Here is a 1,012,500-nt window from a genome sequence, read left to right as displayed (position 1 = left end):
AATAGTCGTAGCTCCGCGGTTTATACTTATCGATCGTAAATCTCCTTAATTTCATACCGTATATGAGAATTGACGTTTAACGTTCGGTTCGGCCACACCTCCCGCCGCGCGGCTCCCTTTTCGCTATACGGCTGCTGCAGGCAGACTCTGTGTTTTCTCGTTCCACTCGACGCTTTCGCTCCCTCTCTCGCTCCTCTCTGCACTCCGTGCCACGGCGCAGCGAGCATTATGCAAATTACATATTTTTTCATACCGCGTGTTCTCTGTTTTATATAACACGACTCTCTTCATAAGTTGAATTAACAAAAGATACCCCGCGGCGGGAGTAAATAATTGCGGTCGCTAACGACCTGCAGATTTTGCTTTTGTTCTCCATTCCGATGCGGTTATATACGTTGATTCGGCGCTCGAAATAATATCATCGAAACACACACACACGACAGGACAATTAATTTAATTTCAAAGAATCGCAATTCTACACTCGAACTTATCGTGAAAGTATACCAAGGAGATGTTTCATCAGTCCTCGAAGAAACAGTACACATAGTCAACGCGAGCAACGATTTCCGTTGCTTTCTTCCTTTTTGTCTCGTCCCGTCTAATTCGCTGCAGTACACGTTGAGTCAGTTAGAGACACTGGGAGTAAATGCCTCGTACGCTGTTAAGCGTTGCCATTATCCCCTCGGTTAATGAGCTTCTTGTCCCCGGGATGAAACTATCAACTGCACATACGGTCACTGCTGGCCAGCCGAACACGGACGTTAGGTAGGTACAGGTGGTTCGCGCCTGACATGTGCAGTAAGCAACCCAAACAATCAAATGAAAATAAAAGCTGGAGGCCGCACCGAGCAAACTACGCTCTCGGAAAATAAAAGTCGGGCCAAGTAGAGAAAATCCGGATGCGGTCAGACGCGACTCCGCATTCATTCTTGCTCGGTTTCGCCTCTGCGTTTCGCGAAATCAATCCGCTTTCGACTACAGAAAGTTTACGCAACGATCATAATCGACACGGTGGTGCGTCTACCTGTCGAAGACCGTCGTCGATCTGACCCGGTTTGTCATTTACGTCATAAACAGGAATATCTGTTGATATTTTGAAACCCGTTTCCCCATAGGCATATATACGCCATGATGTTCGCTCCCTCAGAGGTGTTCTTTACCGATAATTTCAGTTCGCTACGGCAAAATTCAATATTTCCTCGCATAGACCAGCTCTCGTTCTCCATAAATTTGCCATCCATCTATCTCACGGTCGCCTCTTGCTCTATCGATTTTCTTCGATTTTCGCTCAAGCGCGTGCTCCAACGCAGTGCTGCACAGGCCATGTATTAATATTTAGGGGTACCAACAAAGTGCATCATCTCTTTTTCAGCGAGCCCGCGAGAGGGGCGGGGGGAGGAGAGAGAATTCCGTGCGCTTAGTGACTAAAGCTCTCTTTCGCGCAATAAGCGCTGAAACCGCGCGCGAAGCACAGAGTGGCGGCGAGGGGGATAGGTAAAAACGCACCTCAACGGTTCTCTTTCTTCTTTCTCTCGCTTCTCTGCCGGCCGTTGATCTCTTTTTATTTTCTGCGCGTCATCCCCCCCCCCTCGCGCTCTTTGCCTTTTTTCGTTTGTACTCTTTTTTTCTGCGTGTTCGCCGCTGAAAAGTACATCCCCTTTGGTGGGACTTACGTATTTCGCACGTTCATTGCCGCAGCCCAGCACCGCTCAGGCTGTAAAATTGTTCTAAAGAGATCATACTCTACTACGACGGGAGAAACTTGTGAAATTCATCATTTATCCGCTTTGCCATTAGAACTGGTAAATGTTCGAGGAAAAAGTTGAACATGCTAGGAATTAATTTTTATCTTTTTCTTTTTGCTCTGATGCAACTTGTGTGTACACGCGCAATCACATCCAGCGAGCAGCAAACGCAGCCGCTGAGTTCCCATCAGAGTGCGTTAAAATTCAACGAAAAATGTCCTGGCGCTATAAGGCTCGACGCGACAAGTGAAAAATGCCCCGCGACTATGAGCGATAAGCATAAAAACGGCAAAACGCGGCATGCTTCTTTCATTGCGCCACACTGACAGACGCGTACACGGAAGCACTAAAAATTCATAGTCATATTTGTCTCCCTCGGGCGCGAGCATGCGTAATTAAGCGTTATTGCGGGGCATAAATACACGAAGCGTCGTAAAAAATGCAGCGGGCAATAATTATTTAATTAGGCAATTTCTTTGTCATCCCTGGGCATTCGGGCTAATATCTCTCTCTCTCTCTCTCTTTCTCTCTCTCTCTCTCTCTCTCTCTCTCTCTCTCTCTCTCTCTCTCACTCACTCACTCTTTGGTTGTATATTTGCCAGGGAGAATCGCGGAGACGAGAAAAATTCGGCCGTCCCTGTATGCATATTCAGAGAAGCAGGCTCTCTCTTGATTTATTCGATAATAGTGCAAAGTACGCCATTACGTTACCACATTATCGCCGGTGGTAGAAGGCCATACGCACGGCTGGCGTCGTGTAATTTTTTATCATTCAGCTACAGTCCTCTCGCGCGCGCGAGGGTAAAAGCGGCTTTGTTTTCACGGTTAATCATTGTTATGCAGATATGCGAGATGGATAGAGAGGGAGAGAGAGAGAGAGAGAGAGAGAGAGAGAGAGAGAGAGAGGAGGTGGTTCGTCGCGCGGCATTGTTGTTAGGAGCATAGAGCGAGAGGTGCGGCGCTCTACCGGTGCACTTGACAGTGCTCTAACTTACCTCATCCCCCGTTTTCATTTTCCCTCATCCGAGCTACGTCTATGCAGCTATATATGCGCGTGAACCATAGAGCAGAGCCAGCGCAGGCTAACGGCGGGAAGTTTCAGAGGGGCGCGTTATTGTCATGATAATTTTCATTGGATTATTATTATTATTTTCGACGATTCCCACTGCCTTCAGAAAACGCGATCGTCGCGCAAAGAGCTGCAGGTCGGAAACGCTCGTATAGGAATGGGAGCGACAAGCCAAGACGAGATTCGCACAAAAGATGAGTGGAGCTGGTGCTGCGCACGATATACACAGTATATAGAGTAGTCGAGTGGAGTACGATGAGGAGGAGAAGAGGACGACGATGACGACGACGACGACGAGAGAAGGAGAGAATTACACGTGCTCGTAATTCTCATCCGCTTTCTTCGAGCGAGGCTCGTTCCCTCGACGTTTTCAACAACCCTTTTCACAGTTGCTCCCTCGCCCCGCGCGCTCGCCCCTTTCTCTCTGCGTCCCTCTCGCCCGCGCCCAGGTTAAACGCCTCAAATTACACCCCAGATACAGAGCATTACCTAGCGCCACGACGTGCGAGTATATTAAAACCTATTTAGAGCACGCCGAGAAAGAGAGAGAGAGAGAGAGAGAGAGAGAGAGAGAGAGAGAGAGAGCGCGCCAAAACGAGGAGGGAACGCGAGGCGGAACTACGCCAATTCGCTTAAATTACACCCCTCCATTTCATCTGAGATACGCGCTCCACCGCTGCCACCGCCGCGTCTACCACTTTCGTCGAGTCCATCTCTCTTCTCGTCTCGCTTTGCTGCAAGAAGGGAGAGAGAGAGAGGGAGGGAGAGAAAACCGTGCCCCAAGTCCTGACTCTCGACTCGGGATGTAGCTGCTGGCACGTGCTACACCGGCAGTATGTAATACCGCGGGCTGGAAAAAAGTGTACAGCAATTTCTCCAACCCCTTTCTCTCTTACTTCCCTCTGAACGTACGTATATGCTATCGAAGCTTCAAATTTTACAGCAGTAGTAAATGAACTGCCGAATTACGGATACGTAATATTATATGAGGAATGGTGTAAATCAAACGAATCAGAGAGCAGATTTAGTTTACGACGAGCGTTCACTGCTGTAAACACGTATTTTCAATCCTTAAGTATAATTTCCTACTCTATATGGTGGTCCCAAACAGAGGCCTGGAGCCTCAATCAGTGTTACCGCGAGTGCAATATATTAACTCTCAACCGTGGATTCCCATCAATCCAGACAAACAACATCAAAAGACATCCCAAAAAATCAATGTAGAAATGTACTGAAATTTCGCGACTTTAAATAAATAAATAAATAAAAAAGAGAGCACGAGTTAGCGAAAAGACGCTGGCATATACCGAAAGCCAAAGATTTTCCACGAGATATCGTGTACTGCGCTCACGACGATACTAGCCTGTAGGTATGCATGAATAGCCAAATCGCAATTAGCATTCCGCACTTCCGCAGTAGGCCGACCGGCGACTGCAGCACATAAATAAGAAAAATTGTCTCGGCTGGTTCGGAAGGTAATTACCTTGAGTGCTCTACCCATCACCCGATTTATCGCCTTCGTTTTTTTCTTCTCGCCCTGCAGCTTGCTCTCCTCCTTTTTCCCCGAGACGATTTTCCTCCGCGTGGATCATCCCGAGCGGTCGTAAAACAGTGAGAGGGAGGGGGGGGGAGAAGAAAAGGCGAGCGTTTCCTCTCCTCTCTCTCTTCTCTTTCTCTCCTTAGACTTATTGGTCGGTCGGCGCAGTTAGCAGGCGTGAGTGCATGAGCGAGGCGAGAGAGGGAGAGAGAGAAAGGCTTGCTGCAGCCCTAGTCGTAAGAAACGGGGGGATTATTTTTTCGCGCCCACCAAGAATCAGGGATAATGAGCAAGCACGGATTACTTTTCAACGTTTTTCAAGAGGCAGGCATACAGCTGCAGTCGAACGAACAAACCGATACTTCGACCTTAATTAACAGAAAAAGCTCTCGGCTGATGCTGCGGCGGTTTGTGTTGAATGCATGTCGATCGATGCAAAGCATGTTATGTGTTAAAGTTTTGAGTGAACGCGCGCATCGAACTTATATTTACAGAAAGCTTGATGCTTTGCTGATGCAAGCTCTCGATCATCAACGGTGTCACAACACGGAATATAACACGACGTTTATCGAACATGTCGTTTTAAATCTAGTAAGCTCACCTTAATACGCAGAATGTTTTTTAAACGTTTGACAAACGTTCGAATGTTCGACTCATTTACAATTTTTTCCATAAAGTAAAACGTTCGATAACGACGTTTGAATTACGTTTTTAAACGTTACGAAACGTTCATAAAACTTTGAAAATGTCGGGATAAATAATTAAAAATAAAAAATGATTGCTTGCCATAGTTTGCAGTACCATCAAGTTGCGAGTTTTGCTGCAGGATTTCAAGTTATTTATTAATCGTGTCGACCTACATTTATCACGTCTAGCCGTGCATATAACGTGGTTCGCTCATAAAAATGCCTGTCGATTCATGTATAGGTGCGTTTATCAATCGCTTATTAGCGCATGCATCAGCACAATGTCAGTAAAAAAAGGCCCTAACGATCGCCCTGACGTGACATCCTGACATCGAGGCATGCTATTCGACGCTGTCGCCGAGTGGAAACGCTTTTAAAGCCGCCGTATGAGCTTCGCCTCCCATTTCCACGAACGATTTCTGCTTATTCATACACTGAAAGTCTGGGTAACGTAAAAACCCATATCCATTCAATTAGCAGTATCGGAAAATTAACTGCCTCCGTATAGAGTGGCTTTCAAGCCATTCCCAGATCCAATCAAGCATCGGTATTTTTACCGAGAATCGTGTAGTGGCAAAGTTTATTGAGCTCAGTGCTTGACTTGGGTCTACTAATTATTCACTAAAAAAAGCTTAATCAATCACTAAACGAGCGAACATGTAGACGATGCGAGCTCTCGTTCCCCTGTTCCCCTGTATCTACATCTGCCCGGCAGCGGAGCGAAGCGGTCGTGGCATTATTGCGTTTGAGACTCTCTATCTTCGTCACATCCGCAACTACTCTCCACAAAGCAACAATGCGGATGCAGTAGGTAAGTACTAACGCGTGGTCTAGCCGGCATTTGCTGCTGGTCATCGTGTCAAGCAATGGTTACACGCACCAGAGATTCGATATGTTCTGCATCTTTGCGTGCAGCTTTGACAGAATATAAGAGAGAGAAGGAGGGAGAGAGCCGGCAATAGACTGCGGCAAGTTCGGTCCGACAATCTGACTGCAAGCTCTCTCCCTCTTTTTAATACTCTGATTCAGGTCGCGGCCGACCGGTTAACAGATAGAGGCTGATTGACGCTCTAGTTGAATGCCGGACGAGCCCCTAGAATCCATTATTTACCAGTGGTATCCGTGCAACGTTATAATCGCCGCTGGCCATTTTCACCGGTTGCACAATGCGAATGAATCAGCTTATCTGTCATTAGCTCTCTGGGCTGCCTATATGGCGTCGGCCAGTCTGCACCACTACTCCCAACCCTCTAGCAACGGTGCAATTACTTTGTCGCGCGCAACATGAGTTCCCGAGACAACGGAAAGGGCTTCTCTATGCAACAGCAGCAGCTGCGTATTATGCTGAGCCCGTTCGACGCTGTTTGTCGTTAGATATATATATATATAGCCGGGAGCTTGCAAAGCATTGTTCGTTACCCGTAAAGCTGCTCAACGATGCACGCTAAATATGCTGAAAAAAAATACTGCGCTCTCGCGAAGTTGGATCTTCGTAATCGAATCTCATGAATCATCGTGGGGCGCAGCTGCGGTGCAAGATCTAAGCCGCAATTCCCGATCGCGCAGAACGGTGGAGCGAGTATCTCTCGATCCGGGAGCTTGCGGAGCTCGAGTCCACTTGGCTGCACCACCGCCGCGCGAAAGCAAAGAAAGCAGACGGACAGAGGAGAGACATAAAGAGAAGAAGAGAAAAGAAGCGGCGGCGAAAAGCTCGGCCACGAAAGAATCACGTTCACGCCGGAGTCGTTCCATCGCGATGTATCATCTTAATCCCTCAGATTCCTTTTTACCTCTTACTTTTTCATCCTCCCTGGGCGAGCGCGCGGGGGGAATGCGAGGCAGCAGAAGGCAGCTTCCTCCCCCCTCCCCCTCCTCCTCCTCCTCGTCCTATGCACTACTGCCGGCAAAGAGAGATCGCGAGCGCCGCACCGCCACACCTACTCAGTCGCGCGCGCGCGTGGACTTTGTGTGAAAGACGAGGCCAAGGGGTGGACCTTCCTCTCTTATCCAGTTGAATTACGGGAAGGCACGTCCGCCCTCTAGCAGTGTCCTTCGCGTGCGCGCGAGAAAAAGAGAGAGAGAGAGAGAGAGAGAGAGAAAGAGAGAGCGCGGCGGCAGGCTGGACGACGTCCAGTGCTTGCCTAAGGAAGATCCACCGTCCGAATGACCGTGCGCCGCATTAAAACGCGCGCGCGCACGTGAGGCGAGATTTTATTCTCCGAAGCTCACACAGCGACAGAGCTTATACGTGTGTGTACGGGAAGAAGGAGACACGGAGACGTACTGGAATTGAAAAACTGGAGCACATGCGCGCGACCGCATGTATTTCATTATTTACGGCTGCGGAAAGACGGAGCGGTTGTTCGACGCGTATAATATATCTGTACTGCGCTGTATACCCGTCAGATCGAGATGGGAAAAATTCAGCCGAGCCTTGATGCCGCCCAAGGGAGGCTGGCTGATACGCTATCGAGCGTAGTCATTGGACGCCGAGAGATCTGTAATTATAAGAACTCACTGTATACACACCAGAGAAAGCCGCTGGGGAAAATTTGACGTGGACTTTGAAAATTTCTAACTCATCGCGGTTTCGATAGAGCGCCTTTAATTAGATTTCAGGGAGGGCTCAGGAGAAAACTTTGAAATTCGATGACTCGCGCGCGCTGTCGAGGAAAGTTCGAATTTTCAGTCTCGACATTGTAGCTCTTTTTGGAATGTGAGAATGCGCGTTTTCCGAAACTCGAGCTCTCGCGCGGTACACGAGGCAGGAAAATGTGTGTAATTAAACAGCGTATTTATCGCAGTATGATTTGAGCAATGACGCACTGCGATCCTGAGATAGCGGTCTACTCGCCCAGATGAACCTTGCGCGAGCTTACAAAATCATGCTTCTTATCGCATATCTCGCCCATCAAAAAAAGTAAAAAAACATATCGTACGCTCTGCCATAATATGCACGGCAAATTATTACAACTCGCGTCGCGCAGTGCGTGAGATAAGGCACGGGCAGGTACTTCAAGTTGTAAAACTAAAAAAGGCAGCGCGGAGCTGTCTCGCGTCGAGAAAAAAAAAAGCCCAAGATACGGCGGGTGAAGTATGAAGCGTCCGTGATTGTCGACACACAAGGGGTATATTACACCCCTGGCGCTCATCCGCCGCATCTTCTCGCCATCGCGACGAGAGAGAGAAAGAGAGTCGACGCAGAGCCATATCCGCGAAAATCGCGCGGCGGCCCCCTTTTTACAAGGGAGCGCTTCGCGGCATGCCAAGTGCGCGGCGCGAGGGTCAACCGAACAACCGAGGACTATAAAAAGCACGAGAGGTACTGTAGACTTGCGCTTACGTCACCGTAAACCAGCCCGGCCCTGGATTTGGACGAGCAAACACATTCGCGGCTTTACATCGTAAAGCAGCGGCGGCAGCAGCAGCAGTAGCGCGAGGCTAAAGTGGCTGACGCGACGTTTTCGCAATAACTCCCGGGTCACACTACTACTCGCCTCCATCCGAGCCGTACTGTACTCCGCACTACGTGCGCGGCTATGTGCCACGCCGCTACCTTTCCCCCAAATTACAAGGCATTCGGGCTTTTCGAGCTTTCTCTCGCGAGCTCTCTTTTATGCGCTTTATTTTCCTTTGTTGCTGAGCTCTCTCCGCGCGCGCGCGATCCCGACTCAAGAGCGAGGGGAAAGAAAGTCGGGCCGGTGTAGCTCGATTTCTCTCTCGCTCTCTCTTTTATTTATTTTATTTTTCTTCTCTCTTCATCCTCAAAGAGGATCTCATGCTGCGCTGATTGCGAGTGTTAGAAGCAGATTTTCGTCGCGCGAATTAAAGACGTCGAAGATGAAGAAAATCGTTATGTAATATCTGAGCTGAATAAGCGCTAAACTGAAATCCAATTAAAGACGCTCACATATAGCTATTGGACGATTCAAGGCAGTCAGCCGGTTTAATCACGTTATCTCGTTAAATAATGTCAGAATAATCGTCGCGCGTTGCTCGCGAAGCGTATACATATATGCAGCGGCGGCAGCTCGTTAACGAACTATCACGCTCGATTGGCTCGGGCTCGTTCGTCTTTCGGGGAAAAGAGGATTACCGGGGCGGCAGAGGCCAGAGCACTAAACGGCCGACGTGCGATCTCGCAACGACTTGGCTGCTGTCGTGTACCGCCGGTGCGCGCGTGCGCACTCTTCGAACTGAAAGGCACCTGCGAACGAAGTTTTACGTCAAAAATGTGAAATTCCCGATTGTGCGCAGCACTTTTGGAAATGGATTTTTCCGGTTCGCCGGTTCGAAGAAGCTCTGTGTAAAAAAGGAATCGACAAGCGGAGAATGATGGGTAATTTCCGCGCTACATACCGCTGAAACAATACCAATGCTGGTCTGCGAATTTCCTCGTCGAATATTTGATGAAACTTGGAACCGGCAATTACCGTCGCGTATACGTCCGCTCGTAAATTAAAAAAGCCTCGAGTCGAATTTTCGCCTCGGGCTCAGCTTGCGTGCGGGCGCGAGTTTCTCCCCCGGATCCAGCTATTTTCATCGTTATTTTAGCCAATCAGCTCGTTAATACCATAATGGATAAACCGACGAAAAGAACGCGAAAGAGAAGGGGAAAATAGGTCGCAGGCTATTTCAGTTCGACGTGATTCCGGGGATTGCGATGATTAAATATTTCAAAGCTACAAGTTGGTGTGGGCAAGCGCGATGTTTGAAAACTTTTAATCTGATTTCTCGCGCCGCATCCACCTGTCGGTTCGTACTTGCTTGATAACTTTTAAAATTGCTTTTCAATACATTATGAATTGTTTCGCGGAGATTGCGACGCGCAGGATTACGATTTTCATAATCAGCCTGCGATATCGTAGGGAGAGTGAGTTCACTTCTATAAGGCGAGTTAAGAGTCATTATCCGTAACTCACATCCCGAAAGCTTCAAGATTGCTTTGATTTTGTTGAGGATCGGGGCACAGGGCTCTCTCACTAATGAGCGCACGGGACGCGAAGATGAAAAGTTTCGAGGCGAAGCAGTGCAAAGCTCGTCCGAATGGGGGCGCGGCTAGGCCGCAAACCCGTTGATAAAGTAATTCTCGTAATCCGACTGTCGGCGTACTCATTAGCCCCTTCGGTACATAGTTGGCCATTTACATGTTGTAGTGGCGCCCCCCCCCCCCCAATACGCGGGGGCACTAAACCGGGAGCGAGAGAAACGCAGAACAAACAGTAGTCAGCGGGATGGCGGAGAGAGAGAGAGAGAGAGAGAGAGAGAGAGAGAAAGCGCGCCCGCCACCGGCATCGAGCGCAAAATTACCAGCTAATCCATGGCAAATGTACGCTCGTAAAGAGATCTGCAATAATCTCGTTCAAGCGCTCTATACTGTGAGACTCGCGACCGCAACTTTTGCTGGCCGATCGTCGCCGCGAAACAAAGCCCTCCGCGACGTACGCTAAGCCGATTGATGCTTTTTAAATTTAATCAACCAACTTTGCCTCTCTCTCTCTCTCTCTCTCTCTCTCTTCTGTGAGATTCATCTTCGGGGTTAGAAGGGATGAACATATTAGTCCCTGCCGGAGGCGTCTAGAATGGCTACGCACCGATTCCAGAAGGCTCTACTTTGAGGCCATTTTATTATACAAGGTTATTCGAATCGGTGAACCTGGGTACTTGGCCTCATCTTTCGTTAAATACAAGCCGAGACCCTCCGGCAGAGGAGTTCCTCCGGAACTAAGCATACCTACTGTGATCACCGAGACCGGGGCTAGAGCCTTCCAGGTCCAGGGTGCTCGGTTCTGGAACTCTCTCCCTTCTGCCCTGCGAAATCTACCATCCCTCGCCTCCTTCAAGGGGGCACTGCGGCGACATCTGCTGGCCATCGAATCGTGATGACTCTGAACCCTCTGGCGCTGCGTTTTTAATCTAGTCTGACTCGGCCTATAGGCCGTAATAATTTTTCAGTATTATGTACTCTAATACTTAAGGTGCAATACAGATAGGTCTATGACCAAACCTCAGGTGTACAGCGTAAAGTTAGTAAGGTTTATTGTGATAATTTATACTGTGATATTTAACATGACTAAATGTGATTTTTTGTGATGGTATTTTTACCAAAGTATTATTTTTAATCTGCGTAGGACAAACAATTTTACCTTCTAAAATGCTGTAATTATATTTTTATATTCTCTCTTTGTTAGTTTGTGTGAGACACAATCTTATGTGATCTCAAAGAATTGTATTGTTTTTTGCGTTGAGCAAATAAAGATCTATCTATCTATCTATCTCTCGCGCGCGCGCGATTCAGCGTATCGGTAAATTAATAATACGTGAAATGTTCTCTCTCGCTCTCCTTCTCTTTCGTCAACGGCGCTCGTTTCGACAAGCCGTGTAGGAACTTTAAACAGCCCTCAGCTGCAGCAGTCGCGTTCCCTTTTTTCAATTACCTGCGCAGAGAGCGCGCCGCTGCACGCAATATAGAACTCGGTGCGGCCAGGGCAGCGACTGGTGGTACACATACACACACACACACAAACCAATATACAAGCTTCGACGAGAGGGTTCGCACACACAAGGTAAGAAATCTCCCAACGAATCAAGCACTGCACGGCAATCGTAAGCCGGCCGGCCCACGTAAATATCGATCAACCAAATGAGGCTGCCTCCGACACAGCTGTATACATACACAGAGCTCTCTTTTTTTTACCTCCGGCTTTCTCTTTCCTCTCGGCTGCACTCTCCCCCCATCCCTCCCGCGGCGCTAACAATCAGTTTGTTCATTTGTAGACATTAACCGGCAGCTGGCAACGGTTTGGCCACTCGAAGTAGGAGGGGATTAGGCAAACTTATGCCCTCGCTCAGCCGTACACGCGCTGCCGGTAATTCCACGAATTTTTCTCCACGCTGAGCGCGCACTTCCCAGCCCCCCCTCCCCACCCTTCACCCTCTTTCCTCGTAGCACACGACTATAAATGGTCTCTAGCTCGCCTTCTGAGCTCCTTTCCTTTTTTTTTCTTCCCGGAGAAAGCGAGCGGCTTGCGCACATATACGCGCTCTTGTTTGCATACGCACTCGTCGAGAGCCAAGCGGAGACAGGAGAGAGGAAAAGTGCGCGCGAACACTCGACGAGAAGAAGACACGGCCTGTACCCATTGTGCAAGCTCTACTTTGCTGCTCGTCTGTGTGTTTTATCATCCCCGGCTTTGTGCGACTCTTAAATATTTTACAATAAACGTGCGTTTTGCTCTGCTCCTTTTCATGCACAGTGCAACAGGACGAAGATTTATTTCCGGGATCGCTCTTTTTCTTCGATCTTTCTTCGTGGTACAGATGTATATAAGGCATATTAACCTAAATTAGTGACGATGCTCTCATCAACGGCGTCAAAAATAAAAATAAAAACCATACAAAAAAAAAAGGGTTGTATGAGAACGCTGACGCGCCGTGCGGTGCATTTTCGATCGAATTCGCACCCGATGAATTAATCCTCCGGATCACAGCGAGCGTCGCTCGTTAGTTACGGATCCAACGCAATACTCGCGTTCGCGCATCGTGGATTTCCCGCGCTTCAAATTGATTCGCGGAGATACTTATACCGGTATTGTGCGTTCCGTGTGAAGAGCGCGAAGCGGAAACGTGTACGTTTTTACAGGGCGAGGCATAATCCAAAGCAATTCTTTTCGTGCAGCCCCGTGACAAGGGTAGCTATTGTCGCTGGCGGTACAACGCGTTACGTGTATGCATATACACCGTGCTGAAAAAAGCCCGCAAAAATTCCGAACGATATCGTAATTGCTCTCGTCGTCACCTCGGCTAACTCTGCGGCTTTGTGATTCTTATTCAACGTCATAGGGCTGCTTCGAAGGCTTCGCGTGATTTTTCCACGGCACAAACTACTGCTTTTCATCCATTTTCCGTACCCAACGCAGACTTATTAACGATCCATCGGCTATGCACGGGCGAAACTCGGACTTTTAACTCGTTCACAGGTGGAAGGGGAGACTCGAGCGAACATGCGGGGAAACGGCTGGCGGCTCTGACTCCCTCTCTCTAGTGCCGCTCGATACAGCTGCAGAGGTGCATTCGATGAAAAGTGAATTGGAACTAGGAATGACGAGTGGCATTTTCAAGTCTACCGTAGCCTCTCTCCCTATAGGTCGCTTTGGCGTTCTGTATAGCTCTCGATCGTAGGCCAGATCGAAATAACTGTAGTGCTCGAGTCTCGGCGGCAAGCGAATTCATTCAGCAACACGTGCGTATTCGTCCGAACATCCGACGAATGTAGTATGTGGAGCCGTCGGTGTTGCAGTAACGAGTTGCTCTGTCGGTTTGTGTATGTGTGCGCTTCGAGCGATATGCCACTGTATACAGGCTCGCTTGTTCGCGTTCGCGATCTCGTGTGTTGGTCGATGCACCGGTGTTATACATACCGCGACTTTGCTGTGCAACCGAACTAGCTGGACGCGTTCGCTCGACGTGGATGCGTTACACAAAGTCGCGCAGCCTGCCGATGCTGCTGCACAGCGACGCCTGATCCTCGACACTGCGACGATGTTTATGCGCCGTAAACCCGACTCCTGCCGCGGCCTGTATACTGCGCTTTTAAGTGCGGACGCGAATGTTCAGTGGAAAGACTCATTTCGATTAATTCAATGGAAAGGATGGAGGATTCACACAGTTGTTTGAAGTTAGCGTAGCTTTAAAAATTTGTGTTGATTTTTCCATTGCGCATTGTAACGTAAATATTTTTAATTATCCGGATGCGCGAGCACTGCTGAACAAAATATACTTTCATTTTGCAGTGTAATATGCGAGCGCCAGTGTAACAGGACCGGCAGTGGCGCGCTGCAGCTATTCGTTGGTGCAGCTTCATGGGGCCAGTGGGAGAAAAAGAGAGAGAGAGCGAGAGAGAGAGAGAGAGAGAGAGAGAGAGAGAGAGAGAGAGACGACAAAGCATAGTACTAGGTTGCTTCTAGGTATACCTCTCAAAGGGAGAGAGGAGGGAAACGACCGCGAGAGAGAGAGAGAGAGAGAGAGAGAGAGAGAGAGAGAGAGAAGCATAGAGAGGGAGAGTCACGCGGTGTTTAGTTCACAGGGTAGTTAAGGACTGACGTAACTACTACGGCTAATGAGGCATAAACAACCAGGCTGCGAGAGAGAGAGAGAGTAGCCCCCCAGTAGCCGGGTCAGCTCTGGCAGGCGCTCATGTACATTGTACGGTGTTGGTAGTTTAGTTATTGCTTGCCGCAGCGGCGAGACTAATAATGCCCGCCGGGCCCTTTCATGTATATATACACGTCCGAAGACGTCAGACCGCTGCCCATTTTCGAATTTATCGTCGAATACTCTCTCGGCGTCACTCTTTTGTCCGTCTCGAGGAGCTTTCCGTTAGTTCGCTCTAGGACGCCGAGTGCGGGGTTATGAGAATATCGGATATTGGTTAGGCTATTCATAGCTTATGAGTTCCGTTTAAAAGTGAACGCGCACTATGGGGCTTTATTTTTCTTTATATCCAATTTTCATCTCACCCAGCGCTAGAGTAAGTTTCCCGTAAAAAAGCGGAAATTTCTTCAATATACGCTAGAGAGGATAACGCACTCTTATGAACTTGTCGGTGAAAATGAGGCGCGGAATTGTTAGGAAGTTCAAAGATCAAAATTATCGAGAGAATATAACTGGATCTCAGCGTAGCACTGCCATACACGCGAGATGGAATTTTCAGTCGGATAGGAAAAAGCGAGCAGATTAATTTGGTAAAACAGTCGCGTAAAACGTAGATTCTCATGAGAAATTCATGTCAACGCACGAGATGTACGTCCCATGATTTAATAATGCATTTTTAAAAAATATTTGCGCGCTCCGTAAATTTTTTAGCGGAGCTTTAAGCTGTACCCATCAGGAGTGTATGCACGCAATGTCGGAGGCGTTAAGCCAGAGCGTTAACGCGCGAGCGTCTGACGGTGCTTTGCAAAATTTAATCTAGCTCCTTCTGGGATTTCATTTTCCTCAGCTTCGTTCTTGACGAAGATCGAGCGAGTCTCGTCTCCCTCGTTGAGGAAAAAATTTGCGTTGCGAGGCAAGAGAATATAATACCGACTCGCTCGAAAGATGCTCGCTTTCGTGCGATAGAGCTGCAGAAGAGCGACATTCTCGTATAAGAAGACGCTGTGATCGTTACCGGAAACGTTTAAAAGCAGTATAGTCGTCGTGCAACAGTTATAGTCGTATTGCACGGCGTTGATTGTAAATAGAGTAGCCCAAAATTCGATGCTATCGCTATACCCCCCTCTTACACGAGTCGTTAGTTTTCGTGAATCAATTGCGCGATGCGACGATATAGCATAGACGATTATAATCGCGCGCTGTCGTGAAATCTCTTCAGCAGTCGAGCGGGAATAAATAATTCCACTCGTCGAGCATCAATAAAGCAAGAGAAAGAGACAGTTCCACCCGATCATTAGCGTGTTTTTCTACGAAAGACTGAGACCATTAAATACTTTTTCCCACGCGGACGCTCAATTATTAATCCGGACAACATTCCCATCGATCGCGGCCACTTGCAGGATGTGTGTACACACACTGGCTGTCCCGTGGGGTGAATCGCCTGTAGCGACCGTTTTCTAGGGAAACCAAGAGCGAGAACACACATGCACACACAGAGGCACGAACTCGCAGGAATTCTATATAAATGTACAAATGACGGTGTGTACACCAAGCATTATACTACTCCCTCATAAACCAGAAACGTCGTCAATAATTCAGCCTGCGGCTGCTCGCTCGCCCCTCTGCATTTACGCCGCGCGCGCAAGAGAAAGAGAGAGAGCGCATCCAGCTCGAGGGTGCAGGTATACGGCCTCGCGCCGCTGAAAAGGACACGAGAGCTTAAGTGATATGTTAACACTCGTGGAGCGTCGACCGATGCTTAGTTTATCGCGTGTGCTAAGAGGAACCTTCGCCTCTGTGTACTACGCTCTATGGAAATTACCATCTGCGCGATGTACATGCATATTGTCCGCGGCGTTCTTCTTTCCCTCTCTCTACTGTCTCGCTTTGCGGCTCTTTATTCGCTTGAAAAGGCCAGTGCTTATTTCCCTTATACATACGTTTGCTGCATTTTTACCGCGCGCTTGTTGTACGTGTGAGGGTCGAAGGAAGAGAAGCGAGGACGAACGCTGCACCGATATAGCTGCAATTACGCGCTTGTCTTTCATCACCACCGCCATGAAGGATGCTTTTTTCTTTATTGATTTCGTACGCGGAAAAGAATGGCCGTTTATTATTCAACCGGGGGCAATTATACGTGTATATAATTATTATATCGAATGCGCGTTTTTTCATATAACGCGTGTGCAGGGCGTTCGATATTGACTGAATTTTGAACATTCTACTTTTCACCTGCAAACGCAGAAATTTTATTTTTCTTTAACAACTACACGAAAATACACCAAGCAGCGCTTTTATATACGCACGTATGCGCGTACGATTTATACCAAGAATTTAAACCATCCATCGCGAAACTCGAACTTTCGCATTTGTCAAAGGCACACACATACACACACCAATCTGAAATGCACTTGCGTTTCAACCAGGCTCTCTGCGGCAATAAGTTCTCGCTCACGTGCACGCGCGCGCTTTTCGCTCCAATGATTCGATTACATTCATCGCGAGAAACTTGTACCGTGTATGTATTTCAAATCTCGGAAATCATGCAGTACATTTAGCTCAGCGAGCGCGCGCGCGGGCCCCGCTCTAGGGGCTCGTACTATATATATATATATATATATATATATATATATATATATATATATATATATATATATATATATATATATATATATTATATATATAGCTGAGCTGCGGGGCGAATTTATTCTGTCCGACGCCAGACGGGGCGAAAAATTTGCGTTGCGCCTTTCCCTTTGCATAACTAAATTCAATCGAAAAGCGTTTTCGCCTCGCGCGTTCGTCCGCCGGAGTGAGCTAGCGAGTACTTGGCTTTATCCGAGTGAGTCTATACCGAATGCAGTTCTATTCGACGAGAGAGCGTCGCCGCACTGCTGTGTATAGACGCGTATATACTTCGGTTGAAAGAGAGAGAAAAAAACTCAGCTCTAGAGAGAAAGGAAAAGGACGAGGATGTACAACAAGGGTTTTTCTATATAGTATAGAAGTATGCACGACGAACGTTTGGAGCTAAGGCAGCCTCGTTTGAATACTTTTATTATTTTTCACAGATGAATGAACATTTTGGACGTTTTGGCCAATTCAGCGTCATGCCTTTATCGATTCTCTGAAAATACAAACTGCTTTGGCCATAAATACAATGACATAAACGATCCTGACAATGATTCAAATCGTATTATATCTCGATCGTTCAACATACAACTATGATTAAATTTTACGCGTGCTGAATTATAATGTGATTTCGGCTTGCACATTCGTCTCGACAGCTCTCGCGTAGGGGTCGATAAACTATTTCAAAGTGACATGAAATAGCTAGCAGCCTGATGACATCCAGCAAAGTCCTTGGAAAGCCCGACTCAGAAGCTTTATTCAGTGTACACAACTTTGTGGACTCGTGCACTCGTATAATCGTTCATGAAAGACGTTCGGACCCTTCCCTCTTCCCCCCTTTCGCGTCCTTGAGTGCTTTTACCCTCCATGGGCGAGTATAATAATGTCACCTCCGGCTGCTACGCATAAAAGCGCAAACTGTGTGTACAAATACGTCGCGATATTTGCGAGAACTTGAGAGCCAATCGTCGGTACCGACTGTAGCTGATCTTGATCACTATCAGCTGTGCGCACGAAGACAGAAGACACAGAGACACTGAATTAGAAAAGACAAACTTTATTGACAGACCAAACGCCCGAACTATACGATCGCTCGCCAACATCTGCCCAATTTTTCATCGCCTGCTCGCTCAATTGTCAAAAAACATAATTGTTGTTTCATCGCTAGGCAACCTACTTCTTTTCGAACGTTTCTCTTAAGCATAAGTTTTCCTATGGCCAATCGTCCGTGAAAGCCTCTGCGCATTTCACCCCGTACCCTCCTTCATTTACCGATTTACTTATTTGCATGATATCATGTCAAAATCGTCGAAGGAGGAAAGCTGCCCCGGACGATCCTTTACGAACGCCGTGCACGCGGCCTACGAGACAGTATCGACTATCACCGGTCGTCGGAAAACTTGTTTCGTTTCTTATTTCCAATTTTATAAATAAAAGAATTATTAATATTTGAGCGATTACAAATTATTAAATTGAAACGGTAACATTCTCCCCCCGTGCAAAACTCAGGGGTTTTGCACTACTGTAAATCGAACTAACTTTCTACTTGGTCTTAGCAATGTACCGCTCGAAGTCCGTACTTCAGCCACGCGTACTTGGCCGTCTGATCCAGGAAATACCCGCGTAATTACACCTTTCTTCCACTGATTCCGAGGTAAATTATTATCCAGAACTAATACCAAATCTCCAACAATTAAAGGCGATTCACTTACTTGTCATTTTTTCCTCGGTGTCAGTGTCGGAAGATATTCCTGCATCCATCTTTTCCAAAATCTATCCACCATATACTGCGCTATTTCCCACTGTTTTCGCGAGCACTCTACCTGCTTATCGCATCTACCTAGTCTAACTTCGCCTGAGGATGCTCCAATCAAAAAATGATTAGGTGTTAGTGCTTCGTGATCTCGCGGATCGACTGATACGTGGGTTAATGGTCTCGAATTAATACAATGCTCAATTTCAATTAAAATTGTTTGCAAAAGCTCTTCGCAATATGCTTGGTCCCTAAAAATAACATTTAAAGAGGTTTTGACTGATCGGATTAATCGTTCCCAAGCGCCTCCCATATGTGATGCCGTCGGTGGATTAAACTTCCAAACTACCCGTTTTTTTGCCGCGAACTCACTGAGCTTTTTACGATCGAGGCCCTTGAGGGCCTTCTTTATCTCATTGTTCGCTCCAATAAAGTTAGTACCATTATCACTGTATATAACAAATGGTACTCCCCTTCTGTCAACGAAACGCTTCAAAGCTAGAATTGCCGAATTCGTGCTGAGCGAGTGTGCGAGTTCGATATGAACAGCTCGAGTTGACATGCACGTAAATAACACGCCCCAGCGTTTCTCGCGCCTTCTGTATCCAATCTTTACGTTTAAAGGCCCGAAATAATCGATCCCACAATGCGAAAAAGCGCGTAGTCGATAGCCTAAGCGTGCTAAAGGAAGAGCTGCCATTTTTGGAGTAGGTGGATTACTGCGAAACCATTTACAAATGGCACAATTACTTACTATGCTCCGCAACAAATGCCTTAATACAACTATCCAATATTTTTGTCGTAACTCATTTATTACAGTTTCATGACTGCCGTGAAAGCAGACTTCATGATAGTATTTTACTAACAAACGCGCGATTTTATCGCTCCCGTCTAAAATTATCGGTCGTGTGGAAATTTCGCATTCTTCTAAATTAGTAAGACGACTGTCAGAACGTAAGACACCGTCTTTATCTAAAAATGCGTTTAAACCTGCAATTTTACTTTTCGTTGAAACAGGCAGTGAGTTTTTTAACGCATTAATTTCAGCAGGTAAAGAAATTGATTGACTCCACTCTAAACAGATTTTTTCCGCTTTCTCACGAATTTCAACCAAATCAATATTCTTCCTTCTCATTTTATTCATGGCTTCGTAAAATCTGATAATTGGGTAAATAAGTCGCAACCACGAAGAGAAACGTGATAAATATTGTGGAAAATTAAAAAGTTTATATACTTGTTTCGTGATTGTGAAAGCGCAAAAAATCGTTTTCTCGCGATATGCTAAATCGCCCTTGTTGATGTCAGTTGTTTGTTCGACAGGCCAGCTTTCTTCGGATTTTTTTAAGAAGGCAGGTCCGAGGAACCATCTACTATCCTTGTTTAAAGCGTCTGGTACGATCCTAGTTCCATCGTCTGCGGGATTCTCGGACGATGGAATCCACCGCCACTCAGAGGTCGAGGAGCTATCGCTGATTTCAGCTAATTGATTCGCGACAAATATTTTGAATTCACGTGGCTCTTTATTAATCCAGTGTAATACGGTTTTGGAATCTGACCAAAATACTTTTCACGAGATCTGGTAGTTGTGTTCTTTTGCTATAATATTGGCTACTCTGACTGCAAGTACTGCCGCTTGTAGCTCCAATCGCGGAATAGTGACCGTAGTTTTTTTCATCGGTGCGACTCGGCTTTTGGCCATGATTAAAGCAACGTGATACGATCCGTCGTTCAAACAAATTCGCCAATAAGCAACAGCAGCGTACGCTTTAGAACTGGCATCGCAAAACGTATGTAACTCGGCTGAATTGACTTGGTTGTTCTTAAGTTGATAGCACCGCGGAATACGACACGATTTGATTCGTTCCAAATTGCTTAGCCACTGTTTCCATTGCGAAAATTCCGTGTCGTGTAGCTGTTCGTCCCATCCTATTTTTGAATTCCAGACGCCTTGCATTATTAATTTAGACTCAACTGTAAAAGGTGTCAAGAAACCAAGCGGGTCAAAAATTGACATGATGATTTTTAAGAATTCTCGCTTAGTTGGTTTATTGATCCCTGTTCGTAAATTTTGGCTGATTTTATCACTATTTATGTTAAAAATTAATTCGTCCGACGAATTAAGCCACCTTAAACCTAAGATTTTTTCTATGTTGTTTTTTGTCTCGAAATTTATCGGTTGTTTGTCATTACTACAAGTGCTTGGATTTCTCAATATAGATGCATCATTGCTCGCCCAACCGTGCATTTCCCAGTTTGCGTGTTTATTTATCTCGATTACTTGTTGAACTCGCGAAGAGGCTTCCTCTATTGTTTCGCAGCTCTCTAAAAAATCATCCATATAGCTGTTTTCGATAATACTCTTTGCAGCTGCAGGATACTTTGATGAAAACAGAGAAGCATTCTTGTTTTTAATAAATAGTGCCGTGCATGGAGATGATTTTGCGCCAAACAATACGGAAACCATTTTGTATTCGACGGGTTCAACAGTCCTATCGCTGCCTCGCTATAAAAATCTTTGCGCATCGTGATCGGCTTCTTGTAGACCAATTTTCAGAAACATATCCCGTAAATCTGCTTTAATCGCGTAGTGAAATTGCCTGAATCGCATTAATACGCCTAAAAGCGACTTCAAAAGGTCAGGACCGGCAAGTAGAAGTTTATTGAAGCTCACGGACGACTCTTCTGCCGCGGCATCGAATACCAACCTCACTTTTCCCGATTTATTAACATTCGTCACGCCAAAGTGAGGTAAGTACCAAGTTCGTTTCCCTGTCGGTTTATTCTCGCATTTTTTTGCATAACCATTTTCAATAAGCCTATTCATTTCAAAGTAGTACAATTTCGCGTATTGTTTGTCACGGTCGAGCCTGCGTTCCAATAATTTAAGTCGCCGAAGTGCTGTTGAACGTCCGTCAGTTACTGAACGGTCGTCGGATTTCCAAAGAAGCCCAACTTCCCAGTGATTATTTTTGTACCGACTAGTCTTTTCGAGAATTTCAAGCGCTCGTCTGTCTTCCTCGTTTACTCGCGTTTTATTTATTATCCCTAAAGAATCGAGGTCAAAATATGCTCTTACTATTTCATCAAGCTCGCTTTCATTATTCCGGGAAGGAAAATTGTTCTCGTAACTCGACTTACTTTTATTCAATGCGTTAATATGAACAGAATCTTTTTCATTATAAAGATTACCATGAATGGACCAGCCCAACAAGCATCTCGATACGTAAAGTGCATTTTTTTGAATCTCTCGGAACTCATGAGAAATTATTAAGCTACAGTGATCTTGACCAATCAATAAATCGGGAGCTAGATTATAAGTGCTTAAATGAATTCCTGTTCGTAGTGCACAAAGCTCAACTAATTTAGAATTTACACGTTGCTCGGGAAGCGCTAGGTTATTAACAACCAACACGTTTGACAACAAAAAATTTGTGAACGAACTCGAAATTTCGATGTTAACTTTTTCGCTTGAAAACATAGTCGCGTTTTCACTTCCGACGCCCTTTATCGCTATATCTATTTTATTACTTTGCGCTCCAACTTCTTTTACTGCTCGTGCGTTGATTAGCGTCGCAGTTGATCCTTCATCTAGGAGAGCGTATATAAACTTAGATCTGGAAATTCCATTAACTTTGACTGGAATTATTTTCAAAAATGTCTGCGACGCTAGTCAGCTTGTACTATCCGTTGATTGCGTGGAAACTGACACATCTGCGTGTTTATCAGTGGCTTGAGAAGGAGATTCCCGACTTGTTGGCCTTAGTTTATCGGTTTCATTGGAATAATGTAAAAGTTCATGATGGCGCCGACCACATCGTTTACATGGCGGTTCAGTACATTTAAAACGGGAATGTCCTTCTCCTAAACAATTGTAACAAAGTCGGCCCGATTTAGCTACTTTTCAACGCTGATAAGTCGGGGCTTTCACAAAATCATGACACGCAATAGTACACTGAGAGAAATTTATAGTAAATTTTACTATACTGGATAGGAAATTTTAATAAAAAATTTGGTAATCCACTCACAGACTGACAGTCTAGTAATTTTTACTAAACTGTATAGTAAATTTTATAAAACTATAAATTTTACTATACTGAGTAGTAATTTTTACCCTGACTAAATTAAATATAAAAATGCACATAGTGGAAAAATTATTTTCAATTATTATATGGCTCTAAATTTTTATGGTTATGGAGGGTTACTCTTCTAACGCACTTCATTCAGAGAACATTATCGATTCACTCGCCGCAGTTGATTTTTAGAGACATTAAACTAACTTAGATACATTTCCTACAACTAAAAGCTTAATTATTATACATATTCGCAATTCGCAGTACATATGCTTATACGCTCGCAATTGTTACAACAGGGTAGCTAAACGGACTTATATACTAACTGGGCTAACTTCTTACCGCTTGCGGGTTTTATTTCCCGTGCACCCCCTAGCGGCAGCACACAAAACAGTTTGACTTTATTTGAAACAGCACCGGCTTCAAACTGCTGCTCTGAAGTCGAGTCTTGCCATGATGCTTATTTTCAGGTGCTTCTTCTCGCGGCCGCCATGTTTGCTAAACGCGCATGCGCATAACGCGTCAATACGCGATCAGTTCCGATTTTCAGATGAAAAGTACTATACGTTCTAATAAAAATTACTATACTGTCAGGTAAAAATTCATACATTGGCGATTTTCACTATAGTTTCTGTTAATTTTTCCTATTGAGTATGGTAAATTTTATATGGAAGTTTAGTAAAAATTGATATAAATCTAGTAAAAAGGTCAGTTTTGTCAGTCTGTGACGAGATTACCAAACTTTCCAGTAAATTATCATGAACATATAGTAAAATTTACGCACTATTTCTCTCAGTGTAGTGTGGTTTTTACGGCCGCAATGCGCGCAGCGATGACCGTTTTGGTTTGTCGGCGGTACAGACGTGCTTTGAGTCGCGGCATAAACCGATCTTTCTTGATGACTCTTATGGGAACTTCGAGAATCTCGAGAATCTCTCGACGAATTATCGGATTTCCTGCGAGAAGTATCGCTTGATTGATCAGTAACTACACCCGCTTTCAGCATCATTGTTGCTTCTTTATCTAGAAACTCGGAAATTTTTTCCAATTTAGATTTTTCTTCATTCTCAAAATCAGCGAAACGGATGTAGTTACTGATTGTCGAATGAGGTAGCTTTTTCAAAACTTCGTCCTCGAGTTCAGTGCTACCCAAATAGCCACGATCTAAAACTTTAATTGCTTTTAATGCGCCTCGGAGATCTGAAGCAAAATGTATTAAATCGCTCTTGTTCGAACCGACTTTTGGTAAATTTTTAATTTCTTTAATTACTTTCATCAAAATCACTTTTTTATTTCCGAAACGCATCTCAAGCGCTCTCATTATTTCATCGGCGCCGCTACCGGATATATAGAGCATCTTTACTGCTTTTCGAGCATCCTCGCGCAACGCATCATACAATCGAGCAGCGTTTTCCTTATCATTATATTCTCCAAGCTCTGTAGTCATCTTGTACACTTGTTTGAAACGCGGCCATTCTGTCGGATCGCCGAAAAATGTCGGTAAATTTTTCGCTGAAGACATACTATGAGCTAGTTTCGAATTTTCATTTGAATTGCAAGAGCTTGACTCGCGAATAGTGCTCAATGTCAGTTTGATCGCTTCGGCAATTTCATTTGCGGAACTGCTGCTCGATTGTTTATTATGCGACATGCCATAACCTCGCGGTAACCTCGAATCGCGTTCAGTGCTATGAAACCGATTTTCAAATTCACCGCAGACCTCGTCGTAATGACGGTTCTCACTCTCACTCTCAGACTCAGATTCGGCATACACATTCATGTTACGAATAAACGCAGGTTCTTCTAGAATTTCTTCATCACTGGGTTGCTCTGCCTGAAGATCATCGTTGTGATTGTCGGCCGGGGGTGAAGGGAAGTAGTGCAATGATCGTTCCCGTTCTGCTGTCGTTGTAGAACGCGGTGCGCGGAATCGCGTCTCCGCGGCAGTCACCGCTGATGAAAGTGGAAGCTCCTGGTCCTGCGCTACCGTTGCCGCTCGAAACGGCTCGCTTTCTCGAGTTGCTGCGGGTAATCGAGGCGGTGCGCGACCTCGCCCCACCACCAGATGTGGACGCGCCGGTTCGCGCCCTTGCGATGCCGATTTGAGGGATGACGGTGCACGTCCACGTGCTCGCGTCACCGCTGCTGTAGATGGTGACTCTGCTGCTGCTGCAACTGGCTGGGCGCTTCGTGACACCAAAGCTGGGGTTGATGCGCGCTTACGCGCCGCCGCCGCTGCTGTTGAACCTGATTGGGAGCCCCGTGCCGCCGAAGCTGAGGATGATACGCGCTTACGCGCGGCCGCTGTTGCTGATGCTGACTGGCGCTCTCCCGACGCCGAAACGGGAGGTAAAGCGCGCTTACGCGCTACTGCTGATACTGGAGCTGGCTGGAGTTCTCGTGACATCGAAGTTGGAGGTGGTGCGCGCTTACGCGCTGCTGCTGCTGTTGTCGCTGAAACTGACTGGCGTTGACGTGACGCCGATGTAGGAGGTATCGCGCGTTTACGTGCTACCGCTGTTGATGCTCCGCTTTGGCGCGTCGAAGATGATGCAGTTGGCAATGCCAGCTCCTGCTCTCGTGCCGCTTGTTGTGGACCTCTGACTCGCTTGGAAACTGTAGTTGGTTGCTGGACTTGAGCGCAACCTCGCGAGCTTGCAGTTATGGATCCCGGAGTTCGCTGGCTCGTTTGCTCCGACGGACGTAGTGACTGAACGACGCGACCGCGCTTCTTGGTCTCAGTAAGCGGTAAACGATTTTGAGTACATGACGTAACCTCTACTCCTGAAAAACTTTCGGCTCGCGTACGACGACGCGCAGGCGAGGGTGGCGGTAAATGAACTTCCGCATTTACGTGAAAATGATTTGATGGCGTGCCTTCGAAATTCTCCCGAATTTGAGCGGTCGTACCTTTTTGCGTTGAAGCTCGACGGAAAACGACTGCGACGCGTCTAGACGATGTTTTTTGATGTGCGACCGCTGCAGTTTCCGATACCGCGACTTCATGCTCTCCTTCCGTATCTCCTTAATTCTCGCTAGACTCCGCATCTGAAGGGGGCAGAACCTCAATTCTATCCGGGTCGTCCTCAGGATAGTCTGGACAAGGAATCTCTGTAGCTTTTTTCTTAGAAGGTGGTGCACCTTTCTGGCTAGATGCCGTTCTTTTTCCCATTTTTCTTTCTTCTGCGCGTAAAAATTGGGACCTCAGGTCCCTGTTCGGGCGCCAAAATGTAGCTGATCTTGATCACTATCAGCTGTGCGCACGAAGAAAGAAGACACAGAGACACTGAATTAGAAAAGACAAACTTTATTGACAGACCAAACGTCCGAACTATTCGATCGCTCGCCAACATCTGCCCAATTTTCCATCGCCTGCTCGCTTAATTGTCAAAAAACATAATTGTTGTTTCATCGCTAGGCAACCTACTTCTTTTCGAACGTTTCTCTTAAGCACAAGTTTTCCTATGGCCAATCGTCCGTGAAAGCCTCTGCGCATTTCACCCCGTACCCTCCTTCATTTACCGATTTACTTATTTGCATGATATCATGTCAAAATCGTCGAAGGAGGAAAGCTGCCCCGGACGATCCTTTACGAACGCCGTGCACGCGGCCTACGAGACAGTATCGACTATCACCGGTCGTCGGAAAACTTGTTTCGTTTCTTATTTCCAATTTTATAAATAAAAGAATTATTAACATTTGAGCGATTACAAATTATTAAATTGAAACGGTAACACCGACTGTGTGTCTATATTTATGTATGAGCATATTATACGCCAAGCTTAGTAGTGGAAGTGTATATATGTATGTGCATATATAGATTTAGATTTAGATTTAGAGAGAGAGAGAGAGAGAGAGAGAGGGGGGGGGGGGGGGGAGAGAAGGCAGTGGCGGCGGGCGCTTACATCAGAATCAGAGCAGAAACGGACTCCCGAGCTGGGAAAGTTTATCCCGCGCGCGCGCGAGAGAGGCGCTGAATTCATCTGCCTCCAGCGAGCGAAAGCTCACTCAATTCGACGACGTTAGCCGTTCGAAACTCCCCTGTTAATTGAGTTCCAGATCGGTGAAAAGAGGGACTGGAGTGGCAGACACAGAGCCGGGAAAATGTGGACGGGATTAGATATTTATGAATAAACACGCGCGCGCGGGAACACTAGCTTTTAATGAGATAATCCATTTCTACGAGGATATCATGTCGTGGCTGCATACGAACTCACCATACAAAGTTAATGATTCAACGGACCAATGTACGTATGTCGCATACTCACCTGAAACAGAAAGAAAATATCGTTTATTTTTAGCGGTTAAACGCGACGATAATAGCGCAAATTTTCTACAATATATTCCATGCGATTCAACTCGACGCGAGCTTCTCCCCCGCAAAGACAAACATAGCGTCGCTGACAACAACGAGGGGCATACTTATCGCAACTTCGGAGAGCTATACACGTGTGCTCATGCTAAGAAGAAAGCTTCCTTTGCGCGCAAGAGAAATTCCTCCATACGTCTTTGCTGGCTACACTCATGTGTACATTATGTGTATTTTTGCTCGAGTAGAGGTACTGCAGCTAAGTACATGATTGTGCATAAGCTAGGCATCTGCAGAGGGGAGGAAGATCTCAGAGTTGTGAATTTTACTTTTGAAAAGGTTAGCGAATTCAGGTATCTGGGTACGACCATAAATGATAGAAACGAGATTAATGTCGAAATAAATAAGAGACTCCATTCGGGTAATGCTTGCTTCTACGCCGTGAGTAATTTACTTAAGTCGAGGCTGTTGTCTAAAAACGTTAAAATAAGAATATACAGGACGATAATACTGCCGGTGGTTCTGTACGGGTGCGAAACGTGGGCTCTCACTAAGCAGGCGGACAACCGTTTTAGGGTATTTGAAAATAAAGTCTTGCGAAAAATATACGGGCCGAAGAAAGATGAGGAAACCGGGGAATGGAGGAGACTACACAATGATGAGTTACACAATCTGTACGCGTCACCAAATATTAACAGAATAATAAAATCGCGCAGATTGGGATGGGCAGGGCATGTAGCGAGAATGGGAGACGACCGTACGGCAGCGCGTGTCATGAAGGGCAGGCCGATGGTAACGCGACCTCTAGGTAGACCTAGACGTAGATGGGAGGACAACGTAAAAGCGGATCTAGTAGAAATAGGACGGGTGGGTGTCGATCGGAGAGGTGCATCTTGGGTGGGGTTGACACAAGGACACAAGATAGGGCAGCGTGGAAGGCTTGCGTAGATGAGGCGATGAACTTTCGAGTTCCAAATGCCATGTAAAAAAAAAAAAAGTGGTACTGCAGCTGCTGAGTGTGAATTCGAGCTAATTGGCTGAATTGTCGAGTCGAGCCATATCAGTCAATTATCGAGCGCGCGCTCTTTATCATTGAATTAAAGCGAAGCATCAGCCGAAACAATTTACAACGTATAGGTATATATCCAAAAGAGCTCGATCCTTCGGTTCGTCAGAGCTGAGCCACGAGCCACGTGGTATAATGCATAAGCCGTGTAGTGGCGGGCAATCCCGAAAGCGATAAAAATCACGCTGTGTGCGTCGGTCGGTCGTCGTCGTCGCTCGCGCGAAATCCAGTGGAAAAAGGTAAAATCCGAGAACGACGCTGCACACACGGCTGCCCCCGGAGCGTATATATCTTAGCCTCCCACGCGCAGTAAAGTCAGGGAAAGGCGAGCGAGCGGGTATAGAAAGCCCCGGCCAAAGAAGAATCCGGAGCTGCAGTTCTCCCCGCGTATAGTATACGGAAAAGGAGAAACGAGGGAGAGAGAGAGAGAGAGAGAGAGAGAGAGAGAGAGAGAGAGAGAGAGAGAGAGAGAGACATAGCTGCGCGAGAGAGAATCCCTCGTCTCGGCCAAACGGCCCCTTGTCAGCCAGCCTACTTCGACGAGGACGAGGACGACTACGACAACGACGTTAGTTTCGCTTTATTACGTCGGCCAGTTGGGCTGACCACCGGCGGCGATAGTCACGTTTCTTCTTTATTTCTCTACAGCATCGACGAGCCTCTCCGCCGCGGCTTTCTTTTTTATTATTTCTCCAGGAGCGGATTATATCGGTTCAAAGTGATTTGTCGAGGTTTTAAGGCCGTTTTAATGCCCCGGGCTCTCTCTCTCTCTCTCTCTCTTTCTCTGGGGGCTATATGTGTGTGAGTGGCTGACGAGAATCGAAAGGATTACGGCTCATCGTTGCATTAGTCGGATTAAAGATGCTTTTGTTGTTAACGTGTCGAACTACAGTGAATAATTGCTGATAAACTTGTGATTATCGTTGCGCAGATAAATCGAAAAGCCGTGCGTAAGTAGCATCAATATAAGGAATAAATACATCATTTTTCACGTTGCGCGCTCAAATTCGTTATTATTTTCTATCATTTTTAATCGGCAATCATTGTTAAGTATTGCTTTTGTGTTGCATTAATCATCGCTCTCGAAAGTAATAAGGCGTCATCAACGTTCGCAAACATGCGAACAATAAAATAGCAATCATTCGTACAAGTCGCGTGATGATTCAAAGCGGCGTATTATATTTTTTAAAGTAATTTCGAAGAGTTCTCCATGAAAATGGAGCTGACGAGCGAGCGAGCGCGGCCTTTGCGCACACACAACTCGCGCATAAGTGACATAGCGGCCGGTAGCGAAAGGTAACGGGGCTGCTGAAAACTCGCGATGACAGTGTATACTGTCGAGTGGAAAGAGGGTCGCCGTGCGGCCGGTGGTCAGCCGAGAATGGCATAGAAAATTGGCACGCATCCTGCGCGTCGTGTCCGGACGTTCGCCTGCGCCCTTTACTTCTCTCACTTCCTCTCTCTTTACCCCCTCCCCTTTTGCTCCTCGTTTCCTCGCTAGCAAGAAAACTCTTCTTGAAGCCTTTTCGGCCGGTTTTGTAAGAGTTCGCCGCGGGCTCGTTACTCTCGATGTGTGCACCGAGCGCAGGGCTGCAGGCTTTGGCATGAATGCTTTCCTGCGCGCTTATTTCGCGCTACTTTGGCTTTTTGGGCGGAATTTCGAAGGCAAGAGCTTATACGTATAAGGGTACCCCCACAAGTATACAGCCGGCTGCGGGCGTCGAGCTTTTCAGAAGCTTGAAACGTTTTGTTGAAATCTACTACAATAAAGTGCACTGGGCAGGTGCATGCATAAGTGAGAATTATAATTGAAATGAGGTTCGCGTAGATAAGGAGAACACATTTTTCAATGTGGATATCAAAAATTAAAATAATGAATTTCGTAGATTTTCAAAAATTTAATGCGTTAATTTACGGCGGTGAGGAAAATCGTGCAAATATTCGATTCAATATTAACGAGGCATCTGCCGAATTTTCAGGAAAATGAAAAAATATATTTGTTAACTGGCTTCGAAAATAACATTTTATACAGCCGTTATGCAACAGCATCTCATTCCTTCTAATTATCGGCCTTATGCATTTCTAACTAAACTTTCCTAGAAGCAGTGAGGATCCCTAAATATCCACACTCATTCATAGTGTATACAAACGAAAGAAAGCTTCCTAAGGCATTTCGAAATAAGCCTATTGAAGCACACAACACAATTAATCCTCCCGCCAGCTCCGCTGTATGATAAATCGAGAAAACAGCTGCTGATATTAAAGACCTCAGGCATAATCAGACGTAGAGTCATCAAACTCTGCCGGTACATAAATTCCATTATTCCATTCCGAGACATTAACGCTCGCCGGGCTTCAGCACGCAGCATTCAATCCGGCAGTGCGCTCTGACCGCCGCAGCTACAATTAATCACACCCTCACCCTCGATTACGTCTCACCACTCCCGGCTATATATATATTTCTTATATTACTTAATCCCTCATCCTCGCACTGTAATTTTCTCCCTCTCGCAGCAACGATTGCCGCAGCGACGGCGACTGCAGTGCATTTATGTGTGCGTGTGCGCATAGCTTCGCTTAAATTCATTTCACGCGTTATAATTTTTAATTAAAGCGAGTTTTCCGTGGCGCATAATGCGGGGTCGTTAGACGATGGGAAACGAGGCAAGAGGAGAAGTAGAAGCGCCAGGTATACGTATACATAGCAGCACGGAACGGCGTATTTGCAGAAATCCCCCTCCCGTCGTGCGCGTTTGCGCGCAGCATCGGGGATCGCGCACTGCAGAGAACGAGCATCAAGTGAGAATCTCAAGCCCCCCCCCCCCCCTGCATGTGTGCGTGCATTATTTTTACACCGGCGGTTTTTTTTTCTTTTTTGGTCGGGTGTTTTGTTAATAACAACGAGCCAGTTCGGGCGATTATTCTAATATACGGCCGATAGTCCCAGCCCTATCTACTGGCCTTTGTCAAATCGCTCGTTCGAGTGCGAATTCATCGCTGTACAGGCGCATCAATGGGGAATGGATGAGCGCGCTTGAGTGGGCTCGCGTCGGCTTCGGAGTTATTCGAACACAGCTTCGTATACGCGTGATCGTGGCTTATTTTTCGACTAAACACGCGAATTAGCAGCATCAAGCGCGCTGTTACTCGGTGAGTTATATTTGTGTGTCAAAAAAGTGGTGTACGTATACACGCACGGCGCTGACACATTTTCAATATTTATAGGGATCGAAAATATTTCTCGAAGCTTAAACACGCCGGCCAATTTACAAGTCGAAACAGGTATGCCGGACGAGAGCGAGAGAGAGAGAGAGAGAGAGAGAGAGAGAGAGAGAGAGAGAGAGAGAGAGAGAGAGAGGAAGCCTCCGAGCCGTTGGTGCCTCGGTGCAGGGTATTTCGACATAGAATAGCTCATACATAAATATGCAGCGGCGCGCGTCCAGCACACCGGGGCAGCAACAGCAGCAGCAGCCAGCTAACCTATACACACCGTCAGCGTCCACAAATAAATCATTCATTCGAATGCGCACGCTTAAAATACCCAAGCGCCTCCTAACAAGCCGACACGCACGTGTGTGCGCGGCCGATTGCTCCGCGTGTATATATTTATATATATATATATATATATATATATATATATATATATATATACACACGCGATTCACAGCTCCACCAGTAGCCCTTCAGGCCGGGTATACACGCCTATACGCGAGACTCTGTATATATGCGATATGCGCTTAATAGTTCATGTGTGTGTGTGTGTGTGTACAGGCGAGAGCACGAGAAGGAAGGAAAATATACGGACAAGTATATTCTCGGTCGCACTCGTGCTCGGAATGTAAGTTGTGCTGCTCCGCGTGTCCTCGCTCGCGCCAGTGAGAAAGTCACGCGCGTATTAAATGTACTCGAGTATGCGAGTGCACATCGAGAGAGAGAGAGAGAGAGAGAGAGAGAGAGAGAGAGAGAGAGAGAGAGAGAGAGAGAGAGAGGCAAGTCTGGCAGAAAACTCGCTGGGCTGCGTCGTATATAACTATATACCTACACAGTATTTCACACAGAGCTGCAGAGTGGGAAGAACAAACGAGTGTGGTTTTATTGTGTGTCTTGACGCCCTCTAATAAACAGCGACACCGAGACAGAGAGAGAGAGAGAAGAGAAGAGAGAGAGAGAGAGAGAGAGAGAGAGAGAGAGAGAGAGAGAGAGAGAGAGAGAGAGAGAGAGAGAGAGAGAGAGAGAGAGAGAGAGAGAGAGAGAGAGAGAGAGAGAGAGAGAGAGAGAGAGAGAGAGAGAGAGAGAGAGAGAGAGAGAGAGAGAGAGAGAGAGAGAGAGAGAGAGAGAGAGAGGAGAGAGAGAGAGAGAGAGAGAGAGAGAGAGAGAGAGAGAGAGAGAGAGAGAGAGAGAGAGAGAGAAGCTGAGTCTCGGGTTTCATATTTTCTCTCCGCTTCGCTTTATCGCAATTTCCCTCTCAAGAGAGAGATTCGAATGAATTCGTGCCCCGGCATCAATTATTTCTGGCGAGAGTCGCGCAGACGTTATGCTACTGTTTCGAAGGACAGGACTCGCTTGATAACAGTCGCCACCCTGATCTCGCGGGACGTCGCACGCGATGTGATGGACTCAGCTTGCATCGGTTTGCGGATCGACGAGGGGCTTTTATTTTATTAGACTCGGAGAGCGGACTCGTTGCGAGACGACGAGCGTCGGTATTTGGGTTAATTAATGATGAGAAAGGTTCGCGCAAGTGATTTATTGTTTCACGGATACGGTTCCCTTCGCTTTTGTCCTTTTCTGAATTTTGGGGCGAATTATTCACGACTTGCTCTCTCGATGCAGCTCGGCTGCACTGCCGTGCGCGTTATGCGATGCGCTGAAAAGAGAAAAGGGAAGATTGAAAAGTCTATATACAAGTTCGTTATTATTAATCTTCGGAGCCGCTTGCACGTGCATAGTAGCGAGCCTTTCTCTCGCGGATATGTGCAGGGAAAAAAGCTTTCGAAACGAATGTTGCGAATGCTTCCACCTGCCAAATAACGGTTTTACGGATTATAGAGAGACTGGTGTAAAAAACATAGAAAAGAAATAAAAAATATTCCCAAGTGGCCTGCAGTAAACTGTGTGTGTGCTTTTTGCTGGCAGTATCGAATATGTGGGCGCATCAGGTATAGCAGTGTCTCGTGACAAACAAAGCTTTGTTTCAAAGGTATTACGCGCGTAACCCTTTAATGCGCGGACGTTTTGATTTCCGATTGGAAAAAAGAGGAGTCGAATAGCGGCCAGTTTACAGTTTGCTTCGGCTGTGCATTATCCGGAAAGAAGAGGAAAAAGTCAAACGGAAAGCTTGGTAATCTGAGTGATCGCAGCGTTCAATACGGAATCGTTCGCAAGGGTTGAGTGGCCGATAGTCAAGCGGCTTTCCGGAAAATCCCTACGTGCAGCGCGAAGCTCCGAGATAGCTGCGAGCAAGATCACTCAGATTGCGAAGTCCGTTTCGTATCGCGGATATTCCACCCTTTTGCGCCGTTATAACGCGACTCGTCTTTTTTTCGACAGAGAAATATGCGTCGGAGTTTGCATAACTGCTGTGTTACGAAAGGAATTTGTTGCTTGGTTCAAGATTGCAACGAGATAGTCTTCTAAACGATCTAATTTCAGGAAATCCCTTTATAAAACGCCTCGCGATGAGAAATTCCCGTATTAACGTCATCCGCACAGAGGGGGAAAAGTCAGCGTGAGCTCGTATAAAAATTCACTTGTCGCATAAACTGACACTCGCAGCGCTACAGGCCGAGAGGCGTGTTTCAAGCGTCGCGCGCGCATACACTATATATACGGCAGCGCAGTAAAAGAAAATACACGAGAAACAGCTTATATCGCGGCCGGCGTGAACAAAGACAATGGGGAAAAATAGGAAACTTGCAAGCTCGGATACACGCAGTTGGCTGTATGCTCGCAGCTGCTGCATTTTGTGCCACAGCGCGTCAAGCCAACTGAGTCGGTGTAAGGCCGACTTGTGCGCTATATACAGCAACAAAAACGAGGCAGCCGCGCGTTTACCAGCGAAATAGAGAGAAAATTGACTGGGCGAAGCTGACAACTGCAAAAATGCTGCCCAGCTCTGCAGCCAGTTTCAAAAGTGACGAGCGCAAGAGTGCTGGAAAATTTCACATTCAACATCCATCCAGCAGCAGCGACAGCAGTAGCGCGAGAACCGAGCTGTCCGCCGCGAGGGGTAGCCGAAGGATACGAACAGCAGCAGCAGTGGCAGGCGCGGAAAAGGGGTGGAAAAGAGAGGGGGTAAAAAAGGCAACACGAGCGACACTTGAACATGAAAAGGCCGACAGGAAAGGGAAGATAAAAAAATCGCTCGGAAGCACACAAAGCAGCGGCGGCGGCGCGCGGGAGAGAAGGAAACGTCAAACCGATAAAAATATACGTCATCAGAGCGTGGAAGTCGTAAATTCTCGCGCGTCCGAGATCCATCCACGTGTGTGGAGCTTCGAATCCCGCGCGCGATATTGCTCGGCCGACACATCCGGGCTGCTGCATGGAGCGGCCCTCACGCTCTCGAGACTCGCTCTTTGCGCTGCAGCGCGTACTCTCATGCGCGGCGCGCAGGCGGACGTGCGGTTGTGGAGGGAAAGAATACGGGCGCCGCAGCTGCTATATCTATATAGATGTATAGGAAGGAGAGGGAACGCGCGCTCTATACATCCCGAGGATTATGGCGAGAAAGTAAATTGGTTCCGCAGCGAGGCTAGAACGAAGACGTGTTTTTGATCGTCCGCTTTTACAGGCTGCACCGGAGCCCAGCGGTGAATTGAGAGAAACGTACGCGAGAGGGGGGGGGGGGGAGGGGCAGCGCAACGCCGGGGAGCTGAAACGGTCGTCGAGATATAGGGGCTGCAGGGATCAGAATTGGCTTTGGAAACGAGCTCACGCTGGATGCCGCTGATTTTACGGCCCGGCGCCGAAGCCGACACTTGCCGCGTAGTTTCAGCCGACGCGTACCTATATACGTACTCTCGCGATCGCTTTGTCTTGCTTCTGATTCTCCGAGTCTCTTTCTCTCTCTCTCTCTTTGCCTCTGGATTCGAGATGACGCGAGCTTTTTACAGTCGGAGCCGATACCCCCGTATAAACGTAACTGCGACCGTGACTCAGAGCGTACCGGCAGCTGATTGTCTCGGCGTGGAAATCCGGATCGGGCAAGCGCGACCGTTAAGATTATAACTCGGTGAGCAACTATACTAGTTGGATTTTTAAACGGGAGTGCGGACAATGGTACGATATCTGCACGACCAATCCGAGTATACTATATATATAACCGTACGGTTAATGTTGCTTAACTTTGGCGATCGTTCGACTGTGTACAAACTAGATTATAACTAGCACATAACAGCTACGAGGGTAAAGCAAGTCCAACGTTCCGTGTTTCGGACTCTTGTCATTTGCAGCCGACGTTTCACTTGTCAGCCCTTTATTAGCATCCTCCTCCGCGGTAAACCAAAACGCTTCATTGAACGACAAGGCTGTGCGATGTAAGAATCTTATAATTCCTTCCACTCTGCAGAGCATATTCCAGCGAATGAGCTGTTTCGTCGGTTGCCCACTATGCGTTCCAGATATTGTGTAGAAGCTACCTGAGTTGTACTTGTCAAGTAGCATTGCAATTTTCGCCTGGCGTTTCAATTACACTGAAACATTGCAATATATAACAAACGATTCGCAAACATGCACCTATCACCTTTTTAGCTCAACGTCGTCGAAAAAAACTGAAAAATCCGCGCGCGTTTCATCGCCTAAATTTTAAATGAAGCGATAAATTTAACGAGCGACATACAGCGCTTCGCGCACCTGCATATCCGATTCTCGGCGGGTCTTTCTTTACCGGTTCATTTGATCTAGGCTCGCGAGAGCGCTCTTTTTTGATTTACGAGCTCGTCGCCCTTCGCACGGGCATTACTCACGCGCGTGTGTGTCGCGCGCGCGCGCGAGCCACTGCCGGGAACGAGAGAGATGGAAAAGTGGCGGCCGAGCGTCGTTGGCCAGCTGGAAGCCCGAGACACACGAAGACAGGATGACAAGAAACGGGGAAATACAAATTTCAGATCATAACTCAACGAGTATTAAAACTCGAGGGATAGACGCTGGATCGCAGGTTGGATCTCTCGACAGCGAATGTCGCGCGAGCTTTGCGCCACCGCTATACGCCGTCTTTCAGAGGCGCACGCGAGAGTGTCGAGGTGTACGGAGGCCGGGGGCTGGATTTTATCAAACGCGTCACGTAGAAAAAAGGCAATTTCCGCGAGAGCGCATTGAAGATTGAAATTTTGGGCTTGGCAATGTTCGCCCAGCGAGGATATTTATGTCGTCTTGTTTTCCCGTCGAAAAATACGTTCGCGTAGATTCATATGTGATAAGCGTATGCTTCGACGCGAGAAATCCTCGTGCAAACAAGCCCGAAGCTGATGGTTGAAACTGTGTTTGTACCTGATATTTTTTATTCCCCGCTGTTTTTATTTTGTTCAAAGCTTCGCGCGCATCGCTGCTCTGCAGTAGTAGTATACAGGTACGGTCGGACAGCTCATCATTTATTAATTTTTAATGCTAAACTGTACTGACAACTCGCATCGACTCTTTATTGACGCGATAAGCACAAGTCTTATACTCGAGGCTAAAGAGATCACTAGAAAACCCCTGTATAAATGGACACTGCAAATTGCATCCTTCAAATTCTAAAGCTCGAGCACCGGAAGCTTATGAACATACAAGTAGAGTATGCGAGTAGTTTTGACGCTTGGAAACAAAACTCTCCTCGAAAGTTGCTCGATTTGGCCGGAATACCCGCTCAATAATCTAATAAGCTGCCAGCGAGTCTGCGATAGCGTCTTCCGTCGACTGATGCCGCCTGATAGACGCACCAAATTAGGTATCGACCCGGTGCTCAGCGTTATCCCTTCCTTCTCTCTCTCTCTCTCTCTCTCTCTCTCTCTCTTCCACGAGCAACAGTTTCCGGGCAGTTCAACCGCAAACATGAAGCTAAATCCCGTAAAGAAATCTCGCTCCCTCGCACACACACACCCACACTGTTGTATCCGCTCTGGGACTGGTTTTCTCCTCCTTTCTGCAACAGCGGTGCGCATATATATATATATATATATATATATATATATATAATATATATATATATATATATATATATATATACACACACACGCACACACACACACAAGCGAATTGAATTCGGGTAATCCACGAGAAATCCTCGTTTCACGGAGAGATGCAGCTCCAAGTTGGCCGGAATTCCTAGCGACAGTAATAATAAGAGTGTCGAGGCTGGGTTTCCTCCGGCGAAAAGTAAAGAGGAGAGAGAGAGGGAGAGAGATGGAAGATGGAGGAGCGGCTATACCGCGGGTTAGCGCGCGGTTCTCTTCGTCTCTGTCTCGATGGTTTAAGAGAGGTATATAGGTAGAGAGCGAGACAGTAAGCGAGTTAGAGTCTCACCGGGCGTATAACGTACGACTGCAAGTGGGAACGTTCAATATCAGACGCGCTGCTGCAGTGTGGTGCGCGCATAACTCAGATTCAAATCCAATTATGGCATTGGAGATCTCGAGAATCCCGGGGGCTCTGGCTTTGAAATAAAGCGCATCTTCCGATCCTCGCCCGGTTCCTATATACCTTTCTCTCTCTCTCTCTCTCTCTCTCTCTCTCTCTCTCTCTCTCTCTCTCTCTCTCTCTCTCTCTCTCTCTCTCTCTCTCTCTCTCTCTCTACGGTCTCCCTCTGCCTCTTTACCAGTGGAACGAGCTTCCCGCTGACTTTAATAGTTCATTACGACAGCGAGGAGGTCCAAGTGCAGTAGTGCAGTCTCCATGTACGCGCTCGCGCAGTATATATCCACGACGCGCGGACTTGTAATGGAACAAATGTGCTGATGGTACGTATAGTAGTGCAGGCCTTTGTACTCTCTTGCGATTTTCCGCCCGTAATAATGGAATGAACCGGGCCATTCACGGCGAAGCTGATACGTACTTCCGGTCAAAGATTCGACGATACAAACTCAATGAGATTTCAATGACAAATTTATCACTTGCATAATTCCTCTTCAAACACGGAAAACGGTTGCATTTTAAGGCTCCGCAACGTCGTTAGATTGTGCAAACTGCGCTTACGAAAGGTGCGCGTGCTTCTGATGTCAAAGAGGCTCGATCGATTTACTTTAAAACCCCCGCGCACTTTGAAAAAACGTTCAACCACTCGACAGATAGAATCGAGCGATCCCTGAAAAAAAAGCTTTCTCGAGCAACTTCCACGTAGCTTTTTTTTCTCTCTCTCGCTCTCTCCATATAAAGCGGTATGAAAGATAATGTTTGCGGTCGGAAAAACGGGGAAAATGCGCGTTGCTCGCGCCAAAAAAACAGCGCGGGTGAAAAATTCAGGTGAGCGGCGGCCACGCAAATCGCATACATTTTATAGTGGGACGCGGGCGGCGCGGCACTATCGAACGCCAGCTCTCGGTTGACGGACGCGCGCGGCATTCATACGGGAACTTTTCAGGGTATCTCCAACTCCCATCGCTCTATTTATCAGTGACCCTTGTGACTTTTTCACTAAAAGCACCGACGATACCGCCACGCTCGAGCGCACTCTAGCGCTTTTTTTCAGCTCGCTGAATGACGCTTCGTAATTGAAAAACAACTCTGGCGAAAGTTTTAATAAACGTCGGTTTCAATAAAATGCGAATGCGGCACACGGTGCTATCGGCAACTTGGCTCCGTTACGAATGAGCGTCATCGACTGAGCTTTTTTTATCCACCCGTGCGTAATTAGCGTACGCTTTTTTCCCTATACATCTTGTGCCTGAACGCGCTATTCACCGTTCTCGATTCATCTCTCGATCGGAGAAACCCGCAATTAATGAATAGCAACGACCAATGATAAAGGCCCTCTCAGACATATGCTGCAGCATCCTGATGGTCCTTCTTCTTCTTTCGGTGCGCGTTAAATCTTCGAAGTGACAGCAGCTCCTTCATGCACACACTCTCTTTCGTTCCACGTCGTTGACTCATATATTTTCCAGGAGATCGCGATTCGACTCCCGGCTCGTAATGCGCGCCACTTTCAGGATACATAACGCGATCTCACGTGTGAAAATCCTATACGACGATATACCCAAAAAGGAGGGAGAGGGAGAGAAAGAACGACGGCGAACGCCGCAAGACAGGACCTTGAATTATTTAACGGGGTGGTGCCTTGCACTCGAGGCGGACATAGCGGAGACACAGAGAGAAAGCCCGCCAACACAGTGCGCGCGCGCGTTCGTTCGTTCGCTGAAGAGAGACAAAGTGTGCTCTCGTAATGGCTTTACGTATAGTTTTGCTGCGGTAGAAACGTGCGCGCTTCGGGCCTCCGCTGTAACCATTTGTTCGAGTGTATGTGTGTGTGTGTGTGTGTATTATACTTCCGTCGTCTATGCCGCGGTCTCGCGCAGCCGTTTGTCTAGCGCGGTAAGAGCGACGGCAGCGAGACAGACGGATTCGATAGCGGGCGGAAATCTTTGTAGCGCGTTCCTAGGGCCATGAAGGGAACCGAAAGGAGAAGGGACTTTTCAAAAGAAAGGCTTCTACGGCTGGCTCCTAGCTGTTTTCCAGAGGTGTGTGTGTGTGTGTGTGTGTGAGTATGTGCGCGCGCGCGTGCGCGTGTATGTGTTCCTTTCATCATTTTAAGTGGACTCTCGAGGAAATCGCCTTTCCGCTTCGCCTTCGTCGTCGACCGCAGCAGCGGCTTCCTCCCGCGTAACTTCAACTTTCCCGCGGCTCCATACTCTCCTCGTCGGCGTTTTAGCAGGCGCGCAAGGTCTTCGCCCGGCTTTCCAATCTCTCTCGCGCTCGCTCTCTTCGCAGGTTAGCAGCTCTTGTTTATTAGGACTAAAATTATTTATTTATTAAATCATTTATTAGGACCTTCGCCGTAGCCGCCGAGCAGCGCGCGCTACTGTCTTCCCGGCAAAAGTCGACGCCGGGAGAACGGGCTCAATCAGCCTCTCATCTCATCGAACAAACGAAAACAGCAGCTGCATTATATCGTCAAACGGCGCGTCGAACATTCGTAATCCCGCAGTTTCAATTTTTCATCCGAGCCGTTCGCCGATCGGGAATCCATTCCGTGAAACTGGAAATTTCGTCCCGCAGGAAGTATAGACCCACGCGCGCGGGCGAGCTAAAGTCCGCGTCTCTACGGCTGAATTAGTCCCCGAAGTGATCTATTATGAGAGCGCCGGCCGATTCTCGAGTGGCAGCTATATCTACTGCCCTACTGTCGCGGCGGCGCGACTATATTATACAGATCCGGGCGCCGAGGCGCCGCCGTCTTTTTCACCGTCGTCGGCTAATTTCAATAAAATTTTAATCGCGCCGCAATAATCGAGCGCTGAGGGATATCTACAGCCATAACCAGTGATCCTTTTCCCGCAATTAGATAACGCCTCCCTCGTCTCGTGCAGGGGAAGCCGGAAAAGTTCAGACGCAAGAAGAGAGATGAATAGAGCGACGGATAATAAGAAAAAAAATGCGACGTTTTCGCGAGCTCGACTAAATTGGGCAGGGGCGCACGGTATGTATGCGAAGCAAGAGGGGCGAGCAATCATGATGTAGATGAGGACCACAGCGGCGCTTTTAATAAAATTAGTTCGCAAGTTCGAGCCGGCGCACACAAGCGTTCATACATATATAAGCGCGAGGGTGTCGTCGACGCGAGGAGGCGAGCGCGCATCAGGCATACGAGGGAGGGTTGATCTCAAAAGCAGGGTAAAGCAGCTGCTGGACTTTATTTTTCACCGGGGATGAATTTTTCGCACGAGGGAATATGAAGCTTCGCTGCCAAACTGCACGCTCGGAGAGCGGCGTGCTTAAAATTCGGAGCTTTTTGCCTAGGTTTATTAATTTTGATGTTTGATGGTATTTTTGAGAGAAAAAAAGAACGATGATTCGCGTTTCGCACAACCGTCGCCGCCTATTCGGCGCTTGAATACGTAATGTATCACAAGGGTATTAAACTACTTTTGTATTCGAAAGATGTACTATTTTCCATTTTAATTTCAATGCAAGCATCATGCTCGCTGTTTTCTCTTGCTAACGGTATTTCCGTTAGCGAAAGAAAAAATTACACGCGAAATTTGCATGTTTACTTGTAACAAGCGATGTATTTGCATAAGCGCGAGCGATTTCAGCCTTCTCTCTCTCTCCCCCTTCCATAATCATGGAAAATCAAGCGCTGGCTCAATCAAGCCTGCGCATTGTGATGTTAAATTAAAAACATTCTTTCCCTCAAACCGGCGCTAACGTAAAAGCAGCATAAATACCTCGCCGGCGACAATAATCGCTCTCTCCACCTTCGTCAGTTTTTTCTATTCTCCAAACGTTATTTTTACATCATCGAAACAAAGTTGAGAACTAGCTGCTTAGCGTTAATTCTTAAATCGAAGAGGGCACTCTTCAATGTAAGAAGATGTGCTAGTTTTACTTTTTGCTAGAAATTAAACGAGAGTGCATTTCGACTTATGCAAATTATCAGTATAACAGTACTTCGCATTCACATTAAGCGGATTATTTTGCCAAAGGAGAAATATGAGGAGATAGCAGCGCCGAAAGCGCCCGAGTAAACCACTCTCTTTCAAAAAATTTCAAAAATTTTCAAAAATTTGATTATTTTTGAGTGTTTATGAGTAGCGGGAGGGAATCATTCCCTCCAGCACGCTCGAAATGAGCAGCTTGCCATTCACTTTAGAGGCATGTGTTACAAACGGAGAGGAGACAGAGTCGAAAGCGAAAAAGTAAACGACGCGACTCGAACTCGCGGACCCGAGAGCCAGAGGCCTGTGCTCTAACCACTGAGCTAACGTCTACGATGCATTCGGACGCTATGCATCGTAGTACGGCTCGGCGGACTCTTATCGCTGACTCGTCTTCGCTGCTCGCGTTACAGACGTGTGCGTCTGTGACACATGGAAACGGGTACTTTTCATGCACGTGTTAAGAAAAATATTTTTCGTCGTCTCCGTCTCGGGAGCTTTCGGCGCCCTCGACTCCAACTCGTGCTCAAATCTCACCCTCGTTAGAAATCGCCTTCCCCCCCCCCCCCTAGTTGCACAATATACTATTTCAGCGACAGCGAGTGAACGAGGTGTTTTTCCCTCCCAGCCATCGGCAATTCGAATCAACTATCCCCTCATATTCGGCTTCGGAATTGCCGATAACAAAGCCAAAATCGATCCAAATCGAGCATTCTTTCCGCGAGCATCGTCGGCTGTAAATATTATTATCCGAGAGCTGCTGCCGACACGCGGGTAAATATTGTGCGGCCCGCGGTCACACGGCTCGGAAATTCGCTTTGAAGGCTTCGTCCCAGGTCACACAGAGCGCGTGCACGCGGCAGAGAAGCAGAGAGGCGAACTGCGAACTGGCTAATGTGACATTAGGATCGGATTTTAATCGCGTATATATCTCGCGACAGCAGCGCGGTGGCGCTGAAATATAAATCGAAAGGAAAAATACGTGTGCGCGCCGCCGGAGAGTCGACACGGGGATGTTTGAGAGAGAAAACGTGTCTCGAGTACGAGAAAAGGCTCCGATATCGCGCGTCTCTCGCAGGAGTCGAGTTTGAAAACTACGCCCGCAGCTTGCCTGCAGAATGAGGACTTGAATAATTTTGGTAAAAAAAAAGATGTACAACTATAAATGATGGCGAACGAGGTCGGATTTTTTGGATGCTGTCGTTTTTCTTCATTCTCCTCGGCGAATCCACTTTGCTCGATAAGTTTCAATTTTCGCAGCTGCTTTTGCAAAGGGAATTCAGACTTCCACGCACGTGTACGTGTTCGCACATATTACAAGTCTGGTTGAGTAAAAAATAACTGCACCTCGCGCGAAACAGCTCGCGAATATAATCAGAATGTAACGCCAACCCGAGAGCGCAATTTACAGCACAGAACTTTATTCAAATCCGGTAGAAATATATGTTGAAAGAGAAAAAATGCGGGCAGGCTTTTTCGAAAATAAACAGAAAATCTCGCTCTTTTCAACGGCTTTTTGTTTCGCGACGTTTCGCTTTCCATTCGTCTCAGCGCGCGCATAGACACCCTTCCGTTTCCAGTCGGTGAGCTCGCAAATGATCGTCTTTCGCCTTGGAAATCCGGAACGCGCGCGTCGATACACGCTCGGAGCGCACCAGGTAAGGTACAAAAGCGCGCACGCATGCAACTGCCGGCGCGCAAAGGAGAGCAAGAGGGACGAACGCTGTACCGGGGGCCTCCAGGAAGATTAATGAGATCGGAGCGCGGAGCCCAAAGAAAGAAGAGAGGAGCTTCGCAGCGACCGCGACTCGAGCTTTTCTATCTCATGTATTCTCGTTATTATTGTTATTTTCTTTTTATCCGCGTCGTTGCTCGTGTTTGTTCGATAATTGCGCGCGATATGAAGGACTTTATAACCGAGAGTAGGCGACAAGATTCGCGAAATCCGATGTTCTAAATACATCTCGCACTCGAGTCGGAAAAATGAAAGAAGCCAGGCCGTTTAGCAGAAGAGGGTCTCTCGCGAATGAGCTACACTCGAGAAGAAAGAAGTGAGTGGGCGCGACGGATTCGCAGTATAATCGGCGGCTGTGTTCTGTACGGAGGAGAGCCAGAGAGAGAGAGAGAGAGAGAGAGAGAGAGAGAGAGAGAGAGAGAGACAGAGAGAGAGAGAGAAAGAAAGCTCTACGCAAAAAGCTGCGCGCGGAAGCCAAGCCGGATGAGAACGAGAGCCGGGAGGAAGTAGTGTAGCGGACAAGGGGTCGAAAAGAGGGTCGCACCGTCGAGTGTCCACTCTACTTGGCGAAACAACGAGTAAAATGAGAGAGAGAAACGGCGAGTGAGAGCTTGACAAAATGCACGCGTTAAAACGTCGCAGAGAAATTAACGAGGGGGTGCCGGCGGCGGGTTGCTCGAGATAATTGTCAGCAGGGCAGGTCGAAAACATCGTTATACTCGAGCCAATCTTCAGAATTTAAGAGTAGAGTGGATGAAGAAAATGGGAATAAAGAGGAGAGAAAGAGAGAGGGGTGCGGAAATGCAACAAAGCGAAAAAACGGCGCTGCGCGCGCGCGAGAAAGAAAGAGAGAACTACAGAGGCTTGCTGACCAGAGTACGGACGAGTAAAGACTGGCAAAGGGTCGTTATACGTATGTCGGAATCGCGACGCGTGAACCCCACTACCCGAGCAATGGTTGAACGGATCCATCATATTCGCCAGTTCGACGCTGGACACCATACCGCTTGTCCGACTAGATTATTCGCCGCGAGACATCAACGCTTCCCAATGCATTGCGCCATATAATTATATACAGTATACGTCAGTTCCGCATATTCGTCCCGAGAAACTAAATCGCTCCGAGATTTCCCGATGGATCGGCTGAGTAAATATCCTCGCAGATAGAGGCTCTTATTATCTCCACGACCTCGAAATCACACAGTTAGTTGCACGCGCAGCCGACCCACAATGAGATCCCATATTAAAACGACGGTTTATACGGCCTACTTGCGCGTTATAACTTTATCCGCGGATTTGTCCCTCCGTCCCGTCGCTCTCATTTCCGCGCTTATGGAGCTCCTTCTTCGTTTCCGCTTTGCGCCTCTTTTTTCGCGAGCGAAGAGAGTGAAATAAAGCGCACGCATTGTGCTCTGTGCGCCCGCGCATGGATAATCGTCGCGCGCGGAAAGAAGCCGCCAAGCACTTTTACACAAAGACACGGTAGCGGCGGCGCATTTCCCGGAACAGCTTTAATTAGTTTATCGCGCGCGAACAACGCGTTTCTATTTCTTTTGCGCCGAGGAATGCGCTTCAGTCATTTGATTTCGTTTTCGCTACGACCACATTGAGTCCAGCGTCACCGCCTCTCTTTTTATGCGAGCGCGCGTACATATCAATGGCTCAGCGGAGGAGACGAGGGCAGATGCAGTAGTAGCGGCTCTGCTCGTCGCAGAGAATTAATCTGTGATTAAACTTCGTTTCAGGAGTCATTAAGCTCGAACTAAAAGGCACTTTAATCTGCCGGAGGCTTGACATGGACGTCGACTATCGATTTTCCTCTAAGCCGCGGAGTCGCTGCTGTTGCTTGACTCGACGCGCGGCCATTCGATAACCAGCTCGTCCGACCGAACGCGGGCTTTACTACTGCAGAGCTAGCCCAACGGATGCGCACATAGTGCATGCCTGCGCGGCACTTCGTGACTCGCATGTGCTTAAAATACCCGGCGGCCAAGTCGAGCGGAGGAGGAGGAGAGTGATTTTGTTAGGCGTTATTTATGCCACGATGCTGCTGCTGGTGTTGCTCGAGACTAGCGTCGACTATTTTGCCGCGCAATCGTCGAGCTCGCACGCAATTTCTTAGTTGGGCTGAATAGTTTAAGGCTATCGTCGTTTTGTCGGAGTGTGTTGCACCGCTCGACTTCGCAATCGTTAACATTCGCGTATAACTCGGTTATTCGCAACCTATTATATCGGCAGAGTTATAGACTCTACTGGCATTTCGCGTTATCTATAACAATCGGTTATATTGGGAAAATTGTCAGTGTCGAAAATCGAATTAACTTATTGGACAACTTGTTAAGTGTATGACTAGGCGCAAATGCGCTACGAGTTTTGTTGCAAAACGAGACGCGCCGGGATTTCCATTAGCCGTATAACTATTACGAGCTTTTACTTATTGGAAATGCATGAGACGCGTGGCTCGCGCACATGATACTAAAATGGAAAACGCGGCTTCGCATGTGACGATAACAATAGCCCGGCCAAGAGCGCGCCACGCCGCCGACTATGCAACAATTTAGTTGAGATAAAATATCTCGTTAGCTGGAGTGCGTGTAATAACGGCGCAATCAATTCGGGCCAGCGGGATTCGTTAGAATTTAATGATAGCATATTAAGGCTCGGTTAGCCATTATACCCAACGGGTTTAATCCTCTAGCTTCTACTGGTGAAATTTTATCCCCGGCACAATTATGCAAAATCGATCATAGTTAGTTTATCGATGCGCCAGCGCTACAGCTGCAGTGTAAAATAACGAAAACATTTTACGGAAGTCTTACAGCGATTAATTGAAAGCCGAGGCTCTGAGCACACAACATTCTGAATATGCAAAACAAGGTCGAATCGAACGCGCATGAATTTTGATGAAATGGCATTACTCGCGTCGGTCCGAGCTTCGCTGCCGCGCAGCGCCAAACAATCGCTTTATCATTATAATTTCAAAAATCCATAAGACCGCCGTTCCTCTCGTAATTAATATTCGGGATTGAGCGCGATCAAGAAGCAAAAATAAAACAAACAAAAAAAAAACGACGCTACAACTCTTTGATCTGCATAAACGTTGAGAGAGGTTTCGCGGTCGATACATCGCGACGTGCGTTTCTGCCGTGCCGGTCAGTTAATAGGACAAAACGCTCGGAGCCTCCTCCGCTGTATGTACGAGCAAAACGGCAATTTAGGCGTCACATCGCCGCTGCACGAGAGAAGAAAACACGTAATAATGCAGTCTAACTGGATATTATTTTTCCTCCTCACGAGCACTTCATCACGCAAGGAAATTACCGGAGGGAGAGAGAGAGAGAGAGAGAGAGAGAGAGAGAGAGAGAGAGAGAGAGAGAGCGAGCGCTTCAATAAGTAATAAATAACGTCTCGAACAAAGTAGCGAGGCGAATGCCGGCGTATAACGCGCCGGTACATCAACCCCTGTGTTCTTCCGCTGCGCTCGTTCTCTCTCTTTATCTCTCTCTCTCTCTCTCTCTCTCTCTCTCTCTCTCTCTCTCTCTCTCTCTCTCTCCCTCTCCCTCTCGTCCTGTACTCTATCTCTCCCTCTCCCCTCCTCTCTTCTTTCTCGTGCCGTTTTTACCGGCCTGTAAATCTATCGGCATTGTTCAGTACAAGATAAACGAGGCTTTCCGCCAGCTTTGACAAGCCTAAGCTCTTTACGATTCGCCCAGATGTTTATGGGCCTGTTATGTTTGAGATTTAATCGCTCGTACGAGCCTATACCCTGTTTTCGCGGATGGGATTTTGAGCTTTTTGCCGCAATAAAAGCCTCGAGAATCATTACGTTATGACTTGGAAATTTCACTGCGTTCTGGAGTCGTTACCAAATCCGTTATACATCATAGATTTTCGTTCAGATTAACAGAGCAAAACGCCAATCCAGTAATTGAAGCTCGAAGCTTTCGGTGAAGGATTCCCAGTGCGTGTGTTTTAGCGCCGAATTTTCTATTGATTCCAATATAGCTCCAATATTCATCCGGTAACGAAGCGGCAACTATGTTTAAGCAGAGCCATGGAAACATCCGGTTTTGCGCATCCCGACCTATATTTCTGTGCGGTGTGCGATGTTCGCCTCGCGATCAGTAACCGAGCATCCACCTTGTAAATGCGCCATGTACATGCGTGCTTCAGTTCAATTGACCGAGATATAATCCCGAGCGCCGGTGTGTGCTTCGATGTGTTTCGCTATATAGTTTCATTGAAATCCCTCAGCCGGCCCGTCGTCGTTCCGCTCTGGAATTCCAAATAGTCATTCGCGCGCGTACATTTGTTTCAGCAAATAACAACGCGCTCTCGCGATCTACGCAAATAGAACACCTACTCCGAAGTGCAAAAAAAAAAGAAAAAATACACGTTCGACGTTGTGTTTCGCGGAGACAATAGGACCACGCTCGGACATTGTGTTTACACATGGCGCGGCTGTATGCGAAACAACAAGTGTGGGGAGGAAAAAATCTTCCTCCCGCAGCCGATTTCCAAAGGCTAAACACGCGGAAGCTGTAATAATACGTAAGCTGCGTGTGTCTCGCAAGTATTGAACTATCGGATGCCTTGGCGCGCTTCCAAAAGGATATTGTGTGTGTGTGTAATTCTTTGTCGACTAAGTTCTCGGTTACAGACCTATTATCCCTTTTTTTAAGACGGATTATTGGTAATGATTATTTTGCTCAAAAAATGGCTAAATGTCAGTTTTGGCGATGATCCCTGACGAGGAACTCGATTTAGAGGGCGCTGCCGAAGTCCGATCCCCAAAACGAGAAATTTCAAACTTTCTTGTCTAAGTGCTCGGCTCACACGATTATTATCCATTTTTTCGGGTGGCTTATTTTTCCCAGAATAATTACGTACAAGTATAGCGTATTTCGTGTAAATCAAAAGTGGGGAACCTTATCTAGAGGGCGCTCAAAGACTTAAAAATCACGGATTTCGAACTTTGTTGACTAAGTGCTCGGCTTACACACCTATTATCCCTTTTTTTAAGACGGATTATTGTTAATGGTGGTATAACAAATAATTACAGCAAGTTTGGTTCTGATCGAAAGTGAGGAACCTTATCTAGAGGGCGCTCGAAGAGGTGAAAATCGCGGATTTCCAACTTTGTCGACTAAGTTCTCGGCTTACACACGATTTTTAAGTCTTTGAGCGCCCTCTAGATAAGGTTCCCCACTTTTGATTTACACGGAATACGCTATACTTGTACGTAATTATTCTGGGAACAATAAGCCACCCGAAAAAAATGGATAATAATCGTGTGAGCCGAGCACTTAGACAAGAAAGTTTGAAATTTCTCGTTTTGGAGATCGGACTTCGGCAGCGCCCTCTAAATCGAGTTCCTCGTCAGGGATCATCGCCAAAACTGACATTTAGCCATTTTTTAAGCAAAATAATCATTACCCATTATTAAAAAGTGACCAACTAAAAAAAAATTTTTCGTTTATAGAAATGTTGCGAACTTCAACTACATTGGCACTCGCACTCAAAGAGTATACGTAATCGTGTTAAGAGTTCCCTTCGTCGGATATACTGCAAAGTGCGCGTCATGACAAAGGGTCTCTGTAAACTAACGACGGCATTCAATAACCGGCGATTAAGCGTCATTCCGCTGCATCGACGTGAACGTCGCGCAAATGTCCGCAGGAGAGCGACTCGGTGCAATTACACTTTTCCCCATTATATATGCGAGCGCACACACTGCCTCGTATTGATACGCGCACGCGTGAATCAGTCAGTTGTTCGAGCGGCAAATCGTCATTTTGGCGTATACCATTTCAATAGTCATTGAGATGAGCAGCTCGATATACCAGCGACAGTAAAATAGCTTTGATCAGTCAGTCATTTCTGTAATTGGTTCTCTGTACATAAACGAGCTACTTAAACCTTTGCGCGCGAACAAAGGACTGCAAAATTGATCTCGCGAATTGAGTTATAGTGCGCAATGATTGACTTATATATACATAAGTTACAAGTGGTATCGATCCTCCGATGGTTGTTTATCCGGTCGATTGTAAATCTCGGCCGAATATATAGACTTGTGCAACTAGGTCGCAGCTTCGGCTCCGGAGACAAAGTTTTCACTACTTCGTACGCGCACGTGTGTCATCGTACGCTGCACTAATACACCCGCGCATTTCCTTTCTCCTATAAGCGACAAGCTGCCGATATTGCGACTCCTGAGCCCTTTCGCTCCGCCGGAGTGCTGCACACACCCACACACACAGACACGTATACGCGAATTTAGACACCTCCTCCCGCGAGCATCTCAGTAATTCCCAACAGATGGTTGCTGGCAGAAGGTTGCCGGCAGAGATTCTATATAAGCATAGAGCCTCTCTATCGACCTAATAGACACCGCGACGGAGCTCGCGCTGCAGATTCGCCGTGCATCGCGCTTTGTTTCGAGTTCTCGAGTATTGTGCGCCGTTGTCACAGAGGCAGCTCAGTGCGCTTTATGATTTACATTCAAGCATTCAGATGAGCTATTTGCCGACACGAGAGCTCGCGCGATGAGTAGCGCTGTATTATATCCCTCTTCGCGATTTTCTCTTATTTATTCTCGGATATACGAATGTAACATGCTTATCGTTTCAGACGACTAATCAATTCAGAGCTTTCACGGCACATATCGTCACATCCGTACGGTTTTAAAAAGTATGACACTTGAAATGTAATAACAATGTCACAGCATATCTTAGTTTTTTTGTCGGGATGATTTATAGTGAATTAAACTCTGGATAAAAATCTTCAATCGCTATATTTCATACAGGAAAGTGACATGCTTGAAAATATGCTATACATATTCATCAGATAAAAGTAAAGGTAGGTGATTATACTAAAAATCGGAAAAAGTTGAGTGATTCGATGTTACCGTTCTGATTCATCTCGACGAGTTTATCGTATGCTTCGTCGGTTGTAGAAAATTCGCAGGAATAGCACAGAAACATTCACAGAAATTCAATATTTGAAGAATAGATATAACGTACACGAGCATATACGTAAATAATTCATCAACTTTGTCGAGGGAATAATCCTACGAATTCGAAATAAAGTTCGTATTGCACGCAGGATTAATCGTCGGAAATTTGAAGCTTATTCTCGGTCCAAAAGTCTTTCGACAAGTATAATTCGTTTGTGATGACGGCAGCGTACAGGTTGAGAGTAAAAAATTACACGTATATACGAGGCGAAAGGGAGAGCCAGCGACGATTTCTGAGAGACTGCTTTAGCGTGCGGCGGATTATAAATGAGCGCGCCGGCACAGAGTGTACGAGCAAGCGAGCAAATGAGCGCCGAGCTAGTTTCTGAATGCTTGCGCGATTACTACCGCGCGGGCGCCGAGAAGTAAAAAGAGAGGTTTGCAGTGCACAGTCGACTCGTCCGATGACGACGAGGACGCCGGCGAGAGCGAAATAACCACGGAATTATTAATTTAATTAACGCTTTCGTTAAATTCTTCATTATATAAAGGACAATCGCGGCGAGACAAAAAGCCTCGCTACACTGCAAGATCGCGGCGACTGCACTCAACGGAATAAACGCGTTTATTAAGTCTGCGGAAAAAGCTCGGGATAGAGCTCGACATACCAGTCAGAGATCATCGGGATTAAACGTAAATTTTACATTACTCCCTTTCATACGGTAGGCAATCATGCAAATGGCAACATTCAGCTGTATCATCAAAGCCGTTCGACTAATTATACCTGCCCAGCGGAATGAATGGGTCGTCGCTATATACGGCTATTGTTTTTTTTTTTTCTTTTTCTTTCGGCAAATGCCCTGCTCTATTTAAAGCCTACTTTTTCCGATCAAACAGAAACTCGGAAAAAGCTCGCGGCGTATTGGATTCTATATGGATATAACTTTCGCAATAGCTCGTCGTATTGTATCCTGCGCGCGCCGGATAAAAAGAGAATATGGCATAATAAACTGCCTCGAGCGGAAATCACTTTATCGATAGGTATATATACCTTTTTTTTTTAAGTGGCATTTGGAACTCGAAAGTTCATCGCCTCATCTACGCAAGCCTTCCAAGCTGCCCTATCTTGTGTTAACCCCACCCAAGATGCACCTCTCCGATCGACACCCACCCGTCCAATTTCTACTAGATCCGCTTTTACGTTGTCCTCCCATCTACGTCTAGGTCTACCTAGAGGTCGCGCTACCATCGGCCTGCCCTTCATGACACGCGCTGCCGTACGGTCATCTCCCATTCTCGCTACGTGCCCTGCCCATCCCAATCTGCGCGATTTTATTATTCTGTTAATATTTGGTGACGCGTACAGATTGTGTAACTCATCATTGTGTAGTCTCCTCCATTCCTCAGTTTCCTCATCTTTCTTCGGCCCGTATATTTTTCGCAAGACTTTATTTTCAAATACCCTAAAACGGTTGTCCGCCTGCTTAGTGAGAGCCCACATTTCGCACCCGTACAGAACCACCGGCAGTATTATTGTCCTGTATATTCTTATTTTAACGTTTTTAGACAACAGCCTCGACTTAAGTAAATTACTCACGGCGTAGAAGCAAGCATTACCCGAATGGAGTCTCTTATTTATTTCGACATTAATCTCGTTTCTATCATTTATGGTCGTACCCAGATACCTGAATTCGCTAACCTTTTCAAAAGTAAAATTCCCAACTCTGAGATCTTCCTCCCCTCTGCAGATGCCTAGCTTATGCACAATCCTGTACTTTGTTTTTGATTCACTCACTTCTAACCCTGTATACTCCACCGCTTTTATGAGGATTCCCGCGTTTCTTGCTACCGTTTCCCTACAATCCCCCAGTATATCCAAATCATCTGCGTAGCCTAATATCTGCGGTGTTCCATTAAGCGTTGCGCCCAGCTGGCTAACCTGCATTTTTCTAACGGCATACTCTAACGTTAAGTTGAACAGCACCGTAGAGAGCCCATTCCCTCGTTTTAAACCATCGCGTATCATGAAGGGTTCTGATACATTACCGCCTACTCGGACCTTTCCCGTGCTTCCGTTCAGACATATTTGAATTAATCTCACGAGTTTTTTCGGTACACCTAGAATTTGATACATTTTGCTTCACTTAATAGAGTCATACGCTTTTTTAAAATCTATAAATAGTTGGTGTATGGTTTCGCAAAATTCCCACTTTTTCTCTAACAACTGTCTTATGGTAAACATTTGATCGCTCGTCGACCTGTCCGTACTGATAATCTCCTACTATATCTTCCGCGAATGGAGTGAGTCTAGCTTGTATTACGTTTGACAGAACTTTGTAGCACGTTGCTAAAAGTGAGATACCCCTATAGATATTGCAGTCTGCGACGCTGTGCCTCCCAACACAGGTGCGCAACACCTAGAGCCTCGCATGCACTAGGATTTTTCTAAACGTAGGATTTGACCGCGATCATCACGTTTGGGAGAACGCTAGGGAGAGGGGAAAATGATCACACACAATGGTTAAGTTTTATTGCACATGTATTTCGCCCAGCCCTTCCCTACAACACGGTGGCTGTAGTGCCTCCCGCGCACAGTTTAGCAACGCAGGGCTTACGCTGGGACGCTCAACCACGAACCACGCTCGTGCAGCAGACGGCGGGCCACAGGCCCAGGCCCAGTCCGCTGACGGCTGTCTGTCTCTCTCTCTCTCTCTCTCTCTCTCTCTCTCTCTCTCTCTCTCTCCCTCACTCTCTCGCTCTCCCTCTGTCTCTCTCTCTCTTTCTCTCTCTCTCTCTCTCTCTCTCTCTCTCTCTCTCTCTCTCTCTTTCGCGTCTGCACGTTAGCCCCCAAGCCGTAGCCTGTAGCGTCACGTGGTACGCGCTCGACACGGCTCTCGCCGGTCGCCGCGCGGCCAGTGTGATCTCTCTCTCTCTCTCTCTCTCCCTCTCTCGCGCGCGCGCGCGCGGGCTATGCCTCCCGCTTGTGGCAAGCCCGACCTGCTGCAGCCGCGCAGCTATAGGGTTTTCTCTCGCGCTGTCTCTATCTCACGCACACGCATCTCCTCGCACTGCTCTCTCTCTCTCTCTCTCTCTCTCTCTCTCTCTCTCTCTCTCTCTCTCGCGTGCGCTGGCCAGACGCCTCGCGCAGAAGACGTCTTGGTGTGCGCCCGCAATGCACACCAACACCCTGGTCTCTCGAGTTCTCTCTCTCTCTAGTGTGCCCGCACCACACTCGCCTCACTCTCGGATCTCTCTCTCTCTCTCTCTCTATCTCTCTCTTTCTCTCTCTCTCTATCTCTCTCTTTCTCTCTCTCTCTCTCTCTCTCTCTCTCTCTCTCTCTCTAATACTTTCTTACTCGCTCTCTCCCTGGTGGACGTCCGTCGGTGCTCCCGCCGGCGCCTCCCTGACTCTCGTGGACCTGGTGACGGCTAGCTTCCTCGGCTCTCCCACGCCAAGGCTGCTGGTTGCTCTGGTCCTCCGGACGATGATGGCGGACTGGCTAGCTTCCTTCCTCTCGTGCGGATGGTTGCTGGCTTGTCCGGGCGTCGGCACTTGCTCGTGCCAACGCGCTGCACCTATGACTCTCTCACACTCTCGCACAACCTCGGGAGACTCTCCCAATTCTCCTCGTAACAGAGGAAGCCACGTATCTCTCTCGCACGTCGTTGTACTCCGTCGACAGTCGTGAGAGAACTCTCCGATTTCCCGCTCGTTCTCGCGCTCACTCTCCACTCGCGCTCGTCGGGCCCGCGCATCTTCCTCGCGCCTGATTGGCTGGCAGTCCGCGCGGATAGCGAGTCGCACATCGGCGCCCACTGATTGGCTCGAGACATGCGGAGGACCAATCAGCGCGCGCGCCGTCGAGGCTCACTCTCACGCCAACGATGCTCACTCTCGCGCTAACGTGGACGGTTAGGCGGCCCGTTCCTCGAACTCGAGGTCAGGCTGGCACCGACAACAACAATCCAACTCGCTTGTTTCTTCCGCGCACTCAGAGCTTGGCCGCATCGAACGAGATTCCTCGTATCGACGCGGCTGCGACGTTTGCAACGTCGCAAGTCGGTCTTATCCCCCTTTTTAAAAATCGGTATAATGATAAATTCTTTCCAATTTTCGGGTATTGTTTCATTTTTCCAGATGACACATACTAGTTTATAGATTTTGAAAGTGAGCTCGACGCTCCCATATTTGAGTAACTCAGCTGGTATAGAGTCATGTCCCGCGGCTTTGTTGTTTTTTAGTTTTTTAATCGCGGCCTCTACTTCTTGGTAGCTCGGTTCCTCCACGTGGAGTTCAGCAGTGTGAATTTCGTCCCCTAAATCTTCGCTATTTTCGTGCACGTTTAATAATTTATCGAAATAATTTTTCCACAGCGACAGTAATTCGTTGTCATTTGTTACGAGGTCCCCGTTTTCGTCCTTCACCAATTGCGCTCTACTCCTAAAACTCTTTCTGATGGCGTTAATCCCTCTGTAAATTTCGCGGGGGTTATTTTCCTTACTGTTAGTTTCTATTCTCCTAATAAGATTCTTTTGATACTCCCGCTTCTTATTTCTGTAGATCGCGCTCGTCTGTTTCCTTGCGTTAGAATACTCTTCTACGGTCCTATCGCTTCTATTTTGTAAGCTATCTAATTTAGCCTTTTTGCGCCTTTCAAACCAGAGTTCGCACTCTTCGTCAAACCATGGTTTGCTCTTTGGCTTTTTCTTTTTACCCAGTACTTTGTTCGCGGCCTCTTTTACCGTTTTTTCGATGTCCCCCCCCCCCCCCAAACTATTCGGTTCGTCATTCCCCTACGGCGATGTGTTTGCTTCTTCAAGTGCCTGAAACCTGTTATTAATTTCTATCTGGTACCTAATTCGCTCTGTTCTATCTCGTAGCTTCTCAATATCGAAGCTTTCTACCTTGTTTGCTCGCTTACTATTTTGATTCGCTACTAGTCTAGCTCTTAATTTGGCTACTACTAGAAAGTGGTCCGAGTCGCTATCTGCCCCTCTGTAAGCCCTTACGTCGAGAACGTTAGTTTGACGTCTTTTTTCAATGAGAAAATGATCAATTTGGTTCTGTGTGGCCCCGTCCGGCGATGTCCGCGTTGCCTTGTGTATGTCCTTGTGCTTAAAACACGTAGTTTTGATTATAAGATCTTTTGCCGCCGCGAAATTTATGACCCTAATACCGTTATCATTGCTGGCTTCGTGCAGGCTTTCCTTCCCTATAGTAGGCCTAAACATTTCCTCCCTACCTATTTTAGCATTGAAATCGCCTAACACTATTCTTGTGTCGTAAGACGCGAACTGGTCGATTACCTGCTCTAAAGTTTCGTAATAGAGATCCTTAGCTTCTTCTTCTTTGTCCTCCGTAGGACAGTGTACATTAATAAATACATATCTATACCATTCACCTTCGATAATGATGTACGAAAGCCTATCATTGACGGATTTGAAACTTTTAACCGAATGTATGATGCTTTTGCTTACGAGAAATCCGGTGCCTAGAGATCCCCCACTCCCGGCCCCATACAGGTACGTGAAGTTACCCGATGCTAGTACTCCGCCATCTGGCCACCGCGATTCATGTATTGCTACCAAATCTAGATTGTACCTATCAGCTTCCTTTACGAGTTCTTTAAACGCGGCTGCTCTGTATAGACTGCGAATATTCCAAGTTCCGACCCTTAATTCCCTTTTGGTTCGGATTTGATTTTTTTGAGACATGATAGTATGTTAAACCCGCGCGCTTCGGATCCTGTTCCGATCGCAGGTGAGTCCACCGTTCTAGAGGTGATAACCCATGACCTCTCTAGAACTAAGTATGAGTGCTTTCCGACTTTGACGAGGACAGTGTCAACTCGTCGTCAGACACACTACGGTTTCATTCTCGCATCCTAACGCCCCCCTGCAAGGCAGTGCGCCTTCGCTGGCATCGTTACCGCGTAAGACCAGGTGACGAATCATTCTACACATCCCCTTTCGGGGCAGTTGTCATCGCTCCCGCATCCTCCTCGGCAGCAGGATTTTTGCCCATTTTTGTAATGTGTGATGAAAGAGATAGATTGAGAGATAAGGGATAATGTGAAGTGTTTTTTTGTTGTGGTGCTTGCGTAGTATTTCTAGATGACTGCGTTCGACAGTGTGGGCTCATCACACCCACGCCTGTACCTATCGGCTGTCCGCGGCTGCTTATTCAATTTATTCGCAGCTAACCTCTTTCTCAGGGGCTGTTCCTCTATCCGCAACCTAAGGACGCGCTGTGTAGTGGTGATAGGCACCCACCCGTCCGATCTGGACGACAACGCCCAAGACCCGCTTAGGGTAGCAGCATGGTTACAGGGTATATATACCTATTCTCTTTAATTAATATTGGTCGGTTCTTTATTAGCCCATAATTTTCGCCTTATAAGGCAGATCGCGACAGCCGTGTAGATACGGCGCTGGCCCGTTAAAGAAATGTATCGACGACCCAACCCGTCTCGACGACGTAGGTATATATATCGGAACGAGTGCGGCCGCGGCGCCTTTTGTCTCAATACTCTTTCTCGCGGCCCGATCGCATGTCGCGCCGATGTTACGCGCTCGAGAAATCGAACTCCATACGAAGCACACACTCTGATTAGATCTATATCGGCCGCGAAAATCCGAACGAAAGTATCCCGAGAGCTCATATACGCAGGCGGCTTTACACAAAACGAATAGAAATCCTATGTACGCATCGGTGCAATGTAAGCCTCGCTGTAATTAACGGAAATGTGAAGCGCACTCGTTACACCACGCCGGTAATTGAGGTTTGAAGCTTTGCATTCCTGCTGGCTCTAGGCTGCGCTGTACACGGCTAGAATGTGAAATTGCTGGCGCAGCGTCGGCGGGTCTCGCATTACTGCATAAACAGCGCTGATTGTGAATTTGTATGGACGCCGCAACGAATTACGATTGTTAATAAGCGCGTGTTGAGTAATTCTGGCCCGCCGCCGTGCCGCCGTGTGGATTATTGTCGCGCGCGAATGTGCATATATATACGTAACTCGATGTTATGCTGCAGAGCTGGCGCTTCGAAAAGTATAGCGATCGATCCGAATGATCGCCGACGATGGAATTTACGAGCATTTGATATTGTGTAGGTATATATACACGAGGCCCGAATCGCTTTTGATTAGTATAGGTATTACACGCGACGACGCGATAATGACATGATATGCGACGATGATTCCGCACATTGGTATACCGGTGTAGGATAAACGAAGAACCGACAATCGCCACAAATTTTATTACACGCACCGAATGATACTGCTCGTGTACGCGTTTATTAATTTTGAGGCGAAAAAAAAATATATATATATATATATGAAATATTATCGCGCACGAATATGATGCAAGGCTTATCTGAAATTCAAAGTAAAACAATATACAGCGTAGGTCGTTCGGATTTATCGGAAACATTTTGGGTATTGTATTTGAATAAATGTGAGCGTAAATGCGGCGACCTGTATACGCCCCGCGTTTGTTGAAAAAGCAACACTCGACGCTGCTGTATATATGATAACGCGTTGATATATCTGGCGAGCAGAAACGCCTGTGACTTAGTGCATTTTCACTACGCGATACACAAAAGACCCGCGCTCGACGAAGAAAATGTCGAAATACTTGAGAGGTGGTCGAAGTGGGCAATCAATCCGATACGTTCGTCCGAGAAAAATTCGACCGCGTTGCGCGGACAATCGAAATAAAGGGGACGGCTAGCTGCAATCTTTTTAAACTTTTCCGCTCTGTTTCTTCGATTTATTTTTTCCTAGAGTGCTTCTAATACATAAATACGTGTTTCCGACCGTCGGCGACCGAATCGATCGTTTTCAGAACGCGACAGCGAAACTGTAGAGAGAGGGGAGGAGGGTGGCGACAATTTTGGAATATTGCGTGCCAGCGTTCATTAGTTTTATTCGAGGGCAAAGCTCTGTCGTACGTCGTAGCCATCGGCGCGATTAATTAGTGCGCGCTCTGGATATTTCAAACGCTGGCGGTGTTGCAACTTCTCGGTATGACCTCGTTGCCGGCCTTCGCTGCAACATCGCGTTCGCAATACTACTTCTCTGCACACAGTTCTACGCGCAGAAGGCAAACTGGGAGAAAGAGTGAGTGTGAGCGAGATAGACGAAAGTCCGCAAAGTCATAATGCGAGCGCAAACTCTTGCGGCGCAGAGAGAGAGAGAGAGAGAGAGAGCGAGAGAGAGAGAGAGAGAGAGAGGGGGGGATGCGCCTAAAACGCGCGAATGAAAGCCGAGAGAAAGAAGTGCTGCCTTTGAAAAAGTTCCAAAGCCATTTGTAGAAAAAAAGTTACATGATAGTTATGTTAAAATTAATCAAAAATTGATAAAAAAATCAGTAATATGCTTATATAACTTTTTCTATGAAATTTAAACCAAATCCCCTCATTCATACCATAACTAATGTACTTTTAAACAATATCCTAGAGTTTGAGCTCATTTGGGCCATTCGTTCCTTTGGAATCTTACGGTAAGTGAATTATGGACTCCCTACTATACGTAGGTATTATAGAGGTATATAGAAGGTCTAAAACCATCAAAATAAAGGTAATTATGTCTAAGAATAGTAATAAAAATTTGGTTCATTTATATAAGTATTTATAAATTTTTAATGAAAAATTTTGATTTTAATTTCAAAGGTGGTGTGCCCCCTTAAAACCCATCATATTACTACAGAAGCAGATGCGAATTCTGATAATGATGATGAGAACATTCAAAGAGTTTCAGAATCTTATTTTTCAAGAAGTATGCGAGCAAGCGGAAAATGTGTTCGTTGATGATCAGCCTGTAGATGAAGGAGAAAACAAGTCTATTGATATTGTTGCTTCGGCCAGTAAAATGATGGCTAAATTACAGCTTAACTGTAGCTTTAGCCGTGCAAATATTGATCGAATTATTGATGTTTCTGATAGTTTTGTGTCAGATATAATAACATTTGTTGAACAAGAAGTAACTAACATTTTTAATAAAACAGATTGAAACGGTCCGCGAAGGGTTAGAGCGCGAACGCGAGGAATTCTCGTGATCCGAGGTTAGTAAATCAGGAGACAAGCACATACGAAGAACGATGACGAACTCTGATCCACCCGGTAATGTCTGTTGAGTGGAGAAAAGCTTTCCCTATGCTCTGAAGTGGAAGACCCACCAGAGGAGAGCTGCTCGCGTGTTGAAGGAGGTGAGTAGGGTCTATCCACTACGCATGCCCCGCACGCTTAGGTAAACCACGCAGCTATTAGACTGATGTGTGAGGTACTACCATCTCACCATGAATCTACGACCAGATGAGCCACCTAAGAACAGGGTACTACCATCCTGCACCGATGACACAACTGATGGGGGGATGGGAGAGGACGTTCTAATAAAGGGTTAAAATTATTTATATTTTGCAAAGAGTTATTCATTTATTCTTTTAATAAATATTTGTGAGCGATGCTGAATCTCAGCCTACAGGAGATGGAGTGGACTGCACACATACTCTTCGAGAGCCTGGGGCTCATGGACTACTAGGTATGGAGGAGACCGGAGCAAGCAGCGAGTACTACCATTCGCACGTTACTCAGTTGAGAGCCAGATCATTAATGCTCGCTGCTGGCTCCGGGGCTCCTTATATACCCGAGTTGCTCCCTCTCTCCTGTGTTACATGCGCGTATGCCATCTACCCGCGCATAGGTAGACTATTTACATTTGGCCACTAGCGCCACTCGGTTGGTAACTTGCCTACGCCAGGCAAGTTATCTGTTGCTGTCCTTTTATCCCCGGGCTGGGCCTGCCGTCACAAGATACATCTCTTGAAACTGCGGAAGTCAAAGAACTATTTGATTCTTTAAGTATTAAAGAACCTTTTAAAGCTATTAAAAGAATGAATAAACAAATTGAAAATTTGAAAAAAAAATTTTAAATACATTGACCCTATTGAAGTACCATTGGGGAAAAGACATGAGAATCGTTTTATATATCTTGATGAGTTGATTAAAGATTTTAATAAACTTTTCCGTCAACACTTTGGTGCTGAAGTTGATGCTATCAATAAATTACACCATTTGACACATTATCCGCAATGTATTCAGAAATCAGGGCCATTGCGCCAATTATCTTGATTGTTATATGAAGCAAAACATAGTTTTTATAAAAGACAAGGATCCGTATGTTGCAATTATCAAAACATTGCAAAAACTCTTATAAAAATGAGCCAAATATGCCAAACAGCAACTTGAGGAATGGGTGATCAAGTGTGCCAAAAATTCAAATGCTTCTCACAAAGATGTGTAAATGTAGAGGATACCTTAAGTAAAGATCACTTAATTTTAAAAGGACTGAATAACGATACTCAACTTTTGAAAACTAAAAAGATAGAAGTTTATAATATGCAGTACAGAGAAAATTCTATAGTTTTTGGATAGGTTAAAGAAATCATTGTTCACAATAATGATGTTTTGTTATTATGTGCCAAGTGTCCAGCTTTGTGGCTTGAAGAATCGTTAAATGCATACTGCTTTGCTGAAGGTTCTGAATTAATATTGATGAACACGGATGATCTTCCTGACACAAAGCCCTTTAGTTTATGGAAAGATTATTTATATATAAGTTTACGTCACTTACTTATCTAAACTTAGTTATTTAGTTTATTTTGTCCAATTCTGTCTTTCACAGTTGTTCTTCGTCATTTTTTATTTTAAATTCCTAAACAAATTAAACTTATCAGTATTTAAACTTTTTAATAATAATGAAGTTAAATTTCAAAAACCAAACTATATTTCTAAAGCAAACTCCTATGCACAGTTCACTTTCCTGTGGAAATGTCGTCTGATACAAATCAAGCAGAAAACACAACAAAACTTACAGGTTAGAATTGCTTATTTGCTGATGATAAGTGTGATTCTGTAACAGTTTGGTGTTATGAGACAATTTGATGAAAATTATTAATCTGTTGATAACATATGCACTTTTATATTAAACAATTATTTTATGTTAGCCTTGTATTTAATGCATTATATGTTTTAGATGAATTGGTCGACAGCAAAACACTTCTCAGATTGACAGGCACTGATTTGAGGTTAATGAGTATTAAAACCGGACCATACAAGATTTTGGAAATAATTGAAGATTCTTCCGCTATGGTGGTGAGTTCTATATTCAATTGTATGCATTTGACAAACAATAAATTATATTTTTATTACAGGAGTGTATTGTTCAAGAAGATGGGTCTATTATTGCAGGTGAATCAAACAATTGTACCTATGAAGCAGTGTCTCAAGAGATCATGCAAAAACCGAGCTGTTCAACGGATTCTCCTCAAGCATCAGTTTCAAAGTTGATAAAGGTATTTTTTTTTAACCTCATTTATGAATATGTACACCTAAAGGGCTTGGATGATAATAACTTTGAATATATAGAAAGAAAGTGAGTCCACGTCGACAAAACTTTATGATGTTCGATCATGGATCAAGGAGTTGGACAAAGAGAATAAGTCAAAGAAAAGTTTAGTAAAAATCTTAGATTCAGGTATTGTGAAAGATGTGGATCGCCAAGCTCTTGTCAGAAATGTTATGTCTCACCTAAAACTAGAATGTGGAGATGCGTAAGATTTTTATTATAGTTATATGTCTAATATTGTTTATTAATAAATTAAAATATTGATCATTTGTTTCAATTATCTATCTAAAGAGATGAAAACTAAAGCAGCAAAGTCGATAATCACTTCTTTCCCAAAGCTAAAATCTACTACTGGTTGTGGTTATGTGAGTATTCGTATTCATGATTATTTCATGTATAGCAGGAATCCTTATATCCTAAGTAATAATTGTTCTTTTTTGTAGGAACATTTTTACAATGAAAAGTTGTCTTCTGGTTTTCTTGAGTGGAGGTTAAAAACCACGAGAAAGACAAGTTTTGAGAAGAAAAGAACAAGAGGTAAGAAGAGACCTTTGACAGATAGTTCAAATGTACAAGTTGAATTGCGTTTAGAAGATTATGAATCAAAAGTACGTAAACAACAGGTATTAACTAATGTCAATATTATGATTGCATTAATTATTAAAATGCCTGATGACACGAACAAGTTTTCAATACTACAGTTAATTGGTAAAAAATTTCTTTTATTAAGTTTTGATATAACTTTTGACATTTTTTCCCTCATACTTATAAATAAGTTTTTTTTATATTTTGATTTATAGATAGTTAGAGAATTTCAATATCAGATCACTGACAAAGACACTTTCTTGGGAAGGTTCCCATCGTACTATGCTCCACGGATTCTGAAGTACTGCAAAGTTACAAAGCCACGGCTTTTAGATCAAGTACGATTCAAAAAAAATCAAAGGACAAAAAAAGTAAAACTTGAAGCAGACTTTGCAACTAAGACCATGCCTAATGGAAATCTTTTGCGAATTGTAAAGGTAATGTTTTTTGGTTATATCAAAGTAATTTTTAAACAAAGATATACTATTTTTATTGATATTTTAACAGGCTAATGATGACATAATGCAAGCAGTGACCAACACAAAAAACAAAGATCCTGTTCAGCCTTTCCTTATTTTTGTTACGGACACCTGTGAAAGAATGAGAGAATTTTTTATCAAAGCAGATAATTACAAAATAGCAGTAGGATCCCACATAATAATTGCATTTGATATTCTTGTGAAGATGCACTACGTGTTTGATCTCCAGTTTTCACCTGACCTTGAAATCTTTTATAACTTTATAGTGTCTAAAGTTATGGGTTTAGACACCACAGCAAGATCTTGTTGCGATGCTTTTGACACTACTCTACTTCATTTAGAAGAACAGACCCTCGAGTAAGTTTATTTTCTCAATAAAATCTAAATGTAAAAAATTTATGCGTGGGAAGATTTAACTAATTATTACATATATTTTATAGTGATGATGTCAATCAAAGTGCATCCGAACAGGATGAAGATGAAAACTTGTAATTTAACTCAAAGATTATAATGTGAAAAGTCGACCAATCAGGTTCCAAAGATTATAATTATTCTTTAATTATTAAGTAAAAGAAAAAGACTGTTTTCACATCATATGTGCTTATTAATCATTTAAGTTATTCACATAATTTATCTATGAGCAACTGTAATTTATTTTCTGAATAAAATAAAATAAAATTATTTTTGAGGTTATGTAGCTTTGTGATATACCCTTTCACTAAATAATTTGAGTCATTTTGTCACTCTTCAGCTTTGAGTGATAATAATCACTACTTTAAAAAGTGACTTATCACTCTATTCCGACTGGCTCTGTTTTTTGTTTACGAAAGAGTGATATATGACTCTATTAGAATGATTTTTCACTCTTGTAGATTTAGAGAGATTAAAGCAGCCCGAGGCAGCGACAATTTGAAACAAAGGCTGATGCGTCGACGGAGACTTTTGTCGCTGTTTCGAGGAAAATGATAAGAATCACGCGACCGAACCCGCACATCCGGAATGAAACAACGTTGAAAAAAAAGTTAATTATTGGTGATACGCACGTGCCCTTTTGAAAATTTTCCTTCGAACTTACAGCATGATTAATTAACACCCGGCCGGGACTATAGCGGCATAAAAATAATGCCTTCTCAAACAGCTCTGTTGTAATAAATTAACAAAATAAACGTTCTGCATAAGCTTCGCGTATTATGCGAGAGACCAACATACTCTTTTATCAATTATGCAAAAAATTAGTCCGCGTTTGAGTTTGTCCTTTAAAAGCCAGTTTTTTAAAGTATACTTAATACGTACAATTTAACGAGTTAACATCAAGAGCTTACGCCACATCGAATACGAGCACGTATAGCCGTGATTAAAATATCAGCTCACTTGCCTATTATATTTGAAAGTAATAATGTTCTCTCGAGAGAAAGAAAATGCTTTTCTGGAGGACGCGTCGCGCGCGCGCGCGCGTGTGTGTGTACACATACAATCGCTAAACACACACTCACGGAGCAAGGTCTCGCACTCGTTGCTTTTATAGCTTTTAGCCCCTCGTCGTTTGTTTCATTTCCCATCGTTTCAATCCCTCGTCTCACTCGTGTTTCCCTCGGTAGCCAGACGCTTTCCCTTCATTGGAGTTATTGCCTCTGCCACTGTTCTCAAGGCTCGAGTGTCTCGGGACTCCCAAACACATACAATTTGACAAGTTTGACACGCGAAAATGTAACTAGATCGCGCGATACAGCGATAAGGAAAGTTTTCTCGGGCCGAAGCTTCACGACGAGGCCCTGGTGCCGATTTTCCTTTCTCTCGTCTACGTGTTCCGCGTTGCGTGGTCTAACAAATTGGGGCTATACCTACAATATACGTATAACGCTCTGTATCAAGAGAGATTTTTTAGATGCCTTGATGTACGAAAAGGATATAGAGTTTTAATAATTGAAGTCACTTATTTTAATGTATACATTTTGTAACGTCCTGTACGAATTATTTCCGACGATTTTTATTTTTCATTTACAATTCCGCCAATTCGCTTATTCAATTTGAATAAACATTTTCGCGGAATCTCTTACGGTAAAAGGTTGCACTGAAATATATAAAATTGCTTTATAAAATTTGCCTTCTTAATCAAACGAAATAACGTCTATTTAATGGAAAATTGCAACATAATTTTATCATCTGTTTCCGTGATATTAAAGTTTTCCTATTTCAAAAGTGACTGATGGAAAATTAATTGAGTGCACGTGTCATTTCCGCTCGGTCAATAGTTCCTGACCAGCGCATATTAATAGCATTAAATCGACTCTAAATTCTACATAGATAGGTGTAATTTTGTAAGAGCCATAAAATAGTCTAACCAATGCGGAATAAAGTCGAAATTCTCTTGTCCTGAAACTTTGGCAGAACAAGCTCCCGTTGTCCCAAGCGCAGCGCTGCGTCTATAAAGCCGCATAATGTACCATGGCAAAGGGGCGGGCTCTCGATCAAATTGCTGCAGTGCAGTTCTTGAGTCGCGGCGAACCCTTTGGTACGAGAATTTTCGCAGGGGAGTAGGAAAGGGACAAGCGTGTGCAGTTTCATGCGCAAGAGTCAAACAATGTTGTCGACCTGATTTAGACTGCACTGCTGCTGAAAGTTCGAGTTCCGTACACTGATGCATATTTACGCGAGTCGCTGCGTTAAAAAGAGCCACCGTATATACACAGGAGGGGACGCGACGTTATCATCGATTAAACGCCAAGTGTCATTATTGGTCGATAAGCGCATTTCACACGGGCTCGTTAAAATATGCGCGCAAACACTCACCGACTCGAATGTCGTGTTTGTCCTAAATCTGTTATTTTATTAATTCTTTTTCGTCACCGTTCATCACGCGTCCGAGCAATATCGATATTGATTTCATATAAACCACTGCGAAGGTGTTGAAGCGAGTCATCGCATCTGCCGATACAGAACAAGAGCGTAACGTCCCTAGTAGAAAATTGTTGAAACAGTCAATCAATTAAGAGATCGCCAGTTTGGAAAACGAATTGATCGCCACAAATTCAAATAAAACTCGGCAGCAACTCGTGAACGCGAAATCCGTTTACGCGCATGCGGACGCGTGTAGCAGCCGCTCCTGCCTATGTGTGTACTGTGTATAGCGTCTGCAGTGTAGCCAAGTGTGCGTAGCGTCTGTTGCGAGTCTGTTGCTCCGTTTTACATTTTGTACACATTAAGATTTGTGTAATTATGAGTGATCGCAAAAGAAGATATAAAGACAAAATTGAGCAAAGTGAAATGGATTCAAAGCTACAAAGTTATAATCAACTTTTGGAAGATCGAGAGAAAAACTTATACGTGGAAGAAGATTCTCCAATTGAAAACGTGGCTTCATATCATATTTATTATTCAGACCACAACAATAGTTCTAGTGAAAGTGAATTTGCCAGTGATTTAGATAGTAAGACTAAATATAGTTATTTGAAAATCAAGAACCAGAAATTAAAGAATTGCAAGAATGGATAGTGTCTAATAGTATACCGCACAAGTATTCAGATTCTCTTTTAAAGATATTGAGGAAAAGGCTTTTACCTAATCTTCCTTGCTCTACAAAGACTTTGTTAAAATGTGATGATTTAGAAAAATATGATATTAAGCCGATGACAGTGGTAGACAATTCAGTGGGTGAATTTGTGTATTTAGGCATTGAAAAAGAATTAAAAGATCAAGTTAAAGCAGATTTTCATGATAGTGATGTCTTAAAGCTAATAATTAATATTGATGGTATGTCGCCATTTAAATCAAGTCCAGCATGTATGTGGCCAATTCTTTGTAAAGTTTATACAAAGTTGGATATATTTTCACGTTCACTGCAGCTGTTTATAGTGGACACGGAAAACCCAAAAGTGCATCTGATTATTTGACTGTATTTGTTAAAGAATTGAATAAATTATTCATAAGTGGATTAGTTATTGAAAATTAGTGTTTCAAAATACAAATAAAGTTATTCACGTGTGACTGCCCAGCAAGATCATTTTTGTAATGTGTACTGAGTCATATGGCATATAAAGGTTGCGAAAGATGCTTAGTAATAGGCAAAAAAGTTGAAGGAACAACAGTCTTTCTTCAAAGTGATGCAACACAGCGAACCAATCAGTCATTTAGAAACTATGAAGATCCTGAATACCATACGGATGTTTCTCTATTATGTGCCATTGAACCACCAGTTGATATGTTGTCACAATTTGTACTGGATCCAATGCATCTGCTATATTTGGGATGCACTAAAAGAATAATGGAATATTTATTAAAACCATCCAGTCACCAAAGTGCGGTTAAGTGCAACTCTTAAAAGTGAATTAGCTCGTCGAACAGATTCAATCAAAAGAGATATTCCAGAAGAATTCCCACGCAAGATGAGGTCAACGAATCATTATGCCAAGTATAAAGCTGTGGAGTTCAAATTTTTTGCTCTCTATGTGGCTCCAGTTGTTTTAAAGAAAATAGTTTCAGAAGATTTATATAACCACTTCATGCTATTCACAGTGGCATGTAGGTCAGATGTATTATCAGATGAAAATAAACTTTTGAATGTGAGTCAAGCAAGAGATTATTTTAAACAGTTTGTGCAGAATGCGTCAAAGCTGTATGGAGAGACATTTTTATCGATGAACATTCATAACTTGATACACCTAAGTGATGATGTGGAAACCTCTGGATGCACGCTAAGTGAATTAAGTGCTTTTAGTTCTGAATCCTACTTGGGTGGTATAAGCAGTGCTTTACGGTCACCAAAGCACCTAGTGTCACAATACTGTAATCGTCTACAAGAAAGAGAAAAATTCTTAGATAATACAATAGCAATTCCTGAAGAATTATGTGTGATTGTACAAAGAAGAGATCAGATTTTAAAGTTAAAGTACAAAGGAATGATTTTATCCGCCAAGCATCCTAATAATGTAGTGCTTTTAAAAGATAATACTATTGCAGAAATCATTCAGTTCCACAAAATTAAGAACAATATATAGAACATTAAACAGAAAATAGTCAAGATAAATTTGAATTTTTCTGAATCCAAGGAAAATAAAATATATTTAGTCCCTCTTTTACATTGAATTACAAGTTCATGAACTGATGAAATCACAGTACAAAAATAAAGATAAGCCATAAATTTATTATTGTATTTACTTTCTCTTGGGTTCAATAATTTAAATTTCACATTGTAAAGTTCAGGCGTCTGCTACAGTTCTGTCATCATATCACAGTACCTAACCTTACCCTTAACCTATACGTGTAATGTACGCGACGCGGATCGGCGGATGATCTTTCAAATAAGAAAGCTTTATAGCAGTGAATCGTGCAAACTTTTGTTAAACTTTCAATAAAGTAAACGAAAAGGGGGCTACCTTATTAGTTATTGGCTTTAATTGGTTTTTTTCTGGTACCTCAAATTATTAAGTAAGAATAGCAATAACTGAACCCTATTTATGTGTAAGAAAATTAATTTTTGAACTGCAACTGTTCTAATTTTTCATTTACTTTTATTTTTGCAGGATGAGTGACATTGAGGCAGACGAGGAAGTGTATGATTACAGCCTAATAAGATTTGTTCATAAAGGAAGGAAGCGTAAGATTGAGGAAGTGGACATCGTGCCTACTAAATGGTTATCATTTAATAACAAGAAGAGTAAGTTTACGTCCAAGTTCATGAAGCCTCCTTATGATGGAGAGGATGGAGAACTCCTTCAATCATTTATAAGCACTTTAGCCGATGCCCCTGAAGATTGGCCAGTTTTCACAGTAGAATTGAAAGGACGGGCTAAAAGTTACATAGAAGCTCTCAAAAAGTTGGAAGATTACAAACAGAAGATGATATATTCACCCTTGAATCTGATCAAAGTATCTCAGATATACAAAAAAAAAAAAATGGAAATAGCTATTCATCAAAAGTACTGATAGATAAAGAAAAAAAGTTGAAGTCTACATTGATCAATGATTCTAAGTCAAAGGAAGATTATACGGAAAAAGTTCAAGTGAAAGTTACAACAAAAGCACAATCTGTTACGAGCACCTCGAATCAATCTGATAGTTTTATGGTGAACATGACAAATCATAGTTATGGAGACATAGCCTCAAATGAAGACAGTGATTATTCTGCACCTGAAGAGATCTCTCGTCGCTCGAAAAAAATAAAAGGGAAAGCTGTAGAAAATGATGTTCAAACTGGAAACTTTGAGGCACAATCTGCTGGGACATCTCACGGACATTCGATGGAATCTGCTACTACACCTAGAGTGCAGCACTCTTCGGAACCTGATGAAACTCTTACACCGTATACCTACACTCAATCCAATAGGACACATAGAGGACAGCAGTCTACGGAACCTGTTGAGGCACGTACAGCGCTGACTTGCATTCCAGCTAATCAGATTCCTACAGCAAAGCAATCTATGGAATCAGCTCATACGCAACCAGATATAAAATCTGAATCTACTAAGAAGATTACAGCAAAGGACGTACATGAGCAAGTAAACATAATGCTGAAGGTAGTTAATACTTGGAATTTTTAACTTTTACATAATTTTATAAAAATTGTTACTTAAATATTTAATGATGATTGTTAAAATTTGTTACAGTTATTTCTATCTAGAATGCTCCAATCATTAATTTGTCAAATGTGGCCACGAACTCTTCATTCGAGGTTACTGTTCTAATGGAGCTGTAAGAAATAAACTCGAATCTCAAAAAGTTGCAAATATCTACTCAACAGCTATGTAACTACATGATGGATAAGGAAGTTGTTAAAAGTACCAAGTCTACCGTAAACTGTTTTGCCAAGTACAACATCACACACTGCCTATTGCAACCATGGAAGAGTTCATTAAATTTGATGGAGATTTGAAGACGAATAAATGTTTGAAAGGAGGTTTCGTAAGAAAAAGTTTTATTTTAAATAATTTGAAATATATATTAATAATTAATAGTATTAATAAAGTATACTTTTTCTTTTAGTTTGTAGAATTGAGCAATTGTATGGACAAAGATTTGGTATTAATCAAAAGCTTTGTTACAATGCTCAAAATGTTTATAAGTAAAGATGTAATGTTACAATGTACTGCTGTAAGAAGTTCCTCAGAGAAAACAAAGACAACAAATTTAATATTCAAGAAAACAGAATTCTTTGATTGCATGGTTCTAATTGCCACATCCAAAAGGAGTGAAAAATCATTGGCGCCACTAAAAAAGATACACTATCGGCTCTGCCAAGAACTGGCAAAAATAAAAAATGTGTTCTTAGTTTGAAAGATATTTTATATCATTATAATATATTATTATGTATTAAAGAACAATATGTTACTCGTCCTTGATATGTACACAACATTACAATTATTTTAAGAAATGTTCAAAAATTGATATTTTTTCAATAAATTATTTATATTAAAACAAATCTTTCTAATTTTTTGTTTCAAAAGATACTGATTATTTTTATTTTAAGAACGGGCCATATGAATGAAATGAACGCTCATAACCTCAAAATTAATGCATAATTATATTCTAATTTACCATGTATGTGCCCTGTTACAGAGGGTTACACGATCAATTATTTATAAACTATAAATGGCATGGCATCTTTTTGATTACAATTATTTATTGCTGCGCTAATTAACTTAATTCGCTAGACGGGTTATTCTCGAGTTTTGAAGTAGTTAACGTCGCCAGGTGACGAGGTTTCTAGAGAAAATGGTGAGCATAAATTGGCGTATTTTTTTATAAATACGAGAAAAACTGGACAACAACAACTCGTCAAGATTTCTACCAGGGGTGCTCATCATAAAGGCCAGTTCAAACATTAATCAAGCTTCCGCTTCTGCTTCCGAGGAAAAGTGAAGTGGCAATTTGCTTCAATCCGAGAGCGCTGGAGTGCGCCGCAATTATTTCAACGAGCAAAAGGCAAATAGCCCTCGGTCAGTGTAGCGCGTAGCGGCGCTGGCTGTTTTAACAGGTAAATACAGCTAATGGCTCGGGACGTCGCCGGACTACGGGTACATGTCGCGCGTCGGCAGTGGTGCTGTTGGCGGCGGAGCAACGCGCGCGCACGCGTAGCCATATAAGTGGCCCTAGTTGGTAGCTTACATGGCATATTGCTGCGCAGCCGCGGAGGCGGCACGCGGCGGCTGTTTCCACCGCGAGTTCGCGGCGTTTAAATGCAAATTTGAGACATGTGCTCGGCGAAACTTCCTAATTCAATTCGGTTTTGCGTACACGCCTGGTACTTAATGGGTCTTCACTGTCGGCGACGCTTACTCTCTTATGTCTATATATACGTATAGAGCAGCGCTCTCGCGTCGTCTCGCTGCAGCGCATCAGCTCCTCAACTTTCATTATTATACTCTGACGGCTGCCGTCACGTAGGCGTCATTACCGAATCCGCCACTTCTTCTTTCAACGTCGCCCACGCGTCGCCTTTCCATTTCGCTTCCGCCCTGGTAGATAATTACGGCCACCGATGAGAGAGTGGCAGATCGCAATATATAGAGGCGTTTGCTTGAACGATCTTACCGCGCTATATCGGTTCGTGAAAGGCTGAAAGAGAATCGTTAAAACTAGTATGAAAGTGTTGAGAAGTTAGGCCACCGGTTAGCATGCACGTTCGCAATACACGCGAATAAATGACAATAGAACGGCAGGCTTTAGCGGCGGCGGAGGCTGTGCCCGTTGAATTAACATTTTAATAAGAAAACTTTTAATTAATCTTTTCTCGGACAGCTGAACAAATCCGGCTTACGCGTAGGGCGCAAAAAACAACAACGTCCTCGACACGTGCAGCAGGCAGACAAAGATCACGAGCGGTCCTCTCTCACTCATAATTCTATCTGAAATCGACACTCATCCCTGCGCGGCTCTCCTTTGTATCGTGAAATGAACAGATAACAGGCTCGCTAGTGGCGTTTGATATATAACCGCACGCGATGAACGAACGGCGGGCGCGCGTGGAGGACACTGGGAGAGGGATAGAAGAAACTACACGCTTGTTTGTCGCGCTTGCGGAGCACGGATAGATCATAGCAAATGACATTTTGCTACTCCTCCGTTATTCGTTCCTCCGCCGGGGGATGCGCGCTGTTTTCAACCCCTTTTCCCCCGTCTTCTCGTCGTGCTTTCTTTCTTATTCGGCGAGAGAGAGAGAGAGAGAGAGAGAGAGAGAGAGAGAGAGAGAGAGAGCCGAACGGCATCCGTAATACTTTTATATTGGAATTCGTACGGATCCTATAAATCTATCAATTTTCTTTCAATGAGGAATACAAGCGCGCTGGAGCGAAAAAGTTTTGTCTGCAGCGCCTGGATCCGCTTTGAAGCTCGCGAGTAATCTCCGGGACCTCGGTGCATACTCGCCGTATACTCCGCGCGTCGGTGAAAGGCCGAAAGGAATTATATTTTTCCGATATGCCCATCTGACTTTTAGTTATTATGCATTAGTTACGCATTGTACGCTCTCGGCGAGTTTTTTTCTCTCTCAAGACAGAAAAACATACGCTCTCGCGCTTTTACCATAACATCTGACGTCGTTCGCCCCGGAGACGCGTAAAAACAGGAAGCGAGTTCCGGCTGGGCGCTGCAGTGCTGCAGCCTCGTTTGCTATCGACTAATCTCACCGAGCAGCGGCCTTTGTCTGGCTCTCTTTCTTCCAAGACAACGGCGACAGGTCAAAGCGAAGTAGATAGAAAAAAAGGACAAGATCAAGGGTACTCGTCGGCATTGCATCTTTCGCGAAAGAAAAAGCTGGACGGCGAGAGAAGGGAGCAGGGCCGACCAGGCGCGAACGAGATAGGTGAGCAGCGGCGGACTCTTTTCTTATCCGAGAGCCGAGCGCAATTATTCCATCGCTGTATGTATAGCAGTGCAGCGCGTGGAGCCGGATATCAGCGGGATGGGTCTCCTTTCTTGCAGACAATTACACAGCAGCAACAGTAGCCCGATGCTGTCTGTAGCCCCGTGGCTACTCTTTCGAGGAGTATATTGTACCCGGGGTAATAAGCTGCTTCGTATACACACGGCTCGCTGTTAATTAAACAAGTTTTTCCCAAAAACAAACTAGCCGATACTTGCACGGACGATAATTCTACTGGTATTTCAGGTCTAGCGATTATAGGTAAATTTGTCTTATTTGAATATGTCAGCGGCGAGGCGATAAGGACCCATTGTAATTAGTCGCTTTTCGAGGAAGCAAGGGGGGTATACGGCGCGCAGCCGTAAAGGACAAGTGTCGGAGTTGCCCTTATCAGTGAACGAGCATACCATGCTGCACGCGGACGATCCCGGACCGGTGGTCAGGATATCCTGCAATAAAACTGAACGAGCTGAAACTGAGAGTGGAGAGAGAGAGGAAGCTCGCCATCGCAACGGGGAAGGAGAGAGAGAGAGAGAGAGAGAGAGAGAGAGAGAGTCGAAGCCGCCGCTGCGACGAATGTAATTAGACGCCACTTTTTAGCGTGTACAATTTTGCTTATTTAACCGAGTTCATGCAAATATTACGATGAAAGTAATCAAGACGAAAGTTGCTTGGCGCATCCTCGAGATTGGATTACGCCGAATTTCGCGTCCTGGTTATAAACTTGTCGTCTGCATATTATATGCGTATCCGAAATCAATCAATTTCCTAAAGCTGTAATAAAAATGCGCCAAGCGGATCAGTCGCTTCTATTCTGCTATATACAAGGGAAAAAGCTTCCTCTCGCCGTATCCCAAAAAACGCACACCGCGCGAGCGGTGAAAGAGTGTATTACGTGCTCATGGCGACGAAATCATTATTGTTCCGACGCCTCACACCGGCGCTGTCGCGCAATGTCGAAAGTGGATAACAAGAAGAGTACGAGGCTTAAATTTTAATTGAATTTAATAAGCTCACGCAGCCGCGTGCTACGCGAAAGCGCATTAAGCTCCCTTCCTTTCTCCCTCTATACATAACACCTCTCTCTCCCTCCCTCTCTCTCTCTCTCTCTCTCTCTCTCTCTCTCTGGGCGCGCGAGAGAGCAGTTTATTTCAATTTCGCCTCAGTAAATCCGAAGCTCTCTCTCGTACTGTAACCGTATCGGAGATAATAATACGGCTGCAGCCATGGCGAATCTCGCCTAGGCCAAAATCCGTTCAAGTCGGCGTCCTCGCGCGAACGCGCGCATGCCAGAGAAAGGTATAGAAGCCGTGTGTATTATATAATACACTGCAAGTAGAGCAGGTGACACGAGGGAACCGTTCGTTATTAGTGTCGCGGCAGTAAGTTTTCCTTATTGCTGCGTGCGGAAAAGGTACCTCGCGTCTTTGCGTTTGCGTGCGTTCTTTCACTTGAGTTTTTTCTCTTTTAGAGTCACTGTTCTCTTTCTTTTATTTGTATAGTTTCTCTTTCCTTATTTTCAATAAAGCTTACACTTGCTGAGGCTTTTCCCTCTAAACCGTGAGGGTTTTTACGCCAAAGCAAGTGCTTTTTGTGTACCGCGAAATCGTGTGTGTTAATTAAAAAGAACCCTTCATTCACTCAACCCTTTCCTTTTGTTGGAACTCACTCTGAGTTCTTTCACTCGTTCCAAGATTAATTTACATGGGGCCCCGGGTGAGGAGTGAGTGATTGGTTTTTTCGTGCGTTTTTCTTTGTTCTATCGGGCATAATCGTGCGATAAACGTAGTGTATAAAATCTGTACACAAACGCGTTCACACTGTAACGACTTTTTCCAGTAGCATATTATATTTCTGTTGAAGTTCCAAGTATTGTTTTTCTCAGCCTCAGTGTGAACGTTTTGTATAGCGCCGCGCGCTCTTGTTTACATACTCGGCCGGTCGAGCGCTCTCGGAAGCGAGGCCTTGCGCCGCGCGCGTGTGTTGACGTTTGCGGATTAGGGAGCGGCGACTTCTTAGACACACTGCGGTTGTGTCCGCGGATTAGCGGCGTGCGTGCACGACACTTATTTTCTTTAAGTTTGCGTTACGTATAGGGAGACTTTGCGAGCATCATGGCTCCTATTGCGCTGAAGAAGCTGACTGCGTTACAGACGGCTCGAGAAGCCGAAATTGAGAGCATTCGTACACGCCTGCTTGCTAAGCAGCGTGACTCGCTTAATAAAAGCATGGTCCAGGCGCGACTTGATGCTGTTAAGCAGATTTGGGTGGAGACTAGGAAGACGCATTCTGAAATTGTCGTTAGGGACGATGCAGAGACAGATGCGTATATTGCAGATCAATGGTTCGATCGCATTCAGGGTGTTTACGAATCGGCTCTTGACGAGATCCTAACACTGCTTGCTTTATTCGACAAGCCTGATGCTGATGATAGCGCTAGTATGGGGGAGTCGGACTCAGATCCTGAGGTTGTCAAGCTTCCGAAAATTAGTTTACCTACGTTCTCAGGTAAAGACGAGGACTGGGCTAGTTTTAGCGATCTTTTCACTTCTCTCGTGCATAGTCGTTCTGGCATTTCTGACGTCACGAAACTGCAGTATCTCAAGTTATGCTTGACTGGTGTGGCTGCAGAGCTGATTAAGGACGTGATGACAACCAATGCGAATTATGCGAGCACTTGGCAGACGCTTAAGGATCGTTATAGTAATCCTAGGTTGATGATCAATAAACTCTTGACTTCGTTTTTAGAAATTCCGCAGATGAAGAAGGAATCGGCTGCTGAAATGCGTGCGTTCGCTGATGAGGCCAAGCGGATCGTTCGAGCTTTGACAAATTTGAAACTTCCAGTTGATCATTGGGATATTTGGTTTGTTTTCTTGTTGTCCGATCGCCTGGATCCGGAGTCTCGGAAGCTGTGGGAGGCTGAGCTGAGTGAGAAGGACCAGGAGTACGTGCCGGAGGCGGACGAGCCGGAGCGTGATATCAACAGCGCTCTTCCTAAGTTTTCAGATTTGCTTAAGTTCCTTGAAAGAAGAGCTCAAGCTCTTATGATGTACCCTTCGGAGCGCAAGGCGGAGAAGAGACCAGCTTCTACGCCAACATCAGGACCTCAGCCTCGGAAGGTTTTCCACGCTAGATCCTCTCGTTTGTCTGGAAATTCTAATTGCGCCCTTTGTAACGGCACGCATCCTCTCTCGAAATGCTTCAAGCTGAAAGACAAGAATCCACACGAGCGGTTGGCAACGGTCAAGCAGTTGCAGCGTTGCTTTAATTGCCTCGGATCTCACAGAGCCAACGCTTGTAATTCTTCGGGACGTTGTTCTACTTGTCAGGGTAAACATCACACCCTCTTGCATCTTAAATTCCAGGGAAACTCGCAAGCTGGGCACCAGAACACCGATAATTCTCAGGCGGGCGGCTCTGGCTCGAAATCTGTCGTGAGTTTGCATGCAGCGGGCGTCACGTTTCCGAAGCGGAGAATCGTTCTGGCTACAGCAAAGGTGCAGATTATAGGTCCAAGAGGAGACTGCACTTTTGTACGAGCACTCTTGGATCAAGGGTCGGAGGCTTCGTTCGTTTCGGAGTCGATTGTCCAGCTGTTAGGGCTCCGAAAGGAGCATACTTGCGTACCATTGACAGGGCTTGGCGCTAGTGCAGCGGGCACTGCGCGCTCGAGAACTCAGCTCGTTCTAAAATCAAGGGTCGACACAAGCTTCCAGATTACGACAGAGGCGCTCATTCTTCCTCGTCTAATGTCACAGCTCCCAGTCGACAGCATTGAAGATCTCGATCTCATGCAGTTTGCAGGGCTCACTCTCGCAGATCCGGAGTTTTTCCTATCGAATAAGGTCGATGTGATTCTCGGTGCTGACGTCTAAGGGCAGTTGCTCCGATCGGGATTGAGACGCTTTCCTTCATCGCAGCTTGTCGCTCAGGATATGGCCTTTGGTTGGATAATGTCCGGAGTTTTACCGGCGAAGGATTCATGGCGGGCGGAGTCGCATACTTCCACACCGTTGCAGGTATTGCATTGCGCTTCAATGCAGGAGCTGGACCAAATGCTGCAGAGGTTCTGGGCTTTCGACGAGCTTCCTTCGTCGTTTTTTAAGTTGAAACCGGAGGACGAAGCCTGCGAGAAACTATTCAAGGAGACTCACACCAGGGATTCGCAGGGGCGGTACGAGGTTCGTCTCCCGTTGAAATCTCAATTACCTTCGGTTGCAGGTGAGACAAGGCAATTGGCTCTTGGATCACTCCAGTCGTTGCATCGTCGCTTTGCTCGAGATCCCAAGGTCGCTCATGCGTATCGAGAATTTCTGAAGGAGTACGAGGACCTAGGGCACATGGTTCGAGTTCCAGAGTCGGAGATTCGGCGTGAAGGTGCGTGGTACTTGCCGCATCACCCAGTAGTGCTGTATTTATTGTTGAAAATGAAGATTAGGGTAGTTTTTGACGCCTCTCGACGCACTCGGGATGGTTGGTTTCTTAACCATTTCTTGTTTACAGGTGCTCCTCTTCAAAGTGACCTCGCGTTGATTTTGCTTAATTGGCGTCGATATTTATTTGTGTTTATAGCTGATATAGTTAAGATGTTTAGGCAGATCAAAGTGCAGCGCGAGGATCAAGACTTTCAGAGGATCGTTTGGGCTCCTACGGCTGATTCACCTCCTGTCGATTATCGCTTAACGACAGTCACTTATGGGACGGCTTGTGCTCCGTTTTTAGCTATTCGCACGCTGCAACGATTAGTAGAAGACGAGGGCGCTCGATTTCCTCTCGGTGCTGAATGCCTCAAATCCGAGACATATGTGGATGATACTTTCGCTGGATCGGACGAGCTTTCGACTGCGGTGCAGAAAAGGGTCGAGCTTACTAAGCTCTTAGGCTCGGCAGGTATTTATCTTGACAAATGGGCTGCTAACCATCCAGAGCTGCTTCCTCCACAGACAGGACAGGGCCCGGCAAAGGAGATCGATATGGATGAATCAGTCAAAACACTCGGCGTTCACTGGAATCCTGCTCAGGACAAGTTTGGTTTCTCCGTTTTAGATATCACCGAGCTGTCGAAGGCTTCGACTAAGCGCTCCATTCTCTCCAATATAGCTCGTTTGTTTGATCCACTCGGGTGGCTTTCGCCAGTTACAGTAACTGCGAAAGTCTTGATGCAAGACTTGTGGATCCAGAAGTGCGACTGGGACACGCCTTTGCCAGAGGATTTTCGTGAGCGATGGTATGCTTATTGCAAATCGTTGTCTGAGCTGCCGTCCTTGTCAATCGATAGGTGGTTAGGCGTCACTTCCACTCGTTCGTACCAGCTACACGGTTTCTCGGACGCTTCTTCTCGAGCTTATGCTGCTGCTGTATATCTGCGAGTCGACAAGGGAGACGGCACATTCAGTGTGTCTCTTCTAGCTGCCAAGACGAAGGTTTCTCCGGTAAAGACGGTCAGTATTCCTAACTTAGAGCTCTGCGGGGCTGCGCTTCTCGTTAAGCTCCTTTGCCACGTTAGGAAACTCGATTTTCTCAGTGCGACTCCGGTTTTTGCTTGGTCTGACAGTCAGATTGTACTCACATGGCTTCGAAAGCATCCTTGTCATTGGAAGACCTTCGTTGCAAATAGGGTGTCGTACATTCAAACCGAGTTGCCGTCTGCAACATGGGCGCACGTACCTACTAAGGAGAATCCAGCGGATTTGGCAACTCGAGGTTCTGGAGCAGCGGAGCTAGCAGGGACTACTCTGTGGTGGCAGGGACCTAGCTGGCTTTCACAAGCTCCGAACGAGTGGCCACAGCCAGCAGAGACTCGGCGAGCGCTCCATACGAAGAAGGTGCCGTCGGAACCGGAGCTGTTGACCAGATTTTCTTCGTTGTCCCGCTTAATTCGGGTCGTTGCGTTTGCTAGACGTCCTATTCTTAATCATCGTAGGCAAAAAGAGGCTCAAGAACCGCTTCCTAAATTTCTCACGCTGTCAGAGTTGGCAGAAGCTCGCAGCATTGTTATTCGTTTATCGCAGGCGAGCAGTTTTGCAGTCGAGATCGAAGCGTTGAAGGCTGGAGGGAGATTGCTGAAAGGCAATCGGCTCAGTAAATTAAATCCTTTTATTGGCAAGGACAATATTTTGAGAGTAGGAGGTCGACTGTCTCACTCCAGCCTGTCCTTCGATCGCAAGCATCCACCGATTTTGTTGCAGGATTCAGCTCTCAGTCGCTTGTTCGTGTATTCTGCTCATCGACTTTGCTTGCATGGTGGACCTACTTTGACTTCTAGCGTTCTGATGCAGCAAGTCTGGATTGTGGGCAGGAAGCAGTTAGTCAAGTCCATGATTCACAAGTGTGTGACGTGTCAGCGGGTCAAACCTCAATCAGCACAGCAGTTAATGGGAGATCTCCCCGCCGATCGAGTGCATGCTAGTAGGCCGTTTTCGATTTCAGGTTTAGACTACGCTGGTCCCATTCAGGTTCGCACAACTAAGGGTCGTGGACACAAGGCGTATAAGGGGTACATCGTTGTCTTTGTTTGCTTTTCCACCCGAGCGATTCATTTGGAGCTGGTGAGCGATCTGACGACAGCCACTTTTATCAGTGCATATCGTCGATTCGTTGGTAGGCGAGGGGTGTGCCAGAAGCTCTACAGCGATAACGCCACCAACTTCCATGGAGCAGACAACGAGCTGAAGGCGATGTTCCAGCGGGCGTCGGATTTTTATCAAAAGGTTGCCTCGGTTCTAGCAAATGACGGAACGGAGTGGGTGTTCATTCCTCCTAGCGCTCCACATTACGGAGGTTTGTGGGAAGCTGGTGTGAAGTCCGTAAAGCACCACTTGAAGCGGGTCGTAGGGGAGCACACTCTCACGTTCGAGGAGCTTTCGACAGTTCTCGTTGAGATAGAAGCGTGCCTTAACTCTCGTCCATTAGGGGCTTTGACTTCGGACATCGATGACCTCCATGCGTTGACACCCTTTCACTTTTTGACAGGAAGTGCCTCAGCGTTGATTCCTGATGATGATTCGCCAGACGTGCCTCGAGTCGTTTTCAGTTGCTCCAGCGGATACGTAACCAGTTCTGGAATCGTTGGTCGTCGGAATACCTCCTCCATTTGCAGCAGCGAGAAAAGTGGCGGAATCCAACAGAGAATTTTTGTGTAGGTAAGCTCGTTCTTATCAAGGATGATCGTTATCCTCCATCCAAATGGCCGTTAGGACGAATCGTTGAGGTCCATCCAAGTCCAGATGATCTCGTCCGTGTGGTTACAGTGAAGACTGCTACCACTTCTCTTCGTCGTCACGTTGCTCGTCTTTGTCCGTTGCACATCGAGGAAGGGGCTAAGAAGACTTGAGTAGGTTCCAGGTGGTTGGTTCGTCTGTTAGACGAAGGCGGGCGGGATGTTCAGTTCGTTTTATTCGTTCAAGTAGTGTAGGTGTAAATTTAGGCTTTTTGAATTTCGCGCCGCTGCTCGCTCTCCGTTGTGACGTTGAGAGCGCGCGCGCATGCGTCGAGTTGCGCGCCGCCGGCCCCGCTTGCGAGCGCGCGAAGGGCCCGCGCGCGCGGATTCCTGTTCGGACTGCCTAGCGCTTCGCACGTTTGGCTTCCTTACGCTTTTCGATTTTTTTTGTCTTCTGACGGTGAGCCAGTGACTTGTTCTTCTCAGAGCTATCACTGTTCACCTCGTTCTGCGCCGTGTTGGTAGTGTTTAGCGGAAAATTCGCGATCGCGTCGTTCGCGTGTGTGTATTTGTGCGAGTGTGTGAGTGTGCTTCGAGGCGATAGTCTTAAGGTTTGTTGGCGAAGGTGTCCACGTGTTGTACGTGACTCCTTCGGGGCGAGCGAACAGCGGCAACACCCCTTGTTGCCCTCGTGCCAAGCGTCTGGCTCCCCGAGACGTCGGGGCGCGCTTGGTGCACGGTTGCGGACCATCCTTTCGCTCCCCAGGCCCGGCTTCCAGACCTCCAGGCCAGGACGGAAGCAGCGGCGGACTACGACGAGGCCTGCTCAACGCCCTCTTCAGCGGCGGCTTTTGCGTTCGTCTTTGCGGTAAGAGAGCTCTCTCTGCGTGCGGAAAAGGTACCTCGCGTCTTTGCGTTTGCGTGCGTTCTTTCACTTGAGTTTTTTCTCTTTTAGAGTCACTGTTCTCTTTCTTTTATTTGTATAGTTTCCCTTTCCTTATTTTCAATAAAGCTTACACTTGCTGAGGCTTTTCCCTCTAAACCGTGAGGGTTTTTACGCCAAAGCAAGTGCTTTTTGTGTACCGCGAAATCGTGTGTGTTAATTAAAAAGAACCCTTCACTCACTCAACCCTTTCCTTTTGTTGGAACTCACTCTGAGTTCTTTCACTCGTTCCAAGATTAATTTACAGCCGCGTAAACGATGCACTCTGCGCCGCCGCCGCCGCAGCACTGGCTCGCCGCTCTCCTCTTTGCTTCTCTCCGAAACCCCCGGAAATAAGGGATTTAGCAGCTTTTGAGGCTCCTTTTTATTTTCTCCACGAGGGCAGTTTTAGAGAGAGAGAGAGAGAGAGAGAGAGAGAGAGAGAGAACCGTTACTTTTTGTTTCCCTCGCATGCCGCGCGGGGAATCTTGAAAAATGCGCCGCGTACCGAATCCCCGATGGTAAAGGACTGTACGCCGGTATGGTATCGGCTTTCGGGTGACAAATTAACGCAGCTTGTAACAAAGAGCCCAAAGTTTTTCCTGTAGGATTCGCCGATAAAGCTGCGCACGTCGACAACGATCTGCTGTGCGGCATCGCAACGCAGGTGGATTCGAAACTTCGAATTGGCGGCTCTATTAAATCGCGTGAAAAGTGACTCTATTTACATTACTCGTGTACGGCAACGAATAAGGAGCATCGGAGAGCTTTTTCACAGGAACGTCAACAACGATGCGCTTTTATAAATAAACCCGCGAGCATAAACAACTGCCACTGCGACGGCGAGCGTTCCCTCAGAGCAACGTATATTGAATGCGGACACAAACGAAGAGTAACGCAGACTTTTTCGCCTCCCGTTCCGCCTACACATCTCTCTTTCTTTCTCCTCAAATTACTCTATCCGTATCGTTCCGCGTTGTGCGTATAGCCGTGTAACTCTTCTCTTTTGGCTCGAGCGGGAGCGAGGAAACGGCTGCTGCAGCAACGTTTCTCTCTCTCTCTCTCTCTCTCTCTCTCTCTCTCTCTCTCTCTCTCTCTCTCTCTATCTCGTATATTTGTGCGCCGGCGATCGTCCAGCAGCCGATGTAGTAACGCGCGTATCGCTGGCTCTAACAACGCGCTTTTAACCCCGCCGGGTCTTCCAGAGCTGTAATACACGAGCCGATTTTCAAAGCTAACTACATCACTGGAGGCCCTCGCGCACCGAGCGGCTATTCAAATGGAGACAAACGGCCATGCGATCGGATGAACGATTCCGCACCCGCTGAAAAGCTCTCGGGAAAAATATGCAGTTCTGATTTTTAATCCTACGAATTTAGCCTTTTTTCACAGTTCAACACCCGCGTTTGAGTGTATTTCGCAAAAAATGAAATTTTTTTTGCTCGCGGTTTAGCCGAAGGCAAGGAGATCGAGACAACCACGCGGATTTGATGGCGCAGCGTATGCTCAAGCCGTGTACATGCTTCAGTGACGTTAACTGGCAGACTGCTACGCTCAACCGCAGATGTCAGCCGCGATAATTAATCCACGCTTCATAGAGCAACTGACCTCATGTTACGTCTCATGCTAAAATTTACCACAGGCCAATTTTACACCCGTCCATCAAGCGTTCAAGCTCGCAGGGAACGACGTTTCGATTTGGAGAAATCTGGGAATTAATTTATACCCTTGCACCCGCGGCCAATTGCCATTTCTCTGAATAATTTCGGTTTGATCACGCACACTTGCAAATGATAAGCTACATTGTGATTTAGACGAAACGAACTAAATGCGGCTGATTAAAGCAGTTGCGCGTGAGAATGTACACACGGATGATTGATACGAATACACGCACGCTTTTGATTTCAATCATATTGTTAACAATTCCAAGTACTCGACACCACTCAGCGACTGCGCTTTGAGCGTCTTTAATAATAAAGAAAATAGTAATACTAGACGATTCCTTTCACTAAGCATTAAAAGTGGTTTTGAAAAAAAAAGAATCGTTTTGTGACACGATCTCTTGAGAGTCAAACCAATGCAATTCGAGTACCGCAAGCTACTTCGAAAACTTACAACCTGCGGACCACTATCACGAGCATTATCGCTGCCAGCTCGTACGACGAACTGACACCACCGCACCTACGCCGTATAACCAAGAGAGCGCGCGGTGCATCTCCCGGGCTGGAGATGTGGCTTTGGCGCCGGAACGCCCCACACGGCCGCCGAAAGCTCCAGCGGTTCGCACGCGGCGCTAACCGTCGCGGTTTGCGTCACATACTTTTATCGAGCCTCGTCATAAATCGCGGTTAATTTCGCGGCGCTCTCCTTCGTCGGGATCTTCACGCGCTCCGGCGTGCGGTGTCTGTGTGTGCGTGTGCAGGGAATTGTGTGAGCGTACGTAACTCGAGAATATGCCCGGGACGTACGATGACATACGTGTCGGGGCTGCAGCGACGGTAAATCTCACGAGACGACTTCAATAAGGTACATAACTTCCGAGGATCTTGTGGCAGAGGCGGTGGCGGAACTGAATTCGTCGAACATTCAGCGCAAGCTCTATGCTGTGTCTCTGCGGGCTCTCTAGGTGGAAGCGCGATGGTTATTAGAAGCGCGATATTGGTCGGGGGATTTAGATGAGATATCCGAGTGATTTAGTCGATATAGATTATTCGAAAGCTACGTCTGACCAAACCCGGGGATTTCTACTACTCGACTCGGCCGCAGCCAACTGTATCCCGACGGTGCTATCGCGGTGCGACTCGTAAATTACTTAGTTGCACTCGCAGCGCGCCGGCGGAAAGCAGCTTTATCCAGATATACGTTGGAAAATCCCCCATCGGAGCGGGCGAAAAACAAACAGGCATGCAGGAACGACGCGAATGAAATCACGGACACCACATGCGCGTGCAGCGCGTCTTTGTTGCGCCGCTCTGAATGGGGAGGATCGCGACCCGGATAATCCACTCGTGCCGACAGTCTGCATGACCGTGCAGATATCATACCCGCGTGTGTAGATCTGTAGCCTCGTTAAAAAAAAAAAGCTGCGCGCAACAACAGTCGGACGCGGTACAACTGCCTCGCGTCGCTGAGTCCGAATCAAAGTAGCGCAAACGAGGCCTGTAAAATCCAGTCGGAATACAGATCGCTCGCTACAAGCGAGTTTCTCCCTCTCTCTCGCGCGCGACTATCCGGTGTACCGACAATTATTTACGAGACTCGATAGTCCTCGAGCAGAGCGCGGCAACGGCAGCCAGCCGACAGCGCGGCGGCGCGCCAGCACAGGCTGCTTACTCTGTATGTGTGCGAGCCGTCGGTCGTCATGGAGTCGCTTGTTCGAGAGCATCGGAGTAGAATCGCGCTGCCCGAATATTTATGGATTCGCTCCGCGCTTGCCGGGCATCAGCCGTGAAACAACGGCTGTGCCCAGTAAATACTTGCGCACTGTGATCGGCCCCCGCGTCCCGGCACAAAGGCCGACGCTCCTCGCTCTCAGTACTTATGCGAACGGCACGGCTAGAGAGAGAAAGAGAGAGAGAGAGAGAGAGAGAGAGAGAGAGAGAGAGAGGGGGTGAGAGGGAGGGTGAGCGGGGAGGGCGGCAAACATGTCGCGCGCTCTCCGCAATACATCTCGCGCACCGACAACAGCGGACGCGTTGATATCCCGTAACGCTCTCTCGTTCTATCCGTCGCGCATAAGTTTGTTCAGAGCTGCTGCTGCTGCTGCCGCTGTTCGACATTCGGATCCCATCGAGCTCGTTTAGTTTTCAGCGGCGATGTTAGCCCCAATGTCCGACGTTGTCAATTGATTTTGCCGTCGATTATTTCGGTCCTGATTAACAGCATGACGATGAAGCAAGAGCTCCACATACGCGAACGTAAAATATTAAGATACAAGAGTTTTTTTTTAATAATATTACCAATATATATCCGAAAAAAACGCCAGATTTTCTTCCAGCGAGCACATACAAATGACATTACCCGAAAACTTGTTGCTCGATCGATCCACATATCCAGCCGCGAGGAAGAAATCGCAGCATATCAGCCGTGCGTAGTCGGCGTCAAATTGGTTTTGCGCTCGAGTGCACAACAAACCGGAGGTCCGATGCATCTTGGCGGCTGCATGAGCGATCGGAGTTTCTCGATGCTACTTCCTAATCTATGCACCCCGGGAGACCGATAGCACCGCAACGGAGGCATTAGAGCAGTTATGCGCTTACCTACACACAATAGAGCGAGACGCGCGCTCGAGCGAGCTAGGGGGGGAGGGGGCAATATATACTTCGGAATCCATAGTCGCTCCGCGAGGACATCGATCGCGTGCTCGACTGGTATAGCCCCCTCTCTCTCACTCTCTCTCTCTCTCTCTCTCTCTCTCTCTCTCTCTCTCTCTCTCTCTCTCTCTCTGTTGTGCCCGATGCTGTGTCCCGCGGAGCGCGGGGATGAGGCCTCTTGATTATGATCGAGAACGATTGTGCGCACACGCGCGTCCCCGCAATGCGAACGATGATGATGATGGTTCCGATGCTCTCGGGAGGAGAGAGGAGTGCGCGCGGAGCTAGCTCGAGAGACATGCAAATAAAGAGGAGCTCGCGTAAGAGGGAAATTGCCAGGATTGTTTATGGCCTTGACGACTGTGTACACTACACTCGAGAAAACCGGGGAGATCAGGGGCGGAATCACAGTTCCGAGGATCATCGTTTATGTTCGGTTCAACGAGTGAACGTAGAAAAATTCTCCTGTCTCGTTGACGACTCGTTCTCTCTCATTAGTCTCGCAATGCTGCGAACGAAATTTTCCAAGAATGCACGGCATAATTTATTTAGAGCAGCGTATAAAGTAGGCAATTCGAGCGAGTAAGAGAGAGAGATCGATATACGCGCTGCACAGGCAAGCAAGGGGTGAGAGCGAGCGAGACTAAACGTGCGCGCGGGCGATGTTGTTACCGCTTATTTACTGTGGAATGCAAAGAGACGGTATCTCTTGTGCAGCAGCGTGAAATACAAGGGCCGTTACGTGAGGGAGAGACTGAGAGAGAGAGAGAGAGAGAGAGAGAGAGAGAGAGGAGATATCGGACGGGGGCTATAGCCTGCAGCCTGTGTGCCTCCCGCATGGCTTATATGCACGCTCGAGCTGCACGCACACCTATACATGTATATATACACTTCATACACTTGGCCGAGGTGGTGTAGATGCGCGAGCTGCGCGCCACGACAGAGCCGGCGGCCCGCCGCCTCCGCGCCGATGTATGCGGGGAAGAGAGTTCGTGTTATGAAATCGTTCGTCGCTTGATAATTCGATTTGGGAGAATTATCGGCTCTGCCAGTGAGCCACTCAAGTAGGCCTTATCGAGAGGCGTGCTGCTATTGCTGCCGCCGCTCTGTGTGTGTGTGTGTGTGTTATACTATATCTATACGTGAGCTGGGAGGGTTGTTCTCCGGCGCTAGGCTGTCGTGCGCTTTTCTTCATGACGCATAGGCTGTGCTGCTGGGATGCCTTTGTGCTTTTTGCTTTCTCCTGCGCAGGAAGCTTTGTATCAGTAAAATTTTCAGCTTCATGAGCTCGTACTTTCAGAAAATGTGTGTGTGTGTGCGCAGGTTTATAAGATCTTTTTCGGATTAAAATGGATATAATGGAGTTGTGACTGTAGATAGGAAGTGTAAGAGCCAGTTACAAACGAAATATTGACAAATACATTGATAAACGGGTAGAAAAATAACTTTCCGAAATTGACATAGTTCATGTAAATGATAAGCGTATTTCTCTCAGATTGAACCGCATTAATATATTTCGATGAAATCCGCATAAAGTCCTATAATATTAAATTCGCAGAGGGAACAATAAAATGACAAATGACGAACCGATATAGTGACAAATGAATTATGCATTTAATTCCTTTGAAGATCTGCAATACCCGTAAAATGGGCCGCGTTAATCTGCGCTTATTTATGAATAAGTCACCTTTTTCAACATTATAATATTCAGTAAAATCATCGTCCTCGCAAAAAATCCACAAAATCCTTTTCAAAACATCTGTCGCTCAAAGAATAGCAAGCAAAGCTCTTTGCGATCGTAGAATATTCCAAAGATTCGTCCGAATAAAAAGACAAAAGCTGTTCCAAGGGAAAGGTATTTTCCCAATCGCTCAACGCACAGACTCTTCTCGGTCTCCGCGATGCGGTATAGTGGCTGCGGCAGCGGTGGTATACACACACGTGTAATCCAGCCCCGACACGCTACGTATATGCGATCCGCGAGCCGTACAAGAGAAAGAAACGAAGAAAGCGACGAGAAAGGGAGAATCAAAATCTGGCATCTTATTGTCCGCGCAACTCGGGGTATTGGATTCCCGTTATTTGCTCGATCTCTATTGGCTCGAGGGTAATCCACAGTGACGGCGTACACGTCCTAGAATCAATGGGAGAATAAAGTCCGCTGGTATGCGTATACGCGTATTGCGACGGGGGTACAGGGTGTATAAGGAGCTGGATAGCACGGGGAAGCCGCGAGTGCGTGCAGTGTGGCTCTCGATCGCGAGGAATTCGAAGAAGAGGAAGAACGAACGGACCTACGACAATTCTTCGGACTAGCGATCATCCGACCGCTACCCTGACAATCCTTCGTCGACTTAGATGGGATTTCGGCTTCTCGAAGGTCGCGCACCGAAGCTATCTCCATGCGGCTTCGATGGTACACGTGTGTATGAAAGTTTTCCGGCAAGACCGAGGAGGGAGCGCATAAATAATGCATGCTCTCGTTAGCGAGAAGTGTCCACTCGTTTTGGCCAAGTGGGCCAGACTCTGACGCACGATGTACGAAAGCTCTGCAAAAGCTCCTGAAAGATTCAGAACAACGTCACGAGTATCAAAATTGGCCGATTCACTGGAACATACTGCATTCTATTTATCGCTTTGACAAAGCATAGCGATAAGGCGTTATAATGGAAAAGCTATGTATAGACGTAAAATACAACAAAACCAAGACAGGGCACAGCAGCAAGCGTTGTCACCGCGAGCAATATTCACACGCGTGTACAAGCGCATATCAAGCGTTCGCAAGCCAGCTGCATGAGCAGCGTATGCGGAGGGGGAATTCCGACGCAAATGTTTGATAACACGAAGAGATAGCGCGCTCAGAGGATGACGAGCGCAGCAGCGCGGAGAGAAAGGCAGAACAAAGCTCGCAAGCGCGCGCTCGCGCTGATGATCCGCGTCCGTCACTGGCATAGCGCGCATATCAGCGCCCGAGAGCTTCTCTGACCTATAGGTATGTTATAATTAGTGCGTATGCCGCGCGCTTGCGCTTCGAATGCTGTAACTTCGCGTATGCATGTGCGCACCTGGGCTCTCTCTCTATCGAGTGCTCGGATGTGGATTTCGAATATTTTGCCAATTTACGCGGCAGACTGGCAGAGGATGCGTAGACTACATCAAGCTTCCGACTGATGATCGATTGTTCAAGCCGCTAGTTTGATCGCCGTTTCCTTCTTTTTTTTCGTGAAATACGTCGAACCGCCAGTAGTTACGTCTAGGTTTGGTCGGGTGGCGAAAAATTTTCACTTTTCGAAGAAATCTTTCAGCTTTCGGAAGATATAAATTAACATCGTCAGAAGTCGAGTGAGACGCGACGTTTTGGGGGCCGAGTTCGCGTAGTTAACGAGTTTCGCGAAGGTCTTTCGGCCTGTTCAGCAAATTGAGCAGCGAGCCCCGGCTCCGTACGTCGGTTATCAATTATCCGGCAATAAAGCTGCCTAGATGATTTTAGGAAACATCGACTAGGTGCGGGACACCATTGAAATTTATTGACACACCATAATTACATGTCACTAGGGCTCACGCGATCATAATCCCCCCTATAGCTCACGGGGACCAGAATCTTATTAAAGCTACACCTCGCAGCTGTAGCGCTTATTTGTGCCTTATTATAAACAACCTCGATAAGCTTGATGCTGACAGTATATTATATGCGACATGAACGAAATCTGCGAGCGTACGCGAAATTAATCAGCGATCGCGATTATTCTACGATGTTAATGAAAAATTAAACTGCGAAATATCTGCAAACGCATGTCAAACGTAATTTTCGCAAAATTTCATAAATCGCGCTCAATTTCGAAGAGGATCAAATGCGTTCGATTGGGCGGATGCGTTGGAAAATCCGGTCACAAAACCGTGTGCTGCTTGGCAAAATTGAAAAAAAATTGAATATCGGTTATGCGTGTACTTAATCTATACATCCGAAATCCGATGGAACGTTAAACGCAATCGCGTCGTTCAGTATTTCGCAATTACGCTACGTACAGTCGGTGATCCACTGTGATGAAGTATGCCATTAAACGATTCGAGCTTTGAAGTACATGCCTGCAAGACATACCATGCAGCACTTCATCGGAAAATATTGGCCGTTCCCGCTTTATCAATTCCGAATAATCCGCTGAATTCGGCGAGATTTTCCTTTCGCAAAAAATATTTGGCTAAATCGACTTAACCATTGAGATCCGAATACCAATCGTGCACACGCATACAAGTTGGGAAAATAACGTAAATATATCTATCGGATTTTATTCGCTGTCTATTTCGAGAAAAATATTTGCAGAAGTTCCGCGTGCTTATAATGAGCAGAACGCGCGCTGCACTCAACATCAACCGAGAATGCAGCTTCGAAGCGTTACTCGCGAGTGTAAAATAAAGTTGCAAAGTGCACTATAACGGGCCGCGAATCACAAGTTCGAGCAGTATATTTCGCAAAAAGCTAAGTAAACAGGCGGCTAAAGTTATCGAAACACGTAGCCAAAATAGGCAGATGGAATTTACTGTGCCTCGAAGATCCGCCCAAATAAAATGAAGTCAGTGCGTGGGTGGAAAAGCTGAAGTTGCCGGTGCAAGCTCGAAAGTTTCGAGCAGTATAGGTGAGTTTGCAGAGCGACACGAGCATTGATGCGCAGCCTCATCAGACTTCATTCTGCTGCGAGTTTCGGTACTCGGTATTAAAAGCAAAACAGGTACTCACGTGTAAAACGGCGGCCCCGTGCTGTCCTTGAACCAGAACACCATGTCAAGGGTGTCGTGACCAGGCGCTGTGACGTTGCAGGGAAGCTCGATGGATTTTCCCTCCACCACGCTGATGCTGTACAGAGGGACTGAAACACAAAGCACGCAAAGGGTTAGGCTATCAGTGCAGGTAGCTTCGATTCATCGCTGTATATTTCATGAATTAGTCGTTTGCCTGCGGCTCATAGAATAACTCACGCTAGAGAGACCGTTACAGCGTCCCCAAGCAGCGCGCGACATAAACAGATAAGGCATAGTCCAGGGGGCAAAGCTCCATAACGTTCCGTTTTGTTCCGCAATAACAGTAAAATTTATAATGCGAACTGCAAATTACGTCGTAAAGTCGAACGGGACGTAAAATTAAGCATGCCCGCGCGGTGCACGCATGTATCTGTATAGAATATACACACGTACGGGGCACCTCCACATAAAACGAGAGACACTAATTGTTCGGCTATGCGGGCGAAATTCCACGTGTTCACTCAAAAGTCACTTAAAAAAAAACCCGCAGCGAATCCTATCCTCATCCATTCCCTCTCACACACGCGTATAATACGTGCAGGCGCTGTACAAAAGGCCGCCGCAAGGGAGAGGCAAAGCTCGGGTTCGCGCTTGCGCGAGAGCTAGGTGCAAAGTTTTCCAGGCCGGCGCTAACGAATTTCATTATAATTCATTTCGCTCCCTGCGCGGCAGAGACCTCGGTGGCGACAATAAATTCGACACCTTGCCCTCACTCTGTGCAGCAGCTCGTCTCTATATGTGCCTCCGTATACCTGCTTTCTCTCTCTCTCTCTCTCTCTCTCTTTCTCTCTCTCTCTCTCTCTCTCTCTCTCTCTCTCTCTCTCTCTCTCGCTCTCCCTCGTGCTTTTACGACGTCGACGCGGGACGGGCAGTTTAATTTTCATCAAGCCCGAGAGCGCCGCGATTAAAGCAACGAATGTACCCGAACGAACTGAATTAACTCGGCGCTCGCACGGAGCGGGTAGTTCTGCGCTATTACTCGCCGTATATAGTCGGATACTACGAACGTGTGAGAAGAGAGGGGGGACGAGAATGGAAACGGAACAGTGTAGAGCGGAGAGACGGAGAAAGTGAGAGAGAGAGAGAGAGAGAGAGAGAGAGTGAGAGAGAGAGAGAGAGAGAGAGAGAAAACGGACTGCGCTCTCGCTGTGAGAGAGATGGTAAGAGATGTGACGCGGAGAATCCGTGAATAAGCGATTTACTGCGCCCTCGGAACACGCGCACCGATACCGCTCTCGTCTGTGTGTGTGTAATGTGTATACACACTCAGCTGCAGGTACGTTTTGCTTGCTTGCTTGCGCGCGAATTAAGCAGCCGAATTCCAGCGAGAAGCGTGTGCATTATCGCGTCCATTTGTGGATTATATATAACACACGTACGACAGTGAAAGAGAAAAGGCTGGATAACTACTACGATTGTATACTCGTCGTGCGCGTCTCTTGTTTGGGGGGGGGGGGGGGGGGGTACTGATGGCCAGCCAAGTGGACAGGCGGATATACAGCGTCGTTAACCGCAGTGGTGCGGTTGGGTCGGAGGGTGCCGCGTTCGCTTGACGAACTGTTTGCTCGGTCACGCAGCCGGCCCTCATCTCCTCGCTGATTGCCTCACCGTCTTCATTATTCCGCGTCATTAGGCGAAATATGACGCGCGACGACGGCTGCCAACGTCGGCTGATTAAACAAGATCGCGCGCTCAGCCCACTATATCCTGTTTGCCACAAGCGCGCACGTTGATTCGTTCGTCCGGTTCTCATGTCACACGTCATCGCGGTCTCTAATATACCTATATAATTCTGCGCTCATTCCGGGAAATTACTGATCTGTGAGTTGGCCGACTCACAGGTATACTTTTAGTACACCACTCTAGTCGAGGAAATGAAGCAATGGACAGTCGATTTTTTGCGCAGTAAGACGGATTTTAATGCGGTTTTTTGCGTTCGATTCGTGAGAGCGCCTACAAACTTTGTGAACTAAATTGATTAATGAATTTTTTGAAAATGCATTATTGCATTAATAATATGCATTTTGGAAGTGCACTTCCAAGAGACACTAAATAAAAAATTTGCAACTCGGTAAATATTGATGGAAATGAGTCCAGTTTTGCTACTCGGGGGTTTTTGGGGTCGCTGAACCCGAATATCGCCACGGCAACCGTCTCCGAGGTACCTGATGCCCAGGTGCGACGTTGCAAACGTCGCAGCCGCGTCGATACGAGGAATCTCGTTCGATGCGGCCAAGCTCTGAGTGCGCGGAAGAAACAAGCGAGTTGGATTGTTGTTGTCGGTGCCATCCTGACCTCGAGTTTGAGGAACGGGCCGGCTAACCGTCCACGTTAGCGCGAGAGTGAGCATCGTTGGCGTGAGAGTGAGCCTCGTCGGCGCGCGCGCTGATTGGTCCTCCGCATGTCGCGAGCCAATCAGCGGGCGCCGATGTGCGACTCGCTATCCGCGCGGACTGCCAGCCAATCAGGCGCGAGGAAGATGCGCGGGCCCGACGAGCGCGAGTGGAGAGTGAGCGCGAGAACGAGCGGGAAATCGGGGACTTCTCTCACGACTGTCGACGGAGTACGTCGACGTGCGAGAGAGATACGTGGCCTCCTCTGTTACGAGGAGAATTGGGAGAGTCTCCCGAGGTTGTGCGAGAGTGTGAGAGAGTCACAGGTGCAGCGCGTTGGCACGAGCAAGTGCCGACGCCCGGACGAGCCAGCAACCATCCGCACGAGAGGAAGGAAGCTAGCCAGTCCGCCATCATCGTCCGGAGGACCAGAGCAACCAGCAGCCTTGGCGTGGGAGAGCCGAGGAAGCTAGCCGTCACCAGGTCCACGAGAGTCACGGAGGCGCCGGCGGGAGCACCGACGGACGTCCACCAGGGAGAGAGCGAGTAAGAAAGTATTAGAGAGAGAGAGAGAGAGAGAGAGAGAGAGAGAGAGAGAGATCCGAGAGTGAGGCGAGTGTGGTGCGGGCACACTAGAGAGAGAGAACTCGAGAGACCAGGGTGTTGGTGTGCAGTGCGGGCGCACACCAAGACGTCTTCTGCGCGAGGCGTCTGGCCAGCGCACGCGAGAGAGAGGGAGAGAGAGAGAGAGAGAGAGAGAGAGAGAGAGAGAGAGAGAGAGAGAGCAGTGCGAGGAGACGCGTGTGCGTGAGATAGAGACAGCGCGAGAGAGATCACACTGGCCGCGCGGCGACCAGCGAGAGCCGAGTCAGCCGTCAGCGGACTGGACCTGGGCCTGTGGCCAGCCGTCTGCTGCACGAGCGTGGCTCGTGTTTGAGCGTCCCAGCGTAAGCCCTGCGTGGCTAAACTGTGCGCGGGAGGCACTACAGCCACCGTGTTGTAGGGAAGGGCTGGGCGAAATACATGTGCAATAAAACGTAACTATTGTGTGTGATCATTTTCCCCTCTCCCTAGCGTTCTCCCAGACGTGATGATCGGGGTCAAATCCTACGTTTAGAAAAATCCTAGTGCATGCGGGGCTCTAGGTGTTGCGCACCTGTGTTGGGAGTCACAGCGTCGCACAGGGTGGACATTATCAACGTCTTCTCCTAGAGTTTTGTGGAAAATTGTGACCGAATTTGTCGAAACTCGTTACTCGGGGATTTTTGGGGTCGCTGAACACGAATATAGCGACGGCAACAGTCTCCGCGGTACCTGGTGCCCAGGGTGGACATTATCAACGTCTTCTCCTAGAGTTTTGGCGAAAATTGTGACCGAATTAAGAACAACATACTTTAATTGAGGTAAAAATGATAATATTCAAGATAATTCCAGAAAAAGACGTTGTTACGTCCACCCTGGGCACCAGGTACCTCGGAGACGGTTGCCGTGGCGATATTCGTGTTCAGAGACTCCAAAAACCACCGAGTAACGAGCTTCGACTGATGCGATCACAATTTTTGCCAAAACTGTAGGAGAAGATGTTGATAATGTCCACCCTGGGCCCCAGGTACCTCGGAGACGGTTGCCGTGGCGGTTTTCGTGTCCAGCAACCCCGAAAACCCCCGAGTAACGAGTTTTGACTCATTCGGTCGCAATTTTCACCAAAACTCTAGGAGAAGACGTTGATAATCTCCACCCTGGGCACCAGGAACCCCGGAGACTGTTGCCGTCGCTATATTCGTGTTCAGCGACCTCGAAAACCCCTGAGTAACGAGTTTTGACTCATTCGGTCACAATTTTCCACAAAACTCTAGGAGAAGACGTTGATAATGTCCACCCTGGGCATCAGGTACTTCGGAGACGGTTGCCGTGGCGATATTCGGATTCAGCGACTCCAAAAAACCCCGAGTAGCAAAACTGGACTCATTTAAATCAATATTTACCGAGTTGCAAATTTTTTATTTAGTGTCTCTTGGAAGTGCACTTCCAAAATGCATATTGTTAATGCAATAATGCATTTTCAAAAAATTCATTAATCAATTTAGTTGACAAAGTTTGTAGGTGCTCTCACGAATCGAATGCAAAAAACCACATTAAAATCCGTCTTACTGCGCAAAAAATCGACAGTTGGGCCGTTTTTAGTGATTTATTTCCTCGACTACTCCATCTCTAAATCTCTCTTTTTCTATATGTGCATGAAATTTGAGGGCACACCTCCCAGACCAACTTTTTTGGGTTCCTTAGGTCACACAGAACCCTAAAAACCTTGGGTTCCCAGGATTAAAAAATACTTATTTTTTTGCCGGACAGTTTAAATTCTCTTATGGGAATTTAACATGGGAAAAATAAACGAAAATTAGCCACGGTTCAACTTCTCCCACTCAGTGTCTGAAGACGCAATCCAAAAATGTGTATTACTAGGATCGAAGTATTAGAAGAGAGCTTTAATTTGAGGGCCAAGCGGTTAAAATTGACCGCTGGGATCAAAAGTTATAAGGATTTTAAAAATGGGAAAAATCACTGATTTTCGTAAAAAATAGAAAAATTTGTGATTTTCTGCCATTTTCAAGCCTAGACAACTTTTGACCTAGGCAACCATTTTTAACCCACCAGCCCTCAAATTAAAGCTCTCTTCTAATACTTCGATCCTAGTAATACACATTTTTGGATTGCGCCTTCAGACACTGAGTGGGTAAAGTTGGACCGTGGCTAATTTTCGTTTATTTTTCCCATGTTAAATTCCCATAAGAGAATTTAAACTGCCTGGCAAAAAAATAAGTATTTTTTAATCTTGGGAACCCAAGGTTTTTCGGGTTCTGGGTGACCTAAGGAACCCAAAAAAGTTGGTCTGGAAGGTGTGCCCTCAAATTTCAACTTCGTTCACTCAGACCCCCAAAAGTGTCCGGTTTTTTCTGGTTTTGCACATATATACTGCATCTACAACAATAACGGATCGAGGAAGAGCTTGCGAAAATTACGAAAATAATTCGATTTCGCGCGTCCAATTTTCGCGAAAATGAATCGCTCAATAATCGATTTTGTCGACCTCCGATCGGCGAATCGAGTTGTTATAATACTGAGGATCGCCTCTCTCTCTCTCTCTCTCTCTCTCTCTCTCTCTCTCTCTCTCTCTCTCTCTCTCTCTCTATACTATTCGACAAGCTAGGAATCTTTCAATTTGAGCTCTCTGCACAGCTCTCGGGGCTCGCTCCTCGTTTCTGAGATCTAATAAGGGATTAGGAGACACAAGAGATCGGAAAGGTCGTCAACCCGCGGCAAGATCCCATCGTACGTCCCGAGTCTTTGGCCTTGTTAGGCCAGTCTCGAAACAGCAGCAGCAGCGGCGACTATACGTATACACGTGTACGCAAGATGCCTTATATATATATATATATATATATATATATATATATATATACACACACACACACACACACACACCGCGCACACTCTTTAATTGAAGACTCGAGCTGAGAGCTGGAAGACTGCTCAGCGCGCTGCTCTCCGATGAGTCCAAAGTCGAGCGGCGGCGGAGGAGGCACTTACGAGCAACAAGGACGCTTCTGTCTTGTCTGTGATAAGGAGTTGCGGAGAGAAGCGTCAGTGCTCTCTCCCTCATGCGGTCGATTTCCTCGCTGGCCCGCGCGCGCGTAAAGTGGCGAAATTCTCCCGCAAGAAAGAGACGTCGGGGGACGAGGGGAAAAAGAGTGCGCGCGCGGGCGGTTATATACGCTCAATATTATGCAGATTGGGGGACATTAGCATGAAAAATCTTGAGCGAGACGCAGCGCTCGGATATGGGAGTAATTAGACGCTTTACGACGCCGTTCGAGTGTATGAGCGGGCGTAGCGCGTGCTCAGCTGGTGGCGCGATGAAAGTTCATATTGCCAATAAAGTCCGAGCATTATCGTAAATTTGTATTTCAATCTCGGCATGCTCAGCTCGCTCGCGGAAACAGAATAGTTGCGGCCGAGGTGCGCGCGACTTCATTCTCAAGAAAGTGCAGCTTGCTTTTAATTTCCCAGATGCTGCCGAGACGCTGATGTATAAGAAGTGCGTATCTACTGCATGAGTACGCGCTGCGCACTGTGCTAAACGACGATTTTCCATCGCGTCCTTTATTACGGCGCGCATAAGCTCACTGCAATCAAAACGGCGGCTACAGTGGTGCGCGAGAGAGTGGATGCGATCGAAAGTATAAAAACTATTAAGGAAAGTTATTGCCCGCGCTCGCGCAACACAAGACGCGCATAATTCTTTTGATGAATAATTTCTCTGCTTGAGCTGGAGCAGAGTATAACGACGGATGTATAAATTTAATGATATCCATAGTTAGATGCCACTTTTTAGTACTGTATAACTGTATACAGACGTGTTACGGGAATTTCGTAACTGCCGTGCATGCGGCTCGACGTGCGCGTGTACATTATTGAAAGCGAGATTAGCGTAATTATTTCGTCGCCTGCATCGTATTACTAAAGTAAAAGTCCTCGGCCCAACACACGTGCGGTTGAGTATGGCCAAATAGACGAGAGAGAGAGAGAGAGAGAGAGAGAGAGAGAGAGAGAGAGAGAGAGAGAGAGAGAGAGAGAGAGGCGAATAAGCGACCGAGCCATCGGCTTGAAGCACATCTCATTAAGCAGCAATTTTAATTTACGCGACCACAGAGAGATAGAGAGAGAGAGAGAGAGCGCCGCAGCGACTCTCGCAACTGGACACAGAGCGACGCACGGCGGAAGTTCTCTCGCGAAAAAAAGTGAACAGTAGAGCATATTTTACATCATAAGCAAAAACTGCGAAATATGAGCGCGTGTGCCCCAACAGGTTTTAGGCTGTATATAACTAAATGCGGGTGTCCCGCAGGACACAAATGCGGCGCTCTGTCTTTTTTCATCATTGCAGCCCCTTTCTCTTTCTCTCCGCGCAATCTTTTTTTTGTTTCGACGAATTCAGATTGACGTATGTATTGAATTTGCGTGAAGCCTATTTCGAAAACCGAATCCCGCCAATGGAAGAAATTCCATCGTCGAGCGAAGCATTAAATTCTTCAATAGTTGCGGCAGTCATTTTTATTATATATTATATAATGGCATTTTTCGTATTTACGGCGAATATCACTCGTTGATCCAGCTCAGACCCGAGTTCTCTGATGTGACCTATCAGCGCAGCAGAGGACTACGTGTACACCCACACATACACGTATACACACAGGTACCGACATCGCATCTCTTCCCTCAGCTCAGCGCCTCGTGGCAACCGCACGACGCACGCTTGTAATTTAATGTTGCGCGCTGCTGCTGCTGTAACCTCCGCTTCGTCGCCGGTTCAGTGTAGCGTAACGTCGCGTTCTCTGTCTTCCTCGCGCGCGTCTATGTGGCCGCGTTATACAGGTGCACGCACACAAGGAGAGGAGTAGCTCTCGGGGAAAAACCGGCGCCCGGCATTGTGCCGCGGGCCGTGCGACACTGAATTACGGTTGGCGGAAGGGAGGCAGTGGCCACTTCCGGTTGTAATATAGTTTGCGCACAATGCCGGCACAATGACTGCCGCCGCGCGGGAGACGCGAGGCAGAGTACAGGAGCTGCAGAGACGCTGTCGCCCTTTGGCCGAGGATCAAAGTGCCCGTCTAAACGGTCTACGAGCGGCTCTTGTCGAGCCTCTGGCAACGCGCGGATGACGAATGAGGTCGCGCGAGCGCACACCCACACGCGCGCGCGCGACCCCCTTCTCTCCCCACGGGCCTGTAACGTGCAACGCGTTTCCGGCCTGTCGACTATAGGGCTGCGCTGCTGCTGCTGCTACTGTACCGCTGCGACGAGACGCGAGACTCTTGGCACTGCTCTACCTGTGTGATGCCGCTCTCCTCTGGGATGGCTTATTGAATTGTGAGCGCTAATTCGCGCGGACTGTATACGCGAGCTTTTGTAATTGCTTTTCCGACCCGATTAACAGATTTATGTGCCCAGTCGGGATAGTTAATTTGCGCAGGAAACAGGACCATTGATTTCGGAGAGAGGATGGGATTTTGCTCTTTGTTTAGCGGCCGTTGTTTCTACAGCTTTTGTGTCGGCCTTTCGTCGTGGACGCGCACGATTCGATTGTCTTCCCGCTCTCGAGCGTTTTATGGATAACAACGCCGTATACTCGGGCTTCGTCCGCATACTTGGAATCGACTTCGGTACATCGCGTTCACCTGCGGACCGAACTATTATCACCCGAGAGTCCTCCCATCTATTTCGGCTTTCCTTCAGGCCGACATAAAGTAAAACAAATCGCGCGGTGAGGGGCATCGAAAGTTGCCGACGGAAACTAGCTCCCCGGTAGATTTAATGCATTTTTTAAGCAGGCGGAAATAAGTGGCAGCGCGCGTGCCAGACGACAGCGTGAAATTGAATTAATCGCGAATTAAAGGCGGAGGAAAGGAAGCTGCGCGCTGCACCAGCGGTAAGCGAGAGAGAGAGAGAGAGAGAGAGAGAGAGAGAGAGAGAGAGAGAGAGAGAGGGGAGGGGGCCGGGGGAAGAAGAACTTTGCATCGCCGGGTCGCAGTATATAAACTTTAAATAACGTTTGTAAACTCTGACTGGAGTAATTCATCGAAGAAGAAAAGCGAATTCGCGATGCAGCGCTATAGGTACTAGCTCGCACCCCTCCGAGCTGACATCGTAACGAGGAAAGGGCAATCGTCGTGAACTCACAAATGGAGTTTCTCTCCCCGGCAATTAGCGATTTTCGATGCAACTTGCCAGCTCTTCTTCCAGTTTGCCAGTATTGCTCGGCGCGGTATAAATTACGGGGGCGCGCGACTATATAGCGCATTTCGTCGACGCCATTCGACTCGATCGAGGCGAAGTAACGAATTCGTTCCGACTTCAACGGGCTGTTTTTTCAACGAGCAAATACAGCGCCGCGGCGTCAAGTGTAAAATATACTAACGAGCAGCCGCGGCGCGGGAGCTTTTATTATTTTTCCAGAGCTTGTTCGAATGGAACATCAACGTGTGCGTCGGATTACCGTTAACGTCCGCACTTTCGGCTATGAGTAATTATAGCATGCAAAGCAGGGAAGATCGAAACGACGAGAGAGAGAGAGAGAGAGAGAGAGAGAGAGAGAGAGAGAGAGAGAGAGAGAGAGAGAGAGAGGGAAAAAGTGTAAACGCATATAGTATAGTGTCGACATGCTCGTACAGAGTTTAAGCGTCCATCGCTCGCGGAGAGTTGTCGAAACGACAGTTGCGTACACTATCTGTGTATACGTGTTGCAGGCGAAAGTATATCGTTAAAGCTCCGAGTGCAGCAATCCCCCGAACTCCATCCCTCCGTGTCTCGCGTTCCCTCTCTCCTACTGCGGCAGCGAAGAGACTGTCAATTTTGCGCCATTATACGGGGCCAAACAAGAAATAGGTGGAATACGGGACGAGACAGAGGTTCGACGGCGACACGCCGGTATTTGTCAGGAATGAATTGACCGTACCGTGGGTCGAATAGCGCGTAACACGCAACTACTGAATGCCCGGCAATTTGCAGCCGTACCGGGACTCGCGCACTATCGCCATCTATCTAGCCACTATATACCCACTGCACTGTCTTTGTTCCACGACGTCTCTTATGTCGCGCGCGCGCCATTTATTAAATTATTTCTTTTTTCTCTCTTCTATACACACTCGATATATTATTTGCCTTTTTTCTCATTTCGCGCATGTCGACAACGTATTCGAATACGACCAGGCGAAACGCAAGTCTTCTCGAGTTCGCGTTGATTTGACTCTTTTCAAAACTGATAACAATGCCGCGACGCGTAAATTGCCAATAATAATGCGTGCCTCTCTTTATGCGTGATTCGATTGCGACTTGCCACGTGTGCGCTGTAAGCACTAATTAAACGCCCGTATAATCGAACTATCGGTGTATTTTCCAATAATTAATTCCATTACGCTTCCACAGCGTCACAATTTATTTTAGACTGATTCATCAGTGCATACGCGCTTGTTAGTCGAGCCATGCGAGTGACGTTCTGTCACGCGTCTCGCTGCATAACGGAACGAAGCGCTTACGTTATTAGCGCCCCCCCCCCTTTCTGAGCGGTAAACAAATTGCTCTGTTTACTTTGAGCTTTTTTTCGTTCGTAAATTTATTTTTCAAGCATTTTTCCCGGCACCCGGCGGCCTTATCAACGAGCCATCCTTCTTAGTCGAGATATCAGCGCGCGAAAGCTATATATACGAGGACAAAATATGTAACGCGTGTATGCGCAGTACGGTAAAGTTCAACCGACCCTGCGATGCCGTGCTGCAAACGCTTCAGTCACGAGACCAGCCGAGCATGTGCACACTCTAAAAGATGAAATCTCATCAAGTGTACAGCGAAGAAGCATTTCCCCGAGAATTTTCTTCCTGCGTGCTTGTATAACAGTGTATATATAGCCGATAAAACGATTCAGGCACGCGTACAACAGGAGCGTAGATGGTCCTTAAGAGAGAAGAATCGATTTTTACTGCCGCGCGCAGCATAGTTAATAGCGCGCAAAACGATGCTTCTGCAAATCCATCGGCTTGCTTAACGCTCGGGCAAACCGCCCGTTATTTAACGCATACACGCACGCGCGACTTTCATTTTCCTTTCCCTTTTTCTTCCTCTATGCACGCGCGCAGCAGCAGCAGAGACACGGGAAAAGGAAGTCCGCGAGAGCGTTTCGCAACGCGAACCAGTCGCGGCGAAACATAGATAGGGTCACAATCCGAATACGAGCACGAGTAATAGGATATATGGACACCGGGCGCGTGCAAATTTCATTGAACAGCTGAGCTATTTTCGAATTAGGAGAGAACGTGCAGTAAACAGTTTCTCGCCGTACGTGTGTATACAGACTCGTCGCTTCTTGTGTAGCCACTTTTATTACGGCGAGGAATTTGTCTTTTTAACGACGCCGCGCTCGAAGTATAACGATTTTCCGAGCGAACCCGAGGGGAGAGAGGGGTCCAAAGCCGGTACAGCGTCGGCGTTCGACGAAAGCCTCTTACTGTATAAGAGAGTAGCATTTAACAGGAGTTACTTTAACAAATTAAAAGTGCGCCAGCGAGAAGGAAGGGAGCGCCAACAATATAGTGCTGGAATACCTAATTAGATGAAATGAATTACTCGGCGTCCGCGCACGCCCGATCCTGTATACGTGTTTTATAGGCGTGTATATATATATACATACACACTGTATAAACGAGTGCCGAAGCTACTCAAGTTCATTTCTACAGTCTATCCGCGGCTAAAGGTGAGATATGAAATCGAACTATCGGGGAAAGATCACATGCGTGCGCGTGTACACCTCGATTTTATATAATACGACTATTGGTGCAAGCAATTGATATCGTGGATTTCATTCGTTGGATGTAAAAAAATTCGAATGAACCAATTAACAAGCGCGCTTTTATTACGGAAGAGAACCTCGTACGCTGTAATTCGATCGATATTCGACTGATGGTATATATTAAAGTCAGCCCCTCTTTTATCTCGTTCGAAAATCTACGGATACAGTCGCATTCAAATTTCGGCCGTCCGAAAAAGAGAGCCTTGAATAGAGTCGACTTGGGCAAATATAGCAGGCGCTCGGACGGGCGTGACCTTTTTCACGTCAACGGCGGCACGTTTTTGTCCCGCTAATCTGGTTAAATCTCGCGCACGCCTGCGCTAGCGATGACCCCCGCCGCCTCACGAGATGGCGCCGGCGCGGGCAAAACTTTATCAAACGCACAAAAGGCTCGCGAAAATATAATTTCACGGGTAAACACGCTCGCACTCATTTGAAAGTTAAATACGAGCGGCCCCTTCGTATATACAGCTGATGCTAAGCGAGAGAGAGAGGGAGAGAGAGAGAGAGAGAGAGAGAGAGAGAGAGAGAGAGAGAGAGAGAGAGAGAGAGGGAGGAGGGGAGCTCCGCCTCGCGACAATAAATAATATTTAAGAGGAGTAAATCGCCACTGAAATATCGCTTCGCGAGGCCCTTATCAATTATCCTGCGATAGACATAAGTCTCGCGCGCGCGGCAGGCTGCAGCGTCGAGCGAGCTACGGTATTCTCAATATGTGTACACTCATACGGCAAACACAGCAGAAAAACACACACGCGAAGGGGAGGGCTAGAACTTAGAAGCTCGATGCTAAAGAGGAAGGCGTGTGTGTGTGCATTGCACGAACATAACGACGAGTCTGCATCGCTTCTATAGTAGCTAAGACCCGAAGAGAAATAACACACGTGTATACATATACATGTAGACACGGCTCCGCACAGACACGAGAGAGAAAGAGACACGCCTCGAGACACGCTAAGATATAGGCAAGCGCAGATATTGCATTACGAGATGCAATCAAGGTTTCGCGGCGTGTGTGGGGTTGTCGGCTGGCAGGCACGCGCGGTCTGAAATATCAGTCGCCGCGGCTCTCTGCGCCATTCCCGATTGTGTGCGTGTGCTGTATGGGTATACGGTATACCAAGCTCTCGATAACGAGGATTATCATGCCCGCCGTTTCGAATGTATATAGTGGGCTCTTTGTGTGGCGCGGCGCCGCGCTGCGGTGTTTAGCCAAGCGGCCGTGTCGTTTTTCATCGCACGCGCTGCACCTGATGAATAAAGCGCTCACGCTTCCGATACGGATCGAACGGACTTGCCAGACGCTTCCTGCCGGAGAATCTATCGCCGGAAGCTGTAGGCGAATTTCAAGGCTTTATCGTTTGTTCGTCCGAGAGATTTATGCTCGCGCGTGTGCCTACAGCCGAGTATACGCACGTCGACGACGATTCGAGAAATCCGTACGTGTATATTACGTAGAAAAATATAAAAGGATAAGAGAATTTAACGCTGATTAATCTAATAAATCGCTTCTTTCACCCTTCAGACTATACAAATGTGTTGCGCCATATAGACCTACTGCCGCCCGTTAAACCTTAATACCGTTTTCTTCGTCGCGCGCATACGTTCGCTCGATCCGGAACTTTATACACGCACCGAGCGCGGGATACAACTGTAACATACCGAACAATTAAAACCGTGGCTAACTCGCGACTAGGCGGGACGCGCGAATTTCAAATGCACATTATAAAAACGCCGAAACTCGAAAACTCGGGAAGCCCTAGAAAACCGTAGAATGCGGGATTATCACTCATCGCTCGAAGGGCTATAGAATATAAACCGGGCGAGCCATAGAGGGCCATAAAACGCCATAAAAACCAAGACCCGAGACGAGGGCCAAGGAGGGCCTGGGAATGCCCAGACGACATCTGACAGGATTAGGACGAGGCCTTTTTTCCCCCGGGGTTTTATCTGACCTTGCCGCTTCCCACCACCACGGCCGTCAGCATCCCTCTCCAGTACCCGGATCTACCAGGAGGAGGGAACGGAGGCTACGTGCGGCAGATAAGAGCACCCCAGAGACAGATTGGTTCGAGCCGCGCTCCAGAGCACTTCGCAGTTTTTCTGTACCTTTTGAGACTAAATAAACCCAAACTTAGAAGTTGTTCTAAGTTGTGCCCACAGTTGAAATCCAAGCTACGCTATTTTCTCCTAACTAAAACCTGCTAAGAGCGGCTCCTGTCCCAACATCTCCCGGGAGCAACGCCGATTCAAGAGGTGCGCGTTCCACGCTACCACCTTTCACCAACCGAACACACAGGGCTATTACACGGCTAATGCCGCGATTGTGTACCGCTGATGCTGCCTGGCTCTCCGCGCGCTTTTTGTGTACGAGCGCTGCAGCAGGCAGAGGGGGGGGGGAGAGCGGTATAATTAAATTTTTCTCTCGGCTTTTGCCGCGCGCGCATAATTTTTCGCGCGCGAGTCTTTTTTACTCCCCCGCACTCGCTCTTTTCTCGCCAACTGCGTTAATTATTTTTCTTTGAATATATACGCACTATGCGCGGTAGGTTATACTTTTTTCCCGCTGCTCCAGCGACGATCCTGAACGCGTTCGCTGGATTATTAGTCCTATAGCGAATTTAGCTGGGATGTAGCTGCAAAGCGGGCTTTGTCGCGCCTTTTTGAATGTACGCAAAGATGGGCAATTAGAGGCACAAAGCGAGTGCGCGCGGCCAAGTAGGTATATTACAGCGAGTTTTTAATTCAAAGTAGAGCAGAAGCGCGCCGAAGCGTAAGTTCAGGAAGTCGTTGCGGCGACTAAATTGCGATTTGCCATGGCTGCTTTTTGCCATTATATTCTCTCTACGCCGCACTCTACCGTGTGAATATTTTCGGCACTTTGCTCCGACTCCTCGTTGCGGGCTGCACAAGAGGGAAAGTTCCAGAGCTGATGCAGCGATGGAAAAGGCACTTAACGTAACAAGATGGAAACGTCATAAAGTATCGCGCGCGCAAGCTGCAGCGGTAGTTTTCGTCGCGCCGTCTCGCTCGTGCACGCCCATCTCCGGGCCGACGAATTCTTTGCGCTGATGCGAGCTCGTGGCACTATAGAAAGGGATTTCTGCAGCGCTTTGAAGTCATCCCGTAGTAGCTTCGTTCCATCTCGGTTGAAAAATGAAAATGTTCGAGGCGAGCCGAACACGTTAAAAACTAGTTATGCGTAAGCTGGAGCGTCGATCGCTCGGGTAGTAGGGGTATAAAGAACGCGCCTACAGCACAGAGCAGCTCGAACGAGAAAACTACGTCGTCGCGGCCTTCTTACGTTAGGATGAGAGAGGAGACGTCTAATCGCTTATTCATGGCAGTCTGAAATTGAATTTCGAAATTTCAAATGATCCCGCGCAGCGCAGCTTATACTCTCCGTACATAGCGCTCGCCGCTTGTGTAGAGCGATCAATGAAAAGCTCGTTTGACGCAAAGAAAGGTGTGTCATTAGCCAGATCCCGCGGCGCAGGCTTTTTTTGTATAGACGGTTATATATACGTGTGCGTGCGGCCAAGTGGCTGGCGTGTCAGGGGGGGGGGAGGAAATCCTTCTCGAATGCAGCCGCAGAGCGAGCGACGAGTGACGGCTTGAATGGCCCTGCGTTTCAATCGATAGCTTTCTCGCGCTTGGCTGTCGTTACGTAAGGGGGCGACGACTACGGGGAAGCGTGGGAAGGGCACGGGGACCCGAGAAAACCGTTCGGAGTCTTCCATCGGTTAAGCTGAGAATGATTGCCTCTAATTTCTCTCCCGCTTCCGCAAGTACCAGCCCTATAAGACCGGCAAGAAATTTCCTAATGCTTTCAGCGAGCTTCCGTTCTCTCTCACCCTCCGTTTCGCCCTAACCTCTCTTTTGATTACGCCACCGCTGCTGCGTTTATGCGTGCTGCGGCTTTTACCCCGCTGCCTTTCAATCCTGCATGTATTCTCCCGCCCTCTCTCTTTATCGCGGACTCATTGTGCCACGCGGAGTCGCGCCACTTGCTCTGCTTTTTCACGAGTAGATGCTCCAGCGACTGTTTGCGCGATTTCCGAGTAAACATCTCGAGTAAAGGTTCGAAGCTCGGAGTTGAGAGAGTAGCGTCGATAAGACGAGTAGGGCGCACAAGTTGGAAAACGTAAATTCGCGCACCAGTATTATATACACACACACACAGTAGGCCAAAATCGGGTCGATTGTTTTCATTATTCGTGCCCAGGGGCTACTTACTCTGTAGGTACAGGTCTCGTTATACGGTATAACTTATTGATTTCGCCTTTGTTGCAAATCGCAGGACGTATACCCGTTGGCCATGTGGACAATTGTGTAATTAATTTCGATTCGATCTACTCCAATGCCCAACCAAAACGCACGAAATAACGATTTCAAGTTCACGCGAGTAAGATGGCGATAATGAAGTGAAATCGCCGTGGCCCAGCGGAGCAACAATAACGAGCGTAATATAATGTGTAATATATATGATAACCGCGCGACAGTAATTAGCGCGTCGCGCAAAAATCCGATCCGGCGAATAACGAGAATCGGCTCGTAAGCTCTACAACACTGCGTTATCCCCGTTTACAAGGTTGCGGGGTTTATAGGCACTACAGCCGTGTCTCTCGCTCCTCCTCGATATCCCGGCTATAGATTCCGCATAATGCGGCGTAGCGTGCCGGGCGCGCGGAAATGACAAATTCTCACTCTTAATTCGGCGGTGGCCTGCAACTTTTGGCCAAGTTTTCGCGGCGCGCACAAGTGCGCCGGGAGAGAGAGAGAGAGAGAGAGAGAGAGAGAGAGAGAGCGAGAGAGAGAGAGAGAGAGAGAGAGAGAGAGCAGAGGAAGAAACCGCGCGGCGCGGCGAGGTAAAAGTAGTATCCGCTAAAGTTTTCATTAAAGAATATGTCCTCGTAACTTACTATTCTCGTGCGGCGGCGGCGCCGGCGCTTGCATGGAAACCGCCTATCCGCGGGAAAGCGGTCCTATATAGAGTATACGTATATAGCGCCTCTATCTCTTCTCCCTCACAGCTCGGCTGGGTTAGGTAGGTACTACTTACGAAAGCCCTGCCTCTCTCGCTCTGCGCTCTGCGCTCGCTCGCACGCGACAAACTTCGAACAAGTCTTGCAATCTGGAATCGAATGGAGTTTCGGGGACTTGGTCGAGTGAAAAATCGCCGGGAAAACTTTGCCGATGCTTGCGGATCCATTAGACGGCTCAACAAGTTCCACGTGCCGCGCAGTCAGTGGCTCCATCTTTGGCCCCCTTTCCTTCCTTCCTTCCTTCCGCTGCAGCGCACCGCCCCCGCCGCTCTTTCTTTTTCTGCAGCGCGCGGCGCGCGGCTATATGCGCCTTTCTCTCTCTCTCCTTCTCATTCCCGCTCATCCTCTTTTGGTCGCGCGCGAATTTTTGAATATATATACCATTGCGAGAGAGAGAGAGAGAGAGAGAGAGAGAGAGAGAGAGAGAGAGAGAGAGAGAAAGAGCGACCGAACCCCCGGCCTCGACTGGATTTCCCTTTCAGAAAAGAAACGGCTTTTTTACGGTCCGTGTAATTGCGCACTTTTACACGTCGTGCCGGTGTGCCGCAACTTGGTTAAAACTCCCTCTCTCTCTCTCTCTCTCTCTCTCTCTCTCTCTCTCTCTCTTTCTCTCTTTTCCTCCACCGGGCTCTCCAACCGGTGCGCGAATGCGTGCAAAGGAGTTTTATGATTGCGCGGCGAATGAGCGGCGTCGACTCGTTTGTTTTGGCTTTTGCGAGCACCACTCCAGCGCGCCGGTGTGTCGGCAGCGCTTTTTACTTCATACGATTACGAGGTTATGATGTGTTGGGTACACGCATTGTTTTATGCACCGGCGAGCGCTGTTGGTTAAATTACTTCCCCTCCCAGATCTCTTTTAGCGATTTTCCAAAAGCTTGACGGTGCAGAGCTGCTGCAGGCTGTGCGGCTGTACTATGTACCTACGAGCAGCGGGACCGAGCTTTTTCTTAACCTTTTCTTCTCGTCCTCCTAAAGTCTCGGAGGCCGCCACCACCGCCCCACACGACGACGACGAGGACCTTGCGCTTCCTCCACTTCAAGCCGCACGCTCTTCTTATTTTCAAAGTCTCGAGTGCAGCAGCAGCAGCCACCTTTGTACAAGAGAGGACAGGCCCTCTTCTTCGCGCGCTATTTCGCTTTTTATATATGATGAAATGATAGGGAGTGAGGAAGAGGGAGAGAGCAAGTCGCGAGAGAACCCCCCCCCCTCTCTCGTCCCCTACAGACCCCCCCCCCCGCGAGCTCTCTTTCCTCGCCCCGCCACTCCCGGTTTTTTTCATTTCCTTCAAAGTCCCCCTTCACATTCGCGCCGTCTTCCGGCTGTGGGCTCTGCTTTTTTGCCCTTCGAATCGTCTTTAGTCCACTGATGTTCCCCGCCTCATCGTAGGGAATATTCTATCGAGGCCTCTTCCGGGACCTTTGGGAGAAGATCATTAATGAGGAAAGAGAATCCATATTCAGATTGTAAACTTTCGGTTTGAGGGAGGGCTCGACTATTTCAAATAACCTCCAAGAAGACGACGAGAAAAGAAATTATGCCTGAAATATCGGATGGTGAAAAGCCTGCAAAATTCGCTGAACCGCACCTAACTCTCGCTTTCCGCCGCACTTTTTCGAAAACTATAGAGTGCTGAGAAAGTGATTCATTTTTAATTAAATATTGCGGAAATATACGATCGTTCATTAATTACACGTTATGAAGGCTCGTGACATGCCGTCGTCAAACTGATTTTCGATGATCAAATCAAGGACTGCATTTCTGAAATGGGCAGCGTACGAGAATTTCCAAGCAGGAAGCGAAAACTCGTAAATATGCAGGATATATAGAAGAAATACGCAAGCGAGCTAACTGCAGCTAGATCGAGTGGCCCAGCCGCGTATAAGGGCGGCCAGGATACACATCAGCGACAGCAACACACGGCAGGCTGTCGAAACTCGGTAGAAATTCGACGGTTTCGCGTCAAGGACTGCGGTCAAAGGCCTTATTGATCCTGTACCTACACTAACCAAGCATGAGCGAGTGCGCCAAGAAGTTCGGGCCGCCGCGGACTTGGCCGGTAGCTGCTGCACTCGCTCTCATCCGGCCGCCTCGACGAAACTTTCTAGCCTCTTCTAGTCCTAGCCCGAGGCTCTCTTCTACTGCTACCTACCTATCTACCTACCTGTTCTTTTCCTTTTTCCCTTACGCGAGGCAGCCGCCGCGCCAACGAAGCGGCGAACAATTTCGATCGCGAATATTCCGCATCGGAAAAGCTTTAGACGATTTTTCACAAACTTTTCCTCGTTCAGCCAGTCGTTCTTTTTATAAATACATACGCCGCTGCACACCTGCCCCCTGATACATATGCGCGCAACCTACCTATGTACGCAGTGTGCAAGCTCCGAAGAAGCGGTAGGAAACAAGCTTGCAAGGCGTCGATATAACTAGCCTATATCCTTCCGTCCGCGGTAGCGCGAGCACAATTTTACGCGAGCTCCGCTTTCTATCTCGTCCGCGTATGCACTTTATACGCGAGCAGCATCGTCGTTCTTAGATTTCATCGCGACGGCGGACGCGTTCTCCGTCCCACCTCATCTCGCTAAGGATGTTTTTTTTCCTGCCGCCGCTATACGTACCGCCACCGAAATTCTCGAGACGAAAGAATATCTCGAAGCCCTGCACGCGAGAGGGAAATTTACAATTGTAGAGATAGTTTTACCTTTAGAAGTTTCAAAATAATTCCCTAACCGCGCGCATGACGTAACAATTGCCTTGCACTTCTATCGCGAGCTTTCCTTTAACCTCTCGCTCACGGCGGCGTACCTTTGTGTGTGCTGTTATTTTGAAAATTTGAAATTTTTCCTTGAGTAGCTCAGCCTGTGACCTGGAAATTCTACTCGAGTGTATGATTTCTATTTTTCTCAAGGCTTGGAAGTTTAAAATACGATTCGATGTTGTTGATGGTATAAAGAACTATTCGATATATTGATGAAAATATTTTGTAGAGATCTTGCTATGAGCATCGGAAAAATCCGAAAAGATCAACTGAAATGGCTTCTCACTTTCGGAAAATTTTGCGGTGCGAATGAAAACGTACATCAGAGCTCTTGCGATCTCGCACCGGATAAGCGCTGGACATATTTTGCATCGATAACGAGGAGCTGCTGGAAGTCGGAGTAAAAACGCGTGAATCGCGCGCGGTTCATTCAACGCTGAAGCGTCGTCCATCTTCTGTTTTTTTTTCATCGATACAGGAGTGTTTCGGCGCCCGAGTGCGAAAAAAGTGAAAGGAGAAGCAAAGTGCGCGGAGTAACTGGGCTCCGTAGCAGTAGCGATCCTTTTTTTGCGCGATACCGCACGTCATATCGAGCGAAGCTACGCCCTGTTTATCAGATGAATGTGTACTATTTAATCCGGTTTGCATCATTTTTCTCTCTTTTTGCATCTCCATTTTTCTGCGCTACTTTCCAATCCACTTTCTATGAGTTTAACCTGCAAACGTCGTATAACTATATGCTCAGAGTACGACAGCGACGTTTCGTACACCTCAATAACGGGAACTTGAAGCAAAGATAATTATTCGTTGCGTCGATTCATTATTTACACTCATGTTGAAAATTAGAACGTTTGTAAAAGTAAAGCTTCTCGCGGAAAAATTCGAAGGCTCGAAACCTGATTCGTTAAGTAACTCTGCGAACAGTGAGTAGTTCGCAAACGTGTTTGAGTAGATACAAACCGGATGTGGTGGGACACGGGCCGACTGCTTGATTTTCTTAAAATTTATTTACATAAATGCGTTTAGTTGTGCAATCGCACTCTTATTGTGCAGACTCGCGCGAATATCGTTCGCAACCTTTCTTTTACCTCGGAATCGAGCTTGCTCTGATCTCAAAAATTTCGACGGCGTTACTTCAACGCAGCTTTCCAATGATTACTAAACAAATCTTCCAATTCCGGCACTGCATAATCTTGTTGTACTACTCATAATCGGCCAATGACACGCGACAACCGACTGCTTGACGAATGGACGCGGAAATACGTTACGTACCACTCCACATCTAGTGAAACGCACTCTCTAATCAATTTCGAAAAACGCGCTATCATCTTGCGCGAATGCGTATACTAGTGCAAGGCTTCGCGCCGAGCAAAATGTCGCCATCGCTTTGTCTCAATTTCGTCGCCTTACAATCCCCGGATCCAAATTTCTTTTCCATCTTATTCAGCTCTTCCTATCGGCACGTTTGGCCTCCCGCATATGTGTCCACCCAGGTAAGCTGCAGAGAGGGAGAGAAAGCGCAGGCGTGCGCTTATGGGGGGAGGGGGGACGGAGAGAGAGAGAGAGAGAGAGAGAGAGTGCAGCGTAGCAAACATATTATCCGGGGCTGATTCACGTCTCATGCCCCGGGGTATACAAGGAAGTACACTTAGAGCTTGGCTTCGCTGCTGCCCTTCGAACGTCTTATAAATCTTCGGGACCGAGAGATATAGAGAAGGAAGGGAGAGACAGAGAGAGAGAGAGAGAGAGAGAGAGAGAGAGAGAGAGAGAGAGAGAGAGAGAGAGAATGGGAGACAGGAAAGGAAAATTCGCCTGAGACTTTATCCCGTTTGCATGCATGAAACCGCAATGCTTCGGCCTACTTTTATACCGGCAACGAGATTTTTCGCTGATGGTCCCTACTGTCACTTTTGAGTAATTATACCAACAAGATTTATTCAGAAGTGATTGTGGTTTGAGACAAAAGACTTTTATCGATACGTAATCAAGATAATGAGAAGATTATGTTTTATTATTCCTGATGTAGAACAATAATTATTGATTATAATTAATTATGTACAGTTGGAATAGAAGCGAACATAGATCAAACCAATCTTATTAATCTTTAATAATTAGCCTGCAGTTTGCGAATACTACTTCATTTAGTATAACTACCCGCGAACACGACGTTGAAACGTACAGTCGTATTTCAAAAAGACTTTGAACGCATCGCGCTGCAGCTTTGTGAAACGAGCAACCTTTGTATTTGTAATCTAAAAGCTCGTATACTATTGAGGAATCGAGCCAATTTTAATCTTAATTACACGCCGCGTCCGAAGCTGAAAGGAACGATTCATTCGTATATTCGTTTGATCGCCGCGCGCATAAAAACTGTAAAATCGAAGCAGCAGAAGTAGCAGTCCACGTCGTAGGTAATCACGACCGACTTTATCAGTAAACATTAACAAAATCGCTCTTAAAAAATTTTCAAAGTCACTCGCTGTCGCGTTTTGTGCTTATCCTTCCAGCGACTAGTCGTAACGACCCAGAGATTTTTACGGCCCAACAAATGCTTGTAACAAACATGATTTACACGTTATCCGCGCGGCTTAGGCAAGAGCATAAATCTAAATTAAATATAAACCACGTTTAAATATTTCGAGCCGCTCGTAATGAGCTACTGCATCACACAAATCTTCATATAACCTAAACAACGCCAGAGCTCTCATTTTTTCCCCTCTAAAAGCTAGCAAAAAACATTTACTCCGAGGCAAATTAGGCTTTTACGACTTTCTCTCTCTCTCTCTATCTCTCTCTCTCTCTCTCTCTCTCTCTCTCTCTCTCTCTCTCTCTCTCTCGTTTCCAGCAAAGGGACACACAGAAGATAGCCAGCGGGAGAATAACCACGATTCGGACTTGATTTTTTTGTGCCGGCTTCGTCCGTCCTCCTGGTATATCTATAATGCATTCGTGAGAAACAACCTTATAATTGCATTACGACCCCTCAAGGCCTCGCGCGACCGATAAACGTGTTTATTTTTCCATGCCAGCTGCGGTCACTTCTTTGTTTTTTTCCCCTACCTCTGCCACCTTCACTTGCTGCTGCCGCACGATTCGCGCGAGTGTGCGAGCTAGGCGAGCAGCCGTAAAGATCAAATATATAAGACGCGCGAGCTCAACGACGTACGTAATGACCAGCGAGAAGCCAGATAATAGGCCCATTTTGCGCCGGGGCTGCACGTTGCGTCAAGACGAAAAAAATCTAAAGCAAAAAGCATGGGAGGAAACGGCAGCGGAAAAAAAGAGAAGGCGTGCACACACACTCGTTGCATGCAGTGCTCGGCAGCCAGGTCTACTATACATATAGGTATACTGAGGAAAAGAGGCGAAGATATAGGCACGGGAGGAGCAAGCTCGACGGCTTTCGAGGCCTTTTTATATGCCGTCGGACTCACGCGACCCTTAATGCAGCAGCAACGTCGGCGGCGGCGCTGGTGGTAAAACGAAGAAAAATACGAGCTGAGCGTGCTCCATCGCAGCGTTGGTACGGTTCTCGCCCCTTAACCGCGTGCTGCTTGCACCCCTGCACACACACGCGCGTAAGGACCGGGATTTCTTCCGCAGGCCATTTTATCCCCCCGAAACGAGAACGGATTTGACACTGTTAGTGGGCAATTTGAAATTGCTCATTGCTCTGGTATGATCCTCTTCTACGCAAATGATTCGCGCGCTAGCCCGGAAGAGGAAAAAGAACGAGTGACACGACGCCGCGCCGCTGGAAGGTCGTCGTCGTCGTCGTCGGAAAAAAACGAAAAAATACATGGCTGAGGTTTTGCGTTATACTTATTTTATGCTTTACGCGACGGTGAGAACGACGCCGTGGATTTTCTTTTATGCTACTCTCTTTTCGAGAGGGGAGAGAAGCGACGGAGAGCTATAGGAATCGCGTTTCAGGATATAGCATATTTCCAGGTTATATTCTCTTTAATGAAGAGACACCATGACTCGTGTTTGCGAATGATTCGTCCGTATGGGTGGATCAACTTTTCTTGTTAACGTAGTGCGGTGTCCACTAGAAATTCAGATTCAGGTCGGGATATCAGTATTAATCTAGTTAATTTTTTTTTACGACGTAACGTTGAGCAATGGTTAAAAGTGGTTGATAACTCTGAAAGATTAAAGGAGTATATTCGACTGCGGTTCTAAAAACACACACGGGAATCGATGTAAGCGCTCGCGCCAAAAATATTTCAGAAACGAAGTTTCTTTAATTAGAGTAAAATCTTGATGCAAAAGTAGAATTATATAGTGCTCGATTTAGACTGAAAACCCGCAGCGAGAAATTATAGATCAGCGGTATAGACTAGGAATTTAGAGAGATAGGAATAACGGAGTCGAGTCGATATATAGAAAGTATGCACCGCATCAGGTGTTACGATTGGACGCGCAAATGAAGTCGTCAGATCTCGCATAGCCACAAGTGCGCTCATAAATAACATCCGCGCCAGCCGCGAAAATGCAAACGAAAGTCCGCTGAAAGGAGATCCAAAGCGTCGTCGCTCGCAGTCCTTGTATATATAAAGTCGTTTTCTCGTTAGAAATTCACGCTTATAATCCTAATGACAGAGCACACGCGCGCCGACGTCTGCAGCGCCTGGCTTCATGAATAAACTCGAGCCGGTTTGTCATTGTTGTAAAACTTTCTCCAGGAGCACGCGCGAATGCAATTATATACACTGATCATATCCGCTCTCGGTACGCTCGCACTATGCGCTGCAGACACTGATCACAGCATCACTCGAGCCTTGTGACTTGATCAAACGCGCGCTTAGGACACGTTAAAATGCCAAAAGCGGCGCGAGGCTGCGGCCAAAAGCCCTGTATACATCAGAGACTTCTCTATCTCTCTCTCACTTTGAACGCGTGCGAATAGAGGCGCGAACTGTAGAGAGCACGTGCGCGCGAGTCAACGAACGAGACTCGCACTCGAGTTTCACGCGCTCGTCATTCAGAGGCGAAGGATGAAGCTTATAGTTATTTACGTTTCATCTTCGTCGTCAAGGGCTGACCCTAATTTTTTTCTTTTTAATTAGTTCCGCGCGCGAGCCGCGAATGTTTTGAGAGTGCAGCGCGCGCGTTTTATTTATATCGCGGCCCTGGCGCACGGCGTCGTTAACCTTAATAACTTCTGCCGCGTCTTCATTGAGAATTGATTCGCCGGAAAAGAAAGAGAACAAAAAACATGTTGCCAATCTCAGCGCGAATGGCCCAAATTTATGGCGCATCTGACGGTTTATGGATTATCAAGGAATCGATAAAGTTGACGATTCTGCGTAAAGTTATCTGCAGTAGCCCATTATTTCTGAATTTACCGCGTGCGTTTATTTTTACACAGTGTGTAATTTGCAGTAAATTATTCAGGGCGAGTTCATTAGCCGATTTCCCATTGTTTTTGCTATAGCCTCGGGCGTTACTTAAGCAACGCGACTCTTAAAGCTTTCAATCTGATTACGTACAGAGCGTCGTAGAAACAAATAAGATGCTCTTAACAAGATACGGCTATGTTAGTTTACAAAAATCTCGGTTTAAGAACAAATTAATAGCCGTTACGGCGGCTCGTATAGTTCCGGGAAGGCGACGCGTGAAACGAAGCTTATAGCAGGCCATTACGATACGTCTCCCTCGGAGGACTTCCTATTCGTTCCTCCTTTTACGGGAGTTACCGCAGCGCTAAAAGTTTGGCTGTGAAAAACACACGCAACTGATGGAAAAAGATCCGCTGAAAGTGCATGGAAGTCGTATAACGTCGGAGGCTGTCCAATTATCAATTATACGTTTGTATTTTTTATTACCTTTCGCTAATTACTATGAGAGGCTTTCTCCGCGGCTGCGGAAAATGTGTGTGGATTATCCTCGGCAGATTCCAGCGCAGAGATAGCGCGCGATTCGGATGGCGCGAGCGCGCGACGAGTTGCAGTATAGCGGAAAAAGTGCCGGAAACGCGCAAGTGTCAGTGCGGCGCGCGCTCTGCGAAATATGATTTTGTTCAACCGTGTGACCCCGAAATTTACGGACGGAATGCCGCGTCATGTGGCAAAAAGCCGCGGCGGCGAAATATGCGCGCGGGGTATTTACGAGATATTAATCCTTTGTCGCAGGAAAAGCAAAAGAATGCGGCCCGCGAGCTTTTCACGTACACTGAGAGAACTATATATTAAAATTTACTACATATGTAGGAAAAATTACTATATTAGATAGTAACGGCAGGTCATGCTAGCTCCATGACGATTTTTACTATATTTATAGTAAAAATCGTTAGACTTATATTAAAATTTATTACGTGTTTACTAGAAATTACTACATTATATAGTAAAAATTATTTTAAGAATTTCTACGTGTGCCAGAATTTGAGGTTATACAGTTGATTTATGCAGTAATCAGAGACCAAAATCTATAATTTTTTGTTTATCTGGTACTATTAAGTGATAAAATATCATTCGCTGCTATTATTTATTAATTTTGGTCAATTTATTATTAATAATAACTCATGAGTAAATGTGATTAATATATCAGATTTAAAATTTAGTACATAACAGTACTGTTTGGATAAGTGGTCAGCGCGCTCGACTCCCATTCCAGAGGTCCAGGTTCAATTCCCGTCGCCGCAGAAAAATTTCTTTCTTTCGTTTATTTCTTTCACTTAACAAGATTAAATATCTATAATAATAATAATAATAATAATCGAATAAGCGCGTAAAAATGACCATAAAAAAAAAATTAAATTTTTTTAAATTTCATTTCTGTATAGAAATTACTATCTTAAAGTAAAGATTAATACAAAGCATGTTTAACCGTCCGTTACTATATAATATAGTAATTTTTCCTGCATATGTAGTACATTTTAATATCTAGTTTTCTCAGTGTATAAACAGTGAGCTTTGTTGACGAAAAATTGGCGGCCTTTGCCGCAGCATTGTTCGGACAGATGAAAAGTTAGCGATGTATGCTGCGCGCGCTTATATTGAAAACTTGTGCGTTCTATGGTTCGTTAAAATTGCATGTGACACATACGGCGCAGCGAGCGATGGATTTGAATCGAGAATAATGGTTGGAAATTCGTTTAAAAAGTCGCGTTTAACTTCTGTACCTCGCGGCGTGAGGGAGGGGAAATTAAAAGTAATTGTCTCTGTCGTCTGATAATGCGCCGCATTGTGTGATGAGAGCACGCGAAGCCAACTGTGCATTATATTTCAATTTTGTAAATTTTACGGGCTCTTTTATCTCGATGTATAATTAGTATCGCCTAGTCCAATTGCGAGTTCTTCGTGTTCTTTATCCTCGCAATCATCTGAACTCCGTGGAGCATTAAAACGATAGCAGATTTATATAATCGCCGGGTGTACCGGTATACAATATGTCAGTGAACTTCAAGCCCATTACGTTTCAAATAATTTCAATTATAAGCGTATACCGCATCGCGCGCGTGATCAAGATTATCTTTATGCATGATAACTTTACAACTTTTTCAAGCTTGTAATTATTTTTAGGCTATTCATAGACGTGCGCTTCAGCGAATTTCTTACGAAACGCTAGATTAATAAATCTGTTTAAAGAGAAATTTAAGGCTATAACGTCAACTTACGTCACGTTAAGCTGGTGTAATTTATAAATAAACGGAGACTAACGATTTCTTATCACCATACACGGCTAATCGCAACTTCCAATTCCGGTTGTGCGTAATTTTGATGGATTCAATGAACCAATAAGTATACATCAGAACTATGTTATCGGGCGTTGATTTTGCGCGAATTAGTTTTCAGCACTTTCATCGCACCTTTATTTAATCAGTCACACCGTCCGTGTCAAATCTGCTTCCTAAGCAGAGGATATTATATCAGCGTAGTTTATAATAACCATCAACGGAGTATATAATAATGTTCCGTGTAAAATCAAGTATACTTCTATTGATTCAAGCACAGAATATACTCTCGTATGTCGCTTGCAGAACGTTCCTCATCTAGATTGTCGAACGCGACCAGTTTCATAAGTCATCGTCGTCAATTATTCTGACACAAACCGCATTTAATTCGATTAATAGCATCGCGGTGCATTTAGCAGCAGAGGCCTTTCCGAATGAATGATACATTGTCACGGACGAGCTTTGGGCTCTCCGGCGGCACCTGCGATGGCCTGCATTTCCGGCGATGCGCCAGACGCATCGTCAGCGGAAGAACACCGCGGCCCGAAAGTTTCCGCGCGCAGAAGTGCAACGCTGCACTTTGGCACGTGGAACCGCTCGCCGTCGACGAGTCGCGTCGACGAGTTAGCGGGCAGACCACCGGCGACTCTCCAAGCGAGCGGAGCTCCGATATTTTGGGGTAATAAAATACAGTGACACCGAACTTCCCTGCCTCTTCTCTCTCCTCGTGTACACCCATTCTTCCGTCACATTTTGGCATCCCCACAAGGGATGCCAGAATGTTACAAACGGAGAGGAGACAGAGTCGAAAGCGAAAAAGTAGACGACGGGACTCGAACTCGCGGACCCGAGAGCCAGAGGCCTGTGCTCTAACCACTGAGCTAACGTCTACGGTACATTCGGACGCTATGCATCGTAGTACGGCTCGGCGGACTCTTATCGCTGACTCGTCTACGCTGCTCGCGTTGCAGACGTGTGCGTCTGTGACAACATATACAGCAGTAGAGCGGTATATTTGTAACGAACTTATACCTTCCACGAATTTCGCTCTCAATTTTAATTCTGCAGCAGCAGCGCAGTGCAGGAGAGCATCAGCGCTCAGCCAAAGTCCACACATAGACCATGCAAAATCACTTCGCTCAATCTCGACCCTTACAGCGTAATCATTGGCGCTTGCACGTACGCTCGCGCGTATATATATATATATATATATATATATATATATATATATATATAACCAAATACTCGCGGCGCTCACTCGTCCAGAAAAAAAAGAACAGCCAGCGAGTGAAATAATCAGCGGTATATGCGCGCAGCGATGCCGCGCCTGTTATCATTAGGCTTGGCCAGCTTGCTCGCTTTCGTATTATCTCTTCTGTGTTTGGCCCGCGCTCGCGCGCATACGTTTTACCAGGACTCGCGTCCGTTAGGCGGCGAAATTGATTTCATGCTCGTCTGGCTTCGCGAGAGAGAGAGAGAGAGAGAGAGAGAGAGAGAGAGAGAAATATAGAGAGCATCGCGCGGCAGCAGCAGCAGTCGCAGCAGTAGCCTGCTCGGCTCTTTCTCCTCTCGTCTGCCATAACGTAATAATAACTGCAGCGCGCGTAATGCAATCGGCAGTATAGTAATCTCGGTAATGGTTTCCGGCGCCGCTCGCGCATTACACGCCCTATGGTCGCATGCTACGTTGATATGCGTTTGCTTTTGCGCCCTTTCCTAAATGCACACTAGCAGAGCTCTCTCTCTCTCTCTCTCTCTCTCTCTCTCTCGTTATTCTATATCTGCGCCCCCGCATCAGGCCACATTATACTCGTTCGCACGGGCTTTTCGTTTGCGAGATGTATCGAGCCGCCCGCGCTCGAGAGCCTACTGCTCCTCCTCCGCCGCATACAGGCCGGCGTTATGTACGTACGTGCGAGCGCTTGTGTTTGCACGTATGCGTACACGATTAAGTTACATACTGTGAGAGCGGGTTTCCGGTATAATTACAGACGAACGCGCGCGCCAGCTCTCGATCCGACGCGGGACAAATACGCGCAGATGAACCGCAGCCGCGAGAAAGCCGAGTGTAGCGCCTACACGTGCTTGCGCACGTACACTTTCGTGTGTGCATGTTTTGCCTGATGGCTGCGGCGCGCGTGGCCACATCGAGGGATTACCGAGGGCTGATTTAATTTTTGAACGCGGCGAGCTGCTGATTAAAAACGGCTCGCGCGTGTGTGTTCTATATTCGTGCTGGGGGTATGCGCGTATGCGAAACTTCTCGTTATATCCCTCGTATTATGGGAAATCGGATCAATCGCGGATTCGCTTTTCGCTAATCAAAGATCCGAGGATTGGACAATTATTTGCTGAACGGAGTGAAGGGCGAAACGGATCGCGGCGTATGCATAAACGAGCGTAATCTAAATGGAGCAAAGCTGCATATACATACGTATAGGTGTATATGCGAAGTCATATCGTGACTTTTCAAAATAAAAAAACCGAACATATAGTCATTACCTCGCCGTACTTTCTATCCGAAGCTGTACACGCATACACTTACAATCATAGACAGGCGCGCGCGCATGCACATATATAAGAGCTGATTGAGCAACGTTTTCAAACACACCTCGTAATTGAAAGTTTATAGTATTTATACACATCAGCTGTCACGATCGTTCAATTACATCGTTTTGTCGTGCGAGATGCGCGTTTATCGAGTTATCATATTCGAAATGCTCGTTTATCAGGCGTAACTGTTGCAGCGCGTTAGTTATATGACGGCCAAAAGTGAGCTGCGTGTTTTGGTTTTTCTCATGTTTATATACCGCGGTTACATACATGCATTTCTTCGTTCGAGTTTCACTTGCAGTATACTGCAATTGTATACTTGTATTGTATATTCGCGAAAAAATTTCTCATATGTGAATTATATGCGCTAGCTATCATGCGGCCGATCGCATTTTATACTATACACTGTCATTACACGAGTTTTTCTAATAGCAGTTAAGTATACGCGGGCGCATGTCAAGGAAAGTGGACATATACTTTCGGCGTATTCTATATCGCAGTCTATTTTCGAGAAAACGTCAGGAGGAAGTAAAGCGAAAGGTGTATTTTACCCAGGACGCGATGAGAGAGAGAGAGAGAGAGAGAGAGAGAGAGAGAGAGAGAGAGAGAGAGAGAGAGAACTAGTATCTAGTCGGATTCGAAACGGTCGTAAACGCGCATTTGTGCCGCGCGCTTGATGATGCCGATTACAGACCGACGGAATTATATTGCGCTCGGAAAATCCTTGCAATTACACGTCGTATTGTCATCAGCGCTGACCGTTCTATGCATACCTTGCTTCCTTTTAACGCGATAGCTCCTGCAATATCATCGTTGTATGCCCATGTGCTGCACCCGATGCCGAGAGTGCACAGCTGTGCCCCCGGCCCGTTAAAACAATAACACGCAAGTCGAGAACTTTTCAAAGCCAGCAATCACAGCGTACAGAGAGCACAAGAGCAACGCTAAATAACGGTATCGGCTTCGCCGAAAGCTCAAAGTCGCCGCGCAGTGGTGTATATCGGGTATAGCCGCTGCAGAGAGTATACGTACGGCGGGCGCACGGGGGAGAGAGAGAGAGAGAGATGCAGAGAGGCCAAAGTCAGGTGGGAGATGAATTATAAAGCGGCCGGGGCTCGGTGAGAGGTTTCGTAGTGCATGCACCGTTCCCGGCCGCGGCTCGGTCTCTCCTATTTCCTCTCACTCTCGCTGTCGCAGTGCACGCGGCCGCGCCGAGGCGGCATCAGCGCGATCCCGATCGGCGCTTCTCTTGCGCTCCGTGCAGACGTTTTCTAGCGGTGCAAAGACTGTGCGAAGATTTGTTCGGCAAGTGCTGTTTGTGACATGGGGTTCTGCTCGCTCGTTCTGCCGCTCAAAGTTCGCGCTGACACGGCCAGCAGCGTTCCTTGACCTCGTTCGCGCGTGACACACTCCCACCACGGTATCAACAAGCGTCTCCAGCTCCCCCAAGCTCCTGCACACTCGGCATAAATAATCGACCAAGGGATCGACAGTGAGCCGAGTGAGAAGAGCCAAGTGTAGCGACGTAAAGAAGGGGAAAAAGTGCTGAACATCCCGGTTGCGTCGTCCTCTCCGTTGCCCAAGACGTCGACGACGCGCGAGCTCTCGTCGAGCGCATAAGCCAGCGCGCGAGTATACGTACAGCTCGCTCTTCGGCCCCGTGGACTCGAGCCGCTGGAGCGCGGCGAGAGGAGTTTGAGCGCAGTTACAAGGAGAGATGTCGTACAGCCTGTCCCTCGAGCCGGCGTGCAACGAGCCGTACCTTGGCCCGAGCCTCGCGCAGGCCTGTCCCGGCTCGCAGTTCCTCGTCTTCATGACCATCCTCGACACGTTCGTGAGGGCCAAGCGCGAGGTTTCACGACTCTGCGAACGCGTGATACCCGCGGACCCTGCGGACTACTACTACGACTTCATTGTCGTCGGCGGTGAGTATACATATATATATATATATATACGTACTACGCGCTATATGGATCTCTGCACCAGGGGGATGCGGTTTAATGCGTCGCGGCTATAATTACAGCTGCCGCGGGAGTGCAGTTACGCCTTTACGGCGCGCACGTGTGCGTCGTCGCCGCGAAAAGCCCCTGCGCCGACTTCGCGGGAAATCGAAAGTTCGCCGCCGAGAGAAATGTTTTACAGACAAATCGGAACTTTGACCGGAGCTAATGTGCGCGCGCGCGCGGTTTGTTTCCCCTACATGGGGTATGCCGCACCTGCGGGATTGTTTGCCTTCGCGCGTATGCATTTCGTCGAGTTTATATATACTTCACTCGTGTACTGGGCTCGTGAATGCGCGGGAAAGCAGATACATGTGCGTGACCGTGCAGGGAACAATGGCGTTTGGTATTGATACAGATAAAAGTACCCGTGTAACGGGTCAAATTAACAAAAGCATAGATAAGTTAGATAGCGATTTCGCCCGCTTTTTTGGCTAATTGGTCGCCTGGTAAAAAGGGTTAGCTAATTGACGATGAAAGCAGCCTATCTGAACTGATTTCCTCGCCAGTTAGCTGGCATTTCTACCATCGGGGTCCTTCGTCGCGAGACAGTTCCAAGAAAATGTCATGACACCTATGACTCTATACTGATCTCAAAGATAGGAATCAATTCAAGTCGAGTGTACATTGAAAGTTAACTATTGATCAAGTGCATGTTAAAGTATATGCAGATATAAAATCAAGTTCAGAATATTGTAAATTACACAACGGTCAACTCGGATTTGAATTATTACTTATGCCGCATTTCATACTTCGAATTAACATTATTCGCTGCGCCATGTTTTATCATTAACAGCTAAAAATAGCAAAAAGTATACGGAAACGCAGTCTAGTATTCCGTTTAAGGACTGTTATAAAAACAAAATGAAGTAAAAGTTGTTTCAGAAGTTGAATTCGCAACTGCGAGCGCTTATATTTAAATGTTTATGCTTTAAATGTTACGTAAGAAACATTATTCAACGTCATCTCTCGCGTGTATGACCATCGACACTTATAGCAGCATTGAAAATCAATTTACCCGAAAGCATGCGAGCAACGTGCAGCTAGAAAAGGCACTGACCGCTTACATATACACGCACGCGAGACAAGGAAAATATAAAAAATCCATTAAGGACAGAACAGTGAATCGATAAAAAGCTAACGGCTGCGAGCTTCTAAGGTGTACGTCTCTATACGTATACAGCGGCACGCCAAAATCTCGACAATCAAAGAGAGAAAGAGTCTCGCGCAGCGAGTTCAACCAAATTACTCTATTATATCCTATAGAGCGTTTATTATACTGCTGTTTTGTTTCACATGCAAATTTTCGTGACGATGCGCGAAAGCCCGCGCAGTGGAGCCCTTATAATCGACGTCTCTGACTGAGAAGCGAGGAGAATTTATCGAATTTTCCGGCAATTATTTCGCAGACGCGATTATCGAAACGCTCGGGGCAAACGCGCACAAGCGCCCCGGTCAAAGGTTATATATACACGAGCTAGGGTTTGCACGGTTCTATAATATGTTGTACAGCTCTCGCTCGCTCTGTGTGTGTGTGTGTGTGTGTGTGTGTGTGTGTGTGTGCTCGCGCGTATCTGTATTCCTCTCGATGTCTGCTCGCTGAACCGGCAGAATTCGGGCCGACGAGCGAGCGGAGAGCCTCGTCAAATTGATTAGAAGAAGCCCTGGAACAACCGCGCGCGAACGTTAAAAACTAATTGAAACGCCGCTTTGCAGCGTATATATATTCTGGCTTTCCTGATGCATCATCAACGAGCGATCTTTAACTCGGCCCTTTGACGCTGGCGCGGGGTACACAGTTTGCCGGCAATTCGAAGCTCGGCTTGAGGCTATAGATTAAATAGTAACCTCGGCGAGCTAGAATACGATGAAAAAACTGACGGGGACGGCATTGCTTATTTAAAATGAAAAAAGTAGTATAATAATTCTCACGCCAGTGGGAAACTTTAATATGCAGCGGATCCAATATATGGGTTTGATTAACGGCAATAGAGCCGATTCTCCAGCGTTCATTGTGTTTTCTCGCTGAATCATTACCTAGAACAAAAAGAAAGAAGAGAAATTAATTAAAAAGTTGAGCGAGAACATATTTGCATCGGTCGGGGATCATCACTAATTTCGGCTATATTTATATTCGTAGAATTTAAACACCGAGGTAACGAATTCAATTATAAACGCGTAAGCCCGTTCGACGCTTTCGTTACATATTATTCATCCCATCCGATATCGAATCTATTTCACGCGAAGTAAAATAGGCGGAGAATATCAATTCGCCATTCAATTGTACTCCTCGAACGAATATGATATTTTCCAAATACGAAAAAAGTACGATGAGCGAGAAGACACGCCTTTCAGAGGGAGCATACAAATATTTATACGGCGAATCGAATCGAGACACACTGGATTTAGCGCACTGAATAAGGAAAGCCCGGCTAGTGCGTTGAAAGGTTTTTTTTCTTCGAAAATTGACTTTTCAGCGACCGGAAATTACATCGGGAGAGCGAGCGATGCGCTTGCCTGCCTGCCTGCGCGAGGCCTCTCTCGGCTTCGAACCGCACCAGCGACGCAGTCAATCGCCAGGGTCAAACAAAATTATTGCGGAGTTATTGCGGTTGGTTAGTCACTGGTTAGATTTTCTCTCTAGGCCGGCTTCGCTTTTTCGACAGGGCTAATATTTTGCAGGCGCGGCTAAATGTCAGTTTGCTTTATTATTGGCTTTGTCATCACTGACATTTTGAGATTGAAAATTTAAATCTATGATACGATGCTCTTACTTTATCAACGGAGAGATTGCTTCTTCTGTTCAAAAGTGAGGTTTTTCGCTATTTTATGAGGTAAAAGAGCTCTTTAAATAAGCTGTTTGATTTAACTCGAGTTGAAATATTATTTCGTTTTGCGGTCGTTGCAATTACAACGTTATGCAAGAGTCTTATATATGATCCGGTAGTCTACTTTGTGCCGGCGTTTACGTGTATCGCGAATTTGTAAACGTACCATTCAAAATCTTACACTGCACTGCATGCATTTCAAATGACCCGAGAAATATAAAATGCGCATAAAAAATAGCCAGAAATTAGCTTCTGATAAAACATATTTTCTCGTATTTTTAGAATAACAGCCACTAACTATCACTTTTACCTTACTAGGAATGAAGGCGCGCTTCGCGCGCTCCTTATTCTATCTATGTCTAATAACCCTGGTAGAAAAAACAACATAAGTTTTGGGTACACTAATTTCTGCTAATATTTTTACCATATTACCTACCATATGTTACCATATTCTGTAATACTTTTAATATAAATATATTAACAACGCCCAAAGTCGTTGTCGTTAAGGTCTGAGAAGTGAATTTGAAGAAAAGTTCAGTAAAAGAGTCAGTGAGTATAAGCCTATTATTACAACCCTATTCATTTGCATTGTAAAAAAGCTAGGCAATTGAAATTTTACACAGATACTTGATATGCTACCTATAAAAACATGTAATCCAGATGATTTTAATTTAACTGTTTTCATTCATATTTTCACACCAACGGCAATGTGAATTTTTTAATTTGGCGGGTCACATTTTGCTTATAGGCAATTACGCAGTAAATACTATCTTTAGCACATTGTATTTTTGGTTTTCAGTGTATTTTTACATGAAGAAAGTGATAAATATTTTGCCTTTCTTGTCAAGACATTAATAAGAATTTTAACTCTTAACAGTCGTGAGAGATTTTGAGATCGATGCCTATTTCTCTATTTTTGCATTTGCTCTCATTCGAAAACTAACGGGTCTAGAGAGCTCATATTTTACATATAGATTTATTTTGTGTCAATGAAACAATATACAAAGTTCAATTAACCTTAACTGAAATACTTTTTATTTCGATTCCGACACTGATGTGAATAACTTATACGACTAAATAATTATCATGGGTGTTGAAGTCGAAATCAAAAGTATTTCAGTTAAGGTCAATTCAACTTTAAATATTTTCACAACCAAAACAGAAATATATATACAAAAAATGAGCTCTCTAGAAATTAGTTTTCAATTGAGAGCAAATGCAATGCAATGGAAAAACCTCAAAATCTCTCACAACTATTAAAAGTAAATATTCTCATTAATGCCTTGACAAAAAAGCCAAAATATTTATCATTTTCTCCAGGTAAAAATACACTGGAAACCGGAAATACAATGTGCTAGAGATAGTAGTTACTGCGTGACTGTCTATAAGCAAAATGTGAGCCGCTAAATTAAAAAATTCACATTGCCGTTGGTGTGAAAATATGAATGAAAACAGTTCAATTATCTAGATTACATATTTTAAAATTTAAAGGGCATTGTAGTGATAAACTCAAATTCACTGACTCGGATACTGAACTTTTCTTTAAATTCACTTCTTAAACCTCACCGTGGGCGACTTTGGGCACGGAGACACAATATATCTTTATACTTTTTATTCTTTTAATTGCACTTCTCACTTATATTTACAAAAAACTAAATAACATATACACACACACACACACATTATTACCTACTTCAAATAGGGTTAGGGTGACACTTTTCAATGCACATGTTTCAATACTACACTTTTGGTAATGATTAATTTATCAAGATTTCTTGTTGGTAATATTGCATATATTTTTTTCTGAATCCGCTATTCAGATTTCATACTATTTAACCTCATTTCATTTTATTTTAAACACCTGAAAAATTTCTACCAGGGTTATGACTGTTATGAGGGTTATGAATTTAAAGCGTGCGGGTTCTCATCTGTTACCTAGGCAACCGACCATAGCAACCAATCAGAATCACGTATTAAAGGCTTCACAACCAAGTCCATCATTTTTTTAAGAGAGGACTTTAGGCAATCTCGTCTGTATTTACAAGTTTGAAAATGCCTCGTAATATGGTATAACTCCGATTTTACTCTATAACTGAGCGAAAAATGTTTCATATAAACATGAAGTATTCGCATTTTCGATTTCCACTATAGTTAATAGCGATTTCTGCAAAATTGCAATGGCTTTTCCGAGAATCTATCGTTTTATGTATGCAATTTATATTTGAAGAATCTAGGCTTTTAAAGTTTGCTTTATCTATCAGTATTACAATATCTAGTGAAAACGTCCGAACGATTTCTTTACCTTTATTCGAACAAATACATAAAACAAATCTCTTATGGGTGTAATTGTTATACAAATATGTACATACCAGCTCGTTAACATCTGCCAAAAATGCATCGATTTCTCGTAACGTTTATTCATCGTGCAAGTATAGATAATAACGAATGTAGATTTCGACGTACAATGATGAAACTAAATCGCATTTAAGTCAAACAAACAAACGCCCATAGCTATACAGGCGCAGCTTATTGAGTCATTTCAAATAATTGAACGCGCATCAAAATAACATAACAACACAAAGCCGCTTTTTAGCTTTCACCTTTTTACGCGCTTCATAAAATTACGCCACCGAGCGCGCGCATAAAACCATAAGCTACGCGCGGCGCATTATCGGCCGGCGATAAACTACATAAGGCGAGCTAGAAGCCGAAAATGAAGACCGCGTCAGCGATATCTCTTTGTTCCTCGCAATCGGTGTATTCAATCGCCGTGAAACAACGGCCTGCGCAATTTAAAAGCCGAAGCGAGCCACTAAACGAGCGCGTATTACATTTACGCGCGCCGAGCAAACTACACTCCGCGGCAAAAAGAGCGCGCACAGTAGCTGCGCAGCGCGGCGGGGCCGTATCATCAATCATCGAATAATCGCCGGCGAAGAAGAAGTTTAGAATGCCATTAACCGCACGGGAGAGCTGCGCTCGCGCTTCGACTCAGCTCCAGCTCTCTTTTTTCCGCTGCACGTGCCCGCGCCTGCAGTAGATAGGTATATATAACACACCGGCTGATTCAACGGTGTAGGCCGTTCCGTTTCCCCTACTGTCCCGCGCTCGCTCGCTGTGTGCGTATAAATCTCGAGGCGCGCGCACTTTTACCGAAGCAATTGCGCACGACTTTGCATAGGCACTCTCGATTTTTTGCCCGGCCGCGCAAACTAGTTCAAAGCCGCGCAGTCGTGAAGTCGGCTCTCCCTCCCGGCAGCTCCGATCCATCGAGGAACGAGCGCCGGAAGAATCCGCGGATGTATATATAGAGCAGTTTGGCGCGAAGACCGTTATACACTGCTGCAGCGCTGTGCCATCAGGATCGGCCGAGAGGGGAAAACAAAGCGAGAGAGTCGAATGAGCTGCAGTGTTGGCGCTCTCAAGTATGCAGTCTCATTCGAGTGCGTTGCCGGGAGCATTTTCCCCTGGGCGAGTATACGGCACGAGAGCCCGTATGGTTGTAACATTCACTTTTAGCTCTGCTCTCTGTAGTCCCGCGCCTCTGTTTGTGTGCGTATCTGTATACGTGCTATACTCTATATAACGCCGCAGAAAAATGAGACGGGAGAGCTGCGACGGCCGATCGAAGCGCGCGAGAAGCCGTGAAACTCTCACTTGCGATGTGCCGGAGATCGACTCGATGCTCCTTTTTTTCGCCTTTCCCGCCGACGGGCAACCAAATGCGTGTCGCTAATTGCTTCGAAAGGCGAAAACTAAACAGGATGGGAAAATTCGAAAAAAAACCTCGTCGCTGTGATTTTTAGCTCCACGGATCGGGAATTCGAAAATTTTCAGAGGAGATTTTTCGGACTCGTGAAAGGTTCGAGTGAACGTAATTTCATATGCTCCACGTGCTATATGCACACGCGGTTTATGCTGGCGATTGCGTAAAGTGCTGTGCGTGCGCAATTTTTTTTCCGCAGATTTCGAGCTCGCTCGCAAAAATGAGCAGCTCGTTCTATTTTCTACTCTCGCAACTTCTGGTGACGGGATAAATTATTCATAGAGGAAATAAGTCCTTATTACGGCGTGCGCGTCTGGCCAGAGCCCGCCCTGTTTCTACTGGGCGAAGCGTGTACTTATAGGCGCACACTTTATAACTTTTACCTCCAATTTTTTAACAGCTCTCGTACGAACTTTTTACGAGTGAAGAGAGTTGCGCCATGACTACTTCAACGATGGTGCGCGTTTTTTTTCACGCTTCGTCTAGCGAATGAAGAAATTTTCTATTTTCGGAATGCCTCGCATTGATAAATCATTATATATGATAGCGTCTCGTTATAGTGAGCTCGATTTTTGCGTTGCAGTCGCCGAACATATTACGGCCTTTAACTCCAAACGATAAACGATATAATTGAATAAAATATCAAATCATTCAAACCTGCAATCATGTGGTCAGTTAAGCGTGTGAGGTTATTATTTAACTCATTAATTTCCCAACCAGTGTGCTGAACACATTTCTACCAAACATGGTGAACATGATTTAATCAACAATAAACGCTCAGCAAACGAATTCGCGATTGAACATTCGTATAAAGTACACATAAATGTTTCTGCATTCGATTTTTGTTTTATTTTTCCAAATCAAATATTGCTCATACGCGAGCTTCTCGATTAATCGAATTCGTAATGATGCATTCGGATCGGGGCTGATCGGCGAAGCGACTAATTGATTTGGCTCATTATCTAAGCGTAAAAAAACTACGGAATGCCTCCGCGCGGCGTTAGTATGGCTAACGTCTCCTTGTTCCCCCATTGTCTGTTCTTTTTTCAAAGTCATTCCTTAATCGCGCGGCTCGAATTCTCCCCCAGAGTTGCGCGAAAAGTAATTTGAATTAATATCACCTTACGACTGCCTACTGCCGGTGATAAATAATCGCGCGCGTTTAAAACTTTTGCCGCGGGAACTTCCGCTGTATTGTGATGCCCGCCTCTAATTGCCATGAATTGCCATGACGTCTCTGCTGTATCATTGGCTTTGTTTGTGCGTGTGTTGTCTGCAAGAGGTTTGCGTGAAAAATGAGCGTTTTATTACTTTCCCGAACGTTTCTCCCCAATGCTTGCGTATCACGCAAAATAGCCCATTACATTTATGTATTCGCGTACTTTTAACAGAATACATTACGCGAACTATATATATATATATATATATATATATATATATATATATATATATATATATATATATATATATATATATATATATATATATATACATGCGTCTTCTACTACGAGGATCATGGCATTGACCGCGGGCATATTTTCATCGGAAACTTTCGCTCGATCGCAATCGATGCCATGCGGCATAAACCAGCCGACGAGAAAACGATCTTTACATCCGAACTCGATCGCACGATACGAAGAGTAAAGTATCCGGCACTATAACTGTGGTCTCTTAGACTACCGGTTCGCCTGCATCAGCCACAGTAGGTATACACAGTGGCCCAACAAGTAATTAACGAGATCCTCTCGCGACTCGACTTCTTTCCTTATTTTCCTGCAGCTCTGCTCCGGCCTAACATAAACAAAGAGTCGCGGAAAGGAAGAGAGAAGCTACGAGCGAACTGAGAAATTCGCCGTTTCCTCGCGCACTAGCCTATATAAGTACATACTCTCTGATTTCACCGGACGCCAGTGCTGCTGCAGCAGCCTGTGCGTGCTCATCGCGATTTGCCGTATACCTGCGCGCTCGCGTATATACCGCCGCTAGCGCACCGAAGGCAGATGACGTCACTGATAGCCGAGGCTAAATTTACAAACGACTCGTCGGCCCGATTCGTTATGCTCCGCTAATGCGGAAACGCTTATTTTCTTTCGTCGGCTCGCGGATTGCCGCTCGTTATGCTGCGAATTGTTTTGTTGGTGTTGTTGTTATTTTTGAGGTTATATTGCTACTTAGCGTTACGACAATGGCCTGAAGTCGCTGTCGGTAATTGAGCAATATAAAAGAGAGCGCGCGAACTCCTAACGCCAAAAATCGAATTTTTCGAGTCGTTCTGGTATCATTATGCAAAAATTGTGTGCTTTGGTGCGGATATGTACGCGTGTGCAACCGAATAATTTTTTACGGGAGGATAATTTATTTGCATGAATTGAGATTGACTTTTTCGCAAGAGGATAGGTGAACGTTGCACGAATAACTTTGTGAAAGCTACGCGTAGCATTAGTAGTTTCCAGTGGACTTAGGAAAAAAAAGATTGATAAAGCAGCCGGTTTGCACTGATACTAAAGCTACATTCGGTATCCAAGTAATAGTGCTGTACATTTTTAGTAATAAATATAAGTTATAACCAACAATGTTAACGAATATGGCAGCATAAACGTATAGTTATAATCGAATGTAAAACATCTTACGCTTCCATTAAAAGTCAGAACTGAAATGACTGTATGCATTAATGAACGCGCACGGAATGGGAACAATTCTCAGCACTGCTCATTAGATTCCAACGAAATCGGTCAAAAATACGTAAGGCGCTCGATACGCGCACTAGCACACAAACGCAAAAACGTCGCGCTCATGGCCATTAACCTTCAGCAGGCTACGCGAGAGCTAGGCTCGTAGCCACAGCTAATGACCATAACTAGCAAAACTACAGTGATGGGGCGCGAGGCAAAGCTGAAAACAGCTTGCGGTCAACTAAACAGTCGCAACTTCGTGAAAGGTGCAACTAATGAGCGAACCGATACTTGCGATTGCCGGCCACGGAGGCAACACATGGCTCGCTTATTGATGGATCGCCCGCGGAATACTAATTAAGCGCCAACGTTATTATATTCGGTAATTTGCTTTAATTGCGCACTCGCGGGCTACCGGCGCTCGCTGCGTTTTGTCGAATATTATAAATGGCTTTGTGTGTATTTTTGCACGGTCGCATTATTTGATTAAGTTTCGCCCCATGCCGGAATTTTGTTTGTGATTGTCGGCTGGATAATAATACGGCTCGGTATACAGCAGTGATGCGTTATAATAACGCCCGGATATGATTTCGTTACTTGATTTCAAAAATCGAAATACGTTCATGTCTGGTTCGAAAATATGATAAACCTAACAGTACAGCCGCGATTATTTGGCGAGAGCGACCGCGTATATTCATGCGAAACAAATTTGATTACAGGCGGTACGGCGGGCGCAGTGGTGGCGTCACGTCTGAGCGAGGTGCCGGAGTGGAAGGTGTTGCTGGTGGAAGCCGGGCCGGACGAGCCTCCGGGTGCCGACGTGCCGAGCATGGTGGCCATGTTCCTGGGCACGGAAATTGACTGGCAGTACCGAACGATCAATGAGAGCAACGCCTGTCTGTCGCAGGGCGGCTCCTGCAGCTGGCCCCGAGGCAAGAACCTCGGAGGCAGCAGTTCGCACAACGGCATGATGTACATCAGGGGCAACGCCAAGGATTATGACGACTGGGCGGCCCTCGGCAACTATGGCTGGACCTGGAAGGAAGTGAGTCCATTCTCTTCGCGCTAATAGAATTAAGCTTCTTTCGGGTGGGAATGGGGGGGGGGGCGATCTTACACGTGGCTTCGCGTTGCAGCGTCGACGGGCGGAGGCGGTGTATGCGTAAAACACTTTGTCGGATGAGAGAGGCGAGAAATGACGCGGTCGAGACGACAGTTTCGGGGGATACTTTTTAATTAATTTACGCGGTCAGCGCGGGGCTACTGGCTTGTTTTTATGGCTTCAAATTTATTTTGTGGGACAAGCTCGAGATTTCTTAGCGCGAGTGGCCTTCTCACTTTGCGTAGGTGTATATATGTATATTATGCCAGCGAGAATGAATGCTTTGGTCTATTTCGTGGCAAAGTTATATATCTTAGCGCGGAAGCAACTTTGAGAAAACAGGATATCGTATATATTTTATGGATACGACGTCGCACATTTTATGAATATGATGTCTATTTTACGAGCGCGCATAAATCCTCCTTATATACTGCGTACAAAGCTGATTCGCACTTTTGAAAGAATATAGCATAAATTATATTTTCCGCATATTCAGCCTGGAGGGATCACTCGAATTTATTTGTCGTTATATTCGATCCAAATTTTATTGGGTACCTGAAGACACTATATTATATTCCCAAATTGATACATAAAACCGATATACCTAGATTAAAATTTTGGATGAAAGATTTTCGTCAATATTGGAGTCAATTACAAAATTCCATTTATCACACTGGCTAATATATATTATTCCGAGTCCCAAGCTGAATAAAAGTAAACTTAAAGTGCAGACGTGTAACCATCGGAATCGTTGATACAGAATCATTTTACTTTTTTTAATAGTCTGTTCGTGGAAACGGCGCGAAAGGAGCGACCAGGTGATGGTTATAAAATTCATCGATACTCGATAGTGGTTTTTGACGTTATACACATGTCAACATACTGTTTTATTATAATTTAAATAGTTGTTTCACTCTGATAAAGATTTTAGTCTTTGGAGAGGCAGACAATTTATGAATTTTTAACGCTTTCAACCAATGTAGCGACAGTTTATTTTCACAAAGACCCACAGAGATGAGTTTCAAATTTGTTATCAAAAATTTTTGTAATTCATAAAATAAGATAACTTTCAAACGTATTATACTTTAAAATGATTTAAAGGCAAAGCACAAGTGAATTATTTTAAGAAATAAAATTTGTCTCGGAAAGAAATGTCAAGGTGCTCGAGTTTTACCATACGCACGAACATACCGCCTTCGTGACACTGATTATCTTTACGTGGCATTCAAAATAGCTCATGGAAAAGCTAACTGCTCAAAGTAATATAAAGAACAACCCCACAAGCATTGGACTCTCGGGGGTGAAATTTCTTCCAGACATCTTTAAAAAAATTCTTATACACACGTCTACTAATTTTTCATACTCCGCAAAAACCTTTTTAGTAGATAAAATTAGTCAATATCTACTTGTCCTATTATTTACCTTCGTTTAAGCACCTGAATATAACAAAATTAACACAATTTAATTTCTTCTTACATTTTCTTCACAGGTTCTACCGTACTTTCTTTGTTCGGAGAACAACACGGAGATACCGCGCGTCGGCAATAAGTACCACTCGGAGGGAGGTCTGTTGAACGTCGGGCGCTTTCCCTGGCAGCCACCCTTGACTGCTGACATTCTTTACGCTGCGGCCGAAGTTGGTTACCCGATCAGCGAGGACCTGAACGGTGACCGCATAGTCGGCTTTACCGTCGCCCAGACGAACAATCGAGACGGTGTGCGAGTCAGCAGCGCCGCAGCCTTTCTGCAACCGGTACGGAATCGCAGAAATCTTCATGTGTTGCTCAACGCTACGGCCACTAGGATCATTACAGAGAATCAAAGGGTCGTTGGATTGCAGTACTATAAGAACGGAGAGTTTCGAGTGGCCAGAGTTACGAGGTATTTTTTGGCATGTTTTTTTTTTGTTGAAAACATGCCTTTTTTACTTTCTGTTTTTGCTATTAGTCAAGTTGTTTATTAAATATGAGAGTTGTTGGCTAAAAATTAATGTTAAAACACCATTAAAAATATTTTGAGCTCATATGGATGGATTAAATTTTTATTTTGCAAAAGCGTGGTGTTATTTATTTAAAATTTTATAAAATCGTGAATGACCTTGCAGAAGATGTTGTGCTTATTTTTCATCTTCCGTGCAGACAGGAGATTAACAAATTTAAAAGGATGTGGCACTCTCAATTCAAGACATTGATGTATTGCCGGCAAAATTAAAATTAGCGTTCGATGGCTTAATAACGATATGGCGATGTCAGTCGAAGCATTGCTAATTTCTATCATTTTCTCTAATCTATATCGCACAACGTTTGTAACTTCATACGATACTATGTGAGTGTGTGCGTGTTTATATTTAAATAAGATATTTCATGATACTGGCAGTTAAGCAGTTCAATCACTCAGGGACAGGAAACTAAAACCAGATATCATATGGACCACCATTGATAACTGATTTAGATTTCAGAAAAAAAGCAGGAATAAGCGATTTTATTAAGTACATGATCATTTCATGAATAATTCAAGTGATATCGTAAAAACTTATCAGATTTCTCTAAACTTTGCAATAAACTAAAAATGCATTGTTATTTTTACATTTTTCCTAAGTCTTCATAGTATGAGGTTTGTTAATTTAAACTAGTAGAAATTAATGTACATGTTTTTTTTAATTAGAGAAATCATCGTATCAGGAGGAGCGGTAGGCTCGCCTCAGCTCCTGCTGCTATCAGGCATCGGTCCAAAGGAGCATTTGCGTGCCGTGAATGTAGGCGTGGTCAAAGACCTACCGGGTGTTGGCGAGAACCTTCAGAATCACGTGTCTTACACAGTCTCTTTTACAATCAATGAACCGAATGAGTACGATTTAAATTGGGCTGCAGCAACGGAGTACATATCCTTCCAGAAAGGGCCAATGGCTTCAACAGGTCTATCACAGATCACAGGCAAGCTACCGTCAAGCTACACGACGCCTAATCATCCAGATATTCAGCTGTTCTTCGGCGGATATCAGGCGGCCTGTGCGACAACAGGCCAAGTCGGAGCCTTGCTCGACAATGGCCGACGGAGTATCAGTGTTTCACCAACCAATCTGCATCCGAGGAGTCGAGGTGAGCATATATCTTTTTGCGACTGAGATTTATCGTTATCAGCTATGCAATTCCAATTATTTTACCAGAAATACTGTCTATCTGAACTTATATCATTCATCAAAAATATAGTCGTAGAAAACAGTTTGCTAATTCAGTATCACTCAAATTTAGGTTTCGTTACAATTGCTTCAGAAACTGCTACTCTTGTTCTATTCAAAAATTTGCAGTTGAAAACGTATCATCGCTAGAGAAAGTGCTTATAGCAACAAACTAAGTTTGCTTAGTTGTAGATAACAAAGATCTAGCTATGCTAAAGGTATCAGTTAAAAAAACTAACATTTACACAACAGTCTAAAATCCAGTACAATACGTATTTTCATTCTGGTTTTGATGAAAATTCATATTTAATGCAGTTATTTATTAGTTTTATATAATTAATTAGTTTCAATTTTTATGAATAAAATTTAGATTACATATGTATAAGCTATAATATCCATCAAATCATTATACGAAGATTCTACATATTATTACACTGTGAAACGACAAGTTTTAATTAGAAATCATTTAATACTTTTCTGAATCTGTTTTTTTGCAGGCACATTACGATTAGCTAGCAACAATCCTTTTATATATCCGATCATACAGCAAAATTACCTAACCAATCCAGTTGACGTAGCGATTTTGGTACAAGGAATACGTATAGCACTTTCATTAGCCAATACGTCAATACTGAGAAAATACAACATTACTCTATCAAATCCACCAATTCGCGCTTGTTCGAGATATCCGTTTGGTAGCAACGAATACTGGGCGTGTGCAGTAATGCAAGACACAGGCCCGGAAAATCATCAAGCAGGTTCCTGTAAAATGGGACCCTCAACTGACCCTTGGGCAGTAGTAGATCCTGAACTTAGAGTTTATGGAGTAAAAGGATTGCGAGTTGCTGATACATCAATAATGCCAAAGGTAAATATTGATACGAGGAGTTAATATCATTGTTTAAATGTTGTGGCTTTCGACCAAAATAGTTCTTAACTTTTGCGCAGTAAATACAATATTCAAATAGAATCCAGGATTACCATTTCGCATGCATAAATAATTAAGTAACGGCGGTAAAAGAACAGCTACGTAAGCTCTCATAAAAATTTCGTGATGAAATACACGTAGCTTTATAACTCACGTTCATATTGACATGTTATCATATGCAAACAATGTATTGTGCGCCGCGTGGAGTTAAACACAGAAATAAATTCGATAATTTCCACGTATGAATGGATGAAATTTTTACTGAAATTTAAGATAATACCTTATCAATACTGATTGAAAGAAGATCGCAAGGAAAGAAAGCAATGTTTGCATTTTGGAAGTTTCTTTGACGCATTTAGAAGTTTAGTTTAACATACTTTAAAGCGACCAATGCATTCAAATTCCAAATATATGACGCATCAATGAACATTATCGTAGTGATTGAAAAAGTAGAACGTAATTAAATTTGGCTAATAAATATCTTGTTACATAATAAAATCACATGTTCTGAATGGCCCAATACAGTATTACTATTTTCTAGTGATTTGCTTTTGCTATAAATTAATTATTGCGAATAAATGCTGATGTATGATGAATTTAAGTTTTATCAATAATTATAGGTCACATCTGGAAATACAGCAGCGCCAGCCATGATGATTGGGGAAAGAGCCGCTGATTTTATCAAAAAAGACTGGGGCGCCAGGCCTACCCAATGGTATGGGAAATATCCCAGTTATTGGAAAACGGGTCAATGATTAAATTCATCATAACACAATATTCAACTAACAATTGTATATAGTTATTAATATGTTGAGTAAGTCATCTATAGAATTTCAAATTTTTGCCAGTTCCTACTCGTCAAAGGACAACTCAGTGGACCTGCTCAAATGGGGAATCAAATATCTCAACTTGAACCAGGACATTTGGTGATTTTCACCCTGGATAAATATAAAGCAGCAGTCCAGCCCAGATGATAAAGTGAACAATTAGTCCACATTATCACCAAAACACTAGTTGAATGAGAAATATTTTTTCAGCAAACTACGAAGTAAAATTACATACTTTTTATAATTGCAAATGAAATGTAAATTTTTGCATGAATCAAATAAAATTTTTATACTTATAAGTCACGTAAAATACTATAAATATAAACAAAAATTATAGATCGAATTTTTTGTGCATTAATACACAGTTAAAAATATTGCACGAATTCTTTTATAAGTATTCTAGAACAAAATACTACTATAATCTGAGTATTTTTAATTGTGTATATTAAAAGTAAAAATTTATTTATTCAAAATCGTGGAATTTAGCTCTGATTCTTGTGATTTGTTATTGCATCCTCGTTGAATGTTGAATATTTCACTATGTTAATTAGAAAACCAAAGTGATGTCAGCTGATAATCTTAAATGTAACTATAAGAATTGTAAATAAAACAATCGTTTAAGAGTAAGAATATTCATTTATTACTTCCTTCTCCTCTGCTTCTATAATCAGTAAAGTATAAAGTAGTAGGAATTATCCTGGAAATGATAAGTGTACATCTATTCACATGTATAGTAATCCTCGAAAAGAATTCAAGTTATATAGCAATTTCGTATGCGGAACATTACACGACTCAATTAATGCAGTCGTCTTGGAAGGAGGGGAACAGCTCCGCTGATAATTCGTATAAAAGACGCTTGAGCATAAAAAACTTGGAAGTTCACGAAACGGTCAAGCTGAACTGCAGTTCCTGCGGCTACGAGTGATTCCCCGACATGGTACGTTTATAAAAAACCTTATTTTAACACGCGTTGGCCAAAAATTCTGCCCGGAAATAGAGTCAATTTTCTACTAGGAAACCGTAAAAATTTAATAAAATGCATATTTTGCAGGTGGACTTTGGGGGACTCGGATCATCGTCATGCAGAGATCCGTTTTTAAATGGTCCTATTCTTAACAATGCTTGCAGGAACACGTTTTCACAATGTACATTATTTTTAACCGTACTAAATACAGTGATTCAGAATCATTCGAAAATTAATATATCATCTGAGCGTGTACAATCTGTTAAAAGGCCATCTTTTGCTTATGATTTCGTAGTAATCGGAGGTAAGTGCAATCAATATACTCATAATTTACAAGCACATACTTCAATAATTTAATAATGTTCACAATTATTTTAGATATAAACGTTACGTAATCTATATTGATATTTTTTGTATAGGTGGAAATGCTGGTGCAGCTGTAGCAGGAAGATTAAGCGAAATTTCGGAATGGAGTGTACTAGTTTTAGAAGCCGGTCCAGATGAGCCAGATGCTTCACTTATACCTAGTAACTACGGAATATATGCTGGTAAATATATTGCAAAATAGTGAATAACCGTTTATTTATAAAACATCTTATATATGTATATACTTTAATCCTATTAGTTACTTTTGTTAATTGTTACAGAAACTGATTATGATTGGAAGTTTAGAACGTCTAATGAAGGACACGCGTGTCTTAGGACAAATGGTATATGCTCATGGCCCCGAGGAAAAAATCTGGGAGGTACAACTGTTCATCATGGAATGGCATACCATAGAGGCAATCCAAAGGACTACGAAAAATGGGTTGCCATGGGAAACAAAGGATGGTCTTGGGAAGAGGTAACGTACATGAATACGTTAATATAATAATATTTTATGTTAACGAAATACAACTATAGCTATAATTATAACTCGATACTACTAGGTCAAGCCTTATTTTTTAAAAGCTGAAGACAATCGAGAAATCAATAGAGTAGGCTCAGTACATCATGCAACGGGTGGACCTCTCCCAGTGGAAAGGTTAGTACACGGATGTATCGAAAAATGAATTCAAATTTTTAGTGCATCGTGGTAATAACTCTAAACATTGTATAGATTTCCATGGCAACCTAAGTTCGCATGGGATATTTTAAAAGCTGCCGAAGAAACCGGTTATGGTGTTACTGAAGACATGGTTGGAGATAAAATTACTGGATTCACCATAGCACAAACAATAAGTAATAAAGGTGTTAGAGTGAGCAGTTCTGGTTCATACCTAAGGCCGAATAAAGGAAGACGAAACTTGCACGTAGCTTTAAATGCGCTAGCCACAAAAATAGTTTTTAGAAGAAAAAAAGCTATTGCAGTGCAATACTTAATGGTAAGACTAATAACATAAATTATAATTTTAATCATTGATTTTGTATAATCTTATTAGTATGCTAAGTACACTAGTAAAAACTAAATTACCATGCATTATTCAATAGCGAACTTCATAACTACTTAATTTACTTTCAACAGAATGGCAGACTACAAACTGTATCAATTAAACGCGAAGTTATAGTCTCAGGAGGAGCAGTGAATTCGCCGCAATTTTTGCTTCTATCGGGCATCGGACCAAAACAGCACCTTAAAGAGATGAAAATTCCCGTTGTTCAAGATTTACCCGGTGTTGGTGAAAACTTACATAATCACGTATCTTACGGTCTAAATTTTACAGTCAATGATGTTGAAGTTGAAGAAAATAAACTTTACCCCACAAATCTATATCTACACAATCAAACGGGACCACTATCTTCCACTGGAATGGCGCAGGTTACAGCGATTCTTGCTTCCGAATACACGACCCCGGATGATCCTGACATGCAAATGTTTTTTTCTGGCTATCTGGCAACTTGTAAATCTCGCGATACGCCGAGGATGAGGGAAATAACAATTATACCTGTCAATTTACATGCTAAAAGCAGAGGTATGTACGTTTGTATTTTGATCATCGATATACAATAACACGGTAATTCTTTTTGTCTCGTATAAATCTTTTATGAAATCATATTTTCAAAAGTATAACACTATGCTTGATATTAAAAGTAAAAAATATTCATAAAAGTATTTGATAAGTTGCAAAGCAGTAGACATGAGGGTATAATTTTTTTTTAACTCAAAGGGAATTAATGTTTCAGGAAGATTAACTCTTGCTAGCAATAATCCTCTGGATCATCCAATCATCCACAGTAATGATCTTGCGGATCCACGTGATGTAAAAGTTTTAATCTCTGGAATCCACGTCGTCCTCTCTGTAGCCGACTCCCCGACCATGCGGAAACTCGGCTTAACTCTAACAAGTAGACCTCTCCCAGAGTGCTCTGATTTCAAGTTTAAGAGCGATGAATATTGGGCTTGTGCCATTCATCAGGAAACTCGTACGGAAAACCACCAAGCAGGCTCCTGTAAGATGGGCCCAATTTCCGACTCAATGGCGGTGGTCGATACGCGCTTCCGCGTTCACGGTGTCAAAGGGGTGCGAGTAGTCGACGCTTCTGCAATGCCGCAGGTATGTTCTTAGTCGATAAACTATTTCAGGATTTTTTTTCTTTGCGAAATGGCAGTTGCGATAATCTTAAAGAACATTAGTTCTCATTTAATGTTGATTTATTAACAATGTAATACAAAGTATCATTATAATGTTCTGACATTCGGTTTGTATTTACTAGATGGTTTCTGGTAATCCTTCGGCTACAATAACCATGATGGCAGAACGAGCAGCTGATTTTATCAAAGAAGACAACACTTTATGTAAAAAAAATTAGTTTGTTCATTTTTAAAGTAGATATAGCGACGCGTCCGAATGTAACAATCGAGAACCTCAATTCAACTACTTTATGCCAATATAAAGTAGCGAAACGCAATTGCGATCAAATATATGCAATGAATTTCAACAATTATTTCATTCATCATCTTATCATCGACATCGATTTAATTTATTTTCTACTTCTCTACTAAATTATTTTAGAAGTATTAGTTATTAATGATAAGTATTAAATGTTCAATAGATTTATTGAAATTTATTGGCAGATTTGATTCGAACGTTTTTATACTTGTTTGTATGTATTCTGTGTTTTATAAAATAGTAATAAACTGGTTAATTACAGTGATAATGGCATTTAAAGAGCTTATTAAAAATGTCCGAATTATTTTATGATCGTAAATACATGGAACAAGAATTTAACAACAACACAACATCAAAAAGATCGGATATCCTCACCTAACCTGCACTTTTCATTTCATTAAGCCAATTCATTACACGATTTCGAACGGGCAATTCATTAAACGCTGACGCCTTAATTGTACGTGATTCTTTTTTCATGCCTCCTACGTCAGCGAGGGCCGAAAGTTCGTGACTCCAGGCGCACATGTAAAATAGGTCATTAGATAAAAGCGATTTGTGCGCATAAGACGTTTGATGATAACACGGGGGTGTAGGCGCGCGATGGAGTAATGCGAGTTGTTACACCGTCACGTGTAAGACACTTTACTCGGCAAAGTTGCTAAATGTGATAACAAATCCAGGGCGATAACTCTCTGTCGAGACTGAAACGGAGAGTCGGCCGCGCCGATTAGGCTAGTCGCATCTTAAGCTAAGGCAGGCTTAGGGTGTGTGCATGTGTGTGTGTGTGTATGCAGTGCAGCGCCACGAACTTTCGACTTGTTCGCGCTTTTCGCTATAAGAAATGCTTTCTAACTAGCGCTTTCAACCATATATTCATGATTTACCGGACGACCGTCGTGTCTTGTGAAAAATTTAAACGTTGTCCTCTTTTATATACTTGTACGTATATTTTCCAGGATAATGTAATTCAAGCGTGCTCTCTATTTATCCCGCCATAGCGTTACTTTCGCGCGAGTGAGACGATATTGGCTGCGGTTTCGTTAATATTTATAAGAAAATGAAATTCTCGCGCGTGAATAAAATAAACCTATGCGACTACTTTCACAGCTCTCGTTGAATCCATATAGACTGGTAATGCCGGCGATGGTCGTTTCATGATCCCCGGGTGCTTATTTTTCCAAGTGTAAAATCCACATCGTTACGAAAGTTTTTTTTCTGAAGTAGGCATTCTTTGGTGTTTTTCTGCTTCCTCCTTTTCGAGCTCGAACAGGCAGTCAAAAAGTGGGAACAGACGAAAAAGAAAAAGTTCCTCATCGACTTGAGCCAAGCGCGCGAGACTGAAAGTTCGGAAGCTCCCGGAAAACGTATAGCATAGAGCCGTGTGGCGTCGGGTAACTTTCGGAATCCCCGGATTTTATCGCGATGCAGAGGGAAACATAAAATTTTTTTGGCCCATGCCGACTCCACGTATTAGCGTTTAATGCATTGCCGTCAGGGAGAGAGTTAGAGGGGGAGGGGGGATAATGTTTATCTTTTCCAGTTGACCGCAAAAAAGAAAGCAGGTTTAGCGCGCGCGCAAGCGACCTAATGAAGATTATCTCGCGACACGCGAGAGTAAAAATTGAGATTATCTATAATTATCTCGGTAAAATTATATCGTGCAAACATGTCTTTATACGTAATGAGCATTTTCAAGGCTCGTATAGCGCCACACTTGCAACATTAACAACGTTGGGATTAAATAATAACTTCGTTTGAAATCACTGGCCTCGTGCTCTAAAGATGGACTTAGCGATCCCATTCAAAGAATAACGTTCGCGCTACAGGCAGGGAAATTCGATAACGACAACTGCTGACACTGAAAACAAATGGACTAATCGCGCGAGGACCGGCGGATATGGTTTACGAATGAGCTGCAGCATAAAAGCAATTATTCTAATGAAGCATCGGAGTGAAATACAACCGAGCTCCTCCCCTTGTGAGCTTTTTCCACAAAAAGTATCCCCTCCGTAGTATAGGATGGCTCTCTGTATCTTCGAGGCTGCACACACACATACATCGGGCGCTCGCGAGGATCGATTAAATCTCCGGAGGGGCGAAAATTAGTGAAATATCTTCGCTGCACACGCGAGAAAGAAGCTCAGCGCGCGGGTATCGAGTTCACATAAGCCAGTAGTGCTTGTATAAAATGCTGCTGCTTCTCCTCGAGACTTTACAAGGGGGAAAATCGAAACGCGCGGCAGAACGAGACGAGGAGTAACGATCGGACACGGCCGGATGCTCGCGCGGGGAAAAAGAGGAATAAAGAGGAAGTGAGAGGGAGAGAGAGAGAGAGAGAGAGAGAGAGAGAGAGAAAGAGAGAGAAAGTGAGCTCACGAGCTACGGGCACGGAATCCTCCTACATACGATGAAACACAGAGAGGGAGAGAGTATAGTATAATGATTGCTCGCGAGTACCGGCTGCTCCGGCGCATTATACGGACTGCGCGAGCGAGTTACCGGTATATATACTTGTACAGAGAGAAAGAAAGTGGAGAGACGGGGGTTTGATCCTATTTCACCCACGAGTGCGCTTCCGACCGGGCGACGATAATTTTCCTCTTTTCCTTTGCTTTTTCTCTACCCGGCGTCTCTCGCGTTTTTTCTACACGCGCGATCTCGCAGAGTTTGATCATTGCCCGAGTTCACGTTTGCTTATGTCCTTTCGCGCGGCGAGTGGCTTTAAACTATCACTTATGATAATTCCAGTGTGGAGAATTAGCCTCTCTTGGCCTCGCGTCATTCCACCTTCGAGTGACTCTTCTGCTTTCGCTGATCTTAACTGATCTCTTGTATACTCGAACAGCGTATCGCGCATGCCTGTGGTTATTAATTAACCTGGAAGTTCTTAACCAGGAAAACTGCGCTCACCAATTTTCGCGGTTAAAATCTTGGGGAAAATCCTTGCTCATCTTTATCGTGTTAATAAAGCTTCGCATTTACGTCAAGTGTATACGCTCGCGCGAAATAACCGCGGAAGGGTGTTCCGGGGAGCTTTCAAAAGTGCGTAAAATAGTTTTCGTTATGAAAATCGTGTAAAAGCAAAACATCATATCCTCGCGCATTCGCAGCTGCAGCCGAGAAAACTTCCGCACAACGTCGCGATAATTGCATTCGACACTCTAATACTGCTGATTCCCAGGAGCCACGCAATCTGGCGGCGGCTTATATCTCTCGCCTGCATCGTGCCGAGATACATGATTGATTCAGCGGGCCAGCGTGAAAGCGAGCGTCCTATCTAAATTCCATATAATTCGAGGGGAGAGCGAGCATCTTCGCCGCCCATGCGTCCCGCCGCGACGAGTTGGAGCGCGGGTATTCAATTAACTCTCGGCTCGTCATGGTAATTACATTAAGATACGATCTGAGAATGTATAAATTGATAATAACGGCGAGATAACGGCTCGAGACTCACCGAGTGCTCCCTCGAGAGCTGTGAATATATGTATACGTGTGCACACCTTAGAGCCGTGTACTACACATGCGCGAGAGTCCACCGCAGAAGAAGCTGTAGTACGCGTACCTATTTTCAAATAACTGCGCCGAGAATAAGTCCGCCGAAAGGATGACTGCATTTTCGTCTCTCCAATAATTACAAAATACTGCAGTATACACAAAACGGGTCGCTGGGTCATTGCGCGCTGCAAAGTTATCTGCTCGAGCTCATTGCGGCCACTATTTATGGAGAGAAGTAATTAGCGGGGACTGGAGTTCACTGTGCGCGCATCGATTGACATAGACGTCTACTATACGGATATATTAAAGCGATCGCTTATTTCCTGCTTTATCGTACCGCCGCTGCTGCATGCCCCTTTTTATATGCGTCCGCATCAGCTTCGCCATTATTGTTACGGCAGTACTGTTATATACGATGATGAGAATAGAGTGCAAACGGGCTTCGCGCTTGGTTGATTAACTCGATTAACGAATAAACAATCGCTCGGCGAAATTATATTTACGCACACTACGTATACGTGTGTGATTAGAACATCATCGACGTAATACAATGGGAAATAATTTGGGCAGCGATAATTATCATCAAAATGTCTCTCGCGCTGTCACGACCTACGTGTGTTAAATCAGTCTCGTGATATTCCGTGTACGTCTCGCGCGTCGAGAATCACCCTCCCCCTCGTAACGCTCTCTGTAATTATGGGTATTTCAATTCATTTGTTTTTACAGCTGTATATCATTAATTTTCAACGATCGTGCTTAACAAAAGCGACCATTAAAAACGATCCATCTCCACCCCATATGCTTTTGTAACGAAGCACAAGCTCGACGCCGTGCTGTTCCGTCATTATCGAGCGCGCATATACGTTTATTCAGCGCTTACTTTCTGCAATGCGTACCAGACCGCGACGGGATGAGAGCTCGGATGAGGGCATTTTTTTCCTTTTTAACAATAAAGAATGATAAAAGAGAAAGCAAAAAGACTGCGAGCTGTTATCGGCGTATAGGCTTCTTTTTCCAGCCTTATTGCTCCGGGAAACAATAAGGCCGGCAAGCTATACGTATGTACGGGACTCATCCTTTCGGTCAGCGAGTTCCTTCACCAGCGACCCCTCTATTTTGCACAGAATGCGCGTTTTACCAGGTAAAAAAAACGCGCGGAAAATTAAATAGTCGCCTCAAACCTTTTTGTTTGTATCAAAATCGCCCGGAGGTACCGTCGCGTACAGAGACATTATTTTTCCCCGCGGAAAGTATAGAAATATCCACTTGACAGAGGGGGGGAGATAAGAAAACGCAGAGAGCCGAGTCCTCGACGAGCTTCTATAAATTTGGACTCGGTCGCAGCAGCGCGACGCGTAAACAAAGAATGGACGCACAATCCAATTATTGGATAACAGTGCGACAAACGCGCGCGCGGCAAAGAGGCTATCGTATTTCGGCACGTCAGTTATTTACACAACTTGGCCGTCGCGTTGCGGCCGACAACTCACGCACGCGCAAACATGCACACTCACACACAGACATTTCGCGTGATTTCGTTCTCCAGAGGCAGCTCTCTCGTCGCAACAATGCGCGCTTGTGCTTTATCTTAATTATGTTAATACATCGAGTGTGCTGTACTCCCCTCCTCTATATGGTTCGAAGAAGAGCGTGCCACGATTGCCAGCGTTAATTATCGCGAGAAAGCGCGTCATGGGTGATATTTATTTCACGTTCCTGCGACGACGGAAAAGCTAACGCAGATACTGAACTCTCAGGTGGAAGCGAGGAGAGAAGCGAGCACGAGTTTATCAGAGTTTGAACTTGTCGAGTTCGATAGCTTGAAAGCGGTGCGCTTGAGTCAAACGTGGCAAGGTTATTAATGATGTATCCGACGAATGGCTTGGTTTACGACGAGAGGCGCTGAATAACATATGGGGGATTCGGATAACTTTTATGATTGGCTAGCGAATCCGAGCTCGAGTAACTTGTTCGGCACGATTTTCCTCGAGGTGGGCGTCTAATATTAAACTTTCGGGAACGACAAACGACTCCAGACGCTTTATTGTCCACGTGCGGCGAAACGTGGGGATGTTAAATATTGATAGAACGATCACGAAGGACATTTCCGAATCGTGTATTTACCGTCTCTCGATTAAAAAGTAGTCAACGACGCGCGCGATAATTACGGATAAGTCTTGGCTCTACGAAGCACACGCAGTCTTTCTCAGAACGATGAGGTCGTAAAATCGGTTTGCCGCGAAAAACAAACTCGCATGTCCCGGTAATCCCCTTAGAGCAATAGCCTCTGGCCCTGCGGCCCACTCGCCCTCGATTGCCAGCGGGCGCTTGCGCTCGATATACGTGGCCGGATAGAATATTTAACAGATTTTTGTTTGTCCGTGCACGCGCGCACATTGTATATATTACTCATATACATGCATCAAGCGCTCCCTCTCTACCGGAAAAGCAATTTCGCGCGTTATATGAAACTTGTGATTCCGTGACAGATATTTAGACCGGAGAGAATTCCATTACGCTCAAACGCGCGCTGCCTATATGACGCAATGTGTGGATAGAGCGCGCGCAGAGAGGGAAATAGCCGATGAACGAGCGCGGCGCGCTAGGATCGAAAAAAAAATGTAGCGCGCATAATCGAATCATCTCGTGCGAACGGATTCGTACTGTATGCGAAAGAGCGAGGCGGAGCCGATCGGCTGCGTCCACGAGCGCTTGATTTTATAAGAGCTAATAAATCGCGCGCTACTTTATGACTCTCGCGCACTCGGCATCTCCACGCAGTATGGATATGCAAATATGTATGTCTCTTCATTCTTCATAAGGGATTATAGAGCTATATATGTATAAAAAAAATCCGTATCCACACTTTTTTGTTCGCGTGTAACGGGGGCACGCGAGCATTATGTATGCGCGCTTTCTCTCTCGCGCTCGACTAAGGGGTATACGGGTAAATATATTTCGAGGCAGCCGGAAATTGGCGTCACTTTATACGCCCCCGTGTGAGCGCGCGTACAGCTCCGCGTCGTCATTGTGCTACTGCTACTGCTGCTGCTGCTGCTGTTGCCGTTGAAGGGACCGCGCAAAATTCGGGACTATACTCGCGCGCGTATAGCCGAGATTTTATCGCGATTCAAAATGTACACACGCAGAAATATAATTACGAATTTATGCACTGACTCGACTACTACGTCGACGCGCAGCACACCGAACTCTTGACAATTATACGCACCGCGCCGCCGCGCACCTGTGTTTGTGTGTATACACGAAGAGACGCAGATAGTGGTGTGCGGGGGGACAACGCATCAGCTATTCGACGCTTGGGAATATGATCGTCGGGGGGATTTTCGGAAAAAGGCCGCGTCCTTGTGTTTTTGCGTCATTTGCCCCGTGATTTGGGGGAGACGCGTGGAGGTAGTCGTATCGTTTATGAATTATGGGCTAAATTAAAACGCCGAATTTTCTCGGGAGAGTGTTATTCTGCGTGCGTGCATATATAGGTAGAAAGAGGAGAGAGTCAGGAAAAAAGTTTTCCATCGTCGAGCCCTGTATATACATACTCGATTCCCAAGTGTAATCAATAATTACGCGCGAGTTCTCTCTCTCTCTCTCTCTCTCTTTCTCTCTCTCTCTCTCTCTCTCTCTCTCTCTCTCTCTCTCTCTCTCTCTCTCTCTGTCTCTGTCTCTCTCTCTCTCTCTCTCTCTTCTCGACTGTGACTCGAATCCCAAAACACGGCCGAGATTTTTCAATGCGCGGCTACCGTGAAATCTGGGTCATCGAAAATACGGTAACGAGTGTACAACCAAACTTTGCCGCAGTAGGATTGAAATATCGAAGACTGCGTATAAAAATACATAAGAAATGCAGTGCACTCGTCGTGTGCAGCGTTTGATGAATAGTATAGCTCGAAAAATGTGCACATGTAAATCAGCCGGCAAACGTGTGCATCCGCGAAAAATCAGGATCGAAGAGCGAAACTGATGGATTGATAAAAAGGTATGGCAGATGAACATTTGAAATATTGATGCACTCGCGGACAGTGTCATCGGTGACGGCTCGCGAGAGCTATCGCGCGCGAAGCCGCGGTCGCCTTTGCGTCTACTGTTACACACGAACGCGAGACTAATGAAGGAGAGACCGGTCCTCGCCGCCACGGCTTGTCGTTTATTACTTGTAATTGTATTAATTAAAGCGTGGCCGGCGCTGCTGAAAAGAAACGTGTATACTCGGTGCACGCCTCTCCGGCGCGCGCGCGCGCTTTGGTTACTCGGTGTGTTACGCATACACGTACGATAATTGCGAGTCCGGGGCAAGCGGCAACACAGTTTTCCTTCTTGTGTGTGTGCGTGTGACGTATAGGTAACAGCAACCTGACCCAGTGCGCAGTATCGGCCAACGCCGCCACCGCGAGAAACCCAGCCGCACTTATATATTCATGAGTTAAGGACCGCCGTGTCATTCTCATGAGCTCATTGTCTTGGGCGGCGTTCTCGCGTGCTGAGAGCGAGTGCTATGCACGATTAGTTCGGTCGCCGCACGACGGGTTCAAATACGGTGTCGTCGTATTTATGTGAGTGTGCTTCTGTCGGATGTAAAGCTTGAGGCACACTGCATCGCGATTCACGAGGATGCGGAGTTTTTTTTCCGTGCAGGGGCAATGCATAGTTTCGTATAGTTGTATTAGTTTCCTACTCAGCTGTATTATACGATGATCCAACCGAGATTTTGATCGACCGGAGTGAAATTCGTGGAAGACTGTTTTAGACAGGATGTACGGAGTTCTGTGAGGCTATATTATACTGTATAAAGTTGTACACTTCAGCTGCCGCGAATACACCGGAAACGTCCTCAATAGCTTATTACGGACGATGCATTTCAAATATCCGCATATCAAATATTGCACTTCTCAAACTTTTATCATCAGATCTCTATTGTCTCGAACGCGAATGCAATATCACCTATTAACGATCGAAGCCCTTTTTTATACATGACGTACACCGTATTTTTAACGACTCGATCGAACGAGCGCAGAATAAAAATTTTGTCGTCATGCAGCCTACGCTGCGAGTCCTTCCCCAGCCATGCATAAATGCGCAGCGTAAGGTGATCGAAGTGTCCCGGAGAAATGTAAATCAATTCGAGACGTCATCTCCTCTATCGACTTTTGCGTCGTCATTCATCTCGATCTCGATGGCGTCGAAAAGGGCTGAAATCTCGCGAAGCAGACCGGGCGTCGAGTAGGAAAATCTTGACGAACGGTGCGAGAGAGAGAGAGAGAGAGAGAGAGAGAGAGAGAGAGAGAGAGAGAGAGAGAGAGAGCAGGAAAAGGAAGAGCTTATTTCTCGAAAGAGACGAGCTTTCTCACGGCTCAGCAATGGGCTCGCTCGTGCAATAATAACGAGCCCGCAGTCTTTACATCTCATAAATTTCAAGCGGCAACTCTATATGCATGGTAATATGTACCGCGATAGAGACCGATGCAGAAAAAAAGCTCGAGAGAGAGCAAATAAAACTAGCGATAGAGGCGCTGCAGCTTTCTTGAGATTTTTCTCCACGAAATTTCACATTCATGCTCGGAATGTGCGCCTTCCTTTTGGTGGAGACTTTGTTCCTTCGCGGCAAGGTATTTTTCGGTTATTCTATGGGATTTTGGAATACGTAGAATCTTTTGTAATCCGATTAAGACTTTGCTGATTGAAGATTTCATAGCTTGCTGCAGATTGTTTTATAGCCGTCATCGAAAAGCCGCTTCAGAAAGGTTCTATTAATCGAGTTTTTATATCGGATACAGAACGAAGGCTATAGACAAAATTTCATGAATTTTCCATCCGCGAAGATTGACTGACTTGGGGGAGCTGAATGAGGCGAAAGCGCGAGTAAAGTCAAATAAAGCCAGCAATCAAAAAGTCAAACTTATTCAACGTCGATACATTTACCGTGAAATTAAGTTCCGTTCCAAAAACGTGAACCATCATGTGTATCTGCGCTCAGCTACCCCATCAAGAGTCCAAACTCAGACCTTCTCTTTTTCCTAACTGAATTTCCAAGCAACGTCCTCGTTCCTCCATCAGACGAGCGTGACGTAGTAGCGGCAAAGAAGCTTCGCCCCTAAGACCTGCCTCTGAGCAATCTCGGTATAGCTATATACCCCCTTCTCTCTCTAAGTCCTATATTAAGGGAGCAACGAGGAGGAACCGATGAAAAATTTGCCTAACCCTGTCGCCGGCGGTGTCGGCCTCTTTCCTCCGCGAGCCTTCTCTCTCTCTCTCTCTCTCTCTCTCTCTCTCTCTCTCTCTCTCTCTCTCTCTCTCTCTCTCTCTCTCTCTCTCTCGGCGTCTCATCTCTCATCTTCGAGGGCGGGCATCGCAGCCGGGGTAATTGAATTCGACCGAGGGGTTGCTGCTGCTGCCGCGTCGCACCAACTCTCCAAGTTAACAGCAGCAGCACCACCAACCCCCTACAGATCAATCGTATTTCCTCTCTCGTTTCGAGGCTTCAATCGTCCTCGTGCTGCTTTCTCTCCCCTCTTTGTCTCCATGGCAGTGTGGCTGTCACCGCAGACTCTATGCAATTTCAACGGAACTGGGATAGATCAGTTGAGGAAACCCTGATATTCTATGTACAAACACACGCACACAGGCGCTGCTGCCGCAGTTCGCCTGATGTTAGGGTCCTTCTGTAGTGGAGATCGCTGCCGGTACGACACCGCCACAGCGCAGCCTCTCCAGAGCTTCTCTCCCGCGGGCGAAGAGACGAGAATTAATAGCGGTGGAGTCTATTTGTTTGCCGATGGAGTATTCCGCGCGCGTATTGTGTGCGATTGATTGGCTTCGATGATTCGCGCAGGTGTCGTGACGGCTTTTCAAACTCCACGAAAGCGCTTTGTTGAGTTTCGCGAGTTGTGACGGGGGTTATGCACCTCCAACTCACAGCTCTCGTCGTGGCTTTGAATATACCTATCGCTCGACGTACGCTTTCTATTGTACAAGAGCCACCGTTATACTGAGACGTTGTATTAATATTGATTTCAATTGCCTATGCAAAATGCCATATTTTCTCTCTACTGTCGCTCGGTATCGCTTCAGCATGTCGAAAAAAAAAGTTATCACACCTGAATTGCATTTTACTACGAACACACGGTGCGCATAAATTAGCACGAAATACTTACTCTGAAAGAAACGATTCGAAGAAAAATAGGAGTCACGCTCCTCGCATTTCTTGACTTTAGAAGAATAAGCTCAAACATAAAGCCAACCAGAAATTTCAATTACACGTACACCGACCCTCTCGGAACAACTGCAGCCGCACAAAAGAGCGCCGACTTGCATGAGTTTTCACAACCATTACGTAACAAGCCCGCGAGACAAAAAAAACGGAAGACCAAGCACACGAAGACAACGTGCTGGAGAAAATCGTTAGCCCACGTGCGCGCACAAACGCGTCTGCCACGCGATCACATTAACTGTTTCTCTCGGCACACGAGTTTCCGCGGTGCTGGCAGCGACTTATTTATCATACGCAATACGCGAAACCGGAAACTTCCAAACTTCGGCTAACCGCGAGATTAATGCTGGCCCGCCGCACCGTCGGAAACTCGACGGACAAAAAAGACTCGCGCAGCAGTTCTCTAGATGGTCGTTATACAGCTATTCCGCGACGGAGAGTCTTAATGTATAAAACTTTTTCCAGAGGCGCGACTTTATGAGAATCATGCGCACCAACGGCGTGAAAACCGGCCTTGTTTTGCGTCTAGAACATCACGCTGCGAAGAATCCACGATCCTGATCAGGTATGATTTAATTTTCACGCGACAAAAAGCTCGAGCATCTCATTAAGGCGCAAAAGCAGCGAAGGAGCGCGATATTTTTTTAACGAATCTGCAAGCAGCTCTCAAATAAAATCCCGTGCAGAGCTGCAAAAGCGCGGGCTCCTCCGGTGCTGCGAGTAATTACTTAAATCCCGAGTGTAGCTGCAGCGCGTTGCCTTGGATTTCATAAAAAGAGAAGCACAGCGTATTCGGCTCTAGCACCTGCAGCAGCAGCAGCAACAGCAGAGCGCGCGTTATACTATATACACTTTGGCGTTGGCGCGCCCTCGAAATTGCGACTAGTCGGCGTTTTAACGCGAGAGCTGTGCCGAGCCTTGTGCCCTGATACGAAGCGCGGAATCCCAACGAGAAAGATGCAACTTATGCTGAACTCTATATCCTCCTTTCTCGCACTGCTCTCTTTTCAAGAAGAGGATGTATTATATTATATAATCGCGAGGCCCAGTGACGTCTCCTTCGCGCGCAGCAGCTCGCAGGGGGTGAGAAATCCGCGCCGTATTAGGCCCTGATACAATCGTCCCTCCGACGTCTAGGGGCGCGCTCCCTCTCTCGCGCTCTCAGGAGGCTATAGGGGGAGGAGGAGAGCCCCGCGCGCGGCATTCATCTGGGCAGATAACATCGCTTGTTAAGCCCAGTCCGGAGTATAGGCTACCTGCCGGCCTGGCCAACATCCTACTGACACGAGATAGCAACCTCGATCCCCCTGGCTCATCCACTACCGCTTCCTCGTTCGCCTCCCTCCTCCTCCTCGCCCTTCACTCGCGCGCGAGCGCGTAGTTCCGTCTCTATCTCGACCTCCCTCCCGCGACGGCTCTTATATTTTTCCCTCGCGTTCTTTCGGGCCTACTAATACTCGCTCCGCAGTCCCGATTCATGCGGTTATGCGGCGTCGCTCGGCTGATGGTTTGCCATTAAAATTTGCCACAAGAGCGCTAGAGACAGAGAGTAGGTTAGCTATCCGCATCAAACGCCGGTGGCGGCTCGATCGCCCCCGCAGATACGGAAATCTGACGAGGAGAGAGCTGTATGTACACGGGCCGTTTTATTACGCGCGAGCTTTATTTTCGGCGGTTCTTCGGGCTCTGTACACACCCGCGAAAGCAGAGCCGCTCTTTCTTGCGCCGGGTAAGCCCTTTGCTATAGTGTACATATAATAATAAGAGTAGTAGTAGCGGGCGCGCGCGGATCGATGAGGTCGACCCACTTGGCCTCCTGCGGCTATTCTCGCATGCATGCGCGCTTTTTTCGGTTATACTCACCGTGTGGGCGAGAACTCCGGGGCGGCCCCGTAAATCATTGATATTTACCTGAAACACAGAAAGGAGGCTATATTAATACAACGAGGAGATCTGCGAGTTTATACGCAAATAATATACTGCAGGGATGAGGAACGTCGGTGGGCGCGAGCGGTGCTAGGTATTTATATCGGTTTTTAAGCGAACCGCGTTTATATACACATACAGAGACAGTTGTACTTTGTACGACCTCTACGTAGAAACGGGCACGGGGGAGAATCGAGGCGGGGCGCGGATCGTCAGAAATAATAGTAGCTTTCTTATCGCGCCGGCGTATGTATTTTACACTTTACCGCGCGCCGATGGGTATTGCGCACATAATTAGCACGCTGATTCCTTGATTTAAGATGTTAACCTATAACCGACACGATATTGCTATACTGCGCTATGACAATTAGCGCCTTATAATTCGCTCGGTTTATGGTGCTATCGATTATTCGAGAGGAAATATTTAATGCCAACAAAGTTGCGAATTCGCGAGAGCGTGGCGTGTGGCTGGCTGCGCGGATGTAACTCGATTAGCCCGGGACGTCGAAAGGTAAATTTACTCTGGTATTCTGTTTGAGGATCCGTGATTTCAAATTTTCATGCTAATTGTCCGGGGGGGGGGGGGAATCATTTTTGGATGCCGAGATATTCTTGTCAAGACTTGATTTTTTCGTTCAAATAACGATACTTTTGACTTGAATTAATTGGTTTTTTTTTGCACCATGCGCACGCGCGCAATAATGAAAATCTCTCCCTTCAGGTTTCATTTAAATTGTATGCATAGACGAACGCCAGGATAGAAATTGTTTCATATGAACAAAAAAATTTTCACCGCATACAGAAATAACCTCATATGCCAATTATCGAATGATAACGAACGGCTTTACACGATTTATTAAAATCTATGAGCTTTGCCTACACTGAGAGAAAAGAATCCTTGTCGCAAAGGATTCGCAACTTAACCACAGCTTATTTTTCATGTATTTGTTGCAAACGAAAATTTCTTCATAGTAAGAGAAGAATTCTTAACTATTAAGGATTTAGAAATTTTTGAGCGATTGTGGCGCACTGTCGGTAAAAACTTATCGTCCGAGTGCAGCAACAGCGCGACTCGTCGGCACGCGACTATGCGAGGCGTCGAAACGTGTCGGCTGCAATCGGAGACCCGTACATGCGTTTATACTATTTCACGCGTGATATGCTTTTTTACGTACCTGGAAGAAAGCATATTGATGCACAACATTTAAAATATCGTAGGGCTTGTTCGATGAAGTCGAAGATTCTGTATAAATACTTTTGTGATAGTTTCATGCACACAGAAAAGCGGGGTTATGTGTAAGGTTATATTCGTATGATACCTATCGTGCTATCATTCGAATATATTTTGCAAAAGCAAAGAATCTTTCAACATCGAATAGTCTCAGAGCGATACTAAATGATAATAAGAAGTGAAAACAAGTAATTATAAAGTGCTAGTGATTTTACGTCGATGGAAAGAAAGTTACGAAAATTCAAAAATCTGAAAACCTAACTGTTAAGACGCTTGGATTTCTCCATATTTTAATCCAATTTTCTTAACAGTTAAGAATTCTTCTTTGTGTCAAGGATTCTTTTCTCTCAGTGTACCCTGAAGAACAGTTGAAAAGCCTCACAGGCACTCTGATATACAGCGATAAAGAACGAGCTCGCGATTACCGCGTCCCGTTCAGTACGACCTCAAGAATACATACACTATAGATATGGCCAATAGGTCTCGACGCCTTATGAACGTACAGCGTCGCCGCGAGAGGGCGCAGCCAGCCACTTCTTGAGGAAGTCTGGGGACACGGCCGATAATTGCACTAGTTATTGTCGATTTCGCTAGCTTTGCGCGATACATGCGCGAGGGGGGAGAGAGAGAAAGCAGCTCTCCCTTGTATTGGCTTCTTGCTCGTTTTGCCGTGGCTGCTGCATCTAGTACTATCTAGTAGATATGTATACAGCCGCACGGTTGTTGGTTCGGGCGCAGCGAGGGGGCTCACCTCAGGCGACCATCTAGAAGCGCGCGCGCACTATAAGTGCAAATTGGCCGCCTTAGCAATTACCAAGGCGCGTTGGCAAGAGAGAGAGAGAGAGAGAGAGAGAGAGAGAGAGAGAGAGGAGGGGTGAGGGAATTGCGAGGTAAGACGTATAGAGAGCAAAGGCTTTGCAGCAAGAAAGCTGGGGTGGTTGCAGCGAAGAAAAAAAATTGGGTGCTCCGCCGACGGTTTTTCGCTTTACTTGCGTGTCAATGAATTTCAAGGCTGCATTTATTCATTCGACGCCCAAGTTTTCGAAGGTTTCTTCTTCTTCAATTTTCAGTACATTATAGTCATTTTCAAGTAAATGGCCGAATCGTAGACGCATGAAAAAGCAATTCTCTGGTACTGAACTGGTCAATTAATGCCTCATTTTTCTTTCACTTTCCCCTAATTGCGCTGCCTCTTGTTCATCATGTTATAATGACGTTTTCCACGAAATTTGAAAATTAAAAACGATTCTACTTTGTGCGTTGCACGGCCAACATACCGGGGCAATTAGTTTCAAAACAAAGGTGAAATCGCACGGAGAGGGGATGGGATGTTGAAAAGATTAAAGAATTTGTGTAAAGCGGACGTGTTGACGAGCGTAAGCTGCCCGCATCTGCGCCGACTATTGACTTTCTAGCTCGTAAAATGCATCTGCCTTAAGTACACCGCCGCGTAAGTAGAAACAGCCGGATTGAGTCAGGCCCGCTTCTCTCTCTCCCTCTGTCCCTTTCCATCTTTTCTAGCGGTGAAAGAAGCACGGGGAGAAAAAAGAAGCTAAGACCACGCGTGCGAATCGACGCGCAAGCATATCGCGTAACAGTATAGCGAAGAACTCTCTCGCAGTAGAGATTTATGAAAGTGCACGTTTGCCGTGTGTGTTATTCTGCATAGTAGTGATATGGTCGTTATGCGCGCGGAGAAGCAGCTCTCGGTTATTAAGAATAATGACTGGCGACCGGACGAGTGGATAGCGAGCAGCCCGCGCCCGCGCGCTGCGGTGCATCATACTTATTCATGAGTCTAAGTGATTTGGCCGATATCTCTCGCCCGCGCGCGCGCCTACCGCCACTTCTCATCCCTCTCGGCTCTTGACCTATCGCCCTCTGAACAAACAGAGCGGACACGTGATCTCTGCACTGTCGCGGCTCTCTCTCTCTCTCTCTCACACACACACACACACACACACACACCAGGCCTGGGCGTATAGTGCATTTATATGCATGCGAATACGAGATGGGGAGAAGAACAAGCTCGGTCGAGTCAAAGTTGCGCCTGGTTGCTCGAGAAACTTGAATCGTCGGACTCGAAGTATGAGTACTAGAGAGAGTCAAGTAGCTCGTTTTACTTTTTTATCAAACAAAAGCATCGAATATAGCTGAACTCGAATCTTCTAATTAATTTGAATACGGCGACTATGCAAACAATAATCACGTTCGTGAATTAAAAAAAAGGGTAACAGCCGCCCGGAGTCACACATTTTAAATATGTCTCTCGCATACTGATAGAGCGCGTGTATATGTGCGCAAGCTCGGGATGAAAAAAGGAATGCGAGTATGTGCAGACGCGCGGAAATAACTCGAAATTTGCGATCTTACGCGATATCGTGGCCGATCTCGCGCGCTATCGGGCATTAAAGAAGCCGGCTGAAGGGAAAGAAGGAGAAGGGGGGGAGGCATTACAGCCAGAGATAAGCTCGATATACAGGCGATTTGCCGACGCCGCGGCGCTGCTACTGCGATGCACATAACGTATATTAAGCTAGCAGATCAAGGTCACGACTCGCACTTCTAAACTATTGGATATTTTGTTGCTAATTTGTTGCTAATTTGTTACGCTATTCCGGATATTGTTGCTAATTACGTATCAAAGATACGCGCGATCTGCTAGATTAAGTCTTAAGCTAGCAGACCATCATGCTGTATCTTCGGTTCTAAATAAGATATCGACCTCTATCATACGGCATATTTTGTTGCTAATTTGTTGCTGAAAGATGGCATTATGTAAAATATCCCCTTATCAACCCTTAACCCCCATATCCATCCCCCTTCTACCGCTGAAATAGGATGAAGTCGAAATGGGATCTTCGGCGTATATAAAGAACGGGATATATTGTTGCTAATTTGTTGCTAGCCCGCAGCATTGTTTAAAATATCCTACTGTCACCCCCGAGCCCGAAACCACCCTCCTGCGAGCCCTAAAATAGAATATTAACAAAATACGCTCGAAGACGCAAATAAACGGTGAAGTATTTTGTTGCTAATTTGTTGCTAGCCGGTAGCATTGTTTAAAATATCCTACTGTCACCCCCGACTATATTTTTAGTTTAGAAGTGCGAGTCGTGACCTTGATCTACTAGCTTAATATACGTTGCACATACACCAGGCGCCGGAGTACGTAATAAGTTGAATAAATAGGGTGTCGGCTTTATCGCTCTACTTTTCATTCAAAGGTTAAAGGAGAATTTCTAATTAGCTGTCGTTGGTTGCTTTTTCGAATCGCCCACGTTACAGCGAAGCGTGTAAGATGTGTATAATATCAGTGAGTCTATTTTTCGTTTCGGAAACTTGGGCACGCAAGTGCACAGCTTTAGTGCCGCAACAACGAGAGAACGAGCAACTTCAGGACAATTCTCGAAGCCCCGCGCGCACAGCCGGCGATTAGCGACGCAGAGCCGGCCCCGCACTGAAAATTCAATTTACTCTTCTCAGCTGTCGCGCCGAACTTATTTCATTTCCCGGACTATAACCGCCCACCACTCTGCCACTGGTTGCACCCCTCGCGCGCTCTTCTCGCGGAAAACCGGCATCAGGGACAAAAGAGAAAGAAAGGACGTGCGAGGGGCGCAAAACACCGCGCGCGGAGATTAATATCAGCGTAATTCGTTGCTCAATATTTATATCGCGACTAATTAATCGTTAGCTTTTAATGGCGCCGTCGTATTTCATCCTGCAGCTCGGCCACACAGTCCCGAGCCAGCAGCGGTGGCCCCGCGATGTATACATATATACATACGTATACGCATGTATACGAGAGCCCGGCCATGTTATGACCGTAATTTACGGCCGGGCGGAATAAGGTGTCGGATTTTTGCGAATCGCGCGCATCCTTCATCGACGCCGGGCCTCCGCTCCGCGTTTATATGCGCGCATATACTTGGAGCATAAAATTACAGCAGTGTATATTGTCGAGTTTCTGTCTAGTTTTAAGTTTTTCTAAATGTTATAAAAAATTATAAGCGTCTGTCTGTAGAAAATCCCGAGCGAAAATTTATCGGCACGCACAAGGGATTATAGTTTATTGTAGGGCTTTTATAGCTTTTTATGAACGATGGTCACAGCCGACAGATACGCTCGGAAAGAAGAGCCAAGCTTAGAGCAGGTATAGAGTAGCACTAGCTCGCAGGTTTATGGTCCACGCCAAGTTCGTCCACGCAGCAGCGTCCATAGCGGGGAGAACCCAAGATCCATCTGTCCCTTCGCAAGCAGGTATACGAAGTGAGCATCAGCTTCTGCTGCGACCAGAGTTGTTCTGCTCGACACGAGAAGTAGCGCTCTTGTACATTGTGATCGATGTGTCATTAGTGTAATTTTCCTCTTCTAATATTTTACCTTGAATAAAGTTCTAGTTTTCTTATATTTTAAATTCATCCTGTCAGCACCTTATTTTTGCACCCAGTCAACCGTGAAAAAAAACATATATAATACGCCGCCTGACGCGGTTTAATGCCATTCGACGGCAGGCCGGCGGGGATTATTTATTCTGGCCCGCGCTGCAGGACCTAAGGCTTATTTGTTGCGTATATATATGCAATGTTAGAGATGAGTATAGAGGCCGCTTTAATTCAATATAATACCACGGTTGGGCTTTTGCAATTATACGCTTCTGTAAATTTATATTATGAAACAGCTGCAATATATAATGTAATATAGTATAAGATCGATATTAATTCCAGCGCGGTCGATTCGGCTTATCAGGCATTTTTAATTCCGTGAGTATTAATATCAGCAGAACTCAACAGCGCAATATGTACAGGGAAAAAAAGCTAGCTTACCGGCTGGCGCTATGTATATATCTATATACAGGACGAAAAGAATCAGAAAAGGAAAAACAAGCCGCAGGGGTAAATTAGCCGTGAATATTCGGCGATTTGGCGCTTTCGGGCACGGGAAATCGGGTCGAGACAGTATCGGCCAGCCAGCAGCACTCGCCGCGCACTAACAGCAGCGAGAGCCAACCTCTCTATTTTTCCACTCGTTTTGCCGAGCGCAGTCACGCCAGCCGAGCGGCACTACTAATTGCATGTCCGAACGAGGTATATCACCGGCCACCACCCCCTTATTCACCGATCCGACGCTGGATCTCGACAGCGACCGCCCGCCCCCTCGCTCTTTCTCTTCATCGCGCCGTTCTTCTCTCTCTCTCTCTCTCTCTCTCTCTCTCTCTCTCTCTCTCTCTCTCTCTCTCTTCCTCGAGCGTATATCTACTGATTAGCCAGGCTAGTCTGCGGGCAACCCGTCTTCTCGACCGACGCTCCCTTGCGCGCCAAGGAGGAGGAGGCGCGCGAGGTAAAAATTACAGTGCGCATCGCGCAATGATTATTCTCCCCTTTTGAAAATCCATATAGGTTCCCAACCACCCCCTCCGCCATACATAAGAGGCGCTTGCATTCCGAAAACACACAGGCTGGCGCTTCCTCTCTCGCACGCGCGCACTGCGGGGCACACAGTGTAAATACGCGTCACTTTGCTTCCGCCAGCAGCAGCGGAGCTTATAGCGAGTAGCAGCGCGCTCTGCAGACACGAGAGAATAGAGCGCCGGGCCAAAATTTGTATACAATCGGGGCTCGTGCGTCGCTCCCTCATCTGCACATGCGGAAACGTGCACTAGCGCGCAACCGAGCGAAGCGTTTCACGCATATACATACGCACGCATACACCGCGTACCGACGAAAAAAAAAGAGAAGAGCGCGAGCAGAGAGTGAAAAAAACGAGCGGCGCCGAGTGTATCTCTTTTGTTCTTTCAATCATAGCTCTCGCGAGTACGGATTTGATGCGGTCTAACCTTTCGCTCTCTTTTTTTTCGTTTTTGCAGCCGCTGCCGAGCAGCGATATTTCTCGCGCCTCTACCGCGGCGGCGGGAATCGCAGGCGATTGATTTCTGGAGCATCGATATGTGCCCTCGCGTCTCTTTTGTGTCTGACCAGCTGAAAATATATCGCCCAGCTGCGACACGCTATCTGTGTGCCACGTGTATATGCATATACAGAGTGGAAAGAGAGCCGGGAACGAGCGCGGTATGTAGATAAAACTAGGTATAGGGGAATTTATGTTCGAAAGCGTGGAGAGAAAGCGACGATTCACTCTCTATATATAGTCGTGCGGCTCGCGACAGGGGGTCACAGAGACTGGATAAGCGCTCTCTGTATGTATATGTGCACGGCTCTTTTGCTTGCTGCTCTGTTGGGTTAATTTCTTCGCTGGCTGCACGGCATTTATCTTCTCCTCTCCCTTTCCTCGTAATTCGAGTCTGCACATATAGGTATACAGCGCAGGAATCATGCAAGAGCCGTGCGTATTCCGATGGCTCTCTAACCTTAGGGCCACTGCACAGCTGTTTTTACGATGAACCACGCGCGTCTCTATACAATAAACGGATCCTCGCCAAGCAACTCTTATCATCTGCATCACCAAAGCACCCGGTAAACTGCATAAACACGAAGAAGGCTAAAGAACTCTTATATTATATGCAACGAACAAGCACTATGCGCGAGCCAAACGTGCGCCAAACAATAAACAAGAATTGTTTCCTATGAAAACGGTGAGAGAGCAAGAGGAAGAGAGAGAGAGAGAGAGAGAGAGAGAGAGAGAGAGAGAGAGAGAGAGAGAGAGAGATAGACAGAGAGATAGACAGAGATTAGATTAGATTAAATAAGTTTTATTTCTGTACATTGTGTTGTACAATTCAAAATAACAGTATAAAGTAAAACAAGTTATAATTTGTGTGTGTGTGTGTGTGTGTGAGAGATGATATATATATATAGAGTGAATGTGAAATGATATATATATATATATATATATATATATATATATATATAGTGGAGGAGTGTAAGTGTTTGTAGCTAATTGTTTGAAGTGTGACATGGATTTAGTGTTGCGAAGGCGTGATGGTAGCGAGTTCCAGAGGTATGAGGCGCTTATATGGAATGAACCTTTCAGCGTCTCCGTCTTGAAAGTCGGGATGTCCAGAGGCGTCACCTCCCCCCTCACAGGCCTGTGCGCGACGTGAAAGTCAAAAAAGGCCAAGATGTAGGAAGGCACAGCTGTGTTAAACAGTTTTCGTAGAAAACAAGCTGCAAAGTACTTTCTACGTCCGGCAGTTGTAAGCCATTGCAGTTCACGCCTGTAGGGGGTGATGTGCTCGTCCCTCCTTACACCATAGATGTATCGAATTCCCGTGTTTACGAGTCTCTGGAGTTTTGTGTCAAGTTCTTGGGTCAGGTCCTAGTATACCAATGAGCAGTAGTCGATGATTGGAAATAGGAGTGCTTGCACGAGATGTTTACGCAACCTGAGATTGGTATTTTTCCTGAAAAAGTAAAGCCTATACATTAATGAGTGAGCACGTTTGCATAGTTGTGTAACATGCTCTTTCCACGTTAGTTTGGAGTCAAGCACCAACCCCAGATTGCGCACGGATGATTCATAGTCGACCTGGGCTCCCCCTATGTTGATGTAGGTGTTAGCAACAGTTGGTAAAGCATTAATGTAGTAGGAGAGCCCAGGACGATTGCCTTAGTTTTCAGGACATTAAGTTTAAGGTGATTTTGTGCAGCCCAGCCCATTATCCTTTCGGCATTAGCTCTCATCTTGTCAGAACGAGAATCGAGCTCCTCAAGGTGGCATTGGCTATATATTTGCAAGTCATCCGCATAGATTAGATGGGACACATCTGAATCCAGGCAAAAACCAATGTCATTGATGTACAACGCAAACAGCAGGGGACATAGAACCGATCCCTGCGGGACATCGGTGTTCAGGGGCCGGAAGGTGGAGAGCTCGTCGTTGTCACCAATAACGGCCTGCTTTCTTCCCGTAAGGTAAGATGCAAGCCAGCGGATGACCTGCTTGGAGAAGCCGAAAGAGGATAGCTTTCTCAGGAGCCTGACGTGACACACCGTATCAAACGCCTTGCTGAAATCAAATAGAAACAGAAGCGTAACTTTCTTTTTGTTTATGCCAAGTCTGACATCATCAGTCAGCTTAATTAAGCCAGACTGTGTGCTGTGACCGGTGCGGAAGCCTGTTTGTAGAGAGAGAGAGAGAGAGAGAGAGAGAGAGAGAGAGAGAGAGAGAGAGAGAGAGAGAGAGAGAGAGAGAGAGAGAGAGAGAGAGAGAGCTAACGCAAGAGCCTAACTATATACTGATATTTTATCAAACATGCGGCCTGATGAGGGGGCGCAAACACTGACACAAGTATATTATGAGAAAACTCGTTAGATAAGCGAATTCCTCGCAATCAGGCATATAATTGAGTCAACCTTTACTCTGCATGGGCGCAGAGGGAGAGAGAGAGGGAGAGAGCGCGCGCGCTCGTGAATATGAAATTCATTTAGGCCATCGGTCATTCTAGTATACGGCGCATCACGAATGCGGTTAATCATACGCTTAAATTATGCCGATTAGCGATTGCGTTCCTGCAATTCGGCGCTCGGATTTATGTTTATCCTTGCACCCGGCCACATTGAGAGAGAGAGAGAGAGAGTGAGAGAGAGAGCGAGTATATCGCCTGCGCGGCGCTGGTGGGTGGGTTCTCTCTCTCCCCGTGTACACACGCGCGCACAATTTATTCATAAATCCAGACCTCCGGCAGAGCGTTTGCTCGAGCTGTATATGGGGAGGGGGGATTATAGCGCTGGCACTTGTACCCTGGATGCGATGATAATCCCGGACGGATTTATAGTTGCGCGTGAGGGCTCGTCTGTAATGCCGTGCGCCGGCTGATCCGTCAGCGCGCGACGTCGAGGTCAGACGGGATGACAACTGGGCTCTGCACTGAATGCGTGTATTATTTGAATACACGCGTGTGGCGCCTCTGTTTTAAACGGCATGCCAAATGAATTCCGGCCCGCCAAGACTCGAGCCGCCTGCGAGATATCGCGAATAAGTTACGATCCGACGAGGATAACAGGTCGCTTCTTGTCAATCACGTCGAGCAGAACTGGAGATTCGAGGAATTAATATGCCAATCCGCAGCTAAATCTGCGAACCTCGCGAGAGAAGCGTCTCGTCTTGCATATCCAAGCTTATAAAAAAAACTCAGTGCCATACTTTCACGTATCTCGAGCTCGCGATTTATTGAACTATATCCCCGAGCTCCTCATTCACGCTGCAACAAAGGAGGCCGTAATAAGATAGTTATCGGATGTAAAAACTTGGCCGTCGCGCTGAGCGCAGATAAGAAACATCAGACGTAAAAAGAGCGAGACAAGGACGTTTCACCGGACGGGCTTGCGCGCAACGACAGTAACCGGCAGCAGGCGCACACGCGAGTATACAGCGGCTGTACCAGAGCCGAGGCGAGGTTTGAACAGGATCCCACTCACCACCGAGTTTCCGTAAGATAATTGTGCTTTACTTCTTCCGCTGCCTTGGTTAATCTTTTTCCTTCGCCAGTCTTCGGTCATGCCCATATAAACGGAGCAGTAACTCGAGAATGCGTGAAAGTTACTTTTCCGGCTCGAGAAAGAGATAGAGAGAAGAGCGCGAGGTTTACAGCTCTGCTTGCAAACGTATATACGCCATATCGACTTATAGGCAGAGAGTGGACGAGGTTTCGTTTCCCGGTGATATACTTTCTCGGCGCAGTCGTTAGCGGAAAAACACACCTGCGTGATCTACGGACTCTTCCACTATTATCTCTCTCTCTCTCTCTCTCTCTCTCTCTCTCTCTCTCTCTCTCTCTCTCTCTCTCTCTCTCTCTCTCTCTCTCTCTCTCGCTCGCTCTCGGCATGTGCGCTGTGCTGCCTTGTTATGGCTGCGCGTCGGTTGTAAAAAATGTATACCCCCGGCGCGAACCAAGCCGCGCTAAATGTATGCACTTTGTGTTCCTAAGGATTTTATGGAAAATTTAAAAATTTACGCGAATTTTACGCTCCGCGGCGGAGCGAAGTGCACGCTGGAAAACGAGTCCCGCCCCGGTTTTACGGAGCTTAGTAATGACTCGCCGGTCGTTTAGTATAAAATTAATCAAACGCGCTAACAGTTCGTCAAGCGGCTTGGAAAAAATTCATAATTTTGCAACACACAGCACTGTACATACGAAAAAATTCTGTACGCGCGCACACGCACGGAGTTTAATTTTTTCTTAAACGCCGCTCGGCGAGAGCTCGACTTCATCCAGCCAAAAAGTGGCGAAAGAATTTCTCGGCGCGCATTAAGAATGCAGACAAGCAAGCGTCTTCTTAGACGAGCATGTATGCATAGTAGTATACATTGCATCGCCGCCTTGCCTGATTATAAGAATCTGGAATTTGTCAGCGGCTTGCGAACTTTGCCTACAAAAGACAAAAGAAAACGCAGCCTTCGATCTCATCGAGACTCTGCGACAAGTGATATTAACTTCTCTCGCGCATCGATCGATTTTATATGGGGGACTAGCAAACTTAGAAAAAAAAAGAAAAAGAACCTGAGAGCTCAGCACAGGGAGGCTGCCCCCGAGGCGCGACGATATTCGGTATACCTACACGAGCATAAAGCTCCGCGCGTAATAGTACGGAGAGGCGGGGCGCGAAGAGTTGGCTGCAGTGTAGCGCGGTAGCGGCGGAAAAAAGCGATATTCTCGGAGGAGCAGCGAGCGCCGTACGGGTATTTATCGAAATTTATGCGGTGTCGCCGTACCTATACGCGTATACGAAAGCTCGAACACTCGACGTTTAGGAGGGGGACGTACGGCTAGGGTTGAGATTTATGGACGAGCCGCGGCGAGCTTGGCTGCAAGCGATGTCGATGATTTTTATTGCCGCCCAAGCTCTCGGGGGCAGCCCGTCGGCTAACTGCTTGTTTATGAATATATTTATGGTCGTCGCGCGCGACGGAACTAATGTCGATTCACGTTTCATTAAGTGCCTCATACTGTCTGCCTTTGCAGAGTAATTTGCGCGCGGAGATGTTTTTTTTCGCTTTCTCGCTGGATTTTCCGTAGTATGAGAAACTTCTAGACTCTAATATTTAACATATTTTGTAACAAATATGACTCATTGACTGTTACGGAATATACACTTATTTTATAATCAAAGCCAAAATTAATGAATGGAAAATTCTTTTCGAGTTCAGCCCAAGAAACTCCTGAAGTTTCAATTATTTTTAAAAATGTCTGTAACAGCGAAAATTCGCGGATAAAAGCTTGCTTCAAAGCTTCCAAAGAGACTCTTACATGCATCACGGGAAATCATGGTTCCCGTTCCCTCAAGCCAATAGGTTTAAAGCCATCGCTGTTTTTAAATGGAAAAAAACTATAAGCTGAGCGTGTGTCTTTAAATTCAAGGTAAGACCAATACAAGGCAAAGAATGTTCTCAAGTCTCTAGCAACAGCTCTAAAAAAGATTTTGAGCTTTTATCGATGTCAGAGATCGCTGTCTTTTCTATTTTCTTCTTCGCGCGAAGCAGTTGCATTCATACACGCGGGATCGCTCGTCGTCGAGCGGCAAAATATTATCTTTTACAGTTGACAATGCATCCGCCATACTAAAATGTAATATAAACATAAACGAGAGGACAAGGCAAAGGACAGAACGACAAGGAGCAAATAAAGCCTGCAAAAATATCGTTCCCATCGGCTGAGACGTTTCGCGGTTACGGTTCTCTCCCTGGAGAACATGTTTCCCAGCTCGTCTCGTCGTGTGCCTGGCCGACGGGCGAGCTATATATCGCTGTTTGCCGAGCAAACGGCATTTTCGTTTTATTGGCAGTATAACCTCAAAGCATTTGTATTCCCGGCTCTCTCTCTCTCTCTCTCTCTCTCTCTCTCTCTCACTGTATATATAACGCCAACAGATAGCGCTCTATTTGAGTTGTATACACATCTACGAAGGCGATGTGCTTGCGCCGACGTTACAATTCTCCTCTACAATGCTTCTTAACTCTCTCTCTCTCTCTCTCTCTCTCTCTCTCTCTCTCTCTCTCTCTCTCTCTCTCTCTCTCTCTTTTGCTCAGTAACTCGCTTTTTGCATCATCTCGGAAATCGCTTGCGGCTAGCGCAAACATTTAAGAAAATGGCAAATTTATTAGCTTTCGCGATATCGTATCGTCGCTGATGCTTCCGACTATACCAACGCGAATTCAACGTGCCGAAGTGGTTTGAGATACGATTAAAGATTCCTATGTGATTCTGTTTCGATTCGGCGAGACTTTCAATTACATATTATTTGCATTTTTAATACGCGCGAACGAGAGGTGTGATCAATATTTTTAAGGCGTTCATTACTATCTTTGCGAATTTTCATGGACTTTTACTTTAGTTATTGTGTTATTACGGACGAAAAGGAGACGAGTCGAAATAAGGCAAAAAAGAGATCCGAGAGAAATGAGAGGCCTGAGCTCTGCATTCGGATTCGATGCATCATAGTACGGCTCGGCGGACTCTTGTATCGCTGACTTGTCTTGCCGCTCGCGTTCCAGAAGCTTATTGGAGAGAAAGTTATCGACAATCGCATAGGAGTTAAAATGTAGGAACTTCCCAAATCAAACACGACTCTAAAAAAACTCGGAATTCCTCTACTGCAACACTGTCACGTCTAAAAAAGTAATTACCGCACTGGCACACACGAAAGAGCCTAGGCGAGGAAAGGAAATTTATGTCCAGCATAAAAAGTAACGATGTTAATATCAAACAGCTTCATCTACTTATTGGACACATATGCGTGGCTGAGCTTTCGTCTGCTCGAGGGCGGGAGAGATCCTTTATTATCACGTATAACGCGTGAATCGCGCTATTTCTCCGCGCGTTTGCGCAAAATAAACTGCGCCAGCGCACCTTTCTCTATTTCCCCAGTTTTTCCCTATTCCCCCCTCTCTCTCCCTCTCTCTACGTTTTTTCCGGAGAGAATTGACTTTGCCCACAACGTCCCAGTAGACTGTGGGAATTTAGACTTGTTACAGCAGCAGCATCATTGAATACGACGCCAGCGAGTAAATACTGTAGCAATTTAAACCAAGAAAAAAATGGCCGCGACGCGGTGGTTCATTTATGGAATGACAAATTCAAGACGCTTTTGTGCGAATCGGCTTTCAGATTCATCATAATTCTAATTAGACGAGGAACAGATGTGACGAAGCAACGGGCTTCTTAATTAATTAAGCGAATTCGTCGCCGAACTTAACAGACGGAGAAAAAGGAGCCTCAGAGTTGCGGTTAGACATGCCATTTCCTCGATTATCTAATTAACCTATTGCGCGTTAGCTGCAAGTTTTTGGACAAGGAAAGTCGGAATCAATTAGCTTTTATCACTATAGTAAGCCGCTCTTTCTCCTGTCATTAAACTGAGCAGACAAATGCACGCCTGCCTATCTTCTGTCCGAGAAGGCATCTTTTAGCGAACGCTCGAGTTTGCAATGGTTATAATCTACAAATCAGCATCGGCTAATGAATCACGATTGTCGTTTGCAGACCTCTTATTCCGTGTAACTCGCTAGTTCCATCTACCATTTCGAATACGCAGAACTTGTTTACGCGGATCTGGTTTCGCTGAAAATCATACCTGGAAATCTAGTATACACCATATAAATATCTGAGCTGTGGTTCGGCAACTCGATAACTCGGGTGATGTCTGCGTACAGCGCCCTCAACTGCATTACGTAAAAGAAGTGATAATTGTAACGAAGAAATAGAAGAATCAAGCGTGTGTACACCTATACAGAACCGGCAATTCATTTGGGCAGAGAGACAATCATTAAACAATTAATCGACGAAATGCTTTTTAGATCGCGAACGTCCGCTGGCAAAGCCCTTCTGTCGTTTATCTATTCCAAAAGCAATCAATCCCGAAGTGATAAATGGCAATTTGAACGTAGCCAGCCAGCCGTGAGCTCGCGAGAGCGAGCCCGCCTCGCTGCCTCGATATTTTTTCCGCGCGCAAACACGGAACCGTGCGCTGGCCTATCAAATCCAGCGAGCAAACAATGCTTCTCTCTCGCGCTCGCTCGCGAGAGAGCCTCATAATTTACACCCCGGATTCCGCACGCGCGCATCGCCGGGGAGAGTGTATCGCCGCGCCAGGGATTTGTTCACGCGGAGACGCAGAAAAAATGGGACGTACGCCCTTTCTTCTGTCTTCGGAGTCGCATTTTCGTAACTCGACAGCGAGGGTCTTTTTCTACACAAGTGAGTATTTTCGAGCTACGAGGAACAACGAACGACGCGGCAACGCGCGAAGTGATTTCCCGGAGGCATTCGCTCGTTGGAAAAATAACGAATGGCGGCGTCGAGGACTCAATGGATGACAGATTTGCGCTGCGTGTATGGATGATGGCAAAAAGTGACGAGTCCGCATGTGCTGCGAGCGTTGATATACCCGCTGATTTCAGAGCGCGAGCTGCACACGGAACCGACTCTGGCAGTGATTACAAATCGATGCACTCGTTATCCGGTGGGACGATGCCTATCAGCCCATTACAAACATCTCGGGTGTCGCCGCGCGCTGCGTCCACACGGACAGGCACGCAATCACAATCCCGCTTGTACACGTGCATTCCTGCGCCACTGGAAGCTGTCACTTCTCTGAATTTTTCACGCGCTTATCTCATTAATTCAACTCGCGGATATCGCCTGATCACGAAACTATTCGAATAATTTTGGCCGAAAGAGGAAAATTCCATGCGAGTGACGAATGTCACGGCACGGTGCTCTCATGGTTTTCGGCGTTATGACGAATGGGAGAGTAGTATACTTGCAGGATTTTTTAACCTTTCAATGCACAGAATTACGATTCCGCGGAATTTCACTGGCACGCGTCAAAGCAAGCTTTACATCCAGGTCATGGATCGTAAGCACTTTCGAAGCGCGACAAATGTAGCTTTTAGAAACACACGTCGCAGTGTAAGAATCGACGAAAATAAAGCTTTACTATAGCTCGTCGCGAGCTTTAAGTTAAAAAAGTTGACAGTCTCGAATGTATTTAAATTGCCCTTCTTTTCGCGAAACGAGAAACTGATCCGATTTATCGATCTGTCCATCCATCGAATTCCTATTGTACGTACAGAATGAGTCAGACCTGATTTGCATTATTGACTTGCGCCGATCTAAACTTTCGACGCTAATTTTTAATTATAGCCTCTGAATAGATGGAGGCCATTAATAAATTTATGTATTTTTATCAGCTCCCGATTACCGATCGAAAATTTTGTTACGGATTTGAAAAATACACTACCTCTATTACCAAAAGAGGTATCAACTGCAGCTTTTTTAGCCCAATAAACTAAGTAAGTCGAACAAAAGTTGCCGACTTTATGCGACTAAAGTTTAATCTCCAACCGAGATGGACTCGGTCATTTGAAAAAAGTCGGACCATACATTCGCGATTAATGAAATCAGACTGAAGAGGGAGCTTAGCAACGCAGTCTGATTTCGAATACAGTTGAAAACTTTTCCAAAGCCAACGGCAGTAAGCATCCAGCGACAGCAGCAGTATCAGCGGCAACTCTGAGAAACTCCCGTCGCAGCGGCGACACAAACAAGCCAATTTTAGACTTGCATTCCCCGGGTTGCTGCTGCTGCCGATGCAACTCCTTCACATAAAGAATAATCAAGCCCCGTGCCCCAGGGCGTAACACGGATAGCAGCGCGACCACGCGGCGCGACATCCAGTATAGTACAGTCGATTTCGAAGGTGGAAAAGCAAGCCGTTTCCGGCACTATACCGACTATCCGCTGCGCAAATGAATGCATAACGTGTACATAGCCGAACCGCGCGCGGGGCGAAAGTGGCACACGCAAAGTTCGGCTCTGTCGTGCTCTCAGCAGGAAGAAGCACTGCTGCAGCAGTGCGCCGAGAGAGCTGGCGGCGGCAATAGAGCTTGTATCTTCCGAGCGGCGGGTCATGGATTTATTTGGCCCGACAAGAAACAACGTTCGGCGTTCCGGAGGCTATACGGGCTGCTATATAGGGGTAGCACGCGTTGCCACAGGCCCCTGCAGACTCGCGCGCGACGCTGGCGACACGTTTACACGTGCATGCGCGGGGCTGGCCGCTCGCGAGGGACGGGGCTATGCATATTAATAAGGGTACAACGACCGAGTATCGAAATGTCTAAGAGCGAGTAGCACGGCGGGGCCGACCGCCATTACCGCAAACTTAAACGGTTAAGCGTATTCCGGGGTCGGGGCTTTTCCCAAGTTTGCGCCAGCCTGCCCGACTGGCCCGGCTCCTTCCGCCATTCCGGGAGATGAGGAGAGAAAAGACAGCCCTGACGTATACGTCTTTAAGCCGCATTAATGTTTCAATTGCCCGAGTCTCGAGCTGTATAATTCAGCGCGGCGGCCGACTCGCGATAACGTGAGAAGTGGCCCGCCCGCGTGCGACCTTCTTAAGCTCCTTACCTCTCGCCCTCTCCCTCGCGCGCGTGCCGTCGCTCTATATGCATGTCTGCATTCAACTTTAGGCTCAGAGAGCGTTTCCCGATTATTCTTTCGTCTCCTTGACATCCTTAGAATTATGCTCGTTTTCTGACTTCCGAAAGACCAGCTGGACGAGCTCTGTCACTGTAATATGCAATAACACTTTTCGCGCAGAGAAGCAAACGGAACGACGGTCCGTCGGTTACACACGTCGTGCATCCTCTCCCATTCGGTGAGCTTCGTGCACGCATTCGCGTGTGTAGGGTACGGGCGATTTTCATACACAGCGAGCTGCACGTGTCACATCCAGGCCGCACAACAGCCATCATTATTCGACGGCGCGTGTACAGGAGGCAAGAGCGAGTCGGTCGGAATAAAGTGAGCTGGCGACGCACGCGGGGGTAAATATTCCGACAAACTATAATCTAACCTCATCGTCAGCTGACACGAACTGCTGCAGCCGGAAATCCGTCGTATAATCCGTCTCTCTCCTTGCATCCCCTCCCTCGTCCATCAGTCTCGGAATATCAGAGAGCTGCATAAATTAGTGGCGAAAAGTTAATTGGAGCGGACAGTTCGCCCAGCGTTTACAGTTGTACAAGTTGCTGTGTATGCGCGCGCGCGAGTCGCGTCCACTAGTCGAAACCAAAACTCGACACGATTTCATGTGCACACAGCAACAGCAGCGACGCGTTAACTCTGGCTCTATATACACGCACCTAAGAACAAGAGTGTGACGCACTAGAGGCGGGGGGCGATTATTTTCCGGAATTATCGGATCGCACGCCGCCGAATACGCTGATTCGCAAGACATATTTGTGATCATCGTCAGATTTCGAATGGGCGAAATTTACCCGGACTGATTTGTCGCTGCGGCGAAGCTGCTGGCACACCAAGTTCTGACCCGATAGCACGAGCGAGCTTATTTTGCAGGAAATCCTGAATTGGAGCGAGAGTTTGCCTCGAGAGCTAGCGGGATGAGAGTCTGCACTTTTTTGCCATAAGTATAATTGAAACGTCGCGGGACCACTACTCCATCATCGAACATATTTTCTTCGCAATATATGTAGTGTTATTTTTTAAATGCTCGCTCGCTTTTTGAGAACCTATTCTCAGATATCCACAACTCCAGTGAATCCGTTCCCCCTTGCCTGCTCTTCTGTATCGGGCCGGAGCAAAGTACAGATCTAATAACGATATACAGCTTCCTTCCGCAATTCATAATAAAGGAATCAATCGAACGTGTCGCGAGGCCCTCCGCGTCAAATAAGTAACCACCACGTCGTTTTCTCCCAATCAGATTATTTGCTCTCGTCGCGCCGAGGAGCTTTGTCGCGTTATTTATTCAACTCGGTAGGCAATCCCTATTTCATAGCCATATAATTCTAACTTTTGTAACTTCATCAAGGCCGCGCGCACAGGATGCCGGCAATCCTCTCAAAAGCAGATGCGGCGTGGCGGTTGCTGCTGCGATGGAGCAAAATTTTTCGCTGATTTATTTAAAGGCCAGCGGAAACGACGCGCGGCAGCTAGAGCAAAGGGAAGAAAGCGCCCGAATCGTCCGTATTTTATTCAAACAGTCCGCGTGAATCTACCTCACTCTTTCGCTCTACCTGCGAGTAGCCCGGACGCAAAGAAATATAAAGAAGAAAAAAAAACAGAAAGAAAAACAATTAGAGTAGCGCGCGCTTCGTGCCAAGAAAGAAACGAGGCGAACTGTACGGCAACGCGGCGCACACCTTGCCGCTCGAAAGAAAGAAACAGAGTGAGAGAGTGAGAGAGAGAGAGAGAGAGAGAGAGAGGGAGAGAGAGAGAGAGAGAGAGAGAGATAGTCACCTATCCACTGCTACAACGTATAAGCCACTGGAGCGTGGGCTGCAGAGCAGCAGCTAGTCCAGCGCGTCCGGGTAAGTAGTTTACTTTTTCATTCGAGCCCAAGCTGCTTCTTTTCCCTCCTCCTCCTCCACGTGCTTTAATAAAGGCCGTTGGAAAACAAATGAGGATTAAAAAAATATAGATACATGCGCAAGCTCCGCGCGTGCGAGGGTGAAAAAAGAAGAAGAATGAGCAGTCCGTATAGCAGCGAGATAAGGGAAAGAGAGAGAAGAGAGGCGAGGGTCACTTACGCATCCCGTGCGCTTAGCTTTTTAATTAATGAACACAGCCGGCGAATGCGCGCGGCCTGCGCCGGATTACCCAACTGCCTCATTCCGCCACTGCTGCCGCCTTATACCAACAATTATAATCGTGATTACCCAGCGTGGGCTGCTGCTGCTGCTGCTGTTGATGGCGCGCGCTACTTTGCCTTACTGCTATTATTATTAGTAGTATTATAGTTTGTGGCTAGAGCTGCGCGCGTCCGGAGAAATTTTGACCTATCGCCGCACACACCCGTCTTTCTAGTATATAATATTACCGCCGCGGGCATTTTCCGAGAGTCAAGCGGAATATTCAAGCGGATAGCATATAACAGCAAGGTTACCGATTCACAATTTTATTTATAACTGAATGTCTAGTCATCAGATTATCGAATATTCAAACCAAGTATTTTACTTGTTTTAAAAATAATAAATTATAGAGGACGTTAATGTTATCGCAGCTGGCATGAGGATAATTGTAATTAATTTATACGATCAAATTCGTATGTCGAAATTAAGTTTTCAAGCAATCGAATTAAGGGATGGCGGAGATGGAAAGACCAACATAGCCTTGCCCTCGAAACGAGAGCAAAGAGTATTGTTACGGATAGAATACAGATATGTATCGTGAGGTCGCGACGGGGGGAGCGGATAGAGAGAGAGACGTGGCGACGACAGTCAGATGCACTCTGACCCTTGGTGCGAGTAGTTGGTCGCGATACAGGCTGCTACTCATTTGTGTTTACGTTATAAATAAAGATTCAACCTATAATATTGTTTTCTTCTAATTGTGAGATTCTTGGACCAAGTTTTATCCTTAACAAGTATATTACGTTATTTTGCGTACGCAGAATGGCATTACACTGTGAAATCCTTATTCGAATTTAAAGAGATGCAAATAAATACGACTAACAGACTATTAGGCCATTCTCTCCTTCCCTCTCTATCTCTCTCTCTCGTACACGCGGGAAATGCAAGAGATTCCAAGGGCGGAAAATGCGAGAGTGGAAAACAAGAAAATTGTGGAAACGAGGAGAGAGAGAGAGAGAGAGAGAGAGAGAGAGAGAGAGAGAGAGAACCGGAAGCGGGGAGAATCGAGATGGCGAGAGAGAGAGAGAGAGAGAGAGAGAGAGAGAGAGAGAGAGCAATATATAAAACAAGAACCGCTCGAGGTAGCGTCGTCGTCGTCGTCGCCGAGGAAATAGAATAATGGGTGACGACCTATGATCGTGAGGAAATTCCAAGGACTTCCTATTAGCTGCAATACAGCACTCTTATCAAGGGAAGTGAGAGAGCAAGAGAGTGAAAGAAAGAGCTTTCCTGTTCCCTGCTAATTTCACGCTCGAAACACTCGAGCAGACGAGCCGCCGACGCTATCGTTGCTCTCATCTCCTTCGGCGCGCAGCAACTCTCTTATTTTCTTTCCGATTCGGCCGGCGTTTTATTTTCTTTCTAACTTCGTGAGGATCCATTTTCTTCTGCTCCCAAGAAGAAGCAGATGCTACCACTCTAAACTGATTTGTGATTCGCTTCGGATTTGTAAGCCTGTTTCATTGTGTTTATCTCGGCGAGATTCGTTTCGCACGTTAATTTTGCAAAGACTCGAGAATAATGAATAAGAGTAGGTAGGGATAATATGAATTCTCGTTTTTGTCGCAATCGCTAATACTACACTGCATAGCTAAAAATACAAGCGAATATGAAACATTCAAGTGGAATCATTCCTTCATCATGAGATGTTCCGTTATGTACCGGATAAAGTAGACTCCGGGCTCGAAATAAGCCTCGAGGTAAATTTATTGGGCTATAATCCTTTGTTATTTTAGTCGAGGTGCAGTTATAAACGAAAAGTATTCTTATATATTAAAGCGCGTAAAAACATGCTCCGGGATAATTCAAGATTTAAATTGCACAGCTATATATACAGTTATGCCTTCATTGCGAAGAATTTAAATCAACTTTGAGTTACTTGCTAATCAACTTTGCTTGAGCCAATTCTAAATGCAAATGCCTTCTCTCGCTTTCATTGTATGGCGCAAACCTTTTAATTAAAGTCACTAATGTTATATCTCAACCAAGAGAGAAATTTTAATTTGAAAGCGTTATATAGTCTTGGCTCATTTATTATACAATCACTAGCTAAATTTTTTTTCGAATAATAAAAAGTTCAAAATAGTAACAGCACATTCGGACCCAATATTCCATTCTCAACCAATATTAACTCGCTTTATTAATGGCTTCCCAAGGTCCGGTCGTTCTATTTTTCGAGAAAGATATAATATAATGCAGATATATTTTTCTCTGCAACATCAGTCGATCGATAGCTAACGAGGTATCCTGCTCTCGCGGATTCTCACATAACGCGACAACAGGAGAGCCCTTTACAGAGTCGACCTCTTGCAAACGAGTGCATTACATACTACATGTATTCGAGTGCGCTTTCGCGACGCCCGGCAAAAGAAGCGTATCGAGGTCCACTCGACAATGATAAAGAGGCTACCGTGTGAGAGCGCATAATAATACACGCACACGTGCGGGTACAAATAAACGGCACAAATGAATGTAATGTGTGTGTCCGTATATAGAGATAAAAGTGAGGCCGCATCGTCGGGTTGCCATTATACTCGCGTATATAGACCTAGGCTACATGTACGACTCGGCGCGCATCGATAGAGAAAAAGAGGAAAGAGCACTGGAGCTGGGTGCGGTGCAAAAGTGTCGAGTGCACCGACCAAGAGGAGAGATACGTAAGTGCAGTACAAGGACCGGGAGATCGCGGAAAGAAGGAAAGGAGCCAGGCTGCGCGCAGCGGGTACTGGAGGCGAATGAGATACGCTTTACGACTGACCGTATTCGCGTTTATCTGCAGGTACGACGACGGCCGGGGAGAGAAGACTGCGACAAAGAAAGCTTCGCAGCTACTGTGCTTCCTCTCTCTCCCTCCCTCTCTGTCTCTCTGTTTCTCCTCCGCGCGTTCTTCCTTCACCATATTCCAGCTCCTCTACTGCTATATACGTATATAAGCCATTCACTGATTCCGCGTTTTGCTTCCATCTGCGCCGGGGGCCGTATCGCGCGTCGACGCCTTTTCTATATCTCCCTTTCTCCGTCCGACCCTTTTCTTCCCTCGCAGTAGTTGGCGATTTTTTTCCCTCTTCCGTGTAGCAATGCGCGCATAAGCTACGTCCCGAGGGAACGCGAGGGTGTAATGAATGCGAGGAGTGGAATCGTGAAAGGAGGGATATAGTCGCAAACGGTTCGCATAATGAACGGCGGCTGCTTCCGCATAGCTAAATAGCAGTATAAAAATTTTATCATCAGCTCCCATCAAAGTTTTACACTCGCGGTCGCCAGCGAAATGGTCTAGATTAATTTTTTTTTCACTACGAGACAGGCGCTTTACGGTCAGCTTCAAAAACGAGCCTCCCAGTCGCGCAATCGCCGAGGGACATAAATTAGCGATCTGCAGCGCTACGAGAGCTTTTTTTTCATACTTCGTGGGATCAGGTGGAAGGTACTTTTTTTACGGGTTACAGAGAAGCGTATACTCGAAAATTTACGTTGATTTCGGTATGAGAATTCTCGTAGGATTCTCGCTGTGAAAAAAAATTCGATTACGCTAATGAGCTTGGAGAAGAAGCTCACAGAAAAAAAATAAAACGAGTTTAATTTAAAGAATACTGTAACGATCGCTTCCTTTTTTTTAAATCCGAGAAAATGGAATGAAAAAACTGCGTTACAACAAGTCGATCTTATATGCGTAAACTAGATTGAATGTATTGTGTGCGTAGTTTTATTTGTTGAGAAATACGTGCATGAGCACGGCTTTATATTTTAAGCATTTTGCTATTAAGGGAAAAACCCCACACCCAGGTAATGCAATAAACCTTTCGCCCGCTGTTTCGAGACGCGCCGCCCCCGGTCCGCGGATTAGGATGTGTCCAGATGTGCAATACAATGCTTCCGGACCTTTTTTGTTATATGCAGGCGAAATATGCATCTAAGCTGCAGTCCTCTGCATGTGCAGCCCTCTGCGGACTGTAGCCCTCAGTTCAGCCCTAGCACTCGACGAGGAAAGACCTCTGTCTCTCGAGTCTGCTCTGCGCCAACATTTTTCCTACAACTTGTATTCCTTTTGATATAATAAATACTGATATTTTTACTCTAAAATCGATTGAGTTTATTTTGCTTGATAAATTCAATAGGTTATGGGCCCAGGACGATTCCTACTGCGCATCAGTATTTATTGACAAGCCACGCTGGCTTAGCAAATAGAAAGTATTAAAAGTGTTAGTGTACTTGTGTCTCCGTTTAATTGCAAGCATCTTTTTGCAGTCACGATGTCTGGCAAAGAGAGCTTAGAAGTTACAAAGCCCGAAGGCTCGAACAACTACACGCAGTGGAAGTTCGAAGTGCAGATCGCGCTAGAAGGCAAGGATCTATTCGGCTATGTAGACGAAACGGAGAAGAAGCCAGGAGCGGATAAAACCGCTACACTCAAAGTTTACAATAAATTGGTATCGCATGCGAAAACGATAATATTGTGCTCTATAAATCAGAAGCTACGATGCAACCTGATTAACTGTACGTCTGCGAAGGAAATGTGGGACAAGTTGAGCGAATTGTACGGCGATACAAGTGCTGACGCAAAGCAAGCTACTTGGAAGAAATTTTATGCATTCCACATTACCGAGGATGAGACAATGAGAGTGCAGTTAGAGCGATTCAAGAGCATTGTGAAAAAGTTAGATGAAATCGATAAGAAGCCTTCCGAGGAGGCTATCGTATCGAAATTGCTCAGCAGTCTGCCAGAAAAGTTTGAACTTTTCACGGTAGCTTGGGAATGCACGCCCAAGGATGATCAGACGCAAAAGACGCTCATAGCCAGATTAATCAAGGAAGATAATCGGCTTGCCGAAAAAGAAGCGACAACGCTTGCGCTTCGCGTGAAAAACGCATCGCTGAATGAAGCAAAAAGTGATGTGAAAAAGAAGACGCGCTCCAAGAAAGACATTGAAGAGTTAAAGAAAAGAACTCGCTGCGGAGTGTGCAAAGAAAAAGGCCATTGGGCACGCCAGTGTCCACAGAAAAATTCAGAGAGAAGTGATAATAGTGCAAAAGCAGTGAAAAGAACGACCGCGCTCGTTTGTGATATCACTTTTTCGTACCAGTGCATAAGTACAGAAAGTGGCAGAGACTACTTCATTGCGGACACGGGTGCCGGAAGACACATGACTTTTCGGAAAGAATTTTTGTCTGAAATCAGGCCAAATCCAGTAGGCAGTGCAGTGAAAGTTGCCGATAATCGCTGCATCGACGCGCCCGGAGTAGGTACAATTATAATCCAAGAAAGGCTTAATGGAGTTTTATATGAGCGCGAATTAAGAGATGTGCTCTACGTGCCCGATCTTGGCTGTAATCTGTTTTCTGTTGGATCAGTAAATAGAAAAGGCTTGAAATTTTCCTCTGATAATAAGGGTTGTGAGATTCGTGATAAGCAAGGGAATCTCATCGCACGGGGAATCTCTCAAGGCAATATATTCCGCATGCTGTTCAAGGTAAAAATGTCCACTGAGTGCAATGCTGTACGAGCAGATGGACAAGGCACGCTAAATTTGTGGCATGCACGGATGGGCCACGTGAACGTTCGAACTGTTAAGTAAACGTGCGAACGACTTGGCATCGACGGAATTTCCCAGGAAAATTTCGAGTTTTGTGAGGGGTGTGTGCTGAGCAAGCAGACCCGAAGACCGCATCCGAGCAGGGCATCTGAGAGCAATTACGGCCCAGGAGAAAATATACACAGTGATGTCTGTGGGCCCGTAAATGTGCAGTCCCCAAGCGGGACACGTTTTTTTGTCGTGTTCAAAGATGAGAATACGAGCTTCAGAAAGGTTTATTTCCTGCGCCATAAATCGGAAGTGTTCGACCGCTTTAAGACATTCGAGGCGTTCGTGTCAACGCAGCTAGGGACGAAAATAAAAGTACTCCACACGGATAACGGCACCGAGTATATCTGCGAGAAAATGCAGAATTTCCTGAAAGAAAAAGGTATCATAAACGAATTTTCGGCCCCCTATATACACGAACAAAACGGACGCGCCGAGCGCGAGATCCGTACACTCGTCGAGAGCGCACGTTCGATGCTGCATGCAAAAAGGGTGCAGATTAAGCTATGGCCAGAAGCAATAAACGCGGCTTGTTACCTGCTGAACAGAGTAATCTCTAAGCCCGGAGAGATGCGCACTCCATTCGAAAAATGGTTTAAGCGGCCACCCGCGATAAAACACTTTAGAGTTTTTGGATCGGTCGCCTACCTGAACGTACCTAAAGAAAAGCGCCATAAGTTCGATCGGGAAAGCAAGCCGGTCATCTTTGTCGGTTATGACGGGGATTCGTCTAATTACCGCCTTTGGGACGAAGCGTCGCAGAAGATTAACATAAGCAGCGACGTTACTTTCAACGAGAGCGATGCACCGAGGACCGAGGACGACGCCGAGCCAGGTACCTTCAAGATTATGTTTGGTTTTGAGGACGAAGAAGAAGAGCTAGCTGAACCGCGCGTTGATAATAACGCAGATCAAATGATTGATCCAGACATGCCAGCTGATTAAATCGCCCCCGACATTGAGCCTGCAGCCGCCGAAGAAGATGCTCAAGAAGGACGACAGCTGCGCGACAGACGTCGAATCCAAGCGCCAGAACGATATGGCGTGCTTATCGCTTATCTCGCCGATGTAAAAGAGATGACTTTTGACGAAGCTACATCGAGCGAAAATGCTAGGAAGTGGAAGTGTGCCATGGACGAGGAAATGCAATGCCTTCGAGAGAACAACACATGGACACTGAGCACTTTGCCAAAAGGTAAGCAAGCTATAGGTTGCAAATGGGTTTACACCGTAAAAAGTGGCGCAATGGGTAATGCAACGAGATATAAAGCAAGACTTGTAGCAAAAGGTTTCAGGCAACGCGAAGGAATTGATTACTTTGACACTTTTGCGCCAGTTGCTCGCTATGAATCGATTAGGATTCTTCTCGCAATAGCTGCAAAACGCGACTACGAGATAATGAAGTTCGATATCAAGACTGCATTCTTGAACGGCGAACTTCAAGAAGAAATCTACATCGAGTAGCCACCAGGTTACAAGGACAAGAACCAGCCGAATACAGTACTCAAGCTACAGCGAAGCCTCTACGGACTGAAGCAAGCACCGAAGTGCTGGAACGAGAAATTCACGAGATTTCTCAAGGAATTTAATCTCGTGAATATCACAAGTGATAAGTGCGTGTTCGTAGGACAAGTGCAAGGTTTCGATGTGTATCTCGCGGTATATGTGGATGATAGTTTGCTTATGAGTGAGAGCGAGAGTGCGATTATGAGTGTGCTTGAACATCTGCAGAGTAACTTAAAAATAACTTTTGATCGGGCAGATGAATTTCTCGGTTTTGAAATTAAACGCGCTCGACTGATTGATATCGCGCTCGACGCCTCGTAAAGATTAATCAGTCAGGTTACATTGAAAAAGTTCTAAAAAGATTCAACATGCATGAAGCGAACTCTTCCAGGGTACCTGCTGAACCAGGTATGTTTTTGCTAAAACATACATGACCGATCGACCCTAAAATACCTTATAGAGAGGCAATAGGATCGTTATTGTCCGCGGCGCGAGTATGTCGTCCGGACATTGAATATGCAGTTAATTACGTGAGCCAGTTTCTTAGCTGCTACGGTGAATCGCACTGGCTAGCAGTTAAGAAAATTATGCGTTATTTGACTAAAACGCGCGACTACGGATTAGTTTTCGGAGACAGTGGGAGCTCGCTAGAAATTTCGGGCTTCACTGACGCTGATTTTGCCGGATGCGTAGAGACTTGCAAATCGCGAAGCGGTAAAATCGATCGCAAGCGACATAGACGCAGCCGAAGCTGAGGGTTGCCGCATCAACGGTATAGCGCCAGTGCCAGGGAAAGTGCTCTCCAAGTAAACAAGCCCTTCGGGACCATTATTGTGCCGGCAGTGGGTCGGCAACGTATAATGGCGCGCGTAGACCTGAGTCGGATGAAACCCGAGCGAAGAAGGAGCATAATCTTTTGTGCTTTTCCTCTCACGTGTGTGGCCGTCGTTTGATCGCGAGAGGCCTACTACTGTTGTATCCAAGATTATACGCGCGTGTATTATTCAGCAGCCTAGCAACGCGTCACGATGACGGGGACAAGGATGGAGTAAGATAGATGGATATTGCATTTCTGTTGCAAATAATACAGCAGTCGGAAATGCACAAAGTCGCCACAGCTATTTGTATTACACATTTCCATATGTATATATGCAGAAAGAACGCAGGGTACTCGAACAACAATGGCAGCTTCGCTCTCTCATTATTTCGTTCCTTGCGAAGATGTATCAAGATGGAAATTCGGAGTTGCCATTTACATTCCGTCAAGTTTACCTTTGTTTTCGAGGCGCGCAACGAATCCCAATATTGCGTTAATATAGGAGCTGTAGTGCCTAGTGGTTATACAGAGGGAGAGTTGGGTGGATATAGATAGATAGAGCGAGGTATTAACTCCTTGAAGGTTCGCTGCACTGCGCCAGTTCGCGATATGCGCAATTTCCGAGGTAATAAGATTACTGTATATTTCTATAGAAGCAATATACTCCTTTCAGTAGAACACACCCGGCTTTGGTCGGACTTTCATACAGCTTGACTCGCGCATTTATCAGGAAATATTGCTCTCACTAGTGACAAGCCACGTGCCTTAAACAATGTTAAAAGGGCCTATTTCAAATACTACAAAGCCTCTATATGTTATATACTTTTTTTTTTAAGTGGCATTTGGAACTCGAAAGTTCTTCGCCTCATCTACGCAAGCCTTCCACGCTGCCCTATCTTGTGTCAACCCGACCCAAGATGCACCTCTCCGATCGACACCCGTCCTATTTCTACTAGATCCGCTTTTACGTTGTCCTCCCATCTACGTCTAGGTCTACCTAGAGGTCGCGCTACCATCGGCCTGCCCTTCATGACACGCGCTGCCGTACGGTCGTCTCCCATTCTCGCTACGTGCCCTGCCCATCCCAATCTGCGCGATTTTATTATTCTGTTAATATTTGGTGACGCGTACAGATTGTGTAACTCATCATAGTGTAGTCTCCTCCATTCCCCGGTTTCCTCATCTTTCTTCGGCCCGTATATTTTTCGCAAGACTTTATTTTCAAATACCCTAAAACGGTTTTCCGCTTGCTTAGTGACAGCCCACGTTTCGCACCCATACAGAACCACCGGCAGTATTATTGTCCTGTATAATATTATTTTAACGTTTTTAGTCAACAGCCTCGACTTAAGTAAATTACTCACGGCGTAGAAGCAAGCATTACCCGAATGGAGTCTCTTATTTATTTTGACATTAATCTCGTTTCTATCATTTATGGTCGTACCCAGATACCTAAATTCGCTAACCTTTTCAAAAGTAAAATTCCCAACTCTGAGATCTTCCTCCCCTCTGCAGATGCCTAGCTTATGCACAATCATGTACTTTGTTTTTGATTCACTCACTTCTAACCCTGTATACTCTACCGCTTTTATGAGGATTTCCGCGTTTCTTGCTACCGCTTCCCTACAATCCCCCAGTATATCCAAATCATCTGCGTAGCCTAGTATCTGCGTTGTTCCATTAAGCGTTGCGCCCAGCTGGCTAACCTGCATTTTTCTAACGGCATACTCTAACGTTAAGTTGAACAGCACCGTAGAGAGCCCATCCCCTTGTTTTAAACCATCGCGTATCGTGAAGGGTTCTGATACATTACCGCCTACTCGGACCTTTCCCGTCCTTCCGTTCAGACATATTTGAATTAATCTCACGAGTTTTTTCGGTACACCTAGAAGTACTAGAATTTGATACATTTTGCTTCGCTTAATAGAGTCGTACGCTTTTTTAAAATCTATAAACAGTTGGTGTATGGTTTCGCAAAATTCCCACTTTTTCTCTAACAACTGTCTTATGGTAAACATTTGATCGCTCGTCGATCTGTTGCGCCGAAATCCGCACTGATAATCTCCTACTATATCTTCCGCGAATGGAGTGAATCTAGCTTGTATTACGTTTGACAGAACTTTATAGCACGTTGCTAAAAGTGAGATACCCTTATAGTTATTGCAGTCTGTCTTATCCCCCTTTTTAAAAATCGGTATAATGATAGATTCCTTCCAATTTTCGGGTATTGTTTCATTTTTCCAGATGGCACATACTAGTTTATAGATTTTGAAAGTGAGCTCGACGCCCCCATATTTGAGTAACTCAGCTGGTATAGAGTCATTTCCCGCGGCTTTGTTGTTTTTTAGTTTTTTAATCGCGGCCTCTACTTCTTGGTAGCTCGGTTCCTCCACGTGGGGTTCAGCAGTGTGAATTTCGTCCCCTAATTCTTCGCTATCTTCGTGCACGTTTAATAATTTATCGAAATAATTTTTCCACAGCGACAGTAATTCGTTGTCATTTGTTACGAGGTCCCCGCTTTCGTCCTTCATCAATTGCGCTCTACTCCTAAAACCCTTTCTGATGGCGTTAATCCCTCTGTACATTTCGCGGAGGTTATTTTCCTTACTGTTAGTTTCTATTCTCCTAGTAAGATTCTTTTGATACTCACGCTTCTTATTTCTCTAGATCGCGCTCGTCTGTTTCCTTACTTTAGAATACTCTTCTACGGTCCTATCGCTTGTATTTTGTAAGCTATCTAATTTAGCCTTTTGGCGCCTTTCAAACCAGAGTTCGCACTCTTCGTCAAACCATGGTTTGCTCTTTGGCTTTTTCTTTTTACCCAGTACTTTGTTCGCGGCCTCTTTTACCGTTTTTTCGATGTCCCCCCATAAGCTATTCGGTTCGTCATTCCCCTCCGGCGATGAGTTTGCTTCTTCAAGTGCCTGAAACCTGTTATTAATTTCTATCTGGTATCTAATTCGCTCTGTTCTATCTCGTAGTATCTCAATATCGAAGCTTTCTACCTTGTTTGCTCGCTTACTATTTTGATTCGCTACTACTCTAGCTCTTAATTTGGCTACTACTAGAAAGTGGTCCGAGTCGCTATCTGCCCCTCTGTAAGCCCTTACGTCGAGAACGTTAGTTTGACGTCTTTTTTCAATGAGAAAATGATCAATTTGGTTCTGTGTGGCCCCGTCCGGCGATGTCCACGTTGCCTTGTGTATGTCCTTCGTGCTTAAAACACGTAGTTTGGATTATAAGATCTTTTGCCGCCGCGAAATTTATGACCCTAATACCGTTATCATTGCTGACTTCGTGCAGGCTTTCTTTCCCTATAGTATGCCTAAACATTTCCTCCCTACCTATTTTAGCATTGAAATCGCCTAATACTATTCTTGTGTCGTAAGACGCGAACTGGTCGATTACCTGCTCTAAAGTTTCGTAATAGAGATCCTTAGCTTCTTCTTCTTTATCCTGCGTAGGACAGTGTACATTAATAAATGCATATCTATACCATTCACCTTCGATAATGATGTACGAGAGCCTATCATTGACGGATTTGAAACTTTTAACCGAATGTATGATTCTTTTGCTTACGAGAAATCCGGTGCCTAGAGATCCCCCACTCCCGGCCCCATACAGGTACGTGAAGTTACCCGATGCTAGTACTCCGCCATCTGGCCACCGCGATTCCTGTATTGCTACCAAATCTAAATTGTACCTATCAGCTTCCTTTACGAGTTCTTTAAACGCGCCTGCTCTGTATAGACTGCAAACATTCCAAGTTCCGACCCTTAATTCCCTTTTGGTTCGGATTTGATTTTTTTTTGAGCCATGATAGTATGTTAAACCCGTGCGCTTCGGATCCTGTTCCGATCGCAGGTGAGTCCACCGTTCTAGAGGTGATAACCCCCATACCTCTCTAGAACTAAGTATGAGAGCTTTCCAACTTTGACGAGGACAGTGTCAACTCGTCGTCAGACACACTACGGTTTCATTCTCGCATCCTAACGCCCCCCTACAAGGCAGCGCGCCTTCGCTGGAATCGTTACCGCGTAATACCAGGTGACGAATCATTCTACACATCCCCTTTCGGGGCAGTTGTCATCGCTCCCGCATCCTCCTCGGCAGCAGGATTTTTGCCCATTTTTGTAATGTGTGATGAAAGAGATAGATTGAGAGATAAGAGATAATGTGAAGTGTTTTTGTTGTTGTGGTGCTTGCGTAGTGTTTCTAGATGAATGCGTTCGACAGTGTGGGCTCATCATACCCAAGTCTGTTCCTATCGGCTGTCCGCGGCTACTTATTCAATTTATTCGCAGCTAACCTCTTTCTCAGGGGCTGTTCCTCTATCCGCAACCTAAGGACGCGCTGTGTAGTGGTGATAGGCACCCACCCGTCCGATCTGAACGACAACGCCCAAGACCCGCTTAGGGTAGCGGCATTGTAACAGCTGTATGTTATATACACTAAGAAAAATTTGACAGTAAAAATTACTATCCCGGATAATAATTTAGTAACAGACTCGGAAACTAGTAATTTTTACTATCTTTTATAGTAAAATTCACTATAAGAGATATTAATTTTTACTATCTCAGATAGTAAAAATTGTTACAGCTTTCAAAAAAATTAATTTTTTAATTTTTACTACCTAAGATTGTAAAATATACTATTAAATGTGGGAACAATTATAATATTCTCAGTCGATAAGGTTTGAATTTAATTTTTTTTTCTGCGTAATCAGTATTTAGTTGACATTTTACGTTTATTATATTATAATGAGTTTCTGTGTCTATTGATTTAACTTTATTATTTATTAATCGTCGTTAATTTTTATTAACTTTAGTTCGTACGTCAATTAATACATCAGCTAGATCTGAAATTTTGTACGTAACAGATCCGTTTAAGTAAATGGTCAGCGCACTCGACTCTCATACCGGAGCTCCAGGTTCGATTGCCGTCGCCGCAAAAAATAATTTAATCTCATTCTTTCTTCCAAACATCATATTAATAATCAATAAAAATAATAAAGTAATAACAGCGCGAAGTACCTAAGAGGTGTAACATATAGAACTAAGCGTGTTCGAATATTAGTTTAATATGCAAAGAGAGAGCGAGAAGGTTCGAGAAGCTTGTCACCTTAAGTTCAAATTCGACGGTTTTCGCTAGCCCGCACGGCACCAATGAGGTTGCCACGACAACGCGCGCTCGCTCGCCCCTACTCTGTCTCTCTCCGCCTGTTTCGCGAGCGGTCTTCTGCCGCTTTCGCTGATTTGTGTTATTCAGTTATCGTATTGCCGAAGCGCTGTGAGGACTCGCCTCACAGTGACGACCGTTAAACAATATCGTTTGTTAACGCGTCAGTACTTTTAACACTGTAGCCGTCATTTATTTTCCGTAGTTTTAAACACTTGTAAATACACTCTATCTTTCAATAAATATCAAAGCCTTTTCTTACGGCATATTAATTCGAGTTAACGGTTGAGAGTATTTTTGTTTATTGCCAACTAGTCCTTCGAGATCCACAAGTCTCAAACATCAGATCGAGAGACTATAAATATTGGTAGCAGAGCGTGCAGTATCGTGGCATTAAGTGTTTTGTGTACGGAAAAGTTTTTTGTTTTTTGCATAGTGAAGGCGTGTTAAAGTACTTCGGCAGCCGTTCGACTATTCGAAGTTGCAACGGTCGGAAAGCGTCCAGAATCTTCCTAGAGCTCGCTCTCGCAGTTGGCCGCAAGGGGCCTAGCTGCCTGTTGTTGTTGTAACAATTTAGACGTTTAGACGGTTAGAAGTATTTATTTATTTAGAGGTTACACGTATTAGAAGTTTAGAGGATTAGAGGTTTAGAGGCTAGAGGTCAACGGTCAAGATAAATACACTCTATCTTTCAATAAATATCAAAGCCTTTTCTTACGGCATATTAATTCGAGTTAACGGTTGAGAGTATTTTTGTTTATTGCCAACTAGTCCTTCGAGATCCACAAGTCTCAAACATCAGTTCGAGAGACTATAAATAAAGCGAAATTGAAATCAAATTTTTAAAAATTCGATTTCATCAAAAATTACTATCTTTGGATAGTAAAATTTAATATCTTAAAAAGTCTTACCAATTTATTATGAAAAGCAGTAAAAATTAATATCCCAAATAGTAATTTCTACTATCAAATTTTTCTCAGTGTACGGTATACATCGATTTCACATATAAGATTAAAAATAAACAGCAACCGTATAAGAACGATATAGCGGTCTCACGTATAGCGTATACAGCTCCGTCGCAGATATTTCACTTTTCGTGCGTTAAATTCGAGGTTATTTATAAGGCCATTATAAGTCGAATGGAGCATTCGCGCGCGCGTAGCCACATTATTAAAAGAAAGCGATAAAAATATACGGCACACAGTGTGTGCGCGATGTATCGCCTATACGGCACCGGCAGCGTCGCAAAACACGATATCGGTGCTGTTCGCTGCGCGCGCGAAACGTTGTAATTAAACTTATATTTATCGTTTGCATTTACGTATAAGCCGCGCTCGCGTGTCCTGGACAAATCGGCTACGAATTGAACTTTCCACAAGCGCGTGCGGGAATGGCTGCTGAGAGAGAAGAGTGTTCCTCTGAGCGACAGGCTCGGGGATTGAAGCTCTCACGCGGCGCGTAAGTTATACCCCTAAAATCAATGGCCGTCGCTGCAGCAGCGCGGTATATGTATAGATAGGGTATATACATTTCGATGCTCTAATTTGCTTAATCCCATTACAGTGTAATTGATATTTCAGCCATTGGCGTGACACGAATCCACAAATAATTCGAACCAATTTGGATGGATAATGCATATGTATACGCATGACAGGCTCTCTCTCTCTCTCTCTCTCTCTCTCTCTCTCTCTCTCTCTCTCTCTCTCTCTTTCTCTCTCGTACATCGACGCAAGTGTTGACCGACGTTAGATGGCACACTTTGTTGCTCAAAAGTGGGTCTTTCGAATTGTCGCGATGGAAAACTGGTTGCATACAAACCTGCATTTAGAAAGGATGAGTGCGGATCTGGATTTTCAAGGATTTTTATTGTTGAAATTTCGCGGAAAAATATAGGGTTAAATACAGCGTTAATGAAACTTCGCTGCTCCGCACGAAGCAGCAGACTTCGGCAAAAGTGATCTGTTAGAATGCTTCTAATTTAATATACAGGAGATGTAAGGATTCAGTTAATAATGTCCCGCAATTACACGAGAGTTCCTATACGGAATTTCAAATGAGCCTTCCTTCAATCCACCGTGAAATTTATTCAATTTCGAAAATCCAGCGTTCCCGTGCTGTGCTTATACACGGAGCAACTACTGCACTTTGTAAAGTTACAAGTAAGTTATGAGGACTCGCCTACAGATGCTAAGATAGAATATTGCGAAAGAAAATATTGGAATAAAGTAAAGTAAGGTAAAGAAAGGTAAAGACAGGCTGGAAAACTCTGCCAATAGAAACATCCTCGCAACTCTAAACTTATACACCTTCTTCGTATATCTATATATACACACACACACCTTACTTTTAAAAATAGCGTAACACATTTTATACTTATATCCAAACTTACAAAGTGCTAATAAAAGAGTCGTAAATGTAAAACTTGCAGATAAAAAGTGCACTGCAGCATAACGATCTCACATAATTTCGATCGAGCTTCACTTCAGCCAAGTTCGTTTTATCGTGAAATATTTCACTTAATCCGATTTGATGAATTTGATTTTCCAATATGTTTATTACATGAATAAATTTTCCACTTTTTTCAGGTTGCAAGTAATTTAATGCTGCCGACGAAACAATTCGAAACTTTATAACGAAATTCAAAATAATGTTACAGCAGCGAGTGATTAATGGAGCTAAAGTGTCAAGTTTGGTATACACAGTTTTGTGTAAACTTCATTATGAAGTTTAGCAGTAAAGTGTATTCACTGTGCCAACGTTGTCACATTTTATTGTGGAGGGGAATGAAACGTATTTCCAGTGAATCATTTAGCTTGCTGAAATAAAAGCGTTCGTTTCTGGCAGCCTCCATAACTCACCCAGCCGCAACCGCGTTTGCATCGGGCGCTAAATTATAAATTGAATCGCATCACAACCCGCGGCATCTCTCCGAATTTGTTTTTTTTCTCTCATCGAAAACATTTACATTCTATACGGGGTGATTACCGCGACGCACTTATTGCGACGAGAGCTAGCAGCAGCAGTGTCGGGCAATAACACAGTTGAACGAGAATATTTGACGTGGATCGATCTGTCGCGACAACAAGCAGTGCCCCGCGCTGCTGCAGGGAGTCAGGAGAGCTCGTTATTTTTTGCAGGCGAAAGCCAAGGGAATGTTTTCTAGAATCACAGTGGTTGATTTTCAAGTCCTTGTGTCGTCGAGGCTTCAGTCGGTTTCCCCGCGGTTTGTCACAGAAGCTACAGGCTGACAAGCCACAAGCGAATCGGTTTACCGCCTCTTTTCATTTGCAAACATTCATGTACAGCGACAAGCGCGGCCGAGATAGGTGCGGGCAATCGGTAAACAAATCGAACGGACAACCCTTTCCGCGCAGAGAGGCTCATATGTAAATGGTCGAAGCCCGAGTCGCGCTGAGTTAAATTGAAAAGAGTCGACGTTGAATAGAAGCCGAATATCGGTTAAATTAAAAACGATGTACCGATAGATAATAAAAGGGTTTTTTTTCTAATTCGGAATGGAAAATCAAAAATTTTCCTCGAATCTCATCGCAGTTCAAGAAATATTACGACACGCACACGCACAAATTATTAAACTAAAAATTGAACTATACAATAACGTTTCTCTAGGAGAAAGGAAAACAGCTGATAAAAATTGAATTCATGCACCAAGCCGCACTCTAATGACCTAATAGATACTGAGAATATCGTCCGAGTACCGCCTCTTCTTTCATCTATAGAGACCGTTGTTTCTAATTCGAATAGCCATAAACGCGTCGTGAAAAATATATACGCTCCTTTCGACACAGCACAATACATTACATGCTGGGCACTTCCTTCACTTATTGAAATTATAGCGTGTTTGGGTTCCATTACGAGTGGCTCGATGTCACACACACGCACACACACACGGCTCACTATTACACAATGAACGAACGTCACGGCATTAAAATGTCAAAAGCCATAAATCTTTCTTCGCCGGCGTGTTGTGGAAAAAAAGGCGCCTCTAACGCGCGCCGATAATCCAAAATGAAAGCACAAAACAAAGACTTTCTCGTGCGGCATATCTCTTTAGTAGAACGACGCGTAATCTCGCTCGCAGCAGCAAGAGGATAACCTGTTTATCCGACGGACTCAATATCTGCAGTAGAAGCGCAGTGTAGGAGGCTTATATGCATCAGGCCGGCTAGTGCGTCCAGAATAGCGGGTCTTCTATATCGCGGCTGATACCGCATCAACCCTCACGCAGACACGCGAGCCCCACGCGCTCGTCGTCGTAATCGCTCGCGCGAGTCACTGCAGCGTTTCGGCTGACGGGATGAGGAAAGGGAGTAGGGCCAGCGAAGCTGCATCGCATTTCCACTAGTCGTCGCATAGTCGCGTCCCGTCGGCGTGGCATCAAACGCCGTCGCGGCGTTTCCCCTTTGCTTTCAGGCCAGCAGAGAACTACTATGTGTATGTACTAGCGCCAGGCACAGCAGCACCATCACACTAGTCCTGCTCCGCCGCTCGACAAAGCTGTCTCCCTCTCCCTTCTGGCTGAGCCTATTCTCCGGCTTTCTATCTCGCTAGCAGCGCGAACAATAGACAGAGAGAGGGAGAGAGAGAGAGTTCCCTGGCCAATGTGGCACTATTATCCGGCTCGCGCGCCTATGACAGGCCCATGAATTATGCAGCGTAATGTAGACGGATGTGCCTCCCACCCTCTGGTGCCGCGAAGTGAGCGCTTTGCTCATCTCTTCCCATACACGCGCGCGCGGGCACATAGACACAGCTATATAGTCGTCGTTATCGTCGTCGTGTGGCAGGGACAGCCGTATGTCGTTCTGCCATCGACGTCGGAGAACTCAAAGACACGCGATAACTGCATGATGTGTGCGTCGGATTGCTACTCACGATGCACCCGATGTGACTAAGGCGCGGCTGTTTAATTTCTCCATTCTACCCCCCCCCCCCTCTCCCCCTCTTTACAACAACTGGGTCGTCGGCAATTTCGAGCGCTGCAGCCGTGCCGCCGTCGCGCAGCGAGGGCAAAGCACCCGCTTTATAGAGAAGGTAATTAGTCGGCTTGTTAAATAATGCGTTTGGCAAAGCTCGCCCGTCGTTGCTGCCGCCACAACCACCGCAAAAGCTTATAAAAGAACGATTTTCGACGCTCTCTGCCATTTCAAAAGTCTTTTACCCCCTTTCGGGCTGGATGCGCACATACATTTTTCGCCCCGCCGAAAATTACGCTCTTTCAAGATAAATACACGCTAGTACTCCTTTAATCAAGCCGAGCCATGAATTATGCTAATTGCGCGCGCACTCTCTGCTCTCTCTCTCTCTCTCTCTCTCTTTCTCTCTCTCTCTCTCTCTCTCTCTCTCTCTCTCTCTCTCTCTCATTAAAAGCATAAACTTACTCTCCTAAAAGTGTGTGTGCGTGCGTACGGGCGTATTTTATGGATTACCCGGTTGGTGAAATGCATAATTAGAAAAATGAGCACACAGCCTCTCTTCGTATTATTAATATCAGATCGAAAGCGCACTCTGTGCGAATACCGTGGGATGAGCAATCTCTCGCCTCCTTGCCATCAAAATGCCATCGCCGAAAAAGGGCAATTCGAAAAGCGCACAATAATTTTTCCAAGTGCAGTTCAAAGAACGTCTCCTAAAAAGAGACAATCCGGCTATAGACGTGCGCGATTACACATCGTCCCGTCTTTGAAGGGATAGCTCAAACCCAGAAGCGGCGGGAGCGTGCGTGGAATCGTAAAATCGCTAGAGACCACACTGCAGTTGAACAACCTTGAAAGAAGGGCGTCACTAGTTGACCTTCTTCCGAAAGTAGTCTATAGGCCGCGGGACTAGTCCCAGTGCCTATAGACCTGCAGTTTCGCTGCTATATACACAAGCAGCAGCAGCAGCGAGAGGAATCCCAGATGGAATGGCGTAAGGTACTTTTTTCCTTCTTCCTCTTTCCCACTTGTCCGCAGCATCAGGGGACGACGCTCGCTGGGTCGCGGTGACCCGTGGCACGCAAGCTTATACGTGGCTCGGGAAAGCGAAAAAAAGGCAGAGCAAGACTCTCTCAGCTCTACATCTGCGCCTTGCTTGTATTTTGTTTCTAGATGTATACCTGCACTTCGCTTCTCTCTTCTCCAGGCCAAGCCTTCTTTGGTATTCCTCTTTGCTAAAGCCGCTTTTTATCCCTTCGTTTTCACGAAAAAGCATAATAATGTCCGAGACAGCAACTGCAAAAACCGGCTCTCTGCGTATTATTACGCGCAAAGTGGTTTCTGCTGTGCACTCTGTTTTTCTGCCGAGTTTTTTCGAAATTTTTCTAACTCGGCCTTTTCACTGTTTTGACCGATGAAACAGTACTCATCGTCTTATTGCTTTTGTCTGTTTTTCTCTATAAGCGGCACGCGTCCAGCTTTCGAGGTCACGAAATTTGTCGGTTTTCGTATCCCAGCCATCTCCCACGGGCACAAAAACTTGCGCTTCGGTGCTGTTATTATGTGGTGTTATTCATTGGGGCGACTAAAAGGCTCCAGTCGTGCTGTAATTAATTGGGTGCTGCAGAACAATCAACGCGCACCTTTGACTCTGATGGGCATCGGTATAGGCGCGCACTCTCTCGGTCCGGTTGTGATGCTGCGCACTAAGCGATCGTTAATTAAGGCGTGAATCGAAGCCAAGGAATTGCTCGGTTCTGATTCGCATGACTGCGCCGAACCTCTATCTCGGCGCAACGCCGTATGCCCGAGTGTACGCAACAGGAACAGTCCCACGGCAACTACAATCAACGCCCTTTTGACGCCGCAGTCGGAACCCGCAAAATAGACTTTGAGAAACTTAGCCCCCTTATGCAGTCGAGCTGTGCAAAGTGGACGTGTCGTTCTGCTCCCGTCCATATGAACATCAGAGGAGACAGAAAGAGAAGGGGTTTACGAGTGAAGGAGAGGGGGGGGGGGGCGCCGACGATTAAAACTTTTTAAGTGGCCACTTGCTAGCGAGGAGTAACAACGAACGAAAACGTATCTTTCTCTACTTATCTCGGCCGACGGCACTTTCAAAGCTGGGGAACGTCACTCGAACAAAGAGTGAGCAGCGACGGCGCCTGGGCCAATTAGCTTTTTCAACGGAGTGCGCGCGAGCTCATAAGTACTCTGGCATCGATTAGTATGAGCAGGAAAGAAGGGGTGCTTTGATTTTGGGCACGACTGTTCTGTCGAGTTGATTTATCATCGTGTGCCTTAATTGTGAAAAAGCTTTAGCAATTCTGGCTATTTGTGATTAAATTAATGCACCGTTCGAAATTTCTGTAAAAATTTTTAAGCAGAACTTACTAGAAAAACAATTTCTTACGATACACTTGAATCTCATTTCACCTCAACATGTTAATGATGTTGCATTATGTAAATTAATTACTTTTGTATACGAAAATAATTAATCTCCTGTAACGGACGGAGAGGAGACGAGTCGGAAAGCGAAAAAGAGTAGACTCGGGCTTGAACCGCGGACCCCGAGATTAACAAGCGGGAGCTCTAACCACTGAGCTAACGTCTACGATACAAGCGCATGCTATGCATCGTAGTACGGCTCTGCGGACTCTTATCGCTGACTCGTCTCGCAGCTCGCGTTGCAGACGTGTGCGTCTGTGACACCACCCCCCTTTGAGACGAGTCGCCTCGGCTCGTGAACTACCTTACCGATCGGCGGTGCTGCTTCTTACGCCTCTAATGTGTATAGACACTGGGCTGCAGACACTGCACTTAGCCACACAGATCAGAAGCCTGTTAACGCTTGATCAACGAATGGATCAGAGGCGGGCGCTGAGACACTGACTGAGGGCCTGATCGGAGGAGTTATGAGGGTAAGGTAGGTGTCTGTGAGTTCGAACACTCAGTAGATCTGTTTAGCCTGGTTCTGAACCGGCGATCTTCCCCACAAGGAATGCCAAGTGTAACGGACGGAGAGGAGACGAGTCGGAAAGCGAAAAAGAGTAGACGCGGGCTTGAACCGCGGACCCCGAGATTAACAAGCGGGAGTTCTAACTGAGCTAACGTCTACGATACAAACGCATGCTATGCATCGTAGTACGGCTCTGCGGACTCTTATCGCTGACTCGTCTCGCAGCTCGCGTTGCAGACGTGTGCGTCTGTGACACTCCAGTATCGGTTAATTAATTTTCATTAAAGTAACGTTTGCTTGCGCCACTTGAACCTGGTAATTAATGTCTTTTTTAATGATATGCAAATTTTCATGGCGACTATACTTATATTTTAAATGATATATCGTTATTATAATAACGATGATTTAGTTGAATTAATTAAAGTCGTTTACAGGTAGTTCTATTGCAATGAATGCTTTGCTAAAGTTTTAACGCATAAGAAAGTATAATATAAATAAAAAGTGTGGAGCGTTTCTGAAGTCGGTAGTAGAAAAACACTCCAATTTAAAATTTCATCTGGATTACTTCTCAAAATTTACCGACATTGGTCAAACAGGCAAATGACGTCGCATAAATTGAGCCACCCCCTGCTATATAGTTGGAGAACCATTTCCCAACCTCAACGTTTTTCTTACAGCGCAACAAACGCAAGAACTCATCAATTATCACACATCGTATTCATACGCAAAATCCACTCGTCGCGATCGTCTAATCAATTCGAAAATGTCTATTTATCGTAGAAAGCGGTAGGGAGTGGTGTAGGTTAATCAACCAGAGTTTATAAAATTCTTAAACTTGAAGTCGAGCCACGGAGGAATGAAAAACGGCAAAGCCCGGCCACGCGAAAGCAAGACAAAAGGAGAACGCGACCCGTGGCAACAGCTGTTACGTTTTTAGTGATTACGTGCTAAAGTTTTCAAAGGAATCCACCAGTCACGAAACAAATTTAACTTTTGTCCGCAGTAGGCGAGGCCAGAGCGGAAGGAAGAGAAAGTACGAGGTGAGAGAGAGAAAGAGAGAGAGAGAGAGAGAGAGAGAGAGAGAGAGAGAGAGAAGATCGAGAACGACGCAGAAAAAAAGAGATGAAAAAAATAGAGCCTGTAGAAGAGTAGCGCATAAAAAAATCGACGAGCAGCATTCCTCGCTTATTTCCTGTTTTATCTGAATCTCTTCTAACGCCTGCGCGCGTCAAAAGAGAGGGAGAGAGAAAGCGGTTATTTCTCACCAATGCTGTGGATAGAGCATCAGAACAGTCTCTCCTATATATACATTCTCCTCGTGATGGGTCGCCGCCGTTCTCCCCCGGGATTATAACGCGTGCCGTTTACCATCCATCGTAATTCACCCGTCATGAATAAATAAATGGTATTTAAGGCGCTCCCTCTCGCCCTTAAGTGATGTCATAAATAACGTCCGAAAAGTGTGTACATACACACACTCAATTTTAGAGCGAGCGAGCGAGCGCGCGCCTTAGAAAACATTTTTTCTCTTTTTTCCATTAATCAAATTTATCTCTTGTTTTTAATCTTTTATTTTTCTTATCTCGCCTGAACGGCTGGGCCGAAGAACGATTTGCTTTTGAAAAATCATCGATTTGCATGAGTAATTTTAGACGCGGGGACGCCAACCTTGTTTATGATCGTATTTACTTATAAGTCGGTGTGGGCTCTTAATATGTGTTATGTTTTGGGAAGCTATTATCTGTCTTGTGTATATATTATATAGCATGTGTATATAGCATCATTATAAATAAACTTTGTAAACGCGTATTAACTGTGTGTAAAGCATGATTATATACTACGTTTTATCGATTATTGCCACTTTGCATAACAAGTTTAAAATAATTCGACGATAATCCATCAATCGGCTAACTTATGCTACAACGACAGCTATACGATAAATACGTTTGGATTTTGTCATATCATCGGTCATTTGAGTTATTTACGGCAAAAAGTTTACAGGCCGTTTGAAACGAGTGTATACACCTTTACGACAACGGTAAATAGTTGAATTTGAATTCGATATCAGGTTCGGAATCGTCGCGAAGCATTCTTGACGTCACAGAAGAAGGGTAAGCGCGAAATTTGGGAATTCACCCAGAAGCCGAGCTATGAGAGAAATAGTTATGTAAGAACGTCGCAATCACACCCTTAAGGATTTGGCTGTCGCTTCGAATCGGAGTGGATGGCTCGAACGGAGGAGTCCGGGATTCCTCTAGCAGCGAATAAGAGAGAGAGAGAGAGAGAGAGAGAGAGAGAGAGAGAGAGAGAGAGAGAGAGATAAAGGGGAACGAGCATAACGCTTACAAGGATCAAGTTGTCTTCCGGTTGTGGAATTTTCAAGATCAGTTCCCTCGTAGAAAATTCACCATATTTTATGGCCCGTGAATAACTTTTGCCCATAATTTTCTGCCCATATTTCTAGACACACAATATGCCCACGTTATGTTGAACGATGAACATTGAGTTGTTCCTAACCTCAAAGTCAGAAACGCAATAATCAACTACTTTTGTCTTAATAGATAACGAGTTTTTTTTTAAAGTTTACATACGGAAATAGAGTTTAAAGTTGTTATAAACATATATATATATATATATATATATATATATATATATATATATACATATATATACATATAAACATAATGATATAGTCTACTTCGAATACTTAAAGCTATATGCTACACGTATATACAGCTGAGGCGTGCGCAGACGCTCTTTTCATCTCTCTATCTCTTTCACTCTCCCGAGTCCCGCTTCTATACGTGTGTGTGTATATATATATATACAGAACACTATGTAGCAGAAACCGTTACTAAAGCTTGGGCGTTGGTTAGGTTACCTCATTTCGGAGCACGATCAAAGTGCGTTTTAATTGTGAAAACTTTTTAAAAAAGTATAGTTTTATTTATATAAAATGGAGCCCAATAGAAAGAAACGCTATAGGAAAAGAATAAAGTTAAATAATTTAGAAAAACGGGCTAGAGTGTGTAGTGATTTGAATAGTGCAGAAAATAATTTAACAGATTCACCTTCTGATTATCTCAGTAATTGCAGTGAATCTGATTTGCTAAAATTGCCTATATTAAACTTAAATTCAATCAGTGATAACAGTGATAATAACAAGAAAGTGTGTGATGCTACTGATTCCTTTACCTCTAATGATACAAGTAGTGATGAAGAGAGATTGTACAAGCTTGAAGATGTAGTAGAAATACAACGAATACAAGAATGGGTTGTGTCCAATAATGTGCCTCACAATTATGTGGATAAACTGCTCGAGATCTTAAAGCACAGGCTCCTACCAACCATTCCCAAGAATACAAGAACTCTTTTAAAGTGCCAAGTTGATCTAACTAGTATAGAACCAATGATAGCATCTAATGAGTCAGTAGGAGAATTTAAGTATATTGGTCTAAAAAATCAGTTAGAGAAAACAGTCGATGTCAGCTTACATGAGACGCGTACTCTGGAACTCATAATAAACATCGATGGCATGTCACCTTTTAAATCAAGTTCAGTCACTATATGGCCAATACTTGTAAAAGTGTTTACGTCTCCTGATATGTATGAGCCATTTACTGTGGCTGTCTACTCTGGAAATGGAAAGCCTAAGAGTTCCATAGAATATTTGAAGAAATTCATTCAAAAGGTCAATCAGTTACTTAGTAATGGATTAATTATCAAAGACAATCTATTCAAAATCAAAATAAAATATTTTGTGTGTGATTCTCCAGCTAGATCCTTTCTTAAATGTATAAAAGGACATTCAGCTTATGATGGATGTGAAAGATGTGAAGTGAGAGGTGAAAAAGTGAAGGGGGTTACAGTGTTCTTACAATTAGACGCAGTAAAAAGATCGAATGAGAAGTTCAGGATGTTTGATGATCCGAAGTGCCACGTATCTGCTACACCATTATGTGCTATAAAATCTTTAGATCTAGTATCACAATTTATACTAGATCCCATGCACCTTTTATACCTTGGTTGCACTAAAAGGATCCTTGAGTATCTTTTGTCCTCGTCAACTCATAAGATTAGATTGAGTTCTACTCAAAAATTAGAATTGGTACGCAGGACTGCTCTGATAAAGAGTGACATCCCAGATGAATTTCCACGTAAAATGAGATCAACTGAGCACTGGAGTAAATACAAGGCCGTGGAATTTAAATTTTTTACACACTATGCTGCTGCTGTTGTTTTTAAAAAATTACTACCTGATAATGTGTATAACAACTTGATGCTACTTACTACAGCATGCAGGTTATTATCAGACAAACGTGATATTCAAGTTCAACAAGCCAGAGAATATTTTACACAGTTTGTGAAGGACGCAACAACTTTGTATGGACCAACATTTATCTCTTTGAATGTGCATAACCTCATTCATTTAGCTGATGATGTGGAAAATTTTGGATACTCGTTGACTGAATTAAGTGCTTTCCCTTTTGAATCGTATCTGGGAAGTATAAGTGCAGTGATAAGATCTTCAAGTCATATAGTTGCTCAATATTGTAAACGGCTTCAAGAAAAAGAAACTTTTGTAAAGAAGAATATGGTTATTCCACTGGAACTGGAGATAGTTACAACAAAGAAAAAAATAATACATAAAATAAAGTATAAAGGATGGATATTATCAATCAAACATCCGAATAATACCATACTATTAAAAGGTGGTGTTTTTGCTAATATTCATTCAATTCATTGTAGTGATGATAACAAAAATTATATGCAAGTGAAAAAATACGTGAGAACAGAATCTGTTTTTATGCATCCGTGTGATTCAAAAGCATTAAATATTTGTGAAGTGTCAAAGCTATCAGAGAATCTGATCAATATACCTTTAGAAAATATTAAACAACAACTAGTAAGACTAACAATGAACTTTTCAAAAGAAGAGCCGGAGAGGATATTTGTACTACCTTTACAACATTAGACAAATGCATATGTGCACGCAATCCTGGAAACTAGAAAGTTGAACCCATTACATTATGAGGTATGTAACTTCTATTTATAAAGTTAAAATAATCTTGCAAAAATGACATTTATCAATTCATAGTTCCCAGCAGACGGTTGCATGTGACTGCATATACTTGTTGCATGTGACACCTAACCTAAACCCAACCTTACCTTACATCTATCATAAAGCTTCATCAGTTTGAATTGCAAACAAATACAGTTATCTTCTGCCCTTGATTACTGTTACTAATTGCTAAAAAAGTTTGAAAACACATTTGTGCAGTTCAACTACAGGTTACTGGGTTAAATAGTTCATTGAATTAAAAAAAATAAGATTAGAAAATTTCCAATATAAAGTACAGTAGCTAACCTCCAAAGTTAAATTTAAATTTTGAATAAATTCATCAATTCTTTGTTTTGCTTATTTTTAGGATGAGTGAGAGTGACAGTGAAGAAGAATATAGTCAGTATAGTCTGAAAAAGTATGCACTGATACGCTTTATACATAGAGGAAGGAAAAGACGTGTTGAAAGTATTGACATAGTGCCAAGTAAATGGTTAGACTTTGACAAACGCAAGGCCAGATGTGTAACCAAATTTTTGGAAGAGCCTTACAGCGAAGAGGACCTTGAACTTTTACACAAATTGGTAATTGCAGACGTAGAAGCTCCAGAGGACTGGCCAACTTTCTCTGTCAAGATAGTTGGAAGAGCAGGTAAGTCCAAAATTGAAGTATTTTAGTACTTATTGTATTAACTCATTGTTTTTCTTACTTAGGCACGTACAAGGAGGCTTTGATGAAGATCAAGAAATTAGAAACGGAGGATCATGTTTTAACGCTGGAATCTGAAGACAGTGCTTCAGAAGCACAAAGACAGCTTACTTTAGCTGTAAAGCGTCAAAAGCTGCAAATGGAAGCTGAAAAGTTGAACGAAGAATTAGTATCCTTAGATGAACCTAATGAACCATTACACGTACCGGACAAGTCTGGTTTGGATGTCGAAGTTGAATGCCAAAATGAAAAACTCTCTAGTCCTACTATGACTACAAAAAAATCTTCAGTATCAGGTAATAATAATCAGTAATATTTATCAATGATGCTGGAGTTTAACAATTTTAACAATTTTCGATTCTCTATATCATTTTTTCAGATCATGCACCATCGGAAGAGATTGTATCACCAAGCATCAATGAAAGGACCAAAGTTACAAAAGTATCGGCTTCTTCGAGTAAATGCAAAGGTCTGAAGGCAAATCAGCTTGACAAGCCCATCCCCGGCACATCCAGATCTATTACTCCACCAAGTAATGGTTAATAATAATTCATGTATATATGTATAGAAGTGTGTGTATGCCTATGCGTATGTAAGAATACTCAATTTCTTTCTATTTTTCATTACAGCTCTTACAGACAGTGTGCCCGTAAGCTTTGATCTCAACCAAATTTTGGATGCTCCAATTTTCTATGGCAACGTTGAATGCAAGACACGTAAGTAATATTCTATACATGTATTAAATGACCTTTAAAAGTAATTATTTATTATGTACATGAACATTAATATTAATTTCAGCTTTCGAGGCGGCTGTTATTATGAGGCTAGACCAGTTAGCTTCAGACATGATCGATGTCAAGCAAGAAGTGGCTTCCTTAAAGGGCAATCAAGCTGCTGTAACTAACTTTTTGGCTGATAAAAAGCTAGTTGTCAAGAATACAGCAGACTTCGAGGGAAAGTATCAGATCCCTATACCTTTACTTCGATATGAAAATTTCCAAGCTTTTGAAGAAAAGTTGAAGACAGATGATCTGTTTAAAAAAGATGTGGTACGTATCCATTTTTCAATAATACATACATAACATGATTGTTAATGACAATACTCTACTATATACGTTTTTTTAGTATTTAGAGCTCAAGTCTAATGTTGACAAAGTAGATTTCAGTGTAAGTAAATCTATTGTGAAGATGATGAAGAAATTTTTCACAAAGGATTTAGCAATGAAATTTACTGCTATTAGATTATCAGTGAAAAATAAGGAAAAAATAAAGTTCAGACCAACTGAGCTCTGTGCAATGATGGAAGGTAAGATATTTTGTTGATTTTGAATTGATCGCTTGAATGTTATGTTATCTATATAACATTTTTATATGTTTTACAGCTGTAATTGCGAAAATAAGGAAGGAAAAAGCATTACCAATTGACACTGATGCATTTAATTCATCGTTGACTGATGTATTGACTAACATTTCCAGATGGAAGTAAAAACGTATAATATAATAGTAATGTGAAAAATTTTAAATTGGACTTCAATAAAATTATTTATTTATTTATTTATTAAAACTGACCTCGTCTTGTTTTTATTGTTACCCTTTTTCCAAAATCAAATTCCTATATGTATGTACAACACCATTCCTAACCTTAAAAATCCTAATACAGTTCCAACATAATTTCCAGCATATTATGGCCACTTACCGTCGCCTGTTAACGGGGACATATGGCCACGGTATGCTATATAATCTGCCTACCGAACATAAAATTGGACATACAGTGGCCATATTAGCCTCAATTTCCTACGAGGGTTGCTTGTTCACTCAAAGCTAAAACGAATCTCTTCGCTACTGTAATTATTAGTATTCTCGTTATTACAACTCGTATTCGGCATCAAATGAAACAAGTAGCCTACGCGCAGAGAGAAAGAGAGAGAGGGGGGGGGGAAGGGAGAAAGAGAGAGGGAGAGTAAAACGTACTTCCAATTAAATTATTTTCTCTTCGGTACTCATGCACATACGTTCTTGGTCGCGATAATTTTAATGGGATAAAAAGGAAATGGCAAAAAAATGAACCAAGCCTCCTACGATCACTTTCACAAAGACGCATCCAATTAAAAAGTTGACGGGTCTGTCTTTTTTAAACGCATGTTCAGGATTGCTCCTTGCTGAAAACAATTAAATCCAGTAATAACGAGTAGCGGTATAAGCCGTGAAAACGGAAATTAAATATTTGTTTTTTGAGAAAAAAAATCTCAACAAAAGTTGGCGAGAGCCAGGAACGCAGAGCTAGATATTGCCAATATAAAATTCTTTTTGGAATTAGCCTCTCTCCCCCCTCTCTCTTTCTCTCTCACCGTACGTGTACCTTTCCGCCGACGTTTCGAATTTTAAACTCAAAACCCTTTGCCCACGTTACGTTCGCTACTCGCGACTTCAAAGGAATTCACAATTCTCCCGCAAACTTCTCCGCTATGAAAATCTAATTTATTAACCCCAGTCGGAATCGGCGTTATCATTTCTTATCACGCTTATAGAGGAAAAAAAATTGAACGTGATAAGCCAAGGATAAAAATGATGAAGAAAAAAGGCGGCTCTGAGACGCAAAGTCTACAAGGAATAATTAGAAAATCTGCTACACTGTGTCGTCGAATTAAGGGCTGCTTAAGCACCTCAAACAGCATTTGCATTGCAAAAGCCGCGAGAGAGCGACGCTGTCCCGGAAAATAATAGAGGCGAGCCCCGGCCGCATAAATCAAGCTAAATCGACTCGTTGAATCAAGCCGAAACTTCTATCACAATTCATTAACCCTTACAAATGATCGTCTCCGGCGTCTCCCTCGTCGTCGTCGTCGCGCTCCAAAGAGTATTAGCGCGTCGGAGCGGTCCTCTCAAAAGTAATTGCCGCCGCTGCGCGCATCGAGCTCTTTTTTTCACTTCTCCGCACAGCTCGTTTCGCGCGTGCTCGCGATATTAAAAAAAAGAAGAGGGTGATTGAGTCCCCGCTAAAAGTGCCATTTCTCACGGGCCCTGTGTGTGTGCATGCGCAGGGAGGAAGCGAGGAAAAGCTGCCGACACCATCTGTTGTCTTCTTTCAACTAGTAAAATGCTCGTCGTAATTCCCGTCGTTGCGTCGTTCTTCGTCGCTTTAACCTTCTTTGCTACTGCCGCTGAATAAAGAATCGATGAAATCTCTTTCTCTCCGTACCTATGCCTGTCACTTTTTCACCGCGAAATATACTTCTCATCTCGTATTTCTCTGCGCAGGTCACAAGGGTGGTTGGTTTTTGCAGGCGTTAATCTTGCTATCTGCAACGACACGGAAATTCTATACTATAACGCATCGAGTAGTCGCTTAGACATGTGTATTCGGAGAGTGGATTTCCGACGTGCACTGCGAGAGAGAACGCTTTGATATTTCTTTGATCTGTATTCGCGAGGGGTGAAACGCGACTTTTTTGGAAGTAAAGGTCCGGTCGTTGCTGTTTTTTTTCCAAATCAGTTGATTTGAGATCTGCCTTGCAGCACGGAGCCTGCAATGTTTGCTTTACCGAGTCGTCATGAAAAACCAACAGCAGCGGAGTTTTATCGGTTATTGTATACCGTTGTTTTTCGTTGATACCGCATAGTTATCGAAATATTTTTCGATACAACGGCATGCGTATAGATGGATCTGATAACAAGGCATCGCGGGGGAGATATCTCGAGATATCAGGCGAAAAATGCGAACGACAACGAGAAAGAGATAAAAGGGCCTGCATTGTGATAAGTCTTTAAATTCGCCGTGTATACTGCTGCTTCTACCCGGGGATTTCGAATTCTATTTTCTATTTTGCCCGCGTCGTCGACGCCGCTCAGCGTCTCTCAGTGACGAGACTCGATCCGTAATGAAGGAATAAGAAAGAGAAAAGAAGAGACGAAGCAAGTGTGTCGCTGCATTAATAACGCGCAGTTTAACATGGACGTTTTTGCGCACGACTGAGCTCAACGCTTGAGAGAGGCGGGGTGTGAAAAAATCCCCTTTCTAAGTGTGGTGTATACATTCTTTCCCTCTTGTTCTGTGAAAAGCTCGTGCTATCCTTTGTTTCAGACGTTTGCCGAGTGCACACAGTGTTTTGATTGTCGGAATTTAGCTATTCTTTTTTGTTATGAAAAGCTTTGGTTCTTTTCTATTTGTATGAAACGCGTTGAAAGTGCTATTCTTCATGTAACAAAATATTGAACATCGAGGGCTTGAATTACGGATAAATTAGATCAGACAAAGCAGCCTATTAGGAGCACATCGAAAACGATGGACGAATGTTATCTGTAATTAACAACAACATAGATTCCACATGTTGGCTCGCAATGCAATGGCTGATCCTGTGCCTATATCAAACACAAGTGAACTTTACACGCAATTACGCGATTTTTCATAATGTAATATAATACCTACGTGTAATAATTTCTCTCCAAATTATTCAAATCCATATGCTATTGCTATAAAATTGATTGAAAACGACCGTGGCGATATAGCCTTTTTTCAAAAATTTATATTACCGCCAAAAGAGAGAATACAGTTCCTTCCAAACTGGATGCGAAAGAAAAACAATACAAAGAAGTTCGGAGTATCATCTCTCTTCTCAGAGTTACCGTGTCCGTAAAATGTATTATCTTTCTTCAACTTAAGCAAGAAAAAAAGCACAGCCGCGCCAGTGGTATAAGTATAGCTAAGACAGTGCAAAGAAACGCGGAAATAAAGAAAGAATAAGAAGGCGACTGGTAAAAGAGAAACAAGAGCGCCGTCGCAGAAGGAGTAGGCAGCAGCGAGCAGGCGACACGAAAAGAAGACAAGTTTCGGAACACACACGTAGCCAGAATAAAGTAGTCCGCGAAAGCAAAACTACCCGAGGATATATATCCGTGGAGACCTGCCAGAGAATATATATACAGATACGTATACATACAGATAGATAGGGAGAGAGAAAGAAAGAGCTGTCGCCGCACTGGCAAAGGAGAATCAAATTTCGTCCCTCGGCAGAGCGAGAAATTGAGCGTAACCGACTTAAGATCGAGCTCGTTGCCTCGCAGGCCCGCAACGATACGCTCTCTTATATATACCCCCTCATTAAAGACACCCCCGCTCGTTCCAGCGGTGACGGCGGAGTCATTGCGGTAATAGCACCCCCCGTCCACCTACTCTGCCTGGAATCCACTTGATACATACAGCCTCAAGGGCAACTTCGTGTCGGGTACTTTGTTAGCTCGGAATGCGTGGAATCGTACGTACGTATGTATAGACTATGACGGAGGGGTGAGAAAGAGAAAAGGGCGTCAGCGACTATCATCGCCCGGCGACGAGTGCGCCCTTTCATTCCGAAAATCTCCCGCGGGAGCGCGGTTATGAGAGAGTGAAGAGAAGGACAGAGAAAGAGTTCGCAAGTGTATGCGAGTACATGACCGAGCTCTTTCTGATATGCCGCCGCAATGAACGCCCCCCTGTGCCACTGCACTGATAAACAGACAGCCCACTTCCGTCTGGCTTGCACGACCTCTCTTTATTCTTTCTCTCGTATTTTCCAGTAGACTTAACTCTGACTCGATGCATGACGTTGGTTCGCGGTATTTATGATTATTCTGAAATTTCAGAAAAATCGCGAGATGAAACTGTTTTGTACTCGAACGAATTAATTTTTTCATCGACGAGATTTATTATAAAAATAAATAAACGCGCGTATATACAAATTCACCTTTAATCCAACGATAAAATGCCGTAAAAGTATACATGCGCGCAATATGCAGCTTGTTACCGTTTCAATGTTAATAAATATTGTATTCACTTAATTGTTTATTATGTCTATTCGTTTATTTAAAAAGATCAAGTGTTCCGAACGAATGGTGATAGTTGATACCATTTCGTAGGCTGCGTGCACGACGTTCGTAAAGAATCGTCCGCCGCTTTCGTCCTTCGGTAAGGCGACACGATTATCGTGCAAAAAATTCTTTGAAAATTAAAGGAGGGCACGGGGTGAAAAAGCGTAGAGGCTTTTCACGGACGTGAGCCATTGGAACACTGGAAGTTCGAGGTCGGATAAAGATTGAAAATCGGGTTGCTTAGCAATACAAGAAAAAATGTTTGGATTAAAACAATTGAGTGAGCGCGTGAAAATGTAATGAGCAGATATTTGCGAACTCTCGAAGAGTGCAGATGTGTCGTCAGATAATTTTGTGCAATAAAAACACTTAAAACCTTCTTGATTTGTGTTTTCATCTGTGCGCGTTTCTAAACACCAGCTACACAGCTATCAAAACAAGCTCTCTGTTCTGGCACGCCCGGCGAATAACTTAATTCCCAGATTTATTTTCGTTAATAACAATATCACGCTATCCGCAGCCTTGTTGGATGTTTAATTAATTCAGCCGGAAATTTTCATTCTTTTGCGCTCGGTAATCTGATCAGAGCTTGTAAATCAGAATAGCTGGTGGAAAAATAAATTATACCTTATCGTTCGCCCGAATTAAAGCACTCGTCGAATCGTGAAAACAAAAGCTTTGAAAGGCGCGTAAAGTTTCGTACGCTTTTTCTACCGCCATCAATATCATCGTTGTTCTTCGCCATCCCCGAACTGGCGAGTATACGCGCGACTTGCAGCGAATTTACGATCTCTAGCGCTGCAGCGCGGCAGCAATGATTTTTACAATTCGTACAGTTTTGCATATACACCCGCGTCGCAAGCTCGCCAGCCTATAGCACCGCGGGAGAGTGGTTGTACAGTTGTCGCTAGTACGAGAGAGAAAACCGAGGCCGCATAGTCGATGCTGTATGACCACGGAAGTAGAAGAATGCAGGGTGTGCAGAGAGAGAGAGAGAGAGAGAGAGAGAGAGAGAGAGAGAGAGAAGAAAAAAACGAACGCCGACTAGGGCATCGCAGGCGTCGTCGGCTGCCGCGCGGGTGCCTGCGTGCGCCTATATATACACACACGCACACACACACCGGTGGCATAAAGAGGCGCGGCTGGAAAAAAGGCCGGTGAGCGGGACCTCGTGAATTTTTATGGGATCACCGAGCCGAGTCGTGAACACGTCGCGTTTGCACTTTTTCAAAAAGCGCGGCGTGCGCGCACCGTATAGCTTGACTCTCTCTCTCTCTCTCTCTCTCTCTCTCTCTCTCTCTCTCTCTCTCTCTCTCTCTCTCTCTCTCTCTCTCTTTCTACCTGGCCATCCCTCACTTTTTTCCACCCTTGTATACTTGTTCCTTTTTTTTGCTTGTACCATGTGCCACTCTCCTCGATTTCGCCCTTACACGCGCCGCGCCTCTCTCTCTCTCTCTCTGCGAAGGGCTGCGTAGGTTTGCGTACGCAAAGAGGATGAACTCTGTGAATATTTTCTACGTTTGTCCGCGCGCGCCACCACACTGGCTGCGTCGCGCGGTAATGGATGAGTCTGCGTGGCGAAATCAATCGAGCCGCCGCCGACCTGGAGTCGATCCCCAAAGATGTTGGGTTACTCTCCTCATAGGACTCTGCTGCGCGCGAGCTAGCGGGGGATGATTTATCGCGCGAACCGCTCTCTCGGAGGGACGAAAGAGCGATACACGCAGGGGAATATGAGGGATCGTGATAATTCAAAGTGGTTCTTTATGATCATTCGGCAGCTCGCCGCGTCGCCGAGTTTTGAATAAAGTTCGCACGAGCAGATGTTTTACGATCCGAAAGTTTAAGCTGATAAATTGGTGAAACGATCATCCTCCGATCCTCGCTCGCGCGTGGACGGTCGAGCTGACGTATCCATTGCATTGATCGGGTTATAAGTATAGTTTTATTAATTCAGAAATTAAACGGTTTAGAAATTCGATCTTTCGTTTCTTTCGTATAATTATCGAGATACGTCTTCGAAGAATAAAGATTTTTTCGTCGAAAAAAAAAACAAACAAATATTTAGTAGTTTTATTTGACCAAAACTCGCGCGGTTATTCGGATACGCTGTTGTAATTACTTAGTTAAATTGAATCAATAAACCGTATTTGAAATTTAATATTCGCAGAATTCTGACGTTGTCCACCTTATTGAATAAAGTATGACACCTATAATACGTAAACATGGGACGCATGCCAGTTATTCCCCCGCTTCCCTTCCGACCCCCGGCGCGCACACACACTCAGCGTCCCCTCATTATTAATTATCCCTCTCATAAAGTCGTTATCGTACACTCATGATGCGTTTACAACAAAGGGCTCGCGCGGCGCAGTCAATCGAGCCAATCGATGATAACTTAATACGCATAAGCAATGGCGAGAAAAAGGAATAAACACGTACCTGATGCATCGGCAACCTTGCCCGTAACAGCGGCGACGTGACCCACAGCCTCGAACAGTCCCAGCACGAGCACTAAACACCACATCTTCGCAGCGGCCATGATCGGCTCTCTCGGCAAACGTCTTCAATCCAAAAACTCGCGACTATTTCCGGCACTTGTCAATGGCACAGAATATCGGACGCTCGTCCGCGCGGCTCGCGATAATCCACGTCATAATCAAGCCGGCCAAGCATTCGCTCGACGTAGCACTGGGACTGCGCTCATGGCGAGCTTTGTCGTTGTTGTCCTGCGCCCGATGCTGCAGCGCGAACAGACACATATGCACACATACACACAAGAGTATGGCAACAGCGCGTAGAGGGATTGCAAGTTGATCGAGAACTCCAGTGGAGAAACATATCGCGCCGGTTACGATGCACGCACAGCGCAGCAACGCGTCTTGCATACACAATCGTCAGGAACGGCCGCTCAACCGTTGAGCTGCTCTGCGCACTTCACAATCTGCCATGCCAACGGCTGCACCGGCGACACTCTCATCAGCGAGGAACACAACTTCCGCTTTACGCTCGACGTCTCGTTCCGTCAACGAGCATCGCCTTTCGACCGATGCACCATGTGTGTCTCGCGCGGCCTGACGCAAGCTCGCGCTGTGCTGGTGTTTATCATCTATTCCTTTTTGTCACACGAAAACTTAACCTGCTTTGCGAAAGCCGCGAACGCGACCGAGCTCGATCGATCGATGCTGCCGGTGATCGAGAGCCTCTCGCAGATTGTGTAACGTCAGGATTACTTACGCGGATGGGAGGACAGCTTCAGAACCGCACGTGGTCCTTCGCCGAGGTCGGACGGGAAACTGGCGCGGGAAGACGAGCGCCGGCGCCGCCGCGCGCGCGCAACCACCGCCGCCGCTTTGGAGGAGCCACCCTACAGCGCCGCGCCGTCCAGGCTCTCTTGCTCTCTCTCTCTCTCTCTCTCTCTCTCTCTCTCTCTCTCTCTCTCTCTCTCTCTCTCTCTCTCTCTCTCCCTCTCGATCGCTACGTGTACATACTTAGGCAAAACGCTCAGTATACTTATGCCGCCGCGAGTGCCGTGATTGATACCCATCGCTTTATTCGGCTGCGTCGGTCGTCCCGGGAAATTGTGCATGACAATGTGTACATACGTTGCAGTGGACTGTTGTGTGTTTGTGTAAATATAGGTGTATACTCGAGACGAGACCGACTAACCGAGTAATCGTCGCGCGGGGTTCCAAGAAAAACGCATACTGCCCGTGCGGACTGAGCTGCCTTCGCGGGATAGGTCAACCATATAACTGTCGCAAGGAGTTCTAAGAAAAACGCACTGCCGGTGCGGTGCCTGCCTTGGCGGAAATCGCTGCTCATGCAGGGGCTCGCTGTGAATATACAAAAAGTGTTGCTGTTTATACCTATATATTGAGACGAAGCTATTTTTTTTGTAATGGCGGAGCGTGTGTGTTAGTGGCGTGGTCAGGTGTTTTCCTGTCAATAAGTAGTAAATGCTTCTTAAGGCAGATATCCGAATAATACATGCGTTGGATATTTCGTATTTACTAAATTTGTCAAACTTCGATAATATACGTAAGTTTTCATGAGTGATTGTAGAAGTGATTTTTACCCCTTATTGTAGACGTTAATATTATTTGTGCATGTGAGTGCGTGTGTGTGGCGGGGACAGGTATTATCTTGATGATTATAAATGCTCTTTACGACAGACATCCGATATTATTAATATATACGTAACATTGTCAAAGTTTGGTAATATACGTAAGTTTTCATGAACGATTGAAAATAAGTTTTTGATCCTCTGACTGTAGAAGTTGATATTATCTTTTTTCACGACTAAAATAACGGATTTTCCGATGTACAAAAACAAATATTTGGTCGTTTTATTTTACAACACTCGCGAGGTTATGCGGCTACTGTAATAATTGCTTAATTAAATTGAAACTCTAAGGGTTGTGGAGTTACTTGAGTTAAAAGTTTTGACCTGATCCATAACTTTAAAACTTACTTAAAGCTTACACGCGAAAAAATCGTTAGAAAGTTTGTTATTTTCAATAGAATTGTTAGATAATAAATTCAACCTTTTTTAAATTGCTATTTTTTCAAACGCGATTTGAACTGTTTATCTGCATGAAACGCAGTAGAAATTACATTTTCGTCAAAAACGGCAAGCGCTGCCATCTATGAATGATATCTATTCTAAAAATTCGGATAGTCTGTTATCGACAGTTCTGTCGATAACGCAGTGTTTTACGCTTATCATAGAACCGAAACGAAACTTTTCCAGACAATCTAAATAATAGCGACCAAGGTTAAAAACACATTATATTTTGTAAATGGTTTGAATAAAAATATAGTTGTGTTATTTAGAGATCTATACGTATGTACCCTATCAGGAAAAACGCTAAGTAGTTTCTATGATTCACGACGGTGTCGCCACTAGGCGGATTCGGTTTAAATCAAGTTATACAGTCTTATGGAGACGACATTCGTAAATGCGTGCTCGACCGTGAATATTTTCTACTGCTATTACGTGAATAAAAAATTCTAAAATAATTGAAGCAGAATGCAATTACAGGAAATTGAATTCAAGATTGCGATGCAATTAGAGAGAAGCTTAAGCAATCAAGCGTATCGTAATCTGTGGAATAATTTTGTCAGCACACCGCCGGCTTATGATACTGATGCGTAATCATAGAAAAGATTGCTGGTAACCAAGTTTATTAGTTTGAAATATTTTGAAATAGATTAGGAAACATTTAAAAGAAGAATCGTTAAATTTTTTCCTAATGGAACAGAACGTGACATTTTAATGTTTTGATGATAATAGAATAGCAACAGGTTTATACGTTGCATTATGAAAACAAGGAAAGGGTAGATTTATGAAAAATCAAAAAACCATTTATTAAATTCGAAATCGTGATTGAACACGAATAAAATATCGTTCTCACACAAATACACACAACATAATACGTTTTCAGTCGTTAGCTATAAAAAAAAAATACATATTGTTCCGATATTCTGTGCATATCGCGACAAACTCAGTTGAACAGAATTCATTAGATTATTCTTGACGGAACCTCGAAGCACGCGATAGGTTTCTCATTTTCCTTCAGGGCCCAGTAAACGGTCAGCGCGACCTGAAAATAAAAAGAATCAGATGTTTAGTGATGCACATTTTTGATCTCGTGTATATTGTATACTAGAAATTAAGAGATATAAGGCGTTACGTAAGTTTAGCATACAAAATATACCAATGAAAAAAAAACTCGGAGTGTAAACAGCGTCATCCGTTCTCTTTTTCTCGCAAACTTTGCAAAAAGCTGTTGTCGTTAAAAGTAAAAACACCAGCCTTTGCCGTGAACCAAAAAATCAGCCTCTTGACGCTTCCTTACGTAACGCATAAAAAAACTGAAACGATATACTGACCGTCGGATAGACCGGAAGCACGGGGAACTCGTTCCTGTAGATGTACTCGGTGCCCTGCTTCAACGGGCAGGTGGCGGGCGTATTGTCAGCCACGTTAAAGATTTTGCCGCAGGCGTCCGTGCCGTCGACGCCGATGAACGGCAGCGGGATGCCGAGGATCGTCGCGTGCACCGACGTCTTCAGGCTCTGGACGTCTTGGCTGGGTGTGAATTTCTGCTCGATGGCGACCTTGGTGCGCCTCTTCAACTTGCACGGCGGCGCATCGCAGTTTGTGATCTGGACTTGCGTCGTGTCCGGCAGAGCTTTGCCTTGAGAAGAAGGAGAAGAGTAAAAAGAAACGGTTAGTGAGATAACGACCGCGAGAGAGTGACTCGTTAACGCCGACAGCGTCTGCGCGTATTATGCATATATGGATACTAACACACACACACACACATGCGTCGCGCCGCCGAGGTGAGATGGGAGTGCGCTTAATTGCTGCTTTGCATAACTAAACTATACTATATAATATCAACTGTGTGTATATGTACACATCACACCGAGGCTCATCGCGTGCGCAAAGCTGAGGAAGATTTACTCGCTTTGGTGCTTTTTGCCTCTTTATTATTCTTCCCTGACGACGAGGAATGTAATAAAAAGGAAGATCAGAGAATGAACGACGCACGCGCGGTGTGTAATAATACCTACATATGTATAACTTCGACGCGGTCGAATCGGCGATCGGTTTTTTTGCGAAGTGTGCGTAAAAAAATGATGCGGTGTACAGTATACGGGGGAATTCCCAAGTGGAAAATGTTTTCGACTCGATCTCGAGTCTCCGGTAAAGGATTTATCGGGCGATGCAAATGTTCGTTTCCTCGAGAAACTCGATAAACGAGCGAATAATACTATCTCGTCTGGATTTTTTTTAAATTCCACTAACACGAAGTTTTTGTCTTCTATAAATATTTGCCTATTCTATATTACGTACGAGCAAACGATTCGATTTCATAGCGTACACCAGAACATTCAAATTAATTTAAAATACTGAAATTGTATCCCTCTATAAACGTAATGAATTGAAAATATACAAAGCGACGCTCCATCGGAATCACACGCGCGGCATGTAAACGTAGCCAATCGTTTTTTGCTCTCGCGACAAATAAACAATGCAACATTATCACTATACAAACTCCAAACGCTTGTTAATTCTATTGCAGAGCCGGACTACAATAATGCACGTCACTCGTGTGATCGCGCGTTCCCGCAGGTCTCGTGCGAAATTGAATTTCCGCAGATTAACGCGACGGCAACACGCCGTTACAGCGGCGCAACTCCCGTTATTTGTCATTGCGATGGTTCACGGATTTTTGAGCCGATTAAAAGTGACACGTCGGAATCAAAAACTCCGCGATCTATAGCTGCACGTTATTCAAACCCTTCATGAATAATCGCAAAGAAAGTTGGATCAGCCGTAATGCACCTGTATAATATGTACATAACGAGACTTGTGAAACTCTCTCTTATATATACCGTACAGTTGGCGAAACGCGGCGCCCATCATATTTTTCTCCGAGTGTATACGAGACGTTAGCGCCGGCGTTTATAATTAACTGCAACAACTCACCACTGCCGCATTCGTTGACACGAGTGGCGACGGTCAGGGCGATGAGGCCAGCTACGGCGATGAGAAACAGCGCCGTCTTGGCCATGTTTATCGCTCGATGACTTCTGGGTGAAAGTATATATCTGCTGACTAGGTGCTCGTGTGCAGGTAGTAGCGGTCTCGAGTTCGACTCACGACTGACTGGCGATCGGCCGAGCGCTACGCGCCGCTGTATATAATACGAAAACCGAGCGGGACTCGCTAGCCACCAGGTGGGGATCGTGCGCTCGATGCGTGTGCTAGGTAGACTTCTCTCTCTCTCTCTCTCTCTCTCTCTCTCTCTCTCTCTCTCTCTCTCTCTCTCTTTCTTTCTTTCCGTCTTCCTCGGCTGTATCCAAGATAACGCTAGTGGCTCTCTTTCTTCTCCCGAGAACAATGGCTTCTATTGTACGAAGGTCGCGTCTTTCGAGGGGTCGAGATTATGCGACGATTGTATGGGGACACTTATAATAGCGTCGTCCTGCTGACATGCGAACCGGCTTCCGCGTCACGAGGAAATTTGGAAGATGCCGTATAAACTATAATGTGTATAATACGAGCTATGAGCGCGAGCGTGGTCTCGCATCCTGATCGATGCGCGTGCGGCGGAACAACTTCGTCTTGTGTGGCTTCTTTGACGCGAACAGGCGTTCGCATTAATTGGGAGGATATTGTTTTCTTATTGTCGACCCTTGATGTGGAAGCTCAAGACACCGAGCAGCATCAGAAGAATTCTTATAGGCACGATTTGGCCGGTTCGCATTGTCGTCAGAGTCAGCTGAGTATGGCTTGAAGCGATTATTGATTGGGGGTATTATGAGAAGCTGTATAACGCCTTTTTTATCGCGCACAGCCATAAAAAACTTGTGAATTGCAAGTACCTAATTAATCTAAAAAGTGTTCGTCTTACCAAGAACTTGTGTCCAGTGCCATGACGACGTTTGTAAAGACCGCTTGAATAATTTGAACAAAATTCTCGTATAAAAACACTGGTACTATTCGATGCGCACGTGAGTCAGCAGCAATTCGAAGATAATTTGTAATTTAAATTGTATAAAATGACTAACTCGACACAGAGAAGCGTCCCTACTGTGTTTATAGATGTATCACGTGAAAGCCAGTGTTTACAAATTTCAGCACGTGTTGCCCATTAAAGGTGCTTAGCTTTTGATTACCTTACAACTTGCGAATTTCTCATAAAAGATTATGCAAATTTACGTGAGAAAAAATCTCCTCTGTAACGTACTTTTTTAGCACATAAGAAAACTTGATTATTATACCCGAATATTTTCATCGTATTACCAATTTTAATTTCGGTTCGAAATATTGATTGTCATTTATTAACTACAGATTCTAGACAAGTTGTTTCAAGGAAATATCAGATACTCACGATCCCTCTACAAAACATTCACACTAATGAATGCGCATTAATAATTTTTTTTTATGCTTCTCCAATCGTACATATGTCTTTGACTATTTTTAGACTACATAAGCTTTATAAGAATTTACATGAATACAATTGTTTATATTTACGTCTAATTATTTTCGGAAAATAAGTTTCAACTGAAATACCTCGAAGAAAAGTAGCTTCTCTGCATATAAATACAGACCACCGTGAACGCGCACGGCGCATCACCAAATTTCAAAGTCTAAATGTAGTCGGGTTAAATTAATTCTAAGCAACTAACTTTGCTCTTATGTAGTAAATTATTTTTTATTTAAACAAAAACGTGCACAAAATTATGGTCTTTAAAAAAAAAACAAATTATATTACTTAAGTATGGATGCAGCAGTTGTACTATTGTAAAGTAAGAAAAAGTTCATGTATAGCTCTAATCCTGCTATCTTTCAAAATCATCTCCGATGAATATCACATTAATTACAATATATTCACATCCTACGTTCCTCGAATCCGTTGTCGCGTCGTCATGATAAATTCATTAAAATAAAGTACGTCAAACTCAAAGGCGAAGAAAAATGACCGATGCAGCGCACGCGATAATCATTCCTGCAAACACACGGCGCAGCGTTCGAGAGCTGCTCTTGGTTAGTCTATATGCAGCTAGTAAAGTCTACACGCGAAAACAAACCGAAGTCAAGGCTGAAGTGCGCGTATCGTAATTTTCGAGTCCTTTTCGCGAACGCGTTTTCATCCTCGACACGGCAATCAAGGCTTATCCACATGGCATACACATGAGCGCGTTACACGTCACTGATTACGACCAATGTCTTGAGTCCTGTACACATGGTTTTCTTGCTAAAAGTGCGAAAAGTCTCGCCTCGGATCATGATTTCGGGTAAATTAGATTAACGCCTGTTTTGAATTTAGGGAGTAGCGGCGGGAGATTAAAGAAGAGAATATAAAAACACAGTGACTATAACATCAAAAGCGGAACTGCGTCTGAAAAATGAGCCCGCTACGTTTACGGAATAATAACACAAGTAACGCACCTGCACGAGCGGAATCCACAATTATTTCCACTTACGAGACGCGCGACTTAAGTGCCGCCGCACATATAGCGAAGCATTAATTCCTACCTGCTTTTTTTCATTCACTTTTTTATACAACTAATCTCGGTATAATTTTGTTTCGAGAGTTTTTTAACACGTCTGAATCATTGACCCAAGACAGGCTCTGTCAGCTGAAGTTCCGCAAACCTGGTCTATTTTAGTGCAAACATACATTGTAACAAATTTACATTGTCATAAATATTATACACTTAAATGGAAGATTTTTTGAAAGAATTAAACAAATTCCTGCTGAATAAAGCTTGTATTCTAATAAGTTTAAAAATAGCGGCTAAAAACTTGATTGGATGTTTCTCCGTTTTCGGTATAAGAGTAAAAGTAGTAAATAAAGATTTTTTCCAGAACCCGGTAGTTGATGAAATCGAGCATATATTCTCATAAGTAGCTAACAAAATATGGTTGACTATTCAGTAGATGGTAATGACGTTTCATGCCATAGCACGAGAGAAACGCGAAAAAAAACCATTCAATAGCGGTCATCGAACTTAATTTCTAACCAAATTGGAATAGGCCTATTTTTTACGGGATGATATAATTTTGGCTATATTTGCATAATCATACAAAATATTAGGTTTCAGAAAACTTCAAAAAATCTGATAAATAATTTAAAAATTATACCGGCTTTCTTGAACCTTTTGAACTTACGTCATGCAATAACTCAGAAGATTATAAATCTTTTCCACATCGACAATTACACATAAATCATGGACCAAACAAGTGCAACAAATGCCTATTAAACTTTTTTTACGCATCTAAAACAGGTGAAATTTATGTCGCAGGGAATAAATGGATTCAAATCCACTGGGCGGTAGTAAAACGAAAACGCATCAATATGATATGTTGTTAAAATGCGCAGTGCACTATACACTTTTTTTATATTTTACGCATTCAGTACTTGGTTAAAGCATCATTTTTTCAAGCTATGTTTCTGAGAAAAATATGTTATCTTGTACTTTATAAATAAAAATATGTCCATTGTTCCACGAGCAACGGTTCGAATTCTAACAATACCTCAAGTTTTTATGACTGCTGCAAAATTCATTCAACCACGAGAAAGAACTATGCCTAAAAACTATTCTAAGGAAGCACAATAAATGAACCACGAAGACAAACAGTGATATTATTTAACTGTTTCTTAGATCGTTCAAACTGTAAATTTTAAACTGCGTTCAATTAAAAAACCCTTTTTCTTCTAACATTAATTTTCCATTCAGATGAGTCAATCTTTTGAATGCGTGTAATTTTATACTTTAGAACATCAATATAGTGAAATCATCATTAAATTTTACAGTAGCTGTATTTGTAAGTATAACGTTAAAGGAATGTGATGCCAATTATCACCCGTTTGATATTGTACCTACCTGTCTTACGTTTCAGTCGACACTTTATCCTCGATTGTACTCATTAGAACATAATAATGTACATTCCTTATCTCATGCTGCAGGGGGTGTCATCTTTTTCTTCATCAAAATACTATTGCGCATAAATATTTGAAACGCCTTTGTTAATTTCATTCAAGATTATCATGCAATATAATTGTTTGAAAGTAAATTTATTGTTATAAAGTTTCAACAATGTGAGATAGAGAATCTAACCTTCAAAATCTCTTTATTAATTTAATATTTGAAGTAAGCTATGTTGGTGTAAAGAAATTTTGAGATAAAAGTGCATTCGAGTAATAAGAATAAAATCTCTAACTAATATAGCGTGTTAACTGTGACATGATACGCTTACACTAGTCAAGTACTATAGGTAGGTAAGTCAGAATTCTGTAGTGACGAGAGGTGCTCAAAGTAGTTTTTAGGCTTGCCGACCATCGGTTGTGTAAACGAATGACAACATTATATTTACCATAGATGCCGATGTAACTCGAATCGGTCAAAGATTCTCGAGACGTATGCGTATATCTAAATTCGCCCAAGAACCCATTTCTCAAAATATAAACTTGTCGATACACGATCAATGTTCCAATTCAACGCGGATGTAAAATACAACAACGTTTCGATAACAAAACCGGGGTCAATAGGATGAACGGATTTACAAGAGGTTAAAAATGTTTGCCCTAATCGCGTTACACCGTTCGTGAGTACATACAATCGCATTTCGTTGCGCGCTGCACATGCGTAAAGCGGAAAGTAAACTATGCAAATTGCGCTCGGCATCTACTGCGAAATGTGTACATCGGATTAAATCCCCCTCGCAGCTCCCCTTCGTCCTGCATCATCCGGCCAGCTACATTACGCGTTTCTGCATCAGACAAAAAAGAGAAAAAAAATGCTCGCGCGAAAAAATTGATCGCCGAGCTAAACAAGTAATTCCGAGCTTCAAACTCAATTTCCCGCTCGGTCCCGCAAAAACGCGTTTGCGAGCAAAATATGAAAGCCCCGTTAGCGCAAGCATATAGGAGGGGTGGAGAGACGTGCACGTGCCGCGCGAGAAAATATTCAAAACAGCCGTCCGTAAAGTTTCGGGGCAACGCATTAGCCCCTGTCTCGTCGTCCGATGTGCGCACACGCGGTGCTGTCCAGTTCAGCAGAGCGGCGGTTCTCGGACACTCTGTTAACCAGCGAAATTCCATCAACGGCCTCGCATATGTTTGTCGCGATACAAGCGAGTGCGGCGGTTATCATAACCGAATGCACGCGCGCGGCAAGCCCGCTTAATAAAGACTGGAATGAATGGTTAATATTACATCCGCGATTATGATTGTACATTACACGCGGGAGCCCGCGGTGCACACAGAAGGAGGCCAACTATACATATAGCGGCGTGTAGCGACGCACCGGAGCTCGCGTATAATTACATTACACTTTGGGAAGGCGCATGGCATTATCGTTATCGTCATGGGACGACATTGTCGGCCACGCACGCGGATAGGAGTGCTGTTGCTGCAGCTGCTCTATCAGCCGTGTGTTTTGTGCGTTGCATTGTGTGCGCTACTGTTGCTACCGTACGCCGGTGGATGTACTAATTCGAAAAGTAGAAAAGCCAACTCTGCACGCGGTAAACGTGTCCCAACGCGAATTACAGCGAGGCTGCGTGTATGTCTATATGTGTGCGTTGTCCTCTGCATGTAAATATGCAAGAGGGATAAAGCGACAATGATGGTGGCAATAGAGTAAAAAGAATTCACTGAAGAAGAGAGGGAGAGAGCTTTAATCTGATTTGAACGCCCAGTTGAATGGCGGAATTTTTTCCGACCAAGCTTTGCTAAATCTCACAAGGGAGTTAAATGTAGCGCGCGTAAAGCTCGCGCAAACTCAGTTCGAAGAAGTAGAAAAGAGAGTATGGAAAACGAAAGTTGACGAGCTCTCAATTACGGAAAATCGCACGAATAAGCATCAGCGGCCGCAGTAGCTGCAGTATTATATACATGTATACACCATAGCCGCAGAGGTCTAGCGTATATATAGTCAAGAGAGGGCGACGGTCCAGCAGGTCGGGAATATCGCGCGCGCGAGGGGGTATAAGCCGCTACGGGCCGCCAGGGCTACTCGCGCGTTCAGGCGTTCCACGAGTTGCTTTGCATAGTAATAGTATTTATCAAGACTACTCGAATGTATCGCGTATACATACATATAGTTCGACGTCAATCGATACATACAGCCAACCTCATCTCTCATCAACGTCGATTCGCCCCACTATGTTCGTGTGTATGTTACCGCTGGCTTCGGAGGCTATGCAGTATATATAGCTTGCGTATAGTTGCCCGCCGAGATTTCTCGCAAGTTCAGCGGTTCGCTCTCTACTTTTCCTTAATCGAAATTTTAATGGAAAGACCACAAAGTCGCTAGCGCACTTTTTGAGTCTCCCTCCTCCAACTTCTCCCTATCTTTCTCTCTCTCTCTCTCTCTCTCTCTCTCTCTCTCTCTCTCTCTCTCTCGGCGCTTTGCGGCAATTATTTTTTGCCAGAGCTAGTACCCCGCGCAGCTCGGATGATGTTTGATATGAAAACCCGCCCGAGGAGCTGAGCGCGCGCAGTGCCGCGAGTGTGTATACGTGCATACTTGTACAGTCTGCACACGCCAACACACACTCCTGTGTGCTTACAGGGAATAGAGACGAGAGTTATTACTCTCCTAGGCCGCGCGCGCGTGCACACGCCTTGCCTCGTGTAATTTTCAATTACTCGCGGGCGCTCGGCTTTTTTCTGAGGCATAGAGAGAGAGAGAGAGAGAGAGAGAGAGAGAGAGAGAGAGAAAGAGAAAGAGAGAACATTCGCACCCGACAGTCGGTTAATTAAACCCGGCATACGCGCGAGCCTGGCGAATTTTCGAGAACTCGTCGTTGCAGCCGCTCGGTTCCTAAATGAGGGACAAAGAAGTGGGAGAGCCGGAAAAAAGGGAGGCCAAGCAGAGGGTAAAAACTCGAGCAAGATCCACGACTGTATTTGTACCTCGCGTATAATATACGTATAGCTATGTGCTGCAGAGACGCTCATGAGAAATGGCGTGTAAAGAGCGAGCTGGAAATGGGATTACTTTTATACGGATGCTGCTGCCTCTGCTGCTACTGGGACACACTCTCTCTCTCTCTCTCTCTCTCTCTCTCTCTCTCTCTCTTTCTCTCTCCTCAGAGCGGATTGATTTATCGCGGCTAAATGCATTTGCTCTCGAGCGAGCCCGGTGCAGTGCTCTTCGCGATTCGCGTTGACCGCAAATGAGATATCGCGCCGCGCAAGCTATAGCGATTCGTGTTTACGGGAAATGGATATCGTATACAGGTTGCCGTTGTAAGTACTTTGCGCTTGAGATCTGGAGCATCGTGTGCTGGAACCAAGGTATGCGTAGACAATGCGCCTTACCAAGCTCCAGTTGCTCTACTGCTATGCGGTTGTACGAGTGTTCGACTTCTATATGTGACACCACTAATGGACGTTTTTATTTTATTATCTGTTTAAGATAAAAGCAGATTTTGATATCCCTTGGGTTTGATCGCCCTAAAGCGATATCTGGTCATTGTTTTAACTAAACTGATTTTCGTGATCTCGATTGAAATCAATGCATATATAATCGTAATACGAACACACACACACACAACTTCATACAAAAATCATTCAATATCGCGAAGCTAAAGGGGATAAATGATAAACATTGTAGCGAATAGAGTACAAGTATGCGAAGGAGCAAAACTGAGGGGAATCAAGGGTGAGAGTAGATAAATATCGAGCAAAGTATGTAGGAGGCGATCGCCGTCGAAGCGTAGTGATAGCCGTCGCTGCGAGAGAAAATCCATCGCGACCGAAATCACACTGAATTTTCATCTCGCCGCGGCGTGAATGGTGAAAATTAACGTCCCTAGAAGAGCCGTCTTCGCGACGAGCTCAGAAAGAAGCAGCTCGTGGAATAAGAGCGAGAGGTAGTTTCTCGGGAGGGCAAACGCCGGCGAAGGGGACGACCGACCGACGGGAAGAAGAAGAAGGAGGAGGAGGAGGAGGAGGATGAGATCGGAGGTTGAATGTCGAGCAAAGCTCGAACGGTTGCCGCCCAACTGCCGACGTCGACGTAAGAGAGGATGAGGGAGGCGCAAATTCTCCGTGAAATCTTCGACAAACGGAAGTAAGGTAACTCATTTCCGTTTCATCTAGGAGGGGTGTCTTTCTTCGGTGACCCTAGCGTCGCCGAACGAGAAAGGGAGACGCAGCAGAGGACGACGCCGACGTGGAGATAAGATAGGAAGAGCCGCCGTGACGATGGGCGGAAAAGCGGATTAATTAACGTGACGTAATTATGTTCACATTGTGCCATCCTCGCGCGATATCAAGAAGAAATAAAATCCTTTTCTCTCGCTCGATTACGAGCGAAAAATAAAAAATAATAAAAGGAAAGAGGAAAAACCTCGTGACGAGTCGGGGAAAAAGGTGCAGCGAAAAGGAATAGCCGGTCGCGAGCTACTAGCGAACGGTTATGAAGTTTTACAGTCTCCCTCCTCCCATCTCTCTTTGCCCGGTCGGGCGTCCCCCAGAGATGCTTTTATTCAGCCTCGAAAAATTTTATTTTACATCTTGAGTGTTTGTAAAAAAAAGGATGAGTTAGAATTCAGTGCGATTTCATGCAGTGCTCATGCCATATAGCCTACGAGACTGGTGTCGTAATATATGAAAATGTTTTAAAAGTAATTCGAGCATATTGTATGGGTTTAAAAAGGTGAAAGGAATTGGAATAGCTATTCACTACCGATTTTTATTCGCAAATCATGCAGACACAAGGGATATAATCCAGCTTTTCCATTAACCCGTAGGGTCAAGAGTGGATATAGAGCGACCAGAAAACGCCACTGATACAAATTTCTGCGCGACGGGCTTTTAATCAGCCAGCAATTTCGCGGAATAAGGATCAACTTCGTAAGCGCAGATTTTACGGCGCGGTATGCTGAAAGGCGCGCCTCGCTCTTGCGTGTAATATCTCTGTGACAGCGAACCGTGAACGCCCGCGTAGCCACAGCGTCGGGGTGCATGTTTCAGCCTCGTTACGGAAAATAATTAGTGACACGCGTGTGCAGCTGATGTCGATTTTTACTTGTGTAATGCGTAGACGTGCGCGGGTACCTGGAAAAGTACCTTTTTGCGGGTATTTCACGCTTCGAGGTAACATTTCATACCAACGTAACGTCGAAATGGCGCCGCAATGCAATATTTTTCGGAAATCTGCATTTCATCAGAATAAATATGAGCAACGGTGTGTATAACACGTAAACTGGGGCTGGCACACTCGAGCGTCGTATACACGAGACGACACTCGAGATGTGCAAGCTCTTTAACAGTATACACTTATACCGGTCCTGCTTTACCGCCTCTACATACCTCGACATGACTCGAGTGGCAAGTGCCCTCACATTTAGCGATAAATATATACATAAGATAATGATCGAGTTCATAATCGGCAAGTTCAGCCTGCGGCAAAGTCGTAAGAAGTCGAAGCATCAGCTTTCGCTAAGGGGCTTTGGTCGCCCGTTAAGTTCAAACGTAAACGGCGCCCAGCTCAATTTCAGCCGCGTCAGAGATGAGTAGCGGAGCCGCTCTCGAATAAGAAACGCTTTTAATATAACCGCGGTGCCGAGATGACGAGATCGCCGCGAAACAATTTGCGGAGCTATACGCTGCATGCGCGGTGCGTATACGTATTATAAACCTACCTATATAGTCATGTGCGCGAGCGGCGACGACAGCGGCGCCTTTCCATCCGGAGGCTGTATACTGCAGGGTAGATAAGGCAGATGGGCTGCGGCGTGTGCGCATACATACAGGAAAGCAGAGGGAGCTCGGCTGCCGCTTCTGCTGCTAGACTTAAAACGTTTACGAGGGAGGACGCAGCAGCAGCAGCATCGAGCCGAAGCCGGACGACCGGTTATACGGCCAGCTCGAATTAAGCAGCGCGGGCATCGAGCTTTCATCGATTAATTCGTCACGCCTCCTCGAAGCGTCGGGACCTTATCCGCGGGCAGAACGTAAGCCGGCCGCGCGTTTAAAGCTTTATGAGCCAACGTTCGCATATACACATACACACACGTTTGACCTGCGTCGCCGTACAGGAGCTTTTCTATGAGATTCGAGTCCGGTGGTTGTTACGGACGGCGGGTGGTCCTCCGTTACATGGTACATATAGCGATCGCGGAAATTTCGATTTAAGCTCTTTGTAACTTTTCCATTGGCCGTTAGCATTTCGCGCGTATAACAATCGCGCGCACGAGAGCACCACGTGCCCGAGAATCCCGAGACCATACACGCAACCTCCAGGATTGACTCGAGCAATCGAGCGAAGCAAACTTGCTTCCCGTCCCCATCTCATCTATATATATATATATACAGGGTGACCCAATTTAAACGGGCACCGCTCATAACTCGTCAGGGACAGCCACAATCGAAAAAATGGTAGAGACCAAAGTTGTAGGATATCGAAGGGGCAACCCGATGGTGACCTTGGATTTGACTTTGAACGCGTTTTTCAAGGTCATTTGAAGGTCAACTTTGGATTTTTAAATAGGAACCCCATTCTTTTATTGCGGGAATGGAAAGAGCGGTAAATTTTACGTTCAGAATGGTATGTTCGGTTGCGGCACTGAAGGTCATCTCAATGTCCTGCAGCCAGAATGAAACCCCGCCTACGTAATTCCTCTAGCAACGCCAAATTAAAAAAAAGTGGTAGAGACCAAAGTTGTTGTATAGGGGGGGGGGGGGGGAGAATTGTGACCTCGAATTTGAGCCAGTCCTACAAGGTCATTTCAAGGTCAAATTATTTTTTTTCAAACAGCACCCACTTTTTCGACTCCGGATCCTGAAAGCGTGTTAAATGTTGCACTTTAAACGAAGTAGTAAATTTAAAATAGAAGAAAAGATTTATTCATTTAGCGTACCATTGCCTGCGTTTTGTCATCATTATAAAACTTGATGTCCAGGACCCACGACGAGGACGTAGCAGGGTGAATTTTCAGGTCCCATTTTGATCCGGCCGATGAAGGCAAGACGTGAAGATACCGGCCGATTAAGGCAAGAATCATAGCCCGGCCGATGAAGGCAAGACGTGAAGACACCGGCCGATTAAGGCAAGAATCATAGCCCGGCCGATGAAGGCAAGACGTGAAGACACCGGCAGATGAAGGCAAGACCATGAAAAAATCACTTTATAAATAGAGTTTAAGCTTTACCTAATTAAGTGTTCAAAAATCCCTCCATGATGTCTCATACATTGTTGAATTCTTCGCTCAAAGCTTCCAACAGTCGACAGAAGCACATGCCTTGGTATGCCTCTGCAAGTATTAATGATTCTTTGCATCATATTTTCTCTAGTAGTAGGGGCGTCCGCATACACGCTGTTTTTCAAAAAGCCCCATAAATAAAAATCTGGGCTCGTGAGATCTGGGGATCGTGGAGGCCACTCAACATGATCTTCACCACGTCCAATACCTATCCATCTATTACGGTATGTTTGATTTAAAAAATCTTGAACATCTAAACTTCTATGCGCAGGTGCACCATCATGTTGAAGCCACATACGCATTCTGGTTTGTATATTAACATCTTCTAACAGATTTGGTAATTCATTTGTCAGAAAATGGAGGTATCTATCTCTGTTAACATTACCGTCAAAAAAGTAAGGCCCAATTAGATAGCCATTAACAATACCACACCATACTACAAGACTCCATTGATGTTGGTGATCGACTGCACGGGTCCAATGAGGATTTTCAATGGACCAATAGTGGGAATTGTGTCGGTTTAGTTGACCTGTATTATGGAAAGTGGCTTCATCGGAAAACATGACGTACCTGAAAAAATGTGGATCGTTTTGCAATCTTTCCTGTGCCCATTGGCAAAATCGTAACCTTCTTTCAAAATCACGTTCTGTTAGCTCTTGGGTCAAAGTAATATGATATGGATGGTAACGATGGAGTCTTGTTATTCTTCTCACTGTTTCTCTCGGGATGCCAGATCGTACTTCTAGTTGTCGAATTGAAATATGAGGATCTAAATAAATCATAGCAAGCACCATCAATACTCGTGGATCATTTCGCTCGATAGTCATTACTCTATGACGTTGTCGTGATCTTTGAGGTCCTCGCCTCTCTCGCTGTTCAATTCTCTGGATCGTACTTCGAGATGGATGATGATTTCTGTTTGGGAAACGCCTTCGATATAATTGTGCTGCTGCATTATAATTTCTTCGACACTCTCCCAAAATCAATAAAATATCAACAATTTCGCTTCGACTATAGTCCGGCATATTTACTTAGATTATAAATATTACAAAAATAAAAAAAATGACTCAAATCACATATTTTCAATTATTAAATTAGTATTTGAAGTCGATAAATATCTAAATAAATTTAAAAATTCTACTGCATTACTAGAACTTAGACTGTTTTCTGCAAAAAATAATAAATAAAAAACTACTTAAACAATTATTTAATTGCAAATAGTAATTATTAATTTTTTATTATAAAATAATTTATTGATTAGGAAGCTTTTATGAAATAGATAATAAATAAATATTTTGTAATTCCAAAAGTGTTAAAAGTAAATTTTAATAGATAACTTATAAAATAGTTAAAATTGTATTTTAGTAAAAGATTTATTTTAACTTATTAAATTTTATGAAGTGAAATCAAACTTATACATACATTTAAAATATGGGTAATTAATCGGAATATTTAGCTCTTAAACAATATTTTCTAGAATAATCGCTATGACTTGAAATTATATCAAACATTTTTTAATTTTAAGTAAATTGATTCTTCAAGAAATACCTTCATTACGTATTGCAGAACTTTTTTTATACAAGACATTAATACAAAAATTTTAATAGAAAATGTATATTCGTATTATTTTTAATATTAAATGAAATGATGTAAAAAGTACAATCTTCATTTGTTAACAATAATAAATATTCTGTTACGTTAGATAAAAATTTTTTTACATTAACATAACTTTAGATGCAATATTTTATATTAATATGTATGTTATTAATTAATTATTATCGTGTTAAATACAATATTTTACAGCTTACATATTGTACAAGTTTAAATAATGAACATACATTTTTTAGTGTTGTTGGTTGTTTATTATTACTTATCTAATAGAAAAGTGCAAAAAATTTAAGTACCTACCAATTTCTGCTGCAAAAATATTTCTAATAGAATTAAAATATTTATACAGTGGAATTATCACTGTATTATATTAACTGTTATATTAACACATAATTATATTAACTGTTGCCAGTAATTGTATGTATAATCTGTGTGACGACATGGTATGATTACAAACTTTATAATTCTGCTTATACATATGTATTTTCAACATGCGTGTTTACATGTATGTGTGTATAGCATATGTATACAAACATACGTATGTATGTATATCTATGTATACTTAAAACAATAATAATTTATGAATAAATTAAATGGAAAAACAACAACGTTATTTAAAAAAACATAATGCAATTTATTTCTGATTCAAATAATAAATGTGTGTAAAATAAATATAAAAACTTTTTTACTTTATACTTCGATGTTTTACTTTTTCTTTTTCTGTATCGATGGCTTTTTATTGTAAAATTCTATTCATATTTTGGCATTACGGTTTATCAATTTATGATTTTTTAAAAATAAAACATTTAATATTTTTTTTTACGTTTTTATCAAACTTTGACGTTTTTCTACAATACTTCGATGTTTTACTTAATCTTTTTCTGTATCGATGATTGGCTTTTTAATAAAAATTTTCGTTAATATTTTTGGCGGAAGGCCGAGTGTGAGACTCTTTCGACAATTTTCGGAGGCTATTTTAATTTTGCAAATCGAAAGTTCGGGCGGCAGGTACGGCGCGGGGCCGGGGCGCCTGCTTGAAAATCATTCGTGAGTTAAGCGTCGTAGGGGAAGGTTCGACGGAGTCGCGGTGGCAAGACTGAGCGCGGGACTTATTTTAAAAGGCTTATTTCGGGAGCCATTTTTATTTTTCGCACATCAGGAGTTCGGGTAGGTAGGTGGCGACCACCTAGAGGAGTCATTCGCAAGTTAACCGTCGGAAGGGATCATTCGGGGAATAGCGAGACTTATGTTTGGACGCTAGCGAGGGCTCATTTGCGTCTTGGCCGCTGGACAGAGAACATCTAAGAAGGGATTTCATCTCGGATACAAAGTAAAAGTAAAGTTTGAAAAAAAAAATAATTTGACCTTGAAATGACCTTGTAGGACTGGCTCAAATTCGAGGTCACAATTCTCCCCCCCCCCCCCCTATACAACAACTTTGGTCTCTACCACTTTTTTTTAATTTGGCGTTGCTAGAGGAATTACGTAGGCGGGGTTTCATTCTGGCTGCAGGACATTGAGATGACCTTCAGTGCCGCAACCGAACATACCATTCTGAACGTAAAATTTACCGCTCTTTCCATTCCCGCAATAAAAGAATGGGGTTCCTATTTAAAAATCCAAAGTTGACCTTCAAATGACCTTGAAAAACGCGTTCAAAGTCAAATCCAAAGTCACCATCGGGTTGCCCCTTCGATATCCTACAACTTTGGTCTCTACCATTTTTTCGATTGTGGCTGTCCCTGACGAGTTATGAGCGGTGCCCGTTTAAATTGGGTCACCCTGTATATATATATATATATATATATATATATATATATATATATATATATATATATATATATATATTATTTATTTATTATTACCAGAAGAAATTTACAAGGTATGTATTTCATACCTGGAAACCTGCAGAGGTAAATAAAATTACCTGTTCGCAGTCTGGTTACAAAGGAAAAAGAAAAATATAAACAAAACTTAAAACTAAGATATATACATTTGGCATTAGCTTCTAATAACAAATTTGTGTATTGCATACAGAAACAATTTTTTTCTTTTATTATTTTTCTAACAGTTGTATCGTATCCAGTCTTTTATGATTTTCTTTTGAGGGTATTTATTTATATTTAATACTTTTAGTCGATTAGGAAGCTCATTATATACATTAATTGCTTTCATATAGCTGTTTTTATTGCTGATTCTCTTATTTGTTTTTGGTATAATAATACTTCTATTCCTAGTAACACTATCTGATGCTAAGAATTTTTCTTTGAGATCATAGTAGTGTAGTTTAGGGGCTTCGAAAGCAAACAGTTGTCCTATATTTAATGGATTGTCTTATAACAAAAAGTTATTTTTATTGATGATTTTTAAAATTTTGTTTTGTAATTTTTGAACTTGGTCTCGGCTATTCCTATATGCACTGCCCCAAGCCATGATATATACAGGGTGAGTCATTTTAATCTTTAATCTCAATTATCTCGTTGGCAAAGCATGCCAGCGAAAAAAGTTTCGGGTAAAAGTTTTAGGATTTTTCCCTGGCCATCTGATGATGACCTTGACAGTGTCATTGAGCATGACCTTCAAGGTCATTTGAAGGTCAAGTCGATTTTTTCAAATAGAAACCCCTACTTTTGGCACCAGAAATGGAAGAGCGGGAAATATTACGTTCGAACATGTGATTTTGGAAACAAATCATCTTTTGTGCGGAAATTACTTTTGACATCAGCCGAACCCAGGATGCACCATCGAGGAGGTTGGCAAAAGGATTTAGCATCCCATTTTTTGTTTTATTTTTTTTTGTATTTTTTTTTTTGTTTTTTTCCCTTTTTGTTATTTTTTTGGTATTTTTATGGAATGTTAACTGGAGTTAACCATTGATTAATTGTTCGAAATTACCGCCGTTTTGTTGGATGCAAAGATCAAGTCGAGCTCTGAATTGTCTTGTGGTTCTAAGTAGAACATCTCGAGGGATTGCTGCACAAGCTGTACGAATGCGTTCGATCATATTATCTCGCGTTGTCGGCCGTTGAGCATAAACAACATTCTTAAGATATCCCGATAAGTAAAAATCGGGAGGGGTTAAATCAGGTGAACGAGGGGGCCAGGCAACTGGGCCACCTCGCCCAATCCACCTGCCATTGTAGCGGGTGTTTAAATAATCACAAACATACCGTGCATAATGTGGTGGTGCTCCATCTAATTGGATCCACATTCTTAGCCTTGTGGCTAGGTCTACATTTTCTAGTAATTCAGGTAAAATGTCTCGAAGTAATCTCAAAAAGTTTACCCCATTCACGTTCTCTTCAAAGAAATAAGGACCAATCAAATAGCCATTGATGATTCCACACCAGACCATAACACTCCAGCGGTGTGGATTGTCTATGGGCCTGAACCAATGAGGATTTTCATCTGACCAATAATGGCAATTATGTCTATTCACTTCTCCAGTATTTCTGAATGTTGATTCATCTGAAAAAAGAACGTGCCTGAAAAAGTCTTGATCTTGTTGAATCATTCGTATTGCCCATCGACAAAAACGTACTCGCAAAATCATATCATTTGGAGTTATCTGTTGTGTTAATGTTATGTGATAAGGATGATATCTTCTCGCTCTCAATATTCGGGATGCTGTTGATTGAGGTATACCTATTTCTCTTTCTATTTGTCGAATACTAATGTGAGGATCAAGATGAATAATCGCTAGAATGGTAATAACACGAGGATCGTTTTCGTCGTATTCATGATGACGGCGTTGACGAACAAAAGCTCCATTTCGAGCTCTCTGAGTTAAGGTTTGAATAGTAACATTACTTGGGTGTCTCCTATTGGGATAGCGTTCAGCATAAAGTCTGGTAGCTGCTGCATAATTATTTCGACTTTCTCCCAAAATCATGATCATATCAACGATTTCGTTGGGACCATAATCAGCCATGATCAAAATCAAAATAATTTGTTACAGACCAGTAAACAGGGAAACAGATTTTTTTCAATAATAATTATCGATTTACAAGAAGTAAAAAACACGATTAAGCTTTTCTGCACTAATTTGCTATCTACATAACTGTTAAGAGTAGTTCACTCTCAAAAATTGACACTAATACAAAATAATGGAATGACTTAACTACATCAAGAATTTTGAAAATTGACACTAATACAAAATAATGGAATGACTTTGAAAATTTTTGAAAACTGAAAAAATTACGAAAATTTTAGAAAATATTGAAAATTTTTTCATTTTTGAACGCATGTCACTCTCTTTTCATTTATGGGGCAAAAGTAGGGGTTTCCATTTCAAAACATCAACTTGACCTTGAAATGCCCTTGAAGATCCTGTTTAACGACAGGGTCAAGATGACCATTCGTCAGCCGGGGAGAAAACTGAAAACTTTTGTGGGTAACATTTTCTCCTTGAATGCATTCGAGTTCAGCTAACCAGTTGTACTGTTATCGGCATGACCAATGACCTTGACCATTGAATTCAAGGTCAAGGCAAGGTCATATTCAAACGTAAAATTTCCCGCTCTTCCATTTCTGGTGCCAAAAGTAGGGGTTTCTATTTGAAAAAATCGACTTGACCTTCAAATGACCTTGAAGGTCACGCTCAATGACATTGTCAAGGTCATCATCAGATAGTCAGGGAAAAATCCTAAAACTTTTATCCGAAACTTTTTTCGCTGGCATGCTTTGCCAACGAGATAATTGAGATTAAAGATTAAAATGACTCACCCTGTATATATATATATATATATATATATATATATATATATATATATATATATATATATATATATACGCACACATGGAGAGGGGGTCTACAGTTCGTTGTGAGCGATTCGGAAAATGGAAGCTGCTGGAAACGCTCGCGAGACCGACTGCAGCGGCAAATTCCAGCTAGTGCTGCGCTAGTTAGATTTTTGAGACAGATGAAAAAGAGCTCTCCGCGAGATTGGGAAAAAAGTGAATTCCCCGTCGAACTAGAGAGGGAGAACGCGATCGATGGACGCCACCGCGTAAATGGACGTTTCGCTGCGCGCGAGATATGTATATATATATATATATATATATATATATATATATATATATATATATATATATATCTTTCGCTGCCCGTGCCAATTATAAATTGCTGCGATACGGTGACATTGCAATGTAATTGGAAAAGAGCATGCATGATTTTCTTGTTAAGTGTGATCGATTACCTTCGGGGTGGTTGCGCCGCATGTTTCTACTGTGCATGTGTGTATGTGCGTGTGGTTTTTTACTTTTTCATTGCGAACGTTATCAAATTTTTACTTGGGTAGTGATCTCAGAGCTTAATATAAAGCGTTGGTTTTTTCCTTCGTTTATTAGCACATGAAAAAGCTTTCTCTTCTCATTAGCTATATGCGTTATGAAAATATTTTCAGCATCTACGGACAAAGTTTTATTTTAGAGTACCAACATTAAAGTAGAAGAAAAGAGCTCCAATTTCAAAGCTTCTTACGTGAAGGTAACTATATGATTGAAAAATTAACGAGAGAAAAAATTACTTGATTTCGAAATTTTTACAATTTTTCAACGTACACATAACGTGCTTGACTAATTATCCATTATTACGCAAAATATTTTTTCTAATTAAAACTTAATTTTCTGCTTCAATTCTTTCCTCTTGAAAATATTTTCTTTGTCCGTTATACATTCCGAGAATTTTACGAATGTTCGTACGATTGCAAATATTCGCTATACGTGCACCAATGCCGACAAATTTGAAACATTTAACAGCGTTGAAACTGGGGCTATTTACACTTTTGAGTATGAAATGAGTATAATGAGTATACGGCCGAGGTGTTCGAAGAAAGAGCGATTTAATGCGAACATTATTTTGTGTATGCAACATTCAGCTGTTTTGCTTTCCGTCGAAATAGCCCGTAACCACCGCCCAATATACTTAAATCTCTGACCACAAATCAGTGGCGCGCGGCGGCAACCGATGTACCGAGATACGGGCTCCGCTACTTCTCTCGTTTGAATACTTTAGACACTTTCCCGCAGCCGGGACAAGATAGTGAAGGGCCAGTACAAAATCCGATTCGAACGCACACATTTGAAAAATAACATGCAAATGCTCTTGATGTACAAAATGCAGCACATCGACTTTTTTGAAAGTTAATTTTAAACAAAGCTCTCCGAGTGAAACATGCGAAAATTGTGAAATCTCTCGGGAATTTTCTGCCGCGATAAATGTATGGTGCAATTGGTATAGCCAGAGCAGACGTTATTCCATTCGAAAATTATCCCGAGCTCATTACGTTGATCGGGCATGCAAAAGGGTGATATTCCAGCTCGCGAATAAAAGAAGTCCAATAAAGTAATCCTCTTAGCCGCGACTCCGCAGTTTCTATTAATTTGCGCATCAAATGAGCATTAATAAAGGCTGTACCCCTCGCTGAATTCCGCGAATTCTCCGCGCAAATGAGTTAATCCCAGCGTTAAGCGTCGCGTCGCCGAGTCCGACGTCCGCCTAACAATCTGCGCTATGCAGTTTCTCGATATTATATGTAGGTTTATGCATATATACATGCATACACAGGAATGTCAGCCGACTAATCCAGCGTCGGGCCGGCGCTCTATGATAAAAATTCATGAACTCCCGCAGTTATAAAATTGTCCGCGACTGCTGCCGACAAGCCCGTCGAGCTGCAGCCCCGCCCGCGAGTACATAATACACATTATATGCCACACAGACTGCGCACATTTCGTGAGCATCGCCGCAGGTGTAAGTGCATCGTGCACATTCATATGGATATACATACATACGTACACGTGTATATAGTACGATGTGCGCGCAGAGAGAAAGCGCGAGTAGGAGCTTGCAAGCTTCGTCGGTGGCGCGGCATAATGCGAGCGATCGTCGGACGTGAAACCGACCGAAACTGCCATTAATAACTTTGAAACGGCGCGGGTCAACTTTGAGCGAAATTAATGCGGCCTTACGCGCTCGTGAAAGATACACAGTCGTTCGCATTACGCTATATATATATATATATATATATATATATATATATATATATATATATATATATATATATATATATATATATATATATATATATTTATATTTATACACCCACACACACACTCACATATATATTCGCATAGAGGGAATCGCCGCATCGATCCTCGTCGGTTTATTTATGTTCGCGCGAGTGCGCGCATGCAGAATGAGACGCATCGCAGCTGCGCAAGGACGAAAGGCTTGATGGAAGCTCGTCGCCAAGTGCCGTTCGAGAACTTTTCCATTTAGAAACAACGAGGAGTCGCGGAATCGAACTGCGGAGCGCGTACGTATAAACGTCACCTAGCCTGTTATACCTATGTGTACGCAACGTGTATACACGCTGCGCGGGCGTGTATATAACACGCGCGTATACGAGTGGAAGCGAGCAGGATCGGATCGCGTAGAAATTCGTTGGAAGGACAAATCTGCTCGTAAAGTTCGGGACGGATACTTTTTAGTGCCGAGATTTTTAGCCGATTACAATTTCTTTTTTTTTTCTCGTTTGTTCGTTGTTTTTGCACAGTTGACGATCTAGCCGTATACCTATACGCTGCACGCGCAAACGCGTGTCACTGCTGCATGCTCGCGCACGGGTTTTTTTTTCGCGTTAGCCTACGCCTATACGTGCGCGGTGCGAAGTTTACGAATTTAATTTTGCGTGCGGAGATATGTCGGCGCCCGTTCGGTGCTGCTGTTGAATTTTTTCCTCTCTCTCTCTCTCTCTCTCTCTCTCTCTCTCTCTCTCTCTCTCTCTCTCTCTCTCTCTCTCTCTCCTTTCGGGGGGATGAGGCGGCCGGGTCGGCGCCAGGAGTAAAATAGCGGATTGACGAAAGAGTAATTAAGTTTTGCCGTTCATTTGCGAAATCGGTTTCGACGCTCGAGGCGTCGTCGTGTTTCGTTCGGACTCTCGCTGCGCAGTCGATCAACTTTTGACGTATTACGTCAAAAGCCCGACTGATTGCTGCTTTACAATCAGGATTTGCGATGATAATTGATTTGATCATGATAATTGATAATGAAAATTAATTTTGAGCAAGAAGTAATAAGCGGCACTGTGAGCAAGTTAATTGATATGCATAGCAATTAACAGTGTATTGCTTTCATGTTAAACCACAGTCGAAACGTTGAATGAGGCCGGGTTAAACAAACGTCGGGTTATCAAACGACTCGGTGCAGAGTTGCGCATATGATAATCAAAGATATGAATGCCCCTGACGTTCTTTCGCACAATCCGTCTCGCAATTCCCAAGACGATATCCTTCGGGTCCTCGGCGTAAGTAAGAGCCCGGACGTGGTCAGCGCAGCCGATACTCGTCTCGCGTCGCTCGCACATACAAATCCAGCCGAGAGACTGAAAGTAGCCCCTCCGACTCCGCGACGACCACCAAAGAGCCCGAGTGAACTTGGGACGAGGAAAAGGAAAGGACAAACACGGCGCTACGCGTATACAAGAGAGGCGGCAAAAACAAATGATTAAAACGTGAAAGCAAGCCGATCTTGGAACTCGCTCACAATCAGTGTTTAATCTGTCGAGGGAAAGCGGCCGGCAGAGAGAAGAAGGAAAAAGCGAGCGGAAGGTGCAGCGCTGGAGAGGACGAAGTATAGAAAAAGAAGAAGAAGAAGGAGAAGAAGAAGTAATCCGTCCGGCAGTCTCTTTTCTCAGCTAGCGCGGCTCACTTTCTCTTTCCCTTTCTCTCTTTCTCGCGGGATAATCAGTCTTATAATCAGCTAAGATCCAAAGCGTCTATCTCCTAATCTGATTTACGATGTTCCGCGCGTCACTCGGAATTAGAAAAGTTAGCTTTTGCCGCGGCGCAGTGCATTTCGAAGATTAAACGCGTACGCCCTCCGCGTATAATCGACCCTCTCCTATAGCTATTCCCTTTCGTCTATTTCTTCTTGCGCAGAGCTCTCACGGGCCGTGTTTTGTTCGATGACGCGCATTATCCACCGACTTGTACAGGCTCTCTATGTATGTGTATACGCTTGCGCACACGAGAAGAGGAGCTGGTGCGCGTGCACGCGTCATCGAATTAATTTTCCGATAATTAAGACGTCGCGTGTTACGATAGTAGGGGGAGAGGGTGTGTATGCGCGTGGCGCTCGATTTTCACAGCTGCTCTCCTCGCCGACGCTCGATAATACGGTTTTGAGTTTACGCGCAACACGCACACATCGAGTCGCTCGAGACGCCCGATGCAGCTTTTCGATCGTGCGTCTGTGCTCGAAAACTTGGACTAGTAGGATGGCTTATTGGTTTTCTATCGGACTTCAATCGCTCGAGTTTTTGTTAATTTTTCAACGGATGTACACAAAGTGCGCTGCTCCTACTCACGCGCGCAAGTATAGCCATCACTCGACTCCTTTTTCTCTTTCTCTCTCTTTGTCTACTCGATGTGTCAGCGATATTTATTTCCAGTCTCGAGACTGCAGAGTTGAAATATCGCTATTCCGCTTATTTCCGGCCATCGACGAGCCGGCCTTTCTCGTGAAATCGAAGCATTATTAAAGGCACACGGCTTTTATACGGGACAAGCAAACAGCGACAACGCATCGATCCGACAGGCGACGAGAGTCCCGACCATATCCCCGAAAACACTCGAGAGATTTTTTTTTCCTCTATATACTCGAGAGGAAATCAGTCCGCGCTTTTCATGCGATGGATTACACATTGAAATGCAAAGTCGCGAGGTATTTTCAGCTCGACAGCGTTGGATTTTTCACTAACAACGGCTCTGCGGACTTTGTCCATTTCGTTGTGAGCTTTGCCGAGGTGCGGGGCGAAATTTTACCTCTTTTCCAAACCCTATACTCGCTCGCACTCGCTCCATCTCGTACATGTATGTATAGCCACGAACGCACAAACACACGGGTGTACGCGGTGAATCGACTCGCTGACTACGAGCATGCCGAGTACGCCACATCGGCTCGGGTTATTCAGCAGTTTTCCTTAAGCCCGAGATGAATGCTGTCCGATTTTACTTACAGCCTCGGGGACTTCGGCTCCCGAGCAGCGCGCTATCTTTCTCGCTCGGATCGAAAAAGAAGGAGGACACGAGTGTGGGAAAAGGACGCTACCTCTCGTATAACTAGATGCTCCTTAGCTGGCTCTCGCGGAATTACATCGAATTCCAAACTGCGCCGCAGAGAAGAGACGGGACGGAATGCGCCATTTAACTGTCGGAAACGCGTTCCTTTGAAACCCCCCGGTTTATCTCATCAGGAGTCAAAGTATATTGTTTGTCCCTCTGGGGAGCGACGATAAGCGCGATGAAATTTAATGGCCGATTGCTCCTTCGTCGAAAATGCGAGTGCGCTGAATGGTATAGGACATCCCGAAACTTCTCCCTGCAAAATCCGCTCTGAAATCGTACGATTTCATTCAGTCAACAACCCGCTGGCTTCTGCAGCGCACACCCGACCGCGGCGAGAGGACGACTGAATATAAGAGGAAAAGGAAGGGCTTGCTAAGCAGACTCGTTCCTGCCGCGCGAAGTCGACTACGCGTCTGCTCATCTCGGATGGAATCTAATTTACTGCCAATAAATCTCGATCGTTTACTCGGGCGCCGCGGGGAAAAGTTCGACGCGCTGTATACGGCTAGAAAATAGATTTGGCAACTCGGTCGGACGTACAGCCGGCGTGAAGTGACGATTGACGTCATTATCGATGGAATATTCGCGGATAAGGCTGCTTGTTTCTGTTATAATGCCGCTACCCTAAGCGGGTCTTGGGCGTTGTCTTCCAGATCGGACGGGTGGGTGCCTATCACCACTACACAGCGCGTCCTTAGGTTGCGGATAGAGGAACAGCCCCTGAGAAAGAGGTTAGCTGCGAATAAATTGAATAAGCAGCCGCGGACAGCCGATAGGAACAGGCGTGGGTGTGATGAGCCCACACTGTCGAACGCATTCATCTAGAAACACTACGCAAGCACCACAACAACAAAAACACTTCACATTATCTCTTATCTCTCAATCTATCTCTTTCATCACACATTACAAAAATGGGCAAAAATCCTGCTGCCGAGGAGGATGCGGGAGCGATGACAACTGCCCCGAAAGGGGATGTGTAGAATGATTCGTCACCTGATCTTACGCGGTAACGATGCCAGCGAAGGCGCGCTGCCTTGCAGGGGGGCGTTAGGATGCGAGAATGAAACCGTAGTGTGTCTGACGACGAATTGACACTGTCCTCGTCAAAGTCGGAAAGCTCTCATACCTAGTTCTAGAGAGGTATGGGGGTTATCACCTCTAGAACGGTGGACTCACCTGCGATCGGAACAGGATCCGAAGCGCGCGGGTTTAACATAACATCATGGCTCAAAAAAATCAAATCCGAACCAAAAGGGACTTAAGGGTCGGAACTTGGAATGTTCGCAGTCTATACAGAGCAGGTGCGTTTAAAGAACTCGTAAAGGAAGCTGATAGGTACAATCTAGATTTGGTAGCAATACAGGAATCGCGGTGGCCAGATGGCCGAGTACTATCATCGGGTAACTTCACGTACCTGTATGGGGGCCGGGAGTGGAGGATCTCTAGGCACCGGATTTCTCGTAAGCAAAAGCATCGTACATTCGGTTAAAAGTTTCAAATCCGTCAATGATAGGCTCTCGTACATCATTATCGAAGGTGAATGGTATAGATATGTATTTATTAATGTACACTGTCCTACGGAGGACAAAGAAGAAGAAGCTAAGGATCTCTATTACGAAACTTTAGAGCAGGTAATCGACCAGTTCGCGTCTTACGACACAAGAATAGTATTAGGCGATTTCAATGCTAAAATAGGTAGGGAGGAAATGTTTAGGCCTACTATAGGTAAGGAAAGCCTGCACGAAGCCAGCAATGATAACGGTATTAGGGTCATAAATTTCGCGGCGACAAAAGATCTTATAATCAAAACTACGTGTTTTAAGCACAAGAACATACACAAGGCAACGTGGACATCGCCGGACGGGGCCACACAGAACCAAATTGATCATTTCCTCATTGAAAAAAGACGTCATACTAATGTTCTTGACGTAAGGGCTTACAGAGGGGCAGATAGCGACTCGGACCACTTCCTAGTAGTAGCCAAATTAAGAGCTAGACTAGTAGCGAATCAAAATAGTAAGCGAGCAAACAAGGTAGAAAGCTTCGATATTGAGAAACTACGAGATAGAACAGAGCGAATTAGGTACCAGATAGAAATTAATAACAGGTTTCAGGCACTTGAAGTAGCAAACACATCGCCGGAGGGGAATGACGAACCGAATAGATTATGGGGGGACATCGAAAAAACGGTAAAAGAGGCCGCGAACAAAGTACTGGGTAAAAAGAAAAAGCCAAAGAGCAAACCATGGTTTAACGAAGAGTGCGAACTCTAGTTTGAAAGGCGCAAAAAGGCTAAATTATATAGCTTACAAAATAGAAGCGATAGGACCGTAGAAGAGTATTCTAACGTAAGGAAACAGACGAGCGCGATCTACAGAAATAAAAAGCGGGAGTATCAAAAGAATCTTATTAGGAGAATAGAAACTAACAGTAAGGAAAATAACCCCCGCGAAATGTACAGAGGGATTAACGCCATCAGAAAGGGTTTTAGGAGTAGAGCGCAATTGATGAAGGACGAAAACGGGGACCTCGTAACAAATGACAACGAATTACTGTCGCTGTGGAAAAATTATTTCGATAAATTATTAAACGTGCACGAAAATAGCGAAGAATTAGGGGACGAAATTCACACTGCTGAACCCCACGTGGAGGAACCGAGCTACCAAGAAGTAGAGGCCGCGATTAAAAAACTAAAAAACAACAAAGCCGCGGGAAATGACTCTATACCAGCTGAGTTACTCAAATATGGGGGCGTCGAGCTCACTTTCAAAATCTATAAACTAGTATGTGCCATGTGGAAAAATGAAACAATACCCGAAAATTGGAAGGAATCTATCATTATACCGATTTTTAAAAAGGGAGATAAGACAGACTGCAATAACTATAGGGGTATTTCACTTTTAGCAACGTGCTACAAAGTTCTGTCAAACGTAATACAAGCTAGACTCAATCCATTCGCGGAAGATATAGTAGGAGATTATCAGTGCGGATTTCGGCGCAACAGATCGACGAGCGATCAAATGTTTACCATAAGACAGTTGTTAGAGAAAAAGTGGGAATTTTGCGAAACCATACACCAACTATTTACAGATTTTAAAAAAGCGTACGACTCTATTAAGCGAAGCAAAATGTATCAAATTCTAGTACTTCTCGGTGTACCGAAAAAACTCGTGAGATTAATTCAAATATGTCTGAACGGAAGCACGGGAAAGGTCCGAGTAGGTGGTAATGTATCAGAACCCTTCATGATACGCGATGGTTTAAAACAAGGGGATGGGCTCTCTACGGTGCTGTTCAACTTAACGTTAGAGTATGCCGTTAGAAAAATGCAGGTTAGCCAGCTGGGCGCAACGCTTAATGGAACAACGCAGATACTAGGCTACGCAGATGATTTGGATATACTGGGGGATTGTAGGGAAACGGTAGCAAGAAACGCGGAAATCCTCAAAAAGCGGTGGAGTATACAGGGTTAGAAGTGAGTGAATCAAAAACAAAGTACATGATTGTGGATAAGCTAGACATCTGCAGAGGGGAGGAAGATCGCAGAGTTGGGAATTTTACTTTTGAAAAGGTTAGCGAATTCAGGTATCTGGGTACGACCATAAATGATAGAAACGAGATTAATGTCGAAATAAATAAGAGACTCCATTCGGGTAATGCTTGCTTCTACGCCGTGAGTAATTTACTTAAGTCGAGGCTGTTGTCTAAAAACGATAAAATAAGAATATACAGGACAATAATACTGCCGGTGGTTCTGTACGGGTGCGAAACGTGGGCTCTCACTAAGCAGGCGGACAACCGTTTTAGGGTATTTGGAAATAAAGTCTTGCGAAAAATATACGGGCCGAAGAAAGATGAGGAAACCGGGGAATGGAGGAGACTATACAATGATGAGTTACACTATCTGTACGCGTCACCAAATATTAACAGAATAATAAAATCGCGCAGATTGGGATGGGCAGGGCACGTAGCGAGAATGGGAGACGACCGTACGGCAGCGCGTGTCATGAAGGGCAGGCCGATGGTAACGCGACCTCTAGGTAGACCTAGACGTAGATGGGAGGACAACGTAAAAGCGGATCTAGTAGAAATAGGACGGGTGGGCGTCGATCGGAGAGGTGCATCTTGGATGGGGTTGACACAAGATAGGGCAGCGTGGAAGGCTTGCGTAGATGAGGCGATGAACTTTCGAGTTCCAAATGCCATGTAAAAAAAAAAAGGCTGCTTGTTTTCACGAGCTTGAGCAACGGGTTTTCGAATCTCGAGTTTTCCCTGTCTTTTAACGTCGTCTGATGTTTGAACCTTTATTAGCGTCTATATTGCTGTAGAACAATTGGAAATTGAAGCCGTACCGCTAAGAGCGTCAGTGCTCTCAAAGAAGAAGATTAAAGTCAGCCCCCCGGGTTGGCAATGCCAGCAGGGGTTCATTACGCGCGGCACTTCATTAAATCTCCAACTAATGGTTCTCATATTAGAATAACAATCGTAAAAGGCTACGTGTCATTTTTTTGCTACACGTGTAGAAAATTCAGCAGATTATGGCGATATTTATATAAAAATTTTTTTTAAATAAGGTAATATTATAAGTTTGTTTTAAAGTATTTCTAGTATCTCTAGATATACGTCATTTTAACATTCGTTGACGATAAAATTATTGCCATGATATACTTAATTTCTACGAGGGACGGACTCGGGCTTTCTCGCAAGAAAGATCAACGCGGCATTGGCACATGCAGAGATGAGCTATCAGGGTAAAGAGCCCTCGAAAGCCACTAATCGAATGCACTTGACACCGAGACTATAATATGAAGAGGTTGCCTCGGCTCCTTACGTTCACAATAAGCGTATATAGTAGACGTAGGCGCTCTCCCTCTTGAGAGATCGATGCTTACAAAGAGCAAGACAGACCGTCGTAAGAGAGGTTAAAGACAAAGAGCAAGAGAAATTGCAGAAGACTTCTCAAGTGGCTTCGTCTCAAAGACCAACGAGCTTCCGAGCGGGCATCGTATTTACGTAATTGACGCGCCGTTGCTAAGAAACGAATCTGCTTTTCTCTTTCATATGATGTACTTCGCGCGATTTATATTATCTTCACCTATACAGCACGCGCGGCAAAGGCTACGACCGAGTAAACGCGCACGTTATTTATTCGGGGATCGGAAGAAAGCTCGTAAGCAGCACAATATCAGTTTAATATTCGCAGCGGCGCGAGGATGACACGATGGCGTCACGGCCTCGAATTCCCGGGCGCGCGGAATATGTACAATAAACGCGCGCGCGCGCTCTATAGCTGCTGTTGCTGTAATAAAGACGCGCTTCGCGGCAACTCCTCCGAGACTCTCGAAGCGAGTTCCATGAATCCTACTGATGGCGTCGCGAGAGCTATGCGCACACGCCTTCTTCATTTCGGAAGATGAAGAGGAGTCTCCGTATAATGCGTAGTTTTATTCGACTTTCTTTTTTTCGCGCGCTTGATGCACATGCGTGGCGTCTGCCGGAGGTGGAGGGCTTTGAAATATGCGAGCTATTTGGGCCGTCTGCGAAGGAAAAATTCTCACTCGCGCGCGACCCCATTTCTCACTTCATCAGTCATTCCTCGCGTAATTTTTTCTCGGTGTCTCAGGCGCCCGTGAACTTTTGAATTTCGATAATCCAACACCGTGCGCGCATGTCTGTATGACATCTCTCTCTCTCTCTCTCTCTCTCTCTCTCTCTCTCTCTCTCTGCAAAAAGACGCCGCTGTTAACTTACCATAATCGAGAATAAGAGGCTTCGAAATAACCCGTTGCTTTTCGCCGGCTAAACTTGGACGGGAAAAGCGCGGAAAAATACGTTTACACATCTCTAGAGAGAGAGAAAGAGAGAGAGAGAGAGAGAGAGAGAGAGAGAGAGAGAGCCAAGCGACACGGAATTCCACTTGCCCCTTCGTTTTCCCCGCCGGCAATTAGTCCCCTCTTAAAGAACTCCGCGCGAGACGTCATCATCGTCATTGCGCAGTGTCCCATCCATCCGGGCTTTCCTTGCCATTCATCTTCATAACCGACTGCTGCTGCTGCTGCGGGACGGGAAAAGCCCTTTCCAAAACACGCGCGCTCGCTCGAATCCATTTCACGCGGTTTTTATGCTCCGAGCGCTCGGCGGCGGCACCTTTTGTGCTGTCGTCCGCCGAGAAAACGATGGAGTTATAAATGCTCACCGCCTCCGGGGCGGACGTAACACGTTCTATCTATAGAACCCGCTCGCGCGGCGGCGGAGAAAACCTCTCGAAAAGAGCGGATACCGGGCTGCATTTTCCATCGGGAATAATTAATGCCGAGAGAGAAAAAGAGAGGGGAGTTTGCACGCACGCGTCGATTTCTGTGCTCGCTCGCGCTGCTGGCGTACGTTGTTTTTTTCGCAGCTCGGGACCGTGCGGTAAACCAAACGCCGCGCTAATGCGATGAAAGGGGGGTATAGACTTTGTTGATGTGTGTGTATGTAGCGGCTGCGCCTCGTAATTTCTTCGAGGCTTTTTTGCCTTTCGTTTTCAAGGAAAGAACTGTCGTGCGTAGGCGGCCTTGTGATCCCCCATTTGGCTCTCTCTCGCGTTTGATGTGCTGCTAGTTTATTATTTCGGCTATTCGCCGCTAACGAGCGCGTTGAAACCATCTGGAGAAAAAGCTGATTTGCTTCATCGGTTCGTTATCAAGGTGGGAAAAGGGAAAGCGTTTACACTCGGTATATTATATATAGCGCGAACAAAGAAGAGAAAATTGCGGCCAATATTATTCAACGATCTTCGCCATTTACCTCGACCCCTTTTTTTCTTCGGCCGCGTCTGCGTCAGTTTTTCTACATTACGCAGCTCAGTCTCGTTATATATACATATAGCTATATACACAGAAGACATCACGGTTGCCGAGCGATTGGCTCCGAGACGAAGAGCGGTTATATCCGAGGAGACAATTTTTTCGAGGCCACCGAGCCGCTCTCTCTTGCTCTTGATTGACGGCTCCGACTCGCTGGAAAAATCGCTCCCGCTCGAAAGACCGACGCGGTTTCCCGCTCTTCTGTCGCCGTGAGATTGCGTAAGATGCGGTGTTTTCCTTCGAGAGTGCGCTCGTGCTATATATTCCTCTTCTTCTCGCTCCCCTTTAAAAAAAAAAGAAGAAAGAATAATACGGGAGAGCGCTCGCGCGCAGCCTTTAATCCGCGTAAGAGCGGTATTAGGTTAAGCCAGAAATCGTGCTGAAAATAATTGATCGACGCAAAGCGGAAAGGAAGAGTATTTGTTTGTTGCGCGCTTTACGAGCTGGAAACACGATTCTTTTTTAAATCACCCGAAATTAACGACGATCGTATTGTAAACAAAAATATCGTGTTCGGCGACTCTCTGTATATTGAGTGTCAGCCGACAGTAATCATACTCGCGTAATCCGAGGGTTCGAGTGGCTCTGCAGAAAAGCGCAAATTATTTGGAAAACATCGCTCGCGATACCTATACGCGCGCATGTATATTACGTACGTCGGGCGAAGCCCTTCGCTGTTTACGCATTCATACGCGAGTCACGTCCTGTGGCCAGGATGATTTATTCGCGCGCTCGAGTCCGCAAAGCCGCTTTGAAAATCGCCTGCTTGTCGGGGAAAAAAGCGTAGTCGCGTTATTATTAAAAAATACCTTTGCGATCAGAGGCGCTATTCTTGGCCCCAGCGTCGGCCAGCTCGTGAAACGCGCCAGACTAACGGATGTGGGACGCTGAAATAAGAAACACGAGAGGGAGATAGAGAGGAGAAGGAGAAAGCCAGAGCAGAGCTTTCGGTGGAATTGATCGCCCGATCGGAGATCCAATATTTTTTCACAAAGCTCGCGCGGATACGCGCTTCGACAGCTCCCAGTGTATACATTCATATTTTTAACCCGGCGCTGCCTCTCGCTTTGGAAATCCGAGAAAGAGAGAGAGAACTGCGTCGAGTGATCCCACGGGTATAATAATCTAGGGGAATCAGTTCGAAATGATCGCGAGCGCGCGGAGGAGAAGTTTCACTCGTTTGCTGCCACGTCGGCCATAGTTGAAGCCTCGGAGGAGAGTCTAAAATAAACGCCCTTCGCGAGCGCACGCAGTTTTTGCGAGCTTATATGTACCTACTCGGGCTCCTTTTTTCCCCGACGTGAGCTGTTGCTGCTGCTGCTGCCGCTGTTGTGTACAGAGCTTGCAAGGGCTCTGGGGATAATTTTGAGCGGTATAGCGGGGAGTAGCGTGAAATGAGTTGCACTGGGGTAATGGATTCAGAGAAAGGGATCTCGCTCTCGAGTTTCGTTGTTCGCGCGATAGGCTACACTTGTGTATATTTGATAAGGGAAAATTACCTGTTGTACATTATTTAGTAAGTAGTTTATGTTTTAGTATAATATGTTCGCTCAATCATAACGGCCGATTTTAATTTAACGGTATTCACGCGCGTATACAACTGTAATGCATACATGGCGTAAAGTAAAAACTGCAAATGTTTTCATTTTACCTAACATTCGAACGTTGCGCTTTTCCAATCTCGCTTCGATCTGGCTTTTTGATCCATCAACTATTTCCCATCAAACTTTTTTTCGTCCAATAAAACGACGGAAAAGTATAAAACTCGAAAAAAAACACGCCGGAGAGAGAAAAATTTAAAGCAGAGATATCCATGCCGTATACAGAGAATCGCAAAATTCCAATCCGCCCATGACTTGGCCGTGATAAATGTCGACGTCGTGTAGAGCGCGCGATGCATCTTGCCGCGAGAAAGGATTCCGGAAGATCTAGCCGCTTAACCTTGAAATCGGAGCTTCCCCTTGTTTTTGTCCGACTATTCCGTTTCGTCGCTTTTCATTTCGTCGTTCGCGCGACTGTCGTCGCGAAACCGAGACGATCGGCCAACCCGATAGCGGAGCAAGCTGCCTGATTGAGAATCTTTATAGGTATACCTCCAAGAGCGCGAAGAGAGGACTATTTTTAAAAACAACGAAGCACAGTACGATATACGGTTGCATTATGATACGTGCGACGCTGTGCCTCCCAACACAGGTTCGCAACACCTAGAGCCTCGCATGCACTAGGATTTTTCTAAACGTAGGATTTGACCGCGATCATCACGTTTGGGAGAACGCTAGGGAGAGGGGAAAATGATCACACACAATGGTTAAGTTTTATTGCACATGTATTTCGCCCAGCCCTTCCCTACAACACGGTGGCTGTAGTGCCTCCCGCGCGCAGTTTAGCCACGCAGGGCTTACGCTGGGACGCTCAAACACGAGCCACGCTCGTGCAGCAGACGGTGGGCCACAGGCCCAGGTCCAGTCCGCTGACGGCTGACTCTCTCTCTCTCTCTCTCTCTCTCTCTCTCGCGTCTGCACGTTAGCCCCCAAGCCGTAGCCTGTAGCGTCACGTGGTACGCGCTCGCGGCCTCGCTCGCACACGTACGCGCTCGACTCGGCTCTCGCCGGTCGCCGCACGGCCAGTGTGATCTCTCTCTCTCCCTCGCGCGAGCGCGCGCGCGCGGGCTATGCCTCCCGCTTGTGGCAAGCCCGACCTGCTGCAGCCGCGCAGCTATAGGGTTTTCTCTCGCGCTGTCTCTATCTCACACACACGCGTCTCCTCGCACTGCTCTCTCTCTCTCGCGTGCGCTGGCCAGACGCCTCGCGCAGAAGACGTCTTGGTGTGCGCCCGCACTGCACACCAACACCCTGGTCTCTCGAGTTCTCTCTCTCTCTCTCTCTAGTGTGCCCGCACCACACTCGCCTCACTCTCGGATCTCTCTCTCTCTCTCTCTCTCTCTCTATCTCTTTCTCTCTCTCTCTCTCTCTAATACTTTCTTACTCGCTCTCTCCCTGGTGGACGTCCGTCGGTGCTCCCGCCGGCGCCTCTCTGACTCTCGTGGACCTGGTGACGGCTAGCTTCCTCGGCTCTCCCACGCCAAGGCTGCTGGTTGCTCTGGTCCTCCGGTCAATGATGGCGGACTGGCTAGCTTCCTTCCTCTCGTGCGGATGGTTGCTGGCTCGTCCGGGTGTCGGCACTTGCTCGTGCCAACGCGCTGCACCTGTGACTCTCTCACACTCTCGCACACTCGCACAACCTCGGGAGACTCTCCCAATTCTCCTCGTAACAGAGGAGGCCACGTATCTCTCTCGCACGTCGACGTACTCCGTCGACAGTCGTGAGAGAACTCCCCGATTTCCCGCTCGTTCTCGCGCTCACTCTCCACTCGCGCTCGTCGGGCCCGCGCATCTTCCTCGCGCCTGATTGGCTGGCAGTCCGCGCGGATAGCGAGTCGCACATCGGCGCCCACTGATTGGCTCGCGACATGCGGAGGACCAATCAGCGCGCGCGCCGTCGAGGCTCACTCTCGCACCAACGATGCTCACTCTCGCGCTAACGTGGACGGTTAGCCGGCCCGTTCCTCGAACTCGAGGTCAGGCTGGCACCGACAACAACAATCCAACTCGCTTGTTTCTTCCGCGCACTCAGAGCTTGGCCGCATCGAACGAGATTCCTCGTATCGACGCGGCTGCGACGTTTGCAACGTCGCATACGCTGAGCAATTTTCGACAGCGAACTTCATCGTAGCGAATCGCATACTAACCGCATACAGCAGCGAGGCACCGAGCAAATACGCGGATCATCGCGCATCGGTAATCAGAGCTATTCCTGCAGCTGTCATCTTGAGAGGAGCTGCCACAGCCGAGCAATCCGCTATTCGAGGGGTCGCTTCCTCTGCAGCGGAGCATCAGTGCCGACCACGTTTCCGAGTAGCGGAACGTACACATCGCAGGCGTCCTTCTCTCTCTCTCTCTCTCTCTCTCTCTCTCTCTCTCTCTCTCTCTCTCTCTCTCACTAATCTAAAAGGGACGGGCGCTGTCGCGGCGAGCACGACGAATATATACAGCTATACAGCCGCGCATCTGCGTATACATAAGCGCGACGGGTCAAGGGGAGCCGCGACCGAACGGCAAAGAGAGCGTGTGCGAAGGCGACGAAAACGGAGCAAAGAGCCACGGATAAGCAAAGACGCGTATACGTGGGTAGTGCAGTGCTCACAGAAGAGGAAGAAGAGAATGAGAGACCAGATGGAAATGGCTGCTATATATACAGATTCATGATCATCCTTTTTGACCAAGACAGGTGCACACGCCTCTATTTTCGCCTTTCTTTCTCCCTTTATACATCCCGCGCAAGCTTCCTCTCGGCGGCCCGGAGAAAATTCCGCGTCTCCCTCTCTCGCTCTATGCTCCTCCCACTCCTTCTTGCTCTACTCCCTCACCCCGCTGCCTCGCTTTAATGTTTGGCATATTAGATCTTCTTCCTTTTGTCCGTGCTTTACTTTCAGAAAGCAACACGATTTCGCTCGCTATATTCCTTTTTTTATACCTTTATTCGTTGCCTCGGTTTCTCGCTCTGCCGTACCCGCTGTCTCTCTCTATCTCTCTCTCTCTCTCTCTCTCTCTCTCCGAGTCGCGCGAGTCGAATGCACGAGGAGGAATCTGCGTTTCAAATGCGCAGCTTAGTTCGGCTGCGCGCCGAGTGTACAAATATATGCTGCTCTATTTTCATCTCTTTCTCTCCCGGAGGACATGGAGAGAGGGAAAGAAGAAACACAAGTTGGCCGCCGCGCGCGCAGTGTGACGCAAAAAATCCCATCGATAAGTCGCTCCTTCTTTCGCTCCGCGAGATATGGATATAGATCCAGATGATGAGTTACTGTTCGGAGCGCAACGAGATACACTGCAGCACGATATAAGTGTATATAGCATATACTTGCGGCACGATCCGTAAAGAAGTTGTTCGAAAGGAGCGCGGTTCTTATCGCGTATTCTTCGTATTATATACGATGAAGCGCAACTGCAGTTTGGAGCGCGACTCGGAATAAATCGCTCTTCTCTGTAGCCTTTATGAGCCGGAAACATGTACATATTAATGCAAATAGACTCGCAGTATAAATTATTCTCCTGTGTTATAAACGCGACGATGTAGGATGGAGGATATTACGTATCGGGAATGATACCTGTATAGTGTTTCATCAGGGTTTCAAATGGAAACCGTTCAAAGGCGCTTTGAAATACTTTGCCAACTCGCGAACGAGCTATAGCGTTTTAGGTTGTATATATTGGCGCGTTTATAGCTTGTAGTTTATAACATATATTGAAATCCGCATATAAAAGACTCGAGTGTACTACATGTACTATTGCGAGAATAATATGTTCAATACATTCCCGACGGAATTCGTCGAATATATACGTATACGTTGCAATAAGCGAATAACCAACATATATATAAATTCTCGACGATGTGCCTCGGTATATCGTCTATTGTTCCAGCTTGACTAAATTCATATCGTCGCTCTTCACACGAAAACTAGCGTAATATCCCATGACTCGTCTTCCAGCAACACAATGCGCGCCAATGTCAAAAGTTCCCGATTTACTCCCTATTTCTCCATTTACGATAGCACCTGCGCATTATACCCTCGCACGAGATCGCATTTTGTCGCACTGCCTCCCGGCGTTTTTTTCCCTCGAAAATAATTCGCCAGGCGTGCGTGCGCGCGCGCGGCTGCATTTGGCGTGCGCGTGGAAATCGCGTTCTTTACTGCCCCCGGGGCGGCCTATCTCCTCCTCCTTCCATTTACTCGCGCGCTGCAACGGCTTCTCGCGATAGCGAGGAAAAACCGGTGCGCCGTATATGTATATACGTATACACACGCGAAAAGGGCTGCGCGCATGCATGGAAGAAAGGTCCCGCGGAGAGTCATTCCACCGATTTATTTATTTCGCCGGGAAAAACAAGGCACTGCCGCAGCATCCGAAACGCAATGGGATTCCCCGGTAAAACGTCTAACGACGTCGCTTCCGTTAAAAGGAATCGCTGCAGCTTCCATTGTTTTCTTATCTACCCTCCTCCCCCACATCCTCTCCGCTTGCAAGCGCGCCAGCGGGCCAACTCTGCAGCACTTCGAGGCGTTCGAGCGTGGTATCTGCGCGCGCGATTTGCGACAGTCGGAATTTCGTTATACGCGCGTTTAAAGGCAGGACATTCGCCCGCGGCGATTTATCGCTGTCATGATAAATCCGCAGTTCGAGGGATATTATTTTTATGGGCGCAGTGCGCGCGCGCGTGATTTAGCATCGAGAGACGAGATCTCATTAGACTGGTAAAAATGTAAATATTGAAAACGAGTGAGTTTCGGAGTGGCGAGTATAAAAGCTGTGAAAAATAGCGGCCACTTTTTAGCTCGAAGTAAGTGGACATCGGAAACAATGCATATTTTTTTCGACGTGAATATTGCTGCTTCTTTTATGGATTCGATAGATTCATCACGCACACTTGAAAAACCCGGTTTGTATTCACAGAATTTTCCGATCCTTGGAAATACGTTAATTGATATTCGCTGTAAACTAATAAGTGTACAATTGTAATTGATTTTACCCATCTCTATAGTGCTGCATTTTAATTAGATTCGTAACTGAATACTGCTTGCGAATGAAGCGCAATAACGAGAAGCATTTTTCCGCACTGAAATCCACAGCATACTGGTAACTACTTCTTTAACCCCCTTTTAAATAGCGCGAGAAATTCTCCGAGCTATTGCAGGTACGAGGAAAATAGTCATAGCTTTGGTATACATTTATGTTTACTTTCGTATCAGTTTCCTCTTGTACCGATTCTACTTGTAGTTTTCAGTTGTATAGCATGAAAAACTTTCAACTTTATTTGCGTCGAGTATTTTACGCTAATGATCAGAGCGCTTTCATGCCAAATAACCAAACTTTCAGGGAATTATGTAAGGAAGCTTATACTTTCAAACTTTTATGTAGAAAATGTATTGCGAAGGTTCGTGTGCAATCAGTGCGCTGAGCACCAGCTCGCGAGATATGCATGCATTTGCGCAAGTTTTTGTTTAAATATGGAAGAAACAATCTTCGCACTGGAGATTTTCGATGATTTACGCTCTACGTTCATGCATATTTCGATGTATATAGCTACAGGGATACGGCTGCGCTTGTAGAACAAACCTTTGAATATTCACCGTGTTTCGAGATAGTCATTGCAAATCAAGTTACAAACGTTATTATTACGAAACATTGCGAAGAACTACAACAACGAATAGCAGGATACGCAATCGTGATAAACGATCCGAAGCTCTTCTCGTTCGTTTATTCAAAATCTGAAGCCATAAAGTGGTTTCATAATGACGAGCTAATTTTGATTTATGAGAACCTCAAATTTCAATGCGCGTTTGTTCATTCTCGCTTGTTAATTCCACAATTCAGCTTACTATCGAAACGCTAATACAAATACATCAGCGACAACGATGCTCTATTTACGTAATAAATCCAGAGCATTGCAGAATGATTACGCATGCATCAGATTATATCAACATACCTGTATTACAATTTCCTCTATACATTTATCGAAAAATCCAAATTTAATTTCTGTCTGCACGTTCGTGAAAAAATGAACCAACTGGATATCTCCGATATCAGAGAAATCTATATGTTCGACGTGAAAATTGACAACCCGAAGCGGGGCTTGGCATTCACACCGCTGCAAGTGCGAATAAAAAATCCTCTTGAGAAATCTCTCGCACGAAAACCAGAGCGCGTCACACTCATTTATTCCGCGGTTATGACAAACGCATAAAAAGCACGCCAGCTGACGTATCTACATACACAAAACCCGCACAGCGCGTACCACCAGGCTCTGCATCAGAAGTATCAAAATTTGGTTCGGACCCCGAAACATCAAACTTCTGGCTCTCCAGTGCGGCTGCAGAAAAGGCTCGCCTACGCGTACGATCGTCCACTGCTGTAAACTGGTTACACGCACGCATGTGTATATCCGTTGTGTACGTACCTGCGGCGTTCGTTACGTTAGCCGCGCGCGCATACGGCAGCGCGAAGCTTTTAGAGCTGAAGCTCCGCGGCATCAGAGCCAGCCGTAGTCGAAAGGGTCATTTTTTAACTGTCGGGTCCCGCGCGACCTGTAATAAATCGAGGCGTTTGATTGAAAATTCGCGTCGCCGAGTGGGCGCGGACCGGAAAACGAAATGCGCCAAAGTGAACGGATTTGTGCTAGTGCATGTAGGTATATCTACATATACGTACTGAAAAAAAGAGGGAGCAACGAATAAAAGGCACTCCCATTGTCCCGGACGCAATGTGGAGCGATGTTTTGCGGGGTGTGTAATATGGAATGATACAAATCTTCGAAAAGTGAAGTTCCGCTCTCCCTGGATCTACTTTTTTGAGTGAAAAAAGTGCGTTGAAATGAAATAATCACTCGGTAAAAGGATCGAGAAGATTTCATACATTTTAAGCTTCGTATTGACAGTAAACACTGTCCGTTATTTTATAATTATTGAAATTATAACTGAAATTTTCCCTGATGCTAATTCTTGTTATATTATTCAACTCTATATATATTCGTCTACCAAAAAAAGTGAACATTTCTATACTATAGGCTATACCAGGAGCAGCTGGCGAGAGCGATCGATCGTGCTGAAAATGAAGATTTGTCGCTGACTGCGGACGGGTGAGCGACGTTATATAGCTGAAAAGCTCATATCCATATTATGTAGCCACTCGGAAATGCGCGAAGTTTTTAAAAGAGATTTTTGCAGTTTTATCGTTTGCACTGTATTTCTGACGATTCGAGCGATCGCCCACTCGTCGTCGCGATGCTTTAGTTTCTCCATTAAAATAAATTCTATACGTCAGACAGTTTCATTTTATTTATCGAGATCGACGTGGAAAAAAGGTGATGTCAGTGTTCCGGGTTAAAAACGGGCTTTTATGAGGGCCAAGATGTTTCGGATTAAAAAGGGGGCCTTTATGAGGGCCAAGCGCTACACGGCGATCGAGGCGTGTGAGGCTAAGCGTGGCTGTCCGACGGGGCGAGGCGCGATAATGGCCGGCCGTATGGAAGGTCCGGGCCGGGAAAAACCCAGAGGCCCGCAATTAAAAAGGGACCGGTCATAAAGCGCGTCCCGAAAGAAAAGCTGCTCGGAAAGCATGGTGCGTAAACGACGCAGACAGCGCTGGGTTTTTTGGTCGGGACCGCTCGGACGATAGCTAATAAAATCGCTCGATGCGAACGTGCGGCAACGCACGACGACGGTATTAACAGATCGAAGCGTCTTTCCAGAAACTTGCTTCCCCGAAAATGGCGATGAGCATAGCAGCTCAAAAGTGCGATATGCAATGTGCGGGTTTGCGTGTTAGATTTGCGTGCTACACGAGGTATGTTATACGTGTAGTGCGCCAACGAATAGGACCTACGCAAATTCTGTAAGCGTAGGATGTGTGGGCTATGCGTGCGTGCATGGATGTATGCATAAATAAGTCGGCCCGCAGAATTGAATGCTGTCGGCAACTCCACGAGGCTTGTTGACCTCACGAGGGAGCTAAGCTCCCGGTGCCCAATGCAGGTCCGCCTAATGCTCGGGAGTCCGACGAGGCTTTAGACCTCACGAGGGAGCAAAGGCTCCCGGTGCCAAATGTAGGTCACCTGATGGCGTCGCGATAGGGCGCGAGTTCGAAGATGGCTTGCCGTTGCTCCGGTGGTGTCCGGAGATCGTAGGGAGGGCGGCGTTGACTAGAGAGCGAGAGGGGGGTCAAGCAACGAGATTCTTAGCACGAAGCTACGACCACCCCCGCGCAGTCCTCCAAGCAGGACAAGGAGGGAGAAACGACCCTGTAGAGGGGGAAGAGCAGGGCCCAGCCAGGGTGGCCAGATTGGGCGATTTTTCGCCCAAATGTGCGATTTATTAGCTGGTGGGGCGAAAACTTTCTCAGATTGGCGATTTGCGAAATGTTGGACGATTTTCTTATGAATGGTGAGATTTTTAGGCGATATTTTAGTTCGTCCTACTTCTATACTAGATTTTGACTGTAACGTGACAACTGAACGACTCTATGCTCTATACTACTTATGCCCAATGCCGGCAAGTTGTCGCCGATAACAACGCCACAACGGCGATGCCGCGAAACACTGGCCAATGCACACTGGGCAGTCCGCAGTCCGCCGCAGTCGTCAGGCGTCAACTTAACAAAACAAGCCATGACCTACCCTTTACCGTATAGGTCGTAACTCGTGAGACTTGAGTCGTGAGTCAAGAGCCGGCAAGCTAATACACATCTCTTTGTCCTCTACAGCTTTACAATACATAGCCCGATAGCCGACAGTTGAACAGACAATTGAAGATGCAAAACGCGAGCGGATCTTTGTCTATTTGTGTTCATCGCGATCTCGATGTCTAACAATCGTAACAGTTACAATACTACAAATAAGCTCATAGTGGATTTATTACCCTGTTTAGAAGTCCAGAAATCTGCATTAGTACGTTTAAAGAATAATTTAGTGGAAACTTTTGGAAGTAGCAGCAAGAATACTTAGATTGCGAGAATTACGTGATTTTGAAAGAATAGTTCAAGCGAACAGGAGATCTGTAGATCAGATCCTGCTTTGGTGTAAAAGCAGAGAAGCAGAGAATATTCAATCGAAAACATTAAACGACGTTCAAATAAAGTTAACTGAAAACTTTTTATTAATCAAGAGCCTTTTGCGCAATATCTTTGATTATATTTTAGAATTTGATGTTTCCGACGACAGCTTAGCGGATACGGTTTTAATAGGAAGCAGTGATAGCGATACTGACAACTGACGAGGAAAATTTCTATTTCAAATAAGTAATAAAGTATGATTGTATGATTGTTCTTCTACCTGTGTTTCGTCTTTCTGCCTTTAAATTTAGCTATTGTATTTGTTTACATGTAATTTTTGGAAGTTGCGTTGCGCGCCGCATTTAACCAATCTCGCTGTTTACAGTTATCGCGATCGCTATACAGTTATAAATTTTAATTAATGCTACTTTTTTGCATTATATAGGACCGCCCGAATTCGAGAGTGAGGTTTATCACAAAATGTCATCTATATCTAAGGAAACTGCACGCATGAAAAAACGAAATTACAATTATAACCCAGATTGGGAGAAAGAGTCATGGGCTAAGGGTAAGAATTATTGTCTATTGTAAATCTTTTTGCTATCATCTTCAATATTTTCTAAGTTTAAAATATTGGATTATTGTATAACACATTATATATATTTTAGGTTGGCTGACTAAGAGTAAAGACTTTGCAAAGCAAGCACATTGCAATGTATGTAATAAGAACTACCGAGCACACCAAAAAGACTTACAAAAACACGCTACAATGGTCATTCATGTGCAAAACATGGAATCCACACATGTGAAACAAAGAAGAATCTCTCATATGTGTACTAGTAATTCATCAAAGGATGATAACAAAATACGTGATCTCAAATTATCTGTATTTTTAGCATGCCACAGTAGTATACGATCTTCGGATCATTTATGTGAAGTATTAAAGAGCATAAGCATGCCTGATCTCAGATTGCATCGTACAAAATGTACAAATCTAATTAAGTACGTGATTGCTCCGAATATGCTGAAAGAGTTGGTGACTGATGTCGGAAACATGCCATACTCTATAATTGTAGATGAATCCACGAGTTTTAAAAATAAGTATTTATGTCTATGTATAAAGTACTTCAGTACTACTCAAAGTAGAGTTATTACAGATTATTTAGGACTAATTGAAGTTCAAAAAGCAGATGCTAATACACTGTGCTCATTAGTCACACAATTTTTAAATGACATACATTTGCCCATTACTAATTTAATAGGATTAGGTACAAATGGAGGATCAAACCTATGCGGAAAAAAACATTCATTATACACTCTTCTTAAGAAAGATGCTCCTAAGTTACAATTAGTAAAATGCGTGTGCCGTGCCCTTAATTTGGCAGCATCAAGTGCAGCGGACGAATTTCCTGCATCTGTAGAATTTTTGCTAAGAGAAATTTATAATTGGTTTTCCAATAGTCCTAAAAGTAAAGCAGAGTATACAGCTCTGTGGGAGTTATTAATATAATATCTGAGAACAGCGATGATTTGCCGAAGACTTTTCATGAATTTATTAAACTCGCAGATACGCGATGGCTTGCTCGTTATAACGTAGTCAGAGTAATATTAGAACATTATTTTGAACTAAAAAGCTTTTTTGCTACGATTGTAAAAACGGAAAAGTGCTATACTGCAGTTAAATACTATGCTTAATGATATTTCCAATTACATATATTTAAGAATTGTTAAGCCAATATTATTTGAACTAAACGATGTAAATATGGCGTTTCAGAGCGAAAATGTTAACATGAGCTGTATTTATGATGACTTAGCGAATCTTATAACATTTTTAGCAAAAAAAATATTAAAATCTAGTTTTATTTCAAATTTGGACCAAATCGTTGAAGCTCTAGAAAAGGATGAAGCTTATATGCATGTAAATGAAGCCGACTTTGGAATTGAATATAAATTATCATTATTAGAAAATAAAGATTTAGTAAATGACGAGATGAAAAATGATATCGAGTGTAGGGCATTTAGCTACATTAAAAAACTATGTTTACAATTGACTAAAAGGTTACCTGAAAACCTTAACCATTTTCAAAGAATAAAAATGATTTCGCCTAGTGTATGTTTAAGTCCGACGCGAGCAAAAAACGAAAACTTACCATTTTTAGATGTATTCGCAAATAAAAAAGAATTAGGTTTACTGGAGAACGAGTACAACAAACTACAAGTGATAAATTGGTCAGAAATCCTTGAGCAGACGCAAGTTGCTGATGCATATCAATTTTGGCCAAAAGTTTACGAGTTTAAAAACGCAGGTGGGAAACATATTTTCCGCGAAATAGCATTGTATGCTCTAACTATTTTAAGTTTACCGTCAACGAATGCAATTGTTGAAAGGGTATTTAGTGTAATGAATAGCGTAAGAACTAAATTTCGTAATAAAATGATGATAACATTGTTAAATGCTATACTTCGAATTAATATGCATTTTCATGCGAATAAAACTTGTTACGAAAAATTTGTTCCTTCTGCTGAAATTTTAAGGGATTTTAATTCCCAAACAATGTACTCTGATCAGCAAAAGAATGAGTCAGAAGATACAAATGATATTGAAGTACAAAGATTACTTAATGATATAGATATAGATTTTCCGTGTGTTTCTATATCTGATTCTTTGTATTAGTGATACTGACAGAGATTAAAATACAAATTATAAAATATTTGTAATATTCACTAATAAAGACATTTATAATGAAAAATTGTTTTTTTTTCTTTTATTATATTATTTAAAATTCACTAAGTACATTTAAGCGAGCTCTGCGCGTGTTATTCTTTTTATGTATTTTTAAATTTTGCGCCATTTTATAGAAGTTAGAAAAGCTATACCAGAGGCGATTTGTTCGGCTATTTTGCTACCAATAGGCGGCGACTTGTTGCGCTTTCACAGCCAATAGGTGGCGACACAGGGTTTATGAAATCTGACCACCCTGGGCCCAGCTCGGCGGAAAATTCTAACGGACGGACACTTCATTCGCAGCTCTCGTCACGAGTAGTAGAGAGATAACCTAGGTTAAGGCGACACTGCGAAGACAACTTTGTAAACTTGTATCGAGACTTATTATATACCGAAATAAATTTTATATATATATATATATATATATATATATATATATATATATATATATATATATATATATATATATATATATATATATATATATATATATATATATATACGGACTCCAAGTTCAAGCCGAATTACACACACACATCATCCTTCCGCTCCTAACCCGAACAGACAGCTTGCACACAAAGATAAATAACATCATCGTTCGATGATTCGGAGACATGCGAAAGCTTACGAACAAAACGTCAAAGCTCTTTTTTCGTCCCCCATAGTCATACGTGAAAATAATCAGCACGATCTAGCGAAGCAAAAAATCAAAAGAGAACAGCGTGGCGCGTATGCAGTCTCTATTGGAGAAAACGAAGAGTAACCGAACACGCTGAGCTGTGGCTGTTAGTCTGGAGCCGCGGGAGTATGATACACAATTCTGAAGCGCGAGAGAGACCATATATGTATATACCAGCGAAAAGCGAACGCGAAAGCTGTGTATGTGTGGAAGAGAAAAACGCTGATAACCGACAGCGAAGAAAGCGGGGCGATGTTTTCATGTTTCATTCATCTGGCGCGACGATGAACAAAAAGCTTCTTTCTCGCTGCTTCTGCTTTTTTTTCCTACAGTAGAGCGCAAAATTAAAGCCACCACGCGACTCGTGGTGAATAACGCGTCGTATACACCTTGAGACCCGACATGGTACAGTTCTGATGAGTGGGGGGAATTAAAGAGTCTTATGGTGCACTTTAAATATTATGTATTCGCTGAACGGGAGTGTCTCTCCCCCTCTCTCTCTCTCTCTCTCTCTCTCTCTCTCTCTCTCTCTCTCTCTCTCGCGCGCGCGCGCAGCTTTATTTATGAATTCTTTTCTGAATAATGTACGAGTGCGAGTTTTTAGGAAGATGAAACAATATGCGGCATTATGCGAATCACGTTCTGTTCTTACGTATGCATGATATCAAGTCGCGCGCGCGCGCGAGCGGTGTATATACAAGCTCTTCCAGGCATTATGTATCTCTTACTCACACTGCGCGCGAAATTTCGTAGCGAAAATTGAGTACAGTCTTCTTCTTTCGATCGACAATTTTTATTCAGCGGCGAAGATCCAAAGCGACGCATTATGCGATTTATCGACAATCGGCGACTGATGATTTGAGGGCAGAAAACTTATGCCTGCCCGTCAATTTATCACTCTCCGGAGCATGTTCAGAGGCAACTCCCGCGGGAAAATTCGAAAAAATTGCATCCGCAAGCTCGCAATTCTCGCGCTGAAAAATTGCGCGCATCATTAGCGAATTCCCTTATATCCGCACGCTTTTCGCGCGCGCCGTGCAAGGTATACGCTCCGAGAGAGGTGCACATTTTTCAGCTTTCTCAAAAAATCAGAGAGGAAAGCCTTTCGAATATCGTATCGCTCATTTTATCCCACTGCCCGCGTGCTTTCCTCTATTTTCAGTGCTAACCTCTCTCTCTTTCTCGCGCGTGATGTACACAGTCATTTCCGACATCATTTCAGAAGCCATTTGCTCTCGCGAGCAAACTACACGGCTTGGCTGCGCTGCAACGGAGAAGCGTGTGAATGCGTGTATAATAATGTTCGAGAGAGGCTGCTGCCGCTGCCACCGCTACTACTGTGAGCTCGTACATACACATCAGACTCGTCGGCGAGCTTTTAAAACTCGAGAAATGTTTAGAATGCAGTTTCGGACGGAACCAATAGTATATAGCTGCGTAGCGATGCTGTAGTGGAAAGGGAGCGAGATCTGACCGCAAGCCCGGGTGTTTGCACTTTGTTTTTGGCAGATGCGGGCGCGCACTCGTTGTCATTTCGCACGTGCTCCGAAAATAAATTCGCCCGATTGATTCACGCCGCCGGAAAAAGCCTTGTCACTCTCGGGATTCGTGTGCATATTAGAGGCGCGAACCAGCCGAGTGTGTAATGCGCGCATGCATTATAGAAGCGCCACTGGCTTTTTCTACGTCCAGCTCTTATATGAGCGCACTCTAGCGCGTCTGCAGGCATGTTTCAAGTGATACATGAAGCGTGAGCCTGTTAAGAGATGCCCCTGACAAATACCCGGGATGAAATGTTATTGGAGCCCTTTCCCAGCAGTGCGTATATATACGGCGCGACGGCTGTGCGCACAATTCCCTCAATTTATAAGGCGCAAAGCGGATATATTGCCGTACGCGTCTCAGGCCGGTTATGGAAACGACTACGCGAGCGCGCATTTATATTTGGCTGCAGCTTTTCAATCTCTTGCTTATAATACAAATAGCCAAGGCTTCGACATTTTATATTAAGATGTGTGCGTACATCGTTAACGCACGTCGACCAATACACGAAAGAGCCTATCACACGAAGGTAATTACGAAAGTAGCGACGAACAGGGCCTGTATAAAATCACCGACAGCAGGGGGCCGAGCGGCAGCAATTCCATTAGTTTTCGATTATCATGTATAATTCAATCTCTCTGGAAATCAGCTTCCCCCACGTGTGGGCGCATTAGTCATAGATCCCCGTGTCGCATGCGTGTACGCGATGATTCGAAAGAAAACCTACAATGGAAAGCGCGGGTCGATAATGAGCGCGCATATAACAACTCGATCATCACGAGCGTCGTTCGCAGAATGTATACTAAATAAGACAATACCCGGCCCGGGAGAGCGAGCACTCAAGACAACACGTCGTAAGGGAATAATTGCCGCATCCGTGAATAGCGCAATTCGCTTCCCCTAAAATGTACCTATATCTATATGTACGCTCACGCGCTAGGTATTTAACGATGAGTCAGCGAAGAAATTGAGGAAAGTGTCGGCTGTATAGAGAGAGAGAGAGAGAGAGAGAGAGAGAGAGAGAGAGAGAGAGAGTATAACGATACGGTGCCTCCTCTAGAGGAAAACAATTCGCAATTCATTACGTTCTATAAAGCATTTGATGGGTTCTTATCGCGGCCACAACGACGACGCGCCGGCCAATCTTTTATGTGCGCGCGCACAACCGCGCGTGGAACCGATGCAATCCCCACGTAGTCTCTGCGTCATTTCTCCGGAGGACCGATATAATATAGGTAAGCTTGTACACCGCAGTAAAGTACATAGCTACTATAGCGCTCCCGTGACGCAAGATAAAAAACGTTTCCGTCTCTCTCTCTCTCTCTCTCTCTCTCTCTCTCCAGCTATCCGGCGAAAGTTCGGCCTATCAGGGTTGATCTCGCGTCCAGCGGGGGGTTGATCGTCCCGCCGATGATGAGTCACACAGCACTACCGAGAAGCAGCTCGGCGTGACAAGCGGTATTATTTTTATGCCGCTCTCGCGCGGCTCCTATGATTCACGGCCGCGCGCTGTATGTACACGGCGCCGGGCGCATTAGATCGACGAGGCTCCTTCCTTCCGTACGTTATACGCCGCGTATAGAATAGGCGCCGCGAGGAGGAATGAATCACCGGGAATCCCGCAGCGATTAACCACTCTAATTAATGGGCCGAGTAGTGCAACGCTCGCGGAGAGACGCAATTATAAACAAGAGCCTGTGTGTACGCGCGAGGCATGAGACTGTACACTCGAGATTGCCTCCCGAGCGCACGCCCCCACGCTCGTGCAGCGCTTTCGTGAGATATGCGTCTACGGCGATATCGAGACGTTCTAATCTAATGTCAGCGTTCAGCAGCTCGGCAACGGCGACGGCACACACAGCTCGCCGGTTTATTGCGTTAAGGTCGGCTGCGGCTCCGGAGAGTGCACCGGGCTTGGATTCGGCTCTATCTCTCGCTCTCGATATCGGAAGCCGAGACCTCGCTGCCATGTCGCGTATGCAAACAATCGAAAGATTGTCCCCGCCGCTGCCGGTGTATAACTAAAATATACGCGCTGCGAAATTGAATGCAATTCGGAAAAGAAGCTCTCTCGCAGAGAGAAAACCTCTCTCTCTCTCTCTCTCTCTCTCTCTCTCTCTCTCTTGGTGAGTACACATCGTCTAGTTTCTCTCGATTGTTTCTGTCACTCTGATTCTGCCGCTTTCGGCCTTCGGGCCTTTTCGTTACAGTTGTGGCAAGCGTTTTTTTTGCCACTTTCGATGGAGGTAATATTCATCGTCTGCTGTAACCTGTGGAGTGTATTATTTGTGTTTATTTGGCGACACATTTTATAACCTCAAAATCGCCTGGATCATCAAGGCGAGGCTGATTTTCGCCATCATCGATACCAGCGAAATCTTGTGAGAGTAACCCATACCATCCCGCACTTATCTCTCATGATAACAGCATGAAGACTCCCAAGAGACGTAGAGAGAACGACGACGACGACGTTGACAGCGACGGGCGTATGAGCGACGACGTGGGTGCGGCCTCTAGCATGGATACGACTGCATCCCCCTCTCTGCTTTTGACGCCAACCGATGTCCTGAAGCTAAACAAGGAGATCATGAAGTACCATGACGAGATTCTCCGGCAGATTGGCACCGAAAAAACCGACCGAAAAGATAAGTTACGTGAAGCACTTAATGGTATCTGCGATGCTTATCTTTCTATTTCTAATGCGTACTCATTTAAGCTTGGTATGGAGAATGCGGTAGACCAATGTAAATCGACTTTGGAACGTATTTGTAAAAGCGTAGAAGAATCCTGTGCCGTTTTGTCTAAGGCTGGGGTCGAGAATCTTCCAATGCCTCCTCAGCGCCCATATGCCAGTGTAGCTAATCAGCATTCGCGTAGGGGCTCCATCTTTCCGGATAAGGTCTCTCTTGACAACTGCAGGCCGTTTCCAATCACTACGGCGAAACGTGTACTGGTAGGTCCATGCGATGAAGTTACAAATCATTTTCCGTCTGCGCGTGACACTAAGGAGACCTTTTTCAAGTCGATTAACCCGCTTGACCTAAAGCTTAAAACCAATCGCATCCACTATGCTGCGAATAATACTATATAGTTATAGAAGCAGATAATATCAACGTTGAAACACTTCGTAACTGTCCTTCCCTGGCCAAGGCGGGTCTTGAGGTTAAGGAGGACGAGAAACTGAATCTTCGTGTAATTATTCACGACATCCCGGTCGACTATACTGAAGAGGAGATTTTGCGAAGCATTATCGAGCTGAATCTTCCGGAGTTAGGGCCTAACGACATCAAACTGGTCTCCTTGTACCCGGCGCGAGAGAAAAATCTTGCATTGTCGAGGTTAGTCCGCAATGTAGAAAAGCGATGCAAAATTCGTCCAGGATTTACATCAAGTGGGTGTCTTGCCGGTTTGAAAGAAACCGGGTGCTTCTGTGATTGGTGATTTCAGACCGATAAGCTTGTTGTGCTCTCCCTCGAAGCTACTTGAGTCGGTTGCGTTAAAGCAAATTTCAGTGTTTGTGCTGGATAATAATATTCTTGCTGCTCAGCAGTCAGGCTTCAGGAAGGGGCACAGCACTAACACTGCAGTAGTACGTATCGCCGATGAACTCAGAGAGGCAGTTAATGATGAATGTGTCACGTTAATAGTTGGAATTGATTTCTCACGTGCTTTTGATTTGGTCAACATTCACATATGCTGAGAACGTATTTGTAAAAGCGTAGAAGAATCCTGTGCCGTTTTGTCTAAGGCTGGGGTCGAGAAGCTTAGTGCTTACGGGTTTTCTGACACGTCTTGCTCGTGGGTCTCCTCCTATCTCTCCGACCGCTCGCAAATCGTTGTTTTCCCCAATGGCGATGTTTCTGTTCCATTGCGTAGAAATTCAGGTGTACCGCAGGGCAGCCTGCCTGAGCCGTTATTCTTCTCGCTGTTCATCAACGACCTTCCGAACACGCTTACTTATTGCGACTATCAATTGTATGCAGATGATTTCGTAATTTTCCTTAAAGGCAAGATCACGGATTTAGAGGAGATTATCTACAAAGTCAACATCGATCTGGATAGGATTTCGCGCTGGGAAGTCAATAATGGTCTGATTATTAACGCGAGTAAGACGCAGGCAATGTGGATAGGCTCCCGGACTTTCATGGGCCGTATTAACAGCAGCATCCTTCCTCCAATCCTACTAGACGGAATTGCCGTATGTCCTGAGGAATCGCTAAAGGTGTTGGGGGTGATGTTTGACTGCACTATATCTTGGAGGGCTCACTGCACATGGACCGCTAGGAAAACATTCGCTGCGCTTTCCCGACTCCGAAGGTGCCAGGGTTATCTAACGTATGATGTTAGACTTCTTCTCATTAAGAGTCTTATTTTTCCCTACCTCGATTACTGCGCTGGTTTATTCTTAGGTCTATCTAACGAGTTGTCGCTCAAATTAGACAGGTGCAAAAATGCGGCGATACGGTTTGTTACGCGCAGAAAGATTTTTGAGCATATTACGCCGGACTACGTTGATCTAGAAATTTTACCGTTTAAGACTAGATGCGGCTTTATTGCGCTTTGTTTACTTGCGAAGGTGCTTTCCACTAAGACACCTGATTACTTGGGCGCCTCTCTCAATTTTGTTTCGACGGTTCGACCAGGCGGAAGCAGACGTTCCCCGTTAGACCTCCATATTGGTCATTTTTCTACCGAATATATGCGTAATTCTTTCTGAATCGGGGCTTGCTACCTCTGGAATCGTCTGCCGACCGTAATCCGTGCTTCAAAACACAATTGTACAAGTATCTGCTAGATCCGCGAACATAGTGCAATATAATTTAGAATAAGCCTTTCATGTTTGTTTAATTCGTCCATTATTTTTAATCGATACACTGCGTATATAAATTGTAAATTGCGTCTTTTTACTGGTCCGATTCGCTTGCGTTGATTTTATGTTGTTATTTATTTATTTATTTTTTCTCGTGTTTTGTTAATTTATTTTAAATGATTTTATTATTGTTATTTTGTTGCTTTTTATACACGTGCTAGGGCTTATTTATTGCCCTCTTCATGGAAATATGTATATACCACGCTATGCTATGTATCTTGCTATTGGCTAATAGGGACCTTGTGTCCTTAGTCATTTAATAAATATATACTCTACTCTACTCTCGCGCGCGAGTGATGGCAAACTTCGGCCGAAATTTTCAATGCCCGCGCCGTGACTCCGTAATGTAACACACCTGTTGGTCAGGAGTCTACCAAGGGGCGCATCTGGGTGTGGGGAATATTAATTAGCGGGTTAAGAATGATCCTCTGGGTTATGAATATTTCAACGGGCGTCAGTGTGTTCGGAGCCGTCCCCGAAGTCGGGCCAAAGGGTCTCCCCGACTGTAACCCAATTCCTACGGACGAGCCGCGCGCGGAGCTCCGAGAGAGACGTTCTTCCGCGAGACTCGGCCGTTGTATATAGCGTGTGCGCTCGTATTATATCGAGGAGGTGGCGGCACGTCGCGGTTCTAATCCTTTGCTAAGTCTTTGCTAATATATAGTTGCGCGCATTTCCGAAGGAGAGGAAAAACGCACCTCTCGACTCACCGATGCCTAGTGCGAAACTCGGTTCTCGCATCCGCGAGTATATATGTAAAAGATGCGACAGGGAAAAGCGGTAGAAAAAGAGAACGCGGAGAGAAAGCGGGAGAGAAGACGAAAAACTCTTTTAAGAGTTGCTCGCGCTTTCGTGGCGTCAAAGTCGTAGCAAATCGAAAAACGTCGAAATTCTCCGGTATACGCGCTGAAAGTTTTCCCGTCGAGCTCGAGAGACGACGTCGTCGAGTTTTCCCCCCTACGTGTTCTCCCTCGCACGATATGCACACGCACACGATGCAGAGAAGAGAAAAAGTGCTCGGGACAGGCGTACAGTAATGCACGAAGTGATTTCGTTGATTCGGGACGGCGCGCGGATAAGCTATCGGGCCACGCGCCTATAGCTGTATATCTATATTTGTCCATATTTCATGCATACGAGCGCGTAATACGCCAGAGAGGAGCGTTTCCACCCTACGCGACGCTGCTTTTCCACCCTTCATGAATTTACACGCGGGCCGCCAGTTGCAGCTCGATCGTCGAGTATAAGCTGTATGGTCGCGTCGCGACATAGTGGTATAGATATAAATGGGGGGGGGGGGGGGGGGGTTGTAATGCGAGCCGCGTTGGCTGCGCGACGAATTCGTCAGGCTTTTTCGACAATTTTTCAGACTAGCGCTCGAATGCCGTCGTGGGAGCCGTGCGCACGAAAAACTCCTTTATATAGTATGTTCAACTTCAAGCTTCATTATGCGCGAACGATCTTTCCGCGCTTTTAAACCAGTCTCTCGCGGGATATTTCGAGCGCACCGGGATCGCACCTGGAAATTCGAAATACTCGCGTTGATTGCGGCGTATTGAATCAAAGGGATAATCAAAACATAAAATGCTTGCCATCCGGGGCGTGCCTCGCGACTAAATACCAAAATCCCGTCCGTCGCGTTCCACGAACAATCGGCGAAATTGCTTCAGAGCCGGGCGCCGCATAGTCGTCATTTCAATCCGACCGCTCGCATAACGCACTGATTCCCCGCATCTATCCACTCGGTTCTAAAAAATTCTGATTCACCCGTAGGCGCCATCGGCATTGGACAGTACAGCGGAACGTTCGTCCACTCGAAGAATCAAAACATCAGCCGGTTCGAGTAGATACAGCTCACTCGGTCGTGCGGTATACGTGCACGTATAGTCCCCCCGAGAACACGCATTAGTCGGCGGGTGAGTCGAGAAATAGAAGTCGTGGAGGGGATACGGCCGGCTGCATCGGGGGGACGAAAAAGAGACACACGGAGAATGACGAAGCCTGAGAGTGTAAGGCGCTTGGTGGGAGAAGGGTCACGACGATAGTAGGCCCGTGGCGCACATGTATTTCCAACCTCTTTCCCGCGTGTAGGCGTCGCTCGCACGCACAAAGAGAGAGAAAGAGAGGGAAAGAGAGCACGCGTTCGACTCACGACTCGTGCGTGCGTCTATATCGCGCGGCGGGCCGATGAAAACCGAGCCTGCGTCCGTGTCTTTGGTTTTCGTTAGTTTCGCGTTAGCCGGCCGGGACGGCGCATCGCATCTTTCTCCTCTCCCGCGAGGAAAAGATAAAACTGACGTTTTTATTTCCGCGCGCGGTGCGGCCACGCGACAGTGATACATCGCGCCTCGAGACTCGCCGCGGGCAAACTTTGTCGCTGATCCCGCGAGGCGCGGATTTGCGCGAAAATCTGCGGGGCAAAGTTGCGAGAACTCGCGCCCGCCGGCAAATAAGACGGCTGGCATTCATCCGAGTGTCTGCAGTGTGTACGTTCGTTGCTCCTATAATACCGATGTGAAAAGTGCGCACCGGCTTCAGTGGATGCGTTTACGCAAGTGGCCTATCGTTGATTACACATTGTGCTACGGTATAAATGTGCGAATTTTCGTGAGCTCTGTATCGTGTCGAACATCGTTTAAAAGACGCTCGGCGGAGGTTTTCACGGAGAGAAGCAGCGGGACAAAGGCCTGCCTTGACTTCTTGGGAGGTCCGCGCCGGGCAAAAAAAAGAAGCTCCGCGGCGGCTCGTTTGGCAATCAAAAGAGGGACGCAATAACGAGAGCACGCACACGTGTGCGCGGCGATCGACTTCGCAAAAGTGTCGGCTCTCAAAAGCAACTGCTACACCGCGGATACACCAGTCCAGAGGCGTCGCATTAGCTCTGCGCAGTTTAGCAAAAGAGTGGGCTATACACAGCCGGTGAGTCGCCGATCAAAAGAGCGTCGCGAGTGCCGGACGTGAAAAGCCGCGACGCTTGAATGACACACACGCGCACACATACACACTTTGCGTCGTTTATTTTCCAGTGGCTTTTTTCACCCAGCTGGGCCCCGATGAAGAGCAGCGGCTTGTTTGCGCATCGGCCTCGAGGGTAAAAGCTGCGAAAGCGGCAAAAAACTCAGCGGATCCGCTGATGCCGGAGGCGAAGCGAGATCGTGAGTGAAATCTCAGCGCCTTTGATCCGCAGCGGCTCTGTCCTCGTCATCGCGCGCGCACACTACTCAATGTCGCAATTCCACGGTGCAGGCCTGCGCTGCGGGACGATTTGGCGGTCGAGTCGCGTACGACGACACAGGGCCACGTGTCAGCAGTGACACCTCTCTAAGGATACGCGCAGCAGCTTGCACGCAGTCACACGTATATAACCATCAGGGACGAGATGCCGGGCTTCCAGAAGAAAATGCAACGCACGTCGCGCTTGCTGTTTCTCTCGAGTCTGCTGACGCTGCTGACGGCTGCGGCCGGAAGGACCGGAGGTGTAGCCGACAGCCAGAACAAAGGTGAGCCATTACTACTTACGTGTAGTGCGATCGTTTCTTCTCCGCGCGACGCGCCGGTTCGTTTTTCTTATACTCTCTTCTCGCGCGCGGCAGACAGAGAGAAAGAGAGAGAGAGAGAGAGAGAGAGAGAGAGAGAGAGAGAAAGAGAGTGTGGGAACCGATAATGGAGCCGAATGAGGTATGCGGCGCGGGTGTTGATGCCGATGACACTTTGGCGAATCGACGCGCGGCGCCGTCTTCTTATCTACTCTCCGGAGTCTGCAGAATTGAGTTATTTGCGCCGAGGAGGCATCTTTCTTAGGATCGTTCTTTTGTACTTTGGAAATAGCACGCGCATGCGTTATCCCAATCATTTCCAGCGAGCTCTATGATAATCCTCCAGCTTTTTTCTTATACAAGCACTTCCTGACGCGCCGCACCGAAATAAAACGGACTTGAGAAATCTCCGAGCCGACTCGCCGTGTGTGTATTTTTCTACGGATTCCCCACAAGCGCACTTGATCATCCGCGACCCCTCGGTATTTTGACTTCACCCTCGTTCCTCGCCTTCTAATGGTCTACTGACACCAAACGCTGCAGCTTTAGCTATACAGCTATATAATACGGAGACGCGCGCGTATACACATGCGGGTGCTAAGGAAAGAAAGCGTTCCGCTTCGCCGACTACGAGCACGAGAAGCGTAAACTGTAAATTATCGAGCTCCATTAAAATATTTTGACGGCTTTTTTTATACGGGCAACGCGATTTGTAGGTTTATTATTTCTTTCTCCCCGACGACGGATTTATTGCGTCTTTTTTTCACGACTAAGCGGATACACGCGTATGTATATGCGCAGTATGCATGCGAGCAATTATAAAATCTAATTGAAATAATTATTGCGTAATATTGAGTGTATACATGCGTGAATACTGGAGTACACCGTATGTAAACAAAATAAAAGGAATGAACGTAAGTTTTGCAAAAGAATTTCTGAATAACAAAATATTTCTTCGTAAATCAAACAAGATTTGCATAACTCCATCATGATTTCGTTATGAAATTCTCGAGAAAATTGTAGATTATCAATTTATTACATAATATGCAAAATCAATGAGAGAAATAACAGAGATACTCGTTATCAGAGCGACGCGATTCGTTCGGGTGTATCGAGTTATATTTCGATGAAAATCGAGAGAGTCGCAGTGATTCTTATTGGCAACAGTTTTTGTCCCCGCTCGTTTGCAGGATTAGTGAGGCCTCGCCTATCCATATTCGCGAACACGGTAGGATATTAGCTCTCAGCCCGAAAGCCAGAGCGCGCGAAAGGAAAAAGATCGAAAAGCGAGTTTGGCCGTGTACTCTACCGATCGGCATCGCGCCGTCATTCATCGCGCGAAACACCGGCAGCTTGCTCTTCCTTTGTCAAATCAAACAGACGCTCATCGATTACGAGTCCCGGTAATCAATCGAAGTGCTACTTTCAATTTTGTCGGGGATATGCTACACTGCATATAGGCCGCAGTGACGTCACGCGGACAGTGCCGAGAGTCGAGCGGCGCGACGCAACGGAATCGGCAAAACGACGAGTCGTCGTCGCTCCGATCTATCTATAGGTATACGCACACTGCAGCACAGGGGTGAGAATAGCATCACGCAGAGAGAACGCGAGACGGAGATACAGAGCGCACAACCGATGCAAGCATGCGTCGGAATAATGTTTTTCTCTCTTTCCCGGCCGCGAGAGAGCGCGATGGAGGAGAAAAACGTTCGTTAGAGTTTGATAAACCGTCAGTGTTTTTTACGACCGACGCTCCCTCTGCGCGATTCGTCCATTTGCGCGCGCTCCAGGCAGCGAAATAAAGAGCCGCCTTCCTGATACAAGACAAAGAATTTCCGCATGTGCCATTCCGGATTTATGTATGGAGAGCGGAAGCGCGTCAGAGAGAAAAGTTGAGTGCACGAGCGCGCGCGCGAGCTCGGAACGCTAAACCCATATACAGGAGAGTCACGGGAGTGGCTAAGCGACGGACAGCGAGTAAATTCATCTGCTTGCTTTGATCTGTCCTGCCGCCGGCTGATGACTGATATACATACACACTCTTTGTGCGGGCTGCGTTTGAAAATTCAGAATCGATCATGCAATTGGGGATTTGAAAGTTGGAGTTCTTTTATTGCAGCGGCATGCGCGTTCGTACCGGACCGCAAAGCGAGATGAAGCGCATTCGCATTTTCATGAGTGAATTTTTTCAGTGCGCAAAGCGCGCTCTTAAAGACACTCTTTGAATTTCCCATCGAAACGTTTAGTATTGTTAAAATTTCAAAACTAATTTTTATGAAAGGTAAAACCCGATCGATGATTATGGATTCACGTCTATAATTACGAGTCCGGTTTCTTGAATGACCCGCTCGGCCATCCGCTTATTCGTATATTTACCTATTGCCCAAAGTTGTAAGCTGGAAATAGGAGAAGCGAAATGGGTCCCGCTTCACGAGCCCGAGATATTTTCGGACACACACGCCTAGTGAATTCTCGACAAAAGCGAGGAACGCCAAATATTTCATAGGTCATGAAAACAGAGTAGCAGGAATGTTAAGAGCCCCGTGTGTGGAAGTTTTTGTCATCTTATTGGATGGTATATCTATTTTTGATATATATCGTACGTAAACACAAAAATCATAACAACGCGCATAATGGCGAGAAAGAAAGGGGATACGAAAGTAGTGATTCACAAATATCAAAGGCAGCGAAAATAAACTCCGAGCTCGAGAGGGCAATAGGAATTTCACGGTAAACGTGCGCGCGGCTCATTTTTACCGACTTTTGCCAAGTATTAATAGACGCGCTGCTCTCGTTCAAGGTTCTATTTTAATTCGCTATATAGTTGGAGCTTTTTTTCCTTATTGCTTTGGAAATAGAGTAAACTTGTCGAGCGAATTTTCTCGCTAAGTGTTGTATTTTTAGCTTTTGTTGCTGCTCGTTATAATGAAACGTCAAAATTACCTGTATCTTTTTTGTAGGTCTTATTTACTAATAAATAAACTTGAGACACAAGTGACTAATTAATAATAAGAAATATAGGATTTACTCAGCTAATCAATATATACTTCACACTCAATGCAACTACTCGGTTACTCAGTCGGGACCAGACTCGGGCCAGTGCCAGCTTGATCAGTTGCTTATAATATTTCATTAAAATTAATTCATTCATTTCATGTACAACTTCGGGGATTGAAATCCAGCTCAATAATACACAAACCGTGTGTAGCGCACACAATAGTCTTTAGTTTCATGACGGACCGTCATGCTTTGATGGCAAAAATCAATTGTAATGTAATCATGCAAATTACAAAGCCATCGACAACTAACTAATGCTAAGACTAGTCAATGAATTACCGGAAAGCTGCACCGTTACGGGATAAACACACACGTACATTTAATTACACCCGCAACAATGACATATATAGACATCGCATATTCCCGCTCGGAACAGCCATTTTCAATTCTCTCTATATGTCACCCACCCCATGATCGTACAACAGAAAATTGTATAATCCAAGTCGCATAGTACGGGGAGTAACAACTTTAAAAAAAAAATTCTCTCGACGATTCCGCGTTGAAAAATCCCTACACGTGTAGACTTCGCTCGTAAAAATTCTTGTTTATACTTCTGCGCACGGCCGCTATCTCGAAACAGCCTCAACGACAAACCGCGCATATAGCTCTCGCTGAAATATCGCTGTGTATCTCCTCTTCCGCTTCGTAACATCGATGCCGCTTTTGCACATGTATACATTATACACATATAAATGCACGGGACTGCAGCAGCAAAGGCCCACTGCAGCGCGTTCGTAGGTATGCGTTTTAAGTTCCAGCCGGCACTATACCTCCCCTGAAGAGAGAAACGGCATCTCTCAGTCTCGCGCGCGCGAGCTCGAAATATCCACTTTAATGCGCTCTCGCGCGCTCTGTTTTGAAAATGCGCGCCGAATCGAGGGAGGAAGAGAAGAAGAGGGACTCAACGCGAGCTTTGATCAAAGTTAAGAGCGAAGAAGAGCGAAAGAAAGACGGCTATTGAAGTTGCTTGTTCTCGAGTTGGGTAAACTCGCCTATATATATATATACACACACTAGGGGGGTACCCCCCTGCTCGCTCCGCTCGCCAACCCCCAAATTTTGGTTTTTAGTATATTGTATTGATAAATAATAAATTGAGTATAAAAAATGTAAATATTTATTTATATAAAAGTATTATATAATTAAAGAAGGACAGTTCATCTGTAGACAGTCAATTTAGATAGTAGATTTTTTTTTGGAATTTAATCTTGAAATCATATTTTAACTCTCGTTTTTATTGTCTGATATATTCTGAAATTAATGTAAATAAATCAATTTGGTATTCAAATAGAAATTCATTTTTTAATTAATAACCAAAATATTTTATAATAGATGATTTAAAAATGTTACCTTTATGATAAAAAGTTCAGAACCAATAATCAGATCTTCTAGTTCCATTTTTTCACTCAATAATTTTATATGATCGAAAGATTTAGCTTTTAGAAGATAACTATTATCTAAAAAATAATATAATAATATTCGTATTATATATATATATATATATATATATATATATGGATGTGTCGAAATCTTACTTTCACCCATATTAATGTTTAAATGGATTAAAAGATAGGTATAACATATATATATAGTTAAAGAAGAAAAAAATGTTTGATCTTCGATTTGACATAGATATATATATATAACGATTCAATTATTTGTAATACCTTTCTCTTGTAAATCACCAATCAATTCATTTTGGCTTCCTCTTTCAATAATCATGTAACTATCATCTTTCGCTATTTGCACATCTAATTTAAAATGACCGTCAGTTATAGCACCAAAAAGTTCATTTGCTATCATATCATATAATTACGTAAAATAATTGGCGAATTTTTTAAATAATAATTTAAGAAAAACAAAAAAAAACGCGCCTGAAACACATTGTATATCCATATTATAATGTGCTTCTGACAGTACCTCTTGGGTGGTGTGGAAATCTGTCGTTATTATCTTCTCAATTTAAACTTTAACCCATCGTTATACCATTTTTCCAATAAAGGAAATTTTGTCGATCTTCTTTATTTTTATTATAACACATCATTATACCATTATTAAAAAAATGGAACTTTTGAAATCTTTTTGACTAAGTTTTATAATAATCATTTTAATATTAATAAAATTGATTTAAGAGGGGCCAACGGAGGGGATGCGCAGGGGCTTGCGGAGGGGGTGTGGAGGGGCTAGTGGAGGGGCCAGCGAAGGGGGGCGGGGAGTGATTTTTGACATAAATTATATATATATATATATATATATATATATATATATATATATATATATATATATATATATATATATATATATATATATATATATATATATATATATATATATATATATATATATATACGCGCACACACACACACATATATATATATATATATATATATCCGGGAGTTGAGAGACTGGCTGCATCTCACACCCATGCGAGATGAAAGAGTGAGAGACACAGGGAGAGCCTTTCTTTACCTTTGTAGCTCTGACTTTCTTATCGAATTTTTCAATGATCCCCCCCGTCGCTTGTTGAAAATAACTTCGGTATTCGGCAGTTGCAGTACATGGCTTGCATCTTCCCGACGAATAGCAATTCGCTTCGAACTATACATACTTTTGATTTCAACGACAAAGCTCGTGCTTTTCCTCTATCGAGGACAGTAAAATACACGAATTCTTTGTATAATAAAAGCTCGGTGTTTCGCGGAACTCTGTTTACACTCCCTGCAGCATTATTATACGCGATCCACGCCAGGTACGCGAATCGCATTAAACGTTTTATGTTCAGGAACAAAATGCGCGCGATACACATTCTCCTGTTATGCGCGCGTGTATAACATGTATTCATACAATAGCGTGTACACATGAGCGATGCCATACGGTAAAAAAAAAAGATAACATTCGCTGTATTGTATAACGCCTTCGATCTGCTGGCTTTGTAACGCGTATAAATATTAATAACCGCGTCGATGTACATTATTTATTAATAACCTACGCCGGTTAATTTAATCATGCTCAAAAGCTTCAAATGCATTATTCTTCACCGCTCGCGCGCGGCCGTTTCATGAATTTATTATAAGACAAATATTTTTCAGGCTTTTCAAAAAGAACGCCGATAAAAAGATCGTATACTCTGCGGACGCGGGGCAAAGTTGATCGAGCCAAAAACAATTCATATACATATCAGCTGATCGCGTTGAATATACGCGATCCCGCTCGAGAGTAGCTTTTAATAAATTTACGCGAGACACACACACGCGTCGCTTTTTCAACGCGAAAACGAGATGATACACGCGCGTAAATCGTAGCCTCGTTAGCCCAGTGTATAACTGCTGCAAACACATTTATCGCTACAACAATAAGAAACTCAATGAATAAACAAACTTCTCAGAGGGTCTCGCGTATACGAAATACATAGTCAACAGAGACAGAGAGAAGAACCGAACACACGAAGAGAGCCCTCTGCGTTCAAGACAAAACAGCCGAGCAAATAAATGCAAGTGGAAACTGCCAGACATACGCTCTCGGAGCCGCGTGCTCCAGACTACGTAATCTCATGATTAATTATTTCGCGCGCACAACGGAAAGGTACCCAACCCGAACTCACCGATTTTGATGATTTTCATATATGTTGTAGAACATAAAAAAATAAGAGATACGTATTTTTTTTTATCGGCTAATTTTCACTTTTAAGGGGTAAAAACCTCCCCTAAAGTTAACCCCCAAAAAGCGTTTTTTTTAAATATCTCGGCTTAAAATTAATATTTTTCAATGAAACAAATTGGAGGTTATTTCTTACAAAAAGAGCAAGTATTTCATGGTGATTTGAAGAGTAAGGGTAGCATCCCCTATTTTTTAGGGGTTGAAAACATATATTTTTTGGCATAATTTTATAATAAAAATGTTTAAACCGACTAAAAAAAATTGGAAAAAATGTTTAAACATCCTTAATAACAAAATTTAGTTGACGTCTTTCGGTGTTTTCATAAATATTACCCCTAAGGGGGTAAACCACCCCTAACACAAAATAACTGTAAATATGTAATTCAATACATAATATTTCATAGAAAGTTTGTATATAGAGGTTTTCGAGGTCGCTGATTACAAATCTGTTATCAGATTTTGAAAATTCAAAATGGCGGATCCAATATGGTGGACGGAAATATCGAAAAAAAATTTTAACTTTCAAAAAAACTTGTTTACAAATGTGTGATCTTTGTATCCTGTACATGTGAACTAAAGAGCCTTAAACCCTAAACCCCTAAAGAACAAATAGGCTAAATGGTTGTGCTTTTTAACCAAACCACCTCAAATTCCTAAATTTGTAAACAAGAAAATTCTGTGTGTGAAGCAGTTTTATAATTTCCGTAGAAATTGTTATCAGAATGTTATTGAAATTCCTTTATTGTAAATTCAACTAAGGCACGACTGCTACATTTCTACCAGAATAAAACGAGTGAATGTAAATTGAATCAAATCATTAATTTATGCATTGGAGAAGAATTCTCGTTCCACTTTGTGATGTTCGGAAAACTCTATTTTTGGTTTTATTCAACTTTTATTCACTTTGAAATTGAATAATGTAAATCTATATAAAATCACTAAAGAAAATTTTCTACAACTGTATGATACCACTGACAAACAAAAAGACGTACTATTCGTACTTTCCGGCATCGAACTAGAATACCCACAAAACTCACTCACTGCCTAAAAAATAACACAGGCAGCTGAGGTAAACCGATGAAAACAATCTAAAAAAAGAACATACTGATTCGCACATATTGTCAACAACTTTTATGAGTGAAAGACATTTATCTGTGGAATTATCATTGAATGTACGATAACATTCATTAAACTAATGAATGCATATAAAATTCCCTTTCAATAACAACGTGTTCTTTAATTGCAAATGAAGTTCGAGTATTAATATACTTTTATGTATTTTTACCAATAACAAAAATTATCATAGTAATATAATAATAATAATAATAATAAGAATAAGCATAATTGCAATAGCAATAATAACAGTAATACTGATAATAGCAATGATAATGAAAAATAATAATAATAATTAGAATAATATTTATTATTAAATTTAGATTTTTTGATAAATTCATTAAATCGTATCAAATAGTATTATTATGGAATTCCAGACTGTAAATATTTTACTATAGATACAATAATCATTACTTCGAGAATTCATCTAAAAAACGTTTGGCTTACGAAATAATTGTAACAATGAAAAACTCCCAAGTTTGACAACATTAAATTTTATTACAAAACGCAAAAGAGTTTGATAAACTAATTTTATTAACCTATGTTTTTTCATTTGCAAAAAAGTGTGGACTTTTTGAATTTATAAAATTATATAATTATGCAATTTATGAAATACTTTATAATTTATGAAATTACTTTTGAAATTATGCTAATTTATAAAAGCAGAAAAATAAATAATCTTTGATTGAAACATAAAACGAGACGTTATTTGTTACATACAAAATGATATAATAAAATATCGGTAATATGTCTATACTCGTGTCTACGGTAAAGCATAGGCCTTCGGCTTGTCTGGAGGTTAGGGGTTTGGAGTCGTTTGGTTAAAATGCACAACCATTTAGCCTATTTGTTCTTTAGGGGTTTAGGGTTTAAGGCTCTTTAGTTCACATGTACAGGCTACAAAGATCACACATTTGTAAACAAGTTTTTTTGAAAGTTAAAATTTTTTTTCGATATTTCCGTCCACCATATTGGATCCGCCATTTTGAATTTTCAAAATCTGATAACAGATTTGTAATCAGCGACCTCGAAAACCTCTATATACAAACCTTCTACAAAATATTATGGATTGAAGTATACTTATAGTTATTTTGTGTTAGGGGTGGTTTACCCCCCTAAGGGGAAGTATCTATGAAAAAACCGAAAAAATTAATTTGTTTATTATAGATGTTTACAAATTTTTTCCAAATTTTTTAGTCGTTTAAAACTTTTTTATTATATAAAATTTTTTTTCGATATTTCCGTCCGCCATATTGGATCCGCCATTTTGAATTTTCAAAATCTGATAACAGATTTGTAATCAGCGACCTCGAAAACCTCTATATACAAACGTTCTACAAAATATTATGGATTGAAGTATACTTATAGTTATTTTGTGTTAGGGGTGGTTTACCCCCCTAAGGGGAAGTATCTATGAAAAAACCGAAAAAATTAATTTGTTTATTATAGATGTTTACAAATTTTTTCCAAATTTTTTAGTCGTTTAAAACTTTTTTATTATATAAAATTTTTTTTCGATATTTCCGTCCGCCATATTGGATCCGCCATTTTGAATTTTCAAAATCTGATAACAGATTTGTAATCAGCGACCTCGAAAACCTCTATATACAAACGTTCTACAAAATATTATGGATTGAAGTATACTTATAGTTATTTTGTGTTAGGGGTGGTTTACCCCCCTAAGGGGAAGTATCTATGAAAAAACCGAAAAACTTAATTTGTTTATTATAGATGTTTACAAATTTTTTCCAAATTTTTTAGTCGTTTAAAACTTTTTTATTATATAAAATTTTTTTTCGATATTTCCGTCCGCCATATTGGATCCGCCATTTTGAATTTTCAAAATCTGATAACAGATTTGTAATCAGCGACCTCGAAAACCTCTATATACAAACGTTCTACAAAATATTATGGATTGAAGTATACTTATAGTTATTTTGTGTTAGGGGTGGTTTACCCCCCTAAGGGGAAGTATCTATGAAAAAACCGAAAAACTTAATTTGTTTATTATAGATGTTTACAAATTTTTTCCAAATTTTTTAGTCGTTTAAAACTTTTTTATTATATAAAATTTTTTTTCGATATTTCCGTCCGCCATATTGGATCCGCCATTTTGAATTTTCAAAATCTGATAACAGATTTGTAATCAGCGACCTCGAAAACCTCTATATACAAACTTTCTACGAAATATTATGTATTGAATTACATATTTACAGTTATTTTGTGTTAGGGGTGGTTTACCCCCTTATGGGTAATATTTATGAAAACACCGAAAGACGTCAACTAAATTTTGTTATTAAGGATGTTTAAACATTTTTTCCAATTTTTTTTAGTCGGTTTAAACATTTTTATTATAAAATTATGCCAAAAAATATATGTTTTCAACCCCTAAAAAATAGGGGATGCTACCCTTACTCTTCAAATCACCATGAAATACTTGCTCTTTTTGTAAGAAATAACCTCCAATTTGTTTCATTGAAAAATATTAATTTTAAGCCGAGATATTTAAAAAAAACGCTTTTTGGGGGTTAACTTTAGGGGAGGTTTTTACCCCTTAAAAGTGAAAATTAGCCGATAAAAAAAAATACGTGTCTCTTATTTTATTTATGTTCTACAACATATATGAAAATCATCAAAATCGGTGAGTTCAGGTTGGGTACCTTTCCTTGTAAGTATACCATAATATAGCGTCTACCACACACACAGGGTGTATTTTTTTACGGTGTCAGCGTGCTGCAGTGGAAGCCCTTTATCACCCGCCGCGCTATCTCTCGATCCCCACCGCGATGTTGCGCATAGCCTGCAGACAACGCAAAGCTATACATGTATGTATATACATGCATATGGGCGCACATTATAACAGCAGCTATACGGCTGCAGAAAGGCTTTCCCGCGGACGCGTGAAGCGAAGCCGAGATGTGAGCGAAGGGAATCCGTTATTCGCGCGCGTGAATGACCATTTTCTATGGTAATTTTATCGATGATTTTTCCGGGCTACTGCGACTTCGTGATCCGCTTTATTGCGCCCCGGTTTCCGAGGGATCTATTATGCCGTGCATATAGCCCCGCCTTCTTATCCCCAGGGACACTTCATACGTTTTTCTATCTCTATCACCGGTGCAACGTCGACATCTTGACCGGCTTCGATGCTGCGCCTGCGGTTTCATGCACAGATGCAAGGGGCTCAAAGGTCCCCTTTGACTGGCTTTGCTTGCTTTGCGTTCAAAGCTTTTAATTGGGCCATTTTTAACGGCCATTTATCTTCTGATTTATCGATGTGCGACACATTGAGCAGTAAAACTGGTCAGCGGACTAGTGGCTGGTCAGTTCAAAACATGAAAAATGCTAAGATTCTGAATTATTTACATGTTTTCATTTGATTGAGACAAAAACGTGTAAAGTTAAATTTTAAACGATACAAAAGGGGTCCATTTTTCACTTTTTCTACCCACTCTCATTCGATTATTTATGAAAAAGCATAACCCTATGGTAGGAAATAATAATGAGTCGAACACACTTCACAGAAGTGGTTTAAAATTCGCCGAAAGATTCATAGACCCGGGCTATGTACTCGCGATACCCTCGTGAATATTTCACTTGCGCGCGAGGCTCGCGTATATATATATATATATATATATATATATATATATATATATATATATATATATATATATATATATATATATATATATATATATATATATATATATATATATATATATATATATATATATATATATATATATATATATATATATATAGACACACACACACACATATATATCTATATATATATCTTCCGATATTATATAGATGCATGTGTAAATTTATGTCAATAACCCCTCCGCAGCCCCTCCGTAGCCCCTCCGCCCCCCCTCCGCTGACCCCTCCACTATCCCCTCCACACCCCCTCCGCAAGCCCCTGCGCATCCCCTCCGTTGGCCCCTCTTAAATCAATTTTATTAATATTAAAATGATTATTATAAAACTTAGTCAAAAAGATTTCAAAAGTTCCATTTTTTTAATAATGGTATAATGATGTGTTATAATAAAAATAAAGAAGATCGACAAAATTTCCTTTATTGGAAAAATGGTATAACGATGGGTTAAAGTTTAAATTGAGAAGATAATAACGACAGATTTCCACACCACCCAAGAGGTACTGTCAGAAGCACATTATAATGTGGATATATAATGCGTTTCAGGCGCGTTGATTTTTTTTTTGTTTTTCTTAAATTATTATTTAAAAAATTCGCCAATTATTTTACGTAATTATATGACATGATATAATTATATAAAATAAAGGCTACTATGAACAATAGTTTCATTTAGTAAATAAAATTATACTATTGATTTGGATATATATCAAGTTAGAAATTATCTATTATTAACAGTTTGAAAGGTAACATTTTTAAATCATCTATTATAAAATATTTTGGTTATTAAGTAAAAAAATTAATTTCTATTTGAATACCAAATTGATTTATTTACATTAATTTCAGAATATATCAGACAATAAAAACGAGAGTTAAAATATGATTTCAAGATTAAATTCCAAAAAAAATCTACTATCTAAATTGATATATATACGTACAACGCCGGCGTAGCCCCGAGTTTCCTTGAGATTGCGCAACCGTAAGACACCTGCTTAATTATACTCGTGGTTTGCATGCGATGCCATGACGTTTGCTTCAAGAGCGGAAGGTTCGCGCCGCGGTCGATGAAAGGTTTTGCATTATACCTATCAAGCATTACCGGACTCTGCGAGTACAAATCAATTCGTTATAGGACTACAGTTATAGTGCGATGCAGGTCTTTCGAATTTGATTCATCATCCGATTTTTCATACAAGTTGCGTACACTTACGTGACGCGAGCAACTACATCGAGCAGGAGATGCATTATGCAACTGATGGGATGCACGAATGCGCGCAGCAAGCGGCGCGCGACCTAATCTAACAAACAAGTTTCAGCCAGCTAATTTATTACGGTCCAAGCCGTTATACGAAGCCTCTGCACGGCCAGTATAGCGTAGCCCCCCACTCTACGTGTATACATCGCAGGGATTTTCCAATGGCGCAGAAAAGCGAGAGGAAGGGCAAATTACGAAAAAAGAGCGGAAGAAAAAGAAGTTGTGTGCAGGCGTAGTTCTCTGCTCAGCTTCCTCTGCCTCGTTTAATCTGCTTCGATCTTGTTAGTTTTAGCGGCGACGGCAATTTGAACAAACAAATTGCTCGTCGCGACTCTGCTACTTTCCTGCAGTGTATAATGTCCCATAAGAGCTGAGAGAAAGAGAGAGAGAGAGAGAGAGAGAGAGAGAGAGAGAGAGAGAGGCCAATTTCCAAAGAGATATACATAGGGTAATTGCACTCCTATGGAAATTTGTATAATTCGTAATTGAACCGGCCGACGGAGCGCGGAGGGGAGGTCACAGGTATACGTATAACGCGCCAGCTTCTGTTCGGCCATATAGCTCAAGCGAGCGCTTCATAATGAACCGCGCGCGTTTAATTAATATCAAAGCCCAGGTATATATCCGGCTAATCAGAATTAACTGATGAACACGGCGCGTTTAACCGTGATCCTCGTTATTATTATACCCTTGTGGATAGCGAGCTTTTTTCCTCTCGCACGCCTTGACTCGGCATCGTCGAGCGGGAATTCGACAGGGACGTACAACGGAAAGTGAGACACAGTAATCATGTCACAGATCTGTGCACATATACGCAGGTGGTGTATACACACGCTGCGCATATGCATAAACGCGCACGAGTCTGCTCAGCGTCGATCGCGATATTGTCCAAGACAATGGATATATACTCGACCACAAATTCACTTTGTTGGCTTAGTTTACGCGCGTATAATCGCTCAGAAGCTCCCGCTGGCAGCCGGTTATCGTGATTAGCGCGCGCGCATGAACTACGGGTGACATTCGTTTCACAATCGACGGAGGATTGGGCTAGTACAGCGCGGGGTATACGCGTGCGGGGGCTGCATACGTGGGCGCAACCTGACCATCATCGAGTTGGCTCCGAAACCATTCAGAATTCTCTGATCTCCGTTGTAGCTCGGCTTCCGCATGGCCATTGTTCGGTCCGGCCGGAGAGAGAGGGCCGAGAGATGTATGCGCTCCGCTGCACGCGCGAAAGAGGCCCGAGCTCTGTGCATGTATATGGAGTATGCTTCTCTTTGCAACCACCCCCCCCCCTTCTTGCGGGTTAATGCTGATTGCGGAATTGAAATGGAGATCTCTCCCTCTGCACTACTGCAGTGCGCGCGCGCTCTACGCACTCCAGCCCTTTGTCCGATCCCTTATTCGTGTATAGCTTCGTGCGAGTTCCTCACGATTAGAACATATTTCGGCTCTGCGCTTTTTTCCCCAATTTTCGCCACACACGCGCCTATCACGGACGACTCGCTGCGTCTCAGCTCGCTCCCGTCTTTCCAAGACGCCGTCTGCATACGAAGAAAGCCCACCCGCTCTCTCAAAGTTTCGGCTGCAGCTGCGCGCGTTGCAGCGGTCTTCCATCCGTTCTCGTCGACTGCACACGTTTTAGCTTCGTCCTTACAGCCCTCGGAGCGTGTATTCCGCAGTCTTGCGAGACGGCTGAGAAACTCGGCTGCGAAATTTCCCCCGGCTCGTACATCGAGTGTTATTACATCAGTGAGGCTGACGGATGCTTGGGCGTTGTGCTGAGAAACTGTACGTTGTAAGATACAAGTGTCGTAAGCGGCACTTTCTGGCACGGCGTGTTGAGCACGGTGCCGGAAAGGACTTATCTGTCACGTACAGGCGTGACTTTAAGGCGGATTTGAGCCACGCCGTGCTGTAAAAGTATTGAATTTATCAAGCAAAATAAACTCAATCGATTTTAGAGTAAAAATATCAGTATTTATTATATCAAAAGGAATACAAGTTGTAAGAAAAATGTTGGCGCAGAGCAGACTCGAGAGACAGAGGTCTTTCCTCGTCGAGTGCTAGGGCTGAACTGAGGGCTACAGTCTCAGAGGGCTGCATACGCAGAGGACTGCAGCTTAGATGCATATTTCGCCTGCATATAAAAAAAGGTCCGGAAGCATTTTATTGCACATCTGGACACATCCTAATCCGCGGACCGGGGACGGCGCGTCTCGAAACGGTCAGCGGGAGAAAGGTTTATTGCATTACCTGGGTGTGGGGTTTTTCCCTTAATAGCAAAATGCTTAAAATATAAAGCCGTGCTCGTGCACGTATTTCTCAACACTCCCACTTATTTTGAGCATTCGATTACATTTAAACTTTCACGCAAATTAAAAAATAGTTGCTTTGTCAGCGGTTTAGTGAAGATATCAGCGAGCTGTTCCTTCGACTTTACATATTTGACATCTATTTCGCCGCGATTAAGAACATCACGAATCATATGAAACTTAACATCTATGTGCTTTGATCGCTTGTGATCATTACATTCGGAGTTGCTTGCAATTTTAATAGCAGCTTGATTATCGACATACATAGGTATTTTCTTACATATTACGTTCAACTCATTCATCATTCTGCGCAACCAAATAGCTTCTTTCACACCATTCGCTAGCGCAACATACTCCGATTCGGCGGTCGAAACCGTGACAAGTTTTTGCAATTGACTGCACCACGATATTGGCGCACCATTCAAAACGAAGACATAACCGCTTCGCGATTTGCGAGTCTCTACGCATCCGGCAAAATCAGCGTCAGTGAAGCCCGAAATTTCTAGCGAGCTCCCACTGTCTCCGAAAACTAATCCGTAGTCGCGCGTTTTAGTTAAATAACGCATAATTTTCTTAACTGCTTGCCAGTGCGATTCACCGTAGCAGCTAAGAAACTGGCTCGCGTAATTAACTGCATATTCAATGTACGGACGACATACCCGCGCCGCGAACAATAACGATCCTATTGCCTCTCTATAAGGTATTTTAGGGTCGATCGGTCCTGTATGTTTTAGCAAAAACATACCTGGTTCAGCAGGTACACTGGAAGAGTTCGCTTCATGCATATTGAATCTTTTTAGAACTTTTTCAATGTAACCTGACTGATTAATCTTTATGAGGCGTCGAGCGCGATCGCGTTTAATTTCAAAACCGAGAAATTCATCTGCCCGACCAAAAGTTATTTTTAAGTTACTCTGCAGATGTTCAAGCACACTCATAATCGCACTCTCGCTCTCACTCATAAGCAAACCATCATCCACATATACCGCGAGATACACATCCAAACCTTGCACTTGTCCTACGAACACGCACTTATCACTTGTGATATTCACGAGATTAAATTCCTTGAGAAATCTCGTGAATTTCTCGTTCCAGCACTTCGGTGCTTGCTTCAGTCCGTAGAGGCTTCGATGTAGTTTGAGTACTGCATTCGGCTGGTTCTTGTCCTTGTAACCTGGTGGCTGCTCGATGTAGATTTCTTCTTGAAGTTCGCCGTTCAAGAATGCAGTCTTGACGTCGAACTTCATTATCTCGTAGTCGCATTTTGCAGCTATTGCGAGAAGTATCCTAATCGATTCATAGCGAGCAACTGGCGCAAAAGTGTCGAAGTAATCAATTCCTTCGCGTTGCCTGAAACCTTTTGCTACGAGTCTTGCTTTATATCTCGTTGCATTACCAGTTGCGTCACTTTTTACGGTGTAAACCCATTTGCAACCTATAGCTTGCTTACCTTTGGGCAAAGTGCTCAGTGTCCATGTGTTGTTCTCTCGAAGGGATTGCATTTCCTCGTCCATGGCACACTCCCACTTGCTAGCATTTTCGCTTGATGTAGCTTCGTCAAAAGTCATCTCTTTTACATCGGCGAGGTAAGCGATAGGCACGCCATATCGGTCTGGTGCTTGGATTCGACGTCTGTCGCGCAGCTGTCGTCCTTCTTGAGCATCTTCTTCGGCGGCTGCAGGCTCAATGTCAGGGGCGATTTGATCAGCTGGCATGTCTGGATCAATCATTTGATCTGCGTTATTATCAATGCGCGGTTCAGCTGGCTCTTCTTCTTCATCCTCAAAACCAAACACAATCTTGAAGGTACCTGGCTCGGCGTCGTCCTCGGTCCTCGGTGCATCGCTCTCGTTGAAAGTAACGTCGCTGCTTATGTTAATCTTCTGAGACGCTTCGTCCCAAAGGCGGTAATTAGACGAATCCCCGTCATAACCGACAAAGATGACCGGCTTGCTTTTCCGATCGAACTTATGGCGCTTTTCTTTAGGTACGTTCAGGTATGCGACCGATCCAAAAACTCTGAAGTGTTTTATCGCGGGCGGCCGCTTAAACCATTTTTCGAATGGAGTGCGCATCTCTCCGGGCTTAGAGATTACTCTGTTCAGCAGGTAACAAGCCGCGTTTATTGCTTCTGGCCATAGCTTAATCTGCACCTTTTTTGCATGCAGCATCGAACGTGCGCTCTCGACGAGTGTACGGATCTCGCGCTCGGCGCGTCCGTTTTGTTCGTGTATATAGGGGGCCGAAAATTCGCTTATGATACCTTTTTCTTTGAGGAAATTCTGCATTTTCTCGCAGGTATACTCGGTGCCGTTATCCGTGTGGAGTACTTTTATTTTCGTCCCTAGCTGCGTTGACACGAACGCCTCGAATGTCTTAAAGCGGTCGAACACTTCCGATTTATGGCGCAGGAAATAAACCTTTCTGAAGCTCGTATTCTCATCTTTGAACACGATAAAAAAACGTGTGCCGCTTGGGGACTGCACATTTACGGGCCCACAGACATCGCTGTGTATCTTTTCTCCTGGGCCGTAATTACTCTCAGATGCGCTGCTCGGATGCGGTCTTCGGGTCTGCTTGCCTAGCACACACCCCTCACAAAACTCGAAATTTTCCTTGGAAATTCCGTCGATGCCAAGCCGTTCGCACGTTTGCTTAACAGTTCGAACGTTCACGTGGCCCATCCGTGCATGCCACAAATTTAGCGTGCCTTGTCCATCTGCTCGTACAGCATTGCACTCAGTGGACATTTTTACCTTGAACAGCATGCGGAATATATTGCCTTGAGAGATTCCCCGTGCGATGAGATTCCCTTGCTTATCACGAATCTCACAACCCTTATTATCAGAGGTAAATTTCAAGCCTTTTCTATTTACTGATCCGACAGAAAACAGATTACAGCCAAGATCGGGCACGTAGAGCACATCTCTTAATTCACGCTCATATAAAACTCCATTAAGCCTTTCTTGGATTATAATTGTACCTACTCCGGGCGCGTCGATGCAGCGATTATCGGCAACTTTCACTGCACTGCCTACTGGATTTGGCCTGATTTCAGAGAAAAATTCTTTCCGAAAAGTCATGTGTCTTCCGGCACCCGTGTCCGCAATGAAGTAGTCTCTGCCACTTTCTGTACTTATGCACTGGTACGAGGAAGTGATATCACAAACGAGCGCGGTCGTTCCTTTCACTGCTTTTGCACTATTATCGCTTCTCTCTGAATTTTTCTGTGAACACTCGCGTGCCCAATGGCCTTTTTCTTTGCACACTCCGCAGCGAGTTCTTTTCTTTAACTCTTCAATGTCTTTCTTGGAGCGCGTCTTCTTTTTCACATCACTTTTTGCTTCATTCAGCGATGCGTTTTTCACACGAAGCGCAAGCGTTGTCGCTTCTTTTTCGGCAAGCCGATTATCTTCCTTGATTAATCTGGCTATGAGCGTCTTTTGCGTCTGATCATTCTTGGGCGTGCATTCCCAAGCTACCGTGAAAAGTTCAAACTTTTCTGGCAGACTGCTGAGCAATTTCGATACGATAGCCTCCTCGGAAGGCTTCTTATCGATTTCATTTAACTTTTTCACAGTGCTCTCGAATCGCTCTAACTGCACTCTCACTGTCTCGTCCTCGGTAATGTGGAATGCATAAAATTTCTTCCAAGCAGCTTGCTTGGCGTCAGCACTTGTATCGCCGTACAATTCGCTCAACTTGTCCCACATTTCCTTCGCAGACGTACAGTTAATCAGGTTGCATCGTAGCTTCTGATTTATGGAGCACAATATTATCGTTTTCGCGCGCGATACCGATTTATTGTAAACTTTGAGTTCGGCGGTTTTATCCGCTCCTGGCTTCTTCTCCGTTTCGTCTACATAGCCGAATAGATCCTTACCTTCTAGCGCGATCTGCACTTCGAACTTCCACTGCGTGTAGTTGTTCGAACCTTCAAGCTTTGTAACTTCTAAGCTCTCTTTGTCAGACATCGTGACTGAAAAAGGATGCTTGCAATTAAACGGAGACACAAGTACACTAACACTTTTAATACTTTCTATTTGCTAAGCCAGCGTGGCTTGTCAATAAATACTGATGCGCAGTAGGAATCGTCCTGGGCCCATAACCTATTGAATTTATCAAGCAAAATAAACTCAATCGATTTTAGAGTAAAAATATCAGTATTTATTATATCAAAAGGAATACAAGTTGTAAGAAAAATGTTGGCGCAGAGCAGACTCGAGAGACAGAGGTCTTTCCTCGTCGAGTGCTAGGGCTGAACTGAGGGCTACAGTCTGCAGAGGGCTGCACACGCAGAGGACTGCAGCTTAGATGCATATTTCGCCTGCATATAAAAAAAGGTCCGGAAGCATTTTATTGCACATCTGGACACATCCTAATCCGCGGACCGGGGACGGCGCGTCTCGAAACGGTCAGCGGGAGAAAGGTTTATTGCATTACCTGGGTGTGGGGTTTTTCCCTTAAAAGCAAAATGCTTAAAATATAAAGCCGTGCTCGTGCACGTATTTTTCAACAAAAAGTAAATTAATTTCGCGGCTTGCGAGAGACAGTAAGAGACAATAAGAGAGAGAGAGAGAGAGAGAGAGAGAGAGAGAGAGAGAGAGAGAGAGAGAGAGAGAGAGAGAGAGAGAGAGAGAGCTCAGATCAGTGCTGTATGCACGCAGGGATTAATCTGATAACGCATCAGAAAGTCTCAAAGTCCCGTAGACTCTGATGGTCTCTGAGAGAGAGCGAGTTTCTCTTAATAGGGCGTCTGCAGGCGCAAAGCATAGTGGAACACGAGCGGAAGCTCTTGCGTCTAGTTGCATTTTGGTGTATGACTACGGAAGATACACGAAATTAACGCGCCTCTGCCGCACGCACAGCCGGCGGAACGAGACACACGGCTAAGAGCTAATATGCTTCTGAGGAGATACCGCGAATACGTGTTTGAATTATGTTCGCTTTTGCTATACCCGACGCGACTGATATGCGCCGCTGCGCTGATTACGCGCCAAGATAGTAGGTGTCAGGCCTCGTCGCTTTGCTTGCGTTCGACATTGCTTGCTGCATCCTCAAAGTCCTTCGACGATAACGTACACTCGTTCAGCGCAAGAAAACGCTCTCGTTGGATGAAAAATAATGTATAACGAGCCCGGAGTGCGCGGGCACGGCGGATTGAACGCGACGAAACAAACCCTCACCATGCCTGACGGATTATCCTCTGCCTTTGACGCGACAGTCCCGTTCATCCTCCTCCGCGGTCCCTCTTTCTTATTCATCATCGGAGAGAAGTTTAATCTCCGCGCTACACGCGGACTACGCAGCAGCCGCGCAAAACAATGGATTAAAAAGCTCTCCCCCTTTCTTTCGCAACGAGTACTTAACAATTGCTCGCGGAGCGCAATATTTCACGGCGGCGGGCGATGCGGCCGAGGCCATATTTTTTCCTTGCGACTTATCGAGTAGTACGCGCGCGCGAACCCGGTTATTCATGACGCGCTGCGCCCGCCGGACTCATGCATATTCAAACAATTTTTGAGCGGATCTGCCGGCCCGTGGCGCGGGGGATGCTCGGCTAAATTGCCGACCGAATTGGAATTGTAACTGTCGGATGAAATTTGGAAAAAAAGAAGAGAGAGGGATATAGAGTCGAGGGAGGCGAATCGATGCGTCGCTGCGACGAATTAAAACTCATATGGATCGCGCACTGCGGCATTCCATATAACTGATATGCTGTATTGTTGGTTTCCGCCGTTGTGCGCGCAATTCATTCGATTATCTTTACTCAATTGCAATGTTATAGAGTAAAGTGTTATAGTCCATTTATGCACGGGACAGTAAAATCTTAATTTAACATTGCAAACTTGAATAAGCCTTTTAAGCTCGTGTACCTGCGCGTTGCTCCCGCAGAGAGAAAATCGCAGCGGCATAATCCCCAGTTCGAATCGCCGAAACATTCCCACTATTATTTCCCTTTGCAGCGAGAGCAGAACAAGCCATCGCGCTCGAGAGGGTTACAAATTACAGAAGGCTTGCGAATCACAAACAGTAGGTATGACGGGACAGGCTGCAGCGCTATCCGCGACGGACAACGAATCCGAGCGTTCGAATGGAGGATCATTACGCGGGCCAAAGTATAGATCGAACAATGCACACACGCGCGACCGCGCGAGATCTTTCCGCTTTTGTCGCTCGTTCGAGCTTAAAACCAATGGGTGTCGATTGGATTTTGCCGTGAATAATGTCAATCAGCGGCGCTTCAGTATAACGCGTACGCGTATAGCATACGAGACTTGGCTGGGCGCATCAGCGTTAAAGGCGCCGAAAGCGGCGCGACAAAATCGCGGGTAACAGCGTGCGCGCGTTTACACTACGGACTATATACTGCGAATATAAATCACCGCTTAACCGCGGCTCGGCTGTTACCGCGACGATTCAGCCGATTTGTCACGCTTTATACTGCTGTAATTGTCCGATTTCTTATTGAGCGGATTCTCGCGCCTCGCATAATTGAACTGAGTTTTGTATGAAAGCTCGAACTAGCGATCACAGCCAGGAAACTGTTTCAAACAATCGCGCCAGCAGGATAATTGCGGCATACACAGAACCGAGCAATACGACGTCTAGTTCGATATACAGACAAAATATAACAAGCAAATGCCTCGCCAACGATGTAGCCCGGAACATCAAAGAGCATAAAATTGAAAATCAACCCGGTGGCCGTATTCATTTCAAATTTCAGAACAAAAGTGCACTGTCAACCTAAAGAATATTCGAACTGCCGTGCAGTTATATACAGCGCGGGGGGATTGACGCACGCGGTCGAAAGCTCACTCTGCACAAAGCTCATCGCTCGCATCACGCACCGCTGGAAAGCAATCAGAGAGCTGCGGCGCGTTTTATATGTATACGCGCGTTTCGCTCGCCCCTCTTTATACCCGCGTAACAATTGCGGATCCGCGGATGTATGTGTAAAAAGTGTCAGCGCATCCGTCGTGATTAAAGCGAGCAGCTCGTATATAAACGCACGCGATGAATTGATTAGCGTGTATGCGCTTGCATACGATTACGCTGGTGATGTATAATCGCACGAGACACGACGCGCCAAACCGCGTACGAACGTGCGCGTCTCGTGAAATATTTTTTGGTGCACTAATTACAGCGGGATGGCAGCTCGGCACGGTCTGCCTGAAAAGTAGTCGCTGCTTGATGTGCGCGTATATTCCGTCAACTATTCGCTTTCGTTTTAATTATCTCCTCAGCTGCGTGCGTTTCTCTCCCTTGGTAGATTCGCGTGGAAAAATATAAAACGACGTCCATCTTTCAGCCGGATTTAATTTTCCTCGCGGCCGTCGCGGTGTATGTACGTGCGTGTGCCTCTTTGAATTCAAAGATACACTTCTGCCGCTGGCAAAGGGATTTCTCTTTTTCACTCGGAAGTTACTGAATCGCTTTTTCTTTTTTATTTTTTCGATCGAGAGAAATTATGCAGATGTATGGGACGTTAGTTTTTGGCTGCTTTGACGAGCGTGTTCATAAATTATAATCATGGCAATGAACGTAACATACACACGTACGCTTATCATCCGCGATAATAATAATAACAAAATCGCGCCCTCTGGTATACTCCACTGTATAGCGAGCGTTCGCACGCTATATATTTCAAATATAACTGCGTGTACAATATATATTATAATCAAAAGCCGAAATTTAACAGCACTTTATAGAGCAGCTGATATTCAAACGCGGAATCTACAACCTACAACATAATTTCGATCAGTGTATCGCAAATGTATTTAACACGAGAAAACGGACGCTTGCAAGCTCCTCCACACTGTAGCTCTATGCACATGCATTCTGCGCTTTTGCCGCTCTCTTGGACTGTGAAAATAATGGAGCCTCTGGCCACACGTCGCATGTGCATGCGTTCGCAGAAGCGGATAATTCCTCCTCTATCGCCCTCTCCTCTTTGCGGTGTAAGCCGCAAGCTCGACGTCCGCTGTATAGAGGCTATCGAAAATCCCGCCCCTAAGAGTATTACAATCCGCGATAATTCAATCACGCAGAGAGAGACAGAGAGAGAGAGAGAGAGAGAGACTCGGTAACTAACTCTACCCCTGTGCGAGAGCTAAAACTGTTCTAATGGACGCCGCAGCGAAAATTAAGCTCGGCGCACGCGGCATTATACATATCAGCGCTGTTACAGGGCCGCGCAAGGTCGCATTCTGTGCACTAACGAATGCACGCCCGCGGAATAATGGTCGAGGCATCGCTGCGAATGTATTTCTCGGAAAATGATCGAGCACACGCGCACATACGCGAGGCTGCATTAATCTGCCGTACGACATAGTGCAGCGCGAGGATCTCGGGAATATGAGCATATTTGGCTGCAGTAGGAAAGTCCTTGAAAATTTTATTATAATCATGCGCGGCTAATGTGCACTGAGCTGGTATTACATTTTTCGAATTCCCTCGACAGGCTACGCGCATTTTTCTAGTTGGAGACGCGACTTAACTTTCGCACATTCATTATACAAAATTATATCAGTAACATCTCATTGTACTTCGGCCCGTTGTGTATTATATTCCGTTTTATAATGAACAGAGCAAAGTTGTGAACTAGAGACAGGCGTATAACAAAATTACAAATTCGAGCAGCTGGTATTTGAAGTCCGCAGGCAATTAGAGCAGCTAGCGCATTGATCAGGGCAAAAATTAAAAGCTCACGCACATACAACGCCGTCGCTTTATAATTACATTCATCCCGTTTCTCTTTATATACACGCCCCGCGGCGACTTTACCGCGCGCACAACGCGTATAAGGTACGCAAGACGCTTCGCCGAGTTTGAGCAGGCGAACATCGGGTTGAAAGCTCTGCCGTGGAGAGATAGAGACAGTGAGAGAGAGAGAGAGAGAGAGAGAGAGAGAGAGAGAGAGAGAGAGAGAAAGCGAAGAAAGGAAAAAGTAGAGAGAAAGTCGTGGCAGCCGTGCCATTGTTGGCTCCATATGGTGAAGTAAAAAGCAGCAGCAGCTACTCGAGATATGAAGCCCCTCTCGCGCGCGCATATACTGCACTCGGAGAGCAGAGACGAACCGAACGCGCACGCATATAAGCGCGCGCGAGAGAGAAAGAGAGCTTGCAGTATGTGAGTTACGAGCCTCGGAGAAAACTCAGGATCCTATTAAAGTCATAAATTTCGAATTCAATAGAGCCGAAGAGCTTAAAGCAGCCATTGCGCGATGCTCGCGCGCAGCTTCTTATTCTCCGCGAAACATGTACATATAACGAATTTAACTTTGACAATATCTCACGAATACATTCGGTATACATGCCGCTGATATGCGTGGATTTCGCACGAGGGAAAAACAAGCAGCTGACCGGAACCGGCAGATTTATTTATTTCGGATACTCAGACGCCTGCACGGGAGAGTCGCCGCAAGTTCTCGGAATTGTTCGTGAAAAGTTTGCCGAGCCCAAGTATGTGTGTGTTCCGATCGTTATTGAGCAGAGCGAACAAAGCAGCGTCGCAGCCATGGGTTTATATTCCACGCCGAGTTGTGTACCCAGGCCGAAAGCGCGTCTGTTCAATTTCCAAAAGCGATGGAAACACTGACAACGGCGGCGCACGGGAATACCTTGCGAGCCGAGCGCGCGCGTTTAATATTCTCGCTATATATACAATAAAGTAAAAGAGGCGAGCAGTGCTATAAGTTACTTCGAATGCTCTGCGGTCAAAAGCACGTTAGCCACGTGTCCTTCGTCGGTTAATAATTCATCGATTCGATTAAAGCCTCATTCGTCGCTTGCGCGCGAGAGAAATTTCAAAAGAAGATTCCAAGCTGCGTCTGACATGTGTGCGAGTGCATAAGGGCTTTTTGAAATCATCCGGGGAAATCGAGCGAAGCGGAAGCTACCCTCTAAGCGCCGCAGCGAGACGTCGACGACATATCCGCGAGACGAGGAAATATCGTTGCATGCAAAGCCCCAGCGAGATCTTAGCTTCTATTAAAATGAAATTTCGCCGCGGAGCTATACTCGCGCAGCTGACACATTTCTCGCTCGCTCAGGCAGTGCTTACATACAGTATATATACGTATACCATAGGTACGGACGTGTAGCCAGATTCACCGCTCTCGGCAATAAGCAACAAAGATCGAGCCCTGCGAAGAGCGGGAGTACATCCGCGGGAACTACCCGCGCTGCTATATACTATATATGCGCGATAAAACTCTTCGGAGGCGGAGGAAAAAATCGAGAGAGGAGCCGAGACTAACTTCTCTTCGCTCTTCACACGCCACGACGACTTTCAGCGATGTGAGTAAAGGTAGAGAGCGCGAGAGCTTGGCTCGACGTTTACGTATCGCGAGAGCAAAATTGTGCGCAGTGGCTTGGGAACTGGGATGGATAGGAATATATATAGCTGCGCTACCACACTCGCTGGCTTCTTCTCTCAACTTCTGCAGTCCGTCATATTATAATCGGCGACGATCCATTTTCAGCGTGAACGTTTTGCGCTTGTTAAAGACTAAACGCTCGCGCGTTTGCACCGAGTTATGGATTTCCTCGAATGCGGCGATAAGAGAAAAGCTTCTCGTATATCCGATGACATTAAGCGCTCAACAATGGCTAAAGAGGTCAGAACGAGAGGAAAAAACTGCAGCAGGGAAAATGAATTTGCAAGTTTCTCTCTCTCTCTCTCTCTCTCTCTCTCTCTCTCTCTCTCTCTCTCTTTCACGTCTGTTCCAGTAATCGCGCGCGCGGCGATATCCAGGTGCTTGCGCGTTATATAGGCGCCGCCGCCGTATTGGCTTCTGCTCCGTCGGCTATGCTGTCCGATGAATCTAGGCTCGCTTTGCTCTCTACTTTTCTCTTTCGCGTTCTACTTATTTATCTCGCGCGCGCAGATGAGCTTCGGAGAGAGCCCGAGAGACAAAACACTCACCCGCATACACACCGACACGTACGAGCTTTCGCTCTTCGATTTTTTTTTTGTTCCGCTCTTTCGAACAGTCGAGCCCGAGAGAAGTCGTATAGTCGTTGTCGCGTTATGCTCCTTTCGCATCCGGCTAACGGACGGAAAAGTCGCAATCCCACTCGTCGAGAGCGGGAAAGAGAGAGAGAGAGAGAGAGAGGGACAGAGAGAGAGAGAGAGAGAGAGAGAGAGAGAGAGAGAGAGAGAGACGGAGAGAAAGAGAGAGAAAAGGAGAACAAGCGAAATGAAAAGGCCACACACCAGCTATACTGCAAGCGGACAAAAAAATGGAATAGGACGAAAAGGCATACGATAACCTGCAGCATTTAATATCGCTAAACTGAAAATTCTAGCTAAATATATATTTGCGCTCTCATTTCTCCATAATACTGATGACAGAGCGACTCTGTTTATTCGTGCTTGTGTTTATCGTTCCGGTATCCGGTACTTGGGCACTAGCCCCTCGCACTAGAAATCAGTTGGAATTTCAAGATGTTGACACTTGGACGTATAACTCCGCAAATATTATAGCGTCAATTTTCAACGATCAGAAAGCGAGAGCTGCATTGTACAAAAAGAACGAAGTGCGCATGCAAAGTACATCGAGTGCGTAAACAGCCGGACTGCGAGTTCAGTAAATCAAGTAAACACAATTGCCGTCGCCAGGGAGTGTATTGCGTAAGTAATCTAGTGCGAGTAAACGCGAGCTTGAGATAACATTTGCGTCGCTTCGTCTAACTGATTCGCGCTCCGGCAATCTAATGAACTCATCTACGTAGTATAATCGTTCGATCTGGACTAAACCACTTTTATTCGATTCCCTGTGAAAAGATACAACTGTCTAGGCCCGGTGAGTCACCTGAAAATTGTACAAAGGGGCCCAACCAGCTTGATTACGCGATCGTCGTGATCAAGGCACCCAGTTCCATATAACATATTACTATAGCGGTTACAAACGTTTTCATCGGCCTAATGGAAAGAACGTCATCCCTTTCTTACGCTCGGCTGCATCGAAATTAAATTTACGAGGCTCAAAAACGCGAAAGATTTAAGCGAATAATTTAAAAGCCAGACGCATACCGTCATTGTCTGAACGGAAATTTTTCGCCCTTCATTCTCAGTGTAAAAACTGACCAGCGGGTGAAATTGCTGGAACGCATAAATGGATTAAGTTATCAAGCTCCAAAGTACCGCGGGAAAAAAAGTTTGCACGAGTGAAATATTATCAGTAAATATTCCGTCAATCTGTATTTTCCTGAAGATAAAATAAAAACTAACATACCATGTGTGTGTGATTAAAGGAAAAGGGTAATTTATATCTCCAAGAAGCAGCGTTTAAACTTCTCGCAGGAGGAATGTTAGTTTTTGCCCTGAAAAGTTTCTCAATTCTAGAAGAAAGGCAGGAAAAAAGTTGGAGCTTTTGACCGTACAAGTAGAAAAAGTTACGGCAGCACATCAAATAGCCGACACTCAAATAGTTTCGCGAAATTCCCAAAGAGAATGATTAAGTATATTTAATTAAACTAAGGGCATTGATGCGCGCTGGCATAATCTGTGAGATTTCTCTATTCGTTAAATGAAAAACGCGAAATACGCGAGCTTGTATTTCACCCAACTAATAAATGAACATACTTCCCTTCGTATATGATTATCGAACAAAAATATTTGTCATTGCTCAGAAACACGTTTTCCACGAATATAATCAATGAAATAACGCCATATTCTTCCGTTCGCGCGGCGTTTCGCTGTTATGCATGTATACGTCATATAAAGGAGAAAAAAGCTGCATCTCTAGAAAAAAAGTACAACGCATGCAAACTTCAACAGCGCTGCATCAGCAGCAGCAGCGGCAGGTCTTGTGTACCAGAAAACGCGTACTCGGCCAAACGCGCGCAGCAAAATATTGTCCTCCCAGCGCATAGCGCTGCTCACACAGCGTCAAAGTACGCTCCGACCGAGCAGGTGACGGGCTTACATCATGCATACAAAACCGTGTCGCAATGACTCGTCTGTATATACGGCTAAACGACGTCTTGGCCGCATGTGGGCAGCACTAGATTAGACCAACTTTCCTGTGTGTGCGCAGTTGCTCGGCCGCTTTTCTTCCTCGAATTCTTCGCCCGTGGCGGGCGGGCAATTCTTTCACAGAGAGGCCTGCAATGCAAACGCTTCTCACGACTCGCTCCCTTTAGAATTTAGCAGTCCCAGCAGCGCATTTTATACATAAAAGCTCGAGCGCAATTTGTTGGATACATCGATAATATGCATCAACATACACACAGTACACTAGCGCATATATATATATATATATATATATATATATATATAGTACTGTATAGACTAGTGGGCGGTACTGTCAGGTATACGCCGGGTCCCTTTTCTGACCTGACTTTTATTGCACCGAGGCAAGAAGATTCTGACCGACGCAGACGCTCATTAGTTCCAGAACGGCAGTAGCCAAGACAAGACCAGTACTCAGTATATTCACAATTTATACATTTCACATTTACTGTAACCTTGAGTCGAGCACTGATCACGCAGTGTATTTTATAATTGAATAAAGTTTACCTCAAAATAAAATATATATTCCTGATTTAAACAATACAATTCGGTCGGCGCGTAAAGCAGCAGAAATTGCTTTTACCAAATTGGCCGCGAGGAAAAGCGATGGCTCTCCTTCTTTTTTTTATTTGATTTCCCTCGCTTAAACCTCGGGCGAGGCGCGTGCGATTAAAGAACGTGGCGCCGCCGCCGCCGTTGCCGCTGCAGGGCTTCTCGCGCGCGGGGAAACTTCCCTTCGTCGCGAGCGCCGGCAGGAATGAGAACCGCAGGCCCCGCGCGAGCTTTTTGACAAATGGCAGAGCGCAGAGCTGGAATGCGGAGCTTCTTTGCTCCGCTCGTTCCTTTATTTTCCGGCTTCGCTCGGTCACTATACTGCGCCACATCTCGCCTCTCTCGTCGAGACTCTTTCTTTCTCCGGTATCCGACGGAAAGTAGCTGGCGAATCGTGAATTTCGAAAGGTAGTCGCTTTGACTTTTTGAAGTCAATACGTGTTCTTGATGAGCGCTCGCGCACGCTTGCGACTGCTTTAGCTGCTTCAATTCAAGCCCCCGGCGTCAATTATATGAAGCTCCTACGTCGATGCTCATACGCAGAAAAACGAAGTCTTTGATTTTATCTCTTAATAAGTTTCGCCAATGAGGCGCTGGAAAATCGGTTAGCGTCTGGATCCATTTGCAAAATGAAATCAAGACTGGTCCGATCTATTTTGCGAAAACCGAGCTTCACGGAAAATCGCACCACGACCGCAATATGTAACTTTATAGGTATACCGAGTATAGTTCTTTTTAACTTCGTCGGTCGGCGCGCGGTCAGCGAGATTGTTCAAGCGAGCTGCAAATTTTCTCTCCGCCTTCTTTTTTTTTAAGCTGCAGCAAGCGAGCTGTTCTCTTATACATCCTGGCCGCAAGCCGCCATCTCGGCCTTACAATCAGCACTTAAATTGGTTTTTGAAAGGACGACAAAGTGCGACGAGAGGTTCTCGTTTGAAAAAGATCGATCGCGTGCTCGATGAAGCGGGGCAAAGGAGAGAGTCTCGCTCTCGCGCGACCTAACGAGTACTTCTACATCGCCCAGAGCCGAAAGTTTAATTCCTATCGTTGGGAAAGTTGCCGCGAAATAGAGCCTCTCTCGCTCTCTGAGCCTGCCTGACACTCGTGAAACTTACCCCGAACTCATCGTCACGAGCATTCGAACGGCATCGATTCCATCCTCTCATTCTACCTCTCTCCCTCTCTAGCGCCATAGATATACGCGCATACCGGAGCGGTTATGTGTTGTACGTCTAGCTCGCTTTCCACTCTCCCATCCCGAACCATTATTATGGGGATCGTTACTTTTACGCGGCCGCGACCATCGCGCAGTTCGTCCGTTGTTATCGAGAATCGTTATTCGACCGATCGACAGAGAAAGAGAGAAAGCGAAGCCGCGCCGAGCATCCGTTTACCAAGTGCTGCCCAACTTCGGAATTGCGTACAGTGGATATCCGATTTTCCTCCCCACAGACGACGGCGAGAAAAATTGAACAAACGAATTCGTTAGAGCATGCTCAATTGTCCAGCCGCAGGCCGAGGGAATGAACTGCTGAGCGGCTTTACTATTGTGCATGTTTGATTCCGGCGGGTGCGGTACGTTGAGTTCGATTTTGTGTAACAATGAATTAGGTTTTTTGTCTTCAATATTTTAGTTTCGGATTTTGCTTTGTTTTCAAAGGCAATTACTTGCGCAGCAACTCGTATTTAATTGATGAATTAAAGGAAAACAGAGTTCGTTTTTCCTCGCGTATTTGAACTGTGTCATCAATAAACGATTTCGCGCGTGTGGCAATAATTACGCGTAAACACCAATTAATTATAACGAGATTATACCACGGAACGTTACAGTTGTCACATCGTTACGATGTATATTTTTCCTGACGAGTATATATTCCTCCCATGTGTACGGGCTGAACAAATAGACCCAGCAAGTTAATTTCTGTTTACGAATGTACATATGCACCGTGAACTGAAATCACGTTGATGCGAAATTCCCCCTTCGTCCCTTTGTACATCCGTAAAACGGCGTTCGATGAAAATTAATCTCCGCGACAAGCTCTCCGCATATTCGTACGTAAACACGGCGAACAATTTGTAATCCTATGAGCAGAGAGATGAGGGGGAGGGGACCATTAAGATTTCGCAACAGATGCATCAAGTGCATTGGCACGCGAACTATTTGCCAGCCGAGAGCTTCGCCGTGGAGAGAAGTATAGAAAAAAGCTCGTCTCAAGACCGGAGAGGCAGTTCATCTCGAGGCCACATCCTCCGCTGGGCGAAAAATCGCGGAAAAGCTGAGCATATCTATACATGTATACTGCAGCGAAGTCTCTCGCTGCCGTAGCCCACGCGCAGAGAGCAAGAAGCAACCGACTGGAGAATTTATCGTCTTCCTGACCCAAGTGAATTACGCTTCCCGGAGAGCGAGAGAGAGAGAGAGAGAGAGAGAGAGAGAGAGAAAGGCTATGCCGATTCGGCCAGATATATATATATATATATATATATATATATATATATATATCGAAGCCCTGACTTTCGCCGTAAGGACATATGGCGCTGTGCACGTGGTAATGTTACACACACACACACACACACACACACACATACACATGGCGGACGGTGCGGGCTGGCTCTAACGGAAATCCCGCGTGTAATCCAGAACGCAAGCAGGATCTCGCGCCATTAAGACTGAATTGAAAACAAGTTGACCGGGGATTTACGTATATACTCGAGGCTCCTGTCGCTGCAGCAGTAGCGTATAACTATAGCCAGCCGCGCGCGAGAAATATGCGCGTGGCAGAGCCCAAGGGGGGATTCCACGCGTAATCCGCCTGATTTTGCGGTTGAGTTATACGCGTCGATTGTCTGATTTGCGAAACGCCGCTATGTACAGGGGGTTGATCGCCAAGGTCACCGCCATCAGGGTCTTTTTACAACGCTGGAATCGCCGGATTCGATCAATCTTCGCAATTACACGCAGCTACGTATTTGGGTAAACTGCGCCGGAAAGTGGGACGTTCGACTTCGCGAAGTCTACGCAGCAGTTTCTACTCCCTGCAAAAACAACGTACAGCAGTGTATAAACGAACGGCAAGAACTCAAAGCATCGCATCGCGACGTGTCCCTCATTAACGTACCGCAGCTTTCCCTTTGACCGCTAGCACCAGCGGCGCAAAGTTCCTATACTCGGATATAGTTCGATTTCGCGAGTCAATCGTATCAATTGTCAAACATCGTCCCTGCCCCCCCCCCCCCTCTCGGCTCGTTTTTCCGGCTCTCGATGGGCCGACCGTCCGCGACGACGCAGTAAATGTAACGAGATCGAGGAGGTCATCGAGCAATTGGATTCGCCGCACGTATACGCGAGTTGGCCTCTCGTGAAGTATACACGCCGCATCTCTGTAAACTCGGCAAAGTATTAACAGCTGCCGGTATACAGAGGAGCGTGATGGCTTTTTTCAACGCTGCAAGCCATCTCAGCCCTTGAGAGCAAGTTCATCCTGCTGTAGCTTTTCTCGGCCCACTTATAGTGCTCACGATTTATACGTTCAAATTAGAATCTCCGCTCGACTGGTGTATACAACATACACACGCAGAAAGGGACTTAATGCGCGGAAAACGAAATTAAAAAACGCCTCGAGCTTTGACGCAAATGTTCTCTCTCTCTCTCTCTCTCTCTCTCTATCTCTATCTCTATCTCTATCTTTCAGTCTCGCGTTGGTAAACAGATGTCGGCGACACGGTTATGACTGTGTACGCGCGCACGCACAGTCACGTATACGCAGCTCAGAAGCGAGAAATCTCGGCTCGCGACAATGTCGGGCTAACAAACTCCCTCGCGAGAGTGTCTCCTCGACAACGTCGACGCCCTCTCTCTCTCTCTCTCTCTCTCTCTCTCTCTCTCTCTCTCTCTCCTTACGCGAACTTGGCTGCGCATCGGGCGCGGATCTCGCGTGCGTCGAGCTTTTCCGGCCCCTCTCGGCAGTTAGTGGCGGTAGCGGCCCTTTTTGCGCGCGTCTCTCTATCTCTCTGCCACTTTTATCTCCCTCGCAGCAGCAGCTTGCAGGGGCAAAGTGGAGCAGTAATTACTTGTAAACATTTCTCTCCCAACTGTGTCATACTTTCGTAACGACTTCCATTATTTCGCTGAGATTTGCTTTATCGTTGCAATGCGCGCACGCGAGAGAGACAGACGAGAGATCTAGCTACGTCTGCATGGACGTTTAACGAGGGTCAACGCGCCGCTGCTTCTGTTTGGCTCTGCGACGCGTCGCCGATGATTGATAGAGTGCGTGATGCATTTCAACGGTATATCGCCTTTGCACGCGGGAACCGTGATATTTGCGCCGCTAAATGTTCAGCCAAAGCGCCTCGCGATCGTCGTTGATTAATTAAAATGAGTTTGAAATTCTTCGCCTAACGAAGTCATTATGCTCCAGAAAAACCCGGATCAGCTTTTAATTCAAGCTTCCCGCTCCCCCATGTCTTACATTTCGCATGGCTGCTGCGGCTCGTTAAAACGATGTTACACGACGCCGCCAGGGCGAAAATAACGTTGCGTATTCCAGCCGCGAAAATGGCCTGGTGGCTTTCGTTCGTTTACCAAAAAAGATACTCTCTCGCCAAGGTAAATCCGTGGGGATGATTGCGCGATGCGTATACCCTCGTTGCCAAAGCAGCAATCAACTTTTAAATTAACGATCCAGCTCGTTCTTGTTTATCGCGCGTCCTCGCTCTCGACTCTTCTCTATTTTCTTCGTGGTGTGCTAGCGTTCGTCGGCCTCTTCGTTTCTTTCTGCGTACAGCGAGCCAACGAAAGAGAGCTAGAGGGGGAGGCTTGATACCGAAATAGAAATTTCGGACGCCCAAACGTGCCGAGCGAAAAAGCGGAAAAGAGAAATAAAGCAGAAGTGAAAGCTGCTCGGAAGTTTGTCACATGGCTACGGGCCGAGATCTGTCCACTCTGAGAATGACTACTTGCGCTCGATACTTTTATCTCGGAATATAAGATTTACCCGAAAGAGGGAGAGAGTTTTATGCGGCGCTACTAACATTATGTTAGCGAACGAGAGCTTAGCTGATTATCTCTTTTTAGAATTTCGCATTCGAATGAATTACTTTTTTATGCGCACATCTAGCAAATTGTCGCAGGAATAATCATATTGATTTTCTCGAATAAATTAAATCCTTTGGAGCATCTTCGTTTTTGCAACAGAAAATGGGTATATGATTTGACAAAAATAAAGAAGCGCACGTCGTCTGATCAATTACGACTCGTACTACTGTTTTTGAAGAAAGGTATCAAAAACGCATGTCGCCGCTAACAAACTTTTTTTTTCCAACAGCTGCCAAGCAGATATGGGCGATTCCAGGTGAAGACATCGAGCTGCCCTGTGACCTGACGCCCAGTAAGAGAAACGACACGGTGAACATGGTGTTGTGGTTCAAGGACGATGGTGGAATACCTCTATACAAGTAAGCGAAAGCTCATCGAATTTCATTCGGTTCCAAGCGCACCATCTCGTCAAGTGTCGCTCGCCTTGCTTCGCGCTTCCAGCAAATAATTCTCCGCTCGCTCGTGGAGCCCGAATTTCGAAACATTTTTCACTGTCCCCGAGAATTATCTCCCTCTCTCCGGCACTTCGACTGCTGCATGCCCAACCGGAGGACACGAGCAGCTATCGAGCAAGACATTCTTTTCCGGACTCGGAAACGCGAAATTCTGCCCCCGTATACGGTCGAAAAGGAAAAACAAAAAATAAGATTCCCGGCTCAAAGTGGGTCGCGCGGAAATCATTGCAGCTCGAAATTACCGCAGTTCTCATCTCGCAGACAGGTACATGCATCGCGAGAACGCGCGTCGCTCGTATGGGCGAATATACGGTATGATATGTATAGGTATATAAAGGCCCGCGAGTAGAAGCATCGCGTGCTCGCGCGCTTCAGCGACGGAAGTTGGTGATGCCTGTTAGCGTCGAGAGACGCCATTGTTCCGAAGTTGTTTCTCGAAATTTCCTCAACGCGCGCCCCGAGGATACGGACGCTCGTTAGCCCGACCGACAGAATACGAATGCGAGTGTATCGAGCGGAGACTTGCCCCTCCGCGCGCGCGCGAGCCGGGCAGTCTGTTAATTATCGCGCTTCCGCGTTTCTCTCTCTCTCTCTCTCTCTCTCTCTCTCTCTCTCTCTCTCTCTCTCTCTCTCTCTGTCTCTCTCTGCACGTTCGCCCATACCTGCACAAGGAATCAGGTCTGCTGCTATAGCACGTGTGTGATAATTATTATAATTATCTTCTCGTGACGATGAACTCGGTGCGAGCGGATCGTATAATTTATGACGAGCCTGGTGGATGGAAATGCATATGTAATGCTATCTATGTACTCCGTTGAAAGAGCGCGAAACTACTGCTCGCTAGGTGCAAGATATACCTAATCTGCAAGGAGAGTTTCGGAGTTAAGAGTGAGCAATTCAATTTCTTGGATCGCGGGAACGGATGTATTCGAAGTGATTCTGCTTCGAACGAGTCGATCTGAAAGAGTGGATTCTTTCCCGAGAGAGTGAGCGAAAAAGCCGAAAAATCGCTGCGTACACGTGAGAAAAGTTTTATAATCCTCCGAGGGGGATATTCGGGACTAATTGATTGCGATTGAGCCGTGTCGATTATAGAAACGCTCGGGGCGCGCAAAGTTCGCCCAGCTATTTCCCGTGTATACATTCATTTTTATTAGCTCGCAATGAACGAATTCAGGCGCGCAAAAGAGACGGCAAAAAGCTCGACGAAAATAGGCGCTTGAACATCCGGTATATAGTCGTGCGCGAATCGGAGGCTGCGGAGTTACTTTACTCGGTATTATCTACACGAGTACGAAAAATATACGCACTGCGTGAGTCTATAATACCGCGACGGCCTATCGCCGATATTTTTCGCGTTTTTTTCCTCTCCATCCATCCGGTGGCCTTGGTCGTCGAGCTTTTATTTTGTCCGTGCTTTTACACTTTCGCTCTACGAAATAAAAAGCGGTGGCGCCCCTGTGTATAAATGTATAACTTATACGTGCACTGCTTTCCAAGCTCTCGCGCGCTTTTTATACAATCACTCGTGATCGCGCGCGTGCTCGCTCGTCAAACGACGCTTAAGTGCCTTTTGTGAGCAGCGCTTGCGTGGTATATTGAAAATACGCTGCTGCTGATTTTTCTTTCTTCGCGAGCGAAATTCCGAACAACGCTAATGACCGTTAGCAGCGCCTAGTTATAGGCGGTAAAAGTGCTTCCTTTTATTTGTTGGCGAGACTCTTTCATCTTTTGGATATGCGACGACACGGATACCTCTATACCACAGCGTCATCGACGCTGGCGGTAAATATATGAACGCATGAACATGTATACTGCAGAAGAGGGCGCTGACAAACAAAAAGCTCGCCGCGTAATTAATGAACGGCTTTTAATAACCGCTTTGCGCGAAAGAGCGGCCGTAGTCGAGCGTCTTCTTCTCCATGAATGAAAGCTTATACGGTCGGAGCCCATTAACGGAGAGCTTTGGCAGCGAAACTCTAGAGTATATAGTATAGTGGAGCAGCATCGCAGGCGAGATTGAAAATAATACTGGGGAGGCACTCAAGCTTGATGGAAAATGCGACGCGCGAATATAATAAACCGAAAAGCTCGCGGAACAATCGGATCTTTGTTATTTCTCTCTCTCTCTCTCTCTCTCTCTCTCTCTCTCTCTCTCTCTCTCTCTCTCTCTCTCTCTCTCTCTCTCTCTCTCTCTCTCTCTCTCTCTCTGCTGGTAGAATGCTGATAGATTAATCCAGTACCGCGTTTGGGGAATCAATTACGGGCGAGGCAAGTTTGTCGGCAAATAACACATTACAGTATCTGCGGAGAGGGCTCGATCACCTGTCTTTCGTCTGCCTCGCGCAAACCGTCTCGAAACGTCACCGACAGAGTTAGAGAGAGAGAGAGAGAGAGAGAGAGAGAGAGAGAGAGAGAGAGAGAGAGAAAGAGAGAGAGAGAGAGAGAGAGAGAGAGAGAGAGCAATTACGAATCAATAGAACTGTCATCAGCCGAATTGCTAGTTGAATTACAATGCGGCTAATTCCGGAGAACTCCGGCAACTCTCTGTCTGCGCGCTGGAGAAAGTCTTTGTTACATTGACTGAGAGTATTATACGTGCACAGGCATCTCGTCCCGCGTTGGCTAACTGTATATATAGAAGTGGCAAACTTGCGCTCGTGGGAAACGAACCGGTGCTTCATACTCTCGCCACTACATTCCATCTCGTTTATCCAAATCGAGCCGATTCCTCTAAAAATCCAGTCAGCAGTAACAGAGCAGCTGCTCGATCGATCAACGGAGCTGATGCCGATTAGAGCGCGAGACTCGAATCAACTGCGCGGTAGTATAGGCAAACGCGCGCCTAATCGCACCGATGTAAGACGTAATCCCCTCGCAGCTCTTCTCCTCCGTCCGCGATGTAGATCCAGCAGAGGCGATTGCTCTCAATCGTCCCGCAGGGAACAAAGCGAACGACAGCGGCGGCTATTACATTTCCGCGGAAACGTCGACGCGATACACGCTTCTGCTGCTGCTGCTGTTACAACTCCTTGTATATACCAACGTCCAAACAATCAGCCGAGGTTCTCCCGCATCTGCGGAATCTCTCTCGGGAATAGCGTAGCTACAGCAGGCTCTCGCAGGACTGAAGAGCCTCGATTGGTGGACTCGCTCTCAGAATCTTATCACGCTTGCTTGGAACCTAATTCCAACTTGCCACTCGGCCATTTTTACGTTATGTCCCGCGCTCTCGCCGCGAGCGGGCCGCTGCTACTGCCGGCTCTGTATATCCGTAATCCCGAACTATTGCAGCTGTCCTGCAGCAGCTCGCAATGCTTTCACGAGCTCTTTTAAGTCTTCTACTATAATGTATACAACTTCTTTCATCGCTGAGATAATTTCGCTTCGTTATGCCGAGTGCTATACTTATACTGCGTCGATGAACGTATGCTGGTATTCGCTTCTAGTATACGAATCCAACGTTTTGCTACGGCAGATCGAGAGACCAAGTATTTTTATAATAAGATCATGATGAGCAATGCAGCGATATCGCGTGCGAAGGTGCACTGAGAGAAAAGAATCCTTGTTACGGATAGGATCTTATAAATGTATAAAAGTTGCCTGTTTTACCGAGTCGATCGCGAAGAGAGCGAGATGAAAGTAATGCTTTCTTCGCCCTTCCTCGGCCGTCATCGATGACTTTTTCGGCGGCGATTAATACGCGTAGCGACAGTTACCGGCGGCGACTCGCGAGAGAAGGAGGTCAAGCGTCGACCTTTTCTGATTAGTCTTATTAATAAAGTATGGTTTAGAACATTAATAGTTTTCAATGATTATTGTTGAATCCTATCTTCGTCTTGTCCCTAACAAAATGGTGCCGAAACCCGGGAATTACTTTCGCCCGGACTTTTGTTATGCGGGATAAGCGAACATTTGTTTAAATAAAGAGATACGCGGCACAAGTGATGGCATACATGTACAAGAAGCAAGAACAACATCAATCCATGGATGCAGCTTGTCGAGAGAAAAGAGGAATTTCGAGTCGGAAGCTAACCTGGCTACACGTGGATGCTGAGAACAAAGGCGGAACGAGGACTCGATGACACGACGAACTTTGGCGGACAACCGATGGATGCTTGGCCTGGGATTCCATACGAGATCAAAAGCTTTGAATTTGTTAAGCGGATTCATCAAGTTGCAAAAGTGACAAATCTAAAGATAAGTACTTGTGTAATTATTGACTTATATAGAGAGAGCGTAGAATTTCTTTGTTACTAAACGAGACATTTCGAGTAAAAGTTGTAGTACAGTTGCGCGCGATTGAAATTAAGATTAATTGCAAATTTGGTCGTAGATAAATTGATTTGTACATTTGTGTCTAGTTTTGTGTCAAGCATTTTTGGGAATAAAGTCGGAATTCACGATTCGCCTTCACGTAGAAAATACTACGAAAAACGATTTTGTATTTTAGTTTGTGTTTTTTGCTTAGTTTTTGATATGATAAAATTATAGCTTTTTGTAAAACTGAATCGAAATCTAGTAAAGCCAGTCGGTATTTTGAGATAGTGGTAAATCTTATCAGAAATTTGTTATAATTTGTGACTGAGGGATGTTTGATATACACGAACAAAAAGCTATTGTAAGTAATTTGTTAATCCTTCCTATCCGCTAAAGTAATTGAGTAGTATTCGAAGATAAAGCAAATAAACAATTGTTTCAAGACGTAATTTTGGATCGCGTTGCAGTTTAGTAAATTAATATGGTTTATCGAGTTGACAAAAGTTAGTTTGTTCGTTAAGGTACCTATTACATTTTATTTACTAGTCAATGCGGAAAAGTTGGATTGGAATACATTTGGTTTTCTTAGAGTTGCGTAAAATTAAAAGTAATTGTCGCGTGACGTCATAGTGATTCAAGCTATACATGCCGAACTCTCGATTGTGCTCGAAATCTTCGTAGTCAAGGTATCGGGTTACGAACGGGCAACGCTTGCCGGGCTCATTTAGCGCGCGCGATTATCAATTATTCTTCGAATGGCAAAGACAAAGAACGACTTTGGTATTTTAACGTCTTAATTCGAATTTAATTAATTTGTCGTCGTGCTCGTTTTGATAGCGCTAAGGAGTTAAAAGTTTGCAAATATACTGCCTGTAAAATTTGTTCTAGGGAGGATTTCAAGCAGCTATTTCCTAAAATCGCAAATGCCCAAATCAACTTTGGTGTCGGAGGTAACATTGGGGTTACTGGGTACATCGACCATGGCACCATCATCCAAGGAGGAGTGCACTACCTTGCACAGCTGGCAGCAACCATCGTCGCAACCCCGAGTGAGCAAGAGAGTGGAAAGGAGAAGCGTCAGCGAGAGCAACGATGTCACAACGGCGGACCAGGTGGAAGGCGCCTTCGAAGTCGCGTGAATTTATTGCTTCTTTTTGCGGATTTTAAAATATTAGATAAGGTAAAGGTTCCGTGAAGAGTTTGGCATTTCGTTTTTATTGTATTCAGGAAATTAAGTCGATTCATGGAACATAGTTTGACAAATGTATAATACAAGGCATAGCAAGCATTTCTCCGTGATTATGCCATGAAAATTCAAGATCATGCTAGTGTAGGAAAATTGATCTGTGGCGGCTAGACTAAGTGGCAGGATTGTGAGAGACGTGTGTTCACGCTATGGTTTTGGGAAATATAATTGGACGTAAAGAAATTTGATTAGTTTGAGAAAATTTAGCTTAACTGATGGAGTTTAGCCAGCTTAGTGAATCGGTAACTTAATTGATTTGGATTAGTGATTAGCTCTTTTTGATTCAAGGTGGAACATTGAAATTAAAGTAATCAGATGGAATTAAATAGAATTTGAAATAATTGATGACAATTAAATGACCAAGTGAAATTATTGAATCGGAAATTAAACAAATGTATTTTGAATGCCAAAATCTTTATAAATAATATGAGGATATTTTTAGTTACACGCAGTTGTGCCCTCGTGCTCGTATTTAGGTTAGGTAGAATGAGAAATTGTTGAATTTTGAATCAGTATGAAGAATTTAGGTGTGCTTAACAAGTTTTAAATTGTAGGATGAAAATACATGTTAACTGACTATTAATCAGTAGGCTTTTGAGGCGCTGCGATTTGGTTGATAAAAAAGAAAACTAAATGCGCGGGATTTCACGCAGTAGGCTTTTGAGGCGCTGCGACTTGCTTGATCGGAATACGATTTCATTCATTTAGGGCGTTAGAATTAATGTTAAGTAGAGAAATTAATCGGAAGGAAATAGCATGATATTTTTGTTTATAAATTCATTTGATTTATCAGGAATTATGATTGTGCGTAACTCTAATCACTTCAACTCGGATAACTTTCTATTGCGCGCTTAAGGTCTCAATAAATTGACGGAGGCTTTGGGTTAGGCGATTTTTGTTTAGTAAATTCCGGTAAAATCGAAAATCTGTGATCTGTAGGCGCGGATTCTATGATCAACAACCCGTCAAGCAGGAGCACACAGGGAGAGCTACAGGGGAGTAGCTAGAGTGTGGGTTATTGGGAATACCAAATCGGCGTACAATGACGCTCTTGATGTGCGAAGAAGCTTGCGAGTGCTGAAGGTCATTCAAATGTTGAGGCTAAAGTTTAAGCAGGGAGAACGCCGTGGTGGTGCCCGATTTGGTAATGCGTTGTAGTCCAGAAGTTTTAATTAATTTTCGCAGTGATTCGTTAATGATTGATTGAAATACAAGGATAGTGTTAGATACTTAAATACGAGTACAGAGAGCATGGCTGTATAAATAAAGCGGAAAGTGTCCGATGCCGTTTCCCCTCACCGAGTTTTGCACGGTTTCCTCGGAGGCATAGGGCAAATGCCAGGGATTATGTGTTTTGAGTCCGTGCTTAATGCTCAAAATTACAGGCAGCATTTTTTAAGTTATTAATTATAATATTTCGGATATCAATAAAATCCACGTAAGGGAGGGTCGAGGCTGTGACGAGGGGGAGCGGGTAGAGAGAGAACGAGAGAGTGCTCGCTCGCGGTTGGAAATCGGTAGAAATAGGTGCGCGCGCGTCGGCTGTGCTCCCATAGCGCGGAACCATTTTGGAGGTTCTGTCGCTTCTGGCCCCCAGCTAGGGGTGACTTGGCACCCTGAGGCTGTTTGGACTCCAAAGGGAGCTTGCTCCATTGCTTTGAGGGTCCCACGTTGCACGGGGAAGCCGAAAGGCGGGCCGTGGCACGTTCTTGGCTGAGGAGCGAGGCGACGTAGCGGCGACCTTTTATGTGGCTCTGAATTATGGCGAGTGAGACTCTAGGTTCGAGCGATAAGTTCCCTCTCTCTCCGCGATTCGTCGGCGATCATCGGCAACGGATTAGGCGATAACTATAACCATAATCTGCGGGCAGCGACGGGCGGTGATGGATACAGAGCGAAAGGGATCAATGATTATATGATTGCAGATTTATTTATCGTCTACGCAATGTATGTCCATTGAAAGACTTAAAGGTGATTGGAATATTCTTGTTTAGCTGCGATCCAAACTCAAAGTAGCGTGCGAGGTGTGTTCGAAGAAGGAACGTGTAGGTGTATAATTTAATCATTTAGAAAGCTTCTGTAACTGCAAAGATTGTAAATATGAAATACAGCTAATAGTATTACGAATGCGAGCGATTTGTTAGTAGCTAAGATCCAGTGTAAATATCGTCGATCAATTGTTGTAATATAACACATGTCAAGATATATTAGATTTGTAATTCAACGGAAAAGTATAGTTTTGCGAAAGATGAATATAAGTCGATAGAAAAGATAAAGGTACAAAACAAATGTTTTGTACGAGGGGGAGTGTTATTACGGATAGGAACTTATAAATGTATAAAAGTTGCCTGTTTTACCGAGTCGATCGCGAAGAGAGCGAGATGAAAGGAATTATGTAATATAAGCAATGTGCTCGGCTTTCTTCGCCCTTCCTCGGCCGTCATCGATGACATTTTCGGCGGTGATTAATACGCGTAGCGACAGTTACCGGCGGCGACTCGCGAGAGAAGGAGGTCAAGCGTCGACCTTTTCTGATTAGTCTTATTAATAAAGTATGGTTTAGAACATTAATAGTTTTCAATAATTATTGTTGAATCCTATCTTTAGGTAGGTGTATAATTTGTTGAATCCTATCTTCGTCTTGTCCCTAATAATCCTTGATACAAAGAAGAATTCTTAACTGTTAAGAAAATTAGATTAAAATATGGAGAAATCCAAGCGTCTTAACAGTTAGGTTTTCAGATTTTTTAATTTCTGTAACTTTCTTTCCATCGACATAAAATCACTAGCACTTTATAATTACTTGCTTTCACTTCTTATTATCATTTAGTATCGCTCTGAAACTATTCGATGTTGAAAGATTCTTTGTTTTTGCAAAATATATTCGAATGATAGCACGATAGGTATCATACGAATATAATCTTACACATAACCCCGCTTTTTTGTGTGCATGAAACTATCACAAAATATGCTTTCTTCCAGGTACGTAAAAAAAGCATATCACGCGTGAAATATATAAGTGAAATATAAGTATAAACGCAGGTACGGGTCTCCGATTGCAGCCGACACGTCTCGACGCCTCGCGTAGTCGCGTGCCGACAAGTCGCGCTGTTGCTGCACTCGGTGAATAAGTTTTTACCGACGGTGCGCCACAATCGCTCAAAAATTCCCAAATACTTAATAGTTAAGAATTCTTCTCTTACTATGAAGAAATTTTCGTTTGCAACAAATACATGAAAAATAAGTTGCCGTTAAGTCGCGAATCCTTTGTGACAAGGATTCTTTTCTCGCAGTGTGGGAATTCAGCGTGCGTCAATAAAATCGCGCTTTCCGACGAAAGATAGCGAATCAACTTCAATAGCATTAATTGGAATTCTTTCTGATACTAGGAGCTCTGGAAATTTCTATAGGACCACTCGGAGGTATCGGTATTTTGTCGGCACAATCGGTATAAATTTGATTTGGTTTATGTCATCGCAGTTTTACAAGAATACAACCTCCGTTGAAACTTCATATGTACACCCGCATACATATAGGTATATGAGTTTGTCCGCTAACAGGGATATCGCAATAATAACGCAATACTCTTCGCTAAACTATTTTTTAATACAACCTTCGTACGCCATGAGAAACGAAGCTCAAAAATATTTCTGCTTCTCCGATTTTGTTTAACACGGAGACCGATCCTGAGCTTTCAAAGTGTCGCGCGCGTTATAAAAGCGTTAATATTTTAAGATGCTTTGACGTTTGAAAATAACTGGAGTACGCGCATGTATGTTGAAGATCTTTGTCCGCGCTCGAGCTGCGCACTTTGAACAGTTTCGTGGCGTGTGCGAGAGCCTGGCTCGTTAAGTTTTATTCATAGAAATTTTTGCAAAACTCTTTTATGCTCCTTTTCCCTTTGCCCCCTTACATCCTCTTGTCCGAACCGACATGCACGCAGTTTCTTAAAACGAAAAGAAACGCGACGTTTTTTCACAGAAGAGGTAATTCAAATTATGGTACACTGCTCTCGATAAACTCGAAGCAAAGCGATGCGAAGCGAATGTATACATATAGCGAGTAAGAAAAAGTCAGGGGAAGTTTAATTAAAAACTCTGTTCGTTTGTCTCTGTCTCTTTTTCGCAGTTTGGACGCACGGAACGTCGGAGGAGACCTGTACAAAGCCGTTCATTGGACCATGAGCGGAAGCCTCGGAAATCGAACGTATTTCCAGGTAGACGAGGGGAACCTGGCCTCGGCCAGACTGAAAGTCAAAGCTGTCGCTTACGAGGACCAGGGAGTATTCCGATGCCGGGTCGACTTCGACAAGTCGCCTACCCACAACTTCCTCGTCAACCTCACGCTAATAGGTAAATTTCCACCTGTCGATTTATCCGCTTCTCCTCGCAGCTGCACGACGACTGCTAAAAACACTTCTCTGCGACGAACTATGTCGGCGGCAACTCTCTTGCGCGCGTGTCCTAGGCTATATACGTATATATACGGGTCTTTTGCGCTCCGAGGTTTTCCGACGACGAAATCGAATTCCGAACTATAAATTGAGAGAACTCCTCCTCGCGTTTGATAATCTAATTCGTCAACTTTTGCGACCGACCGAGAATAGTGGAAAGATTGATCAGTTTTTTTCGAAATTAACAACGTTGAGCTTTCGGGTGTACGGACGACAAATCGTTGCGCTTTCGTCGGATAAATTGCTCAGAGACTTCGTATATCTCTCAGCTGTAGTTTCATTCGTGCGATACCAAAAATTTCCCAAAGCAAAGCAGGGAGAGAGAGCGCGTACCCTCATTCATCCTAGTATAGAGCTGGATGAAAAGTGGCTCGTCGTCGCTTGAGTTTACCTTGCGGGGCTGGCGACGATAATTGGAGGATAATTGCCTAAGCAAGAGCAAAAGAGAGCCCGCACACTAGGCTGTGTGTACGGTAACGCCGGGACGAGAGGAGGAATGTGTGGCACAAAGGATGGAGCGAAGGGTGACAGAGCAAGGGCAAGTTCTCGCTCTCTGTCCTCGTATAAAGCGTCGACATTTACAGGTTCGCCGCGAAATGGGCGTCGTATAACTCGGGCGTTAGGGGGTCTCCCAACTATATTTCCGCTTTATGCTTGTAATGACCTGCGGGGATGCACGCGGTTCTTTCTGCTCTTCCCCCGCACTTTTAACGACCGGTCATAGTCCCGAGCTCTGCGCTGCGGTCTTACGCGTAAAAGAAAATTTTCAAATTTACGACGCCGCCGCTGCCGCCACCGCGTTGTTGCCTCTCTCCGTCCCCCTTTCATCTTGCTTTGAGATTCAAGCGAGCGCCCTCTCTCTTTTTAAGCCTCTCTGTTGACATAAACTCGCGCTCGCCGTGTGTACGCGCAGCCGGAGGAAAGATATCTCATTAGAATAAAAATAAAGAGCGGGTAACGAACGACTGCAGCGAGGGCGGAGGCAGAACGAATGCGCCCTGCGCAGGTGCGCGACGGATGAACGATGTGCAGCCGCGAAACTTGACTCGCTCCCTCCCTTCCTCCCTCGCTCGTTCCGACAGTTGATTCCTTTGTGCGCGCGAGCTCTCCGGGTGTGTGTAAGTCGTATCTCTGTTGCGCGGAATAAAGAGCCTCGATATCTTTTCCAGAGCAGCCGACTAAGCCCGTAATTTACGATGCACAAGGCAGGGAAGTGACAGGAGTGGGTGGACCGTTTCTCGAAGGTTATGACCTTCTCTTGACTTGTCAAGTATCCGGTGGTAAGTATACAGACTTTTTTATACGCTTCTTTCGCCTCTCTCTCTCTCTCTCTCTCTCTCACTCACTTTTTTGTCGCGCATCTTCCTTTTCGCACGGCCGTTTCGACATTTTTTCAAGCGCACAGCAGTCGCGCGCTCCGTATATCGGATCGTGGGGGCTGTATTCAAAGGGACGATAAAGGCCCGCGATGAAAACTTACTATGCAGCCCGAGAGAGGGAAAGAGGCCGAGCTCATTAATCTCGCGTTTAATTAATCACGGCGGCTGGCTCTACCCTTTTTCATGCTACGTAATCGATTCGATCGCGAGAAGCCGCGCGGACTTTGCGTCGATGAAAGACTACATATAGCTCGTCGCGCCGTATTATCCAGCTGACGATAACTCTTGGAGCTGTTATTCCTATATACGTAATTCAGTACATTCGAAATCACTCGATCGGCTAAGCGCAAAGACAAATAAGAAAATACCGAGGCGGCAGCCGCGAACGTAGCTCCGATCAAAGGACCATCTTAATTCTCGAGCTGCGAGCCTGAAAACAGGCGAGAGAGACCCGCGAAAGGTCCTTTGAAGCCGCGGCAAACGAGCGGCCAATCAACGGGCCGAAGCCGCTCGAATAGCCGTCGTACCTAACTATCGCGTTTCGGCGGTATTCGCGGACTCCGTGCGCAGTCAGCCGTGAGAGCGAGTCTTTCTGTGGCTCCGGAAAAAGACTCTTGTCGCCATGTAAATTGGCTCGGCGCCCCTCTAATTTCCCGTTCATTTAGCGCGACAAGACAAAGCTCTCCCGGGCGGGACTCGTCGCTCTCAAATAGCCGAAGGTGCTGATACTCGAGAAGCCGCAACTGTGAATTCGGTGAAAAAGAATTGATGAAAAAATTATTACTCTGCCAACTATACAGCCGCATCGCACGCAATATATACACACCTTGAAATATCGGTGCTGCAGCCCGCGCGATCAAAGAGCGCAGCACGAGGGGGATAATCCTGGACACGGGGCTTTAAACTAGTAGGTGCGCGTTTTATGTGGTCGACAAGCCGCACGCGCGGACTCGGACAGGTAGAGCTGAGTACACAGACGACGCTCGCGGCAAAGTCCGCGCGCGGTTCACAAAGACGGATTAGCATAGGAATTACTTCCGATTGGACGACGGGGGAGCGCAGAGCCCTCAAAGTAATGCCGTCAGCTCGTTCATTTTATCGGCCGCTTGCGAATAAGCTCCCTCTGTATATCTGTACGTCTCTCGTTTTCCCGATCACCGTGTATGCGTCAAACGCGAGGATCAGATGAGGCGGATGAAAAGCAACTCCATGTGTACTATGTGCAAAAATGAGAAAATCCCCCGAGAAAATACCGGCAGTGATTTTTCGATTAAACAAATCTTGCGCTTTTATATCTGCTTCATCTCTCTAATACAGCTTTTTACCGAAACTTCCCTCGTCCGCAGGAAAGCCACGTCCGAGGGTGAGCTGGTGGCAAGGCGACGTACTGCTGGACGACGTTATGGAGACGCCGCTGGTGAGCGGCTCGGCGAGCAAGTTTACGGAGAATCGTTTATTCATCGGCCGAGTCACGAGATCTTTATGGGGCGCGAAGCTCGAGTGCCGAGCTGAATCCAGCGCGCAGGAGAAATCAAAGATGGTCGTGAGGAAGGTGCCGCTGGACATTTATCGTAAGTTGCGGAAACGCTTTGCCCGCTTTTCACGAAACGCTACACTGCTTATCCATAAACCGCCGCGCGCGCTTGCTGCATTATTTATACCACGCGGGCCGCGCGCTCGCTTCACGCGTATGCGCGTAGCTCGTCGCTCTTTCGAATGTGCTTTCTCGCGTTCGTTTTTGCGGATATTTCGCTAGAAAAAGCGCGCGTGTCGTAAAATCGATTTTAAAAGCCAATCGATGTTGAGCGTGTGCGAGGGCATTATTTTAAATCCGTCAGTTTTTATTGCGCTCCAAAAATGACGAATTTTCTAAATGTGTTGTATCGTTTATTGCTGTATCATGCATCAATGTTAAAAAAATGTATGGAACGAGCCGTTGTTCAATATCATATCGTACTTTAAGCCTGCGCGGATGCAAACGGAAAATGCATGTTAATTTTGACCCTCTGATTTCTTTTGATTTTTATTTTAGCATTATTAGAAATTAACTTGTTTGATAGCGAGTATATTTTTAACTCTACTGCTTTTTTCTTCAACCCTTTTTTAAAGCTATTTCGTACGATATAATTTTGAAAATATGACACTGTGTGCCCCAAAAACTGACGGATTCAAAAACAATCTCTTTCTGCGCAAAAAGCATCAAAGCGTATAGTATATTTCCTTTTCGTCAGAGTAACGCGAAAACACACAACACAGAGGGCATCCACGCGATAGGGAGTCTCTTCCACTCGTGAATTTTCAATCTCTGCGAGTTCGCGCGGTTCAGCGGCCATAAAAGTCGCCACGCATGTAAATCTCGTATCGCTCTGTCAGGCATCTGCGCGCGAAAGAAAGGGGACAAGAAAAAGAATCTAAATATAGAGAATAAGCGAAAAAGCCCGGCACACACAGTGACCCGTATATGTATACGCGCGCGCAGGCGCGCCTGTGTACGCAGAGCGGAAGCCGAATGAATTCTGTCGTGGAGCAGCGCACTTTTAAAAATGCAACTCCCTTTGACTCGAGGGCAACGGTTTTTTTCCTAGAAACGCGCTCATCGTGTATGCCTGCGCGTGTTTGAAGAGGAGTATCAGAAAAAAGTAACTCGCGCGACATGTCCCGGCGTATGCTTGTATGGCGGACACGTGACGCCGCCTTTGGTCTGTTATTTTCGACCGTATACATACGCGCATCGCAATAATGATTTGCATCGCGTGTTCAATGCTAATTCCGACGAATGCAAAGAAAGCACCGAGCGAGCAATTTCGGGCACATGAGCGATAAAATGGATTTTTTTCTCCCCGAGGCAAAGTTTGATCGCAGGGTTTTTCTTCTCCTGTGTTGCAGTGAAGCCGGCCGTGGTGAACATTGTCCTGGCCGAAGATGAGATTTACGCTGGCCGAGCGGTGAGCGCCCGCTGCGAGACTTGGGGAAGTTCCCCGGCGGCGCGCATCGTCTGGCGACTGGCCGGCCTCGTTATCCGCGAGTCCAGCCTAACGACCGAGCAGCGCAGCAACTTCACCGCCAGCAAGCTGGCCCTTGTCCTCGACAAGGACGACGACGGCAAGGAGCTGACCTGTCGCGCGGAAAATCCACGCTTCCCCGGGGGAGTTCTTGAGAGAACCAAAGTCCTCAGGGTCCTTTGTGAGTATTTACATATACCTGATGCGCGACCATCAACGGCTATCTTCTATGTAACGCTCGATTCGCCTTTATCCATTCGCGAGGGCCGAATACACCCAAAAAATGTCCTCTTGGATCAAGAGGAAATAATCTTAATTTAGGACCCAAAATTAAAATCATTATGAAGTAAAGGGATTCCGTTTGATTCAAATGAAGGACATTATTTTGGGTGTAGTTTATAGAGGAAACTCGAAGAAAACTGCGATTCCTTTTCAGTCCTGCGACTAAACGGCCGGTCGGATAGCAATCAAAGTCAAAGAGCGTGCTCTTTCTCCTCTCGAGTCATTACGGAATAACTCAAGTCCTCGAAAAGTCACGGCGGCGCAAACTTGCATCGATGGAGAGAAGAGCATCGCGTCGGGCCGTGTTTATACAAAGCCATTGAAACTCTGCTCGCCAGGACGAAACTTTCGTCGCCCGCATACATATATATATATATATATATCATCCATGAGCGCGTGCGCGTGCGTGCGAGGGAGATGGTCAAAGGGAGATGGGGGCCCGGAAGTGCAGCGGAGCAAGTTAGAGAGAGAGAGAGAGAGAGAGAGAGAGAGAGAGAGAGAGAGAGTGAGAGAAAGAGAGAGCGAGAGAGAGAGAGAGAGAGAGAGAGAGAGAGAAAGACACTCGAACTCACAGAAGGTGGATAGAATACAACAAGCGAAGAAGGAAACGTGAGGGGACAGACGGACCGACCTATACGAAGATTCCAAACTGATCGAACTTATACAGGGGGTGGGGCTTCGCTGTTTGCATTCCGATAGCCAGCCACTTCCTTCCTTCCTTCCTTCCCAGGCGATATCCTGCGCGCAGAGCCGGTTATCCCAGACGCTCGACGGAAGACTCTCGCCCCCTCTGATGCGCATATACCGCGCACCCCTGCACGAGTCAACATGCCCTTTTTCATCGGCCTTCTCTCGCTACCTTGATAATGCAATAGATTCGCGCATCCGCTGGACGGGTTTGCGGCCTTGTTTACCGGATATAAGGGACAGGCGACGAGGTCGCTGACTCGCGGATGCAAAGCAAACGTCCCGCTGTAGTTTATCTCCAAGGGAAAACGGAGCCACGGGAATTCCGTTCGGAATGCTCGCTGCGGTGCCGGAAGCCGAGCAACGAATATACAGATAAATAAAAAAGTTTTCTCGAGGAGGAGCAAGCAGAACGACTCAGCCGCGGACGATAGGAGTAATGTTAATAATAACAACCAGGCGTCATCGAGCTTTTTTCCTGTTTGGCAGACGGGCCGAGCGCCTCGGTCGAGCTGGCGATCGGTTTCAACATGGAAACCCTCAGGGAGGGCGACGACGTCAAGTTCGTCTGCAATTACCGGAGTAATCCAGAGCCAAGCAGCATCGAGTGGTTCCATAACGTAAGTGCATATTTATTTTTTTCTCCATCTCGTTCTATACACTCGTTTTTCCCCGCATAAATCCCCGTCTCTGTCTGACGTAGTTCTGCATTCCTTATAACCAGGCGCGTCGATGAATTAAATATCTCCGGCCTTGGAACACAAAGGCCTCAACGTCGTAAAAAATATAACGGATATTCCGCGCATCCATTTTCAATGCGTTATACTACTCTCAAAAGTCTACAAAGGACAAGGAGAGAGCCCGGCTGAGTATATATACCCGGAGGATGATAAATGTATTGTTCTTATACTGGCCTCGATAAACACAACCCCGCGCGCGAAACTCGAAGCTTCAGGCGCGTGTGTATGGGTACGCCGCGTACACCATTGATCACGCGAGTAGTGAGTCTTGCCTGATTGAATATAATAACCGCTTCTTTCTCCGCACGCTGCGCTTCGATGCATTTTCATTTGCGCATAACTCGGCCATCGCGCACACCCCGAGCGCTTTCGCATTATCCTATTCCAGTAGTATACGCAAAGTCTCTATTCGTTCTCGTTTAGTCCGCCAGGACGCTCTTCCTTTTTCTTCTTGCTTCATTTCGCTTAGATTATTTCAAAGGAAATAGAGCTATTAAAGAGCTGCAGTATAGAGTCTGGATTATTATTAGATTATGTAATGGATTTAAGCGAAAAGTCGCGCTACCATGGAATATATACTAAGGAGTTTTCAGTATAATTTAAGAAACGAGCTCTAACGTCAAACGCGAGCTACTTTGCTGATTCATACAAAACTTTTAAATAACAATTTAAAAAAAAAATTAAAAAAAAAATAGCTTCACGCGCGCTGAATTGTAGTGGAATTTTCAAAAGGGCCTTTCCTCGGTTTTTGCATCAATCGCGAGCAACGAATATGATCCGCGCATACTGCGCTCAGGAAAGCCGCAACATTTCATTTAACACGTGTACACAGCGAGAGGCCTTTGAGAAAAATGCGCTAAGGCGTAATCATCGGTATATGAAAACAATTCCGAGGAAACAAAAAGAAAGCCGGCTCGCGGCTTGAAACTGTAAACAAGTTGGAATAAGAGAAAAATCTGAGAAAATATCGCGGAAAATGCAAGTGAGCTGGAGCATGGAGCGACGATGCTCCCGACAAAGGCTCGATATTGGCGAGACGGCTAGAACGTTGATATGAATCAGAGCGAAACGATAGTGAAAAGTAGAGAAAAAAGTCGCAGTTTTATTACGGAGCTGTAAGAACGAGAGGGAAAGACTACTTAGGCAAATATGAAAAGGAAAAACGCTGCGAAAGAAAGCATGGCGGGAGAGACGCGGAGAGTTGAAAAATGAAGGAGGAAAAAATTCAAGAAGATATGTAGACTGGACCGTGAGGGCAGAGAGACTGGGTAGGAAAAAAGATGGGGCGCGGGAGGATGATTATTCGTGCCGGAGATACGCCTTGTACGCGCGAGATTGTACCCGGGGACAAGATGGGAAATGAACTCGCTGCGAGGAATACGTCTCTCGAGAAAGGGATGTGTGCTCGACGACTGCAGCTTGGAATTTTCAAAGCTCGCGACGCATCGGAAATTTAATCTCGCTGTAGTTTCATCGGACGCGACCCGACTATGCTGCTGATTCGAGATGAGCGAGCCATGTGCGGAAAAATGAACTCGAAGAGTTATTAATGGTAATGAAAGAGCTGCGGGACATTGGGGCTTCGAGTTGAGTCGTTAAGATTTTTCGAGAGCAAAGAAGGACGCACGTAAAACGTCGAAAGTTTTTCTGCGCCTGTAATACATATTTATTATTTCAGACTGCACAGCCGGGCTCTTCTCAAGAGGTACTCGATACCGCGACGGCAATCGATCTTTCTTCTACAGTATACAACGGCTGCAGCGCGCAAACTTTTCCGAGGTATCTTTCGTATTTTTCAGCAAACCGGTTTCCTTCATTAGCGAGGAAACTCGTGCATTCGCTAATGAGCAACCCGATCTGGTTTATCGATTTCTTTATAACTACTTCTTTGCCTCAATTTCAGCTTCATTTTTCTCGCCCCCCCCCCCCCCTATCTAGCAAACTTTGCCGGGGCAGTCTGTCTCTTCCAACTAAAACGGGAAAAATGTTATCACGAATAATTTGGCGAATTAAGCCTCGGGAGCGCTGGCATCTTTTAATGAGTAAGAAGAGTATCTCGACCATTTTTAGTCTCTCGTGTCTGCGAGAACCAGAGGCGAATCGAAAAGTTGAGCCTTTGCTCATTTAGATCGACATTTAAGAAGATTTATGACTCCGTTCATATCGCTATTGGATAATATAATCGAAGAATTTAAAAAATGTTTGGAATATTTACGATGAAATACCTACTCCGTTTTATTTTGATTCAGCATTTCGTTGAAATAGTAGATTACGCAACTAGTTCGAGGGGAACACGATTTACGCACGCATGTTAGTTCGCTGAACTACCACGAGTGCGTAAGTCGTGTTTCCCTCGCACGAGTTGCGTATACTATTTTTCATAACAAGTGTTGCGGAGCTCGACATTATACTAAATTAGTATATTATACAAATTAAATTTATTTCATAATGCGAAATAGGCCACGCTCCTGTGAAAGCTTATTCATACAAAAAGTTCGTTAAATCACACATTGTCGCTATATACGAGTGTAATTATACTAAACTAAAATATTTTTGCAAATTTAAAAATGAATTATTTTTAATAGAAAATTATTACATCTTTTATTAAAAAATATTAAACTAAAACACAAATATAGTGTATCGTACATTGTAGTTAATTATGATGATTATGTACATTAATTGTAACATTAGAATTATTAAAATGAAAAGAAATATTTTTGTCGATGCTTTCAATAGTAAATGATTGTTTGCTTTTTTCATCACTGTTTTGTCTACGTTTTTTCAACGATGAACCACATGTAGCTTGCTGCGTTACGGTTAATCGATAAAATTCATCCTCAGCGTGTGGTTCATTATCATCATCTCGATCTTCTGAATCAAATCTGGTTCTTTTTAACGAAACTGTTACAGATTTTTTGGGTTAATCAACTGTAATTTCTGCTCCAGAAGTAGATGCTACTTGATTGTCACACTGCGGCATGGGATTTTGGGTGGAATGTCATTTCCATAATCGGATATATCGTCTGTATCACAAGAACTGTTATCACTCATGTTTACTTTTCGGTTAGGTACCAATAGGTTATAAACAAGACGTCTTGCACTAATGATACACAATTTCGCAATCATACATATGTAAAACAAATGATAGCGACAGGATAGGTATCCCCACGCACGCTTATGAAAAATATATATAACACCAGCATAAGGTACATCATCGTTAGAAAGCGCGGAGTCAAACATCCATCTAAATTGCTCTCGAAGAAAGTAGATTCTCGAATTACACAGACTTTTTTCACCCATTCACATTTCCGGGCGTCCCGAGCGCTGCACATTCCGCGAAATAAGTTTTATCCGATTACTGCCGGCTGCGCGTTTCGAGAATATTTCCTCGTGAATTACGCGGACGGTGGGGAAAAAATGCCCTCGACAAATATTTTAGGAATATTATCATACTTTCATGCTAATAGAACAAGATAGCAAGGTGGAAAAAAAACGCGGACAATGATCATCTCTCTTCCCGACAACTGCGCAAAGGGAACATAGAGCCGGAAAGAGAATTACGTCCAAAGTGCATTTACACCTCCGGGTGCGGCAGTGCTACCACGACGAATAAAAAAAACATCAAGCGTACTAGGCAACTCGGCACGGCGACTCGAGTTGGCTTGCACCGCGAGGTACAGGGCAATAACGAATAAATGGCTCGGTCTGTGTATAGTCTAACGTTCCTTTTCTTCGAATTTGTTGAGCAATCGCCGCTCTTTCTCTCTCATTCTCTCGAGTTCTTCATTCTACTCGACTCGAAGACATTAATAATTAGAACGACTCTTTGTAAGCTCCGCGATCGTCCAGGCTGAAAGCAGGCTCGTGCGAGAGCAAAGAGTGTAGTCAAAGGAACGAAGCTACATCGAGACCTTATCGAGAGAAAGAGAGAGAGAGGATTCTCCTTTCAATTGACACTCTCGCCTAGTCGTTCGCCCATAACGCTTTGATGAGTTGTGCAAGTTTCCGCGCGCGGCTTTCCCTTTGTAATGAGCAAATTCGCAGCATTATCGGGAACGCGTATAAAATTAAAATCCCTGCAGATTCCCGAGGCAATAACTCGCGGAGATGAAGCGAATGGTTGCAGCGATGTTTGCTATACCGCGACGGGATGCTCCTCCGCTATTTTGGCGCGTCTATATGCTTATAAGGTGTATTGTACCGATGATGATTAATTTTGCAGAACAAGCGACTGGAGCACGACGTCGAAGCCGGAGTTCTCCTGGCTTCCAGCACTTTGACTCTGCGGGTACTGACACTGGCTCACAGCGGGGCTTACTCCTGCCTAGTGAGAAACTCCATGGGCGAAATTCGAAGCGAAGCCCTGGCCATCCACATGAAGTGTAAGTTCGTGCAATTGTTTTTTGCCACAGAAATTCACGAGACGCGAATAATAAACGGCTGCATACACCTCTTTTGCACAGATGCTCCCAGGTGCAGGCCAGGTCACGAACGGCAGGACGTGGTGGCGGCGCGCGACGAGCTGCTGAGGCTGCGATGCGAAGTCGAGGCCGATCCGCGCGACAGCATGCGCTACTCGTGGACGAGGAACAGCAGTCTGGGCGACGTCTTCGCGGTGTCCCATCCACGACCGTTGAGCAGCCAGCTGGAGTACCGACCGAGCGCCGACGAGGATTTCGGCACGTTGGCCTGCTGGGCCAGCAACAGCGTCGGCCGGCAGAAAAGCCCTTGCATATTCAACGTTCTCCCAGCTAGTAAGTTCGATCTCCGATGTCGCCCCCGGTCTTTACCCCCTCCCCCCCCCCCTGACTTTGCAGCTCTCCTCATCTGCAATCTTGATCCTTATGAGCTTTCGGCCAAGTTCAGCCGCAGCCGCAACCGCGTTGCAAAATTCATGGGCCGAGCTGCTGCTTCGAAATTGTTCCGGCGTAACGTCGAAAAGCGCTGCAGGATATAATAGATATTTTGGCGGTTTCCTCTGGTTTTCGGTTATATGTCGACTTTAACGCGCGGCGTATAATGGTTTCGCAGTGCACGACAATGTACCCAGTTCAACTAGCTGAAACAAGTGCCTCAGGAATAAAGCAGTTACTGACACATTCGTGCATCTATACTCGTATATAAAGGCTATATGGTTGTAACATAATGCGTTCCTCATACCCTCGAACTTGCGCAGTCGCGTTTCTAGGAATTCATTTTGGAGTATAAGTTCGGATGTAACCTGTGAGGAATACGAAATTAGGCGACGTTTGCAAGGCGGTGTGTATGTTAATATTAATAATAATATATGCTGGTTGGTATGTATGTATATGTACGCGCTCGAAGAATAACGTTGCAAGGGTCGATCGCGGGACATTTTATAAGCGAAGCGAGGCAGAGAAGAAAAAGCAGAGGCTAGGAAATAAGGCAACTCGTTCGCGGCGGTAGACAGTCTATTAAATTACGCGGAGAAGAACGAAAAACAGACAGCCGAAGGTAGGAGGGTATGTCTCTTCGTGCCCTGCGATACAGCGGGAAAGCTGGTATAGCAGCAAGCAGTGCCGCACACCAGCGTATACAAGTGCATACAATACACCTGCACATGCTCGCGTCCGTTATTGCGCCGACATTAAGGCCTCGGCAAGTATATACTTTTCCAGGCTGGAGAGTCGTTGGCAGTAAACTTTACAAGTAAATCCACTCGTTTTGCAAATAATATGTCCGTCTACGATTGTACGCCATTAAGCTGGCTACAGTTTGATGCAGCGCTTCTTTGCGATAAGATATACTCGCTCTCGCTGTATCTCTATCTCTGCGCGCGCTTTCGCATTTTTAGCTGTATGTACGCCGGTGTGGTTGGAAATCCGAGAGGAGGCGTAGGTTGCGCGACGTGACCGAGATTTGCGATGTCGCGCCAGCATTAAGTTTCGCGATGTACACCGCGTGATGCTCCAGTCTAAACTCCAGTGTCGAGTCTCATTACGGCCTACGCTTATGACATATATATATATATATATATATATATATATATATATATATATATATATAAAAGCCTGCCTTTGGGAAACATCAAAGTATATTTGACGCCGATATCACTTCGACTGTTTATGTGCGACTTCTACAATCTATATAATACGCGAGTAATGAAGCCCCAACGTTGACTCTATACACTTGTAATGAGCATCGAAAAAACTTTTTCATTAAATGGCAGATAATATTACTAATATTATCAACAAAATAATAAAACTTTATGTTAAAATCCATCGTTGATTACGTACATTTTCGTGGAATATTATCACCGAAATTGATTACTCTGTAGTTATTTTCGTATTTTAAAATTTGTTACGTTGAATGTAGTTAATTTTCATTTCTTTGCTTTAAAGCATGGGAAACAAAACAAATTGATTATTTTTATATCAAACGCTCGGCCATTTCCCACAAATATTATATGGGAACGTAAATACTTAAATAAAATCGCTTAAATTACTTTCATGAAACTGCTGCACGTGTATTACATGAATTATTTAAATATACGAGAAAGCAGAAGCATGCAGAGGGAAAAATAATTATATAACCTTTGATGCGACTGAACTCAAAGTCTTCATTTACGACGAAATTTGAATTCTGCGAAATAATGGCGATTAAGCAACAACGAATATATAATTGAAAAAAAAGGAAAAAAGAGAGCAGCGTTGAATGGCTCAATGCAACATTCCCTGCGAGGAATCACACAGTCGGCGGTCGGGCGGTCGCGGGCAGAATTAGCATCAGGGGAGAAAATTGCTGGGAGAGCGACAATGGCGAAATTTTTGTGCTGAATCGCGACTTGAGCGAGAGGAAGGAAGCGATTTTAATCCGAATTAACAAGTTAAAAATTTCCTCCCCTCTTCCCAGATCCGTCGGTGACCGCACGGCAATTCTCCAAACTCAAAATTTCTTTCAATCAGCGCACAGCCTTGTATACATCCGCAGTCTTGATTTAATTCCCTCTTTACACACACTTTTCTATGTGCATCTAATAACCGAGTGAAATCGTATATTTTGTCATAACAGTTATTTGTTTTCTAAAGATATTGTTCACTTTTGCTCCGCAATTTTTACTGTAAATTAATTCATAATTGAGTTTTACCGGTGATTTACGAGAGAAGGCAATATTCCAGCCAAAAACGAAACCAATCAATTTGATCGTTCCATCGAGTATCTCTTTTTTCCCTCTTGCACAGAACCGCCACAGAAGCCAGTGGACTGCAGCCTGCGCAACGAGAGCAGCGCCATGGAGGTGAACTGCATTCCGGGAGCGAACGGCGGACTACCTCAGCACTTCGTGATCGAGGTCCACAGCAGCTCGGAGAGCTCGGGCCTGATGCAGCAGATCCCTCAGAGCGACCAGGGCGCAGCCGGGCAGGCATCGGCAGCGATGGCAACCTCAACGAGTCCGGCCGTCTACCAGGATCGCAACGAGGAGCCGAGCTTCCAGCTCTATGGCCTCATGCCGGGCTACGACTACACGATCGCGGTCTTCGCCGAAAACAGCCAGGGTCGAAGCCTGCCCGTGCTCATCGAGAACATCCGAGTGGCGGAGTTCAGTCAGATTAGGAGGCCGACCGACAGCCACTTCCTTGGAGACCTGGCGAGCGTCCTACCGCAGCCGGCCAACGTCGAGACGGCCTTCATTGTCATCGGACTGATAAGTGAGTGAATGCGCGCGACTATATGCGGCTGGGCGGTAAATCGGGTAGGAGGAGTAGCAGTAGTATTCTGCTGCAACTGCTTGCGCGCACAGATGGCTATTACGGCATACGAGGTGGGACGGCTCGAGATATGATCCTTATTCCAAGACGATGACGACGAAGCTAGACGTGGTTGTGGACGGGGCGCTGAACTATGAGGAGGTATTTGGGGCGCAGTAAAAAGTTAGGACGCGATCAAGCGGGAGCCCTATGTATAAGGTTGTAGGACTTCGGATGCTTTTTGCGATCCATCGTAAAGAATTTTATTTTTGCTCTTTGAAAGAAAAAGCTGCTGCCACCCGCGGGTATTTCTCTCTCTCTCTCTCGATTTTAACGAGCGCTTTATGACTGATGAATGCGATTCTCGTTAAAGAGGCAGATCGAATGTTTCCGTAACTGAAATACTTGCGCGGAATGTTTAATGTCTATGTTCAGGGATTCGCAGCTCAGCTTTGTTCTCTAGTGCAGAATGAGATTTGTTTAAGATATATTCACTGAAAAGTTCGTACTCGAACGAGAAAGGATTTGGCTAGCCTCTTCTACAGCAAAAATTTCCACGAACGGTCATCCTGACGAATAACAAGGTTTACTCATTGGATTTTGATCAAATCCTTTTTCGTTCGCGCCCAAATTACTTTGACTCGCAGCAGGAATTTTACAGAATGATTTATTACCAACGAGAGTAATTTTACCGATAAATTTAATTAATGCTTTTACGCGCGAAATTGAAATGTCCTGCTGCTATTCGTACACTCATATTCCGAAATAAAGAATTGAAAATATACACACTCGCCTTCATTTGGTGTAATTTTGCTGAACGTGAATTTTGAGAAAAATGCAAGTAACGTGCTCAACGTAAATTTTATCTAATTTAAACGGGCAATCTTCTACCGGAAAAGACTAGCGTAGAAATTTTTCGAAATTTGCCCGATGCGCCAACAGGAGTTATGATTGTGTATTTTCAGTCTAACAGCCTCCAGACCTGAAGGACTCACTGCAAAATCGAAATTGCTAGTAGAATAAGGCATTTTTAGCTGTTTGATTTTTCTCAGCGAATTTAAAGTAAAATCAATTCTAGCCTTTCCCCGCGTAGCAGAAAATCTAGGCTAGGTGCAGGCTTGTTTGCCCTGGAAAGCTAACTCGGCGATGGTGCCATTCCGCGAAACAATCGAGAGGACTTGCACGGCTTTTGTTTTTTATAGATTATTCTTGTTGAATAAGTATATAAATGAGTATACTGAAGGATTTGAAAAAGTCACTCAGTCAGGCGAAAACTCCAATTGATTTCATACACTTCGATCACTGCATTGATTCTGTCGATTCTCGCAGTTCTTTATCGACAAATTCATCTTTTCAACTTAAACAAGAGTTCTCTTGTTAACTCAGCAAACGCGGACGATACAACGTGGTGCAAGTGCCTATAGGCTCTTCTCTCTCTCTCTCTCTCTCTCTCTCTCTCTCTCTCTCTCTCTCTCTCTCTCTCTCCAGTTTGCAAGCTCCCGTAAAATTATCAGAGTATTCAGCTGAGCAAGTCGGCTATATCCGGCGAGTTTCTCGTGCGATAACCCTCGTTATTATTAGTTTACATTTCTGCAGTTTCACGAAATTCACATCTCACGGAGCGTGTACAGAAGAAGAGAAAGAAATACAAGGATTGCTCGAGACGAAGATATACCGCGCAAACGTCTCAGGATAACGGAAGAATGCTCTTCGCCTATCGGAGTAAAGGGACTAAAAATGTACACGCACACGCACAGCCGAATTGAAGTGTATGAAGCCCTAGAATAAAGAGCCAGAGGGAGAGAGAGAGAGAAAGGAGTGAAAGCCGAAGAGCTGGAGAGTCAAATAATCCCCGTCTCTTTCTTGATTCTCGATTCTTCTGCGGCATCATCTCGCGAAGACCTTCGCGTCAGGTGGAGCTGGGAGAGGAATCCGGCATAGTCGCGTATATCCGCCCGCTCTTCCTCCCCCTCTCTCCTCTTTTCGCCTCTCTCACTCCACCAGCGAATATTCGCGCTTCGACAAAATTCTATCCCGTCTGAATAACGGTTGACTCGCGTCGAATGAATTTTCTGGCTCAGGCAACAGCTCGCTCTGCTCGGATAGAAGGTATATATCTATCTGCATAGAGAGAGGGGAGAGAGAGAGAGAGAGAGAAGGGAGAGTCAGCCCCGAGAGTGAGAAGTAAGGAAGGAAGACTTACGTTTTCGCAAACGACAAAACTCAACTTCTCCCGCTCCGCTCGAGTCGATCGAGCCGCGCCTGACAAATTCGCCTTTTTTTCTCCTTGGTTAGCCTTCCGCTGTTGTATTTTCCTTCGCCTCTCAAAGCTTTTTATGCGCTGTATATGGGATTGTCTTATGCCAGCGCTCCCTCATGCATATTCCCCCTCTCGAGCTTGTTTACCTCGTAGTACTGGAAAGACACGGTCAGATGCCGAGAATCGCGTGACTTTGTCGTCGAATAACCGATTGCGAGCCTAATCAATTGCTTGATGAACCTCATTTCTTACAGATAAACTGCGTTGAAATGAGAAAGCTCTAACGGCGGGCCATAAAACGCGTCGAGCTTCCTTAAATCAGATGGCTGCTGTGAGTCATCATGAGCGAACTTAAGGATTAATCTCTCTCGATTCTCGCGTTTCTTCACTTTCGTATCTTTTTATTGGCGATGCAATCAAGTCCGTTCTCGTCTATTCTCCTCCGCAAAAAATAAAGCTCTTCTTTTTCTTCTTTTTCATTTTCTGCTTCGCGAACTGAGTACACAGTTTACGATGTTATTTATTTTTTTATGAAATTCAATATTAAAACTTCTCATCTTCAGATGAAAAAAGTGCGGCTCCGTTTAGCGATAATTTTAATAAACGGCCGTTCATTAATTTTTTCTTTTTCATGAAGAGTAGAGTTCATGCAAAAAAGATTAGTTCTCTCCGCTTCTCAGCGGACTGAGGGATTGAGTGAGAAAGGGGGAGAAAGAAAAACACCCACCTTCTGCCAAGGAGTTTACTCAGTCCAATTAGGTAATGTTCGAGCTAACCTTAAAATTACCCGAGTACTTGAACCTCCACGCTCGACTACGCGATTTCAGCTGTAACGGTATAGTCTTTCTCTATTTTTCGATCACATTTATTACTCCACAATTTCTGCCGGCTCCAGGGTCTTATATATATATATATATATATATATATATATATATATATATATCTTTTTTCCTCCCTCTCTCCCTCGGAGCAGCTTCTCTCGCTCTAACAATCTCGCGGCGCGCTCCGTCTCTGACCCTCGTGCGCGTGCGCACGAGCAACAACTTCTTGCCCGGAATCTCCCAATTTTCTTGCGCCTTTTGCAGAATGCCTCGTCAAAATAAAGGAGGAAAAAAAGCCAACGTCGTCGTTTAGAGCAGTACGCCTCTGTAGCTTCCGGTCGCTTCGTTATATCGCTCCGGTTACACGACGGCTTTTTTCTCGCGCACCGCACGTCGTTGATCGCGTAACGAGGTCAACTCGGTAGCGCAAAAGTCTAACGCCAAAGATGCTCGACTAACGCGCCGAAGAGCCGAGTCGCGATGGAAAAAAATCACGCAAATTTGCATAACAGCTATATGCACTCCGCGATCAAAGCTCGACTTCATATTATAGAATGCACGTTTTTTACCCCCTCTTATTGTCACGTATGCAGAGTGTGTATCGCTGCGCAGCGCGAGCACGATCGTACCGTAAACAAACAGTTCGATGCTCGGCTTATTCTGGGAATTCCGCTCGGCAGGTCGGGAATAAGGCCAATCGAAAAAATAGCTTGCTCTTTTTTTCTCTCTCTCTCTCTCCCTCTTGATAAATACATAGAGCAATATTCTCTCGGAATAACAAGAGGCAATAAATATGTAAATAATATGCCGCTTGCGCCTGTACACATAGACAGATTCACAAATATTATACGAGAGATAAATATAGAAATAACGCGAACGAGGCGAACACGAGACTCTTTTTCGTCGGCGAAATTCAGCTGCCGCTGCAGCAAAATTGCCAGCCGCGCGTGCGCAAGCTCGATGATTAAATAATCAGTCCTCGATTGTCACGGCGCTTACCGCGCACTCTGCAATTTTCATGCAGCAACGGAGCCTCGCAATTTTCAGGCGAAAAAGAGCATCAGCGCCCCGCGAGATCAAAAAGCAATTCGTATACGCTGCACGCGAGCGCGCGACGAACAATGCGCGAAAGGACAAGCCACGATCAATCTCATTTGTCATTTAAATGGAAAACAATGCTCCACGTGTGTAGATCGTAATTGGAATGTCTCCGTATCAATTCGTCACACGATACGCCGATGATAATTGGATATCGAGAAATGCAAGATTCATGTATCGCCGATCCCGCCGGCTTACCTTCTCTGTGTACCAGCAAGCTATGCATACAGGGACTAGCGTTAAAATTAATTAATTGCGCCGTCTCTCTCTCTCTCTCTCTCTCTCTCTCTCTCTCTCTCTCTCTCTCTCTCTCTCTCTCTCTCTTTCTCTCTCTTTCTCGTGCCAAGTTTGTATAACTGGGAGGAATAAAAAGCGTCGGACGAGCTTTCGAGAGTGCCTCATGCACGGCGTCGTGGAAAGAGCTTTTCATCGGTACAAAAATCGAGTCGCGCGATTAGCGTTACGCTGGGGGTGAAATTGTTTCTTTTATCTTTGTTAAATCACTCATCAGCTCTCACTGTTCCATGTGTACGTCGACTACAACAGTCGCAGTGGCGCTGATTCTGGTGGGAATCGGCGTTGCGATAGGGCTGGTGATTTGCCGCAGACGAGGAGCGAGTCAACCGGCGCAAGAGAGCCTCGACGACTTCACCACACCGACGTACATCTCCGCTCAGAGGATCGAGCCGAGGATCAGATACGGCTCCGAGAGGCGGAGATCGCAGCGAACCAGTCTCTACATGGAGGAGAGTCGAAACGGTAGGTCGTCGCTATATTAAGCTCTTTCCTCTCCTTGTCTACGTGTAGTAATTCTGAAAAATTTCCGACCTCTAAACTGTTGACGACGCGTAAATCCATCGAACACATCCCTGCATTCATATTCATGCATTATGCACTTCTAGTTTACGCGCTTTATTCGAGATCCGCGCAGAGCAGAAAGCTCTCGGCGGCAAGGAAATGTGCAATTTCGTTCATCGTTCCGCGCAAAATCCTCGCTATCAAAAATTTAAAATCTCGCGGTCTTCGTTCTCTCTCTCTCTCTCTCTCTCTCTCTCTCTCTCTCTCTCTCTCTCTCTTTCTTTGTTTTATTTTTTTTACGCAGACGCAAGCAGACTTAAACGCGTATTCACACACGAGCATCGATGGAGAAACTCTTCAAGCTACGAATTTACCCCTATAAGTGGGGAAAAATTAAGACCACAAAGTTTCTCTGGCAATTTCGGAGCTTGCGCCTCTCCTGTGTGAAGTGCGCCTAGAGGCGAACCACGCGATAACGCCGTAAAACACCGCGGTGGTTTTGAGCTTTCTTCCCCGAGCGCCTGATACACACAGCTACACCAGAGCTTGCTGCCGGGGGATATATGCGCTCCTACGCGTCGAACCGTGTATAGCTGCTATCTGCTACGTGTAGTTACAGCGGCGCAGCTGCAGAGAGACAAGCCGAGTGAGAGTGACTCTTGAGAGCTACTGCAGCAGTGGAGCAGTTATCGTTAATTAGGAAGGAGGAGCTAGGGGGGTGGAGAACGCTTCTATATAGGGCTCCAATTTATGAATATACGCGCGGAGGGATCGAGGGTAAAACAGCGTGAAGCGCTTCGCGCGAAGCTCAAGCTTTGTTGGTTTAAACATCGGGGTGATTTTTTTACGCTCGCTTTATGCTCCACGAGTACGTTTATGCCAATAACACTCTGAATATTTTTGTTTTTATTGCCGATGGCGGAGCCCAACGGACATCGATTTTCTGATTGCGAAATTCAATGTAGCATATACAACGTTTGCACCGTACAAGTTACAACGTTGGTTTAGATACGTTTTTTCATTCAAAGTAGACCAAGGCTTCAAAGTAAAGTCGCGTATTTAATTTAGCTGCGATTTAAATTTGTTTCGTATTAATTGTGTTTCGCTGTTACAATGCCGCTACCCTAAGCGGGTCTTGGGCGTTGTCGTCCAGATCGGACGGGTGGGTGCCTATCACCACTACACAGCGCGTCCTTAGGTTGCGGATAGAGGAACAGCCCCTGAGAAAGAGGTTAGCTGCGAATAAATTGAATAAGCAGCCGCGGACAGCCGATAGGAACAGGCGTGGGTGTGATGAGCCCACACTGTCGAACGCATTCATCTAGAAACACTACGCAAGCACCACAACAACAAAAACACTTCACATTATCTCTTATCTCTCAATCTATCTCTTTCATCACACATTACAAAAATGGGCAAAAATCCTGCTGCCGAGGAGGATGCGGGAGCGATGACAACTGCCCCGAAAGGGGATGTGTAGAATGATTCGTCACCTGGTCTTACGCGGTAACGATGCCAGCGAAGGCGCGCTGCCTTGCAGGGGGGCGTTAGGATGCGAGAATGAAACCGTAGTGTGTCTGACGACGAATTGACACTGTCCTCGTCAAAGTCGGAAAGCTCTCATACTTAGTTCTAGACAGGTATGGGGGTTATCACCTCTAGAACGGTGGACTCACCTGCGATCGGAACAGGATCCGAAGCGCGCGGGTTTTAACATAACATCATGGCTCAAAAAAATCAAATCCGAACCAAAAGGGACTTAAGGGTTGGAACTTGGAATGTTCGCAGTCTATACAGAGCAGGTGCGTTTAAAGAACTCGTAAAGGATGCTGATAGGTACAATCTAGATTTGGTAGCAATACAGGAATCGCGGTGGCCAGATGGCGGAGTACTAGCATCGGGTAACTTCACGTACCTGTATGGGGCCGGGAGTGGGGGATCTCTAGGCACCGGATTTCTCGTAAGCAAAAGCATCATACATTCGGTTAAAAGTTTCAAATCCGTCAATGATAGGCTCTCGTACATCATTATCGAAGGTGAATGGTATAGATATGTATTCATTAATGTACACTGTCCTACGGAGGACAAAGAAGAAGAAGCTAAGGATCTCTATTACGAAACTTTAGAGCAGGTAATCGACCAGTTCGCGTCTTACGACACAAGAATAGTATTAGGCGATTTCAATGCTAAAATAGGTAGGGAGGAAATGTTTAGGCCTACTATAGGTAAGGAAAGCTTGCACGAAGCCAGCAATGATAACGGTATTAGGGTCATAAACTTCGCGGCGGCAAAAGATCTTATAATCAAAACTACGTGTTTTAAGCACAAGAACATACACAAGGCACCGTGGACATCGCCGGACGGGGCCACACAGAACCAAATTGGTCATTTCCTCATTGAAAAAAGGCGTCATACTAATGTTCTTGACGTAAGGGCTTACAGAGGGGCAGATAGCAACTCGGACCACTTCCTAGTAGTAGCCAAATTAAGAGCTAGACTAGTAGCGAATCAAAATAGTAAACGAGCAAACAAGGTAGAAAGCTTCGATATTGAGAAACTACGAGTTAGAACAAAGCGAATTAGGTACCAGATAGAAATTAATAACAGGTTTCAGGCACTTGAAGAAGCAAACACATCGCCGGAGGGGAATGACGAACCGAATAGCTTATGGGGGGACATCGAAAAAACGGTAAAAGAGGCCGCGAACAAAGTACTGGGTAAAAAGAAAAAGCCAAAGAGCAAACCATGGTTTGACGAATCAAAAGAATCTTACTAGGAGAATAGAAACTAACAGTAAGGAAAATAACCCCCGCGAAATGTACAGAGGGATTAACGCCATCAGAAAGGGCTTTAGGAGTAGAGCGCAATTGATGAAGGACGAAAACGGGGACCTCGTAACAAATGACAACGAATTACTGTCGCTGTGGAAAAATTATTTCGATAAATTATTAAACGTGCACGAAAATAGCGAAGAATTAGGGGACGAAATTCACACTGCTGAACCCCACGTGGAGGAACCGAGCTACCAAGAAGTAGAGGCCGCGATTAAAAAACTAAAAAACAATAAAGCCGCGGGAAATGACTCTATACCAGCTGAGTTACTCAAATATGGGGGCGTCGAGCTCACTTTCAAAATCTATAAACTAGTATGTGCCATCTGGAAAAATGAAACAATACCCGAAAATTGGAAGGAATCTATCATTATACCGATTTTTAAAAAGGGGGATAAGACAGACTGCAATAACTATAGGGGTATTTCACTTTTAGCAACGTGCTACAAAGTTCTGTCAAACGTAATACAAGCTAGACTCACTCCATTCGCGGAAGATATAGTAGGAGATTATCAGTGCGGATTTCGGCGCAACAGATCGACGAGCGATCAAATGTTTCCCATAAGACAGTTGTTAGAGAAAAAGTGGGAATTTTGCGAAACCATACACCAACTATTTATAGATTTTAAAAAAGCGTACGACTCTATTAAGCGAAGCAAAATGTATCAAATTCTAGTACTTCTCGGTGTACCGAAAAAACTCGTGAGATTAATTCAAATATGTCTGAACGGAAGGACGGGAAAGGTCCGAGTAGGCGGTAATGTATCAGAACCCTTCACGATACGCGATGGTTTAAAACAAGGGGATGGGCTCTCTACGGTGCTGTTCAACTTAACGTTAGAGTATGCCGTTAGAAAAATGCAGGTTAGCCAGCTGGGCGCAACGCTTAATGGAACAACGCAGATACTAGGCAACGCAGATGATTTGGATATACTGGGGGATTGTAGGGAAACGGTAGCAAGAAACGCGGAAATCCTCATAAAAGCGGTGGAGTATATAAGGTTAGAAGTGAGTGAATCAAAAACAAAGTACATGATTGTGCATAAGCTAGGCATCTGCAGAGAGGAGGAAGATCTCAGAGTTGGGAATTTTACTTTTGAAAAGGTTAGCGAATTCAGGTATCTGGGTACGACCATAAATGATAGAAACGAGATTAATGTCAAAATAAATAAGAGACTCCATTCGGGTAATGCTTGCTTCTACGCCGTGAGTAATTTACTTAAGTCGAGGCTGTTGTCTAAAAACGTTAAAATAATATTATACAGGACAATAATACTGCCGGTGGTTCTGTATGGGTGCGAAACGTGGGCTCTCACTAAGCAAGCGGAAAACCGTTTTAGGGTATTTGAAAATAAAGTCTTGCGAAAAATATACTGGCCGAAGAAAGATGAGGAAATCGGGGAATGGAGGAGACTACACAATGATGAGTTACACAATCTGTACGCTTCACCAAATATTAACAGAATAATAAAATCGCGCAGATTGGGATGGGCAGGGCACGTAGCGAGAATGGGAGACGACCGTACGGCAGCGCGTGTCATGAAGGGCAGGCCGATGGTAGCGCGACCTCTAGGTAGACCTAGACGTAGATGGGAGGACAACGTAAAAGCGGATCTAGTAGAAATAGGACGGGTGGGTGTCGATCGGAGAGGTGCATCTTGGGTGGGGTTGATACAAGATAGGGCAGCGTGGAAGGCTTGCGTAGATGAGGCGATGAACTTTCAAGTTCCAAATGCCATGTAAAAAAAAAAATTAATTGTGTTTCGATATTTTCCGTGCTGCAGCTTTTCGCAATACATTAAATCCGCGAAAAATTTGTATGCTCGCACGCAAGTGGTACAAGTTCTTGTTTAACGCCATCGACCAAAAGATTGTCAGCGATCAGGACAGGCGATACCGCGATTTTACGAGCCTATAAAGAAATCCCCTTGATCGATTTTGAAGAAGACCAGAATATATGACGATGCTATCGTAAAGTCTATTGAATTGCTGATTTGCTTTTACAACGGTGTAATACCGAGAAAGGGAGAGGGAGAGAGAAAAAAGTGGAAAAGATGGTGGACACCGGCGCACTATGGGCGATTTCAGGAAAAGTATTGTCAAAATCAAATTGCGCCTGTCAGGAAAGTGCTAGGGACCTAATTTTTTTTTAATTGAAGGTTATACTTTTCAGATATAGGGAAAAATATCAGAATGTTGTTTTCTGATGATGTCGAGCCGGGGCACCTATGAAAAGTACGAAATTTTAAGAAAACGATATTTTAGCTACTTGTTAATGCATTAATATGCCATAAAAATGCATTTTAAAATAATTGGGAACTTTTGAGACAATCATAAACTATTTTTTTAATTAATGAATGATTTTGTTTACCTACATAACCTAAAAATTCATCTATTTCGACCTATTGTACTAAGAAACGTGAATCCGGGACTTAAAATTATCATAAATCACGGACCTCTAATTTGATTAGCTTCGAATATTATATTCTAATAATACGGCACTATATAAACAAGAAAACATGTTATTTTAAAGTATTCTAACCTACAGGAATTTTAAATCTGAGAAGTTTCATTCTGTAGTATGAAAGATTTCAAATGTTAACACACATACAATTGTTGATAATATAAAATATTATTATTCTCACCATATATAACGTACATAAATTGTTATATATATAATTATGTAACCTAGACTATTAAATTACATGTTAACGCTATAGTATTTACACGTTATATAGTAACAATTAGCAACGAAATAATAACTCTGTGATATAAGTATTCCATTTCCAATTAATATGATAACCTTCTATTATTTCATAATAATTACATTATAGATTCTTCATCAGAATTATCATAAGTCATATTACTTTCATCATCACTTGTGTTCTGGTTTTCTTCTTCCCACTCTTCTTCGTTCATAATATGCCTATAAAATAGATTGAGGATGAAATCATAATTCTGAGCTCATGACAAAATTAAATTCGTAAATAAACTTACGTTTCTTTTATATAGTTCAATGCCTGTGCATTTTGAAAGAAGATGTGCTTCTTATCTAATTTTATTCGATTGCCTATGAACATTAAAGATAGTTTTGGGTCACTCATATGCACTGCTTTGTTAAATACATCCGTAATTCGTACTAATCTACTTGTCTGTCTGGAGTGTTCTGTCATATTTCTGCGATAAAACATTGCCAAGACTCATTATCATCTTCGGCATAGTATGCTAAAGGCATAGGAAATTGCCTGGCAATTTGACATCCATGCATTAAAATTTTATGAAGCGTTGGATTCATTCAACATCATGGATATGTATTGTAGTACAGTTGATATGTATTTATACAGAACCTTTCTAACTCGTCTAATTTAAGCTCCTTTTTGCATTTAAATAAAGTTAATATAGTTACAATATTTTGAACCAAATCTTCATTAATTTCCAATGACCTTGCAAATCTTTTCGGATCCTCAAAACATCTACGAGCTCAGAAGTATAACCTTCATTTTAAAAAAAAAGTAAGTCCCTAGCACTTTCCTGAGAGGCGCAATTGGATTTTGACAATACTTTTCCTGAAATCGCCCATAGTGCGGCGTATGGAAAATAAAAGAGTCGAATTGATTGAATCCGATCGGATAGCGGGAGTATAATTCTTCACGGCGGGATTTACAAGTTCAGTCGGTTTCATCGCGTGGATATCGTATGTATTAGCCGGTATGTAGCGCTGATCTATCGGCCCGGCTGATGAACTTCGATTTCAGATTAGAGGGGTTAATAACGAAGACGCCGCAAGTACTATAATGCCGTGATTTAGGGTCGTTCAAGTTTGCCGCTTACGCCCGAGAGTACTGGGAGATAAAACTTTGTGAAATCTATGGCTTGCGCGGGACGTGTGCAGCAACCTTCTTTTTCGGACATTAGCACGGAACTCGGAAATTCGAAAATGATGGATATATCATCTTAGTAGATATACGTGATAGGCGCCGCATCAATCATCGTTGTCCTCGATCAACAAGTGCGTCCGAGCTTCCGAACGGTAAACAAAGCGCGACGCCGCACAGTGGGAGAAAATGGACAAAATTCGAGCCACGCGTCATTTTTAATCGTAGAGCCATGATTTTTTTTAAACTCTTTAAAAAAGCATCAAGTTTAAGCTACAGGTGCGGAAATTATTGTATCACCTTCCCCTAAACCCATGCGACCCCTAGAAGCCAGCCCTACCAAACCACAAGCAGTCTAACTCATCTATCCCAGGGAACAGTGAGTTAAATCGCTTTATTTTTTCTTAAAATAATTAAGCCACACACCATAAGCCAGCTAATAACCTAAACCTACCCCTAACCTGCTTAACCCCTAGAAACTACCCCTACCAAACCACAAGCAATAAAACATGGTTTAAAAAAAATCTTTATTCATGTCGATTTTTCACATTGTAATCATTTAAGATTTAATGTTTAGAGCGAAGAAATCGTGTCGTCGAGACTTAAACTTCAGTGTCACAGTTTAAATTTTGAAAAAAAAGGTATAAGCACATAAAATGGCGGCTAACACGGGAAAATCGTGAAAAATTTCCATAATTTTTTACTTGAGAATGATAGACTTTAGAAAAAAATTTACTGAAGAAAAAGTTCTTAGATTAAATAAAAAAATACGTTGAATATCTATCAGAATTTTTTGAAGATTTCTCGAATTTATTATATTATAGTATAATTTAATATAATTAAATCTATTGATCATACGAGTGTTTGATGGTTGGGGTAGGCATTTAGTTTATTAGCTGGCTTATGGTGTGTCGCTTAATTATTTTAAGAAAAAATAAAGCGATTTAACTCGCTGTTCCCTGGGATAGATGAGTTGTTGGTTTGGTAGGGCTGGCTTCTAGGGGTCGCATGGGTTTAGGGGAAGGTGATACAATAATTTCCGCACCTGTAGCTTAAACTTGATGCTTTTTTAAAGAGTTTAAAAAAAAATCATGGCTCTACGATTAAAAATGACGCGTGGCTCGAATTTTGTCCATTTTCTCCCACTGTGCGCCGTCTCGTGTAAATAATTTAAGCACATTCGATAGACGCGCAGATATAAACCGGGCAGCGAGTGCGTTTGAAATTCGCCTAGATGTCAGCGTCAAGGATCACTTAGCGACTATGGAGCGTTTAAGCTGTAGAGCTAAGCTCTTCGGTCTATATGTACGTGTATACAGCTAATTTCGGAACTTGGAATCTCAGCAACATCGTCTCGTCTCAGCGTTGCGATCAGTCCCTCTCTCTTTACCCGGTTTCGATCTGGGAACAGAGCAGTTTGTGTCCGCAACTTTCAGAAAATCAAGCGATCTCCCAATAAGCTATATACGCGCGATAGTCATCCATCGCGCTCGATAGGTCATTACCCTGGACCACAAGCGGAAATTTAATACAGGTATGCGAAAAGCTGTTCAATCCGCAAAACCCGATCGGCGATTGATTATGTCAAGGCGATGGTGCGCAGTTCCCCGGAGCTTTCATCAGTTTTCCCGGTCAACGACGACGGAGCTGCGTAACTATATCGAATGCCCGAGATGGTTGCGATTTCGATTAGCACTTGATTAATTTCCAGACACGTATTACGTGACGTCGGCACGAATAGCCTGCGCGCACCCTTTGCCTGCACTTGTCCCTTCTCCAGACTCGGGGAACTGTTGCAAAACAAGCCGGCGAACGAGGCCCCGCAGGACTGGCCGACACACGCGCTTATACCGAGAGTGGTAACTTTCGCGGTGCTCCAAGTTTGCGGCGATAACGCTCGATGGGGAAAGCAGCCAGGAGAACAGAGCTAGCTCGCGTATACAGTCTCTCTCTCACACTCCCCTCCCTCCCTGTCGCGACCGAGAAACTAGCTCGTCGGAATCTAATTCCTCTTGTTGCGAAAACTATTTCGAACTGGTGACCGATTCTTGAGATAAGTGGCGGAATGAGAAGTGTCCGTGTGTGCCTATGTGTGTATGGAAAGCCGCACGACCTCTATACCTGTGCCCGTCGCTCGTTGACCCGTCCGAGCGCAAGTAAGACACTACGTGCTGTAGATATAGTGTTCTCTTGGCTGCCGTCGCGTGTCCGCCTGTCTTGTTCCCTCTCGGTAGCTCCGGGCAATTTCAAGTTTCCGATGATGACATCCGCGTCCCAGCTGCGTTTGACTATCGCGCCTTGTTTCTCATTTTTATATCGGACATTTTCCTCGCGGTCTTTTTCGCGAAAAAATTCGACAGCTTCAAGGCGCACTTGCGGCTAATATATGGTCACATAGGGAAAGGTTTCGTTGATATACTCATTTTAGGTTCGTCCGATTTCCGCAGGTCAAAAATGCTTCTTCCGCGATAATCGACGAGTTAATAACAGCGCGTTTCCCGTCAGAAGGGTTGCCGACTGGCGCAAATTTGGACGAACCTGCTATGTGGCCAATGTACACAGTCACAGTCGGGAAAGCGATTCTGTTCGGGCTGATCGTACATCCGGAAGGAAGCGATTGGAAATGGAGAATTTGACGCGAGGTACCGCGCGATAGAGGGTAGGCAGCGCGGCGGAACCATCGTTCCGCGGCTAGATCATTTGCATGCCCGCTCGACCGGGAATGAATTCCAGCACTCTTTTTGACGGACTATGCTGAAAATGCGAGTGCGGTTTTTGCAGTCCTGCGAACCTGCGATCGAAAGCTATCGAAAGCGTTGGATGGCGATTTTCTTCTGGATATTATTATACAGTGACTCGTGATTTTTGTTTCAGAGCCGGATTTGCTGCAGCAGGTCGACCTCGATATTCAGCACTGAATCGGACTTGACGAGGATTACAACTTTTTTACAAAGAATGAAGGCTTCATTGTACAGTTCAACGTCTGTGCGATGCTGTACAGCATCTGAACTGTTCTATAATCGAAGCCAGTACCTAACTATGTATATAAGCACAATTGTTGACCGGAGCTGCGTATTTTGTACTTTTAATCGTTGATCTGTTTGTAAAAATGATCGAGTGTTTTATAAATAACCGGGAAAAGTTTATCAGGCACTCGCCAACGTCAATCGTTTAAAACTATTGCCGTTGCATTTGTTCTCCATTCATCATGTGTATTATTTCACAAACTTTAGAAATAAGTCATCGTATGCCTTTATAGATTTAAGCTGCAATTGTAAAATAACATATGAAATATACGAAAGGGCCGGGATCACAAATATTATATAGATGAATCGAGAATAAGCGAAAAATATTTTATAGCAGAAGTTATATAACTTTCTATCAATACGGTTCGTAGCGTTAGATTTATTACGCTCGGTATAATCGATCACTTCTATTTTATACATGACTGGAGACGATCGCCGCCGAAAATCTATTCGCGTTAGTGTCAGGAAAGAGGCCAAATGTAGAGTTATCTTCATTGAACTTTCTACGGAATCCGACATGCATTTTGTTCGATAATAGTAAGTCAGCAATATGTCGAATTGAATATCGTTTACTCTAAGTTATTATTCCAAAGAACTTTGAAAACTCTTTTTGCATTTTATTTTTTGTGTAGCGTGTGAGTTGTGTAACTGTTTTACAGTTAAAAAAGGAAAAAGGCCGTAAAAAGGTACTAAATTGCATACTAACTCAGAGATTACTGTAAATACAAAAAATTTTATTGCGTTTTTCTCCAAGCGAAAAAATATCGAAATAACAGAAATTCGTTATTCTATTCAACGCTTATTCAATAATTGAAAAAATATGCAAAAATGGAAACTGCGAACGTTCCGTAACGATATCTGCGTGGATTCCATTACCAAGTCATAAATGTAAATATTTCGATTCCGTTCTCACGCGCAGCGTTTTTGTTTGGAGTTTATAATCCACCGCACCGATAATATCATTTACTCGCTGCGTCCGAGACCTGCAAAAATGTAAATTACCGTCGCCAGAGGCCTTTATATGCATGCGTAAGCACCGGGCTGCGCAACCATTTGTTGCATAATTATGTAAAAAAAAACGGACGAACGAACGCACATAAATGTGAGCTCGAGCTCGCTGAGAGCTTTTTTATTGTACAATAACGACTCTCGTAATAAAACAAGTACCTTCAATGAGCAGAGCTGTTTCACTGAATCTTCCGCCAAGCCAGCATTAATAAGCGTGATGCGATTCGTAGAGTTACACTCCAATATACTTTTCCCTGAACAGCCGTCGAGACCAAAGCTAATTTCTAGCAAATATTTAATATTTAATTAGCCGAGTATAAATACGGGTGTTGCAGATTTCCGCGCAATTGAGGAAAAAATAACCTATACACTGGAGTACCCGGAAGATCTTATGAGTGTCGTGGATATAGACAAGGCTTGTGTGCCAGTATAAGTCAGGATTCCTAATGGGGCGCCGTAAAGCTCGCGCGCGAAATTGAACGGACGAACGAATTAATTAATTTGCGCGTCCTCCTGCGCATGCATAGCTTCGTGGAAAGGAAAGGAGTGTGTACAAATTATGCGCAAGAGGCTTGTCGCCACATCGTATAAGAGCTGACGGCGGTATGCCGTATATAAGACTATATATGGACACGCGCAAAAGCTACGAAGAGAGATAGGTAGTCGCGCGGGATTTAATTTTCGCCGCGAGATTCGAATTATTTACGAGCGCGCAGGGGCCCATCGAGAGTTCACGCTGGCGTACATGAAATATGGGAAAAATCAATAGTCAGATACTCAAGAGTATGTGTGTGCGTGGGCGATCCTCGTTCAGTGTTTCTCCAAGCGCTTTCGTGTTTTTCCTCTCCCTCACTTGGCCGCGCGCGATATCTAGCCGTCGCCGAAAAAGCTCCTCGAGACTCCTCCAAAGCCTGCATCATGCCGGCGGCAAGTCGAGGGAAAGAGTGGAAGAGGAAGAGAGAGAGAGAGAGAGAGAGAGAGAGAGAGAGAGAGAGACAGGTGCAGCATGCGAGGAGCCAATAAATCTGATTCACGGGCCAAGGCAGAAATTGATTCGTTTGCGGCTGCGCCGATATTCTCGCGTGCGCGCCAGGGAGAGAAAGCCAGATGAAAATAGAAGAGGAAACGTACGTGAGAACAGCGCTGAATCTATACGTTTGTGTATTCACTGTACGTAGCTATACGTGTGCGCGCGCTCATACATGCCCGCATTTTGTGCAGAAGCGTGAGCGCGAGGTGCGGCTCTCTCATTGTATACAGCTCGACCAGGAAAATGTTTGTGCTACTCACACGCATGCCCGAGTTTGCGCTGCTGCTGTTTCTCCGTTTGTGTATTATGCACATGCGGTAATTTGTGGAACATACCCTCCTCCTCTATTACACGTGTATGTGTCTGTACATCTGTATATACGCGTGTAAGCGGAGCATGTGTGCAGTGCAATTGGAGTGAGACAGTCGCGCGGCGTCTGTGTATTAATGATATTTGCGGGCTAGCTGTTTCGGCAGCCCTGACAATTCGCGTGTCTATATAAGTGATACAAGCGTACGTGTCGGCAGACCCGCGTCCTTGGGGATTCGGACGTAACGAGCTCGTGATACCTGACACCCGCGAATTGTTGAATCTACGCAGTTAGCTGTATCAGGATAGGCAGGATCAAAGAGATACGGCGTACGAGAAGTGAACAATTTGGTCGGACCGAGCGCGGCTCGAACGCTTTATTGTCTCCCCGACGCGGAAAACGAATCCGATGAGTGCTAATGCTGGTCGAGCTGTTCGAGGCACGGTCGCCTGGGTCTGCGTGTGCGCGGACGCGCGCGTGTGTGTCGAGTGTGCTGGCAAAAGTGTGGCGCGGCTACCACATATACATGCATGTCAAATTTTAATGATATTGACGGAGTAGTTCCAGCAATATTACGGTATACATACGCACACACACATCCATACGGACATTTTTAAAAACACCTGATTTGAACTTCTAACACACCAAAAAGTATTTTCTAGAAGTTTTCACGAAACTCAAAATTTTATTATTACAAAGCTTCCTCTAGGAGGAAGCAAAAACACATCGCGTCGATTTGCGCGCCCGTGCGCGCGTAAACATGGCCACGAACACTCGCCGCAAGCAAATATGTTCGTGCGCGGCCGTATGAATTTTGAAAGTATTATTTAGTATCTTGAGCAAATATTTGCGTAGTCGGATGTATGGCAAATATTTATCGAACGAGAGCTTGGCCAGATTAAGTCGCCGGGACATTACATTCGCAGGTTTATATAATGTAGGTGTGTATTGGTTTGTAGTCATAGATTTCTTGACATTAATGTCGAGGACGCAAAGGGGAGCAATTTGTATATCGTTGTTGCAAATCGCGCCAGAGATTGCTTTTAAAATCTCTTTTACCGGGATTCGCAAAAAAATCTGATGCATCTAATAATTAACAGTAATTTCGTTGCTCCGCATTATAACGTCCATGTCAGCTGCTTATACTGGTACACGGTCCATTAAATAAAATCCCTTTTTAGGCACGACCGCGACACGGAAGTGCCTTATAGTTTCGTGTGCGAAAAATGTGTGAGATGCGATATTTCACGCAATTTTCGACCGATCGGGCTGAAATTTTAGGTCTCCTTTTGCAAAAGCTAAAAATAGTTTTATTGTACAACAAGGGGCGAAAATGGGAGTGGTAGTCGAGGGCGCCGTAGGCGCCCGAGACGGACACGAGTGTTCAAACACCATCCGAGTCCGGAAAAGCACATTCGCCCCTCGTTGTTCACCGTGCTTTTTATAACAAGTGTATAAGGAAGACCATTTGGGTCGCCTATGAAGTGGATCAAGAAGTTTTTTGAGTCGTCCACTACGGTGGGCGTGTATAGATTCATATATATGTGTATATATATATATATATATATATATATATATATATGCATATATATATTTTATTTAATTATTTTATTTATTTAAATATATTTTTAGTAAAGCTTTTAAAATTTAGTAAATCAAAATTTTAATAAACTGCATTGAAAAATTTTGAGAATTTTGAAAATTTGAAAATTTTGATATTTTGGAAATTGTTTCAACAGTTTTTAATGATTTAAAGCTTTAGTAAGGAGATGAACAAAAAAATGAATCGAGTGGACCGAAAATGGTCGTTTTCGCCTCTAGATTAAAGAAATTCAACTTAAAAAAAAAACATCTAAACTGGAAATGATGCACTTTGGCAAATACAATTATTAAAAATTTTTTTTAATATTACAAAAGCAAAATGCTGTTTAATATTTTATCTTAAATAATGTATTTTTTAACATCCTACCTTTATTGTTTAACCATTTTTTACGCTTTTGAAACGTTAAACTTTTACTTGACCCTGCTTCGACCGTGAATGAATTGACAACATTGATATTTAACGTTCCATTTCCCACTCCCATTAAGAACTCAGATATTTAAAATTATCATGTTTACTTCAAAATTTACTTATGACCACTAAAAATTTGTTAACGAATGTTAAACAAGCATCCTAGTGAGAGGCAAGGGGATTTGCAGAAACAAGCACCCCAGTGAGAGGCAAGGGGACTCACGATAAACAAGCACCCCAAAGGGAACATAATCCTAATACGTCCACGTCGTTGTTCCTGGGTAGCGCTGAAATTAGGGAATTATTTTGTTTTCAAGGTAAATATTTTCATGGTCATTGTCACATTGGGTTTGAATATTCATCATAAAAGTACATTAACTACGATTATTCTATCAGAAAATGCGATTAAATAGCAATTACAGTATTTCTTAACATTTGACCTTGAAATGACCTTGTGAAGGTCATGAAAAAATTTTGAAATACCGTTTCGGACGTAAAATTTCCTGTTCTTTCCGAATCTGCTATCAAAAATAGGGGTTTCTATTTAAAAAAAAAATTTGACCTTCAAATGACCTTGAAATTTGAGTTCAAGGTCAAAACTAATTGCACAAAAAGATGTCCCCCTTGATCCTGGACAACTTTCATCTGAACAATTTTTCTGTTCATGGCTTAATTTAGGAGTTATTAGACTGTTTTGATTAAAATGGCCCACCCTGTATATATAAAATGCGGCCACCTTCAAAAATCCCTACAAACGATTTTTGGGCTGTAACTTTAAATCCAAGCATTCTACAAAAAAAAGTTAAATGGAAAAGTTGTAGATCTTTGAAAAATACAACTTTTTTCTATTGACATCAAATCATGAAAATACTTATAACTCGAGTTAACAGCCCAAAATCGATTTTTTACAGCTAAAAAACCAATTATTTGCCATAAAACATTACGGATTTACGTTTTGCATGAAAATGTTAAATGTAAAAGTTGTAAACATTTTTAAAATACAAATTTTTACCGTGGCAAGCATTTTTTTAACACTTCTGACATACACAACCCTAAAAACGATTTTTTGATACATAAATTCAATAATAACTTCGGTGCAACATGCCCCATCCAACCAAATTATTTTCAGCAATTTTCCTATATTATTAAAAGCTGAAAGTTATATTTTGGCTTTTATCTCATACATATATACAAAATTAAACCACTTTTTAAATTAAATTATAAAAAATGCATAATTTAGGAAATACGTAATCGCCGAATACAATCCATGTAACTTGGCATCATATAACGACGTACGCTATATTAAAAATCTTTTAAGCTGAATCAGTACAATTCACTTTCAAAATTCAAGTGTATATACTGAACTAGAAAAACCTAAACTCAATAAAGAAAATTGCTGAGATTGAAGAAAAGCTCTAAGTAGCTTACTACATCGCTCTAATCTATGCTAAATACCTAAACAATCAATTTTCTAATATTCTAATTGAAATCCTACAAACCAAATATCATCCTTTTGTTTACTTCCTCTTGAAAACTGCGATACAAAAGTGTTGTATTATTTATCTGAAATTACAATAAAATAAAATTAAAATAAGATATATTTTAAGAATATCTACAAACAAAAATAAATAAGTGATACAAATACAAATAAGTTACTAATTTTCCAGTAGTTTTGATGATAGTGTTGATGACCGCCAGAAGAATGCCAATCAAAACTTTGACAACAATATTGAAAAAAAAAACAGGATAATACTGTATAAGCACCGACAGGCATTACAAACGTCAGCGGTCGTACCTTATGCGCAAAACGCAAAGCGCGAAGCGCGAGCGTTATGCGGCAAACTAACGCGGCCGTAAGGCCGCGCGTGTCGCGCTAGTTTTTTCTAACGAACTGGCATCTGCTACATTCAATCATGCGCTTAACGAGACGAGCGATGGGAAAATCCCACCGGGGGACGTGCGCAAGAGTCCAAGCTATCCGAGAGGGAGAGAAGTATGAATATTCGAAATTGAAACGCGGAATTGATAAGTTTGAAATAAATTGTCGTTGGACGCGCGTGAGCCTGTGCGCTGATTGACCGGCTACGCTGCGCGTGCATGAAAATTATCCATCCCAGTGCTCGGGCAAGAGCGATTTAAAAAGCTTTTACATAAATCAACATTGCCGGCCTCATAAGCACAGGGTTATCGCTTTAGTCGACGCGCGCACGCATTTAGATTATAAAGTTATAATAATTTCTTGAACCAGGGCTTCGAACGAAAGAAACGCACATACCTGATTGATCCGCATAACTAGCCCGTCACGACGAAAATAGTCCGCACGAATGCATCGTTCAATAAGCCGAATATGACCGAAGCTTGAGTATTTCTACTGCTGGGGCATTTATCATTGGCGCATGGAAATAACATTGGCGATATGCGAGTTTCATCGATTGCAGCAGCAGCAGCAAGCGGCGAATAACGGAGAATCTGCTTCTCGATCCCGATAACGGCGAAATCGAACGAAACGCCGCGCACACACTCGGCCATTTCAATTTTGACAAAATGAGCGTCGGGAAATCTTGAATTTCCATATTGGCCAGACGCGCGCACATGCGGAATATAGCGTCGTGCATTTAGCAGTGCGCCGCGTGTATACGTATATAACGCGCGCACGAGCCTTTCTATTAGCGACCGAGCGCCGACCGCAGAGCGCGCCGAGTTCTAACGGCCGATCAACCGATACGGTAATTACACGCGCGACGCGCACGTGCATTGCAGCCGCCTAACGAGCTACTTTCTACATGGCCACACTCAGCTGCGCATCCTCGATACGAATTAGCCTTTAGCTTCTCGTGACCTCTCGACTGCGCTGAATATACTCTCTATATATAGGGGAGAGACAATGACTCGATAAGGGATCAAGATAGCGCGAGCGCGGAGCCGGGAAGAAAGGCTTTTTATTTCCTGTCGGCGCAGCTGCAGCCACTCCGCGCGATCTTGCGCCACGCCAGACTAATCGCCGCTGGTTTTATAGCTATATATATCTATACATATACGCGTGCGTCTACGTCGAGAGCCGGGCGTTAATCGGGCTTTTATACAATTATACGATATAATTAATAGCCCTCGCCGCGCACTAGAGAGAGAGAGAGAGAGAGCGAGAGAGAGAGAGAGAGAGAGAGAGAGAGAGAGAGAGAGAGAGAGAGAGAGTGAGAGAGAGAGCTCGGGGACGGAGCTGATGCGCTGCACTCCGCTGCGACGCCGTGGAAAAAGTCGGACACGCGACGCTTTTATATGAAAGCGAGATCATCAATCATTCACGGAAAGATTCGTTACGTGCCGTTGCCGGCGACGCGAGTATTTATGAGAAGGCGGCGAGCGCGTTAAGTGCACGAGAGCACCAGACGCGACTCTCTGGATATTGAGTTTTCGAGAAACCAGCAACTCCTCCCGCCCACTCATGGCAATTATAATTTGAAAATCGAACGAACAAAGTCTCGCCCTTTAACAATTCATCGTCGGCGCACAAGAAAATGAGCTAGAGGAAGAGAAAGAGGGCAAACGAGGAAAGCAGAAGTAACGAGATTGGCTTGCACCAAGGCGAAGCATATTATCCACGTAGAGATCTCGCGCGGAGAAGCGCAGCTGCAGCGCATAGCAGCGAAAACAGAGGGAGAGAGGGTGGCCGCGCGCATGCACGAGCCGTACCGAAAGCTCCCGAGACTCGGCGAGGATACACAGAGCGCGCGGCCGGCTCCTCAGTGCGATCGCGTATTTTGACGCGCGCGGTCTCTAACTCTGGGCCATCAGGGTCTCGCGTGTAGCCTGTCGCCCGCACGGGACTCGTCCACTGCCTATACTTCCTTTTCTTCGTGAGACGCGGTTGTTGCGCCGAGTTATACACGGCTGCCAAAAGTGACGCGTGGATATTATACACACTGTACACAGGAGTCTCTGGGATTCGCAGGGTACTTGCACTTTGTATGTCATTATTTATTCGTATTTTTTTTTTGTGTTTGCTTGTTTTGCTACGATGAGTTATACGCGCGGGAGAGCCGGATACACGAACGGAACGGTCGGAAACGCATTAGCAGCGAGTTACAAATCAGCCGGACCAAATATTTTACACGACTGACAGATTTAGTGCAGTGAACCGTGAACCATAAATCGCGATTTTCGCGCTGGAATTTCACGAGCGGAGGCTTTTGGAGTTTGGGTTGAGAGAAAAAATTCGCTTTCGGCGAATAACGACCACGCCGCACGCGTGTGCATTATGGCTGAAGAATCAAAGGAGAAAACCGCCGCGTGTATAGTCGTAAAGTTTTCACGGAGACGGTTCTTCGACACTAACTTCTGTTTTCGGCCATTCAACTGGAAATGAATTAAGCTCTCGCAGCGTCGGGCGTAAGCTATATTTCTCAACCGAATATGAGGCAATGCGAACTTCCCCCCCCCCCCTTGGTAGAAAATTAACGAGTGAAAACCGTTAAAAAGTTAAGTTTAGTTGACCATTATTATCAAATTTGAATGTAAAAAAATAAAGCAAAATATTGCTAATATTTTAGTGATGCGTGTCTATTATACCAACACAGTATTATTTTTAAGTTAAAAATTGTTTTTTCCTTTTTTTCTTGCATTAAAACGTTTGCATGTTTTATTACAAATATTTGGATTTTTCACGATTGCAAGATATTTTTCTATAATTTCTGGATTGTAACAGTCATTTGACAAATTTCAAGCAAATGTTCTGTTTTATCTTGAGTTAATGTGTATATCTATGCATTTATAATGTTTAAACTCTTATTTATTTAAATTGTTAACCACAACTTAGCTAAGTGGCCCAAAACTTAGCTTATTAACCGTTAACGTTTCTACCAGGGCCGATAACCCAATAACAGCTTTAGAAATTGAAAAATACGAGGACGCTCGCGGTCCATTCGGCTGCGTGCAAGCCGCATCAACTTACGCGGGACCGCCTTTGAAATGAGCTTTTAGCTGGTAATATGGAGTGAAAAATGAGCAAACTCGAAATCAAAGTCTCACATGCGCGCGTTGAAAATAAAGCGAACTTTTAATATGGCTTTGCCGATTCTTGAGTCGAGGAAAAAAGTTGTTCTGCGTTTGATTTCCGCAAAAGTTTGCTTTCAGATGGCATTAAAGCAAAATTACGAATATAAGTTTTAATTAGGCAATAAATTAAGCGAATAACGCACAACAGGTATTTCTCGTTGCTCCGCGCCGCGCGCACAATTTTTCAGCAGAGTAAGCTTACATGCACATGTAACGCATTCCCTTCCAGGTACGTAGTTCAAAGTATGAACCGCTAACGAAAGTTAATGGGTGTAAAAGTGACCTGGATTGCTAGCAGAGATCGTGTTGCCTCTACGAATAGACGATATTATAAAAAGTAAATTCTCGGGAATCGTAGTAGTTTCCGGTAATTAGTTAACGCTTCATCGTCCGCGAAACAATTGATGGAATTTTCACTAGTTCAGTTATAAACAGTTGCGAAATTTAGCGCGTGAACTTTTTCCCAACGCGCACAGTATGAGTCGACTCCCCGGCAACGAAAAAAAAGAAAGAATTTCTCATTTTTCATACGAAGACTCAATTTCCTGACCTTATTCGGCGGTGGAAAAATGCAAAGCAAACAGCTGGGCGTATTGAAAATTTAATTGGCAGACATCAATCTAAGTTGGCAATATATTCATGCCGTCGTCGCCAGGCTGGCGCCAGCAGTTTCCCGCCCGAGGCTTAAGCGTCCCGGCGCGGCCTGCCGCGAAAGCGCAAAGCTTAAAGGCAAATGAAAAGCGACTTTTAATTAGAGAGACGCGCCCGTGCGCTCGAGATAATAAATAAGCGCGCGCGCGAGCGAGAAAACTAATAAGGGATCCAGCGCACGAGCTTCTTCCCGTTCCCCGCTTTCGATGCGGAAGCAAAGGGGTACGGATGAAGAGGGGGTGAGAGAGATCGAAGTAAGTCGCCGGACTATGGGTATGGGTGTAACTGCATCCGCGCGCCCGCGCGTCCAGCAGCCCCGATGACATCAATTTTCAAGCCATCCCTCGTGGCTTCTCCATCGGAGTATCCAGCTTCCTCTCTCTTCTGTGTGTCCTCTGCCTCCGTATTCGGAATCGATAGGTAACCGCGCCGACCCCCTCTCCCCCTCCGCTCTACCGAGCCTTATCCTCTTACGTTCGTTCTACGGCGCTGAAGCGGAATTCATGATCACGCGTGTAGGTCGACGACGAGGCAGAACGTAAGAGCAGCCGAGCGGACAAAAGAGAGACGCGCTCGCGCGAGTTACGGCTCGGAGAACGAATGAGATGGACCGCGACGCGACCTCTATGTTATTCTCCGGTTATACGATTGCAAGCTCTACAGGCGCGCGGCTTTCCTTCTCGAGAGCGAAATTATTGTTCGCGATCCGCCGAGGCTTTTTTAAACGCCTTTTCTTATCCTTGGACAGGTTGGCTGGCCGACGTTTATTATGGGAATAATTCTATCTTTTCTATTGCCCGCGAACACTCAGAAGAAGTTTCATCATTCTCGTGTGGGATTTTGCATTCGACTGCATTGCTCTGCCTCTCCGTGAAAACTTGTTTTTTTCTTGCCGCAGCTCTGAACTCCCAAGAGCCATTTTCTATCCGAGCACGCGTGCAGCGGAAACTCGTCAGCCACTCGACACGTTTCTCACGTCAGTGCCGTGAAATTACTTATTTTGTTTTCGTAAGTACTTGGAAATGAACGACAACAAACTCGACAAATTGATTAATAGCTGCTCGCAGTCCCTCCTTGTTTTTCGCCGTTTGGAATCGAATATGTGCTCGGATGAGGACGTAACGTACTCGTATAATAGAGCACGACTGAAAAGTTGACAAAGTGCGCGGCGCCGTGACCTCGCGTGGCGAAACGCGAAAGTTGTTCTGGCCTCCTCTCCGTTCCATTTTTCCCTGCCACTGTCGTAGAGGTGTACATATACATATAAGCCACTACTAACTCCATGTTCCTGTCCTGATTTTCGCTGCTGGCGCAGCTCTCCTTCTCGCGTCGCGACGACTGACATCTTAATTGCGAGAAACTGAGAGCCCCGGACGATTCATAGCGGGGTGTTCCGCGGCTTTTCGACGCACAGCTGGTTATTGGATTATATAGCGGCGGATAGGCGAGGGGAGTGGACTCGGCGAAATAGATTACGGCTGACCGTAGCGCGATCTTTTCACTGAACCGTCCCGATTGCTGGAGCAGCGAGCTCGTTGTTCTTTCATAGAAGTGGGGAAAAAAGAATCGTCCTCGAAAATCACGTTTCAGTCGATAAATCGCTGCCCGCGCAGCGAATATCCTTCAGCCGTCAGCGACTGCGTGGCAGCGTACGTCGGTCCGAGTGCCGCCAATCGAATCCGCACGCCGTCAGTCGCTCCGCGTCGAGTTCCTTTTCCATTTCCCCCGAGCAGCCCGCAAAGCGAGGAAAAAGAGTATATACGCAGTGCGTGGGCAAGACCCAGTCTTTCCGCATTCGTAATAAACTCAATTGAGCATCGGTTCTGCGGTAACGTGATTCGCGCTTTGGCCCTGTACCGGAGCGCATTTTACCTTATAAGCAGCGCCTCGGGAAGCTGCGGAGCAGATTCCACGAGAACCCAATTATCCCTTGCCATAGCCCCCTCTGCGATCGCGTTAGCTCTCTTGACTCGCTCAAGCTCCTCGGTAAGATATCGGCTCCGTCACGGGCCCGTTGAAAGTTACCGCTGGCTGGTTGGAAAGCACATTTTAACGGGGTGTGTGTGTACACTGCGGCTAGAAGTTTTGCGAGTGAAGCAGTATCGAGAGCGGCGTTTCACTCGCGGCGAAGAGAGAGGTCTCTTTTCTATGATATACTATATTTACACGTTCTTATTCTTTTCCCGCTCGGCCCTTATTTTCGAGAGCGTATAACGGCCCGAGAGAAAAGGGGGAAAAGCCGTCCATTGCGAAATTCGAGCTTTTGAAAGATTGAAAAGCTCGAACTGCGCGCGCCGCTTCATCTCTCGCGAATAAAACGCTTTGTGCTTTATTTTATCTTGATCCTGTATGATCCTGTGCTTACTTGGTATTAGGGTCGATTGGGTAAAGTCCGTTGCCGTTTTATTTTTTGTTATTTGCTCATTGTCGTTTTTGTTCGATCCTCTTTAAAAATCACGACGATGAGTTCATAGTGAAGTATTTCTGCATACAGAACAAGTCGTTAACACAACAGCGCAAAGTAGAAACGTACACAGAAAGCAGTTATGAAACTACTGTCGGATAGTTGTGACGTAGTGTCTGTTACGGAGAAACGTCGCCGAGAAGCCAAATGAAGACGTGAGCAGTGTCCCAAGTGTACGAAAACTCAAACGCAAGAGCATGATAACCAAGAGAGTGCAGTGAGCACTAAAGGGCCAACATGATATCGACGAGCATCACTCTGATTTGTGTCGGACTGTTGACTCTCGCCGACGGTCAACGCGGAAAATCCAACAACAGCAACAGCAGCGGCAACAATAACTTCGACTCGGAGCCCATGCAAAAGACTGAAACGGATATTCCTAGTACGTATATTAATACATCAATTATTGTGCTCGACTCACCGTTCATGTACATACAAAACTCAAACGTATAGCATGCTCGTTGTTTTGTCCCGTTCGGATTTCACTCTAACGTCTACATATGAGATCCCCCGCAGCGATTACTCGCGGACACTGCATCGTTCATTGGAAACTATAATAGATCCAATTTCAACTGTCTTACATCTCTGCTCGGGATCGGAGACTGGAAGTAACTTTGTCTGACTATCACGCCTGTATAAAATGTCGACATACATATAACATACCGTCGTTTAAGCGCTATGAAATACAGTACAGATTGATTCGGCGAAAACGAGCATCATCGTCCGTCGTAATTTAAAGTGTACGCATACGCAAATTATAATTTTGAGCAGTCGTACTCGAGAACGCGGTTATTGCAGGCCACGCGGTCTTGTCGAATTATTCTTATCTGCGGCGTGCGCAGCGAAAATTTTAATGAAATGCACGTTACCCTGGTGGATTGCGTATAACGAGTTTCAACGAATTAAAACAATATCCCTCGGTTTGAGTATGAATAATATATAATAAATATCGGGAGATGTATAAGGCACGGCGCGACACGCGCTGAAACGCGAGCAGTGTCGAGATAGGTATAGAAGCGCTAGCGGATACAAAGTATCGAGTATCGGCCGCAGGCGCATGTTTCATTTCGCTAATGACATTGTCCCCGCGTGCGCGCGCGTATACACTTTTAAATCAGCTCGGATTCCCGCCGCGTAATACCTATATACATGTACGCACGTCTCTCTCTCTCTCTCTCTCTCTCTCTCTCTCTCTCTCTCTCTTTACGCGCGTATGTGCCTGGCTCAGGCTGTTCGCAAGATCGATTTTTCCAAAAAATTCGCGGTATCGCAATTGTACGCGTCGAGAACTCCGCAGGCGTCGAATGCGATTCTGTCATAAGCTATATATATATATATATATATATATATATATATATATATATATATATATATATATATATATATATATATATATATACTGAGTCTTTGACGCTCGGCGGCGCTTTCGAACGGAATAAAGTAGCACTGGAGCTGTAGCCAAACAGCCAACTTCAGAGACAAATGTCATTTCTTCAGTCCCGGTGACGCGCGGACAATGGAATCAAAAAGTGGGTTCTCCGAGGGGCTTTATCAGCGATGGCGCGCCAGCACCTCGACGATAAGTGGATTCCGATAGTGGAAATTTTTGCTAGTAGAGAGAGAGAGAGAGGGGGATATAACGTGGAGTGCACACATATGCGTACGTACGAAAGTGGAAAAGGGTACGAGCAGCGAGAGAGAGAAAGGGATCGCGGCGGCGGTGGGACGTATAGGGAAAGAAAGAACAAGGGCGCATTGTGCTTTCGGTAGTTTTCTCTCACGCGCTCCCGGGACACAAAGCGACTTTCACACTGGCTTTTTTGCTGCGCGCGACTGCCGCCGCTGTATCCTTGAGTATCCGAGCGTCTCCAAAACAAATCAGAGCTGCGAGAAAGAGAACTACAAACGCACACCCGCTCACATAATGGCCGGGCGACGCGAACTTCGGGAGCTTGCTTTGGCATTTGGCATTGTGTGCGCGGGCAGCGGTCAGGCCGAAAGTAAAAGAGGATTCGGCGCGACCGGTTGGCCGAAAATCGCTTTAGCCTAGGCGCCCGCGCACGAGCGGGTTAACTATCCCTCTCTCTTTCTCTCTCCGGCTCTCTCTCTCTCTCTCTCTCTCTCTCTCTCTCTTTCTCTCTCTCTCGGGTTAAAGATAACCTCGTTGTTAAAGAGAAATCCGGATGAGGCGCGGCGCGGAAGTCGGCGGTAATACCAGTAACGAAAGGTCTTCTCGGCTACAGCCTGATCCCAAAACTCGCCCGTCGACGGCTACTCTCGAGCTTGCGAGCTTGCATCGAGCTGGGCTTCTCCTTCGCTCGCCGACGCAATGCCGCGGGATTAACGATAACTCGGTTAACCGTGCAGGGCTGGAATCAACATCGGCTTGCCGCTTGTCTTTCCCAATTTCGTTGTGGTCGCTCGTTGTGGTCGTTGTTTCGCCAGGACTTACCTCTCGGCAACTACAGCGTATTTGCCTTTCGAGCTACGCGCTCTCGAGGAAATTGGCTGAGAGCTGCGCGCGCTCAAGACTCGTTTTTGCGCGCGATGGCATAGAGTGCATTAAATCTCTCAACCTTCTGGGCGTTATAGCTGATGGTGGAGCTAATCAATCGTTTTCGGGATTACGAATCACTTAAGTTTGAAGGCATGCGCGCTTCTGCGCCCTTATTATTTTTATACTTTCGGAAACTCGCGTGCGCGGCGCAGGAGGAAAAGATTCGGAGGCGATTTTCCGCGGGTATGAAAAAGCTTTAATCCCGGAAAGTTCAACTGCAGCCAAGGCTAAGTTTGGTATAATAATACTTATATATCTAAAGTACCTAAGTCTTAAGTAGGCGAACTACGATAGCCCGGCTTAGTCGCACATAGAAATGGGATAATCGCCGTTTTTAATAAGAGGGACTTGCTGAACAATGCGTGCCCAGTTTATACCGGCAAATAAAACCGAAACGGCCATTGAAAACTGCTGCGTCCGCCATACCATATGATAATCCTTTTTTCTCGCTAAGGGAACCAAATGACTCATGTTTAGTCTCTCAATCTCGTAGGGGAGGGGGGCTGCTATTTAGACGATTCATTGTTTCATTAGATTATTAGAAATCTAAAAAATTAATACCATTTCGAAAAAATATCTTAACAACCATGCAATATTTCAAAAATCCGCACGAATTTCAGTACAGCGTTCAATTTATTTTCGAATATGTATACGATTGTAATGTAATGTAATAAACAAAGTTTTCGATTATATGATGTATCTAACAAGTTCATAATATTATTTATTCGTAACTATTTTTTCTTTTGTTGATGCGATGTCGATGTTTAAAATCATCTGCAAAAGGGGTTTATGCGTACATATATATTTCTATAAAGTTTTTGTACTTTTTCGTTTGATAGATAAAATTATTTCTAATTAATTGCATAAACATAATCAATTATAATTCTCTCTCTCTTTCTTTCGCATAGCTATAATTGTTAAACTGATCTCCAAGAGCCAACGAACAGCTGTTCGGCTTTTTGTTTAAATGACATAATAAAATTAATACTTTTTCTGTTCAAATTACACAAATCCAAGACATAGTTACCGTTTGGTAATAAATCTATCTTTGGGCAAAATTTATGACTTTAGGAACGGGATGGAATTCCCATCTAATATAATTTGAATTAAAATTCTATAAAAAATAATTATTTTATAAATTTTTTTTTACTTTTACGAAATAATAATGGTTTGTTGGAAGTAGGTTGAAATCGTAGTATTTATTTAAGAGACTTTATTTTAACACAGCCGAGTTCGTACTACAGAGTTATTACAGAAACTAGTAACAAAAGAGCAAAATATAATTGTGACACTTTTTAGAGAATTAATAATAATACACTGACTAAACTTTATGTGAATAAAATAGAGAAAGCTTGTTGTGCCGCTGATGTGTTGGCTGGTCTGCGGTTCTTGAAGAAGTGAGGCCCTGTGCCTCTGCGTCTCTGCTGGGGGGCGTCGCGTCGGTGGTGGGTCGGGTGCAATAAAACCCAGGTAGAGACACTCGGACGTCTGCTCCGCTCTTGTACAGCTATGAGCTGTGTGTGTGTGCGCATCGTTGTATATGCGAGTATTTTCTCAACATAGTTTTTAATAATATTTATATAATAAATCTCGTTAAGATAAAAAAATGCATGTTAAAATTATGAATTTATATTCCGAAATAAGCAATATTGAAAATCATGGGTTAAATACTAAGAACTAAACAAATGCAAGCTACGCATGGCCATATCGTCGCTCCCTACGAAAAACATCAGATCCCAAATTCCCCGCGAAAACTGCGAGATTTCATTTCCAGCCACGAAAACCATAAGATTTCACGTATTTGCCACGAAGAGCATTAAATTTCAATAGTTGACGCGAAGAATATGAGATTTCACATTTTCGCCACGAAAACTAACGGATTTCACGTTTTTGCCACGAAGATTAACAAATTTCAGATTCTGATAAAATCTACGAACATCAAAGTGCATACAATAAAATCTAAAAAGGGTTCAAATGAATAATAAAATAGTGATCGAAAAATCGCCATGAAAAACCACACATGTGTAACTGAAAATCTTGTTTTTAACAAATTGGTAAAACAGAAAAAACGAGCCTAGGTATAGATTAAAATCCATTCAATAGAAGCTGAGATCGAAGCGATGCAGTTTTCAGTTATATAGAGTATACAGGGTGAAAAACAAAATTTTGAAGCTTAACATCTTTGAAAATAACTGGTCTCATAAACAACCCAAACATAGGGATCGAATTGCCATACAATGCTAACTTAATCCAAAATTTCAAATGGATTATTACCTTTTTACTCCAGTTATCGCGTCCCATAGAAAAAAGACTTTTTTCAGTTTTTGATGTTTTTCTGCGGATCTGCTCCATAAAATGACTTCAAATTAAAGTGATATATAGTTATAATTGCCTTCAATAATCATATAATTTTTTAGAAAGATTCGATATTTACTTTTCGAGTTATAACGGTTTCAAAAAATTGCACTTTATGGTGTATAATAAATGAACGACGAACGATAATATGAATTCTCCGCGGTAAAAAGATAGGTAATTTTATTTTCTTTCATGTGCATATTAAGCAATTTACTTTTATAAACTTTTTCAATAACTATATTGGAAAAAACTGGATTCTCAAAACTAAAAAATCGCTATAAAAAAAATGCGCCTACAAAATGTAAAACGGACTGTTTTCCCATCATGTTATAGTAAAAACGAAGAAAATGAGAGTTGGTGGATTAAAATCCACTGAGTAGAAGCTGAGATACAGATGTCTACGAACGAACACACACACACACACACACACACACAGACATACATCCGTACGGACATTTTCTAAAAACACTATTTTTCGACTAAAAATGCATCAAAACACACTTCCTACATGTTTTTACACAAACTCAAAAATTTACTATTGTAACGAGGAACAACGTCCCTCGCCACGCCGGTAATCGAGGCAGGATAGAGAGTGACGAAATAGGGCGGCGTTGGCTCAAGCGGTAGCACGCGCGCCTAAAGATCTCGGGAGCGCGGGATCGATTCTCGATCCCGGCGTCTCCTTTTGTGATTTTCTCCTCTCACGTCAAGTCTCACCCCGTTACATGGCGCCCAACTGAATTACCCACAGGCGTGGATAAGGAAGATTTCCACGGTTCTCCAGGAGTTCCACGGAGGAGGAGGAGACGTGGAAGAAACCCCCACCTACTAAACTGACTCTTCCAAGCGGGAAGAGGGATCGAGCAGATCAGATTTTCTTCAAATAGAGAGATTTCTCGTACGGTTTCTCTCTATTTTTTTATTGTTTTCGACGCGTGATTGGGAGAGCCCGAAAAATAGTTGCGAGCGCACGGCGCAGTTTTATATTTAATATACCTTTACCGAAAAAAAATAATCGCGACGGTAGCATGCCATGCACACGCGGGAAAATCTAGCGAAACTCCACGAAAACTTTGACATCATTGTTGACGACGAACGAAGTGCGAGCGCGCGAGAACGAGATTCAACAAAGTTATTCCGACGAGATGAGCGTGTATATATATATATATATATATATATATATATATATATATACACATCTAACGTATATAGTAGCGGGTAATTAAATCAAAATCACGCATGACTAAATGTTTCGCAAAGCAGTTAGTGCAATATTTCTCAACTAAATAGCAAACTGTAACTCGGAACATTATCGTCACCGCAACTTAGAGCTAGATTGGTGTCTGCGCGCAAGACTATACACTCGCTAGCTCTCGCTCTAGACGTTACGTATATACATACATAAATGCACACACACACGCGCGGGAAGGAAGCCGAGCGGATAGGAATATAGCTAACCTCGAGCTCTGTAGCGGCTCCCGTTGTCTCGTAAAATTACAATCGATCCCATTACATTTGCCCATTCGAGATCCGCCCGAAAACTTTGTGCTCCGATTGCGCCCGTGTGCCCGTGTTTTGTGTGTGTATTTATACTCCTGCCGCCCTAACCAGGCTCTTGGACCGTAGCGCGATACATCTCCATCAGGGACTTGCTCGTGCAAAGTTCGTCCTCTCTGCGCGCTCGACTTGACATTATTTGACGATATTTTCTGCAGCTCGAAACCGCAATGAATATTCAAACGATTTGGTAATCGAATAAGCTGCTGAGAATTCAAAGGTTGTTGATTCGTTGGAAAACAAAGCGCCATACAATAGTTCTCGCACATGCATTTGTTAAAAATATATATATATATATATATATATATATATATATATATATATATATATATATATATATATATATATATATATATATATATATATACGAACGCAGAGATTAAAAACTGAACATTTGCAGAATAACGGGCAACTGGCATAGATCAACTTTCCAATCCGACACGTGAAATTTAAAAAATTACTTTGAAAAATATATCTAATGAGCGCATGCAATAAAATGCCCGACAAATCGATCAATTCATCAGTGGTATAATACATTTTTTCGCCAAAAACCCCATGATTTAATCTCCGAACACGTCGAATGAAAAATTCGTATCAGCTTTAACGAGCAACTACATACAATGAACTTCAAATATGCAGCCGGTCAATATGGGCGACGACGCACACTCCTATGTGTGGGTGTGTGAGTGTCTGTGTAAAGAGGATCGGCCACTCGACTCTGATGTCACCGCAGTCGAGAAAGCCATGGCTGTGCAATTTTTTCAAATATCCCTCCCACTTCAACGCTGCGACAATAAAGCCCGCAGGCGCGCAGAGTATCGTCGAAAACAACAAATGAGTGTTTAAGCGCTCGGCGATCGTTAGCTCGTTGACGAATTTCGCACGCAAACAAAAAGCTCCGCTGTATACGTGGACCGTGTGTGCGGTATAATGATGCAGCTGCAGCTGGGCCTCGCTTGCTTTTTGGAGGCATCGGTCGCTAGTTCGGCATGATTAAAAGGCCTCTCGAGAACGTTAATATGTAATTACCGGCTGGGTATTCAGAACGCTGCTGTGTACTGTGTATAGAGTGTGTGCAGCGCTTGAATTGCGCGGGAATTTTTCGCGCGACGTGTGACGCTCGTCGAACGTTTCTATTACGCTGCACCTACGCTCCCATCGGAATTAATCTTTGTCAACGTCATCGAATATTTTTGTCGAGGTTTTACTTGTATAATCGAAGTGCTATATTGTTGTTTCATACCGAATATCGAATTCAAGGATTCCATCAGACAGGATCATGTCTATACATTCATGATGCCGATGTCGCATTCCATATATCTCATACCTATCTCCATATTTCTCTCTAAAAATGAAATTATATGGAGCGAAAAGAATAAGCCGAGAGCTCAAACAGCGCATAACATGTACCGAGAGGAGTCGTATGCCTGGCTACGGCATCGACACTTCATCTTATCGTTTTCTCTCTGAAGAACAGGCCGATGCTGTCAACGAAGCAGCGTCGGGCGGAGATCGAAACGCGCGTCCAATAAGCCATCCATCTCTATATCAGCCCATTGACTTGCATATCGCCGCCGGCCAGACTTATACACGTATACGCACGCGCACACCTGCGTACTCTCTTTGCCGCACATTCGAAGTTAAATAACACACGCACACGCCGCGTCTAATATCGATAATCAATTACTTATTCGTCGGTCGAGGCACTCGTCGCGTGGGAAAACACGCTTGGAACGCAGTTTCAAAAGTCTCGATAAGGTGCGGGATGCGAAAAAAGGTCGGTTCAAATGCGCATCAGTTTATACATTTTGTGCATTACATACCGTGGCAAAAAAAAACTTTTTTGAGTCTACATCACTCGTACGAAATTCTCGAAAAAATCAATGGTTACAGTTTTCAAGGGTTAAAAAATAATTTTTAACGAGTTCTTTTCGAAGCGAGCGATGCTTGGCAGAAATCGAAGAATAGAATCATTAGCGAAGTACTTGTATGGAAGACCTATATAAATCTCAGCGCGTAAGTCAAGTGAATAATATGTTTTTATCGAGCTATGGAAACCGCAACAGCCACACACCACAGCACTGCGACGAGCATGCGGTTAATTGGCTGACTACGCAGATTATACGAAAGCCGTAAATACGCTGGTATCGGTATATAGTACACCGGTTAAGCGCATAAATGCGAGAGAGCACATCAGAGGAGATTACACAAGTCGCGGATCGATACAAATTAAGCATTAGAGCCGTAAGCTCAAGAAAATCACTCGATATCATCGAGATCGAAGATCTATCCTTAATTAAACAGCTAGCTCTCGATCGGACCTTCTCCCTTGACACTCAATATAACGTACGAAGACCACTTTCCACTAGGATCTGCGCGCTCGCTTTATTTACGCGCGTATAGATATATATATACAGCTATCGCTGAAGCTGCATCTCGAGGCAAGGCTATGGCATTCCAGGCGCTCAATCGTCCCGACGTCCGTTGGGTGATTATGATTCTCATTAGTGGCTATACCGCGCCCATTTCCAGAGACTGCGCCTAAGCGCGCATCGTTATACTCAATTAGCGCGATAACCAATTGCCGGGGTCGCGTGCGCGCGGGTGCTTTGAGCTTCCGGTTTCCGGCTGGGAGCTTTCGCTGAATTCTGCTGCCTGATGCAGCCGCCCGTCTGCTGTATGTCCTATGTCCGTCCGCCTGTCCTCTGCGGCTACCGCATATATATACACTGAGAGAACTATATATTAAAATTTACTACATATGTAGGAAAAATTACTATATTAGATAGTAACGGCAGGTCATACTCGCTCCATGACGATTTTTACTATATTCATAGTAAAAATTGCTAGACTTATATTAAAATTTGTTACGTATTTACTAGAAATTACTACATTATATAGTAAAAATTATTTTAAGAATTTCTACGTGTGCCAGAATTTGAGGTTATAAAGTTGATTTATGCAGTAATCAGAGACCAAAATCTTTAATTTTTTGTTTATCTGGTATTATTAAGTGATAAAATATCATTCGCTGCTATTATTTATTAATTTTGGTCAATTTATTATTAATATTAACTCATGAGTAAATGTGATTAATATATCAGATTTAAAATTTTGTACATAACAGTACTGTTTGGGTAAGTGGTCAGCGTGCTCGACTCCCATTCCAGAGGTCCAGGTTCGATTTCCGTCGCTGCAGAAAAATTTCTTTCTTTCGTTTATTTCTTTCACTTAACAACATTAAATATCAATAATAATAATAATAATCATATTCGAAAACGCGCGTAAAATTGCCCAGCAAAAAAAAATTAAATTTTAAAAAATTTCATTTCAGTATAGAAATTACTATCTGAGATAGTAGAATTTAATACAAAGCAAGTATAACCGTCCGTTACTATATAATATAGTAATTTTTCCTGCATATATAGTAAATTTTAATATCTAGTTTTCTCAGTGTATGCGCCCTGGCAAGCTACTCTCCGAGCGGTCGTCCGCTCATCCACGGAACGCAAGTTCACTCGGCTGACGCAGCCGCTGCCGCATTAGCTGCATATCTCCCTCTGCTTTGTGTGCACGCCTCTACCTATCTGTGTGTGTGTGAATGCTACTGTAGGCTCAGATATCGCCCCACTTCAGCAGCTGATTTGCACGAACCTATAGCTTCGAGATCTGTCTCTTTCAAGAGCTAGGATAGCGAGGGCGGATGAAATTTCACAATTTCCAAGATGCGCGTATAAAGTTCCTTGATGATGTATTTCTGCCAGTGATTTTCTAGTTCAATTTTCAGTATAGTGTATTACGTATGAATAACCGAGTATCTTGAATTTTCAAATGAATTCATTTTCATCGGGCGAAACGAGTTCTCAAGCTCATAGCAGTTAAGCTGTACATACATATTGAACTTGGCCGATGATTCGAAGAGCATTATAGTCTGGCGATCTCTTCGGGCAACATTATTCTACGAGAAATTTGCATTGATGGTATACCGTTAGAGCGTACATCGGTGCTGTAGCGCGATATAAGAACCGGTCCTTTTAAACGCGAGAAGAAATGAGACGTTGTTTCAAAACTTTATACTATGCCATATATATATATATATATATATATATATATATATATATATATATATATATATATATATATATATATATATATATATATATATATATATATATATATATATATATATATATATATATATATATATATTATAATTTATTAATTTCAGCCTTTCGGCCCAGAAATGGACTTGGTTTTCATAAAACACTTAAATAAATTCACCATACTTCATAACCCATTCTGTTTACATACTGTTTACATATTTTTTTGTATCTTTTACACTCTACTAGGTTTATAAAAAAATATATTGACTTTACAATTTACATTATCACATAGTTTGCATTGTTCATTTTTATTTATTCTATTTTTCCTACAAATTTTACATGTTCATATGGTTTGTACATACATACATATAATAAGTGTTCCCACGTACATAGTTCTTTATTACATAATATACACATTCTTTCATATTCTGATAGCCAATACTTATTTGCCCTTTCTGCGTTACCGCACTTAATTTTCGCAATGTTTTTAATATCTACATTTTTTTTCCTACCCTTAAATACAATGGTGTTCCCTCTCCACATAGTTCTTTATATTTCCTATTATATTTTGCTTCCCTAATTTTACCCCGTCTAATTTGATCCTCTATATCAATAGCACGCTTTCTTATTTCTTTTACTACATTTTTTTCAAACCTCTCATTATTTCCACCTCAACTTGACTAAGCCCTATGCTATTCAAAAATTGTTCTTTCTGGTTATAGCAGTATAAATTCCTACCTTCTGACCTTTTTTCTTCCCAGCATTGTTTAGTTAGCCTATCATCATCCTGTTTGCGTACCCTTTCTTCATATTTAAAGGCCCTAATACCCCATTCAATTTTTAGTTTATGGTTCCCTGTCTCTTTATATACTATATATCTCGGTGTACAGAAATCTAGACCCAGCACCCACCTAAAATAATCACTTTTTATCTTTTCTAGCTCTTTGAATTCTTCGAAACCCCATATCTCTACCCCGTAATCCATTGCACTTCTTACCAGATATTCAAATAACATAATTTCCTTCTTCTATAATCATTTCTACATTTTCTTTCCCCCAACCCCCATGTTTTTTTCGCTGCCAAAATCCCATTCTTCTTCAGATTATTTATGTGATCCTTGTAGTTTCCTTTGGAGTTGAAAGTGAAGCCTAGATATTTAAAATTCTTCTATATTTTTTCCTTCCCATATCCATTCTTCCTTTTTCTCTTTTTTTCCTTTATTAAATATCAAAATTTTTGTTTTTTCCACACTTAGTACTATGCTCCTATCCTTCAGAAATTTCCTTAAAGTATCCATCATGTCTTTTATTGCTTCCCTATTGTTCCCTACCAATGCAATATCATCCGCGTATGCCAACGATCATATCCTATTTTTTCCTATACTAATTCCTCCTACCTTTCTGTTTTGAAACTCTTTTTCCAGACCTGCAATATATAAACAAAACAGTATAGGACTGAGCACGCATCCTTGTCAAAGATCCTTTGTAGTCTAAAATTCTTCTGTCATTCCTTTGCTTGTTCTTATTCTGCTTTTCGTCTCTTCATATATGCCTTTTAACCTTTCTATCAGATATTTACTTATTCCCATCTTCAAAAAAATTTCCCACAATTTCTCTCTTCTTACAGTGACAAATGCTGCTTTGAGGTCTACAAAAAGTGTATAGATCTTTTTCTTCCTTATTTTTGCCATTTTCGCAATGTGGTCTAGAACATAAATATTATCAATCGTCGATCTATTTTTCCTAAAACCTGCTTGTCCTTCTGGGAGTAGATTCTTTTTTCCTACCTCTTCTTCTAAGCGGTTTCTCATCACTTCGGTGTATACCTTGTAAGCTGTAGATAGTAACGATATTCCTCTATAATTCTTAGGGTCCTCTATATTTCCTTTCTTATACAGCGGTACTATTACTCCAGTTTTCCATTTTTCCGGTATCTTTTCACCATCCCATATCTTTCCTATGATAGCTACTAATTTACTTGTTAAACCTTCCCCACCGTGTATCCAAACTTCATTCGAGATGTCATCAAATCCTGCCGCCTTTTTCTTCTTCAACTTTTTCCATGCTGCAGCTATTTCTGTTGCACAAATCTTCTCCTCTTTTACTTCTACAGCTGGTGCTTCTCTTTTCTCCCCTAACTTCCTTTTCTTTGAACCTTCCAACAGTGTCCTGAAGTGCGTTTCCCATTCTACGTCCGTAATAGAGTTTTCTACCACTTCTCTTTTTTTCCTTCCCTTGTTAAGGTAATTTCACACTTGGTTTTCGTTTTTTATTGCTCTCAATTCTGCTTTTTCTTCTTCCATTTTAGCTTTTTTCTTGTTTTCACAGATTTCTTTCCATTCTCTTCTTGCTATTGTGTATTCTTCTTTCTGTATTTTACCTTTTTTCCATAGACTCATTCTTGTTATATATATATATATATATATATATATATATATATATATATACTTCAAAAATAAAAATGCGCAGCGTCGATGGATATAAAGCTGCAAGAATCTCACGATATTATATTCCACTTGAAATTTACGTGTTGCCAGTTTCTGCTTTGAAACAAAAATCAGAAACATGACGTTCACGCACTCGAGAGATTTACCCGTCACTGACGTATATCAGAGGAGCTGAGGCGTATAATATATAGACGTTTCGCAGATGCTGCAGCAAACGGATATGAGCATAGGGAAACGCGTCTGTCTGTCTCTCTCTCTCTCTCTCTCTCTCTCTCTCTCTCTCTCTCTCTCTCTCTCTCTCTCTCTCTCTCTCTCTCTCTCTCTCTCTCTCTCTCTCTCTCTCTCTCTCTCTCTCTCTCTCTCTCTCTCTCTCTCTCTCTCTCTCTGGCGCTGGTGGTAAGCTAAGCACGCACTCTATTTCGCTCTGTGCAATAATACTAGTTATTAATATTCTCTTCACTCTTTCGAGTAACCTTTTACAGCGGAAGAGTCTTCCCAACGGCTCCTAAGCGTCAGGCAAAAAAACTGCAATCTTTTTGCAATTTTAAGAGCCGGGAAGGATTTCCGCAAAAAGTTGTGGTACATAACCTCAATCATCCAGAGACGTGCTTTACTATCGTTGTGCTCCGCCAATCTCCGACTCAGTCATCCGCATCGTACCTGCAAAGCACAAGCTCAGTATTTTTAATCAGTACAGTGTTGTGAGTGGAGTGAAATCGTGCAGTGCGGTGTTTATAGACTACGAGAGCAGCTATAGCTATAGCTATATCTCTATCTCTCATCACAGCGTTGCCAGTCGTTGTCGTTGCTAAGCCGGAACTTTATTTTTCTGACACCAGAGGGCAGCACTCTCCGAGCCAGCGAACTGCAGTATAGTACAGCAGCTCCACCGCCAGGTGGCCCCGACACGGCGTACGCAAACACGCACCCAAAAGAGCGTCCTGAAGGCTCTTATACAGAGACTACTCTGGCCACTGCACACCACGGCGCTCTTCAACTTATTTCCTGCACCACTTGTCGACTGACAAGGAAAGGTACCCAACCCGAACTCACCGATTTTGATGATTTTCATATATGTTGTAGAACATAAAAAATAAGAGACACGTATTTTTTTTTATCGGCTAATTTTCACTTTTAAGGGGTAAAAACCTCCCCTAAAGTTAACCCCCAAAAAGCGTTTTTTTTAAATATCTCGGCTTAAAATTAATATTTTTCAATGAAACAAATTGGAGGTTATTTCTTACAAAAAGAGCAAGTATTTCATGGTGATTTGAAGAGTAAGGGTAGCATCCCCATATGTTTTAGGGGTTGAAAACATATATTTTTTGGCATAATTTTATAATAAAAATGTTTAAACCGACTAAAAAAAATTGGAAAAAATGTTTAAACATCCTTAATAACAAAATTTAGTTGACGTCTTTTGGTGTTTTCATAAATATTATCCCTAAGGGGGTAAACCACCCCTAACACAAAATAACTGTAAATATGTAATTCAATACATAATATTTCGTAGAAAGTTTGTATATAGAGGTTTTCGAGGTCGCTGATTACAAATCTGTTATCAGATTTTGAAAATTCAAAATGGCGGATCCAATATGGCGGACGGAAATATCGAAAAAAAATTTTATATAATAAAAAAGTTTTAAATGACTAAAAAATTTGGAAAAAATTTGTAAACATCTATAATAAACAAATTAAGTTTTTCGGTTTTTTCATAGATACTTCCCCTTAGGGGGGTAAACCACCCCTAACACAAAATAACTATAAGTATACTTCAATCCATAATATTTTGTAGAAGGTTTGTATATAGGGGTTTTCGAGATCGCTCTTTACAAATCTGATATCAGATTTTAAAAATACAAAATGGCGAAACCAATGTGGTGGACGAAAATGTCGAAAAAAAATTTTAACTTTCAAAAAAACTTGTTTACAAATGTGTGATCTTTGTAGCCTGTACATGTGAACTAAAGAGCCTTAAACCCTAAACCCCTAAAGAACAAATAGGCTAAATGGTTGTGCTTTTTAACCAAACCACCTCAAATTCCTAAATTTGTAAACAAGAAAATTCTGTGTGTGAAGCAGTTTTATAATTTCCGTAGAAATTGTTATCAGAATGTTATTGAAATTCCTTTATTGTAAATTCAACTTATAATGTATTTTTGTTTATAATATTAGAGTATAATAATAATCTACAATCTTTTATCTTTTGCCATAGTGCATTTTTTGTATTGAGCATAAAATATATTATTTTACGATGTAATAATGGTAGTTCTCATAAAAGTGTTTAAAGCACAATGCTTTTTTGCACCAACCACATCGTACAATTGCAATGTTTGTGCACCCTTCTATTTCACAATGTGTTGCACAAGACTTTCCAAAACTGAAATCTATAGGATTATCAAATTTATCTGGTTTTTCATTGACGTAACCGCTTTTATACCAGGAATATTTAAACAAATCTATATATCTCGGTGAAGACAGTTGGTTGTGAACCAATGATTGAAGTTTAATTATATTATTTCTCACATGTAAATTCATATCATGATCCATTAACATTACATTTTATATTTACCGCTTGTTTTCATTTTAGATTGAAAAATGAAAATTAATCCGTTAAACGTTCTAAACTTATTATTAGCATACTTTCAAGCGTTAAACATACCAGATAGTGTCACGAATTATCACGAAACAGAGTTGGCCGAAAAAATAAAAGAAATTTTAATAGATGCAACACATGATTTCAACGATGTAGAAATGATTACTGATGACTCTTTGGATTTTCAAGAAGAGTATAAAGACCATAATGCGGAAATAATTGAAGATGAAGTGCAACATCATTTTCCTGATCCGGATATAGCACCAACAAATCAATGTACAGCAGATAATGAAGAACTAGATTTTGAATACAAAAAAAGAGCTGTAGAATTTTGGAGAAGTAGCAAAACGAAGCAAAATTTAAGTCTCAAAACAGTGCAAAACAGATTCAAAAAAGTATCATCTATTAGTCAGCTACGTCGTTGGGCTCATTCAATTAATAAAGGTGGCACGTATAGAGAAAAAGTAGCACAAATTTGTCAGTATACCCTGGATAATTTTCAAGCAGCTCTCGACAGTGGTTCAATTATCCATGATGAAGATATAATTCGATGGACCTTACAAGCTAAAAAAGAAATTGGTTTTGATGATATTAGATTCAAAGCTTCTAAACATTGGTTACTCAAATTTAAGCAAGCACACCGAATAGTTTCTAGGAAAATAAATAAGTTCATAACAAGAAAAACACTAGAAAGTAGTGCAGAACTTACGGCTAAAGCTGAAGCATTTATCGATGACGTTAAATCGTGTATACCAAGGATTGGACTCGAAAATTTGTATAATACAGATCAGAGCGGATTTCAGCTAGAAATGCATTCTGGAAGAACATTAGCAGTAGAAGGAGAAAAGCAAGTGCAATGTCTGGTACAGTCAATTTCAGCAACAACGCATAGTTATACTATACAGCCACTAATATCAGCTACTGGACAACTGTTGTCACCGTTATTTCTTGTTTTAAAGGAACCAAGTGGCAAGTTTGGCCCTATTGTAGAACAAAACATATTTAGACCAGAAAACGTGTACGTGAAAGCATCCAAATCTGGAAAATTAACAACAAGTAAGGGAACTAATAACAATTTTTACATTGTAATATCGTTGATCAGTTAATTAGTAAGTCGTTTAATTGCAGATCACTTCAAAATCTGGTTGGAAAAAATATTTTATCCCTATGTAGGCCATCACTCAATACTATTACTTGATTCTTGGAGTGGTCATTGTGACAAAGTTATAGAAGAAACAATGCCACAAAATAAAATTATTAACATAAAAAAAATTCCAACTGGAACCACAGGAAAAATACAACCACTTGATGTCTATGGATTCCGTATTTGGAAAAACTTTGTCCGAACATTTTCTGATAATGTAATGTTAATGGATCATGATATGAATTTACATGTGAGAAATAATATAATTAAACTTCAATCATTGGTTCACAACCAACTGTCTTCACCGAGATATATAGATTTGTTTAAATATTCCTGGTATAAAAGCGGTTACGTCAATGAAAAACCAGATAAATTTGATAATCCTATAGATTTCAGTTTTGGAAAGTCTTGTGCAACACATTGTGAAATAGAAGGGTGCACAAACATTGCAATTGTACGATGTGGTTGGTGCAAAAAAGCATTGTGCTTTAAACACTTTTATGAGAACTACCATTATTACATCGTAAAATAATATATTTTATGCTCAATACAAAAAATGCACTATGGCAAAAGATAAAAGATTGTAGATTATTATTATACTCTAATATTATAAACAAAAATACATTATAAGTTGAATTTACAATAAAGGAATTTCAATAACATTCTGATAACAATTTCTACGGAAATTATAAAACTGCTTCACACACAGAATTTTCTTGTTTACAAATTTAGGAATTTGAGGTGGTTTGGTTAAAAAGCACAACCATTTAGCCTATTTGTTCTTTAGGGGTTTAGGGTTTAAGGCTCTTTAGTTCACATGTACAGGCTACAAAGATCACACATTTGTAAACAAGTTTTTTTGAAAGTTAAAATTTTTTTTCGACATTTTCGTCCACCACATTGGTTTCGCCATTTTGTATTTTTAAAATCTGATATCAGATTTGTAAAGAGCGATCTCGAAAACCCCTATATACAAACCTTCTACAAAATATTATGGATTGAAGTATACTTATAGTTATTTTGTGTTAGGGGTGGTTTACCCCCCTAAGGGGAAGTATCTATGAAAAAACCGAAAAACTTAATTTGTTTATTATAGATGTTTACAAATTTTTTCCAAATTTTTTAGTCGTTTAAAACTTTTTTATTATATAAAATTTTTTTTCGATATTTCCGTCCGCCATATTGGATCCGCCATTTTGAATTTTCAAAATCTGATAACAGATTTGTAATCAGCGACCTCGAAAACCTCTATATACAAACTTTCTACGAAATATTATGTATTGAATTACATATTTACAGTTATTTTGTGTTAGGGGTGGTTTACCCCCTTAGGGATAATATTTATGAAAACACCGAAAGACGTCAACTAAATTTTGTTATTAAGGATGTTTAAACATTTTTTCCAATTTTTTTTAGTCGGTTTAAACATTTTTATTATAAAATTATGCCAAAAAATATATGTTTTCAACCCCTAAAAAATAGGGGATGCTACCCTTACTCTTCAAATCACCATGAAATACTTGCTCTTTTTGTAAGAAATAACCTCCAATTTGTTTCATTGAAAAATATTAATTTTAAGCCGAGATATTTAAAAAAAAACGCTTTTTGGGGGTTAACTTTAGGGGAGGTTTTTACCCCTTAAAAGTGAAAATTAGCCGATAAAAAAAAATACGTGTCTCTTATTTTTTTATGTTCTACAACATATATGAAAATCATCAAAATCGGTGAGTTCGGGTTGGGTACCTTTCCTTGTGAGCCGAATTACCCCCCGTGGATAAAGTCGATTGTGTCATTTGATTTAAACACTATGTTGAAACCTGAGGGAGATGACGAACAACTGTTGGGTGCATACATCGTGCAAGACTTGCACTGATGTCATTGCTTTGCGTAATCCGCGCAAATGCGACAAATGTGGCTAGTACTACCATCCTAAGTGTACGCCTATTCAGGCAATTAAGGAAGGTGGCAAGACTATACAAGTCTGCATGAACTGCTTGGTAGCTGCTAATAAAACTCCACGCAGCACCTCTACCTCTTCTCCATCTTCACGAAGCAGCAGCCCTCTGCCCCAACAACAAACACGCTACAGGAAACCGGTTTCTGCACCACCATCGTGCTCTTCTAGTCCTTCACGTAAAGAAGATCCCGTGCTCAACAAAATACTGGACAAGCTAAATAAACTTGACAACATAGAGAAGCAGCAGAATGCAATGAATAACCAGCTTTCTGAGAGCAAGAGTTTTCTGGAGAAGAGAATGACAGCCATTGAGAAGTCCCTGGAGCCGCTGAAGGAGATACCGGCGCTGATTAACCGTGTAACGGTGGTGGAAGGGGATGTGGCTGCTTTGAGGGCTGAGCAGGAGGAGATTAAAGCTAAGCTTGAACAACTGCTGGCGAGTGGTACTGGCTCTTCTTCTTCGTCACCATCGAATGCTCCGGCGCTGTTTACCGAGACCATCCAGCAGCTCCGTGAAGCCAACACGAGAATCCAGGCGCAATTGGATGGCGTTGTGTCGTTCCAGGCAAAGCTCTCTGCAGAATTGGTCATAACCGGCCTGACCTTTTCGGAAACGACATCCTTAAGGCACCTTTCCTATGCAGCTCTTCGGGCCTTGGACGCTGAGCTAACGGAGAGAGACATTATCTCTGTGTGACCCCTGGGAAGGGTGAGAGTAGCCCGCAATGACACTGCGGGCGCTTCTGATGCAAGCCCTGGAGCAGTCAGGTTGCCGCTCTCAATCTCACTATCCAGGACGCTCATGTACTCGCTCATCTCTGCTAAAATCAAGATTCGGAAGCGGTTGCCGTCTGATGTCCTTCGGCTCCGCAAAACTGTAAGGGAGACTGCAAGAGAGCACGGCTGCACCACGTTTGTGAGGGATGGTCGAATATACATCAAGCTAAAGAAGGAGGATCGTGCTGTGAAGATTGCGTCGGATGAAGATCTGAAGAATTTTTTAGGCTCGATCACAGCCAACTGAAGTACACACCCCTCATTCCACGTAGATCACCATCATCTGAATCGTCCACCACATCTTCAATCACTCCTAAGGTAACTCTGTCTGAGGGTGTAAGAGAACTCTCTTACGGGTTACATTGAGATGGTCAGGCTCTTCTTGTCCACTCGTCCCCTCTTTCACGTGATAGCTGTGACGGAAACCTGGCTTGACGAGAAGGTAACTTCTATCCCTTCACTGGAAAACTATACGCTCTACAGACGTGACAGAAATAGGAACGGGGGAGGTGTGGCCCTCTATATACATCACTCACTGACTGCAAACGTATTATCATCCTCTGATAGAGCTTGGTCGGGCAAGCCAGGCAAACCGGAGTACCTTTTCTGTGAGGTCTCCGCGAAGGGAGTTTCACCCATCTTTGTGGGAGTCGTGTATCGTCCACCACATGCCCCTTTTATTCAGGATAATAACTTCATTGAACAGCTGACTACTTTTATGCACAACTATTCCACAGAGGTCATTATGGGTGATTTCAACGCTGACCAACTCTCCTCATCCGAAGATGCCAAGTTTATCAAGGCCTATATTGAGGAAAACTCCTTATTGTCGGTCCCTTATGGTGCCACGCACCATAAACAGGACTCCGATACCTGGCTTGACCTCTGCTTAATTGATGAGCAGGATCGCCTGCTATCACACTACAAGACTGATACTCCTTTCATCAACGGACATGACCTAATCACTGCCACTCTCGACGTACAGATCCCACGCTACGTACCTAAAGCATACTCTTACAGAAACTACAAGGGAATCTGTGCCGAGAAGCTAAGAGACTTCCTTGGCACATGTGACTGGTCCTCTCTCGCTACGTCATCACTCGACGAATGCATCACCCTTCTTAACGCTAACTTAACGAACGCCATAAATCATCTCGCCCCATCACGCACTGTTACTCCAAGACGTAAACGTCACCCGTGGTTTACCACGGCCCTTCGTGACCTCTTGACTGAACGGGGCAGACTTTACAGAAGGTTTCACAGAACTCGTCTACCTTGCGATATTATTATAGAGTAGCAAGGGACGACGCTCACAGACAGGTTGAGGAGGCCAGGCTGAATTATTATTATTCACGCCTGTCAACCCTAACTGATGTCGCTGAGATCTGGAGAGAGCTTGAGAACCTTGGAATCACCACCTCTAAAGCACCATCACCTTGTCGCTTCTCTACAGATGCCCTCAACAAACACTTTAGTTCCATCTCAAATGATCCACTGGCTCCTGGAGTTAAGGTTTTTCTGCGTACCCTCGAGAGTCTAGACTTCCCTGAGCATTTCAACTTCAAGGTTATTACAGAATCGGACGTTTTGGCTGCTGTGTCGCACTTCCACACCCAGGCCAGAGGCAACAATGGCATCCCACAGGTTGTAATTTCAAAGGCACTATCCGTACTCGCTCCTTTACTATGTCGCATTTTCAACCTGTCCTTAAGCGAGTCACATTTCCCCTCTGCCTGGAAGATGTCGCTGGTGCGAGCACTGAACAAGGCCAGTTCACCAACAGCCCTGACTGACTACCGTCCAATTTCTCTCCTCTGTTTTTTATCAAAGGCGCTGGAGTGGCTGGTGCACAGGCAAGTCTCGGAATATCTTGAATCAAGACTACTCATTGACAACCTACAAACAGGCTTCCACAACGGTCACAGCACACAGTCTGGCTTAATTAAGCTGACTGATGATGTCAGGCTTGGCATAAACAAAAAGAAAGTCACGCTTCTGTTTCTATTTGATTTCAGCAAGGCGTTTGATACGGTGTGTCACGTCCGGCTCCTGAGAAAGCTATCCTCTTTCAGCTTCTCCAAGCAGGTCATCCGCTGGCTTGCATCTTACCTTACGGGAAGAAAGCAGGCCGTTATTGGTGTCAACGACGAGCTCTCCACCTTCCGGCCCCTGAACACCGGTGTCCCGCAGGGATCGGTTCTAGCTCCCCTGCTGTTCGCTGCCGATGACTTACAAATATACAGCCAATGCCATCTTGAGGAGCTCGATTCTCGTTCTGACAAGATGAGAGCTAATGCCGAAAGGATACTGGGCTGGGCTGCACAAAATCACCTTAAACTTAATGTCCTGAAAACTAAGGAAATGTCCTGGGCCCCCCCTACTACATTAATGCTTTACCAACTGTTAATAACACCTACATCAACATAGGGGGAGCCCTGGTCGACTATGAATCATCCGTGCGCAATCTGGGGTTGGTGCTTGATGCCAAACTAACGTGGAAAGAGCACGTTACACAACTATGCAAACGTGCTCACTCATTAATGTATAGGCTTTACTTTTTCAGGAAAAGTACCAATCTCAGGTTGCGTAAACATCTCGTGCAAGCACTCCTATTTCCAATCATCGACTACTGCTCATTGGTATACTGTGACCTGACCCAAGAACTTGACAGAAAACTCCAGAGACTCGTAAACACGGGAATTCAATACATCTATGGTGTAAGGAGGGACGAGCACATCACCCCCTACAGGCGTGAACTGCAATGGCTTAAAACTGCCGGACGTAGAAAGTACTTTGCAGCCTGTTTTCTACGAAAACTGTTTAACACAACTGTGCCTTTCTACATCTTGGCCTTTTTTGACTTTCACGTCGCGCACAGGCCTGTGAGGGGGGAGGTGACGCCTCTGGACATCCCGACTTTTAAGACGGAGACGCTGAAAGGTTCATTCCATATAAGCGCCTCATACCTCTGGAACTCGCTACTATCACGCCTTCGCAACACTACATCCATGTCACACTTCAAACAATTAGCTAAACAATATTTTTATGCACTTGAAAACTCATAATCATCTCAAAAACACTTACACTCCTCCACTCTATATATATCATTTCACATTCACTCTCTCTCTCTCTCTCTCTCTATATATATATATATATATATATATCATCTCTCACACACACACACAAATTATAACTGGTTTTACTTTATACTGTTATTTTTGAATTGTACAACACAATGTACAGAAATAAAACTTATTTAATCTAATCTCTCTCTCTCTCTCTCTCTCTCTCTCTCTCTCTCTCTCTCTCTCTCTCTCTCTCTCTCTCTCTCTCGTGGACGTGGTATCCCGACGCACTCAGTCCTCGTCCGCCAAAGTCTCACTCAGCCGTGGCAAAGCTTTTCCAATTAACACCTCGGAGCACGTCATGATTGGACCGATCGACAGTGCTAACCCTGCCTTTCCTTCTTCTAGAGAAACCAAGGCCGCTCTCCGCAACGCAATTAATCCGGCTAACCTTAAAATTAATATGCAACGCGTATCCAAAGTTCCTCATAGTACAGTGTGCGTCGAAGGTAGCTCCCTCACCGCCCTGCGTATGTCGGCGGACCTAGCTAGAGCGGGCTTAGAGGTTAAGGAAGAGACCAAAATGAATCCTCGTCTTATTGTGCACGATATTCCAGTTGAACTGACGGCCGACCAAATCGTATCATGCATCATTGACCAAAATATACCGGACGCGACTAGAGAGGATGTGAAACCTGTCTACATCTATCCAGCCCGCGATAAGAAGTCTCGCTCATGCGTCGTCGAGACCAAGCCAATGTTTCGATTCGCTCAACCGCAAAAGGGTCAACATCGACTGGTCTGCCTGTCGTATCTCAGATCATGTCGTCGTAAAACAGTGCTTTAAATGCCAACGGTTCTGTCATATAGCGAAGGAAAGCAACAAGGATGCATGTTGTGGGTTTTGCGCCGGTGCTCACGAGAGCAAGACTTGCAAAAAAAAAGTCGTCCTTACGTTGCAATAACTGTGCATCCGCCGGGTATACAAGCACAGCTCACGCTGCTACTAATCAGGCTAAGTGTCCCCTACTGCGCAGTCAGATTGAGCAAAAAATGCTATTAATCGACTATGGCGAACTCTGAGCGGTTCTTGAATATTGCGCACTCGAATGCTCAATCAATTGAGCCCCACTTACACGACCTCTGTGCTGTTGCGCGGGATAATGGGCTGCATGTCTTAGGCATAAGCGAGTCGCATTTAAAACCAACATCCCCGGCCATTGTAGATATTCCAGATTTCAACCTCTTTCGAGTAGACAGGGAGGGAAAGGGTTGTGGTGGTGTTGCAATCTACGTACACCGGTCCATCACCGTGAGAGTACTCTGTCGTTCAGCACAACCGCTGGTTTACTCTAAGCGGCCTGAGTTCCTCTTTCTTGAGCTCACCTTAGAGCACTGCAAAATCTTCTGTGGTGTTGTCTACAGCCCACCCAAGGCTGGATTCTGGTCTGATGTTGAGGAGGCCATTCTAAATTGCATGAATGCGTATGATTTGTACATACTGATGGGCGATTTCAACATTGATTGGCGTTCAAATTCTTCTTCCTGTGTCACCCTTGCAGATTCTCTAACGAGCTGCTTTCTTGAGGCAATCTCCTTCGCACCTACACACCACACAGACAATACGCATACCACCATAGACTACATCTGTTTGTCGGGTGGAGCAAGGGTTAAATCATCGAGGCAGCAGCACCTCCCAAGTATCTCGAAGCACGATGTACTTTTCGCGACTTTGTCTCTTATTGTACCGCTTCACGATCCTCCCAGCATCAGACGTCGCTCCTACAAGAGGCTCAACCTCGACAAGCTTCTCGGCGACCTTGTACTGCTGGACTGGAGCCCCTTTTATCGCACTGTTGACATTGACTACAAAGTTAAATTTCTCACTAAAAGCTTGATTGAATCCTTGGACAAGCATGCGCCTTATCGTGAGTTCAAGCCTCGGAAAAATCCGTCGCCTTGGATTACTCCCGACATCCTTAGGCTTATCTCTTCTCGCGACAAAGCGTGGAGAAACTTTAGGCACCGCGGCAAACCTCGAACTCACTACAACCGACTGCGCAACTCTGTACAGTCGGCCATAAGAAATGCTAAGTTCAATTTTTACAGAAACAAATTGCAAAATTGCGCGGACCCAAGGGAAATGTGGCGCATTATCGAGGAACTCGGCATCACGAAGCCTAGCGAAACACCGTCGATGCCTGTCGACCCCGACACATTCAATAGGCACTTCATAGGCTCTGTGAGCGCGGCCCCATTACACCTTCCGAGCCCGCCCGAGAGACCGCCGGTCGATTCTCAGTTTTTCTTTAAATATGTCGAGGTTGAACATGTGCTTGATGCGTTCTCCGCAGCACACTCTAATGCCAAAGGTGTCGATGACATCTCCCTAAAGGACTTAACAAACTCTTTGCCCGCCATTATGCATGCGCTGTTGGACATATTCGACACTTCTCTCCAGTCTGGTATCTTCCCGACTATTTTAGCTTTAATCTTAGTTTTAAGTCTTGTTTTATTTTTATTTTTATTTATTGATTTTTATTTATCGTTTGTACAGTTTTTTTTCTTACTTAATTGTTTATTTGTTGTTTATGTATATTTACTATTTTTACTGTATGTGCGTCTCCGACGCATGGGCAGCGAGTCCCGTTTACATTGTGTTTTATAATTTGTGTGAAACTGTAATTGCCTTTGGCTATCATGGACCTTGTGTCCTTAGCCGTTCAATAAACTCTCTCTCTCTCTCTCTCTCCCTCCCTCTCCCCCCCTCCCTCTCTCTCTCTCTCTCTCTCTCTCTCTCTCTCTCTCTCTCTGCTTTGAACCGTACTTTTCATTAAAAATTTCCGCCGCCTGGCGAGAGGGCGCATCTCGCAGTAATATTAATTTAATTTTAATAACAAACCCTCTTATGCCTCGTGAGAGGGAAGCATCATTTTTCCGGCTTACATCTCGTTAAAATATACCTATAGCGGGGCGCCTCTCTTGCACACGCCAGACGCCGTATATAGTAGTGTATTCCACGCGCTCTTTGAGGAATTTGACAGCTCAAAAAATTATCGATAGGATCCAAGCGTATGTGCAGCGAAGCTCACGTCACAAGAAATTATTCCGTTTCGTTCACGGCCTGCTCGCTATGTGAGTAATTTAGCGACAGGAAGATTTATTTTTGGGTAAAATATGCGTGCTCTCGCGGGAGTGTCAAGGGCTTTGAAAAGCCGACGCCGCACACCGACATCGCATTTCTCCTGCGTGAACTAGCAATGAATATATGTTGACTGTCAACTCGTGAACTGAAAACGCAAGTAAATCAATTATGCGAGGCGTATATATATTTCAATATGAGTTGGCTAAAAAAATGTGCTTTATTGCTCTATCTCTCCGGCGCGCTAACCACCAGTCATTGCCTCATAGCTGCGTCGTTCTTCCCGTGTGTATTTATGTTTACAGACATTTTTCGTTATGTGTACGAGGTAGTTTTTGGAAAGTCGTACGTGAACAAACTCGGGGTAAAAATGCGACTGCTAAATAAAACACTAGCCAAAACACGTAAATATAATACAGTGTGCGAGGAACCGGCACATGTTTCGCAACAACAAACCACTGTGCACTTTTCGTGGGTATCTGCGTTATACGACAAAATTCAAAACGAGTCGAGCAACTCGAGAGGGTGACGTCAGTGGCATTATATGAGCAAAAGAATGAAACAATGCCGGTGGTGTGGTATATCCCGCGTGCTGTGGCGGCACTCGGTATAGGATAATCTCTGTACATACGCATTAGAGCGGGAGAAGGATTCGATGATCGCTCATAGAGTATCGCATATAGGAAACAGAGCGAAGAGGTATCGATGAAAGCATCGTTAGCGGCTTTTACTATAGCGGCATTACTAATGCGTCGGAACGTGTTTACACGGCGACATACGCCGTGTCGGCCGGCGCAGCGCTTATTCGAGCACGCTTTCAGCTTATCCATCCGCAGCTTTAGCGCCACTCGAATCATCGAATTCCGGAGAGTTAAGATCGAATTTGTGACTGTCAAAGGGACTAACCGTATAGGTGCCATGCGATTAATGCGATATTATTCAATTTACAAAGCTCAAGCTTCCCATTAAACGTACCGAAACTGTCGTTCGCGTCATCGCGCGTGAGCTTTCAACGCAAATCTCCCGCACATAACATTGTATATTCCTCTCTCGCGGAATCTCGACTATATATACCTGCGCGCATACACGAACAAATCGTCCTACTCTACTCGCGCGTAACTGTTCTCGCAAACTGCGTATACATACGTATAGCCGCGCATACAAAATTCATCGCGCCTCGCGGTCGTAAAGCAGAGCAATTTTTCGTATAACTCGCCGGAAAATGCCGGGCAATCTTATTTGTCAAAAATAAAACCGATACATTGGGCGCTCGGCGCGCGCCTTCACGAAAGCCCGTTAAACTTGCTAAAGGGGGTCGAGGGGCCATTAAGAAAATATTTGCCAGCCATTCGCTCTAAAAGCACCCGCTCGCGCTGCGTATACATGTACAGATACACGCCGGTGAGCGGCTCTCCGCCGCATCCATCCTGTATACGCGCGAGATATCGCCTCCGACGTATAACGTTATAAACCGTTTGAGGATGCGAGCGCGAAAACTCTTAGGCGTAAATGCGCCGGCGTTACTCGCGGGCTGCCTCTCCCTCAGCTCCTCTGCACATATACGAGCTACACGCGAGGGCGGCGCATTATATGTATGTCGCGTTGACGGCCTGCGGGGGCTGTATTATACGAGGCGCGCGTGTACAGTAAAGCGTTTTTACTCGTGTGTGTGCGCGAACACACATGAGAATTACGCGCCTGAAAGAGAGAAGCGTCGCTGCTGCTTTTATACACGTAACCGGCTGCTGCAGCCGTGCTTTGTTAACCAAAAGTTACGCTTGAGCGGACTTTACCGCTCGGAATCGCGTTCGAGCTCGGACTATTTAACTGACGAGCGCCGCGCGCGCCATAATTGAACATTTAAAATGAAAATACGAAGCGCGATAAAATTCGCCTGGGAAAATCCGGTGTATGTGACCGCTTCGCGCGCTTTAATACTTTTTTTTGCGAATTAACTCGATGGGGCGAGCGCGCTTTTATTCCTGCCTGTAATGATTGCGCGCGACGCGGAATGAATGCATATACGCGATGGAATGGATTCAGCGCTCGTTTCGACGATGTTAAGGCTTCGAGATCTGTCGTGCTGGCGGTATTTTTGTTCGGCAAGTTGTCGGCTCGATGGAATTACTCGCGCTGCCGAAAAGTCGCTGAGCCGTGTAGAGCATGCATATTCAGAAAAACTTTGTCGACTTGTACGACTGGCTTGACGCTTTGACGAGTTCTCTCGCACTTTTATACGCATATACTCTCGCTTGTCGTCGTCATTTAGGTTAATTGGAGTACTTGAATGTGTAAAGTTGCGTTAAGAGAGAGAGAGAGAGAGAGAGAGAGAGAGAGAGAGAGAGAGAGAGAGAGAGAGAGAGAGTTACGCGGAAAAAAGCCACGGGCAACGATTTAAAGCTAAGTCGTAGTGTCGGAAATATAATAAGACAGAGATGCATTTTTCTTCTTACAGTAAGTATTATCCCGGTCCAAGGAGTGGTGGGACAAACTGCGTACCTTCCCTGTGACACACACTCTCGAGATAACAGCGACGTTGTTACGATGGTGCTGTGGTTCAAGGAGTCCACTGCCGAGCCTGTATACAGGTAATTTCATTTTTTATTCTGACGTTTCCCGCATACCATATGCGCGCGAGCTTGCATATCGCAAGCTTTGAAAAACTACTCCAATATATCAAAAGAAATAACACACGTACTACACGAGATGCACCGCGTTATTGTGAGTACGCGGACCGAAAAGTATGACTGTAACAACTAGTTCTGAATCGCCCTGTTACACCTGTGCGAGTATTCACTGAAGCGACGAACGCATTTAGAAATACTCCGCTGGGATGTATCATCGGGAAAACTAGCTAAACTGTCATCTCATTTTAGCCTCTCGGGGGAGCGGAAACTCGCGGCGCACAATATTTACAAACGGTAACAGATGACGCGCCACCAGAGATTCTACTTCGGAAGCGCGAATTTTCCAGAAGATTTCTATAATCCACTTTACATATCGCGCAAAGCAAAATCAACGCTGGCAGGAGTTTTGAGGCCGATAGCTCGTGTACATATACATACACGTATAACGAAATGAAAATATTTTGACGATATTGCAATCGAGTGTTCCTGTATACCCGTCGACGAATGCTTGCGTCGAGAGCGGTTGCCACGCATGTGCGAGAATAAAGCCATATACACGGCCCATTGAAATTCGATCATTTCGAGTGTACTTTTTGCGTAAAATGAATACTCGTCGTGATTAAAGCGTGAAATCTAAATGTAATTACCGGTGTTCCGGCGGTAGAAATGTGACATTTAATTCTTGTAAAGCTTATGCTGAACACACGCGTGTGTCGTCCATCAAAGAGTTTCCTCGGCAAATCGTGTTCCCCTCTCATTTGTCCTAATCATCTTCAATCAAACAAAAAACAAAACAAAAATAGATCGTTTCGCCTAGACAGGCGTAAATCCGATGACTGATCGAGATCACAGCTGCCGGACTATTGGCGCGAGTTCCGCTGCCGCGGCAACGCATCATCCATCCTTCTGCTGCGATGTAAAATCACGCCGCGACAGTGTGTACACCTATACACACAGGTCGTACCCGGTGTATACGCACACTAGGTTGGCGCATACATATAACATCGTCCACTTTGCTTTGCAGCCAGATACTCCGTCATAAAGCCCCGCGGCTTGCCTAATCAATAGCAGCAGCGTTCTACATTTAATAAGCCAGCGAGACCCGCAATATTGAGGCAGCGCCGCGAGCTCTCACGCAATTTACATTATCTATTAGGCGGACCTTCACCGCGAAATGGGCTTTTGGCTTTTTTACTCGAGTAAGGCCTGTGGCTCGCTGGAGTTTCGGTCGCATTAGCCGGCGGGCTGCTTTTTAAAAATTACGCTTATTCTGACTTTTATAAAATATCAATGCTTTTTTCTCTCAATCCCACAGTTAAAATCTTGCTTCAATTGACACTTTTAGTCATTAGTTATTTAGATAGCAATTAAGACCTCGGTAAATCCTGTTCTTCTGGAAAAAATTTTACCGTAATATTACAATCCTTAGTGCAGCTGATTTAGTATGCATTTTTTAAAATCGCATAAGGATACCAAACAATCGCATAAGGTACCATATAAGCCGTGTTTATTTTCTTTTTAAAGTACTACAACATGTAATATCTTAGCTTTTGAATTTCTAATATTACTTAAGTACAGGGCATCAGCCAGAAGAAAATTAGCTAACAAGTGAACAAAATAAGCGAGTGATTTGCTTTTCAAATTAAAAATAGATAATAATAATAGTGTTTTTATTACAACAGTTTTCAGCTCACCCGAATTCGTTATATTATCTCGAGTACAATTTCCCTGTTCCACAGACCTTGTTGCAATACACGATGCATCGTTAAACTCCACATGCAGCTCTATAGCAAAAAGAGAAAAGAAAGTCTTGGAAGTATGTAACTCGGGAAGAGTGCACCCGCAGTATAGAGAGTAATTCTGAGGCGAAAAAAAAAACAAGTTCCGCAAGCATTTATTTCGTCGTGTCCTCTTACTCAAAATTCCGTGTACTCTCTCACCTTAAAGGCATAAAGGCTACATCTCGAGTCGCATAACTGAGACTTACTACTTATATACATACAGCTGCCAAACTTATCCAGCTCTAGCCCGACGAGGGACAAACCTTAGTACAAGTATGCGCTGCAGTGCAGTGGAATTTGCGAAAGAAGAATCGCGCGGGTCAGGGTTCAAAGCCAAAGCGCGCCGACAGCTACAGTGGCATCCGGGATGAAGTCTCGCTGCGGAAATGCTGATGCTATCGAGCCAGAAACGCTGAGTCTGGCTTCAGCAGCCAGAGCTTGCAATATACTGAGCGGTCGGCTCTTCTCCTCCTGCGCTGTACCGGCCATCTCTGGCTTCTCATCTTACTCATCGATACGTTGTGTGCGTGTGTATGTAGCCAGTCGCCCATTGTCTCAGGGCTTGTGCTTTCATCGACTGCAGACGCTAGCTGGCAGGGTTGCATCCGTCATACATCGGGACGAGCCACACGTCCGGCAAACATCGATGCCGATCGAAATCACCCCCTCCCCTCGCGTTTATGTTCGCGTAAACAGTGCCGAAGCAGCTCCAACGTTAGACGGCGCAATTGGCCCAGACCGTGAGAGCTTGTATCCACGCACACGACCTCCTTCACTCCGCATTCACACGACGAGCTTGCAGCAACTAAGGTGGGGAGAGCGAGAGAGGACGCTACACTATGCAGAACGTACGTGTACGCAGCAGTGCGAATTATCGCGCTATTGTTCGCGGGCAGCGTAACGACGCAACGCTGGCGGTTCACGAGGCGAATTCGCATGCCGCGCATGCAAGCTCCCCTGAGCTTGCACGTTTACCTGTACACGTACACGGCAAAAAACGAGCTGGAACACTGGCCTTTCCGCGCGGTTTGGAGCCGGTACACACTCCCGACTTCTATACGACAGATCTCGCTGCTTAGATAGTGGAAGAGAGACGACGGTATTCCGTGTCGCGGAGGGATGAGCGTGTGCTTTATTGCGGCTTCAAGCTGAGAAGCTCGTCTCGTCGTCCTCGCAAGGAAGAAACCCGACGTTGATAGCTCCCGGCGCGTGATAAACATCTCGCTCCGCGGTTTTCGGCTGTGCAGTGTCGTCTCGCCACGCTCGACTTGATCTACTTAGGGGACGTTTATATTGCTCTTGGATCGCTGTACGCTACGAAGGTCTCTCAATTCGTACAAGTGTTTTTATAACGAGAAATTGCGAAAAAGAAATTTTGAGCCTCGTTTTATTCACGCCATCTCCATCTCCCTCTATATATCTCTCTGTGTTGCAGGAAAAGTTTTATTAAAGAGAGTCGATGGTTGCTCGACCCGAGTGCGTTGATTTGATTTCACGAGGGCTTTTTATTACGAATTCAACTCGAACGTGGGTTACTCGATCTTCCCTTCCCCTCCCTTTTTGTTAGAAAACTAATTCAGAGAAAATGGTAATAAAACGCGTAAAATTGGAGAATCCGCTTAACGATAAGGGATACGATACGGCTCATAAAGTGCCTAAACTCATTATAGGCTTTGACGCGGAACGAGCGTTTTGCATGCATAAGCGTAAACTCGGTTATTATCGCGAAAAGCCAGCGCGGGCTCATTTTTCAGATTCACATAATTTTCACTTACAGCGGCTCATCTAACTCGCCGTCCTGCATGATATTCGTGTCTGTATATTTTCAATTTATTTTTTCAACTCGCATCAGGCGCGGGGCTCGTTTGCATCTGAAGAAAAATCGATGCTCGCTCTCACTAATACGCGCTGTTAGAAAAGCGGCGCGTATATGAAAATTTAAACAGCTTCGCCGATAAATGAGATCAGTGTCGGATAATGGGACGGAAGGTCATTATTATCGCCGGACTCCAAACTTCGTTTAGCCGCGGCTTTTGATAATTAATTGTAAAAGGCCATTTTTGGCCATTATTATTCGCTGCATCATTGGGACAAAGCTGGCTTATCTCGTTGAAGCAGATTAATATGGCAGCTAAACGAAATGAGTGAACAGCGGCAGATCGCGTATATGGTATAGCCGCCGCTTCTTTATGCCAGTAATTTCATGATTCATCAAAGCAATATAACCTACTAACTCGTTCTATTTATCGAGATAAATAACTCGCAACGCAATTACCATAATCGAATAATTACGTTCCACATAGAGCTAGTCCGACTATTTTCGGCTTGTTCCATTGAAAGCTCTACACGCGCGGCCGCGTTTCTATTTCTCGTTCGATTGAACCTGCTCGAGCAGCACTTTTCTTCCAGCGCTGCGCGGTCGAAAGAAAATTTTTTAAAAGGGCTCAAGTATAGGCTACTGCAGATCCAGTAGATTCCACGAGGAACTATAAGTATACCGCTAGTAGATAGGCTATAGGCATACCAAAACATAGGCATACTAAAACACCCCCTCTCCTCTCAGAGTGTTTTGGTACCCGATGGAAGAGGAGGGATCCCCTCTCTCTCTCCAAGATACTAAAACACCCTCTCTCCTCTCAGAGTGTTTTAGTACCTGATGAGAGAGTGGGAGAGTATCCCCAGTCTACCCCCGTATGTATTTTTTTGAAAGCCTATAGCGTTCTTTCAATCCCTTCCCTTGCATGAGCGATTCAAAGTTTTCTCACCGCCTACAAATGCTATTGGCTGCTTGTGGGACCACCCCTAATTTTAAGTCCCAATTAGCTTTCCCAGAAAAGCTAGGCAGTTTTCCTTCCAGAGATCCGCTTTTAGCGATTGACAAGTGGCGTAGAGACAATGGTCACAAGAATGCACTCAGACCGATAGGCCTGCAGAGAGCCCGAAGATGAACATGAGCTGATAGGACTAGAGAACGACAAACAATACTTATAGTGATTGACGAGTAACCTAGAGGCATGCACCAAGACCGATGGGTCTCGTTTCGCTAGCAGTGGACGAAAATGTGTGAGTGTCGCAGATACCTGCAGAGATGAACGTTGTAAAGGCTTTTAGCGTTTGACGAGTGACCGAAGAGGGCCGCAGGAATCTACGAACTATACCCGCTGGCAAGACCTTTCTTTTTGTTTCGCTACCCACGGTGAAAATCAATTATTTTTTGGAAAAGGTCTGCAAAAGTGCCCATAGATTATCTCACGAAGGCAAGTGAAATTTTTATTTGACGGGGAGGAGCATGGTCAAGGGAGGTGTTTTTGAAATTAAGGGAGGAACATTTTTCTCCAATTAGAGGACTTTTCAGGAAAGTGGTGGGGAAAAGAAGCTCAGTAAATCAGAGGATTTTCGGCAAAATAATGAAAAGTGTGCTCCTGTTTTCGAGTATAAATAACCCCTCAAGATACACCGGAGTCAGTCACAGGTTTTCTTGCAAGCTATCAAGAAAATATCTTTGAAGAAAAGTTCATCAATGCAGCCTTCTCGGAGCCGACGAAGTCTACAGGATGCTCAGGAGCGTATACGTTGGCTGATCGCCAACGCACCGACTCTCCTGACGATGCTAGACTACGTGTCCTAGGCCATGGACATAGTAGAAACATGTAAGTTAATTTTCTTATTACTCCACTTTAAAGTCACGAATTTTTTAAGTTTTTAATTAATTTATTTGAGTTTTTTTAATGTTGCAGTGCCGCAACCACCGAATGCTGCTTTGCAACAATTGGCGCCGCGACGATCGCCGGCAGCTGACCCGCCTCGACGATCCCCGGTGGCTGACCCGACGCGTCGATCGCCGGCGGCTGTCCCGCCTCGTCGATCTCCGGCGGCTGACCTGCCTCATCGATCTCCGGCGGCTGTCCCACCGCAGCGATCCCCGGCTGCTGACCCGCCGCGGCGATCGCCGGCAGCTGACCGCCGCAGCGATCCCCAGCTGCTAACTCGTCTGGACGATCCCCAATGGCTGAGCAGCCTCGGCAATCCTCGGCGACCCGAAGAAGACGGTCTCGCTCGAGCTCGAGCTCCAGCTCGAGTTCGAGTTCAAGCTCGAGCTCTAGTTCGAGCTCCAGTTCAAGCGGAACATCATCCAGTTGCGCATCGTGCAAATCCGTTAAAAGTATACGCGATCTCAAGCGGATTCCTAAAATTACATCCTCGAATATGAAGAAAATGTCACGTCGTGCGATTTTTCCAATTTTTTCAAAATCTTAAAATTTTATATTTTTTTTTTAAATGCATAAATGCGTACGTGACGCATTTTCAAAATAGATCCGAAAATGCGGGCCTGAAGAGAGAAAGCGAGGGACAGATATCCCTATCGTAAATCTCTTGAGCTGCGCGCATCGACGCGAGGCATCAGCGGATGCATTAGAATAGCGATAGTAAAGTTTTTCTGCGCATTAGTCGGCAGGAGAAAATATTCGGGGCGTCGGACCGAGCGCAATTTTATGACGAGCAGCTGCGTTTGCTCAAGCTATCGGCAGCGTCTAGAGCGACCGTAATTAAGACAGCCTACGAGGCTCGGACAATTTTTTTTTTTATTGCAGGGACAGTTTCGGAAAGTACGCACGCTTGCAGCTGTGTACTGATCTCGGAATTTTCCGCTTTTTGTCAAAGTATGAAAACTTATTTTGTTAAAATTCGAAATATTTATTTAGAATTCTTTTACATCAGGCTATTGTATAAACTATGCATTTTTTTTTTTTTTTTTGAATTGCATACGTTCGCTTTTAGCAATAGATTTGGTGGGATAGTTCTATATAAGTATATATATATATATATAAATGCATAGTTTGTTTGCAGCTTGTAGTATAATTATAATTTTTCAAACAACAAACTGATAACGCGATCTATTTATTTATTATTTGGCACTAAACTGTATATTTTTCGATTTATACAGTTCGCTTCTTGTGCATAATTTATGAATGGATCAAATGTCTATTTGTTTATTTCTGTCTTATATTTTATTGTAATAATCGGTCGGTGTGAAGCTACGATTGTTACAGTAAGGTATATTATTTGGCAGAGTTATAATAGTCGGTCGGTGTGAAGCTACGATTGTTATAACGATGCATTGTAAATTTATTAAATACTAAGAATAATAAAGTAGTTAAATTAAATATTGAGGCTGCGGACAGATAAAATGTACAATTTTCATTAGTAAATTCAATAATAAACTCATAATAATTTTTCTTAAGAATAATGCGCATAAAGGCTTTACTTTTAAGTTTAAGTATAATTATTTGGTATCGGTTTGTAGAGAATTTTACAAGCACTAACATTTTAACATTGATTATTTCACACAAAATTTCATTTAACCTTCATTTACAATAAACAGAATGCTTGGAAAATTCGACACAAATTGGCGTGCGCGTTAGCAACGGTATTCGCGTGAACCACGGTTGTAGAGGAGAGGGCGTAGGCGGACCGAAGGGCCTGACCTACGATACATAGGAGGAGGAGAGATGCGGAAAATCGGCGTAAGTGAGGGAAAGCTGAAATATAACGGCTTCTCTCACTCGCTAATTTTCGGCATCTAGGCGGAACGAGACCCCAACAACATCGAGGAGGGAGGATTCTAGGCCCTTCGTGCTGCTGAACTTCAGTTTCAAGATCACTCCGGTCCCGGCTCTCAGTCAGCACGGTTAGTTTCGCGTTTGTACGCGAAAAGATAGAATCACGCGCTCGTACGCGGTAGACAGAAATCGCGCTTGTACGCGATAGAATAGTTTTTTTTACGCGCTTAGTACGCGTAGTGTTAGTTTTTGCGCTAAGTCGCATATTTTCCATTTTTATCTTATTAATATATAACCTAAAATCAAATAGAATTTGTAGTGTTTTTATTTTGTGACAAAACCTTCCTTCAACGAGGTCCAGGTGAACAGCAGAAAGAAAAAGTAAGTAAAATATTTATTAACTGTCCTAACTCTAAAATCGTTCCTAAAACTATCGCTTGGGTAAATGAACCGATAACACCGGGTCATTTATCCCTCTCTCACTCATCTAGAACTTAAATCCGAGTAAGTCCGGGTTATTTTCTAGAAGATTTCTTTTCATTTCTATTCTTTTTTAAACAAGCATTCAAAGCACCCAGCTATTGCACGAAAGTGCAGGCTAAAGGTGTAATTTATATTAAATAAGCGCTGTAGCATCGTTGGATGTTACAAAAACACAAATGGTAAAAATGTTAAATTTATTCTAAAAATGATATAACTTTATTTTAAATAAAATAATAATACCAATTTGATTTCTTATTTTTACAGAACAAGAAGGCAACGAGCAGAAGAAGAAGAAGGCAGGAGAGAGAGAGAGAGACGTCACCAAAACCAGGAACATCTACAATGACTTCAAGTAAAAATGCTTTAACAGTAAATTAGTTTTATTTTGTATTATTTTTTATACAATAAATTTATTTTTTTGTTCGTTTAATTTTTTCAGAGGTTACGGCAACAACAGCAACAGCGACCACAGCAACAACAACGCAATTTACCGATGATTATAGATGATGAGATAATAATAGATCATGTAAACCTAAATAAAATTTACAAAAATTATAAAAAAAAATAAATTTAAAGAACTGTGAACACCTCACCATTAATTAAAACTTTGAATTCCGGAAAATTCCCGCCAGCGCTGACCGTTGGTTAACTGAAGCTGATGCGCATGCGCGTCAGCTCCGGTTAACCTACGACGGACACTGGCGGGAGTTTTCCCAAATTCAAAGTTTTATTTAACGATAGGTGTACGAAATTTTTAGAAAACTTGAAAAAATTGTAAAATATTTAAGAAAATTTAGGTATGATTTTTAAATTGAATTACTCTGCTCTTTGTCTTCGGTTTAGTCTAAGTAAATAAATAAACTAATCTAATAAATTGACTACGTGTGAATAAGAGGTGATGACAAATTTCAATCCCTTTTCAAATTAATAATAAAAGTTTTCATATTTTTTATAATAAAAAATAACAACTGTGTACAAAATTTTAATTTTTCTAAACAAAATCATTTTATTCAATAATTTTTTTCATAGTACATTTCAATAATTATCAACTTCGTCTTGACTAAATTTTTCAGACAAATAATTTAATAACCATGCTGTTATTGAAAGAGCATTATGGACGGCACATGATGGTTTTCTTCTAATAGAAAGATGATGGTGCAAGCAAAAGTAATTTTTATTACTTTTTATGTTCTCGAGCGGAGGGCATCCAAGATCTTCGACATTACATATTAGACTGAAAAAAAATAATGAGGATAAATTGAAGTATTAAAAGCATGAAAAAAAGAACTGAAGGAATGTATAAATACTTACGTATTCGGCAAATAATTTTTCAACCACAGTGCTTTCTGTTCTCCCTTAACGAATATATTTTTAACATCTCGTGTAAAGATTTGTAAGACATGTTAAAGTCGATGGTATGGAATGTCACCAGAATTCCATTCAATTCCATGGTGACTTTTTTTTAGCCAATGTATCATACATTTTTCTTCCTCGGTAAGTTCTTCCCACGGCATTGGAGACTTCAAGAGGTAAGCAGTTGGTAAAGCTGTTTTTCATATGTTGAGAAAACTAATTTCCTTGAAAATGAAAGTATCCGCAGCAATTCTTTGAAATCCTTGTATGGCAACAATATAAACATTTTCTTCCAGATATTTCAGTATGGTATTTTGAAACATCTTTTTGTATTCACACATTGCAGTCATCTTGCAGCTTCGTAGAGTTAGTTCTATAAGACGAATTTATTGTAAATGAACAGATGAATTTTGTCATCCTGCTTATATAAGAAGAAACTCCACCTTGGTTGTCACACAATTGGTTGTCAAAAAGAAGCATAGACCTCATTGGTCTAAAAATAGAAAATTCATCCCCTCCCAAGAAAATATCCTTTCTCCTCGTCATGACTTACTCCTCAGCTTTTCAATGTCGAAGATGACCACTTCTCATTGGAGCAAAGATAGAAAATCCATCCCTTCCCAAGAAAATATCCCTTCTCCTTGTCAAACTTCCTATTCATTGGTAGTTTCTAAAATTTTCCTCCTTTTCTTTCGTGGTCTCGTCTATATATAGCAAGAAATTTTACTGTGAGGAGCAGACTTCATCTACAACAGTACACGAAACTAGTTCTTTATACAATTCTGTTTTGTGAGTGTTAAGTGAAAAAGTAAATATGGCTTCATTTCAACTTTTTGAACGCCTTGTTGAAGTAGTGCGTGATACTTTGCGAAATATACATGAAATGAGCAATAATGATATTCATTATTGGCTGGACATGTCCACAATAAAGGAATTGAACGAAAAAATCGACAAAGCTAATCTTGCAAGAGGACAAAGGAAGAAATATCAAACTTGTATGACACATCTTTCATGTGTGCAAGTTCAACTCCAACAACATCTTCAGCAAGGAGGTGGTCTACAATCGGAAGAAACTGAAGCTAGAGTTGAGTGGCGAGATGTAGAATCAGCATTTCAAAATCGAATTAGAACAGGTGTAGTTGTAAACATAAAGCATGTAGACATTCTACGTTTTTTTAACGATGCGCAAAAGCTCTTCAAGGTTAAAGTAGAAGATTGCTTGAAGGAATATAACGCTGTAAAAATAAATTCTGACTTTATCGCAGAATTTTCTATGCAAAAAAATGGTGAGGAAACGACAGACATTTTATTTTACAAGTGAAAGTGTTACAGCATTCATGTCAACGAATTTGGAAGAATGGTTCAAGGATCATATCAAAGAACCTATTCTCACCCAGCTTGAAGAATTCCAGGAGAAGGATTCTGGCTGGACCCTGACGAGTATTATCAGTTTGTGTATCAATATGAAAAAATATTCTCCAATCAAGGGGAATTCCTTCATTCCACTTCCAAAGTTTATAGAAAAGAAAAAGGCATGTGTTAATGTTCGTAATAATGATAATCATTGTTTCAAGTATGCTATACTTTCAGCATTGCATCCTAGTGAAACTAATCCCAATAGAGTTAATCAATATCGTTTGTATGAGAACGAGCTGAACTTTGGTGATATAGAATTTCCAGTGAAACTCAAAGATGTTCCGAAATTCGAAAAATTAAATGATATTTTAATAAATGTATACATATTAAAAAAGTACAATGCAAAGTTCGAAGTATCGCCATGCCATATTACAAAAGAAAAGAAAGAAAAACGTGTTAATCTACTCCTCATTCAAGATTTTTACATAGATGAAAATGAAGAAAATAATCATGATGATGGCGGAAGCTTGCCTAAATACCACTACGTTTGGATTAAATTTCTGTCTCGACTTTTAAGCACTCAATTAAGTAAATCTCATGTAAAATCATACCACTGCGAAAGGTGTTTACAAATATTTTACTGTGAAGAAAGGTTGGAAATGCACGAAAATGATTGCAAAAATTTAAATAAATGTCGAATTAATTTGCCCGACTTTAAGAATAACATTCTTAAATTTGAAGATTACAAAAGTGAAAAAGTTCCTTTTGTTATTTATGCAGATTTTGAATGTTTGTTAAAGCCTACTGAAAATGAAAATGCTTTGCAACTTCATGAATCATATAGCATAGGCTATTATATAAAGTGCGGCTTCGATGACAGTTTATCTGTTTATAAATCATACAGACAAGAAAATGAAGATGAAGAGACACCGGCAAAATGGTTTGTTCGAGAACTGAAAGGAATTAGTGAAAAGATTGATCTACTCTACAAAAATCCAAAACCAATGAGATTTACAGATCTAGAAGAATTATCTTTTCGGACGTCATCTGTTTGCCATATATGCCGAAAGCCTATCAAAAGTGAAGAACTCGCAGTACGAGACCATTGTCATCTAACAGGTCGATACGTTAGTTTTTAATGTATACAAATATTTAACTTAAATGCTATACAACATGTAAGACTTTTTTTCTATTTAGTTTTAGAGGTGCAGCTCACAATTCATGCAATTTAAATTACAAGGATTCGAGGTTTGTGCCGGTTATCTTTCATAACCTCAATTATGACACACACTTCATTTTGAAAGAGATTGCTACTTCTACAATAATGAATGAACGAGTATCTCTGATACCTCACAACAAAGAAAAATATATTTCATTTACGAAGTATATAGATGACTATGACATCAGTTTTAGATTTATAGATTCATGGCGTTTTTTACCATCATCGTTGGAAAAGCTTGCATCATATTTGGAAACCGTGCCGATAGCAGTAAATGAGTTTAAAAATGATGGATTTACAGATGAACAAATCAATCTTCTTAGACGAAAAGGTATATTTCCATATGATTTCGTAGATGGATTGGACAAGTTGATGACTACAAAACTGCCAGAGAAGAATGAGTTTTACAATAAACTAACAGATTCTCATATTATTGACGAAGACTATCACCATGCTGTTACAGTATGGAAAATGTTTACTATAAAAACTTTGGGTGAATATTCAGATTTGTACTTGAAAACAGATGTTTTATTATTAGCTGACGTCTTCGAAAGTTTTCGAGAGACATCTCTGAAAGCGTATAGTTTACGTCCTGCACACTTTTACACGACTCCAGGTCTCACATTTTCAGCAGCTCTAAAAATGACAAAAGTGGAATTGGAGCTTCTTACAGATATAGATATGCTGATGTTTATTGAAGCAGGCATTCGAGAAGGAATAAGTCAATGTTGCAATCGGTATGCTAAGGCGAACAATCCGTACATGGGACCATCATACGATAAGAATCAGAAAACGAAGACACTCTTATATTTTAAGATTAATAATCTTTATGGATGGGCTATGGTGCAGTATTTACCAGTGGGAAAATTCAAATGGATCGAATATGAAACGAATTCAAATTTTTTCAATGCACCACCAGACTGATACAGGCTACTTTGCTGAAGTAGATTTAGAGTATCCTGAAGAAATACATGATGATCATCAAGATTTGCCTTTTTGTGCAGAGCATCGTACACCCCCTGGCTCAAAGCAAAAGAAACTGTTGACTACTTTTAACGATAAGAAAAGGTATGTCATTCATTATCTTGCGTTAAAACAGGTATTAGATAATGGACTGCGACTAAAAAAAGTGCATAGGATTCTGAGTTTTGAGCAGAAGCCTTGGCTCAAACCATATGTTGAATTTAATACAGAGAAGAGAAAGCAGGCCAAGAATGAGTTTGAAAAGCTTTTCTACAAGTTATTAATTAATGCAGTATATGGTAAGTGCATCGAGCGAGAACGATCTCGCGTTGATGTGCGATTAGTGAATAAATTTACAGGTCGATATGGAGCAGAAGCACGTATAGCTCATCCAAATTTTCATAGTTGTGCTATCTTTGATGAAAATATGGTTGCTATACAGCTAAAGAGAACAAGTATTATAATTAAAAAACCAATATACGTTGGTCTCAGCATTCTCGATTTATCTAAAACATTGTTATACGATTTTCATTATTCATATATGAAGCGTCGACTTGGGGACAAATGAAAACTCCTTTACACCGACACAGATAGTCTAATATATGAAGTCGTTGACGTGGATATGTATAAAATAATGAAAGAAGACTTGCACAAATTTGATACTTCTGATTACAAAGAGAACAATCAATTTGGAATCCCGCGTGTTAATAAAAAAGTGCCTGGATTAATGAAAGATGAATGCTGTGGCAAGATTATGACGGAATTTATTGGTTTACGAAGCAAAATGTATAGTATTTTGATAGATGGATCTGAGACTGTGAAAAAAGCCAAAGGCATAAAATCGAGTGTTGTGAAGAAAACAATCACGTTCGAAGATTATCGAAAATGTCATGAAGAACAAATTATTGTTAAACGTGAGCAGTGCAACATTTGCTCTAAATTGCATGTAGTGCATACTGAAAAACAGAATAAAATAGCACTAAGTCCGCATGATGATAAAAGATACTTATTACCTCATAGCACAGACACTTTGCCTTGGGGTAATAATTACCGAATTATTGAGGAACAGATGGCGCTGGCTGTAATTCAAATGGAGGGGGATGAAAAAATGGCTGATACAAGAGAAGAAAGAGTGGGGGAGATGGAAGTGGAGAAGGGGTATGAAGCGACCAATACTGAAGAAGAAAGCGAGAAAGCAATGGAGAGGGGGAACGAAGTGACCAATGAAAACAGTGCAGCACGAGTGGGGATGACACTTTATGGCGATACAGGTGAACAAATCATTATCGAATACGATGTTTGTGAGGAGCTAATGCACGAATGGAATCCATCGATGGAGGGGGCATCTTCCGATAGAAGGGATATTCTACAAGAGGCGATGGAAGGGGCAGACATCATCGTGGGGAATGGGCTATATCAACCGACGCAGCACGGTGAAGAGCACATTCGAGCAGTCGAGCTTGAAAATTACCTGCCTTTGGAGAAGAAACCAAGACTCACTTAACATTTCCAAGTAAGTTCATAGCTGATTCTCACTATTTTTCTTCTCAAAGAAAGTATTTTCTCTAACACAAATTCTTATATTTATACTTTTCAGAATGATCTATCTGCACTTAACAAAATTGCTGAGCGGGAGTTCTTGCCCAAGAAGAAAGCCATGGACTTAGAAAAAGATCATGCATACATGGTGACTGCGCTCAAGGAAGTAAAGACGAGATTCGGCACGAAGATCGTGGCCGAGATCGATGACAGCTTTCAAATATTTCTGCCAGAAAAGATCTCATCAGCAATGTTGAAAGATCAAGAACTTTTCAATAATCTCTGTAATACAGCAAATAAACTTAGTTTATTTATAACATATCAGGGTGGAACTTCTTTTAAGTTCAGCACATGCTAAAATAATGAAATACAAAGACTGATAATTGTTAAATACTATTTATTTATTTGTTCAAACTTGTGTGCAATTTACATGAATAAATCATTATTAAATATAATAACAATTGCTTTCTTATTTATTTGAACCTTGAATAATTCATACAATCTCATTTTTATCTATCCAACTATTATGCTTGTCACTAAATCCTAACCATTTAACATATACGCGTTTACCACTTTTCTTTAAAACTTTTTCTACTAAATAAATTTCCGGATACATAGTTTTATGAATTTCCGTTTCATAAAAGCCGCCAGAGACGGGTTTATCATAATAATCTTTGAGATGGTAAGTTACTGGATCTGTTTTTACAACTCGCGTTATTGTGAAAATTTCCGTTGACCAGTTTGGCGTGTAACCTTTTTCAAAAACATTTTTTATCCTACTTATTCGTACTTTATCTCCTACTTTAAATTTCGGTTTTTTCACTGGCGACTTTTCATTTGGAAAACGTCTCTTGACTTCTCGCTCATTTGCCAGTGTAACATTTTCAGGCTCGATTCCTGTTGTCCGATGTTTTCCCGAATTGTATGCTTTGAATAAATTAGGTAGAATATCCAACCATTTATAGCTTCCTTGTTTGCTGAATTCTGTCCACATTGCATTTTTTAACGTTCTATTGAATCGTTCGCATATACTTGCATGAAGATTACTATGTGAAGAGTATAAGTATATATTGTGCTTCTTCATAAGTTTTTGAAAAATTGAATTGTAAAATTCTTTTCAGAAATTCTTTTTGGTCAGTTTATAGATTCTTCGGTACTCGTCCTTCTTTTAGTATTAACTTCATAGCTGTAGTAACATCATTACCACTCTTTGACTTGACTGGCACGGCCCATGCATACTTTGAAAATATATCTATGACAGTGAGTAAGTAATGAAAACCTTTGTTTTCTTTAGAATATGGTATCATTTCTACAAAATCAGCTTGCCAAGTCTCGTCTATTCCACGTATGTCATATTTTCTTCTCTTGTATCGCCGACGTGCTGGCTTGTGCAGCTCTTCAGCTACTCTATGACGTTCCATCTTCCTTTACAGTAGATGAAAATCCATCTGGAAATTCGTCTATACGAACTTTTAATTGTTTATTCACTTCTTCAATGATATAATCAACACCAGAGTAATTGCGAAGAGTTGTACTATAAAGATAACGCAATTTTGCATTCACTTCCAATTGATGTTTTTCAACTTGCTTTGTATTCTTCTATAACTTCACCAATTCCAGCAAGTTTAGCAACTACATAATTTATTTCAGTTTGTTGAATAACTTTCAGTGAATGCAATGTGATTGCATCGTTTGGATGATTTGGCGGTCCTAGGTTGCAAAGTCGCTTGTTTTCTAAATCAAAATCACCATCCGGTGTAAAATTGAAACCAATGCCTGGAGGACCACGACTCACTTGCGAGCCCTCAAGTTTTCCTCCAAACACATCGAGACTCATTGTAGTACTGATGCAAAGAAGAAAGTTGTTATCAATATATATGCCCAGCTTCACGTAATTCCTCAATAATCGACTGGATTTCATTGTCGTGATTATTATTTCCAGCTGATCGTTCGGCAATCAATAGTCGAAGTCTCTCAGTAAGCTCGTTTGGATCATCCCAGTAGACGAGATCAATGGAAGAATTTTTCTTAGCTATTTTATATTTAAGTATGAGTCCTCCGCTGCTACTGTTCTTTTTACGTGGTGCTGCGGAACATTGGTGCTAAAATATTCTTATATTTATTACTTCTCGACATTCGTATAGATTCATCTTTGCTGAATTTTTTCCGATGAGCATTTGTTGCTTCCAGAATCTTGCGATAATTTGCTCGATCTGATGAGCTCAGAAGAAGATCATCCGGATATTTTTTAAATGGCAATTCCATCAGTCCACTCGTTTTAGGATAACTTTCATTTCTGACTTTGACATATTTATCATCAAATTCAATTTCTGAATCACCAATCATATACACTTCATCAACCTTTCGCACTCCGTATATATTATCAATCGTTCTACGGCTTTTATCTAGCAATGATAAAAAGTCTTCAGCTGATTCATTTTTTCCACTCGCGGATCTAAATGTAGAATTGGTTATTGTGTCATAAACATCATCATCATCATAATCATAAACAGTATAATCCAATAAACTTGATTTATTGTTCTTATTTTGATCGTTGAGCAAACTCGATCGATCGATTCTCATTCGTTTTTTCATTTTTTTGCTGTTGTATTGATCCAAAATGTGATTGGATGGTTGCTGTAGTGGGCTTTCACTTTTCATCTCAACAAGTTTCTCAAGTGGTGTGATGACTGGTTTTAGAGTATCGCCGATGACTTTTTCAAAATCTTCTTTCTCCTGTTTTAATAAAGTGTATTTTTTTTTAATAGCCTCACGAGCTCGCAAGAGCTCACTAAGAACATTCTTCTCTTTCGTGAAGTCTGACATGCTGACGTGGCGATGTCTACAACTAAACTGTAAGTTTGAGACTCATAATTCCTTTTTTATTGCAAAACAGTCAAATCCTTTTCTGTATCTACCCTCATTCATCGGCCTATCTTTGTCAATAACGATGAATCCACATCTATCATTCTTCCAACATTCAGAACAAAGATTCCGAAATTTGTTGAAAGTTAAATCGGTATTCACATGATCTTCATAGATATGTTTAAGAATTACATCATCTTGTCGATAAATTACTAACAAATTGACATTATCTCTAATGAGATGTTTTCCTATATGAGCATAAGATTGACATAGATAGAAGCTATCTACACTCTTATGTCTCCCCATACAGAAGAATGCTCTGACGTTATCCTGCTTCTCACATGCCACATCATCAAAAATCATTATTGAATTTGGAAGGGCTTCATCTGGAGATACTACAGATTCATGCTCACTGAGCGGAAGATATGATACTCCTTCAATCGGATCCAAGACATTTTTGAGAAATTGATACTTTGGCTGATTCAAAGATTTAGAGTATACATACAAATTCTCAAACCTAAGACCATTGGGGTGTGTAATTAAAGCCAATAAACTATTTGTTTTTCCACAGTTTGATGGACCACAGAATACTGCTCGTATACTATCTGGTAGTAATTCCCCATGACGCTTATTTCTCTTCTATTTTCCAAAATCAAAATTCGTGACAGGGAGTTTGACGTTCTGCTCGGTAAAATCCATGTTCACTCAACAGAGTCAAATATAACATTGAGCTCTTGAAATATAAACGCTCGTTTTATACCATGAACGTCAGTTGTGAATCAACACTCGAAGAGAGATGATCATACACAAATCTCAGAAACAGCCGAAAGGTTATGGATTGCTTGATAAAGTTATCAATAACTTACCTGTTGAAATGCATCTTCCTGGATATCAATAATGCGGTCCCGGAACTAAATTGAAAAAGCGAATGAAAAGAGGAGATCCTGGTATTAATCCGCTTGATCAGGCTTGTAAAAAACACGACATAGCTTACTCCGATAAAAACGGAGATCGTAAAGCTGCTGACAAGATGCTTGCTGAGGAAGCTATGTAACGTGTCAGAGCTAAGGATGCTAGTCTTGGCGAAAAAGCTTTTGCTTTTGCTGTTAGCAATGCTATGAAATTAAAAGGAAAAACTGGAATGGGACTGAAATTTAATAAGTTAGTGACTGCGGCTAAAAAATCAATGTCAACAAGTAAAAGTTCTCGCAAGGTTATTCAATCAGCCTTGAAGGGTGCACATCAAGCTGTTAAAAGTGTAGGTGGAAAGAAAAAAGTTATCATTCCACGTGTTCTGCCGCTTCCATCAAAAATTGGTGGAGTTCTTCCTTTTCTCATTCCATTGTTCGCAGGACTAAGTGCAACCGGTGCTCTAGCAGGAGGCGCTGCTGGAATAGCTAAAGCAGTTAATGATGCTAAAGCTGCGCAGAAAAATCATGAAAAAAGTAAGAGGCATAATAAGACCATGGAAGCTATTGCTTTAGGCAAAGGTCTTCATCTTAAGCCCTATAAAACTGGAATGGGATTATTTATGAAACCTCATATCGGTCGTGGTCATCAAGTCAGTAGAAAAAAAAACTTCGATTTAACTTTGCCAAATCGTGCACTGACTACGATCTAAAAAAATATGCTCATATGATGAAAATCTCAGATTTCAGAGGTGTTTTCATGAGAAATAATCTACCACCCGATGGTCCATGGCATAATGAAACAGCAGTGGTAAACTTGGACGACTTTCAAAATAGAGGCACTCACTGGGTTTGCTATCGCAAACGTGGTCCTAAAGTGATTTATTTTGATAGTTTTGGTGATCTTAAACCTCCTAAAGATCTCATGTTGTATTTTAACGTGAAAGAAGTGAAATACAACTATAAAAGATATCAAAATTTTGACTCATTTATATGTGGCCATCTTTGTCTCTTTTTCTTAGCTGGGAGACTATAAAAGAGGTGCTCACTGACGAATAGAATCATTATCTTCCGATCAGTCATGGAAGATAGCTTCACTCTGAGTCTCTCAGGAAACTCATCTGTCTTAGAAGCGCAATATTTTCCTTCGATTGAACTACCGAAGCATTGCAGTTTTAAATGCAGTTGAATAGTCAACATTGGGAATAGAGTTAAATGATAAAAGTTCAACTAAACCCAAGACAAAATTTTTATCATTTAACTCTATTCCCAATGTTGACTATTCAAATAAAAAACTGCATTTAAACGGAGATATTAGTATTAATATTCCTACTGGCAGTTATAAGATTGATGCTATTAATCAATTTTTACAAGCAAATTTGAAATCCAAAGGAATCGAATTCTCGTTGAAAGCTAACAACAATATTCTTAGAAGTGAAATTCTCTGCAGTCATCCGATAGATCTTACACCTCACGATTCCATAGGCCGTCTCCTTGGCTTTGCTCCTCGCACTCTCGAAGAAAACATTCAACACAGCTCTGATTTACCAGTGAAAATATTGAGAATCAATGCACTCAGAGTTGAGTTCAATATTACTGGAGGTGCTTATATCAATAATAAGAAAGTTCATACAATCCATGAGTTCTTTCCCAGAGTGCCTCCGGGATATAAAATCATAGAAGTTCCGTCACACGTCATATATCTACCGGTCAGTGTCAAGTGCATAGATTATCTACAAATTCAAATTGTTGATCAGGATGGAAATTTAGTGAATTTTCGAGGAGAGGAAATAACTATTAGACTTCACATCAAATCTGTATAATGGGTATCGTTTACAATTCTGGATCATATATAAATCAGTCATCATGGCAACCAGTCATCAGTCGACCGAAGAAACTCAAACCGTTAACACGCAAGAGTATTCAGTTTCTGAAAAGTCTAGGACTAAAAGTTCGTGGAAAAAATTCACGTGTCCTATTCGATGAGTCTATGCTCATTACGAAGTACCAACCATACTCATCATTAAGCTTTGACAACAGTGATGAAATTCGTATTTCTATCCAACATCAAGATCTATGTCTCTTACCATCGCGCAGCTCTATCCATATATGTGGAAAGTTGCAAGTAAAAGGTGGATCAGCAGCACTTGCTAAAACTAAATTTGCCAACAATGGCATTTGTCATCTGTTTGATGAAATTCGTTATGAGATTAATGCTGTGGAGATAGATAAAAGTAAAAATGTTGGTCTAAGCAGTGTTATGAAAGGATTGATTTCATTTAATTTGAATCAGAATGATATGCTGGAGAATGCAGGCTGGCTTGGTATTCAAGACAATATCAAATCGGTCGTAGATGACAAGGGAAATTTTGACGTTGCGATTCCACTGAGTATGATCTTGGGTTTTGCAGAAGACTATAAAAAGATTATAGTTAATATGAAGTATGAGCTCATTCTCACAAGATCGAGAAGCGACTTGAACGTAATAATCCAGGAAGGTACTGTAGCATCTGGTGTAACTACTTATGAAGATTACGAATTAAAAGTATCAAAGATAGAGTGGTTGATATGTTGTTGCATCTGATAAACAAAAAATCCAGCTATTGAATTTCATTGGTAAAGATAATCCTCCATGTGTTTCCGTTCTTGGGAATTATTTGAATATCCTCTTCTCCCAAGCACTACTAAACACGTCTGGACGGTGAAAACATCAAATCAATTGGAAAAACCTCGTTTTGTGATTCTTGGACTGCAAACAAAGAGAAAATCATTGAGAACTGCAAACGCCAGTCGATTTGACCATTGTGAGTTGAGTAATGTGAAACTTTTCTTGAATTCACAATATTATCCATACAACAATATGAACCTCGACATAGCTAAAAATCAGTTTGCCATTCTCTATGATATGTACGCCAATTTTCAAAAATCCTACTATGGAAGAGATCCGCAACCGCTGCTGACAAAGTCTTCGTTTCTCAACTTTGCACCACTCGTGGTTATTGACTGTTCACGACAAAACGAATCTCTCAAGAGCGCTCCTGTCGATGTACGTCTAGAGTTTGAGGCTAAAAAATATTTTCCTGCTAACACTTCAGCCTACTGTCTGATCTTACACGATCGCATCGTTCAGTACAATCCTATTAGTCGAGATGTCAAGAAGCTCGTCTAAGCTGCACCGGAAAATGGAGTATGCAGTAGACATGACTGGTTTCAAGCAAACCGAAGAAGATTATATTCTAAAGGAATTAGCAATCATACCTCTCAAGGAAAATAGTGCAGATCCTATTGTTCTAACATTCAAAAATCCCTTCTCATGGAAAAAACTCTCAGACAAAATGCAAAGGGAAAACCAATGGCTCAAACATAATTATCATGGCATCAGGTGGAAAACGGATGGACATGACTACTCTCAAATCGAAAACTTGCTTCGTGACGCTTTACATGATGCATCAAAAATTGTTATCATGGGTGCATTAAAACAGAAATGGCTTCAACGATTCAAATTTCCTGTTCACAATATTGAACAGTATGGCTATCCGTCAAAACCATCTTTTAAGTGCGTCACAGTATGCACAAATCATAATCCAAGCTATAAGACGATCTGTGCATTGCACAACGTCAAACTCATGAAATTGTTCTATCAGCAAAAACTGTAAAGTAAAATAAAAAAAATTTTTAAAAAATTAAAAAAAAGTAGAGAACGTTATAGGCATTCCAAAACATAATAGAGAGAGAGAGAGAGAGAGAGAGAGAGAGAGAGAGAGAGAGAGAGAGAGGAAAAATTATTCCCACTCTCTCATCGGGTACTAAAACACTCTGAGAGGAGAGAGGATGTTTTAGTATCTTGGAGAGAGAGAGGGGTTCCGTCCTCTTCCATCGGGTACCAAAACACTCTGAGAGGAGAGGGGGTGTTTTAGTATATGCCTATGTTTTGGTATGCCTATAGCCTATCTACTACCGCTTCTCCCTTCTTCGTCCTGTCGAAAAACACGCGCGCACCAGAGCTCGCCACGTGGCCTTGGCGCGTAGCCTGCTTACATTACGAAATTCGAAAGCTCGAGTGGGTACAATCCAGATATACAGCATAAGAAGCGGGAGTGTTTGGCGCAGTCGAAACGAGGGAAAGAGGAAGAGGTAGAGGACGTGTTGCGGCATTACAAAGGAGGAAGCACGCGTGGGTACACGTTCGTTTGGCGGCGATGCCATAGCGCTGCGGCCTGCACCGCGCTACAGTGGCACACGTTTAAAGCTACATACAGCTATATAGAGATCGAATCAGCCAAGGGGCGAGAATCGCCGAGTCGACAAACCAGGCGTCTCTGCTATTACGTTCCATTGTGCAGTGGCGGTACCTCTGAGCCCCACTCTGCAGGTTTCACTCTTCTCTCCTGTTTCGTGCGCGAGCTCGCACGCAGTGCAGCATGTACAGATATACGGCTAGAACTCGCTCGGAAAGCTGAGCTGACGAAACAGCATGTGGACGAGGATAATGATGGCGTGGCTGGCGCTTCGCTTTTTTTTCTCTAGCGAGAAAAGACCGAGTCGTAGAGGTAAAATCGGAAATATGAGCTAGAGAGGCCTCACGGACTGCGCGTCTTTCGCGAACGCGGCATTTAATCCAGCTTCGAGGGTTTCCGCTCGGAATTGGATTTTCCGTTCGGTCTGTACTGACGAGATTGCGAGGGAGCTGAGACCGCTGCTCGCGCGCGAGTTACAGAGAGCTTAATAAGCTCAGGGATTCTGCTGTTTTTGTTGCAAGCGTACGTATGGAGTGAGAGCGCGGAGTTTAGTGCCGCGTCGGCTGAGCAAATATTTCGGCTCGTTTGCGCCTTTTGTCCGCTGATGCAGTCTCGCGCGGAATGACGTTTTAATCGCCATTGGGTTCATATAGCGTGGAAATTAGACGAACCGAGTTCGACTAATACCTTTTTCTTTATGCAATGATAACAAGTATACGTTATATGCGGCTTCGCTGCTTTATTATACCTCTGTGGGAGGATAGACGATGTCTTTTAATTGTGTCTTAAATCTCCGTGTAGCACTGCCAGTTTGTTGCCAACGAACTTCTATGAGTCTTTTTATAGATACTTAATTTCTCTCTCTAGCTTTCTCCCTACCGCGATTTATAACCTCGGTAAAGTCTCCGCGAGCTGAAAAGTTTTTTAAGAGCGAATAACTTCTCGTGTAAACTATTGCTACTGCATGCGTGCTTTCGGAAACGTCTTCAATGTTAAAGTGTATTACATCAAGTATAACCTAATTATGCTTGTGTCTTCTGTATTAATTTTTAATTTTATTTGAAAGCGAGGATGTGCGCATGTGATGCGAAGGTGTTGATTGGCTGTTACATCGATACAACTGTATGTAACTCTCAGCTCTAGTATCGCCCCGTACCCGTTGATTTATGATCGCTTCACCGATATCCGCTTTTCAATATTTTGCAATGAAAAGTTGCTTCTTCACGATATACACGAATACCGCTCGACCGAGCAGATTTTCAGACGATATAAGCAAACAGCGCGGAATCGTAAGCCTAACTGCTCTTATCTAAATACGCTCTTGGCTCTTGGCCGTTAAATCCCAACAAAGCTCATTAAAATACATTCCATCCACATACGCACACAACTCATCTGCAGTTTTCTCTTTCTGCCTCATTGAAATTATAGCCGCGAACTGAGCCGAAGTCTGCATAACGAATCAGGTAAGCTATACAGCAATATCGGCGCTGATGCAATAATTTTCGAGCGGTGTTTATCAGCCGGCGGCAAACAAATTTGCCAATGCGCGCGCGTGCTTTTTACCTCGTCCACGCGAATGACTTCCTCCTCCCTCACAGTTGCGGATGCTGCTGCGCCACACGGTTTATCGATCGGAATTTGAATCGACACTATATACGCGCGCTTATATACGTATATAGGTTCATATACTAGACATACATAAGTATGCAGCGTAAACATAGCCAGCTTTGCGTCGCTTCGCTCTCGCACATGCTGAAAGAGATCTAATTTGTAACTACGAACAGGCCTTCGGGACAATTAATAAGCGCGCTAATGAAAAGCAAAGATGCTCGACGAATATACGCGAGTCTGCGCGCCGAAAGAGTTTTATCAAGAGCTGCCGTCGTTGCTTTTTACAGACAGTAGGATCTTATGCATTAGAGATTCAGAGCCAGTAACCGATACGAGTTGTGGACACGCGTGTGTATACGGAGTATATATCCAGCTGGAATTATTGCCGCTCGTTATGACGCTTGTCCCCGTTCATTTCATATAATTTGCACAGTGAGGTTCTTCTTTCCTCATCCGACCGATGCTATATATATATATATATATATATATATATATATATATATATATATATATATATATATATATATATATAACTGTATGTTTACTTGACCGCGTCCTGACAAACACGGGCATTTATACCTTAGATACTGTTCTTTCGCTCGAGAACACCTTTAATGTCAGAGGGCACAACTGATGACATCGGTGAATCGTCGTTGCTTTGCATTGTTCAAACGCTAATTGCGCGACGCAGTAATGAGAACGCGATCGTTGCTCTCTCCGGGCTTCAGGGCCGCGTCACGAATCCAACGAGATAGACATATATCTCAGTTCATATTACTAATTAAAACTACTGGTTTAGTTGCCGTGAAAACATCACGTGGTGTTACAGATTATTATTGCGTAACATTGGATTGCGAAACGAGAAACATCGAAATCGACGCTATTGTTCATATGCGGTTATCGATGGAAACATAAATAGACGTACGCACGTCTATTGATTGAGCGAGTTTGTACAGCGCTTGGCAATTAACGCAGTTACAATAGGTAAAATTATCCTCGATCAAAATAAACTCGCAATGATAATCCATAGAATACGTAAAATAGCACATTCTTGTCGTTTCATCGCGATGATTGCCACACAATCTAAATCGTCCCGAACGAGGGACGGAGCAGCCAAGGGGACACACAGCACGCGCGAAACGTATACATCAACACTCCGCCGCAAGATCAAACACACTTACCAAACGCAAATTCAGCCGCTAAAGTGTCAGCGCTTGAATTTTCCATGCGCGCAGCTTTTCCGAAAATTCAGCCCGACAGTACTGCAGGCTCTGAATTAATACCAAGCGCGCGCTCGCGCTCACGCAAACGTTGGCATGTGCGGCGACGATATAAGCTTTCTCTCTCTATACATAGCACGAGTCCCCGGGGCGCTGTCTCCCCAGCGCGAATTGCCTATAATAAAGATACTCGCTATACCGGTGTCCCGACCAATTGCGATCGTCTCCTTCCCCTTCAGCCACAGAGTCATACGCGCGATGCGCAACGACTACCGCATCATGTTAAGCGAGCACATAAACACCGCACGAACAAGACCGCTGAATTTCCGAGTACAGACGCTCATCTCGCTTGGCCGGGAAATTGTTTCCTCGGCGGCACTCTGTCCACGATATATATGCCCATATAGGTGATTCCGGCGCAGTCCTGTGCCGCAGTGCATCGGGAAGCACTCTGCGCAAAGAGCATCGAGCTTTCGAAGGCGGGCAGCGAGAGATGCGGAAAAGAAAGCGAATTTCATTTCTCCCACTGTCTTCAGCATTGATCGACCAGCGCTGCACTTTCTTATCCCGTAACTTCGCGCTTCCTCTCGCTCTCCATTAGCCGTACTCGAAAGTTCAGCAGGCAGGCGCAGCCAAATTGACAGCAACAGCAGCAGAGCAGCAAGCGTGCACGCGGGAAAGTTCGCGACGCAACAACTGAGATTCTCGACTCCCCCGCAGTGCTCGCTCTCTATGCAGGCCGGGATACATACAAGACGGTTACTATTGTTTTATTCATAAGGAGAAAACAGCGTAAGGTAAGCTGACAATCGGTATTCGGAATACGTGCCGTGCTCAGAGGCGAAACGAGACAGGGGCAGGAGGGGGGAGGAGAAACTTCTTTTTATCTGCGCTTGCGCGCGTTTTATTTACATTTATACAGCCGGCGGACTTCCTTTCCATTTTACTTTCTAGGTTGGCGCGCGCGCGGCCTCGCGCATTTATGCATGGTAAATACCGCAAGCTCGCATTGATAAGACATCGAGCGGGATTAGCGAATCGCTCTTTCACTACTGGGAATAGCACGTATTATACACCCGGGAAAATCTTTTGTCTCGGGTTTTGCCGCGATGCAGCAAGCTAGTAGCGGATCACGGTTTTGTTACGTCCTTTATGAATACTGTTCGCGATAAATTGCGCTTCGTTCGATGTTGCGCGAAACGTGGAATTTTGTTTTCGATGTAATGCTTTTTAACGGCAATCCCATTCGCGAGCGGGCGGGCATGAAAAAGCGAGGGAATCACGATGTGAAGGCAATGCAGTTTGAGCGTGACAATGATAACGCCGCCATATTTAATACGAAAACGGGGCTGAGTTTTGTAATTAAAAGAACTAGGTAATTTGGAAGCAGCCCGCCGCGTGCGCAGCGTGGCGATACTTTATTTAAGCCGAATTAACTAAGGCGATTTAACGCTTTCCGTGCGCGCCCAATTTATTTGAGTCATTTTTCATACTCCCTTTACATATATATGTTATATATACGTATACTGGAAATGAACGTGTGCGGGAGGCACGTAAATACGCGGCTCTCAGAAAAAGTCAAAGCACTGTGAGTGCAGGAATAATGAATATATGTATAATATTATATAATATTCAAAAAAAAAACTGTGCTGCCAGTAGACCGCAACCGCGTTTGAACCGGTTTTCCCATTACGCGCATAAATACACGCGCGGTAAAATCAAAGATTGAAAAAATCAATAAATTCTTGCAGCAGCCGGAGCGTTTTAGCGTCGAGGGGTTACAAAAGTTATCTCTCTGCGTATTTTGTTCATTTACTCTTTCATTGCACTGGGGTAATGGAATTTTCGCCGACCATTATGGAATTCAAGTGATAGACGAGCGAGACGCAATCCGAGCTTTGCATACTTTGGCGATCGGATCGAGTTCAAACTCGATATTCGACGCTGACAGACCAAACCCGCGGTCGATCCCTAGAAAACATCGCGCGCGATTTTCAAATGACTACACAACCGCGAAGCAGAGTGTAGTGTATGTTTCACGCAAACGAAGGAGTGATTTGATTCTCCGGCGGAAACACACGAGAATTATGAACTCTTTGCAGATACTCGGGGAGAAAAGCCCGTTTGAACACAACCGGCGAAGCGTTTTCCCTTAACCCAGACGCATTGCAGAAGCACACGACGAATCTCAGCGGAGAAAAAGACGCGTGCACATGCAAGGTATAAAAGGAAAAGAGAGAAAGACGCAAGACAAAAATTACTGACCTCGACGCGGTGAGAGACACCCGCAGCAGCAGTAGCAAGAGCCATTGAAATCCATTTTGCCGTCGGTCTCGCGGTTGGAAATGAAAGTTAGCGGTGGTAAATTGTATTTTTCCCCGTCGCCCAGAAAACGAGAATAGAAAGAGTAAAAAAGAGAAAGGAAAAGATATTCGAACCGCACGACAGCGACCACAATCGTAATTCTTTAATTTTATGCGAAAAGTTAAGCTCTTCCTTTAGTAGTTTGCCGTGCGCGCGCGCCGTTAGCTATGCCGGGGCGCGGCTCGCCTTACTTTGCGTGTGTCTATACGTGGAGTCGAAACTTTATATATATATTGAATGGGACAGCGGCAAACTATATAGCGCACTTTCGCGTTAATCGACTTGATGACCTATCGGTTGAGAGTACGGATAGCTGCTGTTTTTGCCACTTTGGATTTACCCGAGGAGATCAATGCCTGGCGACCCCTTTAACGTTCAATTGGAACATTACTTTGTCTGATAATGTGTGACTTAACGGCTTTGAATACAAGACTTCTCAGCCGAATATTATAACGATGATCGAGCGATACGTTTATCGGTACTTCTGCGAACGATTAAATGGCAGATCTTCCATAGTGTACGATAAAACGGAAAAATTTTACGAGAACGACGGGATTTTCCTGGCGCATTAATCTAGCATAAAAAATGAAAGAAAATTACTGGGAAGATCTCTAGGGCTGAAGCACGAGAGAAAATTTTCCGCGAAAGCTCTTACAGATCATAAAGATGAAGAAAAAACACATTCGCAACCTATTTTATTTGCAAAAGCATGAAAAATTGAAAAGCCTCCGACGTTTTCCACGAACGACGACAATAATTTTCAAAAACGCCCGCGGCATATTGCGACTGAATGAAAGAAATCTCTGCCTCGTCGTCGTCTATCGCGCATCCCAAATCGAACTCCATTAAGTCAATGGTCAGAAAAAGAGAAGTTCAGCGTGGGTGTCGAGTTCTCTCCCCCTCTGTCCCTCTCGGAAGGGGAAAAAATCCGCCAGAGAAACGATTAAAAGGAATCGCACGCAATCAAGGTAGATGGAGGCTCTATATACGTATACTATCCCTCTCGCGTCGCGGTCGGGTACTTTTTAGCGAACGTAAGCGCGATGGAATTGTCAAATTAGGGCACGTGCGTGAGCGCAGCCGTAGTTAACGGAATTAGTACCCTCTTCCCCCCATCCCCTACTTTATTCCAGCCGCGCGAGGACGACCCCCATTCGTCTCTTTCTCACCTCGTCTTTGTCATCTCCTCATTCTTTCATTTTACCCCCTATTCCACTTTTAGCGCCGCCGCATATGTAGCTCTACACCCCCCCTTGCGCCCCCATTTAAGCCATTGTCTCTCTCTCTCTCTCTCTCTCTCTCTCTCTCTCGCTCTCTCTCTCTCTCTCTCTCTCTCTCTCTCTCTCTCTCTCTCTCTCTCTCTCTCTCTCTCTCTCTCTCTCCGCAGCAGCGCCAACCCGCAAAGTGGTTTTTTGCGAGCCCGTAAAGCACTCGGTCGCCCGCCGCGCACACGTACGATATTACACGCCGCCAAAGAGAGGCAGGGCAATCTCTTGACGGACATTGTCGAAGCGTTTAGGGCGGCGCAGCTTTAAATTGACTTGCGGTCTGCTATACGCGGGGGAACGTCGCCGAAGGCTTATAAAAGTAGCTTTGCCAAACCAGCGAGTAATTGCGCGAAAAATTTCATTATGTCGGAATTGCGGTCGTATGTTGGACGCGTATGTGCGCGTGCGTGAACGTATGCGTTCGCATGATCGCGAGTGTTGGGAGCGAAAGAGCTTTCTGTACGCGATTAGCGCGACGTTAATGGATTTTCCACAAACGTCTCGGCGGGATTTTCTTTTCTCGTCGCGGCGAGCTTTCTTCTGCGCTGAGTTACATTTTGAATTTGAAGTTCCATCGGGCTTGGCACGTGGCCCAGTGGCCTCTCCGGATTTTCGATTAAGGAATTCGTGTTTTGAACGGATTTCCGAGGACGACTGGAGAACGGCGCGGTGCCGCCTTTCCTCTCAGATATGGCTTTTTGTTTCGATCGTTATGTATACGTTTTCCGCATCGCGCGCGTTACATTCTATTGTATATACGGACGGTAAAAATTTATGCGTTGACGGGCGCATCATGAAAAGTTACGAGAACGTATTAACGAAATCGAAACTACAACCGGGCATCGAAGTATTCGTGACTACATGATATATTAAATCAAAACGTGTGAATAAACGAGCGTACTTTTGCCATCCATTTCTCCCAATAACTTTTTTGGTTTCGCAAACCGTGTATATTTAATTAACTCTTTTGAGGTGTTTTTACATGTTTCATCGATAGAACTGATTGCTCGCTGTGAGCTTGTTTTTAAGGGGCTTCGCTCTTTCTAACCAGAGGTTTCGAAAAAAAAAACAAGCAAGCCGCGGCTAATTAAATCGATTCTGCGTATACCGTACATACGAAAGGGTCAATTTCGATTCTACTCCCGCGTACCGAGTATGCGCTGCAATTTCACTCAAATCAGCGAACGCTACGTTTCTCCTGTTGCCCTGCACATTGCATTACGCATAAGTATAGGCTAGTAGTTTTTTTCCACTGCTCAAAGCCGATCAACCGTACTCGTTCAAAATGAAAGCTCGGCAACGGGTCGACGGCGACGGCGACGTTTAAGCAATTCCAGTCAGCGAGACTCGCGCGATACAAGTAAAACGTTTTACCCGCCGACGAGTCTTTTAATTAAATTGGAGACTCCAACGTGCTCTTTCGCGCAGCGATAAACAGTATTAAATTTAATGGTCGAGCCGCGGACTTTTGAAAAATCTATAGAGAGGCGAGATGCGCGCTCGGCTAATGTAGGGCGGGGACAAAGAATTTTCTGGGAACAGCCGCGGGAATTACAGTCACGCTATGCAAGGGTTGGCGGGACTTGAGGCTTTGAGCGGGTGGATACTAACAGGTTCGATATATTTTTCGCACGCGAGCCGATAACGGTTAGGCACAATTACCGCCCCCGGCTTCGATTGAACTTTACGAGCACGAGCCGATCGCCTCTCCCTCCAACTCGTGGCTAACAAGCTGCTGCATCCTCCAACGTGTGCAAGCTCAACTTTTTATCCGCCTCTGAAAACGGGGCTAGTCTACATTTCGTCGAACGTGAAGGTAGAGCTTGCGAGGCAAAATTAAGTGGCGGGAGCTGGAGAAAAAGCGAAAATTAAAATACCCTTGTGACAGTAGCTCGCCTTGCCAGTCGTCAGACTGATTCTGGAAAACTTCTACGACGCGGTTAAAGATCTCGAATATAGTCCGGCGACTTTGCTGCCACTGCTGCGAATTTTCCTGGTAAAAACTTTTCACCCCACATATAGCTTCCCTCCCCAACGGAAAAGTCAGCGCAAACAAGCGCGGGCGCAGGAGAGGGCACTCCCAATCATTTGCATTGCGTAGAACACATCGCAGATATACAAGCTCGCGCGTAAATATTTAATACAGCTCCTCGTTTCTCGATATTGTAATGTATACGCAACATTCGGATGGCTGATTGACCGAAGCACATTTTTTCCTGTTCAAGTTACGACGCGCGGATCCAGCACCGCGGCAAGGCGAAACTTTGGAGCGCCGAGAACGTGTGGGGCAACCGGGCGACTTTTCGCGCCGGGGATAAGGCGCATCTAGTCATCCAGAATGTCCAAGAGGGCGACGCCGGTGTATACAGATGCCGAGTCGATTTCCGCGACTCCCAGACAAAGAATGTCAAAGTCAACTTTACCATTATAGGTGAGTCTGCGAGAGTCAGTAATTTATATATCAAGTGTCTATGCCGTATTATTTAACCAGTTGCTTCGAAGTTGCGTTTAGAATAATTAAAGCCGCCTACTTCTCCGTACCCTCATTTTCCTCTCGACTTTTCGGAAGTGATTCAGGTCAGTTGCAAAATTCTTGACAAACGCAAGCACTTCTAATTAGACCGCTGCACAGTAGAAAACAATGGAAGTTTCATTTTCTCCGGTTTCGAAACAAAGCCGTATCCTTCAGCGAATATACGAGTGCGCTCTGCAATAAGAGGACTAGCGGAGAATTTGAAACAGTAAAAATGGGAACGTATCGGCCCACAGTTACTTTCACAGCTCGCTGAAAAAAGGAACTAATTTATATCTACGTATATTTTCCGAAAAGATAATGCTGCAGTCACGACCACGCGCGCGCGCCAACGAAAGTTCAAATATCCGGGAGTAATTTTTGGTTTTTATATTTGATGAATGGGCGAAACTTTTAATGAGGTCGTCCGTTAAAACAAACTTTCACCTCGCTAACGGCTCGAACGTATTCGAGTCGGAATGAATTTTGACTCAGTGCAGTCTTCTCGTGTATGCGTCCATTATGTGGTTTTCGAAAAGCAGTTATACGTTTTGCAATAAAACCAAACGTTCACGTTGAAAAATTTCTCGACGAAGATACCATGTATCACGGCTGTACGAGCTTTCGTGAACATCTCCATAAAACAGCAAACAACAATGTTTCACCTGGAATATTAAATGATGATATTCTTCCTTTATGGCTACAGCTATCGGTAACAGATGATACCCCCCGACAGCGGCACCTCCGCGGTCGCATCTGTTTTTTAAATATGCGGAATATATAATTTCCAGCGCGTACACGAAGCAAGGCTTTATGCGCGTCCATTGCTTAGCGGTAGCCTCATAAATATTAATAAACGCAATTTCCAATTTTAACGAGAGCGAGAGAAAGATAGGGAGCTCTAGACTGGCGCGGAATGGAGCTGGCATATCGCACCAAATTAAACTCCCGATTAAAGCCATAATTTTTTACTCAGCCGTGCTGGAATTCTCGCAGTCGCAGCGAAGCAATCGCGAAGAAACGTTCGATGTTGAAAACGTCGGACTGGCGAGCGTGTGAAATTTCCCGATCACCACGGCGTCGCTATTTTTCGCGCGCACGATCTCGAACTCGACCCGGCTGAGCATTATGCATTGATCGCGCAAGCCATAACTATCAGCGACATCAAAAGCCGCGTAAAGAGCCCCCATCCCTCTGACTAAAGTTCGCAAATTCGCGGAGCAGCCCGGCGCGCAACGCTCTATCGGCCGCAATGAAAACAATGAGTACGAGAGGGGGTTGGCCCTCGCTGCCGCCGACTCGAGGACGATTATTCTTTTGAAACGATCTCCGCGAAACTGAATGGCCCTTGAGTCGCCAAGACAAATCTCGCAGTTAAGCCCTTTTGCGCTGGCGCCGCCCGATCGATAGTTCGATTTAAAAGTAATTTATTGTTCAACGGACAAAAGGATCCCTCTCTCCCTCTCTCCTATCTACGCTGAAAATCGATTGGGCCCCGCGGCGCGACGCGTCTCCGGGGAAACGTATAAGAGTCTCCATCTGCTTCTCTCCCGCATTCGCAGAGCAGCAGCAGCAGTAGTAACAGCCGCTGCAGCAAAGTCCTTTCGGCGCATTGGCATCGCTAACGCAGTTTGTCTTCCAACCGTCCATTAAACTGAATTAGGAGCGACTTGCTTCTTCCGGAAGTTACAGTCGGAGCTGCTCCGCGACATTATGCTCCGTTAACGTGGCCTTTTACCGCGGCTTCTTCTCTGCCCGCAGGCGCGAATTCCCGGCAATTTAAATACGGAAGCGCGGCGCGCTCGGCTCTTTGCAAAAACAGTATATAATACCTCGTGGCTGCAATCGCGCCCAAGGAATCGAACGAAGCCTAGGGGGATATAGAAAATCGCGCGCGGTCGCACGCAGAAAGCGCTAGATTTCACTGATGTCAGTAGATCGTAAGTCGGGAACTCGTAGCAGTAGAATTTCACAAGTGAATTTAATTTATTGAGATTGGGGGCGGACAGTACAGTAGGTGATCGATAATAATTTTGATCGCGTCAAACAGCCAGCCCAAAGTGTCGCTAAAACTCGCGCCATTCGTGAAACTATATTACGTCTTAGGGTTTCTCGCGAAAGATAAAATATATACGACCACTTCATCCTGAAAAATTGCTCTCTCCTTTTACGCCTCCGAGAAAATTGTTGAAAGCTGGTGTAAAAAAAATAACCGCCGTGCATCCCGCGCGTAAAATGTTATCCGAAGATTTCGTAAAATTTCGAATCATGACGCACGAATCTTCGAGATATCCGACGAAGGAGTAATCTATACTCGCAGACAAAACACAAGCGGACACCTCGGAAGACCGAAGGCTTGTCCGCGGCGCAACTTTCTGAGCCACAAATCCGGGGCGCGAACAGCCGCGAACCGAGGAATAAAACCGCCGGGCGAGTAGAGAGATAGCCAGTAAAAGTGCGGCCGAAGAAAAAAGGAAGCGCATAAAAGTGAACTGTATAGGGGAGAGTAACAGAGTATAGTGGGGAGGAGGGAGCTGGGAGAGCAGGATATCGGCCGTAAGTCTATATCTCTGTGCAAGCTCGCTCGCGGGTGGTTCAGGGTCAACGATCATCGCTGGCGACGAGCCAAGCATTTTACTCTCGCGTCTTATTTGCCGAGCGCGGGATAAATCTCGCGGGCTCGTCGATCTCTATATATATATATATATATATATATATATATATATATATATATATATATATATATCTTCCTATATTATATAGATGCATGTGTAAATTTATGTAATAACCCCTCCGCTCCCCTCCGCCCCCCTCCGCTGGCCCCTCTTAAATCAATTTTATTAATATTAAAATGATTATTATAAAACTTAGTCAAAAAGATTTCAAAAGTTCCATTTTTTAATAATGGTATAATGATGTGTTATAATCAAATTAAGAAGATCGACAAAATTTCCTTTATTGGAAAAATGGTATAACGATGGGTTAAAGTTTAAATTGAGAAGATAATAACGACAGATTTCCACACCACCCAAGAGGTACTGTCAGAAGCACATTATAATATGGATATACAATGTGTTTCAGGCGCGTTGATTTTCTTTTGTTTTTCTTAAATTATTATTTAAGAAATTCGCCAATTATTTTACGTAATTATATGACATGATATAATTATATAAAATAAAGGCTACTATGAACAATCCCTTTATAAACCATTTAAACCTTAATATTGGTGAAAGTAAGATTTCGTCACCATATATGTATATATATAAGCGCTTTGCCATTGCTGCTGATTGAAATCTCGGGAGTAACCGACACGTTGATCCTCAGCTACTTCTCGTCGATGTATAGAGTGAGAGAGAAGTACATATTCCCGAGACTGCCACGAGCAAGCGCGCTGCCCGTTCCTTTGACTTTGTTTGAGTGGCAAGTTAATGACGCGCGAGCGACGTATTTAAAGGGCGTGCGCAACAGCGCACCCTCAGAGGGAGAGCAGAAGCTGTAGCTAGCGGCAAAGGAGAAGGACGAGAGCGAGAGAGGCTCTGGGGCGCTCGCGATAGGGACCAATGATGATTGGCTCGTGGCCCAGTGCTTTCAGGTGGAAAGCGTTTGAAGGCACAGCTAGCTAGCTCCGGCCTGCCTTATTAAGGGTAACCGAGCGTGCGGACCTGCCGACCCCTCTTCCTCGCGCGCGTGCTCCTCAGACGCGAGTTCGCCGTGATTCGGTGATTAATGAGTCGCGGCTTCGCGTCCAAGGAAGCACCGCTATAACCCAGCCGGGAGGGAGATGCAGCCCCAACGAGGTCTACGACCCGCGCAGCTGGGCCGCGCTGATGCTGGGCTTCCGAGACGAGAGAAGATGCCACGACGGTGCTGCTACGAGACGAGAGTGAAAAAATGACACCTTCCGCTTCGGAAGCGTGAGAAAGATAGAGAGCGAAACCTGTCGATACCTTGTCGCGCTTGTTTTCCTTTGCGATGAAAAATATCGGGTTTAGGATATGCTGGCTAACGCCGCTGCTGCTGCTCTCTCTTTTTTGCACCTCTGCGAATATGGACGAGGATGAACGATCGTTTTATCAATCCATCGTTAGAGGCCGTTTTTGCTGCCGCGCAGCCGGCTTTTTCCACGGCTAAAGCGCGCGGAACGAATACCGGCCGGGATGCGGAGCAAACGAGCGCGCGCGCGAGAGAGAGAAAGAGAGGGTTATGAAGAATTCATAAATCGCAATTCCGCGTTAGGGATGGAAAAAGGAGCTGCCCTGAACACGGATGGCAGAAAATGAGAATTTGCGCGCCGGTTTATTGTTTTATTTCCGGCAGAGCATCGAGTGAGAATCTATACAGAAACGAAAGTCCAACATTGGTATTTCAGTTTCTGTTTCAGCGTTAACGCTGATGTATAACTTGCATTTTCGAGCGCAGGATTTTTTCGACTCCCTTTCGAATTCCTGGAGCTCGCTCGACTGTTTCCGACGCCGATGCATGCGCGCATCAGGCTCCGAAAAGAGAAGGCGCGCATACGCGAATCCTTTCATGGAAATTAAAACTTCAAAGAGAATGGAGTCGAGAGCATTCAGAAATATTGCTCGAATTCTCGAGGGATGCTCCGGAGTAGACACACACGTTGGATATCTCCGGTAAGTGGGCTTTCGGACGTCTCTTGCGTATGAATCAACGTTATATATATATATATATACCTATATATATATATGCTTCAATAAGAAGTATTTCCCCTTTGACCTTAACTGCCGCAGCGATTTCTGCGCGCGAATCGTTCGAAATATACGACGCGACGCTTCGCGTGCGAGTGAGGGTGAAAAATTGAATTGGAAAAAATAATATTCCGGAAATTCTCCGGACTCGACCCGGCACCGACATCATATTATCTATATATACGTATATACACACACAGGTCGCGGAGCACGCGCGAGTCTAAGATTAAAGTGCGATGGGACTTGCGGCAATTCTCTCGAGGGGTTTGCGACGTACCTCAACAAGGAAATCGACGAGCTTGGAGGTCTAAGAAGACCGGGAAAGTTTTTACGCTCCGGCACTCCAAGGATGAAATGGATTTACCGCTTACATGCGCATATAGCCCGGCCCGTCTCGGTGCGGCTAAAAAGTTAGCGCGCGGAATCTTGAGAATTTGGCTCGGAAAAATGACTGATTGCCGGCACACCCGAGAAAACTTGTCGGGGAGCTTTACCTACATAGACACACGTAGGTACTTACGAACAGAGCCATGTATTTTTCCCGAAAGTATTATCTGATTAGATTTCTCTTTTTAGAGAAAAACCGAAGTAAATTTATGTAACTTTTTATACAGATCGCGCGCATTTTGGGGCAAATTCAATTTATACAAAATATCTCCGGACTCCGGAATTTCGTAAAAGCGCAGAAAGCTCTGCCTCGCTTCCCCGCGCTCTGATTAACAATCGTTGAGCTCGATCTGGAAATTGAGTAAATTAGCCGCGAGTAGTTTTCAAACTGTTGGAGTTTTTGTTAAAACTTAGTTTTAGTATTTTGAAATACTATTCAGTTCTTGTTTTATTGTAGCTGGGAAAACCCAAGAACAGACGCCGTGCCGAGTCTGTCGCCGAACTCGGCAGCGCATCTGCCCGATTTATAATGATAAGCTTCTCGGAGACGCGGTCTGTTTTTGCCTACAAAAAATACGTGCGACAAACACGGCAATTAGGGATTAAGAAGGAGCGCGCACTTCGCTGAGTGCGCGATCTTTATGATACCCAGGTGAACGGCGGGGGCCTTTAAAAAGGGTCCGTCCACTCATGCATCGACCGTGTCGTCGCGTACCTGGATATTGGCAACGTCCCTCCTGCGATCAGCGGGAGGACCGCGTCACCGAGGTATTGTAATACCCTCAGCGGAGGATAGCAGTTAGTTCTGTCCGAATCGAGCAAGCGAGCAGTTGTCCAGTCGAACGCTTCTCTGACATCTGACTATGCTGTTATACTTGTACTAATTTCTTGTTCCTTTTTGTATTAATAAATATATTCACCGTCAGAAGTTATACCCTGCTTGATTATTATTTCAACACAAACATTAAACGAAAATCTTTTCTTCGCTCATCCACCGCATACCGCAGACTGCAGAGGGGAAAGAACTTATTAAGCGGATTCAATCAGAAAGTCCAGCGCATTTATCGCTAAAGCATTCGCAGCACGCAGCCACAATATCTCAATGACGACCCTCTCGACCTCGAAATCCGAATTCACTCCGACCGCAGTCGATTTCCTATTCGCGAATACTTCTGAGAAACAAACACGATACCCAAACTTGCCTTCTCAAAGTCCTCGATAAACTCTATCCGCGCAATTCTGCGACTCGGGCGCGGTGCAAATTCCTTAAAAGCTTATGACAATGACGAATAAGCCACGATAGGAACGTCGCGAGTTTCTCGTTCTCGAGGAAAAAGCTTCCTCTTTCTCTCTCTTGCTTATCATACACGATTGGAGCTTTGCTCCTCTGTGTATAGCGTTAGAGCTGAGAATGGATGGGCCTCAAAAAGTTTAATTTTTCACGCGTTCACCCCGGCTCATTTTTCTTCGGCGCAGCCTCGCACGTAAGCACGACGCATAATGGACGTTTCCCCGCGCCCGCAACCGAGCGGGTATCTATATATGTACGCAGAGAAAGAGAGCATAAGCTGACTCTGCCGATCCCTCTCTTTCATCTCATTCTGCGCGAGCTTCTCATGTGTCTCCGGACCTGACTCCGAGCTGTGCGGCGCCGCTGGAAATCCCACCTCACGGATAATACACACACACACATATATATATATATATATCTCTATATATATATATAGAGAGAGAGAGAGAGAGAGAGAGAGAGAGAGAGAAAGAGAAAGAGTGAGAGACTGGACGGTAGTAGCGGGTTATACAGGTCGAGGACGAGGAATCGCGATGAAAATTCGATCGGTTTTCTCCGCGCACTGCTTCTTTTTCTTTAATATCCACATTTACTGGCGCCATCGGGTCGATGAGAGAGGTAAATATTATTCCCGACACGTGCTCCGAGCTTATTATTGCTGCCACGATTTCTTGCTCAATCACTTTTATTACGTGATTATTACAGACGGTTGAGAAAGAAGAGAATCCGCCCGTAAACGTTTGGCCTCGTGTGTGTGAGCTTTCATTTCCACTCACGTATATATACATCCTTTTTCCGAAGGCGTTGCATGATTTTACGAAAGTAGCTCGCCTCTCGTATCTCTATACCTATATACTATAGTGCGAAGGAACAAAAAGGTCTTGAGGGAAATTATAATGCAGCTTTTGCACTCATGTTCCTTTCACAACTTATAATCAAACTTGAGATCCCGCGTTCTAAGGGGGATTGAAGCTTTGATTAAGTAGGACTCGACGCGCGGAATGAACTTCTATATATATATATATATATATACGCAGCTGCGCGTGATTTCATTCCGAGGAGCGAAGTAACTCTGTAACGAATACGCATATGTATATACATGATGAAATGGTTTATATACTATATATATATTTTTTTTTATTCTTTTATTATCTTTCGCAAATATACTCGAGATTGTTCTTGTAAATTATTTTTAATGGCGCCGTGCTTGAGAGATTCTCTTTTCTAATTTAAATAACCCGGCGTTGAACTTTGACTGGCGCGCCACGCAATATCTTTTAAGAGTCATAAATTCAAAGAAAAAGTCTTTCGATTTGAGCGAATGGATTCCATTCAGAAGTTATTTCTCACCGAGTAAGTTTAGTTTTACTCCTGAAAGGAGCGAATGTCGACCAGCGCAATAAGACCTTTCCGGAGAATTATTCTCAAAAGGAGGAGAATCTTTAATTTAAGGTGAGGTTAAAAAAGTACCTGTCTCTCGCGACGGCAAAAAGGAAGCGAAACTTTCAAAGCTTGTACGACATGAGAGAGGAAAAAAAGGATAAAAAACATAGGCCTTTCAAAAGGCAATCTTGCATAATTTATTGGCTGGCATTAGAATCCCAGAGGGGCGATGCCTCAGCGGAACTTTATTAAAAATGTTTCGGACAGAGTTTTCTGTTTTCAAACGGATTACGTTCTGCGCGGACGAGAATATCATCGGGGAAATTGCCTTTCAAAGCTCGTACGTCGATTATGTGAACGCGAACTGTCGATCACTTTGCGTATAATATTATTAAACGTATATGCGCCGTCGTGAAAGTAAAAGCCGAATGTAATTAAAATTCCGACATGTTATCAATAACCCTGGTAGAAACGTTAACGGTTAATAAGCTAAGTTTTTGGCCACTTAGCTAAGTTGTGGTTAACAATTTAAATAAATAAGAGTTTAAACATTATAAATGCATAGATATACACATTAACTCAAGATAAAACAGAACTTTTGCTTGAAATTTGTCAAATGACTGTTACAATCCAGAAATTATAGAAAAATATCTTGCAATCGTGAAAAATCCAAATATTTGTAATAAAACATGCAAACGTTTTAATGCAAGAAAAAAAGGAAAAAACAACTTTTAACTTAAAAATAATACTGTGTTGGTATAATAGACACGCATCACTAAAATATTAGCAATATTTTGCTTTATTTTTTTACATTCAAATTTGATAATAATGGTCAACTGAACTTAACTTTTTAACGGTTTTCACTCGTTAATTTGCTACCAGGGAACATTATTTGCATTAATTAGTACATTACACGCTTGATGAAAACTGGACGCATAAACTTTGATTATGATATGCTGATATGCTCGAATGCCTGACTTATGATTGACCCTATACTACTGACGATGAAAGCCCGCTTCGCTCACCAATGGCGCGAGCTATTTCGATATCTCGATTCCAACTCGCAGTCAAAACAAAAAAATTCTCGGATCCGATTGTGCGCGCGCGAACCGTATAAGAGCAAGTCGTTAAGCACACAGGGTCATCGGCGCCTCGGAATCCGAAGCACGTCTTCGTGTCAGAGTGGAGTATATAGCGAAGAGCAGTCAGGCGAAATCGATACTTTAGTGGATAATCCGTCATTATCGACTTTTCTCCTATATATAAAAGTCGGCGAGGGCTACGCGCTGGAAGTAAGTATAATCCAATTCCGTATGTCGATGTACCGAAAGCGCGCCGAGAAAACTTGTTCTATCGAGGTACGGTGGGAGGAGAAACTCGATTTCTCGAGTTCCTTAGGTGAAAACGCGGCGGGAAAGGAATCATTTCGTGCGGAAAATCATGGTACGGGTCTCATTATTTGTTCACGCATTGTGTCTCTCAGCGTCGTTGAACTTTCCCGCGATTCAGTAGTGCATTATATAGATATTATATATAACATACCTATATCGACGTTGGGTTGACGAGAAGAAATTAGACGAAGGGTTATTCATCGCGTTTACGCAGTATCAGAGTCTTTTTTGCGTTTGCGTATAGAAACAAATTTCCACCTCGTGCTTTTTCAAACTAAAATATTCATGAAAGCAGAGACTACGTCATTTTATGCGAAAAGCGTGTATTAAAAGTGTATTGGAAAATGCATGCGAAATATGCCGTCTCATGAAAAGTAAAGGTATTACGTAACATAATAAAATAGAGTATCTATACAATAATGCACCAATTTAAAAAATTTATCAAACAACAACATTCTAAGAGATTTTTCCTTTCGTCGTTTCGAGTAAAATCCTGAAGTCAGTTGGATTCACGTGACAAAGTAATAATCTTCAGTTGTTTTTTCCTCGAAAATCAATTCGCCATCAAGCGTAAGGTCTGAAATTTCTCGACGAGCTGTATTTCATGGCTCTCATAAATAAAGTGTAAAAGTTTCACTTGATTTCCGAGCACTCGAAGCCCGTGTACACGTGCGCTGTATGGCTCAAAGTCTCGTATACGCGTCACAAAAAGCTCGGACGTCTGCAGCGCGTGGCAATTACACCAAAGGAATTTCCAAACAGCTTGGAGGCAAACGCGAATTAAGGCTATCGCGGAACCGGCGAAAAACTCATCCAAAACTGCAGGAAAGTTTTGCTGCTGCTGCTGCTACTACTACTTCCGCGGCAAAGTGCATAAAGAAAACAAGGGTTGCGCGAGAAAGACAAGGCGAGTCGGGAGCTAGCAAAAATGTCCCCTGGTTAGTTATATATACATATATATCAGGTCGTGCATGCGCAAGTAGAGAGAGAGCCGAATTATATGGGCTTATCGCGAACGCGCACTTAAAGCACGTGCTGACATTTATTTTATTCTATGAATGGCTCCGCACGTAACTTCATAAACTAAGGAAATTATGTAATTAAAGGAGATTAATCCTTGATAGTAAAAGTAATAGTTTGCGCAGTAAAGCCTGCTGCGGAGGGAGAGAGAGAGAGAGAGAGAGAGAGAGAGAGAGAGAGAGAGAGAGAGACAGAGAGAGAGAGACAGAGAGAGAGAGCGTCCACTTTATAATTCGTTTCTCGAGTTCCCGTCGTGCCGTCTAGCTGCGGTCGGAGCTTTTTTATCTTTCTCTCCCTCACTCACACACGTTTTTCTTTTGCTCGCGAAATGCATCATATTTTATTAAGTGCATGCACGCGCTAAAGTTGAGCGTTTTGTCATTCGGGCGCGGAACTTACAACCAGGGCCATTAGTTGGTTATTAATGACTGCGAGCTACTCACTGGGGTGCGAAACCTCATCACGGTCAGCTATACCTTCATTTTCGCACTCATTTATGCGCATATGGTCGATTATGATCGGCTATATATCATGGAAATGTAAATATTATCGTCACGTCTTTTGATTTGATGATCTTCAATTTCGTGTTTCTCTGTCCTGAGCTACTACCACTATATCGTCGTTCGAATCTTCCAGTCTATAATGATCATCAGAGCACGAACGCACGTTACGCACGTAAATGAATTGCATCGCGATGTGAACGAAGTCACGCTCTCGTAACTCTCATCGCTCATACACTCATCCGTCTCAGCGCCTCAGCATTATCGGCTAATTAGCTTGATGATTTCGCGAGCAGAGACAGTGAAAACAAAACGTCACATCAGATTGGCATTCGGTCATTTAGCAGCGAAAATAATCATCCTCAATTATCCCTCCGCGCTGCACGCAATTAGTAATTCAAGTCGAAGACAAAGAAAACTTCACTCGAGCACCATCAGCGCCGCATGAAGCTACGCAATGAAGAGCCCCCCTTCCATCATATAGCCAAGCACGCGCGGCATCTCGAGTGCGCAATTTGTTCGCTCAGCGACGCAATTAAATAGCGCTTGTTCATCTTTACGGCCAGCTGTAGCCGCGTATGCCATACACACCCGCAGGCGCACTACAGCCTGAAGTCGTATAACGGAGTCAATAGGAGCCACCAGCCGCCGAGCGCAATCGCGGCTGCTGTTTGACAAATGCTTAAGACGCACGCGCTCGCACTGGAAAATAAACCGAGCATTGCAAGTGCATAAATTCAATCGGTCGTCTCTGTGACCCGACTCAGCTATACCCCGCTCTCTGATCTATATTATATGATGCGAATGACCGAGCTCCGAGTGGCCGTCGTGTGTTTTCACACCATGGATATGCTATATAGCTCGTGTAACGTGGGCCATGGAAAGCGAAAAAGTAATAAATAAACGAATGAAACTGGCATCGACGAGGTATACATCCTGCAGTAGGAGAGAGAGAGAGAGAGAGAGAGAGAGAGAGAGAGAGAGAGAGAGAAAACAAGAGGGAAAAAAGCAGTTCGTTAAGTGGACTTGATGCGTGTCGGTGTGGTAAGGCATTACTCCTGGCTAACGGGCCGTGCTGCTGACCTATTAGCAATATATTTACCCCCGCTGGCTTCGAAAGCTCTATACCGCTACCTTACGACTGCAGCACACACAGCGGCCGCGAGTTCTGTACCATCGGTTCCACTGGACAACTCGAGCGACTAATAGCTGTCGGTCAGCTTTAATAACTACCTACCCTACCGAGCTTATTTCTTCTTATATACTTCGACGTTTCGTGAGTTTTTTTTCTTCACCTCTCCGGCGTCGTCATTTCATGTGCTCCTGCGCAGGTGTAATCGAGCAAAACTATCCCTGGTAGAAAATTAACGGTTGGGATTTGCTAAGACCTTTAGACTTAGCTAACTGATTTAACGGTTGCTAAGCTAAAATTTAACAAAAAATGTGGCTTAGGAACCGCTAAGTTTTCAAGATGTCTGCCGGAGGTTAATTTGAGGTTAAGAGGTTAGGATAATCAACAGCTAAATTAATCAGTTACATTTTATTAATATTCCAATTGTTTATATTTGATACAGTCCTACTCCACTATCTGAACAAGATCTGTATGATACGCATGCACTGCACTTCATTTCACTTGGCCGTACCAAGTCATCAACTGTTATTTCATAATGTCATGCTGTCTGATTAAATAAAATAAATAGAAATTGTTTGTATTAGCATGATAAAAGTGCAAAATGCCCTGTTCAACAAAACTAAACTAAAAATGAACCCATTTAAACACTCATTGTGGCTACGAGTACATTAGATAAGAATTTCACATTTTTCTTGTCATCGGTGATTTTGGACCAAAATCTCAAATCAGTCAATTAAAGTGATAACACAATAAAGATTATTTAAACTTATTCATCAGCTCTTGGCAGTTCCAAAAAGAATACATATTAATACCTTTCCATTTGCAGTTGAAAAGTTATTGGAAAATTCTTATCATCCAAAATTGAAAAGCACGTCCCAAAGCTTAAAATACTTTTGAATCTTCTGAATAGCTTCTAAACTGCAAATTGAAAGGTATTGATATGTATTCTTTTTAGAAATGCCAAGAGCTCGATAAATAAGTTTAAATAATCTTTATTGTGTTATCACTTTAATTGACTGATTTGAGATTTTGGTCCAAAATCACCAATGACAAGAAAAATATGAAATCCTTATCTAAAATGACTGTATCAAATGTAAAAAATTGGAATATTAATAAAATCAAACTTATTCATTAAGCTGGTAATTATCCTAACCTCTTAACCTATCTAAATATAACTTGAATATATTTTCTACAAATTGTTACATGTCCTTTGCATTTCTTAACCTTTTTTCAATTTTAATCAATTATATAGGTAAATTTATATTTATTAATAAAAGTTCTAACCTCACAATTGTATACACATGACTAGTAAACTGAATTTAAGAAAATGAACTGTAAGGAGATGTGTATAAGCTTCTATTACAGTAAGCGGTTATTTAGTGGTTTTCTAAACGGTTCATTAGCGTTATTGGTTAAATAAGCCATTGCTAAGCCATTGAACTGTTGACATTTTTACCAGGGATCCCGTCGGAGATTTATAGCGGAAGGTATAGAAGCTTCTTTTTTCGCTGAAAATTGCGATCGAGACTTGATAGACCAAATTCAATAGAAGATTACTTTGCTTCGCGGAACCAGCCTGTGATTACTATATATAAGTTTCAAAACGTCTACGAATAACCCGAGAAGGCGCGGATTTATCAAACTGAGGCGCAACCATACGAATAATAAAAAATCATAAAAAAACCAACCATACCAAATAAATAAGGTCAAATCCTACAATCCGATCGTGTAAATTTTCAAGTTTCATGCACAAAGTGACTTTTATACACGTATAATATACCTCTCATTGTCCGGACGCTCCTTTCATCCGCGCGAGCGCCAACTATTAACTATTTGCTCGAGAAACTCGCGCGCGCGCGCGACAAAGGTCCGTTCGCGACACGTTCAAATTAAGTGTACTATATGATTGGCCTCGGGTATAAAATTATTAATTGTTTTATAAAGATCTTGAAACTTGTTTACAGCGCGGCAAGGGCGTGCGTTTCTCTTTCTCTCACCGTCGCGTGCGCTGCAGCAGGGACTCTTGACGAACGTAAAGTTTATACAGCGCAACGGAGTGTATATTTACTCCAGGTCAGAGGATGACTACGTATATAAACGGCAAAAATAATGCCGGCAAAGCGCGTTCCTTTTGTTCCTGTTTTTTCGAGCGTTTAGCGCTCGTGCTTCAACTTCCGAATTAATGTGGATTACAACACACAGCTTTGTCGAGGCTGGAGTTTCGACGAAAGAGCTTTCATCTAGCTCCTGTAGAAAGTTCTTACGTGCTGTCACCCTTAATGAGTATGCACCAGCGACGTTTCGCCTCTCTGTGCAAGGAAGAATATCGCAAGAATTAAATATTAACCTAGCTCTCGTACGTGTTTGCGTTAGAGAACAAATCCATCGTTTCTAATTCCGACACATCAGGCTTTCTCCGCTGCGTAAGCGGCGAGAGTGTAATACACAGCCATCAGCCATGTATCACGCCGACAAGTGTATACAGGTTTATTGGCGCTAGAGCCGTGCGAGCGTTCCCCGAAACTTTATTAATTTCCTAGTATTTTAGCGCTCCCTCGGCTGCAGCGAGGCACGTATAAATCCCGACTCGCATCAGCGCACTCGCGGGATTCAAGGCTGAAATTCGCCGCAGCGCTATAACTGCAACATTTTACCGCGGCGTATATACATGTATATATAGGCATGTATGCTATATGTACATACTGCGCGGGCGCGCACGCGAGTCTTCACGTTAATGCCGCGGCATTTACGGTCCTTATCGCATTTATTCACAGGGTATCGCGCGCGAAATATCTGGCTGACTGAGCCCCACATCAGCCTGCAGCGTGCGGCGAAATAATGGACGCTCTCTCTCTCTCTCGCTCTCTCTCTCTCTCTCTCATTCTTCTTGGGCTCGCCTGTAACAGGTGTGCCCAAGAAGAATAAGTCTGCGCCCTCATCTCTTGCCGGCTCCAGAACCCAGTCGCCTGCGAGAACACAGGCGATGTCCATCGAGGGGTCCCTCAAGGACATCTTCGCGGCACTGGACGACATCAGGAGGGTCCAAAATGAGGCCCTTCAGGCACAAAACACCGTGTCTGAAAGGGTCTCACGAATCGAGAAGAGACTTGGCCCCCTAGAAAAACGCCTCAAACCCCTTAACGACTTGCCTGCGCTCAAGACTCGGCTAAGCAATGTCGAGTCCTCCATCTCTGAGCTGCATGCACAATACCAAGAGCTGTCGTCAAGGAGCTCCGCAGAGCAGCAGAACAACAGCATTGTTCCGGCCTCGGAGGAGATCAACAACCTCCGCAGCGAGCTGGCTGAGATCAAGAGGAGGCAGGAGCGCTCTGCGGGCAATGTGGTGGTGATCACCGGCCTGGCCTATACCCAGGAGGCGGCACTGCAACTCCTGGCTTTCTCCGTCCTGGCTGCACTGGATCCCACGGTCCTGAAGCGGGACGTGGCAGCCGTCAGGATCATGGGGAGACTTGACGCAACCAACATCAATGCGCAAGGTGACAGCAGACTCCCACCTCTAGCTGTCACTCTCTCTTCCAGTACGCTGTCCCGCTCCATCATAGTGGCCAAAGCCAGGAAACGCAAGAATTGGATGATGCACTACTGGAGGAAGCGAGAGCTCTCTGCCCAGACCACCAGGGACTCATCAACATCAATAAGCTGCTTCCTCCAGACATCCATAAGCTGCGAGTCTAGGCCAGGCTGGAGGCAAAGAAGAGAAGGGGATGCCGCTCTTTCGTGAAGGACGGCAGGATCTTCATCCGTTCTGGCGAGGACAACGAACGGGCCATCATCATCACTACAGATGCTGATCTTGAAGCTTTTTTAGCCCGCACGCCGCCAACAGCCAACACGGACACCACACACTAAAACACATACACATCATCCCACCAAAACCACCATCTAAAACATCAAACTCATCCACATCTACTTCTAAAGCGTCTCTGTCTGGGGGCCTAAGGGTCTGTCATTTCAATGCGAATTCCCTTACGGGTCACATTGAGATGATCAGGTTCTTCTTGTTCACTCGTTCCCCCTTCCACGTAATAGCTGTAACTGAGACCTGGCTAAGCGACAAGATATCGTCCATCCCTTCACTGAACGACTACACTCTGTACAGACGGGACAGAAACAGGAACGGTAGAGGTGTGGCCCTCTACATTCATCACTCATTGACAGCTAGTATTATTTCGTCATCTGACGGTGAATGGTCGGGCAAACCAGGTAAGCCGGAGTATCTTCTCTGTGAAATCACAGCTAAGGGAATATCGCCCATCTTCGTGGGGGTTGTGTATCGCCCTCCTCATTCTCCCTTTATCCAGGGATCTAATTTCATTGAACAACTAACAACACATATGCACAATTACTCCACGAAGGTCATTATGGGAGACTGTAATGCAGACCAGCTTTCCTCGTCTGAAGGCGCCAACTTCATCAAGACTTTCATCGACGAAAACTCCCTTACTTCTGTGCCATATGGTGCAACCCATCACAGACAGGACTCTGACACCTGGCTCGACCTATGCTTAATCGATGAGCAGAATCGCCTGCTCTCATATTGGAAGACAGACACTCCTTTCATTAACGGACATGACCTTATCACAGCCACACTCGACGTACAGATTCCACGCCACGTACCTGCTACATACACCTACAGAAACTACAAAGGAATTTGTGCTGAGAAGCTAAGGGACTTCCTTAGCGCATGTGACTGGTCATCTTTCACCACGCCATCACTTGACGAATGCATTACCATCCTTAACGACAACATCACGAAAGCCATAAATCATCTCGCCCCATTAAAGACTGTGACACCTGGACGTAAGCGTCACCCGTGGTCCACCGCGGCTCTTCGTGACCTTTTAACTGAAAGGAATAGACTCTACAGGCGCTTTCGCAGAAGTCGACTACCTTGGGATCTATACTTTTATAGAATCGCAAGGGACGATTCTCATAGACAGGTCGAGGAGGCTAGGCTGAATTACTATTATTCACGCTTGTCTACTCTGACCGACGTTGCAGAGATATGGAGAGAGCTTGAAAATCTTGGTATTACTACCTCAAAATCTTCTCCACCTGTTCGGTTCTCTCCAGATGCTCTCAACAAACACTTTAGTTCCATCTCAAATGATCCTCAAACTCCATCTGTTGAGGAGTATCTGCGAACCCTTAAGAGTCTAGACCTCCCTGAACATTTCATCTTCAGGGCTATCACAGAGTCGGACGTGTTGGCTGCAGTATCACACTTCAATACCCAGGCCAGGGGAAGCGATGGCATCCTACAGGTCGTAATCTTCAAAGCATTGCCAATACTCGCTCCTTTACTTTGTCAAATTTTCAACCTGTCTTTGAGCGAGGCACGCTTTCCTTCCGCCTGGAAGTTATCGCTCGTAAGAGCATTAAACAAGATCAACTCTCCAACAGCTGTAACAGACTACCGTTCGATCTCTCTACTTTGTTTCCTATCCAAGGCGCTGGAGTGACTGGTGCACAAGACTTTATCTTGACAACTTCCAAACTGGTTTTCGCACTGGCCACAGCACGCAGTCCGGCTTAATTAAGCTGACTGATGATGTCAGGCTTGGGATAGACAGGAAGAAGGTCACTCTTCTACTTCTATTTGATTTTAGCAAGGCGTTTGATACGGTGTGTCACGTCAGGCTACTCGGAAAGCTATCCTCCTTCGGCTTCTCCAAGCAGGTTATCCGTTGGCTTGCATCTTACCTCTCGGAAAGAGAACAGGCCGTCATTGGTGACAACAATGAGATCTTTACCTTTCTACCACTAAACACCGGTGTCCCACAGGGGTCAGTTTTAGGCCCCTTGTTGTTCTCGTTGTACATCAATGATATTGGTTTTTGCCTAGATTCGTCCCATCTAATCTACGTGGATGACCTGCAGATCTACAGCCAATGCTACCTCGAGGAGCTTGACTCCTGTTCTGTCAGAATAAACGCTAACGCCGAAAGGATAATGGGCTGGGCTACGCTGAATAGACTTAAACTAAATGTAACTAAAACAAAGGCTATCGTCCTGGGTTCCCCCTACTATATAAACGCCCTACCTTCTACTGCTAACACCTATATAAATATAGGGGGAGCCCAGGTCAACTTTGAATCATCGGTGCGCAACCTGGGGCTGGTGCTTGACTCCAAACTTACGTGGAAAGAGCACGTTACACAAATTTGTAAACGTGCTCACTCTTTAATGTACCGTCTCTATTTTGTTCGGAAAAGCACTAGCCTTAGATTGCGCCAACATTTAGTGCAAGCACTCCTGTTTCATCTCATTGACTATTGCTCACTTGCTTACTGCGACCTGTCTCAGGGACTTGACTTAAAACTGCAGAGGCTTGTCAATACGGGGATCCGTTATATCTACGGTGTGAGGAGGGACGAGCACATCTCCCCTTACAGGCGTGAGCTGCAATGGCTTAACACCGCCGGACGTAGGAAATACTTCATGGCCTGTTTTCTAAGAAAAATGTTCAACACCTCAATACCTACTTATCTATTAACCTATTTTGATTTCCACGTCGCGCTCAGGCCTGTGAGGGGTGAGGTGACTCCACTGGACATCTCGTTCTTCAAGACGGAGACGCTAAAGAATTCATTTTTCATCAGCGCCTCCTACCTCTGGAATAGCCTTCCATCTCATCTTCGCAACACACTATCCATATCACACTTTAAACAAGCAGCTAAAAATTACTTCTTCAATCTGGAAAATACATAAACATCACACAAACATACACACATTCTCATTCATCTCATTTCACTTCATTCCATTTCACACTCTTCACACGCACTGGCACCCTTACACAACATTTTTATTCTTTTTATAATACACTATAATTGTATATGTACAACACAATGTACAACAATAAAAAACAATTAAATCTCTCTCTCTCTCTCTCTCTCTCTCTCTCTCTCTCTCCTTTTAAAACAGGAATCCTATCCCTAGAGCTATACAACCTCGCGCGCGTTATTTTCCACAGCAAATGCTTCTCTCTTCGTCGAGTGTCGTTGTTCGAGAGTTTGAAATTGTGCTTTCAAGCTTCAGTCGTACGGGTATGCACGTCGCGCCGAGCTCGAAACTGCATTTATCTAATACAGCTGTAGAGCGAAATCTATTATCATTCGATTACGAGAATTTCTCAAAGATAAAGCATGTATGCGATTCTTGTGTCATTGATGAAACAATATAAAAGCTCTGATCATCATCGTCCATCGTACTATGTATCTAATAGACCAGAGCTTACGCACAAAAGAATAAAACGAACTTTTTATTCGTTCCCCCAACGACGAATAACGATATATTTTAATCAACCCATATAGCTAGATAGTTTTATGAAAAGCGAGCTCGCAAAAAGGGACGAAAGTCGTTAAAAGCTAGCGGCAACATATACGTTTTATAAAACACATAACATCCGCATAAGTCCGCTGCATGTATGCAGATAAAACACGTGCGCGAGATTTCGAGCTTTTCTGCCGGCGGGAGTTTTGCCCGCGCACTATGAATAAAAAATCCGAAGTTTTGGCGAAACTTAAAAATGTAGCTGCGCAAACTATACCGCTGTGCGTAATTCGAGATAAACGAGGAAAAGCTGTAGAGCGATTTGATTTTTCGAGCAACATATATGTGGCCTGAACGTTTCGTTATAAACATTCGAAAAATGAAAAAAAGCATCAATGGATCTCATAGAACGTAAAAGAATTAAATCGAAGTCAATAATTCTCGGCATTCCGAGCGAGAGATACGGTGCCGGGTCTCCTTCGACTACTGGCTAGGTATACTGCTGCCATACCGCAGCCTCGGGAATATTGAAATTCCGCAGGGTAGTCTCTCGCGGAAGAGGCGCGAAAAATGGGTATAAGCGTCGTGCGGCGCGCACGCGTGTGCATACGTAGGTGTATACAGACAGCTGCAAAATGACGACGGCTGCGCGTAAAAAAAAGCCAACAACCGACGCTCGCTTCGAGACGTCCAGCTCGGTAAACTTTACACGCAGATATATGCCTGAACACGTGGTACACGTAGGTATTCGCGCGGAGTGTTGGATGCGCAGGCAAGAGGAAGGCGGACGCCATCCCCGTTCTCATTTCGGTGTAAACAGAAGGAAAACCCGGCGAGTCACGTAGTCGGTGGTCGCACACGGCAATATGGTTGTGTACGACGCTGCTGGAATAGGTGTCACGGCGCACCAACGCCGCTCTTTCTTCCTCTCTCCCTCTCTCCCTCTTTCTCTCCGTATAGCACAGCTATATAGCTGCTCTCCAGCTCGAAGGCTTTCGCCCTCTACGTGTGCGGCTAATACATATTTACGCCGCGGCTACCTTGGCCATTGCCTCGCGTTTCGTATTTCTCTCTTCCTCTCGCTTCCTTTCTCTTTGATTTTCCTTGCCGTGCACCGCAGCTTTCTTTCTCGTTTTCGCTTCTCTCCTTTCTCCCTGTCTCTCTCTCTCTCTCTCTCTCTCTCTCTCTCTCTCTCTCTCTCTCTCTCTCTCTCTCTCTCTCTCTCTCTTTCTATTCGTATATTGATTACGAATGACACAAACAACAATGTTTCCCTGAGGGAAGAATTTTCTGCCTCGACGCCGGCCGTCTCTACTAGTAAAGCTAATGATGGGAAGCGCATCCATGCTTACTCTCTTTAGTAACCAGTTCGAGCTCATTGAGAGATCAGTTGATGATCTCAAAACTCTGCTTGTGAGGAGGCTTGATGCCATCAGCCAGAGATCAGATCCTGCCCCAGCAGCACTGGAGATGATTGACAGGCTGGTGGAGAGGGTTTCATCACTCGTGGAGACAATTGAAAAGCAGGTGTCTAAGCTGGAAGACCTGCAAAATGATCGCCTTCTGCTCTCTCAAGAAAATAAAGCCCTTCGGGAGAGTCTTGATGACGCTATGCGAGTGATGCATAGAGTAGAGACTCGCATAAATGCTGATGATGGCGGTTCTTGTACTAGTCGTAACCTTAGTCGTAGTCTTAGTCTTAGCCTTAGTAATAGTAGTAACAAAAATGATAATGATGGAGACAGTAGCAGCGCGGATATATGTATCGCGGAGGCGTCTCGAGTCTTCGTCTCCCTCAGGGATTGTGAATCTGTTGACGCGAGTGGTGGCGCGGGCTCCTCCACATCGGCTGATACAGATGGCTTTAGGGTCAGTAAAGGTCGACGTCATACCCGGGCTCGTAAACATCGAGGGGAGGGTCGGGAACACTCTGCTGGTGTGCGCTCCTCTCCGACGGACGGGATGAGCAGTGGAAAGTCGACTGCAGAGATAATCATCTCTAGTATTTTTGACTGTCCGGAACAAGAACGTGGGGACGTGGCCCACGCAGTCCTCGCTACTGTTCTGCCGTCCGTCGCTAGGGATGACGTTGTGTCTACGAGGTTACTCCGTCCAAATACGCGAGTGGCAACGGTCGGCGGGCGCCCATCGCCATGAGTTGTCCGTCTATCGAGCCACTTGATCGTAAAAAATATTATGCGAGCAAAACATAAGATAACCGGCTGAAACACGCGCCATATCAACGTCTCGCATTTATCCCACGAAACGAGTAATAGCCTGGTTCAAAGTAAAATCTTCATAAATGAGTTGTTAAGTAAAGAATCGTTTTTGCAGTTTAAAAGTCTTAAAAGTGTAGCTAGCGGTCTTGGTTTCAAGTACGTCTGGCATAGAGGCGGTCGTGTCTTGGCAAAAATGCGGGACGGGGAGATGTCACATCATTTTCAAACGGCAGCTGACTTGCAAGCTATCGCTGCATCATATTCTTGTATGACGGGTAACGACAATATTGTAAATAATGCGACAGCGGTACATAACGGTAACGCGATCACTGAGACTGCGTCATGCTCAGGATCGCTAGATAAAGACAGTACGAAAAACTGACTAGGCGGAGTGAAGGTGAGAGGAGCAGAGTGTGATGGGTTAAGGGCGGGTTTTGTCAACGCTACCTCGCTGAACAGGCACATGGAGATGTTTCGTCAATTCCTGGCGACTGCTCGTCCCTTCTACCATCTCTTTGGAATGGCTGATTCGTGTTTCGGGCCAAACGTCGTCGATGTATTTGCTCAGGTAAAGGGCTACTCTGTCCTTCGGCAGGACAGGAATACCCAGGGAGGAAGTGTGGCACTATACATCCACAATAGTTACAAGGCGACCATACTGTGCTCATCTCCAACAACGACGGATGGTAGAAAGCCCAGGATTCCAGAGTACCTTATGTGTAGAATTCAAAAGGGCCGTATGCCCCCCATTTTTGTCGCCGTTATATACAGACCACCAGGTATTTCTTTCACGACCAACTCTGACTTGGTGGATAAATTCAAAATATATGCGGATGACTATAATCATCGTATAGTCATGGGGGACCTGAACGCAGATATGTTGTCGACGTCTCAGGATGCGAATTTTGTCAGGGATTTGGCCTGTGAGTTGAATCTCAAATTAGTTGAACATGGCGCGACGCACCACGTCGGGGAGTCTCATACGTGGATTGACGTAATCTATGCTGACGACATAACATCATTGATTTTACGTTTCGGACTCCAAAGTCGGAATCTCCTACTCTAACTCCATTCTTTTATAGAGATTTTAAATCCATCAGGTGCGAGGAGCTTCTTTCCCTTCTCGAAACCTGCGATTGGTCGACCATCATTTGCCCGGGCATGACCACAGACAGTAAATTAGAAGCGCTTAGTGGTAACATCATGACTGTCATTGAAAAAACTTGCCCCGTTAAAAAAATTTAAACTCAAAAATAAAAAATCTTCACCGTGGGTCAACGCAGAACTTCAAGACCTTTATGATAAGCGTGATGCGGTCGAACGAAGATTCAAAAGGACCCGTGACTTGAGGTTCTGGTCGGAATTCCAGTCTCTTGCGGCTCAAGCAGAACAGCGCACAATCGAGGCGCGAGAGGCTTTTATTCAGGCCAGAATTTCGGAGGCCCTGAACAACAACAAAAACATCTGGATTGAGCTTCGTAATCTTGGACTATTGTCCACGACTAAGGAGGAACTGCACGGTTTCTCCCCAGGCGAGCTCAATGCCCACTTTGCCGGGGTCTCCGTATCAGAATCAGAGAGCGAGGTGAACTTGGATGAGATTGTGCGACAGCCAGTGAAGCTGGTTTCACTTTCCGTGAAATCACTTTTTCGGACATGGTCCTGGCCGTTGCGCATTACTCATCACAGGCAAAAGGGGAGGATGGCATTCCTCAGGATGTCATTGCTAAATCCCTTCCGGTCCTGGGCCACCACCTTGCATCTATTTTTAACTCCTCTCTGTCTAGTTGCGTCTTCCCTGGAGCCTGGAAAAAGGCTTGTCTAGTGCCCCTCAAGAAAACGACAATTCCATCAGCCGCTTCAGACTTTCGTCCGATCGCTCTGTTATGTTTTCTTGCCAAGGTTCTAGAGAAGATTGTTTACGACCAGATATCCGAGTACTTAGAGTCGGAGAAGCTTTTTGATACACGTCAGACGGGTTTTCGGCGTTATCACAGCACGCAAACAGCACTACTGAGTCTGTCAGAGGACATTAGGGCGGGTATTAATAGCAAAAAACAATTGCTTACTATCCTCCTGATGTTTGATTTCAGTAAGGCGTTCGACACGATCTCACCCTCTAAACTTCTTCGAAAGCTAATAGGAATGGGTTTCTCTAGGTCTGTAGTTCTGTGAATCAAGTCATACATTACAGGGCGTACCCATCAAGTGGTTACGAAAACAGTTGGCAATTCTGATTAGCTCACTACCAATCTTGGCATTCCACAGGGCTCGGTCCTGGGTCCTCTTCTCTTTAGTCTTTACATCAACGATCTCAGAGACATTTTGGCTTCTTTTAAGGGCCCTAAGGGCGAATTATCGGATAGTGTCGAACATTTGCTATATGCTAATGACCTTCAAACCTATACGCAGGTGGCGAGGGACGACTTGAGCGGGGGTGTGGACCGTCTGTCGGCTGTCGCGCGTGCAGTGGCGGTATGGGCGTCCGAGAACGCGCTTCGCCTCAATGTCGGGAAGACTAAAGCTATTATTTTTGGGTCGGACAGTAATATTAACAAGGTGCAAAGTCTAAAGCGGCCTGGCATTGAGATCAAGGATGGCGTCTTCGTACCCTTTGCCGACACTGTAACTAACCTTGGTGTTGTAATGGATTCGAAGATGACATGGAAACCGCAGGTGGATACGATTAGCCGAAAGGTTAATAGAGTCCTTTATGGACTTAGATCCTTTAGATCCTGCACCACCGAGGAACTGCGTAAGCAGCTGGCGGGCGCTCTTGCCACCCCGCACTTGGATTACTGCTCTCTTGTCTAACTTGACGTATCAGGTCAACAAAGCACACGACTTCAACGATTGCAGAACTCATGTGTGAGATACATATGTGGTGCTAGAAGGGACGAGCACATCTCCCCCTATAGGAGGAAGATAGGCTGGGTTCCAGTGAAGGCAAGAAGGGAGTTATTTGCGGCGGTGATGCTTTATAAAGCAATTGTAATGGGACAGCCGCCGTATCTTGCTGCCCTTTTTGATAGGAACCAGTCTAGAACCTCACCTAGGGATCCGCAAGAACTAGTGGTGCCTAGCGCGCGTACCGATGCGGGGCTATATTCCTTTAAAGCCCAGGGCGCGCGCCTCTGGAATTCTCTCCCGCGCGACGTGGGAGATCTCCCGTCGCTTAAATCTTTTAAAGCTGTGATGCGGAGACGCATATACGTACGCGAGATTGAGTGTACTGTCGATCAGAACACTGATTCTGCGACTGTTTCGTGACTCCGTTAGATATTGTACCGTCCAAATATTTATTCTATTTATTTATTTATATTATTAATGTATTTTAACATCTATGACCAAAGGTTTTTATTTAAGTGACGTGATAGAGTAGTAAATAAGAAAAAAAATGTACATAATGCGTAATACGAATCTGTGATAAATTAATGACAATATGTGATACATATGTATTTTTGACTTGTGCAAAATAAAGGCTAATCTATCTATCTATCTATTTCTTGCTTATATAGCGAGCGAGCGTTCTTTCTTCTTTTATACTCTCCCTCTCCCTCCGCCTTTCTCTCTCGGCCGACTACTATTTATTTCGCTCTCCTTCTCTATTTATCTTTTCCACTCTCCAACTGTTCAACTTCCCTCCGCCCACTATTTCTCACTCTTTTGTTTGCTCCGCCGGTTCTCTCCTTCTTAATTTAAGGAAGAAGATCTACACATTACCTCGTTCTGACGCAGAGTGCAAATGGCCCTTTAGAAGCACTAATTTAGCCAGCCGCTGCTTCGCGCTAGATTCATTTTATAATATACCGTGAGCGCAGTATATTTGAACGGCTCTCTCGATTATTATAGCCTCTCGCTTTCAATTATCGAGTGAGTATGCTTCGATACCTATATCAAAACAACGATACCTCGCGTGGCGCGTCCCCCCTCGACGCCCGGCTTGTAATGATGTAGAAAGCTCTGCGAATTAACTGCCTCGCCGCATAATTAACGTCGCATTAATTAATAATCCGCGCTCGTCTACATCAGGCAGATAACAGAGTTGCCGCTGCAGACGAAAAAGCAGTAGCAGCTCGCAGCAGTATATAGCATATTATATATACTGTGCAGCCATTACACAACATTGCGCAGATGATTTTTAATTTGTTTTCCACTCGACCCAATTCGCCTCTTTGTTCGGGCAAAGAGCTACAGCTGCACTATATATATAGGAGGTCGCGAAGCGGCCCGAAACCGGAAAGAACGCGAAATAAAGCAAAAGAGGGAAGGCGTCGAAACGCCGCCACATGGCAAAAAGACCGAGCGCAGAATGGAAAAGGAGGAAGAAAATGGAGCGTCGACGGTGATAATGCCAGATGCTGAGAGAGGAAGAGCAAAAGCGATGAAAAGAGCCCAGTGCGATGACTGATTACTGATTAGGGCGGCTATGATCTTTGAATTTTCAATGATACTCGCTATATTGCATAAATTGTTTAGGAAACTTTCCGCTGTGTGGATGTATGTAGCTGCTCGGCATGAATTTTCGAGCAAATTGAATAAAATTCATCGCACATAGCCGAGCGATATCATCCGAGTGACGGCGTCGCGTTGAATTTCACGCCGTATCTCGCGACCATCGTCTACCGCAAATTCCGTTACGGCTAAGTTGATTGTGGAAAAACACGCCCGATATTGTTAACCCAGACAAAGACGTACCGAAACGAAGACAATCGTTCATAACCGCTGCTCTCTCGCTCTCTATATGAATATACGTGCGGCATATACACGCGACCAGCCGAATATACAGGCGCATCACGCGCGTATACGAAAAATGATATTCTTCTCCCGTCGCGCACTCGAGAGCTGTGAGCGCGACGAAACAAAAAAAAATAAAAAAAACCCGAGCGAACCCGCTGAGAGAGGCCCGTGAATTTCGCCGTTTGCACTGCGGAGAAAAAAAGAGAAACAAGCGAGAGCGTCATGCGTCGCTCCTTTTGTATGATTTTCCAGCTCCCCGAAACAACAAACCTCTCGTATACGATTTTCTAGCTCTCTCCCTATGCGCTTTTTCCGTTTATCATTTTCCTTGTGCGCGTGCATTTAGACGTTCGTCCACACGCATATGTTATATGCGTGTACAAACAAACTGGCAGTGAGGAGAAGCCGCTCGCTCGCTCGCTCACACGACAGAAATCTTCTTGCGGCCTCTGCGCACACGCTGTTGAGTAAAAAAACATTAAGCTCCGTATATTCAGCAAAAAAAAAAAGGAATATCGCGATGCGCTCTTCTTTCCAGGCCGCAATCATTCTCCGAGCGCATCTCTATTTCTCTCTCGTTTTCCCTTCGTGCGTTTGTACGAGTACTGTCTCCGTGTCGCAACAATAGCTGCGGGCAATTTTCCCTGGATCCGCCTGTACTTGGGCCGCACGCACTGCAGAACTATAGCTGGTGCGCGACATGACGGATACGCATCGGACGTACTTAGTGCATATAGCCGTGATACGAGTGGAGCAAAGAAAGCCTCTGACGCATATCTCGCTTCCGTGCTTCTCTCCTCCTCTTTCTCTTGGTTTTGCTCGGCACAGCTACCTGTATGTAGAGCTAGAACATATATAGGGATATGCGTTAAAACGAGAAGTATCACTGACGTTAAGAGCCTTTGTTATTTCTCGGTGACGTTTTAACGGTCGGCAATTGACGCGCAATCTGCAATTTTATTGTGTTTTTGTTGGCGAGCGTGATTTATGCGTTTAATGATGAAGGATCGATGTTTGCGGAGGAATTAAACGCTTTATTGGTATTACGGTTGAAAGGTTTGGCTCGTGACCGACCATACCCTGAACTGTACTACTAGGAAGGCATTGGCCGATCAGCGACGTACTCCACTGATTTATTATTAATCAATCTTCGCGTTAAGTTTTTTAATACTTTGCACTAATATTGTATTGGGAAAATGAGCAACTTTGGCATAAATGATCTGCCAATGATTATTCGATTTCACATAGTACTTAAGCTAATTAGAGTCCCAAAACAAACTGGAAAAAAATATAACTCGTTATTTTTTTTTTTTTTTTTTTTTTACATGGCATTTGGAACTCGAAAGTTCATCGCCTCATCTATGCAAGCCTTCCACGCTGCCCTATCTTGTGTCAACCCCACCCAAGATGCACCTCTCCGATCGACACCCACCCGTCCTATTTCTACTAGATCCGCTTTTACCTTGTCCTGCCATCTACGTCTAGGTCTACCTAGAGGTCGCGTTACCATCGGCCTGCCCTTCATGACACGCGCTGCCGTTCGGTCGTCTTCCATTCTCGCTACCTGCCCTGCCCATCCCAATCTGCGCGATTTTATTATTCTGTTAATATTTGGTGACGCGTACAGATTGTGTAACTCATCATTGTGTAGTCTCCTCCATTCCCCGGTTTCCTCATCTTTCTTCGGCCCGTATATTTTTCGCAAGACTTTATTTTCAAATACCCTAAAACGGTTGTCCGCCTGCTTAGTGAGAGCCCACGTTTCGCACCCGTACAGAACCACCGGCAGTATATTCTTATTTTAACGTTTTTAGACAACAGCCTCGACTCAAGTAAATTACTCACGGCGTAGAAGCAAGCATTACCCGAATGGAGTCTCTTATTTATTTCGACATTAATCTCGTTTCTATCATTTATGGTCGTACCCAGATACCTGAATTCGCTAACCTTTTCAAAAGTAAAATTCCCAACTCTGAGATCTTCCTCCCCTCTGCAGATGCCTAGCTTATCCACAATCATGTACTTTGTTTTTGATTCACTCACTTCTAACCCTATATACTCCACCGCTTTTATGAGGATTTCCGCGTTTCTTGCTACCGTTTCCCTACAATCCCCCAGTATATCCAAATCATCTGCGTAGCCTAGTATCTGCGTTGTTCCATTAAGCGTTGCGCCCAGCTGGCTAACCTGCATTTTTCTAACGGCATACTCTTACGTTAAGTTGAACAGCACCGTAGAGAGCCCATCCCCTTGTTTTAAACCATCGCGTATCATGAAGGGTTCTGATACATTACCGCCTACTCGGACCTTACCCGTGCTTCCGTTCAGACATATTTGAATTAATCTCACGAGTTTTTTCGGTACACCGAGAAGTACTAGAATTTGATACATTTTGCTTCGCTTAATAGAGTCGTACGCTTTTTTAAAATCTATAAATAGTTGGTGTATGGTTTCGCAAAATTCCCACTTTTTCTCTAACAACTGTCTTATGGTAAACATTTGATCGCTCGTCGATCTGTTGCGCCGAAATCCGCACTGATAATCTCCTACTATATCTTCCGCGAATGGAGTGAGTCTAGCTTGTATTACGTTTGACAGAACTTTGTAGCACGTTGCTAAAAGTGAAATACCCCTATAGTTATTGCACTCTGTCTTATCCCCTTTTTTAAAAATCGGTATAATGATAGATTCCTTCCAATTTTCGGGTATTGTTTCATTTTTCCAGATGGCACATACTAGTTTATAGATTTTGAAAGTGAGCTCGACGCCCCCATATTTGAGTAACTCAGCTGGTATAGAGTCATTTCCCGCGGCTTTGTTGTTTTTTAGTTTTTTAATCGCGGCCTCTACTTCTTGGTAGCTCGGTTCCTCCACGTGGGGTTCAGCAGTGTGAATTTCGTCCCCTAATTCTTCGCTATTTTCGTGCACGTTTAATAATTTATCGAAATAATTTTTCCACAGCGACAGTAATTCGTTGTCATTTGTTACGAGGTCCCCGTTTGCGTCCTTCATCAATTGCGCTCTACTCCTAAAACCCTTTCTGATGGCGTTAATCCCTCTGCACATTTCGCGGGGGTTATTTTCCTTACTGTTAGTTTCTATTCTCCTAATAAGATTCTTTTGATACTCACGCTTCTTATTTCTCTAGATCGCGCTCGTCTGTTTCCTTACTTTAGAATACTCTTCTACGGTCCTATCGCTTCTATTTTGTAAGCTATCTAATTTAGCCTTTTGGCGCCTTTCAAACCAGAGTTCGCACTCTTCGTCAAACCATGGTTTGCTCTTTGGCTTTTTCTTTTTACCCAGTACTTTGTTCGCGGCCTCTTTTACCGTTTTTTCGATGTCCCCCCATAAGCTATTCGGTTCGTCATTCCCCTCCGGCGATGTGTTTGCTTCTTCAAGTGCCTGAAACCTGTTATTAATTTCTATCTGGTACCTAATTCGCTCTGTTCTATCTCGTAGTTTCTCAATATCGAAGCTTTCTACCTTGTTTGCTCGTTTACTATTTTGATTCGCTACTAGTCTAGCTCTTAATTTGGCTACTACTAGGAAGTGGTCCGAGTCGCTATCTGCCCCTCTGTAAGCCCTTACGTCAAGAACATTAGTATGACGTCTTTTTTCAATGAGGAAATGATCAATTTGGTTCTGTGTGGCCCCGTCCGGCGATGTCCACGGTGCCTTGTGTATGTTCTTGTGCTTAAAACACGTAGTTTTGATTATAAGATCTTTTGCCGCCGCGAAGTTTATGACCCTAATACCGTTATCATTGCTGGCTTCGTGCAGGCTTTCCTTACCTATAGTAGGCCTAAACATTTCCTCCCTACCTATTTTAGCATTGAAATCGCCTAATACTATTCTTGTGTCGTAAGGCGCGAACTGGTCGATTACCTGCTCTAAAGTTTCGTAATAGAGATCCTTAGCTTCTTCTTCTTTGTCCTCCGTAGGACAGTGTACATTAATGAATACATATCTATACCATTCACCTTCGATAATGATGTACGAGAGCCTATCATTGACGGATTTGAAACTTTTAACCGAATGTATGATGCTTTTGCTTACGAGAAATCCGGTGCCTAGAGATCCCCCACTCCCGGCCCCATACAGGTACGTGAAGTTACCCGATGCTAGTACTCCGCCATCTGGCCACCGCGATTCCTGTATTGCTACCAAATCTAGATTGTACCTATCAGCATCCTTTACGAGTTCTTTAAACGCACCTGCTCTGTATAGACTGCGAACATTCCAAGTTCCAACCCTTAAGTCCCTTTTGGTTCGGATTTGATTTTTTTGAGCCATGATGTTATGTTAAAACCCGCGCGCTTCGGATCCTGTTCCGATCGCAGGTGAGTCCACCGTTCTAGAGGTGATAACCCCCATACCTGTCTAGAACTAAGTATGAGAGCTTTCCGACTTTGACGAGGACAGTGTCAATTCGTCGTCAGACACACTACGGTTTCATTCTCGCATCCTAACGCCCCCCTGCAAGGCAGTGCGCCTTCGCTGGCATCGTTACCGCGTAAGACCAGGTGACGAATCATTCTACACATCCCCTTTCGGGGCAGTTGTCATCGCTCCCGCATCCTCCTCGGCAGCAGGATTTTTGCCCATTTTTGTAATGTGTGATGAAAGAGATAGATTGAGAGATAAGAGATAATGTGAAGTGTTTTTGTTGTTGTGGTGCTTGCGTAGTGTTTCTAGATGAATGCGTTCGACAGTGTGGGCTCATCACACCCACGCCTGTTCCTATCGGCTGTCCGCGGCTGCTTATTCAATTTATTCGCAGCTAACCTCTTTCTCAGGGGCTGTTCCTCTATCCGCAACCTAAGGACGCGCTGTGTAGTGGTGATAGGCACCCACCCGTCCGATCTGGACGACAACGCCCAAGACCCGCTTAGGGTAGCGGCATTGTAACAGTGGTTTAAATTAGATAGGAATGTTAATTATATCCTAAAATAATATCTCATCAATTTTGTTGAGTAATAACGAGAGTTATCTGTTACAATGCCGCTACCCTAAGCGGGTCTTGGGCGTTGTCGAAACACTACGCAAGCACCACAACAACAAAAACACTTCACATTATCTCTTATCTCTCAATCTATCTCTTTCATCACACATTACAAAAATGGGCCAAAATCCTGCTGCCGAGGAGGATGCGGGAGCGATGACAACTGCCCCGAAAGGGGATGTGTAGAATGATTCGTCACCTGGTCTTACGCGGTAACGATGCCAGCGAAGGCGCGCTGCCTTGCAGGGGGGCGTTAGGATGCGAGAATGAAACCGTAGTGTGTCTGACGACGAATTGACACTGTCCTCGTCAAAGTCGGAAAGCTCTCATACTTAGTTCTAGACAGGTATGGGGGTTATCACCTCTAGAACGGTGGACTCACCTGCGATCGGAACAGGATCCGAAGCGCGCGGGTTTTAACATAACATCATGGCTCAAAAAAATCAAATCCGAACCAAAAGGGACTTAAGGGTTGGAACTTGGAATGTTCGCAGTCTATACAGAGCAGGTGCGTTTAAAGAACTCGTAAAGGAAGCTGATAGGTACAATCTAGATTTGGTAGCAATACAGGAATCGCGGTGGCCAGATGGCGGAGTACTAGCATCGGGTAACTTCACGTACCTGTATGGGGCCGGGAGTGGGGGATCTCTAGGCACCGGATTTCTCGTAAGCAAAAGCATCATACATTCGGTTAAAAGTTTCAAATCCGTCAATGATAGGCTCTCGTACATCATTATCGAAGGTGAATGGTATAGATATGTATTTATTAATGTACACTGTCCTACGGAGGACAAAGAAGAAGAAGCTAAGGATCTCTATTACGAAACTTTAGAGCAGGTAATCGTCCAGTTCGCGTCTTACGACACAAGAATAGTATTAGGCGATTTCAATGCTAAAATAGGTAGGGAGGAAATGTTTAGGCCTACTATAGGTAAGGAAAGCCTGCACGAAGCCAGCAATGATAACGGTATTAGGGTCATAAATTTCGCGGCGGCAAAAGATCTTATAATCAAAACTACGTGTTTTAAGCACAAGAACATACACAAGGCAACGTGGACATCGCCGGACGGGGCCACACAGAACCAAATTGATCATTTCCTCATTGAAAAAAGACGTCATACTAATGTTCTTGACGTAAGGGCTTACAGAGGGGCAAATAGCGACTCGGACCACTTCCTAGTAGTAGCCAAATTAAGAGCTAGACTAGTAGCGAATCAAAATAGTAAGCGAGCAAACAAGGTAGAAAGCTTCGATATTGAGAAACTACGAGATAGAACAGAGCGAATTAGGTACCAGATAGAAATTAATAACAGGTTTCAGGCACTTGAAGCAAACACATCGCCGGAGGGGAATGACGAACCGAATAGCTTATGGGGGGACATCGAAAAAACGATAAAAGAGGCCGCGAACAAAGTACTGGGTAAAAAGAAAAAGCCAAAGAGCAAACCATGGTTTGACGAAGAGTGCGAACTCTGGTTTGAAAGGCGCAAAAAGGCTAAATTAGATAGCTTACAAAATAGAAGCGATAGGACCGTAGAAGAGTATTCTAACGTAAGGAAACAGACGAGCGCGATCTAGAGAAATAAGAAGCGGGAGTATCAAAAGAATCTTATTAGGAGAATAGAAACTAACAGTAAGGAAAATAACCCCCGCGAAATGTACAGAGGGATTAACGCCATCAGAAAGGGTTTTAGGAGTAGAGCGCAATTGATGAAGGACGAAAACGGGGACCTCGTAACAAATGACAACGAATTACTGTCGCTGTGGAAAAATTATTTCGATAAATTATTAAACGTGCACGAAAATAGCGAAGAATTAGGGGACGAAATTCACACTGCTGAACCCCACGTGGAGGAACCGAGCTACCAAGAAGTAGAGGCCGCGATTAAAAAACTAAAAAACAACAAAGCCGCGGGAAATGACTCTATACCAGCTGAGTTACTCAAATATGGGGGCGTCGAGCTCACTTTCAAAATCTATAAACTAGTATGTGCCATCTGGAAAAATGAAACAATACCCGAAAATTGGAAGGAATCTATCATTATACCGATTTTTAAAAAAGGGGATAAGACAGAGTGCAATAACTATAGGGGTATTTCACTTTTAGCAACGTGCTACAAAGTTCTGTCAAACGTAATACAAGCTAGACTCACTCCATTCGCGGAAGATATAGTAGGAGATTATCAGTGCGGATTTCGGCGCAACAGATCGACGAGCGATCAAATGTTTACCATAAGACAGTTGTTAGAGAAAAAGTGGGAATTTTGCGAAACCATACACCAACTATTTATAGATTTTAAAAAAGCGTACGACTCTATTAAGCGAAGCAAAATGTATCAAATTCTAGTACTTCTCGGTGTACCGAAAAAACTCGTGAGATTAATTCAAATATGTCTGAACGGAAGCACGGGTAAGGTCCGAGTAGGCGGTAATGTATCAGAACCCTTCATGATACGCGATGGTTTAAAACAAGGGGATGGGCTCTCTACGGTGCTGTTCAACTTAACGTAAGAGTATGCCGTTAGAAAAATGCAGGTTAGCCAGCTGGGCGCAACGCTTAATGGAACAACGCAGATACTAGGCTACGCAGATGATTTGGATATACTGGGGGATTGTAGGGAAACGGTAGCAAGAAACGCGGAAATCCTCATAAAAGCGGTGGAGTATATAGGGTTAGAAGTGAGTGAATCAAAAACAAAGTACATGATTGTGGATAAGCTAGGCATCTGCAGAGGGGAGGAAGATCTCAGAGTTGGGAATTTTACTTTTGAAAAGGTTAGCGAATTCAGGTATCTGGGTACGACCATAAATGATAGAAACGAGATTAATGTCGAAATAAATAAGAGACTCCATTCGGGTAATGCTTGCTTCTACGCCGTGAGTAATTTACTTGAGTCGAGGCTGTTGTCTAAAAACGTTAAAATAAGAATATACAGGACAATAATACTGCCGGTGGTTCTGTACGGGTGCGAAACGTGGGCCCTCACTAAGCAGGCGGACAACCGTTTTAGGGTATTTGAAAATAAAGTCTTGCGAAAAATATACGGGCCGCAGAAAGATGAGGAAACCGGGGAATGGAGGAGACTACACAATGATGAGCTACACAATCTGTACGCGTCACCAAATATTAACAGAATAATAAAATCGCGCAGATTGGGATGGGCAGGGCACGTAGCGAGAATGGGAGACGACCGTACGGCAGCGCGTGTCATGAAGGGCAGGCCGATGGTAACGCGACCTCTAGGTAGACCTAGACGTAGATGGGAGGACAACGTAAAAGCGGATCTAGTAGAAATAGGACGGGTGGGTGTCGATCGGAGAGGTGCATCTTGGGTGGGGTTGACACAAGATAGGGCAGTGTGGAAGGCTGCGTAGATGAGGCGATGAACTTTCGAGTACCAAATGCCATGTATAAAAAAAAAAAAAAAAAAAAATCTAATTTAAACCATCAAAGAGATACGAATATTAAAAAATATTTATAGCTACGTGTGTCACAAGTGACCATAATATTTCAGTTTTCTCATATTTTTGACGGATAAATACTCTGATTAAAATTTCGTAATATCTAGCAATTTTACGATTTCATAAAGTATTATTAAAATTATTCACGTATAGAATATATCTAAGATTTAATAATGCGTGTTAGCGCTCATAAAAAGCGCCTTTGAGCGCGGGATGATCCAGTTTTCTTTTGTCAAAAAAGATTCATTGTCGAATAATTAAAACGCGTCACTTACACTATCTTGCGCGAAAAAAGTCGTGCGCGTTCACGCTGAGCAGTCAATTAATTTTTCCAACCCGATAACTGGCAACCTAATTGTCCAAAGACGTTGAGCGACATTTATGGTCTAAAACCCCTTACTTCGGAAGCGTTATTGTCCGCCGTCGCACTGCAGCGTGGAGAAAAAGAAAGAGGAAACGGCGAAATAACCGAAAGCAGTAGGCGACGCTTATATATAACTGGCAGCACATTCCTGAAATTCTCAAGCTTGGATTTTTACAATTTCCCTCTTCCTCGCGCGCAGTAAGTAGTCGTTGTCGTTGCACGCTTCTCTAAAGCTCCTCTTCTTTTCTATCTTTTGTTCCAGTTCCGCCGTTAAAGCCGATAATCTACGACACCAAGAGGCGGGACATGAGCAAGCACTTGGAGGCTTATCCGGAAGGCGCCGATCTCGGTCTCATCTGCGAAGTACACGGAGGTGAGTGCGCAGAGCCGAAGGAGCGAGAAACGAAGAGCTGCGACGACGCTGTACGTGCGGCGGAGGAAGTCCGCAGCGGAAATACAGGGAAGATCCTTAGGTCGCAATTTTACGAGATGCCTCGTACGCCGCTTCTTTCATTCCTCTGTACTTTCTCGCACGCGCGGCGACTCCTCCTACTCCTCCCCCTCCTTCTCGCCTCGTCGAAACTCGGGTAAGGCCGTCGGTACTTTTCCGCGCGCGCCTCTTCCTCTTCCTGTGCGCCTCGGCTCTCGAGTGCACGCCGCGGTGAAAAAAGTTGCACACACGCGTAGCGTCAAACTGGCGTGAGTCCAGGCACTACGCGCGCGCGCGCACAGCTCCTTACGCGCGCGTGAAAAAGTTAGCTGCGCGCCGAAAGGTTTTAAATGGAATTGGCACCGTGCCAGCGAATCCCTGCGGTTAAAGGAAATAGGATTTTTCATTCAAAACCGAGGGAGTATACAGTGTACGTACGCGCGAGTCTCCTATGAGGCAGAGAAGTCGGGATTACGCGCGACACTGTATATCCTTAAGATTTCGGTACGATTCCGACGATGCATGCGTGTATACGTATACGGAAAAAATAAGTTTAATATGTGCTCTCACGCTGCCACCGGAGAGAGAGAGAGAGAGAGAGAGAGAGAGAGAGAGAGAGAGAGAGCCGCGAAGATATAGCAGTCGTTGTTTATATTTCATTCCGCTCATGGAATCTCTCGAGTCGACTATCTCCGCGGCGCACTACCCTCTTTCTTTAAATATATATATATACATATACACTTGCATGCTTTGCGCACCGAGATGAGGGTCTAGCCGCGCGCCGCCTACTCTTAACTTTCCCTTCGCGCGCGTGCGAGCGCTCTGTAGCAAAGTCTCTAAATTTTTTAAGAGGCGGGGGAGGAGGAGGCGGAATTTGCCCGGGATCGTGAAACGCCGCTTGAGAGAACACTGGCGTATATACTTTGACTACTACAGTGGGTCTTTTAATCTTAAGGAGAGCGATAAAAGCCGCGCCAAACAAATTGGAACTGCGCGAGCGCTCGAGAGAAAGAGCGCGTGTGCGAGGATGCAGCATTAGGCTAGTGCAGGCTCGTTCGGCGGCGGGTTTAGTGCTATACGCGTAGCAAAGTTGCAATTGATATTCCTGGGATTTTTTTCTCGAAGAGCTGATAAGTGATATTGGCATTGATTATCGCAGATCGTCGCGAGACAATAAGAGTTCTATCCATATACGCCTATTTAAATAAATTTTCAGCGTTAAAGGCTTCGCGTGAAAATTTCATTTCGGGTCAGCTGTTTCAGAACAGCCCAGTTCGTAAGTAATTTAGAAAACGCGAGAGTTAAAAAGTTGATTGTCTAGGTCTGGTGTATTATTAAGAAGGAACTCGCCCGTGTCTGACCAAACTCGGCGTGTTCCACTTAAAGTGCGCGTGTTTATTCGCCGCGTTGGTTCATCAAGTTTTGCGCGTATCAAAGTTATTTCCCGGAGGGCTGGCAGTTTAAAAAACAGTTTATTATTTTTTTAAATGACCCTATATGTAGGTTGTATAATCTTCATCTCGTATATTGAATCCATGGCAATAAAATAGCCGTATGGCAGTATTTGATGTTTCTCTAGGTATTCGATTCACCGACGAAAAACATGTTTATTTTTTAATGAAAAAAATACATTCTAACTGCCTTATACGCGTAAAACAAACATACGGTTTGTTTACGTTTGCTTTTCGGGAAAAAGAGAGAATCGGTCGTATGAAAAACAATAGTTTTCTGCGTATTTTCGAAGCGCTTTTGTGCGAGATATAAATGGAAAAACCAAGATTTTTCCACGGAGTTTTGAAAAGCTTTTATAAATGCAAATTTGGAATTGAGCTGCACGAAGCGAATGTCGTGTTTTAACAATTCACCTCACAGAGCTCCGCGTTTGTGGATAGGTTTATCACGTGAGAAATCGGCGTCGACAAGGAACTCGCGAAACCTTTTGTAAAATCTAAGCGGTCCATTTGCTCGGCCTCGTTGCCCGGAGCCGCTCAATTAGTCATCGGGTTGAGTTACCGGCCGTAAAACCTCTCCCCTGACAAAATGCCACTCGACAAGAATCCCGTCCAGCGTTATCTCCCCCTCGGTCGCTTTTTTTGTTTATTCACACCTCTCGGCACGCGCCGGCGAGCTCATAAAAAATCCATTCGGCAAAAGTAATGACCTACTCTCACCCCTGGTCGAGCGCACTACACGCTCGCACAGTCACAGTGGCGGTGGTAGCACGAGGCCAGCCAGACAGAGAGGGAATAAGCCGCAGCAAGAACCGAGAGGGACGTGCGTGTCGAGTGTCTCTTCTCTCGAGTTCGGCTCATTCTCTGGCCCCCGCAGGAAACGTAATCCCGGTGCAAACGAGCAGCAGCAGCAGCGGCGGCAGTGAGATCCCCGCGCAGAGAGGGAGAGACAGCAGCGCATGCACGCGCACCTCTACATCCACGACTGAATTAATTTAAATGGCTTTGCATTCCTGCAGACGACAGTTGACATACAAAGAGAAGGAGACGCCCTCTGGCGCTTCTCTACCAGTTGCATTGTGCGCGCGCTCTACCCTCTCCGATATGATAGGAGCGCGCGTATTATACGCGGAGCTACCGCTTGATCAAGAGATACAGCATGTGCGCATACAGCCGGCCTTTATGTACATGTATAGATCCGAAGACGCGCGGGAGACACCAAGCGAGTACATTATGTCGGGACCGAACGTTGTAACAAAACTATACGCGTATACGAACAGACGGATGAACTTTGAGACGGAAACTCGCGTGTGTCATAACGTATACATAATTCCGTGTCGCGCGAGGGACGCAGAAGAGGATGGGAAAGTATAAGCGCGTGCGGTTAATTGCACTCGTCGCGCCGTGACTCGTGCAGTGCAGCCCGCCATAGTCCCGCAATTGCCCGAGAAACTTTCCCAGCGATACATACAGCGATGCACGCTACAGTAGTCGCGAGAGTTTATATTTCGAGCGCGCGCAACGGAAAGAGAGAGAGAGAGAGAGAGAGAGAGAGAGAGAGAGAGAGAGGGGGATTACACTCACTGCTACTGCTGCTTTCGCTCTAAATTATTTAAACTATTTGCGGCAATCAGAGACGCGCGAGCATTATTTAGGCGTTAAGGCGTAATCCATTATCGCTATATACTCGGATTCCGCGCACGCGCGCGGCTCCGGCGCTACACGAGCCAGGAATTTGCAATGCTGATTTCCTGTATTATATACGCACGCCGAGAGATAAAAAAGAAGGAGTGAAGGAGGAAATAAACACGCGGGGAGTATGATAAATAAAGTGAAATAGAACTAAAAAGAGTAGACCGTCGAGGTGCGAAATGATCTATAACGAAAACACGGGAGAATGATCGTCTCGCACCTGTCACAGGTCGACCGAAGCCGAGGGTCTCCTGGTACCTGGGCTCGCAGCTGATCAACTCGACGTTCGAGCAGAAGCTCGTGAAGAGCCCGGGAACGAGCATGGATTCGCCGCACGAGCAGAGCTCGACGATGATCACCAGCAGGGTAACGATAAGGAACCTCAAGCGGAGTCACCATCACGCCAAGCTCTCCTGCAGGGCCAGCAACACGCAGCTGAGCGCACCTCAGACGACGACCGTCGTCATCGAGCTCAACCGTAAGTAATCTCTCACATTTTTTTCGTATAGAATATTCATCTCGATATAATGCTAATAGATTTTATTGCGGGGATATGGAGTCGAAACATTTTTCACCGAACTGCCTGTACGCGATAAACCCGTGCGTAGAAAGGGGCATCTGCTTGGCGAATCAGTAGCCCCTTTCGACGCAAATACCCGGACAGCAGTCTAGTATAGTGGCGGGCTATCGATCGAGAAACGCGCGTCGGTGTGGCGGCGGCAATCGGACAGGAAAACGGCCGCAATAATATTAAATTAAGTTTTATGATACGACCGAACGGGCGCCGTTTGCGTCGCGCGCGACATTTATTGTTCTGATTTGTGACGCCGTCGCTGTTACTCGCCGAGGTATATTCCTCATATTCTTGCGCGGAATCTGCAGCCTCTTTCTCCTGCTTGCGCGTCCGAGGATCCTCGCAAGATATCTCCAGCATCGCGGGGGCGGCTGACCTTTTGGATCGGACAAGAGCGAGGAACTGAGAATTATTTCTGGCCCGCGCACGCGGCCTTGTTTATAATGTGCAAGCCTGGCAACACGTGCGGATGTCGGCTGTATAGCTGCGTTCGAAGCTTCCGAAATTAAAGAGGTCTCGGTTTTATTCTTATCGCTCCTCTCTCCGTGTAAAATAGTGAAATTTCTCTGATTGATAGTGCATATGCGCTAATTTATACAGTGAAAAGTATGCAACTGCCAAATAGTGATTATTCACTGAATGAATTAGTGAAATGGTCACTGCTTAAATCAGTGAAAATGGCGAATTTTAAATCGATTAGAAATGTACATTGAGGAACAAAAATAGTATATTGTGCAACTAGGGGGGGGGGGGAAGGGCGATTTTAACGAGGATGAGATTTGAGCACGAGTTGGAGTTGAGGGCGCCGAAACCGCCCGAGACGGAGACGAGTGCTCAAATTTCACCCGAGGTAGAAATTGCCCTCCCCCTTGTTGCACACTGTACTTTTTTTGATAAGTGCCTGTAAAGACCCGTTTTCATGCATATAGAGTGAATGGTAAGTTGCGCATTTTGAGTCGTAAACCACTCTCTTTAAAAAAATATCAATATTTTTCAAAAATTTTCAAAAATTTGATTATTTTTGAGTGTTTTTGAGTGTTTGTGGGAAAAGTGGGAATAGCCATTCTCTCCCGCTGCAGCGGGAGGGAATGATTCCCTCCCGCACGCTCGAAATGAGCAGCTTGCCATTCACTTTAGAGGCATGGAAACGGGTCTTTTTCATGCACGTGTTAAGAAAAATTAATTTCTTTCTTTGTTTATTTATTTTAGACTTATCTACTCTCTTAAAAAATGATGGCCTTTGTTGTGAAGCATTTAAAACGTGATTCTGATTGGTTGCTGGTTGGTTGCCTAGGCAACGTGATCAGAACCGCGCTTTAAATTCATAACCCTCAAAACAGTCATAACTCATAACCCTGATAGAAAAGTTTGAGGTGTTTAAAATAAAATGTGGAAACCTTGTTAACAGATAAAATATATGTAATATAACTAGCACGAAATTTTAGTAAAAATTAATCATTACCAGGATTGTGTAGTATTACAACATGTGTATTGAAAAGTGGCACCCTAACCCTATTTGAAGTAGTAATAAAGTGTGTGAATATTATTTAGTTTTTTTTTTTAATGTCAGTGAGAAGTTCAATTAAAAGAATAAAGAATTTGATGATATACTGTGTCTTTGTGCCCAAAGTCGCCCTCGGTGAGGTTTGAGAGGTGAATTTAAAGAAAAGTTCAGTATCCGAGTCAGTAAGTTTAAGTCTATCATTATACAATGTTCTTTGAATTCTAAAAAGGCTACTAGACAACTAAAATATGACACTGCCACTTCCTATGTTACCTAGAAATATGTAACTTAGATGATTCTGATTTAACTGTTTTCATTCATATTTTCACATCGAGGTTCATATGAATTTTTTAATTTAGCGTATCAAATTTTGCTTGTAGACAGTTACACAGAAACTACCATCTCTAGCACATTGTATTTCTGGTTTCCAGTGTATTTTTACATGAAGAAAGTGATAAGTATTTTAGATTTTTTGTCAAGGCATTAATTAGAATTTTGACTTTTAACAGTTGTGAGAGATTTTGAGACCGATACCTGTTTCTCCATTTTTGCATTTTTTCTCATTCAAAAACTAACAGGTCAGAGAGCTCATACTTTGCATATAGATTTCTTTTGTGATTGTGAAAAGATATTTAAAGTTGAATCGACCTTAACTGAAAAACTTCTGATTTCGACTCCGACACTGATGTGAATGCAAACTCATGCTATACGACTAAATAATTATCATGGGTGTTGTAGTCGAACACAAATTAAAAAATTCATATGAACCTCGATGTGAAAACATGAATGAAAACAGTTAAATCAGAATCATCTAGGTTACATGTTTTGTAGGTAGCATAATAAGTATCTGTATAAAATTTCAGTTGTATAGCTTTTTTATAATGCAAATAAATGGCATTTTAATGATAGACAAACCCACTGACTCTTATACTGAACTTTTCTTCAAACTCACTATTCAAACCAATGATGACGACATTGACGGCATTATTAATATATTTATTAAAAAATAGTTTTGATGGATTTAGTAACATGTTACATGCTTATAAAATATTAGCAGATGTTAGTGTGCCGCCCAACACTTATGGTAGATTTTCTACCAGTGTTATTAGACAGAGATAGAATTAAGAGCGCGCGAAGCGCGCCTTCATTCCTAGTTATTATTTAGTATGATAATTATATTATTTAGAAACAAAGAAATGAAATTAAATTTTTTGTCGGCGGCGGGAATCGATCCGGGTCATCAGCGTGGTAGTCGTGCATGCTATCCGTTTACCTAAACTGAACTATTACGCTCAAAATTTCATATCTGATATATTAAGTACTTCAACATGTACAAACTAAAATTAATAATAAATAACGGCAATCCATAAATAATAGCATAGTATATCTCGAGCTTTGGTTTTTATGCGCAGCACATAGAAGGAAAGAGGAGGTGATAATTTTTCATCTAAAAACTAAACCTCAAATCCACCTACCCTATAAGCACCGAGAGCTCTTCAATTAGAGGTTATATTTTCGAACGATTGCTTCACGAATAAATAAATGCCTCAAGTATGCAGCTATCTAGTATGCTACATAGTTTTTCGTGTCTAGGTGTTCGGGGTCGGCGATGACGGACTTTAGGAAGTGCGCTCCGTAACAATTGTAAAAGGCTCACTTGTAGACGTCATTCTCTAGCTTTATGGAGTTGTAGGAAGGACGCATCGTTTCGAAAATAAAAAACCGATTCCTAACCTCAAAATTAAAAAAAAATTTAATTGACTACTCGAATGGAAATTCGATGTTCGAGCCCCATGTATGGGGCGAAAATTTCGTCCGTTTTTCACGAAAAGCCTCCCTTTTCGAGATATCGACGAAAAATGCATTTTTATATGCGGGCCCTGAATCCCGACATCGGCGACCCTCTGGACATCATCTATTTGTGATTCGTAATCTTACTTTCTCTTGGCCAGGGATCAGTTTCGAGAGAACTCCCCTAATAAATATTATATTTTTGCCCTCGCTTTCCCCCAATGTTCAAACAAGAACAGAGTAAGAGTTTCAGTTTTAGGATCGCTCCTCTCATTTGTTCACTGTTGAATAAGTGAATCAGATTGACTTATTCAAAAGTGAAATTTTCACTTGACAAAATAGTATTTATGTTAGCGTTTCACTGATTAGAATAGTCATGTTTTCACTGTTCTAAAAGTTAAACCGAATTTTGGTGTCAAAACAATGATTTTTTCACTATGTAAACAGTGAAAAATGCGTTCACTGCATAAATAGTGAACATTGAAAACAGTCAAATTACATTTATGAAGGAAGTGGGAAAAGGAATGAGTAGTCGGGTTCTTAAATAAAAAAATGCAACAATTTCGCGGTTAACCTAAATATAAACAGTAACTTGCTTAGGCATAAAAACCCTCACGGAACAGAGGGAAAAGCCTGAGCAAGCTAGTGAAATAGAAATTATTTATTGATCAAGTAAATTAATGAATTTATGTAAGCATAAAATACAAAAGTCAAAACTTATTATCTAATTTAACTTACGCAGTGGATAATCGATCCTTATATTTACAGAGCGCTCGCTTACCTAATATTTCGGGGATCAGCCCCTACAATAACGCCGCAAATCGCAAATATCGGTGCGCTGTACGTGACGGACCACCCTCTCTTCTGGGTAGATTGTCGATCGAGAAGATGGAGATATCCCGGGGTGGCAACGCCCAGCACGTCACAGGGCCCCGACGTCTCGGGAATGGGTCCAGCCTTCGCTCCGTGAACGACTTGAGACGACTCGTCGAGTCGTCGCGACCGGGACCTATAGCGAAGATTCGCTATGCGATAACAGCACGCTTGTGTCTCGCCCACACGGAATTACAGGCACTTTATTTACACGAATTATAGAAATAAGGGAGGAATCACACGCGAGTGATTCACTAACAAATATAATTCAAATTACAGCGATTACTACAGGCACAATACAAAAGCTACACGAGAATAGAGGTAGGCTTCGGATCACACTGCTCTCGATCGATGCCGAAACGAATCTGACGCTCTCGCGCGCACTAATCGATCTCAGACCGCAGAAGGGCTTACGCATGCGCTCTTTCTTTTCTTGGCGTGCCATAATTAACTCGTCATCAAGAGGCGCGGGAATCAAACCGTGCTAGGTGATACATATTTTATGCGGAGACGTATAATACGCGAACAAACATTTTCACTGTTTTACATGGAGAGAGTCGGTTATGCACGGCAATACGCAATAGGAACGATCGCTGTTTTTCTTTATCATAGCAAAATTTGAATAAGCAACTTGCAAAAATAACATGTCTCTGTCAACGCCGCCGTGTTTTCGACACAGCGATTCTCGCGCGCAAACAAGCCCATAGAAATCTTCGGTTTCTTCGAGGCGCCGACGACTGCGTAAACACAAACATCTCCGTGCTTTTGTGCATTTTGTGCCACCTTTGCTTACTTTCTCCGCTCCTCTCTGTATAACATAACACTGCTCCGTAAAAGAGCAGCTTTTGAAAATGTTCAAAGGTCATACAGAGCCCATTATACTGAATGAAGCTTTAATCGAGAGACGCACACGGCGAGGAGGGTAAATTTTAAACGAATGTTAACATTTCTCAGGAGTTCAGATTCGTTCCGTATATATACGAGAGTTTAGCCTGGCAAGTTTAAATTAAATCATGTCGCGCCAAGTCGTAAGACGACGGCAGTGCAGCCCGCGCGTACACACATTCTCGCACGCTCGGGAAGAGAGCGAAGCTAATGCGTCCGCGAAGAGGAAGAAACTCGCTCTCTCGAAACTCGTACTTCTCTCGAGCGCGTGCAATTTTTAAGCGACGAAAGTTTTTGAAAAAAAAAGAAGAAGAAGAAGAAATACAGAAGAGAGCTGCTAGCTGGATGAAAGCGAGCTAGCTTCGGAGGAGGGGAAGACGCGAGTTGTTAAAATTAATCCGGGGTGTAGGGGGTATTTACATCGATTCACTTTGTGTGCCGAGAGCCAATACTGTTGTCCGTTAAGTGCATTACCCGAAAGTTTTGCAAAGCAATTTGCTGATGAGCAATATTTGATTATCGAAGCGCTGCGCTACTGCATCTCGCAAGAGGAATTATCGAGCGCTCAAGGTGCGCAATTTTTTGAACGGAGTTGCAGTTGTCCGGACTTTTTTCCGATGTGCACTTCGTTAGCGCGATGTTTTTCTCGCATCTTCCAGGAACACGGGCCTGCTAGTCGACTTATTTTTCCAAGCATTCTCATAATGTATTCGCCGTTCGATGAAAAGTTCACAGGTATAATTAGCTCGAGTAATTGAAATCGGCATGGAAGTATGCAATCGACACTTCATAACGAGGCAATTCATAATGGAAAAGCTTTTGTACGTACCCGATGTTTTAATCGTGTAATTGTATTGTTTTCGCTTTTTTCCACAGTGAAACCATTGAAAGTAGAAATTATAGGAAAGGAAAAATATGTATCCGCCAGTAAGAAGAACAGAGTAGAATGCCGAAGTAGCGGATCCAAGCCGCCTGCTATGCTGCAGTGGTACAAGGGATCGAAACAGCTCGTTAATTCATCTAGGGATGTAAGTGCATCGCATAACTTATAATTTTAGTCGGGTTATACCAAAGTTAGTCTCGCGTATTGTTATTTTTAAACTGCAGCTACTTTGTAAACACGACTTCGCTTAAACTTTCCGACGAGTCTCGTCCAATTATTGTTGCTCTTATAATTAAACCAACCATAGGAAGCAATTAAACTCGAGCACGTTCTTGTACGTATCTCGAGTTACGACCTAAGTAGCAGTCTCGTTTTCTTCATTTTTTTTTCTTTTTTTGATGATTCAAGAAACTCACAGCGAGAGTAAAAAACGATTGCGCAAGCTTAAAGGTGCAAAACTTTAAAAAATCTTTATTATTCCTAGGCGGGGAAAAGTTCCGATCATACTTTCAACACGAGTGTGCACCTCGTTTGCAAATATTTAACGATTGGCTTGTAGTAGAAAGACCAAACGCTCGCAACTTAGGTTGGTAACTCGCGATTCGTGCGAAACTATATCATGGAAATTATAGACATACCAGTGTCTGCTACCATTGAATTGATTAGCTCGTATGCATACATACTCATACATCAGCTATGATATTCGACGCGCTTTAGTAATTTGCATAACATTAGTTTATTGTATATCGATCATTTCGATGCCGCGCGATCGCGTATCCATTTCGCATGGAAATAATTCCTTCCCCGTTCATACATGGGAAATCCAGATCAGTGAATCATTGCGACAGCGCATATAAAGTGGTAGCTTAACGAACTCGGACGTAATATATGTGTGATATAACACCGGGGATAAATATTAAAATTTCGTGCAACACAAAGGCGGACATGAATATAGCTCGACAAGGGCGGAAATGAAAACTTGCTCGCACGCGCACTAGAGTCCCATCCCCTTTTTCGGAAAGAAACAAGTATATATACAGCCGCGTAAAACGGCTGATCGAAAGTCAAATTGAGGGAAAGAAAAAGAAAGTAAGTTTCCTTATTAGTTTCAGAAAGATGGAGAGAGCATAAGTATTCTAGAATGGGTGCCGGATACCGAAGACGAGGGCAAGTACCTAACCTGTCGAGCGGAGAACCGACATTTGCCGGATGCTACCATCGAGGATAAATGGAAGTTGAATGTTCTCTGTGAGTATATAAACTCCGAGTGAGAAAACTTGCCAAACTTTTTAACGGCCGGAGAAAGTCCAAAAAAGAAAATCCTCCTCTATCCATAACGGAATCTAGTTCGATGAACAGAGAGGGAAACAAGACGACCATACGGGTCGATCTATTTGAAAAAAAAAAGAAATTGAATCGAAGAAATAGATTATACGATTCGCTGCAAGCGATAATTGAGCCAATTGCGTATCGTAATTTCCGTGGAAGCTGATGAGCCCCGATCGATGAGCACGGGCAAAGTATAGCTCAAAGGGCGCGGATTTGATAGTTTAAACACTGCTTAATTCGCAGTTGCCAGTACAATTAACCCGCGGCTAAATCGCAACTTGCGTTTACTTGTCGAGCACATTGGAACGTAAACCGTATAATAAGCCTTCGAGGGCTCATAACTAAATTCGATGATGATGCGGATGTTGCAATGCAAACCTGATGCCGAAATTCTAGCGCGTACATAAATAGGTCTTCATTGAAATGGGAGAGTAAGTCGTAATAAACACAAAGTTATGATCGCGTGCACCCTCTTATTACATTGCCCGTTTTTATCTATACCAGTTGAAATTCAAATAAACTTTCAGAGCACTAATCCTGTCTGTACACTCGAATTTAATACTCATCGAGAGCTCTATGACTAGCCAAGCTTATAATGCCCGGTTTTGGCTATAGATATACAATCCTTCATCAAACATGAATCATGCGGGTATTACAGTCGGGAATCGAATTGAATCTCCAAATACTCCACACAACCAGACAGCGCGTTGAGATTCCTATAGATATACATTCGGTGGAAGAAAAAAAAACCCAAGCTATATAGAGAACGAGAGATTTTCCGAAAGTAAAACTTCGAGTGGCCGGTAATTCGTGAATATAGTTAGAGAGCGTTCAAGCGGTATGATTGATTTTCACTTATAGAGTTTTAAATAATCTCTGCAAAGCACTATAATGAACGGCGGGGTATAGTTATCGCGATCCCGTTCACTGCGCTGCACGCAAACTGGCTGGATAATAGAGATGAATTCAATTTACCGAGAAAACTAATCATATCCACCACATTTTCCCTCCATTTATCCTGGACAAACACAAATTTTCGCATTATTGATATATATCATATGTGTACATAACTTCGAAAGTTTAAATCAAACCAATGCGAAAATTATTTGAGCGTTAAACGTTCGTGCTTTCAAAAGCTTTGACAAGCTTTCTCTATTTTGCTGTATACAAACGCAATATCAAATAATATGCCGTGTGAAGTTGAACATAAGCTAGCTTTCAAACTTAATTAATTTGCGATTCCGCTGCGCTTTTAGCCAACGTGGCTGCATTATACGGAAAATGAAGTTTTAAAGACAAAAGTTTTTTACGTGTAGTACTCCCCACATTTGTAAACAACTTTCGCACACTCCGCACGTTTGCATAACACCATGTCCTATTCCGGACGCTTTTTGCTACCGAATTCTGTCTGCTTTGAGAAACAAAGTTCGTTTAACTAATTAAAAAGGCTGAAGTTAAGTTCAAAGTAACACGTGAACCGAAAACATCCGCGTAACTTTTACACGCGAGACGTCGCAGCGCCGCAATGTGTGAAAACAGCTCTAAACGCGTTCAGAGAAAAAAAATCTCGAAAAATATAAATCTTTTTTCGACATCCGAATAACGCGCTCAAATCAAACAATCCGTCACACACATACAGACAAAAAGTCATAAGCCAATTACGCGTCTGATTCGATTCCGAGTTTACTACTTGCTCCAGACCGTGAGTGTGTTCGAGGCGCAAGAAAACTGACCCGCGCAAGCTGTAGTTCATCCCCGCACATATCCCCGAAATTTTCTCTCTGTCTTTCCCATATTAAACATCCTCGCTCGTCGCGGAGGAAAATTAAGCTCGCTCGGCTAGAAAAGCCAGAGAGAGAGAGAGAGAGAGAGAGAGGGAGAGAGAGAGAGAGAGAGAGAGAGACGAGCGAGGAAGAGGTCGGTCACGTAGGATGTTTTTCGCCGGGCAGCACGCGTCAGGCCGTGTTCCGTGGAACAAGCCGCCACTACGGGCCGGGCATAAGTAAACTCACCGGCGGGATGCTCTCTCTCTCTCTCTCTCTCTCTCTCTCTCTCTCTCTCTCTCTCTCTCTCTCTCTCTCTCTCTCTCTCTCAGCCCACTCCACGATACATACACGTATATTACGCGGTATCGTAGGTAAAAGGTGTGCATGCATAATGGAAATCAAGCCCGGCTGCGCGAAGCGGCTACATAGTGCTATGCAAGCCCGCACACTGCGGCTTCGTGGCCGTAGTATAGCGTTATAAATAAGGCATGGACACTACGAGAGAGCACGTACACACACCCTGGGCGCGCGTCCCTTTGCGCGCCAGTGAGAAATGTCCGCATAAAAAAATCGCAAACTTCTCACCGGGCTAATGCGCGCAGTGCTATATAGATATATACACACTTTTCGTTTAATATACAGACCGAAATCTCTTCTTCCTTTTGCCACGTCTCGAGAGCCGGGGAAACAATTAACGAAGTCTTCTCCGCGAAAAGTTGTACAGTCGATGAAATTTATTTAGCCGCATAAATATTTAAGCGATTCCGGTCGTTTCGAACTTTATGAAATGCAAATTCGCGCTGGGCAGGAAGAGCGAGATGAAAACTGCATACAAAGAGGACGACAAGAGACGACTGCATAGCGCCCTCGGCGTGAGTCCCTGATGGTATACACGCGAGCTTTTTTCAAAGTCAGAACGCGGTACACCTCTTCAAAACAATAGGATCTCCGAGAGAATGCAGCCGTCGCGTGTATACGCGCGATATTATAGATGTACTCTCGCGGCAGTGTGTGTGCGTGGCTTCTGCGGGCCGGGAGATAGCGAGCGGAGGAGTTAAGAAACCTCTTTCCTTAAGAGAAAGAAGTTTCGTAAACCCTATTTCGAAAGCTCGAGAGAGATCCAATAGGAAAAGTGTTGAAGAACGTACAGCTTCGAGTTGGAATAGCCGATTCTCCGTGATCTACTTTGAAGAACTCATAACTTCTCCCTCTCTTTTTCAACATTGTTTTTTGCCGCCCGTGCGTCGGCATTAGGAATCGAGAGATGAAATTATTGAGCTCGCCGTGTTGCTCGCTGCATCGTCAGAACTTTTGAAATTCGCGTCGAACAATCGTCTTTTTTTTCTCCGATGCTTCTCGTCGGATCGCGCGATTTTTGAAGGCACCCCCTCTCGTGCGCGCGACATCTCGTTCGACTGTCTCGACAACATCGGAACTAAGATAATTGGATACTTATGACTGTGCTATATACGAGATGGGTTATTCAAAATGCGCGGGATTGAAATTACGTTCCAATATAAAGCTCGTCTTTCTTAATCTCGACAAAACACTGTGCCTGAAATTTTCTGGCGATGTATATAGGTGGCCATTATTCTCGAGACGAAGCTCGCTTCCAAATGCAAAGTCTCTTAATTCCGAGGAACTTAGTAGTACTTCCGAGAGCATCTTTCGGTATTACTTATGTATGGCGCGCGGAGAATAGAAAAGTGAACGCCTTTGTAACGCGCATACCCGGCCCTTCGCGTATTCCGACAAAGAGCTAGTGTATAAAACTTTATACATTTTTATACAGAGACAGATTTGTATGCGCATTCAACTGAAATTTCTTATTAAAACGCGTGCTTGTCATTTCTTTATATAATACAGAGAAATAAGAGGTGTGTCGTTTATATAAACTTTACATGAATGCTGTATGTGTGTGTTGCAGTCGCGCCCATAGTGCTGCTAAAGATAGGCTCGTCCTTCGACCTGGAGAATATCAAAGAGGGCGACGATGTTTACTTTGAATGCAACGTCAGATCCAATCCAACGAACTTCAAGCTTACATGGTATCACGGGGTAAATATGCTTTCAATTTAAGTTGTGTATAATATTTGTACGGAGTTTTCCGGGCAATCATTTAAAAGCGAAAAAAGTACGTATACATACTGCATTCGCGAATCCGCGCGTTCGAGTCTGGAAAAGTGAGATATACGCGATATATGCACATATACACTGACGTGCCGAACGAAAGGGGAGAAAATTTATACCGCTGCCGCGCTTGTTCCGGAGAGAAAACTCAGCGGCCAACAGAGTATCGAGTGCACGTGCACGTGTGTATGTGTGCGCGCGCGAGTGTAGATAGCGTCAGAAATGAAGAGCCTGTAGGGCCAGAGTACATGGTCCTGGGCTACATGTCTATATACACCAGGACGTGCAGAGCTGGGCCAGCGTAAGACTAAATTAAAAGAGCCTCCGGCGATACGTGCGATCTTTACTTCTAATAATATGGCATATAGATGCACGTGTATTTCAAGCATGTCGGACGAATTCAACCTTGGGATACGCAAGCACGTTGAGAACTCGGCGAATTTCTCAGTGGCCATTGAGTAAATGATTTCGATTTTTCGACACTCGCTCTCCTCGTGCCGCCGGCGACACAGTAGTACAGCAAAGAAACGTACCGAGAATGGAAGAGTCGCTTTGCATCGTCTTATTCCCGTAATTTGTCACTACCATAGTGCGAGTGGCTCGCCGGCGGTGAGAGCTTTCGTTGAAACCATGAGCCCGCTCACCAAACGTCCCGACAGACAGTGTACATTAAGGTGAATAATTCCTTTACACGCGTAAAGATTCGTGGGAAGAATAGCTCATAGGAGCGCCGATGCGAAAACACGAAGTAGCGCAAAAAGCTTTTTACTGCGCACCGCCGCGGCCAGTGCCGCCGAGAAATGGGGTTGGGTAGTTAAACCGCTCAAGGAGGATCATGCCGCCTGTTTATACCCCGGGCGCCTGCAGCAGCAGATATCTTTCTCTCCCTCTCGAGCAAGCTGGAATAAGAGAAGGGAACGGGTCGCGCGGGAGTGTCTCGCGAAAGAGAGCCAGGGAAAGAGCTTGCAGCGCAGGCTATAAGGCCTTGAGGCGGCTATATAAATATAAATGGCGAGGATATTCATTTTTGTACCGTCCCTAATACGCGGCATGTTGGAGATGGTTATCTTTAGCTGCGCGAATCCTTTCTCCCTCTCGAAAGCTTTCTTTTTCTTTGCGGGTCGCGAAGGCTAAATTGCGCGCGGCCGGATTGGAGATATACCAAAGCAGCCGCCAGACTGCGCGAGAGACGCCGAGGAGAAAGAGACACGAGTAGTGAGTTTAATGACCTCCTTTGATAACTCCCGCTATGCCTGATTATATAATCCAGCGCAGCGTTGGAAGCGGCGATTCGTAATTTTAATGGCACGACTGGAGCCCAATATATATAGTATTATACGCATGCGGAGAATAGCTCTATACGCGCAAGCGCTCGCGGGGTTAATGGGGAAAGGAGGGACATTGACGTTGGATAACTAACGCGCGAGAGCGTAAAAAAGCACTCGGGTTCGTAGGAAAAAAAGGGATCCACGTGGGGGGAAGCAATTCCCCGAAATATATTGAATGAACTCGATATAGCGATGTGCGTGCAGTTCATCGCCGCATAGAGAAGCGTTCTCTTGGAATTATTGTGAATTTACGATCGCCCGTTGTCGTTTCCCGTTTATTCAAAATTTTAGCTCTCTCTCTCTTTCTCTCGCACGCGCGCGCCGTTCTCCGATAAATTATCGCGCAAGCTAGCTCGCGCGTATACGAAAATCACTGAATTGGACAGCGCAGCGCCGCCCTATAAAAATTCGCCATACAAAAAGACTACTCGCCGGCTAACTCCTTGAAGGCATGAAAATTTGATGCTGACCGAGCTGCGCGGACTATGTGCATCACGGTCGCGTGAACAGCAATTCCAAAAAGCTTGTTTGCAAAGTATTCTCGCGGAACGGATATTGGATTTTCGAGTAAACATATATATATATATATATATATATATATATATATATATTTATATATATATATATATATAAATAACCGCGCATTGAAGAGGGAATGTAAAGCGCACGCCCCGGTATATATACACACATGTGAAAGGGCAATGTATAAAATATGCACTTCGGGAATGGTGTTGAGAGACGTGTAGCTCGATAGTAGATACTACATAACAATAGATTATTATTTTGGTACATAACTGAGTGATGACTCGGGCTCTGAAATTTTGAAACTCAAAACACGGCGAATAGCGCGCCTGTTATATGGAAGAAGGTATTCCGCCAGATAAATCCGCCGACGAGAGAGCTAACGATATTGCTATGAAACTCTTTTTCAGAACAAGGAAGTTCGCCACAACGCGAGTGCAGGTGTACTGCTATCCGATCAATCTCTAGTCCTCCAGGGAATAACTCGGGAAGCCTCTGGAAACTACAGCTGTCTCGCGGCCACCACGGAGGGCCGTAATAGATCCAACATTATTTACCTTCACGTTATGTGTAAGTTTCTTTTAACCTTGTTTTCCCCCGTGATTTTGGAAAAAAATCCGCATTGTTGACGTCTCCGTTAATAAGCTTCTAGTTTTACTGTTTCCTGCGCTTAAGAGAACGAATTTAGCTGTATTCAAAACCGAATTTCAACCGAGCGAGTTGGCGAGAGTCATTTATTGCAAACAATCGCAAAGTTTCGAGTATCAATACTCCGTTATATAATGCGCGTCCTCGTGGAAAGGCGAACAATCAGATTGAAGTCGCGCGGCGCCAGCATAATATTATGTTATAACGAACTTCTCATATTATTCCACACTCTGCGAATCATAGTCGAAAATACGAATTTCTGGCGAAATTCGCGAGGCCGGTCACGGTACATGAATGATTTATGCATTCCGCCGTGTCCGCAGACGCGCCGATCTGCAAGCAGCTGAGTCCGATAAGTCTGAACGAGGCTGACGCGTACGTGCTGGCGAACGTGACGGAGGAGCTGCAGCCACAGAACGTCTCGAGGCACGAGATCATCAATCTGATGTGCGAAGTCGAGGCGAGCCCGAGCTCGGTTACCTTTCACTGGACCTTCAACAACAGCCACGAGTTGAAGGACGTGCCGGAGTCGCGCTACACGAGCGACCAGACCGTTAGCCGGCTCAGTCAGCGGCTCAAGTCCGACGAGGATTACGGCACCTTTGGCTGCTGGGCCAGCAACGTCGTCGGTCACTCCAAGCAGCCTTGCCTCTACCACCTTCCCACCCCAGGTATAAAATCTCTCGGTCTATAAATATATAAGTCCGACGTCGCTCGTTCATCAGTCGTATACGCAGGAATCAAGCTGCGTATAATTCCCATCGGCTTTCAATTTATAATTAAAATTTCGCGCTCTCAGCTCTCGCGCACGCATTATATAACTCTTTCCGCGCGGCGCGGCAGAAGCGACGACGACGAGGGCACTCCGCACTTAGCCAAAGTGGTCGCGGACGCGGTTGAGCATTTACTCTGAAAATACAGCGCGCGCGCGGAGAAAAGCGTCCGGCGAAGTTTATTTGCGCGAAAAACCTGAAGCATATACGATATATTATGCGGAATAATGAAATGCGCGGATAAATATTGCCGCTATAATCCAAATGAATTTTCAGCTTTCTAAACAGCGGCAGCTATATGTGCTGTATGCGCACATAAGCGGCTTCTCTCGTCAAATATGCGCGTTGATCCGACATTATTTAATTCCTCTGCGTCAGGAGGGGCGCGGCCGTCGGCATTCCGCATATAACACAGATCGCTCGAGCGCGCGCGAATACTGTATGCACGCATTATTATAATTATTAATTAATTATCCCCGGGTCTTGTGCGGTCGCGCGCGCGTATATAATTTTTAATGAGTTCTAAAATTACTTCTGAAATTAATAAACGCGATATAACAGTGCAGGCGTAACCCGATAGAACTCTACTTATTCGCGAGTTCGAATCGAGCCACGCCACATCTCTCCTAATTATGTTTCATCGGACGATTTGTCGGATTTGCCCAAGTCAAACGTCATCTTATAACGGCGGCAAATTTGCCTACTGCATCGGGGCGTGCGCTTTACATCCCCTCTTCAATGCGCGGTTATATATATATATATATATATATATATATATCGCATACTTACGGCCCTGCAACGTCGCGGAAAAATGTACGACGATCCGAAGGGCGCGCTCTCGAACCAAAATAAAGCGACACCTGCGAGGGCGCGGAACTTTCATTAATGAGGCGGCAAATCGTTCGGCAAACTCAGCCACCACTGCTGCTGCTGCTGCTGCTGCTGCATCGTCGAGTTTAATTAAACTTATAATTGAATGTGTCCATTATGCGCGAGGACTTTTCTGACACACGGTATATAATATAATACTCTGGACCACTCGTGCGTCTGTTCTTAGCGCTTCAGGCGTATAAAGCGGAAAAATCTTCTACGCGCGCGTAGAACATTTTTCCGCTTTATACGCCTTTCTTAATTGACGTCGAGCAAGTGTGGGCGTGTGCGGTCGGCTACGCTAATTGAATGCATAACTCATACGGCTAACGCGGATGGGCAATGTGTTTCTTATGAAATTAGCGTTCCGCGCTCGCGAGCGCCCTGTATATTGTCTTTTCGAGCTTTCATACGGAACTCGTGTGCTGTGCAACGTTGGCAGCGTATAAACACGTGTACGCGATCTGCACTGCATGATTAAATAGTTCATTGAAATTGTGACGCGATGCCGCATATAGGAACGCGGCTAATTACGAATCTTGTGTATTTTAAACGCAGGGCTTGATTAATGTCTTTGAAGAAGAAAAATCATTGTACTCTTGTACGCGCACGCCAGTAGTTTTATAATCGAATCGTCAAACATATACGCACGGGGGCGGTGGCGCGGGAATTACCTTTGAACGACCGTATAACAAAAGGAACGAGAAGATGAAGCAAGAATGGGCGAAAGCTCGCGGTTGTGTGAAAAACGAGGGCTTGCATCCGGTTTATAAGTCTCCGGGCTGTATCCGCGTATACGTATATATGTATAGATGCGTTTGTTTGTTCGCAGTGAACCCGCTGCCGCTGCAGAATTGCACGGCTCACAATCAAAGCGGCACCTGGATACGGATATCCTGTGTCGAGGGCTTCGACGGCGGACTGCCGCAAAAGTTCGTCGCTGTGGCCGACGAGCAGCGCTTCGAGTCGAGCAGCCCCTATTGGGAAATCGAAATCCATAAACCAACCACTGTCTCGCTCTACGCGGTCAACGCGAAGGGTTCGAGCGAGCCCATTATCATGGAGGGCATCGCTTTTAAGGACATGGCGAAATTTACGGGTGAGCTAAAGACTTCGCTCTACAACCATATAGAGAACGCGCAATAAGCTTATACATTAATTAGAGCGTAAATACACACTTGTAAATAAGTGATAAAAAAAAGGTCGAACTGCGCGGCTGCTGCTTACATTGTTCACAGGGGAAACCGGCATTTCGCTGGACATATCACCGATCTTGATTGGCCTGGGAGGGACTGCTACCGGATTAGGGCTTATCGTGACCGGAGTATTAATGGCGCTGTGGAGAAAACACGCCGCCTCGCCGTCGAAACCGAAGCCACCTCAACAGCCGAGCATTGCCACATTTGCGGTTAAGGGCGAGGAAGAGGATGGAAATCCCGATCTTATACCCACGACAGCGCTGACCAATAATTATACAGGTATATATAGAGTTTCGCCTGCAGTCCACTCCCTCTCCGTGTATAAATTATCAGTTCGCCGCGCTATATCCACTACCGCTTATCAACGTATACCTATCCACACACACGCTTTGTAGCATATACACTGCAATAGCGCGACGACCACCGACCTCACCACTATACGGCCGCGCGTTAATTTACGCTCGTTTCGTTTCAGCGACGGAAACCGGAAACTTTGCACGCCACGGACGTGCTCGTGTAATACATGATAATATAATGCACGCGGTATACTCGTGCCGCCAGTGATTCGAACGTATTTTTCAAATATCGTTTGGATTAGCCGCGCGCGTGTGTGTACATTTTTCAATATTGCCCGCGATGTTTAATGTGCCAGAGCGCGAGTGAAATACGCTTCCTGCATAAATTCTCGGCTATAGTACCAGACGCGCGCGGGGGCGTTAATTCAGCTTAGTGCATTAGCATGGAGAGCTTTATGAATACGGTATTATCAAGAGAGCCGAGCTTCTATAACTTTACAACTTGTGATATGGATATATGTTTGAAGCTTTTTGCGCGCGATAATGATTAACGCTTGCTTTTTTTATTCCGAGGCGTCCTCGCGCATTATCGCACATAAGTGCGGGGGATAATATATACCGACTCGAAATTCAAAAGTTGCTTTTGCGGCAAATATAAATGCTGCGACGCTGTGCCTCCCAACACAGGTGCGCAACACCTAGAGCCTCGCATGCACTAGGATTTTTCTAAACGTAGGATTTGACCGCGATCATCACGTTTGGGAGAACGCTAGGGAGAGGGGAAAATGATCACACACAATGGTTAAGTTTTATTGCACATGTATTTCGCCCAGCCCTTCCCTACAATACGGTGGCTGTAGTGCCTCCCGCGCACAGTTTAGCCACGCAGGGCTTACACTGGGACGCTTAAACACGAGCCACGCTCGTGCAGCAGACGGCGGGCCACAGGCCCAGGTCCAGTCCGCTGACGGCTGACTCTCTCTCTCTCTCTCTCTTTCTCTCTCGCGCGCGCGGGCTATGCCTCCCGCTTGTGGCAAGCCCGACCTGCTGCAGCCGCGCAGCTATAGGGTTTTCTCTTGCGCTGTCTCTATCTCACGCACACGCGTTTCCTCGCACTGTTCTCTCTCTCTCTCTCTCTCTCTCTCTCTCTCGCGTGCGCTGGCCAGACGCCTCGCGCAGAAGACGTCTTGGTGTGCGCCCGCACTGTACACCAACACCCTGGTCTCTCGAGTTCTCTCTCTCTCTCTAGTGTGCCCGCACCACACTCGTCTCACTCTCGGATCTCTCTCTCTCTCTCTCTCTCTCTATCTCTTTCTCTCTCTCTCTCTCTCTCTCTCTATCTCTTTCTCTCTCTCTCTCTCTCTCTCTCTCTCTCTCTCTCTCTCTCTCTAATACTTTCTTACTCGCTCTCTCCCTGGTGGACGTCCGTCGGTGCTCCCGCCGGCGCCTCCCTGACTCTCGTGGACCTGGTGACGGCTAGCTTCCTCGGCTCTCCCACGCCAAGGCTGCTGGTTGCTCTGGTCCTCCGGACAATGATGGCGGACTGGCTAGCTTCCTTCCTCTCGTGCGGATGGTTGCTGGCTCGTCCGGGTGTCGGCACTTGCTCGTGCCAACGCGCTGCACCTATGACTCTCTCACACTCTCGCACACTCGCACAACCTCGGGAGACTCTCCCGATTCTCCTCGCAACAGAGGAGGCCACGTATCTCTCTCGCACGTCGACGTACTCCGTCGACAGTCGTGAGAGAACTCCCCGATTTCCCGCTCGTTCTCGCGCTCACTCTCCACTCGCGCTCGTCGGGCCCGCGCATCTTCCTCGCGCCTGATTGGCTGGCAGTCCGCGCGGATAGCGAGTCGCACATCGGCGCCCACTGATTGGCTCGCGACATGCGGAGGACCAATCAGCGCGCGCGCCGTCGAGGCTCACTCACGCGCCAACGATGCTCACTCTCGCGCTAACGTGGACGGTTAGCCGGCCCGTTCCTCGAACTCGAGGTCAGGCTGGCACTGACAACAACAATCCAACTCGCTTGTTTCTTCCGCGCACTCAGAGCTTGGCCGCATCGAACGAGATTCCTCGTATCGACGCGGCTGCGACGTTTGCAACGTCGCAATCCCCTCCCCTTAACAATGCTTCCTCTCTCGGAGAAGTTGGCCTTAAACCTTTTACTGGGTCCTGGGTCCAAACTTTCCTCTTTTCGCAGCATCTCTCCAGCTCCACTCTCTCACTTCCTCTCTTCTCCATTCTCGCTGACTCCTCTCTCGAAGAAGTTGGCCTTAACCCTTTCACTAGGTCCCAGGCCAACACTCTTCTCTCCCCTGCACATCTCTCTAGCACTACTCTCTCACATCCTTTTCTCTCCACCTCCGCTGACTTCTCTCTCTTCTCATTTCCTTCCTCAGCTCTCCGTCTTTCTAGCATTGCCATTTTTCTCCGGCAATCTAGACACAGACCTGAGTGGCTCACTCGTCTGCAAAGTTGTCATGATGTCTGTGGCAATTGCCTACGCGCAGGACATTTCCTTCGTGAATGTCCTTTTTGTTGGCATGCCCAGCAGATCATCTCCGGGCAATTCAATGCCCGGTGCCCCACTTTACAGCAGGTGAAGCACGTACCATCTCCTCGCCTCTCCCCTCGAGCCACGGCATTAGCGGTCGGACGCACCAGGCCGCGCCATACGGTAGCTCTCTTTCTCCTCGTTGAAGCTCTCTTTCTCTCACTCGTCCTCTCCTCAACCTCGATAGAAGGCAACTCGTCACCAGGGCCTGCATGCTCTGTCCTCTCGACTGCAGCGGCTCTCTGGGTCTCTCCTTCCTCCTTGTACGCCGCACCGGGAACGCGCATCTTCTCCGCTGGCAGCGGAGGTGCGTAACGGCTATCTAACTCTTTTAGCCGCTCCCAGCGTCGGCCGTACCTCTCCAACTCCTCCCAGCTGTTGACGCACTTTTCGCCAATAGCTCTCCGGTATTCCGGAAGGAGGTTCTGATATGCGATACGAAGCAAATCACGTTCGGATGGAGGTCGGCGAAAGCGCGAAGCCAGATACTGAAGACTCGCGATATACGCCGCAATCTTCTCTTCTCTGTGCTGCGTTCGCTTGCGCAGATCTTCCTCCAAATCCTCCCGACAATACGGAACCATGTATCGGCGACGAAAGGCCCGGCAGAACATCTCCCATGTTCGTAGGCTCTTTCTCTTCGCCCGATACCAGCGGCTTGCCTGCAACTTGAAAATGCACGGCAACACCGCTAGCAGCTCGCGGTCTGGCACCGCTAACGCTACTCTGCACTCACACAGTCGATCAAAGAACTCCTCCGCCTCCTCGTGATCACTCTCGCCCGAGAACTGGAGCTCCCAATGCTTCAGGAACTCCAAAGCCCTGAGCGAGTCGGCTGATCTTTTCCGGCGTTCGGATGACGTCAGGTTCGCTGAGTTAAACTCGCAGCTCGAGTTAACTTCGAGCTCGCTGTCACTGCTCAGCAAACCTCTCTGTCTCCGTCTCTTTCTCGACGCACTTTTCTCTCTCCTCTCACTCTCCTCCTCCGACTCCTCTTCCGCACTCTTCTCTCCTTGTCCACTCTCCTCCTCCGACTCCTCTTCCGCACTCTTCTCTCTTTGTCCACTCTCCTCCTCCGACTCCTCACCCGAGCTCACACAGCTCCGTTGCATACTCGGCCGACCTCCAGAGTTGCCCCAAGAGACGCGGCGTCGCACCGTTTCGCGCTCTGGCTCTAGCAACTCTTTGTCCGCGTCACCAATATCACTCGTGAACACAGACGGTCTGCCTCTCAGCTGGTCTAGAGTATCTGGGCGAACTGAATCAGCCATTTTGACTGGGGCTCGCAAACATGGCTTTCGCCCTATTCGCTCTTCCTCCATTTTACGCGTCTGTTCTATCGCCTCGACCCGTACCTGCTCTCGCGCCGCCTCCCTCGCCTCCTCACGGACTCGTTGCAGCCGCCGCTCATGCTCTAGCGTGGCTAACTCGTCCCGCAGCTTCGCTCGAGCTTCCAGGAGGGCTTCCTCGTAAGCTTCTCGCCAAGCTACAGAAAGCTCCTCCTCAAAGACTCGAGCTCTCGCATCCTCAAGAGTGAGTCCGCATTCTTCCAACTCTCTCACACGAGCGTCTCTCTCGCTGCGATCGACACTCACTCGGCTCGCATAGCCGCTGTCTACGCTGACGTCTATGCTTGAGCCCGAGCCTCCTCGCAACACATCTCCCTCGGCCACGTCACTGACTGTGCTGGAGGTTGCGCAGGCCGCGGTTCTTGCTATCGTCCTTTCGGACAACCGCAAGTAACCTGGCCGTTCGCACCTCGGGATCACAGTATACACACTGTCTCTCTCACTCGAGCACAAACTCGAAGATCTCTCTTGGCTCTCATTGTCACTCGACAACGAGATCGAGGAGTCTTCTCGCTTCCGACTTCCGTCGAAAAGCTTTACTCGCGAGCCCCGCCGACGACGCTTATGACTAACTGTGTGCCAGTCGTCGCCGTTGGCTGACTCGCTGTCGCTAGAGCGCATGCGTCGCAGCACATCTCGTGGGGACACGGTAGAGCCTCCCACGCTATCACGTTTAGCGTTGGGCTCTACTCCGAGTCCCACTACGAACGGCCGTTTCGTCAGCTGATTCATCGCACAATATGGTGCGACTTCAACAGCTGACGACTGATCGCTGAGCTCTCTTCGCCGTCTCTCTCCACACGAAAAGACGTCAGCAGCTTGCCTCGTGGCCCGCTGCGCATCTTTCCGTCGTTCACACTCCGCGCACTTTACACTAACACTCGCGAAAACACTTTACCTCTCCCTTTCGATGATCGCGAATCCCCACCAGGGATGCCAATTGCGACGCTGTGCCTCCCAACACAGGTGCGCAACACCTAGAGCCTCGCATGCACTAGGATTTTTCTAAACGTAGGATTTGACCGCGATCATCACGTTTGGGAGAACGCTAGGGAGAGGGGAAAATGATCACACACAATGGTTAAGTTTTATTGCACATGTATTTCGCCCAGCCCTTCCCTACAATACGGTGGCTGTAGTGCCTCCCGCGCACAGTTTAGCCACGCAGGGCTTACACTGGGACGCTTAAACACGAGCCACGCTCGTGCAGCAGACGGCGGGCCACAGGCCCAGGTCCAGTCCGCTGACGGCTGACTCTCTCTCTCTCTCTCTCTTTCTCTCTCGCGCGCGCGGGCTATGCCTCCCGCTTGTGGCAAGCCCGACCTGCTGCAGCCGCGCAGCTATAGGGTTTTCTCTTGCGCTGTCTCTATCTCACGCACACGCGTTTCCTCGCACTGTTCTCTCTCTCTCTCTCTCTCTCTCTCTCTCTCTCGCGTGCGCTGGCCAGACGCCTCGCGCAGAAGACGTCTTGGTGTGCGCCCGCACTGTACACCAACACCCTGGTCTCTCGAGTTCTCTCTCTCTCTCTAGTGTGCCCGCACCACACTCGTCTCACTCTCGGATCTCTCTCTCTCTCTCTCTCTCTATCTCTTTCTCTCTCTCTCTCTCTCTCTCTCTCTCTCTATCTCTTTCTCTCTCTCTCTCTCTATCTCTCTCTCTATCTCTTTCTCTCTCTCTCTCTCTCTCTCTCTCTCTCTCTAATACTTTCTTACTCGCTCTCTCCCTGGTGGACGTCCGTCGGTGCTCCCGCCGGCGCCTCCCTGACTCTCGTGGACCTGGTGACGGCTAGCTTCCTCGGCTCTCCCACGCCAAGGCTGCTGGTTGCTCTGGTCCTCCGGACAATGATGGCGGACTGGCTAGCTTCCTTCCTCTCGTGCGGATGGTTGCTGGCTCGTCCGGGTGTCGGCACTTGCTCGTGCCAACGCGCTGCACCTATGACTCTCTCACACTCTCGCACACTCGCACAACCTCGGGAGACTCTCCCGATTCTCCTCGCAACAGAGGAGGCCACGTATCTCTCTCGCACGTCGACGTACTCCGTCGACAGTCGTGAGAGAACTCCCCGATTTCCCGCTCGTTCTCGCGCTCACTCTCCACTCGCGCTCGTCGGGCCCGCGCATCTTCCTCGCGCCTGATTGGCTGGCAGTCCGCGCGGATAGCGAGTCGCACATCGGCGCCCACTGATTGGCTCGCGACATGCGGAGGACCAATCAGCGCACGCGCCGTCGAGGCTCACTCACGCGCCAACGATGCTCACTCTCGCGCTAACGTGGACGGTTAGCCGGCCCGTTCCTCGAACTCGAGGTCAGGCTGGCACTGACAACAACAATCCAACTCGCTTGTTTCTTCCGCGCACTCAGAGCTTGGCCGCATCGAACGAGATTCCTCGTATCGACGCGGCTGCGACGTTTGCAACGTCGCAATGCATTACACGGCTCGACTCTTTTTCTCTTTGCAGATAGAAAACTTTCCGTTTACGGATCTCTGCCGCGAAGATCGCATTACGCGGAAGATCAACAGTTGCCGCAGAGCATCATACAGGACATGGATTATCCTCGAGCTGCGCCAAACGTAAGTCGCATATATGAGGAATGTCTCCGATGTACTTATTCTATATAGCAAATATACTAATATTGTTTTGCTTTTTTTTCGCCTCTTCGCAGACGTACTACAGTCTACAAAGACCAAGCCGCTACACGGAAACAATAGTCAGACATACAACCGTCCAAGAAAGTTGCATCTAAATGGATATGCGAGTGGTTGAGTGAAAATCAAAGTTACAACTGACGAGAACTGAGGCATATGTGAATTGGAATTTACAAGTGAAGCCACTTTTAAATATACAAACTATTTATAGCTACTCGACTGATAATGTGTTTGTAAATATTGTACATAAATAATTTATACAAAAATTTATGTTTTATATTTATTTACACCTCGCCTCTATATGATTATTATTGAATAAAATTTTTAATCAAAATCAACCTGTGCATTTATTACTATATCGATCGTCCCGATTCTATTCGTATATATAGTTGAAAAAAAAACCTTTTCCTCTAATTATTTTGTCAGATTATTTCGTTATTATTCAAGTTTTTCTACGGGACTATAATGCAATCATTTTTTAAGTTTGTTGAATACTGCGTTGTTGATAAAAAAATGCATAATTAATTATGTTTATCATTCAAAAGTTTTAAAAACTTTAATAGTTTAATTTCAAAAAATTTCACTTTTGATGTGCATGCGTATAACCATAGACATAAGAGAGATAGACTGCGTGTGTAGGTTTGCAAAAGTGGCACTTTGTCTTACACATTGATACATAAGAGAGTCTGTCTTTCTCTAACAGGGTGCCACTTATGCGCTAACCTACACACGAGTCTATCTCTCTTATGTCTATGCGTATAACCTTCGCAGTCCTGCGAAATTTTGTCCCATGTCTTGTCCAATTATATTCCAGATCTCGCGAATGTATATATAGATATACAGTATCAGTATAGTGGCGCAGTTGCAACTCTAACCTCAAATACATTATACGCATTAGCTGCAACAGCTGCATCAGTTGCGAGAACAAAAGTGCATTTGTTGTGTCGCATTGTTTCTAATAAAGTTATTTAACAGGCGCACTATATAAATCAATAAAGCTTCTAAACAAAGCAGCTTTTCAAAACTTTTCTACTGTAAAATTTCTCATAATGTCTCAAGATAAGGGTATGAAAGTTATGAAAATTCTATAATTATCAAAGCTACAATCAAATGATTAATGTTGGCGATGCTTGTAAACTTACAGGAAACTCAAAAGGTAGAAGAAATCACGGTCATTCGCACAATAAAAACAGAAAGCAAATCAATGTCGGAGACAAAGGAAGAGAAGTGCTGGCGAAAATAAACGAAAATAGCCCTGTAATCAAGCAGTTTCAGGAATATGCTGTTGAATTAGATGCAAAACATGACCGCTATGAAAGACTTATCAAGATCAGCCGTGACATTACAATAGAAAGTAAAAGAATCATTTTTCTACTTCACACGCTTGACAAAGAAAGTAAAAAGAATGCTGTTCTTGGAGAAGCAGAAAAAAGATTAAACAATCTGATCACTGTGCTTTTCAAGAACATTGCACAGGAATTAGATGGTGAAGATTCTTATCATTACTTGCGAGCATATAGAGCAGGATTGCAGGAATTCGTAGAGGCTATAACTTTTTACTGGTTTTTACAAAATAGCACACTTTACAACTTGAAAAAATTAGAAGAATCATTTAATTACACAATTAATATTTCCAAGCCAACTGAAACTGAAAAAAATGAAAAAACTGTCGAAGCTAATGAATCTGATCAAACAAATCAAATTGAAATAACTGAAGTGACTAATGATTCTGATCAACCGATAGAACAAAAAACAATACGCTTTTTAATGCCACCAGCCGATTATATTTTGGGAATTGCAGATCTAACTGGAGAGCTTATGCGTAAATGCATTAACAATTTAACTTCTGGTGATATTTCCAGTTGCTATCAGACATGTAACTTTGTGCGAAGTATGTATAAAGGATTCTTAGGCTGTGTCGGCATTTCTGGAAGAGAAGTAGCAAGAAAGCTTTACACTTTGAGACAAAGTTTAATAAAAATGGAGAATGTGTGCTATACAATCAAAGTACGGGGTTCTGAAATTCCAAAACACATGCTAGCTGATGTGGCTACAATAGCTGCAGAAGATGTTAATATAGAGGACGATGAAGGATATCAAGTATATTAAACAACAACCTAAATATTCTTGTATTTTATAAAAATTAAGTCTGTATTTTATAGTCTTCTCATACAAATTATTTCTATATTTATGGTATCATTTATTTATTAATTTATATATTCTAACCTTTTACTCTTCCTTGTCGTCGTCACCATCATCAAAATCACTTTCAAGTTCTTCCATACTGTCATCATCAATAAAAGATGGATCATAATCTGATTCATCAACAGATTCTTCCCAAGAATCTTCCAAATCTGACAAATCTTGCAGAGAAACAGACCTTACAGTAGTTTGAGTTCGCTTACGCTTGCTTTGTGTATGCTTATAATCTAATTTATGTTGAGGATTTTTGCGATAGCAGTCCAGCCCGTATGGGCATTCTGGTCTATTATCAGGAGTATCATAATCAGGATCACCAGGATGACTAAATTCTGCCTTATGTTCAGCATTCAATCTATAAATAAATAATATGTAATGTTTAGTACCAGTAATGATATTTTTTAAACATTTTTCACACTTATTTACCGATAACATTGACTACCATATTTGCATTTCACTCTTGGTTGTGATTGTGTATTTGAAGTACCTTGATCAATATTATCAATATTTAAATTTACCGGGTTGGAATCTGTAGTCTGCTCTTCCAGTTTGGATTCTGAATTATTAAGATCTTCATTTACATAATTTTCTGCTTCTGAATTTAGGTCTCTGTTATCCCTTTTTTCACAATCTGATTCTGATTCAGATTTTTGTTCCTTACCATACTTTGCAGAAGAATCTTCATTAGTTTCTCTTTCAACAATTGATTCTTTCTCTTTCTCTTTATTATTAACATTTGAATCTTGCAATGAACTGCAAATAACAACAGAATTACTTATGTATCAATATTCTGCACTATTGATAATGAATAATGTATACCTAGATTCAACATCATCCTGATGTATATCTTCACTTATTATATTCACTTGCACATTGTCAGTATTTACATTTTTAATTGAATAAGAATCATTATCGTTATTATTTAAAGCATGCTTCGATTTCATTTCTACATCCAAATCAGTGCTTGGTCTTTTATCGGGTGGTTCATTCTCCAAAATTTCTTCTGCCTATAATCAACAATATCAAATAAGTATATACTCGTTAAAATAGTTTAAAAGTATTATTACCTTTCTTTTTGGACTATTAATCTCAACCACTTGATCCATTTTGGGTATTACTTTTATCCAAATTCTAGCAGGAAGAAGCAAACATGTATCTTGAGCTTTCAATGGAACTGTCCAATTTGCTCCTAATTGTTTCTAGCTTCGCGCTTCACAGTTTTTAATATAACAAAATATTCCTTCACGCTACGTTTAGTGTTATTGTAATAAAAAACAAACGTTTCATTTACGATTTCCATAAATTACCATATTCAACATTCAAAATAACTTATAGAAACTAACTGGCGTAATGGTCATTTCATCATTAGTAGACATTTATCTTGACTGCTTGCTCAACTTTTGCACCACTTACTGCCTGAAAAAGAATATATAAGAATAGATAAAGTTTCGAAATCCATTATTTTATAAAAAAGTAATATAGAAATAGTACCTACATATTTACATCCACGTTTGTATTAACACTAAATACAATTTGACAGTAGATCTAAATATCTAACGAGTTAAACTATTCTTCTTAATAAAAAAATAATATTCAAACTCATATGTTGATAAATACGCATATCTTTTTTGAATACAAATAGTCTAAAGTTGTCAAAAAAATAAATTCAACGAAATCGAGAGCATCAGTCGTATCTGATGCAAACTTATCTTACACGCGATGCCGATGCGGCAACTGCGCGCCAAATATCATAACAAAGCATAAAGAAAATTGGAGGTTATGAGAATCAAAATACAGTTTCCTTTAACCCCGCAAGTGACTGCGATAGACATAATGCGGTTCATGTGACATTAGAAGGATACAATCAAGAGAGATCGAGATAAGTACTTGATAATTGGGCATTTTATCATCAAATAAAAAGGTAATTGCTACATATACATTAATCGTAAGCACAAAGATATTAACGAGTTATAAACGTATGTACGTTATCTGCATTGATTTGCCCAACCATATTTTCTCCGGTTGTTAAATCCACTTTTCGCACTATCAAATTATGCACTTGAATAATTTGATATTTACTAGACATTACGAATTTATATATCATAAAATGTTGGTAAAAGCATCTCTCAAAGTTTTGGTCAGAAAAAAAAATTACCAACTTCATGGTAGAAACTCCTCGCTACAAAAAATCGTATACTTGACTATGAGTTATAAATAATTTAGAATTTAATGAAACCTTGCGTGAAATGTTTAACAAACCTGCGTTCAAAATGACAAATTTTCAGTCTAGAAGTCATAATTTCTAATATTATTAGGCATTTATTAAAGAGTGTGTCTCCGCGGCCGATATCGCGTACGCGAAAAAAAATGTAGCGTACGCGAGAAAATTTTAGCGTACGCGAAAACCACAGACAATTTCTCGGAAAATTTTTCGCGTACGCTACTAATCAACCTTTCGCGTGCGCTAAATCTGTCGCGCACGCTAGAAAATCAACTTTTCGCGTACGCTAGAATAGTATATTATACCACGGGAGCCGAAAATTGCAATTAAAGTTTGCATTTTGAGGTTAGAGTGGTATAAATGAACTTTTTTTTTGCGAGAGATTTTCGCATACGCTAGAGTTTTTCTTGTTTAGGCAATTCTTTCGCGTACGCTAGTGATCTACATTTCCTATATATAAAAGAAGCAACATAACAGGAGTGACTTATGAAGGATGAATGGAACATCTCTATGTATAAGTAATCCGTTTGCTTCTTATAAGAAAATTTGGAGCACTTTAGCGTACGCGAAAGAATTGCTCATAAAAATACTAACGTGCCCGAAAAGTTTATATCTAGCGTGCGCGAAAGATCTAGCGTACGCGAAAGGTTGATTTTTCTAGCGTGCGCGACAGATTTAGCGCACGCGAAATTTTCCAGGAAAATTTTTAGTTGATTTCGCACACGCTACAAAGTTTTCGCGCACGCTAAATTACATTTCGCGTACGCGATATCGGCCGCGGAGACACACTCTTTATTAAAACAAATGATCTTGGGGTTATATTTGCATCTGTTATACTTTAAATCTTGAAATTGTGATGTTTAAATATAACATGTATACAAATATTTTGATACATTTGGGAATACCTATGTTATTTATTTATTATTATTATTATTATTATTATTTTTTTACATACGAGGTAAAGCCCATCGACCACCAAGCAGTAATGAATAAACACTTAAATTACACTCGATGAAGCTCGTATAAAAATAAAAATATCCAAAGTGAACATGAAACTCAAATCCACGTCATAGAGGGGTTAATGTTTTCTGAAACTGCAATGTCATGTTTTGCAACTAGACCCTGGTATTTGTCCAATGATTGTTAAATATTATGAAAATTTTTGGACCAATGCCCAGGAATGCATTAAAGTGTTTGCACGGCTCGCCCGCAGCGTGTTGCGTCCACGTAAATTCTTCTTTAATTTGTCTTGTTCGCATATTTCATCCGCCGCGTGATTACGCGTACATTTTATTTCGATGAAGAAATCGTTATTGCCGCCGTGCGCCAGTTTGAATTGAGAAAAAACTTATTCTTATACTAACTGATGACTCGTTGAGAGTTGAATAAATGATGTCCTCGGGTTTCTTTCGAAATGTAACGTCTTGTCTCGCTGAATTAGACCAGTAATTTGATTCACAGTAGAATTTTGAGTAATCTTGACTACATGGCCATTCAACGCCGAAGTATCCAGAATTATAGTTGACTGCGTTTCATTATTCCAATACGACGACATACAACAGCTTTCACGCGTGACGTGTGCACACTGGACAAAAATTTCGCTCTAAAGAAAAATGTTTTCGTTTCCAAAACTGTTTACGTTCTCGAGCTCGAAAGCATCAGTCAATGTTTTTTTTCGCATGAAGATCTAAAAGACAGTGTGATTTCCCGTAAATATGTTGACGATATCGCTAATTTTAAAAGTTAAAAATAAAGTCAACTGGTCGTCGGTTTGATTCGACTGCACGTAACATTATGTCTGTAATTAAGCACTAAGATCAATGACGCTGTTCATACAAGCTTTGGCGATTAAAAAAACAAATCAATTGTACTTTCGCACCTATAAATAAAGGTACCAACTTATTGTGCTCACTACGGTACGAGTACAACAAAACAAAATTACTGCACACGATAAGCGCTCGCCCACAGCGAAGGTTAAAAAAGGAATTCTCCGAGTGTTCACGACGAGCAGGATGAATATAACCGCTAGAAGTGAATCGGCCCTAAATAAAACATTGATCATCCTTCCGCCCGTTATAATTGGCCACGATCGTCCGGTCCCCTAAAAATAGCAACCTCTCGCGAAAGCTGCTAACTGCGCGGCGGTTTGCGTCCACCTCCCGCGCTCTCGGTCGAGGCGGCGCGCGAGAAAGAGAAGGAGCGCGAAAAAAATGTTTGATGTTTACCAATGTAAAAATATACACGCTATAAGCCTGAGGAATTACGCAAAACCTCGTCTCCTCGTGCCGCGTTCCTCAATGTAACGGCCTGCTCTCGATTTACTAAATTTCGGAGGACCTTGGCCCGCTTGGAACGCGACTCTTTTATATTTACAGCCACGCGTGACCGCGACCGACGATCTTGCGAGCTTTACTACTCTACGCTATATGCTACTCGGCTTTATTACGGGGTTGAACTGAGATCTCTCATCCTTGGATCGCGAGAGTTTCTCGAGCGCGAAAGCGGCGCCGACGCGCGGATGACGCGATCTTTTTCACGGTTACCACGCGCTGTGTATGAAAAATCTATTAATTTCGCGTATTGGATTCCAATTGGCGCAGAAGCGCAGGTGTTCAACGTGAAATACGTGTAATACAATGCAGTGGTATTGATTTTTCAACGTAATTAAATCGCAATAAGCTATATACAAGCATTCACACACGCAAACGTTTATTCTTATGTGCGGCCGGATTCAAACAAAGCATCTCCTGGTCTATGCATGAAATGCAGGTAATTCTTTGTGCCACAACCTATTTGAAAGCTCTTTCGACGAGTACAAATACGAGCATGCAAAAAAAGAGCAGTACGCGCATTTTAAAATTATATTATATCAAATAAAACGCGTGCCGAGCTTGCGCTCACGCGAACGAATTTCATGCCATATGAAATATTTCTATTTGAAGATATTCACTCGCGCGGACGAGTTCCTGGTCGTACGCATTCATATTTTCGTCATCGAGAGAATTAAAAATTCGCGGTGACGCGCTTCGGATTTTACGGACTCGAGCTTTTTTCACTAGCATTAAAAGAAAAATCGTTTTATCTTCTCTAACGGCGATATCCTCGTGCAAAAATTGCCTCGGACCGCGCTGGGCTCATAATTTAGCGAAACCGAAGCGGAAAATGTATAACGCAGCGCCGCTATTACGTTTTAACGTATAGCTTTCGTTGCCGTACATTATACTCTCTCTCTCTCACTCTCTCTCTCTCTCTCTCTCTCTCTCTCTCTCTCTCTCTCTCCTCTGGCGCGCGACGATATATCGCCAGAGCGCGCGAAATTCTCGCGCGCGTGGAAAAAAGCTCCTCGCGCTTGCGGATCGGTCCATCCACCGATGGTAACCTTAGCACGGATTCTATTTTTTTCTCCCGATGCATCGCGCTCGCGCTCTATATACACCGAACGCGCACGATCAAACCGACGAATGAGACGGAAGGAGAAAATCGGCTGTAGCATATAGTGCGCGGCTGGCGAACGCGGAGAGGGGAAGAGGGAAGAAAGAGAGAGAGAGAGGAAAGAATGAGAGGGCGTCTAAAAATGACGCAATTCCGTCGTCGTCGTCGACGTCGTGGTCGTCGTCTTGGTTATAGAGTTGGGAACGAGCTTTGGCTGGCTAGTGTGCACGAGTGAGACAGAGCGAGAAAGAGAGGGAAGGCGTGAGCGGAGAGGATAGAACCTCTTCGTCTACTCCCAGGCAGCAAGCGCCGAGTCGCGCAGAACCGCACGAACTTTTACCGCGGTCGCATCTCGCTAAACCCCTATAAACTATAGTGGGATCGCCAGCTTCTCCCTCGACGCCGACGCTCAGGCCGTTTATTTTGTTTTATTTCGCCCCTGTTTTCGTTCGCGCCGCGCCAGACGAGCCGAACCGAGCTCGCTGAACACCGATTCACGCACACCTACCGATATCCACGACAAACGTCGAAGCGGCGCCGTCCACACTCAGCCAGAGGAGAACAAACGAGAAACGAAAATGGTTTACGAGAGCGACTTCTACACAACCCGACGACCCTACTCATCATCCCGGCCCTACGTGTCGTCCTACAGCGTCACGGTTAGTATATCAACACCGAGTCGTTAACACGATTTTTTACTTTCTGTCATCCCCTCTTTTTTTCTGTCTTATCTCTTTTCGTTATTTTTTTTATTTTTTACTCTTTTTTTCGTCGTACTCTATCTCTCGCAATTTTTCGAAAACTCGGCTCGCTCTTTAGAGGTCCCCCGGCAAAGTCACGTCAATGTCGTTCGCGCGCAAGCTCGCGTTTGAAATTTCGCCGCGCGCAAACTTTATTTTCCAAGCTCTCGATCGTTCCGAAACTCTAACCCGCTTTCGAGGGTAAAATATGAATTTTCCAATGATAGATTTCAATACTTATCGTGCGCAACTTTTTACGTCTTGTGCGGCCATCAGTCGGTTATTATTATTATCATTTTTTTTTAACGATCGAGCTTCGCCGCTGATCAGCTTCAGCGTGGCGTTTGAAAATTGGTGACAAGACGACGACGTGGATCCTGGCGGACCTCGGAGGAATTCGCAGATAACGCTAGGTACTGCGCTGACAGTTCTCGAGTCAAACTGCAGGACACACGCAGCTGTCAAACGTCGGAAGCTCGTGCGCCATATATGACTGCGCCGGGATCAGGGCAAAAATTGAATTGGATTAACTTTCATAATATCTAGCTCTTTAAAATTCCAATAATATAAAAGGTTCGCAGAAACAAAAACATTCCTCATTTAGTGTAATCAAAATTTTATGACTTTTCATCTCGATTTTATTCATTACGACGAACAATCTAACATCTACTCCGCGCTTTCGAACGGTCGAGATTAAAAACGCGAAGGGAGCATAAAAAACCTTTGACACGGTCACGTCACTCGCGTATATACAGCGCAAATTTCAAATACTGACAGTCGCACGCGCAGGTCCTAGCGTTATTCTGCTCTCTGACATTCTCGAATTCGCTATCTAGAATGACGCAAATTTAAAATTCGTTATCGAGAAAGTTGAAGCGGAAATAATCCCGCGAGGGCCCTTGAAAACCTTAGCAGCGCGAAAACGCTCGCGGCATATATATATCGTCGGAGAAGCCGAAACAATGTGTCAATCGAAGTGATTGTTTTCGAGAAAAGCAAAAGCAATATCAAACTTCCACACTCTACTCCGACCACTACTACTCTATATATATATATATACAACCACTACTGTTTCGCTCTTGTATATGTATACCTTTAACGTCTTTATTTTTGCCACTACTACTATACTACCACCGCCCGTACACCCCCGTTGTGCTCCACAATATACGTGCACTCGGTACCTCGTTGAACTTTCAATGATATTTATGTATACGATCATGTCCATATACATCATCATTGCGACTTATATACCGTTTAGAAGGAGGTGCATTTGCGCGCAGTGCAAAGAAAAATAGTAAAGAAAATAATGATACAATTTTAAAGCCAAGAGAAGTGAAAGTCTAAATTTACACATGGTTTTTCGACGCGCGCGTATGTATACGTCACACACGCACCGTGGGTATATAGAGGGCCTGCACGCGCGCGCGCAGACATCCGATATTCTTAAAAACAGAATTTGCCTGGAGTTGCTGCGTGTGCATATAATTCACTCTATACAAATATAAACGTACGTCCAAGTGTTCCTGCGTACGTGCGTGTGCGTGTGTCTATCTATCTCTCTCTGTGTGTGTATCTAACTCATCACTCACTCCCACCTGATTTATGGAATGTTTCATCATGTTCGCTATATATATAGATATATAAATATATATTACAGCGCGGGTTAATAATAATATGAATACACACGTGGGACAAAGGTAGGAGGGGGTCGAAGAAGCTGCATCAACGTCGCATTGGGAAAGCGACTGCAACGTCATCGTAACAGGTGTATAGGTTATAAGCTGCTCATTCGAGTTGCAGCGCATATGCCCCCCCCCCCCCCAACAGTGCGCTTTGCGATATCTCAAACGGGCATCGGTCGGCTGACAGAGCTCGACTTCGAAACATCCGCTCTGACGCACGAGCTCGAATAATTAAGCCGTTGCGCTAATTAAGCATTTTTTTGTCCTTAACTACCAACTACCTCGCTCGAAAATGAATAGACACTGTCACGCGCTATAGCGCACGAGCTGAGCTTTATATCAAAGTTGAGCGAAGCTGTAATGAGATCCACGCAGTTAGACACCGTATTAATGCAATATAATTAGCGAGCTAAAATTCCTGAGTTTACGTTGCGCACGCATTTTTTACGGCCCGTGTAAAAGCTCGGCCGCGCGACACTTTGAAAAATATAGCGACCACTATATGCGCGCGAGAGCACCTCGTTGTAAAAATAACGAATTCACCGCTGCCGCAAATTCCGTCCTCTGCAGATGGCATCGTCGCGGAATATGAAACGAAAAAAAAGCAACAACAACGAAAGCAACGGTGATAATCGAGTTTGTCGCGCAGGCGCGCGGAAAACCACAACTCGTAAACAAGACACGGTGAGAGGAGAAAGGGGTATGTGGAACGCTCTCCCTCTTTCGCCGCGAGAACGCTTTGAGAAATTCGGAATGTTTATAAATAGGGTTGAGAGGGCAGCGCGAGGTCAAACAGGCGGCTATTCATAGCGCCGAGTGAGAGAAAGAGCATCGGCCATTTTCCGGGACTTTGAAAATGTCCAACTCCTCCGACGACGGCGTCCGCTAGAAGGAAAGAGAGAGGATATAGCGTTTGCAGAGCTGGATGCGCAGCAATGCGGACGACGACGGCCGCGATCGGTGCTTGAACGGCGAAAGCTGCCGCTCTCGTAGAACGCGCGACGGCGGTTTATCGCGTGCGCGCTGCGTTTGTCAAAGTCGAAAAGTCATCGATGCGAAGTTCGAGTTTCAAAGCCAAAGTCGAAATAGATGAAAATACACTCGGCGTGCTCGGCTCGGGTACCACCTCTGTTTCTCCGCTGCTCTTGATGCAAACCGCCCTCCCTGGCCACTACTCCCGTTCTCTCTCTCTCTCTCTCTCTCTCTCTCTCTCTCTCTCTCTCTCTCTCTCTCTCTCTCTCTCTCTCTCCCGATCTCTGTTGGTATTTTCCGGTTCCTCGCGATTGATAACTTTGTCGAAAACTTTGCGATTTTTTTCTGCTTTACGCCTTTTTCTTTGCTTTACGCGCAAGTTTGACTGTGGAACGGCTAATCCCACAACAATTATATTCGTAAAACCGACGGTGATATCCGCCATGTGACCTGGAATAATGCATTAGCACTTGACAAGTTTAATTTGCCTTTGACGCAAAATAATATCGAGGTGTACTGCACGCTAATTGCATAATAGACGATCGAAAATCAGCGGCCTCTCTCGCAAGCTCCACTGCCGTCGTTTTGTAATTTCGCTCGAACGAGCAACGGAAGCGGTGGTAAGCGCGCGAAAATAAGTTTGCCTCTCGAATGCTCGTCCGCAAAAAAAGGCGAGCCGTCACGCGAAAGGTATAATTAATAACCCCGCGGAAAATACGAGGACGCGCGCAGCAGGAAAGTCCAAAAACTCGGCGCGCAAAGATGTGTGCACAAAAGCTCGCTAACTCTCCGCTTCGCGCGGCAGTATATACAGCAGCCCACACGATGAGTAGTGGGGCAGTAGGAATGTCGGGCGTCGGTGTTGCGTTACGCTATCCTAATTTAGACGCATGGCGTATCGCACACATACACGCGAGAGAGAGAGAGAGAGACGCCTCTCTCTCTTTCATTCTTTCCTACTCTCGCGCGCACTATATTCCCTGCGAACGTATATAAATTTGAAAAAACGCGCGCGTGGGAGCTTGCAGCGGTCGAATTATGCATGAGGCGCATGTCGGGAAGTTTATTGGAATATTGTTGACGAATGCGCAGGGCTAGGAGAAGAGCTTTTGCGTGAAATCGATGTCTATAGAGGTGGGGAACTTTGATTCTCTCTCTTACATAGCGGCTATAGCAAAAGCGAATATAAATTTAGCTCTTTGTTTACGATTTTGAGTCATGGCAGCTTTTTAGAGCCGGCTTTGCACTCACTTCATACGCCGAATATTTTTTTTCTCATTGCGTTCGAGCATGTTTTCGCTGCGGAATTTGTTCGCTGTGTTTGCCGTCCAAATGAACGCTTAATCAAAAAATCTACCAACGATTTATCTTGGAATTAACATCTACGTGCCTATAGTGTTGGCATTATTTGCTGACTGATAAATCATAAAATAGGATATTATATTTTAATGTTTTATTTAATCCTGGAATACTATACTCTTCTGTATACTCGAATATCTCCGGCAAACAAGAGATTCAAAATTCCGTGCGTATGCACTCAAAGGACTTCTGTGCGCTCCGCTGTTGTGCCAATTTTTCGCACAATATTGTATTTGCACAACAAAAAAAGCTTGCTTCGATTGAAAATAAAAGAATGACTCGACGTGTCACACAGAAACTGAAAACATCCGTGATAATAAAATATACCATCAAGAGTGATTCGGCAAACGTGAATACGCGTCCAATCTTCGCCACAAAGAGTCGCGTCCGGTATATTTTTTCCCGCTCTCGTCTCTGTAAGCATATCAAATAACGAAGCTCTCTCTCTCTCTCTCTCTCTCTCTCTCTCTCTCTCTCTCTCTCTCTCTCTCTCTCTCTCTCTCTCTTTTCTTACGTATAGATAAAAGTAAAAGTAAATAAAAAAGTCATTGCCTTTTGTGAAACAGTAAACGCGCACCACCAGGGATTCCTTCCACGCGCTTCCGCGCGCAAAAAGGAAATGGAACAACGAGCACACACGCGCTCCAGAGGGTGTATAGGAGAGCTTTCGATCGAAAAGCGCCGCTCTCAAACATCAAAGCAGTGCGTGCGAAGATAATAATGTTCGTAGATTGGTTATACGCGTGGGTCTATCTCTCTTTTTCTCCCTTTCACACGTAAGCTCCCGAGAAAGCTCTTGGAGAGTAGCGGAGAGAGGCCTCGAAATCCGAGCGGTTCATTTCTGATCCGATAGAGCTGAGTTTAATGCCCGCGTAAAAAAAGTCTCTACAATAGTCGTATTTTTTTATCTGCTTTGGGCTCGAAGGCTGTTCGTATACGATACAGAAATTTTTCAGCTGGAATTGTTCGCAGCCGGCTCTGACTGTACTCGGCCCCTGACCACTGATGACGTCGATTAGGCTACATTATCATGCGCATCACCATCATCTCGCCGCTTGATAGCAAGGTTCAGCTTGACGCTTTCCTCGAATTTCAATATCGCATTCCCAAAAGCCGTTCAGTTCTTCTTCCAGCTCTCGAGATGCAGAGCCGGCGCGCACGCGCGGCTATATTAATATACGGGCGCGCGGGCTTGTAAAATCGCGCTCGCCAGTGGCGCGAGGCCGCGGTTCCAAGATCTAAGAATACCTCCAAGCTCTCTTTCTCGATCTGCTCTCTGCTCTCTCGCTCTGCTGTTATTTCTCGCTCTCCGCATGTTCTCCTCTCTCTCTCTCTCTCTCTCTCTCTCTCTCTCTCTCTCTCTCTCTCTCTCTCTCTCTCCTGCTCACATATGCCCGCGCTGCGTCGCGGATAGGCCTCGGCTTCGTGGTCATACAGTAGTCGAGGAGTTGTGTGGAAGTGAAGACGTCACGAGGCAGCATACACTCGTACGTGGACAAAGAGTGTCGTCAGCTGTAAAAGAGCGCGAGATCGCGATATATAGAGAAACAGAGCGAGAGATAAGAGAGTGAGAGAGGGCATATTGTATCGATGGAGAAGCCGATGGAAATAGAGTACAAGGAGGCTCTGGAACGCTCGTTGCAGAAGGAGAGCTCGGTGCCGTGGGACAAGTTGCCGATGGTGCCGCGACCATCCCTCGTCCCGGAGCCGTTCACCGTCTGGGGCCGCAAGCGCCAGGACCCCAAGAAGGAGTTCTACCAGTACGTCACGCTCAAAGAGAAGGAGGGCGAGGTTCGCGGCAAGAACGCCGCCAAGGACGACCACGCGAGGCAGCTCATCGAGGGCGGCACCATATCCAAGGTCGGTCTCGATGCCGCCGGCGAGCTGGCCCAGCGCGGACACGTCTTCGAGCACGGCGTCCTCGCCCGCAAGCCGGGACAGCACCGACACGCGACTACACCCGCCACTGGCAGGACCAAGATCCTCATGGCTCTGCAGACGCCGTCTTGGTACCGATTCTAAACGGAGTCATCCGCTGCGCAGACCTTTTATGCGCACGCAGCTTTTATCCTAATTGTTATTATTTTCGTACGAACTGTTCGAGGCGCTCTTCTGTGCAACAGGGATCAGTTCTCGTTCTCGCCAATTCTCGCTGTTACGCGCACGTCAGATTTTTAGCCGCAATAGCCGAGTGTGTATCGTGTTTTTTCGGAGCGTTATTTTTAGTTCGAAGAGGAACCGCAGCCGAGATCGCTTTTACGCTGTGCGAAAAACTTCGAATATAGTCGTTTCGTTCTTTTGATGATGATGATGATGATAATGCAGCCAAATCCTCTCGAGATACATACTTTCTTACACTTACTATTATATTCTTATTATTATTGTTATTATGTCACGTACGATCTACATGTAATATATAGGTATACATTGTGTGTGGAAAGAAAAGGCATCGTTTCTTCGCGATTTCGAGCGTGAAAGAGGAAGAGAGGAGAAACAGGATGTTATTACTGCTTCCACGAACACGTAACCATGACTGCCAACTTTGTCGCAATCAACTGGACGTTAATCATTCTAAACTTAGAGTCGAGCCGATTTAGCGATTCTCCTCTTTTCTCCTTTCTATACTACGTACACAGCGAAGAGTCAATGTGTTATTACGTTTTTCCCACCAACTCTTGAAAAAGGAGGCGACGCGTTCTGGATAGAGAGTTTCCGCGATGAGTGTAGACTAGAGAAGAGAAGGGGAAATAAACTGCGAAACTTTTTGCACAACTTTCCCTTACCGGGGTACAGACGAATGGAACAATGTATAGTGGAAAATCGTTCGTCGATTGACGTTCAAAATTGTATAATCGATCGTCGTGTGAATTAATTTATTCTCGAATAACAGTTGTGAGTTCACTTTGTACACATCCAAGTCGCTAAAATAAATTTGTAAAAATGCCAGAAACCGCATTTTCTTTTGAAGATACGAACCTATATATTAACACCCATCTATTAAAGAAAGAACAATCGTTCGCTGTGAGCACAAAATTAAATCTTCAGCGGTGGAAATTTCCGTTATAGCCTTTTGAAGCGGAGAGACGTCGGTATCTATTGCGCAGCTGTTATTCCACCCTATATACACTCAGAGACTGGGAATAATGGAAACATAAGCTGCAGAAACAAGAATAAAAAAAAAACTGCGTAAAACGTGCGATGTAGGTGTATTATACTCACGAAAGCTTTACCATCCAACGACTACCGTTTACTGCGCTAAATTGCGCTCGCATCGAAATTCGCTGAAAATCATGCATCGAAAATAACCGACTTTTTCTTCCTCGCACCCCCGCTTTTCGGAAAACCTATTTAAACGAGTGTCACGCGTCACGCGCGCATCATTTCACTTCCCTTACTCTCTCTAAATCCTCGTTGAACCGATGTCGCTCGGCTTCATTTTCATACGCACGCCCGTATGTTTAACGTTTATTCCGCACACGCGGCGCGCGTACTTCGTCCTACTTTTCCGGCTCGGAGCAGTATAGCACGACCTCGTGCATTTTATCACGCTCGTGAGCCCTGATGATGCACATCGAACGGCTGTTTTATTTCGTTTTCCAGTGCGGAATTCAACGTTGAATTCGCTATCTAGCCTTGTGTACTACTCGACAAGTTTTAATTGGGGAAAACCTTTCAATTAGGCTATATTGAAAAATTAACGCGGCGCTGTCACCGCGCTCGCGCTGGAGATTGAACTATTACAATTGTGTGTGGGTATATCATTCCTCCCACCGATGCTAATTACATTTCGCGGTGCGCTGATAATAATATGATGGAGAGGACGCGTCATGATGAAACATTTCAAACTTTTGTCTCGCAAAAGTGCGCGAAATTCAGATCGAAATTTATAGAGCAGGTATGGAAAGTATGTAGTTGTCTTGTCGCGACCGTCTATACCTCTATAGGAGAACGAATCAACGGGTCACGCAATTATAGTGTTATAGAAAGAGGATTAGTCCGATTTCGCTATCTTCACTACGAACAATGTTTTAGTTGTTTTTTCCGGCTTAGAAAACTAGCAGATCGTAGTGACGCTAATTCCATATGCGTGACCGTTACGCACTCGTGGAAAACAAAACATCAAAGACACACGTGCCGTCTGCACGTATTATTGTATAGCTATTTATGCAGTGCGAACTCTTCGTCATGATCTGTTTACACAAATTTATATGCAGTTACAGGAAAAAGGAAAAAAGATTGCGTATAGTTTCTGAATTTCGGGGGAAAAAACAATCCATTAATCACATACACTGAATTTGCGAATTTCAACATTATTTTATCCTCGACAAAAATCGCGGCGGCCGTATATTGACATAAAAAGAACCACGTGTATAGAGTAGCAGGATATATGAAAGACGCGCATATAGAAGCACACGCCGCTGCACCTTCCTTCAAACGCACGCGCGCGCGTGTTGAACGCATGAAATGATGAAAAGCAGAAAAATATAAAAATGAAAATTTCGAGAGGGAAATTAATCAATCGCGTTATTATAGTCAATGACACACCGAGCTTTAGCACGGCTGATGCACGCGCACCTATTGAATGTATTGGATATCATATACATAATATTATTTAATGCGATTGCGAGCGCTACGTGCACGAACGTAGGTATGTATAACACATGAATATATATCTATATACATACCACTAGTCGAGCAAGAATGCCCGCGCGAGTGACGATGCAATATTTACGTGCGTTTTCATGTAGACGTATGTTTTATCATTCCACTCTTACATATTATTATATTATACCTTCGTATACAGAAATTCGTCTGTATATAGTATATAGATGTATAGTGCGCGGCATTATAAAATACATCCTTCGCGCTGATGGCAGAAGTAAAATTAGCTCGTTTTGCGCACAAACAGCCCGCAGTCTCTTATAATATTTCTCGTATACTATAGTACCTACCTCCGCGCGTCTACACTAGTATCATTATTACGTTATTATTATTGTATTTCAATTCACTATTTGCGCGTTGCGGTGCGTATCTGATGCGCTGCATAACGTTCGCGAGTCATCCTTGTGAGCGTAGCTGTACCGCGGCGCTTTGGCCCTGTATATACTCCGCACGTTGTGTGTCTATATCTATATATGCGTAATCCCAAAACACCTGCACATGTATTACAGTCGTAGAATATTGCCTCTCAGAGTCAAAATCGCGTCGAGCATGCAGCAGTAGTATATTTCCCTTTCCTCAGCTCCCTCGTGTATGGATATATATATATATATATATATATATATATATATATATATATATATATATATATATATATATATTATACAGCTGTAAACGTATATGTGTGTATTTTGCACGTACAGAGAAAGCATAACCCTTTTCGCAACTCTCAGAATACACTCGTGGATCCACAGACTAACTTTTGTCACCGCCGCTCGCGACACTCGCGCACACAAACACGCACACGTTCACATTATATACACATTTCTGTCTGCATCCACACCTCCTACACACCCACTTCGCAGTCCTCTCCGCATCAGAGCCGCGGTAGCTAAATAGCACCTCCTTCTCACAGTGTGTATTTATACGTATACAGACACGTAGGTACTAGTCTCGTCCTTCGAGACGCCATTTCCATTTCCACGTACTTTTCGGAATTTCTCCGCGGCCGCGTGCGCGCAACGCGAACGGTTGCAGCGGACTGTGCATATATATATATATATATATATATATATATATATATATATATATATATGTGTGTGTGTGTGTGTGTGTGTGCGTGTGTATACACTTGCGAATGTATACGACGTATTTTGAGGACCGGGAAAATTTCTCCTTGAAAAAGCTAACTAATATAATAGCCCATAGCGCGGGGGCGACGGTAGTTTTGCGCAGGCGACTGTATCTTTATATACGAATAAATATCCGCGAGCGCAGGTCTTGTACGCGGTTTTACGCGCGAGAGTATTTCAACGATCCGCAGAAATTGAGAAAGACGCCTGCCTGCACACGCGGCGAGAGAGTTATTATAAAATCGGCCAATATCTGAATAATGGATAAACGATACGCGTACACGCAAAGTAGAAAATACTGCGTTGCGAGCTGATTATTTTTTTTTTTTTGTACTCGCGAAAGCTGAGTTTGCACTAATTAAAAAATTAGCTATACGTTCATTTCCGATTCAGCGGGCGCGTGTAATTGAAATTTAACTCGCGCGGCACACACACACACACACACACACAGCAAGCCGCACGTGTGGCAAATAGTACATCGATGAAATCGGCAGCTGTATATTCGTGCGCTTTTCGAAGAAGGGGTTCGTTGATAAAAAAGCTACCCGTTATATGTTTTGCGTGTATGTGTGTGTGGCATTTCGGAATTTCATAAAATGACGAATAAGCTGCGCGGAGTGCATAATACCGCATAATGCCCAGTAGCCGCGGGCAAACGCGCGGAAGCTTTTATTTGTTTTGCGAAGCACGTATGTATGTGTAGCGCAGGCAGGCCGGATAAAAGTATGCAAACAAAAGCGTAACTGCGGCAGCGGTCGCGCGATGATATTAAAACGCGATCAACCAATCTCTATATTATTCATTGTTATTCATTGACGATCGAAAAATTTAATATGTAAAAGCGCATCTCTTTCTATAACACACATAGACATACCCGAAAATACGCATACGTACCTTCGTGCGAGTGGCGTCCGGTAGTTAGTATATTATAGCGAGCAAAAATAAAGGCCAAGCCCCGAGTATACGATGACAATTGTTCCAAGCAAACAAGAAAAAGCAACAACGCATGACGCCTCTCTGTCTCTCTCTGTCTGTCTGTCTGTCTCTCTCTCTCTCTCTCTCTCTCCCTCTCCCCCTCTCTCTCTCTCTCTCTCTCTCTTATATTCTAATAAATAAACAAACGCACGCACGTAACGCACACGCTATGTACTGATCTGTATGAAAAAAAAAGCCGCGCTATAGCAAGCATCGTTGCTAAGTAGAGACTGCCTGACTCACGGACACATACGCACACATACACACACAGACACCCACATACACCCACACAGCCCATGAAACACAGCTGATGAAGTATATAAAACACGTGCTATTCTGGCTCTGCCGATATCTAGACGCCCCGGCACTACGTCGTCCGCGACTACCCGTCGTCGGGCGTGAGGTCGGCCCAGGAGCAGTACAGCTACTCCTACACCAACCAAAGCAGCAGCGACAGCAGCGACCGTTATGGCCGACCCCAGCGTCAGAGCTACACCAGCGAGAGCACGGTAAAGCGCGAGTCCGGGCCCTACGGCAACTACTCGACCGAGCGCAGCTCCAGAACATCATCGGGCGGCGGACCTGGCGGATACAGATCCTCCTACGAGAGCAGCACCTCCGGCAGGCTGCCCGGAGGCACGACCTATCGCCACTTCTCCTACCGCGTCTAAATCGCAGCGTTCATTATGATTAATTGGCGCGCGCACGAGCATCGCTATTATTATATATACATACATAATTATACGCAGCTTTCGTCCTCCTTGTCTACTGTATTCGCAGGATATCTCTTTATCTCGAAATCCCGCACACGTACGCCTATATTGTATTGTACATACAATTGCGCTGATATGGATATATTCGTCGATTTCGTCGAGCGCGGGAAAATTCAATTAGCGCGAATCGAACGAAAAAATAAAACTCTCCTTTCCACAATTGGCCGGGCTGCAACGCTCTAATTAAAATTTTTCATCGCCGCGCGCCGCGCATATATACACGCTGCAGCCGCGACCAGGAAATACATATACGAGTCGTCGATCGAGCGCAGCGCGTAAATGTAAAACGAATGTTTGAGCGATCCCTTCGTTCGTGCAGCGCACCAGAAGGCACACACACACATACACGGTTATACGTTACACGCCGAGAGAAGTAGTTCATTCGTGTGCCTATATGTGTGCATAGAGGGTTTTCGAGCGCCTTGCGTCGCTTTTATTAAGGTTCTCGAATATCAAAGCGCTGCTCTTCGCCTGCGTATATGTACACCTATATAATAACGCGCTCGCGGGATTCTCGGCAAAGTGTTCCCTTTGAATGCATAATAATCTCGAAGCGGTCGGACGACTATGTCGAAGAGAACATTTTGCTATCCGTTATCATGGCTTACGCTTACATTGCATTTCCTCGTGTTTTCACTCGTTTATTTATACATCTATTGTATTAGAGAAGTTCAGCATTTCGCATAATCTCTTGCTTGCATTTTTCTTTCCTTTATTTAATTTTCTACGCCTATACTATAGTCTGTATACAGTAATTAGCAACCCCAGCGGCCGTTTGTGCCAATAAACGAACGGCGATCTCGCGCGCGCGCCAAACCTTGAACTTGCGATTCAGCCTCTATATAAAGAGTGACGAGAAAACGAAACTAAAAAAATACACATAACCGTAGTCATTGTCGCAATATCTTCGAAAAATCTGTAACGCGCATTAGACAATTAACGAGGCGTTGAATTATTTACGCACACGCACACGCACACGCACACCTGCTGTTGGTCCGCGCGTCTATAGGTATATATACAAGCATAAGAACCGAGAAAAGTCTATACGGAGTGATGATTGCGCGACGCCAAAGCTTTGGCTCGAGATTGCTAGTCGCGCAAGCGGACGAATTTATACACATAAGAACGCATGCCGAGCGGTTGCGAGACGCGCGGAGAAGTTTTATTATACAAACGCACATATACTTTATACACATGCACACGCAGCAGAGAGAGCTTTTATGTATGGTCTTTTCACACTGAAATATACGTATATATTGAATACGAGTCGTCTTTCGTTTTCCCAGCACCATTCTCCAGCATCATTCCCCCCCCCCCCCCGTCGCACACACGCCGATTGCATATTATTGTTATTATTGTTGCTTATTTTACGATATGTATAATATATACCATTCCACTGTTAAAGTGGAAGTCTTGAAATATAATATTCCACATGAGCATTATCAGCGATATTATCTGATTTTAACAATATGTCAAGATTTAATCTCATTAGGCGAGAAAAAAAAGGGCCGAGCAAGCGGCTGGAAAGTCAGCTTTAACTTGATATCCGCAACGTGTGTTGAGCCAGAAAATCACTAACAGAAAATTAACCCGACTTACCTATATAGCTAGACACACAACGGGGTATAATTGGCCAGCCGCGGTTTATTATTAGATTTCAGACGCGCACGCGAGCTGGAAAATAATGCGCGCTTTCGGCTCTTTATAAAATCGTTCTCGCCGCTTTTGAAAGAAAAACGAAACAACATAGTGCACACGCGTCAGTCGCGCTATCTACATCATAATATATACATATGGTGTCTATACTCTCTTTCTGATCTATACCTGTATCTAATCTATGAATCTGTCTCTATTCATCGCATCGACATTATCAACAGCGAGCCCAGAGATTATAATTTACTATACCTAAAATCTTCATCATCTCAGAGTCCTCAAAACTTCACGAATAAAATTAGTTTCTCTATACACATATATATATATATATATATATATATATATATATATATATACCCTTATAATTATCGTATTGTTCTTTTTCTTCTCCCGACTTTTGCGTGCTACCTACTTCTGACCACGACGACGACGCGGCTAATCTCTGTCGTCGACGGGGCTCGACCGCACCAAAATAAATCAAAAACGAAAAAAAAAATATTATACGAAAACTACATCGTATGCAATTGTCACGTTGAACTTTTTCCAACTATAAAAAGCCGATACTGCAAGGCCCATTCTACTTATACAACCCCTATGCCACCACCACATACGTGAGTACTACAAGGCGTTGATCGAAGAGCTCAGTGTCAGAGTGAAGTTATTCGTCTCTCTCTCTAGCCGTGCGTGATATTATGTTGGCCGTTAACGTCAGAAATTCGTTTGGCCTATAACGAGTATATAAATAATTTTAGATTCAGCCGCGCGGCGTAATCGGAGTAAATATTTGTTTCACTCTGATGCTGAGCTGTTCACTTTATACGAATTTTTTTCCCCCTGGCTCCACTAATTTACTATAGAGTATACACATAATTCCCGACTACTTTTTTCTCACTCTCTCTTTTTTTTTTGACTTTTGAATTTTTCCATCTTTCTTGTCTTTTTTTATCTCTAGTGCAATGAGGCTGCGTATCCTGCTGATTCTGCTGCTTTTGGTTTTTTCTTCTTCGCACAATTAATTTATACACGCGCGAGAGAGCTTACCCGAAAATGCTTGGAACAGCTATAAACAGCGTTTTAACGAACCGCGAGAGAAAACGGGTGAAAAAGAAGTCGCGGAACATATCGAATCGAAGCGACGACGAGAAACTTGGTTCGAGTTTTACGGTCCGACTTGGACCTTGAAACAATAAATATATATCATTCAACCTCACGGTCCGGCATCCGCTGCGTCGAAGCCCTTGGCAAAATAACGCTTCGATTTCTATTTTTACTCTGGCAAAAAAGTCTTTAGGTCAGTAGTGGTAATGAATGAGCGAGAGAGCAATAATCCGGCTCTCTCTATATCTCTTGCTCTTTAGAGAGATCGTGAAATTAATAATTAAAGTTTTAATGGCTCAATTTATTAAATTTAACTTTTCTGATTGCATAATTAAAAGTAGTATCAGATTACTTTGACTCGCGGGCGCGCTCGAACTCGCGCAGCAGACTCGTGTATATTTATAGAAGCCTCGGCTAACGCGTGTAAAAGTTAATTCAACTGATTTCAGATAATTTAAACTCGCGCTGAAAGCAAATAACGGTATGTATATTATGATAAACGCGATATGCTGCGCTTTGCCCGCAGCTACACAGAACAAAAAAATTCTTTTTACCGTAGCGTAAAGCTTATGCGCGAATTTCGAGAGAGACGAAAATAGCCAGCCAATCCGACGACAGCCGCATATATTATAAAGAATCATCTGAAAGACAGCATCACTCGCGTTTACTCGTCGCTGAAAAAGCTCCCTTATCGCCGGCAAAATCTCCGCGCGGAGAAAAAAACGCTTACACCGGGCACACGAGCTCTCTCACGCCTGGCCTGGCCGCATAATTATTCCAACGCTTTTGACAAAAAAATCTCTTAAAGGCAGCTATATACACACCGCCGAAAGCGATATTCCTCCGCACAGCCGCTATGCGCGTGAAATAATGCTGCGCATCTCATCTCTATTCTCTCACTTTTCAAGCCTGCAACAGCAGCGAATGCGAGTGTAAAAATATTAAAAAATAAAAAAACAAAATATGCTCATTTATAATTGAGATAAAGAACAGACGTATACTAGCAAGATTCGCGATGTCTTAATTTATATAGCTGAGGACGATACCTCACATGCCGTACACGGCGCACAAGAGGCTCGTTTCCATAGTACACTCGCCGGTGCGCATTTACCACTCCGGCACTTACCTGCCGATAAAGATACACTCGCGCGTCAGACCCAGCATCATAGCGGCAGAGCTCAACAGGATACGCTACCTCACCAGGCCGTCCAGCAAGTCTTATACGGAAGAGTACCTTAACTCCAGAGACTACATTGTAAGTCGAAAATTTGTAAGTTTCGCCAACGCTGCGACCATTTATGTTGCGGCTATAGATGTGATTTACCGCTTGTGCTCTATAAATGTATTGCACGAGAGGTCTTACTTGTTGAATACTCGTTTCTGGTCGATTCTTTTTCGCGAAAAGCATATAAACGTAGTTTCTAGTCGAATCTGTGCAGTAGAATAGATTTCGTTGAATGTCGATGATGAAAGACCAGATTTTGCAAAAATTATTTGAATACACGTTGATACACTACTGAGATGGCAAAAAGAGTAATGGAAAAATGGTGTTCGATCTAGGACTTCGATGATGAAACCAGGGAAATTCGCGCGAAGACGGACAATCTCCTCCGCAAAATCCACGTCTTTGTACCCCGACCCTCAATCAGGTAAGAATCCTTTGAAAAACCATACCGCGCTTTCGCGTTCTAAGTAGAATAACCGCTGTACGGTCGGACGAGCGCGTTCAGCCTTTTCAATTTCCTAACCCAGTTATCTTTTCTGGGAAAAACAATCAATCGCGCCATCCGGATTTTCACCTGTTAAGAAACGCCCGTTTAAAAATAGCGGCATTTTTCCGGCGTGCCGAGAAGAATAATCCGCGTTAAGAACTCGTCTCTCGGCGCGGCGGCTTCTGTCATCGTAAACTATTGTGTTTCCGAGGCGTCTATTATTAAACGCTCACTATCAATCTATAGACGCTCTCGCTTGCTCGCGGTTTACGCAACGCGTGTGGGATTTAAATCCGCGGCGTGTCTGGCTGCACCCGACCTCGTTCTACTGCGGCCGAAACACGAATAACTCTTTCGGCGCGATCGATGTCCGATGGAACAAAAAACAAACAAAACAATATCTCTGTCCCCAGCAACTACGACGAAACCTCGCCGGAGCGTCTGCGCAGCGATGACTACGTGCGTCGCATCATCAACGCGAAGAACTCGCGCAAGGACATTGAGAGCCTGCCCTGGTACAGCACACCGGAGAAGCACCGCGACATCGGGGCCGGTCACTTGGCCTGCATCAAGTACGCCGGTGGTAGGCCCCAGTCGAAACGCCGACCTTACTACACGGTTGGCGACCTGGTGCCCGGAGACGTCAAGAGCGACGTCAAGCTCATGAGCTACTACATGAAGAACCGCAAGGCCGCCGAGGACGCCTGTAAGTCTAGAGCACGTCGTGACCAAAGCTGTATAGCCTCGCACACTCACAGTAACGATAACGATGGCACAGACCTATTGTAAACACACGAGATGTTATACAATTTCTATTATACACGTTTTATAATACACCTGTTTGTTACTTTTTTTTCTCATGGTATACAATTTTTTTTCTATATTCAAACACGCAATGCTCGACGCGCACGCATTTTCTCTCGCCAGTATATTTTATTTTTTACGCCCCACACACACACACACACACACACTTTTTCTTTGTCGAAATGTTGAATTCGCATATCTGTCTGTCAGCTCTATTTGTTTGTTATTTATTTATTTTTTCATCTCTGGGATTTGGCAGAGGTCTGCAGCATTTCTGTATGCGGGACGTGGACGCATTACGTTACTTACACACCCTCGCGCGCGCGCCGCTTTTTCGTCGTTGTCGTGCGTATGACACTGCGCGTATACAACAACGACACGCGCGCAATCGACGTGTGTTTTTGGTACACAAAACCGTCGGTGTACATGTTGCCGATGCCGTAACCAAATGCGTTCACCGTCCGCGTAGACTTTTTCCCTTTCAATTACTGCTCTCTCGCACACATATATCTATATACCTATACACATAGGAATCTTTAATTATATTGATAAATCAAGGCGGCCTCGAGACGTCGTCGTGTGATTTGCACTTTTTTTGTCTTTTTTGTTCCTTTATACACAATATACTTTTATACTTTTACCTTTATTTCGTTTATCTGTATTTGTATTTACACGCTCACGCATACATGCATTATTATACTTTCTGACGTGTCTGAAGGATTTCCTCCTCTTTTCATTGTTTTCTGTGTATGTAAGACGTGCATTTATTTTTATTATTTAAATAATACACGCACTTATTCCTCTCTCTTTCTGTTATGTTTATACCTCTCTCTCTCTCTCTCTCTCTCTCTCTGTCTTTCCGGCACATGTCTTTAACAATAATTAAAAGTCACGCGAATATATTATATATACGAGGATCGATTTATTTTATATTTTTGTTTGTGTACACGCACACGATGTTTATCCAGCCGGCGTCGCATCGAGAAAGCAAAGAGAAAAAAGAGCACGATATAATGCATAAACGAAGCATCGGTTGCCGCTGCGGACTGATGCATATGTAAAGCAGTGCATACATAAAGAGAAGAGAGCGAGAAAATCTCGGAGGCAATGAACGCGCGGCAGCCGCATAAACGCTCGAGCCCGTGAGCTGCGGCGAAAAATATTCTCGAGCGAGCGAGAAAAAGCGAGAAAGTACAGCAATAACAACGAGAGCTATATATAGACATACAGTATATCAATAGTAGGGCAAAAAATAAGCGCAAGCAAAAATATAATATATATATATATATATATATATATATATATATATACACACACGCAGTCGCTATATCTGCATACAATCACATATTATAAGAGGTATATACATATATAGACGCAATAGCCGACAGCTATACGAGCACAGCGGTTTTCTCAACGTTTCAGGCGGCAAGCAAATCTCCAAGCAGGCATCTGGTTGGAGAGATCGCGTCCCCGAGCTGTACGAGGATCCCACTAAAGCGAAACCCAAAGTGGAAGAGGAAGCCGAGGAGGACTGAGACCATAAAAATGCGCCCATCGAGATCACCCCCGCCCCCTCTCTCTCTCTCTCTTTCTCTCTTTCTCTGAACACCCCGACGACCCCCACCCCTTTTAATAGCCCCTCCACCCCCATTAACCCCTTGACATAAACACGCCATACTCTGCACCCTTATAATATATATTTCAACGTCACCTCTTATTCTGACTTCTGGCCCACCACTTTACGTCGTCTCTGCCATTTTTGTTTATTACGACTATACTACTGTATACTTCTTGTAGATCGGTTGTCTATACTTAGCTTATTATTTCGTCCATTGCGCGGTTCTCCGCTGATTTCTGCAACGGACGTTGTTTTGAAAATTACACATTCGCACGCATACACGTAGATTAGTGGGAGAACAGACCACGGATACGGGGGAGCATGACAAGGTTTAATTTAAATTAAAATTTCCATTCGAACGACGCGATAAATGCGACACTATAACTCTCTCATTGGCTCTGGCAGTACGAAAAATTATACACGCACACATACGTATACGTGAGAAGATCCTATATATATCTGTTGGTGGTCGTTAATAATTTTAGTAATGTTGGTCGTTCATAATATATTTTTCACATCGAAGCGCGCTGCGGAGATAATGTTTTTGCAAACGCTCTTTAAAAATATTTACACTACGAGGCGTCCTATTTTAAAAGCCATTCGATGCAATAAGGGCCAGTATTTTATTATATTTTACGACATTATATCTTCGCCGTGAAATAATGTGATTATCTCTGGTGAAAAAAATATCAAACGATGTTAACGCACACGACGACGAACAACAATATATAGAGGACAGAAAAAAAAGTTCAGGATCTTTTTTATCGAACGACACTTTACATTGTACACGATTTCTCAAACGAATATAATAATATATACATTAAAAAATCGAGAGGAAAAGAATAAAACTTGAAAAATCAAATAAAGAAAATTTGTAAATTTATCAAAAACATGTATTTCTTACCTTTTAATGATCCCTGTAATTTCACTTGCCTACACGATACGTTCCCCAATTAGACAAAAAAAAAATTATCAATCCGAGGTAAGACCATACTCTCAGTGCGTGTCGCTTCAAATTCTAACGACCTTTCCGTTACCTCGAGTGTGAGGGGGATAAACTTAACGTAAGCTGTATACAAGGGATCGAAAATTCTCGATTTTTAAAACAAAAATTATTTGTGATTCATGATCAGAATTCATTTGTCAACTCGCTCGTTGTTTCACGCCGACGCAAGAGGATTCGCGCATATTTATAAACTTTAATAAATAAACTCAGCGAATTCAAATTTAGAGGTGAATACACGAAATCCATCTTAACATTTAACCAGATAATATACTTTCGAATTTTGAATGGCTTTACACATGTGGCGCTTTTAGTATTATTATACAAATCCTCTTTCCTCGGCGTGTATATATAGTCGTTCCGGACCGCGCATTAAGTGACCCCCGCGTAGCCGGACGCATCTCTCTCCTGCACTCGAGGGCACCTGACGAAGAGAATATAATCTCATTTGGCCCTTATAACAAAAAGCGCCCGAAGTTTCCCGCGCAACCATTTACGCCACTCTAACTTCGCATATGTGGCGAGAGTGACGCTGCAGCCGAAAAAAAGGACGAATGTCCCGAAGCGCGCGCATATAATTATAATAATATATTATACGCATTTATGAGCCGTTCGCAGCCTCTCACGACGACTCTGACTATATAATATATATTTATAATAATGCAGCGTCTCATTATTCTAAAACTCATCCATCAGCGCGCCGTCAAGCCCATATATAAATATACTGCGATACTGCAGACCCGATATATCATCATGTATGTAAACCCTCGCCTAACCGAACTCTCTTTACCCCTCATAAATCGCCCCACTTAACCCCCATATGTGTATGCATATATGAATATAGCTCTCTCACGTCATTTCATTTGTTTCGTGTGTACCTAATGATGGCTGTACGGCTGTATAACTACAAACTACAAATATCGTGATGTTATAAGTATACTCAGGCTTATGCGTCGCGTTTAGCGCGCCGATTGAGATCCATACGCGCTCGATCTCTCTCGCGCGCGGACGTCGAGCGCAGAACGAGAAAATAATATTATATCGACAATATAAGTGCTGTTATAGATCATCCGGCTTCCAAGCTTTCCTCGATACAACTCATTATTTTTTTTTTTTTCTTCGACTTTACGTATCTAACTTGTGCGCAACGTAACAACGCTTTGATTTTTTGCTCTCTGATGGTATATGCAGCTATAGCGCGCAAAGTTGTTTTTTTCGCAGCGAACATCACTTTGCAAACGCTTTGCCCTCGCGCTGAAAACAAAACGATCGCAGCATATAGAGTGTGTACATACTGTGATTTGCAAAATGAAAAAAAAAATATCCATTTTCTTCGCAGCGCCACAAAGCGTACAGCATAGCGAACGCGCTAAAGAGGCACAGAATGGTTAGTATAGCGCCTTTTATAATATAATTGAAAATTGAAAACTAAAGAACGAATAACATACCGCAAACAGAAGCGGATGTACTTTCCAATTTCGCTTGATATCTGCTGATGGAATGAAAAACCGTTCCTTTGACTGTACTCTTTCGCGCTGTAATTAAAATATTTTCCACTCTGCGTTATACGTGTACAAAAGAATTACAAAAGGTAATTCGCACAAATTGAAAGTCGCACACTCTTTCTCTCTATATATAATATGAATTGAGTTTCAAAGAAGATTAAATTGTAAAAATTATTAAAACAAAAAAAAAGTTCTCTAATAATTACCCCCAAGTTTTTTGTGTCAATGTACTGTGTAAATACTCCCTCTGTGTTTCTGTAAATTTTAGCTCCGGCTCCTTCAGTCACATGGGCCGACGAGGTCGTCCACGAGGAAGGTAAGCGCCAACTTCGATCCTCACTGTACTCTCCTTCCTCCTTTGTGTACACAGAAAATAAAACTACTCGTGTCTCGTTCACCCGCGCGCGCACACACACACACGCACACACACATGCATCTCCCTTGTCACTTCGCTCATCACATCAGCACCTCCGTATCGCTCTTCCTTACAACGTTCCTTCAAATCCGCCGAAGTTTACTTAGCACTTGTGTATATGTGTCCTGTCCGTGAGTAGAGCTACCCGAAGAAGAGCCGGTAGAGCAGCAGAAGCCTGTCGAAGAAGAGCCAGTGGTAGAAGTCGAGGTCGAGCTGACGGCGGAAGTCCAGCTGCCGAAGCCGAAGAGAAAGAAGGAGAAGAAGCCCGTCCCGGAGAACAATGACGTCGAGGACATGGAGGCCGAGTACAACGTGGACGGTGGTATATGCTAACTCCTTCTCTACGCAATCTCGTCTCCTCTACTTTTCTCTCTTCTTCCGCGCGGATTTATACAATACACGTGTAGAGCTGCTCCGTGTATGTGTGTTGACTTTCTTTGTCGGATCCACTCGTATGGCCGCTGACCCCCTTTGTGAACTTCCTCTCTGTTTCTCTAGCCCCTGTGTTTCCTTCTTTTTGTAATCAGCGGATTCTTGTCCTTATTGTTTCTCATCTCTGCTCTCTGCTCTATCTCCCTCATCTGTGTTTCAATGGTAATCTAGCCCCGGATCTATACCGCATTGTTCTCATCATTCTCTCTCTCTCTCTCTCTCTCTCTCTTTCTCTCTCTCTCCTTTTCATTATATACTTTACTTCTCTTTTATGCACGAGAAAAGTCTCATTTCATTGCGCTCATCCATCGAATATTTCATTCATATTTCCAATATAAGCTCGGATTTAAGACAACGTGCAGTTAAATTCGAGTACAATAATGCGCGCAGGATGCTGCTGCATTGTATACAAATTCAAGCTTTATTATATTACTGTACCGTTTCTTCTCAGGCTCGATGATATTATGCGCTTTGTGAAATACCGAGTGATTTTATTTTTATGGCTTTTCAGTGAAAAAGCAGCCAGACGACGAGACAATAAAGAAAGTCCAGGAGTACCTCGACAAGAAGGCCGCTGAAAAGAAGTAATGGACCTACTGACTTAATCTTTACCATATAAAAAATGAGCATGCTTGTGTTTTCATTTTCAGACTTTTTTTGTTCTTTACATAACAACAGTATTGTTATATGACGTCGTCGTAAAGTTGCCATGGTCAATTTTCGCTAATTTTTATCTTAATTTTTTTTATTCGTGGACTTCTGTCTGCAGGAAAAATTACGGTATTGGACATTCGAAACTGAGACAGTTGTCCACGACGACCGATAGTTCAAAATCGATTTCAGCGGGAAACTTTAAGACGACTTTCTAAACGCTCGAGCTAATTCATTTAGATGATACACTTAATTGTAATATGGTGAGGCATTTGAAAACTTTCCCAGAAAGGTCTAGGTATACGCACTGCTTTCACGCAAATGACACACTTGATATTATACTTAATTGCTTAATTATGTTTACCCATTTGCCTTAAGCTGTTCTGTCTCTTACTCTCCCACTCCGGAGCCCGCTTACATAGTTCCTAGTACTAGCAATCTAACATATAGGCTGGGCTTTGTTGCGCATTTTCGAAGGAGGAAGTTTAATGAATACAGGTAAAAACCTTGAGTTTTTAAAGTTTTTACTCTGATTTAAAATCCGTGCGATTTTTAGAGTATTCGTGAGCTGATATATAGGCACCGCTATATAAGACAGCACGCCTGGCTCGATCGAATGAAAGCAAAATCGGTTGCTATGCGGATAAAATCTAGAAATGCGGACTTCGTACGCAATCCACAGATCGTAACGGCGTTACGAAAAAACCCAACAAACAAACTCTCTAGCTAATTGCCTATATATTATACTGTATATACATACAGAATTGCGATAGCAACTATGGCAAGCATGGCCCAATCGAATTAGCTGCATGTTCTGATATACAACCCGATTTTCACGCTGAATTTGCGAAATCGACCCTCGTACATTGAAATATGATACATCGACTATTTTCAGAATGGAAGAGGAGAGGCGAGCCTGGGAACTGGCCGAGGCGAGAAGAGTCGCAGAAGAGCTTGAAATCGCCAGACTAGCCAAGATCAAGCAAGAGGAGGATATCCGCATCGCGGAAATCAAGGAACAGGAGAGGCTGGAAGCTGAGAAACAGGCCATAATCGAGAGAGCCGAGGCTGCCAGACAAGAGGCCGAGAGACTGGTCGAAGACGAAAAGTAAGGATACACGTACATATAGACTCGAGTTTATACAGAGAATTATATAATAATGATGGCTAGGATGAGCCGATGCTCCAAGACAAAAAAGGAAACCAGTGTGTGTGTGTGTATATAATATTTTCAAAGTTGTGCAACAGCCCTACCGATCACGGCGGAGCGTCGTGAGTGTCGTACCAAGAAACGCACTGCTTGCTGTTGCACGATAGTTTAGAATGTAAATATATATTAATGATCGGGCAAGTGGTTATTGGATAATGTTATTTGTATGCGCACGAATCGATTCATTCCTTTGTATGATATGGTATAAATTGACTTAAATTCAGCAAAAAATCGCGGTGTATATAGTCGTAACAAAAATTGTATATAATATGTGCATGTTATTAGTTTTGTTATACGAGACCTGTAAATATATGACGTAATATACATATCAAATGATCGTTGATCGTTTTAATAAGCAAATTTTTAGTATTTTATTTAGTTGTACTCTAAAACAAGAATCACGTGATGTTTATAATCCCCCCCGCACACGTATGATTGTACTAATCAAATAAGTAGGTGCTATAACACTAACGAAAAATATTCGAAACAAACATTTAATTTCAACCTTTTTCAACTGATGCGTTGAGTTTAAAAAAAAAAACAAGTAATAGAAGTCAAGTAAAAAAGAAAAACAGGTCAGTAAATCGTCGGGTATACTTTCACTAGTTGCATATTTCATGTCAGTATTATTTGTGGATATACGTTCTCTCATAGTGTATTTATTTGTCAATAAAACTTTTTTGTGCGATAAAATTTCGATTGTATTATACATGATCGTTTGACTGAATTTGTAATGTTTGTTTATTATATTTTGTATAGTACCACGTAGAGTAAATACTTATATCAGGTATATATCGATTATGACTTGTTTCGTTTTTTTGCAGTGCGCCAGGGCTGTCTATTTTTCTCTCGACACGAGAAGTTAATTTTTTTATATATTTATATTTTTTGAAAATAGTTTTTTTATGGAATGTGAGAGCCGTTGTATGGCAAATGGCGACAAATTACTGAGACGAAAATCTGCTTTTAGATTATACAACGAAGCCGTAGCGCAAGCAATCGCCGACGAGGAAGAGCGCTTGGCCAAAGAGAAAGAAAAGGAGGATCAGAAGAAACAGGAAGACGAGGAGGAAAAAGTTGTCCAGCTAGAGGCGACCAACGGCGTGGCCAGCGACGGCGTCGTCGTTGACGAACACCACTCCGAGGAACACTCCATTCACCAGGACCTATCGGACCAGGACAACGAGGCCAAGCCCTACGAAGTCGATCACGACGAAGACACACAGGTAAATCAACGTGAAAACTTGATAAATGATCGACAAGAAATGCAACAGAATAAAAAAAAAACGAAAATTTTCAGGTCGAGGAAGACGTACACGATGAGCCCGAGGAACTCGAGAACCCCTTCGTCGACGGCGAAGGAGCGTCAATCTCGGCCGAGGTAGACGAACCGGCCCCGGAGACGCCAAAGGTCAGGGAGAGCGGAGGCGCCGGTGGAGAGCAAGGCTTCGACTGGTCCGAGTACGACAACGAGCCCGAGGGTGAAGAGACCGGTGCGGAAGAGCAGGCGCCCGAGGTTCAGGAAGAGAGCAGCACTGCTGGCGAGCAACAGGTCTTCGACGAGTGCGAAGTTGCTAGCCAGGCAGAGGCCGACGAAGCTCAGATCGAGGAGTCCCAGGTGATGGAGGAAGCGCGGGTGGAGGAGGAGGAGGCGAAGGTGGAGAAGGAGGAAGAAGAAGTCGCACAAGAGGAAGAGGTCGCACAAGAAGAGGAGGAAGCACAGGCGACGGAAGAAACGCAAGAGGAGGTAGAGGAGGCGCAAGAAGCACAGGTTGAAGAGGTCGAAGCGACGGAAGAGGTACAGGTTGAGGAGATTGAAGCGACGGAAGAAGAGGCCAAGTCTGAGGACAAGTCTGTCCACGATGCGTCCGAAGAGGAGGAGGAAGAGGAAGAGGAATAGATTTAGCTTACTATTTATAACTATGTAATATTTATACGATGAATATTCTCTTATTCAGTTCTATATTTATATTTGAAAAAAAATCTTCGTCATCATGTTATTTTACAATTTTATTCACTTATTTATTGCTCTAGTTGAATATGACTACGTTGTATTTAGGTAATGCTCTGTTGTTGTCTTTTTTCGACTATTATTATGTATATGTACACAAAACTTTTTTTTTTGATAGTTTGTAAATGCGTCGACTTTTTCTAGTAATATTTTACAATATAAGCGGACCAAAGTGATCGGGCCTAAGACAGCTTACGATATCTTTATGGAGGTTCTATGAAAATGTAATGTTGATAAAGGTGTTTTGAGTATTTATGTGTTTAATGTTGAATGTATTTGTTGAAATATATTTAACTCGTAACTCGATTATACATCATAATATTTATTACTCCCTACGACCTGTTCCACCAAATAACCATCTTTCCCAACTTAAAAATATAGCATGAAAATAATCTTAATATTTTCGACTACATTGAAAATTGCAGATACACTATATTGAATTTCCTTGTATACATATAATGTATAAAAAATCTCATTATTTAGCATAATTTTTGACAAATTTATTAAAAAATTATTCAAGTTACGGTTTTGGAGATTCTTAAACCGAACATTTTATAGTTTATAATACCTAATAATTATTAATTCTAGCGATACGCATACTTTTTTTAATAAAGTAAAGTTAATGAATTTTGTATTGACAAGTCACAAATAAAACCTAAATAACTATACAATAGCTAATAATCGAGCTAATAATACAATGGGCTTGTCACCAAATATACAAAATAATATCTAATACCAGGGTTATGATGTTTTTGAGATTATATATAGAATTTTTAATGAAGCAAAAAAATAAGGTACATTACATCTATCTCATGAAAATATATGCATTTTCTATAAAATTTATAAAAAATTGACTATATTATATTGTCATCCAAAAATAACGAGTAACAAATCTTTAGGTAATTAGTATTGATAGTTCAATTCACTTGGGAATTGAACAAAAGTTCCCGTATTTGTCACTTTTATCACACATATTCACTTGTGTCATGAATTAATTTATCATTCTTTACTTGGGAAGAATTTAAGATTGCATTGCTCTGCGATGAGATGCTAGAAGCATCATTCTATGGCTTAATCTTACATTATGATCTCTTAAATACCTAATCAAGTCTGCTTGTTTTTCAAGCAGTTCAGCCAAATTTAATCCTCTTTGGTGATACCCTACTTCACCGGTGTACGAGTCTTGAGTGAAAGACATGAGCCATTCCTCTCGGGTAACATCTGGTGGTGGCTTTGTTCGATTGAATCTAACAACTCTCTCTGCAATGTCAATAATTCATTTTTAGTTATGACAGACTATATCATTTTGAAAACCATCATCAAAGAGAAAAAAAACTTACTAATGTAATTTATGTAGACTGGTACTATAATTATTAACTCAAAAGTAGTTAATAAAAGAATATAATTTAATGGTGTGAACCACTCGGAAGCCCTGCAGTAATTTTCATAGTTGTTCTTGTGGGTATGATGTAAAATCACTGATAGCAACAAGTAGATTGTATTCCACAATGACGAGATGAACAGAGGTGTTCTGATGTGTTGATAAGTTGATTGGTAAAAGTCTAAGTAGCCACATATTCTAAGGGTGTGGTGTCTTGCTTTCACCAAATGATCGACTACCATGATAAGTAACCAATAGGCACAGTGAAGATAGAGCAGTACAAAGTAGGTGTCGCATTTATTTTTTTCTTCAGGCCACATAGATACAAATATTATTCCAGTAATTTCCAAGGCTACCTGTAAATGAATGAGATGAAATATTTAGTTAGTAAACAATAGCAATAGCATGGACATATTAAATTTTTGTATCAATTAATACTTACTCCAAAGATAAGAGGCACAGCAACAATTGGAATCGTATCCAACTTTTGAAAACTCTCTTGCTCTTGGGCAACCAAGACAGGCTGAAGATATTCTTCATCGTCCATGTTTAATGATGCATCAAAAAATACAGCACCCTGAAACTGAATATGGTACAACTCTATGATCAATGTTAAAATGAATTATGAAAACAAAAAATGTCTCTCTATACTTATTCTCTTTACACAGAACAATATAAATCGATGTCTCAAGCAATGAACAAATGAACTAATAATCAGTGAAAGATTATTCAGAGAATGAGTAGAAGTACTCGATGTTGATAACAAACTTACAAATCTCTCAAGTTTACAGCAATTAGCACTTGTTATAGGAATAATGCGATAGGGAATGACTCAAAAAAATATAGGTTAGAAGTAATATAACAAATCAAAGTACGTAGATTAATCATCTACTACATAACTGGGGAGCATTTTGACGTTAGTAGAGCTCGAAGAGGTTAAAACGAGCCAGGATATCAAACATTATTTTCTTATTAGAACGAAGAGATGTTATTCACTTACACTGCCAGAAGTACTTAAATGACGTGTGAGACTGACCATTCCCCGCTGAACAAAGAGTAAATGACGATTGGAAGTGGCAAGTAAAAGTAAATAATCAGACTTTGCTCCCCAGCCTTTGACGTTTTATCGTATTTTCTTGTTTTACGCCATTTCTCTGTTTGGCTCTCACATCTAACAGCTTAGCACAGCCACGAAAGACTGCAGCGACAGTAGAGGAGAAAATTTCGTGAAACACATGATCGGCCGATGACGCATACCTTAAATATGTGTAAGTATGTATGAACGGCTACGAGTTGAAGTATTCACGTACGCGTTTGCTATGACTATATCTACGTATACGTGTGCCCATTATATTACGTGTTATGCATTGACTGTTTACTTTGGCAGTTAACTCAAGAGAAGGTACTGCGCGGACGGTACGACGCCATTCGCGATCCCGAGTTTACGACTGTATTATGTGTCGTCGGGAATGAAGAGTTTTGGTTTACCGACAAGAAGGTGCACTTTCACTTGCAGGCAGCGGCGGTGGCGGAATTTTTGAAAGTTGTATTCATTGTTATATACTTGATGGCACATTCTTAAATTTAAATTTATTGATATCAACTTTTACTGACATACACTTAGTATTTCTGAAAAATTTCATTTGAATATATTTTCAACGATTCATGAGAACAAATGTTTTCAAAGACGATTATAGATTTAAATAGAAAAACACGAAGAACCTTTTATCGTAGGCATGTGTTAATATCAATATCGGTAAGTCATCGCTTTCAAAGTTTCACTACAGAAGTTGAAAATAAAATAGTCTCACTATAAAGTTGTATCCGTAGAAGAAATTCATAATGATAAGGACGAGAGTATAAAAAGCTCGCGCGCAACGTAACGTGAACCTATAAGAAAAGGGAGCGGCGTTAATATGCGCATATACCGAGGACAATGTACTCAAGATCGTTCCACTTTCGCTCCTACGCTTATTCTTCTTTCAAAACATAAACTACACGAGACTCACGCGCATGCACGTTATAAAATCTAGCTGAATCATGAAATCAAGTACAATTTATTGCACCGCCTGCGCACGTGTATGCAGATATAGCACCTCCATGAACCTCTTAGATAAATTTACAAGCGCGACAGAATAATGATAAAAAAAATATAAGAGTAGGCATAAAGCTCTGAAATAAACGAACGTTCACTAGAACACACGTATATCCAAGCACCGCAGCGCGAGCATAATCTCGAGCGATCTCGCTAAATGGGATTTCGCTAGTAGCTCGAGCTTGCGAGAGCGCTAAATAACTAGAAACCTTATTCTGTACACATATGTTTATCGGCCACCTGCTCTACTACTCCAAATTTCCAGCCGTCTCTGCATGAGTATGCTACTCCTTACCTATTCGCTGTGAGCACATACCGTGGCGCCCTCATTTCGGGAGTACATCCCATGTTAAATCTTATGGGCGAAAAATAGTTCGAGCGGCCGCCATTAGCAATTTCCATAAGATTACGCGTGAAAAGTGACACCAGCGCCAGCCCTCCCCTCCAACGACGCGCTCACAGCGAATACACACACATTCCTACTCTCTCAGCATATAGTATACATTATAATAATAATACATTATATAGAATATATACTTATACCTACTCTTCCTACATGCATGATGTTAAAGCAGTAGCAGATGCGTCAAAAGGCATTTGCCCCTGCCACGACGGCTAATATGCAGCAGCCGCGTGATGTGGAAAAACTTGTATAGGTGCAGCGCAGCCATTGCACCGCAAGCTCGTGTACACAATATACTCGCAGAGATCAACGCGATCGTGGTCTCTGTGTACATACGTACACATATAGGTACAACACATGTACGAATGCGCGTGGCCGAGGCGGCGGCGGCGGTGGCGTCTGCGCGCACGTGGAAAATTTAATAGAACGAGTGAGAGAGGGAGAGAGAGAAAGCGCGAAGGCAGGGAGGATCGGCCAAGAGCTTGCGGAGCGCAGTCTTATGTGTCTTAAGCACGACGCGCGTTCTTGCCCCGGGCGCATTCGGAGAGATAAGTCGTACAAGTGCCTCGGCTCTTCCGATAGGCTCTGCTTTCTCTCTGACCTTCTACTTCGTACTTTTTCTTTTCTTTCTTCACGCACACCCGATCGAGCTTGCGAGTGAGCGCCGTGAGCACGATTTTATCCATATGCAGAGCTCATTGCGTTACTTATACTAGATCCTCGGCGAGAATTGCGTGTAAAATGCGCGAGATTCATAACTCTCGTGAACAAATTGCAGAACATACAGGGGAAGGAGTTTGAACGCAGGCGAGAGGATGCGCATCAGAGCCGAGTAAACAGACGGCGAGAGAAGGAGGTAAACAGATTTGAATGAGAGCTGTTTGGGAGAGGAGATGTGAAAGCCTGCTGGGAATCTGCATATCAACGTGAGAACCAGAACGTTCCTGGCTGGTCAGTATACATATAGGTAGATATAATACACGCCCGTCCGCGACATTATCATTCGCGCAGTATTTACAGTGCTCGGAGATGAATTTTTAATGGGGTTAGTTTTTCGCCGATATCGATCGCTATAGGAGTATATACATAGAGACTAAATTTGAATCGAGATCGCCGCGCCGAGCACGATGCACTCTATATTATACTGGGTTGCGATTCCATTTAAGAGTGGATTTCAACGAAACTCGGATCGCGCAACTCATAGAGCTGAAATCGAATAACTTTCCGGGCGAGTTTAATTAATTCGCGTCAAAAAAGACTACGTTACATGTAATTGCGGACGTCTCTCGCGCCGCGCTCGCCTACTTCCCATCAGTCGTCGGCGGCGAGCGCATGCAACGCGTGCGTCTAATTTTAAATCTAATTAAGCTCGCGATCGTTAAAGCGTTCGCTCCTTTTGTCCCGAGAATCAAAATAAAAGAGCCACCTTTCTTTCTGGATCAGGACAAGCTTGACCCGATAATCCCGAGAACTGAAAGAAGCGATCAGCCATCAGCATGATGAGCAGCGGCGCCGAGACGTCGAGCGAGAACCCGGCGGACAAGGCGAAGCAGGATGCGCTGTACGAGGACCGCGAGCCCAAGAAGATCATCCGGATAATAACGGTGACGGCCTACATGGTCTCGGTCTCGTTCGTCGGCATCGTCCTCAGCGCGTACTACATCTTCCTCTGGCATCCGCCGAACCCGAGACTCATGCACGCCCAGGCGATAAGCTCGCACTCGGAGCCGAGGGTCGACTTCCACGTGGCTCCGGAGCTTGACGCGCCGACCAGAGGACCACCGGCGATGATCATGTCGAGGATGGCACCGGCTGCTATCGACGTGTTCGCGGCTGCCGATGCCGAGGCCAGATTGCATCCCGAGCAGGAGAGACTCAAGACGAGACGGGAGATCGTGAAGAACATTAACCCCGTGCTGAAGGCGAACTTCGAGAAGGGCAAGTCGTCGGCAGAGGCTACTCTCGGACTGCAGGATGTCACGTGAGAACATTTTCTTTTATGTTTTCGATACGGAGTGGAATTGGGTGACTTGCATTGAAATAATTTTTTTTTTGGTGAATCTTCCTGTGGCTTTAAGGGCACGGTTGTTTCGTAACTTCATGTTTGGAGTTTTATGTTGTTGATTCGATATGCAAACAGCAGAAGGCCAGCCATCTGGAATAAGGGGCACGTGAAATTCGATCGTGTAATACGCATTTTACGAGCAATTGTAAAGATAGAACGAAATCATGCGAAGTGAACACGTGAGATACTTTATGGTTAAAAGTTCACGATTAAGTTGACCACTACAAACATTTTTTTTCACATTATTTTATAATTTATTTTCTATTCGATATTTTATAATAAAAGAAGTTCAGAGACTTGGTAACAATCTCTCGTTCTTAAAATTCTTCGAATTCACAACATTAACACACTTTCTGCCACCTCATTCGTATTACGCTAAATAGACATAAAAATTGTTAAGTGGGTAAAAACATGATTCAATTCTTTTCCAACAGTATGCTGGCACCGGTAATCGCGGAGAGTTCATCGTCCAACAGCGACGCTTCGTTCTCGACAAACTCGAGCGGTGACCAGACAGACAGGACTAGAAACAGCAGAACCTCGTCCTCTTTGAAAAACGACGCGTCGTCGGAGGAAGTATCGGGCGCAAGCTCGACGAGGGCTACGAAGAAAGTCAGCAGCGTAAAAAAACAGCACCAGATGCCCTTCGCTCTGAAGCATCTCGAGGTGCCGATCAAGTCGGAAGGATCCAGAAAGCGACCGCTAAAAGTCAGGACTACTCCGACGACACGAGGTTAGCACCGCTGTTTTTTTTTATAGCACTTGGTGTTGTGTTGCCTTCATACTGCCTTTCTTTAGATACGTATTAATTCGAGTGTACGAGGTGTACGAGAGAAATGAAATGTTGGCTTTGACATAAGTATTAATTATAATAATATATACGACAGTTGATCTTTGATGCTTGGAGAGGTCGGCTGGCAAATACATATGCATTCATATACATAGAAAATTCTCGTTTCGTGTAATCCAAGTTTTAATTGGTTTCTCAGATCAATCAATATATGTTCATTTGAGAAAATCCGTTTTATCTTCTCACTTCTTTATAATGTCGTATAATAAATTTGTCTAAAGCAATGCGTAGTAATTAACTGCTGGTTTATATACGAAAAGGACACACACAGCTACGTAGTTTAATTAAATTGAAGTATATGATCCTTAAGAACTTATTGTGATAATTGCGTGATGTATAACGTCGAAGGGACAAATGAAACAGAACGTATTTTTTAATGACCAAAATAAAATTTAATTACAGTATGACGATTCTCGACCTTTTTTCTAATTAACCGCGCGTAAATGAAAACGCGAAAACAAATACGACGCATTAATTAAAATCCCAAAAAATATAAGTAACTCATTTCTACGCATAGGATATCAAGTCTCTCGAAATGTCGTATCATCTCAAAATTAAACACGCACATCTGCTACTCATATCCAAAAGTGGCACGAGTGAAAATCGAATGTTTAGTACTCGGCGTATACACATATATCCGCAGAGTCGAAGTACGACGTGGTTTTCGGAGGCTCACTCTCGCGGGGATCGTTTGTGTAGACAACGACGAGATTAAACGAACCGGATGCTCAAATACAGCCAGTAACGTCTGACCGCGAAAAGAGGTGAGGAGAGGCTTTCAGAAATGCGATGCTGCGCTGCAGCCTTGCGTAACTTATCCAATGGTGCGTTGTTTCTAAATGGATTTACTTCTCATGCTAGTACCTTAATCTTTTCAGCCGTTAAATTATTGTGTTATTTTTAAGTTTATAACAATCTGATTTAGAAATATTACATCAGCTACATTAATATTAGCTAAACATCAGAGCTTTCAGCTAGTTCTCCATCCCTTTCCATAGAACATTAAAAACGAAAGTTGGCTAGAAAAGGAGTCAGCCATAATTAGCAATTTCCATGTCCATCTCCAATTTAACGGCAGTTCGCGCTAACTCAAAGTAGGTTTACGAAGAGCCCGAGAAGCGGAAGTATTGTATAAGTAATATATAAGCGCTTGGGTTGTTATATTAAGACATTAAAATGAAGCATATTTAGTGCTTTCACTTCTTTTGATGCTTTCGAACGTTTTACTGTTGTTTATTTATCTCTTCGTCATTCATTAATTACAGCGAAACCGTATTTATAGTAATTGGTTCATCCTCGGGACTGGCGCGGTGTATACCGAAGTTCACCTCAACCGGGTTAAAAAATGTGCGTCTCAGCAAGGGATTAGGACTCTCGCGGTTGAATTAAGTTTCCCGCGAGCCAAGGCAAGCCGAGATTGGGCACACAAAGACAGATTAGAGTAATCCAAAGGCGCTAGAAAAAAACGGCCAGGTTTATTAACGGATAAGTATCATAGCATTGGCTGCACGTGTGACAGTGTCTAGTATGTGAAACGCGGGGCCGACGATCTATATAGAGGATCGAGGGAGAGTGCCTCAGCTAGACAAGAGACATAATATTCAAAGCCATAGAAATGGTGCGAGTACAAGTTCCTGCAGGGGCGGGAGACTAATCAGACGACGAAGAGAGTTCGCGGAGCAAACGGGGCAAGGTCGCGCGCGCGCAACGCCGACGCCGGGGCTTCCTTCGGGTACATGCGTTATATCATCGGTTGCCTTGCTTATATATACCAGTATATAAGCAAGCGCACTTGGTTCTCTTTATCCGCTAGTGCAAACAAAGTCGTGCGTGTGCGTGCGGGTGTATTTGTCTTGCTACCGTTACACTTACAATTCTGATCCTCTTTCTCTCGATCTCTGAAATTGTTTTTATTTCTTGTTGTTACTCCCCGGAAACGGAAATTTTCAAACTACTTAATTGTATAAGTGTATAGACTTGGCGATTCGCCCTACAATTTGGCGTTTTTTTTTCTCCTGTTGGAATTTTATACATAATTCTCGTTAACTGAATATTATCCTTATTAACTGAGTAATTGTCATAGACGACTTGTACCCTTGGATATAGGTTCACTGATTTCAACTTAGCAATCACAAGACTGTATCAGAACAAAACGTTTAATTATTTTGGTATAGATCCGGTGTAACTCGTACATCCAGCAGTTCTTAACCCAGAAATAACGACGTCGGAGAATTGAAGCTTGCTCCGAGCAAAGCAAACGAAAAATACGGCAGTTCTAGTTAATCCTACGCCTCCTGTGCGGAAGTTAAAAAATCGAACGCTCCGAAAACAAAGGCGCGGTGTTCTTCCTAATACTTGAGCTCGAACGGCTAATCGTCCGATGGACGGAAACGCGTTATTTGCCCAGTTAATAAACTCAACAGTTTATCGGACGAGGGAACCGCGATGAAATTGATCAAACTATCAATAAATTCGGTTTCGATTCCTCGAGAAAATGCTATGATTATATTTTTTTAACAATATTTGTTGAGTAACTATATTTTTTTAAGACTTATTGTTACGATTTTAACTTCAATGTTTCTATATCTAATCGCGAAAGCTCACAAAACAAATCAATGCTTCGATTTACGCACAATGCCGCTATTAACCCTCCATAGACAAACGAAAATCTAAAAATAACGTAGGAAGTCACGTGCAACTCCCCCATCCGCACGAGTCATCGAACGACCAAACGCAAATTCAGTTACAAGCGCTCTTCACGACGACAAGCCGTAAGTGCTCTTTTATATACAATGTATAAGAGCCGGTCACGTGTCGTACACTCAAACGAGCTAAGACGAAAATTCGATAGATCAAATTAATCTGCGCACGCCAAAATTCACATGTCCGACAACGCCGCAGTCACGCGCCTGAGCGCGCGAGACCCGTCCCGCACTGTCCATCAAGCGCCTAATACCTACTTATCGATCGGGTTGTAAGAGCACGAGCAATAAACTTTCACGCGCACGGAGAGCGAGTGTATAACCTGGTGAATATTCGGATGTGTCAAGGCCCTTCGCCGGCGATATCGCGGCGCAGAGCTTGCAAAATCCGGGCTAATGGCCTGGATCTAGGCTGATGCTAAAGATCCTCGATTATATGTATACACGTCTTTCGATTTATCCGGAAACGCGCGTCCGTCGACGTCCTCATTCCGTTTTCAAGCTCGTTCGAAGTAGAATTTTTCATGCGACGTTCAGCAGCTATTCACGTATGATAAATGTATAATGCCCAGAAAAACGCTGTGCTCAACGAAGCTCCGAGTTTTATCGCATGAAACTCGGAATTTTTCAATTAAAGCTCGCGTTCGTGAAAATGAAAAAATTTTAAATTCCTCAAAGTGCATGATATTTTCCAAGGAATTACTGACCCCCTTATTCCACCCATACTCGAAAATATTACATCACGCGCGATTCAAAGCAAGCCTAGCTTACGTAACTTTCCCGCCGTCTTGGAGAAAAGCTCGATGATTTTCCCCCCGGTCACGCGGCGGCGCCAGCTCCCTGCGCAGAGAGTCGCGGAGCATGTATTATAACACATATCGCGTGTGTCGTCGAGCTTGCGCAAGCTTCCGCGTGGCAGCGCTGCTATTCTCCCCCGAGCACCTCCGCGCCTCTCAGTGGCCCAAGGCGTAGGTGGCGTCCGGTCAGCCCTCGTACTCCTCGCCGAGAATAGACGCGTGGACATCCTCCATTCGCTCGACTCCTGGACGACAGAGTGTGCGCTTTGACAGGCCTACACATGGGCCCGTCGCGACCATCAGCGCGGTAGGCCGTCGTTTGGAGTTTTTTGCTTCCCTCGATTTTCCTACTTCTTACGCGTGCGTGAATGCATCGAGAGAGGATCGCGGAAGGATAATACCTACATCGAGGACCGAGAGGTTCGTTGCGCTGCGCTGACTCGGCTGTGTGGTAAGGAGAGCTTTCGAATAGATGTATATAGCTATACACACGGGAAGAATAAGTTGGATCGTGGGTTTTTCTTACACCCAATGCTGATTGATGTGTACTTATTGAGAAGTGAGTATATCGATATTATATGAATATTCGTGTTTGCGCAAAGTAATCCAAGGCATTATAGCGAAAATAAATTAACACCGCGCGTTTCGCGCTTTTTCTTTGTTTGAGCGCAAACGGAACTATATTGTTTACATTCGCATCGATCGGCGGGCGCGCGCGCGTGTGTATGTAATGACTACTAATATATTCCCTTTGTTACGAGTTGTGCAAACAGCGAGAGAGTCGTTGTTTTCGTAATTAGTTTTAGATTGGATTTTATTGCAGCTGATTCACAGGGGAGATATTACTGCGAATATATACCTATACATGCGTATATAGGCATCTACTCGAGAATAAGGGTCAATTCTGACGCGCAGGGTGGCATGACCTCGGCGTAGATGGCTCTTATACTGTTTGTTCCTCGAATCTATACAAGCGGCTCGATACGGGGTAGATAAAATGCTGATCCTGTCGACGCTGAACTCATATTGATATGGGATTATCTCGTGCTTGAACTTTCGATAAAGAGTCATGAGAATAGGACGAGTCTGAAATATTTGTTGTAATGTATTGTAATGGATCTTTGAAGGAATAGTACGGGTAATTTAACAATCAAAATCCAAGGGCTTCTTTTATTACAGAGCTTGATGCAAAAATAGAATTTATACGCGCTGTTGATGGAATCAACATTTTACTGTACGACTGGGTTTTACCGGTGTGTTCTTGTCATTCGAGTTATTTTCCGAGAGGATCGCGTGTATTTATACCGTTGTTACCTCGAGTCTCCCCTTTTAATTACGTTTTCTACCATACTGTAATTAAAAATTAATTACATTGCGTTTCATTACAGGCCCAGCACGCTTGTACGACACGTTACGATGAATAGTCTTCGAACAAATGTTGATACAGTTTATCCAAAAAGTTTGTTGTTATAATTTATTTATTAATTAAAAATCTTCTGTATCAAATGCAATTTTTTCGAACTCGACCTAATCAGCTAATTCTACGCGGCACTTCGAGTCGTGATCGAGTTTAAAAATAAAGAGAATCGCGAGCAATGTGGATCAGAAAAGCTTTCGAAAAGATACACAAAGTCGACCGTTCCAAACACAAGGAGGATATATCGAGAGTCGTTGCATAAACACAATCGAGCTAGTCTGGGCAGAATATCGAGGATAAAATTACTCCGTAAATTCACGTTCTAAACGCATTAGATATATCGGTGCACATCAATCAGCCAAATTGGGCAAGCTATACAATCGTCAGAGAGAAGCTATTCAGAAAAAAATATCGTTTGCACAAAAAAGTCATTATTAAATTCACAGTATAGTCAACTTAACGCATCTGTCACTGTTGTATAGCGCGAGGAATATTGAGATCAATCATCATGGCAAGCATTGTCTTACCAAAATCGATCTTTTCTACTGAACACACATATTTTGCTCTTATCTGATAAGTTCCAAGAGCTTTGCAAACATGGCATTCTTCAGCTCAATCAAGATTCAAGCCGCGCGTATATGCATGTGTGTATAGCCAAAGCACACGATCGATGAAAAAAAAATTTCTCAATATTCCACGCGACAAGAAGGTCAAAAAATCCGCAACGAAAAGAGAGTCCTCCTACAGCTAACACAAATATAGACATCCATACTAAAGCACGAACTAAAGATGGTAACCGCGCAGAGCCGGGCCCGTCGTAGGATGCAGATCTCGCGGAAGATGAGCGCGCACAACGTGATGGCAAGCATCAGCCGCACCCTCGGTACGAAGCACGCCGAAGGCAAGCCCGCGAACGAGGTCAAGTTCGCCGGCGAGGAAAGCAAGGACAAGCTCTACGAGCCCAAGCACAAGCAGAAACTCGTGCGCGTCCTCACAGTCGTCGCCTACATTATCTCCGTCAGCCTCGCGGCCATAGTTCTGTCGCTCTACTACATGTACATATGGGACCCATCGGATCACCGATACAGGCCGCACAAATCGCCCAACGCGACTACGCCGTTGCCTCCGGCCAAGACATCCTGTGTCGACGTCACGCCCTCGGTTATGGATGAAATTGCTGGATCGACCAATAAACTCAATGGTAAATTGGATGCGAGGTGGCTTCGTTTTTTTTTTCAATGTGATCGTTTTGAATGATGCGCGCGGCTGACCACACTCGGCACGTTTCTACTGGTAGTTTATATCTTGGGAGATTTTTTAGGATTGACTATAGGAAAACGTGTGAGACAAAGACATTATGTGATTTTCTGAAGTAAGCATCATTTTTCAATCTTTCCAAAATATAAAAGGCTTTCCCAAAAAAAAAATTTAATCGCGTTAAGATAAAAATAGGTATCTAAAAAGAAGTCGAAGCCAACATTTCATGAATTGAATTGTCATGTATTTCAGACTATTATAAAAAACTCTTCACACTTCCACAGGAACGTCGCCGGACGGAACAACACCACTAGGTTCATCGACCACCGACTCCTCGCAGTCTACCTACGACTCAAGTCCCCAGCAGCTGGTCAAGAGCAGTCTCTACCGCACCCTAACGACCCCAGCGAGTCAGAGAGACGTGGACTACTCCACGGACCTACCCCTTATGCCGTCGATCTCTTCCGACCAATTCCAGGCGGTACCGCACGTCACCAACGACGAAGAGTACCACGACAGCACGATAGAGCCAGGTGCGGATGACCTCATGGACGATTGACTCTACGAGATTGAATCGCGACGACTTTTTCTAATGTATAGGAGCGTTTGCACTTGATTGTATAATGCGATCGACGACGATGTTTTGGAATTAAATCACCGACGCTGCAGAAGGATATATCGATGTTAGAGATTTTCGTTGATTATATACATCAACATCATTAAATATGGACACGTTATATTACATATTAATGTGTTGGAACCAGCTCATGCGGCTCCTCTATCCAAATCCTCGCCGTGCGAAAGTTATATGAAATTGTTGAACTGATATGTATCGCGTTGAATGATTCTCTATATACTTCCAGTTATACTCTGTATACTTTTTTTAAACGAATCTTCTACTTCGACGTTACTTATATAATGCATATTACGTATCGTCTAGTTCGGTTTTCAACGAGCATGTAAGTCAGCCTTTCTGAACTAAGCACGTACTATAAGTCTAAGATTATGATGATAGGGCCTGACTACTATATTACAATATTATATTTAGACGCATGACAAAAGATTATAACGATTTCGTTTGGGTATTAGGCTGTGAAGAAATATTGATGTTTAGAACTATCATTCACGTCACTGTCAACGAAGCATGCAGAATAAGCATCATGTATGCGTAACAATTGTTTCTCTCGCGAATTGGCCCAAGTGCGATGTATGATTTAGAGAAGTATTGTAATGACGCAATATTATAAGGAATAATGTAAACAAAGATAAAGCGGTAGAAATCTACTAAACAAAGTTCTCCTATTGATAACCATTAGGATTACATAAATATTATGAAGATGTGATACACAACCGTTATTATACGAATTTACTGTAAAATAAAAACGAAGCGTTTATTATCGAAATTAATTTATTTATCAAATATGTACAAAAACAAATATCTTATCTCTTATCGTCCCTCCTATCATCCGGTCATCACCATGTGAACCGTTTTTTCCGAGCTGACCATCTTGCCGGCTCTGTCGCTGCCGACGATGGCCGAGAGCGGCAGAACATCGTATTTACAATAAACCGTCGTCACTGTCATGTTACTCGAGGAGCCCGACTTCGGATTTTGGTAAGCCTCTTGCATCAGGTTGCACATCTCGCTGTAGAAGTGCGAGAACGCGGGCGGCGCATAGAAGATGATGTGTCTGATTCCTTTAACGCGAATTCTTCGGAAGAAGTGGAAACGCTCGGTGTACAGGAGGAAGTTAGCGTCGCTGTGAAAGAACATGTCTCTCGCTCTGGCCACCTTCGCATCCCGCGTGTACTCGCAAATCTGGACGAAACTGATGTCCTCCTTTCGAAAGTAATTTCGAAGCTTGACATAGTCAAAGTATGAGGGTACGAAAATCAGCGTGTGATTCATTATACTGTCTCTGTACTGAGGCAAGATTTTCGTGGTGAAAAATTCAAATCTTGCATCGATGGCTTTTGCGTGATCGTTTACGTTGAATCTGTGAAAGACCTGTGGAATCTGCACCAGTACATGCGTGATGGACCCCGTTGATATGGGATTGGCGATTTTTACTTTGCCCGAGTAATTGTGACAGTGTTTGTTAAAGATTCCGTGAATTTCTGGCAGTTGAATACCGGAAAATATCAGGGTTTGCCTGTAATACTTGCTCCAGCCATTCACGCACCAGCTGCGTACTCGTCCGAAATCTGTACCATGCGAGTTCTTCGGTTGCAGGTGCAGGTGATTCATGACGTGGAGAAGATGATCCCAATTCTGCATGAAGAAAATCTCCATTTGGTCCATGATTAAGAGCTCTACGGAAGCGAGAAAGTCGTAATCTCGATCTTCTTCTCCCTCTGCTCCAATCGTCATTCTCATTCCCAGTACAGATGAGATGATTATGTCAGAAGAGTAAAAATCTGAATACAGCTTCAGAGCCTTTTTGGTAATGGATATACCAATTTTAAAAGTGTCGTCCGTATTTCCTTTGAAAGTTTGTTCATAATCCTCTGGTTTAGGATTTTTCTTAGGCATAATAATTTCACTACCTCCAAAGTCTTCCATGAATCTTTTCTTGTTTATTACAGATCCACCTTTCTCTTCGCCAATAAATATTGAAATAAGCAGCTCTACTATTTTTAAACAAGAATATCTGAAAGGCACAAGAATTAAAACTTTGGGTCTCAAAAGACCTTGATCTCTGTATTCATCTGGAATTTCACTCATATCCGTTAATTTTGACTTCTGAATCTTTGCATTGTGATGCAGTACTTTAGTCCTAGTTTTCAAAACATGGTTAATCGCGTGTAAGCAATATGTGAACTGTATTTCTGCTTCATTGTCAAATGTCCTTTCACAGTACAATAAATCTTGATAATTATTAATAACAGATAACAGTTCCTTTTGTAGAGGAGTCAGAGGACTGGGATTTGTTTCCAAGTCATCTTTTATGTTGTTATAATTAGCTTTAGTAAGATTACCCTGGATTAAGGATTTCACATATAATTCATTCCAATCTACATTATTAATCAATGTAGGCACTTTGCCATGTTCTGCAAAAGTTTTATCTTCCAATACTGAAACTTTTTGTTTTTTCATTGCAGACTCTTTTACTTTATCTACTTGTGGTATTTGACAAATTACATTACCTAAATTTGGCCACTTTAATTTTTGTGTACTTAAGCTTACTGGTAAATTAGACAATGCTTGATACAATTCATTATCAAGATCGTTACGTAGATGTATTGTAAAAGGATCTTTCACATGCCCAGCATCTTCACGAGCAGTCTCTTCATCTTCTTCATCTTTTTCTTTTATTTCTACTTCAATCTCATCTTCCTTTTGTACTTTCTTTTTCTTGGATTTTGTTTCATTTTTCAGATTTTTATTCTCTGATTCTGATTCTCCGCTTCCCTCACTTTCGCTTTCATCTTCATCTTCAGCACATTCTTCAATATCAACATCTTCATCCTCTTTTTCCACATCCACCTCGTCATTCTCTTCACCACTGTCCTCGTTATCTACCTGCTCCTCATTTAACTCCTGTTCTTCTACTGCATCTTCTGCAGAATTTTCTTCAATCTCTTCTTCGCTCTCACTTTCAGAAACAACAGCTACTTTTTTAACGACATTCTGGCCTTTAAATGTTTTTAAAAGATCATTCACTGGATCTTCCTCTTCTTCTTCTTCTGAGCTGTCTTGTGCATAATAACTTTGCTGCCTTGCTTTATACTCTTCAACTTTTTGTCTACGATTTTCAATCTCTTCATTTTTAGCTTCTCTTTCTTTGATATAGGACGCAGTCCTATAATTAAATTTTCCTTTACGTTTTGGTTTTGATATCGGCTCTTTGCGAGATCGAGAAAACTTCTTTCCACGCGGCATATCTAAATTAAATAAACATTATGTTATCACAACTAATAAAATAATAATGAGCAAAATGTAAAGTTGAATTACCCGTTCGCACTTACCTCAAAAATTGTGTAAACAATTCACAAAATCAAAATAAAAATTACAGAGCGTTCTAAAACAAGTCCACATGGAGAGCGTGCGTGAAACGAGGTTATGTTTGGGTGTAAATAATGTATATATAGCACATATATAGCACTAGCAGAAAACATTCTGGCACTCACTTAAGTTGGTATCACTGATGTTACTATCTAAATCTAGAGGGTACAGATCAGATCTAAGTACATGGTCAAGTTGTCGACTTGTCGTTCGTTTAAAAAAATCTATTCTGCAAAAAACAATACTTTAACACATTAATACATTTAGAGCAATAATAAGTCTGTCCATTGTCGCCAATAAAATATTGATCAAGGTTTACGTAGCAACAAGCAAAAAAATGAATATTAAAAAGCCCTATTTACATTTTAGCAATAACCGAATAAACTAGCTTATTATGGTTTTTTATCAGATCTATATCAGCTTCCACAATGAGCACTTGCACCTTAACAGTACCATATAAGGATACTTAAATTTTCGTTTGTTATCTATCTATCGTGGAACTGGCGGCAGTGCGCGCGCTCATCAATAAATAAAACACGGGCGAGCCATCAGATCAGAATCGCATTTAAGAGAGAAAGAGAGAGAGAGAGAGAGACGACGGCGCGAGTAGGTAACTTACCTATCAGAGCTAAACAGAGCCCCTTTGCGGTGGCCTGGCGGCGGAGTTCACGTAATCTCGCGCACGTGTATGTATCGCAACAACAACGCACGTACACACATACATGTGCAGTCAGAGTGATGTGATATTAGTAATAGTATATCCGACAACGACGGCGACGACGACGATGACGGTGATCGAGACTGGAGAGTCCTAACTCGACGAGGAACTGAACATCGGTCGCGAGAGAAGAGGACAGTCGCCGCGGTTCGCAGGGAAGGAGTGTGTTTAGCGCAGCTCTACATACTATATAGGTATATTGTATATACCTATAGTACCAATATATATATATATATATATATATATATATATATATATATATATATATATATATATATATACTAGCTCCCGTGGAAGCAAGAGAGAGAAAGAGATAGAGAGATGACACACGCAACCCGTGCACTTTCCGCGCGCGCATGTAATTGTGTACATCCGTGCTAGCTGCGCTCGAGAGCTGCTCACTGTGTTGTGCGTGCGTGATCATCATCGTCGCCCCCTTTGCATGACTGTACAACCTCGACGACTCGGAGGAGCGATCGAGTATCCGGTTTTCTAGCCCGACGGAGCCCTGCTAGTGAATTAATAGTGAATTGTCGAACATTGTAGATTGTACAAACCCACGCAAGTATTGATAAGTATTCGGTGTCAGTGTCAGTGTCAGTGAGTGTGTGTGTGCGTGTGCGTCATCGAGCCCTCTCGCTCCCGGACGTTATAGCAGCAACCGCCCTCGAACCTACATGCATCAGCGCGTCTTCTCCGAGGACTCCACCCCACCCTGGAACGTCAGCCATCGCTGCTGCAGCTACGGGCGACGGTCAGGGGCCACGCCGGTGACCCGGAAACAAGTCGCGCCCGGACACGTCGGCGACAACACCGCCGAGCCGCCGACGGAGTCTACAGCACCGCTAGGCTGAGCTCTCGACTCTTCCTACTTCGCTGGGCCTACCAGTAAGAACCGAATTTGCTCTCCCTCTGCGTCTCTCTCTCTCTCTCTCTCTTTCTCTTTCTTGTTCCCTGCTGTGTGTAATTCATGTATAGGTATATATAGGTACCTGCGCCGATCAACAGCCACACTATTTACTTTATACTCATTATACCTATACTTACTTCCTCGCGGCGACAGACCATAAGTACGCGCGCTGTGTGCCCTTTCCCCCTCCCTCGCATGCTGCTGCTTCTCGTTCTCGCTATACTCAAGCTCCTATTATAAGTATATAAGTAATACTTGCGTTTTTTTGCTCTCCTTGCGCTACGAGGCGGCAACGAGAGCGCATATACATATACCTATATATATATATATATATATATATATATATACACACACACACACACACACACGCACACACGGTATCTCCACTATGCAAAAGTGTGTCTAAGCTGCAGTTCTCGGCGAGAGGCCGACGACTTTTTTTCTGTTCTGCCTGACGACGACGACGACGACGACTGGTTCACACAAGAACTCGCGGCTCGCCGACCGATGTCTACGTAAGTAAGTATATGGACTATGGAGTGCAGTGAAGGCTCGTAAAAAATACGACGAACTTACTCTTCTCGACCTGCTGCTTATACTCTGTCATATTGGTTTTGGAGAGCAGGACTTTTTGGATAATAATGGTGGGGCTTTTTGCTACGACATTGATGTGAGTCGATCTCGCATGAAAATCACTGCCGTGATACGGCATGATGACACATTGCTCGTTATCAGCTAGCCAGCTTTGCTTTCCTTGCTATTTGCTCTCTGCTCTGGAGCAATTGTTTAGGAGTTAGGTTAGACTGGGGCTGGGATTTCTTGGAGAAAAAGAATTATGAGTTGATTTTCCAGGATTTCGCATAAATAATCACATTCCACTTATATATCATTCTTTGCGGTGCATTTTTTCAGCATTTGACATCTGAGGTGATAGATTGTTAGGGACTAAAGCAGATGAATTTTCCAAATTGTATTAAAAATATACTGAAAAAATTCTATCATGATTTTTTCAATACTGTCTCAATAACGCTAAAAATCTTATAACTATTTTATTGATAGAGGCAGAAGCCATCACAAATGTATTTGAGCTGAATTTTTAATGCATATTTTATCATTGCAGGTAACTTTCACAAGACTGGAGTGTATCTGATGCACTCCTCCGTCGTGCCGCTGCTTGTAGTAAGATGGCTGTACAGTTGGACGGCGGAGGGAAGGATGATTTGAAAACTCAATTCGTCACACGAGAGGGAACTTACAAGCTCATGACCCTGTCGGAGTATTCAAGGCCAAATAGGGTAGGATATACCAATAGCCAAGGGAGCGCCTCCGTCAGGGTCTCCTTTGTTACGCTACCCGATCCTGCTGATCCCACTGGTACACAGGGACTAGGTGACCGAATGTGCTTCAACTTTGGCAAAGAACTATATGTTTATGTCTACAGAGGCGTGAAAAAGGTAAAATTATCCCCCTTTCTATTTATTTTGCATAATCGTGCTATACATACGCATATCATCTAATTGAAACCTATGGAGCTTTATAATTTGTTGATTTTACAATTCAATGTAAATTGTATTTTTTAGGCTGTGGATTTAAACAAACCAGTTGATAAAAAATTGTACAAGGGAACTAATCCAACTTGTCACAATTTTAATCAGACAACTGCAACAGCTGAAAGTGCACCATTATTAGTTGGTTTTTCAACAGGGTTGATACAACTAATAGATCCAATAAAAAAAGAACTAAGCAAACTATATAATGAAGAGGTGAGATTTTTAATAAAATTTTTTTAATAACTACAATCAAATTACTATAGAACATTAGCATCAAGGAATTATCCTGATATTATTGAAATTTATCTACTACTTCTATTCATACTACTGTTTTAATTTGATGATTTAAAATAACACGCTTTTTATATTGCATGTATTAGTGTTGAATGTTTAACTAAACTTATTGAAGTTACCCAGACTCTATACAGATGTATATTGAATGCAATGATAACTCAATCAAATAATTAAGTTTAACTGACATAAGATTATGTAACAGACTGTGTGCTTCATCTGCATTAAGTAGTATAGTCTATTAAGAAAGAAAATAAAAACATGAATGGATTGTCTGGATAATATTTTATGAATACAATATTGGCAATGATTAATTAAAATTAATAATTATAATAATAATAAATATTGTAGCTTCGAAAATATTTTATTTCAATTACTATTAAAACTATAAATTTTATGATTTCAGAGGCTAATAGATAAAACGAAAGTAACTTGCATAAAATGGGTTCCTGGTTCAAGCAATCTATTTCTAGTGTCACATAGTTCAGGTCAACTGTATCTTTATAATGAAGAACTCATGTGTGGCACGACCCCGCCACATTATCAGCCATTTAAGTCAGGCGATGGCTACGCTATTCACACATGCAAAACCAAATCAACTCGAAATCCCTTATACAGATGGGTTATTGGAGCTGAAGGGTGTTGTATAAACGAATTCGCTTTCAGTCCTGATGGTTCCAACTTGGCTGTAGTGTCTCAAGATGGATTTCTAAGAGTATTTCACTACGACACAATGGAATTAGCAGGATCAGCAAGAAGTTATTTCGGCGGATTTTTGTGCGTATGTTGGTCGCCGGATGGCAGGTATGTCGTTGTTGGTGGAGAGGATGACCTAGTCACGATTTGGAGTTTCCATGAAAAACGAGTCGTTGCTAGGGGTCAAGGTCACCATAGTTGGGTCAGTGTCGTGGCTTTTGATCCTTACACCACGTCTTATGGAGAACACGATCCTGACTTCAGCGGCTCTGATGACGAAATGTCTGTTCCACACAATAATCACAATCACGTTCACGAGAAAACCAAAAGGTTATCGGCCACCTCGCAAAGCGTACATTCAAATAGAAACTCGTGCAGTTCCGAACTGAGGGTATCCGGTGGCACTTGTTACAGACTAGGTAGTGTTTCTCAAGATACACAACTTTGTCTGTGGGACATCACGGAAGACGTCCTCCGACAACCCGTGTGTCCGAAGCAAAGGGCTTCTATATCTGCTGCAGGTTCCGGTGTATTTACGTCTTCAGGAACTTTCAGTAGTGGTAATGGAGCTATGTCAAATCACCACACTAACAACAGTAAACACACAAACTCAAATAATATTAGCTTTAAAGAAAATGCCAGCAGTAACAATGATAGCAGCAACAACAGTACAAGTACCAATGTAGCTGTGTCAACAGTAAACTCATTGACTCAAAGGTTAGCAGGGGGGCTTGGTTTTGGAGAGAGGAGAAGTGATAATCACAAGAGGAACTTTAGCCTTACTATAAGAGGAAGTGGGGCTACTAGTAATGCCACAGTAGTGCAAAATAGTGGTACAGACAAGACGGGAACTAGTACAAATGGAAGTAACTTAAATAGTGTCGGTGGAAGTTTAGGTACAAGCAAGAAAGTTAGTTCTGTGATGGATGATCCTATGCGATTGATAGGAACAGCCTGGTGTCCCAGGTTTGACGAGTGTCCTGTGCTCGAGCCATTGGTGTGCAAAAAATTGGCACATGAGAGACTGACTGAATTAGTGTTTAGGGAAGATTGCTTTGTTACAGCTTGTCAAGATGGATACGTTTATACTTGGGCGAGACCAGGTTACATGGTAGGTCCCCTCACCATAAGCAACACATTGCACAGACCACACAACCACAGTCACTCTTACCCCGTTACTTCTGTACGGCCTAACGATCTCTGATGCATCGTAAATCCTTATTGTTACCGATTTTCCATAATGTAGAATTTTTTTTCTCCATTGTAACAATTGGACAGGGCCACTTTTGATATTTTGAAATAGATATTTTATGTTTGTTCATGCGATTTTCGTTGTTATTATTATTATTATGATTATATTTTATTCTTATTATTATAATTAATATTGTTATTACTATTATTATTATTATTATTATTACTATTATTATAGTTATTATTTAATTGTGTATGATTTATGGAATCTATTATCCACAGTAATGTATGTAAAAAGTAGAAGAGGTTTTTTGTTTCTGAATTCACAAATATTCATATTTATTTCATATATTTTCATATTTAAATATATTTACTGACTTCGAAATTTCCAATAATTTGATTAGATTTTATTAGCTTGTATTTGTAAATTAAAAAGAATACTAGTAATTTCAACTGATACTTAATTTATATTTATTCAGAACTAAAAATAGAAACAAAATAACAGAGAACATTTATTAAAACATAAAAGTGAGTTAGTCACTTAATTCAATTTTTTAAATCTTTGCTTCTGTGTTCATAATATTTGTAAACACTTTAAGTATGTACACAAAATTTAATACTAATATTAACGAAACGCAGTTACAAGTATCAAAACTAAAACATTATTATTTTATAGTACTGAAGGTATTATACTTTTACATTTATGCTACATTTTCTATTTGACTAGTTGAATATTTTAAACATAATCTTAATTAATAGCATATAAAGTTGCTACTAATTGTAATTTTTCTATAGAATTGCAAGACTTTGTATTGTTTTTTCATATTTTCTTGATGCAATTACAGTAAATTTGTATCCTATTTGCATAAATTAATTTTTTATTTTTCATTAGGGTAAACCACGGATAAAAACGTTTTTGGTTAACCGTAATGCAAAAATGATTTATGATTCTCAATAAAAGTCAGTATAAATAAATGAGGCAACAAACTTTGAGAATTAGTATGTACTTTTTTAATTTTATAAAACATAAGTCATTTTCGCAGCATAATTAATTAAAGATTAAACAGTAATAAACAGTAATAAACAGTAAGTTTATTTCAAAATAAAAAAAAAGTAGCCATGTCTGGTATTAATGAAAAAGTTGTACATAAACATACTAGGATGTACATTATAAAGCCTGTATTCCTTATCAATTACTATAGAGCGATGCATAAAAAAACTCGTATCACTTAGTGATCTCTTCGTTATTATTACCTACACTCTTGAAGAGTAAAAGATGATAAAGCATGAAAAAAATAAGAAATTTATAAAATTATGAGAATGTTTGACAAATGTATAAGTCAAAGCACTCAAGCTATAAAATTGAATGTTTAGTTTCTTTTTGCATCTTAGCTTGTTTAATTGCTTTCATCAAAGTATTACATTTTGTTCTTGCAGTGCAGTTGAATTTTTATTTACGTGAAATTTAAATTTTTACTTTTGTGGTGGAAACGAAAATGAAGATATAATGTGCCATTCATGCAAGTTAGAAGCAAAAATCAATTCAATTGTAAATTGTATTTCAATCAAGTAGATACATTTATTTTGTAGGATTTAGTATGGTAATTAAATTATTTTTACTTTTCTTGGTAGACGTTTTAAATGTAATTAACAAGTTGTTTACTTTAACGAAGAATTCTTTACAATGCGTAAATTAAAATAAATAATTCAAATAACAATAGTTCAGAATTTTATACATATTGTTTATTTTCGTGTATGTATATTAGTTACTTCGAAAATTGTGTTGAAATAATTCATAGTGGTTATACGTGTTAAGTAAATAAGAATGAAAAATGGCATATTTAGTCACAAAATTTGTTATGTATATGATTTTATTTACTCTTAATCAAATGTTTAATAGTAAAGTAATAAGCATTCAAAAAATATTGATATAAAATACAAACGTATTTATGCCTTATATCTTTTAAATTGCTAATTAAACCTTTCAAAGTATTGTAATAGGGCAGGTTCCTTAAATCCCCTTTCCTTCTGACAGCGTAATTAGCTTAGCAAAACGAACGATTATACATATTATGAATCAAACACTTTTGCTTGCTTTCTGCTTGAACTTTTAGAAAATGCGACACACATGATATGAGAATATTAGTTTCGCTTTAGAATTTTAGCATTTTTAACTACACATATTTACTAAACCAATATATATATATATATATATATATATATATAGTATGTGTTTTCTAAATTTTTGAACTTGGTACGAATATGAAATTTTTTTATTCAACCTTTCGATATCTTTATATTTTTTTAAATGCTTGCGCTTAATTGTTAAAGCAAGTGAAGCACTTACATGTAAAAAAAGTTGCTTTGGCTGATGCAAGAAATCTTGGATAAGAACTTTCCTGACCTTAGCATGGTACGTATGCCTTTTTTTAAACCTAATTTTAGATGGCTTTTCAAGAATGCTGAACTGGATGATTTCTTTTATTTTACTTGCATTGCAGGCTAATTTATTAGCGCATGTTTAATATCGCACTCGAATAATGTAAAACGTTGTTAGAAGCGCTTTTGATGAAAAAGTTTGCGCTATAGCAATATCAGCATACACTTTTACACATTATGTACACACGAATAATAAACAGCAAAAAATGATGCTCTGGACTTCGCGAAATTTATAATTGATATTTTTAAATTTGTAGAATGAAAATATTTACAACTAATGTGGCAATTTGTATGAATTTTATCGCAGCCTGGAATTAATCAAGTCAGTACTACCCTTCGTGTTGTGAGTCCTGCAGAGAGTAGCAGCACCATAGTGTAGCGGCAGTCCAGCTCTTCAACTTTGGTACATGGAGGATCTAGCGTGTCATCGTAGCAGATAATCATGAATCGTTATTTGTACCATTAAATGAGAATCGTCACTTAAACTGTATAGAAGCCAAGCAGGAGTGATGGTTTTAGTTCATTCCACTAGACAGATGATGTTGAAATGAATGGTGACAACAAAAGAGTCACTGTTACTTGATTCGTTAAAAATGTCCCATTGAGACTGATAAAACTTGGCAAAACGACGTTAAGATTTCTTCTAAATGCTTTTATATCAAGTCATCGAATAAATATTTCACAATTTTATGTAAGAATGAATGCGCAGTGATGAGATTTACATTGAAACTATTCCAAGGAAGACCTAAAATGTTTCTATAATTTGTTCTTCAAATGCGATTATGTCATTCCAATAAAGTTTATGCTGAGTAAATTATAAAAATGTTGTATACATATATTGATGTATTGAAAGATGATGTAACTAACTATAGTCCATTCCTTCATTATAAGCTACCTTACATTTTGAATTTCCCGCTTAAAATATAGTCGATTTTTTTAATGCTTCCCTATATACTTCACTATGCATAACAAACCAATATATAAATATTGTATTAGTTATTATTAGGCTTCTGAATATTTCATATATAATTTTTTTAATTTTTATATCATACATACGTAAGGAATGTCAAAAATCGAAATATAAAATTGTCGATTTGTCGAAAGCCTCTACATGTTGGCATCACTGCAAATTTAGCGTCTTTAAAACGGCACTATAAGGCCGCTAACGTTAACCGTTTTAACCGCCGTCTACTGCTATACGATATATATTACTATACAAGTGTTTGTTGTGGGTGCGTTTGTCTGATCATCTGCATCAGTCATTTGAAACAATATATGTTTTATTAATTTACATTCTTATAATGTAGTATGCAGAATATTTGCAATGATCTTAAATAATATATTATTTAAAAAAACATGGATTTTATTCTCAACAAACTATTTTATAATAGTGTTTGCTTGGACAGGAGAAATTTCTTTAAAAAATTTAGGAGAAAAAGAATTTCTCAGAATTAAGGGTGAGTGAAGAGGAACCTTCACAAGAAAAGTTTACAAACAATGAATATAATATAATTATACTCTTTCTTTTTATTAGAAAAATCAACTTTACCTTATCATGGAGCATGCTGGCACAATGCTCTTAAAGAAGTGAAAAGCAGTTGTGATAAACTCAATGACAATGAGCACTCAATCTTAGCTCTATACTTAGCAAATTGTTTTTTAGAAGATTCTGGTCACATGACTTATTCTTGTCATTCAAGAGATAATGAAAGAGATCGAAGGTATATGATGAATTCATATTATGTCAAAGATAATACAATAATTAAAAAATAACAATAATACAATAATCTTATGTTGTTATAGACAATGTATCAATCAAATGTCGGATAGAGCTTTTGGAGTGTATAATGAATTTTATATTTATGCATCGCATATGTGTTTCTTTTTGAATCATGAAATTTGGCAGGCAGAAACTCACGATACAATAAAGCAGTCAGTGTAAAATACTATTTTTTATGATTAACATTTCAAAAACTAAACTATTATTTATTTTTAGTCTATACGAAGCATCATCGCTTATGAAAGAACAACTCTTAGAAGCATCACATGTACAAGGTGCAATGTTAGAGAGTCAAAAAGAAGGACTGAAAATTCAAAATCAACTTTTAGATCATGGAAAAGAATTAGAAAATGTTATACAGAGTTCATATGAATCTGTAACAAATATGGTTCATAGTTTCAAGTATGCTATTTTAAATATACAGTATGTATAGATTACCTAAAAGTTAACTGATAAATCATTAATTGAATACTTTGTCTTGATTACAGAGAATCTGTTAAAGATCAAAAGGAATTACTTTTTCAGATATTTGCTTATTTAAGGACATTTCAGAATTGGATTATTAGTGAAGTATCATGGTTCCAATCAATAATTTATTATACAGTTGCATGTATATTGTCTGCATTATTTAGTGCTTCTAAGAAAACTGCAAATTCTAGGATAATTTTATTTACGACTCAAAGTCTAAATGTAATTATAGAAAGAATGTTAGTTCAATATTACAATAACATTCCAGATCATATTAATGAGGATAAAGTTAATTTAGTATACTCTATTTGGCTTGTCAGAAAGGCAGCTATCGCGATATGCATTTTTAGTCTTTTTTACAGCTATTGTTCTCATAGGGATAATCACTTTGAGAATTTCAAACTATTACAACGTATTGAAAATCGATTAGATTCACTAGAAAACATTACTCAGGTTTCTCAAACTTCGTCAATCCGTAAGTTACAACTTTCAAACTGTGAAATTTTTCCTATTTAATGTTATAAAATTATTATTGAATTGGTACCTATTATTCTGTTTAGGCTATTCAAAGAGATTGGCTCTGAAAAGAGTAAAAAATTCTAAAGAAGTGTCTAAAGAAGAATCATACCCTACCACAGAAAATCTAACGCAGTAAACGATAATAAATAATAAATTGTTTGAATTGTAAATAATAGTAGACATATTCAGTGTAAGATAAAAATATTTTATGTATGTATAGATTTTCTATTTATACAATAGTAATGTGTTTTTTATATATGTTAATTTGAAATGCGATTTGATTGATTTTAAATATATATCTAAATTTCTCAATCCATACATCAAAAATAAAAGCCAATATTTTTTGCCATGGTTAAGAAAAATTATTTATTGATACTCTTTGTTAGTATCAAAATTATATAAAATTTAAAGCTATTTGTCAAATAATAAATAAACTCACGTCATCTACGTAATAAACAAATAAATTAAAATTGGATTATAAAACGTTTTCATATACTGTTCTTATAATAACTAATTCCAAAGAAAAGTTTTCAAAACATTTCTTCTGACGATTGTTCCTGATTTATTACAGCTTCTTCAACTCTCTCATCCTCAAGTTTTAACTCCATTTCACATAGACTTTCATCTGAAATGAAATCCGGCGTCTCTTCATCCTCATGAAGGGATGTTTCTTCTTTGCTAGTGGATGCAATTTTGTCAATCTTGTTTTTTGATTTCTCGTACTCAACATTTGATTTAGTCTTTATTCTCTTCTCTTCCTTAGTATCAATATTTTCATCAAGCAATCGTTTATAAGGGCGATTTATTGAGTCACTTTTGGAATCTGTACACTAAGAAATAAAATGTGAAACTGTTAAATTTGATAGGAATAAGGTTTATTATCAAGACTATTGTTTTACTTACTGGTTCCAACTCATCCTCACTTTCATCAGTAGGAGCATCATATACTCTATTGTTCGAATTCATCACCTTTACTTTACTTTTTAATTGTCGAATTTTTTCTTTCTTTGTATTTATTAGCAAAGTACATTTTTTATATAATGCTGTTTCAACCTTGTTCTTTAGAGTTACCATTACATTCAATTGATCAATAAGTTCTGAATTTGCATTCCTCAAATCCTCATTATCTTTTTCAAGCCTTGATTCATTAACCTTGCTACTAGCATAGTCCTCTCCTAGGCGCATTGTATATGCTGCAATTACTCCTGCATCTGTGACTGCTTTCACAGTGATTTGGCCAAGAGCCCATTTCTTCTTTTTCCAGAAAAATTTCTCATCTTTTAGATAGAATTCTACATCAACATTTTTGTGGGACAGATAATTCTTTAACTCATCTATGTATTGTTCTAAAGGTTTGTCAAACGATTTAGCATATTTCATGAAATCATCAAATTGGGCCTAAAATATATGTGAATTTGATATTTGTAAATTATTTTTTAAAACCAGGTTAATTGAAAGAAAAATTATTATAAATCTTACCTCACCAACCAATGGCGTATTTGAGTCTCTAAGAATTATAATCTTCACTTTATCGTCACTCCACTCTGTAGAAATTACAAGCTCTTCTTTTCCACTGTCAACCGATTTATTCACAGCTCTAATTGTAGTTATTTTCGACATGTTTTTGCTATTATAGAATCAATACAACAGTCAACTTATACATAAATAATACGTAAATGTCAAAGTCTTCTAGTCTTTTAAAAAACTACTACGCTTATTAAATTTTTTACTTCAGTGCAAATGAGAACCGGTCCAATTTCCAAATTTGACATTTTACTGATTCATGTTATGACAGGTTCTCTTATCTGATGATAAAACTAGACAATAATGACAAGCTTATATGTTAAGAAAAAAATATAAACATAACATAGCGACCTCTGTATTCTCGAAATTCAGGCATATTCGATAGAAAATGGCTGCTCGTCTCGATGATTTACTTCGAGAGCTTAATTGTGGGCATGATTGTAGGAGACGGATGGGGTGAAGTGAATACCTATACTTATATGAAGAGAGCAGAATAAACCCCTGGAGCGAGCGGCCGTTTATAAGCACGTTTGTATGTACAAAGAAGGATTTCTCAGGTTCGGGGGAACGCTCTCTCATTAATGCCTAAATCACTGTGCCCGATCAGGCATAATTTAAGTAACTTTTTATACTTTCTTTAATAAACAACCCGAGAATGAGTGAGAATGCCGTTGAGGAACCGAGAGTCCCGTCACCCGAAGACATCGCTGAGGCGGAAAAGTACAAGGAGAAGGCGAACGAATTCTTCAAAAGTACGTACCGTCAAGATTGCTTATTTTACCTAAAACTCGCATGTATCTTCATTGAGGTTTATAAATTTCAAAAATTCACTCTTGCTGCTACTGACGCGTGTTAATCGATCACGTGTAGTCATGACTTAACCAAACTTTTAGTCGAGCGCACTGACCGAAATTATTTTTCAATTGACGCCAATTGCTGGGTTTAACAGCTATTATTGCCAAAGCCTTTCGAAATATAAATTAGTGGAAAAATTATTTGAATTAATCTCGTTTGTTTGAGTGTTGTTAAACGTATTCAATCGTTGACATTAAGGTTACCAATTTTGCGTTTTATTACCTACTTAGAAAGCAATGGATGCTAATGTATGTTTTGCTTATAGATCAAAACTATGATGAGGCTGTTGCGCTGTACACCAAAGCTATTGATCTGAACCCATCGGTAGCAATTTATTACGGGAACAGAAGTTTTGCATTCTTGAAGACAGAATGTTTTGGCTACGCATTAAGAGACGCTTCCAAAGCAATAGAGTTAGACAGAAATTATCTGAAGGGGTACTATCGAAGGGCAGCAGCCAACATGTCATTAGGCAAATTCAAACTTGCCCTAAAGGACTATGAAGCTGTTATGAAAGCTAGACCAAATGACAAGGATGCAAAAGCCAAATTTACAGAATGTAACAAAATTGTAAAAAAGTTAGCTTTCGAAAAAGCTATTGCTGTAGAGGAAAATAAGAAGAGTATAGCTGATTCTATTAACTTGGAAGCAATGAGTATATTTTATTTTATATATGTATATAAATTATAACTTCCTTTTAAGATTTTATTTTAAATACTTTTACTTAAACAAATTACAGCCATTGAAGACGAGTATTCAGGACCAAAATTGGAAGATGATAAGGTTACTTTGAAATTTATGCAGGATTTGATTGACTGGTACAAAAAAGAGAATAAATTGCATAGGAAATATGCATACAAGATACTTTTGGATATAAAAACTCTATTTATGGCCCAGCCAAGTTTAGTTGACATCACAGTTCCAGATGAGAATAAATTTACGATCTGTGGTGACATTCATGGTCAATATTATGATTTGCTTAATATATTTGAACTAAATGGTCTACCGTCAGAATCAAATCCTTACGTATCCTTTGATAAAAAATATATCACTAAAATTGATTTATCATTGCTTGTGTCAATAACTGATATTTTTCTTAAAGATAATTTAGTTATTTAATGGTGATTTCGTTGATAGAGGATCTTTCTCTGTCGAATGCATATTTACATTATTTGGTTTCAAATTATTGTATCCAAACCACTTTTTCATGTCAAGAGGTAAATTTCTTTATTGGATTGACGTTTATTATAATTACATGTGATAATATTTTTTATTTGTTAACTTAGGTAACCATGAGTCTGCAACTATGAATCATATGTATGGATTTGAAGGTGAAGTGAAAACAAAGTATACAGCCCAAATGGCAGAACTCTTTACAGAAGTGTACAACTGGTTGCCACTGGCTCATTGCATTAATAAAAGAGTTCTTGTATGTATTTTAAAATTTTTAATTCAAACTAAAACGCTATTCTCTAAAATAATATAGTTTTTTTTATAAATTTATAAATTAATATTCATTTTAAATTAAATCCAATCACTTTTATATATAGGTAATGCATGGAGGATTATTCTCCCGGGATAACGTAACATTGAAAGAGATTCGAGAAATTGATAGGAACAGGCAGCCCCCAGATGAGGGACCTATGTGTGAGTTGTTGTGGTCAGACCCACAACCACAAATGGGTAGAGCACCAAGTAAACGTGGAGTTGGAGTCCAATTTGGTCCTGATGTTACGCACAAATTCCTTCAACTCAATAACCTCGACTATATTGTTAGGAGTCACGAAGTAAAACAAGATGGATATGAAGTTGGACATGACGGAAAATGTATAACAGTTTTCTCCGCTCCAAACTATTGGTGATTGAATTTATTTAAAAATGATAAAATAAGATAAATTCTTATTTGACACAATATAATAAGCAAATAAATATCTATTTTGCAGTGATACAATGGGTAACCAAGGTGCCTTTATCACACTAAAAGGCAAGGACATGATACCTAAATTTACTTCATATGAAGCAGTGGTAAGAATCTTAGTGTAATGTATTAACTTTCTTTCGAAGTAGAATATTTTAATTGCCTCATAAATATTTATTTTAGCCACATCCAAATGTGAGGCCAATGGCATATGCAAATTCCTTGCTGAAGTTCATGTCCTAGTAAGGATTTTAGGTTCATACGCGATTGATTAATGATAACTAATTACGAGTAGTCCAATCAAATTGTGGATAATATATTTGATACCAATTCAGAGAACATAAGGTGCGCTTACGATTTTCTGAAACAGTAATTGTACTCACTTTAGGTACAAAACAGTTGACTGTAATACATAAGATGATACATAATATTAATCAATAAGGCGATAGACTCGTTTTCTTTTATAAAAATTTGCAAGCTTGCATATACAGTCTTCAGTAATTAGATACAAAAATATAGGAACATTTTTATTTAAAGTACAAATTTATCTTGCTGAATTTTGTTCGTTTTACTTTAAAATTTTACAATGCAGATTTAATGAACGCACCTTACGCATTTCTTAATCAGTTTTTTGATAAATTTGTGTACCGAATCAAGAAAAACATTAGAGATGATACATATGGTGATTTTTAGTTATGATTACTTGAAGTATTTGAAAAGTTGTTGCTTTTTTGTATGTTATAAAATAAAATGAGATTTGTACCAAATGTAAATACCAGATGTCTGAATAAATTTGTAGATACTACCAACGATAATTACATTTATAATTTACAGTGTTATTATTTATAACTCGAATTGATAAAAATAATATTAGAAAGTTCAGCAAGATCCTCCCCAAATTTAGTCAACATAAATTACAACAAAAACTATAAATTAGTTTTGTTACATTGTCTCTTTAACTAATATATAATGTTCAAGACATTTACAATTTGCATTAAAATCGTTGCATAGCTTTATAAAATATTATTATCTCGAATAAAAATTTCATTTTAACAATATAAAATATGACATTTATTGGTTTAAAGACATCTGTGTTTATTAAAATTAAAATTAAAATTATAATAATTGTTTTTTGTGTATGTGCTATACATCGTTATGTATAAATAAATAAATAAATATATATATATATATATGTGTGTGTGTGTGCATATACATACTAAATGATGGTAATGTAGATGTCGCTTATCAAACTTGCGTCAAACCAACGAAGATAGACCTTAATAGAAGCGCAAAGCCCCATCCCAAAGTGAGACACCCCGAGCGCTAGTACGCACCCCGTCTACGCGCGGCGCGTCAGTCTAATTCTGGCGTTCTGCCGGTAACATGAGATGCGCGATCGATAACATACCGCTCGGGACGGTAAAATGTTTTTTCGCTATGTGCAATGGTAAAGCTATGCATTGCAACTATGCTAATTACTGTTGACAATGCGTAAGGACTGTGCACAACTAAAAATAAGTACTAAACAACATGAATAAGTCAATTATACCCTAAATTCTTATCCTTAAACCCAAATGGGGCCACAACTTAAATATTACATCGACTGATTGAAAGTTGTCGATAACGTTAGTCCAATGGACAACGTACTCGACTCTCAATCCTTTTGATCCGAGTTCAAATTGGGTGCGATTTTTTTTTTAATTCGTACACATACAAGCCAGCATATGGTTATTATTATGGTTATTCTTCTTCTTCTTATTATCATTATTATTATTATGATTATTATAATCATTATAATCATTATTATTATTATTATTATTATTATTTATATTACATTAAATATTCGAATTATTTCATATTCATAAAATGCGTTTAAATAAAACACATTATTCTTATAGAATTTATGTACGAGTAATTAACATTCCCTCAACATGAATTTTTTTATAATATTCATGCTATATCGATTGTAAATGCATAATATAATCATATTAACGCAATCAATTTAATGTTCATCCAAGGATGTCTTCGTATATCTTACTTTATGCAAGAGGAATTCTATTATTATCAGTAAATGAACAAAATCTGAGCAATAACAATTATATATTTGTATCATTATTACTATATGATTGTAAGACCTTAAATCACAAAATGTATTTTTTAAATTTGAAAATCATTAATAAAGGCGCGCGAAGTCGCGGTCGCGTATGTGTTTACACGCGCGAAGATTGTCTATTGTTTTTAGCCCTCAATTATCAATTAAGCTGTCAAGGCAGATTTTTTCTCACCTCGTTTTATTAAATAGATGCAGATTCAATCAAACTAGGCGAGTATTTTCGTGGTTTACGTAGGGTTGTAGGCGAAGGACTCCACGGTTTTATTTGGAATAATTATGTAAAAAGATTTTTTTAAATTTCCGCGTTTTATCTAATTATTTATTTGTTAGTCAATTCAAATTATATGTATTAGTTATTCCAACCTTGTTATATAATTAATTCCAAATAAATAAATAGGTAGTGTGGAAATCTGTTGAAGCAATAAAAAAAACCATTAAAATATTTTATATATAATAATAAATTATAATATATTTTATTTCAACGCATTTTATAAATATAAAATAATCCGAATATTTAATGATGATAATAAGAAGAATAACCACAATAATAACCATATGCTGGCTTGTATGTGTACGAATTAAAAAAAAAAATCGCACCCAATTTCAACTCGGATCAAAAGGGTTGAGAGTAGAGTACGTTGTCCATCGGACGAACGTTATCGACAACTTTCAATAAGTCGATGTAATATTTAAGTTGTGGCCCCATTTGGGTTTAAGGATAAGAATTTAGGGTATAATTGGCTTATTCGTGTTGTTTAGTACTTATTTTTAATTGTGCACAGTCCTTACGCATTGTCAACAGTAATTAGCATAGTTGCAATGCATAGCTTGGGCATCGATCGGGCATCTCATGTTACCGGCAGAACGCCAGAATTAGACTGACGCGCCGCGCGTAGTCGGGGTGCGTACTAGCGCTCGGGGTGCCTCACTTTGGGTCGGGGCTTTGCGCTTCTATTAAGGTCTATCTTCGTTGGCCAAGTGCGAAGTTTACGTCTGTTTTCACGTGCCAAGCGTATATAACCGCGTCGTTTTCATCAAAGTATTTATTTTATACTTAAATACAACAATTATTTAGAAAAATGAAAGTTAAGAAGGTAAAGACTCAAAGGACATCTGCTCTAAGTAAAGCAGTTAGTAATGTGACGCAAATTATTAAGGTATGCTGCATTTTATAACATAACCTATAACATTCTCACATGTTTGTTACCTTATTACAATAAAAGCTAAATTATAAATAAATAATTTATTAAAAATATGCAATATTATTTTCTAATCCTTTGAAATTAGGCTTATTCATGAGATATACATCTATTAGAGTATTAAAAGAATTCTCATCTTATTTAATTTATTTTTAATAAACTTCATTATTCTTAATTAACAGAAAAAAGATAAGGGCATTGTCAAAAAGAAATCTATAGAAAAAGCAGCAGAAACAGAAGTCAATGCACAAGAAGAGAAACCATTTGTTTCTACAAGAGGTTTGGTATACATTGGACACATTCCGTATGGATTCTTTGAAGATGAAATGAAAGAGTATTTTGAACAGTTTGGTAAAGTTACCAGAGTAAGAGTAGCTAGATCTAAAAAAGTAAGCATAAAAATATTGAACATGAGACATTATTTATCAAATTTACTTCAGCTTATAAATATTTTAATTTTTTTATAGACTGGAAAAAGTCGAGGATATGGTTATATAGAGTTTCAACTTCCAGAAGTAGCTAAGATAGCTGCCGAAACTATGAACAATTATTTGATGTGTGGTAGACTTCTGAAAGGTACTTTTTCCAAAGAAACTTTTTGTTAATAAGCATGCTATTTATGAAACATTTGTTAAATTGTATTTATTTGTATATAGCTACATATATTCCACCTGAAAAACAACATTTTGGATTTTTTGCTGGAAAACCATGGACTTCCAAAATATATCCAAAAATCAATAACAGGATAAAAGAGCTTAAGAAAAATGAAAATTCAATTAGCCAGACGCAATACAAGAAGAATGTTAAGAAATCTTTGAAACAGCTTTCTGCTTTGGAACAAAAATTAAAAAGTTCTGGGGTAAACATAAAGTTTAAACCTAAAGATGTTCCTAAATGATATAGATTAAGCATAGATATTTTATTTCATTAAAACTACGTTATAATTATATTTATATCAGAATAAATAAAATTTTTGTACATATAAATTACAATTATTCTGTTTAATTGTCATTTTATTTTAAAAATGTATAATCAGTTGGATTTCTTAGAACTGAAAATTCATCAATAAGAATACTATTAAAAGACTATTCTCTTAACTAAAACTATGTTCTCAAAACTATAGCTAAAAATTGATTATTTAATTTAATCCACATCATCAATATTATATAACAATTAAGAAATTAATTAGGATAACTTAGGTCGTCAGTAATAACTATACATACATAATTTACTTGAATACTATGAATGACCAGATAATTATGATATTAACTAATATATTTATAGTATATAATTAAGAATTTACTTGTATTATTTAGATGAAACTTGAATAATTTCGATACCATTTATATCGATCAATTTCTTTTCTATTTTTCAAACTTACTCGTGATGCTTGATAAGATAAAAGTTCAGATTTAGATCAGAAAGTATGCATTTTCCTGCCTGTTCGTCTAGAGAACAACACGCGTCAGTCAAGAAGATATTTTTACGTCACGCGTCGAAAATTGACAGTAGATTAATCATTATAAATTTCTTTTAATAAACTGAAAATTTTATTTTAAGAAAATGAAACACATAACATCTATTCTTGTCATTGCGATAGTGATTCAAATGACTGCTGGTTTTCTAATCAAAGACATAAGTAAGTATACACTTATTAATAATAATATTATTCATATTTTTTTATATGACTAAATAATATTTCAGCATAACTTTTGATAGTTTTTATTACCTTTCATTACCTTTTTATCAGTTTATGAAATAGCAAAATCGGTATTAGATGATAACCTGAAGGAATTTCTTGTGAGTTTGAAACCTATGTTAAAGACTGGAAACAGTAGCTTAGGAATCCCAGTTCTTGATCCGTATGAAAATGATTATCAAGAAATTTATATTACAGAAGACATAATCAGGTAATTGAATAACTTTATTTATTTGTAATATAGATACACACACACATAAATACTTGCAAGATACTGGCAGATACAAATAAATCGACCGTCGATATCACGTATCATTAAATAATTTTTATTTATATTCAGCATCAAAGGTGACTTAACTAATGCCAAAGTTAAGGGTCTGTCTAATTATATAGTTAACGAGGCTAAGTTCAAATTGGCGGGCTTGAAAATCACATTGAACATGACATTGTCTAATGTTAAAGCTAAAAGTTTATATAGTTTTGAAGCTGAATCAAAGGGAATATCTATGTATGGGAAGGGTGATATTGAGTGAGTTTATTGAAATATTTTGTATACATACCACTAATTTTCATCATTTCATGGAAACAATAATAACATTTCCAGCGTCGAAATTTTCAATTTTACATTCGCAGCAGAGGCGCAATTAGGTTTGAAATCGAATAAAATATTTATAAAGAGTTTATCAACTGGAATGCATTTGGGAAATATCAACGTATGTATAAAATAATTTATGACTGTTGTGCATGGAAAATTACGAAAAATTGAGTATATTTAAGCAAATATTTTTCAGTTTAATGCAAGTGGAATTTATAATAACCAGCCTGCTTCTGAGACAATAAACTCTATAGTAAGTCAGTCAGGACCGTACGTTGTTAATAATCTTCAATGGCTGATTAGCAGTCAAGTAGATTGTAGGCTGACGAAATTAATCAATTCTTATTTGGATGGCTTAACGTTGCAAGACATCATTAATATCATTGGATAATATATATTACATATGTAAATAAATTACTAATCAATAAATATATCTTTCAAATTTATGTAAACGCGTATAATTTTTATTAATTTATTTCACATAAAATCCATTATTAAGTTGTTTATTATAACGTAAGAGGACTAATTCTGTTGACTATTATAAAGCACAAGAATACAAATGCGATAAATCTTTCTCAAGTGATTAAATTTTGTAATGTCTCGCCCTCATTCGATCCGACAACCATTCAAGATTACAACCTGAAGATTGATTCAAATTTTGTTATAATCAAGCTCACCTGAAGGCGTAGTATCAAAATAAATGATATGTCGATAAGATAAGTGTTCTACGTTCGAGATGTAAGATTATTTATCCTTACTCTATTTAAGAGAGTGCCCCCGACAAGACAAAAATATTGATTTTGCAACGCTTCTTACAATAAGACAGTGCTGCGTGATAAATTATCTGCAGTTTAGTGAAATTATAAGGTAATTAAGACTTTTCAGTCCCATAAAAAGCTAAAGCAAAAGAACACATACACATGAATGAAGAATATATGTAATTATAAGCAATAAAAAAATATAAAATCTGATATTCCAGAACAATGAAGGTATTAGCGGCATTGATAGTGCTGGTTGCCAGCTGCCAGCTCATCGGCGCCAACTTTGTTCACGATGGTAGCAGTGAGTATTATTATTTTTTCTATATTAATTGCAAAAAAGTCCAACATATAGTTCTGCGATAATTTTGCATCAACGAAGTATACACGGGCAAATCGCGACCGGAGTATTTTTTGCGCATCGTCGTAACAGCTCGCATTCCAAACTATTTCGGCAATTCGAGGCATCATCGAACTTTTGTTTCATTTAAAAAAGACAATGCATTCCGGTCGACCGAACGTCCCACATTGGTCGAAAGAATGCAAAAAAAGAGTTGGCACTATACTAGTAGTACGTACGAGTTTAAAATAGCAAGCTTTTTCGTGGCTCGACTCTTTGCTTGTTCCGATCGGTAGCGCTTTATTCGCCATACGCCTATAATGAGATTTCCTATTCGAATGTCGAATAGAAAAGTGTGTTTTTACAAAGGAAATATATCAATTTTATTATACAGCAAAGACATTATTTCTGATTTTAAATAATTTATTAATAACACTTCACGAGTTATTTTTTATCGTGTATAGATAATTCTTAGAGCTGCTACGATGACGCTATGAATTTGTACATATATACTTAAATAATTACATTAATTTTGAAAACAATTACAAAATATCCATTTCCATGTAATAAAAATCTTACAGTATTTTTCTTTTATTAGATGACTTAGTCCGCGATTATGTAGTTCGGGCTATTGGTGATAAGTTCAAGACTGCTCTTGAGGATTTCAAAAGCATCATGAAAAAGGGAAATGCTAAACTCGGTATACCTGTACTTGATCCTCTGGACTTGGAGCATCAAAAAATCAATATTAATGAAGAGCAAGTAACGTAAGCAAATATATAAACTGTTAAATAAATTTGTAGAAAATTATTTGTTTATATTTTGTCACGCAAATTTTTTATTTTTAGTGCTAATGGAGAAATAAACAATGCACATGTCGACGGCTTGTCCGACTATGTGGTTAAACATGCCGACTTCAAAATTGCCAAATGGAATGCCTCGATGAGCTTCTTGTGGTCCAACATCAAAGGAAAAACAGCATACGAAGTAGACGCATACATTGCTAACAAAATTCCTGTTTATGGAGCAGGTGAAATAAGGTACATAAGTAAAATAATTTTTGTTTCCTACAAAAAATCAGTCATCCTTTATTTGATATCGCATATGCTAAGATACATTATTTTCAACAGCTTCGATATTAGTGACTTCGCTTTCTCGACACAAGCCAAGCTCAAAGTAAACTTAAAAACGAAGAAGGTGCAAATCGTAAGCTTTTCAGCAACGGCAATTTCTGTGGCTAAAACTATGGTATGTATTTTTTATCTACAACTGTTGATCAAACTTAAATTGCTAACATATCGATTTTATATTTTTAAAGATCAACATTACCGGGCTCTATAACAATGATGAACTTTCGCAACTTATCGGTGCTGTTATTAGTGACATGGCACCAGATGCAATTCAAGATTTCCAGGAAGAAGTTACGGCTCAAGTTGACCAGATCTTATTGAGAGAAGCCAATGCTCTTTTCGATCAATATACCCTTGACGACATTCTAGGTCTGATAAGTTAAATTAAACCATCTGCGATATAATATGTATTCCACTTTTGTGTAACTTCTAAAGATTAAATTAAACTACTTTTTTCTACGCCGATTTTATTAATTTTATTAAAAAATATATAAAAAGAATTTGATCAGGTATGTATTTGATAGAGCGACAAAATCGGATTTATTATACAAGATCTTGCGATGCTTTTTATTGCGCAAGATAATTCAACAGATGAATATCAACGAAGTTTCCATTTTTCCGTCAAAGAGGTAAAAATTATAATATACCCGATGAAAATGTAAATGAATGGCTGCTAAGTCATAATTGCACTTATTGTTATGCCGACACAATCAGAGTCTTGGTGGCCAATATTCGACTCGCTTTGTATTCTCGATGTAGAGGACACCCACGATAATGGCAGCCAATTGTATGGCAACCAATAACGTACGCTGAAAGTTGAAAAAAAAGTATTTAATCTTTAAAATAAAATAAACAAACTTTATTGCAATCCTTTATCTATGGCTCACTTAATGCGAATGTATTGTATTTGTTCGAAATAAAAAAGTAAGACAAAGCTTCATATTCAATGAAAAAAAATTACGTTTCACTTTTTGGAAAAAAAACTTTCTATTTGTGGTTAAATATAGTTGTACACTATATTTTAATCTTTTAAAATAAAACGCGATTCGAACACTGATGTATATATAACTGTTTTCACTAACGAAATACGTATATACTTATATGAACGTGTTATTTGGAAAAAAATATTTATCTGCCACATTATTCGTATTCTATTAAACACAATCTTGTTAACCGCTTGCACTTACTTTTAATGTCATTTTCAATTCCGCTTTAATTGTGGATGTGGAGTGTGGATTAAAGGCTTGGCGTGTCTTACTATTTTCATGCATGTATTACTTCGTACTAAGATTATTTCGTATTAGATCGGGCAATCGCTGCTTCACCCCTACATATACCTACTGTTATTTACAATAAAACCACCTGTGCAAACAAACGTTTTGTGGGTGTTAAATTTTTGGTGATAAGACACGCGTTACGCTGTCGACGCGCTTTAATAAAAAAAAACCTCTACTGATGACGCCGATCTTTCACACATGCGCATTTTCAAGTAATTAAATGAACGCTATATAGAATGTATTAGATGATAGAACATTTTTTCTCTATGTATTTATGTATTGTATTATATGGCGCCCTATAATTCCGACAATTTTGTTACGCCTTGTTAATCGCGTCTCTCTATTATATTTAAATCCAAATATTGATTCAAATTTATTCAGTATGAACAATAAATTCTTATCTTAATTAGTTCTATACAATAATGAAATAAGTCATTCATATATAGTATTAGCAGTCACGAGCTGTGCAATAAATATAACCAGTACAAATATTTGATATCGCAAGATCATATCTAAATTTTAGGATAAACACAAATTTGATAAAAATACTGAAAATTTTCTAGTAGAAGGAAAATTAAAAGAATTACATTTTTTTAATGGAGATGAACACACGCATATTTATTTATTGACTTGATCAGTAGGTAATGGTTTGTTGTTTCGTATATAAGATTCTAACCGGGCTTTGATATATGTGTGAATACTTACGTTGCATGAATTCATTGAAATATAGTATTTGTTTTGTAAAACTTCCTCTTTGCTTTGGTGGTATTTTATACTGCATTATTCGATGTTTCCTAATTATTTATTTGTGATGAATTCAATTGTTAGTTATTCGTAATTCATAAATCAAAAATAAAAAACTTACTCTTTTGGATTTACGAATAAAATCTTGATGTGTCATTGATGAGGTCCATTAAAAAACATATATGAATAATATCAAATATTGATTCCCGACGACAAAATAAAGAAAAATCTTCGAAGACTTTCAAATCTTAACGAAGATTTATTATCAATGATCAAATAAGAAATAAATTAAACCCTCAAGTGATCTCGAAAAAAGATAATGCTTTGAAACTTTGAATGCTCGAAAATTTCAAAACTTGTCTAATTTCGAACATTAGTAAAAAAAAAATTAATTCATTTAGAGGCGGTATGACAGTATATAATCAAAGACGAGGGAATTAAATAAATTACGTAACTTACATAGAGTTATTTAATGGGCAGGTTAACTAAAGCACATTTATTACAAGTAATATTTACACGTCAGCTTGCCCCAGCTGCATCGTGAAGTAGCGACTCTTAAGTACAATGAGTGCAAGATATTCAATGAACTTTTTAATACAATTTTCTTTTAGTATATACGACCCTAGTGACTGTACAAACATAGAATAAAATATCGCTGTATTATAATATCAAATACTTGCTAATTCGCCGCGAACGTATTTATGTAGCGCGAAAGAAACACGTTGCATATTTGCATTCTACAAGTACTTCCTTTCGACGTAATTAATTAATTAGAGGGATACATATTGTAATGTATAATTAACCGCATGAGCAGGATAAGCATATATGCATTCGATTATTATTAATAAATAATAATAGATTGCACGGTCCGACGACAGAAAGGTAATAAAATCAATTTTATTGAGATAATTTATTACGCTTCTTCTTGATTTTCTTCTATGTAGGAATATCGGTAGATACTTATGCATGAAAATCACTTAGTGCTGAATGCCAGACGGTGCTGTTAGCCCCTATTGTCGCTTTTTTTTATACACAATATTATTTCATTATCATTATTATTATTTATTATTATATTATTATTCGCGTTCAAACATACATACAGATCAAATAATCGAGTAGAAATTTTCAAATTATCATCTATCTATATGGTTTACTAACATTTTAGAGAGCCAATAATCGAATTCGCGCTATCGTGTATGGTTTCTCATTCTGAGTATTTCATTGAATTCGAATGAAAGTCGCGACGTAAATTTTCAGCCGACGATGACTGTACGTTGATATTCAAACAGGAGATCAAGACGGTACGTAATTTTCATTGTTTGAAATTATATTATATATATCGACATAAATATACAGAACATTAGCTCGCTCGTTATTATGTAGAAGATAAATAAATTGGTCTCTGATGCACACGCGAAATAGAAATGAGAAAACCAGCATCTTCATTTATGTACACACTATAAAGTCAATTGATCACACTATTTTTTTTCCACATTTTCATTTACTAATGCACGATTACAGTAGACATTGAGTTAAATTAAACGAGGGAGTATTACATATACGTCGAAATGAATTCGTTGCGGATGGGACATCTGAGTGAAACCCCTTATTGGCAAAACACTAGACTCTCAAACATATTTTTCGCAGTTCCATAGCTATTAAAAAAAAAACACCGAGCATTTTATGCTCTTACGAAGATGAGCGCCGAAAAAATGTTCAAAACCCAGTCTTTCCAACGCTTACAACGAACAATCTAAAATGAAAACGGTAACGTGCGCTATATATGTAAAAAAGCATATATATGCTATTTCCTCGTCGTCGTTCGCGGCTCTTCTTGCACGTGCTGCTGCCGCTGCGACGCCAGGGCCAGTTAAAATTTCGACAGCAGAGTCTGCGTGCATCAGATGCATAGAATCGTGCGTATTCTGTCCGTACGATTCCACGCGCGCATTGCCGGCCAGCCGCGGGATCTTGCCTGTGCCATATGCGTCTTCCATAGGGCGAAATTATTCGGATTCGCTGCTGATGCTCTCGTGCGCGTCTTCATCGCGTGTGTACAGTAGCCGAGCCTACGAGGTATGCGCATACATGCATGTATGATATTATGCGCAACGAGAGTTTGAATTTGAACGAGTGCGCGCTTCTCGCCAGCCGGGGCGAATTCGAAGAAGGAGATAGCGAGGTTCGCGTCTTCGTTTAAAGGGAACGATGACTTATTGGAAGCGAGCTTTTGTTCCAACGTTGCGTAACGAGCGGTATACGCTGCGTTTTGTTCTTGGGCAAATATTTGACAATGGCTCAATGTTTAATGGTTTATTTTTACATAACAAAGGTCGAAAAGTAAATTTGTAAATTTGCAATCGTTATCGAGGAGCGAGCAACGTACGCGTGTCTCCCGCGACTCTTTTGTACGATCTTATTTATTCAAGTTTAGATCGGAGCCGACGTTTCGAAAGAAAAAAAACTTAATAATAACATACAATTTGCGCAGTATAAATTCTCTCCGAAATATTAATCGATCGTCGGTGTATTTCTTGAGGTCGCGTATAGTATTATCAGTTTGGCAAATATTATTGTGGATACTGTATAGATATATAGAGCCGTTTTCGCGTGTAATCTTTGTTATTGTTCACCTGACGTCACACTGCGTGAGCTATTATAAGGAAACGTGCGCGTCTCTGCACCAGAGCGCGCAATAAATAGATTTCGTCAAAAGAGAATCATATTTAGCTTCCACCTATTGATAGGAAAATTTCGAACAGCCTCCCCCCGATATCGTACAATGATACACACAAAAATCAAATTTATATTATTTGCTATGTGTCAAATAATGGACTGAAGCTGTGTATAGTAAACGTTGTTCATTCACCGTTAAAACTGTTAAACTGCTCGCGAATATTGTTCTGCGTAAACGTGATTAATTAGCTGTTCAAACATTCGGTCGAACCATCAACCTTTTATCTATAATTAGCAACGCTTTACGCAATGCAGCGTTGAGTCACGAAGGATGAGATCGTCTAGCAACTTCGATTCGGTTCTCGCGTATACTTACACGACTCCTGGCCATTTCCACGATGTTTCACATCGGGCGTGTCCCTGTGCGCGCGCAATATATATATAGGCGAACACATTCGCATTCGCAAGAGTAGAGAAAGATATATATATAGGACATCCATATACACAGAAAGAGACCGTCGTTGCTGGCGAGCGCAGAGAAGCACCGAAGAAACACGCTCGCCGTTCACGTCCAGTAGTCGCTCGATAGGGGCGCGTATGGGCCGTGAGGGTACGGCGGAGCCGAGGACGCGTCGACGAGCGACTGCGAGGGTGTCGCCGACGTCCAGTCCTTGTAGCTCGCTGCCGTGTGCGCGTGGTGAGGTACGCCTGGATGCGAGCTTGGATGACCAAGGCTGCGGTTCAGCAGCAGGCTGTTGTAACTCGCCGCCGCCATGTTGTGGTGGTGGTGGTACTCGTGCACGGCCCTACAACGTATTCGGTGGTCGGGCGTTTAGTTAATTTTGCACGTTATATTTGGATGGAGAAAATAAGCTTTACGAGAATTATTGAGTATCGAGTGTGATTCTCCAATTTTTTTTGGCTGCACGATTCAAAATTGACCTTTGTACAATGGATTCAGTCAAGCAAATTTAACATCGATACGACTTTCATATGATTCGCGGGTGATAGATTAGATTTGAATTTAATCTCTATATTATCCAAACTAATGAAACGCTCGGCTGATCGTATATTTAGCAAAGCGCGTGTCTTCGCCCGAAAAGTAGAAACAGATAAACGTGATTGGTCGCGTTTGAGCATAATTAATATTCTAAAAATTAATCACCCGCGTGTACAAGCCGCTGTCACTTACCGTGGGTGATACTGGCTGTAGTGCGAGTGCCAGGGATCGGTGTATTCGTAGACCTCGTGGTGGCTCTTCCAGAACGATGCCGGGAAGTTTCTCGTGATCATGGGATTATTATTATCTGCAACAGGAGATTCGTGAAAATGCGCTCGGAAAATCCTTTGTATAATAACAAGAGTATTCATATGAGCAACCTTTTGGTTTGTCTTGTGCCAGAGCCCTCTGAAAATGTTCCTCGACTTCCGTCGCTGCGTCGCCTCGGTAATGGGTAAAAACTACGCAATTCGCACTAACGTATTGGGCTCTACTTTCGCTGTCGTCGGAATCGTCCGTTGCGGTATTCGGTCCGACAGCTGGAAAATTAATCGAACAAATAAACGAGTTGGATTAGTACAAAAAAGCGAATAGTACACCGACACAATAGAATTAGTTAAATCTATTTTTTGCCACCGGTCGTCGTAGCATTGCATCGCCGCGCGTCGCCAAGCGAGGGTTGAAACCCCCGCGTAACTGAATTCGGAGCCGTGGCTAAATCGATTTTCCAGTGTCCCTGACGGCGCGTATACAGGGGCGAAAGTCATTTTGCAGGTGCAGGCCGGAACAAAATTAATCATGCGGCGTATAGCTTGGGGCGAGACGACTCGGGCATGCATCGTATACCGCGTTGGTATATTAATTATCCGAATTGAATCACAGAGTCGCGAGTTCGGATTTCATTTCAATTTGTTTGTTTGTATCTTTTATTACTGTATATCAAAAGCGTGATTATGAATCGGAAAAATTACATAATCAGAGTTGCATCGTGTTTGTTGTCGTGTTCTCGTTAAACCAAACTGACTCTGATAATCGACGAGCACGTCATCGTCATTCGTTTGCATGTTAAAAATGAAAGGAGGTACACATATGCTTACCATCGGTCGATCTGTCGTCGTCGAGGTTCCTCGAGGACTGGGAGGAAGTGGTGAGTGGCGGCCGATGCTGGGGGGCCGGTCTGGGCGAGGCAGGGCTCGGCGCCGAGCCTATGGAGCCAGCGCTGCTCGATTGACCCTGCGGTACGCCCGTCGCAGCCGCCACCGTCGCGCCACCCCCGCCCGCAGCGGCGCTACCACCACCGCCGCAAAGCTCCAGACCCGCCGTCTCCAGTGATCTTTGATTGACATTGATCTGCAATAAATTTCAACCAAACGGTCGATCATTTTATTTTCACTGGCTGTACACTCCGTTGCAAAGAAATAATACTATTGGTTGGTTTTGAGTCATCGTAAACGAAATAGTCGGGTGCAGCACGAAGACACGCGGCATTACTTTTACTTGCAAGTATTCTCGCTCTCCGCGAACTTTCACCGCGCGGAGATACTTTAATCTGAGATAGCATCTCGCGCTCACGATTCACGCGGCCCACTAAATTACGTCTCGCGCGTTCTGAAGTTTCAGAGATTCGTCTTCCGCGAACGCTCGTTCCTCAAGTTTGCACAGAGACACACGTATAGCGCACAAAAGCTCACTCTTCTTAGCAAGCGGGAATCGTCGCATTAGCGTACATTACGAGCGAATCGAGCTCTGCATGCGAAAGGCGACCCTCTCTATATAACGATTCGCTTCCCTCTCGGCTGATGCGCGTCATTCCCCGGATGAGTGTGCGCCGTAAAATGGCGCGCGTCGACGGCTTCAATGGGGAACGTGTTGTATCGACGAATTTTATTTCGTACATATTAAGGCTCATATATAGATTTTCGAAAACATCAGCGGAGACGTACGACGCTGATATACATTCACGTGTCGTTTTTAATCGATGGACTGATCACATCAGGCAATCGTGACGTCGTTATGTGTGTCGAGATTCCCTACTATGTAAGGACTTGTGCGTATACAAAGTATAATAATCAACGTGTTCGAATATATAGCTCATGAGGTCAGAGATAGCGTCAGAAATTTTCATAATCGCATAATTCAAATGGTCTGATTTTAGTGATTTCGTGCTTACGCGCGTATACGCTGTCGCAATTAATCATCTTTGCGACATCGCGGCTACATTAACAAGATCCTAGCGATGATCGTTATCTTCCGCGCGTGTGTATGCAGCATCGAGAGTTCGTTAGATTGATGGTCGTTTGATGCTTGTGTAATAACATTATTCAGCTCCTCGATATTTTCTCTGCGCGATTTTCCGAAAAGCTCCGAGGACGCGTACATACGATATACCTGCGGATGTGCTCATAATAATCCACAGAATACAGCGTACGATTATAGCGACACGTTACACTTCAAACAAACAATCCCTATACTCCCATCGGAGACTTAACGCGCGAGAGCTCCCATCGCAAACAAGACATCGCGCACGGCACTCTCCTCGTGTTATTTTCGCGAAGCCCGAAAAAGCCTCGCGAAATCCACGCGGAAAGATAGCTGAGATTCCCGAGGCCTATTTACTCCTTTCCGATCGGACAACTAGCTCTCCTCGCGCGCACTGATGCTCTCCCCGCGTGGTATGCGCGAAATGAAACAAGCCGTTACGAGACTACTACTGCTCTCGTGGGGCTGTTATTCTTGCGCGACGTTTCTCTCTCTCTCTCTCTCTCTCTCTCTCTCTTGGCCTCTCATCAGCGTGTAACGTGCCAACTTTGGACTCGACGACGCCCCTGCGATGCGTTCGACCGGATGGATGGCCGCCGTTGCTGCGCTGCTGCGGTCGAGTTGTTGCGGATTGTGGCGCGAAGCTTACGCTGCACACGACGTATGCGTGAAATTGTTGGAAACCCTTGACCCAACGGGCGGCCTGCTCAATTACGTATTCCTAATAACTGAGCTGGAATTGAAGGATGCGTACGTTATCCGAACGTTATCTGCTTTTGTTGATTGTTATTGACTTTTTTCCCGTTGGTCGCGCGCGTTTTGAAAACGTGCTGCTCTTTCCCGCGTGAAATAGATAAAATTCTTGATGCGATAAAGACAAACTTTTTTTAAGTGAGTTGTTTGCTCTGATGTTGATATCGTGACTGGCTCAAAACGGGCAAACAGCGCATATGATGCAATACTTATTGGAATGATCGACGTACTGTTTTCAATGAACCGACTCTAATTCATGGTAAACTTTGAGTAAACACGACATTTACTACAAAGAAAATTAAAGGTGATATTTATCTGCGCGTAACTTTTGATAAGCATGTTATACGTACAGCGATGCATGGTCGAGCATTACATTTGCGACGTGATATGTGTTTATTTAAATTAACGATCGAGATTTGATCAGTCGCGCGAGAGGAATATCTCATTAACTCGGAATTTGAGGAAAAATAAGCACGAAAAGAGCTTGGTTTAGCAACAAGTGTTAATACAGGATTGTGGCATCAATCATAATCGATCGATAGACGAGCGAGGCGAGCTCTTAAAAATAGCCAATCTTTCATTGAATTAAGCCCTTATTCAGCGCAAAGATTATAAGGACGTCTTAATGTTGCATTACGATCGTCCAATCACAGTCACAGAAATCCGAAGGTCGAGCTTAATTGATTTCTTTAAAAACAAAGTAACCGTACCCGAATTTCATTATATACCAACGAGCATCAACTGCCGCCCATATATTCTCCGAATAACAATCCACGCGTGTACAAGAGCGACTGCTTGCACATACGTTCGACCTATGCGCGGCGGGCGACGTCGCATAGATAGGCTGCGTCGCTTCCGTCGTATGTGTAGCCTCTCTCTCTGGCACCCCTGACAAGCCAACTATATACGCGAGGAGAGTCGATTGTGGCCCTCGCGCCGTCATCATGCCAGACTGCAAATAGCACACGAGCTATAGAGCCGGCTGTGCTATGCCGGCTAGCGATGAGACCAAATAGGACGTAATGCTCGCTATTTATTACATCCTCGCGATGCAAATGCCGCGGCAGGTCACCGGCATTCCGCTCGGATTTTTCGCGCTCGGCAGATGTTAAAGACGCTCGCGAGGTGTCGAAAGCCCTTTCCACACACACACACACACACGCGCGTGCGCGCACACTTGTGTATAGCTGTATACTCTCTGCGAGTAACAGCGAGGAGAAAAATAGAGGAGGGAGCGAGCCTTGATTAAAAAGCGCACCGAGAGAGAGAGAGAGAGAGAGAGAGAGAGAGAGAGAAAGATAAAGATCCTATTGTCTCAGAGAGCTCGCGCGACGTAGATGCTGCGCCGATAGGAGGGTAGGCCGAGCCAATATATTACTCAAAGCGTGACACTTTTGCTCGTTGGATCGTAATCATTGCTCACAGCCAGCCTCGTCGGGATGACGTTCCTTTTTTTCCTCTTTTATTCTCGCGCCTCTTCGGCAGCCTGACTTTTTTCAGCTGCTTTTTTCCGTCGTTATATATACCGGTGATGTTTTTTGAAAAAATTGTTTTTCATCGGAGTTTGGATTGGCAGGTGCGGGGGTCAACGTACATTACACAGGCGCGAATATTCCGCTCGCTCTCGACCCGATAATTTATTCGACGGTAGCTCGCGGTCGTCCGTAATATCCGAGAATATTTTAAAGGTAAACGCACGTAGCTTATGTACGAAGAGGTAGCATGAAAATATATATACGGTGTCGAAGACTTGCGAAACGAGTTGCCGATTAGAGTTTTTCGCTTTTGAGTCGTGCGCGGACGTTAATTGATACGCGTGCTTTGTGGGAAAGGTTTCTTGCTTTTAGTTATAGCCGAGTAGGCAGTGCGAGAGTCATGGGGACCATTAGAATTGAAAATTGCCGCGATAACGCTTTGACACCGTGAACTAGGCGGTGTTTGGACTGTAATGTAATGCGTGAAAGCGATTAATTCAGGAAAAATGAAATTGCGAAGGAGAAAAATTTATTGTTTAAGTCACTCCATTGTAGATTATAGTTCGAATATATAATGTGAGCGTTACCGACTAATAGAGATAGAGTTATACGCAGAATTTAAAATTGGTTCGATTTCGACGAAATCGAGCAAGATTACAAATCAGCAGACACGTTTTTAGTATACGAATTCCGCGAAGATAACAAAAAAGCACACCGAAGCTCTTTATAATGTATTGATAAGGCGTGACAATGTCCCTCCCCACCTATACGCTCCCAACATCCCGCGCGAAGGAAGTTACATATTCATACAAACTTATCATTTCCGCAGGCGATCTCCCTCCATACACATATACCGTCGCTCAAGTTCATTATTTCATATCTTTCTCTCTTTACACACTCACGTATACGAGCACACACTCGCAAAGTCACTTTATAAGAAGAAAACAGCTTTTATACACATATACCCCGCGAGTCGCTGAATATTCATTACGACGCATTAGCGTCGCGAGCGCTCGTATTCATATTACGCATATAGTCTTCTGGAGGCACATTTTTCTTATATTTTTCCGCGACGTACACGTGATGTACGCGCGCTTACTTTCACATAATGTATCTTCCGATTACGTATAAAGCGCGCAGGAATCAAACGGCGAAACGCGCGCGGCGATTAAGCATTTCGCTCGAGTGGGCATTAGTTACCCGAGCAAAGAGAGAATGAGAGATTCCACCGCGAGCTACGCTGTAAATAATATATAGTCTAGTGAGTATAATTCGCTCGTCGTTCAAGGCAAGCGACAAACTCGCGACGAGGCACATGCGTCAAAATGTCCGAGACAGCGAGCGTGTTGGGCCCTGCAAGCAGTGATGCACTCTGGCACTTTTAATACTTCCCCTCCGCGGAGCCCGATACAAAAATAATCGCGGCACAGTGCTATATATATACGCTGGAAGAATAAATCGCAATTTGCCGAGGGTTAATTAAACAAAAACGAACGCTGCGCTTTCTCGTAAAAATCGCACGATAACTATTTACCACATAACAACCTCCGTATATATCTATAGGCACATGCGCGTGCCTCTCTTTCTCTCTCTTTCTGGCACGTCAATGTATATAATTCAATCGTTGTCGTCCTGTCGCGTAATCGCGTCGCTAAAATCAAAAGCGGCGCAATTTCGAGATTTTAACGCGCGATTCGCGCCCCCCCCCCCCTGGTATTAAGTGATAGATCGTGCGGTCTCGGTCGCGGGCTTATCGTTATCGGGAAAATCAATTACGCCGCCGAAGAGGCGGCAGCCGAGAAAGAGCGAGAGGAGAGAAAAAGGATCGAGCGAGCGACGCACCGTCGTTTACGAGGATTAAAATCCATCGGAGATTAAATCAAGGCGCGCAACTCGCGCGCGCGCGTGTGTATGTCCAGTGTACACGTATAAGTCTCTGCAGCGAGCGGTTAGTTACCGTGGCGGAGCATCTAGTGTCGGGGCCCCGTGCGGACGACGACGACAATGTGGTAATTAATCGAGACGAGAGCCGACCTTCGATTCCCTCTCGCTCTCCTTCCTTTTTTTCCGCTGAATATTTCTATCCGCGGCCCCTCTCTCATTCCGCTCCTCCATATCTCCTTAGCTCCTCGATTTCCGTCTGTCTCTCTCTCTCGCTCCCGCACGCTATACACTCGTCGTGCTCGCTTTTTTTCGAGATGGTCCAGGTCCTGAACATCTCACGGTCTGTACACTCCTAGCCAAGAGAGCGAGGCGCGCGCGCGCGAGCGCGGCTTTTCAAAGCATTCCAAAGTACGAGAGATTGTTCTTCTTCCTCTTACCTCTCCGATCTTGCTCTCCCCCTACCCTTCTCCCCACTATCAAGCGCACACCCCTTTCCGACTCTCCTCTCCTCGCCTTCTCTCCACTTCTTCTTTCCGCACACACGTGAGAAAGCGGCTTTCCTGCTCTATACCTGCAGCAGCAGCAGCGGCACAAATGACGATGATCGCTCGCGAATTCGGTAGCCGCTCCTCCTTCCGAGAACTCGTGTGCTGGCCTACCCGTTCGACTTTTCCACCGCCTATGTAGCTTGGGAATTTCGGGAGCGAGTTCGCACGATTGTGCAGTGACGCAACCGCACACGCGAGTATATATAAACTATGGGGCAAAAATTCCTCAGAGACGGGCGATACATACGCGGCGAGATCGGATTTTTCGCGGGAGAAATTTGCCGACTGTGCGCGGCGCGACCCTTTCGCGGGTGATGAGGGAATATCGGACTTGGTTGGAGGATTTTTCGAGAGCTGGAGAAGGTTCCCTATGCGGAACTGCGGCGAGGTGACGATTTAATTATTGATGCTAAGGCGGTTACGATGAGTACAACAATGAGCTACTCGAATTTCAAATATTCATGCGAATCGCGAATTCAACTGGATTTCAACACTTCATTAATTTTGTAAATTTTTATCACCTCTATACTGCTGGCATGTAATTTCGTAATCGTTGCATAACTCGAATAATCCTTTGGAGTTCGAGCTGATAATACATTACGCGTTAAAATTGTTCCAACCGACGTTCAGGCGAGTCGTACATTTACTACGTAACGTGCAGTATTCCAATAAATCCTCATTAAAATTAAATCCACTCGACTATACAATAAGCGAAGAAAATATAAATCCGGCATCTTCCGAAAAATACATCTTGCAACATACCCGTGCGCGCTTGCGATATGACAAATGGCGGTTATCGAGCAGCGGCGAAATTGATGGTCATTGCCGGGTACTAAATATTTCCCCCCGTCTATTTTGGCGGATGCAAAAAAGGGCCGATGCCGCCGAGCGAGCGAGAGAACTTGAGAAAGACTAACGAAGAGCCGCCGCGAAAGAAAAGAAAGGCACGCGCGCGCGCAGAAGAAGCAGCAGCAGCGGCAGCGACAGCAAAGTCACATGTATAGAGAGGAAGAGAGAAGGAGAAGAGCCTCTGGGAGTCGGTCCGCGAAGGAGAGAGATTGGTAACAAGCTACCAAGCTGCTCTTACGTATCTCGCAATTTGTTTGCCGGACACGGCTATTCATCGGGCGCAACTCTACTATTTTCCCAGAAGATGAGAGAGAGAAGTCCGACTCTCTCTCTCTCTCTCTCCTCCCACCAACTTCTCTATGCCTCTTGCCTGAGAGTAATATGTCTCCCGAGCATATTACTCTCCGCGAACTCCGGCGAGAAACACTTACGCACTGATGGCCCTTCGCCAATGTCATACGCATGTGTGTTGCTCCCTATCGCGCCACGCTGAGAGAGAGAGAGAGAGAGAGAGAGAGAGAGAGAGAGAGAGAGAGAGAGAGAGAGATTCGGTGAACGAGTTACCGTTAGCTATCATTAGCCGCGAGCGCACGCGGGCGAACGGAAGAGATAGCGATAAAAACTTGCAGAATGAAGGAAACAGAGCCCCCGTATACCCACGGGAGGAGATATAGGGACTCGCCGCGCGAGATGCAGAGGCTATGGACATTTATGACTTTCGGCCGACCGCGGAATTTACATAACGCGCGAGTCTCGTTATTCAAAGTGTTAAAAAGCGGTGTCATAGCTAAAAGCCGGGGGATCGAGGACCGTTTAAGAGAACGACGCGGAAAAAAGGGGCTAAGAAAATGAAGTGAGAGCTTGCGGCGTGCGCGTAACATATTCAGTAGTATGAGGCCAAGTATGGTAAGATCATCGGCGTTTCGAGGCACGTTGTCCTTCTTTTTGCAATCTCTCTCTATCGAGCGTTTGTTCTCGTAAAATTTGATTTTTATTCACGAAAGAACGTTATGTTGCGGCATTAAAATTCTAATTTGTGAAACAAACGCTTATACGTGCGTTACGTTTTCATCGCGTTATCGAGTCGTGCAGCATAAATTAACCGTTCGAAATTGTACCTGCTAAGTCGTGAACTGCGATTTATTATGAGAGTTCTCCTTCTAAATTATAGAGATATCTATTAGCCACCGATTAAGCAAAGCAATCCACTTAGTGTGTTTCGAGAAAAAAAAATCGCGGAACAAGAAAATAAGATTAGAAAAGCACGTTTGATTAATTTCTCGCTGGCATGCACAGAAGTATAATAACAAACGTAAGTATCGATTGATATATTGTGAAGCTTTTTTTATTAATAATACATATCATTGATCACAACCATCAGGTGCAAAATAAGCCCGTATCGCATCGTGGTATCGAACGGAATGCAGCTAAATAATATACTCGAGAATGTGTAATGAATTGCGCGTATAGAGGATAAATACGGGATGGAAAATAAACAAATACAAAACGCGCCTTTTATACAAAAGGAACAGCTTAATAAGAGAGCCGCAGTATTATAGGGATTACACGCACACATATTTATGGGAAAATCAGCACCAGGTAAACCGCGCAGCAGATTAAAAAGCATCAAAACAAACAACAAGTAGAGAGAGAGAGAGAGAGAGAGAGAGAGAGAGAGAGAGAGAGAGAGAGAGAGAGAGAGAGAGAGAGAGAGAGAGAGAAACACGACGTATACGTCGTATAGATATACTCGCAAATTTCGACAAATGACAACGAGATCGCGGTGCGGCTGTATACACTGCAGTGACGTCGGCCTTTTCCTTTGTGCGCTATCTGGCTTGATTATTCACGTGGGAATGCAAAACTCATTTTCTGGAGGCATAGCTCGAGCGTTCATCTGTGACGCTCTTAACGGTTCGACCGATCTATAAATGTCCCCAGAGCTCGGTGTTTGTTTATAATATTATCTGTGCAGTACAGTTAGTACACGCGCACGTGTCGCCTTTCGTTCCTTATCGATTATGCGCTATTCGAACGATTCCTTTTTCTCCCACATAGATGAGCGATAGAGATACATTAAATTACCTACTCGTTAATTATCATTCAGCGTATTTCGTGATAACGATATAATTGATGAAATCCAACGCCATCTCGGAAACCTACTTAACCAATACACGCGTTAGATATAAAACAAAGGCCTCTCGGCGAAAATTCCGACTGAAAGAGTGAGCGCATACAACCGGGCCATCTCTCTTATTCTTCGGGGCTTCTAAATCAATTAGCGTAGCGCGGAGTTTTTCAGCAGAGGCAGCAGCAGCAGCAGCGAGAGGCAGGTCCCCGTTGTTCACACGGCGCTGCAGCAGCTCGTGGTATGGAGCCCAGAGGGAGAGAGAACGAGAGGCAGAAAAAAAAACGCCGGGGAGAAGGAACGGCCAGTTCATGAATACCAGGCCTCATTTGCATTGCATGTGCATATCTCCGCTGTGTTCCGATTTCGGATTCTTTCGCGCTAACACTTCATTTGGTGGTCCGCGTGATATTTATTGCAGCTCCTATATATACATACATGCGCGCCTACCTCCTTCGGCAGCTTATATAACACAAGGACATTCTTTTTGCGCGCTTCTTGCTGCCGGGCCTCTCGTTTTGTGCTTCTGCCCCGAGAATTCGGCGTATAATAGCGGTCTGCAGGGGGTGCAATGATCTGCTACCGAAAGGCTCGCGAGAGAGTGGTTTCTTAATTTGCCGCTACTGCTGCTGTGCTTTGTTGTATAAGTGATGGATTTACTCGCTGACGTTTGGAATTGGTTTCTCGGGAAAATACTTCGTCGTGTACGTGTATAGTGAAGCGGGGAAATATGCGTTTATGCGTTAAATAGATTATGAAAATTAAATGTAGTTTCAACAAAAAACGTAACTCGGAGACAGCGTCGAAAATAAGTTTTTATCACAAATTGCATTGAATAAAAAAAATACCATCAACGGTCGTACAAAATTAGAACAGATGAATCATCGTTCAACAGACGCATCACTTTCAATTCTTTTTGTTTTTGCTTCTTTCGAAGCTGCTGCAGTGTTTTAGGAATTTTCCTCTTACAGTCATTTTTTTATTTCACGTTTTCTTTTCAATCAGCTGCGATAACAATATAGATCCAAATCTATGTTTGTAAATAAAAAATAATAATTGGGACGTGTTCCTCGCACTGTCATCTTCTTCCACTTTACCTTGTACAATCGTTACACATTAGAATAGCATATAGAACGACCTTGTACTCCCGCATCATTAGCGCACACTCTGCGAGCGCCCGAAGCGTTGAGTGATGCACCAATCGTCGCGCGACACTGTAGAGACAGCGTCGTTCAAACCCTGACATTTCTTTCTTTCCCTCTCGCGTATACAGGACGAATAATGAGATTCTTACGAGCGAGCGTCAGTCGGCAAGGTAGTCTTTTTTTCCTTTCAGCTCTTCCTCCCTCCGTCCAGTGAAATCAATGGCATTGCATTGCCCCCGATCGTATCGAGAGCCGCTCACTATATACTCGCGAGGACGAGATGCTACTCGGCGATATATTGAGGATTTGTTACACAATTTAGTGCTCTTTCTCTCTTTCCGTTGTGTCCAGTACTGCAGCGGCGGCGGCAGAGAGACAGTAATCGCCGCCGCCTGGCTTTTCAATGCCAGCGCATAGATACATTTATACATATTGCCGCACGCTGGATCTCGTTAAGGACGAGCAGGGCGAGCAGTGATATATTAATATTGTCTCGGAGCTGCTATACGTACGCGGCGTGATACAGCGCAACGTTTGTCTGCGGCACATGCATGTGTTCCATTTGTTTACGCATCGATCGACTGCGAAGGAGAACGAGAGGGTGAGCGAGACGCAATTGGTAACTACGCGTGTTTTTCACGATGGTAAAAAGTTTATGCACTTTTCGCGTTGCAGTTGATTGATGAATTTAATCGTGTCGATTTCAGCATCAGTTTTGTATAAATTAACAAAATTGAAGTAAAATCGATATAAATTGAGAAAGTGAATAATTGTAGAATCAACGTCTTACTCCGCGAGTGCAGTTCGAATAATGACAGAGCAGGCTCGATAATGACTGTGTTTGCACCGAAACTTTCGGATTGAAAATTTTCAAACACACGTGTTCATCGATCATCATTTGAAAGGCTAATCCTCGCTGTAGATGCCTATCGTAAAATGGATCACTGTCTCGGCTCCCATATACATACCGAGGACCAACGCATATGTATACATATATCTATCTGCGCCAGTATCGTCGCGGCGCACGAAAAAGCCGGAGTTCGAAGTTGAACGCGCGCAGGTATACGACACCGGGAGAACAAGATATATCGTTGCTAGTGCTCAGCAGGTCTTTTACATCTTTCGGAGAATCATTTTCGGGATTATCGGTTTCGCGGATCCTCGCGAGGTTGAATGTATGCTTATGTAATTGTGGCACTTTTATCCTGATTCAAATTACGAGGACCGCAAATGAGCGTATAATCATCTTAAGATATTCCTATCAATTGAAACAACAAACCTTTCGAATCCTTTCACACAAATGACTATTTCAACGTATCGGAGAAATTCTTACACGCTGTTCCACGCGGCTCAAAAATCATCGACTGTGCACTGTCAAAAGCTTCTTGATAAATAGACATCTACCTATAGCCGCAAAGCGAGGATGACCAAATGCCTCCTTGTAATGCGAGCATCGTTGTTGACGCGCGTGCGCGAGCACTCGCATCATGTCGGCTCCGAGCGCGGCTGTCAATTCCAGCACAGCGACGACTTGTCGCTGCTAAACGCTGGAATGACAGAGAACACGAGGCAGACGCTGCTACCTGCCCTTGTAAAGCTGCCGCCGCCGCCGCCGCCCTTTCTCTTCCGCGAGGACGAGGAAAAATTTCGATTTTTCCAAGCCGTCGAGCCTCCGGCTATATAACGTTTGTTTGCAACGCGCGTGATTTATGATCGACCGTTTTGTTGAGTAATTATTGTTTGTAATTGCATGCTTTTTTATTTTGATTCATGCAAATTCGATTGAGTAACGTCGTGTAAAACGTGTTTTTTCTCCTCTCGATCCTTCAACGAGATAACGATGAGTTAAGTGAACTTTAATGGACCATTATTCGTATAAATATGCCGAAATTTCTTTGAATTCGAAAAGCCTTGAAAACCGCATAAATATAGACTTGTACGTCAATTTAATTAACCGACTCGTTAGCCCGCAGCGTCGATCGGTTCGCATTTGCAGTTTATAAGCGCGGCGCATTATTCGCAATTAAAAAGCGCAAAAAAAAGAATCATCCGAGTCGTGCGATTAATTGCGATGGCTGTATAGACACGTGAACGATCGGATACGCGCGCGGGATCCTTCTCTGCGTTATACAGTCGCCGTGACCTCGCGCTCCGCACGCGCCAATTAAAGCGAATGCAAGAAAAGCGTATCCTTTCATATTACCGCGGTGCTACGCTCGCGAGAGAGCCCTTTTCTTCGACTTTTTACGCAGCATCGATTGCGCGCTAAGATCTTCCTCGACGGGGACGCATGAAATTCCAACGGTCGGATGTATCGCGGTATCGCGGAGTTATTATTGTCGCCCTTGGATCGATGCATGAAAGTTTAGCTAACGGCTATTTTTATAGGAGCGAGCATCGCGAGGTAGTGAGTTATTATTGCGCGTTCCGAGTGTGACGAATTAAAATGTATAAGCTTTATTTAGAAGTCCGTGAGAGTTTTTTTTTTGCGAGCGCGACTTTGAAAGCTTTAGTCGATGATTATTTCAGGGTGATATTCGTCGGCTCTTGCATTATATATCAATTTTAGACTTATTGTATTTGACACTCGAAATCACGGTAAGTTTGTGTAACAGGCCGTGAACGAGGAAAAAATTTATCGAAAAACTGTGTGTATTGTCATTGACTACGCGCGCGCGTGTATTTAGGTTAACACAGCAGGCGTTAATCTTTTCTTTCTTTCATTTAAATTACTCGCCTGGTCGTAGGCGTCTGTACTTTTTGCCGAGAGAGTTAGTTCTGTACAAGCCGATATCGCAAATTTGAGCGGCATCGAAACTTGTCATAGTGAAAAACTTATGACAATGACACACACACACACACACACACACTCTCTCTCTCTCTCTTTCTGTTTGCACAAAATAAGCGATCGAATTGAAATATAAAACGAAAGCTGGAAAGTTCCTTGATTATGAAAATCGGGAGCAAACACGAGAGATTTTATACGCTGTGGGAAAAAAACTTCGCGCGTGAATCCGATTTGTGACAGTTTATAGATATAGTCGAAAATTTACGGTTGCTCAAACAAACTCGTTAATTCCAAGGTATACATCGCACGCATCAACTTTCCTCGTGCCTTAATTGCGAGCAAACAGCTCGAATAAATTAGTCCGTGGAAGAGACGGCTCGGAGTAATTCAATTTGCAAACTCAATATAGGATACACCTATCTCGTCGGCACAGGGAAAATCGGCAAAGTAGATCCCCCGCAGAATATAATAAGAACCCATTGACAAATCATTCGCCCCACATCTCCACGCCGGAGTTTCCTCGGCTCGCGCAGAACAATCAAGTGTAATAATGGACGAAGAGGAGACGAGTCGGAAAGCAAACAAGAGTATAGACGCGAGCTTGAACCGCGGACCCCGAGATTAACAAGCGGGAGCTCTAATCACTGAGCTAACGTCTACGATACAAGCGCATGCTATGTGCGAGCTGCGAGACGAGTCTGCGATAAGAGTCCGCAGAGCCGTACTACGATGCATAACATGCGCTTGTATCGTAGACGTTAGCTCAGTGATTAGAGCTCCCGCTTGTTAATCTCGGGTTCAAGCCCGCGTCTACTCTTTTTCGCTTTCCGACTCGTCTCCTCTTCGTCCTTTAGACAAGCATATATTATATAAGCAAGGTCCCGCGCTTGTTAATAAAATACGCCATCGGCGGACCTCTCTCAACGCTGTGACATAACCCGGTATAGCAGCTGTATGGCATATACAGGTATACAGCGACTTCTCTCCGGCGTCGCATTAACAGATTTTGCGGAATGCCTATAATTTTACAAGCCACTTTAATATGCGCGCACGGTAGCAAATGAGCGATTGTGTGTATACACGGCGTCACACACTCGGCTCCTTCTTCTCTTCTCTTCTTCATTCTCCGGGAGCCGCGCGTTTATATACACATACAAGCGCTCTTTCTCTCTCTCTCGCTCTCTCTCTCTCTCTCTCTCTCTCTCTCTCTCTCTCTCTCTCTCTCTCTCTCTCTCACTCTTGCCAGGAATTTCTACTTTCTACGAGCCGAGCATAACCTTTACCGCCGCTGTATGTACGGGAGTGGGAGAGGCAGGGAGCAAGAGACATTCTCACGCGCAAATTAATTTTAACTTTAATTTTCCGGACACGGGCTTCGACTATACTGCCGCCGCGATGCCAAAAGGCGCCGGCTTCTTTTTCTCCCTCGCTTGCATTCGTATAGGTATACACAGCATCAGGGGCTGCAGCGTGTCTTCTTCTTCTTTTTTTGCCTTTTTCTCGATTCTCCACGCGCGTGGGAGATTTAGTGATTACAATGAGAGATTTATTGTTAGAGAAGAGAGCCGCGCGCGCACGGCCAGAAGTGACGCACCGAGGTGAGATCAGCGTACGGGGCCTTGCTCACGTATACTGTTGTTGCTCGTCTTTTGTTTTATACTATTTTGTTCGTCCGATAAAAACGATAACCGATTAATCACATACTCTGCGTGCGCGAAAAGAGTTAAAACTTCGTCCGGATGAGTACTGCCTCTTCCGGATGAGGACGAAGAGTGCAATAACAGAGTATGCAGGGTATCACTTTGGATTTAAGGATTTTCGGGACGTTCCCAGGGGGACGTGGCAGGAGCGCGGAGCGAGCGACGGACAATCGGAATGCCGCTGCTTTTCGCGGATCATTATTCACTCCCATAATCTTTTGTCTCATCTATACGGCGCTCTCGTGACATTGCGTTGGCTGACAGTGACGAATCGAAAAGCTCCCAGTCAACCCTTGAGTCATTGGCTCCTCTCCTCCGCAGCCTCTTCTACACTATTATATATACATATATAGCTGCCTCGTGTGTCGGGCGTCGTTCAGAAAATGATCTCGTCAGGTTACATACTTTCTCCTCTCCGTCACCACTTGCAACGTGCCGGAATTTAATTGGAATTTTATTATTTTCCAATAAGCGTTTATCGGGGACTTGTGCACTATTATACATATAATACGCACGCGCGGAGACTGCATGGGGTTATCTTCGATCAGCGGGTAACTTTTCTTCGTTTTACGCGCGATGATTCGACGGAAATCGAAGATGCTAATCGCGAAATGTGTTCATATAATATCCCATATATACGAGAGCATCTATTTCAACCCAGTCATTTGACTGCATATGTTTCGAATGTCATTATATACATGTAGGTGCATAACGCGGCGCGCTGCGTGTTATTGAAAATTCACAACGGCCAATTTATTTATTGTAATGTGATTGATCTCGTCTCGATTTTGTATTCATTAGATACCAATTGAAGATTTAAGTGCTACGCGGACAAAAACGCGAGCGCGTGCACCGAGTCGGTTCACTTTAATGTGACGAAGTTGAACAAGATTTTTTCGAAGTAGGGTATCGCATATATGTATACTGCAGCCGCACGGAGCGAGCGAGAATACATTAAACGAAGGGCAAAGCCGCAGGGCAGCAGCAGCCGCATTATTTTACATTCTACACTTTCTTCTTTTTGCCTGCATCGCCGGAATGCCCGATGATAAATGCAGGCGTTTTTCTTAAAACACACGTGATGAGATTATCCCAGTCACCTTTAGCAGTTTTCTTACAACTCGCGCACACGCGCCGTATACTTATATATACTTTCGCTTCGTTTTTCTCTCATACGCGCGAGAGTATTCGCCGCCGATAATATTTTATATACACACGCGGTTTTTTTATCGAGATCACGCTCATCAATATAAATAAATTTGTCCTCCAATCAGCGCTCGAAGATGAAAGTCACACTTTTTTCCGTATATACATATTCTGCTCGTCACCGCGAAGGAATTTCACTTTGCGAAAAATCCAGGGAATTCGCTCAAAGTCCGCTTGAATCAAAAACACCGGAAAGTCTGAATATACTATATCAGCGCGCTATTATATCGCCTTCGCGAAAACAAACGCGGCGCATAAGCGAGCTTCCGAAAAAACGAGTCTGCGCAGCAGACATCGGGACGGTGTCAAAGAAATCGTCTGAGAGCGTACACGCAGTGTGTTCTTCTTTCCTCGAAAGAGCAAGAAAAATCGTCGCTCGTTCGCTCGGCGCATAAAAATAGTGCCGCGCACGGCGTCATCTGTATATAGTGGCAATAAGAAAGCGCCTTCGGCCGAACGAAGCGCGAAGCGGCAGCTCTCTCGTAAAAACAATTCGTTCCCAATAGGCAGCTATCTCCTTCTCGCTTGCTGCATATGCGTGCTCTGCAGATCGTAGCGCCTAAATATAGGAGACAAACAGGTTTGCTCTTCGAGACGCGACCTCGCTCTCCGTGCGCTTCTCTGCGCGCTGTGTGTGTAGCCGAGCGGAACATAATATACGCGTGACTTACGCCCCGCGTGAAAATTAAACGTATGCTGCGCGAAAGAGAGATAGGCATCTTCGCGCGAGTGAGAGTGAGAGAAAAAGGAAGGAGCTTAAAGTTTATCGGGAAATCGCGCGAAAGTACGTGCGCCGCCGGTGCGCGAGCGGGGAAAGGAGGCATGGGTGATATAGGAGATCGCCGAGGCAATTTGCCGATGTAAGTTATATTATGTGCGCGCTCGATGGTGTTGCGGGGAATCGGAGGAAGTGAATCATCTTTCAGAGATCATTAGCTGCGAGGATTTTTTCGTATCTCTCAGCTCCTCTTATATACTCGCAAAACCTCTAACGACGCGGCCCTGCAGGATTCCTCGAAATTCTAACTTCTCTTAAACTTCGAGCGACTTCCTCTCGCGGGTAAATTGAATCCGCTCCTGCTTAACCAATTCAAAATCAATTAAGTCTCCGCGGACGTAAATGAGCGCTCTCCTCTCCTCGGAACTCGCGGGCGAGTCTGTAAGTAAGTAAGTAAGCGAATTCAGCGAAGCGAGTAAGAATTTCAATTAATCGACGAAACTACGGCAATTACAGGAAAGTTAAGTCGGAATAATAGGGTCGCCTTTACTGTAGTTCGGATTCATTAACGCCGGCCGCGCGCGTCGCGCGGCAGTTTCCGCGAATGCGCCGTGGTTTATACTCGTGTAAAATAGAGAATGCCATTCTAACTCTGCGCCTATATAGTGCTTCGCGATTGAGACGTTCTCATATCGCGCGCAACACAACGCATACGGATTTGCTCTCGATTATACACCACGCGGAGCTCCGCAAAAGGAACTCGAGCGCATAGCGGCGACGTACGGTCATCGAGAGAAAATAGCGCGCCATTATGATGCTCCCGACGGACGTTTTAATTTATATTTTCCGGGGGCAGCAGACAGTCGTCGGCGGCTCGAGGCAAAGGGAAAGCGCGAGTCAAGGCGGCGGCACAAATCATTTCATAAAAATTCCTAGGCTGCAGTGGCAGCAGTAGCGTCTAGACGCGAGTAATTGAAGAAACAAAGAGGCTGCAATTACGCCGGCAAATAATGGCCGCCGTTGGTTCTTCTTCCTCCTCCGACAACCTCGAGCGGCTATCTCTCTCTCTTCCCTTGGCTTATTGCGCGCGGAACACGCATCTCTCGCGGGATCGACGCGGAAAAGAAGAAGCCGCTCTTATGCTGCGATCTGATGGCCGCCATCGAGAGACAGAGCTTTTCGATTCTCTCTCGATTTAAGGAAATCATACACCTGTGAGAAAAGAACGTCATTGCGCTATTTAATAATGGGTATCAACAATGGCGGAAAATTTTCATAAGAATGCCGTCATCCCCGCAAATACGCGAACGAAAGCTAATCGTCAACACCCACGCAGTCAGCGCAGAAGAAGAGCCATCGCGAGCGTCTGCCGCGTGCGGCGCAGGAAATGTCAGCGATTCATTCATCTCGCGCATCAGTACGCAGCAACCTTCCGCTATATCATTGTATATACCGCTGCGGCAAAGCTCTCTCGTCGGCGAGCAGAAAAGTTTGGGCTTTTCATCGACGTCTTTAAGAGCGCGCGCGCGCGCGGCGAGGGCTTTTCATCGCGCGGATATCGAAGAATTTGTCGCTTCGTTGGGAGCTGCTCGGCCGAGAGGACATCAAAGGGCTTGGCTCTTCTTCTTCTACTTCGTCTTCTTTCGCGGCGCCTTGCCTACTCCCCTCCGACAGACGTGGGCTCTCTATCCACCCGTTCACGTAATAATCATTTATTATCCCGCGACCGCGAGAGGCGAATAATGAGTACAACGACTTTATGAAGCTGCGAAATCGGGGCTTTGTTTAAAAATTAGCTGCCCGCGCCTTGTTTATCCTCGGCGGAGAGAGAGCAGGGCTTTCGCTACTTTCTTGCGCGCGTCTCGCTTCATATCGAGCAGTAGCTCAGCGTAATGGCCCTCTGAAGATGAACGGTTGTATAAGCACGCATTCATCTTACCGCGCGAGGGTTTTGAGCCTCTATACCGCTGCTTTTTCTCAGTGAGAAATGTATACGCGTTTCAGATTTATTCGAGGCTCGCGTAAAAAATGCTTTTATCCACCTAACTATTCTGAATGCGTGTTTATACGATACTCGGCGGAGGGGAGTTTTTGTATACAAATTTTATTTTTGAAAGACAAGTAACGCTTCAATTGACTTCTTTCCTAGCTCGCACCTCGTGTCGCGAGCAAATGAGAAGTGAGTCTATTAGCGGAAGAAGTCAAAACCCATGAATAATCCGGAGAGATGTACAGTCAGCGTAAAAAATCGTTCCCCGAAGCCGCGCGAGCAGAGGCAAAAAGCCCGCAGCAAACACAGGAATCTGCCCTAATAATAACTTTCCCGGGCGCAAACTCAATTTCGCGAGTCGTGTATACGAGCGTGTTAAGATCGCCGGCGAACAACTCGGGCGTTAAAAGCGGGCTTCCCTCATCCAAAAAAGAAGCTCTTTTTCCTTACTCGAAGAGAGAGAGAGAGAGAGAGAGAGAGAGAGAGAGAGAGCGAGAAAACAAACCCTACATCCATATAGCGCGAAACTCTAGAGCCTCGAGAGATTCTCTTAATCTCGGCTCTCGCACGCGCCATCTGTTTTTCATTCGGGCGGGCGTATTATAAGCCCGCGAATTCCTCCCAAGCTTCGCGCTAAGGATCACACATATCTGTGACAAGCAGACCCGTTGAGAATGTCCGCTCATTAATAAAAGCCGAAAGCGCGCGCGCGCGCGAGCTCTTTCTGCTCGCTTTACGTTGCTGCATGCACGCACGCGGAGAAAGACGCGAGACGCGGAATTCGAGCGGACGTTTTCGTCAATATCATACGCAGTGCTCTCGGTTTTCATCGGGAGAGAAGAACGCGTGTAGCTCGCGAGCTATTTGTCGCCGTAATTCTTGATTTCGCCGCATTAATATGTCCCGCGGGAAGCTTCGGATTTTTCGCGTGCGCGATCTTGAAATTCATTGGCACCTACTTTATAATAGTCGCACTTTCTCGGATCGAGTGTATAGGTGTTCACAGAATCCTTAAAATGCGGCCGACGCTAATTCGGAATAATTAACTAGCGCTCGTGGTGGTGGTCAAAATCCCTCGGGAATCAGCCGGAGAATTCGCGTGCCCGTGTTTTGGATAGCCCCATTGACGAGGCTTCTTTCGCTATGCCGAGATCTATACCGACACGAATCGCTCGCGGTTTTAGCATTTGTCCGCGAGGGCGTGCAAACTTCTCGAGGTGTGTCTTGGAGTGGATTTTTGGTCACGATATCGGCGAATTATTTTGGAGTCGAAAGAATGTCAGCGATTTCATATACCGCATTGTTTACGCGTATAGGCTTCTCTGGTATAAAAATAAAGCTCCATAGGATCCGCGCGCGCGATCGAAATAGATCAAAGAAAGCCTCTCCGAGCAAAGCCCCGCGGAATCTCGACGCAACCCCCTAGCTGATTGGAATAGCTATATACAATACAAATTTCGTCTCTTCCGTACGACAAACACACAGCCACGGAGAAAGCGGAAACCCTGCTGTCTCGCGGTTCATTTATAACTGCAAGCATTAGATCGGATTTGGAGGAGGCGCTAAAAGCTCGCACTAGAAGCCTATATACACATCGAAGCTCGGGGTGCGAGAACCTCTTCGCCATACATTAGTTCACTTAATGCCGGGCGGGCCGAGCGCCTTATCGAGTTACTCGCAAGGATTAATCCGAAGGAGCCCAGCCTAAGATCTTTGCCCGTGCCCCACACGTCGTCGCGCACGCGAGGGGCTTAATGAGCTTGGAACGCGTGTGCGCCAGTCTCTCAAGTGTCTGTATGAAGCTTGTCTAGGTGAGAGCTTACTGTAAATTATGCGGGAGTCTGTTTCGCGTGGTTGTAAGCTCGGTTTATTTTTAGCCGCGGCGGGAAATTCATATATGCTAGCATGAAACCGACGAGACGAGTATACGTAACGCATTTACACAGGAGTCGTATCAGCAGCGCGTGATGTATGGGACGACGTGGCCGAGACGCATGTACTAGCAAAAATGCAGGCTGTCGCGAGTGCACACGTGTAATAAATACTCAAGAAATTCGAGAAATCTCCAATTACGCGCCTTTTTCCCTCAGGATGCTTTATACACCGGCGCAGCGCTTTCAGAGAGCGAGCTATGAAATCAATTTGCTTTTTCAGCGCGAGGACTTCTCACATCAGCCGATGTTTAAACTCAATTTCTTAACCTAAGCTCTCGGTTAGAGAGCCACGGAGAGAGGGAGAAAGAAAAAGAAACGCACGTACTCGCACCTGACACGTATACGAGCTGCAGAGTTGTGCGTACCGGTCTCTCTCTCTCTCTCTCTCTCTCTCTCTCTCTCTCTCTCTCTCTCTCGAGTGCTCGCACGTGTGGAAAAGTCCGTCACTTCGCAAAACGTCGACTGTCCGCGGCGTCTATATTCCGGAGATCTTTTGCGCTCTACGCTGTCCGCGCGCGTCGCACATTCCGCGTCAGCCACTCTGCGGGTTTTGCAATGCCGAAATCCTCGGCAAGAAACGCTCGGAGAGTTTGAGAACTCATAGGATCGGCTATACTTATATGCACCGCTTGACGCGACGACGTGCTTTCGTCCGTGCAAAAAGTTGCTCGCTCAGCGCAGAATTTGTTTTGATAACTCTCAAGGTTATATATATATATATATATATATATATGTGTGTGTGTGTGTGTGCGTGTGTGTGTAGAGAGCGCGGCTTTTTTTGTGCTCATAGCCGAGAAAATGGTAAATATTTACGCGCCAATATGTCGTCCGGTGTGAACGAGAATTTTCGGTTCGTATGTTTTTGCGCATCAAGCACTGTGCGACTTCAAGAGTATCCGAGAATGAGTCATAAGAGTGTAGAAGTCCGTGAGCGAAACGATTTGTCGCCAAATTTTCGCAACCGATAGCCGCCAGTCGGCGATTCCTCACAATTACACGCGAAAACAAAGCGAGAAGCGATGCCCGCCGCCTAGAGACGGTAAGAAAAATGCGGCGTCGACAAGCCGAAAAGATATTCGCTCCCAGAATTCGAAGACAGAAAGAAAGAACGAGTGAGCTGAACGTCCGGAAGTCCCATTCGCACGGTCCTTCAGACCCCTGCGCGCACACACACACAGGAACATCGAAGCGCGCGCTCGCTTCGGCGATAAAGAGCCGAAGCTACTACGAGGACAGCAGGACGCGACGCGAGGTATACGTATATCCAGGGGCTGCCGTTCGCTGCCGAGTGAGAGAGAGAGAGAGAGAGAGAGAGAGAGAGAGAGAGAGAGAGAGAGAGAGAGAGAGAGATACGCTCGACATCTCGGGAGCGCCGTATTGGTGCAGCGCGGCCCCGCGACTCCGGACGCGTGGGACTCGGAATGCCCGGCATTCGGAGGGGACTCACCGCCGCGCTTGGAGGGGGAACCGGGGTCCCAATTCCCATCGGGCTCTCTTCGCCGCCGCCGTTCGCGCACACCAATGTGTGTGCGATAGCGAAATCGCCGCCGGTCTATAATATTTACTGGGCCCGATCGTCATCGGGCTAGACAGAATGCCTGAATAGATTAGCGACTTTATTAGCCGGCTTATCTCGTGGCGATGCGAGGGAGAGGTATGCTCTCTTATCGATGCATTGTCCATTGCGATCGATTTTGTGCTTTAGAAGCGGAGATGCCTGAACTGTGGATAGAGACATTATTTCTGCGAAGATCTCGGTGTAATAAATATGGACGGCCGGAAATTTGAGCCACAGAGTTATTCTTTCCTGCATTTTAATTCGATGTGAGCTGGACGACGTATTTATTAGATGAACACGTGTTTCCAAGATAAAGCTTTGGTATACCGTACGCGTGTATGGGGTTTTCTCATGTTCGTTGAATAATCATAGCCGAGAGATCTACGACGCGTATTGTGCGTAACGTGTGCAGCTGTGTGCGTAGTGAGAAAAATTTAATAGATCTTGCCACGATATTCACTCTCTTATCTAATGGTAGCCAATTAGTGTTCACTTGGGGATAGCTGCTTGTACTTTTTTCTACATAATTTATAGTACCTTTTCGTTTGTTACAAATTTGTCTGCACATATGTCGATTGCGCGCTACCTTCTGCCAATGCTAATTAAGAATACTCCACCATTTTCCAATCAATATTTAAATTAATCGTACGAATTATCATATAGGAACAAACCCAGCACTATAAAGCATATGTTCGCCGGTGAACTTTTTATAACAGTCGATCTCGCGACCCGAACAAACGGTGCAATACTCACAAAATGCATAATGCATCGCCGACAACGCCAAGCTTTTTGCACTTCTCGTCAGCAGTAGCAGCAGCGGCGGCATAATAATGCGCGAGAAATCGAGCAAGGTGTTTCTCGAAATTAGAGCGCGCCGCACCTTTTTACCTCCGGAGAATTAATTGACGTATACCGAAAGTATCTTCTCCATAGCAGACGTTTCCGCCGAAGCGACGTACACGTATGCGGAATCCGAGGAAGCGATCGGAAGTGTCGCTCTCGCAAGTCGCATTATTCAGCGCGCGCCTGATGCATCTGTCCCGAATTTGAAATTACAAACGATTTGCGAAAAACAAGAACCGCGTGCGCAGCTATTATACGTATATAAATATACTCCACGTGTCTTTGTTTCCTTCGGGTTGGATCTAGGGACATCTGTTTGACGCTATGTATATGTACGGGTATACTGCAGCGCTGCGGATTATTAAGCCGGGAGACGCGCCAGGGGCGTCACCCGTCGAGAAGCGATGAGTCTCCGACAATGCGCGTTAAGTGTCTTTGATGTGTGTAGAGAGGAGAGAAGGAACGAGATCTCGAGACGATGTTAAAGACTGCCTGACGATTCGCTGATTAATTTTCCAGAGCTTGTTCGCGGCTGCCGCCGAGAGAGTGAGAATTTATCGCAGTGTTGAAAGAAAGGAGGGAAATTTAAGTTTAGATCGGCTCGTGGAGGCTGAATTCGCGTTTGCAATGAATTTCTACACGAGATCATCGGAAGAATCGTAAGTCGATCTTGTGCAGCACCGAAGCAACGTTCGGGAGCATCACACGATATATAGACGGAAGCATTTCGGCACCGAGCCAGACCGCTGCGGCGGCGGTTAATTATAGTTTTGTTATGACACCCGGGCGTTCCGATGAATTGATGTTGAAACGAATGTATCCCGCGCGAGCGCTAAGTGTCTTCGAAGCTGCGACTTCTAATTGAATCGGTAAACATCGTAATTCAGTGCTGCGGCTGGAAGCTCTAGCGAGGGCCGATTTATAATGCGCTTGGAAAAAAGCGTCGTCGTAAAGCTCGGCTACGCGACAAAATTAAGAGTCTCTAATCGATGGAGAATCATTTCCCGTATATTTTTGTCGCCTACATTTGAATCATTAGGTGCATCGGTGTATACAGAAGTTTCATAAATGAAACACGATGAGCGACGTTTTAAATCTCCGAGATGCGCGTGATATATATATATATATATATAAATATATATATCTTGCCGGGAAAGATTAAGAGGAATAATAATGATATACGTCGACGTAGTATAACGAACGAGTTGGAGATATTCGAACAAGAAAAAGAAATTAATTAATGCTAAAGAGTATAGCGAGATAGAACAAGACGGGACAGAATTCCGAGAGGTGATATCCTATGCGAGAGTTCACCGCGCGTCGATGGTACTGAATTAATATAATACGTGTGCGATACAGGTTATAAATTCTCGATAAATCACGCTGTAATCTTTATTGACCTATAACTTATGCAAATCCGAAGAAGATGTTTCCGCGACATTCCACGTTCGACTTCGGTAAAAAAAAGAAGTTCGCAAGCATTCCGATCATCTGCGGTTTCTCGTCAACACAGCCATTAATTTAACGCATCGACACCTGAATACAGAGGGCATCGATGGACTATACTGAGGTTAGACAGAAAAAAATTCTCCTAAGGAAATTCGACCTGGGCGTACAGTAGCTCGTATGACGGCTATTGTCAAGATTGAAAGCAATGAGCTCGTACGTTATATACACGCAGTATAATACCACAGACACACACACGTATATGCACAGCCCTATCGTGAGCGAGGCAGCATTGTGCGCGGTCCTTTTTTTCTCTCTCCCTCTCTCTCACTTTCTCTCTTGGCTAGGCACCTCCCGTGCACTTAATAGATCGCCGGCGCAGGAGGGGAAAAGCCGTAGTTTATTGGTCGAGGCGAGGGAGCAGCCGCGAAAATCGCCCTATCGCGAGAGCCGCACGCCTATAGCGCTAGCCGGACGTGTGTGTGTATGTAGGTGCGGCAGACGGCCTCGCTCAATCGCGTGGGTGTACATTCGCACGCGTGTGTGCGTGGAGATAATCGAACGAATGCCGATACGCACACAGCTCGATACACAGACATATTGAAACCGGCGACTATACTCCCCCTCGTGTGTCTTTATGATTTTCGGGGTCGGAACAAGTGCGTTTTTGTTTAGGGGAATTACAATTTGATGGGTCTACGCACAGATTTATTTTTTAACGGATAAATCTATTTTTTAAAAGTGGTAAAAATTAAGACGCGCGGTAGAAGAAGCTATTCGAACATCAAACAATTACGTCTCAATCAGCCGGCAATCGATGATTTATGCGCGTTCATTACCGCCATCAGTCGAGGCAACGACGAGGAAAAAAAAACCAACGGAGATGAAATACGCTTAGATTGCAGTCAGAAAGCTCGGACGCGAGCCTCGGCAGTGGCGACGGCGGCGCGGGAATCTCTTTAATGATCTTGTAAAAAATGTCCAGAAGAAAAAGAGAGCCGCAGAGTCGGCCCGGCGACGCGCACATCGCAGAGACAGACGGAGAATCAACACACACGGTCGGCTCTCCGAACCCTGCCGCCGCCGGCACACTATATCGCTTTCTAGTCTCGACATCGCAGGCCGTTGTCGTGCTCGCAATGACTGGGACTTTCTGTATGCTCGAGTGTGACATTTGTGACAGGTGACTTTTGTTCCTCCGTTTCGATATCAGATAAGCGCTGCAGCCGACGGCGGCGACTGACTCCCTTTTCTCCTCCTCGTATACATCAGCTCCGAAATGCTGCACTTCAGCGAGAGAAAAAAACTGCGGCCGCGGCGCGTGCGTATACGTTGTATATAAATAAGCTGCATTTTAAATACCTGCGCGGAATGCGGCCCCGAACGAAACGTGCGGAATCGCATACGCGCGCGTGTGTAACGATTTCTTTGGTGAGCGCGCATAAGTTTCGCGAAGTAACAGCTGGCCGACGGAGCGACAAATCATGTCTATCGGGAATCGATTTCGCGCGTTGTCGGGAGAGAGACGGTGACGCCTTATTATGTAAAATTGTCGGGAAGTGGAGTGCAAGACGCCGTTACTCGCTTGTGCGGCTTTTTTTCGCGCAATCTGTCGCGCGCGCACGCGAGGGGTTCCGGTGAGAGGGAGAAAGTATTATACCATACTTATGCTCGATTTATCGGCTCTCGTTATTTCGCTTTGTTTTAATGAAGTTCGATGTGTTTGTACGACGAATGAATAACGACTCTGGATAATGTGTTCGCGATCGGACGAGATGATTATACGTCTGGACAAAAAGCATTTTGATTTTTTATCCGAGTTTATTGTCTCGGGATCCTTATTATTTTTGGCGGTCATCATTGTTTTGTCTCGACGAAACTTATTCTATTTATTACGCACAGGGGTGAGTACGCGGGACAGCTGATGGCGTTGCGAAATACTTAACGTGTCGCTTATAAAGCATTTTTAATTAGGGTAATCATAAATTTAATTAAGGACGCCATATATGGATCGCTTACTCGATCGATGGCCGACGGGCTTAACGATCGTCTCGATAATTTACGCATTGTCGATACTTTGACGAGAGTTGACAAAACGATTTCATTTCCGCAATAACAGCGAAAAGTGACACGATCGCGCTAAAATTCCTCGTCGCTCGATAATCAATTTCCGAAAATATGCAATTCCGCACACCTCGGCAGATATTTTTATGGTCATCACGAGTGCCGCCTCTGCGTATAATCTGCATTGCTAATTATAAGCCATAATCTCCTCCCGACGCAAACACACGCGTATACAGCCCGCAGAGGCAAATATTTCCGATAAGCGCGTCCGCGCGGCGGCAGGAATGCGGACCGCATCATCGCAGCAGCAGTAGCCGCGCGATGCTCTTGCTCTCTTGTCGTGAGAACACGACAAGCGTCGCCCGCTAATATCGTTAAAAGCGCGCCGGCCGTCATATAAGAATACCGAGGAAACAATGGGGGCTCGCTTGTCACGAAAAAGCAGAGCCAGTATGCGCCCTCAGTTCTGATGCTCCGATGTAATTCTCTCTCTCTCTCTCTCTCTTTCTCTCTCTCTCTTTCTCTCTCTCTCTCTCTCTCTCTCTCTCTTGCTCTCTCTCTTTCGAAAACAAACTGCCCGCCGTGTATCCTGCCAAATTCTATTTGGTCGTGGCGCGCGTGCGAATGTGTTTAAGTAGTACCCGCGCGGAGTGTACCGCGCGTCCGTGTGACGGGTATAAATACAGAGAGAGCTGAGACAGAGAAAGAGCAAGCGAGTCGATTGGAGTGTGGGGATGCGGGGCGAAAAAGTGGTCCGGTGGGGCAGCTGACCACGCATCAAAGGTCCGAGCCGACACTGTGCTTGGTTATATATCCACAGTCGTTTCTCTCTCTCTCCCTCCGCGATACGTTCGAATCTCCGCGCGCGGTGAGCGATCGCGGCGACCTTCCGATATCCGACGAATAATTTCTAATTAATTGTCCCCCGCCTTCGCAAAGGCATGCGATCCGCCGCACCGTCGTGTATATATATATATATATATATATACACACACACACACACGCACTGATGCGCATAACTTTCTCGGGGTTGTGTGGGAAAGAGCTGCTCCCTAATGAATTGGATCGCGTACCTGGCGTATTATAGCCGCGACTCTGTCGCTATACACGTTACAGTTTTTGTTTTGCGTTTGTCCGACTAATCCGCAGGACGATCGTACAACGTGTATAGCGAATTAGTCGTCGGGACACGAGACGAGCACCGGTTAAACGCCGCTAAAAAGCCGAGATATCGACTCGAAGACACTTCGCTGGAATACCATCAGGTATAAAGTGTGTATGCGAGCTACAATTTAATCTCGCGGTGTCCAATTATTTCGATCCCCGAGGAATCAATCGCTCCCTCGTCGATTTATGACTCGCTCCACCTTTTAAGGCCGTATGCGTACATAAAGATCGCTCATGAAATTCCTGTATAGCAGACCTAAAAGGTCGATATAATAACCCTTTTTACGCGAATGCGGAGACACAGCTTTGCGACGATTAAATAAATCGTCGTCGCTCTATTCTTTCCACTTGAAGAAACACGGAGATGAGGAAATCCAGTATAAGAGAAAAATCAGACAAGGAGCGTTGGTATATAACTCACCCGGAAAAATAATTTGACGGGCGTACGAGCGCTCGTTTTGACGAAGGGCGTGGTCTTCTCTTTCTCTCACTCGGCGTGACAAAGTCACGAAAAAACACGTGTTCCGCACACGCGGCTCGAGAAGAAAATATTCCAAAGAGATGCGCCGCACGGAAAAATGTATTATGGAGTGTATTACGCCGGGACGAGTATGTGATCGCGTATGTTCTGTTAGACACGGGGAGATATAATTGAGCGACGAGAGCATTTGTACTACCGCGTGTACACTCGCGTTTTGCGGAAGAGAGAGGGAGAGGAAAAGAAATTCATTATACGCGGCTGTTTTTTTGCCTAGAGGGTTTTGGTAGTTTATGAACTGGTACACAGAAGTGCGCAGAGTTTCTCTCCATTTTGGAAAACTGCGCGTTCGAAGGAGCTTCATAATGACATTGAAATTAGATGAAGTTTTTACTGCGTTGCATTCTTGGCAGATTTACGAGGTGGACTTCTGTGTGAAAATATATTCGCGGTAGTTTCTTGAAATACAAACCAGCTATATCTAGCTACGTCAGAAATTTTTAATCATAACCTAATTACTGCATTCTATCGCGCTGCACACAGGAGCCCGCCGCGAGTCTATCAATTAGCGCAATAAAAGATTAATTAAGAATGCTCTGCGTCGCCGTGAGCTGCGTCAACCACTCGCACGTTTTCCTTTCTTTCAAAGATCAATGCCTTAGGTTTCTTCTCTCATTTACTATCTCAAAGTCCATTTTAGTCGGCTCGCTGCAGGCACACCGTGTTAAAATTCCAGGAGCCGCTGCCTTCCGCCCCCGAGCAATTTTAAGTATAATAAACATCGAAGCCAAATTACGCTTAATGTCGCCATTTAGCGCTGCTTTCTTCCCGCGGACTTTCTATTCCAACGCCGTGAGCATGCGAGAAAAAGATCGCGTGGAAGTCGTTTATAAACGCTGTGCGGCGCGAAAACGCGATTTTCGAGAGAGTAGGGAGCTTTCCCGCTTGGATCGCGGGCGCCCTTTACTCCGTAATTATAATCTCTCGAGAGAGTCAAACTGGTTTCGCAAACTGCTTGATTTTGTACAGACCGCGCGCGCGACGGGCAACAACAGAGAGTGATGGGATGCGGTATAGGATAAATCGCGAGGCGCTTGCGCACTCATGGTCACGTATGAGATTTTTTGCACGTATGTGATTATTCGGGGAGAGTATATTGTGAGCGACTGTGCTTTTTGGAAAACCTCTCGCGAGGTTACATCGGAGACAGGCGAATTTAGGATCGTTAGGGAGCGAGACTATGGATGTTTTTCGGCGTCTCGCGTGACAGTTCGGGTAATATTGCGCAGCCTTACGGCATTTTCAGAACACTTTTTGCGACCGGCATCATAGCTTTTCAATGTACAAAGGGGTTCCTCGCGAACATATTGAACGGCTGATTCATCGACAGTCGAGCATAAATGTTCTTCGAAAGATAAAGAGCTCGACAATTTCTTTGATTCTAAAATAATAAATTCCCGAGCTCCTATTAGCGCTGCAGTCCGCGGGTACACAAACGCACGCGGAAAGTGACCCTGAAATTCAATTAAGATCTCTCGCAGAAGTTGAAAATATCGCACGCGCACGCGTCCATCTATCCGGTACTATCTGCGCGTCTATCTCGCTCTCGATCCTGATGCAATACCGCACGCGTGTGTGTGTGCAGTGCGTAGTATGTACGTGTGTGTGTGCAGTGCGTAGTATGTACGTGTGCATTACTATCCTCTCTCTTTCTCTCAGCGGACTTGGAGCGCGCGCGCGCGTTCGTCGGTATATATAAAAGCCATTAAGCCGCGCTTTTTCACGAGCGCGCATGCTTCAAAGGAATGCCCCCGCGCGCGAGAGTAACTATAGAGCTTGGAGATTTATTCCGCCAAAGCGAGAACAACAAATTGTATAAAGACGAGCACGATGCGCCCCCGATATATCGCGGAAAAGTGCCGGAGGTCTCTATGAATGACAGTCGCGTCGGTGAACTCTCGTCGATCGAAAGGCTTATATCCACATACCGGTCTTTTACACAGTCGAGAGAAGTTGTTGGCGCGTTGCATATTCATGCGCGCGGCTGTTATACTATGTGTAATTGCCGTGTATAGAGCGTTTTATCGAAGCCGCGGCTTTTTGCGGGATCTGCCGTGCTCATCGCGTGTATATTGCAGAGTAATATCTGATGGTTTTTTTGTCGTCGTCGTCGGTACTTATTAAGGCTATACAGAGATTTTTGCCTGCTAATTTTCTAGAGCGTGCTTACAGCAACTGGGAAACTTTGCGAAAATGAGAGGTATATATGGTATGCAAAGAGTTTGCACTTTGTGCGTTCAATTAGCGCGTTTGAGCAGGTAATTTAATTGTTCTCGAATGGAGCGATCATTAAAATTGTTGATTAATGAGCCGACTGCCTGGTTCTGATGATTGATGGCTGGATTCTTTTTTTATCAGATTACTCGATCGTTATCTTTAGTTTGACAAACTTGATGCCGTTTCACAAAAAAGTAATGCACGTGCTGCACGCGTGTATTATACCGAAAACAAAAAGAGTGAATTAATTACTAAATATTTTTTCTATTGAAATTGTTATTTATTACAGCGGCAGCATGTAACTGACGCACATTTGCGCAAACCTTTCCGCTCCTGCAGAAGAAACGGAACCCTCATCTCTTATTATCTCTCTCTCTCTCTCTCTCTCTCTCTCTCTCTCTCTCTCTCTCTCTCTCTCTGTCATTAAAATATCTCGATTGTTATCCCGCACTGCAAAATTATAATTAATGACAAATTATCGCACGAAAAGTCTGTTATTCTCTCGCGACGAAAAAACGCGCGCGCACCTCCGCAGCCGCAGCGCAGCGAAATTTATAGCGAGTACACCTGTAAATACGCACATAGGCAGAGCTCGTTAGTCCTCGCGTAGATTCCCGCACGATAAAGGCATAAACGACCCACTTATCGCGCGGAACAGAGAGCGAGGATACAGTGTGCTAGAGCAGCGTATACTCGTATTTATATATTTACCAAGCCTTTAAATTAAAAGAAAATGGTCGCGAAAGCTTGCGCCTTTTAAGCGATGCAAAGCAGCGGCGCGCTGACGCGCTACCCATTCAAACTAGGCGGAACGCGGGCGCGCAGAGCTTCTATGGGGAATAGCGGCCTTAAAATACTTGCCGATAATATATGACGCCAGCCGCGAGATAGTTGTTACCGGCGCGCGGCGACGCAGCAGCTCTCAGAGAGGGAGGAGAAAAAGGAAAAGAAAGAGAGATATTTAAATAGATTGCTTCTCTCGCAGTCTGTCATTCGGCCGAGCGGAGTCGAGAAAGAGAGTTTACTTCTATTTCGGGCATATTTGGGAAGGTTAGTGTGTTAATCAAAACAATATGCGCTACTGCGCCGCGCAGCAGCGAAAAAACTTCTCTCCGACTATAATATACGCGTGTATACCCGATGATCTAGTGCTTCTCGGAAGGAGTGAGGTGGCCGGCGCTTATTTATGTTGGTATACGCTTATACCGCAACTATTCGCTCTAAATTTGATTATTCTCAAAAATTTTTCAATTAAGCAATTCGAATCATAAGACACGTCGGCTCATAATTATTCGCTCCCCTCTTTATATATTCTCTTGTACACTCGGTTTGATCTGGAGATAAGAATCATTCGTTGAAAAATGAGACACGCACGAAGAACAACTCGGACTTTGACAGTTTCGGCTGCCGCCGCCGCTACTATTTCGTACGGCGACTTACATCTGTCAGTCCGATGGATCGTAGCGATACTGGCGCTGTTCTTTTTCAGTCGACAATTGTCCCGGGAGATCTTTTTCCTCGCATAGTAATGTGGAAGCCGATGAAATTGAGATTAGAGCATTAAACACTTGGCTCTCTAAAAATGGTAACGAGTAGCAGGAAAGAGTGTAATGCACATTCGTATGATTCCCGCGAGCGGCTAATTGACGACAAATAAAAAGCTTCGCGACTCGAGCGTTATACAGCTCGGAAAACGGGATAAAATTCATAGCCGACGCATTCCTCTAATTCATTAAATTGTAATAACTTCATCAAGCGCGCAATAGCCGCGATGATCGAGGCTCTTTTGTTTCCCCGAATATAATAATATATAAATTATGAATCATGCGCCGGCGATTAATAACGAACTTTAACGAGCGCCGCGGGACTAATTAAACAGCAATTCATTAAAAACGCTTCGAAAGCCGCTGAAGTGTACGTATTTTACACTGGGAGAACGGGCTCGACCTAACAATCTTTATCCGCAGGGTCCATTTTCGCTCGCGCGCGCGCGCGAGAGAGAGAGAGAGAGAGAGAGAGAGTAGACCCTCGGCGGCTGTGCGCGGCAACGCTTAAATTTTTTTCACCGCTGTGCGTTGCCGAGGAAATTTTTTACTCCATTAATTGAACTCCTCGCTGTGTTGAGCTCGCGCGGTAGCCCGGCATTCCTCGGTATTTCTAAAGGAAATTACGAACTACGTAAAAAGCCATCTACATCGCTTGTATAGCGGCGCGCGCGGCCAACGAGATAAAAATCTCCGTCAGTGCCTAAGTGTGTAGCGCTAAATGTTCTTTTTATCAACGAGCGCATGTCCCTTGGCGCGCCGCGAGAGCCGCGGGTGAGAAAGTCAAGGGAATAACCTTTTTCGTTTGGGGAAAGGGTAAACTCGGGAAATTCTGACCCAGTTATAATATCGCAGTAGTGTAATCTATAATATAGGTTTTACGGAATTATGTAACGGTAACACTCGATATAGCATTCGACGACGATGCTGAAGCAAAAAAATCTTTGAATTCAAGATTGAAATAATTATCCGAGCGAGTACTTTCGTCAGCGATTTAAAACCCGCAGATAACGTAATCTGAGACATTTAATGCTTTCTAATACAAATTCTAGACTCTACATCGAGCAGGCAGTTGCCATAACCCTCCCTCTTCCGCCCAAACGACGCATTATTCTTCGCGTGCGGACTCATCGAAATTCCTATTCCCGCGATAAATATAAATCCTGCAGTACTCGCAACGACGATAAACAGAAAGTGCAGGTTCTGCGAATAGTACAGAGATTAACGGAAAATTTTTTCTTTCTCTCTCTCTCTCTCTCTCTCTCTCTCTCTCGCGCGACGACGACTGGTTGCAATGGAGGTGATAGTTGTCGGGTCAGTAGGAGCTCGCTCGCAATCGAATTAAGTGGAAATGAAGGAAAGTGCGCATACGCACGTCGCGTGTGTAAACATTTGCCCACCTTTTCCCAACGCGCTCTAGCGCGCGAAATTTTGCGGCGTTACATGATTCGGCTCAAATTGAGTTACTCGTTGAATGTGGTCGACTGCGGTGAATTTGTCATTCGCGTTTTTTTTATGAGTCTATATATATAGGCTCAGTATGTGCTTACAGTCGCGCGTCAAAACTCTCAATTTTGAGCGCGCGTTGCGCAATGCGCGAATGCGGGAGCAAAAACGTTGTTTAATGACGCGGGAAATCGGGTCTTAGAGCTGTGCCTTCGTCTCGAGCATGTATTAGAAGTGTAATTATAGCGATTCGCGCGCGGGTATAGATAGTTACGAAAACAAAACGTGATAGTTATAATGACGTTGTAATTGCTCTCCCATATATCAATGAGTGATAGATACGTATAATTACAGCGATCATGGATGCGTCGACGTTCGATTAGTATTTTATTTTTATTTTTGCGTTGTGAAACGCTGAATAGGCGTTATTTCTATAAGACTTTTCCTGCAATCATCGAACGGAAACCATTGAATTGCGTCGAAAATAATATAAAGATGGTGGTCGTTGTCCAACACTCTCGGCCGAAATGCGGGAGTATACTCGCTCGCACTCGTACATCCGTACGATGATATGGAGGCAAGCGGGGTTATATCGACAAATCCACGAGTAGCGCATGCGTATGCTGTACACACGAGCACGAGGCGGGTATACCTATTTTTATATATAGCTATTTTTACTCTCGAGAGCGCGCCGGCGCGCGGCGAACGTTCGAGAGGCGGAGTAGAGGATACCTCCGTATCACGCGAGCTTTGTGCTTTGTTGGGGATGTATGACGGTAGATACAGAGGGGAATGAAATTGGATTGTGTTTGGAGTGTTTAAGTGCGAGTAGGTCTGTTGTTATTTTTTTTTTCTTTCTTTCCTCGTGTTTAGAATGATAGTGGCTCGGAGTGGGTGACGATTTATGTCGGTTATTTTGTGTTCTCTGGTATAGACTATAGGTACAAAAAGCCTGCGCTGAACGAGCCGCATATACGTGTCGGACGAGCATAAAAGTTACGATTATCGCATCAGTCGTTCGTTATGCTCGAGTTGGAGGAAACGATGACGATAACGCGTCACTTGACAAATTAGTATAACACAAAAGTCTTTATTGAGCGCGAGCGCCAAGCTGATTAATTATACAAGACAAGAATATATTATACATATTGCACTGGAAAAACGTAAATTGCTGGAAACACGACATAGCGGATCATACAAATTTTCCCCTAGTAGAGTCACCCGAAAAAGAAACAAAGTCCTACAGACTCGAGCGTATAAGAAAGAAAGCTGCTGCCTGGAGAAAGAGCGAGACGTAGCATATAAGAGAAACACGCTGCACAGCTCGCTTGTAATTTATGTCGGTACCTATAGAAACCGCGCGCTGCACACACGCGCGAGAGGGAAGGAAGGAAAGGAAGACTCTCGGAAGGATGAAAAAAAGCGTTCGCGCGCGAACACATGTGCCCGCCGCTGCCGCCGCCGGGAGACAAAAAGCTAGTCTACACGCTTGTTATAATTCATACGTTAAACGGTCGCGTCCTCCGCGCTATTCAGTGCGAAACGTTGTCACGTCTCGTCTCACGCCAAGTCGTCCGGTTTTCGTGACGCTTCCTCGCAAGTTTCTTCCTCGCGCCGAGGATTTTCTCGTTGCGAGCGGAGAAAGAGAGAGAGAGAGAGAGAGAGAGAGAGAGAGAGAGAGAGAGAGAGAGAGAGAGAGAGACAGAGAGGAAGATGCGCCGAGCCCGATAACGCCGTACATGTTAAACGCGCCATTGTTTCCCCCAAGTGAGAGAGAGAGAGACCGGCACCTTTTTTGTCAAAATTGAACGAATTCATTAGGTCGAGCGTACACTTATAAGGGAGAGATGCTTCTCCCGGCTGCTCGAACGAGCGCGTCATTTCTCCCTCCGCGCGAATCCCATTTTGCGCGCGGCGCGGCCTGATTTTACTTCCGGAATCGGAGTCAGTAGATCGACGCATGGGAATTCGCGACCTTTTAGCACAGCGTGTGTGCGGTTGAGGTGAAATACGTTATCACGAAATAATTTTAACGCACGTAATTAACCTAAGTTTGAAATAATCTTACGATAAAAATGAACCATTATAATAAACCTCGAATTAGAGTTCTCGTACACTTATATACATTGGATAATCTACGGTATAACTATATTTCAGCGCGGCCTTATACACTGCATACGAACGTATATCCAAACCGAAAAAAAGAGCCAAATAGAAGCCGAGAAATTTAACGAGCTCTCTAAGTGAAATATCTTTTCTCTGCGCGCGGGCTTATTAAATAAATAATAAATTAAAAAGATAAAAACCCGTTTGGCCAAACAGTTTATAATAACTCGCCGCGGCGAGGGCTCGTGAGCACGCGCTTAATTATCAATAAACGCGGCCATAAAAATTCACGCCGCCGGTGGACATATAAAGCTCCGCGCTCGCGCGTATACCGATATAAAGGATCTTTCATTTATACGTTTATAAAAGCTCTATCTCTCCGTCTCGGTAACCAAAACATCGGTGTGGGCCAAATACATATTGTAAAGAAACACGCGCCTCTCTAGGTTTTATTAACCGCGCAAAGAGTATACAGAGCGGGCCGAATAAATCAGCGGAATCGAGCGTGACAGCCATATAAGCTCGGGCGCGTGGAAAGCTTCTTATTTCGCTCGTCGAACCAAGAGAGAGAGAGAGAGAGAGAGAGAGGCCGTCGTCGAATGCCTGCTCACGACGCGACAGTATATAGTATCGTTCTCGGCCAAATTAGCGGATCCAATCGTTTCGAAGCTGCTGTTGAGTGGGAACATCAGCGCGCGACTATCGCGGCACTTTTTGCCTTTACTCTTCTCGGCTCTGTCCGTCTCTCGCTGCCCTGCCGCGCGCAGTGGACGGCGTGCAAAAAGGAGCGACAAGAGTTATACATATATACGCGCTCGTGCGCGCTTGTATGTGTGTATCCAGAGGTAGCTGCTGCTGAGGGAGGAAGGGAGAGACGGAGAGATGGAGATCCCGGCCGGTTGATAACCGGAGGACACATCGCCACCTCGGCACGACGATCGTAAAACTCGGGGGCCCCAGGTAAAGCGCGGCCCGTTTGAGAGAGCGGCGAGGAGCAAAGGCCGAGCGAGAGAGAGAGAGAGAGAGAGAGAGAGAGAGAGAGTGAGAGAGAGAGAGAGACTTTGCACGCCGCTATTCTCTCTCGCTCTCTCTCTTTGACTTTTGCTGTACAGGGTGCTGCAGGCGACGGTACCGCGAGTTATACCTTGTATATTATGGATTTTCCCGAGCTGATTTCCACCAGCGAACCGGCGCGCAATCTTATCAGAGATGCATAAACGAGATTTCACAACGAGTCATTAAGAGAGTTAATTCTCTCTCTCTCCCTCTCTCTTTTTTCAGAAATAGCTGCATCCATACATCGGCCTCGGCAAAACGAAGAGAACGAGCACGAGATAGCGGGAGCTGCGAGAGAGAGAGAAAAGTAGGTAAAACAGCAGATAAAGAGAAGATATCGGTTTGGGCTTCAACCGCAAACAGCCTCGGAAATAGAGCGAGAGAGAGAGAAGAGAGAGAGAGAGAGAGAGAGAGAGAGAGAGAGGTTTGCTCTCAGCTTGTAACACCAGGGTGGTCCGACGCGATGACATCGGTTTATTAATCGGTCAACTGGCGCGCTCTTGCAAGAATTCGCTGCTCGCGGAGAGCCCGAGCCGGTGGAGTGAGTTTTATGCGCGCGCGAGTGTATAAGCAGTGCAGGCACGAGCCAACCGAGCTTTTATGACTTGTGCGCGCATGCCGCCGCTTTTGGTCGCGCTTGAGCGACAATTGCTTGTCGCGTGCGCGCCTTGTGGAATCTCCCTCCCTCTTCCTCTCCCTCGCTCTCTCTCTCTCTCTCTCTCTCTCTCTCTCGCGCGCGCGCGAGATTTTCGTAACGCGATGGGAACTGCTCCGATAACGCAGTAGTTGAACACAGGCTCGATCAAGAGTGATACGATTACCCATTCGAAATGTACGACGACAAGCTGGTCCGTAGCGTAGTAGCAACACGCGGAGCCGTCATCGCGTCATAGGTCGATCTCTCGAGAAAGAAACGTTCCGCGCCGGCAAAATTATGGTAATTTATTCTCTCGCATTCTGGAGGCCTCCAGAGTGATCCTCTCCCACATCAATTTTTCTCCCGCGGGTCAGGACTAGAAGCGTATACATAGCGAGGCGACGGCGGCGCTCTGCGTTTGCTTATTTATTCCCGGTACATGTCGACGCGGTGTCCTATACTCGGTGTATACGGGGGCTTCTTTCGCACTACAGTATTTACCGATGCGATTTATGGGGGATTTCGATCGACTAATTATAAGCATATTTCAGCTTGTGAATATGCATCCTATCCGTCCTCTTTATTTATCTTCGATTAATCTTGTTTGGCTCTCGCGCGCGCGCGCGAGCGCAGGTAGCCAAAATCTCTCTCATCGAGAGCGAGGCTCTCTGTTTCTGGTTTTCTCTTTTTGCTTCTGCTCTGTCTCTTCCTCTTCTTCTTATTTCTAGAGTCTTTCGAGGAGAGCTCCATAGCATAACAAGGAATGTTGTCCGCCGTGAACTTTGACTACCGGAGATTCGGATACGCGATATCACCTATACACACGTCCGCCTGCAGACTTTTTTCTAAAAACCTATACTTTGCATGCTATAGCTATGAGTTGAAATCCTATATCTCACCGCTGTTACAAACAGAGAGGAGACAGAGTCGAAAGCGAAAAAGTAGACGACGGGACTCGAACTCGCGGACCCGAGAGCCAGAGGCCTGTGCTCTAACCACTGAGCTAACGTCTACGATGCATTCGGACGCTATGCATCGTAGTACGGCTCGGCGGACTCTTATCGCTGACTCGTCTTCGCTGCTCGCGTTGCAGACGTGTGCGTCTGTGACACCGCATCAACCCCATCGACGTTGCGGCTATGATATTTCCACTTATCGACGACGACGTGCACGCGCTGCAGTAAAGCCGCGGAGACAGGACCGCGGAGAAACCAGAGTGCTAATGAAGGATAGCCGGCTTCTTGCACTCTGTATAATAGTAGACCACAAGCGGTGCATCTCGCCATCCTTCTCTCTCTCTCTCTCTCTCTCTCTCTCTCTCTCTCTCTCTTCCACCTGTTCTCGCGCGCTCGCATTCCCCGATCCGCGTGCGCGCGCGCGCGCGCGCGAGAGAGAGAGAGAGAGAGAGATAGAGACAAAAGTTTGTGTTTGTGTGTTATTATCGAAGGTCGGCGATCCCAGTATTTCATTCCTCGAACGCATCTATATACATACAGATATATAGGTACAAATATTTTTGCATTCAGCCGGCTGGTATACAAAGTTATTTATGAGACGGAGGCGCTTTATCTCGCCGCGCTTTTTTGTGTATGTGTATACGAATGTTTATACATATACCTGCGCTGGCGCAAAAAAAGTCTCGGGGGCCAAGTGTGATGCATCGGTAGAGTTCTGAAGGCGTGTTATAAGCAGCGCGGATTTCTCGCGATTACGCGAATTTAATTTATAACGCGAGCTCGGAATCGTTGAGCGATACGAGAAAACTACACGTACTCTCTTTTCCATGTACGCTACGTTAAACCTTTCGTTATAATACACGTGTACCAAAGCTCATGCGGAATAATTCATCGCTTCCCGACGGAGCTGAGACTACTGTCATCGCTGTCGCCGAAAAATTGAATTATAGCCCGTAACGCATTCTCCTCATCGGACTCTTCTATACACGTTGCGAAAAAAGAGCACGGCTGCACGCTTGTTTTTTGCTCTCTAGTCTTCATTAATTCCACGCGCATCACGTTATACACACACACGCGACGCGAGGCTTATTTCGTGCAAACACTTTTTTTCGCAAGCTTCCTGCAGTGTGTGCTTACACTATGCGCTGCGCTCGTCGCAGCAGTAGGCAAAAAGTATGCCCCCCTCGTGTCGTCGTCGCGCGCAGTCTTTTCTTACGCTATAACCCCCGGCTTCGCGTAAGTCGCCTCTCTCGGTACACACGCGCCCTATATATAGGTGTACGGTGTGACACGCGATTTTCTGCTGCGACACCCGCGGCTCGAGCGATTAATCGATGTAGTGCAAGATGGCGCTCGAGTTGAAAAAAGGTCAAGTTTGCCGCCGAAAAGCGACGACCGCGTCTTTTACTCTTTTTCCTTATAGCAATACTAGACAGTCCGCTGCAGATAGACGACGACACACCTGACGAACGTCACAGCAGTCGTTTACCTACACAAGCGTTGACGAGATGTTTTACGAGCGGCTTTCCTTCGTTAGTGCCGCCTTTGCTCGCAGATAGGATCCGCTTTTGAGAGCGTTGCATGGGCTATGCCGGTGGCCCGACGGCACAACTCGCCGCTGCGCAGGCTTGGAAAAATTTATTGCCCATAGGTGGAAAATTCGGGTGCGCTGATGGAAACTCTTTTACTGGCTATTCTTCTGGAATTGGGTTTTCGGGCTGAGAGATGACAATCTACACGCACAGTTCCTGGGCTTCTGAAAGAATTTGAATTTTTCCAGGACTTTGGTAGTAGGCGTTCGATTGTAGTTATAATTCGAATTCTCGAATTATCAGAACGCCAGTAATTAGAGTGTACGACAAAACGTCGTGAATAAGTTCAAAGAAGTTCGAACTTGCCCTGAAGCGCGTGCATAAATTGCATCCCTAATAAAAGAGAACCAAGTTTCTTCAACAAATTTGTCTCGCGGCGGCCTTGCGTACAGTTTACAGCGTACAAGATTTCCGCGGATACGCGTAATCAAAGCAAATTATCACTTACATCAAAAGCGAAAACGCTCGGCGTTGCGGCACACTCTGGATCCCGTCATCGCAGGGAAAAAGAAATCCTCAGCCCCGCAGTGCCAGGGAAAGTAATAGTTACAAGCCTCGGCACGTACATAAATAAGATTCGCGGACGATCGAAGCTGCAGCGCAGGGCCACGCGCGATGCGATTTATACGTCCACGCCGTCGCTGCAATGAGCGTGTGCGCGGGGGGTACTAGATTAATGAATTTCAAAGAACGTTTTCAGGATTCGAAAGACGGAGAGCGAGAGAGGAAGAATTGTTTCGTTTTTTTTTCGCATGCACGCGCGGGGACCGTGAGAAAGCGGGTCGATCGTCTGCGAATTTTTTTCCGTCTCTCTCGCACTCTCTCGGCAAGAGTGACCGCAAGCGGCGGCAAAGAAGGAAGAGGAATATAGGCGCATTTGCCACAAGGCGTGCGCGTGCGCGCGCGCGCGAGAGAGAGAGAGAGAGAGAGAGAGAGACACCGCGGTGGGAAGAGTGCGGGGCGAAATACGTACGGCTATTAATTCAGAGCCCTGAGGACACCGGTTAGCGCAGAAGCAGTCGCCGCAGCAGCAGCGCGCGGCTAAGAAGCAAAATGACCGACGGGTCAGGCCCTAAATAAAAGGAGGGAACGTTTAAATAAAAGTAAACTCGTGTTGCCGCGGCAACCGAGAGAGAGGCTCTCCGAGCGCGGCACTGTCTTCTCTGCGCGCAGCCCTGACTCCCGGTGTGTGTATGCGCTATGTGTATACCCTTCTCTCTCTCTCTCTCTCTCTCTCTCTCTCTCTCTCTCTCTCTCTCTCTCCTTCTCCTCGTGTCCTCTCTTTATCTGCGTTTCCCTCTTTCTCGCGGTCGTGCGCGGCGTCGAGTCGGAACCTTGTGAGAGAGAGAAAGAGAGAGAGAGACTCCGTGAAACTCGCTCTCCGATCAAGATCGCGAGCTTCGCGGGCCTTACCCTCTCTCTCTCTCTCTCTCTCTCTCTCTCTCTCTCTCTCTCGCTCGCTCGCTCGCTCGCGCGCGCATATATGATCGTGTATTCGATTTCACGCGCCTTGCCGATAATTGAAATTTATATATGAATGCGGATAGAGGGAGGGAACGTGCGACTTGATTTAGGCGAATTCGAGAGAGTTTCGGACTGCTGTCGCCATCCGCGTGCGCGGCTCTCGGCTTTTGCATTGTTCGTAGCCTCGATCGCGACGGCTTAATAATATATACGCGTGCGCGCATGGGCAGACCCGAGCGAATTTTTTCCGAGATTCTTCACTGCCGCCGCTGCTGCGGGAATAAGAAATTGCCGCATTGTGTACAAGCTCGCGCGCGTTAATTGATTTGAATTCTATAACGACACGGCGTGATTTGTTAATTTATGAACATTTGCATTTTGTATCACATTGTCGAACTACGCACACGCGTCTCCGAGAGACGCGCACAATTAAAAGCTATTAGCCCGCTAAGGAGCCGCGATAAATTCGCTCGTATATCCCTTATCTCGCTCGAGTCTCAGGCGCATTTATATGCGTATACGCGTACAAGCTCGCGCGAACCGCGTTATTAATCACGAGGTTAAAATCTATTTATCTGGCTGGCTGATCGCGGGCGTCGTACGCGCGCGCTCTCGCTGCCTTCGGTATACATATCGCCATCAGTTAATTAATTGAATTTATCGAGGGGCCGTTTTCTCTTTGCGCTGCGCGAAACTAAAGACGCGCCGATCATCTGACAACATAATCGGCCCAAACAACAGAATGCTAAATAAACGTCGAAGGCGGCGGATCAGAGTAAGCCTACACGTATGTGTGTGTGAATACAGACGCGGAAGAGAAAGGAGAAGAGGAACGGTGAAAGCGCACGCACACGCGCAATTCGAAGCCGCGGAAGGTGCGAGAGAGGAGAGATCGAAGAGGAACAAATAAGAGACGGGAGGGGGCGGGGGATAAAAAAGGACGAGAGATGACCCAGGGATATTGCTCATATGAAAAAGGGGATAGCACAGCCGTGTGAGAACGGGAGGAAAGAGAAAAGGTTATATAGAGGGTAAAGGTCGAGCGAGATGGTGTGCCGGTGGCTCGAGGAATAAAAGAAAATTCAGGGGGCTGACGCGTAATATATTCGAGGGAGGTCTGCTGGAAAGTTAATGTGAAATGCGCTGAAATTCGACGAAAATAATAAATGATATGATGAATAACTGCATACAAAGCATCCGTCGTTATTACGATCTCAACGCAACTGCCATATTACTAGCCGGTGACACAGTCCCTCACCGCAAAACAAAGTCATAACGCGCTATAACCACCCACGCAGTATTTCTCACGAAGCGACGGATTAAAATGACGTCCTTCCGGGCGAAGTAACTTCCTGAAAGACGCTCCTTCATACGTATAGCAGCATGGGGACGAAGCAACAACTATTTCCGGAGTTATTCCGGAGGAATCCGCTCGAAGAAGTGAAACGTCCTCCGACGCGTTATACGCTATACACATCCTTTATACACTCGCTCTGTAAGGCTGCGCATATGGACTGCGTGCAAAGTGTCGCGCGACGGCTGATTACCGCCGCCGCGCTCCAGAATCCGGTGCTGAGCGCGCGAGACTTTCTTTATAGCGAGAGAAAAAGATAGAGTCGATAATTTAAGAGGATTTACAGCGCAATCTACGTCAATTACCAAAGTCGCGTATCGCTGAATGAGCTTACCGCCGCCGCCGCCGCCGCTCGTTTCTCGCGAAGCTGTTTTTGCTCATTGTAGCGCGGTAATGAGCCCTCGAAAATCGCTGCCGGTGCGCGTGTAAATGTTTTCTGCGGTGCGGGGAAGCCGGTCTTCGACCGGTCTTGATTTAGGCTCGATGACGAACGCGCAGGCAGCGCTTTGTCGGCTTCGAGGACTTTTTCTTTGTGCGCAGTAACGTGGTCCGGTGTTATGCGCGCGAGAGAGAACAATGAACTGTTTGGTCGCGGGAGACAGAGATCAATGTGCACGTACGCGCGCGTGTATGAGGATGGATTATTATTATATTAGAGCGACGGGCCGTTTACATCGGGGCCGTGTGAAAGTTCGACTCGGCGAGAGTTTCGAGACAACACGAGAAGCTTTTGTTTGAGAAGCGATATTGGAAAGCGCTTTGGGATTGTCAGTCAGTGCAAAGCTCTCGCGGTGGGAAAATCGATCGGATGCGCGAGGCTGGTTGAACTGCTCGCCGTTTTAAACTATGCGTTTTGTTATTGCTTTCAAGTGGAAGCTAGAGAAGGATGAGTGCGGCTTGAGCAGAGTTTTGAGAAAATAATCGTATTCAAACAATTTTTTGTTTTTGTTTGAACATTAGTCGAACGTCCAGCATTTATAAGGATGACACGGTTGTAAAAGCCATTGGCGTACGTCGAGGTAAACGAATTCAAATTTATTCCGCACTCGAAATTAAGGAGACGCGCAGCACGAAAATAAAGGAGGAAGGAAAAAGGGTATCGCTGACACTTGCGCCGTTTATCAACAATGGCAGAGAGAGAGAGAGAGAGAGAGAGAGAGAGAGAGAGAGAGAGAGAGAGAGAGAGAGAGAGAGAGCTGAGACGAGCATAAATACATCTGCATTATTCGGCCAACCAATACAGAAAGGACTGGACGGGTTGAAAAGATCATTATAGAGTGTTATAATCCTGTTAGCATACACCTGCCCAGCATGCTTTCGAGGATTATGATTTATCGCTCGGTGACTGAGGCTAATCCGATTAGCTTCTTTGGATCTCTCTCTATTATACGATGCGCTTCGAATTATGGAGTAGCCGGGCTCGGCCCCACTCTCTGTTGGGGCGAATAAGATTGTGCGAACAGAGAGCGACACACTCTTTTGACTCGCTTGTTTTTGTTTACTCTCGTTTGCCTCGTGGGTGCACTGCTGTTACGTACTCAATTATTTTTTAACGATTAAATTTTTATTACATGAGGGATTAAACTAATGGCATGTTGACCCAAAACCAACCAATAAATAAACAATATATCGAGCGAATAAAATAATGTAATTTTAGATAATAAAATTTGGGACTTACCCTGTCGTACTGGTGAGTCGGCGTGGCCGTGGAGAAGGGCTGAAAGGGCGCGGGCCTGGCGGGGCTGTGATGCGCGGTATGTGGATTGCCGGCATGGGCAACGCTCGGATGCGGCGCCGCATGGGGATGGGGCGGCGGTGGCCTCTGATAGAGGTACGGATAGTATTGATACATAACCTCGGAGCAGCTCATCACCCCCCTAGGCGGGCCCCCCGGCAGCCCTGTACCAACTGATCCAGCCTCCGCCGCGGAATCGGCCTCTCCGGCCTGCTGCCGGTTGGCTGCACCAGCGCTGCTGTTGTATCCGAAGCTCGAGGCTGCCGCCGCGGTAGCACCAGCCGCCGGATAGCCACCGACACCCGCCGGATACTCCGACGCCAAGGCTCGCGATATCTCCGCCAGCGATTCGGCTCTTGGGCAACCGAGGTTCACACGATCTGCCGATCCTCGCGACGCTGCTGCTGCCGGTCTGTGCGAGAGCCGCAGCCGATCAGCGCATAATAACGATCGTCCGACGGCGGCGCACCGGTTTATTTATCACGCGTAAGTATACCGTCGATGACACTTTCACTGATGCTGTATACGTACAACGTACGTGTATGTCACACTGTCGCACGCACACCTGTACGCCTGTCAGTTCTCCGGATGGCTCGTTCGCACTGTCATGACAACCGCACCAAAACTCACTGTCGTAGAAGCGTCGTCGACAGTCAGACTATTGTGTCCCGGAAAAGCACTGGCACTGATCCTCCGAAACCGGTCCAACCGCCGCAAGGAAAAAACGCGCGCAAACTGCTTTTTTCAAATATCTTGCTCTCAGCAGCCTCTCGCGCGGTACAGCGTGTGCCCCTCTGGTGGACGAACACAGACTGAGCAGCAGCCGCCGCAGGCTCCGCCGGGGCCCGAGAGACGTCCTGTCTTTTTCTAGTTCTATCCGCGCGCCGCTCTCCGCGAGACTCGAAAGTCTCCGCATCGGCAGCGTGTAAGCTCGGGCTGAGTGAGAGAGAAAGAGACAGCGCGCGCAGCCCGCGGGGAGCGAAAGGAGAGAAGCAGAGACACCGGGCTGACGCGCCTGCGAGAGAGAGGGAGAGAGCGGCGCGGCAACCCCGCTTCGTCAGGACGCGGTACGGATCGAGCCGGGGACTCCGCCTCCTGGCAGTGCCGAGGCATCGACCAATCGGCGCCCAGGGACACGACGTCCAATGAGGCGTCGGTGCCACTCCTACGCGCGAGACAGACCGAGCCGGGCGCGTATTGATCCCACAATGAACTCTGCGCCGCGCGCTTGTCCTCTCTCCCTCTCTCTCGTTCCTCACCCTCTTCATCCTCTTCTTCTTCTTCTTTTTCCTTTTTTCCGGCTCATACCGCCGCTGCCGCCGTCGTGGGTATTAAGAAGTTCGCATACACCTAGTCGAGTTGAACCGTCCCAGCACCGACACACCGCCCGAGTTTCTGCACAGTAGATAGGCCGTATACAGGTATACGCTGGGCTCGGGTTTTACCATTCCACCTACGCAAGGGCGGAAGGGGAGCGGCCGCGCGGGGGCGCATAATGAGTCTTAATTAACAGTTTCGCCGCTGTTTCGGGGGAAGCTTAATTTTCCACGCTGAAAGCGCACGCCGTACCGGCTCTGCACTGTATCCAATGCTTCTTCTTCTTCTTCTCGTGTAGCGTGCCTTTTTTACTTTTCTCGCGCACCGCTGGATTCCTCGAGTTTTTCGCGTGGATGGAAGGGCACAGAAGAGAAGATGTACCCTAGACTGAACGATCGGCATCAGCTTTCGCGCGGTCGAAGGGAATTGCAAATGAGAGGCTGCGCGGAATAAGTAACGAGGTCGACGCTTAGCCTGGCTTGATTTTGCCTGGAAAGCGTCTTACTACGGCATTCTTCTGTTTCTTATTTTCTACTCACTTACCTGATGGTACGGTGGATGTACCTATAGGAGCTGAGAGGGAGATGTGCTCGTTAAAAGATTCTCTCAGGCTGATTTTATGCTGGTGCTTTCTCGCCGGATGTGCGATGCCCTCAGCAGAATCTCCTATAATCTGTACTACTGGCAGCTGATGGGAGAATCTGAAACACAAGAAATGTGCGAAATGTAGGATTTCATTTGGTAATTAGACTTTTTTAATTGCTGTTCCACGTGAACTAGTTTCAATGGTTGTATCTGAGGTGCATATGCTGGGAATGAGGGCTTTAAAATTAGAAACTGTACAACATAGAGGGTACTGGTTGCAATTAACAGGCCTTTTTTTATATTACCCTATATCAATGAAGAAATAGTTGAAGGTTACAAGGTTATTTACAGATTTACCTGGATTCAAATTTAGAACGAATTGTTTGTATAAACTGTTGCTTTCGTTTTTGTGCACCAATATATTTCTTCTGAATTATACATAATATATTATGAGATAGAAAAATAAGAACATACTTTTTCAACCGACAAAATAAGGCATGTGTTTTAAAGATAGAGGAAAAACATAAAAGGCAAGAGCTAATTAAAGACTGAACTTAGGAAGAGGAATGAAAAAGAAAAAGTGCTGCAAGAAGCGTTGGGAAGAAAAAGTAGAAGAAAATGGAACAATACGAAACTTCTACCGAAAAAAAGCGTTAAGGAATTTGGAATAAAGTACTTGATTATCTCCAATTAATTTTATACATGAAGTAATTATAATAATTCGCATCGAATGCTTTGCGTCATTCAACGAAGATTGAAAAATGATAAAATTAATTGTCATAATAATAATTATCATTTATGCTATAAAAGAATTCCAATTTGGCGTAATAGGAAAGAATTAAATACCGGCTTATAGTTTTGTATATATTATTATGTAACATCGCTTGCAATAATTAAACTTTAAAACAAAACTTCTCTTGCGACAAAATACTTAAATGAAATCTTAGCGAGAGCACCGAGCTTTATACAGCCGGGGCTTTAATGACACAAAGGAAACCGAATTACAGCGTCATCTAACGCTCGATTTGTCGCGCAATAGCCCCTCGTCGTGCCGTGCGCAGTGATGGCAGTTCACTCGCTATATAGCTTCGGCTATACACGTATATGTATACTATACCTTGTGCGAGCGGATGAGCTGGAGCGTGAGCTGCCGCCGTTGCTTACAAAAGGGTGATTCGTGCAAAAAATTCGAACTTTCAAGTGCTCTTCTCTCTTACTCTAATCAATTATCCGGCAGATAATACATGAAATAAAATACGAGGGTCGAGATTCAATATAAAACAAACTACTCGATATGCCTTGAGATTTGAAGTGTCACGTATTAGGGTGCTTTCGTTAGGAAAACTGCGATATTATTGCCTTAATCAATTTTTGGCAACTTATAGATCTAATAATAAATATTACAATATTGATGGTTGATTTTGACGCAGACATTGCATAATCCTCTCTTAAAAAAGTGATGGGCTTTGTTGTGAAGCATTTAATTGAGAATCGGTCACCTGGTACAAGAATTAAGGAACGCGAATCAGAAATACAGATTTTATTATACTAGATTGGCGCAGTGCGCTGCGCGCACTGTAGTAGACTATAATTTCATTAACTTATTAAATGGAATATAAATACTTGATTGATATTTTTAATATTTGTTTTCTATCACGGAAATATATCAAACTTTACAATATATGATTCATTTCGCGCTCATATAAATTTCAAAATTGCCGCGGTTTCGTCGCCAACTTCCTTTTAAAATTTTAAGGTTATGTCTCGAGAATAGAATAGTCTCGTGAGTAGAATATCTCTAGAATATTATAAATATACAAATTATAATTTGATATGTATTATAGTATTATATTACATTTTTAATATTAGAATCAATTTTAGAAATTAAAAACAAATCAAAAAATTCTAACGATACTTTTGACGCATGCGCACTACATGAGCCAATCATATTGACGCATTCTTGGCTTCACTTCATCCGGTCATGACTTTTTTATATAGGGATAACCTATAAACGCTTCAAACTTTTGGCGCTAAGCAGGCAGCAAAATTTAAATGTTAATTATGACATGATAAGGAGTGAGCGAAGCGCTCTTAAATTTCCTAGTAATAATAATAATAATGATAATGGTGGTAACAAAAGTCGATCATTCAACAAACGCGCCCTCGCTGCCTCGACACCCTGCAGTTCACCCAAAATATTACGCCCTGGCATATCGTCGAGCAACAGTAGGGAGTAGGAACTCCTCGACAACTCTCCGTTCAACTCTCTTAGAACCGAAGAATTTTACCCTCCCAGTATAGCCCCCAAAGAAAGAGAAATACCACAGGCTCAAGCGAGTCTCCTCTCTCTCTCTCTCTCTCTCTCTCTCTCTCTCTCTCTCTCTCTCTTTCTTTTCCTCATCCCATCTCCTCATTTCACGAGCAGTCGAAAAATCAGTTAAGCGTTGAACGATGGCTTTTAATAAAAGCCACCCCAGCGGCAGCCTCGTCGTTCCTTCTGATTTCCGCGCACGCACGCAGTCCGGATAGACAGTTTCGTCGCTACACTATATGCGGCGCCCGTTTATTGCGGAGTCTAGAGGAAACATCGAGTCGAGCCGTATCGAATCGCCATCTAATGCTCAATACGCGCGGCTAATCTCATGTGTAATCTAGCAGGTCCTCGTCGGTGCAAATCCAATATAACTTCACGACGAGCGTGACGTTGCGTCCTGGAGGGCTTTTTTACACCCCGATCATGGCAGGGCCGCGTGTCTAAGCAAGCATCAAACACCGGTTCTCTCCCCGCATCTCGCTTCGAATGATACGCTTACTCTCTCTCTCCGTTTTTTTTTCGTCGTCGGGATGCATCGTGTACGCGAGAGCTGTACCCTAGGTTATAGCAGTAGTCATCGCGCACGTGGCCACTTGACAATGGAGTAGGTTGCGCCTCGTACACCCCGCTGCTAATAGTCGGGCATTAAATTTGTCAGTGCGATATTGCCACCGGGGCAGGCTATCTCTCTCCCTCTCGCTTCTTATATATAGCTGCCCAATGAATGGAATGATGCTCGGAATATGCTAGAGATCAACGCGGCGAGCGTGTTGTTCACCCCTCCTCGTGCGCAGTCCAGTGTGTAGTATAGCGGAGAATATTTCGCGAGGGAGAGACATGAGAGGACGGTGCGCATATATGAGCCAGCACGTGGCCGCCCCCTGTTAAACATATGAGAGAACGCGCGCACGAGAGTCGCCCGGTGCATATATTGCAAATTCATAACGTGTGCGCGCGGGAACAGGTAGCGAGGATGGTTTATGGCGCGTATTAGGGAGAGGCGTCGCTTCGACGAGCATTAATTAAATACGAGAGAATTCAATAATAGAAATACTTAGGCGAATTCTTCGTCCTTACCCCTTCGCAATAGGGGAGGGCTTTGTTGTGCGCATATATATATATATATACCTATATGAAGCGGGGAGCCTCTGATGATGATACAATTCGGGCAAAGTGCATGAGAAGAGATACGTGCTCGGGCACTCGAATGAGAGAAGCGTTTGTACTTTTGTTGTGCGGTTCGAGGCACCGCGTGGATTTGTACGATTTGCCCATTATGTATTGTATATTATATGATGCGACTGCGAGTGTACAGAAGGAATATAGGCCTTTATGAGCCAGTGTGGTTTTTCATGTTAATTCGGGGCCGCGTCGATTGTTCGATTCGCTCGCGCGGAAATTAATAAGCCGGGACTCGTGCCTATAATGTCTGCGGGGTGCTCGCAATGAGAGAACCTTTTCAACGGAGGGCAATGAATTATTACGAATGCGCGACCACCAGCTATTGTTGCAGACAACATTTTTGGAGCGATGCGCATTGTTTTGATTCATTGCATAATGCTGCTATACGTAATGGTATTTTTGTTTTTCAAACTTATTTTTCAAGCTTTTAATATGTGCATTGTATTTTATTTATTAGAAAGACTTGCATTTCCAATACTTTTTTAGCAGGACACATTATGGCTTGTTAGAAATTTAAAAAAATGTAATATACATAAAAGCTAAAGATGACCGAAAATGGGCGTGGCTTTTCAGCTTAGTATGTGTTGGCGCGTAAAATTTATCTCGAGGCACATAACTTATTGGGGAAAATCAAATTGTTGTATTTAAAGTTGGAGCACCACTCTTCATCATCATATAGATGTTTGAAAAATATTTGAAAAGATCATTGTATTGATTAAAAATGACGTAAAAATAGAGGTGCAGATATAAATTTCAAATCATAATAAAATTTTCATGCATGTTATTTAAATGAGCTTAAACAACATGCGAGTATAAAAGTTCAACATTAATTATATATGTACAACATTAAAGCGCTGCTGTTTCTCCAGCGTTACCGACGCAGGATTTACGAACTTTGATTCGCATATGTATCGTTGGTGGCGCCACGTACTGCAAATATATAAATGGGTAAAGCTAATATCAAGTTAACGAATGCTTGTATCATCAAGGTAATACAATATTATGCGAATTCACTTTTGTTGGCAAATCACATTTTTGTTTAATGCAAGATTTTTAATTTCAACATAAGTTGCGATGACATTGAATTTCCTAATAAAGAACTGTCGTAAAGTCAACAGGTAAAAATGTGTTAATTAACAAATCCATGCTACTGGCAACATAATTTAAACTAACTCGCAAGAGAAATATATCACAAGGTATATAATAAAAAATATCTAGTTATAAAATGTGATACTCTTATCTATTTATGTTTAAATATCGGTTCCTACTTTATCTTTTGATGATATTGGTGGCGTCTCTTTGACTGCCAGTCAAACGTTCGAGGTAAGCAGTAAATCAATGTTTGCGCGTATGGAATAATCTTTTTTATTAAAAACAGTTAACAAATCATTTTTAATGAAGGTACAGTCACTTCAAAAACAAATAATGATTTGCTAGTTAATACATAAAATAACTTTTTATGACGTAGAATGGAATTGAAATATTTCAAATAAATTACTCGTCCATGCAAAAGATTTGACTTTATAAAGAACTCTTTCTATGGAGTGAGTAATCATAATATTCACATGTCTATCTATTTAAAAAATTAGTGTACTTTATTTTTATTGACTATTCATAATAGCAATTCATGTTTTTGTATAAGACTACGTAAATAGTCTATGCATGATTACTACTAGTTTATTGGGAATGTCAATCTTTACTCTTCTTAGCTTCTGCATCTTTTTTAGCTTTCTCTTCTGCATCATCTTGTTCTTCCAAAAATTTATCCCATTTGTTTATTCTTGCTTCAATTTGTTCCTCTGTTTCGAGAATCCTAAACATTAAAATTTGTATAGTTACTTACTGCAAGCAGGGAATAAGCACAATACTTTAGGTCAAGTATGAGAAAAAACTGTACACTCACTTATATTTAGTCTTTCCATCCCATATTTCAGCTGTTATTCTTCTCTGATCAAACCATCGGCCATTTAGTAACTGTATACAGGCTTGAGCTTCTTCAGGTTCCTTGAACGTTACTTGTGCCACACCCTCGGGATGGCGCTAAAATTGCAAATTTGATATGTTTTCTTAAGACACATGGTATTCCAACTTTAGCTTTTCCAAGCACGGAACTTGAAAACATTTGCAAGCGAGAGAGTACAACCAAAAACTTGACTTAATTTTAGATAGTCGACTCAGTATGTGCAAACTGATGAAAATTGAAATAAAAATATGTACTAAATTTTTTTTGTATTTTCACTAAGTTTTTCTTAATTTAATAACTTTTAGGAACTTTTTGTAAGTTTATTTAAATTTAGTCAAATACGGACACTTGCAGGTTTCGTATTTTATTATTAGATGGCAAATGAATATTCTTTGAATGTTCACACATCATAAAATTTTTACTATCTTCTAGGTGTACCAAAGTACTCCTTACTAAAACTATAATCTATTGAATATTTTCAAAGGCTATTTCTGTATTATTTAACTATTTCTAGTTTTGAAAATTTCAGCTATAACATTATTTAACTGTATTTTATATCAAAAATAGCAAAACGTTTTATGCTAATTTTTCTAATAACACATCTCACCATAAAGTCAGTCCTATTAAGTGTGAAGAATCAGGAATAATAAAAAGATGGGCTAAAGCCTATTATTCCGGATTATGATAACTACTACTGAGAATAAGAACATTTACTTGATTGCATTTTTAGAACTTACATCATAGATGGTAACTTTTTTGACCTCGCCACATTTAATGCATTCTTTCCTCACATCTTGCTGGTATTCCAATAGTAATGTTACATCTTTATCGAAATCCTCAGGTTTAAATAGATTTTTAATAATGACGACGCGCTCGCACTTGAGGGGCTCTCCTTTTAGTTTATCCGGTCTCCAATCGAGAAGTCTGCAACGAGATAAATATTTTACGATAAATACTATTTCTTTCTGATATCAAAGTAAAATGTTTAGTAATAATAAATGTTATTTACTTTTCGTGAATTTTCTTTTGCTTATCTTTATCTTTCTTTTTTCTTTTGGGTTTTAAGGATGGATCATATGCACCTTTTAATTGAAATTTAGCCCTTTGTACCGAAAGGGTTTTATCTCGCATTTGCCAGCCATCTAGAATATTCAAAGCCAAATCTACGGATTCAATCTGAAAAAATATATTTGTTTATTTATTAGAATAGATATGAATAATACAATGGATTTTGCATTGAGATGCAGTTCACTGTGAGCAGTGTTTGTAAGTCCAGCAGTATCTAACTGATCTAATCAGAATAAATAAAAATGTTGGTTAATGGCCTGTATTTCCTGAGAGACGTTTCACACGTATTAGACAAATGATCATTTTGTTCAATATTTACAGTAATGCCAAGTGTAATGAGCCGCGTAACAACGGCTAGACAATGTGAATGTTCATGGTTCATATTCATTTTTGTCAGCATCTTCATTGCGTGACGTAAGCAGCAAGAATAGATAATAGTTAATACGTACGAATCATCGAAGATTTACTGTTTATCGATTTTAGATACTACAATTAAAAAATCTATTTGCAAGTCCATACTGACCTAGTTTGTATTAAATAGAAAATTTGAACTTGTTACAACGTTTTCTGTATGATGATCACTAATGTTCCTGTTTATAAACTACTGCATTGTGTTTTTGTATGATTTACAAGCCGTGTAATATGAATATGAAAACAGTAAATTCTCGGTATTATTCATATTAATAGCAATAAGCAAACGCCAACATAATCGTGACACAATTATTACTTAACTGACTTCTCGTGTAACGATAACCTATTCAAATTTTAATTTGGATACAAATCTAGATATATAGGTTAGAACGCATTTTACAATAGAATAATTAAAGAACAAAATAATTTGCATCTATGCATTCAGATACACTGGTAGTAAAAATACATGTTAAAGATAGCTGCGATTATTGTTTTGTATAATCTATTCTACAACTCTGATCGACGGGCAATTATAAAAAGAGGTCGCTGGGGCTTTTTCGGCATAAGATGGGATGACGCATTGTACGCAACGCACGCTGAATTTGGCTTCACTGATTTTCGTACTTAAAATCTGAGACCATTACCAGTTAAGTCACGTTTTTCAAATGGTTCATTTATTGCATTCTTTATTAGTTGATTTTGTTACATTAGTAATTTAGTTGTATAAATGTATATATGTCGTAAATGCTTTAATCTCGTAGTTATTTGCGGCTGAAAAACTGGGCAAGATATTGACGCTCACCAGCTAGTGCAAGCTTGGCGCTTGTATACTCACACGTCCCGTGTGTGCTCCACGCCTACGCATATCTCAGTTATGTCGCATTACCACACATAATAGACACAAGAAAATGTGCGCTACATTACATTTTGAACACAATGCGATTTTCTATTGAGCCAATTTACCATTTTATAAAGGGTTATTAATAACGTTTATAATGCATTGTAATATTTGTAACAGCCAGTGTTAATAGCTATCTATTATCACACAGATCTGTACAGAAGTAAGAGTTCATTTTCAAGAGCTGTATTATTTATTATTAATATTTTATAAGTAGTAATAAGTATACTGTTTTATAATTCTTCAAAAATTAAAACTTTAATATCACTTAGAGAAAAAACGGTCGAAATTTATTTATTATTATTTATTTATTCCAGAAAATGTACAAGGTATGATTCATACCTGTAATCCTGCAGAGGTACACGTGCCTGTTGGCAGGCCTGGTTACAAAAAAGAAAATACAAAATAATACTTAAAATTAAAACTTAAAACTATTTATATACTGTTATTTATGTACATTCACTTTAGATCATTCTAACAAAATTTGTTGCGCACGCGCCACAATAACAATTTTATGATTCTAGACCTTAACAGTTACATTTTATCCACGCTTTAATAAGTTTCTTATGCGAGTATTTTTCTATATTCAAAGCTTTTAGATCACTCGGAAGCTCATTGAAAACATTAATTGCTTTCATGAAGCTATTTTTATTACTAATCCTTTTTTTAGTTTTAGGTATAATAATACTTTTGTTTCTCGTAACACTATTTGATGCTAAATATTTGTCTTTCGGATCATTGTAATGTGATTTCAGAGATTCTAGGGCGAAAAGTTGTCCTATATTTAATGGATTATCATTCACTAGGAAATTATTTTTATTGACAATTCTTAAGATTTTGTTCGGAAGCTTTTGTAATCTGACTCGACAATTACTATATGCTCCACCCCACGCTATAATACCATAGCTTATTACGCTATGGAAGAAAGCGTAGTAGATCATTCTGAGTGTCTCTGTGTGCATGTATTTAGAAATTTTATAAAAAATATTTACTAGGTATTTAGTTTTATCAATTATATATTGAATATGGCTGTCCCACTTTAGATTGCTGTCAAAGACAATCCCTAAATATTTAATATTTTCTACTCTAGTTACATTTTTATCAAAAATTTTTACATTTATTTGAGCTGGAACGCTCCCAACACTACTTCCAAATGTCATGCACACAGTTTTTCCTACATTTAATGACAATTTGTTTACAGCTAGCCACTCAGCTATCACAGATAAAAACTTGTTCATGCTAACTTGGGTTTCTAACCAATCATTTCCAGAAGCTATTATAGCAGTATCGTCTGCATACGAAATTATCGACTCAGAAGGAATATCCTTTAATATATCGTTAATGTATATAATGAAAAGCAGCGGTCCCAAGATCGTACCTTGAGGGACACCAGTGTTAACTCCTAATCTATCACTCTCAGTACCATCAATTTTGACTATTTGGTGTCTATTACTTAGATAGCTGGATAGTAGATCCAACGCTTGGCCCCTGATTCCAATACGATATAATTTTGCAAGCAGTATACTGTGATCAACAGTATCAATCGCTTTCGCCAAGTCGAGGAAAGTTATTATCGTAGGTTTGCTCTTATCAACATTGTTATACAGTACGTTAGTTAAATAATTCAGCGCATCTTTAATATCAATCCCTCTCATGAAACCAAATTGTTGCTTTGATATAATATTGCACTGTTCAACAAAATCATGTATTCTATTGTATATAATTCGCTCAAAAATTTTTGCAACATTTGATATGAGAGAGATAGGTCGATAGTTCGTTATTTTATTTTTTTCGCCTGATTTATAGACCGGGACTACTTCGGCCCTTTTTAGGGCATCCGGCCATATCGCTTTTTCAATACACTTGTTGAAAGTATGGGTCAGAGGATCTGCTATATAGTTACATAGCAGTTTCAAGGTCTTGGCGTTTATTTTATCAACTCCCCCATTTTTAAGTTTCAGTGTGTTGATTATGCTTATTATTTCCGCATTACTTGTCCTCATTATGCATTCTATTCAGTTGACTCGTGTCAATGAAAATTTATACAGTTCATAAAGCTTTGTAAGTCAGTCGTAAAAACGGAACATTGACATATAAATTATGTCACGATAAAGGAAATACATTAATCAAACGTAATAGTTCAGTTGAATCACATGTTACGATTCTAGACTGACTGATAAATCATTCAGTTAAATAATACTAGTATGGTGCATAGATACTACACGCCTTACGTGTTCTAATACAATTTAGGTAAACGGTCATCGAACTCTTCTACAATTGCTTCACTGATTGTAGTCTTCTCTACAATACACCTAATTGTGTTATACTCTTAATACTATTTGAATTGCCACATAAAATTAAAAAAAAAAGTGGATACATTTTTAAAAATATTTGAATAATATTGGAAATTCAATAAAACATTATTATTTTGGTAATTAGTTGTAATAACACTGGCTACGATTGTAACAACTATCACTGGTACTATGAAATTTTTGCATAATGTATGCACAATTTTTTAATTCGCTTACTTGATCAATTTATTATAACACTTTTGGTATCATGTTCAAAGACATTGATAATATACAGCGTAATCTTCAAGGAATTCAGGATTCTACGCCTTTTGATCAATTGATATTTGCATAATAATTGTTGGAACATGCAAATGCAATGGCGATAATGCGTCATCTACAGTTACTCTATAGCAAGTAAAGGTACTCTCATGAAAATTTAATGTATCCGAATAATAATGGCTGGTACAGCTTGTATTTGTTTATATCGATGCGAACTAACTGTGTGAAGGATAATACGTTTATATCAGAAGTTAAAAAACATGTAAGTGTCAAAAGTTTAAAAATAACTGAAGACTTTTCGCAAATGATTACTGCAAATATATATCTCTTTTCTTTATTTGCCTAAAAATCTAACGTTTGCTTTTTAAAAAAGTTACAAGTCAATATTTGCTACTTAGTTTACGCCGTCAAGGGTATAACTTCTTGAATGCTCTGATGGTCCCAGACTTTAACGTAAAAAAATATATTCAGTGATATAGTGTTATTACGGTAAGGTTAATATCGGGTCAATTGATGCACCTGCGGGCGAATTTGATTGATGGCAACTACCATCGAGCCCACCCAGTGTATTATTCGTGTACGAGCATGAAAATAATCTCGACAAAATAATAAGCAAATTACTAATGCGTAAACGTCACAACTTATGTGGCTCGGTGTTTATCGGGCATCATGCCTTCGAGCTTAAAGATGAAATTCGCGTACGACGGCTACTTATATATGCCAAAGATTTCGCCTCGATGAGACGAGCACAAATGCCGACCTAATAAATTATTGATATCTCATTCCTGGTGCGAGAATAAAAACACGGTTACAACATGACAGAACAATGTAGGTATTTCCAGCTGACGAGTTTTCTTTCAGTGGAAAAACAGTGAAGCGAGTCCCAAGTCATACACGATGAAATGTACATAAGTGATTGAAGAATGAGTGAAAGAGGCAAGGGCAAACCTGTAGGTTTGTGCCGATTTTATAATCATATTTAAATTAATTTTTGGAATTATTTATGTATTTCGTTGCAACTACATCGTGTAATTACCATAAAATAAACTTAATCAATTACGACTTTCACCGAATAAAAAGTTGTTCCATTTTTATTACATACTGTCTGAGTTTTAATTTTAAACTGCGAAAGACTCATAAATTTACTGCCACTCTCTTCAAGATATATTGCCGAAAAGAAGTACGCAAAGTATACTACCTTCAGTTAGTAGAACATTTTCAATTTACATTTGAGAATCAATGGTGCATTATAGTGAAAATTAAATTTGATCCCTCTTCGCTTTATAAAGCTTATACGTGGTGTACAATGTATATATGTATGTCTGAAAGATTAATAACCTGGCTGAATGGACAGATTAATTATGCAGTTCACGATTTTCAATTGCTATATTTACGTCCTCTAATTATATATTTCCAACATTAAACGTTTATTTCCTGGCATTTTATTTCATATAATGAAAAAATTAAGTAGCAAATAAACATAATAAGTGAAGTCATTCAGCAGGAATATATTTCGTTATGTATTTTTATCAACACTTATGTTTTCAGATTTACTCTTTATTTAAATGTTTGCAAATTCCAGGTCATAAAAAATAGAAATATTTATACCCGATCACACAAAGCTTTAATTAACAGAATTTAAATCGGAGACATGACAAGTCTTCTATCACTTTCTTTCCCATAATAAAAGGTTTTAGGATAAAAGGAATATGCAATAAGAGCAGCAGAAGCGAAGCGAGGCGCAAAACGCACGAATTCGAGCGTCGGTCGGCGTGCTTTGCAAATCCCCGAGAGGCCCACATCGCCGGCGTGACTTATTAGCTCGGCCATGGAGTCGTGCGCGGCGCGTTTGTTTGTTCTTTCTGGCCTCTTCTTTCTTTCTTTCTCCCTTGCTTCTTCTTTCGAGGCTCATCCGCGTGTGTCTCGCTCTCGTGGGCAAAATTTAAGTGAACCGGCTATCAAGAAGCGACGCGGCGAAATAAGTTGGTCAATGATGATCGCAGCCGCGCCCGACGACGAGTATTACCGGCAATTTCGTGCGAGTGTGTGTACATTAAAATTTTATTCGAAGGCATTTTGACGCCTGGGTAGTCGTTTGCAAGCCCGCGCCTCAACGCCTTTATGATGATTTATCCCGATGACGAAATTGATACTTGCTGTAGCATGCAAATTTCCGAAGATCGTTTCAATCAACTTTCTTTGTTATACTTGCAGAATATTTTGAAACTCCCGAAGGCGCGCGGTTCTTATATTTTGCGCTTTTAACGGATGAAAAATGAAAAAAGGAAGCCATTGTTCGCCGAGCCCACAAAGCTAACGGCGAGTTGTAAACGTTCGCGGCCTCGGTTTGCGGCGAACAGAGCCGTCGATGCTTACTGATATTTGGCATGCGCGTCACGTACGGGACTTTCACGCGCTACCGGGGCTCCGGTAGATTTCGGATAAAAGCTCGTCTTTTCTCACGTTCACGCACGCTCGAGAGAGATATATTAAACACGTAACGAGCAGGTCTTTTGCTCATTATTTCAGCACCGATCCCATAAATATGTTTGAAGGGTTACCATGTAAAATCGAGATAAGATCTGCAAAAGTAAATAAGACATTAATATTTTTTCGTCTTCCAAAATTTCAGTAAGAAAGTATTTCGATCGCGATTGTATGATTAATTTGTTGACGACAGTATGGGTCTAATTGTTATTATTAATAAGCACAAGATTTTCACTCCAAAAGTTTACTCAAAAAGCATTTGAAAAAATTCCGACGATAGACGTGCAGCAACCTTTCCTTTGTAACAAGAGTCGGCTGTGCAATAGGTAAAGTACAAGAAAAGTCCAAGCTTGAAAGACGTTGGGGAAAAAAATGTTAGTTCCATTTTTGTAACAATGGCACGAAGAATATTCTGCAAAACCATACATAACCGGTATTCTGCACTCAATTTCTTCTAGGCAGAGCATACAGTCTTCTGTCTATTGTATTTTTTTATCACCTTGATTTATTGTTTAATATAATAACACTAGTTCGGTCAATATCAGCATTATCTATTTTTGCAAATCTTATATTGAAGTAATACCTTTTTCGGTTCACAAAAGAGTAATGGGCACTTTATGAAGACGCAGCCTAGAGGCGATAAAAAATTTTACTTCTCATCCTGTCCGCAACTTTTTACTCCGCAAAATATAAAATGCACAATATATTAGTGTCAATAAAGAATATTTGCTACACCAATAAAATAAGCCTTGAAACGAGACTCTACCTCAAAAAGGAGGAGGGTGACGATCCAAATAGCGTCGAGGACCCTTATATCGACTCGTTTATTTTTAACATGGGGCGAGTTTATGATTAGGCTTCCAAGTTCTTTTGGGCTTGAAGCAAAGCAGCAGCCAGACGTGGCGGCGGTGATTCATTGAGCATAAATCAACGGACTTCGTGTTTTCTGTCGTAAAAAATTCGTGAGTTCCGTATATACGACTCCTCTGCAGTCTGCGCCGCGGTTGCACTTGGGTCTGTGTCTTTTCTCTCGTGCACACGTATGTGTCTATATACCTTTATAACGACGCGATGCAACGATGTGATCCGGAGATTGTTTACACGAGTTTATAGTCATTTGAAATTCTAAAACCTACGCTGGTTTATTGTCATTTTCTAGAGCTAGACTCTTTCTCTCTCTCTCTCTAGGTTCTGCAGTTTATACACGGCATTCTACTGTGCCGGATGAATAGTCAATGAATTTGCGGGCGGCCGGCGCTATTATTCGGCGGCCGATATTTCTCGCGATATATTTTAGGAGTCGAGGATTTGCAAAGCTCGGCTTCCAAGAAAAACCTCTCAGGTGGCAAATTAATATTTCCAAGGCTCAGGCCAGCTGACGTAATAAAAAAAGGGTTTCTTTTGCGGTTCTAGCGAAAGACAAAGAAAGTCGTAAATCTGGCTTCGTTGAAGCGTTAACGACGCGGCGGAATATTGAAAGATGCAGACTTAATCCTGAAATTTACTTTGGACTTTAATTTGAAAACCAATCGCGTACGCGCGGAGGTATTGTGTAAAACTGTCCCGTACTTAGTGGACCGGCTGTAAATTTGTATTTTTAGACTTCGCGCGATCGACGTGATTCCCGTTTCCTTATAGTCTGTGCTGCACGAGGTTCGATCTGCGCGACTTACAGAGATTGAGGCCGAAATTGAGTATTCTCGGTCACTCGAAAATGTCCGTAATACCCACATTAATTTTCATTAGAGCTACTCTTTGTGCTACTTGCGAAATCTTAATGCGACTCTGAAAAAGAGCTCGCTGTTTCAATCAAATTTAGACAGCCATAGATGAGTATAGAACTGTAAAATCATTTGTCATTCGTTAAATGTCGATTCGCTAGATGATTGCGAATTGCCGAGATATAAATACCCGTTAAAATGCCATTCCGCGGATGAAGTCACGCTTCGTAAAAAGCGACAACTGTCATAACGATGTCGTTTAAAATCTCAGTTTTGGCGTCTGGCCTCTGTGGGAGTCGTGATATAATTCTAGAAGTTAACGCTATAACATATGAATTTAACTTGATCCTGAAAAGTATGACAGAGAACAGGGTCTTTGATATTCAAGTCATATGTGAGCAGTTCGAGACTGTGCAAGCTATAAACGATGCTTTTTTCAAGTGCAAAGTGTGTCAAATAATAGTTACCGCGTATGGGCGGTTATGAAGAAGTAAAAAGCTTCTAATTTAGCACAAGTGACATCATCCGCTAGGCACAGATATTGTACTTTTATAGTGTATTCCTTTAGACCATCATCTTTGCGTTCATCAAAACCGTTGCAGCAACGAATTCAGCTCGGCAAGACAGGGCCATTTTAAAGTTTATGTCTTGTTTAAAAAAACTCCACGTTTGAATGCGTGATTTGTTGTCACTTAGCCAATGGCATTTCAATTAGTCTCGCTCGAAATGTCCAATCTTCGAAAATTAATTTCTACGTTTATTGCGTCGTTAACATTAAAAAAAGATTCTGCTGATGTAAAAAATCAAGTACGCAGAATCAATTAGCGCGCATGCGAACCTCTCAATCACAACCTTTTCATTTTTCACATCTAATTATCGAGTAATTGTGACCACACATTTATTAGAGATCGTTAGAACTCGCACGAAGTATTCCGCCGCACGATCAAGCGCGAGCTCGTGTATGCAAAAACGCTGTGAGCTTCCTCTTAATCCCGTCGCATATGTGCACATTATCGTTATCCGGCGTAATAAGAACCCATGTACATTGAATGAAAGGAAAAACGACTCATTAAAAGCCTATAATCATCCGAAGCAGCTCGGCGAAAAGCCTGATGCGCTCGCTCCGTCAATACGCACACGTATACCACGGTATATAATATATAGTCGGCACGCCGTAAGGGCTGGCGCATCATCTTGCATCCAGAACACATCATCGCGAATACGCGCGCACGCACACGCGCCTCTTGACTCTCCTCACTCATGCACACGCGCGCATACTCGCTGATGGCGACGATAGCGCGTTCACTCGGGCGTATCACGCAACATCTGCGTCATGTGTGCGATGCGTCGCTGACTCGCGCACACGCCTGTTTTACAACTGTTTGCTATACGGGCCATCCGATTGAATAACCGATGAGCTTCTCTATGCAATACTCTATATAGTTCTGGCGAGAGTGAGAGATTGCAAGCTAGGGCATAGCGTGCTATAGATGCAGCCGCCGTTTTTCTCTCTTCCGTATTCTAGTTTCGCGGGAAAGATGCATGTGCATAGGGAAGTACGCGCCGAGAGCAGCACGCAAGACCAATGGGAAATAACAGGGAGGCTCTTTTAGCATAGTCTGACTCGCTGAGAGTATGAGGATTGAAAGGGGCAACTGTCGGTTATACGCTCTTTCTGAGGTTTCTCCGCAGCCACGACTGATGCCCCGTGTACATACGTATACGCTGGAACCGCTGGGATCGTGATCTATACCGGCAGTTCGCGGATTGAGACATTTGTATATAAGTTCACCGCCGGTTTGGATTCCGTGAAACCCCGGTGTGATTCGATAGATTTAAAAAATCCTGGTACTTCTGTCTTTTACTGGAAACCGCGAAGAACCTGATTCTCTACCCCACAGGATGAAAATCGTCGGCAACCACATACATTTCTTCGGACAATTAATTACCTTATACCCGACCGATTTTCAAAATTTTTGTGTGTTTAATTTTGAAATTTCTTGGAAACGGAAACAATTTTTAAAATGATAGAGCGCACCAGGCTGTTTCAAAGAGCGTATAGATGCGGGGCAACTCGGCTCGAGAAAAAGAGAGAGAAATAGGTAAGCCGGCGTATTCGATGAGTAGTGCGCGTATTTTAAATGCAGGAAGCAGACGAATCGGAGCCGCCGCGGCGCGCGCGGTTAATCGTCGGAATGAAAAAGGGAGTCAAGAGAGGTGAAGAATTGAGAAAATTGAAACGATTGATGTTTTTATTGCGACTGATTGTTCTGCAGCCGCAAGCGCACAACCATACTAATCGACGATCGAATGTCGAATATCGTGAGAAAGAAACGCAAAGAACTATACAAAGAGCGCGCGCGCTCTCTCTCTCTCTCTCTCTGACATCAGAAGGTGGCCGCGCGTGCACACGTGAGCGTTTGTATGTACACTTAATAAAAAAAAACATAATTAATACGGAATTAAGAAAGCTGCTCTCGCGTCGAAGAATGACGTTTTAAAACGCATGCGCGCCACCGGTCGAACCGCTTCTTCCGCGTTTTGAAATCCACCGTACAGCGGTAGGAGCGGCATAGCGAGACAACAGTACATATAAATTGACGCAATGAGAAGCTCCTGCAAAAAGCCGCGCGACAAGGCCGCGTGACGGAAAGGCTCTGGTTCGTCGTCTGCAGTCGACAGGACGTACGTGTAAAACGTGAAACATGAAATCAAGCGCGAGCTCTGCAGCGCCGAATAACTTTTTCAACGAAACGACGATGCATGGCAGGCAAAAAGAGAACCGGTATCTCCGCAACGTTTGCGCAAGTACATCGTATATCTCAACACGGTGAATTAATAAACGATAATTCGCGCGAGAGTCGATGGAAAAATGCACTCGGGGTGACGACTGTATATAGAGATTATAGCCGCGATGCGGCTTTGCGTCTCGGTAGTGAAAAGGAGAAAAAAAAGGGGGGGGGGGGTCGCGCGAGATAAGCTGAGCTGACGGCCGGCTATATAACTGAATTTCTATACAATTGGACAAACGCATATATTGAGCGTCGCGTACACGCATATGACCTACAGAGATAGTGTTTGTATAACATGTGCATTATGTATATATGCATAGAGGCTTATTGTCGTATTAAAGGCGCCTATATTGCAGGAAAGGAAGTAGTCACTTAGGTGAATGTATTATAATATACTGTTGGAATAATTTTCCGAAGTTTCGAAACGCGACTTTTTCAGGTAAAATTCGCGAGGTGGAGTGCTTACGGGTTTTTATCGTCGCAGCGAGGAAGCGGCTAATTGGAGCAGCGGTGTTTTGCAAACAAGAAGTTTATTGTGACAGGATACCAGGGGAACCAATCTGGAGTTCTTGGTGCACCGGATGGTCCACTTTATTTCGGGAGCAGATTTTTTTAATTTGCGAAAACTTTACGACTCGAATTTATTCAGATTGTCGTAATTTCTTCACTCTCTAATAGTCTGTATCAATTTAAATTAATGTGTCACGTAATGGGTACTAAAATTGCAGCTTATATAATGACTACATCGTTACTGCTTAAAGAGTCGATTTAATTTTAATTGGTTTCTCTAAAGGCATCTTTATTTTAGACAAACGTAAAGGCGTACATTTTTAAAGCTATCAATTCCGATGGTGTGGTATTATAACCATGATTAATGAAACTCTTTCATCGAACGTACCGTTTACTGTACAGAATTAAGGGGAACTCCGCACATGTTGGAATTTTTCGCACACGGGATATTGGAGGCTTTCTGCCTATATGATTACTCTTCGATTTGTTTGCCCAGACGGCGCCACAACAATTTCCGACTTCCAATACATTGCTATTACCGTACCATAGAAGCGCGTAACGCTCGAGATTATTCAATAACTTCTTTATATGTGCAAATCAATGATTACTCGATATTAAGCACCAGTAAAATCCAACGTTGACGTAATTGACATACATACAAGAGTGACTTTTTCAATCTCGAGGTCACTTTAAAACACGAGCCTATACATGAGAATTCCGAAATAAAACATGAATGAACGAACGAGTGAATCCAAGATCCCGTGTCGCCTTCGCCAAAATTGTCATTCAAATCTCACGCCTCTCTTCCTCGTAACAAAAAAAAAAGTTTCTCAAGCATCGCCACATTTTTTCACACACATAAACACACAAAAAACGTCGCATTCGCGCCTTTCACTCGTCTCTGCTATACTACACACTTCCGAAAAGAATCAGTACAAAAGACGTGTCATCATAATTTTCCTAGACTACACTTTACTTTATAACCGGACGGACTCGCGCAAGTTAAACAATTGCGGGGAGGTCCAAAGCTCGAAGCAGCAGTGCTTGCACCGCTCGTGTCCGTCCGGTGCGTGAAACAGGCCGCTCGTGCAACTAGCCTTATCGGATTCTCGCATCAGTACACTTCGCTCGCGGAATATTAATGGGCCTACGCTCGTTTCTCTGGAGCAGGTAGACCTCCGTCCGCTCCCTCGATACGTGTCCGTTGAATCAGCAGGTCTGCTTCCTTATTTTTTTTTTGTTCGTTCTTGATTTTTCCTGCTTTTTTCCGGTATCATAGACACGAGTATGTAGACAATGTTCGAGCGCGCGAAGCGTTGCTGTCTTATCATTCGCTCTTCTCTATGCAAGCGTTATCGGCGCTCGGCAAACTTCCGCGTATTTTTTCGCGGCTTTATCGGAGCAAGGATGATTTTTGAGCCTAGTGCCATCGGCATCGCTACTTATGCTCGGGAGAATGACTTTTCGTATGTCGAGAGGAACTAGATGCTTTGATTACCGTGTGTGCGGCGTACGTGACTCGAATAGGCTTGTCTAATCGTTTAATTATATTGATGACGATTCGACGAGCGGCGTTTTGTAACAACTTGTCGATAGACGTGGCTGTATCGCGAGTATACATAGTTCCTACGGCAAGTTATGCGAACGATTTCTTCTGGAATGATGTTTGTTTGAGTTTTTGATGATGCCAAACATCCGCCCTTATCGTCTCGTGATGACGGAGATTGTATAACAAGCCTCTGTCTCTCTCCCTTACGCTGCGACGTGTTATCTTTCTGCGTTGAATTTTAATTCAAGCAGCATTGATAAACACCTAGTTTTATTTTTAACGACACAATCATCTCACGATTTGGTAATAATGCCATATGGGTTACGTAAAACGCGCTTTCGTATCGCTACCGTGATAAATTTTAAAAGCCAATCGATGACGTTGCGTGCACAGCTCTCACAAAGTGTCAAAAGCTCAAAGTTTGACAGATAAAGCTCTCCATTCATTGGCACAGATACCCTTGAGTATGTATCGCTCCACGAGATATTAAGCGACGACTCGAAATTTGCGAAACGAATCTCCGGCTGTATAGCGCAGTAGGCCATTGCAAAACTTTCAAACCCCCATAGCCTGCTCAAAATTCAGCAAAAGTCCAAACGCATTGGTCACGCGTGCGCACACGTCATCCCGCCGCAGCTTTCATAATGCAGCGAATCCCTTATACGGCAAAAAAGCCTGCAGTTCGCTCGTACTTTCACGCCTAAAGCTCCTGCAAAGACAATACGCTACACAGTACACACTCACGCTCTCGGCTCTCTTATTCCGATCCGACGTGTAAATAATGCCTCTGCGCGAGTCTCTGACATCATCGAGCCTTTGACAACGCATCGGAAAGTGCAGCCGGCGAAACAACGAGAACACGCGTGAGCGAGTAAGAGAGAGAGAGAGAGAGAGAGAGAGAGAGAGAGAGAGAGAGAGAGAGAGAGAGAGAGAGAGAGACGTATCGAAAGAAGAGGCGACGCGCCACACATCGGCGAACGAAAAGCCGAGCGTGCGCAACCGCGCTTGTACAGCGCTCCCAGCTTCAGTTCAACGGGAACCAGCGACGAAGGACGACGACGACGGCGCCGCTCGAATCGTATCGCCGGTAGCGACGACGAGCTCCGATTTCTCTTCGACTTTTTTTTTGTTAAATAAGCTCGATCGGTCGAACACGAGAATTTGTTTTCAATATCACGAGAATCACGCGCATATAATTTCTGTTAGCGCGGCGTGGCCCTGTTTTCGCGGCGAAACAAAAATGAGAGAGGCCCGCTGACGCGGGCTTGTGCGAGATAATTTTAGTGGTGATTGAGCGGTGCTTTCATTCATCATGCTGGCTTATTGGATCTTGTTGCCGGTGCTCCTGCTGCTGCAACGCGTCGCAGGTAATTAATCTGAGCTTTCATAAATTCCCGGTAAAAGCTTTTGCGCCGACTAGCAGGAAATTCGCGTTTGAAAGTGGATTAAGCGGCCGATGTGTCTTCGTCGCTGCTGCTGCTGTTTGCCAGATTGTATAACATCGAGGAATGTCTGTAGTGCGACGGGCTTTTTCTTGCGTGAAACGAGAAAAAAAATTAGATGAGAAATTCATTTCTCGGATTCCGATGGCGGGAATATCTGTTTTATTGAGAGTTGTTTGGAAAAAAAGACTTTATGACCCATATATCGCGCTGTTTTATACGCGTTTGTATAAGATAAGTAATTCAAAAACCAGTCTACTGGCATGGTTTCATGATTGATTGTTAATTTCGTATTCGTTTCTCAAGATCGCGAGAACCGTGTAAATATATTCACAAAGTGTTAATGAAATAAATTCCGTGTCTCCGCGATGATCATCAGCAGATCCGAATCGATCGCATATACTTATCATCAAAGATCAATAAATAAGAATTCAATATCTACTCCCACTGTCGACGGCGAATAATAGAAATATATAAATAGGCGTAAACACCAGTTAACAAAACGGAAACGTATCATTAGCAAACCGAACACGGCATAATTAAATCCGACACTTGAATAGAGTCCATATAACAAGCCTATATTCGTCGCACTAAAATCGCGCATGAAAAGCAGACGTTTCCTCCGCTCGCGAAACTTTCTCCCGCAGCGATCACTCACTGAGTGAAAAAAAAATCGCGAACCCACGCGGATCAGCAGTCAGTCACTAGACACCTCTAAAAGAACGCAGACAGCGCATTCTGCTTCTCCAGGGATGCGATGAAAAAAGCGCCTCGACCATAATAATGCGCCTTCGATTCAACGGAAGTCCCTAATACTATTTTAAGCTTTTCTCGAGTCTCTTGCTCTCTCAACCGTCCACACGCAAAACCGCTGTACACTCACAAGCACACAATGAACAGCGCATCGCTGGCGCCCATGTTTTTCATCTTTCAGGCGAGGCGGCGCGCATTGTTCAAAGGAGAAGAGGCGGAGAGAGTTTGCGCGGGGTTTTCAATGAGATTTTCGGCGAAAACGCGCGCTCCAGGGTCAATGTCAGCTGGGGCCTGGAATTCAGCGAGAGAACCTATATAAATCCGTCCCGCGTGATGCACCCGAGATTCCCCCTGGGGCTATATACGTGCGGTTCGCGTAACTTATATATCCCTACGTGCGAGCGATAAATGCGCTGTTAGCCGGGAATATGCTCCGCATCAGCTTTCGGCGGGCTGCAGAGATGCACGCGTACGCCACGCGGCAGGAATTATTTATTTGATTTGGGGAGATTCGGAGGCTGGCTGCTGCAGCAGTTTGCATCTTGACGTTTATCTGGCAGAAGTTTTTGGGCTGCTGTGTATGATTTGTAACTGTTGATTTTTCGAGAAGGTTTCGATTCGACGAGTGTAAAAAATAAAAGGGTCGGAGGGTAACGAACTCGCGCTGTCGCGGAAGCTTTTTGAGAGGAAAATGGCGTTTGATTTAGTGGACTTCGGACGCGTCTATGCTGTTCAGATACTTGACTTTCTATATGCACTCTATGATGACATAAGTGAGTTTGATGAATTGATCGACGCTTGTTTCGTGGAATCGAATCATGGAAAATCGCGCTAATTGGTGTCAAACGAAAATTGCTCCTCTATATTGAAAAGTCAATAAAAAAAATATCAATTTTATGCAAAATCATAAAGATTATACAGCTGCCACAGAAATTTAATGCGAATCCAATACGAGGGAGAACGACGAGAGCATGGTTTCAAGTTTGCAAATATAAATAGCATATACATAGAGAATAAAGCACGTAGTCGTCGCGCACATGCGTTTTGTGTTCCTAGAGAAAAAGAGACGCGTATGCGTTCCGAGAGCAGATGCGATTTCACATCAGGTCATTCGACCCCTGGGCAGTCTATTTTCAAATGAATTTACAGCCGGCACTTTGCGCGTGTAACGTCCAAATAAGGAGGGCTTTTCACCCTACGCACCAGCGCGCACGCCCATTTCGCCGCGCGAAATCCGATCAAAGGCCCATCGGATGCGGCTTTCGGCGCACACTTAACGACCGGAAAAGCAAACCCGTAAAATCGCTGTTAACGAGCCTTCGAATTTCAACGAGCCGCTGTTGAAACTTTCTTTTAAACAGTCATCACGGTTGTATATTGTGCGAAATTTATCGACTTATATATTTATACGAGCCACGCGCGAATCTTTTTTGATGGCCTCAAAAGAAAAGTTCTCGATTCGAAATTCAGAGTATAGCGCGCGGGAGAATTTTGATCGGCGATGTTTACGAAAAAAAAGCTACACCTACGTCTTGAATTGATAGCCCAAAAAATCTCTCGATCGCGCAGCAGACTGCTCAACATTCTTATTAATAGACGTGCCTGGTTAAAATAAAAAAGTTCTTCATTTAAACAAGATGCGGCTACTCCTATCCTGCGCGCGTATATGTACGTTTCGAATTTATCTGCAGGCGACTCAAAAATAGTTTCATCGCAAACTCAAGCGCTCGCGCGCGCTACTGTGGAGAGAGAGAGAGAGAGAGAGAGAGAGAGAGAGAGAGAAAGGTTTTTCCTACGTAGCCAGATAACGCAGCCAGACTCGCCACACGTGCCGTTGCTGTATCGCAGGCGTAATATACGCGCGCGGCAACGTGTGTGTACATTCATCATGCGTGTGTAATTCTTTCTATTCATCAATTAAAATATCTCTGAATCATGTGATACCTGCTAGTTTATCCGAACGTTCGAGTTTGATAGTTAACAGACTAATTGCACGCTGCGCTTTGGCTCTGAATTATTGTTCGATGTAATATATTTGCAATATAGAGTGAACTGATATTATAATACACATCACGTTTTGAAATAGAAAAATGTTGTCGCGTCGCGGTGACGCCTCGCTGAAAATTGCTCCAAGATGATGAACGGTACACTTGTTATAGTCTCCGTAAACAATATGAAAAATTGCTCTTGTCATATAATGCACATATCTGTTTCTATCAGTCTGCTTGCTATGCTGATGTCACTGTTTATTAAAGCCGCATTATTCATAACTGTCCGAGTCTTGTGGCGCCACCAGACAGTTATACTTATGTACGTTTTTACGACTCTATTTACCAGGATTAAAAATAAAAATTAGCGATTCGCGAAATTATTGGGCTATTGCAGCGTTTCCGCGAAGCGCCGCAAAGATTATAAAAGCCGCGCGGAGAAATACTGGCTCCGAAATAACTAAATTCATTCACATGCACGCGAGAGCGAGTTGGCCGCCTCGGGGCTACAAGGAAAATGCGTTATGTCGAATCTGCATGTGAAAACAGAACAGCCATAACTTCGAGCCACGAAGAAATCATTTGCGCGCAACGAAAATAGGTATGCCGAAGCGCGCGAGCGTTCAGCGATATGCCGGTCCATTTGGAAGCGTAAACGCGCGACGAGACGAAAGAGTAAAATCCATCCAAACCGAAGGCTAGTATATACGATTTTCGGAAAGAGAAAGAGAGGGAGAGTGTGAGAGAGAAAGCATTATAACGATGGAGCATACACGACGTGCCGCGAGTCGAGTTGCGCGATTTACTCTATTTATACGGGTATTCGTACGATGCCTGCCCGCGTGTGTATTTCCGTGAAAGTAACCGTGCAAGGCATTAGTCAACTTAGCACTTTTCAGATAATTTTAAACTTAATTGTTTTTCGTTTGGCGCGAACGCTTAACTAGATACGCGTGCGTTGATGAAACTGGTGAGTTTCTTTTTTTACTGATAATAGCCGATTTTTATGTACAGAGAAAGGTGAATACCCTGTGCATATACTGATCGGCGAGTTGATTAAACAAGATTGTTACACGTCGTTAAGTTAATTCACGTATAAAGGTAGATAAAGCATATTTTATCTACGATATTGAATTGATTATGCACCTATATGCCTGTACACGTATGTCTACAACGAGTCAAGCCTACGTGTGCGACTTCATTCTTTTGAAAACTATTTAAATGATGATTTTTTTAGCATATCATGGTTGCTTAGAAATATGATTTTAATTGTCAAAGATCTATTCTCTTCTGCATTAATATTCGCATAGTGTTGCATATACCCTACGCGCATTATTGGCCATTAAAATAAGTTTAATCTACATTCTTGCGCTCTTATTACGATAGACCGTAACTAATTTACATTTTATTTTGAGTTAAGTTATTATATAACAAAAAATTGATTAAAGTACTGGTATTCTCAAGTTATCTCATATAATGATCATTAGAAACTACTCGATACAGGTTATCGAGAGTACAGTATAGCAGATCGAAAAACTGGAATTATGCGGATATTATTTAACTTAATTGACCGTGACATGTAAACTTCATAATAGCTATATACGAGCATCAGAGAAGATAAGTCGATAATTCAAGTCGAATTATAAAAATACATAGAAAGTTCTCAACGCCTCGAGACAATTACGATTTCATTGGATAACATATAATACACAGTTTGCTCAGGCGCGTAAACGAGAGCGTAAAAGAAGAACATTGAGATAGGGAAACATCTCGCCTCGACGACAATAAATCTTCAATAAAATTCAAAAGAACGCTTAATTCCAAGTGCATCACAGTATACTCTGATGCTATATTGATGATAAATAATTGCCGGCGAGAAGATCGCTTATCTCGTAGGCGTATATGTCGAGGCGTGCTACTATAATATGCAAACAGATCGGCAGGAAAAGGAAGACAAGGTCTAAGCTTCAAGATGAGCGAAGCCATATAGCACTTTAAAGCGAGATCGGCCTGCCGAAGCTCGAGGGCCTTTTTACCGTGCAAACATAACGTCCCGAGTATATTATATCGCGTTTACTGGGAAATACTTTAATACGCAAAACAGCTTAAGGGGTCAAGCCTGGGTTAAATCCTGCAAAAAACAAAAAGATATTCTTCTTACCAAAAAATTTTTGATTTGATGTAATTTGAAAAAAAAAATTCTATTGAAAATATATAAAATATACACCATTTTTATCAAAAAAAAACATCTATATACCTTGTAAAATCATTGACCAAAATTCATGACATTTCACTATATAAATAAGTGTTTTTAGTCACTTGCCACGGCTTTTTGAAATATCCGGACCGTCTTCTTTACTCTATCCGGGCTTAAAATGTACCTTAAACATGCCCCCTCGGACCGATCGAGAGACATTGCTAAAAAATATAAATCAAATACTGCTAGCAACAAATTTTGTTATCTAAAAAATATCAATTAAACATTGCTAGCAACAAAATTTGTTGCTAGCAGTATTTGATTTATATTTTTTAGCAATGTCTCTCGATCGGTCCGAGGGGGCATGTTTAAGGTACATTTTAAGCCCGGATAGAGTAAAGAAGACGGTCCGGATATTTCAAAAAGCCGTGGCAAGTGACTAAAAACACTTATTTATATAGCGAAATGTCATGAATTTTGGTCAATGATTTTACAAGGTATATAGATGTTTTTTTTTTGATAAAAATGGTGTATATTTTATATATTTTCAATAGAATTTTTTTTTTTCAAATTACATCAAATCAAAAATTTTTTGGTAAGAAGAATATCTTTTTGTTTTTTGCAGGATTTAACCCAGGCTTGACCCCTTAAAAGCAAAAGTCCGCGAGGAGTGTATCTCTAGATCGGTATTTCATACTTAATGGAGACGCATTAGCATTGGCACATGTTTCAATACAAGATTAACGATATTTAATTTCAATTATTACTATTGCAGTATTTCATTTCGCGCCTTCTCGGGGAGAAGTACACGTGCATTGAATAATGTCAGAACGAAGCGTGAGATAAGCGATCATAATTTTCTCGATAAGCAGCATAAAAAGGTGTGAAAATAGGATACGCTTATGCATGGATGTGAAAAAAGAATATTTACCCAAGTCATAAGGCGCACCGTGGAAAGCTTGTTTAGCACGGTAGAGCGAGTATTTTGAGCTTTTGTTTTTGAAAGAATTTTAAAAAGTGTATAGCGCGGTAATGCATTATAACGAGCCGACGTGACCGACATGAAATTTTTCCTGTTCCGACCTGCGAACGCACTCCGTTTCGACACCATTGAAAAGGCTATAAATACGCATACAAACGCGCGAGAACAGACGTTATGATTGTACTCGCAGGATTAAAAAGAAGAGAAAAGCATAAAAGTGTTCGGCATTAAAATACTCAATTAAAATTTACTACCAAAGCACGCACGATAAATTTATCAATCTCGAGTTTCTCAAAAGAGGCTGAAATCGCGTTTAATTAAAGAAAATCCACCAGTCTGATGGATATGCCATGTAAACGAGCATAAATTTCCGGCGGACCCGCTGCATTTAGAAAGCTACAATGGTGAAACGCGAATCCCGAGAAATCGCAATTAAATCTCTTAATCTCAATAACCAGCCCACTAAATACACAAAAATAAATCAGCCTGCGCGTCGCTGGCTAGCGCAATTCATCACTCTTTCGTGGTTTTCCACAGGCATGAGCGTAAACGAGGTGTCGGATCCGCGGAGCTTCGCGATAGAATCGTCTCTGCAGCATCATCTGCGACCAGAGGACGGATACCCGGACAACGACGGCATCAGGCGCTTCGAGTGTCCGGCTGGGTTTTTCCGACTGCGACGCTACTGCTACTACCTGAGCGGTGGTACCTCCAACTGGCGAGATGCCCACTTCCAATGTACTGCGAGGAACGCGACCCTCGCGGTTCTCAATAGATACGGCAAGGACAAGATACTGCGGAAGTACCTCATGGGCGATCAGTTCAGTGAGTATACATATAGATTGAAAATAGCGAGAGAGAGAGAGAGAGAGAGAGAGAGAGAGAGAGAGAGAGAGAGAGAGAGAGAGAGAGAGAGAGAGAGAGAGAGAGAGAAGTCCACAAAGTTCGAGATTTACAGGATGATGGACTGTAAATCTCGCAGGAAATGCGACGGGAGTTCAAGGGTTTCGTTGCCGATCGTATATAAGTTTACACTCGATGGCTGACGTTCAATTTTCGGCTCGATTGCACAAAGTGTCTTTTTTTTATTCTGACGTAGCGTGAAAGTTATGATGTATTTAACGATGAACATATCGAAGATCATCGCAATAGATGAGATTTTATCGCTTGCAGATAAAATACAGGCGATGTTTGTACAGAGACAGGAAAATACGCGTGAGTCATTGTAAAAATTGTTCCTATCTGTCGCGAATTTGATAACGAACGAAACGAATGAAATCACGCTTTATTTATATATTTATACAACTATACAGCGCCGATGAAATTAATCAAAAGCTTCCTATGTAACATACATTGCGAAAAACAATTAGTCAAGCGGTTCGTTAACGAAACCATATGTACGGTTGGCGCGCGTCCGTCAACGCTCCAATCAATTTGCAACGCGTAGACGCAACAGCAATCAGCGGTCCTTAAACGAGGTTCCCGAATTCCGCGCGAAATTAACCACCGATTCCACGCCAATTTTATAGCAACAAAAAAAAGCCAACACTTTTTTCTCGACTTTACAGAGCCTCTCGAGAGATGGATCGGCGGCATATACAACTGGCAACAGAACAATTGGGACTGGGGCGTATCCGGCGACAAAGTGCTATTTCGGAACTTTGGCGATCCGGAGGCTTCGAAGAACCGAAACTGGATACACCACTGCATGATTCTGGACCCGGAGCAGCAGTACAAGTGGAACGCGAGGGGCTGCTACGAGCACAAATACTTCATATGCGAGGTGCCTGCCGGCAGAATAGGTAAAAGTAAGGATCATGCAAATGTGAAATTCAAATTTTCTTACAACAATACATCACGACGCGCGACTCGAGCAAATAAATCGAGACCCTTTTCGAGCTGTACAGTCGCACTCACTGCAGCCGAACACGTTCGTGCGTATACACATATATAGAAGCTAAATGGCATCGTTAAACTCAAATGATTTTTTTTCGCCTCGCGAGAGAAACTCCGGCGGCAAAGGTTAAACGAAACGACTGTAAGCGCGAGGCTACCTTCGGCAGTTCTATTTTCGCGGTTGGACGGAGGGTATGACTTAATCTTCGGAGGAGTTGTGCAAATTGAGCTGAACGGTAATTTTTTGCTTCAAGGATCTCTGCGCGAGAGATTCGGATACAAAAGTGCGTGTCGCAATAAACGCGCGCGGTTGGGACGTTAATAATAATTAAAATTCGAAGATTGATGTATACATCGCGACTCGATATAAAACTGTACAATTAACTCCGTAACGGACTGAATTAAATGTCTCGCGTTAAATAAATTATCCGTCCCGAAATCTGCATAATACGCTCTCTCATATTGTAATAACCGTTCTCCCGCGATCACGATTATCAACTCGGCAATGATATAATTAAATCTGCAGCAGCGACATATGCATGCAGTACTGCACATATATCGCCTTTCTAAATCGAATCACGTACGTTGCTCAACGCGCCATCGATATACGCACGCATGTACGCACGTGTGTATATGGGGAAATCTACAGAAAATATGCAGTTAGAGTGCTCGAAAATCCGAAAAAAAAATTCGATGCTACATCGCCGCTACCACACTTTTCTTATCCTTTGAGGTCTATAGAACACTGAAAAGGCGATGATCCTGCGATATCGACCTCGGCACAATGATTTCTGGGCGATTTAAATTTTTTTTCGTGAAATTTTCGTCGTAAAAATTCATGAAAAGTAGCCATTGTTCAACGGCATGTACTCAAGCTCTGTGGGTGCAAACAGTAAATGCGTATTTATAGGATCAAAGTATGAGATAAAATCTTCAATTTTAGCCCTGGTGAGTTAAAAATAGTTGCTTACATTCAAAGTTGTCTTGGTCTGAAAATAGCGAAAAATCGAAATTTTTCATAAAAAACGGGGCTTAAATTGAAGCTCCTTTCTTGTACTTTGATTTTACCAAATTAGATTAACATTTTATTTGTTGATTAGCTATATGTATGCTTATCAATTTCTTATGGAAATATGCTTATGGCTATCAGAGGCCCTTTTTCGACCTTTTTGATTATCATATATATAGCTATTCAACAAAGAGGGGTTTAATCTAAATTTTCAAAACCAAAGAACAAGATAAGATCTTCAATTTAAACCCTGGACGATTAACAATGACAGCCCGAGTTAAAAGTTATCAGAATTTTAAAAATAGCAAAATCGCCGGTTTTCGTGAAAAATCAAAATATTTTTGATTTTTTGCATTTTTTAAACGTAGACAACTTTTTACCCAAGCAACCATTTTTAACCTACCAAGGCTAAAATTAAAGATCTTTTTCAGCACTTTGATCCTGGTAGAGGCATTTTCAGTTTGCGCCTCCCAGACATCGCGTACATGCCGTCGAACTTTGCATTTTACTAATTGCTCCAGGTGCCGTATCAGAAAGCTTTTTTTAAATAAAATCGTTTCATTGTAATTATTAATGTTTGTAATATGTAATTAAAAATTACAACAGTGAATTTATGCAAAATGAAATGAGTAGAAACGACGATATAAAAAACACCAACAAAAAAGGGACAGCGAGTTTGAATTTTTCCGCGCTTTTATTCGTTGGAGTTACGTCAGCACCAATGGTAACTACCTAGTTACCGATCAAGCGCTCGATTACGCTCAATATCGATCAAAAGTGTAACAGAAGGTTAGTATTGGTGCGAAGAAAGCTCAACGGACTTTTCCAAAGTTTTCCGAGTGAAATTACATATTTGTATAACTTGGGAATTAGACAAAGTAACAATTAGATTATAAGTTAAAATAAAATTTGTTGAATAGCTATATATATGATAATCAAAAAGGTCGAAAAAGGGCCTCTGATAGCCATAAGCATATTTCCATAAGAAATTGATAAGCATACATATAGCTAATCAACAAATAAAATGTTAATCTAATTTGGTAAAATCAAAGTACAAGAAAGGAGCTTCAATTTAAGCCCCGTTTTTTATGAAAAATTTCGATTTTTCGCTATTTTCAGACCAAGACAACTTTGAATGTAAGCAACTATTTTTAACTCACCAGGGCTAAAATTGAAGATTTTATCTCATACTTTGATCCTATAAATACGCATTTACTGTTTGCACCCCCAGAGATTGAGTACATGCCGTTGAACAATGGCTACTTTTCATGAATTTTTACGACGAAAATTTCACGAAAAAAAATTTAAATCGCCCAGAAATCATTGTGCCGAGGTCGATATCGCAGGATCATCGCCTTTTCAGTGTTCTATAGACCTCAAAGGATAAGAAAAGTGTGGTAGCGGCGATGTAGCATCGAATTTTTTTTTCGGATTTTCGAGCACTCTAACTGCATATTTTCTAATTGTAATTGCAGGCAGGTGGCGCAAAAACATAAACAGCGACCCCCTCGCGCCGCAGAATCAGCGATTGAGGCCACCGAGAAAAGGCAGCAACAGCAGAGCCGAAATCAGTCAGCAGCAACAGCTGATGAGACGCAGGAAGAAGCTCAAATCCATGCGAAAAAAGAACTACGACGACAATCAGGTCTGGGCCCACGGCATCAAGTTGGGAGCCCGTCCCCCGAAGGGGTGAGTCTTTTTCTTTGTATAATTTAATCGCCCGTTGCGCGCCCAAATCGGCTATATATTTTCACGGTTCTCCTGTATAGATCGATTCTCGGAAGAGCATAAGCCGGATTTATTTCGGGGCTGCATCAACGCGATGCCTCTTTTCTGCTCGCCGGACAGAGAGAGAGAGAGAGAGAGAGAGAGAGAGAGAGAACGTGTCGACTAGAGTTCCCTACGAGGGCGCAGTTTCTATAACAGACCGATAAACAACATTCTAGCGCGGAATTCGGCCTGAATCGCGCTGCATCGGGAGCTTGAAATGCGCGTCGGAGAGAATTATAAGGAGACGACGGATTATCTTGAAGAAATTTTCGCTCGCGCACGTTTCGCTCATATTACAATATTATGTTATCCCACTTCCCTCCCAAGTCGAGGACTAATTCTTCCCCGTTGTTTTTCCAGCTCATACCGAACGTCTTACAAGTGGCAGAAGCTCGGCGCCGGCAAAGACAGGAACAGCAAGAGCCCGCGTCACGGCCACAAGCCGCGCGGTATGCACAGAGCGGAGCCACGAATCGAGCAAGCGACTCCTGGTGCCGCTGGAAAGTACGAGGCTTTCCCCGGCGACGGCAGCCTCAGGATCGACGAGAACCTTCAAAGGCTTGGACCCGACTTTACGCGCGAGGAGGTGCTTCTGAAGGTGTAAGGGAGCAAGGGAGCTGTATAGGATTTTAACGAGTATTTCATCGAGCTTACATGAATTCGCGCACATCTGCGGGTTATCGTGTCTCTTTTCGCGAGTATGTGAAGCTCTCGAGAACGACGATTTACACGCGCGTCGAGAAAAGGGTTTTTACTACTAGTCGATGGACAGGAACTAAGCGCTCTATATGTAAACGCACAGGTCGCTTATTTTTCGAACGATAAGCGACTCTAGTAGGGAAGACCGCGGTGAATTATTTGTAAGACATATATTTATGTTATATTTGTATTAGATTTTTAGGTACTTATTCGCGTTACTATTCAGTATTTAATTTTTTCTTCTTACTATATTGACCGATCGACGGTTCGGTTCACGCTGAATCGGAGGCTCTATCCTACAATTTTTGTTCTCTTCAAGATACATATTAGTTTGTATTATTGTAAACTTTTATAGTTTAAGCGATTCGAAAGTGTAAATCATCTCATAACTGTATGTATGAAAAATTCATTAATCAAACCGTCAAGTACAGTATGTAATAAGAAAATCGATAGGTATAGTCGTATGTTTAAAATCTTATAATAAAATATTTCTTATCTTATCTATTTATTATACATGTAAACCGTTTTTTAAAGTGCTTATTAAATTATGGTTTACCCTGGTTTCCCTTGCCTGGTGGAAAAATATTCAACTCTCGAGACTCAAGAATGAGTTCTTCACACGTAACGACATTTCTATTTTTATAGAGAATTTAATATACATAAATATCGTCTTACAGAAGATAAGATTAAGTACCTTTAAGAATACCGTTGATAGGAAAAAACCGACTTGTTGAATACGTTCACCATAAATTGTAAAGCATTTGACGCCAAAGAAAATCAAGAGTCTGATTTCACGAATTTGTTTTTCTTTCCGGTTGTAAGGGGATGTCGTCCCAAAAAACATTGTTTTTCTATTACATAAAACTTTTTGAATAAAGTTTGCAAATGAAAAACCGAGTCTGTAGCGCCGTAGTGCTAAGTTTAATGAATCGTTCTGTCGAAAGAAAATTTCGATCGGACTTATTGTTTTTCTAGAAGTTTGGAAATACAAAATACCCCGTGGCGGATTTGCGAAGCTTTTGGGACGACTTCCCCTTAATCACGTACCAGTCATCTAGCGTCAAATCGTCGAGGCTTTTTAAGTAGTTGTGGATCTTGATTATAAATGCTAATTTATATTATTTTGTAAATTAACCTCGTTAGAATATCAGAGACCATGACGAATTTCAGAAAAGAACTTTTTGCTCTAAAGTATAATATGATTAAAAGTGAGTTTATTAGTTTTTCTTTCTAAATTTTGAATCATCGTATGTGTTTAGAAATAAATTACAGTATATGTCAGTACATACTAAACTACTTTGATTTTACGTGGAATGAACCTCGCATTCTTTTATGTGGAGAATCTCCTATATCAAATTATAAGCCAGTTTTATTATTTTGTATAATGTATCTTCAGGATTTTTAGTTTAAGTGAGTGTAGCTAGCTTAGCTTTTAATATTTCACCTGTTAAATTTGTGAATGACCACATACTTTTTTAAAGCCATTCACACATTTTTTTTACTGCATTGCTTGTAAATAATAACAAAAGTATATTATAATGTTAGTATATTAGAGCAGAGTAAATCAATATTTGTATCTATAATAAATAAATAATTCTTTGTATATTGTGTATTCGTTACCATGATCAAAACTTACATATATCTGCTAGATTAAATAAGATAAATTTGTAAAACTATATGCATTGATTGAAATAAACTCAAAGCCCAAAATCTGATAGATACTTGTATAATATAATCTTACCTTAATATATGTACAACGTGCATCTCCTTTAGGTTCCCCATCTGCATCAGTATACAATTTCAATTTATCTTTTCCTTTTTCATCACGAGCAAGTAGTCCACATTTAGTAACTAGCTCTTTAAGCTCCTCCATAGTAACATCTAGTGGCAGGTTTGATATATAAATAGTAGTATTATGAGCTTCATCAATATCAAACCAGGTTGGAGGTTCTTGATTTTTTCTTTTATTTTCTGCCTTTTTCTCTTCTTTAGTCAGTTTTTTTGGAGGTTCTGGTTCATTAGAAGGATTTTTTGGTACTTCACTTTCAGTGGTATCACTTTTAGTATTATCGGTAAACCCATAACTCATTTGATACCTTGCCATAAAGTCATCATCCACCTGCAAGGTTGATTAAAATTTATTATTTTGTTAACACACACTCATAAATTAGAATTTTAAAGAAATGTCTAATGCACAAATAAGTAAAACATGAATAAATACCTTTGGAAACCAAGCATTTTTTTCTCGATCCCAAATATAAGATGTGCCATCACTCGGATCTGTATAGGTATGAGTATCATTTTCAAATCCGTACACTCCTTCTTGTGCAGGCTTGGGTACATCTGCATTATCATTTTCATTGTCTTTAGTTTCACTATGTTTGTCATCCTTCACTACCCATTCATTTTTGTCTTGAATAAATTTATATGTTACATTTGTTGTTTTATCTGTATATACATAATTTTTCCCATCAAATTCATAATTTTTCATAGCATCTGTTGTATCAGCACTTGTGGATCCACCTTCAGCACCTGAAATATATTTCATATTAGATTACAAGAAAAATTAATTTTTCCATTTAAAAGCATGTGTCATATAACCAGGGGCAAAAAATGAGCTTTTCCAAGTAAGAATTATATTAGGTATAAGTGCTCAAATCACCATTTGAGTCTAAAAAAGTCGATTGTATTGCCTTTCTAATTTATATACTTTATATAAAAAGTCCATAAAGAAGTCCTTTTTTACTGTCTACAAACTGAATGAAAAATAGAATAATGTATCAACTTTAATTGTATATTTTGCGTTTATAAAAATTTAGAATTTTTTATGCATAATCAAAGATTATTGCTTTGCTTTACTAGTGCTCAATAGGGCCTTCTTTATGCATGTTCTATAGCGTAACAATATTATTTCTTACACCACTTATTTTCTTTGCTATTCCATATGAGTTGTCGACCAGTTCCTGGTTCTGTATATATACATTTATCACCTTTGTATGTTATATTTTCTGAATAATTTTGTTGGCCAGTCTTGCTATCGTCAACCTTATTTTCTTCTTCTTCTTCCTCACTGGTATCGAATTCTTCAATATCATCATTATCCTTTTTAACTATTTTAGGATTTTTTTTGATAGATGATGCAGATAGTTTTATTATTTGTAGTACTTTACTACTAGTGATTGTAGATTGTGAGCCTTCACTTGTTTTCTTATTATCAACAATCAATTCACTTTCTGCAACTATTTTGCTATTATTATCATCTAAGTGTTTATCTGTTGTACTTTCTTGATTTGTATTGTCATTCGCGGATTTTGATGTATTCTCATTTTTATTTTTACTTTCACTATTTTCTTCTGGTCCACTCATTTCTGTTTTAACTATTGTAAAATCAATAAAAAAACAATAAAATTATAATCAAACACTAAGTTCAGCTGAGGTTAGTTTTACATTATGTGACTGAAACTTGAAATGTTCAAATAAAATTGGGTACAATTATTGCCAATAAATTTAATGTCTATAACTTTCAGCCACAAATGTAATTCGAGTGAATTAAACAATTTGTTAGATACGAATAACACACAAGTATGTGCACCTTATATTTCTGTGATAATATATAAATGCACACAGATTATACCTATACCGTTTACTATACGTCGACAAAGATATGCCCTGTTTTATCAACACCCGGTCAACTGATTCAATTCAATGGTTTATTACTTATTTTTAAAAAATATTATCATTATATTGATGAAAACATAATTTAATTCAATAATAAAAAAATAAAATTAGTTTGCAATTAAATTACCGAGCAATCAAATTATAAATTCTGTACAACTATGAAATCAAACATAAATTTTTGAATTTTCCGTTATGATTTTTTGGTTTATTTGTTAAAACTGAAATGGCAACATCGCCTCTCCTGACTATCCCTAAAACAGACATAGAGAACAGCAGGACAGGACCATATATATATATATATATATATATATAAAAACACACACACAACACACACACACATACGCGCGCGCGCGCGATATCCCGCGAGTCCACTACTCGCTAGCCGGTATGGTGTAGCCATTTGATTTTTCAAAGCATCGCTCATTCCAACGTGGATAGCCGCACAGCGTGGATCGTCTAACGCGGATATAACCTCAAAGGAATTCGTTAAAACTAGTAAGTTTATTGTAAACAAGTACTAAATAAAAATACTTTTTATTTCATTGTCGCGTTAATAATAAAAATACTACGTTTGCCACGATAATGTGCATATAATTTCGCAAGTAAATAATGCGTCAATAGTATGAGAAAATACGAATAAAGATTCCTTGACTTTCATTTGTACTGCATTGTTTATATACCATGAAAACAAGTGATCAAAAGACTTATTTCTAAAACCATCAATTTACCGAATTATTACATATTCTTTTGTATTTTTTTTTCAAGATTCTGAGAAATCACCATGCCTCGTGGTGGAGAAAAAAACACCGAGAAAGACAAAGGCCACAGTGATCAAGCTGGTCATGCGGGTGGTGATGCCGGTGAAAGAAGCGACGACAAGAGAAAACCGAGGAGGTTTAACCAGTACGGGAACAAAAATCGTCACAACAGAAATTACGGAAAGAATCGTGAGTAACTTTATTACAATTGATACTTGAGGATTCCTGTGTAGTAATTAATTACTGATTTCATTTGAAATCATACTCTATACATGCTGAAAACTATTATTTTATTCCAGCAAATAATTTTTTTTGTGTATATTTTATTTTTGTTTGCATTATAAAAACGTTTATTTCAGTAAAAGGAAAAAAAAACTAATTCACAACAATAGAAAAAAGTCGATTTTTAATGCGTATTAAAATAAAGTGAATTTTTTGAGTAAATTTAAAATAAAATTGTTTTAAACTTTGACCAGTGTTAGCAGTAATGAAGAAATATTATTTTGGAGAGGAAATATTCTAACACTAATAATTAACCTTGATGTGACTCTTCTGTATGGCTAGACTTTGTTTACATTTACATTCTTAGCATACAATGAGGTGTTTTGATCTCAAGAGCTACTGTTCAAGCTGACTTGTATAGTCATATAGCTTTGAATTAGAATATAAGCATGTCTTATTTGATTGAATTCATATATTTTAAAAATTGGAAAATTTAAGATATTACGACGTGCTGATTCCACAAAAATTGTTTCATTCCAGTTTTTATTGAGATTTTATCAAAATATAATACTAACATCATTTAAATCTTTTTAGATACAAAATTTGTTCAGTCAAGTTTTTGTTTATTATTTGTTTTAAAAACAAGAAATCTTTGAATTACAAATTTAATTAGATGTATCCTGATAAAAACTTGATTAATAATGATTTTTCTGTCGCTTTAAAATATGCAAATTAAATTTTTACAGGTTATCATGGTGGGGGAGGTGACAGAAGGCATTTCAAAAAGGCTAGATTTGATGTTGGAGAGAGGCTCAAAGAAGTTGATCTTGGGATCACAGAGTACATAAATGAAGCTGTAGAAGGGTTCACTGGAACGATAAAGGAAAGATATACCGACTTTGTTGTACATGAGATTAGTACAAATGGTGAAATTGCCAAACTGACTGATCAAGAAATTCCAGCAGATCCAGATTTTGAAGATATAGAAGATTTAAAAAAGAAAATTCCAGAAGAAGTTTGGGAAAAACTACAAACTGTTACGGAAGAAAATGCTGGTGTTGAAATTGATGTTACAGAGATGGACAGAGAGCAGAGGAGATGTATCCATAAGATTGTTAAAAAATTAACTACTGTTATTAGTGAAACAAAAGATGTAGAGAACAAAAAGTTAATTGTTTTTTCAAAGGAGTACAAAAACAAGTTTGGTAAGCAAATTTTTTTAGAACAATGATTATGATTTTAGAATCATGCTTTTTTCATATCTGAATTCTGATTATTTAGGTACTAACAGAGATAATAGGCAAGACTGGTCATTGAGAGGAGGTGACTATTGTCACTTCATTTTGCACAAGGTCAACATGGATACAATGGATGCATTAAATCAAATAGCAAAGGTTTTACGTCTCAAATCAAGTGTCTTCAACTATGCTGGAACCAAGGATCGTCGAGCCAAAACAACACAGTGGATTAGTGTTAAGAAATTAAACCCAAAGAACATCATGCACGGTGCTAGAGTTGTAAGAGGAGCATATGTAGGGAACTTCAAATTTGAAAAGGAGCCTTTAAAATTAGGGAAGCTTGATGGTAACATGTTTACCATTGCTTTGAGAAACGTTACTGTTTCAGATGATATCATAGAGAAAGCAATGGTGAATTTCCGTGATAATGGATTTATTAATTACTATGGTCTGCAAAGATTTGGAACTATAGCAGCTATACCTACTTATGAAATTGGCAAAGCTCTTCTAAAAGGTAAAGTTTTTTTGTATTATTTAAAAAAGAATTTATTTACTTATTTGCAAATATGAACAGTTAATTATTATTATTAATACTTTAGGCAACTGGGAAGAAGCTGTAGATCTAATTCTGAAGCCACGAGAAGGTGAACAGGATATTAACTTGGCAGAGGCAAGAGAAATTTACAAGAACACAAAGGATTCACGTCTCGCATATCAAAAAATTGGTCGTAATGACAAAATCGAAGCCAAACTCTTATGGGGAATCAATATCTGCGGGCAGAAAAATCTTGTAGGAGCTTTGGACATGGTTCCACGCAATACTATGTTGATGTATGTTCATGCATATCAAAGCATGGTATGGAATAACATAGTTTCTAGGCGCATTAGGGAATTCGGACTTAAACCAATTGTTGGCGACTTAGTTTATGAAAATCCTAACTCAAAAGACGATATTGAAACTCCAACTGATGATTCACATCAAACGACAGGTGAGGATGGAAAGTCTAATGCTGATGCCAAAGAGCAGAATACTGAAGAAGTTAAAGTAAAGATCGAAGACTCTAAAAATGTCAATCAGTCAAGTACTGAGCAGCAGAAGAGTGTTGAGAAAAAGGAAGATTCTAAGACTGAAGATGACAAGACTAGCGAAAAAGATGATAGTGAACGACAAATACCAAAAGTTAAGATTTTAACTGAAGAAGATTTGTCAAACTATAAGATTACAGATATTGTAATGCCACAGCCAGGATGGAAAGTTGTGTATCCTACGTATGCAAAAAGTTGGTTTGATGATCACCTTGAAAAAGATGGACTTACTGCAGATCTCAAACAAAAAAACAAGTAAGTATATTCATTATACGCCAATAAAAAATACAAAGTTAATACACATCAAATTAATATACATAATTTTTTATATTGTAGAAAGTACACTCTTTCTGGATCATACAGAAAGATTTTACAGGTTCCAGAAGATTTAAGTTGGAATATCATTCGTTATGTCAATAAAACTGATGATTTGATAGCTTCAGATATTGATGAGATGAAAGGCATTGAAGCACCAAAAGATAATCCAGGTATGAACATCTTGTTCATTCGTTATTAATGTCAGCATAACATATTTTTAACATATTTTTTATTTTTAATAGAGGGTACATTCAAAGCTCTTGTCATTCAAATGTCATTAAAATCGTCGTCTTACGCTACGATGGCATTACGTGAAATCTTGAAATGTGACACTTCTTCTCAAACTCATGCTGCTCAGACTGCAGCTTTCCATGCAGAGCACGAAGAAAGTGAAGAAGCGAAGAGAAGAGAGGAAAGCAAAAATAACGAAGGCTCTGAGACGGACGATACCATCTCTCACGTTCAACATATGAAGCTGAAAGATCACAGTAGTGAGGAAATGAGTCAATCGACGGAGGATGAAGCGAATGATAAGACGACGAATCTTTCGACTGCTAGTAGTATACTAGAAGATTCGATTATCGAAGAAGACGGAAGAACTTTGAAGTCAAATGGGAAAGCCAGCAGCAGCATGGTAGAAGAGTCAAAAGAAAAGGACAGTAATAAGTCCATTTCAAAAAATGAGACTCAGAAACATGAATCTGACGTTATTAATGATTCTGGCATCGAGCCTGGTACTGTGATTAATGCATAAATTAATTTTTATGGATTTCACTTATCTATTTTTTCTTAGTAAAAGTTGAACTACGTATGAATCTTAAGTTTATTTTGAATTTTGTTATACAATACTGAGTTTAATTAACGAAGTTCCGTTATGTTTTCTATTTTTGATAAATTTGATAAATTAAACGCTTCTTTTTAAAATATTAAACATGAGAGGTTACTAGTCGTAAATATACGATAAATAATATAGTTTTTGAATAAATGACTATTTTGATGAATTCTGTGACTTGTCACTTGTATATTTTCTACTTTTACGACATCCACGGAAAAGATATGGCAATACTTGGTATGCATGAAAAAGTAGAATTATTGAATTTATTATTATTAAACGAGCTCGTTTTTTCAATTGTACTAATGTCTTCTAGTTTAGTTGACAGATGTTGCAGCAATTGAGAATTGTTTGTGCAATCGTGGAATCGTAAATTCTTTAAAGAAGTAAATTTCGTCTTGCACATTCGACATTGCTTTGCATGGAAACCTAGAGCATTTAAAATTTTTTTAATTTATTATTTTATAAATCCTTCAAACATAATATACTATCGTATTTTGCGTATACCTTTATGGTGCTCTATGTGATGATGCAATATTCGGGGCTTGCAGAAACCTCTGTAACAAATTGGACATCTTAGTGGCCAGTTCCCGGTATGCGAATAGCTGTGCGCTTTTAAATCTCCAGGTGTTGGAAACGAGCGTTCACATTCCGTACATTTATGCGGTTTCACCTAAATACATTCGATTTACCGCTTTAGTAATTCAATAACTAATACTTTGAGAATTGAAAATATTCTAATTATATTGCATAATGCTTACCTTGTAGTGCGTCATGCGATGGTAGTATAAATTCGAAGATGCGGTGAATCGTTTCCCACACATTGGACATTCGTGCGGTCGCTCACCGGTGTGAATTCTTACGTGAGTATTCAAAGAGCTACTGGTACTGAACATTTTTCCGCAAATGGCACAACCATGTGGTTTCTCTCCTTAAAAAAATGATTTAATTTAACATTCGTAAAATCTACGTCAACTCTTAGCGCGTAAATTTTTTATATTTTTTACCTGTGTGCGTTCTAAGATGTCTTTTTAGTAACGAAGGTCTGTCGAAATTTTTTCCACAAATTTGACAGGGCAGGTGTCGCTGGTATTTTATATTTTTTGAATGTTCTCGCTGCCTTTTTTTGCGACTACTCAAGTCCAATGGAATTTCTTGCACTGACACTTTAAAAAAAAAGCTTTTTAGTAAGATACGAGTTTGTAAAACTAGTTTGGCGTCCAATTTATTACTGCTCGTATAATTTATCAATGCTTTGAAATAAGCACCGTAGGAAATTCCGGAATTTCGTTCAATAATCAAATAAGCAATCTAAAAAATTTGGAATCAAGCGTGCATGATTTAATTGAATTCGTGACTTTGTAATGCAAGGTTTTGTTAAACATGAAAATAACCGACAAAAACCAGTTGATCAAAGATACTTGTCTATTAAGATTCGCCAAGTTTTAAATTGTTCAGTAAACCAGTTATCACATCCGCGTTAACATACTTACCGGACATGTTACGCGGGTGAAAGAAGCGCCAAGCAGCGCAAAATTCACGATTCGAATAAGAGCTCGTAAAAACTTAAGGAGGACCGAGGTAGTACTTACTCGTCTCTTCGAGAGATAGAGAGCCGTACGATTGCAGGCGACAACGAGAGCTCGCGCAAAATAGGTAGTCTTGTTCGGCGCATGCCGAGGGCGGCGTCACCCTATAGAGGCGGAGTTTTTACAACCCCGACGATCGACGCAGGCTTTTTTATGCGCCGGATAAACGCGATATCAGGGCGAATCAAACGTTTCTTTCCCCTCACCAAGACTTTTACTGTTTGTTCTGTATGCCTAAAGTGATCGTTGTGAACGTATGAAGATGTTTTCACTTATCAACATTTTTTTATTTAAATTAGTTTTGCTACAAAGAATGCAATGAGATAATTATTACGTATAGATATTCTTAACTTTAATGTACTGGTAAAAAATACATAAATATTTTTGAGGATCTTATAATTTGCCGAGAAGAGTGTATCGAATCTTCATATTTAGATGCTCAATAATCGGATGAAAAAAATTGTAGCGATTCATTCAAGTTTCCTTTATATAGTCTTGCATCATTTTTATTAATGTACCAGACGGTACCAGTAGCTTTTTGTCCCGATGTACATAATGCGAGCCATTCATGCTGTGCTAAACTATAAAATACACAAGAGGGCACACCCCACCAGTGAACATTACTTAAATATTGTGTATTCTCCTGTACAGTAATGTGTCGAAGTGACGCAGCAATAAATGCAAATGAAAGTCGTAACTTGAATTCAAACTTCCTTCGTCATATCGCAACTTTTCAACGTTTTTTTTTTAAATACAGAATCTGACTACTAGCTTATATCATATTTGGTGTTCGAATAAAATGTGAAAATTTCGAGGGACTACACGATGAGCTCTATAAAAAGCTCTAATGCGCGCGTATATATCAGATCAATGTGCTTTGTACCCACATAGTAAATACATTGCTGGTGTGCGTTAAAAGCCTTGTCACTCTATTGGCGATTTTTCACACGCATTTGAACACACACCTCGACGGTATAGTGGTATCATCATAACCGTATAACGTCGTCGGGGACGTTTGAAGGCGCGAGTAGATAATCGAGGAAACGTATCGGCGATACGTCTCTCGGTGCTCGTTCATTTGTCACCTGAGCCATCGTCGCTGCGGTAGGATATTAGCACCATTGATTTCCTCGGGTGCGCTCCTTATACAAAAGACTCGCGATATTGTCCGCGCTCGAGCCCTTCCGGTGTATATGACGCCAGGGCCGAACCAGAACGGCCCTATCATCGCCGATCAATTTTGAAAATATCGCGTAATGCTCGATTTCGAGTAGCGCTTGAAAGAGTCGCACGACCACCCGCGCCGACGAAGGTTAATCTTGACAATGGGGCACAAATTAGGTATAGTCGCTCTCTCGACTATACACACCATTATGTGCGCAATGTAAAGTTTGAGTTTTTTAACGAGTGCTTTGCGGGCGTTGCCGATGGGCTATTTGTATATTTATAATTTTTGTATCTGCAGGGGGCTCGCTAGCTTTATCGGGTGTGGATGAATTCAAAGAATTTCAAGTGGCAGACGAGATTGCGTTATTAAAGATCGTGGTATGATAATTTTAAATATTATAGAGCTATAGGAAAATATTGATGTAATGCTCTCGATGCGCTTACTGCGACATTGTCAAAAACATTGATGTAGAAATTTACTTGTAGAAGTTATACACAATATTCAAATTTTCTTTCGTTCAATTATAAAATCGCATTGACAGCCTTTTCATCGATAAAATACTGCAAGCAATATCTATTTACTACTTTAACATAATAATTTAACAATTCGAATTATCGGCAGAGATTTTTACAATCATGGCACTTGGGTATTAAAGCCTCTGACATAGTCAGATTACTGATAATCCAAAATAGCTTTCGTCTGGAACTCAAAGGTGCGACTTTGTGGGACGTAGTCCTGCTCCAGCAGTACTAAACTATTCTTGCCCTTCTTAAGATAGGTGGCCGGAACGTAAAGAGTAACTTGCGGTCCTAACGATGGCCAGTACCTACCGAGATTAAAGCCATTTATGTACGCGACTCCCTTACCCCAGCCCTGTGTGTTCAGGTAGGTATCGAAGAGTTCGCCATCGATTACGAAGTGACCCTCGAGGAACTGTGGTCCGTTGTGCAAGTGTCCAGTTTGCCCGGACGTCTCCTTGACACCGAGATCGCTGTCGACAACGGATGCTAGCTTGAATCCAGTGACCTTCCACGACGCTAGCGGTGAACCGTTTAGTTTCACGTCGAAGATACCCTGAACGTCAGCATTATAAACGAATTTGAGAATATTTTATTGCAAATTTATATGCTTCGCTTAAGGATTTTAATTACCTTAAAATCCTCAACGTCAATGCTTCCAAAGTTCACGTGACCCATGTTTTCTACCAGAATCTTAATGTCCCTTGCATTTTTAGCGGTCAGAGGCAGGGAGTAAGTTTTGTCCATCCTGTTCAAAACACCAGCAAGATTGTTGTTTACGTACACGAGAGCTCTGTCCTTGGTTACGGCATCCAGTGTGACGTTCTCGGGCTTTTCAAGCAATGGTAAGTCAGCTTCATATAAAACTAGGTAGTTGTTCTGGACCAAAGATTCGAATGTTGGTGGTTTTGAAAATTCAGCCCGCACAGTTCCGAAAGTATTTCGGCCTGCTTTAGAAAAGAGATCGACTTTCGGTGTCATAGTGACAACACCATAACCACGCTTTGGAGCAACAGCAGGAGTTTTCAAGTTTGGCAGTGGCATGTGCTAAAAATTACTTTTTTTTATCGATCCTGCTTACTACTTTCATCGATAATTATTATTACAATTACCTTAGCTATGACATCTCTTAATTCGAAATATTTTGGCGTAGGATCGCCCGCTTCAGTGAGTGGGGCATCGTAATCATAAGAAGTCAGTTGTGGCCAATAATGTTCATTGATGTTTGCACCTAATGGATGTGTTCATTTATGTATTCTTGTAAAAATCGAATATTCTAATGTAACAATCATTTGCGTATAGGCATATAGATGTATAATAATGTTTACCAGAGGTAAAGGCAAAGTTTGTTCCACCATAGTACATGTAAATATTTACAGATACGTTGTATGCCAACATCTCATCGAGAGTTTTCGCTACATTGTGGGAGTTAACTCTTTGGAAGGATTCACCCCAGTGTGTAAGCCATCCAGGATAATATTCTGAGTTCACGAGCGGACCCTAAAATTTGCCAGGAAATTAATGTCTCGAAATGTTAACCTTGATCATGCTATGTTACAAGGTTAATACTGATACAATCGTGCAATAATTTTTAAAGTCTTATCGTTGATAAAAGTATTGTTAAAATGAAGATTAGTTGAGTAGGTATGCGATTTTTAATTTCACGAGTTTATCACGAATGATAAACATTTTTTAAATAAACAGCCTTTATCAGATATGCATGACCTCTTTTTGTTGATTAAAAATATTTGTATTACCTTTGGTGAAAATTCTCTCATTATTTTATAGTTGAATGGTACATTGGCTCCGTTTCCAAAATCGATTGTTGCGTAAACCCCCGGAATAGATCCACATTTCAGCATGCTTCTAGCTGATCCATCTGTTGTAAATAAAACCGCGTCGTTTTTGACATGACGATGGAAAATTTCATACATTTTGCTCTTATACTGATCATCACATGCGTAAAAGCTTCCGTATTCATTTTCTACCTATGAAGTAATATTTTATTTTTAATATGATAAATTCGTTCGATTTATTGTAAGGGCTTCGTAAGTATCGTTAGTTTACCTGCACCATAATTATTGGCCCACCGTTTCCTCTCAATAGAGGTTTGGTTCTTCTTAAAATTTCATTTAAGAATCTCTCAGCATAAAATACGTATCCTATTAAATTTTATAAATATAATTATTAAATCATGAAGAAGGTCAATAATTTAAAAAGAAATAAAAACAAAATAATATAACCTACGTTCATCTTTGGTGCGCAATTTGATATCCGGGACTCGAGATAATAACCAATAAGGAAAGCCTCCCTAATAAAACAATGATGCCAATTGTATGATTTTATAACACAATCAAATATAACGTATATAATAGGATATAGGTTTTACTAAAGTTAAGCATATAAGTTATATTATTCACATAATAAGTGGATATTAAATTCAACTTACAAAATCTCTTTCCGCGCAAATGTATGGTCCGGGTCGTAATATAACGAACAAGTCTTCCTCCTGGGCTATTTTAATAAATTCAACAATATCCGCATCTCCATCCCATACCCACTGGTCAAATTCAGGTTCGTGCATACTCCATTCAACGTATCTAAAAATCATGATTAGTTTTCTTTAGGACAACATAGCATACAATATTTTTAAAAAGCTACAAATATTTTTATGCTTACGTAGAAACGGCATTCAATCCGCCGGCTCTCATTTTTCTAAGAATGCCTCGCCAATGTTGTCTTGGGGTTCTGAAGTAATGAAAACTTCCGGAGACATATCGAAACGGTTTTCCGTCAAGAAGAAATTGGTCATTTTCATAATCAATTGCGAAGCTGTAATTTTTAATCTATAAGGACAAAAAATTATTGATCAGATAAAAGTATTCAATCTACGGAATAAAGTTTTTAGTAATATCGAATGATAAAATTGCTACTTGATGCACATAATATTATTATTGTAGATTAAAAAACACTTACGTTATGTTCCGATGATTCCGCTAAATTACTAAATGCTAATAAGTAGGTTATAAATAATCCCACAACTGTCCACATTTTTACAATTTTTCTTGACTTTACTTCGTACTTGTTTAATCATATATTGTAACTGGCAATCATCAGTACATCTTATTTACTCTTGCTGTTGACTCACAATCAGTTTAACGATCCGCGTTTTCCGAAGTTTCAGAAGCGACTAACTGCCTGAAGCGAGGATATTCTAGTAACAGCTAATGCTGTGCGAGAGTCCCGTTATATCCCGAAAGGTTAAGAATATCATCGTAAATCTACGTTAATGAAATAGATGCTATCAGATATTTTGATAAGTTTATTATTCGATCACCTGAGATTAGAATTAGATAACCGAGCTTACATAAGTATTTATTATAATTTTGTTATTTTTGAAGTTCAAAATTGACGTTTACTGTTAAGTTGGTATCTTGCATTTTATAAAATAAATTATTACGCAAATATTTTGGACTATACACATGATAAATATATGTTACGGTAATACTTATTTATTTTGAAAAAATTTCAAGGTTATAAAAAGCCTCGACGAAGGCCAACCTATACATGCAGAATCATCATGAAAGCCTTTTCATGCTCAATTCATTTTATTCCAAAAACATACATTAACGCTTACAGAAAATAATGGGAGTAATAACCATGGTAGAAATCGATATAAGTTTAAAGCTACAACATACCACGTATTACTAGAGATGGGCGAAAAATAGGTCCATTTTTCGACCAGCGATGAAACGCTTTTTCGGACATTTTTTACGCATTTATTGGAGTAAGAATAGAGTCATACCGTATTACAAGGAATTTTCAAGCTTGTAAAAATAGATTTCATTGTCTAAAGCAAAGCACAGGTGATAGCTAGTTGATGGCTACGAAAGTACTACGCAAAATAAGTCAGGTCAAAAAATTGAAAAAATAAGAAAATCACGAATATCTTCGTATGTCGTGCTTGTATAACTCTAATTGACGGTTAATTGTGTAAACCGTTTGGAAATCGATTAAAATCCGTAAGCCTCTTTGAAATTAGTGTACGACACAAGGAATAATATCAATACGAAAGATTAAGGTTATGTTCATTCCAACAAATGCTCAAGAAATGGGAGAAAAAGCGTTTCATCACAAGCTATGACTGGGCTATTTCTCATAGCCATTTCATAGTTTACAGCCCATTTTAAATTTTCGAATTTCTACCAAGGAAGTAACATAATTTATTCAGTATAATCATGGTCTATAAACAAGCTTGTTTTTTTAGCCAAGACTTGACCACCGATGAAACGCTTTTTCAAGCATTTTTGAGCCATTTCTTGAAAAGCATAGCCCAAGCTAGTTTTTAAATATTAATTGGATAGGAAAGTTGATTATAAGGCAAAAGTGAATTTGTATAGGGTATGAAAACAAGCGAAGAACTGACTATTATTATTAGGGTAATGTAAGTGTCTGGATACTACCATTATCGTAGCCATTTAATTTCTATGAATGCGCTAGTTTTAAGATACGTATATGTGATACATATACGTATATAGGTATTTTCGTGGCCGGAGATTAGTTTTTAGTTATATTAATTAACTTATTAGTATAAAACATTAAGAATAATCACTATATATTTTTATATAATGATTATTATTAATGTTTTACAATATAAGTTAATTATATAACTAACAACATTGAATATTTACTAACAATTTTGTATACATTTTTGCTTGATATTTATTAAATTTACAACTTTATAAAAAATTAGTTTACAGTCTATCTTAAATGATTATTTGTACTGTAAATTAAAAAACACTTATCAAAAATCTTTACGGTAGTAAATTGAACTTCGATTCTAAAAGTTTAGTAATATTTGAATGCATAGCAATAAACGTAAAATTAAATTAATTGTTCTTAAAATTACCTAAATACACTTCGTCGAATTCTTCTTCTGAACTATGTTCTGGTGATGGCGTATCCTCGAAATCTTGAAGTACGTCGAAACGTACATTCGTTGATGCTATTAAATCAATTTCTGCATCGTCTGATAAAGAGAATCCGTTGATGAGTGGATCAGTTTCAACGTGAAGTCGTGGATACTTTGGAGAAGGTTCAACTGCCTCGGTATCAAGCACTCTTATCAATCCATCACTTGTTCCCACATATTCTGGTCCTGTTAGGACAACTTGCGTCTCGATTATTTCTTGCTCTTGTGAAGTGGATGTACTTGGACGAACATGCTTTTTGTGTAGCTACGTAGACTCAGAGGAATCAGAAGGCTCTGATTTCTTCGAGGTGTACCAGGATCCGGCATTAGAAAGAACATTACTCAAAGCAGTTATCATATCTTTGTCAGAGGTTTTAATATGAGATATTGATCTTCGTTCAATTATAAGAGCTGAAAATGTAAATAAGTTAAATTAAAACGTGCCTTATCCAGAATACAATTTCTATGTAGTATAATATAAAAAAAAATATTACCTTCAGCTAAAGAAAAAAATTGGTTGGCTTCATGACATATTTGTGCTTCTTTTGCTTTACAGCTACATACTGTGCGGCCACTTCTCTGGATAAATACATTTTCAGCATGTTGACTATAGATCGGGATAATACAAATGTTGGGTCTAATCCAGTTTGTAATACATTTGTCTGAAACAGAAGAAACATTTATTTTATTTTTATTTTAATTGTTAATATAAACTTTTGATTAAAACTAGGCCTTACCACTGCTTCATTTAATTCTTCATTTTTTCAAATCAGCATCGAAAGCCTGAAATTCTTGTACAGTTTGAAAAGGAATCTTATAGTTGAATTTGTCACAAATTTGCTTAATTGTACCAATATATTCTTTGGTAACTGTGACATTCTTGTTCAAGAGTGTCTTAAAGTTTTGAACCTCCTGCTTTATTTCATTCGTAGTAGTTTTCATCTCTTTCATATCAGCTTTCATTTCAAGTACGTACCCTGTAAAAACATAGTATCATGATCATTAGATTATAAATAAAATCGTATGCAATGAATTTCAATAAAAAATAATTACCGAGTAAGACTTGATATGGGTTTGCTTTAAGCTTTTTTTTTTCATTTGATACAGAATGTCGATTTCTATTAGCATCAACATTATCTGAAGGCACTAAGGAAGATTCTGCTCCTGCATTATCAGTAGCATCAGAATTCAATGACTGTGCTTGATTTTCCGTTGGCATGTATACATCTTCTGCTAGATAACCTGTCATAGAAAGATAGAAGTCAGTCTCTTATTGTAGTGTATGAATAAAATTATACTTTATATGTATTTTATTAATGAGTAGAAACTTACTTTTTGCTTGCATTAATAAGTCAGAGCTGTTTTTTTGTACGGAGTTGCTGTTTACTTTTATGTTGTTTGTGATTTCAGCTAGCATTGGTCTAGGAGGGCACGATGAAACTGTTTTCTGCATTATACTGGAGTGCGACAACAAGTATTGACTGATCTAAATAAACAAAATAAGGCATAAAAAATTTGTTCGATTAGGTGTAGTAAAAGCAATAATAAGAGACGTATTACATAAGTATGCAATTATATGGCGACTTACCATTTTGGCTAATTGCTTTCAATGAATTGGTCTGGTTACAAGTTTCTTGCAATGAATTCGTCTGCTTATGGATGAACTGACTATATTTGGCAGCAGCATTCATGAACTGCTGTTGGCGTAACTTATCAGCAGCTTTCTTTTCAGCTTCAGGACTGCTCTCAGCTGATTCCACAGTCAAAGCTGTTTCCTGATGTTCTAAAGCCTTCATTTTTTTAAATGCTTCATTGATGTTACCTTTAAATATGAAAAGTAATTCAGAATTATTAGTATTGGAACTTGTTGAGATTAGATATCGAAATTCATACATAAAGAACTTTTTGTAACGTTACTTTATTTGCCTTTCCTCTTATTTTAACGGTGAATTGTTCCCAGCCAACAGGTGCATCAGATAACTCCTCCAGAGCCTTGTTTAGTGCATTGTACTTTTCCTTAGTATAAGGATGTGATGGATATTTTGCAAAGCACTTCTTTTTGACATTATCAAAAGAAATCCACTTCGTAGCAACAATGTCAACTTTACGGACACTGGGTTTTCTTCCACAAGTGACAAATTCCACAATATGATATGGATACGTTTCTAGCCAAGTCTCGTTGCCAGCCATTGCTGAAAAATATTTTATATTTTTATTAAAAGAGAAAAGTTGTAGACTTCATGAAAGGATTACAATTCATACTGATGACAATGCTAACCTATAAATTAATTGGAGCAGAAAAACATCTTTAAAGCAACAAATAGGTAATTTAAGTTTGTACATTAATATAGTAATGTACTAAAAAACGAAGTTTGACATTCTGATAAAATAAAATATTTATTTTTATAAATACTTACTGCAAGCGTGACGCTTCTCGAAAAGGCAAGTGATAACTGAAGAAAACTCATCAGACTAATTTTCTCCTATTTTTTCTGACTTGAATTTCGGGGAAAGAGAGTCCATCATTAATGTTCGATTAAGCACCCGATCAGAAATTACAATCCGGTTGCCGGACCAGAACATAAGGGCCTGATCAGGGGGAGTTATAGAAAATCTTCAGGTACCTTAACAATGTGTAATACGGCAAAGCATATGGCCCTTATCAGGTAACCTTATTTGCAAAAGAAAAGGTGAGTGGGGAGAATTGCTCCGGAATGGAGCCGTAACAGTGCCTGTACTTTTACTGAAGTAAGGCGTGTATCTGGGAATTTCTCATAACCTGAAAAAAAACATGTATTTCGACTAGAGGTAAAACTAAAATAATTGTTTAACATTTAGTTAATACTTATTTATAAAACAAGATGAGTGAAATAATTAGAGCGCAAATATGCAATAAATGGCGAGTTCGAGCATTTCGAACGAGAAAAAGAATACAGTCTGAGAATATCAATCGTGATCATTTTTATAAAAAGGAATAATGATATGCGTGAGCAGAAGTTGTAGTTGATAATATTAATATTCCTTCATACAACGAACCTACAAAAGTTTCAAGTAATGGTTTTCAAACTGAATCTAAAATGTTCAAAAGCAATTGTAATATTGACTTTGAAAGTGAAATTAAATCAAAACTTGATAATAGTGTCTATAATAAAGGAAACTCCACAAATTGTAGATTTAGTTCAGATGATGAGTCATCTACCAGTGACTGTGATAGTAGTTCTGAAGATGAAGCAGAAAATAACTCCAAAGCTGACTGTTCTATTGCAATGGCTCTAAGAGAGTGGATAATAGAAGAGAGTGTTTGTTATCGTAAAATAGATTCACTGCTATCTAAATTAAAGCCTTTCATACCAACTTTGCCGCTTTCTCACAAAACTTTATTAAAATTTAAACCATTAAATAGCTACAAAATAGAGAAATTTAATAAAGATGATATTAATGATGCTTCGGAATTCCTATACTGTGGAATTAGTAAACAGCTGCAAAATACGGTTAATCCAAAACTACATGATTCGTCAGTATTAGAACTGCAGTTCAATATCGATGGACTGCCAATTTTTCAATCGAGCTCAAAAGAATTTTGGCCTATTCTAGGAAGAGTGTGCACTACGAACTTGAACATTTATGAGCCTTTTATAGTAGCTATTTATTATGGAATTGGTAAACCAAAAAGTGCTGAATTATACTTAAATAAGTTTATAGAAGAACTTAATACAATTTTAAAAACTGGTGTTCAGATACAAGAGAGAAATTTTCAAATTAAAGTGAAATGTTTTGTATGTGACAGACCAGCTCGCTCATTTGTAAAATGCATTAAGGGACACACAGGGTATTTCAGTTGTGAGCGTTGCATTCAATCAGGTTCTAGAGCAGACAATCGCACTGTATTTCCATTAATAGATTGTGAAAAAAGAACAAATGTATCATTTAGATTACTAACAAATATTGAACATCATAACAGTATTTCTCCTTTAACCTTAGTGAAGCCTGAAACAGATGTGGTGAACGATTTTGTATTAGATTTCATGCATCTAGGTTGCCTAGGAGTAACTAAAAAACTCTTAGAATATTGGACTGGAACAGGAAAGTCAAAGTTAAGTAAAATAAGTATTATGTCCATTAGCCAAAGGTTAATGAATTTATCAGGACAAATTCCTTGTGAATTTCAACGTACCACCAGATCATAGGGTGAAATGTCTAAATGGAAAGCTGTGGAGTTTCGTTTCTTTTTATTATATTGCGGTCCACTTGTATTAAAAGATGTACTTTCAGCTGAACAATACAAACATTTTTTACTATTCAGCTTAGCATGTAGAATCCTTTCATCAGATGAATTGTGCCAAAAATATATTGATCATGCAGAGATATATTTGAAAACTTTTGTGTAAATAGCAGCTACATTGTACGGACTTGAATCACAACTTTTAAATATGCATTCATTGGTTCATTTAGCTGATGACGTGACGACAATGGGTTGCTCTCTAAGTCACATAACAGCTTATCCGTTTGAAGACAAATTAGGAAAAATTAAAAAGTGTTTGCGTGGTGGATATAAACCATTACAACAGTTATGTCGTCAAATGGAAAACGCTGATCAAGAAAAAAACTAAAATATCTAAGAAAGACTCTTTTGAAGTATTAAGAAGTAAAAATGGTACTACTGCAGTGAATATTATTAAAATTAGATATCTGAATTTTGTTTTGACAACAAAAAGTCTAAATAATACCGTTATCTTAAAAAATGGAGACATTATAAACATTAAAAAGATGCATTGTTTGTCAACAATTATCAATGTAAACAGTATTGAAACAACTGGAGAAAAAGTGCAATTAGCTCATGATGCTTTCGACTATCCTACAGAATCATCATCACTTGATATATTTGAAATAGAAGAATCAAATGAGACTCAGACTTTATTTTTTCCATTGCAAGAAATTAAATACAAAGCAGTTAGGCTACAAATATTCGGTTTGAATACAGATAAGAAAAAAACATATATTCTACAAATGCTTCACGGAGGGGATTCGACAGAACAACTGTAATAGACAATACAAATTTGGTAAGTTCTTTTTTAATAGAAACATTTGAATATAATGTGAAATATTAAAATTAATTAAATAATTGAATTTTTTACCTCTTTTATAGGTAGTGACTTATCTGCAGTCATAACCTCAAAAACATTGTTCTGTTAATTTTTAATATGAACAACTCATAAGCTATACTACTGGAGTTGAAAAAAAACGTTATAAAACAGTATTTGTCGATCAAGAAGATTAAGCAATTGTAATTGTCTCAGCTTATCTTTACTATCCGACTCGCCGGATCCGGGCCTGATGTTCACCGTATTAGATTCCGGAATACGTCGGTAACACAAAATATTGCCGCAGATTAGACTGCAATCAGACTGACCGGGATCTTCAATTCCCATTTCGTGGAATAGCTCATTTTCTTATTAGAAAACATTGCACATGTGTATCTACTTCAGTACTACTACGACTACTGCTGCATCTACTCTAGTTACTTCAATACCATTTGGCAGTGAGTGATCTTTCAATATTAATTTTTCATAATAATATAAAATATAATCTGTATACATAATTTTACTTTTTATTTGCAGATCATGGAAACGGAAGAACATGCTACAGAGGCCCTGACAAGGACACAAGAAGAAGATGAAATGGAGACGCATTCTACACCACAAGACTACGTATTGAATATTGATCCAAATGGATTTTTCTTAGTATAATTCATCGACACCTGCCATAAATTGCTGAATAATAGATTAGAGGTAGTGCCAGTACCATTTGTTACCGAGGAAGATAACAAGTATTCATCAATGTTTATTGAACCTCCATACACAAAGAAAAAATTGTCCAGTCTTCAAAATTCAATTAAGAATAGAGCTGCTACACCACAAATGTTATCATATTCGTGTCAAATACTTATGTATAATGGTATGACTTTTTTATTATTATATACACGTATTCTTTTGCACAAAGTTGAGAGTTTTTTTGATATTTTAGTATCTTATGAACCATTAATGGAACATTTACTCCAGTGCACCAAGACGATTGAAGAAACAAATCAAGAGAACCTTGATGATTTACTGCGAAACGTACCAAGATTATCTACAGGTAATGCTGATTTTTAAATAGACAAATTTTTGTAATGCATACCTGAACTTACAAAGTTCTTTGCAACTTATGTTATTAATTATTGTTTACAGATGATACGCTTGGAGAAGGAGACACTGAGAGGCCAATCGAAGAACTCGTTCCAGTAGAGAATGAATTGTCTAGTATTGCTGTCAACAATAATTCAACGATTATTGATGATGATGGCATTTCAACTATTATTGTTGACAACAACAATAAAACTATTATTGCTGACGACGACAATTCAACTAGTATTGCTCATCATGAAAAGACTTCAACTAGTATTGTTAATGATAACAATTTCATCACCGCTGAAAATCCAAATCAAGAAAAAACTATTGGGGATAATTCTGCAATGCTAATGTCCAGCAACCTAATGGAAGTTATTCAAAACATTGTAAAAAAGGAAATGGATAGTAAGTTTATATAGAAATTTTAAATTATTACTTTACAATTGCAGACGCAGTCCAATGCATAAAAAGTCACACCGATCAGCAATTCAAGGAACTAGGAACTATAGTCACAAATATAGGTAAAGATTTAGATCAAGGTAAAGTGCTGCTAACGGAAAGAAGGCCATTAATGGAGCAAGAAAATATCATGTCGTATCATACATTTAAGGAGACCTATTCGCAGTATAAATTCCCTTTACAATCCATAGCTGAATTTACAGATTTCAACAACGACATAAAAGAAAATTCTGATTTGAAACAGGATTTAGTAAGTGCAAATATTTTTTAATAATTTATTATCTTTTGAAATCTAAAAATGAGTGTTAAAATCATAATTAATTCTAGAAAAAAGTTCTCTATTCCAACATCAATACTGAAAACAGTATTAAAGTCAATTTGACTACAATCCTTAAGAACTTTGCATCCGGTGCACTCATTACACAGCATACGGCTCAGAAAGAAGTGCAGAAAAAACCTGTTTTGAGCTCAACTATGTTATTCAAATGCATAGAAGGTAATTTCAATTCATTATTCTAAATAATTACATTATTATTTGATCTTTTATCTAAATCATTAATAAAAATATATTGTTTATTACAGGTGCAATATTGGAATGTTATAAAGAGGCGTTCAAGTTACAAAATAAGGTTTTTAATGCTGATGCTAACTTGGTTCCAAAGGCATTGGGTGCAGTAATAAATTGTGCTGCTGATTGGGATGGAAAAAGTCAAAAACGTACCAAGAGGAGCAGAAGAGACTCTCATTCTGATGATTTAGAAGAATAATAATGTATTTAAAATAAATAAGAAATTGGAAAATTAAATAATTCGTTTCAAAATAAAAATTCATTTTTAAAGTCACATCCAGCAATTTGGGTCGGATTAAATGACTTCAGGCTATTGGATCCGGCACTGCTAAGGGCCGGAAATATCTGCCAAAAAGCTTAAAAAATTATTAAATTAAGGCCCGGATACGGTCCTGATCCGGGCATTAGAAAATCAGCTTGATTCAGATGCCTTATAAGGACCTGTGTAATTGCCGTATTACACATATTATAAGGTCCTTGTCAGGTTACCTGATCCGGCCCGGATAAATTACTTCAGGTGCCTGAGCAGTCCCTTATAAAAACCGTATGACGATTTCTGATCGGGCAGTAGGAAATGCCGAGGACGTCGTAACCATAGCAACCATGATGTAGAGGTTAAGATGTTCAAAACTTGAATCTTTAAAATAAATTTAATAAAAAAACGCAACAATGATCATAACTTGTTGTAAATAATTCGTGAATCTGAAAAAATGATGTTTTTAATGACCCCGAATGAGTATTATGCTTAACCTCAACTTTTTTGATAAGAAAAGTTTGGTTATAAAAAATGTTGACTTTTTTAAATTGAAGAAAAAAAAAGACCTTAAAGACAATTTTAAATCATAGTAGAAACAATATTTACTTACCTATTAATTAATAGTGTTGAATTTCATTGATCAAATGATAAAGAACCTTAGTGTAACAAAGGGACAACAAAGCTCCGGATCTCATCTGCAGCAGAAAAATTGACTGATATCTTGATCAATTTACACGACAAGCTCTCGAGTGGCACAGTTCTTGAAGTAGATCTTTAAGTAGATCTTGAATAGTTTACATTTTCTATTTCATAAATATCTAACATTGCAGAGTCACAAGGATAGGTGTACAGCGACTTCTTGATTTTATACTTAACTACTTTTAAGTGAATTTTCTTTTCATTATCTAATATTCCAACTATTTGAACAATATCTCCACTCTTAAGTTTAACTGAATTATCTGGATGCTTAGCAGAAAACCACTGTTGTTTGTACATCAATTGTTTAATTTTTCCTCTATTATTCTTAAAGATGACTAATTCTTGAGGAAGTTCAACCACTTGACTGAGTATTGATCGTTCTTCATGAATGCGTCGACAATACTGTGCAATAGTTCTGTGAGGTGATAACAACACATTTTTTATTTGTCCTAATTCGCTTTCATATGGAAAAGCTGAGATATCATTGAGATTGCACTGCATATTCTCTACGTCATCTGCCACATGACATAAATTATGTATATTTAATGACACAAACTTTGCTCCATATAGTGATACAGCATCTTCAACAAATTTCATCAGGTAATTTCTTGATAAATTAACGTAAGACACTGCTTCTTTACTAGTTAAAATACGACAAGCGACATGAAACAACAGAAAATGATTGTATAAATTTGCTGGAAGAATCTTCTTAAGCACTATTGGTCCACAATATAAAACAAAAAATCTATGCTCAACCGCTTTGAATTTGTCGTAATCACTGGATGATCTCATTTTTCTTGCAAACTCTTTAGGTATATCCACTTTCAACATTTTAATTTGACGATTTAACTCACTTTTTTGGTCTGCACTTATTCTCACATTCAAATCACCGGTCATCCAGTTTTCAAATAATCTCAGCATGCAACCTAAATATAATAAGTGCATGGAATCTAAAACAAACTGATTAACGAGATTAATCTTTGGTGTTATAGCTAATAGAGGTGATGCATCATTGTGATGATCTGAGTCCACAAACAATCTGAAATCTTCATCTGTTCTTTTGTTTCCAAGTGACGCATAAACTGTCACACCATCAACTTTATAGGCTACAACATCACAGCGTTCACAACCATTAAAGCTTGTATGTGATTTAGTACATTTCACTTGTGATCTGGCAGGCGTGTCACAAACAAAACTTCTCACCATGACTGTAAATTCTTCAGACTTGATAAGAACTCCATTCATAAGAATTTCGTTGAACTCGAGTATAAAAGGTTCAAAGAACTTATTATTATCTTTAGGTTTTCCGTTCCCATAAAACACTGACACAGTAAATGGTTTGTAAATTTTAGGCATCGGCTTATAGTACACTCTGCACAAAATAGGCCACATGGTTTTAGGACTTGATTTTTTAATCTTAACACCATCAATGCTAAAGTCTAAAGGGAGAATTTTATTTGGATGTAAGAGCGGATTAACACATGCCTTGAGTCCTTGCTTAATACCTAAGTATGAGAACTCTGCCTCTGACTGATCCGTATCCATCATTACGTCAACAGTATACTGAGCACTTGAGGTATGTAGAAAAGTACATGAACTGATTGGAATTGAAGGTAAAAGTCTTTTATGTAAAATTTTCAATAACAAATCTAGGTGTTTCTTTGGAATTCTTGACTTCACAGCCCATACTCTTAACTCACTTATCTCTGGTTCTTCATCCGCACTGTAGTGATTATTTTGTAAATGATTTTCTTCTAAACCAAACACAGTGTCACCTTCGTTATCCACTTGATCTTCTTCGTCAGAATGATTTATGTGTTCCCAGTGTGATAAATAATCATTGCTGTCATCACTATCTTCTAAACTAATATCACTTTCACTGTAATCACTGTCAATATTATCAATATCACAAAAGTGTGACTCCTGGTTTTGATGTAGATGTGATTCCAAAATTTCTTGATGAGTTATACTATGACTCGGCACTATTTCCCTTTCATCAAATCTTGGTGTATCAACTTCTCTAATCAAATCAAAATATTGAGCTGGAAGAAGTTTACGTAAGCGATGCCTACGAACACGTTCAGTACTTCTACTTCTGTCCATTGTTTAAAATAAACAATTTCAATAGTTTTCAAAGGACCATTTTGGAGCAACAACGTTCATTTCGGAGCAACCATGTGAGCGCTTTTGGAGCGTATCGAAAAGGTTAGGTTATCGACTTCTGCTATAACTACTTACGACGTATTTATTACTCAGTAAATGGCGTTGACAGTCAAATACGTCCGAATATTTTGAAATTTAAATTGAAAACCTCGTTTACTGATTTATATAAGAAGGTGCTAACCCCTTTAAAACTATATTTTTTAACGAAATATGTTTGTCCAATATATTAAAATAATATATTAAGTCATATAAAAATTTAAACCATTTACTATAATCTTATTTTTATTGGCTACTTTTTAGATATTAAAGCAGCACTATTAATAGAAACATTCTTCATTTATGGCTGGTATTTACTGAGGATTTTGTAGGTAGTAAAATGAGATAAGCTTTATTAAATAATTTTCACGTTTTATCTAGCTAAGACTTTCATATTTTGTAGGTATTAGAAATGTTAACATCTCTACTGATTTTTCATACTTAGTTATTAGTTTTCAAACTATTAATAATATTTGGATTTCTACCAGGGAAATTCATTATCGAAAAAGCAATATTTTATTAGATACTTGTGGCATGGCAATGCCCGTCATATTAAGAGTCGTGTAATTTAAATATAGCTTAGCAAAAAATTACACGTATGTCATAAAAAAAAAAAAATTAAAAATCATCTATCTTAGTCACATTTGATGGATAATCTAAAATTGGAAAAGACTGAAATTGTATCTGTCGGTTTCTAGGTACATATTCCAATTCAACCAAGACTAATGTATTTTGTCCTTTCTTCAAGTATGGAGCTGGGACGTATAAGGTTAGCTGAGGCCCTATCAATGGCCAGTATCTACCGAGATTGTGATTATTAATAAAAGCGACTCCTTTTCCCCAATCTGCTGTATTTAAAAACGTGTCTTGGGGCTCCCCTGTAATCTTAAAATGACCAATAAGAATCTGCGGACCAGTAAACAACGTTTGTGTTTCTTCCAACGACGATTGGATAACATTTAATGTGGATTCCAAGATTGTATCAAATCGGAAACCAGTCACATTCCACGGCGTAATATTGGCGTTATTTAGCATTACGTTGAATATCCCCTGGAAAATATACCGTTTTTAATTGATTCCTTTGCGTTAAATATATGATTTTATACACTCAACATTATTGTTACTGCAATTGACCTTAAAATCTTCAACATCAATATCTCCAAAGTTAACACGACCTTGATTTTCTACGAGCAATTTAACTTCTTTGGCGTCATCTACTTTTAAAGCAACGTTCATAGCATTGTGTGTTCTGCTCAAAGTTCCTGAAAACCTTCCATCTAAGTAAATTAAAACTCTGTCTTTTGGTACTGCAGATAGAGTAGCCTGATCTTCGTTTGTTTCAGTTGTGGGTAGATTGGCCTCGTATAAAACCAGCCAGTTTGGTAGATTTAAAGCTTCAAAAGTTGGCGGCTCTTTTGCTTGTACCCGCACAGTGCCAAACAATGTTCGAGCTTGAAGATCGAATAGATTTAAAACAGGCCTCATTGTTACTGTGCCATAATTACCTTTTGAAGCTACTGGTATCGGAATATCCGGTATTGGAAGATACTGAACATAAACATATAATTAAATTTTTTTACATATAAACTGTTTTATATTACCAACTCAAACATTTTTAAATTTGTTTAATTTTTGAAGATTTTGTCATGCACGTAATTGACAGTAATTCATTGGGTAAGAAATAGGCAGTACAAAACGAACATGCAATATTTAATGTAGAATTTATAAAGTTAAATTATCGTTTTAGTTTCGTACTTATGATAGAATTTTTATATGCAACGCCAGAAACTTTAACGAAACATTATAATAATTAATGAATACCTTGGAAATGATTTTTTTAATTTCATGATATTTTGCAGTCAGGTCTCCAGCTTCGCTAAGGGGTGCATCATAGTCGTATGATGTTAAATCTGGAGTGTAGTTGTCAAATATGTTAGCGCCTACAAAATACAATGATTTATTAAACACATTATTTTAAAACAATTTAATTTTCAACCGCTTGTGTATGTTTTATCATTAATAAAATTAATACAAGATAAACAGACAAAAATTAAATTGTTAAGCTAAAATGAAATAAAGCACTGCATTTTTTATTCACTGAGGTATTTGACAACTATTCACAAAAATGATAGTAGTCTATTTACTTACCTGAACTGAAGGCAAAGTTAGTACCACCGTAAAACATGTACATATTAACTGAGGCTCCAAGAGATAGCATCTCATCAAGCATTTTAGTTATTTTAAACGTTTCAACTCTTTCAAATGGTTCTTCCCAATGCGATAACCAACCAGGATAGAATTCAGAATTCACCAACGGGCCCTTTATTGTAATATAATATTCGTATACTGTATGTTTAAAATTTTATATCTCTGTTTTGAATAAGCATAATATTTACCTTTGGTTCGAATTCACGCATAAGATTAAAATTTTGTGTTACATTACTTGAAGTACCAAAATCAATTGTTGCATATGCCCCTGATACTGGTCCACAACGAAGTGCTTGTCTATATGAGCCATCAGTAGTGTATAGAAGAGCATCAGTGCCAACGTGGTTTTGAATAATATTTTTCAATTTAGTCATATAATCTTTATCGCATGCATGAAAACTTCCATATTCGTTTTCTACCTAGATAGACGATGGACATGTGTTACTTTTTCTGAATTTCTGTGTTTTCAAAGAATTGAAAAATTAGACAATTTTATAAGATTTCAAGTATACCTGAACCATAATAATTGGTCCACCATTCCCTCTCAGCAATGGTTTAACTCTCGTTAATACTTGGTTCAGATACTCCTCAGCATATTCGAGATACCCTGTAAACATGTTATATAAGTAAAATAAATAATTTGAATATACTACTAAACGTATACCTTCCATGCGTTACTTTAACTTACTAGTATCATTAGTTCGTAATTTAATGCCAGGAACTAAATTCAAAAGCCAATATGGAAAACCACCCTTAAATAGAATTATGGTATCAATAAATAAAAATGTTGAAGTAAGCTAAAATTATAAGATAACAGAAAAAGAAATGTGATAAAATCAAAATTTAAAAATATAGTATTACAAATTCTCTTTCAGCACAAATGTATGGTCCTGGTCTCAATAAAACAAATAAATCTTCTTCTTGTGCCAATTGTAAAAATTTGACAAGATCTGCATCTCCATCCCACACCCATTTGTTTGGTTCTGGCTGATGTAGACTCCACTCAACGTATCTATATACATATGTAACACAACATTTAATACTTCCATATTAGCTATAAAGACTGTAAGATTTATTATAAATAGATACTCTTACGTAGAAAGAGCATTTAATCCAGCGGCTCGCATTTTTCTTAACCTATCTCTCCAGTATTGTTTAGGTGTTCGAAAGTAATGAAAACTACCGCTAACGTATCTAAATGGTTTACCATCCAGTAAAAATTGATTATTTTCAAAATCTATTGCGAAACTTGTACGATTTGTAACCTAATTTTTAAAATAGTAAATAAATATTTTCGATGATTATAATTGAGTATTTTTTTGTAAATCAAAGCTTGTACTTACTTGATCTTTTGTTGCACTGACCGCACATGATATTACTAACGTGGTTATTAAACATCCTAAATAACTCATTTTTATTTATTTCGATCTAGGTATATAACGAATAATTAAAATAATAAAACAAGCATTTTTAGTTTAAACTATGAGCCACCTTGGTGCTCGACTAAACATTGACAGCGAGCAGCTTGGAAAGACAGTGTGATAGTATACTATCTTGAACTGTGATTCTCTTTCACATTTTTCAATAATATTTATGCTCACTGATGATTAAGCAAGAAGGTCGAGAGATAATTAATTTTTCGCTTGACTTTCTTCAGATATAAGTAAAATTGTAATTTTATTATTAATAAAAATATATGAGAGTACTAAAAACTAGTTTGTATAGAAACATAAGCATAAAATAATATTACTTTCATATACTAAAAGCATAATTTTTTATAATTTACCCATGTTTTTATTTTGTTTATTTCTAGACGCAGAGGCTAGTTGGCCATCGGCGACCAATCAAGATACAAGATGATGAACTATAAGATATAATAAGATATATAACAATTATATCCTGAATGTGTTTACTATTGAAATGGGACATTTAAATTATAATATAAATATAATCTTAAATGCTATATATGTTATAAGAAAACTCTTATATCTAACGTTAAAAATGAATTTTTACTCTCGACCTTCTCCTCTCACATCCCTAACCTGACTGACTCTTCCGAGTTGGCCCAAGCCCAAGGCCCGCTGCACCTCCGGAAATCGCCGTGGAGGAAATCTTTCTTTCATAACATTTCTTTCTGATGACAAAGGTCCGCAGCTGCTGGCCCCTCTTTTCTTGCTTTATCCGCTTTCTTTGCATGATCTTTCTTTAGGAATGTTCCAAGTTATCGTCCAGCCGGATTACAAAATTTTAAAATAGTTAATGGCATGCATACATTTTTTTCAACAATGTTGTTTCGTATTTAATGTTACACATGAATAATCTAAAATCTAAAGATTTATTGTCATCTGTGAAAATGGTTTTTAATACAGTGCCATCCGGTGCAATAGTGACAAACATTAAGGTGAAATTGTTGGACAAGCTTGATTACAATTTGAATTAGAAATTTCTTTGAGTTACGTAGTGTTTTTTCCTTGGGAACTTATGAATTTATTGTTGAAGAAATTAACAAAACAGACAAGTTTTTATATGGGTTTTAGTAGCTAAAAGCGGTCGTTTCTTGTAAATTCTTCCTTAATTTTTCCATTAGTATTTTTACACTGTGCCTAAGAGTTTGTACGGTAATCTTGTGTAATAACTTCCTTCTTATGATGTCCTTGAGAATCCGTTATATCAGGATGGTCACTAGCTGAGAGAACTGTACGTGTAGTTTCGATAAACTGCTGAGTTCGATAGGTTTCAGTTAAACGATGATCATATGCGTTAACTAGTTCAGTAGGATGTCGATGGGCTGCAAAAATGTTAACTTACATTCCTTGGATTTTCAGGTACAAAGTTTAAAGTCTTAAAAAAGTATTTATTTGTATACGTATTAACGAATATTACCTGACGTAAGTGATACAGCTTCTTCTTCCTCAGTATTATCAATTTCTGTTAATGTACTTGTACTTAAAGGAATGTGTTCTATAGTCACGTGGCCAATTGCAGATATATTTGTGGTTGATGGTGCTAACGTCGTATGGGGTACTGTTGTACCTTCGTACACAGGATCGAAAGGTATTTCAGTAGTCGGCTCTCTGGTTGTAGTTGCCTCAGTTGTAGTATAATCTGTTACAGGTTTTAGTTCTAGATGAAATTGTTCTATAATCAAAACTACATTTTGTTTGAATATAATAATTTTAGTATTTATTTGCTCTTTCAGTTTTGTAATATATAACTGTTCAACTTCATAAGCTTGCTGTTTCTTTAATTTTCGTTTTGAAACTTCTCCTCTAAACTGTATCTTCCTTAGTTTAACTGTTTGTAAAATATCTCTCCTTAAAAAATAGTATAGCTGTAATAGTTTTTTTTCTAACCTGGAAATGTTTTGAGATTTGTACTTATTATTGCTCACTAATTCTTGTAATAGTGTCGTTCGTGTAAATCTATAATTATCAATCAACAGAAGCTTAACAGTTATTTCGAGTTCTTTCCATCTTTTTAATATAGATTCTTTTATTAATCGCTGTATATCTACTTCGTTTACATTTTCTACCGATATACTTCTTTTGATTTTTATTAATTTGTTCGATCCGGCCATTAAATGTTGTATTTGGTTATTCTCTTTTGTAACGGATTCTACTGATTCTTTTAAGCTAACTGTTGTTTTTTCATTTTTCTTGGATTTTGTGTCCTTTTTTGAGTTCTGGTTTAATAGCCCGTGATTATGAATAGGTATGATATTTGAATTGTCGTCAAAATCACTGTTTTTAGAATTATTAATTACATCTTCTTCTACACCTTCAATTTCATTCGATTCATGATTGCTGCTTAAATAAATAATCTTATTTTTCATATATTGTAATTTTGACTTTTTATTCAACGGAGATCCCACAGTGGCAAAGAAAAGTGATGCGAAAAATAATAGCTTTGTAACTAAAACAAAAGATGTTATTAGTAGAAGCAATGAAAAAAACTAGTTTTGAAATTACAATTTTGAGCTATGTTTTACTTATCATCTTGAACACTGTGACCCCTCTTCAGCGCAGGAGACAAGTACTATGACGTTAACAGAATCGCTGTTACTATATACGCTTGGTTTTAAACAAGATTTTCTTATCACACAATTGTATACTTACCTCTGAATTTAGAAGATGATGTTTTTTTTTAATTTAGAACTGTTCTGATAATGACTCATTTAAGAAGATCATTTATAGCCTAAATTTAGAACTTAAATTATTTAAACGAATAGGGACGTGAATTATGAGTATTTATAAGTTCCTATCGTATGACTTTCGAATTTATAAAAAATATTATCAATATTGCTAAAATATTTATACTGTGAAACATTAAATAGTCAAATAATAATCATATTCATGAAAATAGTATTTATTATTATCACTTGATCAAGTTAGTTCAAATATGCGGTAGCTTTGCTAAAGCAACTATAAAATGTATTTTGCAGCATCATTTAAACTTGTATGATTCATAGCATGCCTTCGTGTCAACTAATTATAAATTAGTTTAATCCAATTGCAGCAAAATTTAAGATAGTAGGTTACGAGTTATCTTGTTAAGGCATATCCTTTTTAACAGAATCGCTAAAAGAACCTAACGCGCATTATGAGAATTTTCTCAGAGTCATATGCACTTTAAACAATAGTATTCTTAATGTTTTTTGACTCTATACCACTCTATGAAAGTTAGATCATTCTTATCAAATGATTCTGTAGATTTCCGCTTTTGATAAAGATGCCGGATGATTTCTAATGACTGGTAATTAATATGCATCTCTCTACTTACTTATTTAATACTGATTATTAACCAAGAACCTTAGGGCTAATAGAACTAACTAAACTACGTAATATCGTCAATAAATTGTTATCCATTAAGTCTCCTGCTGGTTTTATTTATGAAAATTATAGATTTTTCATTTGAAAATTCTATAGCAGCATGGAGCATCACTGTATCCAAAGGTCACTGAACATAATTTTGTATCATTGATTATTTATTAAAGTTGAATTTCTTTCAATGAATTATGCTCATATTGATTTCTTCTCATAACTTGTTATCAACTTTCTAATACATACATTATTTGATTGCACAAGTTTAAAATTCAATATGAATAAGCTTATTTATAATTAACAATATCAATACTTACTACAGAAGAACAGTTTTCATTGAACTGATATTATAAATTTAGAAATTCACTATTTAATCTGCAAGGTGCATAGGAAGTCGACCCGCATAGTACACAAATTTGTGGTAAAAAAACGGGTGCTTGAATGTTAAACGTACCAGTCCACGAATGTATATAAAATGTATATGTATATATACGTCCATCCATAAAGCGAGCTTGCGTCATCGAAAATCAAAAGTACAGCATCTTTTAGCTCGCTCCTCAATCATCCGAGACTTATATTCCATGAGCTCAGCGCATACTCTGTGAATCGTTTGTTTGTCGTACAGAGCCCGGAATATTACCGACAGCATTAATTAATGCCGTAATGTGCTATTAACAATGCGCTCGCGCGGCAATCGAGAGCGCAATATGATTCTTAATGAATCCCACTACTGATGCTCGATCGTCATAAACGCGCGCAAATAATCTCCTATGAGTGCATTATATAGAGCGTCGCTTGCGCGCATATATAGAATATACGCTGTCGCGATTGAAGTCAGCTTTGGCGCGCAGTGCTGCAGTGCTGTTCGACTGCCATTCACGTATATGCACCTCTTGGTGGGGATACGCACAGAAGTGCGTGCAATCGATTCTATTTTTAAAGCATCGATTTGAACAATTTACCTTTTTTATTTCTAATGTTATTTGTCAGTAGTTAACACATTGTCGATAATAGAAACTAGCTTTATCAAAATTCGACTTCTTGCAATCTCATGATTTTCAAAACGGTAAAACCCAAGATAAACCTACATGCATTCGTATGTTAATAAGCATACAATGTAGCCTGCTATAAATATCTCAACAAAGCTATACTCCACAAATCTTTGCATGGAAATAGTCGTCTACACATAACTCAATTGATCGCCCAGTGGTATGCCGGTCACTTGTATCTCACGAGCAGGATCGGCAGCAAATCGCAACGTAATCACCTCTGGATTGCAACTTATTCATTTCGCGGGACAATTATTATTATTACCAGCTCCGGCGTTCATTTCAGGAGTCGCGCTCGATTTTATCTTCTGGCGCCATCTCTCACGTCTGGTGCATGCCGCTAATGCATTCGCTATTACCACCATCATCAGCATTCGATGCAAGCCGGTGTATAGGTACTTTTCGATACTAGAGCGATGATTATACTGCCCGTGTGCTGTCCGTGTGCGCGTATTGAGCAGAGTACGAGCAAGTGGAGTACAGTGGCCGTGTATAGGCACCTTCTCCTTCCTCGCCGGTCGCTCTTTCCTTCGCGCGGCGGGGCTGTCTCGCGAGCGCGCGCGCTTTAACACGCGAGGCACATACCCGGAGAACGCATTGACAAGAAGAGAACGCGTGGTCGCGTTCGTTCGCATACATAACGCTCTAGATCGCGCGAGTGAACGACGAGGCGCCGACTTTTCGCACCGAGAGTTACCGATTTCGTCGCTGTAATTGAAAAGGAATACGTGTACGTTTGGCTGTATAACAGTGATTAGCGAGAGCGCGGAAGTTTGCGCGAGTGTTACGCGGAGACGCGCTTCCATTATTTAACGCGAAGAGAGAGACGTGGTCGGATGAAAGAGGCTCTTTTTGTCGCGCGAGACTAACAGTCGGTTAAGAGAGATAAGGGCCCAGAAGGAGGAAAAACCAGTGGTGCAGATAGAGAAGCCGCACGCGCGCGCCGAAAAAAAGAGCGGCGACAACGATGACGAGCTAGCTCTACTATTAAATTTCATACAAGACGGAGAAAGAGAAAGACACACAGGCGCGTTGAGAAGATAAATATTTGAGGAGCAGCTGGACTGGAAACTCTTCGATGCAGGCGCTCACACGCGCAGACACATAATACATATATAGACGCAAAGCGATCGTCAAGCGGCAGCAGAGTCGACCTATAGACGAGGCGATAAGGATTCAGGAGTCAAAGTCCGCGACTGAGTCGATTCATCGGCGGAGCCATCAGCGCTTTTCGTGGCTCGCAAAGAATTCGCGCGAACGCGCGCGCGCACGTGTCCCAATCGGCAAACTATACCCGTTCGCGCGTTGGTGCAGGAGCTGTACGAGCGCGGAGCATAGCCACCCGGCGACGTCTCGCGTTTGTTCATTGTATGCTGACGACTGCACACTGCACGAGTGTCGAAGCGCACGAGCAGCAACGGCAAGAGCAGCTGAGTGCAGAGACTCGCGGGCAAGCCACTGACGATTTCCGGAGGTCAATACCGATTTGAATAAGCCAACGTCCCTCGAAACGACGCTCGCGCCAGCCTTCGGGGGAAACTACAGAGGTGAGGCAGAGTTATATAGAATGCGCGCGTCGAGCGATGAATCGATGCCGATTTTCGCGATTGAGATCGAGCTTTGTTCCGATCGTATCGGCTGGTATATCGCACGGGCGAGCTTTCGCGTTTTGAAGCTTCTCTGACTTTTTACATATCTCAGTTTCTAGTTGGCGAACGCGTTGCTTTGCGCGATATAAAGCAACTCTCTAAATCTGAAACAGTGAAAAATGACGCTAAAGAATGCAAAATCACTCGAATTAGAGGCAAAATTGAGTGATTTTTCAGTTTTTCAGATTTAGAGAGAATTATTCATTCTTATAGATTATATCTCTCGATGATTATAATATGTAAAAAGGAACGATTTTTAAACAGATGTAAATGAGCGGTTAAATTTTAATGGCACCACATTTTTTTTCTTTAAGTCGTCTTAGCAAACAGAAATTTCGATTAGAGCTTGAATAATTTGCGCTGAACTCGTCCAAATTGCTTAATGAGGCATGTAAACGAAGGTTATATCTCTTCTCTCATATTTTGCATATCTTATATTGCATACCCGAAATTCAGATCGCCCGAAAATTCAATGAGCATATAATCTATAAAGTACACATAATATTTCACGCATTGTATTACAAACCGGGCAGACGAGGCACGTTTCTCAAATGTATATTGTTCGATGATTGATGTGTCAGACTTAATTTTAGTTGGGGAAAGGTCAATGAATGAATTTTCTTGCAGTATTTCACTGTCCTTACAGCTCTCGACAAAGAGAAAACATCTCAATGGGAGTTACGTTGCAGCGATGATTAAGTAGTCTAATTAATTTTGCGCGTTTGTTGCAATGTCTTTTCTTACATTATATTATACGCATTCCTTTTCACGTCATTGACATGCACATTCTAGAACGACGCTTGTATCGAAATAAAGCTCATTCAACGCTCGCAGTATAATGTTGCCTCGAATACAAATAAAGCAAGAAAGAGCACATTTTTGTGCGTAATGATATAAAATGCTCGGTTATACCGAGTTTGAAGGCAGGAACGCTTAGATTCGTACGTTTGTGGAACAGCTCGTAATTGAAGTTCTTTACTTTTAACGATTCATAATATTTGCATACGTTTAACGCGTTTCGAGATCATTTCATTTCCTCTCGGACAAACACATTACAAAAGTACTTGCAACATTGAAAAATCTGTAGTTTACGTAAATTTTCATCGTCAATAAACATATAGCATAACAAACATACTCGACTCGAGGAAAAAATATGAAACACGAATTAGTAAACGATAAGGGGCTATCGCCTCATGTTCATCAAACGTCATTTATTTTCGGAACGATGGAAAATGTTTTCCTCTGACGGCCATTCGATCGACGCGTCATCGCGGCCAACGAACGATCAATCTCTGTCATTCGTGCATAGCGAGATCGACGACGGGCGAGCCCCCTTCGCCTATATTGCATATAGTTCGTTTAACTTTATTGCGGAAATTTAGCGGCGATCTATATATACTCTGGGAGACTATCGGTAGGACGATACATACACGTATCAGACGATTCCTCGAATTCGATAAGATATATTTTTGAACATATATTTAGGAATACAAATTAGCATTTACATTACTTTCGTCCAACGGAAGATTGCCGCGTCTGATTTTTTGATGGATATAACATCGGCGTTGTTTGTAGGAAATATTAATGACACGATGATAAGTATAAATATTATCGTGTTGCATTTTGTGCTAGACATAATTAGTTTTGCAATTGCACAGTTATATTTCCATCGTTTCAAAATGGTAATCGACGTTGAATTCGCGAGCATATTTATTTAAAAAGGAATGGCGGGAAGCACGACGAAGTGTACGGTTTCATAAATATTTGCCTTTTATTATTCAAAAGCTCTATAACATAATATAGCACGCATAATTAAATCATAAAGAAATTAGTCCAGATCTAAAACATTACGATATATGTTTAAAGTAAAATTGAAAGCACAAAAGTAATCTATATTCGCGCGGTATAGTAAGAGCAATCAACTTTTATTCAGCTCTGTGTTTGAGGGATAATCAAGTTCTTAAAACATAATTTAGATAGTTATATATCAAAAAACTCTAGCCGATCTCCCACAGATGTCGCAAATGACGCAACAAATATATCAATCTACAGTTATGCTATTACAAAACTCTGGTTTACGCTATCTCCGCTATTTTGCAACAATGATAAGCACAAATAGGCGAGTTCATAAAATTTCCGGCATATGCACCGCAGGTAAGTAATAAAATATATTTGCTGCAATAGTGCGAAGTTTGTTTGCAAATATATGACATTCTTGAAAGTATAATGAGTAATTATGTAAATTTATCAATGAAACGTCGCCAGATAATAATCATGTCATAGTAGTGTGTAAGTGCTCTCGAATAGTTGCACTCTGCAGCCTTTTAATCGCACCGACGTTTCATATCAGTCGCGCGAAATCTTTAAAGCGACACAATCTTGGAACTTATAAAAGAGCAATTACTAATGCATATATCGCGCATACGCATACATTTAAAACACACACTCGATTTTATAAAGCCGCAATTTTTTGTTGTCGGTTATATTTTCCGTTCCGAGGGAGCTGCATCTCTCGTAATAACCGACTCGGAGGAAAGGATGCAACGACGCATAAATTAGAATTAGCTCAGAGGATGAAGAAGTTGACGAATCGTCGCTTCGGCGCAAGACTGTGTGTATACATACAATGCGTTGTGTATAATAATTTTTGCCGGTCACAAGCAGTCACGTTCGACTGAAAAAGCATGAGACTTATTGCTACGGACATATGTCGACGCTAGCTCGCGAATAGAGAGTGCGATTGTAGGTGAGTGAAAGGCATCACTTATATTAGGAACTGCTTATTTTTATACGATTCCGCGTGGCTGTATTGTGTTTTTTTTTTGTAATCACGGTAATTTTTGCTCAAAGCTGAATTCTTTCTGTGATTGTAATGACACAAGGGTGCTGAACGGTGTATTGCGAGAGCTGTACAGGATGTTTACGCGATTGTGACAGCCTGCTGGTGGTCAGCTGGGAAAGTTTTATGCGAGTTTTGGAATTATGTTATTACGATCTTCTTATCATTAAAAAATTAAATTTTTTAAATAGATACCCGTGAAATAATGTTATTTATTACAAAATGCCGTGTATCATGTATCATACACGGCATTCGGAGGAGCGTCGGATTAAATGGCAGTTTTTATATCCAATTTGGTCTTTCCCAAAACTGCCCGAGCAGGATTCCAAGATTGAATTTTTTCAACAGCTCTTCCTCCACAGACAAAAGCTCAAAATCCAAAATCTTCTTTTTATGTTTAAAATTAGGAAGTTCGACCGAACACAGAATCAAGAGAGAAGAATAGTTCTACTCTGCAGAATACAATAATCCTCTTAACCGTGACTTCTTTTAATCCCACCCCATTATTCAACGCAGGCGCAAGTTTGCAACTATCCCCGTTCCTCCAGAACCAAAGTACCCAGCATAAAAAAGAGGCATACATTCGATCGTTTCGTTCGACTAATCGCTCTTCGAAATCCTTCCCGGCTGTGCTTATTCATTTTCGTGGCGACAGCCGCATTCCCGCGGCTGCAACAATACAGGGCCACGCGCGCGTAACCGTTCTTATCTCGTTCTCCTCGATGCGTTTTACGAGCTATTACGCCGGATACCGTGCACTACGTACCTATACCATCAGTGACTTCCTCATCTCGCGGTAAGATTGTCGAGCGCGCGAGTATAAGCGAGAAAAAAAATATAAATAGAGGATTCTGCGCCACTCGCACGAGCGTCACCGTTTAGCGCTCTCTAGTCTCTAGCCAAGGCCGCTAGCGCCGAGTCCATGCCAATTTCCTCGCATTGTGTGCGGGAGATAGAGAGCCGTGCGACGTTTGCGTATAGAAGCGAGTATACGTACGTGCAAAATAAACAGAGACGCGGCGCCTCTCGCCGGAGAATTTCGGCAGCTTCGTGGGCGCACGTATATATATAAATGTATACCGATGTGATTAGAAGTCGACGAGTCGACTTTGATTGTGCGTTTTGCTGACGGCAACGTGATGTATATTTAACGGGAGCTATATTTGAGAGATTGTGATGGAGATTAGCGTTGAACGTTTACAAGGAAAGCATCATGTCAAAGCGGATTCTGAAAAATGTACAGGAAATACTTTCAGCGTCTGTGCTGGTGTATAATGATTTACAATGTTGTTTTCGCGGAAGAACGAGAGGCATTAACTTTCGACTGTTTCGCGCCGATGGAATGTAAACGCGGCATATCGATTAGATTGCTTTTATCATTCCCTTAAATCGATTTGTAAATTCACACTTATTGGTACATACATTTTGCTTTAGCTTTCCCGTGTCGTATCGCGGGTCATGTAATTTTTATTAAATGCATCTGCACAAACAAGTATTGCCAATTACAAGCAAAAACGAAAACAGAGCAATACACGCGCACATTCTTTCCTACTGTACAAGTGTCCACAACAAGTTCCAAGTACCCTCCCAAGAGCAAACGAATTTCCCCTTAATTTTCCACAATTAGCAACGCAGGGATAAGCGGCGCGGGTATAATAGCAGCACAATTAAGAGCGCGTAGCTCGAGTCTTCCTTTTCTCTACCTCTCGTCGCGCAACTGCGCCGCGCGCTCCTCGAAAACGCCGCATCTTTTACGCGACTTATGCATCGCTCGACGATGACGGACAAAGAGCCGGCAGCCCGCGCGTCGACGAGATTAAAGAACCCGGCGCTCTCCTCCTCTCGCTCCCCTGCACCAGACTCATATACAGTAAGTAGCCCTCGTCAACCTCTCCTTCAGCTGAGCTTCTTCTTGCTGCTTTTCATATGCAACTTTCAAGGAAAACCGTGCGGACGCAGCGTTCTTTTTGAATATATATCTCTCGAAAAACTTGCGCGAAAATTGCTAGCGCGCAGGTATTATGGCGCGCAGCCTCCGTGTGCAACTGCGGTCCGGAGGCGCCAGCGCGCGAGAACGCCGCATACTCTTTTACCGCCGGTGCGGTTATAATTAGCCCCGTCGTGCGGCGCTCTCGAAGATGATAGCAATAAAGAGTATACAGCCGAGGGTGTATAATAACTTGCATGATAATCGGTAGGCTGATGTCGATCGTCGCGGGCTGTGCGTAGCTTCGGATGCGGCATTCCGAAGAGACTTTTTCAACCGCGAGCTGCAACCGTGTGCTGCTAAGCAGTTTGCAAGCTTTTTTCGCTTCATTGGCGAGCGATCGCAGGAGCAACTTCTATAATTGGACGGCGTCGCGAGACACCGCGCGGTCGGTATTTTCTTTAAAGCGACGTTTTGATCTATCTTTTGCTAAGCCCGCTTAATAATGACGCGCACTCTGCTGCGCGAGTTCGTCAGCTCTGATAGTGGGATTTTCGTTTATGCGGTTCCTATCTCCAGCTTGCTTTGCAATCCTGATCCGCAGTCTTTGCACACGAAGAAATTCATTAATATAACAGCGTCTGAACTGTATATTAATATACTGTATAATAAAGATGATGAAAACTCTACTGATCATTACACTTGATACAACCTTTACAACATATATAGTACGCTTATTAATGCGTCTTTAATAATGTCATCATCATACTATCGATAACTTCGCGTTCGCAATGAGATGCAGCATGTAGTTTCATATCCAAATCGCTTTTTTACTAGACCAGTTCCAGGAATCCGTATCAATGAAAAGATACATTATAAAGACGCAGTTCAATAAACTGATCGGAGTCTTTTGCACATTGTTTTTTTCCACGCGTTGGCGTATATTATCAGCGTATATAAAATATGCAAACCTCGCGTCTAGTCATGCAAATTTCTGCTTAAAATTTGTAATGATTCTGTAATTTCAGATGCGATTTCGTTATAAATTATACTTATAAATATAGATATAAGCATCGAGTACTCCGCCGATGCAGGTCATGCTCTAACGGATAACTCAATGCCACAAATTAGCATCTTTATGTATACACGCAACGAGTCATCGCACACAGTGTGCAATTCTAATTCAGAGTTGCGAATTCAAAAACGTCTGGCCCAAAAACTTGTCGCAGACGGAATTCCCACAGTGCGTAAAGTCGCTAGAAATAAAAAGAACACGCGCGCGATTAACAAGTTGCGCACGTGTAACGCGAGAGCTTCGTTAGGAAAATACATCAGCCGTCGTTTGACGTAATGTCAGGGTCTGAGTTGACAATGAGCCTCTACTCCTGCATAAAATGCACCGAACGAGAGCACTTCTTTCTCGAGCCTGCCACGCGTTCTTTCGTAAACGTGCAGGCTCGTTTGTATGGCCGCAGCTGCGAGATGTACATACGAGGTAATTACTAGGAAGGACCTACTTTCGTGGCTTCTTGTTTTGGGTTTCTCGGGGTCAAGTTATGTTTTAAGAGTGAATGACGGCATTAGATTAATGGGCTTCTGTTGTTGTGATTCAATCATTTCTTATAGCTGAAGACATTTATACACGTATTAACAAATAAAGTACCAAATCTTGTCACTGCTTGATGTTCTGCATAAAATTAAAGTTTATCTAAGCTAAAGTTGTACTCTCAGCTGCATAACATGTTTTTTTTTATAAACAATGAAAGATAAATGGATTGTCGAATCGCGATGCGGAAGAAATCCAATACTTTTATGATTAACTCCGTTGCAGCTGTTAATGACTGTGCCATCGACACTTGTACGCCTGTATTTATGCGATATAGTACATATCGTGACACAAGTTTTTTGTTTCTAATTTATTCGAGCAGCGTATACGAAAAATGACAGTTAAGCGGTAAACAATTATGTCTGCTTGTTTGGAATCGATTGTTTTAATAGTTAACGACGCTTGTAATTCTTTTGTATATAGTGCTTCGACTGCATTTCTCAGAATATAATTTGAAATTTTTAAAGAAGTTTATACGAGAACAAAAGAACACCTTTTGAAACAAGCGCTTGCTTTCTTTATGTTGCAGATAATTTCTCCAAAAAGTAATTTTCGGCCTAATCACAATACCTAGTTCTGACGTACTGCATTACCAGGCAGTGTAATGAAGAATTTGCAAATCAACGACCATGGTACGTGAAGTCTAAATCATTAACCAAAGCTCTCTGCTTGTTATATAGTCGAACATTATTTTTCCTTAAGCTCCGCACACGGACATACTTATACACTCATTTCGTCGACTCCCTGGCGCATGCTACAGCAGCAGAAACACGACAGAACCAGAAAAGAAAGATCGAAGCTTGCTTGAAATATACGAGCTGTGAAAAAGCGGTCTATATTCGAAAGCTCGCTTATACTTTCGTCATCATCAGAACGAGGCCTTAGCCTACAATCGTCAACGCGCGTCATGTCATATTCGATCAAAGATATTCTCAATCCTCGTATAAAGCCTCGCGTGATCGATATAATCCATCCACAGCGATCCTTTCCTCATCGGCGAGGAGAAAAGATCGATCGATCGACGAGGGCTGAAAATTACGCGACGCGGCGAGTCTCGAGAACACACACCTCGAAAGCTGCTCTCGATCGTCTCAAGGCTCTCCCGTTGCATTTTGTGTCTGTGAGCGGCGGCTACGACGGCGGCGGTCGCCGCCGCTGCGAACATGTCATTATGACATTCGACTCGTTTCGCGTAATGTTCGACGCAAGCGCGTGCGGGGTCTTGCCGATGCCGCGGGGGCTGCATTAGTTGAAAGATCCTCGTAAATAAAAGTGTTACAAGGACGTGAACCGTATAATATGCTCGATGCCGATGAGTGGTTGCAGTTGCTGTGTTGCGCGGCGATCGTGATTGAAAGGTGTGATTTTTTTCAAGAATTGTTTTATTGCTTTTTTTTTGCTGCATTCGTATACTTGAATTTCAATGATTAATTCGAAGAAAAGCGTTGAGAGGATTGGCGTTATCTTCTTCTATATTACTATAGAAGATTTTCCAGAACTCCAGTTTGATGTTTGAATAATAGTTATTACGCTACGTTCATTGTTACGATGCGGATTAAGACAAGACACTATAATTTTCCTCTAAAGCCGAATTTTTGTCCTCTAGTTCCACAGCCTACTGTAAATATTTTTTCCCTGAACGTCGTATAAATTTATCGCGAGCACGACGTTTACGCGTATACGCTTTGAATTGCTGTAGAGACTCGCGAGGCAACGAAACTCGTTCTTGCTGGTTAAGACGGTGCGTGTCGTCAAAGAGAAATTTTTAATGCTATTAGATTTGAACGTGATGTAGCAACAGGTTCAATGCTTTAAGTGGGTTAATTGAAAAATTGTTATGCATTGTAATTACCCGTGCTGCTATATTTGCATGGATATTTCTTGGAGAAATCGCAGTATCTATAATAGCCATAAGTTTACGAGGCACATGATTGCCTTTGAATTTCTGAATAAACGCTTCGCCTTCATCTAAATAGGCATTCTTCGAATAAGTTGTGATTGCGCCTTGCTTGGTACAGTAATTATGTGAGATACATATTAAATTGATTATTGTTTTCCACAGAAGCTCCAACACTATTATATATTTATTCAGTTAAGCGTCAATTTTTCCGGATCTGCAATTATAATTTTCAATTATCTATAAGCAAGTTATAGTTGTGATTGAATCTTACTACCCTGTGTTCATTGTAAATTATATCACGTAATTGAATAATACGCGAACTTGATTGAGTATGAAAGAGCTTTGTTAAACTTATTGAACTCCATATTATGATATAGATATTTTAATATTCTTATTTACATGCTATAGCGCTGGGAGTTTTGGTATCAGCCGATAATACAAAAACCTGACATTTCAAACTTGATAAATGCCACTTACAAGTTAATTATGAATATCATATGTTTATTCGTGTAAATACGAGGAAATAAGTCATTTGAACAAACTAAACTGCGATGTTTGACGTTGATTACTCTCATTAAATTATCGATACTCTGAAATATACATATATATATATATATATATATGCCAAATCAATCCACGTTTTTAAATATTTGATGTCTGTCTACGTACAGCACGTTTTTTTCACGTGATTAGAACGCTATCTACTTGAAAATTGTCTCATAAACTTTCCATCCTTCAAAGTAAAAAAAGCAAGGCAAATTTATCATATACCTATATGAAAGATATAATGAACTCGTGCTAAACAGTATGAATAAGCAGCGACTCTATATGTACGCAGACCGGCAGTTCATCAACATTTCTATTACGTACCAAGCTATCAAATTACACTTACATTTTGAACTTTGAATAATCAGACATAGACAACGTCGTCATATAGGCAACCTGCACGTCCCCTTGCGCAAAGAGCAATTCGCGTTCGTTACTTCCACGAGAATGGAACACAAATATCGCCTCGATCACAGCCGTAATAGCTCGCAATGACAGCAGTAATGGAATTTCAGACTTAAACGGTAAGCACATCATCAATAGCTGCAAGGATGCCGAGGCAGCAGCGAGCAATGGAGCTGCCGATAACGGGAGCGGTGATGCGGTGCAACGCGCGATGGGCTATCTTGGCCGCTGGCAGATCTTCGTCTGCACGGCTATATCCCTGGTCAAGTTCCCGGTCGCCTGGCACCAACTGGCCATTGTCTTCATGGCGCCAAAGCAGACTTACAATTGCGCGCTGCCGGGCTTTGGAAATGCGAGCGATCAGTGCCACGCGACGATCAATGGCAGTGACGTCGAGTGCACCCAGTGGGAATTCGACAGGAGTGTCTTCCCCGAGACCATAATATCACAGGTATATATAGGCACTGGCACTGTGCCAAGTCTCGGGTGGGGGGGGGGGGGCGCCGTTAGCGCCCACGACTGACGCCTCGTGACGGCTCTCATGTTAAAAAAAGAGCGCCAGTTCTAGAGGGTCGGGTGTGATGTCAAACGTATACAGACATGCGCGGATAATTATATGCACGTGCTGAGATAATTATCGATGACGTCGAGAACAGAACTGACATATTGAAACTCTAAGCTTGGACGTTAGCACTGCTGAAGTAAAATCGGTTTACGCGAAAGTTACGACGTCCGTGTGTATGTATGGAGTCAACACAAATTATGCACTTAAGTTTCTGTTGAACAATTTACGGTCAAATACAATAATGTTTTTTTTTTTAATTTGCGTATGAATACTATTTTATCCTTTTACGTTTTTATTTGCTTATTTTTTTAACTGATTCTGTTTTAGTGGAATCTCGTGTGTTCTCGATCGCACTATGCAAACCTTCAGCAATCCATTCTTATGTTTGGTATTTTGCTTGGTAGCATCTCTTTTGGCTTTTTGTCCGATAGGCAAGTTTATCATTTTTTCTTATTTTTCATTGGCCATTTTATCACCTACTATTTTTTTCCAAAAAGCGATTTGTCAACTATTTTATTTTAAATTTGTTTTTCAACTATTTGCAACCGCGTACTCACGTTACATTGTTTCTGTATTTATTATTCATTAGAACGTAAAATTTGTCTTTCGTTTAAAATGCATGTAACAGTCATTTGTATTATCACGTACGCACATCTAACAGTACGTTAAATGTGAATACGAAAATCATAAGTTACCTTTGGCACTTTATCTTTGAATCGCATAAAATGCACAAACAGTCATTTCGAAATTTAATAGTCACTTAAAACTTACGCAATATAATTATCCTTTGTAGATTTGGTCGAAAACTTCCTTTAATGGTCTCTACTGTGCTTCAATTGGCATCTGGCATTGGCTGTGCCGTTGTCGCATGGTTTCCGGCTCTGCTGTTAATGAAATTTTTAAGTGCCGTTGCGACTGGTGGCACGATGGTCACTAGTTATGTAATATGTAAGTTTCGCATAATATTTTATTTATCTTGACAACTGGATTAACTATGCTTGACGTAAATTTTTGCGTTCATTATATTTTCGCCGTTACGGGTAATAAGGTGAGCGTACAATGACAATTTTTGATTGGCGTAATGACATAATCACCACAGCTTGATTGAATGGCAAAATTAAAACTTCTATAGAGCACTCGTGTCGTTACATATGATGCAATTTTCAAAATAATATTTATAAAAATAATGATTTACAGGTATGGAAATTGTCGGCAAAAGTTGGCGAGCCGCTATAACTATTCTCTACCAAATTCCGTATAGTTTGGGCCACATGTCTTTGGCCGGTCTCGCTTATTGGTTCAGGCATTGGCAACATCTTCAAATCGCAATGACTTTACCTTCCATCATACTGCTCGGCTACTGGTGGGTCGTTCCCGAGTCTCCGAGATGGCTCCTCGCCATGGGCAGACAGAGAGCTGCTTGCAAAGTCCTCCAAACCGCTGCCAAAATTAATAAATTAGATGATAAAGAAATTCCCGAAATCGTTAAAAAGTACTGCTTGCATCAGGTAAGCTATATACTAAAAGCTGTAATTGGTAATGTTTGTATTGAAATTGTGAATTGAAATTGTGTAGAATGCCAAAAAAACGGAAGCAGATGGTCGAGCGTCATTTTTGGATCTTTTCCGCACACCTAATATGCGAATAAAGTCGTTGTCAATTTTCTTCAATTGGATTGTGTGTGGAATGGGACTTTTTGGAATGACTCAGTACATCGGACACGTTGGTGGTGACATTTTTTTGAACTTCGCACTTTCTGGAGCAATTCAAATTCCTGGAAATTTCCTCGCTTGGTGGACAATGAATACTTTAGGTAGAAGAATTACGCTGGTTGCAAGTAACTGCATAGCTGGTCTTGCAAGTCTTTTGTTGATTTTTGTTACATCTGGTCAGTATATTTTGCATCATGCAACTAGGGTTATAACTCAGTAGGAAAAATTAATTAAGAAAATTTTAATAATCTTGAATCTTTTTGATTTGTAGATCTTGAGTGGCTAAGGTTGATCTTTGCGTGCTTTGGTATTGTCGGCATGTCAGTTTCCTTCACAACTGTTTATTTATATTCCGGTGAACTATTTCCCACGGTGATAAGAAATATTGGAGTTGGAACAAGTAGCATGTGTGCAAGAATAGGCTCAATGGTTGCACCTTTCGTAGTATCTTTGGTAAGTTCAATTTTATCTTTCATCATGTCTCAAATGTTTCATGAAGTGTTCGTAAAATAAATATTCTGATTTTAATTTCATCTTACTTAGGGTACAATTCAGCCATGGCTACCACCTGTTATTTTCGGAGTACTACCCATAATTGGTGCCGGCCTTTGTATTCTATTACCAGAAACTGCAGGCAGTGAACTTCCAGAAACTTTGCAAGATGGTGAAGATTTTGGAAAGTAAGAACAAACTCAAGAATTTTTATTTTGAATAATATGATTGAAAAATTGTATAAAAAAGCATCTTACAGCTCTTGAAACCTAAGCTAATACAATTTTAAATTTTAGATCAAAAACAAAGTTTAAAAATGGGAAGATATGCAACGAAGCTGAAGTGACCTTGTAAAGTGAAAATGGATTGTACGGAAGTGTTTATTTTTACGTATGATAACTAATAAACTGTAACGAACAGTGAAAAAATATAGCACACGCGCTAATACTGCGATTTTTACATTTATTTATTGCATTAGAAAATGCTATAAGTATTAGATGAATTATCGAAATGTCAAAAATATTATATTTTTTACGTAGGATAATTGCTATTATAGGGACCTGTGCGTCAATGATGTGCATAACTAGAATCTTCATCTTTATTTTTATTAAGCTGTGTAAACTGTAAATGTTTTGGCATTGGTTTGTGACGTTTTCGTTACACATGTTTTTAACAAAGATGAAAATTCTCAAGAAAATCATAGCAGATTATTGTTTATTTTTTTTCGACGATAACAAGCAACATAATAAAAGTCTTCAAACAATACATACTCATTTTTCAACAAAAACGTGATTTTTAGACATGTAATGATGTGATAATGTTATCATTTTTTTAAATTCTTGTAAAACCGTGTAAATATAGAATGTGTCTTTTTTAAAAATTGTTTTAATTTTTTACTTTATCGTTGGTTTATTCTTCTTACTCAGTGATGATAAAACAGATACATGTAAAGAATACAGGAGCACATATATCAGTTACCACCAGAGAATCGACCCATGCCTTGTTACTTGAACTCTAGATGTCGCTAGTCATCGGCTATAAAAGAGTGATTTAGGCTTTATAAGCTCAATCGAAAGGTATTGAGACGTCAAGGAAATTAATTTTTCTAATTCTTTTATGAACTACAAATTATACGTTTAACCTTCTTTGTTTCCAAAAAATGTTTCCAAAACTATATGATCTTTGGATCCTTGTAGTTGTACTGTGTAAAGTAATTTAGATAAAATTAATTGCACGATATTGTTATTTTCGTTAGAAATTTTATAAAATATGGCATTTGAATTATGCAATAGTAATTTATCGTGTACCATGAAATTATTGAACCATTTTCGAACAAAAACTCTGTACAAGATAATTATAATTAATTCAGGTATACATAATTATTGCTAATTTGGCGGGATCCACATTTTTTAATTTTTAGTATGTATTTTCTAATTTTATTCGATTTAATACCGATGTAAACAAATGATTAAAGTTTTAGTTACTTTAAATAAGACTTTTTGATTGAAGGAACGGAGACAATCTGAAAATCTGAACAGCGAAATTAAGATTCGAAGCGCATTCAAATGAAACAATTCACGGTAGAGAGCATTTGACTTGATCGAAGCATTACATATTAATGAATCAACAAGTCACTTGTTTTCTTAAGGCTCGAACAGCACGCCCTTTGCTTCGTGAATTTTCTGCATTGAACGTGATTGGATGCATGCATAGTTAAATCATTCTTTTGTAGAAATACTAATGGATTGTCTCAATGATGTTTAACTTTGAATTTTCGAAAATATACTATTTTGTGACTTAGCCCATCAATCTATAACAGTTAAGTTTCGTAAGGATGAGTCTATCTAATTAAACAAAGGTTCATAAAAATTTGTTTGCTTCTTACATATTCATTATCCATTTCACACTGTCGTTATGAGCCATCTATTTAGAGAAATGGTATGGGCTAATTTTCTTTTGCTGGAATTAATTACAACTTGCGCAACGACGAAAGGCTACAATCATTTTTAAAACCATTGCCATTTCATTGGCACAGAATTTGCATCTAACAAGGAAAGGTACCCAACCCGAACTCACCGATTTTGAAGATTTTCATATATGTTGTAGAACATAAAAAAATAAGAGATACGTATTTTTTTTTATCGGCTAATTTTCACTTTTAAGGGGTAAAAACCTCCCCTAAAGTTAACCCCCAAAAAGCGTTTTTTTTTAAATATCTCGGCTTAAAATTAATATTTTTCAATGAAACAAATTGGAGGTTATTTCTTACAAAAAGAGCAAGTATTTCATAGTGATTTGAAGAGTAAGAGTAGCATCCCCTATTTTTTAGGGGTTGAAAACATATATTTTTTGGCATAATTTTATAATAAAAATGTTTAAACCGACTAAAAAAAATGGGAAAAAATGTTTAAACATCCTTAATAACAAAATTTAGTTGACGTCTTTCGGTGTTTTCATAAATATTACCCCTAAGGGGGTAAACCACCCCTAACACAAAATAACTGTAAATATGTAATTCAATACATAATATTTCGTAGAAAGTTTGTATATAGAGGTTTTCGAGGTCGCTGATTACAAATCTGTTATCAGATTTTGAAAATTCAAAATGGCGGAACCAATAGGACGGAAATATCGAAAAAAAATTTTATATAATAAAAAAGTTTTAAACGACTAAAAAAATTGGAAAAAATTTGTAAACATCTATAATAAACAAATTAAGTTTTTCGATTTTTTCATAGATACTACCCTTTAGGGGGTAAACCACCTCTAACACAAAATAACTATAAGTATACTTCAATCCATAATATTTTGTAGAAGGTTTGTATATAAGGGTTTTCGAGATCGCTCTTTGCAAATCTGATATCAGATTTTGAAAATTCAAAATGGCGGAACCAATCTGGTGGACGAAAATGTCGAAAAAAATTTTAACTTTCATAAAAACTTGTTATAAATGTGTTATCTTTGTAGCCTGTACATGTGAACTAAAGAGCCTTAAACCCTAAACCCCTAAAGAACAAATAGGCTAAATGGTTGTGCTTTTTAACCAAACCACCTCAAATTCCTAAATTTGTTTGTAAACAAGAAAATTCTGTGTGTGAAGCAGTTTTATAATTTCCGTAGAAATTGTTATCAGAATGTTATTGAAATTCCTTTATTGTAAATTCAACTTATAATGTATTTTTGTTTATAATATTAGAGTATAATAATAATCTACAATCTTTTATCTTTTGCCATAGTGCATTTTTTGTATTGAGCATAAAATATATTATTTTACGATGTTTTTACAATAATGGTAGTCCTCATAAAAGTGTTTAAAGCACAATGCTTTTTTGCACCAACCACATCGTACAATTGCAATGTTTGTGCACCCTTCTATTTCACAATGTGTTGCACAAGACTTTCCAAAACTGAAATCTATAGGATTATCAAATTTATCTGGTTTTTCATTGACGTAACCGCTTTTATACCAGGAATATTTAAACAAATCTATATATCTCGGTGAAGACAGTTGGTTGTGAACCAATGATTGAAGTTTAATTATATTATTTCTCACATGTAAATTCATATCATGATCCATTAACATTACATTATCAGAAAATGTTCGGACAAAGTTTTTCCAAATACGGAATCCATAGACATCAAGTGGTTGTATTTTTCCTGTGGTTCCAGTTGGAATTTTTTTATGTTAATAATTTTATTTTGTGGCATTGTTTCTTCTATAACTTTGTCACAATGACCACTCCAAGAATCAAGTAATAGTATTTTGTGATGGCCTACATAGGGATAAAATATTTTTTCCAACCAGATTTTGAAGTGATCTGCAATTAAACGACTTACTAATTAACTGATCAACGATATTACAATGTAAAAATTGTTATTAGTTCCCTTACTTGTTGTTAATTTTCCAGATTTGGATGCTTTCACGTACACGTTTTCTGGTCTAAATATGTTTTGTTCTACAATAGGGCCAAACTTGCCACTTGGTTCCTTTAAAACAAGAAATAGCGGTGACAACAGTTGTCCAGTAGCTGATATTAGTGGCTGTATAGTATAACTATGCGTTGTTGCTGAAATTGACTGTACCAGACATTGCACTTGCTTTTCTCCTTCTACTGCTAATGTTCTTCCAGAATGCATTTCTAGCTGAAATCCGCTCTGATCTGTATTATACAAATTTTCGAGTCCAATCCTTGGTATACACGATTTAACGTCATCGATAAATGCTTCAGCTTTAGCCGTAAGTTCTGCACTACTTTCTAGTGTTTTTCTTGTTATGAACTTATATATTTTCCTAGAAACTATTCGGTGTGCTTGCTTAAATTTGAGTAACCAATGTTTAGAAGCTTTGAATCTAATATCATCAAAACCAATTTCTTTTTTAGCTTGTAAGGTCCATCGAATTATATCTTCATCATGGATAATTGAACCACTGTCGAGAGCTGCTTGAAAATTATCCAGGGTATACTGACAAATTTGTGCTACTTTTTCTCTATACGTGCCACCTTTATTAATTGAATGAGCCCAACGACGTAGCTGACTAATAGATGATACTTTTTTGAATCTGTTTTGCACTGTTTTGAGACTTAAATTTTGCTTCGTTTTGCTACTTCTCCAAAATTCTACAGCTCTTTTTTTGTATTCAAAATCTAGTTCTTCATTATCTGCTGTACATTGATTTGTTGGTGCTATATCCGGATCAGGAAAATGATGTTGCACTTCATCTTCAATTATTTTCACATTATGGTCTTTATACTCTTCTTGAAAATCCAAAGAGTCATCAGTAATCATTTCTACATCGTTGAAATCATGTGTTGCATCTATTAAAATTTCTTTTATTTTTTCGGCCAACTCTGTTTCGTGATAATTCGTGACACTATCTGGTATGTTTAACGCTTGAAAGTATGCTAATAATAAGTTTAGAACGTTTAACGGATTAATTTTCATTTTTCAATCTAAAATGAAAACAAGCGGTAAAATTTATACAAGCTGTGTTTTTGCATGTAAGGCACGACTGCTACATTTCTACCAGAATAAAACGAGTGAATGTAAATTGAATCAAATCATTAATTTATGCATTGGAGAAGAATTCTCGTTCCACTTTGTGATGTTCGGAAAACTCTATTTTTGGTTTTATTCAACTTTTATTCACTTTGAAATTGAATAATGTAAATCTATATAAAATCACTAAAGAAAATTTTCTACAACTGTATGATACCACTGACAAACAAAAAGACGTACTATTCGTACTTTCCGGCATCGAACTAGAATACCCACAAAACTCACTCACTGCCTAAAAAATAACACAGGCAGCTGAGGTAAACACTCGATGAAAACAATCTAAAAAAAGAACATACTGATTCGCACATATTGTCAACAACTTTTATGAGTGAAAGACATTTATCTTTGGAATTATCATTGAATGTACGATAACATTCATTAAACTAATGAATGCATATAAAATTCCCTTTCAATAACAACGTGTTCTTTAATTGCAAATGAAGTTCGAGTATTAATATTCTTTTATGTATTTTTACCAATAACAAAAATTATCATAGTAATATAATAATAATAATAAGAAGAAGAAGAATAAGCATAATTGCAATAGCAATAATAACAGTAATACTGATAATAGCAATGATAATGAAAAATAATACTAATAATTAGAATAATATTTATTATTAAATTTAGATTTTTTGATAAATTCATTAAATCGTATCAAATAGTATTATTATGGAATTCCAGACTGTAAATATTTTACTATAGATACAATAATCATTACTTCGAGAATTCATCTAAAAAACGTTTGGCTTACGAAATAATTGTAACAATGAAAAACTCCCAAGTTTGACAACATTAAATTTTATTACAAAACGCAAAAGAGTTTGATAAACTAATTTTATTAACCTATGTTTTTTCATTTGCAAAAAAGTGTGGACTTTTTGAATTTATAAAATTATATAATTATGCAATTTATGAAATACTTTATAATTTATGAAATTACTTTTGAAATTATGCTAATTTATAAAAGCAGAAAAATAAATAATCTTTGATTGAAACATAAAACGAGACGTTATTTGTTACATACAAAATGATAGAATAAAATATCGGTAATATGTCTATACTCGTGTCTACGGTAAAGCATAGGCCTTCGGCTTGTCTGGAGGTTAGGGGTTTGGAGTCGTTTGGTTAAAATGCACAGCCATTTAGCCTATTTGTTCTTTAGGGGTTTAGGGTTTAAGGCTCTTTAGTTCACATGTACAGGCTACAAAGATCACACATTTGTAAACAAGTTTTTTTGAAAGTTAAAATTTTTTTTCGATATTTCCGTCCACCATATTGGATCCGCCATTTTGAATTTTCAAAATCTGATAACAGATTTGTAATCAGCGACCTCGAAAACCTCTATATACAAACCTTCTACAAAATATTATGGATTGAATTACATATTTACAGTTATTTTGTGCTAGGGGTGGTTTACCCCCTTAGGGGTAATATTTATGAAAACACCGAAAGACGTCAACTAAATTTTGTTATTAAGGATGTTTAAACATTTTTTCCAATTTTTTTTAGTCGGTTTAAACATTTTTATTATAAAATTATGCCAAAAAATATATGTTTTCAACCCCTAAAAAATAGGGGATGCTACCCTTACTCTTCAAATCACCATGAAATACTTGCTCTTTTTGTAAGAAATAACCTCCAATTTGTTTCATTGAAAAATATTAATTTTAAGCCGAGATATTTAAAAAAAACGCTTTTTGGGGGTTAACTTTAGGGGAGGTTTTTACCCCTTAAAAGTGAAAATTAGCCGATAAAAAAAAATACGTGTCTCTTATTTTTTTATGTTCTACAACATATATGAAAATCATCAAAATCGGTGAGTTCGGGTTGGGTACCTTTCCTTGTAAGTGCAGGTTCGAAAAAACGTAATTGTTTTTACGAAAGGATATGTATTATTGTTTACTTTATTAATGATTTTAAAAACATTTATAACTTTGTTTAAATTTGTTATAGCAAACGAATAATTTTAAAAGTAAAGAATTTATTGTCTCATTGTGCTAACTTACGTTACAAATTATATACCGGCATAAATACAAAATTAACAAAAAATATTAACACCTTCCGCTCATTAGAACTAGTTGGCCTTGTAAACTACAAGGTCGTGTTTATATTCAGTATTCAAATATTTGGTTTCCAGTTTAGTATTTTATACAGCCAATTACGTTGATTATTATATCTGTATAGTATAATATTCCTGTTTATATTATTATATAAACATTCCCTCGTTGATTTCATCAGTTTTGAGTTATTATGAGTATACCATTAGGATTACACAAATTTCTTACAAATTATATAGTTTTCATCTAAAAAATGCTAATGTTGTAACAGTTTTGCACTGCACCCTATTGCAAAATGAATGCCAAATTGTAAAATTTTCTTTGTGATCGAGAGATGACATAAAATACATTTCTAATATGATTGCCCGTGCTACCCACTCGTATAAGTCAACGAGGAATCCTTTCAAAATAATATTATATATTCTCTGACAACTTTTACTTTCATATAAAATGTAGAAACTTTTCCGTGCGTCAACTTTTCTATGAACTATGAAAAAATCAGTTACGAACTCGAAGTTGAAGGGTTAAAGAGTCACCTAAAAATTTCTCTGTAACAAGATTTTCTTCAATGGAGAATAGTATTATCAAAAGGTAAATCGTAGATCGCCGTGCAATAGTTCATTACAATTACAATGCACGTTGCATAAAAAAACCTTGTTAAAATATAAATGCGTGAGCTACGCAAGCTAAATCAAAGCGCTAATAAAAATAAATCTCGAAGAAAAGCCTGGCTACAATTGCAATGTCACAGACGCATTGCAATCACGTGTTGATACAGCGATGCGAAAAGTTCGTCTGCCTGTGCAGACAACTACGGCAAACACACTTGTAGATCGCAACAGCGACAGCAGCTGCAGCAACGAGGTAGGTAGGCAGAGGCGCCCAGCATGAATTATTCAATTGATTGTCGGATGCAAAATGGGAATCTACGTACAGGTATACCCACCGCCGCGCGAACTCGCTCTTTCCCTCTCTCATTCCAATGCAGCGCGTCCCGAGCCAGCTCGATGCAGCCGACTTAATATTATTACAGGAAAGCCTGCCTGCTGAGAGAGCGAGTGAGAGGGAGAGAGAGAGAGAGAGAGAGGGAGAGAGAGAGGGATAAAATCAAATTCGGCTAAATGCACTTAAAACACCAGGCCGATCCTGTTTCGGTTTTAATTTAACCGCGGCATTACACACGGCGTGCTTCAGCCGAATCAGGTTACACGCATACACACAGGAGAGTGAGTCGAGAGCGTAATCGTACGTTGCGCGCAGTGTGTATACGAAAACCGGGCACATACATGCATCCCGGAGCTGCTGCTGCCACCGCTGCGGCTACAGGCTGAGCCACAACACGCGGCTATAAAGTCGAGGCCTGGCGAACTATAGCCTTCATTCCGAGTTATACCGTTCTCCAGGAGGCTGTGGCTCGTTGGCTTCATTCTCTCTCGCTCACTTCCTTACTCTCTTTCGTTCCCGTTGAATCGAGTATCAGTGAGTATCGCCCGACTGCCTCTTTAAATTTCTCGATCGCGTAAAAGAATACCTAGTCCGCGCGCGCGCGCATTTGGTAAAAGTATTGAGTTACTGTGCTGCTCTTGCGCGTTAAGGAGTGTTCGTGAAAAAAATCTCAGCCGGCGAGTTACCGAGCCGTGTAAAATTTATCGAACGCACGCGCGCGCGTGTCTGCCGGCACTCGCGCGTCCTTTTCGACAATCGAAGGAATCGGTAGTTTGGATTCTTATGCATGGCGCATAGTTACGATTGAGGAAAATCAGTGGAAGGTTCTTGTCTGTGTTCATTGTTGTGCATCGAGATTGAATGAGGAGCGTATAGTTTGTGTCGCAACGCGGTCACCACAATCAAATTTTAACCGGTTTTCCATGGGCATTTCTTTTTCTTTGTTATATAATAATCTCGACGAGAACGAGAGAAAACGTAGTTCGATTGTAACCGTATAGCTCTTTTTCTTTCTTTTGAAACATGTATCCTTTGATGAATATATTGTCGAGTTTTATAGTGCCGTGTGGCGTCATACGGGAAACGTGTTTTGTATTGTGACGACACGCGATGGCAATTTTCGAATTCCCATTTGCGCTGTAATTAACTTTCCATAAGACTATAAAGAGGCTTTGGTGAAGTATCAGTTATTATTTTGTTACAGTTGTTTTATTGTCTACGGAAATTAAAGCCTTTTCATTCTTTTCTACACAATTCAAATTAATGAACACATATACTTTAAAACACCCGCTGTGAGTTTTAGCCGGTACACTTGGGAAAGTAGAATTTACGCAGATTAGTTGAAAAATATATAAACGTAAAATTAACAGCAAAGTAAAATCGCGTATGACGACAGTTTGTTATTCCTACAACAGTACCCCGTCATGAAATTGTCGGGCAGTGAAGTTCCTTGCGTATTTCATACTCACGAACATAATCGAAACCGGTTTATAGAATTACGCACTACTTCTATACAATGGTCACTTTCAAGGCAGTAAAAACGATATGTATGGATGCTAATAAAATCAAAGAAAGAAGATTCATCATGCGAATAGTCGGTTTCACGTTGCATAGAATCGAATAAAAAAATCTGTAAATCGCCTGTAGACGATTGATTCTCTCACGCATTTACCATTGCCGATGCTGATTAAATTCGTAAAATCACCTCTCGTGAGTGTGCAATCGATTAACAGACGCTTCTCTAGAGCGTACGAAACGCGACTCTTGTAAATAACTGCATGTGAATACTTTATAGATTGTTGATAGTGTACATTCAAAGGTTTTATTCTTAGATCGAGACAACTTTCTTCGAATAAAATTGTTTTAACGACCAATAAAACCTTCAAGAGTAACGTAGTATGTACGAGAACTGCAGAATTATGAGTTTGGGTTGGCTGTGAAACTAGACAGAGAAAAGCACCTCTATATTTTCAGTAAAAGAAAAATAAATTTTCCCCGCTTTTTCATCAATGAATCACACCGTGTAACGTTAAAGCTTGAAATTCAAATCTTTTACCTTTATTTTCGCTTTTAAAAATAAATGTGTTTTAGAAATGTTTTAAAATCGGTTATTAATTTTATATTTTTCCGAATATGTACAATAAAATGAAAATCCGTATTTTATTGTTTGAAAATCAAGTATAAAAAAAACTGTCACGAGCTCATCTCTGACGTGTAATAACTATTCATAATCCCAGATTAAACTTATGTCATTTTTCAGATATGCAGTGGATATTCGTTTTCGCAATTCTGACAGCAGTCAACTGTCACCCGCCCGAAATACTGTACTCCTGGGATAAGCTCGACTATAACTTTCCAAATGAATCAATGAGAATGGCATATATCGCTTCCGGAGATTTCATTCAGGCCGACAACCTTCCAGTGGGCGTCAGCGTATGGAAGGACAAAATGTTCATTACGGTTCCCAGATGGAAGAAAGGTGTCCCAGCGAATTTGAATTATATCCAGATGTCCACGACCACTGGTAATATAATTTCCCCGCGAACCAATGAGTCGCGTTATATGCTCGAAAACTTTCTCGTGTTTGCCGTACTCGCGGCTCTCGTTTTCTAAATCATGTGAATTCACGAAATTTGTTTGTTGAAAAAAACGAACAGACAAGTCGCCGCCATTGACGCCGTACCCAAGCTGGGAAGCGAATGACGTTCACTCGACGAGTAACGACGTCATAATTAGCATCTTCCGCACTAGGGTCGATGCCTGCGATCGGCTCTGGGGCGTTGACACTGGAATCGATGATATATTGGGTGACACGAAAATAGTGAGGCCGCCTCGTCTGATTGTCATCGATCTGAAGACGGATCAGGTATTCTATGTTCTAGTCTTTTATTATTTGAATTATTCAAACTAATTTTTAATTGAATTTTATGGAAATGACATTCTCGGATTGAAATCAAAATTGGTGCGATTGTCATAATTGTTAAATGTAATTCGTAATAGCGTAGAGACGCGGATTGATTCATTGAGTGTGTTATTAATATCAGCGCAGTCTTCTGATATCGGCACAAGAAAAGGAAATCAGTCAGTTTTCACGAGTTGACTTACGATACAGAGGAACCGAATAATTGTTAATGGCTTTACAAATTGGATGTTATCTTTTTCAAAGGATTCGATCTCTATGCGCGGCACGTCTGGTTTCCGTAAATTAACTTTTTAATTAAGTTCGGCCTTTGAGAATGGTGTTACGCATCGATGGTTCAAAATAAACTTTCGTCGCGCTGCGAGAGTGATTTTATCAGTATGTGTATACAGCATCGTAAATTTTAAAAAAAGAAAGCAGATGAGTAGCCGTTTAATAATATTACATTAGTACGGCAGATTAGACACAAATCCTGTAAAAGGTATTCGTCATTGTTATTGTTATCCCACCGAAATGCACTGTATCGATCCTGCGTAGCGGTTGCACGTAACAAAAGAAGCCGCACAACAACACGGTAGCCGTGTGCATGTATGATTCGGTAGTAGGAAATAACAGTTAAAAATCGCTATGTTCTATATTCCAAGAGCTCATAAAATTAATAATCCTCCAAGAAGAGTAGGATAACTCGGCGTGTAACTTTGATCGATAACATTGAAAAATCCGAAACGACGCAGCGTGAATATACAGAGATGCACACTGCGCCCGCGTGTATTAGTTAAAAATTATAAATGACTCGCTCACGTGTGCGCTGATGCAGTCTCTCGAGCGGGGGCGCAATATGTGGATGAGAAAGCGAGAATCGAACTGGTATATGCACCTACGCAAGGGCCACGTATAGTATAACCAAGGCATATTCGTGTTTTTACTTTCAGATAATTCGTAGCTATACTTTAAAAGATTCGGATCAGAAAGCTGACTCTTTCTTCGGCGACCTTGCTGTGGACGTAGACAAAGATTCCTGCGACGACGCCTACGCTTACTTATCTGATCTTGGCGGCTATGGCCTGGTCGTTTACAGCTGGGCGCAGAATAATTCCTGGAGATTCCATCACAATTTCTTCCACTTCGATCCGCTGAACGGTAAGAGAATACACGTCAGACAATTCTTGATGGGCGCTTGAAAATGTGCGTGGTTGATGTTGCGAGTCGTTGCGAATAAAGAACGCAGGCGGAAAGAAGCAAATTTATAAGTAGAGAGGCTTTCCGTTTACATGCACATTACGCTCGGGAAGAGCACATCTATATTCAGAAAGTGTCCGACGATTGTCATCTCATATAAATTTTCACTTTGGCTTAAAACTGATAAAATCTATATGACACGAGTACAGAATTCACGGATGTACGCGATGTATAAACATTTTATTAACTTCTTTAGAATAAATTCTTCATCTTAAGATTTCTATCGGCACGGGACAAACGAGTTTTTACAAGTACTAACGGAAATCTTCCTAATGCCTGTCCTTAAAACAAATAGAACGTGTTGAACTTCACGCTTGATAAATCATGGTAACTCTCAAAACGAAATTTTCACGGTCGCCCGTCACGTGTGCTCATTTGAAATTTTGGAATTTTTCAATCCTTTTATATGTATGCATTGGAAGCCACGACTTGACACGATCATTGGCTAGCCGCGGCAATTTCTCTCTTCTCCTTTCGGCTCTCCCGAAGTTTTGTCAGTTGACAAAACCAACCTTTCTCTCTCTCCATAGGCGACTTCAATGTTACGGGAATAAACTTCCACTGGACGGACGGCGTGTTCGGGATGGCCGTGTCGCCGCACCGGGAAGATGGATCGAAGACATTGTACTTCCACGCTTTGTCCGCCATTCGTGAGTTCTCGGTGCCCACGAGCGTCCTGAAGAACGAGAGCTACGCAACGGCAGATAATTATTATTTGTTCACGATGGTGGGCGAGAAAGGCCCGAACAGTCAGGGTACCTCATCGACCATTGACGCAGAGACGGGCATCATTTATTTCTCGCAAATCAACCGACACGGACTCGCCTGCTGGAACACTAAAGTGCCTCTGCATCCGGGATCCTTCAGTGAGTATATTATTATGCGCCTACTATTTCACGGGCTCGAGGTATTTATTCGCTTTCTCATAATATAGGAAATCACGATGTCGATAGTTCGATAGCCATTTGCGGCATGTCTTCTTAAGTTTTTTTTCTCCTTCGGTGATCAATAATCAACAGGTAGTTGTTGAAGTGGGAGTCATATTTTTGTATTCGTTATTTGCATAACGAAAGGAATCTGTCAGTTCTTACAGCAATCGTAATGATTGATTAGCTATAAAAATACTGTTAGTCATCATTGATAACAACTTTGTATAAATATGATTTCTAATAACGAGTTCATTGACTTTTATTCTAGACTTGATTACTCGGGATCCAGAGAATTTGGCTTTCCCCAACGATTTGGCCATTGAACCAGCTAGTAGAAAATTATATACTTTGATGAGCAATGTGCCGAAATTGATGTACGAGCGATTAGGCGAAAATAATAAGTTCATCGTGTTCTATCAGTCGTTGGATACAGTCGGTCATCACTGCCAAGCCTAATTTCAGTCGTTAATTACACTTCATGTATGTGATAAAATATAATCAACAATATTTTTAAGTTGCGAAATGAATTTATTATATGCTCATTTCTAAGCTCGCAAAATACCAATTTCACAGTATGCAAAATGAATCAAAATAATGGTTAGAATACACGCTTTTTTATACTTTTATATAAAGTTATAGTCATATTTCATAATATTGTTATTTGCAAAAAAATGCATGAGATCTTAGATGGATACGTTCTTTTATCGTCACTTGAAAATTCGATTATATAAAAATACGTTTCAATTGATCAAGTAAAAAACTTATTTTATTAGTGTCTTATTACTTGCGTTGTGCACTCCGATTTTTCTACTTGCATATCAAGTACAATAAAGATATATTAAAACTTTGTACGATCTGATAATTAATTATTTCAATAATTGACAAAATGTTTAGTCATTGCTACAATGACGAAATTGTGTGGATATAAAAATTTATCATACAATGCAGTAATATATGTTATAAGTACAAAAAAAGATATAGTAAAAAATGTATGTTAAAAAAATAAAGACACACGTATTAATTGATCTACGATTTACAGCACTAAACATATTTTGGTGACTCTCTTGTCAGTTTTTAAGTGTCACATCAATTACTGGTGTAACACATCTCACTTTTCTTCAAAAATAAGAATCATTATCCTAATTTTAATTTAAATTCTGTCGGATCTTCCACGAGATCTCCATTAATTGCAAACGCCACATTGTCGTTATCTAACATTGTTATATGATTTCCTGGCACGTAGAAAATTTCAATTTTATTATTGTAATCTAAAAACGAAATCACCGATAAAAAAGAGTAATATCAACAAAACAAACACAAAACAAACCTTTGACAGAAAAAAAATTCTATTGAAAATATATAAAATATAAACCATTTTTATCGAAAAATAACATGTATATACCTTGTAAAATCATTGACCAAAATTCATGACATTTCACTATATAAATAAGTGTTTTTAGTCACTTGCCACGGCTTTTTGAAAGATCCGGACCGTCTTCTTTACTCTATCCGGGCTTAAAATGTACCTTAAACATGCCCCCTCGGACCGATCGAGAGACATTGCTAAAAAATATAAATCAAATACTGCTAGAAACAAATTTTGTTATTTAAAAAATATCAATTAAACATTGCTAGCAACAAAATTTGTTTCTAGCAGTATTTGATTTATATTTTTTAGCAATGTCTCTCGATCGGTCCGAGGGGGCATGTTTAAGGTACATTTTAAGCCCGGATAGAGTAAAGAAGACGGTCCGGATCTTTCAAAAAGCCGTGGCAAGTGACTAAAAACACTTATTTATATAGTGAAATGTCATGAATTTTGGTCAATGATTTTACAAGGTATATACATGTTATTTTTCGATAAAAATGGTGTATATTTTATATATTTTCAATAGAATTTTTTTTTTCAAATTACATCAAATCAAACATTTTTTGGTAAGAAGAATATCTTTTTGTTTTTTTGCAGGATTTAACCCAGGCTTGACCCCTTAGGTAAGTCTTAAGAAGCCCTAATGTTGATACATCGTATTCAAGAATAGCTACTACTCTTCTATAAATGGTTGTACAAAAGTCTATCTGATTTTTCTTGCTCATACCTAACTTTTCAGGAGGACAAAGCTTTATAAAGGCTTGTAGTTTATCTTCCCAAGTAATACACTTTTCTAAACTTATGTTGAGCTACAGTTAAGTATTATCAAAGTTACAAAAATTAATTTTATTTTAAATACATATTACACATCATGATTCGCGGTTAAAGAAGTTGAAATTCAATAATAATTGTAAATAATAATAATTACCTGTGGAATGACAGTAGGAGATATCACGTGCATGATCTCTCTTAAAGCCATATTTTGTAATTTTGCTTCAGTGGTACCTCTAGTTTGATATGATTGAAGAGCTTTTAATTGATACGGAGTACCATCAATGAGAATCAGCTGTTCAGTTAATCCTTTATCTTCCAATCTCCTTGCAAGCTCTATTGCAATCAATGATCCAAATGAATAACCAGTTATGAAAAATTTTGAATCTTTACTCTTTTTAAGCGCATAGTGTAAACATTTTTTTTAATGAAAACGATTTAATCAATTTATACTACTTATTATAAAAAGTTATCAATTAAGCAAAATTGATCGCAGTTCAATCATAATTTTAAAATTATACAATTACCGGGAGAAAGTAATCTGCCATCTCAAATACTGTTTTGTGTGTATGATCAATGAATCCTAACTGAAGACAGCTGGCTGGCGATCTGAGTTTGGGCGCCAGTACTCTGAAGATCTGGGCCATACCTTCAATACCTGGGACGAGAAGGACCTCTCCTCTGTCCCGTTCATTTCTAGTGTTTAGCCTCAAACACGGCACACAAGTCTGATCAATGTTATCGATCACTCGCATGACTAGCAATCTCGGCATTTTCAGAATGTATCTGTGGTGTTGCTTTTTCAGCAGCCTCTTCTTTGGACTTTGATATTTCCTGAAGCTTCGAAAAATTTAGACTTCTGATTTCTTGAGCTGTGAGGAAAATTTGGTACTCACGCTCAAGTGTCTGTTTAATTTCTACAGACATCATTGAGTCCATACCTAGTTCTGCCAGTGATGTGCTCAAACTTACGCCCTTTAAATCCTTGAGACCTATTGACATCAATATCAGTATAATAAGACTACATTATTCTATTCTGAATAAACCTAAATATCAAAGTTGTTTTTGTTTTCTATTTCAAAAGTTAATACACGTTTTTACTTGCCCATTATACTGAGAACCGTGTCAATTAAGTTATAGATAATAAAAAATGTATCATCATAGTATCAAAAAATAATTATTAAATGTCAATACCAAGACCAAAACCACCAAGGCCACCGAGAATGAGATAGCTACGATCTGGTAAGCAGTAGTATCGCGGTAAAGCTAGGTTTAATGTATCAATACTTTTTTTCTCGTCGCGTATTTTAATAAGCACTTTACCAATATGCTTTCCTGCAGCCATGTAACGGAAAGCTGCCTTCGCTCGTTCTTTAGGAAATACAGTCCTATAATTTATTAGGAAAGATTGTACTCATATCCTTTATCTGGAATTACGGTACAGAATCTCAAATCATTACCTGACCAGTGGCTTTAAAGCCCCTTGTTTTAATTTGTCATTTACAAGTGTTCCCGATAGTTCGAGTTTTACTAAGTTGCTTGTTGTTTGTTTGCGTTCTACGAGCTGCGCCATAATCGTGAACGATTGTATATGGGATTAGCGAAGCTCTTGAGATATTGAAATATCGAGAAAGGTGATTCGATGTATCACGCTTTCAAAACTGGCGGTAGAATGCGACACACTTTTGTTAACGACTATATATAAAGAAAGAAAAGAAGGTAAAAAAAAGAGTTACCGTAGAAACGTCAGGAAAAATTCAGATTGCTCTGAGCCGTCACGAGATCAACATCTATATCAGCTATAACCTTAAGTCTTCAAGTCTGTATCGAAATAAAGTTCTACAATTAAACTCTTGGTTTTCGCCTTTAACTTCCTCGCGCGACAACTTTTTCAACAAGCTTTGTCAAAAACACTTTATCTTCATCTGGTCCTTTGAACACGCGATCTAACATAAGGCCCTGAAAGCTAATTTCTTTTAAGAAACACTGCATACCTAGGGGATTATCAGAAGACAGATCGAATTTCCCGATCTTAATAAACCGACCTCCCCAAGCAAAACAAGCCATAGAGGCCAGAAGTTTCTCCTCGGCAAGACTATTGAGAACGATATCTACACCTCGTCCATTTGTCTTATTCATTATCATTTGTTCAAAAGTAGTGTCGCGGAAATTACCGATGTGATCGTCTGGAATTTGAGGAAAGTGTTAACGTATGAATTGCCTTTTCTCCGGCGTTCCCACTGTCGTATAGATTTCGCAACTCTCGTGCGGGGCTAAATTGATAGCTGCTTGACCAACTCCACCGGTTCCGGCGTGAATGAAGACCTTGTCACTTTTCTTCATTCCACCTATATGAAGTATATTTTATTATTTATTAAAAATAACTTTTGTAAGTAGAAATATAATATTCTGTTATAAAAATAACCTTTCACATAGAAAGCATATAAGCATGTTCCGTAAACACATGGTATAGTGGCTGCTTCTTCTAAGCTCCAACTTTCAGGAATTTCCCAGCAAAGAAATCGATCGGCAATATGAAGGTTTGCTATACAGCGATTCTCTACCAAACCCATGATTCGTTTTCCCGACGCATCAATGCTACTGTACTCAAAACCTAGTACGCACTTTTTTGGACTGTCTTGTATCTCCAGCTGTTTCAATAGCCAGTTTACCAGTAGCATACATAACATCTCTGTAAATTGCAATGATTGTAGAAAGCATACAAATGCCTAAGTTCTCTTAATCAAAAATAAAACCAATTTACTTGAAGTTTTGGAACTATAAAATATGTGGACGAAATCTTTGTTCTCTTCTTCTAATCGAATGGGTCCTTCTAAGCAAGTCAATGAACTCAAATTCCCGCGAATTATTTGATTCAACCAAATGTGTCGTACTGGTTTATGCTTCAATGGCGGAAGGGGTAAGTGTCGGCATGAGCCCCAAACACTATTTTCTCGCAAAACACACACTGATAAGTCCTTCTGCAGCTGCTTGGCGTATAGAGGATTTTGAGAAGAAAATTCTGGAGCATTCGAATCTTGAATGAGAATACCTCGAACGGTTTCACCACCTGGCTCCTGTCTTAGACAATTTATTAAGCCTATAAGACCTAGAATGATGAAATGATGTTAATGATTTTGCTAATTATTTTAGATAACTAATATAATTAGCAAAATCGAAATTATTGTTTTATTGAATTACAAATACCATTGTCGAATTCTCCTTGTCCGACATAGACTATTCTTGTATTTTCGGTGGTCTCTTTTTTCAACTGCTCTGACATACTTTTGCGCATTTTTTCAACCCAATTAAAGTTTTCGTTGTCCACATTAATAACTAAGACTCTATTTTTCAGCTTTACTTGCTTTCTTATGAGTATGAACATTTCTTTTCCATACTTTTTCTCTAATATAACATGCAGCCCTTTAATTTGTGCAAGGTATTCTATGTTTTTTGTATCCCTGACTTTCTCACGGGACAATAAAAATCCATTCTGCTTTAGTTCCGACAGCAACAAACTTAAAGTTCTTACACGATCCTTTGACAACATATGGTAGCCAACTGCGAGAAGAGCATTGCTATCACCATTTAGTTTTTTTGGATCAAGAACTTGTATTTTTGCTGAAAATACTTCATCTTTCAATTTAAGATCCAGGGAGATATAAGGTCTTCCACTGTAACTTCGTCAGCTTCATCTATGAATTCGATAGTTTTTACCTTGATTCCCCGGTGGTTCTCGAGGGATATATGAGTCGAGAGCTTAGAAATATCACGAAGAGATACGTCGGCTCTATCATTGAACGGAACAAACTTGTACTCTTCTAGGACAGGATCGTTAGCAAATTTCTTACGAGCTATTGCACTAGTTTTTAAGCCTCGAATTTCTATACCGCCGCTTATTATGACATCGTGAATGCTGCTATAGTATACCGAGAATTCTAAAAATTCATGTTGTAAAAAAAGTGTTTTAAAAATACTGTATAAGTATTTTGATGATATGTACCTTTGTCCGTTTCACCGAACTCCATATAAGTGAAATGTGCAGAAGCATCAATAGTCAATTTCTTGATGGCCGTAGGCACGAACAGTCCTCTCGTATCCGTGCCTAATATTTGTATTTGCAGCATATTGTATATTGTAATAAAGGCTTACCCAGTCACCTTTCCAAATAATGCGACCTTTCGTACCCCTTAACGTTGAACTCAATAGGCCTTGGAAGAAACCACTGTGCTGATAAGATCGAAGTCTCATCTCTTTGTAGATGTCACGCATTGACATTATTTCCTCTTCATCACTAGCACATATAGGTGTTTTAATCTTTTCCTCTTTTGGGTTAGTGATCACGCGTACATGACCCGTTACCACGGCTACAGCGCCTTCCGAAACCTCAAATCTTCCGGTTCCTGAAGATTAAATTATGCAACACATTTTCTAGATTTATATATATGATTTACAAGAAATAGGCTTACCTCGTTGAATACTGATTACGAACACTATTTCCTTGTCCCTTGGAATAGTTGTTGCTCTGATAAACTTGACATTTTCAAAAGCGACAGACAATTTAGCGTAGAGTTCACCGTGCATCATAGCCAGAGTCTCCCAAACAAGTTGAAGGTAACCAGTAGCGGGGTAGAGAATCCTTCCGTCGATCACGTGGCCGGCCAAAAATTCATATTCGCTGTCTGACAGCGCGACCTTAACTATTCTTTCACTAGACTCTAACTTCTTTTGGGACTTAAAGGAAGTGACATACCAATCATCTGAGTGCTTCCACTTGATAAGTGGCGAAATTACTCGCGTTGAGCGACTTACGGGATATTCCACCGGTGGATATAGATTAGCTATTTAAGACATACTTGAACTATACTTTTAATATTTTTGCATTTTATTAACAAAATTGTAACTGTGAATATATTTATCTAGTCGAGGATGAAGTCCTGCATTAAACATCTTCCCAAGACTTTGTAAAAATACTTAGACATTATCCTTATGCCCACGATACGTCAGAGGAATGTTTGTTACCATGGGACTTAGTGATCGACGAAGAATAGCATGAAGCAGACCATGGGGTGCGACTTCGATAACAATTGCATCCTTTGGGATAAGAGCTGAGGTTTCTTCAAACAACACTGGATTAAGGAGGTTGTTCGTATGCTACTCTGGAGAAGAAAAATAAGCTGCTGGAGTGTCCCACTTGTCAGTTGGTACAGAAGTGCTCAACCATTTTGAACTGCGTGGTTTTGGATTTGGGATAACTTTTTTCAAATATGCAAGTAGTTTTGACCCAGCTGGAGAGATGTAACGACTATGGTATGGAAGATTACTGCAGGGAACATCTTTTGCGAAAATTTCCTTAGCCTAAAGTGGATCATATTATTTTAGAATTTTCTGAACTATGTATTTATTTGAAGCCTTTCTGTATATTGTACTCACTTCCAGCTCAGAAACGACATTGTTCACGGATTCTACACGCCCACTGATGGTCGCGCTATCATTGGAATTGTGACAAGTGATATCAATGTCAGGGGGGCATAAATCCTTTAGTTTCTGATAACCTATACCGACGGCTGCCATAGATCCATGAATGATCTTCGTTTCGATTGATGCAATACCTCGAAAATAAGCTGACAAGATTATTTGCTCGGTAGTGAAACAGCCATCGGCGTATGCGCAACCTAGTTCTCCCACAGAGTGACCAATTATGTTGTCTGGTTCGATGCCCAGCGATTTCAAAATATCTACTAAACCTATCTATAAATATATATTCTATAAATCGTTCTTTATGACTTTTTGATTAAAAAATATTCTAATTCACCTGGATTGCAGTAATTCCAACAAATGAGTGTAAAATATTGTCAAACGCTGCTTTGTGTTTGCTAGTGATGATATTAACAATGTTGATACCGAAAGGTTTCAAAGTAATGTTGCACTTCTTTACAACCTCAGCAAATGTCGGCATACGTAAAAATGCTTCTCCTAAAAAATGTATCAAATGCACTATTAATAAAGAATATTTTATGAACGCCCGCAAAAACCAAAAATAAGCAAGTTTTGAATATACCCATTCCAGGCCATTGAGATCCCATCCCCGAAAAAACAAACCAGACCGGTCTCTTTACTCCAGTAGCCGACTTTTTTTCTCTCTTAGAGGTCTTAGCTATTTCACGCGGTGGCAAAATTGTATATCCTCTGCTGAGGTGACCTTTTATGTCCTCTGAGAATATCATGCAAGAGTCTCACATATTCTACATCAACTGGTCTGCTTTCGAGCTAGACACGATTTTTAGAATCAAACGTTTATTAAGGTGTGCAAAAATGTATTCACTTACATCCATTAGTATATGTCCTACAGCTTTTTATGATCGACCATAAATAACGACTAGTCGTGGCAAATCATCCTGGGGCGTGCCATTATTGATCTTTTCCTTGGGATTTGATTTGAGGAGTACATGATAGTTAGCGCCACCGAATCCAAAAGAATTTACACCAACATATCCTCCTTTCCACGATGTAGGTTCCGTCACAACTTTGATTCTTCCTTCAGAAAATGCGCCGATCTCTAAACGAGGCCTCGTGAAATTGATATGTGGTTGAATGACACCAGTCTCCATTGCCATAATAACCTTCCCATAGAAACGTTTTATTATATTAAGTAACCGCTTTTAACTTGTTTTACAGTATAACACATACTTTGGCAGGCTCGGAGTGTCCAAGATTCGTTTTGACGGATCCAATAAGTAGAGGCGCCTCTTTAGTTCTCCCCTTAGCTATCGCCTTATCTATGGCCTTCACCTCCTCGGGATCGCCAACTCTTGTGCCAGTTCCGTGAGCCTCGACGTAATTAACTTCTGATAGTGGTATACCGCATTCAAGATAGAATTCATCCAGCAGAACGTTCTGTACATGACTTGAGGGAAAGGTAACACCCTGCTCCTTGAAGCCGTCACAGTTTGTTTCGGCGTGGACAATGGTCGCGTAGACGCGTTTCGTGTCTTTAGCCTTCCGCAGGAAAGCTACAGTGATTGCTTCAGATCGCACGTAGCCGTTAGCCGATTCATCGAACGTCTTGCATCGTCCATCGTTAGAGAGTACGCCTTTTTAGAAAGCTTTTTGTAAATACAACTTTAAAGTTGGTGCTAAGTATATGATGTTAAATTATACAAATAGCAAATTTAGACTTGGAAATCTATAATTGATTATACCTAATTTGAAAAACTGCATAGAAACGAAAGGGTGCAGGCAAAGAGCTCCTCCAACTATTACCGCATCGCAGTGTCCTTCCCGTATAGCATTGTAGGCGTGTTCAATCGCATAAAGACTTGAACTGCAATCTGTGCCGATTGTATAACTTGGTCCGGTGATTCCAAGCCAGTAAGAAATTCGGTTTGCCAACATAGCACGAGCACAACCAGTAATACCAAATCCATTCACCTATTAACGACAATTATTAATATTTTTTACTTACTTCTTGTACATATTATATTTCATAATACCTGTAGCTTTTCGTAAAACCAAGTCTTTTCGGATTCAGAGAAACAAGGACCTATGAAAACGCCAGTTTTCGTATTGCGCAGCATTTTTGGATTAACGCCTGCATTGATGATGGCTTCATACGCATGCTCCAACAATAGTCGACACATCGGATCCATCGTGTGAGCTTGTTTGAAATGCACGCCAAAGAAGAGTGCATCGAACTTTTTGACATTATTTAATTTTCCTGTACGCTGAGGGATCTCTGGGTGGTCTATCGATCAAAGCATTGAGAAACTTCACAATTACAAGCCTTTCATAATTTATTTAAATTTGTTTAGTGCAATTTTTAAGCCTTTCGTATGTCGTATCTATTTTAATAGCAGATCAGATAATCTCGCTCTCAATTTTCTAATTTGTTCTATTTAAAGTCTTAATATAAATCAATGATTTACGCTCTAATTTTAAACTCTTACAACATTTACAGCATACCTATTTTCCAACGACGGTCGTCATCTGTAATCAGATCCTTCTTGTTCAAGAGATTATCGTGCAACTCTTAGAGACACAGCATTATATCTTCATACTTTTCATTCTTTTAATTGCACTTCTCACTGACATTTAAAAAAAACTGAATAATATTCACACACATTATTACTACTTTTAAATAGGGTTATGGTGCCACTTTTCAATACACATGTTTTAATACTACACTCTTGGTAATGATTAATTTACTAAGGTTTCTTGCTAGTTACATTTCATATATTTTTTCTGCCATCGGGGTTTCCACATTTCATTTTAAACACCTCAAATATTTCTACCAGGGTTATGACTGTTTTGAGGTTATGAATTTAAAGCGCGCGGTTCTGATCTCGTTGCCTAGACAACCAACCAGCAACCAATCAGAATCACGTATTAAATGCTTCACAACAAAGTCCATCATTTTTTAAAGAGAGGATCAGAATCATCACGTATTAAATTCTTCACAACAAAGTCCATGATTTTTTAAAGAGAAGACTGCATGCGTTCCCACCGATACTATGCAAGTAGAATGAAAAATTCAAATTGAAATCTAATCGTTCAACACCGAAGACATCAACACAATATATTATACTTTACGAAACAATTTGTGTAGATAATAGACTGTTATGTGTATTTCAAAATTTGCTTAAGCTTATTTATTAAAAAAAAAACATTGTAATGGAGATAAAGAATGCCAAAGTGCTAAAATTTTGGAATATGAAAAATGTAAAATCGTGCTCTTCATAATATGAGTAAATGTAATGATGCGTTTAAAAGTATTTAAATATTATAGAGGCATAATAAATATCATTGCATATTTCATTGCTGGATCATTGCATGGGATCAAAAGTACTAAAGTAAACAAAAAATGAAGGAACTGCAAAGCATAATATCACACACAAAGTTTTGGTGACTAATATTATTCATTCACATTCGCACGCTCATTCAAATCAGTCAGTTTGTCTGGCGAATAAAGAGTATATGTCAAGTTCAAGTATGCATTGCTAGCTTTCATAAGCCAGCTATAAGCATTACTGCATTTGCACAATTGACTATAGTGCTACATTTGTTATTTTTAAAATAATGAGTATATTCATACGTACCTTAAGTTATAATTACAATCAATGCAGTGTGTTAAAAGTGACTTATTGTTATAGTGATGATATAAACGATACGCTGTACATCAGATTTTAAAAATCATTAATTTTAAATAATGCAAAGTGCATTTTTACGATATAAATCCGATACGCGCATCGAATGTCAGGGGTTAACAGAAGTCGCATAGAATCTGCATAGCAAGCAATATTTTGCAGTTGAACTCGTGCATTATTTATAAAAAACGTAAGCAATATTATTGAAACTTGCAAATTATAGTTTACGTAATGGTTCACAACATTAACTTCGTGTTTACTATATTGCATTATATAGAACGCAATCAGTATCTAGAAGTAAACGAAAACAGGGGACGAATAATCCACTGAAAAACAACAAATTCGAAGCTTCTCTAAAAAGCAAGATCCTCCTTGAGTATCTCCCCCGAGACAAGCCGCCAAAACGCTTGATAATCGCGAAAAGCTTCCCCGGTGTACTCGGGCGGTCGCTCACTTGACTCTGGGCTGCTGCACGCGAGCATTAAAAGTTCTCGAACACGAGGAGAGCGAGAGAGAAAAAAAGCGTTTAATGATCCCCGCAGGGCCACCGGTGTCCTATCGGCACCGCTTACGGGCGACGCACGCTAACAATGAAAATCTTTTGAGACGCGAAAATTGACTCACTCGGCCATGACTCCCGTCCGCTCGCTCGATGGCGCCTAACTAGCCAACTATAGTCTGTACTGCATAGTTCGCTTTTTGCGCGGCTCCCTTTCTTCCCCAAATGACACGGAAGCTTGCGAGCGCAAGGACTAGGCTGCGCACACACACATACGGACACATGCGCGCAGGACAATTAGCCGAATGAAAATGTAACACGAGACTGCACGTGACTTTCGTCGAGCTTCCGCACGCGCTCCTCTTTCTCTCTCCCGCTTTTATTTTCTCTGATTCGCTCACTATTCGATTCCTTCTCTCTCTCTCTCTCTCTCTCTCTCTCTCTCTCTCTCTCTCTCTCTCTCTCTCTCTCTCTCTCTCGCTCTGCGCCTGACTCTCATCTCGGCCCTTCTCTTTCTGTCTAGTGATTGTCACTTTGTCATCGCGTCGAGGGCTCGTCGCATGGAGAGGGTCCTCGAGAGGCGTCATAGAAAAGTTCCGTCCCCGAATCTCGCTCTCTCTCACTCTGCTCTCGGCGGCGGGTTTTAATTGCCTTTTGGAGGCTTCGTCGTTTTTCGACTGAGTCGCCTGCCGCCACTGCAGCCATGCTTTACTGGAGAGCAACAGTCGAAGTACGTACGTATACGACTGTACTCTCTGACTCTTAAAACTCCGTATGAGCACAAAGAGCGGGCCTGTTTCGAGTTTCTCTTTCCGCGTATAATCTAGTCCGCGCTCTCTCTCTCTCTCTCTCTCTCTCTCTCTCTCTCTCTCTCTCTCTCTCTCTCTAACTAAATCTACTGTCAATGCCCTCTTGAGGAGCTCGATTCCTGTTCTGACAAGATGAGTGCTAACGCCGAGAGGATAATGGGCTGGGCAGCACTAAACAGACTTAAGCTGAATGTTAGTAAGACTAAGGCGATCGTCCTGGGCTCACCCTACTATATCAATGCTCTACCTTCTACTGCTAACACCTATATAAATATAGGGGGGGCCCAGGTCAACTTTGAATCATCTGTGCGCAACCTGGGGCTGGTGCTTGACTCAAAACTTACGTGGAAAGAGCACGTTACACAAACTTGTAAACGTGCTCACTCTTTAATGTATCGGCTATATTTCTTTCGGAAGAGCACTAGCCTCAGGTTGCGCCAACATTTGGTGCAAGCACTCCTATTTCCCCTCATCGACTACTGCTCACTTGTTTACTGCGACCTGACTCAAGAGCTTGACTTAAAACTGCAGAGGCTTGTCAATACGGGAATCCGATACATCTATGGTGTAAAGAGGGACGAGCACATCTCCCCTTACAGGCGTGAGTTGCAATGGCTCACCACCGCCGGACGTAGGAAGTACTTCATGGCCTGTTTTCTTAGAAAAATTTTCAACACCTCAATACCAGCTTATCTACTAGCCTATTTTGACTTCCACGTCGCACTCAGGCCTGTCAGGGGCGAGGTGACTCCACTGGACATGCCGTCCTTCAAGACAGAGACGCTGAGGAATTCATTTTTCATCAGCGCCTCCTACCTCTGGAACAGCCTTCCATCTCAACTTCGCGACACACTATCCATATCACACTTCAAACAAGCAGCTAAAAATTATTTCTTAAATTTGGAAAACACATAAACATCGCACAAACATACATACATTCTCTTTCATCTCATGTCATCTCTCAACATCACACACACCTTATACTATATACCCTTACACAAATTTTATTTATTCCTTTATCATAATACACTATATTTGTTATATGTACAACAAAATGTACAAAAATAAAGAGCAATTAATCTAATCTAATCTCTCTCTCTCTCTCTCTCTCTCTCTCTCTCTCTCCGAATGTACCTGGGCGTGTACCGCGACCTACAGAGCTCCAAAGTCCGCGTCAGCTCGGTATCGCGACGAAAAATGAAATTCAAATTCTATTCCAACTGTGCGGTCTGCGTGCTTTGTTATACGCGTCTCTTTTTCACCGGGCTGTCACTCTCGCTCTCCGATGCTGAATGTAGCGCCTCCAAGCGCGTCGGGCGTCCGGCTCGTCGAAATGAATTGTATTTGGCATTCGTCACGGGTTTTCACACTTTTTTTCGGCCATGGACTTGAATTGTGCGCGTATACGTTCACGCGTGGCATTCAGAGCTTTTAAACAAATTTCTACGAACCCGAATCGATACGGAGACGAAATTTACAGCGGTTATGAAACAATTTACGAAGGGGATGATTATTGCATTTAGAAAGTCGTTTTACAAGTGTGATTGGTACAAAGTCGATATTACACAAGCTCTTTGAGCCGAATTAACCGAAACCAGCCTTTCGTTATGCCTGGCAGCCTTCAAGTGTGCCGTACAGATGGTCAAAATTGGATATAGCTCAGTTCATTTCGTTCCCAATTGATGTCATTTCCAGACGAGTGTGGGATTTTTTTTTTAATTGCTCCGCTGTAACTGTGTGTTCGGGCGAGGGAGAAAAACTATTTGCTCTCATTCGGGCTCCAGTAAACATTATAACGAACAAATTATTACACGTGTGTTACACACTTGCCGCGGTATTTCATCCGTCATCGTCGTAGTTGGTAAAAAGTCTCAAAAAAAAAATTTGAACTGTTGTTTTAAACTATAGTCAAGTTTTTTTACCATGGAAAAAAGCTAAAGTAATTTACCAAGTGAAATTCCGATGCCCAGTGAAACGCGAACAGAAAGAGAATGGAGAAGAAGAAATCCCCGGAATCCAAGGGCGATGTAGCCACAAAACGTTAAACTATAAAACAGCCGCAAATCGGCTCATCTGCCCCCATGTACGAAAAAAGACCCTGTCACAATATAACTTTTCTCTCGGTCTTTTTTCCACACGCGCGCGCTCCAATCCCGTCCTCCTCTTCGCACTCCCCTTTCCCCCGCATATCCATGCCCGCGGCCAACTACTGGATTCCGCGCGCCGCTTCGTTCTGAAATCGTGCGGCTTAGCGTATACGCGGTTTGCACTCCGTATAATTCCCGTCGCGCAGGTAAAACGCACGCACGCCGGCGACACATGGCACGTAGAAGTATATATGCAGAGGGAAGTGCATATACGTGTTAATGCACGCAAGGATTAAGGCGGCAGCGCTTTACGAGCGATCAATGAACTAATTACTCGCCGGGGATATTCTCGAGTGCGCTCTTTTTTTTCACTTGCTCGGGCAGAGCTCTTTCTCGTTTTGTGCGGCGGCGACTCCCTCTTCTGCATCCTGCAGCTGAGCCCCTGAGTCATCGAGGCACTCGAGATTCGTCTCGAGCGCGCATCCGCCGAGTCCATTTAACGGAACATCTGTTATTTTCAACTCTCGGTCTCGTTCGCGCGCGCGCGGACTGCACACGCTCGCACTTCTATCATCTTTTCTTCCTCGGAACACGAGGCGGGAAAAATAAGAGAGGGAGTTTCGAAGTGACACCGATGCGCTGCAGCCGGTGGAAAAATGCACCGGTTTCTTCAGCTCGGGGCGACTTCTGCGAATGCAGTCGTTCGGCTAGCTTCGAGGGATTTTCGAAGCGAGGTGCCAGAGTAGGATACGTGAATAGGAGGAGCGTCGGAACGATTTTTCGATTATTGGCCGAAGCAGAGCTGCGCCTTTCTTTCCTTTCAGCGGGACGAACAGAGAGCATGAAGAGGAGGAGGCATGCGCGCTATATTGTCGAGCGGCCTGCCTTCAAAAACTCTTTCCCACTCGACACTCACGGCTTTTTTCACTCACCCTCTCACTCGCTCTACTGAAGAGTATATGTACGACTGCTGGCCGCGCGTATTTTGTTACGCTTTTATTTGTCGGCGGGGGTGTCGGACGATCGTGAGAAGATTTGCACCGCCATCTCCTCGACTTTTTCTACGTTTTTACGGCGGGCCAATGAGTCAGAAAACTGATTTCCGGAGCGTGTCCGTATCCGGCTGCGTGTGTGCGACTGACGTTCAATATCGCGGCCCCGTCCGACCGATCTGCCGCCTTCGCGCCTGCTCTATAGCTATATATGAGCAGATCGTAGGATATGGTTCGAGGTGTACACCGGAGGAAGAAGCGAAGAGAAGGAGATTTGAACGATCAGCGTGAAACTTTGCGGAGGTCTTCTCGGGACGAGCTATTCCACGCCGAGGATGAACGAGTCTGCGATGTACATGGCTCCTAGCTCTACCTTAGGCGCGGAAATCTATTGTTTTTCGAGGCAAGTGCTTCTCCGACGATTTGGTGCGGAAAAAGTCCCCGATCCGTTGAAATAACGAATGTCACGCTCAACGTATACGAGAAGATGAAAATAAAAAGTTTTCGGGGACATCTTTCGTTGCAATAACAGTATTAGAAATGAAGATGACTATAAACTCTGCGCAGTAATTTGAAATCACAAAGGAGATGCTTATTACGGACGTTTAATAACCCGAAGCCAGATGAATATCTGAACACTTTGATATCGAAATATCTTTGAATCGTCACGGAACAATAAACTGCTTGTAAAAACAGGTAACGTAGCTTTTAACGAGAAGGCCGCACAAAAGGATAATGATGTTTCAGTATCAGCGAGAAACAAGCCCTCAAGCTCGCTTTTTGTCTCGCATACAGCGTTTCGATTCGCCGATATAAATCGCTTGTACACACAAATGCCAACTTGCAGCAAGTACGTACAAGCCGGGCTACCGTATATCGATACACACGTATACTCAATGGACGTGCCTGTTACAAAGCGATAATTTACAATACCCTCGCGCGTGTAATCCTTGCAATTACAAGATCTCGATTTACACAAGCGCACCGACGACAAATATATATATATATATATATATATATATATATATATATATATATATATATATATAATTTTTTCCACATCATTAGCTCCATTACGTACAGCAACGCGAACACGCCCCGGCGACACCGTGTGTGCTACGAGTTCATATTATACAGGTATACCGCTCGAGAAGGACGAGCTCACCACGATGACCAGAGCAAGCTGCAGTAGCAGCGAGGACGAGCCTTATATATATATCGAGAGTGGCTTATCGCTGCGTCCATCTAGCTGACAGTCACCAATTAAAACATGCTAACGAGCTGCTGATCTCGGCCGATACTCCGCCGGCCGAGCTGTACGCAGTGGCCATCGCGAAAGGCCTAATTAAATTCGCGAGCGCCCCGAGAATTGAACATTATTATGTGCGGCTCACGCGCGCGGAAGGGGGAAGCCAGCCTTATGGCCTATAACACAAAGCCAGCCGGGGACAACGGCAGGACACGAGCGACGACATCGCGTAAGTACAGAGCTCACTCTCTCTCTCTCTCTCTCTTTCTCTCTCTCTCTATCTCTCTCTCTCTCTCTCTCTCTCTCTCCCTCTGTTGCGATGACACGAGGCTGAGGAGAGGTTGTGAGAAAGTAAGCTGAGGCTAGCGCTAGCTCGACTGTATGCATTGTTTTCCTTCGGTTCTATGATCTGCTTGTTTGTTTGTTTTCGCGGAGAGGAGGGAAAGAGGGATGAAACAGACTGCGGTATTATAACTATTCATCATATCGAGTACACGAGATTTCTGCTCTCCGAGCGCGGCGCAAAATCCCAATGAGTAGACAAGTTTTGGTTATCTTCGGAGCTAAATCGGAAATAACTATTGGCTTTTCCGTGATCCAATTATATACGAGAAAAGCGATATCTTCTTTTTCCGATCCGAAACTCGCTTTTGATGTGCGTTTAAAAGAAAATCAAGCCGCGCTCCTGGCAACTCATTCCCTGGATAGATTCTCCGAGAAATTTTAATTTATAATCGGAAGAATGTAATAGTATACAAGCTACATTAAAGCTAAAAATACTCGATTCTGAAAACTCGCGAAAAAAACTTCTCGAAATTTGGAAATGAAAAATTCTCGCATCCCTCCTTATACAGAATTCGAATAAAACCCTCTGCCCCTCTCTTTTCACGAGTCAACTTTAAAACGAGTTCATTAACTTTTATTTACTTACCAGTTAATTCGCAAAAACTGCGTATACTGCGTGTTGTATCCTCGACTACACGCAATCCCTGTAAAATTTATCTACGCAGGAATAAAGCTCGGGCGAGAAAGCGCGCGAGTAATGGAGAGAAAGCAAGGATATAAAGTTAGCCGGAAGAGATGTATGCGTATATATCTATACACCCGCGCGGCAGCGCTGAAAAGAGGCGAATCGAAGAGGAAGCTGTGCGCGAGTGCGCGCTATAACGTGCATTTTTAATTATCATTAAAGGAGAGATATAGAGGGCTCTTAATTCCGTGGAGTATACGATGTTACCGGCATTTCCCCGAAACTTTAATATTGCTTAATTAAAGGCCGAGCGCGAGCGTGCGCGGCAAGTCCGCCCTTTCTCTCTTGCTCGCTCTTTTTTTTTCCTCCACTCCTCTATCCCTCTCAGCCACTGCTCTGCTACTGCTGCTGCTGCTGCTCTCCGCGCTTGCATCTATATGCGCAACTTATGCAAAGTACAAAGTGAATCGCTTAAACAGCGCACGACGCGACGGCGGAATCACGCTGGCCGGACCCTTAATGTCTACAAAAGAGTATGACTTTTTCAGGCTGCGCCAGAGCTTCTCTCTCTCTCTCTCTCTCTCTCTCTCTCTCTCTCTCTCTCTCTCTCTCTCTCTCACTCTGTTTATTTTGAACGTGTGGGAAAGTCCCATAAGGTCCGGCTGTCCTTCCCTTTTGAATATTCTCGCCCAGCCAAAGTATAGCGACAGCAGCAGTTCTCTTGGCCAAATGTATGTTTCGTATAAATACTGTGTGCTCGCGCGCGTTTATACGTCCGTCTCCACGCTGCGAGGATTATGGTTATGCGAGTCTATACGCACACACACAGGTATGAGTTGAGAGGGAAAAAGCGCAAATTGGAATGTTCTGCAGGTAGAACAAATATTCGGTGATTTGTCATAAAAAAAATTGGCTCTTTTTTTTGTTATACGCCGAGCACTGCACGCGACTTGTTTACGAGTCGCGCTATGCCGTAGCAGCCCATTATACGCTCCAATTTTTTTTCGGCCGAACCCGTGCGATGTTTCGGTGCTAGATGATGCGCATTGTCGAAACAAATGCTCGCTCGCGATGAGAAACTATTTTGGACTCGGTGTGCAGTCGACGCTGCGCGACTAACGTGCGAGGCTTGAGCACCCGAGTTTCGATTTGAATATTTTTTTCAGCGTTCAGGGATATGGAAAAACGTGAAATGAGTAACGATGTGTTCCGAAAGCACGTATAGAGCCGTGGTTATTAGTTTTTAAATGAAAAATGCTGAATTGGAATATCCGCTCAGATACAAAGTTATTTTGTTTTTTTATTTATTTCTCCTATTGAAACAATCTTTTCGGTGGATCGAGCGATCTTTCAAGCTCGGAATAGCGAATTTCGCTTTTCAAATTTTAATTTCCGCTCTCGTTTTATTTATCAGCGTATGAGCTTAAATTTGATTATTTTATTCTATAAAAAAATCCTGCATCGCACTCCCCTAATTTGATTAGAGTTTGCTTTCTTTAAAGCGGGACGGAGATATCTTCTCTCTGTTAGGAATAAAAGCTCATTTAAAGCAGCCCGCTGTTAGTGGTCGCTAGCCGAGATTACATGCAAAGGTTAAAGACACTCGTCAGACGCCGCGCCAAATAAAAAGCTCTTGGATCTTTCCAGTGCTTTAACCGTGCACTTAGGATAGTAGCCCCGGCAGACCAAGACGGGTATTTGTATTTTTAAATATTTAATGACGCATTTCACCTCTCGCCTTGAGTAGCCGGCTAGTCGTATCGTTTGTTCAGTGTGAAGGACTGATAGTACATGATCCGCGTCAGCTTAAAAAGCTCGCGCTAGCTACGTTTCTAGACTTTCCAGCACCAGGATCTTTTCCTCATCATCGTAACGCGCGATACAGTATACACACAAAAATTGTCAGAATCAACCAACGTAAATCAATCGAGCGGAACATACAAGGGTCAGCCTTGTTTTACGGCGGAGCAATAAAAGCACGCTTATCCGAAACTATTTTCGAGTCCCTCTCGGATCGAGTTTCTCTCGAGACCCCAACTCACGCATTCCCGGCAAAGCCCTCGACAAAATTTAACAACTCCCTTTCCCCGAGCCCTCTCCTGTACAAACTGTCATGATCCGGCCATACAGTGCGGAGAGAGCGCGGTGTTCGTAAAAATTACGCGTAGCCCTATTCCCACGCAACAGTATCCCACGTATCGAGGCGAGAAGAACGACGGCAGTGGCGCGCGCTGATTGATGCAAACGGAGAAATGATTTTTCTGCAAGTGCGCGCGACGCGTCAGGACTACTCGCATGACAGACGCGGCTTTCATAAAAAGGAGGAAAAAACGGAACGACTGCTGGCAGTGCAGCGCGACAGCAGAAGGGCGAAGAAAAAGCCGAGAGCGTTACGTCATATCTTTCTCTTTCTTCATCTGTAGCTGCAGTATAGTAGCTATACAGACTGTCCCCGCGCTCTCGAAACTCTTCTCTTCTCATCACGGGACACATCCATTCCCAGATACACACACAGCACCTATAGCTGTTATATACGCGACAGAAGAGTGAGAGAGAGCGGGCTACAGAGATATACACGCCGCGAGTACAAAGTGTCAGCTGACGCGGCCCAGTCATCGTGCGCTAATGGCGCTGTTGACGTAATTTTTGCGGCTCACAATGCGCCAGCTGATTAAGCCAGCTCCAAGCCCCACCCCCCCCCCCCGTGTAATCATCGCGGGCGCAAGGGGTTGCTTCCGCTTTCTCTCCTCTGGCTTTCGCAGCCGCGTGTACCGCGGCAGTCAGCTCGCCCATATTATATATCCAGCGGTTGCGCTCGTGAGCATTAACGCACTCGCGCTATGTACACCTATATCACTACCCCATACACGCTGCGATGATGAAGCCGAGCGCTTATGTGTATCGCATCACGGCAAACCTCAACCAGCGACACTCGAGAGAAACTCTCGCTCTACAAGGTGATACACGAATGCAGTCGGCTTTGGATTTACAAGTACACGCCAAGTTAGTGTGTGGGTGAATTTAGAAGGGTGAGCACGCGGCTACACAATGTAGCCGTAACGAGATAATTGCAGGCGTCGCCGGCGTCGTCGTCGTCGTCGTCGTCGCGTCGCGTCGTATACGGAGAGCAGTTGCAATGGCCGTATTACGTACTTTGTATATATACGAGCCGCTATCGCGCATTCAGAGAGGAATGGAAGAGATAGAGGGACAGTTTCAGTACAACAGCGGGAGAGAGCTATAGGATTGGATCGCATTAGAAGGGATTGGAGCGGAATGAATTGATCGGCGATTACTTGACAGTAATACCCACACCTCTCCAGCTCGCTCTCGTCAATTCACGTGTGACTCTATATCGCTCTCCTTTCCCGCCCCTTGGCTGCACCGCATATGTATGGCCCCGGGTTAAACACACACACACGCGCGCATGAGCCTCCATCCCTCTAATTCTCCGAGCCACTGTTTCCATTTGTCTGACTGCTATAGATCGCGCTCTAGCTTGTATAGTATGTGTGTGTGTGTGTGTGTTTGCAACAGTGGCAGCGTTTACGCGTGTTATCAATTACTCGCTGATATTTGTTCGCAATTACGCGGGAGGCGACTCTCAGCTGTAGCCAGATGTATATCTTACTCGGACCGCGGCAACGGAGCTCGAGTGGATGCGGTTTCGGGCCACTTCCTTGTTACTGGGCTGAATTTGGGGCCCGGTGACAATATCTCGTTAGTCAGTCTCGCGCAGCGGGAAAAGCTTCGCGATTCCGTTTTATTGCTGGCGCTCGCCGGGGGAATTCGAGAGCCGACGTTATATCGGAGGGAAAACCTTCGCGCGCAGAGAAAGAGAGAGGGAAAAAGACTGCTCTCGGGGTGTATACTTGGAAAATGTAAATAGCGAGTGGACACATAAATATGCGGAGTTGAATTTCTTTTTTCAGACCAACTCGCTTTTTGCAGAGAGAGAGAGAGAGCGGCCGCGTGTTTACGTTTGAATTCCATTGGCTTGTGCAATTTATGCGCTGCTCCAAAGTTCAAAGCTCGCGGTTGATTCTCGGGACATTTTTTCACCGTATATAGTACGGAGGGCGCGGTTTTGTGTGGCACTGGAAAGAGTAACTTTTTGCGGTTTCCAGTCGGACTGTTCTGTGAAAATGCGCGGAGAGCGTAAAGTGATATAGGCGCGCATACGGCTGGTAAAAAATGCGGGGGATTAGTGCAAGGAGTTATTTTTAACCTCGACGCCGTATAGCGGCGCGCAATAAAATTGAGCCCTGTACAATTTTTGGAATGGGATTATTCACGTACAGAGTTATGGGAGGATCTATTGACGCGGATCTAAAAGTCATAAAAGCGAAATTGTAAAAGATTCCGCGCTGCGGATGATGTCGCATGGCTATTCCGGTAATAGGGCAAAGTTATATATTTCGTTATTTTGGGCGACGAGTATGCGCCGTGTTATTGGACGACGTGAAATCTTTTCTTTATACGCGCTGGACGTGTGCTTTTGATTCATTTGTCGCTTTAAAATCCATATGGCGTACTTAAATATATACGCGGGCGACTGCATCCTGGCGATATACTGAAATAATCTCGTCGTTTTGTCAATTTCAGAACGAATTTTCGGTATATTCAACGTCAAATTCGAGGATATCTTTCGCGATAAATGTCACTTGTACTGCTGTTTGTCAAAATCGTGTAATTAAATGGGAGAACAATTCGGTGCACGTCAAATATTCATCCACGGATTTAAATGGAAAACTTGTTAGACTTCGACTTCGAGTTTTTTAATATCATAACAATCACGTCGACATCCTTGTTGTCGTAAGACCTATTCTCTCACCACGAAGTGAAAAAAGTCATATTTAAATATGTCACTTTGTAATTATGTACCTAAGATTACATTCTTCGCGGTGCAGAATAAACCCAGCAAGCATCAATTAAAGTTCTATTTAATCAAAACGCGATTCATTCTGATAACTATATCCATAACCTAATAATTATCCTCTAAAAGGAAGGGTAAAAAACGTTCTATGCAGCTGCAATAAATTCTTCAAATCCGCCGAGCAACAGTGTTTGCATATGTCGCCACTGCACTTATGCTGCGCACATAGTTCTATAAAAAATGAATCCGATTTCATTGAGATATAAAACCGTTATTACACACACACACACACACACACACATTTCTTTCGACTCGAGCTAGCATCGCCGTAAATCACGTATGCAAATAAAATAAATCATCGTTAATTTGTTTCTAAGAAGCGTTTGGAGCCCGCTCGCGAGCATATAAACTATCATTATACATCTCTCGAACTTTTTGCGCATACGTGTACATATGGCTGTGCGCTGCTGCAGTCTATAACCACATGGTATTACGCGGGCCCGCGCATATAGCGTATAATAACATAAACGATCGCATTCATCAAAAGGTGGCAGTGCGCGCTGCACTGCCCGAGTATCGATATATCGCGTGAAAAATCCAGAATCCCCGCTCGCGCTCATTGGCATTCAGAAAACGGTCGCAATAAAGCATGCCTCTATACCGTTACTCACGCGTCTATACGCACGCTGCTATGCCTTTAATCACAGACACAGACTCGCGCGGAGGCCTTTTTACGAGCCCACCTATATAATCGCGCTCGGCGCACAAAGAGTATAGACATACGGCTGCGCAGGTAGGTGTGTATACCTACTCCTCGCAAGAGGGAGAGAGAGAGAGAGAGAGAGAGTGAGAGAGAGAGAGAGAGAGAGAGAGAGAGAGAGAGAGAGAGAGAGAGTAAGCGCGCAAGTGCCATAAAGCAAACACTCGTGTAGGCTTTTTTCCACGCCGTGAATAAGAGAGCAAATCCCCTCGTAGAAACAGCAGCAGCGGCGGCGGCAGCTAAACAGACGTCGATGTATTATTGGGAACGCCGGCGTCGCGATTAATTCCTCGTTCCGCTATGGCTTACCAGACCCTCAATCGGCCGCAGTGCTCTATAGACACACCCACGCACGGACTGTACAGCTCGGGCTGTCGGCAGATCGGCTGTATACTCGCGCATAAATACGCGAACGGCCATAACTGCAGCACACCATGCCGCAGTCAGTCCTGCACTATGTACATGGACGCAAACGCGCGTAGTTTCACTGCGCAGTGTCCCCGCGCGGTCGTACGAGCTGCAGCCGAAGGTGTTTTCAATCATTCTTGAAACGTTAATAACGCTTGACCGCGGTGTGTAATTGCAGAACGGCATTCGCGCCGAAATTCGATTAATATCCTAACGCGTCCCGCGTATTACACAGGCACATACATTGGCGGTTCGTTCTCTCTCTCTCTCTCTCTCTCTCTCTCTCTCTCTCTCTCTCTCTCTATCTCCTGTGTCGACTACTATACTCGCGCGATCGTTCGATCGCGTCTATACGTTATGTGGCAAGCTACACACCTACGCGAGCGGCATAAGCCAGCGACGTCGGCCTCGAAAGCGAACCACTTAATAGGGTGTGATAGATCGGGTAAATTGCATCGATGCTAATGGGATTGCACGCGATGCAGCTATAACCATTACCGTACTCGCCTCGACGCTGCCGACGCCGAGGAGGTGGAGAGCGGCACTGCCCAAGGCGCCAGACCACCGCTTCGCACGCCAGTTGCGCTGAGCTGTCCCCCTGCAGTCCTCCCGTACGTAGGCTCGATTACTTTGCCTCTCACCCACCCCTTGCACCCTCTCTCTTCTGAGCTCTCGTCGCATTGTCATGGTATATAGGGTATACGTATATATATAGAGCCGCTAGTCGAGAAGAGCTTTGTGTCCTAAGCCTCTCCATCGGCGCTTTCCATGAATATTTTTAAGGCTCGCGAGGAAAAGAGGAAGGAGGATCCTTATTATTACATGCGCGGCTGGCGGTGTAAGAGCTCTAGCTGCTGCCGGAGCTTTCATGAGAGAAAATACTTACAAGGGCTTAAGCGGGGGCGTGAAGGGAAGCGAATTGTAGCTACCGGGCTAGGTGATAATTAGAAAGGTGTAGACGAGGAAATTTGCGTCGAGAGATTTTCTGGCCTCCTAAACGAGGCTTTTTCGAGAGCCGTCTTAATTCTTCGCGCTTTCGAGGAGAAAATTTCGCAAAATTGAACTCCCGTCATATTACAAAATCGTGCACGTAAATGGTTTATAATCGCATTGGACAGTGCAAATTCAGAGGATCAAATTCGAGTCTCGAATTAGATTTGGAAAATTGATCCCCGTCGCGGAATCAAGACAGTAATCAAAGTTGCGATCGGGGACTTTCCTCAACTTTTTATACAAACTCACAGAACTAATAAAGCACATAATATAAAACGGCGGATAAACTATACGGTTGTTTTTCTACTCGAGGAATAAACGAAGATGACGCGCTCGCGCGAAGCCCAAACAAAAGCCGCCACCAATTAAAATCCCAAGCAACAGAGCAAAGAACATCGACCCTGCAAGCACACGAGGCGCGCATCACCGTATAAAAGAAAATCCACACAGCGTACGCACCTAGACAAAACTTCTCTCCTCCCATTTATTCTCGTGAATCTTTGTTCCCGAGCCCATCAACTGGTCCTCATTTACCGCGCCCGAACTCCCCTACCCTGTACACCTTCTCCTCCCTCGTTCGCAATCATCCAGAAGAACAGAAATTAGGAATGTGTCCCCCCTCCTTCAGCCTACTCTGGCGAGCACAATGCTGGTCGGCTCGTCGATGTGCCCCGGCTCTCTCTCTCTCTCTTTCTCTTTCTCTCTCGCGGAGGGACTTTTTAATAACGGAGAAAAATAATGGAGAGACAGCGGGGGAGCAGGATCGACAATGGCGCAAGGATCCTGACGTACGGCGGTCTTCATTAGAGCGAGCGTGTAGAGCGCCGGGCGATTAAATGCTCCTCTCTCGAGAGCATCAGCGCCAGCCAGAAAGTTTCAGCTCCCGTTTCCCTGCTCCGGACCCCCCTCGCGGTAGCAGCAGGAGAGAGTTGAAGACTCGCAAACAATCCCGTGCCGAGGTTCGTAATCCGGAAAGAGGACGCGATTAGCGACATCGATTATCCTGCGAATGCGAGCGTCTCTCTCTCTCTCTCTCTCTCTCTCTCTCTCTCTCTCTCTCTCTCTCTCTCTGCTGCTGCTGCTGCTTTTGTCAAGGCGCTGTATATAGCTATGCGCAACGGAGATGCCGTCTCTCCCTTTCTTGCCCGTCGCTCGCGCGCGTGTACAGCGAGTTTCTTCTTTTTGTACGAGAGACTGCAAGAGTAGTATGCCTATGTGCGCGCTCTTTTTTCTTCGCCTTGTTCTCTTTTCCCCCTTTCTTTTGTTGGGAGTCGTTCGCGCGTGCGGTCGGGAGATGACAAAAGTAATCACTTTTCTTCGAGAGTTTGACTTTGAAGTCGGCCAAAAGGCTCGCGTCGACGTAAATATAGAGCTCTTTCTCTGCAGCCGCGAGAGATGGATAAAGTGGGGGGATATACAGGGGACGCGCTGGTGCGATGATGTTGCGCGTGTCATATTTCATTTTTCAATTACGAAATTGTATAGGGATTTTTTCGCTGGGTTCTCGCCATATTCCGAACTGATTTATTTGGCAAACGTTTTCCCTTGATCTTCTTTATCCGAGATTTTTCGTTCCTTTATGTCGGATTTTTTCCTACGGCATTTCGGAGCATATAGACTCTACGATTTGATTTGTAGTACACAGCCAAGTTTGTCGCGTTGCACAGAGCAACGTACGTGCGCGTATGAGAAATATTTTAGAAAATGCAAATCTATTTCGAGATCCGGGGAGGGGAAGAAAGGAGCTCGAAGCTTTGTTTCTTCTGCAACTGTGTTCTCCATCGCAATTACGCTCTCCAAATGGCTCCAAGAGTGACATTAATTTATCAAGTTTCTTGACAATTAATGGGTCACGGAAGCCCGGCTATTATTAGGCTCTGCGCAAAACTGCTGCATGTTGTTCATTGTCCACTGCCTCTCATTACTTCTAATTCAGACCGTGTTATACGAGCGAACAAATGAAATAATGGCTTCATCTCTCGTTTCAAAAATTGCTCCTCGCTTTTCTTCTATTCTCGCGTAAAAGTAGAGCGAAATGTTTGTCTGATGAGTTACGCGAATTCGCGCAAAATTTTAATGCTACGACAAAAACGCACATTTAATCAACGGCACGCGCGGTGAGCCAGTATAAAATAATCGAAGGTACGAGCGCGGACTCTCGAATGCCGGCGGAAGAAGTGGCGCGCGCTCGCGTAACCGGTTATGAATAATCCGTGCAAAAAAAGTGATTTGACAAATTCGAGCCACGACGAGAATTCACGACGGCGCTAATTATTGATAGGCAGTAGGCAGGAATACGCATACATGCATCAGCAGTATGCGAGCGAGTCGATTCGATTCGATCGTTGATAAGCGAGCGTATACTCTCTATTATTCAGATGGTATGTAGCGCGCTTGCAAGAGTCGCGTTTAACACGCGCATTTGGCATTCCGAACGTGTTCTTGACGTCTGGCGCATGAAATCATTTCTCGGAAACTCGCGACTCATTATATTATTAGAGTCGTGTGTCGAGGCTGAAAAATTAACGACGGACGGATTCGAAGTAGCAAGAATTTTTGGACGATTCAGAAATCTCTCGAAATCGCGGTGTTGTAATGTAATCGGATGTCGCAGCATTGTTGTATAACGTAGTTAGGGCGTCTGGAAAAACGATAATTTCCTAATCGCGTTATGCTTGCGAGCGAGATCTCCGCTAAAAATCGAGTTAGCTTTGGAGCGGGATTCCGCGTTTGATTAAGTTAAACGCTAGAAATTGCCGTTGCAGCTATACCGCGTTACGTGGCGCGCGAATCGTCTAAATTGGCTTAGTTCAAGTTCATGAGACATTCAAATCTGCGGCTCAGTCGCTGTGCTGCTCTGTACGCTAATATCCGTGATTACAAGGAATTATACACATACGTTTATATGTTAAAGCATCAACGTAACGTCTTCGGTATCTTAATCAGTATTGGAATGCGCCGCGCGCCATCAACGTTACAATATACAACGAATCGATTATAAGGTCGACTGGTTTAAATTCGTACGGTCATAATTGCCGTAACGGCAGCTGTTTTCGTGTCTCACGCGCGCGAGCGATTGAAACGCTAAAAATAAAGCGCAGTAAATTTTCACGAAATTGGAAAACAAACACGGCTTTCACAGGCTAATTAACTCGATCCAGAGCGGCCAAAAATTAAAAAAAAAGAGCGCGCGCTGCGGCTTAATTGACTATCGGCCGAGTGAAAAACTCTGGCTTTATACGCGAGCGCTCTCTCGTGATCGCGGCAGCGAAATCACTTTAGAATATATCCGTGGAATATGAATTTTTACGCGTAAGCTCTCTACTTTATCAGCTCGGCTTGGAGCGCCCGGCAATGCGCGAGAGTATGCGGGAGAGAAAAAAATGAGTCGAATAATAATAATAATAATCACTCGCGTTGCATAATACACCGGGCGCGAGAGCCAATTCTCTCTTCCGTCCTTTTTATACATCATCGATCAATAGCATTACACGTATTCAGCTCGCGTATAATATACACATATAGAATCGTAAATGGCACGGCGTGGGCAAGAGCGAGAGAGAGAGAGAGAGAGAGAGAGAGAGGGGCGAGGGCTTCTATATAGTTATACACACGATCATAGTCGGCTGCTGCTCACTCCCACACGTTTATATGCAGCTCCGGTATAGCGAGTCGAGTTTGCTCGGCGATATCCATGTATATTACTTTTATGGCGCGGATTATACCGCCGCGCACGAGATATTTAACGCTTCGCACATAATCGTGCTCATCTAGTACACCATGGACCCCCGTACCGCTGCGCTGATATCAGCTCGCGAACATTTAGCCGCGCGCGGCGTTGTATTCAGCATATAGCTTGTCGGACCTGCTCTGCAGCAGTCTTACCGTGTATGTTGGTAGAGGAAGTTTGAATGGCACCGGACATCGGCCGCGATCGATATGTATAGAAATCATGCTTTAACAAAACTCGACTCGAATAACCGGACTTTGATTATTGGGCGCCGAATATAACCCTCGCTGATGCAGCCGCCCGCGGTGTACGTACACGTCTCCAAACGAGACGATCGCGCGGCCCCTGATGGCACGCGAGGAGCAGCTCTCTCTCTCTCTCTCTCTCTCTCTCTCTCTCTCTCTCTCTCTCTCTCTCTCCCTCTCACGTCCCGAATATAACCGCGAAAATTGGATTCTGCTTCGGCTACAGCCGGTGTCACCGCGTGAATAGAACACGCGACTTTGCACATTGTTATTGATTTTACGAGATCGCGGCGGGTACACGTACTATACGCGCCGTGTATTTTTGGCGCTCGTGAGTTGCGCGAGGAGGGGAACTATTCACCTGACTCCGCAAACGCTCGAGCGCAAACAATCGGCCGACCGAATTTTATAATTAACTAGGAGCGCGCGCGTGAAAATTCCAGATTTCAGTCCACAGAGCTCCCGGTTATTCGTTCACGCGCTTTGAGCCCGGTAATTAAAAGAAGTGATGTGGTAAACGAGAGCGAGAGAGATAAAGAGAGAGAGAGAGAGAGAGAGAGAACGTTTTTTTGCAGCGCGCGCGCTGGCGAAAGAGCTTTTTTCTCTCCGAAACGAGGGAAACTGCGTCGCCGCGAGCGAATAATAAACTGGGGCGCTGATACACGAGCCGCCGGATGGGAGAGAGATAGGGATGTTTTTCAGAGCAAAAAATTACGCGCCGGACGCTAGATGCGAAAGCAAATAAAGTATCCTCGAGATTTTCGACGACGGTTTAGGATTTTTACGCGGAATTCTTCTCTTCTACTTGTAATGTAAAATTTTTCATTTTCTGGACGCGACGACGCTCTTGAAAGTCACGGAAAACAATAGTCCATCAGAATTAGAGAATATGACCGACATTTTTCGTCATCATCATTGTGCGCAGTGGGGGTAAAAGTTTTTTTCTACACGCGTCAGAAACTCGCAGCAAGGGTAATTTCGTGCATTTTTTCGGTGTCGAGGACTCGGCGAGAGTCAATTACGAAAATTGTTATGTCGTTAGTCCTCGTTTCCTTTTGGAATTCCCCTCACTTTTCCAGAATTTCCATTTTCTCGCTCGCACTTTTCCGCTTAATTCGCGCGCGTCACTTTATTATTCAAGTGACCATCAGCTTTAACCCAATTTTTAGTCGCGTGCATATAGTGCGCGTAATGCGCGGCGTTTTATTCGAAGTGCTGTAGAAAAATTGCATTTCGGTCGTCGGTGCACGACAAATGGACTAGAAAATCACATTTAGCTGCTATGCAAACGACGGCAGTTGATTCAGTTTAGTATTTGCGTTATTCAGTAAAATCCTATATGTATCTCTAATCGGATTTGCTATTACACACGAGGTGATTGTAAACCAATAAATTGATTAACTAAAGGTCACATACTACTGATTTAAAACAGTGGACGGATATATTAGTGCAAAATGTTTTAATCGAGTTATAGGGATCTTTTGAATAAAAGAACTATCATATTAGAGCTTTACAGGTCGTTGATCCGTGAACCGGGAGGAAATCCATTTTACCCTATTACATATGCCGTTTTAGTCGATAGACCTTTCCTAAACTGCCAGGAATCGGGAAAATCAATTTCGTCTGAGTCTGTCATATTCGAGACTTTAATTCTCTGTAAGCCCTGAATTGCAAAATGATGATTAAATCACCAGCGCGGTATTACATCGACAAATAAAATTGATAAGATGTGATTAAAAGTTAATAACTTTCCAAGCCAAGGTGTAGGTACGAAAAAATTCGGAATAGAAAGAACAAACAAAGTAGTCTGCAATCGCCTTCCCACAACAACTTGCGAAGCAACAACTTGGAATCTCGAGTCGCGGCGTATCTCTCTCTTTCTCTCTTATACAGCAAACTTTTCATTCGAGTGCGAAGTAGTACAAAACAAGCATCTCGCGGTTCGCTCGCGGGAGATAGAAAAAACATCCTGAGAATAAAATCCCCTCGACGCCGCAAAAATACATAAGTAACAATCGGCCCTCGAGGTATTTTTCTTTCCGTTTTATCCCCGAAAGATATATAAACGATCGATGCGCTTCCTTCCTCTTTCTTCTTAAGGCATAAAACAATTCTATTTTTTTTCTTCGTCGTCTCCGCTTCTTCCTCCGACATGCTTCAATAGCGCGGCCCCAGTCGACCTCTTCATGTCCCTTTACACGCCGCGGAGTTCCAACTTACTTTACGAACATTGGTACACGAGAACGGCGCGCCGCGGGTAGGGATGGCGAAAAACGCGATAAAAGAATAAATATAGACACCCGTCGCCGCTGCCGCTAACTTTGTACCAACACAGGTGAACTTTCACTTCCGGAAAGTATCGCCGGCCGCACGTACAGTACACCTACACACGCGATCCGAGCGACAGGTCAGATGAATTGACCAGCGGAGTCGATTCGATTCGTCGGAAGCAGTTTTCCTCCCTACATACACTCTCTTTATACAGCTCCATCCTTTTCTCCACATAGCGCGTCTCCTTTTCGCGTAACCTTTCTTGCGCTAGCCCCCGCACTGCAAGGACGTAGTATTTATCGATTTGGGATACAGCCGGGCGGTCCCCGAACTTCTCGTCTCGGTGCGCGCGCGTGTAACGATTCTTCCCACTTCGTTTTTTTTTCCTTCTGCGCTCCTTCTGTTCTGGGCCGAGTTCTCGGGCTCATTGTCGGCTTGAATAACGAGCGCATAGATTGCTTCTCTCCCTGAACTCATTCGCCCAGCGGCGGCGGCGACGAGGGAAAAGATTCAATCGAATCTGCGCCCGACGAAGCTTTCGAATTAATTGATAAGGTCGGATACAAAAGGAGGTTAAGAAACGAGCCTCGAATCGTTTCTTTCCTTATCCTCCTCCTCCTCATCTCCTCTGCCGGGCTAACCGGATCTCGGCTATGAATATAACTTTATAATGAAATCCAAGAGAGGGCGAGTGGAAGGTCGGAAGTAATGGAGGAGCGGAAGCTCGGACCCGGTATATTTTTGCAGACTGCGATAAATTATGAAATTCAAATTCAAATTATGGAATCCGGAGAATCCGCAGCCCGCGCGCGCGTGCACATATAATACGACCTATAGGTTCGACGCGCACGGGAGAGCGAGAGAGCGCGCGTGTGGTTTAATGTGCGCGGAGACGCTATTTTCGCAACGAAACGCTCGCGCAGAGGCGGCAGCAATAAACGCGCGTACGCTCGCGAGGTATGCATGTGCAGGCACGCTTGACTTACCGTCATTCGGCGCGAGGGACGACTAATGTTCTTGTTTAGCGCGCCCGAACGCGCTGAGAGAGAAAGAGCGAGAGCGAGAGCACTGGATTCTTTATGCGCGCTTGATGAACTGAGAGCAATCTGTGCTGCGCGCGATTGTTTTTGTTATGTCCTAATTGTCGAGAGCGACGAGAGGGTTTTATTGTGCGGAGGTTCAGCGAGAGATTTTTTAAATATTTTTTGCAATATTCTAGGGGTAAAAGGGATAATTAATTTTATGCGGTATGCTACGAATTTTCCGGGATTTTTATGAGCAGCGTCCGTACGCACTGAATGAAATTGCGCGGCGCGAAAATTGAAATATTAATTGTGGGATAGGCGAAACTTGACAATTTTCTGTCCGATAGTGGGAGAGCGCCGTCGTAATTAATTAACCAGTTTCGTGCGTATGACGCATATAAACGGGGATAAAAAACCTGCTGCAAGTGTGCTTTATTATGACGCATATATAATGCGTCACAAACACGCGGGGTCTGGCTCGTTGCACCGGCGTTGTGTTTTATCATTAAAGTTGAATTTTATCGGCAAACATAGAATTTATGGACAGGCGAAAAACTACCTCGGCGATATATTTTATTTCTATCCCCCCTGCCGTTGATCAGTTACGCTCATACCGGCGGTTATATTAATTTAAAATGACATTCTCGCAGGGCCAAATTGCTTTTTATTTAATTTGCGAATCAATTATTTAGCCGTGCGTTATTGTTTTTCAACAAATATAATCTATTTAAACTCGGTAGTATTATCTCGAGCTTCGATCACCCTCTCGGCGTTTTAAAATTATACGCATCAGCACTGACATCTTCCTTATTTTTTCAACACCCTCGATGCATATGTCTCGCCGCGCAAGGTTGCGAGATATCCGGCGCTAATCCACATCGCCGGGAGAAAAAAAAGAGTCAAAAATATCCATTGTATAATAAAGTGGTCCGGGATGAACTGAAAGCCATCACGCGCGGTATACAACAGATCCAGTGCGCAACGCAGAAAAAAAGGACAGCTGGCGCACCGGCAATCTTTATTTAGTAAAACCGTGCGTCGCCAGGATTCAAAGCATTTTGAGGCAAACGCTGGCTTTAATCTCCCGGCATCAAAGCACGTATGTGAGCGCGACGAAAAAAACCTTAGGAGTAGGCGGGCAAAGAGAGAGAGAGAGAGAGAGAGAGAGAATCGTCCGCGGTATGTATATATATATATATATATATATATATATATATATATATATATATATATATATATTTACGCGTCGCGCAGAGAAAATCCCTCGGCCGCGACAATAGAGCCGCTAAAATGACGTTTTTAGAATCTCCGCAGACAGCATGATCCTCTTGGCTGCTGTGTACTATACTCTGCATTTCTCTCTCTCCCTCTCGCTGGCTCGTGTACTTCCGCTCAGTGCTCGGCAATGTACAAAGAGATTGCGGGAAGCGGAACAATACTAGGTAATGATTATAGCGGCGTAGACATGTCGCTCCGTCTCTCGCTCTATCCGCTACCGCGAGCTGCATACGCAGACAGCGTGCGATATAAATTTCATTGTTAATTGCGAGAATAGCTTATTAGGGACAATTTATTTCTAGTCCGGCTGATGGAGCCCTGACGCATTCGGTGTATAATTAGCCTTACACACTGTTGCGGTATATGTAAGATATTCGCGCGGCGTGCTTTGAAGTTAATTTATTAGGCAACAAGAGTCAAAATCTGGGGCGCGTATACTTCTGCCAAAATTGAATTCTAGCTTGTGAGCGCGTTGATGGGAAAAAAATTAAAAGGTTCACTTTCTTCAACGCGCGCATGATGAGGCAATTTCGAAATTAATTTTTGCTTCCTCTTTGCGAGCCTTTGAGTCGCGCTGATATATGTACACACGGCGACGCGTTCGCAGCTAGGACTTTTTCAGAGAGACAACGAATCCATCCACGGGAGCGTGGAGAGGGTAATGAAAAAAGCGTCAAAGCGAATCTGGCCATATACTTACGAAATTAAGTGACGAGTATGACCGGCGTCTCGGCAAATTTTATCCGCGCAGTTTAACGCTCTTTGCGCTCCAATCTTCCGCGAGAGAAGAAAACCGCGTCGCTTAAAGCATCTCCCGCTCCCTGCGCAACCCCTTTATGCGATGACCCAACTTTGAAACTTTAACCATCCGAATCCACTTTGGCCACTTGATATTCTCTCTCTACTGTGAAGTAAAAAAAGAGTATAAGCCCCGTCGGGCGCGACCCTTCCCGTATTTACATAAATATTCGACAATACCTGCCTCTCGGCTCTTGCTGCCGGACGGCGGCGGCGGGCGCTCTACGCGCATCAGGAAAATCGCGTATACAAGGGAGACAGAGAGAGAGAGAGAGAGAGAGAGAGAGAGAGAGAGAGTCTCTCGTGCACTTAGCGTCGCACCGCCGCCGGATTTTCGCCGATCGGCTTAGTCCCTCCACCGCTTGCACCGGCGCTGTGTCTCTCGATCCTACCCAGCCCTGGCAGCTGTCGCCATCGTCGTCGGGTGTATAAGTAGTGCCCCTCTGGCCTATCGTCTGCCATTCCTCTTGTTCGAAGTCTATATAGACTGCTCTATCTCTCGCTCTCAAAGGCTCACAATGGATTTAATTTTGGTCTCCCTCGAAAACTTAATCTTCTCTCTGCCGCTTCACTCTTCCTCGCGCGCTCATCCTCTTTTTATCCGGCTGTGCGACGCGCTGCTGATGTCTCCCTCGCGTTTGACTCTTGCGCGCAATCTACACTCTCTCGCTCTCTCACTCCGTATCTGTCCTTCGTTTCGGCCACTTTTGGCAGTAAATCTTTCCGCACCCTCAAGGTCGGTAAGACAGGCTTCTCCCCCTCCCCCCTCGCTCTATCTGTCTCGCTTCTCTTTTTTATCTTGCCTCGACTAAAATAAGAACAGGATGCCTCGGGATTTGTAGCGAATACTCAAAGAACTCGTCCCTCCCGTGCGCGTTTGTTTCTTCCGAGGTTTTCTACGCTACTGCTACGGCTGCTCTTACTGTTTGTTTTTTTCTTCCTTTCTTTTGTTTTTTACGCTGCGTTAATTTCCGACTCGAGAAGCGACATGAATGCAGCTTGCACTCAATGGTAATAAAGCGCTGCTCCGCGTGCTTCTCCGCCGACATTCTTTCGGACTGTTTTTCTCCTCCTGGCTAATCTCTCGTCGAACAGTCGACGTACAAGTTATGATATTTTTGACTTCGATCGGAGAGTCATTTTAATGGCCAAACGGCTAAAAATAGCAGGAGCCACGACTCCTATGCTACAGCGGCGGCATTTTGGCGTTCATTATAATTCACCCTCGATTTAGTGCCGCCCATAACTCACGATCTCATTTCTCGGGGGCAATTAAACGCTCGAGGAAAAAGTCCCTGTTGCAGCTTGCTGAGTGATTTTTTTGTCGGACGCACCGACAAATATTCGGCTTGTGCGCGTCGCCGCGAGTTACCGTTTTCCTTCTCGTCATCAGAGGCTCCCCTTTAATTTTGCATCTTGTGATAAAATAGTAACAAGCGATTCATAAAAATTTCAACGAGAGCGTTCGTGCTTTTTTCCGCCACGAATCAGCAAAGAAATCGACGCAAACTTCTTGTAGGAGAAATTAAAGGGATTTACCGCAGATTTTCTCGATTCAAAGACAAATTGAACCGTAAGTAATCACGTTGGCCTTGGTCTGAGGGGGCGCCGCCGCTTCCACAGCCGCCGCGACGAAAGATAAAAAACCGCTGGCTTTAGCATTTTTATCAAAGTGCAATTTCCAGTAGCGACGATGAAGTGACGAGAGAAACTTCGTTTCGAAGAGAAAAAATTACGCGCGCCGGTTAGTCCCGCGCAGAGTTAACCGCCCGAGATGAGTATAAAGTATACATTTGCGCTAAAATAATATCACGGGAAAATATTTACTCAAACTTGCTGCATCATCATCGGCGAGTTTACATTTTGCAAACGAGCAGCATCTACAGATACACAGCAGCGTATTTCCTCACAAACCGTATCGCATCTTTCAAGCCCCTGCATTGTTTATCGCAAGTGCGTATAAAACCGCTTTTGCCCTCGCGCATTCACTCACTTCGAAAATCGCTCCGCGTTCCGCGGCAGATCTCCTCACAGGCGCGATAAATAAAACATGACCGCAGAGCGCGAGCTCGCGATACGTGCAGTCGGCATGACACACACACGGGAAAGACTTCACGACGGCGACGACTCCGTTTCTCTAAAGAGCCGGAGCTGCAGCCGCAAGTCAATCGCGAGCTCGTAAATCGAAAGCTCATCCGCGCGATTAAACTTGGCAAAAACAGCTTTGCGAAGCCGATACAGTTGCGCGTACGTACGCGAGCTCTATATCTATGTACGCTCGAGCGACGGCCCCGATAATGGATCTCTTCCTCGCGTCTTTATATATATTCTATATACATACTGAGAACGTATAGCCGCTACCCGCGCACCGATCTATACACCCCCGCGTCGTCGTCCGTCATCGCGGAAACGCGCAATTACACGGAAATCTATTGGCACAGAGTGTAGGAGCGAGAGGGCGGCCCATTAAACCAGAGCCGCAGAAATAATAGCCATACAAATTATTAGAAAGTTCTTTCATGCATACAAAGCGCCGTAGCGTCATTGTGCTCTGTCCCCTCGATACAGTGCGCCGCGACTCTTCAGTTTCGTCCTCTCGTCGTTCGGAGTCGCGCAGTATCGCTGAAATTGCGGGGAAGAAGTAGCGCAGAATCTGTAAAGCTCTCTTTCCCGAGACTAAAGGGAGGATCAGCCTTAGCGGAAGGAGAGGGATTGATTACAAAGCGCCGAATCTTATCGAGCGGATATGCTCCCCGGTGGCGCATCCGCGAATTACACCGCGTCATGCTCGTGATGCTTGCCACAGTACAGCGCTCGGCATATATATATATATATATATATATATATATATATATATATATATATATATATATATATATATATATATACTACAGTCTCGCCCAACTCGAGCTTGAATCATTGATAGAGGTATCGCGCAGTAGTCGGAGGAAAGGTATCTGCTATACATATACACAGCCAGAGCATCGGCGCTCGGCATCCCCGCGCGCGTGATTATAATTAATTCAAAGCCGTCGGAAATACTCGGCATTTGCCTGCTGCTGCTGCTGTCTCGGCCGCATATATCGCGAGTTTTGCCGATTCGTGCGCCATATAATTCCCGGGAACCTTATTAAGTACTTATGTAGTACGCGGATTGAGGTGGGGCCAATTCCGCGGCTATATACTGCGGTCGCGTTCGCGCGGGGGATAATTTAATTGTGGAACTTGGAGGAGCGAGAAAGAGAGGGAGAGAGCCGCGTTAAGAATCGATGCTAGCCGACAGTTTGAGAGTTTGCGTGTTTTCAGAATTGAGCGCGCCGCCGCCACCGCCGGATTCCGAGATGCTTTTCCCAGACTAGTTTTTCGCTCTCTGTGTATTTCGTGCGCTGGAGTGAAGCAAAGAGAGCGACGGTAATCGAACGCGGGTTCAATGAGCGTGTGATTGAGTTTTTGACTTTGAATGGCAAAGCGTGCAGAGCTGAGAGGAGTGAAGCAGTCGCTGGACACGCTGGTAAATAAATCGATGGAAAGGGCTCGCAACTGGCTATGTGCAACTCTTCTTTTCCTATAGGGGGATAATCGGCATTATTGTCGGAACATTCGACGGTGGGTGAGTATATTTTTCCGATGCGATGAATTCGTAATCGCGGGGAAAAAATATTATTTTCAGATTTCGCGATTCGTTCAAGTATATCTATAATCAGGGATCCAACTCGCGCGTGCCGCTGAGCGAAAGTCTACTTCAAAGCTCCACGAAAATGAGGCATCGATTTATGTACTTTCCGTGAAAAATTCTTCCGCTATATCGAGGAATATATGAAATTTTAAGCGAAAGAAATTTAATCTCCGAGGGATAAGATCGGAGAGGAGGAGCAAGTTGGACGTGATTTAGAAATCCCATATGAAATCCGAGCTGCGCGCGCATATAGCGTCGCGATAAAAGCGAGCAGTCGAATTGTACCTCGCGCCACGTTCAAAGCCGTCGGAAAAAAGTCGACTCGATCTACAATTTTATTGCAATATTTATTGAACGAGCTAGCATATCCTCCACGGAACGGTACGGAGCTGCTGACGAAAGAAGCTAAAAAAGCTCCACGTCTGCTCGGAGAAAAGGTCTACTGCTGAATATTGAAGTCTTAATCATATGGACTCGTCCCGGCTTTGAGAGAGAGAGAGAGAGAGAGAGAGAGAGAGAGAGAGAGAGAGAGAGAGAGAGAGAGAGCGAGAGAGAGAGAGAGAGAGAGAGAGAGAGAGAGAGAGAGAAAGAAAGAGAGAGAGAGAGAGAGAGAGAGAGAGAGAAAGAAAGAGAGAGAGAGAGACAGAGAGAGAGAGCCAGCGAACACGCGTATAAGCCAATAGCAAAGACTCGCGAGCGCCTTCGCGTATAATATAGCTCGAATCCATTTCATACCAAAAAGATTCCTAAGCCATCCCCCGGCTGCGCGCACAAAGCATAAAAGGTAGGAAAAGCCCGTAGCTGGCTAGATTTTAGCGACGACGCGAATGAAAAAGATGCGATCGGAAAAAAGTCCTCGTCCTCCCAGCGCAGCCGCTAAATCACACGGGGGTTGAAAACGAAGCTCGAAGGTCGGAGCTGGCTTCGCGGCGGCGGCGGCCCTCGCCAATTCCGGCGGAAGGTGCAGCCTCGTAATTCTGCCCCGTCCACTGCGCTCGATATTTCCGGCTCGCTTTCACGCACCGGCCTATACGCTTTTCACCGAAAAACTCGCGCGCGCTTGGTGTGCGAGCGAGCTTTCCGTCCTTCTCCTCTTCGTAGTCCGCGCCGTCGTCGTTTCTGCGGAAAGGGCTCGAGGAGGAGATCGGAAGGTGCTGAGGGAGAGACGGCGAAATAAAGAAAGATATATGGAGAGCGTGAGAATAAAAGGAGAGATGCGAGGGTAAGGGCTAGTAGGTATATAGCTATACTTTTGTCCGAGGAAAGGTGTATTAACAATTATGGGTAGGGTGAGGAATTAGACACGCCGATAGCGGCAATGACTTTCTTTTCGGGTTTCCTTTGTTGCGAGGGCTTCCGGGATAACGGTACACGTCGACTGCTTATCGTAAATTATACAGAATGTTTTGCTGCTGATGATTGTATTATACGAAAATATACAAGTTTCTCAGTGCAATTACCTATAATTCGAGGTGGAATTTGCCTTGTAAGTTTTCTCGTTAACTGGAAAGCCTCTTAGCTTCTCGGAGAAATAAAACTATCCGCGGCTAATTGCGCAGGCTTCGTATTATTTAAAAATTTATCGAGTCGATCTCATGCTTCGTGAAATACTTTTCTAGCGCCAAAGCGACATTTTCATGCTCTACGCGTAAACATTTCGTGCGCCTCCGACATTACAAAAATCCACGCTAAATTTCGCACAATAAACGCGTACTCGTGACGCGGTTTTCAATCTCCAACCCCGACGAGTGTAGTTGGGCTCGAGAATTATCTCAATTGTACTCGGGCATTCAGAATTTCGAAACGCGCGAAATTTAAACGCAACACAGTTTTATAAATAAATATTATAGATAAATAATATATTCCAGTCATTCGCGCGGACAATTTTTCTATAAAAAAATATATATATCTCGCGCGCCCGCTTTTTACAACAGGCTAGCTCGCGCGAATTGTCCGCGGCAAAACAACGAAATAATCCGCATTAAAAACACTTCCCTTCAGAGCGGTTCGCACGAAACTAACGAGAGAGAGAGAGAGAGAGAGAGAGAGAGAGAGAGAGAGAGAGAGAGAGAGAGAGAGGGAGGAAAAAGAGAGCAACGGCGTCGGAGCCAAAGCGAGTTGCCTGAACATTTTGTTCGGCGTCGCTTGAATGGGCCCGAGAACGGCGGGCGTTTGCTATCTGCGCGCAAGCGAGCGAACGTTTCCGCAGCTGAATAAAATATTGATAAACGGCGCTACAATAAATTATGAAAACGCCCGCTCGCAAGCTCGCGTGTGCTTGAAATGGTCCTTTCATTGTGCGGAATAACGCTGACATACGAAGTTTAGGAGTTTCAAATTGCGCAAATACGGGAATTTATACGCATCGAAGGGGAGTTTACGGGCCGTATATCGATTTTCGCATGCGGACGCGGCTATGTACTTTTGAATTGATAGAAATATTATTATCGATTTCGATTGGACTCTGCATATCGAGTGTAACGATCCTCTTAGCATCGCGACTGATCGGCGAGCGCTTACAACTTAGGCAACAAAACTTTTCGTCGAAAGCTGTCTTGCCGTTAGATTAATTGACTTGATTCTAGGTGCTATAGTCAGCCGTCGTTATTTCCGCAAACTTCAGAGCGTTAATTAGAAACGTTATTAGGGACAATTACGGAAGACGTATGACACCAATTATTGCACTTTGTCACTTCATTCGCGCTTCTCCCCTCTGGGCAGCTATATACGCGTCGTCGCGACGCGTATACTGCAGCGCCGCTGCCGCTGTCGCGCGCCACTGTCAGATTCTCTCTATAATAAATGCAATGTTTTGTCCGTCGGTTTCGCTTATTTTCCGTCGAGCTCGCGACCGCGCGCAATTAAAACTGCGCGCTCTTTTCCACTCTCCCTCTCGTCGTTCGCTCGAAATTTTTCCGCGAACCACCACTTTTATGACAGCTAGTTTCAACAATACTTCCGCCGTAAATTGTCGCGCGACATGATTGCCAGTGAACGCGTTGGAAAATAATACGCAAACAAATATCGCGGAATGAGATGAACGAGACGTATTCGTTGATTATTTCGCGGCGAAATTGAATCTGACAGAATCAGCGACGCTTGCGATGATTTTGCACATATTTTTCGCGACCGAATATAAAAGGGCATTTTTGACGGAGAGAATAAGGAATCTATTCGAGAGCTTTCACGGTAGCTGAGCGAGAAAGACGTTCAATTTATGAAGATCAAGACCGTAAATTCTGTTTATTTCAAATTTCACAGTGGCTGACCTCCGCTCTCTCGGTGCGCTGCATACGAAAGAGGTTTGCAAGACCGTTTCTATAGAAACTGCTGGAAAAAAGGAAAAAAAAAACAGCAGAACGCGCGCGGAGACTGCTTTTATTCAATCCGATAATTGCGATCGTGTGCCATCGCTCGATCGCAAGGTAAACAAAAATGTCACGAGACAGTCCGTGCGCGTGCGCGGCTCCGTATGTTTGCATTGTCAATATGTACTTTATTTTGCGAGCGATTGCACAGGCGAAAGGAACAGAGAGATTTTTGAAATAACAAATGTGTAAACGTGACTAACGCGGGTAATGGCTTTTTTTTCGAACGACTGTATTACAATATGGACCGACCAAGTGTCGCGTGGGTCCCAGCTCTTGAGCACGTGAAAATGAGCAAAGACGTGGGCTGAAATGGATTCGCGTTCGGGGTGAATACAAAGAGGCGCGGAAACTTTATGTCCCTTTGTTTTCGCGCTGCGTATGTGTTAGCGATTCAATTTAATAGATATAGTTATATCAAAGCTTACATATTTATACACAGCTGATATAATACGATTCGTAAATTGGAAGGAAGGTGTAAAGCATTTTAGGTATACACGCCTTGAAAAATGTCTCGCTGAATGAGAAGCTTATTGAAATTTGCCCTCCACTGTTCGAGCATCGAGATTAGAGCGACGAATTTGCAAGAATCTGCATTGGTTTTTGGCTTCTTGAGGATGTAATCCTGCGCAGACCGCCTCGCCTACGCTTCGTACTGCTGGACGCGAATCGCCTGAATATGCATAGGATATGCAAGGTACCTTAAATCACTCGCTGCTTTTGTTTGGATTCAATGAGATGAGGAGAGCGAAGAAAGCATTTTTATACATTTAATTCTTGAAACGCAAATTAATATTTCACATTACAGCCTTTTCGTGCGCAATATAATGAATATATTAATTTGAATACACTAATTAAGAAATTGTACGCAGGCGATTTATTCACGCGGAGCTGTAAATTAAACGACAAAATGAATTTGCATATTTTGATGAGAATCCGCCGCCGAACAACATCAAAATTTACGATCGTATATGTATAGATCAAGCTCGGTCGTATAATTTTATGATATTTCAATAATAGAGCGATTGTTTCACAATGTTCTCAAAAACGAATTCACCTCCCAGCGAGCAATAGAGTCGATATTGATCATAAAATGTACGAGTTAAACTGAATAATTTAATGCATCACTCGAATTTCATAAATATCTACTCACCCTCGAAAAATCGCGAAATCAAATCCACAGCCTGCAAATGTATTTGTCTAGCTGCTGCAGAAGTTTACTTATCGTAAAAGTTGCCAACGTCCCACATTCTCCGGCTCACCACGGGGACACACGACACACAAATCCAACTCCAAGTCGGTCCATCGGGCCCGAACCGCAATATTTTGATCCAGATTCGTGTTTGCCGAGAGGCGGGACACATAAAATATGTATATTTGCATAGCATACAATTATTTACCTATAGGGCAGAAGCGTGTGCGCGTCCAGGTACATACCTCCCTGGGAATCGTGATTTTAAAAGTCGTGTGCTGGCGCTCGCACACATGTGGCACGCCGAGTTGATTGACACACACACACACACACACACAGCTTACACGACATAGAAAGTCAGCGAGTCCCTCGCCGTCACGTTCCAAACGGCAAAGGCGAAAAATTCGTTTTATAGCCCATTGTACTCGTGTTGTGGTTAAAGCCAACTGATTGCGCCGCGACTCGCAAGTATTGTCCGAGCTGTCGAGCCGTGTTCTCCTTATTCGAGCTGTGGCTCGAGCCACGTATGTATAGGTACAGATACGTTCGTACCAGCCTCTGTGGATGTGTAGAGCGCGCTGCCCTACAGGCTGTTTTGGAGGAGAGAAATTCCCGTATTACGGACTTGTTCGTTTCAAGCGCGGCTAAATTGAAAGTCAACATATTTTTCCCTGCGACGCGGCCGGCTTTCGAGATATTCGTCGTAATTTTTTGCGCTACTCCGAGCTGTCAACGGTGGCATTGTCGCGCTGGATGGAATGCATACATTTCTCCGCTGGATATGACTGGCAGGCTAGGTCGAAGCAAATAAGGTATTGATTGAGAAGTCTTGCGAGGGCTTCCCTTCGATTCTCTTATTAAGCTCGTATTTATACGAACTTTCTCTCTGTTCCTCTGCTCGGAAATTCAAAATTTTATCCTCGCATCTTTGCGCCTGAAATAATATTTTTTTTCGCATGCGTTCACTGTTACGAGAAATAATTTATCAAGGTCTGCGGCTGCGCTGTTTATACCAGAGCCCATGACGTATACTTATCAACCACTGAACCGTATAGAGAAACATTACAATTTATCTATGTGGACGATCATTATGTCTCTTTCTTCTTATACTCGGTCCACACGGACTAATGCAATTTCGGGCCCTGTAATTTATGAGGGTGTAAAAAGTGTTTACTACGAGATGACATTTACGGTCACTTTCAAATGTCATTTTGACACTTTATGTATTTCGACGTTACCTCGGAATATTGCATTTGTATATGTTGCTACAAACACTTTGTGAAATAAAAATACGAATTCGATATTTTTCTGCGCAAGACTTTTCCATCAGTTCGATGGCATATGAAAAAACTTTTTGCATCGAGATATATATGCAACGTGTGTTTAAAGTCTATTAAAAAGTATAAGTCGTATTGTATTGATTGCGAGGAAACAAACTTGCCAAGAAGTATTTAATACTTTTTTAATATCCGTTAGTGACTTTCGTGTTCTTTAAGTAGATCAGACGTAAATTTCAAATTAAATAAATTAAATTCCTGGTTTGAAGCGATGTTTCAAAAGTTTCATCTTTGCTCTACAAAACGCCGCGAGCACTCGCTCTTGAACTAGAGGGGGATATCGATTATAGTTACCCATACTTTTCGTTTCTCATTAATGCGCGTAGTAGATCGTAAAATTCCAGCTTACACAGCTGTACTCAAATTATAATATTAAAAGTTGAATTAAACTTTTTTGAAATTAAACGCACATATAGTAAGCCGCTATCAAGATCTTGCCAAGTTGTTTTCGACTTCATAGATATTGCTATTAATAATGTCGACTGTCAGCCAAAAAAAATTCATATAGATAATCGATCTATGTTGCCACAAAAAATCTGTAAGTTTCGAAGAAATCGCCAGTGGAATTAAAAGTCACGAGGAGATCTAAAGATACGCCTACAAATAATCGAAACGTCGTTTGTCTATAGCCATACTGAAGTACAATTAATCAAGTTCTTCAGCTGTCGTTAGTAGCCGAGCGTATAAAGCCGCCCGCATTAACAATGTGAATTTAAAAGCCAGCAAGCGATAGGGAAAAATTATGAAGCTTGACAGCGGCTGCATCCCCGTTTTGGAGTTGAATTGTTGTTTTGTGACTTGCACTTTTGTTTCAAATTACTCGCGCTGCGGTCGATGACTGAGCGACTCCTTTCTACCAATTTTTTTCCCAAGGTATCGTTACGTTTTTTTGCAAGTACAATAATTATAGCTATACATAGCATCGATTGAGAAAAACCTGTTCCGAAAATTATTTTCGATTCATCTCTGTAGAAATGTACGTACCTATACATCGATTGTCGATCCATTAGTCAAATGCTGAGTAAGCTGACAGAAACAAAGGGCTCGGTCCTTCATGTTTTCACAATCGGAAGTGGTGAAAAATTGGACCTTAAAAAGATGCTGATAGCGCAGATAAAGAAACTTAAGAGGATGGCGTGGATGTGACGGGTTAGAAGCGACGTTTTTCTCTTGAAGGGGACAACTGCTGTACTTTTCGGTACTTAGGAGCCAGAAGCAGTTCTTCGCGCGACGAAACCGCCTATTTACTTATACAAATGATCACCGATTTTCATTCTATCCAGGGGGAGAAAAAATGTGTGAGAATCTTATATTTTCCCGGAAGTTTATGCCGCGAACGAAGACGATAAATATCTGTCAAATTTGTCAACAAGATACTCTAGTAGATAAAAAATAACAGCCATACACTTGAAACATTCTTGAGTTATTAAAAAATCGCGGAGTCTTCGTAGGGAAGAATGAAAACATTAGATTGTACTTCGTAATGCGTTAACTTTTATGAATTCATTTTAGGGAAATTTTACCACTTGCTTGAATTGATCTCTTTAAAATTTTGTGAGCCGAGATTTTACGACATAGTAAAACTGTCATTTCTTCAGCGAGTTCTCGTCGTCACATGTAATGACGTTCGGGTGATTGCATATTTTTCAAAATTCCAAATTCTTATAAGGCGGATTTCGTTATTCAGTCACTTTCGTTTAAAATCTTTTCGCACATAAACTTGGAAGTCGCAAAATTCTCGCACAGTATGAAACAATGAGTCAACTATAGTATTTATCTTCTACTCGTTACTACACTGATTGTTATAGAGGCTTAAAAACTAATAATAATCAACAGTTTCGCCCGAGCTTTCCGAAACAATGAACGAATTTCCCCCCAAGAAAGTCTTTATCATCAGATTGAGCTCAGAACTTGGAAACTTACGGGACCCGTTGTTCTTACACAGGAATACTTCCGGCGCTCGTCGTCATTCCCTATATTATAAGCCCGCCGCGGCGGCGTCGGTTGCGCAGGCAGCTGTGCAGCCCGCGGCGCGCGAAAACTCGCACACACACACCTATGCAGACTCGTAGAAAGCGCGGGAGCGGTTCTATAGGTATACGAAAGCCCCGCAAATTATTCCCAAATGTAGGGAACGTGTTTATCACGGGAAGACCCGTCCATCCAGGGACGCATTCGCCGGGTCTCCGCGCAAACTTTGCGGTGCCAGCAGCAGCCGGAGCTCGCTAGCTCGAATTTAACGAGTATATACACATTATGAGGCCTCCACGCCCGAACTCCTCAGCATGTAATAAGAGATGTTTACTCATTACTTCACTTGCTAGCTCGCATCCCATCTCTGCTCTCTATCTCTCTTTCTCTCTGCGGCGTGTGGATGCTTACACAACTAAAGCAACCTTTCCTTTTTGCCCATAGCGCTGCAGCCAGCGTCGACGGCAGCCGCCCCCCTGATGATGCAAAACGAGATTCGAATAAACTTTCCAAGTTCCGCAGAGCCGCGCGACGATGACACGACGGGGAGGAAACTTTGAAACGGCGCTCGTCGCCGGAAATCCGACGGCAGTGGTACAGTGCGTGCAACTACCTATACCGTGCGCCTTTCTACGCGGAGGCAGCTGTTTCGTCAAGGGATTGAGAGAGAGAGGGAGAAAGAGAAGAAACGATTGGTTCGCCAAGTGCACCGTGGAGAAACACCGGCGTAATACGCCAGCACCTTGATATATTATGCAAACCAGACAGACGCGCGAGATAATAATAAATGAAGACGATTCATGATGTGCGCGAGCGAGCGGTGCGAAATGCCGTCGCGCACGTTGTGTTTGCGATACGAGCAGGATAGCTCTATACGTACATTGGCAAGGAGACAGCCTTTTAAAGTCTCAATTTCGAATACTCGCAGTCGAGGGCTGACGCGTGCGTCACTATTTGGAATGTGAGGTTTTTTTTTCAAAATATTTTTGCGAACTTTAGACGAAAACGTCACAATAATTGAAAGCAGCGGAAGCCTATTATAGTTATAGATTGCCGATGCATTTTTTGCCAAGTATTCGAAACGCTCGCTCCAACAATGTATTATATCTCTCAGCAGCGTAGGAAAGCTGCTGTCCATGTATCTTCGCACTCTCTCTTTCCGCGAGTGCTTGCGGCGGATACATATACATATACATACACCTCTACAATACATAAATCTCTGGCACGCATCCATCGAGATCCGCTGCTGCAGAAGCGCGGCGCGTCTGGTTCGGCGCCCTGTGGATTTGAGTCAGGGACACGAGGACGCGCTCGCGAAACGCGAAAGAGAGAAAGAAACATGACGAAAAAGAATAGAGTCTGCGCTGTATATGCAGTAGTGTAGAGCCGCTGCTCGCCGAGCCGTGCTTCCCGAGACGTGCAGAGAGTGAGTTTCTGGCCTATCTCCACCCGCTTCCGCACACACATACGGACACACCTACACAGGACCAGTGACTCATGCAGCGACGGAAAACATATACATAGCGCAAGCTCGACGTGCTCCCTCGCTCTCGCGACGTGTTGTGCGCGCTTTTCTTTCTCCGTCATTCTCCGCGGCCTCCTTGTCGAGCCGAGCAGTCACTCTCGATTTCTCTGTTTGTATACATTGTAGAGCAGAGTACGTGCAACAAACGATCTCTCGCGGTGTGGCTCTCCCTGTACTGCGCGCGCGTGCGCTTGTCCATGTTGACTTGAAATAAATGAGCTACTGCTGTACGACGCTCTTTGTTTTTTCATCCTCTCCTCTGGAAGGGTATTAATGAAGAGGTGTGGATGCGATGATTAGTACAAATTTTTATATTTATAACGAGCGATCCTCGAATCGTGTCACGTGTTCTTACCATAAATTAACTTTCGCGCGCATTTATAAACTGCTGGCGAACTTTGCGCGCGGAGCTTTTGAAACGTTAACTGTATATTTATAGCCGTCAATCTATTATTCATAGAGGCGTTTTATTTTTATACCAAGCACAACAGTTATAGGTATGCCGGAAACTTTCCCGCGTGGTAAGTACTTCACGACAGCTGCTTGTTCTGTGATATTTCCACGGTATAAGTATCGACATAGATGTATACTTACTGCTTACCTATACGCGTACGCCGAATAGACCTATATACAGCTAGCATATTTTGTATACAGCATTACTAATTACCGCGTACCAGCAGCTAGACTATAGAGAAGACGGGGATAACAGTCAATTAATCAAGTATCTCCCCGCCTCGGCTATAGACCCTCATCTCTCATTTTTTTCCTTCATCCGCCTGTGTAATACGCCTATATATGAAGAGTACACTGCACCCTATCTCTCCTCCCAGCTGCAGCAGCCGTCGTCGTTCACCGGCAACCGACTGACGCATATACCTACTATATGCGCGTATATCGGGGGTGGATGCGTTCGACGCGCGCCATACGAGGAATAGGACGGCCCGTGTACGTATAGTCGACTTTGTCTTCCCCGCGCGTATTTATTACAATGTTCACAGAGCGACGCGCGCCATAATACACCCGCCCACGCGCCCGGCCGCGTTGTCATATTTCTATGTAAATGTCCGCACTCGCATTTGTGTAATTGCGAGCCGCTCGTCGTTCCTTTTACGCGTTAGTCCTTCTCTCTCGTTCTATTCCTTTGCACTCGCTACTCCTGTTTTTCATTTTGCCTGCCACGCTGAGAGAGCGCATCTTGCGCGCACGCGAGAGTTCAAAGAGCGCGAATAGAAGAGGGTGTTCCGTGATTTCTTGAATTCGGACGGCGAGGGTCGCGCGCTGGGAAATTTTTTTCTGCGCCATACTTGCAACCTTGATAAGAGAGAACAAAGTGCGTGCGAGCACCGTTGTTCTTTTTGCATTCGTGAAAAAAGAAAAAAAATACGAGCGGGCGAACGCGAACCGGGGGAAAAAGTTCTTTGGGAACACGGCAAGTCGTCGGTTTTATGGGGAGCGAGCTAGCTGGCGGAAATCGTGCTTATTCGAGATTGCTGAGTCGTGGAGTTGCGAAAAATTTATCGTGGGCTTCGTTGCAGTCTGCCGGTCTGCGAGATTATTTATACAAGGAAAGAGGGGATCGTAACGTGTATGCGAGTCAGAAATACATATACAAGCTCGTTTGAAAAGTTTGGCCTGGATGAGCGAACGAAAAATGAAAATGATTGACAATGAATTTTTGGTGCGATTCGAAATTCCTTTTTGCATTGCGTACGTGCGATTTTCTTGAATAACTAAACATAAAACAGCCTATGCGAGAACGGACATTTGTAAATTATAGGAAGCACGATTAAGTGCACCCTAATTGATATCGATTTTAATATTCAAACGTTTATGGGCGATACGAGGAAACTGCTCGATTAAGCGAAAAATGCATATTTATGAAATACGAAAGTCCGCCACTTTTTTGCGCTTTGTTGTTTGTCACTATATAGGTTCTCGCGAATGGAATCGCTGTACCCACCATGTCATTAACGGGATGAAGCGAAAACGCGCACGGCTCTTTCAGCTCGGGAATTAACTGGTTTTAATTACATATTATGCTAATGCTCATCTCGTCAAACTGTTGTGGGTTCGATTTTTCGAGGAAGAGTCGAGAGGAGAGTATTATAGGCTGCATCTGTGCGTAAACCGCATAATGAAAGCTTATAGGAAAGTTTAGTTTGAGCTGGAATTTTCGAAAATGCGACGACGACCAGACGAGGCAAACTCTCCTACGGACCTGTAAAATAAAGCAGCTTTCCGTAACTTTAGAGCATTTGCAAGTTGTACGGCTTCGCTACAATAATTTTGAAAACTTGAGTATCGGTTCTGCCTGGAAGTAGACAGCTTGCAGCTCGTCATCAGAAGCGGAGGAGCGGATACTGTTTCCTTGATGAAGTTTTGCGGGAGATTAAAGCAATTTGAGCCTATATTTTTATTCGTACATTAATGACGTGAGCTTTATCAAAACTTTTAAAAAAGTACTTTTTTCTAAATTTTTGCACTCTCAGTACATAGAGAGTTGAGTAGGCTAATTCTGAGTTGTAAGGTATGCGTGATAAGAGAGCAGACGTGAATATTTGCAAAGAAATGATGAAGAACATCAACAACTATACTATGTAGGTAGAAAATTACTAAAGGTGGTGAACGCCAATTTTTTCAGTGTACTACATTCTTAATTCATTAGCGATATGGCACACACGCAATGAAGGTTTTCCTTATTGAGACGATAACATCGCGACCTTATACTTATTTACGTTGTTATGAGTAGTAGAAATGCATCGCGAGCTCAAATGACCCCTGCAGTTTGCTACCTGTATTTTCGGCTTATCAACTGCGATTGACCGGCGTTGCTGGGCTAATTACTCGAGCACGTTTTAGTTCCCACAGACTACTCGAGTAGTGTACACACCTCCCTTTTCTTCTTTTATTGAATCCCTTATGCATTTTTGCTCACTTATTATTCCTATATCAACAATCGAAAAATATAATAAACAAAGTTTAGTCTAAGATTTAATGTCACAAGTTTATTAGTATACATTAAACGTTAAATACGATCGGTGACATGCAGCAACGTGTACTCGGATGAATTGATTATTTATTATTCTCCAGCTTACTTGGAATAAGTCTCCTGATTGGGATATACTTTGGCTTTTGTAGTAAGCAGAATAGTGTCAATGAATATTTGTTTGGTGGTAAAACGATGGGATATGTTCCTGTTGCTATAAGCATTTTAGTCAGGTGGGTCTAAAATCGTATTTACATTTTCTATCATACGTTATTTTATGAATATCTTCCGAAGTTTGCTGTCAGGAATAACGTTTTTGGGAATACCTGCTGAAGTTTACTTTCACGGATGCCAGTACTTTTTGTCTACTATTAATACTATCTGCACTGGCTTGATGACAGCTTATGTTTTTATGCCCGTTTTTTATAACCTACAAGTATCTAATACGTATGAATTTTTGGAACTGCGATTCTCGAGACGAGCTCGAAGTTTTGCATCTACTCTGTACATACTATCTCTTATAATGTACGTTCCTATTATTATCTACGTGCCGGCTGTTGCATTTTCTGAAGTTACTGGATACAGTATTCACCTAATTACTCCTGTACTTTGCATAATTTGCGTTAGTTATACTTCAATGGTAAGATTCGCTTTACCGATGTGATGTAATGCAACACGAAAAATCATGATTTTAATATTCAGGGTGGAGTAAAAGCTGTAGTTTGGACTAATACTATACAGTTTGTATTTACGGTTGGAGGACTAGTTACGATTCTCGTTATTGGAATTAGATCCGTCGGCGGATTTCTTAATATGTGGAGAATTTCCAACGAAGGAGGAAGACTTGAAATTTTTTAGTAAAATCACATATTATATAATTAAAAAATCATAATTGTATTTAACATCTTCTGTCATGGTATGTATATTTTTTCAGTTTTAATCCGAGTTCATTTGTTCATAATTTCTTTTGGACAATGACAGTAGGAACTATATTTTCGTCCGTAAGCAATTTTGCCGTTAGCCAAAAATTTATCCAGAGATTTTTAGCTATTAAAACACGAGCTGATATAAATAAGTAATTGTATAGATTTAGATAAGAGATACCCTACATTGTACATACGAGCGAAAATAAAATAAAATTATTTTACATTGTTTCAGAGCTATACTGCTAAAGACAGTAGGTACTATAATAATTGATATTTGCGTGGTCTTCACCGGACTTGCCATGTACACCAAGTATTATGATTGTGATCCTACAAGTGCAAAAGTAAGTTCTATCTAAAGTTTCACAATATATTTTTAGCTAATTCGCATTTATTGCTATTCTTACTGTATATTTTATTCCTGACATGATTTTTCTTTCTTTGTAAGCTAATACAACAGAATGACGAAATTGTTCCCTACTATCTTATGGATATAACAAAGAATATACCAGGTATATCTGGTATGTTTCTCGCTGGCATAGTAAGTTCTACTTTATCTACAACAAGTGCTAGTATTAATGCTTTATCTGGACTTGTTTACGATGGTTTCATTGACCCATGGATAGCTAAAAATGCAAATAAAGATGTCAAAGCTGCTAATATCATGAAGGTTTCTAACATTGAGCCGATAGTTCTATAATTACTATAGAATACTCATACCTCATACAGTAACAAATGATATCTATTTTATAATATTTTCAGGTGGTTTCCATAGCTATTGGATTTATTAGTATCATTTTGATTTTCGTCATTGAACATATAGAGACAGTATTAGAAATTTCTTACAGTATCCGTGGAACAGTAGATGGACCGATTTTAGGTCTATTTATTCTTGGTATATGCGTACCATGCGTGGGAAACAAAGGAGCATTGACCGGCGCTTGCGTAGCTTTATTTTTTATATCAATAATCGTAATAGGATCTAAATGCCACATAAATAAAACTTTACGTTATTCAAATTTGCCTTTAAGTGTTAAAAATTGTCCCTATCATTTAAATGAAACTCTTTCTGAAACTACGACACCGCCACCTGTTAATCCAAACGATGAACCCATGATACTTTTTAAAATCTCATTTTTATTCTTTGTTTTTTTCGGATCAGTTATAACCGTGGTTGTAGCAGTATCAACGAGTCTTTTAATAGGGGAGTCTGACGTTTCAAAGGTCGACCCTGAACATATTACTCCGTTAATTCGAAGGTAATAAAAACTTTTATGTTATATAACACTTTGATTATATCTTTATTTGTTTATAGTAGAAATTGCGTGACTGAATACTAACATATCATTTTTAGATTTTTGCCTAAAAAAAGAATTTTGAGGCAACTTTGAATGTAATTCATCAACAAGAACACTTGATCGAAGGAAGAGATAACGAAATTTAGCAGTTTTTAAAATATCATATTCTATATAATGCATAAATCATATCTACTAGATCCGCCTGAAAATAGAACTGGATAACTTATTATGATAAGAGGAGTTGCCAGAAAATTTTTTGGGCCCAATTACAATTTTTGCTGTGGTAATCGTGTAACGCTAACAATATTATTATTAAGGATACTTGGAAAAGTTGCGAAGAAAGTTTCCAAATTTCAAAATCATGCAGAGCTAAAGAAATGTTTTCATAACTACGAGATGCAAGAAATTCAAGCTAAATAAACAATACTTTAAAAAAATCTAAATTCTAAGTAAAAAAAAACAGTGCAGTGTGATACGTAAATCTTAGCGTCATTAATTTAATCCAAAATACTGTCGAACACGAGACTAGAAGATCCACCCTCGAAAGGAATTAAAAATAATACCAGTCTACGAGCTGAGAATGTCTATAAAAATTCATTATACGAAAATGCGACGATAGACACACTCCGAACTCGGCTAGCGCAGCTCTCCTTGCAAAAGCCCAACGAAATTTTCCCGGGCCGGAAAAATGCATGATCACTCTTACATTCAAATGGCCTCGCGGAAGGAGCCTTCTACCACGCGGCAATTTCCATATTAATTAAGTGTATAAAAAGCCAGCCGAGCTCCCGTGGGCGCGGGAAATTTTACTTTCAGCAGGGTTTTTCAGCTGCCGATTTTCCCTGCGCACCGCGTTTGATGAAAACGACGCTATACGCCTCATTCAACGCGCGGCTCGCACATAATGTGAAATTCGCACGAGCGAAAGGGAACGAGAGATCGCATTGTCGATAGAACGTATGCGCGTGTGTCCCGTAAGGCTGAACAGTTCAGCGTAATGTAACTTAAACACCGCTGCGCGAGGCAATAAATTCCTGTAAAAATTCCTCACTACGGCGGCGCACGTGTACACGGAGAGTAAGCGGCTTTTTGAGATTCCCTACATAAGCGAGCTTTTTAATAAAAATCCTCAATAATACTTTTCGTCCGAGACACGTCTCTTGGAGAAAATTTCCATAACACGTTGACGCGTGAACGTATTGGCGAACGTCGGGTAACATTACGCTTCGTGTTTTCTTCTATTTTCTACGTGAATAACTGTTTGTGACTGTATGAGTCATGGTTGACGATAACGCGACTGAGATAGTTTTTTTTCACTTTTTCAATAAACAAAGTTCGTGCAGGCGTAATAAGCGTTCACATATAGCGGTAACACGTTGACGCGTGAACGTATTGGCGAACGTCGGGTAACGTTACGCTTCGTGTTTTCTTCTATTTTCTACGTGAATAACTGTTTGTGACTGTATGAGTCATGGTTGACGATAACGCGACTGAGATAGTTTTTTTTCACTTTTTCAATAAACAAAGTTCGTGCAGGCGTAATAAGCGTTCACATATAGCGGTAACACGTTGACGCGTGAACGTATTGGCGAACGTCGGGTAACGTTACGCTTCGTGTTTTCTTCTATTTTCTACGTGAATAACTGTTTGTGACTGTATGAGTCATGGTTGACGATAACGCGACTGAGATAGTTTTTTTTCACTTTTTCAATAAACAAAGTTCGTACAGGCGTAATAAGCGTTCACATATAGCGGTATGCAAAGTAGCAGGCATTCCGTCGACAACGATACTCTAGAAAATTCCAAAGTCGCATAACCGTATTAAGAGCATCCTCGAGTATTATGTCACAATCGTCTTGAAAATAGCATAAACCGGAGCGAAAAATATAAGAATCCCAACTTTTTTATTGCTCAGCTCCTTCATCCCCGCAGAACATTATAATTTTGTCCATAGCCGGCCATTATACAGTCGCAAACTTAATATTAAATTTTTTTCCTACAGCAGCAGAGGGGACAAGCAAAGAAGCAGCAGCAGCAGCAGAAGCGACAGCAAGGGGTTCTCCTCCCCGGCCACATAATATAAGACACACGCATAGGCATCAGGCGTTCGCCCACGTCACTTCGCATATACACACGATATGTCCACCTATATGTATATACCTATGGCCGCACGTAGCACACGTATACGTATACGCAACGGCTGCGGTACACTTCTATATATGCGCATATAATTTAGCGCAACCCGCAAAGTGCCGCTGCCAAGGCGTTTATGGCTGTACGTCTTATTATACTCGCATCTCGAGTATCGAGCTGGGTCATTGGCCAACACAAGCTGTTAGAGAGGGCCGCCTCGTCTCTCTCTCTCTCTCTTTCTCTCTCTCTCGCTTCTCTCTGTCGCACGCGTGAAGAGACGTCGACGCCCACGAGACGCTGGCGTTCGACGTGAAACCCTAGGTGGCCGGCAGCGACGTCTGCGAGAAAAAGGGGAGACGACGACGACTACTGCCGCTGCTCAAATTTGTGGTTGACGAGCTTCGAGGGGTAAGCCAGAAGGAGAGAGAGATTATTCCTCCTTCTCGTTTTTTCTCTCCGAGGTCTTCTCTTCTTTTCTTTTTTCTCTCCGCGCGATTCTCTTCGGATGCGTCTGTATAGGACGCGCGCGTGGTCCCTTCTGATCAATATGGGCTTGTAGCCGTTCTGCACACACGCGGTGGCAGAGGAGCGAGCGCCTTATCTATAAGCATTACAAGGAGGGGGAGAGCGAGCGAGTTGTGCGGAGCAGGCCACGAGGGGCGGGTGTGGGCAGAGAGAACCGCGTATAGTTGTGTAAGTCGACGAGCGAGCCGGCGAATTTGCGTATATACAAGGGATAAAGCGTTACATCAATATTTGATACCTTCGTGGAAGCGACGCAGCTCTATTATACCCTTTTTTTGCTCTATGTGTCTTTCTCTTTCTCTCTCTCTCTCTCTCTCTCACTCTCTCCCGTCGCCTACTTCTTCTTTCTCGTCTTTTTGTTCTCTTATTGCTCGCGACTGCCGCATTATTATGCAGGGATTCATTTGTAGGACGGGCTACAGGGAGATTATTAATCTACCATAGTCGAATGGGAATCGATACGTCCATATTTGTAATTTATGGGAAGGATTTTGTTCATAGAATGTGCAGAATACTCCGTGAGATAGTGAATAATTGACGAAGGAGCTCGCTATAAAGTGGTTATTATGTGAGAGACGATCGCTGCTTCGTGCATTATTTAACTGCGTCGAGTGAACGTGCATTAACGAAGTATGCGCCTTTTTCGGGACACTCGAAATATCAAATGATATTTTCAAAGTTTGCGCGTTCATTCTTCAACGAGACTGCAAAAATCGAGCCTGTCATTCTCTGCCCCGCGGTATTATTTACCCCGATGCAAAGGATCGATAGTATATTTGCCTTTCAAAAGACTGTAATATCTAAAGCTGAGTACCTGCGTGGGGATAGATGCATTCTACTTGGTATAAAATTCGATCGGCATAATCCACATTATCGTGTGCGCGCGCGGAGTAGAGAAGCAAAAAAGAACTTAATCCGCTTATACAGCGGAGGAAAGTTGAGAAAACTGCCGCTGAAGTGTTTAACGCAAAAAAAAATTAAGGATGTCCAACCGTCGAAGGCTGCTTTGCATTATCGAGTGACGCGAGGCGTTGCTATGAGTTAGTTTGGATTGGCGCGATTTTTAATCAGATTATTACATACAGTCGACGCCGGATTATCTAATATTACGCGTCTATTCCCCAGCGTTGTCTCGATTATCTGGGTCATCATTTACTTCTGTAGTAAACTGATCCGACACGGCGATAGTCTTTTTTCGATCATTCGTCACGGTTTTTAAATTCAATTTCTTTAAGAGTAAAAGGGCTTAGACCTCTCGAGAGATGTATTTTCATCATATGTACGAACTGTTGCGGGTCGATGAAATTCGCATTACACGCACTCTTCGCTCGTTATATTGTAGATATAACTAGCTCGACCCCAGGCTGTCACTCCCCATTTAACATTGTAAATTCAGACAGAGACTTCGCGCACGGTTTACATATCGAGCTTTTATGTAACGCTTCACGTGCTTGACGTAATAACGCGTGATTAACGTTGTATGCAAGCCAGCCATATTTATCAATTCGCTGGGAATTTTCGCGCGCGCGCCGCCAAAATGCACATCGCTCTCGCATAACGATTATTATTATTCGTGTATGTACCGCCATGAGTAGAGAGAGAGAGAGAGAGAGAGAGAACCTTTAGCGCGAATCATCGTCTCATTATGCAGCGTATTTACCCGGAACGCCGCACGACTCTCTCGGCATTATATCTATCACCGAAAGTAGGCTCCGTCCCGTGTGCGTTGGCTGTATACGCGCAGGTATCTATACGCGAAATCGACGTGAAATTCCATAATCGAAGCGCTCGAGGCGACGCGTTTGTGCTGCACTAAATATAGCTATCATAATATAGGATAATATGATTAATGACACGGGAGAATCTTCGGCCGGTAACGAGTTATACGCGCATATAGAGGAAGATTTCGCGGGGTAAGGGTGCGTCCACAATTGAGCGTATACGTTAGGGTTTACGAGGGGTTTACGTACAACATAACGTTTTGAGCAGTACTGCCAATCCACTGTAGCAGACTGCAGTTGAAACGAAGGAACACACCTGCTCAAAATTTAACCTAAAAATGTTTAAATTTAAATTGTATGGTAATAAATTGTAAAATTCTTTTTTCAAATAAAATTATAAAATGTTGTAAGAGAATGTATTATAATAAATTAGTTTCTGATTAAAAAAAAAGGTCTACCACTGTCTCAAAAAAGGAAAGGAGAATAAATAACGCACATTTCCAGATGAAAATTTTATTATTATAATTAGTTAAATAGCATAGGCAATGATTGTATGATTATGTTCTTCATTGTATAAGTAAGCAATTAATAGCTTCAAACTGAAAGTCGAATCATACGTATTTTATTTTAAAATAACTTAAAATTTTGCTCATGTTAAAATTTTGTCCAGCATATAGTTTATAATTAATTGAACATAGTTTTGACATTAAATTTGGTTTACAATATATTGCTTCAATCTTCAGAAAAGCCATTTCGAATTGATGTCTTGCAAATAAGTATCGATTATTACCATACAATTCAAATTTAAACATTTTTATAGGTTAAATTTTGAGCAGGTGTGTTCCTTCGTTTCAACTGTAGTCTGCTACAGTGGATTGGCAGTACTGCCCAAAACGTTATGTTCTACGTAAACCCCTTGTAAACCCTGACGTATACGCTCAATTGTGGACGCACCCTAAGCTGTCACAGAGCCTGGTCGACGTGCATGCACGCTCAGCATGTACCGAACGGTGACGGCGCTGTTCGTGAGCCGCGGGGCCCCCCACGCATACAGGTATGGATGTAGGTATATGTGTAGGAGTGTGTGTATATATATATATACATAGGCGCCCAACAATGACACATCAGAGCTGCGCTGCTTTTGAGGCAGGCCGCGCTCTCTCGTCCCAAGTAGTAACGTGCTGAGCGTGCTGTGCAACACGTACGATAACCCCTGCACACGATGCCGGGACAACTGTCTGTCTCTGACTCTCTATCCCCGTCCATGTGTGTATGTGTGTGTGTGTAGTTTGAATGCGCACGTATAGACAGCTGAGCAGCTGAGCTGAGGGATAGAGAGAGAGAGAGAGAGAGAGAGAGAGAGAAAGATAGAGAGAGAGAGAGAGAGAGAGAGAGAGAGAGAGAGAGAGAGAGAGAGAGAGAGAGAGAGATGGGAGTAATTGTACGGGTAGGCGTATTAGCGAACTAGATGCATAGTTTGTATTGTATTACTGAGCATGGGGAAGAGAAAAGTGCTCATTAGTAGTATACGAGTACCGCCGAGCTCTTTCTCTCGTCTAGTTTGTCCTGCGCATATTTATATACTGCATACGAGGGACGTGTCGTTTAGGCTTTAAAGTGGGTTTTAAATTATGGACGCGATTGAAAGTCGCTGCTCGCTGATTGATTCCAGACCGGATAAAATTTAATTATACGCGCGACGGGGAGTAGCGTCTATTTTGTCTCGAGTGATTAATGCGGGAGACTGTCATTATACGCATATAGCTCGACTCGCTGTGTTAAAGTGTGTCTCTTTGATGCTTTGTTTCGACATCGAGGCTGCAAGAGTTTTTTAGTCGTCGGAGCGGTTTTCATCGTGAAAACTCTATACATTGTTTGCGGAAGAACAACGCACTTCCTCAGGGACAGCTATACTGCGGTTCTAAATAGCCGACAACACGATAACGAGATTAGGGCACGCGGAGAAACTGTCGAACCAGAGCCAATTCCTATTTCAATTAAGTCTGGAATCTCCCGTCGTGAAATTTGCACCGGCCGAACTTGCCAGAACCGAGGTCTATAATACAGTTGAGTATAATATTATAATAATCACACATTATATTACGCACGTTTCTCGAAAATAAATCAAGCAGTCACGCGTACATTCCCTTCGCAAATCAGATATTATGCACGTCAAGAGGATGCGCTTATGAAAAAATAACGCTGCTCACGTCGCGGATACGTCGTCGTCATGAGAGCTGTGTGCAGCTACTGTTTTATCGTCACGCTGCGTCGCAACTGGATGAATTTTTATGCAAACTTTACCAAATTCATATCTCCCGCTCTTCCTGCAGCAGCACTACTGCGAGTGATAAAACTCCATTATACGCGTTTCGCGAATAACATCCATATACGTCGCTGCAAACTAGTTGGAATTAGCGAACGTAAATCGAACTAAACCTGAGCGTTGCGCAATATTGTACCCTAAAGATCCACAGAATTATACGGCGCAGAGAGGACATTCAAGGGCAAGAGAAATATTGAATCGTTCGCTCATTTCTAAACTTGAACCGTGCGGCTATACTGGACTGCGCGCGCGCTCGCAAATTCATCGTGCTCCGAAATCCTAAAACAAGCCCCGTAGGCCGTATAGTCCACAAACAGACGGTGCGCGTTGCGGCCAGCAGCAGTTCGGCTGCAAAATACTCCGAACACAAAATTTACTTGCATTAGGTGTACACAGAGAGCAAACTGCACAAAAGCTGTATATCTCATCGGCTCGGAGCCGGCCATAAATACTCTTAGTGCTCGCGCGCCTGTGTCCTCCAACACAAACAGCGAAACCAAAGCTTTGGACGATTCTCCCCTGGTGCACCGCGCATACAAAGTACTGCGTATACCTATACGGCCCACGCGAAGAGCCGAGTATGTGTGTGTGTGTGTGTGTCTGTGTTGGTAGCTGTACGCACCCACACCGGGACGGCATAAGCAAGCGGAAACGATACGGGAGAGAGAGAGAGAGAGAGAGAGAGAGAGAGAGAGAGAGAGAGAGAGAGAGAGAGAGAGAGAGAGAGAGAGAGAGGGAACTACTGAGCGCTGGTGACGATGAATATAGGGAGGGAAAGCACAGGCAGCCCTTGGAAGCAGGAGTAGGGGGGTCTTTCCCAACTATGCTAGGTATAGGTAAATCCCGGCTAGTCGTCGGATAGATCCAATGCAAATACAGCCGGGGCGCGCATACACACAAACGAGTATAGGTAGCAAAGTCAGTTCAGACTCCGACTCCTGCAGCAGGCTTTGCAGCGGCCCGGCGACCTGACCCCCCTCTGCATCATCAGAACCGTCGCCGCCATCTCTCATGCGCCTGCCGCGGACAGTCGGGACGTGTGTGTGTGTACGTAGTTCCGCAGGAGAGTAACGTCCGTCATGACGAAACGTGAGCAGTGGCAAAGCCCGAGAGCGACGGGGCCACGCGTGTGACGCCTGATCGATGTGGTTAGAGCGAGAGAGAGGGAGAGGAGAGTTGTTCAAAAATAAACAGCGTACTTATGTGTTTGCAGTATTCCTACCCGATTCTCCGTTGAAAAGGACGAAGCGACGATGTGCACGTTCCTGGCCATTTAGAGACTTTTCGGGCGTCGCAACGCGCAATTCTGCGCTCGCGCATGAATAATTCGACGGCGAAGACATTCTTCCGCGCTCGCGCGCGCTATTCCTCGGAGACAGTCTTGAGTGTCGCCCCTTTTGGCGCGCGTGTGCGCTTCAGTTCTGGGAATTGGATTTCATTGTTTAATCAGGAACGGATGTATGCCGAAATTCAATTTCACCACTGTTTTTCTTTGTGCATTAAACTTTACTCTGTGTTACGCACGTAGAGCGCGAGCTCGCTATAATTAGTCGAAAGTTATTGCTCGCTTACAACACGCAGCCCGCGATAAGTGGGTACTCAGTCTGTTACGTCACAATTAGCCGAGCGAATTTATCCGCAGCTGCACTTGCAGCGCTCGGTCCACCGCAATAACACGGGGTGCAGCCGTCGAAAGTGCCAAAGCCATAATTGAACGCTTTTTTTCATACCGTTAATTGTCTTTAACTTTCCTAACCGGAAAAACAGTGCGCGTGCGAGGGCCCTGAAAAGTTCTCTCTCTCTCTCTCTCTCTCTCTCTCTCTCTCTCTCTCTCTCTCTCTCTCTCTCTCTCTCTCACTTCAACTTTTAATTCCATTCAAAACAAGAATTCATTCGATTCGCGGCCGGCAGAAGAGTCTTTCATTCTAATTGGAATGAAAAAGTTCGCTCGGACCGAGCCGACCGCGCGCAGTGTTTTTACGTCCCCATAAAAAAATCCACGTCTCTCTCTTCCCCCCCCCCCCGCCCTTTTTGAAAAGTCACGATCACCGTTAGCTATATAGCTCTACAGAACGACGAACGCAGCGTCGAGTGTCCGAAGTGCTACCGTGCGAATGAAGAGAGAAAGCTGCTGCTCCGGAGAGATGTTATTACCCGTGATTAATGTACTTTTTGTTCCTCTTGCGCGTAAGTCAATTAGGCCGCGTGGCATCTGCAAATAATGTTATGCAAACCAAGTAAATTTCATGCGACTCGGCCCGATCTGTGACTGAAGAGCCGGCGTACACGGGCGTCTGCTGTCTGTTTCTCCCTACATACATACGTACATACATACACACATACGCAGTGGCGGGACAGCTCATACGTATGTACGTAGTACACCGCACGCGCGCGTCGCACACGCTACGTCGCTCCCATACGTATATGTATATATCTATATACACGCTCCGGATATTGTATATATTTGCACAGGTATACGCTGCAGCCGCTGCTTGCGCGGATAATATAATCTTTGTTTGAGCGTGTGTATACACGAGAAGCGGCCTTCCGCTCGCTCGTCGGTAGCCGCGCTGGGTAGGGGGTAGTTTGATCCTCTCTCGCTTTTTCTCTCTCTCTCTCTCTCTTTCTCTCTTGCTCCCACAATCTCCCTTTATCTCTCTCTACTCTCTGTCCTTTCTGTTTGTCTCCATTTATTTCTTTTTCCCTCCGCATGATGTATTTTCATCGCCGCGTCCCCTCTGACATATCTCTGCCCAAACGAGAGAGAGAGAGAGAGAGAAAGAGAGAGAGAGATCGTTCTTCCTTCACGGCCTTGTCTCCTCGATCATCGGGGCTTTCGAGTGTCCCTTTTGCGACCGATACACGATACTTTTTAAAATATCACTATAGGCTCTTGAAAAATGCAGGACTCCGCATCAGGCTTGTTCGCCCATACACACGCGCCCGTCGTCCTTAATCGCTCGGTCTGCGGCTTTGAAGGATGCGGCGCATCGATATCGGATAAATCTTTCGTCAACATTCGATCAGAGCGTGTAGCGCAGGAACAGAGCGGCTCATGCCAACCGAGTGTGTACAGACGCGTCACGCCAGGCGTGTTTGTACGCCTGCGGAGGATCTTACTTTATTACGCCCTTGATCGCCCTACATGACTTAATTAATTCCGTGTTATCCCAATTTAACTCGATATGCCTCTTCCATATCTACCCTCGTACGCCGAGTCGCGTGTGTGTGTATATATATATATATATATATATATATATATATATATATATATATATATATATATATATATATATATATATATATGGATAGATAGATAGATACGTGTATACAGATGCTATCGCGAGCTTAAGGGGTGGCTCATCTCGCTTGTCAACCGCGTTATCTTCGTTTTCTTCATTTTTTCTCTCTCTGCGCGCGGATAACGGTTTCGAGGAATTTCTCGATCTATCCGGTTGAGCTCTTATCTCTCCGTAATTATTTATGGCAAATTGATATTTTGTGTCTCTTGGAGAGTCCAATCTATTTTCGGCGAGCATATCTCGTAAAAAAATGACGGTACATTTGTATGCGAACTCGTATTTTCGTAAAACACAATAACACACTCACACTGCAGTACGAGAATTAAGTGTACGAGCTACGTGTAGGTCGGACCGCGCAATAATTCATCCACCAACTTGCGATATAACGATATTCATTTCCCACCACATCAAAGCCCGTCCACCATGCAGCAGCATCAGCGTAAAACTCTTTTAATTATATAGAAACTCTTTTTCATTGTCATCTCTCTCTCTCTCTCTCTCTCTCTCTCTCTCTCTCTCTCTCTCTCTCTCTCTCTCTCTCTCTCTCTCTCTCTCTCTCTCTCTCCACAGCGTCACCGGCGCACGAGCCTGTCAAACAGCAACCAGCAGCAGCGCAGTCGGGAGGCAGCGTATAGTACTATAGGGTTGGCTCGTCGGACTGAGGCTGATTCAATCCGACGGCCGTCCGCGGAAAGTGTCTCGAGCAATCTGACTTCGATTCGCTACGTTCGCTATACGGCCGGCCGTTGCTCTCTCTCTCTCTCTCTCTCTCTCTCTCTCTATTTCTCTCTCTCTCTCTATTTCTCTCTCTATTTCTCTCTCTCTCTCTCTATTTCTCTCTCTCTCTCTCTATTTCTCTCTCTCTCTCTCTCTCGCTCTCGACAAATATAATTTATGCGAGATGTGCGCGCTCGCGCGGTCTGTTTTCAATGCCTCGTTTATGACGTGAGGGGCGAGCAGCCACCACCAGCGGGTGGTCGGGGGAATAAATTATATATCTCCTCTCTCTGTATTCCGTCTCCACACTCCTACCGTCCGCGCGTTTGTGCGTGAGCGCGGAGGGCGCCTTTTATCCGCACTATACTACTGGGAGAGCGCGCCGCCCTCGCGAATTTCCTCCTCTTTTTCCTGCAGTAGCCAGGTCACCGCTTTTTTTTCAGGAGTTCCGTATACACGCGAGCGCGAAAAGTCGATGAAAAACACTATGTGCTACGCCTACCGGGCTAAAAGTTGACGTACTCCGTTGCAGGCACGCGCGCGCAACAGAAGGAGCCTGTATTATACGCGTAGGGCGCGCGTGCGGTGCGAAACGGGCGTTTTAGTTTTATTGACAAAGCGAAAAAGTTTAGCCGCGTATAGATATACGGTATACAGAGAATGTAAGAGGGGGATCCCTTTTATTCGTGTGTATGGGCGAGTTAATGCTTCGCCGTCGCTGATGTTGGTTTTTCTTTTTGTTCGCCGCGCGCTGCGGTGTAATTTATGTGGGAGAGTCGTCGCTGTACACGCGGAAATCCATAAATTTTTTGCGCGCCCGCGGTGAGAGTTTTTAATTGTGCGCGGCGCATAGGCTTCTCTTTTTATTAGCGTTAATTGGAAAAATTTTCCTAATTTATAACGCGGGATTCTTTGTCCCGGCAAGTTTGGACGTTTCGTTCGTATGTTTTTCAATAATATATAGCGAGATGTCTGGGAAAAAAGACACACGTCTGTACACCGTAGCGAGAGAATATTATCAATTTATAAATTGCGTTATACTTGCATCGAATTCAGTTATAAAGTATTCGGAGCCAGAGACGACTGTCAGTTGATACTATCCCTGCTGTAACGATCAAGCCATCGATCCGCGATTCAGCGGAGCTTTACTAAGTCGAGCCAATCTCGTTCATAAATAATAATCACTTGAATTATTCATTCGGTGCTTATCAAAATGCGAGAAAATAGCAAACAGGCTTTTCCGCGAAATGCGGAACACGGACTCGATGGAACACCCTGCTGAAAGACAGCCATATTTCAACGTCCACTTGACCTTTCACGAGAGCTATACACACATGCTCACGTCTGCTGATTTAATTTAAAATTACGCTCCGCGTATCTATATATACGCTAGGAGCTGTCATTAACAATTCATGTCATCAATTCATTAATAACCTGGCTCCGATGTATAAATTGAAAATACTCGATCGTGTCGCTCTCGGGTGCATGAATCAAAAGGCCTCTGCAGCGTGTGTGCCCCGCGCGCATACGTAAAATGCGGCGCTGCTATACCTACAGAAAATAAAGCTGCCCGCGCGCTCGCGTCCTTTTAAAAACGGCGCTCTCGCGCGCTGGGAATCCATTAAGCTCGTGCTTTTATTCCAATCTCGCTAATTACTAAAATTTATCGATCCCGCGCATCAAATTGAATATTCCCGCTCGAGCGGATATACGATTCCGTCTCTCTTTCTCTCCCATCTCCTCCTCCTCCTTCACTTCTACCTCGGCTAGCTCGCGCTCGTGGACTTATCCTCTGCGCACGTTCCATTAGACTCGGTCAATATTAAACAATCACGATTCTCCCGGCGAATCCTCATCAATATCCCAATTTAAAATTCTCGTTTTATCGCATGCGAGTCGTCGTCGGGTAGCTTTTTCTTCTCCGCTCGCAGCATCCGTATATACATCAGCTCGGCGGCTCTCGGTAACTTTTCAGTCTTGATTGGAACGTCGCGACGAAAGCGCCGGACAAGAAAATATACCGCCCTACGCGCGTCGATGAATCACTTGCGGCTATGTGCTCTACACAGGCACCGACGCACACACACACTATCGTATCCATGATTGACCGACCGCCGCGCGCGCATCAATGCGCGTCCGACGCGTCTGTGTGCATTTCATACGGACTCATGAGTCATGTATAGAAGAGAGTCGCGTTCGATCGACGCCTTCGGCTTATTCGCATTGAGCAACAAACATTGCCGAACAATTCATAAGTGTAGTACAAACGCGTGTACGGGGAGAGTAGCTGCGCGTCGGTTAATTCAATGTCCAGAGTATGTGTATACACAGGCTGCGATAGAAAGCCAGCGATAATGAATGCGATCCGAGGGAGTGAAAAATTCAAAGACGTAGGGGACACCGCGATGTCTTGATTACGCTCGAGAGCGATGTATACTGGATGGGCTGGTCGATCCGCGGTGTATATTATATCATAGAGATGTACTCTGCACCAGTGTATGTGGTGTGTCGCGAGCTCGTACAGCGTTATAGTTAATGTGCGCACTACAATGAAACGGAAATATCGGTTTTGTCGGCGAGCAATAACAGTCATGTAGAATTGAAGCAGAAGAGTTAGGAGGCGATTCGGAGGCGGCAGAGTTTTACGAGCTGCAGCGCGGCGGTTCGAAAAGCTTCGTGATTCAATCGACTCGATGACTCTTATTATTTGATACGGCGCGGCGTGTGTCGTAAATTTATGTGGAGATAATTAATTAGGGGAATGTTTTTGTTTGTTGTTTGTACGCGAGCGTGTGTGCTTGGTAGTCGGCCGAGCGCTGAAAAATCGCAGATTGAATGACGCGCTCAGTCCTTCGCTGCAGATTACAATGTTCTGCACTTAAGCAGATTGTTTCTATACGTCGCTCGCTCTCAGCGCTTATACTCCTCCTATCCGAGAGATTATTTAAGTCTAATAGATTCATTAGAAGTAATTCTTAACGAATTGAGATTTTCAACTACAAATCCTGTTACGCTGATTCTGATGTATCTTTAATTGTATAGGCTTATATAAATACACTCGATTCTATTACGTGTATAAGGAAAAATAGAATCGATAACGTTTGGACAAATCAAAGATTACGAATATTACAGTTAATTTCTCAATTACATACCATACAATTGATGTCGAAAGCGAAAGCCCTGCTCAGAGCAACGGACAATAGGCGGCCAACGGTAGCAGGAGCAGCAGCTTGAGAGAAACAATATAACGAATGATCGATCACCTATACCTACGTCCTCTGCTCGCTCGGCATTTCGAAAGCTTCAAAACTCATTCCAGTTAACGAAGCGGTAGCGGCTCTCCAATAAGGAATCACCATTGTCAAATTTCATAATGCGCGCAGCCTTTAAACATTTCAGCGTCGAGTCACGAGTTCAGGACCCCCAGTCGTTCTCAACCATTCCATTCGATAGCATATGGCGGAGCGCGTTAGTGGTCTGAAGTTGTAGTTGAGCACGACTGCCAGTCGGTGGCGCTCTCACACACGTAAAGACCTATCCGTGTCGTGTCTGTGTACACCAACACAAACATTATAACTGTAACCTCGCCTCGGTGGTAGCCATAGACATAAGAGAGATAGACTGCGTGTGTAGGTTAGCATAAGTGGCACCCTGTTAGAGAAAGACAGACTCTCTTATGTCAATGTGTAAGACAAAGACACCATACCTTCTATCAATGCTTGGTATATGGAAAGAAGGTATGTCGTCTTTCTCTAATAGGGTGCCACTTTTGCAAACCTACACACGCAGTCTATCTCTCTTATGTCTATGGTGGTAGCTGTCAGTGGGTCCGTGTCCGCAGTAAAAATGTCAAACTTTCGTGCAAAAAACGGACGTTTTGCAAAAAAGAAGGTGGATGATAAGCTAAAAAAAGCTGTTTTAGCCATGTTAGAAGCCAGAAAAAAGCGATCAAGAAATTCCAAAAAAGAAGATTGTAGTGATAGCACAATATTCGAGGGATGTCGAGTTGTTAACTTCAAAGAGTTTGCTCGGAATTTGAAGTGCAAAAACTGTAAACAATTATTAGATCTAGAGCACAGTCTTGATGAAAATCGGTCTGGGCTATTGAGTACATTTACAATTATATGTGATAATTGCCAATTACGGAATGATGTGTCTACTAGTGGAAAATATAACAACGAAGGGAAAAATTATTCTAACGTGAATACAACAGCTGTACTTGGTAAGTACTATGAAGATTTTTGAAAAAATGCTAGGTAGATATATGTTTGACTGTGTAATATGTATACATATTGAAATAAAAACACAATTTTGATAGGTACCATTCACTCTGGACAAGGTTTTACGTCTCTACAAAAGTTATTCTCGTGCATGGATATCCATATGTAGACTTATTGTAAGAAAAGTGCTTATAAGTATGCAAGTATGCAAGTATGCAAGTATCGAATACTTACAAAAAACTGATTGACATAAGAATATTTGTTAAAGCATGATTTGTAACATGAAGTGCAATGAAAAATTGTTTCAAATGAGTTGTATCGAACAAAGCAAATATGGATTCACAGTCAAGTCTTTTAGAAGAATATGAAAGGTTTTATCGAATATGTCAATTTTGTAAAAAAGGTGTATACGGAGAGAGTTGACTGTGAATACATGTTTATATTCTACGAAGGAAAGGTTTTATCAAATATGCCAATTTTGTAAAAAGGTGTATACGGAGAGAGTTGACTGTGATTACATGTTTGTACTCTCCGATGAAATCTTTTGTAGTGTTTGAAGAGATTTGAGTCTGAATGCATATTTGCTTTGTTCGTTGAAACTTATTTGAAGAAAATTTATATTTGTATTATTTGTTGAAATCAGATTTTTGTACCTATATTAATTTTACTTTCTTATGAAAAAAAATGAACTTGTGTATTAATATTTGTAACAAATAGATTTTCGACCTATTATAGATTATCATTATAATTGTATATATGAACTTTACTGTAATTTTAACAGTTTCTATCACGATCAATTTATATGTACTGATTTTTTTACTTTAATTTTACTAATTTCTATTATAATCAATTTATGTATACTGATTTTTTAAAATAAAGATTATGTATGATTCTTACAGACCTCCAGAGATTGTCCAGGATTTATACCCTCATACACAAGACCTTCGTCTTTCAATGAATACATCCAGCATTTCGTCCATTCCAGATCCAAACCAAAATAAGAATAAAAATGAAACATTATTCGATGAATCCGTAGGAAAGATAGTAAATATAATCGTCTCTTACGATATGGGTTGGAGTAAGAGGGGAAACGGAAAATCGTATGATAATTTAAATGGCTATGGGACTATTATAGGCTTTCTTACTGGCAAGATCTTAGACTATACGACACGCAATGCGCTAAATGTGATGCAGGGCAGCCTAAAAACAATCATGATTGTCGAAAAAATTTTTCTGGTAGCGCGAAGGCTATGGAAGCGGACGCAGGTGAATTTTTGATTAATAGAAGCAATATTCTAAAAGAAAAAATTTACAAGTTAAAGTAATGATAGGCGATGATGATAGTAGTACAATTGCGTCGATTAAAAGAAATAGTTCAGAAATTATTCATAAATTATCGGATAAAAATCACTTAGTGAAGAATTTCGGTAAAGATCTGTATAATTTAGCAAATAACTATAAGGAACTGAAAAGACAAAATGTAATAAAGCATATAAAGAAATGCTTTTCATATGCAATCGCACAAAACAAATCTCAAACTATTGAACTTGCGAAGAATCTACGTAGTATACCAGATCACTTATATGCATGTCATGAAAATTGCGGTGACTGGTGCAAACGTAAGGACTCCTCGCAATTTCAGACGGTGAAATTAGTTGATGTAATCAGTAAATACGCAAACAACGCAGGCAAATTTTCTTTTTCAGCTTCTAGTCAAGCTAATGAATCCGTTAATAATATTATTGCGCATAAAGCCCCAAAGAATATTTGTTATAGTAGAAGTAGTTCAGCTGACGTTAGAGTTGCCAGTGCAATATGTAACAAAAACGATGGAGAGTTATCTATTTTAAATATAAAAGAGAAATTAGATTTATCTAAGGGATTGTTTAGTATTAATCATGCATCGCGATCAGATAAAATTAGGCATAAAAGAGCTTTAAAAGCAAAACAAGTAAAGTAAAAATTAGATAGAATAGAAAGAGCAAAAGATAGAGAGGGACTGCGAAAAAAAGGAAAGTCATGAAGGTGTAACTTATAAACCGAATTGTGGAATAAATATACCAAGTGTATCAATTCCTAAGTCGGTTGAAAAACACAATAATTATCAAATTGTATACTTTGACTCAGAAACATCTGGTTTAGCGCTGAACGATAGCATTATTCAAACAGCTGCAAAGTTTAATCACATTGATTTTAGTATATATATATATATATAATGCCTAGCGACCAAATAAGTAGTGCTGCAACTGCAGTCACTGGTTTACACGTGAAAAATAATAATTTGTTCTTAAATGATAAGGAGTTGTTGAGTTATAATTTGAAAGATTCATTGATTGCATTTAGAGAATTTTTAGATTTGGCTAAAAGCCCAATATTATTAGTTGCCCATAATGTTAAATTTGATGCTCCGAGACTGATTAAAAATATAAAAAAATGTGATATGGAATCGGATTACAATATTGTTATAGGATTTTCTGATACTCTACCTATTTTAAAAAAAACATTTCCAAATAGAAAAGGTCCTGGTCAGTTCAAGTTATCCGTTTTAGCAAATTATTTACTAGGTCCCCAGGACACAGAGCTATTTCACGATGCATTATTCGACGTAGAAATTTTGCAAAAATTACTTTTATATATTGGAAAAGACTGTTACAATGCCGCTACCCTAAGCGGGTCTTGGGCGTTGTCGTCCAGATCGGACGGGTGGGTGCCTATCACCACTACACAGCGCGTCCTTAGGTTGCGGATAGAGGAACAGTCCCTGAGAAAGAGGTTAGTTGCGAATAAATTGAATAAGCAGCCGCGGACAGCCGATAGGAACAGGCGTGGGTGTGATCAGCACACACTGTCGAACGCATTCATCTAGAAACACTACGCAAGCACCACAACAACAAAAACACTTCACATTATCTCTTATCTCTCAATCTATATCTTTCATAACACATTACAAAAATGGGCAAAAATCCTGCTGCCGAGGAGGATGCGGGAGCGATGACAACTGCCCCGAAAGGGGATGTGTAGAATGATTCGTCACCTGGTCTTACGCGGTAACGATGCCAGCGAAGGCGCGCTGCCTTGCAGGGGGGCGTTAGGATGCGAGAATGAAACCGTAGTGTGTCTGACGACGAATTGACACTGTCCTCGTCAAAGTCGGAAAGCTCTCATACTTAGTTCTAGAGAGGTATCGGGGTTATCACCTCTAGAATGGTGGACTCACCTGCGATCGGAACAGGATCCGAAGCGCGCGGGTTTAACATAATATCATGGCTCAAAAAAATCAAATCCGAACCAAAAGGGACTTAAGGGTCGAAACTTGGAATGTTCGCAGTCTATACAGAGCAGGTGCGTTTAAAGAACTCGTAAAGGAAGCTGATAGGTACAATCTAGATTTGGTAGCAATACAGGAATCGCGGTGGACAGATGGCGGAGTACTAGCATCGGGTAACTTCACGTACCTGTATGGGGCCGGGAGTGGGAGATCTCTAGGCACCGGATTTCTCGTAAGCAAAAGCATCATACATTCGGTTAAAAGTTTCAAATCCGTCAATGATAGGCTCTCGTACATCATTATCGAAGGTGAATGGTATAGATATGTATTTATTAATGTACACTGTCCTACGGAGGACAAAGAAGAAGAAGCTAAGGATCTCTATTACGAAACTTTAGAGCAGGTAATCGACCAGTTCGCGTCTTACGACACAAGAATAGTATTAGGCGATTTCAATGCTAAAATAGGTAGGGAGAAAATGTTTAGGCCTACTATAGGGAAGGAAAGCCTGCACGAAGCCAGCAATGATAACGGTATTAGGGTCATAAATTTCGCGGCGGCAAAAGATCTTATAATCAAAACTACGCGTTTTAAGCACAAGAACATACACAAGGCAACGTGGACATCGCCGGACGGGGCCATACAGAACCAAATTGATCATTTCCTCATTGAAAAAAGACGTCATACTAATGTTCTTGACGTAAGGGCTTACAGAGGGGCAGATAGCGACTCGGACCACTTCCTAGTAGTAGCCAAATTAAGAGCTAGACTAGTAGCGAATCAAAATAGTAAGCGAGCAAACAAGGTAGAAAGCTTCGATATTGAGAAGCTACGAGATAGAACAGAGCGAATTAGGTACCAGATAGAAATTAATAACAGGTTTCAGGCACTTGAAGAAGCAAACACATCGCCGGAGGGGAATGACGAACCGAATAGCTTATGGGGGGACATCGAAAAAACGGTAAAAGAGGCCGCGAACAAAGTACTGGGTAAAAAGAAAAAGCCAAAGAGCAAACCATGGTTTGACGAAGAGTGCGAACTCTGGTTTGAAAGGCGCAAAAACGCTAAATTAGATAGCTTACAAAATAGAAGCGATAGGACCGTAGAAGAGTATTCTAACATAAGGAAATGGACGAGCGCGATCTACAGAAATAAGAAGCGGGAGTATCAAAAGAATCTTATTAGGAGAATAGAAACTAACAGTAAGGAAAATAACCCCCGCGAAATGTACAGAGGGATTAACGCCATCAGAAAGGGTTTTAGGAGTAGAGCGCAATTGATGAAGGACGAACACGGGGACCTCGTAACAAATGACAACGAATTACTGTCGCTGTGGAAAAATTATTTCGATAAATTATTAAACGTGCACGAAAATAGCGAAGAATTAGGGGACGAAATTCACACTGCTGAACCCCACGTGGAGGAACCGAGCTACCAAGAAGTAGAGGCCGCGATTAAAAAACTAAAAAACAACAAAGCCGCGGGAAATGACTCTATACCAGCTGAGTTACTCAAATATGGGGGCGTCGAGCTCACTTTCAAAATCTATAAACTAGTATGTGCTATCTGGAAAAATGAAACAATACCCGAAAATTGGAAGGAATCTATAATTATACCGATTTTTAAAAAGGGGGATAAGACAGACTGCAATAACTATAGGGGTATTTCACTTTTAGCAACGTGCTACAAAGTTCTGTCAAACGTAATACAAGCTAGACTCACTCCATTCGCGGATTTCGGCGCAACAGATCGACGAGCGATCAAATGTTTACCATAAGACAGTTGTTAGAGAAAAAGTGGGAATTTGGCGAAACCATACACCAACTATTTATAGATTTTAAAAATGCGTACGACTATTAAGCGAAGCAAAATGTATCAAATTCTAGTACTTCTCGGTGTACCGAAAAAACTCGTGAGATTAATTCAAATATGTCTGAACGGAAGCACGGGGAAGGTCCGAGTAGGCGGTAATGTATCAGAACCCTTCATGATACGCGATGGTTTAAAACAAGGGGATGGGCTCTCTACGGTGCTGTTCAACTTAACGTTAGAGTATGCCGTTAGAAAAATGCAGGTTAGCCAGCTGGGCGCAACGCTTAATGGAACAACGCAGATACTAGGCTACGCAGATGATTTGGATATACTGGGGGATTGTAGGGAAACGGTAGCAAGAAACACGGAAATCCTCATAAAAGCGGTGGAGTATACAGGGTTAGAAGTGAGTGAATCAAAAACAAAGTACATGATTGTGGATAAGCTAGGCATCTGCAGAGGGGAGGAAGATCTCAGAGTTGGGAATTTTACTTTTGAAAAGGTTAGCGAATTCAGGTATCTGGGTACGACCATAAATGATAGAAACGAGATTAATGTCGAAATAAATAAGAGACTCCATTCGGGTAATGCTTGCTTCTACGCCGTGAGTAATTTACTTAAGTCGAGGCTGTTGTCTAAAAACGTTAAAATAAGAATATACAGGACAATAATACTGCCGGTGGTTCTGTACGGGAGCGAAACGTAGGCTCTCACTAAGCAGGCGGACAACCGTTTTAGGGTATTTGAAAATAAAGTCTTGCGAAAAATATACGGGCCGAAGAAAGATGAGGAAACCGGGGAATGGAGGAGACTACACAATGATGAGTTACACAATCTGTACGCGTCACCAAATATTAACAGAATAATAAAATCGCGCATATTGGGATGGGCAGGGCACGTAGCGAGAATGGGAGACGACCGTACGGCAGCGCGTGTCATGAAGGGCAGGCCGATGGTAACGCGACCTCTAGGTAGACCTAGACGTAGATGGGAGGACAACGTAAAAGCGGATCTAGTAGAAAGAGGACGGGTGGGTGTCGATCGGAGAGGTGCATCTTGGGTGGGGTTGATACAAGATAGGGCAGCGTGGAAGGCTTGCGTAGATGAGGCGATGAACTTTCGAGTTCCAAATGCCACGTAAAAAAAAAAAAAAATATTGGAAAAGAAAATGAGATAGAAAATCATAAAAAAAGTTTCGATTATTATTCGTCTCAAGAGTTGCAATATACTAATATAAATCTATATTTAAGTCCTTTTAAATCCATTGTATCCAGAGACATATTTAAAAAATGGCTAATGCAAATTTACGCTACGATGACTTATTGAAAATGTATGTTGAGGAAAGTGAAAGCGCAGTATTACAATGTTTCACTAAAAAATTAGATGATGGGAAAGCTATAGTCACTAAAAATAAAAAAGTACTGACTAAGATTATTGACTTATTAAAAAAGAATATCGGTTCATAAGATTAAAATTATTAATTATAACTCGTTTATAAATGGTTAAATAAATAGATATATATGTTATATAATTAATTCAATGTTATTTCAGAGTCTATACACACACACGCATGCATCCGCACGCTCTTTTAGTGCGACGTTGCCACCTACTCGAATGGTTTCCCCTTCCCTTCCTCGCGAATGTCGTGCGATTCAGAAATTTCATAACTTTGTATTAAAATTACTCGGAAACTGTACGGTCAATCGAACAGGCCCTTCTCTATGATGTTTCAAATTACGTGAACTTTAACATATTCAATTTTTATTAAAGTCTTAAATACCAAATTTCAGTTATCATTGAAAATGTCGTTTGAATACCGCGTCGCCCATTTAAACTAATGTATTATGGGTTGAACTTTAGAGGCTAATATCTCGTTTTTGTGACGGTAAAAGTTGATGACATTTTTCATACATATGCATATTATAATAATAAACAAGTGTACCAATTTTCATGAAAGTCCTAAATAAATGATTTTTGGGATGAACTACCTTAATCAGTGCCGCCGCCCTCTCGCGTGCGAAGCGCATAGAGGTGCTATCGGGGATCGAGCTTATACCGAACGCCCATGGCGCGCTCTCCTCCAACTCTTTTTCTCTCTCCCTCACTGCACACTCATCGCGCGAGGGGGGCATATATATTGATATCGCTCAAATTATGCCGCTCGTTAAGAATTAGTCCGCGGTGCCGCCCGCTTCAAAGTGCACATTTAATGAACTCGGAGGCTGCGAGCACCGCACGCTCAATTAGCCTTAACCCTTTGCCGCGCGGCAGTAGCTCCCTCTCTCTCTCTCTCTCTCATTCACTCGCTGCTCTATATTACGTCTCTGTGTTCGAGTGCACGACGAGAGTCGTGTTGTACTATATTGTCGGCCGAGAGCTGCACTGCTATACATGCGGCATTATTAATGGAGAGAGCTCTATTTTAATTTTTAGTTTATTAGCATTAAACGAAGCGCCGTGCGCGAAAGCGACGATTGAATTATACTCGCACGCGCGCGCGCACAGCAGCTCCTAGGCTGTGCTCTCGGAATGATGTTTGATGTGAGCGACGGGACTTGATTAATATTTGGTGATAGAGGGGCGCTGAATATCCGCGCGTTAGGGTGATTTCGAGAGTTCAATTTATCGCGGGTGTCGCGCGCTGATTTGGGCTCGCGGTTGCGACGGAGTGTTTGTTTTATGGATATATACATTTATGGACGTGCAGAATAATATAATAAATATATGATTAAAATTTAAGAAGTTTAATAAATACCTCGAAACCAGTAGATCTCTTCGACTAATAAAGTGTTAATCGCATCATGAATACTGAGAGCGTAATCCCTCGGGGCGCTGCATTGCCGCCCTAAAAAAACATTGCATTATTAATGATATTTGAAATGCCCTTAAATGGGTGGCTTTGTTATCCTAGCAAGGGCTTACGATGGATTTTCAAAACTATATAAGATACCCTGACTCCGCGACTCGCTCTATTCCGGAACAGAAACACTTACAGATTATTATATGCCGGGAAAACAGTCTCTCTCTCTCTCTCTCTCTGTCTCTCTCTCTCTCTCTCTCTCTCTCTCTCTCTCTCTATCAAGCTGCGCGCTGCTTTGTGTAAATAGGACACGAGCTGTATAATGTTTTAATGACTAAATTATCCTTTGTGTTGACTGAATTTCGAACTTCCCAAAAGAGTTGACTCCCAAACGATGTTAGATAACGATCTCGAATGTTACACGCTCGCGTTGTTTCTCTGATCGAGTGTATGGAGGGTAAACAGCGGCGCGTTGCGTAACGCTTTTCTCTGCAACGAAGGTGAGTCCATCGTCGTGCGAGTTTCTCCAAGAAGATTCCAATCAATATTCAAATTGTTTCGGCTACCGCGCGTTAACTTATTTTAGATTTTGCTCGAGCGCCAATACACCGGCAATTTTCCTCGATCCCGTTACGTAAACAAGTCGTCGCGCATACGAGAATTTACAGTTTGAGATGATTGTGCGGATTCTCCGCGTGATGATGGATCGACTGATTAAGCGCAGAGAAAGGACTCTCCGCTCCCCTTTGTGGAATATTAGTCGAAATTAGCTCGTCGTTCCCGTATAACAAGCTTCAATTCTTTCCCCAACAAGCCAATAACGACACGGAAAAGAATGGTTAGTTGTGATAACCAAGTACTTGGTTGGGATAACCAAATGCTTGGGAAAATACGCACCAACTATTTTGTTGCTATCATTAACCAAGTGGACTTAGTTAAGAAAAATTGGTAACGATAACCAACTAGATGGTTACATCTTGTGTAGTCGCGAGGCGACAAACACTATTTAATTTTGGTTATCTTAATCAATATATTGGTTTGTAATACAAACAAAATATATCGACAATGATAATTAATTTTTCAGTACAACCATGATAATTGTTGGTTCAAGAAATAATTTAGTTCTGATTACTAAAATAAATAGTCAAGTTTGTTTCCAGACCGATGAAGAAAAAATTTTTTTTCTGATTTTTTACTTTTTTTATTTATTATTTATTTATTTATTATTATTTATTTATATATGCAGATTTATTTTATAGATCCGTTTACAAGTGTGCTATTATTTTTTACATTTAATTTACATGTTAACAATTTTATAATACAATTAATATATCTGAAAAAAATGTCTCACTCACTGGGGATCGAACTCGGATCCTTCAAGTCCAAAGGCGGAGACTCTGTGGTCGCGCTATCGATGCAGTTGGTGAATAAATAAATTTTTGAAAATATAAGCTGCAACTTGGATTTCAACTAATATCTTGGTAATTGCAACAAAAATGTTGGTTGACCCACTATAAAACAGTGATGTACCAGAAAAATTGTTGTCCTTACCAAGTAAATTCATTAGTAACCTATAAAGTCGACTTTTTCATTGTAAAAAAGTCGGCTTGGTTAAATTAACCAAGCAATTTTTGATTAACCAATTATCATTTGGTTACCATAACTAACCATTTTTTTCCGTGGAGGAATCACATTTCACGGCCAATTTCTCATTACACAGCGCGCGCACTCGAATCGTTCTCCGCACAGTGCGCCATCAAGGTCCACTCGTCTCTCTCTCTCTCTCTCTCTCTCTCTCTCTCTATCTCTCTCTCTCTCTCTCTTTCTCTCTCTCTCTCTCTCTCTCTCTCTCTCTCTCTCTCTCTCTCGATTTAAAAATAATCCCATCACGGAGAGCGATTTCTCAAAGCCGCGCAAAGACAAAGGCTCGCCGCATCCTTCGTTAACCCAATCTGAGCTTTCGATCTGCAACAATGCGGTGCAGAGGTGGACACCAGCAGCCCACAGGTATACAGGGAGCCCGTGTGTATACGAGAATTAACGGGCATTTCATTAGTAAATGGCCGCCTAGACAAAGGCGAAAAGAGCTGCTGCAGTGTCCTTTCGATTCGTCAGCTCTCTCTCTCTCTCTCTCTCTCTCTCTCTCTCTCTCTCTCTCTCTCTCTCTCTCAATTCCTTTTCTCCGCACGGCCCAGTCTCTCCAGTGATGTCGATCAAGGCGAGCTAAGTAACTCGAGCGTGCGCGAGCTATATAGTCCCTCCTAAAAAGGCCCTCTGTAAGTCCGGAGTCGTCGAGTCTGCTGCACAAAGTCCCTCAATCCGTGTGTGTGTGCTCGCGGATTAGTGAATGAAAGGTGCGGTAAAAAGCGCGAGCGAATTCCTCTACAAATAAGATGGCCAATGAATAAAGGAAGCCACTCGACTTGACCGAGAGAAAGAGCCGTAGTGCGCTATATAGTGAGAGAGCGAGCGGCGAAAGTCACAACACAGCGCGGAAGTTAGTCAATGGGATTTCAGACTTTGTCCGCTTCCCCGCGTACAATTGCCTCCCCGTCTGCGTAAGTATAACTTCGCAACGCGGCGGCCGCGCTCGCTGGCGAAAAAGAGCCCCGAGAAGAGAGATGGAGAGGGAAAAATGGAGAGAGAAAGCCGCGGGCTTGCGGAAGGGATAAAAGGAGACAGCGCGGTATATATATATTTCTATTCCGGGCGAGATAGAGAGAGCGAGATTTCCTGCGCGTGGCGGCTGCTGCTGCTGCGACCGCGAGAGCTCAGGATCGCGAACGAGTCTTTTCTTCTCCTTCGCGACTAACGCCGGGGTCCGGCCGCCCCATTGTGCCGGGCGAGAATTATGAGCATTGTGGCCCGAGCACGGTAATGCGTTCGCTGATTTATCACGCGGGGATGGGCTAGCTCTCTCTCTCTCTCTCTCTCTCTCTCTCTCTCTCTCTCTCTCTCTCTCTCTCTCTCTTATACCCTCTCGCGCTTGCGCGTGAACCTCGCGACCATAGGTATATAACAGTAGCTAATTGTAATGCCTGCGCCTCCAGACTTTTCTTTCCCCGTGCTTAGTAAGTCCGGCTTTGTCTAATCAATGAAATGGATGCCTTCATTTCCCTGAAGTCGAGATCTGAGCGCGAGTCGAATACGTTTATAACGCGCCGTGTATTTATACCTCGTGACGTGTCGCTCTCGCGAGAAAACTGCTGACTTTTCGACTGCGCGATAGTGCAGCCTTCGCGAGTGGATTGCGATTTGCGCACACTCATACTCATACGTTCAGTGAGCGTGTATACATAATATAAGCCAGTTTGTCGAGTTATTCGAGCGAGACCTGCACGGGCGAGTTTTTCGCGCGTTATCGCGGGGATTTCGCGGAAGTAGGCCTCTCGCGCCCGTCTTTTCTTTTCTCTCTGCAACTTTTTTTTTTCATCAAGCCACGCCAGTTATAGCTTCTCCCGTTGTCGCACCGCGACTCGACCGAGCCTGATTGATAGGTGGTTATTACCGAGAATCGTCGCGCGGCACTGATGATGTATAAGCTTACTTTGTATCGGCGTTTTGTATAAATAGAGACTCGCTATTGTGCGCGAGCGTCGGGTTTGAAAGCGAGGGTGTGAGTGTGTACACAGCGCCGCTTATATATTTTGCTGCGTGCGATTTATGGAGGTATTATAACTCTGGTAGAATCGGTAACCCATTTAATGGCCAGTTCTTGGAATGGAATCTAAGAACTAGGCAGTTTTCTTTACCATTTCTTAGGCAGAATGTAACGCTTTTTCTCCAACATAATGGGCAGTTCTTGGATTCAATCTGCTTACCTTATTCTTAAGTACAAACTGCCCATTATAGTTGGTCGAGTAACACAGCTGGGTAACACGTGTTAATCACAGTTTGAGGTTATAATTGGAAAATGGTATCTAGCAGGCTTGGATTCAAGTTTTTAGTTTAAAAGGAAGTATATAATAATTTTTTGCATCAGAAAAAATTCTGTCTGACCGGAGACTTGAACCCACACCCTGTACGAGGCCAAATAAGTACGGCCGTGCGCCTTAGCCGACTGAGCTACGCAGACGTTGTTCCACACAAGCCCTACGAGCTTCGCCATATGTTTGAATTATTCAAATTATTCAGCTTACGCCTAAATATTAATAATTTTGTATTTAACATCCGAAAAATTAATTGATTTATTGATAATTCCATAAAATATAATACTCAGCCATTAAAAATGCCCAAGATATCGCTACTTTTAGAAAATTTTAAATGTCCAGTTTTGTCACATTTTACTTAGCCAGTTTTTGCCTTTACGGTCATTTTAAATGGGCGATTTTCTACCAGGGGAGCAATGCGGAAATTATTCATCGGGAGAATCGCGAATTTTTACCCCCTGGAAATTGAACGGCTGTGCGCGTTTTTCTTCGTATAGACAGTAGGGGCCGAACTCACGAATCCGTGCGCGAGGATGATGTTATATAGGAAGGTTGTTTATTGTATGCGTGTCGGTGCCGATCACTTGGGCGAGATAACGAAGGACACGAAAAAGCATACATCATTTATCGAGCTGGGAAGCTACATATGCGGAGTTATTTATGCAATGATGACCATGTTTACAACGCGAGTTGTTCATGGGATCCTCGGATTTTTACATAATTGCCCGGAGATCTCATAAATGCTTGGCCCGATGTGTGAGAAAGCTGAATAGTTTTGAATTATAAATTTACCCATTGTTCCTGCACGGATAAAATATGTTGGAACGCGTGTGCTCGATGATTTGTTTTCTGGTATGATAATGGTCACGCGAAGAGTAATGCAATGAAGTTGTAATGACGTTCGTAAATAATGAGGTCTATTCTTCCGTTTGGGGCGCTGATCGTCGCATGGGGGTGAATTCCGCGAAATATGAATGCGGTTGCTTTAATGCTAGCATTGTAACGTATGTGAGCTATTTACTTTTGACAATGAATAACAATAATATTTTAATGTGTGGCAAATGGACCATTAAGCAATTGACAGCAGAAAAAAAGAAAAGCTAAAACGACAGGCAAAAAAGCCGAATTAGTGCAAAGGTTAGGACAATTCGTGTTTGTAGGATTAATTTTTTCTCATTTCTTACATGACATTTTCAGGCTAGTTGATTATGATAAATTGTTTATTAATGTAGTACCAGAGGATGAAGACCAGTCTTATAGCTTTATTAAACCTGATGCTAAGTTATACAAAGATGTAAATGCTTCCCATATTTTAAATATAGATAGTAATTTTGACTGACAGTACTTCAATTCGATTCAAGCATCTGTAAACAATGATAAGGGAACCAAAATGTACAAAGATTTTTATTTGTTAAGCTTAAGGAAAGCTTGCAATGATGAAAACGAGACATTTTTATGTGCTAGAGTAGCTTCTCAGTATAGAAAAGCAGTTGTTTACAATGTAGATGTAATGTTATCATCATACAAAAGTATTTCTGCGATGCAATGTGAATGTGCAGCTGGAAGAGGTACTACTGCACATTGCAAACATGTATGCGTAATTTTTGAAGCTATTTCAGACTTCATACAAAACAAGACTATCAAAACTAGACAAACATGTACTGAAAAATGACAGACATTTCATCAAACAAAAAGATTTGCTGGCTCGCCAATCAAAATTAGAGATATGCACTTTCAAAAATCAGATATCTTAGAAGAAAAATTAAAAGATTATGATCCTAGACTAATAAATTTAGAAAGCTCGATAATTATTCTACAAAATTTCGAAATATGTGTATAAACTTTGCTGCAATACAGTCTGAAACGTTTCCAGAATTGCAACTCTTTGGATCTGCAAATTTATTTGCAATTCACAATGACCATAATTACACAAAAGAAAACCCAGAGCAAGTCTTTGTAGAAAGTATAAATCTTATGAACATCTCACCTAATGCAAGAGCAGAAATAGAGTTTACAACTCGTGGACAATCTAACAATAAACTTTGGTTTGCACAAAGAAATATTCGACTGAATAGTTCATGTTTTGGTAGCATATGTTCCACTAAAGATCCTACAAGACTTGTTCGAGATCTGATGACACCAAGAGATTTGTCTCGTGTACCAGCTATTCAACATGGAAAAAAATTTGAACTACATGCTATTAAACAATTTGAAGCTCTGAACAATATTAAGGTTTCAGAATGTGGCATGTTCGTATCCTCCAAATTTCCATTTTTGTCTGCATCACCTGATGGAGTAGTAAACGATTCAATTGCTATTGAAGTTAAATGTCCACACAGCGCAAAAGATCAAATGATTTCACCGGAAACTGTTAATTATTTGTATTTATGTGATAGAGAAGGTTTATACAAACTTAGAAAAGAGCATAATTATTATTATCAGGTTCAAGGACAACTCTACTGTGCAGAGAAACAAATATGTATATTTATAGTTTACACGATAAAAGATATTTTATTAGTTCAAGTTAAGAGAGATGACAAATTTTTCAAAAGTTAGTTACTTTTTATGAAAGCTATTTTAGAAAAGCAATATTACAAAGGCACTTTTATAAAAATTACTGAACACTATAATTGTATTTATAATATAACACAAAAAATACTTGATTAAAATATAACAATATTCACTATGTGTCTCTGCTTATAATTAGCCTTCGAAAATTACACAACATAAAGCAGACAAATATTAAATCATCTGCCAACTTAGTGTGTGAAGCAGTCAAAGGCCCTTCTAATATTTTATAAGTTTTTCCTAAACCTATAATCCACTCAATATGAACTCTCTTGCTAGATATCTTCTTGTCTTGAATGATTGTTTGTCCAGATATTTGATTATTTTTTTGAAAAAAGTAGGAATATTTCATTTTATTCCATATGGGGCCAGCAAGTCTTGAACATCAAAACCTTTATCTGCCATAAGTGAATCTTGTGGATCACACAACTGAATTAATTTACACCTTTCAATTATCTGCCTATCACTCGTTGATCCTCCGTATGCAGGTGATATGTAACTAACTAAACCTCCAGGCGATGCAAAGACAAGCACCTTCACTGTAGGCTTATTTTTATACGTAGAAAATGTACTCTGTTGAGCTGTTGGAATTCCAGGCTTCTGAATACCAATTTCAGTTCCATCAATGATACCTCTTGTACCAGGAAACTTATCACGAAAGTCGTTTGGAGTAAAAAAATGTACTAAGTCTTTTGATGGCCATTGGGACACTTCTGACCATTGTATCTTCATGAACCTGATCCACGTAACAAAAATATTTCCAACTTGTTTAATGGGTATATTAAAAAACAAACTTACTTCATAATAAGTCTTATTTTGCTTTAAGATCATCAGTGTTAGAAAAACTGATCCAAAACACTGATTTTTGGTTTAGTTTTATAAATGTACTCCAACGAATAACATGCTTCACCCAATGTTTGAAAAATAAACATAAATTTAGCGTAGTTTTCTAACCCTGTATAAAAGTGGAGGGCTTTAGGATGCGCTTTAAACTTTGTCACACTACAACTGAATGGAAGTTGATCATCTACCACAGAATCACATATGACAGAATCACTTTGTTTTGAATTAGGTTCATGAAAACTTTGCAAATTTAATTCACATTCACTAGAATTCACTTCACTAGAATTCACTTCCACTTCTACAACATTATATACTAAATCAGTTTCATTTCCAGGTTGACATTTTTCATTTTCACTTTCAGAACAGAAATCATAGTTTTCTTCACTAGATGTATTCGTTTCCAGAATTGACTGTTCGTTAGCACGTATATCCCGCAAGGTTCGTATGACCATGTCTTTTAATATTCTTTCAGCAATTATATAATTTAATCTTTTGTTAATTATCAGTCTTTTATATTTTCTCCACTCATGCTTTTTTAGGGATTGCCATGGAAAAATAGAAGGAATCGCATCCGGCTTTAAAATATTTTTACAGCTCCAGTTCCTGTAATGTTAAATGTATATTACAATTGATTGATCATATTTCTTATACTGTTGTTAAATATTTATATACTGACCACTACTAGCATACTGAAGATAGTCTGTTAACTTGAAATGTTCACAACAAATCTTGCTCCATTTTCCAGGTCTCCAATTATTACATTTCATAGCTTTTAACCACTTATTGCGCAGTGATTCATTTTTTGGAAATAAATGAGCACTACTTCATTTTCACATTTCCAGACACAACATTTCCCTTTCATTTTTACAAAAAGCAAATCATTTGTACGGGAAGACAACAAGTAAACCCTTTATCCTATACTGTTTTTTTTAGGTTATGACTTATACCATGCAAGAGAATGAAAACACTTATTTGTCAATAGTTTATTTCTACATAAAGATAACAAATTGGCCTCTGACAGAAAAGTGTTATATGGGTTTTCGTCTCAATTTTACCCCCAGAATCGATTTCCGCATTCAGATTTTGAAAATTATGAATTTTTTTGTAATTTGTTTAAATAATTTGTTATAAACAATTGCAAATGACATAAGAAAAAATACGTATATTTTATTTTTCAGCTATGCAAAGGATGGCACAGTTTGTTTTTTGCTATTCCAGATAGATTTTGCTTGGGACTTGACATGGTCACTTTTTCTCCCCAACATGCAATTGTTTATTCCTACATTACACTAACAAATTGAACTCTGACAAAAAAGTGTTATATAGGTTTTCGTCTCGATTTTACCTCCAGAATCGATTCCCGCATTCAGATTTTGAAAATTATGAATTTTTTTGTAATTTGTTTAAATAATTTGTTATAAACAATTGCAAATGACATAAGAAAAAATACGGATATTTTATTTTTCACTTATGCAAAGGATAGCACAGTTTGTTTGTCGCTATCTCAACCAGTCTTAGCATGGGCTTTAATGGGTTAACATGAGGATAAAATGTATTATCAAAATTTGTCTAAACAAATGGTAGATTGTTAAAGTCTTACATAATAATAAATGAACAAAATTTTAATTAAGTAATAAATTTTATAATTTACTATTTGAAACTTGTATTCATTTAAAAAGAGCGCGTTTCACCCCCATGCAACGATCAGCGCCCCCAAACGGAAGAATAGGTCTCATTATTCAAATTTTCCTTTCTTTTCCATGGCATTCTTTCACGGCTTTATTACGAAGGAAAAGGTGTTAATCGACAATATTCACGAGCTCTTAAAATAATCTCCGTGATAGCCATAACTTTACGCAATTACCCATCGTTGCTATACACAAATAATTCAAACTTCAATTAGGATTCCACTTATAACTGCGCAGCGACGACTATTATACCCTGTGAGTGCTTAGAGTTAACGGACAAAAATCAGCGCCTCGCACTCGGGCTAAGTAAATACATCGATAAAACTGATGAAAGAAAAAGACGAGAGACGTGTGAAAGTCAACACTCGGCAACACAGCCGATAAGGCTAAAACGATTACATATTTAGCGAATAAATCAAGCAGCGCACTTCTAATTGAATATCAAAAGAGTTCCACTCTGATAAGCGACGATTTATAACTTTTCTTTCAACAATTCTCTCGGCGGGGCAACAACGTCCGAAAAAAAAACGAGGAGAACGAAACCAGAACTTCGGAAAGAAACGATGAATCTCATACATCATATCTCCGCTCACGCGCGAGCACCTAAAAGACCGTCAGCCGGGCAATATATCAAATCGATTAATTACAGTCGAATACATATCCCGAGCGCGCGCGGCGGACACTAAACCGAACGAACGCCGGAGAGAGACAGCTCTTACAAAAGTGTCCTACATAAACAGTCAATCTCGGGAAAAAAAGCGGCCGAGAGAGAAGAAGAACTGATTGCGCGAGGCACACACGCACGATGAGAGGCTTCTCGTTTTTTCCCTCGCTCTTATCTTTCACAAAACCGTACGAGTGTGCGCGTATGCGGTGCCGCTGCAGCCTCGGTAGCAGCAGCAGCTTCTTCTTCTTCTCTTCCCCGAACTCGGGGAATTTCAAGCGATTCCGGCATAATCATAAAGGAGGCGAAGAAAAGCGCTATCATCTCCGGCTGCATAGGCAGGCGACGAGCGCATATCCAGCGGACACGTATAAGAGCCCGAGGGGCTTATCTCTCTCACGCGGGAGAAGCTGAGCGGGAGTAAATTTAACGAGTCGCCGCCACGGCACTCGGCTCAGGTAGTTTAAAAGCGTATAGATATCCTATAACCTCCTGGCGGCAAGACGTTGAATTCGTCTTTCTCTCTCTTTCGCTCTCAGGCTCGAAAGTGTCCCGGCGCTATATAAGCGCCGTAGGAGAAAAATCGCTTCGGAGTGCAGAGAGGATGATGACTCTTTGATAATGTTATGGTTATTTATGACGGTGATCAAGGGAGAAAAAGTAATGTTCTTGTAATGAGAGAAATAAACAAACTTCCTTTTTAGGCGAGAGCGAGATACAGGCGTAAATTATTGTAATGCCGAGAGGATAAATTAAAATTATTCCTCACTCGAAAAGTGCATTCGGACGTTTGCGGCGCGTAATGTACCGTTGATCAGTTTTCTGGAGATTTCTCTCAAATCCGCGTTCGGGAGTGCGTTAATTTTTTACGAACCCAGCGCGATTTTGGAAATGAGTGCTTTTTCTTGGAAGGATACATCGAAAATGTATGGCGTGTGATCATATAAGATAATCATTATTATTATTCTCAGGTAAATATTCAGGATTATCGCATAACCGTTAACGATGCTCTTCATAAGTAAGAGTTGCGAATAAAATTATCTTTAATGAATCTGCATTTGCAGTTTATAACGCAGATTTGTAATTTTCATTAATTCCCAAATCTCATTTGCCAGCTACATATTTATATTTCGACTCGGTATATTTCGCATTTATTTTACTTCCATCAATATCGACGCAATCATACATTTTTTTATACGACAACACAATTTTTTCTCGGTCTCATACAACGTATAGCGTTCGGAAAAAAGATTGTACATCCATTGTGACAGGGCTTTTGTTCCCGGATAAAACGTGTCTCTTTATCGAAGCTAAACCGTTCGCTCGGACGAAAGCGTTCTTTTTCATCGGATTCCGATCCCCTTTCTCCGCCTGTACACATATAGCAGTCTCCTTATTTATCGGATATAGCCCCTTCAGATTTTCACTTATTCCACGATGAAAGATCATCTCTTTGCGGAAAGTGTGTCACTTCCGATGACAAAGAGGATTGTACCATGAGTCTTGGACCATGTGGCGATGACTAGACACGGAGGGCCGGATATCTTCTTGCGTGATGCTGATCGAGAAAGGGGGAAGATGTTGCTGTTTCACGCGTGTATCGCGTACGTAAGTCAGACGTATAGGGGAGCAGCTAATAAGAGAAATTAAATGGTAAAAGTTAGGAGCGCAGATGAATATTGTTTGAGCATATAGTCGATTAAACTATTTGAATTGCTTTATTCATCTCGTTACAGCAGCCTTTAATTTTCGCTGTGGGAAATAGAAATGGCGAAGCCGTTTCTGAACTGGGAGAGAGAGGTTTTTCTCCCTTATCTATAGTAGCCGATCAGTAAAACTGTTCGGCGACTCGATCTAAATGGAATGCTTTCCGACTAAATGAAGCTATTCCTGGCCAGTAAAACGGCCTAGAGACTAATCAAGCGGCGCCAGATAGCGGGGCAAGCAGTAAATGACAAAAGCGGAACGAGTTTCTAGTTCTATTTTTTCTTCCTATGGCTTATCTAACATCGCATTGCGCCAACTGCTGTTTTGTGCAAATAAAGCTCTCGCCGGAATGGTATATATTCTTAATCCAATTTATACAATTCAGCGAAGGCTTTTATCCTCAGTTTCTCGACGTTAAAATGCGACGCTGTGCCTCCCAACACAGGTGCGCAACACCTAGAGCCTCGCATGCACTAGGATTTTTCTAAACGTAGGATTTGACCGCGATCATCACGTTTGGGAGAACGCTAGGGAGAGGGGAAAATGATCACACACAATGGTTAAGTTTTATTGCACATGTATTTCGCCCAGCCCTTCCCTACAATACGGTGGCTGTAGTGCCTCCGGCGAACAGTTTAGCCACGCAGGGCTTACACTGGGACGCTCAAACACGAGCCACGCTCGTGCAGCAGACGGCGGGCCACAGGCCCAGGTCCAGTCCGCTGACGGCTGTCTCTCTCTCTCTCTCTCTCTCTCTCTTTCTCTCTCTCTCTCTCTCTCTCTCTCTCTCTCTCTCTCTCTCTCTCTCTCGCGCGCGCGCGGGCTATGCCACCCGCTTGTGGCAAGCCCGATCTGCTGCAGCCGCGCAGCTATAGGGTTTTCTCTCGCGCTGTCTCTATCTCACGCACACGCGTCTCCTCGCACTGCTCTCTCTCTCTCTCTCTCTCTCTCTCTCTCGCGTGCGCTGGCCAGACGCCTCGCGCAGAAGACGTCTTGGTGTGCGCCCGCACTGCACACCAACACCCTGGTCTCTCGAGTTCTCTCTCTCTCTAGTGTGCCCGCACCACACTCACCTCACTCTCGGATCTCTCTCTCTCTCTCTCTCTCTCTCTCTCTCTCTCTCTCTCTCTCTAATACTTTCTTACTCGCTCTCTCCATGGTGGACGTCCGTCGGTGCTCCCGCCGGCGCCTCCCTGACTCTCGTGGACCTGGTGACGGCTAGCTTCCTCGGCTCTCCCACGCCAAGGCTGCTGGTTGCTCTGGTCCTCCGGACAATGATGGCGGACTGGCTAGCTTCCTTCCTCTCGTACGGATGGTTGCTGGCTCGTCCGGGCGTCGGCACTTGCTCGTACCAACGCTCTGCACCTATGACTCTCTCACACTCTCGCACACTCGCACAACCTCGGGAGACTCTCCCAATTCTCTTCGTAACAGAGGAGGCCACGTATCTCTCTCGCACGTCGACGTACTCCGTCGACAGTCGTGAGAGAACTCTCCGATTTCCCGCTCGTTCTCGCGCTCACTCTCCACTCACGCTCGTCGGGCCCGCGCATCTTCCTCGCGCCTGATTGGCTGGCAGTCCGCGCGGATAGCGAGTCGCACATCGGCGCCCGCTGATTGGCTCGCGACATGCGGAGGACCAATCAGCGCGCGCGCCGTCGAGGCTCACTCTCGCGCCAACGATGCTCACTCTCACGCTAACGTGGACGGTTAGCCGGCCCGTTCCTCGAACTCGAGGTCAGGCTGGCACCGACAACAACAATCCAACTAGCTTGTTTCTTCCGCGCACTCAGAGCAACGACGCGGCTGCGACGTTTGCAACGTCGCAAAAATTAGACGTTCGCCCGTCGAGGATATTCAATCGCGTCTGGTGCAGTCTTCAGATCCTATATGCATTACTGCGAATGAGTCGAGAATCTCCGGACGCATCATCAATTTTCGCCAAATGTTTTTGCAGTGGTAAACAGCGAAATCCCGCTGAATCTCCGAGGCCGACTTTCCAATCCATAACCCAATCATCGTTAGATTCAATAATTGTAATCCCTGGCAATCAATTCTCAATTCCAAATCCCGGGGAGCCAATTCATTCCGCTCGCTGGGCTAAAAGCGCGTCCCGAAGCTTGTCGCGAACCAGCAGCTTCTCGCACAGAGTCCTGCTTCTGCCGCTGCTGCTTCGTCAGGAGATTGCGGAATCCCTCTCTCATCGGCAAAAAGTAACGACCTGGCTCGCAACTGGAGAAAGACCGGTCACAAGAACAAGAAGAAGAAAGAGAAGAAGACGACGGCGGCAGAGGACAGAGACAAACGGCGCAGAGCAAGCGAGCGAGGGCGGCCGGAGCAAAAGAAGGGAAAGCCGGGACATATTGCAGAGAGAAGGGATTCCTGGCCGCGATGAGGATATCGCTCGCCATTAGCGCAATCTAATCGTCCTCCGCGATACCGAGAAAAGAGCTTTGACGGCGGCGGCAGCGGTGGTATTTTTCTGCCCCGGCAAGGATATTATACGTCTGGAGAGTGGATGGTCCCTGTGCGCAGACACACGTGCACACGTGAGTCCGTGATACACGGAGACGAGAAACAGTTGCCGTAAAATATTTAAGCCAAGAGGAGAGAGAGAGAGAGAGAGAGAGAGAGAGAGAGAGAGAGAGAGAGAGAGAGAGAGAGAGAGAGAGAGAGAGAGAGAGAGAGAGATAGATAGATAGATAGGTCTTTATTTGCTAAGGCAAAAAAAAATAATACAATTAAGGTCACATAGACTGTGTCGCTACAGTCTAACAAAATTATAAAATACAATATATACAAATACGAGAGAGAGAGAGAGAGAGAGAGAAGCGCAGCGCCGCAGGACACTCTGTCTCGCTCGCGTCTACGTGTGTATGCGTGTGCGGTATACTATTTTCGTCGCCGTCGGCGGCGGCGTCGACTATAGTCCGGAGCAGTGGTGAAGGAGGGACAGGGAGAGCGAGAGCGAGGGAGAGAGAGAGAGAGAGAGAGAGAGAGAGAGAGAGAGAGAGAGAGAGAGAGAGAGAGAGAGAGAGAGATTAGAATGCCGTCTTAATTGATGTATAGTCGTGTGGTCCCGGCTGGGCTGCCGCGGCAATCATGTTTTTACGAGTTTCCCTACCGACGCATTTATAGAAGCAGGCCATACGGCGATTCTCTCTCGCCCGGCGTCTCATCCTCTCGTAATATACGCCGTTTCTTATGATACTTTATACTATCTTTGTCCGTTCGTCTTCCATAACTTGGCCTTTTTCTTCTCGGTCCCTCGCTCTCTATCATTTGGTGCTTTTTTTCTACCTCCTATGTGTGCGTTCCCCATACTACAGCTCTCGCGGGACCGCAACGTTGACTCGGCCGATTTCATGCTCCGAGGTCCATAGAAAAATAATGATGCCAAGCGCGGCGGAGCTGTTTCGCCGCTGCAGGAGGAGCGCGCTTATACAGACTATATAACTTCTATACACTTGCCTCGTGTGTCCGCGCGCGCTGGGCCGAATTTCCAAAAAAAAAGGAAGAGTAGGAGGAGCGGATTCTTTGACTAGGAGGCTTGTGCAGCCGTGTATCGCGTTCTCTCTCTCTCTCTCTCTCTCTCTCTCTCTCCCTCTCTCTGAGAAACTTTTCTATATAATGTAGCCTATACGTCGAGATCGTGCGCCCGAGTCCCGGCTGTTTCGAGATGCGAGTGTTTTCTACGGATTTCTTTCTTTTTCTCCGTCGTTTTGTATGTGCGGTCGCCCGCGCGCGTGTGTATACACTCTCGGGATCTCCAGAGCGAGAATTAGTGACGATTAGGCGGAGGCTTTTATGCCACGCACAGAGCGGAGTCAAAGTGAAATTTTAGGTAAACGCTTTTTAATATTATTTTCTCTCTCTCGCTCGAGTATAGAGATCGTATATGCAGGGGCAATATATTTTTCACCGAGGAATGCCGCGAGTCGACGCTGTTTTCTCGCGTTCGTCTGTAGTAGTATAAGCCAGCGGATAAAAGAGATTTTCAATCGTAAAACGTAACAGGTTTTTTTCTCTCCCTTTTGTGGGGAGCGTAGCTGGACGCGTATCACACGGCGAATGGATTTTAATTGCGGCGGATTGCTCGGTCTGCAGCAGGAGGCTCTCGGAAGAAGCGTCTTCCCTGAAATATCCAAGGCGATAAATCACTCTGGAAAGCGCTTCATTTTTAATATGACGTTTCATGAATAAAGCGCCGCACAGTTAGAGGGAATACCTCAAATAAAGTCATTAGTCCTTGTTACTCGTCGTCGTCGTCTCGAGCCGCACGCGGCGCGCTCTCGCAACTGACAGCCTTATGAACGAATTTTTCCTTTTTCTCGACGAGAGAGATCGTCATGAACGCACGGTACGAACGATTTCGCATTTCGCGTATCGTACACGTAGAAAACAATGGGTACACATCTCATTGTCAGAGATGCCCACTGCTCACTCTGACACGTAATATACATAAAATCGAATGAAATTCAAATTCAATCCGGGCCAAAGCTCTCTGTCTCGGCTTTCATCGTCGGGCAGCTCTCTTCATAATGTTTTAAACCGCAGACGAGAGAAAGAAGAGAGGAAGACGGAGGGAGGCATGTGTATACTTGAAGGAAGTACGGGCAGTCTTGAGAAAAAGCGTGCAGCCGTCGGGACGAGCATCGCCGGAGGGATGCGGCAGCGGCGAACTGAGGCGCCCATCATGCGCCTGAGAAACGCTACGTAGTCCACGTATTCTCAGACGCGGACCGTGGCCAGATTGCCCGCTATTTCTCTCTCTCTCTCTCTCTCTCTCTCTCTCTCTCTCTCTCTCTCTCTCTCTCTCTCTCTCTTTCTCTCGCTCTCGCTCTCTCGTTGCGGAGAACTGGCGCCCATCCTTCTTCCCTTCGCTTCCTTCCTCTCTCGCCTTCTCTCTCTCTCTCTCTCTCTCTCTCTCTCTCTCTCTCTCTCTCTCTCTTTCTATCGCGCGCGCGCCTCCTCTCCCGGGGCTGACAGCGAAGAAGACGAAGGCGCTACAAGAGCGGCCGCGGACTGGAGAGCCCAAACAATGGAAAATCCTGGTACATCGCGCGCGGGCATATACAGCGTGCGCCGCTGTAGCTCGCGAGATGGATAGAGAGAAGAGACGCGGCGGCCTGCGAAATAACTGCGGAAAGACAAAGAGGCTCTGCTGCCCTCGAGAGAAGTCGCCTTTTTGGCCCGCGCGCAGCTCTCAGCTCTCTCGGAGTAGAGAATAAATAGTGGATTGTCTTCCTCGTCTTCGCGAACACCTCGCGCTCGCGTTTTCAAGAGCCTGCGTGCGCACTGCTGCCGCGCCGTTTTCTCGATATAGCAGCAGCAGCCGGCCGAGGAGAGATATGTAAGAGCCGCGTGTATGTGTAGGTATACTCTCCGACGGCAGCAGCCACTCTATTCATCTTGAAATATTCAGCCCGGGAGCTTTCTCCGACTTCGCTTCTCTTCTTCTTCTGCGCGCTTCTTCTTCGGGCTCTTCTGCATGCGCGCAACTCTTGCAGCCTTCGCGGAAGAAGAGCCAACTCGAGTCTCTCTCTCTCTCTCTCTGCAAGTATGGCGCACATAAGCAACATTGGCCTGTTGTGTTGTACTCCTGTCGACGCGGAAAGCATACATCGAGTTTCGTTTCGGAAAAAGCGCGACACACAAGCTGCGTTCTCCGCACGGCCCTGATGCTATGTACTTGGAAGTACACCTATACCTTCTTACAGACAGAGGGAGAACGCTTACCTATGGTGCTGTAGTAGCAGCAGCAGCGAAGGAGAAGGTGGAGGAGAAAGAAATAGCGGAGAAGGAAGCCAGAGAACGGCAGGCCACCGGCATGGATGTCCCCGTGACATGGCGCAACTCCCCGCGCGCGCGGTTAGCTTCGTCTCTCGGTCCCTCCGTCGCCGCCGCCGCAGCAGCAGCCGGCGAATGCTGGCGCCGGCAAAGTAAAGCCGAGACACGCTTTGACTCTCTCTCCCGGTTTCTCTTCTACGTGTGCGCTGCAGCAGAGCTGTACTTGCCGGATGAGGCTCGTGTGTCTGTGCGCGCGGCATGTGTGCGCTAATGCCTTTTCTCTCTTGCTCCGCGTACACGGAACGGCTCGAGCAGTGGCGCTTTAAACGACGCGTGCTCCGATTTTAATGTCGGCGATCACTGAGCTGTGCGCGGACTGCTGCTGCTGATGTTAAAGGGTTGCCGTAGTCGAGGGTCCGGCTTAGGTTGCGCGCATGGATGAAGCTTTGTAATTCGCAGCGCCGATCTTAATCGCGGGACCATTTGCGTCAAAGTTATTGTGCGCGAGCTTTTGATGATTTATCGTCCGCGGAGGTATTGTAAGTCGATGCGTTTTGTTTTTATGTATGTATACTCGAACGTCGAGTGGACTGCATTATTTTGCACTGATCAAAGCTATTAATAATTTGTTTTGACGCAAGATTAGAGAGTTAAATTCTTCGGAAATAGCTAGGCAAGCACGCAGTTATCGGGAGTTTTAATTAGAGGGCGAGGCGAACTCACTCACTAAATATTCGTGTATATTTCCGTTAAATTTATATATTGCCGCGAGCTCAGGCTATAATATATGTACATATTGTGTACATCGCGCAGACGAAAATAGCAGTGCATATAATTTGGCAAAGTTCCCTAATTCGGCGCGCGGTCGATATACGCGCTTGAGACGCGCGCAACTTATTATACGTGATTAATTATTAGCCTCACGTATAGATTTCCTTGCAGCTCGCTCTCGGCTGTGCATAAATCACACTGGTGCGGCAATAAATACAAAATGAAGTATTATGAAGGACTCGCGTTGCATAGAAATTTCCGATCGCCGCCGTTGCGACGCCGCGTAATTTTAATACTTTTTATTCGCCACAATTGGCAAAAGGATCGCGACGAATCGCGCGTGCTCTGAAATGCAAATGCTGCGAGTCGTTCAGTGTACGACTCCGTCGCTTATGTTGCATAAATTAGAAATTAATTTCTTGGACAAATTGAATATTTCTGCTGCAGCGATTACGGCAAAAAACATACCGCAAATCGTTGCCGCGCACGCGGAAATTCTCCTGATCTCGACGACGACAAAGAGCGCATTAATTTGCCATTGTAATCCGACTCTTCTTGGCCTCCGGGGTGACACTGTGCGCGCGCGCCTCCCTTTTCTTGAATTAAAGCAAGCCCCGGCGACAATCGGCCGGCGAAAAAGGCGGACACCCGAGCTTCTGACAAATGAAATTACCATTCTCCCTCTCTCTCTCTCTCTCTCTCTCTCTCTCTCTCTCTCTCTCTCTCTCTTTCTCTCTTGCTCCTCTCGGATTCCCTGTTATATTAATAAAATTTCGCTCCCAACGCATCGGCCGCTCGTATTAGAAACCCTCCTCGAAAATTCCTCCTATTTCCTTATGCGATCCTCTATCCGCATCCAGGAAATTTCAGACTCCCACTATTATTACAATACCACAGTCGTCGTCCCTTAAAAAACGCGTCGCAGCAGCGTATAAGGGGCTGCATAACCCTCGAATCTCCATCTCTCTCTCTCTCTCTCTCTCTCTCTCTCTCTCTCTGTTTCTCTCCCGCATACCTCGCGTCTCGAGAGCATCAGCACGACTCCTATGGGCGAAGGACGGAGAGAGAGAGAGAGAGAGAGAGAGAGAGAGAGAGAGAGAGAGACGGAGCGGGACACAGCTGCGAGGGCGCACGAGCACGGCCGAGAGCTCACGAGCGCCGACGATTCGAGCACGCGTTCGCGGCGGCTCGGCCAAGTGTCGACTGCGAGCGCGCCGCGAGAGCAGTCAGTCGAGTCGCGCCGCTGCTCCGTCTCGCACGTACCTACCCGCCCGACGGTATACACTCATCGCGCTCTTTGCTCGTGCGGCTCGCTCTGCACGTTCCGAGCGAGAGCTTGTTATTTATTCCCTTGCTTGCGCTTTTGGTACGGCGCGGAAAGACAGAGACAGACGCTATCGAGCGCACGATAACGAGAGAGAGAGTTCGCGATCGTCGAGGCGAGATCGAGGAGCTCGCCGATCGGCCCTCGGCAAAGAGACAGAGTAAGAGAGTCGTGGGAAAACAAAAGCAACGAGACTAGCCGTTCGTTCTGCTGAAGGAGAGGAGAGGAAGAATAACCGAACGCTATAATTCGAGCCGCGGTGAAGTGCCGGTTGCCGATCGCCCCCCTGCGCATTACGCTTACTCTGATAAGAGACGGCTGCTCCGGAAGTGGCGGATATAAGCGCAGTCGTCGTGGCGGCGAACAGTGTGAATGAGAGTGATGTGTGTACACGCGCTGCATCGCCGAGTGAATAATGTATAAATAGCCCGATGATGTGCCTCCGGTGATGCCGCTGCTGCTCTCACCGGCGTATAGTGGATTTATTGTTATCCGCTGCTAATTCTTCATCGTCCCGCCGTTTTTATCCCCTTGCCGCTGCAGTCTACTCGTCGCTTTCATACCCACCGGTGAGTATTATCATATCCGAGCGGCCTGACGCTCGTTTGATAAGGCGCCGCGCAAGCGCATGTGTGTATTATAGTGTTGAATGCGTTATGTATACGCGAGAGCGCGCGAATTAAAAAGCGCGCGGGTTCTCGGAGACATAATATATGCGCGCGCGATTTTATTGTAAGCCGCGGGGATTATAAAGTGATAGTGCGCAGTTGCGCTTCGATACTCTCCGTGCTCTTTACGCGAGGGATCAGGGAGAAGGAGAGAGAGAGAGATTCTTGAACCGCGGCTGGATTATGCGCTTTAAGAGAGCGGTCCATGAAGTTGCGGACTTTGTTTCGGAGCTCTGGAGCATTATTTACGGTGTATACAAAGAAGTCTTCTTGTATTGGCTACGGGGCTTTGTTGCACGTTTTGGAATATTATTACGGCTATTTTATTTCGTAAATGTCATTGCAGGCTCAAAGTTCGTTTCAAGCGCGGCGTATAACTGATGGATGCAGAGGATAAAAGAGTTATTGTAATCGAGAAGCAATCTGCGTTAAAATGCATCACAGTGAGCAAAAAACTCGTTCGCTTCCATAGAAATTAAAATTATCCATGCATATTCAGCACATTATAACCGATATTATAAGAAAGCGCCGTGCAATTTCATTACACAGGTTCAACACGTCCCGCTGCGCTGCACGGCCAGGCGAGCTTTATATCGTGTAGAAAAAGCCCGCCGCGGTACATAAGTCTCCCGAGATTATTTACAAAAAGCACGAGAAACCGCGCTTTTTGCCCGATCTCCAATCAAAATACGAGACGTTCACGTCCGCGGGCCCTAGAAGAAATTTAATGAAGGCTCTATCTACTCTGCGCTCTCGCCGGCTTGTTGCTTTTCTTCGCTCTCCCCTCTCGGCTTTTTTCTATCCTCATACTGTCCGCTTAGACTGCCTATATTCTCAATGATAACAGCACCGAGCCAACCGCCTCGTAAAATAAAACGATTTACGCCGCACGATTTTCGCGACCAAACGATCGATCTTCGAAAAAAAGCCGATTATATGAGCACAGCGCGACACTCGAGTCGCGCGAAAATATAATAGCCGCATGAATAATGCAAGTCGGGCGCTCCGTCATTTTTTCGACGGCTAATGCGCGCTGTGCAAATCCGCCGCCGAAAAAAAGCGCCAATTAGCTACCGGACTTTGCTCTCTCGTGACTGTGTACATGTACTCGCAAGAATTTCCGCGATCAAAGCTGCGCTCGCGATCTATTACTGGATCGTGATTCTTTTCCCTCTTCTCTCTCCGCGTCTTCGTTATACGCTCGCTCGACTAAAACTATATATAAGCGCGCGCGCACACACGCATCGTATAAATTACGCGGGGAGGGAATTCGCGGCCGAGCGATTCTTTCTGCTTTTTTTGTTGCTTCCTCGCTCGACGAAGCGCGCGCAACGACGGCGACTCGTCTTTAATGAGTGGACGGGAGAGAGAGAAGAGACAGACGCGGACGCGTAATATGGAGCAAAAAAGTCAGGGGCCACTTTGCGGCGATGAAGAAAAAAGAAAGGGAGCCGCGAGAAGAGGTTACGTCAGGCCTCTGATGCGAGGAGAGAGAGAAAGAAAGAGAAAAAAGAAGTCGGAGCAGGTTTGAGGCATAAACGTCGGCTAGGATGTCGCGGGGCAAAAAATCAAGATCCGTTCAGTGGCAATCGTTCATTCGCCACTTGCGAAATTGCTTCCTCCGTACATACACTCCCCGCCTGATGTGCATACGTTTATTGGCGAATAGAGATTCGATAAGATTCGCTCGGAAAAATTAGTTGTTTGTCGATCTCGCTGCACGCCAGCTGCGATGGCGATAAGTACACGCCGAGTGAAAAATCGTTCTCCGATCATTAATAACCTCTCCTTCGCCCAACGGCCTCGTGATTTTTCAGCGCCTCGAGTGTGCGCCTATTTTCCATTGTCGGTTCTCGAGATTTTCGACCCACATTTCTTTTTGTTCACCAAGGCCCGCAGAGTACTCGACGGAGAGAAAAATCCCAGCGTGCGGAAACTACGTATAATGCTGCGCGTTCGTCGGAGGCGAACTTTTCGGAAATCCGCCAAGAGAGCGACTACTCGCCGTTTGGCTTTTGTCAAGGCGTACAGCTCTCCGGTGCAAAACATGTGTCGCGCACTCCAGTCTGCAGATGAGAGAGAAAAAAGAAAGGTCAGGAGGTCCTACGGCGGGCGCATGCTCGCGCGGTTATTACTCGTCGACCGGCCCCGATCTGAAATCTGCCATCAGGAGCAACAGGAAGATCGTTCGGAGCGATACCGGCGCGCACTTCGAAAACTAGCAGGATGAGAGAGAGAGAGAGAGATGCCGGAGATATATCCGGAAACAGTTTTCTGCGCGCTTCCTTCTGTCCCTCTTCTCACCTGATGGGCACGTGCGGCGTCGCAATGCCATCTGTGCGTGCGGCGGTTGCAAGATGCGCGCACCCGAGAGAGAGAGAGAGAGTGAGAGAGAGAGAGAGAGAGAGAGAGAGAGAGAGAGAGCGACGCCGGCTATTATTCCCGCAATGTGTCTGTGTGTGTACGCGTATGCTCGACAGCTTCGTGAGAACTTATTCTACCTGCTGCAGGGGTTCCCCCCTCCCTATGCCTCCTTTCTTTTTGTCGCGCCGACGCTACGTCGAATCTCCCACCCTGGATACATCATCTGTGCGTGTGTGTGTATACTCGAGAGTCGAGCGGAGCATGAAAAATCGGATTCGGTAATCGTTTTACGCATGCTCGCCCGTCCGTGTGAGAAAGAGCGCCGCGTGTGTTTGTGTGCACATGGGCGTGCACGGGAGAGCGGAGAGAGAAAAAGAGCGCTAGTGCATGTGTGCATATAATGAAACGTTTAATGACCGAGGAAGGACAAGGGCAGCAGTCTCTATCAGTTCTGCTTTGAATGAGAAAACAGTCACCCCAATGTTGGCAGCTAGCTCTAGCTCGCATCTGCTGAGAGCGATAGTCGCGTCGAGCCGCGCAAGTAAATCGCCGCGCTAACACCTATATAGGAATCGTTTATACGCAGTCTTCTCGATTTTATTGGCTTACGGCGCGGCGCCCTAGGTTCGGCGGCCATAAATTTCCCTATACCTATAGTAGATACCCGTGGCCGCACCGTTGAAAGAGAACGGGAGAATAGATTTCCTATGGCGGACCGATGAATTTCACGTGTTGGCACGCTGGAATTATTAGATTGTAATTTAATGTAATAGCCGTAGGTAGAGAGGGAGGGAGAGTCTGGAATTACCGGGACTATAAAGACCAACTGATTGATAAGCGCTTCCACGGCTCTTTTTTTCCGCGAGCGGCTCTCAAGAGTGATGGAGGAGGTCTGGGCGCATAGAACGATGAGGAGTATAAATCGCGAGCGCGGCTGCGGCCTTCTTTTTTGCCTCTCAGGCTCGCGGAAGCCGCGTCGTTGTGCTATATATCGCGCTGCTCTTGGCGGCGCTAGCCTGGAAGAGCGATGGCGATAAAAAATAATTGTTTCAAGTTGACAGTGCTTATCTCTCTCGCTCTCTTTTACGCACGGAAATTTTCATAGTCGCGCTCGAGATTAATCTTTATTTATAATGCGCCTGCTGATGAAACTGCGGTAAACGTACAGCGTGGTGAGTTGAAAAAAGGAGAGGAAAACAAAATTAGCCTTCCCGCGCGCTTCGCCTCCATTTGAGCGAGTTAAACTTGTGGCAAACGGAGCTGCCATTTAATTATTTCATTTTGTCCGTACACACACGCGCGCTTACAGAGAAATAGTTAGTAAAACGCTCACCACAAATAAATCAGCAGATACCATCATCATCGTCGCGGGGCTGCAGCAGCAGCTCGTCGATTAGTTAATTTTAAACAAGCAAATAGAAAATACACCCCCCGCTGCTGCAAGCGTAATTAAGCACGCGCACTCGTCAATCGTCCTGCCAGATCTCGCTCTCGAAAAAAACCTCCTTTCGTCGCGCGTGAAAAAAGGGCCCCCCAAAGCCAGCTGACGTTCGAAAGAGTGAACTTTTTCCCGAGAAACAGCCCGCGTCAAAGAAAAAAAGAACACCACCTCTTGTAACCGAAAAGCGCATTCCGTGCGTGTAACGTATAGGTACACTGCGCACACACTACTCTTCACCTTCCTAATTCCCGGCGACTATAACCGATTGTCCCGCGAGCCGAGCGCATTAGTCTGGCGCTCGTTCGGCGCAAAATAAAACGGAAGCTCTCCGCGCCGAGCAAAAAATCGAAAGCTCGACAGAAATGCAGAAGCCACTGCGGTGCGCGCTCTATTTATAAACTCTCACTCTCACTCCGACAGCGCGCAGCCCTTCCATACTGCCATGTTTCAAAATCTCAAGCAGCTCATAAAAGATAATTATACGGGGATGGTCATATATGCGTCTGCGCGCGTGTCACATAAAAATTCGCCCTCGCGCGCGGGCGCACTCGTACATCAAAGATGCGACACAGCGTCGGCGTTCAGAGACTGTATGTCCTGCTACAGCGCGCCGAGTGGCAAACAAATTCGCGCGAGGGCGCGCATTCTTCTTCGGCCGAGAGAAAGAGAGCTGCGCGCGCGTGCCAAGAGTTCAGCATACGAGATTAGACTCGGGAGTTGCGGCTTCATTTCTCTCTCTCTCTCTCTCTCTCTCTCTCTCTCTCTCTCTCTCTCTCTCTCTCGCCCTCTTGAGTCGCGATGCGTTATACGCGCGCCTGTGTATATAATATACATATATGCACTTACAGCCCGGCGAGTGTCGCTTATTACAAAGCAATGTGAGAGAAACGACGAAAAGATAAAGCGGCCGATATTTTATCGAGCCGCACGCACGTACGTAAACATGCTCTCGCGACGCTGATGGCGCACGTGCGCGCATATATACACAAGAGCTGCGAGCGCGCGACACATATGCGTGCTGGAACGTCGTCGTCGTCGTCGTCGTGCTGCTGTTGCTGCTGCAGAGAGACACGATCAGATAAAGAGTCTGCGCGCTCCCGGCGCGCCTCCTCCGATGGAGTTAAGAGATTTTGGATGTTAATCTCGTTAGGGTAAACACGCGCTGAATAAACAGGCGCCGCCGACGCGTAAGCGCGGGCTCGAGCTCTCCTCACCTATACACACACGCGCGCGCGGATGTACAGGTATACATGCCTACACCAGTGTGCGCTGCACCGAGGTGCATCATAGAGTTATACGGTTTCGTACGGTGCGTAGCATTTAAACCTGTTCCGGAGGGCCCAGCCGCGCACTTGACGTGAATTTCGGGTCCCATTGTTGCCTCGGGGAATCGGCTCCCACACGCGTGGATATACATACGTATGCGCGCAGCCTGTTGACCCTTGTTTTGTCGAGCTGCGGTGCACCGGGCGCCTCATCGTGGGATAGCTCCTCCCGAAATTTTCGAAAAGGGGGAACCGCCGTTATAATAGTAGGTGCATCACTGATGCCTTTTTTCACGCATATAGTTCATAGTTATTCCAACGCATCTCCTTTTCCCGTGTGTACAAGGTGTGCAGCTATCTGTCGTCGTGCTCGTTGGCTCCGGCAAAACGATGTGAGTAGGGATAGAGAGAGGGACGAAGGAAGGTGTGTATACGGAAATTTAGCGTGCTCCGAAGTTCAGAAATTGCGAGCAAACAATGCAGGAGGGAAGAGAGCGAGAGGGCTTCTAATTGTTTGGCCTTCGCAGCCGCCATCGTTGCCGCGGCCGGGAGCATTCAAACGCCTTCGTTATGGATGTTGACGGACACGGAAGTTTGTAAGCGCCGGGCGCGTGGAGTGAGCATCGCGGATTCGCCGCGGCGTTATTGGCAAAATTAAATTAATCAAGCCAGAAAAAGTTTGCCTTCCGATAAGCCACTTGACACGAAATTAATTACGGTTTTTAGCCGCGACAATAACGCGGTGTGTTTTCGTGTAAACGCGGCGCAGTACATTGTTGCTGTTTTTTGTTATATACTATAATGTGTAATTAAATTTCTAAAAGTCTTCCTAATTGAATAATAAATTATGTGCTTAATTACCGGAGAAAATAACAAGATATATATCGCGAACACGCCCGTCGTAATCCCATATAAATATAGATCAGCGATCGCATTGAAAAAAAAACCTCGCCGACATTTTCTTATAACCTAATGTATCTTTCATACGTGCCTTTTTCTAATGCATAATGTAATAAAGCGCTATCGAGGCTGTATATCGGTTAATTCCGCAGCTCTTCGCTGAAGCTGCTGCACCCATTGGCTCGCGAAAGGACCGTAAAAATTGAAAAGAAGATAGTTGATCTGATTCAGTCGTCTTCCTCCAGCTCGCGTATAATGAAATTTCAAAGCGCAATATGAACGCTTCATGCTCCTCTTTAACAGTCTCTCAAGCCGGAGTGCAGTACCTTTAACGATGTGGAAATTCCTTTAGTGCCCTCTTTTTAGCGAGTCGACGCTGCTCAGATAGAATAATATTTGGTTAGCTTTTTTTCCAGAGTCGCACGCGCCAGCAGCGCGCGGTGAAGCGTCTTGTTTGAGAGAGCCGAGCGCTGCATTGACATACGGCAGCCTACTTTTTTTTTCAACGCTCGTGTATTTTCGTATGTGCGGAGTAGCTTCTTCTCCCGTCGCTCTCGTCGTGTTGTGTGACGCAAGTCAAATAAAACTATTTGAAAAACAAATGTCGCCCGCGCGAGCAAGGCGCATATACAATAAACTCATTTTCGGAAACTTGAAAGCTCGGCTTTCATCGTGCGTACGGTGTTCATTATCGCCGCTCTCGAGAGATTTTGATACTTGTGAAATTTTTTTATTGGATCACCTTCTCTCGAAAGAGGCAGACAGATAAGGTCTCTCGGAGTTCAGGTTACAGAGTAAAAGTATAATATTCGAGTTCGTAGCGTGTAATTATCGTGAATAACCGATGTACTCGAGGCGCTGCGCGGAGAAAAAGCGTTGCGCAATAAAGACGGCTTCGCTAAAAAAAATGAAGAAACGATGAAAAATGTCGGGCTTAACCCGCTTTTCCCTGTGTATACACTCAATTTGCCGCGGGTCAAAGGCGGACAGTCGTTGAGCATAATTCAAGCAAAAGTTTTCACGCTCCTCATTACCTCGGCGCGACTCCTTATACAAAAGCGCGCTCATTCAATTTGCTGCGGTGACGGTGGCAGACGCAAAAAATTTGAAGCGGATTGCGTTTCGAAATTTGAGTGACATTTATAACTGGCCTGAGTAAATGCGCTTATAACGTGCGATTGTTGCGTCTGTGTGTGTGTTGTTTCTCTGTACCGAGAGAGAGAGAGAGAGAGAGAGAGAGAGAGAGAGAGAGAGAGAGAGAGAGAGAGAGAGAGAGAGAGAGAGAGAGAGAGAGAGAGCTTTAAGCTACGACAATTTAGCACTTATCCGTAATGCGCGATATTTACTTACACATATACACATCGAGTGTCCCGCTTAATTCCGTAGCCGCTCGCTCGAGAAAGCGATAAATCATAGGAGAAGGAAAGGCAAATTACATCCGATTGTCGAAAAATTGTCGAAAAAAGGCTTACGTATATTCCAATTATCGCTTTCTCAAAGAGGATCGCTCGCGCGCGCACACATATACCTACATCGTACACACGTATACATAATGTAGCACTTATACACGCGCATATCCCGCGGAGCGAGCGAACTGCAATTTGCGAGTAGGGAATTATAAAGTTAAGCCTCGATCGTGCGGTGCATTGGCCACAGGATAATAACGCATGTGTATGCATTATGACTTGTTGCAGCGGGAATCTCTCTCAAGTAATCAAGGAGGATCATAAAAGCGGAGCTGTGTGCAGCCTTTGGATTGTCACGGCGGCGGCCCGATAGAAGAGAACGAGCCGCCACAGAACGCAGTGCACATATATGCAGCATTAAACAACGAGATGAAGGAATGAGAGAAAGCAATCGAAATGAGGCCGAGATTGTGCTGCTGGTTGTTTTTCGTGCTCTGGCTGGCCGTCGCACTTCCCTGCAGCCCGGTCCATTCATTCACTTCTGACGAAGGTGAGCCTTTCAATCTCCGCAGCGTTGCTCTGCCCTCCTCTCTGTTCTCTCTTTTATAACAGACATCGCTTGGATATCGAATATCGATCCGGGGGTCCGACACACTAGGCTCTCTGTGTGCTGCCGCCGCTATGTGCGCGCGTTATGTATACCTGCGCGCGGTTCACTTGAAAAATCGCTAATGAATTAACGATGAATGCGCTTCGCTGTGCGTGTACGAATTTTTTCTTTCTTCGCCGCCGAGATGTAACGCGACTCGTCTGCTGCGGCGATGACTGATCCGATATGCTGCGGGTCCTTATTTCATGTATCGATGCGATATCGAACGCGTGTGTCAAATATTTAGGGGCAAATTTTCAGGCTGGCCGGCTTTGAAATAACATTTTTAGCGGGAGAGGAAATTCGATATTCATTGCGCGAGTAAAATAGTGTCGAATACGAGTTCGATATATGCATGAATATTGAGTAGGCGCGCGTAGAGCACGAGGAATGGAATAACGCATAATATTCCGCGCGTATACAAGCTGCACACATGCCGGTATCTATAACTCACATGCCTGAGCTGCGGATTAAAGTAGACCTATATCGCTCGATTAATCCACGTAAATTATTTCAGCTCTGACGTACAGCGATGTATGCGAGCTGATTGATGTCGTGCTTCAAATTGGATCAACTTGCTCGCGAGTAGACGAGGATAAAAAGTTTAAAAAGCCGACGATTCAAAGTACAACTCGCGCATGCTTTAATGGATTTTTATACGACGACATAAATTAAATCGCTCGCGATCCGGGCATCTTAATCTAGAGCTTCGAGAACATCATCAAAGATGTTTATACTATGCTCGAGCGTTTCCATCGAATCAGCGAAATTAAATTTCTCGGTAACGTATGCGTGACGTTTTCTATTTTAAGATATGGGAAAATCGGGTAAATCTTTGAAAATATAGGGCATATGCGCACGCCCTTGAGATAAGATATCTTATCTGACTTCGGGTTACATGATTTCCAATCGATTTCAATAAAGGACGAGATAAAGGATAGAAGGGCTCTTTGACATTCAATATTTTGATTTCCAACGTGACCACAAATTAAATCTTATCTTCCAAACGATAATTTTTCTCCCGCGAAAAAAAGTCCTACAGCCATACCCGAAAAGAGCTGAAAAGTCCTGCCTTCGGGCTATCACGAAAATTCTCCATTCCCTCAAGAGATTAAAAAGACGATAAAAACGTCCCGCGTCCGATGAAACCTTCCCGTCCCAACGAAGACCTACGCGCATTTCCACACACACACACGCACACACACACACAGATCTGTTCAACAAAAGACCTCCGCAATCTATTCGCCGGGCGCGCTTGCTCTCCGTGCTACTTCACTCGCATACACATTATTACACCCACACCGCTCTTCCCTCGTGTTATCGGTTCGCGCTCGCGCGTATATATCGCGTACACGCTCGAGCGCGCATCGCGCCGCAGTCCGGCGAAAATAAAAAGCGGTCGGAGAGGTCGAAGTTGACGGGGTTACGACGCACCGAGCGCATCGGTATTCATGACGTATTGCGTAATTATCTCCGGCAACGGGCGTCTCTCATTTTTTTTGTTCGCTGAGCTTTCTCTCTCTCTCTCTCTCTCGCTCTGGCCGCCGCCGATAGCGCTCGCTGTGTTCCGGCGCTAGGATAATTTATCGATCCGAGGAGTGCAACTCTGTATAGCTCGCCGCTGCCGAGAGAGAGAGAGAGAAAAACGATAATTATTTCCCGCGCCGAGGGAGAGACAGAGCCGAAAGACTGCAGGGAAAACAACAATGTATATTACGAGCTCAGCTTGTTCTCCTTTTTTTCTTTCCCTTCTTTCGTGTCAAGTGCAGCGGACGAGGAGCCAGTTTTCCATAGACGAGCTGGCAGAGAGACTTCTCGTTAATGACTTTATAGTTTCCGCGCGCTGTGCGGAGAGAGCCATTTGCTCGCCGTGGTGGTGGTAAAAAGCGATTACCCGAGATTGTATAAATTTCGCTGGCGATTTTCGTTTTACGACGCGAAATCACTTTACTTCAAATGCTTCGCGGATCGTGACGTTTACTGTTAATAAAGACTTTGAGTTGTTAGAAAGTATACGAAGAGAAGAGAGAGTCACAACGGGCCCAGGCCATATGAATGCATATATTTTTCTAAGCCTCGTTTTATCAATGCCGAACTACGTAGCGCGAGCGCGCGGTGCGATTTTACTGCGCCTTTAATAGTTCCGCGAGTTATAACCATTATACTGGATTCGCAGCTTTTCGAGGATTTTTATGACCCGCCGTGTCTATAACGTTTACGTACACACATGACATCGGCAGCGCAAATATCTTCATTTCGCGCGTGTGCATGTATAATACAGCTTTGCTCTGTGCGCCTGTATCTATCTACGACTTTTTCGCTTTACGATGTCAATTAAAATAGCTCGTGAACGTCTTCTTGAAACGAATGTTGATTCCAATTGATTCTAATTGATTCCGATGCAAATACCCGATCGGTTTAATTGGAATCAATGAATTTAATAGAGCGACTTCTCGTCTACTCTGCCTATACTGCTGCGACTTGCGTTGGTTTTAAATAATAATATTCGACGCTACGTCATTCAAGTTTTCACAATTATCCATTGTCATATCGAATGACCTTCCGCGCTCTCAACTCCAGAAAGACTATTATAGAAAGTTCGACTGAATGGGAAATGTTTTGTGGACGGATCGAGCTTTTTCTAAAACACTTGAGATCGCGCGCGTGTAAGAGGAGTTTCCTGCGAGGGCACGTTTCAAAATACACCGTGTCGCCGGCTATAAATTCTAAAGTTGTTTTGAAAAAATCTATTTCCAGTACTTGTACAATCAGCTGGTTTATTCAAATATTTTCACTGCGAAGACAACCGCGCGAGTGCCGTCAAATAAACTCTCTCTCTATCTGGCTCGTGCGCAGCTAATTAAGCAAAAAGCCAATTTTTCTCCGACCGATCGACTCCTCTCTCCGCCGCGCCGAAATACGCATCTCCCCTCTGTAAACAGCGCCGCGGCACGCGTTCTCATCGCATAAACACAATTTTCACCGCGTCTATTTACCAATGAGTGCGAGCCTATACGTATTTTCAACTTTTTTCCCCGTGTATTAAGCGAGAAATTTCCTTCCCCACACGCGCGTTTTCAAAGCGCAACGCGAATGTGTTAATCCAGAAGCCCCCCCTTTACGTGCGCGAAGCCGGAAAAAAGGTAAAATGAGAAGTTCGCTCTCCGCGGAGCCGCGGCTTTATCAAAAGAAAGTTCGCAAAAGAGTTTCCATGCACACGCACATACGCACAGCAAGCGCGGAAGCATCAGTATAGCAGCTTCTTTTTCGCTCTCGTTTTTACCAGCCCAGAGGAGTTCTCCCAGTTCCTTTTCGCAAAGAGAGCCACTGATGCCATCTCGTCTGCTACCGCTGCGTACCGTAAAATCCAGCGGAGGTTTCGAATATCGCGTAATGACCCTGTGCGCGATAATAGCAGCCCTTGTCAAAGACAATAAATGGCGCGAGGTTCTCGCGTTCGCAAACGAGTCGTGCGAATTATGGGCGGAGTAGATGCAGATCGCTTGTCTTATTTGTCGGTGTCGGTCGTTACTTTATTTACGGCTTTTCTCTCACGTGCGTTGAATTTATTTCGGACTCCGTAATGGACTAACGCTGAAGCGTGTTTGTCGAGAGTAAAGGGGCTAGATGTGTATGTGTTTTTAATTAATGTTGATTCAATGAACGGTTAATAATAATTCGAAGCATGAAATGAAATTTGTGTTTGCTTCGAAGCTGAAATCTCGGTTATGAGCCGCGTCTTAATTTTCGATTTGTGGCAGTTCTTCGCTGCACCGCAAAAAAGTTGAAAATCTTGTTTTCGTTTATACTCGCCGGCAGAAAGTCAAGAAAGTTTTCGCGTAAAGTACTAACGAGAAAGAATAAAAAGTCCGAGTTCCAATTGCATTTGCATTGGAATGAGTTCATTACTTCGCTAATGAACACGAAAATAAAGTGGCGTACAAGAACTTTTTTTACGTCTGCCATTCGCACACTTCGGTCTGATTCGTATAATGAACGCAAAAGTGAAAAAGATTTCGCTCGAGCTCAGAATTTTCGAACTTTGAAAACTAAAATGGATTCTCGCGCGAGTTGCAAGAGACGCGAACGAAAGGCGAGAGGCGAAGCACTTTTTTCGGAATAATCTTGCTTTCGGCATTTCTGAAGCGCGAATTTCCTCGTTAAAGTTTCTAAATTGAACCGCACGCATACGGCTTCCATTCTTATAACCCATTTGCATGTAATGTAATGACAAATAAGCGAGTTTCTGAAATGAGGAATGTTCTCTCATTTCCTCCTCGTAACTTCATATTAATTGGAATCCGCAGCAGTAGCAAGATTTGATTGCCTCCTCGTTTCAGTATAACATACTGGTGAAAGCGCGTAGTAGCAGCCAAGATCGGATCCCCGGATAGGATATATTCTTTTTTCGAACAAAATCTTCTCTCTCATACGTACAGTGACATAGAACCCACGAATAATCCACAAAAGATCTTTTGTCGCTCACAGCCAACGAAGATGTCGCCTCGGAGGACGAGGACGCCTACACTGGTGAGGAGGACGACGAGGTGCAGTCGGCGACGATAGCCAGTGACCCGCTCATCCCCGATGGCGGCAATTTACCGGTCTTCCTCGCCGAGCCGGTCAGCTCGTACGTCGTGAAGAACAAGCCGACGACGCTGCAATGCAAAACCGCCAACGCACTCATGGTCCATTTCCGCTGCATGGGCCAGAAAATGGATAAGGAGATCAAGCAGGAGTTCGTCGACCCGCACTCGGGTACGCGCATCATCGAGGCCGAGCTTAACATCACTCGCAACATGATCGAGGAGTACTTCAGCAAGGAGAAGTTCAAGTGCGAATGCATCGCCTGGTCGAGCTCCGGACAGATCAAGAGTCAGCCAGCTATCATTGACGTTGCTTGTGAGTACATAGATCTACATCTTTCATGTGATGCGCGAGAATGAGCGCATCGTCACCGAGTGCGTGATATACGCCGCGCGAGAACGGATGAGGGAAAGTTGATCAAAATTTTTCCGCGCGGATGTGTTATTTTGCATGCATAATTCAGGCGAGCTGGAAAAGTTTTGAAAGTTCCGTTCCTGGAAAATAAACGGTCGATCGATCGGCCGCGGTAGATTTTCGCGCAAGCACGCCTGTTAAAGTCGAGATTATTTTACGATGCGCATAAATTTCCTAAGTACAGCTAATTGATTTGAATAACCAGAAGTTTTGCGCGCCTCGGTGCAACGTTTGATCCAACATTGGGTTATTAGTTGCACAACGCGTACGCGCACAGTGGCGCGAAGTAACGCGTATTAAAAGTATACAGAACTAGTTTTTTCTCGCGAAACTAATAATTGGTGTAAATTACGACGAAAACGCGCGTCGTATATACGGGACATGCTCGCAGCTCCGATATACATATAACTCCTCCAGTTAACGACCCCGAAGTTCGATAAAAGTATACGCGGCGGCCGAGCCATCGATAAAAATTGAGCCCGAAACTTCGCGAGCTCTGCATTCAATCAGTGTACTCTTGAAGCGGGTAATTAGGAGGAGGAAAAGGCCGCGTGTAAGTGTTTGTACAATAATTAAGCCCACACTACGCGAAAGGACTACCTTAAGATTGTATATACAGCAGTGAGCCCGGAGGTCGAGAATTTCCGAGCGCACTCGCGCTGCTGTGCGATGTAGGAAGAGAGAGAGAGAGAGAGAGAGAGAGAGAGAGAGAGAGAGAGAGAGAGAGAGAGAGAGAGAGAGAGAGAGAGAGAGAACAAGACACGGAGCCATGCCAAGTAAAATAAAGGCCTGTTTGTCGAGTTGTGTGTTTCGTGAATGGACGGCTGCGAAGAGAGCTGGCGGTAGGAAGGAAGGTAGTTTGCACTGCACACGCAAGCGCTTGCTGTAACCAGAGTATTTTAACTGCCGGGTTCTCTGTCGAAATACATTGAATTTTATTCAGAAAGACGCGAGAGAGGCAGGGCGTTATTTTAGCGTTTAAATCCGAGACTTTTGTACGTATACTCTTGTATGCAGCGCGCGCGCGCGCGACGAGGAGTTCTCAGATTTAACTCGCGGTTCATTTGCGCTCCTGCTGCAGACTGCTCTGTGCGGTTATACATTTTATTTACCGTCTGCAAACAGTTATATCGAGTATTTGACATCGCGCGCAAAATATTTCAGATCCGCGCAGGCACAGCCGGTCGAACAATTATTCGCAATTGATCTCGACAGCGAGCGACGACATGAATTTTAATGCTATCGTTTTATATACGGATCGACGTTCCGCTGGCTCTTTTGATGCCCGAGCGCAAGTATTAAGATTCCGGGCGAACGGCGCGATAACACGCGGAATTAAGCGCCGCGCAAAGGTGTTTTTTGATTTATTCATTTGTCAATTAAGCCATCTCTCTCTCCAGCTCTCTCTCTCTCTCTTTCTCTCTCTCTCTCTCTCTCTCTCTCTCTCTCTCTCTCTCTCTCTCTCTCTACGTGAACGAACGCATTCTATTTTTATAAGCGCGCGGCAGTTTTCCAATGACCGTCTGCACGCCGGCGTCGCTTATTGTACGCTGGCCCGCAGAACAATAGAGGCATTATTCACTATTGTGCAGCCGCGGCGGCAGCGAACGCGATACCTCTTGTCTATAGGGACGTCAACGGTAAAACAGTTTCCGCGAAAAAAACGAGCAAAGTAAATAAAATTAGATAGTGTCATATATAGACTGCTGCAGTGCGCGCGAGTTACAATGGCCCTCGTTGAATGTAGCGTTGGCTTACACTGCCTTGTGTGCACACAAACTTTATTTAACTTATAATTATTTCGTCGCGATGTTACGTGTTTATTGTACGGTTCGACTCGTCGCAAGTTCTATCAGCTGCGATTGAGCAGCGCGACTTCCTTATCGATTATACTTATCCATCGGCCGTGGCAAACAAAACGAAGGGATGAATCTCTAGGGACAAATCAATACAGACTCAATATAGCTTTCAGATTCTTACACAGCGCGTGCTGCTGTACAAATATTAAACCGATTAAAGCTTAATTCCCGCACAGTCCGCCTTGTGTCTCATATATGATTTACATAGATTGTTTAATCCCTCAAGTTGGATATAATCAAAAAGGTATATCCATCCGCCGAGTAACCGAAACCTCCAGTTTCTCGACTGATTTGGGTAGTTATAAAATCTCGACGTAGCATCAGATACTCCATATACCGCTGAAAATATAGCGTTACACTCTTCAGTTTCAACAAAATTTCCCAAACTCCCTATAACAACGGAACTTCTCGTATTCTCAACTTTTCTAGTCCGCATCCACGCCGCGCACTTGTCGGGTTCTTATCCGTATTGTTACGAGCCTTCGGAAAATAGTATATCTCCGATAACAAGTTTTTCGTCTCGAAAATAAGGGAAGGAAACTGCGATGCTGCGCACACTATAGCACAAAGAAAAAAGAACGAGAAAGACGCGTACACTCGACGATTAGCTGCAGCTTAGAGTTTCAGCACGTGCACTTCATTGAGAAGCTCTCGAGAAATCAGGCGCACATCTGGCCGTACGTTCTCTAGTCAGCTCGGGAGTAATTTTTCCCCGTAACAAGATCTTTTCTCTCTTAGGCTCGCCCTCCCCGGCGACTGCTGCCTACGGGGAGCTCGAGACGCTCGCGGAATATTGAGGGCTCAGAAATTATCCGATTTCCTCTATTAATATTGGTAATCTCTCGGCTTACGTGTACACGTACACGCGCACTGCGCATTCCCTTATCCAGATCTGGAGAAACAATTTGTGCCGCAGACATCCACAGCTGTTGCGTAATCGAAACGTAATATGTATCCGCGCGGACCCTTTTTTACAATATAATTTATTTTACGTGCGTCAAACGAGGAGAAAGTGCGTGTAGAGGTGTTTATTTAAAAATTTAATAATAACGCACTCGATGCAACAAGGTCAAGACGCGAGAGAGAAACGATAAATTTCGAGTGCGACGAGCCGATGATTATTATTAAAATATCGAAGAACCGATCGGTACACGCAAGTATGTTTTCCCCAAATACGAATAAATTAGAGAGGCGCGCGCTGCTGCTCCTATCGCGATATGCATCATCGCAATCCTCTCTCATCCTTCATGCCGCCAGCGGTGGCCGATGGCTCGCTCCGTTGGCACGTCTGCCTCCTTGTACCTACACACGCTCTTGCTCGCTCGCGTTCGCGCAATCGACGCGTTCGATCTCCGCAACTCGCTGTGCCTCCCGTGTGTCCGCACGCCATATACAGACTCACTCAGGCCGTTGCGCTTTCTCCGTCTGTCCTCAGATTTGAAGAAACAATTCGAGTCGCCGCCGTACTCGGTGTCGGTCGAGGCCGGCCAGAGCACCGAGCTGAGATGCCTGCCGCCGATAGGACTGCCACCGCCGCGGGTCTACTGGCTGAGGAACGGCGTCACCCTCGACACCGACGCCTCGGACACGCTGCTCGTATCGAGCGAGGGTCATCTGCTCGTCGGCCAGGCTAAGCTCCAGCATCAGGCCAACTATACCTGCGTCGCCGAGAACATCGCCGCCAAGAGGAGCAGCGAGCCCGCCAGTATCACAGTCTACGGTGAGTTTTTCACGAGAAAAAGCCCTTTTTTACTCTTCTCTACGTACTTCTACCTATACCTACCTCTCTTTTAACGCCCCGCTGCGCGAAGGGCAGCTGTTATCGCGATCTGGACGCGCGCTTCTATAATGCGGGCTACAGCCGGAGGAATTTTCACGGGCTGCTCGAGATAACGACGTTTTCTCTAATTGAGAGAATCTCGTATTGGCCGTCGCAAGAAACTTGAAAATAATCCTCGTTTTCCGAACGAAATATTTTACCAACGTAAGGCTCTTAAGCGCGTGTATATCTCTTACACCGACTTTTTCCTCCGGGGGATTACGCGAATAGCGTGTTCTTATATTCGCCGGGCGATGTATATAGCAACGAACTACTATACACACACGCGTGCGCGCGCAACTCGAGACTAGTGTGCCGACGTCGCCGGATTTGGATCGACTTTCTCGCCAGAAGAAAAGTGTTTACACGCGACGAGGGATAGAGAGTTTTCTCGTAGTGAGAAGTGTCACCGGAGATGATCGATGCCGTGGAACGGGATCAGATTACGATTTCGAGAAAAATGCAAGCTCAAGCCGGTGAAGCTGTGAACGATTTTCAGACAACGCCGCCTTGGTTTTTTGCCGCCGAGTGTGTGTCGGGTAAACGATGACTCGGAGCACGCGTTGAGTCATTGTTGCAGAGGAAGCCACTCGAGAGCGTGGACGCTGAATAAGAAAAATAATACCCTCCTCGGTCACGCTCATTATTTTTCTTTTCGTCTCGATTCGATCATTTTTCCGAAAGAGCTTTTTTCTCATGCGCATAGTCGAGTTAGCCACTTCCGCCGGCGCAGCGCGCTGCCGATTAACTTGATTGAAGGCACGGCTATGCGCTTTTTGCTGAGGCATTTTTCTTCGTATGCCGCTGGGAGTACGGAGAATGCAATAAATATCGCGGAGCCGCGCGGCCCGGCGACAAGAAAATCGTTCCCTAGCAAAGTCTTGTTAAAACGTTATTCCTTTTTTTTCCTCTGTCTAACGCTGCCCCGAGCAAAATGCGCGCTTAGCCATAGTGATAAACAAACGATTTATCGCCGACTGGCAATTATCATCGTACACGGTTACTCCGTTTCATACAGTTGCGAGACTTGAACTTTTTTCCTCGCGCGATATTTTATTCATAACGAATCGTCGTTTATAATTAAGTAAACGCGCGGAAACGACGCGAATATTAACATCATCAGAGTCAATACAACTCGGGCGGTCGTAATTCATGTAAAATGCATGTTATTGTCCAATAATTATAAATGAATTATCTCGTCTCAAGTGGAGAGAGCGTTATGTGCATAAACGTTGTACCGCGATATCGACACACTTACACACGCGCTGAATCCGCGATAAAGCCGCCCGGATGGCAATAAACGGGGAATAAGCGTAAATCAAGCGAACAATAAATAACCGCCGGTCTCCGAATAAAACGTATGAATACGCAACATCAGGAACGGCTAATTTCGCCCGCAATCATACAACGTAACGTCCAATAGAGTGTATACTCTTTCTCCGTTGCTCAGCTGTTCTCAATGAAAGCGCGTCTTGAGAACGAAATCGCAAACGACGGCTGCAGCGCACGTGCGGAAAGCCCGCAGTAGCACAGAGTACCTCTATATAGCCACACGAGTCTAAAGGTATGTGTGTGTGTGTGCCTTGGCCTCTTTACAGTTAACGGAGGCTGGTCGTCCTGGTCGGCGTGGTCCGAGTGTCACACGCGCTGCGTCAAAGGTGGACAAAAGAGGACGCGGACTTGCACAAACCCGGCGCCCATGAATGGCGGGCAGCCCTGTCTCGGGCCGGCGCTGCAGAAAAACGACTGCAATACCAACTGTCAGCCGGGTGAGTTGCTACCGCCGCTTTATTTCTCCTTCTCCTCTTTGCTCTAGCTCTTGTGTGTGTGTGTGTGTGCGCGCGCGCGAGAGAGTGCGTCGTCCGGCTCTCGCTTCCTCTCTTTCTCTCGTTACGCTCGTTGCGCTTTCCCGCGATCTAGTGCCGTTTTTCCGAAGGCGGGAGAGAGCGACAAAGAACCGAGACTAAGAGAGAGAAGGAAGATCCACTGCTGCAGAGTGTGCACGTGGGGAGAAGACCGGCTTGGTGAATAACGAGGAAAGTGGCCGCCTCGGGTCTCGAAAGCTCGCGACAAAGTGCCGACGAGTGGCTTTAGTCGCGCATCATTTATGAGATGAAATTGTCGAGCGCGACTTTTTCTTCTCTCTCTCTCTCTCTATCTCTTTCTCTCTCTCTCTCTCTCTCTCTCTTTCTCTCTCTCTCTCTCTCTCTCTCTCTCTCTCTCTCTCTCGTGCACGTACGAGTACACCGCGCGGTGTCTCGAGTAGAGTAAGAAATATTGGATCACGGGCTGTCGTTATTCTCTATTATGAGACGCGCGCGCTACTGTATCATTAAAGTTCTTTGTGAATATTTCACCAAGCTAGCGTCGCGGATCTTATTCTGTTTACAAATAAAGTGCAATAGAGCTGCGACAGCGCGGAAAAGCCTTTTTATCGGGGAGTCAAATGTTATCGCAATTTTTCATAAGTAGTCGGCGGCGATTCTCTTGATGATCGACTCCCGCTCGCTTTCCGCGCTGTCGCGGATACAGCGACATCTCACTCATGCGGGTGTCAGAGCTAGTGTGTATATCGTTGAAAGAAATAACAAGCAATATATATGTGCGTGTAATCGCCATTTGTGACTAACAATGTACGTCTGCGCACTAATGACTCGTAATGCATGCATGACATACTTTAAAATATGTATACAACAGCTTCGATTCAAGCAGCCGCTCACGGTCTCTTATACTATTATAGATGCTACATGTGTATAAATCCGCGTTTATGCACATTCGATGACGCTTAAACTATTCTCGCACATATACCACGTATACGCATTATGATATACGTGTACTAACTATACGCATATACATAAATCCAACATTAAATGAGTCCTCAATGCTTTTTATATCATGCACGCTTTCACAATAACAGAGGAGATGGAAATATTCACTAACACATTCGGTGAGTTCTCTTTGTTCACTGTGTGTCCATATTATATACAGTAGAGTTCAGTGCCTGTGTGTCGTATACCTCCGTGTCTCTCTGTGTGTGCATTGTGTCTCTACCCCTTGTACATCGAGAAAAAAAAGTCGAGTATTCTTTCGTATCACCTTTTTCTCGCTCGTTCGTTTCCCTTTATTGCACCCTCATGTACGCGCACGCGAGAGCTCGAACCGCATGATAACGAGCTTTGCCACCCTCTAGCGTATAAATATTTTTAACAATAAATAACGGAGCTCAAAAAAATAGGAATGATAAATTCACACACATAATTCAAGCTCTTGGATTTACAGCAGTGGACGGAGGCTGGTCCAGATGGTCCGCGTGGTCGACCTGCGGCAGCGACTGTACCCACAGCAGGCGGCGGACTTGCGACGAGCCGGCGCCCAGCCAAGGTGGACGGCCATGTCAGGGAAAGGACGTTACCGTGGCTAATTGCACCGGAGGCATGTGCAATGGTCAGTGGATTTTTAGTGTTATCTAGCTTTAATCGCCGCCGTCGTCTCTGTTCCCTTCCCTTTCTCCCTCGTTGCCCTGTCCTCGCGCTGCACGGCTTCATGCGTCCGGTATATTATCGTAATTTGGGCATTTTTACGACGGACTGTTCTTGCCGACGGCGTCTACTTCTTCTTCTTCTTCTTTTTTTAGGGTCTTATCGATAAGTTTAGATTTTACGCGCACGAGCGCCGGGAACATTTTGCCTCTGAATTATACCGCTGGCCTTCGTTTACATTTTAGCGGGATGGTTTGTTTGCCTGAAGTTTCCTTCTTGATGGCTCGGGCAAAGTTCCGAAGCGAAGATAAGTTTCCCCGAAGTACCTGAGTATTTTTGATAAATTTTAATGTTTTGCCAACTCGAGTTTTATTGATAATCTCCCGGAACTTTATAATGTATACATTGCTTTAGATTTTATTGGATTTCGAAGAAACCCTCCGATGAATGATAAAGCCAATATAACCGCGACTCCGGCTGTAAAAGTTTTATACTTCTGCATATTCCTCGACTTTAAATTAACTTACACTTCGTACACGCGTCCTTAAATTATGATTCAAGAAACTCTCCGACCTAAGACACAAAAACCCGCATTAGCATAAACTGTCCCGTTTGGCTCTTTTGTGTCGTCGCGCATACCGTCTTCGTCCTGTTATCGGCACATCTTCTAACCGAGAAATGTATACACACGGCCTTTTTCATTGTAATGCGGCTTTTAATATTTATTAAATCATGAAATAATGTCTTTGTCAAGCGACCCGCTAAGCTCTAATATAGTCGCAAAAAGTGCCTACGCGGACGCTTTCAAAGTGAATCGACGACTTATGAACGGCTGACCGTGTTGGGAAGGCCGCGCGCGCGCGCGAACGCGAAGCATCTTTTATTCATCGTCTTTTTTACATTACCCAGAGAGAGACGCATCACAAAAGAGCCGATCCATCTAGCCGAAACACCCAACTCATTAGACCGAAACGTACGCAATTTATACGTAACAAAAAAATATCATAAATTTTTCAGTAGACAGCGCCAAAATCGGAGGAGCCCATTTGACCGAGGAGGGTAAGTGTCTCATACATTTGAAATCTCGACTCGTCAGCTGGGGAAATTTTTGCAGCTCACGTTTATAAACAAGTCTCCCCTTTTCTTTCGTTCTCGCTCCCCATCATCTTCCTCTCAATCCTCGTGCGGCAGTAGCTCGCGCGCACAACGAAAGTCTCAATCGGCCGTCGCCGTTATTATTACGCTTGCGGCCCGACGAGACTGTCCACGCGCGCGCATTTTATGACTTCCGCTCGTCGCAGCTTTTATTAGCTTCATTAGCTTCGAAGGATCCGTCGTCGCTACAGTCGCCACTTTTGCTTTCTCTTTCACTCTACAGAAGCGTAAAGCTTACATACTCGCGCGTACTGAACAGTTATAGCCCTTGCTCTGTTTACAGCGAGTCGACAAATGGACGTGGCATTGTACGTTGGGCTGACGGTCGCCTGTATCGTCATCGGAGGCCTGGGCTTCTTCCTAGCCAGACTGGTCCAGCGCAAGGGTCGCGATCACTCACTCTACTCCATGGCCAGAAGCGGTAAGTTATATTCCCCCCGTTTCCCCGACATTTATATTGAATTTACGAGGCGTCGTGTGTGTGTGTGCTTAGCGTCGATCGATTGATGATGTATGTAGTACCGGAGAGCACAAAGCGCGACAAAACTGGAAAGAAGCATTGTAACGAGGGGTGTGATATGGAGTGCGGGTGTCTTTGGTTGTTTGATTGCGCGCATGCGTGTGTACGCGGGGGAAAAAGTTTGGTAAATTGGAGATCATAAGCCGGTGGTGCTGCGGATTTGCGTTAATAAAAATCACTGCTGATGACGGGCTATTGACGTGCTGCTGCAATAACGTCGTTTTATCGAATGTACGAATTCGCTTGATCTGTGTGTATCTTTCGTCTTAGTCACGGCGGAATTACCCTCGCAACATCCTACACTCGCGAGTACACGGAAAAAATGGTTGGTAACAGTAACAAACCGCTTGGCAAAATACGCACCAACTATTTTTTTTGGTTAACCTTACCAAGTACTTGGTAAGTGTAATAAAATAATTGGTAAGTTACCTGATTTTTGGGAAACATTTATCAAGTTATTGGTAAGGTTAACCAAAAAAATAGTTGGTGCATATTTTGTCAAGCGGTTTGTTACTATTACCAACCATTTTGTTTTCGTGTATAAAAGATCTCCCTCCCGATTGTTGATAACCGCGCGCGAAATAAAGATGCACCCCACTGGATATAAGAAATAAAATTTGGACAAAGGACGTCGAGACGGGAAAGAAACATTAAGCGAATTGAGGAAAGGACGAGCAATGCGAAAGATCGTCTTTGATTTGATTGCAGCGCGCGGGGAGATCGGGACGGATGATACACGCATGCGAGAAAGTTTTCCAAATTGGAAGCCGTAACCCCGAGACGGAGATAAAGATATCCGCTGATTCATGCAACAAAATAGGCTGCGATGGGGATATACGGGAAGCTGACTGTCTCGGAAAGTTGAGCTTTGTTTTATACACGTATGAGTGTAAGGGCAAAAGATGTGGGATATCGTGTACGCGCCATTGCTATATACGGGAAACTTTTTTCCGCGCGCTAGTTCCGAATTTGCTGAAAGACTTGGATGGATGTACTTATCCGATACTTCGCGTCTCGTCCATTTAATCGCAACGCAATCTAATAATAGACGTTTACTCCTCTGATTGGAGAGCTTGAGCACTACACCACCGCGGCTGTAGTAGATTATCTCCTCACTGAGCCAATTGCATTACTTTTCGAGAATAGCTGCTCGCCTTTTATTATAATGCCGCAGAGGGGGAAACGCGTGTAAAGAGGATACCTGCAGACTGCGAGAAAATCCTCGAACTATCTCGTAGCTTCTCAATTTGCCACTCGCAGCTAGCCTCGCGCGCGTCACATAATCCAAATCCCTGCGCGAGCTCTAGGAAATCGTGTTTCAGCTGCAGACAAGTTGAAGCTATAGCGAAAGAGCTGCAGCAATCCAAAAAGCGGTACAGCAGCATCACCTTAACCCGCACCTCGTGTGTGTCTCTCGCTCGATTTGCAGAATTCCAGCCGGAGTTCTATCCGGATCAGGAGAAGAAGCTTAGTCTGCAGCCGGACGTGACCGCGACGATCGTGCCCGCCTGCTACGAGTATCCCTTCGACCCGAAACTCTCGATGTCGCGCTCGCTCTCGGAGCACCACTACGACGTGCCGCACCTGTCTCTACACTCGGGGCCGCAGTCGTCCTCGGTGGTGCCCTCGACCATGTCCCCGACGCCGAGCACCTCGACCCAGGAGTCCTGCAGCAGCGACAAGCAGATGCTCTCGGGCAGCGAGAACAGCCTCTCGAGTTCCTACCCGTCGACCGAGTCGACCTACAATGTCGCCACGGGCAACGTGAGGCTGCCGATGCTCGAGGCCGGCAACGTCGCCAGGGCCCATGTCAACAACCGCGGCGCTCTCCTCGTACTCCCGGACTCCGGGATCTCGATGTCCGTACCCGAGGGAGCGGTGCCCAAACCCTCGAGGAGCGAGCTTCACCTCGCCGTGCTCAACGAAGATCGATTCAGACCCCAGCTGCCAGGTTAGTGTATACAAAATATATAGCTGTAACTGCGCAGAGGGTCGCCCTGCATGTCGCCCGCACCTCGTATCTCCGTCTGTCTCTCCTGATTCAATCCGTACACTCTCTCTCTCTCTCTCTCTCTCTCTCTCTCACACCCTCTCTCGCCTCTTTACATAAGCTCGCACTTAGCGATTGATGGGATTTCTCGATACTCGGGTTACGCTCGCTCGCTCGCGCTCCTGTATCAATTTCCAATGAAGGTATCGGCGAGACGTCGCCTTTTTCTTTCTCGCTCTCGCGCGCCTCTTATTTCGCCACGAGAATGCAGGCAGCAACGTCGCTCTCTCGCGCGGCGTAGTGTGCATTTCGCGCAAAACTTAATAAGCGAGATGCTGCGCCTTCGCGCTGAAGGTGATCGAATGTTGCCGCCGACGAAGTTATGTAAGTTTACGACGCCGCCGCGGGGTTGCATCGAGGCTTCGTTCACGTAACGAGCCGACGGAGGAAAAAGTTTTTCGTTCGTTTGCCCGGGTATACAATGATAGATGTTTCATTAGCTGCACTCCCGATATACACGCGGTCTTCTAATTGGGATGGATCATCTAAGTTTATATACGATTTCGACGAACTGACTTATGGCGCTAAGACTGATTACCTGTATACAAAATCCCAATCCGACATGATAGCGCTGCCCTACTTATACGAGTCGTATTTAGCAATAAGTGGCTGCGGACAAGAGGCAATAACTGATCGCGTATCGCATAACTCGTCGGATTATACTTTACGAGAGCGTAATAGCCGGCGGACCTCCCAGGTTTCGATTCGCTCGAAAAAAAGAGGAGTTGTTTCTCTAATCCAGCTGGCGCGCACGAAACAGAAATTGATTAGATCCGCGGCACCTCAATGGAAGGCAAGCCGCGCGGCATTCATCAGGCGCTCGTTGAAAGGCAAACATCGCGCGGAATATTCGCGACGCCGGAATACTCGTATTGAGAAATTAGTATTCGACTCCTTTGTCAGGGGAGAGATGCCGCGCGCGCATAAATTTCGATCCATATCTCCGCGCCGCATACGGACTCGTAAAAAACAATTTCATTAAAATATTAGGCGGCATAATTTATTTTGGGTGAGAGTAGAGAGAGAGAGAGAGAGAGAGAGAGAGAGAGAGAGAGAGAGAGAGAGAGAGAGAGAGAGATAGCCGTAGCGGCGTTTGAAACTGCTTAATCACTCAGCACCTTCACCAACTTCTTACTCGGCTCCCTCTTCATCTTTTTCTCATTTACCCTCGCGCATAGGCAGCCTATAAGCTGCACCATCAGGCCGACGAGTTTTTTTGTGGCATCAGCGCTGACTGATACATTTACTATCGCTCTCGAACTTCTCTCGGCTTTTTATCGGCCTGACTTTCTGTTTGCTGTTTTAATAATCTCGTTTGGGCCGCGTAGACGTTTCTATAACGCGCGATAGGTACTCGTTTCGTCATCGCGTCGATCAACTTTCAATCGACTTTTCCATAACTTGACTAAGTGATTTCGCTGCTCTAATTGCCCATACTGTCCGTTTGTTCGCGCGCAACTATAGACGCGCATAAGCACATGAGCATCGATTTGAAATTCAAACATGCAAATCCGCCGTCGACGCATGTATAATTCATGTCTATTCGCTTTTGCAGTGTTCTTGCAAATCATGATAAAATGCGCGCGCGCGCGTACACACACCTATCGTCGGTCCGAAAGAAATTAAGCCATTCTACTCTCGGGCTTTTTCCCCGCGCGCGGCTTCAAAGCGCTGGCCTGTTTTGCATAACATCCACCCCGCTGTTCCTCTCTCCCGAACAATTTTCATCATCTCCATCCTCCTCATCAGCGTCCACCTTATGTTGAGCACTCGACGAGAGCGCAACCCTTGCTCGCGCATTACCCTACGAATAGCCGAGAACCCAGTCATGATCCCCATGGCGTCTTTCTGTCCCGCCGAACCGCAGATGGCACGACGCAACTCTCGGCAGTGGTGAGCTGCGGCCCGTCGACGGCGAGCTTCGCCAAGCCCGTGATCCTGCAATTCGAGCACTGCGCGATGCTCCAGCCCCCGGCCAGCTGGGAGCTGTCGGTCTGGTGCTGCGACAACCTCGAGGTCGACGACAGCAGCTGCAACGCCATAGCCCTGAGCAAGGACAAGCCGATCCTCTGGACGAAGCTGCTGACCCTCGGCAATGAGACCATCAACACCCCGCTGTTCACGCAGGTCGATCGCGCCGAGGTCTTCCTCGTAACGGAGCAGCTCAAGACGTACGTCCTTGCGGGCAAGAGCTGCGGCGGGGCGACGGCCAGTAAGCGACTGAGACTAGCCGTGTACGCGAGCCAGAACCAGGGCGGCAGCTGCTGCCTGCGCGTCTACGCGGTCGAGGACACGAAGGCCGCTAGCAAGGCGCTGGTGGACCGCGAGGCGCAGATCCGGGGCTGCCTGCTCGACAAGCCGCGCACGCTGCCGTTCGAGGACAGCGGCGAGCCGCTGCAGATCAGCCTCGAGGAGGTCGGCAACGAGTGGCAGAACAAGTCCCCGACCGAGCGCCAGGAGCTGAGCTTCGCCGAGGTCTGGAACAACCGCGAGAGCCTCAAGTACGTGAGCTTCGAACTGGACGCGAGCAGCTCGAGCGCGACGCGCACCTACAAGCTGCAGATCTGCCAGAGCTCAACGAGCACGGGCTCGGACGCGCGCCAGGTATTCAGGATCATCTACGACGGCATGAAGCAGCTCATCTCCTCGGGCAGCGTGACGAGGCCGCTGAGGGAGGTGACGGTGGTGAGCAGCGTGGCCACGGGACACGGCAGCGCCAACGGCACCGGCGCCGACTCGAGGACGCTGCGGCCGTTCCGCTTCACGCGCTCCCTCAGGAAGCAGCTGTGCCAGTGCCTCGATCCGCCGAACTCGCTTGGAAACGACTGGAGGATGCTCGCCCAGATGCTGCGCGTCGATAGGTGAGTAATGCACTTAATGTTTCATTTGGGGATATACGCGGGCACTGTGACGTTCGTTTTGGGGCGTTGAAAAGTATCAAAGTGAGGTTTGTGGCGCGCCCGACGGAACTTCCTGCGGAGTTATCGCCTTTTTATTGAAATCGAATTTCTCTCGGGGCGAGCCGAAACGGGGGCCGCGGGCATTCCTTCGCGCGGATATGCGTGCCTGCATTGATGAATTATCGCCGGGTGTGAATATTTTTTTGAATATTAGTCGATTTATCGTCGATCACACTGGACGTTTTTTTTTAATTAATGGGCTTATCTGCGCGTAACGGGAGTGAGCAAATACGCGCGGCGCGGAATGTTAACGATACGAACTTATCGGCACATTCCGCGTGTTGTTCATTACAAAGTATACGTTATACGGTGATATTTGAATATCCCACTTTTTTGCGTTGCGTTGCCTTCCTTTCCTAGTAATGCGAAATTTCTATGAAAATCGCGCGGAACCGCTGTACATAAGGCGTTTCGGTCGCGGGACTTATGTAAATGCCCGCGGTGTGATACGCTTAAATTAAGCCTTTCATAGCGTTAAGTAAGATATTTACTTCGGTAATATAATAAATATACACTCCTTTTAAATTATAACGAAAAAAGGCACAGCCGCCACAGCCACAGCTCTAATAGACGTCTAAATATGCATAGAAATTCTCCCCCCGACAAATATATATTGAAAATTCGCCGATTAGCGAAATGCTATCGTTATCGCGCGGTGTGCTAATAGTTCATGCGCGGATAATTTATAGTTTTATTTGATTAAACTCGTTCTGGCGCCGGAAAAAGCGCGCATGTTAATCAAGCGCCGCGCGGATTAGATATCCCTATATACCAAACGGCATTCCTTATAAGAATCGGACTTTCCTTGGTCGAGCGAAAAATAAACTTAAATCCCGATCGCAACATCGTCGCGCACGTTTAGTAAGAGAAAAAAATCCAATCCCCCGTCTACTCCCGCGCCACGCGCGCATATAATCCGCAATTTTCCATGCAATATAACCGCGGTAAAGTAAACGGCAAACTCGCGCTTGAGTATTAGACGCGCGGCCGCATGCAGCGCGAACGATAAGTAATGCTTCACTCAGGAGAGAAAATTTGCGTGAAGACAAGCACCCTGTGTACTTTACACAAAGCTCGTTGCAGCGCAACGAAAAATGGAAAAACTAAACAGATAAGCTGCTGCTGCTTCGCGCGCGCACTCTTTTGATCCTCGATATAAACGCGCGGCTGCTGCAGCGGTACGGAGAGAAAGATCCCTTAAAAAGCGCTCAAGTTCCGGGAAGATAAACTATTAAAAGCATCCCGCGCGCTCGCGTCTCGTCGTATAATACTCGCGGCTGCATATACATATACAGCCTCTCTCGCTTTTATCGCGGCCGGCGAATCTATACAGCGTGCGTGTGCATACATCGGCCCACTTATACGCGGTCCTTATTATCCATGCATACGAAGCAAAAAGTAAGACGAAAAAAAAACGAACTAAAGAGCCCGAAAAAACGCTCGTTTGCCCGCAGATACATCAATTACTTCGCCACGAAAGCCAGCCCGACCGAGCACATTTTGGACCTGTGGGAGGCGAGGCACCGCGAGCCTACGGCCGTTACCGATCTCCTCAACCATCTGAGGGTCATGGGAAGAACCGACGCGGCAACCATTCTCGAGGCTCAACTCGGGCCCTGGCTCTGAAGCGACGAGCTCCGACTACGCCCCCCGTCATCATTATCATCATCATCGACGTCGTCGTCATCGTCGGCACCGGCTCGTCGAGACGAGCGAAAAATCGCCACCGATCTGAACTGCACGTGCATGTAGTGAGCAAAGTGCGCGAGATATCTGTGACTACCGGTGTATACATGTATACGGCGCGTGTCCGCAAACTCAGCAGAGAGATATAAAGACTGCATACTCGCGGTTATGATAGACTACACACGCGCCGCTATATATATATATATATATATATACTCGCGCATGAGCATGCGTAAACATAGTGTGTGTTAAAACACCCGAGTGACGCGCTACTGGAACCCCGGGAAGGAAATAGACGCGGAGGAGGATCGGCGTCTTCTCGCTGAATCGGCAGATATGCAGCATTATATACGTATATATAGAAAGAGAGAGAGAGAGAGAGAGAGAGACCCGGCGCCAATCTGCGTATGTAAATTCCTCCGCACTATTCCTATAAGATAAAATCTGCAACGTGTCGCGCGGACGAGAGGAAGGAGAGCACCGAGGTATGATTCATCGGAATAACGAAATATGGCCTTACGTTGCTGCACGTCTTTAAAAAGCGCATCGAATATTCTGTGAGAGGAAAGCGAGCTGGCGAATGCATGCGAAGATTCTGTAAATATATATAGCGAGACTGTTAACTGTGTTGACTGGTAAGTGTCGATCGCCGCACGCGAGACGATTAAAAATAAATTATAACGAAAGGAGAAAAGAGGAGGAAGGAGGTGAGAAACGAGCTCGACACGCGTTACATGTGCGCGGAGAGGATCGTTTGTTATTTTCGACTCTGGACGACGCGCTTTTTGTACTTTGCTTTGCTTCGCGCCGTTATACATTCTGGTAAGATATTATTTATTTTGTAAAATTAATGCAGTTATACACACATCACTGGCGTGATTAATGCGCGCAAAGATTTATTAGCTGCGAATGCCGACTGAACCGCACGTAACGGACGAAGCTTCGTGTAAGATCGGTGCACTGAATTTTTTTTTCTTCAAACTTCGCTGCTCGAACTACCAAAACGATCTACGTATCTTTGATACACAGCCGCAAGCACCGATCTGCCAATTTTCACTTTTTTACTATTGCCGATGCACAAGAGAAACAAAAAGGCTAGAAAGAGGAAACACGGATTTCCGTGCGACGGTATAGTTTTATACGCGCGTTTTGTACAATCGATTCGAGAGAGATGATATTTCACTTTTCCTTCCGCTCCCCTTTCGGTATCGGCGATCGGGAACGAGAAAAAGCGCTCGAATACGTATAGATACATAACAGCGCTTGGCGTCAGTGAACGAGTCGCGTCAGAGAAATCGTATCTTGTAGCACAGTGGTTCCGTGACGCGGCGCGAAAGAATCGCGTAATCCGTTGCCTCTCGCAAAATAAAAACAATCAATTCCCGGCGCCAATCGTTGTTAGCTTTAGATCGTCTACATTTCTTTTGTTGGTATACACGCGAGTTTTTTTAATTTCATAAAACAATGGCTTATTCTGTGCTTCGTATACGCATACATGATCATGATAAAAAGAAAAAGTAAGACACGCGCGTTTTCGTATATAAACGGAATAATCACACAACGATCGTCAAAGCGTTCTTAGACTATGTATACACGTGATAAAGGATAATATCGACACACTAATAAGAGTTTATATATATGAATATATGCAGTTGTATATGTATGTATAGACAAGAAGAGACGTTATATTATGCATTTAAATATGGATTTATGTATTATACATATATAAAAGGATTTACAAGGTGCGCCTAAAAAGTCAGACGCAGATACATGAGATGTACCGTGTTGAAACTCGCGAAGAAACCACACGGATATCTTTCGAGATGCAAATCGTGAACCACCCACTAAATCCGATTGTTTCACTGCCAAGTTGCACTGCCCCCCTATCGAATTTCTTTTACCGCGTTCTTACGTAGTGGCAGAATGACTATATCAGAAACCTATATTTTGTCATTGCAATGAACACACATTCTTTTGCATTTATATAACGTATACTTGGAATTCGAGTAACTGTATAGAGTTCGAAAACGTTAACGAGGAACTATAAAAGTAATTACGTTCTAGTATCAGTGCCTAGTTGATTGATTGATATAATACGATATGTTTTCGCAAAGTACGATATTTTCGACTATTTTGAATAGAGTTAAAAAAAAGGAATGACGATTTCGTTCGATTATTGACTAACTGAAAATGTATACCGATACGAGTAGTGCGAGATGCAAAGATATTCGAGTGGTTTCGCACTATGTGTGTGTGAATGCGCCCTACGAAGCTATTGGATCGACCAGTTCATGGAAGAAAAAATGACAGCTCTATGTAAGTTGTAACCTAAAGAAAAAAAAACTAACACCAAACATATAAAATTTTGAACTTTATAAATATTTATAACTAGGAAGACTCGTTGTAAATGTAACGTTTAATTCCCGGCAAGAATATAATAAAGCAAGACGTAATCTAAACAAGAGAGAAATAGACAAAGAGATGCAGATATCTTACATAGAGTAAACATTTTTTTTTTATTAGGAACGACATGAGTTTTGTAGGATAATCACCGGCGCGCATCTTAATGCGGAACGCTGATCACTGTATAACGCAGAAAAAAAGACGAATAACACTCGCATTCGAAGCGATCGGTGTGCCAAGGAAAAAAAAGTTCTTATGCGAATTCGTTATTAAGCTTATGTAAATGTGCAGCGATAGCTAAAGACCTAAACTGAGACAGTTGCTGTCTTCGCCAGTTGCTCATCGATCCGTTTGTGCCAATTTTCAAAAACAAAAGACAAAACGACACTCGCATCTCCTGCTCTGCGGATTTTTCGCGCGACGACGATCGCTATCTCCTATCTACTTAAACTATACAAAGAATACTCATCACCGTCTCTAACTATCGGTCTACTTAGCTCACGCGCTTTATTCGTTGTATCGTGTCTCAATAATGCCTTTCGTTGTAAATAAAATTCGTTGTCCCTTCGCGATTATTGAAGAACGATATACCGCACCAACGTGAGTCATCGGCTCCCGATAAATCCGCAGAGCTCGATCAATCCTTGTATCCGATTCTCCAAACGACAGCGAGAAGACGCGTTTGTAACGACTAAATTTGCCTTATATTTTTTTTACCAGCAATGAATCGCGCGCTCGTGCGGCACTCTGTTTAACCGTTAAGTTCTCTTTGGCGCGCGTGTGTGTACAGCAATGCCTTCTCCTTTTTTCCTCGCATATTTTTCATGCGTACGTACATACGCGACTAATACGCCGCGGGCTTTTAAAGCCGCGCGTTCAACGCACGGCCTATTATACAATTTAAAATGCAAGCGAGGGAAAAGGAGAGGAGAACAAGCGGACACGGAATACGCATAACGTATTACGTGCGCGCGCGCGCCTGTGAGTGTGTATGTGTGTGTGTGTGTGTGTGTGTGTGAGAGAGAGAGAGAGAGAGAGAGAGAGAGAGAGAGAGAGAGAGAGAGAGAGGCCAACGAACGATCTGAGCGCAGCGGCGCTACGCGAAAGAAGGAGCGCGCGCTCGAGGAAGAAGCTCATTGTGTTTTATCTTCTTCTTCTTTCTTCTTCTTCTTCTTCATTTTTTATTATTTGAGATCTTCGGTTGTTCGAAAGAAGAAACTTGAAATTTGTATATTTGTTATCTTAGACGAATAAAATATTCTTGTATACCTGAAATTTATCGATGCTTCGATGCTCTTTTTTATTATACCGTGTGCATTCCTTTCCCAAATCCGAGTTTCTTTTACAGGAGCAGCGTGAACTTCAGCCAGCGTTTGTTGCGTTGATAGCAGTATATTTTGATTAAATTTGTAAAGATTGTTTTCAAATTAGTAGTGCTGCATCAGTTCGTAATTTTAGCCTGCTTTCGAGTCTGTAAAGCGCCGCGTATAAATATTGCATGAAAAGCCGAGCGTGCACATATATGATTTGTATTCAAAAGAAGCCTTCTTTGAAAGGAGCTGTTTTCTCCCGGCTGCCTTTTAACATTCTTTTGAGACGGAAATGAAATATTTCCATTCCCTGCATTTTTTTATTTGTCTCTTCCTCCTTGACAAATTATAATATTTTACAATTTAAATGAAACTTTCCTGCCGGGTAACCTTATTATCTAACCGTATACATGCTGCATTTCAACTAAAGGATGAAAATACAATCGAATGATGTATCGAGCTACTGTTCGACTTTCCCATTCATCAAGCTGCAACTGCAGGTAAGTGATGTATCAATAATAAAAATTCGTGTTATTCACGTTTACGTCCGTGTAGAACCTCAAAGATAAGAAAAAGGAAACTGAAGCGTCAGTCGGGAAATCTAATCATGGAACAATATTTTTCCGGATTCCCGAAATCTGCTCGAATTCAATATTACATTGGGCGGAAAAAGCCTAACCTACGACCCCTCTTCTTATACAACTCGCTCTTAGGGATATAAAAGAAGCTGATTCTCTCCTGCGCGCGCGCGAGAGCACTTCTCTCCTCTCCTCGCATCGACTACCCACTCCTACGGTCCTTTTAATACGAATATACGCGCGAGCGCAGGAACTCGCGGGAATTTGCATATTTGTTATCTCGGAGGAATAAAATATTCCCGCGTTCGCTCCGAATATACCTGATTCTTCGATTGGGTGCGAAAGAACCGTCCGCGTGTGCGAATTTTTTCCTCCCCGAGAGCAGCTCGCTCGTCTGGTATATACAACTCTTGGGGAGCTGAGCAGCGGTTCACCTATACACGCAGAAGACTACTGCCAATGCAAAAGTGCAGAGCTGTACAATGTGCGGCCGAGGGGATAAGCAAATTGATTCACGCGCAGCCACACACACGTGCGCGAATCGACTTCGTATTTTGCCGGAAAAGCGGCTTAAAACAGTCGCGCTAGGCTAGTTGATGGTCTGCAGGCTATAAGAGAGAACGAGTGTATAGGTGTCGGACCTAGTTTCTCTCTCTCGCACACACAATTCTTCTCCCCTATATTCCTTCCTCGCCGACCTTCCTGTTTCTCTCGTCTTTTTTCCGTCTCTCTTTTCTTTCCGCCCTTTAGTTGCAGCCGTCGCGACTCACTGCACACGCATACACACACTCGGTATACGACGAGAGGCGGCTCGACTGCTCCTCCTATTTTTCGGCTGCACGCAGAGTATTCACGTGCACAATTCGCGGCGGTACTCGCTTACTCTTTCTTCTCTCTCGCTTTTTTCACGCGCTCCAAGCAGAGCTACTTGACACTTTCGTATACAGCTATACACACACGCAGTGAGCGTCACGGAGTTTCTCTTTTTGTCGAGTTTCATATACAGTTTTTTCATTCTCTTATGGGCATTCTTTGGGACACTGCTGTTGCACTACCGACTGTGGCTATATATATACCTATACGCTCGGAAACGGGTATCAACGAGGCTACAAAGGATTGGATCTCTTGACGCGTTCGCGTTTAACTTGACTGTATTTAGGAAACATTCGGGTGCTTTTGTGTGACACTTCAATTTCTCTGAATGGGGTCACTGATTCCGAGATTTTTTTTTTTAAATATTTCCTGTCGGTGTCGGGTTGAATGTTGCTCTATACGCGTGAAAAATGAATTGAGAGTGTTAGCGACAGAAAGGGTGCGAGGAATATGTTTTGATACGAAACGAGAGAATTCTTTCAAGCCTTTTATATTACCCGTTTTGAAAATTTTTCGACAAAATTAAACAAATGGAATGAGTGTTTATTTTTCCGTGTTCCCCGGAAGCTGTAAAGTTAACCGCGTCGGAGGTCTATATAAAATTGACTCCAACGAAAACTTGATTTCTCTCTAAATATGTGACGGTTTCACTCGATCGGAATAAAGCTCGTATCGACAGAACAATCGATGACCTCTAAATAAACTGGAGGAGAAGTCACGTCGGAAAGCTCATAAAAGTTTGATGCAACCTACGCAATATCAGACTTCTATCGGAGAGTAATCGGAAAAGGTACGAGAGGAGCATAAATTTTATCAGATATTCAAGCGTCTGCCTTCATCGTATAATGCTCATTTTTATATTTTATGAATCTCCCATTTAACGCGTCTATACACTCACCTCGCTCGGCAAATATTTCTTCGCCACACACCGTACGACTCTTAACGCCCAAATCGAGCGTATTTTTCAACTAAACATCACAAAAAGCGTTTCGCACTATACCTACGTTCCTACGTAATAATTAAGCCGCGAGGTTTTTTCAGCTCATTAGACTCGAAGGAGCATTGAGATTCGGCAACACGTCGAATTAGCATACACAGCGGATCGCACAAAGGCCCCGCAGAGCAAAGACAAATCAACGCGAGGAAACTTCTGCTATCTTATATTCTCTCTCTCTCCCCATAGCAATAAGAGATGAGGCTCGTCTGGCGCTGCTCTGCTACTCCTCCTATTTTTCGTCCCGGCGCGCATTCACACACGCGCGCGATATTTCGCGGACCCTTTTTCTCTTTCTTTCTCGCTCTATTGCAGAACGCCCGCTTCCTTCCTTTAGAACCAAGGCGAGCGGTATAGGAGGAAAGAGAGAGAATATAGCCCTTGAAGAGGGCGATTGCGGAAAGGATATATCGCGGCAGGGGGGGGCTAACAATGGGCCTGGAAACGTAGCAATTTTCAAGTGTCGATACCGCGCGCGCGCGCGCCATCATCTACTTTCTCCCTCGCCCGCATGCATGCGCGCCGTAATTTTTCGGGCTTTTTCCGCGCAGACACACGAGATAGAGAGTAAGAGAGGAGAGAAAGAGAGAGAGAGAGAGAGAGAGAGAGAGAGAGAGAGAGAGAGAGACAGAGCTGCGGAGCAATTCCGCGTGTCAAGCGATTAACGATATATATATATACCTGGCGCACATTGCATAATAAAACGTGGAATGAGTTCGAAATGAGTTTAAAGGTTGCACCGCGCAGAGAGAGAGAGAGAGAGAGAGAGAGAGAGAGAGAGAGAGAGAGAGCTATACGCGCGGAATGAAAGTATGAGCCTCGATGCTAGATGCGCACCGCGGGGTGCACGCACGATTATTACGCTGTTCGCTCGCTTTTTTGCTCGCTCCTCTTCCGCGCTCTCTCCGGCAGGAAATTCGTTTCCGAATGAGCCGCGTTTTTTTCTCCGCTACAGCAGCGCGACGCCGGCTTTATTGGGATTCTTTGAGTGACTTGACGTGGACGACGGTTAATTGTTCCCTCGAGGAGGGTTGAGCGCTCGCTTGCCGCTCGCTAGCTCTCGCGATTGTTCTCTGATTGCGCTAATTCCTTTTTGTTACATATGCTGGGATGGTTATATGCTCGATTCGCTTCGACGTCTACCCTGGCTGATGGTGGAAAATTGTTTGATTCCGAAAAAGCGAGATACAGCTTATCCGCCGAAGATGAATTTTTCTTTTTCGTTCGTATACCGGTTGCGAGGCAGATCGAATGACTGCTTTTTGCGAGAAGCAGCGAGAGATGGAATGAGCTTTCATCCTATTATTTTCCTGGGATCGAGAGGATAATTAGGAAATGAGATTAAGACGCTCGCTATTGTCAGAGGATACGTGCACGCAACTTTTAATTGGCTATTTGTGTTAGAAGGCAATTAAAAAAGAGTGTGTGGGGATTTCCACGCCGTCGTTCTTCAAAGGTATTAGAATGCATTTTGAAATCGAGGAGTAAAGAGCTGCCGCGCGATTAATTAGAAAGAGAGCCATGCTTAGAATCTTAATGAGATTACACCCGACAAAAAATCGATCCAAGCAATCTTTTTCTCCGATTAAATTCCAGGCATATAAGCGAAAATCAATTAATGTCCGCACGCGCGGTCACTCGAAACCAATAAGAGCCGAGCGAATTGCATTGCGACACTTATGCATCTCTTGGTAAACGTGCGGTCACGCTGTCACTCAAATTCTTCACGAACGCGCATAAAACACACACAGAGCTTAATAAAAATAACACGACGAAAAATCCATATTCGGACTATTATGCTGATATTTATCGGACGCTTCTGAAAGCCCCTTCGTATTATTAATAAGCATTTGATTCTGGCGTCCTCGGCTGTAAGAAGAAAAGCAGCGGCAGGAGCAGACGCGTTACGTTGCAGTTGAGGCGCAAACAAAATAAATTCATCGTCGCATAAAGATAATTTACGAGTGATTCGGCTAGTAATTTTTCGAGGGCCGTAAAAAATCCGAGCCGTAAAAAGCGACGCCCAAGAAGAGCTCGGGCTTTGTATAGTAGCGGGCATCGTACACTTGACTCTCTCTCTCTTTCTCTCTCTCTCTCCCTCTCGCGGGCGATAATTATTTTTCCATATTCACAGCATCCAAACGCGACGTGAGAGAGAGAGAGAGAGAGAGAGAGAGAGCCGAAAATAAGTATCGCTGCACTCTCTCGAGGAATGTCGAACGCGCGCGCGCGCGTGACTCGCTCTGACACAAAGCCGGCATTGAGGAGAGAGCAGCGCGCGCTTTATAGTCCCATAAGGGCCCTTGTAAAACAAACAGATTAGTATTATTTTCCGAAGGCTCGTGTGTTTGTTTATACGTTCTCGCGAGAACGCGGGCGAAGCAAAATGAGGCTGCGAGGAGATCGAGAAGAAAAAAGTCGGCAATGTTATTGCGACGCGCTGCATCATCTCGTCTCCGCCGCGGTGACGTATGAAGGCTGGCCTAGATTTTTTCTCTTTGCCCGGCTCCTCATCTTTCTCCCACTGCTGTACACTCCCCCCTCCCTTCGATCGCGTGCGTTGCGGTCTTTATAAGGGTTTAATACACAAGCGGCCGCAGAGACCACGCAGGCTCACTCTCTTCTCTCTTTCTCCAAGGGGTTGGCTGTGTGTGTCTGCATCAGCGACGGCCGATCGGGAATAAAAAATTAGGAACGCGTGCTCCCGGTGCATCGTCTCCTCCTCCTGCTTGTCATTCCCTCGGTATAAAAATGAAGATAGCGAAATTAATGTTGCCGCGTCGAAGACAGCGAGGGAGCGACTACTAGTAGTCTGGCTATTATACAGGGGCAGGAGGAAGAAACGGCTTTGTGCTGGGTCTACCATTGTTCCCTCTGTCCTTGACACATCAGTTCCTGCCGCGGGTGTACGTCGATCACAACTTCCGATTTTCTTCCACCCCCTTGCGCTCTCTACTATACGGAGCCTTCTCTCTCTCTCTCTCTCTCTCTCACTCTCTTGTCGCGCAAGCTCGCTCCAGCATTCGTCTTATCGTCTCTGTAATGCTGTGCACCCCCTACGCGTACCTACGCACATAAATGCACACTCCGGCGTTTTCTCGTCTCTCCCCTGATGCTAACGCGAGGAGAGACAGAGAGAGAGAGAGAGAGAGAGAGAGAGAGAGAGAGAGAGAGAAGCAAACAGAGCAAGCAAGAACGTGCGGGCGAGGGAAAGAAAGTGTGTAAGAGATGTTGAAGATTGAGAGGGTAGGCGAAGCGTTATGGGGTGGGCATAGTAACGACAAAAGGGGGAGGACGCGGTGAGTCAAAGAAGAAAATCGGAAAATCACAATGGATATTGTCATTGTAATTGTGCCTACTGATATAATAAAATAATAAAATTCCCCGCTGACGAGATTGCGCGCGGATTCGTGAAAACGCGCGTTCACCTATAGAAAACGAGCGCCTGGTGCTGACTTCATCGAGCCCTCTTCCCTTTTCGGAGATTATCTCGCACCTCGTTTGCTTCGAGAAATTATATTTTATTTCGCTTTGTTATCTGCATAATTTTTGCCACACGCGTGTACACACTCGTCAAACAATTAAACCTCTTCAGAAATGATAGCCGCGGATAAAAACGGCAGCGACACCTTTCTCCCCGTGAAATTAATTGGCCGCGCAATGGAGGGTCGAGAAATTTTTAGTTCTTTAATTTATTGCCGTGACAATGCATTCTGAAGCATAGCCGGCAAGATAAACAGGGCAAGGCGAAAAAGGAGATAAACGTTTAAACAAAAAACGAGGAGTATGATGAGAGAGAAAGGCGTGGATCGATGAGAGAGAAAAGAGAGAGAACGCATATATAATGGAGAAAAAGAGAACGAGGAAGCAAGGCGCGGGAGAGGCTGGGCAAAACCGAATGCGGAGCTATGGGAGAGTCGGAATATCGCATAGCGCAATGCACTGCGATAACTCAACATTCTTCGTCTTGACGAATTGACTTTTGCGGAAAAAATGCCCATAAAGAAATACGCCGTTTCCTGGAACGCATTAAGAATATGGCATGCGGCATCTTGAAATATTGAAATATTGTTCGCTGGGTCATGTTATTAGTGAGGCTTTTAGTATTCTCTCTTCGCTTATGTTATTGCATCGTGACGTTTCGTTCGGTAAAAATTGCCGAAAAAGACGCCGCATTCGAACCCTAAATCGCTACAATGTTTACGTCCGGTATAAAGCATACATACACACACGTTACGCGCACGACTCTCCGCGGCAAAAAAGCTCTCAACGGAGAAACAGAAAAAATCTGTACATTCCGAGAAATTAATACAAACAGGAAAGATGCGGAGTATACCTATACGGGCACGAGCGGAAGCGAAAGCAAAATATTGCATATACAGCGAGGGAAGCAACACGGGCTGTACACCGAATCAGCTCGAGCGAGTGCAAAAAAAGAAGCAGCATCCAGAGCCAAGTGCGTGTGCACGTGTGTGCGTTTAAGAGGGAGAGCGCTAGATATTAAGGAAACGATTAAGAACGAGCGCGACAGAGGGAGCGAAAGAGAGAGAGAGAGAGAGAGAGAGAGAGAGAGAGAGAGAGAGAGAGAGTGTGAGAGAGCCGCAGTAGGTAGCTATAGGTATACTCGAGCTCGAGAGAGCAGACCTCGATAGTCGGCGGCACGTAAGCACAGGGGAATGCGTCCAAGTGTTTTTCGAGTGCTCCAGCATGTTGCGCTGGTCGAAAGGCTAAGTGCCATAAAAATAGCTCGAGCGCTTACTTCCCCTCTCTCGGCGTTGTGCCGTCGCATGCCCGTCGACGACGACCGACGGGCATTCGATGCCGGTCCACCCGCCGCCGCACACTGCTGCGCAGCTATAGCAGTAGCTCGTATACGCAACAGCCGGCGACGCGTTTTTTTGTCCACTTTTTAAACGTGCTCGTCCGCGCGCGCCTCTTTAAGTGCTTGATGTTCCTGGGTGTCGAGCGAGGAAGAAGCCCCCGATGATCAGATAAAAAGACAAGGTGTGCGTAACGGACGTGCAGCCGCGCGTAGAAGGACGGAGCTCACGTTTAAGAGGAAGATGAAAAAAAGGGAGAGGCGACGTTTTCGGTAGATACGTTTCGAAGATAATAAATGGAAAAAGATCCGCTGAAAAAAAGCAGGGAGGTGAAAAGTATAAACGGCTTTCCGCAGATCGTTTGTCTTGGGCTCCTTGTTCGTGTGTCTTGCGCGCTTCTCGTGTTCCTTTTTTCGATGCTGCTTCTTCTTCTTCTTCTTCCTCTTCTCGCTTCCAGATACACAATACATGCGGTAGTAGTAGCCGCGGCGCGGCTATTGTGTGACAAGTAATTATTTACAAATACTCTTTCCATCGTCATCGGATATATAAATGACTGCTTGATTTACGCGACGGGACGTTTATGTTCGCGAGCGCGTGAGGATTCGTGCCGCGACTATTTTTCATTTCGACGAAACTACACCACGACGACTGAAAAATTAGCGATACTCTGTACTACCGTATGACCCAATTTATTTTCGCGCCTCGCGTGCTCCGTCATTTTAACAATCGTTTTTAATTGTCATTTTGCTTTCTATTGTTCTTTTTTTCTCACGCGCGCGTGCTTTTAATATGACACAACAATGAAATGCATATTAAGCTGGAAGTATCCGAGCGTGAAAAATTTAAAATTCGCCCCTCTTCTATCGGTCGAAATTTCCACTTCATGTACGATATCGCGCCACGCGCGTTGATGAAAGCTCGCTCGGCTTCTGATTTTTCGTATGATATACGGCGAAAGAATTCCGCATCGTTGCGCACGCGTAACAGAACTAATCTTAATAAAGATGCGCGAAAGGGAATACGCAGGGACGAAACAAAAACACTTGTTCGCTTTTCGGGAATATAGGTGCGCGCGGAAGCTCTCAGCGGCGAGAAAGAGACATTTTTTAAAATTAGTTACTCGGCCGCGGCTCGCAAAATTTCAGCATTTTTTGATGTGAAATATGACTTCGCGTGAGCGCGGTATTTGTGGTCAAAGGAACTCGGCGATTTTTCGCCGGGCTGGCGTGAAAAAAGCGCTTTTCACCGGCGCCCCGCGAGCACTATATATAGCCTCGGAAAAAGGAGAGCAAGAGAGGAGTTGAAATTAAAGCACCGATAAATACATCCGGCGCAGCGTTAACAATATTAAAAATCTTGATGAAAATTCGGCATTGTGCTGCTCGCGGACAATGCGTGCTTCCGCGAGCCGCGAAAAAAATTAGTACTGTACAAATGCGACACACGCTTGAAATTAAAATATAGAACCGGAAAATAAAACATTCAAACTTTTCATCAAAACAGTCAAATTCGCATACATGAAAGCTCCCCACACGCAGAGCGTGCAACGCAATCCGATCATCGAGTCAGTATACCCAAGACACAATGGTAGAGAGTCGAGCTCCATTTAAAACAAATAGCGATCCGTAGACGCCTTCAGGAAAACAATGCCACGCGGCGAGCACTCGTATATAGCGCGACGAACGTCATTACCCCCTACTGCAGCCCGCAAGAGATATATACAAACGTCGACAGCGACTCCCGGCCAAGTATATAGCAGTATAGAGCAGGAATCCCGCAGCCGGGCACTTTGATCGGAGGGGTGAAAACACACTACACTCCCCCGCTGGGTGAGAGATACATTTGCCTAGGTGTAAATAGAGGCGACGGCTCTGCTTACCGTACACACATACACACAGTCGACAAGAGCGTAATACGCTCGAAATGGATGCGGCTTCGGCGGCGGCGGCGAAATCAGTTTGGCGCGAGGGTGCTCCGTCATTGTTTAACGGCTGATTGACAGGGAGAGCGAGAGAGACAGAGGGAGGGAGAGTCGCTGTGCTGTACCGGAGTCAGAGCGTTTCTTGTCACCTCGAGGGGCGAGATATATAGAGCGCGACTCTGCGGGTTTTCTGTCGTTTTGTCCCTGACTTCCGACGCGACGCCCGCGGCTGCTGCTGATGCACGCGGACTTCGACAGCCCTGACAAGAGCGACTGAACGAGCGAATGAGCCGCGCGGCGCGTGCGGTAAAGAGGGAGCGCGGCGAGCGGACGACGACGTCGGCGGGATTGTTCACGCGACTGTGTAGATGCAGGCTCGGATAGCGGGCAAGGCTTTAGATAGCTCTGCGCGCGGATAAGCCGTCGAGAACGATGGGGGAGTCGAACAAATTTGCTGATTAGGTGTTGAATACGTGCTTTTAATATTAACTTCTCCCTGATAGAAGGGCCTTGATTCTTCGGAGATTTCTGCGCCGCTTGCGGATTCATTGTGTCTCGCTGCTGCTTTCGGACGAGCAATCTACATATTCATTCGCTTCGCTTAATTGACTCGAGCCTGATGAATATGCTGTGTGCCGCCACTTATTCGCGTCCCCAGCTCCGCATTTTTTCTTTTTCATGCGCATTTATTATTTACCTACATAAAATTCACTGTACTTTTGATTTTCGAAAATACGCCAGGTGAAACGTTGAGTATATTTATAAGTGTTACAAACGGAGAGGAGACAGAGTCGAAAGCGAAAAAGTAGACGACGGGACTCGAACTCGCGGACCCGAGAGCCAGAGGCCTGTGCTCTAACCACTGAGCTAACGTCTACGATTCATCCGAAGTGCATGCATCGCAGTACGACGCAGCCGCTCGACTCTTATCGCTGACTTGTCTCGCTCCTCGCGTTGCAGACGTGTTCGTCTGTGACACCGCCCCCCTTTGAGGCGAAGCCGTCCTAGGCTTCAATGACAACCGTATTTATCGACGGGGCAGATTTTACTATGGCGATTCATCGTGTATCACGAGATCGCAACCTGCATTACACCACACCAGAGGCCGTTTTTAGTGCAGGTCTCTTCTGGACATGAATGCAACTAATTCACAGCGGTGACGATCGATCATTGTCATTTTCCGACCAACAGCGTCGTCGCGCGCAGCAGCTAACTAAGAAATCAATAACCCTTCGAGCTCGGCGCGCATAATAGCAGTCACTTTATCGGATAAATTGACGAAACCACCGGGTACGCGTAGATAAAATGCGCGCGATACTGCACGCGATAGTGCAAGAGGAAAAAAAGATCGTAAAAAAAGGAAGCGAGAAGATGAGTAAATTTGCGTGTCTACGAGAGAGAGAGAGATGTATTATATATATAGAGAGAGGGAGAGAGAGTACGGAAGCGCGCAGCAGAGCGAACGCGACCGCGGCAGTGACGCGTGACGGCGGTTGAGCGAAATTCCCTTGCCCAGTGGACCACGACATCACGGCCAGCTAAATAGAATTACCGAGCCATTAGTAATCAATATCCCCGAGCGAACGACTCCGTAAGTATATATACGTATAGATAGGTTGCTTCGATAGGTGCTATATATATATATATATATATATATATATATATATATATATATATATATATATATATATATATATATATATATATATATATATATATATATATATATATAGCACCTATCGAAGCTATATATATATAGCGCTGATGCTGTCGGTGAGCTATTTTATGAGCTCGTAGCTCGGGATCGAACGCGAAAAGTCGTGGATGAAATAGAAATGAGAAGTGCGCATTACATTATAGCTATAAAAGTAAAAATTTTTTATCAAAATCGAAAGAAGCTTCGAAATTTGTAACGCTGACCAAAAGTACTCAATGATAGCAATAACATTTTCGTCTAAACGACTGCACACGCCGTTTGTCATCTGACGGCGCATCATCAATCAACGTGGCATCTTGAAAGCAACAAAGCTCGCGTCTACGTTCTCTCGGAAAAAGCTGCAATAAACAATTCGTCTATCATTTCCTGCAGTAGGGCCTTTCGCCGAAAATCATCGCACTCCAATTCCACTCCCCGTGAAATCTCCGCGCGTATCAGCTAATATAACGTGTGTACGCAACGAAAAAGCAGCAGCAGCATCGGTCGCGTGTCGGGGCGCCCGTCGCGAAGCACCACAAAACCCGTGACGCACGACAATTTCCTATGGCGCAACCCACGTAACCCCATGTGGCCAATCGAGCCGTGTGATTTCGTCAAAGGCGACGCGGCGCAAAAGCGAGCGCGCTCTCTCGCGATAATTTCATACATCGCGCCGGAATCCCGACAAACGATCATCGACGTCGACGGCGGCGGCGGCGCCATCCCACTCCCCATCAGTGTACATGTATACATACATAAACCCAATCGAACTGCGGCAGCAGCAGCTTGACCGATGATATACGCGCGCGCCGGTAGCTTCCTGCCGGTTTAGTGCGTCGCTAGCTGGTGGTGGTGGTAGTAGTAGGCGGCCACAGTGTAGGCTGTAGTGGTGCGAGAGCGCAGCTCGGAGGGCCGAAATTGCTTGAAGCTCCGTTTCCGTAATTAAAGGAGTTTGTCATCCGAAGAGGCAGCCCAGCCAGAAGCTCTCCTGCCGATCGGACGCCACTCTGATTGGTATCGGCTCTCGTTCTCTGTATATTGCCCTCTCTCGCTTCCACTCTCCTGGCCCAATTAATTCGAGTATCGAACGGTGCTCCGTCACTGTCTCGCTGCAAGGTTTTGTTCGCTCCGCATGCTTCCGCGCGCAGGCCGGCAAAGGCATTATGCCGTATTTAGGACTTTTTGCGCGGCTCTCTCTCTCTCTCTCTCTCTCTCTCTCTCCCTGGTTGCAGAATGCGAGAGCGCTTTTAACGAGAGCGACGCAAGCAGCTGGCCTGATTAGCACGTGTCCGGGACAAATGCCGCTATTGCTGCGGGGATTAGCACAGAGTTTCTTTGCCGAAAGTTGATTTGTGCCGCCGCGGTTTGACTCGACACGTTATATTAGGCAAAGCGTCAGCCGGTAATGCCGCGGCGTTATTTACCCGCGCTAAGACGGATATCAGAGGACTGCAATTAACCTGTAACGCTGTATCTCATTGTATCGCGCATCCAAATCAATATTGGACGAATCGACTACAATGGCCGGCGTTTGATGTATCTATCGTCTACACGGCACGTATAATCACGCCGGCTGTTTGCCCGTGAGAATAATGACTTTGCGAAAGCAGAACTTTCCTCGAATTTGACTGGATAATATCAGTTTCGCCGAATCGCTTTTGGGTTGGCTTGTATTGCACGCGTGAGCCGTCAAATATTTCGCGTCGATGCGAGCGGCGCTGTCGGGGAGAAATTTCGTTTCTTTTCGTTGCTCTCCCGCGTCCGCTATATACGTGTATACGACCCGAAGGCGCTGAGTGATATAAAATGGAGAATTTATCAGGCGACCTGGGTGGTCCTGGCTTTCGGCGAAGATTATCGTCGCGCAGACGTCTCGTTTATGGCTAAGGAATGGCTCTTTTGAAAAATAATCATCGAGTTTATTAATCAAAGCAATTAGCACGCGGATATATCTTAGTCGGCCGAGGAGAATTTATTAAGCCGCGACGCGGAAAAACATTCGGCAATAATTCACCTATAGCAGTTTATAATTAGTTCGTGTGCGCGCTTGTGTGTCGATGCAAGCGCGCGAATATACGTTGCACGCTCGACACTACCGATTTATTGCTCAACTTTCCAGTCACAAAGCCATAAAATTCGTACTTGAAAATACTTGGAATACGAGGAATTTTCCGTGGTTTTCATTTTGCCCAAAGGACTCTCTGGCGTAACGCGTCGTTAGAAGCGTGAATAAGGTTCATTCCGGCGCGCGACCGAGCCGCGGAGACACGAACGCGCAAAGGAGAATAGTCTCGAGCTTTCTCTCTCTCTCTCTCTCTCTCTCTCTCTCTCTCTCTCTCTCTCTCTCTCTCTCGCTACTCTCAGCTCATACCGCAGAGGCTAAAAATATACGGTTACACTTCTGGTTTTGAATTTGAGATGATTTGTACTATCTATACCGAAGAGCCGGCGCAGGAGTGAGAGAACGAGAGGGACCGGAAGGAGCGTCAGCGAGTGCATGGAAAATATCGGCTTTAACTCGATAAGAGTTATTAATTATTATTTCCTTCGCGCGGACGGCTGTTCTGTCTCGCGCAAACGCGAGAGAAGAGGGGGGACGACTGATTTCTTTCAAAAGTAACGATAACTTACAGCGTGTCATTCCTAACCAAAGCTCTTGCTTTTTTTTCACTAACCGCTTCTGGGCCGATCGTTATTCGTATCGCATATACCTATACCACAAGAGAGAGAGAGAGAGAGAGAGAGAGAGAGAGAGAGAGAGAGAGAGAGAGAGGAGAGAGAGCAGAGAATGGAAAGCGTCTGGAGGAGAGCTTTTGAAATATAGACAGTAATCCGATATCGATACGGCTGTGAGAGCTTTTTTAACAAAATGCAGACACTGCTATTTTGAACATTTCCGAACATCTATACTGAAATAAAAATCTCCTGCGAGATTTCACCCGCGCCGTCTATGTTTGGATATGTTATGATTTTGACGGAATATGTTGTATAAGATACTTGGATTTTTATTCTCGAAAATCGTTAAAAAATAAATTCCGTCATTATGTGTGAACATTTTTAAAGAGATTCGAACTGCTGATTGTAACTTATCTAGCGACACCATTTAGAACCACGAGCTTATGTCTCATTACTGTCGAAATCGCTGAATTTTTGACGCGCATGAATTATTTACGCAGTTAATTTGCGCGACAAAAATACGTATGACCTGCGAAAGAAAAAGTTAATTGGCAATAATTCAACAGCAAATTTAGCATCGGCGAGTCAAAATAATCGCGCATAAAGAATCTTATAATACGCCTTCTCTCAAAGATGATACACGGTACAATAAAATAAAGCGTATATTGTAAGAGCCGAGAGATAGAATCGCTCGTTATAGCTTGAGGGCGTGCGCGCGTATTCTGTTTTACCTCGTCACTTTTGAACAGCACTCTTTAGTCGAGTATTTAAACGGATATTAACTTCGCATGCGGTGTAATAATAACAACAGTTTAGCCTGGGGCCACATTCTATTTCTATTTGCGCATTAATTATTGCGCGGCTACACGGGCATAAATTTGAGCGTGACCGCGCTGTGTTCACATGTATACGTATACGCACCTCTATACCGCACAGCTGCTATATTCTTTGTGTATCGTTCGACCGGATCGAAATAATCTCGCGTAATCAACTTACATAGGCAAACGAAGCTACGATCACAGGTAGGACGAGTTAAAACGATGAAAAAGAGCTGTATAGGAAATCACCGATCCAGCGAATTCGCACCACTCGTTGCTGTATAGACTATATACACATATGCAAAGGCTTTACACCGTCGCGCGTGTGTAGAGTATAATCCCGACGAGTTCCCGATGTTTTTCTAGCGCCCGTGTTCCGCTGGTTTTATTGCGCGCGCGCGCGGCGGCGACGAGAAGCGCGCTGATCGGAATTGACACAACAGTGTTTCGCGCGAATCTGCAATATAATAACGAAAAATACGACTCCTCGAGCTATGCATCCCCGCAGAGGTAGCACTAGACGCGATAAAACTATACTTCAAAAAGGGAGAAGAGAAAGGGAGAGAGAACCGCCGAGCGACGGCTGAGGCAGCAAAAAGGGGATGTAAAAAAAAATACGAATCGCTGGTCAAAACGAATCAAAAGCAGCCCTATATATATATATATATATATATATATATATATATATATATATATATATATATATATATATATATATATATATATATATATACACACGGAGTAGACATTTTTCCGGCCACCGCGCGCTCTCTCGCACGTCTATCTCGCCAATCGCGTGCGCGAGCCCGCACATCGACTTTTCGTCGCCCGAGAAAAATAGGCGAAAAAAGGGATGTGGAGAGAGAGACAGTCGCCCTCATCGCATGTATAGGCATGCATGTCGATGAACGCACCGCTGGGCCGCAAGTATTTCGAGATATTCCAGCTACGTTAAATATTTTGAAATAGCGAGAACGTAGAGGGGATGGTATAGAGTTTGGATTTGCCGTAAACATGCAGTTTTGCACTCCGTTCATACTGTACGATCGATCAGTCACTGTTTCCGTTCCGTCGCACGTTGCACTAGTTATACATCCATGGCGAGCCGCTCGAGGTTTATCAATTCACGAGCCGCTAATTACAGGCTTATCTACGAACCCCTTCGACTACAGTCGCGTTCCACTGCGAATTCTTAATCAACTAATATTCATACGCGCGTCTATAGCCGCACGCGGAAACCTCCAACTTTTCACGTGTCCCTCTCTTTCACGGGCTCTATACACCCTTCCGCATACGCGCGCACAGACACATAATCACGCATATCCCCAACGCACACCAACATGGCGTGCCTCTCCTCGAGCTGTAGGCATCTCTCTCGCAATTTCCGAGCGCCGAACGCGGCTGCACACCGAGCGTTATAGCCATCGCGCTGTGCGTGGTCTGGATTTCTCATCGATTTGCCACAGCGCAGCCCTTTCTGCCCCACGCAGCCATAGTCAACTCTCGCACTGCGCGCACGGACTCGACCTATGCACGTGCGCGTGTACTGTACGCTATAGTCTGTGCAAGCTCTCTATACACAGGGCGCAACTCGTAGACAGCGCGTTTCCGCTCAAAGCAGCAGCAGCAGCGGTAGCAGTTTGGTCCGTTGGCTTCGTCGGCTCTGCAGAGAGCCCCGATGACGCCCATCTCTCTCCGCAGCGGTCCCCTCGCTGCTGTCTCTCATCCCGCCTGCAGTGCGCGCGCGGTTTCTTTCGCGTCGTTTGTCAATCTCGTCGCCGCCGCCGCTATCTCCATTACGATTCGTTCGGACACAGTGGGCGGATTAGAGGAAGAGCGCGCAGTCTGCGCTGCAGAGATCGATGCTCTAATGGCCAGACAGACAGTTTTGAATGAGAGTTCGGAGAGGCGCTTGAAAAATGGTTTATACGAATGGAGCTCGTTTGCGATTTTTTTTTGCGCTATTTCGATTCTACGCGCAGGAGATGAACTTGGTGCGCGATGCTTTTTAGGTACAGCAGAGAGAGAAAGAGAGAGAGAGAGAGAGAGAGAGAGAGAGAGAGAGAGAGAGAGAGAGATCCTTTATCGCCGGTCGGCGCAGTTCGATACACGGTTTTGTTGTTTGCAGCTGCGAGCGAGCCGATCGCGGGGTAGATTAGAACGCGAAACGATTTTATTCGGGGAAAATAGATTCTATTTGCTTCGGGCGTTGGCTGAATTATTGCCGATATCGGGTCGCGTTTAATTTTTCTGTTTTTAGCTGCGATGCAGTGAGCCCCGTGTGTTTTTCGGGGTATCGTCTCTTTGTTATATTTGTCGCGGAAAAGCAGAAAAATATCCCTCGTTGAATAAACGTACGCCGAGAGAAATACAGTGTGTATTATATTGTACACCGTCGTGTTTCGATTATTGATTTTTCCGACGACCGAGTCCCCGGCAAGTATCGTTAATTTAACAAGGCTTTCGGATCGCTTTTATTGCGCAACTCGCGATGCTTGATCTGCGTGAGGCAGCTGCAATTTATGCGCAGATAACAGGGAATTAGCTCTGATAACACAAACGGCACAATTAAACACCGACCTTATATTTATTACCATAAAAGTGCGCGATTTACATTTGCCGAACCGATATCCGCGCAAGCGAATGCTATGATTGCCTTCCGTAAAGGGCCAATCAAACAGTATAAATCAGGCTGATGCCGGCGAGTTTTTTATATCAGCGGCGTTGGGTATAATATCGTAATTCCGCAGATATACACGGCATTTCCCGGCAAACTTATTAAAGCCCGGGTCACAGGCATTAAAAAACGAATTTCCCCGTCCAAGCAAACAATTACGCGCGAGAAAAGACGCGCGGCGTTGAAAGGACGACGTCCGGTCAACGGCAGCAGCAGCAGCGTGGCACCTTTTCTTCCCTTTCTGCGTCCCCTCCTCAGCTATTACCCTACGAGCGTCGTAAAATCCAGGATCAAAGTCCCTCTTTTTTTTCTAATTACCCTTTACAATGTTAATGGCGTCGCTGCGAATGGGGGGCCTCGATGTCCGCGTCTCGCGCGCAAAAGGAAGTAGCCGTAGAACAAAAAAAACGACGGGAGAGAAAGCGAGGGCGACACACGCGCGCTGGATGGACTGACGCGGGAAATCGCCGCTCGTTTTTCCCCTGCCTCGCCGTAAATGGATATTAATTGCCGATCGTTCGACTCGGACCACGATCTCACGCGATCATCCGCGCGAGCGGCGATGCCTTCATTAGAGAGCGGCGAATTGAAGGCATTCATTTATATAAATTCAGTGGGCTGATGCGCGCGACGAACGTCGGCGGCCTCGATGCTGCAAGAGCTCGTAAACAAAGAACAGCGCCGCGCATGCAGCTGAAGATCGAACGGACCAAAAGTTCGCTTTCCACTCCTGTTTAGCCGTGCGCCTACTCAAAGCGGGCAGAAGCAACAAACCGGTTCTCTTAGTTCTCGTTAGCGAAGTCCTCGTTGTCGTCGTCGTCGTGCTCGCTCGGGCTGCTGATGCAGCATATGTATGTGTGTGCGGTAGAGAAGGGGCTGTCGAGGACGCGGTTGCGAGCGCGTGGGCTGCACTGCTGTTGCTGCTGCAGGAGATCCGAGAACTCGCTAGTGTATGTAGGAGAAAAATTTAGAGGAACTTATACCGCCGAGGGCTTTAATGGAAGTCGCTGCGCATTTAAGTGAAATGGAGAGAGTTGGAGCAATTGATTGGGATTGCGGTTATGGGAGAGATTTGTCGGGAATTATTCATAATTAGCTCTGAATGTAATTCAAAATCTATGGCATTGTTGATGCGGAGATACTAATGACATAATATGCAAGTCGAGTGAACGTCGGAATAATCGTCAATTTTTTAATGAGATACAGTCGATGAGTGACGCGTCGTCCTTCGACGTCGAATATGAATAGCAAACATTTGCTGATTTCGAGCATTTGAATATCCAAACACGCTCTACTTTCGAGTGTCAAGCGAACTAATCTTGACTTTCGCGATGAAACATAAATCAACTCTAAAACGATCGTTTTCAACTTTCAGAAAATAATCCATTCATCGATCGACCAGATCGGATTACGAGCCCGAAAAGCCATCAATTTAATGAACTTTGCGGCGATGACTGGTGTAGAACATTTTTACGGCTTACCCCGAGCGCAAACACAAGAGAATAACCGTCGAAAACGGTCGGCCACCTATAGCCGAAAATCGTCGGGGTTCCAAATTACGAAATTAATCGCAGAGCGGCCGGTTGGCCCGCACGACAACTATGTCGTATAATGCGAAAGGGGGGAAAACGCCGCCACTGCACGAACGCAAAGCGCGCGCCTACGCGCCGCAGGTAAATTCCCATGGAGCATAAAACGCCGGGACCGGCGTTTAAAGAGCCAGCGCAGCAGCAGCGCCGAGGCCCTTAAATTTTTTCCTCGAGTTTCATTAGCCTCTCAACGCGCTCGTTGCGGCCGCGACAACTTTGTTTTAGACGGCGGCGGCGTTGGCGTCCGGAAATTATCGGCTTTCCCTGCTTCCCGTGTTTTGTCGAGCGATTATCGGGAATATCGTAAATTTTGCTCTCGATGCGCGAGTATTTCTCTCGGCAGAGGAGTGAGAGGAGAGAGAGAGAGAGAGAGAGAGAGAGAGGGCCGCGACGATTTACGAGAGATTGAAGGCTAACGTTATCGCGCGCGACGAGTCGCGAGGACATCAATTCGCGGTATTATTCGCGGGAGAGGCGACGAGACGATCTCTCCCTCCCTCACGCGCTGCACCGGTGCACTTAGCGAAAGCCGTTCAAGAGATTTTTCGGTGTCTTGTTACAGGCGCGCGATACTGTTTCGGTATATCGCGAGACGATTTTAATTATGCGCTTTGAAATCGTAAACGTTTTTTCCTCGAGTTTAAATTTCCAAAGGATGCGTTCGTATCCATCGTCGAGTTTCTCGAGCTAACGCGGCAAAGATCGTCCCGATTTTTTTACGAGCGAATGCAGAGTAGCCGCCGGGATATGCCATTCCGGTCTTGTAATACACAGGTCGTTTACGGGCTTTTATGTTAATTTTCTTGTATTATATGATCGCGGTCGCTTAAAAAGTAATATCCGTTACATTTATGAACGAAGGCGCTAGAATTCCGGGGAGAAATACGACGCATTCATGTTTATTCATATAAAAAGAGAGGCGACGACGCGATTCTCGGAATGACTCGAGAGATTCACGCTAAATCAATATCAGATCGAATCAAAACACAAGTGTTTCGTCATCCGGTCCTTTTATAGCTCGGCGGCCGCCGCGTCTTCCCTGGATTCCCTTAAATTTACACGCTTTTTTTCTCTTTTCTTCCAAGCGCACTACGGGCAGCACACGCTCGGCCGAAATCAATTCCAGAGCAAGTCGTCGCAACCCGCGGCCGTCCGATTTCATTAACGAGTACACAGGCATTGTCTCTCCCTGGGGATTTCGTTCTCTATCTCTCTCTCTCTCTCTCTCTCTCTCTCTCTCTCTCTCTCTCTCTCTCTCTCTCTCTCTCTTCGTTTCCTTTTGTTTTTTTAACCCCATATCCCGCTCGTTTCGCATATAATGGCCGGGCTCGTGGCGCAGGACGGCGAAAAAACGGTGACGACGTATAGCTCGTTCGCGAATGCCGAGAACACGTATAGGGGCTGGGCATTTCGTTTGCATCTCGGCTCATTGAATAATATTCGGGCTGCGAGAAGAAACGAAAGCTCAAAAGGGAGGGAGAGACGAATGTGGCGAGCAGACTGAGTTTATATGCACGAGGAGTCCGCCGATCGCGAAATGGCCCCTTCGCGTGACGCGCCGTAATTGAAACATAATACGCGGCTGCGCGCGAGTATACGGGCGAGTTTCTTCAATTACATCGATGAATCTTCGAAATCTGGGAAAGCCGCGCTGTAAGTGCCGAGTGCAAACAGGGAGGAAGACAGAGAGAGAGAGGGCTTGCGCTAAATTTGATTCTTTAATAAGCGCCGCCGCCGCGCACACGAATGTACTCGCCACTTACGAATTTCGTAAAAAGTGGCTGCTTTCGAGGAGGGGGAGAGAGATAGAGTGGGAAGAGAAAGTGTAAGGAGGCTCGAGTTCCCTGAAATACTTGAGTAAATTGGACGTTCGTTCCAGGCGGCCGCATCGCGTAGCGCGACGACTTTGCGCAAAAAGATCGAAATTGAATTTCTTCTTTCTTTTCCACCGGCGCGTCCCCTTTTCTTCGTTCCTTTTTCTCTTCGTCGCTCTATCCTGCTCCTTCCTCGTTTTCCGCGCGCGAGCTTCCACTCCGCACTCGCTTCTTCCGTGTTCTCGATTTGTTACGTGGAACGACTAAACGGGGCTTTTAAAGCCAAGCGGGAATAAGTGAAACGGCACGGTTTAAGTGACGGCATTTATTATGTCATCCAATTGAGCCGCTTCTACTCCAGTTGATGACAATCGGTCGTATAATGCGATTGGACGTAGAACGAATGTTTAATGCCGCTCGCTACTCTACAGCCTCATTTATTCCCGAGCTATGTAATACAAGTTTTCTGCGCATTTATAGCCTCATCGTTATATATGGAGATGTGACAACGTTTGTAAATTTGGATACACACTTTACGCGCTGTATCTCGAGCTTATTTAAAATAAAAATCTCGCTCCGCTAATTGTATATAGAGGGAGAAGCAGACGCGCGAATACACACCTCTCAGGTTGTACACACGCCGGACAAATTGTCCCTTATCTTGTATACCCTCGAGGAGAAACAGACGACGAGCGTTTGGGAGTTCCGGCTCGGCTTTAAAAAATAAGAACAAGCGATAAACGCGCAATATCTCCCCGCGGTATCAGAAGCACAGCGCATATACGCTCGAGGTTTTAAGAGCCAATTCGTTGGCTGCCGGCATCAGTACATTTCTCTCGAGCGAAATTTCAATTCGCATCGCCGCGCGCACATGTAACGGCCGTACGAAATATCAATTCCTCGAAGCGGGAACACACGAGGATGAGAAATAAGAGAAGAAAAAAAGAGAAAGAAATGTGCAGAATCTCTCTCCTTGGCTCTGCAGAGCCAAGACACAAGCGGCCAAGAGAGAGAGAGAGAGAGCATCGTTCACAGCCAATTTACAAACTATAAAAAACATCCTCCCGCGTGCTCGCTCTGCCTGTGACACATACAGGCGGCGTTGTACACTCGTTGTCCCATCTCGCATTCACGCTTGTTAAACAAACATTCTGAAATTCCAAAAGGAGCGAGACTCGTAATTACCATCATTCATAATCTCGCATGACTTTCGCGAATCCATGTGATAAATGCCGCCGCGCCGTACACGCGCGCGACAAAGAAACTCGCGGCAAAAACGTCCGGCTAAACGGCGACGAGAGCTCTTGTATATATATATAATACGTCGTCCGCGCGGAACAAAGAAGAAAGTAGAGCGCGACGCGGGAAGAAATCGCCCCGCAGGACACACACGTCCTAGAAAGAAGAAAATAACGCTGCGCGCGATGAGAGACGAGGAAGATTCGCACGGGTAATTTCGCGCGTTATATACATTCAGACGCGACGCGCAATCTCCGAGTAATTCCTACTTTAAGTCGCGCGTGAAAAAGCGCTGCGTGCATAGATAGTATGAAGTCGTGACACGCGTTTTGTTCCCGCGCTATATCGCGGAGACTCGAAACGGGATATTACGCTGGGCGAGCCGTACATACGTCGGTCTAATTAGCCGCGCTGCTCAACAAAGCCAATAAAATAGCTGTTAATCTCCTCTAGGAAGAACTGCCCGCCGCCACGCGTATTAAGCCGCGCGGCGGACGTGTCGTTTAATTGGCTCTCATTGCGTCCGCCGTCTCGGAGCAGTGCTACAACAGGCCGCGGAAACGGAGAAAGAGAAGAAGAGTCTGCACCTACCGCGAGATGCGTCTGCGCTTCTGTTTCTCGCTTTGACTGCCGCGTCTACCTCATCTCGCTCTTACTCTCTCGACGACAAGGCGCGAGAAGTCGCGTGAAATGTAGGTCTTTCGTTTGATGAGAAGCTTTGTGTATACTCGATTAAAATAAACTACCATACGCTTTATTTAACATTCTGAAGTTTATTGGCGCTTGTTTGGCGAGCAGCGCGGATGGAATCGGAAATTATAATGAATTCGTGAATCTGCTATACACGATCAGAGATGAGTATTCGCTGGGATCGATCGAACGGATGACTCGGCGAACTCGGGAAATCGTGTAGCCGTAATTGAAAAGTATAAATTTAATAATGCATATTACAGCTGCAAGCAAATACTTGTGACGGCGCGATTCACCGCACGCGCGAAGTACTGTGTACACGAATTTATTTTTTCGGCGATTTATACATCTTCATCCGGCTCGAGAAAATAAGCTGAATATTCGAGGTAATTTCGTAACCTCGATTTCCGGGCGAGTTATTCCGGATTGAGCAATCCAGCTCAATTTGGGGATACTTTTCGGGGCGGAACACTCGAATATCCGCGACGAGATCTTATCGCATCCGTGTAACGACGAGACAACTAGACGTTATTTTTGCACGGTTCTATATTCGCGGCAAAAGCAATTTTCAGACTCAACTCTTCCGCGCGCACGCGTCCTCGTCCACAATCCACTTCCAATAACAGCAAAGTAAGCCAAGAATAAATCCCAATTATATGCCTTCTCCTTCTCTCCGTCACTGCGGGCGATCGTCGAGCGCGTAAATCTCGATTGAACAAACAGTCGTACATATAAGCAGAGACGCGCGAGCGGTAGGTGCGAAGCGACCGACTCGAAACATCAATATCAGAACTAGGTCTCTTTCTCTTGCTCTCACTCGACAACACGCGCCCTCGTGCATTATCCGCCCACGCGACACAAATATTGCTCTTCCCGTGTTTATGCTTATCATCGGCAACAGCGTTCTACATCAGTCCGACCGTATTACAGCTCCGGACGAGTACATTGTACACAGCGAAGACGCTCGAAACGATTTTCCTTACGCCAGAGCTCGGCCTGCACGCTGACATACATATATATCCACGTCCTCGTACAGCCGCTTGTTTACATTGGCTGCCCGCGAAACTGATACCTCGCGCTCTGATTAATCATTCGGCGACGTCTTGGTCCAGCCCCTCGTATGTCTCTTGTATAGTTTAACGCGGTACGTAGTATACGCTGCTGCAGTGTGGCGCTTTACGCTCCGCGGGAGATGGCACAGCGCTGCGCGGAGAGATATAGACAAGGGGAGCTAACTCCGGAAGATGAGTCGCCGCGCGCGCGGAGGGGGGTGGAAAAGGGAAAACTCGAGTCGACCTCTCTGTGCTAGACTGCGCAATGTGTGTACGTGTGTACATAAAGTCGTATAGCGCGAAAGAGAGAAAAGCGGAGAGAGAGAGGCATAAATCTCCGGCCAGAATCTGACTCATCTCCCGGACTACTCTCGCATGAGTTCCGCTCTCGCTCTCCACATCGCGTATGCGAGCTGAAGAAACTTTCGGCAAGGCCTGTATCTCGTACGGAATAAGTGTGTGCGCGCGTGTATACCTATACGAGAAGGGAACGTCATTGTGTATCTCTCGAACCATTAAACTGCGATTCTTCGCGAGCAGTAGTTGTCGGGGATGATATTAGGCGTGTGGATATATGCAACCCTCGGCCTTACACAGTATATAGGAATAGTCGAAAAGCCGAAAAGTAGGGTGAACTCGAGAGATGAGAGCAGTTGAAGGAAACTATCGCTGCGGGCTTTTTCCATTAGTCTTTCGCCTTCGAGACTGGGCTGCTAGCTACTATGCTCAGACTGCGCAATATCTCTATAACAACGAGTTCGCCAGTTAGAACTTAATACCGCTGTAGAAGACCATGACGCATGTAAATCAAGCTTCCTATCCTCTCCCACGCGCGATACACTGCACCGCAGTTACTCCTATATATGTATTATATATACACGTCCTATCTGTCCAGGCGCTATATATTACGGCGGAGGCTATTCCTCGTAAGATAATATCTTACATCAGGTATTAGATAGAGGCGGCGGGTACCTATATAAGCCCCTGCTTGCGCGCATCACACCGGGGACAAATTGCCTAAATTTACGTACATCGATGACCGCGCGAGCGCGCGTCGCCGGCTGCTGCCGCGCAGTATATCCATTATCGATTTTCCTCTCGCGTATCTTGCTCATTTGTATACAGAAAATCGAGGAGCGCGTGGAGTTTTGCTGCTCCTTTTTGCGCCTTCGGAGAATCCTCGCATGTGCAGCAGCAGCGCGACTTCCGTGAGCGTGAGTCACTAATGAGAAGTGTTGGGGTTTTTGTTAAAACTTAGTTTTAGTATTTTGAAATATTATTCAGTTCTTGTTTTATTGTAGCTGGGAAAACCCAAGAACAGAGCCGTACCGAGTCCGTCGGCGAACTCGGCAGCGCATCTGCTCGTTTTATAATTATATCGCTTCTCGAAGACGCGGTTTGTTTGTTGCCTACGAAAAATATGTGCGACAAACACGGCAATTAGGGATTAAGAAGGAGCACGCACTTCGCTGAGTGCGCCCCTTTTTATGATACCCAGGTTGGCGGCGGGGACTATTATAAGACGGGTCCGTCCGCTCACGCTTCGACCGTGTCGTCGCGTACCTGGATATCGGCAGCGTCCCTCTTGCGATCAGCCGTAGGACCGCGTCACCGAGGTATTGTAATACCCTCAGCGGAGGATAGCAGTTAGTTCTAACCGAATCGAGCAAGCGAGAAGTTGTCCAGTCGAACGCTTCACTGACATCTGACTACGCTGTCATACTTGTATTAATTTCTTGCTCCTTTTTTGTATTAATAAATATATTCACCGTAAGAAGTTATACCCTGCTTGATTTTTATTTTCAACAAGAAGTTAAGTGTCGAAGGAAACGTACGCCGGACAAAAGGGACATGCAGCAGTGTTAGATTTATGGGTTCGATGCTTCTTGCGCGCGGCGGCAAAAATCATGTGCATTTGTACGTATTCGCTCGGTGGCGGATGAAATAAAGAAAGCCCCAGAGTAATACAATGGGAATTATGATAATGCGCGCGCACGTATACGCGGGCCGCTGCTGCGCGAGAGCGTGTAAGCATTACGTGCGCTACGTTACACAATGCTAACGATTTTTCTCCCCGATAAATCCGCCGTGTGCGATGCGAATGGCCTTTCGAGCACTGGATTATGGAGCTTTACTGTATCTCTTATTGACACGCGTTGCGACAACACGCAGCTCTCTCTCTCTCTCTCTCTCTCTCTCTCTCTCTCTCTCTCTCTGTATGCTTGCGCCCAGTTGTTCGTCATGAATTTTTATTTACAAGGCTCGCGAGCATTGATGCGCCCTTCTCGCCCCTCTGTAGGTCGATTGATTTTTCCCGATTCTCGACACATAATGCCGGACCGTTGGCGTTTGTGTGTCTGTGTGTGCGGAATACGGCTGCCGGAGGTGGGAATGTTGGTTTTCATTATTACGAAATTCAAACTCCGATGATTATTGCGTTCCGTATATTCATCGATTTGACACGATTGTTGTATCTCGTTTTATGAGAGCGAATATTTCGATGTTTGCTTCATTTTGGAAAAGTAATGATTCTGCCTCGAGTAATTGCTTTTGGATTCGAACGATTGCTGATTTTTGTACAAACATTTTGTCGTCTTTTATTCAAGTGGGTTTATATGCGGTTTGAAATACTTTCGGTCAATATAACCGCTAAAGTTATAGGAAAGGACATATCCGTCACGTCGAAATCAAATTAATTATCGCGGTATTAATCAGTTCCGCCCTATTTAAGAACTCTCCATTCAAATATTGACATTTCAATCAACGTTCTGCAGAGTTTAACCGGGCTTCTGATAATATTCAAATTAGTATTTCCATCGTGAAACTCCTGCACAACTGTGCGTGCGTCATCTTCCCGTAATTCTGCGATCTTCAATTTGGGTGGCCTTTCATACAGGGAATTAATTTTAATTAAAACGCCGGGGATTCTGCCTTTTGAAGAACGTCCTTTATCACTCGCACATCCCATATGCTCCTTGCGTCATGCGTATTTTTGGCTCGAAAGAACGTGTTAATCGAATAATGACGACTTTTTAAATGTTCTCCTCTCGCGTGTACACTAATCTAACAATCCGCAAACTTCTCTCTAATACCGTATTAGCAGCGAAGTGTCAAACTCAATGTTCGCATATCAAAATAGACCGAATAACATCGGTGTACACAGGTCAACAATTGAATCTCCATGGCAGATTAGGCGGATATATAAAATAACCGACAAACGACCGAAATCCCGCGCTACACTTGTACATGATGCGAGAGAGAGAAAGCGTACGTGTACACGCTGTCTGCGATTCTCTCGCACATATACTTGCAAATATATAACGAATATAACGCACAGTGTGTGTGTGTGTGCCGGTCTCGAATTCAAAATAGATTTGCGCTGCCGCGTGAATGACATTTAATGCAACACACCGTGCCGGTAATGACGTGCGACGTGAGCCTTGCAAATATCACACGGCATAGCCCGAGAGCTCTCTCTCTCGCGTGCGCGCACATGCACAGCTCATCCACCATATTAATATCTATTTATACACTTTGTTCACATTTTACGAGCGGGCGCCTCTCGAAAAAGAAGGCTTGGAGTTCTAATTCCGCACGTGAATGACACGTGTAAGAGTGAGATGGAGAGAGAGAAAAAGTCGAGAGCAGTGCGGGGAGCAACTTTTAACGGCGCGGCTTTACTAAATTGCCTTTTGCTTTTTATTGATTTCCGCTGTGAAAATCGCTCATCCTATGCGTGGGAGGCGCGTAATGCAATGCAATGTAGGAGGAAACGTGAGTCGTCAAGTTTTTTATGGGATCGACTTTGCTCTTTCATTGCTATTTTATGACGCATTATCCTACCGTTGTACAGCATATAGTTGTACATAGCTGCATTGACACCTCGCCGCGGGCATCGTTCAGTCCGCACACGCTTGCGATGCGCGACGGCGAGAATAGTTCTTTATTTTTCAAGATTTTATGGCTTTCTAAACAGACTATTAAAAAAGGATGTTTCAAAATGTTTTCACGCATAACCGACGTGATGCGCATAAAGCGCTACGCGAGCTTGTCACAAAAGTTTAGAGAAAGTCATATGTGCGTGTGTGTATAAACCGTTGACTTAAATAAGCTTAAACCTCTCAAAATAACCCACCGCTCATCGCGCGCACTTCAGAAGCGGCAGTGGGCGCCGACAGCTTTACGTGAATTCAAAGGTTTGACTGAATTATCGGAGATTTTACACAGCCGAGATTTCGCCTGCGAATCGCTTCTCCTTTTTCTAATCGCGAATATAAGAAACGTTAATCCATCGATATACACTGCGCAATGAATCATCGCTCGCCCGAATCAAAGTATATAAATCAATTCTCGCTCTCAGATTTCAATTTCGGTTGCAACGATTTTCGGCTAATGCGGCAATGCGTCTCGTCGTCGACAACTCATCATCGACAAAGTACAGGTCATAAACAGTCCGCATCCCTCTCGACTCGCCGAAGAAAAGAGGACTTGATCAATGGGAAAAGCGGAGCTCTGTGCAAGCGATAATTACTCTTTCCCACGCAAAGGAGTCGTAGAGAGTCGTTCCCCAAAAGATCCCAAGAGAGCATTTCCAACCTAGACATTCCTTTGTGGCCGCGCAACTACGCGCTGTATATACGTATAACAGCACTTCTTTTGCCTCAGCGCCGCATGAAAGCGAGAAAGAGCCTCGTCTCACGCGGCCGAAACGCGATTGTGTGGGATGAATGCGAAATTGGAAAACAATGCGCAGAGCGGCAAAGAGGCGGATTTTTACTTAGCGCTGCATCAGAGTCGACGAAAAAAGGAACAAGCTCGCGCGCGCAGTGAGAGAGGAAAAGTAACGGAGCAAAGAGCAGCGTGCAGCTTTCGGGAATGCGGCGCGCGCGATGAGTAAGCTCGGGGGCATCGCAGCTCGTTTTCCGAGCTGCCGGCGTCGAGAAAGGGAGATATATAGAAAGCCCTGGCAACTTGACAAGCCTGTCTTGTCCGCTTCTTCTGCGTCTTCTTGCCGCAGTATAGAGATATATACGCTTGCGAGCGAGCGAGGCGCCGTGCTTCGTATTTGTATGAAAATAATGCGCTTCCTGCGACGTGCTCCGAGGAGACAAGCACCTTTCTCGGGAAGGAAGTGTGACTTTTGTGCGGACTTCAAAAGGGACTCAACTGCTACTGCACTGTGCGCGCGCCTCCTCATATACACCTATATGTATTAGAAAGAAAGAGAGTCGGTGTGTGTGTGCGCGCGCGCGTAATAGAAACGTAATGACTGACGGCAGGCAAGACGAAAGGCGCGAACCGACATAGAAATAGCCAGTCGACGACTGAATCGCAGGCTCTGCACGCGCAGTTTATGGAAAGCTCGCGTGTCGAGAGCCGCATTAGCTTCTGTGTCTGCTCCTGCGCATGAAATTATGCATACACGTGTTATTCAAAGTTCGCCGAGTGCTAATCTACTCGCGGTGAGTGGGCGAACATTTGATAACCTGTTATTTCGCGGACTCTTGTATGCAAGAGCGGAGCGTGTAAGAGAGACGAATGTCAGCTGTTACGCGATCGGTCAATTATTGTTTTTTTTTCTCTTCTTCAACTCTTTTCAATAGAATTTCATCATTTCGAGTAATTCAAAGCTCGAGCCGCAGCTCTCTAATTTAATTGAAAGCGTTGCCTCCATTCTGATGATAATTTGGATTTACAGTTATCTAGGTACTTTGGCCCGGTGAGTCTTTCCGCGTCCGAAAGTTCTCCTCCTTTTTACCGTTTCCATTCCGAGCTGCGCGTAATATAATAGTCACCGCTGAATGTCAATGCTGAGAAACCCGCGGATGATCGCTTCGCTTTAGAGCGACGAGAGGGACACAAGCAGCGAGTCATCGAGTCGCCGGCGATTATTGACGAGATGATTATGCCACTGCGGAGCTTTACGGCTATCCGTTAACAGTGCGCGGAGTGGTGCGCCCGCGAATCCCGTGTTCGCATCGCGCAGACTGTGCGCGCGTTGAGGATTTTATGGGCTTTGCATAATAAAAGAGATGGCTGCTTCTGCTGCTGTTTTTACGAGTGGATTACGGGTTCATAATTGAGAGGAGCGGAATTAAGCGAGGCGAATTGCTGAAAATTTGGCCGGAGGAATTTTCGCAGTTTGCGGTCTGAATCGCATTAACCGTCGCGTTTATTCGGTTTTCTCGTCGAATCACACGAATTCCTTTGATCGTTGGCTTTAAAGCAATCGGGAAAAATTGTTATGAGCGTTATAATGAATTCGCCGCAGCTGACGCGGAGAGAGCTGTTCGCGCACGTGCAAAAAAATGCGATTCCGAGCTTGTATTTTAACGTCCCCGCTGCGCAATATGTGTCAGCGTGTGCATCGGAGTGTCAAATTTGGATAAAAACAGTCGTACAATATATACAGCGCATGCAGGTGCAGTGCGGCATCAGCATTCACGCGTATATTTTTTGAAATCTCGCGCGCTACCAGCCGTGTGATCAAGTCAAGTATACGGCACAATAAGAATAGCTGCTGCGAAATATAAAAATAGTACCGCCGGACAATGTGTCGCGCAGTATTTTCATTCCGTCAGCAGCGACAAATAACACAACGCGAAGCTAAACTCGAGTTTACAATGGACATAAACGTAGCCGGAGTAACGAAAACCTACAACCTCACGTACCGTACTATACTGGAATTCTGTTAAAGCGGCAACTCTTGGGGAACAGCAGTGTGCTCGAAAAATAACCACGTTCCCCCATAAAAAATCTTATACGCGCGGGACGATTTTAAATTGTTCAAGTCCCACTGCTCTCCGTTGGGCTCTATACGATTTCGTAAAAGTGCTTACATTCGTAGAATAAATAAGCGAAAGCTGCTGCAGCAGGAGCAGTAATCGTAGGCGCCGTCGTCGAGCGACGACTATCGTGAATAATGGAAACTCGAAATAGAAACTGATTCTACATGTATAATCAATGCTCCTCTCTCTCACGCACACATACAATCCAAAAGACGCGCATTATCCGATACTTTGAGCTTAAGTTTTAAGCTGCCTAAACAGGTGCACGTTTCGTTTGCCGGAAAACAATCAAAGTTTCATCGTTGTTTAAGCGTACTTCGAGTTAATAACAACTGACACATTCGTTTGTAAATTTTAAAGCTTTTACTCAACAATTCTATCAAATATACAATTTCGTCATACTGACAAAATCAAATATAGCTTTAAATGCTCCAAGCGCCTTGCTGTACCAACAATTTGCTCAATTAGCATACGCTGAAGTCACTCGAGAATTCACTCTGATGGCGGCGCGAGCCAATTTATCCGTCTCGCATTATAAAATTATGACTCGCACTTCGTCACCTCGCCTCTCATCCTCGTTTGCGCCTAAAAATCGGATTCCGCCGTCCGTCAGTCCTATATCTCGCGCATATAATATAATTTACGCGTCTTCGTGGAATCAATTTCTCACGACGCCTCGCTCTCGTTATAATATCCGCGATATGAAAGCTCGTCGGATATCGTATGATAAAAAAGAAAATGGAATAATTGCTCAAAGAGCCTCCTTGTAGTATCGTAAGCGAGCGAGTTTATTCGCGCGTCGGCGACACGAATATAGCGCGATGGGGTCGACGTTTAAAAAAATTTGCTCCCAATCGTCCTCGGCTTTAATGCAGCTCGTAAAAGTCGCCTCCTCTGCGCCCCCCTGCAGACTACGATGCCATAAAACCGCGTACTCATCGAGCGAGCGAGCGCGCGCCTCTAAGTAGATTACGTCTCAAGGAAAGCTTTATGATAATGCGTCAATAAAGCACGCGGCCGTCTCGCCCCGTTGAGAAAAAGCCTCCCTTCCGGGCACACAGGACTGTGTGACGCAAAACAAAGATGAGCCCCGCCGGAAAAGAAAGCCGGAGAATTGTGAGCTCGATTCTGGAATACGTAAGCCCGGGCGTGACAAAAGTTTTCTATCTGCTCCCTTAACTACTTATTTTCGCTCGCGAGAGCAGCTCCGAGTACAATGAGAACGGAGCCCATCATATAATCCGGTCCTGAACACCTGAAGTGCGTAAATTTCTAGAGAGAGCGAGCTTCTTTGTGCGCCCGTCGAGTGTTACATTGTGGCGCACAGCGGTGAAAACGTGCACCTGCATACGTAAACATGTAAATTCGCGTCGGGGGAATCCACTTTTTTCCCGATCATTCCGCTGTATTTAGTATTAAATTGCGCTGCCACTGCGGAGAAAGATTGTGCATTATAAAAAGATCGGGGCATAATAAGATGCTTGGGACAGGTAGTGGGTATATATAATTAGTATTTATGAATACGGCAGAGCCTGTTGAAAAGCAAATGAGGCGAGCTGGCCGCAGTGTAAGCAGCGTGAAATACGTGTTTCCCAGTGGCACGTTACAAGCCCTCGTATACAAACCGCGCTACTGGGAAACTAAATTTATTAAGTTTCGTTTCTCCCTAAGTATCCTTCACTTTCCGGTAGTGCGTGCACGCGCGCGCAGTCACAGCGGGTAAATATAAACCTACTGCACCGTCGACGTTTTCCTCGAACCCACGATCCTCGCTTCTTACGGTTGATTCAATTTTTCCAATGGCGAACTTCAATAGCCCAATAATAGGAGCCCGAGCCGAGCGAGCCGAGGACATTTCCGCGGGAGTACGGAGTAAGTGCTGCCGCACGGACTGTTCGAAATCTGCTGAACAGCGAGTTCGCAATGTCAAATAGCTCGAGAATCGTCGTGCGGAATATCGGCCCAGTGAAAGCTGATTCACCCGTAACTTTTTCAATTTCATGTCGCCCGAAAAAAAGAGACATCAAACGATCACGAAATTCGCATTACACAAGGCAGCTTTCATCTCGCGCGCGCGGCGAGCACACTCGAAAAGAAAGCCACAGACTAGCTTCAGAAGCGAGAGAGATCCACTCGAGAGCTCAAAATCCCGAGCGCGCTCGGAAAATCTCAAACGAAAACGCAATCACGCCCGAAAAATCTCTCGTAAAACCATCGCCAGCGCGTCGCATCCCCGCGGCGCTGATGCCGCTATGTGTATATAGGGAGAGAGAGAAGGAAAAAGCCATCACCGCCTAATCCGCTCCCTCTCCCTCTCCCTCCCTCCCTCTCTCACTCTCTCTCTCTCTCTCTCTCTCTCTCTCTCTCTCTCTCTCTCCCTCCATCAGAGCAGTCCCCAATGACGCTGTCCATCCGAGCGTGTCGCAAGAGGATCTCTCTGTCTCTCTCTCTCTCTCTCTCTCTCTCTCTCTCTCTCTCTCACCTATAGCTCGCAAGCCAAAGGTCTACACTCTCTCGCTTCGTATGTATAAGTATATACGGCCGCGTAGGTGACTGCGCAGCTATGCAGGGATTGACAGTGTAATGCGAGTAAGAAGAGCGGCGATTTTCTTTTCTGCTCCGTGTGCTATATGGGATCAGCTTAAGCCACTCCATATAGTGCGAGATCCACTCTCGCGGGCAGTAGATAGTCCCTCTGTCTCTCTTTCTCTCTCTATACTCGCGAGTCGCACGCACGCGCGTGTGTTTGCTTATTTTGTCGCAGCGAAACCGGTCGTTTGTCAGCGCCGGGCCTATTTATATCGGCTCTCTCTCTCTCTCTCTCTCTCTCTCTCTCTCTCGTGCGCGCGCGACTCTCCGCAGCGCTCCCGGTGACAAATGGGCCTAGTCCTGCGGAATACCGCGCCGCAGCGCGTAGTATTCCCGAGCCCTTTCTCTCGATCGCGCTGCTGCTGCTCCATAGCCGCACGCTGCTCGCTCTCGAGCTTTACAACGCTCTCTCGCGCTCTCTCTCTCTCTCTCTCTCTCTCTCTCTCTCTCTCTCTCTCTCTCTCTCTCTCTCTCTCTCTCTCTCTCCACAGCGCTGCAGTTTAGGCGTGACAATCCGGCAGCTGCATGGGCGGCGGCAGCGGTGTGCTGCGCGCGTGCTCATCGAAGGCGGATCCGAGTCTGCCGGAAACAACGTCGCGGGAGAGCCCTGTTGCGCGCTTAGCTAGCTCTCCTTTTTTTCTCCGGCCGATTCGCTTTGACTCCCTCTTTTTCTTCTTTCCTCTCGCGGGAGAGCCGAGCGCATATAACATGTCAGACACTACCGCCGTTTTGCTTGTCGCGCGCATGCCGTATCCGTGTGCGAGCAGCGAGCCGCGACCTCGTTTCGCCCCGCTCGCGTTTTTCTCTCTTTTCCGGGCGGGCCGACTCTCTCGCGCTCGCGGCAATGTTCCGGCTCGACTTCTTTCGGAACTATCAGTTAACCGGCTGCGTCTCTCCTTCTCTCACTCACGGAGACAATGAAACTGTCTTACAAATAGTACATGCCTGTACGACAAACCGATTGCAGCGAGAGAGGGAGACACGCGTCTCTATCCACCAATGCAGTGTGTATGTGCGTGTGTGTACACTGCAGCGTGCGACGGAGAGAGAAATGCCACTTTGCCGGCGCTTCTTTTGGTCTGACAAATTAATCCGGCGCGCTTTATCGTCACGAAGGGGAGAGCTGAGAGAGAACGAGAGGCTGTGCTATATACGCGCGGAGTGTAGCGCAGCCGAACAGAACAGTGAATCACTCTTACGCGAATGCGAGCGAGCGCGAGAGTGCTGATGCCACGGACGGATAACGTCGCTGAAAAATACAGCGAGCGGACGCCCAGGGAAAATGGACATTCCGCGAGGGAGAGCAAAGAGAGACGTATATAAGCAGAGATTTGCGAACGTGGCCGCAAGCGGCGGTTTTTTTGATGCTGATGCGTAACGTCGAGAGTTGAATACACGTTCGCGACGTCGTTTGATAAATTAAAGTATTATATTTCTCGAGGAAATCGATAGAGAAGCATATCCGCGCTCTTATCGGGTTATTTTGTAAACAAGACTGTGTGCAGCGGCAGCGCTGGAAAATTGCGGAGTCATCTTTTTCGATTGCTTTTCAATTTCTTTAGAAGCCCTCGCGCGCGGGCTTCGCCTATAATACTATAAGGAATCTCACCGGTGAATAGTCTCATTGTAGACAAAATACTGCCTCCTATTCTGCAGGTTTTACGTTCAAGGAGCCGAATTAAATGGAATCGTTATTTATCGCATGCCTCGTTTCGCCGAGTAATTCACTCGCGCCGCGCGTGTACGTATAAGCGCTTTGAAAAGCCCCGTGAACTCAACTCCCGTACTTTCTTCCACCCGCCGCCGCGCGACAATGTGAAAAATCTCCGGATGAGTCATTATCCGGCGTGTGAACGCGGCAGGCGCGCGGAGCTGCGAATCGTCACAAATCTTCCCGACAATCATGCAAACGTTTTCACCCCTGAAATATTCATAGAGCCTCCTTCTTTCTCTCCGAGTAGTCGCGGAGAATTTATCGCTTCGAAAGTTTCAATAATTCAGAAAAGTGTAGCCTCATCCCTCGCCATACTCTCCCGTAACTGCGACAGTAAAATAGCGCCCGAGAGCCGCCAAGTACAAATTTTAAAGCGCGGGCTGCGAGGGTTGCAACGGTGTGCTATACCTATCTATACATTATACTCTCGAGCTCGCAAAGCTGCGGCAGAGCGATACACCCACACTTGGCTGCAGCGGACAAGACGAGCGTGACGCCGGAGACGCAAGAGGGAGAAGGAGCGCGCGAGGGACGTTGATTTATCGTCAATTTACTGTATCGGAATAAAGAAATCTGATTTACGGGTTTAACGGCTCGCTCGGGTTGGCATTAGTACCGAGCCAGGATCGATTGAATCTTCTTTCTCTTTCTACCAATACAGCGCATTGTACAGCGTGCTCGATATTGTACGCGATTTTTCGCGGAGGTACGGGAAAGAGAGAGACAGAGACCGTGAAATATGATTGTATCATTAATTACGAGCCGCGGGTCCAGCCACCCTTCTTTATACTACGACGACTGTGCCAGAATTTCACTATGTAAATAACTGTCAAAGGTGCGCGCGGGAGAGATGGTTATCTCATTAATATTGCCGAACGCGCGTTTCTGAGATTTATGCGCTTGCAAGGGAAGGCTACTAGCACTGAAAAATCCAGCCAATGCATGGCTTTCGTGATTTGTTAGTTAATTGAACAGCGTGAATGGTAATGCGGCTATGGCTTTGCCGATTGTTACCCCGAGAAATTCTTCGGCAGATTCGCTTTGTGTTGATTTACATACTACGCGTCCATGCGTGCTGGGCGGACGAGATTGAATTCATTAATCGGGAGATTTTATTGATAATGCTGCGCGGATTAAAAGGCCGGGGCTGCGAGCCGTGTATATTCATTAATTCTCGAAAGGCTTGTTGAAACGTGAAAAAAAAATGACGATATGAATTCTGCATCGCTGTGTGTTGCTGCTGCGCTGTTGACCTCATCGTTGATTTTTTTCCCCCGATCGAGCCGGAATTTCATTAATGAAGCTGTGCGTGACCTCCGATACTCATCGCGTGTCGTATAATTGATTTCTTTCAAAATCAAAAGGTAGTCCTCGTTAACTGGTATAACCGCGGTGACTTGCGAGTCTTAATGTAGATTAGGTACACTCGATGTCCGCTGACGAGCTACCCTCTTGAACATCCGTGGAATGCACTCGATGAATGCCCATTATGGTCAACAAATCGAGGACCCGTGCCGCCCAGCGTTACGACGTTGCAAAGATTTTTTTATTCTTTTCGATCAACGCTGTATTGTGCTTGTATTTATTGAATAAAATCCTGCTCGAAGATATGGACTGAATAACGGTTGACAATGAGTATCGCGCGTGTACAGCTATAATAACAAATCGCATCGTTATTTTTTTTTTTACGTGGCATTTGGAACTCGAAAGTTTATCGCCTCATCTACGCAAGCCTTCCACGCTGCCCTATCTTGTGTCAACCCCACCCAAGATGCACCTCTCCGATCGACACCCACCCGTCCTATTTCTACTAGATCCGCTTTTACGTTGTCCTCCCATCTACGTCTAGGTCTACCTACAGGTCGCGTTACCATCGGCCTGCCCTTCATGACACGCGCTGCCGTACGGTCGTCTCCCATTCTCGCTACGTGCCCTGCCCATCCCAATCTGCGCGATTTTATTATTCTGTTAATATTTGGTGACGCGTACAGATTGTGTAACTCATCATTGTGTAGTCTCCTCCATTCCCCGGTTTCCTCATCTTTCTTCGGCCCGTATATTTTTCGCAAGACTTTATTTTCAAATACCCAAAAACGGTTGTCCGCCTGCTTAGTGAGAGCTCCCGTTTCGCACCCGTACAGAACCACCGGCAGTATTATTGTCCTGTATATTCTTATTTTAACGTTTTTAGACAACAGCCTCGACTTAAGTAAATTACTCACGGCGTAGAAGCAAGCATTACCCGAATGGAGTCTCTTATTTATTTCAACATTAATCTCGTTTCTATCATTTATGGTCGTACCCAGATACCTGAATTCGCTAACCTTTTCAAAAGTAAAATTCCCAACTCTGAGATCTTCCTCCCCTCTGCAGATGCCTAGCTTATCCACAATCATGTACTTTGTTTTTGATTCACTCACTTCTAACCCTGTATACTCCACCGCTTTTATGAGGATTTCCGCGTTTCTTGCTACGGTTTCCCTACAATCCCCCAGTATATCCAAATCATCTCCGTAGCCTAGTATCTGCGTTGGTCCATTAAGCGTTGCGCCCAGCTGGCTAACCTGCATTTTTCTAACGGCATACTCTAACGTTAAGTTGAACAGCACCGTAGAGAGCCCATCCCCTTGTTTTAAACCATCGCGTATCATGAAGGGTTCTGATACATTACCGCCTACTCGGACCTTTCCCGTGCTTCCGTTCAGACATATTTGAATTAATCTCACGAGTTTTTTCGGTACACCGAGAAGTACTAGAATTTGATACATTTTGCTTCGCTTAATAGAGTCGTACGATTTTTTAAAATCTATAAATAGTTGGTGTATGGTTTCGCAAAACTCCCACTTTTTCTCTAACAACTGTCTTATGGTAAACATTTGATCGCTCGTTGATCTGTTGTCGCCGAAATCCGCACTGATAATCTCCTACTATATCTTCCGCGAATGGAGTGAGTCTAGCTTGTATTACGTTTGACAGAACTTTGTAGCACGTTGCTAAAAGTGAGATACCCCTATAGTTATTACAGTCTGTCTTATCCCCCTTTTCAAAAATCGGTATAATGATAGATTCCTTCCAATTTTCGGGTATTGTTTCATTTTTCCAGATAGCACATACTAGTTTATAGATTTTGAAAGTGAGCTCGACGCCCCCATATTTGAGTAACTCAGCTGGTATAGAGTCATTTCCCGCGGCTTTGTTGTTTTTTAGTTTTTTAATCGCGGCCTCTACTTCTTGGTAGCTCGGTTCCTCCACGTGGAGTTCAGCAGTGTGAATTTCGTCCCCTAATTCTTCGCTATTTTCGTGCACGTTTAATAATTTATCGAAATAATTTTTCCACAGCGACAGTAATTCGTTGTCATTTGTTACGAGGTCCCCGTTTTCGTCCTTCATCAATTGCGCTCTACTCCTAAAACCCTTTCTGATGGCGTTAATCCCTCTGTACATTTCGCGGGGGTTATTTTCCTTACTGTTAGTTTCTATTCTCCTAATAAGATTCTTTTGATACTCCCGCTTCTTATTTCTGTAGATCGCGCTCGTCTGTTTCCTTACGTTAGAATACTCTTCTACGGTCCTATCGCTTCTATTTTGTAAGCTATCTAATTTAGCCTTTTTGCGCCTTTCAAACCAGAGTTCGCACTCTTCGTCAAACCATGGTTTGCTCTTTGGCTTTTTCTTTTTATCCAGTACTTTGTTCGCGGCCTCTTTTACCGTTTTTTCGATGTCCCCCCATAAGATATTCGGTTCGTCATTCCCCTCCGGCGATGTGTTTGCTTCTTCAAGTGCCTGAAACCTGTTATTAATTTCTATCTGGTACCTAATTCGCTCTGTTCTATCTCGTAGCTTCTCAATATCGAAGCTTTCTACCTTGTTTGCTCGCTTACTATTTTGATTCGCTACTAGTCTAGCTCTTAATTTGGCTACTACTAGGAAGTGGTCCGAGTCGCTATCTGCCCCTCTGTAAGCCCTTACGTCGAGAACGTTAGTATGACGTCTTTTTTCAATGAGGAAATGATCAATTTGGGTCTGTGTGGCCCCGTCCGTCAATGTCCACGTTGCCTTATGTATGTCCTTGTGCTTAAAACACGTAGTTTTGATTATAAGATCTTTTGCCGCCGCGAAATTTATGACCCTAACACCGTTATCATTGCTGGCTTCGTGCAGGCTTTCCTTCCCTATAGTAGGCCTAAACATTTCCTCCCTACCTATTTTAGCATTGAAATCGCCTAATACTATTCTTGTGTCGTAAGACGCGAACTGGTCGATTACCTGCTCTAAAGTTTCGTAATAGAGATCCTTAGCTTCTTCATCTTTGTCCTCCGTAGGACAGTGTACATTAATAAATACATATCTATACCATTCACCTTCGATAATGATGTACGAGAGCCTATCATTGACGGATTTGAAAATTTTAACCGAATGTATGATGCTTTTGGTTACGAGAAATCCGGTGCCTAGAGATCCCCCACTCCCGGCCCCATACAGGTACGTGAAGTTACCCGATGCTAGTACTCCGACATCTGGCCACCGCGATTCCTGTATTGTTACCAAATCTAGATTGTACCTATCAGCTTCCTTTACGAGTTCTTTAAACGCGCCTGCTCTGTATAGACTGCGAGCATTCCAAGTTCCGACCCTTAAGTCCCTTTTGGTTCGGATTTGATTTTTTTGAGCCATGATAGTATGTTAAACCCGCGCGCTTCGGATCCTGTTCCGATCGCAGGTGAGTCCACCGTTCTAGAGGTGATAACCCCCATACCTCTCTAGAACTAAGTATGAGAGCTTTCCGACTTTGACGAGGACAGTGTCAACTCGTCGTCAGACACACTACGGTTTCATTCTCGCATCCTAACGCCCCCCTGCAAGGCAGCGCGCCTTCGCTGGCATCGTTACTGCGTAAGACCAGGTGACGAATCATTCTACACATCCCCTTTCAGGGCAGTTGTCATCGCTCCCGCATCCTCCTCGGCAGCAGGATTTTTGCCCATTTTTTGTAATGTGTGATAAAAGAGATAGATTGAGAGATAAGAGATAATGTGAAGTGTTTTTTGGTGTGGTGCTTGCGTAGTGTTTCTAGATGAATGCGTTCGACAGTGTGGGCTCATCACACCCACGCCTGTTCCTATCGGCTGTCCGCGGCTGCTTATTCAATTTATTCGCAGCTAACCTCCTTCTCAGGGGCTGTTCCTCTATCCGCAACCTAAGGACGCGCTGTGTAGTGGTGATAGGCACCCACCCGTCCGATCTGGACGACAACGCCCAAGACCCGCTTAGGGTAGCGGCATTGTAACAGCGCGTCGTTATTAAAACTATAAATATACCTGACTTATACATACGCGGCCTATAGGAATAATTCAGGCGATAACGAGTTTGTTAGAAAACACAAGTCCCAAAGTGCCGTCTTATCCATTATTTGCTTGAGTCGAGGGCATATCCACATGCACGTACGTCAGCCAGCCAATTATCGAAGTGGAGTATACTGTAGAGGTGGCTATACACAAATTACACATCCGTGATATAGCAGGCGCACTTTGCCGATGAATAACTGCAATTGCCGCACAGAGCTGCGAGAGAGAGAGAGAGAGAGAGAGAGAGAGAGAGAGAGAGAGAGAGAGAGAGAGAGAGAGAGAGTGAGAGAGACCCGCGGAGCATAAGACGTCCTCCGCGCCCGAGTAGCCTTCTCCTCTCCGCACAAAGGGTATTCAGAAACCCGTACACAATTATTTGCGACTACACAACGGCGCATTATAGCAATTAACTCGATCCTATGAGGCACCATACATCAGCAGCACAGCCCCGTCGATATAACAAATTGTACCTATGCCCAAGGGTTCGCTTAATTGTTTGTATAAACACGCATGCATAACGATAAATAATACCCGAGAGTTGAGCGCGCGCGCTTTAAATAATAGAGAATTTCGTTAAAGGGCGCGCGACGCATATTACGCAATTTTAAATCACTTCGGACTGCGGCGGCGTCGCGCGGTAATCAGGCTGAAAGTGTGGTTTTGCGCGCTCTGGCGCAAAATGTTAGCCCGCGCGCGATAAAGTTTGGATCCGTCAGACTTGCGAAATTTACGACGCAGCTTTCTCTATCTCGCTCTCTGCACGCGCGCGGCATAAGTAACAACTTTACGTAGGCGATTTTTAGCTGCTATGTACATCCAGAGCGCGTCTCTCGTCGTTAGTTACGCGCGGAGCCTTTTTCTGATTGCGAAATTAAAGCTGACATGCAAACGGCCGCTCCTCGAAAAATCGCCCTCGTAATGATGGAGATTCGGCGCAGTTACGGCCGCGAGTGTACGACGCTTGATTGTTATTGGGGTACGTGATGTATATGCAAGTGCGTGGCGGTGCTCGCAATGGGGGCCGTTAAATTGAATTGTTGATTTCGGTACCTTTTGGGCTCGTTGCAACTTTCGCGTTTATTCGCGTGATTGTTGAAAAATGAGGCGATAAACCCGATACTTTATGCGAGGTCTTCGCGCATTCGTGCTCTCATCGAGTGTTTATATTCGCTAACGAATGCTGAAAGTTCTTCTTTTTGGGAGAAATCAAAAGGTGCAGCATTTTTATAACTGAATAATTGAAAAAAAAAAAAATTATCAAACCGAGCTATGCACTTATTAGCCTACTTGAAAAAAAATATATACATTTTTACGCTCTCGGGATGTACAAGCGTCACACGTCTAGAACAATGGAGAACCGCGCAAAAGTCCGACAATTAAAAAGTTTCGTTAATTGATCAGGAGAAAAATTTCAAATCATTTTAACGACGTGATTGTAAAAAAAGGTTCGAGCTTTGTTCACGACTTGCCGCTGACGTTAACATCGGGGTCAACTTTTTCGTCGAAACGTATGAGTTTACGTTATTTCATCGTCTTTCGCGCATGACAGCGCAGCTTTAAATAAATAACCCCGGCGATGCCGCATCGCAAGATAATATTACGTGCACAATCAAAAATTCGCAATAAAAGCCGAAACGAATCCGACGAAGGGGTGCAGCGCTCGCCTTTTCAGTGATTTGACGATTGAAAAAAAAGGCGCTTGCCGTCGGGCGGGCCGTATAATATTTTCCTCGCTCCTTGAAGAATGACATTTCCGTCCCCGTAAAAGGAAGCCGAAACGAATAGCCGCGCGTCGCGGCGCATGCCTGCGAAAAAAATGCAAGACATTCCGCTCATCGCTCCGGCCGATATACGCGTACACCTATACAGAGAGAAGAAGTCGGAAAAAAAGGAGATAAAGAAAGTAGTATAAGAGGGGAAGGAAAGGCATAGTGCGCAAAGGTTTTACTCCCGAGCTTGACGTTCGCGATCCTCCCGCCCTCTCTTTCTCTCAATCTCCCTTAAGTGTTTCGGAATGTCATTTTGATCTTTTCATTAATATTCCGCTGTACAGTGTCCCTCGGCGTTCCCCCAGGGAGCTCTTTTATTCGATCGCCGCCGGTCGCTCGCTTCGATCTCCATATCCTTTTTTTCCACTGCTGCTGCGGCCGCACGTGTATCCGTATACGTGCAGCTTTTGGCGGCATAATGCTTCGGGGGTTCCGGTCTATCTCGTGTCAACTTTATACGGTATATTGCGAAAAGCCAGAGGTTCGAGTCCTCCTTTCTCTTCGCCTTCTTCCGCCGTTGCTCTTCTTCGCTCTGTGATTCTTCGGGGGGACTCTCGTGGCGGCCATTCGGCACTGGGGCATCTTCTCTCTTGAGTGCGCGCTTCTCTCTGTCTCTGTTTCTCTCGACTGAGTAGTGCCGCGCACGAGAGGGAGAGCCGCCACCGCTGCTGCTGCTATACTCCGCGCAACTAAAACGTAAAACAAACGAGAAGAGGCTCGCTGCGAGCTCTCCCTAAGTGTAAGGGTCAGTCTACAATGGGCGAATTTCGTCTGTAGCGCTCTCTCGCACCGGCTAGCTTCTTGTTGCTGACGTGAGCTCTCTTTGTATCTCTCTCGACGTTACTTTCTTTTCTTCATTTCTGCAAGATTCTTTTCTTCCCCGCGAGCTTTTTGATGTGCACTTGTGCCGGAAAAAGTAAATGGGACAACAAAATGTTTTTGGCCTGCAATGCGTTGTACTATACTGTTTCTGCTCTACGCTCGTCTTGTCGTGCAGTGCTAGTACAGGACGCGGTTTCTCCCGTTGTGGTTTTAATAAAAGATTCTTCAATTCAAAGAAATTGCATTGTTTCATTATTTCACGTTGCGAGCCGGTGTAAAGCTTATACGACAATTGTGGAAATGATATCGTGACACACTCGCTGTTTTTAGTGCGTCCACAGTAATCAAATAAAAATACGAGAGAGTCTTACTTTTTTTAGTACGAGCCTCTACAATTACTTAGGAAAATTGCGCACGACACAGTTTTCTTTGAAGCGTCTGAGCCGCGAAGAGAGCTGTAAGCATAACGACGGTAGAATTAAGTACGCTCGAGTAGTACGAGTCAGTCAAGGTGAGACGTGAAATGCGAAGGTACATTCTTAATTAAATGAATTATGACAAGTCTGAAAAAGTCATTGATTTCAAAATAAATGGCACGAAATTAAATTCATCAAGAATTATCCAGACCACTGTGATAAATTATTTCCCCGAAGCGCGCACTCCGCTCGCATTCAAAAATATGTCCACGCAGCTGACAAGATTACGTTTAATCTAGGAAAAGCTATTACGTTAGTAGCTATCCCTTTTTACGCTCTCTTAAACTGGTTTCTCGCAATAATAATCTTATCCTCTCCTTATCTTCTCCCACCTCCCACATCCGTTCGCGAGGCGCGCAGTGTCGAGCCAAAGTTTCTCGCCATACTTTCGCAGCGGCGCATCCACTTTGAAAAATTGAAACCCTCCCAGCAATAAAGCGTCAAAACAACTACCAGCGAGTCTCTTCCTTACGATCGACAGTTCCGCCATCGCATCGATATCTCCCGCTGCCAAGAAGAATCGGTTCGCCCGTCTTCGGACACACGTGCAGGAAATCGTTTTCCCGTCGCGGAGCAGCCACCAGTATACAGACTCCCACATAAACACACCGAGTGCAGATCGACCCTAATATAAGAGCGCGGCGACGGCGACTCAGGCGAATCTGAGGAATAACTGCGCACACTGCAACAGCAGCAGCAGCAGCAGCGAATGAATGCCTTCTAACCCAGAAGAAGAAGCTGGCAAAGCGGAAAAACAAGAGGAGGACAACGACAGCGCCAAGCAAGAGGAAGACCACGATGATGGAGTCGCGACGACGAGCTCTTACAGATTCGTATTATTGTGGAAGCAGTGAGCCTCGGTTCGCCGGTTTCTCGGATTCGAGAGAGGGAATGCGCGAGAGAGAGAGAGAGAGAGAGAGAGAGACCAAGGGTCGACGAACCGTTCTAGCTAAGTTTGCAGTTGAACAAAGCCCGCTCGATTTATGTTATGGCCCAACGGACCTCGTTCGCGTTATCGACATTATCTGCTCGCCACCTACGGCGCGCGAAAGGCCCGCCGCCACCACCTCCCGATATCCATGTGTATATATAGATATAGAGAGTAAGAGAAACAGGAAGCTTGCCGAGTAGAGATAGAGAGAGAGAGAGAGAGAGAGAGAGAGAGAGAGAGAGAGAGAGAGAGAGCTTTCGACGCGCTCCACGCCTCTCCGTCTCTCTTGTGTGCACTAGAAGCTGATGGTCTACACAGCCACTAGAAGGAGTCAGCGCAGAATGCCTTTGCTTGGCGGCACGGAGCGACGCGCCTCGCGAGCGAATTGATTTTCTAATTACGAAACTACCGCAGGTAACAAACAACTTGGGGATCGCTATTAAGCTCTCCTCAATTTATCGGCTTAAGGCGAGATAAATCAAGCGTTGCGCGCTAATATTGCGCGCTGTATACGGTGCCTGCGAAAGAGACGGCGAGACTGTGCGGGGAGAGAGGCTGGATTTGCTTGTAGCTCGCGCGGCGCAGCGATTATGGGCTGTCGCCGCGACGGCGACGCGCTCGAGAGCTGAGTTATTATTGTCGCTCGCGGATTCGAGCGATGATGGAATGTTGAAGAACTCGCGAGACGGCTGAAGGAGAGACACAGAGCACACGGCGGAGGTTATTATTGATGCGTTTTGGAATTATTTGGCTTGGGGAGTGCTGGAGTTTAATGGCCCGCTGCTTATACCGGCGAGGATTCGAAGCGCTTAAGACAGCGATAATTTGTTTTCTCATTGTGTTTTCGGTTTCGCTCGCGTACGCGCAATTTTACGACCGACTATTTACGAACAATAGCACTGGTGAAACGGTAAAAATTGGACAGATTATTGGATATTGTAAAGTAACGTATAAGTATATATAAGTGACGCTTACTTTTCATTCGTAAAGCTATAATTCTAGAAAAACGAATTTCAGGAAATAAATCCAAGTTTGGCGCACTTTGTATCCGTCATTTATGAAACAACCCGCACTACAAGCCTATACTCAACCACGCGAAGCAACCAAAGCATGGCGTCACTTTTTCACCATTAACAACAGGCCCTGCAGTAGCGTCCTATTTTTAAGCTCGCAAGCTGTAACCTCGGAAGCGAGTGAGAGAGTGAGAGAGAGAGAAGTCGGAGCGTAATGCACTCGCCGCACATTCTTAGTAGGCACCTTTCACCCCATAATTAGTTCCAGCTATTCTCATTCCTGGGTCCGCTTAATGATCTTTTTTCTTCTCCACTTCAAAGTAATCCCCGTTAAACAGCCGCTGCCGCTGCGTCGCGCGTACAGTAGCACGCACGGTAGCCCGCGTATACGAGAGAGAAAAACGCGCGGAAGGGGAAAAAAGCCGGGACGACAAGAAAGAGCGAGAGAGAGAGAGAGCTGCCGAGCAATAAAAAGGGCAAAACGGAATTACACATCCAATAAAAGCGCGAAAATCCTTTTAATATTCCCACAGGCAGCCGAGCGCTTCAGTGCCTCATCGCAGTTCAGAGAGCGCAGTACACACGTATATATGAAAGCGAGAAGGAGCTGCGGTGCAAAAATAGCCGTATAGTCGCGCGGCCAGCAGCATCGGAAGATAAAAGTGCACTGCGCGCACGAAGCGCTTGTCGCTCGGCACATGTGTGCGCTATGCGCCGTCGACGATGCGGAGCGCTTTCGAGTAATAATCCGCGACTGGACGGTCGCTTAAGAGCCTTGTAATAATGTGATTAGACACAGTAGCGGGGCCGCGGATTAAACGCGACTTATCTCTCATTTCTCTCTTTCTTTCTTTCACGCCGCCGTCGGTCTCGGGACGATACAAAAGTCGTGATGTACGAGAGATCGCGGGAGCGGCGACACGAGCGCTGCACGCGAAGCCTGCCTTATCGGAATTTTCGTTATGGATCACGCGTATGCGAATGCTCCGCAGCCGGGAAATTTAATATAAGAGATCGTGCGGCGATGCTGAAGCGTGTAAGTGCTTTCGCGAGCCGGCGCGCGGAAATTATTAGACGTCGCGCCGGGGCAAAATTATGGTTAATTGATTGCGCTGATCGCGATTATGCTTAGTGAGTGCTATTACAAGGATTTGTAGTGTTCGCTGTGTGTATTTTAACGCGGCGATATGAGCGACTTTGTGATTTTGTTGTTGATTTTAAAAACGAAGTCGACTCGGGAATACATATCGCGCGTCAAGGTCGGTAGTTTTGTTCCCATAATTCAATACAGAAGCGACCTTAGACTGTCGATGATTACTTTTTAATCCGACTTTCTGCGGTGTGAGCTCGAGTAAAATCCGGACTGGGAGTGAAATATTGAGCAATTACAATCGGCGTTTATTTCAGCCAAGTAGTCTACAGGCGACATGAAACTTCTCTGGCTACTATTTTTATAAAGACGACGTTAAATTGTGCGATACTATGATCGAGCCTGTTGTACTACTGTCGAACGCTATACAACTTTCTTATCACAAGAGAGAACCTGCTTGTCATCGCGCGGGCTCACACGACGCAACAACAGCGAAAAAAAGACCCCGCGCGGCGCAGAGAAAATAGCCTCTCGTCCGAACCTCCCTTCAAATTATTTCCGCAGTATATCATTCCCCGTAACAATTATCTCCGCTTCCCCGCATCCCGAGCAGCCTGACAATACCCCCGGCCGCAACAAATACGCAATTACGCTCACCTATACATCAACTCCCGCTAAAAAGTCGATACATAGACGCGCGCTCTCCCACCTCAGAAGTCCCCCTCCTTGAGAGAGAGAGGGAGTCTTATTCTCCCGCACTTCTCTCCTATATATGCACTCTTGACACGCTGCACGCACATAATATATATCCGCGCGGCGTAATTTCACCGCGAGCTCAAGACGCTGCCACGGCGAGACGTCGTCGCGTGTGCGGTCATTACAAGCGGCGGCGAAACTCGCGAACTCATCGCGCCCGATTGAGCGCAACTGGAAAAAAGGAGGACCGCCGCGATCGAACGGACACGGACTCCCGGAGTGGAGATCGCGTTACAGCAAGTAATAGCCGCGCGTTACGTGTGTAAAACATATACGCTTCGCATACGCTTAATGATAATGCGCCGCCGGTGGCCGCGCGGTATATAAAACTGCGTGTGTGTGCGCGGTGTCTGCATGCGAGTCGCGCGCGCGCATGCATTATGCACGCACGGGAGGCGACACACGCGACGCCGAGCTATAGACTATCGTCGATGATCTTGAGAGCCGCGAAGGAGAGAAGCTACGCTCGCTGCCGAGGAGAGTCAGGGATTATTTGTGGGGGAGCTGACGCCGCGGCGCGCTAAGTGTGTGCTTTGGCTCTGGAAATAGATAAATGAGCGGGCTTTGATTGATGCGTATCTGTGGGACGCCAGCTGATACTCGCCCGCGCGCGGCTGCTGCTGCTGCTTGTGTATTCTGTGAATCTATAATCGAATGCGGTCGAGTGAATTTTCTTAGGCCTGCAGGGGAGCTGCCGATGCCGCCGCTGCGCGTTTTCTTAGTAGACGCGAAGACAGCTGAGTCGTGGTGGAGCGGCGCAAGAGCTGCGTGAATTATGTTACTCCAAAATAACAATCGCTGCGGAGCTGATGTGATGATAGCGTGATTTTAGCATTGATTTCACCAAACGTGAATATCATTGTGCGAACATTAATTTTGAATTCCCGAGATACAGCTGCCTGGACGCGTGATAAGTGTGTGCGTACATCGTCGAGGAAACGGCATATCATTTTTGTTCTTGCGGATTGGATCGATTGATTCGTTCTTGCTTTTGATAGGCGCTACTATGATCTATCATTCGTAAATTCTTGCGGAATAGGCTGTTTGGTTTCAGGTACATCACAGATTTAATTAAATATGACGCATAAAGAAGTCTTTTCTAAAAGTGCGCTAATTATAGGCCTTTGTGTCGATCAAAGGTAAGTAAAATCTATAAGCAGAGCTTATTATTGTGACATTTCTCCGAGACCGTCAGCCCTCGCTTGTGAGTATATTGGAATAGAATGAGCGAAATTTTTATTAAAAATACGAAAAACGTAAGAATTATCGTTCTTAAAAATTTACCTACTATCATTTTAGTGAGCTTTTTCACTCTGGAAGAGTAGAGATGATAATATAGTACTTCTCAATCTCGACTTTTGAAGCCCGCACAGGATGTACGAAGTATCGCGGGCGCAGTGAAGAAATTCAAATCTTTCGAATTTGGTATTGCGAACTATCTGTTCAATATTCCGCCCAAGTGCATTGTACAATCCGATTTTCCGCTTGAAATTCTAGGTTTCCGCGCTCTATATTCTCGACGATCTCGGAGAAAAATCAAAAAATCCTGACGGAGAACACGAGCTATTGGAAAGTGTTTTTCATCTAATACCCCCGTGTTAAGTATAAATTCCAGATATCGGATTTTGCGAAATAAAAACTTTCATTCCAATTACATAACATTCTTCACTGCCATACATCGCGTTATCCCGCACAACTGTTTAAGATGCACGATATGTTCCGCCCGAAACTAAATGACACCGTTTTAACATGCATGAGAGGCTTAAGCTCGCGGCATCACGAACAAATTACGCATCTCCCTTTCTCTCTCTTTACAGGGTAAAACGGAGCGTCCGCGTATCCGGAAAAAAGAGTTATCCACACAGAGATTTAGAAAGAGCCGAGAAAAAATAGAGGGAATAAGCAGAGAACTCGCGCGGGAGGAAGGACGGCAACCACCACATACGCATACCTACACGCGGGCATACGCCACACGCAGAGAGAGAGAGAGAGAGAGAGAGAGAGAGAGAGAGAGAGAGAGAGAGAGTCGAAGTAGCGAGCCGAGAGGGGTTTATTTGAGGAACGTGCTGCGAGGACATCCTAAGAAGCTTTTCGGGTAAAAATAGCGGAAATTGCATCTCACGCGCTGACGGGGATGAAATCGTGTCGCAGCCTGTACGTGACAGTCTCGCGACGAAACTATAAGGAGGGTGTGGGAGGCTGTAAGCAGGCAGGCAGTAGCGACGAGGGAGACGCGCCGAGAGAGAAAGAGTAGCGGTGGCGGCCTACAACGACTCTTCTTCTTCTTCTTTACTCGTTGCTACTATACGAGCGACTGTATAGGAGCTCGCACGCGGTACTGACGGCGCGGGCATAACACGAGAGAGTGGACACACTGCACATAATATAGTACACGCTCTCTGGTCTCGCGACGATGATAATTTCCTACTGCCCCCACGACTCGAATTACTAAATCTATCGTGACGCTATGATTGTATGTTAGAAGATATTTTATTGGCCTACGTGTTTGGCCTCCCGATGCGCGCCGGCACTTTCTTCTCTATCTTTCCACTCGGTATATGGGATGTGTACGACGGACGCATATCGCACTTACGAGCCGATAGATTTTATTGTCGCTCGCTCGTTTCTCCCAGCTCGACGCGCGATACGACTTTTCCTTTTTATCTCTCGCTCTCTCGGCTATGTAGCAGCCGTTTAATGGCAGAGACGCGCGGACCAAGATTTTTACTACGTGTAGATTGTTATCTCTCGCCTTACCGGTGCGCCGGAGACGAGAGTGATGTAGTGGCGGGCTTTCCCGGTTTTTCCTAATACGCTAAATTTACAAGATTTATATTTCCATAAAGCTCGTCGCTCGTCGACGTGAGCGACAGCAACAACGAATGGATATTTTATGCGTGTACCCGAGGCTGTAATAGCTTCTTCTTCTTCTGGTGCTGCTTCCTCTCTGCTGTACAGTGAGAGGAGGCACAAGAGGTGGACTGACGATGAGAAGCGATTTTTTCGTAATAACAGGTTGGAGAGCGACGGCAGACAAGTCCCGAAAATCACGGAGCCGTATAGTTTCTGATTCTCGGCCTAATGCGCCTGTGCCGCGGTTGTGATGGGAATTTTCGAAATGCTATTAGTTGAACGCGATTAGTTTGGCACTTCTTTCAAATGTAAATTAATTTTTCTTTAACAATGCATAGGTACACCGAGCCTGCGACTGTTCGAAACCACCAATATGAGATATGATAACGTGAGTCGCGTGGAGAGATAGCCGATCCTTAATCCATAGGTAACCTGACAAAACAAGCTATAATCTAAATCCTTCGATAACAGCTGTAATCTCGGAAAATCCGAGGATCCTCAGAATCAGCGCGCAAACGAGTTTAACGATAAGAGAATTCACGTTGAAAATCACGTTTTCCGTCTCGTGTTTCATATTTCAGCTTACCCCGGCGTCGATAAAAGGCAATCGCTCAAACGAATTTTCAGACGCGCGGAATACGAGTATATAATCTATACTCGGCCGGTACACACATTCGTTTCCCACAGCAACACACTTCCACTCTCGCTAATCGTGCGCGCAGGTAAGGCAGGAGCGACTTCCACCCTATTTAACAAGCTAGTGGGCAAACATCGAGAACGGCTCGCACTGGCTTCTTTATCGCAATAAGGCTTATCTAGCGTGAAATATTGACAGGGGCGCGCACACGGTTGCGCGAGAGCGAGCGCCTTATCCGCGCCCGGGGATTTCCAGTGTCAGATGCATGTTTTACGGACGTCCGATGCAGGAGACAGCTTTCACCTTCGTCTCTCCGCTCAACTATGTGTATTTTATATAGGGAGAGAAAAATGACGAAAGGAGAGCTGCTGCTGCTGTTACGGTTCCCACCGCCGCGCAGAGGACACGAGAAGTTTTTCAATTTCATTTATTATTTACGGATGAGATAATTAAAACGACCATCGTCAACTTCACACTTTTTGAGTATCAGTGATTGTCATATTATTAAAAATGAATCAAGGACTTTCCGCATAGAATTGCTCATTTATATAAAAATACGAAAAAAGTTTACCCGGCATTATTTTATTCATGCGCGAAAAATTACTTTGTGACATAGTTTCCGCAGCTGTCAACTCTTTCACCGCGAACTGGATTCTATTTTTCCGCCTTCTATTCCGGTCCTATAAAACATTCGGAATATCTGACGAGATGACAGTTTATTGTTCCGCTTCTCGCGACGGCGAACAGTCGATATTTATTTTGAACAAACTCGCGCGCTATACGTCTACATCACGCGATAGAGCGAGCCCTGCAGCCACGCCGGCCGGTGCGCAAACAACATAATAGCGCATCAGCCATAAATCCAAACGCCCGCGCAGATTTTCCGATTCATACCCCGTGCATTAATCAGCGATCCCCGAGCATCTCTCATTAAAAAAAAAGAGCGAAAAACACGGCGTGTATCAGTGTATGGAGTCTGCAAAAGAGTGCGTAAACAATTCATAGCCAGGCGAGCCTAACAAATGACCTCGCACGCTCCGCATCGCTCGGAAAGAGAGCGATCGCGAATCGAAACAAAAAAGCACTGCCCGCGCGGGCAAAAATAAAAAAAATAAAAAGGGAAGAACTTTTCTAGTACTGCGCGTGCGGCTACGGTCAGACAACGAGGAAGAACTGCGTGCGTGTATGTGTGTGTGTGTGTGTTTCCCGGCGTAATTTCGCTAATGGCTCGGAGTTGCACTGGCCCTCCCTCTTTCTCTCTCTCGCATCCTGTGTGTGTGTGTGTGTGTGTGTGTGTGTGTGTGCGGCGAGCTTCGATCTCTTTCCACCTGCATGAGCGCGCACGCGGTCGAACCTGCTAATATAGCGAGCAGCCGAGAAATTCGGGAATTAAAGTGCCGGCTAAACCCCTCGCGTCCCTTTTAATGCGCCTAATTACGTGATTACGCCGCACGGGGGAATTCGCGTATAATAAGAGACTCCTCGGTGGCTGGCTCTCTTCTTCTTATATCCTCAAGGAGAAGATTGCCGGGGGCTGCAGCGACGTCTGAGAGGAGGAGAGACGCGAAGGACACAGAGAGAGATGAGAATAGATGAGTAGCGCCGACGACGGGGGGAAAGCGCGCAAAATTAAGAGAAAAAGGCCAAATCAAATAATCAATTTACGGGTTCGCGTTGCAGAGCATCTATATACCTATATAGAAGATAGGAGAGCTACAGTGACTCGCACATCACGCGACGCAGTGTGTAAGTAATTGCAATAAAGTACGCTCTTAAGAAGCCCCGTGGAAATTGGATTAAGGGCTAAATTGTCCGACCAGTAAACGTTATGTTCGACACGTCGCGGCCAGATGCCTTATTTTTCTCTCGCTCGGATATCCAGTACTTTGGCACTGCTTCTTGCAGCTCTCTGATGGGAAAAATTCCGCGCCAAAGAGTTGTTGTCTCCTCTCTCCGATCTTGAGATGCGTATCGAGAGCGAGAGAGAGAGAGAGAGAGAAAGCTATATAACGCAATAACGTACATTATGCTCGACGGCGCGAACGAACATAAATTCTTCGGCTTTCGAAAATCAGGCGCGTGCAGAGTAATTAAAGCGGAAATCCACGACGACGTATGGATTAAGAAATGCATCACACGCGAGCTGAGCGTTATATACCAAGGGAATAAGGTCAATCAGCGCATGTTTGCGCGTTTATGCATTTGATTTAACGAGTCGATATAACAACAAGCGAGCCGTTGCGTATCCGAGTGTGTGTGTATACACACACACATACACACACACACATATATATATACGAACGACGGGGAAAAATAAGACTACTGCTGCGCGCAAACGCAAGCGAGCGTAATGAATGGACTCTAAGTACGATTTAAATACCGCATATGTACCCGAGTAACGAGTTTCCTCTCGCGAGCGCGCGGATTTCTCGTTTTTCAGTGATTATTTTTTCTTATCAAACGGCAGTGTTTTCCTCGACATCCGTATGAACATTGTAAAATTTGAATTTCCTTACATAAGGTGTATTCGAACAAGGACAGAGAGGTGCCAACATATAACCCGGACAGTTGATAATTTCCGTAAATCAATACGTCGCGGCGACTCTCACTCGAGCACGTTAATCAACAGCGAACAATGAGCACCTGTTTTCTCCGACTCGCAATCGACGGCAGCGCCGCACTCATGCTTAAATTAACGCAAAATAATCGATAGCGGCGTGGGCCAAAAGTAATTAAACGCGCGAAGAAGACCGCAGTAGACTATGTACATGTATACCGCTGTACACTCCCGCGATTGTGCTCGCGCGGCGCATTCTCAAACTTGTTTTATTGCCTCCGCCGATACCGGCGAGGCTCCGGAATATTGTTTCTCGCGTCTCGCAGCAATTAAAAAGCTCTCTCTATCTCTCTCTCTCTCTCTCTCTCTCTCTCTCACGCACGCGTAAGATGACGCGGTGATATACAACTCTATCGAGAGCTGCTGCCTCCTTAAACTCATCGCCGGATATTTATCGATGACGAGGAGATACTTATCGCTCTCTCGCACGTACGGGCGGGCATTTTTCGCTCGAGGAATATCGCGCACGCCGTAAATTTCGAGTTTATACACACACACGTACGGCTTATTCGCGCGTACGTCCGGTGTAACTGTATTAACCCTTGCTCTGTCTCTCTCCCTCTCTCTCTCTCTCTCTCTCTCTCTCTCTCTCTCTCTCTCTCTCGCTCGCGCGCGCGACCACGATAAATAGACGCGTCGATTATTCCCTCCTATATTTTCCCCACCTCTTTCGCAACTATATCCATAGCTGCCTGAGCGCGGAGAACTTCATTACCGCTTCGTTCGTTCTTGCATAAACCATTTAACTCGTACTCCGCGGTTTCTGGGCGGAGCCCTGACGCCTCACACTAAATCTACCGTCTCTACATACGCGAGGGAGAGAGAGAGAGAGAGAGAGAGAGAGAGAGAGAGAGAGAGAGAGAGAGAGAGGGTATCAGGAGTTCCGCTCACTCGAGCCCCCAAGATTTACGTACTCGCGGGCGTTACCTTGTTAGCGCTCAAACTAAATCATCGATAAGTAAGGAGAGGATTCACATTCCTGCTAAGCCGCTAAGCGCACGACCTTCGCTTGGTTGGATCGCGATGCGCGCTCGCGCACACACACATACCCTGACTATAGATACACGGCCGTCGGGGGAATGCGAGAACCCGATGTTTGGCGCCACGCTACATTGGTTCGCCCGCACCGCTTCGAGGGTTGGCATTAGATGTATTGATACGCGGAAGGAGTTCTCTGCATGTATGCCCATTCGAGTCTGCCGTATATGGAGAGTTGCTTTTCGTGTGCTTTTTATTTATAGTTTTTACGATACGCGTGTTTTTAGAAATGATCGAGCAGGAAGTCCAGCTCTCTCGTGTACGCTCTTTCTCTCTTTGCTCGACTCGATGAAATTAAAGCGAAAGCTTGTCGAAACGATTTATATAGCTCTTTGATCATAAATGCGTGCACTGAGAAAAATAGTTGATTAAAATTGTGTTATCAAGACAGCAAAATAGAATAAAAGCTAGACTCGTCACGGCGTGGCGTACGATAACGCAAGATTAATTAACTACAATATACGCGTAGCCATCGTGTTACTTTAAATCGCGGAATTTGTCTCCCGATCGTTCACACATAATACTGTTACACAGCCAGCGCGACTCGGCACGCTTCGTTTCATTTAGAAATTGCGTGGCAATCTTCGTATCGGAAAACCGTCGCGGTGTCGCCGGAGATCGTGCGGCTATACTGCGCGCGGCTATGCGCTGTTTCGTCCTTTCTCCCCCTCCTGAAATGGCGAGTTAATTTTGTGAAGAGAGAACCAAAGTTGGAGTCAAGACAAGTGATTGACACTCCGGAGCGTCGTTCTCTCTGTCTCTCTTACTTTCGACCCTCGCGCGCGCTCTTGAAATAGCAACGATATTAGAGAGACTCTCCTCAAAATTAAATTTTATGAGTTTGTCGGATGTTTACACTGGGATTACGTCAGCTGTTCCGGCGCGTTGCGCGTCTCGTTGTCTCGTAGTCGTGACTCAAGCTGTTTCTAAATATGTCATTTTTTCTGTAGCTACATTTAAACAAACTCCGCGCCACGGCAAGCTTTTGAAAATATATTATATCCCGCGGCTGTGGACACAGCGTAAGAGCTTTACATTGAAAACGCTACGCGTGCAAGAGAGTAATACGTGCACTTTAAATAATACGAGCTTAATTAATTTCTCATCTAGCTCGGATTACCCGTGACTCAAAGATCACACGGCGTTCGGCAACAATAAAACTCGCCGAAAACGAAGCCCCAGAACTACTCGCGCGCGAGCGAGCGAAGCCCCACGCACATCCCCCGCGAACAGAGTATGACTAATAAAGAAAAAACCCGGGCGGGGCGGCTGCCGAGGATAGAGTCGTCAGAAGCGCCGCGCACGCACAAAATCTCCCCTCCCCCCGTACCTCTCGAAGTCTAATGTAAGAAGTCGCGAAGGACATATTCCCTGAAAATCCGAGCCGGAGAGACGTCGATCGAGCGAAGCTGCGACGAGGCGAAAGCTCGAGACTTCTCCCCCCGCAACGACGCGGCTGGGATGTATTATCCACATCTCGCTGTACACGCATAGAGCAGCCTCAGCGCCTTAACGGAAATCGAAGTCGCTTACCATAAAGTCTCTAACTCCATAGCCCGCAAAGCTCCAAATCGTCCCCCAGCGCGCGCGCGCTCACGGCTCACTGGACCCCGACCCTTATGATATAGTAGCTGTATGTATAGCACATATACGAGTCCTCTCCACGCGGCATTATACGGGATTGAAAAGCTGTTCGCACTAGTGCCAAATGAGAGTGGGAGTGTAGGAGATGCATCGAATTTCGTCTCACTCTTTCGTCGCGTGTGTTCGAATTTTTTGCCGCCACTATATAGAACGACTCGTTTTTGCTGCACCAGAGCTTCGCTCTTTTGCGAGACTGCCTCGGCAGTTTCGCGGAAGGGAGGCAGCGAAACGGAAGGAGAAGAGAAGGTACTCCGCCAGCGTGTGTGTACGTGTGGGTATCGAAAAGCCACCGGGCGATAAACGCAATTATCCGCACACACGAGCAGGAGATAGGGCGAAATTCAAGGTGACCACTTGCGGACCCGGCTCGAGAGGATACGGACTTGTTGTTTTTTGTTTTGCTTGGATTGGCTTTGGAATTTGAAGTACGCGGTGTTGATTTTTATCTTGTAAATATACCGTGATTTGGATTTGCAGAAATTCAGCAGTGCTGTATTATGTAGTGTGAAAGCTCAATCGACGTGATTACTATGCCGTTCTACGTTTGAATTCAAAACAGCGCTATAGATTTGTCACAGACGCACACGTCTGCAACGCGAGCTGCGAGACGAGTCAGCGATAAGAGTCCGCAGAGCCGTACTACGATGCATAGCGTCCGAATGTATCGTAGACGTTAGCTCAGTGGTTAGAGCTCCCGCTTGTTAATCTCGGGGTCCGCGGTTCAAGCCCGCGTCTACTCTTTTTCGCTTTCCGACTCGTCTCCTCTCCGTCCGTTACACTTGGCATCCCTTTGTGCGGTAGATCGCCGGTTCAGAACCCGGCTAAACAGATCTACTGAGTGTTCAAACTCACAGACACCTACCTTACCCTCATAACTCCTCCGATCAGGCCCTCAGTCAGTGTCTCAGCGCCCGCCTCTGATCCATTCGTTGATCAAGCGTTAACAGGCTTCTGATCTGTGTGGCTAAGTGCAGTGTCTGCAGCCCAGTGTCTATGCTACACATTAGAGGCGTAAGAAGCAGCACCGCCGATCGGTAAGGTAGTTCACGTGCCGAGGGCGACTCGTCTCAAAGGGGGTTGGTGTCACAGACGCACACGTCTGCAACGCGAGCTGCGAGACGAGTCAGCGATAAGAGTCCGCAGAGAGCCGTACTACGATGCATAGCGTCCGAATGCATCGTAGACGTTAGCTCAGTGGTTAGAGCTCCCGCTTGTTAATCTCGGGGTCCGCGGTTCAAGCCCGCGTCTACTCTTTTTCGCTTTCCGACTCGTCTCCTCTCCGTCCGTTACAGATTATAATAAAACTCAACAAGTACAGTAGGACTAAACGACTAATACTGATGTATGGACATTGTATGTCCGAGTCATATGAATATAACTTTGTATGGATTTACCGTAATAGGTACATGCAATGGCCATTTATCTATAGATTTATTCGAGTTGATGAGTTCATATTGACACGCAAACTTTACATTAGTTCTATACGAAATAATCAGTGCATTTCAGCCTCTTATACTGATATATCCGATCAACGTTACTTAACGCGGATTTATTGAATATATCAAGCAAAATAAACTCAATCGATTTTAGAGTAAAAATATCAGTATTTATTATATCAAAAGGAATACAAGTTGTAAGAAAAATGTTGGCGCAGAGCAGACTCGAGAGACAGAGGTCTTTCCTCGTCGAGTGCTAGGGCTGAACTGAGGGCTACAGTCTGCAGAGGGCTGCATACGCAGAGGACTGCAGCTTAGATGCATATTTCGCCTGCATATAAAAAAAGGTCCGGAAGCATTTTATTGCACATCTGGACACATCCTAATCCGCGGACCGGGGACGGCGCGTCTCGAAACGGTCAGCGGGAGAAAGGTTTATTGCATTACCTGGGTGTGGGGTTTTTCCCTTAATAGCAAAATGCTTAAAATATAAAGCCGTGCTCGTGCACGTATTTCTCAACACTCCCACTTATTTTGAGCATTCGATTACATTTAAACTTTCACGCAAATTAAAAAATAGTTGCTTTGTCAGCGGTTTAGTGAAGATATCAGCGAGCTGTTCCTTCGACTTTACATATTTGACATCTATTTCGCCGCGATTAAGAACATCACGAATCATATGAAACTTAACATCTATGTGCTTTGATCGCTTGTGATCATTACATTCGGAGTTGCTTGCAATTTTAATAGCAGCTTGATTATCGACATACATAGGTATTTTCTTACATATTACGTTCAACTCATTCATCATTCTGCGCAACCAAATAGCTTCTTTCACACCATTCGCTAGCGCAACATACTCCGATTCGGCGGTCGAAACCGTGACAAGTTTTTGCAATTGACTGCACCACGATATTGGCGCACCATTCAAAACGAAGACATAACCGCTTCGCGATTTGCGAGTCTCTACGCATCCGGCAAAATCAGCGTCAGTGAAGCCCGAAATTTCTAGCGAGCTCCCACTGTCTCCGAAAACTAATCCGTAGTCGCGCGTTTTAGTTAAATAACGCATAATTTTCTTAACTGCTTGCCAGTGCGATTCACCGTAGCAGCTAAGAAACTGGCTCGCGTAATTAACTGCATATTCAATGTCCGGACGACATACCCGCGCCGCGAACAATAACGATCCTATTGCCTCTCTATAAGGTATTTTAGGGTCGATCGGTCCTGTATGTTTTAGCAAAAACATACCTGGTTCAGCAGGTACACTGGAAGAGTTCGCTTCATGCATATTGAATCTTTTTAGAACTTTTTCAATGTAACCTGACTGATTAATCTTTATGAGGCGTCGAGCGCGATCGCGTTTAATTTCAAAACCGAGAAATTCATCTGCCCGACCAAAAGTTATTTTTAAGTTACTCTGCAGATGTTCAAGCACACTCATAATCGCACTCTCGCTCTCACTCATAAGCAAACCATCATCCACATATACCGCGAGATACACATCCAAACCTTGCACTTGTCCTACGAACACGCACTTATCACTTGTGATATTCACGAGATTAAATTCCTTGAGAAATCTCGTGAATTTCTCGTTCCAGCACTTCGGTGCTTGCTTCAGTCCGTAGAGGCTTCGATGTAGTTTGAGTACTGCATTCGGCTGGTTCTTGTCCTTGTAACCTGGTGGCTGCTCGATGTAGATTTCTTCTTGAAGTTCGCCGTTCAAGAATGCAGTCTTGACGTCGAACTTCATTATCTCGTAGTCGCATTTTGCAGCTATTGCGAGAAGTATCCTAATCGATTCATAGCGAGCAACTGGCGCAAAAGTGTCGAAGTAATCAATTCCTTCGCGTTGCCTGAAACCTTTTGCTACGAGTCTTGCTTTATATCTCGTTGCATTACCAGTTGCGTCACTTTTTACGGTGTAAACCCATTTGCAACCTATAGCTTGCTTACCTTTGGGCAAAGTGCTCAGTGTCCATGTGTTGTTCTCTCGAAGGGATTGCATTTCCTCGTCCATGGCACACTCCCACTTGCTAGCATTTTCGCTTGATGTAGCTTCGTCAAAAGTCATCTCTTTTACATCGGCGAGGTAAGCGATAGGCACGCCATATCGGTCTGGTGCTTGGATTCGACGTCTGTCGCGCAGCTGTCGTCCTTCTTGAGCATCTTCTTCGGCGGCTGCAGGCTCAATGTCAGGGGCGATTTGATCAGCTGGCATGTCTGGATCAATCATTTGATCTGCGTTATTATCAATGCGCGGTTCAGCTGGCTCTTCTTCTTCATCCTCAAAACCAAACACAATCTTGAAGGTACCTGGCTCGGCGTCGTCCTCGGTCCTCGGTGCATCGCTCTCGTTGAAAGTAACGTCGCTGCTTATGTTAATCTTCTGAGACGCTTCGTCCCAAAGGCGGTAATTAGACGAATCCCCGTCATAACCGACAAAGATGACCGGCTTGCTTTTCCGATCGAACTTATGGCGCTTTTCTTTAGGTACGTTCAGGTATGCGACCGATCCAAAAACTCTGAAGTGTTTTATCGCGGGCGGCCGCTTAAACCATTTTTCGAATGGAGTGCGCATCTCTCCGGGCTTAGAGATTACTCTGTTCAGCAGGTAACAAGCCGCGTTTATTGCTTCTGGCCATAGCTTAATCTGCACCTTTTTTGCATGCAGCATCGAACGTGCGCTCTCGACGAGTGTACGGATCTCGCGCTCGGCGCGTCCGTTTTGTTCGTGTATATAGGGGGCCGAAAATTCGCTTATGATACCTTTTTCTTTGAGGAAATTCTGCATTTTCTCGCAGGTATACTCGGTGCCGTTATCCGTGTGGAGTACTTTTATTTTCGTCCCTAGCTGCGTTGACACGAACGCCTCGAATGTCTTAAAGCGGTCGAACACTTCCGATTTATGGCGCAGGAAATAAACCTTTCTGAAGCTCGTATTCTCATCTTTGAACACGATAAAAAAACGTGTGCCGCTTGGGGACTGCACATTTACGGGCCCACAGACATCGCTGTGTATCTTTTCTCCTGGGCCGTAATTACTCTCAGATGCGCTGCTCGGATGCGGTCTTCGGGTCTGCTTGCCTAGCACACACCCCTCACAAAACTCGAAATTTTCCTTGGAAATTCCGTCGATGCCAAGCCGTTCGCACGTTTGCTTAACAGTTCGAACGTTCACGTGGCCCATCCGTGCATGCCACAAATTTAGCGTGCCTTGTCCATCTGCTCGTACAGCATTGCACTCAGTGGACATTTTTACCTTGAACAGCATGCGGAATATATTGCCTTGAGAGATTCCCCGTGCGATGAGATTCCCTTGCTTATCACGAATCTCACAACCCTTATTATCAGAGGTAAATTTCAAGCCTTTTCTATTTACTGATCCGACAGAAAACAGATTACAGCCAAGATCGGGCACGTAGAGCACATCTCTTAATTCACGCTCATATAAAACTCCATTAAGCCTTTCTTGGATTATAATTGTACCTACTCCGGGCGCGTCGATGCAGCGATTATCGGCAACTTTCACTGCACTGCCTACTGGATTTGGCCTGATTTCAGAGAAAAATTCTTTCCGAAAAGTCATGTTCTTCCGGCACCCGTGTCCGCAATGAAGTAGTCTCTGCCACTTTCTGTACTTATGCACTGGTACGAGGAAGTGATATCACAAACGAGCGCGGTCGTTCCTTTCACTGCTTTTGCACTATTATCGCTTCTCTCTGAATTTTTCTGTGGACACTCGCGTGCCCAATGGCCTTTTTCTTTGCACACTCCGCAGCGAGTTCTTTTCTTTAACTCTTCAATGTCTTTCTTGGAGCGCGTCTTCTTTTTCACATCACTTTTTGCTTCATTCAGCGATGCGTTTTTCACACGAAGCGCAAGCGTTGTCGCTTCTTTTTCGGCAAGCCGATTATCTTCCTTGATTAATCTGGCTATGAGCGTCTTTTGCGTCTGATCATTCTTGGGCGTGCATTCCCAAGCTACCGTGAAAAGTTCAAACTTTTCTGGCAGACTGCTGAGCAATTTCGATACGATAGCCTCCTCGGAAGGCTTCTTATCGATTTCATTTAACTTTTTCACAGTGCTCTCGAATCGCTCTAACTGCACTCTCACTGTCTCGTCCTCGGTAATGTGGAATGCATAAAATTTCTTCCAAGCAGCTTGCTTGGCGTCAGCACTTGTATCGCCGTACAATTCGCTCAACTTGTCCCACATTTCCTTCGCAGACGTACAGTTAATCAGGTTGCATCGTAGCTTCTGATTTATGGAGCACAATATTATCGTTTTCGCGCGCGATACCGATTTATTGTAAACTTTGAGTTCGGCGGTTTTATCCGCTCCTGGCTTCTTCTCCGTTTCGTCTACATAGCCGAATAGATCCTTACCTTCTAGCGCGATCTGCACTTCGAACTTCCACTGCGTGTAGTTGTTCGAACCTTCAAGCTTTGTAACTTCTAAGCTCTCTTTGTCAGACATCGTGACTGAAAAAGGATGCTTGCAATTAAACGGAGACACAAGTACACTAACACTTTTAATACTTTCTATTTGCTAAGCCAGCGTGGCTTGTCAATAAATACTGATGCGCAGTAGGAATCGTCCTGGGCCCATAACCTATTGAATTTATCAAGCAAAATAAACTCAATCGATTTTAGAGTAAAAATATCAGTATTTATTATATCAAAAGGAATACAAGTTGTAAGAAAAATGTTGGCGCAGAGCAGACTCGAGAGACAGAGGTCTTTCCTCGTCGAGTGCTAGGGCTGAACTGAGGGCTACAGTCTGCAGAGGGCTGCATACGCAGAGGACTGCAGCTTAGATGCATATTTCGCCTGCATATAAAAAAAGGTCCGGAAGCATTTTATTGCACATCTGGACACATCCTAATCCGCGGACCGGGGACGGCGCGTCTCGAAACGGTCAGCGGGAGAAAGGTTTATTGCATTACCTGGGTGTGGGGTTTTTCCCTTAATAGCAAAATGCTTAAAATATAAAGCCGTGCTCGTGCACGTATTTCTCAACAGGATTAAATCGACATAAAAAGCTTGTTATTAATGTCTGATTTTCCGAAAACATTTTCAACAAAGTCACGCGAAACCTGTCAGCCAAACGACCTTTAATAAAAATTCGACAAGCCCGCCATAAAATCCCAGAAGCCCGATGCCCCGGAGGACTTTTTTAATTAAAAAAGCCAAGACCCTGGTCTTGCCCAAATACACATACAGCTGCGAACTCACGTCATAAAGAAAAGAAAACTCAACGCCATCAGCAGCAGAGGTAAAGGTGTGGACTCGGGGAAAAAGGGAGAGAGGGCTGCAGGCATGTCGGGTCGTAATAAGCCAGGTATATAAGTCAGAATCGCACGGGCTGGTTCTCTCCCGCTCGCGCTCTTGCTTCGAGTGTGATGCGGTTGGCATGTGTGTAAGAGAACGAGAGCACGTGCGCGTGATGAGAGGACCGTGTAGAATCGGAGCAGTAAATAGTTTGAGCCCTGAGCCTGACAAGATCTTCCCGAGCGAGCGCGGATTGCGTTTGCTTTACTGTATATAACATTTCTGGCTCCAGCCAACCGGAAACTTGGCTTAATTTATCGATTGACATAGAGCGAGCGAGCGCGCGCGCGCATGTATAACTGCAGCCGTCACTGCCGCCGCCGCCGCCGCCGCCGCTGCTACTGCTGCTTTATAGACTGAAAGTATCTCGGTGCCTGCGGAGATTATGAAAGTTAGCTTTGATTACTGCGGCTGGCGTGTCCTCGACTTTTCTCCGAGATGGATTTAGTTGCGGATAGAGAAAACGAGACCGAGGCAGGGCTGCGCGCCGCTATATAAGGGTTTTCGAAGCTTTATTGCGACGGGAATGATTATGGATTGCCGCGCTGATTACATCGGGGAGTGTTTGACTTTGATTAGACTTAATCCCGCAATTTTAATATCGAATCTTGTGATATCGTTCGAAATATAAGAGCAATATTTAGACGCCGGGTGTAAGTTCGAGCTTCTTATTTTTCGCCAGGCGATATCGAACTGAAAACTTTATTTAGAATCTATCTCAATCGGACAGCGGCGCGGAATCAAACGCGTTCCTCCGCGGCATCGATAAATTTAATGATTCACTTGACTCTACCTCACAATCGTGTGCGTCCCAGAGACAGAGCAATAAATCCGCGGATTTAAACCAGCACAACGTGTGTATCTATTCCTGCTCTCGCGCGCGAATTATATTGTGTATATACGTTATACATTTCGTCTCATAAATAACGCGCTCGTGAATTTCGCTCTCTATCGATACACGCGCGCGCGCGTATGCGCAGTTCTGCATAATGATCGCATTACATATACATTTCCCGATCGCTCGGCGTGTAACTGCGCAAAAAAGGCGTTTTCAGCGCCGTAAATTATACAAAGTTGGGGCGCGATAAGAGCTCGTGCGCGCAAAAGAGCATTAGTAAATCCGCGCGGTAAATCCGGCGCTCCGAGAAAACACCGCACGGGCGGCCGATAAGCACGCGAACAAGTTGGGCCCGCGTAACCCAGAAAATCGGGGCTCCGCGTTAAAATTGAAAATTTACGACTCACTTTTCGCCGCCCGCTGATGCGGCGAGGGGAAGGGAAGGTCATGCTACATTAGGCAAGCGCGTGACCGCAAGCCACGCCATTAGTATCGAGCTTAGAGCTCGACACTGCAGCGGGTATCATAGTGCGAGCGAAAGAGAGCCAGACAGTGAGTGTACTAGTAGACGAGTCGATCTGCCGTGAGCGCAGCTAGGGGTTGAGGCAGCGAGAGCCCAATGAAAGTCGTCGCTGGGGAATCGACGCACGCTCTATTTACATAGCATATCGTAGCTATAGCCGCAAAGTAGCGATTTGCATGCGATCGATGCTCTCGCGGGCGCCGCGGCGAAACAATCGAATTTCGATTTACTCGCGGAACGAAAAGCCGAGCTTTCCCGCGTCTCTTTCGATCTGTGCTATCTGCTACGCACGAGAAGCTTGGAGATGTATGAATACTACGCGTTAGTCTGATGCGCGTCTGTGTGCGCGAGCGAGAGCTGATACATGCGAGCGAACAAGCGAACGATCCTTTCGATTACTGCGCGACAATGGAGTCGCACTTTGACGAGCTTCGTCAGAGCTCTTGAGCGCGAGAGAGCGAGCTTCGGATTCTCTCTCTCCTACAACGCGTACAGCGTACATATACATACACAACTTCAGCGAGCAGCGATCTTCGGCTATCTCGCTGTGGCTCTGTCCTTCTCTCGACGCATTTCGCGAATCCATTGTTCCCCCGCTGCGAGGGTTATCCCCGCGCGCTGCCTCCTCCATCTCGTCTGAAGTACCCCTTGCGCACGCGTTCGAGAGCCGCAGCCATCGACGACGACGCAATGGCACGCAGCAGCATCCCACATTTCACATATTCGACTAGTGTACTGCACGCATTCGAAATCACTCCGGCGCACTCAGGCACGCGCGATTTCACGCACACCTGCGGATTTAGGATCCTGACATGTCCAGCACCTTACGCGCTCGAGTGTCCATATAGCCGCGCGAGAATCGGCTCAGTCGCTTGTACACAGGTGCAGCAGCAGCGGGACCCACATCATACAGGCGTCGCAAGTTCCGACGCCTCTATGCGTGTATACGTGTATCTATGTATACCTGCAGAGACAGCCGGTGCCGGTTATGCTCATGTACATGCATACCTATTACCGGTGCTGGAGACAGTGGAGAAGAGGACCCATATACATTCCTGCGCTATGCGTTCCTCGGGTGCATCGGCCCGCTATGCGCGCTTCCTCTTCCTCTCCTCAAGCTCAGACGTATACGTATGTACGCCGCGCGTACCTCTATATCTGGCTCTATTATTTCGTGGATGGAGAGATTCCGAATTCCCGAAGATCCATCACGTGTCGATAGCCTCGAGCAGCAACAGCGTCTCTTGATGCTCTTTGTCTCAGCCGCGCGATCTCTCCTCCGCGAGCGCACACATAGCTCTGCAATACAGCACATACGCGCTGCTCTCTCGCGCGGAGACAGCGACTCATTAGGACATCGGACGCCGGCATGACACGCATGGACACACACACAGCGAGGCGGAGAGACAGATAGCAGACTGGCGTCGCGACGCTGCTCCAGAGTGAGAGAGCCCGCCAGTCCAGCTCCGTTATTTATTAAATATCGCGAGCGGGTATATTCACGGCCGCCGCTCGCGTGTGTCAATAGCAGAGCTTTCCACTTCGGACACCGATGCAGAGAGAGGGATGAACTGGTGAAAATCGCTGCCGCTCTCCCGCGTGGCGTGCATGCATGGAGTATGAGGAATGAGCTGCGCGCACCGATATGCCGCTGCTGTGTACACGACCGCAGCGTTACAGCCCGCCATGTGTATATCTATAATGACGGGAGCTGTATACAGGGAAGGGCCGCGAGCTTTTCAATATTCATTTGGCTCGTTTAATCGAGTTAGCCCCCGAGAGTTTGTAACGTTTGACAGCTCGCGGTGTAAAAAAATCAAACGCTGGGAAGCACGCACTTGGCCGGGGTAAGCGACAGAGCCGCGTATGCGCGCGGGAGCAGGGGTGAGTTTGCGCTCGGTGTTATATGGGTTTTGTTCGATCGAGTTTGCGGCCGCGCGCTGTTTTCGCGGATAAAACGATTAAACGCCGTGCCATTTCAGTCTAAATACTTGGAACTACGCGCGCGCGCGCCCGCGTGGCTTTTCGATTGCGGATAAATGTTTACGATGCTCGCCGCGTGTGTATACTCTCTCTCTCTCTCTCTCTCTCTCTCTCTTTCTCTCTCTCTTTCTCTCTCTCTCTCTCTCTCTCTCTCTCTCTCGAGATTTATTTTATGAAGAGCCCGGCACGGAAACGAAAAATATGGAGCGGCGCATCAGCGGTTTGTTGTTTTTGCCCGCTGCGAGCTTTTTTCGCTTCTCGAATATGCGCGCGTGAGCCAGCTGATGCAGCTCGATCCCCAGCCGCTGGCGTGATTTACGAACCGATATTTTCGAAAGCTCGCGTTCGCATTTTGACTTTTAGGACTGTTGAAAAGAAATATAAACGAATGAATTTTGTCGCGCGCGGTCGTCGCTCGAAAGTTCGGCACTAACGAGATCTTGGCTAAGCTGAATTAAAAAAAGTGGTGTTATATCTCGATAATCATCAGGAGCCTAATTATCGCTTTTAATTAAGCAAACTTTTCAACTTTTTTATGCGCCGCTCGCGTGAAAGCCTGTGGTTATACGTTCTATGCAATATTTTTAATTAAATTTAAAATGATTAAAACTCGCTCGTAACTTTGCGACGAATTGAACTTTGAAAATGCTCGAACACATCGGTATAGAATTCAGAATCGCACGTAACATTTGGCCTATCTACACACAACTCTCGTTAATGAAGAGCCAACCTATATTTTAATCACGTCTGTATTGGAAAGTCCGCGGAATTAATTATCCCGGAACTAATAGACCAATGCGACGGTGCATCAGCTGATATCCTCGATTCAAGAATCCGCCATTCATGCATACGCTCGTACAGCTATGGGAACATCGGCCTCTCTCTGTCTCTCTTTTGGCCATTATACACCGTTGACTCGCATATTTTCCATGATTGAATAGGCCGGGCATTTCAGTTACTTTTGTACCGGCCATAGATCCGCGTTAGATTGGAGCTTTCAATTTCAGCGTGTATACGAGGCTCGTTTTGTATACGTGCCGCTCTCGTCGTGCGCGCATTTTTCAATGTACGACTCTCTTTCTCTCAGCTCTCTCTCTCTCTCTCTCTCGCGCGCGCGCGCGTCCTGCATGCGGATCTCTCTCCAGTATTACACCCCGTCATCAAATTATCGAGGGGGGTCTCATTCAGCCGAGCCCGAGACGTAACGACGTGTTACCGTATATCCTCAACTCTTGGATGTATTTTCTCTGCAGCGGGTTATACGCATGGGAGAAAAAAAAAGAAGAGGCGATAATTCACTCGTGTGACGAGAGACGAGCGCTTGTTTGCGACGACTGTGTGTATACGTACATAAGCGTGTGAGAGAGAGGCGGTCGCGGGAACACGATTGTAATCTCGGCCGCGCGTCGAAGGAGGGAAAAGGTTCGCGTGCCGCGCGAATAAGTCAATGCGATGCGGTCGCGCGGGGCACAAAGGCCACGGAGGAGTGAAAAATTCGGCTGCGTCGGGACTTCCTGCACATGCACACACAGACACACACTCCCGTACGTATAATATATACCCGGCGTGCACGAAAGAGAAGAGAGGAGAAAGGAGAGAGGAGAGAGAGACTCGTCGGCTACGGTGGCTGGGCGAGCCGACAAATTGCTTGTTGCAGACTGATCATTTTATCTTCGCGGCTTTGTATTTGATTCCCGTCGAGGCTGTAAAGCTCTCCGAATAATGGAAATGCAACGCGCAGCATGATTAATGGAATCCCGTTGCGGGTTATTGTCGAGAGATATCATCGAAGCGGAATTATTTTCCGCGCATCAGCTATACTCTTTCCCCCCCCCCCCTTTCGCGTGACGCCATAGCTTTTACTTGTAAACACGATGCACTGCTGTTTTTTTTATTAAGGCATTTTAAGCTTTCCATATAAAGCTTATATAGCTACATAAAGTTTACATTTGTATTAAATACGTAAATTACATTCTTCGAAGAAGGTACATAGAAGTTTGCAAGCAGCAATATCAGGTTTGCAAATTAACATATCGGATTAAAGCGGAAGAGAGTAACCAAGTTTAATAAGATTAACAATAAGTTTGTGCCTTTCTGCGTTGTACAAATTGCATTGCCAGGCTACATGATTTAGATTTTCTTTATGTTCGCCGCAGATACATTTGGAAGTGGTTTTGCATCCAATTTTGAATAAAGAGGCCGCTAAATTTTAATGATTGGATCGACATCTGTTAACAGTAACTATAACTTGTCTGCTTAAAAGCACTGCTATGTATGTTTTGAAGCGCTTTTTTCGCGACGTTGTGATTTGGAGAAAAATAGCCGAGACAGCTGGCTGAGCGTTTAATCTAATCTCCGAGCAACTGCGCCGCTCAAGACGTAAACTCCCTCCGTTTCGTCCGCACGAAATCTTCATCTGTGGATTGCAGCAGTAAATCGGAGAAAGGGGAAAAAATTCAGTTAGAATTGATTGAATTACCTTGGCCGAGTACATCTGTACCCTACTGCATCTGGACAGGCTGGACTCGTTCTACTTAATACTGTCTTCTTTTCCTAACCAAGGGGTCCCCGAGGGTAATGAAATCAAATTGTTCCCGAGCGTTCGTTTTTCCAGTTTGCTTATCTTAAAACTTCCTACACGCAACCCCGACGATTTTCTCGTCGCGCGCTAAAAGCGACTCCTTTTTTTTAATCAAGACGAATGTCGCGCGCAGCAGATACAATCGCCCAGCAGTCTCTTTCTCGGCCTCCGAATCCTAATGCCGAGATATAACGGCAAAAGCACACGCTCGAGCATAAAATCAAAGAGCTGCAGCAGTCAATTAAAATCATATAGAGGAGCTGCGCGTTCGCGGAACTTATACATATCCCTCTATCGCACGGTCGCTCTGTCCCCAAAGGGACGGAAGCAGCCGCGGCTCTCCCTGGTCCTTTGTACTCGGAGCGACAGGCAATGCCCAGAGGGGTTGGATGGCAGCGAGTCATTGACGCGCGACATTCATGCGCTGGCGGGGCGTCGCCGAAATCGGCACAGCATCAGACAGCGGAGCGGCGTCTGCGAGCGTGAGATTCCGCGCCGCCAGCCGGTCAAAGGGGCCAAGTGTCCGCTGTTACGCTTCGTTTGCGCGAGGAGAGGTCGCGGCTGCGGAGTTCGCGTCCTCACTGCAGCGAATGTACGCGGGCGTGCGCACAGTAGTGAGCGAGCTTAATGAAATTGTGCGATGATTTTATGGCGGCTGACAGGTAATTATAAACGCTCGTCGGCTCTTTCATCATTGATGAATATTTAGCGTGCTGGTGGCGCTCGCTTCGTCTCATCCTACTCCTGCCCCGTCGATGATGTACACCCCGGTTAATGCTCGTCGATCTGTGTGAGTATGCATGGCGGAATATATACATTTTAGTCTCCAAGCGCTTGTAGAGGTGAGGTAGGGAGAAATTGGACACGTGTGTTCGATTGAACTTTGTATTTATTTAGAGAGCTTGGAAATACTGATATCAAACTTTGCTTGGCTCGGCAGAACGCAGACCGCAGGACAGGCAGGAGGGCTTAGGTCTGTGCAAGTCTCTGGTTCGAGCGAGAGTCATGAATGCCCCCAGCGAAGCCACCCTTCAGGCCTTGGAGGGAAGACGTTGGTCTCGCTCATGAGGCCCGAAGGGAAGGGATAGCTTGGGCACTTTAGCGGATGAGTGGCGCGCGTGCTTTTTTGAGAGTTCCGAAGATTATCGAGCGCGCGCGGCCGATCGTTTTATTGCTTTAAGTGCAATAGGCGACAGACCGCTCGGCTGCCGAAAATCCGGGGACTGCCTCGTCTGGGGGATTAGCGAACGCGCGCGCGGCGGATCGCTTTATTGCGGTGAGGCAATAAAGCGAGGGACCGCTTGGCGAAAACTCGAGAGCGTTGTAAACGCTCTCTGCCAGGCCCCGCAGATGTGGGAAACATGCACGCCACAACATCTACACGTATTTAATATAGAGCAGTGGTAATACTGGAAGGCAGTGTTTATTTAATTGTCACGCGAGCCACTTTACGTGCTCGCTCGCTGAAATTTCCGCGCACAATAGCGTCGAGTGCTTTTTATTCCGCGGCTTTTCGGGGCTCAAATTTATTGCCGCTGAAGTGTCCGAGAGCAGCCAGCGCTATCGCTGCACCCACTCTATTTTCAATTTTCGATCGGTCGACTTTCCCGGGCTCGCGTGCGAGCGTGTGCCACTACACAGCGGCTGGCATGTGCGCGGGGCACATTCATTTGAAAATTTCATTAATACGGAAAATTGCGGAATCGAGAGGACGCGCGAGCGCACGAGACTGGAGTATGTATGGGAAGTGCAAAACTGCGGTGGCCGCTGGTGAAAAATGAACGGCGATGGCTTGCGACGAGCCGTCCCTATTGTTCTCGCTAGCGTCAATTTTATACTGCAGCGAGACTCGTAGTCTCGATCACTCTTTATACGATCTTTATACATATTTGTCGAATGTGTGCGTGGAAATAATAATTTTTTAATATAACTGAGAAACTTACCTCAGAGGCGTTGATTATTCGTTCTATTTTTATAAAAAATCGACATTGTTCGAGGCCTCAAGGAAATCTCTGCAAAATGAAAAATATTTATTTTAGAAAGCGCATCCTTTGTACATTTTAACCAAAAAAGTTTTTCCTTTACACGATTAAAACCAATTTTCATTACATAAGTAAGAATTAATAATAATAATTGTATATAATATAGAAGTTGTTATATCACAGGTCAGTCACATCATTTCCTCATCACGCTTTGGTAAACCTATATAATATGGATGCCTCCATTCAAGCAAGAAGAATTCTAACACAGTTGTCTTGATGTTTATTTGCAGTTCCTGGATATTGCTGAACCACCGACGAGAAAAAGAAAATGATGCGCACGAGAACATACGACACACTTCAGATAATATTTTACGGGATAATTGGTTTGCAGCTTTAGCTCGTCGAGTAAATTTCACTACGATTCCTTTTTCCCTTTTATACGATTAATGCGATAAAACGTTAAAAGGTGAAAAAGGAATCAAAGCTGAATTCCTCATCATCATCCAATTATCCCTATCTGCTGATCCTTCTCTCTTTCTCTCTACACATCGATGATTCAGCCCGCCTCCAGTCCATTAATTGCCTCGTATTAAAAATCAATTAAAACCGCTCGATCCTCGAACGGACAAATAAACTAGCGATGAAAAAGCAGCCGATAGACGGTCGTAAGAAAGCTCTAATTGAAGCTCCGACGCGGCAAGCACAACAAATAATAAAGCCCATGAAAAAGAAGATGCGCGCGGGGAGAGATAGGGCGAGTGTAGAGAACGAGAAAAAGGGAGGGCAAACGGAAAGAAGAGTATTATCGTGCGTCAGCGCGGAAAATGCCCATTTAAAGGATACGTCAATGCTTCACCCCCGGTCGAGTCGTCGAACCTCCGGCAAATCAAAATCGAACCCCTCTATACTATAACTCCACTCCAGTCCGTGCCACCGCACCCATATATCTTAGCCAGCGCACAGTCTGCGCGCCGCACTCGACAGAATAAGAGAGAGAATCGCGCGGACGGCCCTTCTTTTTTCTCTTTCGCTCTTCACTCGGCGCTATAGGTATATATATTCTCTCGGCTGCGGCGACGGAAAGTGTTTTTTATGTCGGTCAGATATGATTCCGATAGCGGCTCAATTGGAGAGAAAGAGAGAAAAGCGACGGAGCCGTAGCCCCGGCATCCCAGGGGCATTTTTTGCGTCTCCACCGGTATATACAGTGATGTGCAGTCCGCGGGGCGGGGGGGGGGGGGACGACATAATGGAATACGAGCCAGCTGTTATTACGCATCGAGGAGGTGGTCCCGAAAAAAGGAAGGAGGCAAAAGGGGGGAGGGAGAGATAAAGAGCAGCAGTACACGGCGGGCTAAGTAATAAGAATCGTGGGAAGTAAGTAGTGCGGAACCGGTGCAGGCGCTGCTGAAAGGGAGTCAGTCTCTCTCTCGCTCTCGTTGAGAAAGAGGGACTTTAAATCGACGCACCGTCGGAATTTAATTTCGACGTTTTAAGAGGCATTCTCGCAAACCATTTCGCCGAGGACCTCCTCCTCCTCCCTATCTCTATCGTATATAGCAGCTACTCTGATGTATATCGCCTTCGCTGGCACTGAAGCGCGGACCAGTCTTTGGCGGAGCTCCTCCGAGGAAGGTCCAACGACGTCTCATTGTCGAAAGCTCCTAGGACTTTATCGACCCGTTCCAGCGGGTGATAATGCGCCATCGCGGCTCTCTACGTGCGTGTATATACGTATTTAAAGTCCTGAGAGAACGTCCCCCGAAGAACGCTTATATTTACCGCTATGGCGCGCCGGCGCATGCATATAAAGCCCATAACGGGCACTCGCTCCTAATATATACAGCCGCGAAGGCGCACATTATGTCCAGGGAATCTCTTCATATTACGGAGTTCGGGAGGTCCCGGCGAGGATATCTAAGTGGAGGCGGACGGGCCGTTTGATTCAGCGGAATACACCATCTCTCTTGACTGCGCGAGCGGACGTCTTGCGGGCTTTTCTCTCCAGTGTGTCTCACGCGAGTATAGTACATGCCTTATTGCGCGAGATGAGATGGAGCAACAGAGAGAGAGGAGAGCTGCTAGCGTAAGCATGCTTGCGCCTCTGCCTGTAGGCGGTGCTTTGAAGACCGAAGTTTAAATGGAGGAATGCAATTTCCGTGAGTCAATAGCAATTACCGGAGGGAGGTGCTCAAGGATATAGGGAGGCCGGGGGAGAGGGTGAGGACAAGGAAAATATTTTTGACGACTAATTTTCTGGCTTTAATAATGAGAACATGATTTATCGGACCGTTTGGAGATTTAATTCTTTGAGAAAACTGAGGAAACGGCCGCAGGGCAAAAGGCTTCAGTGATTTCGAAGCTTGCGCGCACAGCATGAAAGGGCCCGTGGTCAGGTTTGGCTAGTCGAATAAATTTCTCTTTGCGCCTCGCTCGGAAAGTTTTCTCTTGTTAATTTTTTTCTTTATGCGTCCACTTCTGCGCCGAAAGTTGAACGAAGGAGTTTCAAAGCAATCATCGATTTCTTCGCTGGTATATTTATGAATTCGCGGATATCATAGTGGAAATTTAGTCGAAATTGAATTTCGAAAGTCGATCTCCTTACAATAACTATATACTTTGCTAAGCGTAAAAAGGAAACAAAGGAGGAAAACGTAACTTGATAACTTGACGCAATCCAATTAAATAACTCCGTAGATCCAGAAACAGCCAGAAATGCCAAGTTCTTTATAACTTTGTTAGAGAATTGATGAGCTTGAAAAACGCAATGGTACTCCGCAACAAATTGTACGAGGAAAGACAATTTTATTTTATTTTGGTGATAAGCTTGTATCTTAAATCTCCATCGGACTCATTGATTGATTTAAAATGTACATTCATCGATCAAAATAGTACTCTCATAAATCAGCTGATTCAAGTTCGGTCCGCTTCATCTAACAGCGAGATAAAATATACAACGAAGATTCTTCGGTCTATCATCTTGTAAAAATTTTAACAGGATTGATCGGCGCCGATGATATTATTCATTCATATCTCTGTCATATATCTAAAACCTTCTAAAATTCTGACAAGCGTGTTTTACCTCTTCTGTTATCATTTTTTTAAATTACTGTTACCGTTTCAATTTAATAATTTGTAATCGCTCAAATGTTAATAATTCTTTTATTTATAAAATTGGAAATAAGAAACGAAACAAGTTTTCCGACGACCGGTGATAGTCGATACTGTGTCGTAGGCTGCGTGCAGGGCGTTCGTAAAGGATCGTCCGGGGCAGCTTTCCTCCTTCGACGATTTTGACATGATATCATGCAAATAAGTAAATCGGTAAATGAAGGAGGGTACGGGGTGAAATGCGCAGAGGCTTTCACGGACGATTGGCCATAGGAAAACTTGTGCTTAAGAGAAACGTTCGAAAAGAAGTAGATTGCCTAGCGATGAATCAACAATTATGTTTTTTGACAATTGAGCGAGCAGGCGATGGAAAATTGGGCAGATGTTGGCGAGCGATCGAATAGTTCGGACGTTTGGTCTGTCAATAAAGTTTGTCTTTTCTAATTCAGTGTCTCTGTGTCTTCTTTCTTCGTGCGCACAGCTGATAGTGATCAAGATCAGCTACATTAAATCAGAGATATTATTAAATATTACTTGGAGATGATTTGATTAGCTTTCTGTAACCTTGAAGGAGAACATTAATGGATTAATCAAGTTTGAATCCAATTCTACCTTATCAGATGCCGATGATCCGAATGAATATCGCATTCCGTTAATATGCAGCCGAAGCTCGTAAAAACTGTTTCGATCCAGAATCTGTTAACGTTGGCTTAAAAATACCCCGTCCTGTCTGCTGTCTGCTGCTTTTCTGTCACTATCTAGAATTCATCGATGAAATATCTCATGAAAAAGTTCGAAAAATTTGGAAAGAATACACTGCTGAAAGAGATACTTCAAACTTCATATTGTAATGGAAGAAGCATTTTGAAATTGCGACAATTGTTATCAACATATTGTATACATTATAAACAGAAACACGTTGACACTAAAGCAAAAAAAGCGAACCACAAGCTCAGACTGCAGCCGTCACAATAATGAAAATCTAAACGTTGCCCGCAACCTCATAAACTGTCTTGAGAACTACCTCCTGTCGATGCACAAAACATCGCTAACTAGAAGAACACATACATCATGCGCTCAATGCCCCCCGCGTCATAAACAGTTTTCCCTCGGCGTGAATCTCACCGCTGCGGCTCCGCGTAAATAAAACAAGTGCGCGCTCGCTAACTTTCGCACATGAATCAGCGAAAGCGTATCATTACGAAAAAGAAGAAGAAGAAGCAGCAACAACAGCAGAAAAAAAACAGGCCGCAGAGGGAAAAAAACAATAACGGAGGGTCAAAAGAGATGCATCTTTAATGGATCTGCCTCAACTTTCTTGCCTTTTTTTCATCGCGAACGCTGCCCTCGTCTTTGAATAATAGAAAATCGATATAGTCCGTGCACTCGCACCACACACACACACACATATCGCTCTCGCCGTAATTCAAACTGAGAAGCCGCCGCCGCCATCGAGTATAACCTGCAATTGCCGCAACCCCGCGGTGGTCGGCTCGCGCACATGCGCCAGTAATATACTCGGACAAGAGCCGCCGCCGGCCGGGGACTATATCCCAGCAACAATAATTACGAATCCCGTCTGCCTCGTGACGGATGCGTCATCGACATCGCATGTATACCCGCGCCCGTGCGCGCGGATGAATTCTGCGACCAGGACTCCGACGGAGATTAATTAATGAAGGTAAATTAATTCATCCGACCGATTAGCATTCGTTATCGTCAATATCTCCACGGGTAGCGGAGCTCTCCTCGTTGGCCCCCGCTAAGCTTTGCCCTCCCTCAAGGCCTCTGCTTCTCTCGCTGATCACTGAAAGAAGACCGAAGAAAAAAGAGCGGATAGCGACGAGCGCGCGCCCGGGCATTATGCCCGCATCTTCGAGAGCTCTCGGGTAACCCGAGACTTTTGGGAACGCGCGAGTGCGCGAGCAAGCGAGAATTCTCGCTTGAGACACGCGAGCGCCAGGTTATTCCAGCCACACGTAAGCGGATGCCGAAGCCTGAACAATTAACCATTCATTTCCGAGATGCGTGTATTACCTCGTAGCCTCTTTGTCAGAAGCTCTGCGCCGCCGCGAGGAATTCAAGAATCCGCGAGAGCTATGGCTACAACTTTAACGTGTACGCAATGGAGAAGGTGGACCTGGAAGGGGGATGATATAGTTTTACGCTCCATTCGGAAGAATCGCCGGACGCGAGGACAATGGCGCTGGAAAAAGGAGGCGGAGGCGGATAATGGAATCGTCGCGAGCTGAGTAGGGGAGGGACTCGGATTACTCCGAGGGCTAATGCAATTTTGAAGGCCGTGATCCTTATTTACATTGGAAGCGGCGAAAGGAAGTATGAGCTCTCTCTCTTTTTGGCCTCTCCGTATTATGCTATGTGAATCGAATGCGTTTTTTTCGATGACGCGCGGTAATGCCGCGCGCATCCACGTATACTGGGTCGAGCTTGAAACGTACGATACGTCCTCGTTTTTTTTGCTATAGTTCTTTCTTCTTACCTCGCATTCCCACTGTTCCGTGCTCGATAATCGAATGTTGATTCGATTGTGCGCGCCCCCGCCTTGTTTGTTGGAAGCTATAGGGGCTACAGAGGTGCTACGGTGACGTCGCTTTGGACTAGATTTGGAAACGAGGGCGCTTTTAATCTCGAAGTATTAGGGTGATAAATAGAGTTGTCTTTTGTCAGTTTAAAGTTACTTTCTCTTTCGCTTGCAGGGCTTCGTTCTAATCTAATTAGAGATGCCGGCACTCTATGTTTCGTGTTCTACGTATACTTCGTAAACACTTTTGTTACGAGCTTTGGTTGAGTTATTGTCTTGTTACATTAATGCGATGCACTATTGGCTAACTCTGTGTGAAATATATTTTATTGCTGATCCACAATCGTATAAAAATTGTATCGAAATACATCATACGCTTTAACATGTTCTCGAACAATGAAACATTCATAAGCGAGGCTCATGAATCTTCGATGTGTCTATGCTGCAACAGTGAGCATGATTATAGTACACTTTTTCAATCAAGTATATCAAGCTAGCGAATCGATATACGCATTAGCATATTCTATAGTTTTCAGTATAATGCCTTTCAATTACTCAGTGGATATTGCTAAATAATGCACGACCAAATATTCCAATAAAGCAAAATATTAACGTATTAACAGCAAAATTTAATCACTCCTACCATACTGCGCAATTGATCAAACAATACAATAATCTACTCAATATTGACTAACGACCTCTTTTTACTCGAGGACCTATATAATCCCCAAAGTTATACCAAATAATCGAAAACATCAGTTATCCAGCCGCGCCGACGACACACATCCCGCTCTCTCGCGGACGTCCCGATATACCATCATAAATCATCGCGCGTTCATTGCAGTAATTCATCCTTTTATTTCAGCGACATCTGAGCGGCGGCTGATGCACACGTGCCTCCAAAGTCGTGCACTCGACTCTCTCCCGCAGCGTCTTCAATAAAAAAGCAGCGAACACCGCGTGACACTTCATTATCCGCGTAATTAATACAAATGCATCTCCAGAGAAAGAGCGAGAGGGAGAGAGAGAGAGGAGAGGACGAGCTCGTCGGCGAAGCGCAGTTTCACGCTTAATTAGTGGCTCGACTCGATGCTCGCGCGTGCGCGCGCTTGGGGAAAGATGAGTGATGGACGATGCTCCGGACCGATACACGCCGTGTGTGTACACAGTGCACACGCTGCACAGGCCCACTCTCTCTCCTTATTTCTCCCTTTCGCGTCAAAAGATCGATTACGCCACCAAACAAGCTCGCGCACACGTGCCGCTGCGCAAACTTCATCGCATTATATATATTATAATATATAGCCGGTTAAAAAAGCAAGATGCGCCTGTGTACACTCTATATACATGGACGTGTGTGTACCCCTTACACACGCATAATGCGGCCGACGATTATACGGGCGGCGGCAGCGGCGGTGGGAATTTATACCCGTGTAAACCCAAGTGACACGCGCATATATGCGTGCAGCGCGTAGAGAGCGGGTGGCTTGCGTAATATGCATATAGCGCACCCCGCGGATTGTGCATCGCCGCTGCCGTCGTCTCTATAATACATGCGCCTGGCTATATCTCGCCGAAGCGCTCTGGCTGCTCACCTCGGCGTCCGCTCCCTTTATCTCCTTATCTAGATATGCTCACATGTACGTGTATCACAGGGCCAACGCTATATGTACACGTATATATATATATATATATATATATATATATATATATATATATGTGCAAGCGGTACTACGCGGCTGTACGTCTTCCTCGAACGGCTGCTGTCTGGATGTTTATTAATTAGCTCTCGCCGCAGAGCGGGACATGCGGCGGTGTTGCGTATACAGGTTTTCTCGCGCCCGGTTGCATATTATTATACACAGTTGCGCGCGCGAGCGACGGGTCTGTGTCCAAGGGGGGAAGGGGGGGCAGGGGTACACCGTTTGTCACGTTTCAGATCGCCCGGATAATTCGGGGGGCGCGCGCGCGTTCGGCCCACTCCCTTTTTTCCTTAACGTTCTTATTAGCCCCGTCGAGGGCCGCAGCTCGGTAATATTTTTCGGTATCATTTACATTGTACAAATAGAAGATAAGGAAGGGGCTGGTATTCGGGGATTCGGCGACGATAAGCCTGGGAAAAGTTTTTCCCGTGGTCGCAGAGGGAACCAATCGGGATGTTGACGTTTCACTTACTGCGGTCAAGCCCCTAAATGATTTATCGAAATCACGGCGTTAACGTTATTTTATTTCTGTCTGTGTTTACAGATACATACATAACGTTAATCCGTGTGTATGCGAGTAGTGGCGTCAGTTCGCACACGGAAAGGAATATAGACGTTTTCCACGAGAACGAATAGGCGGACTTTATGAACGCTGGTTATAACTGCGAATTTGAATAAAGTCTGCGACCCATTAAAAACCATTGTGTCGAGCGCCGGGTTTTCGTATGCAAACAAAAGGATCCACTGAACCTTATGCGCTATAAAATACAAAGCAGTTCGGCGCGACATTTACTATGACTCTCTCTGTTCTGTCTCGTTCGGTAACAAGCAGCTCCTTCCTCTCACTTCTCTCTCGACACGTGTTAGTTTCGATACTTTTATAGATCAATAAAATTAAAATCGATGGCCTCCTTTCTATAAAGTCTCTCCTCGAGCTTTTGCTTGCCGGCGATCGCGACCGTAGAGGCGCACGCGGTGTAAATCACGAGCGCATTACATAACGTCGTAATAATCACATTATACCGCGCGGGAGAATATAAACCCACTATCCGTTTTCCACTCTTATGCGCTAAGCATAAATAAATCTGAAACTGTATCTGTCCTACCTACCCCCCCCCCCCCCCCCCTCGCCCATCCTATCTCCGTCTCTTTCTGCTATACTCGTTCATTCTGCCTCTATATAGGCTGTCACAGGGTCCCGTGGCCGGTCGCGGTTTCCTCGTTATGCGGTACGCTATCTACTCTTTATCTGTCGCGCTGTAGCCACAGCAAGAGAGCGAGTCGCACCGCATCTCCCTTTCTATCCTTATCCCGCGCATAGAGCTATATGCGCTGCCTTTTATGTGCATGTGCAGAGCTCGCGCGGGGCGACATTAGCGGCGCGCTCGGCAGCGTAATCCGCTCAATTATCTTTTAATTAAACATCCACGTCCTTTTTTTATATCGAATCGGCGCGTGACGATCGCAAGTCCCAGATACGCTCGTCACTGTCGTCGTTTTTCTCTACCTCGGCTCTCTCTCTCTCTTTCTCTCTCTCTCTCTCTCTCTGCGCGAGTATAATACGAGAGAGTGTGTGGCGCGAGCGCGAAAAAATCTGCTGAGAGAAAAGGGATTTAGCATGCGCGCGGTCTTTCTCTCTGTGATTGCGAAAATATGGATGCTACTCAGAATGGCGGTGGAGAGTTCGAAAGGGCTAATTTTTCAGTTGATCATTTGATGCCGCCTTCCAAGAAGTCGTCGTTGTCGTCGAGCATTGAGTTGTATGCCCGGACTCGAGTCATCATAGAGAGAGAGAGTGCGTGAGTGAGAGTATATTGAAGGATTGATGGATGGCCTTCTTCTCTGACGAAACATAATTTCCTGCGCATGATGAATTAATTGTTTCGCCTAATTCCGTCGTGATTTATTTTAATTGCGATTCGTCTACTTGAATAGAAAATGTCGGTACTTTTGTCGAATCACCGCTAAGTTGTCGTTATACTTTTTCTTGCTCCCAATAATTGAATCTTCTTTTGGACGCTGGCGGTTATTGGTTTTGTTTTCTGGAGTAAATGCGCCCTGAATATTCTAATTGGCGTCGCCTCTATACTTGGACGCATGTTTTACTGATAGAATTGCTTATATAATGCTGGCACCATCGTCACGTTGACGCTGCATATATAGGTTATTCAACGGTTTGCTCGTTCCACTTGCAGATTAAAGTCAATATGCAATGTGTTTCGGAGAGCAAAAAACACTCGAATGATTGGATCCCAGCACGCTATTTTCGAGTTCACTCACTCGATTGATCGACGAATTTCAAAATTGAACAATTTCAGAAATCCACTTCGTTTCACTTCAATCCTTCGATTGGTTAGAGGGCAAAAATAGAGTTTCTTCGGCGCTGTCCAAACAATATTAAAAACCAAAAGGCAATATATCTCCTCTCGCGGAGAGACTTTTCAAAGCCGCTAAGTAATCTCATCCCGGCGACCGCAACGCGTTCTCTCCTCCGCAGAATCTGTCAAATCGCATCATCATCGCGCGAGCATCGGGCGACCGCATCGTAAAGCGCCATCATCAGTGCTCCATCAGCGAATTTTTCAACGAATTCACCGCACCTCACCGCTGACCAGACCTCCTTCCCGAGACGCCGGCGACGAGATATGAAACTGCGTTACAATATACTTATATACCACGGCGGTTATGGATATGCGCGCGAAACGATCCGGCAGCGGTTTCTAGCGTCATTATTATGCACATTTCGTCAAAAGCCGCCATGGCGGCCGGCTTGGCTTGATTCATTAATAGCCGCGTCCGCTTTTCGCCTTGGAATTATTAACCCCCGCTGTTCGTCGGGACGCGGAGACTGCAGCTTCCGGGTAATCGAATATCTCGTCGCTTTAGACAGCGCCGAGCGGGTACACAGAAGACCGCGCAGAACTCTATACCTACGCGTGGTTCGTCGTCGACTATAACACGTATGACACATGCGGGGATAGACCGAGGACATATTGATTTAGCAGACGCTACGCGGCTTAAGCGTGCATAGGCGCGCTTTAATAGGGACAGCTCTTACAACTGTAATTCGATAAAGCCTCGATTATGCGTGGGAGAGAGAGAGAGAGAGAGAGAGAGAGACGACACATTTCTTCGTTTCAAATTACTCGGCGCGGTGTTGCGCTGAGTAATTTCACGGTAGGCGCAGGCAGCTTGAGGCCGAAGAAAAAATCTCCGCGAGTTTCGTGCGAGAAGAAAATTTGTATTTCATTCTCAGAAACGCTTTAGTGCCATATCTCGCGAAAGAGAAAGTAAGAGAGAGAGAGAGAGAGAGTGAGAGAGAGAGAGAGAGAGTGAGAGAGAGAGAGAGAGAGCGCGCGGGGCTTTGTCATTATTTTCTATAGCCCCGCTTCGCGCGATCGATGTGTATCGACGGGGGATGCTCTCCGCGCGGAATAATTGAGTGACTTTCAATTAAGTTTATTATGGAAGAAAATTCGCGACGGATGTCGCTGCATTGTTGCGTCATTTCGTTTTCAGGATAACGAGCGCGAGGCAATAGCTGCGGAGTGTACGACTCGTAGCTGTGGTGTGTACACACAAAGAGAAGTATAAGAGAGGCTTGATTAGGTCAACACCGGATGGTTTTAATTAGCTCTGAGAGAAAAGAAATTATCTTTGTTTTAATCCGCGTTTGAACGGGGAGCAGCTTTACTTTCCGGTATGGATTTTGCTACATCTATTTTGCTACATCGATTTTGCGCATTTGATGGGTTATTAAGTTTTTCTTCGTAAAATTAGCATACAACTTGTTCTGTTTTCAGACTATAGTTTTAGCGTGAAGAGTCGTACAAGAAACGTGCTCGAATAGTTGGTAGTACTTGCGCCCTCATCAGTATGGTAATGACGCGCGGGAGCTTTCAAGTAGATTGCACTTGAAAGGTATAACAATTATAACTACTTTAGTAACAAATTATGCAGCAGTTACTCTGGGAAAGTTTCCGCGAGATTATTACCAGATTACCTTGTAGCAGTTCCGCGCCAATTATTACAGGCGTAAAGTAGAAGAAAGACTCGGCGCGTCTTTGAAAAAAAAATTAAACTTTATCGTTCCATCACATCAGAGTAAAATAAACATGCGCAGCGCCGGATGTTTAGTAACATACGTTGCATGAGTGCGAGGTTTAATATTCCTTTTTTTCTGAAGAATTTCTCTTATTATGCACCGAATCCCAATACTATGCCAATACAGAAAAGCGAGTTACATCGCACGTTCCAATAAATTCCCTCGCTGTCGTATCTCAATACACTGCGTACATCGGTGTATCCGCCGTCAATTTCTAAATCCAATTTCGTATTTAAAATAGAGACGCGAAATTCCCACGCACCAAAGTCATATAATTGCGACAGTGCACATCCCTCTGTATCCGATAGAGGACGGCCGCGCGATGGAAAAAGAATCCGCGGGGTTTATTCAAAGTCATCTCGACCGTCAGAAAGCGCAGACTCGTTATTCCCATAACTCTAGCGGCAAAAATGAATGTAACGCGAGGCGCGACACAATATAGCTACGTAACTGCGGTGTCGCGCCAAACATCGCGCTATATGCGTTTTGGAAAAAAAATACAACGACGAGAGAAATAAATAAATCGAAATCGCCGATCTCTATATGTATACACACACGCAAGCTTGTTAAAGTTTAACGACTCCAGGCTGCAGTAGACTCGCTCTATGCACCTCTTCTCCGATATTTCTCTCGTCTCTCTTTGCTTCACGGTTCGGCAGTAAAAGCAAAAAGTTAAACAGAACGGGACAGCGATCGGTCGCCGAGTCCTGCTCATTTAAACCTGATGCAAAAGTGCTGTATACGTGTGTTCTAGGATCTCGCGCGGGAGAGATGCGCGCGCGAGGCTTTAAAAAGCTTGAGACGAGTCGACGAATGCATTTGCATGATAAAAGTAATGATTTTAACGCTGTGGCGCCGTTAACGACTGTTGCGGCCGTGCGCGCGAAAATAGGATTGGCACCTGTCACGGTATTCAAGTGAATGAGCCCATTAGAATCGAGAAAAGCGCGTTCTTAAAGAGTCGGTCGTAAAAAAGGAATGCATGCATTTTTTCTGCAATTAAAGCGAGGTAATTGAAAATTCACCACGCGACAGTCATGATCGTGGTAATTATAAAGCGACACCTTGGAAAGCGAGTTTTCCAGTAAATCACGAGTGAACATCGTGCGATGGAACATCGATTTCTCTCGCAATTTTCTCATTTTCTATCACGGAAAACCGCCGATAAAATCCGAGTCATTTTTCATAAACCAAAGAAAAATCTTTATCTCGAAAGGTCGGAATAAGTGAAACCTCGGCAGACAAAAGCCTGAGAACGAAACTTGCCGAGCGCCGACCGCGAAACCGACAAATTTTTCCTAAGCATATCTCTATAGCCATAAAGGCGAGCCGTCGTCGACACAAGAGAGAGCGAGCGAGCATAACGTTACTGCCTCCTTAAGTTTCCTCCCGACATCGGCACAGTCACACCCATATAGGTACACTCAGCCGAAGTGCACACGCGACACGTATGTATCGGGCGATCGCTCTCTCGTGCGCGCGGTTATACCCCAACACACTTCGGTGTCTCTCTTTTCCCTCCGCATATATCCCGCAAAGAGCCGCTGCTGCTGTGCTATACGAAGTACATACCTACCTTCACCCACTGCAGCAGTGTGCTTAGCTTAAGCAATAGGGCGGCCGAACTCATGAAATTGCGGAATTAGTCTCTCGGCGCGCTCTCTCTCGCTCTATACAGGCAGGCTGGCAGGCGGTGCCCGATCAGAACTGATCCCTTTCGATCCGATTGTAGTGCGCGAGCGGCCCGTAATGCGGAGGGAGTACGAGCCGATGACTATCCTTTTATCGCTGACATGCACACGAATCCGCGCAACGACTGCGGCGCACAGATATATCTTGGCGGCGGTGGCGGCACGCTGTTCACGTGTGTAGGAAATCTATCTGGCCTAGGTATAAATCTGTTTTGTGGCCCTTGGAATCCGTTGCCTTATAGCGGTATCGCGCGGACGAGAGAGAGCGAGCGTGCACGGTTATTTAATTCGGGCGCGCGCTGGGCAGGAGACAATGTCGGGAGGTATTTATATGTATCGCGAGCTGCCTTGATAAGATTTTAGATGGGACACGATGGAAGCTACGGGTATTGTTAACGTTTAACTGCGGCTGATGGTATTCCGCGTGCGCGCTGCTAAGCAACCGTTTTTTATAGTTAACGTATTTTAATGCTATATCCTATCTGCGTGAACGATAAACAAGGTTATCCGAGAAAGAGCGTCGGTAATTAATTGTTTTTTCAAGTTTTTTACAGCTAAAAAATATATGCTCCTGTGATATGAAGGTGGCGAAATATCGCATCGATCGCGTGTTTTATCGCATGCATGAGTGAGACGTAATAACCTATTGATTAAATTACGATTTGATTGACTTCCAATGCAGTAATAAAGTTTGTCTCGCGTAATATATTGGATAGTTTATATTGCTGTTCCGCGGTGTGTTTTTTAGTTATTTATATATTTTCGTTATAATTCTATTATTTTTCAGCCTTTTTTAATCACGTGCGGGGCTATAAAGTTTATACGACGTCTGTAACTACGAGGCGGCCGTTTTACATTTCAAACGAGGCAATTCCGATATCCAAGTGAACGACCAAATTGATTTTAGGACAAAACAGCCGCCCGCACACCGGCGCCCAATTTCACTCGACAATAATAGTTAGCATAACAATCTTGATTTTTGTACGATTCGAAATTCGATTGGCGAGTTTTAATTAGATTTAATTCTCTAAAACATTGCGCACAGGAAATGAAATTTAATCGATGTGTACAGCGGTTAGAGATCCTTCGGTTGATTAAAGTTTCAAACGTTTGATCGAACATCGCGCTTTCGCATCATGTATAGCTGTAAGCTGTTATTACTAATTGTTCCTCCGAGCTTTATACACACGCGTGTATAATTTACGCCGAGCTAGCTAGGCAGCGCGTTTAATCCCAGCGATTTCCCACTTACATTTGCAATCATCTTTGGCTCATCGTAAAAGTTGCGGAGTAGCAATGATTCGTAATATAATAACTCCGCGTGTGTGTAGATGTTTTATTACCACGGACTTCGACGAGATTTATTCATCATTCGGCATACGAGCATGGTTGAATACTGCAGTTTTAGAGAAACTACATTTCCGTGAGGGCGAAATGAAAAATCCACCGCACAATGATGATCCACTCGATCATTTTCACCTCGAGTTTAGCCAGTGAAATCCTCCGCTAAAAAAGCCGCGCACCGTATAAACTTTATCCCCAAAAAGCCGTAATTTACGAAACGAACGCGCAGAGCGAGCTCGTATACATACACAGCGAGTAGACTCTCGGGTTAACCTCCGAAATCCGTAAAACAAAGCTACCCCCGTTCCAAACCAGCTTTGCAGAGCAAGTGACTTTCCTCTGCCTCCCACGCAAACAAACGCGAGCTCTCTACTCCCGCTCATCCAAATCGTGGTATACGCGCGCACATGCCCGCCAGGGCATTAGCGAGACTATACACTATTTACGCACATGCTTTTTTCCAGCAGCACAAAAAACTTAATCGCAGCCCGCATCCGCCGCTCGCACGCACGTTAAAAGAGCCGAGGGCTCCCGCCTTGATTGCCCTTTCAAATGGTCCCGCCTGATACATCCTCCGAAAATCACGCGCCCAGGTACCCGCTGGTGCGCGAACGCGATAGCGCGCGTGAAATCGGAGAGAATAAAGGAGTAGGCTTGAAAATACGCGGAGGTGGAGGACCGGGAGTATACGCACATTAGCCGGCGCGCAATGCATACACACTCGGCCGACGAAGGGGCGCGAGTGCGTGGACGTGTTTCGGGCCTCCCCGCGCGCGAGCATTTCCATAATTTGAATTGTAAAAGTATTCGCGCGCCAATTGCAGCCCGCCGCTGCGCCAAATTTATGCATTCCGCCCCGCGACTTGCTTCTTCAGTGCAGCGGCACCAGCAGCGGCAGCGGCGCGAGCGATTTAAGCACACCCTTCTCGCGCTCGGATTCTCCTGCCGCAGACAGCGCCGGCACTGCCACGATAACCAGAGACTCGCGCTCTCTCTCCGGGTAATGCGTATGTCATATAGATGCAGAGCTACAGTGTATATGCATTAGATACAGGTATAGTGCGCGCCTATACGTGACTGCGTCAGACAGTCATACCTCCTCCCGAGCGCGAGCTCTAGCTTCCTGCAACAGTGTAGTAGCGCCAGCCACAGCCTGGCTGGAGTGTGTAACAAAAGCGAGGGGGAGAGAGCCAGAACTTCTCCGCGAGCAGTTTTTTAAGGGCAAAGTATAAAAATACCTCGCCGCAGCAGCAGCCGCACTCACTTATGCTCTCGTTCGCTATCTCTCCTTCTCTCTCCGAGTCTCTTCGGGTATACGTAAGGCTGAGGTATGCTCTGCTCTCTCTCGAGGATTACGCCGCGATAATTCACGGATAAATAACTGGTCGAGTGCGCCCGATGACTGAGATTTCGCGTATTATGCTGCTTTATGAGCTCCCGGTCTGAGCGCGCGCGCGCGCGCGGGCTTTGATCCGAATGCTCTCAGCTCGCTGCTCTGTTTTTCGAAGATCTCCTTTTAAATGGCATATTCCGGGAGCGCTTTTTGCTTTTCGCTCCTCTTTTTGGTTTCGAAGTGTCAAGGTGGATGAGGTTTTTGTACATTGTGATTTTGTTCTTACAGAAATGCAGATGAACGTTTTATCTGGCCATTCGATCAGAGCGATTCGAAAGCATGTCATCGTAAGTTACATTTATACGGCTCTCGGTTTTATATTTCCCCGGCAGAACGTGTCCGACTGTTTTGAGATAGTGTCAAGAATCATTAAAAGCTTCTCATTTTTTCGCATTAAAGATGCACTTTTATAGCGCAGTCTACGGAGATAAACGGCACGCGCTGTGTACGCGTTACATCCACTGAAGTTAATGTCGTGGAAATAGCTGATCGTATAGGAGGGCGAAATATGGATTTTCATCGGTGCACCAACAACAACAACAACAAATTTTCAGTCGAGCAGTTTGCAAAAATTCCAATCTATTAAACGAAATCGATAAACATACACAATCTCAATCGGGGAGTTTCAGCGCACACGGCTGCGCGCGGTATGAAAATATTATTGAATAATGTATTTCAAACGTATACTGTGTGTGTGCCATAAAGCGTGTATATAATGAATCGAGCGTTGCACAAGGAGAACATTAGCCCGGCATGGTAAAATGAGAAGCGGGCAGGCTAAGCTAAGCGATCATCACGTATGCTAATTAGTTTCAGGTTCCACACGATGATTCACCGTTCGGAAATGCTCAGCTCAAATGTGTGCAATTTATTTGCAACCTTTCTTTAGGGCAACAATAAAGCGCGCTGTTTTCAACGGCTACTATTCGCCTCTCTCTCTCTCTCTCTCTCTCTCTCTCTCTCTCTCTCTCTCTCTCTCTCTCTCTCTCTCTTACTTTCTCTTTCGCGAGATATGGCACTAAAGCGTTTCTGAGAATGAAATACAAATTTTCTTCTCGCACGAAACTCGCGGAGATTTTTTCTTCGGCCTCAAGCTGCCTGCGCCTACCGTGAAATTACTCAGCGCAACACCGCGCCGAGTAATTTGAAACGAAGAAATGTGTCGTTTGAAAAAAATGTCTGCGTGTGTATATATAGGAACCGCGTCAATCCCGACAATGGATTTAGCCACAAATTTCACGGAGTTCTCTGCTGTTCACGCGTCTCTCGGTAAGCCGTAATTTGTGCGCGACAAAAGAATGCATTGGCAATTTATACACGTGAGGAAATTTACGAACGTTTCGCCCTTCGAAAAATTCACTCAAAGGCTTCGGTGCTCCCAGAGACGTAAATAAAGCAAACTGGGTCGAATTAATCAGCGATAGCCGGTACGGAGCACTCCAGGCACCATCTGGCAGCGTTTAAAAAACCCTTGAAAACCCAGAAGGACGATTACCGAGGCGGGTATAGTAGCCTCCCCCGCATTGAAACGCTCCTTCAGCGTTAAACGAGTCGTGTGCATTTTTCACGACGTTTAATGGGCTCCGCGGGCGATAATTCAAAGAAACGCCGAAAAGCACGACGATCTCATTAAAAAGCCTGTCGAAAGCGGCGCGAGAAAGAAAAAAGCGATTATAACGTACAAATTAATAATAACCCGAGAAAGCCGAACCACACGCCTATTCTCTCGAGAAGCCCGCAGCGCTGTTGGTACGCGCTTTCTTCCCTCTTCGCTCCCAGGCGGCGGCGGCGTCGGCGTCGACTGCTGTACGCACTCGCCCTCGGAAGCACGTGTGAGTCATTTTCGTCATTACGCGCGGCGAGCTTGCCGACGGGCGTGTCCCGAAAAAAACAAGAGACTGTAGACTAGTAAGTGTATAATATTCTCGCGAGAAACCGCGTACAGTGTGTACGTGGTGCAGAGGGTAAGGGGCCTATTTTCCATTATTCGACGGAACAAAGACATAAGCGTAAACGTCAATTACGCCGAGTTTACGGGCGGGAGGGCTATCTGTCTTGGCCTCAAAAAGGGGTATAAGGCGTCGGTGGCAATGGCCCGAGGCGACGGACCGGCTGCGCAACGGCGACGGCGGCATCAGCCCTATAATGTCCACATTAGCGGCATGTGTTCCAAGAGCAAGCGAGAGAGAGAGAGAGAGAGAGAGAGAGAGAGAGAGAGAGAGAGAGAGAGAGAAAGCGAGCTTGCGTGCGTGCTCCTTGCCGTTTTAGACCGCACACACTCGCTGCCGCGCGCAGAAACAGTATAGGGCCGGCGATTGATCTACATGCCGAGAACCACGCCGGCTGGTGTCGATGACGACAGGCGTCGTCTTCGACTTGTACTTTAAAGGCTGCTGCTGCCGGCGCGAGGCAAGTGTTGCCGAGCTGTAATTTGCGCTCCGGTCTTACGTACGTATAGGTATACACCTCGCGCAGAAAGGGGAGATGCAGTCTTTTTCTTTTCGTCAATTTATGCGGCCGTCTAAGTGGATGCCGCGTATATACTTCGACGTAGGGTTGGCATTGATTTTTCAGGGTTTTGCTATTACGCAATGATTTGGGCTTTCTAAAAAGTCTCGCACTTTTCGAGTTTTCATTCCCTCGATGCAGGTCGATTTGCATAACGGCGTGGTTGAAAATAAGACAGATATTTGCATTTCTGTGAGCACCTGAAGGAGTACAGCTATGTATGTATGTACGAATGCGTGAATTGCTTACCTTTCTTTCGAGAAACGTGTAGAAGTCGTCGTGCCCAGTAAGCGGAGCCATCTGCAAAACCAAGATACTTCGCGTTAATTGCAATTAATGATTGCATCAGGCGTCATCGGAATAGCTCGGGGTTTTTTTTTCTGGTCTCGGTTGTGTCACTCGGCAATAAACATAATTACGAAAGTAAGCTAATATTGCTCCCAGGCGTACAGTGAAATTTATACGCGCATACACTCATGTGCGCGAGTCTGTTTGCACAAAGCTTTCTCTTTAAGAAATCAAAAATTAGCATACTTCTGAATCATGAGACTTGACAGGGGTGTTATTTTTAGCGGGGGACCCCGTCATAACTAATGCAGAATTATACTACCTGATTTTACCTGAAATAGACTGAAACGACGAGATAGCTATAGCTAATTATGTTCCCGCGATTTTTCTGATGAAACTGGTTTTAGAATTCAACACCTCCACTAATTATATGGTGCAGCTCTATACCTGCGTGGAAGCGTATGCATTTATAATGTAAATAGTTCGGAAACCAAGATAAAAATGTAAATGACGGCAACTGTTTGAAATGCTCTATTTGGTACCAGTTTTCATTTATCTGTCAGAAGACTGCGATAAAATTGTTTATGTAGTCCTGAAATCATACTACTCCGTTGTAGTAATAAAATATACAACTCTCCGAGAACACGATTGAGAGCAAAACTTTTATTTCTAGTAAACGTCTAAATTTCAGTTACACGAACCTCGAGAGCGCGTTCTAAAAAAAACTATTTGCACAGATGGCATCGGAAACCATGGACACATAGACGCGATTGTGCGCACGACACAGCATGTGTAATAAAAAACAAAACAAAAAAACAGGGGAATCACGAAACGAAGCACAACGCGAGCGGAGCGAACGATATACGGGGAGATAGCAGCCGCGCGATTTAATTGACCGAAATGTGTGTAACGGTTCGCGTGCCCGAAAACATAACTAGCGGCGCTTGCTTTGCCGCTTCGGTCTCCGTAATAATGGGGAACATTACTGCCATGGCGAGATAATGAGATAAAGCAGCGGGGATTTTTTGGCGAAGAGCGAGCTGTGTTTTCGGGGATTTGGCGAATTGGTCGTAATTGACGGTGATTGGTATGTCATTAGCCAGAAACGAAATCGGAGATTCTGTATGGGACTGTCAGATTGAATTGTTATTTCTGCAAAAAAAATTTGTTTTCATCAGTAGATTCTGTAATTAATTCGTCACAGATATTGAAATGCAAATGTTTTTCAATTTGACATGGTGATCAACTCAGTTATAATTACCTAATATATGTAACGAGAAAAATAAATGAGTTTCTGAATAAAAATGTCAGTATAACAAAATCATTTCAATGTTTAATGTTATTGGCGTTTTAATTTAAAAATAAAAATACGTTGATAACGTATCGACACTCATAGAGAATTTTCTTTTCGAAGTTACCCTGACACTGGTTACCATAGAGTTTACGTTGATGGCACTGACACACCCTCTGGCATTGCAGGACGAGGGCCTTGTGGGCAATATACCCTTGGTCGGTTGTCGGTAAATTATCGACCATTTAGATTATATACGCACAGAAGGTAACGCAGCTCGCATCAACAGCAAATGATAATGACGTAACAGAATCTCATACGTTGATACAGATTAATTAAATTGGCATCGTTACCATACCTGGATAAATAGATGTTATTAACTGATTTTTTAAAAGGCTGAACAAAAACGTAAATAATAAGAAAGCGTTGTATAGATTATTTTATAGTAGTGTTTTGAAGTTCATTATTAGTCAACCAATGTTGCTAATGAACATGACTTTCTATTTCTTTTTATTTAAATTGATGCATTTTTCGAGTAATAATAAATTTATTTTGGCGGGAAAATATAAGAACCGCAGGACATTGTCAAAGACATCCGCAGATCGTATCCTGAAAAGAAATGCAAAGAGGAATTCAAAGAGCTGACAAAAGGTCACTAGTGATTGGTTTGCCGGAAGTTCAGTTGATTGAACGTTCTTCTTGGGATGCTGGACGTTTCATCTTCAACTTGGTTCGACTCTATATGCTAATGTAAAAATAGATATGCCAAAGCCGCGAGAGAGAGCGTCGTTACGGCTCTTTTCTCCACGTTATACCACAACCGTAAAATATTATTTGCATGCGCTGCGCAGAAATTACAATTCGACGAGTCATAATATGACAAGCCAGATGAATAATAAAACAAATCTCGTTTTGCACCCTGAATAGAGACATTCGTTTCCAGCGAATCATCGTGACATCCCCAGAAATACGAAGCAGGTGGTCGTCGCCACACAGCGATGAGTGTAGAATATAAAATGGCGAAACGGCACTAATCCGCCATATCGTCATCGTCGAATAATAAATGCGTATACGCTCGAATGTAATGTATGCGCGTTCGAGAATGGCACGTGCAGTTCTAAAAAGCTGCCACTTCGGATTATTGCCACTGCGCGGAGCCGCGCACACCACCACTATGATATAGTCATTTGCAGCAGCACATCCTCTTCCCTTTCCTCTTCATCGGTTTTCTCCGATCCTCTGACATTCAAATAGACCGCCGCCTCGTGACTTTTGCCGAAAGGATCTCTCTCGCAGTTCCTCGACCTCGTATCTCCCATCCAAAGCAAGAGTCGAAGTACAGAGCCAACGGCAGCCTATTCATCGCTCAAAAGGATCATTTATCAACATATTTGATATGCTCTCGCGCTTATACATGCACGCGCTTCCTCCGGCCTGCAGCCAGCCAGCCCGTATACACACGTAGAAAAAGGCGCCGGTAACTTCGTTCCGTGTCTCGTGTTCTATACACCCCCGCGGCTTTCTTTTCCTCTCTAAGAGCCCCCGCTTTCATAGAATAATATGCTAATCCCGAGAAGGTGGAGTTTTAAAAGTGCACCGATAAATTCTCGGGACTTTCGACGTAATTTCCCTTTCCTCGCTCAACTTTGGGAAAGATTCTTTTTACGCGGTTTCCGTCTTATGGAGTTTGGCTTCCTCTCGCGCTGTGGATATATTTCATCGCCCGGGGACACTTTGAGCGCTCGTCGACGTGCATAGCTTCGGCTTTATATTGTATTCGTCGCCACCGCCGCCGTCGCGCGATCGTCGAGCGATTTGCCTCTCGTCGCAGCAGCTCCTCTGCTACGTAGGTACAGGCGAGCGAGAAAAGATTTCAATGGGGGGGGGGGGGGGGAGATACTCGTTTTATATCGCGCGCGAGATGAGGGAGAAAGACGATTAAGCGTAATTTTTAACTGTTATTGCGCCGTATACTCGCGGGGGATTTTTACACCTCTTGTTATACAATTCGTCGTCGTAACGCTGCGCAGTGTGGGCTCTGCGGGATAACGAGTTTCGCCTATAAAAGCGAGTTGCGTTTCTTTTTCGGTTGTTAATTTTTTTTATTAGCTCGTCATGTTAATGGGTGGGCTGATAAAGTTTCTGCTGTTTGTGTGGCCTGTGAAAAATTATGGAAAGCTTTCACGGCCTATGCACTGTCCCTGATTATAAGGCGACAACGTTCTACGCGTACAAATGATAACCGCTTTATTTCGTCGCGCCAAACTTTTAATCAAACGAATAGTGCAAAATCAGTCAGTGCGCTAAGGGCATCCCTTTTATCCCCCGAATTAATCACAAGTGTGTACACACCAGAGTAGAGCAAGAGCGCCAAGCGCCACCGCATATACAGCCGGAATATTAATACGAAAGGCAAAAAAGAATCAATGCCGGGCATATTTCCTTATAGCCGAAAGCAGAACTCGAATTATTTACGTGGATAATACAAATTGCACGTATGCATTGATGAATTCGATAGCAGATCACGCACAGCCCCCCTTCCCCCTTGGATCGTATCATGGTAAAAGCTTATCTTTATTCATCTACTCTGACCGAGTCGTCGAGCCACTGCTGCGCGTCAGACCGAGGGGGATGCTTCGGCCGAGACGATTCGCGCGAGCGCTGGCTCTCCTGTCGCCGAGCCCTCAATCGTTTCATAAATGTAATTAAAGGCCGTAAGTGATTGAGGCGTCATATGTGAATCTCGCTGGCGGAAGCCACTTCATATCGCGCGCGATGACACATAAGCGCATACTGTTTACGTATATAGGGCACATCAGCCTCGGCCATACCCTCACAGAATGTTCTGCTCTGCTTAAAAAGCTCGTATTTACGAGTCGAGCCTACTCACGCGAGCTTGTATATTTAGCAGATATCGCCGAGATGTGACGGCGATAATTCGTCAACGCACAGGGGGGTGGGATGCCATATTATAAATCGAGGTATTACTTTGGCGGTGCAAATAAAGCGAGATAAGGAGGAAGTTTGAAAAGTATCAGCAGAAGTCCTCTCGCCTGTAATGAAAGAGTGCCCGTGCGCGCTAGCGAGGAAAACACATAAACTCGAAAGAATACGTTTTCCCGAATAAGTAAAACTGTCACGGCCCTACGTTTATCTCCATATTGGCCACGCGCTCCGGCCCATCCTTCATCTCCCCGCATATCTGGAAACTCTTTTCTCTCCGCTCACGCAAACAGCCTCGAGACTCGCACTATGTATAGACACTCACACACACACACACACACACACACACACTCGAGATTAAGCCAGATTGCAGTCTCGGAGGCATGAGCAGCGGATGACGACGACGACAACGAAGATAATGGGAGGACGCGGAAGATGTTGTCGTGTCGGCGGCCTAAGCGCGCGTCTGCACATCACTTCGCTGATTGCATCTGGCATTTGCGTCACGCTTGCGCTCGAGTGCCTAGTCGATATGCCCGCGCGAATTGCCTATTGCTATTCCGGACGAGGCGCAGCGCTGCTGGCCAGACGGATTTGCGAAGTGACCGTCGTCGTCGCGCGGGAGAAAAGACACGTTAGTGTGCCGGGCTCTCGCTAAACTTGCGGCTTCCGCGAGGCGTACTACTGCTACTGCTGCTGCTCTGCTGTTAGGAATACTGAAGAGCGCTGGGATGAGAAGTTTTTCTGGCTTTTGGATTCTCTGCTTTTTTTGGAAAGCGGGGTTTTTCAGGGTCTTTAAGTTTGCTCGGAAAGCTCTATCCTGTGGCGTTACTCGCACTTTTCGTTTTATTTTCTTTATCCGGTATAATGAAAAGGGGAAAATTTTGGTTTGGACGCAGGAGAGAAACTCGCTTGTTATCAACTTGCTGATGAAACATTTCCGCAATTTTATCGCGGTAGCGAACTCGATTATACCGAGATGTTCAGAGAGAAGACAGACACTGGTGCTGCCGACTCTACCCAGATTTACTTCCAACCGATTTAGCGAGAAATCAAATTACCCCGTCTGTTGCTAGCCAGGAGAAACCTCGAATTAAGAAACACTGAGAGCTGCGAAAAATATCGGGGGCCGCGATATAAATCAGAGCTCTCTACGGCACTCTTTATCACTGTATATAAAGGTGAGAGGACGTATTTGCTTTTTTCTGCCTCGTTACAGATAACGAGGCACCGCGCGTGCGCTCGAATGCCGCGAGCCATAATGGCGAACGAAGAACAAGAGAACAGGCGAGGAGACGAAGCAGTCGCTGTGAATCTGTGATCGATCGATACCGCGCTTTTGAAACACGATCCTCGATCAGCTCGTGCGAAGTGTATCCGCGTTCCGGCATATTACAGAGCACAAGCTCAACGAATAATCTCCCAAATTGCGCGCAAGCTGTTCTTCACACGCAGCTCGCGCGTTTTTTCCACTCAGTCCAGCCGGCCGCGCAGTTCATAACTCAGAGAGCGCGATCAAGGTGCAAGTTTTGAACTGCGCGCAGTATCAAGCTGCTCTGCCGGCCGGATACGTGCTATCTCATGGGTAAGCGCGCCAGAGTGTCTTTAAAAGATCCCGTGCTTAATGGCGCTGAATCACAGATTGCGCGAACTCCCCCTTCATTTAAATTTATCGTCAACCCTTTCTTGCGCGCGGCGAAAAGTGCTGTGCGCTCCCGGGGCCTCTGTGTAGTAGTTTTAAACCCGCGCGCAGTTGCTCATTCCGTCGCCTCCCGCACGCGCGCTTCATCAATCGCGTCCGCCTTTTAGCATTCGCGAGCGAGCTTTTAATTTATAAAGTACACTGTAGCAACGTCCTGCGTTTGGCCGAAGACTTTTACAGAGTCGCGATAGGTTCGAGCGGTGAGGAAAAAACTCTTCTGGATGCTCTTCGAGCGAAGCATGTACAGCGCAGCGTTCGGAAATAAAAGCACAAAGAACTGCAAACCCCATCACCCTTGTATAATCCGACTGGGCAGAAAAATGTCAGCCTTGCGCGAGTTCACGCGGCACGACACCGCGACGCGTGGATTGGATGTACGCAGCGACACCAGCAGTGGCTGCAGACACGAGTTAGCTAGCCCCCCGTGGAATCGGTTCACAACCCCCCAGAGAGCAAACAGCAGTCGAAGGAAGAGCCGCGCGTCGCGAGAGAGGGGCAGGGAAAACGCGAAATTCGTAATAGAGAGAAACACTCGTAGATATACGAGCAGCGCCTTCCGGAGCGAGCGCCGACGGGTTTTACTAATAACCGATACCCCTAGCGAACCGTGGAATATTATAATTGATTTATTGCGTTCATCGCCCGCGCCGCGCGGGATCGGATTTATCAGTGCTCCGTGGACCATTTTGCGAGCGCACGGTTGATCGGCTCGCGCTATGCTGTTACCGCCGCCCAGGCCGCCGCTCCGGAGTCGCGTTTTCGAGCGACCAGAGCGCGATGGTATAGCTCTGTCTTCCTTTTCATTGTCGTCTGCCGGATAGTCATTACAGTAGTGTGCGATCAAATTTTAAATTAAAAAAAAATACAACGATAACTTTTCGACGTGATCGCTTTCAATGTGAGTAGACAGTCGAAATCAGCAGAAATTACCCCGAGAATACATGGGCTCGCGAAGCCGAGCAAGTTCACCACACGCTGTTTTTGGGTATAAGTATACGGGCGCAGCGCAATTTGTCATGCCCCGAATTCGAATGCATTATTCACCCTTTATTGAATTCGTTGATTTCGCGCAAAGCGTGCGCTTGTCAGAGCGTATTCAATAATGCATGCATAAGTGGATGCTCACGACTATTGACACACGATTCCCCCTTATTTTTATCCTCGGAACTTGGAGCATGGATTATCATTTTTATCGGCGTAACTAATCACCCTACATTCGCAGGTATATACCGCCGTTCTCCTCGATAAAAACATGAAAAATGTATATTACTGGTACACACTGCTCTCGCGCTCGCGGAAAATCAAGAGAAACGTCATTTCCCCGAGAAATTAATGCTCGTAAGCGTAAATAATTTTGGCGCATTAGCCGTCCCCAGAGGAGGCGCAATAAATAACGCGAGTCCAGCGCGGTATAAGTCAGGGCGTAGTCGCATTTTTCAGCTACGCGGCTGCGCGTGGATTTGCATACTCTACCGATTTCAATGGTACCCTCCGCCTCCGCGCGCGCTCACCATCTTTGACTTACTTCTTTCCGCCGTCTCCGATGCAAATTACAATATTCCTGCTGCGCTCGTTCGAATATGAAAATATATGCGTCTCTCCTGATCAAAATAAGAACTCCGCCGCCGCTCTTGGCTCGCGCTCTTAGCTCGAAAAAGAGAGAACACCCCTCTTTTCTTTAGTGGCGGCGGTTACACGGGGCTTATAACACTATGTATGCAGCTGAAAAATGGCTTCTTTTTATGATATGGTAACGAACGAGTCGCGTAAAAACATCGAGAGAGCGCTGTTTTTATACTGCTTCAGAAATTTTCATGGACTTTCACATACTGTGCGCGGACTGGAGCATGGACGAGAATGATAAAGGAGAAGTTATACGACTTTCTTTGATGCGATTAGAATAACCGGCGATAAAGTGCGCAAATAGCTACTTTCGAGCGAAGCAGCCCGTCGTTATATGTTTGAGCTCGCTTTTATTCCGAAGAAAGTTTTCAGTCGAAATCAAACTGCGCGCAAGTGATGGTGGTCGGTGTCTGATTAATCCGGAAAAGGATAAGAAGCATATTGTGCAAAAAAAAACACAATTCGGTTAAAATAACTATATGTATCTTTAATTTTGTTGCAACTGCCAGCGCGGCGACAAAGTCGTGATGAGGGGTACAGTCGTGTATTGCAAATCCGCAAATTGCGCAAAGGGAAGAGAATTACGCGAGTACAACGCGTCGCGCGAGCGGTAACGGGAAAACGAAAATCACGCGCGGTCTAATCGGCTTTTCACGATGGACTCGGAAATATACGCGTACGACTCATATACTGCGTCTGGTATGAACAACTGAGCTTTTGTTTTCTGTCGCTGAAGTACGTACGTTCCGTAAGCTTCTTTTCAGTATGTATTTATTTTTAACTAAAGTAACAAAAGTAAGTACTTCTATCGATGTCTTTACGGTCCACGCACTTTAATAATGAATCATCAAAACCGAATGCTCCGATGTACATACCGATGAATAGTACATTACGATACGTGTGACTTAAATGGTTCATTTTTACACGACGCAGTTAGCACCCGAGCGTAGCGAGGGCGCTAAGCGCCGTGTAAAACAGAACCATTTAAGTCACACGTATCGTATAAAATTTTATAGCACAGACTGCTTACATCCGCAAGTCTCGCCTATTCGTGACTTAACAGCGGATTTTAGCCACACTGTGTGCTATAAAAATCTTTAAAAGCACAAGAGAAAAAAAGTTCAAAACAAAAGAACAACTCCCCGAGCTTTATCAGACGAGCGAGCCTCTTGGCCAATTCCATCCCGCATATAGCTATATACAGAAGCTTCGCAGATCCATGGCTACTGTGGCGCAGCGCAACGCAACAACAACGTGGCACGGTCCAGCACCTTTGCGGTCCGCGGGACAATGTTATTTTACGGCGCGGTGCCCCTGAGCCTCTTTCATCCGGATCCCCGGGCAGTAGCGGTGGCAGCAGCAGCAACAGCAGCACATCCGTATCGGGCGCGCGGTTTCGGGCCAGCGCATTCTGTATAACGTGTAAGCTGATCAAACGCAGATTATATCGGACGGCGCGAGCGCTCAGCCCGGACACAGCCGCCGCACCCTTATTATTCGTTTCAGCAACATCGACAGCGAGAAGAAGTGTATAGAGTCTGTGCAAAAACTTTGCTTGACGGCACAGCTGTAAACGAGGAGCCACTGAACTTTCTCACGGCGATTCCTGTGCGCTTTGATTTTCTACGAGGGCCGCGGCAATTTCTGGCTCGGTTGAAGTGGCAAACGCATCTCGACTGCGATTATTATTACAGTGGGCGGAATTTCGGAGATATTGGTCGTTGCTGCGAGCGCGATCAGATTCAGTAACGCGTAAACTATCGATCGACAAGTTGTTCCAAAAATTGCACGAGAGTGATTTTGGATTAGCGCGGCTCGACGCCAGTAGTATACGGCCACGTTTTCGATGAAACGACGATCGTAAAATTTTGTCAAGGGTTACGTGTTGCGCATACCCCGTGCACCGAACACGAATATACGAAGAGAAACGTGCCTCTATCTTTTTATTAGACGAGCGACGGACTGTGACCAAGCTGCACGATGAGTTTACTCGGTCACTCGGCTCCTGTCCGAGCGGATAAACGTCTTATGGTATACTTTATTCTCGTTTTCCGCCCCTTGCACGCAACGATTCGTTGCCGGCCTGCGGCGGAACTTTTTACTTACTACGCATGGTGACACAATATTTTACAGCTAGAACTTTGGAAAAGCAAAATAATGAACAATTTTGTGATTTAAGATGCTATATGCACAGTATACAACCTACGCATCGGTCAGACATAGTATCCAAGTTTGGAAGATGTTCGCGCGAGACGAATCACGAATACAGTGTGCGAGAGGTCCCGGAAAATGGCTTTAGGGCTGTGTCAATCGAACGTCGCGTCTGTAACGGCTAAAGGCGAGTATATGGCCCTTGGCCGCTTATTGCCAAGGCGATAGCGTCGAGTCGCAGTAGCCGTCAACGAAATTTGATTTTTCCTTCCATCTGAGAAGCCGAAAGTTTCCCCCTCGGGGCTTGCAAGCGCCAGTCAATAAGGCAATTCGCTGACCGGAATTGACCCAGAATAGTGTGCCCCCTCTCTCTCTCTCTCTCTCTCTCTCTCTCTCTCTCTCTCTCTCGCGAGAATGGCTTTTAAAAGTTGATGAGAACGAGCGAGAAGAAACGTCTCTATTATATTTTATCACTTACGTGGCCTTCTCGGACGTCGAGATAGCGGGGTGATCTATGTACTGAAAAAAGGGGAGCGAGAGAGCCCCCGTGTGCTAACGAAAAACGACTCTCTTTTTCATTGGCTGAAAAATCGCTTTGCGCTAAACGTAAGTTACTACTGAGCATAAGCCCGACGGTCGGCTTAGAGCGACTTAAATCTACAGTGTGTTTATATATATCCGTATATATCTGCGTCGATATATATATATATATATATATATATATATATATATATATATATATATATATATATATATATATATATATATATATCGACGCAGATACGGAGACGACCGCAGAGGCGCGACACACTCGCGTGTTGATGATTTTTTTTTATTCGAGGCCCACCGCACTGGAGGTAGAAAGTTAAGAGTCGCCGCTCCGAGATCGTTATCATTCGGCCGTAAAATAAAATAAATCCAATCGCGGTCGAGCGAGGCGTTCGAGCGCTAAAAAATATTTTATGAGCTGCTTATACGTTTGAGCGGTCACCCCGCAAAGCGAGAGAAAGCGAGCTGGCGAATCCAATTTTCTCGATAGCATCTTTAGGAGGGATCAGGTGTCGAGCGAGAGCCGCGAACCGTCCCTGTATATATATATATATATATATATATATATATAGACACACACACACACACTGACCCACACGCTTATATTCTCGGGCTCGTCTCTCGGCTTTTCTTGCGGCCTGCTTGACTGCGAACTACTCGTATATAGGTATATGCGGCGGGCGTACGGTGCGCGGTTCATAACTTTTTGCTACACGAAGTCGCGGAATCCTCTGTCGACAGATCGCTTGCCTCTGCTTCGAGCACTCGGGAGAATCGTAAATGTGGATTTGCTCGGGGCAGAGAGGACGTAGCTTATTGAAAATTGCCGGCTGCACGCTGCTGCAGTGCAACGCTGCCGCTCGAGGAAATTATATTCTTGTTTTACGCCGGGAAATTGTGCCGTTGCGCAATAGCGCGTGAAAAGAGCTCGTTTGTTCGTAGAAGCTATGGGTGGGTGCCTGGGGATTATTTCAACGCGACGCTGTTTTAGCAGTGTATTTCGGAAATTTTGCCACCTGGATTAGAGTTATAGCGTATAACCGAGTCATCGTCGTTCGAGCGATGCATTTTACTGCAAAGCGAGTATTTTATTGTGCAGCTTCGCGGTGCCTCTCTTTTATGAGTTTATTCATCGAAAACGCTGTAAAAAGTGCACGGCGGCGTATACACTTTACACACGCGGCATAAAGTATTTTTGTTACAAGTATACATCAATGGAAAACTGTCCAGAAATTTCAAGTGATAACGGGCACAGCAGGGTCGGCCATTTCCTCAAAAATTATACGTAAATTCAAAAGCCGGGTATCTACATTCTTAAGGGGCCGCGAACATGTTTCTATGATAATGAAAGCTAAGCGAAAGAAAAGAGCGGCAGCCCCCTTAAATAAAAGACAAAAAGATTCATCCTTCCCGTTATACACGTTTCAAAGAGATTAGTCGGAAATGGAGCACCGAAGATTTCTCTCTCGCTCTCTCTTCTTTTTCTTACCGACGAGCAAATCGCTGTGCCGCGCAGAAGAAAGCCTCTCGAAATAAAAGAAATGATAAATCTCGCGTGGCGACAAGCTATACACTGCAGAGAGAGAAAGTACAAGTACAGAGCGTCACGCTCGGCGGCGCTGCTCCTCGCAACTTGTACATCTCACCCCGCGACCCCCTTTCCTACTCTCGCTCTCCGGCCATTACATACTTGAGATAGGAAGGAACAACCCTTCTTTATCTCAGGAGGCTCGCTAAGAGAATAATGCGCGGAAATCAAGGGTTAATTTCCCCCGCGCCGTAAAGCATTTTATCTGCGAGCTGCTCTGCAGCGCACCGACTCCTACGCAGAAACATGAAATATGGTAATAAGTCGGAGAACGGAAGTTGTTATGCCGATTCGCTGCCGCGGCTAAGTCAGCGTTGCCTGATTTACATCTCCCATTGTTCTATTAATTTATCGGGCGGCGTTAGCTTCTTTCTTATCTGCCGCTGCTATTACGAATGAAATAGATTGATTTTCTGAAATGTATCCGCACGTGCGCCGTGCAATATGCGCTTTCGAATATCGCATTACTTCAGCATCGGAGACTGTACAAGCTGCGTATATAGGGTGACGTCCGAATTCCGGATGCAAATCGTCTCGTTCGAGCGCAACCTCCGCACGTGTTACCGCGTACACGCAGCCTTTCTCTATCGTAAAAGAAGCAAAAAGCCAGCCATTCCGTCTTAATGAATTTAATTCGCTAACGCGTAATCATTGCGTAAAAAAGATATTGCGTCCCGCACGCGCAGTAAAAGAAAACACGGTAATAACTGACAAGTGGAAGAGCAGCGTCGAGCAAAATGAGTAAGATAAAGCAGAGGAGTACGCGCGTCAGAATAGAAATAGCCCGCAAGCCTGACATAAAGGGATTTTTAGCCTCGACGAAATAGAAAAGAGAAACACGCGCGAGAGAAAACAAAAGAACGTAAACCATTCGAAAAAGGGCAGCGCGAAAAAGCAGCGAAATAATCGAGAGAATAACAGCAGCGACGAGGGTCAAAAAAAGATTCGCAAGTTCGCGGAAGCGGATGATACTCCCATACCCGCACTCTTGTCTCTGGTGCAGCGTATACATATAGCCGGTTCGTCGTGCGATGTGTCGTGTGCGCGCGAGAGCGCGGGGAGCGAGGTGTACGAGCTCTCGCGCGCGTTATATAACGCCTACAAGTATAACATTCGGGATATTAAACCGCTTTTAAATCGGCTTAGCGTTAACTAGTGGCACTTTAAGCTGCCCGGTGAAATGATTATCGGGCTTTCCCACTCTATATATATACATCCTCCTCTGCCTCATCCGCTCTCTGCTCTTCTCTGTCTCGCGCCCCGCGCGAAATCTCTAGCCTAGCTGTTATCGCCCGTTGATTAATTGTTATGCAATATGACGTCACGTCCCGCTGGATTAGAATGCCGCAGCAGCAGCAGGAGCTCTCGCCGCGACGAGAGATACACGCAGGAGGGGGGGGGGGTTCTCTCCTCGCGGCTAATCCCCGGAATTCGAGTCGGACGAACATAGAACGCTGATGAATATTGATATGACCTGGGAGGACGACCTCGACACGCATACTCCTGGTGCGCCCGACGGAGAAACGCAAGATGTGACGTATACGCCTACTCGGGCTTCGGTAGGTTTAGAGGAATAGAAATTTCTCGCTTTTACGTTCTAAACTTGATTGCTTTGTGTGATTGCAAAGAGCTAATTCATCGGGTTAATTCATCCAATCTTTTAGCGTATAACTGCGAATCAACGATGATCCGTTTGCACAGAAAAGCTATTGTCATAGGGAGCAGCTACTTTACGAACCTGCTAAACGTTTGCTTTGTTCGAAGATCCTCTCGAAAAATTACAGTAGCCGCGCACCTGCCATGGGGTGACCCTTCCGCAACGTTTCAGCCGAACAATAACGGAGCACGGCAAGCTCTTCGATTAAACTCCAGTGTCTGATCCGCCATAAACGGGAGACAGGTTGAGCACGTTGAATGGCCCTTATGCGCGCGAAGCATCTAGCTCTCGCGCAGCTCGAGTCTAATAAGCGCTGGCAGCAGCCACATGCTGATGCATAATGCCGATCAAACATCCACATGCGCACGTATACGTATACACATACACGGAGGCTTATCGCAGGGGAGTTAAGTGCGCACAGACGAGCTGCTTGCGGACCCTTCGTTTGATCATCATCATCGTCACCCTCTCCCCGGGAGCGGCAAAACCTTGACGCGGTCAACTGGCGGGTGGGCATGTATTTTTGACACTGCTAACTCGGCTCTTTGATGCCGCACCCCGTATGTGCCACTGATCCAGAGCACAGGACGCTGCTGCCTTGGGGACTGTACCGCACGTATACTGGGACTCAAAATCAATACCACGCGCAAGCGACCGACCATATGCTTCGTGAAAATTTGAGAAAAACCTTATCGGGATCTGCGGAGGCGAGGCCCGATAGCAAGCTGTTTCTTAGGCTCCGCGTTTAACTTTGGCCAAAGCCATTTTCAGCTGGTGCAAACCAAAAGCTTTATTTTCATGTTATAAGTTGAAGTCTTGACGCAAAAACTGAACTAACCCAAGCTTGCTTTCAACTCAAATTTAATTTTATTCAAAAGTTCTTTAAAAGCTTAACAAGCGTTGACGGAAAGAATAGCTCATTCAGGACTTAAACTCTCGACAAAAGAGCGAATTAAATGTAATGCAGAATTAGTCACTTCTCCGTAAAGTATATCATTTACACTCCAAACAACGGGCTCATTCATCCATTGTTTTTTCCAAAATTACTTGGCTGCCTTTTCGGCGCTTTTGTAAAACATCGTCGAGGATAATAATTCTTCCGGGGTGGCGGACCTGTATACGTCGTTTTCGCGAAGCGTTGATTGAGGACAGATGCACGAGTCCGACGGGGGGGGGGGAGGGCAACACACAAGAGCAAGTGAGACGAGGGTACCAGCGTACATACGTTCAATGTGACCCCGAAAACGAGCACAATGCCGCTCTGTCTTATTTCTCCCTGCCCCCCCCCCCTCCAACCAATGCAGCGAGAGCTACCCTTGGCCGTCTCGCTTTTGCGTCGATGATGTTTTTCACTCTATCTCGGGGCGAGCGCACTTCAGCGTCATCCACGAAAATCTGTTCGTTTGACGACAAAGGGACGTGTTCGCGCTGCCGCAAATGCCCAATAAATAACGAGGAGAAGCTATGCGGCATTAATCGGCGGGCTTGGCAGAGTCGGCGAAACTGATTCTAGTGGCGCGGAAATTAAATGGACTTTTAATCGGGATTAAAGCTCCTGCTTTCAACGATGATTTACGTACTCAATGGTATGAGGCGCAATAGTTGAGTATTACAATTATATATATCTGAATGAAAAATTATTATACGCGCGCATGAAATAAATGAACACATTTCACAATTTTCCACGTGCAATTTGCTGTGTAAACTGACATTTAGTTTTACGACGATGACCAATATTGACCTTTTCGCGGCCACTTGGGCTGATTCCTTAATTCATATTCATAAAACTGACCTACAACGGAAGGGGCTTCAAAACCGTGTGTACTCCGCTAGTTCAAAGAATCTGACCGAGAGCACGCTCTTTCTTTTTTTTTAATTCCACGATTAAATATTCATGAGCAATATGGAACACAGCGCAGCAGCATACTCCTCGACGAATCGATTCCACCGCATCAGTATTATACGGATTAATTTTTTCATTCGAGCGCAATGACTCACCAGCGCAATCTGGCCAACAAAGAATTTAATATCCATAAATGCGTCTATAGAATCCAATCGGAATAATAGTCACCGTTCTGCTAGATCGATTCTTGGTGCCGCCGTTCCGACTTCTGATCCAAAGCGCTTCGTCGGGAATCTGTTCGGCGAACGATCATCCGAAATCCTAATTAAACCTCCCGAACTATATACGCACAGAGCTCGCCGTTGGTATCGGTGAAATTCATATTCGTGAAACGAGAGAGTTTCGCGCGCGCACGCCTAACCCCCCGCAAACACGCTTAATCCGACCGAAAGAGCCGATAATATCGATCGAATTCGCGCTTTACGCGGAGTTAATTAAATTAAAATACTGGTGTAATAGCCCGCCAGATGGCCGGGAGCCGCCGGAATACAACATGGTGTGTCGGGGAAGGGTACCGCCGTGTGTGTATGTGGCTTTGGCGCGTTTGTGTGCGAGCACTGGGGGACCAGGCTTTGCACAATACGTAACTCATTTAGTTCTGCAGGTTGACAAAAAAAAGTGTATATACATATATACACGCGTATAAGCGGGTTCCGCTGCTCGCTCTCTTATAATACTTGCGCGCAGAAAGAGTCACTTGCTATACGGTTTAAGTATTTTAGAGCGCTAAGCTTCTTATTCTTTTTCTCGGCTGCTGCTGCTCCAGGGCAACCGTCTTCCTCTTATTTTTATCGATCCGTTCTCTCGGGCAGCCGCACCATCCCTTTTGTGCACTTCTGCTGCAAGCTGCGAGCGTAAAAGAAACGCTTTGGGTACAATGTGTATTATTTCGTGAAAGAGGACGCGCAGTGATTACAGTGTACGATCAAAATCGATAGAAACATGTCAAATATGATCGAGGTTCGGAGTCTCGCTCTTCTCGTCGAATCCATCAAAGGCGAGACCGCCTCCAGTCAAGACTGGCCAAACAAATGAATAGCAAAGCCCCTCATTACCGCCGCGTGGAACCCCGGCCGTATGGAAAGAAGGTAATGGACTTTTACTCGCGCTCGAGCGCGATCATTGCCAATGACAATCGTATATGGTTAGCTGTATATCCAACGTCCTGGGGGAAAAGAAGCGAGAGCTGGAGAGGGAGAACCGCAGTTTAGCATGTCAGGGGCCTAAAGCAGGTCGTTAGTGGCGCGTCGCAACATATGCGCGGGCAACCTCCATATGGGGCATCACGCACTGTATCCGTCCTGTCCCCCCTCTCTACCCCGCATCTATACTTCATCGACTCTCCGCGCGGACCATTGGGAACCGAAGGCGCACTTTGGTCGACCGCATCGATCGCTCGATATACTGTGTGGTGCGCAATATGTGTCCTCCGGTGCTACCTTCATACGCACTCGGCTTGTTGATCAAACAGCTTTTTGAGTATTTTCGTATACTTGGCCTCCGGGCACACACACCGCGAGGGTTGGATGTTTGGATGCAGCGAGTCACGTCGAGTCGGATCGGAAGGACCGATGCAATATTCATACTTCTGCTGTTTAGTCACGCTCGTAGGAGGGTGGGTGGATGAATGGCTTTGCGATGGAATGATTTCGTTGGGTATTATTAGTGGCGGTGCCGATTGCTGCGTTTTTCACTGCGCCGCTCGAACAACGCGGTACTTGTGCTTAGCCGTCTGTCGAGTGCAATGAAGCTCCGAAATGCGAACTGACGCACAGATGCAAGTTTTTCAAACTTTTTAATGACGATTTCATCGAAGAAAAATTGACTCCTAATCTCGTTGGCGAACCGAGATTGCTCACATTTTGCATATTCATAATTTCTCGACGCAAAAAAGCAATACGACGCGCGCACGCGGTATTCAATCTACGGCAGATAAACGTTCGCTGCAAAGTCATGAATAGCAATGAAATAGCCGACCCATCGGCAAGAAAAACTCCCTTTCCATATATGACGACCAACAAGTGCACTACTACGACGGGCCTCGGCCATACGCATGCATCATCGCAGAAAAGCATTATAACCAATACATACATAAGGGCAGCGAGAAAGAGAGCTCGAGCAGGTTGACTGGCTCTCGCGCATTGTGTTCGAGGCTCGATGATGACTACCGAGGGTTGCGCGGCACAGATGGGCCGCTAATCTCATTGAAAACTCATGAGGACACTTGCTGCGCCGGCAGATCGTATCCCCGGAAAAAAGGGGCTTTGCTCTCTCTCTTTCTCTTCCTCTCTCTTGCGTGCGCGCAGGTTCTGCCACAGCGATCGGGGGCCGAACCGCCTGTGTGCCAACTACCATATGTCCCGCGTACACGCGCACACGTGGATGTATAAAGGCGTCGGGCGAGCGGCAATATTTTCGCGTTTTACCCCACACGACGCTACGCGAGCCCGTATGTCTAGCTGCAGTTCTTTTTCCGGGAGCTGGATTACGGGAGAGACATCAGAGCGAGGAAGATAAGCCGGCCATGTGCGAAATGTGCGTTTGACTCTCGGCGATGGGATACGCGCGTTATCGCCGCTGCGAATCAGAAGAGGCTGCAGCGATACTCCTTGGCGAGCTGGGGCAGCGGTTTACAAATTGGTTTAGCGCCAGGATTATCATCGGTGATGCGGTCCTACGGAAACGTGGTTTTATATGCGTAGATTAGTCTGTTCGATTAGAAAGTACTCGATCACACGAAGTACACGAGATTCTTACATCACGTCTTTTTAAATAAAAATATGCGATCGATCCATACGCACAACGAGCATCGATACAAATTGAGCGTCATAAAGTGCCGACGGTATATTACAGCCCTAACCACAGTATATCCATCGGCGACAAAAGCCGCGGGAGTATACGTATCGCAGCTCGCAATCTCCGAGCACGTGCAGGAGACACGTGTCCCCGAGTCAGCCGGTGGAGCAATCTGGCCGGACTGACTTTCCAAGAGCCGTCATTGGCTTCCTCCGCGATCATCGTACGTGCACGAGAAAGCCACCCTTCCTGCAATAGCCGACCACATGCACACAAGCTCTCTACTACTCGCGCATATTTTCGTACACAGAGCCAAGTTACCGCGTGTGCGCGCGGCGCCATTAAGATCAGCGTAGCATAACTCTCCGGGCTGCTTTCTCTCATGCATATTCCTCCGGAGAAGCGGCCCGAGACTGCGGACTGCTTGCACGTCGGCAGAAATAGCAGCAGCGTGGTACGCTCTCGCGGTATTCCGGACATACGGGGTTGCTTTACGAGCGGACAACTAAGGTATGCTCTGATTGTGCGCTCTCTTTTCCGGTTGCCCTCTCTGTCTCTCTCTGTATCTCTCTCTCTCTCTCTCTCTCTCTCTCTCTCTCTATCTTTCCTCGGCTCTACCCGCGGTAGAGCCAACTCTGCATCTCTGCTGCGCTGTACACAGCAGCACGCGGGCTACCCGCACTCTCGCTTCTTCTTTCTCCTTTTTGCCGCTCTCGTCTCGTGTCGTTTCCTCGCTTTTCGCGTGCTTATTCCACTTGTATTCCTCTTGCCGCGGAATCCTCCTCGTAGTCCTCGCAACGGCCCAGGGATTTTATGTTCCGGGTCTAACCCGCCGTACTTGCAGAGGGAGAGAGAAAGAGCGTGACCAAAGTTTCTCCGTTGCTCTTGTACGTACAGCGTTTTCTCCTCCTACGCGACCTGATGTATGCATTAAGCGAGGTATACTCGCGAAACCTTGCCCGCGCGCTGTGAATTTCACGGGATGCGACTTTCCAAAAAGTGTAAATACGCGCCTTTGCATATTGCGTGATCGTCGCATGTGTGTATGTGTATCGGGGTTGTTTTAACGAGTGTGATTATTTTCGTCAACGATGCCAAATAAAAACAGATTCTGTTGATCGCATTTCGGTGTAATATGCTGAGCCAGGTTGTGCGGAAGCTCAGGTGGCGATTCGCTTCGCACGTCGTACAGCAACGTCGAAGATGGAGAATCGAATTCACGACGAATTACCAGGCAAGAACTTAATCTACGGGAGCCTCTCGTGGGAATTCCGAGTGAGAGAGAAATCAAAGTCACATCTGTGATTCCTACTCTGCCCGTCGCCGGCTCGCCTCGCCTCCGGAACGATAAGATCGATGAGGTGTCGCGTCTTTTGGATTTCTTCTCCCGTGAACGATCGCGCGCGCGCACGCCCACGCTCGCTCGTTTTTGCACTCGATGAATATTGCAGGACAATTCATTGCTCGTTGCTTGTTTTGCCGATTATTGCTGAGACTATTGCGAAATCGATCGATGCTCGTCGATAAATATTGTTGACTCTTACAGAAAGTATACTCCGCACGGATGAATAATAAAGCCGTAGAAAGAAGTACGCAGCGTGACTTATCGATAGCCGAAAAAGTAACTTTCATCGTACACAAGCTAGCAGTATAGCGTCGAAAAACCATACAGCGTAATACAGATGTCCCTTTTTTGTCGTCGCGACAGGCCAATAGCGCCGATATTTCAAGCAATATTCAGTAGAATATAAAGCGACGTTGATCGACGGTTCGGTCGATAGAGCGCGCTTCCAGAATACCGCGAAGCACACACACACACAGATAGACGAGTTCGCAGCGCGTGAATTTACATTCCGGCATTGTTCGTCTTTTCCTGGGAGGCGATGAATCGCGCGCCAGTTTTGGCTTCGGTATCCGTAGTTGAATATCGCGCGCGCGCGCGGCCGCGGGGGGAGCGGCGCGGCATCTCCTCCGCGAGCGCGAGCTAAGTGCGGGATTATGCAAAGCAGCGGCCATACAGTAGAAAAATACGGAGCGTCTCCACGCCATCTTTTCCGGACCATTCTAATAACTTTGCCACTTCCTCTTTGCTCTCTCTCTCTCTCTCTCTCTCTCTCTCTCTCTCTGTCTCTCTCTCTCTCTCTCTCTCTCTCTCTCTGTCTCCCTACTACTTACACTCCCCTGCACGGCAAGCGCGCGTCTATAGCTTTCGTTATGCGCGCGTTCGCCGATCTGGCTGCGTGCAAGCTTTACGCGCGCTACTTTTTATTACGATTATTTTTTTTTCGGCGTGGAAAGACAGTGGTCTGCCAGAGCGCGAGAGAGCGTTGCGGCTCTTTTTCTTACGCAATATCTATAATCTCTATTTCAAGACCTTCGTTTCGATTAACGAGCTCTTTTCGCGCGCTACACGCTTGTCATCGACTCTCTGCTCAATCGATCTAACGCGCTTTTTCTACCAAAGTGTATAACGCGAGATCTCGAGACAGAAGGAGCTGGATCAGGGCTAATGCGGTGGCAGCGCAACACTCGAAACGCTCGAGTGCGTGCAACAGCAGCAGCTTCACCGTATACACCAGTGCCAGTCATCTCTGTGATGGATGGAGTATGCCTATTTAGACGAGTCGTTAACTCGGCGCAAACGTGCGTATTTGTCATTCCGGTGTGTAATAGCGCCGAGCCGGCTGCAGCGAGACTGTTTAGGATACGGAAGGGCCGGTCCTATCGTTATTCAAGCAGCACTTGATTTCCACTTAGCTCCGATGCCCGAGTCAACGCATGTACTGATTGCCGGGCACAATAGCTTTCATCGTGACACGATTACTTTTGCCAACATAACGAGAAATCGTGATCAAAATGCATCCTCGGTAGAACAGTCCTTTATACGGTCAGGCGCGACTTATTAATTATAAAGCAACAGATTTCGAGACGACGGTAAAACTTGCTCTAATTTCTACAGCAGCGCGCATACATCTTTCTTCCGAGGCGGCGCGCGCGATGCATACAAATACGTAATAAAATCTCGCAGCAGGCAAACTCTGAAATATAACTCCCGGAAAATATGCATAGCCGTACATATAACGCCAGCTGCAATAAAGTTCATTTGGCTTATTTGCCAATGATGCTTATCTCGCGAACGTCTAGCATAAAGGGGCGCGAGAGAACCCTGCCTGCCGGCGAATTATATTCCAAGTGGGTATCGCGCGCGCCGCGACTAAGATGCTGACTTCTCTCCACTGTGCCTCTCGTTCCGCGCGCGCGTTATCTCTGTGCACACGGTGACTGCGCGCTATAGTCGCTTATGCGTTACGTGAATATCTTACCGAAACGCCTTTGCGCGTACCGCGGTACTATATAAGTTTATGCACACGGCCGAGCCGGTACTAATAAAGCAATTTCGACTGTTTAGCGCGGTAACGTTGCGTTTACTCGGTTTTGCATACGCGGCACTGCTTGTAATAACAATAACGTTGCACGCTTGCAAATCGGCTTCGAACCTCGCGAATGCTGAGGCAGTGAAATTATTGATGAAGTTTTGTTGCAAAATGGCGTTTGATATTACAGGCTACGGAAAATACAAAGTGATAACGCTATATATATAGCTCCTCGTTCTGACTGCAATCCTCTGTAAATGATGACGCCTTCAATTTGTCACCGACTCAAACGGAGAATATTCCGTCTCATTTTCCCGACTGGCTGACATCTACGCAGGTGGTATATTTCAGGCGAAAAGACTCAAAAGTCACCGAACTATAGTGTTTAAACAAAAGAAACCATTACGATCCTGAAATAAATCGCTATGTCATGCGAATACTGAGCGGGAGTTTTAAATTAAGAGCGTATATACGGGGTAGCGGCGATGGTACGTATGCAAAGTATTAAGGGAAAGAGCCGTTTATCAAATATGCATTAACGCTTCCTTGATTAATGATCTTTCCTCCCCAAAGAAGTAGAAACATCTATTTCTTACGGACCGCTGCCTTATTTCCCTCGAAAAATGAAATGTGCTGCCAGATTCTTTTTCTCGTGGAGCACGAGGGAAAAACGAATAGCGCGAGCTCATTCGGCGTACATTTATACCGCGGGTATTATTGAATCAAGGCGCCGCTATTCTCGGTGTTTCGATCGCACTGTATATTATTCATGTTATCGTTGTAACGCGTCGTCGAAACGAAAAATAATAGCAAAGTTAATATACAGGTGTAAATCCCTGCGGCCGAATCAAGTGGCGAGAGCGCTCAAAAAGTCATTACAACTTTTTGTCGATCCTATCAGGAACTTAACATCCTTCGACCCTCGAGGAAGCCCCAGAAGGATTCCGAAGCAGGGACTGCAAGCTCCGCATGAAAAAGTCGACGGCTCTCACATGTCCAGAAAAATACATAGCTTGCGGCCAGCTAGTCGGCTTATGATTGATCGCCTGTATTGGTTCCACTTCACGGTGCTCTCCTGCTTTTGCCACGGCTTTAATTCTCCTCCCCACTTCGAGAATTTGTTACTGCGCATCGTCGCCTTGTGCTTCGCAGGCGTAAACAATTAACTTTCGATAAAATCGCCCGCTCGCCAGCAGCAAGCTTTTGGCCAACCTACGCGGAAGCCTCGTAACTCCGCGTAATAAGCAATCAAGCGCCAGCCTCGACAAACAAAAGATAAAAAGCCGCATCATAAAAGCGCAACCACGAGCACCACCACGGGGGGACAGAGGCGGAGCCGTGGCTCTAAAAATACATCGAAGTTCGTAGCTCAGCACGGAATTTACGCGAATCCCGGTGCGCACGCTTCTAAAACGCCCGCGCGCGTGCATAGAGGCTACAGCGCAGAGCAGGCTTCGACAGGCCAAGGAACAGCTCCATAGGGTTGCGCGCGCGCATACACATGTGTCGAACCTTAAAATATGTAGGCGTGGCTTGGCTTGCTCTCCTTCGGCAGCAGACGCGACACGCGGCGGCGGAATATGTTCGGCCCGCGCGCTCTGCAGCTCCACCCCTAACGAAGCGCTATTGGCGGCGCCGAGTCGTCTCCACCTGCCGGCCGCCACTGGGGCTGCTGAGTTAACCCCTAAATACGGGGATGTGCACGAGCGGGAGCCCACTCGGACGCGGAACGCCGCTCGTGCTGTATCATAGCTGCGCGCGCATTCGCAAAGCAAGATTCTTGCTCGCTCTCTCTCCGTCTCTCTTTCTGCCTCTCTGGATCCTGGCGAGTTCTTCAGTGCGTCGACGATCGTAGTCAGTGATAGTAGTCGACGGACGGTCGGACAGGAGGTGTGCTAACATGTGCAGCGGCTGTGCGCTCGAGGTGGCTCTCAGGCAGTGTTTCGACGAGTTCTTGTGAGGAAACGAGCGCCGAGGATTGCGTTGGAAATACTTTGTGGTGAGTACTTTGCGATTGTATTTGTTTTAGTCACCTTTTCGCGAGCTTTTCGACAGTAATTATTACCGGATTCCGATAGGTTTTGTTTTTGTTTTGAAATAAATTCAGTGGTTGTCGCAATCTTGTCTTGATATTTATTATGTCGGAGGTGAAAATAAACGATGTCATCTGTTCGAACAGATTCCCAAGAAGGATACGTCAGGGAAAAATCATCAAAGCCTCAGCCAGCACGATGACAATGGAAGAACGCTCTAGCGGCATCGAGGATGGCGCTCCAGTTATCTCGACTGGTGCCACGATAACTTCTTCCAACGTTCCGAGCAACCTCAAGGCCAAGGCATGCGAGCTGACGACGGATGCGTCGTACCCCCTCCAGCGTACGAGCAAGCGCTCCTTCGACGTCGCGTTCCTCGTGGCGCCCGACGAAAAGCTGATCAAGCGCCAGACCGAAAAGCTGGTGAACCTGCAGTTCTGCACCAGCCGCTTGATGAGCGAGGTGAGCAGGCATCAGGAGCCGATTGTCACCGAAGACTACAACGACGACTCGCGTGAGTACGAGCAGAACGATCGAATACCCCAGAACATGACGATCAAGCACTTCGAGAACCTCGAGGCGTCCAAGTACAAAATCAGACGTACGGAGGATCTCCAGGCTGCTTTGCCGCCCTACATATCACCCAAGCGAAGGCTGACTCCGACCTCGGCGGACCTATCCCCGGAGCCACCGGCGCACCTGTACGCGGGCTCGTTGCGCGTTCAGAAGAGTCCCAGTCCGCCCGGCATATTTCAGCGGACCCTGCCGACTCGGAAAATCTTCGTCGACGAGAACAGCAGCGAGCGACCCGTTGACCAGGTCCTAGGCTTGCCCGGACCCCGTGGAAAGAGCAACTGCGACAGCATCTCCTGCCCCGACAGACTTCACGGGGATTCCCGGAGCGCGTTCACCAAGGTCAACTTGGCTGTTCAGAGAAGTACCCTCATAGGAGTCAGTCCCAGCTCGAGCAGCGTGAACTTTGAGGAGGGAACCGGATCGCCCAGATCGTCGATCTCGCCGGACGTGGTGACCTATCAGAACAGTCTCAGTCCGCCGATCGCGCCCCCGTCGAACTCCGGCAGCGCGGCGAGTCCCTTCAATCCCAAGTACACCGCGGGCTTCCCCGGCAAGATGCCCTACCCCTTCCTAATATCTCCCGAATCCCATCAGAGCGCTCTTCTCGACAACCTCAAGCTGAGCCAGCAACTGGCCGCCTCGTCCCAACCGCAGCCAAAGGTTCCCAGCCCCAAGACGCCAGTGGGCAGCGGGGGCAGTAGCAGCGGCAGTACCAACTTCCGGCCGGAGCTCCCGTCAGCTGTCTATCCGAATCTGCCGTACAACCCGCTGTCCGCGGTATTCCCGCCGCCTATCGGTGACGCCCTCGCACGACAGCCTCGCTTCCTGGCCGCCGGTCTACTGCCGCCGTCCTTCGCCGCGCTGGCTCTGCCCGCGCAGAACGTCTGCGCCAAGTGCAACCTGTCGTTCCGCATGACCTCCGACCTCGTCTACCACATGCGCTCGCACCACAAGAACGAGAGCGCCGGCGAGGCGGCCCGCCGACGTCGCGAGGAGAAGCTCCGCTGTCCTGTCTGCGACGAGAGCTTCCGCGAGAGACATCATCTGACGAGACACATGACCGCCCACCAGGACAAGGAGAGCGACGCTGTGGTCGATCAGGTGGAAATTAAGAGGCGCTCGGCAGCCGCGACCCTCCTGCACGGCAAGTGACGCAGAAAGCAGCAGCCCGCCTGCTTCGAGCAGCTCGGGCAGTTCGAGCAGGGCTTTGGTAACTGATTAGGTTCCATAATAAGGTTAATTTCGTTTTGGTTGAATCACGCGCACTCGGATATTTTTTTACACTTAGAAACGTTGCTCGTTGCGATTATATTCTATTACTATTTCACTAAATTACAAACTGTTTCTTAGCGTTCAAAATGTAGACAAGGAAAATTATATCGTTGGAGTATAAAATAAGACAAATAGACCCTTTGCAAAAGGGCTATCCCGTCTAGTCAATATTAGGTTTAAGAAAGCGATCGACACTTGTATGTACATAGCTATACTAAAAATTCAACCCGACGGCTTGAATTTTCGTCGCTAAAAACCACGAGGAATCCGCTGATGGTGATATGCTACATTTAAGAAAATACATTTAACGCTTGTAACAGCTTTTAAAAATATAGTAAGCTTGTCGAACAACTTGTAAGTGTTTATCCGGGTAATTTTAAAATTATAATCAGTCTCCTTCGCTCGTATCTCTCACAAACACCGCTGCACACAACTTTCCAACTTTCACATGCATTTTTTCGTCGAGGAATACCAAAGAACAACGAAAATCAATCATTTCGCGCGCCGCTCCTCTTTCTCAGCGAGCGGCATCCCAAACTAGTTCCGCAGCAACAATAACAGAACTCGTATCAAAGCGCGATGAATAACCCGAAACGTCGGCGCGCAGAGGTCGGCTCGACCCTCGTACGGGTGAGGGCGTAGGGGGAGGGGGCAGTCGAGTCGGACTAAGCGTGGGAGGGCGGATAGGCCGGCGACACGATGTAAACCGTCGGATCGCACGCTCGCGGTGGCAATAAATAGATCGTAAACCATAACCGGGAGCCGCGGCGAACCGTCGGAGCGCGCATAATGGTAGGAAACAATGAATGCCGTAATCGGAAACAGTGCTGGTTTGTTATCTGCCATTTACACTCCATTTAACTTCAAACACTGAATCAGACGGCGCGGCGGCGGTGGCGCTCACGAGCCGCCGAGTTTTAAATAGCCGACGCTCTGCTACTGCTGCTAGCTGTGCGCGCCGGAGAGACGTACTCGATCTGTCTTTCTCGCCGGGAGCGGAGGCTAATGCTGCCTACTCGTGCACCGGCGCAATAAGGTTTATTATTTGCATTAATGCTGAGAGCGAAATTGTGCCGCGCAGATTTCACCTCTGAGCTCGTTTGCCGCGGACTCTTTCGCGAATTGAAACGAGAGCGAGGCGGCCTCGGTGGAGTTTTAATGTTGGCCGATATGAATTGTCGCCGGGATTTACGGCTTTCTCGCGGATTCGCGTACGTTGGACGATTTTTGTCCTGTAAATAATTTCGACCGAAGTATTGTACTCTCGTATAAACAACTTTTTCGCACGTGTCAATAACACTCGATGTCAAGGCAAATATTTTTAAGCGCTTAAACGATGTGTAAAGGTTATAGCGAGATGATCTATGTCATACGGTTAGACGCGACGATGAACGTACCTTTCAAAGAAATATTGGTGCGTCTATCTTACTGCGTGCTTCGTAAGCGATTGAATTTCCGAAAACGTTATTTTCAAATTCTCATTGAAAGACGTTCAATCATCGCAAATTGAATTTTAAACTTACGACGTACAGGATAGTCATAGAAAAAGTATATTGTATGATATTGAATATCTATAAGCACTTCTTCAAACGTCATGACTAATACCTAAGACAAATTTTTATTCTGTTTCGTTAAAAATGATTTATTATTACATTGAATTGTTAATATCTTCGATATGGTTACTATATATAAACATTGTTATATTGCATCCATGTAAATAATGCACCTGTATATATCTCATAATTGTAATGTACGTATTTAAAACTGTTGTTATTAATAAATGAAGTTCAAATTTCAAATCTTAAAAATCAATATTGGTCATTTAAAACTCCTTTCCACAAACAGGCACTAATGATCTTACTGCTACCTGCTTGGACGCAAAAGTTTACGAATAAACACTTATGAATATTCACGCGATAGTCACGGAAAAAAGATCTCGAAACCGAAGCAATACCAAAACTTTGCTTTCGCTGACCCAAGCACTTTTCGAACTCCGGACATTATAGCCGTCAACTTCCTGCTCCCTCCTTACGCACGAAACAATAAATGAGCCACGAGAAGATGCTCAGCTCTCGCGCGCACACAACTCTAATTTGATGCCAGCCGGCAGTATGGTCGCGCGCCGATAAAACTTTCCGCAATAAGAGGCCCGGATTGATTCATCCGCGCGCGTTTGATACTTCTTTTCCCGTTTGCGGCGGACATCTTCTATCCTTCTTTCGAACGATCGGCGATAAATCACCGAAAGCCGATTACGAGCCAACAGATTAATTTCTGCGGCCACCGAGGACTCCTGTGTTTAGGCACACTGGCCTCTCTGTCTCGCTTGTCCCTTCCATTGCCTTTTATTGATAAGTAACGATAGGCGCCTTTTTGAGGCCCTATAAGGCGAGATAAGGCTCGGGCACCTATACTGTAAATCACGAAGTTTATTCTTATCGCGATGTGACAGTCGGGCTGATTTGAATTTTATCAATTTTTCTATTCTAGCAAGTTTTCCCATAACTTTTCTTCGAGGCTTTTCGACTCCCATCGGCAGGCCTACTTCAGTTCGGTGGCAGAAAATAAGATGGTTTTGCAGTTTGGTCGAACGTAGCAATAAATGCATCGCTTCGCAAATCGAAAATTGATCGCTGTATCTGACTGTAAGTGAAAGAGTCATTCATTAGGGCAGATCAGTGCCGCGTTGATGTTATCGACCGCTTCGTATAAGTGAAATCAAGCTCACCGCGAAGCCCTGATACCCCCTCTCGCTCCTGGGGCCCTTAAACGGATAATACGTAAGCCTCGAGAGCTGCTGCGAAACCGCAGCCAATACGACAAACAATCTCTTACAGCGCCCTCGACGGCTTAAGTCCCCCCCCCCCCCCCCGACCGAATAAGTGTACTTACCCTCTGCCCGAGGTCCATAAAGATAAATAACATGAAGCACCCGGTGGTGGTGGTATCCCTTAACAATCACGAGCCCCGCGCGAGCTTCCTCTCCTTCTTCGTCTTCTTCATCTTCTCTCCTCTGAAAAAAGCTTTCGCTCACCCTAATTTTTACGCTTCTCTCTCGTTCTCATCTCTTGACACTCGTCGTCTTTTTCTTACTCCCTAAAGCTACTGATCTTTTCGTCACATAATCGAAATGAGTTTTTTTTTAAAAAGTAATTTCAAATCAGCGATAATAGACGAAATTCAAGCATTATTTAACAACGTGAAATGCCACGCTGACCTTCTCCTGCAATAGTTTCTTCCTCTCCACATCTTCCCACCCTCGTTAACGCGACGCGGCTATACATTTATATACTTGGCGCTGCGGAGGGTGAATTTCTCGAAGCGGAGAAAGAGCGAGCAGCGCGGAGTTAGAGCGCATGCTTGTCCTGTCAGAGAAATAATGACAATGTCATAGAGCGCGCGGCAGGGCAGGCTGCACGATTCGCCACGGCGCGACCGGCACGTGGGCGACGATTGGACGCGGACATGCTAATATGGCGTCCGTTCCAAGACATTAAGTCCCGATCTCGGAACGAGTTCTCGCTCTTGTCGCGTGCGCCCTTCTGATCGAGATATAGATGCGAGCGACTGGAATTGCTACCGTACTTCGGAGTCTGCTACGTCTGCTGCTTCACTTTTTTTTTTAATGGATTCTCAATTGCGCGATGCCGAATCTATTGAAACAAGTTTGCCTGCTCGCGGATAAGGGATGTGATTTAAGACGGAACGTTAAATGTAAATTTGCCGAGTTTACGCTCGGAATTTATGCGGATGCTCCGGATTTTTAGGGGGTGTTTTTAGTGATATCGGATTTGAATTTTGATGCTCGGTATTGATCACGCGGCTTCTATCGATTTGAGGAATCGTTGAGGTATCGCGGCGAATTCGATAAAATTTCAATTAATGTACGTACACTGTTAACTAACACAAAGTTCGAAAAAGAAATGACGAGTACATTAACGGTGTTTTAATTCAGGAGGGTGCGTGTATAAACAAAAAATCCGTGAAAAATCGACACATATTTTGACAATGGTGTACGTGTGATTTTTTTCAATTTCGAGCTCGAACGTCGCACACATAAAGACGAAAATACGTGCGCACGCGAACGCGTTAACTGCAGTGCGGAGCCACGCGCTCCGGCAACGACCCCGAAACGCGATTTGTCTCGGTCTTCGGGGACAAAGTAGAGCTCGCTTAGCAAAAGTGACTGCGACTGCGAACAAGCAGCTAACATCGGTCTCACGATAATCCCCTGGCTTGGATTTAACTGACAACGAGGCGTTGCTAATGCAAACGCGATTTGTGTCGTGACGAATCTTCGCGGCGATCGCTCTTTTATCTGCTTTTAATCGTACACTATTGGCCCTACTTTAGGGTTCGAGGTGTTTGTGCGATCGAAATGCATATGCTTCGTACATCGAAAAACATGACGCAAAAAAAATACAATGAACACCGAAGCGGGACAGATCAACGGTAAATCGTCGTAATTAATGCCCGGATTAAATTCCAACTGATTAGCATCAAACGTTATCTGCTTTGTTCGTGCATTTCGCGCGAGCACCTTGCACCGTGAACAGGCTCGCTTCCGCTGTCCGTTCCAGCAAAGAGTCGACATACCAGCGCCGCGCGTCGTCGCTATGAATAATCGCGTGATGAAAATTTCAAACGTACAAGCGAGTGGAGCAGCGCAGGAACCGGACGACAAAAGAGCCGTGAAAATAGGCGACGCGCGTGTGTGTACACATAATAAAACGCAAGTTTGCTAATAATAAAAAAGAGATTCGCTCTCGCGGAGCGGCAGCAGGAGATACGGCTCTATAGAAAAGCCTCTCTCTCGTTGCTGCAATAATTCGAAAGGAAGTGTCAAGCGACAGCGCCATTGTCGCGGCTGCCGGCGCTCGACGCGCGAGAGAACGAACAACTCGCTCGCAGCCAGCCAACGTCGACGAAATATCGCCCAGTAAATCAAGCTGCTGCTCTCACGGCCAGCGAGGAGAGCGAGTGAGTGAGAGAAGAGTTCTTCCTCGGCTTTAATCACCCGCGCGACTCCATAAATATAAAGGCGCTCTCTCTCTCTCTCTCTCTCTCTCTCTCTCTCTCTATCTCTCTCTCTCTCTCTCTCTCTCTCTCCCTCTCTCGCTCGCGAGTTGTCGCGCTTTTTCTGCCCGTGAGCGTGACAGACTTTTGAGCACCAGCTACGGAACTCTGAGTAAGTGTATTTATACGCATTGAGTTACGAGAGGAGAATCTTCGGAGCTGAAGACATCGATCGTCGTGAAAGGGCTGCTATAACGCTTCTTTCGAGCTCTTCTCCAGTATACTAACAGCCTCGGCCAGAAAAATTCAATTTATCCAATCTGATCGTAGCCCCGAAGACCGCGCCATACGCGTGAAAAATTGCCGTCTCCAGAACGCGCGACCGGCTAAAAAGTCCCCCGCGAGTCTACGACATCGGTCGCTCGCGGACGCAACCCCTACTTAAATGTCCCACCAGTTCGCAATAAATAGCTTTATCTAACCCATACCATTAGCCGAGGCAGCCGCGGCGTGCGGTTGATTCGTAAAGAGCTACTCGCGCAGGGGGACGTACGGCAGCGACGAGCAATTTACATTCCTATCGGGAGCTTCGGAAAGATAAGTTCATTTAAATAAATTAGTAACTCTTATCTGCGGCCGCGCTCGCGCTCGCTTTCAAAAACCTCGCTCTATTTCTCCGCTCTCTCTCTTCGCCCCCTCTGACTCTTGGATTAAATAACGTTTTATCAATTTTCGCGACGATTCGTCCTGCACGCGCCGGCCGCTATCCCGCTGCGCGCCCTCAATATGCAGACCACGCGCTGCACCGATCTCCGATTCGGGCTGAGGGAGACTTTCTAATCTCGGCATTATCCGCAGACTAATTGCCGCATAGATATATATATATATATATATATATATATATATATATATATATATATATATATATATATATATATATATATATATATGCGCGCGATGATGCGCTACTGCGCCGCGGGGGGCGTACACGCGCGCACTTGCCTAGGCGATAGCGGCGGTGCGTGTGTTGTGGGAAACGTGAGCGCCGGGAACGAAAAGGGCACGTGAGGAAACTGGTTTGTCGTAAATTTTGAAGTACATTAGAGACGTGTTGCTGATTTGATTTTGCTGCTCGATTGGATCCAACGAGTGGCGAATATGGACAGAGTTCTGTTTAGGGTGCATGCATGTGAGTCGCTATGATAAGCGGCGGATAAAATAATTGATGAGCTGAACGAATGAACGCGGCGTGCGGGAACTAGCTGAATTGAATGAGCAGACATTTCATAATTTTTCTACGATAATTAGGTTACGGAAAGAAAAAAAAAGATTCTGAAGTAATTACAATTTGTTCCCGGTCGCCGAGCGCGTATGAATCCACATGAAACAGAGCCCACTAACGTATCGAATAAGGCAGGAGTAAACGAAGCGGCGCGAGGTCGCGAAACAAGATGCGGCGGCGCAAGATGACTATTAGCATTTTTGCCTGCATTTCGTCTGTATGCGCGCAAACAAACCGCGCACGGCGAGAGGGAGAGAGCGAGAGAAAACGAGGGAAAACCGTTGTCTGTGTGTAACTGCAGGTTGGCTGCCGCCGCCACTGCTGTACGGGACAATATAATGGCGCATAACAACGGTGTTAACACGAGACGGGCCGAGCCCGGACGCTATCCCGGACCCTCCGCGGGTGAATTACACCTCTGATAATTACCAGAAATTAATGCGTCGCTGTTACTTCAGCGCGCGCTGCCATATACTGTATACACGGCTATTGTACCGGAGTTTTCACGTATGCGCGGATCTCGACGAAAAACGACCCGCGCGCGCGCTCTAGCACACCTGATTTTATGTGTTGCGAATAAAATATTAACTCAGGAAATCGATTTTTTATCGATGAATAATGTTTCGTAAATTGCACTACGAGTGGGGGCGCGGAGAGGTCCACTTTCATTTTCGATTTTGCAGCGGCATCAGCAGCAGCGTTCTGATGGGAGTGGGTACACAAGCGCGGACTCTGAGTCACATAACTGCGCGATGTAGAAACATTAGTTGATGAAATTTCGCCCAGCAGGGTTCGATTAAATTCGACGCGCGCACCATTTCATTACGCATCGCTCTGCGCGTTAGAGTTTTTCCAAAGAAGAGAGAATACAAATGTATAAACGCGGTAATTCTGAATTTCCGTCTCATAGTCGGTTTTTATAGCTCAAGGTTCAATTCGGTTTTTGAAAAAAGTGATTTACACACGTGGCAAAGGGAATAATTATGGCGTATAATCAAAGTCGACATGCGGACGGTTATAACACTAGGCGGGTGGTCGGGAGCGAAATCCGTGTGAAGCGCAAGTGCAGGAGCGCGCGATTGCTCTTGGGCAGATAGTTTAATGTGAATTTATTGCCATCTAGATTGGATAGTCAGAAAGTGCAGAAGCGCATGTCTAGCGTGTGGCGCTGAACTGATACTGCTCTGCGGTTTGGAATGTAAAAATCGAAGCCCCGGCTCTGCGCTCTGGCAATAGCGGAGTATGCTTGCACGTGAGCGCGCGCATCGATCGTTATTGCTAAAAAAGCTTTATTCCGTATAGATTCTTTTATGCTTCTGTAAAATGTGACTTCCGCCTATCGTGCGGACAGGTTATTACTGTATAGCCGTGGCAAGTTGTTTGCATAACGAGGCAATATTCGCGTGAAATAAGTTTTCAATATTTTTTTCAGATCATATACAGTCGCGGATGATGAATAATTTAACGATAAAATCCCGAAATCGATACTTACACACCTCCATTTGATGGAATTATCGACATCTGGAGAACAACGCAACGTAGACAGCGATTCTCACAAACTTCTCGCAATATTTTCCGCGATCTTCTAGCATCAAGGCCTCGAGGAAGCCCGACCGTTCACACTTGCACTCCTCAAGCCGTATTTCACATTACTTTAATTCATATGGTAATTCGCGCGCAGCTCGGTGGAAAACTTGTGGAACAATACGAGGGACAATGCCGGAACAAGAGAGTGTGTGTGTGTGTGAGAGAGAGAGAGAGAGAGAGAGAGAGAGAGACGAGAGCCGCGCTGGCTGGCGGCGCGAATGCGATATTGAATTCGCCCCCGGTGCGCGGCAGAGGCGAGGACGTCCCCGTTATCGACAATGTCCGACCGCTGGACCGGAAGCCATTTGGCTGAGCAGTGTGGCGAAATTTATGAAACTTTTCAAAGCTCAGCGTGGCTGCGCCGTGATTATTGGGAACTCATCGGTTTGACCGATGACTCTGCGCCGCGCGCGGCTTTGCAAGCTTGTTGTTCTCGAGCTGTCTGTGATGTGTATGTGTGTGTGTGTGGTGCCGGCCCCCCTTTTACCCCTGCGTGTCACTTAACAACATACTGCAAATGAAAAGCTGTCGTTGATCTGGATGATGAATGGACGAAGCAGTGGGGGTTTTGGCGTCATGATCTATTCATTGCTCGCATAAGATATATCCGTCTACTAACTAACTAATAAGTGCCCTAACAATTCACTAATACTGCTTTTGAGGCATTTTCGTCTCTGTAAAAAAAAATAATTTCTTGCTTTTACAAATAATATTGCTTAGATATGTAATAATCGAAACTTTGCCAATCAAACTCATTCCAAACAAATATCTTAGACGATACGTTTTATCGTGATTTATTTCACAACCGCGACTCGAGCGAGAAAAGTAGCACTCAGTCATACGGGGGGGAGACGAGCATAAGGAAATCGAAAAATTCGAGCGAACCTCCTCTCGACCACAAAAGATCGCTATAAACTCGCGCGCTCGAGGTCGAAGTAAACTCGTAAAAACTACCGGGAAATATGCGTCAGCCGCGTCCATCGCCATAAAACAGTCGTACACGTATATAGCCGCGGCGGCGCTCCAAACAAAATGCGCCGCAAGAGAAATTCTCGAGCACTCGAGCAGATTTCACAACACTTTCCGCGAGCCGCGGAATAGGACAACGAACGTATCGCGGACACGCGAGCTGCATCTTCTTCTCTTTTCTCGAGGCGAGATTGTATGCGTGTAGGCAGACTAATACTCGCTCGCGACAACTTTCCCTCTCTCGCGTCGGGCCAGAAGCGCTTGCAGAATCGGCCTTGACAATATTGCCGGCGCACTCGCGTGATATGCGCGGCCGCATTTCATATATTCCATTGTTTCCAAGTTTTCGGATCCATTTGTAAGATTAAATTTGTAATGCGAGCGGAGAGGGCTAGCTCCCCGGCCACATATGGCAGCCCGGCCGATTTCCACTAGCTATTCGGCTAAATAGCGCCGCGTTTTCGAGGAGCAGAAGAAGAATAAGAGATGGAGAAAGAGGAAGCAGTCTCTTCCGGAGTGGACACTATTGCCGGATTATGCGAGACATCGTCCGTTTGACGTCGCTTTTTATATATTATCGCGGAGTTTTTCTCGACGGAAGTGCCCGCTCGTCGGATTGGACGCGTATGCTGGTTGTTGCCGAGTTTTATGAAACTGAGCGTATATCTAACGTACACACATGCGCGACTTTCATTTGCGGACAGTTATATTACGGATCTTTTTTCAAAGCTCTTGAAAATAAAATCTCATTGTCCGAGATGGATTCTTTTCGTTTTCCATCCTACCACATACGAGCAAATGTATACAAGCACATTTATCAATCTCGCGCATACAAAGCACTTCCTCATCGAGCCGCATCATACATGCTAAATGAAAATTCATATCAATTCAAGCCCCGCAAAAAACCTTGCGAGTAGCGCGCGCAGTACACCCAGTGTATAAATTTATCAAATTCTTTCACTCAAAACAAAGCCGGAGCGCAATAAATACATTTGCACAATCCGAAGCCCTAAATTAAAGCCGCACAATGCGCGTATACAGACGCGCAGAGAGTAACCCGCGCCACAGTGTAAATACAAAGTCCCTTATCGGCAGAAATGCTCATGCGTAGATTCCGACTTTGCGCGCGCTCGCGCGGCAGCCACATTGCACTTTGTATACCGAAAACCGGGGAAACTCGCACGAGGGTCTCGCTCGGAAAGTGATATACAGACGCCCACGCGCGAAAGAGAGAATCGCGCGAGTGTGTTGCTGAGGGGGGTGAAAGAGACATCGGACACTGACGCGAGGTTGCGCGTGGAAGGGAGGCATATAAGGGCGGAGCGTGGCTAGATTAGCATAAATATGGCATCTTAGAGCGGGCTCGTTTATCATCGTTAGCAAAGCACACGCTTCCTGGGAGAGAACAGTCACACACTCGCGCCGCGAGAGATGAGCGGAGAAGCGTCGCCGCTTCTATTCGCGCGAACCGAGTGTATATTCGTTCGCGGAAGGAAGCGTGTATACGTTTGCTGGAACTACGTAGGCGGAGTGGAGAGCTAGATTATTATGCCTACACATTACCGAAAGCGCCTGGCTCGAGTTATTTTAACAAACTGGTTAGCGAGCTTTCTGCCCGCGCACTGACTATTGTTTAAGCGAAACGGGATACCGGAACTGAGAAGGAGAGTAGCGCGTGGAGGTGGCTGCTGTGCTGCTGTTTCGAAAGGCGAGATTTACATCTCGGGTCATCGAAGAATTTCACTGAATATCGTTCTCTCAATGCATCACGGACCCAAAGTTTATTGTTAATGTTATAACGCGTAGAAGGAGCGTGGCAGCAGTTTCGTTCGAATTAATTTCGCGTTGAAAAAGGCCGAGCCAAAAAGTGCCAGCGCACACACGTATTCGCCGAGCATTCGCCATCTTTCATTCGCGAAACTGCGCCGCTGTCACCAGCAATCTGCCGAACTCAGCAAAGCACTTAATTATAATTTGTTTCCATTAGCGGTAAATGAGAGTGCATGCGCATACGTTACCGCAATGGCCACGCGGGCAAAAAGGACGGAATTCGGCCAATTTCTAGCTCTCCAAAAACCAGGCTTACGGTGTACCGTAATTAATTCAAATTAACCACACGCGATCATAATTTATTCAATGTGTGCGGACAATTTTTTTCAAAAATGAGACGTTCCTCTCAACTAACGGCAGGGAACGATTAAACATTGTATCCGAGGATCAGCTCGCATTCAAATTCGGTCATAATTTAAAATGGCTGGCGATACATCACGCGGAGGACTGGTCAGAGTAACAAAAAACTGCTGCCAATTCACTGGCACGTAGCTTCCTCTAAATAAATTATAGGTCGAATAAATAAAATATTGTTTAGAGGAAGCAACATTTTTGAGAAAAATATTACGGTATACATACACGTGCGCGCACACATACACACACACATCCATACGGACATTTTCTAAAAACACTTGATTTGAACTTCTAACACACCAAAAAGTATTTTCTAGAAGTTTTGACGGAACTCAAAATTTTACTATTACAAAAGCTTTCTCTAGGAGGAAGCAATAAAGAAATATTTCTTACCTATCACGGATTCCCAAATCGTAAACGATGACGCTCTCCCATCCCTCATTTCCTTCACGCACTTCAGAACTTCGGAGAACCCTTCGAACCCGCGAACGAGTATAACCGAAGACCGAGGTCCACTAAGCCCGTGAAAGAAATTAGGAATCAACAATTTCATCCTGCGTTTTTCTCTGAGGCTTGTGATAACTAAGACTGCAGAGAAAATTGCAGGGGTGTCGTCGCCGCTGTTGGCGATGCTGTTGGTCATTCAGATGGATAGCATACTTGGGAAAGTCCGGACCTGAAACCTGAAAGATGAAATGTTATGCTGATATAGCAATGCCGAATATATAATCTGCTTGATTTTTAGATAGATATGTAAAATCGCCTGCTGCAAAATTTTACTATTACAAAGCTTCCTTTAGGAGGAAGCAAAAAAAAATCGATAAAAGATACAAAAAAAGTTCCTTGGCGGCAGCTAGCTCTTTAGACGCGGCGCTTCCCGTTTCGCTCGCTCTCTCGGGGGAGCGTTTACCGCGGATAATTCATATTTATGACCGAGCGCTCTATCAACCCCACTCGCCTTGTACACATTTAATTGAGTCGTTCACGTTAGAGGCAATAGGGTGCGAACGCCGGCCGTTCGCCGAGCGCGAGAGGAAGGACATATGATGTATCGTCTGATTGAAGGACGAATTTTCAAGATTGGGATTTTTTAACTCTGGAATCGTCTTTGCGGCCTATAGAGAACTTTAAACGCGAGGAAAGCGCCATTCAATTTTCTTTGTTCTCGCAGCTACACACTGTACATTAGTCGAGTGGCCTCCGAAAAGCGAATACAGCGTGTACTAACGAAAATCGACAGACAGGGATTGGAGGGGCCGCACGGCTGCTAATAATTTAAAATCTTCGGCTGAAAGCGTCAATTACTTATATCTGTTTTCGCTTGCCAGCAGAATACTGCCAGCAGCGACACACCGACAGACAGCCATTCATTTAAGTTTCCCGGGTCTTACCGCTTCTTCGGTAAATGGCGATGCATGCAATACTTTGTCTCGCCTCGCTTTCGCCGCGTGATGAACGAGAAAGCTATTAAGTGAAATATTGCCGGGCGCTTATCTACTTTGTTAGTTTCTTTTTTTCCGGCATAAGGGCTAGTGCGTATAGGAGCCGGCCGCTGCCGCGGCGGCATCGCTGCAAAATATTAAATACTAATTCCATTAAAGCACAGAAGGGTTGCAGCGCCGCCGCCGCCTATGCCCCAGTCGTATATCATCGCGAAAGCTTTTCAATCTGAGAAAATACTACTTGCGCCTTCTCGGCGAGTCGCTCCGGCTCTTCGTTGCGAGAGGAACGGGGCGCGTAGGCGACAATGTGGAGGCCAGGGAGGGGAATCACTACTGTAATCGCATATAGGCAGCCGAAGAAATATCAGCGCCCTGTACTTCTCGATAGCTATATACGACGCGAGTCGCTTCGCGATTTCGTTCGCGAAGCTTTAAAACTTGAATTACTTTTTTCCGCCGGGAGATGTGTGCCAATAAACGTCCATTTTATTGGCCAGAAGCTTCCCTGAAATATGATAAGTGCTTTATAAGGCTCACTTTTATTCCGACCGAAAATTAAGCGTTTTATTCGCTTCTGTTATCTTGTCGTATGGATTGCCTTTTGCGAAACGAAAATCATCCACAGTTTTCAAAGTCGAACTTCTCGAAGTAAATTTAATAACTTTTAGAAATTTCAGAGGAATTTATATCTTCTTACAGAAAATAATTCCGCTAACTGCGTCTGATGGCCTCGCGAGCCAGGAGTCGATTTCACAAATTGACTTTGCTCAGACTCCAATTGATACGTAAACTTTTCAGTTTTCCTTCGACTTCTTGCCCAATGCAATCATCCAGAAATCCGTGATAATAAAGTGAATTTCAATTAATGTGCGCTATGTGTGGGACTGCGCTCCGGCAACTAATTATAAAACTATCGAATCTATAAAGTCATCAATCATCTCCAGTGCAAGGTCGTTCGATAAGCCTTATTCGAGGTAATAGGTAGTCGTATAGGGAAGCTGTATCTATGTGATATTGAAAAAATATTCCTTACGGTTTACAGGTCGAGAAAATAGTACACGCCACATCGCGCACTGTTGCCAGGAATTTTTTAATATACGTTATCGCGATCTTCAGCACACAGCAAGTTTGAAAGTTTTACTGGGCTTTTATGACCAATCGTGGAAACTCCATATAACTCAAACCCGATAGATACACGACTTTAATCGCTAAGAGGTTTCCTCGTTTGTAGGTTTCGAGAGGGTGAGAATTATGACGACTGTATGGCTACATAAGAAACGATTTTTTTCTATACTCACACGAGAAAGAACTTTAGCACAAGAAGTTCTTAGTTGCCGACACTGCACGACATAAGTCTCGACATAATCAATACAAGTATCTTACGAGAAAATCAAATGTTCAATTCCATTGCCAAAAATGATAATATAAAAAACTGTGGATTGATTCAAGGTCGAGCAAACAAAACATACACGAATACGGCGTTACATGTCAGCAAACACCGTAAAAACATTCTCTCGAAGTTCGCGAACGGCGGTGGTCATATACATATCTCGCCACCACATGCACACTGCAGAAACTTGATTCCGCATATTGGCCCGAGCAGATATAGAATCAGCCCCCGACGTCGACGACGACCACCACCACCACCACGAGCGTCGTCGCTTTAACGCTCGTACTTCTGCTGGCTCTGCGGCCAATAAGCGCAATAAAGTCATTCGACGGTTTACTGCGAATCGTTTTACAACGGAGCGTCGATGGGGTTGTAACGACAACGACGGCGGCGGCGAACAACCAAGGGAACTGGTTATCCAAATTTATATTTCAGGGATCCAGCGCGCCACAGCGACGTAGAACTGATAACCCCGCGGCGCACGCCCAACTTTCCTGTCGCGCTCTATTGCCTCGCGAGGTTATTATTCGGTTTGTTAATTTCATCGTCGCTTGCCGATCTTTTATTGGATTCAGCTAGCATACAAATTCTAACTCTCTTAAGAGTTTGTTGTTTATAAGGGTTATTGTTTTGTAGAAAGCGGCACCGAATCGTTATTTAACACATAGAAGAATATTAATATCTTCACTAGTTTTATCCCCGTCGAATCTTGTTTTAAGTGCCTGGAACACGTTGGATCTACATGCTAGCCGCAACCTCCTCTACAACGCAATAGCAGCAGCTACTCCTCGCACAAGATAGACCGAGAGTATAAGAGCGCGTGCGGCGGCGGAACGAGTTGCCCCGGGGCCGGAATCGAAACCACCTCATTACCGCAGCCCGAGGGGCGGCAGCGGCGCGCGAGAGAATCCGTTTTGCGAATATTGGAGGTAATGTCGCGAGCGATTTTATACAACACGCCCTCGTCGTAAAGCCCGCGGCTACCTTTCTCTCTCTCTCTCTCACTCTCTCTCTCTCTCTCTCTCTCTCTCTCTCTCTCTCTCTCTCTTTCTCTCTCCTGCCTCCATTAAACCAGAAGCGCTCGGGCGCTGATGAAAAATGGAAATAGCTATTTGTTTTGGACTCTCATCTAGCGCGCCAGTGATTCGCAGCACGCCCGCCGTTTTCCATTGCTTAGTTGACAGGCTGCGGTAGACGGGATTACCAACGTTGCGTTTCAAACGATTATGCAGGCATTGCTGGCTTTTAAAAGCGCTTCGGCACTCTTGTAATTCGATTGCCGCGCCGATTGAATTCTCGCTTGCGACTTGTATAGGTTTTATTTCGAAGTGACTTTACCGCCGTGGATGTAACGGTGGACGATACTTTGACCAAAAAAACATATTACTTGAAAAGGAAACTTGCTGTCTTGACGTCCTCGGATGTAACTACTGAAGCTCGAAGTTTCAGCATTTTTCTCGTCGAAGCACGTCCGCAATTAGCTGCAGTAAACAAAAAGCGAAAACCGCGCGCAGTATCGCAGTTGTCATCGGCGGTAGAAGCGTGCGCGGCGGCCAGGAGAAGATTGGCTCGGGGACCGTCGCAAAAAGCAAGAAAGCGCGAGGCAAAATAACATTCAATTAAAGTTGTTACGCCCCGCGTGCGGCGGCGGCGTCGAAGGGGTTGGCTTTGCGTCTCTTGTTATGCACGGTACGTAAAAGCTCTTACGGCCGTATCACGGCGTCGTAAAGACGATTGCCTTGGCGCTGCCGCTTCTTGGTGTTTCGTAATGCGGGCATCTTCGCGGAGCGTGTTATGGTAGACATTTCCTTATCAGCGCACTCCTGGTGAACGTGTCATCTGCTTCCACTTCCCAGCGGAGTGTTTCGAGGTTTTTCCGCGCGTACAGTAGCAGGAGCAGCCTCGAATGACGAAGCGGGCACTGCGAAGAGTCGCTCGTCTAATTAAGCGGAATTTTATCTGAATGTCTGCATCTGAGAGATCATCGCGCCAGTTTTGTAATTGCTCGCGGTTGAGAGCGTCCTGGCATAGCGCGTTCACGGAGTACTATGTACTTAGATTTTCACGAAGATCTTCGAAAACAAAATCGCATATTCCATTTTCTTCTCGGGAATCCGAGACTCCGAGCGAACGCCGCATCTGAAAATCTTTATTCTACTTCCTCGAGACTACAATGCGGAATATTTTGAAACGAAAATCCCAACGTCGATACTTGCCCTATTGAAATTGATAGAAGATTTATATACATAGCGGAGGGAAAAAGCGCACTACCATCTTTCGGAAGAGCCATCCTGCACGGTCAAGATGGCGTTGCCATAGATACATACATACGCGCTCCGCTCGCCTTATATATACATACACCTTACCTTCATGCACGTATCCATTTGCATACATAGTGTAAAGCTCTAGCGCGCCACGACCAGAAGCAGTATAGCGCCGGCGGCGGGGACCTCCTGCATTTTGATTTATGTATTAAATATGCCTCCTCGCGAGCCAATCCGCTACTTGAACGAATTGCCGAAAAAGCCGCTCTAGACCGAACGGCCACTAAGGTTATTATGTATTTTCGCGCCCCGGGCTATCGATTCTTATGCTACGTACATGTTTGGAAGAAAAAAAATATGATTAATCGATACACTTATGTATACGTACTCTTCCGCGTGTGTATAACGGAAAACACTTTCTTATCCTTTAAAAACTTGACGCTTCTTCATTGCATTTATATTTATAAAAGGATTTTCCAGATACCGAAATCTGCTAACACCAGAAGCGGTGGGGAATCAAAATATGCGGATTTAAAAAGAATCCAGGCGTCGATCCGTGCGTTACGATATGCATGTTAATATACGTTTTAAATTAAAAGTCTGGTAGGTCGGTAATAATTCAAGATCTGCGCTGTGTATCACGAGTAATAAGCATAAATGAATAATTGCGCGATAGATAATTTAATGTGCTCACTGCACTGCGCCTTTCTCGGCACTGGATTTCTACAATAAAAACACCATCGACCTTTTTCGCAAAGAGAAAACTTTCATTTTCAACTATATTTTTGGGGTGAAGCTGTATAGAAATGCAGAAGCTAAATTACGAGTCAGCTGCAGGGTGATTCATCAGTTTCGAGTGTCGAAGCCGTATATTTAGCTCAATTTTGAGAGCGTCGATTTGTTTCTCTCTGGTGTAAGGAGAAAGGGATGAGGAGAGCAACAGCCACCGCGCGGTCGGACCTCCCGGGTCGCTGGATACAAACCTGCGCGCGGACTTGCAAAATCGGTTATGCATATCAGGCAAACCAATTTTCTTGTACGGTTTCGCCGGTGTTAAAATATGTATGGAATCCAGTTAAGCCACTTGGTTCGGCCCAGTACGACGAGATCCCAGCACGGAAGCTGTTACCATGCCATTAGCATGACATTCCCGTAGGAAAAGCTTCTATTCCCTCTTACCAGTAGACCTTGACGTTAAGCAGCCTCCAAGATTTCAAGCTACTATGGTTTTATATTAATATATATTTTTAATTAGTATACAACTGCAGATAGCTGCCCGTCATTGCGTGTGTTTAAAGCAAAATTTTCGCAACGAGGAATAAAAGTGCTACAGCATGTAAGCGACGACAGTGGTAACGTATCACACTGCATAAATACATGGGATTTCTGAGGGAATGCAGAAATACGCACTTGAGTCGGAAGAGCAATGGGAAACGTGGCGCCGTGGCAGACTTTTGTTTCCGAAGAATCATAAAAATCACTTGCCAGCGACGTAAAATGCGGGAAACAGAGAGGGACAGACATTTTTATGCAGCTCACATTAATTTGCATAATCGAATATAAAATTTGAATAATGCGAGAGTTCTTTTTTCGAACTGTTTTCGTTGCGGTCGTATGTCATCATCGCTGAATTAAGGAATAATACCAAAATTACGAAGGTCTTGCAGATGCAAAAATATACGTGGATTATGTGATATTATCTCGTAACTATAATTTACGTTTCTTTACTTGTATATAAAATTGTATGTAAAATAAATGTATAGCATTTTTATTTAGAAAAACTGTATTGTGCAGTTAAATGTGGAAGAAAATAAATTTGTACTTCTATGTACGTACACACATGACAAACTTTATTATTCATCGCACATTTATATACGGGGACCTACTCTACTGCAGAGAACATCTCACACCAAATGAATAAGCGTTTCTAGTCCATCTGTGTTGTCATCGAGTAACTAATACAGGTATTTGATACAACAAACAGGATACCCGGTGATGTTAATTTCCTATGAATGATAATGGTGATATTGAGAAGTAACCTATTTACACATAGAAGGTATAATCGTGAAAAACATAATCCCTCGACTCTATAGAAAAGTACCTTCTCTACACCAACATCATCAACAGTCGATAAGTTACCATCAGAGCAACTCTATACTTTATGTACCAGAACGGCTGGTAAAATCACCTACCAACGAACTGTACATATCGCCCGACACCCGTATCCTATGCCAGAGTACACTGTAAGTTTAGTAAAACTTACATAGATGTCGCGCATTAGAAAGCAACATTTAAACAGTACTTGCATGTTTGAAAACTGAGGTTTCATATTGTGCATCATTGAGTGAAGTATATTTTATGTATTAATTCATGCTCGAGACGAGAGAAACACTATTTACAAATTTAAAAGTCGACTTGAACTTAAATGTATTTTCAATCAAGGCGTATAAATTCTGAATTCTAAAAAATTCAACGCTTACTTACAAAAATGTTGACTCGATGATCTTTGTTAATATTGAGCTTGTGAAAAAATTATCTTTCACTCTTAAAAGTAGTTAAATATTTCATTCCTTGGAATTTGGGGTGTACTAATTCATACTTGTCTTATCCCCTTGAGCTTTATAGTAAATAAATGCTTTAGCTCAAAAAAGTTCGTATTTTAGAATTTAGAAAAGTACATGAATATTCTATAATGCTATAAGTCCCCTTTCACGTCAAGCAACGCTCGTATCGCCCTAATCACGGCAATAACAGAATGTAGCCTAATAGTCCTTTAACGAGATGCCTTCCGTAATTTAATTTAATTTAATATCCACAGGTCGCAGGTCCTCAAAAATGATGATCTCGGAGCAGCGAGTCTCGGCAGTCCTGGGTAATGCGAGCCTGGGGAGAAGCTCCAGAAATTAAAGAGTCGTTCGCTCTCTCTCTCTCTCTCTCTCTCTCTCTCTCTCTCTCTCTCTCTCTCTCTCTCTCTCTCTCTCTCTCTCTCTCTCTGGGCGTCTGGGCGTCTGGGGCGGAGTCGAAAGCAATGTTCCGCGTCTCGCAAGTTCCGTAACTCCTCGAGAGGGTACGGGGGGACGAGCTTGCATACGTATGTATGTATATACACACGCCGGAACGAGCCATCGTCTGCGTGTGCGCCGTGGCTTCTATAATTGATGCGTTTACGTTAACCTGGGAATTCGACGTGCGAGCAACGGCGGCGGTAACGTTCGCTCCCTTATGTGAGCGAGTAATAGAACAATGTGTATAGGGAAGAGAGGTGCAGCCTGTGTGGATTCTCCCGTCGATTGCATCTACACGCGCGCGAGCAGCAAACGCGTGTTTGATCAATTTGGCGCCGGCAATAACGTAGTCCTCTGCATCATCTGAGCGTAACTTAATCTACGTTTGTAGAGCGACAGTTTTTAAACAATGGCAATCAGATTATTAATGAGCTGCCTTTTGCCGATTTCCGTTCGAGTGAGGAAAAATTTTATGAACGAAAGAAAATGTAATAAGACCCAACTTTCGCCAAGCTTTGTGACTAAAAACTTGAAAAACTACGTTCATTACGCGAAGTCATTACATTAATATTGAAGCTAAAGTAGTATGGAGGTGAAGTGATGCTTCATTTTGTGAAAATGCTGACGTTATTTTCTTCTTTTTATTATAATTGGATAAACTCCAAGCGTGCATTTTTAGTAAATTTTAACTGAAATTGGAACTCGTGTTTGTTATCTCTCTACTACAGTTTTGCTCGATCATTAATCCCATGTATTAAAATTTATTTTAGAGAATTATAATGGCTGGAAAAACATGGTGCCGAAATTATTTCTCAATATTGGAAACTCCAACAAATGAAAATGACCATTGCGAGGAAACAGACAATTGCGTAAAAGTGCACTGGTGCTATTCGCTTGGCGCTTCATGTGTATTTCCATGTGTGCTCGAAACGTGCACGCCACGATACCCTCTCCGTTCTATTTCTAAAATAGAACTCCGTATTTTTTACGCGAGCAATTTTCCCCCACAAGACGAAAACCTTCGGGGAATTTTATAAATTTCTATCGGACAGCAAACAACGCCTATAGTTTTTCAATAAATGGATCGTCGGTTTTCCCCGACAAACTTTTTTTTCAAGTTTCAAAGTTACTTCTATTTCCGACACGGATAATCTAGCGCGGCCGCGCTTGAAAAAACAAAACAATCTCCCAACCGACAATACAACGGCGTAATAAATTTGAAAAGCTCCATTGCTGCGGGGAAAAAAAGTTAAAAACGGCCCAGCAGCAGCAGTACCAGCAGCGGTCGAGGATAAACGTTTCTTCAACGATCACTCATAAAGCACGCAACCCTTTTCCGCAACTCGTGGCCCGGCCAAAATAATTCAAGCACAACACGAGGGCCCCGCGTGGCCGGCATACGTTAATTCACTAATTTAAAATCCCCATTACCGATAATAAAGCAATGAAATGCCGGGCCGAATTCCAGGGCGTCCACGACCGAAGCCACACACGCGGGCTGCAGCGGCGGGCGAGATATATCCCGCGAGTTTCGCATCATCTGGGCCAGCCCCCCCCCCCCTCCTCCCACCTCGTTCTCCTTCTTCTCTGCAGAGTACGTCCGCGGCGCGCTATTCTCTGGCTCGTGCACGCGGGGGACAACCATTTAGAGGCAACCTTGACTTCGCCCGTTTAGGAGGGTCGCTTGAAAACCCGCTTCTCGAGCATTGCCTCTTCTCTCTTTCTCCTTCGCGGCGGTGGCGAGACGCGCGTCAGCAACAGCAGCGGCAGCAGCGCGCGCTGAGAGGTCCGAAAATCCAGGTGCGCTTCTCACGCTGCCGCGAGCGCGTACGGAGTTTTTGGCACGCGCGCGGTAGATCCCTAGATGGAGTCAAGTGCGCGATATCCATATTAATACGGCCGATCCCTCGGGGGTTTTTAGGCAGTAATCCGCTTTTTTAGGCCGGGGAATCCGCCATCCGAAAAAGGAGCCAGCTCACTGGCCCTGCAGTAGAATCAGCCGTGGGAGAGGACCGCGAGCGCGCGCGCGAGAGAGCCGCTGAGAGAAAGAAAAATTATTGAATTCTGCGCTGATGCGCGCGCGAGTATATAAAGGAAAGGCCTCGTTAACGGTATCCGAGCTCGCCTCTTTTCGCACGGCCGCAGCCGCCGAGATCAGGTGGAGAAGACCTTCAATCATCGAGTCCGGCCCCGGTAATAGGCACCCTTATAACACTCGCTGGCTACTCGCCGCCGCTGGCCCACCTTCGAGAGGCTTGTTCTGCGCGTATGATGCATCACCGTCATGAGGTCTCGAACTTACGGTATTATCTCTCTTGAAATTTCAGAATGATCGATTCGATCTCAACGAGTTGATTCTCACTCGCGCTTTAACTGGAATTTGGAATTAGCGCTCCAACGTATTGATGCTCAAAGCTTCAAAGTAATAAATATTTCGCACAAATTTTTCAAGAAAGGCTCTGAACGCTTTTAAGTATTCGCTGATCAACTGGAAAACGCAAGAGTTATTAATTAATTCGGGCTGAGTTACAAGACATCTTTTCATCAAGGAAAATCTTCATTTCGAAAAAGACTTGATACCTACAAGAGCCACGTCTTATATAACTTAATGCATCGAATATTCGTACAAAATTTAATTTAATTTTCAATATATAAAACGTCCAAAATTAAAATTAACTTCAATTTCAATTCAAGTATAACGTTCGTTTTTCTTACAAACAAGTTATTAGTTACAGTATTTCAATATCTCTGGCTGAAAAGTCAACTTAATTAGAGAAAATACCGGTTTCACTCTTCTGTCTGAGACTATTTTCGAATGTGTCATTTACACTGCTATAGATTATTTTACTATGACATTTTTTCGTATAGAAAAATGATATAGCGGTAAATTGAAACCGAAAATAGATTAGATTTTAGAAATGAACTGTGAATAAATCCTGCGATTTTTCCTTTTAAACTTGAGTTGCATATTCCAACTTGACCGGCTGGGCATTTAGCTATATGTTTCTATATATTTTTATGACTCGGCAAGATTACGCTTTTAGAAGTTTTTAGAGCGGTGCGCGCACATATTGTACAAATGAAAAAGTTTACCTTATATACGTATACGAAAAAGTGAAATCCCGAGTTATTCGGAGTCGTCAACTAATTAATCACTATTACCATTCGCCACTGTAAATAACGCTCTCGAGTTGAGCTAACACATCGAACACCCGGTGAGTATTTCGTCTCCCCCGGTGAAAGAGCTTTTAGCAGCTCATCATTGCACCGAAGACTCCACCTCTCTCTCTCTTCTTCGTTTATATAAACTGCAGCTGTTCCACTTTAAGAGATTTGTCTCGAGTAGGAGTAGCCTAGTCTCTTCTTGCGCTAGGGTAAACGATAGCACGCTGCAGAAAAAAAGGCGGAGAAAAGTGAACTTTGGGCGCGTTACGCGCCTCAGTGGAAGCAAACGAAAAACAAACACAACTAAAGGCGGGGCTCGTTTGAAGAGAGGGAGAGAGAGAGAGAGAGAGAGAGAGAGAGAGAGAGAGAGATAGAGAGAGAATGGGAGCTTGGGTACACAATAGGAAGCTTTCGGCCGGCCGCGAGCCGCGGACTATACTGCAGTTACGCCGGCTCGTGTACCTCTCGCTCCCGATGCTACTTCATTCTTCCCACGGGGTAAATAATTCATCTCCCTTTAACTGATTTCGCCTCGACGCCAACGTTCTTTACGACGTCCAACTCGATTCCGCCTTTCCAGTCTCCTTCCACTTCTTCGTTTGCTCTCTTTCATATACTCTTTCCTATACATATACGCGGCGCTTACGACTATTGTCTGTGTTCATGCCGCGTGGATGTATTACGCCGAGAAATACAACGTTTTCCCATCGGGTGAGACGCTCGAGCGTGAGAGAAACGCCCGGCTTCCCTCTTTTCACGCTAAAGTGGCGGTATATAGAACTCGAAATCGATTTCCCCTCTCGCACTCTTTCGTCTGAAGCTTCTATATACGAGATGACATTTTTTTCTCTCTCTCTCTCTTCTCTCTATATGGCTCACTCCGTAGTGCCGGCAGCAGCGGCAGACGCAGAGAGAGAGAGAGAGAGAGAGAGAGAGAGAGGGCTCCGCGCGGGGTAGAACGACGCGGAGATGATGTCATATTCGGAATGTATATGCCGAGGGTAGCGCGCGACTCGCCGTGTGTACGTATGCGAAACGTTCTTATGCTTTTTATGATAGGATTCGCCGGACTATAAAAGTAACTGTAACAAAGGAAAGCGATAAAGCCATGCCTCGGATCGCACATTCCGACTTCTCGTTCTCGGCGCGCCCGGCCCGACGCGGACGAGAAAAACTTTAGTAGCTTTCTTTCGAGCCTTTCCCTGGCAGTTACTCTCCTCTTTGACTGCATTATTTGTTGGGAGTTTCGCGATTAAAGCGGCGCTCCGTTTCAGTATCCGCGGCGCGATCGATGTATGTATAACGAAGGCGTATATTATCGATTCCATTTTTTATGCTGCAGCGTATCGCAGTAGCTGAGAAAATCTCCGTTTTTTTTCTATTTGAGAAATCCCAGAAGACCGAATGCATTGAAGAAGTGAAGCGTACATGATGTAAGTGGCCGTGATATCATAGAGAGACGAGCCAAAAATATAGAGGGCGGACTAATGGATTGGTCAGCAGGCTGCAAGTCCCTGTCGAGGGAAAGCTCGTATGGGCGAGGGTATAAGACTCCGAGGAGAACGTCTGGCTCGTTCGTCGGATTAGAAAATACAGAGCGAAATGTAAGAATCGAGTCTGAAAGAGAAGCAAGCTGAGGCAAGCCATAAATCCGTAAAAACCAGCCGACGTAAGAGACGAGAGTCCTCCTGAAAAGGAGGCAGGAGGCAAGTCATATAGAGACTCGCTAGCTAATTCCACGCCGTGTACACGGAGGCTTGGATGAAATAGTAATAAAAAGAATCCAAAATTAAGCCGGGCCAGAACAAGGAGGATCGGAGCCGGCCGCTTTGAAATCGTCGTCGAGCCCGAAGCGGCAGTACACAGCCGAAGAAAAGCTCGCTGCTCGGGTAAGTAAGCGAAGGGGTAATTCTATTTACATCGTCCCTTCTCCATCTTCTCGCATTTCCGCTCTGTAGCGGAGAGAGAGAGAGAGAGAGAGAGAGAGAGAGAGAGAGAGAGAGGGAGAGTGGTACACACCATGTCCGTCTTCGTTTCATTCCTCGGTCTCTTCTCGGTGAGCCCTATAGGAGAGAAGTAAGTCGGCATGCCGTCGCCTCGCTCAAAGTAAGAGGGAGAGAGAGAGGGGTCGGGCAACTAAAGTTAAATAAGTAACGCTAGCTGCCAACATAACGTCGAAACTTACAGTGCGCGGGTGCTACTCCATTTTTCATTTCGGAAAGTAGCTACGCTGGCTGCATTATGCAGGTGTAGCTCCCGGGCGTGGAAAGCTCCCTCTCTCTTCTTCTCGCTCGCTCGTTTCGCCGCTTCCCAGAGGAGGGAGCGAAGCAGTTTAGCTCTCGTTTTATCTATTTTCCTTCTCTCTACACTCCTTTCTCCGTCTGTCTCGAGCGCGTCGTCCGGCTGTCGTTGTCTCTCGCGTCCTTCGCCTCCTACTCCTCCTTCTACGGCCGTACCAAGAGCACGACATTATTTGGACCAACTTAACTGCCAAGCGCACCGAACAGATTTACATCGACAGCTCTCTTATTCCTACGTTTACCCTCTAGAATGCTACACGTTTCCTTTTTATTCTTTCTTTGGCAGCTTCGCCGACTCCTCGCTATAGACGCCCCTTGCGACAGCTTTTCCATCTAATTCGCTCTGTACTTGATACTGCTACTGTTGCAGTATAGTTTTTACTGTTTCAGCGCACCTTGAACTAAATCTACGTGACTTTTGTTTTCTCGAGAGGACATCGATGGTGCTTTCGATAGTCATATGCGTGCTTTTCCGACATCGACTTTTTTTAGAATCAGCGCGAGGAATCTAAATGGAAAAGCTTCCGAATGTCAGGCAAAGTTATCCAACTAGCATAAATGTCGTTGCAGCGCAGGGAGATCCCTAAAACTTCGTAAGTAGTATAACAACTCGACTGACGTACGTCGGAGGAGCTGAAGACTTTTCTATAACATATACATGTATGCGTGTAAGAAGATTTGAAAGTAAGCAACGAAACTTTTCGTTTAAAACAACTTTCGAGAACCGTCCCTATATCCCGTCGTTAAGCTATTATTTATTCCGAGAAAGTTCGAGTCGATGCCGATAATCTGACGAGTTTATGGTTTTAAATGATTAGCGGGTGTATTGATCAGGTTACACGCTGTCGTTTGCCTATCATTAATAAACTATCCGAATGCAGGTCATATTTGCTAACGTGTATACATATATAGTCGTCTGATTTAGCTTGTTACGTATGTTCTATATAGGGGGGGGGGGGTGTCAAATTAGGCCCAAGTTTGGGCGTTTGACTGAAATTATGCTGTACACGATCTATGCAACTTGCGCGATGTAATCCGGCCCATGTATACATGGGAGAATCAATATGTTATAAATCAATAAGTCGTTCTCGACTCCTTGAGTCCTGGCAGCGCTTAAATTACCGTAGCCGATTCATTTAACTATGTACTTCGCAAGCTAACTAAATTTTTCACCGCCATTTCTCTTCGGATAAAATAATGAAAAGCTTAAGAATAGAATAGAACAGAACTCGAAGATTTACTCGAGGAGAGCCCCGCGGCGGAATAAGGCACTGCGATAAATAATAAATTCAGGCGCAACCCCGGGGCTTTTTTGACTTTTCTCTCAATACTCTCTCGAGTAGTCCATCGATCACAAGCGCCCCCGCGCAGAGCTGAAATTCTATTCTCGCAGCGTCATCCTCTCGCAATTCGTGCCTCCCGCGAAAACCGACCGAGCGTTTGTTTTATTGACACTTTCTAAATGGGAAGTAGCGGTTATAGCTCGTACACAGGAGCGGAATAGAGCTGCCCAAGGAAAAAAGTCTACGCTCGAGTTTGGGGCTAGTGCAGCAGCAGAATCAGTGCTGCAGCGTATACAGCTTAGCCAGCCGCGTACACCTGCTCAATTCCTTCGGACGTCCGACATCGGACTGCGATAAATCTGTCAGTGGCAGGGAGGTGCAACCCTTATCAAGTCGAGACCTAGTGTGCAGATCGATGCGAGGCGCTGGTTAGGTAACCTGTTGGCTTAACAAGGCAATCAAGGATAGTTTCTCTGGTGGGCCCCGCTGCGGCTTGAGGGGTGCCAAGCCAAGGGCGCAGCTACAGGGGGTTGCTGCTGCTGATGCTGCTGCAGGGCTTAACTTAATTAAGGATTGTTCGACGACTGCCGATAACACTGACACCGATCAAATTAAGTCCGCTGCGGTGCGACTTTGTTGACCACCGACTCGGCATAATAAGAAGGCTGCAGCGACGACGAGTTTGCATTGGCCAGCTACGCTGGGTATGCGCGATGACGGACTGGGACAACCTACGGCGTGAGAACTATTTGAGATGATTGGATTGTTTTTTGTTTCGAGAAATCACAGTCGAATAATAATGACTGACGTGACCGTTGTGCATGTTACAGTACAGTCGTCGCGCGTTAATTATTGCTGTATGAATTTATGTCTGAACGCATGACATCGCGTTAGCCATTTTAATATTACTTATGATTTTTAATGTTTAATGATGAAGATATCATGTGAATCGTCTCATCTTGTATATTATGTTACACCAATTATAAATAAATGGAAATTGATAAATGACAGAATAAATGTATGAAGAAGTTGACGTGAACTTCTCCTCTCTAAGCGCAAAGAGTACGAAGCAAAATAATTTACGAAGTTGCAATGAGTGTATATATATATATATATATATATATATATATATATACACACACACACACATCTTATTTCATCATGATGGGAAAATCCGCGAGAGCAATAGCATGCTCCGTAACACGCGATGCATGGAAATGCGCTAGTTGTGCTGATCCTTAAGCGGATTGACTGACCCGTCTCTATTAATTAATATAATTAATATTGAGTGGCACTCGAGTGGCCGGCGTTATTATGCGCCTCTCCGGAACGAGCGCTTGTCGACAAGCCTATTACGATGTGAAATAATTGATCAACCGGTCGCGTAGGACTCGTGGCTTATTAAATTTACATCACGGCGATAACGCGAAAAGCAGCGTCAGATAAGCGTTCATCATCGTTTTTTCATTCCGCAGGCAGCTAAATGAGGCGAGCAAAGCATCCATGAATTTTCATCTCGCGCGCATTAACAGAATCTCAATGCGCGCGAGAGTTTTCCTATACGGCGTTCGCAAGAAATCTCGCGCATAATAGCTCTGCCGATACAACAGATGCACGAGAAGAAGGAGAAGAATAAGCGAAGGAGCTAGCAGGAGTAGAGCTCGATACGCGCCGCGAGTTTTTCATCCAGGAAGAAAATTCCAGAGCCGCGTGCGCGCGCTCGCGCCGATAATAATTCTAGTAAAAGGCAGTAGCCGACCAATTATTATCGCGGGGCCCTCCGCTGCAAGAGCGAAGGAACGAGCTGAGAGGGAGAGAGAGAGAAGGAGTCCTTCGCGAAGAGTGCGTATATAGGTATGCACATATAGCGGCGAGGGCGGGCTTAATAAGGACGGAGGTTTCGGCGCGCGGTTCCCGACGGCGGTGGCGGCGCGCAGCAGTAGCAATAGTGGCCGGAGAGTCCGAGGACACAAAGAGGAGGCCGATACAGGAGGTCAAAAATGCGCTCAAAAAATTGCCGCCAATTTGAATTGCTAATAGCCCCCGCGCGCGCGCCGAGCCAGACTACACTACTCCTCTCTTTCTCTGCCTCTTTGCCTCTCTCTTTCTGCCGGCTCTTCTCTACACCGGTGGCAAAACAATGGCTGCGTAGCGGTATAACCCGGCGAACGAAACGAAGCGGTGACGAAGTCCATATAAGTGTTTCATTTGGCTCTCCCTCTCTCTCTCTCTCTCCCGCAGAAATGCAGTCGTGGGGAAAAATAAAGGAGGAAAAAACGCCGACGCGGTCGTGCGCGGCGAGGAGAGAACCTGCAGCGCGGAGAGAAAGAGACAGACGTGAGGAGGAGAAGGAACGAGCGAGTGAGAGGGAGAGAAGAGGAGAGATCGCGAGCAAGCGCACCCTAAATAATTAGTCACTGCCACGTCCGCGAGCTCCTCGCATAGAAGAAGCTGCTGCTGTGCTGCGTGACCAACAAGACCAAAAGAGAACTGGAGGCTGAGAGAGAGAGAGAGAGAGAGAGAGAGAGAGAGAGAGAGAGAAAGAAGAGAAAGAAGTCGAGCGATGGTGGGTGAGTGGGTTGCGCTTGGGGGTGGGCTCGCGCGCGCACGAGAGAGGGAGAGAGAGAGAGAGAGTGGACTTTTCGGAAGAATAAAAGGAGCCCGAGCGTCAACCCCTTTCTGCTGCACCGCTCTTTCGTTTCTCTCTCGCCGGCCGGCATATCGACCCTGCCGCCGCATCGATTTGGAAATCCGAAGTTTACGATCAAACGGCGCCGCTCGCGCGCGTTCATTTGGGACCCTGTACCGTTCTCTCGCACCCTTCTCCCTCCAGCCGCCTTCCCATTCTCTATACAGCAGCAGCTCTCACCTAGCAGAAGTGCTACGATTGTCTCGAATAATATCCGAGAGCTCTTTCCGACTTTCGCACTGGAACTTGTCGACATTCCATGTGGAGTGAAACTCCCCCCCCCCTTCCCCCCTTATGCGACTCTTTTTTCTTTTCTCTCTTTCTTTCACCGGCTTTTATTCGAACATTCGAACTTCTTTTTCGCGAGTGGCTTTCAAGTGATTGCCTTGCTTGCCTTCGCGTTTTCGATCATTAGATTAAATCGGTACAGCAAAAGCCTTTCAGTTTTTGAAAAATGCATTAATGTTTGTCAATATCGAGTTGTGTATGGGACAAGACTACATTAAGGTTCAAAAATAAACTGTGAAATCATTGTTGATCAAATATTATGACTTTATTGAAATCTCCTAGCGATCAGGTCCTTGTGTGACCTTCTCTCACAAGTTGTCGCCGAGAACTGACGCTCTATTCATTAAACGCCGCCGAAAACTCGGGCCCGCTAAAAGAAAGACGCTTTCCCGAGGACTACCGAAGGGACTCGAAGCAGTGCGCGCGCTCCTTTATATTTATAGCTATACACACGCAGTAATGTGTTCACGCGAACGCCTCCCGCCACTCGACTCTCTAGCCTGGCAGTCACAGATCGGCCCCTTTAGCCTCTCCGCACTGAAAGTGACCCTCAAAATCCCCGGAGTATAGACCCGTTTACAAGTGTGCTATTTTATAGACCCGTTTACAAGTGTGCTATTTTTTTTTTATTTTTATTTTATTAATCAGATAAAAAATTACATATTATTTACATAATAGTAAAATTTCCGCAGAGGTAAACGCAGTTACCTCTTCGCGGGGCCGGTATACTTACGAACTATAGTTCCTTATAACTAAAATAAAATATATTTCAAGATATGTAGTACCTAACTTACACTTTAACAGTTTTACAATATGAAAGATTGATTAATAACGTTTTAATAAAATTTGTATACAGAATACATAGCAATTTATAAATACATTATCAATATTTCTTATTAATTTTATAAAAAATATTTTTTTTTTTTTACATGTGAAACTTAACCCATTCTCTTAGTTTATAAGTATAATTCTTAGAGCTTAAAGTTTTTAGGTTATTTGGCAGATCATTATAAACTCCTATGGCTTTAATATAACTATTCTTATTACTTATAGTCTTAAGTCTCCTAGGTATCTAAATGCTTTTATTCCTAGTTTTGCTTTCTGAATTTAAAAATTTAACTTTTAATGTGTTGTAGTGGTATATTAGTGATTGATATGCAAATAGTTGCCCAATACTCAATGGATTATCCTGAGCAAAATTATTTTTGTTTATGATTTTCAAAATTCTGTTTTGTAGCCTTTGTAATAGATTGGTAGTAGTAGAGTAAGCACCACCCCAAGCTATTATACCATAATTTATAACATTATGAAAAAATGCATAATATATCATTTTTAAAGTTTTAATTTGCATAAATCTATTAATCTTTCTAAAAATAAATACCATATATTTCAACTTATTTATTAAATACTGTATATGATTTATCCATTTCATATTATAATCAAAAATAATTCCTAAGTACTTGGTATTTTCAACTCTTTTGATGTCTTTGCCATCAATTTGTATTAAAAAATCTTTAGGTACGCTATCAGAGTAGTTCCCGATCGTCATACAAACTGTTTTGTCAATGTTTAGTGATAGCTTATTTAGTGCAAGCCAGTTAGATACTTTATACAGGTAGTTAGTCATTTTTTCCTCTACTCCTGTCCAAGAACTATCCGTCGAAATAATTGCTGTATCATCCGCATATGATATTATTGAATTTGCAGGCATATTTTGCAAGAGATCATTAACATATATAATAAAAAACAGTGGACCTAAGATAGTACCTTGTGGTACACCCGTAGTAATTGTTTTGGATTCGCTTATACAGTCATTAATTTTTACTCTTTGATTTCTACCTTCCAGATAACTTGTTATAAGTTTGTGTGCCGTGCCTCTGATTCCATAATTGTAAAGTTTATCAAGTAGTATCTTATGATCTACCGTATCAAAAACTTTCGCAAGATCGAGAAAAGTAATTGCAATCGGGGTACTATTGTCTAATTTCTCATAAATAATCTTGGTTATTTCTGCCAGAGCATCTTTCGCACCTCTATTTTTAACAAAACCATATTGATTACTGGATAAAATATTAAATGTACTAATAAAACTCAATATTCTATTATAAATGATTTTTTCGAAGATCTTTGCTACATTGGATATTAAAGATATTGGTCTATAATTAGTTATATTCCTCTTGTTTCCAGTTTTATGTATCGGTATTATATCAGCATTTTTTAACGGAGTCGGCCATATAGATTTTTCTATGCATATATTTATAATATGTACCAGTGGGTCTACTATGTACTGTGTTAGAGTTTTTAGTGATTTAGAGTTTATGTTGTCTACTCCTCCATTCTTTAATTTCATATTTTGAATTATGCCAGTAATTTCAAAGTAATTAGTAGGCGTAATAAAATAGAATTATTATTTATCTTTGGTAATTTGACGTTTACATTCATTGGTTGCACTATTTGATCACTTAATGTTTTGCCGATGCTACTAAAGTAAGAGTTGAAATGGTTAGCAATATCTGTATGATTATTTATTAAATTTTTCCTATCATCATAAATCTGGTTTATATTTCTATCTTTTTTCGCATTTTTACCTAGTTTTTGTTTGATTACTCTCCATAGGTTTCTGGGATTATCACTATTTTTTACAACCTGATCTCTATCATATATTATTTTTGCTTCTTTAATTACCCTATTTAAAATTTTAATATAATTCCGATATTCTATCTTTAGATTCACATTATTTGGTTCAGTTTTCCATAATTTGTATAGTATTTCTTTTCTTTCGCAAGAATTTAGTATTGCCTTAGTGATCCATTTACTTCTGGGTACTTTGTTATTGTGTTTATTGTTTAATTTCTTTATGAAAGTAGCCCGTTGTACACAATTATTTATTTTTTCTAACAATGTATTCACAGCTACATTAGGATCATGCATTGACAATACTGTACTCCATTTTTCTCTACTGGCTATGCTACTTAATTTATCATAATTTATTTGGGTTATTGATTCTTCTATATTTTTTTTTCTTTAATTTACTTAATGCTGTAAATAATGGGTAATGATCTGTTACTGTACTTAATAATTTAAAATGTAAAGTGTGTATTGTCTTAGCTTTAGTAAATATATTATCAATGCATGTTCCAGTGTTATTATTCCTATCGGACGGTCTAATAATACCTTGAAATCCCGGTAGATAACCATTATCTAAAAAATTGTTCAGAAATTCCTGACTAATATTATCTAGATTTAGTAGGTCAATGTTAAAATCACCTATAATTAAGTGATTGTTAGCATATTTCTTGTTATATAGTATAAAATATATTCTTTTTTATATTTCACGTAATTATTAAGAGTGATAACACTATGAAAAGTATTTTCTGTTTGAATTATATCTTTTTGTACACTGTCAATTAACTCGATGTTCTGCTCCATGATCGTATTACCGTTTTTTAGCTGCGTCGGTTTTCCTTGGGATTGAAAGAATACTGCTGCGTGGTGATAGTGACGTCATGGATTGTGATTTCTGTCTTGCATTTGTTGATTCAGCTCCGGTGTTTTTGTAGATATCTATCTTACCGATGTATCTCTGGATAACTGGAGTCAATGGATAGTCAGTAATTGCTATATACTAATTAATTCTGTTTATTAGAACTTGGCAGTGTTGACTATCGTTTGTAACATGCTTAATATCGTACAGTGTTTTGTACGTATTGTTACTGTATAGGCAATTTACGCAGCACATTTCATTTATCCTGTTACAGTATACACTATTATGAGATTCAGCACATTTCAAACACTATTCAAATGCTATTATTTTTTACATTTAATTTGCATGTTTACAATTTTATAAAATAATTAATATATCTGAAAAAAATGTCTCCCTCACTGGGGATCGAAACTCGGGTCCTTAAAGTCTAAAGGCGGAGACTCTGTCGTCGCGCTAGCAATGCAGTTGGTAAATAAGAAAATTTTTGAAAATATAAGCTGCAACTCGGGTTTCAACTAATATCTTGGTAATTACAACAAAAATATTGATTGGCCCACTATGAAAACAGTGATGTACCAGAAAAATTGTTATCCTTGCCAAGTAAATTGGTTAGTAACCTATAAAGTTGACTTTTTCATTGTAAAAAAGTTGGCTTAGTAAAATTAACCAAGCACCTAGTTCTCATAACCAATTTTTGGTTAACCAATTATCACTTGGTTACCACAACTAACCATTTTTTTCCGTGAATTAACATATCACTTGGCGTTCATGCAAATGATCAAACGCTTAAAATAATACGGAAAATGCTCGGCTGGCGCATACACGAGAGGTAGCGCAGAAACGAGGCGACGACGAGAGCCTCGCGCGCAAAAGAAAGTGCAAAAACACGAGCCGCGCTTCGGGCTGCTTTATTTTCCGCGTGTACCACACGCGAACATACCGGCAACTGGAGCAGCGTGTGTATGTATACAGAGTCGACGGCTGGCGTTGCCGCGGTGTATTCTTCGGGGATACTAAACATGATAGCTCTGCGCTAGCGGTAAAAATGCAAATGCCGTGTCGAGCGTTGACGCGGGCCGTCGCGTATCGCTGTCCCAACCGCTCCTCGCACTCTCGAGTGGTCTCTCAGCTCAACAGGTCTATGGAGACAAAAGTTGAGAGCGTATCGTAAAGCTTTCGCTCCCCCCCCCCCCTCTCCCTCTCTCTCTCTCAACGCGACCACGCTACTGTGCCGGCGGCTCAACCAAAACCTCGAGATTCGCGTGCAAACTAAACGACGAAGACAGTTTTATGACGGCGATTCCTGAAGGCCCGCTAAACCACTTCACCAAACTAATCGGGGTTTATCGCTTTAAAGTCTCTGTTGAACTACGAGTCCAAAGCCCGACCGAACAACGAACCACCCAAACCCTGTTGGTCAAGGGATGAGGGCCTGTATACCGCCAGTCCCTGGCTCGTACGGCTATTAGGCTCTTTATTCAATGACTTTTCAATGACCGGTGTCTCGATATTTTGTGTATGCATGCGCTCGTCAATTTGTCAGGGATATAAGCTTAATCTTGTATATTGATAAGGATGACCATAAGCTACGAGCTATATCGCGCTGTTGTTTGTTCTTGGGATTAGTGGCCTTTCGTTGCTGGCTCCTTTCCGATGATTTACGATTATGCGTAAAACCCTATTTGCTACTTGCGTCTAATCGCGATTCAATTTAGATGAGATTTCTATTATCTCCGGATGCACGCGAGAATGCTTTATGAGAGATATTACAATAGAAGACGATGTTAACTATGCGTGCATTCGTGGAATTACAATTTCGAAAAGTAATTTATGCTTTCGAAATCTATACCGTATCGATGTATTGCTCTGAATTAACGTATTATTACCGTCATTAAAAAAGAAATATGGCGTTCCAGACTTTATCTAAGCTAATGCCTGACATGCCCGAGCGATGCTCGATAGTAAACAGGACTAGTCTATATTGATGAACGTAAAAACTTCGCCCGTAGTCAGGATGAAGATCGTAACTCAGGGTTTAACAAGTTGCCGTATTTTTTTTCCTCCTCCTCTTCGCGTATTAACATTTATTTATGAGGTAAAAAATCGTGCAAGACTCTTTCGGAGGTAAATCTAGCCGAGGTAATCTCAGAATATTAACTGAATATATACATTGTATGTTTAGAAAATTATAATTTTAATAACAAAATGATGAATGATTCCTTATTGGCAAATTTCTTTCCTACGCGATGCATTTCTTCGTCTCAGACGAGCAATTACGTCGCAATATAGCATATAGCTTCATCGGAAACGTCGCATAGACGCACATACACAGAGTTGTACAGACGCATCTCAGTGCAGCGAAGCCTTCCCGGCGCAAACACGGCCCATATCAATACTAATCCAAACTATACGCCCTCAAAGTAAATCAGACCAAAATTACAGTGCACGTCGCGCGTGTGTGCGAAGTGGCAACATATGTGCATCGATGCCAATCAATCCGGTGCAATCTCAAAGTAAAGCGCGCAACGTTTCTCGTCGACGAAGCTCTGGGGCAATAGAAATTCGAGGTCCGCATACCGTCAAAGGACGCGCGTCTGATGCGGCTGCGGTTAGTTAATTACTCTGCTTATTGGCACGCGTTCGAGAACCAGCTAATGATAACTGGATTTGGACGCAATCGCGTGTGTTCGCGTCGCTTAAATTCTCGGCCTTAAAATCGCGATCGACTGCACCGACAATTTTTGCTACTTTGATTAAAATCGCGCGAATTAAGACGATATAACCGTTGCATAAAACGGAGCTGATAATAAAAGATCCCACATAATCTCGGAGAAAGTCGGCAATTTGGAGCTGGGAGTACGCTCTCAATGTTTCGCCCGAACTATCAATTTTCGCGATAATAAGGCGGCGAGGTGCGTCGCGAGAAGTTTAGCCCGTGTCATAAATGACACTCGTCGCATGCGATTCTGCAACTGACCGGCGCGTATATTTTCGCGGCGGGCAAGTTTTCCCTGCCGTGGAAAAATTAGTCGATGGTAACTGCTTAAAAAAGTTTTTCAGTCCCGGCAGCGGTAGCAGCAGCAGTTTGGATAGAAGGAGAACTGAAAGAGGAGTAGCGGCGATGAGAGAGAGAGAGAGGGGGGGGGGACTTTCTTGTCGTCGCCGTCGCAGCGTCTCGCCGGTTATGGGCAAAAGTGATTCCAATTATGTTAATTAGTCGAGCGCCACTCCTTTCTTCGGCGTTGAAGTTCCCTCGTTCTCGCGGCCCATCTCTTTCTACGGCGGCTAGCAGTCCTGTTGCGGTATCCTCGCCGCCCACCGAGACAGCCTCTCCGGATCTCCTCTGTCGCGCCTATATTCTCGACTGGCTTTCGTATTAAATCCGTGCGAACTCTCCTCTCTCTCGTTTCCTTCCTTCCTTCGCCTCTCCTTCGCGCGCCAGTCGCTTTCAGTTTCCCCCCAGCCTTTATTCATATCGTACTTCAATCTCATTAAAGAACTTACGCGCGCAATTACATGGGTTTCCTGCCCGCCCTATTGTTGCGCAACGCTCTCTCGTACTTATGCCCGGATTCTTTTAGCCCCCGAAGTTTTAACAATATTTTTTCAACTTGCCGCGCTGAGCACCGCGCCCTTTTACAAGTTTGCGTATGACGCTTCAGTCGGCTGTAGTTGTTATTCGCTTACAGTTGCGGACCTCGAGACGAACTTTTTCATTGTTTTACTTTCTTATTATACACGAATGCGGCTATAAGATATGGGCTTTGCATTTCCCGAAATAGATAATACTCGTACAATGTACAATACGTCAGCTTCATTTTCGCGTACATCAACTCGTAATTTTTTTTTGGATAAAACGTAAAAGTCACGTGGACAAGAACATAAATTTTACCGTTTCACTGTGAAATAATAATAAAAAATGTAGGAATCTTCATTGTTAACGTTATTACACACAATATAAAATTTCGCGTACATTATTGCTGATCAAATGAAGCGTCGTGTTCTGCATGAAAAATAATTGATGAATGATGATTTATGTTCTTTTATTATCCTTTGCGTGCGATATCGATTTATTAAATGATGTGTCCAATAAAAAAAGTGCGGCAGAATCGATGTGAAAATACAGGTAAAAATTCTTCGAACTCGACGAAGATTACAACGAGAATTTCATTACAACTGGAATATTTAATCACTGTCTTTCTTTTATCGCGGACACGCTCCCCCTAAAGAAGACGGGAAAAGTCTCTGGGTATCTACTGCTTGGACAGAAGGCGACAGATAACGAAGTGCAAAGAGATTAATGTAGTAAATTAGTATTCGTCGCCATACGCCTGAATTACCGAGTTTCCCCCTTTCTCCCTCGCCTATATTCCAGAAACCCGAGAGCTCCTTTTGCTAACTCTCTTTTTAGCCGAAAAGAGAGTGAGAGAGAGAGAGAGAGAGAGAGAGAGAAAAAGAGAGAGAGAGAGCAGATCTATATTACCGGTTTCCTTTGAATAATACGCCGATTTATTTTTCTCACGTACTCGGCGTCAATTAGGAGAAGCTGCAGGTGTCACCCGCCGCCGAGATCGCTAAGAGCTTTCGCCGGGAGGATATGAAACTAGGCTCGCAATTAGCGCGGGACTCATAATTAAGCCGAAAGTGATATTGAATGCCGCGATTCGGGGCGTGATTTGTTTGACCTGCAGGCCGCCGCGAGGGAAGTTTTAATCAATTACACGTGCAAATGAATGAATTAACGCTCGCGAAGGGGACGCGAGTCTTTTTTATTTCTCGTCGTCCTCCCTTGCAGCACTAGTCGGGAGAGCGGCGACGCGGCGGCGGTGTGTACCACGGACGCGCATAAATCTCTTGGTTTTCCATAACGCACAAATAAGTCAATGTCCAGTAATTGTATCGGCCTCTCGCTGCGAGTATTATAATCGGGTAACGCACGGCGAGCTGGTATAATTACGTTTATGCTAATTTGCAATTAAGTATGCACATCGGGGCGTGAACAGCGTAGTTATTAAATTTATCCGTGCGCTCGTTCCTTTAAATCAGGCGAATTCCAATTCAATTGTTAGCACTAATTTCAAATAGAATATGTTCGAAAAGCCTATAATTTATGTGACAACACGTTGCGCGAATGAAAATTAACTCGATAACCCGCTTGATTAATGAATATAATTTCATCGCGACGTACAAGATTTTCAACGAAACGACAACGCGGTTCATCGTCCCCTCGCCGTGTCCGTCTATTTCTACTGATGGACGCGGGGGCGCGTGAAAAATACGCCAACCGACAATTTCCCGCGCGGCTAACAACATTAAAACTCGGCCTTTGTTTATCTTTCTCTTTTTTGCGAAGGAAACTATCCTGCACAATGATGAAGTACCGGGCGAACTTTGCACAAAAGCTCCCGTCGCTTTTTTTCCCAAGAAGCCGCGAAGCGGCAACGATTTTTCATCGCCAACTTTTTCTCTGCACTTGGGTAATGATCAGCTAGAGCGCGCGACAAACCATCCCTAATTGTGCACTCTCAATACATCTTTCATCGCTCAGCGAACTTTCATAATTATAGCAACTCGTCGCCTCAGTATATACCCGAGGCGTCGAGGAAAAAGAAACACAAAAGAAGCGCAAGAGCATAGCTCGACACCAATATCACTTACCCGCCGGTCGATCTGTAGCGAGAAATTTCTCGTCTGGCCGATAATAAATCCCAGCGCACTTCCAATACCTCCAAATTCGAAAAGCTTCGTCTCTTTCGTGGAAACAGCTATACATCGCAGCCAAGATTAATACGGCGTTGCCCAATGGTTCATCCCCTGTGTCCTCGCAAATACGTCGGATGGAAGATCCGACTCGCTCGCGCACACGAGGCGTCACACGCTTGAGAAGCAGAGATGACCGGGGCTGAGAGAGGGATCGAGAAAGATAGAGATAGCTCCTCTATACTCCCGATTGAAATGCTGGAGCGTGAGTCGTTATGCAGGTGGAGCGAAGTCAGCTCTCTCGCATCGATCTGCCGTGGCGCTGCACACATCGTCGCGAAACCGTACATGCAGCGACGGGCATCAGGTACGCATTGCCGCGGTATACGTATACAGAGAGGACGAGAGCGAATAGTAGACGAGGTGGTGGCCGCGGGATGATATTTACCCGTCGACGACTAAACACGCGTACGCGAAGCAAATTAATGGCTCGTTGTCTCGCCGGGCTCACAGAGTCTCCCCCACCCTCTCAACTCTCTCTCTCTCTCTACGCCGCTGCAGCGACGTCGCGTAAATTTACCGATGCAGTATAATCGAGTGACGCTACTACTATAGCTGCGGCTCTCTCGCAGGCGTAGACTCGCGCGTCGAACTAAATTAAATGCGTGTCCTCTAATATAGCGATGCATTTATAATATATGGGTAGGCGCGAGCGCGCCGCCAGTTTTGCCCGTCGCGCCTGTGTGTGCACGCGCTTGCTGCAGGGGGCTGGAAATCGATGTGCGGGCAAGAAGAGAGAGAAGAGCTGAGAGAGAAAGAGCAGAATTGCGCTTTGCCAGGAAGTAATTTATCCGCGCGTATTTACGCCGAGAGACGGACTCTCTTTTCTCGCTGATACATTATTACGGCGGAGCGGACTTTTTCGTTTCGTTTTTTAGCCGGAAAATCGATGCAGCAGTGGATTTTTTCAGCGCAGATAGTAATGGATTGTGGTCGTAATTTCACCATTTAAGAGCTTTTTTGTAGATTATGATAGTATGCACATGGAGAAAAGTCGAAGGTAGATTTTACATTAAAACGTATGGCATTTATTCGGTGTGTTGAATTGAATGAATCAAATGCAGTTTAGCGCGGGGCTGACGCTATGATGCGAGCCAAATTTTATAGGAAATGAGAGAAATTTGTATAGACCTAACAGAACTTTTGAAAGATACGACCGTCTCACGGTAATATGAAATAGCTATATATGCAGTTGAATTGTGTACCAAGATGAAAATCGTGTTTGGCCTACTTTCGAATGCAGGAATGTGCTTTTTATAATTGCCGCAACATCGTCGTCCTTCGTCCGGCCGGGAGTGTATACCATCAAGCGACACTCGGCCGCAACACAGCCTACTTAATTAACGCACGGGTGGCTTCGGACGAACGTCCAAGAAAACAAACAAAACGAACGAATCAAATTTTCACACCGGCTCTAATTAAGTAAGCGCGGGTCCGCCGACCTACATTATGCAGAAAAGTTCATCATCGGTCCCGATCGGAAAATCGACATCACCGCGAAATTTGAGCGAAGAAGCTCGTTCGCAAAATCGAGTCTTGCACTATTTGGAGCCGTGCTCGTTTATTCATTCGATTCATCGTGCCGCGCTCGCCACTGATGCAAACGCTATTTGCAGCCGGTCGATCACGATAAATTCCGATGATGGCTCGCCGAATAATCAGAGTTTCGCGGGGCAAACATTTATGCGCGAGCGCGTAGTAACTTCGTCGATTTATACAATTTACACGCGGTGCGTACAACGTGGAATTAGCGGGCGACTAAGCGCGCAAACGGCCGAGCTACGCGCTTCGTGTGTGATTGGTACTTCGATGCCTTTGATAGGACCGCCCGCGGCGAGTAACATTTTAATCGGACAAGCGGCCACCGTGTTGCTGATTTCTTCGTTTCTTACCCCGCGCGCGCGCCCATTTGATTTCGCTGTACGTATGTACGCACTGCGTGAGCGCATGCGAAAGCGCGCCCGCCCGGTTGTTTTTACTGTCTTGGTATTCGCGAGAGCCAATGCGCGTACATGCGGTCGGTTCCATGCTGAGAGCAGTCGTCGATAGCGTATTTGCGTGAATGCAGGCCCCGTGTGTGTTATAACTGGCTTACATATGCCTTGGTTATCAACTTTTTAAGATACGAAGTATGCTCCATGCGTTACCTACGTGCTATTTAATTGATATCGGTTGTCTGGATAGACAGTCGATTTTTGTCTAATTTGATAAACATTGATTTGAATACACTAGGAGAACCGAAGAATTTACGAGTGATGCGGATAAAGTCGATTCGTCATGTACTTTTTGATCACTCGAAGTGCGCTGTCTATTTCTGATTATAATATAAATTAATGCGTGCGCTATTAAATTCGATCTTGCACACAAGATGTTGCAATCGTACTACCGCGCATGAATAAAGAGATTTGAAGTATAGGTTGCAAGGTAAAAAAAACCGACGAACTCTACTGAAGCAGTGTACTTCTGTACTATACTACGAATAATCAAAAGAGGTTAACGGAGCTTCGTCGCACAAAGAAATGAGCAATTTGCCTGAAAACGGATCTACAATTTCCAACATGGAATCCCCCATTTGGATACACCTACACAGATATATGTATATACAAACAGCGCAATACACACGCGGCCGAAGAATGCGAGCTGCTCGCGCTGCCGCATACGTATAATGTCTGTCATTACCTGGCACGTGTGTATGGATTTACTGGTGCTTTATGCCCTTAACTTAATCTGCCTCGCGGAGAGTTTTCTTATTTTCAGGTGCTGCACACCACACAGCAGCGACTGCCCGCAGCCATAATAATATACGGATGTCAGACAAGCTGTTAAGTCCCAACATGGTATACATTTTCATTACGGCTTAAAGATGGCGAGCCGTGCTATCTTTGTTCGCATTCATGCAAATTTGAAGTACGACCGTTTGCCCTGATTGAATCTCGTACGCGCCTCCTGCAAATCACACTGCACCGGCGCAGGCCCGAAATAGTTTTTGGCAATAAAAACGTCATCGAGATCTTTCAATTTGTTTACATCAAGCGCATCCGGTTCACTAGAGGCTCGTAAAAGCTGCCTGCAATAGGAAGAATAAAAATCCTTTACACACTGAGAAAACTAGATATTAAAATTTACTACATATGCAGGAAAAATTACTATATTATATAGTAACGGACGGTTATACTTGCTTTGTATTAAATTTTACTATCTCAGAGAGTAATTTCTATATTGAAATGAAATTTTTAAAAATTTAATTTTTTTTTTGCTGGCCAATTTTACGCGCTTATTCAAATATTATAATTATTATTATTGATATTTAATGTTGTTAAGTGAAAGAAATTTTTGCGGCGACGGGTATCGAACCTGGACCTCTGGAATGGGAGTCGAGGGCGCTGACCACTTACCCAAACAGTACTGTTATGTACTAAATTTCAAATCTGATATATTAATCACATTTACTCATGAGTTAATATTAATAATAAATTGACCAAAATTAATAAATAATAACAGCAAATGATATTTTATCACTTAATAATACCAGATAGACAAAAAATTATAGATTTTGGTCTCTGATAACTGCATAAATCAACTTTATAACCTCAAATTCTGGCACACGGAGAAATAATGTAGTAATTTCTAGTAAACACGTAACAAATTTTAGTATAAGTCTAACAATTTTTACTATGAATATAGTAAAATTCGTCATGGAGCGAGTATGACCTGCCGTTACTATCTAATATAGTAATTTTTCCTACATATATAGTACATTTTAATATATAGTTCTCTCAGTGCAGCATACTCGAGTCGACTCTGGCGCGGTATCTCAGCATCTCCCTCTACGGCGCGTACTTCAGCCACGAAATTGAATTTTATATAGAACTAAGGCGCGACGCGGGCTTCACAAAAGATTTTATAATGCGATGCAGCGAGTTGAATTACTGAAACGAAGTAACGCGCGATTATTGCCCGGCTCAACGCGAGCTGGCTGCAGCCGCATAAAGCGAGTAATTTATCGTCATAAGACACGTTGAAGAGATGTGTTATAAGGGGGCGTTTTTACAGCTGCGCTCGAGAGCTTGTAGGTCAGCGCGCTCATAGGCCTGATAACGCGTTTTCCCTCAGCGAGCGCGCCGCCGAGAGAAAGAGCCGAGGAAAATAGTGACGTTTATACTTACTCAGCGTGTATGTGTGCGTCGCGTGTCCTCCTCGCGGTGCCGTTGCGCGCGCGCGGGCCGGGACGATAAACGTTTATCTCGAAGTTGTATACAGGCGAGCTACTATTTTCCTCGCTTACACCTATATATACGTATAGCACTCATACAGCGGCGAGTGCGGAGCGTGCCGGCGCTCTTTCTCGCTTTTTCTCCCCTCCTCTCAACTTTCAGGCCGAGATAGAGAACTCCTACAGGTGCTACACTTTACAAGTGACGCTCTTGGTTCGTTTGCTCTCTCGGGCGCGCGCTAAGCATGTATATGGGCCGAGCGACTGCGGTAATAGCGCCCCGCGTACGCGCACCTCCGCCGCCGACGCGTTTCGATGTGACTCATGTTTCTCGCCCCTGGCCCGCCGCCTCGACCTTTGTATCGCCTAACGACGCAGCTAATAATGTTTAAAGATCGTGGCGACGAGCGGCTTTTAGCGCTCCTGCGGGCCAGCCTGATGTGCATATCAAGGCTATATACGGCGAGTGAAGTGCTTTGGTATTGTTGTACCGCTTGTGAGAACTTTCAGGCTGCTCGATTGAAAACACGTCTGAGCTTATTAATATTATCTTGATGGATGAATCGCTTACCTTTGCTCTCCGCTGTCAGGGCTTGTGAGCCACGCATTTGTTTAAACCTAGAATCATAACATTTACATATTTTGAAAGGAAAACGTATATTAAAACGTACGCGATGCATGAAAACATCGCCCTCAATTGCATGTGCCGTAATAATTAAAATCATACGGAAGGATGGGTTTAAAAAAACAATTTCCTAATAAAGTCAGTCCCCGCAGGGCAAAAAGACGCAGAATAAACACTCGCAGTAGAGACTCATTCGCGATGCAGTCACGGTGCTTAAAAAAGCCGTGTGTAAGCCCAGTAGTCTCTTTCTTCAAAGCGACCACTTTCTCTCTAAGAAAAAGCTGAAATTTTTCTCTTCGCTTCCGAAAACTCCGAGCAGCTAGACCAGCTCGCGGTTGCTAAAATATTTTGCACGCGCGCAGGAAACTTACAAGACAGTGCTTTTACGAGGCGGTAGTATATAGTAGCAGCAGTCGAGGCGACGGCGCATATGCTCTTGTGAGAGAGAGAGAGAGAGAGAGAGAGAGAAAGACGCGCTATTCCCGTGGAAAATAATTTTGAGTCAGTTTAAGAGACTTTGCGGGGCTTAAAACAAACGATTTTGTTGCCACAGCGAATAGCTCGCGCAGTCAAATGAATTCCGTTTTATTTTCCCGCCACTTTACGGGCCGTATCAATTTTCGCCGTTTTCTCCGCGCGAGATGCGCCTGCGTTTTATACAATTAAATTTACGGCTTCGACTAGTTTTGCAACGTCGTACTCTCGCGCGGCTTGTCGCGCGCTTTATTCGCATTCCTATACTCGCGAGGTATGTCCTATTAGTGTAGTCTCAAATATTTATGCGGACTCGGAGAATTTGCTCGGAAAAAGCTCGAAAAAATAATAAGCGACCGAGCGAAGTGGAACCTTGGACATTGTACGTCGCGAGTCGAGAGCGAGCGTCTATGACATTTAAACTTTCCTCGGCAAGGAGATTCGTAGCGCAGTCACGCATACCGCCGCCGAGTCGCGCGCATTTCAAGGATGTGCGTCCAAAGCTTCAATAGTACATTGTACAACAAGGGGCGAAAATGGGCTTTTCCAAGCGAGGATGATGTTCAAACATCATCCGAGTCTGGAAAAGCACATTCGCCCCTCGTTGTTCACCGTGCTTTTTATAACAAGTGTATAAGGAAGACCATTTGGGTCGCCTATGAAGTGGATCGAGAATGGAGTTTTTCGAGTCGTCCACTACGGTGGGCGTGTATAGATTCATATATATATATATATATATATATATATATATATATATATATATATATATATATATATATATATATATATAATATCAAAATTTTCCAAAATTTCTCAAAATGTTCAAATTTTCAAAATTCTCAAAATTTTTCAAAATTTGCAGTTTATTAAAAGTTTGATTTACTAAATTTTAAAAGCTTTACTAAAAATATATTTAAATAAATAAAATATATATGCATATATATTTTGCATATATATATAAATATATATGCATATATATATAAATATATATGCATATATATATATATATATATATATATATATATATATATATATATATATATGCATATATATTTTATTTAATTATTTTATTTACTTAAATATATTTTTAGTAAAGCTTTTAAAATTTAGTAAATCAAAATTTTAATAAACTGCAAATTTTGAAAAATTTTGAGAATTTTGAAAATTTGAACATTTTGAGAAATTTTGGAAAATTTTGATATTTTGGAAATTGTTTCAACAGGTTTTAACGATTTAAAGCTTTAGTAAGGAGATGAACAAAAAAAAATGAATCGCCTCTAGAGGCGAAAACAACCATTTTCGGTCCGCTCGATTTCCGATTCTCCGATTATTGTAGGCTCGTTCTACCTATATAGGGGGCGAAAATGGATTAATTGAGACATGTATTGTGATCAGGGACTCTCGCTCTACTTTTTGTGTGACCCTCGGAAAACCCCATTTTCGGCCCAGTTTATAAGCGCTCAAAATGGTCTTTTTTATGCACGTGTTATAAAAAAGTGCTTAGCGCCACCTGACCCCTGCATGCAAGATCGAGTTTTCGGGGAAATTCGCGCAAAGCCGGAGGAAAATTTCTAATCGAGCCAGTAGTGTAACGGACGGAAAGGAGATGAGTCGGAAAGCGAAAAAGAATAGACGCGGTCTTGAACCGCGGACCCCGAGATTAACACGCTTGAGCTCTAACCACTGAGCTAACGTCTACGATGCATTCGGACGCTATGCATCGTAGTACGGCTTGGCGGACTCTTATCGCTGACTCATCTTCGCTGCTCGCGTTGCAGACGTGTGCGTCTGCGACAGTAGGTCCTCGACACGCCGGGATAAACTTTTTCAATGAAGCGAAATCCAGCTGGAAAACTTTTCCTGCCCTGGCGACATAAACAGTGTACAGTGACAATAAAAAGCTGGGACCCATATTATTCATGTGAGAAGCACACACATACATGTCTCGCTCTTGAGAGTTGCGAAGAGAGTCCTATACTCTATTACAACAAGCGCGCGCACTCCCGCGGGGATGAAAATATAAAGAGGAAAGAAAGCGAGCGCAGTTCTTTGGCAGCGTAATTTTTCGACAATTTTCCCGCGAACTGAAGCTGCAGCTTTTATGAGTCTGCGACCAAGCTTAACAATGTGCTTGTGTGCACTGTGTATGTATACGCGTACACAACGCAGTCCAAGCAACTCTCTTTCTCACACACACGCACGGTATAGAAGGAGCAGAGAGAGAGAGAGAGAGAGAGAGAGAGAGAGAGAGAGAGAGAGAGAGAGAGAGAGAGAGAGAGAGAGAGAAGCAGAGCAAGAGAAGGGCTGCCGTTACGGCGACGCGTTAGTCTTTTACGTGCCTGTCTAAAGAATGCATAGAACGTCAACAATGGGTTTGCAGCTAGCTGCAGCGGCGGCGGCGGTCCGGTAGCGCCATTAGCTCACCCACGTTGGCGGTGCGCTCTCCGGTATCAAGAGAGCCCCGCCGCCGACGTTCTCTCTCCCTCTCTCCCTCCCTGTTCTCTCTCTCTCTCTCTCTCTCTCGCTCGTTCTGCAGTGATCGGCCCGTTGCATATTCGCTCGAGCATTGCCCCTTGTAAAAAATGCTTAGGTTTCAATTTATCACTTGCGTCGGGGCTTTTTATGGGAAAACTCTCTACTGCGAATTCCGAAAAAGAGGACGCGCGTGTACGTGTATCGGAGTATAATAGTTGCTGACTGTCCGTTATACAGATGAGTAGCGATTGATGAAGCCGCGTGAATAAAGCTGAGGCATCCGAATAGTACATTGTACAACAAGGAGCGAAAATGGACTTTTCCAAGCGAGGATGATGTTTGAGCACGAGTGGTAGTCGAGGACGCCGTAGGCGCCCGAGACGGACACGAGTCTTCAAACATCATCCGAGTCTGGAAAAGCACATTCGCCCCTCGTTGTTCACCGTGCTTTTTATAACAAGTGTATAAGGAAGACCATTTGGGTCGCCTATGAAGTGGATCGAGAATGGAGTTTTTCGAGTCGTCCACTACGGTGGGCGTGTATAGATTCATATATATGTGTGTGTATATATATATACATAATTATTTTATTTATTTAAATATATTTTTAGTAAAGCTTTTAAAATTTAGTAAATCAAAATTTTAATAAACTGCAAATTTTGAAAAATTTTGGAAAATTTTGATATTTGGAAAATTGTTTCAACAGTTTTTAACGATTTAAAGCTTTATTAAGAAGATGAACAAAAAAAAATGAATCGAGCGGACCGAAAATGGTCGTTTTCGCCTCTAGAGGCGAAAACAACCATTTTCGGTCCGCTCGATTTCTGATTCTCCGATTATTGTAGGCTCGTTCTACCTATATAGGGGGCGAAAATGGATTAATTGATACATTTATTGTGATCAGGGACTCTCGCTCTACTTTTTGTGTGACGCTCGGGAAACCACATTTTCGGCCCAGTTTATAGGCGCCGAAAATGGTCTTTTTTATGCATGTGTTATAAAAATATCTTTATTCGTCTCGCGCGCTTGGCCATTTCGCTGCTGTATACATATACACGGAGAAAAAAAACGTTGTGGCTACTCAAAACTTCAGTAGAATCTACTTGACGACTTAGGTAAAGAAAATCCTGCGCGCTCAGGAAATGTATTTTTGAGACGCTTCACGGCCTTGCTCATCCCAGCGTCAGGGCCACCGTCCGCCTCATCTCGCAAAAATATTGTTGGCCCTCTATGAAGAAGGACATCGCACGATGGTCTCAGGCATGCGTACCCTGCCAGCAGTCCAAGGTCCACAGGCATAACCGTGCGGATCTTGGCAACTTTGCGGCCCCTGACGCCCGCTTTGATCACCTTCACCTGGACCTAGTCAAGCTCCCGCTGCAGGATGGACTCCAATATTGCCTGACGATCGTTGACCGGTTCTCCAGGTGGCCGGAAGCCATCCCTCTCCCGGATCAACAGGCTGAGACCGTCGCCAGGGCTTTCTTCAGGCACTGGATCTGCTCATTCGGCACGCCTCTCACCATTACGACGGATCAAGGAGCGCAGTTCGAGGCGAAGCTCTTCTCGGCCCTGGCCAACATCATCGGCGCCAACAGGGTCCATACAACGCCATACCATCCGCAGGCGAACGGAATGGTCGAACGCTTGCACCGCACACTCAAGGCGGCCCTTATGTGTAGCGCCCCGACGCCGTGGCCCCTCGCCCTTCCAGCCGTCCTATTAGGACTTCGGACAGCGTTCAAGGAGGACCTGCAAGCGTCACCGGCCGAGATGCTGTTTGGCACATCGCTGAGAGTCCCGGGTGATTTCTTCGTCCAGGCCAGTCACTCCTAGGCCAACGCTCCGGCCTTCGTTACAGAACTGAGGGGCCTGATGAATCGGCTCCAAGCGGTGCCTGGATCGAGACACATCCCGCCACACACCCCATTCTTTCACGGAGACCTGCGCACCTGCGCCTTTGTTTTCAGGAGGGTCGATACCGTTAAGAAGACGCTGCAGCCGCCCTACACCGGCCCTCACAAGGTCTTGCGTCGCATCAACGAGCAGACCTACGTCATTGAGATCGACGGGGCACCCAAAACAATCTCAACATCCTCTCTTAAGCCCGCCTATTTGGAATTGGCTAATCAGCAGCCTAGCCGTCCACCTACGCAGCCAGCACCGGCGCCGCCACCGACTACGCCACCCTCTCCTGCGCCCTCGCTTCCAACGCCGACAACGCTAACGCCATCCGCTCCTGGGCCACCTGCTCTTGCACCACCTGTGCCCACGGCGTCACCTGCGCCGCATTCAACAGCGACGTCCGCGGAGGACCTGGCCGCGCCCTCGCCAGCTCGTCCGCCCCAGGATCCTTCCCTCAACAGGCACCAGCGGGGCAAAGCAGTCTCGTTCCGAACGCAACCAGCCTTCGTCACTGGTGGGGGAGTGGCTGTGGGGGTTCCAACATCGCACCACCACCGCAGCCGTCGTAAGCAGACGTTGGTCCCCAGGCAGGACTTCTCCTAGAGCGGGGGCTCCCCTGTAGTCAGCTCCAGGTTATCGCGCCCCCTGGCGAACCACCACGGCGTGGCAGGCGCGAGAGGAGCTTGATCGCAAGTTGCGGTCAGTCACGGCCTGGCCGCCTAACTTGGAAGTCGCTCGTAGTCTAAGTTCGGGAAAATATAGTTTTACTTTCACATTACAACCAATGTCTTTATTGAGCACATCCTCGATATTCCCGTTCCTAGTATCGTTCGAATAAGCTGGCGCGAACGCCTTCGCCCAGCAAAGACACTCATCGAATGCGCAGAAGGGCCCAAACTCGTCTAGCCCCGCCTAGCGCCACTGCTGTGCTACCCCCACTTTCCACGCTCGGAAATTTTGTGCTGTTCCTGTGCGAGTCTATTCTCGCACATTTTTTACTCAAGTAGATCCTACTGAAGTCGCTTCGGTAGAATCAACATTTTTTTTCTCCGTGTACTGCATTGAGCGTGAGCCGAAGCTGACTTTGCCGATAACGGTCGGTTATTGATAAGTTTTACGGTAACTTCGGAAAGAAGTGGCGACTCACTGAATTGATTATCGGATGTGCTATAATGTTCGAGAACATTTTCGCAACATCGGAGAACCGCAATGACTGGGAGGGATTCGTAAAGCGATTCTTTAATTAAAAAATGATATTGCGCTAAACGTTGACGCCTGGACATGAATAAGAATATTACATAGGAGTAAAATATGCAGGGCGAGTTGTAGCGGTACATATACACACAACGATAAGCGATTACCAGATTGTCTCTCGCTATAGCGTGATCGTAACGAATTAACGAAGTCTCGCCCTGTATCCAGAGAGTTTGTTATCTTCCTTCGAGTGTGTATCTCCGAATTCTCGAAGCTCGAGACACTCCGGCGGGATAACATCTTCGTATTCTCTCTGCTACACAGATCCGAAGGGGAAAGCGCGCACGCGTGGTGCAACTACATTTTTTGAGTATAATAAGATCGCACTGTCAAGATTAGCCCCTGAAAAAAAGAGAGGAAGCGGCAGCCGATAGAGAGCGGGAAGTTGTATAGGTATATTTCTCCTCGACTCCGTAGCTGCGATAATGTAATCTCCTTCTCTCGCCCCTCTCCTGCAGTAAGATTCCTCTTCTCTTACTTTCTCTCGCGCAGTTCCGATATCGAGAGATGCTCGCAATCTGCGGGGAGACAAGTTGACCGCGCGATAGCGGAGCCGCATATAAAAAGAAAAAACTAAAGCCAGCCGCGCGCGCTCGGATAAAGGGGGAGAGAAGGAAAGTGGGGGTGGAGAGGGGCGAGTGTATATATATAGTAGTCGCAGAGAAACCGCGAGAGGCTTTTGAATGCTAGTCGAGCGAAGGGAATGAAGATTTTTTCGCGCGATAAGGAGCTTTTTCTTACCTCGATAGGGAGAGAGAAAAAGAGAGCCGAAAGAGGACTCCGGCGAAGTAGTAAAAGGAGGGCAGAGGGAGGACAGAGGAGAGAAGCATCGAGAGTCGTAAAAAAGCAGCAGGACCGCATTGGGAGCCTAACTTCTACATAAGTCATCGGCGAAATGAAGACATGAGGAGAGAAGAGAGGAGATAAAGAATAACGATCTACGCCGCGAGAGGATCCTCAAGCCCACGCGCTCGCTCACTCTCTCTCTCTCTCTCTCTCTCTCTCTTTCCACTCTGTTTCGCATTCACTCGTCGCGCTCCCCTCCCCCTTTATTTTTAAATGCATTCGCAAGACACGCGGGTGGCCGCCGTGTTTTCCTAAGTCGGCGCAAAATTACACACTGGCGCGCGGTTGACTCCCTCCTCTCTCTCTCTCTCCCGCTCTCCTCCCCGTACTTTGGGCCTTTTCGTGCCACCCTGCGCCTTCTTTTTTCTCTACCCCTCTCTGCCTCGCTTTCGGCTGAGTGGCCGAGGCCAAACTTCGTCTCTCGCTCGTTTTCTTCCTCTCTCTCTCTCTCTCTCTCTCTCTCTCTCTCTCTCTCTCTCTCTCTCTCTCTCTCGCTCGCTCCGCTCTTCCCTCCCCCCTTCCCGCGCCAATCAAAAGCAAGTAAAACGTAAAAAATCACCGAGCGAGTCTCTCGTACGTGGAGGGTCTCACTTCTGCGGTGGCGCACGGAGGTCGATAAAGTATTGGTCGAGAGCCACCGTTCGCTCTCTCTCCTCTCTTTTTCCGTCCGTCCCTCATTCGCGAGCGCGGCGATCGCGCGCTGCACTGCAGCAACTCGGACTGCGCACACGTGCGCTTCGCAGAGACAGAGTGTCACGGTAATTTCCACGAGGATACACTCGAATTTCAAGGAGCTAATGCACTTCTCTCCCGCGCACCAGCGCTGTATAGATGCAGCAATCATGACTCCGTTTGCGCGGCTGCGACCTCTGGTCCAGCTTTTCGCACTTGTCGCCTGCTCCTCGTAACTCGTTAATCGACCGCCTCTCTCACTCTCCCTGTGTGCGTGTGTATAAATACGTGTGAGCGGGACGACGAGGAAAGTGAGAGATTGAGCGAGAGCCGCGATTTCCGCCACCCGTGGGACCACCCTAGCGCTGCAGAATATACATCAGGACTGGGAATATCTCTCCGGGCCGAATTCCGTTGCCGGCTGCGTCGGCTCTCCAAAATAGATATTGCAAATCCTGCGCGCATCGGCGCGACCCGATGATTGTGAAGCTAACGAGTACACGAATGCGGCGGCAGACCGGCCGAAGGGGATTGAGTCGCTCTCTCTCGCTCTTGCTCTCTGCACGGGCGTTAACGAGCTGGTAAATATGTTGACAAGCGCCACGCTCTCTCCGACTGGGATGTTGGCTTTATAGAAGTATAGTAAACGCCGCTGTGTCGGGTAGAGGAGAGAGCCAGACTTCCTAAGTGAGTGTGTGTGTGTGTGTATGTGTGTTTTGCACGCGCGCGGGGATGAGGGCCGGACCCGCCACCGCTGCTGCCGAAATGATTATTATAGTGCCTAACTGAAGAGCTGCTCATCTCAGAATTTGTAGGAGTCGCCGCCGTATAATTTTCCACCCACTAAAATAGCCATCGACCTGACGCACGAAAGAGAGCGCCTCGTCCGACCAATCGGCTCGTCATTATCAGCAAATAAGGTACAGTGTTCGTCAAAATATTTTCGTTGGCCAAAAAACGCCTCGTCTCGCCGCGCCGGATACTGCCGAGACTTGGGAAAATAGCACTGATTACATGTAATTGAAATTACGGACCATAGTGTTAATTTATTACCGGAGATGCTATTTTTGTTCGGATTCGAAAGTTCTCCTTTATCCCAGTGAAGTTTTGCCAAAATTTATAGGATATTCGGCGTCCAATTTCCGATGAGCTTGATTATGACGCATTGGGGTTGGGAGACAAAAATCGACCGAGCGTTTTTCCAAACAATGCTCCTGGCTAACGACTGATAAACTCTCTCGATCAAAAGTTTTTTTTTTCTAACACCGCACTCGCGCGCAAGCTTTCACGTTGCACTCCCGCGCAATTCCATTATCCCGAAATTTTGACGAAAAAAAGTGTTTGCGTTTTATTTTGTCGACCGAAAATCGGAGTAGCAAAAGCCAACACATAGCTACGTCCGAACAAACATTATTGGTACGTTGCGGATCTCCATCAACGACAAACGAAAACAACGTGCGCATAGTGTCATAAACCGCAAAGTTAAATTCTGATAATATGCTCGAGCCAGTGCAAACATTTTTCCGGCGAGTAAGCGAAAATTTTTTTCTCCCCAGAGAGCATACATTACACAGACCTAAACGCTCTCTGCAGCCCCGAGTTTGCTGTATCTCCAAGCTCCTCTGCTGCATCGCCAGTCGCCCGAGGCTACTTCACACAGAAGCAGAGCACAAGCAGGCTGCAGCAGTATCGCAGCCGCGAGTGATATCCGCGCGCCTTTGTCCGGGACGATGTTAGCGCCTCGGTCAACACGAGCTAAGCCGGCAAGCTATACGAAATTGTGTTTGGTAAATCTCTCAGGAGTGAGCGAGAGCATCTATATATAGCTCGCGAGCACACACACATACATACGGCAGAGGCGGAGAAACGGTCGAAGGAAGCGGCGACGGGCCACAGGTAACATGATTCACTGGTGCTATAGGTCAGACCCTAGGCCGCCTTTGATATTTAAATCGGCCTCGGGACAGAGAGTGAGGAACGCAGGGGATGAGGAGGAAGCCGCGCGACCACACACGGGAATTTGGCACTGTCTAGGTTCCGCTCCACAGGTCTATATAACGCGGGCGACAACGGCGAGGGCAGTGCCACTTTTACTTTTTTTCCTCGACTTTTAGCGCCGCTCGGCACCTTACGTGGAAGCGCAATTATCGCCCGGGCTCATCGCTGCTCGCGCTTTGTTTGTGTGTATTATTCCAACGAGCTGGATGGCGCCCGATTGACCTGCGGCTGCTTTTTTTCGGGCTGCCGGCGGCTCGATCTCGAAGCCTCAAGCGACGATCGACTCGCGATGCAGCGCGCTACGGCTACATAATTAGAAAATTAATTGGATGTCTTGTTTAGAGAAGTAGCGTGCGCGTATAATTTACTTTTGCGACGGTGGAGCACACAGCGCTATGAAGGCATAATATCGGAATTGGAATTCGATTGAATTAATTAACTTTAATAAAAATACGAGTTCGTTCAAGGAGATCAAAGTTATGCTCGGCTCGCGAAGCTCGCCTTTTTCTTCTCTTCCGAAAACTTAGTATACGCGGGAAGCGAATATACCGCTGCAGTGATGGAAAAATTATGTGGATAAGGCGTAAGCGAGCCGCGACGGCGCGAGAGCTCGAAAACGTCGGCGGCTTTACTGCCTTACGCTCGTTTCTCCTCCTAGCATGCATATATACAGAGCCCTGTCTGCAACAGCAGCTCTCTCGCCTTCTCTCGCTCTTGCTTTTATTAGATCGTTTCAGGTTGGCCCGGAGGCGCTTGTGCCGGGCGAGCGCGCGCGCGCGCAGTTTCGCTCGTTGTAATGGAATTGTGGCCAACATGCGAGGGCTCACGGGGGATCTCCGAACTCCGCTGCCTCTCTCACTCGCTTCTTTTCGGCCACAGGCGCGGCTGCATCTCCTCGCCGGGGGTAACGAGAGATGCGCTGAGACGGTCGGAAGGTGTGTGTGTGTGTGTAACTGTATAAGCAGCAACAACGAGGCTTTCATGCATACACGGTAAGTCAGCCAGCTCTTCGGGGCGAATCGGTGCGTCGATGCGCTGATACGCTTTTATTTTTGCAGAGTGCGAGATTCTCATCGCGCGCGTCGACAGCTGTGCGGCTGTATGTAAAAGCCGATATAGAGCTGGAAATGTTTATTCTTCGATATAAAGTGGAACAGTATTGGCGCCGAAGTGACGAGTGTTGATTGATGAACAAAGAAGCTCGTAAGTCTAGTTTGATGCATTCGCGCGAGTTACGGTTATATGCGCGTGTGTATGCGTCGAGAGAAAGAGAGAGAGAGAGAGAGAGAGAGCTGAGTGGCGTTTAAAAAAGAATTTCCCAGCTGCGCGTCGGCGGAAATTTAATTTTAAAGTTGCGATTCCAGAATGCGGGAGCTGCTGCTGAGAGAGCTGTGCACAGCAAGTTTTTTAATCTTCGCTCCGAATCGATCCCCGATAATTCTTTTCTCTTCGTGGTACACGCGGCTAAGCGAACGATGAATCTGCAGTGGCCGATTATTACACAGGACGCTCTCGTATATAGCCTATAATATACCTTGATACAGAGTCAGCTGCCACGTCGACAAAGTAATCCCGAGCGAGACAATAAATCGACGACGGGAGAGAGAGAGAGAGAGAGAGAGAGAGAGAGAGAGAGAGAGAGAGAGAGAGAGAGGGAGAGAGAGAAAGCTATCGGCCATCTCGACCACCCAGGATCGAAAATTCGGTAAGTGCAGGCGGGCTCGCGCGCACGCACTGCGTATAAAAGCCCCGAAATATCGAGCGCGCCTCGTTCGCGATTCCCGTCAATAAATGCCAATTTATTAGCGGCAGCTCGTGCCCGCGTTTAAGGCTTGAATTTTATTAACGCTCATAATGCACAGCGCGGGGCACAGGCCGCGGGCGAACCTCTTGGCGAAAAGCCACGGCACAACAAGCCACTCAGCGCGCCGCGTTTTCGTCGGATCCAATCCATCAATAAACGCGCGCGCGCGTTGCGCTCGTCCATCTCGACTCCCACGATCTCCTTTCGCGATCCTGCTCGACGACAAGTGCCTCTCTCTCTCCCTCTCTCTCGTCCGTCAGGAGCTCCGGCGAATATCTTTATATAAATACGAGCGCGCACGCGTACACGAGCGCACGGCGTGTCCGGCCGATTCTCTGATTAACACATCAGTCTCCCTCTCGCGCGCGCCCGCTACCTATATACCGACCTACCTGCCTCTCTCTCTCTCTCTTGTTCTCTCCGTCTCTCTCGCGCCCGCACAAGCTTTTCGCATCGACTGTATCGCTAATAAGCCGCAGGTAGTTAGTCCGAGGCAGATGGAGATAAAAGCGCACGTCTCCGTGTGCGTGCGCGGAAGGTTATACGCGGGGAGAACAGAGAGAGAGAGAGAGAGAGAGAGAGAGAGAGAGAGAGAGAGAGAGAGAGAGCGAGCGCGGGGGTCTCCGTCGAGGTGTGTGCGTATGCGGCTCGTTCGCGTAGCACGCACACACGCAGGCGCGCTCGCTCGCTCGGCCTCCGCGCCGGCAAGAGAAAGATTGAGAATGATCGAGAGCCGGGGGAAGGAGGAGGAGGTGGAAGAGGAGGAGGGAGGGAAAGCAGTGGACCACCCGAGTTCCGAGGTGAGTGCCAGGTACCCTGTAATCACAGTGCCGAGCCGCGTGCCGACAAACCAAACCAAAAGAGATAAAGATAAACAGAGAATCGAGCCTACGAGCTGACGGGGGTATGTAACCTGGGTAAAGAATAAGAGGCCGACTCTTTCTCTCTCTCCCTCCCTCCCTCTCTTTCTCTCCTGCTCAGCTCTCGCGACCGAGTGGGGCCCCTCGTTAAGTATGACGTGAAATCGCTTCCTTCACCGTGTGTTGCTGCTGCTGCTACTCTGCTCCTGTGGCTGCCGCTGCCCCGTGTCGCGAGCTCTTTCTCTCTCCTCGCTGCGTCTCTATATTCGCCACATCTCCTCGCTCTGACTTTATTTCTTGTACATATAACTTATACTCTTGCTCGCCTTCTTCGCTGCACGCGCTGATGCAGTCGCGTTGGGCCTCGAACTTACAGTTTGTTATCTCTCTCCCCATTCACGTTTCTGCGTGTGCATATTATTTACAATAGAGCGCCTTTTTTCGTCCAATTACTCTGCAATATCCAAGTCCTTTTTTTAGCGCGCACACGTCGGGCACGGCTCTTTCTGCAACGCGGCCGAGTTTTACTTTCGTTTTTCGCTTTTTATCGGCGGTCGCCCGCTCTCTCGTTTATACCGTTTTGTCCTCTGATCGGAATCGCCCTCTGGTATTTTCCGAGTTATTGCACGGCACTGACTCTTCTTTTCTTTTCCATCGACACGCTGCTGTCTCTCTGGTACATAAGATAGTGATCTCGCTAGCAACTGGCACTTGTCATTAGATTTTTTTCTTCCAACTCGAATCGATTTTTCATAACTGCGATAAACGCGCTTGAGTACGGAGCAATTGATTTTTAGACTAATCAACGACACGTACCGCGATATGAGCTGTGGAAAAAGTCGTTTTATTGGGCGCTCCGCGTTAATTGAGATATTTTATTCAGGCGTAAAAATTCTCATGTGAGAGATAAAAAGTTAATGATTAGAGCTGATGAAACGCGCGTGAAGCAGCGCGACAAGCCGTGCGCCCTAACTCTATATACTGGCAGTGATAAAATTAGAGACCTTGTGGCAGTAAAAAGCTTGATTAGCGCTTTTTGATCTTCGACCATCTGACCTTAGAGCATCAGAAGTGACTTGTATTACGAGAGTTTTATATATATGCCTGTACTATCGGTCATGAACCCTATATATATTCTAGCGAATTCACTTTATATTCCAGTTTCAATGAGGATTTCAAAATTATTCCGAAATTATTACACGCGCCTTCATTTAACAACGCGAAATTCGCAGCAGAAAATTCAGCTCCAGCTAAATTATGTACATTCCGCGGACAGAATATGTAACTGTACGTATTTCGTACAGCGTACATGTGATTCGGTCGAAAAAAACATAACGAGTATCTCCAGAATAAAGCCGTTGGCGCGACTTTTCTCTCTCGAGACATTTTCCACGCGAGCTCCAGCAATAAGAAATACGAAGACTCGAGGAGCAGAATGAAGCTGCAAACAAAGCCAACGATAAAAAACAACCGAGGCAAGGAATTATTTTACACATAAGTAGAAGTGTCATTAAAGCGAGCGGCTTGCCCTCCTCCTCTATAGGTACACGCATCAGTATCGCTCGACAGGATCTTCACGTGCCGCGTGTATAGTTTCCCGAGACGCTCTCCCTCTCGGCACCCAGACATTAGGTCATACTCCTGCAGTCACTAACGGCTCGGCAATTATCAACCTCCGTCCCCCTAGAGGAAGATAGAGAGAGAGAGAGAGAGAGAGAGAGAGAGAGAGAGAGAGAGAGAGAGAGAGAGAGAGGAACGGCTCCGCGAACGTTATATAGATGGCTGCAGACGGCAGGCGCATTATAGGGCAAGCTGCAGTCCTGCGTGCTGCAGTGTCGCGCGTAGACGTGTACACTGCAAAGCTATACTGCGCTATATACCGGACGGTGACTTTTCTTTTTTTTTTTGCGCGTAACTGGTGCTTTTTTTCGGCCGCGGCGGTCGTCGCGACTAATTTTATGCAGACACGCTCAGCTGGGCACTGGACACAACGAATTCGGGTCAATCGATGGAGGAATTTATGTTTATTGAAAAGAGGCGGGAACTCCAATGGGCCGTATAAGTACGACAGAATATCTGACGATGCTCCATATTCGGCTATCGCCGCAGAGAATTACCGAGGGCCGATAATTGAGCGCGAGCGTTCGGTCGTTCATTTTTTCTCCCGAGAACTCGTTAGCGATTCATAGGGGTACTCTGAGAGACCGTTCAGTAGTCCCGGAAGTGAGTATAGAGACGACCTGCGCAAATACTCAACAGAGACATGTCGCGTTGAAACTGCGTCCTTACGCGATAAACGCGATTTTAATTGCTTTTCGCGGATAGAGAAAGAACGCGAGACGGAGATAAATACCTCATTTTTCAGGATGAAGTCATTAGGGTTTGAAGTCAATGGCGCCGGATGAGAGGAAAACTGTACAATGGAGCGCATATATACTGCAAAGAGCGAGAGAGAGAGAGAGAGAGAGAGAGAGAGAGAGAGAGAGAGAGAGAGAGAGGGCGCCACGACCACGTAATCATCAGACTGCATTAACAAGGCAATCAAAGCTCGCCGTGGATTACGATGGGCAAGACACGCAATAGAAACTCTCGAGAGGAGCCATTAATATTTTACTTTGTAAACTATAAGGCTTAGACAAGAGAGAGCGAGAGAACAGACTGCTCGGCAGTAGCTACACTTCTGGGGATACAGCCTAAACTTCGGTTCCCCGTATAATAATAATAAGGCTACTTTGCTCTCGTTTCTCTCCCCGCCGACTAATTTCTCGGAGCATCGTATATTTTTTGCTTCCGCCGCGCGGCCCACAGCTATACTCGCGCTCGTATTCACATTGCATGCATCTCTTGCTTTCGGCAAAATAAAAGAGTGACGACACGCAAACAGAGCGCGTCGCAAAAAAAAGTATAGCTTGGGCAAAAAATTCTCGTACAAAGTATAGTCGTTATTAGCTCTTTGCGCAGTGAGTGGAGGGAGGAGAGGGGCTACGCAAAGGTGTAATTTGAACACGAGTCCCCTTCGCGCTTCACACGAATCTCACCTTTGATCAGTGTATCACTCGATGTAATTCGCGCGCGTGTCTTATACTCGTGCAGGCATAATTCCTCCGCGTCCTCGTTATTCCATCAGCCTTATTTAGCTTGTATCTCTTCTGCTCCATGCGCGCATCTCTTACACATTGTATACGTATGTACAGTCCCGCGTGTGGAACTAGTACAGCGCACGCGAGCTGCATTATCTCCCTCGCGCACAAGTCACCGACTCTCTCGCCCGTGTGCTCGCACGAGTTATCTCTTTCGCTGGACGGTTGCAGCATGTGCGCAAGCAGCGCATGTCGCAAAGTGTGGATTCTCTCTCTATAATCCACAGTCCCTCTCTCGTTCCTGCTACTGCTACTAGTTTCCGCGCAATGCACATACATCTACTTTTGCTGTAGCCCCCCCCCCCCTGTACCCATCTCTTTCTCTCTCGTCCAGTGCATCCCACGTTGTTCGGTATACTCTTCTGCGTACGAGCTGGCCTTTACGAGATGGTAAAAGAAATAGCGATCGGTATATTCGGCCGTGCACTGCGTGTACGCGTGGGCAAATCCAATTCCTGAAAAATTCTCTTTTCCAGGCCTATTCAGGAGCTTTTAATAAATCACCTACTGTATCGCCATACAGTTTCGTTCTCGAGCGAAAGTTGAATTTCCCAGAGTTCATGTGAATATAACGTTTATGAAAATCGGGCTCGATGTTGATTACTCGTAATGGATTGACAGCGGCCCAATCCATCTCAGCCATAACTTTGAGTGCTCTTTAATCGAGTAATTCGATACGCGCACGCAGAGAGATCTCGTACTTTTTTTATACCATATTCGCCAGACTTTACTGCAGCACGAGCTTTGCTTGTTCGATTGCAATCGATGCGCTAATTTTTAAATACGAGCTCATTCGGTTATACACAACACACTCGGTATTTCAGCAGATCGCGTTGCTCCATTTTGTTATTGTCGACTGGATCATGTACGTACTAGATCATGTATGTATGATCTAGATTATGGGTTCGGCTGAAATTGGCTTTACTAGCAGAAGTCTAAAAATAAGTTAGACCGACCGTCGGAAAAATAAGTTTACACATGCTTTAATGACATCGCACCTGCATGACCTATAACGGGCAACGCTGAATCAAATGTACGATTGACAAATCAAACAGAACAAGTCCCAGCTTTAGAGTTGGAAATAACTCGGAAAATTTAAAACATGATCTCTCAAATCAGTGAAATCGAATAATGAATCGTGATTACGGTCGCTGGATACGAGCAAACGTCTCTATTTATAAGAAATCCCGAATAACGTCGTAATAGCGCTCGTGCGCGTGCCATATTCCTTCGACCGATATCTCGCGCTGTAGAATGATTAATGAATTCGCATAATGATACGTCGTCACTCACTACAGTCACAGCGCGCGTCATATCAATTTCGGCAGACATCAAGATACTTAAATATATGCCGTCGGAAAGAATCGATCGCGCGCTACCATCGCTCGAGTCAGCGCTGCAGTCCAATGAATTTGTCAGAAGACGAAGGAGAGTGAGAGGAGGCTGATGCTGCGCAGCTCGCGCGAGGCACAACAATCATCGCCAATGTAAAGCAAATATCCGAGCAAAGTATTTATCATCGATACACTGCGCGCATACTGCACACGGAGATGATGTGTACAGCAGTACACCTTCGTATTCTTCAGCGAGCTCGCGCGCACAAAGCCGGGGCGCGGCGATAAATCAACATGGCAATATTAATGGCATTCGACCTCCTTCACTCGCGCATATAATACCTCGAGCGACTATACGCGAGCGAGTGAGAGAGGCTTACTCGTTGTATAGGCTACTGTAAAGGTATCTCAAGTATGATTCAGCGAGGTAGTCAGCGGCATTTAGCCGACGTCAAGCGTATACACTGAGAGAAATAGTGCGTAAATTTTACTATATGTTCATGATAATTTACTGGAAAGTTTGGTAATCTCGTCACAGACTGACAAAACTGACCTTTTTACTAGATTTATATCAATTTTTACTAAACTTCCATATAAAATTTACCATACTCAATAGGAAAAATTAACAGAAACTATAGCGAAAATCGCCAATGTATGAATTTTTACCTGACAGTATAGTAATTTTTAATAGAACGTATAGTACTTTTCATCTGAAAATCGGAACTGATGCGTATTGACGCGTTATGTGCATGCGCGTTTAGCAAACATGGCAGCCGCGAGAAGAAGCACCTGAAAATAAGCATCATGGCAAGACTCAACTTCAGAGCAGCAGTTTGAAGCCGGTGCTGTTTCAAATAAAGTCAAACTGTTTTGTGTGCAACCGCTAGGGGGTGCACGGGAAATAAAACCCGCAAGCGGTAAGAAGTTAGCTCAGTTAGTATATAAGTCCGTTTAGCAACCCTGTTGTAACAATTGCGAGCGTATAAGCATATGTACTGCGAATTGCGAATATGTATAATAATTAAGCGTTTAGTTGTAGGAAATGTGTCTAGGTTAGTTTAATGTCTCTAAAAATCAACTGCGGCGAGTGAATCAATAATGTTCTCTGAATGAAGTGCGTTAGAAGAGTAACCCTCCATAACCATAAAAATTTAGAGCCATATAATAATTGAAAATAATTTTTCCACTATGTGCATTTTTATATTTAATTTAGTCAGGGTAAAAATTACTACTCAGTATAGTAAAATTTATAGTTTTATAAAATTTACTATACAGTTTAGTAAAAATTACTAGACTGTCAGTCTGTGAGTGGATTACCGAACTTTTTATTAAAATTTCCTATCCAGTATAGTAAAATTTACTATAAATTTCTCTCAGTGTACGTATATATACGCGCGAAGGGTGCAAGAGCGAAGGCGCGGGATACGTGCAGTACAAATGTACAGGGAGAGTGAGAGAGAGAGAGAGAGAGAGAGAGTGAGTTCGGATCGACACCCGGAGTAATTTGACTGCTGCTGCCTGCGGGAATCAGCCGATGTCGCGCAAGACTGCAGAGACTTCATTAGAAAGAGAGCATCAATCCCGGGAGATAAAATCAGAGAGAGAGAGAGAGAGAGAGAGAGAGAGAGAGAGAGAGAGAGAGAGAGAGAGAGAGAGAGAGTTAGAGCAGCGGTGCAGCGAAGCGTAGGCAGAGAGGAGAGAGAGGATATTGTCACATGCCCAAGTGGGGTGTCGAGTCGCACGGAAGGTCTAAAGCTAGGAGTGCAGCAGGCGCCAAGGAGCGTGAGGGAGAGAAAGGGGGGGAAGGAAGTCTGTGTAAGATCTTGGCTGGAGTGCCGCAGAGGGTAGACTATTTGGAGTTATGTGCCGCAGTACACACACTATCCGCTGTATAACGCGCGATGCGCGAGCGAGGGAGATAAATAGATATGCAGATGGATGTCGAGATAGAGAGCGATGGACAGACGGATAAGTTATTTTTGTAGCGCATTACGTGCCGTCGCGCTACTCTCCTGCGTCAAGTGCCAGGAGGCAAGGCCATGATTAACAAATCAGCCCCCCGTCCCGCCAGGAGAATTGCATAATTGAGCTCGGAAATGTCTCACGCTTGTTTTGTCAGCTTTCTCGGCCGCGCTCTACTGCTGCAGTATTCTCTCTCTCTCTCTCTCTCTCTCTCTCTCTCTCTCTCTCTCTCTCTCTCTCTCTCTCTCTCTCTCTCTCTCTCTCTCTTGCTCGTGTATAATATTTACTGCTTATTCTGTTTATCGACACCATCTCGTTCTCCGCACCTACAACGCGCCCGAAATCGCAACAAACTGTCCATACAATAATGTGCGACATGTACTCTCTTGGCCGTATAACGCGCGAAAGTGAGAGAGAGAGAGAGAGAGAACGAGAATCGGGACCTTTTCAAAGGTAATGAAGACGTCGAGAGAATCGTTTCCGGCAAATTGGGCTAAAGCGTGGTAGTCTCTCGCCTCGGGAGTGCATGCAGCAGCGGATATATATATATACTTATATATATACGTATAGCACAACAGAGTGGGGAACGAAAGAGGCCGCGCGCGACGACGAACACGGCCAGCCCGATGCTTCGGGAAGGGGAAGAGACCGCGCGTGAAATTGCAAATGCAACGTAACCGTCCGCCACCCACCACGTGACAAATCACGCGGGGTCCGCGAAAAAACACCAAAACCGTTGCCCGCGAGTCAGAGCGAGAGAGAGAGAGAGAGAGAGAGAGAGAGAGAGAGAGAGAGAGAGAGAGAGCGGCCCGTTTCTTTGGCACGATTTCGCCTCCGTTCGGTTCCCACGGGATTCGCGGAGCTATAAAGTGAAAACGAGCAGCGGCGGTGAGCTGCCGCGTAATGAGCCGGCGAGAGAGGGGCATTTTTCATAAAACCATGAGAGGGAGAGGGAGAAAGAGTCAGTGTGCATGCGTCTGTGTGTAGAACACACACACATACACACACACACATATATATATATAAGACAGCGACGTCGACGCGCTCGTAATGCACTTCGTTGCACGGTTTTGGCGGACGAGTTGTCGAGAGATTGCGTTCGGCTGGATTACGTGCGTATGCACGGCGTGTATCTACGCATTACTTTACTATGAATAGCTACTTTATTTATTAAAGTGCGCTCGGAATAAGCGCAAGCAGAGGCTAATGCAGCGCAGGCAGTATAGAGGAATAACTGTGGACTTGTTTTACTTTGCGTCGCGCGTTTTTCGTGGATTCTTTTTCGTGGAATTAACGGATACGCGCGCACGCTGTGGAATAACATGTGTATTGTAGATGAGAAGCGTTGGTGTTTGTTAATGAAAATTTTAATAAAGCATTTTCTTCGTCGTGCTTGGAATTCGACTTGAAACGCTGTAGACGCGGTTCGTGAATAATGTCAACGAATGTTAACCAAAAAGACTGCATACCGAAAGATTAATAGCATTCAAATTAAATCAGTCGTCGTAGGAAAATCAAAATTCCATCAAATTCGGATGGAAAATTTCATCGATAATACTTCCAACGCGCAGTTGGAGTGAAATCGTGAATAGAAAAATCGAACGGCAATATAATAATTAATCCATATTATAATCGCAATTATCCCTGTACAGCAGATCAATCAGTGTCGTCAATTACGTAGCAATAGGCAGCGAACGCTAGTAGTATACCTAGAGCGACTGAATGCCTAATCCTGTAAAGCCGCTCGTAAAGTTTTACGCCACAGCGGAGCAGTAAGAAACCAGTAAATTTTATTGTATTCGCGGCGCATCAGCCACGGGAGCCCGGGCACATCCCGAAAAACTGCGAGGGCGGGCGCACGGAAAGTCGTTCCCCCCCCCCCCCCGCGCGTGTGCGAGCGTATAGTTAGTCGGCGCGACATAATTGAAAAAGATAAACGAGCGTAACAGGACGATGGTAGCGGCGCGTCCATAAAAGCCGAGGATATGATTGTGCCCGTATACACAGTGTATACGCCTAGCCGCGCGCCTACCTGGCAAACGGAACGAGAGAAAGAGAGGGAAGAAGGTAGCGTGAAAAAGAAGGAGATGGAGGCTGGAGGAAGGAGCAGCAGCAGCGGCGGCGGCGGCGGAGAAGAGGGAGGAAGAGGGGGCGCGCTGCATAAAGACGTCTCAGGCGAGAGCCGGCGCGTGCCAGGTGCTTCGCGGGCACAAAAGCATCCCTGTTAGGCGCCCGCGGAGAGAGATCAGCGGAGACCCGTTTGACCGGAAGTTGAAAAATAAGCCAGCATGGGAGAGCCTTAGTAAAGAGCGAGCTGCTGCCGCCGCTGCGAACGAAGAAAGTTGCCCCGCAGAGAGGTCTCCCGCACGCGGGCACACACAAGACACGCGCGCGTATGAGGCGCAATTTGTCGGCAGCCGGCTATTGCCAACAGAAACTCGGGGATCAAAATATATCGCTCTGCCTTATTCCTAATCCTGTTACAATATATTTTATTACGAGTGGACGTCGCGTGAATAATCAAGTATTCACGAGTTTCGCTCGGCAGTCGGGCAATGAGTTGTCGGTTCAATCTCCTGGAAAAATGTAGGTCAAGCGGATTTATCCCCGCGCGAACTTGTCTATGCACCCTGATGCTGGCTGCAGGAACTTATTCTCTCGATCCGAAGCGACGCCACCGCTTATACAAACGTCGTCCAATTTGAAACTTAACGTCGAGCCATTTGAAACCGAGCCTCAATTATTGATACACTCGTTATTGATCTTTGCCTCATGAAATTTAATTGACGGCTGTGGACCTGGCGTGTACGCACACACGCGCGATATACATAGGTGGCTGGCGGGAGTTTAGCGACGTGGTTGTAGCATTTCACAGGACGGGAATTTCGTAAATGCAAGGGAGCCTCGGTCAACGTACATAATGTAAGTCGCGTGCCAACAGTCATGAATAGACGAGAGGAGATGGCGAGGGCGAGTAAGCAAGAGAGAAAGAGAGAGAGGGATGGAGAAGGAGGAGGTTCCCCGTTTGCAGCAAACGAGGGCTAGTCGAACATCGATATGTTGCTCCGCTGCCGCTGCTTTTACCTTTACTCGATATTATGCTCTCGCTCTCCTGTTCCGTCCGCGCGCTAGTCGTATGGACCTTTTTCAAGTATATAACAGTTATACATTCATATTTTCTTCCCTGCAATTCAATATTTCGAGACAGCAAAGGCAATCGATTAAACATCCGATTGACAATTTTAGGACCGCCTTGCAGCACAACAATATTTATTGACTGATATATACGACGTCGTGTGCAATTTACATTATCGAACTTTCAGTATTTTTATCGAGAAATTCCGTATAATATATGCGTATGATTTATTTCGACTTCACCTCTCCCATTCGCATACACGGCTTTCAATAATTATTCGTGATATCAATTGCGGCAACAATGCTGAATTCATCGTTGCATGCTTCACGAGCGAGTTGAAGCATCAGAGAGAAGCTAATGAATTTGTCAGTGTGCATCAGACTAGTGATGACGTATGATGTGAAACGATACGCAAAAAAGTTAATCATTCCAACAGCTTTTGAAATAATCACGTGTGGCACAAATCGACATCTTTCCCAAGTATAACATTAATGCAAAACATACGCAAATACATACTGCAAACACAAATTTCCGCATATTTGTGGCAAATATTTGCCCTCGACAAGCAAAAACACTCTTAAATATTGCAGAGCTTCACTATTCAATTGCCGCTGGAACTCCGTTGGCCTAATAAATTATCCGCCGTAGGCCTTAGACACACAAACCGCTTAGGCAAATAGAGAAAAGAAGTCAAAGATCAAACTTCCCTCCCTCTCTCTCTCTCTCTTACTACCTCAGCCGCACATAGGCTACTCTCACTTTCCTCCTGATGAGCGCGCGCGCGCGTGTGTACACAAAGTATATGTATAGCCTCGGCTGCATGCATACACCTATATACACGCACGCCTGCCGGTCAATCCATAAATACCCTTCTAATGGGCCTAAACTGTCTCTTTTACCGTACCGTTTTCAAATCCACGACGGGAGGCCTACGCGTCTGCACTACGCCGGGTGTGAACGAGAGAGAGAGAGAGAGAGAGAGAGAGAGAGAGAGAGAGAGAGGAGCGAGCTATATGGCCGCTTGCTTACTTTTGGAAAAGTCGGCCGGGGCCTATACCGGAGCATCGTTTCGAATGAGCCCTGAAATCGCTTTATAATTTATGTAACCAACAGCAGCGGCTGCTGTTGATGCTCCCTGATTTTTTTCACCTCTTGCTATGCTGCTAAACTGCCGCTTTGCGTTTCTTCTATCTATCATTTCTGCGTTTGCGTTTTCTCACTCGCATTTAACTGGTATTTTTGTTTTTTATAAAAAAGTGATCGTTTTGGTTGAAAAGCATCTGTCGCGTGGTTTGCGTTTAGATAGGTTTACATGTTTTTTTAATCATTAATGTTATTATTTTCTCAGAATTTTATCGAACGCACAGTCAATATTTGCCGGATATCGTTTTACTCTGCAGCGAGTAAAGCGCATTACAATTTTTGAGCTTAACTTTTTATCGCGAAGAACGATTTCCCATGTAAATGAACGTTATTAAAATGTTTTTGTTTTTATCGATTTTGAACATAACTGTATGCAGATTTTTACTGATTAAAGGTAAAACGTCAAAATTAGAAAGTGAGATCTGCATCGTTTATTTTTAAAATTTTTCTCTCAACTAGCATGGAAGGATTAAGTTTAAAAGTCCGCTTCAGAAAATGCACTCCGTTTTCAATGCAGGCGGATTATAAGAGCGTTGATGCAATGCGTAGATAAGGTGATAAAGAAATTCTTGAAAAATCGTCCATTTTCATTTCCCCGAACTGATCAGCAAAAGAGCGTCGGGTGCACTTATCTGGCATGGGAAAATCCATCCAACACTGCTGGGGATTTGAATTTACGAGATTACGCCTTGGATTGTAAAACGTATATTCCCATTGGCTGCCGGAGTACTTTCGTACACGAAGATTTTGTACTTCGGTATAATACATTTCCGAAGCAGTTTATTTTTCGAAAAACCCTTTTGTGTCGCGCAGCGCGGTTGTTTGTTGGCCGGGTGCTTCGAGTCAGCTTTTATGCATATTTTGAACTCCATACATTTGTTTATAAAGCCCGAGTTTTATGATTTTCCGCACATGTCAGCGGAGAAAGAGGCGCAAGAGTCGAAAAAGTCTAGAGCCTAAAAATATCCTCGCTTGCGCGCTCTTACTATTCTCCCCGCCACTTAATACTTCGTTCGTCGTTCGATTCATAGGCAAACTTGCCATCAGTTTCGGCTCGACATATTATACGAGTGTAAAACTCCGTCCGGAGGCGGCGGCAGTAGCAGAGTGCAGAGGTATTAGTTTCACTTTTTACAGGCCCGAGCTGAACTAATAGAAAGCGAGAAATTCAAAACCCAGGGAATACCGGAGAGCAGAGTAGCGCGCAGCGTGTGTACGATAAAGAGCGCTCGCGAGCGCGCCTACAACACAAAACTCCGTCCGCTCTAACTCTCGTCCTTGTCGGGACGGGAAATTAAAACGTAAAACTCGCCCGATAAAAAGCAGCAGCGGCGGCGGCGGCGCCGGCAGCCGGCGAAAGTGCGAACACGCGACAGCCCGATCAGATAAGTACTCAGCTCGCTCCCTCTCTTCTATCCTTCGCTCGGTTCTCTCCTATACAACACACGATTCAAAGTCCGCAACACAGTATACGTTTCGCAGAGAAGAAGAAGAAGAGGAGGAGGAAGAAGAAGCACAAGAGGAGTCTAGAGCCGGGCGAGAAAGAAAAAGGAAGTACAGCCGCGCGCAGGGGGATAGAGAATAAAGAGGGAACGAAAGGAAGGAAGAAAAGACGTCGGGCCGACGATGACGACGACGTCGAGGTTCTTTACGCGGACGGACGAAGGGAGGATCGAGGGAAGGGACACGGGGTGCACGCGCACGAAAGAAGGAAGGAAGGAAGGAAGGAAGGAAGGAAGAAGAAAGGGCAGCGCGCGGCTGCTCCAGTCGGCCCCCTCTCTCTCAGCGTAGGCTCTCTTTCTCTCGCCGCCGCTGCTCCGAAACTCTCCGGAGGAGCAAGACCGAATAAACGCAGCAAGACAAGTCCATCGCACTCCCGAAAGAGCATCATCCCTCCTCCTTCTCCCTCTCTTATACGCTCTCTGTCTCGGCGCGCGGCGAGCGGCTCTCGCTCGTTGCGTGTGTCGCTGCGCGCGCAGAGCTTCGCGCGGCGTCCGCGCCCGGGCGCTGCCGCTGCGGCCGGCCTCTGCTCTGCGCGAGCGGGCCGCTCAGTCTAATTTGAACCGCCGCGCGCACCCGAGCTTTGCGCGCACACGCACAGGCTGCAACCTCCCGACCGGTTGATAACCCTCTCGTAACGTCTCTCCCGCTGGCTCGCAGTCGTCCGCAGTGTTTTTCTTTCTTCTTTCCGTCGCCGTTATCTGTCCGTCGCGCGGCACCGCGCCCCACCAGTGCGTGCGTACCGTCGTCTCTCCTTTTTATCCCGCGTATTTTTCCTTATTTTCGTACGCGAAGACGGTTATCGGCGAGCAGCCACATCTGATACGGCCGTGGACCGCGGCGAGATTACGGATCGGTAATCGTGGAAAGGGAGAGCAGGAGTGAGCAGCGGCAGTGGCGGAAGCCCACGTGGACCGGCAGCTACATCGAGAAGGCGGGCCGTTTGAAAATGTCATCGGCGGTGCTGGCGGTGCCGCTGATACGCGCGCAGTGAGTCACGATGCGCAGTGGGACAGAGGCAGAGTGTGTTGTGCAGCCACAGCCTCGTCCACGTCGTCGATCTCGGACGACCTGGCCGGAGGAGTGAGCGTTATCGGTATACGACAGCGGCTGTTCAAGGACGCATGATGCTACCGAGTTCGGACGGCGACGAGCAGAAGACGACGAGGAAGAGCTATTTGAAGCGGATCTCGCGAACGGGCAGGAGGCAGGCGGATATCTCGGTCGTCCGCAGCTATGCAGCCGCAGCAGCGGCGGCAACGTGGGTTCGGCCGTCAGTGCAGCAGCAGCAGGTCCGCTAGAAATTAATGGGCATCGGTAGCCGCCGTCGCAGCCGCGACAAGCAGCGCATCGCGGATTCCAGAGCTAGCAGCAGCCACAGCAGCGGAAGAGGTATTTAAAGAGGTGCAGGCTAGCGCGGAGAAGATGAATTCGGCCGCCAGCGCGGGATCACGGATGACGGCCTAAAAGAGAGAGAGAGAGAGAGAGAGAGAGAGAGAGAGAGAGAGAGAGAGAGCACGCGCGCGAGCGAGCGAATCGGAGAAGAGGCGAACGAAAGAGGAGAGGCCCGCGAGGTAAAAAGCGAAAGCCGAAAACTCGAGGGGCGGAGGGCAGTGCAAGCGGCAGCAGGCAAAATGAGGCGCAGGCCGGCGGCGCTGCGCGAGATCAGCAGAAGCAGCAGCAGCAGACCACCCCGAGTCGGGGAGCTCGCGCGTCAGCAGCACCGCCACCGTCGCGTCAGCCGCGACACCCGGTAAACTGAGCCCGAGTCGGCCACGATCGCGAGTGCCCGTGCGACTGTGCTTCGACTGTTGCTCGAGTGCGCGAACTTACACCTTGTGTGTGCCCGATTGATAAGCAGAAACGCGTCTCTGCGGATGTTGTGCGAAGAATAACAAGGAACAGGCATACGGATAGACTGGAGAATCGGTCGCGGAGAGCGCGGACGAGGACGATGTGGCGGTGGTCGCTGCTCCTCGCCGGACTGCTGGGCGGCTGCTGGGCAGTGCTCCTCGCTCAGGCGGCCGACCGGCCGAACAGCTACGCCGACGACTACCACTACGGCAGGACCATGCTCTTCGGCCTGGAGCCGGCGAGGGCACGTGCCCTGAGGCACCGCAGGCAGATGGAGGCGCTGCGCCGCTCGCCGCCGCAGCTGCGCTACGCCAACGAGACGCTGGGCCTGCTGCAGGACCGCTCGCGAGTCGGCCGGTCCCTCGAGCTCGACCGCGAGCTGCAGCGCGCGCAGCAGCGCGGCAGGGCCAACCGGACTCGGGCGGACTCGGCTCGCGAGCAGCGCCGCCGCTGTCGGAACCGCAACTGCCGCGGGCGGAACTGGTGCCCGGACGTGGACGTCGGCAACCGGGCCTTCCTCGCGCCCACGGTCTTCGAGGGCAAGGCCCGCAGCATGTCCTCGGTCCGCAAGCCCGGCTCGAACTACGCGGTGACCTTCGAGGTGAAGCAGGTCTACAAGAGCCAGCCGGGCTTCTTGCCCCTGCAGAAGAACGACAGCGTGCGGCTGCACTTCCGCGACAAGACTGTGCCCGGCAAGTCGACGCTCTGTGCCGGCAGCAATCAGCAGCAGCAGCAGGCCCGCGCGCAGCAGAAGGATCGCGAGAGTGCCGGAGTGGTGCGCGCTAATATCAAGCGGGGTAAAGTGTATCTTGTGTTTGTGAACCGCGTGGGACCCAGGAACTTCACGATCCTCGGCGAGCCGGTCATACGCAGCAAGAAGAACGAGCAGGCCGTCCAGGCCGTCATTCGTCCCGACTACGGTGAGTCTCGCACCTGCATGTGTACTCCATTACTATATATACGCATGACGATTTATCCGCGGTAAATAAATTTCGGCCATTGTTGCCGCCGATATATTGTTGCGCGCAGATTTATCGCGTGTGCGTTTACGCGAATCCGCGTCGCGAGTATCTTAAATATGCACATATCCGAAATTCTATTTTGAATAACTTTGCATCTCGGAAATCCGGCTGTGCGTGACGATTTTCGTGCGCGCACAGCGCAGGCATCGAATTCACCGACACGAACGCGATTCGCTCGATGCTACGGAATACTTTTCCGCCTATCGTCGACTGCGTTCTTATTCAATCCATAAACGAGATAATTGTAATGAGCTCAACGGCCGCTGCACTTGTCGCTGCTCGCGGGGGTGATCGGCCCCTCGAGAATATCCAGATATACATAGCTTTGTCGAAATTATTAGAAAGTTATAACCGAAGGAGAAAAATCTGGGGTACTAGGCTCTATTTTTGGGATTTTCCTACTGCAGTTGGCGAGCAGAGACGCGTGAAAGAGGAGGCTTGTCGGCGGCACGCAACGTTTTTTGTCGTAACGCGTCGAGGGTCCAAAATTAACCGCGCGGTGTATCGCAATAGTGGAATCGAAAGCACGAAGAAAAAGTCCCTATACTCTCGATAACAATCGAAGCTGCCGTCGATTTCCATCGCGCGGCACATCGACTATGAACATCAATCCAGAGCGCGCGTCGAGGTAATCCCTTCATCCGCGACTCTCTCGAGGGACAGCAGCAGCGCGCACACAAAGGCATTTCTGCAAAATTCTCCAAGGTAATTCCTTCCCCTACAGCCCCGCCGGTGCGGAAAATGCCCGATAAAATGTCACCGGAATCCCGCAGCTCGAAATAAAAGGATGTCGTCGGGGACCACATTATCCACTAAAAATAATATAAAAAGCGCTCGGCCTATCTCCCTCGCCAGGGCTCCACTCATCAGTGCGCAACAAGCGCAAACTCTTTTTGTCTCGGGCCGACGACGATCGAGCTATACATACAGCGACCACACACACACGCACAATGGACGCTTAGCATGTGTACATGCGTAAGTAGCCTATGTACACGCGCATCAGGACGCGGGGCTCATAGTTTTCACGGTCGGTGTTTCGCGCGGGCAGGGCGGCGTCGGCGGGGGAAAATTACCATTTGAATCTGTCGCCGACGATGCGAAATGGTACATAGAGAGTCGCGCATGTATATATACGCCGTCGCCCGGCGATGCATCCCACCCGTTCGGCAGTGCGCGACGATCTCCCGCGTACATGCATAATTTCGGGCCGCATCGATGGCTTGCTACCTTCAGCGCATTGTGTGTGTGTGTGTGTGTGTGTGTGTGTGTGTGTCTGTATATAGTATATGTACATGCTTGTAGGGTTTGTCGCAATATAGCAGGAAAGTCGCGCGCATTAAACTTTGCACCGTATTCTGGCCTAACTCGGATCGCAGAGTGCAGTGCGGCTGTGTTGCTGTTGTTGTTGCAATATACAGCTGTGCTCTGCATCAGACTTGCATATCGGAGTTGCACAAGCTGTGCGCTAGCTTACTTTTCGGGTTTTGACACTTTGAGCGGTTCTGGCCTATGGTATAGGCGCTGATATAAGCCGACGACAAGTTACCCACCAAAGTTGAGACAAACAATGAAGCGGCGACCTTTTTGTCGTCTGATCGCTTGAGCCTGAAGGCTCGTATGCGCCCGGTATACCCGCGGCGTGAATGTGGATCGGGAGTTCATTAAAATGCATTATAATTGCAGGCCATTCATATTTCTTTGAAATAAATTCGCTTTAAATTGCTTGATTATTATGCACGGAGATAAACATACGATATTCGCATCGATATATATTCAAAGAGAAATGACGATGCTGAAATAAAAGGGAATCATTTTTAAATATCGGATAACGTTCGCCGAATACCGGATTATTTTATTCTAAGATGAAAAAATGAGTAATGCGATTTTCGCTACCGAAGTGAATTATCGTTTTATTGTTAAAATTAATCTTTTTACTCTGCGTATGAAAACTTCCGCGCCCAATAAACGAGAGCGGGGACTTTGTTCGGAATCGTTCGAAATTATAGACTTTAACGCTTGCATTACTCGAAATTCGAGTAATGCAAGTGTTAAAGCCTATAATAACGCCAAAAATGGTGAACATACCAACGAATAATGCTGGCGTTGGAGCATACGTTAAAAGATACTTTCATGATCGATACTCATGATAATACAGCTTGACGCTGATTTTACTCGTCATTTATTTGGGGTAATTTTTATTATTAAGCTACATTGTTTAGTGGAACAAATAATATCTTTCACACGTCGTGAAACGTTTCAATAAGAAGCTCGAAAGATCGCCAGCGGTGGCAAGAAGGTGCACGATCGTCGCCCGTTACTACAGACTGCCGGTAGCAAGACACGCACCATCGCATAGCCATATCTGCACACGTGCACGCGTGTACACACAGACATCGCGAACAGTTCGAATACGTTCGAAAGCATGTGCGCGCCGACATCAGAGGGAAAAAACTGCAGCGGCTCCGGGTCAAGAGGTCCTATACTCGTGTCACAGAGTGAGTGTGTGTATGTGTAAGAGAGAGAGAGAGAGAGAGAGAGAGAGAGAGAGAGAGAGAGGGAGAGAGAGAGAGAGAGATTATAGCGCTTTACGCGCGGCATCACGGCCATTACGGCGTTTTATTATATACGCGTATGGACCGGCAGCAGATATTGCGCGACCGACGGAAAAAAGTGCCAGGTGAGAGAACGCGCTGCATCGGCTAAAAATAGGCAAACGACTCAATTTTTACGGCTGTCCATCGTTTCGTTGCGAGGCGCACGTGCGTACGACTCCCGCAGGGGTGCGAGCGTACACATTGATGTTTTTTTTTTTTCAGAGAGAAAGAGCGAGAGCCGCGCGACGCGATCGTGAGTTATGGCAGTTTATTGAAATATTCCAGTTTGTACTGGCGAACTTTTCGCCGCGAAAAGCTAGCAGAGTTTGCCCGCTGATTTGTAAACCGTGCGCTGCAGCGTGTTTTTTCCGAACGTTGTTCAGCCTTCGAGAGGAACCAAAAACTAGCGGCGCTTGGCGTGGAAAATTAAAAAATTTTCCTTGCTTTGCCGCGCTTCCGAGTATCAGATCGGCCGGCAGAGCGAAGGTCAGATGAAACGCTTGCGCTCGAGCTCTGTGCACAAAGCTTTGACTGCATAAAACGCGCGACGGGCGAAATTTCAACGGAGCGCCGTGTTTCATAAGCCAGTGAATAGGAAAAACTGATTTCTAAAAAAGAGATACCTTATGGCGCCGCTTTTACACGTGTCGTTTCCGTCCACATTTCAGCTGCAAGCTCGAACGAACACACCTGCGCGGTCCAAGCTTACAGCAATTCGGAAGCAGGTGTTACGACGATTGGCTTTCAGCAGCAATCGAAGAATTTGCAACATTATCGTCTTTTTGGAGAACTCGTTACACAAGTCGCGCCGGCTGTTCAAAATCTGCCGGTTGTACGTTGTACACACACATCTCATCGGGGAATGATTTGGCTGCGCCTTTCCGTCAATTTCCTCACAAATCCGAACGCTAATCCTCGGGGGAGCTGGCGCTGCGCGTTCCTCGCAGAGAGGGAGGGACTCTCGCACTCGCGTGCCGCGTAATGAGGAACCCGACGATTCGAAGAGCTCTGCACTTTCTAGCCTCGCGCACGCTGTATACACCCATACCCGCACGGATTGACTTCCCCGCACTGCGCTTATACGTACGCGCGAGCAATTTGAAATTCGAGCGTGCAGGCGCTACTTCCCCCTCCTCTCCGCTATCTCTATACACCTACGCATATATCCAACAGAGACGCATGAGGGTTTAATTTAGCCGCGAGGCTGAATTCGCTATTGACAGGTGATGCATTACCATATTTCCATGTGTAGCGTGGTTATTGATTGTATCGCGCGAGAGACCGGCTCGCTATCGATCTATGTATGTATTCCATCCGGAATTGACTCGTGCTCTCGTCGATGCGCGCAAGCTCTCCGGGGAGAAGGAGCTCTTCAACTTGCGCGCCTGATTTTTCCTCCGGCGCTCAATAATACCTAGTCCATAGCTAATACCGTTGGCCCTCGTTATAAGCGCTTGTTGCGGCGCGCGGATATTGTGCGGAAATCGTCGACGGTGTACACACCGGCGGCGCGTGTAAAGCTCTGAAAGCTCCTTAGCCGACAACGCTGCAAGATCGTTGCATCTTCAGCGTGTGGCGGACTCCAGAAATTCCGACTACGAATCTCGTGCTAACGAGAGAGACTCGTCGCTGCATCCGTATAATACAGCCGAGGAAACTTTAGAGCGCCGAGCGTCTCTCCTTCTGCTGCAGCGAGGGAGGCAGCGAGAGAGAGAGAGAGAGAGAGAGAGAGAGAGAGAGAGAGAGAGAGAGAGAGAGAGAGAGGAAAGCAACGCGAACGAGACCGAGAGACGGATATAGAGACCGCATCTCTCGCGCCGCGACGCGTTCGTTGATCCGCGGGCAGCAGCGCAGCGGCTCTCTCTCTCTCTTACTGTGTGCGTGCGCCGCGCAAAATACCAGCGGCCATTCTTCGCCGCCACCGTCGTCGCTGACTAAGCTCGCGAGGAGGGGCCGCGGTGACTGCTGCAGAGCCGCTCCGCCGCCGCCGCGCGACTGTGCAAAAGAGAGAGAGAGAGAGAGAGAGAGAGAGATGGGGACGCGCGGGGAGGGGGAGGGCGAGACGTCAATTATAAAGCCTTAATCGGAAACCCGTCCTTACTCCTGTTGCGGGCTTATATATATATACACCAACGAGAGCTACGCTGGTGGCTAGAATAGGAGTCGCGGACCGAGACCGACTTGATCTCTTCGTCTCTTATTATGCTTTTTTGCCCCTCTCTTTCATACTCTGTATTTTCGTTTATTTTCCGCCATGTGTACGCTTATCCTGAAGTTCGATTACTTTATTACTCTCCGAGCAGCCGCGTATACCGCGACAATTAATATGCTAATTGTCAAACATTCGACTGCCGACATAATAATATTACAGCGCAGCCGCATATCTCGGCTACTCCTTTTGGTTAAGTAGGCTGCGTCCACTGCGTTCCCGGCTTAGAGAGCGCGGAAAATAACCGCCCGTGCGTAAAATGCTGCGCGCTCGAGGGACAGCATTAGAGATAAGAAGAGTACAAAAAGAGAGCCGCCGCGGAATTTCCCTCCCTCTTCGTTGTCTCTACTCTTTTTAGTTTCGAGTGCCGGCACGCTCTCTTTTGTGCGCGGCGAGCATAGATGAATCGTTATTACACGTATAGACATTGTACAGCGAGAGGAGAATCGTCATACCGAGGGACGTACTCGGCGAATATTAAAAACTCGCGACGCGGAGCTTCGTGACTTTTCGGGGATACACACGTGCAGCGATTGAGACGGGAGCTAGCGATTGCACACGGTTTAGTTCTCCAAATCGAAGCGAATATAACTACGCTAAATTATATATTTAAATGTATTTCAAACGACGGTTTTATCGCCAGCCCGCTACGTGCCGTCATTGAAATACTTTAACGCGGTCACGACATTAGTGCGATCGTATATATTCGGGACTAATTATAATTTCGGAAAAAGCCGGCTTTTAATATTTCCCGCTCGCGCGCGCTAACCGATGCGAGGTTTCGATTAAAGCCGAGCCAGGGTATAGCGGCCTCACAAAACCC

The 1,012,500-nt window shown here is 43.9% G+C and overlaps 39 protein-coding genes, 1 long non-coding RNA gene and 2 pseudogenes across 96 annotated transcripts in view; 25 read left to right on the top strand and 17 right to left on the bottom strand.

Annotated features, from left to right (window-relative positions):
* The window catches only part of LOC100120465 (nephrin), a 324,223-nt gene extending 115,080 nt beyond the window's left edge, over positions 1-209,143 (bottom strand). Inside the window, exons 1-2 of the mRNA XM_031929953.1 lie at positions 208,221-209,143; positions 89,741-89,870 (exon numbers count right to left, since the gene is read on the bottom strand). Of these exons, the coding sequence (XP_031785813.1) occupies positions 89,741-89,870; positions 208,221-208,320 (230 nt within the window). The 5' untranslated portion in view covers positions 208,321-209,143. The remainder of the gene's footprint in view (positions 1-89,740; positions 89,871-208,220) is intronic.
* LOC103317050 lies at positions 61,170-63,437 on the top strand. The gene is made up of 8 exons (XM_008213742.4): positions 61,170-61,435; positions 61,495-61,635; positions 61,709-61,893; positions 61,980-62,053; positions 62,132-62,296; positions 62,489-62,710; positions 62,781-63,109; positions 63,193-63,437. The coding sequence occupies exons 3-8, from the start codon at positions 61,890-61,892 to the stop codon at positions 63,242-63,244; spliced, it is 846 nt and encodes a 281-aa protein (XP_008211964.1). The 5' UTR covers positions 61,170-61,435; positions 61,495-61,635; positions 61,709-61,889; the 3' UTR covers positions 63,245-63,437.
* Positions 120,703-137,164, top strand: LOC100120791 (glucose dehydrogenase [FAD, quinone]-like). The gene is made up of 7 exons (XM_001604343.5): positions 120,703-121,492; positions 131,553-131,878; positions 133,425-133,816; positions 134,600-135,033; positions 135,611-135,981; positions 136,662-136,756; positions 136,890-137,164. Exons 1-7 carry the CDS (start codon positions 121,285-121,287, stop codon positions 136,969-136,971), a joined length of 1,908 nt encoding a protein of 635 aa, XP_001604393.1. The 5' UTR covers positions 120,703-121,284; the 3' UTR covers positions 136,972-137,164.
* LOC100120817 (glucose dehydrogenase [FAD, quinone]-like) lies at positions 137,745-140,736 on the top strand. The gene is made up of 9 exons (XM_001604367.5): positions 137,745-137,805; positions 137,920-138,136; positions 138,252-138,380; positions 138,480-138,676; positions 138,762-138,856; positions 138,932-139,196; positions 139,337-139,784; positions 139,996-140,366; positions 140,527-140,736. The coding sequence occupies exons 1-9, from the start codon at positions 137,803-137,805 to the stop codon at positions 140,620-140,622; spliced, it is 1,821 nt and encodes a 606-aa protein (XP_001604417.2). The 5' UTR covers positions 137,745-137,802; the 3' UTR covers positions 140,623-140,736.
* Positions 196,935-201,499, top strand: LOC100678248. 3 transcript variants are annotated; one of them, XM_003427623.5, is made up of 8 exons: positions 196,935-199,199; positions 199,594-199,877; positions 199,940-200,230; positions 200,314-200,472; positions 200,564-200,650; positions 200,733-200,983; positions 201,060-201,240; positions 201,317-201,499. In XM_003427623.5, exons 1-8 carry the CDS (start codon positions 199,195-199,197, stop codon positions 201,418-201,420), a joined length of 1,362 nt encoding a protein of 453 aa, XP_003427671.1. In that variant the 5' UTR covers positions 196,935-199,194; the 3' UTR covers positions 201,421-201,499. The 3 variants fall into 3 exon arrangements, 2 of the variants coding, with proteins under 2 accessions (XP_003427671.1, XP_008211963.1); XM_008213741.3 differs by having other exon boundaries at positions 199,062-199,199; positions 200,314-200,466; XR_004227596.1 differs by lacking the exons at positions 199,940-200,230; positions 200,314-200,472; positions 200,564-200,650; ... (1 more) ...; positions 201,060-201,240; positions 201,317-201,499 and having other exon boundaries at positions 197,020-199,199; positions 199,594-199,716.
* Positions 209,144-211,119: 1,976 nt separating the features above from the next.
* Positions 211,120-213,556, bottom strand: LOC100120887 (ecdysteroid-regulated 16 kDa protein). The gene is made up of 3 exons (XM_001601368.4): positions 213,280-213,556; positions 211,674-211,981; positions 211,120-211,384 (listed from the first exon to the last, which is right to left on the bottom strand). Exons 1-3 carry the CDS (start codon positions 213,362-213,364, stop codon positions 211,304-211,306), a joined length of 474 nt encoding a protein of 157 aa, XP_001601418.1. The 5' UTR covers positions 213,365-213,556; the 3' UTR covers positions 211,120-211,303.
* Positions 213,557-224,465: 10,909 nt separating this feature from the next.
* Positions 224,466-225,347, bottom strand: LOC116417259. The gene has a single exon (XM_031929578.1). The coding sequence runs from the start codon at positions 225,345-225,347 to the stop codon at positions 224,466-224,468; it is 882 nt and encodes a 293-aa protein (XP_031785438.1).
* Positions 225,348-233,904: 8,557 nt separating this feature from the next.
* On the bottom strand, positions 233,905-245,829 carry LOC116417188. Its single transcript, XR_004227484.1, has 2 exons — positions 245,590-245,829; positions 233,905-233,937 (listed from the first exon to the last, which is right to left on the bottom strand). It is a non-coding gene; the product is annotated as an uncharacterized LOC116417188 (long non-coding RNA).
* Positions 245,830-261,511: 15,682 nt separating this feature from the next.
* On the top strand, positions 261,512-340,888 carry LOC100680475 (muscle M-line assembly protein unc-89). 3 transcript variants are annotated; one of them, XM_031928890.1, is made up of 13 exons: positions 261,512-261,610; positions 266,554-267,027; positions 301,019-301,148; positions 310,879-311,102; positions 312,373-312,483; positions 313,929-314,153; positions 315,469-315,765; positions 317,043-317,173; positions 321,516-321,675; positions 321,757-322,047; positions 324,496-324,963; positions 329,728-329,940; positions 339,560-340,888. In XM_031928890.1, the coding sequence occupies exons 2-13, from the start codon at positions 266,907-266,909 to the stop codon at positions 339,601-339,603; spliced, it is 2,415 nt and encodes an 804-aa protein (XP_031784750.1). In that variant the 5' UTR covers positions 261,512-261,610; positions 266,554-266,906; the 3' UTR covers positions 339,604-340,888. The 3 variants fall into 3 exon arrangements, with proteins under 3 accessions (XP_031784750.1, XP_031784749.1, XP_031784751.1); XM_031928889.1 differs by lacking the exon at positions 261,512-261,610 and adding an exon at positions 264,892-266,446; XM_031928891.1 differs by lacking the exon at positions 261,512-261,610 and having other exon boundaries at positions 264,892-266,682; positions 266,774-267,027.
* Positions 340,889-347,811: 6,923 nt separating this feature from the next.
* LOC100120012 (hemicentin-1) lies at positions 347,812-474,465 on the top strand. 6 transcript variants are annotated; one of them, XM_031928757.1, is made up of 15 exons: positions 347,812-348,020; positions 352,268-352,619; positions 380,392-380,524; positions 411,518-411,723; positions 446,963-447,073; positions 450,503-450,751; positions 456,777-456,928; positions 457,890-458,031; positions 461,806-461,936; positions 464,269-464,428; positions 464,830-465,177; positions 466,982-467,248; positions 467,388-467,627; positions 474,010-474,122; positions 474,215-474,465. In XM_031928757.1, exons 2-15 carry the CDS (start codon positions 352,475-352,477, stop codon positions 474,293-474,295), a joined length of 2,478 nt encoding a protein of 825 aa, XP_031784617.1. In that variant the 5' UTR covers positions 347,812-348,020; positions 352,268-352,474; the 3' UTR covers positions 474,296-474,465. The 6 variants fall into 6 exon arrangements, with proteins under 6 accessions (XP_031784617.1, XP_031784616.1, XP_031784620.1 ...); XM_031928756.1 differs by having other exon boundaries at positions 347,812-348,033; XM_031928760.1 differs by lacking the exon at positions 352,268-352,619.
* LOC116417159 lies at positions 391,934-395,245 on the top strand. The gene is made up of 2 exons (XM_031928762.1): positions 391,934-394,792; positions 394,877-395,245. Exon 1 carries the CDS (start codon positions 393,902-393,904, stop codon positions 394,781-394,783), a length of 882 nt encoding a protein of 293 aa, XP_031784622.1. The 5' UTR covers positions 391,934-393,901; the 3' UTR covers positions 394,784-394,792; positions 394,877-395,245.
* A 492-nt stretch (positions 474,466-474,957) lies between the features above and the next one.
* Positions 474,958-476,393, top strand: LOC100680366 (translin-associated protein X). The gene is made up of 2 exons (XM_003425770.5): positions 474,958-475,262; positions 475,342-476,393. The coding sequence occupies exons 1-2, from the start codon at positions 475,247-475,249 to the stop codon at positions 476,304-476,306; spliced, it is 981 nt and encodes a 326-aa protein (XP_003425818.1). The 5' UTR covers positions 474,958-475,246; the 3' UTR covers positions 476,307-476,393.
* LOC100680322 (aprataxin and PNK-like factor) lies at positions 476,322-478,523 on the bottom strand. Of its 4 annotated transcripts, none has more exons than XM_031929122.1 (6): positions 477,888-478,523; positions 477,740-477,812; positions 477,464-477,643; positions 477,216-477,403; positions 476,823-477,149; positions 476,322-476,751 (listed from the first exon to the last, which is right to left on the bottom strand). In XM_031929122.1, exons 3-6 carry the CDS (start codon positions 477,500-477,502, stop codon positions 476,427-476,429), a joined length of 879 nt encoding a protein of 292 aa, XP_031784982.1. In that variant the 5' UTR covers positions 477,503-477,643; positions 477,740-477,812; positions 477,888-478,523; the 3' UTR covers positions 476,322-476,426. The 4 variants fall into 4 exon arrangements, with proteins under 4 accessions (XP_031784982.1, XP_016842881.1, XP_016842882.1 ...); XM_016987392.2 differs by having other exon boundaries at positions 477,892-478,523; XM_016987393.2 differs by having other exon boundaries at positions 477,464-477,812.
* Positions 478,524-482,203: 3,680 nt separating this feature from the next.
* Positions 482,204-508,761, top strand: LOC100119921 (golgin subfamily A member 6-like protein 22). 18 transcript variants are annotated; one of them, XM_008205883.4, is made up of 12 exons: positions 482,204-482,708; positions 496,553-496,606; positions 498,127-498,348; positions 498,654-498,742; positions 499,219-499,511; positions 503,570-503,617; positions 504,004-504,051; positions 504,290-504,472; positions 505,094-505,166; positions 506,129-506,341; positions 507,414-507,669; positions 507,744-508,761. In XM_008205883.4, exons 1-12 carry the CDS (start codon positions 482,628-482,630, stop codon positions 508,341-508,343), a joined length of 2,160 nt encoding a protein of 719 aa, XP_008204105.1. In that variant the 5' UTR covers positions 482,204-482,627; the 3' UTR covers positions 508,344-508,761. The 18 variants fall into 18 exon arrangements, with proteins under 18 accessions (XP_008204105.1, XP_008204104.1, XP_032455269.1 ...); XM_008205882.4 differs by having other exon boundaries at positions 498,127-498,363; XM_032599378.1 differs by lacking the exon at positions 496,553-496,606.
* On the bottom strand, positions 508,397-512,626 carry LOC100119853 (transmembrane protein 192). Of its 2 annotated transcripts, none has more exons than XM_008205892.4 (4): positions 510,836-512,626; positions 510,278-510,418; positions 509,795-510,191; positions 508,397-509,714 (listed from the first exon to the last, which is right to left on the bottom strand). In XM_008205892.4, exons 1-4 carry the CDS (start codon positions 510,872-510,874, stop codon positions 509,476-509,478), a joined length of 816 nt encoding a protein of 271 aa, XP_008204114.1. In that variant the 5' UTR covers positions 510,875-512,626; the 3' UTR covers positions 508,397-509,475. The 2 variants fall into 2 exon arrangements, with proteins under 2 accessions (XP_008204114.1, XP_031784983.1); XM_031929123.2 differs by having other exon boundaries at positions 510,278-510,412; positions 510,836-511,222.
* Positions 512,627-512,801: 175 nt separating this feature from the next.
* Positions 512,802-522,824, top strand: LOC100680175. Of its 3 annotated transcripts, XM_008205895.3 has the most exons (5): positions 512,818-512,999; positions 513,112-513,284; positions 513,777-514,314; positions 514,833-515,131; positions 521,706-522,824. In XM_008205895.3, the coding sequence occupies exons 3-5, from the start codon at positions 513,830-513,832 to the stop codon at positions 521,978-521,980; spliced, it is 1,059 nt and encodes a 352-aa protein (XP_008204117.1). In that variant the 5' UTR covers positions 512,818-512,999; positions 513,112-513,284; positions 513,777-513,829; the 3' UTR covers positions 521,981-522,824. The 3 variants fall into 3 exon arrangements, with proteins under 3 accessions (XP_016842874.1, XP_032455280.1, XP_008204117.1); XM_016987385.3 differs by having other exon boundaries at positions 512,802-513,284; XM_032599389.1 differs by lacking the exon at positions 521,706-522,824 and adding an exon at positions 516,531-519,198 and having other exon boundaries at positions 512,802-513,284.
* LOC100119720 (digestive organ expansion factor homolog) lies at positions 522,812-526,137 on the bottom strand. The gene is made up of 3 exons (XM_001603393.6): positions 526,047-526,137; positions 525,391-525,656; positions 522,812-525,306 (listed from the first exon to the last, which is right to left on the bottom strand). The coding sequence occupies exon 3, from the start codon at positions 525,302-525,304 to the stop codon at positions 522,884-522,886; it is 2,421 nt and encodes an 806-aa protein (XP_001603443.2). The 5' UTR covers positions 525,305-525,306; positions 525,391-525,656; positions 526,047-526,137; the 3' UTR covers positions 522,812-522,883.
* Positions 526,138-526,176: 39 nt separating this feature from the next.
* On the top strand, positions 526,177-534,045 carry LOC100119692 (WD repeat-containing protein 20). 9 transcript variants are annotated; one of them, XM_008205877.4, is made up of 7 exons: positions 526,229-526,339; positions 526,431-527,033; positions 528,176-528,509; positions 528,636-528,818; positions 529,303-530,703; positions 533,115-533,196; positions 533,530-533,659. In XM_008205877.4, the coding sequence occupies exons 3-6, from the start codon at positions 528,240-528,242 to the stop codon at positions 533,172-533,174; spliced, it is 1,914 nt and encodes a 637-aa protein (XP_008204099.1). In that variant the 5' UTR covers positions 526,229-526,339; positions 526,431-527,033; positions 528,176-528,239; the 3' UTR covers positions 533,175-533,196; positions 533,530-533,659. The 9 variants fall into 9 exon arrangements, with proteins under 9 accessions (XP_008204094.1, XP_032455279.1, XP_008204099.1 ...); XM_003425766.5 differs by lacking the exon at positions 533,115-533,196 and having other exon boundaries at positions 533,530-534,045; XM_031929119.2 differs by lacking the exon at positions 533,115-533,196 and having other exon boundaries at positions 533,480-534,045.
* A 100-nt stretch (positions 534,046-534,145) lies between these two features.
* Positions 534,146-536,253, top strand: LOC100119657. Its single transcript, XM_031929120.1, has 6 exons — positions 534,146-534,679; positions 534,757-534,943; positions 535,026-535,154; positions 535,219-535,404; positions 535,491-535,945; positions 536,031-536,253. The coding sequence occupies exons 1-6, from the start codon at positions 534,547-534,549 to the stop codon at positions 536,123-536,125; spliced, it is 1,185 nt and encodes a 394-aa protein (XP_031784980.1). The 5' UTR covers positions 534,146-534,546; the 3' UTR covers positions 536,126-536,253.
* On the bottom strand, positions 534,732-537,878 carry LOC100680213 (DNA repair protein XRCC4). Its single transcript, XM_016987384.3, has 3 exons — positions 537,469-537,878; positions 536,893-537,387; positions 534,732-536,819 (listed from the first exon to the last, which is right to left on the bottom strand). The coding sequence occupies exons 1-3, from the start codon at positions 537,607-537,609 to the stop codon at positions 536,520-536,522; spliced, it is 936 nt and encodes a 311-aa protein (XP_016842873.1). The 5' UTR covers positions 537,610-537,878; the 3' UTR covers positions 534,732-536,519.
* Positions 537,879-537,892: 14 nt separating this feature from the next.
* On the top strand, positions 537,893-541,113 carry LOC100119577 (serine/threonine-protein phosphatase 5). The gene is made up of 8 exons (XM_016987383.3): positions 537,893-538,265; positions 538,634-539,023; positions 539,108-539,394; positions 539,480-539,585; positions 539,655-539,797; positions 539,919-540,226; positions 540,312-540,393; positions 540,470-541,113. The coding sequence occupies exons 1-8, from the start codon at positions 538,169-538,171 to the stop codon at positions 540,527-540,529; spliced, it is 1,473 nt and encodes a 490-aa protein (XP_016842872.1). The 5' UTR covers positions 537,893-538,168; the 3' UTR covers positions 540,530-541,113.
* Positions 541,114-543,353: 2,240 nt separating this feature from the next.
* Positions 543,354-544,701, top strand: LOC100119088 (MKI67 FHA domain-interacting nucleolar phosphoprotein-like). The gene is made up of 4 exons (XM_001599979.6): positions 543,354-543,556; positions 543,781-543,987; positions 544,066-544,174; positions 544,255-544,701. The coding sequence occupies exons 1-4, from the start codon at positions 543,479-543,481 to the stop codon at positions 544,494-544,496; spliced, it is 636 nt and encodes a 211-aa protein (XP_001600029.1). The 5' UTR covers positions 543,354-543,478; the 3' UTR covers positions 544,497-544,701.
* A 326-nt stretch (positions 544,702-545,027) lies between these two features.
* Positions 545,028-548,983, top strand: LOC100679942. The gene is made up of 11 exons (XM_016987382.2): positions 545,028-545,237; positions 545,349-545,508; positions 545,638-545,826; positions 545,902-546,010; positions 546,089-546,281; positions 546,636-546,759; positions 546,872-546,954; positions 547,589-547,757; positions 547,839-548,030; positions 548,121-548,238; positions 548,309-548,983. Exons 1-11 carry the CDS (start codon positions 545,162-545,164, stop codon positions 548,501-548,503), a joined length of 1,608 nt encoding a protein of 535 aa, XP_016842871.1. The 5' UTR covers positions 545,028-545,161; the 3' UTR covers positions 548,504-548,983.
* Positions 548,984-550,596: 1,613 nt separating this feature from the next.
* On the bottom strand, positions 550,597-948,110 carry LOC100119509 (protein vestigial). Its single transcript, XM_031928958.1, has 9 exons — positions 947,981-948,110; positions 911,053-911,103; positions 892,368-892,436; positions 769,945-770,034; positions 598,861-600,935; positions 554,915-555,167; positions 554,198-554,356; positions 554,010-554,124; positions 550,597-553,623 (listed from the first exon to the last, which is right to left on the bottom strand). Exons 5-9 carry the CDS (start codon positions 599,050-599,052, stop codon positions 553,383-553,385), a joined length of 960 nt encoding a protein of 319 aa, XP_031784818.1. The 5' UTR covers positions 599,053-600,935; positions 769,945-770,034; positions 892,368-892,436; positions 911,053-911,103; positions 947,981-948,110; the 3' UTR covers positions 550,597-553,382.
* On the bottom strand, positions 605,665-636,707 carry LOC100119478 (HIV Tat-specific factor 1 homolog). Of its 2 annotated transcripts, none has more exons than XM_032599371.1 (8): positions 636,613-636,707; positions 635,939-636,397; positions 635,242-635,552; positions 634,762-635,139; positions 607,288-607,454; positions 607,016-607,202; positions 606,219-606,355; positions 605,665-606,128 (listed from the first exon to the last, which is right to left on the bottom strand). In XM_032599371.1, exons 2-8 carry the CDS (start codon positions 636,384-636,386, stop codon positions 606,005-606,007), a joined length of 1,752 nt encoding a protein of 583 aa, XP_032455262.1. In that variant the 5' UTR covers positions 636,387-636,397; positions 636,613-636,707; the 3' UTR covers positions 605,665-606,004. The 2 variants fall into 2 exon arrangements, with proteins under 2 accessions (XP_032455262.1, XP_031784805.1); XM_031928945.2 differs by having other exon boundaries at positions 636,601-636,647.
* On the top strand, positions 618,821-634,737 carry LOC100679909. Of its 2 annotated transcripts, none has more exons than XM_031928957.2 (5): positions 618,821-621,651; positions 628,184-628,471; positions 629,215-629,448; positions 632,027-632,240; positions 632,682-634,737. In XM_031928957.2, exons 1-5 carry the CDS (start codon positions 621,597-621,599, stop codon positions 632,923-632,925), a joined length of 1,035 nt encoding a protein of 344 aa, XP_031784817.1. In that variant the 5' UTR covers positions 618,821-621,596; the 3' UTR covers positions 632,926-634,737. The 2 variants fall into 2 exon arrangements, with proteins under 2 accessions (XP_031784817.1, XP_031784816.1); XM_031928956.2 differs by having other exon boundaries at positions 629,215-629,454.
* On the top strand, positions 636,957-641,315 carry LOC100119445 (pseudouridylate synthase 7 homolog). The gene is made up of 7 exons (XM_001603173.5): positions 636,957-637,193; positions 637,464-637,645; positions 638,425-638,883; positions 638,960-639,430; positions 639,516-640,257; positions 640,339-640,490; positions 640,563-641,315. Exons 2-7 carry the CDS (start codon positions 637,480-637,482, stop codon positions 641,072-641,074), a joined length of 2,502 nt encoding a protein of 833 aa, XP_001603223.2. The 5' UTR covers positions 636,957-637,193; positions 637,464-637,479; the 3' UTR covers positions 641,075-641,315.
* LOC103315694 (gastrula zinc finger protein XlCGF7.1) lies at positions 641,080-643,133 on the bottom strand. The gene is made up of 5 exons (XM_008205857.4): positions 642,745-643,133; positions 642,160-642,318; positions 641,914-642,083; positions 641,660-641,825; positions 641,080-641,581 (listed from the first exon to the last, which is right to left on the bottom strand). Coding segments are annotated over exons 1-5 (723 nt in total). The 5' UTR covers positions 642,746-643,133; the 3' UTR covers positions 641,080-641,354.
* On the bottom strand, positions 643,221-647,660 carry LOC100119373 (beta-galactosidase). Its single transcript, XM_001603110.6, has 10 exons — positions 647,404-647,660; positions 647,107-647,273; positions 646,877-647,027; positions 646,675-646,738; positions 646,495-646,589; positions 646,185-646,415; positions 645,756-645,927; positions 645,540-645,658; positions 645,061-645,474; positions 643,221-644,983 (listed from the first exon to the last, which is right to left on the bottom strand). The coding sequence occupies exons 1-10, from the start codon at positions 647,476-647,478 to the stop codon at positions 644,582-644,584; spliced, it is 1,890 nt and encodes a 629-aa protein (XP_001603160.1). The 5' UTR covers positions 647,479-647,660; the 3' UTR covers positions 643,221-644,581.
* LOC100679772 lies at positions 650,988-657,591 on the bottom strand. 2 transcript variants are annotated; one of them, XM_031928965.1, is made up of 4 exons: positions 657,460-657,591; positions 651,817-651,895; positions 651,293-651,591; positions 650,988-651,221 (listed from the first exon to the last, which is right to left on the bottom strand). In XM_031928965.1, exons 3-4 carry the CDS (start codon positions 651,587-651,589, stop codon positions 651,192-651,194), a joined length of 327 nt encoding a protein of 108 aa, XP_031784825.1. In that variant the 5' UTR covers positions 651,590-651,591; positions 651,817-651,895; positions 657,460-657,591; the 3' UTR covers positions 650,988-651,191. The 2 variants fall into 2 exon arrangements, with proteins under 2 accessions (XP_031784825.1, XP_031784824.1); XM_031928964.1 differs by lacking the exon at positions 657,460-657,591 and adding an exon at positions 657,083-657,406.
* Positions 655,413-657,076, top strand: LOC107981436. The gene is made up of 3 exons (XM_016987390.3): positions 655,413-656,275; positions 656,353-656,521; positions 656,608-657,076. The coding sequence occupies exons 1-3, from the start codon at positions 656,138-656,140 to the stop codon at positions 656,790-656,792; spliced, it is 492 nt and encodes a 163-aa protein (XP_016842879.1). The 5' UTR covers positions 655,413-656,137; the 3' UTR covers positions 656,793-657,076.
* Positions 660,107-663,507, bottom strand: LOC100119157 (beta-galactosidase-like). Of its 2 annotated transcripts, XM_031928938.1 has the most exons (11): positions 663,299-663,507; positions 663,051-663,220; positions 662,817-662,967; positions 662,644-662,707; positions 662,468-662,562; positions 662,144-662,374; positions 661,896-662,067; positions 661,569-661,687; positions 661,253-661,295; positions 660,882-661,198; positions 660,107-660,797 (listed from the first exon to the last, which is right to left on the bottom strand). In XM_031928938.1, exons 1-11 carry the CDS (start codon positions 663,365-663,367, stop codon positions 660,366-660,368), a joined length of 1,863 nt encoding a protein of 620 aa, XP_031784798.1. In that variant the 5' UTR covers positions 663,368-663,507; the 3' UTR covers positions 660,107-660,365. The 2 variants fall into 2 exon arrangements, with proteins under 2 accessions (XP_031784798.1, XP_001602984.2); XM_001602934.5 differs by having other exon boundaries at positions 660,882-661,295; positions 663,299-663,505.
* On the bottom strand, positions 663,662-665,861 carry LOC116417179. Its single transcript, XM_031928954.2, has 2 exons — positions 664,839-665,861; positions 663,662-664,743 (listed from the first exon to the last, which is right to left on the bottom strand). Exons 1-2 carry the CDS (start codon positions 665,785-665,787, stop codon positions 664,559-664,561), a joined length of 1,134 nt encoding a protein of 377 aa, XP_031784814.1. The 5' UTR covers positions 665,788-665,861; the 3' UTR covers positions 663,662-664,558.
* On the top strand, positions 668,314-682,345 carry LOC100119124 (organic cation transporter protein). Of its 4 annotated transcripts, none has more exons than XM_032599372.1 (11): positions 668,314-669,371; positions 676,375-676,477; positions 676,548-677,203; positions 678,807-679,147; positions 679,589-679,692; positions 680,055-680,209; positions 680,459-680,769; positions 680,837-681,149; positions 681,245-681,426; positions 681,517-681,653; positions 681,762-681,912. In XM_032599372.1, the coding sequence occupies exons 4-11, from the start codon at positions 678,908-678,910 to the stop codon at positions 681,817-681,819; spliced, it is 1,500 nt and encodes a 499-aa protein (XP_032455263.1). In that variant the 5' UTR covers positions 668,314-669,371; positions 676,375-676,477; positions 676,548-677,203; positions 678,807-678,907; the 3' UTR covers positions 681,820-681,912. The 4 variants fall into 4 exon arrangements, with proteins under 4 accessions (XP_032455263.1, XP_008204076.1, XP_031784806.1 ...); XM_032599373.1 differs by lacking the exon at positions 668,314-669,371 and adding an exon at positions 674,104-674,182; XM_008205854.4 differs by lacking the exon at positions 676,548-677,203 and having other exon boundaries at positions 681,762-682,345.
* Y-f (yellow-f) lies at positions 689,842-697,041 on the top strand. 3 transcript variants are annotated; one of them, XR_004227396.2, is made up of 8 exons: positions 689,842-690,062; positions 691,789-692,052; positions 692,186-692,394; positions 693,381-693,588; positions 694,218-694,553; positions 694,885-695,096; positions 696,583-696,608; positions 696,725-697,041. XR_004227396.2 is itself a non-coding variant. In XM_031928427.2 (7 exons), exons 2-6 carry the CDS (start codon positions 691,791-691,793, stop codon positions 695,070-695,072), a joined length of 1,203 nt encoding a protein of 400 aa, XP_031784287.1. In that variant the 5' UTR covers positions 689,842-690,062; positions 691,789-691,790; the 3' UTR covers positions 695,073-695,096; positions 696,583-697,041. The 3 variants fall into 3 exon arrangements, 2 of the variants coding, with proteins under 2 accessions (XP_031784287.1, NP_001154968.1); XM_031928427.2 differs by having other exon boundaries at positions 696,583-697,041; NM_001161496.1 differs by lacking the exons at positions 696,583-696,608; positions 696,725-697,041 and having other exon boundaries at positions 689,936-690,062; positions 694,885-695,641.
* On the bottom strand, positions 695,237-704,820 carry LOC100120250 (annotated as a pseudogene).
* Positions 744,487-747,616, top strand: LOC100120224 (sodium-coupled monocarboxylate transporter 2). The gene is made up of 8 exons (XM_008209901.3): positions 744,487-745,177; positions 745,239-745,584; positions 745,647-745,801; positions 745,879-746,019; positions 746,103-746,211; positions 746,316-746,537; positions 746,630-747,126; positions 747,222-747,616. Exons 1-8 carry the CDS (start codon positions 745,140-745,142, stop codon positions 747,256-747,258), a joined length of 1,545 nt encoding a protein of 514 aa, XP_008208123.2. The 5' UTR covers positions 744,487-745,139; the 3' UTR covers positions 747,259-747,616.
* On the bottom strand, positions 776,602-777,781 carry LOC103316400 (annotated as a pseudogene).
* LOC100120107 (netrin receptor UNC5C) lies at positions 789,164-822,173 on the top strand. 7 transcript variants are annotated; one of them, XM_031928930.1, is made up of 13 exons: positions 789,164-789,842; positions 797,606-797,672; positions 797,712-797,867; positions 802,437-802,868; positions 806,262-806,546; positions 808,244-808,414; positions 809,563-809,592; positions 809,925-810,089; positions 811,142-811,183; positions 811,563-811,700; positions 813,229-813,750; positions 815,717-816,710; positions 818,264-822,173. In XM_031928930.1, the coding sequence occupies exons 3-13, from the start codon at positions 797,774-797,776 to the stop codon at positions 818,433-818,435; spliced, it is 3,045 nt and encodes a 1,014-aa protein (XP_031784790.1). In that variant the 5' UTR covers positions 789,164-789,842; positions 797,606-797,672; positions 797,712-797,773; the 3' UTR covers positions 818,436-822,173. The 7 variants fall into 7 exon arrangements, with proteins under 7 accessions (XP_031784790.1, XP_031784792.1, XP_032455258.1 ...); XM_031928932.2 differs by having other exon boundaries at positions 789,178-789,842; positions 797,606-797,867; positions 802,455-802,868; XM_031928931.2 differs by having other exon boundaries at positions 789,182-789,842; positions 797,606-797,867; positions 811,145-811,183.
* Positions 934,378-938,357, top strand: LOC100120070. The gene is made up of 2 exons (XM_016986436.3): positions 934,378-934,667; positions 934,848-938,357. The coding sequence occupies exon 2, from the start codon at positions 934,900-934,902 to the stop codon at positions 936,427-936,429; it is 1,530 nt and encodes a 509-aa protein (XP_016841925.1). The 5' UTR covers positions 934,378-934,667; positions 934,848-934,899; the 3' UTR covers positions 936,430-938,357.
* A 36,209-nt stretch (positions 948,111-984,319) lies between the features above and the next one.
* LOC107981225 (vegetative cell wall protein gp1-like) lies at positions 984,320-984,952 on the top strand. The gene has a single exon (XM_016986433.2). It carries the CDS (start codon positions 984,320-984,322, stop codon positions 984,950-984,952), a length of 633 nt encoding a protein of 210 aa, XP_016841922.2.
* Positions 984,953-1,004,533: 19,581 nt separating this feature from the next.
* Positions 1,004,534-1,012,500, top strand: part of LOC103316435 (protein vein) — a 278,093-nt gene continuing 270,126 nt past the window's right edge. The window contains exon 1 of one of the 2 annotated variants that reach the window (XM_031928949.1): positions 1,004,534-1,006,772. In XM_031928949.1, the coding sequence (XP_031784809.1) occupies positions 1,005,953-1,006,772 (820 nt within the window). In that variant the 5' untranslated portion in view covers positions 1,004,534-1,005,952. The remainder of the gene's footprint in view (positions 1,006,773-1,012,500) is intronic. The other variant, XM_031928950.1, reaches the window with a different exon arrangement.

Source organism: Nasonia vitripennis, chromosome 4 (assembly GCF_009193385.2).
Source record: "Nasonia vitripennis strain AsymCx chromosome 4, Nvit_psr_1.1, whole genome shotgun sequence".
Lineage (NCBI taxonomy): Eukaryota > Metazoa > Arthropoda > Insecta > Hymenoptera > Pteromalidae > Nasonia > Nasonia vitripennis.
The sequence above is the reverse complement of the archived record's forward strand: the minus strand, read 5'-3'. Positions and strand labels throughout refer to the sequence as shown.

Coding starts and splice junctions, on each gene's coding strand:
- LOC103317050 (XM_008213742.4), top strand. Junction 62,297..62,488: donor TAGAAGATTATGAATCAAAA/GTACGTAAACAA, acceptor TTTGATTTATAG/ATAGTTAGAGAATTTCAATA. Junction 63,110..63,192: donor TTAGAAGAACAGACCCTCGA/GTAAGTTTATTT, acceptor TATATTTTATAG/TGATGATGTCAATCAAAGTG.
- LOC100120791 (XM_001604343.5), top strand. CDS start 121,285: ATGTCGTACAGCCTGTCCCTCGAGCCGGCGTGCAACGAGCCGTACCTT. Junction 135,034..135,610: donor TCTGCATCCGAGGAGTCGAG/GTGAGCATATAT, acceptor GTTTTTTTGCAG/GCACATTACGATTAGCTAGC. Junction 135,982..136,661: donor ATACATCAATAATGCCAAAG/GTAAATATTGAT, acceptor CAATAATTATAG/GTCACATCTGGAAATACAGC.
- LOC100120817 (XM_001604367.5), top strand. Junction 138,137..138,251: donor TGATTTCGTAGTAATCGGAG/GTAAGTGCAATC, acceptor TTTTTTGTATAG/GTGGAAATGCTGGTGCAGCT. Junction 138,381..138,479: donor TAACTACGGAATATATGCTG/GTAAATATATTG, acceptor TAATTGTTACAG/AAACTGATTATGATTGGAAG.
- LOC100678248 (XM_003427623.5), top strand. Junction 200,473..200,563: donor TATTACTCCACCAAGTAATG/GTTAATAATAAT, acceptor TTTTCATTACAG/CTCTTACAGACAGTGTGCCC. Junction 201,241..201,316: donor GCTCTGTGCAATGATGGAAG/GTAAGATATTTT, acceptor TATGTTTTACAG/CTGTAATTGCGAAAATAAGG.
- LOC100120887 (XM_001601368.4), bottom strand. CDS start 213,364: ATGGCCAAGACGGCGCTGTTTCTCATCGCCGTAGCTGGCCTCATCGCC. Junction 211,982..213,279: donor TGTCAACGAATGCGGCAGTG/GTGAGTTGTTGC, acceptor CTTCTTCTCAAG/GCAAAGCTCTGCCGGACACG. Junction 211,385..211,673: donor TGCTTCCGGTCTATCCGACG/GTCAGTATATCG, acceptor TTTTATTTTCAG/GTCGCGCTGACCGTTTACTG.
- LOC116417259 (XM_031929578.1), bottom strand. CDS start 225,347: ATGACTATCGAGCGAAATGATCCACGAGTATTGATGGTGCTTGCTATG.
- LOC100680475 (XM_031928890.1), top strand. CDS start 266,907: ATGCCGGGCTTCCAGAAGAAAATGCAACGCACGTCGCGCTTGCTGTTT. Junction 311,103..312,372: donor CGTCAACCTCACGCTAATAG/GTAAATTTCCAC, acceptor TATCTTTTCCAG/AGCAGCCGACTAAGCCCGTA. Junction 314,154..315,468: donor GGTGCCGCTGGACATTTATC/GTAAGTTGCGGA, acceptor CCTGTGTTGCAG/TGAAGCCGGCCGTGGTGAAC.
- LOC100120012 (XM_031928757.1), top strand. CDS start 352,475: ATGATATCGACGAGCATCACTCTGATTTGTGTCGGACTGTTGACTCTC. Junction 464,429..464,829: donor TATTTACCTTCACGTTATGT/GTAAGTTTCTTT, acceptor CCGTGTCCGCAG/ACGCGCCGATCTGCAAGCAG. Junction 465,178..466,981: donor CTACCACCTTCCCACCCCAG/GTATAAAATCTC, acceptor GTTTGTTCGCAG/TGAACCCGCTGCCGCTGCAG.
- LOC116417159 (XM_031928762.1), top strand. CDS start 393,902: ATGTATAAAATAATGAAAGAAGACTTGCACAAATTTGATACTTCTGAT.
- LOC100680322 (XM_016987393.2), bottom strand. CDS start 477,502: ATGGATCAAGTGGTTGAGATTAATAGTCCAAAAAGAAAG. Junction 477,150..477,215: donor CAGGATGATGTTGAATCTAG/GTATACATTATT, acceptor TGTTATTTGCAG/TTCATTGCAAGATTCAAATG. Junction 476,752..476,822: donor TATGGTAGTCAATGTTATCG/GTAAATAAGTGT, acceptor ATTTATTTATAG/ATTGAATGCTGAACATAAGG.
- LOC100119921 (XM_008205882.4), top strand. CDS start 482,628: ATGGTTTACGAGAGCGACTTCTACACAACCCGACGACCCTACTCATCA. Junction 482,709..496,552: donor TGTCGTCCTACAGCGTCACG/GTTAGTATATCA, acceptor AACTATAAAAAG/CCGATACTGCAAGGCCCATT. Junction 499,512..503,569: donor CAAGGCCGCCGAGGACGCCT/GTAAGTCTAGAG, acceptor TTTTCTTCGCAG/CGCCACAAAGCGTACAGCAT.
- LOC100119853 (XM_008205892.4), bottom strand. CDS start 510,874: ATGGTCAGTCTCACACGTCATTTAAGTACTTCTGGCAGT. Junction 510,419..510,835: donor ATTTAAGTACTTCTGGCAGT/GTAAGTGAATAA, acceptor TACCATATTCAG/TTTCAGGGTGCTGTATTTTT. Junction 510,192..510,277: donor CTGTGCCTCTTATCTTTGGA/GTAAGTATTAAT, acceptor ATTCATTTACAG/GTAGCCTTGGAAATTACTGG.
- LOC100680175 (XM_016987385.3), top strand. CDS start 513,830: ATGATGAGCAGCGGCGCCGAGACGTCGAGCGAGAACCCGGCGGACAAG. Junction 514,315..514,832: donor CTCGGACTGCAGGATGTCAC/GTGAGAACATTT, acceptor CTTTTCCAACAG/TATGCTGGCACCGGTAATCG. Junction 515,132..521,705: donor GACTACTCCGACGACACGAG/GTTAGCACCGCT, acceptor ACACTTCCACAG/GAACGTCGCCGGACGGAACA.
- LOC100119720 (XM_001603393.6), bottom strand. CDS start 525,304: ATGCCGCGTGGAAAGAAGTTTTCTCGATCTCGCAAAGAGCCGATATCA.
- LOC100119692 (XM_008205872.4), top strand. CDS start 528,240: ATGGCTGTACAGTTGGACGGCGGAGGGAAGGATGATTTGAAAACTCAA. Junction 528,510..528,635: donor TCTACAGAGGCGTGAAAAAG/GTAAAATTATCC, acceptor TGTATTTTTTAG/GCTGTGGATTTAAACAAACC. Junction 528,819..529,302: donor GCAAACTATATAATGAAGAG/GTGAGATTTTTA, acceptor TTATGATTTCAG/AGGCTAATAGATAAAACGAA.
- LOC100119657 (XM_031929120.1), top strand. CDS start 534,547: ATGATCTTAAATAATATATTATTTAAAAAAACATGGATTTTATTCTCA. Junction 534,680..534,756: donor AGAATTTCTCAGAATTAAGG/GTGAGTGAAGAG, acceptor TCTTTTTATTAG/AAAAATCAACTTTACCTTAT. Junction 535,405..535,490: donor AATATGGTTCATAGTTTCAA/GTATGCTATTTT, acceptor TCTTGATTACAG/AGAATCTGTTAAAGATCAAA.
- LOC100680213 (XM_016987384.3), bottom strand. CDS start 537,609: ATGTCGAAAATAACTACAATTAGAGCTGTGAATAAATCGGTTGACAGT. Junction 537,388..537,468: donor ATACGCCATTGGTTGGTGAG/GTAAGATTTATA, acceptor CATATATTTTAG/GCCCAATTTGATGATTTCAT. Junction 536,820..536,892: donor GTGAGGATGAGTTGGAACCA/GTAAGTAAAACA, acceptor TTTATTTCTTAG/TGTACAGATTCCAAAAGTGA.
- LOC100119577 (XM_016987383.3), top strand. CDS start 538,169: ATGAGTGAGAATGCCGTTGAGGAACCGAGAGTCCCGTCACCCGAAGAC. Junction 540,227..540,311: donor TTCTCCGCTCCAAACTATTG/GTGATTGAATTT, acceptor TCTATTTTGCAG/TGATACAATGGGTAACCAAG. Junction 540,394..540,469: donor TTACTTCATATGAAGCAGTG/GTAAGAATCTTA, acceptor TATTTATTTTAG/CCACATCCAAATGTGAGGCC.
- LOC100119088 (XM_001599979.6), top strand. CDS start 543,479: ATGAAAGTTAAGAAGGTAAAGACTCAAAGGACATCTGCTCTAAGTAAA. Junction 543,557..543,780: donor ATGTGACGCAAATTATTAAG/GTATGCTGCATT, acceptor CTTAATTAACAG/AAAAAAGATAAGGGCATTGT. Junction 544,175..544,254: donor GTGTGGTAGACTTCTGAAAG/GTACTTTTTCCA, acceptor ATTTGTATATAG/CTACATATATTCCACCTGAA.
- LOC100679942 (XM_016987382.2), top strand. CDS start 545,162: ATGAAACACATAACATCTATTCTTGTCATTGCGATAGTGATTCAAATG. Junction 548,031..548,120: donor TATGGAGCAGGTGAAATAAG/GTACATAAGTAA, acceptor TATTTTCAACAG/CTTCGATATTAGTGACTTCG. Junction 548,239..548,308: donor TTTCTGTGGCTAAAACTATG/GTATGTATTTTT, acceptor ATATTTTTAAAG/ATCAACATTACCGGGCTCTA.
- LOC100119509 (XM_031928958.1), bottom strand. CDS start 599,052: ATGAGCTGCTCCGAGGTTATGTATCAATACTATCCGTACCTCTATCAG. Junction 555,168..598,860: donor CGACTCACCAGTACGACAGG/GTAAGTCCCAAA, acceptor AATTTATTGCAG/ATCAATGTCAATCAAAGATC. Junction 554,357..554,914: donor CGACGACAGATCGACCGATG/GTAAGCATATGT, acceptor TTAATTTTCCAG/CTGTCGGACCGAATACCGCA.
- LOC100679909 (XM_031928956.2), top strand. CDS start 621,597: ATGCTGGCTTATTGGATCTTGTTGCCGGTGCTCCTGCTGCTGCAACGC. Junction 621,652..628,183: donor GCTGCTGCAACGCGTCGCAG/GTAATTAATCTG, acceptor GGTTTTCCACAG/GCATGAGCGTAAACGAGGTG. Junction 632,241..632,681: donor GGAGCCCGTCCCCCGAAGGG/GTGAGTCTTTTT, acceptor TTGTTTTTCCAG/CTCATACCGAACGTCTTACA.
- LOC100119478 (XM_032599371.1), bottom strand. CDS start 636,386: ATGAGTGGACCAGAAGAAAATAGTGAAAGTAAAAATAAAAATGAGAAT. Junction 635,140..635,241: donor AAAATGCTTGGTTTCCAAAG/GTATTTATTCAT, acceptor TCAACCTTGCAG/GTGGATGATGACTTTATGGC. Junction 607,455..634,761: donor CACGTTGTACATATATTAAG/GTAAGATTATAT, acceptor ATATTTTTTCAG/ATTGAATCCGTAGATTTGGC.
- LOC100119445 (XM_001603173.5), top strand. CDS start 637,480: ATGCCTCGTGGTGGAGAAAAAAACACCGAGAAAGACAAAGGCCACAGT. Junction 637,646..638,424: donor CAGAAATTACGGAAAGAATC/GTGAGTAACTTT, acceptor AAATTTTTACAG/GTTATCATGGTGGGGGAGGT. Junction 639,431..639,515: donor TGGCAAAGCTCTTCTAAAAG/GTAAAGTTTTTT, acceptor TTAATACTTTAG/GCAACTGGGAAGAAGCTGTA.
- LOC103315694 (XM_008205857.4), bottom strand. Junction 641,826..641,913: donor ATCGCATGACGCACTACAAG/GTAAGCATTATG, acceptor GAATGTATTTAG/GTGAAACCGCATAAATGTAC. Junction 641,582..641,659: donor TCACATAGAGCACCATAAAG/GTATACGCAAAA, acceptor TAAATGCTCTAG/GTTTCCATGCAAAGCAATGT.
- LOC100119373 (XM_001603110.6), bottom strand. CDS start 647,478: ATGTGGACAGTTGTGGGATTATTTATAACCTACTTATTAGCATTTAGT. Junction 647,028..647,106: donor GGATTGAATGCCGTTTCTAC/GTAAGCATAAAA, acceptor CATGATTTTTAG/ATACGTTGAATGGAGTATGC. Junction 645,475..645,539: donor TAAGAGATGTCATAGCTAAG/GTAATTGTAATA, acceptor AGTAATTTTTAG/CACATGCCACTGCCAAACTT.
- LOC100679772 (XM_031928965.1), bottom strand. CDS start 651,589: ATGGCTGGCAACGAGACTTGGCTAGAAACGTATCCATATCATATTGTG. Junction 651,222..651,292: donor CGTTACAAAAAGTTCTTTAT/GTATGAATTTCG, acceptor TCATATTTAAAG/GTAACATCAATGAAGCATTT.
- LOC107981436 (XM_016987390.3), top strand. CDS start 656,138: ATGGAGCAAGAAAATATCATGTCGTATCATACATTTAAGGAGACCTAT. Junction 656,276..656,352: donor CTGATTTGAAACAGGATTTA/GTAAGTGCAAAT, acceptor AATTAATTCTAG/AAAAAAGTTCTCTATTCCAA. Junction 656,522..656,607: donor GTTATTCAAATGCATAGAAG/GTAATTTCAATT, acceptor TGTTTATTACAG/GTGCAATATTGGAATGTTAT.
- LOC100119157 (XM_001602934.5), bottom strand. CDS start 663,367: ATGAGTTATTTAGGATGTTTAATAACCACGTTAGTAATATCATGTGCG. Junction 662,968..663,050: donor GGATTAAATGCTCTTTCTAC/GTAAGAGTATCT, acceptor ATATGTATATAG/ATACGTTGAGTGGAGTCTAC. Junction 662,068..662,143: donor TGCGTGAATTCGAACCAAAG/GTAAATATTATG, acceptor ATTACAATAAAG/GGCCCGTTGGTGAATTCTGA.
- LOC116417179 (XM_031928954.2), bottom strand. CDS start 665,787: ATGAAAAATAAGATTATTTATTTAAGCAGCAATCATGAATCGAATGAA. Junction 664,744..664,838: donor AGCTGTATCACTTACGTCAG/GTAATATTCGTT, acceptor ACATTTTTGCAG/CCCATCGACATCCTACTGAA.
- LOC100119124 (XM_008205854.4), top strand. CDS start 676,450: ATGAAGAATTTGCAAATCAACGACCATG. Junction 679,693..680,054: donor TTTGGCTTTTTGTCCGATAG/GCAAGTTTATCA, acceptor TATCCTTTGTAG/ATTTGGTCGAAAACTTCCTT. Junction 681,150..681,244: donor GTTGATTTTTGTTACATCTG/GTCAGTATATTT, acceptor TTTGATTTGTAG/ATCTTGAGTGGCTAAGGTTG.
- Y-f (XM_031928427.2), top strand. CDS start 691,791: ATGCAGTGGATATTCGTTTTCGCAATTCTGACAGCAGTCAACTGTCAC. Junction 693,589..694,217: donor CCACTTCGATCCGCTGAACG/GTAAGAGAATAC, acceptor CTCTCTCCATAG/GCGACTTCAATGTTACGGGA. Junction 694,554..694,884: donor TCTGCATCCGGGATCCTTCA/GTGAGTATATTA, acceptor CTTTTATTCTAG/ACTTGATTACTCGGGATCCA.
- LOC100120224 (XM_008209901.3), top strand. CDS start 745,140: ATGGGATATGTTCCTGTTGCTATAAGCATTTTAGTCAG. Junction 746,212..746,315: donor GTGATCCTACAAGTGCAAAA/GTAAGTTCTATC, acceptor TTTCTTTGTAAG/CTAATACAACAGAATGACGA. Junction 747,127..747,221: donor ATTACTCCGTTAATTCGAAG/GTAATAAAAACT, acceptor TATCATTTTTAG/ATTTTTGCCTAAAAAAAGAA.
- LOC100120107 (XM_031928930.1), top strand. CDS start 797,774: ATGAGGCCGAGATTGTGCTGCTGGTTGTTTTTCGTGCTCTGGCTGGCC. Junction 806,547..808,243: donor CGCCAGTATCACAGTCTACG/GTGAGTTTTTCA, acceptor GCCTCTTTACAG/TTAACGGAGGCTGGTCGTCC. Junction 816,711..818,263: donor CAGATGCTGCGCGTCGATAG/GTGAGTAATGCA, acceptor GTTTGCCCGCAG/ATACATCAATTACTTCGCCA.
- LOC100120070 (XM_016986436.3), top strand. CDS start 934,900: ATGACAATGGAAGAACGCTCTAGCGGCATCGAGGATGGCGCTCCAGTT.
- LOC107981225 (XM_016986433.2), top strand. CDS start 984,320: ATGAATCGGCTCCAAGCGGTGCCTGGATCGAGACACATCCCGCCACAC.